At 46.2% G+C, this 957541-nt stretch overlaps 2 protein-coding genes across 4 annotated transcripts in view; both read left to right on the forward strand.

Moving 5' to 3' along the window:
• TMTC1 (transmembrane O-mannosyltransferase targeting cadherins 1) overlaps positions 1-217161 on the forward strand; it is a 1359696-nt gene extending 1142535 nt beyond the window's left edge. The window contains 6 exon segments of the mRNA XM_030213674.1: positions 33319-33454; positions 50669-50813; positions 78720-78857; positions 168293-168415; positions 174530-174607; positions 217006-217161. Of these exon segments, the coding sequence (XP_030069534.1) occupies positions 33319-33454; positions 50669-50813; positions 78720-78857; positions 168293-168415; positions 174530-174607; positions 217006-217161 (776 nt within the window).
• Positions 217162-346943: 129782 nt separating this feature from the next.
• TTC38 (tetratricopeptide repeat domain 38) lies at positions 346944-907956 on the forward strand. 3 transcript variants are annotated; one of them, XM_030214669.1, is made up of 14 exons: positions 346944-347103; positions 421265-421342; positions 421922-422003; positions 504520-504691; positions 521090-521263; positions 531941-532016; positions 598551-598670; positions 651322-651381; positions 739090-739128; positions 806280-806361; positions 843922-844087; positions 846730-846889; positions 899481-899554; positions 907748-907956. In XM_030214669.1, the coding sequence occupies exons 1-14, from the start codon at positions 347044-347046 to the stop codon at positions 907839-907841; spliced, it is 1437 nt and encodes a 478-aa protein (XP_030070529.1). In that variant the 5' UTR covers positions 346944-347043; the 3' UTR covers positions 907842-907956. The 3 variants fall into 3 exon arrangements, with proteins under 3 accessions (XP_030070529.1, XP_030070530.1, XP_030070531.1); XM_030214670.1 differs by lacking the exon at positions 651322-651381; XM_030214671.1 differs by lacking the exon at positions 598551-598670.
• Positions 907957-957541: the final 49585 nt, after the last annotated feature.

The raw sequence follows: 957541 nt of genomic DNA on the forward strand, positions 1-957541 counted from the left end.
TGAAAGATGGCCAGGTGCAGGTGAAGCCTAGCTCTTTATCAGACTTCTGCCTTGCCTCTGGGGTGGGGTGGTTTTGCCTGCCGCTGCCGAGGAGCGTCCAAGGGCTCACAACCTAGTTTCCAGCTTTGAAAACGTGACATATTCCCAGGGCCTCTTTCCCACCCCCCCTTTTTTGCAGGCAGCCACAACTGAGTGTGCCCTACAGAGAAGAACACATTTATACATATGGCAGAAACACCAGTTATTAGTATCATAGTCCACTGTATCAGAGTCCACTACTGTCCCTTGTGTTCCTGTTGACAAGTGCCACTTTTTTAAAACCCCGCTAAGCTAACTGCCTTTACCACATTCTCTGGCAACGAATTCCAGAGTTTAATTACACGTTGAGTGAAGAAATATTTTCTCTGGTTTGTTTTAAATTTACTACTTTGTAGCTTCATCGCATGCCCCCTAGTCCTAGTATTTCCACTCCACTCATTATTTTATAGATCTCTATCATATCTCCCCTCAACCGTCTTTTCTCCAAGCTGAAGAGCCCTATCCACTTCATCCTTTCCTCATAGGGAAGTCATCCTATCCCCTTTATCATTTTCGTCACCCTTTTCTGTACCTTTTCTACTTCCACTATATCTTTTTTTGAGATGTGGTGACCAGAATTGAACACAATATTCGAGGTGTGGTTGAAGCATGGACTGATACAAAAGCTGAAGCGGCTAGGGCTTTTCAGCTTGGAGAAAAGACGTCTGAGGGGAGATATGATAGAGGTCTATAAAATAATGAGTGGAGAGGAACAGGTAGACGTGAATTGTTTGTTTACTCTTTCCAAAAATACAAGAACTAGGGGGTATGTGATGAAGCTACAAAGTAGTAAATTTAAAACGAATCGGAAAAAAATTTTCTGCACTCAACGTGTAATTAAACTCTAGAATTCTTTGCCAGAGAATGTGGTAAACGCAGTTAGCTTAGCGGGGTTTTAAAAAGATAAAGGAAAAGTCCATAGACCATTATTAAAATTACTTTGGGAAAATTGACTGCTTATTTCTGGGATAAGCAGCATAACATGTATTGAACTTTTTTGGGATCTTGCCAGGTATTTGTGACCTGGATTGGTCACTGTTGGAAACAGGATGCTGGGCTTGATGGACCTTTGGTCTGTCCCAGTGTGGCAATACTTATGTACTTATTATAACATCCTCATTTTTGTTTCCATTCCTTTCCTAATAATACCTAACATTCTATTTGCTTTCTTAGCCACCGCAGCACACTGAGCAGAGGGTTTCAATGTATCATCAACGAAGATGCCTAGATCTCTTTCTTGGTCGGTGACTCCTAACGTGGAACCTTACATTATGTAACTATAATTCGGTTTCCTCTTTCCCTCATGCATCACTTTGCACTTGCTCACATTAAAAGTCATTTGCCATTTAGAGGCCCAGTCTTGTAAAGTCCTCTTGTAATTTTTCACAATCCTCTTGCGATTTAACAACTTTGAATAACTTTGTGTCATCAGCAAATTTAATTACCTCACTTGTTACTCCCATCTCTAGATCATTTATAAATATGTTAAAAAGCAGCAATCCCAGCACATACCCCCGGGGAACCCCACTATCTACCCTTCTCCATTGAGAATACTGACCATTTAACCCTACTCTTTGTTTTCTATCTTTTAACCTGTTTTTAAGCCACAACAGGACACTACCTCCTATCTCATGACTTTCCAGTTTCCTCTGGAGTTTTCATGAGGAACTTTGGCCTTTTGAAAATCCAGATACACAATATCGACCGGCTCACCTTTATCCACACGTTTGTTCACCCCTTCAAAGAAATGTAATAGATTGGTGAGGCAAGATTTCCCTTCGCTAAATCCATGTTGGCTTTGTCTCATTAATCAATGCTTTTAAATATGCTCTGTAATTTTGCTCTTTATAATAGTCTCTACCATTTTGCCTGGCACCAACGTGAAGCTCACCGGTCTACAATTTCCCGGATCTCATCTGGAACCTTTTTAAAAATCGGCGTTACATTGGTCACCCTCCAATCTTCTGATACCATTCCCAGTTTTAAAGTTAAATTGCATATTACTAACAATAGTTCCGCAAGTTCATTTTTCAATTCTAACAGTACTCTGGGATGAATACCATCCGGTCCAGGAGATTTGCTACTCTTCAGTTTGTCAAATTGCCCCATTACATCCTCCAGGTTTATAGAAATTACATTCAGTTTCTCGGATATAATTTGTACCCCAGTATGACAGTGTCCCACTGGTTATCCTCCTTCCACCAGGTCTCAGAGATTCCTGTTATATCTCCCATCTTATTTTTTTAAGCTTCTGGCATTTGCATATAGACCTTTCAAACTGTTTGCTGTTCCTATTTATATCATTCTCGGTACTTGACTGTGTTAAATTGCAATCTTTTGTCTGATTTTTATTTAAGGACACCTGATCTACTATGGTCTCTTTTGCAGCTTCACTATCGGGATACCCTATCTTCCCTGTTTTGGTGATACCTTTAAAAGGTACCTTATTCCTAACCATGCACTTTTGAGCGACTGTCGGCCTTCCTCCAGTCTCTAGTTTAAAAGCTGCTCTATCTCCTTTTTAAACACCAGTGCCAGCAGCCTGGTCCCACCCTGGTTAAGGTGGAGCCCATCCTTTCGGAATAGGCTCCCCCTTCCACAGAATGTTGCCTAGTTCCTAACAATTAGAAAACCTTTCTCCCTGCACCATTGTCTGATCCACACATTGAGACTCTTGAGCTTTGCCTGTCGCTTGGGCCCTGCGCGTGGAACGGGTAGCATTTCAGAAAATTATACCCTAGAGGTTCTGGATTTCAGCTTTCTACCTAAGAGCCTACATTTGGCTTCCAGAACCTCTCTCCCACATTTTCCTATGTCATTGGTACCCACATGTACCAAGACAGCCGGCTCCTCCCCAACACTATCTAAAATCCTATCTAGGTGACGTGTGAGGTCTGCCACCTTCGCACCAGGCAGGCAAGTCACCAGGCGATCCACATGTCCACCAGCCACCCAGCTATCTACATGCCTAATAATCGAATCACCCACTACAACAGCTGTCCTAACCCTTCCCACCTGGGTTGTAGCTCCTGGAGACACATCCTCCATGCGAGAGGATATTGCATTTCCTGGTGTGCTGGTCCTGTCTACAGGATTACTTCCAGCCTCACCAGGGTGATGCTGTCCTTTTAGGAGGTCTCCCTCTTCCAAGGCAGCACAGGGGCTTCCAGATTGGAGGTGGGACTTCTCTACAACGTCCCTGTAAGCCTCCTCTATGTACCTCTCTATCTCCCTCAGCTCCTCCAAGTGTGCTACTCTAGTCTCAAGAGAACGGACTCATTCTCTGAGAGCTAGGAGTTCTTTGCATCAAGCAGACACATATGACATCTCACCAAATGGGAGATAATCATTCATGTGACACTCAATTCAAAAGACTGGATAGCACCCTTCTCACTGCTGGAGTACTGTCTGCATCTTAATATTATAGAGTTGTTTAATTAAATCTTCTTAAGGTACTAAGGTTTGCTTATGGGCAGACTGGATGGACCGTGCAGGTCTTTTTCTGCCATCATCTACTATGTTACTATGTTACTATGTTATTAGAAACTAATTAAATGTAATTAAAACTCTAATGAAAATGGAAAATTCCTCTCGTCTTAATTAGAACAATTGACTATAAATGAAGAGTTGAGCATGTGTGGGAGTTGGGGCAGGTGAGTGGGAATGAGGACTGAACTGGGCGCTTCTATGCCTTCAAGAGATTATCAATGCTGTGGTAGAAACTTCAAGTTTTAAAACTATGGGGAAAAGGGTACGGAGATTAGCTAATAAAGTTTGCTTGCTTTTTTTTATTTTAAAATTCTATGTTTATCAATATCCTACAATTCCTCTTTTGAACCCTAATCTTGAAGTTACCAAGCTCAGGATAAAATAATGTAACTTACCCACAGAGATGTCCTCTTCTCTCAGAACTTCTCAGAAAAAAAGTTAAGTGGGACCTTTCTCTATATATAGTTTAGATTCTAAGGAGACTATGAGGCATATTTTCAAAGCACTTTGGGAGGCTAAGTTCCATAGGTTTCTATGGAACTTTGGGAGGCTAAGTGCTTTGAAAATGAGCCTCTATTTCAAACAAACTGTTTGAAACTAGCCCAGTAATCAAATTGCCCTTAGTAACCTTAGCAACTATTCTACTTCCTCACACCTTAATTAACATCTAATTCAGGTCAACTGCAGTGCTACCTGTCCAGCAGGCAAGAGCACAAAATAATTTTCTTTTAGGACAGTTCATGCCTTGCTACTATCCTTTTTATACTCTTGGATGTTAAGCTTCTACCTCTAGAGAAAGTTTCAGTTTAAAACTATAAGGAAAAGGGATTGTACACTATGAAAACTAGTTAATAAAACTTGCTTCTTTCTCTTACATTATTTTTTTATTAATTATTTTTATTAAAGTTTTAAATTCACATAACCATCACACATCAAGCATTTATGACAATAACTGAATATTAACAAATGCCTTTCAATTGAGGAGGTGAAAAAATTGCTTACGCAGTGGCAACAGAAGTGCCAGAAACAAGTATAATATCTTTGGCAAAGTCATCATTTTTATGGCAGACACTCTTCTCAGCCATTAAAGTTCTAATCCTTCCCACCGTTCTAACTCAAGGAATAACTTCCGGATTTTGGGGGGAAAATTAGCCCTGTATAGATCTGATAACTTAGGTGTAAGATTGATGCCCATTCCATCAAAAGGGATATTGCTGATCCAAGATGGCGACTGTGTGACTTAGCGCTATCAGACGCATTCTAGGTTGTCTGAGCAGAGCAGGAGAGAGATACGTTAGCCGTTGGTGAGATGGGTAAACGACGTGGGAAAGTTAGAGTTCTTCCCTCGGGCTCTGGCGGTGTGCCCCCGCTCTCCCAGCCGATGCTTGAGCACTTTGGGATAGCGTCTGGGGCTCTGATGACTTCCACTCCTGCAGCTGGTGTCAGCGTTTCGGCGCTGACCGACAGTGGCGATGGGGCTTCCCTAAGCCCTGTCTTTCATGCAGCGCCCCCTCAACCAGGAAGAGCAAGCTTCCAGACGAGTCCTGCAGCGTCCACCCAAAGAGGAGAAGGAGGCGAGCAGGGAGGGAACCTGTCGGTTGCAGAACGATCATCTCTTGAACAATTGAATATTCCAGAGAAGAAAGCTGCTCCTGTTGTGGACTCTATGATAGTGAGTATCCTGGAACAAGCTGTTCAAGCGTCTCCTCTGGTATTCAATGTAGGGAAATTTGAAAAACCTGCTGTAGTGACTTTAGAGTCACTTTGGGATCTGAATTCCACAACTCTTCTATCTTTGCAGTCTGCTATTTCAAAGAACTCTGAACTCATTAATGTTTTGGCAGAGTCTGCTCTTAAACAAATACAAATTAATGAGATTCATGCGACTGAAGTAAAAGACCTCTCTCAAAAAATGGAAAAAATGGAACTTATAGATCAAGCATTAATTAAGGAAAGGAACTTTGCTTCTAGACGCATGGAATACCTGGAAAATCAATCCAAGAGACTTAACCTGCGAATGATAAATTTTCCAAAGTCACCTATTTTATCTCCAATACAGATGGTTAAGAAATATCTTGTTGATATTCTGGGAATGCCTGAAAATTCATTGCCACCAATTACAAGGGCTTATTATATTCAAACTACTGGGCAAGTCCCAGAAAATTTAAACCCTCAGAATGCAATGAACCTAACGGCGTTTCTGGAATCTTCTCTGGAGGTGGTCACACAAAGGAGTACTTTGTTAGTGACCTTTGCGTTAGAGCTTGATAGAGAAGCAGTACTCAAGCTTTCCCTAAGACATTTAAATTCTTTATTTTTGGGTTCAAAAGTAAGGGTTTTCCCAGATTTATCTAGGGAAACCCAAAAACGACGTAAATTATTTCTAGCTCTCCGCCCAAGGGTTATTGCCCTAGGTGCAAATTTTCTTTTGAAGTTTCCTTGTGTTTGTAGGATTCTACTCCACACAAAACATTATCAATTTTTTGAACCCAATCAGTTGGATGTTTTTCTAAAAAGTAAGGAGAGTATTATTGTGAAAATTTAGAACCGAATGTAACACTGTATAGCATTTTGGAGTGAGTCTACAGGGTATAACGCAGTCTTTGATTTAATAGATATTTAAGAGCTTGATTATAGCTTGATATTTGTATTTCTTGATTCTTGGATCATTTCCCATTTAATTGTGGACGATGGAAGTGTATAGTTTTTCCTTTTATTTAATCCTATTGTGATTATTTTCTATATTTCTTGTTATTATTCTTTATTGAATATTATGTATCTTAAAATGCAAAATTAAAATAAAAAAAGGGATATTGCTGTCGAAGGGAGGCCACAACCCCACTTGATAACCCAAGACCCATAATCTCTGACTTATCCATGTTCACCCGAAAACTGGAAATCTGACCATATTGGTGTAGGCCCTGTATCACCAGTGGCAGAGAGTCCTGGGGATCTGTCATTGTAAGGAGAATATCATCTGCAAATAACATTATCTTATGGACATCCATCCCCAAGGAAAGTCCATGTATATTTGGATGGATCCGTATAGTCTGAGTGAGCCAGCAGTTCAATGGGCAACGCAAACAGCAGTGAGGATAAAGCACAACCCTGCCGGGTCCCTTTCCCCAGTGGAAACGAATCCGAACTCGTACCGTTGATCTGCAAAGAGGCTAGCGGGAATGCATAGAGAAGTTTGAGCCATGCCACAAAGCATCCCGAAAAGCCCATCTGATCTAAAACCGAGAACATAAAGGGCCAATCAACCTGATCAAATGCCTTCTCTACAACAAGAGAAATCAATAACGTAGGTTGTCGTGTGGTCACTGCCTCATGGATCAAATGAAGCGCTGTAAGTATATTATTAAATGTTTGTCTCCCCACTGGGGACACTGTCATACCGGGGTACAAATTATATCATAGTGATAGGGTAGATCGAATTGGTGGAGGGGTAGCATTGTATATTAACGAGAGCCTTGAATCAAATAGATTGAAAATTCTGCAGGAAACAAAACACGTCTTGGAATCACTGTGGATTGAAATTCCATGTGTAAAGGGGAAAAGGATAGTGATAGGAGTGTACTACCGTCTGCCTGGCCAGGATGAACAGACGGATGCAGAAATGCTAAAGGAAATTAGGGACGCAAACAAACTGGGCAACACAATAATAATGGGTAATTTCAATTACCCCGATATTGACTGGGTAAATGTAACATCGAGACACGCTAGGGAGGTAAAATTCCTTGATGAAATCAAGGACAGCTTTATGGAGCAGCTGGTACAGGAGCCGATGAGAGAAGAAAAAATTCTAGACCTAGTCCTTAGTGGAGCGCATGATCTGGTGCGGGAGGTAATGGTGCTGGGGCCGCTTGATAACAGTGATCATAATATGATCAGATTTGATAGTAGGTTTGAAGTAAGTATACATAGGAAATCAAATACGTTAGCATTTAACTTTAAAAAAGGAGACTACGATAAAATGAGAAGAACAGTGACAAGAAAACTTAGAGGAGCGACTGCGAGTGTCAAAAATTTACATCAGGCGTGGATGCTGTTCAAAAACACCATCCTGGAAGCCCAGGCCAAATATATTCTACGTATTAAAAAAGGAGGACGGAAGACTAAACGACAGCCAGTGTGGATAAAAAGTGAGGTGAAGGAAGCTATTAGAGCTAAAAGAAATCCTTCAGAAAATGGAAGAAGGAACCGACTGAAAATAATAAGAAACGGCATAAGGAATGTCAAGTCAAATGCAAAGCACTGATAAGGAAGGCTAAGAGGGACTTCAAAAAAAAGATTGCGTTGGAGGCAAAAATACATAATAAAAAATGTTTTAGGTATATTAAAAGCAGGAAGCCGGCAAAAGAATCAGTTGGACCGCTAGATGACCGAGGAGTAAAAGGGGCAGTCAGGGAAGACAAAGCCATAGCGGCGAGATTAAATGAATTCTTTGCTTCAGTCTTCACCGAGGAAGATTTGGAAGTGATACCGGTGCCGGAAATGGTATTCGAAGCTGACGAGCCGGAGAAACTTAATGAATTCTCTGTAAACCTGGAGGATGTAATGGAGCACTTCTACAAACTGAAGAGTAGCAAATCTCCTGGACTGGATGGTATTCATCCCAGAGTACTGATAGAACTGAAAAATGAGCTTGCGGAGCTATTGTTAGAAATATGTAATTTATCCTTAAAATCGAGTGTGGTACCGGAAGACTGGAGGGTGGCCAATGTAACGTCGATTTTTAAAAAAGGTTCCAGAGGAGATCTGGGAAATTATAGACCAGTGAGTCTGACGTTGGTGCCAGGCAAAATGGTAGAGACTATTATTAAGAACAAAATTACAGAGCATATTCAAAAGCATGGATTAATGAGACAAAGTCAACATGGATTTAGTGAAGGGAAATCTTGCTTCACCAATCTACTACATTTCTTTGAAGGGGTGAACAAACATGTGGATAAAGGTGAGCCAGTTGATATTGTGTATCTGGATTTTCAGAAGGCGTTTGACAAAGTACCTCATGAAAGACTCCAGAGGAAATTGGAGAGTCATGGTATAGGAGGTAGTGTTCTATTGTGGATTAAAAACAGGTTAAAAGATAGAAAACAGAGAGTAGGGTTAAATGGTCATTATTCCATTATTCTCACTGGAGAAGGGTAGTTAGTGGGGTTCCCCAGGGGTCTGTGCTGGGACCACTGCTTTTTAACATATTTATAAATGACCTAGAGATGGGAGTAACTAGTGAGGTAATTAAATTTGCTGATGACACAAAGTTATTCAAAGTCGTTAAATCGCAGGAGGATTGTGAAAAATTACAAGAGCTTACGAGACTGGGAGACTGGGCATCTAAATGGCAGATGACGTTTAATGTGAGCAAGTGCAAAGGTGCAAAGTGATGCATGTGGGAAAGAGGAACCTGAATTATAGCTACGTCATGCAAGGTTCCACGTTAGGAGTCACAGACCAAGAAAGGGATCTAGGTGTCGTCGTTGATGATACATTGAAACCTTCTGCTCAGTGTGCTGCTGCGGCTAAGAAAGCAAATAGAATGTTAGGTATTATTAGGAAAGGAATGGAAAACAAAAAATGAGGATGTTATAATGCCTTTGTATCGCTCCATGGTACGACCGCACCTCGAATATTGTGTTCAATTTTGGTCGCCGTATCTCAAAAAAGATATAGTGGAATTAGAAAAGGTGCAGAGAAGGGCGACAAAAATGATAAAGGGGATGGGACGACTTCCCTATGAGGAAAGGCTAAAGCGGCTAGGGGTCTTCAGCTTGGAGACACTCATTATTTTATATACCTCTATCATATCACCCCTCAACCGCCTTTTCTCCAAGCTGAAGAGCCCCAGCCGCTTTAGCCTTTCCTCATAGGAAAGTCGTCCCATTCCCTTAATCATCTTTGTCGACCTTCTCTGCACCTTTTCCAATTCCACTATATCTTTTTTGATGTGCGGCGACCAGAATTGAACACAATACTCTAGGTGCGGTTGCACCATGGACCGATACAGTGGCATTATAATATCCTCATTTTTGTTTTCCATCCCTTTCCTAATAATACCTAACATTCTATTTGCTTTCTTAACCACAGCAGCACACTGAGCAGAAGATTTCAACGTATCATCAATGATGACTCCCAGGTTCCTTTCTCATTCCATGACTCCTAACGCTGAACCTTGCATAACGTAGCTATAGTTCGGGTTCCTCTTTCCCACATGCATCACTTTGCACTTGCTCACATTGAACGTCATCTGCCATTTAGATGCCTAGTCTCCCAGTCTCGTAAGGTCCTCTTATAATTTTTCACAATCCTCCCGCGATTTAACGACTTTGAATAACTTTGTGTCATCAGCAAATTTAATTACCTCACTAGTTACTCCCATCTCTAGATGTCATTTATAAATATGTTAAAAAGCAGCGGTCCCAGCACAGATTCCTGACAGACCCCACTAACTACCCTTCTCCATTGCAAATAATGACCATTTAACCCTACTCTCTGATTCCTAACTTTCAACCAGTTTTTAATCCAGAACAATACACTACCTCCGATCCCATGACTCTCTAACTTCCTCTGGAGCCTTTCATGAGGGACTTTGTCAAACGCTTTCTGAAAATCCAGATACACAATATCCACCAGCTCACCTTTGTCAACATGTTTGTTTACCCCTTCAACGAAATGCAGTAGATTGGTGAGGCAAGACTTCCCTTCACTAAATCCATGCTGACTTTGTCTCATCAGTCCATACTTTAGAATGTGCTCTGTTATTTTGTTCTTAATAATAGTCTCTACCATTTTGCCCTGCATCGACGTCAGACTCACCGGTCTATAATTCCCTGGATCTCCCCTGGAACCTTTCTTAAAAATCAGCGTTACATTAGCGACCCTCCAATCTTCCGTTACCACGCTCGATTTTAAGGATAAATTACATATCAACAACAGTAGCTCCGCAAGCTCATTTTTAGTTCCATCAGTACCCTGGGATGAATGCCATCCGGCCCAGATTTGCTACTCTTTAGTTTGCAGAACCTGCCCCATTACATCCTCCAGGTTTACAGAGATTTCATTAAGTTTCTCTGACTCATCAGCCTCGAATACCCTGTCCGGCACCGGTATCCCAACCAAATCTTCCTCGGTGAAGACCGAGGCAAAGAACTCATTTAATCTTTCCGCTATTTCTTTATCTTCCCTGAGTGCCCCTTTTACTCCCCGGTCATCCAGTGGCCTAACTGATTCTTTTGCCGGTTTCCTGCTTTTTATATACCTGAAAAAGTTTTTACTATATGTGTTTTTGCCTCTACTGCTGTCTTCCTTTCAAAGTCCTTCTTAGCCTTTCTTATCAGCGCTTTGCATCTGATTTGACATTCCTTATGCCACTTTTTTTTATCTTCAGTCGGTTCTTTCTTCCATTTTCTGAAGGATTCTCTTTTTGTTCCAATAGCCTCCTTCACCTCTCTTTTTAACCACGCCGGTTGTCGTTTGGTCTTCTGCTCTCCTTTACTGATACATGGAATGTATTTGGCCTGGGCCTCCAGTGTTTTTGAACAGCATCCACACCTGTTGTAGGTTTTTTACCCTATCCTTCGCTCCTCTAAGTTCTTTTTTTTACCATTCTCCTCATTTTATCATCGCTCCCTTTTTTGAAGTTAAACACCAACATATTTGACTTCCGTTGTCTACTTTTTTGAAAGCAGATTTCAAAGCTGATCATATTATGATCACTGTTATCAAGCGGCCCCCCTCACTGTTACCTCCCGTACCAGATCATGTGCTCCACAAATGACTAGATCTAGAATTTTTCCTTCTCTCGTCGGCTCCTGTACCAGCTGCTCCATGAAGCAGTCCTTGATTTCATCAAGGAATTTTACCTCCTTGGCGTGCCCAGATGCTACATTAACCCAGTCTATATTGGGGTAATTGAAATCGCCCGTTATTATCGTGTTGCCAATTTTATTAGCGTCCCTAATTTCCTTTAACATGACTGCGTCCGTCTGCTCATCCTGATCGGGCGGACGGTAATACACTCCTACTACCGTCCTTTTCCCCTTGACACATGAAATTTTGATCCATAATGATTCCAAAAGGTCGTTTGTTTCCTGTAAAATTTTCAGTCTATTTGATTCAATGCCCTCGTTAATATACAATGCTACTCCTCCCCCAATCCGGTCCACTCTATCACTGCGATACAATTTGTATCCCGGTATGACAGTGTCCTACTGGTTATCCTCTTTCCACCAGGTCTCGGAGATGCCTATTATATCTATTTTTTTCATTTAGCGCAATATATTCCAATTTTCCCATCTTATGTCTTAGGCTTCTAGCATTTGCATAAAGACACTTCAAGTTATTCCTAGTCACATTATGTTGATTACTTGTCAGTATTAATTTACTATCTTCTGCCTGATTTTTATTATTTCTCTTTACAGACGAATCTATTACGGTTGCCTTTGCAACCTCACCATCAGGGACCCCCATCCTCCCTGTTTGGGCAGTATCTTTACAAGATACCTCATTCTGAACCATATGTTGTTGTGCGACTGTCGACCTTCCCCTCGTTTCTAGTTTAAAAGCTGCTCAGTTTCTTTTTTTTAATTCCTACTTTCTTACCTATCTATATTACATCTTTGCTTTACCCAGTGGCGTTCCTAGGGGGGCTGACACCTGGGGCAGATCGCCGATGCGCCCCGCCCCCCGGGTGCAGCGCCCCCACAGAACAGCGTGATGCCCCCCCCTGGCGAAAGAACCCCCCCCTGGTGCACGCCGCTGGGGGGGGGGTGCCACGTGCCTGCCGGCGCGCGGCATCCCCCCCCCCAGCGGCGTGCACCCGGGGTGGACCGCCCCCCCCCCCTTGGTACGCCACTGGCTTTACCCTTCGCTATCAATTATAATGTTCTATTATGTATTGTGTTGACATTGTAAATAGTATACCATGCCATGCTTTGTATTGTTTTTGAATATTTTTACTGCTATAATTGTCTATTGCTCATGTTTGATCTATTCTTACTGTACACTGCCTTGAGTGAATTCCTTCAAAAAGGTGGTAAATAAATCCTAATAAATAACGAGCCTTGTATGTATTACTCTGGTTTGTACTTATGGAAATCACAGTATTGTAACACTAAGAAATGACACAAAGCTTGTAGATCAGACAGAGAATCTGACTGCTGAATCCTAATCTCTCAGTGCTGATACGATAAACACTTTTTTATAATGCTACGAAAACTGGCCAATTAATTCTGAAGACTTTTAATTGGACTGTTTTGAGTTGTCCGAAGATACCAGTTATCACTTGGTGCCAGGTAAGACTTTTGTTCTTACTGTATGCGGTGCTGTGTGTGGCTGGGTTTTCTCTCTGGTCCCTTCAATTCCTCTTGATATCTCACTTTTCTTTCCTCTTGCTAGTTCAAAGCCAATATAACATTATAGAAACTTTGAAGGTGGTGTACTTAACTGAATAACCTGACCAAATACTTCTGCTTACAGTTTTGTTACTTCCACCTCATAGCTGGGAATTGTTCTGGTCAAATCTCAGGGTTCCACCCTCAGGGTTGGTTTCAGGGTTACCCTTCTTTCCAGTTTAAAGGATCCTTGAGTAACACCCCTCTTTCCTGGTGGAGGGGCTCCTGGGTCTGTCCCATCAATAGGTAATACATTTCTAAAATTGCCATTTACACATGTAGCCAGTGTATACGTGTACATGCTGCTATTTCCATATATAGATGCTTCTAAAATGACCACCTCGGTCTTAGATTAGACATCTAGTGCTCTTTCTCCCTCCAAGAACTTAGTTTAAGCCAAGAAATAAATGCCTTTTTTGGAACATTTTTTATCTTGTTTATATGTTTGCTGAATATTAGAAATCTGATTTATTTTTGCATGTAACATCTTAGCAACAGGTGTTTAAAAAATAATTTATTTTTATTTGTTACATTTGTATCCCACATTTTCCCACCTATTTGCAGGCTCAATGTGGCTTACATAGTGCCGTATCGGCGTGCGCCAATTCCGGTATGAACAAATACAAGGTGGTGATGTGGTAGAATAAGGTTCATGTGTGACAGATACATTAGGGGATCTTAGAGAGGAAGAGTTATGTCCATTACAAGCTTTGGTTTTGTTGTGTTGCAGATATTCAGGCTTTTATGTTGGGTCGGTGGGGTATGCCTTTTTGAACAGGTTTGTTTTGGGGTTTTTTTTTACATTTGTACCCCGCGCTTTTCCACTCATAGCAGGTTCAATGCGGCTTACATATTATATACAGATACTTATTTGTACCTGGGGCAATGGAGGGTTAAGTGACTTGCCCAGAGTCACAAGGAGCTGCCTGTGCCTGCAATGGGAATCGAACCCAGTTCCCCAGGACCAAAGTCCACCACACTAACCACTAGGCCACTCCTCCACTTTTTAGTGATTTCCGGAAATTTAGGTGGTCATACATTGTTTTTACGACTTTTGGCAGTGCGTTCCATAGTTGTTTGCTTAAATAGGAAAAGCTGGATTCATAGGTTGATTTGTATTTGATTCCTTTGCAGCTTGGGTAGTGGAGATTTAGGTAAGTTCGAGCTGATCCTATTGTGTTTCTGGTTGGCAGGTTTATAAGGTCTGTCATGTATCCCGGGGCTTCGCCGTAAATAATTTTATGAACCAGGGTGCAGATTTTGAAAGTAATACGTTCTTTGATTGGGAGCCAGTGCAGTTTTTCTCGGAGGGGTTTGGCGCTTTCAAACCGCGTTTTTCCAAATATAAGCCTGGCTGCTGTGTTTTGAGTGGTCTGAAGTTTCTTTATGATTTGTTTTTTGCATCCTGCATAAATTCCATTGCAGTAGTCTGCGTGGCTTAGTACCATTGATTGTATCATGTTGCGGAATATTTCCTTTGGGAAGAATGGTTTCATGCGTTTGAGTTTCCACATTACGGAAACATTTTCTTTATTGTGGATTTCGCTTGGTTCCCTAGTGAGAGGTTCCGGTTGATTGTAACGCCGAGAATTTTCAGGCTGTCTGAGATAGGAAGGGTGTATCCTGGGGTGTTTATGTTTGTGGGTTTATATGTGTTGTATTGGGATGAGATGGTGAGACAGTGTGTTTTTTCTGTGTTGAGTTTTAGTTGGAATGCATTTGTCCATGAGTCCATGATGTTCAAGCTGAGCTTGATTTCGTTGGTGATTTCTGCCAGATCGTGTTTGTAAGGGATGTATATTGTGACGTCTTCCGCATAGATAAATGGGTTAAGGCCTTGGTTGGATAAGGACTTGGCTATTGGGTCATCAAAAGGTTGAAAAGGATTGGTCATAATGGTGATCATTTTGGTACTCCGCAGTCTGAAATCCTGATTGTGATTCATGTAGTATTATGAATTTGTTTATGTAATCATTAAGTTGTTTGGTTACTATGCGTTCCATTAATTTGACTACCAGTGGGATAGATGCTACTGGGCGGTAGTTGGTGATGTCATTCGTTTTTTTTCTTGGTGTCTTTTGGGATAGGGGTGAGTAGGATGTTGCCTTTTTCCTTAGGGAAGAGACCTTGTTGAAGCATGTAGTTTAAATGGGATATGAGGTCTGCTATGAAGCAGTGGGGGGTGGATTTTATTAGGTAACTGGGGCAGGTATCCAATTGACAGTGAGTGTTGGAGAACCTGTTAATCGCCTGGGTTACTGTATTGGTGGTGAGGAGAGCGAAGTTTGACCAGGTTCGGTCCGCTGGGTATTCACCAGGGGTTGGGTCCAAACCATCGATGAAGTTTTCGGTATCCGTGTTGTCCTGAGGTAGAGTTATGCGTAGGTATGCAATTTTTTTGTTGAAGTATTTAGCAAGATTGTCTGCAGATGGGATGTCAATATTGGTTTTGGTGGCCAAAGTTATGTCTAGTAGTTTGTTCACAAGTTGGTATAGTTTCTTCATGTCTTTGTAGTCCGGCCCTATTTTTGTTTTATAGTATGACCTTTTGGTCTGTCTTATTGCATATTTGTATTTTCTTTGTATTTGTTTCCATGCGCTGTGTGTGTGTTCATCTTTTATTTTTTCCCATGCGCGTTCAAGTTTCCTGGACTGTGTTTTTAATTTTTTTCAGTTCTTCGTTGAACCATGGTATCGAGTTATGTCTGCATGAGATTCTTGTTCGTAAGGGTGCTATTTCGTCTAATATGCTTCTACATCTTTTATCCCATTCTGAGAGGTAGTATATAGAGTCTGTTTGAGTTGTCCAGTCATTATTGTATATCTGTTGCCAGAATGTTTCCGAGTCTATTAGGCCTCTTGTGCTGTGGGTTATGTGTTCTCGTATGCAAAGAGAACCCCTTTTCCGCCATTTTAGGGATAGGTTTAGTTTGTAATGGTCGATCCATGGTATTTCTGTCCATTTAGTTTCTGTTATTATTAGGTTCTGGTCTGTGGACAGTTTGTGTGAGATGAAGTCAAGTGTGTGTCCTTTCACATGGGTTGTTTGCATGTGTGGTCATTTAAGATCCCATAAGTGAAGGAAGTCCTTGCATTCTCGTGCGTTGGTAGAGTTTGGGTCTTCTAGGTGTAGGTTAATGTCTCCTAATACTAGTATATTGGTGTTGGATACTCAAGTATTTGAAATGAAGTCTATGAAGATTGACTGGCTTTCGTTCCAATTGCATGGTGATCTGTAAAACAGTATGCAAATTTAGGTGGTCGAGCAGGGTTTTGTGGTGGATTTTGATTGAGGCTATTTCGAGTTGGGTTGTTATGGACTCGGCAGTGGTTTCGATGGTAAAATGGGATTGATATATTAGTGCTACGCCTCCGCCTCTCTTTTCCTTTTTGGTCCAGTGAGTGATTTTGTAACCTTGTGGGCATAGGTTTAGGATTATAGGGTCCTCTTGATCATGGATCCAGGTTTCAGTGATGAAGAGTAGATCAAGTTTTTCTGACGTGATCCAGTCAGTTACTATTGTTGTTTTGTTTACCACGGATCTGGCATTAACGTAACCTACTTGAATTTTTTGGTAAGGGTCTTTTGTGTTCGGTGTTATGTGGACTTTTGTCAGTTGTCGTTTCTTAGTTTGTGTGGATTTTTTAATAATCTTTCTTTCCCTTCTGCTGAGGTTGTCTGTTTGTTTGTGTTCTTCCATCGTTTTGGTTGTTGTCAGTGTGGTGAGGTGTGGTGTATCTGTTCAGTCTATGATAGTTATGTAGTAATGGTATGTTACTTTCTGTAGTATGTAGTTACTTTCTGCGAGTGGGGTGGTTAGTGTTAGGTGGATCAGCGATAAGGAGTAGATTGCTAGGAGTAGTTTGATGGTATTCATTATGGTTTCAATTCACTTTGGGCTGCAAGTAGGCCGTGTTTGATAGGGTGCCTGGGAGGACTTTGTTCTTTGTGATGGAAGCTTGTGTTCTGGTCTTGTGTGGTTTATGTATTTTCGGCTTGCCTTGAGCTATTGAGATCAGTAGTTGCTCCGGTCCTGTATGATATTGGTGAGCGGAGGAGGGGGGGAATAGTTCTTTGTCTCCTGTTAGCTAATTACTTCCACTGTGAAGTTTCAGTGTCTTGAGGGTGTCCTTAGCATAACAGAATACAACTGAAGTCTCTTTCTTTCTAAGGTTTCAATTATTGAATAAATATAGATGATTTACTCACAGTTAGATGTTTTGAAGTGTTGCCACAGGGCACAGAGACTCCGTATTCTGTGAGCTGTAATGGTGGTTGGAGGTAGGAATCAGAGGAGGGTAAGTTATATTGTAGTGGTGAGTAGATAGTTGAACAGGTGGGAGTCGCATGGGCTAGGTGGTTGGAGAGTGGAACAACTTAGTGGGAGGATATAGGGCACAGGGATTCCATAGTCACGAGTGCCACATCGGTGGCTGGAGATAGAAATCGAGGGGCAGTTGGCAGTCCCGGTCACTACTGCTTCTGTACTCTGGGTCCCTTGGAGTTCGTCTCTGTGATGCCACCATCGCGTTGCTCTACTTCGCATCGCTCCCATCCTTGTCGTCGTCGTCACCGCCGTCCCAGGTGCCTTCTCAGGCACGCCCGTCCTGCTGAAGGTGTCTTCAGTTCACTAGCAATTATTCAGTTTTTACTTTGGTTTTTACTGTCAGGCCTTTCAAGCCTTGTCAGTTGTAAAGTCTCAATATTTTGAAATATAATATGCACTTTACTCACAGTCTGGTGATCAGACGCGCAGGCCCGTGCCAAGGGTCTGTGCCGCCCCCCCCCCCCCCCCCCGCAAACGAACAGTTGGCGCGCGCGCGCCCCCCCCCCCCCCCCCCCCGTGAAGATGATCGCGGCGCGCCCTGGGGGCCTTTAAATCTTTTACTTGCAGTCGCAGCAGCGTCTGTGAAAGCGGAGCGCTGCCGACGTCTCCCTTCCCTTCGCGCTGTTGGTTCCCTCAGTGTCCCGCCTTCTTCTGACGTCAGAAGAAGGCGGGACACTGAGGGAACCAACAGCGCAAAGGGAAGGGAGACGTCGGCAGCGCTCCGCTTTCACAGACGCTGCTGCGACTGCAAGTAAAAGATTTAAAGGCCTCGGCGGCGCGGGGCGAGGGTAAGCACCGCGGCGGCGCCCTCCAGAGGTGGGCGCCCTCCTGCGGTGCTTACCCCGCTTACCGCATCGGCACGGCCCTGCGGACGCGTTGCCCAGGTGTCACGTATACACAGCAGGAACCTGGGTTTGTGAACCCTTGGGCCACTGCCGAGGAGCAGCAGCGGCAGGAGAATCACCCCAACACCAGATAAGGCAGACCGGAACTGGAACACGGTGGACTGGAGTAAGGCTTCACCTACACTTGGCCACCTTTCACCAAGAGTTGAGCTCTGGGCTTCAGGCAGCTGGTAGGACTGGCAGGACTAGGCAGGACACAGCAGCAGGCTGACAATAACAGGAACACAAGAAACACGCTGGGTTCCAGGAAAAACCGTAGCCAAACAAACAATCCAGAAACAAGCCGGGTCAGGGCAGGATGTAGACAGAAGAATAGTCCAATAAACAATCTGGGTCTGGGCAGGCGGCAGGCACAAGAATAGTCCAATAAACAATCTGGGTCTGGGCAGGCGGCAGGCAGAAGAATAGTCCAAAAAACAAGCAGAGTAAAAGTCACCAACACGAACAGCACAAAGGCACTGCAACACTTCACACCAAAGGAACGCCTCTGAAGAACACTGTTGCAAGGCAACTAAGAACCTTACCAGGTGGTTAATAAAGGCAGGTCACAAGGGAGTTCACCAGGTATGGGTGCTGCTTGGTTCCAAAAAACTCCCAAAACAATCTGGAGAGCTGGAAGATCCGGACCGGACCGGACCAGCATATCTTCTGGAACACGGGAAACAGTAAACCATCACCTCGCAGCATTCCCCAGGTCTAAACCCCGGGGACTGAGGTGACTGCGAGCCCGGGACCTGGGCACAACCGTGACACCAGGGCACAGAGACCCTGCAACCCTGGGAGCTGTGTCTTTGTTGGAGGTAGACACCAGAGGGGGGGCAGCAGCCTCAGGCTGCTGCTACTGCTTTGCTCTGAGCCCCTCGGGGCCTCCGCCGTGTTGCCCCTTCTCAGCTTGTGGCTGCTGTCGACTGAGCCCTCGGCAGCCTCGGCGGTTCCCTCCAAGAGCGTCCTCACGCCTCCATAACTCCCATGCTCCTGGGGCAGCTCCACCGGACAGTGTATTGTAATGCACAATGTATTAAACAGTACTATGTATTATATAACAGTTTCTTACCTAGGGCATAATAATGAGATGCAAAGTACCTCTTTATTATACAAATTGAATAATGCAGCTTGCAAGTTAGTGACTTCCCCCTTGCTGTCCATCACTGTTCCCTCTAAGTCAGCAGTTCTCAAACTGTGTGCCGCGGCACCCTGGTGCGCCGCAGTGAACTCTCAGGGGTGCCACAGCAAATTCTGACCTCCCTCCCACTGCCCACAATCCGGCATTGCTCCCTATGCTCCCCTCCCAGAGGTCCGGAACCTGATGCTTCCTCCTCCTTCCCCTGCCGCCACTACAGCGCTTGCAGCTTACATTTTCGGGCCATCCGCAATTCACACAGACACTGCAGGGACTTCCCTCTGCCGTATCTGGCCCTCGCAACAGGAAGTTGCATCAGAGAGGGCTGGATGCGGAAGAGGGAAGACCCCGCAGTGCCTTTATGAATCATGGACAACCCAAAAATTTAAGTTGCAAGCACTGCAGAGGGGGAAGGAGAAGGAAGTGACAGCGCACACATGTGAAGAGTGTAAGGGTGGTGGAGTAGCGTGTATAGCACAAGACAGGGGCGTTTCCCCGGGATGATAAGAGCTGTTGGGGGGGCAGGGGGTACATGTAATTGATCTCTTGTATTCCTTATCCGTCATAATGTTGGGAAGGAATGGAATGGGGTTAGGGATAGGGGTTTGGGAAGGGATAGGGCAGGGATGGGGGTGAGGGTGAGGGGAGGGATGGGAAGTTTTGGAAGCAGAGAGAAGGGGGAGATAGGCAGGAGTGGGATCTGATATCTAGGAACATAACTCGACAGTTAATACGGAGTGTGCATTCTGTGAAGCTAGTGAGTACAGCAGGAACCATAACATCAAGTACCAAGGGTGAGGCTGGGCACCCGAGGTATCGGAAACCTGTAGTAACGCACAGATCAACAAGTATGGAAAAAAGTGACCACTAAGACTATACGTTTTGCCACTTGGAATGTGGGAGGGATTGCAACCCCCATAAAAAGAGCGAAAATATTATCAGCCCTCCAGAGACACAAAGTAGATATTGGGTGTCTCCAGGAGACAAAATTAACAATGTCGGAGCACATGAAATTAAAACGCCAATGGGTGGGAGAAGTACATGCGGGCATCCTCCTGGGACCGAAAATGTGGGGTGGCTGTGATAATTAGGAAGGGACTGGCCGCTAAGTCAGAGTTAATAGAGGCTGACAAGCAGGGCCGGTACGTGTTGGTGCGTTTGTGGCTACAGCAGAGGGAATTTTTGATTCTAGGTCAAACTACAGCGATGAAACTACAGTGTAGTAAATTTAAAACAAATCGGAGAAAATGTTTCTTCACCCAACGTGTAATTAAACTCTGGAATTCGTTGCCGGAGAAAGTGGTGAAGGCGGTTAGCTTAGCAGAGTTTAAAAAGGGGTTGGACGGTTTCCTAAAGGACAAGTCCATAAACCACTACTAAATGGACTTGGAAAAATCCACAATTCCAGGAATAACATGTATAGAATGTTTGTACGTTTGGGAAGCTTGCCAGGTGCCCTTGGCCTGGATTGGCCGCTGTCATGGACAGGATGCTGGGCTCGATGGACCCTTGGTCTTTTCCCAGCATGGCATTACTTATGTACTTATGTATGTCTCTATGGACCAAATGTATACGATTCAAAGTTTTACCCGAAATTAATACAGCTATGCCTCCCATATGCATCCTCGCAGCTTTTAGTGCTAGGCAATTTTAATCTAGTGGCAGACCCAGTTAGGGATTGCACCAACCCTAGAGTAGCGCATAGAGGAGGTCCGCGAGCACATGTTTTTTCAGCTTTCCAGCATTCCCTCTGCTTGGTGGACACGTGGCGTAGCCTCCACCCGGAAGAGCGTGATTTCACACACCTCTCTAGAGCTCACGGGACGTTTTCAAGAATAGATTACGTTCTAGTAGCCCAATCAGCATTGCCTTGGGTAGCGAAAGCAGAAATAGGACCGGAGGAGATATCGGACCACGCAATAGTGTGGATGGATATAGAGGCCCCAAGGCGCAGAACTTATTCCTCCAATTAATCGAATTTACTATATTCCACAAAAGAAGAAAAGTGAACCAAGAATGGATACAGAGTCACAAAGGAAAAAAAATGGACAAAATTTAAACTTAACGGAATTAAATGAGGATTCTGAAAGAAACACTTTAATAGTGTCCTTTATATTTGAGCAAGATTTAAAAGCAGTCAAACGATTATTCTTTAGACATACACAGTCCCTTTTTTGTGGGGCGAAAATACGGATGTACTCCGATGTTGCTAAACAAACACAGGAAAGAAGAAGGGCATTTTTAGCTATTAGAAAGGAGGCCCTAGAAATAGGAGCCTCCTTTTATTTGAATTATCCTTGTAAATGTGTGATAAAATATTTAGGGCTTAAATACATCTTCTTCAATCCTGAATATTTGAAAGCATTTATAGATTTAAAAAACTGTCAGTAACTTAGTATCTGATATTGGGCTGATTTAAGTTGATCTCTGGATAGGTGTGTTAAGCTATATACATGTTTAAATTGTCTTATGTGGTTTTCTTTTTCCCGGAATATTGTTTAAACTGCCCCCCTTCTTTATTGAGGTCTAAAGAAGATTATATACAAAAAAGTTTTGGTAGTATTTATCCGCAATACTTATGCCTATCTGTATTTCTTTACAAGTGTTATCACTTGAGATGTAAGTTTTAAAAAGTAAATAAAATTAAAAAAAACAAAGGGGTTGGCGATTCCCAGTGTATCTTTACCGAGACAGAGAATTTCAGAGCTTTATACAACAAAAATGGGAGGATTATGCCCTTTATAACAGCGAGCATAAGGATCAGCCCGGGGTCTTCTGGGAGGCCGCTAAAGCGGTCTTGCGGGGCGAGATTATTGCCTTTACCCATGCGAAAAGGAAGAAACAATCCATAGCGATATTGCGGCTGGAGCAGAGTTTAAAGAAAGCTAAATCTCAGCTCATTAAATACCCGTCCCCTGAAGCAAAAGAACAAGTAAAAGCCATACAGGTAACTCTAAATGCCTTGCTTCATGAGCGAAGTAGTAGAACATTAGCATGGCAAAAATACAAATTACATAGGTATGGAAATAGACCGGGGGCAATGCTGGCGAGGTTAGTGGCAGCCTGGGGACTCCACAGACCCATAATCACGTTAAAGGATGAAAATGGGACCGTACATAACAAAAGCGAGAAGATAGCGGAAATACTGACTAGCTTCTCCTCCTCCCTCTATGGATCCTCATAGGTCCCGGAGGATGAGGCCGTTCGGGATTTTCTGGACAAGGCTGACCTGCCAAAATTAACAGAGTAAGAGGTAGAGGCTTTAACAGCGCCCTTAGATATAAAAGAGATCCAGACAGTAATCAAATCCCTACTGTCGGGGTCCGCTCCGGGACCCGACGGATACTCAGGGGAATTTTATAAGATGCTACCCAGTTCCTTCTACCCTTCTCTATGTGATTATTTAGACCAGGCTGTTGGGGGGGGGGGGGGGGCGGTTCCCATTACATTCAAAATCAGCCCTGATTACCCTGATTCTGAAGCCAGGACGTCCAGAGAATCAAGCAGGTTCCTGCAGACCCATATCCCTTTTAAACGTAGATCAAAAGATATTAGCAAAGGTGCTAGCCAATCGGCTGGCGGAGATTTTGCCGAGACTGGTGGGTGAGGAACAAGTAGGATTTATCAGGTCAAGGCAAGCAGCAAAAAATGTGCGTCGGCTCTTGCTAGCTATGGCTACAGGGCAGCTGACAGAGACCCCAACTAACCTTTACTCACTCGGTGCTGAAAAAGCGTTCGACCAGGTGGGGTGGAAATACCTATTTGCAGTTTTGAGTCATATGGGGTTCAGTGGCTGGTTTTATAGAGCAGTACAGACCCTTTATACAGAACCTATGGTTACCATACTGGTGAACTGGGTAAGAGCTGACCCTTTCAAGATTCTAAGGGGTACCAGACTGGGCTGTCCGCTCTCCCCAGCACTTTTCATACTATCGCTGGAGCCCCTGTTGCAAGTTTTAAAGAGCACGGGAGGAATTCCAGGGGTACAGGTAGGGGGGAAGGTAGTTAAATCACTAGTCTTTGCGGACGACTTAATGGTAGTCACAACGCATCCAAACAGCTCCTTGACCCGGGTGCTGGAGGTGACACAGGAGTTTGGGCGCCTCTCGGGGTTTACATTAAACGTCCGGAAGTCCCTGGCTATGGAAATACACCTGGATAAAAATAAACCAGACAGCACTGGCTTTCCACTCACCTGGGCGGGAGATAAGCTTAAATATTTAGGAACATACATAACTCAAGACATGTCTAGGCTATACAAAGAGAATATTGATCCCACTGATGGCCGCAACAAGTTCAAAGCTGAGAATGTGGGAAAACCTCCCTCTGTCACTTATGGGTCGCATTGCAATATATAACATGATGATAGTGCCGAAGTGGCTGTACATCTTTCAGACTTTGCCACTCTATCTTAGCCGGGAAGACGAACAATTATTGAACAAGCAGGTCCAACGATTCCTCTGGAGAGGACGGAAGCCACGTATAACAATTTCAACTTTACAGATACCTCATGAATATGGAGGGATGGGCTTTCTAAGTATTCTTCACCTCACAGTGGCTAGTGGAGTGCGACATATCTCAGACTGGTATAGGTCAACTTCGGAATTCACGGACACGGAGCTGGAAACCTTCTTACTGCAGGGAATTCATTTTAGCAGCCTACTGCATGGTGGAGGTGGGCAAATTCCAGAAGTATTAAAACGCTCATGCATCTTCCCTACAGCTAAAGCGGTATGGCAGTGGATTTGCAGGTATCATCACTTTTCTAGCAAAGTCACACCCTTCGTGGCTATTTGCGGTAACCCCCAATTCCCACCTGGTCGACTTCATTATGCTTTCTGGCGATGGCAACAAAATGGCCTGGTGTACATTTTACAGGTTTTGACCGAGGAAGGACGGATCAAACCTTTCAAAGAACTTCAAAGCAGGTTTTTCCTGCAAGCCGGAGACTATTTTCATTATGTGCAGCTTCATTACTATATAGCCAGCTTACCTTGGGAATGCCTCACGGAGGATGTACAAGAGAAGCTTTCACGGAATTCAAACATGCGTGGGATAAGCATAAAGGAATCCTGTTCAGTAGGAATGGATCCCCAGGAGCTAAGCCGAGATTGGGTGGCAGAGCCGGTGGGGGGATGCGGGGCTGGTGGTTGGGAGGCGGGGATAGTGTTGGGCAGACTTATACGGTCTGTGCCAGAGCCGGTGGTGGGAGGCGGGGCTGGTGGTTGGGAGACGGGGATAGTGCTGGGCAGATTTATACGGTCTGTGCCCTGAAGAGGACAGGTACAAATCAAGGTAGGGTATACACAAAAAGTAGCACATATGAGTTTATCTTGTTGGGCAGACTGGATGGACCATGCAGGTCTTTTTCTGCCGTCATCTACTATGTTACTATGATCCTGAACCTGCAGGAAGGAAGGTAGCGAGCGATGCTGGATTTGGGGAAGGCAGAGGTGTGCCCTATGGGAGGAGGGGGGACTGCAGGGAAGGGAGAGATGTGCTGGACTATCTGGGAGGAGAGGGGCTGCAGGGAATGGAGAGGTGTGCTGGACTTATGGGAGGAGAGGAGCTGCAGAGAAGGGAAAGATGTGTTGGACTATCTGGGAGGAGGGGGGCTGCAGAGAATGATGTGCTGGACATTCTGGGAGGAGAGGGTCTGCAGGGAATAGAGAAGTGTGCTGGACATGGGAGGAGAGGGGCTGCAGGGAATGACATGCTGGACTTTTTGGAAGGGTGGGTTCTGCAGGGAATGGAGATATGTGCTGGATTTTATGGGAGGAGGGGGTCTGCAGGGAATGGAGATGTGTGCTGGACTTTCTGGGAGGAGGGGGCTGCAGGAAATGAAGAGATGTGCTGGAGTGAAAGGAGGGGCTACAGGGAAAGGGAGACCTATGTGGTGGTGGAGGGGGGGTGTGGAGATCTATGTGAGCGGGTTGGGGGGGCAGATATTTAAATATTTAAGCTTATCTCCTGCCCAGGTGAGTGGAAAGCCAGTACTGTCTGGTGGCTGGGGTGGGGGGGAGGTGCTGCAAAAAATTGCTCGGACACTAAGGGTGCCGTTGTAATGCTATGGATTTACAGCCTGTCTCACTAACATAGACTGCTCAATGACTACTGTGGATTCTTTTGGATTTGTAACAAGTAAATGAAACCTTTATTAGAGGAGCTAAATTCTACAGTGATTAAGGTATATACAATGATTAGCTATATACGCACAATAATGAGAAACAATCATAAACAATCATTACATTACTGGTCTCTACATCTAAGCAATGCAAAGAGTTCTTGGACTAGGAAAGAAACAATACATACACTATACATACAACATCACTGGTCTCCGTCATTCAGGCTCTTATCATCAGCTGGGGGGGCCTGGTTCGCAGCGAGAGCTAGGAGCTTCAGACCAGGAACAGACCCTCTGCACAACACGTCTGCCCACAGATGAACCACATTCTGCTGTGACAATCCCTCCCTTTTTATTAGGCTCTGAGCGCATATTCAGAGCTATGGAAAGTTACAGAATGCTTCTTTATTTAGGACTGGGGGAACGTGGTCACATGCTTTCCAAAGTCCAGGTGGCCAAGCTGGGCCCGGAAAAACAAGTGCCATCCTCCCTTTCACGTACCAAATTATTTTCACACAATCAAAGTTAAACAACCATTTTTAAACAGAATTACTTCTAATCAACAATACAGGCCCCGAGTGCACTGGTCGGTCCAGACTGGGTTGAAAAACAATCTTTAAAATTCACTTCCATTACAGCCGTGAACCAAAAAAATTTAGGAACCACTACTCAAAGCTGAGCAGAAGTCCTCCACCTAAAGTCCCGCCAGTGGGCGGTGCTATTTCAATATCATATTTTCTTTTTCTTTTTTTTTTTAATTTTATTAGGCATAATAAATGTTTATTCAAATTGTCAAAGAAGCCAATCAGTAATTATTGAAATAGTAACAAATAAACTCCCAATACAGTATAATATGTAGCAAATAAAAACAAGAGTTTTCTCTGAGAGCTGTCAATATGTCCACTTGCTAGTGTAGGCACATTGAGGCTCACCATCCTCAGTTCCGTTTCCTGTTAAATAGTTTTTTCTTCCTTTCTTATCTTAATTATAATTACCCTTCCTACCTAATGAATATGCATCTTTCCAAAATATTCTGTTTCCTGTTGTGACGTATCATGTTCCAACATGTATAAAATGCTATCATTTATTCCCTTATTATATTGGCAGTTAGGGCCTGTCATGCATATAAGCATAAGTTTTCATTTAATATGAGGTGACCTTTGTCCCTGGCATGTACAGTCATCATTCTAGCCCCCTCCACCCTTACAGTTTTACCCACACCCACTCACTTCTCCTTCTGATTGTTTATCTGGATACAGCAGGTGTCCTTAGGCATAGGAGTCTCTGGCTTAGTTGCTGACCATCAACTTATTACAAGTTAGCACAGGCCAAAATGTCAAACCACAAATTTCTAGTCTTAGAAAGGTATTTACCAGAAAAATGCTGTCTTGCAATTCTAGATCTGCTCTAGCTTATAATAAAAACTAGAAATATGTATGGTTTGCACCTTTTCATGGCCTTTATGATATACACTTCCCTCTTGTGGAGCCTCAAACTAAGCGAGAGGGCCCACACTATGACTCGGTTCTTCGGGCTTTAGAGGCCTCATTAGACAGAGAAGTAAGTGATGGACCCCAAAGCAAATTATAGTCTGTATCTACCCCTGAAAGGGAACATGAGAGTAGGGAAGATGGGCTGGAGTATGGACTACCTTTGTAACTGCAGTAGCCATAATTTGGCAGCATGCAGTCATGGCACAGGAAACAGAATACAGAACGTAAGACCTGCTATAATCAATATTACACAAGAAAATAAGCAAGGGGTATAACCAGGAGGCTAATCAATGGTATGTTCTTCAGCAAGAAAGTGTGGGAGAGAGTGATAGTGTTGGCTAAGAATGAAAACCTCTGCTAAGCATGAACATGCAGTTTGGCAAGATTATGAATGTTGTCCATTACAATATGTGTACAAATAACAATACGAGTGCAACAGTTAGGACTATTTAAAACATTACAAAGTCCACATTGGGATGCAAGAAGATAATCAAGTGCCATATAATTATAGGAGGTAATTAACATATTAACAAATCTGATCACAGGATACAAAATAAGGAAATACAAAACAGCAAACTAGTATCATGGAATCTTATGGGAAATAACAGAACAAGGGACTAGGAGAAAGATAATACAAAAAATAGAAAACTAGGAAAAAGTCCATAAGGTATTGTAAATATAGACAGCAAGAAAGCTGGCAAGTCTGTGTCATTTTAAAAACTTTGCTTCTGATGGGCTGACAATTCAGGAGACAGATGCATCATCAGAGATCAGCGTTGGTTCTGGTATTGCAGATCAGCAGGCTGTACACAGTTGCAAGAGAGACCTGCGCCTTCATGATATACACAGGAGGGAGTTCCCATGGGATGTATCTTGGTGTTTCAGAAAAGCTTCAACTCGTATCGAGCTGCTTTAAGTGGTTTGCCAATTGATTAATTTCTCCTTGGCTAATATGCAGGAATATGGCTGAAGGTGAAGACAGCTGTTTGGACTCAGGGAGAACGTCGTTGGCTTTATCTGTTCCTTGGAGCAAGAGTGTACATCGAGATGAGAACAATGGCTTCGGCTCTTCTCTTAGGCTTGCGATTTTCAATGAAAGCTCTATAGGACTTCAGGGAACCTGTCCCTAGCAATGGAAAATATCACCCTCCACTGGCAGCAAATAAGTTGAAGGACTCCTGCTCAGCTTAGAGGAAACAGTGCTTCCATCCATTTAGAGAGTAATTTTATAAAGGAATTTTCACATCTAAAGACTTTTTATAAAATTATCCCAAGGCTTATGTGTGTAAAAGTGCACAGGGTGGCAAGACAGAGCAATACTTTTTCACAACCTACATGTAAGCATGGTCAGAGGTAGATACTGGGTAGAGCACAAGCAGAATTATGGTTTACTCATAGAAAGAGAGAAAAATGTAGGCAGATAAAGACAATATGACCTATCCAGTCTGCCATCTACTGCCCCTTAGAGATCCTTTGTACTTGTCCCAAGCTCTCTTGAATTCAGATACTGTTTTGCTCTCCACCACTTACACTGGGGGGCCATTGAACATTATTACATTTTTTTTTTTTTTTTTGGGGGGGGGGGGTTGCCGGGTTCTTGGGGCCTGGATTGGCCGCTGTCAGGGACGGTGTGCTGGGCTTGGTGGACCCTTGATCCTTTCCTAGTGTGGCGGTGCTTAAGTACTTATGCCATTCCACGAATTCACCACCCTTTCTGTGAAGAAATATTTCCTCAGGATACTTCCGAGTCTATCTCCTTTCACCTTCATTCTATGCCCCCTCATTCCAGAGCTTCCTTTTAAGTGACTCGCCTCTTGTGCATTTATGCTGCATAGGTATTTAGTTAAATCTTTTTTTATTAAAGAATTCATTATTCAAGTAAACAATATAGAGGGGCATAATCGAATGGCGCCGGCCAAATAGATGGCCGGCCATCTATTTGGCCGGCGCTGTAACGTATTATCAAAAAAAGATAGCCGGCTATCTTTCGTTTCGATAATATGGTTGGAGCCGGCCAAACCTCAGCATATGGGCTGGCTTTAGAGATGGCCGGCATTGGTTTCCGGCGATAATGGAAACTAATGCCGGCCATCTCAAAGCCGGCCAAATGCAAGGTATTTGGTCATGGGAGGAGCCAGCACGTAGTGCACTGGTCCCCCTTTCATGCCAGGACACCAACTGGGCACCCTAGGGGGCACTGCAGTGGACTTCAAAAATAGCTCCCAGGTGCATAGCTCCCAGGTGCTGAGCCCCCCAAATCCCCCCAAAACCCCTTCTCCACAACTCTACACCACTACCATAGCCCTAAGGGGTGAAGGGGGCACCTACATGTGGGTACAGTGGGGTTTGGTGGGCTCCCATTCAGGTCCGGCCCTAGGGTTTCTAGCGCCCTCCTGCAGTCTATTAGTCGGCGCCCCTACCCATCCAGAGGCGGGATCACTATGGCTCCACCCCCACAGTAGACACACCCCTTTTACCAGCCATGGCATCATTGAAAACATTACACAGTATAGAAGAAAAATAACTTAGCACACAGACCAGGAATTAGGAGAACAGACAGTCTTGCCAACTCTGAAAAACAATGTGTTATCAAAATTTCAGAATCTAACAAACAGATCCCTATTCAGACACTTGGCCTTGCAGTCACACATGTAGAATAGAGATAGCCCCTCTTCAAATTCTTCAAAAATTAACCTGAAATCCTAAGAAGTTAGACTCTGCATGCAGCACAATAGCCTTCCCATCGAGCACAGCTTAGGATCTAGCTAGGACAGATTTAATCAGCATAAACTAACATATTCTACAATCTGAGTTGGACAGACTAACAGGAGTTACTGATGTGGGAATGAGAGATAGGTGATGGTTAGGAATTGAAAGCAGGCATCTATCCCTCCTGTCCTGTGAGTTGCTGTGTTGGGGGTGGGGGTGGAAAAGTGTGGGTCAGGTGCAGCACTAAACAGCAGTCTCTGACAAAACAAGGGTCCAGGCTCTGCTGTGCTGTCTCTGACTGAGCCCTCTCTGGGCAGAGGACAGAGGTTAGCTTAGCTCCCACAAGTTATTTCAGAGTCAGATTCAGTTGGAGCAGTGACGTCCTCTGACAAACACAAAGAGGATATTTCTCTGCTTGGGAGGGGGGAGGGGACGGGACAGAGAGCTGACAGCTTTGGAGCCAGACTGAGATGAGCAGCAGAGATTAGATACTCAGAAGAGCTTGATTGCTTGCAAAGTGACGCCCTTGAAGGCAGACACCCTCCTGCAGTGCTTACCCTGCTTACCGGGTTTGACCGGCCCTGCTCCCATTTACCATCACGTGTAACAGGTGGGGGGGGGGGGGAATGGGCCTGGGTCCACCTGCCTGAAGTGCACTGCACCCACAAAAAACTGCTCCAGGGATCTGCATACTGCTGTCATGGAGCTGGGTATGACATTTGAGGCTGGCATAGAGGCTGGCAAAAAAATGTTTTGTTTTGTTTTGTTGGGTGGGAGGGGGTTGGTGACCACTGGGGGAGTAAGGGGAGGTGATCCCTGATTCCCTCCGGTGGTCATCTGGTCAATTGGGGCACTTTTTGGAGGCTTGGTCCTAAAAATAAATGGACCAAGTGAAGCCGGCCAAATGCTCGTCAGACCCGGCTATCTTTGTTCCATTATCGGCCGAAGCCGGCCATCTCATAACCACACCCCCATCCCGCCTTCCATACCCTTCCGAAATGCCCCCTTTAACTTTGGCCGGCTCTGCGACGGAAAGCAGTTGGAGCCGGCCAAAATTGACTTTCCATTATACCGATTTGGCCGGGTTCGGGAGATGGGATTTGTGTCGGAAGATGGCCGGCGATCTTGTTCTAAAATAATCAGGATAGTGCCTCATGTCTTAATTTTTTAAACAATTCCAACTCCCAGCCTGTTCCTTAACCAGTCTCTTAACCCTCCCCAACAGTGTACTGTATATCAGTTGTCATGGATGACTAAACTGAGAAAATCACAACCAACACAAAGATTGCACTAAGTATAAAGGATACAAATTGACATGATAAAATAAAATTTTGCCTTCATCCTTCATATTCATAGCCCCCCCCCCCCTTTACCCATCCTCCTTCCCCCCACCCACCACAAAGGTCTATGTAATAACCTTCTGAAGTAAATGCAATACAATACAGTTTGAAAGAGAAAAGGGGAAAAGGCTAAAAGATGAACACCTACGGCCCCGCCACCGCTACCGAGTCTCCCTCAAACAAGTCAGTGGAGCTACCATGTCAGTCATCTGGGACTCCACTAAAATTCTCTGGTTCCTTCACACCACATATGTTACTCGATTTGGCGCGGTCCATAGCTGGAAAATAGGTTTTAATTTCACCTACTTTGCACCTTGACATTTTAGCTGATGAGTAAGATGATTGTAAGAAGATCCCAAGAGTTTTCTTGTAAATTTGTGAGAGTTAATGCTTGTTTAATAGCTAATATTTCAGGGCTTGCATGGAGCTCCCGGTTACCCTGCCATCTCGCTGATGTAACCCATAAACATGTTTTTAATCTGAAAGCATTTTGTGAAATAGAAAAGTTTTAACTAATGTTTGGAAAATTAGATAATCCAAAGCAAGTTGTAGTTAGATATTCCAAAGTAAATTGTATATCTCTTTCTGTTAGGAGTTGGAAAAGCAAAAATTCTAGTTCTGCATTTCCTTATCAAATGGAATTCCTAAAATGGTAGTATATATTATTCACTCTAATCATATTGGAACTCAAATGAGCAGATTGTTCATTTACTAACAGAAATTTTGTTTTTATACTTGTTGAGTTTCAACAAATGTCTAGACATCCAGGATTCAATAAGTGAACTCGAGAAATAGATTCCACCAAAGACTCTTTTATAGGACGAACTGTTATGTCATCGGCATATATATAAGAACAAAATCTCTCACTTTCCAATTCATAGCCCAAGATTGTAACCAAATCATGAGTGCTGTTTTAAAACTCATAAGGGCTACTTTCATAATGGAAAATAGACAAGGATCACTAGCACAGTAAGAGGTAGAGTTTTTTATACAGAATATATACATCTTTCCATACTATGGGAGCAAATTCTGTCCAAACCCTATTCACTGAAGTTGATCCTGTTGTATTTTTAACCGCATCAGACATAGAAATACTCTGTAGGGGAAAAAGTGCCATAATAGACTCTATTTTATTTTGAAAATGATTAGCTAACCGGAAGGCATCTGGTGTATTTTCAAAAGAAGATGATATATGGACCTTGACATTAGTTAGGGACCTAACTATCCTAAATAAATGTTTGGTTTTGGTCACATCCATTCCTATATGACTTGAATAAAATTCCTTTCTATGCTCCTGCAAACAAAACATCCAGGTTTACGAAAGGTGCTCTGATTGAACAGCTGTGCAGTGGAGGAATTAAGGCATGATACCTCCTTAATCCCTCAGTAGCTGCTGTGCCTTTCCCTCTTCCCGAAAGTGAAATCGGAAGGGGATACCAGGCTGTATGACAGCTTCAGATATTATGGACATTCTTAACAGAGTAGATAACATGTATGAGAAGTAGTCTAATTGTTAGTGCAGTGGACTGTAAATCAAGGGACACAGGATCAAATCCCACTTCAACTTTTTTTTTTTCAATTGAGAGCCCTCCAGAAACTGAAAAATACCTGCTGTACCTAAATATATGACACCTGCAAGCCTGAAGGCTATTGAAGTGGTATACATTTAGGTACAATGGGCATAGGAGCCAACTTTTCAGAATTATTAGGGGTGCTTAACCCAATGGAAATTACCTCTCCCTGGACACAGTCAGTGGACCTTGCTCAACACTGGGGGTGCCCAAGCACCCACAGAGCTGGCTCCTATGACAATGGGTATTTTTCTGTTCCTGGCAGGCTCACAATGACAAAAACAGTTAAAGTGGGATTTGAACCTGGGTCCATTGGTTTACAATCTACTGCACTATCCACTAGGCTGACCCTCTGCTATGCATGAACATCTGTGTGGCCATTTTCTAAGAATGTCCCTTGTTTTCCTCATGTCAAAATGTGAGCATTTCAGTTTGTAAAATGGATGTTCATGCTGGACATTTCTAGTGCATGGATGTCCATCTTTCATATTTTTGAACAGGCAGATCCTGTTCAAAAATACATGTGAGATGGATGTCTGTTTGGGATGTTCTGACTTGGATGGCCTTTTGAAAATGCCCCTCCATGTGTCTTTATAAAAGAGACTGGAATTAGGCACTTATTTGGCCTTCATACATACCTGCTATCAAATTACCATCCACGAGCTTGAGAATAAGATTTCTAAACAAAGAGAAAAAAAGATTTAATTCTGTGTGGAAGATGGTGTTAAATTTGTGATCTCTAAGTATCTGTTTTTCCATGATGCAGGAGTTCCTGAGAAAGCCACAGCCCATTACCTAAAAGCCATTAATCTCCATCCAAATCATGATGTGGCCATGGTTAATCTTGGGAGATTGTATCGCTCTTTGGGTCAGAACAAAGAGGCTGAGACTTGGTTTAAAAGGTAAGTGCTAAAGCTGTAAGTTCTTGCTCCCAGCAGCACACCTGTCTCTACTAAGAAACCTTCTAAGGCACATACTAGAAAGTTTTCATAAAAAAGGCTATTTCTTTCCTTTAATACCTCAGTTTTTAGAGTTTTGGGGTTTTGTTTTTTCACTTTTTGATCATTCGAGGGAATAGAGTACTTTGGAGTTCTTTGTGGTTGGTTGGTTGGTTGGTTTGTTTCCCCCCCCCCCCCCCCCCTCTGAATAATGACCATAAGCTTATTTTAACAGTTGACACAGGAAAATTAAGATATGTTTTGTTGCATGCGTCCCTACAGACCTGAGCAACTAGTATAGAATCACCTGCAGTGCCTCCCCACTCTCCCATGATGACCAGATGTACTTTTACATAGAAGACCAACAATCAGCCTTGTACTGAGTAGTGGAGATATCACAAAGTTGAGATTAGCCAGGAGTGTTAGAGGGTAATTTTATAACAAAGCACCTGATTTAAGAGAGCAAGTAGTTGCCCATTTAGACACTATTTAGACAGAGAGGGGCATTTTTGATATGATGTCTAAATCCGATTTTGGACATTTTGCAAAAAAAACATCCGAAAATCCAGTAGCAGAAAAACATCCACCTTTTTGTTTTGAAAATGGGCATTTGCTCAGTGCGTCTATCTTTTAGGACCATTTTCGGGGGGGGGGAACATCCAAGGGGAAAAAGTGCAAAAACAAACCATTGGGATGTATGGAGGGGGGGGGGGGGGGCAGCATTCTAGACTGGCCATACAGACATCCCAGCAGAGGACACTGCAGTGGATTTCACATAAAAGATTCCAGGTACACATCTCATGATTACCTCCTTATATTGTATGGTGAGCCCTCCAAAACCCACCAAAAACATACTGTACACAGTAGCCTTAATGCCTGCAGGTAGGTACAGAAGGATTATAGTGGGTTTCGGAGGGCTCCCATTTTCCACCACACCAGTTAGAGTCTCGACGCTGAGCTTCAGGCGAAGGCCAAGAAGCATGGTGCTGGGCATTCTGGGGCGTCGAGGGATTCGGCACCCGAGAAGTGTTGGTGCTGGGAGGATTGTTCCCCCTCTATCCAGCAGGTTCCAATGCAGCTGTCTTCAGGCAGCCAAGACCCATCTCGGCCTCATCAGTTCTGCCAGCCTTTCCCGGAGTCAGCCCATATCCTGGCCTGAGCTTCTGGATGGCATTCTGGGTTTTGGGGCTGCTTGCCTCCACCATACAGCCCATTGCAGCCCCACTTGGCTCTGCCTGTGATGCGTCCTTTGACATTGGTGCTGCGTACGGCCCTGGTGTTGACTGCCACCCAAGTTAACGTCGGTGGAGGAAGCTTTGCCGGAGTCAAGACAGGAGCTGACTCCTCAGTGCCGAGGCACGTTTGGTCTCAGCCCTCCCATGAGGAGTTTCTGATTGATACCGATGAGGAACGTTCATGAGAGTCAGAGGAGGATCCAAGGTACTTTTCCTCAGATGAGTCCTATGGTATCGTCTTTGAACCCTCCCCTCTCCTTGAAAGGAGAAGTCTCAGTTATTCCCTCTTTTGTGAAGAAAATGGCTGATGATCTTCCATTTCGTTTGGAAGTGGAAGATAAACCCAAGGCTAAGAGGCTTGAGGACTACACATCTCTTCCTAGGGAGGCTGTGACTGTCACTCTCCATGAGGTACTCAAGGAAGTCCTCGATAGGAACTGGGAGCCCCCTCTGTCAGAAGACAGACACCCAGTATCAGATCCACAGCACACCTGGGCTTGATAGACCTCAGTTGCCTCAGAATTCCATGGTTGTGGAATCCGCTCTCAAGATAGCCAGGAGTTCTAGAGATTAAGCCTTGGCACCCCTAGGCAGAGAAGCTAGGATCTTGGACTCTTTTGTGAGGAAGATGTTCCAGGCCTCAATGCTCGTATCCTGTATACAGTCTTACCAGCGTTTTAAGAGCATATACTTGCGGGACTCTGTGCACAAGCTGATGGACTTGGCGGACTCTCTCCCAAGGGAGCAGAAGGCGTGTTGAACGTTCTTGGCCAGGGGCACCTTTGACGTGGTTTCCAGGATCTCTGCTCAAAGTATAGCAATGTGCAGACTCTTATGTCTGCATGTTTCTGACTTGGAACAATCGGTTCAGCAGAGGTTGGCAGATGCCTCATGCCAGGGGATACCTTTTTGGAGAGAAGGTTGAGGAAGTCGCTGACTAAATCAAAAAGCACACATACCATATGTTCTCTCTCCCACTTCATCAGCCTCCTCAGCTAGGAGGTCTTTTGGCAAGTTGAAGGATAGTGCCTACTACTCACAGAGATCTACGTAGGTATTCTACTTCTTCTTGCCAGCCTGCCCAGGATGAACCCCAGCGCATTAGTTCTCATCAGTAGCATGCGCCTAAGGCCCCTTCTGCTCCCCAGTCTAAGCTTTTGACTGGCTCCAGCATAACGTAGTTGCTGTCCCAGTGTCCATGCCAGATGATTTGCCAGTCGAGGGGAGGCTGAAGTTTTTCCACAAAAGGTGGGCCCTTATTATCTCCATCTGGTGGGTTCTCAAATAGTCTGTCTCGGCTATATGCCAGAGCCGGTGGTGGGAGGCAGGGATAGTGCTGGGCATACGGTCTGTGCCAGAGCCGGTGGTGGGAGGCGGGCATAGGCACCCAGTATAAGAGGCTTGGGGAGGCTAAGCCTCCCCAGCCAGAAGTGCAGCAGGGGCGGGGCGGACTGGACCGCCCTGGGTGCAGCTCCCGCTGCCTTGAACATCTCCCTCCCTCCCGTGGACCGTGCGATCATTACCGCCACCCCCCCCCCCCCCCCCCCCGACTACTGCAGTATCGCTCTCCCCCTCCGCTCCTGTCCTGTCACGTTGTCTTTGAACGTCGAGGATTCCTTCCGGTAGCAGCAGAATCAGCAATGATGTAAGCGCTGCTTTCAGCCTGCCCCGGAAGCACTCTCTGTACAGTTTCCCGTGAAGGAGGGACGCTGTCCAGAGAAGGCTTCTGGGACAGGCTGAAAGCAGCGCTTACATCATTGCCGATTCTGCTGCTACCGGAAGGAATCCTCGATGTTCAAAGCAGGGGCATATCTGCGTGGGGCCACAGGGGCCTGGGCCCCGCAGATTTCGCCCTGGCCCCCCTCCCCGCCGTCAACCCTCCCCCGCAGCACGTCAGACGCCGAACTGGATTCAACGAATCAGCACTGCAGCGTTACTTCCTTGAAGCACATGGCCACGGAGGAAGACGAAATATGGAGATTGCGGGTCGGACCTCGGCTGGCGGGGGTTGGGGCCCCCCGCCAGCAAAAGTAAGCAGCGGGGGAGGGTTGACGGCGGGGAGGGGGTGGAGAGAGGCGGCGGCGGCGGTGGGGGGGGAGGCAAAAATGTGCCCCCCCCCTCTCTGGCTCTGGCCCCCCCTACCGCCGGATTCCAGATACGCCCCTGGTTCAAAGACATGACAGGAGCAGAGGGGGAGAGCGATACCGAACTAGTCCGGGGGGGGGGGGGGGAGCGATGCATCATGCCAGCCAGCTGCCAGACCAAAGGGAAAGGGGGTGGAGAGAGGAGGATGTGAGGTGCCACATCTAAGAGGAAGAGGGAGGAAGGAAAGCAATGGCAGGGAATAGGAAAAGGGGGGTGGAGAAAGGAGTGAGAGTGATGGGAGCAAGAAGGGGAGGGAAGAGAAAGGTGGGATGCATGAGGACGCTGGAGGAGAGAGAGAGAAAGTGGAAAAGTGCAGGGGAGAGCCAGGGACATGCAAAAGGGCAGGAGAGAGTCAGAGAGAGATGGGGAGAGAAAGAGGGGACATGGACGAGAGCATGGGAGAGCCAGAGAGAGATGGGGAGCGAAAGAGGGGACATGGAAGAGAGCAGGGGAGAGCCAGAGAGAGATGGGGAGAGAAAAGGGGACATGGAAGAGAGCATGGGAGAGCCAGAGAGAGATGGGGAGCGAAAGAGGGGACATGGAAGAGAGCAGGGGACAGCCAGAAAGAGATGGGGAGCGAAAGAGGGGACATGGAAGAGAGCAGGGGAGAGCCAGAGAGAGATGGGGAGTGAAAGAGGGGACATGGAAGAGAGCAGGGGAGAGCCAGAGAGAGATGGGGAGAGAAAGAGGGGACATGGAAGAGAGCATGGGAGAGCCAGAGAGAAGCTGCTGGATGGAAGAGGAGAGAGAGAGAGAGATTAGTGGAAAGATGGGGAGAGAGAGAAGCTGCTGGGGAGAAACTGGGGGAGACCCTAGCTGTCAGACGGAGAAATGCTGAATGAAAGGAGGGAGAAAGAGGGAAAATGCTGGAAGGAGGGGGCAGAAAGAGGGAAGACACTGGACGTAAGGGTAGGGAGGGAAAGAGGAAAGACACTGGAAGGGTGGGGATAGAGAGGACATGCTGAATGGAAAAGGGTCGAGAGAGAGAACTGTTTAGAAGGAAGGGGAGATAGAGGGAGACAGTGGATGGAAGGAGAGGGAGACAATAGACGGAAGGATTGGGAGAGGGTAATGGGTAGAAGGATGGAGAGAGAAAGAGGGATGACACTGGATGGAAGGGTAGAAGAGAGACATGGATGGATGGAGGGGAGGGAAGAGAGGAGAAATGCTGGACAAGGATGGAGGGAAGGAAAGACAAAGGAAGGAGATGCACACGGATGGAGTGGAAGGGAGAGAGGAGAAATGCTGGACATGGATGGAGGGGAGGAAAGACAGAGGAAGTTCATGCACATGGATGGAGGGGAGACAAGACAGAGGAAGTTCATGCACATGGATGGAGGGGAGACATGCTGGATTTGGATGGAGGGGAAATTGCTGAATTTAAGGGCTGGATTGGAACACTTTGAGGGCAGATGCTGAAACTGGAGAAAGGATAGGGACAGGGCTACAGATGGTAGACAGGAGGATGGTGAACATGTTGAGAGAAAAAATATCAAATGGAAAGAAGACACTGGGACCAAAGAATAGAAAAACTAAATGATCAGACAACAAAGGTAGAAAAAAGTATTTTATTCAGAATTTATTAACTGGAATATGTCAGCTTTTGGAAATGTGCATCTGTGATATTTTGCATGTAAGTTTCAATTTTTCTAGTATTGCTGCATGCTGAGTCTGACTTCTTGAGGTAACTTTCCAGTTTTGCCTTCATATCTGTTGTGTCATGTGTTTTTCATGTGTAATCAAGGTGCAGTATTCTACTAGTGTGTAGTATTTACAGCCCTTTTTTTTGTGTACTGGTGTTTTAGAGCCCGGTTTAATTACAGTGCTGCTTTTCCACGCATAAGGTTGTAGCTCATCCTGTCCTTGGAATTAGTGCTGTTATGGTTTGCTAAGGTTATGAGTGTGTTTTTGCACAAGTTTGTGTATAGTGTTTTGCAGTGGAGAGATTGTGTATTGGCATTACTGAGGTGGCTCCAAAACATCGGAAAGGGTTTTAGAGCCTAAATCATGACACACTACCTCTTGAAGGATCTACACATAGTTGTTAATAAAAGGAGCTCATTGTGAACACTATCCACCCTAAAAGGGTGTTTTGTGGCTCTACATGAGAATTGTGATATTATGATCCCTTGTTTCATATTGTTGACGGTCTGCATTTTCTATATGGGTGGTATATTGGTGTATTAGGGTCTGCCTAGTGTTATGGTACAGTAAGGTTCTGAGTGTGTTTTTGCACAAATTTGTGCATAGTGTTTTGCAGTTGAGCGATTGTGGTTAGTATATGCTTTGAGCAACCACTTTATTCTTTGACATATGATACATATCTAATATCTAAATTTAATAAAAGTTATTGTGACTATTTTATTTTTACTTATTTTTTTTCTGTGTTAATTGTGGCTATAAGCTCTGCCCCTGGCTCCACCCCTAACCCCGCCCCCTTTAGCCTCCCCAAACAGTTGGGTCACCGACCGCCTATGGAGGCGGGGCTGGTGGTTGGGAGGCGGGGATAGTGCTGGGCAGACGTATATGGTCTGTGCCAGAGCCGGTGGTTGGGAAGCGGGGCTGGTGTTTGGGAGGCAGGGATAGTGCTGGGCAGACGTATACGGTCTGTGCCCTGAAAAGCACAGGTACAAATCAAAGTAAGGTATACAAAAAAATTAGCACATATGAGTTGTCTTGTTGGGCAGACTGGATGGACCGTACAGGTCTTTTTCTGCCGTCATCTACTATGTTACTATATACTAAATTGAAAACCTCCAAATTGCCCACCAAAAGCTCATTACTTCAGCTCTCAGCACAAGCAGGTAGTTGCAGCTCAACTCTCTGCCTTTCTACAGGCCCATGCGTTTGAACCTGTTCCACCCTCCCCAACACCCGCCTCAACACTCTTCATTTATAGTCAGTTATTGTAATTAGGGTAACAAGCAAGGAGTGCTCTTACAGAGTTTTAAATACATTTCATTACCATCTAAGAAAGAAACACTAAATAAATCATACAATATACTATATAAACCTTAACCACGGTGGGAACAGGCTGCTGGCATCGGCATTTAAAAAGGAGATAAGAGGAAAACACAGGGAGAGAATCCAAGATGGCTGCATGCACCTAGGAGTGCTGCGGATCCTTGTTACCTTTTGAGCAAAATGCCAAAAAGAAGAGGCAAGGCAGCGGTTCGGGCTTTTCCAACACCTGCCTCCTTACCTATAGGCCTTATGGACCGATTACGAGGACCCCAGAGCAGGGTAGAGTGGTCGGGAGCGGATCCTTAGGAGACGCTGGTACAATGGAAGACTTCTCGGCATCTCCAGCACTGGATACAACGTTGAGCCCGACATAAGAATTCCTCCCCCACAGCCCATGCGGGTGAGCTCTCCCACTGAGGGAGCGAGTGCTCAGGCGCCGGGAGGTGTATCTGGAGTGATCTCGAGAGAAGCCCAGGGAGAACAGTTTTTTATCCCCAGAAGAAAGCAGCCCGTTGATAGAAGGCGTGGGTCAAGAAACCACAGGTAAAGAAATGAAAACAGAACACTTGAATATTTCCTTGATATTGCAGAAACCACCAGAGGTAACTCAGGATTCTTTGTGGGACCTGGTAGCTCAAATGGTTCAATATCAAATACAGCAAACTAATTTATTATCTCAAAAAGTTAGTAAGATTGAAAAAACTCTTGATAAAAATGAAACTGAAATAAAACTTTGTTCTGAAAAGATTGATACGATAAAAGAAAATTTTTGAATATGGGAAATGTTCGAACAGTTATGATGAAGGATATCTCTAACTTGAGAAATAAAATGGAAATCTATGACAATTACATGAGAAGATATAGCTTGAGATTTATAAACTTTCCTAGAGTTAAAGTGATAAGTCCATTGAAGATGCTGAAAAGATATTTCAAAGAACTTTTGGAGATCCCTGAAGAAAATTTACCACCGTCATCTCAGGTTTATTATGTACCCCAAAAAGCACAAGAATCAGTATTGCAACATCAAACATCTTTGGACATTACAAATCTCTTGGAGACATCAGATACTGAACAAGCCACTGCCGCAACATTAGTAGCCACGGTGGCTTTATTGCCAGACAAGCAATGGTTGTTCAAAATGTTTCTTAACCATAAGGAAAACCATTTCTGGATCTAAAGATACTTTTGTTCCCAGATGCAGGGCCGGTCTTAAGGCGAGGCGGCCGCATAGGGCCCCGCGCTCAGGGGGGCCCCGCACGGCGCGCCTAAGGTCGGACCGCCCGAGTTCCAGTCCTCCCTCCCTCCCTCCCTCGGATGGCGCGCGACGGCGGAGTGGTGGGGGCGGTCCGCCCCGGCTGTCAGCGGGTGGGTGGTGCCCTGCACCCGCTGCTCCCACCCTGTCCTACCTTTAAAAAAAGACTGTGGAAGCGCCAGAGGGACAGACAGCGCCTCGTGTCTGCCCTCCCTGCTACTAAAAATGTCTTCGACATCGTCATTGGGCCTTCTCACATTGAGTCCCGCCCTTCTCTGAGGTAACTTCCAATTACCGCGAGGGTGGGCGGGACTCAATGTGAGAAGGCCCAATGACGACGTCGAAGACATTTTTAGTAGCAGGGAGGGCAGACACGAGGAGCTGCCTGTCCCTCTGGCGCTTCCAAATTCTTTTTTTAAAGCCAGTGAGGGTGGTGGGGACCGGAGAACAAAGCTAGTAGGTAGGTTGGGGGGGGGGACTCAGATGGGAGAAGGGTGTGTGGGGTGGGGGTTCTCAAATGGGAAGGAGACTACTACTTAACATTTCTAAAGCTGAGGTGGGGAGGGGGTTCACGGATGGGAGAAGGGGGTGGGGAGGGGATTCTTGGATGGTTAAAGGGGACGGGTGGGGAGGGGACTGGGGTTCTTGGATGGGAGAAGGGGACCGAGGTGGGGAGGGGGTTCACGGATGGGAGAAGGGGGTGGGGAGGGGGTTCTTGGATGGTTAAAGGGGACGGGTGAGGAGGGGACTGGGGTTCTTGGATGGGAGAAGGGGACTAAGGAGGGAGTTCTCGGATGTGAGAAGAGGACGGGTGGGGAGGGGACTGGGGTTCACGGATGGGAGAAGGGTGTGGGGAGGGGGTTCTTGGATGGTTAAAGGGGACGGGTGGGGAGGGGACTGGGGTTCTTGGATGGGAGAAGGGGACTGGGGAGGGGCTTCTCGGATGGAAGAAGGGGGCAGGCACTGGGGTCTGAGAAGTGGTCATATGGGAAAATGGGGGCCATGCCTGGGGCTGGTGGGAAAATGGGCCATGCGTGGGTCAGGTGGGAGAATGGTTCTGAAAAGGGGGCCCTAATACAAGGCATGTGGATGAAGGGGGCTGGAACTGGGGGCTGAAAAGGAGGGTAGGTGGGATAAGGGAGCTAGTACTGGGACTGGAGGCTGAAAACGGGATAGGGAGAAGTGGCTGGGGGGCTGAAGCTCGGGACTGGTGGGAGAAAAGGGCTGGGGCTGAAATGGGGGACTGGTGGGATAGTGGGGCTGGAACTGGGGACTGAAAAAGGGGCGGAGAGAGGGGCAGATCCTGGATGGGGTAGCGAGAGGGAGGGCAAACCCCGGATGGATGGGAGAGGGAGGTCAAATTGTGGATTGAAGGGGCAGAGAGAAAGGGCAGACAGTGAATGGATGGGGGAGAGACAGAGGGCAGACAGGGGCAGATGGTGGATGGATCATGGAAGGGGCAGAGATAGAGGGCAGATGTGGATGGAAGGAGCAGGGAGAAAGGGCAGACATTGGATGGAGGGGACAGCAGAGAGGGCAGACACTGGATGACAGAGGCTGGATGGAAGGAAGACAGTGAAAAGAAGATGAGGAAAGCAGAAACCAGAGACAACAAACTGTAAATAAAATATATATTTTTATTTTTTTGCTTTAGGATATAGTATTGTAGCTGTGTTAATAAATGTTTATAAATAGAACATGTAAATAAGGTAATCTTTTTATTGGACTAATTTTAATACATTTCAACTTAACTTTCAGAGAAGAAAACCCCCTTCCTCAGGTCAGGATAGGATACTGTAACAGTACTATACTGTATTGACCTGAGGAAGGAGATTTTGGCCTCTGGAAGCCAAATGTATTAGTCCAATAAAATGGGATTATTTTATTTTCTGTATTTGTTTTATTTCTATTTGTTAATTTGTAAAGTGGTGATTGGTATTTGTTAGTTTTTTCAAATTTACATCTGCTGTCTTTATATTTTGCACAGTACTAGGGGTCATTTTCTGTTTCTGTGGTGTTGAATTGTATGCAGATTCTGGCATCTTGGGGGTTCAGTTTAATTTTTGTCTAAATAGAAAGTTTAAATATTACTACTTATTCTATAGTGGATTAGGGTGTATCTGTGTTTGTGAAAAAGACATGGCTTTCAGTTGGCACTGACTGTGCAGGATCGACGATCTGTACTATTCTGTCAGGTTTCATTTTACAATAGGTAAATTGATGTTCTAGTGCTCACTGTAGTGTTTTAAGATGTTTTCCTTTTCTTTGTGTGATTCGTAGAAATGACTGCTTATGGTATGGTAGAATTGCTCAATAGGTCTTAGAGTGTTTTGTATTCTCGGCATACCTAGTACTGGATTTTGGAGGGGGTGTTAAAAAATGACCGGGAGGGAGTGGGGCCTTGGAGCTGGGAGCCCTAGGGGGGGGGAAGCCCTGGAGCTGGGGGCCTTGGAGCTCAGAGGGAGCAGCCCGGGAACTCAGAGGGAGGGGTAGCCGGCCCTGGAGCTAGGGTGGGGACGGAGTTAGGTGGGGGCAGGGCTAGGGTGGGGCCCCATCAAATTGGTCTGCATTGGGCCCCGCACTTGCTAAGACCGGCCCTGCCCAGATGTCTCGAAAGAAACACAAAAGAGTCGCAAACCATTTTTGATATTGAAACCTGAAGTATTGCATTGCCCCATCCCCTGTATCATCTTTGTTGCCCCTCTCTGCACCTTTTCTAATTCCACTATATCTTTTTTGAGGTGCGGCGACCAGAATTGAACACAATACTCGAGGTGCGGTCGCACCATGGAGCAATACAATGGCAGAATAATATCCTCATTTTTGTTTTCCATCCCTTTCCTAATAATACCCAACAATCTATTTGCTTTCCTAGCCACAGCAGCACATTAAGCAGAAGGTTTCAACGTATCATCAACAATGACACCTAGATCCCTTTCTTGGTCCGTGACGCCTAACGCTGAACCCTGCATGACGTAGTTATAGTTTGGGTTCCTCTTTCCCACATGCATCACTTTGCACTTGTTCACATTAAATGTCATCTGCCATTTAGACGCCCAGTCTCCCAGTCTTCTAAGGTCCTCTTGTACTTTTTCACAATCTTCCCGCAATTTGACGACTTTGAATAACTTTGTGTCATCAGCAAATTTGATTACCTCACTAGTTACCCCCATCTCTATGTCATTTATGAATATGTTAAAAAGCAGAGGTCCCAGCACAGATCCCTGAGGGACCCCACTAACTACCCTTCTCCATTGCGAATATTGACCTTTTAGTCCTACTCTCTGTTTCCTATCTTTCAACCAGTTTTTAATCCACAGTAAGACACTACCTCCGATCCCATGTCCCTTTAATTTCCTCTGTAGTCTTTCATGAGTGACTTTATCAAACGCCTTCTGAAAATCTAGATACACAATATCAACAAGCTCACCTTTGTCCACATGTTTGTTTACCCCTTCAAAGAAATTTAGCAGATTGGTGAGGCAAGACTTCCCTTCACTAAATCCATGTTGACTTTGTCCCATTAGTCCATGCTTTTGAATGTGCTCTGTAATTTTGTTCTTGATAATAGTCTGTACCATTTTGCCCGGCACTGACGTCAGACTCACCGGTCTATAATTTCCTGGATCTCCTGTGGAACCTTTTTTAAATATCGGCGTTACATTGGCCACCCTCCAATCTTCCGGTACCATGCTCGATCTTAAGGATAAATTACAAATCACTAACAGTTGCTCTGCCAGCTCATATTTTAGTTCTATCAGTACCCTGGGATGAATACCATCCGGTCCAGGAGATTTGCTACTCTTCAGTTTGCAGAACTGCTCCATTACGTCTTCCAGGTTTACAGATATTTCATTATGTTTTTCCAACTTGTCAACCTTGAATACCCTGTCCGGCACCGGTATCCCTCCCAAATCTTCCTCGGTGAAGACCGAGGCAAAGGACTCATTTAGTTTTTGTGCTATTTCTTTGTCTTCCTTGATCGTCCCTTTTACACCCTGGTCATCCAGCGGGCCAACCGATTCTTTTTATGAGACTGGGAGACTGGGCGTCCAAATAGCAGATGACGTTTAATGTGAGCAACTGCAAAGTGATTCATGTGGGAAAGAGGAATCTGAATTATAGCTACGTCATGCAAGGTTCCACATTAGGAGTCACCGACCAAGAAAGGGATCTAGGTGTCATTGTTGATGATACGTTGAAACCTTCTGCTCAGTATGCTGCTGCGGCTAAGAAAGCAAATAGAATGATAGGTATTATTAGGGAAAGAATGGAAAACAAAAATGAGGATATTATAATGTCTTTGTATCACTCCATGGTGCGACCGCACCTCGAATATTGTGTTCAATTCTGGTCGCCACATCTCAAAAAAGATATAGTGGAATTAGAAAAGGTACAGAGAAGGGTGACGAAAATGATAAAGGGGATGGGACGACTTCCCTATGAGGAAAGGCTAAAGCGGCTAGGACTCTGCAGCTTGGAGAAAAGGCGGCTGAGGGGAGATATGATAGAGGTCTATAAAATAATGAGTGGAGTTGAACGGGTAGATGTGAAGCGTCTGTTTACTCTTTCCAAAAATATTAGGACTAGGGGGCATGCAATGAAGCTGCAATGTAGTAAATTTAAAACGAATCAGAGAAAATGTTTCTTCACTCAACGTGTAATTAAACTCTGGAATTCGTTGCCAGAGAATGTGGTAAATGCAGTTAGCTTAGCAGAGTTTAAAAAAGGTTTGGATGGCTTCCTAAAGGAAAAGTTCATAGACCATTATTAAATGGACTTGGGGAAAATCCACTATTTGTACTTTTTTTGAGATCTTGCCAAGTATTTGTGACCTGGATTGGCCACTGTTGGAAACAGGATGCTGGGCTTTTTGGACCTTTGGTCTTTCCCAGTATGGCAATACTTATGTACTTATGTACCAGGGGAAGAAGGGCAGGGATTCTATTCCAGGTATTTCCTTGTGCAAAAGAAGATGGGGGGATGCGTCCCATCCTGGACCTAAGAGCCCTAAACAAATTTCTGGTCGAAGAAAAGTTCAGGATGGTTTATGATTGGCTATGTTCTCTGGATTTGAAGGATGCATATACTCACATACTGATATTCCAGCCCATTGAAAGTATCTTCAATTTCGGCTGGGAACAATCACTACCAGTATCATGTGTTGCCTTTTGGCCTCGTGTCAGCTCCCAGAGTATTTACCAAATGTCTAGCGGTAGTCGCAGTGTCATTACACAGACTGTGAGTCCTTGTGTTCCCTTACCTTGATGATTGGCTGGTGAAGACCGCATCTGAGGACAGTGCTCGAGATTCCATGTGGAGGACTATTCAGGTGCTGCAGCTCCTATAGTTTGTTATAGACTACCCCAAGTCCCATCTTTACCGTGCACAATTGGAATACATTGGAGCCCTGCTCAATATGCAGAAGGTTTGAGCTTTCCTCCCAGGACTGAGGGCGGACACTCTGGTCACCCTGGCCTCTCAGGTTCAAACCTCTCAGCAGTTCACAGCTTGACAGATGTTGAGGTTGTTAGGCCACATGGCCTTCACATTTTATGCGACACCCATGACACGCTTTCACATGAGATCAGCCCAATGGACCGTAGCCACCCAGTGGTACCAGGCTATGGAAGAGCTGGAAGATGTCATTCAAGGGTCTCCAGACCTTGTTCATTCTCTGCTCTTGTGTACTGTTTGATCAAATTTGACCCTCGGTCTTCCATTCCAAATTCCTCAGCCTCAAAAAGTGCTGATGATGGATGCATTGCTCCTGGGTTGGAGAGCTCATGTAGATGGAGTGCACACTCAGGAAGCATGGTCCCTCCAGGAAAGGGGTCTTCAGATCAACCTTTTGGAGCTACGGGCTTTCAGAGATCATCTGTTCAACCAAATTGTGCTCATTCAAACAGACAACCAGGTTGCAATGTATTACACCAGTAAGCAGGGGGGCACTGGATCACACCCTCCGTATCAGGAGGCTGTCCAGATGTGGCGCTGGGCTTATCTGGTGGGCAAAAACAACATTCTGGCCAATAGACTGAGCCGGGTCATGCAACCACATGAATAGTCTCTCAATATGGGCATTGCTCACAAGATCTTCCAAGCGTGGGGCACCCCCTCATTGGATCTCTTTGCCACTCAACTGAACCACAAAGTCCTTCAGTACTGTTCCAGACTTCAGGCCCACGACAGACTAGCGTTGGATGCTGTCTTCCTGCACTGGGAAACGGGTCTGCTGTACGCGTATCCTCCTATTCCTCTTGTGGGGAAGGCTTTGCTGAAACTCAAGCAAGACCATGGGACCATGATCTTAATCGCGCCTTCCTGGCCTCAGCACATATGATTTCTTCTTCTTCTGGAGTTATTCTCCGAAGATCCATGGAAATTGGAGTATTTTCTGACCCTCATCACACAGAACGAGGGACCTCTTCTACATCCCAATCTTCAGTCTCTGGCCCTCACGGACTGGATGTTGAGAGCCTAGAATATGCTTCTCTCAGTCTGTCAGAGGGTGTCTCCTAGGTCTTGCTGGCTTCCAAGAAAGATTTCACTAAGAAATGTTATTCTTTCAAATGGAAAATGTTTGCCTCAATGCAATCTAGGCCTTGCCCAGGATCCTGTTTACTGTCCTACACAATCCCTTCTTGAATACTTTCTGCACTTTTCACAGTCTGGTCTTAAGATCAACTCCATAAGGGTTCACCTCAGTGCAATTAGTGCTTATCATCAACGTGTAGAGGGTAAGCCCATCTCTGAACAGCCTCTAGTTTGCTTCATGAGAGGTTTGAAGGTTTGCTTTTCAAACCTCTGCCTGTGCCATGGGACCTCAATGTCGTTCTCACCCAGCTGATGAGAGCTTTTTCGAGTCACTGAATTCCTGCCATCTGAAGTACTTGACCTGGAAGATCATTTTCTTGGTGGCTGTTACTTCAGCTTGTAGGGTGAACTTCAAGCTCTAGTAGTGGATGCACCGTACACTACGTTTCATCACAGAGTAGTCCTCCACACACACCCTAAGTTCCTACCAAAGGTTGTGTCGGAGTTCCGTCTGAATCAGTTGATTGTCCTATACACCTTGGACTGCAAGCGAGTATTGACCTACTACATGGAGTGGACAAGGCCCCACAGTCCGCCCAACTTTTTGTTTCTTTTGGCCATAGCTGCATCTGTAGCCTACTTGCAGTCAGCCTCCATTGAAGAAATTTGCAAGGCTGTGAAATGGCCTTCAGTCCACACATTTACATCTCATTACTGCCTTGAGCAGGATATCCGACGTGATAGTCAGTTTGTGTAGTGTTGCAGATTCTGTTTGGGGTCTAGAATCCAACTCCACCCCCCCAGGCCTATTTTATTCTGTTCCAGGCTGCACTGTTTCAGGTTAATCTGAGTTATGACCTCGCCGTTGCAAGGCCCAATTGACCATAGTTTGTTGTTTTCGGTGAGCCTGAATAGGGATACCCCACTTGTGAGAATTAATGGCCTGCTTGTCCATGGAGAAAGCAAAGATATGTACTGTAGCAGGTATTCTCCAAGGACAGCAGGCCTTATATTCTCACAAACCCTCCCACCTCCTCTAGAAGTTATCTCCTATTTTTATTGCTGTAGTATTTAAGAGCGGTAACCGCGTCCTCGCAGTGGGTGGGAAGGCACCTGCGCATGCATGGTGAAGCATGTCTCTACTTCTACTACTACCACTACTAATTAGCATTTCTATAGCGCTACAAGGCGTACGCAGCGCTGCACATAGAAGAAAGACAGTCCCTGCTCAAAGAGCTTACAATCTAATAGACAAAAAATAAATAAAGTAAGCAAATCAAATCAATTAATGTGAACGGGAAGGAAGAGAGGAGGGTAGGTGGAGGCGAGTGGTTACAAGTGGTTACGAGTCAAAAGCAATGTTAAAGAGGTGGGCTTTCAGTCTAGATTTAAAGGTGGCCAAGGATGGGGCAAGACGTAGGGGCTCAGGAAGTTTATTCCAGGCGTAGGGTGCAGCGAGACAGAAGGCGCGAAGTCTGGAGTTGGCAGTAGTGGAGAAGGGAACAGATAAGAAGGATTTATCCATGGAGCGGAGTGCACGGGAAGGGGTGTAGGGAAGGACAAGTGTGGAGAGATACTGGGGATCAGCAGAGTGAGTACATTTATAGGTTAGTAGAAGAAGTTTGAACAGGATGCGAAAACGGATAGGGAGCCAGTGAAGCGACTTGAGGAGAGGGGTAGTATGAGTAAAGCGACCCTGGCAGAAGACGAGACGGGCAGCAGAGTTTTGAACCGATTGGAGAGGGGAGAAGTGACTAAGTGGGAGTCCAGCAAGAAGCAGATTGCAGTAGTGTAAACGAGAGGTGACAAGGGTGTGGATGAGGGTTTCGGTAGAATGCTCGGAAAGAAAGGGGCGGATTTTACGGATGTTGTAAAGAAAGAAACGACAGGTCTTGGCAATCTGCTGGATATGAGCAGAGAAGGAGAGAGAAGAGTCAAAGATGACCCCAAGGTTTCGAGCTGAGGAGACAGGGAGAATGAGAGAGCCATCAACAAAAATAGAAAATGGGGGGGAGCGGGGAGGTGGGTTTGGGGGAGAAAATGAGAAGCTCGGTTTTGGTCATATTTAATTTCAGGTGGCGTTGAGACATCCAGACAGCAATGTCAGACAAGCACGCTGAAACTTTGGTTTGGATGCAAGGTGAGATATCAGGGGTAGAAAGGTAGATTGTAAGCTCTTTGAGCAGGGACTGTCTTTCTTCTATGTTTGTGCAGCGCTGCGTATGCCTTGTAGCGCTATAGAAATGCTAAATAGTAGTAGTAGTAGTAGATTTGGGAGTCATCAGCATAGAGATGGTAGGAAAAGCCATGGGATGAGATTAATGAACCAAGGGAAGAAGTGTAGATAGAAAAGAGGAGGGGACCAAGAACAGAACCCTGAGGTACGCCGACAGGCAGAGGGATAGAAGTAGAAGAGGATCCACCAGAGTGAACACTAAAGGTGCTCTCAAAGTTTGTTATAAAGCCCGGACAGGGCAACATGGTGCCGCGTTACCCACTTGTGAGAATACAACGCCTGCTGTCCTTGGAGAATACCTGCTACAGGTAAGTATCTTCGCTGCATTGATATTTATACTTGCTGGAATACAGGTATAAATGTTTTCTCATAAAATTCATAAATATACATATAAATTAGCCTATTTTATAATCTTTGTGCATATTGCTAACTCCCCCAGTAGATGTCTACCAGTCAGAATTTGAGAGGCCATTTCCACATATGCATGAAACTGAGCTTGCAAAATTACATCTCTTGTTTCAGAATGTATGGCATTGTGAGTAGAAATACACAATTGAGCTGGAATACCTGTGAGCTACAATCATTGTGTACCCAACTAACAGAATTTAATTAATAGAACTAATACTATGATATTATGTCAGGTCATCCTCAATATGGGAATCTGTATTCTGATTAAAACATATTTGTAGAGATAGGTGTTGAAGTGTATGCTCCATCTGTCAATGTTTAAGGATGTGAAGTTTATTCATCTCTGCAAAACAAGCAATTAAACATCTCTTTCATAGTATTTGTCCATTCTTTGATTTTAGAGCATTGAAAGTCACAAGGAACTCAGAGATTCTGTCACGACTTGGAGCTCTTTACTACAATACAGGGAAATATGAAGAAGCTTTACAGGTTTATAGAGAATCTGTCACACTACAGCCATCAAACAAGGAGATTCTTCTAGCACTGGTGAGTCAGTGTGCCATGTGGAAATCATGATCAGTAACATAAGGAGTCACTTTTCAAAGACTTAGTAGGGAACTATGTAGCCAAAATAGGAAGAGTACCTATGCAGAATAGATTAATCCAGCTAAAAAGAGTATCAACTAGCTAATGGTATACTCAGTAGATAATTTTATAACTGCATGTTGTAAGAATTCTCAGTACTCATAGAGTCACATTCTCTGTCAGTGATATACAAAAAATGGGACGAAGAGAAAAATATCAGTCCTTGGATATCAATCCTTTTTCATTGAGCAGCTTCCTCATGAGTCAGAAAAAACTCCCAGCTAATATTTATTATTTTATCAACCAATTTTCCCCATTTTTTTCAAATGTTTAAATAAATACTTAACTTTTTTAAGAGCAAACATAATGTAGTTTATCTATAACTTTTATATAGCTGGAAAATGGCAACTTAGCTTTAGATTGGTTACATTTCACTACTGCTTCATCAGGAGCTTCATCAACCATTGCCCCACAATCTGCCCTTTAAATGAAAGTCATCAGACTCATTAGAATATTATTACTTGGTTCCATTTAAGAAGTCAAACCTAGGATTTAAATCAAAGTAAAAACCTATCTCACGTCTCGACTACTGTAATTCAATTCTCTGCAGAATTTCATCCTTCATAGATTACAAATATTGCATAACTGCAGCACGTGAAAGACATGAAAATACGATCATGTTACTCACCCCCCTCTTTCTTCAGTTACATTGGCTCCCAGTACAATGTAAACGTCTGTTCAATGTTTTATGTTTAACTCATAAAGTCTTACATCTTGGTACCCTGGCTTATCTCGCTTCTGTGGTAATACTCCCTCTCGTGCTCTTCGTTCATTGAATTCTCACCGGGTGGTTCTTCCTTCTCCCAGAGTTGCACACTATGAATCTACCCGTTCCTCTACTTTTTATTTCCTAGCTCCCTATCTTTGGAATTCCCTCCCTCCCTATATTCAACCCGAATTATCATTTCATAAGTTTAAAGTTTTGCTAAAAACTCATCTGTTTGAAATAGCTTTTAAATCTCCACCATGATTTTTGGGCTTCAGGGTTGGGTCTGACTATCCCAAGGGCCTAGTGTATGTTTCCAGATCTCTCACGAATGTGTATGTATGATTCTGGTTAACTGGTCTTTCCTTTCCTGTCTTATGGTGTTCTTTTCTATTTTAATAATTAATTGAGTTTTTAAACTGTGGCTTACAGTTTATCAAGCGGGATATCAAGCTTTTTAATAAACACAAACATAAACCTTACGGTTACAAAAGTGCTTTTGTCTTCCAGCGATTAACTCTAGAATTCAACTTGGCGCTCTCTGTTTATAAAAGACACCATGAATCTACAGCCAATCAATTCACTGATGTGATGCTAGTCTAATCCATATAAAACTATCCTCAAGAAAGTCTATTACTAAAGAAATGCCCATACTACATAGACATATAAACCTTTAGGGGCTAAAGTCTGCAACCTATAAATCCACCTTTGTTCAGTTTGTATTAACTTCCTTCCCCTGTCTCCTCCCCTTATATTGTCCTTAACATAATCTATGGCTAAACAATGACACAATCTCAGTTGGGTCATTATTAAATGTGGTAGTTGTAAGACCTGTTTGATCACATTACAAATGAATGAATTTCAAAATCCCATTGACCAAAAAATATATAAGCTTAGACATAAAATGGATTCTAACAGCAAGTTTGTGGATTATATACTTATTTATCCATGTTTGAGTAAAGTGATGTGATAGCCGTGTTAGTCCACTTTTAAAGGTAATAAATAGAAATAAAACAAAAACAGAGAAAAGAAAATAAGATGATACCTTTTTTATTGGACTAAATACATGTTCTGATTAGCTTTCGAAGGTAACCCTTCTTCTTCAGATCTGAAAATGTTTGAAACTCTACGTTGGTAAAATCCATGTTTGAAACTCTATGCGGTTAAAACCATAAGACAGTTGAAAAGAAGAATGAACAAGCATAGATTTTGTCTATTACATCAAAAGAGAGAAGCACCTATAGTAGCTCGTTGTATGGAATTTTCCCATAAGTTTGAGATTTAAAATGTTCAGCCATAGATTATGTTAAGGACAATATTAGGGGAGGTTTTTCTAACTGATCAGGAAGCTGCTCAGTGAAAGGATTGATATCCAAGGACTGATATTATCTGACTGAGCTTCTGAAGTCTTTTCCTTCCATTTTTTGTATATCATTGAAAAGAATGTGACTCTTTGAGTACTGAGAATTCATATAACTTGCTATTTTAAGGGTTGTGATTGCATCAACAGCAAGTGTTAAACCAGTTTGAATTTTGTAATTTTATAACTGGCCACCTGGATTGAAAGAGCCAAAAGGTTTGCAGTCTATTTTATAAATACTAGCAAAAACTCTTGCATAAATGGTTCCTAGATTGAAAGTGTGAACTTTATGCCTGCTTGAATGTGGGTATAAATGTGTACACACATACAATATGCGTGATCTTGTGTAAATCATATTCCATCCATTCTGTTTCCAAATTCCACCCCAGAACACTCTTACACAGAGTGCACATACATGTTTGTGTGATGTTGCCATCATATATACTTTTACACATGTGCATATTTATTTATTTATTGCATTTGTATCCCACATTTTCCCATAAATTGGTAGGTTCAATGTGGCTTACATATTACAAGAGAGACAGTTACAGAATTTCAGTTAATTGATGTGTATTCCTTAATACAAATGGTCAGTAATAGCAAAGACTGCATTTACAGCTCATATAGGGGAAATAGGTAGTATTTGCGAGAGTGAAGTATGCATCGTTGTTTTCCATTTCTGATGTTATTTTGGATGTTTCAGTGGTTATCAGATTATGCAGACACAGAGGGGAGGAATTTCCTGAAAAGGTGTGTGTTTAGTTTTTTTCAGAGGTTTAGGATGTTTACAAGGTTGTTCATGAGTTTCAGGTCTTTTGGCAGTGAGTTCCAGAGTTGGGTTCCTATAAAGGAAAAGCTGGAGGCTTATGATGATTTGTATTTCAGGCCTTTCCATCTGGAGTAGTGTAGGGTTAGGGATGATCTTGCTGTTTCCATCAAGTTTCTTATTGGTAGATCAATTAGTTCGGTCGTGTAGTCCAGTGCAAGGCCATAGATAATTCTGTGTACGATTGAGCATATCTTGAAGGTTATGCATGCATTAATTGGTCGCCAGTGTAGACTTTGTGGGAGGGGTTTCGCAATTTTGAAGCGTCAATTTCCATATGTGCAATAATGGCCTTATAAGTTACCTCAGTGCAATTTTCATAACTGGTATACTTTCGGCTGCAGAGGCATAAATTGGCTAAGGGAGATAAACGGATCAATATTCAAGTCTGCAGATTGTGATGTCTGTATTGGTTGTGGGGACCAGAGTGGTGTCTTTTAGTTTGTTCACGAGTTGGTAAAGTTTTTTCGTGTCTTTGAAAAATGGATAAGACAATGGCTTTACCTATGAATGAGACTTTGCGTCAGATTTGGATGGGAACTTTTCCCTTACAATGGGCCCATAGGTAGTTTTAAATACTTGGAGGTCTAACTGCCCTTAAACCCCAGAGATTTATACTGCTGTCATAGGCGCCCGGTATAAGAGGCTTGGAGATGCTAAGCCTCCCCTGCTGCAGCAGGATGGATCAGCTGTGGAGTCCCGCTGCTCTGAGGGGTTTAAATTGTTGATTTACCTCCATCCTCACAGCAGGAGTTGCAGTGAAAGCCCTCTAGCCTTGTGTAACCGGTTGTAGAAATTGGTTTATGGTTTAATTTGTTTACTTTACTGCTGGGAGAGCAGTGGGGTTGGCTGGAGGTGTCCTGGGTTGCACTGAGGACAGATAGCAGCAGAATCGGATACTGGGCCAGCATGATCAGAAAAAGTCACCAGACAACAAAGGTAGAAAAGATCATTTTATTTTCATTATAGTGTTTGGAATATGTCCACTTTGAGAATCAGGTGCTCAACATTAAATGTTTATATTTATTTATTTATGGCATTTTATCCCACATTAAACATGAATTAGGGTGTTTTGTGGCTCTACATGAGAATTGTGATGATATGATCCCTTGTTTCATATTGTTGACGGTCTGCATTTTCCGTATGGGTGGTATATTGGTGTATTATGTTCTGCCCAGTGTAATATTTATGGTACAGTAAGGTTCTGAGTGTGTTTTTGCACAAAGTTGTGCATAGTCCTCTTAAAGATTTGTTTAATATATCCTTGCAGACGGGAGAGGTTCTGAGGGATTGGAGAACGGCGGATGTGGTCCCTCTTCACAAAAGTGGTGATAGGGAAGAAGCTGGAAACTACAGGCCGGTAAGCCTCACTTCGGTTATTGGAAAAGTAATGGAAGCGATGCTGAAGGAAAGGATAGTGAATTTCCTGGAAGCCAATAAGTTGCAAGATCCGAGACAACATGGTTTTAACAAAGGGAAATCGTGCCAAACGAATCTCATTGAATTCTTCGATTGGGTGACAGGAGAATTGAATCAGGGACGAGCTATGGATGTAATCTACTTAGATTTCAGCAAAGCTTTTGACACTGTTCCCCACAGGAGGCTCTTAAATAAACTGGATGGGCTGAAAATAGGACCCGAAGTGGTGAACTGGATTAGGAACTGGTTGACGGACAGACGCCAGAGTGTGGTGGTGAATGGAATTCGCTCGGAGGAGGGAAAGGTGAGTAGTGGAGTGCCTCAAGGATCGGTGCTGGGGCAGATTCTGTTCAATATATTTGTGAGTGACATTGCCGAAGGGTTAGAAGGTAAAGTTTGCCTATTTGCGGATGATACTAAGATCTGTAACAGAGTGGACACCCCGGAGGGAGTGGAAAACATGAAAAAGGACCTACGGAAGCTAGAAGAATGGTCTAAGGTTTGGCAATTAAAATTCAATGCAAAGTGATGCACTTAGGGAGTAGAAATCCACGGGAGATGTATGTGTTAGGCGGGGAGAGTCTGATAGGTACGTATGGGGAGAGGGATCTTGGGGTGATAGTATCTGAGGATTTGAAGGCGACGAAACAGTGTGACAAGGCGGTGGCCGTAGCTAGAAGGTTGTTAGGCTGTATAGAGAGAGGTGTGACCAGCAGAAGAAAGGGGGTGTTGATGCCCCTGTATAAGTTGTTGGTGAGGACCCACCTGGAGTATTGTGTTCAGTTTTGGAGGCCGTATCTTGTTAAGGATGTAAAAAGAATTGAAGCGGTGCAAAGAAAAGCTACGAGAATGGTATGGGATTTGCGTTACAAGACATATGAGGAGAGACTTGCGGACCTGAATATGTATACTCTGGAGGAAAGGAGAAACAGGGGCGATATGATACAGACGTTCAAATATTTGAAAGGTATTAATCTGCAAACGAATCTTTTCCGGAGATGCAAAGGCAGTAGAACGAGAGGACATTAAATGAGATTGAAGGGGGGCAGACTCAAGAAAAATGTCAGGAAGTATTTTTTCACGGAGAGAGTAGTGGATGCTTGGAATGCCCTCCCGCGGGAGGTGGTGGAAACGAAAACGGTAACGGAATTCAAACATGCGTGGGATAAACATAAAGGAATCCTGTTCAGAAGGAATGGATCCTAAGGAGCTTAGCCGATTGGATGGCAGAGCCGGTGGCGGGAGGCGGAGATGGTGCTGGGCAGACATACGGTCTGTGCCAGAGCCGGTGGTGGGAGGCGGGACTGGTGGTTGGGAGGCGGGGATAGTGCTGGGCAGACTTATACAGTCTGTGCCAGAACCAGTGGTGGGAGGCGGGGCTGGTGGTTGGGAGACGGGGATAGTGCTGGGCAGACTTATACGGTATGTGCCCGGAAAAGGACAGGTACAAATCAAGGTAATGTATACACAAAAAGTAGCACATGTGAGTTTATCTTGTTGGGCAGACTGGATGGACCGTGCAGGTCTTTTTCTGCCGTCATCTACTATGCTACTATGTTACTATATTAAACATGAATTAGGGTGTTTTGTGGCTCTACATGAGAATTGTGATGATATGATCCCTTGTTTCATATTGTTGACGGTCTGCATTTTCCCTATGGGTGGTATATTGGTGTATTATGTTCTGCCCAGTGTAATATTTATGGTACAGTAAGGTTCTGAGTGTGTTTTTGCACAAAATTGTGCATAGTGTTTTGCAGTTGAGCGATTGTGGTTAGAATATGCTTTGAGCAACCACTTTATTCTTTGACATATGATACATATCTAATATCTAAATTTAATAAAAGGTATTAATTGTGACTTTTATTTTTATTTATTTATTTTTTCTGTGTGTTATCAGACAATTATGGATTTAAGCTCCACCCCTGGCCCCACCCCTAAGCCCGCCCCCTTTGGCCTCCCCAAACAATTGGGCCACCGACTGCCTATGACTGCTGTAATATGAGATCACGTGATGCAGTGAGAGGACTAAGATGTGTTCTTTTCCTCTCTGGGGACCCCGCACACCTTTTGAATTATTATCACTAATTTACCTCAGGTTTTGGAACAAAACGCAGATTAACTGTAGAGTTACATAAGTATTGCCATACTGGGACACACCAAAGGTCCATCAAGCCCAGCATCCTGTTTCCAATAGTGGCCAATCCAGGTCACAAATACCTGGCAAGATCCCAAAAAAGTACAAAACATTTTATGATGCTTATCCCAGAAATAAGCAGTGGATTTTCCCCAAGTCATTTTAATAATGGTCTATGGATTTTTCCTTTAGGAAGCTGTCCAAACCTTTTTTAAACCCTGCTAAGCTAACTGCCTTTACCGCATTCTCTGGCAACGAATTCCAGAGTTTAATTACACATTGAGTGAAGAAAAAGTATCTTCGATTCATTTTAAATTTACTACTTTGTAGCTTCATTGAATGCCCCCAAGTCCTAGTATTTTTGGGAAGAGTAAACAGACGCTTCATGTCTACCCTTTCCATTCCACTCATTATTTTATAGACCTCTATCATATCTCCCCTCAGCCATCTTTTCTCCAAGCTGAAGAGCCCTAGCCGCTTTAGCCTTTCCTCATAGGGAAGTCGTCCTATCCCCTTTATCATTTTTGTCGCACTTCTCTGCACCTTTTCTAATTCCACTATATCTTTTTTGAGATGCACTGACCAGAATCGAACACAATTTTCGAGGTGTGGTCGCACCATGGAGCAATACAAAGGCATTATAACATCCTCATATTTGTTTTCCATTCCTTCCCTAATAATACCTAACATTCTATTTGATTTCTTAGCTGCCGCAGCATACTGAGCAGAAGGTTTCTACGTATCATCAACGACAACACCTAGATCCCTTTCTTGGTCAGTGACTCCTAACGTGGAACCTTGCATGACGTAGCTATAATTCAGATTCCTCTTTCCCACATGCATCACTTTGCACTTGCTCACATTAAATGTCATCTGCCATTTAGACGCCCAGTCTCCCAGTCTAGTAAGATCCTCTTGTAATTTTCACAATCCTCTCGTGATCTAACAACTTTGAATAACTTTGTGTCATCAGCAAATTTAATTACCTCAATAGTTATTCCTATCTCTAGGTCATTTGCAAATAAGCAGCAGTCCCAGCACAGACCCCTGGGGAACCCCACTAACTACCTTTCTCCATTGACAATACTGACCATTTAACCCTACTCTCTGTTTTCTATCTTTTAACCAGTTTTTAATCCACAATAGGACACTACCTCCTATCCCATGACTCTCCAATTTCCTCTGGAGTCTTTCATGAGGTACTTTGTCAAACGCCTTTTGAAAATCCAGATACACAATATCAACCGGCTCACCTTTATCCATGTGTTTGTTCATCCCTTCAAAGAAATGTAATAGATTGGTGAAGCACAATTTCCTTTCACTAAATCCATGTTGGCTTTCAGGCTTATTTTCGAAAGAGAAGGACACCCATCTTTCAACATGGAGATGGGCGTCCTTCTCCTAGAGTCGCCCAAATCGGCATTAAGGAAAGCCAATTTTGGGCGTCCCCAACTGCTTTCTGTCGCGGGGACGACCAAAGTTCCCAGGGGCATGTCGGAAGTGTAGCGAAGGCGGGTCTTGGGCATGCCTAACAAATGGGCATCCTTGACGCATAATCGAAAAAAAAGGTCGTCCTTCACGAGCACTTGGACAACTTTACTTGGTTCTTTTTTTTACGACCAAGCCACAAAAAGGTGCCCGAACTGACCAGATCACCACTGGAGGGAATCGGGGATGACCTCCCCTTACTCCCCCAGTGGTCACTAACCCCCTCCCACCCTCAAAAAAATTGTTTTTAATATTTTTTTGCCAGCCTCTATGCCAGCCTCAGATATCATGCCCAGCTCCATGACAGCAGTATGCAGGTCCCTGGAGCAGTTTTAGTGGGTGCACTGCACTTCAAGCAGGCGGACCCAGGCCCATCCCCCCTACCTGTTACACTTGTGCTGGTAAATGTGAGCCCTTTAAAACCCACCACAAACCTACTGTACCCACATCTAGGTGTCCCCTTCACCTGTAAGGGCTATGGTAGTGGTGTACAGTGGTGGGTAGTGGGTGTTGGGGGGCTCAGCACACAAGGTAAGGGAGCTATGTACCTGGGAGCAATTTATGAAGTCCACTGCAGTGCCCCCTAGGGTGCCCGGTTGGTTTCCTGGCATGTGAGGGGGACCAGTGCTCTATGAATGATGGCTCTTCCCACGACCAAAGGGCTTGGATTTGGTTGTTTCTGAGATGGGCGTACTTAGTTTCCATTATCGCCGAAAATCAGAAACGACCAAGTCTAAGGACGACCATCTCTAGGGACGACCTACATTTCAAGATTTGAACATCCGTGACCATATTATCAAAACGAAAGATGGATGCCCATCTTGTTTCAATAATACGGGTTTCCCCGCCCCTTCACCAGGAACTCCTGCGAGGACATCCTCAGGAAAACTTGGGCACCCCTTTTGATTATGCCCCTCCAAGTCTCATCCATGCTCTTGAATATGCTCTGTAATTTTGTTCTTTATAATAGTCTCTACCATTTTGCCCGGTTCCAGCGTCAGGCTCTCCGGTCTATAATTTCCCGGATCTCCTCTAGAACCTTTTTAAAAATCGGCGTTACATTGGCCACCCTCCAATCTTCCAGTACCACATTCAATTTTAAAGATAAATTACATAACAATAGTTCCGAAAGTTCAATTTTATCAGTACTCTGGGAGGGATACCATCTGGTCCAGGAGATTTGCTACTCTTCAATTTGTCAAATTGCCCCATTACATCCTCCAGGTTTATAGTGATTTCATTCACTTTCTCCAACTCGTCAGCTTTGAATACCATTTCTGGCACCGGTATCTCTCCCAAATCTTCCTCGGTGAAGACCGAAGCAAACAATTCATTTTTTTTTTAATTTATTTTCAAATTTTAATAATTACAATATTCAATAAATCTTGAATAAAATACACGAAATATGCAACATCATCATAGGAAAACAATAATGCAAAGAGAAATAGAAAAAAAAACTCTTATCGACCACAATTTAGGAATTGATCCAAGAAAAAGAAATTAAATTATAAGCTAATATAACAAAGCCTATTCTCTAATTGTTAAACCAAAGACTGCACCATGCTCTGTTGACTTAATCCAAGCTACTATACAGTGTTACATTCAGGATTAAATTTTCACAATTACACTCTCTTTGCTTAATAAAAAATCCTCTAACTGCTTAGGTTCAAAAAATTGGTATTGCTTTGTTTGATACAGTATCCTACAAACACAAGGAAATTTCAATTGAAAATTTGCTCCTAAAGCTACTACCCTAGGACGCTGTAAAAGAAATGTTTCTTCTCTTTTGGGTTTCCCTGGATAAATCCGGGAAAAAACCTTACTTTTGAACCTAAAAATAAAGAATTCAAATGTCTCAAGGACAGTCTGAGTGCAGCATCTCTATCTAATTCTAATGCAAATGTCACTAACAAAGTAGTTCTTTGCGTGACAACCTCCAGAGATGATTCCAGGAACTCAGTCAAGTTCATTACATCTTGAGGGTTTAAATTATCTGGGTTTTTCCCAGTAATTAGCAAATAGTATGCCCTTGTAATAGGTGGTAAAGAATTTTCAGGTAGTCCCAGGATTTCTACTAAATATTTCTTAACCATTTGTACTGGTGACACAAGTGGAGATTTAGGAAAGTTAATAATTCTTAGGTTAAGTCTCTTTGATTTTAAAGTCCAAACTTCTCAACTTTCAGGCTAGAGGTGAGATACCTGATTTCTTCTCTTAAATGTAATGCTTATTGCTTAATTAATTAATTAATTAGCCCTGTGAAACCTTTTCTTTCTTTCTATCTTGTCCTGCCAAGCTCTGATTGATAGGAAGAGAGAGGAGAGGCTGTTAAAACAGCATTGAATTCACTTGAGACTCAAAAGTAACATTTTAACACAGCTGTAATTATTGGGAATATTTAGATTAAAAAGTTATATTCTTAGACAATTTTAAAGGTTAATTCAATTGGAAATTCTTTGGTCCTGGTCCCACCCAGCTAGAAAATTCCCTTGATAAAACAGCAGTTAGCTGACACTTGGGGACTTATAATCCCACCCCAGGGTTTGCCACTCATTTATAGACAAACCAGTCCTCATTAACTTTACCCAATCATACACAGGCAGTCTTGCAGGCTATTACTCCAACATAGTACACCTATTCATACCCATTTCAACCAATCAGGATGACTTTTATTCTCTGCAATAATTGTGATGCTTTAGTTTCAAGGCCAATCATCTGGAGACTTAAAGCTTGTCCTATCTGTCTTCAGCTATCTACTTTAAAACAAGAGCTCTGTAAAGTAATGCAAGAATTAGAAGCAATTAAAGCAACTTATAGGACTGTGCAGAATCATAACTTCTCACCACTGCCTCAAAGAATAAAACCACATAAGAACAGATGGTTCACAGTAGGCTCGGGCAGACTTCATCATCTGACACAGAAGCATCCGCCCGCACAAGTGTTGCCACTACAAAATTCTTTTGCTCCACTACAGCACTCTGATATTCCTGAAAATAAAACTGAAGCAGAAAAAGAAGAAAAAGCAAGGAAGGGGGAACAAAAATATGAGAAGGTACCCAAAGAAAAAACACCCTCACAAATCACTAAAACCAAAACACATACTAGGAAATGTACATGGAAAGCGATGACCACAAATGCTCGCAGTCTAAGCAATAAAATTCCTGACCTTCAAGCCCTGATTTTGGAGTCTGACTTGGACATAGTTGCAGTCACAGAGACATGGCTCAATGGATCCCATGAATGGGATGTAAACATACCAGGCTATAATCTTTTTAGGAAGGATAGAGAGGGACGTACAGGTGGAGGAGTAGCTCTGTATGTGAGAAATGATATCCCAGCGACTGAAATGACAGGGAACTGGGGAAAGGAAGAAGCGATATGGATCACCTTAAAAAGAGAGGATAGAACCTTGGTCCACGTGGGTGTTGTCTATAGACCCCCGACACAATTGGAAGAACTAGATAAGATCTGATCGCTGATATTCAAAAGTTGGGGAAGAAAAGAGAGGTGCTGTTGTTGGGAGATTTTAATCTGCCGGATGTAGATTGGAAGGTTCCGTCTGCAAGATCGGAAAGAAGTAGAGAGATTGTGGATGCTTTCCAAAGTGCTCTGCTCAGACAAATGGTGAACGAACCCACGAGGGAGGCAGCCACGTTGGATCTGGTGCTCACGAATGGGGATAGTGTGTCAAATGTCCGAGTAGCTGCGCACCTTGGAAACAGTGACCATCAAACGGTTTGTTTTGATGTAACGGCTCATGTGGATGGCGGCCACTCTAAACTCAAAGGCCTCGATTTCAAGCGAGCTGACTTTAACAAAATGGGAGAATACCTGAGGAAAGAGCTGATGGGCTGGGAGGACATACGGGAAGTGGAAGGACAGTGGTCCAGGCTAAAAGAAGTAATAAACAGGGCCACAGACCTTTCTGTAAGGAGAGTAAATAAAAGCAGAAGAAAAAGGAAACCGATATGGTTCTCAAAGCAAGTGGCTGAGAAAATAAAGATTAAAGAGTTAGCGTTCCAGAAATATAGAAAATCTCAAGAGGAGGAACACGGGGAGGAATACCGGATGAAACTGAAAGAAGCCAAGAGAGAGGTACGTCTGGCGAAGGCGCAAGCGGAAGAACAAATGGCTCGAAATGTAAGGAGGAGAGACAAAAACTTCTTCAGGTATATTAGTGAAAGCAGAAAGACTATAAAGGGAATTGTGAGACTAAAAGATACAACAAAACGCTATGTAGAAAATGTTGAAGAAAAAGCCAATTTGCTAAATAGATACTTTTGTTCTATTTTCACTGAAGAAAACCCTGGGGAAGGACCGAGAGAGACTGGCAAAAGTACACCTGAAAATGAGGTGGATAGAGCGCCGTTCACGGAAGAGAGTGTGTATCAACAACTTGGAAAGCTAAAGGTGGACAAAGCCATGGGGCCGGACGGGATCCACCCCAGAATACTGAGGGAGCTCAGAGAGGTTCTGGTGGGTCCTCTTAAAGACTTGTTTAATAGATCCTTGGAGACGGGAGAGGTTCCGAGGGATTGGAGAACGGCGGAGGTGGTCCCTCTTCACAAAAGTGGGGATAGGGAAGAAGCTGGAAACTACAGGCCGGTAAGCCTCACTTCGGTTATTGGAAAAGTAATGGAAGCCATGCTGAAGGAAAGGATAGTGAATTTCCTGGAAGCCAATAAGTTGCAAGATCCGAGACAACATGGTTTCACCAAAGGGAAATCGTGCCAAACGAATCTCATTGAATTCTTTGACTGGGTGACCGGAGAATTAAATCAAGGACGTGCTATGGACGTCATCTACTTAGATTTCAGCAAGGCTTTCGACACGGTTCCCCACAGGAGGCTCTTAAATAAACTAGACGGCCTGAAGATAGGACCCGAAGTGGTGAACTGGATTAGGAACTGGTTGACGGACAGACGCCAGAGGGTGGTGGTGAATGGAGTTCGCTCGGAAGGAAAGGTGAGTAGTGGAGTGCCTCAGGGATCGGTGCTGGGGCCGATTCTGTTCAATATATTTGTGAGTGACATTGCCGAAGGGTTACAAGGTAAAGTTTGCCTTTTTGCAGATGACACCAAGATTTCCAACAGAGTGGACACCCCGGAGGGTGTGGAAAACATGAAAAAAGATCTGAAGAAGCTAGAAGAATGGTCTAACGTTTAGCAATTAAAATTCAATGCAAAGAAATGCAAAGTGATGCACTTGGGGAGTAGAAATCCAAGGGAGATGTATGTGTTAGGCGGGGAGAGTCTGATAGGCACGGACGGGGAGAGGGATCTTGGGGTGATAGTATCTGAAGACCTGAAGGCGATGAAACAGTGCGACAAGGCGGTGGCAGTAGCTAGAAGATTGCTAGGCTGTATAGAGAGAGGAGTGACCAGCAGAAGAAAGGAGGTTTTAATACCCCTGTATAAGACGTTGGTGAGGCCCCACCTAGAGTATTGTGTTCAGTTTTGGAGGCCGTATCTTGCGAAGGATGTTAAAAAAATGGAAGCGGTGCAAAGAAAAGCTACGAGGATGGTATGGGATTTACGTTCCAAGACGTATGAAGAGAGGCTTGCTGACCTGAACATGTACACCCTGGAGGAAAGGAGGAACAGGGGTGATATGATACAGACGTTCAAATATTTGAAAGGTATTAATCCGCAAACGAATCTTTTCCGGAGATGGGAAGGCGGTAGAACGAGAGAACATGAAATGAGATTGAAGGGGGGCAGACTCAGGAAGATGTCAGGAAGTATTTCTTTAAGGAGAGGGTGGTGGACGCTTGGAATGCCCTCCCGCGGGAGGTGGTGGAGATGAAAACGGTAACGGAGTTCAAACATGCGTGGGATATGCATAGAGGAATCCCGTGCAGAAGGAATGGATCCTCAGAAGCTTAGCTGAAATTGGGTGGCGGAGCAGTTGGGGGGAAGAGGGGGTGGTGGTTGGGAGGCGAGGATAGGGGAGGGCAGACTTATACGGTCTGTAACAGAGCCGGTGATGGGAGGCGGGACTGGTGGTTGGGAGGCGGGAAATACTGCTGGGCAGACTTATATGGTCTGTGCCCTGAAAAGGATAGGTACAAATTCAAGGTAAGGTATACACATATGAGTTTGTCATGGGCAGACTGGATGGACCATGCAGGTCTTTTTCTGCCGTTATCTACTATGTTACTATGTTACTATGTTGATTGATTCTCCAAATATTTCAAGCGCTTAGAAGCAAAATTCCTTTCTTTAATCAAAGACTGCTCCACGATTTCCATTTTTTCAAGTTTGCCAGAGAGGGTTTTTACCTCTGCTGCTTGGAGATCATTAATTGTCGCGCCCCTTACCTGCACCGCCATGCCCGCTGGGATACCTCGCTCCGCGAGCAGGGGAGAGCGGGGTATCGCTGGCTGTGGGCGGGGAGTTGTGCCTGCCTCCTGGGCTATGCCGGTTCGCCGCTTCAGCGCTATAGCGGCCGGCGATCGGCGCCGCTGCCAAAATGGCCGGCGCTCTCTAACTAGAGAGTCTCTTCCGGGTGCGGGACCTGGGAGCAGAGGGAACGCCCCTTCGGGGCCCGGATTGGCTGGTCGCGGCTGGACTCCGCCTTCTCCCTAGGATCAGCCTATCCAGAGCCCCAGGGCTGGGTGTGGGCTCCTCCTTTCGAACAGCTGATGAGGGTTCTCCAGATGGAGGGGGTTATTTAAGGGCAGACGCTGGCAGAGTTCTTTGCTTCGGCTTCTGCTTGCGGATCCCTGAGTTCTGTGTTTTGGATTGCCTTCCGTTTGCCTTTGAACTACTCTTTGAACCTGGACTCTGCTTTTGCCTGCCGCCTGCCTTTGAACCTCTGATTGAACCTGGGCTTTGCTTTTGCCTGCCGCCTGCCCTTGAACCTCTGATTGAACCTGGACTCTGCTTTTGCCTGCCGCCTGCCTTTGAACCTCTGATTGAACCTGGACTCTGCTTTTGCCTGCCGCCTGCCTTTGAACCTCTGATTGAACCTGGACTCTGCTTTTGCCTGCCGCCTGCCTTTGAACCTCTGATTGAACCTGGACTCTGCTTTTGCCTGCCGCCTGCCTTTGAACCTCTGATTGAACCTGGACTTTGCTTTTGCCTGCCGCCTGCCTTTGAACCTCTGATTGAACCTGGACTTTGCTTTTGCCTGCCGCCTGCCTTTGAACCTCTGATTGAACCTGGGCTTTGCTTTTTGCCTGCCGCCTGCCCTTGAACCTCTGATTGAACCTGGACTCTGCTTTTGCCTGCCGCCTGCCTTTGAACCTCTGATTGAACCTGGACTTTGCTATTGCCTGCCGCCTGCCTTTGAACCTCTGATTGAACCTGGACTTTGCTTTTGCCTGCCGCCTGCCTTTGAACCTCTGATTGAACCTGGGCTTTGCTTTTGCCTGCCGCCTGCCCTTGAACCTCTGATTGAACCTGGACTCTGCTTTTGCCTGCCGCCTGCCTTTGAACCTCTGATTGAACCTGGACTTTGCTATTGCCTGCCGCCTGCCTTTGAACCTCTGTTTGAACCTGGACTTTGCTATTGCCTGCCGCCTGCCTTTGAACCTCTGTTTGAACCTGAACTTTGCTATTGCCTGCCGCCTGCCTTTGAACCACTGATTGAACCTGGACCTTGCTGTTACCTGCCACCTGTCTTGAACCACTGTCCGGGTCTGGACCTTGTCTTTGGTCCTCTGTCCGCCCTAGCCTGTCCTTCTTTGGAGACCTCTGTCCTGACTCTCCAGGTAAGATCAGAACTGTCTGGCTGCCAGACGTTATTTGGCCCAAGGGCTCACTTTTCGTGACAGAGGCCTGACATTAATTTGTAATTGTTTCAATGTAGACCCAGCCAAAACCTTGATAGTTTCAGAATTCTTTACTATCATAGTTTGTAAAGCAGAGAGAGTTGTGGAATTTAAATCCCAAAGTGACTCTAATGTCACTACAGCAGGTCTTTCCAACTTCCCCTCAAAAACCAGTGGAGGTGCTTTAGCAACTTGTTCCAGGATACTCACAGTCACAGCAGGAGTAGAGCTTTCCTCTGGAATATTCAAGCTTACAGCGTTTGTTCCAGCTTCGAGCAAGTTCCCTCCCTGAATGCTCCTTTCACCTGACAGGATTGAAGCAACAGGACTCGCCACAAAGCTCTCTCTTCCTGGTTGGGGTGGTGCTCTACGTGGGACAGGGCTCAAAGAAGCCCCGTCGACACTGGTGGTGGGCTCCAAGGGGCGGACTCCAGCAGCAGTAGTAGAGGTCATACCTGAGCCAGACGCAATTCCAAAGTGTTCGAGCGTCGGCTGTTGGAGCAGGGGTTTATCGCCTGGGGCAGAGGGAATCTCCCTGACTTTCCCTCGTCTCTTACCCATCTGAAACAGCAGGTAAGAGGCTCTTTCCAGAGTCAGCTTGAGCACTATTCAGAACGCGTCTGTCGGTGCAAGTCACACCGTCGCCATCTTGGATCTGCAAAGAATTCATTTAATCTCTCCGCTATGGTTTTGTCTTCCCTGATCGCCCCTTTTACCCCTCGGTCATCTAGTGGTCCAATCGATTCTTTCGCCGGCTTCCTGCTTTTAATATACCTAAAAAAATGTTTACTATCCAGCTTATAATCGAAAGACAAAAACGCCTATATTACGACCTAAATCGGGAGATAGACGTTTATCTCACAAAAACGAGTAAATCAATATAATGGAAACGAATGTTTCAGTGCGTCCATGTCGCTCGTACGTTCACGTAAAAACGTCCAAATAAGAGGCGTGTCGGGGGCGTGTTAGGGGCGGTGATACAACGTGGACGTGTACAACGTATAACGAATAGCGAAATGGCTCTGGTTGAGCGGGAAGATGGGCGTAATATGATGGACCCGAAATAAAAGCGACCAGAGCAAGGGGGAAATCGTCTTTAGACCCATTAGCGATTGTGCGTAGTTGGAGAGTGGCGACATTGTTGGTGGAAGAGCTGAAGTGGTGGTTGCAGAGAGAAAGCCGAGCGTGTTGAGTACCTGTGACGTTCGTCTGTGTGCCCTGCCTCTTTTTGTGTCTTACCCTTTGACCGTTCCTTACTCCTACTCCTTTGCTCCATCGCCCCCTTCCCCTCCCCCTATCCCTCCCTATTCACTCTTCCCACGTGTATACTCTATTCCCTGACCTCCGTTTGTCTGTGTTCCTGTACTGTTTGGTGAGTGAGTGGCCAGAGGGCATGGTGGCTGGAAGTGACAGATCTGTGTGTGTTGGTGTTTGACTACTAGTCCTAATACTTGCACTGGTGGTGGGGATATGGATGCACTTAATGCACTTGTGGCATGCATGCTACACGAAGAGGCCACCCACCATAGGAGGTATTCACGGCCACTGATCAGCAGTGTCTAACAAGGTTCAGGTTTGATAGGGCCACCATTCGTCAGCTGTGTGAGCAGCTGAAACCCCTCCTTCAGCCCCAGACATGTAGGAATAACCCCATCCCTGCCCACCTCAAAATCACTTCCTCTCTCTCTGTCCTGGCCACTGGCAGTTTTCAATCCGTATTAGCTGCTAACACAGGCCTCACCCAGGCTTCTATTTCACACTGTCTCACCCAGTTCCTGGATGCCTTTCTAACTCACACCTCACACTACATCACTTTCCCCACCAACCCCCAGGCCCTGCACCAAACAACATGGCCGCCTTCTATGCTCTTGCTAGATTCCCCTCGGTCATCGGTGTGATAGACTGCACACACGTAGCCCTCAGACCCTCCCGGGCACACGAAGCCACCTACAGAAATAGGAAGGCATTTCATTCTATGAACATGCAAGTTGTATGTGATGCCCAGGGGGAGATATTAGACGTGTGTGCCAGGTACCCCGGCTCCACCCACGATGCCTACATCCTACAGCACTCGGGCATCTTCCGCAGGTTCGAGCGAGGGGAGTTCATTGGTGGATGGCTACTAGGTAAGTGCAACATGCATGTACCACCCATACTATACCTCCTCCACTGGGCAACCCTCCGCCCTAGCTTCCTCCACCTCACTCCACAACCCACTATCCAAATCCCCCCGCCCCCCCTGTACCTGCTCCAAGCAATACACACTCATCTATCTCATTCTGCTTTTCTCCAAAGGTGACCGAGGCTACCCGCAGAGGACATGGCTCATGACCTCCCTGATCCACCCACAACCAGGGGCAGAAGAAACCTACAACAGGAGACATCGCAGCACCCGGGGGATCATTGAGCGGACCTTTGGTTTCTTGAAAAACCGGTTCTGCTGTCTGGACCGGTCTGGAGGAGAGCTGCTCTACAGTCCAGAAAAGGTGGCCAAGATCTTTGTGGCGTGCTGCATGTTACACAATTTGGCCCAGCGCAGAGGACAGCCTCTCCCAGAGGAGCCACAGCCACCACCAGAAGAGGCCCCAGATGAGCTGGAAGAGGAGCCCCCTCCACCCCAGCCCACAGAGCAGAGCTCAATGCCTACCAGCTTGGCGTAAGAGCAAGACAAAGACTCATTGAAACAAGTTTTAGGTGAAAGTAAGTGAACATTTATTTATTTACATTAAGTGCATGTGTTACTGTGTCAACCCCACCACACCCCCCACCCCCTCCCACCAATCCTCACCCTACAGCATGTCCCATCACTTTCCCCTTCCCTTCCCCCGTCCCCTCCTACCCCTCCCATGCCTTCCTTTGCAGCTGGTGCTGCACGGAAGTCTGTTCACCCTCTTCTGAGCTGCTGCTCCCAGTGTCCTCCTCCCTATCCCCATGGCAGCCTGCGGCTTCGGCTGCACTGTGGAAATCGGGCCACCTTGTTGGTTCTAGTCTGGCCACAGGACCCAGAATGGGAGCAGATTTGGTGGGTGGTGCAGGAGTGGGTGCGGAGGCCGATGATCGCAACGCCCACCTCTTAGCTGGTGGTTGGTGGTCAGTGGAGGAGGAAGTTGATGGCAGGGGCTGCTCCAGCAGCACTGGGGCTGGAGTAGGTGCTGTGCCCTGAGGGCGCAGGTGTTGGATGCTCTGCTCCAGCCGTTTCAGTTGCTGGAGCACCTCCTGGTGGCCTTCACGTTGCGCCTGGAGGAGTTCCTGGTGGGCTCGCTGCTATGCCTCCAGTGCTTGGCGCTATAGCTCGAGTTTCTGCTGCTGGTACTCCTCCAAGCGCACGTTGTGGCGTAGTAATTCCGTGGCCAGCCGCAGGAGTTGCCTCCTTTGGCCGGATGGCCTCTGGCGAGGAGCTGGCCCCTCCTCCTCCTCCTCCTCACCAAAGTCCTCCGGTGCTGGAGGTGCGGCCTCTGCTGGTGGTGCTGGTGGAGGATGTGCCTGTGCTGCAGGTGGTGGAGGCAGAGGCTGGACTGGTGCAGGTGGTGGTGGTGGCAGAGGCTGGACTGGTGCAGGTGGTGGTGGACGCAGAGGCTGGACTGGTGCAGGTGGTAGTGGAGGCAGAGGCTGGACAGCTGGTGCAGGTGGTGGAGGCTGGACTGCTGGTGCTGCAGGGGGTGGAGGCAGAGGCTGGACTGCTGGTGCAGGTGGTGGAGGCTGGACTGCTGGTGCTGCAGGGGGTGGAGGCAGAGGCTGGACTGCTGGTGCTGCAGGGGGTGGAGGCAGAGGCTGGACTGCTGGTGCTGCAGGCTGTGGAGGTTGAGGCTGGACTGCTGCTGTAGGGCGTTGGCCTTGCAGGCCACTAGGGCCAGCCTCCTCTGAGTCATCACCTGTAGAGCACAAGAGTGAGGAATAGTGTTGGTGCAAATAACCCACTTTTGTCTTTCAGCATTCATATACATTGGCATGTCCCCCAACCTGATGACCCAGCAAAGAGATGGTGAGGAGGAATGGAATTGACACGGGTGTGAAAGAGAGAGCCCCACAGGCAGCTGGGTAGAGGTGGTGGATGATCAGCCAAGAGAAGGACACCACTCACAACGTTGTGGACAAGCTGTTTGTTATATAATTGTTAAATTGAACAACATTGCAGCATGTGTTGTGTTACTACTGACTTGCTAGACTGCATAGAACTGCTTTATGACCCCCATTACAGGCTCCTTCAGTTGAATGCATGTGGCCCACACTCAGTAGAGCACAGAGGTCACAGAAGGAACTAGGCACAGTTTGTTAATGGGAAAATAGGAGGGAATAGTAGGGAAGGAAGGCCCCCAAAGTTCTGCCACAGTAGTAACCTACACACACCCATAGGAGCCAACTGGAAAGTATTATTGGGGGTGCTAAGCCCAGTGCACAAAACTCCTCCCTGCACAGCTACATGATCTTTCCTCAATATTGGGGGTGCTCACACACCCACAGCACCCACCCAGTCTGCTCCTATAACACACATGAACACTACCACTACTCAAATAGAGCTTACAATTCAATTAAGATGCGCACACAGGACAAGTAAGAGGAAACCCAATGACAACGGTAGGGATAGGGAGTAAGGGTACAGAGCTAGTGAGTAGGGGTTATCAGGTCACAACAGCATCATAAAGGTGGCCTGTTAATGTACATAAAGACAGCCAGAGACACTCCCCCCCACCTCCCTCCTCCTGCCCCCCACTCCTCACCTCCCTCCCCCTGGCCCCAACTTCTATAACACAAGTGTACTGCAGCACAACAGATACCCCAACTGCATAATGAAACACCTACCTGAGTCCTCAGCCTGGCCCGAGGTGTCCAGGGAGCCAATCCCATGGATGCCCTCCTGGGGTAGGAGGGAGTGCACCATCAGCTCCATGGGGGTGAGGTTGGCTGTGTCATGGCCTGGGGGATTGGCCCCCGCCTTCCTCCTAACATCCCTCCTCAGCTTCCGCCACTTCCTCTTGCAATCCTCCACGTCTCTCCCAGCATGGAACACAGCATTAAGGCTGTCCCGTACTGCCTCCCATTCGCGCTGCTTTGTGGTTGCAGCCAGCCTCTGCCCTGTGGGAGCAAACAGACTCCGGTGCCGCTGTTGTATTTCCTGCACCAGGAGCTCCACCTCACCTTCTGAAAAATTACCCTTCCGGGTCGGGGGCATACGCGGTGGCATTGTACCAATGGGGTTATCGAAAATACGGAGTGGGCGTTTATATAGTCGCCAAGAACGCCCATTGAGACGGGGGAATAGGCGTTTCTGATATGGGCGTTTGTTTTTCAATTATACACATAATTCCTAAGCGTGCCCAGCTGAGATAGCGATTAGGAGCACATGATTTCGATTATGAGTAGATAAGTATGGGCGTCTCCACCTGCCTTCCCTGTCTTCATTGCCATTTAACCTGCCATTTCCTGCACTGAGACCTTGCCGGTTGTTCGTAATAATCATTTACAGGGTTCTACCCTCACTTATATTAAGGTTTGTGTTTAGCAATGTATGCTTGGGTACACCTGTGTATTTAGGGGGGGGGGGATTATTGTTGGCCCTCAGCCACCACGCCTTCCGTTTCCTCTCTTCCACATCCCCTGATGCTCCCTTCTTTTCTCCCATTCTCTCTGCCTGGTTGTAGCAGGCAGTGTGTGGGGGCCATGAATTTGCTACACTCGCCCCAAATCAAGCACCCCTCGGTAAGGGTCATTTCAATTAGGGAGATGTGCAGCTAATGTTCCAGAAGATAAAAGGCACACTACACAGTCTTGAAACAGACGTTCATGGTAAGCTCTCATTTGTCTGCCACCTCTTCTCTTTGTGCTCATAGTCAAGGAGTGTGCATTCACTGTATGTATGTAGTCTGGAGTCAGATCTTAGGTAGCTCTCTTTTCACCAGGTTCCTGTGCACTGTACTGTGGGGTTGGCAGGTCCTCAGTGGTGTGGGCCAGCTGTTGGAACTGCTGTATTGGTTCCCGGTAGGTTCCATCTTCCTTGTTTATGTGGTGTACCCCAGTCCCCATTTATGAAGTGGCCACCCATTCTCAAGGTCCATAGGCGGGGGAGGGGAGAATGATTTATGCAATGGATGTGTTTAGGACATTATGGAACACCTTCCTAAATTCCTCCATAGGTAGTAGGGAACATGAACATTGTTTTTTAATCGGTAGCCTGGACAAAATGCTCAAGGTGGCTACAGGTACTGCCACTGAGGCCTAAGACGTGGTGGTGAGGGAGAGGGGTGTGTGTACAAGTCCCAACCCAAAGTACCTGCAGGTGGCTAAAGCCTGGTGTCTGCTGTGGCCTAGTGGTTAGAGCACCAGCCTTATAATCATAAGGTTGCTGGTTCAAATCCCACCTAAGGCAAGTCACTTCAGGGACAAACTTTGACACAAACCCAGAATACCTGAATGTAACACACCTTGATCTACTACTGGAGAAAGTGTGATCACAGCTGCAAATAATGAGCACCATCTTTATTTGTGCCCTTCTCTAACACAAGTATTACATTGCAACTGTGATGAAGTAACCATCCGTCTATTGGGTTTCCCATTGTTTCCCCTTTTCTCCTCAGCATTATATACCATAGCTGATGTATTGAATGTGAAAATATGAGCCAGCTGTTTGTAGGTCCTTCTTGGGCCCCCCCCCCCCCCCCACCAATGTGGCTTGTGGGTAAGGATATGTGACCATCACACAGCAAACACTGTGTATGTGCTACCTGGGGTTATGTGGAAATGTCTACTTGGCAGATCACACGTGGTACACTATTAATCTCTTATTGATGGCACTCTGTGTTGTGGGTCAGTATGGTGGAAGGGAGGGAGGGAGAGATGCTGGCTGGCCATTTGTATTCATGAACACAAATATCCATCCAGGCTCCCCGGCCCAACCCCCCTGCACATATGGCCATGCAGGTTGGAATGAACAGGTGGCCTTCTGTATGGCCAACATTCTCAGACATACATCACCTTCTCATTCACACAGCACATTTAATGCTATGCATATTGCTGCCTCCTTCCTCTCAACTCAACAGCACTATTTGCTGATATGTAATGCACAAGGGAGACAAACACACACACACACCCTGATAGTTATAGTGTAAGAAAAACATTTATTTCCCCCCACCCCTACAAAATAACCCCCAACAATGCCCTCCTCCCCCCCCACAACTCCCCACAACCCCACCAATTACCTCCCCCCCCCCCACAGAACCCCAACCATTCCCTCCCCCCCACACAGAACCCCAACATTTCCCTCCCCCACCCACTCCCCACACCCCCAACAGGCCCCCCCCCCCAATTTAAATTAAGGGCGGGCACGCCCTCTGACTAAGGCCCTCTGTAGCAGGGCAATGAGCAGGCCCAGCAGTACCCTTAGTGGGCCCTGGAGCTGCTCATTGCCCTGCCGTAGGGCTCTCACCTCCTGCAGCAGCTGGTGCTGGCCAACTACAAGCTGCTGCTGGCCATCTACCAGCTGCTGCAGGAGGCGCATCATGGCCCCTGCGCCTAGGGCTGCTGGAGGTGGGCCACGGGCTGGAGCAGGCCCAGGGCTTGGAGCAGGCCCAGGGGACAGAGCAGACCCAGGGGACGGAGCAGACCCAGGGGAAGGCGGTGGGGCAGGTGATGGTGCTGCTGCTGCCGCATGGGATGTGGATGGCTGAGGGGAGGGAGAGAGCTCTGCTGCTGGTACAGGTGGGGAGGGGGCCTCCATATAGTCCTCATCTATGATGAGGACCCCCTCCTCCGAGCCCAATGACTCCTCCTCCTGCGCCTCCTGTGCAGGCGTCGGCGCCTCCTCATCCTCCTCCTCCTCTTGGCTTTCCTGCTCCTCCTCCTCCTGCTCCTCCTCCTCCTCCGCCTCGTGCCCTTCCTGCTCCTCCTGCTCCTGCTCCTCCTCCTCCTCCTGGAGGTGGTGGCCCTCCTCATCTGCCCGCTCGGCTTGCTGCTGGTGGAGCCCTGTGTATGTAAAAGGAGTGTGATTGAGATCAGCGCATACAACATGGCTTGCATAGTGCAGTAGCTGGGTGGCGTGGGGCAGGGTGTGGTAAGGCGTAGCCTATGCCCATGGGGAATGAGCTGCATCAGATGACATGACAAAGAACCCTGGAACCTCCTCTGACACACACCACACAGGACATATTGCCATACCAAATTCATTGCTGACCAGCATGTTTGCATTGTGAGATGCAATGAGGGGTTGATGGGCAGTTGTTGTAGGATTTATTGGGGGGGGGGCAGTGGGAAGGGTGTTGAGCACAAAACTTTTATGTGAGTTAGGCCATGACATGCAGTAAAAGTAGGGCCTCAGGCAGGTCTACCAGGACACACTAATCAGCTACCACAGAAAGGGGAATAGTAAAGTGAGGCATATCATCTCATTCATCTCGGGGGGATGGTCGGAAGTTGCAGCCACACTCATGGGAGAACCCCTGCAACCTGCATCCTTGATCTGGGACAGATATGTTATTATTTACTAGTTGGCTATTAGGCACATGGGAATTGATATTGTACAACACATTCGCATTATTCAAGAAATGTATTTACTAATCTGTACAGGTGTCCTGTTTTTGAATACTTACGGCGAGCCCTGAGGTGCCTTCGCACCGCCCGGATGAGGTCGGGCCTCTCCCGCCTCACACGGCGGAACCGCCTCCTGAGGGACTCCAGGTCCCGGTGTGTGGACTCCAAACCGTCTGTAAGATATAAGTTTGTAGAGCAGGGGTCAGGGGGGGATGGTCCTTTTTGTCCTCTGCACACATTCATTTGCTATTCAAATACCAGAGAGAGAGGGTCAACGGTGTTGGGGGGGGGGGACCACCTCCATTGGTACTGAATCATAGGAGCCACCTTTTTACCATTTTGGGGGGTGGAACCCCCAGTGGAGATTACCCCTCCCTCCATACATACAAGGCATTTATTTTATATTGGGGTGGTCAAGCACCCACAGCAGCCACCGAGTTGGTTCCTATGCAGATGATGCCAGAGAGGTGGGCATGAGGCCAGACAGTACCGTTTGTATACATTATAATGTATGCTTGTTAAACTATTTTATATGTGTTATCATGACCATGTTATAAAGTATGGTATACGTTTCATTGGTCTCATGTTTCCACTATTCGGATGCGTTGTAAGCCACATAGAGGCTGCAAAGAGGAGTTGGAAAATGTGGCCTTCACATAACTAACGAAATTGTCACATAACACTAATATAATTGTCACATAACTAACGAAATACATTCTTGTAGGGATGTGGGAATGGTCGTCCTTTCAATAACATACATTTTATTAGTGATTGTGCATGTTCCTATATTACTCATGATCCTTGCATGGACACTCCAGTTACTGGTGGTAACATTGATGACAGAGCTGTTATATGTGTAGGTACAGGAGGGGAGGGGGGTTGGCCCATAACCTTACCTTTCCAGCCTGTCCCTGATGCGGGACCAGGCTCGCATGGCCTGGAGCCTGGGGGGCAGGTGGTGGTGCTGCACAAAGAGCCTGTGCCGGTGCCTTAGGCACAGGCGCACCAGCAACTTTCCTCCTGCCCGAAGTTCGGCTTCCGTCGCTGCGCCATTTTTCCACGTGTTGGAAAAGAAGTGCCTTATATAGACGACTTTGCGTGAGGGACGTCGTTTCATGCACAGCTCCATATATGGATGACCATTCCATATATGGCCCCTATCAGCAAGTGGACGCCCTCGTAAGCATAGACGTCTTTGACATGCACATGCCTGCACGTGTGTGGAACATGCCTTATATAGATGAGTATGACGCACCCCACCCGACCCTTTTCACATATAGACAATATGCATATAGCTGCATGTTCAGTAGGTGTACAGTGCATGCAGATCCGGACATGCAGATGGGCACATATGATGAAAGTATGGGTGGAGCAGCATGATATGTCTGTAGTTGACACATATACGCGTTCCTCATATTTTCCCGTACCTGGATGGCCTGAACAACATGTACTGTACTTGCGATACACCTATGTACATTATTTGACACACTTTGTGATTTGGTCGTTTGCACCTGCAATAATCGACCGTGTTAGGGCGCCCAATTTAGTCACGCTTATGCGCTCGTCATTTGATTGTTTTCTTACAGGGATAATCGATTATCGAAAAACGCCCACACTATTTTCCGATTATACATGTCTATTTTTGGACGTTTTCGTAAGAACGTCCTAATTCGTACTTGGACGATCTTTCAATTATGCCCCTCCACGTGTTTTTGCCTCCATTGCATTCTTTTTTTCAAAGTCCCTCTTTGCCTTCCTTATCAGTGCTTTGCATTTGACTTGACATTGCTTATGCTATTACTTATTTTTTTAAATATTTTTATTATATTGAATAAACACCTCAAACAGAGTACAAAAGTTTAAAGAGTCAGAAAGTCAACAATGCTGTACATCACCAATACAGTACATAATGTCAGGACACTCCACTCCACAATATTCTTTTACCAATACCTCAACTCTTTTGCTACATTGGAATGCCCAACGGCCAGGTCTATACCATACCACAGCCCCAAACCTGCCTCAAGCTAAAGGAGGCATAAGCTGAAGGCCAGCTTTTGGGTCCCCTCCCCGGTTTCTGCCCTGGGCCACTGAATGTCTAACACCAGCCTTCCTATAGCATAATAATTTGAAAGTACATGCATTGTTTTACACAAGGGTATTTTTATAAATAGTATTGGCATACATATACATGCAAAAAAGCCTTGATAAAGTTACCCACATAGAGTGCACATATACATTTACACCTTCACAGTAGGTATAAATTTCTGTGTGAGAATTTGTATGCTACAGAGGATAAATCTGGGAGCACATAGGTTTCAGTGTTGCCTACATAACAAATGCATACAGTACGTGCCTTTTTTGGAACTTTCCCATGGAGGAGCATAATTGAACGGGGCGCCCAAGTTTTCATGAGGGTGTCCTCGCAGGACGTCCCGGCAAAGGAGTGGGGAAACTCGTATTATCGGATGATCAACCTAAATGTTGAGACCTTAGAGATGGTCGTCCCCAGTTTTCGGCCATAATGGAAACAGAGGACGCCCATCTAAAAAACGACCAAATCCAAGCCCTATGGTCGTGGGAGGAGCCAGAATTCATAGTGCACTGGTCCCCCTCACATGCCAGGACACCAACCAGGCACCCTAGGGGGCACTGCAGTGGACTTCACAAATTGCTCCCAGGTGCATAGCTCCCTTACCTGAGCCCCCCAAAACCCACTCCCACAACTGTACACCACTACCATAGCCATAAGGGGTGAAGGGGGGCACATACATATGGGTACAGTGGGTTTTGGGTGGGTTTTGGAGGGCTCACATTTACCACCACAAGGGTAGCAGGTAGGGGTGGGCCTGGGTCCGCCTGGCTGAAGTGCACTGCACCCACTAAAATTGCTCCAGGGACCTGCATACTGCTCTCATGGACATTTGAGGCTGGCAAAAAATATTTTTAAAATTTTTTTTTTTGGTGGGAGGGGGTTGGTGACCACTGGGGGAGTAAGGGGAGGTCATCCCCGATTCCCTCTGGTGGTCATCTGGTCAGGTCGAGCACCTTTTCATGGCTTGGTCGCAAGAAAAAATGGGCCAAGTAAAGTCAACAAAGTGCTCGTCAGGGACGCCCTTCTTTTTTCCATTATAGGCTGAGGACGCCCATCTCTTAATCACGCCCCAGTCCCGCCTTCGCTACGGTGCCGACATACCCCCATGAACTTTGGTCGTCCCTGCGACGGAAAGCAGTTGAGGACGCCCAAAATCGGCTTTCGATTATGCTGATTTGAGCGACCCTGAGAGAAGGGCGCCCATCTCCCAATTTGTGTTGGAAGATGGGTGCCCTTCTCTTTCGAAATTAAGCCTGATAGGCACCCTGATATAAAATTAGCCCCTGAATATGTAAAATTGAGTTCATTTTTTTTATTATAGAGAAGAAAAGAAACCCAATAAATAATGTTTAATAGCAGTAACATTTTACTGTACAATATATTAGGCATTAAAAGAGCACCCTTAAGATCTTTGATATTAAAAATGAATTGTGTGTGTGTATCTATGTGTAAGACAGCAATTGCTTAATCTAATGTGTTTTGTAGTCCCAGGTTTTAGCTATAATGGGTGAAACAAATGAAGCTGAAAAAATGGCCAATCAGATTACAGCAGAGGAGAAGGGATGTCTTGAATGTTATCGACTTTTGTCAGCAATCTACAGCAAGCAGGAAAATTATAATAAGGTACTGAATATACTGTGCTTAATACTGTCTTTTATATCAAAATTACTATTTACTTACTCTATTTCCTGATGCCTCTAAATTCCTAATAATTTCTAGAATTAGAAAACATGGCACCCAACATGAGTCTTTACAACCTAAAGCATGGTAGCACAAGGTTTTGCATCATCAGAAAAACTAAAATAACACTAGCATCATTCCACAAACATTGTCACAGAGATGCACATCCACATGTCCACTCACCAAGGAATGAAGATATGTCCTGCATGCAATTAGGCCTGGAAAAGCTGAGTAAAATGCCATGAGATGATGGATATCTGAATAATACAGAAGAATCATTCCTTTGGGAAGTTAAGAGTACTAGAATCAGGGATATTGGCACCATAAATTAAAAACACAACTCCTACAAATACAGTAAAGTCTCAATTATCGGACCTATACGAGACTGACCAATTGTTGGATAAATGAAAAGTCAAATAATACAGAAAATAATGGTAACCCCTCAAACAATGCAGAAACAAAGGTCCCGGCTGACAACGTTGGTAAAAGTAGGGTTCCAGTTTTGGAAAACGGAAAGAGAAGTCAAACAATGTAGAAAAAAGGCAGTAAAAGCAGGGTCAAAGTTCACAACGGTAGTGAAAGTAGGGTCCTGGGTTCGGAAAACAGAAAGAGAAGTCAAACAGTACAGAAAAAAAGGCAGTAAAAGCAGGGTCCAAGTTCACAACAGTGGTAAAAGTAGGGTCCCGGGTTCGGAACATGGAAAGATAAGCCGCGTGATTTCACTGGGGATCTGTTGGATATGCTGGATGGTTGGATTGTTGAAGGTTGGATAATCGAGACTGTACTGTAGAACAGGGGCGTAGCTACGGGTGGGCCTGGGTGGGCCCAGGCCCACCCAATCATGGCTCAGGCCCACCCAGTTTTGCCTGATCCTCCAATCGATTCCGTCTTAGGCTGCAGTGGGAGCAGTGCACAGCCGTTAAGGAAATTGCCAGGGCTCCAGCCTCATTGACTCTGCTCATAGCCACACATGCTGTCAACACGCAGCATGAAAAAACAGGAGCTCTCATCTCCATTTATTTTCAACTACCTGCGAGGCTGCGACCGATTACCAGCCAGATTTGCAGGTCAGGAAGTCAGCCCCTCTAGCGCCGCACCACCACTGCTACAACTGCCGCTGAAGCTGTTGAGTGCTCTGCTTCTCTCTCGCCCCAACACCGATCGTCAGTCAGGATGCCTGCCTTGCCTTACCCCCGTTCCCCGCGGCATTTAGACCAGTGCCACAAGGAAATTTCTGCCGCCAGTGTTGCAGCACTGGCAGCAGAAATTTCTTGTGGTGCCGGCCTTTGGAGGGGTAAGGCAATGCCCCCCGTGGTCCAGTCTCTCATTCCTCTTTCCTGCGTACTCCTTGGTTCACCACCAGTCCCCACCTCCTCCGACTTCACATTCAGCGTGCTAAATTCTTCTGGCGTAAATACCCCACCCCTGCTTCTAGCAACCACTTTCACTTACTACGCTGCTTGTTCTATTCAGAACTTTTCAAGTCTAAACATCAGTATTTGAATCGCTGCATTTCTGCCTCTGCAAACTACACACAGGCTGACTTTTGTATCCTGCACCAGTTCTCCCCTGCTTTTGCAGCTCCCCGTCCTATGATCCCTCTATTCTTCCACATTCCACCCTGGCAGATTCCTGGATGAGTAAAATGTCCTCCATCAGTCTCTCCCCCCACCTTTATAGATACCTCCATGTCCAGCTTCTGTTTCTTCCTCCACTTCTACAACTGTTCCATCTCCCCCTTCTCCTGCCCTCTGTGGCTCCTGGCACTTTCAAACTTCCATCACTAGCCTCACTATCTTGTTCTGTGCATTCTCTTAATCTCGCTTCTTAACCGGCTGGACCCCTGGCCCACCCATTCAGTTAGTCAATTCCTTCCATTACTTACTCCACATCTCATTCCCATTCTCTGTGCTAGCCTCTCCCTTGGCGCAGTTCTTTCATCCTGGAAACATGCCTTAGTGCATCCCATGCTCAAGAAACCCAGTCTCCACCCTGCCATTGCCTCTTACTGCCTCATTTGTAATCTCCCTTTCTTTTCTAAAATTCTTGAGAAGCTTGTTCTCTCCTAATTTGACTGTCTTCTAGAACAAACGCCCTTCAGCCATATCAGTCCAACCTTCGTCACTCACATAGCACTGAGACGACTCTTGTAGCCCTCAATGACTCTATACGTACCTCTCTTGATTGTTTTCCTTGACCTTTCTTCTGTATTTTATATCATTGATCACTCCCTCTTCCTTACTCTGGGCAAGTCACTTAACCCTCCATTGCCCCAGGTACAAATAAGTACCTGAATATAATATGTAAGCCGCATTGAGCCTGCTATGAGTGGGAAAGTGCGGGGTACAAATGTAACAACAAAAAAAAAGACATGCATCCTTACTGACCGTCAGCAGAGCGCTCAACAGCTTCAGTGGCAACAGTGGTGGTGTGGCGCTAGAGGGGCTGGAGAAGATGTTATTGGGCCTTTGCTGAGCTCACTCAGCCTTTAGTTGAGCCCTCAAGGCCTCAGAACTCCTCTGTGGCCCCAAACAGGAACAGGACCCAGCCAGTACACAGAGCACAGCACAGTCTGCTGTCTGAGATACTTGCCACCACGTGTACCCAACTTTTGAAAACTCAGGCCCAGCTGCCCAGGTAAAATATATATTTTTAAATGTACAGTGTAATGCTGGTGGTGGGCATCTTGGCGGGTGTGGGTTATTCACTGCCTAGAGGAAAAAACTTTTTAAATCATTAAATATACCATTTTCCCCCCTAGACAGTGACGAGCCCACCCAGAAACCCACCAACAAATTTAAATGTGTTTTTGGGTGGGGTTGGGCTCAATGCCCAAGTTTTTAAAAAGAAGTTGTATTTTTTATGTTGGTGGGTTTTTGGGTGGGGAAAGTCACTGCAGTGCCCAGGTAATAATAATAATAATAATATTATTATTATTATTATTTAAAAGCTTTATATTTAATGTGGGCAGGTTTCTGGGTGAGGGGATGCCATACTAGGGAGTTATGGGTAAGGGGGTAGGACAGGGCTAATGCTAGGCTGCGTGCAGGGAGGGGTGGGGTAGATACCTAGTTATCAGATGAATGGTGGGGAAGGGAAGGACTGATGCTGGGCTATGGGAATGGATAGTGGGGGGTAGAGTAGAAGGGCTGGATGGTGGGATATGAAAAGGAAAGGCCGATGCCAGGCTACAAGGATGGATAGGGGGGTAAGGAAGGGAAGGACTGATGCCAGGCTACAAGACAATTTCTGATTTTTGGTCCTTAATTCTATAATTGATGAGGGTTGGTCTGTGTTCTGCATGTGAACCAGCAGGTGAGAGATTTTGCTGGCATGTAGTTTGTGTGGGGGATCTAGGAGTCTGACTTGTCTGGCCTTTCCAATGAGATGCCTATTGCTGTTGTGTGTATTCACTGCTGCCTTTTTAAAGGTATTGTTATTGGCATTTGTATTCAGAATTGGTTAAGGTTTGTAACAGACTCAAGAAGCTTCTTTGCAGGATTTTCTGTAACTTCACAAAGTACCTGGAGGTGAAGGGATTTTGTGCTGCTATTATTGAGGTGCTACCTGAATTTAAATACATTTTTCCTATGGAAAGCTATAAGAGGAAACATTCTAGCTATGTTCTCTATATGCGACAAATTCCATAGTAGGTAGAAAAGGAAGAAGTCTTCAACGGTATATTTACCACATTTTAAATCTTTGATTAATACAGCTTAATAAGGCATATATATTTATTATAATGTAAAGTTGAAGGATATGTACCAAACCGTGGTCATTTTATTTTGTCAGCATCAGAAGGGAGATAGAATAGAGCTAGAGGAAGTGAAAAAGACTTCAACGTTTACTTAATCAGACATTTGTTATAAAGCAAAGTTTGAAGCATATATGCTATTGGTGTAATTATATTGCAGGATCCTGTCATGTGTATTGAGATGTTTGCCATTATTGCAGACTTATGTCTGGTCAAGTTTAAGATATGGGATAATGTAACTGTATTACCAATATCTGTTTTTCTATTAAGTATATATGTGGTTTATATTGATGCAGGGCAGCTGTTGGGCAGACTACTTAGAGATCCATCATTAAGTGCTACTCATACCTATATACATAGTGCCCACCCATATTAGCTCCAGGCCCACCCAAAATGTCAGGTCTGGCTACGCCACTGCTGTAGAAGAAGAAACAGGAAAATGATCAGCACTTCTTCATACACATTGACAAAATTAAAGTGGTCAGTTTTCAAAACTGTGCAACAGATAAGTACTTGAGTTCTTTCCCTCCTTTGCACAACCTCACCAGCATCCTCCTCACCACCTAGCAACATTCTCTGGTGTTAAATACATCCAGTATAGCACTGTATCAGAGTTTTCCTGCAGTTGTGCTGAGAGTCATCCTGCCCACATCCTGAAAGGTGTCTCTTGTTGCTCTATTTCCCAACCCATGTCTCCAACACTTTCATAAACCAAGCTGTGTTTTAATCTTCTGAGGCCAGTAAGTGATATAAGCTAAACAGTCCCATCCCCCTTTATTTAAAAAAAATTACACAAATACCCATTCCCCATCTAGCTCGTGTAATGGCTTATCTGCCAGGGATTGATTTTTACCTACTGAAATAACCTTCTGAAATAACCTAACAGCTCTCCCCCTCCCCGCTTCATAAACTGTCTAGTTCTGCCTGCCTCAAATTCTACATTATTCTTCAGGAGTAATTTGTTTATCTATTTAGAAATGTTTATACCATATAATCCAGAAAGTTCTCAGTGGTTGACAGAATATATATACATAGAATATAATAGATATATATACTGTCAAATACAAAACTATACAAATGTAACAAATAAATAATAAATAAATAAGATTGTTATCAGACCCAGAACTTCAATCTAATTGCTTCAGTCAAATTACTTATTTATTAAATCCACATACTGTTGTTACCTTTTCTCACAGCTTGGTATATTGGTTTTCCATTCCTACAAGTTCATGGGCGTAGTTTGGTCATTTCATTTGGGGAACCAAAGGGTGTGGCTGGGCTTATTAACATATTTATTTATTTATTATCTCATTTGTACCCCACAGTTTCCCAACAATGTCAGGCCCTGGAGGAGGGAGGTCTCCTAGAAGGAGAGCATCACCCTGGTGAAGTAGGAAGTACTCCTGTAGCCAGGACCTGCCCACCAGGGGATGTACTATCCTCTCGCACCGAGGATATGTCTCCAAGTGCTGCCCGGGAGGCAAGGTTAGGACAGCTGTTGTAGTTGGTGATTCGATCATTAGGCATATAGATAGCTGGGTGGCTGGTGGACGTGAGGATCGCCTGGTGACTTGCCTGCCTGGTGCGAAGGTGGCGGATCTCACGCATCACCTAGACAGGATTCTAGATAGTGCTGGGGAGGAGTCCGCTGTCTTGGTACATGTGGGTACCAATGACGTAGGAAAATGTGGGAGAGAGGTTCTGGAAGCCAAATTTAGGCTCTTAGGTAGAAAGCTCAAATCCAGATCCTCTAGGGTAGCATTTTCTGAAATGCTACCTGTTCCACGCCCTGGGCCCAAGAGACAGGCAGAGCTCCGGAGTCTCAATGCATGGATGAGACGATGGTGCAGGGAGGAGGGTTTTAGATTTGTTAGGAACTGGGGAAGGAGGAGCCTATTCCGAAAGGATGGGCTCCACCTTAACCAGGGTGGGACCAGGCTGTTGGCGTCAGCATTTAAAAAGGAGATAGAGCAGCTTTTAAACTAGAAATGGGGGGAAGGCTGACAGTCGCTCAAAAGCGCATGGTTCAGGATAAGGTATCTTGCAAAGATACCTCACAAACAGGGAAGATAGGGTTTCTGGATAGTGAGGTTGCACAACAGACCGTGGTAGGCCAGGTGCCCTTAAATACAACTAAAGATCAGACAAAAGATGGCAAATCAGTAGTGTCCAGTACTAAGCATCATGCAAATAGGAACAACAAACATACTTTGAAATGTCTATATGTAAATGCTAGGAGTCAAAGAAATAAGATAGGAGAGTTGGAATATATTGCAGTTAATGAAAAATTGGATATAATAGGCATTACTGAGACCTGGTGGAAGGAGGATAACCAGTGGGACACTGTCATATTGGGATACAAAGTATATCGTGGACCAGACTGGTGGAGGGGTAGCATTGTATATTAACGAGAGCCTTGACTCAGATAGATTACAAATTCAGCAGGACACAAATCACACCCTTGAATCACTGTGGGTTGAAATTCCATGTATAAAAGGGAAAAAGACGGTGATAGGAGTGTACTACCGTCCACCTCGCCAGGATGAGCAGGTAGACGCAGAAATGATAAAAGAAATCAGAGATGCAAACAAAATGGGCAATGTGATAATAATGGGTGACTTCAATTATCCAAATATAGATTGGGTAAATGTAACATCGGGACACGCTAGAGAGGCACAATTCCTTGATGAAATCAAGGACAGCTTTATGGAGCAGCTGGTGCAGGAGCCGACAAGAGAAGGAAAAATTCTAGACTTGGTCCTTAGTGGAGCGCATGATCTGGTGAGGGACGTTATGGTACTGGGGCCACTTGATAACAGTGATCATAATATGATCAGTTTTGATATCAACCTTGAAGTAACTATACACAGGAAGTCAAATACGTTAGCGTTTAACTTTAAAAAAGGAGACTGATAAAATGAGAAGAATGGTGGGAAAAAAAAACTTAGGGGGACAACTGAGAGGGTAAAAACTGTACAACAGGCATGGATGCTGTTCAAAAATACCATCCTGGAGGCCCAGGCCAAACATATTCCACAAATTAGAAAAGAAAGACGGAACTCCAAAAGACAGCCGGCCTGGTTGAAAAGTGAGGTGAAGGAAGCTATTAGGGCTAAAAGAAATGCCTTCAGAAAATGGAAGAAGGAACTGTCTGAAAATAACAAGAAGCAGCACAAGGAGTGTCAAAGCAAATGCAAGGCGCAGATAAAGAAGGCCAAGAGGGATTACGAAAAAAAAAGATAGCATTAGAGGCAAAAAAGCTTAGTAAAAAAATTTTTCGGTATATTAAAAGCAGGAAGCCGGCAAAAGAATCAGTTGGATCGCTGGATGACCGAGGGGTAAAAGGGGCGATCAAGGAAGACAAAGACGTAGTGGAGAGATTGAATTAATTCTTTGCTTCGGTCTTCACCGAGAAAGATTTGGGTGGGATACCGGTGTCGGAAATGATATTTCAAGCGGACGAGTCAGAGAAACTTACTGATTTCACGATAAACCTGGAGGACGTAATGGGGCAGTTCAGCAAACTGAAGAGTAGCAAATCTCCTGGACCAGATGGTATTCATCCTAGAGTACTGATAGAACTGAAAAATGAGCTTGTGGAGCTACTGCTAGTGATATGCAATTTATCCTTAAAATCGAGCGTGGTACCGGAAGATTGGAGGGTGGCCAATGTAATGCCCATTTTTAAAAAAGGTTCCAGGGGAAATCCGGGAAATTATAGACCGGTGAGTCTGACGTTGGTGCCGGGGAAAATGTAGAGGCTATTATTAAAAACAAAATTAAAGAGCACATCTGAGGACATGGATTACTGAGACCGAGTCAGCACGGCTTTTGTGTGAGGAAATCTTGCCTGACGAATTTACTTCAATTCTTTGAAGGAGTAAACAAACATGTGGACAAAGGGGAGCTGGTTGATATTGTATATCTGGATTTTCAAAAGGCGTTTGACAAGGTACCTCATGAAAGGCTACAGAGGAAATTGGAGGGTCATGGGATAGGAGGAAAAGTCCTATTGTGGATTAAAAACTGGTTGAAGGATAGGAAACAGAGAGTGGGGTTAAATGGGCAGTATTCACAATGGAGAAGGGTAGTTAGTGGGGTTCCTCAGGGGTCTGTGCTAGGACCGCTGCTTTTTAATATATTTATAAATGATTTAGAGATGGGAGTAACTAGCGAGGTAATTAAATTTGCTGATGACACAAAGTTATTCAAAGTCGTTAACTCGCGACAGGATTGTGAAAAATTACAGAAGGACCTTTCGAGACTGGGAGACTGGGCGGCTAAATGGCAGATGACGTTTAATGTGAGCACATGCAAGGTGATGTATGTGGGAAAAAAGAACCCGAATTATAGCTACGTCATGCAAGGTTCCACGTTAGGAGTTATGGACCAAGAAAGGGATCTGGGTGTCGTCGTCGATAATACGCTGAAACCTTCTGCTCAGTGTGCTGCTGCAGCTCGGAAAGCGCATAGAATGTTGGGTATTATTAGGAAAGGTATGGAAAACAGGTGTGAGGATGTTATAATGCCGTTATATCGCTCCTTGGTGCAACCACACCTTGAGTATTGTGTTCAATTCTGGTCGCCGCATCTCAAGAAAGATATAGTGAAATGGAAAAGGTGCAGCGAAGGGCGACTAAAATGATAGCGGGGATGGGACGATTTCCCTATGAAGAAAGACTAAGGAGGCTAGGGCTTTTCAGCTTGGAGAAGAGAAGGCTGAGGGGAGACATGATAGAGGTATATAAAATAATGAGTGGAGTGGAACAGGTGGATGTGAAACGTCTGTTCACGCTTTCCAAAAATACTAGGACTAGGGGGCATGCGATGAAACTACAGTGTAGTAAATTTAAAACAAATCGGAGAAAATGTTTCTTCACCCAAAGCGTAATTAAACTCTGGAATTTGTTGCCGGAGAATGTGTTGAAGGCGGTTAGCTTGGTAGAGATTAAAAAAGGGTTAGACGGTTTCCTAAAGGACAAGTCCATAAACCGCTACTAAATGGACTTGGGAAAAATCCACAATTCCAGGAATAACATGTATAGAATGTTTGTACGTTTGGGAAGCTTGCCAGGTGCCCTTGGCCTGGATTGGCTGCTGTCGTGGACAGGATGCTGGGCTCGATGGACCCTTGGTCTTTTTCCAGTGTGGCATTACTTATGTACTCAATGTGGCTTACAGTGCACCACAGAGGCAGGCGCCAATATAGTAAAATGAAACTAATACAGCAAACCTAAAAGAGATAATGGGGAAGAATAGGAATGGATGGAGATAGAGGGCAAACTGTGAGGGAAGAGGGAAGGGGGAGATGTCCAAATGTCCTTAGGTCGGTGTGTTTCCAGCAGTGGAGTCACTGCGAGAGCCTGCAGAGAAGGCTTTACTGAATAACATGGTCTTCAGTGATTTTCGGAAAGTTAGATGATCTGTTGTGGTTTTGATGGACCTCGGCAAAGAGTTCCAAAACTGAGTCCCAATGAAAGAGAAGGAGGTAGCGTACGCAGTCTTGTACTTGACTCCATTGCAGTTCGGATAGTGAAGGGTAAGATACTAACGGGAGAGCCGGGACGCATTCCGGAGCGGTAGGGAGATGAGATCTATCATATAGCCAGGTATATCACCGTAAAGGATTTGGTGGACTAGAGAGCAAAGTTTAAAGGTGATGCGTTCTGTGACAGGGAGCCAATGTAACTTCTTTCGAAGGGGCATGGCAGACTCCAACTTGGACTTATCACAAACCAATCTTGCCGCTGTGTTTTGGGCAGTCTGCAGCTTCTTAAGCAGTTGCCGTTTACATCCAGCATACACCCCGTTACAGTAATCCAGGTGGCATAGTATGATGGATTGTACGAGGCTCCGGAAGACTTCTCGAGGGAAGAACGGTTTTATTCTTTTTTATTCATTTGCATACATACATATTCATTATGGTTCTTCAAAAAACACACACACACCCTAGACTAAAACAGAGAATATGAAGCCAGTATATCAAAGCAATGAACTTTTCAGTTCAGGTATTCTCCGAGGACAGAAGGCTGATCATTCTCACAAGTGGGTTGATGCGGAGTGCCTTCCTGCGCAACCGCACTCCTCAGTTAATTCCAAAAGCATAAATGAAAGAAAAGAAACAACTTCAAGGGGAGGTGAGCAGGATAAGGCCTGAAGCTCACTGACCCTACGAGCTGAAGTAACAGCCACCAAGAAAATGACCGTCCAGGTCAAGTACATCAGATGGCAGGAGTTCAGTGGCTCAAAAGGAGCTTTCATTAGCTGGGTGAGAAAGACGTTGAGATCCCATTACACTGGCGGAGGTCTGACAAAAGCAGACCTCTCATGAAACGAGCAACCAAAGACTGTCCAGAGACAGGCTTACCTTCTACACGCTGATAAGCACTAATTGCACTAAGGTGAACCCTTACGGAGTTGGTCTTGAGACCAGACTCTAAGTGTAGAAGGTATTCAATCAGGGTCTGTGTAGGACAAGAAAGGAGATCTACGGCCTTGCTGTCACACCAGATGGCAAACCTCCTCCATTTAAGAGTAGCACCTCTTAGTGAAATCTTGGAAGCCAGCAAGACCCAGGAGACACCCAAGGTCGTGAGAGCCAGAGACTGGAGGTTGGGATGTAGAAGTGACCCCTCATTCTAAGTGATGAGGGTTGGAAAACATTCCAATCTCCACGGTTCTTTGGAGGATAATTCCAGAAGAAGAGGGAACCAAATCTGAGTAAGGTGCGATCAGAATCATGGTTCTGCAGTCTTGCTTGAGTTTCAACAAAGTCTTTCCCATCAGGGGTATCGGAGGATACGCGTACAGAAGGCCTGTTCCCCAATGAAGGAGAAAGGCATCTGATGCTAGTCTGTCATGGGCCTGAAGCCTGGAACAGAACTCTGAGGGACCTTGTGATTGAGTGGAATGGCAAAAAGACCCACCAAGGGGGTGCCCTACGCTCGGAAGATCTTGCGGGCTAAGATCTTACAACCTCAGAGACCACTCATGAGGTTGCATTATCCTTCTCAGTCTGTCAGCCAGGCTGTTGTTTATGCCTGCCAGATAAGTGGCTTGTAGAAACATGCCCTGACGGTGTGTCCAGAGCCACATCTGGATGGCTTCCTGACACAAGGGGCAAGAACTGGTGCCCCCCTGCTTGTTGGTGTAATACATCGCAATCTGGTTGTCTGTTTCAATTAGGATAATTTGGTCGGACAGCCGATCTCTAAAAGCTTTTAGAGCGTTCCAGATCACTTGGAGCTCCAGAAGGTTGATCTGAAGACCTGTTTCCTGGAGGGACCAGGCTCCTTGATTGTGAAGTCCAGCTACATGGGCTCCCACCCCAAGAGTGATGCATCCATCATCAGCATTTTTATGGCTGAGGAATTTGAAATAGAAGTCGCAAGGTCAGATGGACCGAATTGTCCACCACTGAAGAGAGCGTACAGGGACGCTCAGATGACATCTTCTAGGCTCATACAAAAGTTGCAGGCTCTAGCTTCATTCATTCACAGTAGCTCTCGTACTACCTGAAGATTCATTGATAAGGAGAAAAAGCCCTCAGAAACCTTAGACCACTAGTCTAAAGTTTGAACACTGCTACTGAATTTGTCACAATCATAGGCGGTTGGTGGCCGAACTGTTTGGGGAGGCTAAAGGGGGTGGGGTTAGGGGTGTGGTCAGGGGCGGAGCTTATATCCATAATTGTCTGACAACACACAGAAAAAAATAAGCAAAATAAAATAGTCACAATTAATACCTTTTATAAATTTAGATATTATATATGTCTCATATGTCAAAGAATAAAGTGGGTTGCTCAAAGCATATACTAACCACAATCACTCAACTGCAAAACACTATACACAACTTGTGCAACAACACAATCAGAACCTTACTGAACCATAAATATTACACTGAACAGACCTTAATACACCAATATACCACCCATACGGAAAATGCAGACCGTCAACAATATGAAACAAGGGATCATAATATCATGTAGAGCCACAAAACACCCTTTTAGGGTGAATAGTGTTCACAATGAGCTCCTTTTATAATGACCAGATAGAGATAAGAGTTTTCAAATTTAAATTTTGGCACAGTATAAGTCATCACAAACAAAATATAGGAAAACCAAAAGCATAGGGGCTTATAGCCCATTTAGTTATGTTTAAACAAAAGAGATCTGCATGAAACAAAATATTATTTTTTTATTTTGACTTCAACCCTTCAGAGTCAGCACCTACCTCTCCTGAAATCCAACTGTCGCTGCGTGCCACAATTTCCTCGAATATTATGGTCTGGGAAAGAAGTGGGAACACCTCAGACAGCCACTCTTAACCAGCCTTGAGCCTTCCCTACTCAGTGACGGCCCCTCCCGCGCATTCCCGCCTATGCGGAACAGGAAGTTGCATCATGACGAGATGGGAGCTCTCGTAGGGAAGGCTGACTGACTGGCTGAGCCTGAGGCAAAGAAGAACATCATGATGACGATCGGTGACGTTGGGTAGCCCAAAGCCGGTTTAAGGTGGATCGGCGGTGTGGAGGCAAAAAGAGGAGGAGGAGGAGGGACGCAGCGCGCCGCTGAGAGACCGATTTGCCCCGGGTGGGCGGAACTGGGCATGGGCATGGCGCTCAGGTGATGGTGAGCCGGCAGCACTGCAAAGAAGAGAGAGGACTGGAGTCAGTTGACTGGTCAACTCTCAGACAGTGGCATAGCCAGACCTGACATTTTGAGTGGGCCTAGAGCTAATATGGGTGGGCACTATGTATATAGGTATGTGTAGCACTTAATGATGGATTTCTAAGTAGTCTGCCCAACAGCTGCCCTACATCAATATAAACCACATATATACTTAATAGAAAAACAGATATTTGTAATACAGTTACATTATCCCATATCTTAAACTTGACCAGACATAAGTCTGCAAGTCTTAGCCTTGAATGGGTGGCAGAGACGGTTGGGAGGCGGGGCTAGTGCTGGGCAGACTTATACGGGCTGTGCCAGGGCTGGTGGTTGGGAGGCGGGGATAGTGCTGGGTAGACTTATACGGTCTGTGCCAGAGCCGGTGGTGGGAGGCGGGGCTGGTGGTTGGGAGGCGGGGATAGTACTGGGCGGACTTATACGGTCTGTGCCCTGAAAAAGACAGGTACAAATTAAGGTAAGATATACACAAAAAACTAGCACATATGAGTTTATCTTGTTGGGCAGACTGGATGGACCGTGCAGGTCTTTTTCTGCCGTCATCTACTATGTTACTATGTTACTATATCTCAATACATATGACAGGATCCTGCAATATAATTACAGCAATAGCATAGATCCTTCAAACTTTGCTTTATAACAAATGCCTGATTAAGTAAACTTTGAAGTCTTTTTCACTTCCTCTAGCTCTACTCTATCTCTCTTCTGATGCTGACAAAATAAAATGACCACGGTTTGGTACATATCCTTCAACTTTACATTATAATAAATATATATGCCTTATTAAGCTGTATTAATCAAACATTTAAAATTTGGTAAATATACCTTTGAAGTCTTCTTCCTTACATTTAAAATTTGGTAAATATACCTTTGAAGTCTTCATCCTTTTCTACCTACTATGGAATTTGTCGCATATAGAGGACATAGCTAGAATGTTTCCTCTTATAGCTTTCCATAGGAAAAATGTATTTAAATTCGGGTAGCACCTCAATAATAACAACACAAAATCCCTTCACCTCCAGGTACTTTGTGAAGTAACAGAAAATCCTGCAAAGAAGCTTCTTGAGTCTATATTGCAAACCTTAACCAATTCTGAATACAAATGCCAATAACAGTACCTTTAAAAAGGCAGCAGTGAATACACACAACAGCAATAGGCATCTCATTGGAAAGGCCAGACAAGTCAGACTCCTAGATCCCCCACACAAACTACATGCCGGCAAAATCTCTCACCTGCTGGTTCACATGCAAAATACAGACCAACCCTCATCAATTATAGAATTAAGGACCAAAAATCAGAAATTGTCTTGTAGCCTGGCATCAGTCCTTCCCTTCCTTATTCCTCTTTGAACCTACTGTTGGAACCATCAGCCAATGAAATGGCATTTAGCTGTTGCTATCCCAGGTTACCTGATAATTATGCACACATCATTGCAGTCATGCCCTCCTCTTGGTGTACATGCTCAGAAAAAAAACAAAAACTTTGAACCATTTAAAGATGTTAACAATTACACTATTTATTTTTTATTTCTCCCCAGTCTCACTTGCATACCTCCCTCCAAACCTGTTCTCTTTCATTTAAATGTTGTTCACTTCAAGCTCACCCCGAATGCGAAGTTCTTCCCACACCAAAGACATATATAGCACTGGTTGTATTCTTTTAAGCAACTTCAGCAGAGCATGCCTGCCTCAGTGAGCATTGCTGCCGTGCCTTCACTTCCAGTTCACCAGGACGACTTGGGCAGGGGAGAGAGGAACATCACAACTTCAGGTAAAAGATTTTGCAAGTGAGCGGACCTCATCTGGGGAGGCTTAGCCTCCCTAAGCCTCCTATACTGGGCGCCTATGGTCACAATGTATCCAGTGCTCAGATTCTATCATAGGGCAAGTAGAGGAGTGTGGTAGCCGTGTTAGTCCACTCTTAAGGTTATCAATAGAAATCAAACAAAATAAAACATGGAAAAGAAAATAAGATGATACCTTTTTTATTGGACATAACTTAATACATTTCTTGATTAGCTTTCGAAGGTTGCCCTTCTTCCTCAGATCGGAAATAAGCAAATGTGCTAGCTGACAGTGTATATAAGTGAAAACATTCAAGCATTACTATGACAGTCTGACAGGGTGGGAGGAGGGGGGTGGGTAGGAAGTATGCATGGAGACATCAAAGCATATCATTGATATTCTAACAGGATGGGTGTGGATAGGTGAGGGGAGGGTGATCAACAGAGACATACAGCTTTATGGTTTATAATGGGCTAGGAACCCCAGATCCTTGTTAAGTCCTTTCTGTTGGGTGTTAAAATATTCAATCATTCTGACTTCAAAGGTCTTACGTTCTTGTATGGTTTTAAAGTTACCTTTCAGGATTCTCACTGTGAAGTCACTGGTACAGTGTCCTGGTCCTGTAAAATGTTGACCAACAGGCGTGGGAACCCTGCTGGCACCAGTATTGTTCATGTGATGTCTATGTAAATTGAATCTTGTCTTAAGCATCTGGCCTGTTTCTCCAATATAGCATCCTTCGTTACATTTTTTACACTGAATGATATATACCACATTGGAAGATGAGCAAGTGAAAGATCCCTTTATGTTGAATATCTTTCCTTTGTGGATGACTTTGGGGTCCTGTGAAATATTTTGGCATAGTTTGCAACTGGATAAATTACAGGGAAGTGTGCCCGTCTGTTCCTTTTCAGTCTGTGATGGAAGTTTACTTCTGATTAGCTTGTGTTTTAAATTGGGTGGCTGTCGGAAGGCCAGTACTGGTGGGGATGGGAATATCTCTTTCAGTAATTCATCCTCCTGGAGTATAGGTTGTAGATCTCTTATGATTTTCCTCAGTTTTTCCAGCTCTGGATTGTATGTCACTACAAGCGGGATTCTGTCTGTGGATTTTTTCTTCTTGTACTGTAGCAGATTCTCCCTGGGTGTTTTGAGGGAGGAGGCAATATTCTTGGAGATTATTTTGGGATTGTAGCCTTTCTGTTTGAAGGATGCAGTCAGGCTTTTAAGGTGTCTGTCACTGTCCCTGGGTCAGAGCAGATACGGTGGTATCTTGTGGCTTGGCTGTAAATGATGGATCTTTTTGTATGTGAAGGATGGAAGCTGGAGTTGTGGAGGTAGCTGCATCTGTCTGTGGGTTTCTTGTATATAGATGTTGTATACAGCCATCACTGATTGAGACCGTGGTGTCCAAAAAATTGACTTTTTCTGGGGAGTAGTCAATTTTGAATCTGATTGTAGGATGGTATGTATTGAAGGCAGAATAAAATTGTTTTCAGAGTTTCTTCACCCTCCGTCCAAATCATAAAAATGTCATCGATGTACCGGTAGTATTTTAGAGGTTTGGTCTGGTGTGTATTCAGAAATGTCTCTTCCAGCTCAGCCATAAAAAGGTTGGCATATTGGGTGCTGTCCTGGTGCCCATCGCAGTGCCCATTATTTGCAGATAGATATCATTGTTAAAGTGGAAGTAGTTGTGAGTTAAAATGAATTTGATTAATTTTGTAATAGTTTCTGGTGAGTATTGATGGTCCAGTGTGGATTTTTTTAGGAGTCTTCCACATGCAGCTATGCCATCCGCATGTGGAATGTTGCTGTATAGTGATTCTACATCCATCGTGACCAGAAGGGTGTTAGGTGGTAGTTGCTTGATATTTTTCAATTTATTCAGAAAGTCTGTGGTGTCTTGTATGAAGCTGTTAGTTTTGTGTACGAGAGGTTTCAGAATTCCCTCTATGAATCCAGATATTTCTTCCGTGAGTGTGCCAATACCTGATATGATTGGTCTGCCAGGGTTTCCCGGTTTGTGGATCTTGGGTAGCATGTAGAATGTGCCCACAGAAGGTTGGTTTGGTATGAGTTTCTTCAGGTGAGGTTGCGCTTGTGTAGGAAATGTTTTGATAAGGTCTTTCAGCTGTTTTGTGTAATCCTGTATGGGGTCCTCAGTTAGTTTCCTGTAGTATTTATTGTCTGAGAGCTGTCTGTGCCCCTCTTCAATGTATTTTTGTGTGTCCATAATTACCACTGCGCCTCCTTTGTCTGCAGGTTTGATGATAATGCGTTCGTTAGTTTGTAGGGTTCTTATGGCCGCTCTTTCTGGTGGGGTAAGATTGTACAGGATTCTCTTTTGTTTGTTGGAAAGTTGGGATTTCACCCTATGTCTGAAACTTTCTATGTAATTATCCAGCTTGTAGTTTTGTCCCTCCTGTGGGGTGAAATAAGTGTTCTTTTGTTTAAGACTGTATTCCGGTCTGTTTGGTGTCCCTTTATTATAGAAATGTGTTTTAAGGCGCATTTTTCTAAAGAATTCCTCTAGGTCTGAGTATAGTTGGATTACATCTAGTTCCCTGGACGGGCAGAATGAGAGCCCTTTGGATAGCACCGAGACCTCATGCTGTGATAATTGATGGTTCGAGAGGTTTATTATCCACAGACAGAATCCCGCTTGTAGTGACATACAATCCAGAGCTGGAAAAACTGAGGAAAATCATAAGAGATCTACAACCTATACTCCAGGAGGATAAATTACTGAAAGAGATATTCCCATCCCCACCAGTACTGGCCTTCCGACAGCCACCCAATTTAAAACACAAGCTAATCAGAAGTAAACTTCCATCACAGACTGAAAAGGAACAGAAGGGCACACTTCCCTGTAATTTATCCAGTTGCAAACTATGCCAAAATATTTCACAGGACCCCAAAGTCATCCACAAAGGAAAGATATTCAACATAAAGGGATCTTTCACTTGCTCATCTTCCAATGTGGTATATATCATTCAGTGTAAAAAATGTAACGAAGGATGCTATATTGGAGAAACAGGCCAGATGCTTAAGACAAGATTCAATTTACATAGACATCACATGAACAATACTGGTGCCAGCAGGGTTCCCAAGCCTGTTGGTCAACATTTTACAGGACCAGGACACTGTACCAGTGACTTCACAGTGAGAATCCTGAAAGGTAACTTTAAAACCATACAAGAACGTAAGACCTTTGAAGTCAGAATGATTGAATATTTTAACACCCAACAGAAAGGACTTAACAAGGATCTGGGGTTCCTAGCCCATTATAAACCATAAAGCTGTATGTCTCTGTTGATCACCCTCCCCTCACCTATCCACACCCATCCTGTTAGAATATCAATGATATGCTTTGATGTCCCCATGCATACTTCCTACCCACCCCCCTCCTCCCACCCTGTCAGACTGTCATAGTAATGCTTGAATGTTTTCACTTATATACACTGTCAGCTAGCACATTTGCTTATTTCCGATCTGAGGAAGAAGGGCAACCTTCGAAAGCTAATCAAGAAATGTATTAAGTTATGTCCAATAAAAAAGGTATCATCTTATTTTCTTTTCCATGTTTTATTTTGTTTGATTTCTATTGATATCATAGGGCAAAAAACTCCTAATCATTTACTCATTGAAAATCTCCTAAACAATTTACTAAAATTTCATCAATGTCCCAAAAAAACACTTAGCTTGGGAATTCCAGGATCGCGGATCCAGCATGTAATATAAAGTTCGACGGGGCCACCGTTTCACTCAATCACGGCTTCGTCAGGAACTCGCTGTCGCTGGTAAATATCCGATATCTGGAAGACAACATAACGATGAAACTTGCAAGAAAAATTATATATAAAGCTGTACTAGCTAAAGCATCAACCCCTTGTTACACTTGCTTTTAGTCACAGGAATCTGTTCAAAATGGCGTTCGTGACGTCACACGCCAGCAGTCCTCTCTGTATATATACCCCTCCTTCTGTAATCTCTTGAAAGTAAACTGAGACATGGATGGACATTTCAATAAAAGGCATGCCAGTCAATCGAGCTATTGAGGCCCGATGGTTCTACTGATTTTAACTCAAAAATCCATTGTACTTCCTTTCTATGTAACAACAGCTTTCTGTATAATTTTTTATACAGCTTTATATATAATTTTTCTTGCAAGTTTCATCGTTATGTTGTCTTCCAGATACCGGATATTTACCAGCGAGTTCCTGACGAAGCAGTGATTGAGTGAAACGGAGGCCCCGTCGAACTTTATATTACATGCTGGATCCGCAGTCCTGGAATTCCCAAGCTGTTTTTTTTGGGACATTGATGAAATTCTAGGAAATTGTTTAGGAGATTTTCAATGAGTAAATGATTTGGAGTTTTTTGCCCTATGATAGAATCTGAGCACTGGATACATTGTGACAAATTCAGTAGCAGTGTTTAGAACTTTAGACTAAGTGTCTAAGGTTTCTGAGGGCTTTTTCTCCTTTATCAATGAATCTTCAGGTAGTACGAGAGCTACTGTGAATGAATGAAGCTAGAACCTGCAGCTTTTGTATTAGGTTACCAATTTCTTTAGCTGCTGCCGAATTTGAATACTAATTGCAAACTACATCTTCTAGGCTCCCCATAGCTTGATACCACTGAGAAGCCAGGGTCCAATGAATAGATTTCATGTGAATATGAGCCATGATGTAACATACTGTGGAAGCCATGTGGCCCAACAATCTCAACATCTGCCGAGCTGTGACCTGTGCGAGGTCCGAACCTTGGACACGAGGGATAGAAGATAGGCTCGAACTGTCTGTGTGTCAAGCAGGGCTCCTATGAATTCCAATTGTTGGACGGGAAGGAGATGGGACGGAGTAGTTTATCACGAACCCTAGTAGCTTGAGCACCTTCCTCCAAGGTGCTCTTCACCAGCCAATCATTGAGATGAGGGAACACATGCACTCCCACTCTGCGTAGCGACGCTCAGTGGCGTAGCAAGGGGGGGTGGGAGGGGCGGTCCGCCCCGGGTGTCAGCTCGGGGGGGGGGGGGTGCTCCCTGCCAGCTCCCCCCCCAGGTACAGCACAATGACACCCCCCCTCGGCGCATCAACACCCCCCCCCGACCAGTGCCTACCCTCCTCAGCTCCCTCCAACCAGCTCCCGCACCCTACCTTTAAAGAAATTTCGGAAGCCGTGGAGAGGCGAGGCACCTGCATGTAAAAGAAGCGTGGATCCTCATCGGGCCTTCCCTCACGCTGTCTGTCCCGCCCTCCGCTGACACAACTTCCTATTTCCGCAAGGGCGGGACAGACAGCGTGAGGGAAGGCCCGATGAGGATCCACGCTTCTTTTACATGCAGGCGCCTCGCCTCTCCACGGCTTCCGAAATTTCTTTAAAGGTAGGGTGTGGGAGCTGGTTGGAGGGAGCTGAGGAGGGTAGGCACTGGGTCGGGTGGGTATTGATGCGCTGAGGGGGGGGGGGTGTCATCGTGCGGCACCCGGGGGGGGGGTGCAACGGTGAACCGCCCCGGGTGGCAGCCCTCCTTGCTACACCACTGGCGACGCTGCAACTACCACTAGACGTTTGGTAAAAACCCTGGGAGCTGACGCGAGGCCAAAAGAAAGTACGTGGTACTGAAAATGATGTGTTCCCAGCCGAAATCGAAGATACTTCCTGTGAGTTGGAAGTATCAGAATGTGGGTGTATGCATCCTTCAAGTCCAGAGAGCATAGTCATCGTTTTTCTGAATCATGGGAAGAAGGGTGCCCAGGGAAACCATCCTGAACTTTTCTCGGACTAGAAATTTGTTCAGGGCCCTTGGGTGTAGGATGGGATGCATCCCCCCTGTCTTTTTCTGCACAAGGAGGTACCTGCAATTGAATCCCTGCCCTTCTTCCCCTGGTCGAACGGGTTCGACAGCATGGGCTTTTAGAACTACTACTACTACTTAACATTTCTAGAGCGCTACTAGGGTTACGCAGTGCTGTACAGTTTAACAATGAAGGACAGTCCCTGCTCAAAGGAGCTTACAATCTAAAGGACGAAATTTCAAGTTAGGGCAGTCTATTTTTCCTGAATAGAGGTATGTGCTGAATGTGACATTGAAGAGATGGGCTTTGAGTAAGGATTTGAAGATGGGCAGGGAGGGGCCCTGGCGAATGGTCTCAGGGAGTTTATTCCAAGCATGGCATGAGGTGAGGCAGAAAGGGCGGAGCCTGGAGTTGGCGGTGGTGGAGAAGGGTACTGAAAGGAGGGATTTGTCTTGAGAGTGGAGGTTACGGGTAGGAACGTAGGGGGAGATGAGGGTAGGGAGGGGCTGCAGATCGAGTGCATTTGTAGGTTAGTAGGAGAAGCTTGAACTGTATAAGGTACCTAATCGGAAGCCAGTGAAGAGACTTGAGGAGAGGGGTGATATGAGTATATCGGTCCAGGCGGAAGATAAGACGTGAGGCAGAGTTCTGAATGGACTGAAGGGGGGATAGATGGCTAAGTGGGAGGCCAGTGAGGAGTAGGTTGCAGTAGTCAAGGCGAGAGGTAATGAGAGAGTGGATGAGAGTACGAGTGGTGTGCTCAGAGAGGAAAGGGCGAATTTTGCTAATGTTATAGAGGAAGAAGCGACAGGTCTTGGCTATCTGCTGGATATGCGCAGAGAAGGAGAGGGAGGAGTCAAAGATGACTCCGAGGTTGCGGGCTGATGAGACGGGGAGGATTAGGGTGTTATCAACTGAGAGTGGAGGGAGAGGAGAAGTGGGTTTGGGTGGGAAGACAATAAGCTCGGTCTTGGCCGTGTTCAGTTTCAGGTGGCGGTTGGACATCTAGGCAGCAATGTCGGATAAGCAGGCCGATAACTTGGCCTGGGTTTCCGCATTGATGTCTGGTGTGGAGAGATAAAGCTGGGTGTCGTCGGCATAAAGATGATATTGGAAACCGTGAGATGAGATCAGGGAGCCCAGGGAAGAGGTGTAGATTGAAAAAAGAAGGGGTCCAAGGACAGATCCCTGAGGAACTCCAACAGAGAGCGGGATGGGGGTGGACGAAGAACCATGAGAACGTACTCGGAAGATACGGTGGGAGAGATAAGAGGAGAATCAGGAGAGGACAGAGCCCTGGAACCCAAATGAGGACAGTGTGGCAAGAAGTAAGTTGTGATTGACAGTGTCAAAGGCGGCGGATAGGTCGAGGAGGATGAGGATGGAGTAGTGGCCTTTGGATTTGGCAAGGAACAAGTCATTGCAGACTTTAGATAGTGCCGTTTCTGTCGAGTGTAGGGGGCGAAAGCCGGATTGAAGCGGATCGAGGATGGCATGAGAGGAGAGAAAATCAAGGCAACGGCTATCTTAGAGAGGAAGGGTAGGAGGGAAATTGGGCAGTAGTTGGAGGGACAGGTAGGGTCAAGTGATGGTTTTTTGAGGAGTGGTGTGACTACAGCATGCTTGAAGGTGTCAGGGACAGTTGCAGTGGAGAGAGAGAGGTTGACAATATGTATAGCCCTTATGCTACCTTGGAGGAGGGAGGAGAATATAGTAGCCCTTGTGCTACCTTGGAGGAGGGAGGTCTTCTAGAAGGAGAGTATCACCCTGGTGAAGTAGGAAGTACTCCTGTAGCCAGGACCTGCCCACCAGGGGATGTACTATCCTCTCGCACCGAGGATATGTCTCCAAGTGCTGCCCGGGAGGGAAAGGTTAGGACAGCTGTTGTAGTTGGTGATTCAGTCATTAGGCATATAGATAGCTGGGTGGCTGGTGGACGTGAGGATCGCCTGGTGACTTGCCTGCCTGGTGCGAAGGTGGCGGACCTCACGCGTCACCTAGATAGGATTTTAGATAGTGCTGGGGAGGAGTCCGCTGTCTTGGTACATGTGGGTACCAATGACATAGGAAAATGTGGGAGAGAGGTTCTGGAAGCCAAATTTAGGCTCTTAGGTAGAAAGCTCAAATCCAGATCCTCTAGGGTAGCATTTTCTGAAATGCTACCTGTTCCACGTGCAGGGCCCAAGAGACAGGCAGAGCTCCAGAGTCTCAATGCGTGGATGAGACGATGGTGCAGGGAGGAGGGTTTTAGATTTGTTAGGAACTGGGCAACATTCTGGGGAAGGGGGAGCCTATTCCGAAAGGATGGGCTCCACCTTAACCAGGGTGGGACCAGGCTACTGGCGTCGGCATTTAAAAAGGAGATAGAGCAGCTTTTAAACTAGAAATGGGGGGAAGGCCGACAGTCGCTCAAAAGCGCATGGTTCGGGAAAAGGTATCTTGCAAAGATACCTCACAAACAGGGAAGATAGGGTTTCTGGATATTGAGGTTGCACAACAGACCGTGGTAGACCAGGTGCCCTTAAATACAACTAAAGATCAGACAAAAGATGTCAAATCAATAGTGTCAGGTACTAAGCATCATGCAAATAAGAACAACAAACATACTCTGAAATGTCTATATGCAAATGCTAGGAGTCTAAGAAATAAGATGGGAGAGTTGGAATATATTGCACTAAACGAAAAATTGGATATAATAGGCATTACTGAGACCTGGTGGAAGGAGGATAACTAGTGGGACACTGTCATACCGGGGTACAAAGTATATCGTAGTGATAGGGTGGACCGGACTGGTGGAGGGGTAGCATTGTATATTAACGAGAGCCTTGACTCAGATAGATTACAAATTCAGCAGGACACAAATCACACCTTTGAATCATTGTGGGTTGAAATTCCATGTATAAAAGGGGAAAAAACGGTGATAGGAGTGTACTACCGTCCGCCTCTCCAGGATGAGCAGGAAGACAGAAATGATAAAAGAAATCCGAGACGCGAACAAAATAGGCAATGTGATAATAATGGGTGACTTCAATTATCCAAATATAGACTGGGTAAATGTAACATCGGGACACGCTACAGAGATACAATTCCTTGATGAAATCAAGGACAGCTTTATGGAGCAACTGGTGCAGGAGCCGACGAGAGAAGGAAAAATTCTAGACTTGGTCCTTAGTGGAGCGCATGATCTGGTGAGGGACGTTATGGTACTGGGGCCGCTTGATAACAGTGACCATAATATGATCAGTTTAGATATCGACCTTGAAGTAACTGTACACAGAAAGTCAAATACGTTAGCGTTTAACTTTAAAAAAGGAGACTATGATAAAATGAGAAGAACGGTAAAAAAAAAACTTAGGGGGGCAACTGAGAGAGTAAAAACTGTACAACAGGCGTGGACGCTGTTCAAAAATACCATCCTGGAGGCCCAGGCCATACATATTCCGCGAATTAGAAAAGAAAGACGGAACTCCAAAAGACAGCCGGCCTGGTTGAAAAGTGAGGTGAAGGAAGCTATTAGGGCTAAAAGAAACGCCTTCAGAAAATGGAAGAAGGAACCGTCTGAAAATAACAAGAAGCAGCATAAGGAGTGTCAAAGCAAATGCAAGGCGCAGATAAAGAAGGCCAGGAGGGATTACGAAAAAAAGATAGCATTAGAGGCAAAAAAACATAGTAAAAAAATTTTTCGGTATATTAAAAGCAGGAAGCCGGCAAAAGAATTGGTTGGGCCGCTGGATGACCGAGGGGTAAAAGGGGCGATCAAGGAAGACAAAGACGTAGGGGAGAGACTGAATGAATTCTTTGCTTCGGTCTTCACCGAGGAAGATTTGGGTGGGATACCGGTGTCGGAAATGGTATTTCAAGCGGACGAGTCGGAGAAACTTACTGACTTCACGGTAAACCTGGAGGACGTAATGGGGCAGTTCAGCAAACTGAAGAGTAGCAAATCTCCTGGACTGGATGGTATTCATCCTAGAGTACTGGTAGAACTGAAAAATGAGCTTGCGGAGCTACTGCTAGTGATATGCAACTTATCCTTAAAATCGAGCGTGGTACTGGAAGATTAGAGGGTGGCCAATGTAACGCCCATTTTTAAAAAAGGCTCCAGGGGAGATCCGGGAAATTATAGACCGGTGAGTCTGACATCGGTGCCGGGGAAAATGGTAGAGGCTATTATTAAAAACAAAATTACAGAGCACATCCGAGGACATGGATTACTGAGACCGAGTCAGCACGGCTTTTGTGTGGAGAAATCTTGCCTGACCAGTTGATATTGTGTATCTGGATTTTCAAAAGGCGTTTGACAAGGTACCTCATGAAAGGCTACAGAGGAAATTGGAGGGTCATGGGATAGGAGGAAATGTCCTATTGTGGATTAAAAACTGGTTGAAGGATAGGAAACAGAGAGTGGGGTTAAATGGGCAGTATTCACAATGGAGAAGGGTAGTTAGTGGGGTTCCTCAGGGGTCTGTGCTAGGACCGCTGCTTTTTAATATATTTATAAATGATTTAGAGATGGGAGTAACTAGCGAGGTAATTAAATTTGCTGATGACACAAAGTTATTCAAAGTCGTTAACTCGCGACAGGATTGTGAAAAATTACAAGAGGACCTTACGAGACTGGGAGACTGGGCGGCTAAATGGCAGATGATGTTTAATGTGAGCAAGTGCAAGGTGATGCATGTGGGAAAAAAGAACCCGAATTATAGCTACGTCATGCAAGGTTCCACGTTAGGAGTTATGGACCAAGAAAGGGATCTGGGTGTCGTCGTCGATAACACGCTGAAACCTTCTGCTCAGTGTGCTGCTTCGGCTAGGAAAGCGAATAGAATGTTGGGTATTATTAGGAAAGGTATGGAAAACAGGTGTGAGGATGTTATAATGCCGTTGTATCGCTCCATGGTGCGACCGCACCTTGAGTATTGTGTTCAATTCTGGTCGCCGCATCTCAAGAAAGATATAGTAGAATTGGAAAAGGTGCAGCGAAGGGCGACTAAAATAATAGCGGGGATGGGACGACTTCCCTATGAAGAAAGACTAAGGAGGCTAGGGCTATTCAGCTTGGAGAAGAGACAGCTGAGGGGAGACATGATAGAGGTATATAAAATAATGAGTGGAGTGGAACAGGTGGATGTGAAGCATCTGTTCACGCTTTCCAAAAATACTAGGACTAGGGGGCATGCAATTAAACTACAGTGTAGTAAATTTAAAACAAATCGGAGAACGTTTTTCTTCACCCAACGTGTAATTAAACTCTGGAATTCATTGCTGGAAAATGTGGTGAAGGCGGTTAGCTTAGCAGAGTTTAAAAAGGGGTTGGACGGTTTCCTAAAGGACAAGTCCATAAACCGCTACTAAACGGACTTGGAAAAATCCAAAATCCCAGGAATAACATGTATAGAATGTTTGTACGTTTCGGAAGCTTGCCAGGTGCCCTTGGCCTGGATTGGCCGCTGTTGTGCACAAGATGCTGGGCTCGATGGACCCTTGGTCTTTTCCCAGTATGGCATTACTTATGTACTTATGACAGATGGGGAGGGGGTTACAGTAGGGGAGATGGTGTTGAGTAGGTTGGTGGGGATGGGGTTGGAGGAACAGGTGGTGCATTTTGAGGAGGAGAGAAGATGGGCGGTTTCCTCTTCGGTGATATCAGGAAAAGAGGAGAAGGAGCCCTGGATTGGGTGGTTGAGGGAGTGGGTTAAAGGGTGAAGAGGAGAAGATGGTTTGGAGGTGAATTCGAGGTTGATCTTCTGCACCTTGTCGCAGAAGTAATCAGCCAATGATTGAGGAGAGAGTGAGGGGGAGGTGGGAGCGGAGGGCACTTTGAGGAGTGAGTTAAGGGTGGCGAAGAGACGACGAGGGTTAGAGCTGAGGGAATTAGTCAAATGGGTATAATAGTCCTGTTTGGCGAGGAATAGGGAGGACTGGAAGGAGGATAGCATGAATTTGTAATGAATGAAGTCAGTGTGGGTGTGAGATTTCCTCCAGAGGCGTTCAGCCGATCAGGCACAGGAGGGCGGAGAGTTCCTCTGCAAGTACTTGCTTGTGTCGAAAGCTGAATGAATGAGCTCTCGGTGGGCAATTTGGAGGTGTGGATTCCAGATTGAGGGTGTATCCTAACCGGACTATTTGAAGAACCCACCGGTCAGAGGTTATGAGAGGCCACCTTTGGTGAAAAAACTTTAACCTCTCCCCCAACCGGTAAGTCATCCAGCACGGACACTTTTATGGTGGCTATGCTCTGCTGGAGCTAGTCAAAAGCCCGTCCCTTGCTTTTGCTGGGGAGCAGCAGGAGCCTTAGGCGCACGCTGTTGACGACAATCATCCCATTGGGGAGTAGCCTGAGCAGGCTGGTGAGCCGCCAGAGCGTACATATGCCTAGTATAAGCAAAGAAGCACTCTGTGCTCCATCAAAATACCTCCTGGATGAGGAGGTGGTCGCAGAAGGCGCCCGGCGGGAGAGAGAAGACACAGCATCAGTTGTTATTCTTGATCTTGTCAACCAGTTCTTCTATCTTCTCTCCAAAAATATTATCCCCCCAAGCAAGGGGCATCTGCTATTCTCTGCTGGACTGAATGGTCCAGGTCAGAGACAGGCAGCCATGAGAGTTTGGGCATTGCTATACCCTGGGCAGAGATCCTGGATGCCATGTCAAAAGTGTCATAAGTACCCCTGGCCAAGAACTTACAACACGCCTTCTGCTGCTTTACCAGCTAGTGAAAAAAATCAGCCTGCTCTGGAGGGAGTTCATCGACCAAATCAGACAGCTGCCTCACTGAGTTCCAAAAGTAGACGCTTGTGAAGAGCTGGTACGATTGAATATGGGCAATGAGCATAGTGGCCTGATACATCCTTCTCACAAAAGAGTCCAAGGTTCTAGCTTCTCTGCCTGTGGCAGCCGAGGCATAGTCCCTAGTACTCTTGGTTCTCTTGAGAGCGGCATCCACCACCATGGAATTGTGGGGTAACTGAGACCTCATCAATCCAGGTTCCCCGTGGATCCGATACTGGGTGTCTATCTTTTTTGGGGCCACAGGGACAGACAGAGGGGACGCCCAGTTCCACAAGAGGACTGCCTTGAGTACGTTGTGCAGGCAGGTCGTCACTGCCTGCCTCAGGTGGAGAGGTGAAGTCCAGGACCTCGAGCATCTTAGCCCTGGGCTCATCCTCCCACTAGGAAGGGTATGGCCTCAGCCATTTCCCTCTCAAATGAGGTGAAAGAGAGGCTCTCAGGTGGTGATAGCCTTCTCTCAGATGGAGGGGAAAGTTCTAAAGGAATCCCAAAGGACTCATCGGAGGAAAAATACCTGGGATCCTCTTCAGACTCCCATGAGCACTCTTCTTCGGTGTCGGATAGTACTTCCCTAAGGGATGTCTGAGACTGTGTCCGCCTCAACTTCGAGGACCCATGACCTCGAACGGTGTCGAGGAGTCGGTTCTTGCCTCGACTCCGGCAAAGCTCCCTCCACCGAAGTCAAAGGAGAACTGACCTGGGTGGCAGTCGACACTGGGACCACAAGCAGCGCCGGTGTCAGAGACCGCACCGCAGCTGGGGGCCAGGCGGGGCCGTAGCGGAAGGCAAGGTAGGTGCAGGCACATGCTGATGCACTTTGCTGCATAAAGGCCTCAAAGCTCTGGGAGCAAGGCCTGGAGTCGCTCGTCGAGAGCAGTCATTGGTAAAGGCTGCGGGGCTGGTACGGGCTCAGGTTGCCTAACTGCCTGGGGTGAAGGAGCAGGATCTCGGCTGCTGGGAGGTGCATGTACTGCTATGGATTTACAGCCTGTCTCACTGACACAGACTACTTAATAATTACTGTGGATTCTTTTGGATTCGTATTAGGTAAATGAGACCTTTATTAGAGGTGCTAAAATCTACAATGATTAAGATATATATATTTATTACATTTGTATATACAATGATTAAATTATCTAACTAAAAGAAAGATATAAGACAGATATATACATACACAACCACAAAATGGCTGCTACCAAAGGGGTCACAGGGTAGTTAGCTCCAACGACCCTTAACTAGAGAGTCGGCCGAAAAAGGGCCGAGCGACCCTCAACCCGACCATCAAATCGACCTGAGGTCAGTACAACAAAAACGGATACTATCTGGCCCGATCCATGGTCTCCAGGAGGGTCGAGCAACCTCGTGTCTCCACTTGTCGGGTCACGGAGTGCAGGGCCGTGCCTAGGGTCTCTGGCGCCCCCCCTGCAGACTTATCAGTTGGCGGCGGCGGCGGCGGCGGCCCCCCCCCCCCCCCCCCGTGAAAATGATCGCTCACCACTTGCCACACTGACAGGAATTGTCAGAAATATTCTTAGAAACAAATTGCTATACATTGCAAAATAAGATAGCAGATGTAAATTCTCAAAGTGGACATATTCCAAACACTAAAATGAAAATAAAATGATTTTTTTCTACCTTTGTTGTCTGGTGACTTTCTTTTTCTGATCATGCTGGCCCAGTATCTGATTCTGCTGCTATCTGTCCTCTTAACTCCGTTTCCAGGGCTTCCTTTCCATTTATTTCTTTCCTTTCCTCCTTTCTTCTTCATTTCTGGTCCTCAGCTTCTGCCTATTTTCTTCATCCATGTGCAGTTTTCTTCCTCGCTTCCTTTTCCCGCATTTCATCTCCTTCATCTCTCTTCCTTCCTCTCTATGTACAGCAATTTCTCCTGTCTCCCTGAGCCCTGCCCTCCCATCCATGCTCCTCTGTCCCCTGCCCCCTCCATTCATCCCTATCCAGCAATTCCCCTCTCTCCCTGAGCCCTGCCCTGCAATCCATATCCATCCATGCCCATCTGTCCCCTGCCCCCTCCATTCATCCCTATCCAGCAATTCCCTTCTCTCCTTGAGCCCTGCCCTGCAATCCATATCCATCCATGCCCATCTGTCCCCTCCATTCATCCCTATCCAGCAATTCCCCTCTCTCCCTGAGCCCTGCCCTCCCATTCCATGGCCATCCATGCTCCTCTGTCCCCTGCCCCCTCCATTCATCCCTTTCCAGCAATTCCCCTCTCTCCCTGAGCCCTGCCCTCCCAATCCATGCCCATCCATGCTCCTCTGTCCCCTGCCCCCTCCATTCATCCTTTTCCAGCAATTCCCCTCGCTCCCTGAGCCTTGCCCCTCCCATCCATGCTCCTCTGTCACCCTCCATTAATCCCTATCCAGCAATTCCCCTCTCTCCCTTCCATGACCCCCCCCTCACATCCATGCTCCTCTCTCTCCTCTCGCTCCCATGTCCCAGTTGGCCTGGCCTGGCCCACCCTGTTCTCCCCTCCCCCTTCACATCCATGCTCTCATCTCTCCCCTGCCCTCCCACTCCCATTGTTCAACTGCCCGCCCTCTTCTCTCCCCACCCCCAACATCCCTTTTCTTTTTTTTCTTTTTAAATTTACCTCCGTGGCGGTCCAGCAGCGCAGCGTCAGTGAAGGAGGCGGCGCTCCCGATGTCTCTAGCCTTCCCTTCGCTGTGTTCCGCCTTCTTCTGACGTCAAGGAAATGACGTCAGAAGAAGGCGGAACACAGCGAAGGGAAGGCTAGAGACGTCGGGAGCGCCGCCTCCTTCACTGACGCTGCGCTGCTGGACCGCCACAGAGGTAAATTTAAAAAGAAAAAAAAAAGAAAAGGGATGTTGGGGGGGGGGGGTGGGAGAAGAGGGTGGGAAGTTGAACAATGGGAGCGGGAGGGCGAGCGAGGTGAGCATGGTGCGGCGGCACCCCCAGAGGGAAGCGCCCCCCTGCCATGCTTACCTCGCTTACCGTGTTGGCACGGCCCTGACGGAGTGCCACCGAAGGCCGGTTACGGCCATCTCGTACAACCCTCAAACAAACCGAGGATATAGACCGACAGCGACTGCTGCTGGCTCGACCAACGGTCTTACTGGAGAGTACAGCGACCGTAGTTGTTCAACCAATTGGACCGCTGAGAGCCGCCGAGGGTCAGCCATGACCTCCTCCTACTTGGAGCGCACCACCACCTTGCTGGGCCTCGGCTCCCACAAACGCCAACACCGCCGAGATAAACGCAGGCTCACCTGAAAGGAGAGTCTGGAGTTGGGTGAAGACTCCAACGAGCAGACCCATCCAGCCACTATCCTCCTCGATGGACCGCCGGGTGCTGCCACATACCGCTGCAGCTCCCCTGCCTTAGGAATCGGCATCACCTGCCGAAGCTTGGCGCCCACACCCACCTCAAAGCGGTGACTGACTGGATGCCCATTCAAGGAGGAAAGGGGAGAAAAAGTAGGGAACCGCCACACATGCAGGTGAGGGAGAACAGGCAAGTGGAGCAACATGCAGGACCGAGAAACTTGCGATTATCCCACATCACCCACATCGCATGCATCAGCAGAAAGGAGGACTTCGGGTGCCACCAATATTACAAGCCAAGACGAAACCAGCACTTCCTACCACCAACCACCAACACGTAGTGGATTGTTAGCTTCAGAATACTCGGACTTTGCTAACCTGCCAACTCTGCTGAGGTAGAGTGCCATGTGCACCGATCTCAGGTCCCGATATTCATCACTCTGCAAAACTAGCAGCCTATTCTAGATTCTACCCAATCATGGAGTTTCTACATCCTGGAGCAGCACATTTGAATCTCAATGGCCTCTCCCCAGACTCCCACCTCCAACCAATCAACACAACTATAACCACCACAGAGTCTATGCACCCATGGGGCAGCACATCTGAATATCCAACCATGAGTAAATTATCTACACATAATCTATAAATAAACATCAGAGCCACCATAGATAACAACAACTCAAAGACAAACCGAAAACACATAAAACACACAAGACCAGAACACAAGACTCCATTCCACAGAAAAATATCCTCTACGCACCCTAGCAAACATGGCCTACTAGCTGACCAATTGAACAGATACAATAATGAACACCATTAAACTACTCCTAGGATCTACACCTTATCCCTGATCCACCCAACACTAACCGCCCCACTCGCAGAAATCAATATCATGCCCATACTACACAATAGCCAAAGACTGACCAGATACACCACACCTCATCAAACCGCTAACAACCAAAACAAAGGAAGAACAGCAACAGGTATACAATCTCAACAACGAGGAAAAGAAGGTCAGAAAAAGCTCACACAAACTGAGAAACGACAACTGACAAAAGTCCACATAACACCGAACATTGAAGTCCCATACCAAAAACTTCAAGTAGGCTACGTTAATGCCAGATCTGTAGTAAACAAAACGACAATAGTAACAGACTGGATTACATCATCAAAACTTGATCTACTCTTCATCACTGAAACCTGGATTCATAATCAAGAGGACCCAATCATCCTAAACCTATGCCCTCCAGGATATAAAATCACTCACTGGACCAGAAAGGGAAAGAGAGGAGGAGGCATAGCGCTTATATACGGATCTCATTTCACCATCAAAACCACTGCCGAATTAATAACAACCCATCTAGAAATAGCTTCAATCAGAATCCATCATAAAACCCTACTAGACCACCTAAATTGCATCCTGTTTTATAGACCACCATGCAACTGGAATGAAAGCTAGTCAGACTTCATGGACTTCATATCGAACACTTGTATATCCAACTCCAATATACTAGTATTAGGAGACATTAACCTGCATCTAAAAGACCCAAACTCTACCAACACACGAGAATGCAAGGACTTCCTTCATTTATGTGACCTCACATGGCCACACATACAAACAACCCACGTGACCTCTTTTCATACAAACTGTCCTATGACCAGAACCTAATAATAACAGAAACTAAATGGTCAGAAATGCCTTAGACCGATCATTACAAACTAAACCTATCCCTAAAATGGCAGAAAAGGGGTCCTCTCCATATACAAGAACATACAACCTACACCACGCGAGGCCAGATAGACTCGAATACATTTTGGCAACAGATATATAATAATGATTGGACAGCACAAATGGACTCCACATACTACCTCTCAGAATGGGACAAAAGATGCAGAAACATACTAGACGAAATAGCACCCTTACAAACAAGAACCTCACACAGACACAAATCGATACCATGGTTCAATGAAGAACTGAAAAAGCTAAAAACACAAACCAGGAAACTGGAACGCGTATGGAAAAAAAACAAAAGATGAACACACACTCAACACATGGAAACAAATACAAATACGCAACAAGCCAGACCAAAAGAACATCTCTGTCGGAGATCGCGATCTGAGCGGCCCTGTTGCATTCGAGGAGGTGGAATATCTCCACTCGACGGATTGCATTCCCTGGGAGCGACGAACGAGGATCGCCGGGGGAGAAGGCCGAGAGCCGAAACCGTGACTCGCTGGGAGATCGCGATCTGAGCGGCCTCGTTGCATACGAGGAGGTGGAATATCTCCTCTCGAAGGGATTGCATTCCCGGGGAGCGATGAACGAGGATCGCCGGGGGAGGAGGCCAAGAGCTGATACCGAGACTGTGACTCGCTGGGATCTACGATCTGAGACCGTGAACAAAGCCTCTCCCACGAGGTTACCATTCGGCCATCTGACCATCTGGCCGAGCTCGGGTGAATGATCTCACCCATGCTGACCCGGCGCCTATCCCATCCCGCCCCATTCCAACCAGTGCGCGCTGCAGTGGAAACAAGCGGCGAGCTGAGAGACAGCCGAGGCTGGATTGGCACCCCAGCCGATCATCCAATTGAAGACGCGGACTCAAGTTACGACGGCCGATCGAGACACGGCCCTGAACCAACACCCAGGCTCCATCCTGTCACTCGACCACCGAAAGGAGGGGAGCAGAGAGCGACCATGGGTCGACGAGCGGAGCGAAGCCGAGACGAGACACAGCACTCCACCCGACCAAACCTGATCACCCTGCAGCATCGTCCAGGAGGAGAAACAGTCTAGAAGGAGAGGTAGACTTTAGCTTTCCCTATACGAGACAGCCCTTGAGACACACCAAAAACGCTGCCGCCACAAACACACCATGCTGCTGAACCATACCAAGAACACAGGCCGAGGTTACTCCAGCTAAGTTGAACCAACCAAACCTCCAAAGCAGCCCACATCTGACAACTTGGATTATGGCTCTTAGATGGAAGCTTCTTTGCAGCCCGTTCAACGCTTATGCAAACCAACCACACTGCATATAGAACTTTAACCTAAACGCCTCTTAACTGCCTACATTACAACTCATAGCCTCGAAGCAAGATCTATAAGGTTTACAATTATTATTATAAATCTGTAATTTAAATGCCTTTTAAATGTTTGCTAGGGTTTTTTTTTCACAGCATTATACTGAAGCAAGACTTGTAATGCTTTTTAACTGCTGTCTAGACGTCTCACATAATATTGCATCTAAAACTGTAATTTAAATGCCTCTTAAATGTTTGCTAGGTTTTCCATAGCATTTTACTGAAGCTTCTCTGCAGCCTGTTTAAAGCCTTCTAACTGCTTATTAGGCATTTCATAACATAATATTACATCTAAAACTGTAATTTAAATGTTGGCTAAATCTTTGCTACACCTCTCATAGAATTAGACTGAAGCATGATCTATAACCTGCCAAATACCTTCTAAATGCTTAGTAGCCATCTCATAGTTTCATACTACATCTTGAACTGTAAATTGCTAACGCTCCCTAAATAACTAACACTGATATGATAACCAGCAAATTACTATTCCTAATTACCCATTGTCTCTCCCTAACCCACCACGAACCCATAACCCCTAACATAGACAACAACACTCTCACAAACCACTCACACAATCCATACACAACATGTCTACCCAAAAAATTAAACAATGGCACGAAAAACCTACTAACCATAGTCACCATCAACAGAAAGGAATGAAAGAACTTAACAAACATACACATCAAGAAGACAGACAACTGAACACCACCAACAAATACAAATAGGATACATCAATGCCAGTCAATAAAACCACGATACTAACCGACTGGATTACACCTGACCATCTCGACTTCCTACTTATCAGCGAAACTTGGATCCATGACCCCAAAGATCCAATAATCCTAGAGCTCTGTCCTCCAGGATACAAAATCACCCACTGGACAAGAGAAGGAAAAAGAGGAGGAGGCATAGCAATAATTTATAAATCTCAATTCACAGTCACAACAACAGCAGAATCTATTCTTCCCCAACTCGAAATAGCCTCAGTCAGAATCAACCACTCCAACTTACGTCATCACCTAAATCTAATCTTATTTTATAGACCCCCGGGCAATTGGCAAGACTCACAAATGCACCTTCTGGACTTCATATCAAATACTTGTGTTTCCACCCAGAACCTTCTCATAGCAGGAGACATCAACCTTCACCTTGAAGATACTAACTCAAACAATGTAAGCGAATGCAGAGACTTCCTCCAACTATGGGAGCTCCACTGGCCAAATACACAACCCACCCATAACAAAGGACACACACTAGACATCATCACCCACAAATTCTCATCAGAACCAAATTTCACACTAATAGACACAAAATGGACAGCCAGGCCATGGTCCGATCACTATAGTGCAAACCTTTCCCTCAAAGACACAACAAAAACAAAATCAACAAACCTATAATATGAGAGGCAAAATAGACCCACTAATATTCTGGCAACAATTCTACACTGACGAATGGACAACACCTACAAACTCACCCCAATTTCTTCAAGAATGGGATAACAGATGCAGAACAATACTAGACAAAATAGCGCCACTTCAAACCAGAACCTCACATAGACAAAACTCAATACCATGGTTTAACGAAGAACTGAAAGAACTAAAAACACAAGTCAGAAGACGAGAAAGAGCATGGAGCAAGAAAAAAGACGAAGACACACTCAAAGACTGGAAACAACTACAAAGAAAATGCAAATACACCATCAGACAAACCAAAAGGACTTATTACAAAACCAAAATAGGACCAAACTACAAGGATACACAAACTCTTCTCACTCGTAAACAATCTCCTAAATACCACTACGATCACCTCCAACAACACACATACCCCATCACCAACCAATCTTGCAAATTACTTCAAGGAAAAAATCATAAAGCTCCGACACATGATACCTACCAATATAACAGACTAGACAAACATCCTTGAATGTCTAGACCCAAAACCCGTGGAATACCCAGCAGATCAATCATGGACCAACTTTGACTCGCTCTCACCAAATGAAATTTCACACTGGCTCGGAAAATACGCCAAATCGCAATGCAAATTAGACATTTGCCCTAATAGTCTAATAAGATCCGCACCCAAACAATTCAAAACAGACCTCATGAACCACTTAAATCACAGGCTTCAAAATGGGCTCTTTCCCATGGATAAAGGAAACATCCTACTTACTCTGCTACCGAAAGATGCTAAGAAAAGCACCATGGACTTAACCAACTATCGCCCAGTAGCGTCCATTCCACTTATAACCAAACTTATGGAAGGCATAGTGACGAAACAACTTACTGAACACCTAAATAAACACTCAATTCTGCACGAAGCTCAATCAGGATTTCGATTGAATCACAGTACCGAAACTGTCCTAGTGTCAGCAATGAACTCATTCAAACAAGCAATTGCAACTGGTAACAACATACTCCTCTTACAATTCGACATGTCCAGTGCCTTCGACATGGTTAATCATGACATACTACTACATATTTTAGAATACGTCGGAGTAGGAGGCACAGTTCTCAAATGGTTCACAGGATTCCTGACTACAAGATCATACCAAGTAACAATAAACGTGGACAGATCACCCCCATGGACACTTGAAAGTGGAGTCCCCCAAGGATCCCCCCTCTCACTAACCTTATTCAACCTAATGATGATACCTTTAGCCAAACTTCTAGCCAATCAAAACCTCAACCCCTACATATATGAAGACGACGTCACAATCTACATCCCGTTCAAACATGATCTACTATAGAGGAAACTACACTTCTCCTTTCTTCCTCAAAATGTACCACCTGTTCCTCTAATCCCATTCCCACCCACCTTCTTAATGCCATCTCACCTGCTCTTATTCCTTTTATCTGTCACATTCTCAACCTCTCACTTTCCACTGCAACTGTCCCTACTGCCTTTAAACATGCTGTGGTCACACCTCTCCTTAAGAAGCCTTCACTCGACCCTACTTGTCCCTCTAATTACCGACCCATCTCCCTCCTCCCTTTTCTCTCCAAATTACTTGCGCGTGCTGTTCACCACCGCTGCCTTGATTTTCTCTCCTCACATGCTATTCTTGACCCATTACAATCTGGTTTTCGCCCTCTCCACTCAACCGAAACTGCGCTTACTAAAGTCTCCAATGACCTATTACTGGCTAAATCCAGAGGTCAATATTCCATCCTCATTCTTCTTGATCTTTCCGCTGCTTTTGACACCGTCGATCACAGCATACTTCTCGATACCCTGTCCTCACTTGGATTCCAGGGCTCTGTCCTTTCCTGGTTCTCTTCCTACCTCTCCCTCCGCACCTTTAGTGTTCACTCTGGTGGATCCTCTTCTACTTCTATCCCTCTGCTTGTCGGCGTACCTCAGGGTTCTGTTCTTGGTCCCCTCCTCTTTTCTATCTACACTTCTTCCCTTGGTTCATTAATCTCATCCCAAGGCTTTTCCTACCATCTCTATGCTGATGACTCCCAAATCTAGCTTTCTACCCCTGATATCTCACCTTGCATCCAAACCAAAGTTTCAGCGTGCATGTCTGACATTGCTGTCTGGATGTCTCAACGCCACCTGAAATTAAACATGACCAAAACCAAGCTTCTCATTTTTCCCCCCAAACCCACCTCCCCATTCCCCCCGTTTTCTATTTCTGTTGATGGCTCTCTCATTCTCCCTGTCTCCTCAGCTCGAAACCTTGGGGTCATCTTTGACTCTTCTGTCTCCTTCTCTGCTCATATCCAGCAGATCGCCAAGACCTGTCGTTTCTTTCTTTACAACATCCGTAAAATCCGCCCCTTTCTTTCCGAGCACTCTACCAAAACCCTCATCCACACCCTTGTCACCTCTCGTTTACACTACTGCAATCTGCTTCTTGCTGGCCTCCCACTTAGTCACCTCTCCCCTCTCCAATCGGTTCAAAACTCTGCTGCCCGTCTCGTCTTCCGCCAGGGTCGCTTTACTCATACTACCCCTCTCCTCAAGTCGCTTCACTGGCTCCCTATCCGTTTTCGCATCCTGTTCAAACTTCTTCTACTAACCTATAAATGTACTCACTCTGCTGCTCCCCAGTATCTCTCCACACTCGTCCTTCCCTACACCCCTTCCCGTGCACTCCGCTCCATGGATAAATCCTTCTTATCTGTTCCCTTCTCCACTACTGCCAACTCCAGACTTCGCACCTTCTATCTCGCTGCACCCTACGCCTGGAATAAACTTCCTGAGCCCCTACGTCTTGCCCCATCCTTGGCCACCTTTAAATCTAGACTGAAAGCCCACCTCTTTAACATTGCTTTTGACTCGTAACCACTTGTAACCACTCGCCTCCACCTACCCTCCTCTCCTCCTTCTTGTACACATTAATTGATTTGATTTGCTTACTTTATTTTTTGTCTATTAGATTGTAAGCTCTTTGAGCAGGGACTGTCTTTCTTCTATGTTTGTGCAGCGCTGCATACGCCTTGTAGCGCTATAGAAATGCTAAATAGTAGTAGTAGTAGTAGTAAATCACCAACGAGATCAACCAAAGCCTACAAACAATGCACACATGGGCAGATGCATTCCAACTAAAACTGAACTCAGAAAAAACACGTCTTGTACTCACCTCACAACATAACACAAAAACTTTCTCCACCATAACCACACCATACTGTTCTCTTCCTGTCTCACAAAACTTGAAAATTCTTGGAGTCACCATTGATCGAAACCTCACTCTTGATGACCACGTAAAAAACACAACAAAAAAGATGTTCTACTCCATGTGGAAACTCAAAAGAGTGAAACCGTTCTTCCCGCGATACATCTTCCGCACCCTGGTATAGTCAATGGTAATAAGTCATCTGGACTACTGCAACGCACTGTACGCTGGCTGCAAAGAACAGACTATCAAAAAACTCCAAACTGCCCAAAACACTGCCACCAGACTCATATTTGGAAAAACCAAATATGAAAATGCAAAACACTTAAGAGAGAAACTTCACTGGCTCCCCATTTAAGGAATGCATTGCGTTCAAGGTCTGCACAATTGTACACAAAATCATTCACGCAGACGCCCCAATCAACATGCTAAACCTTGTGGACCTACCTCCCAGAAACGCCACAACATCATCCCGCAAGTTTCTCAACCTGCACTTCCCCAGCTGTAAAGGTCTAAAATACAAGCTGATGCATGCTACTACTGTCTCTTACATGAGCACACAGTTATGGAATGCACTACCTACAGACTTGAAAACAATCGATGAAATAACTATCTTTTGCAAATCTCTAAAAACATATTTCTTTAACAAAGCCTACAATGAGAACCGATAACCTCACTAACCCACCTCAGCAATCCACTCAGTTATGAAAGCCCACCTTACACATCTATCCTAATCACTCCCTTCCTCTTCCCTCACTTAATCTCTGCACAACATCAACTGTATCTAATATCCTGTAATGACATTGTTAACAAAACTATGTAAGCCACATTGAGCCTGCAAATAGGTGGGATAATGTGGGATAAAAGTGCAATAAATAAATAAATAAAATAAAAATAGTACAAAACTAAAATTGGACCGGATTACAAAAACACAAAGAAAATATTCCATCTCATGGACAAGCTATTGGACACAACGCCGGTCACCACAACCAACAATGATATTCCATCTGCAAACAACCTTGCTAAATACTTCAACGAAAAAATTGTAAACCTACGCAAAACTCTACCTCAAGACAACACAGACATTGAGTATTTCATCATTGGTCTAGACCCAACCCCTGGAGAATACCCAGCAGAACGAATTTGGACAAATTTCGCCCTCCTCACCACCGATACAATCACCCAGGCGATAAACAAATCCTCCAGTAGCAGCTGTCAATTGGATACCTGCCCCAGCTACCTAATAAAATCCGCCCCCCACCGCTTCATAAAAGATCTCACATCCCACCTAAACTTTATGCTGCAACAAGGTATCTTTGCTAAAGAAAAAGGCAACATCATACTTACCCTAATACCTAAAGATACCAAGAAAAAAACAAATGACATCATCAATTACCACCCAGTAGCATCTATCCCATTGATAGTCAAACTAATGGAAGGCTTGGTTACCAAACAACTTAATGACTACTGTAAGCCTGCAGGGGTGCTCTCAGGTGTGCAGAGGCCCTCTAGTGGTGCCTGCCCAGCCTCACCAGCCCTTTGCTTCAGGGAACCACCTTGAAACCAGACTTCTCTGTGACTCCGGTGACTCTGGCCTCTATGTTTGGGCCTCCTCTTTCCCTCAGGGTGACCTGTTCATTAACCTCCGGTCCTGGACCTGCCTCCCCGCTGTATCTCCTGATAACCGACCCCCTTACCAGTGCCGTCTGGTGGGGCCCCCTGGTCACCCTTCTCTGGAAGATAGCACGGATTCCTCTGCTTTCAGAAATATGCAAATTAGCTGAGTAGATGCAAATTCAATTTATTAGAACTAGGCTTCAGTCTTGTGGGAACCTTTCTTTCCAACTATTATTCGTTTACTACAAATTCACTCCCTGAGCCCATTTACTGTGGGACACCTGGGTCTCAGAGTATAACAGCCACCACCCCTGGATAGGACTTTCTTCAGTCACATTGACCTTACAGTCCTATCCTCCACCCCACGGCTGTTTGTTCATTTTAAACAATTTACAGTTCCAACATCAATACTTTGGGGTCTTCCCTTACCCCAGAACTTCCAGCCTGCCTCAGCTTCTCACACACAGTTCCAACATCAGTACTTTGGGGACTTCTTCCCTTACCCCAGGATTTTCAGCCTGCCTCAGCTTCTCACACACACAGTTCCAACATCAGTACTTTGGGGACTTCTTACCCCAGGATTTTCAGCCTGCTTCTCTCCCTCTAGGACCCCCTCAGGCTTCCGGGCGTTGCGGGTCCCCCTATCTTCTCCTTCAGGCAAAACTCCCTCCTCTACCGAGAGGAAGCTATTTATGAGGTGTCCAATACCTCCCCACCTCTTGAGACCTCGCCCCTCTGGTTCCAGAAAGATCTGGGTCTAGCAGTCTCTTCTCACTCCTCCAGCTATCTCCCTGGAGCTCCCTCTACTGGCCCATGCAAGTCAATACTCATCTAGATCCCTGGAGCTCCCTCTAGTGACCCAAATGGGCATTTTCCCGGTTTTCAGTGGGAGAGCGCCCTCTGGCGGCCTCCTCAAGTAAGGGCAGACACTGTGTTTATCACACTACATAAACAAATTCACAATACAACACGACTCACAATCAGGATTTCACCCTCTACATAGCACCGAAACAGTACTAATCACCCTCCTAACCAAATTCAAGCAAGAAATAGCAATAGGCAAAAGCATCATCCTCCTCCAATTTGACATGTCCAGTGCGTCCGATATGGTCAACCATAACATACTACTGGAATAATTCGGAATCGGCGGAAACACTCTAAAATTGATCAAAGATTTCCTTACCACCAGAAAATATCAAGTGAAATTAAGCACAAACATATCACCTTGGAAACCAGACTGTGGAGTACCGCAAGGATCACCATTATCACCGATCCTTTTCAACCTCATGATGACCCCACTAGCCAAGGCCTTATCCAACCAAGGCCTTAACCCATTCATTTACGCTGATGACGTTACAATATACATCCCCTACAAACACGATCTAGCAGAAATCATCAACGAAATCAAACTCAGCCTAAGCATCATGGACTCATGGGCAAATGCATTCCAACTAAAACTTAATACAGAAAAAACACATTGTCTCGTTACCTCATCCCAACACAATACATACAAACCCGCAAGTATCAACGTCCCAGGTCACACCCTCCCTCCCTATCTCAGACAGTCTGTAAATCCTCGAAGTAACAATTGACCGGAACCTCTCATTAGAGAACCAAGCGAAATCCACCATAAAGAAAATGTTTCACTCCATGTGGAAACTCAAACGAGTGAAACCACTCTTCCCGAGAGAAATATATCACAACCTGATACAATCAATGGTACTAAGCCACACGCCTATTGCAATGGAATTTATGCGGGATGCAAAGAACAAATCATAAGGAAACTTCAGACCGCCCAAAACAAAGCAGCCAGGAGTAGCCTAGTGGTTAGTGCAGTGGACTTTGATCCTGGGGAACTGAGTTCAATTCCCACTGCAGCTCCTTGTGACTCTGGGCAAGTCACTTAACTCTCCATTGCCCCTGGTACAAAATAAGTACCGGAATATATGTAAACCGTTTTGAATGTAGTTGCAAAAACCTCAGAAAGGTGGTATATCAAGTCCCATTTCCCTTTCCCTATATATGGGAAAACAGGTTTTGAAAGCACCAAACCCCTCTGAGAAAAACTGCACTGGCTCCCAATCAAAGAATGTATCGTTTTCAAAATCTGCACAATGGTCCATAAAATTATCTACGGTGAAGCCCCAGCATACATGACAGACCTCATAGATCTACCAACCAGAAACACAACAAAATCAGCACGATCATACCTAAACCTCCACTACCCAAGCAGCAAAGGACTCAAATACAAAACAACTTATGCATCCAGCTTTTCCTACCTAAGTGCACAACTATGGAACGCATTGCCAAAAGTAGTAAAAACCACGCTCGACCACCTAAATTTCAGGAAAGCACTAAAAACAAACCTGTTCAGTAAGGCTTACTCCACCGACCCAACATAAAAACTTGGCTACCTGCGACATAAGGAAACCAAAATGAGTAGTGGACATATCCTAGCTTTTCCACTTCCTCTCTAATTTCCCCCATGCATTTACCAGACTTGAACCTTATTCTACCACAATACCACTTTGTATTTGTTCATACCGCAACTGGCAAACGCCGTTACGGTACTATGTAAGCCACATTTAGCCTGCAAATAGGTGGGAAAATGTGGGATACAAATGTAACAAATAAATAAATAAAATTATACATACAACATCACTGGTCAGGAATTTCAGGCTGTTATCTCATCAGCCGGGAGGCCCATTGCAGCGAAATCCCGAAGTCTCCTTATGACCAGGAACAAGTGTTTTCTGCACGATGCGTCCACCCACAGATGAGCCTCAAAACTCTGCTGCAACAAACCCCCCTTTTTATTAAGCTAAAGCTTATTTTCAGAGCCAAGGAAAATTACAGAATGCTTGAGAATAGGTAAACAAGCCATACTGTGGGAATGTGGTCAAATGTTTCCAAATCCATGTGGCCAGTCTGAACTTCGAAAACAAGCACCATCCTCCTCTTCACATACCAAATTAATTAGAGCTTTGTCTTATAACATAGTAACATAGTAGATGACGGCAGAAAAAGACCTGCACGGTCCATCCAGCCTGCCCAACAAGATAACTCATATTTGCTGCTTTTTGTGTATACCCTACTTTGATTTGTACCTGTGCTCTTCAGGGCACAGACCGTATAAGTCTGCCCAGCACTATCCTCACCTCCCAACCACCAGCCCTGCCTCCCAACCACCGGCTCTGGCACAGACCATACAAGTCTGTCCAGCACTATCCCTGCCTCCCAACCACCAGCTGTGTCTTATCTTCTGCATTCCAACTTATTTTCACACAATCAAAGTTAAACAATCATTTTTAAACAGAATTACTTCTAATCAATAATACAGACCCCAAGGCAGATAGAGAGTTGAAAAGCAATCTCTAAAATCCTTTTTATTACAGCGCACTGGCACCTCTTGAATGGAGGGGGAGCACTCCTCCTGGCGCCGACGCTTCTCAGGAGCCTGATCCCTTGATGTCCCAGAGCTTCCGGCACTGTGCGTTGAAGGAGATCGGTGTTCGTTGCTTCTTGGCCTTCGCCCGATGCACCTCACCGAGACTCCACAGTGCCAACAAGGACGACATGGAATCCTCACAATACCTCGGAGTCAGGTCTGATGACAGTGCGCACCAGAAGTCTCTAGCAAAGCTTTTTTTTCTTTGCTATGCATAATGCCGGTTCCCGGGCCGACGCGGATCACCGACCCACTTGTGAGAATAACTCAGCCTGCTTGTCCTCGGAGAAAAAAAATGAACCAGCACCAAAGGAAATTTCTCTCATTATGCTCTTCAAATTCACACAAATTAGCAAGGGGAGAGTATACTTTCCCTAGGCCTGACACAGCATCATCTCTATTCGCTTTCTGCAAATCCCAGCTCTTTCTCCTTCTTTATCAGGAACTCTCCATACCAAGCCACATAGAAAAAATATCCCCCCCCCCCCCCCCCCAACACCAATACACCTGCTTCTGGGAAACTGGAACAATCTGGACTGTTACACATTCCTATACAAACACTACATGCTAGCTAAGTTGCACTTGCAGAACATGGACAGACCCCTCACATGATACAAAATAGGAAAAGAGGGAGAGTAGTGGAAGGATCTTCCAACATATGACATTATCAGGCAGGTAATTGCCAATAAAGCCTCTGTGTGTGTTAGAGTCCTATGTTGGAAGACCCTTCCACTACTCTCCCTCTTTTCCCTTCTAGTCTATTCATAGTGGTCATCTGTTCCCCCACCTCAGAAGGTTTTTATCACTATACAAAACAGAGAACCACAGAAAAACTGAAATAGAGATCTCCTTCAAGAAAGCCAGATTCTGTAAGCAGTGTAAACACTGGAAAAAGAGAAACAGAAATGTATTTTCTCCTGCACTCTGCAAAATACAAAAATAGAAAAGATGTACATTTCACAAAGTAGGCACATCTAAGTCCTTAAAAAGTATTAAATAAAAATATTTCTTTTCTACCTTTGTTGTCTGAGCACTTTATTTTTCTAATTGTGCTGGCCCCAGTCTCTTTTCCACTTTCCATGTGTCAGTCTTCTCTAAATTCTTTTCCACATTGGCGTTTCCATTTCTTCTCTCTCCTCTTGGCTTCTTCCTTTCCTTCTCTACATCTGTCTGGTAGTGACCTTTCATTTCATATCCCCCCTCCCCATTTCTCTCACCTTAGTCTCTATTTCACTTCTCGTCTACCATTGCTCCCTCTATCTCTCACTAGTCTCCTAAACCCCTATCTTTCTCCATCTTTCACCCACTTCCTTAGCCCCCATTCCCATTCTCTTAGCCCTCATCTACCCTCCACTGGATCTCATCACCCTATCAGTCCCCAGCTCCATCCCTGTCTCTCTTTTATTCCCTTGCTTCCAAGGCCATTCATATATCAATTACCCTATACCCTTCCTTCCTCTTCCTCCCACACTCCAAGGTATGGCCCCCTCCCTCCCTTCAAGGTATGGCCTCCCCCTCCCTCCCCCCTCCTCACAAGGTCCTGTGTCGCTTTCCCTCCCTGCCCCTCACATGTTCGGTGTCGCTGTCCCAATCTTCCTCCCTCCCCCCCACCCACAGGGTCGGTGTCACTCTCCCTCCCGCTCCCCCTCCTTTCCCTACAAGTCCGGTGTCACTCGTGTATTACTTCCTCCTGTTTCTTAGCCTTCACAGGAAGGGGGGAAGCATAGGAAAATAATAATAAGAAAGAGAACTTAGACTCCATTAGGCGCAGCCAATAATTACCTTTATTAGCATCTCACAGAGCCAAAACTACAAAATAGTTCTCTCCCTGGAGCAGGTTGCCAATCAGCAGTGCACATACTACTACTACTACTGCTTAGCATTTCTATAGCGCTGCCAGGGTTACGCAGCGCTGTACAAGTTTAAAATGGGAAAGGATAGTCCCTGCTCAAGAGAGCTTACAATCCAAAGGTTACAAACTATGTAGTCAGTGTAGGTAACTTACAACTTATGTAGTCAGTGGAGGTAGCTTACAATCTAGAGGTTACAAACTCTGTAGTCAGTGTAGGTAACATGAATGGGGAAGGTGGTTAGGCGCCAAAAGCAAGGGAGAAGAGATGGGCTTTGAGTAAGGACTTGAAGATAGGCAGGGAGGGCGCATGGCGTATGGGCTCGGGAAGTCTGTTCCAGGCTTAAGGTGATGCGAGGCAGAAGGGGCGGAGTCTGGAGTTAGCGGTGGTAAAGAAGGGTACAGATAGTAGTGATTTGTCCTGAGAGCGGAGGTTACGGGTGGGAACATATGGGGAGAGGAGGGTAGAGAGGTAATGGGGGGCTGCAGATTGAGTGCACTTGAAGGTCAATAGGAGAAGCTTGAACTGTATACGGTAGCGGATCGGGAGCCAGTGAAACGACTTGAGGAGAGGGGTGATATGAGAGTGACTTGCCTGCCTGGTGCGAAGGTGGCGGACCTCACGCGTCACCTAGATAGGATTTTAGATAGTGCTGGGGAGGAGTCCGCTGTCTTGGTACATGTGGGTACCAATGACATAGGAAAATGTGGGAGAGAGGTTCTGGAAGCCAAATTTAGGCTCTTAGGTAGAAAGCTCAAATCCAGATCCTCTAGGGTAGCATTTTCTGAAATGCTACCTGTTCCACGTGCAGGGCCCAAGAGACAGGCAGAGCTCCAGAGTCTCAATGCGTGGATGAGACGATGGTGCAGGGAGGAGGGTTTTAGATTTGTTAGGAACTGGGCAACATTCTGGGGAAGGGGGAGCCTATTCCGAAAGGATGGGCTCCACCTTAACCAGGGTGGGACCAGGCTGCTGGCGTCGGCATTTAAAAAGGAGATAGAGCAGCTTTTAAACTAGAAATGGGGGGAAGGCCGACAGTCGCTCAAAAGCGCATGGTTCGGGAAAAGGTATCTTGCAAAGATACCTCACAAACAGGGAAGATAGGGTTTCTGGATAGTGAGGTTGCACAACAGACCGTGGTAGGCCAGGTGCCCTTAAATACAACTAAAGATCAGACAAAAGATGTCAAATCAATAGTGTCAGGTACTAAGCATCATGCAAATAAGAACAACAAACATACTCTGAAATGTCTATATGCAAATGCTAGGAGTCTAAGAAATAAGATGGGAGAGTTGGAATATATTGCACTAAATGAAAAATTGGATATAATAGACATTACTGAGACCTGGTGGAAGGAGGATAACCAGTGGGACACTGTCATACCGGGGTACAAAGTATATCGTAATGATAGGGTAGACCAGACTGGTGGAGGGGTAGCATTGTATATTAAACAGAGCCTTGACTCAGATAGATTACAAATTCAGCAGGACACAAATCACACCTTTGAATCACTGTGGGTTGAAATTCCATGTATAAAAGGGGAAAAAATGGTGATAGGAGTGTACTACCATCCACCTCGCCAGGATGAGCAGGTAGGCACAGAAATGATAAAAGAAATCAGAGACGCGAACAAAATGGGCAATGTGATAATAATGGGTGACTTCAATTATCCAAATATAGACTGGGTAAATGTAACATCGGGACACGCTACAGAGATACAATTCCTTGATGAAATCAAGGACAGCTTTATGGAGCAACTGGTGCAGGAGCCGACGAGAGACTTAGTGGGGCAACTGAGAGAGTAAAAACTGTACAACAGGCGTGGATGCTGTTCAAAAATACCATCCTGGAGGCCCAGGCCATACATATTCCGCGAATTAGAAAAGAAAGACGGAACTCCAAAAGACAGCCGGCCTGGTTGAAAAGTGAGGTGAAGGAAGCTATTAGGGCTAAAAGAAACGCCTTCAGAAAATGGAAGAAGGAACCGTCTGAAAATAACAAGAAACAGCATAAGGAGTGTCAAAGCAAATGCAAGGCGCAGATTAAGAAGGCCAAGAGGGAGTATGAAAAAAAGATAGCATTAGAGGCAAAAAAACATAGTAAAAAATTTTTTCGGTATATTAAAAGCAGGAAGCCAGCAAAAGAATCGGTTGGGCCGCTGGATGATTGAGGGGTAAAAGGGGCGATCAAGGAAGACAAAGACGTAGCAGAGAGACTGAATGACTTCTTTGCTTCGGTCTTCACCGAGGAAGATTTGGGTGGGATACCGGTGTCGGAAATGGTATTTCAAGTGGACGAGTCGGAGAAACTTACTGACTTCACGGTAAACCTGGAGGACGTAATGGGGCAGTTCGGCAAACTGAAGAGTAGCAAATCTCCTGGACCGGATGGTATTCATCCTAGAGTACTGATAGAACTGAAAAACGAGCTTGCGGAGCTACTGCTAGTGATATGCAACTTATCCTTAAAATCGAGCGTGGTACCGGAAGATTGGAGGGTGGCCAATGTAACGCCCATTTTTAAAAAAGGCTCCAGGGGAGATCCGGGAAATTATAGACCGGTGAGTCTGACGTCGGTGCCGGGGAAAATGGTAGAGGCTATTATCAAAAACAAAATTACAGAGCACATCCGAGGACATGGATTACTGAGACCAAGTCAGCATGGCTTTTGTGTGGGGAAATCTTGCCTGACCAATTTACTTCAATTCTTTGAAGGAGTGAACAAACATGTGGACAAAGGGGAGTCGGTTGATATTGTGTATCTGGATTTTCAAAAGGCGTTTGACAAGGTACCTCATGAAAGGCTACAGAGGAAATTGGAGGGTCATGGGATAGGAGGAAATGTCCTATTGTGGATCAAAAACTGGTTGAAGGATAGGAAACAGAGAGTGGGGTTAAATGGGCAGTATTCACAATGGAGAAGGGTAGTTAGTGGGGTTCCTCAGGGGTCCGTGCTAGGACCGCTGCTTTTTAATATAATTATAAATGATTTAGAGATGGGAGTAACTAGCGAGGTAATTAAATTTGCTGATGACACAAAGTTATTCAAAGTCGTTAAATCGCGACAGGATTGTGAAAAATTACAAGAGGACCTTACGAGACTGGGAGACTGGGCGGCTAAATGGCAGATGATGTTTAATGTGAGCAAGTGCAAGGTGATGCTTGTGGGAAAAAAGAACCCGAATTATAGCTACGTCATGCAAGGTTCCACGTTAGGAGTTACAGACCAAGAAAGGGATCTGGGTGTCGTCGTCGATAACACACTGAAACCTTCTGCTCAGTGTGCTGCTGCGGCTAAGAAAGCGAATAGAATGTTGGGTATTATCAGGAAAGGTATGGAAAACAGGTGTGAGGATGTTATAATGCCGTTGTATCGCTCCATGGTGCGACCGCACCTTGAGTATTGTGTTCAATTCTGGTCGCCGCATCTCAAGAAAGATATAGTAGAATTGGAAAAGGTGCAGCGAAGGGCGACTAAAATGATAGCAGGGATGGGACGACTTCCCTATGAAGAAAGACTAAGGAGGCTAGGGCTATACAGCTTGGAGAAGAGACGGCTGAGGGGAGACATGATAGAGGTATATAAAATAATGAGTGGAGTGGAACAGGTGGATGTGAAGCGTCTGTTCACGCTTTCCAAAAATACTAGGACTAGGGGGCATGCGATGAAACTACAGTGTAGTAAATTTAAAACAAATCGGAGAAAATTTTTCTTCACCCAACGTGTAATTAAACTCTGGAATTCGTTGCCGGAGAAAGTGGTGAAGGCGGTTAGCTTAGCAGAGTTTAAAAGGGGGTTGGACGGTTTCCTAAAGGACAAGTCCATAAACCGCTACTAAACGGACTTGGAAAACTCCAAAATTGCAGGAATAACATGTATAGAATGTTTGTACGTTTGGGAAGCTTGCCAGGTGCCCTTGGCCTGGATTGGCCGCTGTCGTGGACAGGATGCTGGGCTCGATGGACCCTTGGTCTTTTCCCAGTATGGCATTACTTATGTACTTATGTATCGGTTCACACGGTAGATAAGACGTGCGGCGGAATTTTGGACAGATTGAAGGGGGGATAGATGGCTAAGCGGGAGGCCAGCGAGAAGAAGGTTGCAATAGTCAAGACGAGAGGTAACGAGCGAGTGGACGAGGGTTCGGGTGGTCTGTTCAGAGAGGAATGGGCGAATTTTGCTAATATTATAGAGGAAGAAGCGACAGGTCTTAGCTGTCTGCTGGATATGGGCAGAGAAGGAGAGGGAGGAGTCGAAGATGACTCCGAGATTGTGGGCTGAAGAGACGGGGAGGATGAGGGCATTGTCAACAGAGACGGAAAGTGGGGGAAGAGGAGAAGAGGGTTTGGGTGGATAGACAAGGAGCTCAGTCTTTGCCATGTTCAGTTTCAGATGCCGGTTGGACATCCAGACAGTGATGTCTGAGAGGCAGGCCGAAACTTTGGCCTGGGTTTCGACTGTGATGTCGGGAGTGGAGAGATAAAGCTGGGTGTCATCAGCATAGAGATAGTACTGGAAACCATGTGATGAGATCAGCGAGCCCAGGGAAGAGGTGTAGATCGAGAAAAGAAGCGGTCCAAGGACATATCCTTGAGGAACCCCAACAGAGAGCAGGATGGGGGTGGAAGAAGAGCCATTAGAAAATACTCTGAAGGTGCGTTGGGAAAGGTACAAAGAGAACCAGGAGAGGACGGAGCCCTGGAACCCGAATGAGGACAGTGTGTCAAGAAGTAAATTATGGTTGACGGTGTCAAAGGCGGCCGATAGGTCGAGGAGGATGAGGATGGAATAGTGACCTTTGGATTTGGCAAGGAACAGGTCATTGCAGACTTTAGAGAGTGCTGTTTCTGTCGAGTGTAGTGGGCGAAAGCCGGATTGAAGCAGATCGAGGACGGCCTGAGAGGAGAGGAAATCAAGGCAGCGGCTGTGGACAGCGCGTTCAAGTAATTTGGAGAGGAAGGGTAGAAGAGAGATGGGGCGGTAGTTGGAGGGACAGGTGGGGTCAAGTGAAGGTTTTTTGAGAAGTGGTGTGACTACAGCGTGCTTGAAGGTGTCAGGGACAGTAGCGGTGGAGAGAGAGAGGTTGAGGATGTGACAGATTGAGGGGTTGACTGTAGGAGAGATGTTGTTAAGCAGATTGGTGGGAATGGGATCAGAGGAACAGGTGGTGCACTTAGAGGAAGAAAGAAGGCGAGCAGTGTCCTCTTCGGTGATCTCAGGGAAGGAGGAGAAGGAGGCCAGGTTAGGTTGGTTGAGGGAGTGGGTTAAGAAGTCACAGGGAGGAGAAGGCTTGGAAGTGAATTCAAGGTTTATCTTCTGCACTTTATCGCGGAAGTAATCAGCTAGTAATCATCCTGAAAGACAAGGTCTGCTCAGCTAATACTGCCCTGGACATTACATATATACTGTTACAAGTTACATTTTCCCAGAAATCATGTGATTTCCCATAAACCAGAACCATTAGGTAGCCTTATACCATATATGGATTGGTCATGTATTCTATCAGTCTCTCCTAATGTGTTTGCACGTGAACAGTCGGTGGCCATTGGTTAATTACTTATGAGTTCTGTGTCAGTTCTGCGTGCACAGCCAGAACAATACCCTTGTGTCCTCTGTCTGTCTATCTCCCTTAGCCCTCACACTGTGTCCTCAGCCTGTCAGCAACTGCCAAGGTTACATCCACCTTATATGAAAAACATACTCAGCTGCAAATTAAATGTTATGACGTGTCAGTTCTCAGCTCCTGAGAAAGCAATGATTGTTACACAAGATGCTGAGTTAGTAGGCTAACATGTGAGAACCAAACTGAGCAAAGTACAGGAGGCCTAGCCCTTAGGAACAGTTCAAGCACAGAAAGGCATATACACTCGCTCTCCCTTCCCCCCTCACCCCCACCGCCACCGGCGCCGGGTCCTGTGTCACGCACTCTTCCTCCCCCTTGCAACTCTGGGGTCACTGCACCTCTCCGCTCTGCTCCCGTTGCAGGCTTTCCATCTTCCGGGCTGCCAGCAGCGTTAGCAATGTAAGCATGCTGCCTTTGCGCGGCCCGTAAGCCTTCTCTCTATTGTGATGTGCCACTCTATATTACTGCTCAATATCTAGAACACCAGGTCCCCTTAGTTCTTTCCATTTAGCTTCATTGCATGCCCCCTAGTCCTAGTATTTTTGGAAAGAGTAAACAAGTGATTCACGTCTACCTGTTCCACTCCACTCAGTATTTTATAGCTCTATCATACCTCCCCTCAGCCGTCTTTTCTCCAAGCTGAACAGCCCTAGCCATTTCAGCCTTTCCTCATAGGGAAATCTTCCCATCCCCTTTATCATTTTCAACACCCTTTTCTGTACCTTTTCTAATTCCACTATATCTTTTTTGAGATGCAGCGACCAGAATTGAAAACAATATTTGAAGTGCGGTCGCACCATGGAGCGATACAAGGGTATTATAACGTCCTCATATTTGTTTTCCATTCCCTTTCTAATAATAACTAACATTCTATTTGCTTTCTTAGTTTCCGCCGCACACTGAGCAGAGGGTTTCAGTGTATCACCAGCGATGATGCCTAGATCCCTTTCCTGGTCAGTGACACCTAACATGGAACCTTGCATTACGTAGCTATAATTCGGATTCCTCTTTCCCACATGCATCACTTTGCAGTTGCTTACATTAAACGTCATCTGCCATTTAGACGCCCAGTCTCCCAGTCTCATAAGGTCCATTTGTAATTTTTCCCAATCCTCTAGCGATTTAACTACTTTGAATAACTTTGTGTCATCAGCAAATGTAATTACCTCACTAGTTACTCCCATCTCTAGATAATTTATAAATACATGAAAAAGCAGCAGTCCCAGCACATACCCTGGGGAACCCCACTATCCAGTGGCATAGCCACAGGTGGGCCTGGGTGGGCCAGGGCCCACCCTATTAGGGCTCAGGCCCACCCAACAGTAGCACATGTTTAGCAGTAGCTGGTGGGGATCCCAAGCTCCACCAGCTGAAGAGTTTCCCCTGATGTTAACGAAAATGCTACTCTCCATGAAACTAGCACATGCACATGCTCAGTTTTCAGAGCATGCCTGCTGTAGACTGCTAAGGTGGAAAGAAGCGTTTTCCCACTAGCTGAGATATTTTTTTGGTGGTGGTGGGGGGAGTGGGGGAGAACACTTGGTGCCCACCCACTTCTTGACTAGGCCCACCCAAAATCTGTTGTCTGGCTACGCCCCTGCCACTATCTACCCTTCTCCATTGAGAATACTTACCATTTAACCCTACTCTCCGTTTTCTATCTTTTAACCAGTTTTTAATCCACAGTAGGACACTACCTCCTATCCCATGACTTTCCAATTTCCTCTGAAGTCTTTCATGAGGTACTTTGTCAAATGCCTTTTAAAAATCTAGATACACAATATTGACTGGCTCACCTTTATCTACATGTTTGTTCACCCCTTCAAAGAAATTTAATGTATTGGTGAGGCAAGATTTCCCTTCACTAAATCCATGTTGGCTTTGTCTCATTAATACATGCTTTTGAATATGCGCTGTAATTTTGTTCTTTATAATAGTCTCTACCATTTTGCCTGGCACCAATGTCAGGCTCACCAGTTTATAATTTCCCGGATCTCCTCTGGAACCTTTTTAAAAAATTGGTGTTACATTGGCCACCCTCCATTGGCCATGCTCGATTTTAAAGATAAATTATATATTACTATCAATAGCTCCACAAATTCATTTTTCAATTCTGTCAGTACTCTGGGATGAATACCTTCCGGTCCAGGAGATTTGCTACTCTTCAATTTGTTAGATTGCCCCATTACATCCTCCAGGTTTATAGAGATTTCATTCAGTTTCTTCGACTCATCAGCTTTGAATACAATTTCTGGCACTGCTGTCTCTCCCAAATCTTCCTTGGTGAAGACTGAAATAAAGAATTCATTTAATCTCTCTGCTATGGTTTTGTCTTCCCTGATTGCCCCTTTTACCCCTTGGTCATCTAGCGGTCCAACCGATTCTTTTGCCAGCTTCTTGCTTTTAATGTACCTAAAATAATGTTTACTATGTGTTTTCGCCTCCAACGCAATCTTTTTTTCAAAGTCCCTCTTTGCCTTCCTTATCAGTGCTTTACATTTGACTTGACATTCCTTATGCTGTTTCTTATTATTTTCAGTCGGTTCCTTCTTCCATTTTCTGAAGGATTTTCTTTTAGCTCTAATAGCTTCCTTCACCTCACTTTTTAACCATGTCGGCTGTTGTTTGGTCTTCTTTCCTCCTTTTTAAATACACAGAATATATTGGGCTTCCAGGATGGTATTTTTGAACAGCATCCACGCCTGATGTAAACTTTTGACCTTCGCAGCCACTCCTCTTTTTTTTCACCATTCTTCTCATTTTATCATAGTCTCCTTTCTAAAAAGTTAAATTCTAACGTATTAGATTTCCTATTTATATTTACTCATAAGTACATAAGTATTGCCATACTGGGAAAGACCAAAGGTTCATCAAACCCAGCATCCTGTTTCCAACAGTGGCCAATCCAGGTCACAAATACCTGGCAAGATCCCAAAAAAGTCCCAAAAATTTATACTACTTACACCAGAAATAGTGGATTTTCCCCAAGTCCATTTAATAACGGTCTATGGACTTTTCCTTTAGGAAGCCGTCCAAGCCTTTTTTAACTCCGCTAAGCTAACCGCCTTTACCACATTCTCTGGCAACGAATTCCAGAGTTTAATTACATGTTGAGTGAAGAAACATTTTCTCTGATTCGTTTTAAATTTACTACATTGTAGCTTCATCGCATGCCCCCGAGTCCTAGTATTTTTGGAAAGCGTAAACAGACGCTTCACATCTACCCGTTTAAAGCCAATATCAAATTTGATCATATTATGATCACTGTTATCAAGCAGCCTCAGCACCATTACCTCCCGCACCAGATCATGCACTCCACTAAGGACTATGTCTAGAATCTTTCCTTCTCTTGTTGGCTCCTGTACCAGCTGTTCCATAAAGCAGTCATTGATTTCATCAATGAATTTTACCTCCTTAGCATGCCCTGTTGTTCTATTTACCCAGTCAATATCGGGGTAATTGAAATCACCCATTATTATTGTGTTGCCCAGTTTGTTAGCCTCCCTAATTTCCAATAACATTTCTACATCTCTCTGTTCATCCTGGCCAGGTGGACGGTAGTACACTCCTATTACTATCCTTTTCCCCTTAACACATGGAATTTCAATCCGATAGGGATTCCAAGATTTGTTTTGTTTCCTGCAGAATTTTCAATCTATTTGATTCAAGGCCAGACTTTTCTCCACAGTTCAGCTAGCCAGGCTTTTAAACACAGTTCAGCTAGCTAGGCTTTTTAACACAGTTCAGCTAGCCAGTCTTTTATATTCAGTTCAGCCTGCCAGGCTTTTATACTCAGTTTAACCAGCCAGGCTTTTATCCACAGTTCAGCCAGCCAGGCTTTTCTACACAGTTCAGTTAGTAAGGCCTCAGAAATCAGCAAGGCCTCCAAAACAAGCCAGGCTAAAAATGATCCACCACCCACAACTGTCAACAACTTATCTCTTGACATCCACCCACCGGATCTCTCCTATTATGCTTTCCTTGTTACTTTGGGCTCCTTCAGAAGTCACTCTTCTTCTCCAGTCAATTCCTCCCCTACCTCCATCTCTTCTTCCACCCCTTCTCCTTCTATGTGCTCCAACTCCTCCCATTCCATCCTCTCATTCTCCACCCGCTCACTCAGGTGTTCCACCCTCTCCTCAGCTGATTCCATTTCCCAATCTGCCTCCTCTCTTTCCTTCTCCTGCAACTCAGGTTCTCATTTGTCATGAGCTCCTTATTCTTCCAGGCAGTCTGAAATCTGTGTTCTCTATGCTCCTGCCTCCGCCCCTCCCGCAGTGCATTCTAGGTTCTGTAGTTGTTCTGGTTGTGTCTTTCCCTCCCCCGCAATGCATTCTGGGATTTGTAGTTGTGGTCTTGTATTTCCCTCCCCCGCAATGCATTCTGGGATCTGTGGTTTCTCTGATTCTCACACTATTATAGCTAATTTTTCATTTAGTGCAATATATTCTAACTCTCCCATCTTATTTCTTATGCTTCTGGCATTCGCATATAGACATTTCAAACTATGTTTGTTGCTCCTATTTACATTTTGTTCAGTAGTTGACAGTGGAAATTTGCAATCTTTTTGTCTGATTTTTATTTAAGGACACCTGATCTACTATGGTCTCTTTTGCAACCTCTCTATTGAGATACCCTATCTTCCCTGTTTTGGTGATATCTTTGAAAGATACCTTGTTCTGAACCATGCATTTTTGAAAGACTGTCGGCCTTCCCCCAGATTCTAGTTTAAAAGCTGCTCTATCTCCTTTTTAAATGCCAGTGCCAGCAGCCTGGTTCCACCCTGGTTAAGGTGGAGCCCATCCTTCCAGAACAGGCTCTCCCTTCCCCAGAATGTTTGCCCAGTTCCTTACAAATCTAAAAATCCCCTCCCTGCACCATCGCTTCATCCATGCATTGAGACTCTTGAGCTCTGCCTGTCTCTAGGGCCCTGCGCATGGTACAGGTAGCACTTCGGAAAATGCTATCCTAGAGGTCCTGGATTTGAGCTTTCTACCTAAGAGCCTAAATTTGGCTTCCAGAACCTCTCTCCTACATTTTCCTATGTCATTGGTACCCACATGTACCAAGACAGCCTGGTCCTCCCCAGCACTATCTAAAATCCTATTTAGGTGACGCGTGAGGTCCGTTTCCTATCACTTCAGGGAGCCCTCCCAGACCTTTCATTGGGAAGCAGCAAAACAAAACAAAACCATTTCAACAAGTGCTTCCTTCAACACAAAACATAATGTCCCAAATCTAAACCATGGGTTGGACACTTTTCATCAACTTTCCTTCTCATTCAGTTAATGTCCAAAAACTCATTTCCAACAGTACCTTGGAGCAACAGCAAACAGACTCCTTGGGTCCAGTTTAGCTTCTGGCCGGTGCCAACAAACTGTGGCATTCTTCTGTCTCTTTGATTTGTTTCACCTAGGGTTTTTCTCTGCTGTGGCTGCTCAAGTAGGCTACATCCCTCCCCCTCCCAGCTGACTCCAGTACTAGGTCAGAGGGCTTCTCTCTGATTAGAGCTGCTGGCAACTACATATCCCAGGGGACCTAACAACTCCTCCCCAGGACTTCAGTTTAGTATAGAGTTTGGCAGCTTATTCACTCTTCCCCCAGTTGTCAAAAATAGACCTTTCCTGTTCTCCATGTGCAATTCCCATGCAGCTTTACTAGGTGAGGAATTTTATACTTAACCTTTGGGATTTCTCTCCCAGGATGGGAAGGCATTCAGATAGGAAGATTTCCTTCCTCCATCTTAGCCTGCATACGGACCTAGTCTGTTCCCATGCACCAGTAAAGTTTTTTTTGCTTTATCAGCAATCTTACCAAAAGTCATATCAAATATACAGGTATGTCTGGGGTCAGTGGCAGCACTGATGATAACCCAAAGGTGTCACAGCCTGCTTATAAAAAGTTAGGTTCTTCTTCCACCTTTCACCCCTTATATCACGTTGCTGTCTTATATGTTCTGCCAATGTTTAAGGAAAGAGTAAAGGTGACAACGGGCAGCCCTATCTGCCCTCCCCCAAAAAAACCTCTTAACGGATGCTTGCGTAGTTATACGTTTCCTTAATCCAGCCCATGAAATGAATGCCAAAACCCATTTTTCCCATCATTTGAAACATAAACTTCCAATTCACTTTATCAAACGTCTTCTCGGCATCACTCACTAGCGGCAAAGATAGGATTGCATCACTTTTTGCCTTCCATATTACATTTAGATGTTATCACCTGCATAGTGGCCAGACATGAAGCCTGTCTGGATTTGTGCATTAATTTTGTGATGTGTGTATGTAACTAGTCACTAAAATGTTTGCCAGAATCTTCGTAACTAGGTTAAGCAGTGAAACTGGGCAATAAGCACTACAACCTAAAGCATGGTAGCACTGTCGATGCCCTTCAAGGTTGGGTCCTTCCCTGGTTTGGACAGCATTGTGATCTCTGTTGTTTTCATACTGGTCCTCAGATTGCCCCCCCTCCACATCTGAATATCGTTAAACAGTGCCATTAGACGTGGTACTATCTTGTCCCTCAATTTTGTAAATAAAAGCTTGTGGTCAGCCATCCAGCCTTTTCTCTCCTTCTTGCTGGATTTTTTCTTTTGTTGTTTCTCTGTCTAACCAGATTCTTTGCTGTTCTTCCAGCCTAGGGAGCTGAATACTCTGAAGGTAGTCTTGTACTTCTCCTCCCTCACGTTCCCCCTCCTTATACAAATCCCTAAATCCCCTCTTAATATCCTCATCCTTCTGGCACATATTACCCTTCTTATCTCTTAACCTAAGAGATAAGGATTCAATTTTCTTCAATTTAAGTTTGTTTCCCAACAAAAAATCTCTGATTAGTAAATTTTAACTGATGCCCAATTTGTACTGCTCCCATTATTTGAAATGCCTTCCTTTCTTTCTGGAGTTCCTGTCTCACTCTTTGACCCTCTTTCTTATTTCCTTCTCCTTTCGTGTTCTTTCTTTCTTGATATAAATAGCTTCTGATAACAAGGTACCCCCTAATATATAAGCCTTTATCCCTTTCTACACTCTCTCCATCTGTACATCTCTTCTGCTATATAGCCAAAAATATTCCTCGGCATCCTGTTTGACCTTTCTTACTGTGAGACAGCTCCCTGGTATTTTTCACAGATTTTGAAGGTATACCAACCTGTATGTACTTTGTGTTCAGTTGACTCTGGAAACTGTAAATCTGAGGAAGGTGCATTATTGTTGACACAAGGACCATGTTTGTGGATCAATTTACCTGGATATCCATGTCTTGTTAGCAATGTAGGTCAGTTTAAGAGATTGCTGAAGACATATTTGGGGGGGGGGGGGAGGGGGCATATCTGCAGGTGTAAGGCCTATTGTATGTACAGTGCAGACAGACTTTGCAGCTTGTTTTATTTTTATGTTTATTGTTGTAATTGATATTTGTAAATGTTATGGATGTTTTTATTGTGATCTGCCTAGTGTTTAGACAGAATATAAATTCATAAAACAACATAAATAGCCCTTCATCTAGCCTCCAAAAATGTGTTGATCTATCACCTTGTCAAAGTTTGTAGAGAGGAATGCATGTCAAATGCAAGGTCCCATAGTGACTCCAATGTCACGACAACTGCCTGGTTTAACAAAAACCCACAAAGTTAAAGCAGGTGTAGGCAAATTGGAAACTTGGGAAAGAGTATTCACAGTATGCTGAGGCAAAATTGAGGCAGCGTTTTGTAGCAAATCCTGTGAAAAATGCAAGCTTCCAAACACTGTGGATATGTGCCCTCCCTGAGTTCCCAGGTCGTTGCTCACAGCAGAACAGGGGTCAGGACAATCCAAAGGCGCACTACTTCCTGGCTGCGGGGGAGCTGCTTGCTCCACAGGGCTCAGAGAAGCCCTGTCTATGCTACTCACCGATGATACCACACCGGCACCGGCAGAAGGGGAGCAAGACTGCATGGGTCCTGCCAGAACTCTGAAGTGGTCGAGAGTCTTCTGTTTCAGGAGCGGAACCACAGCGGGAGTCGAGGGAATCTCCCACACCTTTCCTCTTCTCTTTCCCATGCGCAGTTAGGGAAGAGCCATCCAAAAAACGCCCGAGTCAAGACACACTCTCAGAGAGCTGCGGGCATGGTAAATCTTCATGACGCCATCTTGGATCAAAATTTAAAAAGAGCAGCTATATTTCCTGAACTCCCCAGATACTACTCAGGTAGTAAACAAATGTTTAGTTTTGTAATTGATCTATATTCAGTTACCTGTTATTGCTTGCTGATTTTATCTTTTTCTTTTCACTGTTCAAGTTCTATGACAGCAAACCTTTTTTAGTTTATTGACTCTGCTGTCCTAGACTGACTAAGAATCCTGGTTTTGTGCTTTTGGGTCTGGGTTTTTTCTGGGAGCTGTGTGACCCCTGGAGTGTGGTCCCAGTGTCCTAGAAATCACCAGAGTATAACCTTAGAGTGGGAGACTAGCCAAGAGGCAAACGGGACTCAGTCGGTGGGAGGAGGGTGCTAGTATAGAGCATGTGCCCTGGTGCAGGCGGGCCTGAGCAGTGCTGGGGACAGACCCTCCAGGTGGCCACAGGGTTAACCCCAGTCAGGTGCTAGGTGTTTCGTGACAGATAGACTTTCATTCCTGAGACAACAAGCCCCAGTTGACTGATCTGCAATATGTGACCCACCATGTATGCAGGCAACTTGACAAATTATGTGTACTGGAATTGTGTGCCAAGCTGGAAGCCCTAGGTTTATCATGGGCTTATACATACCTCATGTGAGTAGACACAGTATGAGCTGCCAAACAATCCTGCAAATTTAACTTCTGTCAGAGAGCCAGACAACATGATTTTTACCATCATCCTATGCAGACTTAACTATAACCCCAAACATAGACCATGTAGCTTTGCAGGTGATAGTTCTCCACAGAGCATTTAAGAGAAATACACCTAAGGTCAATTGACTGTCACATAATAGTAATGAGAGGTACTATAGACTGATCTCTTTGGCATGTAGAGGTTATAATACACATCCCACTTATCCCATTTATGAGACAATCAGACACTCAACAGTTGACTGTCAGGCTCATTTTTGAAAGAGATGGACATCCAAAAAGTGGCATAAATCGGCACTTGGACGTCCATCTCACAGACGTCCAAATCGGCATAATCGAAACCTGATTTTGGACATCTTTCTCGGAAGTCCATCGCAAGGATGTCCAAATCTCAAGGGGGCGTATCGGAGGCGTGTTCGAGGTGGGACTTGGGTGTTCCTAAGACTTGGACGTCTTTGAGCCATAATGGAACAAAGCAAAGACGTCCAACACTAAAACTTGAATGTTTTCACCCAGACCTGTTTTTATTACGAATAAGGCACTAAAAGGTGCCTGAAATGACCAGATAACCACTAGAGGGAATTTAGGATGATCTCCTGTTACCCCCCCAGTGGTCAATAACCCCCTCTCACCCTCAAAAAACATGATTAAAAATATTACTTGCAGGCCTCAGATTTCATACTCAGGTCCCTGGAGTAGTTTAGTAGTAGGTGCAGTACACTTCAGACAAGTGGACCCAGGCCCATATCCCCCTACCTGTTAAATTTGTGGAGGAAACAGCGAGCCTTCCAAAACTCACCAGAAACCCTCTGTACCCACATATTTGTGCCCCCTTCACCTGTAAGGGCTATGGTAGTGGTGTTCAGTTGGGGGTAGTGGGTTTTGGGAGGGATCAACACACAAGGTGTTTTTATGGTTCTTTTTACTCCCTCCCAAACCACAATTTGGAGGGACAAAAGACACCAAGGCTGCGTCTTGTGAAAGCAATCAGTAACTTTATTTTCCCTACTGGCCCTTTTGTCATCTACAACTCCCTTCCCATCTAGATAGTCCTGGAGGAAGATAATAATGGCAGAAAACCTAAGAGAACAAAAACATATAAGAGGGTTATAAGTAAACATATTTCACATAAATGGGTTACAGGTAATCTAAACATTAGTTTCAACATTTTCATTTTCTGTAGCAACTAGCATGGTTGCATAAGTAGTACCTTCAGCATTTTCGGCTTCTGAAGCAATACACAATCTTTCATACAGGACATAAACCTACTCCTTTTGCATCACTTTCCTCAGCAGCTGAGTCAATCTGTAATTGCCCATACTGGGTTTCTGCATCATTATTGTTGGCATTAGCTAGTAATTCTTCATACAGAGCGTAAGCCTGTTCTGTAGGTTCTCTCTTGCTCAAAGCATTTTCAATTAATCGTTATACTAAACTTCTAATACAGGGTATCACACAACAGCCAAGAAGTACAAATACAGCAATGACAATTATGAATGTGGTTAAACCAGAAAGTATGAAAGTCTTCCATTTCCCAAAGACATTGTCCATCCACCCAGTCCAGGTGGTATCAACATCTGAATTTCTGACTGTTCAGCTAGGGTAATAAGTCCTTCTAAGGCTTTGGTTATAATATAATTAATTCAATCATCATTCTTATTACTACTAGACCACCAAAACCGTGAGGATTCAAAACCTGCAGCAATCTGATTACGGGCTTTGAATTCATCTGGCACCCCCTCCCCCCTTGGTACACCTATAGAGTATAAATTCTATCATTAAATGAACCGGGGACTTCCCGTGTACCTCTAGAGGGAACTAGTTTATTGTGACTCTGGGCAAGTCACTTAACCCTCCATTGCCCCATTTGAGCCTGCTATGAGTGGGAAAGCGCGGGGTACAAATGTAACAAAAACTATAGTGATTGGAACTACTAACTGAACCAGAGCACATTGTCTCTGCCAGTGAAAGGGTTAGGTCGGTTATAGAGTTCTAGTCCCACAGTACCTGCTCGCGGATGAGAAAAGTCTGAAAAGGTGAATTACATTGGGACAAGTTCCCTACAAAATAGGGATTTTAACTCTTTTTCTCAAACATGTCTCAAATACAGAGTATGTGTCCTAAATACTGGAGGTACCGTTGCACCTTTAGGTAAATCGGGGAATAGTAAGCTAAGGGATTGGCAACTTTTATCAGTATTCTTTTTGGTATCTTGAAGCATTTTTAGCATACACATAATTTCATTGTAGTTTACAAAATCCAAAAGAAAGGGATTACCTTAGGGTTCTGGACAGGAGAAGGAACAAGCATAACAATCAGTTACATTCAAAATCATCAGATACATTCAAAATCAGATACGTTTTAACTTTAAGTGGCAAACTGTATCCAATCCATGTAACATCAATATACTATGCAACAGTTTGTCACAGATAGCAGTCTGAGACAGGATAAACACAACAAAAGTCCAACAGTAGGTTTCAGTAAAGGAATAAGCCTGGGCTGTAGGGAAGAAGAGACTAGTCCAAATCTGGAGCCTCATCTTTAACGAGAAGTTTTATCCCTTTCTTGGAAGCAAACATGTCCCGCTCTTTATGGCTCTTCAACTGTTCATGCTGCTTGATTCTCTCCATCTGTTGCTGGGGAATGTAATCCTGTAGTAGTAGTAGTAGTAGTAGTAGTAGTAGTAGTAGTAGTAGTAGCTCTAAGGCATCGTGGATTATCTTAATTAACTCATATCATTGTCGGCCACGCACCTGCAGTGTGAAAATCTCTCCATCAGAGGAGTTGACCCTCTTCTTGTGATTCTCAGGGGCCGCCGCAGCTTGGGACACATCTAGAATCACCCTCTTGCTAGGTTTCAAATTGTTCGCTTTTCCTTGCATTGTTGTGTCAGAGATGTGTCCTTATTTTGAGGCAGGTACTTTGCTGAGGAAAGCAGGAAGTCAGGAAGTGGGAGCTTGTAGCTTGACTGCAATTATGGGTGTAGTATTATCTCCTATTTTCAATGCTTTAGGGTTTTCTGAATCAATTTTCTGAATATTTTCTGAATCGCTGTCCCCCCTTCTGGCTTGCAAATTCTGAGAGAAGCAAGACAGAAATGTTATTTCAGATTGTAATTTGTCCCAGTACAATTGGATGGGAGACCACAGGATAACATTAGGAAACCTAGTAGAAAGATAAGGAAGGCATAAGTAAAAGTAGAAAACTAAAGTCCATGTAACAGATGAATTAACAGCGGTCAGCGTTTGTTTCTCAGCATCTTCTCTTTTCTGGTAAGATGCAGGTGGCACAAAGTTGCATTTGAGTATCCACAGTCAGGGTTTCACATATGAAATGGCATGCAGTTTCTGGAAAGCGTCAATGTGGAGTAGATAAGAATAGGCTGAATCTGTAACATGACTCGAATAAAATAAGTAAATAGAGCAGGGCCTCAGTTTAGGCCTCAGGTCATACAAAATGTATGCCCAATGTTCTCAGATTTTGTCTTATACAATTCTCAGTATTGTTAATTCAGAATAAAATCAATTGCTATTCTAGCCTATAGCCAAATAGTATATAGTAAGTCACATGCATATCCCAGTTCCAACACTTCCACATATATTCACTTACACAAATCTTTCAACCAACTTACAGTGTACTGTCTAGACATGCTGCGTATTCTAGCATGTATTCCTGCCATGTGACTATTCTCAATAGGTTCTGTTAAACAGTGCGCATGGGCAGATAATGACTTTACAAATCATCTATTTGATCTCTGTAACCTTTCACATACAATTTCTCCCTGGTAATTCAAAACATAAATTTAAAATCTTTATCATGGTAGTTTTCTCTTCTTTGGGTAACTAGAGGTAAGCCTTTGCTTAAAATCATCAGATAGGCACATTACAATTATGGAAAAGCAAAGTAGAAAAATAAATTTACATCAGTATCCAATTGCTAACTGTAGAAATTAAGGAAAATAAAGTTATAAACTTGTCCTAAGAAAATTAATAGCTTGCATAATAGATAAAAATAGTGCACCAAGTAATCAGGGAGGTGCACCGTTTCCCCATTTATACAAAACAAGGCTGAGAAAAGAACACGGAAAGTAAGAGAAAAGTGTAACATTCTGTTTACAATGAGTATCTAAATTGTAGATATGTGATTTAGAAGCATCCCTCTTGTGGCTGAAAGAAGGAGGAAAACAATAGCTATTTGTAAGGTAGGGGGAAAAGTGTTCAAATTCAGGTAATATCAAACATATAAACGGCAAGTGACCGACTTACCTGCAAATGCGCAGTAGAGTCGGAACGCTGAGAGTGTAGAAGTCCAAGCCCCGCCTCCACCAGCAGTACAGCCCAATAGGGAGGAGGGCTTGGACATGGGCGTGGAAATCGGAGGAGGAGGGAGCAGGGAGGGAAGGAGGGGGCGGAACTGAGGGTAGCAGACGCAGCGATGGAGAACTGACGACACGACGACGGCGGAAAGAAGGGGGGCAACACCGGGGGGATGGCGAAATGGCGGCGGCAGGCAGGGCAGGGCACATGAGGTCACAATTGCGGTGGATGGGAGCCCGAGGATGGAGGGTAGGGGAGAGAACAGTTGATGGACACGGGTGAATGGAGTGGATGGGAGGGGGGAGAGGAGGGTTGCTGGACATGGGGGGAGGGCAGGGGAGACAGCAGGGTTGCTGGACGGGGGGAGGCAATAGGAAAACAAAAAACTAGCCCGTTGTTATGGGCTTAACGGCTAGTAAAACAATGAATTGTGAAAGTTTGCACTCAGATAATGGTCCCAAATAAGAAAGCTACCAATGTATCTCTTATGTGGTGGAAGAGAAAGCATTTTAAACAACTTAGGGCAAACTAGGCAATTGCCTAAAAAGGTTCTGGATCAGCACAAAACATTTTCATTCTAGGGGTATAAAAAAACTTAACTTCCTAAATCTGAACATAGATCTAGATTCACTTTTTCTAGGGGACAATTTCTGTAGAATCTCCGTTACATGGGGTACAATAATACAAATATTAGCAAAACTCACACAGATCAGGCAAGAAATACAGTAACATATATAGTCCTCTGCAATTTTTCTGAGCAAATTTGTAAATTGGAGATTATATTAACTATAAATCACATCCTTCTTCTGCTATCATGAATCGGGCCCTGAAACATGAAAGCAGCATGCAGGAGTGAGATGGAAAGCAAAAAGCAGCTAATGTATCTCCAAAAATCAAGTTCCAATTTTGATACCTCCATTTGGGCTTAAATAACAATTGATAAAAGAGGTAAGGAGACAACATTATTAAGTATAGGGAAGACAGAGGATGTTCCTAAGGCAGCCGCCCTAAGCGAAAGAATTTACCTAGAATACTACACTAAAACCCAAGGATATAAGCACAAATCTTATTAGCATAAGTACATGACAATATATAAGACAACTAAAGTGCCACTTCAGTCCTATAACTCGGTTATTCACAAAATGCAGACGATTTGCATAGGGGAAAACACTTTAAAGATAGCCGTAATTCTTACAAAAATTATCTCCTTCCCTGCATAAATTAAACACATTTCAAAAAATATCATTCACATTAGTATTTCTGGATAATTAACCTTAACACCTGAATGATGTAAATATAGCAACAATTCTGTTCATAGCAGCGATAATTCCACTTTTTATATTCGTCCCATACCATATCTTATCTCAGCATCTAAAATAGAATAGAGTAAAATATAAATCACAATATAACTTAAAATCTTTTATGCTTTCCTCATTACATCTGTTTTCAGTCACTAAAGAAACAGGAAGTGAACAGTAAACCACACAGAAGCAAGCAAACTTAATTTACAAGATCTTTTCATTGCAGCAATACTCAGGAACCTTCACTTATTATCAAAGGTAAGTTGAAGACTGACATTTACTATAGCATATTTCAAACAATAGACATTAACTCTATAATTCTATAACTTTCAAACTGGGCCAAACAAATTGACTCTCCCCTCTTTCTCAAGACCTGAGACGACAAATGCACGGACAGTGGTGTGCTGGTAAATTTTTAACAACAGGCTCTCTCCCCAGTCCACCTCGGCGTCCCCCCGTCCACCTCTGCGCCCGCCCACCTCTGCACCCCCCCATCCACCTCTGCGCCCCCCCAAAATTGCAGAGCTGGCTATAGCCAGTGGGGGGGGGGGGGGGGGGGGGCAATGCATTACTCTCTCCAGGAAAAAAAAAAATTAAATGATCCCAGGTTCCAATCTAATTCATGTTTAATGTGGGATAAAATGCCATAAATAAGTAAATAAATATAAACTTTTAATGTTGAGCACCTGATTCTCAAAGGGAACATATTCCAAACACTATAATGAAAATAAAATGATTTTTTTCTACCTTTGTTGTCTGGTGACTGTTTTTCTGATCATGCTGGCCCAGTATCCGATTCTGCTGCTATCTGTCCTCTTAACTCCGTTTCCAGGGCTTCCTTTCCATTTATTTCTTTCCTTTCTTCTTCATTTCTGGTTTTCAGCTTCTGCCTATTTTCTTCATCCATGTCCAGTTTTTCTCCTCTCGTCCTTTTCCCTTATCTTATCTCCTTCCTCACTCTTCCCTCCCCTCCATCCAAGTCCAGCATTTATTCTCTCTCCCCTCCTCTCCCCCTGCCCTCCATCCACCCATGGCCAGCAGTGACCCTCCTCTCCCCTGCCCAGCATGCACCCATGGCCAGCAGCGACCCTTCTCTCCCCTGCCCTCCATCCACCCATGTCCAGCAGTGACCCTCCTCTTCCCTGCCCTCCATCCACACATGCCCAGCAGTGACCCTCCTTTCCCCTGTCCTCCATCCACCCATGCCCAGCAGTGACCCTCCTCTCCCCTGTCCTCCATCCACCCATGCCCAGCAGTGACCCTCCTCTCCCCTGTCCTCCATCCACCCATGCCCAGCAGTAACCCTCCTCTCCCCTGCCCTCCATCCACTCATGCCCAGCAGTGACCCTCCTTTCCCCTGTCCTCCATCCACCCATGCCCAGCAGTGACCCTTCTCTCCCATGCCCAGCAGTGACCCTCCTCTCCCCTGCCCGCCATCCACCCATGCCCAGCAGTGACCCTCCTTTCCCCTGTCCTCCATCCACCCATGCCCAGCAGTGACCCTTCTCTCCCCTGCCCTCCATCCACCCATGTCCAGCAGCTCCCTTCTCTCCCCTGCCACCCCCTCCCGACTTGTTTCACAAATTCTCCTGCTTCCTCCCTCCCTCCCGATCCAGTCCCTCACCTACCCTACCTTGGCCATCAAATTCTTCGGGGCAGGCGGTGCCTGCCCGTTGCCATCGCTGACTTTCCTCCACCGCCCGATTGCGCTTCAAAATGGCCGCCGAGACTTACAGAAGTCTCGCGAGGCCGCCTCTGGAAGTCTCGGCGGCCATTTTTAAAGCACAAACAGGCGGCGGAGGAAAGTCAGTGATAGCAGCGGGCAGGCAACACTGCCTGCCCCGAAGAATTCGATAGTCAAGGTAGGATCTGTGAGGGACCGGATCCGGAGGGCGGAGGGAGGGAGAGCCGGCTCGCCTTTTCCAACAACCGGCTCGCAAGTCCGGCCAAAATTTAACAACCGGATCTTGCGAGCCGGCTCCAGCACACCACTGTGCACAGAGGTACTTGACCACATTGCGCCCATGCAGCTCAAAGCCTCTTACAATCGTAGTTCTACTCCCTGGTTCTCTCCTGATCTTAAAACCTTAAAAACTAAGATAAGGAGGCTAGAGAGAATGTGGCATAAACGGAAAACTGTTGCGGCACACGATGCCTGTAAAAACAGTCACCGAACGTACAAGTATGCGATCAAGCAAGCTAAACATACATACTTCTCTAAGAAATTGGAGTCTTTGGGAAAAGACCCCAGAAAATTGAACCAACTCCTTGCATCCTTCCTAGACACTAGCAAGCAGGAGTCTTCCAGTGGAGACCAACCTCAAGCAGACCAGTTAGCAACTTATTTTAATGACAAAATTTTAACTCTACGTTCTACTTCAGCAAGTTGTTTATCTGCTGTGGACGACTTCCTCAGCTCATTAGTTCCATCTGCTGACCATTGCCCGGTTGACCGCATTTGATGCATCTTTATTGGTGTCCCGGCTGATACGGTGTCCAAAGCTCTACATAAGTTCTCTAGCAAACACTGTGGTTTGGATGCTTGTCCCAATCACTTGTTGAAAAGTGCTCCCCGCTGCTTTGTAGTTGACTTGGCGACCCACCTCAACAACCTACTATCAAAGGGCCTGTTCCCATCGTACCATGGACTCATTCTTCTCACGCCCCTACGCAAAAACACCAAGGTGACACATGATGTAATCTCTAATTACCGCCCTGTAGCTTCAATACCTCTGTTGGTCAAGGTCATGGAGAGTACAGTCAACACTCAACTAAATGAATATCTGACGAAGTTTAACATCCTTCACCATTCGCAGTCTGGATTCCGCGCCCAATACAGTTCTGAAACAGTACTGGTTACTCTCCTATCCGCCTTTAAACGTGAGATGTCAGTTGGGAATAAAATTCTTTTACTGAAGTTTGACCTGTCCAGTGCCTTTGATATGGTGGATCACGAACTCCTTTTACACCTCCTTGACACTTATGGTGTGAGCGGCTTTATTTTGCACTGGATCAAGGGCTTCCTGTCGTCCAGATCCTACCAGGTTAAAGTGAAATCTACCATCTCTGCTCCCTGGAGAGCCTCCTGCAGGGTGCCTCAGGGCTCCCCACTATCTCCTACACTGTTCAACATCATGCTGATCCCACTTGCCCTCAGCAAGTACATTTATGCTGATGATGTCACCATCTCCATCCCTTTCAGTGACACAGTAGCGGAAATCTCCGACCTGATTGCTGCTAGCTTATCTACAATGGAACATTGGGCGAGGGTGTTCCGATTCAAATTAAATAAGGATAAAACTCAGTGCCTTATTCTCCACTCCCCTTACCACTCAGTCCCTACCACTACCCTCACTATAAATGACCATGTTCTACCTCTATCTTCTAGTCTAAAGCTCCTTGGGGTGACCTTGGATAAGCATCCGCTTCTGGAAGATCAGGTACGAGCTGTAACTAAGAGAATGTTCCATGCAATGTGGAGGCTTTGGCAGGTCGGATATTGCCTCACTAGAGACCTGTTTTGCACGCTTGTTCATTGGTTGGTGCTATCTCACTTGGATTACTGCAGCGGGATTTACGCAGGTTGCCTTGGTTATCTATTGAAAAAACTCCAGACTGCACAAAACACTGCGGCGAGACTGATCCTGGGAAAATCACGTTTTGAGTATGCTCAACCTCTGCGTTTCCTTCTCCACTGGTTGCCCGTGAGGGAACGTATCTCTTTCAAAATCTGCTCCCTGACTCATAAAATCATATACGGGCTGGGGAGGAAGTGACGTCACGCTCTGCAATGGAGGTCTAGAAGCGGAGCTCCCGAACTACAGCCGGAAAAAATGAAGCATACAGTTATAAGCTGAACCCTTGAGCAATCCGAAGCAGCACATTAGAAAGGCGACAAACCAGTGATAACGGGGATGTCGAGCGCTAAAGCGAAAATGCCAGATTTAAACACCTTTGCCTACCGTCAGTGAGATTCGGCGCCCACAATGCAGGCCGCAGATCCAGGCGCGAGTGAGAACGCCACGCAATCGCAGTCACCGCCGCCTCAGAAAGAGCGAGGAGAAGAAGGAGATAGCGAGATTCCAACAACTCAAATCCTGGTTCCAAGATATTAAATCAGAAATGAAAGAGATGCGCAAGGAAGTTGTGCAACTCGGCGCGGAACTTTGAGGAGAAATTGCTGAGCTAGGAAATAGAGTCACCAAGGCTGAAGCAGGGCTAGAAGAACATGCAGACTCCCTAAATGGCATTGAAAACCGTATGCTGGAACAGCAATCGGATCTACGTTTTCTCACCGATAAAGTAGAAGATTTGGAGAACAGGAGTCGGAGATCTAATATCAGATTACAACCACGCCGGAACAAACAGTTTCTCTTGATGATATACGAATAGAATGCGCTCACCGGGCGTTGGGCCCATGCCAGACCAATGTGCCCAAAGACATCATGGCATGTTTCTCTGACTTTAAAATCAAGGAAGACCTCATGCATAAAGCAAGGATGAATGGCCCAATCGTATGGAACCCCTACCCGCTAGAACTGTTCCAGGACATATCAGCTACTACCCTTAAACGCAGAAGAGCGCTAAGACCGCTTACTGAACACCTATGAGCGGAGGGAATCAAGTATAAATGGCAGCACCCCTTTGCCCTGGTATTCTATAAAGCAGGCAAACAATGCAGAATGACTTCACTGGAAGAGGCCCGAGAACATATGGAACAGGGAACATCGGCAGAATCAGCACACCCAAACAACTCAACAAACGCCCCAAAGGCCAATAAAGCGAAATGGCAACGGGTCTCGCAGGGGCGAGGGTGTCTAAGAAGGCAACAATCAGGACACACAGGGGTTAATCCCCACTGATGGATTATAAAAGATGGGGCTTGTACATCGCTGTGAACGACAACATTTGGAAAGGCTGCCATACTATATAACTGAGGGACAGACGAAAGCAACTGGCTGGTAATGTTCATGGGTTATAAATCACTATCCTACCAGACTGTCAGGTTTTCAGGTTCAGAGCCCACGGGGCCGGGCTCAGGAGCAAACGTGAGCCCTTGGGCTGCTGACGAGGAGCGACAGCAGCAGGCAAAACCCACCAACCAACGCTGTGCAAGCACACCGGCACTGGCAGGGACTGCAGGCACCGCCCAGCGAGCCAGAACACACGGACTGGAATCCCCCAGACTGGAGGACACAGGACTGGAACACTGGACTGGAATCCCATGGACTGAAGGACACAGGACTGGAACACTGGACTGGAATCCCCCAGACTGGAGGACACAGGACTGGAACACACCGGACCGGAACACACTGGACTGGAGCACACTGGACTGGTCTGTACAGCTTCACCTGCACTTAGCCACTGCCCCCAAGGGTTGAGCCCCTGGGTTCGAGTGGCCGGCAGGATACTGGATGACACAGGGACCAGGACTAGAACAAGCTGGAAACAGCAGTACTCCTAGATCCTAAACTGACATAAGTGCTCCCAAGCCCTAACCAACAGAAGAACTCCAAACAGAAACCAACAAAAGTGTTCCTAACAATAAACCAACAAAAGGACTTCCTAAGCCCTATACTAACAGAAGTGCTACCAATAGCACCACTAGGAAAAGCAGGGGAGCCACAGGGAAAGAGCAGGGAACCTAAACACATAAACTTGCACAGGTGCTCCTAAGCACCAAGCACAACAGCTCTACAACCCTAAACTAACTACGGTGCTCCTAAGCACCAAACTACCAGCAGAGCTCCTAGCACTAAAAGGGAAGACAGGGGAGCCACAAGGGAAAAAACAGGGAAGCTAAACACAGAAGTCAGAAGTGCTTCTAAAGCACCAAAACACAGAAGTGCTTCCAAAGCACCAAAAGGGAAAGCAGGGGAGCCAACACAGATCAAAAGTGCACACTGCACTACCACTAACCTGAACCTAAAGCAAACGACTAAGCAACCGTTGCAAAGGCCCTGAAGGGAAGAACACCACTTCCTTATCAAGGCCCTGCCTAATGATGTCACCACTACCAGACACAGGCAGGCAGTATACTGAAACAGAGCTAGAGCTAACTCAGGCTTAACCCCCAAAGCTGCAGTATAGCAGAGCAATTAGAGCCATGCTGGAAGCAACCAGCACACAGAGGCAGCTAGCTCAGGTAACACACACAGCTGCAGTATAGTAAAGCAATTAGACTCATGCTGGGAGCAGCCAGCCCACAGACACAGAGCCAGCTCTAGCAACACAGAAAGAAGAAACAGAAGCCAGCACAGAAGCTGACCACCAGAATAAGGTAAGTCTGGGAGAGGTCACGGCCACAATCGTAACACAGACATGTCTCATCTGGTGAGAAGGGCATGTTATACATGGTTATTGGGGAAGAGGGGAGGGGGGTGGGTAGTAGGGGAATGGGAGGGGAGTACCAGTGGTGATAATGCATGTATAGACGCAATTGATCATGGCCGATAAAGAATTGAAATGTGTTACACTGAACGTGAGAGGGCTTAATTCACCCATAAAGCGAAAGCTAATGTTTAAAGATATGCTGCGCTTAAATGCTGATGTGGTTTGAATACAAGAAACCCATTTGAAAAAATGTCACGAGAAGCTAGTTTGCCATGGATGATACCCCATTATTAAATTTTCATCTTGCATAGACACACTTAAAAAAAGAGGGGTGCTGATCGCGTTTTCGGCATCTCGTCCATGGCAAATCCTAAAAACCATAAGTGATAAAGAAGGTAGATTTTTGATGATGGTGGTTTCTCTCTGCAACAGTCAGTACACCATTCTAAATGTATATGCTCCCAATCAGGGCCAGGGGCCATTCTGGGAAAAGATAGAACAACTATTGCAGCAGCATCAACAGGGCCACCTACTCATGGGGGGAGACCTTAATGTCACTATACATCCTCCCACAGACAATTCGACAGGCTCAGCAACATACGCAAAAACAGATAGGAAGCTGCTGAAAATGCTAATGGCCCAATGAGGATTGATAGATATTTGGCGGGAGAAACATGGAACTGAGAAAGACTACACATATTATTCCTCTAAGTATAAGTCATATTGCAGAATAGATGGATGGTTGGGAGATATCAATATAGTGAATAAGACACAGGAAGTATATATAGAGCCACGCACATGGTCCAACCATTCCCCAGTAGTGTTGGTAATTAAAGTGGGGCCCATATTTGTAGGCCCGAGATATTGGCGCCTGGATGAAGCCCTATTACATGATGAGAAAAATATCCTGGAGGTGGAAAAGTATATTATTGAATATCTTAAATTCAACGATGTAAGCGAGATCCGGGCAGCAAGTCTATGGGAAGGTCTCAAAGTAGTGATCAGAGGACAACTAATAGCGCTAAGCACCCACATACAAAAAACTTGCACAGAACGGGAAAGTAATATCAGGAACTTAGAAGGCTAGAACAGAGTCACAAAGAATGCCCAACAGACATTAAGGGGGCAGAGAAACTGCACCAATTGAGATTAAAACTTAACGAACTTCAATTGGAAAGTCTAGCCGCACAATTACAACATGCCCAACAAGAACATTTTGAATTTGGGGATAAGGCAGGTAGACTACTGGCCAATAAACTTAAAAAACAAGCTCTGCGAAACCATGTAGGGGGGATACAGAATACAGCTGGGGAATATGTCATGCAGATAGAACAAGTACGGAAAGCCTTCCTAGACAATGGCATACCAAGGGGGGGGCGGTGGGGGCGGTCCGCCCCGGGTGCACGCCGCTGGGGGGGTGCCGCGCGCCTGTTGGCTCTTCGTTGTCATGCTCCCTTTGCCCCGGAACAGGTTACTTCCTGTTCCAGGGCAGAGGGAGCATGAAAACGAAGAACCCCCCCCCCCCCCAGCAGCGTGCACCCGGGGGGGGGGGTACTTTCGCTGGGGGATCGGGGGGGTTCGCTGGTGGGGGGGCGTCGCGCTGTTCCGAGGGGGCGCTGCACCCGGGGGGCGCATCAGCGATCCGCCTCGGGTGTCAGCCCCCCTAGGAACACCACTGTTCCTAGTCTATTATACGTCACTATATGAGAAAGAACCAACACTAGGGCCAGTAAGAATGGAACAATACCTACAGGATAGCGGCATCCCACAATTGAGAGAGGGAGGGAGTGATTCCCTGTCAACCCCCATAACGCTTGAAGAGCTCAATTGGGCAATAGCGGATAGTGCACATGGTAAAGCCCCGGGACCTGATGGGTACCCTATCAGAGTCTATAAACTATTTGCTAAACACCTAGCACCAGTCCTACTGAGACTATTTAATGAACTAGGAGAGGCCCAAGAGCTCCCACAGTCGTGGAGACTAGCAGCAGTCACTTTACTTTTAAAACCAGGAAAAGACCCCAAACAATGCAGCTCCTATCGCCCGATATCCCTACTCAATGTAGACTATAAACTCTTTACAAAAATACTGGCTCATAGACTACAAAAGCAGATACCCTATTTGGTACACGAAGACCAAGCGGGTTTCATAACAGGGCGACAAACGTTTGACAACATTCGAAGTCTTATCCATGCTATTCAATACGCGCAAGATGACCAAATACCGGCACTGCTGCTTTCCATTGATGCAGAAAAAGCGTTTGACTGAGTTGACTGGTCATTTTTGTTTGCAGTATTGCGGCAGGTGGGGATTACGGGACGATATATGCTATGGCTGCAGCTAATATACAAAAGCCCGATAGCAACGTTAAAAATTAATGGGTCATACACAGACACATTCCCACTAGGATGGGGAACTCGGCAGGGGTGCGCCCTCTCCCCACTTCTCTTTGCCCTATCTCTTGAACCATTAGCATGTATACTGAGGAGTGATGGGGAAGTACGGGGAATAGTGAGAGGACAGAAAGAGAAAAAAACTTATGCTATTCGCAGATGATATACTGCTGACCCTCACGCAGCCCGCTATGTCAGTACAAAAGGTAATAGACTATATGACATATTATGGGGCGATGTCAGGATTTAAGCCCAACCTAACCAAATCCGTCTTGTTAAATATCACAGTACCGGACGCAGAGCTCCCGAGCCTGCGGGCAGCATTCCCCTTTATCTGGGCACAAAAATCCATTAAATACTTGGGAATACAGATAACTCCCGAAATAGAAGGGCTCTTTCAGGCTAACTTTCCCCAAAAGATAGGTGAACTCTTTCAAGATCTAGATAGGTGGGAAGGTCTCAACATGTCATGGAAAGGCCGCATCCACGCCATTAAGATGATGCTGCTCCCCAAGCTATTATACCTGTTTCTAGCTTTACCTATCCCAATCCCTATGTCTTTCTTTGCACTAATACATAAGAAGATGTTTCGATACATATGGAGGAGACGCCCACCGCGAGTGCGAAGAGCCATGATGTACCAGACAACTGAGCGGGGAGCTATGGGAGTACCCAACTTTTACCTATATTATCAAGCAGCGCAATTAAGAACCTTGGCAGAGTGGGCCCCCGGGGCAGTAAAGAAATGGATACATTGGGAGAGAGCATGGATAGGCAGATATGCACTAGAAGATATTTTATGGATACCAGGAGGAGAGCTAGCACACATAATACAGAGACTACCTCTAGGTCTAAAACACCCACTCCAGACATGGCTTCAAATTAGAAGATGCATGTTTCCAGAAAGGACACACTACCGACAAACAGCAATAAGATGGGCGGAGGGCTTCCCGTTAGGGAGATCAGAAAAGGTATTCGACCACTGGGCTAAAGCAGGCCTACACACGCTAGGCCAAGTCTGGGCAGAGGGGAACGTGATCAGCTTCTCTGACCTCCAGGAAAAGTATGGCCTGACAGAGAGAGACCTTGTCTGCGTAACTTCATTAGAAGGCGTGCACAAGATGAACTAGAATTAGAAGAAACAGCCTTAGAATTAGTGATGCGTAAGGGAGGGGGCAGAGGTAGCATATCCCGGATATATCTTGCATTGTTGGGAAGGACTGATCCACAGGTGACCTGTCATATGAAATGGGAGAAGGTGGTACAAACTACATATCCCAGGACAACATGGATGGGTAATTACAAATATGTGCTTAAGGCGTCCCCAGCACAATCTATAAACGAAAATGGGTTCAAAATACTATACTGGTGGTATTATACCCCAGATAGGCTGCAAAAGATATATCCGGGGTCCTCGGGACAATGCTGGCAAGAGCGTGGCCATAGGAGCACATTCTACCATATATGGTGGGAGAGTGAGAAAGTGAAAGTGTTCTGGGATAGGGTGGTGGAGCTGGTAAATACTGTGCTGCAACAACCATACCCAAAAGGAGCAGAACACTGTCTACTTCACTTCAGACCTTGAACTACCTAGTGAACAACACAGATTGGCTACCAATACTTTGCAGCGGCCAAGTTAGCGTTGGCACGAGCCTGGAAACAAGTAGAAGCACCAGCACTACACACAGTGACTCAAAAAGTAGACTTTCTATACCAGATGTCGAAACTGACGGCCAAGCGGAAAGGCTCCTTAATGACCTTCACAAAAATATGGTCGTTGTACGAACAATTTCAAGAACAGGAGCCGACACCACTGGACTGAGGTGGGGAGGGAGGGAGGGCGGGTCAAGGGACCAAGGGGAAGAAACTATTAGCAGATATATGTAACTGGCTTGATAAGTATGTACAATGTCGTATTATCAATAAAATAATTTTGGATAAAATAAAATAAAATCACATGGCCTCTGGCCTCATGAGTTCAATTGTTTGGATGGGGCTGTTCTTTATGCGTTGGGGGGGGGGAACTTGATGTTCGGCACCTAATTAAAAAAGGGGGAGGGAGGGGAGGGATGGGAAGGAGGGGGAAAGGGGGGTGCATCAAAAATGGCGGGGTAAAACTGGATGGCAGGAATGATAGCGAACTCAGTGAATGTTGTATTGGGTATTTTGCCTTATTGTTTGTACAGGTGAAGAAAGAGAGATATGTATTAGATCTGTCACCAATAAATATATTGAAACATAAAAATCATATATGGGCTGGCTCCGGATTATATGCTTCGCCTTATCGACCTACCGCCCAGAAACGCAGTTGCCACCTCGAGGTCGTATCTCAACCTGCACTTCCCAAATTACAGAGGTGTCAAATACAAGAAGATCTTCACTTCATCCTTCCAATACTCCAGTGCCAAGAATTGGAATGCTCTGCCGAAACACTTGAAAATGCAAAACGATCATCAATTGTTCAAGAGGCTGCTGAAAACCCAACTATTTGGACTGGTCTACTCCCCCCACACCCTTACCGATCAATAGTCCCACTTACCTACCCCTGCACCTGTTATGCCCCCTTCCCCTTCCTTGCCTACTCCTTTCTCCTACCATTTCCTCTTATTTCCTCTTATTGTCATGTCATTTTTGCTTATCCTATGTTGGCCACATTGTGCCTGCGTGTGTGGGAAAATGTGGGGTAGAAATGTACTATAAATAAATAAATTAATAATAATAATAATTGACCGAAACTCAAAAGTGTCTATTTTATGCTGCGACAGAGATCAGATATTTCCTCATTTCTAATGTAAGCAGAATGACAACGCAATACTCCATTCATACATAACAGATAAACACTTTAGTTATTGAGAGACCTTTTTTTTCATGTCTTTCCTAGTACCTAAATAATTTCCCCGTAATGTAGTCTACATCTGTAGCACCATATTTTTACTCATATACATCAAATACACAAAGCAAGCCGCAGTAAAAACAGTGACAGCGTTAGACAAGAGCCTGCCAGCACAGCACTTAAATCAGCTGACAAATCTTCCCTAATCTGGCCATACGACATTTAACAGCTAACAGAAGGTATACATATATATATATTTCCTCTAGCAACCCTCCTGTGCCCCTTTTGTTTTCTTTCTTATAAACCACTGTATTCAAGTTATATAAAAATATATTTCCCTAATCTGTATAGTTAATTTGTCAACGGCAGTATCAGATGATTTCAGTTCTGATTTGAGATTAATTAGGTCAGGATATAATTTTTAGTATCCTACAGCAGTGTCGCAGGAAAGTGATATTCAGGGTAATGGTTTAATATAAACTGAAGGTAGAGGATTTGTTCAAGTGGGGCTGTGACTATAAGTGGAGGAGAGGAGTATTTATTTAAGTCGGGCAAGAACTTGGATTCTGTCTCTCTATCTCCTACCAGAATCCATTTATTAATTGCCTGTATGTATCGCTATATAATAGTAAAATAAAGTACTATTACTTACTCAAAGTAACAAAAATGTTTGAGTGGTCTCTGAGAACCGACCCATCTTTAAGTATCAAGGTTTTATTGAGATACTGCCATACATCAAATATCTGAATAACAGCATGATAATTAAAAACATTTAAAAGCAGTTCTATCAAGGTACAAATTATTTTATTTATTTTTAATGTAATTAAGTCTACTTTTAAATAAGTTCAAAGCAAGTTACAATAATAAAACAATATTACAGTACCAATACCGTTGAGATATCAAATCCATTTCTCTAAGTTGAGCATTTGCACAATAGTCTTTGAGGAGTCTCAAAGCAAGGAAGCACTAATATAACTAAGGCCATCTCAGTGTTGAGCATTTTAAAGGATTTAAGGTGTTCTACATATGTTTATGTGTGTTTTTGGATATCCTATATAATAAAACGCACCTCCAACATTCTGAAGCTGACTGCATGGCTGAGGCATTCCTGCTCTCTGTATCCATCTCCTGAATTGACATCACGTACTTCCAGGTTTGTCACAAGCAGAAGTGACCAACCACATGAGGTTTCTCGGCTTCAGAATGTTGGAGGTGCATTCTATTAAATAGGATTGGTCAGTTCCTTGAAGCACAGCCAGAGCTCAGCGTCCTGCACAGTAACACTCAGACACCAGAGAGAGAGGGGGGGCTGACACCAGAGAGAGAGAGGGAGGGGGGGGCTGACACCAGAGAGGGGGGGAGGTATCTCTGTCACACACACACTGTCTCTCTCACACACTCTCTCTCACAGTCAATGTCTTTCTCACTCTCACACACTGTCTCTCACACACTCTATGTCTCACACTGTATCACATTCACTCTGTGTGTGTCACATAGTCACTCACACACTCTCTTGGTCTCATACACTCAGTCTCACAGAGAGTCTGTGTCTCACACACACACTCTCTCTCGCACACACTGTATCTGTGTGAAACACACTCTCTCTCACTGTGTCTCACATACACACTTGCACACATTCTCATTCTCACACACACATTGTCTCATAGACACACTCGCACCCAGACTCACTCTCTCTCTCACACACACACACTCGCACATTCACTCTCTCTCACACACAGTCACTCTCACATACACTTTCTCAAACATACACACTCTGAGGAAAATCTTGCTAGCGCCTGTTTCATTTGTGTCAGAAACGGGCCTTTTTTACTAGTTGTATATAATACCTAACATTTTTCAATGTAATGAAGGTCTGCAAATAATGGTGATAGTTGTATATTTATTTTATACAGGGTGAGGTTTGCTTTAACATGTTTCTTTTCCAACCCACTCAGCTGGACATACTCTTGATTTGGTTATCACACCTCAACACTCTTCAATTAGTCTTTTTTCACTTTATTCTACACCAGTATCTTGGTCTGATCACTTTTTTTTATCTTTTCTACTTTGTCTGCATCCTCTGGGTCAAAGGGTTACTGGTCAAGGTAGCTTAATCGTGTGGACTCTCTCTCTCTCTCCCAGCATTATGGTACTCCCTTTCTTCGGATTTTTAAGATCTAGGGTTAGAAGAACAGGTAACTACTTGGAATGCAACTTTACAAGGGCCACTTGATCGTATTGCTCACCGTACCCATATTCAACAACAGGTTTGAGCATATCAGCCATAGTTTCACACTAGCTTAAAGCTTGTCAGCATCAGGCCAGAAAGACCGAGTGCTTATGGTGCAAGCATAGGACAGCTGATCTTTTGAGAAACATCAGACTTACTCAGCAATATTATGTGTCTCAGCAATGTGCGGCAAAACAGTCATATTTCTCAATTCAAATTCAGCAAACTGCTATAGACAGGGGTTTTTTTTCCTTACACAGATTGCAGCCAAGTTGTAGTATGCTTTACTTCCAATCCATTTGTTCTTTGTTTTATGCCTTCATTCACTTGAGGTATGATTATTGTAACATCATATATGCAGGCATAACAAAATACAATCTTAGCATCTCCAAACTTTACAATACACTGCACCACGTATCATTTGTCAGGCATGGCATTCCAATCACGTAATGCCACTTCTCAGGTGCCTTCACTGGCTCCCAATAGACTCAAATTTAAAGTCCTTACCCTGACCCATAAGGTCTTTCATACCAGTACACCTGCTTATTTGGCATCCCTTATAATTCTATATGTCCCCCATTGTGTGCTCTGCTCACTGAATGACTACAAGGGCCAGTGCTTTCTTTTTTCTTGCTTCTACACTTGGAACTCTTTGCCACAACATCTCCATCTCAAATCATAAGCATTTAGCATTCCATGCTTCTTTGAAAACATAGTCAGCATTTGAGACTTGAAGGAGGGTCATCATGCAGCGAAGGAGTTGTCCTAACTGGTTGAGTGTTGTACTAAACTGCTGCATGTTGTCTGGTGTGCAGTGATTGTATGTTGTGTACTTTTATGTTTGCCTATCAATAGAAATCAAACAAAATAAAACATGGAAAAGAAAATAAGATGATACCTTTTTTATTGGACATAACTTAATACATTTCTTGATTAGCTTTCGAAGGTTGCCCTTCTTCCTCAGATCGGAAATAAGCAAATGAGGTAGCAGATAGTATATATGAGAGAAACATCAAAGCATTACTTTGACTGTCTGACAGAGTGGGAGGGTGGGGATATGCATGGGGGCATCTATGCATTTTATTGATATTCTAACAGAATGAGTGTTGGTAGGTGAGAGGAGGGTAATAAACAGAGAAATACAGCTTTATGTTTTATAATGAGTTAGAAAAACCAGATCCTTATTAAGTCCTGTTTGTTGGGTGTCAAAATATTCAATCATTCTTATTTCAAAGGTCTTACGTTCCTGTAACACAGCCAGCTGCAAACTATGCCAAAACATTTCACAAGACCTCACAGTCATTCACAAAGGAAAAATATTCAACATAAAGGACTATTTTACATGCTCATCTTCCAATGTGGTATATATCATTCAGTGTAAGAAATGTAACGAAGGATGCTATATTGGAGAAACAGGCCAGATGGTTAAGACAAGATTCAATCTACAAAGACATCATATGAAAATAGTCGGTGCCAGTCAGGCCCCCACCCCTGTGGGCCAACACTTCACAAGACCAGAACACTGCACCAGTGATTTCACAGTAAGAATACTGAAAGGTAATTTTAAAACAATACAGGAACATAAGACCTTTGAAATAAGAATGATTGAATATTTTGACACCTAACAAACAGGACTTAATAAGGATCTGGGTTTTCTAACTCATTATAAAACATAAAGCTGTATTTCTCTGTTTATTACCCTCCTCTCACCTACCAACACCCATTCTGTTAGAATATCAATGAAATGCTTTGATGTCCCCATGCATAGCCCCACCCTCCCACTCTGTCAGACAGTCAAAGTAATGCTTTGATGTTTCTCTCATATATACTATCTGCTACCTCACTTGCTTATTTCCGATCTGAGAAAGAAGGGCAACCTTCGAAAGCTAATCAAGAAATGTATTAAGTTATGTCCAATAAAAAAGGTATCATCTTATTTTCTTTTCCATGTTTTATTTTGTTTGATTTCTATTGATAACCTTTAAGAGTGGACTAACAAGGCTACCACACCTCTCTACTTATGTTTGCCTATGAATGAGATTTAGATGTGTGTTCCTTCCTATCTACAATTTGAATTATTTTCCTGTTTCTAATTCTGTTATTGTTTTATTGTAAACTGCTTTGGTTTGTCCTCAAAGTAAGCAGTAAGTAGATTTTTGCTGTTTCTGAGCAACCACTTGGATTTCAACGTGACATTTTACAGCTTTATTTGTTGCTAATATCTACATTTATGTGCCAAGTGGAATTAGATTAAACATGGCGAAGTTACAGACTTTTTAGCATGACCACCGAGCAATTTTCATGCGTTCAAAAATGTTTGCACTGTAAAATTACTATTCTTTGAAAAAATAAAATGAGGTACCAGCTTACTGCTAATGACATCTCACAGTGACATAGACTTTTGTCTGGGGAGCAATGTTGGAGGCCTATCACAAGCTCCACCCAAAGCTGCAAACAATTGCCAAACTTAAGGAAGTGCTGCAGATGCTATAAGGACCAATTTACAAGGTTATTTAAGAACTTCCCAAAGCATAAAAAAAGCCTGTGTTAAAGCTGGGTGTGGACACTTTGAGCATTCACAGTGACTGTGAGATTCTGACAAGGGGGGAGGAGGTTGGAGGCAGGATTTGGGTGTTCCCAAAACTTGGACTTTTTCTGCCATAATGGAACACAGCAAAAATGTCCAGGCTAAAAGTTAGATGTTTTGATTTAGACTTGTTTCAATTACGACTAAGTCACAAAAAGGTGCCCTTACTGCCCTAAATGACCAGATGACCAATGGAAGGATTAAGGCATGACCCTCCTTACTCCTCAGTGGTCATTGACTCCCTCCCACCCCCCCCAAAGATGTGAAAGAAACAGTACATACTGGCCTATTAGAGCAGCAAGCAGGTCCCTGGAGTAGCCTAGTGGTCGGTGCAGTGCACTGTAGAGAAGCAAACCCAGGCCCATACCCCACTTTAACTGTTACACTTGTGGTGAAAAGTATGAGCCCTCCAATACAGTACCATAGCGAGGGCGGCTGACACCCGGGGCGGTTCGCCGCTGCACATCCCCCCGGGTGCAGCACGGCGCACCCCCCCCCCCCCCTTGGCGCACGCACGCACCCCCCCGAGCGCATTCTTACCAAAGGGGACGGGCGGGAGGGCCGCTCCACCCTGAGTGCACGTCGCTGGGAGCTGCATCGGCTCCGCTGGTTCCCTGCTCTCTCTGCCCCAGAACAGGAAGTAACCTGTTCCAGAGCAGAAAGAGCAGTGAACCAGCGGAGCTGACAACCCCCCCAGTGGCGTGCACCCGGGGCATACCGCCCCCCCTTCCTACGCCACTGCTCCAATAACCTACTATACTCATGTATAGGCGACACCTGCAGGCATAAGGACTATTGTAGTGGTGTATAGTTGGGTACAGTTTTCAGCAAAATGTCCAAAGTTGGATTTAGACATCATATTGAAAATTGTTTATCTTTTATTATTTTTACTATACGGTAACTTATTGCAAAGCAAATCAGAACACATAATATTGCTGAGTAAGTCTGACATTTCTTAAAAGATCAGCTGTCCTATGCTTGTGCCATAAACACTCCGTCTTGGGGGGGGGGGGGGGATCACGTGATGCGTTTGAGCTAGAAGGCAGCAATTTCTTCTGACTCCTCAGCCCTCTCCGTTGTCAAGAAGCACTGAGCTAAGTTTGCCTCCCGTTTCCTGCTATATTTGGGTACCGATGGAGAGCCCCTAAGCTTATGGACAGATTTGTTTTGAAAACGGGGGTAGATATGGCTGCAAAAAATTGCCAAAAAAAAGATAACTCTAAGACGCGTGTGGAAGCAGCGCCAGACAACAAGATGGCGGAAGATATGGGGGAGGCTCCGACGCTTTCAGATGAGCTGGCGGAGAAGCTCACTAAAGCAGTGAGTTCCGCATTGGGCACCTCGACGGAATCCAGGCTGGAGTGCAGGAGCTAACCCAGGCTGTGACAGATTTTAATCTCTGAGTGTCGGAACTCGAAACGAGAGTCAGCGCCGCAGAGGATGGGCTGCAAGGAGTGTTAGATGAGCTGGAGACTCTCAAGAAGGAACTTGCAGGCTGTAACGTTAAACTGGATGATCTGGAGAATCGTTCCAGAAGGAACAATTTAAGAATAGTGGGTATGCCGGAATCGCCACAAGATCGAGATTTGAGGCAGGTCCTGGAAAAATGGTTCATGGAACTATTAGAATCTGAGCCGAAAATGGGAGCTGTGCGGACTGAGCGGGCTCACCGTGTGGGGCGTCGGATGGAGGGAGCGACCAGGCCGTGAGTGGTGGTGACGAAATTTCTGAACTTCACACAGAAGGAAACTATTCTACGGAAATATATGTCTATGCAAACCCTGCAGTTCCAGAACTCTAAAATCATGATGTTCCAGGATTATTCCATGGCGGTAGCACAATTGCGGAGAGGCTACTCAAAAGTCTGCAAAAAACTGGCTGAGAAGCAAATTCGCTTCACTTTGCAGTTCCCGGCGAGGCTCAGAGTGGTTAAAGAAGGCCAAGCTCACATCTTTTAGAGCAGTGAAGCAGCAAAAAAGCAGCTGCAGCAGTGGTTCCCGAATTGACAGCTTGCACAAGTGTTATGAAGCTGGTTATTACGCTGCTGCCTGAAAGCGGTGGAAATTGTTGAAATGCATTTGAGTTGGACTTCTGGTGCTGATAGCATGTTATCTGTTTCTGTTGAGGGAGTAGTGTTGGGGGAGTGAAGATGTGTGTGGGTATGATGTGATGGGGCAGAACTGAATGGGGTGACTGAGAGTAGAGCATATGGGGCCTGTAGTGGGGGTATGGTTCTGGCAACAGGGGTGTAGAGTGGGGGGGAGGGCTGGGATGTATCACGGGAATGGCCTTTGAGTACCATAGAGGGGACACTGGGGGTAGGGGAGGGGGAGGGGGGGGACCTGCAATGGTTGGAACAATTATGGGGGTGTTTCGAAGATGGTTGGAGTATTTGGATGTGGTGGTGTGGCTGAATTGGGTGGTTCATCATGGGGAGGCTGGGACCCATGGTGGACAAATCAAGTACACTTGATGGAGAATGTTTGTTTAGAACCTTATACTGCATATGGGAATGTCTAAGGGTATAACGTGTATATCTTGGAATGTGTCTGGGGTGAATTCACCGATTAAAAGAGCTAAGATTCTGCAGTACTTGGGTGCACACAAGGCTGATATTGTTGGGATACAGGAAACTAAGCTAAATGACACAGAGCATCAGAAACTGAAGCGTTTATGGGTGGCTCAGTGTTATTATGCATCTGCGCTGAAAAATAAGGCTGGGGTAGCCCTCTTAATTCGGACGTCAGTTCCCTTTGTACATCAGAAGGTCACCGCAGATACAGAGGGGAGGTATGTGATTGTGGAGGGGAAATTACATCAGTCCCCTCTTACATTGGTTTCTGTTTATGCGCCCAATGCTTCACAAAGGTCCTTTTTTAGAACATTAGTTGCCAAATTGTGTGGAATTACTGGACCAAAGATAATTTTGGGGGACTTTAATGCAATCCTTGATCAAAGCATGGATACCACGGCTGGCCAACAGAGATCTTGGCCTAGCACAGAGGGGTTAGGGGTCTTGCTTAGAAGCTTAGATCTGGTGGATGCGTTGAGAGTGCTTCACCCTCGAGAGAGGGACTTTACACGTCTCAAAGGCGCACTCAACAAAATCCAGAATAGACTACATATTTATATCAAGGCATATATTCCATCAGATACTGAAGCCCGATATTGGGCCTCTAGTGATTTCTGATCACACTCCTATAAATATTACTGTAGATCTGGGAGGTGGGGGAGTAGGAGCATGGGGGAGGTGGAAGTTTCCAGCACATTTATACTCAGATCAGGCCTTTAGGAAATATCTCAGTCAAAAATGGGAAGAATATTTGTATAACAATAAAGAGCATAGAATACATCCAATTTTGCTTTGGGAAGCAGGGAAGGCAGTCATCAGGGGGGATATTATTGAGTTTGTGGCCAAAAGGAAGAGGCAGCAGGCTAGTAGGATGATTGAGTTGGAAAGAAGGGTTAGGATGCTGAAGAGGCAGATGAGCATACGACCTACAGAGGTGGGTAAATCTGCCCTAGAGAGGACCCAGGGAGCACTTGATAGTTTATTTCAAGAGAAAGGGCAGAAAATGTTTTCTGTCATCGGTTCAGACTCTTTAAATTTGGGAATAAACCAGGCAAACTACTGACAAATCTCACTAAGAGGTGGTCTGGTATGTCTGTAATCTCAGTGCTCTATGACTCTGGAGGGCGGGTAGTGACTGACCAGAAGTAGTTGGAACAGATTTTTGCCCAATTTTATAGATCACTATACACGGCAGAGGGAGGTGGACAGAAGGATACCATGGAGGCCTTTCTCCACACGTGTCAGTTGCCAAAATTGTCAGAAGATGAGCAACTTAAGTTGAATTAGCCTATATCAGAGTCTGAACTGCAGCGTGCTATTAAGAACCTTAAACTCCACAAGTCCCCGGGGCCCGATGGGTTCAGTGGGGTGTTCTACAAAATTTTGAATGCGCAGATATTGGGCCCTATGTAGGAATTCTTTGAGGCGGCGCTCCAGGGGGGGTCTTTTCCTGAGGGGTCAAATCGAGCACTGATCACAGTTCTCCACAAACCAGGGAAGGATCCACTGCAGCCGGGGTCCTATAGGCCTATCTCTCTCATAAATGTTGATTTGAAACTGCTGGCGAGGGTACTGGCAGAGAGGTTGGCGCAGGTGATACCCCGATTGGTGGGTGAAGATCAAGTGGATTTCGTGCAAAGCAGGCATGCGGGAGTAAATGTTAGGAAGCTCTTGCTGGGTCTGGAGCAGTGTGCGCAACTGAACACCCCCGCCTTGGCTATAAGCTTTGACTCGGAAAAAGCTTTTGATCGAGTGGAGTGGTCCTTCCTGTTTACTCGTCTGGGTTTTTATGGAATTGAGGGGTTCTTTTTGCGGGCTATACGTACCTTGTATGCTAATCCATCAGCCGCTGTCTTGGTAAATGGCATTCAGTCTGAGTACTTCCCGTTGGGGAGAGGCATGCGACAGGGGTGCCCTTTATCGCCGTTGTTGTGCATCCTTTTTTGGGAACCACTGTTGGAACAACTGAGAAGGGCTGAAAATATACCAGGGATAGTGGTTCCGCAGAGGCACACCCCATTAAAGTGTATGGCCTTTGCTGATGATATTATGTTGGTGGTGACAGACCCAAGTAGGACATGGCAGAGGGTATTACGGCTGTTTGCTGAGTTTGGGCAGTTATCTGGGCTCAAGCTTAATGTATCTAAGTCCGAAGCGTTACCAATGAATGTGAGGATTGAAGATTTGGGGAGTGAGTTCCCACTCAAAGGGGCAGAGGGCTCCCTTAAGTATTTAGGTGCGCATATTCCCGCAGTTACCAGTAAGTTATATGAGTTAAATGTGATCCCGCTTTTAAAGAAATCTGAGGAGTGCCTTCGCATGTGGATGGGGTTACCCTTGGCTCTGTCTGGTAGAATCTTCCTGTACAGTATGATCATAGTGCCTAGGTGGCTATATTTACTGCAGATTCTACCTATATGGCTAAGGGAGGAGGAATTGAGAAAGCTTTATAAAGCGCTGAGCTCCTTTTTATGGCGGGGAAGGAGAGCCAGGGTTTCTCTAATTACTCTCATGGTGCCCAGGACTAGGGGAGGGATGGGACTCTTGGACCTAAGGCAATATAACCTAAGCTGTGGTATGCGGCATGTCAGAGATTGGCTTCTCGGGACCTCGGGGTATACGCCATTTGAGGTAGAAGCTGGTTGTATGTATCCTCTGTCTGCTCCTTACTTGTTGCATGCAGGCACAGCGCAGCTAGCGGAAGGGGTCAAGAAACATGTGATATGGAGATATATGCTGTCTGGCATGCTCTCTGTAAAGATTTTCAAGGCACGAGCGGGGTCTCCCCTTTTTTGCCATTGGTGGGGAATTTAGATTTTATGCCAGGAATGGGGGGGTGGTGGGTTTCTTGGGAGAGGAAGGGAGGTGGAGATAAGGAGAGTAGGGGATATACTGGACGCGGATGGGGAAATACTCTCTTTTTCAACTTTGTGTGAGAGATATGGTCTCAGGAAATTTGATCTGTTTTTATTTTTACAGGTGAGACATTATGTCGCTTCCTTGCCAAAGGCCCAACTTAGAGCAGATTTTGCTCAGCAGGTAATGGAGGGATTGAAGTTGGAGGATGGAGCACACCCCCAACTATCTAGTTATGTTAGAGTGCTCCATGAACTTAAGCCAGTGATCTCGCTTCTCAGAGTGGCGGAGGCTTGGACGGAGGAGCTACAGAGCAGTGTAGATGCAGGGGCGCTGCAAATGTTTTTGGACAATATAAGGAAAACATCTCTCAATGAGCTGCATAAGGAGCAGGAGTATAAATTTCTTCTAAGAATGCATATTGCTCCATGGAGGGCCTTTCGAGCTGGTTTTGCAGACTCTGGTAGATGCCCTAAGTGTGATCTAGACAAAGCTACATTGGGGCATATGATTTGGACTTGTGGTAAGACACAGGCTTTTGGGGAGGGAGTTGGTGGGTTCCTATCTGAGTGCTTGGGGAGGTGGGTGCCCAGGCATCCGGTGGGCTTCTTGTTTTATGGGGGGACATTGTTACAGGTAGAACATGGGGCACATTACTTGTTTGTAACAAAAGCTTTGCTGTTAGTGAAAAGGGTAATATTGGTTCATTGGAGAATGCGGAAAACTCCTCAAATAAATATGTGGAAAAGATTCCTGTTTGAGCTAGCGCTCTTTGAGCGCCACATTGTGTCTAATGGAGATGAAACACAGTGGAAATCTTTTCAGCAAATTTGGGAACCATACTGGTCCCGGCTTACGCATGGAGAGCGCAGCTTGCTACTTAATGCCTGAGGAGACCATATGGGACTTCCTTTCTAGTGAGTGCTGCGCCTCTAGTGCTGGTGTTGGGTCAAGGGGCTTGGAGCGGTTGTATTATTACTATACTATTGTGTTTCCTCATAATGCCACACTGCCATAGTCTGCAGATTTAGGTAATTGGTGGATGGAGAGATATGGGTTGTTCCACCTAAGGGATTCCATGGGGGGGGGGGGGGTGGGAGGGTGGGAGGTTGGGAGGGGGATTAAAACATAGAAAAATGTGGTTGGGGGTCTCAAGTATGCAGACAAATTATGTATCTATATTGGAATGCATTATGGTATGTTCTTGCCTGTTATTTATTGACTGCTTCCACTACCGGTGGAGTGCAGTTGCAGTCTGTTCTTACTCTCTATTTGTATTGATGAGAACCTCAATAAAGATGATTAAAAAAACACTCAGTCTTTCTGGCTTGACGCTGACAAGCTTTAAGCTACTATGAAACTATGGTTGATATGCTCAAACCTGTTGTTGAATATGGGTACGGTGAGCAATACGATCAAGTACCCCTTGTAAAGTTGCATTCAAAGTGGTTACCTGTTCTTCCAAACCTAGATCTTGGAAATCCGAAGTGAGTCCCATAATGCTGGAAAAGAGAGAGAGAGAGTCCACACGATAAAGCTGCCTTGACCAGTATAATTATACAATAAAACAATTAAGAACTCCAAATTAAAATAGGAAAGGAGACTGACATACCTTTTATACAAGAAAAACAAAATAAAAACATCCAAACAATCATGTTTACCACTCATACCAAACCAAACAAATATTGCAGTTTCAAATCTAATTGCAGTGGTTCTAAGCAATAACATTTGAAAGGAGACTAAATCGTCAGCAAAGATCAAATGCTAATTTAAAATAATATGTCTTTAAGGCACCATGAAAAAGGAGATAAGATTTTTCCAATCAGTGAATTCCATAGTGCTGGTGAAAGGAAGTAAAAAACCAATGTGCAAGTAGATTCCCATTTCACATTGGAGGGTGATGGTAGGACCAATCTATTATCAACAAGTGATCGCAGAGTGCGGGCTGGTGTATAAGGAATAGTCAGAGCAGCCAGACAGGATGGAGTTGGAGTATGGAATGCCTTATGTGTCAGGGTTAGAATCTTAAACAATCCTGAATTCGATGGGAATCCATTGTAAGCTTTGAAGAAGAGAAGTAGCCCTGTCATATTTAGAAGCACGACAGACAGTACGAACTTCGGTGTTCTGAATTATTTGCAGACGTTTTAAGTTGGCTTTTGTGATACCTGCATAAATAATATTACAATAATCATATCATGTGGCAATATATGCAAAAGAGCGAGTACACAGTGAATCTAAGTCAAGCATATTTCTGACTGATCGCAGTTGTCAAAGAAAAAAGAAAGATTTCTTCACAACATCTGAAATCTGAAAACTAAAAGAGAGGGCAGAATCAATGATAATACCAGGATATCTATATGAGGATACAGGAGTAATCTGTCTATCAAATAATGTAGGAACGAGGGATGGCATTGGGTGAGAACCTGTAATCCAGGAGGCTATTTTATCTGGATTTAAGACTAGACGATGTGCCTTAAGCCATCCAGCCACCTCCAAATGACTGAATAAGCAGCACTAGGAGACTTACATACAGATTGTTGTTAATAGTAATACGTAAGTATGATGACTAAATAAGTACAATACATTTCTCGTTGCTGACAAAATATCAAAAAACTCTAGGGGGTTACTTTCTTTTGCCTCACCCTCTATATGTGTGAATCAGAAACTGCTGTGACCTGTTGTTTTGGAAATGGCAGTATATCAAGTATAAGGAATTAGTGTGGCATTTCTGCGTACATATGCTTAGACAAGTAAAGCCTATCTTTTTGTTTTTATTTCTCCAGGCACTGGAAGCTATAGATAACGCTCTTCAACTAAAACCAAAGGATCCAAAAGTAATTTCAGAACTTTATTTTAGTAAAGGTAATCAGCTAAGGGAACAGAACCATCTTGATCAGGCTTTTGAGGTACGATCATTTAATATTTATAAAAATAATTTTCATTTCTGTTCCAGGAACAGAGTTTTACCATTTGCTGTAATAAAATATGCTAGAACTTGTAGGGCAAATTTATAATAAAAGTAGTTCTTGCATGAATGACAAATAAGTAGGTGGGGGACAATAATGTGAGCAAGTGCAAAGTGATGCATGTGGGAAAGAGGAACCCGAATTATAGCAATGTAATTCAAGGTTCCACGTTAGGAATCGCCCACCAAGAAAGGGATCTAGGTGTTGTTGTTGTTGATACATTGAAACCTTCTGCTCAGTGTGCTGTGGCGGCTAAGAAAGCAAATAGAATGTTAGGTATTATTAGGAAAGGAGTGGAAAACAAAAATGAGGATGTTTTAATGCCTTTGTATTGCTCCATGGTGTGACCATACCTCGAATATTGTGTTCAATCTGGTTGCCGCATCTCAAAAAAGATATAGTGGAATTAGAAAAGGTACAGAGAAGGGCAACAACAATGATAAAGGGGATGGGACGACTTCCCTATGAGGAAAGGCTAAAGCGGCTAGCGCTCTTCAGCTTGGAGAAATGATGGCTGAGGGGAGATATGATAGAGGTCTATAAAATAATGAGTGGAGTGGAAAGGGTAGACGTGAAGCGTCTGTTTACTCTTTCCAAAAATACTAGGACTAGGGGGCATTCAATAAAGCTACAAAGTAGTAAATTTAAAACGAATTGGAAAAAATTTTTCTTCACTGAATGTGTAATTAAACTCTGGAATTCGTTGCCAGAGAATGTGGTAAAGGCAGTTAGTTTAGCGGGGTTTAAAAAAGGTTTGGACGGCTTCCTAAAGGAAAAGTCCGTAGACCATTATTAAAATGAACTTGGGGAAAATCTGCTGCTTATTTCTGGGATAAGCAGCATAAACTGTTTGTACTTTTTTGGGATCTTGCCAGGTATTTGTGACCTGGATTGGCCACTGTTGGAAACAGGATTCTGGGCTTGATGGATCTTTGGTCTGTCCCAGTATGGCAATACTTATGTAATGAAAAATTATATCTTACCTGCTAATTTTCTTTTTAGTCCTACTAGACCAGTCTAGAATGATTGGGTGTTGTGTTTACCAACCAGTGGATTGAGACAGAAAAATAAAATAGTTCCTGTGATTCATCTCTTAAGGGCACCATGCAGACACAGATACTCAGAATTTTGACTGACATCACATCTGGAGGAATTATCAAAAATAATGTAGTAAAAATAGCTATTACAGCTAAATATAAGTAGAAAGCCAGATTATTAGCTGAAAGCAAACCAATAAAGGTAGCTCAAGACAGATAAACCCTAGTTTAACTAATTTAATTAATCACTTAAGAAAATAAACCTGTTGGATGACTACAAATAAATCATTGTATAAAAACAAACCAAAGATAACCCTTAAGAAAAGAATGGAGTAGTTGACAGACCAAATATATGTTAGGTAGGCTTCTGGACTGGTCTGATGGACTAAAGGAAAGAAAATTAGCAGGCAAGATGTAATTTTTCCTTTCTTAGCATCCAACCAGGAAGATTGGAGAGGCATTAAAAAAGAATGGGGGATGCTGTGGAGAAGTATAAGAGAGGAAGGAGATGGGTCCCTGAACGTGCCAAGTGAAAGTAGAAATGGGGTTTAAAAGGGAGACAACAAAATATGTGATAGAGAGTAAGAGACAAGGTGAATGTTGTAAGTTCAACAGAAATGTGATATGATAGGTGGTTGTAAATTATTATTATTATTAGCATTTGTATAGCGCTACCAGACACAGGCAGTGCTGAACACCTGACACAGAGAGACAGTCCCTGCTCAATAGAGCTTACAATCTAAAGTAATACAGACAAGACAATAAGGGCAAGTACTGGGTGAGAAGGAACAAGGGGAGGCAAATGAGTAGTAAATCTAATAAATGAAATGAAATGCTAATCCCATTCCTGTTCTAGGAACATTACATGTGGCAGATATTTAAACAAGGCATACAACTTGTTTTAAATAGAACATAGAAAACAAAATCCAGGTCAGGATGTGTACAGTCCTGATAGCATTTTAGAAATGGATCTGCAAATGTAGAGCCTTTTCTAAAATACATGTAAAAGTGCACATATATTTGCCTGTATGTGCAGCAGGAGCAGCCATATTACACAGGTATGCATTGAAAAAAATTTAATGGAGAAGCTTGGCAACTTACACATGTAAGTTACACATCAGCTACATCCCTTAATCCATCCTGTAAATTAGCATTTTTTACAAATCTACATGTGCAAGGGAGCAGCTGTAAACCCCAACTGATATATTGGGTGTGTATCTCTACATTACCTTTCTAAGAGGAGAAATACACTGGTTCTGCCTAAGCCCTACCTAAACTAAAGTTCAACTAAAGTTCAGTTATACATGGCTTTCTTAGATCTTTCTTATCACAGCGTGGGTTTTGTGTTTAGCAATCTATTTGGAAGCCTGCCTGTGCTGGTGTTCCACAGGGTTCTGTCCTATCTGCATTTTTATTACATAGATATATGATTTCTTTATGCCGTGTTTTAACATGCCTAGATTTGCAATTTAGATTATATGCTGATGATACACAATTTTTTTTCCCTGTGACATTGCATTGCATTACCTTTTTGAGAACTTGGATGAGTGCAAATAGATTTAAAATGAATATTGCCAAACACACAGATTTTATTTTTATCTATGTGGACGATATTGAGATTGCAATTGTTTCAGAACTTAATAACTTGCAGGCTTATTTTCGAAAGAGAAGGGCGCCCATCTTTAGACACAAATCGGGAGATGGGTGTCCTTCTCCCAGGGTCGCCCAAATCGGCATAATCGAAAGCTGATTTTGGGCGTCCTCAACTGCTTTCCGTCGTGGGGACGACCAAAGTTCACAGGGGCGTGTCGGAAGCATAGTGAAGGCAGGACTGGGGCATGCCTAACACATGGGCATCCTCGACCGATAATGGAAAAAAGAAGGGCATCCCTGACGAGCATTTGGGCGACTTTACTTGGTCCATTTTTTCTTATGACCAAGCCATGAAAAGGTGCCCGAACTGACCAGATGACCACCGGAGGGAATCGGGGATGACCTCCCCTTACTCCCCCAGTGGTCACCAACCCCCTCCCACCCTAAAAAAAAAACTTTTTAAATATTTTTTGTCAGCCTCTATGCCAGCCTCAAATGTCATACCCAGCTCCATGACAGCAGTATGCAGGTCCCTGGAGCAGTTTTAGTGGGTGCAGTGCACATCAGGCAGGCGGACCCAGGCCCATTCCCCCCCCCCCCCCACCTGTTACACTTGTGGTGGTAAATGTGAGCTTAGCACACAAGGTATGCACCTGGGAGCAATTTCTGAAGTCCACTGCAGTGCCCCCTAGGGTGCCCGGTTGGTGTCCTGGCATGTGAGGGGGACCAGTGCACTACGAATGCTGGCACCTCCCATGACCAAATGACTTGGATTTGGTCATTTCTGAGATGGGCGTCCTCAGTTTCCATTATCGCTGAAAATCGGGGACGACCATCTCTAAGAAAGACCATCTCTAAGGTCGACCTACATTTTGTGATTAGGGCGTCCCTGACCGTATTATCGAAATGAAAGATGGACGCCCATCTTGTTTTGATAATACGGGTTTCCCCATCTTCGCCAGGACGTCCTCAGGAAAACTTGGGCGCCTCTTTCGATTATGCTCCTCTTGGTGTCATAGTTGATTCCTCTTTGTGGCTGAGATCTCAAATTTGGAACACAATACAGAAGACCTTCAAATTGGTTAGAAAGCTTAAAGGTCCTCTGTCAGTTGAAATTTTTGAACTATGTTACAGACATTAGTCTCATCGTTATTAGATTATTGCAGTTCCCTATATTTAGGTCTTCCTAACTATGGGTCTCTTTTATCAAACCGTGTTAGTGGTTCCCGCATGACAGTGATTACGAAGCCCATTCAAAGTGAATGGACTTTGTCAGCATCGACGCACCGTGGGGACTGCTAGTGTGGTTTGATAAAAGAGGCCCTATATGCGTCATATTCAGCAGGTTGAACAGAACGTTGACGCCCATTTAATTGCTGGTGGTCATATTACCCCAGTGATTAAAGAACTACATTAGTTGCCAGTGCAGTTGGCATGTTAAATTTAAATTCTTGAATTTGATACCACAAAGCTTTGAACAACGAGGATATTACTACCTCACTAGCTCCTCTGTTTACAAAGCTGCACAGCTTTGTAATATAGTAACATAGTAAATGACAGCAGATAAAGACCTGTATGGTCCATCCAGTCTGCCCAACAAGATAAACTCATTCACATGGTATGTGATACTTTATATGTATACCCGAGTTTGATTTGTCCTTACCTTTCTCAGGGCACAGACCGTAGAAGTCTGTCCACTGTTCTTGTACTAAGTTCTGAAGCTAATGTCGAAGCCCCTTAAAATTTACACTGTAGCCCATCCCTATCCAGTCACGATCAGGGCTTAGACCATAGAAGTCTGGCCAGCTCCCGTTTTGTTTCCCAATTTCCGGCGTCGCCACCCAATCTCTGCTAAGATTCCGCGGAACCATTCCTTCTAAACAGGATTCCTTTGTGTTTGTCCCACGCATGTTTGAATTCCATTGCCGTTTTCATCACCACCTCCTGTGGGAGGGCATTCCACATATCCACCACCCTCTCCATGAAAAAATACTTCCTGACATTAGTCCTGAGTCTGCTCCTCTTCAACCTCAATTCATGTCCTGTAGTTCTACCGCCTTCCTGTCTCCGAAAAAGGTTCATTTTGCGAATTAATACCTTTCAAATATTTAAACGTCTGTATCATGTCACCCCTGTTTCTCCTTTCCTCCAAGGTATACTTCAGTGACTTGTAAACAGGGGGCTAAGAATTTATGATCACTCTCCTGATAATTTGCTGATTGATGTACCATCCAGGGGTATAGCCAGCCCTCCAATTTTGAGGGCACCAAGGAGTGGACTGGGAGGGGAAACACATTTCTCTCTTTTCCTCTCCCCCTCCCCCTTTACCTGCTAAACATACCTTTGCTGGTGGGGATGGCTCCCCCCCTCCTCGTGATGCTTCCTTAATGCAGAAGCTGTCAGCGTGACTTCAGTTGCCAATGTCAGTACTTCTAATGCATGTTCATCCCAGTGTCGGCGACTGAAGTTACACCACCGACTTCTCGAGGAGGAGGGGAGTGGTGGCACTGTATTTATTTGGCTAGTGGGGCTTTGGCATCCCGCCAGCAAAGAAAAAGGGGTGCTGCATTTCTGGAGGGGGCCCTAGGCCCAAGGTTGGGGGCCCCAGACCCCCCCCCCCCTGTGGCTAAACAACTGGTACCATCATTTTGGTACATTAGATTGGATGTATATCGCTCTTCATTTTTTTTTTTATCTTGAAGGCACTACTAACCTGTAGAATGCATTACCTTTTGAAATATGGGAATATCAGCTTTGTGACTCAATTTAGATTTAAAAAAAATTAACGCCTATTTGTTGTCTACCAAGAATGAAAATCCTTGTATAGTTATCAAACTGAAAATCTGTCTCAGCAGTAGCAATATTCACTCAGGGGGTCTTTTACAAAGTGGCAGTAAGCCCAACGGGAGCTTACCACATGCTGAAACAGAACTACCGCTGGCCCAATGTGGCTGCCAGCGGTAGTTCGGCTGGAGCTTGCGCCATTTCCAGCACTCTAGGAATTTTTTCCCTTAGCGTGGCACTAACCTGGCAGTAATCGGGCTAGTTAGCACCAAGTTACCACGGGAGCCCTTACCACCACCTCAATGGGTGGTGGTAAGTGCTCTCTGCCATTTGGCCACGCGATAAGAGTTATCTTACTATGTGGTCATTTTTTTGGGGAGGGGGCATTTTACAGGCTGCAGTAAAAGGGGCCTTTGTGCAGGGGAAAAATGGCTCTCGCCACTACTGCGGAGCCCTATTCCCGCAGCTTAGTAAAAGGACACCCCAGTATATTAAATATGAGGGAAATAGGAAACTAAGGGCCCCTTTTACTAAACCACTCTAGTGATTCCCATGCGGCAAATGTGACAAAGCCCATTTTTATTTTTATTGTTGCTGTTCATTTTGTTTTCTGATATGAAGTTTATATTTCTTCATTTAGAGCTATAAATTGGCTGTGGATCTGAACCCTGATCAAGCCCAGGCCTGGATGAATATGGGTGGAATTGAGCACATGAAGGTAGGTAGCAGACTCTCCTGAATGTTTTCCATGGTCTGAACATAGAGATAGGCAAAAAGGGTAAAAGACTGTTGAAAACTGATGAGCAACACGGAAAGATAGACCTGGTAAGGCATAGTCAAGAAAGAAAACAAATGGAGAAAGTAGAAGGAGCCATGGACTTTGGAGGGAAAGGTGTTACTGAGGGCAAGACAGATTTGGATTCACTTCAAATTGTGGAGAGACGTACAGGAGAGGCAGGAGGAGATGGAAACAGGCAGTGTCTGTAAAAGTTTAATTGAAACTTTGACTGAAGTTTTATGTCCTCATCTGTAGGCCAGGCCATGCCTCCAAAAGAATGTAGTAGGCAAGTCTAGAGAAGGGCTACCAAATGATGCAATTTGCACAATGAATATGATGAAATAAGCCTTTAAAAAACCTTGATGAGTGTGATTTTGAAACGGGCAACTATTTTATAAAGGCAACATAGGCTTTCATGTGTCTTTTATGAACCAGACCCCATCCCCACCCCCAATAGCAGGTGCATAGACTTCTAACGTCTCTATTTATTAGTGTCTAACAGTGTGAGTCCAGATAATAAATCACAGTGGAGGAAGTGACGTCAGCACTTTGAGATGGCTGCTTGAGAGCAGAGATCTGATAGTGCTGGAGCTAAAAGCAAGCTTACCTCCTGGATAGGAAGTGTTTCTACTCCAAATACTGTTCTGAGGCTGCCTGACAGTATGGCAGCGCAAAAGAGACTGGCAAAATTCAAGTATACTTCGGAGAAGCCAGGAACGGGGAAGAGCACCGGGCTGAGAGCGGCGGCACGAGGAGACTCTGAGTCTGACCCAGACCCCGAGGAGCCTTTAGTGAGCGATTCTGAGCTTATTACTACTACTACTATTAAACATTTCTATAGCGCTACTAGACTTACGCAGTGCTGTACAAATTAACATGAAAAGACAGTCCCTGCTCAACAGAGCTTACAATCTAAATTGGACAGACGAACAGACAGCTAGGGGTGGGGAAATTGCAGTGGTAGGGGTGATAAGTGAGGGTGTTGAGTAAGAGAGTCATGGTTAGGAGTCGAAAGCAGTAGCAAAGAGGTGGGCTTTAAGCCTAGACTTGAAGACAGCCAGAGACTGAGCCTGATGTACTGGCTTAATAAGCTTAATAAGACAGATGTTGCTAGATGGTTTAAAGAATTAAAGGCAGAGATGATTGCTACTAGACGCAGCATACAAACGGCGGTTGCAGAGCTGCATGAAGAAATGAAAGAGATCGGAAACCGAGTAGCTGAGACTGAAGAGAGGGTTGATACCATGACGGAGGAGGTACAGGGTCTTCAGGAGGCACTCAAGAAAGAGCACCAATTGAGAATGGAAATGGAATACACGGTGGAAGATTTGGAAAATCGATCCCGTCGGTGTAACTTGCGATTTAAAGGAATACCTGAAGAGGATCAATTTAAAGATTCTATAAAAGTGGTGCAGGAATTGTGTGACTTAATTCTCAAGGAAGGAGCTACTGGGGGAGAGTTGCAAGGTCTGGATCGCTTCATTATAGACAGGGCTCACAGGAGCTTGGGCCCTCAGAGAGGAGGACAGCCCCGAGACATTGTGGCATGTTTTCATGAGTTTGGAGTGAAAGAAGCAGTATGGAAAAAAGCCCGGGCTCAGGGCGAGAATACCTGGAAAAACTGTAAGTTGAAAGTGAAAAGCTACGAAGTAAGTGAACTCAGGAAATCAAATACACTAGCGTTTAACTTTAGAAAAGGAGACTACGATAAAATGAGGCGAACGGTGAAAAAAAGACTGAGGGGAGCGGCTGAAAGGGTGAAAAACTTGAATCAGGCGTGGATGCTGTTCAAAAACACCATCCTAGAAGTACAGGACAAATATATTCCGCATATTAGAAAAAGAGGAAAAAAGACCAAACGTCAGCCGGCGTGGCTAAACGGTAAGGTAAAGGAAGCTATTAGAGCCAAAAAACAATCCTTCAGAAAATGGAGAAGGGAACCGACAGAAGACAATAAGATAAAGCATAAGGAATGTCAAGCCAAATGCAAAAAGGAGATAAGGAGGGCTAAGGAGGACTTTGAAAAAAAGTTAGCGATGAAAGCGAAAACACATAGCAAAAATTTTTTTAGGTATATTAAAAGCAGAAAGCCGGCTAAAGAATCGGTAGGGCCACTGGACGACGGGGTGTTAAAGAGGCGATCAGGGAAGACAAAGCTGTAGCGGAGAAATTAAATGAATTCTTTGCTTCGGTCTTCACCGAGGAGGATTTGGGAGGGATACCGGTGCCGGAAAAGGTATTTGAAGCGGACGAGTCGGAAAGACTAAATGATTTCTCTGTAAACTTGGAGGATGTAATGGGGCAGTTCTGCAAACTAAAAAGTAGTAAATTGCCGGGTCCGGATGGTATTCATCCCAGAGTATTAATAGAGCTGAAAAATGAACTTGTGGAGCTGCTGTTAGTAATATGCAATTTATCCCTAAAATCAGGTGTGGTACCGGAAGATTGGAGGGTGGCCAATGTAACGCCGATTTTTAAAAAGGGTTCCAGAGGAGATCCGGGAAATTATAGACCAGTGAGTCTGACGTCGGTGCCAGGAAAAATGGTGGAGGCTATTATTAAGAATAAAATTACGGAGCACATACAAAAGCATGGGCTGCTGAGACAAAGTCAGCACGGATTTAGTGAAGGGAAGTCTTGCCTCACAAATCTACTGCATTTTTTTCAAGGGGGTGAACAAGCATGTGGACAAAGGGGAGCCGGTGGATACTGTATATCTAGATTTTCAGAAGGCGTTTGACAAAGTGCCTCATGAAAGACTCCAAAGGAAACTGGAGAGTCATGGGATCAGAGGCAGTGTATTATTATGGATTAAGAGCTGGTTAAAAGACAGAAAGCAGAGAGTAGGGTTGAATGGTCAGTATTCTCGATGGAGAGGGGTAGTTAGTGGGGTCCCTCAGGGGTCTGTGCTGGGACCGCTGCTTTTTAACATATTTATAAATGACATTGAGATGGGAGTAACTAGTGAGGTAATTAAATTTGAAGATGACACAAAGTTATCCAGGGTCGTCTCGTCGCGGGAGGAGTGTGAAAGATTACAAGAGGACCTCGTGAGACTGGGGGATTGGGCGTCCAAATGGCAGATGAAGTTCAACGTTGACAAGTGCAAAGTGATGCACGTGGGAAGGAGGAACCCGAATTATGGCTATGTCATGCAAGGTTCCGCTTTAGGAGTTACGGACCGAGAAAGGGATCTGGGAGTCATCGTGGATAGAACGTTGAAATCTTCCGCTCAATGTGCTGCGGCGGCTAAGAAGGCGAACAGAATGTTGAGTATTATTAGAAAAGGGATGGAAAACAAGCATGAGGATGTTATAATGCCGTTATATCGCTCCATGGTGCGACCGCACCTGGAGTATTGTGTTCAGTTCTGGTCGCCTCATCTCAAAAAAGATATAAAGGAATTGGAGAAGGTGCAGAGAAGGGTGACGAAAATGATAAAAGGGATGGGATGACTACCTTATGAGGAGAGGTTAAGACGGCTAGGACTCTTTAGCCTGAAGAAAAGGCGGCTGAGGGGTGATATGATAGAGGTCTACAAAATAATGAGTGGGGTAGAGCGGACAGATGTGAAGCATTTGTTTACACTTTCTAACAATAATAGAACTAGGGGACACAAGATGAAATTAGAATGTGGTAGGTTTAAAACAAATTGGAGAAAGTTTTTCTTTACTCAGCGTGTGGTTAGACTCTGGAACTCATTGCCGGAGAAGGTAGTGACGACAGCTGGCCTTGCTGAGTTTAAAGGGGGTCTGGACAGATTCCTGAAGGAAAAGTCCATTGATCGTTATTAAATTCTGGGTTTTTGCCAGGTTCTTGGGGCCTGGATTGGCCGCTGTCGGAGACAGAGTGCTAGGCTTGATGGACCTTTGGTCTTTTCCCAGCGTGGCAGTGCTTATGTACTTATGTACTTATATGTTCCAAGACTTGGCCAGATTGACTCTTCAGAGACGGAGGGATTTTAAGGAGATGACAATGTACCTACAAAAGGCAGGATTGAGATACCGCTGGTTATACCCATTTGGATTACAACTTACGATGGGGGATAAAACTCGAAGACTTCAATCACCTAAGGGGGCGTGGAAGGTACTGTTGGACATGGGATGCACGGATGTAACATAACATAGTAGATGACGGCAGAAAAAGACCTGCACGGTCCATCCAGTCTGCCCAACAAGATAACTCATATGTGCTACTTTTTGTGTATACCCTACTTTGATTTGTACCTGTGCTCTTCAGGGCACAGACCGTATAAGTCTTCCCAGCACTATTCCCGCCTCCCAACCACCGGCTCTGGCACAGACCGTATAAGTCTGCCCAGCACTATCCCTGCCTCCCACCACCAGCTCTGTAAGGCTGCAACTGATAATATACACCTGTTTTAGCTGAATTACATTGGTACCAGGGGGGGGCGGTGGGGGCGGTCCGCCCCGGGTGCCAGTGGGTGGGGGGTGCTCCGCTCCCGCCGCCTCCCGTGGCCGTTCCCGCGGCGCCGCACATTAAAAAAAACCAGCGAAGCAGCATCGCAGGCAGCGCCTCGTGCCCTGCTTGTAAAAAAAAAAAAAAATCAAATCTCCTTCCTTCTCCTCCTCGTCTTGACGTCGACTCGAGCCTTCCAATCAATTTGATTGGAAGGCCCGAGTCGACGTCAAGACGAGGAGAAGGAAGGAGATTTGATTTTTTTTTTTACAAGCAGGGCACGAGGCGCTGCCTGCGACGCTGCTTCGCCGGTGGGGAAGGACAGGGGCGAAAGGGACTCGGGTGGGGGTGTTCAGAGGGGAGAAGGGGACTGGGGTGGGGGTCTCAGTCAGGGGAGGGGAGAAGGGGACTGGGGTGGGGATCTCAGAGGGGAGAAGGGAAGGGGAGGGGAGAAGGGGACTGGGGTGGGGGTGTTCAGAGGGGAAAAAGGGGAGGGGAGAAGGGGACTGGGGTGGGGGTCTCAGACAGGGGAGGGGAGAAGGGGACTGGGGTGGGGATCTCAGAAGGGAGAAGGGGACTGGGGTGGGGGTGTTCAGAGGGGAAAAGGGGAGGGGAGAAGGGGACTGGGGTGGGGGTCTCAGACAGGGGAGGGGAGAAGGGGACTGGGGTGGGGATCTCAGAGGGGAGAAGGGGACTGTGGTGGGGGTCTCAGACAGGAGACGGGGAGGGTAGAAGGGGACTGGGGTGGGGGTGTTCAGAGGGGAGAAGGGGAGGGGAGAAGGGGACTGGGGTGGGGGTGTTCAGAGGGGAGAAGGGGGCTGGAACTGGGGGCTGAAAAAAGGGGCAGAGAGAGAGAGGGGACAGATCCTAGATGGAAGGGGGAGCGAGAGGGAGGGCAGACCCTGGATGGATGGGAGAGGGAGGGCAAATGGTGGATTGAAGGGGCAGAGAGAAAGGGCAGGCAGTGGATGGAGGGGACGGCAGAGAGGGCTGACACTGAATGGCAGAGAGAGAGAGAGAGTGAAGACAGATGCTGGATGGAAGGAAGACGGTGAAAAGAAGATGAGGAAAGCAGAAACCAGAGACAACAAACTGTAAATAAAATATATTTTTTTATTTTTTTTGCTTTAGGATAAAGTATTGTAGATATGTTAAATGTTTATAATAGAACATGTAAATAAGATAATCTTTTTATTGGACTAATTTTAATACATTTTGACTAACTTTCGGAGAACAAAACCCCCTTCCTCAGGTCAGGATAGGATACTGTAACAGCACTATACTGTACTGACCCGAGGACGGAGGTTTTGGCCTCTGAAAGCTAAATGTATTAGTCCAATAAAATGGTATTATTTTACTTTCTATATTTGTTTTATTTCTATTTGTTAATTTGTAAAGTGGTGATTGGTACTTGTTAGTTTTTTTCAAATTTACATCTGCTGTCTTTATATTTTGCACAGTACTAGGGGACAGTTTCTGTTTCTGTAGTGTTGCATTGTATGCAGAGTCTGGCATTGGGGGTTCAGTTTAATTTTTGTCTAAATAGAAAGTTTATGATTACTTATTCTATAGTGGATTAGGGTGTATCTGTGTTTGTGAAAAAGACATGGCTTTCAGTTGGCATTGACTGTGCAGGATCTACGATCTGTACTATTCTGTCTGGTTTCATTTTACAATAGGTGAATTGATGTTCTAGTGCTCACTGTAGTGTTTAAGATGCTTTCCTTTTCCTTGTGTGACTCGTAGAAATGACTGCTTATGGTATGGTAGAATTGCTCTATAGGTCCTGAGTGTTTTGTATTCTCGGCATGCCTAGTACTGGATTTGGGGGGGGGGGGGGTGTTAAAAAATGACCGGCCCCGGGTGTCAACTACCCTAGGTACGCCACTGATTGGTACACAGAGAAGAGGGAGCAGCCCAACTTCAGAAGCAAGGAGTTTCCCTTGATGCCCAGAATGGTTGGAAAAGAGGGGGGGGGGGGGGGGGGGGGGGGGAACAATAGACGTCTCCCACAGAAGGCAGCGAGATCGGATTCTGAAATGGAGGGAGAAGTCTGAATCATGAAGGATGAAGGACATCAGTGGAATTTTGACTGCTCCTTTAGTAAGGACATACTGTTATAAAACGGGAGGAAGTGTGATTGGTTTGGGGGGAGAATGAATGAGTGTAGAATGAGAAGAGGGGGAAAGCTAATGTGAGTTTGGGAATAGAGTGGGAGTTTCTGGTGGGGGCTCACTTCCTTTGGGGTAGAACTGGCTGGTGGGGAAGAAGGCCAGTTGCAGGGGTCCTCAAGGGGGAGGGGAAAAGAGGGGGAGGGAGGGAGTTTGGTGGGTTGAGGATAGGGTCCTAGAATGTGAATGGTCTCAATAACCCAGGGAAGAGAAGTATTATTTTTAGAGAGCTGCGTAGAATGAAATGGGATGTGGTCATGTTACAAGAGACTCATATTCGGAAACAGGATGTATCTCTGATTCTACATAAGGGATTAGGTGAAGGTTTTCCACTTGCAGACCCCAAGGGGGGCAAAACAGGGGTTTGATTATTTATGTTAAAGAGGGTTTGCAGTTTGTTAAAGAACAAGTATATATGCGGGGGGGGGGGGGGGGGGGGAGGAAGATGTCTAGCAATTAAAGGGACAATACACAACCAGCCCATTACATTTATCAGTGTATATAGGCCCCAAATGAAGGGCAGGGAGTTTTTTTTTCAAACTATTCGATCAGAGTTGGTGACATTTGTGAAGGGTCGAGTGCTAATGGGGGGGGGATTTCAATTTTTCAGTTGAAGGGCTAGACCACTCAAAGGGGAAAAATGGGGGAGTTATGCATACAAGGGGAAAGTTTCTCAGATTGATGAGGGAATTGGATTTGTTAGATATCTGGAGATTGCAGCATCCGGGGCAAAAGACCTTTTCCTTTTATTCGCATGCACAACAGATATATACTAGAATAGATGCGGTCTGGTGCAGTCGTTCCTTGTGGGGGGGATGTGAGGGAATCTGAAATTGAAAGTATACACGCGTCAAACCATGCACCAGTATGGGTCTCCCTTGGGGGGTTGGGCAGGGGCGGTAGTGGGAAAGTATGGCGGCTTAATGAATCATTGATAGAGGGCGAGAAAGACTTTCAAGAAGTGCGTAATCTAATAAAAGAATATGTGGATTTTAATGATAATGGGGATGTCACTGAGGGGATCCTGTGGGATGCTCTCAAAACGGTAGTCAGGAGTCTTCTTATTCAAAAGGGGGCTCAACGAAAGAGAGAGAGGGGTGCCCATGAATTGAGAGTACGTCACAAGCTGGCGAGATGTGAGGCACAACATCAAGAGGTAGGGAATCCTCATATTATGGCAGTGTTACTCAAATGTAGATCAGAACTACAAAAAATACAGATGGGAAAAATGGAATAGCAAAGGAGTTTGATGCAGGAAAAATTTTTGAATTTAGCAATAAAGCAGGGAATATGTTGGCTAGGGGACTGTGCCAAAGGAGGATAAACAGTACGATTACAAAAATTAAGGGAGCGGGGGATGCTGTGGTGCATCAAGATGGAGAAATCCGAGCGCAATTTGTCAAATACTATACAAAGTTATATTATAAAGATGCTGGGGCTCCTAATGAAGAGGTATAGAAATATCTACAGGACTTGGAATTAAGTAGGATCACAGCTACCCAAAGAGCAGAATTGGATGCTCCGATAATGTTACACGAGGTTCTTGGAGTTATTAAAGGATTAAAGGGATGGAAATCTCCAGGATTAGATGGGTATACGGGGAAGTATTACAAAATTTTTGGTTAGGAGCTGGCCCCTTTGTTGGTAAGGGTGGGTAATGCCTGTTTTGGGGGGAATGGCCTGCCTCCAAGTATGCATTCAGCAGGGATATCGATTCTTCTCAAACCAGGAAAGGATCCAACCATTTGTGGATCATATAGACCGATATCCCTGTTGAATGTAGATGTTAAAATCCTGGCGAAGGTTATGGCAGATCGGTTGAGCAGGGTGTTGCCCCATCTTATTCATGAAGATCAATCCGGCTTTGTGGCACACAGGCAAGTAGCAGACAATATTCTGCGAACTTTGAATATCACGTGGGAGGCTCAGAGGCGGAGAGATTCTTTAACGCTTCTCACAATCGATGTGGAGAAAGCATTCGATAGGGTGGAATGGGATTATCTGTGGGAAGTTTTGAAGGGGATGAGTTTTGTGAAATGGGTGAAGGGGTTATACGCGTCCCCGGTGGCTCGCATTAAGGTTAATGGGGGATACTCGGATCAATTTGGTATTCAGTGGGGAACAAAACAGGGGTGTCCACTTTCCCCTTTATTATTTGCATTATCTATAGAACCATTCGCCCAGAGGGTACGGTCAGTAAGAGATATTAGAGGGGTCAGGTTGGGAGGTAGGGAACATAAGATCGAACTGTTTGCAGATGATATCTTATTTTATGTCTCCGTCCCTTTACTGACATTGCCCATCATTATTAGGGAACTTAATTCATTTGGGCGTTTATCAGGCTTTAAAGTGAATTATGACAAGTCTGAGATAATGGGAGTCCCAACACCTGTCCCAGAGAGTGAGCAATTGAGGCGAGCCTAAGCATTTAAAATGGCAGCTAGTTGTTTTCATTATTTGGGGATAGTGATTCCTCAGGATTTAAATAATTTGTATCTATTGAATTATGTTCCATTTCTAAGAACAATTAGAAGAGATTTAAATAGATGAAAGAATGGGTGGCTATCGTGGTGGGGATGTATAGCTGCTGTTAAAATTAATATTTTGCCCAGGTTGCTGTTCTTGTTTCAGACGCTACCAATCCAGGTCCCTAAGGGGGAACTTCTAAGGTTACAATCGGAATTAGGGTGGTTTGTTTGGGGGGGGGGGGGATGTCCTGCTACATTGTCACGGAAGATATTGTGGGGGGCAGTTGAGAGGGGGGCAAGGGTATGCCAAACGTGCTCTGTTATTACTGGGCAGCCCAATTAAAACAGATTACTGAGTGGAGTAAGGTAGACCTGTCCCCAGTGACGAGGCTGGAGCAGATTTTTGTCAGTGAGGGCAAGTTGGATGGATTGCTTTGGACCTCAGTCCCGGAACAAACTTATAAGAGGCTAACATTAAACCCTTTCATTTAACATCTATTGACATTATGGGGTGCTTTAAAATACAAATTGAGAGGCACATGGAATAGGTCTACATATGCTTGGCTCCTTCAGGAGCCTGGGTCTCCAGTAGGAGGGCAGAGTGGGGTTTTCTAAGCCTGGTTCCACAAGGGGTTAATTCGCTTACGAGAATTCTTGGACGACAGAGGCATTAGGGCTTTTGTGGAACTTCAAGAAGCCTATGAGTTACCAGCATCGGACCGTTTTGCCTACTTACAGGTTAAACACTATATTATAAAGGAGAAGTGGTTGAGGGAAACTCCAGTAGAGAAGAAGGTGTTTGAGGATTTATGGGGGGTTATAGATCACCCCACTTCTCACCTATCCACATCCATCCTGTTAGAATATCAATGATATGCTTTGATGTCCCCATGCATACCTCCTACCCACCCCCATCCTCCCACCCTGTCAGACTGTCATAGTAATGCTTGAATGTTTTCACTTGTATACACTGTCAGCTAGCACATTTGCTTATTTCCGATCTGACGAAGAAGGGCAACCTTCGAAAGCTAATCAAGAAATGTATTATGTCCAATAAAAAAGGTATCATATTTTCTTTTCCATGTTTTATTTTGTTTGATTTCTATTGATAACCTTAAGAGTGGACTAACACGGCTACCACACTCCTCTACTTAAGATCAAAGGGGGAAAGGGGTTTCTAGGTTATATGATCATTTAAGAGAGCAGGGATTTGTTAAATTTCCATAAATGCAGGCTTGGGAAAGGGATTTGAACAGTGGCGCACCAAGTGAGGGGCGGTGGGGGCGGGCTGCCCCGGGTGCATGCCGCTGGGGGGGTGCCGCGCGCCTATCGGCTCTTCGTTTTCATGCTCCCTTTGCCCCGGAACAGGAAGTAACCTGTTCCGGGGCAGAGGGAGCATGAAAACGAAGAGCCGGCAGGCACGTGGCACCCCCTCCCCCCCAGCGGCGTGCACCCGGGGGGGGAGTGTTCTTTCGCCGGGGATCGCACTGCACCCGGGGGGGGTCTTTCGCCGGGGGAGGCATCGCGCTGTTCCGGGGGGTGTGCTGCACCAGGGGGGGCGGGGCGGATCGTGTCAGCCCCCCCAGGAACGCCACTAGATTTGAATTGTGAGTTTACAGATTCAGAATGGAGACGTGTATGCTTCGAGGTTAACAAAGCCTCAGTGTTAATTAAAGAAAATGCTTATAAGATATTAAGTAGATGGTACTATAGGCCTGAAAGAGTGAAAGCAATGTATCCAGGAGCTTCAGATTTATGTTGCAGGTGCGGGACAGATAAAGGTACCTTTTATCATGGATGGTGGGAATGTTCCTGGTTGCAAGTGTACTGGATGGAAGTCACTAGGCTACTGACTAAAGCTTTGGAATTACTGTTTCCATGTGTTCCTAAGTGGTGCTTATTAGGTTGGGGAAATCAGAGAAGGTTGAAGTGGCAGCGAAGACTCAAAAGAGTGGGGCTGGCTGCGGCGAAAACCACTATTGCTTCATATTGCAAACAGGCTGCAGGTCCAACCATCCATAATTGGATAGCGAAAGTTAGAGTGGTCTTAGCATTAGAAAAGCTGACAGACCGACGTAGGGGGATAGATAACCCCAAAGCGGTGGAATGTGTTCATTTGGACTGTATTCTAAATAATGATTTAAATTGGTCTTTGAGGGGGAGATCACGTGGTGCAATGAGCTGAGCAGACGTGTTTTGCTGCAGCTCGAGGGCCCTCACCCCGAAATTACAATTACATCGCTTCATTAGCGCCTATAAATCAACAGCTGGCCACAGCGAGACTATATGGACAAATATATAAATAAAACCCCAGTCGGAATGGCGCTACGCACCGGGAAAAAGGAGAAAGAAAAGAACAAAGTGCCTACCCCGGAGTTCAAAATGGCGGGCGAACCGCTGCAGACTGACCGGGTTTTCTCAGCATCGCAACTCGAACAACTGACAACTGCGGTAGCGAAGGCCTGGCAGCCTAAGTGGGATGCTCTAGAGAATAAGATAGACGCCTACCACACCAAACTGGAAGGATTGGAGACTCACATGGAGGATCTTGCAACAAGGGTCTCGGCCCTAGAAGATGATTCACAGGGTTACAGCGCAGATATTCATGAAATAAAGCAACAACTCCGGGAACACACAGATAAATTAGAAGACCTGGAAAATTGTTCCCGGAGAAACAACATACGAATTGTGGGTATCTCGGAGAATATTCCAGACAGAAAGGAACTGGCACTGCCAGACTCTCTTGGGCCTTTGGTACTTGAGCGCGCACCGCGTGGGACGTAAAAATGATACCCAGATGAGGCCACGAGTGATAATGGCACGGATACTTAATTATCGCCACAAATTGGAAGTTTTGAACGGATTTAAGATCCGCGGAGGGGATCTAAAACACGAGGGGCGACCAGTCCTCATGTTTCAGGATTACTCCGCCGGGGTCCAGGAGCAACGGAAAAAATTTCACCAACTATGCGCAGCATTAGCGCAGAAGCAAACTCGCTTCATACTCCAATACCCAGCATTGTTGAAAGTCTCACTGCAAGGACAATGGCGCATGTTTAAAACTCCGGAGGAGGCTAAAGTCGGATTGCGGGAACATGGCATCTCTGAGGAGGACTGAGGGCACGTTTAGCACTTGCTGTGAGACAGCGTATTAATATAATATAATTACAGTAAGTAAGGAATTACATGTTAAATGGGGGGGAGGGCTCCCTGCTAATCAGGTGATCTCCAGCCGAAACCAGGCTTTGGCCCAGCAGATGGCTAAGGGTTGGATAGAGAGGGGGGAGATTAGGGGGGGGGGGGGGAAAGACTAGAGAACGGGTTAAATAAGGAAGTCATAGGTACCAAAAGTTTGGGCAGGAGGCAAGTCGGGGTCACAAGGGTTTACAACGGGGCCAATATTAAAGGGGACAGATGGAGTGAGCGAACCTGGAGCTTGGGGGACCATGAAAAACTTTGGAGACGGAGTAGAACCATAAAAATGAGGGGCAAAATTGATGAGGATAACGAAATTGGACAAATTGACCACTAGAATAATATCCTGGAATGTTGGTGGTATAAGCTCCCCGATTAAAAGATCTAAGATCCTAACCACGCTAAAAAGATATAAAGCTGACATAGCGTGCTTACAAGAAACACGCCTGACAGACAAAGAACACCTTAAATTACAAAAATTATGGGTTATTGAAGTGTTTGCGGCCCCTCCTCAGGGTAGGAAAGGGGGAGTCGCTGTATTATTTCGAAAAGGACTGCCGTATAAAGTTACAGTACTAGATAAAGGAGTCAAAGGAGATTTCATTCTATTAAGAGTATGGTTGTCAGGGAGGGATTTGTTGTTGTTGGTCCTTTATGGGCCTAATAACTTTGATGCCGCGTTCTTCAAAGCTTTAACTGGGAAATGGTTGCAGATGGGGGAGGAGATCTGATAGTAGCGGGAGACTTTAATGCAGTAATAGACCCTCATCAGGACTGTTCCAACACTATAGCTTCTCAGTACCGAGGGACGCGAGCTCGAGAATTCCAAACTTTTAACAGAACCCTTGATCTGGTAGATCCGTGGAGGATATTACACCCCGGAGAGAGCGATTATACGCACAGATCAAGGGCTCACGGCACGTTTGCCAGGATTGATTATATCATGTTAGCCCGCTCTCTTTTTCATCTAGTCGACACAGCAGTCATTGGCCCAGAAGTAATATCCGACCATGCTATAGTGTGGGTAGACCTCATACTCACGCCAGACCCAGGAGGGGGGATAGGGTGGAGATACCCAGCTCATTTACACTTTGACCCCCATTTGCAGGAGCATATACAGAAAAGCTGGGGACAGTATATAGAGCATAATAAAATCCATGCAGATACCCAACCTGAATTGTTTTGGTCAGCTTCCAAGGCTGTTTTACGAGGTGCTATAATAGCCTACTGTAGTGTCAAAAATAAAAGGAAAGCAGCCAGCATCCTGCTACTGGAGAGGCAGTTGTAAAGGGCCAAAAGAGGACATTTGCGACACCCCACGCCTGCCACCCTAGAAAAATTGAAAGCTACCCAGATAGCATTAAATAGCTTGCTGCACGAGAGGGAAATGAAATCAGCTTTGTTTTATAAGTATAAGCTGCAGAGGTTTGGAAACCGGGCAGGTAGAATGCTGGGCCGTTTAATAAAAAATGCAGGTGCACCAAGGGCGGTGACCTCACTTAAAGATCCCAAGGGTAACCTCATCACAGACAGCAAAAAGATAGGGCAAGCATTTACAGAGTACTTTACAGACCTTTATCAGGCAAATTCGCCCCCCAATGAACAAAAAATACGAGAATATTTACAGCAGATAGGCCTTCCCAAGCTGACGGAGGAACAATTAGAGATCTTAAACAAACCCCTAGCAATGTCTGAGCTACAACAAGGGATTAAAACTCTAAAATTGTGGTCAGCGCCAGGCCTGGATGGGCTATCCGGGGAATACTATAAAATCTTACCAGGGGAAGCACTGGCGGCACTCCTAGAGTACTATCAGGAGGTCATTGAGGAGGGAAGTTTCCCGAGATACGCTAACACAGTGCTGATAACATTAATCCCCAAGCCAGGGAAGCCCCTTGACAAAGTAGAATCTTATAGACCAATATCCCTGTTAAACGTTGATATAAAGATACTGGCAAAAATGATGGCAGAGCGTCTGGCGCAATGCTTGCCATCGTTGATAGGCCCAGAGCAGGTGGGGTTTGTGAGAGGCCGCCAGTCAGCTCACAATGTCAGGAAAACCTTGCTGGCTATAGCGTCTAGCCAGCAAGCTGAGGTGCCCACCTTGATCCTGAGCCTAGATGCTGAAAAGGCCTTTGATCGGGTCGGGTGGGACTTCATGTTTCAAACATTAACAGTAATGGGCCTGGAGGGATGGTTTATGCAAGCTGTAAGAACACTTTATGATCAACCCCGAGCGGGAGTGCTAATGAATGGTATTAGAGAATCAGAGTACCAGATAGGTCGGGGTACAAGGCAGGGCTGTCCCCTGTCCCCATTGCTGTTCCTCCTGTCCCTAGAACCCCTGATACGGACGGTCCTCGTAGCTCCAGATCTTCAGGGGGTTACTTTGGCGGGTCATACCATAAAGATTTTAGCTTATGCAGATGACCTGTTGGTGGTAGTGAGGGAGCCCTCCAGAACTTTGGGGAAATTGTTAGAGATCATTGAGCACTATGGGGGATATTCAGGCTTTCGACTAAACCTGCACAAGTCTACAGCCCTCCCAGTGTTCCCGGAGGTGCGCACAACATGGCCTGGGACCTTCCCTCTGCAGTGGGCACAGACCTCTCTGAAATACCTGGGAGTGTTTATCCCCATGGACCTGTCCAAGCTCTACGAACAGAATGTGTTGCAGTTATTAAGGGACACCAGCAAGCAGTTGCTAGCTTGGGGACCACTACCGCTTTCCTTGATGGGACGAATTGCTCTGGTCAACATGGTCATAGTCCCCAGGTGGCTATACACATTTCAAACTCTCCCGCTATACCTAAAGAGGACAGACGAGCGGAAGCTTATAAAAATAATGCAGACTTTTATATGGAAAAAGAAAAAGCCTCGCCTCCCTTACTCCACGCTGTGTATACCGAAAGAATATGGCGGTCCGGGACTTCTGAACATTAAGCACATGACTGTGGCCAGTGGTATGCGCCACATAAATGATTGGTTTAGAGGCACCCGACTACACGAACACGTCCATGGAGCTGCAGATATATCCTGAAATTCATTTCAGCAGTTACCTGCACACAAAGGGTCCCCCGATACCTTACATATTGAGAAGAACCGGAATAATGGGATCAGCAAAAACCGTATGGAAATGGATTTGCAAGCTTCATAATTTCTCGGCAAAAACCACTCCGTACCTATCAATATGTGGAAACCCAGATTTCAAGCCTGGCCTGCTTTACCCAGCGTTTCAGAGATGGAGGCGGAAAAGGATGGTGTATTTATCACATGTCATCACCCCTGAGGGAAGGCTCAGGTCATTTCAAGATCTACAGAAGGAATTTGCATTACTTCCTACAGATAAATTCCACTACCTCCAGCTGAGACACTATCCAGCTTATAATCGAACGAGAAAAACGCCCAAGTTCCGACCTAAATCGGGAGATGGGCGTTTATCTCACAAAAACGAATAACGCGGTATAATCAAAAGCCGAATTTGGGTCGCTTTCAACTGCACTCCGTCGCGGATGCGGACAAAGTGGACGGGGGCGTGTCGAAGGCGTGTCGAAGGCGGAACTGGGGCGTGGTTATCACCCGAACAGAGATGGGCGCCCTTCGCCGATAATGGATGCGTTTGTAGCTAGAATTTAGGGCACTTTTCCTGGACCCTGTTTTTTCACGAATAAGGCCCCAAAAAGTGCCCTAAATGACCAGATGACCACTGGAGGGAATCGGGGATGACCTCCCCTGACTCCCCCAGTGGTCACTAACCCCCTCCCACCACAAAAAAATGATGTTTCACAACTTTTTATTTTCACCCTCAAATGTCATACCCTCCTCCCAGGCAGCAGTATGCAGGTCCCTGGAGCAGTTGTTAGGGGGTGCAGTCGACGTCAGGCAGGTGGACCCAGGCCCATCCCCCCTACCTGTTACAATTGTGCTGCTTAATGCTTATTAGTCGTCCAACCCCCCCAAACCCACTGTACCCACATGTAGGTGCCCCCCTTCACCCCTTAGGGCTATAGTAATGGTGTAGACTTGTGGGCAGTGGGTTTTGAGGGGGATTTGGGGGGGCTCAACACACAATGGAAGGGTGCTATGCACCTGGGAGCTCTTTTACCTGTTTTTTTGTTTTTGTAAAAGTGCCCCCTAGGGTGCCCGGTTGGTGTCCTGGCATGTGAGGGGGACCAGTGCACTACGAATCCTGGCCCCTCCCACGAACAAATGCCTTGGAGTTATTCGTTTTTGAGCTGGGCGCTTTCATTCTCCGTTATCGCTGAAAAGCAAAAACGCCCAGCTCACACATTGGCGAATAAAACATGGGCGTCTATTTTTTTCGTAAATACAGTTTGGTCCGCCCCTTCACGGACCCGTTCTCGGAGATTAACGCCCATGGAGATAGGCGTTTCTGTTCCATTATGCCCCTCTATGTACAGTCCCTGCCGTGGGAGGACCTGGCAGAGGATGTTCAGGAGGAGCTGGCTTCGGCCTTCTCTCTGGCGGCACAACAAAGGGTCCCACTTAAATTTCACCACAGACATATCAGAGACACTGCTGAAGAACTAGATTATGCTAAACTGTTGGGCATGTGGCAGCAGGACATTCCAATAGATCTGACGGTCTCTCAGTTTAAAACACACATCCTAACGATATGCAAACAGTCTACTTTAACCTCGCATTGGGAAACACAATATAAAGTGGCGCTCCGTTTATACATTTCCCCGAGAAGGGCCTTCCACATGGGACTCTCCTCCTGGGGGGAGTGCCCTAAGTGTGGAGGAGCTGGAGCCACACTGGGACATATGCTCTGGACTTGTGGGGGCTTAGTTCGTTTTTGGACAAACTTGATTCATTGCATTTCAAAAACCTGGAAGGCAGAGTGGAAATATGATTCTGCACTACTACTGGGGCGGCCGAAACTTATACATCCAGTCCCGGCGGGTTTTACGGCCTTTGTCCATAAGTCTATCATAGTTGCTAAACAAGTGATATTAGCAGAATGGGTGTCCCGACAAGATCCCACTTACTCCCAGTGGCGAACACATATGATAACACTGTTGCGGTTTGAAAGATTGGGAATAGCAGACTTCAAATCCAAGGCTGGACTACAATTCCAAAACATCTGGAGCCCGTTCCTTAATACAATGTCCCCGACTGCCAGGAGTAGACTTGTAAATTATTAATGGTACCCTTGCGGTTGAGCAAGTAGAGTGGGAGGGATATGGGGGGGGAGGGGGGTATAGAGATAAGATGGAGGGATAGGGAGGGAAGGGAAAGGGGAGGGCGTTGGTTGGGGGGGATGTTGATAAAATCAAGCTTGTGATAATTGCGTTATTGTAATGTCATATTTCTTTATGCAATAAAAATGATTAAACATAAATTGGTCTTTGAGACTAAGGAGGAAGGGGGAGGGGAATAAAGGGAGGGGAATAAAGGGAGGGGTTGGAGGTGGGGTGGGTTACAGTGAGGGAAAGTTGGGGACGGGGAGGGGGAATTTAGGGGAGATAATGAAAAAAATGATTGTTGGATAATTTCTGATCTTTTTGTACATTTTGAGATGGAAAAGTTTATGGAGACTTGTGCTCCTTAGTGTTGTTAACAGACTTTTTCAATAAAATTTATAAATTAAAAAAAAAAATCAATACAGTGAAATCCAGAGGGGGGAGTCACGTGATGCGCTGAGAGAGTGAGACGTGCGTCTCTGATCTCCGAGGCCCCACCGCCTGTTTTTTGCAGAAAAACCTTGTCTAAGAATTCTGCAGCCAGATCAGTGATCGGACACCAAAAGCTAAAACCCACATGGATAAGTTTATCGAAACGTTGGCCAAAACGATGCCCCCAAGAGGGGTGAAAAAAGAGAAAGAAAAGACGCGAGTGGCGGGCAGCAGTGCGGACCAGGCCCTGACGAATGGTGGCTCGGTTTTTACTACGGAACAACTCTCACAACTAACGGTGGCAGTAGCGCAAGCGCTGGAGCCACAGTTGGAGAAGATACCAGAGCAGATCGCGAACTTCGAAACTGTGCTGACAGAAACCACGCAGCGGACAGAGCGCAGAGTGTCCGAGCTAGAAGACGCGAGCACCCCAGCCTAGCAAACCTTGAAACAACTGACGTCCACAGTTGATGCTCTAAACCAAAAACTAGATGACCTGGAGAACCGCTCTAGGCGCAGCAACCTGCGCATAGTCGGGTTTCTGGAATCGGTGAGTAACTCGGTGTTGGCGACAGTGGTGGAAACGTGGCTGGTAAAAGAATTTGCGCTGTCCGATCATGCAGGGGTGCTATGTCTGGAGCGGGTACACCGTGTGGGCCACGTTCAGGATGGCCACCAGGCCCCGCGTGCGGTGATCCTGAAGGTGCACAACTACCTGCATAAATTGGAAATCTTACGGGGATACCGCTTGAAACGTGAGGAAACCAAATATGATGGACAGCTTATTAGAATTTTCCAGGACTATTCTGCCTCCCTGCAAGAATGGAGGAAGAAATTTACACCGCTATGTCGCCGGCTGCACGACCTTCGGGTCAAATTTATGCTTATCTACCCAGCGGTCCTAAAATTCCAGAATGAAGGGAGGTGGAGATCATTTGATTCCAAGGGCTCGGCAACAGAGTACATAAATGACCTGGAGAATCAGTTGAAGGAGCAGAGAGACAGCATGACAGGAGACTGACCAGAACCTGGTTGCTCAGAGGAAGACATAGAAAATGTTGGCTGGAAGTGGTATTGCTGCTGCAATTCTTAATTGCGGACTGTGGTGAGGTTATTATTGCATCGCAGATTAGGGGCTCTTCACATCACACAAGGGAAGGATGTTTAGGATAGGGGGTTCAAGAACACGGGTTATGGGAGGTTTGGGGGGATGGGAGGGGTGGAGAGGAGGGGGGAGGGGAGGGGGAGAAAGGGGGAGCACTAGGCGATCTAAAAACACAGATTTACCACACGGTGATAGGTACAGAGATAAGGCAAGAACATGAGAAGGCCCAGAGGGTTGCATTTACACTGGGGCTTTTCTGGGGCGAGGCTGGGAGCCCCGGGGAAGATTTTATACAGTATACCTCAAAGGAACATATAGAACAAGGATCAGCTCACAAATAGGCACGATGCGCCTGGTCTCCTGGAACGTGTGTGGCATCACTTCCCCAATTAAAAGAACGAAAGTTCTGTCGGCCCTAAAACACCATGGGACCAGTATAGCCTGTCTGCAAGAGACAAGACTTTCCCAGGAAGAACATGAGAAATTAAAGCGTCACTGGGTGGGAGAGGTGTTCTGCTTACCGGCCACAGGTAGACGAGGTGGGGTGGCGATTTTGATCCACAAAACATTATTGTGTAAAGTGAAGATGGTGTTTAAAGATGGAGAAGGGAGATACATAGGGGTGGAGTTAAACCTCCAGGGGTTGTATCAGCTTGTATCTGTTTACGCCCCTAACACACCAGACAGACAATTTTACGCTCGGCTGCTGGCTCACTGTCAGAAATTCCCGGCTCTCCCTGTAGTACTGGCAGGGGACATGAACCAAGTGATAGATCCTGAACTTGATAGGTCTAGGCAACCCGGTAAGACCTTTGAACTAGGGGTGACACATCTGGAGTCCTTCTGCCGAGGGGTGGGATTACTAGACCCTTGGCGAATATTGCATGGGGAGGAACGGGACTATACTCATACCTCTAGGGCCCACCACACCCAATCACGGTTAGACTAAGTGCAGGTCTTTTTCTGCCGTCATCTACTATGTTACTATGACTACATATTCATGACCCACGATCTGTTTCAGTTGGTGACAGACGCTACAATCGGCCCAGAGGAAATCTCAGATCATTCCCTCATCTGGGTAGATATTGAAGTACCCACATACTCCCAACAAACTTCGGGGTGGAGGTTCCCATCATACCTGTTTGCCTCCCCTTACAGAAGAAATGGGAATAGTTTTTAGATTTTAACCAAGAGCACATAGAAGATCCGGTACTATTCTGGTCAACAGCTGAAGCGGTGTTCAGGAGGGACCTCATAGCTTATACATGCAATTGAAATTGGCGATTGGTGCAAGGAATAGTAGAATTAGAGTGGAAGCTTAAAGCAGCCAAGAGGGCATATGTTCGATCTCCTACACAGACAAAATACGATCTCCTCACATCAACGAGAGTGGCGTCAAACACCCTACTACACGAGCGAACAACCAGATCCCTATTATATAGGAAGTATAAATTAAATAAGTATGGAGACAAAGCAGGAGGGATGCTAGCAAGATTAGTGAAAGGCACTCGGAGAACGCACTTTATTGCAGCCATTCACAAGAAATCAGGGGTGACCACAAACAGATTAGAGGAGATTGCAGAAACTTTTCAGCAGCATTTTACAAACCTATACAAAGGGGGAACAGGAGGCAGAAGGGGTGCAGAACTCAATTAAGCAATATTTGCAGAAGGCAGGATTAAATAAAATTCCCACAGAGAAACTAGTGGCGCTAGGGAGACCGGTAGAGGGTCAAGAAATGCAAAAAGCCATTAGTGCGCTGAAACTGTACTCAGCGCCGGGACCGGACGGATATTCCGGGGAATTTTATAAGATGCTGAAGCTACAAATACTCGGGCCGCTTACAGAATACCTTAACGTAGTGATAGAGCGGGGATACTTTCCCCCACATGCTAACACGGCATTAATTAGATTAATACCCAAAAAAGGGAGAGAGACCCACTACAACCTAGTGCTTACAGACCAATTTCGTTGATAAACGTGGAGGTCAAACTTCTGTCCAGGATTTTAGCTGACAGACTGGCTCCCCTGTTGCCACATCTGGTAAAGGAGGAACAAGCAGGTTTTGTCCGGGGACGCCAATCAGTACTTAATGTCCGCAAACTAATCTTAACAATGATGGGGGAGCCGGGTGCAGAGCCACAGGGCCTGATAGTGAGCCTAGACGCAGAGCGGGTGTTTGATCGGGTGTTATGGCCCTTTCTGTTTGAAACATTGCGCTGGATTGGACTAAATGGATGGTATTTACAAGCAGTAGAGGCATTATACTTTGAGCCACGGGCCATGGTTCTGGTCAGTGGGGTCAGAACAGAGGAGTTTGCTATCCAGAGGGGCACACGCCAGGGGTGCCCACTATCCCGCTGTTGTTTCTGTTGACTTTGGAACCATTGTTGGAGGTGATCAGAACCCAAGAGAACATTCAAGGAATATGGGTGCAAGGGGAAGAAATCAAGGTGTTGGCATATGCCGATGACCTGTTAATGCTATTGAGGGAACCCCAGGCGTCTCTCGAGAATCTCCTCCAGGTGATACTGAAACAGGCTCGGAAATCAGGAGACGAAAGGCAAATTGGTTCCAAAGCAATGCAGCTTTTATTGCTAGCAATGAACAACACTGAGTTCTCTCTCAGGATACTGTGTGTCAGAAATCATCCGACACTTACATTTATACTTCCCTGCTGGGCCTGCGCATTAGGCCCCTTATACATCACATTTGACATGCGCAGTAAACATTTGTAGTTCTCACATTACACATTTGTAGTTCACAGTACATACACACGTCATAATACTGAAATGATACTGGCTAGGGAAACGAAACTTAGCATCCTGCTCTACACACACACATAATACAATGCTCCTTTCTGGCTGAGGAGATAAGGTTCGCTAGGCTCAGAGATGCAGGGAAGGGGGGTTGGCAACACCCTCCAAGGCCATCTAGTCATGTGGCATCTGCATGCAGGCTGGTTTCTTTGTGCAAGCCTTGCTGTTACAAGCTGTTTATCTAAGGCCCCTGCATCCTGTGTCACACAGATAAGCATCAAAGCAGCAGGAGCTGACAAGTTGTGGTTAAGGCACAGTGCAAGAGAACTTAAATGTCCAATACATTCAAGTATGGAGTATGCCATAAAAAGGCAGAAGCAGAGGTAGTATGCACAAGGTAAAAGTCCATCAGTAGTATGCACAGAGCTTGAGGTTGTCTTGTTGGTCTAGTAGTATCCAGTGTTCAGTGTTCCACTCCTACAATTCCCCCCTTTTGATACTTGAACATCCATTCTGGTGGAGAGTATCATCTCCATAAGCCCTGGAAAGGAAGAGAGAGAGACAAGAACAGTTAGCAGGGAGAGGCAATAAGAGAGCCCTAGGCCCTTGCACAGCCGCTGGTTACTTCACCGGGGTTGAGACGGAGGGTCCCTAGTGGAGTCCCCCCCCCCTTTGTAGCCGGACTTGTGCTGTCACAAAGGCGTCGGCCCATTGATTGCCTCGGGAGAACAGAGTTCTGCTTCATCCACATCGGATTGCGGTATGGGGGAATACATCTGGAGGGCCATAAGTTGGGCGGCTGCCCGGCGGTCGGCGATGCTTTCCATGGTGGAGCGGAGACACCTGAAGACAAGGGGGAAAGACAAGGGTATTAGTAAGCAGGACAACAAGAACAGGCCACCCATGACAAGGATACTCTTGAGGCTCCCAGAGGTCGGTAGCCAGTCGGTTAAAGAGGATGTCCAATCCCAGGCGCTGTTCCAGGTTTGGACAGGGACGTGAGCCAACTTTACCATCCGGTCAGTGATCTCCCTGATCACGTGACTCTGGTCATCAATCTGCAGGCAGCAGTTGCTGAGATTAAATTTGCCGCACACCCCGCCCTCCTGGGCTAAGAGGTAGTCAAGAGCCAGGCAGTTCTGGTATACTGCGGTAATCAATTTGGTGTTTTGTCGCGCCAGGACGTTAAGTGCAAGGGCTGAGTCGTTAGTGAGTATTTCGAGCACCGCCTGCAAACGGATAATGCGATTCAGCATATAGATAGAGGTACGGTACCCATACGTGCCATCTTCAGCCCACGTGGCCGGCCCATAGTAATGAATGATACGTTCTGGTGGCCACTCGTTGTCCTTCCAGTCTCCTATCTGGACTTTGGGCTTGGTGTCTCGAGGGGACCGTTTACGTCTGCCCATGTTTCCAGGCCCCTGCTCCATATAGAGAGGTATACCTAACGTCTCGCCTACGCGCAGGGGCAGGAGGAAGAAACTAGGACGGACGGTGCCCAAGAGACAGGTACCGTACCAGTGGGCTGGGAGCTGCTCATAGGCCCTGCGACCGCAAATGTAGTAGTAGCCCTCCGGGGCTATCCATTTAAGGGAGGCGTTTCCCCCGTATGTCCAGGTTGTATTCAGTGTGGGTTCGGTCCAAATGGGCACCGGGGCGGGCAGGTTGTCCGTTTGCCACCAAGTGGTTCGGCTTCCATTAAACTGGAGGACCCCCGTGCAAGCGGAATCTCCCACTGGGACGGAATAGCGCTTCGAGGGAGCCCGGCTAGCGCAGAGGGTACCTATGATGTTGGTCCTCAGGGCCCATTCATAAGGCCTCGGACGCCGGGGAAAGGTAATGTTGGTGGCGTTGAGGGCGTCCCACATGTGCTGGTGAATCTCCTTCGCCTCCCAGGGCCATTGCTCACCCATATCGGTGCCTCCGCAGGCGAAACAATTGGCAATTCCTAGGGAGAGGGCAATGTTTTCGGCCAGGTTGAGGAACATGTTCCGAGCTTCGGGAGAAATGGGGAACTTAGTCGCTGCCTCCTCAGCGCGAGCAATTTCGTTGAATACATCCTGGTACCCGACAACCGTGGTCTGATAGTGTGTGGGTGCCTTTTCCTCAAGGCTCTGGCTGATGGTGATGAAGGTTATAGGGTCCGTTCCGGCCCCGTCGATGCCAAAACCCCAAGTTTGTCTCCAGGGGGTCCCAGGTCCCCTCAGCGGCCATTCAAGGAGCACGGTGTTGTCGGAGCCCCTGCGAATTTCACCTAGACCGGGACATCCGGGGTATCCGCCTCCTGTGTAGGCACACACTCGTTCCCATCCCGAGGTCCGGGTGTCTGCTGCACAAGGTAGCCAAGACCAAGGGGATCCATATCTTCCGTCTAAGGTAAGGGGGCAAACATACTTGTGATCATTCGCATAGGCCTTGCGCCAAGCTAGACTTCCGCACTTGTGGGACCAGGGGTGTCTGTCTATAGCAACACAAACGTCAAAGGTAAGGGTAGCCACAGTTTGAGTACCACCTGCAATAATGCGGGTGGAATTTACGTAATACAGGACGCCATCTCCCTGGACTCCCATAGATCCGACATACTGAGGGAGCCCCACACTGAGGGTGACATTGTAATATCTTGGCTTGACTGGGCTGTGGCAGATAGTGAGGTTGCTCCGGAGGCACCTGTGAAACTGTTGGAGTCCAGTCGGGGTCGTAATGGCACAAACTGGAAGGGGCCGGCAATCGCCTTCCGGAGGCTGTGACTGATGGATGAGGGTGGTGACCAGGTGATATCCCCCCTCTATGCGATGACGTACTGAGCGCACACACTCAGTACAGTTCTGGCTCAGGGTGGTAGGATGGCTCGGGGCTGGGCAAAGGAGGAGGAGGAGTAGGTTCAGCATCATATGTACGGTGGGAGGTATCCGAGCCTTTGCAGCAAGAAGATAATGAGGCTCAGGATGAAGGCTGCAATAAACACAGAGCCAAAGACGCAGTGGGTCCAAAAGCTGAGCTCCTGTTGCTGGGCAGGCATGGACCCGGTTCACTTCCTCGTCAGGGTCAGCCGTAGTGGAGCGTCAGGGTGTTGACGGGCAGTCCAAACTTTAGGTGTGCTGCCGGTAGGCGCAGCGGGTTTCAGCCTGGTCCAATGTATCCACACGGGACTTCCTGCAATTTTAACAGCGGTTGGGGTAGTTAGGAGAACAAGGGAGGGCCCTTTCCACTTGGGCTTTAGACAGTCAGATTCATCCCACTCCTTTACCCAGACTTCATCCCCCACCCTAAACTGGTGTGTAGGACTAGTAAGGACTAGGGGACCTACACTCTCAGTGTACTGTTGGATGTCCTGCACTACCTCGCGTAGGGCCTTCATCTGTTTTACTAGGGAGCTCTCGCCCTGTATCTGTAAGGAGTCGGGAAAGGAGGGTAGTGGTGGTGGCCTGGCGTACATCATCTCGTAAGGAGTAAGGCCTGTAGCCTTGGGGGTGCACCTAAGATGCAGCAAGGCCAGTGGGAGCAGGTCGGGCCATTTGGCTTTGGCTTCTTGGCATAGCTTGGCTAGCTGGTTCTTCAGGGATCGGTTAGCTCTCTCCACTATTCCACTGCTCTGGGGTCTCCAAGCACAATGCAACTTCCAATCGAGGCCCAGTCTTGTACTGAGCTGTTGTGTAACTTTGCTGGCAAATGCAGGGCCGTTGTCGGAGTTTATCTGCTTGGGGAGGCCGTATCTCGGCAGGATGTGATGGATCAATAAGGAGGTGACTTCTTTAGCCATTTCCATTCTGGTGGGCTGGGCTTCAATCCATCCGGTGTAGGTGCACACGGCGACAAGGATGGCTTTGTAGCCCCGGGCTGGGGGCATATGCGTGAAGTCAATCTGGCAGACATGAAAGGGGCTGGTGCCCCGGAGGACATGTCCTGGCGTAGGACCGGGTCCCGTCCTTGGGTTGTTACGAGCACAAGTCGCGCATTGGCTGGAAGCGTTTTTGGTCCATAGGGACAGCTTGTTGATGTAGTAGGTCTTCTCGAGCAGGCGCCCCAGGGCGTCCCTGCCCAGGTGGGTGCGGTTGTGGGCCTCTTTGGCCACCGTCCAGGCCAAGGCTTCGGGTATCCATATCCGACCATCCTGTAGTACCCACCAGCCATTTCGCGACTCCAGGCCCTCTTGCCGGGCCCACTCAATTTCTTGTGGGGCATAGATGGGGGTCTCTGTGGGGAGGTGAAGGACGAGTACAGGGTCAGAGGAATGAGAGAGGTAAGGGAGTTGACTTGCCCTTTTTGCGGCATCATCCGCCCGTTGGTTTCCCCGGGCGATAGGGTCCGTCCGGCCGGTGTGGGCCCTGCAATGCATCACAGCTACTTTCTTTGGCTTCCACACTGACTCGAGTAGTTGACAGATCTCAGTGGCGTTTGCGAGTCCCTTCCCTTCAGCGGTTAGATATCCTCTCTCTTTGTACAAGGCCCCGTGCACCTGGAGGGTGAGGAAGGCGTATTTGGAATCGGTGTAGATGTTAACAACCTTTCCTTCAGCCCACAGGAGGGCTCTAGTGAGGGCGATCAGTTCCGCCTTCTGGGCTGACGTTCCGGGCGGCAGAGCCATAGCCTCGATCACATGGTCCTCAGACACAACAGCATAGCCAGCTCTTCGAATTCCCTCTATTACTTGGCTGCTTCCATCGGTGAACAGGGTGATGCCCCCTTGCCAGGGTTGGTCCTTGAGGTCAGGTCTGCTAGAATGCACAGTGGCCATTACCTCTTCACAGTCGTGGAGTGGTGGTTCAGGGGCCGGAAGGAGAGTAGCGGGATTAAGGTTAGTTGTGTCCAGGATCCGTACCTCCGGGTTTTCGCACAGGAGGGCCTGGTATTTGACCAGTCGGGAGTTGGTCATCCATCTGGGTCCGTGGCTCTCGAGTAGGCCGCGGATGGTGTGGGGTGTAGTCACAAAGAGGGTTTGGCCAAACGTGAGTTTATTGGCCTCGTGTATCAGCAGACAAGCCGCCGCAATGCTTCGGAGACACCCCGGCCATCCTCGTGCCACGTTGTCCATGCCCTTGGAGAGATATGCTACAGGGCGTTGCCAGGTGCCGACCAGTTGGGTAAGGACTCCAAGTGCCAATCCCTTCTTTTCATCGATGAACAAGTGGAACGGCTTGGTCACATCTGGCAATCCGAGCGCTGGTGGGGCCACAAGGGCCTCCTTGAGGTCCTGAAGGGCCTTCAGTTCGTGTTTCTCCCACTGGAGGTTTTGGCCCTCGAGTTCAGGTCCTTTCAGTTTGGCGTACAAGTCTTGGGTCAAAACAGCGAAGTTAATGATCCAGATCCGGCAGTACCCAGCGGCTCCTAGTAATGCCCGCAATTCCTTCTTATTTGCAGGGGTGGGTTGGTTGCGGATGGCTTGGGTTCGGGGGATACCGAGCCTTCGGGTCCCTTCTCGGAGGCGGAAACCCAGGTACTCGACTTCGATCTCACATATCTGGGCCTTTTTCCGGCTGGCTCGGTACCCCTGGGCTTCCAGGGTTTTCAAGAGGTAAAGGGTAGCTTCTGCACAGTCCGTGTACGTTTCACGGGCCACCAACAGGTCATCCACGTATTGGACGATCGGCCCGTACTCGTCCTGATACGTTTTCAGGTCCTGGGCAAGTTGGTCACCAAAGAGGGTAGGCGAGTTCTTGAATCCCTGGGGAAGCCGGGTCCATGTAAATTGCTGCTTATTCCCAGTCTGTAAGTCTTCCCACGTGAAGGCAAACAACTTCTGGCTGCCGGCAGCAAGAGGGATGGAGAAGAAGGCGTCCTTCAGATCAATGACACTATACCACTTGGTCTGGGCTGGCACTTGGGCTAGGATTGAGTAGGGGTTTGGTACGAGGGCGACTATGTCGGCTACCTGGTTGTTGACTTTCCTCAGGTCCTGGACGGGTCTGTACTCTGATGTTCCTGGCTTCTTAACGGGCAGCAGTGGGGTGTTCCACGCGGATCTGATCGGTTTAAGGACCCCTTGTTGAAGGAGTTTCTGTAGATGAGTTTGCATACTATGCCGGGCTGCATAAGGGATGTGGTATTGTCCTTGGTTGACGACTTGAGCATTTGGTTTAAGTTCAATCCAGATGGGGATGGCGTTAACGGCCAGTCCACCGGGGTTCACTTCTGCCCATACGTCGGGCACCCCAGCCATTAAGGCCTTCCTCTGCCGTGCGAAAGGGGTGTCCTGGTAGTAACGGCAGTCGTCAGGGCCTGCAATTAGGGGGGCGTGTAGTCTCCATTCTTCCCGCACAGGGCAGATAAGCGTCACCGGTCGGTCTTCAAAGTGAGCTTCTACTTCACCCGTAGTCTTGAACTTCAAGGTGGCTTGGAGCTTGCACAGTAGGTCTCGGCCAATCAGGGGGACTGGACAGTCGGGGATATGTATGAACTGATGAGACACCATCGTCCCTCCGATCTGGACTTGGCGTTCCTTGAGGAGGGGAGCAGTGAGTGACTTCCCAGAGGCACCCACAATCGGTATGGTTTCTTTCGTGGCCGGGGCTATGGCAGTGGTGATAACAGATCGTTGGGCCCCAGTGTCTAGTAGGGCCTTCATCAACTGCGTCCCCACCCGGATCTCCACCAGAGGGTCAGTGTGGACTCTGCCCTCCTGGTCCCTTCATGCAGTATGGTCCCGGGTGGCGTCAAGGGCCATCTGCCATTCCTGTTGTTCGACTCGTCCCCGGCCGCGGCCCCGTCCTCGTTGTCCTTGTCTGGGGCCTCTTGGGCGGTCGTCGTCCTCCTCCTCTCTCTTCTGGTCTCGTGGCTTCTCCGGGCAGTCCGCCCACCAGTGCCCTTCTTCCCGGCAATTAGCGCACTGGTTGCGTCCTATGGGGGACCGTGTTCCTCTCCCCCTTCGGCCCCTGCCTCTGCCACGCGGTCTGGACCCCAGGCGTTCTTCCAGCACCGTGGCCAGCACATCCGCATTCTCGCGCATCCGTCTGGTCAACTCCTTCCGGGCTTCGGTCTTCTCTTCTTGGTTGCGGTATCCGAATACGCGATCAGCTATGGCTTTCAGTTGGCTGATACTCATCCCTTCAAATCCTTCAGTTCTCTGGAGTTTTCTTCTTATGTCTGGTGCTGACTGACTAACAAAACTCATGACCACTGTAGGGACGTTTTTGGGATCTTCGGAATTTATCGGGCTATGTCTCCTAAATGCGTCCATAAGGCGTTCAAGGAAATCCCCTGGGCTTTCGTTCTTCTGCTGGACTACATTGTGGATTTTGCCCATATTGGTAATCTTCTGTTTCCCCTTCCGTAGGGCCGCCAGGTATGCCTGCTGATACCAGCGGATGACGGTTTGGCCCTCATCGGTTCGGTAGTCCCACGCAGGGACCGCGGTAGGCACTTCCATGTCTAAGAGGTTCTGCAAGTTGCCATGGCCCGGGTTGGCGTCCCGAATGGCTTGTTCCATATTCTGTTGTAGGAGACGGCGTTCTTCAGTGGTTAGAATGTGGGCGCTCAATTGCCTGAGGTCACCCCATGTGGGATTATAACTGTATATGATGCCTTCCACCAGCTCTATCAGCTGTTCGGGTTTCTGGTCATACGAAGGCCCATGCAGTTTCCAGTTATACAGGTCGGCACTGGAGAAGGGAATGTGGCTGTAGACGGTCGACTGGATGGGCTGGGCTCCTGCCGCCGGGTTAGGGGTATAGGTCGTAGACTGCCGGACCGGATATAGGTCGGTCACTTCCGCTCTCCGGTTGGAAGGGAGGGTGCTTATCGGACTCAATTGGGGGAATCGAGTAATTTTCTTTACTACCCTTTGGCTCTTCCTGGAGGTTGCAGGACCTGCACCTGTTGTCTCGGGTGTGTTTGGCCGAGAAGTGTCTTCAGCGTCCGACTCGGACTCGGAGGCCTCGGCGTTATCCTGGCCCTCTGCCAAGTCCGCGAGGTCGGGATATATGGGGGCGTAGGGAGGGGGCACAGCATCATCTTCGTAGGCCTCCGTCGTAGCAAGTATTGGGGCCCTCGGAGGTATCTTTTCGGGCGAGCCCTGAACTTTCCCTCGGGTTCCCTTCAGGGGTTTCGTTCTGGGAAGTGTACTGGTGGTACGGGGCGTGGCCTTGGTCTTAGTGATGGTAATGCGGGGCGTGGCCTCTGGGGCTTCAAAACTGGGAGCGGTCGGCCTTATGGGGGCGGTCCCTGCGGCCTTCGGGACGGCAACGGTTGCCGGGGTTTGGAGAGCGAAGGCAGGGGTCTGCAGGGCCTTGAATTTAGTTTTGCGCCCCTTTCTTTGGTTTACCACCATGAGGGCGGCCTTTTCTACCTTGCGTTGGGCCCAATCCGGCGGATCCCGGACTACATCCAACCACGCTTCTATATATGGAATGTCCTCGGGACAGCCTGGGTTCCCCTCAACTATAACAATATTCATGACCGCCGCCACCTTTTCATACTCAAATGACCCTTCCGGGGGCCATTCAGCAATCCCTAGCCCGGGCCACATAAATTGACATCGCTGTATCATCCCGGCCCTACTGCATTTATCTTGGTCGAACACTTCGCTAAAGTGTTCCGTCATTAAGTCTAAAGGTGTGGATCCACCCCCGCCCATCCTAACCTGAGTGCCAAAGGATAGGAGACAGACAAAGGGGGAAAAGGATGGTGGAGGAGTAAGGGGTCTCGTTCCACCGGACACAAAAGGGTCAACACTCGGCCTGACCGGAACGCGGTCTCCCGGCCCGGAAATGCAAGCCCACTCACACAACTTTCATACGCCACAAGAAACCCTCCCGTTCGGTTTCTTCGCCCAAAAGCCTAGTGAGGTTTCGGGACCTAGTCCGTATTAGTCACTGGCTAAGAGGGTGATCAAGCCTCTTCTTCGGTCCTTTACTGGGCCGGTCACTACATTGAGTATACTCGCCTGTCCGTCGTCGTTGCAGGCCGCGCCATCGGTGCGCTTCTCTCCGGAGTCGGAAAAGGTGCCTTGCCGGAACCACACAGCCCCACTTTCAGTCGGCCGGAATCGATCGGCTCTCCGCCGGGAGATGGACGCTGAAATCAGCGGTGGCCACTCACCACCTTCTCGGGAGGGGGGTCGGGGACCCAATCCGGCTGCAGTGGGGAGGGGAAAGAATATAATCCGATTTCCCTTTTGTACTCCTGGCTGGCTCGCCACTGAAACAGGCTCGGAAATCAGGAGACGAAAGGCAAATTGGTTCCAAAGCAATGTAGCTTTTATTGCTAGCAATGAACAACACTGAGTTCTCTCTCAGGATACTGTGTGTCAGAAATCATCCGACACTTACATTTATACTTCCCTGCTGGGCCTGCGCATTAGGCCCCTTATACATCACATTTGACATGCACAGTAAACATTTGTAGTTCTCACATTACACATTTGTAGTTCACAGTACATACACACGTCATAATACTGAAATGATACTGGCTAGGGAAACGAAACTTAGCATCCTGCTCTACACACACACATAATACAATGCTCCTTTCTGGCTGAGGAGATAAGGTTCGCTAGGCTCAGAGATGCAGGGAAGGAGGGTTGGCAACACCCTCCAAGGCCATCTAGTCATGTGGCATCTGCATGCAGGCTGGTTTCTTTGTGCAAGCCTTGCTGTTACAAGCTGTTTATCTAAGGCCCCTGCATCCTGTGTCACACAGATAAGCATCAAAGCAGCAGGAGCTGACAAGTTGTGGTTAAGGCACAGTGCAAGAGAACTTAAATGTCCAATACATTCAAGTATGGAGTATGCCATAAAAAGGCAGAAGCAGAGGTAGTATGCACAAGGTAAAAGTCCATCAGTAGTATGCACAGAGCTTGAGGTTGTCTTGTTGGTCTAGTAGTATCCAGTGTTCAGTGTTCCACTCCTACAATACGAGACTACGGCAGACTTGCTGGTTTTAGGCTGAATCTGTCTAAGTCGGTAGCACTGCCGTTGGGAGATGGGGTGCGACGGAACTGGAAAGGGCAGTTTCCCTTACAGTGGGCAGAGGAACAGATTAAATATCTGGGGGTAAATGTCCTACATGACGTGGAGAGGCTGTACGAGAAGAACTTGATCCCACTGTTGGCAGAGACCAGGCGCACTTTCCAGATTTGGGATGCCTATCCCCTCTCTCTGTCAGGCCGTATTGGCCTGGTTAATATGATGATAGTTCCCAGGTGGTGTTACCAGTTCCAGATGCTGCCGTTATATTTACGACAGAGAGAGGAAAAGATCTTAGCTAGGCTAACTCAGAGGTTTCTCTGGAGGGGGAAGAGGCCAAGACTTCCATTAGACATAATACAGAAGCCAAAGGCGCATGGAGGGATGGGATTGCTAAATATTTGCTATTTAACGGTGGCGTGCTCAATGCAACACATAAGAGACTGGCTAACGGGGCAACAGTGCTTTTCAGCGACCCAGCTGGAGGCAGGACTTTCCCCGAGGGTCCATTTGGGTTGGAGGTTACATGCACCTGGCAGCCACAAATAAAGAAGAACCCGCTAATAACATCGGCGAGAGCGGCTTAGAGATGGCTATGTAAAAGACATCATTTTGAGTGGTCATCTACACCCTTTTTGCCAGTGTATAACAATCCAGATTTTACAGCAGGCTCGTCATCTGCAGCATTTGCTTGTTGGCAGAGGTTGGGGATTTACTATCTGTATCAAGAATTCTCTGAAGACAAGCAGGCTGATTGTTCTCACTGATGGGTGACGTCCGACGGCAGCCCCAGGATCAGAAGATCTTCCTAGCAACAAATTTTGCTAGGCCTCGCGTGCGACCGTCTTCCCACCCATAGCATGAGCGTGTCCCTCAGTCTTTTTCTTTCCGTGGCTCAGGACGGCTGTTTTCAGGTGTTCTGCACCCCAGAAGAGACCCTCGCAGCGTTTCGCCGCATTTTTTCGCCGATTTTTGGCGTGTGTGTTACGACTTTCATTTGTTTCCATCTTCTCTCAAAAAAAAAAAGTTCCCTTATTTTCTTTACTTTTTTCCTGTAAGTTTTCTTTTTCTTGTCATGTGCGGCCTATTTTGGCCGCCCGTTTGGGTTTTTCCCTTTTTTGGTGTCTTCTTTGCCACCATTGTGAACTTAGACCTCGCCGGCGCGATTTTTCCGCCCATGTCCTCGAAGCCTGCCAGCAGCTTTAAGAAGTGCACGCGGTACAACCGGACTATCTCGTTGACTGATAGACACCTGGCAAGCTTCCCAAACGTACAAACATTCTATACATGTTATTCCTGGAATTGTGGATTTTTCCCAAGTCCATTTAGTAGCGGTTTATGGACATGTCCTTTAGGAAACCGTCTTCCCCTTTTTAAACTCTGCCAAGCTAACCACCTACACCACGTTCTCCGGCAACGAATTCCAGAGTTTAATTACGCGTTGGGTGAAGAAAAATTTTCTCCAATTTGTTTTAAATTTACTACACTGTAGTTTCATCGCATGCCCCCTAGTCCTAGTATTTTTGGAAAGCGTGAACAGACGCTTCACATCCACCTGTTCCACTCCACTCATTATTTTATATACCTCTATCATGTCTCCTCTCAGCCGTCTCTTCTCCAAGCTGAAAAGCCCTAGCCTCCTTAGTCTTTCTTCATAGGGAAGTCGTCCCATCCCTGCTATCATTTTAGTCGCCCTTCGCTGCACCTTTTCCAATTCCACTATATCTTTCTTGAGGTGCGGCGACCAGAATTGAACACAATACTCAAGGTGCGGTCGCACCATGGAGCGATATAACGACATTATAACATCCTCACACCTGTTTTCCATACCTTTCCTGATAATACCCAACATTCTATTCGCTTTCCGAGCCGCAGCAGCACACTGAGCAGAAGGTTTCAGTGTATTATCAACGACGACACCCAGATCCCTTTCCTGGTCCGTAACTCCTAACGTGGAACCTTGCATGACGTAGCTATAATTCGGGTTCTTTTTTCCCACATGCATCACCTTGCACCTGCTCACATTAAACGTCATCTGCCATTTAGCCGCCCAGTCTCCCAGTCTCGTAAGGTCCTTCTGTAATTTTTCACAATCCTGTCGCGAGTTAACAACTTTGAATAACTTTGTGTCATCAGCAAATTTAATTACCTCGCTAGTTACTCCCATCTCTAAATCATTTATAAATATATTAAAAAGCAGCGGTCCTAGCACAGACCCCTGAGGAACCCCACTAACTACCCTTCTCCATTGTGAATACTGCCCATTTAACCCCACTCTGTTTCCTATCCTTCAACCAGTTTTTAATCCACAATAGGATTTTTCCTCCTATCCCATGACCCTCCAATTTCCTCTGTAGCCTTTCATGAGGTACCTTGTCAAACACCTTTTGAAAATCCAGATACACAATATCAACCGGCTCCCCTTTGTCCACATGTTTGTTTACTCCTTCAAAGAATTGAAGTAAATTGGTCAGGCAAGATTTCCCCACACAAAAGCCGTGCTGACTCGCTCTCAGTAATCCATGTCCTTGGATGTGCTCTGTAATTTTGTTTTTAATAATAGCCTCTACCATTTTCCCCGGCACCGACGTCAGACTCACCGGTCTATAATTTCCCGATCTCCCCTGGAACCTTTTTTAAAAATGGGCGTTACATTGGCCACCCTCCAATCATCCGGTACCATGCTCGATTTTAAGGATAAATTGCATATCACTAGCAGTAGCTCCGCAAGCTCATTTTTCAGTTCTATCAGTACTCTAGGATAAATACCATCCAGTCCAGGAGATTTGCTACTCTTCAGTTTGCTGAACTGCCCCATTACATCCTCCAGGTTTGCCGTGAAGTCAGTAAGTTTCTCCGACTCGTCTGCTTGAAATATAATTTCTGATACCGGTATCCCACCCAAGTCTTCCTTGGTGAAGACCGAAGCAAAGAATTCATTCAATCTCTCCTCTACGTCTTTGTCTTCCTTGATCGCCCCTTTTACCCCTCGGTCATCCAGCGGCCCAACTGATTCTTTTGCCGGCTTCCTGCTTTTAATATACCGAAAAAATGTTTACTATGTTTTTTTGCCTCTAATGCTATCTTTTTTTCGTAATCCCTCTTGGCCTTCTTTATCTGCGCCTTGCATTTGCTTTGACACTCCTTATGCTGCTTCTTGTTATTTTCAGACAGTTCCTTCTTCCATTTTCTGAAGGCATTTCTTTTAGCCCTAATAGCTTCCTTCACCTCACTTTTCAACCAGGCCGGCTGTCTTTTGGAGTTCTGTCTTTCTTTTCTAATTAGTGGAATATGTTTGGCCTTGGCCTCCAGGATGGTATTTTTGAACAGCATCCATGCCTGTTGTACAGTTTTTACCCTCTCAGTTGTCCCCCTAAGTAGTTTTCCACCGTTCTTCTCATTTTATCATAGTCTCCTTTTTTAAAGTTCAACGCTAACGTATTTGACTTCCTGTGTATAGTTACTTCAAGGTTGACATGAAAACTGATCATATTATGATCACTGTTATCAAGCGGCCCCAGTACCATAACGTCCCTCACCAGATCATGCGCTCCACTAAGGACCAAGTCTAGAATTTTTCCTTTTCTCGTCGGCTCCTGCACCAGCTGCTCCATAAAGCTGTCCTTGATTTCATCAAGGAATTGTACCTCTCTAGTGTGTCCTGATGTTACATTTACCCAGTCTATATTTGGATAATTGAAGTCACCCTTTATTATCACATTGCCCATTTTGTTTGCGTCTCTGATTTCTTTTATCATTTCTGCGTCTACCTGCTCATCCTGGCAAGGCGGACGGTAGTACACTCCTATCACCGTCCTTTTCCCTTTTATACATGGAATTTCAACCCACAATGATTCAAAGGTGTGATCTGTGTCCTGCTGAATTTGTAATCTATCTGAGTCAAGGCTCTTGTTAATATACAATGCTACCCCTCCACCAATCCGGTCCACCCTATCACTTTGTACCCCGGTATGACAGTGTCCCATTGGTTATCCTCCTTCCACCAGGTCTCAGTAATGCCTTTTATATCCAATTTTTCATTTAGTGCAATATATTCCATCTTATTTCTTAGACTCCTAGCATTTACATATAGACATTTCAGAGTATGTTTGTTGTTCCTATTTGCATGATGCTTAGTACTGGACACTACTGATTTGCCATCTTTTGTCTGATCTTTAGTTGTATTTAAGGGCACCTGGCCTACCACGGTCTGTTGTGCAACCTCACTATCCAGAAACCCTGTCTTCCCTGTTTGTGAGGTATCTTTGCAAGATACCTTATCCCGAACCATGCGCTTTTGAGCGACTGTCAGCCTTCCCCCCATTTCTAGTTTAAAAGCTGCTCTATCTCCTTTTTAAATGCCGACGCCAGCAGCCTGGTCCCACTCTGGTTAAGGTGGAGCCCATCCTTTCGGAATAGGCACCCCCTTCCCCAGAATGTTGCCCAGTTCCTAACAAATCTAAAACCCTCCTCCCTGCACCATCATCTCATCCACGCATTGAGACTCCGGAGCTCTGCCTGTCTCTTGGGCCCAGGGCGTGGAACAGGTAGCATTTCAGAAAATGCTACCCTAGAGGATCTGGATTTGAGCTTTCTACCTCAGAGCCTAAATTTGGCTTCCAGAACCTCTCTCCCACATTTCCCTATGTCATGTACCAAGACAGCAGACTCCTCTCCAGCACTATCTAGAATCCTATCTAGGTGACGCATGAGGTCCGCCACCTTCGCACCAGGCAGGCAAGTCACCAGGCGATCCTCACGTCCACCAGCCACCCAGCTATCTATATGCCTAATGATCGAATCACCAACTACAACAGCTGTCCTAACCTTTCCCTCCCGGGCAGCACTTGGAGACATATCCTCGGTGCGAGAGAATAGTACATCCCCTGGTGAGCAGGTCCTGGCTACAGGAGTACTTCCTACTTCACCAGGGTGATGCTGTCCTTCTAGGAGACCTCCCTCCTCCAGGGTAGCACAAGGGCTACCAGACTGGAGGTGGGACTTCTCTACAACATCCCTGTAGGTCTCCTCTATGTACTGCTCTGTCTCCCTCAGCTCTACCAAGTCTGCTACTCTAGCCTCAAGAGAATCGACACGTTCTCTAAGAGCTAGGAGCTCTTTGCATCGGGCACACACATATGACATCTCACCAACTGGGAGATAATCATACTTGTGACACTCAATGCAAAAGACTGGATAGCACCCCTCTCGCTGCTGGACTGCTGACTCAATCTTAGTGTTTTTGAGTTTTTCAATAATTTAAAACTTGCTACAGTATTAAGGATATTAGCCTAATATAAAAGTGTCATTTAGTTTATATAATATATTAGATCCTGCAGTGACTGTTAGATTCTATCTGTTAATGCTGTGGTACAAAGCTTTTAAAACTAAGTTGAAAAGACTATGGAGATTAGTTGTTAAAATTTGCTTTTTATATTTTTATTTTTGCCTTACACTAACCTACAATTCCTCCTTTAAACCACAATCTTTAAGTTCCCAAAGCACAAAGCAAAGTAGCATTCACTTACCAGAGAAATGTCCTCTTCTCTCAGAACTTCTCAGAAAGAAAGTTCAGTGGGACCTTTCCTCTTTATATAGTTTTGAATCTAAGGGGCCTCTTTTAAACAGGCTCTTTGAAGCTGATTCAGCAACCTATGCAAATATTCTACTTCCCCACACCTTAATTATCAGTTAATTGAGGTCGCTGGAGGAGCTAACTCTCCAGCAGCCAAGGAACAGAAAATAACTGCCAGAGAAATGTCCTCTTCTCTCAGAACTTCTCAGAAGTTTTTATGCGGGCAGGAGGACTGCTCCCTATGCTTATAATAAACGCAGGTACAATCCATCTGCCCGCCAGCCTGTTCAGGCTAAGCCCCAGCGCTTGTTCTCGTCAACAGCGTGTGCCTCCACAGGCCCCTGCAGCTCCCCAGCAAAAGCAAGGGACGGGCTTTTGACTGGCTCCAGGTGAGCATAGCCGAGATAAAAGTGTCCATGCCGGATGACCTGCCAGTGGGAGGGAGGTTACAATTTTTTCACCAAAGGTGGCCTCTTGTAACCTCCGACCGGTGGGTTCTTCAAATAGTCTGGCTAGGACACTCTCTCAATTTGATCTCAAAACCTCCAAATTGTCCTCCGGGAGCTCAGTCCTTCAGCTTCCAGCACAAGCAGGTACTTGCAGAGGAACTCTCCGCCCTTCTCAGCACCAATGCGGTCGAGCCCGTGCCACCGGGGCAGGAAGGCGAGGTACTTCCTTGTGGAAAAGAAAACAGGGGGGATGTGTCCCATCCTAGACCTAAGGGCCCTGAACAAATATGTGGTCCGAGAAAAGTTCAGGATGTTTTCCCTGGGCTCCCTTCTTCCCATGATTCAGAAAAACGATTGGCTATGCTCTCTGGACTTGAAGGATGCTTACACTCACATTCTGATACTGCCAGCTCACAGGCAGTATCTTCGATTCCGTCTGGGAACACAGCACTTTCAGTACTGTGTGCTGCCCTTTGGTCTCGCCTCTGCGCCCAGAGTGTTCACAAAATGCCTGGCGGTTGTGGCGGCGTCTCTGCGCAGACTGGGAGTTCATGTGTTCCCTTATCTCAACGATTAGCTGGTGAAGAACACCTCGGAGGCAGGAGCTCTACAATCTATGCAGATGACTATTCAACTCCTGGAGCTACTAGGGTTTGTGATAAATTATTCAAAGTCCCACCTTCTTCCAGTTCAAAGACTCGAATTCATAGGGGCTCTGCTAGACTCCCAGAAGGCTCATGCCTACCTTCCCAAGGCGAGGACAGACAATCTCCTGTCCCTTGTTTCCTGGGTACGAGCATCTCAGCAGATCACAGCTCGGCAGATGTTGAGATTGCTCGGCCACATGGCCTCCACAGTTCATGTGACTCCCATGGCCCGTCTTCACATGAGATCAGCTCAATGGACCCTAGCTTCCCAGTGCTATCAAACTGCGGGGAATCTAGAGGACGTGATCCAACTGTCCACAGTTTTTCTCACATCCCTACATTGGTGGACAATTCGCTCCAATTTGACCTTGGGACGTCCCTTTCAAATTCCTCAGCTGCAAAAAGTGCTGACAACGGATGCGTCTCTCCTGGGGTGGGGAGCTCATGTCGATGGCCTCCACACCCAAGGCTGTTGGTCCCTCCAGGAAATAGGTTTTCAGATCAACCTCCTGGAGTTGCGAGCGGTCTGGAACGCACTAAAAGCCTTCCAGAGATCGGCTGTCTCATCAAATTATTCAAATTCAGACAATAAGGTTGCCATGTATTACATCAACAAGCAGGGGGGCACCGGATCTTGCCCTCTGTGTCAGGAAACCGTCAGGTTGTGGTTTTGGGCTCGCCAACATGGCATGTTTCTCCAAGCTACATATCTGGCAGGCGTAAACAACAGTCTGGCCAACAGGTTGAGTAGGATAATGCAACCTCACGAGTGGTCTCTCAACTCAAGAGTAGTTCGCAAGATCTTTCAAGCGTGGGGCACCCCCTTGGTAGATCTTTTTGCCACTCAGGTCAACTACAAGGTCCCTCAGTTCTGTTCCAGACTTCAGGCCCACGGCAGACTAGCGTCGGATGCCTTTCTCCTTCATTGGGGGAAGAGCCTCCTGTATGCGTATCCTCCCATTCCCTTGGTAGGGAAGACTTTGCTGAAACTCAAGCAGGACCGTGGAACCATGATTCTGATCGCGCCCTTCTGGCCGCGTCAGATCTGGTTCCCTCTTCTTCTGGAGTTGTCCTCCGAAGAACCGTGGAGATTGGAGTGTTTTCCAACCCTCATCACACAGAACGAAGGGGCGCTTCTGCACCCCAACCTCCAGTCCCTGGCTCTCACGGCCTGGATGTTGAGAGCGTAGACTTTGCCTCTTTGGGTCTTTTTGAGGGTGTCTCCCGAGCCTTGCTTGCTTCCAGGAAAGATTCCACGAAAAGGTGTTATTCTTTCAAGTGGAAGAGGTTTGCCGTCTGGTGTGACAGCAAGGCCCTAGATCCTCGTTCTTGTCCTACACAGACCCTGCTTGAATACGTTCTGCACTTGTCCGAGTCTGGTCTCAAGACCAACTCTGTAAGGGTTCACCTTAGCGCAATTAGTGCTTTTCATGATCATGTAGAGGGTAAGCCGATCTCGGGACAGCCTTTAGTTGTTCGCTTCATGAGAGGTTTGCTTTTGTCAAAGCCCCCTGTCAAGCCTCCACAGTGTCATGGGATCTCAACGTCGTTCTCATCCAACTGATAAAACCTCCTTTTGAGCCACTGAACTCCTGCCATCTGAAGTACTTGACCTGGAAGGTCCTTTTCTTGGTGGCAGTCACTTCAGCTCGCAGAGTCAGTGAGCTTCAAGCCCTGGTAGCTCTTGCTCCTTATACCAAATTTCATCATAACAGAGTAGTCCTCCGCACTCACCCTAAGTTCTTGCCGAAGGTGGTGTCAGAGTTCCATCTGAACCAGTCAATTGTCTTGCCAACATTTTTTCCTGAACTTCATACCCGCCCTGCTGAACGTCAGTTATTGGACTGCAAGCGAGCATTGGCCTTCTACCTGGAGCGGACAAGCCCCTTCAGACAGTCCGCCCAAATATTTGTTTCTTTTGATCCCAACAGAAGGGGAGTGGCTGTCGGGAAACACACCATCTCGAATTGGCTAGCAGATTGCATTTTCTTCACTTACGCCCAAGCTGGGCTGACTCTTGAGGGTCATGTCATGGCTCATAGTTTTAGAGCCATGGCAGCGTCAGTGGCCCACTTGAAGTCAGCCACTATTGAAGAGATTTGCAAGGCTGCAACATGGTCTTCTGTCCACACATTCACGTCTCATTACTGCCTACAGCAGGATACCCGACGCGACAGTCGGTTCGGGCAGTCGGTGCTGCAGAATCTGTTTGGGGTTTAGAATCCAACTCCACCCCCCTAGGCCCATTTTTCTTCTGTTCCAGGCTGCACTCTCAGTTAGTTGTTACTGTTAGGTCAATCTCAGTTATGTCCTCGCCGTTGCAAGGCCCAATTGACCAATGTTTGTTGTTTTGAGTGAGCCTGGGGGCTAGGGATACCCCATCAGTGAGAACATGCAGCCTGCTTGTCCTCGGAGAATGCGAGGTTACTTACCTGTAGCAGGTATTCTCCGAGGACAGCAGGCTGATTGTTCTCACATACCCACCCACCTCCCCTTTGGAGTTGTGTCTTCCCTTGACTTTTGCTTTCTATTTGACTGAGGGACACGCTCGCGCTAAGGGCGGGAAGATGGTCGCGCATGCGCGGTGCGCATGTGCACGCGAGGGCTAGCAAAACTTGTTGCTAGGAAGATCTTCCGATCCTGGGGCTGCCGTCGGATGTCACCCATCAGTGAGAACAATCAGCCTGCTGTCCTCGGAGAAAACCTGCTACAGGTAAGTAACCTCGCTATATCTGAGGAAGGGAAAATTCGTCCCTTTTTGGAACTGCAACAAGAATTTCATATCCCACCCTCAGACCACTACGCATATCTACAATTACAACATTATGTATCAGCCTTGGGCTGGACCAATCTCAGCGAAAACGTGCAAGATACCCTAAATACTGCAATGACATTGGGATCACAGAATATGGTGCCTCTAAGATTTCACCACCGGTTTTTACAGGACTCTACAGAGGACATAGACTTTAGGGGAAGAGCGCAGACTTGGTCTAAGGATTTGGAGGCGGAGGTGACAGAGGAGGTATTGCGAAGCTTTTTGATCTCTGCTCAGCGCACCTCCACTTTCACTCAGAACTGAGAACTACAATATAAATTCGCATTACATCTCCCCAATGAGGGCATGCAAAGCAGGGTTTGGCAGCTCAGGTGCATGCCCCAGATGCAAGAAGCCCACTGCTACCCACGGACACATGTTCTGGCTATGTCCAAGAATCTTGCACTTTTGGGCCCAAGTGATAGCAGAAATACAAAGATACTGGGGCTGCACTATACAGAAACAGCCACTGATTCTCTTTGATATATACAAACACACAAAACCTACACTTTCTGGATTTAAACCTTTTCTGCAAAAGGCGATATTAGTGGGGAAAAAGGTCACCCTACTTAACTGGAGAGAACAGAGGCCACCCTCCATTGGAATATGGCGGATGCACATGATTGAATTGCTAAAATTGGAGAGATGTGAGATTAAAGACCTATCATCTAGCAAGGGCCAACGCTTGCAACAGATCTGGGCACGATTTTGGGACACTCTGCAACCTGCAGCTCGAAGCAGAATCTTAAACTAGACTGTACACTTTACATATGTGATCCGGACGCCGGTGCTGATGGGGAGGGAGAGGGTTATGGGAAGGGATTGGGGGGGAGTTATAGAGGGTGGGGCGGAGGGGGGAAGAGTAGCTTGGAGTTTGCATTGCAATTTGACTGTTCAGGATGGTACCTTGTTGTTATAATAATAAAGATGATTTAAACATAAATCAATACAGTACCTTTGAAAACAGTTCATCTTAGATGACACAAAAGGATAGGTGTAAAGAAGGAAAAAACAGCTTTATGAAAGCATATAAAGACCACATACACACACAAATAGTATCTGCTTGGAAAGACGGCATCTCAAAAAATACCTTGAGTTACAGATAGAAAAACTAATCCTTTTTCATGTTTTTCAATTTTCAGATCTTCACCCAATTCTATACTGCATTGTATTTTTTGTGTCTTTTTGTCTTAATAGGGAAATTATATATTTGCACGTGGCTATTATGAGAAAGCATTATTGCTGGTCCCGAACAATAAGTTACTAAAAGAGAATCTCGCCAAGCTGGACCGTTTAGAACAACGGCTGCAAGAAGTTCAAGAGATCAGTGAGATATAGAGCCCCTCACACTGACCGATGGCAAAAGAATGCCTGCATGCCACAAGAGGCCATGGTTTCACAGCAGCAGAAGCAAGACCGAGGGATCTAGAGTCTGTTTTCTGAAGTCAGTGAGCTTACAGTTCATGAGAGATGTTAAACCACCAAAACTGTGCTTAGGGCTCAGAATTCACACTCTCTAGCAACTGGCAGGGCCGCCGAGAGGGGGGGACAGGGGGGACAAATATCCCCGGGCCCGGGCCTCCAGGGGGGGGCCCGACGACGCCGCTGCAGTGTGGCCCGCCCACCTTGCTCCGGAACTAACCTTAAGCCTCCTTCTTTCACTTCGCGCAAGCAGCAGCAGGGCAGGCCACTCCTTCCTTCCGTGTCCCGCCCTCGCCTGACGTAACGTCCGCGAGGGCGGGGCACAGAAGGAAGGAGGAGAGGTCTGCCCTGCTGCTGCTTGCACGAAGTGAAAGAAGGAGGCTTAAGGTTAGTTCCGGGCCTGGTAGCGGGTGGAGGGGGGGCCCGGCGACTTCAGGTGGGCGGCGACCTCGGGTGGTGGGGGGGCCCGGGGGTTGTCTTGTCCCGGGCCCGGCTCTCGGCGGCCCTGGCAACTGGCGTCTTCTGTTTGCAACTCATAAAACATAAAGGAGTGGTGATGAAGAAAGATTCCTACAGAAACATCTTTCTTTGTCACAGGATTGGAGATATCACATTAATGAGCATCTTCCCAATTTGTTGTGCTTTCCCATTGTTACAGAATATCAAAAGAAGGTACAAAATCCATTTTTAATCAAAAATTATCCTTTTGATGTATTTTGCACTGTTCATCATATTTGGAAAAATGTTGCTTCTAGATGTATTTTATATAAAACCATCACTACTACCCATACTCAAATTTAAAAATCATTATAAAAGTCCAGAATATTAAATGAGGGAAACAGCAAACTAAAGGCTCCTTTTACAAAGCAGTGTGAAGAAGCCCATGGGAATTGAGTGGTCTTCTTCGCATTGAGGGGCCCTTTTACAAAGGCACATAAGGGCCTTCGTGTGTCCAGCGCACGCCAAATCAGCATTACGACCCAGCTACCATGTTCCCTGGGCAGTAATTTTGAATTTGGCACATGCCGAAAACACGTGGTAGAAAATATTACCCAGCGGTAAATGGTAGTGGACGCATGCTGCAATGCCTACTGCCTAATTTGTTTATTTTATTTACATCCTCATTACTGAATATTATATCTTGTCCGTTATCATTATATTATGTTTTATCTATTTATCCACTTCCAATCCTACATGATATACTTATACACCTTTATTTGCAACAATTCTGAAATTATTATTCTGCTAATATAATTGCCATGATATTCTTATGCACCTTATCTGTATCTATATTCTGAAATTCTTATCCTATTAATGTGAATGTCGTTGTAACATTTTGTAAGCCACATTGAGCCTGCAAATAGGTGGGAAAATGTGGGATACAAGTGCAACAAATAAATAAACATACAGTACAGAAGATGATTTCTGAGTATGTTCAAAACTTGTTTTTCTTTCCAAGTAGTTTAAGAATTAGCACTTACCAGAAGCTAATGCAGACTGTATTCTGCTGGAGAAGTTAGCCCTAAATTTATGGCTTTTGTCTTTAGCAGTTTAGCACTTCCCTGCTAATCTGCAGCATCTTAAGTTGCCTGCTGCAAGGATAAGATATGAGTTATCCCAAAAATGGGTCTAATTCTGTGCTTACAGGAAATAAAATAGTGAATTAAAATGATGAATGAGTTGATGGCTTTTCTTAATAGTGTATTGTGCTTCTAGGATTATCCTGAATAATGCAGTCCTTCAAACTAATCCAGTCCTAATTTTACCCCTCTGAATCCTGGGAATCCTGGACTGCATTTACAGTACTTGCATGCATAACTGGATCAGGTCATGCTGCTTATGGCCCTTTGTGTTCATGCTTTTTGTTTTTTTTATTACTGTGAAAAAAATAAAACATCTTTTGACATCAGTATATCAGTGTCTATTTCTGTATACGTCTGGAGTCATCTCTATCTAGAAGTATAAGAAATTTTGATGCTGTTTGGTAAAAAGATGCCCCTGAGTCTCAGAAAGGGCATCCTGATCTTGGGTAACTTACTTAACTACAAACACATTGCCTTAAGTACTTTTTTTGGATCTTGCCAGGTATTTGTGACCTCGATTGGCCACTGTTGGAAACAGGATGCTGGGCTTGATGGATCTTTAGTCTGTCCCAGTATGGCAATACTTATGTACTTATAAGTACAAAAATATATGATGCAAGTCTTCTGTGGAAAGGAAAATACCTACTGTACCTGAATGTAACTCGCCTCAGTTTGAAAAGTCAACATCTAAAAAACCGCCTCCAGTTGAGCTGTAAATGTATATGGCTACATAAGACTCCAGAACATATGAAAAACCTTTTTTTTATTGACAATAAATGTCAATCAACCATACATAACAACATAAAATACACTCTTACCTCACTCAAACATTTGCATGCTCCAGCCATCCATCAATATTCATAATAATAGTGCACCACGCTATACATATCTCACAAGATGTTACAACTTATTATCAATAAATACATTGTAAACATAGCAATTAGGACTTGTCGACTTAATCAAAGAGTTCACCATTAACGCTGGTTCTATAAATTGGAACCTGCGTATGTTCTGTATCAGTTGTCCTGTATGTGACTAAAGCGAGCTTAATACAATGTTGCACCATATACATATACTATAAGAATATTCTTCAGGCTATAATAGTCTCGACAAGAGACTCGTTATTAGAACCCATATCTAAATATATTGACAGGTTACTTAATCCTTTAGTTAAAAGAGCTAAATCTTACGTTCAAGACTCCATGCATTTTATCCAAATATTAGAACAATTGGAACCTTGTTGTGGTGATGATTTCTATATGGTGGGGCTGGATGTTGTTGCCTTATATACCAACATCCCGCAGGCACAGGCCATAAAGTTAGCATGTGATCATTTGATTGATCTACAAATGCCTCTGCCTAAAATCGAAGTGTTGAAAACATTACTAACCTTGGTGATTGGTCATAATTATTTTCAATTTTGTGATCAGTTTTATGTACAGACCCGGGGAGTTGCGATGGGTGCTACTGTCGCACCTTCCTTGACTTGTCTGTACATGACCCAATATGAGAAAATTCATGTATATACTTCGAGCTGGTACCGCTATGTTGTCATGTGGAAAAGGTACATTGACGACGTTATTTTGTTTTGGCGAGGCCCTCTTAGTGCTCTTAATGCCTTTATTGAATCCCTCAATGATGTTGATGTTAATATTAAATTCACTTCTAGAGTGGATACTCATGAGCTTGATTTCTTGGACATTAAGATTATTAGAACACCGGACAGCGGGTTTGACACTACCATTTATCGCAAGTCGACTGACAGGAACACCCTTCTCCATTACCAGAGCTTTCATCATAAGGCTCTGAAGAGAGGTGTTCCTGTTGGTCAATTTTTAAGGTTACGTCGCTTATGTTCTTCTGTTATTGAGTTCAAGACTCAGGCTCGCGATATGATGGATAGATTTGTAGAGCGTGGATATCCGAAGCAGGTCATACGGAGCGCATATAAGAGGGCGTTATATGCCTATCGTCCTTGGTTGTTCCATTCAGGCCAGGTCTCCTCTAGCAACACAGTGGCATGTGTCATTCCTTTCTCATACAGAGCAGTGGGCATCTCTTCAATCATCCACAGGTACTGGCACGTTCTGTCTGTTCATTCAGAGTTCAGGGAACGACCGAAGGTGGCGTACGCTCGGCAGGCCAACATAGGGGAGCTGCTCAAACTTCCTAAACAGCATAGTAACACGGGTAGACATTCCCCGTGTGGTAAATGTGTGTATTGCTGCCATTCTGTGGACACCAGTGTGATTGACATCCCACATAGTGATAGACAATTCTTTTTAAGACATAACACTACATGCATTAGTGAGTGTGTTGTTTATTGTATTTGGTGCCCATGTGCACTATATTACATAGGCCACACAAAGAGACAGCTAAAGAATCGGTTGGCAGAGCATGTTAGCAATTTACGATAAGGTAAAAGGGAGAACCCGCTGGTGTCCCATTGGCAGCGATACAACCATACCATTGACCAGCTTCAATGTGTTGTATTGTCCCAGATTTTACCCACCAACAGAAGCGGGGACATTAGTGCTCGTTTACTTTTACTTGAGCAGCGATATATTTATACATGGGGCACGGTAACACCGCACGGCCTCAATTTGGAGGTTGAGTGGGTGTGACGTATTTGTGATTGCGTGCTTTCACGCAAGGGTCCCTTAGTATTTAACTCATGAGATCATGGGGCCGGCGTGCAACAGTTTCCGGTGGTGCGATTCTTGGGCGGAAGCCCGGCCGATTACCACGTAGGCGTGCAGCCTGATATAGGATTATTTGTAAGTACACTTTAAAATGCTGATTTACAATATTTGTTTAAATTTAAGATGAATATGTAGTGGTTGATGTGCAATAATATTGTTACAGCTTTGGTTCCTCCTGAGGAAGGAGACGAAATGCCGATCAGCATCGGGGAACCGGCAGTTTGATGTTTACAAGCACGGATGCATGTCCCCAGCCAACCCAATTTTGGGGTTTGGATATTCTCAGTGATACTTTTCATCAATTGGGAACATTATTATAGCCTGAAGAATATTCTTATAGTATATGTTGTCAGCTAGCACCTCTCCGTGCTGTCCGCTCTCCCTTAGACACCCCTCTGTGCTGTCCTTCTTCGCCCGCCCAATTGGGGCTAATCCTCCTACTTCTATTATTGCTGCAAGCTCCTTCTTGTCAGTACTCCACCACAACTCCTGCTTCCTCGACTAAGTTCACTCTAGTCGACAGTTAGCCAATTAGTTCCAGGCCCACCGGCCTACCAAACAGGATATTTCTCTTTGTGCAGCCCAGAGAACTCCCTTCTGTCCCCGGGGCTTTCCCTTAGGGGTAGTCCTGCATCTACTTAGAGCAGACCCCGTACCCAGCCCAGGTGAGGAGGCCAAATGCTTCTCTACTCGTACTGTCCTGAGCCCAGGCCCCTTCAGTCTCTTTCCCTCCCCCCCTTCTGTAGAATTCTAATACAAAGTTCCACCTGCCAGTTCAAATGTTCTTCAGATCAAAGCTTTTTCTCTACTATATGAATCCACTCCTTGGGCTAGCAATTCCTACTTGCTACCCTAGGGACCCACCTCCCTCATTTGTCAGCACTGCTTCCTGACAACCACCCACTAGGTCTGGAATTCATACAGTTTTCCCCAGGACTTACTTTTCCTTAGCCCCTTTCCTCTTACGAGCAAAAGCTGTCAAGTCCATCTCCTCTGTTTCCTCCTCCCCTCCTGCTGCTTGCCAGTCCATATGCTCGTTCACTCCCTCCCCCGGCAGGTGTGCCTCATTCCCCTCATCAGACTTCATTTCCCAATCAGCCTCCTCCTCCCCCTTTCTCTGGGAAGGAAAGTCCTCCCCCTCCTGCTTCCTACTCAACTCAGGCTTCTGGGATTTGTAGTCTCTGTAGTCCCCCTCGCTCCTCTTGAGCTTCCTATATGGAAGAAGGGCCCCCCTTCTCCCTTTCCCCTTCTGTTTATCTACCCATTCCTCACATACCCCCCCCTTTAAGTGATTGCTAGCCCGCTGCCTCCTCCTACTTTCTCCGTCAGGGCTAGCAATCCTACTCAGAACATCTACATGGGGCAGCAACTTCCCTGCCCTGTGCTCAATGCGATACTGAAAGGGCTGTAATGCTAGATACCACCTCGTCAGTCTCGCATTGCTATCCTTCATTTGTGCTAACCACTTTAAAGGAGCATGGTCAGTAAACAATTTGAATGGCCTCCCATCCAGGTAGAATTGACATTTCTGTATGGCCCATTTTACTGCCAGACATTCCCTCTCAATGGTTGCATACTTTGTTTCATGGGGGAGCAATTTCCTGCTTAAATATAACACCGGGTGTTCCTCCTCCCCATAAGCTTGCGAGAGCACCGCCCCCAACCCGGTACCCGAAGCATCAGTGTGCAGGATAAATTCCCTATCGAAATCTACTGCCCTAAGCACTGGTTCCTCACATAGCGCTTGCCGAAGGGCCACAAATGCTCCTTGCTCTGCTTCTCCCCACCTTAACCGATGGGGCCTGTCTTTTTTTAACATTTCCGTCAAGGGAGCGGCCAAGGAAGCGAAGTGAGGAATGAATCTTCGATAATACCCCACTAGCCCCAAAAATCCCCTCAACAATTTCTTGGACTCGGGTCGCGGAAACAGTTGAATACTTTCCACTTTCCCCTGTAACGGCCTTATCTGTCCGTTCCCTACTTTATAGCCCAAATACTTCACCTCCCTCTGAGCAAAATGACATTTCTGGGGATTAAGAGTAAGCCCGGCTTCCCTGAAAGCCTTCAATACCTCCCCCACCTGAAACAGATGCGACTCCCAGTCCTGACTATGAATGATGACATCATCTAGATAGGCTGCTGCACAAGCTTGGTGCGGTCTCAACACCTGATCTAACAGGCGTTGGCAGGACGCTGCAGCCGAATTCAAACCAAATGGCATCCGTTTGAACTGAAACAGGCCGAGAGGAGTACAAAATGCTGTTTTCGGCCTGGCTTCAGCAGAGAGCGGAATTTGCCAATAGCCTTTTGTCATGTCAAGTGTTGACAAATACTGGGCTGACCCTAGTCTATCCAGCAATTCCTCTATTCTCGGCATCGGATACGCATCTGGCGCCGAGAGGGCATTAATTTGCCGGAAATCCATACAAAGGCGCCATGTTCCGTCAGTTTTGGGCACGAGCACGACCGGGCTTGCCCAGGGGCTATGTGACTCCTCAATCACTCCCAACTTCAACATCTCTCTGACTTGCCTATTCACCTCCTGCTGCTTTCTGGGAGACAACCTATGTGGCCTCTGCCTTATCACCTTCCCTTCCCCGGTAATGATATCATGTACAATCAAATGCGTTTCCCCTGGGCAAGGAGTCAGCACATCTGTAAATTCCCCCAAAAGAGCCTTTATTTGCTCCTTTTGGTGTCTGTCTAACTCCTCTCCTACTCGCACCTCCCCCTTGAAATTCATCTCAGATATCTGGGGACCTAGATCCTCCTCCACTAAGTCCTCTGCAGAGGCCCAACATACTTCTCTGGCATGCCAGGGTTTGATTAAATTGACATGATAAGTCTGTTTCCTACCCTGCTCATTCCTCACCTCATAAGTAACCGGCCCCAATCGTCTGATTACCGTCATCGGTCCTCTCCAGTTACCACTAAATTTGTGAGGATTATCCGAGACCATAATCAGCACTTTATCCCCTATTCCAACCTCCCTTTCTTGAGTTTTTTTGTCATATGAAGCTTTCTGATATTGCTGGGCCTCCTGCAATTTCTCTCTAGAGTAGGCCCACAACCGCCTCAGGCGCTCCTTTAGATCGTGTAGGTAAGCTACCACGGTGCTATCTTCTAGCTCCGGGGGTACCCACCTCTCCTTCACTATGTCTAAGACTCCCCGGGGAGCTCGCCCAAAGAACAACTCGAATGGGGACACCCCTAGAGAGGCCTGGACACACTCCCTCGTTACATAAAGGACAAACGGTAGTAACTGATCCCATTTCTCTAAGCTAGGGCCCAATCCCTTCCTAAGCAATGTCTTCAAGGTCTTATTAAATCTTTCTACCAGTCCATTTGTTTGAGGGTGATATGCAGAAGTGCAAATGTGGACAATGCCGAAGGCCTCCCATACCTGGGCGAGTGCCCGTGATCTAAAATTGGACCCCCTATCAGTAAGCACCTCCCGAGGAAACCCCACTTCACAAAAAATGTGAATCAGTTCTGCAGCAATAACTTTGGCTGATATGCTGCGTAAAGGAACCGCCCACGGGAATCGCGTAGCCATATCCATAATCACTAAAATGTAAGCAAAACCCCGGGTAGATTTTTGAATAGGTCCAATTATATCCATTGCAATCCGCCCCAGCGGAGTCCCTATCCGGGGCAATGGATGTAAAGGGACCCTCCCCGGCCCCTGTTCGGATACCTTCTGGCATAAAGGACATGACTCACAATAATTTCCCACTTCTTTATATATACCGGGCCAATAAAAGCGTCTTAACAACTGGGAGACAGTATTCTGGGCTCCTTTATGTCCCCCCAAAGGGTGATCATGAGCCAGCCGTAACAGTAGATCCCGAAACCCCCGGGGCACCACTAACTGTCTCCTTCCGTCCTCCCTTCCCTGCCCCGCATTTTCCCGGAAAAGAAGTCCCTTATCAATCACAAAACCCGGGCCCTGAGCTCCTCTGGCCCCCTCCCTTGCTCGCTCCCAGGCATACTGCAGAGTGGGGTCTGCCTGCTGCTCCCTCTCAAAAGAAGGGAATTGTTCCTTTAACTCCCCCGCCTCATCTGGGAAGTTAGTCTCCTGCTCCAGCTCCTTCATAGCCAGAGCTCTCTGCCGCTGAACTGCCTTCTTATGCCCCCCGGTATCTCTGGTTTTCCCTGGGTCCCCCAATACCTCCATCTGGAAAGGGAATATACCCGATAAAGTCTGCTCCTGCCCCTCCTCCCCCTTCTGCTGCGACCGAGTAACTACTAAACCTTCTCTCTCCCTTAAATATTGGGAGAATGGGGGCCAGTCCCTGCCCAAGATAAGGGTTTGAGGCAGCCTGGGCAGCACCGCCACCCAGACCCAATGAGCTCCCAACGGTCCTACTATCCTCACCTGCCGCAGCGGGTATCTACTAGAAGCCCCATGTACACACTGTATAGTGACCTCCTGTTGCCTCCTCCCCACCCTTCCAGCTCCTTTCACCCTGATCTGTTCCCACAAGGACTGGGCCATCATGGTTTGATCCGCGCCGGAGTCCAACAGGCCTACCACCTCCACCCCCATCACCTCCACTTGTTGGCAGAACTCCTGCCTGACCCCCCTCCTCCCTCCGGCCACCAATTGCAATTTAACCACACAGTCCCTCCGCACATGGCCCTTCCTCCCACACCGATAACACATTCTCTCATCCCCCTTACCCCCCTCCCAACTCCTCATAGCCTTTCCTTCCGGAGCCTTGCTCCCCTTAGGACTACCCAGACCACCCACCGGCTGGGTCCCTTTGCGAGCACAATGCTGCGATTCTAGGAAGCACTCCATGCTCTGAATTGCTTCCTCCAGGGTTCCGCAGCCCCGTTTAATCAAATCTACTTGCAGCCCCCTTGGCAAGGACTCCAAGAACTGCTCCAGAACTAGATCTTCCATTATTTGTTGTATTGCCCTTCGTTCTGGCTCTAGCCATTTCCCAGCCAAATCACTTAATTTCTGAGCCAGCACCCTAGGCGTTTCCCCTTCTACCCACTTGAACTCCCGAAACCTCCTCCTGTATGCATGTTTACTTAGTCCAAACCTGTCCAAAATAGCTGCTTTCAGCCTGGTATAGTCTGTTATGTGTCCTGTAGGTAGGGCCCGAAAGGCCGCTAACGCCTCCCCAGACAGAGCAGGAGCTAGTCTTATCGTCCATTGCTCCTGCGGCCACCCCGCTGCTACCGCCACCCTCTCAAAGGCTCCCAGATAATCTTCAATGTTATCTGCTTCAGTCAACTTTCCCCACGGAAGCCAGTTCACCCCCACATGCCCTACCAGTCCAGGAGGTCCCTCGACCCGTCCAGTAGCACCGTTCTCGCCCGGCACCTGCCCTCTGCCGCCGCCTCGTAGGAGTTCCTGAAATAGGTCCAACAGGGGTTGTTGCTGAGCTCTGGAAGCCGCCAACGACTCCTCCATAAGCTTATGTGCCATTTCTTGCTGCTTTTGGAATTGATGTGTCATAAAGGCGAACATCTCCTTCGGATCCATCCCGACTACCTGGACCATCCACCTACAAGAAAAAAGGAGAGAAAAACACCAAGTGTGGCCTTTTCACAACACTCTTACTTCTCCCTCCAACCCCTCCCAGCTCCCGATATGCTCACCAGAAGCTGGAGGGTTTTCCGCCTGCGGGTTTCAGCTCCCCAGCTTTCCGGCTTGGATCTCTCCTCCACGTCCGCCTTCGGCTCACTGGAACATGGGGCTCGATTCAAAATCCCACCACTGCCACCATTTGTCAGCTAGCACCTCTCCGTGCTGTCCGCTCTCCCTTAGACACCCCTCTGTGCTGTCCTTCTTCGCCCGCCCAATTGGGGCTAATCCTCCTACTTCTATTATTGCTGCAAGCTCCTTCTTGTCAGTACTCCACCACAACTCCTGCTTCCTCGACTAAGTTCACTCTAGTCGACAGTTAGCCAATTAGTTCCAGGCCCACCGGCCTACCAAACAGGATATTTCTCTTTGTGCAGCCCAGAGAACTCCCTTCTGTCCCCGGGGCTTTCCCTTAGGGGTAGTCCTGCATCTACTTAGAGCAGACCCCGTACCCAGCCCAGGTGAGGAGGCCAAATGCTTCTCTACTCGTACTGTCCTGAGCCCAGGCCCCTTCAGTCTCTTTCCCTCCCCCCCTTCTGTAGAATTCTAATACAAAGTTCCACCTGCCAGTTCAAATGTTCTTCAGATCAAAGCTTTTTCTCTACTATATGAATCCACTCCTTGGGCTAGCAATTCCTACTTGCTACCCTAGGGACCCACCTCCCTCATTTGTCAGCACTGCTTCCTGACAACCACCCACTAGGTCTGGAATTCATACAGTTTTCCCCAGGACTTACTTTTCCTTAGCCCCTTTCCTCTTACGAGCAAAAGCTGTCAAGTCCATCTCCTCTGTTTCCTCCTCCCCTCCTGCTGCTTGCCAGTCCATATGCTCGTTCACTCCCTCCCCCCGGCAGGTGTGCCTCATTCCCCTCATCAGACTTCATTTCCCAATCAGCCTCCTCCTCCCCCTTTCTCTGGGAAGGAAAGTCTTCCCCCTCCTGCTTCCTTCTCAACTCAGGCTTCTGGGATTTGTAGTCTCTGTAGTCCCCCTCGCTCCTCTTGAGCTTCCTATATGGAAGAAGGGCCCCCCTTCTCCCTTTCCCCTTCTGTTTATCTACCCATTCCTCACAATGTATATGGTGCAACATTGTATTAAGCTCGCTTTAGTCAAATACAGGACAACTGATACAGAACATACGCAGGTTCCAATTTATAGAACCAGCCGTTAATGGTGAACTCTTTGATTAAGTCGACAAGTCCTAATTGCTATGTTTACAATGTATTTATTGATAATAAGTTGTAACATCTTGTGAGATATGTATAGCGTGGTGCACTATTATTATGAATATTGATGGATGGCTGGAGCATGCAAATGTTTGCGTGAGGTAAGAGTGTATTTTATGTTGTTATGTATGGTTGATTGACATTTATTGTCAATAAAAAAAAGGTTTTTCATATGTTCTGGAGTCTTATGTAGCCATGTGTTAAAACTGACTCTGGTTTTGAATAAATTCCCTATAGTTGAATAGTTGGTTACTGTAAATGTATATACCATCTAAACAAGTAAAGAACAACACAAGGACAGCATTCATAAGTTAAAAAAGACAAAGTCCAAATTTCAACTCATTGTGTAGGAGTGGACAAGTGAACACTGGAAACGGCCTGCAGCAATCACTGGACTGGCAGGACGACCTCAAGCTCTGTGCATACTACTTATGGACTTTGCCTTCTTTGTGGCCTACTCTATACTTGACATTTACATCTTCTTGTATTGTGCCTTAACCACAATCTGTCAGCTTCCGCTTGCTAGATAAATAACTGTTGAGACAGGATGCAGGTACATTAGAGAACAGCTTGTAACATTTAGTTGCCAAGGCTTGTACACAGAATTCTGCCTGCACGTAGACGCCACATGAATAGATAGCCTGGGAGTGTGTTGCCACCCCCACCCTGCGTCTCTGAGCCTAACGAGCCTTATCTCCTCTGTGAAAGAGGCATTGTATGATTATGTGTGTGTGTGCAGAACAGGATGATAAGTTTCGTTTTCTTTGCCAGTATCATTTCAGTATTATGACGTGTGTATGTACTGTAAGAACTACAAGAACTACAAATGTTTACTGCGCATGTCAAACTGTGACGTATAAGGAGCCTAATGCGCAGGCCCAAAAGGGAGGTATAAATGTGAGTGTCAGGTGATTTCTGACACACAGTATCCTGAGACTGAACTCAGTACTGTACATTGCTAGCAATAAAGCTGCCTTGTTTTCGGAACCATTTGCCTCTTGTCTCCTGATTTACTTAGCCGAGGATTCTGTTACATTTTCTGGCGAGCCAGCCAGGAGTACATAGAGGGAAACGGATTATATTCTTTCCCCTCCCCCGCCACAGTCGGGTCGGGTGATCTGCCCCCCCCCCCCCCCCCCCCCCGAGTAGGTGGTGAGTGGCCACCACTGATTTCAGCGTCCACCTCCCGAAGGAGGGCTGATAGACGCCGGCTGACTGGCGGTGGGGCTGTGTGGTTCCGGCAAGACACCTTTTTATTTTTTTTTTTCTCGAACTCCGGAGAGAAGCGCGCCGGCAGGCCACGTCCGAGGACGACGGACAGGCGAGTATACTCTGGGTAGTGACCGACCCGGTAAAGGGTCGAAGAAGAGGCTTGATCTCCCTCTTGGCCAGTGGCTAATACGGACTAGGTCCCGAAACCCACTAGGCTCTGCGAAGGAACCGAACGGGAGGGTTTCTTGTGGCATATGAAAGTTGAGTGACTGGGCCTGCAGTTTCGGATCGGGCAACCGCATTCCGGTCAGGCCGGCTGTTGACCCTTTTGTGTCCGGTGGAACGAGACCCCTTACTCCTCCACCATCCTTTTCCCCCTCTGTCTGTCTGCTATCCTTTGGCACTCAGGTTAGGATGGGCGGGGGTGGGTCTACTCCATTAGACTTAATGACGGAACACTTTAGCGAAGTGTTCGACCAGGAACAATGCAGTAGAGCTGGGATGATACAGCGATGTCAATTTATGTGGCCCGGATTAGGGAGATTTGTCGATTGGCCACCGGAAGGGTCATTCGAATATGAGAAAGTGGCTGCAGTCATGAATGTGGTTATAGTTGAGGGAAACCCAGGCTGTCCCGAGGATATCCCATATGTGGAAGGGTGGCTTAACGTAGTCCGGAACCCGCCGGCCTGGGCCCAGCATAAAGTGGAAAAAGCCGCCCTCATGGTGATAAGTCAAAAGAAGGGTCGCAAGACCAAGTTGAAAGCCCATACCACGCCCAATACTTTCAAATCCCCGGCAATGATTGCCGTCGCGAGGACCGTAGGGAACACTCCCATCACAGAGGCCACGCCCCGTGCTACTAACACTGAGGCCATGCCCCATACTACCACCCTCCCAAGGCCTCAGAAAGAAATCCGAGGGAAAGTTCAGGGCTCCCAAAATTCCGAAAAGGTTCCGAAGGCCCCTATACTCAATACGGTGGAGGCCTACGAGGAGGAGCCAGCGCCCCCCCCCCCCCTTACAGTCCCATATATCCTAACCTCGCAAACTTGACAGAAGACCAGAGTAACGCCGAGGCCTCTGCCCCAGAGTCGGACGCTGAAGACACTGAATCAGCAGCGCCCGGAACGTCCAGGAAGAGCCAGAGAGTTACTAAACCGATAACCCGCTTTCCCCAGTCAAGCCCGAGAAGCACCCTCCCTCCAAACCAGTCCACGTCCCTCCCTCCAAGCCAGCGAGCGGACGTCGCCGATCTGTTTCCGATTCGACAATCAACCACGTATACTCCGACCCCGGAAGGCCAGCCCATCGAGTCCACGGTCTACACCCACGTCCCATTCTCTAGTGCTGACCTGTATAACTGGAAGGTGCATGGACCTTCTTATGAACAGAAACCTGAACAGCTTGTAGAATTGGTGGAGGGCATAATATACAGTTACAACCCAACCTGGGGTAATCTCAGGCAGTTGAGTGCCCACATCCTGACCACTGAAGAACGCCGCCTGTTACAACAGAATATGGAGGAAGCAGTCCGGAGAGCCCACCCGGACGAAGCGCAGATAGAAGACCGCTTAAGAAGGGAGGTGCCCACCGCACGTCCTGATTGGGACTACCGGACTGAGGATGGTCAGAACCGCACCCGTCAGTACCAGCAGGCCTATCTGGCGGCCTTGAAAAAAGGAAAACAGAAAATTACTAATATGGGAAAAATCCACAACGTTGTTCAACAAAAGCATGAGAGTCCAGGGGATTTCCTAGAATGCCTGATGGAGGCGTATAGGCGGCCCAGCCCAATAAATCCCGAAGATCCTAAAAATGTCCCCACAGTGGTCATGAGCTTTGTTAGCCAGTCGGCGCCGGATATTAGAAAGAAACTCCAGAAGACTGAAGGATTTGAGGGGATGAGTATCAGTCAACTGAAAGCTATAGCCGATCGCGTGTTCGGATACCACGATCAGGAAGAAAAATCCGAGGCCCGAAAAGAGGCAAGTAGACGGATGTGCGAAAATGTGGATGTACTGGCTGCTGTGCTGGAAGAGCGCCTGGGATCAAGACCACGCGGCAGGGGAAGGGGCCGAAGGGGTAGAGGGACGAGGTCCCCTATAGGACGGAACCAGTGCGCCAACTGCCGACAGGAAGGACACTGGTGGGCGGACTGCCCGGTGAAGCCACGAGATCAGAATCGAGAGGGGGTGGACGACGACCGCCCAAGAGGCCCCAGGCAAGGGCAGCGAGGCCGAGGCCGGGGACACATTGAACAACAGGAATGGCAAATGGCCCTTGATGCGGCCCAGGGCTATTCCGCATGAAGTGACCGGGAGGGCAGAGTCCCCACTGACCCTCTGGTGGAAATCTGAGTGGGGACACAACTAATGAGGGCACTATTAGACACAGGGGCCCAACGATCTGTCATCACCACTGCCATAGCCCCTCCCACGAAAGAAACCATACTGATTGTGGGAGCCTCAGGAAAGTCCCTCACGGCCCCGCTCCTCAAGGAACACCATGTCCAAATCAGAGGAACGATGGTGTCTCATCAGTTCATACATATCCCCGAGTGTCCAGTCCCCCTGATTGGCCGGGACCTACTGTGCAAGCTCCAAGCCACCTTAAGATTCAAGGCTACGGGAGAAGTAGAAGCCCAGTTCGAAGGCCGGCCAGTAACACTTATCTGCCCTGTCCGAGAAGAATGGAGACTACACGCCCCCCTGCTCGCAGGCCCCGACAACTGCCGGTATTCCCAGGATACCCCTTTCGCACGGCAGAGGAGAACCCTCATGGCCGGGGTGCCCAGCGTGTGGGCAGAAGTGAACCCCGGAGGACTTGCAGTCAACGCCATCCCCGTCTGGGTCGAACTCAAGCCCCACGCCCAGATCGTCAATCAGGGGCAGTACCACATTCCCTATGCGGCCCGACACAGTATGCAGACGCACCTGCAAAAACTTCTTGAACAAGGGGTCCTCAGACCAGCCAGATCAGCCTGGAACACCCCATTATTGCCCGTCAAGAAGCCAGGGACGTCTGAGTACAGACCTGTCCAGGACCTGAGGAAGGTCAACAACCAGGTGGCCGACATAGTTGCCCTTGTACCCAACCCGTACTCCATTCTAGCCCAAGTGCCAGCCCAAACCAAGTGGTACAGTGTCATTGATCTAAAGGACGCTTTCTTCTCCATCCCTCTTGCTGCCGATAGCCAGCAGTTGTTTGCCTTCACGTGGGAAGACTTACAAACTGGGAGTAAGCAGCAATTCACATGGACCCGGCTCCCCCAGGGATTCAAGAACTCACCTACTCTCTTCGGTGACCAACTTGCCCAAGACTTGAAGATCTACCAGGACGAGTATGGGCCTGTCGTCCAGTATGTAAACGACCTGTTGGTAGCCCGGGAAACGTTCATGGATTGTGCAGAAGCTACCCTTTACCTCTTGAAAACCTTGGAAGTTCAAGGGTACCGCGCCAGCCGAAAGAAAGCCCAGATATGTGAGATCGAAGTCGAGTATCTGGGGTTTCGCCTCCGAGAAGGAACCCGAAGGCTCGGTACACCCCGTACCCAAGCTATCCACAACCAACCCATTCCTGCAAATAAAAAAGAACTGTGCGCGCTACTAGGAGCAGCTGGATACTGCCGGATCTGGATCATTAACTTCGCTGTTCTGACCCAGGACTTGTACACCAAGCTGAAGGGACCTGAACTCGAGGGCCAAACCCTCCAGTGGGAGAAACACAAACTGAAGGCTCTCGAGGACCTCAGAGGCCCTCGTGGCCCCGCCAGCGCTCGGATTGCCAGATGTGACTAAACCGTTCCACTTGTTTGTCGATGAGAAGAAGGGGTTGGCACTTGGGGTCCTCACCCAATTGGTTGGCACCTGGCAACGACCTGTAACATACCTTTCCAAGGGCATGGACAACGTGGCAAGAGGTTGGCCGGGATGTCTTCGAAGCATTGCGGCTGCATGTCTGTTGATACACGAGGCCAACAAACTCACCTTTGGCCAGACGCTCCTTGTGACTACGCCCCATACCATCCGTGGCCTGCTCGAGAGCCATGGGCCCCGATGGATGACTAACTCCCGACTAGTCAAGTACCAAGCCCTCCTATGCGAAAATCCGGAGGTGCAAATCCAGGACACCACCAACCTAAACCCTGCTACCCTTCTCCTGGCTCCGGAACCACCACTTCATGACTGTGAAGAGGTAATGGCCACTGTACATTCTAGCAGACCCGACCTTAAAGATCAGCCCTGGCAGGGGGGAATCACTTTGTTCACGGACGGAAGTAGCCAAGTGATCGAAGGAACCCGGAGAGCTGGCTATGCCGTCGTATCTGAGGATCATGTGATGGAGGCAATGGCCCTGCCACCCGGAACATCAGCCCAGAAAGCTGAATTGATCGCCCTCACTAAGTCCCTCCTCTGGGCAGAAGGAAAAATTGTGAACATTTACACTGATTCCAAATATGCCTTCCTCACCCTCCAGGTACACGGGGCCTTGTACAAAGAAAGAGGCTTCTTAACAGCTGAGGGAAAAGGGCTCGCAAATGCCACTGAGATCTGCCAACTACTCGAGGCTGTATGGAAACCAAAGAAGGTAGCTGTGATACACTGCAGGGTTCACACAGGTCGGACGGACCCTATTGCCCGGGGAAATCAGCGGGCGGATGATGCCGCCAAAAGGGCGAGTCAGCTCCCTCATTCCTCTGACCCCGTGCTTTTCGTCCATCTCCCCACAGAGGCCCCCATCTATGCCCCACAAGAGAGTTCCCTAGTAAAACAGCTGAAGGCCTTACGCGAGGTAGTGCAGGACATCCAACAGTGTAGGTCCCTTAGTCCTTACCAGCCCTACACACCAGTTTCGGGTGGGAGATGAAGTGTGGGTGAAAGAATGGGACAAATCTGACTGCTTGAAGCCCAAATGGAAGGGGCCCTCCCTTGTTCTCCTAACCACCCCAACCGCTGTTAAAATTGCAGGAAGCCCCGTGTGGATACATTGGACCAGGCTGAAGCCAGCTGCGCCTACCGACGGCTCACCCAGAGTTTGGACAGCTCACAGCCACCCCGACGCTCCACTGCGACTAACCCTGAAGAGGAAGTGAACCAGGTCCATGCCTAGTCAGAAGCTTAGCCCTTGGACATTCTGCGCCTTTGTTTCACTGTTTATTGGAGCTGTCATCCTGAGCTTCGTCCTCTTCCTGCTGCAACAGCTCGGATACCTCTTCCCCCAATCATGATGTTCAAGCTGCTCTTCATCCTCCACCTCTGCCCAGTCCCGGTGGAGCCGGCTGCCCTTAGTTTGAACTGTACCGAGTGCTTGCGCCTGGTGCGTCACCGAACGGCTGAAGGGTATAACCTAGTCACCACCCTCATTCACCAGTCTCAGCCCCCGGAGAAGGACTGTCATCCCCTTTCTCCATGTGTCATTACTACACCGGATGGCCCCCACCAGTTCCACAGATGCCTTGAGAACAAGAATCGCACTGTCTGCCATTCTCCCTCGGCCCCCAGATATTACAATGTCACCCTGAGTGTTGGTCTTCCTCAGTACCAAGTCCCAGCGCATCGAAGGCGCATCATCACATCATCTACTGGGATTGAGGGAGATGGCATCCTATATTATGTTAACTCTACCCGTGTCCTTGTTGCCGGTATACAGACTGTGGCCACCCTCACCTTTGACGTTTGTGCTGCTATGGACAAGCATCCGTGGTCTCGTAAGTGTGGAAGCCAAAGTTGGCGGAAGACCTATGCAGACAACCACAAATATGTTTGTCCCCTAACCTTAGATTGGAGATATGGTTCCCCTTGGACTTGGCTCCCATGTGCGGCAGACACTCGGGCCTCGGGATGGAAGCGAGTATGCGCCTACACGGGGGGAGGATATCCCGGATGTACCGGCCTGGGCGAATTCCGTCGGGGTCCCGGCCACACTGTACTCCTGGATTGGCCTCTCAGAGGACACGGAACCCCCTGGAAAGAAACCTGGGGCCTCGGCATTGACGGCACCGGGACGGACCCGCTTACCTATATCACCATATGCCAGAGCCTCGAAGCAAAGCCTCCCATGCACTATCAGACCACTGTCGTTGGATACCAGGAGGTATTCGATGAAATTGCCCGCGCAGAGGAGGTAGCAACTAAGTTTCCCATTTCCCCTGAAGCCCGGAACATGTTCCTCAATCTGGCTGAGAACATTGCCCTCTCCCTCGGAGTTACTAACTTTTTTGTCTGTGGTGGTACCGACATGGGTGAACAATGGCCCTGGGAAGCGAAGGAAGTCCACCAGCACATGTGGGATGCCCTGAACACCACTAACATCACCTTTCCACAACGACCGCGTCCTTATGAGTGGGCATTGAGAACGAACATTATAGGCACTCTGTGTGCCAGCCGGGCCCCCTTGAAACGGTACTCTGTCCCTGTTGGGGACTCGGCCTGCACGGGAGTTATCCAGTACAATGGCAGCCAGACCACCTGGTGGCAAACCGACGACCTGCCCATACCAATGCCCATGTGGACTGAACCCACCCTGAACGTGACGTGGACACACGGGGGTAACGCCTCCCGTAAATGGATAGCTCCGGAGGGCTACTATTATATATGCGGCCGCAGGGCCTACGAACAGCTCCCGGCCCACTGGTTTGGTACCTGCCTCCTGGGCACAGTCCGACCCAGCTTCTTCCTCTTACCCCTCCGGGTGGGTGAGACACTTGGCATTCCCCTCTATATGGAGCAGGGGCCCGGAAACAGACGGAGACGGTCCACCCGCGACACCAAAGTCCGGATAGGAGATTGGAAGGACAACGAGTGGCCGCCGGAACGCATAATTCATTATTATGGTCCGGCCACCTGGGCTGAGGATGGCACGTATGGATACCGTACTCCTGTCTATATGCTGAATCACATCATCCGTCTGCAGGCAGTGCTTGAAATACTCACGAACGAGTCAGCTTTTGCGCTCAACGTCTTGGCACGGCAGAGCACCAAGCTGATCACCGCGGTTTACCAAAACCGCCTTGCCCTTGATTACCTGTTGGCCCAGGAGGGGGGGGGGGGGTGTGGAAAATTCAATCTCAGCAACTGCTGCCTGCAGATCGATGACCAGAGTCACGTCATCAAGGATATCACCGACCGGATGGTGAAGTTGGCCCACGTCCCTGTTCAAACCTGGAACAGTGCCTGGGATTGGACTTCTTCCCTAACCGACTGGCTGCCTACCTCTGGGAGCCTCAAGAGCATCCTTGTCATGGGGGGCCTGTTCTTGTTGTCCTGTTTATTAATACCCTTGTGTCTTCCCTTTGTTTTCAGATGTCTCCGTTCCACCATGGAAACCATAGCCGATCGGCGTGCAGCTGCCCAGATTATGGCCCTACAGATGTATTCCCCCATACCGCAATCCGAGGCTGATGAAGCTAAAGTCTCTTCTTCCGAGGCGATCAATGGGCCGACACCCTTGTGACAGCAAAAGTCCGGCTACAAAGGGGGGGGGGGGATCCACTAGGGACCCTCCGTCTCGACCCCGGCGAAGTAACCAACGGCTGCGCAAGGGCCTAGGGCCCTCTTACTGCCTCCTCTTGCTAACTGTCCCTGTCTCTCTCTTCCCTTTTAGGGCTCTTGAAGATGATACTCTCCACCGGAACGGATGTTCAAGTATCAAAAGGGGGGAATTGTAGGAGTGGACGAGTGAACACTGGAAACGTCCTGCAGCAATCACTGGACTGGCAGGACGACCTCAAGCTCTGTGCATACTACTTATGGACTTTGCCTTCTTTGTGGCCTACTCTATACTTGACATTTACATCTTCTTGTATTGTGCCTTAACCACAATCTGTCAGCTTCCGCTTGCTAGATAAATAACTGTTGAGACAGGATGCAGGTGCATTAGAGAACAGCTTGTAACATTTAGTTGCCAAGGCTTGTACACAGAATTCTGCCTGCACGTAGACACCACATGAATAGATAGCCTGGGAGTGTGTTGCCACCCCCACCCTGCGTCTCTGAGCCTAACGAGCCTTATCTCCTCTGTGAAAGAGGCATTGTATGATTATGTGTGTGTGTGCAGAACAGGATGATAAGTTTCGTTTTCTTTGCCAGTATCATTTCAGTATTATGACGTGTGTATGTACTGTAAGAACTACAAGAACTACAAATGTTTACTGCGCATGTCAAACTGTGACGTATAAGGGGCCTAATGCGCAGGCCCAACAGGGAGGTATAAATGTGAGTGTCAGATGATTTCTGACACACAGTATCCTGAGACTGAACTCAGTACTGTACATTGCTAGCAATAAAGCTGCCTTGTTTTCGGAACCATTTGCCTCTTGTCTCCTGATTTACTTAGCCGAGGATTCTGTTACAATTGGAATAGGCTGAGATTGCATGCATTACTCCATGTGACAATAATGATGTACGCACCTACATTTCAAAAGTTCAACATCTACAAAAAAAACCCTCCTCTGATTGAACTGAAAACATGTGAACAATCTAAACATGTAAAGAGCTGCACAAGGACAGAATTCATAGCTTCAAAGCACAAAGTCCAACTTTATTGTTACGCCTTGTTGAAGTACATTAAGTTGTGTTATGCTATTAACTAGAAAATTACAGAAAAATAAAATAAAAAAAAGACAAAGTCCAAAATTCACTTGTTGCACCTTATGCACTACTCGATGTTCACCTAAAAATGACGATAGAAGCACTCATAGGTCAAAATAAATAACAATAAATTTTTTAATCTCCATATAGACGTATAAAGAGTTACACAGGTGTAACCTTTGGAAGTGTAAAAGACAAAGCACATAATTTATCTCTTATGAATAAGCTGGCACTATTTCCACTACTCTGCGATCAGCTGAAAAAGCTAATGGAAAAAATAACTTCAATACACACTGCACAGACTGAGCTGACAAGCTATACAGGGATTCCACAGTTCCCAGAAAGCACCCACAGACCAAAAACACAAACCACCAGGATTCTTAGTCAGTCCAGGACAGCAGAGTCAATAAACTAATAAGGTTTACTGTCAGGAAATTGAACAATGAGCGGTAAGAAGAAAAAATGGTGAAAATATAACAACAATATCAGGTAAATCAAACAGGTATCAATATTGGAGGAGTGGCCTAGTGGTTAGGGTGGTGGACTCTGGTCCTGGTGAACTGAGGAACTGAGTTCAATTCCCACTTCAGGCACAAGCAGCTCCTTGTGACTCTGGGCAAGTCACTTAACCCTCCATTGCCCCAGGTACAAATAAGTACCTGTATATAATATGTAAGCTGCATTGAGCCTGCCATGAGTGGGAAAGCGCAGGGTACAAATAAAAAAACCCCCACATTTGTTTACTACCTGAGTAGTACCTGGGAAATTCAGGAAATATAGCTGCTTACAGGTTATGAAATATAACTGCTCACAGGGCCTCTGAAGAGATCTTTCCTTATCTGAGACTAAATATTACCTCACAGGTTAGGCAGGAAAAAAACTGTCACTTCTGTAACAGCTTTACAAAAAAAAGTCACCATCTGCTGGCCAAACAAGGGAAATGTACTAGGGAACAAATATGTCATTTTTTTTCACATAAGAAGTTACAGACATAAATCCCCTATTTTATCACAGGGAAGAACTGTGGAAAAAATTCTATCTTAGAAATATATTTTAATAGTAGGTTAGAATTTAGTAAGTATGACCATTTTGAATGTATGAATGTGTATTACTTCACTGTTTAACTATGAAGAATAGAGTATGCTGTTAAGTGAACCAGGGACCTTTAGGAAAGGAAAAACATTGTAAGTCGTTTGTATCTTTACTTAGGGCCCCTTTTACTAAGATGCGGTAAGGGTTTACCGTGTGGTTTGGTTCACGTACACAGTCACCGCAGGTGTGCGATAGTTCCAGACATAGTAAAAAGAGGATCAGCGTGTGCCAATGCCGATGGTACTAGATACCACATGAATGGGCAGAGATGGGAGGAGAAGTTGGCGGAAGGTAAGCATGAGTGACAGAATGCAGCGCTAATGGCTTGCTTTACAGGTGTTGTTGCAGGTGTCAGTAACGCTAGGGTCAAGGCTGACATTAACTGATTCCAAGGGCATGTGAATGCATCTGAGAAGTAGCGCACAGCTGCATGCACATGCGTCCATGTGTACCATCTCTAGTCCCACCTACAAACATCTGTCACCCAATAAAATGTGAGCATTATCCTAGCATGTTCATATGCACAAAATGGCCTCTATGCCCCAGTGTGGGCAGCTATTGGGGAGGAAGGCCAGTGTGACACTCAGCCTAAGCCTCAACTGTAGCTACTGTCACAGCCAGAGGGACAGCATAAAGCACAAGCTCAGGTGGTGCAGGTTGTTCCAGCACAGCATGAACCTGAGCAGCAGCCAGGCCAGAGGCACCGATGTCCTCGGAGACCGGAGATACGGTGACGGTGCCCATGCAACCCAAGGACCAGGTGGTGTACCGGCTGAGCTCAGCAGCCATTATGGGGCTCTAAGAAAATCTCAGGATCAATGTTTGACACCCTCATGCTATACCTGGCCTCATGAAACTGTTGAGCGCATTACGCTTTTTCACTTCTGGCTCATTCCAACCATCTATTCTAGATGGCCGCTACCTGTTAGGTCACGGAGCAGTTGGCTCCGAAGACCCTGACGGCCAAACAGCCAAAAAATCGCTGTTCTAGGATCGCGAGAAACCAATCGAACCGAGCCGTTAGCCGCAAAGATCAAGAGATCAGCGTTCGTACAGAACGGAGCCTAACAGACGCTCGGTGGACAAATTAACTGCCTCGTGGCACGACCACAAGCTGAGTGACCGATCTCAGGTCAGCGACCACAGGCTGGGTGACCGATCTCAGGTTAGAGACTAACTGAACCACGGAGGAAACCCAATACTCCTGGAAATACGGGGCTAACCCGCCGCATAAGAAAGCCGAACAGCGTGAGGCAGCCGAAACCGAGCGGAACACTCGGCGCTTACCCACACTGTACCAGCCCACCACCCCATCCTGAAGCTACTCACCTGAGGGCCGGAAGGGACTGGAGGACGGCGTGAGGCCCACCACCCAATACTCCTGGAAGCACAAGATAACTCGCCTGAGCCAAGCGGAACATTCGGCGCTTCCCTCACTGATCCAGACCACCACCTCATCCCGGTGCTGCTCATCTGAGTGCCAGGAGTGATCAGACAACGTGAGGAAGTCGGAACTGAGCAGGTGACCACCACCGAAGGCCGACCGAGGCCCCTACCCCGCCAACGCAGGGAGAGAGGTGAGGAACACCGACCAGGAGCTAGAGAGGAAGTCCGTGGACCCAAAGACGATGAGCAAAGGAAGAACAAATATTCACAGTAAGCGGGGAGCTTCTGACTGCCCACAACCCAGCCAGCCAACAAAGAGTCAGACTCGACAGATCATCCAACCGGAGATCAACAGATCCGGCCAGCTATATACTAACTCGAACCTGAACGCCGTCGAAATGCTCCACAGCTCAGACGCCAACGGACCGAGCAGAGACCCGGCAGAAAGCAGGGACAGAGACGCGGATGACCAACCGGAGCTGAGCCTGCCGAAAAGCAAGGCACACATCTAGGCCAGGTGTCCTGACCCAACGGAGCAACAGAAACTGATCGTGAGCAACAAATAATCTGAATGCAATATACCGAACTTCCGAGTTGTAGCACGTGGAAAGACTTCCTGGAATGTTTTTAAGACCGAGAGGACCCGAATCGCCGAACGAGACCAGCGACCAAGCCACAGAGAAGGACCCCAGCGACCAAGCCACGGAGAAGGACCCCAGCACCGACCAAAGCAACGTTAGGATCGCCCAACTGGTGAAATTGTGAGAAGATCAGCTCACCTCAATCGCCCCTCTGCACTGTCCTTGGAAGAGGAGACGGTGGACGAACACCAACCACAGAGAGAACCGGAACGGAAGGAAATCCCGACTTGGGGAAGGACACACGTGGAAGCTCACGATCAACAAGGCGCATTACTCCTCACAGAAGAACGGATACAAGGGAGTTATGCAAGCCTGAGTAAGCTTCACCGCCCTTAGAACTGGACATAATTGCATGGCCTTGTTTTAATTGCATGCTCCGTTCACAGCAATAATTTAACGTACACCTGGCTTTGCTTTGCTTTAAACATAAGGTAATTGAGCTGCTCTTTTCTAATTGTAAAGCAAAAAAAAAAAAAAAAAGCTGCATGCACTGCTTACAGCAATGATTTACATGTAGTTGCTATGCTCTGCCGCTCACAGCAATGATTTAAATGTAAATGCTAGCTTTGCTTTGCTCTGTTTTAATCTAAGGCAAATGAACTACCCCATCCCAACTATAAGGTATTGGGAAATAACTGATTACAACAACGTTCACAGCAATGATTTATATGTAATTGCTTTCCTTTGTCGCTCATAGCAATGATTTAAATGTAAATGCTGGCTTTGCTTTGCTTTAATTTAAGACAAACGAGCTACTCCATCCTAGTCATAAGGTAAAGGAAAATAACTGCATGCATAGCTCACAGTAATGATTCATTTGTGATTGCTCGGTCCTGCTTCCTTGAACTTCCTCAAACTTAAAGCAATTGAGCGATCACTTCAACTGATTTAGTGTAGATGCTTCGCTTGTTCTGCACTGCATATTCTTTACACTCCTGTTTTAGAAATCGCTGCAGTGCCTTAAATGCGGATATGGACCCCAGCAAAATACTCTTGATCATCTACTGTCTCACCCTAACCTTACACATATATACAACCTTTGATACAGAACAACAACCACACAACTCACAAATCATACATCACTCACATATGCAGAATGCCCGCCCAAATAAGCAACAAAGACCACGATAAGCTTAAAGCCCATGGACACCAACAAAGAATATCAAAAGAAGACCCCAAACCAGCAAACCAAGACAACAGACAATTGATAAAAATCACCACAAACCCGAACCCAAGAAAGAAACACCAATTAATACAAATAGGATACACTAACGCCAGATCTATAATCGGAAAAACCACATCGATAACCGACTGGATAACAGCAGATCACCTTGACCTCCTTCTCATCAATGAAACTTGGATACATGACTCTAAAGACCCAATAATCCTAGAGCTTTGTCCACCAGGAAACAAAATCACTCATTGGACAAGAGAAGAAAAAAGAGGCGGAGGGATAGCTATAATCTATAAATCCCAATTTACAATTACAACTACAGCTGAATCGATCCTCCCTCAACTCGAAATAGCCTCAGTCAGAGTTACACACCCGAACTTGCATGATCAATTAAATATAATCCTATTTTACAGACCCCCGGCTAAGTGGCAAGAAGCACAGATACACTTCACGGACTTCATATCAAATACTTGTCTATCATCCCAGAATATCATCATAGCAGGAGACATTAACCTCCATCTTGAAGACACCAACTCAAACAACGTACACGAATGCAAGGAATTTCTCCAACTTTGGGAGTTCCACTGGCCTAACATGCAGCCCACCCACAAACATGGACACACACTGGACATCATAACTCACAAATTTTCATCAGACGCAAACCTCACAATCAAGGACACGAAATGGACAATCACACCATGGTCAGATCACTACAAAGCAAATACTTCCCTCCTCTGGAAAACAAAAGAGAAACAACAAAAACAGGAAAAAAGAACATAGTAACATAGTAGATGACGGCAGAAAAAGACCTGCACGGTCCATCCAGTCTGCCCAAGAAGATAAATTCATATGTGCTACTTTTTTATTTGTACTGTCCTCTTCAGTGCACAGACCGTATAAGTCTGGCCAGCCCTATCCCCGCCTCCCAACCACCAACCCCGCCTCCCAACCACCAGCTCTGGCACAGACCCTATAAGTCTGCCCAGCACTATCCCTGCCTCCCACCATCAGCTCTGGCACAGACCCTATAAGTCTGCCCAGCACTAGTCCCACCTCCCAACCACCAGCCCCAGCACAGACCGTATAAGTCTGCCCAGCACTAGTCCCGCCTCCCAACCACCAGCCCCAGCACAGACCATATATGTCTGCCCAGCACTAGCCCCGCCTCCCAACCACCAGCTCTGCCACCCATTCTAGGCTAAGCTCCTGAGGATCCCTTCCTTCTGCACAGGATTCCTACACAACGAGAGGCAAACTAGACCCTTTAACATTTTGGCAACAAATATATACCGCTGAATGGACAACAACCAGAGAATCACCCCAATTCTTACAAGAATGGGATAACAGATGCAGAACAGTCCTAGACAATATAGCCCCACTCCAAACCAGAACCTCGCATAGAATTAGCTCAATCCCATGGTTCAACGAAGAACTGAAAGAACTAAAAACACAGGTCAGAAGACTAGAAAGAGCATGGAGCAAAAATAAAGATGAACACACACTTAAAGAATGGAAACAGTTACAAAGAAAATACAAATACAGCATCAGACATACCAAAAGAACGTATTACAAAACCATAATAGGACCAGATTACAAGGACACACACAAACTCTTTTCACTCGTAAACAATCTCCTAAACACCACACGGGTCACCTCGAACAACAAAGACACCCCATCGGCAGCCAACCTTGCGAAGTATTTCAGTGAAAAAATCACAAAGCTCCGATGCATGATACCAAGTAACACCATTGAATATTCAAGCATCCTTGAATGCTTAGACCCAATACCCGGGGAATACCCAGCTGATCGATCATGGACCAACTTTGACTTAATTTCAGTAGATGAACTCACACACTGGCTCAATAAATATGCCAAATCTCAGTGCAAACTCGACATTTGCCCTACCAGCCTAATAAGAGCTGCACCTAAACAATTTAAAAAAGACGTCACGAACCAAATAAACTATAGACTCCTACATGGTCTCTTCCCCATGGAAAATGGAAACATACTACTCACTCCATTGCCAAAAGATTCCAAGAAAAGCACAATGGACTTAACCAACTACCGACCAGTTGCCTCTATCCCACTCACTACAAAGTTGATGGAAGGCATAGTGACGAAGCAGCTCACGGATTATCTGACCAAACACTCAATTCTAAACGAGTCACAGTCAGGATTCCGATCAAATCATAGCACCGAAACCGTACTAGTATCTGCAATGAACTCCTTCAAAAACACAATTGCAACCGGCAAGAACATACTCATATTTGTAAGGAGTATGGTAAGGAGTCTGGAGAAAGAAAGGGGGGGGGGAGGAACCCCAGCTACCAAAAAGGGAAAGATGACACGGTGGGGGTTCCGATCCTGCAAAAAAGGGACATAAGAGTAGAACACTACAAGTCCCAGAAAGCCCCAGGAGAGCACCTGGTAAGCGGGAGAAATAGGGTGCACCTCCCAGAGGCTCCAAAAGGGGGCCAACCAAAAAGGGAGAAAGCTGAAGCTCTACCCTGGTGGAAAAGGTGGTGGTGGAAAAAAGGGGCGGAGAAAGAACAACCCCAGAACCCGGTTAATGAGGGAAAAGGGAATCAGCTGGAGGGGGGGAGGGAAGAGGAGAAAATGGACTGGGCTCCAGAGGAGAGGGAAGGAGAGGAGCCAGAGGCAATGGAACAAGGAGAGCCAGAGGAGGTCCCAGAGGAACCGATGGAGCTGTTGGCTCTGACTCAGTCAGAGCAGGAGGTATAGGGGGCTGTCCGGGTCAAGCGGGAGGAGGTCAGGAGAAAAGGCTGACCAAGAGGGTGGGACCCGGAGGCTTTGAGCCCGCGCAAAGCCTTGCTACTTAGGGATACTGTGTTTGAAAAGCCAGGCTACATTTAGGGCTGTGTTTGGAAAAGCCCTGCTGCAAGTGGAACTGTGTTTAAAGACCTTGCTACTTTTTGAGACTGTGTTTGAAAAGCCAGGCTACATTTAGGGCTGTGTTTGGAAAGGCCCTGCTGCAAGCGGAACTGTGTTTAAAAAACCTTGCTACTTTCTGATACTGTGTTTGAAAAGCCTGGCTACATTTAGGGCTGGGTTTGGAAAAGCCCTGCTGCAAGTGGAACTGTGTTTAAAGGCCTTGCTACTTTTTGAGACTGTGTTTGAAAAGCCAGGCTACATTTAGGGCTGGGTTTGGAAAAGCCCTGCTGCAAGTGGAACTGTGTTTAAAAGCCTTGCTACTTTGTGATACTGTATTTGAAAAGCCTGGCTACCTTTAGGGCTGTGTTTGGAAAAGCCCTGCTGCAAGGGGAACTGTGTTTAAAAGCCTTGCTACTTTTTGAGACTGTGTTTGGAAGGCCTGGCTACCTTTAGGGCTGTGTTTGGAAAAGCCCTGCTGCAAGTGGAACTGTGTTTAAAAGCCTTGCTACTTTTTGAGACTGTGTTTGGAAGGCCAGGCTACATTTAGGGCTGTGTTTGGAAAGGCCCTGCTGCAAGTGGAACTGTGTTTAAAAGCCTTGCTGTAAATTGAAAGGTGCTGGAAACAGCCTGTCTCCCCAGGGAGCCGGGTTTTGAGTGGAAAGATCCCTAAGGAAGTGGGACAACAGAGGAAAAGGGCTCTGAGCTGAGGACCAGCAGGTTCTTTTCTACATATTACAATTCGACATGTCTAGTGCCTTCGACATGGTGGATCATGGAATACTATTACACATACTAGAATACTTCGGAATTGGAGGCCCAGTTCTCAAATGGTTCAAAGGATTCCTCACCACTAGATCCTACCAAGTTATAACGAATACTGCCAGATCACCGCCTTGGACACCGGAATGTGGAGTCCCTCAAGGATCCCCCCTTTCACCTACAATCTTTAACTTAATGATGATACCACTAGCCAAACTCTTGGCCAATCAAAACCTTAACCCCTACATATATGCCGATGACGTCACAATCTACATCCCGTTTAAGAGTGACTTAAACGAAATAACCAACGAGATCAATCAGAGCTTCCAGATCATGCACTCATGGGCGGACTCATTCCGGTTAAAGCTCAACGCAGAAAAAACCCAATGCCTAGTTCTCACCTCCCAATACAACACAAACAACTACTCCACTATGACCACACCTTACTGCACACTTCCTATCTCAGAAAACCTGAAAATTCTTGGAGTCACCATTGATCGAAACCTCACACTCGATACCCACGTGAAGAACACAACAAAAAAAATGTTCCAATCGATGTGGAAACTCAAAAGAATTAAACCTTTATTCCCAAGAAATGTCTTTCGCACCCTGGTACAGTCACTAGTAATATGCCACTTGGACTACTGCAACGCTCTGTACGAAGGCTGTAAAGAACAGACCATTAAAAAACTCCAAACAACCCAAAACACGGCCGCCAGACTTATCTTTGGAAAACCTAAATATGAAAGTACGAAGCCCCTAAGAGAAAAACTACATTGGCTTCCGCTCAAGGAACGTATTGAGTTCAAGATCTGCACAACCGTGCACAAGATCATTCACGCAGACGCCCCACTCTATATGCTAAACCTAGTGGACCTACCGCCCAGAAACGTGAAAAGATCGGCCCGCAAATTCCTCAATCTGAATTTCCCCAGCTGCAAAGGAGTGAAATACAAACAGGCTTATGCTACGACCTTTGCATACAAAAGCACACAGTTTTGGAATGCGTTACCCAAGGCCCTGAAAACCATGAACAATCTAACCAGCTTCCGCAAAGCTCTGAAAACACACATCTTTAACAAAGCTTACAAAAGTTACCCTCAATGACACAAATCATCCCCCAAACCACCCAAGCACACCTAAAACACTTCTCACACAACCTATCCAACATCCGCCCATCTAAATCCTCTTTTACCTCAGCTTATGATCAACTGTATTTAAATCATGTACTGACTTTATCATAACCTTACTCTGTAAGCCACATTGAGCCTGCAAAAAGGTGGGATAATGTGGGGTACAAATGCAATAAATAAATAAATCTATGGCCACAATCGGTGGGACAGGGTTGTCTTCCGCGTTCAGGTGCCTCTACCAGGTACTGCGTGCCATGATGAACCAAGTTAGGAATTACATCGCCTTCCCTAATGACAGGCAATAGTGGGCAGTTGTGAAGGAACACTTCTATAACTTTCCTAGGCTACCGCAAGTAATGGGTGCAATCAATTGCACAGTAAAGCGGAGAACTCAAACACCCCACAGGAGAACACAGGTATAGAAGAAAGTGGGATGTTTGACCATGGCAATACAAGACCTGGAGAGATGGATCTTAAAAATACTTGTTTATTGATGAAGAAAAGATTCGACACAACCATTGTGTTTCGGCCATTAGGCCTGCATCAGGAGTCTACAAAACACATATATATACAAATAAACATTGAATAAAAGCAAACCATATGTAATCAAAAAAACTCAAATACCAAAGTACTGAAAACAATTGGTAATGGAAAATATTACAAGATAAAAACTAATAAGATATTGCGATAATCAAAAACGTGTATAAATAAACAGTTAAAACACAAAAAAACATGTATATACATCAGTTGCCAAATGCGAGCCATACAGGCAAGGATATGTGTATTCACATATAAAGTGCTCTTGTGTCAAAACGTAAAATAGTAATATTGCATAGAAAATTACAGATAAATTAATAAGTAAAATGTAAAAAATAAAAATTAAACATACAGAGCATATAAATAAAATGTATAATGTATAAAATATATTGTATATCTGCCCGATGTATTAAAAAATTATTTAATAATTATATGTATTTTGTATTTAGTACACAGACAGTAATCTTTTATATGAAAATCTATGTGCTTAAATATACTTGTATATATTTCCGTACACATAATTATTTCTGAACCTATGCATATCATATATCTGTTTATCTTCTCTGAGGGATATGTCTTTTGTCTGATCATGTGAAGTGGAATGAATTATTGAAAATATGGGTAAAAACGTAAAATGGATATGGAACAAGTGGTGGTAAAAATTGAAAACGTGAAAAAAGAAATAAAAAAGAGTTATCAATGCAAGTTCATAGGTGAGAATTTTGGATCTCTTAGTGGAAATAATGGTAAAAAAAAGGGGGGACTGCCAATCAAAAAATATATAAAACAATAAAAAAGATAGGTTCCGAGGGATTGGAGAACGGCAGAGGTAGTCCCTCTTCACAAAAGTGGTGATAGGGAAGAAGCTGGAAACTACAGGCCGGTAAGCCTCACTTCGATTATTGGAAAAGTAATGGAAGCGATGCTGAAGGAAAGGATAGTGAATTTCATGGAAGAAAATGAGTTGCAAGATCCGAGACAACATGGTTTTACCAGAGGGAAATCGTGCCAAATGAATCTCATTGAATTCTTTGATTGGGTGACCGGAGAATTGAACCGTGGACGTGCTATAGACGTAATCTACTTAGATTTCAGCAAGGCTTTTGACACGGTTCCCCACAGGAGGCTCTTAAATAAACTGGATGGGCTGAAGATAGGACCCAAAGTGGTGAACTGGTGGAACTGGTTGACGGACAGGTGCCAGAGGGTGGTGGTGAATGGAGTTCGCTCGGAGGAGGGAAAGGTGAGTAGTGGAGTGCCTCAGGGATCAGTGCTGGGGCCGATTCTGTTCAATATATTTGTGAGTGACATTGCCGAAGTGTTAGAAGGTAAAGTTTGTCTATTTGCAGATGATACTAAGATTTGTAACACAGTGGACACCCCGGAGGGAGTGGAAAACATGAAAAAGGATCTGAAAAAGCTAGAAGAATGGTCTAAGGTTTGGCAATTAAAATTCAATGCGAAGAAATGCAAAGTGATGCACTTAGGGAGTAGAAATCCAAGAGAGGCGTATGTGTTAGGCGGTGAGAGTCTGCTAGGTACGGATGGGGAAAGGGATCTTGGGGTGATAGTATCTGAGGATCTGAAGGCGATGAAACAGTGTGACAAGGCGGTGGCCGTAGCTAGAAGGTTACTAGGCTGTATAGAGAGAGGTGTGACCAGCAGAAGAAAAGAGGTGTTGATGCCCCTGTACAAGTCGTTGGTGAGACCCCACCTGGAGTATTGTGTTCAGTTTAGGAGGCCGTATCTTGCTAACGATGTAAAAAGAATTGAAGCGGTGCAAAGAAAAGCTACGAGGATGGTATGGGATTTGCATTACAAGACATATGAGGAGAGACTTGCGTACCTGAACATGGATACCCTGGAGGAAAGGAGGAACAGGGGTGATATGATACAGACGTTCAAATATTTGAAAGGTATTAATCCGCAAACAAACCTTTTCCGGAGATGGGAAGGTGGTAGAACGAGAGGGCATGAAATGAGATTGAAGGGGGGCAGACTCAAGAAGAATGTCAGGAAGTATTTTTTCACGGAGAGGGTGGTGGATGCTTGGAATGCCCTCCCGCGGGAGGTGGTGGAGATGAAAACGGTAATGGAATTCAAACATGCGTGGGATAAACATAAAGGAATCCTGTGCAGAAGGAAGGGATCCTCAGGAGCTTAGCCTAGAATGGGTGGCAGAGCTGGTGGTTGGGAGGCGGGGCTAGTGCTGGCAAACTTATACGGTCTGTGCTGGCGCTGGTGGGTGGGAGGCGGGACTAGTGCTGGGCAGACTTATACGGTCTGTGCCGGGGCTGGTGGTTGGGCGGCGGGGATAGTGCTGGGCAGACTTATACAGTCTGTGCCAGAGCCGGTGGTGGGAGGCAGGGATAGTGCTGGGCAGACTTATATGGTCTGTGCCAGAGCTGGTGGTGGGAGGCGGGACTGGTAGTTGGAAGGCGAGGATAGTGCTGGGCAGACTTATACAGTCTGTGCCAGAGCTGGTGGTGGGAGGCGGAGTTGGTGGTTGGGCGGTGGGGATAGGGCTGGCCAGACTTATACGGTCTGTGCCTTGAAGAGGACAGTACAAATAAAAAAGTAGCACAGATGAATTTATCTTCTTGGGCAGACTGGATGGACCGTGCAGGTCTTTTTCTGCCGTCATCTACTATGTTACTATGTAATAAAAAAGATTTAAAAAATAGATTAAAAAATGATGATAATAATAAACAAAGGGGTGAAAATAGGGTGTGGAGAAAATATGTCAAAAGAACCGTAATGAATGTAAAATAAAAAATGAAAATGAAAACCAAAAAGGATAATAAAATAAAAAATGGAAAAAATTAATCAATTAGAAAAAAAGGGGAAAAAAGGAGGAGACAAAAAGGGGGGAAAAGGGGTGTGAAAGAAAGAAAAAGGAGAAAAGAGGCGGAGAAAAAAGGGGAAGAAGAGGGGGAAAGGGGGATGAGGGGGAAAGGGGGACAACGAGGGGAAAGGGGGGAAAGGGGGGAAGGGAAGGGGAGAGGTACGGAAAGGGGGGAGGAAGAGGGGGCAATGGAAGGGGAAAGGGGACAGCAAGGGTGGGGTGGGGGAAAGCAAGGGGGGAAGGGAGAAAGAAGGGAAGAGGAAAAAGAGAGGGGGAAGGAAGAGGGAAAAAAGAAGAAAAAAGAAAGTAAAGAGAGAAAGGAAAAACAGAAAGAAATAGTGATGAAGAAAAAAGGAAAAAGAAAAAAAATGAAAATAAGGGGGGGAGGGGGAGGGGAAAGGGAGAAAAGGTGGTAAAAAGGGCCTGGAAAAAACGAGTGAAAAGCCTAGTGGAAAATTAGCATGTGGAAAATAATATAATGCGAAAAACCATGAAATGAATTTGGTAAAAAGGTATGTATATATGAGATGTCTAGAAACTAGAACGAGGCAGGATGTTTACTTATGGTATGAATAAAGACATGAGAATGTGTATGCAACGAACTGGCACTTCCTTTTTGGCTAAATAGCGTAATTAACGCATGTTGACAGAGTATATGGGTAATTGTGAACATAGGGATGCCTTGACAGGTTACGTTAGTACTGACCTTACTCGACGGTGTTCCGTAGGGTGGGTCTGTGGCAGCGGAAGTGATTAGGCAATGGGTATGAAGATACATCGCAAAAGGGAAATACAAAAAATGAAAAGAAAGTCAGAATCAGGGAACGGGCCAGAAAAAGAAAACACATTATTACCGAAGGTGAGCATTGGACTAGGAGATGTGCATAGACCTATTAGGGGAGAACTAACCTCAAACACCGGAGAACAGCTGATGCGTGCGTTAGTAGGCACGTAATGTATTGATCTATGAAGTGAGTCTGTTGCAAAACAAAGAAACCAATGAGCAGAATGGAAATGAGGGAAAAAACGAAAAGGGGAAACAAAATAAAATATGTGATATAAAGAAGCACCAGCGTAACATCAGAGTATGACTCTTGCTAAGAGCATAATGAAAAAGAAGTGAAATAAAAGAATAATTTACCTTTAAAAAGACCTTTTACGGAGGAACTTGCTCGTAGACAAATGGATTGTCCACGTGAAGCATAAAAAGATATGTGTTGTCTGAATGAGCAATTAAAAAGCTAGAATGACGCCAAAAAACAGCGGAAATGACGTCAATAACGATGAAAAATAAAAATAGAAATGTAACATGAACAGAAATAATTGGAAAGAAGAAAAAAAAAAGAAAGAAAAAAAACTACTAGGAAACGAACTGCTGTGCTAAAATATTAGCCAGCAGAACAAAGAAGAAATTGTGAAATACTTCCTGGCTTATCAGCTGATTGAATGACGTGGTAAATGGAAGAAATGACAGTACTGGAAAAGAGAGACTATATAGAGATGACGGTGCTGGGACATGAGGTGTGTGTAGATACATAATGGTAGGGTTACCATATTTGCCCTAAGAAAAAAGAGGACACATACCCCGCCCCCTGGCATACCTCTTCCCCGCCCCGCCCCGCCCACACCCCGCCCCCTATGCAAGACTTCAATGGAAGTCTCACGAAGCTGCCGCTTGAACTGTTAGCAGCAATTTTGAAGTGGCACAGGGAGCAAGACAGTCATTTCTGCCCTGAAGAGGTCGCTAGACCACCAGGGCACCACAGTAAGGTAAAGGAGAGGAGGGTGGATAGGACACCCTGAGGACTGCCCAACCCACCCGGATGCCTGGCCGTGTTCTCAACAAGAGGACATGTCCAGGTAAAACTGGACATATGGGTTCTCATTGTCAAAGCACATAGACTTATAAAGTTCCATAGTAACATACATAACTTTGTAAGTCTATGTGCTTTGAAAATGAGCCTCATGGTAACCCTACCAGGGAGAGCCACGATTTTATGTCAGATTTCAAGTTTTTGAACAACTGTTTGCCCCCATTTGCATGGACAAATAAAACCCACAAGAAAATGGAGGTAGACCAATAACGTTGAAACACAAGGGTTCGACTTTAATTGACATCTAAAAGCACAACAAACAGTAATGTTTAACGCAGGATTCAATTAGTCCAAACAGAAATAACAATTGTGGCACCATTTAACCAACCATGGAATACTGACTTCAAAAGAGTGCAGCAGTATATCAATTGCACAGGAACACATGAAGTGTAAAACAGAGACCTGCACGGGAAAGGGACAAATAAAACCCACAATAAAATGGAGGTAGACCAACTATCTAGTGTAAAACCTCTTACAACTATAAAAGCAGCAAAACTGCAAAACATTGACAAGCAGCTGTATTGAGTGTACTGTACAACAGAGAATTGCAATGGTTCCCAAACCTGGTCCATACTCCTGGAGGCACCCGCATTCCAGCCAGTCAGGTTTTCAGGATACCCACAATATATATTCATGAAAGAGATTTGCAAAGTTTGCATTCAGTGGTCCTGGAGGCTCCCCAGCCAGATTTCCAGGATACCCACCTGCAGTGCAAACCTCTCTCATGACACTGCAGCAGCAGTAGACAATCTATGTTTCAAAGGTTTCTGAATCTGAATTTGATTGAGTCTGAGCTCTAGAATACTTATCAGAAGAGCGGATATTCCGCAACAACTTTGGTTGGCACTTGATATACATATGAAAGTCTTTGCATGTCATATGCTTAAAGTTGTGGTGCACAAGGAGAATTCCCTTTACAGACTCAACCAGAAGTTTGTTTCTCTCCTTTGTCCATTGACTCTGCATTAAGGAAAAAACTCGTTCAGTGTTAGCATTATGTGATGGAATCGCAAAGAAAAACTCTGCAATGACAAGAAGTTCTGAGAAACATTCCTCAGTCTTGCATCTGTTGAAGTACTTCACCCATTTCTCATGTGACAATAACTTTTCAAAATCTTCATTTTGGTTTGACTCAACAAATCTCTTCAAGTTGCAGAACTGATCAAAACATTTGCTATCGTCAATGTCTATTCCCTTTTCTTTGAGATATGCCACAGTTGCAAGAACTTCACCCCAACTTGGAATTGTAGTGAAAGCCATCCATGAAAATACAGTGAACTCCTCCAGTGGCATGGTCCACATTTCCAAATATTCCAAACATGTGGTGTACAGCGAGGCTACTTGTGAACAAAATGCATCACAGTGGTCATTCAGTCCATCTTGACGCAACTTATTTAACATCTCCTTCACCTTTAGTGACATGAAACTCTGTTGTGCTCGACATGTGAGAACAGACTGGACAGATTTAAGGCAGTTCATAACCTCCAGTAGTGAGTTATTTTCACGTTCAATTTTTTCAATGTGTGAATGGAACACATTCATCAGTGAATGCATATGCCAAAGGTAAATCTCACTGAGATTATTTTCAAAGAAATTTCGGATCACAGCAGGTGGCTTTTCTTGAGACAAAAAGAAAGACTTCAAGGCTGGAAACATCTGCAACATGCGATGGATGCTAGGAAACAAAGACAACCATCGAGTCTTGCAGTGATAAAGTAGCTGGCGATATTCCACTTCAACAAATTCACAGTACTCTTTTAAATGTTCAGTTCGAACAGTGTAGATTGAGAAATAGTTGTAAATTTTTAAAACTATTGACTCAATATCAACATCAAGTGTATCAGCGCCATGCTGAATGCAGTTATTCAAAACATGTGCTGGACAACCAATTCCAACTAATGTACCATTGCCACTGCTTTCTCCTTTCATCTTCTTTAAATTTGCAAACACATTCTTGCCAGTAGCTCTACGCTGGACACCTCCAAAATTAGTATTACAATTATCTCCTGCAAAGGCTATACACTTCTGAAATAAGCTATGTCTGTCCAAGGTGTTCTTAATGCACGTTGAAATTCTTTCTGCAGTTTCATCTGGAGTGCTATGCACATCAATAAGTTTCGACTGTAAACCACCATTTTTCCAATCGAAGTAGTAAATAAGAATTGGAAACAACTTCTGAGATCCATGATTACTACCATCTGTCGCGACCCCACAAAAGCGTACACAGCTTAGTGCTTTTACAACCACATCAACGGAATGCGGAGCCAGCACACTATTAACAATTGCTTCGGTTTTTGTTCGTGCACATGATATTTTTCGTGCAATACTGGAGTCAGGCAATATTGTTTTTACTAACCTGCAACTGCAGTCCATTGATTTATAGCTATGATGATGTTTAACTGCATGAAACGCCAATGTTCCTTCAACAGCTGAAACAGAATCATCAATTTTGGAACACGGTGCTATGAAAAAATCTGTAAGTTTCATAGATGAGCTTTCTCCACGAACATTCTTAACATGTTTTGATGTTCTAATATGTGCCTCTAAATCAAGTGCACCTTTATGCGCAACAGAAATATAAGTCCCAACGCCACATGTTATGCATTCCGCTTCCTTGTCATGTCGACCTGCATGGAAACATGGGTATTTCGCTTTCATTGTATCAGTAAATGAACAGTTTCGTTTCGGCATTTCAAGTTCGTAGCTCACGTCAGATGACTGTGCTCACTATGTCAGTGCAGTGAAAACTCTGTAAACACAAACCAAGAAAACCGTCATATATATTCCTTGTATGACCTGGATTCCCACTGTCTCCCTGTTCACTTCTTCCACTTTCATCCTGTCTTCTTATCCGGCATATCTCCCCCATGCCATGCTCAACCTCATTCCCAGTTCCAAAACGTCTCCTAGTTTATCCACTCCCCCCCCCCCCCCCCCCCATTGTCTGCTAAGCTATTAGGAATGAAAAACAAAAATGAGACTATTATGATGCCTTTGTATCACTCCATGGTGCGACTGCACCTTGAATACTGAGTGCAATTCTGGTCACCATACCTCAAAAAATATATATAACGGAAGTAGAAAAGGTATAGAGAAGAGTGACAAAAATGGCAAACAGGATGACAGACTTCCCTATGAAGAAAGGATAAAGAGGCTAGGGCTCGTCACCTTGGAAAAGAGACAGCTGAGGGGAGGTATGATAGAGGTCTATGAAATAATGAGTGGAGTGGAATGAGTAGACATGAATTGCTTGTTTACTATTTTCCAAAATACAAGGCCTAGGGGATCATATGCAACGAAACTACTGAGTAGTAAATTTAAAACAAACTGTAGAAAATATTTCCTCACTCAACGTTTAATTAAATTCTGGAATTTGTTGTTCCCGGGAAATCTGCTCTGTGTACAGCTGATAATATTGCTGCGACTCTTTACTGCATCGCAAACTGGCTAACATTAAAAAAAAGTGGCTGTACACCCCCCACTCCCTTTTACCTTAACATTCTAGTTTGAGTTTTCTGAAAATAGTTGTCTGCTGCCCTCAAATCCTCAAAAAAAAAAAGATTTTGAAACCCTAAAGTTATAAGATTATAATCCTGAGTGAACCGTTTAAAATTGTGGTGAATAATGATATGCATACTGATGCTGAAGTATCACATTCGAGTCTATGGAAATGCTCCATCTTGCAAGAAGGTCTGTATCATGGGTTGATACAACTATGAATAGTAACAGAAATTATGCAGCGTGTGTGTATATATACATACACACACACACACCATCCCTTCAGCCTTCCTCCTCACCCCCTAAAAATTATATATTTTTTAAATTTAAAGACCTATTAATTTTTTTTAAGCATGCAGGCATTTGATTATCATTTGCTCTGCGATTTCTGCTGAGACAGGATTTCCTTTATTTAATGGCTGGAATCATGGTAGCAGCACCAAGACACATATAGAGAGGATCTGTGTTCCTGATAATGATAAGGGAGCAAACCATTGCAGTAAAAGCAGATTAACCAGCTGGCATCAGTGATGTGGAAATCGTTGGGCACTGAGATAGAAACAATCACCAGTTTGGCCACAACCACAGTTCTATGTCCTTCCAACACATTTTAGATGCGCTCAGTGGCTGCTGGCATACACACAGGAGAACAGTTTAATCCTTAGTTAAGGATCAATTCAAATCAAACCTGGTGCTGCTAGTTAGATCTTTATACTGATACTTCCAATTATCCAGCATATAATCAATTCATTCACAATACATTTTTTTAAATTGCAGTGCTCTCAGTAGTGCTGTGTAGTGCCTTTTAAACCATAAATATGGGGACATCAGCTGCCAAACATCACAGCACTTATCCTTCCTGAATCCTTTCTATCCTTAATAATCAATTCAAATAAATCTTGTGTGCTGACCCGGTCCAAGAACAATATCATGGTTTAACAGTTCAAGAAAATGTCTTTAAAACATCTACACTTATCTTTTACTGGGTAGATGACGACTGGGCTGAGTTTTTTACACCATATTTCCTCTGTTTTGTGTTTTAAAATCCTCTTCTCTCTATTCCCGAACACACGAACAGGAGAGCCATGTGTTTTCAGTTCCTCCCCTCCCCCACCAACAAGAATACCCTCCCTTTGACCCCTTCCTTAATCTTTCCCCTTCAAATTCAAGCAGAAGTAGCCTTTTATCTTAGGCTCCCCGGAGGCACGCTTATTTAATCTTAAATCTTGATTCTCTTACCTCGTGGTCCTTCTTCTCAGAATCTCAGGTTATGGCGCCGGCCGGCAGGCTAAGCAGCAGGGCAGCAAGGAGAGCACAAGACAGACCCCAGACGCTGCACGCTGCTGCTTCAGTCATCGTCGATTCGGATTTTATATAGGGCAAAAAAGGCGCCAGGCAGGCGGCTGCAGTAGCTGTAAACTGGGCCTGCGTGCTGCGTGCAGGATCGACGAAATCACATCAGCTGATGCAGGCAGGCGACGCACAAGCACGTATGCTGCCTGTAGCCTGCCTGCGTCGGCCCACGCCGCTGCGCTTGCATCAGAGGAGTCAGCTGACAGGTCAGACATTGGACTCGGAGCGGTCATGTGACGCGATGACCCGAAAAACCCGGACAAACGATCGGAAAGGTGAAATCCGCCTGGACTCCCGACAGCGCCTCAAAAAGAGGACATGTCCGGGGAAATCCGGACGGATGGTAACCCTATTCTGAGATGGGCGTTTTTTGTTTTTTTTTGCAATAATGGAAATTAAAAACGCCCAGCTCAGAAACGTCCCAATCCAAGCCATTTGGTCGTGGGAGGGACAAATGTGCATCACTACCATAGCTCTTAGGGGTGAAGGGGGCAACTACATGTGGGTACAGTGGGTTTTAGAGGCCTCCCATTTACCACCACAAGTGTTACGGGTGGGGGGGGGGCCTGGGTCTGCCTGCCTGAATTGCACTGCAGTACCCACTAAAAGTGCTCCAGGGACAGGACTTGTTGCTGGTGTATAACAGCAGTTCACACCTGAAGACTAATCTCGCTGAAAACGTCCTTTATTTGAATAAGCACGTTTACTCACAGTTAACTGCAGATCAGAGGTTGTGCCCCACTGGCAAAGAGTCTCCCTGGTACTGAGATTAGCAGTAGGTCCGAGCTGGCAGAATGGTGTACAATACCCTCTTTCAGCAACATTCAAGGTAAGAACTAAGGGCTAGATGCACTAAACCTTAACGACCCTCTAACAACCCTTTAAGGAAGGAAATTCCTAACCCTTGCATGCATTAAAGGCCTTTTTCCTACGAAGCAAGCAGCTAACGAAAACGGAATGCAAAGGAGAAACTACCATTGAAATGTGGACAATTCGGAATGCACTAACCATACCAATGATTGCAACGAATCATTTACCGTCAGAAATTTTACGTGTGCTCAGACCTGTCGTTAAGGCCCCCTGCACCAAAAAAATCCAAGCCAGCATGTTTAAAAAGAAAAGTGAGATACAACCACAAACACGTGGCTCTCCGCTTTCCCCTGCATCATTATAAAACAAAACATACTGGTCTCCCTGCAGCTTAAAAATCCTGTCTCTCCCCTTCTACTACTACTACTACTTCTACTTAGCATTTCTATAGCTCCAACAGCTTTGAAAATTAACACCCTAAAGCCAATTTTCCCAGTACTGTAAACAAACTGCAAAGAGGTATTTTGTTTCAAAAGGGGATTTACGAGGGTCGGTTGTTCTTTTTAGAGTTATCTTCAACTGCACTCCTGCTAGATCAGACAGCTAAAAGGTTTGCAGGTCGGGATCCCCCCCTCGCACGCCCCAGTCTGACATAAGCAACCTACGTAGGTTTAATACGTTTGTGGCTGCTCTGCGCATGCTTAAGGAGCAAATTAAGGACGGGGATAACGTACGCTTAATACATTGTACTTTTCAATACCGCACCGAACATTTCTGAGCTGTTTTTTTTTGTGCATTCTTCGTTGTTTCAAATTCGTTAAGCACTTTTACGATTTAGGTTTTTTAACGTTTGGTTGATGCATCTAGCCCTAAGTGCTGTAACGTGGCTAACACATGAAAGGGATCTAAAAGTGTCTTACACAAATGGCCACTACCTCATGGACTACCGGAAACAAAACAGGGCACACTCTGACCCAGTAAGCAGAGGGAAAAGCACCATGGGAGTAGAGCCTACCAACTACCAACATCATGAGCATTTAACACAAGCTAGTGGAATCACGGATCTCAATACCCTACACCCACCACAATGCATTGCTGATGTGACTCTGCAGTGCCCTTAACAGAAAAGGTGTCACACTCACCCGAGACCCACATCAGAACCAGTGAAAGGCTGTCAGAGGATAGAACACATTCTGCTGTCATGGAGGTGGGTACAGCATTTGAGGCTGGCATACAGGCTGGGAAAAAGTGTTTAAAGTGGGGGGGGTTTTGTGGGAGGGGGTTAGTGACCACTGGGGGAGTCAGGGGAGGTCATCCCCGATTCCCTCCAGTAGTCATCGGGTCAGTTGGGGCACTTTTTTAGGACTTGGACCTGAAAAAAAAGGGTCCAAATAAAGCAGACCAAATTCTTGTCAAAAACGCCCTTATCAGCTAAAGACACCCATCTCTCCTCGGCCGATAACCACGCCCCAGTCCCGCCTTCGCCACGCCTCCCACACGCCCCCGTGATCTTTGTTTGTCTCCGTGATGGACTGCAGTTGAGGACACCAAAAATCGGGTTTCGATTATACCGATTTGGTTGTTCACGGGAAACGGACGCCCATGTCCCGATTTGTGTCGAAATATGGGCGTCTTTCTCTTTTGAAAATAAGCTGGATAATGTCGTAATTGTAAGTAAGTGAACTGATGAGCCAAGTCCATCCCCAATTTCTCAGGTAGTTCAGAGAGGGGTTTTAACTGTCTTTTCATTTATCACCTGAGCTAAGTAGATTACCCCCTTGCTAGCCCACCAATTGAAAATTCCTCCTCCCTGCCCTGGGGGAAATGCTGGATTATTACATATGGGCAACAAGGGAGTTGTCTTAATTTTAAACGTTTTTATTGATGACTAAAACATAACAACAGTGTCACCATTACAAAAAATAAAAAATGTACAAGTAATCAAATATTATACAATACCTTACACATTGTCACCAAATTTCTCGAAATAAATCCCTCATCCCCCTCCCTCTCCCCCCCCCCCCCCAGCAACATAATATATTTCAACATTTAGTTGTTTAGGTGATGATATTAACAACCGAAATTTTAATTGTATCAATACACTCCGTACTTCAGCTATCAAAATCAGCATTAAATGCAAGTTTGCTAAACCATCACAGAGCCAAATGTCATTTTATTCCTTAATATATGTGCAAACCCCCCCCTCACTTTCCCCTTACCCTCCTCTTCTCTCCCTCCTAAACCTAACTTAATCTACCCCTCCTAACCCCTCCCACCCTCCTCTATCCCCTACCCACCCATCCTCCCCACTCCCGTTTACACTGAGTAGATATCTTCCTCCTAATAGGTATTGCAACACATTTAGCACCAAACTCCTCCCTCCAGGGGACAGGGAATCTATATATGCCAGGGGCATAGCCAGACACCCAATTTTGGGTGGGCCTGGGCCCAAGATGGGTGGGCAGAACCTTGCCCTGTCCCACAGGTGATTTGGTCTCTCCTTCTCTTGCCTGCATGCCATATGGTCTCTCAAACATCCCCCCTCTCCCGTATACCTTTTAAATAGTAGATTTTCACCAGCAGCGAGCAGCAACTAATACACACTGCCCATGTTGGCCCCACACCCTTCCCTCTGATGCAACTTCCTGTTTCCGCCTAGGCAGAAATACAGCAGAGGGAAGGCTGTGGGGCCGGTGTGAGCAGTATGTATGTCACTGCTCACTGCAGGCGAAGATCTGCTACTTACAAGGTATGCAGGAGGGACACTTGTTGGGAGTTGTCAGCTGGTGGGGCTTGGGGATCCCTGCCAGCCACATCATAGGTATGCTGCTACTGGGTGGGCCTAAACCCAAAGTGGGTGGGCCTGGGCCCACCCAAGCCCACCCTTGGCTACGCCACTGATATATGCACCCCAGATTTTAAAAAAAGTGTTTTTGCGCCGTGCTGATCTTTTAGCTTCCCTCGCCTCCCACATCATCAATTGGTGTACAAGATTTCGCCAGTGCCAATATTCCGGGGCCATCTCAACTGTCCAGTACTGTAAGATACACTTTCTGGCCAGTAATCCAAATTTACGAAACAGCAAGGTTTCCTCCGCCGTCGCCCCTCTAAATGAACCCGGGATACCTAACAACATTTGTTTTGGTGTTCCTGTTATTGTGCGACCCAGGATCTTCGATGAGTAGTTAATTACATAAGTAATGCCACACTGGGAAAAGACCTAAGGTCCATCGAGCCCAGCATCCTATCCATGACAGCGGCCAATCCAGGCCAAGGGCACCTGGCAAACTTCCCAAACGTACAAACATTATAGATATGTTATTCCTGGAATTGTGGATTTTTCCCATTTAGTAGAGGTTTATGGACTTGTCCTTTAGGAAACCGTCTAACCCCTTTTTAAACTCTGCCAAGCTAACCGCCTTCACCACGTTCTCCGGCAACGAATTCCAGAGTTTAATTATGCGTTGGGTGAAGAAACATTTTCTCCGATTTGTTTTAAATTTACTACACTGTAGTTTCATCGCATGCTCCCTAGTCCTAGTATTTTTGGAAAGCGTGAACAGACGCTTCACATCCACCTGTTCCACTCCACTCATTATTTTATATACCTCTATCATGTCTCCCCTCAGCCGTCTCTTCTCCAAGCTGAAAAGCCCTAGCCTCCTTAGTCTTTCTTCATAGGGAAGTTGTCCCATCTCCGCTATCATTTTAGTCGCCCTTCGCTGCACATTTTCCAGTTCCACTATATCTTTCTTGAGATGCGGCGACCAGAATTGAACACAATACTCAAGGTGCAGTCGCACCATGGAGCGATATAACGGCATTATAACATACACCTATTTTCCATACCTTTCCTAATAATACCCAACATTCTAGTCGCTTTCCGAGCCGCAGCAGCACACTGAGCAGAAGGTTTCAGTGTATTATCGACGACGACACCCAGATCCCTTTCTTGGTCCGTAACTCCTAACGTGGAACTTTGCATGACGTAGCTATAATTCGGGTTCTTTTTTCCCACATGCATTACCTTGCACTTGCTCACATTAAACATCATCTGCCATCTAGCCGCCCACTCTCCCAGTCTCATAAGGTCCTTCTGTAATTTTTCAAAATCCTGTTGCGAGTTAACGACTTTGAATAACTTTATGTCATCAGCAAATTTAATTACTTCACTAGTTACTCCCATCTCTAAATCATTTATAAATATATTAAAAAGCAGCGGTCGTAGCACAGACCCCTGAGGAGCCCCACTAACTACCCTTCTCCATTGTGAATACTGCCCATTTAACCCCACTCTCTGTTTCCTATCCTTCAACCAGTTTTGAATCCACAATAGGACTTTTCCTCCTATCCCATGACCCTCCAATTTCCTCTGTAGCCTTTCATGAGGTACCTTGTCAAACGCCTTTTGAAAATCCAGATACACAATATCAACTGGCTCCCCTTTGTCCACATGTTTGTTTACTCCTTCAAAGAATTGAAGTAAATTGGTCAGGCAAGATTTCCCCACACAAAAGCCGTGCTGACTTGGTCTCAGTAATCCATGTCCTTGGATGTGCTCTGTAATTTTGTTTTTAATAATAGCCTCTACCATTTTCCCCGGCACCGACGTCAGCCTCACCAGTCTATAATTTCCCAGATCTCCCTTGGAACCTTTTTAAAAAATGGGCGTTACATTGGCCACCCTCCAATCTTCCAGTACCACGCTCGATTTTAAGGATAAATTGCATATCACTAGCAGTAGCTCCGCAAGCTCATTTTTCAGTTCTATCAGTACTCTAGGATGAATACCATCTGGTCCAGAAGATTTGCTACTCTTCAGTTTGCTGAACTGCCCCATTACGTCCTCCAGGTTTACCGTGAAGTCAGTAAGTTTCTTCGACTCGTCCGCTTGAAATATCATTTCCGACACCGGTATCCCACCCAAATCTTCCTCGGTGAAGACCGAAGCAAAGAATTCATTCAATCTCTCCGCTACGGCTTTGTCTTCCTTGCTCACCCCTTTTACCCCTCGGTCATCCAGCGGCCCAACCGATTCTTTTGCTGGCTTCCTGCTTTTAATATACCAAAAAAAAATTTTACTATGTTTTTTTGCCTCTAATGCTATCTTTTTTTCATACTCCCTCTTGGCCTTCTTTATCTGCCCCTTACATTTGCTTTGACACTCCTTATGCTGCTTCTTGTTATTTTCAGACAGTTCCTTCTTCCATTTTCTGAAGGCATTTCTTTTAGCCCTAATAGCTTCCTTCACCTCACTTTTCAACCAGGCCGGCTGTCTTTTGGAGTTCTGTCTTTCTTTTCTAATTAGTGGAATATGTTTGGCCTTGGCCTCCAGGATGGTATTTTTGAACAGCATCCATGCCTGTTGTACAGTTTTTACCCTCTCAGTTGTCCCCCTAAGTAGTTTTCCACCGTTCTTCTCATTTTATCATAGTCTCCTTTTTTAAAGTTCAACGCTAACGTATTTGACTTCCTGTGTATAGTTACTTCAAGGTTACATAGAGGGGCATAATGGAACAGAAACGCCTATCTCCATGGGCGTTTATCTCCGAGAACGGGTCCGTGAAGGGGCGGACCCAAGCGTATTTTTGAAAAAATTAGACGTCCATGTTTTATTCGCCAAGTTATGAGCTGGGCGTTTTTGCTTTTCAGCGATAATGGACAATGAAATCGCCCAGCTCAAAAAACGAATAAATCCAAGGCATTTGTTCGTGGGAGGGGCCAGGAGTCGTAGTGCACTGGTCCCCCTAACATGCCAGGACACCAACCAGGCACCCTAGGGGGCACTTTTACAAAAACAGAACAAAAGGTAAAAGAGCTCCCAGGTGCATAGCACCCTTCCCTTGTGTGTAGAGCCCCCCAAATCCCCCTCAAAACCCACTGCCCACAAGTCTACACCATTACTATAGCCCTAAGGAGTGAAGGGGGGCACCTACATGTGGGTACAGTGGGTTCGGGGGGGGGTTGGACGACTAAGCATTAAGCAGCACAATTGTAACAGGTAGGGGGGGGATGGGCCTGGGTCCACCTGCCTGAAGTCCACTGCACCCCCTAACAACTGCTCCAGGGACCTGCATACTGCTGCCAGGGAGGTGGGTATGACATTTGAGGGTCAACATAAAAAGTTGTGAAACATCATTTTTTGAGGTGGGAGGGGGTTTATGACCACTGGGGGAGTCAGGGGAGGTCATCCCCGATTCCCTCCAGTGGTCATCTGGTCATTTAGGGCACTTTTGGGGCCTTATTCGTGAAAAAAACAGGGTCCAGGAAAAGTGCCCTAAATTCTAGCTAAAAACGCATACTTTTGTCCCATTATCTGTGAAATGCGCCCATCTCTGTTCGGCAGATAGCCACGCCCCAGTTCCGCCTTCACCACACCTCTGACACGCCCCCATCAACTTTGTCCGCATCCGCGACGGAGTGCAGTTGAAAACATCCAAAAATCGGCTTTCGATTATACCGCTTTATTCGTTTTTGTGAGATAAACGCCCATCTCCCGATTTAGGTCGGAACTTGGGCGTTTTTCTCGTTCGATTATAAGCTGGATAGTAACATAGTAGATGACGGCAGAAAAAGACCTGCACGGTCCATCCAGTCTGCCCAACAAGATGAACTCATGTGTATACCTTACCTTGATTTGTACCTGTCTTTTTCAGGGCACAGACCATATAAGTCCGCCCAGCACTATCCCCTCCTCCCAACCACCAGCCCCACCTCCCACCACCGGCTCTGGCACAGACCGTATTAGTCTGCCCAGCACTATTCCCCGCCTCCCAACCACCAGTCCTGCGTCCCACCACCAGATCTGGCACAAACCATATAAGTCTATCTTCGCCTCCCAACCACCAACCCCTCTTCCCCCCACCGGCTCGGCCACCCAATTTCGGCTAAGCTTCTGAGGATCCATTCCTTCTGCACAGGATTCCTTTATGTATATCCCACGCATGTTTGAATTCTGTTACCGTTTTCATCTCCACCACCTCCCGCGGGAGGGCATTCCAAGCATCCACCACTCTCTCTGTGAAAAAATATTTCCGGACATCTTTTTTGAGTCTGCCCCCCTTCAATCTCATTTCATGTCCTCTCGTTCTACCGCCTTCCCATCTCTGGAAAAGATTTGTTTGCAGATTAATACCTTTCAAATATTTGAACGTCTGTATCATATCACCCCTGTTCCTCCTTTCCTCCAGGGTATACATGTTCAGGTCAGCAAGTCTCTCCTCATACGTCTTGGAACGCAAATCCCATACCATTCTCGTAGCTTTTCTTTGCACCGCTTCAATTTTTTTTTACATCCTTAGCAAGGTACGGCCTCCAAAACTGAACACAATACTCCAGGTGGGGCCTCACCAATGACTTGTACAGGGGCATCAACCTTTCTTCTGCTGGTCACACCTCTCTGTATACAGCCTAGCAACCTTCTCGCTACGGCCACCGCCTTGTCACACTGTTTCGTCACCTTCAGATCCTCGGATACTATCACCCCCTCTCCCCCTCAGTACATATCAGACTCTCACCACCTAACACATAAGTCTCTCGTGGGTTTCTACTCCCTAAGTGCATCACTTTGCATTTCTTCGCATTGAATTTTAATTGCCAAACCTTAGACCTTTCTTCTAGCTTCTGCAGATCTTTTTTCATGTTTTCCACTCCCTCCTGGGTGTCCACTCTGTTACAAATCTTAGTATCATCCGCAAATAGGCAAACTTTACCTTCTAACCCTTCGGCAATGTCACTCACAAATATATTGAACAGAATCGGCCCCAGCACTGATCCCTGAGGCACTCTACTACTCACCTGAAAACTGATCATGTTATGATCACTGTTATCAAGCGGCCCCAGTACCATAACGTCCCTCACCAGATCATGCGCTCCACTAAGGACCAAGTCTAGAATTTTTCCTTCTCTCGTCGGCTCCTGCACCAGCTGCTCCATAAAGCTGTCCTTGATTTCATCAAGGAATTGTACCTCTCTACTTTCCACCAAAACCCTCTAATTTTCCCACAACTCCAGAAGGCATGGTAAAATGTATTATCTGTTCTCCTACATTTCTGACACAGTGGCATATGCTGTCCTCCAAGTTTCGCTAATTGCGCTTGAGCCATATAAGCTTTATGGAGTACACGGAAGGCACACTCCCTGTAATGAGCACCACTGATCAACCTCGGAATCCCCTTCAGGTGGCGATGTATATCCCAGGATGCCAAATTCACACCCAGATCCCTTTCCCACCGATTTTTCAGGTGAGTCAAGTCCCCCCCGTTCCGACATTGCCACAGTGCCATATGTAGGCCAGAGCTAGATAGTATATCCTCTGAGACTTCATTAAAGAAATTCTCTATCTTCTCTCCCGGTCTATGAAGAAGCCGTCCTTCTAAAGACAGGATAAAATGTTTTAGTTGGCAATGGGCGAACGTATCTCCCCAACAAATATTATCACCTAGCATTTGCACCAGGGATTTAATCTTCCCGTCTTCTCCCGTCACATCTCCCAAACAACTCAACCCAAGTTCCTCCCACCTTTGAAAAGCTGAATTTTCTATGCCAGGCACAAACATAGGGTTCCCCCTTATAGTCATAAGTTCTGTTATTCCAGAACCCACTTGTAAACTGGTCGCCAAAAACTGCCATGCTTCTCTCAGTGGGTATAACAGTATGCTATCCCTATATATTCCCAGCACTTGAATTTTATCAACCTGCAACAAAGATGGGAGTCGGAAGGGGGCAAAGAATGCTTCTTCAAAATCTACGGGTGTATAATGATTTGAGGCAAAAAGCCAATCGCCCACATGTCGTAACAAGCAGGCCACATTGTATAACTTCAGGTTAGGTAGGCCCAGGCCTCCCTGTTGGCACCCACCCATCATCAATTGGTATTTCAGCTTGGCTTTTTTATTCGCCCAACAAAATTTCACCACCATCTTATAAAATGCTTTAAGATCTTTGTTTCGTAAATATATGGGAATGGTTTGCATGACATACAACCAGCGGGGAAGTATCACCATACGGATAATACCTAGTCCTATTAATGGCAATTGCAGCATATTCCAACCCTCTAGTTGTAGTTTAGTTTGAGATAGCAAGCGCCCAATATTAGTTGATGGAAGCTCAGTCACCGACGATGTCAGCATTATACCTAAGTAACAGAATGAGCCTCTCGCCCTTTTCAGCGGAAGAGGCCCAGGCCAAGTCTCATCAATATTAATATTAATGGCTAACGCCTCAGACTTCTCCAAATTTAGTTTAAAGCCAGAATAATCGCCAAATTCGTGAAACACCTCCAGCAAAACATGCAGTGAGTTCACTAGGTTCGTTAGCACAACCAAGATATCATCCGCGAAGGCTGCCAATTTAAATGTTTTATCTTATCTTTACTCCTTGTATATCAGGTGTAGAATAAACGTCTCTAATCAACAGATCTAGGTATAATGCAAATAATAATGGCGACAACAGACAACCCTGTCTGGTGCCACATTCTATAACAAAATCCTCTGAGCAACTACCGTTTACCATAATTCTTGCATTCGGTGAGGTGTACAATGTCCTGATTGCCCTGAAAAACCAGCCCTCAAAACCATAGCTTGCTAGAGTCAAGAATAGGTACCCCCAATCAACTCTATCAAACGCTTTTTCTACATCAAAACTGATCATCAACGTGGGCGTTGCTTCCATTCCTATCTTTTCTAATGAAGTCAAAATTCTTCTTAGATTCTTTGAAATAGTTCTTCCCTTGACAAAACCTACTTGCCTATCCTGTACTAGTTTTGGCATAACACCACTCATTCGCTTCGCTAGTATCTTAGCGAAGAGTTTTACCTTGCAATTTATCAATGAAATTGGACGGTATGACTCCGGCAGAGTAGGGTCTCTATTGGGCTTAGGGATCAAAATAATCTGAGCCATATTTAGCTGTTAGGGAAGTAGTCCCGCGTCCACCCAACCATTAAAGACTTCAACCAGTGGTGGTATTATGGCATCACCTAAAATCTTATAAAATTCCGCTCTTAGACCATTGGGGCCTAGTGCCTTCCCCAATTGACTATTACTTATTGCCCAGTGAACTTCATCCGCAGTAATGGGAGTATTTAATCACCCCTGCTACGATTCAAGCAGCACTGGATGTGTCACTCCATCTAAATAAAGATCACCTGGCAATCCAGCCTCCCTCTCCTCTGCATACAGCTTCTGATAAAATTGTTGGAAAACGGCCCTAATTTCAGAATCAGTGTGGCATGATTTGCCAGTTTGATCTTTGATCGCTATCACAAGGCCTGCTTGCGAGCAATCAACCGAGCCAGCATTTTCCCACCCTTATTTCCATATTTATATAATTGAAATTTAAAGTAGTCCTGAGACTTCCTTTCCCTCTCATGAATAAGGGAGTTTAGCGCCACCTGTGCTGCCATTAGATCCGATCTCAGTTGCTCACCTGGCCTTTCTTCATATTTCTTACGCAATGTTTTTATTTTTTTCTCTAATCTTAGGATTTCATTATCTCTCGCTTTTTTAAATTGGCTAACATAGCTGATAATTTCTCCCCGTAATACAGCCTTGGCCACTTCCCAGAACATTATGTGATTAGATGCAGTATGTTCATTAAATCGTTTGTATTCAGCCCAGCTTTTGTGCAACTGTTCCCGAAAACCTACATGATTAGCCAGATAGCTAGGGAAAGTCCACTGCCTATTGTTATCTCCCCCACCTCCCGGGTGCCACATAGCCCAAACCTCAGCGTGGTCAGATATTGCATATGGGCCTATTTGCACCTCTTGTATCTCTCCTATGAGGGATCGTGTTATTAACAGATAATCTATACGGGATTGTGTGTTATGAGCCCTCGATAAGTGCGTGTAATCTCTGTCCTGGGGATGCAATACCCTCCAGATATCTAAGAGGTCCAACAATGAGCACATATTCGGGAGTCCTCTTGTCACCCAGTGAGCTGATATGGGAGTGGCTCGTGTTCTATCCAATTGCGGGTCCCACACCATATTAAAATCTCCTCCTAAAATCAGAGGAGTTGAGTCGTCTTTTGTCAGATGTCCTAGCAACGTCTTATAGAAGCCAGCGTCAAACTGATTAGGTGCATAGATACTTCCCAGCGTTAAAGGGCATCTGGTCAATACTGTTTTGCAAAAAATATATCTTCCCTCAATATCTTTAAGAATATTAGTAATGTTCCCTACTAACCCCTTCCTAATCAAAATGGCCACCCCTCCTTTCTTCCCCTTTGCTGGAGAATCCACACACTCCCCCACCCACTACTTTTTGAGTTTGGCATGTTCCGACCCTGACAGATGTGTCTCCTGCAGGAAGGCGTCATCTGCCCGGATCCTCTACAAGTATTTCAAAATCTTGGAGCGTTTCATCAGGGAGTTTATGCCATTCACATTCCACGTAACTATTTTGATCATCTCAAGGCGTGTGTTGGCTTCCAATCCACCACAAAAACTCTCTATCCAATAGGGGGAGCCACCCCAGCCCATGGCCTCCCCTTGTCATCTTATCATACCAAATTACTACCAGTCCATCAGTGTAAACATATGTTCCTCCCCACTCCCCACCCCTACCTTTCTTCACATTTCCAACAATCCCTCCCTCCTACTTCTGACCTGTCATTCTCCTTAACCCCTCCCATCCCTGATACCCTCTCCCTCCCACCCACCCCTTGCCCCTCCCCCACATGTTTCTGGTCCCTATGGACTAGTCACGTATGACCCCCCCCCCCTTCTAGCTTCCCCAATAAGTAATACCTTCCTTCCCAGAATCTACGACCCCTCACAATATCCCTAATACTCTGCTATCGCTACCCCATTAACGGGCCAAGGTCCCTTTGAGGTGTCTTCCCCTTTGAGCTTTCACCCATAACAAACATATCCAAACATATAACATCTCATACAACTATACTATCTATAGAAAGCTACAATCTTTCCCAGAGGCTTCACATGGCTTATTAACCTAACAAATCTTTTAGAACTAGATCCTCTTATTAACATATCAGCTGAGTCCTGTAACAAACAGATCAGTAATACTTAGAACATTGTGTACCCGACCCAGAGTGATATACCTCATTCCACCTTGCTCTCATCCTCGTCAAGGTCAGCAAACTTAGTTGTATGAAAAGTTCACTGTTAGTTTGCAGTCTTATCTTCGCCGTTGTCTCTCAGCAGAGATTACAGAGTTTTCTGTGTGTCCTCTCCCTGATCAGTGATACCCAGCAATCAAACAACCAATCAAAACCATCAGGGAAATGAAAAGAAAAAAGAGAGAGAGATGAAAAAATAAATAAAAAGGATAACTCCACACAATTAACTGCTCAATCTCTACTTCTCATATCAACCAGAGGGACTTCACCAAAGGCCAGGCAAAGTTTGCTGATTAAACTGAAATCGGTATGCACCCCGCCAGACAGAAACTTCTGCCCAGCAGGATGAACGCTCCTCAGTGCAGGGCTCCTCAAGCCTAATAAGTTCTTGTTGGTTACCAGTCCCCCAGTCGCATTACCCCTCTCTTGCGGGGATTAACATCCAGGTGGAGCAATTTGTGTTGGTCAGCCTTTATGTTCCCAAATAAACTCAAACATGTTCGCCAGAACTGGCTCCTCAGAAATCAAGGAACTATTCCAAGTCATTTTCTCCGTTATTTCTTCTACTGCTACTATGAGCACCTCCTCAGTGCCTCAATCTCCTCAGTTGCAAAATATATTCCCAGGTTAGTAGGTATCATTGTAATCCAGGTATAACAACTGTTAAAACTGCATTCTTAACTCCAATATCGCAGTAGTGCAGGTGTCCAAGCCTCTTAGCCGCTGGTGCCAACTACCGCCACCACTCAGCACCACTCAGTAAAACGCTGTAAGAATGCGTTTTACATACTCCTGGGCCTCTGGGACTGAAGTGCAGATTTGCGTATTAGATTGGTGGAATATCTTCAGCTTAGCTGGATATAACAGGGCGAATTTGATTTTATGCTGCACCAGCTGGGAGCAAATTGGAGAGAAGTTCTTTCTCTGAGCAGCCACTGCCACAGAGTAGTCCTGGAAGCAAAGGACTTTGTGGCTGTTGTAGTTTAATCCGGCTCCAGCTCGTATTTTTTGCATGATGACAGTTTTATGGTGGAAATTTAGTAGTTTACAAATCACAACTCTGGGTCTATTGGTATTTTGCCCCACCGGGCCAATCCAATGCGCCCGTTCAATAACCAGTGGGCCCAGATCTGCAGCTAGATTAAGTTCTTTTGTGAGCCATGTTTCTAGAAAGCCTCGCAATTCCTTGTCCCCGAGTTCCTCGGGTAGACCCACAAAACGCAAATTGTTTTGCCTTGAGTGGTTCTCAAGGTCTTCGATTTTTTCCGCTTGAGTTTCCACCATTTTGAGCAACTTAGAGTTCTGTTGTTCCACCGCAGTGACCTGATCTTTGAGGGCCCCAGTCCGCTGTTGAAAATTTACCACATCTTGGCTTAGTTGAGTCATATGTGATTGGAGCCCTCCAGCTTCGCTTCCAGCCCTTGTAATTTCTTGTCTAGAATGACTTCTAGGGCGTTTGTAACTTCCCCCACGATTTCAGCTGTCCATGCTGAACTAACCGAAACGCTCGATGGGCTGGCAGGGGCCGCCATATTGTCCTCTCCAGGTTTACTTTTTTCTTTATCCCGTCGCTGCGCTTTGGCTGCCATCACCGTTTTCACCACCATCCACAGCTGCTGCACTTCTAGGATGCTATCACTGACCCTCCCGTTCAATTTTGCTTAAATTCGCAGGGTCCCGAAATGGGAAAGCTAGAAGGAGCACGGAGCAGAGCTTTCAGCAACCGCTCTCGTGCATAGCGTCACGTGACCTTGGGAGTTGTCTTAGCAGTAAAATAATGCCTTCTACATATCCATCTCCAAGTGGCTCTAAGCGCATACAATTGTTATGATTAGGGTCAGAACCCCTCTCAAACTTACCTCTTTCCTGGGGGTCAGCTTCTTAGCTGGCTTCTGTTTCTTTTGTCTGTCCTTTCTGAGCTGGCTCTGTCTCTCTGTGCTGGCAGCTTCCAGCAGCATGGGGTTAATTGTTTCACTTTACTACAGTTGTGTGGGTGGACTGAGTTAGCTCTACCTCTCTTTGTGGCTAGGGAGTGTGACATCATCAGGGAGGGCCTTCATAAGGAAGTGGTGTTGTTTCCTTCAGAGCCTTTGCAACGGTGGTGTTTGCTTTAGGTAGGGTGGTGCAGTGTGCACTTCTGACTTTGTGTCTAGTTTCCCTGCTTGCTTTTGCTAAGGGCCAGGTTAGTGTTAGTGCAGGTGGCCATGGTGAACTGTGTGTTTAGCTTTCCTGCTTTTCCCTTATGGTTCCCCTGCTTTTCCCTCTTGGGTTTGGAAGCATTGCTGTGTGTAGAGCTTTGGAAGCTCTGTTGCTGATAGAAGTACTTCAGGGTTTGGTGTTGTTAGGAACACTGCAGAGTTTGCTGTTAGAAGTACTTCTGGTGTTTGTGCTATTGGGAGCATTGCAGTCTTTGCTGTTTGTGTTTGGTGCTTTAGCAGCACAATTGGGTCTGGTGCTTTGGAAGCACTTTTGGCTTATGTGTTAGCTTCCCTGCTTTTTCCTTGTGGCTCCCCTGTCTTCCCTTTTAGTGCTAGGAGCTCTTCTGGTTGCTTGCCAGAGTAGTGCTTAGGAAGCACCTTGTTAGTTTTGTATCTAGCTTGCTAGAGCAGTGCTTAGGTAGCTTGTTAGTTTTGTATTTAGCTTGTTAGTGTAGAGCTCTGCTTGTAGCTTGGTGCTTAGTAGCACCTGTGTTAGCTTTGTGTTTAGTTCCCTGCTCTGTTAAGTTTAGGGCTTAGGAAGTCCCTTTCTTGAGCAGGGCTTAGGAGCTCCTGTTTAGTATAGGGCTTAGGAAGTCCTTTTGTCAGTTTACTGTTAGGAACACTCCTGCTGGTTTAGGGCTTGGGAGCACGTAGATCAGTTTAGGTTTAGGAGTACTTCTGTTTCCAGTCCTGGTCCCTGTGTCATCCGGTATCCAGTAAGTCCTGCCGGCTACTCGAACCCAGGAGCTCAACTCCTGGGGGGCTTAGTAGCTAAGTGCAGGTGAAGCTGTTTGGACCAGTCCAGTGTGCTCCAGTCCAGTGTGCTCCAGTCCAGTGTGCTCCAGTCTGGGGAATTCCAGTCCAGTGTTCCAGTCCTGTGTCCTCCAGTCCGGGGGATTCCAGTCCAATGTTCTAGTCCGGTGTCCTCCAGTCCGGGGGATTCCAGTCCGTGTGTTCCGGTTGCTGGGCGGTGCCTGCAGTCCCTGCCGGTGTCAGTGTGCTTGCCCAGCGTTGGTTGGTGGGTTTTGCCTGCTGCTGTCACTGCTCGTCAGCAGCCCAAGGGCTAACGTTTGCTCCAGAGCCCGGCTCCGCGGGCTCTGAACCTGAGAACCTGACAACAATAAGGGGTGCTTCCTAAAAACCTGAGATGGCAGTCCTCGTCCCCCATGTAGTAAGCAACTAAAATGTATCCCCGGGAACCAAGACATCTCTGCAGGGGTTATAGAAAATTCTGAAGTGCCCCGAAACCAATCATTAATGTGTCTCATTGCGCAAGCAATGGAAAGGAATCTTATGCTTGCCAGCTCCATCCCCCCGTATTCTTTGGGGTGGCAATCATGTTCAACAGAAGTCTGGGTCTTCTACCCTGCCAGATATATTTTTGGATAGATCTATTTAAGATCTTCTCTTCTCTACCCTTCAAAAACAAGGGCAATTGTTGGAATAAGTATAGCCACTTATGAGCTATCAACATATTAAACAAAGCTATCCGCCCCCATAGTGTAATTGGTAATGCTTGCCATAAAGTCATTTTACTTCTTGTCAGCTCCAGCAAAGGGCGAACATTTATTGTGTATAGTGAAAGCAAATCTCTGGGAATGAGAATACCTAAATATTTCAACTCCTTGTCTGCCCATCATAATGGGAACACTCCTCTCCACAAGCGTTGTATCGACTCATCAACTGCCAGAGCGCATGATTTTTGTAAATTTAATGAGAACCCTGATAATGCTCCATATTGCTCCATCACTACTAATGCCTGCTGCAGCGAGACCTGTGGATCTGATAAAACCATGAAGATGTCATCTGCATAAGCTAATGTTTTCACTACCTCAGTTCCTATGTTCACCCCTTTAATACCCTCCGAACCATTCAAAACTCTTATCAGGGGCTCTAGTGAAAGATCAAACAGTAAGGGGGACAAAGGACATCCCTGTCTCATTCCTCTCTGTATTGGGAACCATTCTGATCTCCCCCCCGCTTGCAATAATCCTTGCCCCCAAGCCTGTGTATAATACTTGAATAAACGGTCTAAACCCTCTTGGTATTTCTAGCCACTCTAGTACCTGGAATAGATATTTCCAATTTACATGATCAAAAGCCTTGGCAGCATCAAGGCTAACCAGCATAATAGGGTCATCTCTATTTATACTCTTAGCCATAGCTAAAAGAATTCGGCACACATGTAGCACCGAGTGTCTCTTTGGGATAAACCCTACCTGTGCTGTACCTACTACATCAGTGAGATGCCCAATCAATCTATTTGCCATCATCTTAGCCAGCAGCTTAACATCTACATTTATTAAGGATATAGGCCAATATGATTCTGGGTCTTCTGGTTGTTTTCCCGGTTTGAGAAGCAAAGCAATCAGCGCCGTATTTTCGTGTCGTGGAAACTCCCCCAATTCTACAACTGCGGTATAATAATCAAGTAATGGCCTCAGCAGAGGTAACTGCATAATTTTGTAAAATTCCCCCGAAAACCCATCCATCCCAGGTGCCGAATTTGATTTCAACCCTTTTATTGCTGTCTGCAGTTCTTTGGGTTGCAGAGGCATCTCCAATAAATCCTGCACTTTTGTAGTGAATTTTGGCTTCCCGGCCTTGCCTAGGAAGTTAGCTACCTCTTCTTTCTTAGGGGGACCACTACCAGTGTATGGTTTTTGAAAGTGCTCCTGAAGGACCTGCAACATCTCATCCGTTTGATTTATCATCTGCCCCCTTGCATTTTTCAGGGCCACTATGGTTCTATTCCCCCCCCCCCCCCCCCCCCCCCCCCCCCCATGACTTAACTATCTTAGCCAAGAGACCTCCTTGGCGATCTCCATATCTCTGTAATCTGTACCGTTCTTTACTATTTGGCACCCTACTGGGGCTTCAAGAATTATCCAGACTGGAGCATAATCCGAGATCACCTCTTGCTCCATCTGCGCTTCTGTAACCTCGGGGGAAAAGACAGTCTGATAAAAAAATATGATCCAGTCTTGCCCAAGATCCATGTGCCCGGGATCTATGAGAATAATCCCTTTCATCTGGGTGTAACGACTTTCATGCATCAATTAACCCCAGTGAGGTCACAAACGAAGATAAGAAAAAATCCAGGGGCATGTGGGGTGGGGGCATATACAGATAGTAAGTAGACCTCCCTTCCCTGCAAACACAGCTTAATCAGCAAAAACCGCCCATTCTCATCTTGTAAAATCTTTTCTGTAGAATGGACCAGAGACTTCCGAAAAAGGATCGCTACCCCCCCTCTTCTCGCTCCCAAGGATACCCATTCAACCCGTCCCACCCACATCCTCTGCAGCTTCTTATGTTCCTCGTCTGTCAATCAAGTCTCCTGGAGACAGGCTATGTTGGCCTTAAGCCTGTTCAGATGTGTCAATATTTTTTTGCGTTTTATCGGGGAGGAGATACCTCCCACGTTCCATGTTACAATTTTACATTGAGATGTCTCCTTATTTGAAGACAAACACAGGCTATTATTAATGAACCAAGTCTGGGGGCCTAGCCCTCCCCCCAGACTCCCGTCTCCTTGTTGCGTGAGAGCTGCGAGCACACAACCTAGAAAATAAGGAACTAGGGAGTTGTTCTAGTCTAAATTCACAGGACCACAGCTTGCCAACCCTCTCCCCAAATCCCCCTCCCCAACTACCCTTCCCGGAACCCCCCTCCCCACAAACCCTTGCCCAAAAAAACTTGTGTCTCCAACTCCTCCCCCCCTGACCCTCCCCTTCCACTTCATGCCCGCTACCCCCCTAGCCTTGCTGCCCCCCCTCCTCCTGACCCATTAACGTTACATTAATCACACGACGAGCCTAGCTTATCTTGGAGAGTCACATGCATGCTAGAGCCACCCGCTCCCCCCTAGAAAGTCCACAGTACAATGCAAGCCATCTCACTTTGCTATCTGCCAGTAGCGGTTCTTTAATCCATCTTCCTCAACGTTTAGTTCATCCCATCAGAGATCCAGGCAAGCAAAACTTATCGGGGGGATTCTAGTTGCCCTCCCATCTCTTAGTTGACAAAATCCATGGCCAGATTAACTGAATCAAAAGCATTCCATTTTCCATCCTTCTGAATCTTTAATACCGCTGGATAAGTTAATATAAAGTGGATCTTCTCAGTCAGCGTGATGCACAGCGGGTGGAAGCGCTTTCTTCTCTCCTGCACTCTTGCTGAATAGTCCGGAAAAATCAATATTTTATTGCCTTCATATGTTAGGGAATCTCGCTTTGCCTTGTAACCATGCATTATTTCTTCTTAATTAATATAATTATGAATTTTTATTATTACCACTCTCGGCTTAGTCTTCTCAGCTTGTGGTCTCCCGATCCTGTGTGCTCGTTCTATGCATAGCGCGCCATTGCTGTCTGACAAGGCAAATTCTTTTTGCAGCCATTTTTCCAGCAGTGGCCCTAAACTTCTCTCTGCAACAGATTCCGGAAAGCCCACAATTCTTACATTTGAGCGCTGTGCTCTATTTTTCAAATCTTCTATTTTTTTCACTTTGGAATTTGAGTTTTCTCACCACTTCCTTAAGTGTGGGTTCGTTATGATTCCACGTGTCCTCTATATCAGACACTCGTTTCTCCAATTCATGTATGTGTTTTGAGAGCTCTGTTATCACCGAGTCCATTTTTCCCAGTTGGCCTGCCAGTGCCTCAAATCTCAGCTCTAGTGCAGAGCCTACCGCCGCTGAGATCTGCGCCAGCTGTTTTTCAGAGAACTCAGATTGAGGCCCCGGCACAGCGTCTGCCATCTTTGCTTCCGCGCCCTATCGGCGAGGTTTTCCCTTTTTCCACTTTGACACTTTTCTTGAGCTCCTGTCGGCATTGAGACCAATATTGTTCCATGCACTTTCCCGTGCCTCTATGCGTTCCGCAACCATTTTTCAGAAGGGGATTCTTGCCGTAATTATGAAAGGGAGGAGCGGGGGTCCCGGAGCACAACTACGATGCAGCCGTTGCTCTCAGCGCATCACGTGATCTCTCTCTAGGTCATTTATAAATATGTTAAAAAGCAGCGGTCCAGCCAAGATCCCTGGGGGAACCCCACTAACTACCCTTCTCTATTGACAATACCGACCATTAACCCTACTCTCGTTTTCTATCTTTTAACCAGTTTTTAATCCACAATAGAAACTGTCAGGTTCTCAGGTTCAGAGCCCGCGGGGCTGGGCTCTGGAGCAAACGTGAGCCCTTGGGCTGCTGACGAGGAGCGACAGCAGCAGGCAAAACCCACCAACCAATGCTGGGCAAGCACACCGACACCGGCAGGGACTGCAGGCACCGCCCAGCGAGCCGGAACACATGGACTGGAACACTGGACTGGAATTCCCCGGACTGGAGGACACAGGACTGGAACCCCCCCCGGACTGGAACACTGGGCTGGAATCCCCCGGACTGGAGGACACAGGACTGGAACACCGGACTGGAGCACACCGGACTGGTCCACACAGCTTCACCTGCACTTAGCTACTAAGCCCCCCAGGAGTTGAGCTCCTGGGTTCGAGTAGCCGGCAGGACTTACTGGATACCGGATGACACAGGGACCAGGACTGGAAACAGAAGTACTCCTAAACCTAAACTGATCTACGTGCTCCCAAGCCCTAAACCAGCAGGAATGTTCCTAACAGAAACTGACAAAGGACTTCCTAAGCCTAGGGTTACCATATGGCTCCAGAAAAAGGAAGACGGATTGAGCCAGCCGGGTTTTACTTCCATTGCTTTCCATTGAAAGCAATGGAAGTAAAACCCGGCTGGCTCAATTACTTCCATTGAAAGCAATTGCTTTCCATTGAAAGCAATGGAAGTAAAACCCGGCTGGCTCAATCCGTCCTACTTTTTCTGGAGCCATATGGTAACCCTACCTAAGCCCTATACTAAACAGGAGCTCCTAAGCCCTGCTCAAGAAAGGGACTTCCTAAGCCCTAAACTAACAGAGCAGGGGAACTAAAACACAAAGCTACACAGGTGCTACTAAGCACCAAGCTACAAGCAGAGCTCTACACTAACAAGCTAAATACTAAAACTAACAAGGATCTTCCTAAGCACTACTCTGGCAAGCAACCAGAAGAGCTCCTAGCACTAAAAGGGAAGACAGGGGAGCCACAAGGAAAAAGCAGGGAAGCTAACACATAAGCCAAAAGTGCTTCCAAAGCACCAGACCCAACCGTGCTGCTAAAGCACCAAACACAAACAGCAAAGACTACAATGCTCCCAATAGCACAAACACCAGAAGTACTTCTAATAGCAAACTCTGCAGTGTTCCTAACAACACCAAACCCAGGAGTATTTCTAACAGCAACAGAGCTTCCAAAGCCCTACACACAGCAATGCTTCCAAAACCAAGAAGGAAAAGCAGGGGAACCATAAGGGAAAAGCAGGAAAGCTAAACACACAGTCACCAGTTGCACACTGCCACTAACACTAACCTGGCCCTTAGCAAAAGCAAGCAGGGAAACTAGACACAAAGTCAGAAGTGCACACTGCACCACCCTACCTAAAGCAAACACCACAGTTGCAAAGGCTCTGAAGGAAACAACACCACTTCCTTATGAAGGCCCTCCCTGATGATGTCACACTCCCTAGACCCAGGCAACAGCACACTGGCCAGAGAGCACACTGAAACCCAGAGAGGCCCAACCCACACCAATGCAGCACCGTGAAACACTTGAACCCTTACACCCAAAGAGGATAGAGCAACTCAGGCAACACACACAGGTGCAGTATAGTGAAACAATTAGAGCCATGCTGCTGGAAGCTGCCAGCACAGAGAGACAGAGCCAGCTCAGACAGGACAGACAAAAGAAACGGAAGCCAGCTAAGAAGCTGACCCCCAGGAAAGAGGTAAGTTTGAGAGGGGTTCTGACCCCAATCATAACAAGAACACTACCTCCTATCCAATGACTCTCCAATTTCCTCTGGAGTCTTTCATGAGGTACTTTGTCAAATACCTTCTGAAAATCCAGATACACAATATCAACCGGCTCACCTTTATCCACATGTTTGTTCACCCCTTCAAAGAAATGTAGTAGATTGGTGAGGCAAGATTTCCCTTCACTAAATCCATGTTGACTTTGAGGGGCATAATCGAACGCGAACGCCCATCTCCATGGGCGTCTATCTCTGAGAACGGGTACATGAAGGGGCGGGGCAAACCGTATTTTGGAAAAAAATGGGCGTCCATCTTTTTTCCAATAATACGGTTTGTGGCAGCCAAATGCATCGGATTTGTGCGGATTTGAGCTGGGCAGTATCGTTTTTCAGCGATAATGGAAACCGAAGGCGCCCAGCTCAAAAACGAACAAATCCAAGGCATTGGGTCGTGGGAGGGGCCAGGATTCGTAGTGCACTAGTCCCCCTCACATGCCAGGACACCAACCGGGCACCCTAGGGGGCACTTGTAACAATTAAAAAAAAAACAGTTAACTACCTCTGAAGTCCATAGCTCCCGTCCCTTGGGTGCTAAGCCCACCAAATCCCCCCCCCAAAACCCACTCCCCACAACTCTACACCATTACAATAGCACTTATGGCTGAAGGGGGGCACCTAGATGTGGGTACAGTGGGTTTTGGGGGCGGTTTGGAGGGCACCCATTTACCACCACAAGTGTAAACACATAGGGGGAGGATGGGCCCACTAACAAATGCTCCAGGGACTGCATACTGCTGTGATGGAGCTGGGTATGACATTGAGGCTGGCATACAGGCTGGGAAAAAAGTTTTAAAGTTGTTTTTTTTGGGGTGGGAGGGTGTTAGTGAGCACTGGGGGATCAGGGGTGGTCATCCCCGATTCCCTTCGGTGGTCATCTGGTCATTTAGGGCACTTTTTTGGGACTTGTTCGTGAAAAAAAAGGGTCCAAAAAGAGTGACCCAAATTCGCGCTAAAAACGCCTTTCTTTTTTCGATTATCGGCCGAGGACTACCATCTCTCCTCGGCCGATAAATACGCCCCAGTCCCGCCTTCACCACACCTCCGACATGCCCCCATCAATTTTGCCCGTTTACGCGACAGATTGCAGTTGAAGACGCCCAAAATCGGCTTTTGATTATACCAATTTGGGTGCCCACGGGAGAAAGACGCCCATCTCCCGATTTGGGTCGAAATATGGGCGTCTTTCTCTTTCGAAAATAAGGCGGTTTGTCTCATTAATCCATGCTTTTGAATATGCTCTGTAATTTTGTTCTTAATAATACTCTCTACCATTTTGCCCGGCACCGACGTCAGACTCACCGGTCTATAATTTCCCGGATCTCCTCTGTAACCTTTTTTAAAAATCGGCGTTACATTGGCCACTCTCCAATCTTCCGGTACCACGCTCGATTTTAAGGAGAAATTACATATGACTAACAATAGCTCCGCAAGTTCATTTTCAGTTCTATCAGTACTCTGGATGAATACCTCCAGTCCAGGAGATTTGCTACTCTTCAGTTTGTAGAACTGCCCCCATTACATCCTCCAGGGTTTACAGAGAATTCATTAAGTTTCTTCTCCGACTCGTCAGCTTTGAATACCATTTCTGGCACTGGTAATCACTCCCAAATCTTCCTCGGTGAAGACCGAAGCAAAGAATTAATTAATCTCTCCGCTATGGCTTTGTCTTCCCTGATCGCTCCTTTTACTCCTCGGTCATCTAGCGGTCCAACCAATTCTTTTGCCGGCTTCCTGCTTTTAATATACCTAAAAAATTTTTACTATGTGTTTTTGTCTCCAATGCAATTTTTTTTTTCAAAGTCCCTCTTTGCCTTCCTTATCAGGCGCTTTGCATTTGACTGACATTCCTATGCTGTTTCTTATTATTTTCAGTAGGCTCCTTCTTCCATTTTCTGAAGGATTGCTTTTATCTCTAATAGCTTCCTTCACCTCACGTTTTAACCACGCCGGCTGTCGTTTGGTCTTCCGTCCTCCTTTTTTAATACGCAGAATATATTTGGCCTGGGCTTCCAGGATGGGTGTTTTTGAACAGCCTCCACACCTGATGCAAATTTTTGACCCCTCTCAGTCGCATCCTTTTTTTTTCACCGTTCTTCTCATTTTATCATAATTCCTTTTTTAAATTTAAACACTAACGCATTTGATTTCCTATGTATACTTACTTCAAAGCTAATATCAAATCCGATCATATTATGATCACTGTTATCAAGCGGCCCCCAGCACCATTACCTCCCGCCACCAGATCATGTGCTCCATTAAGGACTAGGTCTAGAATATTTCCTTCTCTCGTCGGTTCCTGTACCAGCTGCTCCATAAAGCTGTCCTTGATTTCATCAAGGAATTTTACCTCCCTAGTGTGCCCCGATGTTACATTTACCCAGTCAATATCGGGGTAATTGAAATCACCCATTATTATCATGTTGCCCAGTTTGTTCGTGTCCCTAATTTCCTTTAACATTTCTGCATCCGTCTGTTCATCCTGGCCAGGTGGACAGTAGTACACTCCTATCACTATCCTTTTCCCCTTTACACATGGAATTTCAATCCACAGTGATTCCAAGAAGTGTTTTGTTTCCTGCAGAATTTTCAATCTATTTGATTCAAGGCTCTTGTTAATATACAATGCTACCCCTCCACCAATTCGATCCACCCTGTCACTACGATATAATTTGTACCCAGGTATGACAGTGTCCCACTGGTTATCCTCTTTTCACCAGGTCTTACAGATGCCTATTATATCTAATTTTTCATTTAGTGCAATATATTCTAACTCTCCCATCTTATTTCTTAGACTCCTGGCATTCGCATATAGACATTTCAAAGTATGTTTGTTGTTCCTATTTACATGATGCTTAGTACTTGACAGTATTAATTTGCAATCTTTTGTCTGATTTTTATTTTTATTTAAGGACATCTGATCTACTACGGTCTCTTTTGCAACCTCACTATCAGGATATCCTATCTTCCCTGTTTTGGTGATATCTTTGAAAGATACCTTATCCCGAACCATGCACTTTTGAGCAACTGTCGGCCTTCCCCCCGTTTCTAGTTTAAAAGCTGCTCTATCTCCTTTTTAAATGCCAATGCCAGCAGCCTGGACCCACTCTGGTTAAGGTGGAGCCCATCCTTTCGGAATAGGCACCCCCTTCCCCAGAATCTTGCCCAGTTCCTAACAAATCTAGAACCCTCCTCCCTGCACCATCGTCTCCATCGTCTCATCCACGCATTGAGACTCCGGAGCATTTCAGAAAGTGCTTCCCTAGAGGATCTGGATTTGAGCTTTCTACCTAAGAGCCCAAATTTGGCTTCCAGAACCTCTCTCCCACATTTTCCTATGTCATTGGTACCCACATGTACCAAGATAGCCGGCTCCTCCCCAGCACTATCTAAAATCTTATCTATGTGACGCGTGAGGTCCCCCATCTTCGCACCAGGCAGGCAAGTCATCAGGCGATCCTCACATCCACTAGCCACCCAGCTATCTATATGCCTAATGATCGAATCACCAACTACAACAGTTGTCCTAACCTTTCCCTCCCGGTCAGCACTTGGAGACATATCCTCGGTGCGAGAAAATAGTACATCCCCTGGGGGACAGGTCCTGGCTACAGGATTACTTCCTACTTCACCAGGTAGTGCTGGATGCAAAGGATATAACAAGAGATAAAACTGGAAAAACCTGTTCAAATAGTGCTCTCAAACAGAAGTACAGTTTCTAGCATTGAACTGAAGACAAAGGAATGTTGCTAAGTAAACATGACAAACAGAGACACCTATAATTTATTTAGATCAAGCCATTCAGTCCATAACAAATTAAACAATTTCCATGTTTACAAGCTTCCTTTGTGTGTCTGGTAAGGTAACAGCTGGTGTAATCTGCTGCCAGTATTACATAGTAACATAGTAACATAGTAGATGACGGCAGAAAAAGACCTGCACGGTCCATCCAGTCTGCCCAACAAGATAAACTCATATGTGCTACGTTTTGTGTATACCCTACCTTGATTTCTATCTGCCATTGTCAAAGAACTTGAGAAGGAAAGCATCTAGGTTTGAAGAAAGTGCAATCATTCAACAACATTGTTGAGAAAAAAAGATCAGCAAAGAATATTCTGGCCAATATTCAGCTGGTGTCAGTCAACATTTAACATTGCCTGCCACAGGCAGAATTCAGCCCCAATATTCCATGCCAGGCCATGCCCATTCACTGGCATTGAATATTCAAGATCATATCTCTCACAGATGGCAAATAGTAATTAATTTTATTATGTGGGGAGACTGCAATAGTCTGATCTCTTTCTTCCCACTACAACAATGATAAACCTATAATCACCCCGACACTGATGTGCCAACTAATCTTCCAACAATATATTTTCAAAATTCTTGGTGACCTCAGCGGTGCCATTTGCTCTGTGTCTTCACACTTTTGCAAGATAAAGAGCACCCACCTCGTCATTGGTTCACCCGATTAAACAAGCTTAAATTAAATTTATATATAATTTTAACGTGATTAAACCATTTTAACATGATTAAACTCATCTTAGCTCTCAGATGGGGGATGTAGCGTCCAGCTATTTAAGATAAGTACCAAAACATTAAAGATTAGTTGACACATCAGTGCTGGACATGGGTGTCTAGAGGGGGGCAGGGGAGAGAGGAGGTTCGCTGGACATGGATGGCTGCAGTGGGCGCAGGGGGAGAGGAGGGTCGCTGCAGGGGAGCCGAGGAAAACCTTGCTAGTGCCCATTTCATTTGTGTCAGAAACGGGCCTTTTTTACTAGTAAGAACATAAGAGCAGCCATACTGGGTCAGACCAATGGTCCCATCTGTTTTCCAAACAGTGGCTAAGCCACTAATTATTCATTGCAATAGGACATCTCAGGTTTTTATTTCAGCCCAATAATTTGGGCAGACAAGGAAACTACACAGCTTAGTAAAAACGGCCCCCTATGTAACTTGCTCAAGGTTACAAGGAGCACTTGCATTGTACACTTGTCCCGTGACAGTGCTCTTGCAGGTTTGGATACACCTCTCAGGAAAGGTGCCATGCATAGCATCTGGAGCTGCATTGGCCCACATAGCAATCTATGCATTTGCAGCCAGGAGATCTGCTCAACACATACTTTTTTTAATGTACAATCCAAACCTGTTTCTGTTTACGAGTTTGATCTCAATCATTGCATTCAGTGCTGACTGTCCCATTGTCCCAGAATGTCTCCCACCTCCAGCTGAGAAATGGATATGTCAAGTCTCTGTATACCACCAGACATACACTCTTGGAAATGGTTTTTGCTCTGCTATCTGTACAGATGCACACATAGAGATAGTGTCATAGGAACGTTTGCAAGGATGTTACAACATGTGGAGGTTTGGAATAGCAGCTTGTGATGTTTGGACTGTTTGATGCTGTGGGGACAGTTCATCTGGTGAGCAAACATATGTCTTTGTGGCCTTCCCTATCAGCCTACAGGAATATGTTGGCCATACAGGAGGGCACCCTCCCCTCCCCACCCCACCAGCACCACCACAATGCCACTACAAACATGTGCCTCACAGCACACTTTTTTCATGTCAATTTATCTACCTCTTCCCCTCGCATGTCCCTTCTTCCCTTCACAAGTGCATTTTTCCCTCCCCTCCCTTTGGCCCAGTAGATGGCCCACACCTTTCAGGATGCGATAGATTGTCCTTACTCTCACTGTGGAGCTCTCACTCTCATGTGACTCCTCCAGGCACTTAGCTGCCTGTGTAGTTGCTGCAATGTTGAGAAAGTTCATAGGAGCTGGGGATCCTCAGTAGCTGCTCACACAACCCAGCATAGTAGTCTGTTTTGGCCCTGGTGCCCATGGGAGAGGAGAGTCAAAGGGAAGAAGAGGAACTGCATCTGGAGGACCAGCTGCATCACCGGGCCCACCAGAGAGGGCAACAAGTAAGAGAGAACCTTATTCAGACATTAGAGGCATAAACCTCATAATCTCCATACCCCTTGACCCCACAGGTCCCAGCCAGAAGAGGGATCGTAACCTCTAGTTAGCTTGAAAAAAACACTCAACATCCCTCTGTCCCTGGTATACCACAATCCTTTCTGGCAAGCATTCAAGCTGTACAGGGTTCAGTGGGTGGGTGAGCAGTGGAAATGGTGGGGAATTAAACCATACCCCTGCCTCACAGGCCATTTCATAACGCCCATAATCATCTCACATTTGTAAGTATATATTCCCACCACCAAACTTTTCAAGGTACGCACACCAGCCCATTGTCACGCTTCAATCAAACTTCTAGGTAAGTGAGCCCTTGGGCCACTGTCAAGAGCGGCAGCGGCAGGAGGAATCACCCAAACACAGGCAAGGCAAACGGAACTGGAATATAGTGGACTGGAGCAAGGCTTCACCTGCACTTAGCCGCCCTTCACCAAGAGTTAATCTCCAGACTGCAAGCGGCTGGCAGGACTTACCGGACAGGGCAAAAAGGAGGAACTGCAGGACACAGCCGCCGGCTGACAAACAGCAGGTCACACTAGAAACACGTTGGGGTCCCAAGCAGGCAGACGAATAGTCCAAAAACAAGCCGGGTCTGGGCAGGCAGCAGGCAGAAGAAATAATCCAAAAACAATCTGGGTCTGGGCAGGCAGCAGGCAGAAGAATAGTCCAATCAAGCCAGGTCTGGGCAGGCAGCAGGCAGGAGAATGTCCAAACACAAGCCGGGTCTGGGCAGGCAAGCAGGCAGGAGAATAGTCCAAGAGACAAGCAGGGTCAAAAGCACAAAAAGGGAAAAAACAGCACAGACACACGGCAACAACTCTCACCAAAGGAAACACCTCTGAGGACCTCTGTTGCAAGGCAAACTAGAGACCTACCCAGGTGGTTAATAAAGGCAACCTACAAGGGAGGTTACTAAGTACGGGTACTGCTTGGTTCCAAAAAACTCCCAAAACACTCTGGAAAGCTGGAAGATCCGGACCGGACCGGACCGGACCAGCATATCTTCTGGCACATGGGAACCGGTAAGCCATCAGTTCCCAGCACCCGCCAGGTTTAACCACCGGGGGTCGAGGTGTCTGTAAGCAAGGAACCTGGGCACAACCGTGACACCATTGTCCATTGAAGCAGCAGCAGAATATGTTTTCTGCTGCCAGAGGCAGGTGATGACAGTACAGGAGACACAGGCAATGGGAACAGGAGCCATCACCAGAAGAGAAGAACAGAATGAAGATAATGCCGCCAAAAGTCCATGCTGAAGTTATGGCTCACCCTGAGCAGGAACAAAGAGAAGAGGGAGAGAATTTTAGAGGATTGGGAAGACAGATCATTGTATACCATTGGAGAGGAGAGAGGTCGGGAATGGTAATAAAGGGTCCTAACTCAGCTTCCCAGTGCACTGTGAAGAGTGGGATGAGGAATTTGTATTCCCCAAACCTCATCTTCTCACTGTATGCATGGTCCATGGTCCATTGCAGCTTACCAGAGGATGCATACATTCTGCTGCTGGTGGCAGATGAGGATGATAATGGAGGCACTGGCATGGAGGCATAAGGGCAGGTGGATAATCTGGAACTCGAGCCATGGCCAGGGGAGGAGGAACTGCTTGAAGATAATGAAGTTCTTGGCCATCCTGAGAAGCAACTAGAAGAAGAAGGAGGCAATGTTAGAGGGTTGTGTAGCAGCTGTTGCACAGGGAAAAGGCAGGAGCTGCTTGAAGATAATGCAATGTCCAGATGAAGGTCTTGGCCATCCTGAGAAGCAAATAGAAGAGGGAGGCAATGTTAGAGGGTTATGGAGCAGCTGTTGCACAGGGAAGAGACTACTGGCATGTGGGAGGAGAGCTTGGGCGTATGCATCATGGGCGTAGTTTGACTGTTTCATTTGGGGGGGGGGCAAAGGATGGGGCGGGGCACATTAGCATAGATATAGATATATATGCAAATTAATATCTACTACATATTCATTCTGGTTTACTTCCCACAAAGCCAGCTCTTTCTCCCTTCAATCCTTCTTTCCTCCTTACCCAGCACTCCCTCTTCCTCTCCAGTAGTATTTCCCCACCCCCTTTCCCATACCATGCCAGTGTTGACCTTAGAAATGCATAGGCTCAATATGTAGATCCTTCAAGAGGTACTGTGTCATGAGTTAGGCTCTAAAACCCTTTCTGATGTTTTGGTGCTACCTCAATAAGGCCAACACACAATCTTTCCACTGCAAAACACTTTACACAAACTTGTGCAAAAACACACTCAGAACCTTACAAATCATAACAGCACTAATTCCAAGGATAGGACAAGCTACAACCTTATGCGTGGAAAGACAGCACTGTAATTACACCGGGCTCTAAAACACCAATACACTACCTAGTGAACTAAACAAAACAAAAAGGGCTGCAAATACTACATGCTAGCAGAATACTGCACCTTGATCACACATTTATTTATTTTTATTTATTGCATTTGTATCCCACATTATCCCACCTCTTTGCAGGCTCAATGTGGCTTACAATACATCATGGATAGTGGAAATGAGAAGAGAGTAGACATTTGGTGTTACAGAGGATTTGGGTTGCATGATATTAGAATATATAATAGTGAAAACATGACTCAACAGACATGACACAAGGAATTAGAAATCAAAAGATATGAAGGCAAAATACTGAACTGGAAAGTTACCTCAAGAAGTCAGACTCGGCATGCAGCAATACTAGAGAAATTGAAACTTAAATGCAAAATATCAAAGAGGCACATTTCCAACAGCTGACATATTCCAATTAATAAATTCTGAATAACAATTTTTTTTTCTACCATTGTTTTCTGAGCATTTAGTTTTTCTATTCACTTTGATCCCAGTGTCTTCTATTATATGCAGTGTCTTCTTCCATTGATATTTGTCTCTCATCATTGTCCACCATCCTCCTGTGTCCTTATGCGTCCTGTCTACCATCTATAGCCCTGTCCCTATCCTTCCTTCAGGTTAAGCATCTGCCCTCAAAGTGTCCCAATCCAGCCCTTAAATTCTTCAGAGTCCCCTCCATCCATATCCAACATTTCTCCTCACTCCCCTCCCCTCCATCCATCCAGGTGCATCTACTTCCTCTGTCTTCCCTCCCCTCCATCCATGTCCAGCATTTCTCCTCTCTTCCTTCCCTTCCATCCATGTGCATCTCCTTCCCTCCATCCCTGTCCAACATTTCTCCTTTCTTCCCTGCCCTCCACTCCATCCATGCCAGCATTTCTTCTCTCTTCCTCCCCTCCATCCATGTGCATCTCCTTCTTGTCTTCCCTCCCCTCCATCCATGTCCAACATTTCTGCTGCCCTCCCCTCCATCCATCCATGCCCAGCAACTTTCCTCTCTCTCCTGCCCTCTGCTCCATCCATCCATATCCAGCAAATCTCCCCTGCCCCCCCTCCATTCATCCATGTCCAGCAATTCTCCTCTCTCCCCTGCCCTGCCCTCCCCTCCCATCCATGTCCAGCAATTCTCCTCTGCCCCTGCTCTCCCCCATCCATGTTCAGCAATTCTCCTCTGCCCTCCCCTCCCCTCCATATCCAACGATTCTCCTTTGCCCCCTAACCTCCCCTCCCCTCCCATCCATGTCCAGTGACTTGGCCCAGCTTCCACATGCCCACCCCTTTTCAGCCCCCGAGTTCCAGCCCAGCCACACCTGCCCGCCCTCAGCTCCCCGATAGCCTTCCTTTCTGTTCCTGCTGCTCTGCCTTTAAATCTTTTATTTTACCTCAAGTCACAGCCGCAGTGGCAGCAGTGAAGGCAGCAGGCTCACCTCCAGCCTTGAGCCTTCCCTTCCCTCTCAGTGTCCTGCCCTCGTGGAAACAGGAAATTACATCAGATGAAGGTGGGACACTGAGAGGGAAGGGAAGCCTCAAGGCTGGAGGCGAGCCTGCTGCCTTCACTGCTGCTACTGCGGCTGTGACTTGAGGTAAAATAAAAGATTTAAAGGCAGGGTGGCAGGAACGGAAAGGAGGGCTGTCAGGAAGCTGAGGGCGGGCAGGTGGGGACCAAGAGCTGCCTGGAGCTGGGGCTAGAACTATGAGCTGCCCGGCGGCGGTACAAGTTTACTGTGTTGTGCCGGCCCTGCGTTTGGGGGTCAGTCCCCCAAACTACGCCCATGGTATGCATCAAGAGCCACTGCAGATAGCAACAATAAGGAAGAACATGAGTGGGAAGGGGACAGGGGAAACATGCCATCATCACATCAATTTGTATCCCTTATTTGACTGTACTGCCCTGACATGGCCGCCCTATCTGATATCAGGCTTCTGAGCCTAACACACAGATGTCCTAGCCACTGGTAAGTGTATGGCCTCACACCCTCTTAAAGCATAGTATCACAGAATGATAGAATGAGGAACATGTGATGAGGCCTTCCACAATCACATTAAACAGAGCATACACTGATACATGACAGCCAATGCAGCTCAGCTAATGGTATGAGGCAATTTACAATAGGAGCTAACTGACCTGTGCACTCACCTGGAACTTTAACAGGTTGCAGTCACAAACCTACACACCCTCTCCCCCCCCCCCCCCCAAACTAGCAACTTCCGCACACCAACATCTGAGGACATGTGGTACAGACAGCTACAGCCAGTATACACCCCCTGCTGCTATTGATACACAGCAGAAAGCCACTGAAACGAGACAGCAGTGGGAAGGGGGGGGGGGGGGGGGGTTGGGTCCTCTAGGAACTTCCACCTGCAATTAATATTCCCCCAGACAATTGTGTGCTCTTACAAGACATAGCTTTCCAATGCTGAGAGCTTACCACAGTGTTGAAGGATGAGAAGGTGGTGGAAGGTGAGCTTGAATATGAGGCACAATGATGCTGGTGCACATCAGCCAGAAGCTCCAGGACACCCTGAGCATGAGGAAACACAAGAAGATCCAGGCTGGGGTCACACGGGCTATTCAACCATGTACAGCATTGCAGGGGGGGGGAGGGAAATGGAAAGCTAGGATCACACAAGGTATCTGACACCATGAACACCACGAGGGGAGGGGGGAGGAAAGCTGGGTGTCACATTTCCTCACCATTTGTCACCTGCATATCCCCAATACACCCACCTTTTTCACAACACATGTGTCTGCAGGAGGCCCTCTAACTTGGTGGCCTCTCTGGCAGACCCAGGGAAATTGCAGATCCCCCAGGTTCTGTTCCTCATGCTGCTCACCCTGACCAGGAAGACACAAGACCAAGATTCAGGCTTGCGTCACATCCCAAACTGATATACACGATGTCCCTTTTCAAGAAAGCCTTGGATCACATTCCAATTTTCAACCATGTAAAGCACTGGAGGAGGGAGGGTGGGAGGCAAGGAAGACTGGGGTCATACAAAGTATTTGACAATATAGACAACATGGAGGGGAAAGGCTGGGGTCCCATCTCATCACCATTTGTCACCTATATGTCCTATATATTTCACAGGAAATATGTCTGCGGGAGATTCATACTTGCTGAGCTCTCTGGCGTGCCCAGTGAGACAGTAGATCCCCTTGGTACATAGGAGCCGACTCTGTGGGTGCTGTGGGTGCTTGAGCACCCCCAGTATTGATAAAATTCCTTGTATGTGTCCAGGGAGGGGTTATTTCCACTGGGGTTAGCACCCCCAATAATGTAAAAATGGTGGCTCCTATGCCTGGGTAGGGTTACTCCTCTTCACTGTCATTCTCCTCCTCCCTGGCCTGTTACCCAGGTTGTGGCTGTGGCTGTGGCTGTGGCTCTGGCATCCATCTTCTAATTGCCAGATTATGAAGCATGCAGCAGGCTGTGACAATGCCACATACCTTGGTGATACTGTATAAGAGTTTGCTGCCAGAGCAGTCGAGACAGCAGAATCTGTTCTTCAGCAAGCCAAATGTACTGCCCTGATAGCACTTTGGGCCCTATTATAGCGAACCTCCTCTGACCTCTGGGGGTTGACAATCAAGGTCATGAGCCATGTCTTTAGGGGATAGCCATGTTCACCTGTTTTGAGGAGAAAGGAGATGAGGTTAGCTACAGTACACACACCTTTGGTTGTAGGGTGGCAGGCCCCACCGGAGCCATCCTCCAGACCACTGGCCCCATATTGACCACACACCTGTGGAACAAATAGAGAGATGTAATCAATATTAGAAGTGTGTAGGGGTGTTAGGATGCTCCTCACCTACTAGCCATCTGCCTCTGATTTCCCCACTCTGTAAGGCCTCATGGATGCCCGAGCGTGCCAGCACCTAAGAATTGTGGCAGCACCCAGCATAGTTTGCAGTTGCACAGACATCAGTAATCTCTAATGTTGCATTGCAGATAACCTGCACATTGATGGAATGGTATGTCTTTCTATTGTGATATTCAGCCTCACTATGAGCAGGAGGCGCCAAGCACAGAGAGGAAATTGCAAGGTCATAAAAGCTGCCATTGTTTCCTGCTGTTCAGCTTCACGCATGGGGAAACTGATATACACGGTGTCCCTTTTCAAGAAAGCCTTCAGAAATTGGCTAATGACATGGGTGGCAGCTGCCTGGCTGTCCAAAAATATTAGGACTAGGGGGCATGCGATGAAGCTACAATGTAGTAAATTTAAAACAAATCGGAGAAAATGTTTCTTCACTCAACATGTAATTAATCTGGAATTTGTTGCCAGAGAATGTGGTAAAGGCGGTTAGCTTAGCGGAGTTTTAAAAAGGTTTGGCTGGCTTCCTAAAGGAAAAGTCCCTAGACCGTTATTAAATGGACTTGGGGAAAATCCACTATTTCTGGGATAAGCAGTATAAAATGTTTTGTACTTTTTTGGGATCTTGCTAGGTATTTGTGATCTGGATTGGCCACTGTTGGAGACAGGATGCTGGAATTGATGGACCTTTGGTCTTTCCCAGTATGGCAATACTTATGTACTTATGTACTTAACTGTACGATGATCTCATTAGATCTCAACTGAGCCATGCACTTCTCATCTGTTAAGTCCAGAAGCCTGGTCTTGGGCCTGTATACCCGCTGCACCTGCCCTCGCCCTCTCCCTCTCCCCTCCCCTGTTGAGCCTCTCCCTCCTGTACCATCATCAACCCCAAGAATGCCTCTGCCATCACTGTGTGCAGCAGTCACAAACACACTAATAAACACTCACTCACACTAACACATGCAAATACACAAACAGTGGGACAGGAACACAACTACAACAAGGGCTGCAGCACACCACACACACTACAGAGACACACACATTAAATTGCAAATGGGGCGAGCAAGTAGTAGGAAGGGAGGATAGGACAGAAGTGGAGTAGGTATAGATGAAGAGAGAGGTGAGATGGATATAAAGTTGGCTCACAGCACACAGCAAAATCACCAAATATCATTAAGTAACCACCAAATCATAGAAGAGCACACAATCATGCTCTCTGGAGTCATAAAGACAAAATGGTGTCCACCTCAGCAGTAATTATAGCAGCTGCAGAGACTGGCACAATAATAACGTGGATCCCATGAACGCGGTAATTAAATATCACCACGTCCACATAGATCCTGTGATCGGAGTTGAAAATCTGCGTTGAGTATTTTTTTTTTTTTTTTAGTTCCAATATTTTTATTGTGTTTTATAAATGATAACAAATGGCTAAAATAAAGCAATTAGTCAGCTTTACAAGTTAACAGTAACAAGCATCAGCATACATGTTCAAGTTAGGGCAAGTCCGGGATTATTTCGATAACAGATCATAATCATAAGTCACAAGAGTAATACATAATTTCAATTCTGACAATGGTTATTACGTAGTGGGTTTAGTAAAGGAGACCATATTTTGTTGTACTTAACAAGTGAGTTATGTTTTTCAGCCGCAGCATATTCATATTTAGCTAAAATACACACAGAATTCCACCATGATAAATAAGTTACTTTGTCAAGATCTTTCCAACAAAAGAAAAGTGTTCTAAGGGCTTGATGTAACATTAAATCCAGTAATTGTGCTTGATATTTGTCTATTGATGATTGTAACATTAGTGATCCACATATAACTGTATTATATGATAAAACATCTTGAATATTCAAGGTGGAAGATATTGTGTCCCATACAGAATTCCAATATTCTTGAATATATGGGCAAGAATAGATGATATGTTTAAGATTTCCAACATCTTTTTCACAGGTCCAGCATTTATTCGCACTGTTTTTTGGTTTTATTGTGTTCAATTTGGCAAGTTTAGCAGGAGTCCATAGGGCTCTGTGTGCTAAGTAGAACATAGATTGTGAAATGGAGACTGATTTGGTGGTATGAGTAATTTTAAACCAAAAGTTTTCTCTTTTCATCTAGTTGGGCATTTAGATCGCATTCCCATGATTGCATGGTATTAGTAGGTTCTTTGAATTTAGCTAACTGTAGTATTTTGTACCATTTAGATGCGACTTTTTTGGAAGTCATATCAGTAGTTAATTTTTTTATACCTACGGAGTTAGTTACACAGTGTTTGAGTTGAACCCATTTATAGTATTGAGAACTTTTAAGACCAAATTTTATACTTATTTGGGCAAAAGGTAGCCAAGAATTATCTTTTATAACATCGAGAGTCCATATACCAGCTTTTTTCCAAGTATTCCAATTTATGCAACAATTGTTAATTTTGAATTTTGGATTGTTCCAAATTGGGATGTACATAGTATGTGTTATGGGATGTGTGACAACTGAATCAAGTTCATTAAAAACAGTTCTAAGAGTTTTAAACAAAACATTAGAAGAAACATTAGTCTTTTGAGACCAAGGGAAGAAATGTGTGGGTGTGTCTGGTTGCTTTAGCATTTCAATCTGGAACCATGATGAGGTGTTGAGTTGTTCTTTATCATACATAAATGCTGAGTTTTGCTTTAGGAGAAAAGATATGTGATAATCATAGAAACTAGGAAAATTGACACCACCTTTTAGTGGACAGGCCTTCAATTTTTTAACTGAAATTCTAGGTGTTTTATTATTCCAAAAAATTGTACTAATTTAGCTTCAACCTTCTTATATGTTGTTGGATTTAGTAACATAGGTAGCATGCTAAGAATGTAGTTAATTTTTGGCACTATCATCATTTTTATGGTTTCTAGTCTACCCCACCAATTAAGCCTTCATGGTGACCATTTTTGAGTTAGTAATTCAGTAATTGTAATTATATTTTCAGAGTTATATTTAATAGTGTCCTCAATAGTGGGGCCAAATAAAACTCCCAAATACTTAATTTGATTATCATTCCATTGAAAATTATATTGTTGAATAATATGTTTCAGATGAACACAATTTATGGGCAAAAGTTCCGTTTTTGTGGTATTTAATTTATAACTGGATATTTTGGCATATTTAGATATTAAACACAGTATGTGAGGGATTGATGTAGGAGAGGTGAATAGTAGGACATCATCTGCATACGCAGCTAATTTAATGTTTTGTTGACCGATTTTAACGCCACTGATAAGGGGGTGTTGACGAATCGCTGTTAATAATGGTTCAAGGGCTAGATTAAATAATAATGGAGATAAGGGATAACCCTGTCTAGTGCCCCTTGTTGGTGTAAAAGGCTTAGAAATTACATCATTAATTTGAATAAATGTAGTTGGGGAGGTATACAGGGCTTTAATTATATTGATTGATTGTGCAGATAAACCATACCATTGTAGTACTTTGAACAAATATGGCCATTCTACACGATCAAATGCTTTTTCAGCATCTAATCCTATTGCAACCAAAGGATCTGATGTTTCTTTTTTTTTTTTTTTTTATTTATAAGATTTTCACAAATTACATTTATGCAATAAACATAAATTTTAGAATATTAGAACAATGCAAGAAGAGATATATACTGGTAACAACTCAAAAAAATTTTAGTCCACAATAATTGATCCAAGATCTAGGAAAAATGAACATCAAGTAAACTAACTAAGATATTTATAATCTATAGAGCAGAAGGAACTTAAGTGTACGCAGCCGAGGTCAAGCGCTAGTGATTACAGACTACTACAACATCATTCTTTAGAGGTAATAAATTCTGATAATTTCCCTGGGTCAAAAAATATATAATTAATAGAATTCAAAGAAACATTACATTTACATGGAAATTTGAGAAGAAAAGTCCCCCCTAATTGGAGGACTCTTGCTTTCAACAGCAAAAATTCTTTCCTTCTTTTTTGAGTATCTCGTGAGAGATCTGGAAAAATCTGGACTTTTGATCCCAGGAAAAGAGAGTTCATGTGGCGAAAATAAAGTCTGAATATATTATTACGGTCTGGTTCCAAAGCAAACGTAAATAGTAATGTTGTTCGTTCAGTTACGACTTCTATGGAGTTTTCAAGGAACTCTGTTAAATTTAAATCAGGTTGAGGAGAAACAGGCAATTGTTTCATCCGTACCCCAGCAATATATTGAGTTCTAGTAATTGGGGGCAAGCCTTCAACAGGTAAACCCAAAATCTCCACTATATATTTTTTTAACATCTGTAATGCTGGGACAAGAGGAGACTTAGGGAAGTTCAAGAAACGTAAATTGTTCCTCCTTATCTGATTTTCTAAATATTCAGTCTTATGTTTTTGAAATTTGCTATCTTTTATTAACATTCCTATTGAAGATTTCGTTGATTTAAAGTCATTATCCAAAGTTTCCAATTTGTTACGTGCTTCTCCACCTTATCGGATAATTGAGTTTGAACCTGTTTTATTACCGCCACCTCCCCCCGCAAAGTACCTGATAGTTGTTGCAGGCTCGTATTCAGTCCTTGAATCGCTATCCATAATGTATCCATTGTTACAACTGCAGGTTTTTTCCAAACTTCCAGCCCCCACGGAAGGTCCGCCAAAATTTTCCTTCAGGCCAAAAAACTCTGTCTGAAGAGCTGTTCCCTTTGGCGACGATGTAGCAACGGGGTCTCCACTAACAGTAGCCAGGGTTCCACAGTCCGGTTCCAGCTTGCTATTGCCTCGCTGTGCTCGTATCCCTTCAGGTCTGGGAGGTTGCAGTTGTCGGGGGAGGACTCAACGACACTCCCTCTGCGCTGTGGTCACAAGATCTCCCAGACCCCTCGAAGCGTCCACCTGGGTTCCCGGCGCCAGCATGCCCGTTTCCTCGAGGTCAACTGTCGGGTGAGAGGAGGATTTGCCCTGCCGTGGAGGTAGTACATCGGGTTTACCTTTTCTCTTCCCCATTATGGGTCCGATTACTCGCACTCGAAAGAGTCCTTTTAGGAATCAGGAACTGTTTAGCGCACGTCCACTCAGGACGCCATCTTGGATCCACATTCTGATCTGATGTTTCTTGTCCATGCCTTAGTATGTTAGAGAAGGTTCTTGTGTTATCTGAGGAGGATCTCCCATTCATAAAACCCGTTTGATCCGGATGTATGATTTTAGGTAGGAAAAGTTGTAATCTCTCGGCAACAATTTTGGCAAATTCTTGGCATCCAAGTTATAAAGATAATGGTCTATAGTTTTTGCACAGAACTGGGATCTTTATTAGGTTTCAATAGCACAATAATATTGGCTTCAGTAAAAGTGCCTTTTATATTATCGGTTTCTATCATGTAATTGTAATAATCACATAAAATTGGGGATAATATAGACTTAAAGGCTGAATAGAATTCAATTGGTAAACCATCCGGTCCGGGAGCCTTTTTTGTCGCCATGTTTAGGATAGCTATATTAATCTCATCTATTGTGATTTTTTTTAGAAAACATCTTATTGTCTTCTTCTGTGATAGTTTGATGTTCTAGTTTTCCCAAAAAATCATAGTTTAATGACTCAGTTTCAATGTCTGAAGTATATAAGTCTTTATAAAAAGATTGGAATCTATTTGCTATGTTTATGTTATTTGTTAGAAGAACATTATTCTCATCTTTGATTGAAGAGATGTAATTTTTTTCTTTGCGGGCTTTCAGATAATTAGCTAGGAGGTGTCCTGCTTTATTACCTTCATAGTAGTATGATGCATTGTTATTAAAAATATCTTTGCTAGCTTTAGTACCTAATATTGTATTATATTTGAGTTTGGATGCCTTAAACTCTTCTAATATGGGTATATTGTTAGTATCACTTATATGTATTAGTTCTAAAGATTTTATTTTATTTTCTAATTCCAATATTTCATTATTTAATTCTTTATTTCTAGAGGCTGTAAATGTTATTATTTCCCCTCTTATAAACGCCTTAAAAGCATCCCAAAAATTATTCCAAGCAGTGTGATTTGGCGAGTTGAAGTGAAAATATTCTTGCATTGCTTTTGATATATATTCTATGAAATTAGGATTAGTTAGGAGTGTGGAATTAAATCTCCAACGATGTCTATTTATTTGTGTTTGGTTGATGCTGAGCTGCAGCGTAATGTGTGCGTGATCTGATAATAAAATATTGCCAATGTCCGTGTTAAGTACGTCAGATATCAAAGATGACGATATTAAAAAATAATCAATCCTGGAGTATGAGTTATGGGGATTTGAATAAAAGGTATAATCATGTTCTGTCGTATGTGTAATTTTCCATATATCACAAAGTTTAAATTGAGATATTAGGTCGAGAAGATTTTGTGTTGCTTTAGGAGGTTTATAGGCATATTTAGATTTCCTATCAATTATGGGGTTTAATATAAGGTTAAAATCACCACCTATAATGCAGGGCGTGTCGCCTTCAGCTGCTAACATATCTGCCAGTGATAGAAAAAATTCAGGTGAGTCTGAATTAGGTGCATAAATGTTATAACGATATTGTTTTGTTACATATTTTTATGTTAATATTAACCCATCTGCCCGAGTTATCATTTTTATGAGATAGTATGTCTAAATCCGTATTTTTTTTTTATAAGAGTCATGACTCCGTTCTTATTCCCTATAGCAGATGAGAAGATAGGGGGGAGAAAATTTTTTATGGAATCTTATTAGCTACAGCAACTGATAGGTGGGTTTTCTTGTAGCATAATTATATCAGGATTTAACTTTGTGATATAATTCAAGATTTTCTTTTCTTAATAGGATTTTTCAGGCCCTTTACATTAAAAGAAATTATTTTAATAACCATAAAGAATGTTTATAAAAATTCTCAAAGAACCTAGCCTGATGTATATTCCGTGACTTATGGATATGAAAACATGCATATGTTTAATAATATGTGAGAAAACGACTTAACATGTAATGATGCTCACCTTGTGCTTAGAAGAAAAAAAAACATCAGCACAAGGTGTAATGGCATAGGATTGTAAAGCACATAATAAAGTGAGGGAGAGAGTGTATACCTAAGAGAATCCCACCACTTATGAAAAATTGTATTGGTGGCATTTTCCTATAGGTATATATTGTCTTTTTTTTTTTTTTATTTAAATTTCCCTATAATCAGTTCATATTTAGATAGGAAATAAACACTTTAACATTGTAAGAATAGTACAACCACGTGTTGCAGACAGATAACATTATGTGCACAATAGACAAATAATATTATAAGTACAATTAGTAGACTGCATTAGCAATAGCATATCGTGTTAGAGTAGTAATGTAGATAGCTCACGTATTACAACCTTCTAACGTGATCCCAGTGTGGACAATTTAGAATCAATAGAGATTGATATCGACATGATCACTACACTGAATCACAAAAGGAGTTTCATGTAGAGAAAAGTGGTAAACTGTTCATTAAGATACTGGAATTATGAATACTTCTTCAATGCAACCAATAGCACTAACACTTATATCTCCATCACACTCATTGACAAGTATGCGAAAGATAGTTGCAGCGTCATTTAATCAGCACGGAGAAATAATGTACTCCTAGTGTCATGCTGATAAATACGTTTAGTACAGTAAACATATCGATAACAATATAGTTTTCATAACACAAATAGTGATGCGATTAGGGTGAAATGTCAGGCTGCAAACTGAAAGCTTGTGTGTTTGCTGTTAACGAATCATAAATGAATAATAGTTAATCACAACCGAAATACCTTTTACTTTTGATTCATATATCGGCCATATTAATAGGGTTAATGTTTGTATTGCCAAATTACTATACCAAACAAGATACAGTTTCATTGGACTAATTAACATCCTGTTAACTATGACATCACTGTGCTGTGAGACAAAAGCACGGGTAAAAGGAATCCTCCAATTTGCTGATGTTATAATAACTATAGCACTGTGATTAAAAATAAATAAACAGTGACATACATCTTTATAGTTATGAAATTAATCACTGGATTAATTCTTAAGACTCCATGCAATTCAAATATTGGTGAGCACTGTTGATATAGATGACAATAGAATAACTTCAAATTCCTGATTGTCAGCACAGTTAAAGATAGAAAGAAGCTAGCAGATCCATCATATTGTGGAGTGTGTAGTTTTGTTATCTCTGCCAATAGGGGCAATTAAGCAGCGAGTCATCCTCCAGTTGTTGTTTTTTTTGTTACATTTGTACCCCGCGCTTTCCCACTCATGGCAGGCTCAATGCGGCTTACATGGGGCAATGGAGGGTTAAGTGACTTGCCCAGATTCACAAGGCGCTGCCTGTGCCTGCAGTGGGAATTGAACCCAGTTCCCCAGGACCAAAGTCCACCACCTTAATCACTAGGCCACTCCTCCATTGTCACTGTTGATGAGTGTCAGCTTGCTGAGGAAAGCCATAAGATTAGCATTTAACAAGGACTCTGAACAGTCTATTGTTCAGCTAATTACAAGACAGCCTGAATGGATGAATGAGACGCTGTCCCACAAACCTATACTCACACTATTATTGTGATCTATTAAATTGATAACAGTATAGTTTAGTTACTGACACGATGAAAGAAATGCATAGAAAATAGTAGCTAAACAATAAAACATTATAGCGCGGGAAAAATAACTGCCAATCAGCTGATTCATATGCACAGCACTGTTATAGGAATACAAAAACAGCAAAGTAATATATTATAGTAAATGCTCCTTAGCACAGATTAATAGCCTAATCGGTAATCGCCACGTTGCAGGGACTGGCAGCCATCATCGTGGGAATGCATCTTTAATCGCACTGATCCTTTCATAAATTCAAAGTAAGCTATGCTGTTATGTTTACAAATCATCATGTTATTTTAATCTTGTGAGCATAGCTAGTATAATGGTGTTTAAATGGCTTCCCTTTCCCAAGCACAGGGCGGGAGAATTAGATAGAAACTAGTAGATCTGCCATATTGTAAAGTGTATAGTTTTGTTATCACTGCTAACAGAGACAATTAAGCAGCAAGTCATCTCTGTTGCTTAGGAAATGTTAAATAGTGGTAGTAGCAGTAGTTAAGTGTCAGCTTGCTAACAAAAGCTATGAGATTAGCATTAACAAGGACTCTAAACAGCCTACTGTTCAATTAATTACAAGACAACTTCAGTCGGGACCCATTTAGCATGCAGTTGCAGTTCTATTTCCTTACACAATTGAACAAAGCTGAGAGTGAAATGCTGTCCCATAAGCCTGTACTCACACTATTATTGTGCTCTATTAAATTAGTCACAGTATAGATCAGTTACTAACACAATAAGTGTAATGCATTAGAGAAAATGGTAGCTAAACAATAATACACAGACAGTATTATAGCGCGGGAAAAATAACTGCCAATCAGCTAATTAATATGCACAGCGCTGTTGTAGGAAAACAAAACAGCAAAGCAATATATTATAGTATTGCATTAATTCGATTTTACCAAAACAGAGATTAATAAAAGAAAAGAATTGTGTATTCATTATAATCAACTAAATGATCCTTAGCACAGATTGATAGCTTAATCGCCACGTTGAAGGATCTGGCAGCCATCATCAGGGCCGGTCTTAGCAAGTGCGGGGCCCTATGCAGACCAATTTGATGGGGCCCTACCCTAGCCCCGCCCCCACCCTAGCTCCAGGGCCGGCCACCCCTCCCTCCGAGCTCCAAGGCCCCCAGCTCTAGGGCTTGTCAATCCTGCACAGTCAATGCCAACTGAAAACCATGTCTTTTTCACAAACACAGATACACCCTAATCCACTATAGAATAAGTGGTAATATTTAAACTTTCTATTTAGACAAAAATTAAATTGAACCCCCAAGATGCCAGACTCTGCATACAATTCAACACCACAGAAACAGAAAATGTCCCCTAGTACTGTGCAAAATATAAAGACAACAGATGTAAATTTGAAAAAAAAACTAACAAATACCAATCACCACTTTACAAATTAACAAATAGAAATAAAACAAATATAGAAAATAAAATAATACCATTTTATTGGACTAATACATTTAGCTTTCAGAGGCCAAAACCTCCATCCTCAGGTCAATTCAGTATAGAGCTGTTACAGTATCCTATCCTGACCTGAGGAAGGGGGCTTTGTTCTCCGAAAGTTAGTCAAAATGTATTAAAATTAGTCCAATAAAAAGATTACCTTATTTACATGTTCTATTATAAACATTTATTAACACAGCTACAATACTATTTTATCCTAAAGCAAAAAAATAAAAATATATATTTTATTTACAGTTTGTCGTCTCTGGTTTCTGCTTTCCTCATCTTCTTTTCACTGTCTTCCTTCCATCCAGCATCTGTCTTCATTCTTTTTCTGCCATCCAGTGTCTGCCCTCTCTGCTGTCCCCTCCATCCAATGTCTGCCCTCTCTCCCTGCCCCTTCCGTGCACATCTGCCCTCTATCTCTGCCCCTTCCATCCACCATCTGCCCGTCTGTCCTCTCCCCCTTCCATTCACTGTCTGCCCTTTCTATCCCTTCCATCCACTGTCTGTCCTTTCTCTCTGCCCCTTCAATCCACCATTTGCCATCCCTCTCCCATCCAACCAGGTCTGCCCTCCCTCTCGCTCCCCCTTCCATCCAGGATCTGCCCCTCTCTCTGCCCCCTTTTTTCAGCCCCCAGTTCCAAGCCCCACATCCCACCAGTCCCCCGTTTCAACCCCAGCCCTTTTCTCCCACCAGTCCCGAGCTTCAGCCCCCAGCCCCTCCTCCCTGTCCCCTTTTCAGCCCCCAGTTTCAACCCCAGTCCCAAGCCCTTTTCTCTCACCAGTCCCAAGCTTCAGCCCCAGCCACTTCTCCCTATCTCCTTTTCAGCCCCAGTACCCACAGTTTCAGCCCCTGCCCCTTTTCAGCCTCCAGTCCCAGTACTAGCCCCCTTATCCCACCCTACCCTCCTTTTCAGCCCCCAGTTCCAGCCCCCTTCATCCACATGCCTTGTATTAGAGCCCCCCCTTTTCAGCCCCAGAAACCATTTTCCCACCTGACCCATGCATGCCCCATTTTCCCACCAAGCCCCGTGCATGGCCCCCATTTCCCATATGGCCCCTTCTCAAACCCCAGTTCAAGCCCCCTTCTCCCATCTGAGAACCCCCATCCCACACCCTTCTCCCACCTGAGTCCCCCTTACCCCCTCCCCCATCTGAGAACCCCCTCCCACACCCTTCTCCCATCTGAGTTCCCCTTACCCCCTCCCCCATCTGAGAACCCCCACCCCTCAATCTTCTCCCATCTGAGTCCCCCTTACCCCTCCCCATCTGAGACCCCCTCCCACACCCTTCGTCCCATCTGAGTTCCCCTTACCCCCTCCCCCCATCTGAGAACCCCCACCCCGCACCCCTTCTCCCATCTGAGTCCCCCTTACCCCCTCCCCCATCTGAGAACCCCCACCCCGCACCCTTCTCCCATTTGAGTCCCCCTTACCCCCTCCCCCCATCCGTGCACATCTGCCCTCTATCTCTGCCCCTTCCATCCACCATCTGCCCGTCTGTCCTCTCCCCCTTCCATTCACTGTCTGCCCTTTCTATCCCTTCCATCCACTGTCTGTCCTTTCTCTCTGCCCCTTCAATCCACCATTTGCCATCCCTCTCCCATCCAACCAGGTCTGCCCTCCCTCTCGCTCCCCCTTCCATCCAGGATCTGCCCCTCTCTCTGCCCCTTTTTTTCAGCCCCCAGTTCCAGCCCCACTATCCCACCAGTCCCCCGTTTCAACCCCAGCCCTTTTCTCCCACCAGTCCCGAGCTTCAGCCCCCAGCCACTCCTCCCTGTCCCCTTTTTCAGCCCCCAGTTTCAACCCCAGTCCCAAGCCCTTTTCTCTCACCAGTCCCAAGCTTCAGCCCCAGCCACTTCTCTCTATCTCCTTTTCAGCCCCCAGTACCCACAGTTTCAGCCCCTGCCCCTTTTCAGCCTCCAGTCCCAGTACTAGCCCCCTTATCCCACCTACCCTCCTTTTCAGCCCCCAGTTCCAGCCCCCTTCATCCACATGCCTTGTATTAGAGCCCCCCCTTTTCAGCCCCAGAACCATTTTCCCACCTGACCCATGCATGCCCCATTTTCCCACCAGCCCCGTGCATGGCCCCCATTTCCCATATGGCCCCTTCTCAAACCCCAGTTCAAGCCCCCTTCTCCCATCTGAGAACCCCCATCCCACACCCTTCTCCCACCTGAGTCCCCCTTACCCCCTCCCCCATCTGAGAACCCCCTCCCACACCCTTCTCCCATCTGAGTTCCCCTTACCCCCCTCCCCCATCTGAGAACCCCACCCCTCAATCTTCTCCCATCTGAGTCCCCCTTACCCCTCCCCCCCATCTGCGACCCCCCTCCCACACCCTTCTCCCATCTGAGTTCCCCTTACCCCCTCCCCCCATCTGAGAACCCCCACCCCGCACCCTTCTCCCATCTGAGTCCCCCTTACCCCCTCCCCCATCTGAGAACCCCCACCCCGCACCCTTCTCCCATCTGAGCCCCCCTTACCCCCTCCCCCCATCTGAGAACCCCCACCCCGCACCCTTCTCCCATCTGAGTCCCCCTTACCCCTCCCCCATCTGAGAACCCCCACCTCACACCCTTCCCCCATCTGAGTCCCCCTTACCCCTCCCCCCAACTGAGAACCCCCATCCCACACCCTTCTCCCATCTGAGTACCCCCCACCCGACCCGACCCACCTACCAACTCTGTCCTCCTGCTGCCACCCACTAACTTTAAAAAAAATTGAGAAGCGCCGAGTAGCAGGCAGCGCCTCGCGTCTGCTCTGCTAGTAAAAATCTCCTGCACGTCGTCGGGCCTTCCCGCTGCCGCATTGAGTCCCGCCCTCCTCTGAGGTAATTACCTCAGAGGAGGGCGGGACTCAATGCGGCAGCGGGAAGGCCCGACGACGTGCAGGAGATTTTTACTAGCAGAGCAGACGCGAGGCGCTGCCTGCTACTCGGCGCTTCTCAATTTTTTATAAAGGTAACAGCGATCGATCATCGGGGGAGTGGGAGCGGCGGGCAGGGCGACCCCAGGTGCGCCGCGCAGGGCCCCCTTGAGCGCAGGGCCCTATGCGGCCGCCTCGGTCGCCTCGCCCTAAAACCGGCCCTGGCCATCACTGTTTTAAAGCATCAGCTCCAGAGGATAGCAAACTACTTTTGGCTGACTAATTAATATTAAGATCACTGCAATCAAAATAAATAACAAAGAGTAGGAAGGCATCTTTAACCGTGTAGATCCTGTCATAAATTCAAAGTAAGCTATGCTGCCATGTTTACAAATTATCATGTTATTTTAATCTTGCGAGTGTAGCCAGTATAATGGTGTTTAAGTGGCTTCACCCTCTCAAGCAACAGGGCGGGAAAATTAGAGAGAAAACTAGTAGATCCTCCATATTGTAAAGTGTGTATTTTTGTTATCACTGCCAATAGGACAATTAAGCAGCGAGTCATGTTTGTTGTTACCTGTCAGCTTGCTAACAAAAGCCATGAAATTAGCATTAACAAGGACTCTAAACAGCCTACTGTTCAATTAGTTACAAGACAACCTCAGTCTGGACCCATTTAGCATGCAGTTGCAGTTCTATTTCCTTACACAATTAAACAAAGCGGAGAGTGAAACGTTGTCCCACAAGCCTGTACCCATACCGTACCCATACTATTATTGTGATCTATTAAATTAGTCACAGTATAGATCAATTACTGCCACAATAATTGTAATGCATCAGAAAAGTGGTAGCTAAACAGTAAAATGCTGACAGCATTATAGCGCGGGAAAAAATAACTGCCAATCAGCTGATTCATATGCACAGCGCTGTTGTAGGAAAACAATACAGCAAAGCAATATATTATAGTACTGCATTATTTCGATTTTACCAAAACAGAGATTAATAAAAGAAAACAAATTGTGTATTCATTATGATCAACTAAATAATCCTTAGCACATATTAATAGCCGAATCGCCACGATGCAGGATCTGGCAGCCATCATTGTTTTAAAGCAACAGCTCGAGAGGATAGTAAGCTACCCTTTGGCTGACTGTTAGAGAAATTTATATTACCATCAGAAAGAGAGAGTATGTAAACTTGACTCTAAATTTAGGGAAACCATGTGAACACATTAACAAGAACTCAGTTTATCAGCACAGTTTAGTTAAGTAAAAAAGGAGAAAATAACTCCATTCAAGTGAAGGCTGAAACAATCGACAGTTTTAATTTACAACTTGTCAGGATGCATCTATTTTGCTTGGAGATATTTCTTCCAGGAAATTAGCTAGATCTTCAACCTCTGTAAAGTCCTTAGTTTTATTATTTATCGTAACTCTTAGTCGTGCCGGGTAGAAGATTCCAAATCTGGCATTCAGCTCCTTAAGCTTAGGTCGGAAAGCCAGCAGAGATTTCCTTTTTTTGATGGTGTTTTTGCTGAGATCCGGTAAGAAAAGTATAGTCGATCCTTCATATTTAATTGGAGCTTTAATTTTTGCTTGTTGCATTATTTCAAATACTTGATTATATCTGAGGACTTTGAGCACAATTTGCCTCGGATATCTGTCATTTGAACTCCGGTAGGTAGGCACTCTGTGTGCTCTTTCAATTTCAAAGTCTTTATTGAATTTTAGATTTACTATTTCAGGAATGAATTTTTCCAGAAAAGAAATCATATTAGCTCCTTCAATTGTTTCAGGCAGTCCAAGTATGCGTATATTGTTGCGTCTCGCTTGGTTATTACCATCTTTCAGCTCTCTCTCCAGTACAGTGATTTTCTTGCATTGACGCTGAAGCAACTTGATATTCTCTTCAGAAGCCTTAGCTTTATTTTCAAGTATTTCTACTCTGTTGTTAAATCTTAATAAATCCAATTTAATGGATGAAACATCTTCTTTGATTTCTGTGATATCTCCTTTAGTTTCACACATGAGTTCTTTGAGACATCTGATTTCGTCTAGTATGGCTGCTGCATTTTCATCAGCATCAATAGAAGAGTTCTTTTATGGAGATGCAGGTTCAGTTCTATTCCGTTTACCTGCTTTATTTGAAGCCATCTTAATAATCTCACCTTCAGTGATGATTTTTATTAAACAGAAAAGTTCTCCTTCCTTTATTTTCAATGTATTTTCTTAAGTTATCTTGACTTAGGTGGGAGCTCAGCTAACACACGTCCTGCTCAAATGGTGCTCAACAGCGCCCCCCCCCCCCCCCCCGAAAATCTGCGTTGAGTATTAAAAAAATAAAATAAATAAAATAACCCTTGTGTGTGTGTGTGTGTGTGTGTGTGTGTGTGTGTGTGTGTGTGTGTGTGTGTGTGTGGCAAATCAGGAGAGGATATCCTTTATGGGAATTGAACTTGCAATTGTTTAATCATGAGTCCAGTGCTCTACCATCTACACTACCTTATCTACTAAGCTGGGGCATGTGTCACTTGGTTTGTTCTGCAGTGAAGCAGAATTTTGGCAGCAAAGTACTGATCTTTGCTATTTTCTCTTGCCCTCTGTTCCTGTTGTATAGGACACCTATGCTATAAGCCTGTTCTACATTGTGAAGCATTATCTTCTCAGATCAGCAGGTGGAAGTTTCTAGAATTGGGGGAGCTCATACACTTATATGAGAGGCCCTCAACAGAGTCTGACCCCTTTCCTATTGCTGTCTCCTTTCAGTGACTTACTGCTGACTCGGTCTCACCTGCAGCAAGAGGGTGAGTACTGGACTTTGCTCTCTCCACCACATGTCTTCATCTTCTGGGTCACAGAGATTCCTAGTTTAGGAACAGGCTTATAATTGTGAGGGAGAGAGAGCTGCCAAGTTACCCATTCCAGGCAGTGTTCAACCCACATCCCAAAGCAGTGTAGTATTTTTGTAGTCCATGATTCTATCCATTGCAATCAGTGCTGCAGGTCAAGAGGTCTCCCTCCAGGAATAGGTAACTCTGCTGATCTGGGGAGAGGCTGTGTGGCAATGGGCCCAAAGCCTCCCAGGAATACCATTACAGTAACCAAGTGACACATGGTACACAGGGCAACAGACTGGGTGCATCACTGTTCTTGGGTTAAACGCCCAACGCTACTGTTCAAAGGTGAACAAAGTCCCTGAAGAAAATAGTGAAACCCGCGGCGTCGGGCATTATTAGGGGAAGCCTCGCGGATTACACCTTTTGAAGTATTGACTGTTATGGACTGAGAGTGGCGAGGGCCTTAGCATCGATAGAAAGATACGGAAGAATTTTAAAAAAAACGATCACGGGAACAAACAACGATTAAAGATAAGTTCTCATTTCAGTATTTTAGAACTGTGAGTTATGTTATGTTTTGGAGCACATTGCACTTTAGAGCACTGTTGCGTTGATGCAATAGCACATATGTTTGTTTAGAAAAGATTGCCCGATGAAAGAGGTGCTATTCCACCGGGCAGAAAGAAATGAGTTTGCCTTAAAAGTGGTAGTTGGTCTGAGGGCTCTCTTCAAAATTTAAAGTTAAATACACACATATATATATATATATATATAAACACATAAATAAAATTATAAAAAATTCTTGTATGTTGTATTCTGGTTAAACTTTCCATGTAAATGCATGATAAAAGTTAGCTCAGTTAAATATATTTTCTATGATGCTATTCAATTGAGCAATTTTCTTGATTCTAAGTTTGCAGCTAATCCTAGTCAGCAATTGCAGGCTCTGTCTACATCTACTCCGTAAATAGGATAGTAACAGGCATATTATGTTCTCTTCTTTTTTTCTATCTTATGTATTAATGAGAATAAGCTTTCCTGGAATTTTACCTTGTTTCTCCTCTCACATGGTGGACTTGAAATGGATGAGATAAAGTAATCTCTTTAGACTTTGAATTTCCTATGAAAATGATGTATAATTTCCTCCATTTTTTCATTACAAGTGTTCTTGTAATAATTTGTTAAAACTTATAAATAAAACAATTAAAAAAAATTCTTGTATGTTTGAGTAAGGTGCTATTGGTCCTATCAGTGGTATCTTATCTTTGGCTTAGTAGTTGGGCTTTGTTCAAGTATGACATGCCATCTGTTCTAACCTGTACACTCCTTCATCTACTATATCTCTGTCATCTGAAGATGTTTTGGGGAGGTCAGTATGTTCACTCGGAGGGTTATATTGGCAGTATCTAATGACCTGGCAAAACAATAGTGCGAGACATCTATCACATGCCAACAACAGCAACTGCCTCTCCCATTCACCCTTACAGACAAACACAAGATTTGAGTATGGCACACCTGACTACAGACAGCTCTCTTGGTGATCTCTCACAGGACCACTCCCACATCTGGGACACGTGGAGGGGCATAATCGAACGCGAACGCCTATCTCCATGGGCGTCTATGTCCGAAAACGGGTACGTGAAGAGGCGGGACAGCCCGTATTTTCGAAAAAAAATGGACGTCCATCTTTTTTTCCGATAATACGGTTTGTACGGACCAAATGCAATGGATTTGTTTGTTTCTGAGCTGGGCGTTTGTTTTTTTTAGCGATAATGGAAACTAAAAACGCCCAGCTCAAAAACGTCCTAATCCGAGCCATTTGGTCATGGGAGGGGTGAGGATTTGTATGCCAGGACACCAACTGGGTACCCTAGAGGTCAGTGCGGTGGACTTCAGAAAAAGCTCCCACATGCATAGCTCCCTTACCACGGGTGCTGAGCAGCCAACCCCCTCCCCCAAAACCCACTACCCACAAATGCACAACACTACCATAGCTCTTAGGGGTGAAGGGGGCACCTACATGTGGGTACAGTGACATAGTAACATAGTAGATGACGGCAGAAAAAGACCTGCATGGTCCATCCAGTCTGCCCAAGATAAACTTATGTGTATACCTTACCTTGATTTGTACCTGTCTTTCTTAGGGCACAGACTGTATAAGTCTGCCCAGCAGTTTTTCCCGCCTCCCAACCACCTGTCCCGCCTCCCATCACCGGCTCTGGCACAGACCATATAAGTCTGCCCTCTCCTATTCTTGCCTCCGAACCACCAACCCCTCTTCCCCCCACCTGCTCCGCCACCCAATTTTAGCTAAGCTTCTGAGGATCCATTCCTTCTGCACAGGATTCCTTTATGCATATCCCACGCATGTTTGAATTCCGTTACCGTTTTCATCTCCACCACCTCCCGCGGGAAGGCATTCCAAGCATCCACCACCCTCTCCGTGAAAAAATACTTCCTGACATCTTTCCTGAGTCTGCCCCCCTTCAATCTCATTTCATGTCCTCTCGTTCTACCACCTTCCCATCTCCGGAAAAGATTCGTTTGCGGATTAATACCTTTCAAATATTTAAACGTCTGTATCATATCACCCCTGTTCCTCCTTTCCTCCAGGGTATACGTGTTCAGGTCAGCAAGTCTCTCTTCATACGTCTTGGAACGCAAATCCCATACCATTCTCGTAGCTTTTCTTTGCACCGCTTCCATTTTTTTTACATCCTTCGCAAGGTACGGCCTCCAAAACTGAACACAATACTCCAGGTGGGGCCTCACCAACGTCTTATACAGGGGCATTAAAACCTCCTTTCTTCTGCTGGTCACACCTCTCCCTATACAGCCTAGCAATCTTCTCGCTACAGCCACCGCCTTGTCGCACTGTTTCGTCACCTTCAGGTCCTCAGATACTATCACCCCAAGATCCCTCTCCCCGTCCGTGCCAATCAGACTCTCCCCGCCTAACACATATGTCTTCCTTGGATTTCTACTCCCTAAGTGCATCATTTTGCATTTCTTCGCATTGAATTTTAATTGCCAAATGTTAGACCATTCTTCTAGCTTCTTCAGATCTTTTTTCATGTTTTCCACTCCCTCCGGGGTGTCCACTCTGTTGCAAATCTTGGTGTCATCCGCAAAAAGGCAAACTTTACCTTGTAACCCTTCGGCAATGTCACTCACAAATATATTGAACAGAATCGGCCCCAGCACCGATCCCTGAGGCACTCCACTACTCACCTTTCCCTCCTCCGAGCGAACTCCATTCCCCACCACCCTCTGGCGTCTGCCCATCAACCAGTTCCTAATCCAGTTCACCACTTCGGGTCCTATCTTCAGCCCATCCAGTTTATTCAAGAGCCTCCTGTGGGGAACCGTGTCAAAAGCTTTGCTGAAATCTAAATAGATTACGTCCATAGCACGTCCTTGATTCAATTCTCCTGTCACCCAGTCAAAGAATTCAATGAGATTCGTTTGGCACAATTTCCCTTTGGTGAAACCATGTTGTCTCGGGTTTTGGAGGGCTCCCATTTACCAGCACAAGTGTTACAGGTGGGGGGGGGGGGGATGGGCTTGGGTCCACATGCCTGAAGTGCACTGCGGTACCCACTAAAAGTGCTCCAGGGACCTGCATACACGCAGGCCTCTAGGACTTGTTGCTGCTGTATAACTTTGGCACACCAGTTGACACTTGAAGACTAATCTCTCCAAAAACGTCCTTTATTGGAATAAGCACATTTACTCACAGTTAACTGCAGATCAGAGGTTGTGCCCCACTGGCATCGAGTCTCCCTGGTGCTCAGATTAGCAGTAGGTCCGAGCTGGCAGAATGCTGTACAATGCCCTCTTTCAGCAACATTCAAGGTAAGAACTAGGTTCTGTAACGTGGCTAACACATGAAAGGGATCTAAAACTGGCTTACAAAAATGGCCACTACCTCATGGACTATCGGAAAGAAAACAGGGCACACTCTGACCCCAGTAAGCAGGGGGAAAAGCACCATGAGAGTACAGCCTACCAACTACCAACATCGTGAGCATTTAACACAAGCTAATGGAATCACGGAGCCCAATACCCTACACCCACCACAATGCATTGCTGATGTGACTCTGCAGTGCGCATAACAGAAAAGGTGTCACACTCACCCGAGAGCCACATCAGAACCAGGGAAAGGCTGTTAGAGGATAGAACACATAAGGCTGTTAGAGGATAGAACACATTCTGCTGTCATGGAGGTGGGTACAGCATTTGAGGCTGGCATAGAGGCTGGAAAACAAAGTTTATAAAGTGGGGGTTTTTTGGTGGGAGGGGGTTAGTGGCCACTGGGGGAGTCTGGGGAGGTCATCCCCGATTCCCTCCAGTGGTCATCTGGGCAGTTGGGCCACTTTTTTGGGACTTGTTCGTGAAAAAAAGGGTCCAACAAAAGTGACCCAAAATCGCGCTAAAAACGCCTTTTTTTTTATTATGAGCTAAAGACGCCCATCTCTCCTCGGCCGATAACCACGCCCCAGTCCCGCCTTCACCATGCCTCCAACACGCCCCTGCCAACTTTACCCGTTTCCGCGACGGATTGCAGTTGGAAACGCCCAAAATTGGCTTTCGATTACACCAATTTGGGCGCCCATGGGAGAAAGACGCCCATCTCCTGATTTGGGTCGAAATATAGGCGTCTTTCACTTTCGATTATGAGCTGGACAGTAAACAGTTGGGGATTTCCCAAACACACATTACTTCATGGGAAGACTTACCACTGAGCCAATAGGGCAGTGACCAAGGAGCCACTGCACTAGGGGGACCCACTTTCCCCTACTTTCCATCGAATTTCTTCCCTTTTTGGGTAGGTGGAGAGGGGTCCAGCTCAGTGTCAGTCCACCCCTGCCTGGGTCTGTTTTCTCAAGCAAAATTTCTCGCTCCATGACTCATGGCAGCTGACTTGGATAATGTGTGCTGTCTAGCAGCTACAGTGGGACTTGAATCCTACTCAGCAGCATCAGAGGGCAGTGTGCCAGACATTATACTATACTGCAGAGATAGCTCTCATTAGGGTAGGAATTGTGTGGCCAGCTGTGATGTGCCCCCTCCCCCAAATTGAGTACCACACACAGCTCTTCTCATCAAGTGAGACCAATGAGTATGTGGGATAGTTCTGAGGCACTGAAAGCAGGTTTGCCCAAGAGGATAGTATTGTGGAAGTGCAAGATATTGAAATAGATAGGTCAATTGAAAAAAAAAAGATCTAAGTCCACAGCGTTATAACTAGAATATGCTTAAATGCTGGATGGATGCCTTAATGGAAGGCGCGGTCATTAATGTGAAGGAAATCCCTGTGTCCAGATTTCAACATAGAGAAGCAAATTCTATTACCATGCACATAGATTTTGGGAATGCCTATATCACGCCTATTGTTTGAAATGCCTCTTTTCAGTTGTGCTCACTCCGAATCAGGTGTATTCTGTAATGTAGTGTGCGTAGATAGTTTTGTGCATTGATTCCAATTACTTCCAATTAGTGCTAATAATTACCTCTTAATTGTCTCTTAACCAATTAAATTATGTGCATTGTTCTAGAATATGCTTTGAATTCCGTGCAGGAATTAAGGCGCACTAAATGGAATTTGGAGGTGTATGCCTTTATTTTTGCTTATGATGATAATAAAGATATTTCTACATAAAAACAATAGCAAACGCTTATGACTGCCTATCCCCCCTGTTTGCAACACAGGCTGCTGGTGCACTAATGCCGACACAGCCTATTCACTTTGAATGGGCTGCGTTGGCATTGCAAAGTGGCTTTGTAAACAGAGGGGTATGTGTGGTGCATCTGTAAAAAGTCTAAAGCTGTTTGTTGGATAGGCAGTGCCTTAAACTGTGGAGGATTAAGGATTTTTTTGTTTATTTTACAGCGTTTTTATTTATTTGAAAGCTTCCCATATGTAAATAGATATCATGAAATAAAATGATCGAGGGTTAAAAGGGGCAATCAAGGAAGACAAAGACGTAGTGGAGAGATTGAATGAATTCTTTGCTTCGGTCTTCACCGAGGAAAATTTGGGTGGGATACCGGTGTCGGAAATGGTATTTCAAATGGACAAGTCGGAGAAACTTACTGACTTCACGGTAAACCTGGAGGACGTAATGGGGCAGTTCAGCAAACTGAAGAATAGCAAATGTCCTGGACCGGATGACATTCATCCTAGAGTACTGATAGAATTGAAAAATGAGCTTGCGGAGCTACTGTTAGTGATATGCAATTTATCCTTAAAATCGAGCCAATGTAACGCCAATTTTCAAAAAAGGTTCCAGGGGAGATCCGGGAAATTATAGACCGGTGAATCTGACATCGGTGCCGGGGAAAATGGTAGAGGCTATTATTAAAAACAAAATTACAGAGCACATCCAAGGACATGGATTACTGAGACCAAGTCAGCACGGCTTTTGTGTGGGGAAATCTTGCCTGACCAATTTACTTCAATTCTTTGAAGGAGTAAACAAACATGTGGACAAAGGGGAGCCGGTTGATATTGTGTATCTGGATTTTCAAAAGGCGTTTGACAAGGTACCTCATGAAAGGCTACAGAGGAAATTGGAGGGTCATGGGATAGGAGGAAATGTCCTATTGTGGATTAAAAACTGGTTGAAGAATAGGAAACAGAGAGTGGGGTTAAATGGGCAGTATTCACAATGGAGAAGGGTAGTTAGTGGGGTTCCTCAGGGGTCTGTGCTAGGACCGCTGCTTTTTAATATATTTATAAATGATTTAGAGATGGGAGTAATTAGCGAGGTAATTAAATTTGCTGATGACACAAAGTTATTCAAAGTCGTTAACTCGCAACAGGATTGTGAAAAATTACAAGAGGACCTTACGAGACTGGGAGACTGGGCGGCTAAATGGCAGATGACGTTTAATGTGAGCAAGTGCAAGGTGATGCATGTGGGAAAAAAGAACCCAAATTATAGCTACATCATGCAAGGTTCCACATTAGGAGTTACGGACCAAGAAAGGGATCTGGGTGTCGTCGTCGTCGATAATACACTGAAACCTTCTGCTCAGTGTGCTGCTGCGGCTAGGAAAGCGAATAGAATGTTGGGTATTATTAGGAAAGGTATGGAAAACAGGTGTGAGGATGTTATAATGCCGTTGTATCACTCCATGGTGCGACTGCACCTTGAGTATTGTATTCAATTCTGGTCGCCGCATCTCAAGAAAAATACAGTAGAATTGGAAAAGGTGCAGCGAAGGGCGACTAAAATGATAGCGGGCATAGGCGGTCGGTGGCCCAACTGTTTGGGGAGGCTAAAGGGGGTGGGGTTAGGGGTGGGGCCAGAGGTGGAGCTTAAATCCATAATTGTCTGATAACACACAGAAAAAATAAATAAAAATAAAAGTCACAATTAATACCTTTCATTAAATTTAGATATTAGATATGTATCATATGCCAAAGAATAAAGTGGTTGCTCAAAGCATATGCTAACCACAATCGCTCAACTGCAAAACACTATGCACAACTTTGTGCAAAAACACACTCAGAACCTTACTGTACCATAAATATTACACTGGGCAGAACCTAATACACCAATATACCACCCATATGGAAAATGCAGACCATCAACAATATGAAACAAGGGATCATATCATCACAATTCTCATGTAGAGCCACAAAACACCCTAATTCATGTTTAATGTGGGATAAAATGCCATAAATAAGTACATAAATATAAACTTTTAATGTTGAGCACCTGACTCTCAAACTGGACATATTCCAAACACTATAATGAAAATAAAATTATTTTTTTCTACCTTTGTTGTCTGGTGACTTTGTTTTTCTGATCATGCTGGCCCAGTATCCGATTCTGCTGCTATTTGTCCTCTTAACTCCATTTCCAGGGCTTCCTTTCCATTTATTTCTTTCCTTTCCTCCTTTCTTCTTCATTTCTGATCCTCAGCTTCTGCCTATTTTCTTCATCCATGTGCTGTTTTTCTCCTCTCTTCCTTTCCCCTCATCTCATCTCCTTCCTCACTCTTCCCTCCCCACCATCCATGTCCAGCATTTCTTCTTTCTTCCCTCCTCTCCCCTGCCCTCCATCCACCCATGTCCAGCAGTGACCCTCCTCTCCCCTGCCCTCCATCCACCCACCCATACCCAGCGACCCTTCTCTCCCCCTCCATTCACAAATGCCCAGCGACTCCCTTCTCTCTCCTGCCAACCCCTCCCGAGTTGTTCACGAATTCTCCCTCCCCCCCTTCCCTCCGGATCCGGTCCCTCACATCAACCTGAGTCTTCGAATTCTTCGGGGCCCGCTGCCAGGCTGACTCTCCTCCGCTGGCGCTGCTGGTTCACGCTTCAAAATGGCCGCCGAAGTCTCGTGAGGCCACCTCTGTAAGTCTCGGCGGCCATTTTTAAAGTGCGAATCGGCAGCGCCAGCGGAGGAGAGTCAGCCTGGCAGCGGGCCCTGAAGAATTCGTAGAGTCAGGTTGATGTGAGGGACCAGATCCGGAGTGAAAGGGGGAGGGAGGAGAGCCGGCTCCCAGCACACACTGCGGCAGCGGCGTTAAAAACAGGTTAAGACGCGCCGGAAGCTGAGGGCGGAAAGGATTACAGCTGCTTGACTGCAGCAGTGCCAGGCAGCCCTGTCGTGTTTGAGAGACAGGGGGGGTTGCAGCAAGGGGAGGAAGGTTACGGTTGGGCTGCCTCTTATACTGGGCGCCTATGATAGCGGGGATGGGACGACTTCCCTATGAAGAAAGACTAAGGAGGCTAGGGCTTTTCAGCTTGGAGAAGAGACGGCTGAGGGGAGACATGATAGAGGTATATAAAATAATGAGTGGAGTGGAACAGGTGGATGTGAAGCGTCTGTTCACGCTTTCCAAAAATACTAGGACTAGGGAGCATGCAATGAAACTACAGTGTAGTAAATTTAAAACAAATCAGAGAAAATATTTCTTCACTCAACGCATAATTAAACTCTGGAATTCGTTGCCGGAGAACGTGGTGAAGACGGTTAGCTTAGCAGAGTTTAAAACAGGGTTAGACGGTTTCCTAAAGGACAAGTCCATAAACCACTACTAAATGGACTTGGGAAAAATTCACAATTCCAGGAATAACATGTATAGAATGTTTGTACGTTTGGGAAGCTTGCCAGGTGCCCTTGGCCTGGATTGGCCACTGTCATGGACAGGATGCTAGGCTCGATGGACCCTTGGTCTTTCCCAGTGTGGCATTACTTATGTACTTATAAAATTGAAAATCAAAACATCATACAAAATTATTGTAGCTGGTAGAAACAGCAGTAATAAACTGTTTTTTTTTCCAATTTATTCTTTTATTGTATATAACAGATATACAACAAAGTACAAGAATGGTATATCACAAACAAGATCAACCAAGAAACAAATCTAAACAAAATCCATCTAGCTCACATCTAGAGAAGAAACAACTACAAAAGGAAAGGCAATAACAAAGAAATTAACTGGGTCCTAGACCTCAATTACTAAATGGTACCACTATATAGCAAGGACCCCCCCCCCCCCCCCCCAAAAAAAAAAAAAATACTAAGACATCATTTCTCATGCCCAACAAGAAAGTGCTCTAATTGTAACAAATCCCCAAAAATAAATTAGTTGTTGTGGTAAGTACTCAAACACTTATAAGGTTACTTAAAAAAAAATCAACAAAGAAGCTCCCAGGGTAACTACCCTAGACTTAAAAGCCAAAAAAGCTTTACGCCTAAGCTGTGCTGCCCTAGCTATATCAGGAAAGAAATATATAGCTTATTGGCACAAAAAGTTTGATGCTTCTTCTGAAAATAATGCTTCATAATTAAAGATTTATCTGTCACGGTTGTGGCCATGCCCTTATGTCCAGATCTACTGTTTCTCTGTATCTAGCTCTGTGACCTCTCCAGTCTGCCTTTTTTCCTGTTTTTGTTCTTCCTGTTAGCCAATCCTCGCTTTGATCTCCCTGCTTCTGCTTCATTTCCTACTTGTGACATCATCAGCCAGTAGCTGATAAGGACCCAGGGAGCTTTCCTGCTTTTCCTTTGCAACAGGTCTATTTTTCCCTTTTCTTGTTTGATTCTGAGGGAACTGGTCTTCTTGTTAAGCTGTGCCTCTGGGCACAGCCCTGAGCCTCGTGTGTGTGGTTTTGGTTTGAATCTGTTTGGATTACTTTCCTGTTAGGTTTGCTCTCAAACAAGGCCCTCTTCTGTTTCCCTGTGTGTGTGTGGTTCTGGTTTAAATCTGTATGGATTACTTGCCAGTTAACGTTGCTCCCAAGCAAAGCCCTGTTCTGTTTTTCTGTGTGTATGGTTCTGGTTTGAGCCTGAATGGATTACTTCCTTGTTATCTAGGCTCTCCAGCATAAGCCTGTTCTGTGTCACGTTTGTGACTGTTTCCTTGTCTGTGCTCACCTCACCCTCTGGTGGCCAAACCTGGTGGCTGCAATGGACTGTCTGTTTAATGTCACCCATTCCAGACTTCAGCCCAGTTCAGTCCAGATCTTCCGGGTTGCCAGAATTGCTTTCCTTGTTTGTACCTGAACAGCACCCGTAGTTGCCTTGTGATTGCTGTAGCTGAGCTTTAGCAGCTGATGGGCTTTATTAATCACCTAGAAACTTCTGTGTTTGCCTTTGCATCGTCTAAGGTCCCTGGTATGTGGGTGTGCTCTGTGCACTTCTGCCTAGTCCAGTTTTATTCTGAGTTCTTGCCTGGTTCTTGTTTGTTTGTGTGTAGTTAGCTTTGGTTTTATTGTTTAGTTCCTAGTCTTGTTTCTGGTCTGCATTTCCTTGTCTTGTGTCTGTGTTCTTTATTAGTGGCTGCTTGGCAGCTTTTAGTCCTGACTCCCTCCTGTCTGTGTTTCTGTCTTAGTGGGTGCCTGGCAGCTTGTAGTCTTGACTCTGTTGTGTGTTTCCTGCTGGTATCCAGTTCCTGCCCAGTCCGGTAAGTCCTGTCGGCCGCCTGCACCCAGGGGCTCAACTCCTGGGGAAGGGTGGTCAAGTGCAGGTGAAGCCTTGCTCTAGTCCTGTGTTCCAGTCCAAGTGTTCTTGTCCAGTGTGTTCCTGCTTTTCTTATCCCTGTCTGCAGTCCCTGCTTTGTGTGTATGTTAGCCCAGTGCTGGTTGGGGTGGTTTTGCCTGCCACTGCCGCTCCTTGGCAGCGGCCCGAGGGCTCACAAACCTAGTTGCTGCTTTGAGACCTGACATTCTGTTTCCTTGTGTGGTTTCCCTTGTTACCTTTCTCTGTTCAGAGAGCCAGTTGTTGCCAGCCCAGCTGCTTTCCTTGATTACTTTGCTTCCCCAGCCTAGCTGCTTTCCTTGATTAACTTGTTTCCGTACAGGTGTGTGTGCTGTATCTACCCTGTCTCTGCCTGCCTTCCTTTTCCCTACCTGGCTGTGGGTGCTGGCTGAGTTCTGGTAAGAACATTGTTTGTTTTTCCGTTTGTTTGCTTTAAACCTTTGACTGCAGTGTAAGCCCTGCTTCTTTCTGACTTGTTTATTAGAGGCAGCCCTTCCCTTGAGCCTGCTTTAACTCTTTGTCTGCTGTGTTTGTCTCCTGATTCTTGTGAGCATTACTCCTTATCTGATTTGTGTATGTAAAAGTAGCTTTCCCTGATTGCTTGCTTTTCCCTTTGTCTCTAGTGTCTGTTATTTGACTCTGTGGTACAGTCTTGTGTATTCCCTCAAGTGGCTTCCCTTTATCCTTGAGGGCTGTGTGGCACAGCCTTGTGTATTCTTATGAGTGGCTTCCCTTTACCCTTGAATGCTGTGTGGCACAGCCTTGTGTATTTTTATGAGTGGCTTCCCTTTATCCCTGAGTGCCATGTGGCACAGCCTTGTGTATTCCTACGAGTGGCTTCCCTTTATCCTTGAGTATTCTGTAGGTAAACACAAATAATAATTATAGGAAAACACCTCCCACCAGTCTCATTTGTGCCCAGGTCCCAATTACAGAATTATTTGCAAGCAAAATACTCTGATCTCTGTCTAGGGATGAATAGAACCTGGATTGGCACCAAGCCAATGCTTCCGAAAGAGAGAAACAAACTAAAACCAGCTGATATATATTAGAATTTATTATAGATATAAAAGATATACAAAATAGAAAACTCTGTAGCAAAGCTTAGCTAAATACAAAAATAGCTTGCTGATGAACTACAAAATATATTGTCACTAACTATACACTCTGATTCTTACTGGTTACTAGGTAAATTACACAACCTGATTTGTAATGAAACTATGTTCTGAGGTAAATACGGTTATTAGCAGCAATCCTTCGACCATGAGTCACGAGGTAACCTATCTTGGCTAAGACAACCACCAAACACTAATCCCAGACTAATAGGAAATAAATCTCTGTGCCTCACCACGCTGTCTCTCCAGCAGTCAGGATGAGATGAGCTGATTCCTTCTCAGACTCTAGCTGTCCCTCCCAGCGAGTCTTAGTCTCAGAAATAGGACAGGGTCTCTGCAGCAAGCAGGGTCACAGTCACTCCATGCGGGTACAGCTGAACCAACCGGTACTTTCTCTAGATAGGCAGTTCACCAGGTTGTGGACCACATCAGGTCTCACTCGTCCTCTTGCCAGCTCCACCTTCTTCCATGGATTCCGACCAACTAACTTCTTCTCTGTTCCCGCTTTCTTAATCCCTTTATCTCCCAGGTGACCAGAGGGGACCAATCCTGATCCTGTCCAGCTCATTCCATGAGCAAGAAACGGCCGTTGTTCATGACCTTGAAACTGTTACTTTTTGGTATGCATTTCAGTCTCAGAACAGGCTTTTTGGAGCCATGTCTCACTCCCTTTTCAGCTTCTCAGGGAGATGGGGGGGGGGGGTGTTGGTTGCCCACAGCATGTCCTTGGATGTTACATGACTGCCAGTGATTTTCCACAAGTAGAAAGCTGAATTTGCTGTCTCACTGATGTGCAGGTCATAGGTTGCAGACTCCATCTTGATGTATTAGGATTATACAGGCTAAGACCAGCAAGGTGAGATACACAGGGAAATATCCCTACAATTCCTTTGAGTGGCTTCCTTTTTCCCTGAGTGCTGTATGATACAGCTTAGAGCAGTGATGGCGAACCTATGACACGCGTGCCACAGAGGGCATGCGCGCTGTCACCAGGGCCACTGAGAGGGGGGTGCAGGGGGGACAAAATTCCCCAGACCTGGGCCTCCAAGGGGGGCCTGGCATCGCAGTCCCCTCCACCCAGTGGTGTGCTGGAGCTGGCTCGATCCAGCTCGCAAGAACCAGTTGTTCTTGAGGGCGAGCCGGCTCTCCTCCTTCCCTCCCCCGAGCTATAGGGTCCCTCCGAGTACCTGAAGAAGGCATTCGGGGCAGGTCGGAAAGATCCCCAGTCTTGCCTGCCTGCCTGCTGCTGGCGCTGACCCTCCCCCGCTGCCGGATCGCTCTTTAAAAATGGCTGCTGAGACTTCTGCTGAAGTCTTAGAGGCCGCCCTTGTAAGTCTCAGCAGCCATTTAGAAAAGCGATGCAGTAGTGCCGCGGGAGAGTCAGCACCGGCAGTGGCCAGGTAAGACTGGGGATCTTTCCTGCCTGCCCTGAAGAATCCACTGGACAACCTGGGTGGCTGGAGGGGGGGCAGGAGAGCAAGGAGAATCGCTGGGTATGGATGGCTGGAGGGGGGGCAGGGGAGAGAGGAGAATCGCTGGGCATGGGTGGCTGGAGGGGGGGCAGGGGAGAGAGGAGAATCGCTGGGCATGGATGGCTGGAGGGGGGCAGGGGAGAGAGGAGAATCGCTGGGTATGGGTGGCTGGAGGGGAGGCAGGGAAGCGAGGAGAATCGCTGGGCATAGTTGGCTGGAGGGGGCAGGGGAGAGGAGAATTGCTGGGCATGGGTGGCTGGAGCTGGGCAGGAGGAGAGAAGAGAATCACTAGGTATGGGTGGCTAGAGGGGAGGCAGGGGGAGAGAAGAGAATCGCTGGACATGGGTGGATGGAGGGGAGGGCAGGGGGAGAGGAGGGTTGCTGAACATGGATGGGTGGATGGAAGGGAGGGCAGGGGGGAGAGGAGGGTTGCTGAACATGGGTGGATGGAGGGGAGGGAAGGGAGAGAGAAGAAATGCTGGACATGGATGGAGGGGAGGGAAGATTGAGGAAGGAGATGAGATGAGGAAAAAGGAAGAGAGGAGAAAAACTGCACATGGATGAAGAAAATAGGCAGAAGCTGGATCCACTGGAGGACCCTGCTTTTACTTAAGGATGTAGGGCAAGAAATGAAGAAGAAAGGTGGAAAGTAACATATGTAAGGGGTATGGTAAGGAGTCTGGAGAAAGAAAGGGGGTGGGGAGGAACCCCAGCTACCAAAAAGGGAAAGATGACACGGTGGGGGTTCCGATCCTGCCAAAAAGGGACATAAGAGTAGAACACTACAAGTCCCAGAAAGCCCCAGGAGAGCACCTGGTAAGGGGGAGAAATAGGGTGCACCTCCCCGAGGCTCCAAAAGGGGGCCAACCAAAAAGGGAGAAAGAGGAAGCTCTACCCTGGTGGAAAAGGTGGTGGTGGAAAAAAGGGGCGGAGAAAGAACAACCCCAGAACCCGGTTAATGAGGGAAAAGGGAATCAGCTGGAGGGGGGGAGGGAAGAGGAGAAAATGGACTGGGCTCCAGAGGAGAGGGGAGGAGAGGAGCCAGAGGCAATGGAACAAGGAGAGCCAGAGGAGGTCCCTGAGGAACCGATGGAGCTGTTGGCTCTGACTCAGTCAGAGCAGGAGGTATAGGGGGCTGTCCGGGTCATGCGGGAGGAGGTCAGGAGAAAAGGCTGACCAAGAGGGTGGGACCCGGAGGCTTTGAGCCCGCGCAAAGCCTTGCTACTTAGTGATACTGTGTTTGAAAAGCCAGGCTACATTTAGGGCTGTGTTTGGAAAAGCCCTGCTGCAAGTGGAACTGTGTTTACAGGCCTTGCTACTTTTTGAGACTGTGTTTGAAAAGCCAGGCTACATTTAGGGCTGTGTTTGGAAAGTCCCTGCTGCAAGTGGAACTGTATTTAAAAACCTGGCTACTTTTTGAGACTGTGTTTGAAAAGCCAGGCTACATTTAGGGCTGTGTTGGGAAAGGCCCTGCTGCAAGTGGAACTGTGTTTAAAAACCTTGCTACTTTGTGATACTGTGTTTGAAAAGCCTGGCTACATTTAGGGCTGGGTTTGGAAAAGCCATGCTGCAAGTGGAACTGTGTTTAAAGGCCTTGCTACTTTTTGAGACTGTGTTTGAAAAGCCAGGCTACATTTAGGGCTGTGTTTGGAAAGGCCCTGCTGCAAGTGGAACTGTGTTTAAAAGCCTTGCTACTTTGTGATACTGTATTTGAAAAGCCTGGCTACCTTTAGGGCTGTGTTTGGAAAAGCCCTGCTGCAAGTGGAACTGTGTTTAAAAGCCTTGCTACTTTTTGAGACTGTGTTTGGAAGGCCAGGCTACATTTAGGGCTGTGTTTGGAAAGGCCCTGCTGCAAGTGGAACTGTGTTTAAAAGCCTTGCTACTTTGTGATACTGTATTTGAGAAGCCTGGCTACCTTTAGGGCTGTGTTTGGAAAAGCCCTGCTGCAAGTGGAACTGTGTTTAAAAGCCTTGCTACTTTTTGAGACTGGGTTTGGAAGGCCAGGCTACATTTAGGGCGGTGTTTGGAAAGGCCCTGCTGCAAGTGGAACTGTGGTTAAAAGCCTTGCTGTAAATTGAAAGGTGCTGGAAACAGCCTGTCTCCCCAGGGAGCCGGGTTTTGAGTGGAAAGATCCCCAAGGAAGTGGGACAACAGAAGAAAAGGGCTCTGAGCTGAGGACCAGCAGATTCTTTTCTACACATAGTAACATAGTAGATGACGGCAGAAAAAGACCTGCATGGTCCATCCAGTCTGCCCAACAAGATAAACTCATATGTGCTACTTTTTGTATATACCGTACCTTGATTTGTACCTGTGTTCTTCAGGGCACAGACTGTATGTCTGCCCAGCACTATCCCAACCACCAGCCCCGCCTCCCACCACCGGCTCTGGCACAGACCGTATAAGTCTGCCCAGCACTATCCCTGCCTCCCAACCACCAGCCCCGCCTCCCCCCACCGGCTCTGCCACCCAATCTCGGCTAAGCTCCTGGGGATCCATTCCTTCTGAACAGGATTCCTTTATGTTTATCCCACGCATGTTTGAATTCCGTTACTGTTTTCTTTTCCACCACCTACCGCGGGAGGGCATTCCAAACATCCACTACTCTCTCCGTGAAAAAATACTTCCTGACATTTTTCTTGAGTCTGCCCCCCTTCAATCTCATTTCATGTCCTCTCGTTCTACCGCTTTCACATCTCCGGAAAAGGTTCGTTTGCGGATTAATACCTTTCAAATATTTGAACGTCTGTATCATATCACCCCTGTTTCTCCTTTCCTATTTTTCTCCTTTCCTCAAGGAGGTGGAATACCTTTTTCGGATGAGACCATAACCCTCGTGCAACCCCCCGAGAACGGCGATCGAGGTTTAAGGACGGAGATAAATGGAAAGGAAGCCCTGGAAGCAGAGTTAAGAGGACAGATAACAGCAGAATCAGATAATGGGCCAGCATGATCAGAAAAACAAAGTCACCAGACAACAAAGGTAGAAAAAAATCATTTTATTTTCATTATAGTGTTTGGAATATGTCCACTTTGAGTAGGGTTACCATATTTGCCCTAAGAAAAAAAGAGGACACATGCCCCGCCCCTTGACACACCTCTTCCCCGCCCCCATCCCGCCCATGCCCCACCCCCTTGCCCCGCCCCCTATTCAAGACTTCAATGGAAGTCTCATGAAGCTGCCGCTTGAACTGTTAGCAGCAATTTTGAACACAAGGGTTCAGCTTTAATTGGCATCTAAAATCACACCAAACACTACTGGATGTAATAAAACTGGGGTTTTCTTTTATTACCTCAGCATTGCAGTGTTAACACGCTTGTCTTTTAAGGAAAGAAAGAGAGAAGTTAGAACAAACCTTTGTAGCCTTTCTATTCTTTTTTTCTGTATATTCCGCTCCCGTTGCAGGCAGGCAAGTTAGACAGCACTTAAAAGCTGGAGACACAGAATAACAAGTCACCCTGCAACCCACAACAAGATGATTAGTTCCGCATGGCCAGGGGGCGGGGCACTTTTAAGAGAAACAACATTGGGCAATAAAACGTTTAACAGAAAAAGAAAAAAAACCCAGCCAGCGTGATAGGGACAGAGGATACCACTTGTACAGATAGATGAGGAGAGGAACAGTAAGGAAGCCCTGGAGAGTTGAAAAAGATAGCACAGAGAAGCTGCCCGACATTTGTGCACCTTTGTTCTAATCCAAATGAAATCGAGAACAGGAGGATTTATTTTAACCAACGGGGAGAGAGAAACCAATTGAATTACCCAGTCAGTTCCATTCTGGTCTCCCCCCCCCCCCCCCCAGGCGGGCCCCCGTTTTCTTCTACTTGAACAACTACTTGTTTTATTACTCCGGTTTTATTACTTCCCCCCCCCCCCCCCCCCCCGAATCCCCACACTACCGCGACTGCCTGCCAACTAAGTGAAGTAGCAGCTACATCAAGAAAGTGGCTCAGTCCATCCGACCCTCACCCAGACCCACACAACTCGGATAAAAAACAAATTTACCTCGTCGCTGCAGCAGGCACTACTAGTTGACTCGTGCGTGCAGGAGGACTGAGGACGGAGGGAGGGCGGATCGATCAACTAATCAGCTGACTGGGGCGTGTACGTCATCACGCACGGACGCTGCACGTCGGACGAGGGGAGGAGACTGAAAGTCAGGAGGAGGAGCGGAGGACTCGGAGAAAACCCGGACAAAGCCAGCAAACAAAGAAATCCGCCCGGACTCCCGACAGCGCCCTCAAAAAGAGGACATGTCCGGGGAAATCCGGACAAATGGTAACCCTAACTTTGAGAATCAGGTGCTCAACATTAAAAGTTTATATTTATTTACTTATTTATGGCATTTTATCCCACATTAAACATGAATTAGATTGGAACCTGGGATCATTTAACTTGCAACAGCAAAAATCACATTAATTATTCAAAAGCATGCCAAATGCTTTTAAAGTTCTGTTATTCAGGTTAAATTGCCCTGTTGGCACTTTGTGATAAATAATTAGATTTTGGGTTGCTGTTTGGCCAGTCGGTCTCTGAAAGGTTCGCCATCACTGGCTTAGAGTGTCCCATCAATGGCTTCCCTTTTCCCTTGAGTGCTGTGTGGCACAGCCACGAGTGTTTCTTTACTATGACCATGTGGCCTTGTCTTGAGTTTTCCCTGTGTGATTTCTGTTGAGTACTCTCTGTGAGGTTTCTGTTTTGAGTGGGTTGCTCTTCCTGTTAGCTGTGACTACTAGCTCAGCCTTGAGCGGTCTCTCTGTGTGGTACAAGTGGGCTGTTCTTCCTTTTAGCTGTGTCTACTAGCACAGCCATAAGCATCCTCTCTGTTTGGTTCTGTTTGAGTGGGTGGTCCTTCTGTTAGCTGTGACTACTAGCTCAGCCTTGAGCTGCCTCTCTGTGTGGCACGAGTGGTCAGCTCTTTCGTTTAGCTGGGGACTACTAGCTCAGCCCTGAGCTACCTCTCTGTGTGATGTCTGTTTGACTTGGTTAGGACTATTCATTTACAGCTGTGGTTCTAAGCCCAGCTCTGTGCTGCCTCCCTGTGTGGTTTTCTTAACTTTTACTTGTGGTTTCTACCATGTGAACTAAGTGGGGTTGTCCTGTCCCCTTCAGTTTGTTTGTGCCTGTGTGTAGGGTCTTTTGACCCCTTGTTTGTGGCTCTGTTTAGTGCAGTGTGTGTGCACTGCTTGAGTGGTATTTGCTCAAGAGATTCCATTCTGTTTCTTTTCCCTTCCCTCTGGTATGTGTCAGGCTTGCCCAGTGGAGGAGCTCTTGTGCCCGATGGAGGAAGATTCCTCACCGAGCTGTCGGCCAACCCCGAGTTCCCCGTGTCCCCCTCCGTTCCCCAGGGGTTGAGCTCCCAGGTGTGGGAAGCAAACAGCAGAGAGAACTGAGTCCAGAACAAAGTCCACGGGGCACAGCCAAGCAACGGCAGAAGCAGAACCAGGAGCAAACAGAGGTCAGTACCGGGCAGCAAGCAGTAGCAGATCCAGGAACAGGCAAAGGTCAGTACCGGGCAGCAAGCAGTAGCAGATCCAGGAACAGGCAAAGGTCAGTACCGGGCAGCAAACAATAGCAGATCCAGGAACAGGCAAAGGTCAATACCAGGCAGCAAATAGTAGCAGATCCAGGAACAGGCAAAGGTCAATACCAGGCAGCAAACACTACTACTACTACTACTACTACTACTTATCATTTCTATAGCGCTACTAGATGTACGCAGCGCTGTACACTTGAACATGAAGAGACAGTCCCTGCTCGACAGAGCTTACAATCTAATTAGGACAGACAAACAGGACAAACAGTAGCAGATCCAAGAACAGGCAAAGGTCAATACCAGGCAGCAAACAGAAGTAGATCCAGAAACACTGCAACTACCCAGGAAACAGAGTAGAAGCCGAAGCATGGGAGGACTGGAGGCAGGGCTTTAAATAGGACAGAAATTAGGCCCAAACATGCACAGCTGTCTTCAAGATGGCTGCCCCCACCAGATACGTCTTCAAGCCCAAATATGGACTTCCTTCCTGCGGCTGCCCAGCTCCAAGATGTCCGCCCCAACCTAAGACACCCACCTCTAAGATGGCCGCCTCCTGGAGATGCCCACATCCAAGATGGCCGCCATCTCCTCAGATGCCCATACCTTGCGCAAGCAGGGAACATGAAAGTATCCTCCCCTAATGCCTCCCCCTTCCACCCTGGGCCTGGTTTAGAGGGGTATTGATCATGAAAGTCCCGTAGCAAGCTGGGGGCATGAAGCTGATTCGCTGGTTCCCATGAGTTATCCTCAGGCGGCCTGTAGTGTTTCCATGCCAATAGATAGTACAGTTGTCCCCGTTTAAACTTTGAATCCAGTATCTCTTGTACTTCATACTCAGGTTCTGAGGAGACCTCCAGGATTGGCCCCACCTTGGGTTTGGGGTGCCACTTGGAGGATACCAATGGCTTGAGTAAAGATACATGAAACGCATTATGTATCTTGAAGTGTGGAGGCAATCATAGTCTGTAAGTAACGGCCCCTATCCGCTCAGTAATGGCAAACGGTCCAATGAATCTGGGAGTGAATTTAAAAGAAGGCAGTCTGAGTTTGAGATATTTGGTATTGAGCCATACCCGTTGTCCTGACCGGAGTAGTGGTGCAGAGCGCCTCTTCTGATCTGCAAATCGTCGATATGTCTCCGTGGCTTGTTGGAGGTGTGACTGTATTTCATCCCAAACTTTCCGGAGGTCAGTTAAGGTCCTTTGCAGTTGAGGTGGAGCAGTGGTTGAAACATCTCCAGCCACCTGTGGCATGGGGAGAGGCAATCGTGGGTGCCATCCATAGGCCGTGAAGAACAGAGAGGTGTAAGAGGCCGAGTGAAGGCTATTATTATAAGCGAATTCTGCCCATGGTAACAACAAGGCCCAGTCATCCTGCCGAATATTTACATGCATCCGCAGGAACAGTTTCAGCATCTGATTAACCCACTCCACCATACCAGTGGTTGCGGGATGGTATGCTGATGAGAAGTGGTTTGTGATTCCAAAGCTTGTATATAAGGCCCTCCAGAATCTGGAAGTAAACTTGGGCCCTCGGTCACTGATGATACGTATTGGTAACCCGTGGAGGCGGAAAATATGGAGGATAAACTGCTGGGCTAGAGCTGCCGCTGATGGAAGCCCCTTTAGGGGAACAAAGTGTGCCATATGTGAGAATTGGTCAATCACCACCCAAATGACTGTACAACCCTGAGAGGAGGGCTGCTCCGTTATGAAGTCCATGGACACCTCCTGCCATGGCGCTTGTGGAACTTGTATTGGTTGGAGCAACCCCCACGGCTTTCTGGGAGCGTTCTTGTGTTGAGCACACGTAGGGCAAGTGGTGACATCTTGGGCCATATGAGACCATTGGTAAAACCTGGAAATAAGGTGTAATGTCTTATGGTAGCCTATCAAGCTCATTTTCAAAGCACTTAGCCTCCCAAAGTTCCATAGAAACCTATGGAACTTAGCCTCCCAAAGTGCTTTGAAAATATGCCTCTTGGTGTCCCACAATCCTGGAAGCATGTCCCCATCTAAGTATTTTCCTCCTGAACCGAGGGGGACATGTCTTGGAAGGGCTCTGGGTAGGTAGCGCGGAAACAGCGATGCATGCCAGATCCAACATAGGACTCCACTCCTCAATCTCCTCCAGCGGGTCAAAGGCTCTGGATAGGGCATCAGCCTGTACATTTTTTACTGCAGGGTGAAAACTGAGACGAAAATTGAAGCGGGTGAAAAACAAGGACCACCTGGCCTGTTGAGGATTAAGTCTCTTTGCCTTCTGCAGATACAATAGGTTCTTGTGGTCAGTGATAACAGAAATCGGATGTACTGCCCCCTCCAAGAGATATCGCCATTCCTCAAAGGCCAGTTTAAGGGCCAGTAGCTCTCGATTTCCGACCATATAGTTCTGTTCCGCTGCAGTAAATTTTTTAGAAAAAAAGAAACAAGGGTGCCTCTTCCCTGCATCTGAGGTCTGTGATAGGATAGCCCCAGCTCCTAAGGCCGAAGCATCCACCTCCAGAATGAATGGCCACTGGGTATCCAGACTGTGAAGAACCGGGGCAGATAAGAAAGCCTTAAACTTTCAAAGGCTTCAATAGCTTGTGGGGTCCAATCCCTCATAGTGGCTCCCTTCTTCGTCAAGGCCGTAAGAGGAGCTGCCACTACTGAATATTGATGGATAAATTGTCTATAGTAGTTGGCGAAGCCCAAGAACCTTTGTATCGACCGTAAGCCCTGCAGGCGTGGCCAATCTTGAATAGCCCGGACTTTCCCGGGGTCCATCCACAACCCAGTAGCTGAGATAATGTATCCCAAAAAAGGAATACTTTGTTGATGGAATTCACACTTCTCAAGTTTGGCGAATAGGCGATTCTCTCGTAGCCTTTGAAGTACCACCCGCACATGCTTTATGTGTTCTTGGGGTGATTTAGAAAAAAACAGGATATCGTCCAGATAGACAATTATTGAGGAGTATAACAAATCTTGAAAGATGGAGTTGACGAAGCTGGGGCATTACACAGGCCAAAAGGCATGACTAAATATTCAAAGTGTCCCTCATGAGTGTTAAATGCCGTCTTCAATTCATCCCCTGGCTGGATACGCACTAAGTTATAAGCACCTCTCAGGTCCAACTTGGAGAAAATGGTGGCCCCTTGGAGATGATCAAAGAGCTCCGGAATGAGGGGTAAGGGATACCTGTTTTTAATCGTGATGGCATTTAACCCTCGATAATCAATACATGGACGTAAAGAGCCGTTCTTCTTGGACACACAAAAAAAAATCCCGCCCTAACGGGCGAGGAGGAAGGCCGGATGAATCCTTTTTTCAAATTCTCCTGGACGTACTGGCGCATAGCATCAGACTCCCCATGGGACAGAGTATACAATTGCCCCAAGGGGGCATCTGTCCACGCACAAGATCAATCGCACTATCAAAAGGACGATGAGGAGGAAGAACATCCACTTCCCGGGCATCAAACACATCCCGGTATGTCTGATACTCCGTGGGAAGTTGGGGACTGCAAGTTTTCATACCTCCTGTTGCCACCCTCATGTTACCAGCAGATGAGACCCGGAGTTTAAGGCAGGTCTCCTGACACCAAGGGCTCCAACTAGCCACATAGCCAGTCCTCCAGTTAATCTGAGGCATGTGCTGGCGCAGCCAGGGCATGCCCAGGATTACCGAGTGGATAGCCTGAGGAACCACGTACAATTGGATCGTCTCTTCATGACTTACCCCAACCTTAATTTGTAAAGGTTTGGTGATCTGCGTGATAGTGTGAGGCAAGGCCATCCCCTGCACAGAGGTTATCTGCAGTGGCGATCCACAGCACACACAAGGATTACCTAACTCCGTCAGGAGTCCAGTGGCGATGAAATTACCTCCGGCTCCAGAATCTATTAGAGCCGAGGTGGATAATGTGAAATCCTGATATTGCAAGGTCAATGGAACAATAACCAATTTTTCATGTACTGGGGATACTTGTTCAGGCTTAGCGAATACATGACCCAGGGCCACCTACCTCAGTGGTCCTGGGTCTGGTCGTTTCCCAACTTGCAAGGACAATAAGCCACCATGTGGTCATTCTCTCCGCAGTAGAAGCAGAGTCGATTCCTTCAGCGAAAAACTCGCTCCTTCTCGGAGAGGTGTGATCGGCCCATTACCATTACTTCTTCGGAACTCTCCACCGCAGGCCCGAGTGCCCTCTGGGGCGAATGCCGGGACTGTGACCCCGAGGTGGAACATGGTCCTGGATGCTGATTAGCCTGTTTCCGGGCTCTCTCCTGAAACCGGACATCCACTCGAGTACATAGGGAGATCACGGCATCCAATGATGCCGGTACCTCTCGTCCGGCTAACTCGTCTTTAATGTGGCTGTTTAGCCCCTGCCAGAATATGGCAGTCAAGGACTCTTGGTTCCAGCCAAGTTCCGCAGCTAGAATCCGGAAGCGAATAGCGTATACCCCCACTGTCTGTACCCTGCTGCACTCGTAACAGCTCCCCAGCGGTGGAGGACGGTCTTCCGGGAATGTCGAACACCATCCGGAACTGGCGTATGAGCTCGTTGAAATTAGTTAACAAAGGATCTCTCTGTTCCCAAAGAGGGGTGGCCCACGCCAGGGCTGATCCAGACAAGAGAGTCATCATATATGTGATTTTGACTTGGTCAGATGGAAAGGCCCGGGGCTGCATTTTAAATTGCATGCTACATTGGTTGATAAATCCATGGCAGGCAGAAGGTGTGCCATCAAAGCGTGGTAGGTCCGGCAGCCGGAGTCCTAAGGGAGATCCCACCGGTTCTGAGGGGCTAGGAGCAACCTGGCGGGCCGCCTGCATCGTCCGCATCTGGGAGCAGACATTCTGCAGTGCTGTGGATAGTTGGTTCAGCTGACCTTGCTGCTGTTGTACTATTCGGGTCAATTCGGCAATCTCGAACGAGCTCATGGCTTCAGCTTTCTGTCAGGCTCGCCCAGTGGAGGCGTGAGCTCTTGTGCCCGATGGAGGAGGATTCCTCACCGAGCTGTCGGCCAACCCCGAGTTCCCCCTGTGTCCCCCTCCATTCCCCAGGGGTTGAGCCCCCAGGTGCGGGAAGCAAACAGCAGAGAGAACTGAGTCCAGAACAAAGTCCACGGGGCACAGCCAAGCAACGGCAGAAGCAGGACCAGGAGCCAACAGAGGTCAGTACCGGGCAGCAAGCAGTAGCAGATCCAGGAACAGGCAAAGGTCAATACCAGGCAGCAAACAGAAGTAGATCCAGAAGCACTGCAACTAACCAGGAAACAGAGTAGAAACCGAAGCATGGGAGGACTGGAGGCAGGGCTTTAAATAGGACAGGAATTAGGCCCAAACATGCACAGCTGTCTTCAAGATGGCTGCCCCCACCAGAGACGTCTTCAAGCCCAAATATGGACTTCCTTCCTGCGGCTGCCCAGCTCCAAGATGGCCGCCCCAACCTAAGACGCCCACATCCAAGATGGCTGCCATCTCCTCAGATGCCCATACCTTGCGCAAGCAGGGAACATGACAGTGTGAGTGGGATCCAGTTTGGCCTTGTGGCCCGTATTCTTGGAATCTGTTACAGGTGGGTTCCAGTTCGGCCTTGCGGCCCATATGAGTGTCCTTCCTTTGTTCCTGTTTCCTGCTTTTGTTCTGTTCCTGGTTTTCGCTTTAGCCAGGCTCTGGTTTCACCTTGTCTTGAGTATGCTCTGTCTATTTGCCATGTCTGGTATCTCATTTGTATTCAGTGCCTGGCTCGCCTCTGCTCTGCGCCTCCCCAAAGGACTTGTCTGCTGTAGCCTGGCTGCAGCACAAGGGCTCACCTTCCTGGGTTCCATTACATTATCTTTTTCATTGCTAAGAGTCACTAACAGAGTAGATTTTGAGGAAATTATATCCTGAGAACCCTCAAGAAAATGAGTTAAGTCTATTTCAGAAAAAGCTTATTGATCAACTCCAGTGTTATCTTACTTTTACCAGGCAGATAATGACAATTTGTGAAGAGGACATGGAGGGGGTAATTGCTAGGGAAAGAGAGAGAAAGGCTCCTTTGGGGTGGCTGGAGTCCTCCCACAGGGGTGGGCGCCGTAGATTCCGGTTCCCAAGGATCCAGCATGCTAGGGAAAGCAGCTGGTCACCTTACCCAGATGCAATAGAGAAAGCCAAAACTACAATTCCCAGCAGCCCCTGGGGGAGACACAGGGTAGAGCAGGTAAGAGTGGTTCACACCACCAGTCCCAGAAGACTAAGGGGAAGGAGGAGGCTCTGAGCAAGTTCAATCAGGGAAATGAAGAAGAGCTGGGAGGGAGGAGTGTAGAAGAACCCATGGATTGATAATCAGGGTGTGGTAGAGAGAGAGAGGAGAGCCTGGATGAGGAGCCCATGGATATCTCTGCTCTTGCTAAAGCTAAAGGTAGAGAATTAAGAGGGCAGATGGCAGCCTGGTTCTCAGGCTTAATGCAGGGAGGGAAAAGGTGGCTGCATCAGAGGAGGGATTAGGGGATGAATGTTTCAACCTGGGCCATGTGGGTGGTTGTCAAGAGTTGGTGCTGACAGTGAAAGGGTGGGACCCTTACATTCCCCTAGCCTGGTAGTAGGTGGGTAGGGGAAGGGAAAGTTGAAGCAGAAGAGAGAATCTTAGGGTTTGTGCTGTGATGAAAGTGAACTGTTTGAATTGGGGGGTTTGCAACAAGACTTTCTCCCTCATCAGGAAAACTGAAGAAACCAGAGAGAAGGGGGAGACAGGGAAGCCCCACTACTTTCATCCCCTTTTGAGGGGGAAGGAGAAGGGGAGGGAGGGATTGTTTCAGAGGGAGGCTGAGGGGTGGTGGAATCTGATAAACACTGAGGGACCACACTCGCCTAGGAGCTGTAGTCCCAAGTCCTGGGACAGCTAAGAGGGATAACCCTCCAGACTGTAAATGCTAAGAGGCTGAGCGAGATTACCCTGGCTGTGGATTACAATATAGCTCGTCCCGTGGGCTGGTAGATTACAAAGGACCTTGTTAAATTCCAAGCCACAGAACTCTGAGGGTAAAAGAAAAACTTCCAGACTATGAAAGAGCAGAGATTGAGCAGGGAGGGGCACAGGCTGTGTTGACCATATCACGCTGCCCCGTGGCTGTGAGCATTACAAATTACAAACAATTATAGTATCAGCTATGGTTAACCCTAATATCTCCTTGAAATACTTCCTAAATAAATTTTCAGCAGATAACAAATAAATACATGGAAAATTCAATAAAACAGATTTTTCATTGTACTGGCATTTTCTGTCATTTCCAATTTCCAATTAATATTTATATGAGATATAGAAGTAGCCTGTAAAGATTTAGCCTACATCTCCACAAATGATAAATGCTTATCTAAAAGAGTATTAGAGCCCACATTGATAAACTTCTCAACCACTTCCTTAGAAAGGTACCTCAGCCTATAGTTGACCACCTTGCTCTAAGGAAACAACAACTCCTACAGAGTATAGTGCAATCCACTTAAGTGCAAGGGTCTGGGACCAAAGAAATGCATGCAGTTAACCGTTGTGACCCAAAGAAGCTTGACATCTGATAAACATGTGTACAGTACTGTTTATTATTATACGTACAGTATACAGTCTCCGTTAACTGATATTAGGCTTACTTGAAGTAATCAGTTATACTCCTCTGTACACTAATGGGTCTGTGAGTTCCATAGACTCCTGGCGAAAGGCCACCTCCCCCCCGGCGAAAGGACACCCCCCCCGGGTGCATTTTTACCTGCTGGGGGGGGGGGGGGTGCCGCGCGCCTGTCTGCTTCGCTCGTTCCATGTTCCCTCTGTCCTGGAACAGGAAATAACCTGTTCCAGGGCAGAGGGAGCACGGAACGAGCGGAGCAGACAGGCGCGCGACACCCCCCCAGCGGCGTGCACCCGGGGTGAACCGTCCCCCCCCCCCTTGGTACGCCACTGTCTGTTTCTTTTTTTTTTTTTTTATATTCTTTATTTATAATTTTCTAATTTTACAATCACATAACATGACTGCAAAAGCAGTAACTGAATTTTACAAAAACTGAAAAAGGGATATAAATCTAGGAGGTATAACCTCCTCTAGGTAAATACTTTCATTTATTTAGTCCACTATTTAAGTGAGGCAAAACACAAAGCAAAAATTCAAAATAAGAAATACTATAAACATAAGAGCAGGGGAACTACTAAGCCCACAATTGAATTTAACAGCATTTGCCTACAGGATTGTTCTGATTAGAACGATTCTCTTCCTCTTTAAAGGCAATAAAACTTTGCATTTTCTTTGGATCGGTAAACATATAGTTAACAGAGTTAAAAGAAAGAAAGCATCTGCAGGGAAATTTCAATAGGAATGTTCCTTTCAAAGTAAGAGTCCTCTGCTTTAAACCCAAAAACTCACGCCTTCGCTTCAAAGTCTCTCTGTTTAAGTCTGGAAACATTTGTATTCTAGAACCAAGGAATAATGCCTTCATATGTTTGAAGTATAAACGGAAGATGTTATATCTATCAGATTCGAACACAAATGAAACCAAAAGAGTGGTGCGCTCAGTAATTACTTCAAGGGAACTTTCAAGAAATTCAGTTAGATTCAATCCCTGTTGCTGTTGTGTTGAAGTTCCTTTTCCTGTAATATATTGAGCCGGGGTAATTGGAGGATATGCTTCTTTTGGAATAGCCAGAATTTCATTAAAGTATTTCTTTAACATATCAAAAGCTGATATAATCGGAGATTTCGGGAAATTAAGCAGTCTTAGGTTTAATTTTCTGGCATTGTTATCCAGGTACTCTAATTTCCTATTAACAATCTCCCTTTCTTTCGTGGCTGCCCCAGCAAAAGTTTGTAAGGATTTTATTTCGCCTTCTAGCTTTAGAATTTTTTCCTCCTGTTTTTGAGCAGTCTCAGACAGAGATATATAGGTCTTTTTCAAACCACTCATTTCTTCTGTAAAGGTTTGAGTTACCTGGAGGAGAGAGCCGGTCAGTTCTTGAATCACATCCCATAGGGTGTCCAATGTCACCACGCTCGGTTTTTCTCTTCTCTTCCAGATCACGGTAGCAAGCCCCAGGGAAGGAGACGGTATCTCCCGTCCTTCACAGGATAGTAGCTCTGGGGTAGAAGTAGCAGGGGGGCCTCCTCCAGACAAAGAAGCAATCACCACTCCGGGTTGTTCTTTGATCTGCTCCTCTGCTCGTAAAAAGCTGCTACCCGGTCTGGGAGGTGTCGTGCTCGAGGGAGAGCTCAAAGAGATCTCCTCTATGCTGCGGGCTTCCCTCTCTGAAAGAGAGAGGGAATGTCCGTTCACAGTGGGGGTTGGAGTTCCCAGTGCCTGAGTAGCAAACATCGTCAGTGTAGTCTGGCGAAGTACGGGGTTCCCTCCAGGGGTTAAGGAGGCCTGCCCCCTGGATTTCCCTTTTCTTTTCCCCATGTAAACGGGGAAGAAAAGACCGCTTCCGCCGACTAACCACGACAGTTCAGGAGCTCAGGTACTTGCTTCTGCTCAAGACGCCATCTTGCCTCGCCACTGTCTGTTTCGTCCTTCCCCACATCCTTAACAAAGCTTGCCCGCTTGTAGCAGCTCACAATGGTTGCCTGTGTAAACATGATTCCAGGCTTCTTTTTGCATATGTGGGGAATCCAACAGTGATAGATTACGCGCCAGTTCAACAGCACATGTAACCTTGCCAGTCTGGTCATCCATAACGCTCATCAGACGACGTAGCACAAGAGCCCGATAATGTTGTTTGAAATTGACTATTATGCCCTGATCCAGAGGTTGGATCAGAGAGGTAGTGTTTGGTAGCAGGAAGACCACCTTGACGTTAGACAGCCTGACATCATCCCTGTGTGCAGCACAATTATCACAAAGCAACAAGATCTGACGCCTTTGTGCCCGCATTCTAGTGTCTAACTTCTTTAGCCACTGCTTCCAAATTTCCCCAGTCATTCATGAATGTGCGTTAGCATGGTATTACACAGGAAGTCGCTTAACTTTCTTGAAGCAACGGGGCTGTTTGCTCTTTCCAATGACGAGGGGTTCCAACTTCTCACTCCCATCCATATTGCAGCAAAGGAGGAACGTCAGTTGGTCCTTTGATGTTTTACCTCCAGTAGTTTTGGCATGTTTGAATGCAAGCGTTCCATCAGGAATCACTCGCCAGTAGAGACCGTTTTCATCAGCATTGAAAATGTCACGAGGTGCAAACTCGTTCAAGATGGTAGGAAGAACTGAAACAACCCAATTTTCAGCACTAAAGTCATCAGCGTTGTCACAATTGTGGTCGTGACCCCTCTCAGACTCACCTTATTTCCGGCGGTCAGCTTCTGAGCTGGCTGCTGTCTGTTCTTCCTGAGTTAGCTCTGCTTCTGTCTCTGTGTGCTGGCTGCTTCCAGCATGGCTCTAATTACTTCATTATACTGCACCTGTGTGTGTTAAGCCTCTCTGTGCTTCAGTATGCTTTCTGCCTGTGTCCTGTAGTGGTGACATAATCAGTCAGGGCCTTGATAAGGAAGTGGTGTTATTCCATTCAGGGCCTTTGCAAATGCCAAAGGTCCAGGTTAGTGTTTGGTGCTGATAGGAGCCCTTCTGTATTGCTGTGCCGTTTAAAGCACTTCTGCCTTGCTTAAGCTTTCCTGCTTTCAGGGCCGTGCCAACACGGTAAGCGGGGTAAGCACCGCAGGGGGGCGCCTGCCTTCAAGGGTGCCGTCGAGTTGTATAAAAAAAAAACCTTACCATGTTGGCGAATTGGCGGGCGGGGCGCCAGTAGTAAAAGCAACAAGCAGGCACGCTCGTCTCCGTCTGCTTCCCTGCCCTCTCAGCGTCCCGCCCGCCTGAAAGGAAATTACATCAAAGGAAGGCGGGACACAGAGAGTTAGTGATTCTTGGCATTTGTTAGCATACTTTAGTAAAAGAGGCCTAAATGTACTATAAGCCCCTAATGCAGTTCAATGGTTTTCTTTTTTTTTGTTGTGCTGACTTATACCATGCCAAAACTGAAAACTCTTTTATTTCTTCTATCTGGTCGATAATAACATGAGCTTATTGTGAACACTTGTTTTGTGACAGGGTCGCTGAGACTGAGCCAGGCCCCCCCAGGATCGTCGCCACTGCAGTCCTCCCCCCCCCCCAGGATCGCCACTGCTGCCACTACCCCGGATCGCCTTCTGCCGCAATTTAAATTCTAATACCTTGGCTCAGCTGGCGGGGATGCCAAGCACTGCTTTTCACTCTGCCCATTGCCTGCCCCTGCGGCTGCTTTTTCTCTCAGCGCTTACCCAGTGGGAAATGGCAGTGGATGTGCGCTGCATGCCTACCGCCTGGGTAGTGCGTGAGATCTTACTGCTACTAGACTGGACGTGCTTAGGCCCTTATCTGCCTTTGTAAAAGGGCACCTTAATTAGGGTGAAACCTGGGAGCATTTAAATATCTTTTTTTCCTGTGCTTAGATCAAAAGAGAAAGATGGTATGTGGGAACTTGCTCCTTTTGTGGTATATTATAAAAATGCACTTGATTTATTATTATTATTATTATTATTATTATTATTATTATTATTATTATTATTATTATTATTATATAATGAGGGAATACCTACCTAGGAGTGGAGGAGTAGCCTAGTGGTTAGTGCAGCAGACTTTGATTCTGGGGAACTGGGTTTGATTCCCAGTGCAGCTCCTTGTGACTGTGGGCAAGTCACTTAACTCTCCATTGCCCCAGGTACAAAGTAAGTACCTGTATATATGTAAACCACTTTGAATGTAGTTGCAAAATACCAAAGAAAGGCGGTATATCAAGAGCCATTTCCATTTCCCCTTCATGCAGAAGTTCTGTTTGGACATTTTTTTTTGTTTGTTTTGTTTTTATCTTTGGCTTTGTGTTAGTATATAGATGAGTCCTGGGAATAATGAAGGCTAAGGGAAAGCAGCAGTAAAAGAGGCTAAGTCAATGGATGGTGGTAAAGCCTCAGGCCGAAAATGGACATGTGCTGGTTTTTATTTTGCTGCACGCCCATTTTCCGGCCCCTTAAAAAAGGCCCTTTTTTTGCTCCAATGCGCACCCAAAAGACGTGTTTGCACTGCCGCAGGCCATTTTTTGCCACGGCTTAGTAAAGGGGTCCCTATGGTTTTTAAAAAACCTTTGTACTTAAAAATAAAACCTCTGAATGGTGGGCACCTTTACTAAGTGAAAAACTCTCAGCACCAATACAGCGCCTGCTAGGGTGGCCCTTTAATCAGCCCCTCCAAATGACACAATGATTACGATTTAGGACAAATTACTACTCTTATTGATCAACGGTTATTCTGCTGTGATAGTTCCTCTGTGTACATCCGTATGCTGCATGTTTCTAAATATAACAGATAAAATAACAACAAACAAGGACAAGGTGGATACAGCAGCAAATGCAAATGCCAAAGGTCCAGGTTAGTGTTTGGTGCTGATAGGAGCCCTTCTGTATTGCTGTGCCGTTTAAAGCACTTCTGCCTTGCTTAAGCTTTCCTGCTTTCAGGGCCGTGCCAACACGGTAAGCGGGGTAAGCACCGCAGGGGGGCGCCTGCCTTCAAGGGTGCCGTCGAGTTGTATAAAAAAAAAACCTTACCATGTTGGCGAATTGGCGGGCGGGGCGCCAGTAGTAAAAGCAACAAGCAGGCACGCTCGTCTCCGTCTGCTTCCCTGCCCTCTCAGCGTCCCGCCCGCCTGAAAGGAAATTACATCAAAGGAAGGCGGGACACAGAGAGTTAGTGATTCTTGGCATTTGTTAGCATACTTTAGTAAAAGAGGCCTAAATGTACTATAAGCCCCTAATGCAGTTCAATGGTTTTCTTTTTTTTTGTTGTGCTGACTTATACCATGCCAAAACTGAAAACTCTTTTATTTCTTCTATCTGGTCGATAATAACATGAGCTTATTGTGAACACTTGTTTTGTGACAGGGTCGCTGAGACTGAGCCAGGCCCCCCCAGGATCGTCGCCACTGCAGTCCTCCCCCCCCCCCAGGATCGCCACTGCTGCCACTACCCCGGATCGCCTTCTGCCGCAATTTAAATTCTAATACCTTGGCTCAGCTGGCGGGGATGCCAAGCACTGCTTTTCACTCTGCCCATTGCCTGCCCCTGCGGCTGCTTTTTCTCTCAGCGCTTACCCAGTGGGAAATGGCAGTGGATGTGCGCTGCATGCCTACCGCCTGGGTAGTGCGTGAGATCTTACTGCTACTAGACTGGACGTGCTTAGGCCCTTATCTGCCTTTGTAAAAGGGCACCTTAATTAGGGTGAAACCTGGGAGCATTTAAATATCTTTTTTTCCTGTGCTTAGATCAAAAGAGAAAGATGGTATGTGGGAACTTGCTCCTTTTGTGGTATATTATAAAAATGCACTTGATTTATTATTATTATTATTATTATTATTATTATTATTATTATTATTATTATTATATAATGAGGGAATACCTACCTAGGAGTGGAGGAGTAGCCTAGTGGTTAGTGCAGCAGACTTTGATTCTGGGGAACTGGGTTTGATTCCCAGTGCAGCTCCTTGTGACTGTGGGCAAGTCACTTAACTCTCCATTGCCCCAGGTACAAAGTAAGTACCTGTATATATGTAAACCACTTTGAATGTAGTTGCAAAATACCAAAGAAAGGCGGTATATCAAGAGCCATTTCCATTTCCCCTTCATGCAGAAGTTCTGTTTGGACATTTTTTTTTGTTTGTTTTGTTTTTATCTTTGGCTTTGTGTTAGTATATAGATGAGTCCTGGGAATAATGAAGGCTAAGGGAAAGCAGCAGTAAAAGAGGCTAAGTCAATGGATGGTGGTAAAGCCTCAGGCCGAAAATGGACATGTGCTGGTTTTTATTTTGCTGCACGCCCATTTTCCGGCCCCTTAAAAAAGGCCCTTTTTTGCTCCAATGCGCACCCAAAAGACGTGTTTGCACTGCCGCAGGCCATTTTTTGCCACGGCTTAGTAAAGGGGTCCCTATGGTTTTTAAAAAACCTTTGTACTTAAAAATAAAACCTCTGAATGGTGGGCACCTTTACTAAGTGAAAAACTCTCAGCACCAATACAGCGCCTGCTAGGGTGGCCCTTTAATCAGCCCCTCCAAATGACACAATGATTACGATTTAGGACAAATTACTACTCTTATTGATCAACGGTTATTCTGCTGTGATAGTTCCTCTGTGTACATCCGTATGCTGCATGTTTCTAAATATAACAGATAAAATAACAACAAACAAGGACAAGGTGGATACAGCAGCTGATAGCTTTGTTTTGAGTGTACCAGTATGATGGCTGCTGGGGAAAACCAGCTTCAGCTTTGTTACGTCATGCCGTTTCCTGTTCTTTCTCCAACATCCTTGTTGCAAGGTGACGGCAAGGAAGTTGAAGAAAAAACAGGAGCTGGGGTGATCCTATCTACTCTATTATATGAGCTGAAGCCAGTAGGTGGAGCTTGCTGCTGTATACCCAAAACAATAGATCAGCAGGACCCAAAGCAGTCTTGAAAAAGTACAGTCATAAACAACACAGTTTATACCTAACTGTTCAGCTACCCTTAGGATTCATCTTGGGTTTAAAAAGCAAAACTATGTGCATGTAAGGCCTGGATAAACAAATTAAAACAAAGTTTAAAGCAAATGCCCTTAATATGTAATACTTGGTAGCAATAATGAAACAGTGATGGAATATTCACATAGCAAGCAGCCTGAGATAACAGATGTATTTTCCATTGGACATAATTAATGACCCTGTGCTAGCATTTGGTAAACATTAGCTAATAGTGTGCTGAACTGGACAGTGTTGGCACATTTAGACTGACTCTGGACTCCTGCATGAAGGTAGCTCTGCCCTCATTATTCAATATCTGTCTTTTAAATAGTAGTAATAAAAAATATCAAGTGCATTTTTATACCACTGCAATCCACAAAACAAAAGGAGCAAGTTCCCACGTGCCATCTTTTTCTTTTGATCTAGGCACAAGCAAAAAGAAAAAAGATTTTAAATGCTCCCTGGTTTCAACCTAATTCATGTTTGATGTGGGATATAAATGCCATAAATAAATAAATAAATAAATAACAACTTTGAATGTTGAGCACCTGATTCTCATAACATGATGTCTGTTTTAGTGGCCTTTTACCAGGAGAAAAAAATATCTGTACAAATAATAACACATGCTAGGGTGTCCCTAAAACCAGCTCCTCCAAATGATTATGATTTATAACAAATTACTACTCTACCTATGAAATATTATTCCGTTATTATACTTCCTCTGTGTACATCTGTATGCTGCACAAACCATCATGTTTGAAAATATAAGTGGGATCAAATAAAATGCTACCATCAATAAAGAACAACATGGATGCAGCAGCTCATACGTTTGTTATGTTTGAGTGTACCTGAATGACAGCTGCATGAGGAAGGGGAAAGAGAGCAATCCTAAGTGGCTTCAACTTTATGATGTCATCCTGGCTCCTGTTTTTTTTCTTCAACTTCCTTGGGTGAGGGCAAGGAGGTTAGATTGAGAACAGGAGATGTTATGAGGCTATCTAGTCCATTATATGGGTTGAAGCCAGTGGGTATAGCTTGCTGGCAGTAGGTGGAGTCACAAATATACCAAAAACAATAGCAAACGCTATTGAAAGCAATAGTAAAAGATTAATAGAAAGAATGGATTGCCTATGTGTGGTCCATCTGTAAAAAGTCTAAAGCTGTTCCAGTTGGATAGGCAGTGCCTTCAAGATTTTTCATTTTAGTTATTTGACAGCTTTTTAAAATTTATTTTAAAGGTTTCGATATCATGAAATAAAAACTGAATATCATATCACTAAAGCAGGTTCAAAAATTATTGTAGCTGTTCTATAAAATACAGTAATTAATACATGGCCAAATTTCAGAGAGCATATCCCGTTTACTGATGGGTTCATCGTTGTTGTTGTAATCTGCCTTGGGAAGCCTGGTGTTATAAAGATTGGAAGTAAAATTAAACTCCTTTCATTGGGGCACATAGAATCACATTTTCACCTAATCTCTTTTGTACAAATGGGTCATTCTGTTTTGAGCATGTTTCAGGGACAAGTGGTTTTTATAAGTCAGAATAATAAAAATAAATATTTTTTTTTCATGCAGATCTCTCATTTGTTTAAACATAACTACATGGGCTGGAAGCCCCTAATGCAGTCCTTTGGTTTTCTTATATTTTGTCCTTGTGATGACTTATACTGTGCCAAAACTTATTTTTTTATGTTTTAAAGTGGATGAGTGGCCTAGTGGTTAGTGCAGTGGACTTTGATCCTGGGGAACTGAGTTCAGTTCCCACTGCAGCTCCTTGTGACTCTGGGCAAGTCACTTAACTCTACATTGCCCCTGGTACAAAATAAGTAACTGAATATATGTAAACCACTTTGAATGTAGTTGCAAAAACCTCAGAAAGGCGGTATATCAAGTCCCATTTCCCTTTCCCCTTAATATTCAAAGCACAACATGTTGGTTGATAAGCTTCATAACAGAACAAGAAAAAAAACTGTGAACTGTCCAACATGGCACAATAAAAGCTTTTACAGAGCACATACCCCGCCCCACCTGACTGTTTCCACTTACCAAAATAATACAACAGATGTACAGATCAGTAGGACCCAAGTATTTCAAAACAAGAAAAGTCATAAACAACATAGTTTATACCAAATGGTTTAACCACCCTTAGGTTTTGCCTTTGGGTTTAACAATGCATGTAAGGTCTAGATGAATTAATTTAAACAATCTATGTTTAAGGCATATGCTGTACATATGTAATACTTAGTAGTAATAATGAAAGATTGATGGAATATTTACATAGCAGGCAGCCAACAGATGGTTTAACCACCCTTAGGTTTTGCCTTTGGGTTTAACAATGCATGTAAGGTCTAGGTGAATTAATTTAAACAATGTTTAAGGCATGTGCCGTACATATTTATTTATTTGTTGCATTTGTATCCCACATTTTCCCACCTATTTACAGGCTCAATGTGGCTTACATTGTTCCGTCATGACGATCGCCATTTCCATTACTTAGTACCAATAATGAAAGATTGATGGCATATTTACATAGCAGGCAGCCAACAGATTTAATTTCCACTGAAAATAATTAACTTATGAACTTGGCGGCTAATACTGTACTGCTTGCTATTTTGTATTTTGGCAGTGTATTGTTTGCCTGCACTGAAATTAGCTACTTTCTTCTGTAATTGATGTTTGACCTGTAGCAATAATTTAATTTTCTTTGTGCCGAAGAAAGTTCTGTTTCTGCATGTTCAAGTTTCCATTTTAGAGCTTGCATTTGTGGTATATCTGGATTATTTAACAGAACTGTCTCTGTAGTGGCAGGTTAAGGAAGTGGCAAGTGTATTTCTTTATCAGGATTTGGTTTGGGCGGTGTATTAAATGAGCATGACTTTGGAGGTTTTCGGGTCTTTTTGACTGCTTGAAAAGATGGAAAAGCATCATATATGCTTGGCACAGCACCTTTACGCAAACGAACAACTACCAAGCTGCTTTTATCAAAGTCCTCTTCCCTGAAATGCTTTGAGCACAAAACTGCACTTCATGAAGGGACAAAATCTTTACACCGAATAGCAGAAATCCAACCCTGTTGAAAAAAGGGCTCTGATGAAACACCTAAGCAAAGTTGCAAGATCCGAGACAACATGGTTTTACGAAAGGGAAATCGTGCCAAACGAATCTCATTGAGTTCTTTGATTGGGTGACAGGAGAATTGAATCAGGGACGAGCTATGGACGTAATCTACTTAGATTTCAGCAATTAGGAACTGGTTGACGGACAGACGCCAGAGGGTGGTGGTGAACGGAATTCGCTCGACGGAGGGAAAGGTGAGTAGTGGAGTGCCTCAGGGATCGGTGCTGGGGCCGATTCTGTTCAACATATTTGTGAGTGACATTGCGAAGGGTTAGAAGGTAAAGTTTGCCTATTTGCGGATGATACTAAGATCTGTAACAGAGTGGACACCCGGGAGGGAGTGGAAAACATGAAAAAGGATCTGAGGAAGCTAGAAGAATGGTCTAAGGTTTGGCAATTAAAATTCAATGCGAAGAAATGCAAAGTGATGCACTTAGGGAACAGAAATCCACGGGAGACGTATGTGTTAGGCGGGGAGAGTCTGATAGGTACGGGCAGAGAGAGGGATCTTGGGGTGATAGTATCTGAGGATTTGAAGGCAACGAAACAGTGTGACAAGGCGGTGGCCGTAGCGAGAAGGTTGTTAAGCTGTATAGAGAGAGGTGTGACCAGCAGAAGAAAGGGGGTGTTGATGCCCCTGTATAAGTCGTTGGTGAGGCCCCACCTGGAGTATTGTGTTCAGTTTTGGAGGCCGTATCTTGTTAAGGATGTAAAAAGAATTGAAGCGGTGCAAAGAAAAGCTACGAGAATGGTATGGGATTTGCGTTACAAGACGTATGAGGAGAGACTTGCTGAACTAAACATGTATACTCTGGAGGAAAGGAGAAACAGGGGTGATATGATACAGACGTTCAAATATTTGAAAGGTATTAATCCGCAAACGAACCTTTTCCGAGATGGGAAGGTGGTAGAATGAGAGGACATGAAATGAGATTGAAGGGGGGCAGACTCAAGAAAAATGTCAGGAAGTATTTTTTCACGGAGAGAGTAGTGGATGCTTGGAATGCCCTCCCGCGGGAGGTGGTGGAAATTAAAACAGTAACGGTATTCAAACATGCGTGGGATAAGTATAAAGGAATCCTGTGCCGAAGGAATGGATCCTCAGGAGCTTAGTCAAGATCGGGAGGCGGGGCTGGTGGTTGGGAGGTGGGGATAGTGCTGGGCAGACTTATACGGTCTGTGCCAGAGCCGGTGGTGGGAAGCGGGACTGGTGGTTCGGAGGCAGGGATAGTGCTGGATAGACTTGTACGGTCTGTGCCAGAGCCGGTGGTTGGGAGGCAGGGCTGGTGGTTGGGAGGTGAGGATAGTGCTGGGCAGACTTATATGGTCTGTGCCAGAGCTGGTGGTTGGGAAGCGGGGCTGGTGTTTGGGAGGCGGGGATAGTGCTGGGCAGACTTATACGGTCTGTGCCCTGAAGAGCACAGGTACAAATCAAAGTAGGGTATACACAAAAAGCAGCAAAATATGAGTTATCTTGTTGGGCAGACTGGATGGACCGTGCAGGTCTTTTTCTGCCGTCATCTAATATGTAACTATGTAAAAACATGTAACAATTACCAAAATGTGAGCTGTGGCTGTTATTGTATGGGTTACCCTAACTACCATCAGAGGCAGACATGGTTGTATAATTAACATTATAATTGTGTTCGCATTTGGGTAATAACTGAATATCAACCAGCTAATAGTTTTAAGCCTAGATTTTGTTTGCTGAATTCGTGCTGACTCATTTCCACTCCATCAGATTTGTTTCTGTCATTCAACTCCAACTCTTTTACTCATGCTTTCCCTTAGCCTTCTATATACATTATTTACTATCTCTCTTATAAACAGTAGTAATAAACAATATTAAGTGCATTTTTATAATATACCACTGCATTCCGCAAAACAAAAGGCGCAAGTTCCCACAAACCAGCTTTCTCTTTTGATATAGGCACTGAAAAAAAAAATAAATGCTCCCAGGTTTCAACCTTATTAATGTTTGATGCAGGGCCGCTGAGAGCCTAGGCTGGGCCCGGGGCAAGGCTGCCCCACCTCTGCCCCACCTGCCACTGCCGTCGCTCCCCCCGCCGCTGCAGTCCACGGTCTCACCTGCCTGCCTCCATGGCTCAAGGCCCCCTTCATTCAAAGCGGCAGTCGCAGATCGCATCTCTTCTGGCCTTCCCTCCCTGTGTCCCGCCCTTGTCTGATGTAACTTCCGGTTTCCGTGAGAGCGGGACACAGGGAGGAGGGAAGGCCAGAAGAGACGCGATCTGCGACTGCTGCTTTGAATGAAGGGGGCCCAGAGCCATGGAGGCAGGCAGGTGAGACTGGGGACTGCAGCGCCAGCAGCCTGACCCTGGCGCCGGGCCCTGGGAACTTTGACCCCCCTCTCGGCGGCCCTGGTTAAATGTCATAAGTAAAGAAATACATAGATAGAAACTCTAAATGTTTAGCACCTGAGTTTCATAGCATGATGTAATGTGGCATGCTTTACCAGGAGAAAAAATGTCTTCATGAATACAACACGTGCTAGGGAGTCTCTATAACCAGCCCCTCCAAATGACACACTGATTAAGATTTATAACAAATTACTGCGCTACCTATGAAAGGTTATTCCATTATCATACTTCCTTTGAGTGCATCCGTACGCTGCACAAGCTGGCATGTTTGAAAATATAAATGAAATTAAATAAAAATGCTACCAACAATAAAAAACTGCAACGTGCACGCAGCAGCTCATAGGTTTGTTTGCTTAGTTTTGAGTGGACGCATAATGGGCAAAGAAGGGGAAACAGAGACTAACCTAAGTGGCTTAAAGTTTATGACGTCATGCCGTCCCTGCTCTCAATCAAACCCCCTTGGGTAAGCGTGTCCTTTGTGTAAAAGGCAGAGCGTGGGCTTGCTTGGCCAATCAAACACCTGCATTTCTTAACCAACCAGGAGTTTTTGTGTCGTGAGTCGTACTTGTCGTTGTCTCGTTGACCAAAGTTGGGAAGGGAATAAATGTTAGTAGGCGGGCGATGATTTGAGAGAGTTGTATGGTTTTTATTCGCGTGATAAACATGGCTGAAGGTTCTTGGTGTCTGCGGGATTGCAAGGTAAGGGCAAAGAGCCGAGTCCTTGTAGCGAGTAGGCGCGCAAGTACCTCATAGTCACACTGCTTGAGCGAAATAGAAATTTCGTGATGGTTTGTTAATGCCTTCCGGGTTAATTTTCCAGGTGTCCTTTTATGGTTGTTGTCAATCTCTGCGTCCAGACGAGCAGGCTGAGCTATTGTTGTAACTATTGTCTTGTAGTTCTGCCTAGTTTAGTTAAATTGGATCTACAAGGTTCGTAGATCAGGGTACAGCCACTACTGGCTCACATTTGTGATATGGAGTTTCTTGGTATATAAGATTCGCTACTGCGATCGTTGTAAAACGAATTTAGTGTTCCTAACGATTTTATAATTATTAGAGAAAAACACGATAACACCTTTCGAAATCAAACAATGTTTTATTTATTTATTTATTGCATTTGTATCCCACATTTTCCCACCGATTTGCAGGCTCAATGTGGATGGTTATATAACATTGTCATTCTAGGATCTTAGATACAGTAGTATTGTGCATAGTTTAGGTAGGGGAAGAAAGGAGATGGAAGGAGAGATTAGGGTAGTTATAGAGGGTGGGTTTTGGGTTGGTGAGGGATATTGGTGAGGTTATCTGTTATCGGTGCTCATTGTAGGCTTTCTTAAAGAAGTGTGTCTTCAGAGATTTGCAGAAGATAGTTATTTTGTTGATTGACTTCAGGTCTGTAGGTAGTGCATTCCATAACTGCGTGCTCATGTAGGAGAAGGCAGCAGCATGCATCAGTTTGTATTTTAGTCCTTTACAGCTGGGGAAGTGCAGGTTGAGGAAGTTGCGGGATGACCTTGTAGCGTTTCTGGGAGGTAGGTCTACGAGATCTAGCATGTAGATTGGAGCGTCTGCGTGGATGATTTTGTGTACAATTGTGCAGATCTTGAACGCAATTTGTTCCTTAATTGGAAGCCAGTGAAGTTTCTCTCTTAAGGGTTTTGCGTTTTCGTATTTAGTTTTTCCAAATATGAGTCTGGCGGCAGTATTCTGAGCCGTTTGGAGTTTTTTGATATTCTGTTCTTTACAGCCAGTGTATAGTGCATTGCAGTAGACCAGATGACTTATTACCATTGATTGTACCAGGGTGCGGAAGATGTATCTCGTGAAGAATGGTTTTAGTTTTTTGAGTTTCCACATGGAGTACTAACAAGGCTACCACACTCCTCTACTTCACATGGAGTAGAACATCTTTTTCGTTGTGTTTTTCACATGGGTATCGAGAGTGAGGTTTCGATCAATGGTGACTCCAAGAATTTTCAAGTTTTGTGAGACAGGGAGAGAACAAGTATGGTGTGATAATGGTGAAGAAATTTTTTGTGTTGTGTTGTGAGGTGAGTACGAGGCATTGTGTTTTTTCTGCGTTGAGTTTTAGTTGGAATGCGTCTGCCCATGTGTGCATTGTTTGGAGGCTTTGGTTGATTTCTTTGGTGATTTCATTTAGATCATGTTTGAATGGAATGTAGATTGTGACGTCATCTGCATATATGTAACGGTTGAGGTTTTGGTTGGCTAGAAGTTTGGCTAGAGGTGTCATCATTAGGTTGAATAAGGTTGGTGAGAGGGGGGATCCTTGGGGAACTCCACAATCAGGTGTCCATGGGGGTGATCTGTCCACGTTCGTTATTACTTGGTATGATCTTGTGGTTAGGAATCCTTTAAACCATTTGACTACTGTGCCTCCTACTCCAAAGTATTCCACCCTGGCTAACCTTTTCTTTCTTTTTTTAAATTCTTGTTATTAAGCTCATGCTGAGCTGGTATATGCGTATTTATGTTTCTCCGAGGACAAGCAGGCTGCTTGTTCTCACATGTGGTCGTCATCGTCCACGGCGGCCCGAGGACGGAGATTTTCTAGTAAAATGTAAAAGAGCTTTGCAACAGCCAGCAAAGCACAGGATGGACGCACTGCACATGCGCGGCCATCTTCCCGCCCGTGCGCGTCTGTTCCCGCCTCAGTTTTTTTATTTTCCATGATGGGGGGTGGCTGCTTGCGGTCTCTCTCTCCCTTAGGTCCCAGGAAAGACTTGGGCGCTTTTTTATTGTTTTTTTATTTTCTAGTAAAAAAATCATTTTTTTCCTTAGTTTTGCCCTTTATAAGTTTCCTTTCGGTTCTGTTGTGGCCTTTTGGGCCGCCCGGCTGCGGTTTTTCCTTTTTTTTTGTGCCCTAATTTGCCACCGCGATTTTTCCGCTGATGTCATCGAAGCCTTCCAGCGGCTTGAAGAAGTGTGCTCGGTGCCAGCGGTCGATCTCGGGCACTGACCCGCACTCCTGGTGCATTCAGTGCCTTGGGCCCGACCATCGCCCAGACGCTTGCAAGTTGTGTCTTAGCTTGAAAAAATGGACACAGGCGTCGAGAAGAGCTCTTCGGGACCGCCTTTTCGGAGCTCTGACTGATTCCTCGGCGTCGACATCGGCACCGGGGATGGCATCGACATCGGGAGCGCAGGTAATGGCTGTCCGAACTTCCCCTGTAGCTGGAAGTAGTGAGCCGTCGAGTGGGTCTCCACCTGTCTCTAAGGCTCCTGCTGGGCAGGCCCACCGGACCCGACCCCAAGGAGGCGTGTGGATTCCACGTCCTCCTCGTCGGTACCGAGGAATATTGGTGACGTGCTTCGAGCGAAGGCTAAGAAGCATCGGCACCGGTCTCTTTTGAGACACGGTACTGGGAGCTCTGGGACGTTGAAGGATTCGGCACCTGGAAAGCGTCGACGCCAGGAGGAGCGCTCCCCCTCCATACAAGAGGTGTCGCTGCGTCGATCTCCGGACAGCCCGGTACCGCCTCCCAGGCCTTCGCAGATTCTGACTTCGACTCCTGCACCGGCCTCCCAGCCTTCCTCGACAGCGACTTTGGAGGAGAGCATCCGAGCCATTCTTCCAGGACTTCTGGACAGCCTCCCGACGCAGCAGCTGGCCTTACGGAATTTAAAGGGGGTTTGGACAGATTCCTGAGGGAAAAGTCCATTGAACATTATTAATTTTTTTTTTTTTTGAGGGGGGGGGGTTGCCGGGTTTTTGAAGTCCGGATTGGCCGCAGTCGGAGACAGGATGCTGAACTTGATGGACCCTTGGACTTTCCCAGTATGACGGTGCTTATGTACTTATGCTGCTGCAGTGCTGTGTTCTAGTACCGGGGGTGCTTGCGCCTCCGGTACCGACGATGGAAGTGGTGGCTGGCTTAGGGCCTGTGGTGAGGTCTCCGATGCCGGTAGCGCTTGCGGCATCGGCTGCCACCCAGGTCGACTCCCCGTCGGTGTCGATGGAGGGAGCTTTGTTGCCACCGGCATGGGAGTCGACCTCTTGGACATCGCTCCTCGGCGTCGAGATGGGCCCGGTTCCGGACTGTAGTTCATGAACTCTTGTCTGATACCGAGGAGGATGCCTCCTGGGATGAAGGGGAAGACCCCAGATATTTCTCTTCCGAGGAGTCTTGTGGTCTTCCTTCTGATCCCATTCCTTCACCTGAGAGAAAGCTTTCTCCGCCGGAGAGTCTGTCCTTCTCCTCCTTTGTCCGGGAAATGTCTGTGGGCATTCCCTTCCCTATGGTAACTGAGGATGAGCCCAGGACTGAGATGCTTGAGGTCCTGGACTATCCTTCGCCACCTAAAGAGTCATCCAATGCCCCTCTGCATAATGTCCTCAAGGAGACATTGCTGAGGAACTGGATGAAACCTTTATCTAATCCCACCATCCCCAAGAAAGCAGAGTCCCAATATCGGATCCATGGGGAACCTGAGTTGATGAGGTCACAGTTACCTGACGACTCTGCGGTTGTGGATTCCGCTCTCAAGAGAGCCAGAAGTACTAGAGATTTCGCCTCGGCGCCCTCGGAGCGAGAAGCTAGGACTTTAGACTCTTTTGGGAAGAAGGCCTACCAGTCCTCTATGCTCGTGTCCAAAATTCAGTCCTACCAACTCAACACGAGCATCCACATGCGGAATAATTTAAGCAACTGGCAGACTTGGTAGGTAAGTTCCCTTCAGAGCACGCCAGGCCTTTTCAGGAGGTGGTCAGGCAGCTGAAGGCGTGTCGTAAATTCCTGTCCAGTGGTGCTTATGACTCTTTTGATGTTGCATCCAGATCAGCTGCTCAAGGTATAGTGATGCGCAGACTCTCATGGCTGCGTGCCTCTGACCTGGGCAATTGGACCCAGCAGCAGGTTGCGGATGTTCCTTGCAGGGGGGATAATATTTTTGGTGAGAAGGTCAAGCAGGTGGTAGAGCAGCTCCACCAGTGGGAAACCGCCCTCGACAAACTCTCCCACCGGGTGCCTTCAGCAACTACCTCAACAGGTAGACAGTTTTTCAGGGGAAGGAGGAATGCTCCCTATGCTTACAATAAGCGTAGTAGGTACAATCCACCTTCCCGACAGTCTTCTCAGGCTGAGCCCCAGTGTGCGCTCGTTCACGTCAACAGAGTGCGCCCAGGCAGGCCCCTGCAGCTTCTCAGCAAAAGCAAGGGATGGGCTTTTGACTGGCTCCAGCTGAGCATAGCCGCCATAAACGTACCTGTGCTGGACGATCTACTGGTTGGAGGGAGGTAAAAAAATTTTCACCAAAGGTGGCCTCTCATAACCTCCGACCGGTGGGTTCTTCAAATAGTCTGGTTGGGGTACTCCCTCAATTTTATTGCCAGACCTCCAAATTGTTCACCGGGAGCTCAGTCTTTCAGCTTCCAGCACAGGCAGGTACTTGCAGAGGAACTCTCCGCCCTTCTCAGCGCCAATGCGGTCGAGCCCGTTACACCAGGGCAAGAAGTGCTGGGATTCTATTCCAGGTACTTGTGCAAAAGAAAACAGGGGGGATGCGTCCCATCCTAGACCTAGAGTTCATCTTAGTTCAATTTATGCTTTCCATTATCGTGTAGAGGGTAAACCTATCTCTGGACAGCCTTTAGTTGTTCGCTTCATGAGAGGTTTGCTTTTGTCAAAGCCCCCAGTCAAACCTCCACCAGTGTCATGGGATCTCAACGTCGTCCTCACCCAGCTGATGAAACCTCCTTTTGAGCCACTGGATTCCTGCCATCTGAAGTACTTGACCTGGAAGGTCATTTCCTTGGTGGTGGTTACTTCAGCTCGTAGAGTCAGTGAGCTCCAAGCCTTGGTAGCCCATGCTCCTTGTACTAAATTTCATCATAACAGAGTAGTCCTCCGCACTCACCCTAAGTTCTTGCCGAAGGTGGTGTCGGAGTTCCATCTGAACCAGTCAATTGTCTTGCCAACATTTTTTCCCCGTCCTCATACCCGCCCTGCTGAACGTCAGTTGCATACATTGGACTGCAAGAGAGCATTGGCCTTCTATGTGGAGCGGACAAGCCCCTTCAGACAGTCCGCCCAAATGTTTGTTTCTTTTGATCCCACAGGAAGGGAGTTGCTGTCGGGAAAAACACCATTTCAAATTGGCTAGCAGATTGCATATCTTTCACTTATGCCCAAGCTGGGCTGACTCTTGAGGGTCATGTCACGGCTCATAGTGTTAGAGCCATGGCAGCGCCAGTGGCTCACTTGAAGTCTACCACTATCGAAGAGATGTGCAAGGCTGCGACGTGGTCATCAGTCCACACATTCACATCTCATTACTGCCTTCAGCAGGATACCCAACATGACAGTCGGTTTGGGCAGTCGGTGCTGCAGAATCTGTGTGGGTCTAGAATCCAACTCCACCCCCCTAGGCCCATTTTTGTTCTGTTCCAGGCTGCACTCTCAGCTGTTTCTTCGTAGGTCAATCTCAGTTATGTCCTCGCCGTTGCGAGGCCCAATTGACCTTTCTTTGTTGTTTTGAGTGAGCCTGGGGCTAGGGATACCCCACATGTGAGAACAAGCAGCCTGCTTGTCCTCGGAGTAAGCAAAGATACTTACCTGTAGCAGGTATTCTCTGAGGACAGCAGGCTGATTGTTCTCAGCAACCCGCCCACCTCCCCTTTGGAGTTGCTTTTATTCTTTGCTTTTGATATAACTGAGGGGGGAACGGACGCGCGCGAGTGGGAAGATGGATGTTCATGCGCAGTGCGTCCGTCCCGTGCTTTGCTGGCTGGCTGCAGAGCTCTTAGATTTTACTAGAAAATCTCCGTCCTGGGGCCTCCGTGGACGACGACGACCACATGTGAGAACAATCAGCCTGCTGTTCTCGGAGAGTACCTGGAGAATACCTGCTACAGGTAAGTATCTTCGCTATATTTTTATGGTGGTGCAAGGATTCAGGATTTCTGATGAACAAAGGGTAAAAGGTAAAAGACGGATATAGCGGGATCCTCCCGGATTCAATTAAAAACACCTTTAAAAGTTAATTGTTTCTTTGCCCAGTGGTTTAGATAGGGACGTTTTACATATGTCCACCAAAAAAAAATTGTTTTTAAAAGAAGACTGTTGATCTAGTCAACACTGAAGATTATTCTCCTGAACACTCGTATTTGCATAGCAATCTTGTCCTCCTCAAAAGTTGCGAGGCCCCGTCGTGCAACATAGTAACATAGTAGATGACGGCAGAAAAAGACCTGCACGGTCCATCCAGTCTGCTCAACAGATAAACTCATATGTGCTACTTTTTGTGTATACCTTACCTTGATTTGTATCTGCCATTTTCAGGGCACAGACCGTAGAAGTCTTGCCCTGCACTAGCCCCGCCTCCCAATCTCAGAAGCTTCTGAGGATCCATTCCTTCTGAACAGGATAACTTTATGTTTATCCCATGCATGTTTGAATTCCGTTACCGTTTTCATCTCCACCACCTCCCGCGGGAGGGCATTCCAAATATCTACCACTTTCTCTGTGAAAAAATACTTCCTGACATTTTTCTTTAGTCTGCCCCCCTTCAATCTCATTTCATGTCCTACCGCCTTGGCATCTCCGGAAAAGGTTCGTTTGCGGATTGATACCTTTCAAATATTTGAACATCTGTGTCATATCACTCCTGTTTCTCCTTTCCTCCAGGGTATACATGTTCAGGTCAGCAAGTCTCTCCTCATAAGTCTTGTAATGCAAATCCCATACCATTCTCGTAGCTTTTCTTTGCACCGCTTCAATTCTTTTTACATCCTTAGCAAGGTACGGCCTCCAAAACTGAACACAATACTCCAGGTGGGGCCTCACCAGCGACTTATATAGGGGCATTAAAACCTCTTTTCTTCTGCTGGTCACACCTCTCTATACAGCCTAGCAATCTTCTAGCTACGGCCACCGCCTTGTCACACTGTTTCGTCGCCTTCAGGTCCTCAGATACTATCACCCCAAGATCCCTCTCCCCGTCCGTACCTATCAGACTCTCCCCGCCTAACACATACGTCTCCCGTGGATTTCTACTCCCTAAGTGCATCACTTTGCATTTCTTCGCATTGAATTTTAATTGCCAAACCTTAGACCATTCTTCTAGCTTCCTCAGATCCTTTTTCATGTTTTCCACTCCCTCCCGGGTGTCCACTCTGTTACAAATTTTAGTATCGTCCGCAAAAAGGCAAACTTTACCTTGTAACCCTTCGGCAATGTCACTCACAAATATATTGAACAGAATCGGCCCCAGCACCGATCCCTGAGGCACTCCACTACTCAGCTTTCCCTCCGTCGAGCGAATTCCATTAACCACCACCCTCTGGCTTCTGTCCGTCAACCAGTTCCTAATCCAGTTAACCACTTCAGGTCCTATCTTCAGCCTGTCCAGTTTATTCAAGAGCCTCCTGTGGGGAACCATGTCAGAAGCTTTGCTGAAATCAATATATATAAAAGACGAGTGTTGTGCTCACTCGCAAATGCGCAATAGAGACATCTGCCCCGCCCCCGCGTCAATACGTGATGACGGGGGCGGAACAGAGAGGGTCTGTACTGCGCATTTGCGAGGGAGGGACACCGCCGTCGTTAACGCTCCCCCCACCCGGAGTCACTGCCGCCACCCACCCTCCACCCGGTCGGGCCCTCGCTCCGCTACTGAAACAGCGAGGGTCCGGGAACGCAGCACTGAGCTCTGCTGAGCTGCCGTCGGCCTTCCTTCTTCTCTGCCTGTGTCCCGCCCTCGACGACGTTACGTCACACGATGGCGGGACAGGCAGAGAAGAAGAAGGAAGGCCGCCGTCAGAGGGGGAGGGGCAGCGGTGAACTCGGGGGTGCGGGGGGGGGCCTTTCAACCCCCCCTTCCTATAATAGCCTGTTTTTACGGGCTCAAAGGCTAGTCTAAGTAGATTACGTCTATAGCACGTCCTTGATTCAGTTCTCCAGTCAAAGAATTCAATGAGATTTGTTTGACACGATTTCCCTTTGGTAAAACCATGTTGTTTCGGATCTTGCAACTTATTGGCTTCCAGGAAATTCACTATCCTTTCCTTCAGCATTGCTTCCATTACTTTTCCAATAACTGAAGTGAGGCTTACTGGCCTGTAGTTTCCAGCTTCTTCCCTATGACCACTTTTGTGAAGAGGGACCACCTCCGCCGTTCTCCAATCCCACGGAACCTCTCCCGTCTCCAAGGATTTATTAAACAAATCTTTAAGAGGACCCGCCGGAACCTCTCTGAGCTCCCTCAATATTCTGGGGTGGAACCCGTCCGGTCCCATGGCTTTGTCCACCTTTAGGTTTCCTAGTTGTTCATACACACTCTCTTCCGTGAACGGTGCTATATCCACTCCACTCTCATATGTACTTTTGCCAGTCAATCGCGGTCCTTCTCCAGGAGTTTCTTCTGTGAAAACAGAACTAAAGTATCAATTTAGCAAATTTGCCTTTTCTTCATCATTATCTACATAGCGGTTCGCAGCATCTTTCAGTTTCACAATTCCCTTTTTAGTCATTTTCCTTTCACTAATATACCTGAAGAAATTTTTGTCATCCCTTCTTACCTTTTTAGCCATTTGTTCTTCTGCTTGTGCTTTTGCCAGACGTATCTCTCTCTTGGCTTCCTTCAGTTTCATCCAGTATTCCTCTCCGTGTTCCTCTTCTTGAGTTTTCCTGTATTTCTGGAACATCAACTCTTTAGCCTTTATTTTCTCAGCCACTTGTTTGGAGAACCATATCGGTTTCCTTTTTCTCTTGCTTTTATTTACTCTCCTTATATAAAGGTTTGTGGCCCTATTCATAGTTTCTTTCAGCCTGGACCACTGCCCTTCCACTTCTCATATTTCCTGCCAGCCCATCAGCTCCTTCCTCAGGTATTCCCCCATTTTACTAAAGTCAGCATGTTTGAAATCCAGGACTTTGAGTTTTGAGTGGCCGCCCTCCACTTCAGCCATCATTTCAAACCAAACTGTTTGATGGTCACTGCTGCCCAGGTGGGCACCCACTCGGACACTTGACACACTATCCCCATTTGTGAGCACCAGATCCAGCGTCGCTCCCTCCCTTGTGGGTTCCGTCACCATTTTTCTGAGCAGAGTACTTTGAAAAGCATCCACGATCTCTCTACTTCTTTCCGATTCCGCAGATGGAACCTTCTAATCTACATCCGGCAGATTGAAATCTCCCAGCAACAGCACCTCTCTTCTTCCCCAGCTTTTGAATATCTGTGATCAGATCTTTATCTAGTTCCTCCAATTGGGGGTCTGTAGACAACACCCAGGTGGACAGAGATTCTATCCTCTCTTTTTAAGGTGATGCATATCGCGTCTTCCTTTCCCCAGTTCCCTGTCATTTCAGGTGCTGTGATATCATTTCTCACATACAGAGCTGCTACTCCACCTTTACGAACATCTCTATCCTTCCTAAAAAGATTATAGCCTGGTATGTTTGCATCCCATTCATGGGAACCATTGAGCCATGTCTCCGTGACTGCAACTATGTCTAAGCCTGCCTCTAACATCAGGGCTTGAAGGTCATGAACTTTATTGCTTAGACTGCGAGCATTTGTGGTCATTGCTTTCCATCTACATTTCCTAGTATGTGTTTCAACTTTAGTGATTTGGGGGTGTCTTTTCTCTTTGGGTACCTTCATATCTTTTTGTTCCACCTTCATTGCTTTTTCTTTTTCTTCCGCCTCAGTTCTGTTTTCAGGAACATCACAGTGCTGTAATGGAGCAAAAGAATTCTGTAGGGGCAACACTTGTGAGGGTGGATGCTTCTGTGTCACATAATGAAGCCTGCCTGAGCCTACTGTGAGGCAATGGTAGCGTTACGTAACAGGGGCGTGACTTAGCGGGATATAGCGTTCTCGAGGTAGTAAAAGTTTAGTGACAAGGAGCACTTCTTTGTTTTGATGGCCTCCACTGCTTACAGTATGCAGCGAACACTAGCCATAACCCAGCGCTGCGGTTCTCTATTCTCCTCTTTCCTGGCAAATCTTGAAGGAGGTTTAATAGATTGGAGTGGAAGTGATCCTATCTAGTCCACTGTAAGCAAGGAAGCCATTTGGTTAATCTCTGTTTCGACTTCCCCACACAGCTGTCATTGGCGTTCACTCAAAATACTGCAAGCAAACCTATGAGCTGCTGCATCCACGTTGTCGTTCTTTATCGTTGGTCCATCTGAAACAAGTCTAACACTGTTTTTGTTGGATAGGCAGTCCTTGCAAGGTGGAGGAGAAAAGGCATATTTGAGTATCATTAAAACAACGTAAAAAATTATTGTAGCTAGTAGAAACAGCAATTATAAATTCTGTAGTTTGTGCTAATTTTTCTTCACTGTTATTCTATACAATTCAGATGGCCAGATTTCAATGAGAATATCCTGTTTCCTGATAGGTAGTAATCTGCTTTGGGAAGCCTGGTGTTTATAAAGACGATGGAATATATTGATTTTAAATGGAAGTAGAATTAAACTCTCCTTTCATTGGGGCACATTATAATCACATATTCATCTGTTTTGTAGAAGTTTACATTTTAGATATACAAATGGATTACTCTGTTTGAACATGTTTCAGGGGCAAGTGGTTTTATAAGTCCAAATAAAAATAAATATTTTGTTTCATGCAGATCTCTTTTGTTTATTTGTTGCATTTGTATCCCACATTTTCCCACCTATTTGCAGGCTCAATGTGGCTTACATTGTTCCGTCATGGCAATCGCCATTTCCGGAGTGAGAGATACAAGTGGTATTACATTAGAGATCATGATTGGCATAGTAGATTAAACATTCAAGTATAAAGAGTTCATATTCAGATTTAGAGATATAGTGGTGTTGTGTTAAAGTTCATTCGTGGTAGAGTAGACTTTGGTAGTCAAGTATAGAGAGTTGGGTTTTATCTAGTTCAGGCTTGAGGTTCGTTATCTAGTAGTTAGGCTATATCGTTGTGGTGTGCCTTTTTGAACAGGTTGGTCTTCAGTGATCTCCAAAAGTTAGTTAGGTCGCTGATTTTTCTCACGGCAAGTGGTAGTGCATTCCATAGCTGCGTGCTAATGTAGGGGAAGCTGGATGCATATGTTAATTTATATTTTAGCCTTTTGCAGCTAGGATAGTGGGGATTCAGGAATGTGCGTGCTGATCTTTTAGTGTTCCTGGGTGGTAAGTCTGTGAGGTCTGACGTGTAGCTTGGGGCCTCTCCATAAATGATTTATGGACCAGAGTGCATATCTTGAACGTAATACGCTCTTTTAGTGGAAGCCAGTGTAAACATAACTACATGGGATAGAAGCCCCTAATGCAGTCCATTGGTTTTCTTATATTTTGTTCTTGTGTATCCTGGTGTATTCATCCCTTCTGATTGAAAATAGACCAGGATCCTGGTGTATTAGGCCCTTCTGATTCCAAGTACACCAGGATCCCTGGTGTATGCGGCCCTTCTGATCCCAAATACACCAGGATCCTGGTGTATGCGGCCCTTCTGATAAGAAACAGAGCTGAATCTAGATGTATGCTGCCCCTCAGACAATGAATACAGCTGGATTTAGGTGTGAGCAGACCTTCCAGAAAGTTTTGGACATATGCAAAGAGAGTTTCTGCTGTGTCTAGCAGGTACAATAATTTTTAATGCTGTTTTGCTGATTTGAAATTTTATGTTATATGTTCATAGGGGAAGCTTTAAAATGATATTTTTGTCAAATTAAAAAAAATGACACAAACAGGCATTAAAACTTTTGCAAGTATTTTTATAGAGGACTATCTTTATTGTCATCAGGAAGAAAAAAAGCAGGCATTTAGCGCTCCATTGAAAACCATAATACAGTACTGGAAATAACAAAGCAGCTTCTGCAGTACTGACAAATATATTTTGAAAATAACCCTCCCCCCCCCTCCTTCACAGACCCTTGAAAATTCCACCATCTTCCCACAACTCCTCTTAGATCTCCCCCCACCCACCCCCCCAATCCCCTTATAAGAGAGAATGCAAATCTACTTTGCTATTGTTTTTGACAAATGGAGATAGCTGCTGTAGGGGGACCGGTTTCAACTTTATAGTCCTACTGTCTCCTGTGGACCAGATAAGCTTATCCCATGTCCCCTCATTTATCCTCAAGGAGATACGAGTTTTCAGTTTTGGTACAGTATAAGACATCTATTCAAAACTCAAACCACAGCTTCACACCCGCTGTGCAAAAATATGGATACAGAAAACAGCTATCACCCTACTTATCAAACGGCACTGTTCACCGAAGTGGAAAAAAAAGCGCTTCAGTGACGCCACCCAGCCAGCCCGAGAATATCAGTCTATAAGGTATGGGCCCGGCGCAACATCATATAGCCCAAAACAACTCCACAGTAGCTTAGTGTCATAGGGTTCAAATGATAGGTTCATATATCCGTAGATCACAGGATATCTATGGATTCAATTCTTTACAATCTTATCTTCTTATATAATAATACGATGAACCTGGCTGCCTGTGTCCGTAACTTTGGGCTCCGAAGCCCCAGCTGACATCACTGGACGTGATCAAGTTGGAATCTGTTTGTGTGCGTGCGTCAAACGTCAGACGCACGAACACAAACTAATTCCAACTTGATCATGACTCCACGCTGTGCGGCGGCGAACAGGGCTTCGGCTGGTGGGGATTGGGGTCCCCCGCAAGCACAGGTACGCGACGGCGGTGGGGGAGGTTTGGCGGCGGGAAGGGGGGCTCGAGAGGGTCGCGACAGAGGGGTCCAGGAGTCAGGAACTCCGAGGGGGGGGGTCTGGAAATCGGAGGGAGGGGGGTCTGCTAATCGGAGGGAGGAAGGCAGGGAGGTGGGATCTGCAAATCGGAGGGACGGAGGCGGGGTCTGGAACTCGGACAGTGGGAGGGAGGGGTCTGGAACTCGGAGGGGGGTCTGGAATTCGGAGGGAAGGGTCTGGAGCGGGGGAGGGATGGGGGTCTGGACTTCGGAGGAGGGGATGAGAGGGGAGGGGGGGAATGCACCACCTGTACAAAAACTAAAAAAAAGAAGAGGGGAATACCCTGGAACTTAGAGGGGGGGGGGGGAGATGGACGATGACGACCCTGGAACACGGAGGAAGGGAGGGACGACCCTGGAACATGGAGGAAGGGGGGGACACTGGAACTGGGTGGGAGGGAGGGACCCCAGGCATACACACTCTCACAGACACACACTCACACACAGTCTCACTCTGTCACACACACACACACACACGCGCGCTCGCAAATTCACTCTCTCTCACACAGTCACTTTCCTTGTCATCAAGCAGATGAAGCCATTACGTATGGGTTGTGTCCATCAACCAGCAGGAAGAGATAGAGAGCACTCAATTTTTCACAGTGCCTCATGGCCAGCTAGCTCCACTGCCTCTTCAGTATTCTCTATCTCCCCAAGCAGGGTGGCTGCAGCTTCTTCGAGCGCCATCAAAAATCTGCCTGGGGGTGGCTCCTGGCTTGCCAGTTGTTAGCCGGGGTGTTAGAGGCTATAGCTGCTTCACTTTGAAGGCACATAGGTCAGCCCTTTCCCTGCTTTACCCATGCCCCCGTGGATGTGGACATATTAGCTTGCTTTTCCCTGTCCTTTCCCACTCAGTGGATGCAGGCACATTGGTTCGCCTTTCCCTGCCTTTCCCACTTATCTGAGCCTCCGGAGTGTTTTTATTTACCTCTTTTGCCTCTGCTTTCCTCACAGCGTAAAAAAAAAAAAAAAAAAATTAAAGTCGAGTCGCGCTTTAGCGCAGCGATCTTGGAAAAGAGGTTTTTTTCTTGAGATACTTCTGCAGGACCGGAGCTGTGATACTCGGTCTAGTGAGGTAAGAGTGTTTTCTGACTCCTCCGGGGTGGGCCCGCGATCGGGACGTTTTTGGCGCGAACCGCCATTTTTGAATTTTACCGCCGTTTTCGGCGATGGCTGCGGAGACTGTAAAGCGTTGTTCTAAATGTGGCAAGCGCAAATCAGCAGCGGGGCTCTGTAATTCGTGCTGTACAGACAGTAGAGCCGGCCCGAGCATGGCGAGCGGCGATCTTTTGCGCTCTGAGTTGGATTTTCCACATGGCGCGGCCTCCGTTGCGACGGAGAGCCCTGAATCCGGGGGGGGGGGGGGGGGGGGGGTCCTCTGAGTGAGGCTAATAATAGAGCTGATAGCCCTGGGCAGGATCCAGGCGGTCAGGGAGCGGTTTTCTCCCCTAATTTTGTTTTAATGCTGCATAGGGCGTACATGCTTAAAAGAGCTCTTCCACAGGGTTCTTCGGACCCTCTGCCTGCCCCCCCCCCCCCCCCCCCCCCCCGGTGGATCATGGCCTTTTGGAGTTGGCTTTGCCTGTTTTTTATCCTCCTGATAAACGCAGAAGGGCTAATTCCCCTTCTGAGTGTGGCGCACCCCCCTTTTCACCTCCGTGGTCGGGTTATGAGGATTCTGAGGGGTCTGGCAGAACTTCTTGGGCTGAGGAGCCAGAGTCGGGTGCAGAATTGCCACAGGAGCTTGATGATCCGTCTGCGGTGAGGATTTTCCAACGCGAGGAGCTGCCAGCGCTTATTTCAGATGCCTTACAAGCCCTCTCGATTGAAGATCCTGGGAGTGGCACAGCCTCCTCTGTTAATCCAAGGATGGCTAGTACCAGAAAGCCTGCTCGAGCCTTTCCTTTGCATGACTCCATCCAAGAGCTTATTTCGGCTAATAATAGAGCTGATAGCCCTGGGCAGGATCCAGGCGGTCAGGGAGCGGTTTTCTCCCCTAATTTTGTTTTAATGCTGCATAGGGCGTACATGCTTAAAAGAGCTCTTCCACAGGGTTCTTCGGACCCTCTGCCTGCCCCCCCCCCCCCCCCCCCCCCGGTGGATCATGGCCTTTTGGAGTTGGCTTTGCCTGTTTTTTATCCTCCTGATAAACGCAGAAGGGCTAATTCCCCTTCTGAGTGTGGCGCACCCCCCTTTTCACCTCCGTGGTCGGGTTATGAGGATTCTGAGGGGTCTGGCAGAACTTCTTGGGCTGAGGAGCCAGAGTCGGGTGCAGAATTGCCACAGGAGCTTGATGATCCGTCTGCGGTGAGGATTTTCCAACGCGAGGAGCTGCCAGCGCTTATTTCAGATGCCTTACAAGCCCTCTCGATTGAAGATCCTGGGAGTGGCACAGCCTCCTCTGTTAATCCAAGGATGGCTAGTACCAGAAAGCCTGCTCGAGCCTTTCCTTTGCATGACTCCATCCAAGAGCTTATTTCGGCTAATAATAGAGCTGATAGCCCTGGGCAGGATCCAGGCGGTCAGGGAGCGGTTTTCTCCCCTAATTTTGTTTTAATGCTGCATAGGGCGTACATGCTTAAAAGAGCTCTTCCACAGGGTTCTTCGGACCCTCTGCCTGCCCCCCCCCCCCCCCCCCGGTGGATCATGGCCTTTTGGAGTTGGCTTTGCCTGTTTTTTATCCTCCTGATAAACGCAGAAGGGCTAATTCCCCTTCTGAGTGTGGCGCACCCCCCTTTTCACCTCCGTGGTCGGGTTATGAGGATTCTGAGGGGTCTGGCAGAACTTCTTGGGCTGAGGAGCCAGAGTCGGGTGCAGAATTGCCACAGGAGCTTGATGATCCGTCTGCGGTGAGGATTTTCCAACGCGAGGAGCTGCCAGCGCTTATTTCAGATGCCTTACAAGCCCTCTCGATTGAAGATCCTGGGAGTGGCACAGCCTCCTCTGTTAATCCAAGGATGGCTAGTACCAGAAAGCCTGCTCGAGCCTTTCCTTTGCATGACTCCATCCAAGAGCTTATTTCGGCTCAATGGGCTGACCCCGATGGACCTTTGAAAGTTGCCAGGGCTATGGGGCAATTATACCCTCTGAGTGAGGAACATTTGGCTCACTTTGCAATGCCTAAAGTGGATGCCCTGGTCACGGCTGTGACAAACCCTCCCTGTTGAAGGAGGTGTTGCCCTGAAGGATATTCAAGACCGCAGGCTTGATTCAGCACTGAAACTGTCCTTTGATTTGGCAGGTCTCACTGTTCGGGCGTCTGCATGCAGTTGTTATGCTGCTAGAGCCTGCCTGGCTTGGTTACAGCAGGCAGTGGAACAGCCCGGTGATGGAGCGGAAACCTTATCTGAAGTGGCTCCGCGGATGGAGTCGGCCTTGTCCTTTTTGGCTGACGCCCTTTATGATATGGGCAGAGCTTCGGCTAAACAAATGGCTGTAGCAGTGGCGGCTCGCCGCACTCTTTGGCTACGACATTGGGCGGCGGACATGGCCTCTAAGCAAAGGTTGGTGAAGTTGCCCTTTCAAGGCCTTCTCCTGTTTGATGAGGAGCTGGAAAATATTGTTAAAGGCCTGGGGGATTCCAAACCTCAGCGCTTGCCCGAAGATAGGCCGAAGCCTTCCTCTAAGGGTCAGGCGGTCCGCTCCTCTTACAGACCTCGCTTCCGTGAAGCTAGAAGGTACCGCCCGGGGCGTGCTGCTGGGTTCACTTCTCGTGTCCGCTTTCAGCAGAGAAACTCCTTTTGCTCGGACAAACGTTCAGCAGCTTGGTTTTCCTGGAGTTCAAGGCCTGGAGTTCAGGGGCGACCCTCTCAATGATGGTGCGCCGGTCCCCTCCTCGTTTCCTGTCATCGGAGGAAGATTTTCCCTCTCTTTTTCGAGGAGTGGGCCAAAATCTCCGCAGATCAGTGGGTCTTGGACCTGATCAGAGACGGATACCGAATAGAATTCGATGTCCTGGTGAGAGACGTGTTTGTGGAGTCCCGATGCGGTTCTGCCGCCAAACGGGCGGCAGTAGAGGAGACTTTGCCCAGTCTGTGCCGGATAGGGGCTGTGACCCCGGTGCCTCCCGCCGAACAAAGTCCAGGCCGCTACTCCATTTACTTTGTGGTGCCACGAAAAGGCGGGTCTTTTCGCCCGATCCTGGACTTAAAAGAGCTAAACAAGTCCTTAAGAATGAGGCATTTTCACATGGAAACCCTGCGCTCCGTCATTGCGGCGGTACAGCCAGGAGAGTTTCTCACGTCTCTGGACATGAAAGAGGCTTACTTGCACATACCAATTTGGCCCCCGCACCAGAAGTTCCTGCGGTTTGCGGTGTTGGGAAAACATTTCCAGTTTCGGGCCTTGCCTTTTGGCCTCGCCACAGCTCCCAAAACCTTCTCCAAGGTAAATGTGGTAGTAGCTGCCTTTCTCAGGCGAGAGGGTATCCGGGTTCACCCGTACCTAGACGACTGGCTCATCAGAGCAGACTCAGAAAAAGAGAGTCATCTAGCTACAGCCAGAGTGGTTTCAGTCCTTCAATCTCTGGGCTGGGTCGTCAATATGGCCAAAAGTTACCTGACCCCCTCGCAATCTCTAGAATATTTGGGGGCCAGGTTCGACACAGCCTCGGGCTATGTGTTTCTTCCCGAGCAAAGGCGGTGCAAGCTTCAGAATCAGGTCCGTCTGCTCCTGAGGATGCCCCGCCTGCGAGCTTGGGACATTGTCCAGCTGTTGGGATTGATGACGGCCACCTTGGAAGTGGTGCCATGGAGAGGAAGTGACGTCACCACCCGAGATGGCTGCCTGAGCCACGAGCTCCGACAAGCCCTTAACAAACAAGCAACTCCCCACGCACAAATAACAGCAGCGTGATCTCAAAACGGCTGGAAATAACGCCAGAAACTTACGGTGGCAGATCTATGAAGAGTTCACGGGCTTCGACACCCAATTTACAGGCCTTCGCATATCGGGGCCCAGCTGTGACCATGAGCGCGATAGACCCCGAACACCGCCCATCAGATTTCCCAACAGGGAGCCCAGCGCAGCTTTCCCCACCATTATTTGTGACAGGTGAGGGACAATTGCAAGAAGAGGCCCGCATGCAAGAACTTCGCGGATGGCTCCAAGAAATAAAAACAGAAATAATCACGGCGGTGCGAGCAGACCTTACAGCACTAGGGGCGGAGCTGCGGGGAGAAATTGGCGCGCTGGGGATCCGAGTAGCAGAAATGGAAGATCGCCTAGACGAACAAGCGGAATCGCTTCAAAATATGGATGCACAGTTTCGGGAGGCTAAACGAGAAACCCAACAGGTATGGGATAAAATCGAAGATCTTGAAAATCGGAGCCGCCGTTGTAATGTGCGGTTCTGCGGCCTCCCGGACACACCACATTACACAGACTGTGAGACAACCGTTCAAAAAATTGCTAGCGCTCTGCTTCAGGAGCTACATATCACTAAAGAACCCGCAGAAATACAACTGGTACGAGCGCATAGGGCCCTGGGCAGTGCTCAATCAAACCACCCTAAAGATATTATTGCTTGTTTTAGTGACTTTAAGCTTAAAGAACAAATCATGCAAGCCTCGCGAACCACCCCAGGATTTCAGTGGGATTCATACCACATTGAATGCTATCAAGATCTAGCTGCAGGCACATTGAAAAGACGAGCAGAGCTGAGACCTTTTACGAGATTCTTGTCTGATAAAGGCATTAAATACAGATGGGGTCATCCATTTATGCTGCGATTTTATAAAGATGGGAAACAACACAGATACGAGATATCGCAGAAGTAGCAGAGATTTTTCCAGATGAACGACCAAATGAAGATATTGTCCCGTCTGTGGCCGTGACAACCCTCAGACTTACCCTGTTTCTGGGAGTCAGTGGCTGTGCTGGCTTCTGTTTGTCTCTGTGTCTGTCTCTGTCTTAGTTTCTCTCTGGCTCTGTGTGCTGATTGCCCTACTGAACCTCACCTGTGTGGGCTTTGCCTCTTCCAAGATGGCTGCCGCCTCCTCCTCTTTGCCAGTATCTAAGATGGCTCCCGCTGTTCCTTCCTATGGGCTGACTTCTCTGTGTGTCAAGCCTCTGTTTGGATGCAAGGTGATTGCTGCAGCTGTGCCTCTGGTGTTGAAGGGCTTTATTAATCACTTAGAGACTACAGCCCTTGCCTTTGCATCTCATCTAAGGGCCCTGGTGTATAGAGTGCTCTGTACACTGTTTCAGTGTTTGCTCTGTGTGAGTTTCTATGTCTGACTAGCTAGCTTAGGCACCGTGTGGCTTGTTAGCCTGTGTATAGCTTTGCTAGTTCTCTGTGTTTGTTCCTAGTGTTAGACTAGCCAGCTTTTGCACCGTGTGGCTTGTTAGCCTGTGTATAGCTCTGCTAGTTCTCTGTGTTTGTTCCTAGTGTTAGACTAGCCAGCTTAGGCACCATGTGGCTTGTTAGCCTGTGTATAGCTCTGCTAGTTCTCTGTGTTTGGTCCTAGTGTTGACTAGCCCGCTTAGGCACCGCTTGGCTTGTTAGCCTGTGTATAGCTTTGCTAGTGCTCTGTGTTTGTTTCCAGTGTATGTTTCTTGTGTATGACTGGTTTGCCTGGGCATAGCTTTCCTATTAGCTTGGGTACAGTTTACTAGTCATTATGTTTAAACCTGCCTTCTGCCAGAACCCGGACATTCCCTGCCTGTCTGCCTTGCCTTCGCCGAGGTGCCAGGGGGCACTCCTGGATCCTCATTCCTGCTGTTCCTGCTTGCAAGTTCCAGTTCCGGTTTTTCCTGTAAGCCCTGCCGGCCGCCCGAACCTGAGGGCTCAACCCTCGGGGAAAAGTGGTCAAGCGTAGGTGAAGCCTAGGTCCAGTGTGTTCCAGTCCAGCGGGTTCCGGCCCCGTGGGTTCCGCTCCAGTGTGTTCCAGTCCAGCGGGTTTCACTCCTGTATGTTCCAGTCCAGTGGGGCCCTCCAGTGTGTTCCAGTCCAGCGGGTTCCACTCCAGTGCGCACCCGTCCGGTGCGTTCCAGTTCCGTGTATTCCTGTGTGGAACTCCAGTCCGGGGTTCCGGTCCAGTTTTGTCTCATCTCTACCTTGGAGGTGATCTTGCCTGCCACTGCCGCTCCACGGTAGTGGCCTACGGACTCACAAACCCAGTGCTCCCGGGGAAGAAGCCTGACAGTATGCCAAGGTCCTTGAGCACGCGACAGATATCAACACAACGCAGAAATGTATTTCAACATCAGGAGACAAACCTCGCTGGCAAAGAGTCACTACAGGGAAGGGCCGACTCCAACGACAACGCTCGGAAACACAGCTGAAGAGAACGGAGGACAGAGCCAAGAAATAAATAACAATGGACCATATAAGACTCAAATGTGAACATCAAGTGGATATCTGGTACACGAACTGATATACTTTCTATAATAGTTAGCATTTTAATACATATATATGTTGTGGATAAACCCTATGTGATAATATTATCATTCGGTCACTAAGCTGTGTGGGGACCAAGATATTAAGTAATAATATGCGAGGGTGGGGGTCACCTTACTCCTGGACAACCCATGACTTTGTTACTGGGGTGTCTTATGAAGGGTAGGGAGGGCAGGGGAGTTACTAGTTGGGGACAAACAGTTCAAAATATGCAACACCTGAGGGTCGGGGGGAGGCAACTACTCATAGATAATAAACCTAGCTATGGACACAATGATGAGTGGAGGGGGGCAGTAACACACAGAGATGATAAGTAATATAAAATGCATGACCCTTAATGTAAAGGGGCTTAACTCTCCGGGAAAGCGACAACTTATGTTTAGGGAGATTCAGCGCTTAAAGGCGGATATAGCCTTTATTCAAGAGACACACTTAACCCCTGCAACAGAAAGATTGTGTCGCACTAAAAAAGTTCAACAGATTTTCTTTGCATCCACTTCCTTAGAAAAAAAAAAGAAGAACGGAGTGCTGATAGTGATGTCACCACACTATCCCTGGCAGGTGAGGCAAATAGTGAGAGACAAAGGGGGTCGATATCTGCTGCTAGTGGTGGCAGTGGAGGGGGAAATCCTGTCGCTTTTAAACATTTATGCTCTTTTTTTTTTTTTTTTTTTTTTTTTTTTTATATTTGTTTATTGGTTTTCCAAAAATAAACAACCTCTACTGATACAAGCTTCTGGTGAAATTATTACATCAACTACATACAAACAATGAAGATCATACAGCTCAGATGCTCATTTCTTTTCCACTTCAATTCTTCCCCCCTCCCTCCCCTCCCCCCCCCCCTCGAGTGTACATCATCCTGCCTCATCCCACTCCTTTCCATTGTTCATACGCATCCCATATTTTTTGAAACTTTTGAAGCTGACCTTTTCGCAATGCCGTCAATTTTGACATTTGATACAGGTGATGTAGCCTGCCCATCACCACCTGCATGGCTGGGTTCTCCTGCTGCTTCCAAGCCCGAGCGAGCGCCAATTTCGCTGCTCCTAAGACATGGATGACCAGCTTATGACTATGTATGGGGCTCTTTCTAGGTCTTACATGCAGAAGACAATTCTCTGCCGTTTTCGGATAGCTAATCTCAGTCATTTCCTTCACCCTGTCCATGATCTCAGTCCAGTACTTTTGAACCTTTGGGCATTCCCACCATATATGCCAAAATGTGCCTTTCCCTCCACAGTTCCTCCAGCAATTTGTCGACATTTGTGGGCAGAACTTCTGTAGTCTAACTGGGGTATAATACCACCAGTATAAGATCTTATACCCATTCTCTGCCAGAGGCTGGGCAATGGAGGGCTTCAATAGGTGTCTATAGCTATGTGTCCACCACTCTTCCGTATAGTTACCCTGGAGTTCCTCCTCCCATTTTCTAGTATAAAAACCCAGTGGGGACGAGAGCAGAAGCAGAGCTCTATATATCCTTGTTATACCACCCCTACCCCCTCCTTGTCTCATTGCCTTTTCTACCTCCGTCTCTGCCAACTCCAATTCATCCCTAGCTCTTTTGAGTATATAATTTCTGAGGCAATTATAATAAACTAAGTCCCTCTCCTCCAATCCATACTCATCTTGCAACTCCTCAAATGACCGCATTTCCCCGTTGACCCAAATTTGCCCCAGTTGATAAAGACCCCTCTTAGCCCAGATCTGAAATATCTTCTCCTCCCTCCCCAAGGGGAACCCTGGTGCATCTTGTATTGCCATCTGTTGGAAATATTTTCTTTCTGGGAAAGCCCGCTTTCTTAATTGAAGCCAGGTATGTAAGATGTGGCTCAAGCCCAACGGGACCCTCTCAATTATCGTTAAGAGTTCCTTTCTCGGTTTCCAGAGTGCGTCCCCTGTGTATCTAGTTCCCATCCATGCTCGCTCCCAGTGAAGCCACTTTTTAGTATTGGTCGGGTACCATTCAGCGCACACCCGCAGTTGCGCTGCCTGGTAGTAGAGAGAGAAATTTGGGACCCCCATGCCGCCTTTGTTCGGCCTTTGGTACATTACACTTCTACGCACCCTGGGTGGCTGCTTCCTCCAAATATATGCAAAAACCTTTTTAGTCAACTGTTGGAAAAAGGAACGCGGGATGGGAATTGGAAGCGCCATAAATAGATAAAGCAGCTTCGGCAGGAGCATCATTTTTACCGCATGTATTCTGCCCAACCACGAAATCGTAAGGCCCTCCCACCTATCCAGTTCTCCAAAAAGCTCCCTGACCTTCTTAGGGAAGTTTTCCTGATATAAAAGCTCTATTCTTGGGGTAATCATAGCCCCAAGATACCTTATTGCCCGCGCTGCCCATTTGAATGGGTATAACTTCTGCAATTCCTGGGCCTCCCTCTGCGGTACCGTAAGGTTAAGTATTTCGGATTTAGTGGTATTAATTTTAAAGCCCGAGAGCTCCCCATACTGCAAGATCACTTCTGTAACCTGCTGTAGCGATTGTTTAGGCTGTGCCAAGGTCAGCAGTACATCATCCGCAAACAGCATAATCTTGTGCTCCCTCTTACCTCTAACCACACCCCGTATACTCTTGTGTTCTCTAATCCTCTGTGCTAATGGTTCAATGGATATTGCAAACAGGGGCGATACCGCACACCCCTGCCTCGTCCCCCTACCCAGCCCTATCGGCTCCGAATAAACCCCATTTATCTTTATGATTGCCAGGGGATTAGTATAGAGCAAGCTGAACCATTTTAAGATTCTTCCCTCCAGTCCCATCTGCTTTAGGACCCCAAAAAGAAAAGGCCACTCCACCCGGTCGAACGCTTTTTCAGCATCCACCGAGAGGAGTAGAACCGATTCTGGTTCTTCATTAGCTTGCTGAATCACATGAAGCAGGCACCTAATATTATCGAACGTCTGCCGGCCCTCTATGAAGCCCGCCTGATCCTCATGAACCACTCTCGGGAGTACCCTTTGCAGCCTCGCCGCCAGAATTTTAGTGAAAATTTTATAGTCCACATTTAATAGGGAAATGGGTCTATATGATCCACAACATAGGGGATCCTTGTCCGGCTTCTGTATCAAGACTACCTCTGCCACCCTCCACGAGTAAGGCATTTCCCCCATGTTGTCAAATGCTGTGATTGCTTTTAACAGCAATGGTGCTATCCACTTGGAAAACTGCTTATAGAAGCTCGCTGGGAACCCGTCAGGCCCAGGCGCCTTATTGTTAGGCAAACTCGCGATTGCCCTTTCTATCTCCTCAAGTGTTATGGGGGAGGACAACTCCTCCACCTCCTTCTCCGAAAGGCCTGGCATTTGTATCCCCTGTAGATATTGTGCGATCTCTTCCCTCGTGCCCCTCAGGTCCGACTTATAAAGTTGGCCATAATAATCCCGAAACACTTCCTGTATCTCTTCTGTGCGGTTTACTAACTGTCCTGATGCATTATATACCCCTGCAATATAATTTCTTTGGGCTTGCTTTTTCAATTTATTTGCTAATAGCCGGCCTGCCCTATTTCCAAATTCAAAATGCTCCTGCCGAACCCGCTGAAGCTGCCCTGCTATCTCTGTCATCTGGAGATCATTAAGCTGTGCTCGGAGTTGCTGCACCTGCAATTTTTGCGTGTCGGACGGATCCTCTTTATGCTTTCTTTCACTGGCCTCCATGTTATTACTAACTGTGTCCTCCTTCCCCCTATGATCCCTAACGATGTGTGCCTGCCATGCTATAATCTGACCCCTTAATACCGCTTTCATTCCCTCCCAAATACTGGTCGGATATGCTTCTTCATTATCATTAAGCTCTATATATTCCTTTATGTACTTTTCCAATTCAGCTATATTCTGTGGCTCTAGGAGTAAGGCTTCATTTAGCCTCCAATGGGGACGGCCTATAGGCCTTCTTCCCATCCTCAGCGTTAGCACCACCAGAGAGTGATCCGACCAACTACAGGGCTCGATAGTCACCCTTTCAACCTGCCTCCTCACCATCGCATCGCCCAGCCAATAGTCAATTCTCGAGTAGGTTTTGTGGAGGGGGGCATAATGGGTAAAATCTTTTTCAGTCCCATGCGTGTCTCTCCATAAGTCAGTCAGCCCCCACCTTGCCAGCCAGGACTGGAAGGCTACTCTATCTCCCTGTGCGTATTTTGCCACCCCCCCTGAGTTATCTAGCTTCGGGTCCAGTGTCAAGTTCATGTCGCCCCCTATCACCAAATGACCTTTAGCATGCTTTTGTAAAATCCTCTCCAGTTCCTGCATAAATATCCTCTGGTTGTCATTGGGTGCATATGCACATACCAGTGTGTAATATTCCTTATCAAGGGAGACCACCAGCAATATATATCTGCCCGCTTTATCCCTGACCGTTGTGTGCACCTGCCAGGGTAGGGCCCGGGATAGAGCTATCAAAACTCCCCTCTTTTTCTGAACCTCTGTGGCTGATGCACATCTTATATATGGGTACTGCTTATTATTCATTAAGTATTCATGGACTTTTCTAAGGTGGGTCTCCTGGAGAAACATTACATCGGCTTGCTGGCGTTGCATTTCCCTAAATACCTGCTTCCGTTTTTGCGGAGTATTCAAGCCCCGCACATTTATAGTCACACATTTAAGCATTGTATAGGCAGACAACTTCTCCAGTTATAAGCATCATTATAGCATATCTCAATATTAGCCACCCATCCCTCCCAACCTTCTTCCCTCCCCCACCCCTTCCCTCCTCCACTCCTTTCCTCCCCTTCCTCAAAACCTTAGCACCTTTACCATATTCTGGATGGTGCAACACGGAGGTGTTGTAACTCACTAGTACCCCTTCACATTTTTAGCTATTAATATCTTTAACTTAACTCTTATCCTACTCCCTGTTTAAACCAAAGTTCTATATTACCCTACTGCACCTTATAACCAACAATAACTTTCGACCAGGCCAGCTTGCTGCTTTCCAAGTCCATGGCACCTGGTATACTCGCCGCAAGGGCGCATCCTGTTAAACAAGTGGGATCTTATCTCCCATTGTTGCCATGCAAAGTCAAGTGAGGCGTCCCACTGACTTCTGGCACTGAAGGCGACTCTGACCCACTCTTTGCCATCTGGGGTGGGTCCTGGGATCCGCTGCCATCGATGGGCGCTCCGCTGCAGAGGGTATATCCATCTGGTAGTCTCCCTGCAGTATTCTCTGCGCCTCCGCCAGGGTTTTGACCATGTGCTGTTTCCCATCCTTGTAGAATGCTAGCCCAAACGGATATCTCCAGCGATAGCGAATATCCAGTTCTCGCAACTTTGCCGTTACCGGCTTCAAATCAGCCCGTCTCTTCAGGGTGGCAGCCGCCAAGTCCTGGTATATTTCCACCCTATTGGTGTCCCATTTATAATCCTTTATTTGTCTTGCCGCTGCCATGACACGCTCTTTCACTTTGAAGTCCTGGAAGCATGCTATAATATCCTTTGGTAAGTTCTTTCTATTAGCCCCCAGAGCCCTATGTGCTCTGTCCAAGTTTATTTTTTCTGGAGGAATCGGATCCTCCGTGCTCGCTAAAATATCGCTGGCGATTTGCTGGACCACTTGCTCGCTATTTTGGTACTTTGAAATCTCCGGCAAGCCCCGAATGCGAATGTTATGACGCCTGCTCCTATTTTCCAGGTCCTCCAGTTTTTCAGAAAGAAGCTGCTGACCTATTCGCTCATCCGCGATCTGCCGCTCAAGGGAGCCCAGGGACTCCGAGTGGTCATCTATTCGGCCTTCCGCCTCTTCCACCCGGTGTCCGAGCTCAGCTATCTCCCCTCTCAAGTCAGCCCCCAGCGTCGCCAGCTCTGACCTCATGGCCTTTAGATCCGATCGGATTTCCTGGATCCAAGTGCATAGCTCCGGCAGTCCGGCCCCCTCAGGCTCTCCCTGGGTCTGCGATGTGAACATGTCTCCCGATGGTTGCAATTCCGCATCTGTTCGCTCCGCCATTTCTTCGTTCGCTCGGGCCGCCATGTTGGATTTCGTCGCGCCTTTCTTATACACGAATTTAGACAAGTTTAGCGGCATTGATCGCCTTTGCATGGACGTCTCTGGCCTCCTCCGCTCTTCGTTCTTAAGTGGCGTCGTTTTCTTTGCCCTCCTTGTTTATTTTAAGTGCCGGGTAACGCTATTTTCACCTCAGGTACTCGGGAGCACAGAAGTTAGGCAGCCATGCTCTCCGATGACGTCAAACATTTATGCTCTTAATGATCAACAGGGTGCTTTCTATTTGGCACTGTCGGCGCTCCTATCTAAATATATTGAGGGCACATTATTACTTGGCGGAGACTTTAACTTGACCCTACAGCCAACACTAGACAATACCACACAAGGGATCCACTATTCACAGGCTGATCGGACCCAACTCTACACATTCATGCGCCAGTGGCAATTAATAGATATATGGAGGCATAAACACCCACAGGCCAGAGAATACACATTTCACTCTGCGATCCATAACTCTCAGTCCCGTATAGACCTCTGGATGGGACCATTGGTTGTAATAGATAGCATAAGGCAAATTCGAATTCACCCGAGGACATGGTCAGACCATGCTCCAGTGATGTTGGAACTAACATTAAAAATAAGGCGTACAGAACAGCCGCAATGGCGATTTAATGATAAACTATTAGCTGATCCACTGATAGTCGCCAGTCTGGAGAAAGACATTAAAGAATATATTGACATTAATGACAATGGAGAAGTGTCATCGGGAACACTGTGGGAAGGGTGTAAGGCAGTGATTAGGGGTAAAGTCATAGCCCTGCAGGTACATCTTGAGAAACAGACTAGAGCACGAACCCAACAAATACATACAGAACTGGCAACACTCACTGAACGCACCACTCAACAGAGGGATACTACAGATACCCAACACCGCATGCACGCCCTCCAGATGGAGCTTCGGGAACTCCAAATGGCTGAAATAGCAGAACATCTACAACGGGTGAGGCAGGCTCACTTTGAGTTTGGGAACCGCACCTCTAGGCTGTTAGCACACAAATTGAAAAAATGGTCCAACGGTGCCCACATTGTGACTGTTCGAGATACTGAGGGGAATTTATGCAATACCAGTGAGAACATTAAGACGGTCTTTACTAACTTTTATAAAAAGCTATATCAATCCGAGGAGGTCGCTGACTCTCAGGAGTCCCGGGAATATCTTAGACAGGTAGCACTTCCCACAATATTGCAAGCTGATAGGGAGATGGTATCAGCGCCCATTACGGCGGAAGAGGTACTGTGGGCTATCAGAGACCTGCCAAACGGGAAAGCACCGGGCCCCGATGGGTATACGAATAAATTTTATAAATGTTATAGTAAACTTAATTCCGCTACTAGTTCGGGCCTTTAGTGAGTTAGAGCTACAAGCTGAATTAGCATATACTTGGAGGGTAGCTAATGTGGTAGTCTTACCAAAACCAGGGAAAGACCCGCAATACTGTAGCTCCTACCGTCCAATATCGCTCCTGGGTTCCGATTATAAGATTTTTACCAAAATACTTGCCCAAAAACTGCAAAAACTCATGCCGAGATTAGTACAGGTGGACCAAGCGGGCTTCATTACAGGGCGGCAAGCCGTTGATAATGTTAGAAGAGCAATCCACTTGATCCAAGAGGCACTCAATACCCGACAACCTACGCTGCCCTTATCCTTAGATGCTGAAAAGGCGTTTGATCGGGTCAATTGGGATTTCATGTTTGAGGTGTTAGATCATATGGGATTCACGGGCCGATTTATTACATGGCTACGCTTATATGCTAACCGCTAGCTGTCTTGAACATCAATGGGATTAGATCAGACCCATTAGCACTGGAACGGGGGACTCGTCAGGGATGTGCGCTATCACCTCTATTGTTCGCTTTGACAATAGAACCACTGGCCCAATACTTACGTCAACATCCACATATACATGGCTTAACAGTGGGACAAACGGCGCACAAAGTTATGCTGTTTGCGGATGATATTCTCTTAACATTGACTAATCCGAGTGAATCCCTACCCCAGGTGATGAGTGGCTTGAGCCAATATGGCAGGATATCTGGGTTCAAGGTAAATATAGGTAAATCAGAGGCATTAGGGCTAGGGATACAACCAACGGAAAAGACTTGCCTCCAAAGCCAGGTCCCGGTGAAGTGGGTTACCAAGTCCCTCAGATACCTAGGTATCCAATTAACACCTACCTTGGAGGGTATTCACCAAGCTAATTTTCCCCCGAAATTGAAGGAGCTTTTTCAAGAATTGGATAGGTGGGAGGGGCTGGAGCTGTCCTGGATGGGCTGGGTGGCAGCCATCAAAATGATGATTTTGCCTAAGCTTCTATATCTATTCCTGGCTTTGCCACTGCCGGTACCTACTGGGTTTTTTCGCCATCTTAATCGAAAAGTATTCGCCTATATATGGCAACACAAGCCGCCGCGAGTGCGGGCAGCTATTTTGTATCAATCAAAACAACGGGGGGGGGGGGGGGTATGGGAGTTCCAAATTTTCACCTGTACCACCAAGCGGTGCAGTTGCGCGTACTGGCGGAGTGGGGCGCTGGTAGTGCCAAACCTTGGCTCCAGATAGAGCAACACTGGCTGGGTCAGCAGGACCTACGCTCTATATTATGGATGCCTAGAGGCCAAGTCCAGGCCTATATTAAGAAGGCCCCAATAGCAGTGCAATACCCCCTTCAGACGTGGTTGACTATACGGAAGAGTCGTTTCCCCAAGAGAACATATTTCCAACAGATGGCAGTAAAAACGGCCCCCGGTTGTCCATTGGGGATAGATAACCCATTATACAGTCATTGGGAGAAGAAAGGGTTAGGCACCTTGGGCCAATTATGGGAAGAGGGCCAAATGATATCCTTTACAGAGCTGCAGGATGACTATGATCTACCCTCACACCACCTGTTCCATTATAATCGCATTAGAGATTATGTTAGCAGGAGAGCTAAAACAGAGTTATCCTTGGAGGAGACAGATATAGAAAAAGCAAAAGATATCTTCAGCGCTGGGAGAGAGTATACACAATGGGAAAAAGCATTAGAACACATGTTACGGGTCTCTATCTCTAGTTCTATGATTGAGAATGGTTATAAAGTATTATATCAATGGTACTATACACCCAAGAGACTGGTAAAATGTATGGGCAGGGATCAGATCGATGTTGGAGGGGATGCACAGAGGTGGGAGATATGCTCCATATATGGTGGTCCTGTCCGAAGATTCAGACCTATTGGTCGGACTTGCTAGATCAATTTGCACAAGTGACTGGGGTACGTTATCCCACTAAACCAGAGGTTTGTTTGCTGCACCTTCGCCCACCGAAAATTCGAGTGTCAGATCACAAGCTAACATCAACATGGCTGGTAGCGGGAAAAATCGCATTGGCGGCCGCTTGGAAGAGCCTATAGGCGCCACCAATAATAAAGGTGATACACAAGATGGATTATCTCTATCAGATGTCTAAAATGACAGCCATGCGCTCAGGAGAGATAACAAAGTTCAACCACCATTGGGAGCGCTATAGACTATGGAGACACCAGGGAGGGATAGACCTGGATGCACCTAAACTGATTGTTCCGATTCTATGAGTGGGTTGCTCAGGTATTTGAACTCACCGACCCTTTGTGGGACTTGAGGATTTGATCTTTAACGGGGGAAGGGGAGGAGGGAGGGAGGGAAATTTTTGTTAATTGCTACGCAATCATTGCATAGAGGTTATTAAGATGTTACAAATAATATGTATGAGTTTATATGTTAAAAACTTTAATAAAAAGATTACAAAAAAAAAGGAAGTGGTGCCATGGGCGAGAGCGCACCTTAGACCTCTACAGTATTCTCTACTTCAACGATGGTCTCCAGTATCTCAGGATTATCAGTGCAGACTTTCTTGGCTCCCTGCGGCCCGCCTCAATATGGAGTGGTGGGTCTCGGACAGCATGTTGCGGTGGGGAATGCTGCTGGCGCTCCCCGATTGGTGCCTAGTGGTGACAGATGTCAGCCTGAAGGGCTGGGGCGCACATTGCCAGGGGAAGCATGCCCAGGGTCTGTGGACACCCGACGAGTCGGAGTGGTCTATCAACCGCCTGGAGTGGAAAGTGGTGTTTCTGGCTCTTCTGGCCTTTCAAGTGACCCTGGAAGGATTGGCTGTCCGAGTGATGTCGGACAACACGACAGCAGTGGCCTACATAAATCGACAAGGCGGCACTCAGTGCAGAGCTCTAGCTGCGCAGGCCGAACAAATTTGCCGCTGGGCCGAGCTGCATCTACAGTCCTGTCAGCAGCTCACATTGCAGGTCAGAGCAACGTGCAAGCCGACTATCTAAGCAGACATCAGATCGATCCAGCGGAGTGGGAACTAGCAGATGATGTATTCCTGCAGATATGTGCCAAATGGGGCAAGCCAGTGATGGATCTTATGGCGACCAGTTCCAATGCCAAAGTCCCGTGCTTCTTCAGCAGACGGAGAGATCCTCGCTCTGCTGGGTTGGATGCCTTGGGTCAACCCTGGCCCCTGGGCTTGCTGGATGTCTTCCCTCCGTGGCCCTTGATAGGGCGAGTGCTCCTGCGGATTGGGCTGCATCCAGGGGAAGTGGTGCTCATCGCCCCGGATTGGCCCAGGAGGCCTTGGTATGCGGACATCCGACAGATGCTGTTGGAGGCTCCTTTTCCATTACCTCTGGTTCCGCACTTGTTGTCACAGGGTCCGGTAGCCATGGAGGACACCTGCTGGTTTGGTCTTATGGCATGGTGATTGAGAGGGCGCAATTGAGAGATAAAGGCTACTCAAATAAGGTAATTTCCACTCTCCTGCAGGCCCGTAAGCACTCCACTTCCGTGGCTTATGCCAGGATTTGGCGCCAGTTTGAAGTCTGGTGTGTTTCAAGAGCGCTTTCTCCGTTGTGGGCTCCTGTCTCGCTGATTCTGGACTTTTTGTAGGATGGTGTACATACACAAAGGCTTGGCCTATAATTCCCTGCGGGTGCAAGTGGCAGCATTGGCCTCCCTGCGTGGCAAGGTTGAAGGCGTGTCCTTAGCTGCTCATCCAGATGTGGCACGGTTTCTTAGAGGGGTGCTTCTGCTCTGTCCTCCCGTGCGGGCACCTTGTCCAGCTTGGAACCTGGGGTTAGTATCGAAGGCCCTTCAGGGGGATCCCTTTGAACCGCTTCGGTGTGCTTCAGAGAAAGATTTGACACTGAAGGCCTTCTTTTTAGTGGCCATTACCTCGGCGAGATGGGTGTCAGAGCTCCAGGCGCTGACCTGTAGAGACCCTTTTCTGCAGTTCTCAGAGTCCGGGGTCACGGTTCGGACTGTGCCTTCCTTCATGCCTAAGGTGGTTTCAGCGTTTCACCTAAACCAGCCTGTTTTTCTTCCCTCCTTTGTTGAGGAGGAGTTTCCAGATTCATTTGGGCAGTTGCACCTTTTGGACGTGCGCAGGACTCTGTTGCAGTATCTGCGAATTACAAATTCTTTCATGACCTCTGATCATCTTTTTGTGCCGTTTGCAGGTCCTTGCAGAGGGTCTTCAGCGTCTAAAGCCACTATTGCCCGTTGGCTCAAAGAAGCTATCTTTTCAGCATATCTGCTGTCTGGCCGGGCTCCTCCTGAAGCCTTTAAGGCACATTCCGCAAGAGCGATTTCCTCTTCCTGGGCGGAAACTGGAGCACTATCTCTTCATGAGATTTGCAGTGCTGCAACATGGGCTTCTAAGCTCTCTTTCGCCCGACATTACAGGCTGGATGTGGCTGCCAGGAGGGATGCGCGTTTTGGAGCACAGGTGCTAGCATGTGGTGTGGCTTGTTCCCACCCTATTTATGGATTGCTTTGTTACATCCCATACGTAATGGCTTCATCTGCTTGATGACAAGGAAGGGAAAATTAGGTTCTTACCATGATAATTTTCTTTCCTTTAGTCATAGCAAATGAAGCCATGAGCCCTCCCTGTATGATTGTCTGTATTGCAGTGATTCTGATTTTAGGTGCTGTTCTTGTTTCCTGAAGTTATATTCCTTCCTTGGGGAGTCGGAAAACAGTCTTCAGGATTCTTGTTACAGTTATAGGAGGATGAGTTCATTCCCTCCAGTTCATGTTTTGGGGAGGATGAGTTTATTCCCTCCAGGAGGATGCAAGTATTCCCTCCGTTTATACAAAGTGGAGGACGAGTTTATTCCCTCCAGGAGGATGAGTTCATTCCCTCCTTTTTTGTAGTTTATGCCCTGGTTAAGGGGCCATCGTTCGCTGTGAGGAAAGTTCATGTTATTCCCATTGCGGTTTGCCATACTGCTTTGGAAGCTTCAAATACTGAAGAGGCAGTGGAGCTAGCTGGCCATGAGGCACTGTGAAAAATTGAGTGCTCTCTATCTCCCCCTGCTCGTTGATGGACACAACCCATACGTAATGGCTTCATCTGCTATGACTAAAGGAAAGAAAATTATCATGGTAAGAACCTAATTTTCCCCTCACGCACACTCTCTCAAACATACTCCGAGGAAAACCTTGCTAGCACCCGTTTCATTTGTGCTTGAAACGGGCCTTTTCTACTAGTACTGCAGTATAACTGCCAGTCACTTAACTCCAATCAAAGTAGTGTCGCGCTGTCAATCAGTAGCGCCTCTCATGACCAAACAGGGAGTCCCCATTTCGCTATTGCTGCTTCAGGGGTTAGTCACGCTCATCAAGTTTTTAATCCATTTTCTCATCTGCTGCCGTTCTTAGACACTCACAATCCTGTGCCTCATTTGCTGCACTCCAAAGACAAGCTTGTAACTGACTTCGAGTGCGGCAAATGAGACACAGGATTGTGAGTGTCTAAGAACGGCATCAGAGGAGAAAATGGATTAAAAACTTGATGAGCGTGACTAACCCCTGAAGCAGCGATAGCGAAACGGGGACTCCCTGTTGGGTCACGATAGGCGCTTCTGATTGACAGCGCAACACTACTTTGATTGGAGTTAAGTTGTGACTGGCGGTTATATTGCAGTATAAGATTGTAAAGTATTGAATGCATAGATATCCTGTGATCTACAGATATATGAACCTGTCTATCATTTGAACCCTATGACACTAAGCTACTGTGGAGTTTTTTTGGGCTATATGATGTTGCGCTGGGCCCACACCTTATAGTCTGATATTCTCGGGCTGGCTGGGTGGCATCACTGAAGCTTTTTTTCTCCACTACGGTGAACAGTGCCGTTTGATAAGTAGGGTGATAGCTGTTTCCTGTATTGTGAAGCTGTGGTTTGAGTTTCGAATAAACGTTTTGAGCTTGAGTGAACCAGTAGTGGAGGAGTGGCCTAGTGGTTAGGGTGGTGGACTTTGGTCCTGGGGAACTGAGGAACTGAGTTCGATTCCCACTTCAGGCACAGGCAGCTCCTTGTGACTCTGGGCAAGTCACTTAACCCTCCATTGCCCCATGTAAGCCGCATTGAACCTGCCATGAGTGGGAAAGCGCGGGGTACAAATGTAACAAAAAAAAAAAAAAGACAGTATAAGACATCACAAAAACAAAATATAAGAAAACCACTGGACTGCATTAGGGGCTTACAGCCCATTTAGTTATGTTTAAACAAAATTAAACAAAAGAGTTCAGCATGAAACAAAATATTTAGTTTTATTTGGAGTTATAAAACCACTTGCCCCTGAAACATGTTGCAAAACAGAATAATCCATTGGTGTATCTAAAAGGCAAACTTCTACAAAACAGATGAAAATGTGATTTCATGTGCCTCAATGAAAGGAGAGTTTAATTCTACTTCCATTTAACTTCAATATATTTCATCGTCTTTATAAACACCAGGCTTCCTAAAGCAGATTACAACCACTTAAGATGAACCCATTAGGAAACAGAATATTCTCACAGAAATCTGGACATCTGAATTGTATAGAAGCACAGTGAAGAAAAATGAGCACAAACTACAGAATTTATAATTGCAGTTTCTACTAGCTACAATCATTTTGAAGTTGTTTTAGTGATATTCAATTATGTCTTTCTCCAGCACCTTGTAAGGCACCGCCTATCCAACAAAACAGTGTTAGACATGTTTACAGATGGACAAACAATAAAGAACGACAACGTGGATGCAGCAGCTCACAGGTTGCTTGCTGTGTTTTGAGTGAACGGCAATGACGGCTGCGCGGGGGAGTGAAAACAGAGATTAATCAAATGTCTTCCTTACTTACAGTGGACTAGAGTAACTCACTTCCACTCCTGTCTACTACAGCTCCTTGGTTTAACCTCCTTGAAGATTCCCATGGAATGAGGGGAATAGAGAATCGCAGTGCTGGGTTATGGCTGGTGATCGCTGCATACTGTAAGCAGCAGCGGCCGTCAAAACAAAGACGCGCTCCAGTCTTAAGGTCATACTTAGATCCGGAAAGATCCCAGGGATCCACAGATTCTGGCTTGTTACACCGCCCCTGAACAAAGTGAATTTTCATCATTCATACTGGCATGCTTGGTGATTGTGCGAGCCAGGATAATTTGTATAGCTTAATTGAGGTAAAAGACAAATACAGCGGGATCCTCCCGTATCTTCATAGAAAATGTAAAAAGTTCACCTTTTTCTTGTACAGTCGTGGAGATAGATACTGACATTTTACATATACTCTCCTTAAAATAAAATAATAAAAAAAAGAAACATGTTGATGTTTTTTAATGCTGTGGATTGTTCTCCTGGATTCTTTCTTTATCACGAAGCATTCTTGTCCTCCTTAAAATTTGAGTCCTGAGTTGTCGTAAATTTTGTCTGGTTCCTCCCCCACAGGAAGGTAACGTTCCATCATGGAGGGCTTTCTCTATCGGGGGTCTAACCCAATTTATTTGATTGAGAGAACAGGAGATGGCTTGACGTCCAAAACTTGAAGCCACTTAAGTTTCTCTGTTTCCCCTTCCATGCGCTGCTGTCGTTTTGCGAACACTAAAAACAAAGCAAGAAACTTGTGAGCTGCGTACACGTTGTATTTTATTATTGGTAGCATTTTTCTTTAATCTCACCTATATTTTCAAACATGCCAGCTTGTGCAGTATACGGATGTACACAGAGAAGTATAATAACTTTTCATAGGTAGAGTAGTAATTTATTGTACATCGTAATCTGTGTGTCATTTGGAGAGTGTGGTTATAGGGACACCCTAGCATGTGTTATATTCATGTAGAGATTTTTTTTCCCTGTTCAAGGGCCACTAAAACAGACATCATATTAAATGAGAATCAGGTACTCAGCATTCAGAGTTTCTATCTATTTATTTATTTACTTATTTGTGGCAGTTATATCCCACATTAAACATGAATTTGGTTGAAACATGAGAGCATTTAAAATCTTTTAATTTTTTTGTGCCTAGATCAAAAGAGAAATATTATTTGTGGGAACTTGCGCCTTTTTTGTTTTGTGGAATGCAGTGGTATATTTTAGAAATGCACTTTTGTTTATTACTACTATTTAAAAGAAAGATATTAAATATGCCAACATTTTCCAGTTCTGTGATATATATTTATTTCTTCTTCAAGTCAGTTTTCAACAGCATTTTCTCAGTTATTATCCAAATGTGAACACAATTATCTATATAAATAAGTCTCACCTCAAACATTCTGAAGCTCTGAAGCTCACTCTGTGGCAGGGAAACACTGGGCTGTCAGCAACACTCGCACCACTCACTCTCACACCACTCACTCTCACTCATAGACCCGCCCTCAGCCACACCCCTTCCGCACATAATTCGCAACCCCAACGTTCTAAAGGAAGCTGCCACTTCCGTTTTTGAAGTGCCAGAGATCGGAATTTTTCCCCATGAGTGTCTGTCTGCCCCGCCCTCGCGTCACAATGTGATGACGTCGAGGGCGGGGCTATGACACTCAGCGAATCGCCAGTTCCACCCCCCCGACACTCCACCCCCCCAGACCGCACCTAAACCCCCACATCCCCCAATGCAAATGTCACCGTCCCGCCTCCCGCATCCTCCTGGTCGCTGCCCAGTGTCCGTCAAGGGCCAGGCTCCCTACATGGAAAGCACAGCGCCTGTCACCTGTATCAAAGTGCTTCAGAAACATGATCACTTCCCTTCCGATCGCCTTCCCTCCCTATCTCCCGCCGTCGCTGACGTCACGTTACGTGACGTCAGATGACGGCGGGACAAAGGGAGGGAAGGAGATCCAAGGCAAGCATTCTGCCTGCACCGCTTTCACACAGGTGACAGGCGCTCTGCTTTCCATGTAGGGAGCCTGGCCCTTGACGGACACTGGGAGGGAAGCACATCCAACGGAACTCGATGGGGGAAGGAGGGGGCGTGCAACTCGAAGGGGGAGGCACGGAGGGACAGACGGGGTGTGCACATCGACGGGGGGAAGGGGGTGTGGGACGTGGAGAGGGCACGCAATACGACACTTGTTGCACAGGCACGGAGGGACAGACGGCGTGTGCACATCGACGGGGGAAGGGGGCGTGGAACTGGAGGGGAGGGCAACGGAGAGGACACTTGCTGCACAGGCCTGGATGCAGGGGAAGCCAGGGGACAGCACAGTTGCTAGATATTGGTGCATGCAGGGCACAGGAGGGTTGCTGGACATGGGTGGATGGAGGGGACAGGAGGGTTGCTGGACATGGGTGGATGGAGGGGACAGGAGGGTTGCTCCGCCCGGGTGAATGGAGGGGAATAGCCTTGCTAGCGCCCGTTTCATTTGTTTCAGAAATGGGCCTTTTTTACTAGCAATGTTAATAATTTTTGTATGTACTGAATTCTATTATTTTGTCTCGCTGTATTTCCAGTTTTGGCACAGTATAAGTTATCACAGGGACAGAATATAAGAAATCCTCATGTGCAATTTTATTTAAATTAGTCATCTTAGTTTCTAACTCATTTTACTCTCTTACCTATCTATATGTTCCATCTTTGCTTTACCCTTCACTATCAATTAAAATGTTCTATTACGTATTGTGTTGACATTGTAAGTTGTGTACTATGCCATACTTTGTATTGTTATTTGAAATTTTTACTTCTGTAACTTATTGCTCATGTTTGATCTATTCTTACTGTATACCACCTTGAGTGAATTCCTTCAAAAAAGGCGGTTAATAAATCCTAATAAATAAATAAATTAACCAAAGAGGTTGAAGAAAACAAGAGATGGGATGACATAAAAAATTGAAGCCAATTAGATTAAACCCTGTTCCTTGTCATCAAGCAGATTCAGCCATTACAGATGGTTGTGTCCATCAACCAGCAGAGGGAGATAGAGAGGCACACTTTTTTCAGTGCCTCATACCAGCTTGCTCCACTGCCTCTCTTCAGTATTCTCTATCACCCCTAGCAGAGTGGCTGCAGCGTCTTCGAGCTTCCATCTAAAATCTGCCTGGAGGGTTGCGCCTGTGCTTTTGCCAGTTGTTAGCAGGGGTGTTGGAGGCTATAGCAGCTTCACTTTAAAGGCACATAGGTTCGGCCCTTTCCCTGCCTTACCCATACCTCCGTGGATATGGGCACATTGCTTAGCTTTCCCTGTCCTTCCCCACCAACAGTGGATGCAGGCACATAGGTTCGCCCTTTCCCTGCCTTTCCCACTCACTGAGCCCCGGAGTTCTATTTACCTCTGCTTTCCTCACAGCGTTAAAAAAAAAAAAAAAAAAAAAAGAACCAGAGGTTTTCCTTGCCTTTTTCTGTGGGACTGGAGCTGTGATACTCGGTCCAGTGAGGTAAGAGTGTTTTCTGACTCCTCCGGGGTGGGCCCGCAATCATTTTGAATTTTAACACAGCCGTTTTCGGCGATGGCTGCGGAGACAGTAAGCGCTGTTACCAAGTGGGCAAGCGCAGATCAGTAACGGGGCTCTGTAAATCGTGCTGTACAGACGTTGAGCCGGCCTGAGCATGGCGAGTGACGATTCTTTGTGCTCTGAGCTGGTAGCGGGCGCCATTTTGATTTACCACATGGCGCGACCCTCCGCTGAGACGGAGAGTCCGAGCCTGGGGGGAGGCCTCGGGTGAGGCTGATATGGGAGCTACTAGCCCCAGGCAGAGATCCGGGTGCCCAGGGTGAGTTTTTCTCTCCTGATTTTGTCTTATTAATGCATAAAGCAGACATGCTTAAAAGAGCTCTCCCACAAAGCCCGGCACAGGCCTCTTCTAATGCCCCCCCCCCCCCCCCGGTGGATTCTAGCCTGGTTATGCCCTCTGAGGCGTTATTTCCTGATAATTGGCAGAATATGAAGCGCAGAAGGGCTCATTCCCTTCAGAGAGTGCTGCACCTCCTTCCCCCCCCCCCCCCCCCCCCCCCCGTGGTCGGGCTGCGAGGTGTTTTTATTACCTCTTCTTATAGACCTCTTTCTGACTCCGTCATACGGGGACTAAAGGTACTTATTTCATATAACAGATTCTGTATAGTTTCTCTGACCTCCATTGTCACCCAATCACAAGGTCTATTCTGGGGTGGCATTAGGAGCTGTAATTGAAAACTAATTCCCATAATTACTGCTTTCTGTTTTTTTTTCTCTGGATCTAGATATACTCTGGGCCATTTATGTTCCCACATAATCTTATTAAACATCTGTCTAAGTTTCTGCAAAGACTGAGTATCACTTGTATATGATCTACCTTGTAGGCTAAATGTAAGGTAAAGAGAAGATAGAATCAATAAAAATAAGACAGAGATAGGTTTAGATAGATAGATACATTTATTTCTTACCCAAACACAGGTCTTCAAGTTGATACAAATACAGAATCAGATTCTGGTTTCAGCCGCACAGGGCTTCGCCGTCTGACAGAAGCTTCGGAGAAGACTCTCAAACTGAGCCAAATCTCCCCTCTTTTATACTCTATCTTCTCCATAGAAGTGAATGGTGAGATACCTAGCTCCTAATATTCGCAATTTCTGAGATCATACTTTCCCATGCGATCTGCTATCTGATGTACCCACCTCCTTCCGTCTCAGCTACTGCTAATTATCAACATGTTTTGGGAAGCGTTGAGATAACAGTTTCACATCTTCCGGCTGCAATACTTTTCATACCTTTCTCATGAACTCTGTATTACCTCTGTATCATTGTATACCAAAACTAATAAGCTCCATTTTAATTCATCTGATCTTTCATTACAGATGCTATATTTGATTTAAAATTGTACCAATTTGTGTCAGAAGTCATTATCAGACCTGCTCTTAGCAGATTCTCAAATATTAATTCACTTGCTTGTTCTTTGGCCTAGTCAGTATTTTTCCCAGTTGTTCTTGGCTGCATAGCTTTGGCCATCACTATTCCAGTGGTAGCCTTAAAGCTAGGCCATATATTAACAGAGGATTTGGAGGACTCTGGCAGGCCTTCATGGTCTGAGGAGCCAGAGTCTGGTGCAGAAGTGACTCAGGATCTGGACGATCCCTCCGCGGTGAGGATTTTCCACCGTGATGAGCTGCCAGCGCTTATTTCTGATGCCCTGCAGGCTCTCTCTATTGAGGACCCTGCCAGTGGCACAGCCTCCTCTGTGAATCCTAGGATGGCTAGTACCAAAAAGCCTGCTCGAGCCTTTCCTTTGCATGACTCCATCCAAGAGCTTATTTCGGCTCAATGGGCTGACCCCGAGGGACCTTTGAAAGTTTCCAGGGCTATGGGGCAATTATACCCTCTGAGTGAGGTAGCATATGGCTCGCTTTGCTATGCCTAAAGTGGATGCCCTAGTCACAGCTGTGACAAAGAGAACTACCCTCCCTGTTGAAGGAGGTGTTGCCCTGAAGGATATTCAAGACCGTAGACTGGAATCAGCACTTAAGCGGTCATTTGAAATTGCAGGTCTCACTATTCGGGCGCTCTGCATGCAGTTATTAGGCTGCTAGAGCCTGCCTGGCTTGGTTGCAACAGGCAGTGGAACAGCCCGGTGATGGAGCGGAGCCCTTTTCAGATGTGGCTCCGCGGATGGAGTCGGCCTTGTACTTTCTGGCTGACGACCTTTATGATATTGTCAGAGCTTCGGCTAAACACATGGCAGTAGCAGTGGCGGCTCGCCGTCTTCTTGGCTACGGCATTGGGCGGTGGGCATGGCCTCTAGCAAAGGTTGGTGAAGTTGCCCTTTCAAGGCCTTCTCCTGTTTTGTGAGGAGTTGGAGAAAATTGTGAAGGGCCTGGGTGAGGCTAAACCCCAGCGCTTGCCCGAAGATAGGCCTCGGCCTTCCTCTAAGGGTGCGGCGGTCCACTCCTCTTACAGACCTCGCTTCTGTGAAGCTCGAAGGTACCGGCCCGGGGGCGTTCTGCTGGGTTCACTTCTCGTGCCCGTTTTCAGCAGAGGAACTCCTTTCGCTCGGACAAACGTTCCACAGCACTGGCTCAAGGCCTGGAGTTCAGGGCGACCCTCTCAATGATAGTGCGCCGGCCCTCTCCTCGAGTCCTGTCATCGGAGACGTCTTTCCCTCTTTGCCGAGGAGTGGGCCAACATTTCCTCAGATCAGTGGGTCTTGGACCTGATCAGAGACGTTACAGAATAGAATTCGACGCCCCTGTAAGAGACGGTTTTGTGGAGTCCCAATGCAGTTCTGCCGCCAAACGGGCGGCGGTAGAGGAGACTTTACAAGGTCTGATTCAGTAAGGGCCGTGTCCCCGGTACCCTCCCGCCGAACACGGCTGCGGCCGCTACTCCATCTACTTTGTGGTGCCGCAAAAAGGAGGGTCTTTTCTCGCCCTATTCTGGACTTAAAAGAATTAAACAAGTCCCTGAGAGTGCGGCATTTTCACATGGAAACGCTGCGCTCCGTCATTGCGGCGGTACAGCCAGGAGAGTTTCTCACGTCTCTGGACCTGAAAGAAGCTTACTTGCACATTCCAATTTGGCCCCCGCAACAGAAGTTCTGAGATTTGCGGTGATGGGAAAGCATTTCCAGTTCCGGGCCTTGCCTTTTGGCCTCGCCACAGCTCCCCGCACCTTTTCGAAGGTTATGGTGGTAGTAGCTGCCTTTCTAAGGCGAGAGGGTATTCGGGTTCACCCATACCTGGACGCTGGCTCATTCGAGCAAAACTCTGCTGCAGAGAGTCAGCATGTAACAGCCAGAGTGGTCTCAGTACTTCAATCTCTGGGCTGGGTCGTCAATATGGCCAAAAGTCACCTGACCCCCTCGCAGTCTCTAGAATATTTGGGGGCCAGGTTCGACACAGCCTCGGGGTATGTGTACCTACCCGAGCAAAGGCGGTGCAAGCTTCAGAATCAGGTCCGTCTGCTCCTGAGGATGCCCCGCCCGCGAGCTTGGGACATTGTCCAGCTGCTTGGATTGATGAGGGCCACCATGGAACTGATGCCCTGGGCGAGAGCGCACCTGAGACCTCTACAGTATGCTGTACTCCAAAGATGGTCTCCAGTATCTCAGGATTACCAATGCAGACTCTCTTGGCTCCCTGCAGCCCGACTCAGCATGGAGTGGTGGCTCTCAGACAGCATGCTGCGGTGAGGAATGCCGCTGGCGCTCCCCGATTGGTGCCTAGTGGTGACAGATGCCAGTCTGAAAGGCTGGGGTGCACATTGCAAGGGGTGAAGAATGCCCAGGGTCTATGGACACCCGAGGAGTCGGAGTGGTCCATCAACTGCCTAGAGTTGATAGCGGTGTTTCAGGCGCTTCTGGCCTTTCAAGTGACCCTGGAAGGATTGGCTGTCCGAGTGATGTCGGACAACACGACAGCAGTGGCCTACATAAATCGACAAGGCGGCACTCCGTGCAGAGCTCTAGCCGCGCAGGCCGAACAAATTTGCCACTGGGCCGAGCTGCATCTACAGTTTCTGTCAGCAGCTCACATTGCAGGTCAGAGCAACGTGCAAGCCGATTATCTAAACAGGCATCAGATCGATCCAGCGGAGTGGGAACTTGCAGACGAAGTGTTCCTGCAGATATTTGCCAAGTGGGGCAAGCCCGTGATGGATCTAATGGTGACAAGCTCCAATGCCAAAGTCCCGTGCTTCTTTAGCAGACGGAGAGATCCTCGCGCGGTGTGTTTGGATGCCTTGGCTCAACCCTGGCCTCCGGGCCTACTGTATGTGTTCCCTCCGTGGCCCTTGTTAGGGCGAGTGCTCCTGCGGATTCGGCTGCATCCAGGAGAAGTGGTTCTCGTCGCCCCGGATTGGCCCAGGAGGCCTTGGTATGCGGACCTCCGACAGATGCTCGTAGAGGATCCCCTTCAGTTACCTCTGGTTCCCAACCTGTTGTCACAGGGTCCGGTGACCATGGAGGACGCCGGCCGATTTGGTCTTATGGCCTGGCGATTGAGAGGGCGCAATTGAGAGGCAGAGGCTATTCAAATAAAGTAATTACCACTCTCCTGCAAGCCCGCAAGCGTTCCACTTCCGTGGCTTATGCTTCCAGAGAGATCACACCCCTGTGGGCTCCTGTCTCGCCGATTCTGGACTTTTTGCAGGATGGTGTACAGAAAGGCTTGGCCTATAATTCCCTGCGGGTGCAAGTGGCAGCATTGGCCTCCCTGCATGGCAAGATTGAAGGCGTGTCTTTAGCTGCTCATCCGGATGTGGCACGGTTTCTTAGAGGGGTGCTTCGGCTCCGTCCTCCCGTGCGTGCACCTTGTCCAGCTTGGAACCTGGGGCTAGTGCTGAAGGCCCTTCAGGATGCTCCCTTTGAACCGCTTCAGCGTGCTTCAGAGAAAAATTTGACACCGAAGGCCGTCTTGTTAGTGGCCATTACTTCGGCGAGACGGTGTCAGAGCTCCAGGCGCTGTCCCTGTAGAGAGCCTTTCTGCAGTTTCAGAGTCCGGGGTCACGGTTCGGACCGTGCCTTCCTTCTTGCCTAAGGTGTTTCAGCGTTCACCTAAACCAACCTATTTTCTTGCCCTCCTTTGTCGAGGAGGAGTTTCCAGAATCTTTTGGGCAATTGCACCTGTTGGACGTGCGCAGGACTCTGCTGCCGTATCTGCGAGTTACTAACTCTTTCAGGACCTCTGATCATCTGTTTGTTTTGCTATCAGGTCCTCGCAGAGGGTCTCCAGCGTCTAAAGCCACTATTGCCCGCTGGCTTAAAGAATCTATCTTTTCAGCTTCTTTGCTTGCCGGCCGGCCTCTGCCTGATGCCTTTAATTTAATTTTTAATTTAATATTTTATTTATTTTTTGAAAATTTACAAGATCTCACTTATAAATGGTAATACAGCCATACATTTACAAACTACATTGTTTATCAGTAAAATAACAATTATATGGACTCAAAGGCAAATTAAACAAACATAATAATGGACAATTGCTTCCTTAGACCACCATTCTTAGTGGGGGAGGGGAAAGAAAAAGAGGAGATTAATTGATAGAATCAAATAAAAAGAAAATGGCCTGGCTCTATGCCCCCAAGTATCAATTCTTACACTTAGTAACTCAACACATCCTACCTGGACAACTTTTTATTTTCAATAAACAATTTAAGCTGGTCTGATTCAAAAGACATATTTGTTACCCAAGTATTTTATACAACATTTGCATGGGTAGCTAACAAAAATGTAGCCCCCATTGTTTTAACTTCTTCTCTGTAGGCTAGAAAAGCTTTCCTACGTTCCTGTGTTAATCTAGTCACATCCTGGAAGATCCAAATTTTTTGACCACAAAATAATTTATGTGAGTTCTTAAAGAACAATCTTAATAAGGCATTTGAGTCTTGTTCGAATACAAAAGTTACTAGGAGCGTCCTACGAGTGGACACCTCTGTCATAGAATCTTCCAGGAAAGCTGATATGTCTTGAAGGTTCGAAACCTGGTTATTATCTGTTGGAGGCACTTTAGTTTGTTTAGATTCAGGTAGATAGTAAATTTTATTAATCGGTGGAACCGCAGTTTGAGGATAAGCCAAAACTTCAATTAGGTATTTTTTCCAAAGATCCATCGGTGAAATTCCATATACAATAGGAAAATTTATAAACCGCAAGTTCAACCGTCTGTTATAATTTTCTATCTGTTCCAGCTTTAAAGAAATCCAGGTTTTATCCTTTATCAACGTTTCCGTTACAGATTTCAAAGTTAAGATCTCAGATTTTTGGGCTAACGATTCAGTTTTAACATTCTCAAGTGCAGATGTTAGAGTCAAATTTACTAACCATTAGAGATGTTTCTTGAGATGTTTTTGTTACTGCTGCCGTTAACTGTTGTAAAGCAGTCCAGATAGTTTGTAGAGTCACCGCTTGGGGAGCAGAAGAAAGCTCCATGTTCGTAATCTCTGCTTCCTGGGGTTGTGTACCACTCTCTGAGGCCCTCTGGTCGCTGACTTTCGGCTCCATTGAGACCTCCACACGTTCCCGAAGAATAGCAGGACAAAGCGGTGGGGTAAGCACCGGTGGGGATAAAGATGTCTCAATCCCTAATGGGGATGTCGCTCCTCGACAGCTCCATAAGCGGGATCCCTTTCATCGGTTACCGCTGGGGTACTCGTGATGAACCGCTGGAGTGTTTGCTGACCAGGGGTAAGTGTTCGGGCCGATAGCGGTGGACCCTTTACTACCCCTTTCTTTTTGTGTGAGGCATCTGAAAAGGAATATAGCAAAGAGATTTCAGCTCAAACTGCAGCAGAGCCTCGAGCCAGAGTCGTCATCTTTGACCCGCCTGATGCCTTTAAGGCGCATTCCACTAGAGGAATTTCCTCTTCTTGGGCTGAAACTGGAGCACTCTCTCTTCAAGAGATTTGTACTTGCAGCAACATGGGCTTCTAAGCTCTCTTTTGCCCCGACATTACAGGCTGGATGTGGCTGCCAGGAGGGACGCACATTTTGGAGCGCAAGTGCTGGCGCGTGGTGTGGCTTGTTCCCACCCTATCTAGGGATTGCTTTGATACATCCCATCTGTAATGGCTGCATCTGCTTGATGACAAGGAAGGGAAAATTAGGTTCTTACCGTGATAATTTTCTTTCCTGCAGATGTAGCCATGATCCCTCCCTGTCTGATGCTATCTGCTGTAAATCTATTTCAGGTTCTGTTCGTGTTTCCTGGAGATTCCGTCCTTGGGAGAAAGTCGGAAAACAGTCTTCCACGATTCTTGTTCAATTAAAGGAGGATGACTTAATTCCCTCCAGTTTCATGTTTTGGAGGATGAGTTTATTCCTCCAGTTATGTCTCAGTGGAGGATGAGTTTATGCACTCCGGGAGGATGTTTCATTCCCTCCATTCTGAGTTAATGCCCTTTGTTGTAGGGCCATCGTTCGCTGTGAGGAAAGCTTATGTTATTCCCATTGCGGTTTGCCATACTGCTTTGGAAGCTTCAGATACTGAGAGAGGCAGTGGAGCAAGCTGGTATGAGGCACTGAAAAAGTGTGCTCTCTATCTCCCTCTGCTGGTTGATGGACACAACCCATCTGTAATGGCTGCATCTGCTATGACTAAAGGAAAGAAAATTATCACGGTAAGAACCTAATTTTCCCTTTTCCATCCCCTCAAAGCCGTCATCTAGTGCACTGAAAACAAAGCAAGCAAACCTATGAGTTGCTTCATCCCTCTGTGTCATTCTTTATTGTTGGTAACATTTTTATTTAATCTCGCTTATATTTTCATACATGCTGGCTTGTGGAGCATACAGATGTACATAGAGGAAGTATTGGTTTAATCGTTAGAGGTACTAATTTGTTCTACATTTTAAATAATTGTGTCATTTGGAGGGGTTGGCTATAGGGACTCCCTGTATTGGAGGGGTTGGCTATAGGGACTCCCTGTATTAATGCAGAGATGTTTTCACCTAGTAAAGGGCCACCAAAACAGACATTATGTTGTGAGAATCAGGTAACAATCAGACTTACTATTTATAAGTACAATTTAAACCCCCCCCCCCCCCAAAACATTTATGTTGAAACTAGGATCATTTAACATCTTTTTTCCTGAGCCAGGATCAAAAGAAAAGATACCATGTGGGAACTTGCTCCTTTTTTTTTTGTGGAATGTAGTGGTATATTATAAAAATGCAGTTGCTTTTTTTTTTTTTTTGATTACTACTATTTCACAGATATGTATTGAATAATGAGGTAGGGGCTTCCTTCATGCAGATGTTCTGCCCAGAGGCAGTCTAAATGTGTCCAGTTCAGCCCACTATTAGCTGTCAAGGTCGTACAAAGTTAATTATGTTAAATGGAAAATAAATCAGTTGGCTCAGGCTGCTTTCTATGTGAATATTCCATCACTGTTTCATTGTTTGTTATCAAGAATTCTCCGAGGACAAGCAGGCTGCTTATTCTCACATGTGGGTCGACGTCATTTTGCCATAGCAAAGACAAAACACTTTGCTAGAGTCTTCTGGCGCGCGCGTGTACCTCAGTTTTCTTTTTTCCACAACGAGGTGCGGCAGGTTTCTCCTGTGCTCCTTGTTTGGCCGGGCAAAAGATTCTTGCGTTTTTTGACGTATTTTTTGTGAGTTTTCGCGTTGGTTTTTCTAGTTTGTTAAAAAAAAAGAAAAAGTAATAGGATTCCCCTTTTAGAAAATCCTGTTTTTTTTCCCCCAAGTTTAAGTTTCTTTCTTTTTCGATGCGGCCGGGTTTCTCCTTTTTGTGCCCCTTTTTTTCTTGGTACAATTGAATCCTTTGATTTTGCCAGAGCTGTTTTTCCTTCCATGTTATCGAGGACACCCAGCAGCTTCAAACATTGTACTCGGTGCAACTGGACCATCTCAGGTACCGATACCCATTCCTGGTGTATCTAGTGCCTTGGGCCCGACCACAGCCAGCTGCTTGTAATCTGTGTCCTTGTATGAAGAACAAACCCAGTAGCTCGAGAAGCCCAACGATAGAACTTTTTGGGGCTCGGTCCGGTTCCTTCGATGTCGGCATCAACATCGGTACTGAGGTCGGCATCGTCGACATTGAAGGATGCATTGACGTCAGGAGCAGAGGTAATGGCTGCTGAGAGACCAAGTCGTGCTGGGAGCAATGAGGTGTCAGTGGGTCTCCACCTGTCTCGAGGCCTCCTGCTATGCAGGCCCCCAGGATCAGCCATTGACGGACCCGACTCCGGGGAGACGTGAGGATTCCACATCATCCTCGGCACCGAGGAGCTTGGTGACGGGCATCAAGCAAAGGTGAAGAAGTACCGTCACCAATCTTCTTCAACACACGGTGCCTGAAGCTCCAGGGCGTTGAAGGATTTGGCACCCGAGAAGCATCGGCGCAGAGAGGATTGCTCCCCCTCCATTCAGGAGGTGCCGATGCGCCGGCGTCTTAGCAGCCTGGTACCTGCACCCTAGCCTCAGCAGATTCTGCTACTGGCTGATCCACCGACCCTGCAGCCTTCTGCGATAGTGGCTCTCGACGAGCACATCCGGGCCCTGCTTCCAGAGCTTCTGGAAGGACTGCTGCGTCAGTCTGCTTCGGTGTTGGGGGTGCTTGCGCCTTCTGTGCCGTCTGCTGCAGCGGCGTCTGGCCCTTCACTGTCTCTGTCCTCGGTACAGCTTGCGGCACCGGTGTCTGCTTCCACCCAGGTCAACTCCCCTTCGATGTCGGTGGAGGAAGCTTCACCACGGTCCATGTGGGCATCGGCCTCTTGACATCGCCATCGAGACCGTCAATCCTTGGCGTCGAGGCAGGCTCAGTCTCAGAGTTCCCTTAGGGAGGTACTATCCGATACTGAAGAGGAGCGTTCGTGGGAGTCAGAAGGAGATCCCAGATACTTTTCTTCCGATAAGTCGTATGGGATTCCCTCTGAACCTTCCCCTCCACCTGAAAGGAGACTGTCTCCTCCTGAGAGTCTTTTTGTCCAGGAAATGGCTACGTCTATTCCTTTCCCTATGGAGGTGGAGGATGAGCCCAGGGCTGAGATGCTCGAGGTCCTGGACTATTCCTCTCCACCTAAGGAGGCTGTGACGGCTCCTCTGCATAAGGTACTGGTCGTTCCCTCTGTCTAGTCCCATGATCTGAAAAAAAGCTGATTCCCAGTATGAGATCCATGGTGAACCTTGATTCATGAGGTCTCAGTTACCCCACAATTCCATGGTGGTCGACTCCACCCTCAAGAGAGCCAAGACTACTAGGGACTATGCCTCGGCTCCCCCAGGCAGAGAAGCTAGAACCTTTGGGAGGAAGACGTATCAGGCTGCTATGCTCGCCGCCCGAACCCAGTCCTACCAGTTCTTCACAAGCGTACACTTGCGGAACTCAGTGAGGCAGCTGTCTGTCCTCCCTCTGGAGCAGGCCGAGCCTTTTTGCCAGGTGGTCAGGCAGAAGAAGGCGTGTCATAAATTCCTGGCCAAATATTAACAAATAACATCCCAATATGACTCTTCTGATGTGGCATCCAGAATCGCTGCTCAGGTATGGTGATGCGCAGACTGTCATGGCTGCATGTCTCTGGACCTGGGGGATAATCTTTTTGGAGAAAAAGTAGAGGATCTTGTTGACCAGATCAAGAAGCACAATGATGCTATCGATTCTCTCTCTCGCCGGGCGCCTTCTGCTACAACCTCAGGTAGGAGGTATTTTGGTGTGAAGTGGGGTGCTCCCTATTCCTATGCTAGGCGTAGGTACACTTCGGCTTCTCAACAGCCTACCCAGGCTCAGTCCCAGCACGCTCGTTCTCGTCAACAGTGTGCGCCTAAGGCCCCTGCTGCTCCCCAGCAAAATCAAGGGACGGGCTTTTGACTGGCTCCAGTTAAGCATAACCTCAGTAAAAGTTTCTGTGCTGGATGACTTGCCGGTTGGAGGGAGTTAATGTTTTTTCACCAAAGGTGGCCTCTCGTAACCTCCGACAGTTCTTCAAATAGTCTGGTTAGGGTACACCCTCAATCTGTAATCCAAACCTCCAAATGGCCCACCGGGAGCTCCCAGGACAGGCAGGTACTTGAAAGGAAATCTCCGCCCTTCTTTTTTTTTTTCCATTGTTTATTTATATTTACAGAGTATAAACATAACATACAAAGATGATTGTAAACATACTGTATCACTACTTCCATCTGCAATATCAACACTTTTTTATTACTCTTTAACTCCCTTACATCCCCCCCTCCTCTCTCCCTCCCCCCTAATTAATTGGCAAGGCAGGGTCGGGCGGCGCTGACCACTCGATATATGGATCCCAAACTTGATGATACATTATCAGACGACCTTGTCGCATCGCAGTTAGCTTAGACATCAGCTGAATGTAGTCCAGTTTCCTTAGAATAGTCCCGGCAAAGTTAACTCTCCGCCCTTCTAAAGACCCATGCGGTCGAACCCGTTCCACCAGGAGAAGAAGGGCTGGGATTCTATTCTAGGTACTTCTTTGTGCAAAAGAAAACAGGGGGAATGCGTCCCATCCTAGACCTAAGGGCCCTGAACAAGTTCCTAGTACGGGAAAAGTTCAGGATGGGCACCCATGATTCAAGAAAACGATTGGCTATGCTCTGTGGACTTAAAGGATGCTTACACTCACATCCCGATTGTCTACTTGCTGTCTTGCCTTTGGGACAGAAGTAACCTTCTGGAGATCTACTGAGGTGGGTTGGACCCTCGAGTAAATATTTTCTCCCCCAAGCAGAACTCTAGGCAAGAAAAACTGTGTCTACTAAATAAGTATTATTCAAATTGTCAAAGAAGCCAATCAGTAATTATTGAAATAGTAACAAATAAACTCCCAATACAGTATAATATGTAGCAAATAAAAACAGAGTTTTCCCTTGGAGATGTCAATATGTCCACCTGCAAGTGTAGGCACATTGAGACTCGCCATCCTCAGTTCTGTTTCCTCTTAAATAATTTTTCTTCCTTTCTTCATTATCTTAATTATAATTACCCTTCCTACCTAATGAATATGCATCTTTCCAGAATATTCTGTTTCCTGTTATGAATCATGTTCCAACATGTTCCATCAATTCTATCATTTATTCCCTTATTATATTGACAGTTAGAGCCTGTCATGTAAGATTTCATTAGATAATGGGCAAAATTACCCTGTTACGGCCCCCACCCTTTTGCTAAGGCTATAGTTTTACCCACACCCACTTCTCCTTTTGATTGTTTATCTGGATACTGTACATGTCCTTAGACATAGGAGTCTCTGGCTCTTAGTTGCTGACCAGCAACTTATCACAAGTTAGCATAGGCCAAATGTCAAACCACAAATTTCTACAGCCTTAGAAAGGTAGTTATCAGAAAAAATGCTGTCTTGCAATTCCAGATCTGCTCCTAGCTCAAGAAAAGCAAAATAGCTATATTAAAATAAAAACTAGAAATATGTATGGTTTGCATCTTTTCATGGCCTATTCATGATTCTTCCAGTGAAGGCAGTATCTTTGGTTACGCTTGGGAACACAGCACTTTCAGTACCGTGTACTGCCCTTTGGCCTGGTGTCTGTGCCCAGAGTATTTACAAAGTGTCTAGTGGTAGTCGCAGCATCGCTACGCAGACTGGGAGCGCATATGTTTCCTTATCGCGATGATTCATCCCACACAGAGAGCCTATCCAGCTTATTTTCGAAAGAGATCGCCGGCCATCTTCCGACAGAAATCGGGAGATGGCTGGCCATCTCCTGAAGCCGGCCAAATCGGTATAATGGAAAGCCGATTTTGGCTGGCTCCAACTGCTTTCCGTCATGGAGCCGGCCAAACTTCAAGGGGGCGTTTCGGTAAGGTAGCGAAGGCGGGACGGGGGCGTGCTTTGAGATGGCCGGCTTTTCCCGATAATGGAAAAAAGAAGGGCGTCTCTGGCGAGAATTTGGTCCACTTTATTTGGTCCCTTTTTTTTCAGGTCCAAGTCCCAAAAAAGTGCTCGAACTGACCAGATGACCACTGGAGGGAATCGGGGATCACCTCCCCTGACTCCCCCAGTGGTCACTAACCCCCACCCTCAAAAAAACAACTTTAAAAACTTTTGTTGCCAGCCTCAAATGTCATACTTAGGTCCATCGCAGCAGTATACAGGTCCCTGGAGCAGTTTTAGTGGGTGCAGTGGACTTAGGCAGGCGTACCCAGGCCCATCCCCCCCACCTGTTACACTTGTGGTGGAAAATGGGAGCCCCTCAAAACCCACCCGAAACCCACTGTACCCACATGTAGGTGCCCCCTTTCATCCATAAGGGCTATGGTAATGGTGTAGAGTTGTGGGGAGTGGGTTTTGGGGGGCTCAGCACCCAAGGTAAGGGAGCTATGCTCCTGGGAGCTATTTTTATTTTTTTAATTTTTAGAAGTGCCCTCTAGGGTGCCTGGTTGGTGTCCTGTCACATCAGGGGGAACCAGTGCACTACAAATGCTAGCCCCTCCCACGACCAAATGCCTTGGATTTGGCCGGGTTGAGATAGCCGGCCTCGGTTTCCATTATTGGCGAAAACCGATGCCGGCCATCTCAAACCCGGCCATCTCTGACATTTGGCTGGCCCCAACCGTATTATCGAAACTAAAGATGGATGCCCATCTCGTTCGAAAATACAGTCGGCCCCGCCCCTTTGCGGTGCCATCCTCGGAGATGGCTGCCCTTAGAGATGGGCGTCCCCAGTCGAAAATGCTCCTCCATACCTCCCTGTGTACATTATGCTCACATTGGCCAACATGAGTTTGAGCCTAAACTATTTGCCCGTTCTTAATTCCTGCTTATGTGCAGAGGTCACTTTGTGGGCCTTAGGGTCATGAGAACCCTTTCGACAAAAAAAAAAAAAAAAAAAAGGATACAACAGGACACTTGTGGAGAACAAAGTGAGGAACAGGGGAAGTGATGGGTGGCATTGACCTTTACAACACCTTACTACCGAGGTACCCATACAAACATGAGATTACAGGGAAGATCCAGAAAGACATGTAGACTGAACGACCACTGTACACATTATCCACAAATGGACATGCATGCTTTGACAATCTTGACAGGCCCTTATATGGTCAGGGCTTGCATAGCTGTCCAGACACACACTGGATGGGGAACTGCCAAGGTCCGCTTTTCAGGTAGGTGAGCATGAAGCTGTTCCTGCTTTTGCCATTACATACTAATACTATGTGGCATTGGAATTCCCTGATTTAATCTATGGAAATCAGTCCTGAAGGTGGATGAGATATGGAAATGTTCATGTCCTGGCAATCGGCATACCTCCTATAAGAGGTGGCTGGGTGGCTCTGCTTTGCATGTATGTGTAAGTAAATAGACAAAAGTGAAGATTGACCTCATCACACTGTCCTAACACATTCTACAGCAGTGAGGTCTGCAATGAGGCAAGAACCTATAGCCAAAACTGTATGCTGAGAACAGATGCAGTGAATGGTATCATACACTGCTTTCCCACACCGCCACCCAAATCACACATCGCCGTTAATGTCCTATGGAGGACTTGAGGGTGTTCCACACCCCTGACTGATATATGCTGCGACAATAGCTGCACAATAGCTTTGGATGAGAGGATATGAAGCACCGAGCTGCCATCTCCTCCGCCGTTATCATGTCCACAATGAGGGCCAGATGGCCATTAGGGTATAGTCCAAAGGTAGGAGACTTTGGGTAGAACATGTGATAGTGATTGACATCCAATGCTATTGTCCCACCATACTGAAGAGGGCCATGGGCATATATCAATCATAGTTGCTAGAATCTCCCCATTAAAATCAATGGAGATATCCTGACACAGCTAAGGAGCTAATTGTGGCACCATATACTGGGTTCACAGTGTCTGATCTATATCATGCACTATCGCTGATGCTGTAAACAGCAATTGTGTGTGCTGGATGATGATGATAACTACCAGCAAATGTGCAAAAACCTGGATCCGTTGCAAACTAGGCTAAGTTGAAGACATGTACCAAGATTAGGCTTGGCAAGTGGCATCAAGACACACACAAATAGAGCAAAGAGGAGGAAAAGTCCCTCATGCAAACGTGACCAACGAACAACAAAGTGAGGAGGACTCAATGAGGATGTCAAAAAGTCTTTAATTCTAACAAGCATAAAAAACGACCCGACACTGGCCATGATTCAGCATCAAAGGCCTGCCTCGGGGGTCAAATGGATCTATATAAAAGTAAAAAATAAAATACAAACGTGAATAAATACGTTGTTCAATACAAATTCCTTGTCATCAAGCAGATGAATCCATTACGAGTGGATTGTGTCCATCAACCAGCAGGGGGGAGATAGAGAGCACTGAAAAACCATAGTGCCTCATGGCCATCTAGCTCCATCTGCCTCTTCAGTATTTGAAGCTTCCAAAGCAGTGTTACACCGCAAAGCATAATAACATGAACTTTCCTTACAGCGGATGAACGCCCCAAAACTGGAGCTATAATTCAAAGGAGGGAATGAACTCATCCTCCTGGAGGGAATGAACTCATCCTCCTGTAACTGAACAGAAATCCTGAAGACTGCTTTCCAACTTCTCCCAATGAGGGAACATATCTACAGGAAAAACTGAACATAAAAGTAACATAAATCACATAATGAACCACTGAGGGAGGGCTCATGGGTTCATCTGCTATGACTAAAGGAAAGAAAATTACCAAGGTAAGAACCTAATTTTCCCTTCCTTGTCATCAAGCAGATGAATCCATTACGAGTGGGATGTATCAAAGCAATCCCTAGATAGGGTGGGAACAAGCCACACCACGCGCCAGCACCTGTGCTCCAAAATGCGCATCTCTCCTGGTAGCCACATCTAGCCTGTAATGTCGGGCAAATGAGAGCTTAGAAGCCCAAGTAGCTGCACTACATATCTCTTGAAGAGAGAGTGCTCCAGTTTCAGCCCAAGAAGAGGAAATCGCTCTTGTGGAATGTGCCTTAAAGGCTTCAGGTGGAAGCCGGCCAGATAGCAGATATGCTGAAAAGATAGCTTCTTTGAGCCAACGAGCAATAGTGGCCTTAGACGCTGGTTGATGGACACAACCCACTCGTAATGGATTCATCTGCTGTGACTAAAGGAAAGAAAATTACCAAGGTAAGAAACTAATTTTCCCTTAAAAGTTATGGTAAAAACTTAAACGTATATAAAATATATAGATTAAGTGACAAATAAATGATGATCTATGATTAAACATCATAAAGTGATACAAAAAGAATTGTGGAACAAACAAAATTGTGCATTGTGGAAGTAAGCTAATTAAATATGCAAATGTTTCTAAACATAGGGTAAAATTACATAAGTAACAAATAAATGCAAACATATGAAGATATGCTCATTCAGTTTCAATGAAATGTACCTTTTATATTCTTGACAACAAAACCGTATAAGAGGAGATCAAGATCCTGACTGTTGAACCGCTGTGTTATCTAAGTAAAAAATCAGATGGCAACTAAAAATACTGCTGCAATGTGTTAACAAAAATAAAATACAACATATAATGAAAATGAAATTATGAAGGTGCACATAGTGAGTGATGGTAAAGGATTTTTGTGTGGAAATTTGACCTCATGAGTGAAAGAAACAACGGTGGTTCAGATGGCGATTGCCTATTGAATGCCATGGAACTGTAACCCAGTTAAGTGCTGTAGTCTTTATATAAAGCCTACTGGGAAGAAGTGAAACATCATATAAAACACTAAAAAATGAGAAAGAATTACTGATTACCACTAGTGTATAAATAGTGGAACTGCCAAAGAATGAAAGAGTTAACTCTTTTGGATGAAGCGCTGGAATATTAATCAGATAGGTGTTCTGTGCAGAAAGAGCATCGGTGGTGAATAAAACTAAATGTGAATATAACTGACTTCATGAAAACAGTGTTGAATCATTGAAGGTGTCAATATTGACATCAATACTGTGACGGTGGATTCTATCAAGTTAATAATGAGAGAAGCATAGAGTAAAATTACCATAAGGGATGTGTACAGGGGCATCAACACCTCTTTTCTTCTGCTGATCACACCTCTCTCTATACAGCCTAGTAACCTTCTAGCTACGGCCACCGCCTTGTCACACTGTTTCATCGCCTTCAGATCCTCAGATACTATCACCCCAAGATCCCTCTCCCCATCCGTACCTAGCAGACTCTCACCGCCTAACACATATGCCTCTCTTGGATTTCTGCTCCCTAAGTGCATCACTTTGCATTTCTTCGCATTGAATTTTAGTTGCCAAACCTTAGACCATTCTTCTAGCTTTTTCAGATCCTTTTTCATGTTTTCCACTCCCTCTGGGGTGTCCACTGTGTTACAAATCTTAGTATCATCCGCAAATAGGCAAACTTTACCTTCTAACCCTTTGGCAATATCACTCACAAATATATTGAACAAAATCGGCCCCAGCACCGATCCCTGAGGCACTCCACTACTCACCTTTCCCTCCGAGCGAACTCCATTCACTACCACCCTCTGGCGCCTGTCCGTCAACCAGTTCCTAATCCAGTTCACCACTTTGGGCCCTATCTTCAGCCCATCTAGTTTATTTAAGAGCCTCATGTGGGGAACCGTGTCAAAAGCCTTGCTGAAATCTAAGTAGATTACGTCCATAGCACGTCCACGGTTCAATTCTCCGGTCACCCAATCAAAGAATTCAATGAGATTCGTTTGGCACAATTTCCCTTTGGTAAAACCATGTTGTCTTGGATCTTGCAACTCATTTTCTTCCATGAAATTCACTATCCTTTCCTTCAGCATCGCTTCCATTACTTTTCCAATGATCGAAGCGAGGCTTACCGGCCTGTAGTTTCCAGCTTCTTCCCTATCACCACTTTTGTGAAGAGGGACCGACCACCTCCGTCGTTCTCCAATCCCTCGGAACATCTCCCATTTCTAAGGATTTATTAAACAAATATTTAAGAGGACCCGCCAGAACCTCTCTGAGCTCCCTCAATATCCTGGGGTGGATCCCATCCGGTCACATGGCTTTGTCCTGTAGGATAAATCACAGATAAATTACCTGTGTCCAGGTTCCCCTAAGCAGAACTATCTGCAAGCAAATAATCCTGAATTAGGTCTAGGGGTGGGAACCTTGGAACCTAGCCAAATACTTCCATTAGAAAGAACTGTAGCTGAGACTGTAGGCTGAGATATATATATTAGATTTATTATGGTATCAGGTAAGAAAATATCGCTAAGGTATACAAAATAGAACTCTGCAAAGCTTTGGCTGAATACAAAATTACTGGCTGATAAAAATTACACTCATACGTCACACTACTAAACACTAATTCTTATTGGTTACCAGATAAAATTACACCACTGATAAGTCACACTATGTTACGAGGTAGTACAGTTATTAGCAGCTTCTCCTGATCACAAGTATGACGGCACCAGCCTTCTGCTCAGGTAAATACCACTAACTAGCCCCCGACTAGTAGGAAATGAATCACCGTGTTTCTCACCAGGCTGAGACCTCAGGGTCGTCTCTCTCGGGAGCTGGCACGGGACACCTCACAGACTCAAACTGATATAGCAGTGAGTCTTAGTCAAAGCTGGAAGGGAACTCTGCAGCAGATAAGGAGGTCACAGGTCACGCAGGGCAGGTACAGCTGAACCACGATACTTTCCTCCAGATACACAGTTCATCAGTTGGTGGACCTTATTAGGTCTCACTGGTCTTATTTTCACCTCCACCTTCTTCCAAGGCTTCTTACTAACTCCCTTCTTTGTTCCCGCTCTCCCCGTACCTCTTGGTCCGGTGGCTGCAGGAACCAAACTGGATCTTCCTCGGTTCACTGCGTGGCAAGAACAGTTCGTTGTTCTTGACCTTCAAGTTGTTACATTTTGGTATGCCTTTTCTGTTTCTCACCGGCCTTGCTGGAGCCAGCCTCTCAGGGAGATAAGGGGGGCCTGGTTTGCCCACAGCATGTCCTTGGTGTTGAGCTTCTGCTGTAATTTTCCACAAGCTGCAAAGCTGTTTCTTGCTGACACAGAGATGTGCGGGTCAGAGTTTACAGCCTCCATTTTGCTGTCGTAGGATTATACAGGCCAAGGCCCGCAAGGTGAGACACACAGGGACATACTCCTACAGTCCACCTTTAGTTTTTCTAGTTGTTGATACACACTCTCTTCCGTTAACGGTGCTATATATACTCCATTCTCAAATGAACTTTTGCCAGTCCATCAAGGTCCTTCTCCCGAATTTTCTTCAGTAAAAACAGAACAAAAGTATCTATTTAGCAAATTTGCCTTTTCTTCATCATTATCTACATAGCGGTTTGCAGTATCTTTTAGTCTCACAATTCCCTTTTTAGTCATTCTCCTTTCACTAATATACCTGAAGAAATTTTTGTCACTCCTCCTTACCTTTCTAGCCATTTGTTCTTCCGCTTGCGCTTTTGCCAGACGTACCTCTCTCTTGGCTTCTTTCCGTTTCCTCCGGTATTCCTCCCCGTGTTCCTCATCTTGAGTTTTTCTGTATTTCTGGAACGTCAACTCTTTAGCCTTTATTTTCTCAGCCACTTGCTTGGAGAACCATAGCGGTTTCCTTTTTCTCTTGCTTTTATTTACTTTCCTTAGGTTTGTGGCCCTATTTATGAGGAGAGACTTGCGGACCTGAACATGTATACCCTGGAGGAAAGGAGGAATAGGGGTTATATGATACAGACGTTCAAATATTTGAAAGGTATTAATCCGCAAACAAACCTTTTCCGGAGATGGGAAGGCGGTAGAACGAGAGGGCATGAAATGAGATTGAAGGGGGGCAGACTCAAGAAGAATGTCAGGAAGTATTTTTTCACAGAGAGGGTGGTGGATGCTTGGAATGCCCTCCCGCGGGAGGTGGTGGAGATGAAAACGGTAATGGAATTCAAACATGCTTGGGATAAACAGGAAGGGATCCTCAGGAGGTTAGCCTAGAATGGGTGGCAGAGCTGGTGGTTGGGAGGCAGGGCTAGTGCTGGGCAGACTTATACGGTCTGTGCCGGGGCTGGTGGTTGGGAGACGGGGATAGTGCTGGGCAGACTTATATGGTCTGTGCCAGAGCCGGTGGTGGGGGGCAGGGATAGTGCTGGGCAGACTTATATGGTCTGTGCCAGTGCTGGTGGTGGGAGGTGGGACTGGTAGTTGGGAGGCGAGGATAGTGCTGGGCAGACTTATACAGTCTGTACCAGAGCTGGGAGGTGGGGTTGGTGGTTGGGAGGCAGGGATAGGGCTGGCCAGACTTATACGGTCTGTGCCCTGAAGAGGACAGTACAAATAAAAAAAAGTAGCACATATGAATTTATCTTCTTGGGCAGACTGGATGGACCGTGCAGGTCTTTTTCTGCCATCATCTACTATGTTACTATGTTACCATAAGGGATGTGAAAAGACAGACTGTAGCACCAGCGTGAAGTGATGGGAAAATGGCTCAAAACTAGAATAATAGTGAAACGTGTGGACCAATATGGTCCATATGAAAAACACTGCCCAGCTGAAAAATAAAATGACAAATTAAGTGACTAACAACTATTGTGAGTGAAAAATGGCGCCAAGCGAGAAGAGTAGTTACAGGGGAGGCAATATAATCTGGAAAAAAAATGCCTAAAGGAAAAGCAGTATTGAGGGCTAACCTACAATATGAGGAAAACAAATAGGAAGGATGCAGTCCTGGATCTCACAGCTTGCGTGCGAGGACTTAGAGCAGTGCTTCCCAAACTCGGTCCTTGAGGCTCCCTGGCTGGTCAGGTTTTCAGGATATACACAGTTAAAATTCTTGAGAAAGATTTGCATGGAATGGATGCAGTGGCTGCAATTCTCTCACATTTATTGCACACTAGTAAAAAAGGCCTGTTTCTGACACAAATGAAACGGGCGCTAGCAAGGTTTTTCTCGGAGTGTGTGTGTGAGAGTGACTGTATGAGAGAGAGAGAGAGTGAATGTGCAAGTGTGTGTGTGTGACAGAGAGAGAGTGAGTCTGGGTGCCAATGTGTGTGTGAGAATGAGAGTGTGTGTGTTTGAATGAGAGTGTGTGCGAGTGCGTATGTGAGACACAGTGTGAGAGAGAGAGTGTGTTTCACAGATACACTGTGAGAGAGTGTGTGTGAGAGAGAGTGTGTGCGATACACAGACTCTATGAGACCGAGTGTGTGAGAGTGACTGTGTGACACATAGAGAGTGAATGTGATATAGTGTGAGAGACTGTGTGAGAGAGAGAGAGAGACACTGACTGTGAGAGTGTGTGTGTGAGAGAGAGAGTGCGTGTGTGACAGATACCTCCCCCCTCCCCCTCTGGTATGAGGACCCCCTCCCCCCCCCCCTCTGGTCTCAGGATCCCCTCCCCTGTGGTCTCAGGACCCCCTGCCTCTCCCCCCCTCTGCGTGTTTGGCAGCACCGTGCGTGTGTGTGTGTGACAGAGAGAGAGTGAGACTGGGTGCGAGTGTGTCTGTGAGAGAGAGTGTGTGTGATTGTCCTCTGTCCCCTGCCCCCCCCCTCGAGCCATCCAGCGATTCTCCTCTCTCCCCTGGCCGCCCCTCCAGCCACCCAGCGATTATCCTCTCTCCCCTGCCCCCCCTTCAGCCACTCAGCGATTCTGCTCTCTCCCTTACCCCCCCCCCCCAGCCACCCTGCGATTCTCCTCTGTCCCCTGATTAGCTCCGTCGAATCGGCGGCATTATTGAAAGCCCTGGCCGTCTGTAGCCTGCTTGTCTCCAGCCTTCGAGTTCGTTCCCTCAGTCCTGCCTTCTTGATTACCCGCCCTCGACGTCATCACGTTTTGACGCGAGGGCGGGCCAGAGAGAGATATGACAGACTTACGAATGTTACGAACCCTTCACTGAAGCCACGGAGTCAGCTTCAGAACGTTGGAAGTGAGGTCATTCCCTCAGTCCTGCCTTCTGATTACCTGCCCTCGACGTCGTCATGTTTTGACGCGAGGGCGGGGCAGAGAGAGATGTGACAACCTTATGAACCCGTCACTGAAGCCACGGAGTCAACTTCAGAACGTTGGAGGGTGCTTTTTATTATAGTAGATATCCTGAACTCATGAGTGGCTGTAGAGGCTCCAGGACCGGGTTTGGGACACAATAAATGAGAGTTCACATTTCTACATTGCATCCTGAAGCAAATGGTAGACTACAGGTCCCAGCATGCAGTGTGATCCTCCCGGGAGGGGATCACCAGTGTGATCTGCGCCTGGATCAGCTGGCAATCCTGAATTCTACCAAGAACTGGCCACTCCCAGAGAGTTTGTGGAATTATGGCACCCTGGCCGCTATTCCTACCCCAAACGACAGCTGTTATCAGCAGCTCTGAGGAAACGTGAAGTAACGACACCGGGAGAGGAGCAGGAGTCACATATAAGCCGCACGGTGGTACGAGGCATATGACAGACAATTACACCAGTGGTTGGCGACCTAGTTCTGGATGCCCCGGCCAGTCGAGTTTTCAGGATATACATGGTGAAAATTCATGAGAGAGATTTGCATGGAGTAGCTTGAAATCTCTCACATGAATATTCATTGTGCATAATCTGTAAAACCTGACCTGGGGTAGCTTGTTTGTGAAACACAGCACCAGTCTGTGATATGATCTCACCATTCTGAGAGGTGCCAAGTTACCCGTTCCAGGAGGGAGAAATTTTGGCCCAACTTGGATTTCTGCCAACCTCATCGTGGTGCATTATGGGACCTGCATGCTGATTTCATTGACTAGAATCATGGATCACAAATACCATAGTGCTTTGAAATGTAAGTGTAAAATTAGGACTGGCCAGTAAGCCTCCCTCTTGGAATGGGCAACTTGTCAGCTCAGCATTCCAATCGTTGACATAGACCGAGGAGAGTTCCCCCCACTTTCACTAACAATGTAATGTTGCAGAATAAATGACAGGCATGACAAATCATAACAGGACTAGTTTGAAAAACAGCATTGTTCCACTTACCTATTAGCCAACTGTGGCCATACCTGGCCTGCTCAAACTGCTGGAACAGGGCCGAGTGATGCAGGATATAGGAATCGTGGGTGGACCCTGGGAACCTGGCTACCATATTCAGGATCAGCATATTAGCATCACATACCACCTGCACATTTAGGAAATGCGCTTACGGTTTCTATAAATCGCTTCCCTTTTATTGGGTGGAATGAGAGTTTCATGTGTGCAATCTATTGCTCCCATCACGTGTGGAAACCCTGCAATGTTCAGAAACTGGTCACCCAGGGCCTCCCACTGTTGCCTAGTATCAGGGAACTGAACGTAGTCCCTAAGCCAGTGCATCATGGCACGCAGTACCTGGTGAATACAATGAGAGACGGAGGGGCGGCCCATGCTACCGACTGCCGGAGGCCACGCAATGTAGGAAGCTCAACATCTTAGACCAGGTATCAGGTGGGACCTGTCTATAATGGGATCAAGGTTGGCCCTTTGGTGTTCATATAACTCCATTATAGCTGCTGAGCTCAACCGGTACAGAGCGACCACACGGTCCTCACGCATCCCTCGCAGCAATGTTTGGATGGGGAAAATGCATGGGCGCTGGGGGTGTTGTTCCCGCCTATGGCGCTGCTGCTGTCCCTGTTGCGCTGGAATCCCCTGTGCCTGTGCTGGAATGGGTGGTGGAATCTGTGCTGGGGCCTAAGCCTCCAACACCCCACCAAATGCTGCTGCTGACACTTCAGCTACATAAAGTGCCATCGTGAATGACATGATTGATGGATAGATGTTAATGTGTCTTTATAGGCTGATGGAGTATGTAGGTGGAGCCATATTGAGTCGAGATGCTATTTCCGTTTTGGATGTACCTTAATAAATCTGATGTGTCTGCGATAACACCCTCTCATAGACACGCCTACAAAACGCCCCTTTCTCTGCCGCTGGCATTAATGCATGATTCAACAAGGGTAGATGCTGGCTTTAACGCATCGGCAACTAACATGTCCATACGCTCGTTCGGCCACGCGTTAAGGCACTAACGCAGCTTAGTAAACATGCCCCTATGTCTGTTCTTCAAGGCCCTTAAAGGAAATGGCCCCAAGTACTTGAACAGGATGACCCTCTACACACCTACAAGAGGTATCCCTAACCACACTCCTCTCTAAAAGACAATGCACAATGTGATACCCACAAAGGAGCCTTCTCCGGAGTAGCCCCCACACGCTTGAATGCACTCCATGAAAGACTCCGCTTAACACAAAGCTATCTGTACTTTCAACCAGGCTGCTAATGTAAGAAGTAACTAACTTCTTAGACAGACACACACACACTAAGATAACTGGTGCTACACAATAGACCCTACATTATATTGCCTCAAAAGACAATTTCAATCCTTCTTATTTTGTTCCTTATTTTACACATGTACCACTTCCTTACCTGACCCTAGTTCTTATTGTCTTGTAAGCCACATTGAGCCTGCTTGTGTGTGGGAAAATGTGGGATACAAATGCTGCAAATAAATAAATAAATAACATTTAATCATCTCTGACCTCATGTGCGTCTTTAAATTAGTCACCTTATTTTCTAACTTCTCTTACCTATCTATATGTTCCATCTTTGCTTATACCCTGTACTGTCTATTAAAATGTTCTATTACGTATTGTGTTGACATTGTAAGTAGTATACTATTACATACTTTGTATTGTTATTTGAATATTTTTACTGCTGTAATTGTCTATTGCTTGTTTGATTTATTCTTACCATACACTGCCTTGAGTGAATTCTTTCAAAAGGCAGTAAAATAAGTAAATAAGAAGATGTAACAGACTGGGAGACTGGGCATCCAAATTGCAGGTAACATTTTAATGTGAGCAAATTCAAAGTGATGCATGTAGGAAAGAAGACTCCAAACAATAGCTACATGATGCAAGGTTCCACATTAGGAGTCACTGCCCAGGAAAAGAATCTAGTGTCATTGTTGATACATTGAAACCCTCTGCTCAGTGTGCAGCATAAGAAAGCAAATAAAATATTAAGAATTATTAGGAAAGTAATGAAGAACAAAACTGAAAATGTTATGTCTTTGTATCGTTCCACGGCGTGACCACACCTTGAATATTTTGTGCAATTCTGGTTACTGCATCTCAAAATATAGTAGAATTGGTCAAGGTACAGAGAAGGGTGACAAAAATGATAAAGGGGATGGGACAACATGCCTAGGAGGAAAGGCTAAAGAGGCTAGGGCTCTTCAACTTGAAGAAGAGATGGATAACGGGAGATATGTAAAATACTGAGTAGAGTAGAACGGGTAGACGTGAGTCACTTGTTTACTGCATAAGTTGAGAGCAGTATGAGCCCTGTTCTATGAAAAAGTGTTGCTAGGTTAACACAGCAATTAATCTTATCCCAGCTAGACTATTTCAGTGCTATTTACACTAGTTTAACGAGCAAAAATTACAAAAGGCTGCTACTATTACAAATTATCTGAGCTAGAAAAATCTTAAACAATTTCGGATTATGCATGTGACTTCTTTATTGACAGCTCTTCACTGGTTACTGCTGTGTGCACGAATAGAATTCAAATTAGCTTGTCATATATTTAAAATTCTTACGGCTTGGGATCAGTTTACTTAAATGATCTAATCTCTATAAAAAAAATAGAGGTTCATTAAATAGATCTATATATATTGTTTTACCCTTAATTTTCCATCGTTTAAAAATGCCATCTAAGAGGGCCCTTGAATCATTTTTCCTTCTAGCAGGCAGTGTTATCTTGGAATGCTTTGCCAAGTCAGATAAGGTTTGAATCTTATAGTTTATTTCAGTGTTATTTGAAGACTTATAAAATATCTGATGGCATAGCTGTATAACTTTTTCCCTGTTTGTGATGTAATTTTTTTTATTTGGATGAATTTAGTACTAGGGGGCACACAATGAAGCTGCTAAGCAGTAAATTTAAAACAAAACAGAGAAAATATTTCTGCACTCAATATGTAATTAAGCTTTAGAATTTGTTGCCAGAGAATGTGGTAACATGGAGGGGCATAATTGAACGTCGCCAGCCAAATAGGTCACCAGCGATCTATTTTGGCGGTGGTGCAACAGCTGGCCGGAACCGTATTATCAAAAAGATGGCCGGCCATCTTTTTTTTTTCGATGATACGGTTTAGACCGGCCAAATGCCTTGGATGTCGCTGGGTTTGAGATGGCCGGTTTTGTTTTTCAGCGATAATGGAAAAAAATGTCTGCCATCTCCAACCCGGCGACATCCAAGGCATTTGGTCGTGGGAGGAGCCAACATTTGTAGTGCACTTACATGCCAGGACACCAACTGGGCACCCTAGGGGTCAGTGTGGTGGACTTCAGAAACAGCTCCCACATGCATAGCTCCCTTACTGTGGGTGCTGAGCCCCCCCCCCCAACCCCCTACCCACAAATGTGCACCCACTAAAAGTGCTCCAGGGACCTGCACACACTCAGGCCTCTAGGACTTGTTGCTGCTGTATAACCTTGGCACAGCAGTTGACACCTGAAGACTAATGTCTTTGAAAAAGTGCTTTATTTGAATAAGCACCTTTACTCACAGTTAACTGCAGATCAGAGGTTGTGCCCCACTGGCAAAGAGTCTCCCTGATAATGAGATTAGCAGTAGGTCCGAGCTGGCAGAATGCCCCGTCGTGCAACATAGTAACATAGTAGATGACGGCAGAAAAAGACCTGCACAGTCCATCCAGTCTGCCCAACAAGATAAACTCATATGTGCTACTTTTTGTGTATACCTTACCTTTCTGTCATTTTCAGGGCACAGACCGTATAAGTCTGCCCAGCACTATCCCTGCCTCCCAACCACCGGCTCTGGCACAGACCGTATAAATCTGCCCAGCACTATCCCCGCCTCCCAACCACCAGCCCTGCCTCCCACCACCAGCTCTGCCACCCAATCTCAGCTAAGCTTCTGAGGATCCATTCCCTCGGAACAGGATTCCTTTATGTTTATCCCATGCATGTTTGAATTCCGTTACACAGGAGGGAATGGGGGACCATACAGAAAATAATTTGGATTTTAAATCTCCAGGTTCACATTCTTCTTCTAAATGATAACAGCAAGGAATTGTCTATCCTTTCATGGAAGAATAAGAATCTATTCCTTCAATTATGTATGACACACTGTAAAAAGTCTTGCTAATACTTCAGCATTCTCAAGTTGTCCCTTTCAGTCAGTGACTGAGGAAGGGCTAGACTTAAAGCAAAGGGAAAAGAGACAATGCATCTAATCAGACGAGAATAGGAGTTGTTAGCTTAGCAGAGTTTGAATAATTTCATTAGCAGTGTCTATAAACCATATTAAGATAGACTTGGGAAAATGCACTTCTTATTTCTAGGATAAACAGCATAAAATCGGTTTTACTATTTTGGGATCTTGCCAGGTACTTGACCTGGATTGGCCACTATTGGAAATACGATATTGGCTTGATGGACCTTTAGTCTGTTCCAGTATCTTCATTGCATGCTCCCTGGATCTTGTACTTTTGGAAAGAGAAAATGAGTGATTCACGTCTATCCATTCCACTCCACTCATAATTTTATAGACCTCTATCATATCTTCCCTCAGCTATCTTTTCTCCAAATTGAAGAACCCTTGCAGCTTTTATTCTCCGAGGACAAGCAGGCTGCTTGTTCTCACGACTGGGTAACGTCCGCGGCAGCCCCCACCAACCGGAAAAAAGCTTCGCGGGACGGTCGGCACGCAGGGCACGCCCACCGCGCATGCGCGGCCGTCTTCCCGCCCGTGCGCGACCGCTCCCGCCAGTTCCTTTTTTTCCGCGTCTGGAGAGAGTCGTGCCTCGCCGCTCTCTCTGATTCAGCCGCCGGATTTTCGATCGCGTTTACGCGGATCGTGCTTTTTCTTTGTTTAACTTCGTTTAGTTACCGTCCGGTTTCTTTAAAAAAAAGAAAAAAGAAACCCTGCGCGTGTGGAGCACGCGCTCCCTTTTTCCCTCGCTTCCAGCGGGGACGCCGCATTGCGGCCTACTGGCCGCACGGTCGTTTTCCTTTTCGTGGTGTGATTTCAGCCACCATTGACGACTTTGACTTCGCCGACGCGATTTTTCCGTCGATGTCCTCAAGGGTCCCGAGTGGATTTAAAAAGTGTGGTCGCTGCGGCCGGCCGATCTCGCAGACCGACACCCACGCTTGGTGCCTCCAGTGCCTCGGGCCGGAGCACAATATCAAGTCGTGTTCCCTGTGTCTCGGTCTCCGGAAACGGACTCAGGTTGCAAGGCAAGTTCTGCGGGACCGTCTTTTTGGAACTTGCGCCGGCCCCTCGACGTCGACCTCGACGGCATCGGTATCGACGCCCGGTCCTTCGGTACCGGTATCGATGCCCGAGACATCGGCACCGATGGCATCGACCCCAGGAGAACAGGTCCCGTCGGCCCGCCGGTCCGCTGGCGAGGGTAGAGGTGAGCGGCCGCGTGGGCAGTCGGCCCCGGTCACTCCCTCAGCCCGTGGCCCTCGGGACCGAACCCTGTCTGACCCGGCTCCTCGGGACCGAGGGGGATCGTCCTCCTCCTCCTCCATACCTCCCGGCACCGGTGACGCGCATCGGAAGAAAGACAAGAAGCGTTGTCACAGGTCGCCCTCGGTGCATCCGGACATCGGAGAGGAGGCGGCGCCGAAGCGTCATCGTCGAGAGGAGAGGTCCCCGTCGGTCGTGGAGGTACCGTCGCGTCAGGGTTCCGGCACCTCGGTGCCGTCTCCTGGCCCCCATCAGCTTCTGGCACCGACACCCCTACCGGCCTCACCGCCTTTCCCGGCAGCGGGCCTGGACGAGTGCCTCAGAGCCATCCTTCCGGGGATCCTGGAAGGGCTGATGCGCCAGGCTGTGCCGGCGCCGGGGGTGCTTGCGCCCTCGGCGCCGATGTCTGTGGCGCCGGTGAGCTCTAGCCCGGCGCCGGGGCCGTCGACACCGCCGCCGCTTGCGGCGCCGGTCTCGACCGCCACGCAGGTGGAGTCCCCGTCGACGTCGATGGAGGGAGCTCCGTCCCCGCCGGCGCGGGAGTCCACCGCTCGACGACACCGAGACCTCGGTACCTCGACGTCGAGCCGGGCCCGGTTTAGGACTCAGCTACATGAGCTTATGTCCGATACCGAGGATGAGGACTCGTGGGGGGAAGAGGAGGACCCTAGATATTTCTCCTCAGAGGAGTCTACGGGCCTTCCCTCGGACCCCACGCCTTCACCGGAGAGGAAGCTCTCACCCCCCGAGAGCCTCTCCTTTGCCTCCTTTGTGCGGGATATGTCTATCAGCATTCCCTTCCCCGTGGTCTCTGTGGAAGAGCCGAGGGCCGAGATGCTCGAGGTCCTCGACTATCCATCGCCACCTAGAGAGTCCTCCACGGTGCCGCTGCACAATGTCCTCAAGGAGACACTGCTTCGGAACTGGGTGCGACCGTTAACTAACCCCACCATTCCCAAGAAAGCAGAGTCCCAATACAGGATCCACTCCGACCCAGAGTTAATGCGGCCCCAATTGCCCCATGACTCGGCGGTCGTGGATTCTGCTCTCAAGAGGGCACGGAGTTCGAGGGATACCGCCTCGGCGCCCCCGGGGCGGGAGTCTCGCACTCTGGACTCGTTTGGGAGGAAGGCCTACCAATCCTCCATGCTCGTGACCCGCATCCAGTCATACCTGCTCTATATGAGCATTCACATGCGGACCTATGTGCAACAACTGGCGGACCTGGTCGAGAAGCTCCCGCCGGAGCAGTCCAGGCCTTATCAGGAGGTGGTCAGGCAGCTGAAGGCGTGCAGAAAGTTCCTGTCCAGGGGTATCTATGACACCTGTGACGTGGCATCTCGTGCTGCGGCCCAAGGTATAGTGATGCGCAGGCTCTCATGGCTGCGTGCCTCTGACCTGGACAACCGCACCCAGCAGAGACTGGCCGACGTCCCTTGCCGGGGGGATAACATTTTCGGTGAGAAGGTCGAGCAGATGGTGGACCAACTGCATCAGCGGGAAACCGCCCTCGACAAGCTCTCCCACCGGGCGCCTTCAGCATCCACCTCCACAGGTGGACGTTTTTCCCGGGCCCGGCAGGCTGCACCCTATTCTTTTGCAAAGCGTAGGTACAACCAGCCGGCCCGAAGGCCTCGTCAGGCACAGGGACAGCCCCAGCGCGCTCGTTCTCGTCAACAGCGTGCGCCTAAGCAGCCCCCTGCGCCTCCACAGCAAAAGCCGGGGACGGGCTTTTGACTGGATCCACGGGAACATAGCCGCCCTACAAGTGTCCGTACCGGACGATCTGCCGGTCGGAGGGAGGTTAAAATTTTTTCACCAAAGGTGGCCTCTCATAACCTCCGACCAGTGGGTTCTCCAAATAGTGCGGTGCGGATACGCCCTGAATTTGGCCTCCCTGCCACCAAATTGTCCTCCGGGAGCTCAGTCTTTCAGCTCCCATCACAAGCAGGTACTTGCAGAGGAACTCTCCGCCCTTCTCAGCGCCAATGCGGTCGAGCCCGTACCACCCGGGCAGGAAGGGCTGGGATTCTATTCCAGGTACTTCCTTGTGGAAAAGAAAACAGGGGAGATGCGTCCCATCCTAGACCTGAGAGGCCTGAACAAATTCCTGGTCAAAGAAAAGTTCAGGATGCTTTCCTTGGGCACCCTTCTGCCAATGATTCAGAAAAACGATTGGCTATGTTCCCTGGATTTAAAGGACGCATACACTCACATCCCGATACTGCCAGCTCACAGACAGTATCTCAGATTCCGCCTGGGCACACGGCACTTTCAGTATTGTGTGCTGCCCTTTGGGCTCGCCTCTGCCCCACGAGTGTTTACAAAGTGCCTCGTGGTGGTAGCGGCCTACCTACGCAAGCTGGGAGTGCACGTGTTCCCATATCTCGACGATTGGCTGGTCAAGAACACCTCGGAGGCGGGAGCCCTCCGGTCTATGCAGTGCACTACTCGACTTCTGGAGCTGCTGGGGTTTGTGATAAATTACCCAAAGTCCCATCTCCAGCCAACGCAGTCTCTGGAATTCATAGGAGCTCTGCTGAATACCCAGACGGCTCAGGCCTACCTTCCCGAAGCGAGGGCCACCAATCTCCTGGCCCTGGCTTCGCAGACCAGAGCATCTCAGCAGGTCGCAGCTCGGCAGATGTTGAGACTTCTGGGTCATATGGCCTCCACAGTCCATGTGACTCCCATGGCTCGTCTTCACATGAGATCTGCTCAATGGACCCTAGCTTCTCAGTGGTTTCAGGCCACCGGGAATCTAGAAGATGTCATCTGCCTCTCCACCAGTTGCCGCACTTCACTGCTCTGGTGGACCATCCGGACCAATTTGACCCTGGGACGTCCATTCCAAATTCCGCAGCCCACGAAAGTGCTGACGACGGATGCATCTCGCCTGGGGTGGGGAGCTCATGTCGATGGGCTTCACACCCAGGGTCTGTGGTCCCTCCAGGAAAAGGATCTGCAGATCAACCTCCTGGAGCTCCGAGCGATCTGGAACGCACTGAAGGCTTTCAGAGATCGGCTGTCCTGCCAAATTATCCAAATTCGGACAGACAATCAGGTTGCAATGTATTACGTCAACAAGCAGGGGGGCACCGGATCTCGCCCCCTGTGTCAGGAAGCCATCGGGATGTGGCGTTGGGCGTGCCGGTTCGGCATGCTCCTCCAAGCCACGTACCTGGCAGGCGTAAACAACAGTCTGGCCGACAGACTGAGCAGAGTCATGCAACCGCACGAGTGGTCGCTCCATGCCAGAGTGGTACGCAAGATCTTCCGAGAGTGGGGCACCCCCTCGGTGGACCTTTTCGCCTCTCAGACCAACCACAAGCTGCCTCTGTTCTGTTCCAGACTTCAGGCACACGGCAGGCTAGCGTCGGATGCCTTTCTCCTCCATTGGGGGACCGGCCTCCTGTATGCTTATCCTCCCATACCTTTGGTGGGGAAGACCTTACTGAAGCTCAAGCAAGACCGCGGCACCATGATTCTGATAGCGCCCTTTTGGCCCCGTCAGATCTGGTTCCCTCTTCTTCTGGAGTTGTCCTCCGAGGAACCGTGGAGATTGGAGTGTTTTCCGACCCTCATCTCGCAGAACGACGGAGCGTTGCTGCACCCCAACCTTCAGTCCCTGGCTCTCACGGCCTGGATGTTGAGGGAGTAGACTTCACTGCGTTGGGTCTGTCTGAGGGTGTCTCCCATGTCTTGCTTGCCTCTAGGAAGGATTCCACTAAAAAGAGTTACTTTTTCAAGTGGAGGAGGTTTGTCGTTTGGTGTGAGAGCAAGGCCCTAGAACCTCGTTCTTGCCCTGCACAGAACCTGCTTGAGTACCTTCTGCACTTATCAGAGTCTGGCCTCAAGACCAACTCAGTAAGGAATCACCTTAGTGCGATTAGTGCTTACCATTATCGTGTGGAAGGTAAAGCCATCTCTGGAGAGCCTTTAGTCGTTCGATTCATGAGAGGCTTGCTTTTGTCAAAGCCCCCTATCAAGCCTCCTACAGTGTCATGGGATCTCAACGTCGTCCTCACCCAGCTGATGAAACCTCCTTTTGAGCCACTGAATACCTGTCATCTGAAGTACTTGACCTGGAAGGTCATTTTCTTGGTGGCAGTTACTTCAGCTCGTAGGGTCAGTGAGCTTCAAGCCCTAGTAGCTCATGCTCCATATACCAAATTTCATCACAACAGAGTAGTGCTCCGCACCCACCCAAAGTTCCTGCCGAAGGTGGTGTCGGAGTTCCATCTTAACTAGTCAATTGTCTTGCCAACATTCTTCCCCAGGCCGCATACCCGCCCTGCTGAACGTCAGTTGCACACATTGGACTGCAAGAGAGCATTGGCCTTCTACTTGGAGCGGACACAGCCCCACAGACAGTCCGCCCAATTGTTTATTTCTTTCGACCCTAACAGGCTAGGGGTCGCTGTCGGGAAACGCACCATCTCCAATTGGTTAGCAGATTGCATTTCCTTCACTTATGCCCAGGCTGGGCTGGCTCTTGAGGGTCATGTCACGGCTCATAGTGTTAGAGCCATGGCAGCGTCAGTGGCCCACTTGAAGTCAGCCACTATTGAAGAGATCTGCAAGGCTGCGACGTGGTCATCTGTCCACACATTCACATCTCATTACTGCCTCCAGCAGGATACCCGACGCGACAGTCGGTTCGGGCAGTCGGTGCTGCAGAATCTGTTTGGGGTGTAAATCCAACTCCACCCTCCAGGACCCGAATTTATTCTGGTCAGGCTGCACTCTCAGTTAGTTGTTCTTCGTAGGTCAATTTCTGTTGTACCCTCGCCGTTGCGAGGTTCAATTGACCTGGGTTCTTGTTTTGAGTGAGCCTGAGAGCTAGGGATACCCCAGTCGTGAGAACAAGCAGCCTGCTTGTCCTCGGAGAAAGTGAATGATACATACCTGTAGCAGGTGTTCTCCGAGGACAGCAGGCTGATTGTTCTCACCTACCCTCCCTCCTCCCCTTTGGAGTTGTGTGTTTCATCTTTTGCTAGTCATTCAACTGGCGGGAGCGGTCGCGCACGGGCGGTGGGCGTGCCCTGCGTGCCGACCGTCCCGCGAAGCTTTTTTCCGGTTGGTGGGGGCTGCCGCGGACGTCACCCAGTCGTGAGAACAATCAGCCTGCTGTCCTCGGAGAACACCTGCTACAGGTATGTATCATTCACTATCTTCCCTCATAAGAGGGGAGTCCTATCCACTTAATCATTTTGGTCGTCCTTCTGGGCATCTTTTCTATTTCCTCTCAAAATCTCTATGTGGTGTGGATCTTCATATGTAACATAGCTTTTCTAAAATTGTTATTTGCACATATAAGTGAGATACATGTACATTACATAAGTAATGCCACACTGGGAAAAGACCAAGGGTCCATTGAGCCCAGCATCCTGTCCACAACAGCAGCCAATCCAGGCCAAGGGCACCTGGCAAGCTTCCCAAACATACAAACATTCTATACATGTTATTCCTGGAATTGTGGATTTTTCCCAAGTCCATTTAGTAGCGGTTTATGGACTTGTCCTTTAGGAAACTGTCTAACCCCTTTTTAAACACTGCCAAGCTAACCGCCTTCACCACGTTCTCCGGCAACGAATTCCAGAGTTTAATTACGCATTGGATGAAGAAAAATTTTCTCCGATTTGTTTTAAATTTACTACACTGTAGTTTCATCGCATGCCCCCTAGTCCTAGTATTTTTGGAAAGCGTGAACAGACGCTTCACATCCACCTGTTTCACTCCACTCATTATTTTATATACCTCTATCATGTCTCCCCTCAGCCGTCTCTTCTCCAAGCTGAAAAGCCCTAGCCTCCTTAGTCTTTCTTCATAGGGAAGTCGTCCCATCCCCGCTATTATTTTAGTTGCCCTTCGCTGCACCTTTTCTAATTCCACTATATCTTTCTTGAGATGCAGCGACCAGAATTGAACACAATACTCAAGGTGCAGTCGCACCATGGAGCGATACAACGGCATTATAACATCCTCACACCTGTTTTCCATACCTTTCCTAATAATACCCAACATTCTATTTGCTTTCTGAGCTGCAGCAGCACACTGAGCAGAAGGTTTCAGTGTATTATCGACGACGACGACACCCAGATCCCTTTCTTGGTCCTTAACTCCTAATGTGGAACCTTGCATGACGTAGCTATAATTCGGGTTCTTTTTTCCCCACATGCATCACCTTGCACTTGCTCACATTAAACGTCATCTGCCATCTAGTCTCCCAGTCTCATAAGGTCCTTCTGTAATTTTTCACAATCCTGTCACGAGTTAACGACTTTGAATAACTTTGTGTCATCAGCAAATGTAATTACCTCGCTAGTTACTCCCATCTCTAAATAATTTATAAATATATTAAAAAGCAGCGGTCGTAGCACAGACCCCTGAGGAACCCCACTAACTACCCTTCTCCATTGTGTGAATACTGCCCATTTAACCCCACTCTCTGTTTCCTATCCTTCAACCAGTTTTTAATCCACAATAGGACTTTTCCTCCTATCCCATGACCCTCCAATTTCCTCTGTAGCCTTTCATGAGGTACCTTGTCAAACGCCTTTTGAAAATCCAGATACACAATATCAACCGGCTCCCCTTTGTCCACATGTTTGTTTACTCCTTCAAACAATTGAAGTAAATTGGTCAGGCAAGATTTCCCCACACAAAAGCCGTGCTGACTCGGTCTCAGTAATCCATGTCCTCGATGTGCTCTGTAATTTTGTTTTTAATAATAGCATGTACCATTTTCCCCGGAACCGACGTCAGACTCACCGGTCTATAATTTCCCGGATCTCCCCTGGAACCTTTTTTAAAAATGGGCGTTACATTGGCCACCCTCCAATCTTCCGGTACCACGCTCGATTTTAAGGATAAATTGCATATCACTAGCAGTAGCTCCGCAAGCTCATTTTTCAGTTCTACCAGTACTCTAGGATGAATACCATCCGGTCCAGGAGATTTGCTACTCTTCAGTTAGCTGAACTGCCCCATTACGTCCTCCAGGTTTACCGTGAAGTCAGTAAGTTTCTCCGACTCGTCCGCTTGAAATATTTCCGACACCGGTATCCCACCCAAATCTTCCTCGGTGAAGACCCGAAGCAAAGAATTCATTCAATCTCTCAGCTACGTCTTTGTCTTCCTTGATTGCCCCTTTTACCCCTCGGTCATCCAGCGGCCCAACCGATTCTTTTGCCGGCTTCCTGCTTTTAATATACCGAAAACATTTTTACTATGTGTTTTTTGTCTCTAATGCTATCTTTTTTTCGTAATCTCTCTTGGCCTTCTTTATCTGCGCCTTGCATTTGCTTTGACACTCCTTATGCTGCTTCTTGTTATTTTCAGTGTAAATGCCCCAGGTCACACATGGATATGTTTCTAAAAATAATGGTCCTTTTCTCTGTTGTATTTGTTATAGACGTTCAGAAATTCTATGCTTTTTCTTCTAGCTCAAATTTTTATTGTAATAATATATGTTTTCATAAGAACTTGTACAGATTAAACTAATCTTTTCTAGGGCCTGATCCTAACATTGGGTTCTTCCATTCCATTTCTATTAGGAAAAGCCTATAATATAACCAGGCTTTTGTTCTGTAAGCCATATTTATAATGCATTGTTTGTTACAGGCCTGGGAAGATGCTGGACTGTCTCTCTCCACTAGTAGCAATGAAGCCTGCAAACTGTTTGATGCTACATTGAGTCAGGTATATTATATGATACATTGTTTTACTTGATAATTACAGTATGGTTGTTTTGGTTCTGGTGTGGTCACATTAGATATGTATCCCAGCTACCCTTGTGACTCTTGACTAGTTAGGAATGCTGCAGAGGTAGTGTTCCCAGCCATTGCTCAGTGGCAGTTCCTAGTGGCCAGACTTAACCAGGCCCAGGCAGGAACCACTGTTTGTGGTCCTTGGGTGAAGACTGTTGCTGTGATGACTGGATTAAGTTGAGAAGAGGATATAAAAATATGCCTGGTAGTTGCAAATGAAAGCTCGTGGCACCATAGCCCAGTTTTTTTGAGCTGGAAGCCCAATGGAGTTAGAAAAGAAATTGCTGGGCTAAATAAAATAAAAAAAAGAAAAAAAAAATAGAAAATTAGAGGATCAATACAGGATTGTGGCAGTCTAAATTCCAGAACACACATTTTTGTATCTAATCCTTACAGAACCATCATATTATGCAGGTTATAGAGACTTGTATTTTAGGTCTTAGTACAATTAAAGCTACTGTGTCAATGCTAGTTATGTTTTTCTGATGGTGTTTTCTCTTGTGTTTTATAGTATGTGACATGGACAAATGACAAAACTCTGGGAGGCATAGAGGGATGCTTGGCAAGGCTGCATGAAGCAGATCCAACTTTCGGTGAGTCTGAGCCTTTGTGTTTAAATATTTAAGTATATTTATTTGATATAGCCCGTCTTTAGAGTAAATTGGATTACATAATAATGTAAAAGATACAAATAATAGAAATTAAAATACATAAATAAAGCAAGTTTCCTTGTCATCAAGCAGATGCAGCCATTACAGATGGGTTGTGTCCATCAACCAGCAGAGGGAGATAGAGAGCACACTTTTTTCAGTGCCTCTTACCAGCTTGCTCCACTGCCTCTCTTCAGTATTCTCTATCTCCCCTAGCAGAGTGGCTGCAGCTTCTTCGAGCTCCATCTAAAATCTGCCTGGAGGTTGCTCCTGTGCTTTTGCCAGTTGTTAGCAGGGGTGTTGGAGGCTATAGCAGCTTCACTTTTAAAGGCACATAGGTTCGCCCTTTCCCTGCCTTACCCATACCTCCGTGGATGTGGACACATTGCTTAGCTTTCCCTGTCCTTCCTCACCAACAGTGGATGCAGGCACATAGGTTCGCCCTTTCCCTGCCTTTCCCACTCACCTGAGCCCCCGGAGTTCTATTTACCTCTGCTTTCCTCACAGCGTAAAAAAAAAAAAAAAAAAAAGGAACAGAGGTTTTTCCTTTCCTTTTTCTGTGGGACCGGAGCTGTGATACTCGGTCCAGTGAGGTAAGAATGTTTTCTGACTCCTCCGGGGTGGGCCCGCGATCGGGGTGATTTTGGCACGAACCGCCATTTTGAATTTTACCGCCGTTTTCGGCGATGGCTGTGGAGACAGTAACGCGCTGTTCCATGTGTGGCAAGCGCAGATCAGCAGCGGGGCTCTGTAAATCGTGCTGACAGACGTTAGAGCCGGCCCGAGCATGGCGAGCAACGATTCTTCGCTCTCTGAGCTGGCAGCGGGCGCCATTTTGAATTTACCACATGGCGCGACCTCCGCTGAGACGGAGAGTCCTGAGCCTGGGGGGAGGCCTCGGAGTGAGGCTGATATGGGAGCTACTAGCCCCGGCAGAGATCCGGGTGCCCAGGGTGAGTTTTTCTCCCCTGATTTTGTCTTATTAATGCATAAAGCATACATGCTTAAAAGAGCTCTCCCACAAAGCCCGGCACGGGCCTCTTCTAATGCCCCCCCCGGTGGATTCTAGCCTGGGTATGCCCTCTGAGGCGTTATTTCCTGATAATTGGCAGAATATGAAGCGCAGAAGGGCTCACTCCCCTTCAGAGAGTGCTGCACCTCCTTCCCCCCCCCCCCCCCCCCCTCCCCGTGGTCGGGCTGCGAGGATTTGGAGGACTCTGGCAGGCCTTCATGGTCTGAGGAGCCAGAGTCTGGTGCAGAAGTGACTCAGGATCTGGACGATCCCTCCGCGGTGAGGATTTTCCACCGTGATGAGCTGCCAGCGCTTATTTCTGATGCCCTGCAGGCTCTCTCTATTGAGGACCCTGCCAGTGGCACAGCCTCCTCTGTGAATCCTAGGATGGCTAGTACCAAAAAGCCTGCTCGAGCCTTTCCTTTGCATGACTCCATCCAAGAGCTTATTTCGGCTCAATGGGCTGACCCCGAGGGACCTTTGAAAGTTTCCAGGGCTATGGGGCAATTATACCCTCTGAGTGAGTAGCATATGGCTCGCTTTGCTATGCCTAAAGTGGATGCCCTAGTCACAGCTGTGACAAAGAGAACTACCCTCCCTGTTGAAGGAGGTGTTGCCCTGAAGGATATTCAAGACCGTAGACTGGAATCAGCACGTAAACGGTCATTTGAAATTGCAGGTCTCACTATTAGGGCGTCTGCATGCAGTTGTTATGCTGCTAGAGCCTGCCTGGCTTGGTTGCAACAGGCAGTGGAACAGCCCGGTGATGGAGCGGAGCCCTTTTCAGATGTGGCTCCGCGGATGGAGTTGGCCTTGTCCTTTCTTGCTGACGCCCTTTATGATATTGTCAGAGCTTCGGCTAAACACATGGCAGTAGAAGTGGCGGCTCGCCGTCTTCTTTGGCTACGGCATTGGGCGGCGGACATGGCCTCTAAACAAAGGTTGGTGAAGTTGCCCTTTCAAGGCCTTCTCCTGTTTGGTGAGGAGTTGGAGAAAATTGTGAAGGGCCTGGGTGAGGCTAAACCCCAGCGCTTGCCCAAAGATAGGCCTCGGCCTTCCTCTAAGGGTGCGGCGGTCCACTCCTCTTACCTACCTCGCTTCCGTGAAGCTCGAAGGTACCGCCTGGGGCGTTCTGCTGGGTTCACTTCTCGTGTCCGTTTTCAGCAGAGGAACTCCTTTCGCTCGGACAAACGTTCCACAGCCACTGGCTCAAGGCCTGGAGTTCAGGGGTGACCCTCTCAATGATGGTGCGCCGGCCCTCTCCTCGAGTCCTGTCATCGGAGGACGTCTTTCCCTCTTTGCCGAGGAGTGGGCCAACATTTCCTCAGATCAGTGGGTCTTGGACCTGATCAGAGACGGTTACAGAATAGAATTCGACGCCCCTGTAAGAGACGTGTTTGTGGAGTCCCGATGCGGTTCTGCCGCCAAACGGGCGGCGGTAGAGGAGACTTTACAAGGTCTGATTCAGATAGGGGCCGTGTCCCCGATACCTCCCGCCGAACACGGCTGCTGCCGCTACTCCATCTACTTTGTGGTGCCGCGAAAAGGAGGGTCTTTTCGCCCTATTCTGGACTTAAAAGAATTAAACAAGTCCCTGAGAGTGTGGCATTTTCACATGGAAACCCTGCGCTCCGTCATTTGCGGCGGTACAGCCAAGAGAGTTTCTCACGTCTCTGGACCTGAAAGAAGCTTACTTGCACATTCCAATTTGGCCCCCGCACCAGAGGTTTCTGAGGTTTGCGGTAATGGGAAAGCATTTCCAGTTCTGGGCCTTGCCTTTTGGCCTCGCCACAGCTCCCCACACCTTTTCGAAGGTTATGGTGGTAGTAGCTGCCTTTCTAAGGCGAGAGGGTATTCGGGTTCACCCGTACCTGGACGACTGGCTCATTCGAGCAAACTCTGCTGCAGAGAGTCAGCATGTAACAGCCAGAGTGGTCTCAGTACTTCAATCTCTGGGCTGGGTCGTCAATTTGGCCAAAAGTCACCTGACCCCCTCGCAGTCTCTAGAATATTTGGGGGCCAGGTTCGACACAGCCTCGGGGTATGTGTACCTACCCGAGCAAAGGCGGTGCAGGCTTCAGAATCAGGTCCGTCTGCTCCTGAGGATGCCCTGCCCGCGAGCTTGGGACTTTGTCCAGCTGCTTGGATCGATGACTGCCACCATGGAACTGGTGCCCTGGGCGAGAGCGCACCTGAGACCTCTACAGTATGCTGTACTCCAAAGATGGTCTCCAGTATCTCAGGATTACCAATGCAGACTCTCTTGGCTCCCTGCAGCCCGACTCAGCATGGAGTGGTGGCTCTCAGACAGCATGCTGCGGTGAGGAATGCCGCTGGCGCTCCCCGATTGGTGCCTAGTGGTGACAGATGGCAGTCTGAAAGGCTGGGGCGCACATTGCAAGGAGAAGCATGCCCAGGGTCTATGGACACCCGAGGAGTCGGAGTGATCCATCAACCGCCTAGAGTTGAAAGCGGTGTTTCTGGCCTTTCAAGTGACCCTGGAAGGATTGGCTGTCCGAGTGATGTCGGACAACACGACAGCAGTGGCCTACATAAATCGACAAGGTGGCACTCAGTGCAGAGCTCTAGCCGCGCAGGCTGAACAAATTTGCCACTGGGCCGAGCTGCATCTACAGTTTCTGTCGGCAGCTCACATTGCAGGTCAGAGCAACGTGCAAGCCGATTATCTAAGCAGGCATCAGATCGATCCAGCGGAGTGGGAACTTGCAGACAAAGTGTTCCTGCAGATATGTGCCAAGTGGGGCAAGCCCGTGATGGATCTAATGGCGACAAGCACCAATGCCAAAGTCCCGTGCTTCTTCAGCAGACGGAGAGATCCTCGCGCGGCGGGGATGGATGCCTTGGCTCAACCCTGGCCTCCTGGCCTACTGTATGTGTTCCCTCCGTGGCCCTTGATAGGGCGAGTGCTCCTGCGGTTTCGGCTGCATCCAGGGGAAGTGGTTCTCGTTGCCCTGGATTGGCCCAGGAGGCCTTGGTATGCGGACCTCCGACAGATGCTTGTAGAGGATCCCCTTTAGTTACCTCTGGTTCCCAACCTGTTGTCACAGGGTCTGGTGACCATGGAGGACGCCGGCCGATTTGGTCTTATGGCCTGGCGATTGAGAGGGCGCAATTGAGAGGCAGAGGCTATTCCAATAAAGTAATTACCACTCTCCTGCAAGCCCGCAAGCGTACCACTTCCGTGGCTTATGCCAGGATTTGGTGTGCTTCCAGAGAGATCACACCCCTGCGGGCTCCTGTCTCGCCGATTCTGGACTTTTTGCAGGATGGTGTACAGAAAGGCTTGGCCTATAATTCCCTGCGGGTGCAAGTGGCAGCGTTGGCCTCCCTGCATGGCAAGGTTGAAGGCGTGTCTTTAGCTGCTCCTCCGGATGTGGCACGGTTTCTTAGAGGGGTGCTTCGGCTCCGTCCTCCCGTGCGTGCACCTTGTCCAGCTTGGAACCTGGGGCTAGTGCTGAAGGCCCTTCAGGGTGCTCCCTTTGAACTGCTTCGGCGTGCTTCAGAGAAAGATTTGACACCGAAGGCCGTCTTGTTAGTGGCCATTACTTCGGCGACACTGGTGTCAGAGCTCCAGGCGCTGTCCTGTAGAGAGTCTTTTCTGCAGTTTTCAGAGTCCGGGGTCACGGTTCGGACCGTGCCTTCCTTCTAGCCTAAGGTGGTTTCAGCGTTTCACCTAACCCAACCTATTTTCTTGCCCTCCTTTGTCGAGGAGGAGTTTCCAGAATCTTTTGGGCAATTGCACCTGTTGGACGTGCGCAGGACTCTGCTGCAGTATCTGCGAGTTACTAATTCTTTCAGGACCTCTGATCATCTGTTTGTTTTGCTATCAGGTCCTCGCAGAGGGTCTCCAGCGTCTAAAGCCACTACTGCCCGCTGGCTTAAAGAATCTATCTTTTCAGCTTCTTTGCTTGCCGGCCGGCCTCCGCCTGATGCTTTTAAGGTGCATTCCACTAGAGGAATTTCCATTTCTTGGGCTGAAACTGGAACACTCTCTCTTCAAGAGATTTGTAGTGCAGCAACATGGGCTTCTAAGCTCTCTTTTGCCCGACATTACAGGCTGGATGTGGCTGCCAGGAGGGACGCACATTTTGGAGCGCAAGTGCTGGCGCGTGGTGTGGCTTGTTCCCACCCTATCTAGGGATTGCTTTGATACATCCCATCTGTAATGGCTGCATCTGCTTGATGACAAGGAAGGGAAAATTAGGTTCTTACTGTGATAATTTTCTTTCCTTTAGTCATAGCAGATGCAGCCATGATCCCTCCCTGTCTGATGCTATCTGCTGTAAATCTATTTCAGGTTCTGTTCGTGTTTCCTGGAGATTCCGTCCTTGGGAGAAAGTCGGAAAACAGTCTTCACGATTCTTGTTCAATTAAAGGAGGATGACTTAATTCCCTCCAGTTTCATGTTTTGGAGGATGAGTTTATTCCCTCCAGTTATGTCTCAGTGGAGGATGAGTTTATGCCCTCCGGGAGGATGTTTCATTCCCTCCATTCTGAGTTAATGCCCTTTGTTGTAGGGCCATCGTTCGCTGTGAGGAAAGCTCATGTTATTCCCATTGCGGTTTGCCATACTGCTTTGGAAGCTTCAAATACTGAAGAGAGGCAGTGGAGCAAGCTGGTATGAGGCACTGAAAAAAGTGTGCTCTCTATCTCCCTCTGCTGGTTGATGGACACAACCCATCTGTAATGGCTGCATCTGCTATGACTAAAGGAAAGAAAATTATCACGGTAAGAACCTAATTTTCCCATATCAAAAGTGAGAAAAAAATAGATTAGCAGTACAAGGTCCAGAAAAACGAAAGAGAAAACAAAATCTGAGTCTACTTAAGGAGACCTAGCCATCGAGATTCAGATTAGCCCAGCAGCTTTCACTTTCCTTCTAAATAAGGAATAAGGAATATTTATTTATTTATTTGTAACATTTGTATCCCACATTTTCCCACCCACTAGCTGAAAAGGCGATCGCCAAGTCCGGTGGGGGTAGACAAATACGATTTGAAGTAAGGGTCAGGTAGGGGGAGGGTATTCAAGTACAATAAGGGTCAAAGATAGTAAGGAACATATAATGTCCAATACAATCTAAGGTTTTGTTGTGTTGCAGAGTTGAGGCATTTAAGTTGGGTCGGTTGGGTAGGCCTTGCAGAGCAGGTAGTCTTTAATTATCTCCTGAAGTTTAGATGGTCATAGATCTCATCTAAGTTAAAAGGAATAGACTTTCAAAGGAACAGTGTTAGATAGCTAAAGCTAATTTATACATAAACACCTTCTAGATTTTAACTGGAGAAGGAATGGTTAACAGGTTTAAATCTGCAGATCTCAAGGAATGTGTTGAAGCATAGGTAATGAAATGATTAGCCAAATAAACAGGGTGGTTAGCCTTACCTACCAAAGTAAGGATCTCAAACTAGATCCTGTACCTAATAAGCAATCTAAATGAGTTATTTACAAATGCTGGTTTAGCTGACCTAGGGGACTGCCAAGGAGTATAAATAAAGATGTTCACTACAGACCTCTTTTCTGTATTGACAAAGAAAGGCCTTCAGATCAGAGAGGTTGAAAGAAGGTTTGAACTGACCAGTATTTGTGATAGATGTCTTTTGGAAAAGTAAAGTATATTTTGTGTTTAACTAAAGAAAAACAGGTCATAAATTAAAAGTAGTTGAAAAATACTATGTAATAGCTATAGCATTCTGAATGTCTATTGAGCTATGCTCTTATACTTTAGACTTGTAGCATGTTTGCTTATGCTTCATAAAATTCACCTATTCTCGGACTTTGCTAAATAATTCAAACTTGCAGGGTACAATTGACAGCAAGATAAAAGCAGAAAAACTTGACTTATTTGATTCCTAATATCAAAGTCTATCAACAAGTTGTCTCTGTGCTTTTCCAGTGATACAATAAAACCAAGAAGTCCACAAACAGTAATTACATTTACAGACCTGAATCATCAAACATATGTGAATTCAGTCCTCTGTCACTGAAAACTAGATATCAAAACCCACAATCTACAAAAACACAGTGCAAGAGATCTGATGGACTTAACTGCATCATCATTATATAACATAACCCAAATGTACCACTAGTACTCCCCCTCTGGTGGAGTTAAAAAGCCATTTTTAAGAAAAGTTATACACTTAACCGCACCCCCCCCCCCCTAAAAAAAAGGCATGTTGTAGAAACAATTGCAGCTTCCTACCCCCTTTCAGCATTAGCTTCAACAAGCAGCAGGCTCCAAAACATTCTAACTATTGTATTCTTAGTAAAAGGACAGAGGTAAAATAAACTGGCAGTTGACTGCCATACTGGGAAAGACCAAAGGTCCCTCAAACCCAGCATCCTGTTTCTAACAGTGGGCAATCCAGGTCATAAATATACCTGGCAAGATCCCAAAAAAGTACAAAACATTTTATACTGCTTATCCCAGAAATAGTGGATTTTCTCTAAGTCCATTCAATAACGGTCTATGGACTTTCCCTTTAGAAAGCCGTCCAAACCTATTTTAAACTCCGCTAAGCTAACCGCTTTTACCACATTCTCTGGCAACGAATTCCAGAGTTTAATTACACATTGAGTGAAGAAAAATTTTCTCCGATTTGTTTTAAATTTACTGCATTGTAGCTTCATCGCATGCCCGCTAGTCCTAGTATTTTTGGAAAGCGTGAACAGACGCTTCACATCTACCCGTTCAACTCCACTCATTTTATAGACCTCTATCATATCTTCCCTCAGCCGACTTTTCTCCAAGCTGAAGAGCCCTAGCCGCTTTAGCCTTTCCTCATAGGGAAGTCGTCCCATCCCCTTTATCATTTTTGTCGCCCTTCTCTGCACCTTATCTAATTCCACTATATTTATTTTTTTTGAGATACGGCGACCAGAATTGAGCACAATATTCGAGGTGCGGTCGCACCATGGAGCGATACAAAGGCATTATAACATCCTCACTTTTGTTTTCCATTCCTTTCGTAATAATACCTAACATTCTATTTGCTTTCTCAGCCTCAGCAGCACACTGAGCAGAAGGTTTTAACGTATCATCAATGACGACACCTAGATCCCTTTCTTGGTCCGTGACTCCTAACGTGGGACCTTGCATGACATAGCTATAATTCAGGTTCCACTTTCCCACATGCATCGCTTTGCACTTGACCATTTAACCCTACTCTCTGTTTTCTATCTTTTAACCAGTTTTTAATCCACAATAGAACACTACCTCCTATCCCATGACTCTCCAATTTCCTCTGGAGTCTTTCATGAGGTACTTTGTCAAATGCCTTCTGAAAATCCAGATACACAATACCAACAGGCTCACCTCTATCCACATGTTTGTTCACCCCTTCAAAGAAATGCAGTAGATTGGTGAGGCAAGATTTTCCTTCACTAAATCCATGTTGACTTTGTCTCATTAATCCATGCTTTTGAATATGCTCTGTAATTTTGTTCTTACTAATAGTCTACCATTTTGCCCGGCACCGAAGTCAGACTCACGGTCTATAATTTCCCGTTTCTCCTCTGGAACCTTTTTTAAAAATTGGCATTACATTGGCCACCTCCAATCTTCCGGTACCATGCTCGATTTTAAGGATAAATTACATATTTCTAACAATAGCTCTGCCAGCTCATATTTCAGTTCTATCAGTACTCTAAGCTGAGATCTCTATTAACTCAGTCTTATGACCTTAATGATTTATCTTTTGTGTTCTTACAAGCTAAAGCTCGGTTGAAAAAGAAAAGAACAAGCTCAGGTGGGGCATTCTACTCATTGTCCTCTTTTCCGTTCACAATGTGAATTTCAAGGGAAAAATAGTTTTACTCACAATCATCCTCCCCCCACCCTTGGTTTTGCCTAAGTAGGTACAAGATCTCCATCGTGTCTCTGGGCTTCCTTAAAAATCTCATAAGCAGGTTTTAAAATCTGTTACACATTCAGGTTGTCATTCTTTTAACAAGTGCCAAAGGTCAGCTGACAGTTCCATCAACAAATAATGTCACAGTTCAAGTCCTCTAGAAATGGTTGCTTAGAAATAAATCTATGCTCCAGTTCTCTGTTTACAAACAGTTCATGCTGTGGAGGTACTTAAAAGCTGCTACAAGAGATTTTCAGAAACTCAGCCTGTTCCTGCTATAGAATTTAGGAAAATTGCTGGGTCTCAAACACAAAGTCTTGTATACCATTCAATTAATATAAGTTCATTCTTCTATTATTAGCTATTTGGAGAAGTCTTTTACAATGATCCTAGTTATCAATTTCAGTATTGAGCACATGTACCTTAATTTTCCAAACCTGGAACACAAACATAAAGAGCTTCCTGTATATAGCCACTGATATAGATTTGTCCCTTCAGTGTATTATGAGATCAGATTCTGGGGTAACATATTAGGGAAAAGAAATACCATAGTGTCAAATTTTCTGATTTCCATTATTCTGTGTACTGAAATGCACTAATACCTAAAAGAATCCTTGTAGGGAAACACAAAATGGGAAATAATTCCACTAGTCCAACTACTACTACTACTACTACTACTTAGCATTTCTATAGCGCTATGTATATAATGCAGCATTACAATTAATGCTCATGTAAACTATGGGCCCTAAAAAGTGGGATCCCATAATTGCTTTTCTAAGATCTCATAATTAATCTGCTGAGTGGAGCTTCAAGAATCCTGGGCAAAAGTTTCCCCCTTTTCTGGGAACCTATTCCTGACCCCCAAATCTGAGGGTGCAGTCCTGATTCTCTTTTTCCACTTTGAGAAACAGTCAAAATGAGCCTCCTTTTGCCCATCCTGTTTCACATTCGGTGAGCCCTTGTGTTGATCTAGAAGACCTGTGGTGGCCACCGTTCCCTAGCAGTTAAGCCCCTGGGTTTAGGCAGCCAGCAGGACTTCCTAGAAGGGTCTTGGAGGGGCTACTGAAGACAGCAAATGGGAGGCAATGTTGGGACCCAGCAGTGATCGGAGGCAGGCAGCAGACAAGAGGCAGCTTCAGTGTCCAAAAGTGGTCAGGGGCAGGCAGGAGGCAAGAGGCAGCATCAGTATCCAGCAGTGGTCAGGGGCAGGCAAGAGGCAGCGTCAGTATCCAGCAGTGGTCAGAGGCTGGCGGCAGGCAAGAGGCAGCGTCAGTATCCAGCAGTGGTCAGAGGCAGGTGGCAGTGTCAGATCTGGCAGTGGTCAAAGACAGAAAGCGGGACGAAACAGCAGACAACCAAAGCTCTCCAGGAAGGTAGTAGCTGAGGTGCTAAACCACGGAGGAATCTCCCACTAAAAGGAGGTCACTGCTGACGTCACCAGTAGGTCAAGATCGGGAGGCGGGGCTGGTGGTTGGGAGGCGGGGATAGGGCTGGGCAGACTTATACGGTCTGTGCCAGAGCCGGTGGTGGGAAGCGGGACTGGTGGTTGGGAGGCGGGGATAGTGCTGGACAGACTTGTACGGTCTGTGCCAGAGCCAGGGTTGGGAGGCAGGGCTGGGGAGGTGAGGATAGTGATGGGCAGACTTATACGGTCTGTGCCTGTGCCAGAGCCGGTGGTTGGAAGGTGGGGCTGGTGGTAGGGAGGCGGGGATAGTGCAGGGCAGACTTATAAGGTCTGTGCCCTGAAGAGCACAGGTACAAATCAAAGTAGGGTATACACAAAAAGCAGCAAATATGAGTTATCTTGTTGGGCAGACTGGATGGACCGTGCAGGTCTTTTTCTGCCATCATCTACTATGTTACTATGTTACTATGTAGGTGGGGAACCCTGGAAGGGCAGTGCTGCACAAGAGGAGGAGTGGCCTAGTGGTAGGGTGGTGGACTTTGGTCCTGGGGAACTGAGGAACTGAGTTCGATTCCCAGCACAGGCAGCTACTTGTGACTCTGGGCAAGTCACTTAACCCTCCACTGCCCGCCGCATTGAGCCTGCCATGAGTGGGAAAGTGCGGGGTACAAATGTAACAAAAAAAAAAGAAGGAAGGAACAACCATGAGCTGCAGAGCACCAGGAACCCTGGAAGCAGAGCACCAGCGATCGGGATCCCCTGGAGGCAGGGAAGAGTGCTGAGAACCCAACCCAGGTACCGCATCGCTAGTGCCTCCTCCGTCGAGACACCTTGCCAGATTTTTTTTTTTTTAATTTGTATGAAGTCTTTATTAACCAAAAAGACAGTGCAATAACTCATCGAGCAACAATAACAGAACACTGTTACATATTTTATACAGGCATTCTAGGTCATCTAATGCTCCCTCTTCCAACAGTATCAACTAGAAATATTAACCGTAGTAAACTTCAAACTTTTTGAGTTTTTTCAGATACATCTATCTCCCTCCCCTTACCCCCCCTCCCCCCCCCAACCCCTTGGAACACCGCTTGCCACTGCCAGCCATACCATATTCTCACCACTCAAATTAAACCCTTTGATTACCCTGAGTAAAAAAATTTCCATACCGCATGCCATTTACTCTGCTGTTTCTTTCGCTCTGCTGTGAGCTTCTCCATATCACACACGTAGCTCAACTTATTAAGCCATCTCTTAACCGGAGGGATCCCCCCCCCCCCCCCCCCCCCCGCTTCCAGTATAATGCAATAACCACTCATGCTGTATCAACTGCATGCCTCACCAGTGCCTGTTGACTCGAGGTGAGGCCTGCCACCCTGGCAGAGAAAAGGAAGACCTCTGGCTCCCAAGAGACGGGGCGCCCCACCCAGGTTTGCAACCTACTATGGACCGCTTTCCAGAACGCTCTAACTTTTACACAGCTCCACCCCACAAGCCCCATTGTTCCCCTTTGACCACACTTCCTCCAGCACAGACCGGACGAGTCCGGATATATTCTCCGAAATCGATCCGGGGTGAGGTACCATCGAAACAGCACTTTCACTGCATTCTCCTTCAGTGGTACATGGGTTGATACCCCGATCACAGCTATTTCCATTCTCTCCCATCCCGACTCCCCGAGCGCCACACCCAGTTCCCTCTCCCAGCCTCTTCTATGTGTGATGTAACGTGGGGCTTGTGCACTAACACATCTGTATAACTTATTTTTTTGTTACATTTGTACCCCGCACTTTCCCACTCATGGCAGGCTCAATGCGGCTTACATATACAGGTACTTATTTATACCTGGGGCAATGGAGGGTTAAGGAGCTGCCTAATCAACCCACAAGAGGAGTGTGATTTTTCACAGATCTCCTCCAAATCTTACCTTTCCCCGGCTCATTACCAATCTGACTGCTTCAGTCCTGAGGAAGTGAGACACTTGGCGATATGCAAATTCATCCCCCCTCCCCACTGGATATCTAGTTTTCACGTCATTAAAGGACAGCAAGGAGTTTGCTTCAAACATTTGGCCCCAGGTTCTCACTCCCTCCCCATACCATCTTGTGAATAGCCCCTTCATGTTTCCTGGCAGAAATAGGGGATTAAATGCTATTGGCGAGAGGTGGGACAGAACACACTGCTTTTTGGTGAAAAGGCTGTCCCAGTAATAGAGTGTAATATGTACAGATGGGCATACTCCCTCTCCCATTACTCTGAATGTCCTCGGAAGCCACACAAGTGTGCCTAATGGCCTCACACCCATAGAATACTGTTCCAAATGTACCCATTGTTGATCCGGATAATCCTGATACCATTCAATAGCTGCCTTCCCTTGTGCCGCTCTATAGTACCATATGAGGTTAGGCATACCCAGCCCTCCCCCTCTCTTGATAAAGAAGAGTTCACGATCGCCGTGGACGTTTACCTGCCCAGACGAAACGCACTATACTGTCTTGTAATGCTGCTATGAATCGCCTGGACATCATCACAGGCAGCACCTGGAATAAATACAGCAAACGTGGCAAGACATTCATTTTAACAATAGCTATTCTACCAAACCATGACACCGACAGATCCCACCACCTTTCCAGATCCGCCGCAATGTTTCTGGCCATGCCCTTGTAGTTTGCCGAAAAAAGCTCAGATATATCAGCAGTCAGGTTTACCCCCAGGTATCTAATTTGTTTTTTTGGCCCAACGAAAAGAGAAAGATGTCCTCAGTGACCCAACTACTTCCGCCGGAAGCATTACATTCAAAGCCTCTGATTTTGCCATATTTACCTTAAACCTGGATACTACCGAATATTCGTCTGTAACCCGTTTGAGACTCGGGAACGTTGACAAAGGGTTAGTCACAAACACCAAAACATCATCGGCGAATAGGGCCATCTTATGTGTCGTTCCCACAATTCTAATTCCCAAAATGGCCGAATCCATTCGCACCCTAGACGCAAAAGGCTCCATAACCATTGCAGATAGTAAGGGTGACAAGGGACATCCCTGATGAGTTCCTCTATATAATGTGAACAGCTCTGAGTTACTCCCATTAACCCTCATACATGCCCTGGGGAGTCATAAAATGCCTGTATCCACCTCCTGAATTGCACCCCAAAACCCATAACCTCCAGAACCTTATACATGAAGGGCCAATGGACCCTATCAAAGGCTTTTTCCGCGTCCAGACTAAGAAGGCACAGCGGTCTCCGGTGTCTCTTAGCCAAGTATATAAGATCTATTCTCCGAGGACAAGCAGGCTGCTTGTTCTCACTGATGGGTGACGTCCACGGCAGCCCCTCCAATCGGAATCTTCACTAGCAAAAGCCTTTGCTAGCCCTCGCGCGCCGATGTGCACCGCGCATGCGCGGGCTGTCTTCCCGCCCGAAACCGGCTCGTGCCGGCCAGTCTTCTTTTGTCCGCGCTCGGTACGGTCGTGTTATCGCCGTTCGCGCCCCAAAGGTTGACCTCGCGCGGCATTTATCGACTGTGTCATAAAAAAAAAAAAAAAGCTGTTGGAAGGAGACCTTCATGGTCTTTTCCCTTCCCATACGTCCAGTTGTTTTGCCCCGGTAAGTTTTCTTTCGTTCTCGGGGTAGGCCCTATTTAGGCCTCGGTCGAAGTTTTCTTCCCCTATTTTTTGCGGTGCCATTTTCGCCATTTCGAGTTTTGATCTCGCCGGCGCGATTTTTCCGCCCATGACATCGAAGTCTTCCAGCGGCTTCAAGAAGTGCACCCAGTGCGCCCGGGTAATCTCGCTCACTGACAGGCACGCGTCGTGTCTTAAGTGTCTGGGGGCTGGGCACCGCCCTCAGGCCTGTAGTCTGTGTTCCCTTTTACAGAAGCGGACTCAGGTAGCGAGATTAGCTCAGTGAAACGTTTTGTTCTCGGGCTCTTCGTCGGCATCGGCACCGGGAGTATCGACTGCATCGACGTCGTCGGTGCCTGGACCTTCATCTTCGTCCCCGAGTGCATCGAGGCATCGGCCCTCTGCATCGGGGTGTCATCGGAAGGCTGCGTCGGCGTCGGTGGTATCGAGACCTCCTCGTCTGCTGATGTCGTCGGACGGTGGTGCTTCGTCTGGAGTGCAGGTGAGGGCTGTCCATTCCCCTGCTGGTGGCGGTGAGCCTTCGGGTGGGTCTCCCCCCACCCTGAGGGCTCCTGCGGTACAGCCCCCCCGAGACCGACCTCCTTCGGCCTCGGCCCCGAGGAAGAGACGGCTGGATTCTACGTCCTCCTCGTCGGTGCCGGGAAGCTCCGGTGACGTGCTTCGTTCCAAGAAGTCGAAGAAGCATCGTCACCGGTCTCCTTCCCGTGTCGGCACCGAGAGCTCTGGGTCGCCGAGGGAGTCGGCACCCAGTAGGCATCGGCACCGAGAGGACCGCTCGCCCTCTGTTCAAGAGGTGTCGATGCGCTCCCCTTTGGACAGCCCGGAACAGCCTCCACGCCCGGAACAGACTCTGACATCGACGCCTGCATCGACTTCCATGCCTTTTTCTGCAGCCGCTCTGAACGAGAGCCTCCGGGCCGTTCTCCCAGAGATCCTGGGAGAGCTGTTGCGCCCTACCCCTCCGGTACCGGGGGTGCTTGCGCCTCCGGTACTGTTGAGTGAGGAGTCGGCTGGCCCATTGCCCGGGGTGAGGTCTCCGGCACGCGGTACCGACTGCGGTCGCCTCCCAGGAAGGCTCCCCAACCATGTCGGCGGAGGGAGCTTCGCCGGTGCGGGCAAGGGAGTCTACCTCTCGATGCCCACACCGTGGCCGTGGTTCCACGGAGTCGAGCCGGGCATGGTTGCAGACACAGGTCCGTGAACTTGTGTCTGACACCGAGGGTGAGGCCTCGTGGGAAGAAGAGGAAGACATCAGATATTTCTCTGACGAGGAGTCTGAGGGTCTTCCTTCTGATCCCACTCCCTCTCCTGAAAGGCAGCTTTCTCCTCCCGAGAGTCTGTCTTTCGCTTCCTTTGTCCGGGAGATGTCTACGGCCATCCCCTTCCCGGTGGTTGTGGAGGACGAGCCCAGGGCTGAAATGTTTGAGCTCCTGGACTATCCTTCTCCACCTAAGGAAGCGTCCACAGTACCCATGCATCATGTCCTCAAAAAGACATTGCTGGCGAACTGGACCAAGCCCCTAACTAATCCCCACATTCCCAAGAAGATCGAGTCCCAGTACCGGATCCATGGGGACCCAGAGCTGATGCGCACTCAGTTGCCTCACGACTCTGGAGTTGTGGATTTGGCCCTAAAGAAGGCCAAGAGTTCTAGGGAGCATGCTTTGGCGCCCCCGGGCAAAGACTCTAGAACCTTAGACTCCTTTGGGAGGAAGGCCTACCATTCCTCTATGCTCGTGGCCAAAATTCAGTCGTACCAGCTCTACACGAGCATCCACATGCGGAACAATGTGCGGCAGTTGGCGGGCTTGGTGGACAAGCTCCCCCCTGAGCAAGCCAAGCCTTTTCAGGAGGTGGTCAGGCAGCTGAAGGCGTGCAGAAAATTCCTGGCCAGAGGGGTGTATGACACCTTTGATGTTGCGTCCAGTGCCGCTGCTCAAGGTGTGGTGATGCGCAGACTCTCATGGCTGCGTGCCTCCGACCTGGAGAATAGAATCCAGCAGCGGATTGCGGACTCGCCTTGCCGTGCGGACAATATTTTTGGAGAAAAAGTCGAACAGGTGGTAGAGCAACTCCACCAGCGGGACACCGCATTCGACAAGTTCTCCCGCCGGCAACCTTCAGCCTCTACATCTACAGGTAGAAGATTTTTTTGGGGAAGGAAGACTGTTCCCTACTCTTCTGGTAAGCGTAGGTACAATCCTCCTTCTCGACAGCCTGCGGCCCAGGCTAAGCCCCAGCGCGCTCGCTCTCGTCAGCAGCGTGCGCCTCAGCAAGGCCCCTCGGCTCCCCAGCAAAAGCAAGGGACGAGCTTTTGACTGGCTCCAGCAGAGCATAGCCGACATCAATGTGTCAGTGCCGGGCGACCTGCCAGTCGGAGGGAGGTTGAAAGCTTTTCACCAAAGGTGGCCTCTCATAACCTCCGATCAGTGGGTTCTTCAAATAGTCCGGCAAGGATACACCCTCAATTTGGCCTCAAAACCTCCAAATTGTCCACCGGGAGCTCAGTCTTACAGCTTCCAGCACAAGCAGGTACTTGCAGAGGAACTCTCCGCCCTTCTCAGCGCCAATGCGGTCGAACCCGTGCCATCCGGGCAGGAAGGGCTGGGATTCTATTCCAGGTACTTCCTTGTGGAAAAGAAAACAGGGGGGATGCGTCCCATCCTAGACCTAAGGGCCCTGAACAAATATCTGGTCAAAGAAAAGTTCAGGATGCTTTCCCTGGGCACCCTTCTCCCCATGATTCAGGAAAACGATTGGCTATGCTCTCTGGACTTGAAGGATGCCTACACACACATCCCGATACTGTCAGCTCACAGGCAGTATCTGCGTTTTCAGCTGGGCACACGTCACTTCCAGTACTGTGTGCTACCCTTTGGGCTCGCCTCTGCGCCCAGGGTGTTCACAAAGTGCTTGGCTGTAGTAGCAGCGGCACTTCGCAGGCTGGGGGTGCACGTGTTCCCATATCTCGACGATTGGCTGGTGAAGAACACATCCGAGGCAGGAGCCCTGCAGTCCATGCAGATGACTATTCGCCTCCTGGAGCTACTGGGGTTTGTGATAAATTATCCAAAGGCCCATCTTCTCCCAGTGCAGAAACTCGAATTCATAGGAGCTCTGCTGGATTCTCGGACGGCTCGCGCCTATCTCCCAGAGGCGAGAGCCAACAACTTGTTGTCCCTCGTCTCGCGGGTGCGAGCGTCACAGCAGATCACAGCTCGGCAGATGTTGAGATTGCTGGGCCACATGGCCTCCACAGTTCATGTGACTCCCATGGCCCGCCTTCACATGAGATCTGCCCAATGGACCCTAGCTTCCCAGTGGTTTCAGGCTGCTGGGGATCTAGAAGACGTGATCCACCTGTCCACGAGTTTTCTCAAATCCCTGTATTGGTGGATGATTTGGTCCAATTTGACTCTGGGACGTCCTTTCCAAATTCCTCAGCCACAAAAAGTGCTGACCACGGATGCGTCTCTCCTGGGGTGGGGAGCTCATGTCGATGGGCTTCACACCCAAGGAAGCTGGTCCCTCCAGGAACGCGATCTACAGATCAATCTTCTGGAGTTGCGGGCGATCTGGAACGCTCTGAAGGCTTTCAGAGATCGGCTGTCCCACCAAATTATCCAAATTCAGACAGACAACCAGGTTGCCATGTACTACGTCAACAAGCAGGGGGGCACCGGATCTCGCCCCCTGTGTCAGGAAGCCGTCAGCATGTGGCTCTGGGCTCGCCGTCACGGCATGGTGCTCCAAGCCACATATCTGGCAGGCGTAAACAACAGTCTGGCCGACAGGTTGAGCAGGATTATGCTACCTCACGAGTGGTCGCTCAATTCCCGTGTAGTGCGACAGATCTTCCAGGTGTGGGGCACCCCCTTGGTAGACCTCTTCGCATCTCGAGCCAACCACAAAGTCCCTCAGTTCTGTTCCAGGCTTCAGGCCCACGGCAGACTGGCATCGGATGCCTTCCTCCTGAATTGGGGGGAGGGTCTGCTGTATGCTTATCCTCCCATACCTCTGGTGGGGAAGACTTTGTTGAAACTCAAGCAAGGCCGAGGCACCATGATTCTGATTGCTCCTTTTTGGCCGCGTCAGATCTGGTTCCCTCTTCTTCTGGAGTTGTCCTCCGAAGAACCGTGGAGATTGGAGTGTTTTCCGACCCTCATCGCACAGGACGAAGGGGCGTTTCTGCATCCCAGCCTCCGGTCCCTGGCTCTCACGGCCTGGATGTTGAGAGCGTAGACTTTGCCTCTTTGGGTCTGTCAGAGGGTGTCTCCCGCATCTTGCTTGCTTCCAGGAAAGATTCCACTAAGAGGAGTTACTTCTTTCTGTGGAGGAGGTTTGCCGTCTGGTGTGACAGCAAGGCCCTAGATCCTCGCTCTTGTCCTACACAGACCCTGCTTGAATATCTTCTGCACTTGTCTGAGTCTGGTCTCAAGACCAACTCTGTAAGGGTTCACCTTAGCGCAATCAGTGCATACCATTACCGTGTGGAAGGTAAGCCGATCTCAGGACAGCCTTTAGTTGTTCGCTTCATGAGAGGTTTGCTTTTGTCAAAGCCCCCTGTCAAGCCTCCTACAGTGTCATGGGATCTCAATGTCGTTCTCACCCAGCTGATGAAACCTCCTTTTGAGCCACTGAACTCCTGCCATCTGAAGTACTTGACCTGGAAGGTCATTTTCTTGGTGGCAGTTACTTCAGCTCGTAGAGTCAGTGAGCTTCAGGCCCTGGTAGCCCAGGCCCCTTACACCAAATTTCATCATAACAGAGTAGTCCTCCGCACTCACCCTAAGTTCTTGCCAAAGGTTGTGTCGGAGTTCCATCTGAACCAGTCAATTGTCTTGCCAACATTCTTTCCCCGTCCTCATTCCTGCCCTGCTGAACGTCAGCTGCACACATTGGACTGCAAGAGAGCATTGGCCTTCTATCTGGAGCGGACACAGCCCAACAGACAGTCCGCCCAATTGTTTGTTTCTTTTGATCCCAACAGGAGGGGAGTGGCTGTAGGAAAACGCACCATATCCAATTGGCTAGCAGATTGCATTTCCTTCACTTATGCCCAGGCTGGGCTGGCTCTTGAAGGTCATGTCACGGCTCATAATGTTAGAGCCATGGCAGCGTCGGTAGCCCACTTGAAGTCAGCCACTATTGAAGAGATTTGCAAAGCTGCGACGTGGTCATCTGTCCACACATTCACATCTCATTACTGCCTGCAGCAGGATACCCGACGCGACAGTCGGTTCGCGACAGTCGGTTCGGGCAGTCAGTGCTTCAGAATCTGTTCGGGGTTTAGAATCCAACTCCACCCCCCTAGGCCCGTGTTTGTTCTGTTCCAGGCTCTCAGTTAGTTGGTAAATTTTTTAGGTCAATCTCAGTTATGTCCTCGCCGTTGCGAGGCCCAATTGACCATAGTTGTTGTTTTGAGTGAGCCTGGGGGCTAGGGATACGCCATCAGTGAGAACAAGCAGCCTGCTTGTCCTCGGAGAAAGCGAATGCTACATACCTGTAGAAGGTATTCTCCGAGGACAGCAGGCTGATTGTTCTCACAAACCCGCCCGCCTCCCCTTTGGAGTTGTGTCTTCCCTTCTCTTTGTCTTGCTACATATGAGACTGGCCGGTTTCGGGCGGGACGACGGCCGCGCATCGGCGCGCAAGGGCTAGCAAAGGCTTTTGCTAGTGAAGATTCCGATTGGAGGGGCTGCCGTGGACGTCACCCATCAGTGAGAACAATCAGCCTGCTGTCCTCGGGGAATACCTTCTACAGGTATGTAGCATTCGCTTTACACGCCGTATGTTGTCCATTGCCTTACGATAGGACACAAAGCCCACTTGATCTGGATGTATAAGAACGGTAGCACCGGCGCCAACCGACTGGCCAGCATCTAAGCCAATATTTTGACATCAGCATTTAAAATTGAAATCGGCCTATAAGACCCACATTCAATATGATCTTTATCTGGCTTGGGCAGTATCGCAATCCAGGCCTCCTTCATGGAGAGAGACAAAGTGCCCCCCCTCCCCACCTGGTTAAACAAATCCGCCAAAAGCGGCGCCAACTCCGGTGCGAACTTCTTATAAAACTCGTTAGGAAATCCATCCAGCCCAGGAGACTTACAAGAAGGCAGACTTCCAATGGCCTCCTGTATTTCCACCGGAGTAACCGGCTTATCCAGCATTCCCTGCTGTTGGTGGGTCAAGGAGGAAAGGTCACTGTCTATCAGGTATTGTTCTACAGAGTCCAATAGAGGGCTAATCTCCTGTGTATATAATGCTTGATAAAATTCCCCAAATCGTTTGCGTATTTGCTCTGAATTGCGTAATTCCCCACCCTGTGCATCACACACCTTCAGGATCGTGCGGTCGACTTTTTGCCTACGCAGCCGTAATGCCAGGAGACACCCTGCCTTACTAGCATACTCATAAGAGCCCATCCTATGTTTCACCTGCAACAAACTAAGTTGTCCTGAGTTGCCCCCTCAGCTCTTGCAAGGCCTGAGCCGAACCACTAGCTTTTTGTTGGGCCTCCAACAACCGAATCCTCTCCATACAGCTCGCTATCTGTGCTTTTCGGGCCTTAGAACGTTTGCTCGCTATTTGCAAGAAATAGCCCCTAGATACCGCCTTCAAGGCATCCCACACTATGCTGACTGAGGGTCCCAAGTCAAGATTAAAGTCCAGATATTCTTTTAACATTTTTCTATAGCCCTCTAGTATTTCCCCCTCTTGCAATACACTGGCATTAAGCGTCCATGTCCTGTCCTTTGTTTCCGCCCTTACGCTCGGCAGAGTGGTCCAAACAGGAGCATGATCCGATAGTGTCATACTGCCTATCCCCGCCTCTGGTCCCCTCTCCACCAGTGCAGTATCCAGGAATATGTAATCAATACGTGAGTATGAGTGATGTACTGGTGAATAAAATGTGTAGTCTCTGTCTTTCCCATGGGTCAATCTCCACAAATCTACTGTGCCCAGAGAGTAAGCTAATAATTCCAATGCTAGTGCCTCTTTTTCCCCCTCAGTTCTAGTAGCCCCTGATCTGTCCAAACCAGGATTCATCACAGCATTGAAATTGCCCCCCACTATTAGAGAACCCAGGACAAATGCTGTCAACAAATGTTTGACCTTCGTGAAAAACTCCTCTTGCCCACTGTTAGGCGCATACACAGATGCGACCGTTAAGTCTACTTGGTCTATTTTAATGTGTAAAAATATAAAACGCCTCCCCGGGTCTCTCTTGACATTCATTACCTGTTCCCCCACCTTTTTTTGAACCCTCAGCGGAAGCAAAGTATGTCGCCGGGTAATCAGAGTAAGAGAGAAGTCTTTCATATCTGCGCCCCAAGTGTGTTTCCTGCATGAGAACCAAGTGTGGTCTGAGCTGCTTAAGTTCCTTATAGAGCTTCTGTCTCTTCTGAGGCATATTCAGGCCCCTAACATTGTAAGATATTATCTTTAAGTCTGTACTCATCTCATGATATGTAGGTAACTCGTGTCATTTTTACACAGCATAAACCTTACATCTCTATTGCGAGAGTCCCCAACCCTTTGTTCCAAACTATGTCCCTTGTCCTCCCCCCATACACCTCCCCCCTTGCCCTACCCCTCCCCTCTAGCCCCTTCTTACCCCCACCACTAACACTATGTTGAGGTCCCATGCCCCCAAGTGGAATTCAAGGAAGTTACCCACCACACTCTTCCCCCCCCCCACCCCTTATGGTCTCTGCATGTCATCCCTACCTCCCCCACCCCTACTTCCATTTACTAACCCACCCACTTAAACCAATTCCCCTGCTACCCTGTGCTCTTATATCTTGCACACCATGCCCCCATATCTCTCCCCCCATTCACTGCTCACTTCCAGCCAACATACAGCACTTCATACTCTTTCTCCAACAGGATAAGTGAATTCTGAACAGCTTAGCTCACTTGCCAGCCCCCATCAAATTTAGTCCATACATCCCCAGTCCATCATTCTCAAGCCATCTTATTGCTTCTATGTAGCACGCTTATAGGACTCTGGAACTCGCTGCCATCGTTGAAGCTTAGCTTGTGTTGTAGAAGCCACGGCCCCAGGAGGAGCATTGGAAGTCACCAATCCCGCTGTATGTAACGCCTCCCAAGCCTCTTCAAGCGACTGGACTCTGTATTTAATGCCCTTCAAAGCAAAGTTCAGGGAGAAGGGAAAGCCCCATCTATATTGTACTTGATTCTTAGTCAGTATATCAAGGGCTGGTTTCAGCAGGCGCCTCTGCTGCAGAGTATATTGTGATAGGTCCTGATATTACAACACCTGGGCCCCACTGTAGTCCATGCTCTGTGCCTTCCGAGCACGCGCCAGTATTCTTTCTTTTTCCTCCTACTTATGGAAGTGCACTATTATATCCCTCGTCTGCTGCTCCTTCCGGGCGCCCATTGCTCTATGCGCTCTATCCAATTCACATGGTGTCTCTCCCGCCTCAGAGCCCAATAGTGTAGCACACAGCGAGTGCTGTCCACAGCCGCTGCCTTGATTTCCTCTCCTCTGAGGCCGTTCTCGATCCGCTACAATCCGGCTTTCGCCCACTACACTCGACAGAAACAGCATTCTCTAAAGTCTGCAATGACCTGTTCCTTGCCAAATCCAAAGGTCACTATTCCATCCTCATCCTCCTCGACCTATCTGCCGCCTTTGACACCGTCAATCATAATTTACTTCTTGACATACTGTCCTCATTCGGGTTCCAGGGCTCCGTCCTCTCCTGGTTCTCCTTGTATCTTTCCCAACGCACCTTCAGAGTATTTTCTAATGGCTCTTCTTCCACCCCCGTCCCGCTCTTTGTTGGGGTTCCTCAAGGATCTCATCACATGGTTTCCAGTACCATCTCTATGCCGATGACACCCAGCTTTATCTCTCCATTCCCGACATCACAGTCGAAACCCAGGCCAAAGTTTCGGCCTGCCTTTCAGACATCGCTGCCTGGATGTCCAACCGGCATCTGAAACTGAACATGGCAAAGACTGAGCTCCTTGTCTTTCCACCCAAACCCTCCTCTCCTCTTCCCCCACTTTCCGTCTCTGTTGACAACGCCCTCATCCTCCCCGTCTCTTCAGCCCGCAATCTCGGAGTAATTTTCGACTCCTCCCTCTCCTTCTCTGCCCATATCCAGCAGACAGCTAAGACCTGTCGCTTCTTCCTCTATAATATTAGCAAAATTCGCCCATTCCTCTCTGAACAGACCACCCAAACCCTCGTCCACTCGCTCGTTACCTCTCGTCTTGACTATTGCAACCTTCTCCTCGCTGGTCTCCCGCTTAGCCACCTATCCCCCCTCCAGTCTGTCCAAAATTCCGCCGCAAGTCTTATCTACCGCGTGAACCGATACTCTCATATCACCCCTCTCCTCAAGTCGCTTCACTGGCTCCCGATCCGCTACCGTATACAGTTCAAGCTTCTCCTACTGACCTTCAAGTGCACTCAATCTGCAGCCCCCCATTACCTCTCTACCCTCCTCTCCCCATATGTTCCCACCCGTAACCTCCGCTCTCAGGACAAATCACTCCTATCTGTACCCTTCTCCACCACCGCTAACTCCAGACTCCGCCCCTTCTGCCTCGCATCACCTTATGCCTGGAACAGACTTCCCGAGCCCATACGCCATGCGCCCTCCCTGCCCATTTTCAAGTCCTTACTCAAAGCCCATCTCTTCTCCCTTGCTTTTGGCGCCTAACCACCTTCCCCACTCATGATACTACACTCACTACATAGTTTGTTACCTTTAGATTGTAAGCTCTCTTGAGCAGGGACTGTCCTTCCTCATGTTTAAACTTGTACAGCGCTGCGTAACCCTAGCAGCGCTATAGAAATGCGAAGTAGTAGTAGTAGCACTATCGCTGACACATCCTCAGTCTCTCCTCCGGGGACCCCCTGGAACTGAAGATTGTTCCGCTGACCTCTATTTTTGAGATTGTCCAGCTTGTACTCTAATTGCACATTCTTTTTCTCCTTGAGTCGATGTAGTGTGCTTATTCAGGGTTTCCCCGTGCTCATCGAGTTTCATCTCTGCCTCCTCCACCCTGCCCCCAAGCTCTCTGAGTTCCGAACTCAACGTGTCCATTCGTTCCAATATCTCATCCTTGGATTGTTTAATCTTGTCCTGAATGTTTGACAAAAACTTGCGGAGTTCGCTGGAAATGCCCTTTTTTGCTGGAGGCACTCGCATCTCTGTGAGAGACAGGGCAGAATCCGAGTCTGACTGAGAGTCCCGCTCTGGAGATTCATGGCGCTTGGTGGCCCTACCCGCCATGCTTCTCTCCTGCCTCTCCGTTTCTTTCTTTCGAGCCGATGCAGTTTTGCTCATGACTGCAGTCGTTGAAGGTAATACTCAGATCGCTTTTGCCACCTTTTCCCCCCCTTTAGCAAACGCTGATTAGCACTTTAATTGGGTGTTGGGTGAGGAGCTATGAAGCTAGGCAGCCATATCGTCCAGTGACGTCACTTCCTCCCCACCTTGCCAGATTTTGACCTATAAAATCTGTCTTCTGGCTCCTAGCCAGATGAGCCTAGCTCACTAGGCTACTCAGGTGCCCCTACTGGACAACCTGTGCTCTAAACAACCTTGATTAGCCACTTTGCAAAGATAAATACATATAGTTAATTAACAAGAAACATTTTGTTCCCTCACATAATTTGTGTCCCTCAAATGTCCTTTATGTCATAAAGTAGTCCTATATATGATATATAGATTCTCTCATGTAGTATTCATGTTGTCCACAAGAAAGCAATGCCAACCAATACAAAGAGTTCACAGACCTGTGCTAGGGGAAAACAAAGAACTATGTTAATATCTGCAATTCACTGTTAGAGACACTTTGATTCCAGGGACATGTAGCTGAATGCATGATTCCAGGGTCATGCAACTGAATGCAGTGTACACACACACACACACACAATTTGGAATTCTGTATATTATGCAACTCTAGAAAACAAATTAACTGACCATTTCCTGTGGTAATTAATTTTTGTTCTTTAAAACATATGTACAAGCCAAAAAGGCAGTAAAGATAGTTTCCTTGTCATCAACAGTAGATGAATCCATTAACTGATGGGTTGTATCTGCCTACCAGCAGGTGGAGATAGAGAACACTGAAAGCACATGGTGTTCCTGGACGCCCAGCCCCCTTCTACCTTCAGTATATCTCTATCTCCCAGCAGGTGTGGACGTCGCTTTCTAAGCTCCTGGTATTCTACATGGGGTGGCTCCTGTGCTTTGCCAGTCGAGTGGGGGTGTAGGGCTGGTGGTGCCCACTTTAAAGGCATACTTGGTTTTCCCTGTCCCTGCCTTACCCCATTCTCCCTCCTCCCGTATTTCCTCTGGCTGCCTGCCTCAACTTTCCTCACAGTATAAAAAAAAAAAAAAGAGGTTTGCTTTTAACAGTGCAGCAACTTCTGAGGTTTTTTCCAGTGCTCTTGGAACTTCGCAGCCTAACCGGAGCTCGTTTGACTCGGTCTCCAGAGGTGTGGAGAGTGGTGCCCAGCTCCCCTGGGGAGGTTCCCGCTGACAGTGTTCCTGTGCGGGGTACGTTTTGGTGCACCGCCGGCGCCATTTTGTTTCTATTTTCCGCTGAAGAAGGGCGATGGCTGGAAAACGTAGGACAGCAGTGGGGCTTTGCAGCACGTGCTGCTTAGATACTAATGCTGACACGAGCATGGCTGGCGGTGATTCTTCCCGACCGATGGAGTTTGCAGCGGGCGCCATTTTGGCTGCGCCGCGTGACTCGACCCTCGCTGTGGCTGAGGAGTCTGAGTGCAGAGGGACGCCTCTCCTCAAGGTTTCTAGAGAGGCTCATGCCTCAGCTTCCTCTAATATAGGAGTGGATGGTCAGGGTTTCGTTGTTTTTGCCCCAGAATTTGTGCTGCTGATACATAGGGCCTTTATGTTAAAAAAAAAAAAAAAACCCTGCCTGAGCCTTCTGAAAATTTTCTGCGGACAGGATTGCCTCCAGGTTTTGAAAACCCAGCGTCTGCTGGAGACTTTGTCTCTTCCCCCGAGCTCTTGGCTGAGGCTAAACGCAGACAAGTGACCACACCGTCTGAGGGTGCTTCTCTGTCACCCCTTTCTCCCCCGTTGTCTGGTTTCGGGGATTATGATGGGTCTGGCAGGCCCTCACGGACTGATGATCCAGAGGAGGGTAGCTGCTTGCCATAGGGGTTGGATAACCCTAAAGCGGTACGGATTTTCCTCCGCGACAAGCTACCAGCTCTCATTTCTGATGCTTTTCAGGCCCTCAGTATTGAATCCTGACGTGGCCACAACCTCTTCTATTAACTCTAAGTTGGCCAGTACGGTCTGTAGAGGCACACGGCAGGGGTGCCCTTTATCCCCCCTTATTATTCGCTTTGATGTTAGATCAGTTAATTCGGATGATACTGGAAGATCCAGAGATCATGGGGGTTCGCATGGGGAACCATGAGTTCAAAATTTAGGCCTTTGCTGATGGTCTCTTAGTCCACTTAACTAAACCAAATCTTGCGCTACCGGTGCTGCTGGAGAGATTTAAGGAATATGGCTCCTTTTCAAGGTTCAAACTAAACATGCAAAGGTCAGAAAGTATGCCTACTCATGACTTGATCCCTGGACGTTGGGAGAGGGAGTTTCCATTACGCTGGACAGTAGGAGAATTTAAATATTTAGGAATAATATTAACAGCGGACCCACAAAATCTTTATAGGAAGAATATAGATAATCTTCTGAGGCATTCGAGACAGACACTGACCCAGTGGCATAATTTACTGTTGACATTAAGTGGGAGAATTAGTATGTATAGTATGGTAGTCTTCCCCAGATGGCTTTATGTGCTTAGACAATTGCCACTATATATACAAAACAATGACTTAAGCCAGTTGAGAAGAATATCATCTCACTTTTGCTGGGGGGGGGGGGGGGGGGGGAACAAAAATTAAACTAGAGAAATTGTTTGGAGGGTTAAGGATGGGAGGGCTAGGGATGCCTAATTTAAGAGGATACAATTGGGCATGTTTGATGAGACACATGGCAGATTGGGTTTTAGGAACTGAAGACTTTACACCATGGGAGTTGGAAAGAACCTTGTTTAGGCCATACCACCCTTACTATTTCCTACATGCATCTATTAAATGGATTCCCCCCGGTGTCACGTGACATCATGAGCTGAGCTAGCAGCGTGGTGCTTCAGCTCTGGGACCCTCATCCCTTAAAAAACCTATTTTACCTGTCGGAAGACCTCTAAATACCGCGATCCTAGTCGGTAACGGCGCATGGACAAATATCTTACAAGATCACCAGTGGTTATGTCCCAGCGAGTAGCCAATAAAGGGAAAAACAAGGTGAGCAGTGTGGAAGGTAAAATGGCGGATGCCGGCCCAGACATTGCGGCGCCGTGTTTCACTGAGCAGCAGCTGTCTCAACTGACGACCGCGATTGCGAGTGCCTGGGCTCCGAAATGGTCAGCGCTCCATGATAAATTGGACAATATCCAGATGGGACTGGACGGCCTGGGAACCCGTACAAGCAATTTAGAAACGCGGGTTTCCGCGTTGGAGGACGACACACGAGGCTATGGCCCTGATCTGCGTAGCATGCAACAACAGCTAAGAGAGCAAGAATTAAAGCTCGAGGACCTGGAAAGCCATTCACGTAGAAATAATGTGCGGATCGTAGGGCTTCCAGAGCAACTTCCGGAGCGCAGTTTGGAGTCGTGGTTGGAGGCCTGGTTGGCAAAGAATTGGCCCTCACGGATTCATTGGGCCAGCTGGTAATTGAAAGAGCGCACTGCGTGGGATGGAAACTGGAGACAAATACTAGGCCAAGAGTAGTGGTGGCCAAGATCTTAAATTATAAACACAAACTTGAGATCCTCCAGGGATTTAAACTTCGGAGAGATTCGCTGAAATATGGAGGTCAGAATATTTTGATTTTTCAGGATTACACACAGGCTGTCCAAGAACAGCGAAGAAAGTTTCATCCAATCTGTTCCAAGCTGGTGGCAAAAAAGATCAAATTCGCACTACAGTATCCTGCGAAATTGCGGGTACAAGTGCAGGACCGCTGGCAGTTTTTTCAAACGGTAACAGAAGCAGAGAAGGTGCTTAATGCGAACCACATGCTGGCAGATAACTGAATCCATTATCCCTCTGGAGAGGCAGAACAGACATTAGTTTGAAGGCGCTACTGAGGAAAGTATAATTGGGAAACCCACAGACAAGAATGTTGGAGACGCCTGGACCTGTATGGGTGCACCTGCACTAATGGGGATTACAAGTAAATGGGCAGCAGGCTAGTGTGGTGAGCCGCTGAACTTGGCATGCTGGCATCTGGTTTAATGGGATCTACAAGCAAGTGCATGGCAGGCAAGAGTGCTAGAGGTGTTTAGAACTGCATGTTTGCATTTGAACTGTCAGGTTAATGTATGCAAGAGTCAAGCCGATGAAAGCAACGGAGACACTCAGAGCCGCAAGCCTGAAATTGAACACTTGGATTTTCCAAGCACATAAAACTAGTTAAGTTCTTGATGTTGGGTATTTTGACAAGATTATAATGTTATAGAATTGTGGGTAAGAAGAAACATGGTTATTTTGGCAGTGGGCTTCATAATTCCTGGAGCCTCATGGGACAGGGTTAGGATGAATATGTCTGTGTACTTTGGGGCATTTGAGTTCTCTGCTTGCCAGCGGATTTCCTCTCCCATGTGTGCTTGGAGGTACATGGGGTAGTGTAGAGCATGATAAGGTGGGGAGGAGAGTGAGGGAGTAATGAATGGTAAGATAAACGAATGTGGGAAGCAAGAGGTATTCATAAAACTTCAGGGTTGAATCTGCTAGGTTTGGTTTGGGATGGGGGGGGGCGTTAAAGTGACTTGATCTCGCGGGAGAGATCGTCGGGGAACGAAGGAGGGTTTGGTAAGATGGGGGAGGGAGGGAGAGGGGGGAATGGACAGGGGAAGGGAGGGCTGGCGGGGGAGAATTATGGTTGGAGGATACCAAGTATGAGGCTCGGGGCTCAGCTATATGCGATACCTAACCAAAATGCTGTGTGTGCATGGGAATGCAATGCTGGATTGTATAGAGGGGGGTCAGAGGCTGGGCTGGCTCCTCCTAGACTAAACATTGATCAATTAATGGGAAAACACATATGTCATAGGAGATATGACTAAGATAGTCACATGGAATGTGGGGGGTATTCATTCCCCCATAAAGAGATCTAAAATACTGCAATATTTACAGCGTATCAAAGCTGACATAGTATTATTGCAAGAAACACACTTGACAGAGAGTGAACATGCTAAATTAGCAAGATGGTGGGTGGGGGAGTGTGTGTCTTCGGTGGCTGTGGGTCGCAAAGGGGGTGTGGCCATCCTAATTCGTAAAGGGGTGGCAGTACAACTCACTGATATTATGAAAGACCCTGACGGACGCTTTATCTTCTGTAGGGCGATGGTAGCTAGACAACAGGTTCTCCTAGGGAGTGTATGTGGCCCTAATCAACTCGACTTAAAATTTTACAAGAAATTGGTGACAATTTTAACCAAATTAGAATCTATTCCAATGGTGCTTGGCGGAGATTTTAACATGGCTTGGGACCCTCAGCTAGATAGATCCAATCCTCCGCGGGAGCAGGGACCAAAGATGGGGAAGGGCCTGCCAGACTTTTGTTCAGTACTCGATCTGGTAGACGTCTGGCGAGTTTTACATCTTTTAGACAGGGAATACACACATCAGTCAAGACTGCACGGTACCCATTCTAGGATTGACTATTTGTTGATCTCACGAGAGGGCTTCTCGGATGTCGGAGATGCAGAAATTGGACCTTGCATAATTTCAGATCACGCGGCGGTATGGTTGAATTGGCAGCCGGCGAACCAGGAGAGGGTAAAGAGGAGCTGGTCTTTCCCTGGTTATCTGTATAAGGATGGGAAATTTAGAGAGTTTCTTGTAAATAAATGGGGGGAATACTCATCTTACAACATGGGGATGAAAGATAACCCCACGTTATTTTGGGAAGCTGCAAAGGCGGTTCTGAGGGGGGATATCATAAGCTATGTGAGTCATTATAAGAAAGATAGGGATAGGGAACTTCTGCGATTGGAGAAACAACTGTCGAGCTTAAGAAAGCAATTTGGGTATAAGGCTACCCCTCAGGTTCGGCAAAGCATAATAGCTGTTCAGACATCCTTGAATACCTTATTACAGGAAAGAGCAGTAAAATGCCAAGCGTATTATAAATTTCACCTTTATAAGCACGGGAATAAAGGAGGTAGAATGTTGGCGAGGTTAATAGCATCCAAGAACAAGCCTAGACATATTTTAACTATTCGTGGAGAAGGGGGGAATTTACTTCACACAGATAAAGAGATTAGAGAGGTATTCCAAAAATTTTTCCAACATCTGTATAGTTCGGAAGAGGAGAGTGGCTTTAGCAGAAAGCTTTATTTGGAGAATGTCCTCCTTCCTAATATTAAACAGAAAGACCGTAAATTCTTGAACGCTCCTATAAGTGAAGATGAGGTGAGCTGGGCAATTAGTAGTAGTAAGCTGGGAAGGGCTTAAAGCAGAATTTTACAAGATGTTGGAGGACTCAATAGTACCGTCTGTAACTAAAGCATTTAACGCCTGGGTGGAACTCGGGCGTTTGCCAGAACATCTTAACCTGGCCCAGATAATTGTATTGCCTAAACCAAAAAGAGACCAAACTTTAGTTACTTCATGTAGGCCCATCTCGCTTCTTAATCAAGAAGTTGTTTGCAAAAATACTTGTGAATCGCTTGAGACGTGTGCTCCCAGGAATCATTCATGAAGCGCAAGTGGGGTTCGTTCAAGGGAGGTCGGTCGCGTGAAATCTTAGATGCATCCTAGCATCCCTCGAGCGCCTAGAAGATAAAGGTGACCCGTCAATTCTGATTAGTTTTGACGCTGAAAAGGCGTTCGACCGGGTGGAGTGGTCCTTTTTATTTTCTACTCTAGAGAAATATGGGTTCGAGGGATGGTTTGTGAGGGCAATTGCTGCCCTGTACGTGTCCCCCCGAGCTAGGCTGTGGATAAATGATAGATACGCTGAGATATTAGATATTCGACGGGGGACTTGGCAGGGCTGCCCGCTTTCACCCCTACTCTTTATTATATGTGGACCCTCTGATCCGAAATATCAATTCCTGCAAGTCCATTAGGGGGGTGAGGTTTGGACACCGAATTCAAAGTGGCGGCTTTTGCCGACGACCTGCTGGTTGTGCTTACAAATCCCTGGGAGTCCTTAAGTGATCTTCTGGAAGTATTTTCGGAATTTGGAGCATTCTCGGGGTTTAGACTGAATTACGACAAGTCGGAAGCTCTGGCTGTCACGGTGGAAACCCGGAGAATGTGGCCGGGTCAGTTCCCGCTAAGATGAGTGGAGGAGTCATTCCGCTATTTAGGTATTATTTTAATTCCCCGGACAGAAGAGTTATATCGAACAAATGTGCAATGGTTGTTAGGAAAAACGAAACAGCAGTTGGAGGCCTGGAGAGCTTTAACGTTGCCATTGTCGGGCCGACTGTGTTTGATACGCATGGTAGTGCTTCCCAGATGGCTTTATGTCATGCAAACTTTGCCCTTAAGATTATTGCAGAAAGATATACGAATGTTTTATCGTTTAGTGATAAAATTTTGTTGGGCATATAAGAAGGCAAAAATAAATATGCCTTTATTGTTGGGAGGGTGGAAGCAGGGGGGAATGGGTTTGGCCAATATTAAGTACTATAATATAGCATGCAATTTGAGACAGGTAAGGGATTGGATCTGTTCTTCTGATTACCATACTCCGTTGGAAATAGAAAAAGAGTTATTTCGACCGTATCAGTTGGTTTCACTACTGCATGGAGATAGAGCGTCTTTGTCACAAATAGGGGGTAAATCTGTTATGTTAGGCCCCGTACGAGAAGCGTGGAGATTTTTGGGGAAACAATTGGGAGGTGACCCACAGGTATCAGAACTCTTAACGATTGGGGGGAACCCCATGTTTGGACCGGGGCAGGAGAACTCAGTGTTTGTAAGATGGGGCGGTTCAAGGCCTTAGTAACTTGGGGGCAGTGGTAGACCAGACAGGTGGGCCTAGACCTTTAGATCGCTTGATTCCTCATGAATCCATTGGCTGGGGAGACATTTTTGCATATTGTCAGCTGAAACATTATGTACACTCTCTGGACAAAACAGCACTCCAATTTCGATTGGGTGAGAGGGTTCAGACCTTGTTTGCAGAGATCTCAGTAGAGGCCCATTTCATTTCCAACTTACAGAAGAAAATATGGGATTTGGCACCCGGGAAGGAGCTGGCCCAGCTCAAGAGAAGATGGGAGTTAGATGTGGGAAGGGATCTTGCTTCTTGGGATGTTATAGCTCATCTTAAGAACATTCCCCATTTAATTAGTGGGGCAGGGTATAGAGAATGTGTGTATAGAGTTGTTCATAGAGCATACTTCTCACAAGTTCAGCTATTCCGAGCAGGGGGTATTGGAACACCCCTTTGTCAGAAATGTAATATGGTTGATAATTCTCTATATCATGGTTTCTGGGGATGTTCCGTTATACGATGTTTCTGGAGGCGAGTTGTGGCATTTCTCACCCTTATGATGCCGAATCGTATACAAGGCACTCCTATCCAGGTGGTGCTTGACTGTCCTGGATCCTTTAAAGGGCTTAATGCGGGAGAAGTGTTTGTTGTGCCGCAAGCGCTGCTTGATAGCTAGGAAATGTATATTGCAAAAGTGGACATCACAGGATAAACCTGAGTTCTGGCATTGGAGAACTCAAATACATCAAATAATAACATGGGAAGCGCAAGAAGCCAGAGGTTCTTATAAACGTAAGATCCGATTTCTTAAGATCTGGAATCCCTATTTGGCCATGCTAACGCAGCAAGGTAGAAGTTTAATCCTTAACACATTATGAAGGGTGCTTGAGCTTCGTTTTGGTATGTTCATGTTCAAGTTAAAATAAAAAGGGGTACGGGTGGGAGGGTTAGGGAGAGGATGGGGAGACCAAAGGGTTCAACTATTGTTTTTTTTTTTAATTTGTAAAAGTTTTTATTAACATATCAGAATAACAACATCTGGAGACAAATACTCCTTGAAAATTTCAAAAACAGCAACATTCAAGCAATATCACATTCAAATTCCCCCCCCCCCCCACCCTCCCTGGGCTCTCAATCCCCCTCCCTCCATCTTCCCTTCTCCCCCTCCCCCCCACCCTTCCTCATCCGCATCTTATACCTCAGGTTTATTGCTCCCTTAATCATCTTTCCAAATCTCTGCTAAGTGTAGCCACTCTTCCGCTTTCGGATTATAGTGACCCCTACGTCTATCCGTCAATTTTTCCAGCCCCATCATTAGCTGAAGTTTACCCTTCCAATCTTGCCCTGTTGGGCCCAGCTTCTGCTTCCATTTCAATGCTATGGTTGTTTTTGCTGCCGCCAGGCCCATTCGTGTAATTCTATTTTGCCATTTCTTCCCACCCTTTTTTCCCAAACCTAATAAACACCATTTGGGTTCACAAGAAAATTGAATTCCTACCGCTAGTGATATGTAGCCGGTAACTAACTCCAGGTATGTCTGTATCTTCGGGCATTCCCACCAGATATGAAAATATGTTCCTTTCCCCTCCTCACACCTCCAACAGGTGTCCGAGGAATTAGGATACATAGCCTTTATTCGGTCTGGAGTATAGTACCAACGACTCAGGACATTATAGGCATTTTCTTTAATTAGGACACACACTGATGCCTTTTTCACCTCTTTGCAAATATTCCTCCATTGCCCCTCATTAAATTCCATTTTAAGATCTTGCTCCCAAGCCCTCATATAGGAAAGCTTTACCATCCCAGAGCCCCTTATATGCTCATATAGCTTTGAGATTCCTTTCCCACCCTCTCCTATTCCTCCCCATAAATGTTCGAACTTCTCACCCTCCAACCCTTTATCTTTAAACCACTTTTCTTTGCTCATATAATTCTTTACTTGTAGGTATGCATATAGGTCAGTCTGTGGAAGATTGTATTCTTGTTGTAACTTTTCAAAGCTCTTAAGATTCCCCTCTATTGAGTTCTCGAAATCTTATCAGCCCTTTATCAAACCATAATGCAAATGTGTTATTCTCCCGCCCGCCAGGGAATCCTGGTTCTTGAGTTATCCAGGCATAAGTGGAATGGGTCTGTGTACCCCTCAAGTTCTTCTTAAGTTTCCCCCATATTGTAAGTAAGTGGGAAATAAAGGGATTTAGGGTCAGGGATCTATACGTGTTATCTGGGGCCGAACCCCACAACAAAGCATCTAGATTACCCTCCTGGACAAAGATCTGTTCAAATCTCGTTACGGGAGATAGGTCCACACTACTCCAAGCCCCAATTTGCCTGAGTTGCGCCGCCCAATAATACCAGGTAATATTTGGCATGCCTCTTCCTCCCTGTTCTATCGTCTTCCACATTATTTTCTTTGATAGTCGAGCAGGGTGTCCTCCCCATACAAATTCCCCCAGCTCTGTTTCTATTTTCTGTAACTCCCTCTTAGGGACAGCAATTGGGAGAGTCTGAAAGAGGAAGAGTAACCTTGGTAGTATATTCATTTTTACCGCCGCTATGCGGCCCCACCACGATAACCATCCTTTCTTCCAATGGATTAGATCTCTCCTGATTGCCGCTATAAGTGGTACACAATTTAACTGGTATAGTGTATTAAGATCGCTTGGGATATGTATACCTAGGTAACGAAAACTTCTGTCGGTCCAACGAAACCCGGATCTCTTCATTTGTTCCACCTCCTGCTCTGTTGCTATTATCCCCATAAGTTCTGATTTATCAAAATTTACTTTAAACCCGGACATACTTCCAAACATGTTTAACTCTCTAATAAGCACTGGCAGGGTATTCCCTGGGGAACCTATATAAAATAATAGATCATCTGCAAATAAGGCTAATTTGTGTTCTTGTCCTCCCATCCGAACTCCTTTCACGTCTTTAAGCCCCCGGATTTGTTGAGCTAAAGGCTCAATAGAAATAGCAAACAATAACGGGGATAGGGGGCACCCCTGTCTAGTTCCTCTTTGTATATTAAATATGCCTGACCATCCCCCGTTTACCTTAATTCTTGCTACTGGATGTTCATATAGCCCTTTCACCCATCCCACAAAAGGTCTTCCCAGCCCCATTTCTAACATTACTTCCCATAGGTAATCCCATTCCACTCTATCGAATGCCTTTTCTGTGTCTATTGTGAGAAGTGTCATGGAGTCCCCTCTTCTCTGCGCTCTCCAGATCAGGTTAAGAGTTCGTCTAATGTTATTCGCCACTTGTCTTTGACGTATAAAGCCAGATTGATCTTCATGAATAAGAGAAGGCAATATCTCACTCAATCTATCTGCCATAAGCTTAGCCAGAATTTTTACGTCTACATTCAGCAAGGATATTGGGCGGTAAGAGCCGCATAATGTTGGATCTCTCCCAGGTTTTAGGAGTACCGATATCCCAGCTTCATGCATGCTTGGCGGTATGCCCTTTTTTACAAAACAAGCATTGCCCAATCTTACCAGCAGTGGCCCTAGCTCTTGATGAAAGAGCTTATAATATTTGGCCGTGAACCCATCCGTCCCAGGGGATTTCCCCCCTTTCAGCCCTTTGATAACTTTTACTACCTTCCTTTAAGGTCACAGTGGCTTCAATTTTCTCCCTCTGTTGGGCCGTTACCCTCCGCAGTCCCAGGCTCTGTAGGAATTCTCTGATTTCCCCTTTGGAGGCTGTGGATTCCTTGCTATATAATGTCTTATAGAACTTTACAAATTGCTCTCTAATTTCCCCATCTTGGTGAAGCATCGAGTCCTTTGACCCTTTTATTTTAGTAATCGTGTTTCGAACCCTTCTATCCCTTAGCCCTCTGGCTAGCATTGCACTCGCTTTATTGCTGAATTCAAAGAATCTCTGTTGTAGTAACTGCCTATGGAATTCCATTGCTCTCAGCTGAATTTTTTGCAGCTCTCCCCTCCACTTTTTAAGCTCCAGTAGCTGCTTGGGTTTACCCTCCCTCTGATGTAGTGCTTCTAGTCTCGCCAAGTTATGCCGCACTTCCATCTCATGGGCCGCCCTCTTCTTTTTCAGATATGCTCCTTTACGTATGAGCACCCCCCTCACCACCGCTTTAAGTGCGTCCCAGAGGATCCCCTCTGACACTTCCCCTGTATCATTTATTTCTAAATACTCTTTAATGGTGGATTGTATTTCTTGGCAGTCTTCGACCTTGTCCAAGAGGGATTCATTTAATCTCCAAATTTGACTTCCCCCCTGTTCCCCTAACCCATCTAGCTTCACCCATACCGGTGCATGATCAGAGGCATGAATGTTTTCAGTTTCTGCTTCTCGCACTTCCCCCCACTCATTCCTGCTTCCCCAAATGGCATCTATTCTTGCATATGTCCCCTGTACGTGTGCATAGTGTGTGAATTGTCGTCGGCCCGGATGTTTCAGACGCCATATATCAATCAAATCTAGTTCTCTCATCAATCTGTGGAATTGTCGCCCGTTATAACCACCCCCTCCCCTCTGCCTAATGGAGTGGTCCAGTGATCCCATTGAATGATTAAAGTCCCCCCCCATCAACACCCCCCCCCCCCACAAAAGGGAGCAATTCTTCCCGAAGCGAATCAAAGTATTTTCCCTGCCCCACATTAGGAGCATATACATTGATAAGTGTAACACTTCGACCATTCAATTGCCCTTTAATTGCTAGACATCTCCCCTCTCTGTCCTTGTAAACTGCTTCTTTATTAAACTTCAAATGGTCCTTCACATAAATCACCAGCCCTCCCGTCTTATTTCCCCTGGAGTCTGCTAGGGCGTATCCCATACCCAGACCTTTATTCATGATTAGAGATTCATCACATTGTTTAATGTGCGTCTCTTGCAACATTACTATATCCCAATTCAGTTTACGCAGTTCCCTGAATATAATGCTCCTCTTACCCGGGTTATTTAATCCATTAACATTCCCCCTCCCCCCCCTTGTACCCCCTTGTAACTGGCAAACTATATCTCGTGCCAGTCTTACCCTTTAGGAAGCTAGCCTTCCCCAGAGCCTAACCGTTCCAATATTTATCCATAGAATCTTAACCCCCTGCGTTTCCAACTTAATCATTAACATTTGCTCTCTTCCATTTTAACATCTGCACATAACATTCCCACCCCCAAGTCTCCCACCAACTTCAATCAAAAAGATAGCTTAAGTCCAGAAGCTGTATAGTTCTCATTCAGGTAACTGCTACTGACTGTTCTTCCGCTCTGTCCTCCCTTGGGGGTAAGTGATTTTTCTTTCCCCCAACCTTCTGCCAACTATTCTGCTCCATCCTCCTCGCGTTGTTAGTAGGATGCCTTTTCGCCTCTTCATCTCTGGGAACATCTGTGCATCCCATCTCTCTCAGTAATTTCCACGCTCCTTGATGTGTGTGTAGACGCTTGGTATTATTTCCCACTGTGATCTGTAATCCAAATGGGAATAGCCAACGGTACCGCAATCCTGCCTTTTGCAGATATGCTGTAATTTCTTTAAAGTCTCTTTTCTGCAATGTTTTCCTTGCTAGATCTTGGAAGATTTTAACTTTAACCGACCGCCAGTTTACTTCCCCCATTTCTCTTGCTCGCCTCCATACTCTCTCTTTAACAGTATATTTGTGGAAGCATGCCACTATGTCTCTGGGCAAACCCCCTCTTGGTGGCCCTAAGCTTCTGTGGGCTCTCTCCAGTTCTATGGGCTCTTGTTCTTGCTGCCCTTCCCCGTTAGAGTCTTGCTGAAGTAAAAAGGTGCAAATTTCTTTTACTACCTTTTCTGGATCTTTATACTGATCTTCTTCTGGAATGCCCCTAAATCGCAAATTGCACCGTCTTGTGCGATTTTCCAGGTCTTCCAGCGCTATTTCCAAGTCTGCTCTTACTTGTTGTTCAGCTTTAAGAGCTCCCTGGAGTTCTTTCACTTCCGCCACTGCTGCCTCCGTTTTTTCTTCATTCTCCGCCATTCGATTTCCAATTTCTTTTATTTCTTCGTGCAACTCCGTTACCGCAGTTTGAATACTTCGCCGAGTTGCCACCAATTCAGTTTTAAGGTCTTTGAACCAACGCACAAAGTCCCGTTTGCTCAGCTCCGTTTCACTCTCCATTTGTTCTTCGGGATCTGGGTCGGATTCACTCTCTTCGGCGGCCATCTTTGCACCGCGTGTCCGGAGGCTCGATCCCTTACTCGCACTGGGCGTATCAGCCCTGAATTTAAACTTCGCCAACTTTTTCTTCGCTGCCATCGTTCCGATGGTCTCTCCTTCGTTTTGGTGAGTAAACTCCTTAATTTAGCGCAGGGGAAGCTTCTATTCTACTCCGAAGACAGCAGAGCTCTCAAATCAAGCTGCCATCTCTAGGGCTGACGTCACTTCCTCCAGGGTTCAACTATTATAATGTTTCTGGTCACTAATGTGCTATACTTGTTTGATACACAATCAGTATGTTCTGTGGAGATCTGTAAGTTTACAAGTGTAATTTCCCTAACAAACTGTTGATTATACATTAAAATAACATACGGTTGGGGGGGGGGGGAACTATAAAAAGATTGATGGCTGTAAGACATGTTGTATTTCTGCGCAGTTCCTCACCTGTGAACTGTAGGATCGCATTGAACTTGCTGTGTTAAGGTGGATACGTGCTTAAGATGTGTCATCAATAAAAACCGTTGAAATATAAATGGATTCCCCCAAAGTGGAGGAAACATATTTTATTAGCGCCAATGAGACGCAATGGCAATATGTGCTGCAGTTCCCGGGGAAAAACCCAAGATGTACTGATATGATCCCACTGATAGGAAATGCCGAATTTGAGCCAGGACTTATGTCAGACAGATACAACAAATGGGCTAAGGGAAGGGGTGGTGGTAGTGGCGGATTTATTGCACAACACAGGAAGGATTAGAACTAAATAGGAAATAGGACAAATAGTGGGGGATAGTAATGTTGATTGGTATTCGTACTTACAGGTGAGGGTTTATATCTCTAGACTGATCAGGAATGGCTGCTCTAGAGAGATGTTTCCATTATTAGAAACCTTTTTTCTACCCCCGAGGAGTCAGCGGATAACGGTCTTGGGGCTACATGGAGCAATAACAAAGACAATGCCACCTAAAAAATATGATGGGGTAGCGCAGAGATGGACGAGCGAAATGGGAACGGCAATCAGAGGAGATATCTTATAGAATATATAAAAGAGATTAAGGATAACATCTATAGTGCAAGACATAGAGAGACCCAATATAGAATAATTATGAGGGCATATTTCACACCCAAACAGGCATTTTATGCGGGACAAATACCAGTGAGCAAGTGCCCTAAATGTGAACATACAGAGCCGTCGCTAATACATATTCTATGGGAATGTGTGTATGTGAGGCGGCTCTGGAATAGTATCCAGCGATATTGTGAACATATACTGAACAAACAAGTCAACATGACATCTCAGGCATGTTTATTAGGATATAGAGGGAATAGGAATATGTTGCGACGTTCAGAATGCCAGTTTATGTATAAAGCCTGTATAATTGGGAAACAGTGCATAATTCAATACTGGATACAGGCTGACGCGTCATCATTCTGGCATTGGCGAAATAGTCTACACATATTAGTAACGTGGGAGGCCAAAGATGCTAGAGGAACTTCAAAGCGGAAAAAGGAGTTTTGGGCAGTCTTGGGAGCCTTATGTTCAATCGCTTAGTAGTAGAACCCGTAGTTTAGTACTGAACACCATACAAATGTAAAATCAACAATATAATAGTAGAGGAATGTGCATTTAGGAGGGAGAGAGGGATATGTTACCGGGGGGGGGGGGGGGGGGGGGGGGGGGGGGGCTTATTAGGATAGGGGAGAGAGGGATCTAGGAATGTTTGAGAACTGTCCTAGATCAAGCGTATGATTTAGGTAAAGAAGATGATATTTGAGATAAATGTGGAAGCACACTCAAAGAAGGAAGAGATTCTAAGGAAAAGGGAGGGGAAGGGAATTGGGGGGGGGGGGGAGAGAAGAGAATTGGGGGAGAGGGAGAAAAATGTTAAAAGTTTGATGATGACGTTATAGTTGAAAACTGTTAGTAAGGAAGTCATATCAGCAAGAATTATCTGTAACGTGAAAATGCTGTCTTGATATGAAGTATCATCAATAAAAATTATTAAACATAAGATGGCCAGTACTAGAAAGCCTTCTCGGGCTTTTCCGGTGCATGACTCCATCCAAGAGCTTATTTCAGCTCAATGGTCTGAACCTGATGGCCCCTTGAAAGTGCTTAGAGTTATGTGTCACCTTTACCCTGTGGGTGAATCCCACTTGTCTCTCTTTGGGATGCCTAAGGTGGATGCGTTGGTCACTGCGGTGACTAAGAAAACTACTCTCCCTGTGGAGGGAGGAGTCGCATTGAAGGATATGCAGGACCGGTGGCTGGAATCCGCCTTGAAGCGGTCCTTTGAAATCTCGGCCATCTCCTTTAGGGCAGTTATTTAGCAGTTCCTATGCAGCACGGGCTTACCTTTCCTGGCTACAGCAGGTGGTCGAACAGCCCGCGGATGGAGCAGGTTCCCTCTCTGAGGTCGTCCCGCGTTTGGAGTCTGCCCTGGCCTTTTTGGCTAATGCCCTTTATGATCTGGTCAGAGCATCTGCTAAACAGATGTCTTTAGCTGTTTCTGCTCGCCGCCTTCTTTGGCTTTTTCATTGGGCGGCTGATATGGCCTCTAAACAAAGGCTGATGAGGTTACCCTCTCGGGGCCTCCTTTTATTTATGTTTTTTTTTTAGTGTGCAAGTATATTAAAAGGTTCTTTATTTCATTTTTTTATTTTAATATTTTGTTTATTAGGCAAGTGAACATTCAAACAGAGGAAGGCATCAGTTTACAAATTGTGATTTGATGACTCTATCATGTCTCAGAGCTCTCTCTACTCAACTAATTAACTACTTCAGACTATGTGGTCTAATGTAAAGTAACAAAGCTTAGACCTAGTTAAACATTCTGAGTCTATCATTTAAACCTTTCCTACAACTTCAAACTCCCTTATTCCTCCTTCCCTTGCCTACATCTATATTTCCTTTTTATCTATTCCTTCCCCCCTTTTAGCCCCTCCCCCCTTCCCCCCCTCTCTTCTCGGTATCTGTCGGTGGATGGTCTGGTTGTGGAAATCAGTTACATGTTAAGAATACGGTCTCTACCTCCAGGAGGTATAGACTGCCAAAACGGGGTCCATATGCGATAGAATTCCTTTTCCTTAAATCTCGAGTCTTGCTGGTTAACCGCCACTCTGTACTCGAATCTCATATACTCCATTATACAACTACGCCACTGCTGGACTAAGGGTGGCTTATTTGTAATCCATTCCAGGAGGATCAGTTTTTTAGTTATCATCACTGCTCTGCATATAAATCCCCTGAATCCAGTTGGGATAGGTCTTAACAAAGTGAAATGTCCAAACAGCATTAGTGGATCCCTCTTCCAGGTCGCGCCCCACAGCTGTGAAGTGACTTGAGTTACCATCTTCCAAAATTTCTGGGTAGCAGGGCATCCCCAGAACATGTGTCCCAGTCGCGCTCCTTCCGTATGGCATTTGGGGCAAGCGCCATCAGGTGAGATCCCCATATGAAATGCTCTGCGGGGTGGAATGTGGGATCTCATGGCAAATTTGTATTCCATTTCAGTATAAGAGGTCATCTTGGACAGTTTGTGTATTGACACAATGTACTCTCGAAATAGTTGGGGGGTCACTGATCTTTCCAATTCAGTACTCCAAGCGTGCGCCAAACCCCAAAAATCTGGTTCTTCAGTTGTGTCTCGTAAATGTCTATGATGTATGGATAGTGAGACTTTAGTTTGTGATTGAAGGGAGTATGCCGAGGATAATTCCTCCTGTATGTCTTCTGTTAAGCATTCCCAAGGCAGGCTTTGTATATAATGTCTTAATTGCAGGTAGTGCATGTAATCCGTCTGTTTTAGAGAGAATTGTTTTTGTAGCTCTGAAAAGGTCTTTACTTGTCCCTCTTCTGTCACTGCTTGAAGGATGTAGATAAGTCTCCCCTCCGCCACCGGCGGAAGGTTGGATAAAGCATGCCCGGTGGGAATCTAGGGTTATCACAAATCGATATGAATGGGGTATCCGTCCCGGAGAAGTGGTGATGTTGGCATATCCACTGCCACACCGCTTTTGCCGTCGGGAGTATATGCGTTCTCTGCAACTCCTTAGGCATTATGCCTCCTCCGACATGCAGGAGGCAACTGAAGTGCATTTCTCCCATCAGTTCCATCTCCATTTTTGTTGCTGTAAAGTCCTCGGTGGATCTATACCAGTCCGCAATATGTCTCATTCCACTTGCTACTGTGAGAAGTCTAAAGGGGCCTCCTTTTATTTGGGGAGGAATTGGAGAAGATCGTCAATGACCTATGGGACTCTTAAGTCCCAACAGCTGCCTGAGGATAGGCCGAGGCCTTCTTCCAAGAGCCCTTCCTTTTCCCCCTCTTCCAGACCATGTTTTCGAGAGGCTCTAAGATACCGCTCTGGGTTTTCGGCGGGGTTTTCAACGTTCCCACTTTCAGCAGAGGAACTCCTTTTGAGGGGCGTCCTCCACAATGATGGGACGCTGGTCCACTCTTCGGTTCCCGCAGTATGGGGTCGCCTTTCCCTCTTTCTCGAGGAGTGGACCAAGATTACTTATGATCAATGGGTCCTGGACCTGATCAGAGAAGATTACAGGTTGGAATTTGCTTCTCCGGTTGGAGACGCCTTTTTTCGAATCGCGTTTGGCACTGCCGTCAAACGGGCAGTGGTCAAGGAGACCTTGCAGTCACTACTGAAGCTTGGAGCGGTGGTTCCGGTTCCTCCCGCCGAACGCGGCTGCAGCCGCTACTTCATTTATTTTGTGGTGCCTCGAAAAGGTGGGTCTTTCAGACCAATCCTCGACTTACGCAGAGTCAACGAGGCCTTAAGAGTGCGACTCTTCTGCATGGAAACCCTGCGCTCCGTCATTCCGGCGGTTCAGCCAGGGGAGTTTCTCACGTCTCTGGACCTCAAGGAAGCGTATTTGCATATTCCTATCTGGCTCCTGCATCGGCAGTTCCTGCGGTTTTCGGTGTTGAGCAGACATTTCCAGTTTTGCACCTTGCCTTTTGGCCTGGCAACAGCACCTTGCACTTTTTCCAAGGTGATGGTAGTGGTGGCCACCTTTCTCAGGCGAGAGGGTATCAAAGTACATGACTGGCTCATCGGGGAGGATTCGGCGAACGAAAGCCGACTTGCCACAACCAGAGTTTTAACATTTCTTCAGACTCTGGGCTGGGTGGTCAATATGCCTAAAAGTCACCTGAAACCCCCCCCTCTCAGCCTCTCGAGTATTTGGGGGTCCGGTTCGACACAGCCTCGGCGTTCGTCTTTCTCCCCGACAGCAGGCGACTTAAGCTTCAGAATCAGGCCTGACTGCTCCTGCGGATGCCCCGCCGTCTTGCTTCGGACCTTGTCCAGTTCCTGGGATCGATGACGGCCACCATAGTAGTGGTTCCTTGGGCGAGAGCACACATGAGACCCCTGCAACTTTCCTTGCTGAAGCAATGGTCTCCAATTTCCCAGAAATACCAACGCAGGCTTCCGTGGTTCCCTGCGGCCCAGCGCAGTATGAATTGGTGGCTCTCCGACATCATGCTACGATGAGGGATACTGCTGGCTCTCCCCTCTTGGCGCCTGGTGATAACGGATGCCAGCCTATTAGGCTGGGGAGCACATTGCCTGGGACACTATGCTCAGGGTCAGTGGACAACCGTGGAAGCGGGGTGGTCCATCAATCGCTTGGAGCTGAAAGTGATATTCCAAGCTCTTCTGGTCTTCCACAGGACTCTGGAGGGTCTCCCAGTCCGAGTTCTTTCAGACAACACGACAGCGGTGGCCTACATTAATCGTCAGGGCGGCACTCTGTGTAGAGCCCTAGCCACGGAGGCGTCTGAGATTTTCGATTGGGCCGAGCGCCACCTGGAGCTGCTGTCCGTGGCTTACATTGCCGGTCAAAGCAACGTGCAAGCCGATTTCCTCAGCAGGCATCAACTCGACCTGGCGGAATGGGAACTTGCTGAGGAATTTTTTTCTTCAGTTTTGTGCCAAATGGGAGATTCCAGGATTGGATATCATGGCATCAAGTGCAAATGCCAAAGCCCCTCGTTTCTTCAGCAGAAGAGGAGACCCTTGTGCTGCAGGGTTGGATGCACTGGCTCAACCTTGGTCTTCGGGCCTCCTGTAGGTGTTCCCTCCGTGGCCCTTGATAGGGCGGGTTCTGCTTCGGATTCGCCTGCACCAAGGATTGGTGATTCTCATCGCCCCAGATTGGCCGAGGCGTCCGTGGTACACGGACCTCAGGTGAATGCTGGTGGAGGCTCCGTTTCCTCTGCCTCTAGTCCCGAACTTGTTTCATCAAGGTCCGGTGGCTATGGAAGATCTCTGCTGCTTTGGTCTTACTGCCTAGCTCTTGAAAGGCTCTTGAGAGACAAGGGCTATTCTAACTTGGTCATTGTGGCTGTGTCCGGCAGAGCTGCGGCTGACCGTCCCTCTCCGTCTCTCCTGGGCCAGTAAGCAATGTCTTCCACTCCCATCCGCTCGCCCACCTTGCAGTCACACAGGATGAAAAAGGAGGAATCCTTCCTAGGCAAGCTGGGCGGCACCCTGGCGAGAAAGAAGAAAGCACGAGAGGGTGAGTCTGACTCCCAACAATGAAATAAAGAGGTTGGACAAGGGTACGAAGTAATTCAGGAGCCGATTCACCTTAAACAGACACAAGAATGCATAATCCAGATAGCATAAGCACACACACACTACTAGTTTTTATGCCAGTTGAAATCCACAACAATGGCAAACTTTTAAATGTAAAAGCAGGCTGGAAGAATTCATGGTTCATTCACTTTACACTGTGCTGTTAAGGTTATGAAGCAGAGGATCTGTCCCTAAGCGTACTTAGTTTGGACTATACGTTCTGCTTTTAACAATTCCCTTTTAGCCTTTTTTTTCCTATTAATCATGCATCAAGATGTTAATGGCGCAAAAATTCCATTGATGTCAAGCAGCAAATTAAAACCAACAATTTCAATTATCAGTCAGGCACGCCCCAGCATCAATCAGATTTTATTACTGCTTTGTAAGTAAGAGTTGAAACAGCTGCATTCCAGTTCTTCCCCGCCAGTCAGTTAGTGTACACTCAGGAATGGTTTTTAAACTCAAAATGTGACCTGCCTTTAACTTTCCTCTTCAGATCGACAGAAATACAGTCTTAAAACAGAAGATAACAGTATAAAAAAAAAATCAACAATACTACCCAGGTGGATCAAGCATTAGTGAGACATAATTTTCTCCCACCTCAGCCTGCAAATTCAGATTCAGAAAGATTTAAAAAGACAATTAAGGACAGGGACAATAAAGTATGTTACATATTCCTCTTTTTTCTCTTACAACTTTGTCTTTTGTTTTTCTTAGACACACTAACTTACAGAGACAGATACAGAGTCTGACAAAAGACTTTACAAACCCAGCTTAACAGAAGACAAATAACAAATTACATGTAACATATAAGAGAAACTCAGAGACGGCACAAATGTCTGTAGACTGCTTTGAGCATACCCATATATAATTATATTTACATTAAAGGAGTTTGTCTCTGGAATAGTAATGCCATCTGTCTAAAACTTGTTGATGGTTTCCCAGCAGCGATCCAGCATAAAATTGGTAGGTTCTGCCACCCCCTGGAAGATTCCTTTTCTGAGGGTTTAATACAACCTTTAGAAACCTCGGGATCCCATTGTACCTTATTTCTTTTATTCCAGAGGACCAGTCTCCTGCCTAGGCAATTCATTCCTCAACCAGCCCCTGTTGCTGATTGCCTTGAGGTTAATAATCCTTATTCACTTCCTGAGGCCCAAACCTCCAAATTCTATATATCGTGCCTTGATTTCCACATGGAAATCGAAGCGTATTTTATAACAATGTGCATAACTTCATTGGTTAACTAGCTAATCAGTGCTGTTAATTGGATGTTAACAAGCAATTAGCAATAACTGGCATTAACTGAGATTTACGCACACAACTCGCTAAGTGTATTCTATAACGTGGTGCTTGTAAATTCTAAGTCGCCTAGTTGAAAACTGGGCATGGCCATGAGCGGGGCATGGTCATTTCTACAGTCTATGCGTTTTATTATAAAATACACCCACTCTGTGCCTAATTTAGGCGTCAGGATTTACACCAAGTAAAACATGGCCTATATGGACACAACCAAATTTGGTCTCATGGAGAGGTGCTCGGCGTATTCTATATACTGTGTGGAAATTTAAGCCGATTCTATAAAATGTAGGCATAATTTAGAGGATACACCTAAGTGTATTTTTTTCTACATGGAGTTTTCAGGGGTCATACAGAATCTACCCCAAACTGCCTCTTACCTATTGTTGGTATTCTATACCAGCTTCCTGAGGCAAGTACACCTCTCACCCATCCCCCTGCACAGATCATAAGTACATAAGTACATAAGTAGTGCCATACTGGGAAAGACCAAAGGTCCATCTAGCCCAGCATCCTGTCACCGACAGTGGCCAATCCAGGTCAAGGGCACCTGGCACGCTCCCCAAACGTAAAAAACATTCCAGACAAGTTATACCTAAAAATGCGGAATTTTTCCAAGTCCATTTAATAGCGGTCTATGGACTTGTCCTTTAGGAATCTATCTAACCCCTTTTTAAACTCCGTCAAGCTAACCGCCCGTACCACGTTCTCCGGCAACGAATTCCAGAGTCTAATTACACGTTGGGTGAAGAAAAATTTTCTCCGATTCGTTTTAAATTTACCACACTGTAGCTTCAACTCATGCCCTCTAGTCCTAGTATTTTTGGATAGCGTGAACAGTCGCTTCACATCCACCCGATCCATTCCACTCATTATTTTATACACTTCTATCATATCTCCCCTCAGCCGTCTCTTCTCCAAGCTGAAAAGCCCTAGCCTTCTCAGCCTCTCTTCGTAGGAAAGTCGTCCCATCCCCACTATCATTTTCGTCGCCCTTCGCTGTACCTTTTCCAATTCTACTATATCTTTTTTGAGATACGGAGACCAGTACTGAACACAATACTCCAGGTGCGGTCGCACCATGGAGCGATACAACGGCATTATAACATCCGCACACCTGGACTCCATACCCTTCCTAATACACCTAACATTCTATTCGCTTTCCTAGCCGCAGCAGCACACTGAGCAGAAGGTTTCAGCGTATCATCGACGACGACACCCAGATCCCTTTCTTGATCCGTAACTCCTAACGCGGAACCTTGCAAGACGTAGCTATAATTCGGGTTCCTCTTACCCACATGCATCACTTTGCACTTGTCAACATTGAACTTCATCTGCCACTTGCACGCCCATTCTCCCAGTCTCGCAAGGTCCTCCTGTAATCGTTCACATTCCTCCTGCGACTTGACGACCCTGAATAATTTTGTGTCATCGGGCGAATTTAATTACCTCACTAGTTATTCCCATCTCTAGGTCATTTATAAATACATTAAAAAGCAACGGACCCAGCACAACAGGTGAAATAACAAACAAGGATACAAAATTAATATTTGGTACTCACAGATGATGCCAACGGGGTACCAGCTGAAGAAACACAGGTTCAAATCACAGTTCTTAACAAAGTGAGGGGCCAATTCTCAAAACTGTGGTGGTAAAGCGATCTGTGCACAACCTGTACCACAGGAACAGTGCAGAAACATAGCTCTCCAATGCTCAAAACTAGTGGAATTCAAATTATATGCGTTCTGTGAGACTGAAAGGAAGGGGGAGGAACGTGCCTGGTGCATGAACACAGGAGTGTTACGGTAAGTGTAGCTCTTGTGCGCATGCCCAGGCAAACCCTGAAGTGAAGCACACATCGGCACCATTCTTTTGCCCCTTTAAATATAAGCTTTTCAAAAACTTTTTCACTTGAAAGACTTAAAAGTGCAGAAAACGGGCACCAATGTGTGCATTCATTTTCAGGTTTGCCCAGACTTGCACACATTTGTTTCTCAGTACCGGTGCTTAGAGGCTTGCATGGGCTTCCTTTCAAAAGAAATCAAAACCGGCAGATTTTAAGAAATCCTCTCTTCAAACCCCCCAGTGCCAGCTAGTTGTAGGTTTCCAGCGGTAAGAGCAGGGTTGGTTTGTGCGCTGTTCTCAGAACATTGGGAGGGCATAGCAAATGACCTCATTAACATCCGTTTGACTACATTTAAATGCAGTTTACTGCCATCTTTGGTGTGCATGTTTCCTGTGCTAAAACCCCCTGAGCATTCTGCGCAGATTAACATCAGCACTAATCAGCTCTAATGCCAGCTATAGGTTCTGAGCATTTGCCTCAGGTGCAAGAGGCCATTAGCGCTAGACTAGCACCTGCACTTGCTAGCGCAGAGCAGAATGCTCGGAGGGCTGTAATGCGGGGAACAATGAACTCGCCAAAGGATAGTGCAAATAACATGCTAATCTAGTCAAATGAGGCAATTTTCTATTCCCTCCCAATGCTTGGAAGAAAAGTACACAAAACCAAGCTGCCTTACCACTGCAGAAATAACACCAGCTTGGGTTAGGGTGGCTGGGCATTAGGGCCAAGATGAAAAAGTGACTTCTCTCCACCACTACCACTACCACATGCATATCCTGCTGGCGCTATACAGTGGGTCTGGGCTTGGTGTGCAGGGAGTACCGGGGCGGGCGGTGAGGGTTCATGCTGTACATCCCCAGCCTCAGGGCAGGGAGGCCAGAAATCCAGTGATGAGGAAACCTGATGTTTCCCTGAAATACAAGGAAGAGGAAAGGAGGGAGGGAGCAAATGGGGCTGGTCTTGTCCTGTTCGGGATCACTTTGTGCTCCTGGTTTTCTTCACTGCTTTCTTATCTGGTGCTGGCTGGGTTAAGTGGGTCAGCACTGATAAGGCTGTTTACCTGCACAGCCTGCAGGCCTCACTCCTCGGTGTAGGCCCCAGGTTCACTGGGCATGTGCTCAAGAACTGTGCTTGACGCATAACACGTGAGTGCATGCACCAAGCACAGTCCTCCCACCGAACTCTCTAATGCTCAACGCTATGAACATACCTGTATTTGCATCTCATTAGAGCTGAGCATGAGGAAGTTGGGCAGACTGGATGGACCGTGCAGGTCTTTTTCTGCCGTCATCTACTATGTTACTATGTTACTATCAAGGTCCAGTGGCTATGGAAGATCTCTGCTGCTTTGGTCTTACGGCCTAGCTCTTGAAAGGCTCTTGAGAGACAAGGGCTATTCTAACTTGGTCATTACCACTCTTTCAGGCTCGCATGCGGTCCTCCCCTGCGGCCTATGCATGGATTTAGCGCAGCTTTGAGGCGTGGTGTGCTAAGAAGTCTATTTCTCTAGCTTCTGCCTCACAATTGTTGGACTTTTTACAGGACGGCTTACAGGAGGGCCTGGCTTACAATTCCCTTCGAGTTCAAGTAACGGCGTTGGATTGTTTCCGGGGGAAATTCTCCGGCTTGTCCCTAGCTGCTCATCTGGATGTTGCCCGATTTCTCAGAGGGTAGCTACATCTCCGTCCTCCCTTACAGTCGCCTTGTCCGTCTTGGAAACTGGGGCTCGTATTGAAAGTGCTCCGGCGATCTCCTTTTGAGCCACTGCACCATGCTTCTGAGGAGGATGCGACTCTCAAGATAGTCTTTTTAGTGGCAATGATGTTGGCACAAAGAGTGTCTGAACTGCAGGCTCTTTCCTGCCGGGATCCTTTTCTACGGTTCTAGGAGTCTGGTGTAACCGTCCGAACAGTGCCTTCCTTCCTGCCTAAGGTGGTTTCGTTTTTTCACCTTAACCAGCCCATTTTTCTGCTTTCCCTTCGTATGGAGGACTTTCCGGAAAACTTTGGGCAGTGGCGCCTTTTGAATGTCCGCAGAGCTCTTTTGCTGTATCTACAGATGTCAAATGGGTTCAGGAATTCTGACCATCTATTTGTTCTGTTGGCAGGTTCACGACGCGGGTTTCCGGCGTCTAAAGCCTTTATGGCCCGTTAGCTTAAGGAAGTCATTTTTTCTGCTTTTCTGCTTTCAGGTCGGTCTCCGCCTGAAGCGTTTAGAGCGCATTCCACGAGGGTGATGTCCTGTTCTTGGGCTGAAACGGGTGTCCTTTTTCTACAAGAGATCTGTCGTGCGGCTACCTGGGCTTCTCAGCTCTCCTTTGTGCGACATTACAGGCTGGATGTTGCAGTGCGACAGGACACAAAGTTTGGGGCGCAAGTTCTTGCTCGTGGGGGTCGCATGTTCTCACCCTATTTAGGGAGCGCAACAAGGAACGGAAAATTAGGTCCTTACCTGATAATTTTCTTTTCTTTAGCCACAGCATGTTAAAGGAAATTAGGGACACAAACAAACTGGGCAGCACAATAATAATGGATGATTTCAATTACCCCGATATTGACTGGGTAAATGTAACATCGGGACACGCTAGGGAGGTAAAATTCCTTGATGAAATCAAGGACAGCTTTATGGAGCAGCTGGTACAGGAGCCAACGAGAGAAGGAAAAATTCTAGACCTAGTCCTTAGTGGAGCGCATGATCTGGTGCAGGAGGTAATGATGCTGGGGCTGCTTGATAACAGTGATCATAATATGTTTGGATTTGATATTAGCTTTGAAGTAAGTATACATAGGAAATCAAATACGTTAGCGTTTAACTTTAAAAAAGGAGACTATGATAAAATGAGAAGAACGGCATGGATGCTGTTCAAAAACACCATCCTGGAAGCCCAGACCAAATATATTCCACGTATTAAAAAAGGAGGATGGAAGACCAAACGACAGCCGGCGTGGTTAAAAAGTGAGGTGAAGGAAGCTATTAGAGCTAAAAGAAAATCCTTCAGAAAATGGAAGAAGGAATCGACTGAAAATAGTAAGAAACGGCATAAGGAATGTCAAGTCAAATGCAAAGCGCTGATAAGGAGGGACTTCGAAAAAAAGATTGCGTTGGAGGCAAAAACACATAGTAAAATTTTTTTTAGGTATATTAAAAGCAGGAAGCTGGCAAAAGTATCGGTTGGACCGCTAGATGACCGAGGAGTAAAAGGAGCGATCAGGGAAGACAAAGCCGTAGCGGAGAAATTAAATTAATTTTTTGCTTCGGTCTTCCCCGAGGAAGATTTGAGAGTGATACCAGTGCCGGAAATGGTATTCAAAGCTGACGATTCGGAGAAACTTAATGAATTTTCTGTAAACCTGGAGGATGTAATGGGGCAGTTCTACAAACTGAAGAGTAGCAAATCTCCTGGACCGGATGGTGTTCATCCCAGAGTACTGATAGAACTGAAAAATGAACTTGCGGATTATTGTTAGAAATATGTAATTTATCCTTAAAATTGAGTGTGGTACCGGAAGACTGGAGGGTGGCCAATGTAACGCCGATTTTTTTAAAAAAGGTTCCAGAGGAAATCCGGGAAATTATAGACCAGTGAGTCTGACGTTGGTGCCGGGCAAAATGGTAGAGACTATTATTAAGAATAAAATTACAGAGCATATTCAAAAGCATGGATTAATGAGACAAAGTCAACATGGATTTAGTGAAGGGAAATCTACTACATTTCTTTGAAGGGGCGAACAAACACGCGGATAAAGGTGAGCCGGTTGATATTGTGTATCTGGATTTTCAGAAGGCATTTGACAAAGTACCTCATGAAAGACTCCAGAGGAAATTGGAAAGTCATGGGATAGGAGGTAGTGTTCTATTGTGGATTAAAAACTTGGTTAAAAGATAGAAAACAGAGAGTAGGGTTAAATGGTCAGTATTCTCAATGGAGAAGGGTAGTTAGTGGGGTTCCCCAGAGGTCTGTGCTGGGACCACTGCTTTTTAACATATTTATAAATGACCTAGAGATGGGAGTAACTAGTGAGGTAATTAAATTTGCTGAAGACAGAAAGTTATTCAAAGTCGTTAAATCGCGGGAGGATTGTGAAAAATTACAAGAGGACCTTACGAGACTGGGAGACTGGGCGTCTAAATGGCAGATGACATTTAATGTGAGCAAGTGCAAAGTGATGCATGTGGGAAAGAGGAACCCGAATTATAGCTAAGTCATTCAAGGTTCCACGTTAGGAGTCACGGACCAAGAAAGGGATCTAGGTGTTGTCATTGATGATACGTTGAAACCTTCTGCTCAGTGTGCTGCTGCGGCTAAGAAAGCAAATAGAATGTTATGTATTATTAGGAAAGGAATGGAAAACAAAAATGAGGATGTTATAATGCCTTTGTATCTCTCCATGGTGCGACCGCACCTCGAATATTGTGCTCAATTCTGGTCGCCTTATCTCAAAAAAGATATAGTGGAATTAGAAAAAGTGCAGAGAAGGGCGACGAAAATGATAAAGGGGATGGGACGACTTCCCTATGAGGAAAGGCTAAAGCGGCTAGGGCTCTTCAGCTTGGACAAAAGGTGGCTGAGGGGGAGATATGTTAGAGGTCTATAAAATGAGTGGAGTTGAACGGGTAGATGCGAAGCGTCTGTTCACGCTTTCCAAAAATACTAGGACTAGGGGGCATGCAATGAAGCTACAATGTAGTAAATTTAAAACGAATCGGAGAAAATGTTTCTTCACTCAACGTGTAATTAAACTCTGGAATTCGTTGCCAGAGAATGTGGTAAAGGCGGTTAGCTTAGCGGAGTTTAAAAAAGGTTTGGACGGTTTCCTAAAGGAAAAGTCCATTGACCGTTATTAAATGGACTTGGGGAAAATCCACAATTTCTGGGATAAGCAGTACAAAATGTTTTGTACTTTTTTGGGATATTGCCTGGTATTTGTGATCTGGATTGGCCACTGTTGGAAACAGGATGCTGGGCTTGATGGACCTTTGGTCTTTCCCAGTATGGCAATACTTATGTACAGCAGATGAATCCATGATCCCTCCCTGTCTGACTTTGTTTTTGTATAGATATTTCATACAGATGTTTTGTCTCATCAGGAGTATGTGAAGCCAAGCTGTCAGAGATGCTACATGCTGTTATATAGCAGGAGGTTGAGAAAGTCCCTCCTTTGCTTTGTTCTTTCTCCGGTTCATGGAGCGTTTGTTCACTGTGAGGAAAGTTCATGTTATTTTGCCTTTCTTCTTCACTCTGCTTTGGAAATTTCATATACTGAAGGGGCTGGACGTCCAGGATCACTGTGTACTTTCAGTGTTCTCTGTCTCCATCTGCTGGTAGGCAGACACAACCCATCAGTTAATGGATTCATCTACTGTGACTAAAGGAAAGAAAATTATCAGGTAAGGACCTAATTTTCCCTTTCCTCACATGGGGCACAAATTTGTTGAAAGTACATAAATTTCTAGAAATAAAATACATTGTCTGTCATGATTGTGCCCGTGTTTCATGCTCTCATTTATTTTGCCACCTGGTGGTCAGACCTGGTGGCTGTAATGGACTGTCTGCTTGCTGTTTCCCATGTTTCAGAAATCATTCTGGTCCGGTCTGAATCTTCCTGCCATTCAGACTGTCTTGGGATTTTTGGAATTAAGCAGCACCCTTACCTGGTGACCTCCCTGGTATTTTACCTTTATTAGCCACCTGGAAACTTTCTAGTTTGCCTTTGCAACAGAGGTCCTCAGAAGAGTTTTCATCTGTGAGAGTTTGTTGCAGTGCTAACCTTGCTACTTTCAGTTTCAGCTAGACCCTGCTAGTTTCCTGGTGTATTCTACTGTTTGCTGCCTGCCCAAAACCTTGCTTGTTTCCTGGTTTATTCTACTGTTTGCTGCCTGCCCAGGACCCTGCTTGTTTCCTGGTTTATTCTACTGTTTGCTGCCTATCCAAGACTCTGCTTGTTTCCTGGTTTACTACTGTTTGCTGCCTGCCCAAGTCCCTGCGTGATTCCTGGTTTAGTACTGATCGCCGCCACCCTATAGACACTGTTTGGTTCCTGGTTTCCCTTCTGCTTTGCTGCCTGCCAGTAAGACTCTGCTTGATTCGTGGACTATTCTCCTGCTTACTGCTTATTGCTTCTGTTCCAGTCCAGCTGCTCCAGCCCAGCCTGTGCCAGTCTGTCTGGGGTTCAGCTTGCTGCCTGTTTGGGTGGTTCTCCTGCCGCTGCCGGTTATCGGTAGTGGCCCAAGGGCTCACTTTTCCTGACCAGTGTGACAGATTGTGACATTGTCCCACACAGGATCAGTAAAATTGGTTTGTATATTATATTATATATTGGTTCTCCTCCTACCTCTCGCTTTGCACCTTTGGTGTACACTCTGGTGGATCCTCTTCCACTTCTATCCCTCTACCAATCGGTGTACCTCAGGGCTCTGTTCTCGGTCCTCTTCTGTTCTCCATCTACACTTCTTCCCTTGGCTCTCTGATATCATCCCATAGCTTTCAATACCATCTCTATGCTGATGACTCCCAAATCTACCTCTCCACCCCCCGAAATCTCAACCAGCATCCAGACCAAAGTTTCAGTCTGCCTATCTGATATCGCTTCCTGGATGTCTCAACGTCATCTGAAACTTAACATGGCCAAAACCGAGCTTCTCATCTTTCCCCCTAAACCTACCTCTCCTCTCCCCCTTTCTTTATTTCTGTGGATGGCACTCTCATTCTCCCTGTCTCATCTGCTCGTAACCTTGGGGTCATCTTTGACTCCTCTCTCTCCTTCTTTGCTCACATTCAGCAGATTGCCAAAACCTGTCGTTTCTTTCTCTATAACATCAGCAAAATCCGTCCCTTCATCTCTGAGCACTATACCAGAACCCTTATTCCCACTCTTATCACCTCTCGTCTTGATTATTGCAACCTGCTTCTCACCGGCCTCCCTCTTAGCCATCTCTCTCCTCTTCAATCAGTCCAAAACTCTGCTGCGCGACTCATTTTCCGCAAAAATCGCTATGCCCACATTAGCCCTCTCCTTAAGTCACTTCACTGGCTCCCTGTCCGTTTCCGCATTCAATTCAAACTTCTCTTATTGACCTATAAGTGCATTCACTCTGCCCCACTCCCCAGTACCTCTCCACTCTTGTCTCTCCTTACGCCCCCCCCTCGGGTACTCCTTTCTGTTGATAAATCTCTCTTATCTGTCCCCTTCTCCTCTATTGCTAATTCCAGACTCCATTCCTTTTATCTTGCTGCACCTCACGCCTGGAATAAACTTCCCGAGCCTGTATGTCTAGCCCCCTCTTTGGCTGTTTTCAAGTCCAAACTTAAAGCCCACCTCTTTACCACTGCTTTTGACTCCTAACCACTGCTCACTTGCCCTGTCCTTTTTATCCTCATCTCTTTATTCCCTTACCCTTAATTGTTCTGTCTGTCTGCCTGTCTTATCTAGATTGTAAGCTCTTTGAGCAGGGACTGTCTTTTTGTGTATGGTGTACAGCGCTGCGTATGCCTTGTAGCGCTATAGAAATGATAAGTAATAGTAGTATATTAGAGCTGCATAATATCATTGTAATAAGAAGAGAGGACTTGAAAGGAGAAAGAAATCTCTCCCAGTCATCCCTCCTTATTGCAACAGTACTTTGAATGGCCTGAAGATTCACCAGTTGTCTAGTTTGTTAAGGCTTTCTTGATTTCCAGGCAGAAGGCATTTATGTTATAACAATTTTTATTGATGACAAGCCAAATCATATACAACCAAAATTGCAGTGATACATTGTTCAGATATGAGATTGCATATAATACAATCAATAATGCCTTCTGTCATCAGCCTTTTTTTTATCTCCCCCCCCCCCCCACCCCTGTATTGTAATATTCAACCATTTTTATTGCTGTCACATTCAATACAAACCATACGGTAAATAGCATAACAGCTGCTTACCTACAATCAATTTGAAAAATTTCAACAATTATTACCAACTTAGACCGTCATCAAATGTTAACTTTTCAACACTTTTTGTTGATGACCCGTCCAACCATACAGGTAACTGAGAGGCATATTTTCAAAGCACTTAGCCTTCCAAAGTTCCATAGGTTTCTATGGAACTTTGGAAGGCTAAGTGCTTTGAAAATATGCCTCTCATAGTCAATCAACGCCAAGTTGTGATCCAGTCCCCAAATTATAATGCCAAAAGTCCATGGATCATCAAAAAAAAAAGGGGAAAGGTTAGGATTCAATCATTTAGACACATAGATAGCTGGGTGTCTGGTGGATGTGAGGATTGCCTGGTCACTTGCCTGCCTGTTTCGAAGGTGGCGGACCTTACTTGTCACCTAGATAGGATTTTAAATAGTTCTGGAGAGAAGCCAGCTGTCTTCGTACATGTAGGTACCAATGACAAAAGGAAAATGTGGGAGGAGGTTCTGGAAGGCAAATTTAGGCTCTTAAGAAGAAAGATGAAATCCAGATCCCCCAGGACCCAAGAGGCAGGCAGAGTTCCGTAATCTCAATCTGTGTTTGAGACAATGGTGCAGAGATGAGGGATTTAGATTAGTTAAGAACTAGGCAACATTCTGGGAAAGATGGAGCCTGTTCTGAAAGGATGGACTCCACCTTAACCAGGATGGAACCAGGCTGCTGGCTCTAACATTTAAAAAAGAGATAAGAGCAGCTTTTAAGGTAAAATAGGGGCAAAAGCTGACAGTTGCCCAGGAGCACATGGTTTGGTGTGGAGTATACTTGAAGGATATTATTGAAACAGGATCTTTAAGGAATCCCAGTAGAGAGGTTTCAATAAGAAAGAAAGCCAGAAATGTTTAATGGGAGAACAGAGTAAAGGATGCAAATTATCCTCATCAACTTCAAAACAGCTTGTAGATGCAAGGAAAATACACAATTTAAAGTGTCTATATACAAATGTGGCCTAGTGGTTAGGGTGGTGGACTTTGGTCCTGGGAAACTGAGGAACTGAGTTCGATTCCCACTTCAGGCACAGGCAGCTCCTTGTGACTCTGGGTAAATCACTTAACCCTCCATTGCCCCATGTAAGCCACATTGAGCCTGCCATGAGTGGGAAAGCGCGGGGTACAAATGTAACAAAAAAATAACAAAAAAAATTTAAAAAAAAGCCTAAAAAATAAGACGGGAGAGTTGGAGTATATAGCACTAAATGAAGAGGTTGATATAATAGACATCTCAGAGACTTGGTGGAAGCGAATTCATGGGACACTATCGGAGTACAAATTATAGCACAATGATAGTGTATCAGACTGGAGGAGGGGTTTTGCTATATGTTAGAGGGTATTGAGTCAAACAAAATAAACATTCTACATGAAACAGATAACATTATGGAATCCATGTGTGAAGGGAAGGAGTATACTGGTAGGGCTGTACTACTGTCCAGGACAGAATGAATAGACAGATGAAGAAATGTTTATAGAAATTACAAAAGCTGGCAAATTGGGCAACATTATAATAATGGGTGATTTCAATTACCCCATTATTGACTGGATAAATTTTACATTAGGGAGGTAAAATTTCTAGATGTAATAAGTGACTCTTGGAGGAACTGGTCTAAGAACCAACAAGAGGGGGCGCTATTTTAGATCTAATCCTTAGTACAATGCAGGGCATGGTACAAGAGGTAATGGTGTTAGATCCACAGGGAAACAGGGATCATAACATGATCAAATTTGAACCGATATCTGGTGTGAAGTCACTTAGGAAATCTACTGTAGCAGCATTTAATTTTTGAAAGGGCAACTATGACCAAGTAAGGAAAATGGTTAGAGTTGGCCGCAAAGGTTAGGACTTTAAATCAGGCATGGACATTGTTTTAAAAATACCATCATGGAAGCCTAGACCTGATGTTAAAAGGTGGAAAGAAGGAGATCATGTGATGTGCTGAGGAGGGCAGAAGCGGGAAGCTCTCCTCTTAGGCCCCGGTCTCCCCTTTCCGCCGCTAACTATGGACACCCTGACCAGCACTTGACAAAAACTGAAACGGGAGTCCAGCTCGAGTGTATGGACAACTTTGTCAGTCGCGGGGAGCCAATCATGCCGGCGAAAACAGCGAAAAAAGAAGCAGATAGGTCCCGCGTGACGGACACAAAGATGGCCACCAGCCCCGCTCCAGAGGCGCCTGGAACGAGATTCACGGCGCAGCAACTACAACAATTAACCGAGGCAGTAAAATTTGCGTTAGACCCACAACTTCAGCAACTATCCAACCAGCTGACCGCAGTAGAAACACTGCTAGAGGACACTACTCGGCGCACCGGAGAACTGGAGCAGCATGTGTCTGCAGTGGAGGACGAAGGGGCCGGAACAGCTGCACAAATGAAAGAACTACATGCCTTGATCCAAAAACAGGTACTACAGATCGATGACCTGGAAAACAAGTCGCGTAGAGACAATTTGCGGATCATTGGTATTCTGGAATCTATCTCGGAGCACCTACTGCCCAGCATCTTAGAGCAATGGCTGCAGAAGGAGTTTGCCCTATCAGATGGAGTGGGGCCCCTGTGCTTAGAGCGGGCACATCGCGTGGGCAGAAAGCCAGACAGCACCCAGAGGCCCAGAGTGGTCATGCTTAAGGTACACAATCTCATATATAAAGTAGAAATTCTCAGAAGGGTAAGGCTGAAGAGGGACACATTGTCATTTGAAATCTCCCCTGTAAAAATCTTCCAAGATTTCTCTGTCGCCCTACAAGAGCAGAGGAGAACATACAGCCCAATCTGCAAAGCGCTGGCAGATGCAAACAAGAGGTTCATGCTGAGTTATCCAGCCACACTGAGAGTCCAGCATCAGGACAAGTGGTACACCTTTAAAAACTCGAAGGAGGCGCAACACTGGGTGACAGAGACACTAGACTTAAAACCCTGATCCATCAGCCAGATTAAATATAGGCAAATATAGAAGGGTTTGCACACATGTGAAGAGTGTAAGGGTGGTGGAGTAGCGTGTATGGCACAAGACAGGGGCGTTTCCCCGGGATGATGAGAGCAGCTGGGGGGGTAGGGGGGTACATGTAATTGATCTCTTGTATTCCTTATCCGGCATAATGTTGGGAAGGAATGGAATGGGGTTAGGGATAGGGGTTTGGGAAGGGATAGGGCAGGGATGGGGGGTGAGGGGGAGGGATGGGAAGTTTTGGAAGCAGAGAGAAGGGGGAGATAGGCAGGAGTGGGATCTGATATCTAGGAACATAACCCGACAGTTAATAAGGAGTGTGCATTCTATGAAGCTAGTGAGTACAGCAGGAACCATAACATCAAGTACCAAGTGTGAGGCTGGGCACCCGAGGTATCGGAAACCTGTAGTAACGCATAGATCAACAAGTATGGAAAAAAGTGACCACGAAGACTATATGTTTTGCCACTTGGAATGTGGGAGGGATTGCAACCCCTGTAAAAAGAACGAAAATATTATCAGCCCTCCAGAGACACAAAGTAGATATTGGGTGTCTCCAGGAGACAAAATTAACAATGTCAGAGCACATGAAATTAAAACGCCAATGGGTGGGAGAAGTACATGCGGGCATCCTCCTGGGACCGAAAATGTAGGGTGGCTGTGATAATTAGGAAGGGACTGGCCGCTAAGTCAGAGTTAATAGAGGCTGACAAGCAGGGCCGGTACGTGTTGGTGCGTTTGTGTCTACAGCAGAGAGAATTTTTGCTTCTAGGTCTCTATGGACCAAATGTATACGATTCAAAGTTTTACCCAAAATTAATACAGCTATGCCTCCCATATGCATCCTCGCAGCTTTTAGTGCTAGGCTATTTTAATCTAGTGGCAGACCCAGTTAGGGATTGCACCAATCCTAGAGTAGCGCATAGAGGAGGTCCGAGAGCACATGTTTTGTCAGTTTTCCAGCGTTCTCTCTGCTTGGTGGACACGTGGCGTAGCCTCCACCCGGAAGAGCGTGATTTCACACACCTCTCTAGAGCTCAAGGGACGTTTTCAAGAATAGATTACATTCTAGTAGCCCAATCAGCATTGCCTTGGGTAGCGAAAGCAGAGATAGAACCGGAGGAGATATCGGAGCACGCAATAGTGTGGATGGATATAGAGGCCCCAAGTTTTTATCAACAACAAAGGGGTTGGCGATTCCCATTGTATCTTTACCGAGACAGAGAATTTCAGAGCTTTATATAACAAAAATGGGAGGATTATGCCCTTTATAACAGCGAGCATAAGGATCAGCCCGGGGTCTTCTGGGAGGCCGCTAAAGTGGTTTTGTGGGGCGAGATTATTGCCTTTACCCATGCGAAAAGGAAGAAACAATCCATAGCGATATTGCGACTGGAGCAGAGTTTAAAGAAAGCTAAATCTCAGCTCATTAAATACCCGTCCCCTGAAGCAAAAGAACAAATAAAAGCCATACAGGTAACTCTAAATGCCTTGTTTCATGAGCGAAGTAGTAGAACATTAGCATGGCAAAAATACAAATTACATAGGTATGAAAACATACCAATGAAAATGGGACCTTACATAACAAAAGCGAGAAGATAGCGGAAATACTGACTAGCTTCTTCTCCTCCCTCTATGGATCCTCACAGGTCCCGGAGGATGAGGCCGTTCGGGATTTTCTGAACAAGGCTGACCTGCCAAAATTAACAGAGGAAGAGGTAGAAGCTTTAACAGCGCCCTTAGATATAAAAGAGATCAAGGCAGTAATCAAATCCGTACCGTCGGGGTCCGCTCCGGGACCCGACGGATACTCAGGGGAATTTTATAAGATGCTACCCATTTCCTTCTACCCTTCTCTATGTGATTATTTAGGCCAGGCTGTTGGGGGGGGGGGGGGACGGTTCCCATTACATTCAAAATCAGCCCTGATTACCCTGATTCTGAAGCCAGGACGTCCAGAGAATCAAGCAGGTTCCTGCAGACCCATATCCCTTTTAAACGTAGATCAAAAGATATTAGCAAAGGTGCTAGCCAATCGGCTGGCGGAGATTTTGCCGAGACTGGTGGGTGAGGAACAAGTAGGATTTATCAGGTCAAGGCAAGCAGCAAAAAATGTGCGTCGGCTCTTGCTAGCTATGGCTACAGGGCAGCTGACAGAGACCCCAACTAACCTTTACTCACTCGATGCTGAAAAAGCGTTCGACCAGGTGGGGTGGAAATACCTATTTGCAGTTTTGAGTCATATGGGGTTCAGTGACTGGTTTTATAGAGCAGTACAGACCCTTTTTTACAGAACCTATGGTTACCATACTGGTGAACGGGGTAAGAGCTGACCCTTTCAAGATAAGGGGTACCAGACAGGGCAGTCCGCTCTCCCCAGCACTTTTCATACTATCGCTGGAGCCCCTGTTGCAAGTTTTAAAGAGCACGGGAGGAATTCCAGGGGTACAGGTAGGGGGGAAGGTAGTTAAATCACTAGTCTTTGCGGACGACTTAATGGTAGTCACAACGCATCCATACAGCTCCTTGACCCGGGTGCTGGAGGTGACGCAGGAGTTTGGGCGCCTCTCGGGGTTTACATTAAACGCCCGGAAGTCCCTGGCTATGGAAATACACCCAGATAAAAATAAACCAGACAGTACTGGCTTTCCACTCACCTGGGCGGGAGATAAGCTTAAATATTTAGGTACATACATAACTCAAGACATGTCTAGGCTATACAAAAAGAATATTGATCCCACTGATGGCCGCAACAAGTTCAAAGCTGAGAATGTGGGAAAACCTCCCTCTCACTTATGGGTCGCATTGCAATATATAACATGATGATAGTGCCGAAGTGGCTGTACATCTTTCAGACTTTGCCACTCTATCTTAGCCGGGAAGACGAACAATTATTGAACAAGCAGGTCCAACGATTCCTCTGGAGAGGACGGAAGCCACGTATAACAATTTCAACTTTACAGATACCTCGTGAATATGGAGGGATGGGCCTTCTAAGTATTCGTCACCTCACGGTGGCTAGTGGAGTGCGACATATCTCAGCCTGGTATAGGTCAACTTCGGAATTCTCGGACACGGAGCTGGAAACCTCCTTACTGCAGGGAATTCATTTTAGCAGTCTACTGCATGGTGGAGGCGGGCAAATTCCAGAAGTATTAAAACGCTCATGCATTTTCCCTACAGCTAAAGCGGTATGGCAGTGGATTTGCAAGTATCATCACTTTTCTGGCAAAGTCACACCCTTCTTGGCTATTTGCGGTAACCCCCAATTCCCACCTGGTCGACTTCATTATGCTTTCTGGCGATGGCAACAAAATGGCCTGGTGTACATTTTACAGATTTTGACCAAGGAAGGACGGATCAAACCTTTCAAAGAACTTCAAAGCAGGTTTTTCCTGCAAGCCGGAGACTATTTTCATTATGTTCAGCTTCGTCACTATATAGCCAGCTTGCCTTGGGAATGCCTCACGGAGGATGTACAAGAGGAGCTTTCATGGAATTCAAACATGCGTGGGATAAACATAAAGGAATCCTGTTCAGAAGGAATGGATCCCCAGGAGCTTAGCCGAGATTGGGTGACAGAGCTGGTGGGGGGAGGCGGGGCTGGTGGTTGGGAGGCGGGGATAGTGCTGGGCAGACTTATATGGTCTGTGCCAGAGCCGGTGGTGGGAGGTGGGGCTGGTGGTTGGGAGACGGGGATAGTGCTGGGCAGACTTATATGGTCTGTGCCCTGAAGAGGACACGTACAAATCAAGGTAGGGTATACACAAAAAGTAGCACATATGAGTTTATCTTGTTGGGCAGACTGGATGGACCATGCAGGTCTTTTTCTGCCGTCATCTACTATGTTACTATGTTACTTCAGCTTTCTCATTGCAGTCACAGAACAAAGTGTCGTTAAAAATGCACCACAGACACATAAGAGATATGATCACAGAGATAGACTATACGTCTTTAGCCCAAATATGGAGCACAGACTTGGCAGTCCAGATTTCACCGCAGCTCCTCAAAGATTATGTCTTCTCGATCCAGAGATCTTTGAAGATGGTATCTTATTGCGAAATGGAATACAAATTTGCATTACGGACTCACATTCCACCGAGGAGAGCGTTTCATATGGGGGTGTCCCCAGATGGAGCATGCCCCAAATGTGCAGATCCTGGAGCGCTCTTGGGCCATATGTTCTGGGCCTGCCCAGCGATACAACGCTTCTGGAAGACCCTTTTACAATCCATAACAGCAATGTGGGCTGCGACATGGCGGAGAGATGCTTGACTATTGTTTGGTCAAGTCACAGTGGTTCGACCCTTTCCGGCAGGTTTCAAGGGTTTTACTTGCAGAGCCACAATAGTGGCAAAAAAGCTAATCCTCAGAGAGTGGATTACAAATAAAGCGCATATGCTACAGCAATGGCGCGGTAGCATGATGGACGTTATGAAATTCGAGTGGCGAATGGCAGAACTCAAGCACAGACTCCCTTTTGGCAGTCAATACCCAAGGGGGGTAGGGACCGAATCTTGAATCTGTAATAATGTCACTTTAAGAGGCACCCAACAGGGTTAACTATGGAACAATCTCCTGGATAGAAGGAACAAGAGGGGGGAGGGGGGTTAAGGGGCTTTTGGGGAGGGAGGGGGGGATAAGGGTGAGGGATCGGTTATGATACCTAGATGGACTCATGTTAGTTAAGCGAGGCCTTATGTTTTGTTAGTTAAATTAGTACTGTAAGAAAATCACCTCGGTTGTATACAGAAACAAGCAGACAAATTGATGTTCAGAATCTATGACTATAAGCATGAATTGTTAGAATGAGTTATGATGTGGGGAAATACATGTGAATGTTATGTTATACCACATTGTTAACTGTGAGATTCCAACCAATAAACAAAGTTGAAAATAAAAGGTGGAAAGAAGAGCAAATGACAGCCAGCATGGTTAAAAGATGAAATGACAGAGGCTATTAGAGCTAAAACCATGGAAAAAGGATCCGAATGAAGAAAATAAGAAGCAACATAAGCACTGTCAAGCTAGATGCAAAACATTCATAAAGAAAACTAAAAGAGAATATGAAGAAAAGCTTGCCACAGAGACAAAAACTCAGACACTTTTTTCAGGTACAACAGAAGCAGAAAGATCATGAAAAGGGGCACTCAGGGAGGACAAGGCCATAGTGGAAGCATTTAATGAATTCTTTGCTTCAGTCTTTACGGAAGAAGATGTAAGAGATCTACCAGTACCAGAAATGGTTTTCATGGGTGATGATGGTAGAGGAATTGAAAGAAAGCTTGGTGAACCTGGAAGACTTACTGAGCCAAGTTGACAAGTTAGAGTGATAAATCACCTGGACCAGATGGTATACACCCCAGGGTACTGAAGGAACTCAAACGTGAAATTGCTGATCTGCTGTTAGTGATCTGTAAAATCACCCGTAGTACCTGAAGGTTGGGTGGTGTCCGTTGTAATTCTGATTTTTAAAAAGGGGTTCCAAGAAAGATAGGGAAATTACAAACCAGTAGTCCTGATTTCAGTGCTGAGCAAAACAGTGAAAACTATTTTTAAGAATAAAATTACAAAACACGTAGACAATTTGCTTAATTTTTTTGAAAGTGTGAATAAAGATAGAGGTGAGCCAGTTGATGTAGTGTATCTAGATTTTCAGAAAGCTTTTGACAAAGTTTCTCATAAGGGACTCCTGAGAAAATTAAAAAGTCATGACAGGAGGCAGTGTCATTCTGTGGATTAGAAATTGGTTATCGGACAGAAAAGAAGGTATGGTTAAATGGCCATTTTTCTCAATAGAGGAGTGCCACAGAGATCTTTACTGGGAATGGTGCTATTTAACATTTATAAATGATCTGTAGAAATCAAACAACCTTTAAGAGTGGACTAACATGGCTACCACACCTCTCTACTTAAGATAAATGATCTGAAAATCAGAACGACAAGTGAGGTGATTAAATTCAATGTTGTCAAAACACATGCGGATTGTGAAAAATTGCAGGAAGGCCTTAGGAAAAAGGAAGACTGGGCATCCAAATGGCAGATGAAATTTAATGTGGACAAGTGCAAAGTGATGTACATTGGGAAGAAAAATCCAAATCATAGTTACCTGATGCTAGGGTCCACCTTAGGAGTCAGCACTCAAGAAAAAGATCTAGGTGACACTGAAATCTTCTGCCCAGTGTGTGGCGGTAGCCAAAAAAAGCAAACAGGATGCTAGGAATTATTAGGAAAGGGATGCAAAATAAGACCAAGAATTTTATAATGTCTCTGTATTACTTCATGGTGTGACCTCACCTTGAGTATTGTGTTCAATTCTGGTCGCTATATCTCAAAATAGATATTGTGTTCAGTTTTGGAGGCTGTATCTTGCTAAGGATGTAAAAAGAATTGAAGCAGTGCAAAGAAAAGCTACGAGAATGGTATGGGATTTGCGTTACAAGACATATGAGGAGAGACTTGCTGACCTGAACATGTATATTTATTTATTTTATTTATTTATTGCATTTGTATCCCACATTTTCCCACCTATTTGCAGGCTCAGTGTGGCTTACAATACATTGTGAATGATGGAAATACAATTTGTTACAGTACGATTATGGGTTACATTGTGAAGAGTTATGGGAAGACAAAGTCAAGTCAAAACATCATTAGGGGCATAGAAACTATGGAATGTAACAATGGGGAAATGATAGGGCGATCGAACAATAGCAAGAGATCGTTAGGGTATAACAATTTTATCTGTGGGTAGATTTTTAAGTGTGGAGAAAATATGGGGGAAGAGAATTCAGAAGAGAGTGTATTGGTGCATTTCTATTAGTGTGCATGGAGTTCATGTGTTTTGATCCTTGCAGTAAATTTTCTCAAAGAGATGAGTCTTCAATCGTTTGCGGAAGTCGGTTAATTTGTAGATCGTTTTCAGGTTGCGTGGTAGTGTATTCCAGAATTGCGTGCTCATATAGGAGAAGGTTGATGCATGCAGTACTTTGTATTTTATGCCTTTGCACTTAGGGAAGTGGAGATTGAGGAAAGTTTGGGATGATCTTTTGGCGTTTCTGGGTGGCAGGTCTATTAAATCAAACATGTATGCAGGGGCTTCACCGTGAATGATTTTGTGAACTAAGGTGCATACTTTAAAGGTGATACGTTCCTTGAGTGGGAGCCAGTGTAGTTTCTCACGTAAGGGTTTTGCACTTTTGTATTTTGGTTTTCCGAAGATGAGTCTGGCTGCTGTATTCTGGGCTGTTTGAAGTTTTCTCAATATTTGTTCTTTGCAGCCTGCGTATAGTGAGTTGCAGTAGTCCAGGTGACTGAGTACGAGTGCTTGTACTAGGTTGCGGAAGACAGATCTTGGAAAGATTGGTTTTATTCTTTTCAGTTTCCACATGGAGTAGAACATCTTTTTTGTTGTGCTGTTCGTGTGAGTCTCAAGTGTTAGGTGGCGGTCAATGATGACTCCAAGGATTTTTAAATTTTCTGAGATTGGCAGATTTAGTTTAGGTGTGTTAATAGCGGTAAATTTATTTGTGTTGTATTGGGAGGTAAGTATGAGGCATTAAATTTTCCGCGTTCAGTTTCAGTCGGAATGCATCTGCCCAGGTGTTCATGATGTGTAGACTTTGGTTGATTTAGTTGGAGATTTCATTAATGTCTTGTTTGAAAGGAATATATATCGTTACATCATCGGCATATATGTAAGGGTTAAGGTTATGATTTGATAGAAGTTTTGCCAAGGGAATCATCAGTAGGTTGAAAATTGTTGGCGAGAGGGGGGATCCCTGTGATACTCCACACTCAGGTGTCCATGCGGCAGACGTAGTTGAATTTGATGTGACTTGATATGAGCGTAAGGTTAAGAACCCCTTGAACCAGTTTAGGACATTGCCTCCGATGCCAAAATATTCAAGTATGTGTAATAGGATTCTGTGGTCAACCATATCAAAGGCACTTGACATGTCAAATAGTAAGAGGAGTATATTGGTGCTGGTTGCAATCATTTGCTTAAATTTGGTCATTAGGGTAATTAATACTGTTTCTGTGCTGTGATTAGACCAGAATCCTGATTGGGCGTCATGCAGTATTGAGAACTTGTCGAGATAGTTTGTGAGTTGTTTGGTTATCATCCCTTCTGTTATTTTGGTTATTGTAATCCGTTGGGTTGGTCGTGAGCCCTTGGGCCCTGGCCGAGGCCAGCAGGGCGTCGACCCAGGCCAAGGGGAGACCGACCCACCACCGCACACCCCAGCTACACAATACCCCCTAAGCTACCCCTCCCCACAGTCCCTCAGGAAGAAGGGAAATAGGCATACAGGCGGGCCTTGCAGCCGAACCGGAACCCACACACAGAGCCACTCGTGCGAGCCTCACGGCTGAACTGGAACCCAATCACACACAGGGAGGGGTGAAAGAACCCAGAGGGCCCCAAGATGCCAGACACGCGCTGAACACCAGCAATAGGGCAGAGGGGGAAACAAAGGACCAGAGCGGGCCACGCCCACGCAGGGGACTAGCGCAGGACAGGGGAACTAACACAGCAACCCCCCCCCCCCCCCACCAGGGTAGGAGCCCCAGGCAGAAGCCAGAGGAACCAAACACAAAAGGAAGGCAGAAAGCCTTTGCCTCAAACCCACTGTAGACAGAGGCACACAGAACACAAAGGGTTAAGCTTGTAGAGCCAGCAGAGAGAGAGTGCCATAAATCAACAAACAATCAGAGAGAACGCTTCCCCTCCCGAGAGGGAGTGGGGCCCATCCAACAAACACACTGGCAGAGGCAGGAATACAATACACACAGTACACAAAGGGTTAAACTCACTGAGCCAGCAGGCCGGGACACTGGGAAGAGAAATCCTTAAAACAAACAAACAAAGGAGAAGCTCTCACTCAGCCCAGAGCCCCGGAGGCTGAGCAATGCCCAGCCCCCACTAAACAAACGAGCAGCTGACCCTGATTACAGAGCTACGCACACACACACACACACAGCAGCAGCTAACCCAGAGGGAAGGAAAAGAATACTCTAAATCAACACAGATCCCTGTCAGAACCTAGAGCACGTTCTGAGAGAAATCAGGCTTTCCTGTTACCACCAAGTAAGTAACGCAAAAGCAGAGAAACTCTTCAGCTGCAGGCTAAAGTACTATCCCCTGACGTCAGCACAACCCCTGGCAGCCAATCAGAAGAGACGTCCCCCCTCCTCCTCAGCCAAACCGGCAGAATCATAACAGTTATTAGTGGTATAGATGCAACTGGTCTGTAGTTAGTTATTTCGCTTGCGTTTTTCTTTGTGTCTTTGGGTATTGGGGTGAGTAAAATTTTTCCTTTTTCCTTTGGGAAAAGTCCGTTTTGTAGCATGAAATTCACGTGGTTCGTTAGGTCTACTATGAATTGTTGAGGAGCTGATTTCATGAGGTTGTTTGGGCAGATGTCTAGTTTGCATTGGGATTCGGCGAATCTTTTGAGCGTTTTAGAGATGAGGTCTTCTGACAGTAATTCGAATTCGGTCCAGATCCTGTCTGCTGGGTATATTCCGTCTTCTGGGTCTAGACAGTTTAGGAGTGTGGCGTATTCAATAGGGCTGGTGGGTATTTTAAATCGTAATTGTATAATTTTCTCCTTGAAGTATTTCGCGAGCTCGTCGACCCCTGGTGTATCTTTACTGTTGTTTGTAACTGGTGTGGTGTCTAGTAATTTATTTACAAGGTAGAAGAGTTTGTGTGTGTCTTTGTAGTTTGGTCCAATCATTGTTTTGTAGTGTAGTCTTTTAGTCTGTTTTATGGTGTATTTGTATTTCCTCCGAAGTGATTTCCAGGCATTCAGTGTGTGTTCATCTTTCTTTTTGTTCCATGCGCGTTCTAGCTTTCTGACTTGTGTTTTGAGTTCTTTCAGCTCTTCGGTGAACCATGTGTGATGTTCTGGTTTGGATTGGGGCAATTGTGTCTAATGTTGTCTTACATATGTCATCCCATTCTTGGAGGAATTGTATGGTGTCTGTATTTGTTGGCCATTCATTTTGGTAGACCTGTTGCCAGAATGTTGTGGGGTCTATGTTTCCTCTCGTGGTGTATGTTGTTTGTTCATGTTTGTTGACTGTGTTTCTGTGTATTTTTCGCCAGTGGAGGGAGGCATATGCTTTATGGTGGTCTGTCCATGGTGTGGGTGTCCATCTTGTGTCTGTAAGTAGGAGAGTTGAGTCTGAGTCGAATTTGTGTGTAATGATGTCTAGTGTGTGTCCCTTTACGTGTGTTGGTTATTAGGTGCGTGTAAATCCCAGAGTTTTAAGAATTCTTTGCATTCTTGTGTGCCTGTTGAGGTGTCGTCTTCGAGGTGTAGGTTGATATCTCCCATTATGAGGATGTTTGAGGCAGAGACACATGTGTTCGAGATGAAGTCCATGAGTTGCGTTTGGGAGTCTTTCCATTTTCCTGGTGGTCTGTAGAATAGGATTGTGCTGAGGTGTCCTTGTAGGTTTGGATGAGTGATTCTTGTCGAGGCGATTTCGAGTTGTGGTGAGGTGGATTCGCCAGTGGTTGTGATGGTGAACTCATATTTGTAAATTATGGCTATTCCGCCGCCTCTTTTTCCATTTCTTGTCCAGTGGGAGATTTTGTATTCTGGTGGGCATGTCTCTATGATGGCGGGGTCTGTAGAGCCGTGGAACCATGTTTCCGTGATGAATAGAAGGTCTAGTTTCTCTATGGTGATCCAGTCTAGTATGTCTACTGAGTTGCTTACTGCTGATCTTGCGTTGATGTATCCTATTCGGATTGAGCGGTATGGTTCTGTTAGGAGGTTAGATGTTTATTTTTATTAGTTGTCTATTTCCTCGGCGGTTGAGTTTGTCGTTGTTGTTTTTTTTTCCTCTTTCTGTTGGTGGTGTTCGTATGTGGGGATTTTTCCTTTTAGTTGGTTATTGTATTTTTGGTCTGGTGAGTTGTTAATAGGTTGTTCATAGAGCTGGTGGATTGTGGTTGGGTTGCTGTTGATGTTGGGGGTGGTCCATGCGTGGTAGATTATGGGAATGAGGTAGATTATTATCAGTAGCTTGTTAGTGTTCATGTTTATAATGTAATTCACTTAGAAACAGTTATAATCAGGCACTAAAAGCAGTACATTTAGAAACAATTATAAGCAGGTGTTAAATGCAATGCAGTTGAGACATATAGGTTGTTCAGATTCTAGGGTTACTTACTACAGTGAGTGTAGCAAACATAGTAGTCATACAGTCAGAGTGTAACAATCATTTCTAAGGCATAGCGTTCAGAAGCAATTAAAAGCAGAGTATCTAGAAGGTTGTTAGAATGCATTTGGGACCTCTATGTTTAGGAAATCATTTAAAGGCAGGCAATAGAGAGCATTAAGAAGCAAAACATCTGCAAGGTTTTTAAACTGTGTTTAGGATTAGCAGATGTGTGCCGTTGTATAAAGAGAGCAATTCAAACGGACGCAGGTAGCATATTGTCCTATTAAGTATGAGCATAGCAAATAGTTTGCTATTAAAGATATGCATGAGTATAAGCATTTACATTGTTGTGTTTCGAAGCATAACAGAAGGAAGTAAACGGCTTACAGCATGATCATATCAGGATTAGGTAATAACTTAATGTTGTAATTAAGTATGAGCATAGCCTAGATAGGCAGATAGCTTACTGTTACAGAGAAGCACGAGTGGTGCAGAGTTTTTAATTCCGGTCGCGGCAGTCTTTCAAGCGAGTTCCCGCTCTGTAGCTCTTTGTCTTCCCTCCGCGATTTTTCAGCCACTTGCTTTGGCCTGGTCGCGAACTCTTGACTCCGCCATGTGGGTATGTCTCGTCCGCATGGTCGGGTTGGTGGTTTGGGCATTATGCAAAGGTGAACCCTGCGGGCCGTCTGCAAGCAAGCTCTTTAGTATTGCGGTCTCCTGCTCCGTCTTCTGTCCGGTTGGACCGGGTGGAGGAAATTGTGATTCGGAGGTTCGTGTTGAGTCCCGGAGTACCTCGGAGGACCCAATCTTAGTAGACACCACTTGGTCTCCAGCGAGTGGATGGCGTGCTCCCGGCGTTTCAGCCTCCGGTATGGATAGAGTCTGTTCGCGGTTGCAGCGCGTGGTTTTGGGTGGATCGCGCTGTGGTTCTCCGACTTTGTTGTGTTGGGTCGGGGGGTGTCAAGGAGGCAGGGTTAATGAGGCACGCGGCTGCTGTAGGGTTCTTAGGGGGAGAATTCTCTTCTCACCACCGCTAGTCCAGGTGGCTGAGCAGCGAGGTGGGGGTGAGGCGGGAGGGGGGGCCGTTCGAGATGTATCTTGTCGTGTGGTGCTGTTCGATTCTATGGGTCCGGGTGTTCTCCTCCGTCTGCGTTCCGACTCGTCTCTCCTCGTTGGTCGGCACTGGATGGATTCAGAGGAGGTGGTGTGGATGTTGGTCAGGTCTGAGTGGGATCGATCTTGTCTTGGCTCCGGCGCTTGCCTCTGTGGGGAGTTCGCCTGCCTTTCCCTTCTAGGGCGACAGTGGGGTGATATCAGCTCGGTCTGTCAGCTGGGTTACGGCTGTTTCAGGCCTCTCCTACTTTGCCCGCTAACCAGTATGCCTCTCAGTGCGCCTGCAGTAGTCGCTACCTCGGATAGCGAGGGGATTGGCTGTCCTTTGCCTCCGTTCCTCCAGTAGCAGTTGGATAGCGGGGGAAGGTCGGTCTGTGGTTCTTGGCGGGTTGGGGGCCCGGGGCCCGTCTTCCACGTGGTTCCCGGATCTCCGTCCTTAAACCTCGATTGCCGTTCTCGGGGGGTTGCGCGGGGGTTACGGTCTCATCCGAAGAAGGTATTCCACCTCCTTGAGGAAAGGAGGAAAGAAGAAACAGGGGTGATATGATACAGACGTTCATATATTTGAAAGGTATTAATCCGCAAACGAACCTTTTCCGGAGATGTGAAGGCGGTAGAACGAGAGGACATGAAATGAGATTGAAGGGGGGCAGACTCAAGAAAAATGTCAGGAAGTATTTTTTCACGGAGAGAGTAGTGGATGCTTGGCATGCCCTCCCGCGGGAGGTAGTGGAAAAGAAAACAGTAACGGAATTCAAACATGCGTGGGATAAACATAAAGGAATCCTGTTCAGAAGGAATGGATCCCCAGGAGCTTAGCCGAGATTGGGTGACAGAGCCGGTGGGGGGAGGCGGGGCTGGTGGTTGGGAGGCGGGGATAGTGCTGGGCAGACTTATACGGTCTGTGCCAGAGCTGGTGGTGGGAGGCGGGGCTGGTGGTTGGGAGACGGGGATAGTGCTGGGCAGACTTATACGGTCTGTGCCCTGAAGAGGACACGTACAAATCAAGGTAGGGTATACACAAAAAGTAGCACATATGAGTTTATCTTGTTGGGCAGACTGGATGGACCATGCAGGTCTTTTTCTGCCGTCATCTACCATGTTACTATGTTAGATATAGTGGAATTAGAAAAAGTTCAAAGAAGAGCAACCAAAATGATAAAGGGGATGGAACTTCTCCCATAAGAAGTTAGGGCTCTTCAGCTTTGAAAAGAGGCTGCTGATTGAGGTCCACAGCATCTTGAGTGGTATAGAGATGTTTTACTCTTTCAAAAAGTACAAAGACCAAAGGACACTTGATGAAACTATATGGAAATACTTAAAAGAAGAGAAAATATTGGAGGAGGATGTGATAACAGAGGTTAGCATATCTGGGTTTAAAAAAGGTTTGGACAAGTTCTTGGAGGAAAATTCCATAGTTTGTTATTGAGGTGGACATGGGGGAAAGCCACTGCTTGTCCTGGGATTGGTAGCATGGAATGCTGCTACTAATTGGGCTTCTGGCAGGTACTTGTAACGAGGATTGGCCACTGTTGGAAGCAGGATACTGGGCTAGAGTATTGATCTAACCCGCTATGGATATTCTTATGTTCTTATGTCAGAGGTCATAATGTCGGAGCCATGGCTATTTGAGGTCAACCTCCCCTGAGGAGATTTGCTGAGATGCAACATGATCTTCTGTCTATACATTCACATCTCACTACTGCTATACATTCACATCTCACTACTGCCTTGAGCAGCATACCCGATGTGACAGCTAGTTTGGTCAGACAGCAGAATTTGTTTGGAGTCTAGAATCCAACTCCACCCTCCTAGGCCCATTTCTTGCTGTTCCAGGCTGCACCTTCACAACAGGCCTGTTTCTTTTGTGGTATTATTGGTTCTGGTTGGCCCTGCCATTGCAAGTCCTTATTGTCCGTGTTTGTTTTTGGTGAGCCTGATAGCTGGGAATTCCCACCTGTGAGTGTTCCTTTTACCCTATCTAATGTAATTGTAATTGATTCCTGTACATTGTAAGCCACTATGAGTCTGCTTAATGTGGAAAAAAGTGGGGTATAAATGTTCATACATAAATAAATTTTGTCCTTGGAGAAAGTGAAGTTACTCACCTGTAGCAGATATTCTCCGAGGACAAGCAGGCTGCTTGTTCTCACATGTGGGTCGGCGTCCATGGCGGCCCAGGAATGGAGGTTTTTCCAGTAAAAATCCACAAAGCTTTGCGACAGCTACCAGAGCGCGGGACGGACGCACTGCACATGCGTGTCCATCTTCCCACCCGCGCGTGTCCGTTCCCGCTCAGATTTTCTGCGGTGGAGAGTGGCTGCGTGTCAGTCTCTCTCCCTCAGGCCCAAGGAAAGACTTAGGTTTTACGTTGCCTTTTTTGTCTTTTTCTTTTTTCCAGTTAAAAAACCAAACAAACCTTTTTTATCTTGGTTTTTCTCCCTGTTAAGTTTCCTTTTGCTTCCATTGTGGCCTTCTTGGGCCGCACGTACGCGGTACTCGTTTTTGTTCTCTCGGTCAGCACAGTCGAGCCTTTTGATTTCGCTGCCGTGATTTTTCCGCTGATGTCATCGAAGCCTCCCAGCGGCTTCAAGAAGTGTGCTCGGTGCCAGCGGTCGATCTCGAGCACTGACCCGCACTCCTGGTGCATCCAGTGCCTTGGGCCCAACCATCGCCCATGTCACATCTGTGGTCGTGACCACCCTCAGACTTATTTCGGGGGGTCAGCATCTATGCTGGCTTCTGTCTGTTTCTGTGTTAGTCTTGTCTCTGTCTCTGTGTGCTGATTGCTTCACTAGACCTCACCTGTGTGGGCTATGCCTCTCTGAGGAGCCAGCATCTAAGATGGCTCCCGCTTGTTTTGTGTCAACTTCCAAGATGGCTCCTGCCTGTTCTTCCTATGTGTTCCAAGCCTCTCCTTGGTGTGAGTGTGTTCCCTGCTCCTGTCCTGCAGTAGGTGACATCATCAGTGAGAGCCTTCATAAGGAAGTGCTGTTCTTGCATTCAGGGCTTTTTGCATAGTAAGTAAGTGTGTTATGCCAAAAGACCGTGAGGTTAGTGAGAGCACTGTTGAGCTGCTTCTTAGCCTTTCTCTGGGGCTCTTGCCCATCTGCTATTTGTGCCTGTGGACTGCCAGTCCTTCTGTGTGGGCGCTGCCTTTCTGTTTTGTGTCTGTGGACTGCTAGTCCATCCTTTGCCTTGCTCTGCATTTGGAGTCTGAAGCTTCAGCCATTTTCTCTCTGTCTGTGTTTGGAGCTGCTGAAGCTTCAACCCTGACTCTGTTATCCCTGGTTTATTCCTCTGCCTGCTGCCTGCCCAAAGACTCTGTTTGCTCCTGTTTTATTCTATTGTCCGCTGCCTGCCCAAAGACTCTGCTAGTTCCTGGTTCTTCTTCTGTCTGCTCTGCCTAGCTTGCTTGGATATCCCGAGTCCTGTTTCTGCCAAGCTTGCTTGTATACCCTGACTAGAGAGCTGCACGGGAACGGGGTTTGCGGGAATCCCACGGAACCGCGGGATTCCCGCAGGGACGGAAGCAATTCTGCAGGGTACCCTCGGGGACGGAAGCAGTCCTGCGGGGTTCCCTCGGGGACGGAAGCAGTTCTGCGGGGTTCCCGCAGGGACGGAAGCAGTTCCTGTGGGGTTCCCGCGGGGATGGAAGCAGTTCTGCGGGGTTCTCGTGGAAGTGTAAGCTACACATGCACCAGCCTCTCATCTACCGAGTACCAAGTTCTTTGAGTGCTGTCTCCTCCTCTTCTTCCTTGCTTTAACAGCACAAATGTGGAAAGCCTTCTATTAAGGAGATGGTAGAGACACAAATGATGATGGAATTCAAAAAGGCATGGGATGAACACAGAGGATCTCTAATTGGAAAATGGAAGTTATAAAAAACCTAACCTTAAATGGCTGCATGTGTGTGTGGATGTGTGAAGTAATGCTTAGATGGTGACTGGCTGTGAATAACTAGGGCCGATACGGGGCAGACTTGTATGGTCTGTGTCTAATATATGGAAGTCTGGTTTAGGATGGGCTGGAAAGAGCTTAGACAGCAACTTCAGTGGCTGGAACATAAGGACAGTTCTGGACAGATTTTTACAATCTGTGTCCCACAAATGAGAAGATGCATAGACTGGAGTGGGCTTCAATGACAACTCCAGCAGTTAGAACATAAGGATAGGGCCAGATAGACTTCTATGGTTTGTGTTCCAGAAATACAAAAGAAAGGTCATACTCAAGTATATAATATTACACTGGTTGATTTAATCATGAATTGATAATGAGTGTGACTACTGGGCAGACCGGATGGGACCATTCAGGTCTTTATTTGCTGTCACTTACTATGTTACAATTAATCCTCTTTGCTCCTGGGCTGATGAGCAGACCTCAGCTCTGACACAGGCATGAGCATCAGATGTCACCTGACCTACTGGCGCGTGCATGTGGTGACCTCTCAGCACACAGTGCCAGTAAATCAGAGACAAATCTTACATGTGCACACCAGAGTGTTCTAAGTTTCAGCTTCCATTCCTTCCTTGCCTACAGTGCTGTGGCTCAAATCCAGAGAGAGACTGAGGAGATTGGAATTTTCTTTTATGTATCATTAAATTCTTACAGTAATGGGTGGGGATGGGTTAAATTCTTGCGGGGACAGGTGGTGATGGGTTAAATTCTTGCGGGGATGGGTGGGGACGGGTTGGAATGGGTTACATTTTTGCGGGGATGGGTGGGGATGGGTTAAATTCTTGCGAGGACGGGTGGGGACGGGTAAGATTCCAGCAGGGACGGGCAGGGATGGGTAAGATTTCTGTCCCCGTGCAACTCTCTAACCCTGACTCCTGTTTCTGCCAAGCTTGCTTGTGTATCCTGAGTTCTGCTTCTGCCTAGCTAGTGTGTATATCCTGAGTGTATATCCTGAATCCTGTCTCTGTCTAGCTAGTGTGTATATCCTGAGTGTATATCCTGAATCCTGTCTCTGTCTAGCTAGTGTGTATATCCTGAGTGTATATCCTGAATCCTGTCTCTGCCTAGCCTTTGTGTACGTCTTGTCCCCTTGGTCTGTCTTGTGTTTCTGGTTTAGTGGCTGCATGCAGCTTTCAGTCCAAGTCTAGTATTTAGCCTAGTCTCCCTCATGTATCCCGGACCCAGGGTGGGTCCTCTGGATCTTCAGTTCCTGCCTTATCCTGCAAGTCCTGCTGGCCACCCGCACTCCGGAGCTCAACTCCGGAGGAACGGTGCTCAAGCGCAGGTGAAGTTGTTCCTGTTCTGCCTGTTCTAGTTGCATGTCTCAGTGCTACTCCAGTCCAGAGTTCCAGTCCTGCTCTTCTGTGTATCCAGTTCCAAGGTGGTCTTGCCTGCCTCTGCCGCTCCTCGGCAGTGGCCCAAGGGCTCACGTATTCCGGTTCTGCCTTGAGAACCCGACAGCCCAGATGCTTGCAAGTTGTGTCTGAGTTTGAAAAAACGGACACAGGCGTCGAGAAGAGCTCTTCGGCACCGTCTTTTCGGAGCGCCGACTGATTCCTCGGTGTCGACATCGGTACCGAGTTCAGCGGCGTCAATATCGACACCGGGAATGGCATCGACATCAGGAGCGCAGGTAATGGCTGTTCGGACATCACCACTAGCTGGGAGTAGCGAGCCGTTGAGTGGGTCTCCACCTGTCTCGAAGGCTCCTGCTGGGCAGGCCCACCGGGACCGACCACTGTTGGACCCGACCCTGAGGAGGCGTGTGGATTCCACGTCCTCCTCGTCGGTACTGAGGAGTACCAGTGACGTGCTTTGAGCAAAGACGAAGAAGCGTCGGCACCGGTCTCCTTCGAGACACGGTACCGGGAGCTCTGGGGCGTCGAAGGATTCGGCATCCGGAAAGTGTCGACGCCGGGAGGAGCGCTCCCCCTCCATACAAGAGGTGTCGGTGCGTCGATCTTCGGACAGCCTGGTACTGCCTCCCAGGCCTCCACAGATTCTGACATTGACTTCTGTACCGGCCCCACAGCCTTCCTCGACAGCTACTCTGGAGGAGAGCATCTGAGCCATTCTTATAGGCCTTCTGGAAGGGATGCTGCGTCAGCCTGCCTCAGTACCGGGGGTGCTTTCACCCTCGGTACAGTCGATGGAAGCGGCAGCTGGCTCCGTGCCTGTGGTGAGGTCCCTGACGCCGGTACCGCTTGCGGCATCGGCTGCCACCCAGGTTGACTCCCCGTCGACATTGTTGGAGGGAGCTTCATTGCTGCCGGCATGTGAGTTGACTTCTCGGCATCGCCATCGGGGACATGGTTCCTTGGCGTCGAGATGGGTCCAGTTTCGGACTGCAGTTTGAGAACTCTTGGCCGATACCGAGGAGGATGCCTCCTGGGATGAAGGGAAAGATCCCAGATATTTCTCTTCTGAGGATTCTTGTGGTCTTCCTTCTGATCCCACTCCTTCACCTGAGAGGAAGCTTTCTCCACCGGAGAGTCTCTCCTTCTTGTCATTTGTCTGGGAAATGTCTGTGGGCATTTCCTTCCCTGTGGTAACTGAGGATGAGCCCAGGACTGAGATGCTCGAGGTCCTTGACTATCCTTCACCACCTAAGGAGTCATCCACTGTCCCTCTGCATAATGTCCTTAATCAGACATTGCTGAGGAACTGGATGAAACCGTTAACTAATCCCACCATTCCCAAGAAAGCGGAGTCCCAGAATCGAATCCATGGAGAACCTGAGTTGATGAAGTCGCAGTTACCTCACGACTCTATGGTTGTGGATTCCGCTCTCAAGAGAGCCAGGAGTACTAGGGATTTTGCCTTGTCACCCCCGGGGCGAGAAGCTAGGACTCTGGACTCTTTTGGGAGGAAGGCCTATCAGTCCTCTATGCTCGTGTCCAATATTCAGTCTTACCAGCTCTACATGAGTATCCACATGCGGAACAATGTAAAGCAACTGGCGGACTTAGTGGACAAGCTCCCTCCGGAGCACGCCAGGCCTTTTCAGGAGGTGGTCAGGCAGCTGAAGGCTTGTCGTAAATTCCTGTCCAGGGGTGCTTATGACACTTTTGATGTTGCATCCAGATCCGCTGCTCAAGGTATAGTGATGTTCAGACTCTAATGGCTGCATGCCTCTGACCTGAACAATCGGACCCAGCAGCGGCTTGCGGATGTCCCTTGCCGGGGAGATAATATTTTCGGCGAGAAGGTCGAGTAGGTGGTAGAGCAGCTCCACCAGTGAGAAACCGTCCTCGACAAACTCTCCCATTGGGCACCTTCAGCAACTACCTCAGCAGGTAGACGTTTTTTTTAACTAACTACAACACAGCACCACTCCTTCTTTATTATGTCTGTCTTCGTTCTATAATTGCTGATTGGATCGTCTTGTTAGCCTTGTTATTCTTGATATCTTTGTAACATCAATTGTATCTCTGTACCCTGAAATGGTGATGCCATTACAGGTCTTTGTAAGCCACATTGAGCCTGCAAACAGGTGGGAAAATGTGGGATACAAGTGCAATGAAATGAAATAAATAAATTCTCTCTATGCTTACAATAAGCGTAGGTACAATCCACCTTCCTGACAGCCTTACCAGGCTCAGCCCCAGCGCGCTCATTCGCGTCAACAGCGTGTGCCCAGGCAGGCCCCTACAGCTCCCCAGCAAAAACGAGGGACGGATTTTTGACTGGCTCCAGCTGAGCATAGCAGCTATAAAAGTACCTGTGTTGGACGATCTACCGGTTGAGGGGAGGTTAACATTTTTTCACCAAAGGTGGCCTCTCATAACCTCCGATCGGTGGGTTCTTCAAATAGTCTGGTTAGGGTACTCCCTCAATTTGATCTCCAGACCTCCAAATTGCCCTCCGGGAGCTCAGTCCTTCAGCTTCCAGCACAGGCAGGTACTTGCAGAGGAACTCTCCGCCCTTCTCAGCTCTAATGCGGTCGAGCCCGTTCCACCAGGGCAAGAAGGGCTGGGAATTCTATTCCAGGTACTTCCTTGTGCAAAAGAAAACAGGGGGGATGCGTCCCATCCTAGACCTAAGGGCCCTGAACAAATGTCTGGTCCGCGAAAAGTTCAGGATGGTTTTTTGGGCACCCTTCTTCCCATGATTCAGAAAAACGATTGGCTTTGCTGTCTGGACTTAAAGGATGCTTATACTCACATCCTGATACTTCCAGCTCACAGGAAGTATTTTCGATACCGTCTGAGAACACAGCACTTCCAGTATTGTGTGCTACCCTTTGGTCTGGCATCTGTGCCCAGGGTTTTTACAAAATGCCTGGCATTGGTTGCAGCGTCGCTACGCAGACTGGGAGTACATGTGTTCCCTGATCTTGATGATTGGCTGGTGAAGAACACCTCAGAGGCAGGAGCTCTACAGTCCATTCAGATGACTATTCGACTCTTGGAGCTTGGGTTTGTCATCAATTACCCAAAGTCTCACCTTCTTCCAGTTCAACAACTAGAATTCATAGGAGCTCTGCTGAACCCTCAGACAGCTCGGGCCTATCTTCCCGAGACGAGGGCAGACAACCTTCTGACTCTCGTTTCCATGGCCAGATCGTCTCAACAGATCACAACTCGGCAGATGTTGAGACTGCTAGGCCACATGGCCTCCACAGTTCATGTGACGCCCATGGCACGCTTTCACATGAGATCTGCTCAGTGGACCTTAGCTTCCCAGTGGTATCAAGCTGCGGAGAATCTAGAGGACAGTTCGATCCAATTTGACCTTAGGACGTCCCTTCCAAATTCCTCAGCCTCAAAAAGTGCTGACCACGGATGCATCTCTCCTGGCGTGGGGAGCGCATGTAGATGGGCTCCACACTCAAGGAGCTTGGTCCCTTCAGGAATCAGGTCTTCAGATCAATCTCCTGGAGTTGTGAGCGATCTGGAACGCTCTAAAAGCTTTCAGAGATCGGCTGTCAAATCAAATTATTCAAATTCAGACAGACAACCAGGTTGCATCAACAAGCAGGGAGGCACTGGATCTCGCCCCCCTGTGTCGGGAAGCTGTCCAGATATGGCTTTGGGCGCGCTGTTTCTCCAAGCCACGTATCTGGCAGGCGTAAACAACAGTCTGGCCGATAGGTTGAGCAGGATTATGCAACCTCACGAGTGGCCGCTCAACTCGGGCGTGGTGAGGCATCTCCTCGGTGGATCTTTTTGCCACTCAGATCAATCACAAGGTCCCTCAGTTCTGTTCCAGACTTCAGGCCCACGACAGACTAGCGTCAGATGCCTTTCTCCTTCATTGGGGGATGGGCCTTCTGTATGCATATCCTCCCATACCTCTGGTGGGGAAGACTTTGCTGAAACTCCAGCAAGACCGCGGAACCATGATTCTGATTTCGCCCTTTTGGCCGCGCCAGATTTGGTTCCTTCTTCTTCTGGAGTTGTCCTCTGAAGAACCGTGGAGATTGGAGTGTTTTCCAACCCTCATCACTCAGAACGAGGGGGCGCTTCTACATCCCAACCTCCAGTCTCTGGCTCTCACAGCCTGGATGTTGAGAGCGTACACTTCGCCTCCTTAGGTCTTTCTGAGTGTGTCTCCCGAGTCTTGCTTGCTTCCAGGAAAGATTCCACAAAGAGGTGTTGCTCTTTTAAATGGAGGAGGTTTGCTGTCTGGTGTGAGAGCAAGGCCCTAGATCCTCGCTCTTGTCCTACACAGACCTTGCTTGAATACCTTCTACACTTGTCAGAGTCTGGTCTCAAGACCAACTCCCTAAGAGTTCACCTTAGTGCGATTAGTGGTTATCGACGTGTAGAGGGTAGGCCTATTTCTGGACAGCCTTTAGTTGTTAGTTGTTGGTTTCATGAGAGGTTTGCTTTTGTCAAAGCCCCCTGTCAAACCTCCACCATTGTCATGGGATCTCAACGTAGTTCTCACCCAGCTGATGAAACCTCCTTTTGAGCCACTGGATTCCTGCCATCTGAAGTATTTGACCTGGAAGGTCATTTTCTTGGTGGCTGTTATTTTAGCTTGTAGAGTCAGTGAGCTTCAAGCCTTGGTGTAGCCCATGCTCCCTATACTAAATTTCATCATAACAGAGTAGTCCACCGTACGCACCCTAAGTTCTTGCCGAAGGTGGTGTCGGAGTTCCATCTGAACCAGTCAATTGTCTTGCCAAAATTCTTTCCCCGTCCTCATACCCGCCCTGCTGAACGTCAGTTGCATACATTGGACTGCAAGAGAACATTGGCCTTCTATGTGGAGCGGACAAGCCCCTTCAGACAGTCCGTTCAAATGTTTGTTTCTTTTGATCCCAACAGAAGGGGAGTTGCTGTTGGGAAACACACCATTTCCAATTGGCTAGCAGATTGCATTTCCTTCACTTACGCCCAAGCTGGGTTAACTCTTGAGGGTCATGTCACGGCTCATAGTGTTGGAGCCATGGCAGGTCAGTGGCCCACTTGAAGTCAGCCACTATAGAAGAGATTTGCAAGGCTGCGACGTGGTCATCAGTCCACACATTCACATCTCATTACTGCCTTCAGCAGGATACCAGATGCGACAGTCGGTTTGGGCAGTTGGTGCTGCAGAATCTGTTCGGGGTCTAGAATCCAACTCCACCCCCCTAGGCCCATTTTTGTTGTGTTCCAGGCTTCACTCTCAGATGTTTCTTCATAGGTCAATCTTTGTTATGTCCTCGCCGTTGCGAGGCCCGATTGACCAGTGTTCATTGTTTTGAGTGAGCCTGGGGGCTAGGGATAAACCCACATGTGAGAACAAGCAGTCTGCTTGTCCTCAGAAAAAGCGAAGATACTTACCTGTAGCAGGTATTCTCTGAGCACAGCAGGCTGATTGTTCTCACCAACCTGCCCACCTCCCCTTGGAGTTGTTGTTTTTTTCTTTATTTGCTTTGGTATAACTGAGGCGGGAACGGATGCGCGCGGGCAGGAAGATGGTCGCGCATGTGCAGTGTGTCTGTCCTGTGCTCTGGTAGCTGTCGCAAAGCTTTGTGGATTTTTACTGGAAAAATCTCCGTTCCTGGGCCGCCGTGGACGCCAACCCACATGTGAGAACAATCAGCCTGCTGTCCTCGGAGAATACCTGCTACAGGTAAGTATCTTTGCTTTCTCCGAGGACACCAGGACTAGTATTCTCACACACCCTCCCACCATCCCTAGGAATTGTATTCTTTATGGTTTTTGATTGAACTGAGGATACCGAGCGACACGGGCTGGCGGGAAAGCATTTGTGCATATGTGGTGAAAGCCTACCAAAGACTTCTTAAAGGTCTGGGTAGTGTCTGCACTGGGCTCCATTAGGAGACTTTACTCACATGTGAGAATACTAGTCCTGTTGTCCTCGGAGAACACCTGCTATAGGTGAGTAATTTCATTTTCCAAATTGTCTTCCCCATGAACTGAACTGATGTTCTTGCTTCCTTATCATCATGAATATTTTTGCTTGCTGTCCCTGCTAGTGATGGGGCACGTCATGGCTAATGGTTTGGAGTTAATTGGCACTGGGCGTTCCATACTTTCGGACCAAGAGCTGGACAGGACAGTGAAGAAAATGGTCGAGCTTTCCAAAACACACCCATTGACAGAGAGAGAACAACTGCATGTGTCTGCAGTGCACATGTTTGCTAAAGGGTAATACTTTATTCATATAAGATTATTTTATGGTTTGCTCTAATTTAGAGTAATTAGGATATTACATGAACAGTAATATTGCCAACATATGACATATTTTTTTTAAATTTGTAAAGGTCTTTATTAAACATTGAAAAGGCAATACAACAGCCTATAACGCACAAGTAGTAGTGCAAAATACAAAACAATGTATACATATACATAAGGCGTAGTATAACAACTCCCACATGAGACAAACAGAAGAAGCAGTTTCAATGCAGCCTTGATTAGCATCCAAACCTCAAAATTTTTGAAAGTGTTTTCAAACCCCCCCCCCAAAGCCTCCCACCCACCCACCCACCGTAACCCCTATTAAAAAAAAAAAAAAAACCAACCCTCCCAACCGTTCATCAATCCTGATCCAATTAATAAAACTCAAAAACATTTACCGATTATGGTGTACAAGCTGACACGAAAGGATCCCACACCATCTTCCATTTAGACAATGTTTTCTTTTTTACCGCTGTCAGGTGTTCCATCTCACATATATACCACACCTTAGACATCCACCCCACTATCAAAGGGACCTGAGGAGACTTCCAGCACTTCGCCAAGTTGATGCGAGCAGCATGCAAGACACCCTTTACCAACGAAAATTGATTATCAGTAAGTCCCTCTGGTTTCTGACCAAGTAAAAAGACCGCGGGATGCCACTGCACAGATCCACCCACCCAAGCTTGAAGACGAGACTGCACTGCCCTCCAATAAGCCTGCGCCTTAGGGCATGACCACCAAATATGTCCCATGGTCCCCAGCTCCCCACATCCCCTCCAACACAGAGCCGACTCCGTACCGAACATGTGCTGTAATCTCACCGGAGTAAGGTACCACCTATAAAATACCTTGATAGCACTTTCCATCAAAGCAACAGATAAAGAGGACTTCATAAGTCCCTTTTCTAGATGCAACCAGGAAGCCTCCGACAAAGTGAAGTCCAGCTCCTTTTCCCAATTCCTTCTATGCAAGATAAAAGGTTGAAGACATAATGCCAAGTGCCCGTACAATGAAGTTATCATCCACCTAGTACTCCTAGTGTCTACACACATCTCCTCCAACAAATGAACCTCTCGAGTCAAACAGGCCTTATAAACAGGGCGGCGCAAAAAATGCTTCAATTGCAAGTAAGCATAACGGTCAGTAGGCCGAAGCCTATAGTCCTCCACTAATGTGTCAAAAGAAACAAACTCTTCCCCCTCAAAAAGTTGCCTCCACAGGTCCAAGCCCAGTGTCGCCCAATGCTGAAAAGGTGTAAGTCCCATCCCCGGCTCAAATAAGGGATTATCACCAATAGGCGCAAGCCGAGACAAAAAAGGCTGCCTAGCTGGAGACAGAAGATCCCAGTAGTAAAATGTTACCTGTACAGTAGGCGGAAACCGCTCAACCCAACCCCTATACTTATCAGGTAGCCACATTAAATGCCCCAGCCGACGAGTACCTATCAAAGCTTGTTCAATATATACCCGCAACTTATGGTCCTCCCGCTTAAACCATTCTATAGCCGATCTAGACTGCGCCGCACAGTAATACCAAAAAAGATTAGGCACTCCCAACCCGCCCTCCCGTTTACACTTATATAGAAAAGCTCGTGGCAAACGAGGACGCTTCTGGTTCCAAATAAAGCGGATCAAGCTATCTTGCAGGCGAGATAAAAACGACCTTGACAGCCGTAGGGGTAGCACTTGGAACAAATACAATAAGCGGGGAAGAACGTTCATTTTAAGCGCAGCAATCCGCCCAAACCAAGAAAGACCCACCGAATGCCATCGGTCCAAATCCCGCTGGATATCCTTCTGAAGGGCTGGGTAATTAGCGACAAATAACTCAGACACGTTCCAAGGGATCTGAACTCCTAGATAGCGAATATCCTTGATAGACCACTTAAATGCAAAGGAGGTCTGCAACGTCTCCCTCAACCCCTGTGGCACCCGAACTGCCATCCCTATGGACTTACTCTCATTCACTTTGTAACCAGACACTGCCGAATAAGCCGCAATCTCTTTCATTAAGTTAGGAAGAGACACCAGGGGCCTAGTCAAAGACAGGAGGACATCGTCCGCAAAAAGTGCTATCTTAAATTCCTTACCGCCCACCAACACACCCGAGATATCAACATTAGTTCGAATGGCTGCAGCCAAAAGTTCCATTATCAACGCGAAAAGGAGGGGTGACAGTGGACATCCCTGTCTCGTACCACGTTCCAACTTAAAAGCCCTCGAGTGACCACCATTAACTCGCACCCTAGCCGTAGGAGAAGCATAAAACGCCTGGATCCAAGACCTGAAAAATGGGCCCACACCAAATTTATTCAGGACCCTATCAAGGTACCCCCAATGAACCCTGTCGAAGGCTTTTTCCGCGTCTAGACCCAGGAAAACCATCGGCACATTCTTCGCTTGAGAGACATGAAGTAAATCCAAGGTTCTTCTAATGTTATCCATGGCCTGCCGCCCAGCCACAAAACCAGCTTGGTCCGGGTGAATCAAACTTGGGAGCACAATAGCCAGACGATTAGCTAGCACCTTCGCCAAGATTTTAACGTCCGTATTCAAAATAGAAATGGGCCGATAGGACGTACATTCAGTCTTGTCTTTTCCCGGTTTTGGTATAATAGCCAACCACGCCTCACTCATAGACGGAGGCAAAGGTGCCCCATCCCGCACTGAGTTAATTACCAACACCAAGTATGGTGCCAACTCCCTCGCAAAAGTCTTAAAAATTTAATTTGTGAATACATCCAAACCTGGTACCTTACTCATCGGCAACTCCTTGATAACCCGCAACACTTCCCCCACTGTTACCGACGCCTCCAACTCCTCTCTCTGGGGATCGGAAAGCATCGGCAAACCACAAGCAGCCAAGTAAGAATCAATGTCCCGATCTCGTACAGTGGCATCCCCTTTATACAAGTTTGTATAAAACTGGGCAAAACACTCCCGAATTTGAGTAGAATTCTGTAACTGAGCACCCCTAACATCTCGCACTCGCAGAATCTGCCTATCAGCTCTCAATTGTCTCAACTTGGTGGCCAGTAAACGACCAGGCTTGTTAGTACACTCATAATGAACTTGCTTCAAGCGTGCATGCACAAACTTCAGACTCTCATCATGTAGCGCAGCCATCTCCAGTCTCACAGCCTGAAGCTTTCGAAAGTCAGACACCGAGCCAAAAGCCCTGTATCTGTCCTCCAGAACGCCCAACCTCTCCATACAATTGGCCAATCGCCCCTTTTGTATCCGAGAGCGCTGACTCGCACACTTAATAAAATACCCTCTAGAAACTGCCTTGAAAGCATCCCAGACTATACCCAAAGGGGGGCCCGACTCCAGATTGAAATCAAAGTACTCTTTTAAAAAAGGAACAAAATTTTTTACAATATCTGAATCTTGTAACATACAATTATTAAATGTCCATCTCCGATCTTTAATGTCCTCCCTTAGAGATGGAATGATCACCCAAACCGGAGCATGGTCAGAAAAAGTAATATGCCCTAAAAATGCATCACATCCCCCATCTGACTGAGTTTTATCTACAAAAATATAATCCAGTCTTGAATGAGAGAGGTGGACATGAGAGTAAAAGGTATAATCTTTAACCCTTGGATGCCCAGTTCTCCACACATCATAGAGACCCATGGACTCCACAAAGCTCCCCAAAGCTTTAGAAATTCTATAATCAATTGAAGTAGAAGGAGCAGAACGATCTAACCGAGGCTGCATAGTAGCATTAAAATCTGCTGCCACCAACAACTTACTCCGGGCAAAACCCTGTAGCGCCCTTTGAAGTTTTACAAAAAATTGTTCTTGACGCTCATTCGGGGTGTAAACGCAAGCCAAAGTATACTCCTCCTGCTCCAGCCGCACATGCAAGAAGATGTATCTTCCCTCGGGATCCCTCTTTAAATGTAAAAGCTGCACCTTAACATCCTTATGAAACATAATAGCCATCCCCCTCTTCTTGGCTCCCTGTACATCAGAAGCAAAATATACACACGGGTATTGTGAAGAGTTTAATAAACCCTCATGTTTTTTTAAAAAATGAGTTTCCTGCAAGAAAACCACATGAGGGTGTACCAAACGCAGCTCAGCAAACAAATAATGCCTTCTATAGGGAGTGTTCACACCTTTAACATTGTAAGTTAGGATCCTAAGATCACCCATTTGATGTTTTCCATCTATGATTGACAAACGGTGGAATAGATCCACCCCCCACCCCCACCCCTTTACCCCAAACTCCCAAGAACCCCCCCCAACCCCAAACGCCCCAACCAGCCCTGCACTTATCCACTACACACCCCCAGACAAGCTGTTCCCACCTCCCCAAGCCCCTCACACTAAGCATCCTCAAACCACCCTCCCGCCATTCCCCCCACCTAACCCTCACACATCAAACTGTACCCGCAAAAGAGATCAGAATGGGAATAAACAATAGAGAAAGAGACCTTACCATACCTACCCCCTGTAGCCCTCACCTACCCCCAGCACCCCACTAAGCCCCTAAATAAGCATCCTGCCCTCCCTAGCCCATAGACTTCCCAATCCTTATCCCAGCTACCAATGAGCCTATCAAATTGTGGAAACCACAAACATATAGCAATGTAAACATTCTAACTTAGAATGTGAGTTCAAGAGAAACTAAGCAAAAATAAGGTTACTGGTCCATACAATAGTCAGACTGGTTGCAAGGAGATCCTCGCTTTAGGAGCAACTCGTTTCCATTTCTGCAAACGCTCCTTCGCCGATACTGCAACCTCCTGCGGCAGCACAGAAGATGGTATCAGACCTGCCTCGTGCAGAATTCGCCAAGCCTCTCCAAGATGGCGAATCTGATGTGCTTTGCCCCCTAAAGTAAAGAGCAGGGCAAACGGAAATGCCCACTTGTAAGGGATCTTCCCCTTAATCAGAACATCTAGCACTGGTCGTAAAAGCCTCTGCTGAGCCAATGTAAATGCCGAGAGATCTTGAAAAATTTGTACCTTGGCATCGTTGTATTCCACATAAGGCATCTCCCTTGACTTTAGCAACAAGCGATCACGCACTGCAGAAGAGACAAATTTTGCTATAATGTCTCGTGGTCTATTCTCCTGTGTCTTTCCAAGAGCCCGATGCGCTCTTTCTATTTCAATTGTAGCCCCCGACGGGTCAGAATCCAGCACCTTACCACAAAGGACCCGAACAACAGTCGGGACATCCTCTGCATCAGAACACTCCGGTACCCCACGAAAACGGAGATTGGAGCGCCTAGCTCTGTTCTCCAAGTCGTCCACTTTAAATTGGAGCTCTGAATAACGCTCAGAGATCTGATCCACCTTCCCCGTCAGATCAGTAACCTGCACAGCCTGCTCTTCTGCACGACCGTCCAAATCCTCGACTCGGCCACCCAGTTCCTTTAAATCGGAGCTCAGTAAGTCCATCCGTTCAATGATTTCAGTTTTAGAGATTTTTATCTCGGATCGTATTGCTTGCAGTGCTTTAACTAAGCCCTTAGGCAACCCGCTAACCTCCGATGTCGAGCACTCCTCCGCCTGCGATTCCTCGGATTCAGGCCCAGATGCACTAAACGTTTTTCATCGTTAAATGAGCCCTTAAGGAAGAATTTCCTATCCTTTCCATGCACTAAAGCCTATTTTTCGACGGCAGTAGCAGCTAACGAAACTGGAATGCAAATGAGAAACTACCATTGAAATGTAGACAATTTGGAATGCACTAACCATACCGACGATAGCAACGATTCACTTACCGCCAGAAATTTAACGTCAGCTCAGACCTGTCGTTAAAGCCTGAGCTGTCATCTCCCCACTGCCCCCTGCATGATGAAAAACCAAATTGCTGGCATGTTTTAAAAGAAAAGTGGCTCCCTGCTTCCCTGTGCCTAAAATAAAAAAGGAAACTAAATTAAAAAAGGATCGGGAGGGGGCAAAGGCGCTCATCAGCAGCGTCCTGTATGGATGGCCTTGCCTTGCCTTGCCCCCCCCCCCCCCCCCCCGAAGTCCCCGCTGCTCCCCGCTGCTCCGTTTGTGAAATAAAAGCTTTTAAAAATGAAACCTTTGCAGTTGCTGGGCTCCCCCTCCCTTCCTGTCTCTCTCTTCTTCAGTCGGCAATGCTCTGCCTCCTGCCCTCCTCCACCTCCGTGAAGGAGACATCGGAGGAGACAGAAGAGCTCAAGAACAGCTGATCCATCCTGTGCAGCGCCTTCAAACATAGGTGAGAGGCGCTGCACCGGCCATTATGGTGGAGGGGGGGTCCGGTGGTGGGGGGGAGCGGCGGGGACGAAATCGGGGGGGGGGGGGCACGGAGGTGGAGGAGGGCAGGAGGCGGAGCATTGTCGACTGAAGAAGAGAGAGGAAGGGAGGGGGAGCCCAGCAACTGCAAAGGTTTCATTTTTAAAAGCTTTTATTTCACAAACGGAGCAGCGGGGACTTCGGGGGGGGGGGGGGGGGGCAAGGCAAGGCAAGGCCATCCATACAGGACGCTGCTGATGAGCGCCTTTGCCCCCTCCCGATCCTTTAATGTTTGTGGAGACATGCAGGGGAAAGTGGGGAGCCAAGTGTTTGTGTTTTCTTTTTTTTCTTACGTTTCTGGCATGCGCAGAGCAGCCAGCAAAACGCTTGGCTGCTTTGCGCATGCTTTACGAGCCGATTACCGACGGGGATTAGTGCATCGTTCTTTACAATACCGCACCGAACTTGTGCGACTTGTTTTTTTGGAGCATTGGTCGTTTTTTAAAAATTCGGTAATGGCTTTAACGATTTTGCTTTTTTTACGTTTGGTTGATGCATCTGGGCCTCAGATCCCAATTGTAGGAGCGGGGACACGTGGCGCCTCAGGCCTTTGCTACCCGACTTCATTGCTGTATGCTCCGGGTCCCGATGGGACTGCGACGCGGTTTTACTCATTCCGCCTAAAACAATGTTCCTCTCAGTCCGCCTCGAGATAACAACAAAAAAAAAAATTCAAATTTATAAGACAGGATACCTGCTTTTGATCGCTAAATTAAACGGAGGGAGCGGGCTGCGGGAGCTCTCAGATCAGGCTACCATTCAGTACTGTGACGTCACTTCCTCTCCAACATACGACATATTTTACTGATTGTATGCTGGAGTTTTCTGCCATGTTGTACATAACTGTACTTAATGAAAGGCAGTTTTCAAACATTTCCCTTCCCCATGCAGGGAAAATGGCAATACTAGGAGGAGACTGGGTGGGCCAACAAAATAATGTGGGATAAGAGTTCCCCACAGGATGTGCTCATTTTTAAAGTTTCAGGTATAAGCACTACCATAGACTGAAAATTATCCTAAGTAAGCTGAAAATCACCTTTAATCATCAGTGTTTCTCAAGCCATCCTTGGGAGTACCTCGTGGCTGGTCTGGTTTTCAGAATATCTGTAAAGAATATGTATGGGATTGCATACAGTGAGCTATCTCATGCATATTCACAGTGGATATCCAGAAAACCAGACTGGCCATCTCCAGGAATAGCTTGAGGGAAAACTGCACTGTTGGGTTCCTCTCCAATGGGCAGATAATCGAAAGCCCTGCGCTGTTCTAAACAGCTCTCTAAAAATAATGCTGGAACAGCCTGTGGTTTTACCGCCCCTATAATCAGAGATAATAGCATGCAAATTTATGCACACTATTATCTCTGATCATAGGGTAAAGTTCGTGAGGATTGTGCCTGACCATGCGCTCAGGCACAATCCTCCCGCACTTGTTTGACAGGTCTGGGGTTCCTGCTCCTCCGGGGGGGGGGGGGGGGGGGGGGGGGAGGGGGAAGACTGCTGCATTGGGGGAAATGAGGGGCCTGCTAACATGCAAATGCATGCTGGACAGGGCTCACCATTTCTCCTCAGTAGTCTGCAAACCCATAGGGTTTGCTGTGGACCGCATGCCAATGTTTGTCTTTCTGATCTTTGGAAAAGAATGCATTTAGCGTACATCTGCATGCTACTTGTGCTAAGAGCCCTCTTTTGTATGCATTTGAGTTCTAGTTGCATTCAGAGCCCGCAAGTGCGTTGTTTCACACGCTCGGGGGCTCTGATCATGGAGCGGTACCAAACATAGGCGCTAACATCCTCTAGTGCTGCTTCTGGTCATCGGCCCATAAGAGTCTTTGGGAATATATGTCACTCAGATAACTGCTGCATTTTCTTTCTCTAGCTGTGCATGAGTTCTTATCACGATTAGGTAGGCCTGCTCCTCCCCGCTACTGAGCAGCAATTGAGAACTCTTCCATGGAGGTACTGGTGTTTTTTGAGCTTCAAGACTTAGTATATTTTAGCCACTGAGTATTTCTGCAGGAACGTCCTGCAGCAGTCAGAGAGAGTCTCTGCAGAAAACTTGAAAGTTGCAGATAGGTGAATGGAGAGCACTAGAATCATGCACACAGCAGCCAGAAGAGTTTAAGAACTATAGTTCCTTGCCATCAACAGCAGATGAATCCTAGACGCCCAGCCCCCCTCTGCCTTCAGTATATCTCTATCTCCCAGCAGATGTGGACCTTGCTTTCTCAGCTCCTGGAATTCTGCCTGGGGTGGCTTCTGTGCTTTGCCAGTAGAGCGGGGGGTGTTGTGTCTGGTGGTGCCCACTTTAAAGGCATACTTGATTTTCCCTGTCCCTGTTTTACCCCATTCCCCCTCCTCCTGGAGTTCCTCTGTGGCTGCCTGCCTCTAACTTTCCTCACAGTAAAAAAAAAAAAAAAGAGAGAGAGAGAGGCTTTCTCCTGAGCTCCTGGTTCAGTGCAGCTTGACCGCAGCTCGTTTGACTCGGTCTTCTGAGGTGAGAGTGGTGCCCAGCTCCTCCGGGGAGGTTCCCGCTGACAGAGCTCTGTGCGGGGTAAGTTTTGGCGTGAAGGCACCATTTTGTTTTCTGTATCTGATGGCTGCTGAAGGGGTTAAGCGCTGCTCCCACTGTAAGAAACGGAGATCAGCAGCGGGGCTTTGCAGCACATGCTGCCTAGATGCTAATGCTGGCACGAGCATGGCAGGTGGTGTTTCTTCCCGCCCGATGGAGGTGGCAGCGGCCTCCATCATGGAGGCGCCGCGTGACTCGACCCTCTCAGTTGCGGATGGGGATGCCTCGTTTCGAGGTTTCTAGAGGAGCTATTGCTTCCGCTTCCCCCAATGTGGGGGCAGATGTACAGGGTGAGTTTTTCTCCCCTGAATTTGTGCTGCTGATGCATAAGGCTTTTATGTTAAAAAGAGCACTGCCTGAGGCTCCTGACAATTCCTTTCGGACTAGGTTGCCTCCAGTTCTTGATAGCCCAGCATCTGCTGGAGACTTTATTTCTTCCCCCGAGCTTAAATCTACTCCCTCCCAGTCCCGTCTTATCTTATCTAATTTATCTAGGAATCTTCATGGTATTGACCCTTCATCTCTATCCTCCCATGTTTCAAACCTCCTCTCGACTGTGGCATCATCCACGTCTGTCAACGAGGCTGTTTCTTCTTACAACAATATTCTATCATCTGCCTTAGACACTCTTGCACCTTTGATGACCCGCCCTATAAGGCGTACAAAACCCCAACCTTGGCTGACTTCTAATATCCGCTACCTACGTTCCTGTACCCACTCCGCCGAACACCTCTGGCAGAAATCTCGAGCCCTTTCTGATTCCTTACACTTTAAGTTCATGCTGACCTCCTTCCAATCTGCTCTTTTACGCGCCAAACAGGATTATTATACCCAACTGACTAACTCTCTTGGCTCTAACCCTTGACTTCTCTTCACCACATTGAACTCTCTCCTCAAGGTGCCCCCTCCCCCAACTCCCCCTTCATTATCTCCTCAGATCCTTGCTGAATTCTTTCACGACAAGGTTCAAAAGATAAACCTTGCATTCTCTACCTCGCCACCTCTTCCTCCACTAGTCCGTTCCCCTCTCTCTCCTTCCCCTCATTCCCTTTCCTCCTTTCCTGAAGTTACTATTGAGGAAACTACACTTCTTCTTTCTTCCTCAAAATGTACCACCTGTTCCTCTGATCCCATTCCCACCCACCTTCTTAATGCCATCTCCTGCTCTTATTCCTTTTGTCTGTCACATTCTCAACCTCTCACTTTCCACTGCGACTGTCCCTTCTGCCTTCAAACATGCTGTGGTCACACCTCTCCTTAAGAAGCCTTCACCCGACCCTACTTGTCCGTCTAATTACCGACCCATCTCCCTCCTTCCCTTTCTCTCCAAATTACTTGAGCGTGCTGTTCACCGCCGCTGCCTTGATTTTCTCTCGTCACATGCTATTCTTGACCCACTACAATCTGGTTTTCGCCCTCTCCACTCAACCGAAACTGCACTTACTAAAGTCTCCAATGACCTATTACTGGCGAAATCCAGAGGTCAATATTCCATCCTCATTCTTCTTGATCTTTCCGCTGCTTTTGACACTGTCGATCACAGCATAATTCTCGATACCCTGTCCTCACTTGGATTCCAGGGCTCTGTCCTTTCCTGGTTCTCTTCCTACCTCTCCCTCCGCACCTTTAGTGTTCACTCTGGTGGATCCTCTTCTACTTCAATCCCTCTGCCTGTCGGCATACCTCAGGGTTCTGTTCTTGGTCCCCTGCTCTTTTCTATCTACACTTCTTCCCTTGGTTCATTAATCTCATCCCATGGCTTTTCCTACCATCTCTATGCTGATGACTCCCAAATCTACCTTTCTACCCCTGATATCTCACCTTGCATCCAAACCAAAGTTTCAGCGTGCTTGTCTGACATTGCTGTCTGGATGTCTCAACGCCACCTGAAATTAAATATGACCAAAACCAAGCTTCTCATTTTCCTCCCTAAACCCACCTCCCCGCTCCCCCCGTTTTCTATTTCTGTTGATGGCACTCTCATTCTCCCTGTCTCCTCAGCTTGAAACCTTCGGGTTATCTTTGACTCTTCTCTCTCCTTCTCTGCTCATATCCAGCAGACCACCAAGACCTGTCGTTTCTTTCTTTACAACATCCGTAAAATCCGCCCCTTTCTTTCTGAGCACTCTACCAAAACCCTCATCCACACCCTTGTCACCTGTCGTTTGGACTACTGCAATCTGCTTCTTGTTGGCCTCCCACTTAGTCACCTCTCCCCTCTCCAATCGGTTCAAAACTCTGCTGCCCGTCTCATCTTCCGCCAGGGTCGCTTTACTCATAGTACCCCTCTCCTCAAGTCGCTTCACTGGCTCCCTATCCGTTTTCGCATCCTGTTCAAACTTCTTCTACTAACCTATAAATGTACTCACTCTGCTGCTCCCCAGCATCTCTCCACACTCGTCCTTCCCTAAACCTCTTCCTGTGCACTCCGTTCCCTGGATAAATCCTTCTTATTTGTTCCCTTCTCCACTACTGCCAACTCCAGACTTCGCTCCTTCTGTCTTGCTGCGCCCTATGCCTGAAATAGACTTCCTGAGCCCCTACGTCTTGCCCCATCCTTGACCATCTTTAAATCTAGATTGAAAGTCCACCTCTTTAACGTTGCTTTTGACTCGTAACCACTTGTATCCACTCGCCTCCACCTACCCTCCTCTCCTCTTTCCTCTACACATTAATTGATTTGTTTGCTTTATTTTTTTGTCTACTAGATTGTAAGCTCTTTGAGCAGGGACTGTCTTTCTTCTATGTTTGTGCAGCGCTGCTACGCTTTGTAGCGCTATAGAAATGCTAAATAGTAGTAGTAGTAGCTTTTGGCTGACGTTAAGTGTAGACGAGTGAATACCCCGTCTGAAGGGGACTCTTCACTCTGTTCTCCCCCGTGGTCTAGTTTCGGGGAGTCTGAGGGGTCTGGCAGGCCCTCACGGACTGATGATCCAGAAGAGGGTGGCTGCTTGCCACAGGAGTTGGATGACCCTAAAGCGGTTCGGATTTTCCACTGCAACGAGCTGCCAGCTCTCATTTCTGATGCCTTACAGACCCTTTGTATTGAAGAGCCTGACGAGGGCGCTTCCGCTTCTATTAATCCTAGGATGGCTAGTACTAAGAAGCCTTCTCGGGCTTTTCCTGTGCATGCTTCCATCCAAGAGCTTATTTCAGCTCAATGGTCTGACCCTAATGGTCCCTTGAAGGTGGCCAGGGCTATGTGTCACCTTTACCCTTTGAGTGAAAGTCAGTTGGCCCTCTTTGGGATGCCTAAAGTGGATGTGTTTGTCATGGCTGTGACTAAAAAGACTACTCTCCCGGTGGAGGGAGGGGTTGCTTTGAAACATATATAGGACCGGCGGCTGGAATCCGCACTGAAGCGGTTCTTTGAAATCTCGGGCCTTTCCTTATGGGCGGCTATTTGCAGTTCCTATGTAGCCCGGGCCTGCCTTTCCTGGTTGCAGCAGGTGGTTGAGCAGCCCGCCGATGGAGCGGGTTCCCTTGCTGAGGTCGGCCCGCGTATGGAGTCTGCCCTGTCTTTTTTGGCTGATGCCCTTTATGATCTGGCCAGAGCTTCGGCTAAGCAGATGTCGGTGGCGGTTGCTGCCCGCCGCCTTCTTTGGCTCCGGCATTGGGCGGCTGACATGACCTCTAAACAAAGGCTGGTGAGGTTACCCTTTCGGGGCCTTCTTTTATTTGGGGAGGATTTGGAGAAGATTGTTAAGGACCTAGGGGACTCTTGTCCCAACGGTTGCCTGAGGATAGGCCGAGGCCTTCTTCCAAAAGTCCTCCTTTTGCCTCCTCTCCCAGGCCACGTTTTCGGGAAGCTCGCAGGTATCGCCCGGGGTGCTCTGCAGGGTTTGGTCAACGTACCCGTTTCTAGCAGAAGAACTCCTTTCGTTCGGACAAACACGCGGCAGCATCCGGGCAACGTCCAGGAGTTCAGGGGCGTCCTCCACAATGATGGGGCGCCGGTCCATTCGTCGGTTCCCACAGTAGGGAGTGGTCTCTCCCTCTTTCTCAAGGAGTGGACCAACATTACTTCGGATCAGTGGGTCCTGGACCTGATCAGAGAAGGTTACCGACTAGAATTTGCTGCCCCAGTGGGAGACACATTTTTGGAGTCCCGATGCGGCACTGCTGTCAAGCGGGCGGCGGTAAACGAGATCTTGCAGGTGTTGCTGAAGCTCGGAGCGGTGGTTCCGGTTCCTCCCGCTGAACGTGGCTGCAGTCGCTACTCCATCTATTTTGTGGTTCCTCGAAAAGGCGGGTCGTTCAGACCTATCCTCGACTTACGCAGAGTCAACGAGGCCTTAGGAGTGCGACACTTCCGCATGGAAACCCTGCGCTCCGTCATTGTGGCGGTACAGCCAGGAGAGTTTCTCAGGTCTCTGGACCTCAAGGAAGCGTACGTGCATATCCCCATCTGGCTGCCACATCAGCGATTTCTCCGGTTTGTGGTATTGAACCAACATTTCCAGTTTCGCGCCTTGCCTTTCGGCCTGGCTACTGCCCCTCAGACTTTTTCCAAGGTGATGGTAGTGGTGGCTGCCTTTCTTAGGCGAGAGGGTATCAGAGTTCACCCTTAGCTCGACGACTGGCTCATCAGAGCGGATTTGGCAGACGAAAGTCGACTTGCCACTGCCAGAGTTGTTACAGTTCTTCAGACTCTGGGCTGGGTAGTCAATGTGCCCAAATGTCACCTGACCCCCTCTCAGTCTGTCGAGTATTTGAGGGTCCGGTTCGACACGGCTTTGGGGTTCTTTTTTCTTCCCGACAGCAGGCGGCTCAAGCTTCAGAATCAGGTCCGCCTGCTCCTGCGGATGCCTTGCCCTCGAGCTTGGGCCTTTGTTCAGTTCCTGGGATCAATGATGGCCACCATAGAGGTGGTTCCCTGGGCGAGAGCTCACATGAGGCCGCTGCAGCTTGCTCTGCTTCAGCAATGGCCTCCGATTTCCCAGGAATACCAACGCAGACTAAGGTGGCTTCCTGCGGCCCAGCAGTATGGATTGGTAGCTTTCCGACAGCATGCTGCAGCAGGGGATGCCACTGGCTCTTTCTTTTTGGTGTCTGGTGATAACGGATGCCGTGTCGGGCTGGGGAGCTCATTGCAATGGACGCTATGCTCGGGGTCTGAGGTCCACCGCGGAAGCGGGGTGGTCCATCAATTGCTTGAAACTGAGAGCGATATTCCAGGCTCTTCTGGCCTTCCACAAGACGCTGAAGGGTCTTCCTGTCCGAGTTCTGTCGGACAACACGACAGCAGTGGCCTACATCAATCATCAGGGCGGCACTCGGTGCAGGGCCCTGGCTACGGAGGCGTCTCAGATCTGCGACTGGGCCGAGTGCCACCTAGAGCTGCTGTCCGCGGTTCACATAGCAGGTCAGAGCAACGTACAAGCCGATTTCCTCAGCAGACATCAAATCGACCCGGCGGAATGGGAACTGGCAGAAGTTTTTCTTCAGATTTGTGCCAAATGGGGGACTCCAGGCTTGAACCTCATGATGTCAAGCGTAAACGCCAAAGTCCCTCGCTTTTTCAGCAAAAGGAGAGATCCTCGCTCGGCGGGGTTGGATGCTGTGGCTCAACCTTGGCTCTCGGGCCTCCTGTTTGTGTTTCCTCCTTGGCCCTTGATAGGGCGAGTACTACTTCCGATTCGCCTGCACCGAGGATTGGTGATTCTCTTCACCCCGGATTGGCCAAGGCGTCCGTGGTATGCGGATCTCCGGCGGATGCTGGTGGACGCGCCTCTTCCTTTGCCTCTGGTTCCGAACTTGTTAGTTCAGGGTCCGGTGACTATGGAAGATCCTTGCCATTTTGGTCTTGCGGCCTGGCTCTTGAGAGAACGCAATTGAGGGACAAGGGCTATTCTAATAAGGTTATTGCCACGCTCTTGCGGGCTCGCCCGCGGTCTACCTCTGCGACTTATGCTCGGATCTGGCGCACTTTTGAGGCATGGTGTACTCCAAAGTCTATCTCGCCGACTCTGGCGACAGTCTCGCTTTTGCTGGACTTTTTGCAGGACGGGCTACAAAAGGGCCTGGCCTACAATTCTCTTTGAGTTCAAGTGGCAGCGTTGGCCTGTTTCCGGGGGAAAGTCTCCGGCTTGTCCCTTGCTACACATCCGGATATTGTCCGATTTGCGGTCGCCCTTTCCGGCTTGGAACCTGGGGCTCGTGTTGAAGGCGCTCTAGCGATCTCCGTTTGAGCCTCTTAAATGGGCTTCTGAGAAGGATGTGACTCTCAAGACAGTTTTTTTTAGTGGCAATGACGTCAGCAAGAAGAGTGTCTGAGCTTCAGACTCTTTCCTGTCGGGATCCTTTTCTACAGTTCTCGGAATCTGGGGTAACTGTTCATACGGTGCCTTCCCTTCTGCCTAAGGTGGTTTCAGCTTTTCACCTGAACCAGCCCATTTTTCTTCCTTCCTTTTGTAAGGAGGAGTTTCCGGACTCCTTTGGGCAATCGCGCCTTTTGGATGTCCGCAGGGCTCTGTGGCAGTATCTGCAAATGTCAAATGAGTTTAGGAATTCTGGTCATTTATTTGGCAGGTCCCCGACGGGGGCTTCCGGCGTCGAAGGCCACTATAGCCCGCTGGCTTAAGGAACTCATTTTTTCTGCTTATCTGCTTTCAGGGCGGTCGCCGCCTGAAGCGTTTAAAGCACACTCTACGAGGGCAATGTCCTCTTTGTGGGCTGAAACGGGTGTCTTTTCTCTTCAAGAGATCTGTCGTGCGGCTACCTGGGCTTCTCGGCTCTTGTTTGTGCGGCATTACAGGCTGAATGTGGCAGTGCGGCAGGATGTGCATTTTGGAGCGCAAGTGCTTGCTCGCGGAGTTGCCTTTTCCCACCCTACTTAGGGAGTGCTTTGGTACATCCCATCAGTTAATGGATTCATCTGCTGTTGATGACAAGGAAGGGAATTAGATTCTTACCTTGATAATTTTCTTTCCTTTAGTCAGAGCAGATGAATCCATGATCCCTCCCTGTCTGACTTTAGTTTTTGTACAGATGTTGCATACAGACATTGTGCCTCATTAGGAGTACTTGAAGACAAGCTATCAGAGTTACTACATGCTGTTTTTATTGCAGGAGGTTGATAAGGTCCCTCCTTTGTTTGGTTATTGCTCCGGTTCAGGGGCGTTTGTTCTCTGTGAGGAAAGTTTGTTATTTTGCCTTTCTTAATCACTCTGCTTTGGAAATTTCATATACTGAAGGCAGAGGGGGCTGGGCATCCAGGAACACCATGTGCTTTCAGTGTTCTCTATCTCTACCTGCTGGTAGGCGGATACAACCCATCAGTTAATGGATTCATCTGCTGTGACTAAAGGAAAGAAAATTATCAAGGTAAGAACCTAATTTTCCTATACTCAGTATTACCCAAATTCTATAAATGGGTTATCAAAAGACTGTTGGGCTCTAACAGACCTTTAGAAATAAGAACATAGAAGGACCATGGTTGGACTAAAAATTCTTCATACAGAGTATCAGTATCCATAATTGGCTATATTTTTTTCTTTTTGTTTTACTAGTTGTCTTCCAAAAGCCACTGAACAATGGGAACAGATTTTACAAGACCATCCATTGGATCTGTTGGCTTTGAAGTTTGTCCATGACACATACTTTTACCTGGGCTTTAGTGCACAGATGAGAGACTCTGTGGCTCGAGTTCTTCCCTATTGGAAACCATCTGTTCCTTTCAGCAAGTATGTGCAAGTCCAGTTTAACTTTTTCCTCTTCTCTGGAGTTCTTTTAGTCATAATTCAGCTAGACATGAAAGTGAATTGTACTTTGTTTTCTGTATAAAATCATTTGATTCTCAGATGACAAGCAGAACATTGTTTCTCACATATGGGTGACGTCATCTATGGAGCCCCGATGCGGATGCTACCCAGTGTTCTATAGCTTTTAAGAACTCTTCTATAACATCGCCCATATGTGAGAATACGTATCGTCCTGGCCTCAGAGAACATTTGTTACAGGTGAGTAACTTTGTTTTTCCCTCTAATCACAAAATGACATTTTAATTGTTGTCATGGGGGCGACATCTCTGGTGTAGTTTAGCCACTTCCTAGTAAAGACCATTCTGAAGCGCAAGCCCCTTTGCCAGCAACACAGTTCTTTTTATTTTGAGTTCCACAAAGCAAAATACAGCTTTAGCTTAGGCGTCCTGATTAACTCTGCAGTACTCCTGTGTCTTCCATACTCTACCACATACTGGAACTTTTCTGTGACTGTCAACATACTGCAGCCATTTAAGCATTTGGGGAAACAGAGAGGAACGCCTTCTTCATCCCCTTCTGGACAACTGGATCATTCTCTCCTCTTCTTAGTTCCATTAAGCAGTTTTTTTTTTCACCTTTGCTATGGGCAAAACTTTCTTTCCAAGCAGGCCTATAGTCAAACTCACAAGAAAACTGCAGACTTGGCTTTTCTTACCCTTTTACCACAGGGCTGAGCTGCCTAAATAAACCACATAAACCTCTGCTTTGGTGCAAAAAGATCCTACTATATAAATAAAGAGTGACAGACATGCCGCACATGTGCAGAACAGCGCAGCAGTTCTGCGCATGTGCGGCACGTCACCTCCTACGCCTGCCCTCAAAAGCTGGAGTTAGTCACAGCACGTCAACTCCTACGCCCGCCCTCAAAAGCTGGAGTTTAGTCACACTAGGGCAGCCCATGCCAGCGCTCCTGACCGGCTGCTACTGCTGTGGACGATCATTGCCGGCGGGGACAGAGAGCTGCGGGTGACCGGCAAGCACCGGGCGGGGATCGTCTGACAACGGCTCCATGGCCGCCGCCGGCCCCCCTCCACCCGGGCCCTCTCCGTTGAACTTACAGCGCTTCACCTCCGAAAGCGCAGCAGACAGCGGCAGATCGCCTGCCTTCCTTCCCTCCCTGTGTCCCGCCCTCGCCAAGTTACGTCACACGAGGGCGGCACACACAGGGAGGGAAGGAAGTCTGAAGGGAGGTGATCTGCCGCTGTCTGCTGCGCTTTTGGAGGTGAGGCGCTGTGAGTTCAATGGAGAGGGCCGCCGGGTGACATTGCCGAAGGGTTAGAAGGTAAAGTTTGCCTATTTGCGGATGATACTAAGATCTGCAACAGAGTGGACACCCGGGAGGGAGTGGAAAACATGAAAAAGGATCTGAGGAAGCTAGAAGAATGGTCTAAGGTTTGGCAATTAAAATTCAATGCGAAGAAATGCAAAGTGATGCACTTAGGGAATAGAAACCCTCAGGAGATGTATGTGTTAGGCGGGGAGAATCTGATAGGTACGGACGGGGAAAGGGATCTTGGGGTGATAGTATCTGAGGATCTGAAGGCGACGAAACAGTGTGACAAGGCGGTGGCCGTAGCTAGAAGGTTGTTAGGCTGTATAGAGAGAGGTGTGACCAGCAGAAGAAAGGAGGTGTTGATGCCCCTGTATAAGTCGTTGGTGAGGCCCCACCTAGAGTATTGTGTTCAGTTTTGGAGGCCGTACCTTGCGAAGGATGTAAAAAGAATTGAAGCGGTGCAAAGAAAAGCTACGAGAATGGTAAGGGATTTGCGTTACAAGACGTATGAGGAGAGACTTGATGACCTGAACATGTACACTCTGGAAGAAAGGAGAAACGGGTGATATGATACAGACGTTCAAATATTTGAAAAGTATTAATCTGCAAACAAACCTTTTCCGGAGATGCCAATGGCGGTAGAACGAGAGGACATGAAATGAGATTGAAGGGGGGCAGATTCAAGAAAAATGTCAGGAAGTATTTTTTCACGGAGAGAGTAGTGGATGCTTGGAATGCCCTCCCGCGGGAGGTGGTGGAAATGAAAATGGTAACGAAATTCAAACACGCGTGGGATAAACATAAAGGAATCCTGTTCAGAAGGAATGGATCCTAAGGAGCTTAGCCGAGATTGGGTGGCAGAGCCAGCCGGTGGTTGGGAGGCGGGGATAGTGCTGGGCAGACTTATACGGTCTGTGCCCTGAAGAGGACAGGTACAAATCAAAGTAGGGTATACACAAAAAGTAGCACATATGAGATTGTCTTGTTGGGCAGACTGGATGGACCATGCAGGTCTTTTTCTGCCGTCATTTACTATGTTACTGGGTTACTATGAGAGGGCCGCCGGCGACCTCGGCGGTGGCAACGACCTCGGGGGAGGGAGACGCTCTGGAACTGGGAGGGAGGGAGGGAAGGGGCCTGAAACTGGGTGAGTGGGAGGGAGGTGCCTGGAACTCGGAGGGAAGGAGGGTGGGGCCTGGAACTGGGATGGAGGGGCCTGGAACCCGGAGGGAGGGAGGGGGAGCCTGGAACTCGGAGTCTCTCTCTCTCTCTCTCTCTCTCTCTCTCTCTCTCACACACACACACACTCCCAGGCACGTCGCTCACACATACTGTGAACTCATTGAAGTCCAACAATAACGCACCATACCCCATATATGTTACAGGAAGATATATGGGGGAGGGGGGCAGCCGACTCAAAAACTAGCCCTGCTTTGCTGCCTCAAACAACTCTCTCTCTCTCTCTCTCTCTCTCTCTCTCTCTCTCTCAACTCACTCTCACCCACTCTCTTCTCTCTCTTTCACACACACACACACACACACACACACACACTTTGTCTCTATCTCTCTCTGAACTCACTTTCACACTCTCTCTCTTTCACATAGACACACACACACACTCTCTCTCTCTGTCACACACACATACAGAGCGGGACAGCGACGCTGGGAATGGATCCCAGGCACGTCGCTCACACACGCCACACGTACTGTGAACTCATTGAAGTCCAACAATAACGCACCATACCCCATATAGGTTACAGGAAGATGTTTGGGGGAGGGGGGCAGGCGACTCAAAAACGAGCCCTGCTTTGCTGCCTCAAACAACAATGTCTCTCTCTCTTCTCTCTCTTTCACACAGACACACACACACTTTGTCTGTCTCTCTCTCACACACACACAGCGGGACAGCGACGCCGGGAATGTATCCCAGGCATGTCGCTCACACACACCACACATACCCCATATAGCCTACAGGAAGATGTATGGGGGAGGGGGGGCAGGCTACTCAAAAACGAGCCCTGCCTTGCTGCCTCAAACAACTGGCTAAGGTGCAAATGACCCTCTACTGTCACAGGGACTCCTAGAATCAAACTCTCTCTCTCTCACACACACACTGTCACTCTCTCTGTACCCCCAACATTTCCCCGCACCCTTTCAAGCACTACACATTACGTTCATCAAATTTAACATTATATGTCAAATAAAAAATATTGCCCGTTTTAATGGGCTTAACGGCTTGTTACAAAATAAAACATGTAAAACTTAGCTTCATTCCTGGTTCTCTTCTGTAGTATTAGGGCTGCACCTTTCAAACCCCTGCTCCCAGGCCTCGCCTACCTGCGGGACCTTAGGCCTCTCCACAGCTTCCTGTGGTAGCCTGTTTACTTCTGTTTAGCCATCTGTCAGGGAAGTCCTTCTCTCCTCCCCTCTCTCTCCCTCTATTGCCCAGACTTTTCTTATACTGAAGAGGAAGTTTCCAGAGAGGGGTCTGGGTAGCCATGCCCCTCTTGAGCCATACCTATTCCTCCTAGGCCTGTCCTTCTCTCAGCATTAAGGCCAGTGGGGATTTCCTAATCCCTTCCCACTTTAAGGCTCTCAGTCCAAGTTTTCTACCTCTCTCTCAAAGCTTTCCTACACCCTTGTGCAAGAGCACTGGGGGATGTTGCAGACCCCTTACTCTTAAGGTCGCTTTTACCAATGGGCAAAGCGGGCAGCTGCCCCAGGTCCCCTGCATATAGGTAAATTTGTCCTTGAGTCCGAGCATGTCTCTCTCCCTTCTCTGCCCTGTCCAAGTCCTGCATCTCTCTCTTCCTTCCACTGGCGATTAAGAAAGTCAATCTTCTATCCGTGTTGGGGACTCTTCTCAGACACATCCTGCCTACTCTGCTGCAACTTTCTGTTTTCCTACGTAGGCAGAACGTGTCTGAGAAGAGGCCCCGGCACTGGTAGAAGATTGACTTTCTTAATCGCCGGTGCTGGAGAAGTGTTGTATGGATTTTTGTTTACTGTCAATTGTGGCATTTAGGAAACAGTACTTGAAACTGATGTTCAAGACTGTGTATCTGAAGAAAATTGTTGTTCTCCGAGGACAAGCAGGCTGCTTGTTCTCACGACTGGGTGACGTCCGCGGCAGCCCCCACCAACCGGAAAAAAGCTTCGCGGGACGGTCGGCACGCAGGGCACGCCCACCGCGCATGCGCGGCCGTCTTCCCGCCCGTGCGCGACCGCTCCCGCCAGTTCCTTTTTTTCCGCGTCTGGAGAGAGTCGTGCCTCGCCGCTCTCTCTGATTCAGCCGCCGGATTTTCGATCGCGTTTACGCCGATCGTGCTTTTTCTTTGTTTAACTTCGTTTAGTTACCGTCCGGTTTCTTTTTGAAAAAAAAAAAAAAAAAAAGAAACCCTGCGCGTGTGGAGCACGCGCTCCCTTTTTCCCTCACTTCCAGCGGGGACGCTGCATTGCGGCCTAGTGGCCGCACGGTCGTTTTCCTTTTCGTGGTGTGATTTCAGCCACCATTGACGACTTTGACTTCGCCGACGCGATTTTTCCGTCGATGTCCTCGAAGGTCCCGAGTGGTTTTAAAAAGTGTGGTCGCTGCGGCCGGCCGATCTCGCAGACCGACACCCACGCTTGGTGCCTCCAGTGCCTCGGGCCGGAGCACAATATCAAGTCGTGTTCTCTGTGTCTCGGTCTCCGGAAACGGACTCAGGTTGCGAGGCAAGTTCTGCGGGACCGTCTTTTTGGAACTTGCGCCGGCCCCTCGACGTCGACCTCGAAGGCATCGGTATCGACGCCCGGCCCTTCGGTACCGGTATCGATGCCCGAGACATCGGCACCGATGGCAGCGACCCCAGGAGAACAGGTCCCGTCGGCCCGCCGGTCCTCCGGTGAGAGTGGGGGTGAGAGGCCGCGTGGGCAGTCGGCCCCGGTCACTCCCTCAGCTCGTGGGCCACGGGACCGAACCCTGTCTGACCCGGTACCTCGAGACCGAGGGGGATCGACCTCCTCCTCCTCCATGCCTTCCGGCGCCGGTGACGGGCATCGTAAGAAAGATAAGAAGCGTCGTCACCGGTCGCCCTCGGTGCATCCGGATATCGGAGAGGAGGCGACGCCGAAGCGTCATCGTCGAGAGGAGAGGTCTCCGTCGGTTGTGGAGGTACCGACGCGTCGGGGTTCCGGCACCTCGGTGCCGTCTCCTGGCCCCCAGCAGCGTCTGGCGCCGACACCCCTACCGACCCCACCGCCTTTCCCGGCAGCGGGCCTGGACGAGTGCCTCAGAGCCATCCTTCCGGGGATCCTGGAAGGGCTGATGCGCCAGGCTGTGCCGGCGCCGGGGGTGCTTGCGCCCTCGGCGCCGATGACTGTGGCGTCGGCGAGCTCTAGCCCGGCGCCGGGGCTGTCGACACCGCCGCCGCTTGCGGTGCCGGTCTCGACCGCCACGCAGGTGGAGTCCCCGTCGACGTCGATGGAGGGAGCTCCGTCCCCGCCGGCGCGGGAGTCCACCGCTCGACGACACCGAGACCTTGGTGCCTCGACGTCGAGCCGGGCCCGGTTCAGGACTCAGCTACATGAGCTTATGTCCGACACCGAGGATGAGGACTCGTGGGGGGAAGAGGAGGACCCTAGATATTTCTCCTCAGAGGAGTCTACGGGCCTTCCCTCGGACCCCACGCCTTCACCGGAGAGGAAACTCTCACCTCCCGAGAGTCTCTCCTTTGCCTCCTTTGTGCGGGATATGTCTATTAGCATTCCCTTCCCCGTGGTCTCTGTGGAAGAGCCGAGGGCCGAGATGCTCGAGGTCCTCGACTATCCATCACCACCTAGAGAGTCCTCCACGGTGCCGCTGCACAATGTCCTTAAGGAGACGCTGCTTCGGAACTGGGTGCGACCATTAACTAACCCCACCATTCCCAAGAAAGCAGAGTCCCAGTACAGGATCCACTCCGACCCAGAGCTAATGCGGCCACAATTGCCCCATGACTCAGCGGTCGTGGATTCTGCTCTCAAGAGGGCACGGAGTTCGAGGGATACCGCCTCGGCGCCCCCGGGGCGGGAGTCTCGCACTCTGGACTCGTTTGGGAGGAAGGCCTACCAATCCTCCATGCTCGTGACCCGCATCCAATCATACCTGCTCTATATGAGCATTCACATGCGGACCTATGTGCAACAACTGGCGGACCTGGTCGAGAAGCTCCCGCCGGAGCAGTCCAGGCCTTATCAGGAGGTGGTCAGGCAGCTGAAGGCGTGCAGAAAGTTCCTGTCCAGGGGTATCTATGACACCTGTGACGTGGCATCTCGTGCTGCGGCCCAAGGTATAGTGATGCGCAGGCTCTCATGGCTGCGTGCCTCTGACCTGGACAACCGCACCCAGCAGAGACTGGCCGACGTCCCTTGCCGGGGGGATAACATTTTTGGTGAGAAGGTCGAGCAGATGGTGGACCAACTGCATCAGCGGGAAACCGCTCTCGACAAGCTCTCCCACCGGGCGCCTTCAGCATCCACCTCCACAGGTGGACGTTTTTCCCGGGCCCGGCAGGCTGCACCCTATTCTTTTGCGAAGCGTAGGTACAACCAGCCGGCCCGAAGGCCTCGTCAGGCACAGGGACAGCCCCAGCGCGCTCGTTCTCGTCAACAGCGTGCGCCTAAGCAGCCCCCTGCGCCTCCACAGCAAAAGCCGGGGACGGGCTTTTGACTGGATCCACGGGAACATAGCCGCCCTACAAGTGTCCGTACCGGACGATCTGCCGGTCGGAGGGAGGTTAAAATTTTTTCACCAAAGGTGGCCTCTCATAACCTCCGACCAGTGGGTTCTCCAAATAGTGCGGTGCGGATACGCCCTGAATTTGGCCTCCCTGCCTCCAAATTGTCCTCCGGGAGCTCAGTCTTTCAGCTCCCATCACAAGCAGGTACTTGCAGAGGAACTCTCCGCCCTTCTCAGCGCCAATGCGGTCGAGCCCGTACCACCCGGGCAGGAAGGGCAGGGATTCTATTCCAGGTACTTCCTTGTGGAAAAGAAAACAGGGGGGATGCGTCCCATCCTAGACCTGAGAGGCCTGAACAAATTCCTGGTCAAAGAAAAGTTCAGGATGCTTTCCTTGGGCACCCTTCTGCCAATGATTCAGAAAAACGATTGGCTATGTTCCCTGGATTTAAAGGACGCATATACTCACATACCGATACTGCCAGCTCACAGACAGTATCTCAGATTCCGCCTGGGTGCACAGCACTTTCAGTATTGTGTGCTGCCCTTTGGGCTCGCCTCTGCCCCACGAGTGTTTACCAAGTGCCTCGTGGTGGTAGCGGCCTACCTACGCAAGCTGGGAGTGCACGTGTTCCCATATCTCGACGATTGGCTGGTCAAGAACACCTCGGAGGCAGGAGCCCTCCGGTCCATGCAGTGCACTATTCAGCTTCTGGAGCTGCTGGGGTTTGTGATAAATTACCCAAAGTCCCATCTCCAGCCAACCCAGTCTCTGGAATTCATAGGAGCTCTGCTGAATACCCAGACGGCTCAGGCCTACCTTCCCGAAGCGAGGGCCACCAATCTCCTGGCCCTGGTTTCGCAGACCAGAGCGTCTCAGCAGATCACAGCTCGGCAGATGTTGAGACTTCTGGGTCATATGGCCTCCACAGTTCATGTGACTCCCATGGCTCGTCTTCACATGAGATCTGCTCAATGGACCCTAGCTTCCCAGTGGTTCCAAGCCACCGGGAATCTAGAAGATGTCATCCGCCTCTCCACCAGTTGCCGCACTTCACTGCTCTGGTGGACCATCCGGACCAATTTGACACTGGGACGTCCATTTCAAATTCCACAGCCCACGAAAGTGTTGACGACGGATGCATCTCGCCTGGGGTGGGGAGCTCATGTCGATGGGCTTCACACCCAGGGTCTGTGGTCCCTCCAGGTAAAGGATCTGCAGATCAACCTCCTGGAGCTCCGAGCGATCTGGAACGCACTGAAGGCTTTCAGAGATCGGCTGTCCTGCCAAATTATCCAAATTCGGACAGACAATCAGGTTGCAATGTATTACGTCAACAAGCAGGGGGGCACCGGATCTCGCCCCCTGTGTCAGGAGGCCGTCGGGATGTGGCGTTGGGCGTGCCGGTTCGGCATGCTCCTCCAAGCCACGTACCTGGCAGGCGTAAACAACAGTCTGGCCGACAGACTGAGCAGAGTCATGCAACCGCACGAGTGGTCGCTCCACGCCAGAGTGGTACGCAAGATCTTCCGAGAGTGGGGCACCCCCTCGGTGGACCTTTTCGCCTCTCAGACCAACCACAAGCTGCCTCTGTTCTGTTCCAGACTTCAGGCACACGGCAGGCTAGCGTCGGACGCTTTTCTCCTCCATTGGGGGACCGGCCTCCTGTATGCTTATCCTCCCATACCTTTGGTGGGGAAGACCTTACTGAAGCTCAAGCAAGACCGCGGCACCATGATTCTGATAGCGCCCTTTTGGCCCCGTCAGATCTGGTTCCCTCTTCTTCTGGAGTTGTCCTCCGGGGAACCGTGGAGATTGGAGTGTTTTCCGACTCTCATCTCGCAGAACGACGGAGCGTTGCTGCACCCCAACCTTCAGTCCCTGGCTCTCACGGCCTGGATGTTGAGGGCGTAGTCTTCACTGCGTTGGGTCTGTCTGAGGGTGTCTCCCGGGTCTTGCTTGCCTCTAGGAAGGATTCCACTAAAAAGAGTTACTTTTTCAAGTGGAGGAGGTTTGTCGTGTGGTGTGAGAGCAAGGCCCTAGAACCTCGTTCTTGCCCTGCACAGAACCTGCTTGAATACCTTCTGCACTTATCAGAGTCTGGCCTCAAGACCAACTCAGTAAGGAATCACCTTAGTGCGATTAGTGCTTACCATTATCGTGTGGAAGGTAAAACCATCTCTGGAGAGCCTTTAGTCGTTCGATTCATGAGAGGCTTGCTTTTGTCAAAGCCCCCTATCAAGCCTCCTACTGTGTCATGGGATCTCAACGTCGTCCTCACCCAGCTGATGAAACCTCCTTTTGAGCCACTGAATACCTGCCATCTGAAGTACTTGACCTGGAAGGTCATTTTCTTGGTGGCAGTTACTTCCGCTCGTAGGGTCAGTGAGCTTCAAGCCCTAGTAGCTCATGCTCCATATACCAAATTTCATCACAACAGAGTAGTGCTCCGTACCCACCCAAAGTTCCTGCCGAAGGTGGTGTCGGAGTTCCATCTTAACCAGTCAATTGTCTTGCCAACATTCTTTCCCAGGCCGCATACCCGCCCTGCTGAACGTCAGTTGCACACATTGGACTGCAAGAGAGCATTGGCCTTCTACTTGGAGCGGACACAGCCCAACAGACAGTCCGCCCAATTGTTTATTTCTTTCGACCCTAACAGGCTAGGGGTCGCTGTCGGGAAACGCACCATCTCCAATTGGCTAGCAGATTGCATTTCCTTCACTTACGCCCAGGCTGGGCTGACTCTTGAGGGTCATGTCACGGCTCATAGTGTCAGAGCCATGGCAGCGTCGGTGGCCCACTTGAAGTCAGCCACTATTGAAGAGATCTGCAAGGCTGCAACGTGGTCATCTGTCCACACATTCACATCTCATTACTGCCTCCAGCAGGATACCCGACGCGACAGTCGGTTCGGGCAGTCGGTGCTGCAGAATCTGTTTGGTGTGTAAATCCAACTCCACCCTCCAGGACCCGAATTTATTCTGGTCAGGCTGCATTCTCAGTTAGTTGTTCTTCGTAGGTCAATTTCTGTTGTACCCTCGCCGTTGCGAGGTTCAATTGACCTGGGTTCTTGTTTTGAGTGAGCCTGAGAGCTAGGGATACCCCAGTCGTGAGAACAAGCAGCCTGCTTGTCCTCGGAGAAAGTGAATGATACATACCTGTAGCAGGTGTTCTCCGAGGACAGCAGGCTGATTGTTCTCACCTACCCTCCCTCCTCCCCTTTGGAGTTGTGTGTTTCATCTTTTGCTAGTCATTCAACTGGCGGGAGCGGTCGCGCACGGGCGGGAAGACGGCCGCGCATGTGCGGTGGGCGTGCCCTGCGTGCCGACCGTCCCGCGAAGCTTTTTTCCGGTTGGTGGGGGCTGCCGCGGACGTCACCCAGTCGTGAGAACAATCAGCCTGCTGTCCTCGGAGAACACCTGCTACAGGTATGTATCATTCACTTTATAGTTCCATCTAAAACTTAAGTCTTGCTATGTATTCCTTTTTAAGTTCTGTCTTATTGTTTCCATAGTTTCTAAACAAAATAATCTAAAGTGCACTGTTTCTTAATTGAAAACTCCATATGTGCTTTTTGAATATTAATTCTGTCTACTAATGTTATTCTTTCTTTCCCATGTTCAGCTATGTGAAAGGCATGTACTCTTTTGGACTGATAGAAACTAACTTTTATGACCAAGCTGAGAAGGTTGCTAATGAGGTAAATAATTTCTGTCTTTTTATAATGCAGGTCTTGACAAATTTTTTTGTTTTTCAGCCACACACCATTCAATACCAGAACAGCTATTCCATTCCAGTCTGGCATTCTGTAGCCAGGCCACCGAGAGGGGGATGCAGGGGGGGGCAAAATTCCCTGGGCCTAATTTCCAAGGTGTGTGGGGGGGTCTGGCCCGGCCGCGGCACTGGCAAGCTTCCTGCCTGCTTCCGGATCTGTCCTCTCCTGCTCCTGTGTGCCGCCCAGGACCCGGATGATTGCATGCGGTATTGCATTAATGCAATCATCTGGGTCCTGGCATGGACAGGAGCAGCGCAGGAGAGGTCAGAGCGAGGGGAGCAGACAGAAAGGTGCGAGGGCGATGGCACAAGTGTGGGGGCGCAGGGGCTTGGCGGCGGTCAAGTCCTGCCCCAGGCCTGGCTGTGTCGGTGGCCCTGGCAATAGCTTTCAGTATGAGCACTGCAGTACCCATACTCCCATTTTGGTCTTGTGCATTTCATAGCTCATTGACACCTGCATGGTGCTAGGAATAGCTGTTTTGCTAGGAAGTAGAAAGGACATTTGGTGAAATTTCTACATTCCATGGTGACCTGTCACTTAAGATTTGTAAGCCCTGTGTTTTATTTTATATATGTAGATGAGATGTATGGGCTTAATCATCATTATAATAAAACCCCTCATTTGAGCAATGAGCTTGTGACGTTGGAAATCGCAGGGTAGCCTTTTGGGAGCAAACAGAGTACAACACCTCAGAAACCAACTGGGCCATTGGCAGCAAGCTGATGGAACCCAGTAGCCATCAGATATGGCCACAGGTACATAAGCAGCCAGATGTTAGGGTACTGATTTAAATTATTACAGAGCTACACCTCCATTCCTTTTTTTTTTTTTAAGTTTTTTATTGAAAATTCTGTAGTTCCATACATAATACTGTTGTTGCATACAAAACCTAATACACTTGGTTAACTAATTCCCCCTCACCCACGGCATCATGGTGGCGCTGATAACTGTGCTTTTGACTGTTCATAGGGTTGCCAGAGTTTTTTATGTTTCAACATTTTTATTGATGACAAACAAAATGAATTACCTCCAGTCTCTGGCATAAACCAAGTTGCCAACATCCAAACATTCAAAATCCAAATCAAATGATAAAGTCCGTCATCAACCTTTTTAACAATTTCCTCCTTTTGCCAGAGTTTTTTAAACAACATCAGGCGGGGGGTTAATACTGATATGAAAGTCTAGAAGGGTCAATGGGGAGTACGGAGTTAAGGGGAACTTGGCTAAGAGGAGTGGTTGGGTAAGCGTTAAAACGTGACGGCTTTCATTATGGAAGCATTAGTGGGAGGGGAGAGGGATGGGGAGGAGTGGGGGGGGGGGTTGAGAGGGCAGGCTAAGATGAGGGTGGGACAGAGGGGAGGGGGGATTGTCTTCGGGGGAGGTGTGTGTGTGTGGTTGGAGTAGTTAAATATGAATGGTGTACTACTTTGCTTTTTGTATCTGGCTGGATGTAGAGAATGAGGAATAGGGAAAGGAGGGGTCAGAGGCTGGGATGGCTCCTCTTGTCACCTGGAATGTGGGCGACATCCACTCACCCATTAAAATATCAAAAATCTTGCACTATCTTCAGAGAATAAGGGCAGATGTAGTTCTTTTACAAGAGACACATCTTTCTGATCTGGAACAATCAAAGTTGGTAAGATGGTGGGTAGGAGATTGTATAGCTTCCCCAGCAGTGGGTCGTAAATGAGGGGGGGTTGCTATCCTTTTTAGGAAAGGAGTGGCATCACAGATTCATAAGTTGAACAAAGACCCGGGAGGTCGGTTTATTTTTTGTAATGTCACGATTGCCAGGCACCAGATAGTGTTGGGAAGCATCTGTGCCCCGAACACGTTAGACCTTAAATTTTACAAACGATTAGTCATGATCCTCAGTAAAATAGAATTACTTTCTGTGATGCTTGGAGTAGACTTCAATATGGCATGGGACCCGCAGATAGACAGATCACATCCTTCCCCTGATGTAGGGAATAGGAGATCAAGGGGTTTGCCAGATATGTGTTCTACCCTAGATCTTATAGATGTTTGGCGCATACTACATCCAGGGGACAGGGAATACATACATCAATCAAGAGCCCATAACACTCATTCAAGGATTGACTATCTATTAATATCGCGTACGGCTCTTACAAACATCAGTGAAGCCGTAATTGGCCCCTGTATAATTTCAGACCATGCAGCAGTATGGATGAATTGGCAAATAGGAGACACTGAACAGGACGCCCAGGGATGGTCATTTCCCAGCTATCTTTACAAAAATGAAAAAGTTCGTGAATTCCTATTAGAAAAATGGGAGGAATATAGGCATTTTAATGAAGGGACAGTAAAGGATGCCTCAATATATTGGGAAGCAGCAAAAGCTGTGATAAGGGGGGAGATTATCAGCTATGCTAGCCATTATAAAAAGGCCCGAGATCGGGAGATCATAAGACTGGAGAAGCAATTAGCAGGATTGTGGAGACAATATGGTATGGCTCTAAATGCTAGAGTGAGACAGGATTTGACCTTGGTTCAAACAGTGCTGAACGCCCTATTACATGAGAGAGCGGTAAAATCTCAGGCATACGTCCGATACCAATTATATAAGCACGGGAATAAGGGGGGCAAGTTTCCGGCTAAACTAATAGCCCCACAATATGTATCAAAACATAGCCATTAAGTGTAGGGAAGGGAGGATATTTCGCATGGATAAAAAGATACGGGAAGCTTTTCATCTCTATTTCCAGAATCTATATGGGGCAGGGTGAATCACAAGACCTGCAGGGTGAGCAATATCTGCAAAGTATAATGACCCCTTTATTGACACAAAAAGTGCAAAAAATTTAATGCCCTTATCAGCAGTGATGAAGTTACTTGGGCTATTGGTCAAAGTCAGTTGGGGAAAGTGCCTGGACCTGATGGATTTAATGTGAGTTTTATAAGCTGATGGGTGAATCTATAGTCCCCTCACTAACCAGGGCCTTTAATGAATGGGTGGAAGGGGGTAGATTGCCTGATTGACTTAATTTAGCTCAAATTATAGTACTGCCAAAACCCAAACGGGATGGAATGTTGTTATCCTCATATCGTCCCATATCCTATTAAACCATGAAGTGAAACTGTTCGCAAAGATACTGGCTAACAGATTATGGTGGGTATTGCCACAACTAGTTCATGAAGTGCAAGTGGGTTTTGTTCAAGGCCGATCTGTAACTAAGAATCTAAGGAGTATTTTGACTTTATTGGAGAAGTTAAAGAGATATCTGGAACAGGCAATTTTGATCAGTTTTGACGCCGAAAAGGCGTTTGATCGCGTTGAGTGGCCCTTCTTGTTCACCATTTTGGGCACCTGTGGATTTAAGGGCTGGTTTGTGCAAATGATTCAGGCCCTATATTCCTCACCCCGTGCTAGGGTAATGATAAATGGGAGGAGCTCTGAGGATTTTGAGATCAGTAGGGGGACCAGGCAAGGATGTCCGCTGTCACCGTTGTTCTTTGCACTTTACTTAGATCCCATGATTCGAGACATCAGTTCATGTCGGGCTATTAGTGGAGTGTCGATCGGGAAGATGAGTTTAAAATCACGTTGTTTGCCGATGATTTATTAGTAGTCGTTACAAAACCTCGGGCGTCACTGGAGGCCCTTTTAGAACTTTTCAGAGAATTTGGAGATTATTCGATTATTGGATAAATCAGAAGCAATGGCAGTGATGCCGAACACTTGACAAAAAAAACAACCCTATTTTAACTGCTTAGTGGCTATTTCTAATTTCTAATTGATATCTGTATTCTATGTAACAGATTTTAAAACTGCTTATTGGCTATTTGTATTTGATAGTTGATAATCTGAGAACTGGATTTAACAAGTGCTTTAAAATCAGTAGTAGTTTCTTTTTTTTAATGTTTTTCTTCTGCTTCCATAGTGTGTGGAGCCCCTCCCCTCCCCCATCTGCTTTTGTTGTAAGGCATTTGCATAGCACAGGTGGAGCTTCTCTCCACGTGGTTTTTGTCTCTGCACAGAAGCTGGATGGATTTGGGAGCTCTCAGATAAGACTATTTTCTGATTACCCCTACCTTACAGTTGTGGCTCTGGGCATTTCAATGCTGTGCTAGAGATAGGTTACAGCAAACACATTCCATAGGTCTTAAGCTTAAGCCCATCCATCCCAAGACTGACACTTCCTATATAGCTTTCCCAAATATACTACATATCATAAATTAACCCTACCCTAATTACAACCCCATCATAGTACTCCTGTTCATACCCATTTCAACAAATCAGGATGACTTTTATTCTCTGTAATAATTGTGGTGCTTTAGTTTCAAGCCATCCATCCCAAGACTGACACTTCCTATATAGCTTTCCCAAATATACTACATATCATAAATTAACCCCACCCTAATTACAACCCCATCATAGTACACCTGTTCATACCCATTTCAACAAATCAGGATGACTTTTATTCTCTGTAATAATTGTGGTGCTTTAGTTTCAAGACCAAGCATCTGGAGACTTAAAGCTTGTCCTATCTGTCTTCAGCTCGCTAGTTTAAAACAGGAGCTCAGCAAAGTAAAGCAGGAATTGAATGCTCTTAAAGCAACTTCTAGGACTGCACAAAATCATACTGCACAGAATCATACCAAATTCTCACCACTGCCTCAAAGGATAATACCACCTAAGAATAGATGGTTCACAGTAGGCTCAGGCAGGCTTCGTTATGTGACACAGAAGCATCCGCCCTCACAAGTTTTGCCCCTACAGAATTCTTTTGCTCAACTACAGCACTGTGATGTTCCTGAAAATAAAACTGAGGCGGAAGAAAAAGAAAAAGCAAGGAAGGTGGAACAAAAAGATATGAAGGTACCCAAAGAGAAAAGATACCCCCAAATCACTAAAACTGAAACACATACTAGGAAATGTAGATGGAAAGTGATGACCACAAATGCTCGCAGTCTAAGCAATAAAGTTCATGATCTTCAAGCCCTGATGTTGGAGGCAGACTTGGACATAGTTGCAGTCACAGAGACATGGCTCAATTGTTCCCATGAATGGGATGCAAACATACCAGGCTATAATCTTTTTAGGAAGGATAGAGAGAGGCGTAAATGTGGAGGAGTAGCTTTGTATGTGAGAAATGATATCACAGCAACTGAAATGACTGGGAACTGGGGAAAGGAAGAAGCGATATGGATCACCTTAAAAAGAGAGGATAGAACCTCTGTCCATGTGGGTGTTGTCTACAGACCCCCGACACAATTGGAGGAACTAGATAAAGATCTGATCGCTGATATTCTAAAGTTGGGGAAGAAAAGAGAGGTGCTGTTGTTGGGAGATTTCAATCTGCCGGATGTAGATTGGAAGGTTCCGTCTGTGGAATCGGAAAGAAGTAGAGAGATCGTGGATGCTTTTCAAAGTGCTTTGCTCAGACAAATGGTGACGGAACCCACGAGGGAGGGAGCGACGCTAGATCTGGTACTCACAAATGGGGATAGTGTGTCAAATGTCCGAGTGGGTGCCCACCTGGGCAGCAGTGACCATCAAACGGTTTGGTTTGATATAATAGCTAAAGTGGAGAGCGGCCACTCAAAACTCAAAGTCCTGGACTTCAAGCTTGCTGACTTTAGTAAAATGGGGGAATACCTGAGGAAGGAGATGATGGGCTGGGAGGAAGAATGAGAAGTGGAAGGACAGTGGTCCAGGCTGAAAGAAGCTATAAATAGGGCCACGAACCTTTATGTAAGGAAAGTAAATAAAAGCAAGAGAAAAAGGAAACCGATATGGTTCTCCAAGCAAGTGGCTGAGAAAATAAAGGCTAAAGAGTTGGCGTTCCAGAAAAACAAAAAAACTCAAGAAAAGGAACACGAGGAGGAATACCGGAGGAAACTGAAAGAAGCCAAGAGAGAGATACGTCTGGCGAAAGCGCAAACGGAAGAACAAATGGCTAGAAATGTAAGAAGGGGTGGCAAAATTTTCTTCAGGTATATTAGTGAAAGGAAAATGACTAAAAAGGGAATTGTGAGACTAAAAGATACTCGAACCGCTATGTGGATAATGATGAAGAAAAAGCAAATTTGCTAAATAGATATTTCTGTTCTGTTTTCACAGAAGAAAATCCTGGAGAAGGACCGTGATGGACTGGAAAAAGTACAAATGAGATTGAAGTGGATATAGCACCGTTCACGGAAGAGAGTGTGTATGACAAAGCCATGGGACCGGATGGGATCCACCCTAGGATATTGAGGGAGCTCAGAGAGGTTCTGGCGGGTCCTCTTAAAGATTTGTTTAACATATCCTTGCAGACAGCAGAGGTTCCGAGGGATTGAAGAATGGCGGAGGTGGTCCCTCTTCACAAAAGTGGTGATAGGGAAGAAGCTGGAAACTACAGGCCGGTAAGCCTCACTTCAGTTATTGGAAAAGTAATGGAAGCGATGCTGAAGGAAAGGATAGTAAATTTCCTGGAAGCCAATAAGTTGCAAAATCCGAAGACAACATGGTTTTACCAAAGGGAAATCGTGCCAAACGAATCTCATTGAATTCTTTGATTGGGTGACAGGAGAATTGAATCAGGGACGAGCTATGGACGTAATCTACTTAGATTTCAGCAAAGCTTTTGACACGGTTCCCCACAGGAGGCTCTTAAATAAACTGGATGGGCTGAAGATAGGACCCGAAGTGGTGAACTGGATTAGGAACTGGTTGACGGACAGATGCCAGAGGGTGGTGGTGAATGGAATTCGTTCGGAGGAGGGAAAGGTGAGTAGTGGAGTGCCTCAAGGATCGGTCCTGGGGCCGATTCTGTTCAGTATATTTGTGAGTGACATTGCCGAAGGGTTAGAAGGTAAAGTTTGCCTATTTGTGGACGATACTAAGATCTGTAACAGAGTGGACACCCCGGAGGGAGTGGAAAACATGAAAAAGGACCTACGGAAGCTAGAAGAATGGTCTAAGGTTTGGCAATTAAAATTCAATGCGAAGAAATGCAAAGTGATGCACTTAGGGAATAGAAATCCACGGGAGATGTATGTGTTAGGCGGGGAGAGTCTGATAAGTACGGATGGGGAGAGAGGGATCTTGGGGTGATAGTATCTGAGGATTTGAAGGCGATGAAACAGTGTGACAAGGCGGTGGCCGTAGCTAGAAGGTTGTTAGGCTGTATAGATAGAGGTGTGACCAGCAGAAGAAAGGGGGTGTTGATGCCCCTCTATAAGTCGTTGGTGAGGTCCCACCTGGAGTATTGTGTTCCGTTTTGGAGGCCGTATCTTGTTAAGGATGTAAAAAGAATTGAAGCGGTGCAAAGAAAAGCTACGAGAATGGTATGGGATTTGCGTTACAAGACGTATGAGGAGAGACTTGCTGACCTGAACATGTATACTCTGGAGGAAAGGAGAAACAGGGGTGATATGATACGTACGTTCAAATATTTGAAAGGTATTAATCTGCAAACGAACCTTTTCCGGAGATGCCAAGGCGGTAGAACGAGAGGACATGAAATGAGATTGAAGGGGGGCAGACTCAAGAAAAATGTCAGGAAGTATTTTTTCACGGAGAGAGTAGTGGATGCTTGGAATGCCCTCCCGCGGGAGGTGGTGGAAACGAAAACAGTAATGGAATTCAAACATGCGTGGGATAAACATAAAGGAATCCTGTTCAGAAGGAATGGATCCTAAGGAGCTTAGCCGAGATTGGGTGGCAGAGCCGGCGGCGGGAGGCGGGGATGGTGCTGGGCAGACTTATACGGTATACTACTACTACTGTTTAGCATTTCTATAGCGCTACAAGGCGTACGCAGCGCTGCACAAACATAGAAGAAAGACAGTCCCTGCTCAAAGAGCTTACAATCTAATAGACAAAAAATAAAGTAAGCAAATGAAATCAATTAAATGTGTACAGGAAGGAGGAGAGGAGGGTAGGTGGAGGCGAGTGGTTACGAGTCAAAAGCAATGTTAAAGAGGTGGGCTTTCAGTCTAGATTTAAAGGTGGCCAAGGATGGGGCAAGACGTAGGGGCTCAGGAAGTTTATTCCAGGCTTAGGGTGCAGCGAGACAGAAGGCGCGAAGTCTGGAGTTGGCAGTAGTGGAGAAGGGAACAGATAAGAAGGATTTATCCATGGAGCGGAGTGCACGGGAAGGGGTGTAGGGAAGGACGAGTGTGGAGAGATACTGGGGAGCAGCAGAGTGAGTACATTTATAGGTTAGTAGAAGAAGTTTGAACAGGATACGAAAACGGATAGGGAGCCAGTGAAGCGACTTGAGGAGAGGGGTAGTATGAGTAAAGCGACCCTGGTGGAAGACGAGACGGGCAGCAGAGTTTTGAACCGATTGGAGAGGGGAGAGGTGACTAAGTGGGAGGCCAGCAAGAAGCAGATTGCAGTAGTCTAAACGACAGGTGACAAGGGTGTGGATGAGGGTTTTGGTAGAGTGCTCAGAAAGAAAGGGGCGGATTTTACGGATGTTGTAAAGAAAGAAACGACAGGTCTTGGCGGTCTGCTGGATATGAGCAGAGAAGGAGAGAGAAGAGTCAAAGATGACCCCAAGGTTTCGAGCTGAGGAGACAGGGAGAATGAGAGAGCCATCAACAGAAATAGAAAACGGGGGGAGCGGGGAGGTGGGTTTGGGGGGGGAAAATGAGAAGCTCGGTTTTGGTCATGTTTAATTTCAGGTGGCGTTGAGACATCCAGACAGCAATGTCAGACAAGCACGCTGAAACTTTGGTTTGGATGCAAGGTGAGATATCAGGGGTCGAAAGGTAGATTTGGGAGTCATCAGCATAGAGATGGTAGGAAAAGCCATGGGATTAGATTAATGAACCAAGGGAAGAAGTGTAGATAGAAAAGAGGAGGGGACCAAGAACAGAACCCTGAGGTACACCGACAGGCAGAGGGATAGAAGTAGAAGAGGATCCACCAGAGTGAACACTGAAGGTGCGGAGAGAGAGGTAGGAAGAGAACCAGGAAAGGACAGAGCCCTGGAATCCAAGTGAGGACAGGGTATCGAGGAGTATGATGTGATCGACAGTGTCAGTGCCAGAGCCGGTGGTGGGAGGCGGGACTGGTGGTTGGGAGGCGGGGATAGTGCTGGGCAGACTTATACAGTCTGTGCCCTGAAAAGGACAGGTACAAATCAAGGTAAGGTATACACAAAAGTAGCACATATGAGTTTATCTTGTTGGGCAGACTGGATGGACCTTGCAGGTCTTTTTCTGCTGTCATCTACTATGTTACTATGACTTCTTTGGGCAGGGGATTTCCCATTGAAATGGGCGGATAATTCTTTTCGATATCTAGGGGTCCTGTTGACAACCCAAACGGAAGATATATATAAAGTAAATATTAACAGGTTGTTGGACCAGACGGAAAGGCAATTGGAAACCTGGAAGGTGTTGACCGTGCCTTTGGTGGGCTGTATTTGCCTTATCCGAATGGTGATTCTGCCCAGATGGTTATATGTATTGCAGACTTTACCGATACGGCTACTTAAAAAAGAAATTGGACAATTTTACAAGCTTGTTGGGCGAAGAAGAAGGCGAAGCTTAAACTACAGCTTTTGTTGGGGAGCTGGAAACAAGGGGGATTGGGCCTTTCTAATTTAAAGCATTATAACCTTGCGTGCCTCTTGAGATCAGTGAGAGATTGGGTTTTCTCGTCCAGTGTTCACACCCCATTAGAGATTGAAGAGGCCTACTTTAATCCCTATAATTTAATTACTCTGCTGCTTGTAGATAGAATCTCGCTGCCAAAGGCTTTTAGAACTTGTATACTCTTGTTGTCTTTAAGGGAAACATGGAGAGTTTTGGGGAAAAATTTGGGGGGCGACCCGAGCACGTCAGAATTGATGACAATAAGAGGGAACCCGGCGTTCTTACCGGGGCTGGAAAATCCAGTGTTCAAACAGTGGGAGAGAAGGCGTTTAACTAGTTTAAGAACATTAGATACAGAAGGAAAACTTAAATCATTAAACCAATTAATACCGTCCAACACTAGGAATTGGTTGGATGCCTATGCTTACCATCAGATCCAGCATTATATTCAGTCCTTGGATGAGGGAGCACTTAAATTTCAGTTAGGGGAAAAAGTAAAGGCTTTTTTGATGAGATCTCAATGGACGCGCCCCGTCTATCTCCTGCATTCAGAAGAAATTATAGGTCATGATGCCGAGGGTGGGGTTGTTTCAGCTCCGTCAGAGGTGGGAAGTAGAAATGGGAATGGATTTATCAAGTTGGGACATTGAAACTCATCTTAGGGGGATACCTAAACTATTTACTGGAGTAAGGTATAGGGAATGTGCATTTAGGACAATACATAGAGCATATTTCACATAAGCTCAACTGTTTAGAGCAGGAGGGATTAATACGCTAATATGCTTGAAATGTCACCTACTGGAAAACACTTTTTATCATGCACTTTGGGAATGCATAAAGGTGCAGAGATACTGGAGGAGAGTAGTGACTTTTATGTCTTCTGTACTGTCAAGGCAGATAACGGGTACCCCACTCCAGTTAGTACTGGACTGCCCGGGTGCATTTAGAGGCATGTCAGCGAAGGAACATTATTGTGCAGTAAATTAAGTCTGGTAGCGAGGAAATGCATATTGCAAGCATGGATTTCGGAAAGCCCACCAGAATATTGGTACTGGCGCAATCAGGTGCACCAACTAATGGCATGGGAGGCAAGAGAGGCAAAAGGCTCATGCCGACGTAAAAAGCGTTTTCTAAAAATCTGGGGAAGTTTGCTGGGAACATTAACTCAGAGAGGAAAAAGCCTTATCCTCAATACGCTATGATAGGGTTATTTGATGGAGATAAACACATGGAGGAATACATATATGTACACACACATACACACATATTGTCTGGATGGTGGAGGGGAGGAGAAAAATTAAAAGTTTGACAACAGATGACGCCACTGGGAATTTTGTATTATGAATTGTATTATGAATTTTGTATTATGATGTTTCACATTCTGTATGGCTTGACAATTGATGGACAAACATTGTTGTGTTTTCTCGTCAATAAAAAACATGAAAAAAAAAAGAACAACATCAGGCGGCCTCTTCTCATTACAGCAAGTTTTGACATTTGATAGATAAAGTCTGTTGTTTCCAAGCCCATGCCAAAGACAACTTCGCAGCAAGAAAAAACTGAATTGCGAACTTATGTTGGGAGATCTCTGGAGGTTTAAAATGTAGCAGACAATAATCCACTTTGCAAGGATAATGTTGTTGCAATAATTGATGGACCATCCGGATCACTTGTTTCCAGTAGGCCTGGGCCATCGGGCACCACCACCATATATGCAAGAATGAGCCCCGAACACCACAATTACACCAGCAAACCACAGATACTTTGGGATACATTTGCTGTAACCGATCGGGTATAATACCACCAGTTCAACATATTGGAGTGGAGGAGTGGCCTAGTGGCTAGAGCCACCGGTCTTGCAATCCAGAGGTGGCTGGTTCAAATCCCATTGCTGCTCCTTGTGATCTTGGGCAAGTCACTTAACCCTCAATTGCCTCAGGTACAAACTTAGATTGTGAGCCCTCCTGGGACAGAGAAATATCCAGTGTACTTGAATGTAATTCACCTTGTGCTACTACTGAAAGGTGTGAGCAAAATGAAATAAAAACATTTTTTTAAAACATTTTCTACCAAAGGTAATGATGGTTTGAGCAAAAATCTGTACCTCCTCAACCAATTTTCCCACGGGTTGGTGCTCTTTAATGCTGACTCCCATCTTTCGGTGTAATATAATTGGGGATTAGTATAAAACAATAGAGCTAAATATATACAATTTATTTATTTATTTGTAGCATTTATACCCCACTCTTTCCCGCTCAATAGCAGGTTCAGTGCGGCTTACAAAGTATGGTACAATGTATCACAAAGATAATACAAAGTAAGGTACATGTATCACAGAGATAGCAGGTTCAGTGCGGCTTACAAAGTATGGTACAAGATACACTTCTTCTACCACCCTCCCCCCCCCCCCAACTCCTCAGGGCCTGCTCTAATGCTGTTTCAGTTAGGCCAAGTTCCTCCCTTGCCCGTCTATGGATAAAGTCTCGCAGACAGCTATAATAAAAGAGGTCACTCTCAACCAGCACATATTCCTCTTGGAGCTCCTCAAAATTAAGTATCCTCCCATTAGCCCAAACCTGTCCCAGAATATATAAACCAGCTAGAGCCCACCGTCTATATACCAGTTCTGAGGAACCTGAGGGAAAACCCGGAGCCCAGCGGATAGCTGTCTGCAAATAATATTTCCGATCCAGGAAGAATTGTTTCCGTATATAGTACCAAGTAGAGAGCAAGTGGCCCATCCCAATCAGGACTCTCCGAATTATAGCCAATAGATCACTCCCCGGTAGCCATAGGACATCTCCCAAGGAACGGGTCCCCAACCATGCTCGCTCCCAGTGGAGACATTTCTTGGTGCTGGCGGCCAGGGTCCAGTCTGCTAATATTTTCAGCTGAGCCTCTTGATAATACAGATAAAAATTAGGGACTCCCATACCCCCTCTAGCAGATGTCTGATACATCATGGCATGGCGCACTCGGGGTGGACGCTTCTGCCAGATGTAAGCAAACATTTTTCGATTGAGTTGTCCAAAAAAACTGCGAGGTATTGGGATCGGGAGAGCTAGGAATAAATATAGTAATTTAGGAAGCAACATCATTTTTTCCATAATTTTAAACTGAAACCTTTTCTAGAGGTAGAAACTAAACAGCCAAAAACTCTTGTTCTAAAAGGCAGTTATTTTCTGTTCCTTAGCTGCTGGAGAGGTAGCTCATCCAGACGATCCAGTGACCTCAATTAAGTGTTAATTAAGGTGTGGGGAAGTAGAATACTTGCATAGGTTGCTGAGTCAGCTTCAAAGAGCCTGTTTGAAAAGGCCCCTTAGATTAAAAACTATATAAAGAGGAAAGGTCCCACTGAACTTTCTTTCTGAGAAGTTCTGAGAGAAGAGGACATTTCTCTGGTAAGTGAACGCTTATTTTGCTTTGTGCTTTGGGAACGTAAAGATTGGGCTTTAAAGGAGGAATTATAGGTTAGTGTTAGGCAAAATAAAAATATAAAAAGCAAATTTTATCAACTAATCTCCATAGTCTTTTCCACTTAGGTTTAAAAACTTTGTACCAGGAGGTCACGTGATGCTAGGCTGAGGGGAGGACGCCGCACGATAGAGCTCCGCGGATCCTCACTAACATCTGCCCTTGGCGACATCAAAATCGAGAACACAGCTTCCAACAAAGTGCAGTGAGAGCAACGTGAACCTCCCTGGAATAAAATTCAGCAGCGATCGCCGTTCCGCCAGGCCGGCATGACTACAAAACTGAGTTGGAAAGATGGGACGAGGAGCCGCGTGGGAGACGGTAAAATGGCGGACGCTGGCTTCTCGGGTGAAACGGTTAGTTCGGCCTGGGTGGCGGAGATTGCGGCGGAAATCTCGAGCCACCTGGAGACGTCGGTGGATAGAAAACTACAGCATATCTCCGACCAAATAGAAAAGATGGACGGCAAATTGGAAGGTCTAAAAACAGACATGGCCGGCTTCCAACAGCGCTTGTCAGACATCGAAGGTCAAAGCACGCAGCAGGTGGCAGCGCAGAACGAGATGCAGAGAAGACTGGAAAATCTTGAAGCTAAAATCGAAGACCTAGAGAATAGGTCCCGACGAAATAATCTAAGGCTGGTGGGGCTCCCAGAGACCATGCGAGAGGTGGATCTCAGACAATTTTTGGAGAAATGGCTGCCCCAAGTGCTAGCACTGAAACAGCTGGAGAACTGCTTAAAGATTGAACGAGCGCACCGCATAGGGCAAAGCAGGCAAGGGGAAGTGAGACCCAGAGACGTGATTTGTAAAGTGTTGAACTATAATCATAAGCAGGAGAGCCTGCGTGCATGGCGACAGCGGGGAAAGATCCAGTGTGAAGAGTCCATGGTGTTATGTTTTCAGGACTTTTCGGCAGCGCTGGCTACCCAACGTAGACGGTTCTTGGAAGTCTGCAAGCAGCTACATGAGAAAAGAGCACGTTTTGCTCTCCTGTTTCCCGCCAAGCTGCGAGTCCAGAATGAGGGAAAATTACATTTCTTTACTTCCCCAGAAGAGGCAAAGGAATACGTGAAGCGACTGCCGGTTCACCTGGAGGAGAACAGATGTGACCCTGGGAGCAGGCCAGAGCAGTGAGCAGGGGTGAGCCGTGCAGAAGGGAAAGATCGCCAGAGCGTGGGGGAAGACAGCTGTGACATGAACTTGTCAACCATACCGGACATTATACCTTTCAGGTGAAGTGAATGATACAGTAAGGGGGGGGGGGGGGGGAGTGTCCAGTAGTTTTTTTCCTTTTTTTTGGAGGGAGGGTACTGGGCACTGAACAGTGGTTAAGCATAATGAGTAATGTACTAGAAGTCGCGGGGTGAGGGGAGGGGCGGGGACGTGACCGGTTCTCAGATGAGAACCCAATTTAAGGTTCTGATTCATGGAAGGGGGGGGATGGAGCGGGGGGGGGGCAGGGAGGGAGAGGAGGGATGGGGTAACTGAAGGGAGTAGGGGAGGGGAGGTTGGGAGGGGTTCTGTTTTTTTTGTTTTTCTTTTGTTTTGTTTTTTCTTTACTTCTCTCTCTTTTTTTTCCTTGTTGCTGTATTGTACAGATTGGATGTATTCTTTATCAAAGCAGAACTGGGTGGGCAGCGCTGTGAGAGTCTACCTAACTGTTGTAAAATGGGGTGGGGGGGGGGCTCGCACAGAAGGTATTAATAACTATGCTTACTCAGGAAACCTGAAGTTAAAGGGGAATGGTTAAAGTAATATCGTGGAATGTGGGGGGGGGGGGGGGGGGGGGGGATTTCATCGCCCATTAAGCACACCAAAGTCCTCCAAGCCATGAATCACCATAAAGCCGATGTAGTATTCCTTCAAGAGACCTATCTTACGACATTGGAACACAGTAAATTTCAGAAAGGTTGATGGGTGCCCCGGCAGAAGGTAAGAAAGGGGGAGTACTCATCATGTTCCGTAAGGGCCTACAATGCCAGATTAAACGGGTTAAGCGGAGCCCAGTAGGCAGATATGTACTGGCAGAAGTGGAGATGGTGAACACAACTTATGTACTCTGTAATGTGTACGCGCCCAACACCTATGACCGTAAATTTTACAGAATGCTGCTGGAGCTGCTGAGCCCCTACCAAGGGAGGAACGTGATATTGGGAGGGGATTTCAATTTAGTATGTGATGCACGGATGGACAAAACGGGTACGCAGGCTGTGACCTTGGGACCTGCGGCCCGATGCCTGCCCTTCCTCTGTCAGACACTAGATTTGATTGATGTGTGGAGAGTGTTGCATCCGACACAGAAGGATTACACACACGTGTCCAGAGCACATCTTACACAATCCCATATCGATTATCTGTTCATCTCCAGTGATCTTTTTTCCAAAGTAGCAGGGGCAGAGATAGGCCCATGCGAAGTATCGGATCATTCGATGATTTGGATACAGATACATGGTATAGGGATGAGAGGGGGCCGGGGAGGTTGGAGATTCCCACTGGAGCTGTTTTGGGACCCCAAATTTAAGGAGTATATAGATGGAAAATGGAGGGAATTTGCAGATCATAATAAAGAGCATCAATCTCAACCGAGTTTATATTGGGAAACATCTAAAGCGGTGATGCGGGGGGAGATTATTGCTTACTGGACTAGGACCAGAAAGATGAGAGATAAGGAGATTCTTAGATTGGAAAAAGAAATTCGTTTGCAGCGGGTTAGTTGCGGGTTACAAATGACGCAGGATAAGAAAGGGACTCTCCTGGCTACTCAGAAGGCATTGAACGAACTACTTCATCAGAGGGCGATGAAGTCACACATGTATTACAAATACCAATATTTTATTCATGGTAATAAAGCAGGTGCATTGCTGGGTAGATTGGTAAGAGGGAAAGGGGGCCATAAGAACATTTTAGGTATACAGGATGAGGGAGGTCGGCTTCTTCGGGAGTCTCAAGACATTACGGAACGTTTTAAAAGATACTACAAGAGCTTATATGGGGAGCCAACAGATATAGTGCCAGACAGTATGCTTTATCTAATTAATCAAACTCTGCCCAGGATATCGGATGCCCAAAAGAAGTATCTCAATGGCCCAGTGACAGAAGGCAAACTGATGTTGGCCCTCCAACAGAGTAAGATACAAAAAGCGCCGGGGCCAGATGGATTTACTATGGCCTACTATAAGCTCGTCCAGGAGCGGGTGACGCCCCCCCCCCCCCCCCGTTAACTCTATATAACATAGTAACATAGTAGATGACGGCAGAAAAAGACCTGCATGGTCCATCCAGTCTGCCCAACAAGATAAACTGATATGTGCTACTTTTTGTGTATACCCTACCTTGATTTGTACCTGTCCTCTTCAGGGCACAGACCGTATAAGTCTGCCCAGCATTATCCCCGTCTCCCAACCACCAGCCCCGCCTCCCACCACCGGCTCTGGCACAGACCATATAAGTCTGCCCAGCCCTATCCCCGCCTCCCAACCACCAGCCCCGCATGATATGGCCACTTCTGGAGAAATGTCGGCCTCAATGAACATAGCGAAAGTCATAGTATTGCTGAAGCCTGGGAAGGATAAGATGGAGGTAGGGGCGTATAGGCCCATATCATTGCTCAATTGCGATGTCAAGCTATATGCCAAGATACTGGCAAATCGACTGTCCAGAGTGATACCAGATTTGATTGCATCCCCGCAAGTTGGTTTCGTGAAGGGTAGGTTGGTGGGGAGAAATGTTAGGGCGCTCCTGGCATCTTTGGAGGTTATGGAAGCGAGGAAAAGGCCTTCTCTGTTGGTCAGTTTTGACGCAGAGAAGGCCTTTGATCGCATAGTTTGGAACTTTATGTTCCAGGTGCTGGAGAGTTGGAGTTGAAGGTAGGTTTCGGGAGGCGGTGGGAGCACTTTATTCGAATCCGCGGGCATACATGTGGGTGAATGGGGAGCAGTCCTCTGTTTTCAAACTGGAGGGCACGTAGCAGGGCTGCCCACTGTCGCCCTTACTATTCGTGCTTGCCTTGGACCCTTTGATAAGGGAAATTGAGGTCCATCCCGAAGTGGAGGGGGTATCCTGAGGAGTCTCCTCGTTCAAGGTCTCTGCCTTCGCAGATGACATACTAGTCCACCTCACGCAACCCGATAAATCTTTGCGAGCCTTACTGGAATTGTTTCAAGAGTATGGTGACTTTGCAGTACTTAAAATCAACTACTCTAAATCACTGGTGCTAACTGCACACGCAAGTGTGAAGAAGGAGTGGGGGACCGGGTTCCCGCTCAAATGGGCCACAGACTTTCTTCCGTATTTGGGCGTCAGGGTTGCCATGAGAACGTCCACTTTGTTGGACAAGATGAAGGGTCGGCTTAGCACGTGGGGGATGTTGCCGCTTACACTACTTGGGCGGATTCATTTGTTTCGAATGGTGGAGTTTCCACGGTGGCTTTACACACTGCAGGTGCTGCCTTTATGAATCAAATAAAAAGATCTAAGTCAGTTGTATCGACATCTACGGAAGTTTGTGTGGAGAGATTCTAAACCAAAACTCCCACTGAAATTTCTTATGGGTCCCTGGAAAGAGGGGGGCATGGGGCTTCCAGATGTGCGCAGATACAATCAAGCTTGTTTGTTACGACATCTAGGGGGTTGGATGTTGGGGAGACAAGATTATACGCCACGTAGTATGGAATATGATTTTTTTAGGCCGCTCCATCCGCATTACCTGTTGCATTGTGCCCGAAAAGACCTACCTGAGCAAGTGCGCAATAGCGTGTTACTGAACCCTTTGAGAGAGGTCTGGAGGGATCTAAGTCGGGGGCCTGGCGGCGGATACTTCAGACTTGATATCATTACAGGGTAACTCACAGTTTACACCAGGTTCTAAGAGCCCAACCTATCGCAGATGGGCAGAGCTGGGGATTACTAGACTTGAATACGTTCTGGATGCCGGGGGACGGATTTTGTCCCTGGGAGCTTTGAGAGTGGGCATTAGCGTATTATCAGCTGGCCCACTATGTATGGTCTTTAGAACCCCATAAGCTGGAGGGTGGTCATGGGCGTAGGCTTTGAGCTTTTTTCGGCGACATCCCCGGGGAAAGACTGTCTGTTTCAGGGTTACAAAAAGCTCTAGGGGAGTTAGAAGGTGGGAAGGACACAGGCCAAGTTTGCCAAAGATGGGTGGTGGATCTGGGGCAGCCTCACCTGCAATTAGACTTGCGGAAACTGATATCTCGTATTCCCCAGATCTCAGTTAATGCAGAATTGCGGGAATGTCAATATAGAATCACTTATAGAGCATATCTGACAAAAACACAAGTATTTAAATTTGGGGGGGTTGGGGACCTGCTCTGTTCGAAGTGTAAACAGGGAGGGGACGCTGTTTCATTCCCTGTGGGAGTGTAGCCTGATTCAGGCTTTTTGGAAACAGATAATTGGATATCTGGAATCCCTGGTGCGGCTCCGGATCCCGTTGTCCCCTCAGGGAATCATATTGGATAAATATGAAGTCTTTCGCCTGTGTGGTAAAGGGGCTCAGCAGCTTATTCGCAAAGCCAGTATAGTGGGGAAAAAACTTACAATGAGCTCATGGAAGAGTGAGGCACCACCAGAGTATTGGCATTGGAGGAATCAGTTTCATGAGCTTTTGGTAATGGAGCGCAGGGGGGTGGGATCCTCCCCCAAGAGGAGGAAGGCATTCCTGGGTATTTGGGAACTCTATATACAGTCGTTGTCACCCAAAGCCCGTAGTCTGATACTGAACAAGCTCTGAACGAAGATTTTTATTTTTATTTTTCTTATTTTTTTCTATCCTTTCTTTTCTTTCAATGGAACATTATGGGATGTAATATACCCGACAGATACAGATGTTGGTTCCTTTTCTTTGGTGACTTTCTAACTACAGTGGACTGGTTTGAGCATTCGAGTGTGTGCTAATGTGGGGACAGAGGGGTAGGGGCACATTGGGACTAGGGGAAGTAGTTTCTTGAGAAGGGACTTGTCCAGTCAGCTGGACGATTTGGCAGACGCTTGCTGGGTTGACTGGGTTTAGCTATATAGTTTAAATTATAGGGGTTAAACGGGGAGGGGGGAGGGAATAGGGAAGATTTTGAAGAGGGCCACCGGGCAGTGGATGCTGCAGAACATAGCAATGTATTCATTAGAAGTTTCTGATTTATATTCCGAATGTAGACAGCTGGCTTCTTGCAACCTATGAGAATTGAAGCCTCTACTGATGGTCCATGTGTAGCAGATGGGGAACATCTGATTGGATTTGTACTTGTCACGTCTGTGGCCGTGACCACCCTCATACTTACCCTGTTTCTGGGAGTCAGTGGCTGTGCTGGCTTCTGCTTGTCTCTGTGTCTGTCTCTGTCTTAGTTTCTCTCTGGCTCTGTGTGCTGATTGCATTACTGGACCTCACCTGTGTGGGCTATGCCTCTTCCAAGATGGCTGACGCCTCCTCTATGCCAGTATCCAAGATGGCTCCTGCTTGTCCTTCCTGTGGCTCACTTCCTCTGTGTGTCAAGCCTCTGTTTGGAGGCAAGGAACTTCCTGCTTTTGTCCTGCTGGTGGTGACTCATCAGTGAGTTCCTTTATAAGGAAGGCCTGTGCTTGCAGTCAGGGCCTTCGCATGGTGTCATTGTCTGGTGTCATGCCCAGAGGCCGACAGGTTAGTTAGTGTGTTGCTGCGCTGCTTCTAAGCCTATCTTCTGTGTGGGCTTCTTGCCCCTCTGTGTGGGCTTGCCCTTCTGTCTAGTACCTGTGGGCTGCTTGCCCTTCTGTGTGGGCTAGTGCCCTTCGGTTCCCAGTACCTGTGGGCTGCTTGCCCTTCTGCGTGGGCTGCTATCCTTCTGCCTTTAGTCTGTGTTTAGAGCCTGCTGTTCAGCCCTGGTTTCCCCTGTCTGTGTTTGCAGCCTGCCCTACTCCCTGCTTGTATATTCTGTGTGCACATCCTGAACCTTGTATATCCTATGTGCACATCCTGGCTGCTATCCTTCTGCCTTTAGTCTGTGTTTAGAGCCTGCTGTTCTGCCCTGGTTTCCCCCGTCTGTGTTTGCAGCCTGCCCTACTCCCTGCTTGTATATTCTGTGTGCATTCCTGAACCTTGTATATCCTGTGTGCACAACCTGGCTGCTAGTCCTTCTGCCTTCGCTGTGGAGGTAGCCTCTGCAGCTCAGTCCGGGTTTCCCCATCTGTGTTTGCAGCCTGCCCTACTCCCTGCTTGTATATTCTGTGTGCACATCCTGAACCTTGTATATCCTGTGTGCACATCCTGGTCCCTGCTTGTTCGTCCTGAGTCCTGGTTTTGGCTAGCTAGTGTTATCCGGTTTTCCGCTCTGCCTAGCTACCTTCTGTCCCGTGTGTCTACCTTGTACCTTGCTTGTATATCCTGTGTGCTTATCCGGATCCCTGCTTATGTATCCCGATTCCTGTATCTGTCTAGCTAGCGTGTATCTTCTGGGGGAGTTATCCTGTTACCTGCCTCGACCTAGCTAGTGGGTTTGCCCTGTGGGTATTCCCTGTCTCCCCTTCTTCCTTCCTTGCATGCGTGTCTGCCCTAGTCCCTGCTCCTGATAAGCTTCTGTCTGTCTAGTCTGTCTGGTGTGCCTGGCTTAGCGGCTGCGTGCAGCACTTAGTGCAGTCTAGTATTGTTCCCCTGTGTTTCCTAGACCCGTGGTGGGTCCTCTGGATCTTCAGTTCCGGCCTTGCCCTACAAGTCCTGTCGGCCGCCCGCACGCTAGAGCTCAACTCTAGCGGAAAGGTGGCTAAGTACAGGTGAAGCGGTTCCTGTTCTGCCGGTTCTGTTGCCTACTTCCAGTCCAGAGTTCCGGTCCGGTCCTTCCGGACGTCCAGTTCCAAGACGGTCTTGCCTGCCTCTGCCACTCCGTGGCAGGGGCCCAAGGGCTCACAATTCCCAGTGCTGCCTTGAGGACCTGACAGTATGCCGAGGCCCTTGAGAACGCGACAGTACTCTGATCATTGTTAAAGCTAAACATCTGTTTGTATTGTGCTTTTTGATATTAAAAAGATTTGAACATAGAGGGCAAGCGTGGAAGGATGCAGCCATTTAGGTTTACTGTTGTTATAAATATCAGATGGGGGAGGGAGGGATTGGGGGGAAGAAGAGATTTGGAAGGGGGGGAATAAGGTGGTAGAACGAGAGGACATGAAATGAGATTGAAGGGGGCAGACTCAAGAAAAATGTCAGGAAGTATTTTTTCATGGAAAGAGTAGTGGATGCTTGGAATGCCCTCCCGCGGGAGGTGGTGGAAATGAAAACGGTAACGGAATTCAAACATGCGTGGGATAAGCATAAAGGAATCCTGTGCCGAAGGAATGGATCCTCAGGAGCTTAGTCAAGATCGGGAGGCGGGGCTGGTGGTTGGGAGGCGGGGATAGGGCTGGGCAGACTTATACGGTCTGTGCCAGAGCCGGTGGTGGGAAGCGGGACTGGTGGTTGGGAGGCGGGGATAGTGCTGGACAGACTTGTACGGTCTGTGCCAGAGCCGGTGGTTGGGAGGCAGGGCTGGTGGTGGGGAGGTGAGGATAGTGCTGGGCAGACTTATACGGTCTGTGCCTGTGCCAGAGCCGGTGGTTGGGAGGTGGGGCTGGTGGTTGGGAGGCGGGGATAGTGCTGGGCAGACTTATACGGTCTGTGCCCTGAAGAGCACAGGTACAAATCAAAGTAGGGTATACACAAAAAGCAGCAAATATGAGTTATCTTGTTGGGCAGACTGGATGGACCGTGCAGGTCTTTTTCTGCCGTCATCTACTATGTTACTATGTTACTAATAGGGAGAGGGAGAAAATGTCAAAAGTTTGATGATGAAGTTATAGTTGAGAATTGTTAGTTTGGAAGTTATCTCAGAAATCAAACAAAATAAAACATGGAAAAGAAAATAAGTTGATACCTTTTTTATTGGACATAACTTAATACATTTCTTGATTAGCTTTCGAAGGTTGCCCTTCTTCGTCAGATCGGAAATAAGCAAATGTGCTAGCTGACAGTGTATATAAGTGAAAACATTCAAGCATTACTATGACAGTCTGACAGGGTGGGAGGATGAGGGTGGGTAGGAGGTATGCATGGGGACATCAAAGCATATCATTGATATTCTAACAGGATGGGTGTGGATAGGTGAGGGGTGGGGTGATCAACAGAGACATACAGTTTTATGGTTTATAATGGGCTAGGAACCCCAGATCCTTGTAAAGTCCTTTCTGTTGGGTGTTAAAATATTCAATCATTCTGACTTCAAAGGTCTTACGTTCTTGTATGGTTTTAAAGTTACCTTTCAGTATTCTCACTGTGAAATCACTGGTACAGTGTCCTGGTTCTGTGAAGTGCTGTCCCACCGGGGTGGGGGCCCTACTGGCTGTATTGTTCATGTGATGTCTATGTAAATTGAATCTTGTCTTAAGCATCTGGCCTGTTTCTCCAATATAGCATCCTTTGTTACATTTTTTACACTGAATGATATATACCATCGAGGAAACTAGATGAAATCCAACTATACTCAGACCTAGAAGAATTCTTTAGAAAAATGCGCCTTAAAACACATTTCTATAATAAAGGGACACCAAACAGACCGGAATACAGTCTTAAACAAAAGAACACTTATTTCACCCCACAGGAGGGATAAAACTACAAGCTGGATAATTACATAGAAAGTTTCAGACATAGGGTGAAATCCCAACTTTCCAACAAACAAAAGAGAATCCTGTACAATCTTACCCCACCAGAAAGAGCGGCCATAAGAACCCTACAAACTAACGAACGCATTATCATCAAACCCGCAGACAAAGGAGGCGCAGTGGTAATTATGGACATACAAAAATACATTGAAGAGGGGCACAGACAGCTCTCAGACAATAAATACTACAGGAAACTAACTGAGGACCCCACACAGGATTACACAAAACAGCTGAAAGACCTTATCAAAACATTTCCTACACAAGCGCAACCTCACCTGAAGAAACTCATACCAAACCAGCCTGCTGTGGGCAAATTCTACATGCTACCCAAGATCCACAAACCGGGAAACCCTGGCATACCAATCATATCAGGTATTGGCACACTCACGGAAGAAATATCTGGATTCATAGAGGGAATTCTGAAACCTCTCGTACACAAAACTAACAGCTTCATAGAAGACACCACAGACTTTCTGAATAAATTGAAAAATATCAAGCAACTACCACCTAACACCCTTCTGGTCACGATGGATGTAGAATCACTATACAGCAACATTCCACATGTGGATGGCATAGCTGCATGTGGAAGACTCCTAAAAAAATCCACACTGGACCATCAATACTCACCAGAAACTATTACAAAATTAATCAAATTCATTTTAACTCACAACTACTTCCGCTTTAACAATGATATCTATCTACAAATAATGGGCACTGCGATGGGCACCAGGACAGCACCCCAATATGCCAACCTTTTTATGGCTGAGCTGGAAGAGACATTTCTGAATACACACCAGACCAAACCTCTAAAATACTACCGGTACATCAATGACATTTTTATGATTTGGACGGAGGGTGAAGAAACTCTGAAACAATTTTATTCTGCCTTCAATACATACCATCCTACAATCAGATTCAAAATTGACTATTCCCCAGAAAAAATCAATTTTTTGGACACCACGGTCTCAATCAGTGATGGCTGTATACAAACATCTATATACAAGAAACCCACAGACAGATGCAGCTACCTCCACAACTCCAGCTTCCATCCTTCACATACAAAAAGATCCATCATTTACAGCCAAGCCACAAGATACCACCGTATCTGCTCTGATCCAGGGTAAAGAGACAGACACCTTAAAAGCATGGCTGCATCCTTCAAACAGAAAGGCTACAACCCCAAAATAATCTCCAAGAATATTGCCTCCTCCCTCAAAACACCCAGGGAGAATCTGCTACAGTACAAGGAGAAAAAAATCCACAGACAGAATCCCCCTTGTAGTGACATACAATCCAGAGCTGGAAAAACTGAGGAAAATCATAAGAGATCTACAACCTATACTCCAGGAGGATGAATTACTGAACGAGATATTCCCATCCCCACCAGTACTGGCCTTCCGACAGCCACTCAACTTAAAACACAAGCTAATCAGAAGTAAACTTCCATCACAGACTGAAAAGGAACAGAAGGGCACACGTCCCTGTAATTTATCCAGTTGCAAAGTATGCCAAAATATTTCACAGGACCCCACAGTTATCCACAAAGGAAAGATATTCAACATAAAGGGATCTTTCACTTGCTCATCTTCCAATGTGGTATATATCATTCAGTGTAAAAAATGTAACGAAGGTTGCTATATTGGAGAAACAGGCCAGATGCTTAAGACAAGATTCAATTTACATAGACATCACATGAACAATACAGCCAGTAGGGCCCCCACCCCGGTGGGACAGCACTTCACAGAACCAGGCCACTGTACCAGTGATTTCACAGTGAGAATACTGAAAGGTAACTTTAAAACCATACAAGAACGTAAGACCTTTGAAGTCAGAGTGATTGAATATTTTAATACCCAACAGAAAGGACTTAACAAGGATCTGGGGTTCCTAGCCCATTATAAACCATAAAGCTGTATGTCTCTGTTGATCACCCCACCCCTCACCTATCCACACCCATCCTGTTAGAATATCAATGATATGCTTTGATGTCCCCATGCATACCTCCTACCCACCCCCATCCTCCCACCCTGTCAGACTGTCATAGTAATGCTTGAATGTTTTCACTTATATACACTGTCAGCTAGCACATTTGCTTATTTCTGATCTGACAAAGAAGGGCAACCTTCGAAAGCTAATCAAGAAATGTATTAAGTTATGTCCAATAAAAAAGGTATCATCTTATTTTCTTTACCATGTTTTATTTTGTTTGATTTCTATTGATAACCTTAAGAGTGGACTAACACGGCTAGCACACTCCTCTACTGAAGTTATCTCAGTAAGAAATATTTGTAATATGACAATGTTGTTTTGATATGCAGCCACATCAATAAAAATTATTAAAACTAAAAACTTTGTACCACAGCATTAACAGATAGAATCTAGCAGGCACTGCAGGATCTAGTTTAGTCTTCCCACCCATCCCCTAGGACAACTCTTCATTTATAGTCAGTTATTGTAGTTAGGGTAACAAGCAAGGAGTGCTCCTACAGAGTTTTAAATACATTTCATTACCATCTAAGAAGGAAACACTAAATAAATCATACAATATAAACTAAAAGACACTTATATATATATATATATAATTTTTTTTCTGTTTTGTTTTTTTTTGTTACATTTGTACCCCCTGCTTTCCCACTCATGGCAGGCTCAATGTGGCTTACATGGGGCAATGGAGGGTTAAGTGACTTGCCCAGAGTCACAAGGAGCTGCCTGTGCCTGAAGTGGGAATCGAACTCAGTTCCCCAGGACCAAAGTCCACCACCCTAACCACTAGGCCACTCCTCCACAATACTGTAGCAAGTTTTAAATTATTGAAAAACTCAAAAACACTAAGATGGAGTCAGCAGTCCAGCAGCGAGAGGGGTGCTATCCAGTCTTTTGCATTGAGTGTCACATGTATGATTATCTCCCAGTTGGTTAGATGTCATATGTGTGTGCCCGATGCAAAGAGCTCCTAGCTCTCAGAGAATGTGTCCGTTCTTTTGAGGCTAGAGTAGAAGACTTGGTGGAGCTGAGGGAGACAGAGAGGTACATAGAGGAGACCTACAGGGATTTTGTAGAGAAGTCCCACCTCCAGTCTGGTAGCCCCCCTGTGCTACCTTAGAGGAGGGAGGTCTCCTAGAAGGAGAGCATCACCCTGGTGAAGTAGGAAGTACTCTTGTACCGAGGACCTGCCCACCGGGGGATGTACTATCCTCTCGCACTGAGGATATGTCTTCAAGTGCTGCCCAGGAGGGAAAGGTTAGGACAGCTGTTGTAGTTGGTGATTCGATCATTAGGCATATAGATAGCTGGGTGGCTGGTGGACATGAGGATCGCTTGGTGACTTGCCTGCCTGGTGCGAAGGTGGCGGACCTTACGCATCACCTAGATAGGATTTTAGATGGTGCTGGAGAGGAGCCGGCTGTCTTGGTACATGTAGGTACCAATGCCATAGGAAAATGTGGGAGAGAGGTTCTGGAAGCCAAATTTAGGCTCTTAGGTAGAAAGCTGAAATCCAGATCCTCTAGGGTAGGATTTTCTGAAATGTTACCCATTCCACGCACAGGGTCCAAGAGACAGAGCTCCGGAGTCTCAGTGCCTGGATGAGATGATGGTGCAGGGAGGAGGGTTTTAGATTTGTTAGGAACTGGGCAACATTCTGGGGAAGGGGGGAGCCTATTCCGAAAGGATGGGCTCCACCTTAACCAGGGTGGGACCAGGCTGCTGGCATTGGCTTTTAAAAAGGAGATAGAGCAGCTTTTAAACTAGAAACGGGGGGAAGGCCGACAGTCGTTCAAAAGCACATGGTTTGGGATAAGGTATCTTTCAAAGATATCACCAAAACAGGGATGCTAGGGTATCCTGATAGTGAGGTTGCAAAAGAGAACGTAGTAGATCAGGAGGGGCATAATTGAACGGAAACGCCTATCTCCATGGGCGTTTATCTCCGAGAACGGGTCCGTGAAGGGGCGGGCCGAACCATATTTTCGAAAAAATGGACGTTTTTTAGCTGGGCGTTTTTTTTTTTTAAGCGATAATGGAAAGTAAAAACGCCCAGCTCAAAAACGTCCTAATCCAAGCCATTTGGTCGTGGGAGGGGCCACAATTTGTAGTACACTCTCCCCCCTGACATGCCAGGACACCAACTGGGCACCCTAGAGGCCAGTGCGGTGGACTTTAGACAACGCTCCCACATGCATAGCTCTTTTACCATGGGTGCTGAGCACCCAACCCCCCTCCCCCAAAACCCACTACCCACAAATGTACAACACTACCATAGCTCTTAGGGGTGAAGGGGGCACCTACATGTGGGTACAGTGGGTACAGCGCGTAACCCTAGTAGCGCTTTAGAAATGTTAAGTAGTAGTAGTAGCAGTTTTGGAGGCCTCCCATTTACCAGCACAAGTGTTACAGGTGGGGGGGGGGGGGATGGGCCTGGGTCCACCTGGCTGAAGTGCACTGCGGTACCCACTAAAAGTGCTCCAGGGATCTGCATACACGCAGGCCTCTAGGACTGGTTGCTGCTATATAACATTGGCACACCAGTTTACACCTGAAGACTAATCTCTCCAAAAACGTCCATTATTGGAATAAGCATGCTTACTCACAGTTAACTGCAGATCAGAGGTTGTGCCCCACTGGCAACGAGTCTCCCTGGTACTGAGATTAGCAGTAGGTCAGAGCTGGCAGAGTGCTGTACAATGCCCTCTTTCAGCCACATTCAAGGTAAGAACTAAGTTCTGTAACGTGGCTAACACAGGAAAGGGAACTAAAACTGGCTTACAAAAATGGCCACTACCGCATGGACTACAACAGGAAACACAACAGGGCACACTCTGACCCAGTAGGCAGGGGGAAAAGCACCATGGGAGAAGAGCCTACCAACTACCAACTTTGTGAGACTGTAACTCAAGCTAATGAAATCACGGAGCCCAATACCCTACACCCACCACAATGCAATGCTGATGTGACCCTGTAGTGCACCCGAGAGCCAGGGAAAGGCTGTGACAGGATCGAACACATTCTGCTGTCATGGAGGTGGGTACGGCATTTGAGGCTGGCATAGAGGCTGGAAAAAGTTTTTAAAGTGGGTTTTTTTGGTGGGAGGGGGTTAGTGACCACTGGGGAGTCCGGGGACGTCATCCCCGATTCCCTCCAGTGGTCATCTGGTCAATTGGGGGCACTTTTTTGGGACCTGTTCGTGAAAAAAAAGGGTCCAAAAAGTGACCCAAAATCGTGGTAAAAACGCCTTTTTTTTCGATTATCAGCTAAAGACGCCCATCTCTCCTCGGCCGATAACGACGCCCCATTTCCGTCTTCACCACGCCTCCGACACCCCCGTCAACTTTACCCGTTTCCGCGACGGATTGCAGTTGGAAACGCCCAAAATCAGCTTTCGATTATACCGATTTGGGCGCCCACGGGAGAAAGACGCCCATCTCCCGATTTGGGTCGCAGTATAGGCATTTTTCTCTGTCGAAAATAAGCTGGCAAGTGTCCTTAAATAAAAATCAGAGAAAAGATCGCAAATTAATACTGTCAAGTACTAAGCATCATGTAAATAGGAACAACAAACATACTTTGAAATGTCTATATGCGAATGCCAGGAGCCTAAGAAATAAGATGGGAGAGTTAGAATATTTATTTATTTATTAGGATTTATTTAACGCCTTTTTGAAGGAATTCACTCAAGGCGGTGTACTGTAAGTATAGATCAAACATGAGCAATTACAGCAGTACAAATATTCAAGTAACAATACAAAGTATAGCATGGTATACTACTTGCAATGACTACACAATACATAATAGAACATTATAATTAGTAATGAAGGGTAAGGCAAAGTTGTAAAACATAGATGAGTAAAAAAGTAGGAAGAATTAGAAAGTAAGGTGACTGATTTGAAGAAAGTTGCACATGAGGTCAGAGAGATGGTTAAATATCTTCTCAGCTAGGGTAGGAGTGGATAGACATGTCCCGCTGCAGTATGTGCAGCCTGAGTCAATCCTTGTGTGTGTGAGTGAGACTAACAAGTTAGTTACTTCTTCCATTAAAGGATTGTTTGAAGAGTCAAGCTTTCACCTGCTTCCTGAAGTACAGATAGTCTTGTGTTATGTATTTATTTATTTATTTTTATTTATTTGTAGCATTTGTATCCCACATTTTCCCACCAATTTGCAGGCTCAATGTGGCTTACATTGTGCCTTAATGGCGATCGCCATTTCCAGGTAGTGAATTACAAATGGTATTGCATTAAGGCGCATGCATGGGAAAGTATAATACAATATGGTATTGCTTAGAGGTTCCTGAGTGATAGAAGACCTTATAACATAAGTTAGATAGTCATCTATAAAAAGTTCAGTTCAGAATTGAGAAATAAAGTGGTAGTGCGTATTGCGTAACTTTCATTAGTAGCAGCAAAGTTGTCAGTCAAGTGTAGGGAATTCAGTTTTGTCTAGTTCATGTAAAGTCATAGTTGTCTAGTATTTGAGATGAATTGTTGTGGTATGCCTTTTTGAACAGGTCAGTTTTCAGTTGTTTTTCAGAAGGTTATTAGGTTGTGCATTGTTTTTATGGCCTTTGGTAGTGCGTTCCATAGTTGCGTGCATATGTAGGAGAAGCTGGATGCGTATGTGGATTTATATTTAAGTCCTTTACAGCTGGGGTAGTGGAGATTCAAGAAAGTGCGTACTGTTCTTTTTGTGTTCCTGGCTGGCAGGTCTATGCGGTCAGACATATAGATCGGGGCTTCCCCATGAACAATTTTGTGCACCAGGGTGCAAACTTTGAAAGTGATTCGTTCTTTTAGCGGGAGCCAATGTAGTTTTTCTCTTAGGGGTTTGGCGCTTTCGTATTTCCTTTTTCCAAATATGAGTCTAGCTGCTGTATTTTGGGCAGTTTCGTAATGATTTGCTCTTTGCATCCGGCATATATGGCGTTGCAGTAATCTAGGTGGCTCAGCACCATTGATTGTACCAGGCTTCTGAATATATCCCTTTGGAAAAAAGGTTTTATTCTTTTGAGTTTCCACATTGAGTGGAACATTTTCTTAACTGTGTTTTTCGCCTGGCTTTCGAGTGTAAGATTTCGATCAATTGTAACTCCAAGAGTTTTCAAACTGTCTGAAATAGGAAGGGTATAGTCTGGGGTGTTTATGGTGGTGGGTTTATTCATGTTGTATTGTGAGGAGAGAATGAGACATTGAGGGGCATAATCGAACAGAAACGCCTATCTCCATGGGCGTTTATCTCCGAGAACGGGTCCGTGAAGGGACGGACCCAAGCGTATTTTCGAAAAAATTAGACGTCCATGTTTTATTCGCCAAGTTGTGAGCTGGGCGTTTTTGCTTTTCAGCGATAATGGACAATGAAATCGCCCAGCTCAAAAACGAATAAATCCAAGCCATTTGTTCGTGGGAGGGGCCAGGAGTCGTAGTGCACTGGTCCCCCTAACATGCCAGGACACCAACCAGGCACCCTAGGGGGCACTTTTACAAAAACAGAACAAAAGGTAAAAGAGCTCCCAGGTGCATAGCACCCTTCCCTTGTGTGTAGAGCCCCCCAAATCCCCCTCAAAACCCACTGCCCACAAGTCTACACCATTACTGTAGCCCTAAGGAGTGAAGGGGGGCACCTACATGTGGGTACAGTGGATTCGGGGGGGGTTGGACGACTAAGCATTAAGCAGCACAATTGTAACAGGTAGGGGGGGGATGGGCCTGGGTCCACCTGCCTGAAGTCCACTGCACCCCCTAACAACTGCTCCAGGGACCTGCATACTGCTGCCAGGGAGGTGGGTATGACATTTGAGGGTCAAAATAAAAAGTTGTGAAACATCATTTTTTGTGGTGGGAGGGGGTTTATGACCACTGGGGGAGTCAGGGGAGGTCATCCCCGATTCCCTCCAGTGGTCATCTGGTCATTTAGGGCACTTTTTGGGGCCTTATTCGTGAAAAAACAGGGTCCAGGAAAAGTGCCCTAAATTCTAGCTAAAAACGCATACTTTTGTCCCATTATCTGTGAAATGCGCCATCTCTGTTCGGCAGATAACCACGCCCCAGTTCCGCCTTCGCCACACCTCTGACACGCCCCCCATCAACTTTGTCCGCATCCGCGACGGAGTGCAGTTGAAAACGTCCAAAATCGGCTTTCGATTATACCGCTTTATTCGTTTTTGTGAGATAAACGCCCATCTCCCGATTTAGGTCGGAACTTGGGCGTTTTTCTCGTTCGATTATAAGCTGGATAGTGTCTTTTCTGCGTTTAACTTTAGTTGGAATGCACTCGCCCATGAATTCATTATTTGTAGGCTTTGTTTGATTTCATTTGTGATTTTAGTTAGATTATGTTTGAACGGGATGTAGATTGTGACATTGTCTGCATAGATGTATGGGTTAAGTCCTTGGTTGGATAGTGATTCAGCTAGTGGTGTCATCATTAAGTTAAAAAGGGTCGGTGAGCGGTGATCCTTGTGGTACTCCGCATTCTGGTTTCCATGGTGATGCCGTTTTTGAATTTGATATCACTTGGTATGTTCTTGTGGTTAGGAAGCCATTAAACCATCTGCGTACGTTTCCTCCTATCCCGAAGTACTCTAGGTTGTTGGATAGTATTTGGTGGCTGACCATGTCAAACACGCTTGACGTGTCAAATTGTAAGAGAAGCACATTATTTCCAGTAGCAATTGTTTGTTTGAATTTGGTTAGGAGAGTGGTCAGCACTGTTTGTGTGCTGTGGTTGGACCAAAATCCTGATTGTGATTCATGTAGTATTGTGAATTTGTTTAAGTAATTGGTAAGTTGTTTGGTTCCATACTTTCCATTAGTTTGACTACCAGAGGGATTGATGCTACTGGGCGGTAGTTGGTTATGCCATTAAATGTTTTCTTTAAATCTTTGGGTATAGGGGTGAGCAGTATATTTCCTTTGTCTTTGGGGAAAAGACCATGTTGTAGCATGTAGTTCAGATGTTACGTGTGGTCTGTTATGAAGCGTTGGGGGCCGAATTTTATTAGGTTGTTGGGACATACAGTGGGGGAAATAAGTATTTGATCCCTTGCTGATTTTGTAAGTTTGCCCACTGACAAAGACATGAGCAGCCCATAATTGAAGGGTAGGTTATTGGTAACAGTGAGAGATAGCACATCACAAATTAAATCCGGAAAATCACATTGTGGAAAGTATATGAATTTATTTGCATTCTGCAGAGGGAAATAAGTATTTAATCCCTCTGGCAAACAAGACCTAATACTTGGTGGCAAAACCCTTGTTGGCAAGCACAGCGGTCAGACGTCTTCTGTAGTTGATGATGAGGTTTGCACACATGTCAGGAGGAATTTTGGTCCACTCCTCTTTGCAGATCATCTCTAAATCATTAAGAGTTCTGGGCTGTCGCTTGGCAACTCGCAGCTTCAGCTCCCTCCATAAGTTTTCAATGGGATTAAGGTCTGGTGACTGGCTAGGCCACTCCATGACCCTAATGTGCTTCTTCCTGAGCCACTCCTTTGTTGCCTTGGCTGTATGTTTTGGGTCATTGTCGTGCTGGAAGACCCAGCCACGACCCATTTTTAAGGCCCTGGCGGAGGGAAGGAGGTTGTCACTCAGAATTGTACGGTACATGGCCCCATCCATTCTCCCATTGATGCGGTGAAGTAGTCCTGTTGTCCTTAGCAGAGAAACACCCCCAAAACATAACATTTCCACCTCCATGCTTGACAGTGGGGACGGTGTTCTTTGGGTCATAGGCAGCATTTCTCTTCCTCCAAACACGGCGAGTTGAGTTCATGCCAAAGAGCTCAATTTTTGTCTCATCTGACCACAGCACCTTCTCCCAATCACTCTCGGCATCATCCAGGTGTTCACTGGCAAACTTCAGACGGGCCGTCACATGTGCCTTCCGGAGCAGGGGGACCTTGCGGGCACTGCAGGATTGCAATCCGTTATGTCGTAATGTGTTACCAATGGTTTTCGTGGTGACAGTGGTCCCAGCTGCCTTGAGATCATTGACAAGTTCCCCCCTTGTAGTTGTAGGCTGATTTCTAACCTTCCTCATGATCAAGGATACCCCACGAGGTGAGATTTTGCGTGGAGCCCCAGATCTTTGTCGATTGACAGTCATTTTGTACTTCTTCCATTTTCTTACTATGGCACCAACAGTTGTCTCCTTCTCGCCCAGCGTCTTACTGATGGTTTTGTAGCCCATTCCAGCCTTGTGCAGGTGTATGATCTTGTCCCTGACATCCTTAGACAGCTCCTTGCTCTTGGCCATTTTGTAGAGGTTAGAGTCTGACTGATTCACTGAGTCTGTGGACAGGTGTCTTTCATACAGGTGACCATTGCCGACAGCTGTCTGTCATGCAGGTAACGAGTTGATTTGGAGCATCTACCTGGTCTGTAGGGGCCAGATCTCTTACTGGTTGGTGGGGGATCAGATACTTATTTCCCTCTGCAGAATGCAAATAAATTCATATACTTTCCACAATGTGATTTTCCGGATTTAATTTGTGATGTGCTATCTCTCACTGTTACCAATAACCTACCCTTCAATTATGGGCTGCTCATGTCTTTGTCAGTGGGCAAACTTACAAAATCAGCAAGGGATCAAATACTTATTTCCCCCACTGTATATCTAGTTTACAGTGGGATTTGGCGAATTTGTTGATTGCATGAGTGATGGTTTCATCAGTTAGAAAATTGAAGTTTGTCCAGGTTTGGTCTGCTGGGTATTCATCGGCAGTTGGGTCTAGGCAGTCCATGAATTTTTTGTGATCAGTGGTATTGAGTGGTAGTGTGGATCGCAGTTTTATAATTTTCTCATTAAAGTATTTGGCAAGGTTGTCTGCTGATGGGGTGTCTGTGTTGGTTGGGGTAACCGGTGTGGTGTCTAGTAATTTATTCACGAGTTGGTAGAGTTTATGTGCGTCTTTGTAGTCTGACCCTATTTTGGTTTTGTAGTATGCTCTTTTGGTTTGTCTTATTGTATATTTGTATTTTCTTTGCATTTGTTTCCATGCGTTCAGTGTGTATTCATCTTTCATTTTTTTCCATGCTCGTTCGAGTCTCCTAACTTGTGTTTTTAGTATTTTCAGTTCTTCGTTGAACCAAGGTATTGAGATTTGTCTTCGTTGGTTCTTGTTTGTATTGGTGCAATTTTGTCTAGTGTGCTCCTGTATCTGTCGTCCCAATTTAGTAGATAATGTATGGAGTGTGTTTGTGCTTTCCATTCATTATTGTAGATCTGTTGCCAGAATGTTACGGGGTCAATTTGGCCTCTCGTAGTGTAGATTGTGCGTTCTTGCTTGAGGTACGTGCCTTTTTTTCGCCACTGTAAGGTTAGGTTTAGTTTGTGATGATCTGACCATGGAATGTCTGTCCATTTTGTATTTGTTAGTATAAGGTTTAGGTCTGGAGATAGTTTGTGTGTGATGAGATCAATTGTGTGTCCTTTGACATGGGTAGCTTGCATATCAGGCCAGCTAAGGTCCCATAGTTGGAGGAAGTCCTTGCATTCACGTGCTTTGGTTGCGTTAGGGTCTTCTAGGTGTATGTTTATGTCCCCAATTATGAGTAGATTGGAATTAGATACACAGGTATTTGATATGAAATCCATGAAGTGTGATTGGCATTCTTGCCAATTACCTGGTGGTCTGTAGAACAAGACAATGTTTAGGTTGTCAAGCAGGGTAGTATGGTTAATTCTAAATGAAGCGATTTCAAGTTTTGGTGTTATAGACTCGGCAGTTGTTGTTACAGTAAAGTGAGATCTATAGATTAGTGCTAAGCCTCCTCCCCTTTTTTCTTTCCTTGTCCAGTGGGTAATTTTGTAGCCTGGGGGGCAAAGTTCCAAGATTATGGGGTCCTTGAGGTCGTGGATCCAGGTTTCGCTGATGATTAGTAGGTCGAGGTTGTCTGCTATGATCCAGTCTGTTATAGTTATTGTTTTGTTGACTACTGATCTGGCATTTATGTATCCCACTTGGATTTTTTGGTAGGGGTCAGTGTTTGATGTTGTGACGATTTTTGTTAGTTGCCATTCCTTTATTTTTGTAGGACCTTTATTTCCCTTCTGTTGTGGTTGTCTACGTGTTGGTGATTTTCCGTTATTTAATTTATTATCAGTTTGGTAAGGTGAATTGTGTCTGATCAATCTTTGGTATGAGTGTAGTATGGGTATAGAGTGCATAGATATGATTTACTCACAGTCGCTGTTGGGCCATGATATTCTAGGGCGCTGAGGTTCTTAGAGCTGTATGAGCTGGCTGTAATGCAGGGTGAGAACAGTCGATGCAGGCAGGTGCGGGGGCCTCAATTTCTCCCGGGGTGAGTGTGGGCCTCCTACTCCGCAGTCGCAGCAATTGACATGAAGACACGTGGTCGGGCCGGCTACAGGAACTCTGTTGGGTCGGCATTTGCGTTGTCCTTCCGACGCACGGTATTTCTCTTCCTCGCTGCTCCACGAGGTCGAGGTGAATGGTTGGTTGCTCAGCGCTTTTCGCCTTCCGACAAGTGGAGGGGCGTCACTTCCAACCTGTGATGTCGGGGTAAAACAGGTCGCCGCTGTCCGAGCCGAACCGCAATCACGGCTAGGGGGAGGTCGTCTCTGGTGTTGATGCGCTTGGGAAGGGCCGATGGAGATGTTTGCGGCTGCTCATCCTGCGGTCTGCAGGTGGGGTCTTCTGTCCGGGGGCGGGTGGGAATCGAGTCCTCCTAGGTCAACGCCTCGTCCCCGAGTCAGGGCTGGAGCTGCGATCGAGCCCTAGTGTCGGACTGCTCGTACTGGTATCCTGTGGTATGCCCTGTATGTGTCCCCCTCTCGGCGGCCCCTGGGCACGAGCTGCCCTCACTGCAGCGGTAGGCACAGGCTCGGGACACTTCCACTCTGGTTGCTCCTGTCACACAATTATCTCTGGATGCACCCCTCATTACCCTCAATGCTTCCTCTCACCTCTACTTTGGCCGGTCAGTGCTTCCAGCAGTGCAGGCGCCGCCGAGGTCTAATAGTCAGTGCTGTGTTTCCTAGCAGTAGGAATTGGGAAGATCTGTGGTTGGCTCCTGAAGGTGCTTGGCGGTCCATCTGTGGAGGCGGTCAGTGGGACGGCTCGCCTACCGCGTCTCCGTCCAGCCCTTCGGCACTCCACCAGAGAGGCTTGTGTTCTCACCGTGATCTTGAGGATGTTGCTGGGCATCGGGCGCGGCAGTGCGTCGTCAGGCCTCCTGGGCAGAGAGGGAGTCACTGTCTGCTCACAGCAACTCTCCACGGCTAGTCCTGTGGTCCGATCTGCGGCTCTGACCTACGACTCGGACGGATGGTCGTGGATCTTCAGGTGAGATCGTCACTTGTCGGTCTGGTCAGGTCCGGGTACTATGGACCGTCGATTCGCTGGTACGTTCGGGGTCCGGGGTTCATGTGGTCCGCTCCCAGCCGATTTATTTGGTCGGGGTCACGGAGCTAGGCTGCACTGTGACCTCTTGGAAGCGGCCATCTTTAATCCTTTGAGGTAATGCATTCCAGAGTGTAGGGGCCATTCCGGAGAAGGCTCGCTTGCGGGTATCACATCGTGTCATGTCTTTTGGAGAGGGTGTGGTTAGTGAAAGTCCTTGGGAGGACCTTAGTGTCCTTGGCGGTGTGTGGAGGATCATCCTATTCTTCAGATACTCAGGGCCATTTCCTTTCAGGGCCTTGAAGATCAGACATAGAGTTTTAAATTTAGCCCTGTATTGTACTGGTAGCCAATGAAGTTTTTGCAAAAATGGTGATGTGGTCATGTCGCTTGCAACCTTCTATGAGTCTTGCTGCTGCATTCTGAATCAATTGGAGCTGGTGCAGGCCCTTTGTAGTCAGACCATTGTATAGTGCATTGCAGTGAGCCAGTCTGGATGTTACCGTGGCATGTACAACTGGGGTAAGATTTACCTTCTCGATGTAAGGAGAGCGGCAGCGTAGCTGTTGCAAATAGTAGAAGCTGCTCTTGAAGGTTGCTTGGATTTGGGGAATCAGAGTAAGTGTTGAATCTAACTGTATTCCAAGGTTCCTGACTTGTGATTTGAGGGGGAGTTCATACTTCCCAGAAGGGATTTTAATGTTAGGTATGTATTCACTTGTGTTAGGGACCCAGAGAAGCTCGGTTTTACTTGGGTTCAGGCAAAGTTTGTTGTGTTTAGCCCATGCTTGAATTGATGTTAGACAGGCAATCAGTTTATTCAAGGCTGTAGGTAAGTCAGGTTCAATGGATATTAGTAGCTGCACATCATCCGCATAGATGTAGAACTGAGTGGCCATTGACCGAATCAGCTCAGCTAGTGGCACTATATTGCACTAAATGAAAAATTAGATATAACAGGCATCTCTGAGACCTGGTGGAAGGAGGATAACCAGTGGGACACTGTCATACCGGGGTACAAATTATATCGTAGTGATAGGGTGGATCGAATTGGTGGAGGGGTAGCATTGTATATTAACGAGAGTCTTGAATAAAATAGATTGAAAATTCTGCAGGAAACAAAACGCTTCTTGGAATCACTGTGGATTGAAATTCCATGTACAAAGGGGAAAAGGATAGTGATAGGAGTGTACTACTGTCCACCTGGCCAGGATGAACAGACGGATGCAGAAATGTTAAAGGAAATTAGGGACGCAAACAAACTGGGCAACACAATAATAATGGGTGATTTCAATTACCCCGATATTGACTGGGTAAATGTAACATTGGGGCACGCTAGGGAGGTAAAATTCCGTGATGAAATTTATGGAGCATCTGGTACAGGAGCCGATGAGGAAGGAAAAATTCTAGACCTAGTCCTTAGTGGAGCGTATGATCTGGTGTGGGAGGTAATGGTGCTGGGGCCGCTTGATAACAGTGATCATAATATGATCGGATTTGATATTAGCTTTGAAGTAAGTATACATAGGAAATCAAATACGTTAGCGTTTAACTTTAAAAAAGGAGACTATTATAAAATGAGAAGAACGGTGAAAAAAAAACCTAGAGGAGCGACTGCAAGGGTCAGAAATTTACATCAGGCGTGGATGCTGTTCAAAAACACCATCCTGGAAGCCCAGGCCAAATAAATTCCGTGTTTTAAAAAAGGAGGACGGAAGACCAAACGACAGATGGCGTGGCTAAAAAGTGAGGTGAAGGAAGAAAATCCTTCAGAAAATGGAAGAAGGAACCGACTGAAAATAATAAGAAACAGCATAACAAATGTCAAGTTAAGTTCAAAGCGCTGATAAGGAAGGCTAAGAGGGACTTCAAAAAAAAGATTGCATTGGAGGCAAAAACACATAGTAAAAATTTTTTTTTAGGTATATTAAAAGCAGGAAGCTAGCAAAAGAATCGGTTGGACCACTAGATGACTAAGGAGTAAAAGGGGCGATCAGGGAAGACAAAGCCGTAGCGGAGAGATTAAATGAATTCTTCGCTTTGGACTTCACCAAGCAAGATTTGGGTGGGATACCAGTGCCGGAAATGGTATTCGAAGCTGACGAGTCGGAGAAACTTAATGAATTCTCTGTAAACCTGGAGGATGTAATGGGGCAGTTCTACAAACTGAAGAGTAGCAAATCTCCTGGACCAGATGGTATTCATCCCAGAGTACTGATAGAACTGAAAAATGAGCTTGTGGAGCTATTGTTAGTAATATGTAATTTATCCTTAAAATCGAGCGTAGTACGGGAAGATTGGAGGGTGGCCAATATCATCTAATGTTTTGGGTGCCGATAGTTGCGCTGTTTCTCCCTGTAACAGCTGTGGAAGACTGACCTCCTGGAGGTAGGCATCAATGGCCAACTGAGGTGGATTTATCTCAGGTTGATAGAGCTCTGTATAATACTCATAGAATGCCTCCTGAAGTTGCTCCGGCAGAGTGCATTGTACTCCCGAGACGTTTTTGATATTAAAGATATGATTACGCTAGGCTCGCTTCTTTAATTTGCAAGCTAAGAACTGACTAGCTTTATCACCAAATTCAAAATGCTCCTGCTGCACCCGCTGCAACTGGGCTGAAAGCTCATCCATTTGAACCTCATTAAGTTGTAACCTAAGCTGATGTAGGACGTCGGCTCTCTTAAAGTCAGAGGGATCTGCCTTGTGCATTTTCTCCAACTGGGTTATTTTCCATCTTAGGGTTTGTTCCTGAGCAGCCCGGGTTTTAGTAAGATGAGCCTGCAGCGCTATGATGTGTCCACGAAGGACTGCTTTTATGCCTTTTCACAAAGTGAGTGGCTGTACATCTCTAAGGTCATTAAATTCTAAATATTCAATAATATATTTCTGTACAGTAGTAATGTTCTGTGGGCCTTGTAATAACGCCTCATTGAGCCTCCAATATCTAGGGCTCTTGGGTATATTTATTGTCCCCAGAATCAAAACCACTGGAGAGTGATCAGACCATGTGCGAGGTTCAGTGGTTACTGCTTGCAGAGTGCTTGCTATAGCTCCGTCCCCCAGCCAAAGGTCAATCCTGGAGAAGGTATTATATTTAGGGGAGAAGTATGTGTAGTCCCTCTTTTGACTGATTCTCACGCCAGAGGTCAGCCAGCCTCCAACGTACCATAAGGCTTTTAAGTATGGTTCTATCTCGCCTGGCATAGTGCACCTGCCCTGTTGAATTATCTAGCGACGGGTCTATTGTAAGATTAAAGTCACCCCATATCACTATCTGCCCTTGAGCATAGCGCTGTAATACCCTCTCCAGATCTGCTAAAAAGGACCCCTGCCCCTCATTAGGTGTATATATCGACAGCATAGTATATTGAGTGTTGTATAGGGATGCTGTAATTAAGAGTTCTCCGAGGACTAGCAGGCTGCTAGTTCTCACATGTGGGTCGGTGTCCATGGCGGCCCAGGAAACGGCAAATTTTTTCAGAGCAAAAATAAAAAACGTTTTGCCAGAGCCTTTTGGTGCGCATGCACGGACGACTTCCCGCCCGTCGCGTGAGCATTCCCGTTCATTTTTTTCTTGTCCGTGGTGAGGTGAAGAGGTTTTTTCCTGTTCGCTTCGCTGGCCCAGGAAAGAGAGTCTTTGGACGATTTCTTTTTATTTTTTCTTCTTTTATCGTTATTTGTTACATAGTAACATACATAGTAACATAGTAGATGACGGCAGAAAAAGACTGCATGGTCCATCCAGTCTGCCCAACAAGATAAACTCATATGTGTATACCTTACCTTGATTTGTACCTGCCTTTTTCAGGGCACAGACCGTACAAGTCTGCCCAGCAGTATTTCCCGCCTCCCAACCACCAGTCCCGCCTCCCATCACCGGCTCTGGCACAGACCGTATAAGTCTGCCCTCCACTATCCTCGCCCCCCAACCACCAACCTCTCTTCCCCCACCTGCTCCGCCACCCAATTTTGGCTAAGCTTCTGAGGATCCATTCCTACTGCACAGGATTCCTTTATGCATATCCCACGCATGTTTGAATTCCGTTACCGTTTTCATCTCCACCACCTCCCGCGGGAGGGCATTCCAAGCATCCACCACCCTCTCCATGAAAAAATACTTCCTGACATCTTTAGTGAGTCTGCCCCCCTTCAATCTCATTTCATGTCCTCTCGTTCTACCGCCTTCCCATCTCTGGAAAAGATTTTTTTGCGGATTAATACCTTTCAAGTATTTGAACGTCTGTATCATATCACCCCTGTTCCTCCTTTCCTCCAGGGTATACATGTTCAGGTCAGCAAGTCTCTGCTCATACGTCTTGGAACGCAAATCCCATACCATTCTCGTAGCTTTTCTTTGCACCGCTTCCATTTTTTTAACATCCTTCGCAAGGTATGGCTTCCAAAACTGAACACAATACTCCAGGTGGGGCCTCACCAACGACTTGTACAGGGGCATCAGCACTTCCTTTCTTCTGCTGATCACACCTCTCTCTATACAGCCTAGCAACCTTCTCGCTACGGCCACCGCCTTGTCACACTGTTTCGTCGCCTTCAGATCCTCGGGTACTATCACCCCAAGATCCCTCTCCCCCTCAGTACCTATCAGACTCTCACCGCCTAACACATAAGTCTCTCGTGGGTTTCTACTCACTAAATGCATCACTTTGCATTTCTTTGCATTGAATTTTAATTGCCAAACCTTAGACCATTCTTCTAGCTTCCTCAGATCCCTTTTCATGCTTTCCACTCCCTCCCGGGTGTCCACTCTGTTGCAAATCTTAGTATCATCCGCAAATAGGCAACTTTACCTTCTAACCCTTCGGCAATGTCACTCACAAATATATTGAACAGAATCGGCCCCAGCACCGATCCCTGAGGCACTCCACTACTCACCTTTCCCTCCTCCGAGCGAACTCAATTTACCACCACCCTCTGTCGTCTGTCCGTCAACCAGTTCCTAATCCAATTCACCACTTCGGGACCTATCTTCAGCCCATCTAGTTTATTTAAGAGCCTCCTGTGGGGAACCGTGTCAAAAGCTGTGCTAAAATCTAAGTAGATTACGTCTATAGCATGTCGATGATTCAATTCTCCAGTTACCCAATCAAAGAATTCAATGAGATTCGTTTGGCACGATTTCCCTCTGGTAAAACCATGTTGTCTCGGACCTTGCAACTTGTTGGCTTCTAGGAAATTCACTATCCTTTTCTTCAGCATGGCTTCCATTACTTTTCCAATAATCTTTAAAAAAAAAAACCCCAAACCCTGTATTTTCATCGTAGTTTTGGCCACTTTCTAAGTTTTCTTTCTTTTCGACGCGGCCGGGTTTTTCTCCTTTTGTACCCTTACTTTTTTGGCACGATCGCGTCTTTTGATTTCGCCAAAGCCGTTTTTTCTTCCATGTCATTGAAGACACCCAGTGGCTTCAAAAGTTGTACTTGGTGCATCCCGATCATCTCGGGTACCGATACCCACGCTTGGTGTATCCAGTGCCTTGGGCCCAACCATAGTCCAGCCGCTTGCAGTCTGTGTCCTCGCATGAAGAAACTGATCCAAGTGTCTCGAGAGGCCCTACGAGAGAAGCTTTTTGGGGCTCAGTCCGGTCCTTTGACATTGGTACTGAGGTTTGCGGCGTCGATATCGAGGGACGTATCGACGTCGGGAGCGAAGGTAATGGCTGTGGAACGACCAACTCGTGCTCAGATCAGTGAAGCACCGAGTGGGTCTCCACCTGTCTCGAGGCCTCCTGTTATGCAGGCCCCCCCGGCCCCGAGGAGACGTGATGATTCCACGTCTTCCTCATCGGTACTGCGGAGTCTCGATGACAGGCGTCAAGCGAAGGAGAAGAAGCAACGTCATCATTCGCCTTCGACATACGGTGCTGGGAGCTCCAGGGCGTCGAGGGATTCGGCACCCGAGAAGCGTCGGCGCCGAGAGGATCGCTCTCTCTCTATTCAGGAGGTGCCGATGCGTTGGTCTAGCAGCCCGGTACCTGCTCCCGAGCTTCAACAGATTCTGCCACCGGCTCCTTTACCGACTCTGCAGCCTTGTCCGACCACGACTCTTGACGAGCGCATCAGGGCCCTGCTTCCAGAGCTTCTGGAAGGGTTGCTGCGCCAGTCTGCTTCAATGTCGGGGTGCTTGTGCCTTCTGTACTGTCTGCTGCAGCGGTATCTGGCCCTTCGCCTGTGGTGAGGCCCCCGACTTCGGTGCCGCCTGCCACCCAGGTCGGCTCCCCTTCGACGCCAGTGGAGGAAGCTTCACTGGAGTCCAGGCGGGCGTTGACTTCTCGGCACCGCAGTTGAGGACGTTGTTCCTCGCCGTCGAGGCAGGCTCAGTTTCGGACTGCTCTGAGGGATGTCTTGTCCGATACTGAAGATGAGTGTTCTTGGGAGGAAGAGGAGGATCCCAGGTACTTTTCTTCTGATGAGTCCTGTGGGATTCCTTCTGAACCTTCCCCTCCACCAGAAAGGAGACTTTCTCCACCAGAGAGTCTATCCTTTACCTCCTTTGTCCGGGAAATGGCTGCGGCTATTCCCTTCCCTATGGAGGTTGAGGATGAGCCCAGGGCTGAGATGTTCGAGGTCCTGGATTATCCTTCTACGCCTAGAGTGGCTGCAACGGCTCCTTTGCATAATATACTGAAGGAAGTCCTTATGCGAAACTGTTCGTTCCGTTTGTCTAATCCCGTGATCCCGAAAAGGACTGAATCCCAATATCGGATCCATGGGGAGCCTGGATTGATGAAGTCTCAGCTACCTCACAATTCCATGGTGGTGGAATCCGCGCTTAAAAGAGCCAAGAGTACTAGGGACTATGCCTCGGTGCCCCGAGGCAGAGAATCTAGAACCTTGGACTCTTTTGGGAGGAAGGCGTATCAGGCCGCTATGCTCGCTGCCAAAATCAAAACATACCAACTCTTCACGAGCATCCACTTGCGGAACTCGGTGAGGCAACTGTCTAGCTTGGTTGATGCACTCCCTCCGGAGCATGCCGAGCCTTTTTGCCAGGTGGTCAGGCAGCAGAAGGCGTGTCGAAAATTCCTGGCCAGGGGTACGTTCAACACTTTTGATGTAGCATTCAGGATCGCTGCCCAAGGTATAGTGATGCATAGACTCTCATGGCTTTGTGTCTCTGACCTGGATCATTCGGTCTAGCAGCGGATGGTGGATGTTCCTTGCTAGGGGATAAACTTTTTGGTGAGAAAGTAGAGGATCTAGTTGAGCAGCTCAAGAAGCGCAATGATGTTATGGATTCTCTCTCCTGCTGGGCGTCTTCTGCTACTACCTCCTCATTTAGGAGGTTTTTTTGGAGGGAAGAGGAGTGCTCCCTATTCCTATGCTAGGCGTAGGTACACTCCTGCTTCTAGGCAGCCTGCCCAGGCTCAGTCCCAGTGCACTCGTTCTCGTCAACAGCATGCGCCTAAGGCCTCTGCGGCTCCTCAGCAAAAGCAGAGGACGGGCTTTTGACTGGCTCCCGTTCAGCATAGCCTCAGTAAATGTGTCCGTACCGGAAGATTTGCCGGTTGGGGGGGGGAGGTTGATGTTTTTTCACCAAAGGTGGCCTCATAACCTCCGTCTGGTGGGTTCTTCAAATTGTCGGGTTAGGATACACCCTCAATCTGGAATCCAAGCCTCCAAATTGCCCACGGGGAGCTCAATCCTACAGCTCCCAGCACAGGCAGGTACTTGCAGAGGAACTCTCCGCCCTTCTACAGGCCCAAGCGGCCGAACTCGTTCCACCAGGGGAAGAAGGGCTGGGATTCTATTCCAGGTACTTCCTGGTGCAAAAGAAAACAGGGGGGATGCGTCCCATCCTAGACCTAAGGGCCCTGAACAAATTTCTAGTCCGAGAAAAGTTTAGGATGGTTTCCCTGGGCACCCTTCTTCCCATGATTCAGGAAAACGATTGGCTATGCTCTCTGGACTTAAAGGATGCTTACACCCACATCTCGATACTTCCAGCTCACAGGAAGTATCTTCGATTTTGGCTAGGAACACAGCACTTTCAGTACCGCGTACTGCCTTTTGGCCTGGGCGTCTGCGCCCCGAGTGCTTACCAAATGCCTAGCTGTAGTCGCAGTGTTGCTACGCAGACTGGGAGTGCACGTGTTTCCTTATCTTGACGATTAGCTGGTGAAGAGCACCTCGAAGGAGGGTGCTCTGGAGTCCATGCGAATGACTATTCGAGTGCTAGAGCTACTGGGGTTCGTCATAAATTATCCCAAGTCCCATCTCACCCCAGTCCAAAAGTTGGAATTCATTGGAGCCCTGTTGAATACTCAGACAGCTCGAGCTTATCTTCCCGAGGCAAGAGCGGACAACCTTCTGTCCCTGGTGTCCATGGTTCGAGCGTCTCAGCAGGTCACGGCTCAGCAGAGGTTGAGACTTCTGGGGCACATGGCCTCCACAGTTCATTTCACGCCCATAGCATGTCTACATATGAGATCAGCTCAATGGACCCTAGCTTCCCAGTGGTTTCAAGCTGGCGGGGATCTAGAGGATGTAATCCAACTGTCTACCAGCTTTCGGAATTATCTTCAGTGGTGGACGATTCGATCCAATTTGACCATGGGATGACCATTCCAAGTTCCTCAGCCACAGAATGTGCTGACGACGGATGCATCTCTCCTGGGGTGGGGAGCTCATGTAGATGGCCTCCACACTCAGGGAGCCTGGTCCTTTCAGGAAAAGGCCTGCAGATCAACCTCCTGGAATTAAGAGTGATCTGGAGTGCTCTAAAGGCTTTCAGAGATCGGCTGTCCAACCAAGAAATCTTAATTCACGCAGACAGGTTTCCATGTACTACACCAACAAGCAGGGGGCACCAGATCTCGCCCTATGTGTCAGGAAGCCGTCCAGATGTGGCTTTGGGCACACCGTCATGGCTTGTTTCTCCAAGCCACTTATCTGGCAGGCGTAAACAATAGTCTGGCCGACAGGCTGAGCAGGATAATGCAACCTCACGAGTGGTCACTGAACATGGGTGTAGTCCGCAAGATCTTCCGAGCTTGGGGCACCCCCTCGGTGGATCTTTTTGCCACTCAGATCAATCACAAGGTCCCTCAGTTCTGTTTGAGGCTTCAGGCCCATGACAGACTAGTGTCAGATGCCTTTCTCCTACATTGGGGGACAGGCCTTCTGTATGTGTATTCTCCCATACCTCTAGTAGGGAAGACTTTGTTGAAATTCAAGCGAGACTGCGGAACCATGATCCTGATTGCAGCCTTCTGGCCACGTCAGATTTGGTTCCCTCTTCTTCTGGAGTTCTCCTCCAAAGAACCGTGGCGATTGGAGTGTTTTCCAACCCTCATCACTCAGAACGAAAGGTCGCTTCTACATCCCAACCTCCAGTCTCTGGCTCTCACGGCCTGGTTGTTGAGAGCTTAGAATTCGCCTCCTTGGGTCTTTCAGAGGGTGTCTCCCAAGTCTTGCTTGCTTCCAGGAAAGATTCCACGAAGAAGTGTTACTTTTTCAAATGGAGGAGGTTTTCCATCTGGTGTGACAGCAAGGCCCTAGATTCTCTTTCTTGTCCTACACAGACCCTGCTTGACTACCTTCTACACTTGTCAGAGTCTGGTCTCAAGACCAACTCCGTAAGAGTTCACCTTAGTGCGATTAGTGGTTATCACCGTGTAGAGGGTAGACCTATTTCTGGACAGCCTTTAGTTGTTGGCTTCATGAGGTTTGCTTTTGTCAAAGCCCCCTGTCAAACCTCCACCATTGTCATGGGATCTCAACGTCGTTCTCACCGAGCTGATGAAAGCTCCTTTTGAGCCACTGAATTCCTGCCATCTGAAGTACTGGACCTGGAAGGTCGTTTTCTTGGTGGCTGTTACTTCAGCTCGTAGGGTCAGTGAGCTTCAGGCCTTGGTAGTGCATGCATCTTATATCAAGTTCCATCACAACAGAGTAGTTCTTCGCACGCACCCTAAGTTCCTGCCAAAGGTGGTGTCGGAGTTCCATCTGAACCAGTCAATTGTCTTGCCAACATTCTTTTCCCGTTCTCATACTCGCCCTGGCGAAAGCAGTTTGCACACCTTGGACTGCAAGAGAGCATTGGCCTTTTACATGGAGCAAACAAAGCCCTTTAGACAGTCCGCCCAGTTGTTTTTTTTTTTTTTTATGCCAACAGGAGGGGAGTCAGCATTGGAAAAACGCACAATCTCCAATTGGCTAGCAGATTGCATATCCTTCACTTACGCCCCAAGCTGGGCTGACTCTGGAGGGTCATGTCACGGTTCATAATGTTAGAGCCATGGCTGCGTCAGTGGCTCACTTAAAGTCAGCCTCCATTGAGGAGATTTGCAAGGCTGCAATGTGGTCATCAGTCCACACATTCACATCTCACTACTGCCTCCAGAGGATACCTGACGTGACAGTCGGTTTGGGCAGTCGGTGCTACAGAATCTGTTTGGGGTTTAGAATCCAACTCCACCCCCCTAGGCTGCACTCTCAGTTAGTTGTTTATGGTTTCAGGTCAGTCTGTTATGTCCCTCGCTGTTGCGAGGCCCAAGTGACCAATGCTCATGATTTTGAGTGAGCCTGGTGCTAGGGATACCCACATGTGAGAACAAGCAGCCTGCTTGTCCTCGGAGAAAGCAAAGATACATACCTGTAGCATGTATTCTCCGAGGACAGCAGGCTGATTGTTCTCACAAACTTGCCGACCTCCCCTTTGGAGTTGTTGTTTGTTTATTTTTTGCTTTTTGAGTAAACTGAGCGGGAACGCTCATGCGACGGCGGGAAGTCGTCTGCACATGCGTGGTTCGTGCGCCAGAAGGCTCGCAAACATGAATTATGCTGCTGTAAAGGCTCCTCTCCAATCTCACCGGACAAAGAGTTATCCGGCGGGAGCTGTTGATTTTCCACTGCTGGGGCGCCATGTTCCTCGGAGTGCGTAGCTGGAGACATCGCCTTCCGTTGAATTCTAAGCTTGTAAATTGAGTGCTTTTGTTCACGAGGCGGTCATAACCCATGCAATACTCCGTGCCTTCCAATCGGGAGTGTACCACACATGGTATAGCATTGAGGAAAGCTGTTAATAAGGCTAATTCTTGGCAGAGGCTGGGAGCTCGTTTTCAAGCATCCATTCGGGTTTATGATGTCACTTCCTCCTTCCGCCTCCATTCCTTGATTGCTTGTAATGAGCCAGCCCCCAAAGTATTTTAAAATGTGGAAGTTCTTAAAATCTAGAAATAATTTTTAATGTAGAATTCATAAAATCAAGTTGTTTTTTTAAAAACTCTATTAGCAATCTCTAGTCCTTATAGTAATACTGTGATCCATTTTGAAGCAGGGGCATAGCCACGGACGGGCCCGGGCCCAGCCACTGTCCCTCCAGCCCGCCCATCCAACATCCTGCTGCTGTCGCTGACTTTTTCTCCCGCGGCTCCGCCGGGTCCAGGAAGCAGCGTCAGCAATGTTGCTTGCCTACCTGCCTTTTAAAATAATTAGTCTCCCCAGGCTCCGCTGCATTTACTTCTTCGCCAGTCGCAAAGCACTGCCGTTCGCACAGGTAGCTCCACTCCCCTTTGCCGCGTCCATCTGGCCCTACGCATCCACTACAGGAGTGGATCAGAGAGGGCCGGATGGACGCGGCAAAGGGGGAGCAGAGCTGCCTGTGCGAATGGCAGTGCTTTGCGACAGGCGAAGAAGTAAATGCAGCGGAGCCTGGGGAGATGAATTATTTTAAAAGGCAGGCAGGCAACGCTGCTTCCCGCCACGCTGATGACTGGCGCAGGGATGAGACTTCGCAAGCCTTGGGGGCCTCCAGAAGATTCTTCAGCTGGCAGGGCCCGGAGATCCCTGCCAGCTCAGGTATTTATCTTTACGGGAGGGGGATGGACAGAGAGGAAATACGTGGGTTATGCCCACCCAGTCAACCCTCAGGCCCACCCAAAAATTGAGGTCTGGCTACGCTTCTGCTTTGAAGTGGCTATTACTGTGAAAGATGGAATATAAACTGTAATAATTCATATTAAATTAAATGATAGAAACGCATTAGGTCACTGCAGGCCTAACCTGATTTCCACTTGATCTTTCTCTATCTCCCTGCCTTATCCCATTACTTTTTCCCATGCATGGTAGGACCTGCAGTAAAGACTCTAGAAATAGGAATAAGTGCAAACAACAAAAAAAATAGCTGTGGCTTTCTTAACGAGAAAAAAAAAAGACCAAATTTGACAAGGTCACATGTTTCTCATCCTAACAGTCCCTTAGGTTCAGCAGAAACGAGGCTAACATAACATGTATGGACTATTTACTTACTGTAAATTTCAAATTTGCAACTTCCTTTAATTTATTTTTTTAATTAAAGGTTTTATTGAAAGTCAACGAATATACAACATAGTAACTCCACATATCAATAATCATCAGTACTAATCCCACCATTCCCTTCCCCCTATAGATTTTCTCCAAAAGGGGGTCTCCCATCTCCTCTCCAATCTACAATATACATAAAAGCCTTAGTCAGTAGCAGAGCCTCTGGCATCTTCCCAAGGAGACAATATTTGATCTCCATGTTCGGTACTTGTCCCCGTATGTTTGAAAGTCACTAGGTGGTTCGTTCTTAACATCGGTCAATTCTGCCATGAGATGAAGGTAATGCAATTTCTTGAGATAGATGAATTTAGCAGGAAGCACTTCGCTCTTCTACGCTATAGCCAATGCCTGGCTGGCTGCCGTGAATAATTGGATAGCCCAACTGTGATGTTCCTTCTTTATACCAACAGGCTTATGGTGCAATAAACAGTGTTCTGCTTTGAGGGGGTATGATCCTCCTAGAACCTTCTTCGCAAGGGAAGGAACTTCCAGTATTGTTGTACAACTGGACATGTCCATACATATGTCCCAGCAACCCACACTTCCTCTAACACAATCCCGTTCCTGTCTGGTAGAAAATGGACATAAAATGCTATATAGGTGGTACTACACACCACAATGACCATTTCATATTAGGTACTGCTAATAGATGGTTTAATCAGAAATTTAAAGCCTATCTCCCATTTCTTCCCCTCCAGCACACTACCCAAATCGTGTTCCCATTGTTGCATATATGGATCTATAGGCGCATAAAACAAAAGTAAAGCCTGATATAATCTTGACATACAGCCCTTGCCTCCACTCCCCCATTGCTTGTTCCAAAAGGGTCTCATTCAAGCTATGTTCCCCACATGCTTTACACAAAATGTAAGCTCTAATTTGTCTATATTGAAAATTATGATAAAGTGGTATACCATATTCCTCCAGCAATTCAGAATATAGATGAAGCTCACCCTCTTCCCAAATTTGCCCTAAGGTGACCAACCCCCTTGCTTCCCACTGTTCATAGATGCTATCCTCTTGCCCCGCCTTAAAACCTGAGCCATAACAAATCATAGTGTGTAAAAATAAATAGGATCTAGTGGGAAATAATTTTTTCTGAACCACATATCAGATGCGGAGCTGTCCCTTCACCCCCCAAAGGTACTCGCCATTGCAGTTCCATCTGCACCTACACTCTCTGAGAGCCAACCATCCATTCCACCAAGATGCAGAACTGTGAAGCTTGGTAATATAGCAAAAAAATCTGGCACCGCCATGCCTCCTAGTTTCCTAGGATGGCATATTGCTCTAGCCTGTACTCTAGGGGGACGTTTATTCCAAATGGAAGACTCTGCTCTTTAGCCTCTTGAAATAAATCTGAGGTATCTGAAGGGGCAAGGCCATAAAAAGGTATAATAATTTGGATAACAGCATCATTTTAACAGCATTGATGCGTCCCAATCAGGAGATGCTAAGACCTTCTCACATATCCAAATCTCAAAACAGCTCTTCCAGTTTTCTTGGGAGATTGGCAGCATATAGATCCCCTACTTTGAGGTCAAATCCACCCCCAAGTATGTAATACTCTGGGAAGTATAAAGCCCCCCTCTTGCCTCTAAGAGGAACTAAACACTTCAGAAGAGACTGAATGCTCTTCTGGCAAAGGAAACACACTCCAGGCTATATTTTTTGCTTTTATAATAATACTAAAATTTATTAGAGTAAATAAATTATTACAATAAAATATCTTTTATCCCAGTGTTACAGAAAATTGAATTCTTATTTATATCAGTCTGAATTTCAGCATAAGCATAGTCTCTGTGTTTCCTTTGGAAGCTATCAGAATCTGACTGGTACAAGATGTGCTTAGAATACTGAAGCTTCCCTGTGTCTAATTTCTTAATGCTTTTTATATTTTTTCTCTTATCTGGTATTCTTCAACCCTGCCCTCTAAGGTTACCTTAACATAACTCTGCTTCTTTGGTATTTTTTCACCATTATTCATCATTTGCCCTTTGTAAACTCAAATGACCCTGAATATTTACCACTCATATTTGTCCTTCACTGAAAGTGCTTCTCTGCATTATGTCCAAAGCCTGTTTAAAAACAAGCACACACATGTTAAAGTTTATGGCTCATTACTTGGGCTAAGCAAGCCTGCCTGTTGTTAACTTGTCCCTGAAAAGGCCAAGAAGACACATGTTAGCTGTAGATCATAGATAAGGGTATAAGTTGCATATACAAAGCTGGCTGATCTGCAAAATCAGACAGCTCTATATTAAACATCTCCCTCTTGTGGGCCCTTGGATCGATAGTGCAGAGGGGCCACACTACAGCGAGGTTCTTCTCGAGTGGCATCTTATTCAGAGTGGGCATGCAAAGCAACAAAGGGTGAAGGTTAATTTTACATCAGAGGTTTAGAAGGTGACATAGAGGGAGTGTGGACCACCATAACTTTACTAACTGATAACATGTTGCACTTAAAAAAGGTAATAATGCAAGAAGCAAAACAACAAAAACACATTGCAATAAAGCAAAAACCCAAATGAGAGAGTAACAATGTTTTAAATCCAGAACTTAGAGAAGCCCACCAAGAGGAAAGCATATTCATAAAATTGGAAACAGCTCTATATTAAACAGAAGGCCACCTATATCGCCTCTTCAGCTGAGAAACTACTGTCCCTGAGAGATTAATATTCGGAATTTCAGATTTCGTCGTGTTGACCTTGAACCCAGAAAGAGCACCATATTGCTGCATCTCCCCCTCTAAATGATGGAGAGATTGTTCTGGATCAGTCAGTGTAAGTAGAATATCATCTGCGACAGAAGTCTTTCACCCACCACTTCTCTATTGTCAAAGGCCTACAGCAGCCCTTATTTCTGGGCTCCGATTGCCTTGTGCGACTGGGAGTTTATGTGGATCTGGTGAACCTTGTCTTGTGGAGTAGACTGGTTGGCAGCCCAGTGGAATCTGAATCTACGCCTGTTAGCCTGAAGTCGGGACAGACCATACCCCAGGTCTGCGAGGTGGTTTGTGCTGAAGATGTGACCATTCCGGGAAGAGTGAAGGATTTTTCCATCCAGCTTCATCTCGCACAGGGACAGCGTCTGTTGGACAAAGTGGTGTTCTTCAACCCGCATTCTCACTTTCGGGACCTAGGGTTGTCTACCGTTGTTTTGCCATGTTTGGAGGTGACTGGTACATCTTTTCACTTGTTGGTCACCAATCCGCAGTCAGATGAAGTAGTTGTGTCTGCAGGAGACCCTTTTGGATTTCTGGTGGGAGAGTCTTTTCCTGATGTCGAGGTAAGGTTGCCTATTATTGTCAGGCTGCCTTCCTCTTGGAACACCTGCCGGGGTGGGGGAGACAACTGAATGTCTGTTTACCTCTCCCAGAGGCCTCATCTCTCTTGAGTTTGTTTGGACTTATGATGCAACGTGTTCACAAGTGCAGTCAGAAGACGACTGTTGATTTTGTCCAGAAGGATGTCTTTACCCCAGAAGTCTAGAGTGGTAAATTCTGTTGAAACTTCATCTCTGCATGAGGAAATTGAAGAGCAAGTGGAAATTCCATCCAACCAGCCTTTCTCAGAGTTTGATGCTATGGTGAAAGATCAAGTGGAACAGGCTGATGTTTGTACTACTGATACAGAGAAGGTGCAGTTGACTGAGTTGCTGTACAAATACAAGGACCTTTTTGCTGTAGACTCGTATGATTGTGGGATCACAGACCTGCATGTCACCAGAGTTCCTACAGAGCCAAATAGCAAGCCTGTCGTTGTGTGCCAGTATAAGATTCCATTGGCTTCCTTTGAATCCGTGCAAGAGATTCTCAATACTTTGGAGGCCTGGAGCATCATTAGGCAATGCAACAGCACATACAACTCCCCTCTTTGGCCCATCTTGAAGAAAAATAACAGCTGGAGAATCGCCCTGGATTACCGTCAGCTGAATAAGCGAGTACCTTTGTCCAGGTGGCCTATGGCTCCTCTGGACCAGAATCTTGCTACAGTCAAAGGGGCTAAGTATTTCACCAGCTTGGATTTGGCATCAGGGTTTTGGACAGTACCTGTCCATCCACATGACCAGCATAAACTGGCTTTCACGTTTGGGAAGAAACAGTATATGTGGAACAGAACTCCCTTTGGTTTTCTCAGTTCCCCTGCTGAATTTAACATCTTCCTACACAAGGCACTTCCAGATGCTGAGGCTTGAGGAACAGTGGTCTATGTGGATGATATTCTGATCAAAAGCCCTACCTTTCAAGAACACTTGTCAGAGATTGAGCATGTTTTCTTACAGTTGATAGATGCTGGAGCTAAACTGTTGCTGCCCAAAGGACAATGGTGCAGGAAATAGCTAAATTGCCTAGGGTATGAAATTTCTGCTGAGGGTCTGCGACCTCAGAAGAAGCGAGTGCAGGCCTTACAACAGCTGAAACAACCCAGCAATCTCACAGAACTTCGTTCCTTTTTAGGAATATGCAATTACTCCTGACAGTTCATAGATGAGTACGCAGAGATTACCAGACCCTTGGTGAAGTTATTAAAGAAAGATACACCCTGGGCTTGGGGTCCAGAGCAGGAATCTGCTATGCAGGAGCTGAAGGATCAGCTTAGCCGCTTTCCCTGCCTCGCGCACCTTGGGGGGGGGGGGGGGTCGTGAGTTCTATGTTGACCTGGGATACTCCAAGCACTCCATGAGCGCTGTCTTATATCAGAAATATGATTCTGATAAGCGGGTCGTGGCCTATGTCAGCTAAGGCCTATCTGATGTGGAAAAGAAGTATTCCGACTGTGAGAAATTGCTTTTGTCCACTGTTTGGGCTCTGCAACATTTCAGGATTTATATTCAAGGCGAGAAGCTAATCGTGGAGACTTGTCACCAACCCATTAGTTTATTGGGTAGCGACCGAATCAAGTCCGGTCGGGTGTCCAACAGCAGGATAGTCTCCTGGACATTGGCTCTTCAAGGATGGCCTTTAGAGGTAAGGTATGCTCAGAAACATCGTAATGTAGTAGCCCAAGGTATGGCTGACCTGCATGACTGTGCAGGACATTATTCCCTTGCAGGTATTCCTGAAACAGAGGTTCCACCACAAGAGAAAGAACCGCATCAACACAATCTGTATGATGAGAAGATCTGTGATACAATGCCTAAAGTCTATGTGGATGGTTGTGCCTTCCGCCGCGACACAGACCATGAGTTGGTTGCAGGTGTGGGAGTGGTATGGATTCCCACCATTCCTGAAGAGACTTTGAAGCACAGCTTGGGTTCACAGACGAACCAGTATGCTGAGATTGTTGCAGCTTTGGTGACGGTACAGTCTGCAGTTCAGAAAGGAATGCGAGAATTAGTCATATGTACAGATTCAGATTATGTGAGACAGAACTTTGTCTCTCATCTACCCAATTGGTAGCATAAACAACATGTTAAACTATAAAGGAAAACCGGTACATCATGAAAATTTGATTCTGACCTTAGATCAACTGGTACGGAACCATGACATGACCCTCTATTGGAAGAAGGTCAAGGGTCATGCAAAAGTTGATAGTCCTGACAAGATAGGGAACGACTTGGCAGATCTACTCACCAAGGAAGGTGCGCTCACAGGAGAATTATGGCAGTTCTCAGAGCCGTTTATGCTGTCACCTGACAACAAACGAAACAGCTTAGTGAGACTACAGTGTTCCAGTGGTGCAGTGACATCCCATCATTTGATCTTGTCACGGCTCAGAAATCAGATCCTGCAGTTGGACGATTTTATGTGTACATCCAGAATCCGCAAGAACATCAGTTGTAAGAAGAGGAGTGTCAAGCTGAAGAACTGAGGATACTCTATACATCCCGAGAGAAGTTCCAGATCCGTCAGGACCTGCTTATTCGGACGAATAAGCATGGCATTGAGCAGTGGGTTGTGCCTCAGGCATATCGTGGCATCATGTTGCAACATGCTTATGATGAACCCTGTGCAGGACATTGAGGTGAAGGTATCACCTATGAGACCTTGAAGCAAGTGGCTTATTGGCCCCACATGCGTCAGGATATGCAGCTGTATACTCAAGGTTGTCTGACCTGTTGTCATTTCCAGCCATCTTCTCCATCCCATCGAGCACCACTCAGGAAGAAGGGTATTGCTATGCCCTGGTCAGATATCCAGATTGATTGGATTGGACCTGTGGTTCGATCCACCCGTGGCAGCAAGTATATACTTCCTGTCACCTGCCTGTTCACCAAGTGGGTGGAGTGCCTACCTGCACTCAATTGCACTGCAGAAAATTACGGCCACCTTACTACTGGATCATGTGTTCAGTTGGTGGGGTTTGCCGATGCGAGTGGATTCAGATCAAGGATCTCAGTTTACTGCAGAAGTAATCCAACATATGTGGAAGATGCTAGGCGTGAAGAGTAAATTGCACATTGCCTACCGACTTCAGTCCTCGGGACAAGTGGAAAGAGTTAATCGCACCATCATCACCATTCTGAAGAAGTATGTGTCATCTTCAGGTAAGGATTGGGACATGAAGTTACCATTGGTCCTTATGGCTATTCATGCCACACCCCATCGTTCTACCGGAGTGTCACCCTTTGAGATGATGACAGGTAGGGAAATGATGTTACCAATTCACTTGCTTTACAGGACTAATGATGTGAACTTGTCCAGTGCTACTTCCTCTCGTGAGTATAGCGCCCATTTGCGTCAACATTTGCAAAGTGCCTTTGCCTAAAAGAACTTGGAAAGTAGTGCTAGAGGTAGGAAGCCTACTATGATCAAGGGACTACCTCCAAAGAATACCAAATTGGCGACAAGGTATTCTATTTCAATTTTGCCAGAAACAAGGTAAAAGAAAAGAAATGTCTGCCCAGTTGGCATGGTGTTTTCCCTATAGTGAAAAAGCTTCACCTGTGGTTTATCAAATTTGCCTCAAGAAAAATTCTCAAGGTGAAGATAACCTTAAATGGGTCCACATCAATCAGTTGAGACAATTATGTCATCCCAGTCATTTGGGTCCAGATACGTGCATTGTTGAAATGACTCAAATTAACCATGAAGTAGAATAGCTTCCTCTTCTTTTGTTTTTCAGCTATAAAAACAATCTTGAAGATTCGATGTTGTTGCCAAGATGATTGATCCTGTTTCCATACCTGATGACGTTCTTCAAGGTGTTCCTGAATCCCTGCTTCCTAATCCATTTGTGTTTTTTTATTTATTTATATGAAGTCTTTATTAAACAGTAATAAAATACAATGGACTCTGAAACCAAGTCAACAATATACAAATACAGAACTTTCAAGTCAAACAGAAGCAAAGTTGTTTCACAGTAAACTTCATGAACTTTTTAAGAATTTATGGTTATTGAATTACCCCACCCCCACCCCTTATCAGTTCCCCCATCTAACCAACCCACAGAGGAGCTCTCAACACCTGCACAAGCACTGTAGCTGCTCCTAACCACTTTTGGCAGTGGCAAGGAAAGAGTTCCAAGTCAGGTACCATTTACTTGTCTGGTGCATTCGCTCCGCTCGGAGTCGTTCCATCTCACACACATGCCGTAGTTTGTTGCACCACCTTGTAACAGAAGGAACCCCCCTCTGTTTCCATTGAGATGCAAGAACCACTCTCACTGCCCCCAACAGCATGGCGCACCAATACTTGCTGATATGAAGTTAGGCCCACCGCCCTTACAGAAAAAAGAAAAATCTCTGGAGCCCACTGAAGTCGGCAACCACTACTACTACTACTACTACTTAACATTTCTAAAGCGCTACTAGGGTTATGCAGCGCTGTACAATTTAACATAAAAGGACAGGCCCTGCTCAAAGAGCTTACAATCTAAAGGCCCAACCAGGTCTGCAATCTACTATGTATCGCTTTCCAGTAGGCTCTAGCTTTAAAGCAACTCCACCACACGTGGCCCATTGTTCCGCTATGACCACATCCCCTCCAACACAGTCCTGAAGAGAACGGATAAATCTTCTGCAATCGGTCCAGGGTGAGGTACCAATGGTACAGGATTTTCACTGCATTCTCCTGCGACAGCACAAGAGTGGACACTTTTGCCACTGCCCGTTCTATTTTCCCCCACGCCGTCTCCCCGAGACTTACACCCAGCTCATCATTCCAACTTTTCCTATGACGGCTGTAACACTGGACCTGGGCACCGACACTTCTATACAGACAGCCAATCAGTCCTCGGAAAGTTTGGTGTTTTTCACAAATATCTTCCAGTGGTAACTTATCCCTTTGCATAACTAGTCTAACTGCCTTTGTTCTAAGGAAGTGAGATAATTGAGTGTACACAAAGTCATCTACCTGCACCCCCGGATACCTTGTCTGTAGCTCCTCAAGTGATATCAGAGAACCCTCTTCAAATAATTGGCCCAGGTTTTGACCCCCTCCCTATACCATCTAGTGAAGACCCCTGTCGCGTTCCCTGGCAGGAAGAGAGGATTGTATGCTATTGGTGATAACCGTGACAGAACGCTTTGATTATTAGGGAACAAGCTATCCCAGTAGTGTAGTGTAACTCCAACCGACGGGCATGACTCCTCCCCCTTTACCCGAAACGACTGCGGAAGCCACATAAGCACTGCTAACGGCACTGAGCCAATAGAGTACTGTTCCAGTTGTACCCACTGCCTATCTGGGTAGTCTTGGAACCATTCAACAGCAGCCTTTCCCTGTGCCGCCCTGTAGTACCAAATGAGATTGGGAACGCCAAGCCCACCCTTCTTCCTAGCCTGGTAAAGAAGCGTACGCGAGAGCCTAGGCCGCTTACCCGCCCAGATGAACCTCACTATACGATCCTGCAAGGAAGCAAGAAATCGCCTGGGCATCATCACAGGCAGCACCTGAAATAAGTATAACAGGCGAGGTAGATTGTTCATCTTAATAACTGCGATTCTGCCGAACCAAGATACCCCTAGTTCCCCCCATCTCTCCAAGTCAACCACAATGTCCCGAGCCAGGTCTTTATAGTTAGCCTGAAACAAGTCCGAGAGATTCGGGGTCATTTCACTCCGAAATAAGTAATATGACAATTAGCCCACTTAAAAGAGTACGACGTTTTCAGAGACACCACCAATTCTTCAAAAGCGTTACATTTAGAGCTTCAGACTTTGCCATATTCACCTTAAATCCCGAAACCTCTGTGTACTTATCTATAATACAATTAAGTCTAGAGAATGTGGTCAGTGGGCGGGTCACATACAACAGGACGTCGTCCGCAAAAAGGGCCATTTTGTGCATTCTACCCTCCACCCAAGCCCCTGACATCTCCGGGTCCAATCTAATCTGAGAGGCGAAAGGCTCCATGACCATAGCGAATAAGAGAGGGGACAAAGGGCAACCCTGTCGGGTGCCTCTGTGGAGCGAAAACAACTCCGAATTACTGTTGTTAACCCTTACACACGCTCGTGGAGAGTTATAAAACGCCTGTATTCAGCTCCTAAAAGTCGTCCCAAATCCCATGACCTCCAGTACCCGATACATGTAGGGCCAATGGACCCTGTCAAAAGCTTTTTCAGTGTCCAAACTGAGCAGACAAAGTGGCTTTTGATTTCTCTTTGCAAGGTACATAAGATAAAGCGTACGCCTAATATTATCCATCGACTTAGATGGGACACAAAGCCCACTTGATCTGGATGTATCAGGACTGGAAGCAAGGGCGCCAGTCGACTTGCCAGCACTTTAGCTAAGATTTTAACATCTGCATTTAAGAACGATATAGGTCTGTAGGAACCACATTCATTAGGATCTTTACCTGGCTTGGGGATGACTGCAATCCAGGCCTCCATCATAGATGGAGGCAGCGTCCCACCAGCTCCCACCTGATTAAACAGGTCCGCAAGCAGTGGCGCCAATTCGGGCGCAAACCGCTTATAGAATTTACTAGGGAGCCCATCTAGTCCGGGGGACTTATAAGAGGGCATGCCACTAATAGCCTTCTGGATTTCCATGGGAGTTACTGGTGCATCCAACAATGCCCTTTGCTGACAGGTTAGGGAGGAAAGGTCACTTCCAGCTAAATATTGTCCAATAGCCTCTGAAGAGGGATTAATCTCCTGTGCATATAAGGTCTGATAGAATTTCCCAAAGCATTCACATATTTGTTAGGATTTTCCTAACAGCTCTCCCGTTCCATTCCGTATCTGCTTAGTCATACGATCAACTTTTTGCCTACGTAACCTAGTAGCAAGGAGACGACCGGCTTTGTTCGCAAACTCGTAAGTTCCCGCCTTATATTTCGCTTGCATCAGACTAAGTTGTTCTGAGTATATAGAATCTAATAGCAGCCTCTCCCTCCTCAGCTCCTGCCAGGTCCGCGGTGACCTATCTTGTGTTGCCCCTCTAACTGATGAATTTTCTCCAGACATGCCACTATCTGCGCCCTACGTGTCTTAGCACGCTTACTAGCTAGTTGTAGAAAGTAGCCTCTAGACACTGCCTTCATAGCATCCCATACTATGGGCATTCCAGGTCCCTTGCCAATGTTAAATTCAAGGTACTCCTTAAGCATTTTCCTGTACCCTTCCACCACCTCCCCTTCTTGTAGTAGACTAGTATTTAACATCTATCTCTTTTCTTTCACTTCCGCCCTGATGGTGGAAAGGAAGACCCATACTGGGGCATGATCTGATAGCGTCACACTTCCAATGCCAGCCTTAGGTCCCCTCTCCACCAAGTTTGTGTCCAGGAAAATGTAATCAATGCGCGAATATGACTTATGAACTGGGGAGTAAAACGTATAGTCCCTGTCTGTCTCGTGTGTCAGTCTCCACAGGTCCAGTGTGCCCAGGGAAGCAGCCAAGGATGCCAACGCCTGTGATTCCTTGTTGCCCTCCGCCCTGGGGACCCCCGTGCAGTCGAGGCAAGTATGCATCACCGCATTAAAGTCCCCTCCCAGTAACAAATGTTGCCAGTGAATTCCGAACCCGTACAAAGAATTCTGCCTGACCACTATTTGGGGCGTAAATCGAGGCTACCGTTAAGGCCACCTGATCCACTATCATGTGCACAAATATGTAACGTCCCCCTAGGTCCCTTTTGACTTGCTAAATCTGCGCTGCCACAGAAGAATGCAGCAATATCGCCACCCCTCGTTTTTTTGAGCCCTCTGCAGATGCAAAATATGCCCCCGTAAAGCCAGGGCAGGAGAGGAGTAGCTCATATTTTCGTCTCAGGTGCGTTTCCTGGAGCAGGACCACGTGTGGTTTGAGCCTCTGCAGTTCTCTATAAAACCTCTGTCTCTTCTGAGGCATGTTTAGTCCCCTCACATTGTATGATAATACTTTCAGGTCAACACTCATCTCTACAAGTAAATATAGCTCCTGCCACCATTACCTTGCTCACAGTGTACTCCCCCGTTTAGAGCCCCCTCAGTTGGTTGCGACAGTGTTGGTCTTCTGAAGGAATCATAGAAAAAACCCCAATTGTTTCCAGAACCCCTCCCTCCCCTACCTCCCCGACCACCCTTCCCTCCCCGAAATCCCCACACACCCTTCACAAACATAACCCCCACCAATCCGGATCCTAGGGTCTGGGCTGGGAATATCCCCCCTGAAGTGCCCTACAGGAGAGCAAACGGTCCCCCCAAACCTTTGTGCACACTCCAGTACCACCCCCTGCTGCTAATACATTCACCCAGTCCCTCCACCCATCCACCTAAACTCAGACCATTCGCAGTTCAACACAACCCCCAGAGATTCCCAATTACAGAGAACAGATAAACACACAGAATCAGAAATGTCACCCCAGTAGTAGACATCAGAAACAAAACGCATATCAAACAAAATCACAGCCAAAGTCACGTCTTGGTGCCTTGCTTTTTAGTTTTCTGGGGACTCTCTTCCACTTCTGCAATTTTTCTCGGGTGGAAGAAGCCAGATCCCCCGCAGGACTCGCCATTGTTGTCAGACCAGCCTCCTGCATAAACCTCCACACCTCCGCAAGCCTGCGGAAGCGAAGTTGCTTACCCTTAAACTCAAAACTCAGTGCAAAAGGGAAAATCCATCTATAGGAGATCTTCTCCTTCCTCAGAATTTCCAGCGCGGGCCTCATCACATGCCTCTGCGCTAATGTAAATAATGATAGATCTTGGTACACGAACACCTGTGCTTCCTTGTATTCCACAGATGGGTTTTGGCGCGCTTTTATCCATACCTTCTCCTTAAGCGCATAGGAAGAAAATTTCACGTCTCTGGGTTTGTTGTCTTTAGGCTGACCAAGTGCCCTGTGAGCCCGATCGAACAAAATACTATCAGACTCCATTGGTTCTCCCATAATTGTCTCTCACAGTGATTTCGCAATTGCAGGCACATCTTCCATGTTTCCGTTTTCAGGAACTCCCCGGAATCTGAGGTTTTGTCGCCGCCTGCGATTTTCCAGATCATCAATTTTGTATTGTAGTTCCTCTGTCTGCTCTTTTAGCTGCACAAAACGGGTCTCTGCTGCCTCCGCTCTCTCGGTGTGTTCGTCCATACGTTCCTCTAGGGTCTCAACTCTACCCCCCAGCTCGCGAAGGTCAAGGCTAATGGCGTCCACGTGCTCAAGTATTTCTTGTTTGGACGCCGTAATCTCTGCCCTGATATCCTTCAAGCATTTAGCCAATTCCTTAGACAGGGCTGCTTTCGGGGAAGCTCTCCGCACTCAATGCAGCTGATTCGGATCCCGATGAGTGATCCGGGGCCGGTGACACGTGTCTCGATTGATTCTTCATCGATTGTCTTGTCGAGCTCCGCTCTCGCGCCTGGGATGCAGATATTTTGCTCATCTTGCTCCCTAGGTCACAGCGAATCTCCAGAAGCCGTTCCAGCACAAGAACAAGGCCGGGTTCCCGCAATTAAAGCAAATTGAAAGCAGGGAAGTGCGGAGCTAAGGATTCAGGCAGCCATTCGTCTCCGTGAAGTCACTTCCTCCCCTCCATTTGTGGTTTTGAACATTCCTTCCCTTCGTTCCTGATTTCCATTGTCTGCTCATGACTGTTGAATTTTCTTTTCCCAAGAATTTTTTTTCTTGCTGGGGGGGAATTTTGTTTTGTTTTATTTTTATGTTGTCAGATCCAGTGTTCCTGTAACTGAAGTTCTGGATGTGTTGTTTGTTTTTGGACATTTAATTGACTTTCTTTTTGAACTGTGTCCAATTCTTATGTTTGAAGACTTTCTTCATCATCACCATTACGTGGACCATTTTGTTCCTGTTTGATGTCTTTTTGATGCGAGAAGTTGTCCATTTACACCTCATTATCATCAAGGTCCATCACCATTGACTTTGTTATATTTGTGGAGGTCAACTATGAGTAATTCTCCACTATTCAACATCTTGTTTCATTTTCATATTATGCACTAATTTAGCTAATGCTTTTGCAATGCATTCTATGTAATGTTGATTACAGTTTCATGTGTTAAGACATAATCACTAACTGTCAGGTGTCTCGGGGAAATGTGAGCCCTTGGGCCGCTGTCATGGAGGTGGCAGCAGCAGGCAAAACCACCCAACAGGAGACAGGCAATCCTAAGACGGGCTGAAGTAGACAGGACTGGAGTGGCTGGGCTGGAGCTGAAGAGGAAAGCAACAAGGAATCCAGGAACAACGTCCTACAGCAGGGTTCAGGCTTGAGAAGCAGGATACAGGATACTCAGTACAGGCTTCTCCCACAGGATTCGGGAAACTGGCACAGCTCGACTGGATCCGGGTTTACCCAAACACTAGGCAGGCAGGGTGTCCATGGAAGCTTAGCTTGCCAGGAAAAGAGGACACAGGAGCTACATACAAGCTAAGCTCAAGGGAATGGGAATGACAGATACGCCTGCCAGAGGAAGGGTTAGACTGGAGCTACAGTAGCTAACAGATAAAAAGGAGAGAAATGGCTGCAGCAACAGTCGCTAACCAACCTCAGACAGGGAGCAGAGCCACTGCACAGGGATACAGAAAGGCTAGAAGCCCACAGAGAATAATATACACAGAAAAGCTGAAAGCCTACAGGTCAGAGAGATACACCCAGAAAGGCTAGAAGCCCACAGAAGGGCTGGAAACCCCCAGGCCGCAGTAATACACCCAGAAGGCCTGGAAGCCCACAGATAAAAGGGATATACACAGATAGACTGGAGGCCCTCAGAGCAATGGGCACAGAAGGGCTGGAAGCCCACAGAACAATAGACACAGAAGGGATGAAAGCCCACAGAGCAATAATACCCTGAGCAGGAAAGCAAGAAGCACACAGGTAAGTAGTAGACTAGGCAGAAAGCCTACGAGCAATAATACCCTGAGCCAGAAGGCAAGGCCCACAGGTGATAGTAACTAGCAAAGCAGAAGGGCTGGAAGCCCACAAGAAAAGACAAGGAAAGCTAACTGTGCAAACAGCACACTAACCTCGGGACCTAAGGCACTGCGGAGGCATTGGCAATGCAAAGGCACTGAAGACTAGAACACCAGTTCCTTAAGAAGGCCCTGACAGATGAGGTCACCCCTTCAGGCCACAGGCATGGCCCAGAGAGACCTAACCCACACAGGTGTAGTCTAGTGAGGTAATTAGTGTCAGGCTGGAAGCAGCCAGCCCACCCAGCCTGAGACAGAGCTACCTCAGGAACAGCCCACTGAAGTACAGAGAGGCCCAATACACACAAGTGTAGAGTAGTGAAGCCATTAGAGCAGCCAGCCCACAGAGATAGAGCTAACTCAGGAACAGTATACTGAAGCACAGAGAGGTTAAACCCACACAGGTGCAGTATACTGAGGCAATCAGCGCCATGCTGGAAGTGGCCAGCACCCAGAGACAGAAACAGAGCCAACTCAGAAGTAGACAGAAACCAGCACAGACACTGATTCCCAGAAATAGGGTAAGTCTGAGGGTGGTCACGACCACAGACGTGACACTAACACCATATTATTGTTCCCGTATTCAGTAATTTGCTGTATTAGCATTTTTGAATTTACGTTTGAACAATGTGCTATGATTTCATGAAGTATTTGTAGTAATTGCTTCTAGTTTTCATTTACAGAGTGTTAGTTTTGAGTTGCTGAAATTTTCCATTTATGCTTCTCATTAGTCTTGACCATGAGTCCTGATTTTAACCTGTCTAGTGTATTGTTAGTTAGGTTGGAGAAGGCCTTTACTCCTTTGTAGTCATTTCCATCTCCAAGGGGGGGAATCTGTAGGGGTATTTACCTGAGATCTCACCTGAGCTGGTCTTGGTTCATACAAGCCTGACATCCTGTTACAACAAGATGGATTCTACAACCTCTGACCTGAGCACATCTGTGTCAGCAAGATCCAGCTTTTCAACTTCTGGAAAATCACTGACCGGCATACCGCATCCAAGGACATTCTGTGTTACAACCACCCTGTTATCACCCTGAGAAGCTGAAAGGGGAGTGAGACCCATGGCTCCAGTAAGCCTGGTTGGAGACAGATATGCAGACCTGAGAGTAACAACTTCAAGGTCACGAACAAAGGACTCTTCAGCTAACTCCATGAGCATGGACAGGATTATGATTGGTCCCGGAGGATCATCTGATGGAGAGGTACTAAGAAAGCGGGAACTAGAGTTGTTCGGAGACCATCAGACAGTTGGGACTGACAAGAAGGACCTAAGAAGACAAGTAAGGTTAGAATGCTCGGAGGGAGCAAGAAACTGTGTTGTTCTAACCTTGTGAACTACATATCTGGTGAAAATACAGATTGGTTCAGCTATATCTGTTCTGAAATGCAACACTGGATGACCGTGGCACCTGCTTTCAGACGATAGACCCTGTTCTGAATCTGAGACTGACTCGCTGTGGATATAGCTGGAGTCTAAGGAGAAATCTGTGCCAACCTCATTGGGAGACTGCCTAACAGACAGCATGGTGAGATAACAGGATTTACTTCTATAGATGTCGGGAATTAGTGATTGGTGTTTATCTGAGATAAGACTGGTTAGGTCATAGCTCGTGGTCAGAGAATAAGCTGCTAACAGTTGTATTTTGCATAAGAGGTGTAGTATAAGTTTTCACGATTACAAAATCAGGTTTGTGTAATCACCTAGCATTCCAGTAAGAATCATTTTGCATAGTCTTTATTTAGTGACAATCTATTTTTTTTTTATTATCAACAAGTTATATATTTGTACTTTGCTAAGCCTTGCTGCAGAGCTATTCTATATTTGTATATTTTCTTTATCTATAAATATAATATATTCCAGCAGGCTTTGGTTGCGTTCTCTCTAACTCAGCTAATTTTGGTTAGGCGCCAAAGTAAGGTCCTGTTTACCCTAGCATGAGTCCAGAATATTTGCTTAGGCAGAGTTCTGTAATCCAGGGCCTTGGCATAAATAATTCTGTTAGGAGTTGTTTCCTATAAGACTTATTTATACTACCTACAGTGACTTGCCCAAGGTCACAAGGAGCTGCCGTGGGAATTGATCTCAGGTCGCCAGGATCAAAGCCCACTGCACTAACCATTAGGCGGCTCCTCCACTCCAGACTATGCTGTCTGTATAAATAAACATAGTAAGGTCCAGCGATTTGAGAGAGTAAGTAGTGGGACAAGAATAATATTTAATAGTATGGGTACGAGAGTCAAGCCCTGAAGGGTGCCTGACTCAAACTTGAATGGGGTGGGGGAAGTATTATCGATTTGGACTGTATAAACACGCTTACGCTTATAGGATATAAACCAGTTGTATGCAGTGGCAACAATAGTGATGTTCTGTAAGTGGTTAAGCAGAATGGAATGATCAGCCAAGTCAAAAGCCACAGTAAGATCCTATGATGGAAGTAAGACAGATTTCAGTTGATCTAGATAGTAACAAATGAAAGTAGTGATACCTAGCAAGGTGGTTTCTGTACTACAATGTTGATAGAAGCTGTTTTGGTTAGAATGAAGCACATATAATGAAGTCTGCTATTTTGGCAACAAAAAGGGAGGTTGGCTGTAGGGCAGTAATTTATATAGTCAATGTCACGAAACGCCTAGCCCCCCCACCTGGTGTTAACCCTGCGGCCACCTAAAGGATCCAACCCAACACTGCTCAGGCCCGCATGCACCTGTGCACCCGCTCCAACACTGGCACCCTCCACCCACTGTTGCCTCTGGGAAAGTCTCCCACCCACAAGTTAATTCCCTGTTGGATTCTAAGGACATGGAGGCCACAATCCCAGGGGTCCCAGAGTTCCTAGAAAACACCCACAGACTAAGAACACAAACTACTAGGATTCCGAGTCAGTCCAGGAAACAGAGCTAATAAACTAATAGGTTTATTAACATTGAAAGGTAAAACAGTGAACAGTGAAAAAGGTGTAAACAGCAAACAATAACAGGTAAAAATAAGAGGAATCAACATTAAAACTAACTAAACACTTTCTTACCACCTAAGTAGTACCTGGAGAGTTCAGGAAAAAATAACTGTTCATAGGATCTGAACAGGGTCTCGGTGCAGAGGTCTCCACTCTCCACATTCCCTCTCTGAGAGTGGGGGATTCCAGCACATTCTGGTTGGATCTTGCACTTGAGGGCCAATCAGGGCCCAGAGCATTAACACTGAGGGTATTTGGCCAATGGTAGTGCAGGTTACTTTCCCTGAGAGGCTTTCCTTTTTTCCTGTGGAAGATAAGCTGAAAGGAAAAAAACAACTGCAGCTTTAAGGCATAGGACAGGCACCACCTGCTGGCCAATTAAGGGAAGTGCACTGAGGGGGGGAATACGTCATACAGCGACATAAGTCACCTGTTTCACCACAGTCGTTGATAGAGAGGGTGACTTCTTTGATGTTAGGATGAATAGTGGCATTTTTCCAGGCCTGTGGAGCATGTTCAGTTAAGAGACTTAAGTTAACCATGGAATTCATTCATTCATTCAAGCAGTTTACAGTTTCATTTTACAGTTACTGGGTCTTAATGATTTTTTGACAATTAAGGAGGGACTAGGATCATGGGGTGCTGTCATGCGGTTGATAGCTTGACGGAGTTCAGGCCTTCTGATCATTTTCCTTACTTCAGAAATGCTCTCATGTTTACATTCTTTGATTACACCATAACATAGATAGAAGTATTTGTTCATCCTCCCTTTCCATCTTGAATTAACCGTTTGCTTTTGTTCTTTCTTAGGCTTTGGCTGTAGACCAGAAAGATGCTTGGTCTATCCATACTATAGCTCATGTGCATGAAATGAAAGCAGAAATAGAAAAAGGTTTGAAGTTTATGCAGAAAACCGAGAACCAGTGGAAGGTACATCTTGCCATGAGCCTACTAGACTAAACTCTGATTTCTCTTCATAGTCCAATGCTTAGGCAAACCCTTTTAAAGTCTGGTTTAAAACACATAATATATAAAATATTAAAGTAAAATAGTCTGCTTTCTAGCTTGTTATATGTTTTCATTAAACGTATTTGTTAGGGCACTAGAATGCAGGTAAAATATTGGGGGTAATATTCAGCCTGTGGTGGTCAGCATTTTATTTTTTAGATGCTGACAGCTGCGGGCAGACTTAGCCCCAGGTATTCAGTGGTGGACCATGTACTGGCACTGAGTATCTAGCGGCAATTTAAGGACAGGCCGCTAGCGCTTATGTGGGTCCCAGCCGATATTCAGCCAGGGCCTGCATAACTAGCCTTCTCCCGGCCCCTGAAAAAGCCTCCTTCTTGCACATTCAGAACCCCCTGCCCCAGGAACATACCCCCAATATCCAAACACTCCCCCCACTGGTCTGGCCAGTGGGCGTGTTGAGGGAGTAGTCTAAGGAGTGGAAGAGTAGACTAATGGTTAGTGCAGCAGCGTGAAAACCAGGGGAACCAGATTCAAGTCCCACTGCAGCTCTTTGTGACTCTGGGTAAGTCACGTAACCCTTCATTGCCCCTTGTACAAAGTAGGTACCTGTGTATAATATGTAAACTGTTTTGATTGTATCCCTTATAGCTGCCTGAAGTGGGCTTTGCTCCTGCCCCCACTGGACCACCAGGGAGCAAAGGGGGAGGGGCGCTGGAGGTCTCGGGAGGGGAGGGGGTTTTGAATGGTGCAGGCTGAGAAGGAGAGAAGTTTTTTGGGAGTCCTGGAGGGTGCTCCCTGGGCTCCATATATCTTTTAAATAATTGAGGATCCTGGCTGTTCAGTGCCATGGCTTACATAGCTGTAGCTAAAATTAGGACAGCTTTTAAGCTATCTTAATTTTGGCAGCTTAGCTATGCGAGTCCTAGCACTGAATATTGTCAGCACCCACATAACTGCTGGCTTCTCCCCAACTCTGTCCCCACCAACCACCCCTGACCTGCCTACATTTTTTGAACCGGTTAGAGCCTAGTTAAGTGCCACTCAGTGGTTGGGTGGCCCCAGGTGATTTAAGCGGGCAGGAGCGTCTCTGCCCCTTATATCGCTTTGAATATCGGCTGGATTGTTTGCAGATATTTCAAAAAATCCTCATTCTCCTTATATCTTCCTAATGAGAGAGAGATTTTAACTAATCAAGAATGTTTCCTATTTAAGCAGCAAAAGTAGTAATGGCACCGTTTGAATGACAATGCTGCTGTGTCTCTAGCCTTGATATGTTTCCAGGTTGTGGTGATGTTAGAAATGATGTTAGAAATGCTTTGGCTGCTAATGTTTCCCATATGTCGCACAGTTCCAGCCTTGAATCTCTGAGGAAAATATAAATTTTGTTCTTTTTATAATAGCTGGCTTCACTCCTCTTCTGGAAGGTCTTCTTTTCTTTTCTTTTTTTTAAATTTTAATGAGGTCTTTATTACAGTGATAAAAGAAAAGATACATACAAGTACATTGTACAATTTGCTCAAGTAGAAACACAACTTGTTCTCAAAGCTAATGAAACCTGACTTCCGGTGACGTCACGAACCGCAATGGCGGTCTGAACGCGCAGCTCCCGAACACCAGCCCAAATACCAGCTAAAAAGAAGAACAATTAAAGCCCGAAACGGAAGGCGTGTAGTAGAGCAAACAGCGGAAGACACGCGCTCCTGAAGATGGCGAACTCGAAACCCAAAACGGCGGATTTAACTGCCTTCGCATATCGGGACCGCGAACACGTGGCGGACAGGCAGGCAGGTGATCAGCCGAGTCAAGTGGCCTCCCTAAGCCAGCGGCCTACAAGCGCTCAGGGCGCACACGAAGAAACACAGGAAAACGAGCTGGCACCAGATAAATGGGAGCAGCTGAGTACATGGCTGTTGGATATTAAAAAGGACATTAAAGAGATGCGGCGTGATTTTGCGCAATTGAGCGCAGACCTAAGAGAGGAGATCAAAGAGCTGGGGAATCGAGTTAGTGAAACTGAAGTGGGCCTTGAGGAACAAGCGGACACGATAACGGGGATAGAGCAGCAAATGGTTGAGCAACAAGCAAACATGAGATTTCTCACGGACAAGGTGGAAGACCTTGAAAATAGAAGCCGGCGAGCTAATATCCGAGTACGGGGCCTACCGGAGCTACCAGAATTTATCAACTGTGAAAAAGCAGTGCAGGATATAGCGGCTCATCTGCTCTCTACCCCGGAGCATATAGTGGCACCCGAAACAATTAAACTAGAGCGTGCACACAGGGCATTGGGTCCGAGAAAGGCTAATGTGCCTAAAGACATTGTGGCTTGTTTCACAGAGTTCAAAATGAAAGAGGATGTCATGCGCCAAGCAAGGGTAGCTAGTCCCATAATATGGGAAACGTATCCCATTGAATTATTTCAAGATCTAGCGGCTACCACATTGAAAAGGAGAGGAGCGCTGCGTCCATTAATGGAAAAGCTCCGAGATGAAGGAATCAAATATAAATGGCAGCATCCTTTTGCCCTAGTGTTTTATAAAGAGGGAAAGCAACGACGAGTGGTCACGCCTGAGGAGGCCCAAGAGTTCTTGGGGCAGAACAAGGAGACAACAGCGATCACAGCACATCAAACTAATGGACCTCCGAAAAAGAGCAAGCAGAGATGGCAGAGAGTCTCACAGGGGCGAGGACGGCTGAGAAGACAAGCATCAGATCAACGGCTGGCGACAGGGAAAGGCACATGACAACACATTGCACATTGGAATTAAATCTCTGCCCAGAGAGACAGGCCAAATTTTGAACCTGAAACAGCGGGAGCGGTGCCTGCAAACTACTAAGGGCCAAAGCGCCTAAATGGGCTGGTGTAGAAGATGAGAACGGAAGTCCACAATTTTTCTTAGCATGCCTTCAAAGAAGAAGGGGGCATGCTATTTCAGGTTATTGGGGACAGAGGGAGGGGGGAGGGGGGATAGGGATAAGGGGAAATGGTGGTGGATATATAATGGTCTGATTGAATGGTATCGGGTGATAAAGTGTTTAAATGTGTAACATTCAATGTGAGGGGCCTTAACTCGCGCCAGCTAGCATTTAAAGAAATGACACGATTGCGAGCAGATATAGTGCTTCTACAGGAGACGCACCTGAAAAAGTGTCACGAGCGGCTGGTGGGTCATAGGCGATACCCTACAATCTTATTTTTATCATGTATAGACAATTCTAAACAGAGAGGGGTATTAATAGCACTGTCGGATTCATTTCCCTGGCAGGTTCAACATACAGTAACTGATAAAGAAGGCAGATTCTTGCTGGTAAAAGTTTCATTATATAATACTCAGTACACCATTGTTAATATATATGCCCCGAATTCCGGGCAGAAACAGTTTATAGAAAAAGTGGAATTACAATTGCAAAAGCACCAACAAGGTCGACTCCTCCTGGGGGGAGACTTTAATGTCACGATTCATCCCCCGTTAGACAACTCTACAGGCCAAGCTGTATATGCTAAAATAGATAGGAAAGGATTGAAGAGTTTCTTGGCCAGATGGGGACTGACAGATTTATGGAGGGCAAAACATGGACAGGAAAGAGACTATACATACTATTCTGCTAAATATAGATCCTATTCTAGAATAGATGGCTGGATGGGAGATGTGGCAGTGGCTAATAATGTAAGTAAGATCAATATAGAGCCACGCACCTGGTCAGACCATACTCCGGTGGTACTAGAATTACATATAGGAATTAGACAGGTGGGCGAGCGATACTGGAGGTTAAATGAGGCAATCCTAATGGATACTAAAAATATCCCAGTGATAGAAAAATATATTGAGGAATATCTCAAATTTAACGATGTGGGGGAGATCCGCTCAGAATATTTATGGGAAGGTCTGAAAGCGGTCCTTAGAGGACAATTAATAGCATTAGGAGCACACATAACCAAAACAAGAATGGAACAAGAAGAGAGTATTAGGACAGAATTAGCAAAGCTAGAACAAGCACACAAAAAGAACCCCACAGACACTAGGGGACAGACAAAATTAAACGAGCTGAGAAATAAACTTCAGGAGTTACAGCTGGCAGAAGTGGCCGCTAAACTACAAAAGACACAACAAGAACACTTTGAGCTTGGGAATAAGGCGGGTAGACTGCTAGCTTGTAAATTGAAAAAGCTAGCACAACGTAATCATATAGGGGGCATACAAACAGCGGATGGGAATTTTGTCACACAGATAGAACAGATCCAAGAGGAGTTTTTGAATTACTATACAAATTTATATGAACCAGAACAAGTCCCAGAGGTAGATGAAATAGAGCAGTATTTACAAGAGGCGGATCTCCCGCGGGTGGAAAGAGGAGGAACCGAGCGGATGTCAGCACCCATCTCACTAGAGGAGATAATGTGGGCAATAACAGATATGGCAAATGGTAAAGCACCGGGGCCAGATGGATTCCCCACTAGGTTCTACAAGGTGTATAGTAAACATCTGGCCCCGGTCCTATTGAAAGTGTTTAATGATTTATCAGAGTCGCAGGAATTACCCTATACATGGAGATTAGCAGCAATAACTTTACTATTGAAGCCGGGGAAAAAACCCCGGCTTTGTAGCTCCTACAGGCCAATCTCGCTTTTGAATGTGGATTACAAGATATTTACAAAGATACTGGCCTGCAGACTACAAAAACAGATTCCAGGTATAGTTCATGAGGATCAGGCGGGATTTATAGCGGGGCGACAGACGTTTGACAATACCAGATGTCTGATGCACATTATCCAGCAGGTGAGAGACGACCAGACCCCAGCAGTACTGCTATCAATCGATGCAGAAAAAGCATTTGATAGAGTGGACTGGTCGTTTCTGTTTCAAGTATTGCAGTGGGTAGGGATAGAGGGGAAGTTTCTGAGCTGGTTACAGTTACTATATCAAGGTCCACTGGCAACTCTAAAAATTAATGGGTCTTATACAAGAACATTTAAGCTACAACGTGGGACCAGACAGGGATGTGCGATATCTCCACTTCTTTTCGCTTTGTCCCTGGAGCCGCTAGCCTGCATGCTTCGGAAGGATGGGGAGGTGAAGGGGGTGGTGAGAGGATGGAGAGAACACAAACTGATGCTGTTTGCCGATGATATATTACTCACAATTGTGAAACCAGAAACTTCTATAAAAAGGGTAATAGAACATCTCACGCACTATGGGAAATTATCAGGGTTTAAGCCGAACTTGGAAAAATCCACCTTTTTGAATCTCACAGTGCCTCCCAAAGAATTAGAGGTTCTTAGGACTGAGTTTCCCTTTGTATGGGCGAAAAAGGCTATTAAATATTTGGGCATACAGATAACCCCACAAATAGAGGGGCTATATGCAGCTAACTTCCCCAAGAAAGCAGAAGAACTTTTTCAGGAGTTAGACAGATGGGAAGGACTTAATATATCTTGGCAGGGGCGCATACATGCTATCAAAATGATGTTACTTCCGAAAATGCTGTACTTATTTATGGCAATTCCGATCCCAATTCCCGTAAGCTTTTTTACAAAGCTAAATCGCAAAATGTTTGCATATATCTGGAGGAAACGCCCACCACGAGTACGGAGATCTATGATGTTTCAAACATGGGAGAGAGGAGGTATGGGAGTCCCTAACTTCTACCTATATTACCAAGCAGCCCAGATTCGGGTCTTGGCAGAGTGGTCGCCGGGGGCATCCAAGAAATGGCTTCATTGGGAAAGAGCATGGTTGGGCAGGCGAGAAATAGAAGATATTTTATGGATACCAAAAGAGGAATTAGTGCCCACAATAAGAGCAATGCCTATGGGATTGAGACATCCTTTATGGACATGGTATCAATTGAGGAGACGTTTATTTCCGGAAAGAGTGTATTATCGGCAAACAGCAATACGTTGGGCAAAAGGGTTTTCATTGGGGAGATCGGAGAAGATTTTTGACAAATGGGCCCAAGCAGGGTTGCGCACACTAGGGCAAACATGGAAAGATGGAGAAATGATTGGTTTTGCAGACCTTCAGGAGGAATATGGTCTGATAGAGAGAGATCTTACCTATTATTGCAATCTGCGTAACTTCCTTAAGAAGAAAGCGCAGGATGAATTAGACCTAGCTGAAACAGATCTAGAACTTGCGATCATTAGAGGAGGAGGCAAAGGAGGGATAACACGTATATACCTGGCTTTGCTGGGACAGACTGATCCTCAGGTACTATATCAGAAGAGATGGGAAGAGATATTACACTCTACCTATTCCACAATGGTTTGGAAAAGTAATTATAAATATTTGCTTAAGTCATCCATAGCACAAACGGTGAATGAAAATGGTTTTAAGATGTTTTATGGGTGGTATTACACACCAGACCGACTACAAAAAATGTTTCCAGAAACATCAGGTCAATGTTGGCGGGAATGTGGCCATAGAGGCACATTCTTTCACATATGGTGGTCTTGTGAGAAAATAAAAGAATACTGGAAAGAGATATTGCAGCTGGTTGATACAGTTATACAAAGGCAATGCCCATGGAGGGCAGAACACTGCCTTCTGCATTTTAAACCAGCTGGGTTATCTGGCTGGCAACACAGACTGGCGACTCAATATTTTGTGGCAGCAAGGCTTGGAATAGCCCGGGCATGGAAGCAACTGCAACCACCAACATTACAAATAGCAACTGGGAGAGTTGAATACTTATACCAAATGTCAAAGCTGACAGCCATACGAAGAGGCTCCATGCGGATTTTCAACAAAATATGGACACTTTATGAACAGTATAAAGAACAATCAAACACACCACTGGGTTAGGGAGGGAGGGGAGGGAAGGTTAAAGTTAGAGTTAAATAAGCTTGATGTAAAAGAAATATGTTGCTGAACAGCCGATTGTTGGCTATTTTGTATTTGAGCAATCTTTAATAAAAAATATATACAAGAAAAAAAAAAGCTAATGAAACCTCTAATATGTATAGTTTTTATTATAAAGCAATGCTAAAGGAAAAAAAATCTGACCAAAGGAGGGAAAGAAGGGAAAAAAGGAGGAAACAAAAAGAAAGAAAACTCTGACCCAGGAGCCCTAAAAAGGTGATCACACAGAAAAGCCAAGCCAAGTCTCACTCGCCCACAGAGCTCAAATCTTTTCCCAAGTCTTGAAAGAATTTCACCTAGTAGCAGTTAGCTTCTCTAGTTTATATACAGTGTAAAGTCGAGATCTCTACTTAGCTAAAGATGGGACTCCTGGTGTCTTCCAAGCAGCCGCTAAGGTGAGCTTAGACACATGTAGCAATTGGCGCACCAACAAAGTCTGATATTTCCAAAGTCCTTGGATCGCTCTATTCAACAGGAAAATCCCAGGGTCCCAGGGAATTCTCAAGCCAGTTATCCACAAAATGTGGAGGCAGATGGATTTCCAAAATGCAGTGGCTTTTGGGCAGGTCCACCAAATTTGACCCATAGTTCCCTAGGCTCCATCATAATGCAGAAGTCTGAGGAAACCAATGATGGAGATGATCTGGGGTAAGGTACCAGCGACAAACAATCTTGACATTTTAAATGCTTACAGGATAATAAATAAGCCAATTGAACATAAGCATAATGGTGAGATTGGGGTAAATCAAAATAATGAGACAGAGTTTGGAAAGAGATCGAGGCATCTTCATCATAGAGTTGACCCCAGTTGTGCCAGTTTCCAGACATCTGTATACCTTGTATTTAAATCTATTTTTATTAAAGAACAATCATATGTTACCTCATATGTACACAATTCTTCCATACACTTGTGAAAATAAAGCTTTAACAAACTGTCTTCATATAATTATACATACAATGTTCTGTATTAATTTTGTTTTCTATTTATCTTTTTGAAAGCTTTTCTCCCTTCTCCCCCCCACCCCCCTTCCCCCCCCTTTCCCTTTCCCTCCCCCCCCCCTGATCTTTATAAGTCATATTGGTTTAGTCAGTAATTCAATATGTGACTACGTGCTGCAGATGTCATTGAGTCCCAAAACGGACTCCAACGTTGCTGGAACTGTTCTCCACTCTTTGACTCCATATCTCTTACAGACATACGTTCCAAACGCAACAGAGATACCATACGAGTGTGCCACTGCTGCCATGTAGGATTTTGAGGGGATAACCACTCTGTAAGAATCGTTTGTTTTCCAACAATTATTGCTCTCTGTACAAAGGCCGTATATCCTTTCTTTTTCGAGGACATCCCCAAATTTGGCTGTCCAAATAGTAACAGTGGTTCATAGTGCCATATCTGTTTCCATATCTTGATGACCCATGCTATAATTTGTTTCCAAAATTGTTGTATACCGACACAAGTCCAGAATAGATGTCCCAGAGTAGCTCCCGGTGCACCACATTTTACACACTCTCCCCAGGGTGATATTCCCATGTAAAATGCTCTTTTTGGTGAGATGTACAGGCGTAAGGCTATTTTATATTGCAATTCCCAGTGGGTCGCAAAATCTGTGATTCGTCTTATCTGTCGGACATGAGACTTTAGCTGTGGTTCCAAAATTGTTATTTGTAAGTCCTCAGTCCACAGATGTGCCAATCTACGGTATTCCAATTCTGGAGCTGTATCCCGTATGTGTCTGTGATGATATGACATCGGTACTCTTTGCTGTGACTCTAGAGTAAAGGCAGAGGATAGCTCTTCCTGGACATCCTCTGTCAACGATGTCCATGGTAGTGTAGATATATAGTGGCTCAATTGTCCGTAGTAAAATTTATCACTGTCCAATAGTGCATACTCATTTTGTAAGTCTAGAAATGTTCGTGCATGACCCTCTTTAGTCACCACCTGCAGCAAATATACCATCCCTTTTTGTTTCCATTTGTGAAAAACAGAATACATTTGACCTGGTACAAAAGCAAAGTTATCACAAATTTGTAAATATGGTGTCACCTTTATGTCAAATTGATGCAACCGGCACACCCATCTCCACACCGCCCTAGCTGTTGGCATAATCCCCGAAGATTTTAGAGTATATGGTATGGGTGCACCTGTTGCATGTAAATAATTGCTAAAATGTAATTTCGGGGTAAGGCTTAGTTCTAAGGTTGTATTTGTATAATCATTGGTATTCCTATACCAGTCGTTTATATGCCTCATTCCACTAGCAACATTAAGATATCGAAGGTTTAAGAGTCCCAACCCCCCATATTCCACTGGTATACTTAAAGAGTTAACAGATAATCGGGCCTTTTTCCCTTTCCAGAGAAATGTCTGCAACTGTTGGTTTAAAATATGTTCATCTTTTCTTTTCAGATACAGTGGTATAGTTTGGAAGCAGTAAATCCATCGGGGTGCTATGATCATATTGAATAATGCTATTCTTCCTAATAGGGATACTGGAAGTGCACTCCATGTTTGTAAGCTTGTTTTCATGTCTGTAAGTAATTTTTGTATGTTCAATTCATATAGCTGTGACAATTGGTTTGGAATACGAATTCCTAAATACTTAATATATCTCTTCTCCCAAATGAGGGGAAATTTATTCTTCCAGTTCTGATTGTCTCCTTGAACTACCTCTAGTGCTGATGATTTGGACATATTTAGTTTGAGGCCTGATATTTGCCCATATCTATTATCTCAGTGAACATAGCTCGCATTGATCTAGGCGGGTCAGTGATAGTCAACAGCAAGTCATCCGCGAAGGCTAATACCTTCACCTGCTGCTCTGCCACAGATATTCCTGTAATGTTTCTCTGTCTCAAAAGTGTACGTATGAGTGGCTCTAATGATATCACAAAGAGGGAAGGTGAAAGAGGGCATCCTTGTCTAGTACCCCTCATAATCTCAAATTCCTTCCCTCTTAATCCATTGACTAATACTTGTGCACTTGGTTTGTGGTAAAGTGCTTGTGTCGCTCTCAAAAACCAGCCTGTGATTCCCATAGTTTTCATGGTATGTATCAAGTATTCCCACCCTACCCTGTCAAATGCTTTATCTGCATCCAAACTCACTATTACTGATGGTATCTCCCCCTCTTGACTGGACGCTATCGCCAATAATAGGCGACGTACATTATGTGTGGCCTGCCTGTTCCTAACAAAGCCCACTTGTTCCATTCCAATTAATTTTGGTAAGTATTTTGCAATTCTTTCCGCCAGTATTCCTGCTAACAATTTTGTGTCTACATTCAATAAGGATATTGGTCGGAAATCTTCTGCTCTATTATGTGGTCTTCCTGGTTTTGGTATTAATGTAATTAAAGCTGAATTAGCATAGCGTGGGAATCCCTTTCTCTCTATTACCTCTTCAAAGTATTCTAGTAACGCCAGTTGCGCCTCTAGGGGCAAACTTTTATAATATTCCCCAGAATATCCATCTGGTCCTGGTGCTTTACGTAATTTAAGTTTTTTAATCGCTTGTTGCAATTCTTCTAAAGTCAGTGGTGCATTTAGCACAGCTGACTCCTCACTCGTCAATTTTGTAAGCCCCGCCTGATCTAAATATTCTTGTATCAAGTTTGATTCCGGTTTAGCATCGGCTGAGTAAAGGGAGGCAAAATGTTTAGTAAAGGCCTGCCCAATTTCATTCTGTGTGACTATAATTTTCCCTGTATTCTCCTTTAACGCAGCCACCACCCGGGGCACACTCCAATTTTTGATAACTCTGGTTAATAACCTTCCTGTTTTGTTGCCAAAACGTTGTAATTTATATTTATAATATATTGAGGACCTGGTCTCATGTTAATGCAGTAGAGTATTCAGAGTTACTTGAATTACTTTCATGTTCTCTAAACTAGCTAATGTATGGTTATGTGCATAAATTCTTTTTGCTTTCGCTAGTTGTTTCTCTAAGCGCAGAATATTTGCCACCCTTCGCTTTCTTTTAATATTACAGTATGCTATGAGATCACCTCTCAAGACTGCCTTTGAGGCAGACCAAAACAATAATGGATCTGTTTGTGCATGCTCCCTATTATTAATGTCATAGTCCTCCCATTTACTTGTCAGATATTTCTGAAACAGTGGGTCTTTATGCAAATATGCTGGGTATCTCCATCCTGCTCCTCCACCATTCCCACCCGTGATCTCAAGATCTAACCACACTGATGCATGGTCTGATATTTCTTCCGGTCCTATATGTGCTGTTTTTACTTGGGAGAACATAGATCTTTCTAAAAATATATAATCTAGTCTCGCTAAAGTACCGTGCGCCCTGGATCTATGTGTGTAATCTTTTTCCCCAGGATGCATCACTCTCCAGGTATCTACTAAATTCAGAGCTTTTGCGAACATTTTCAATCCTTTCGCCCTCTGACCTAAATAGTGTGATGAAGTAGGATTTGAAGTATCTTCTTTTGGGTTTGACACTAAATTAAAATCACCCAGTACTAACAGTTTGTTTGTTTTATGTAGAGTACAGCTATTCTCTAATGATCTGAAAAACCTGGGGTCATATTCATTGGGACCATATACCCCAACTAATAGGAATTCCATGCCCAGCATCCAAACCTTTAAAAGGAGAGTACGCCCGTGTTCCCCTTTCTCCACTACCGTTATTTTACATGCTAATCCTTTTCGGGTTAAAACCACCACTCCTCCTCGACGCCCCTTGGCTGCCACTGCATAGCATTCCCCCACCCATGATCTCTTCAATTTTGCATGTTCTATATCATTGAGCCTCGTTTCTTGGAGGCAAACTATATCAGCCTTATATCTTTTCAAGGCCGTTAAGATTTTATTTCGCTTTATAGGGGAGGTTATACCTCCCACATTCCAAGATATTATTCTAATTGGCATGCCACAGAAATAACGTTGACATTCCCATCATCACCATCATATATGAGTATCCCCTTGTTCATCAAGTATACATTGGAACATATCAAATTTTTCATAATCTGTGCACATAGACATACTATCACTAAACTTCTAAATAAACATTTTCCACTGACCATCTGCCAAAGATTTCCCCTAAATCTATTTTCCCTTCCCCCCTCCCATCTCCTTATCCCATCAACCCCACAGATACCCTTCCTCATCCACCTAAACTAGTCAAGTGTTGAGAGTAGGACCTCGGTGAACAGTAGAGACCCCTAACTCCATTTGTTATTCAAATATGCGTATGTATACCCACTTGTAAAGCTTCAGACCCCGCAACTTCCAAAAATGCGAAACACATTTATGTTCAAACAGCGTCAATAATGTTATTTCCAACTAGATGTTTTTTTGCAGCTGATACTGTGGTAAATATTTCCCACTTGTCCTGGATATGCACTTTTAATTGAGCTGGATACTGCAATATAAAGCGTACTTTCTTAAGTACCAAGCTGAACAGATTGCGTGATATTGCTTCCGTTTCTCTTGAACTAGTGCAGAAAAGTCTTGGAAAATCAGCACATTCTTTTTGTTGTATTTCAGCGTATCTCTCTTATATTTAAACCCCTGCAAGATTTCCAGTTTGTGACGATAATTCAATATTTTCGCGACAACCACACGTGGTCGATTATTATATTGATCCTCTTTTCGACGACCCACACGGTGCGCTCTTTCCACAATAAGTGGTCCCATCGTGTCTGTTATCGCTAATTCTTTTGAAAGCCATGTTTCTAGCCATGTGTCGAGGTTTCTTTCCGGGAGCGTTTCATCTAGTCCCACAATTCGGATATTATTCCGACGTGCTCTATTTTCGAAATCATCTAATAGGTTCCTCTGATCCGCGAGCTGACGTCGCATGGCCACAATGTCCAGGCTAAATCCGCGTGCATCATCCTCAACGGCCGTAACTCTGGCCTCTAAGTCTCCGATCCGGATTCCCATCCCATCCAATGTGGTCTGGTAGGCCTCTATTTTGATATTCATCGCTTCCCATTTCGGCTCCCATGCCTTCGTGATTGCCTGGGTAAGTTGCGTGAGTTGATTTTCAGTGAACATGGGCTCCACAGTCACGGGCTCCTCCGCCATCTTGTTATCTCCTCTACCCGTTTTAAGCTTGTCTTTTTTTGTGGATTTTTGCGCCATGTCTTTCGGGAGCACCTGATAATATTTTTCCATACAGCGAAATCGCTCCGTACGGGTTTTTCTTCAAGATTTAGATTTTAATGGAGCCAGGGGTCTCAGAGCTTCGAGAGCGCGCTGCTCCTCAGCTCATGACGTCACCGGAAGTCCATCTGTATACCTTGAAAAAGAACGTCCTGTGGGATGATGTGCATGGTGGAGCTCCCATGTGGCTATCTAGATCATATCAGCTGAAGACGGGGGGGGGGGGTCTTTCCCCTCCCAGTGTTGTAAGATTGTCTTTCGCGCCAACATCAATGCTACTAGTACAAATCTCTGCTGATGTTCCAGCAGTCCCTGAGCATCCAGTGCCTTGCCTAACCCCAAGAGTAGGGTTGCATATGACCATTCACACTGAGTGCCCACTATCGTTTCAATTACATCCAAAACATCAGCCCAGAAAGATTGCAATTTACTACACTCTTAAGAAGTGATGCACCGTTGTGCCCCTTCCCACCACATATTTATAACATATATCTGTATCCCAAAGTGCCATAGCCTTCCCCCTGCTTTTTCAGATGTAAGTGTAATGCAAGATCCTAAATTGCATCTCCTGCAACCTCGCATTTGGTGTGGCTTGAAAAGCTGAGCTAAAACAAGTTGACAAATCTTTCCCACTCAATGTTTCTCCCAGACTATCACTCCATTTTTTTGCTAATTGCTCATTGGGGCCAGGTCCCCGACATTTCTTCCCCATCCTATACCACACTGAAAGTTTGTTTGCTGTAGTCGGCTTCATAAACATATCATCTAGCTGAATGAAGTTTGGATAACTACCCTTCTGCCTCCCCAAAGATGTTGAGACATAATGTCGAATTTGGAGGTATGAGAAAAGAAAATGGGCCGGCAGCCCCCACGTCTTCTGACAATCCCCAAAGGATGGTAACACCCAATTCCAAAAATTGTCCCACATATCTGCACCCTCCTCAACGCCATAGCTCCCATATACTAAAACCCTGGCCCGCAGGGAAATCGGGATTCTTTACTAGTTCTAAGAAAGGCGAGGCTCCCACAGCACCTCCCTGTTTTGAGCGCCACCAGTCCCACGCGATAGTGGACCCCCCACCCCGGATATGGAGTGCATTGAAGACAGTGTGCGGTGAGGCTTCATGTTCCCAGAGGCCTACTGGAGCATATCTTGGTTCCCCTGTTTGCAATTCATGCAACCAGCGAAGCGCGGCTGCTACATTATATAGTCGCAAATCTGGTCGATTTACTCCTCCCCTCTCTGGGGCTTGTCAGCTTAGAATATCCTATGTGCGCCCTGCGATTGGACCAGATGAAGGAAGTCACTATTCCCCTATACACCGCCTCATCTTTCCCAGTAACCCAAAGGGGCATCATCTGGAGGGAGTAAAGTATTTAGTCAATATTACCATCTTCACTAAAGCAACCCTTCCCAGCAAAGACACAGCTATTACACAGGTATCTAATACTAGTTATCCGATCCCGCACATTCTTTTGATACCTAATCCCAGCATCTAGATGAAGGAACACTCCCAAATATTTCAATAGGCCTTGATTCCATGCGAGGGGGAAATTGGACAAACTTCTGCAGGGACACTTTACAGAAAGCGCCATCGCCTCTAATTTGTCAAAATTAATTTGGAGCCCCGAAAAAGAGCCAAATTCTTGAATAAGCTGCACCAGGGCAACTATGTCTTGGGAAGCGTGTTCTAGGAATATCAGCATATCATCTGCGAACAAATTGATCTTATATTCCTGAGCCCCTATCTTTATACCTCGGAGGGCAGCGCCGAATCTTACATGCCAGGGGCTCAAGAGATAAGACAGACAACATAGGAGACAACAGGCATCCCTGTCTCATCCCACGCTCTAGTGTAAAAGAGGGGGTGAGCTGTCCATTAACCAAGATCTGCGCCGTGGGATTAGAATAAAGCACATGCACTCCCGCTAGGAAGTTCCTCATAATTTCAAACTGAGGTAAAACCCAAAATAAATAATCCCACAGAATTTTATCAAATGCCTTTTTGGCATCTAAGCTGGCAATAACAGCATCTCCTGACCTACCTCCCTTTGCCTGCAGGGCACTTAGCGCTCTCAGTATATTTGTGGATGCTTACCTGCCAGGGACAAACCCGGTTTGGTCTGTATGTACCAGTATAGGCAGAACCTTCCCCAACCTGGCAGCCAGTATACTCGCAAAAAGCTTGAGGTCCTGGTTTAATAGGGAAATAGGTCGATATGATCCCAGCAGCTCTCTATCTCTGCCTGGTTTAGGCAGAACCACAATAGTGGCATGTGCCAGCCTCCCCACGTCCTGCCCTGTCTGAAATAGAGTGTGACATAGTGCCTGGAAAGGGCCCAGAATATGGTGACCCAGTATTTTATAAAGGGGTCCAGCCCATCTGGTCCCAGTGCTTTAGCTAATTTGAGACGTTTCAGCGTGTGCTGCATCTCTGCACTTGATATGGGGCCATTGAGGTTTTCCAACTGGGCCGGGGTCAAAACGGGAAGATTTAGCCCACTAAAAAAACTGTCCTGTTTCCCCCGTATCACTACAACCTTTATCATACAGAGTGGAATAAAATCCAACAAAGGCTTTTTGGATGGCTTCTTCACTACTTGTTAACCTCCTAGAGCTATCTCATATCTTGGTGATTACCTGCTTTGGAGCTCTATTACGAATTAGACTGGCCAAGAGTTTGCCCACCTTATTGCCCCATTTATGGAGCTGATACTTGTACATCTGTATGTCCCGCTTAGCTCTATTAATCAAAGGGTATCAACCCTATGCCTAGTGTCCAAATACTCTTGGCGTGCTTTACCAGACCCTCCTCTTACCAGCTGCACTCTGAGTGATTTTAACCTACGTGCCAAACTAATTAACTCCTGATCCTGCAACTTCTGTGTAAAAGCGCTATACTCCATTATTTTCCCCTGGATGGTGGCTTTCTCCGCTTCCCAGTAAGTGACTGGGTCGACATCTGATGGATCATTGTCCCCCAAGAAATATCCCCACTCCTGTACTAAGAATTGCTTAAACTCCTCATCTAAATACAGAGAGGGGTTCATTCGCCAGCCAGTTCTGCGATCCTGAGAGGAAAAACCCATGTCCACCCATGCTTTGCCATTATCAGATACTACTCCATCTTCTAAAGCAGCCTTCCTAACTATCGAAAATAAAGAAGAGGATAAAAGTATGTAGTCTAGACGGGCATAGACCTTGTGTACCTGGGAGAAAAAAGTGAAGTCACGCTCTTCCGGGTGCAGTACTCTCCAAATGTCCAACAGATTCAACTCTTCTTGGAGGAAATTCACTCCACGGGCTTCATACTGTTTTGGTCTTGGGAGGACTGCAGTCCACCAAGAGGTCTGCTGTTATATTCTTCTCCGTTAATATGATTGCCATAATATTCCTATGCACCTTATCTGTTATATATACTCTGATTCTCTATTCCATCAATGTGATTTTAGTTGTATTATATTGTAAGCCACATTGAGCCTGCAGGTAGGTGGGAAAATGTGGTATTTAAATGCAGCAAAATAAAATAAATAAATATTAAAGTCGCCCCCCCCCAGGACCAGTGCATATTCAGAAAGTGAAGCCAGCATGGCCAGTAGGCTAGAGAAAAATTTGTGAGAGTATACATTTGGGGCGTATATAGAAAAAAGAGCTATTTTCTTTCCTTGTATTACCCCCAACCACACTACAAACCTCCCCTCTGGGTCAGTAATGGTTTTGTGACATAGAGAGTCTAACTGCTTGTTGGTAAGGATCGCCACCCCCCCCCCACCCCGTTACCTACCATTGTAAGACGCATATTCCAGCAGCTCTCCAAACCCAGTCTTTCCTTAATTTCTCATGCTCTGTACTAGTTAAGTGGGTCTCCTGGAGCAGCAATATGTCAACCTTCATGTGTGTGGCATAGTTCAAGATCTTTTTACGTTTTATGGGTGAGTGAACTCCATCTGCTTTCAAAATAGCCACCCGCACATCACCCATCCCACCAGAATACCACAAGGTTAAATCCACCAATAAACTCATAGCTGTGTAGGTCCGAGAACAGGATCCCAGCTGTACCGTTCCAGCCCAGGATCATCATCCATCCCCTCCAGCAGGCCAAACCCTTTGATTGCACAGAAAACTGTTCACCCTCCCCCCAACACATCTGATACCCGAGCTACTCCCCATGCATTCATCTCCCATACACATAACCCAAACATCCATCCCCAAATTACTCCAGTCCATCCAGCCAACACCCACCCCACCCAGCACCAAGCATTCCCTCCCCTCTTAAGCCCTCTATCCCTAACCTGTACCCCACTCCCTTCCATCCAACACATTTTCTAGCTCTCTCCGCTCCCCTCTCCTTCCCATACAAACAAGCAAACACTTGCCCCCCCCCCCCCGGATATCTTTTAGGAGCAGTGCCCCTTAGTATAACCTGTAAAACATCAGCAAATAATGTATGGCTATAACAGGGCATTATTTCAAACAAGAGGACTATTGTGTACCATATGTCTTATGCAAGCATGGCTCCAACACTTTGGTCCATCATATGCGTCCAAACAGTTAAACATGTCTTAGCTTCTTGGCTCCTTCCACTGAGAGCACCAAGAAGCACCACCACCCCACCTTGCTGCGTCTCTGCTGTTGCCTTTGTGACATCAAGAAGGTGGCAGTTGCTCAATGAAGGCACGGAGCTCCCCAGCAGATGTGAGAACCATGGTGCGATTATTGTGGATCAGCCACACCTTAGCTGGATACTGAAATGCAAACTTGATTCCTCTGTTGAAGAATTGTGTGCAAAATGACGCGAGGACTCTGTTGCTCAGAGACCTTAAGGGGGTAATCTTGAAACAGCAGCACCTTGGAACCCTTGTAATCCAGAGAACGCACTTGTTTAAACAGTTCCAAGATCCGAGCTTTTACAGCATAATTCAAATAGCGGGCTATGACAGGTTGTGGCCTGGCACCTTCTTCTCTTCTGCTCCCAATTCGGTGCCCTCTTTCCACATGCACAGGGCCCACGTCCTCAGGCAAGCCAACCACCTCGGGTAACCATCTCTCCGCTATCTCTTTTAAATCCGCCTCTGAGGGATTCTGACAGACCAATGATTCGAATGTTGTTGCACCTCTCTTGATTTTCCTGATCTTCAACTCTCTCCTCTAGTTGTTTCTGCCGCTCCTCCATTGCCCCCACGCGGTCCTCTGTTTGAACTCGGTCCTCTTGGGCAGAGATGCGCTCCTCCGCCTGCTGCATATGAATCCTTCAATTCATCCAGGGCAGCATGGAGCTTAGCCAGCTTCTCATCCAGTAAGCTAGACATATAGTGTCTTCGGGAACATGGGCTGCCGGGGATTCACGCTACTGGGCCACCATCTTGCGCATGCCGCTCACAGCGTGCTCTTTTCCAACCTGTGTCAACCTTGTCAGCATAACAACACTTCCAGCACTTCAGTTTTCCACAGATTGAATCTCCTGCGTTACCGCTGCACTCCCATCAATTTATCCATCGTAAAACTCTCCAGTGATTAGAGGGAGTGGAGCCGAGCTTCCAGCTATCGGCTCACGGCGCTGCCATCACGTGACCCCCAGCACTTCCATCTTAATGGTGGAAATACTATCAAACCAAGGGAAGGTCTGATGTTTCCAATGATCTAAGTCAGCTTTAATGGCCCAAACAACGTTGGATAATTAACAGCATACTGTTATGATTCTGCCGGTCTGGCAGGGGAGGGGTGTGGACTCCATTCCTGATTGGCTGTCAGGGTTTGAGCTGACGTCAGTGGGTAGTACTTAAGCCCACATGCTCTTGCTTTCCCTGCTTTGGCATTACATTTCTTGGCAGCCTAAAGCCTTTACAGTTCTCTGTCAGAAGTTACTCTGGTTGTGTATCTGTGTTCCCTGTTCAGGGATTTCAGTTACTTTCCCTTTGTTTGGGATATCTTGGGGCAGCGTGTGTGTGTCTGTGTGTGTACTCAGCCTGCTGTTTAGTTTGCTTTGTCTGGGCTCGTTTCTGTCAGCGTGCGGGTGTGGGTAATCAGTTCACTTGCCTCCAGCTGGGCTCTCCCCCGCTTCTTGCAGTTCTCTGTGGGAGGCCAGCTGCTTTGTTTGTTCAGTGGGGGCTTTCCTCCCGTTTGGCCGCAGACTTGGTAGGCTGCCGGTCTGCGAGCCTTCCCTCAGGTTGTTTGTTTACTTAGTGTTCTCTCCCCTCCATGCTCCTGCCTCTGACTTCTGGCTCAGTAAGTTTAACCCCTTGTGTACTGTGTCTCTGCCTCTGTCCTCTGTGTAGTTAGACAGGGGATTTTCCTCATCCCTTTTGTGTTTTTCCTCTGGCCTCTGGTTTGAGGGCTAGTCTTCCTTTGTTTCCTGTCCCGGTGTCTGGCTGCTGTGGTTCTATTGTGTTCATTTTCCCTTCTGTCCAGGGGGGGGTTCCTGGCTGCGGTGTTCGTGTGGCAGGGCAGTCTTCTTGTTGTTTTCTCCATATCCTCCTGTGGTTACAGGGTGCTTCCTGGGTTAGTTTGCCCTTCCTGCGCTAGTCCCCTGGGAGGGTGTGGCACCCCGCTCTGGTTCCTTCGGTGTCTCTCCTTGTTAGTCAGGGGAGGAGGTTCTGTCCTGGGACTGTGGAGCCTCTGTACTTGCTTATTCAATATGTGGCTTGCACCTCAGGTCCTGTGGGGACTCCGGTGTTTCTTTCTCCCCTCCCTGTGTGTGTATCGGTTCTGGTTCGGCCGTGAGGCCCGTAAGAGTGGCTCTGAGTATATCGGTTCCGGTTCGGCCATGAGGCCCGCTTGAATGCCTATTTCCCTTTCTTCCTGAGGTGCTGCGTGTGGGTAGGCTAGGGGTGTTGGATAGTTGGGGTGTGTAATGGCGGGTCAGTCTCCCCTAGGCCTTGGTCCCTGCTCTCAGCGGGCCTCGGCCTAGGCTCAAGGGCTCACGACCAACCCAGTAGATTACACATACAATTGAGAATAATCAGATTTCAACCATATACCAAGGTATCATAGCCCCTCCCCAACCCACCGAAATGAAAAAGATTGTTGTATCTGTAATAAAGTGGGACCATCTATAATCAGGTTAAGGGCCTCAGTTTTATTCATGTTCACCTTAAATCCTGAGACCCGGGAGTAGGCCTGCAGGACAGATATCAAGTACTAATGAGGGTTGTTAAAGACAACAAAACATCATCAGCAAACAATCTAATTTTATGTTCAGTGTTACCCACCGAATCCCCCCGAATGTTAGGATTGACTTGTATGACTGATGCAAGTGGTTCCATCACCAGGGCAAAGAGCCCTCTGGTGATGGACCCATCTGGTGAAGGAAGACATAGCCGAGTTACCACCATTGATGGGAACACAAGCAACTCGTTTGGAGTAAAGTTCTAGTATCCAAGTTCTAAACAAAGGACCAGTACCCATGGTTACCAAAATGCGATCCAAAAAACCCCGGTGGACCCTGTCAGAAGCTTTCTCAGCATTTATTCCCAAAAGGAAAGATTGCCAACCAGCCCTTGATGAAATGTAATTTAAGTTAATAATTTTACAAATGTTATCAGCTGATTGGCTCTTAAAGACAAATCCAACCTGATTGGGGTGTATCAAAGTAGGCAGCACAGAGCCCAATCGCACAGCCAAAGCCTTAGCCAAAAACTTGACATCCGCATTTAACACTGAAATAGGATGATATGAGTGACGTTCCATTTTATCTTTCCCTTCTTTTACAAGAACAGAAATCCAAGCCTCCAACATGGAAGAAGGCATCCGAGCCCCATCTCTCACACCATTTATAACTTCTGCTAGCAAAGGGGGAAGCCCAACAGCAAAAGTTTATAGAATTCCAAATAGTATCCATCTAAACCAAGCGACTTCCCCATTGCCATTGATCGTATGGCCTTCAAAACTTCCTCAGGGCAAACTACTGCTTCCAGTTGCTCCCACTGGGACTCCGAAAGGCAAGGCAGAACGGATGAGCCCAAATAAGAATCAGTAGCAGAGGCCTGTATTTTCTTGTCTTGGGCATACAGATCTTCCAAAAATTCACGGAAACAAGCCCTAATGAGGGAAGTTTATACAATAAATTGTCTCTATTATCTTTAATTTTCCCAGACATCCTATCTGCCCGTACCCTCTGGAGCTTAAAAGCCAAAATAGAGCTCGCCTTACCAGAGTATTCATAGTGGCGCTACTTCACCTTGTCCAAGGCTAACTGGACATCCTCCTGATACAAGCTCCCAAGAGAGAAAATATCCGCCAAAAGGTGGAGAACTCTAGACGCCCCACGGACAACAACAAGAAATAAAATAAAAGTGGGAGGACGACCAACGCTCGGTGCCGGGTGGAAGACAAGGGTCGTTTGCTCGTCGATCATGGAGCTGAGATCAGGCATTTAAATTGGATCTGCGGGGTATGCCTTTTTAAACAGCATTCTATACAAGCGTTGTGTCAGAGGAGACAACGAAGCACGCTCACCTTCACAACGGTCTTTCTAAAGACCTCCTTTTGTTGAGGATTTGCCTTCATCAAATAGTTCTCAAAGGTATTTGGCATTAAGACTCCTGATGCAGGCCTAACGGCCGAAACACGACGATGTGTCGAGTCTTTACACCTCAATAAACATCTTTATTTTATATATCCTTTCAGTCTTTGGAATCCTTGGTCGTCTTCCCACTTTTATTTTATTTCTTACAAGCTCTCAAGAGACAGCCAAGCCTCATGAAGTTCCCCCAATACCTTGGGGGAACCATACAACTTACTTTCAGATTCTAGTTGGGCTATACAAGTAAGAAAAAATTCTTTAAGGGAGTTACATTTTCATTTTTTCAAAGCAGCATGTTTCAAAAAGAAACCCCTCGTAACAGCTTTCAAAGCGTCTCACACCATAGAAAGTGAAGCACTTGACTTCAAATTATGTGATAAATATTCCTTCAAAAGCTTTTTATATTCCCATACTACAGATTCGTCTTTAAGGAGGGTAGTATTAAGAGTCCAGAAATGGTCCACACACTCAGTACAGATATCTAATAACTCAACCTGACAAGGGGCGTGATCAAAAAGAGTTAAATTCCCTATGGAAGCAGTCCCTGTTTGGCCCAGAAAGACTACATCAGGCAACACATAATATGGGAATATTGCCCATGGGGGGGAAGAAAAATGGTGTAATCTCTCTGAGTGCCATTGATCTCTCTCCAAGCATCAAATAACCCCATCTCATGCACAAAAAGATTAAAAGCTTTCGTATCAGGTTTATCAGCCACAGAACGAGTACTTGTGGCATCCATGGTGGGGTTCAGGCATGCATTAAAATCCCCAGCACAAACCAAGGGGCCCTGAATAAACCCACCAATTTGAAGTTTAATTTTTGCAAAAAACCTCAATCGGTCCAACATTTGGAGCATAAATATTGGCCAGGATCAAACCCACCTCATCTTTCTGGACCTTGGCCAATAAGTATCGTCCCTGGGGATCTCTTTTTGCCTTCTGGACCTGTATTTTCAAATCTCTATGAAACAAAATAGCCCTCTTCCCCATGCTTTTTAGCATCAGAAGTATCTGATATATATATATATATATATATATATATATATATATATATATATATATATATATATATATATATATATATATAGTATAGGAGTACGATCTGTGGTTTAACAAATATTCATGGGATCTTTTAAGGTGAGTCTCCTGTATAAAGACCACCTGTGCCTTCTGACACAACAAAATAAGTACTGTAATGATTAGATCTGCCTCACCCGTTTGAGCAGCGGAAGCCAGGGGCTTTTTGCTATCCTGGACAGAATTGCAAATCCCCTCTAGATACCTAATCACCCCAATCCTGTATCTGCTCATGACAGTTCTATACCGTTCAAGCAGTGGTAACCTCCCCAATTAGAAAGGAGCCCAGTATGTAGTAGATAAAGAGGCATATTTTCAAAGCACTTTGGGAGGCTAAGTTCCATAGGTTTCTATGGAACTTTGGGAGGCTAAGTGCTTTGAAAATGAGCCTCATAGTAAGATAGTTTATTAGCATTATCATCTTACCCAATGATGGTACAAGCAGTTCAGGCAGTCATATGATAGAGCAGCATCTCACACCAGCCTTCTCTGGTAGCCTTCTCTTGTCTGCTCTAATACACTCCAGACTGGTCCTTATATACCATTTTGGCTTCATTGGTTCCAATAGACCCCAGCTGTCTCAACAGGGTTCTTAGCCCTTATCAGTTTAATTAGAATGACTTCACATGTTCTTAAGCCCTAAGTATAAACAAAATCTCTTGAGAGCCCATCTGTGAGATGATTTCACAGGCCATGTTGCCCTCTTCCGCTCCCCCCCCCCCCTCCTTGGTGTGCTTACCCCCCTTGCATCCGACCTTCTAATGACGTACATTAGCCCTAACAGCTTTGCTCGTAACTTCTCACAGGTGCTAGTCCCAGGAATGTTTCCAAGAGCAAAAAATCACCCTCCCTTGCCAGCTCAGCACTTGCTACAGTGAAATATAATTGTGTCAAAGGTGATCTCTGATTCTTACAAGCCTAGCTCTCTGGGAACTCATTTCAGCTTGAGCTGCAGTGAAATATATTTTGTATCAGAGATTATTTTGATTTTAAGAGGCCTAGCTCTTAGCCGGGGCCATTGGCCTATATTTTACTGTACATAAGTATTGCCATGCTAGGAAAGACCAAAGGTCCATCGAGCCCAGCATCCTGTTTCCAACAGTGGCCAATCCAGGTCACAAATACCCGGCAATATTCCAAAAATGTACAAAACATTTTATACTGCTTATCCCAAAAATAGTGGATGTTCCCCAAGTCCATTTATTATTATTATTATTTATTGCATTTGTACCCCACATTATCCCACCTTTTTGCAGGCTCAATGTGGCTTACAGAGTGTATGAAGAGAGACTTGCTGACCTGAACATGTATACTCTGGAGGAAAGGAGGAACAGGGGTGATATGATACAGACGTTCAAATATTTGAAAGGTATTAATCCGCAAACGAATCTTTTCCGGAGATGGGAAGGCGGTAGAACGAGAGGACATGAAATGAGATTGAAGGGGGGCAGACTCAGGAAAGACGTCAGGAAGTATTTCTTCACGGAGAGGGTGGTGAACGCTTGGAATGCCCTCCCGCAGGAGGTGGTGGAGATGAAAACGATAACGGAATTCAAACATGCGTGGGACAGCCATAAAGGAATCCTGTGCAGAAGGAATGGATCCACAGAAGCTTAGCTGAAATTGGGTGGCGGGGGGAAGAGGGGTTGGTGGTTGAGAAACTAGGATGGGGGAGGGCAGACTTATACGGGGTCTGTGCCGGAGCCGGTGATGGGAGGCGGGACTGGTGGTTGGGAGGCAGGAAATACTGCTGGACAGACTTATACGGTCTGTGCCCTGAAAAAGACAGGTACAAATCAAGGTAAGGTATACACATATCAGTTTATCGTGGGCAGACTAGATGGACCGTGCAGGTCTTTTTCTGCCGTCATCTACTATGTTACTATGTTACTATGTTATGATGCAGTCATTACATTATCTTAAATAAATTCAATAATCGGTTGAAGGTTACAGAGTGTTGTTATGATGCAGTCATTACATTATCTTAAATACATTCAATAATCGGTTGAAGGTATATGGTTTAGATGTAGGTGCTAGGTGAGGTATTGTGAAAGGTGTTTTGATACACCTGAGTAGTTTAAGGAATGGTTTATTAGGATGTATTTAGTAGGCTTTGTTGAAGAGATGTGTCTTCAAAGATTTGCGAAAGCTGGTTAGATTGTCCATAGTTTTCAGGGCCATGGGTAGTGCGTTCCAGATCTGTGTGCTTTTATACGCAAAAGTAGTAGCGTATGGCTGTTTGTATTTAGTTCCTTTGCAGCTGGGGAAGTTCAAATTGAGGAATTTGCGGGCCGATTTTTTGGCGTTTCTAGGCGGTAGGTCCACTAGGTTTAACATATAGAGTGGGGCATCTGCGTGGATGATTTTGTGGACGGTTGTGCAGATCTTGAACTCAATTCGTTCCTTGAGTGGTAGCCAATGTAGTTTCTCTCTTAGAGGTTTCGCCCTTTCGTATTTAGTTTTTCCAAAGATGAGTATAACGGTCTATGGACTTTTCCTTTAGGAAGCCGTCCAAACCTTTTTTAAAATCCGCTAAGCTAACCGCCTTTACCACATTCTCTGGCAACAAATTCCAGAGTTTAATTACACATTGAGTGAAGAAACATGTTCTCCGATTCGTTTTAAATTTACTACATTGTAGCTTCATCGCATGCCCCCTAGTCCTAGTATTTTTGGAAAGTGTGAACAGATGCTTCACATCTACCCGTTCAACTCCACTCATTATTTTATAGACCGCTATCATATCTCCCCTTAGCTGCCTTTTCTCCAAGCTGAAGAGCCCTAGCTGCTTTAGCCTTTCCTCATAGGGAAGTCGTCCCATCCACTTTATCATTTTCGTCACCCTTCTCTGCACCTTTTCTAATTCCACTATATCTTTTTTGAGATACGGTGACCAGAATTGAACACAATATTCGAGGTGCGGTCGCACCATGGAGCGATACAAAGGCATTATAACATCCTCATATTTGTTTTCCATTCCTTTCCTAATAATACCTAACATTCTATTTGCTTTCTTAGCCGCAGCAGCACACTGAGCAGAAGGTTTCAACGTATCATCAATGACGACACCTAGATCCCTTTCTTGGTCCGTGACTCCTAATGTGGAACCTTCAATGACGTAGCTATAATTTGGGTTCTTCTTTCCCACATGCATCACTTTGCACTTGCTCACATTAAACGTCATCTGCCATTTAGACTCCCAGTCTTGTAAGGTCCTCTTGTAATTTTTCACAATCCTCCTGTGATTTAACAACTTTGAATAACTTTGTGTCATCAGCAAATTTAATTACCTCACTAGTTACTTCCATCTCTAGGTCATTTATAAATATGTTAAAATTGAACTATAATGAATGCTTTCTGGGTGAGTTGAGACCAGTCACATTTAAAGTAACTATGTTCACAGCAGGTGGCATAGTAAGTAAATGAAAGACAGCAATAGCATCCCAATCCACCAGAACTCCAAGGTCAAAATCAAAAACCATATCGTTCTCTCACCCCAACCCCCATAATATAGCAGAATGTACAAAAGGGAACTCAAAACAAAAACAACCCAATCCCCCAACCTATACAAACAAGAGAAAGTCAAGCACCCCTTCCCACTACCGTTCCCCCCCCCCCCATAATCTCCTGGTTCCCCCCCCCCCCCACCAAGTTGAAATCAAGAAGGAGAGGGACCAACAAGAAATACCCTAAGGAGAGGAAAGCAGCCCCCATCTTGCATGGAATATCCAAACTCCTCCCCCCGCGCAAAAATAATCCAACACACATCTCATACACCCACATGCTTACAACTTTGCACATCCAATTAACAGCAAAATAATCCTCTTAGCTTAAGTAACAAATTCTCCTAAACAATGTAATCAGCAACTCAACAGTTTTAGTACTCAGCCACTTATTTTTAACCGAAAGAGCAAAAACTGAAGGGCCAGAACTCCCCTCTCCATATACAGAGAACCGAGAAACAAGCCAAAATGATGAGAGAACCAGGTCCTGTGGTAGTCTTGCAGAAACCCCCCCCCCCCCCCCCCAAATCACCAGCCATAGAATCTCAGGACTTGTCTTAGTCCAAATGGCGCTGGAGACTTTTTTTTTTTTTCACTGGGCACCCTAGCCCAGTATTTAGCCTTTGGAGCTGCCACTGAGAAGGCCATTTAGTCCCAGGTGAAGAGGTTTTAGCCAATTCTGCCTCCTGCTGCAACTTCCAAGTTTCATCTGGCCTTTTGACTCTGTGCAAAGCTCCTTGAAGTAGAAAACTGAGAGCTAAGGGGGAAAGCAGCGATATTTAATTTGTTCCTTCTGAAGTACTTCCAAAACAGGATTGAATTTCCGCCTCTTAGCCAAAGTAAAAACTGATAAATCATGATAAACTGCAACAGAGGCAGCTTGAAACTGCAATGAAGGAAGAGCCCGTGCCTTCTGCAAGATTGCCTTTTTATCCACATATCTCGAGAAACACACAATAATGTTGTGGGGCCTGTTATCTGAGGGGAATGCACAACACCACTCCAGTTCAATGGGAGGTGTAGACTCCGGAAGTCCCAATAATGGATGACACATGGCCTGGATCACCTCCAGAACATTTTCCTGGTTATTATTTTCCGGTATTCCTCTAAATCAGGAGTTATTGCGAAGTCCTCTATTCTCAATGTCTTCCAAAACAGGATTGAATTTCCGCCTCTTAGCCAAAGTAAAAGCTGATAAATCATGATAAACTGCAGCAGAGGTAGCTTGAAACTGCAATGAAGGAAGAGCCCATGCCTTCTGCAAGATCACCTTTTTATCCACATATCTCAAGAAACACACAATAATGTTGTGGGGCCTGTTATCTGAGGGGGGCACGCAACACCACTCCAGTTCAATGGGAGGTGTAGACTCTGTAAGTCTCGGTAATGGATGACACATGGCCTGGATCACCTCCAGAACATTTTCCTGGTTATTATTCTCAGGTATTTCTCTAAATCAAGGGTTATTGCGAAGGCCCCTATCTCAATGTCATCCAATTTAAATGGCAAATCTTCAAATTGATACTCTATTTAGTTTGCAAATCAGATACCACTTCTCCCTGTTCTTCAACTTGCACCTCCAGGTCCTCAAAATGAGTGCCCAGTTCTCGCATATCCTTATGTATAGTGTCAATGCGTGACGCAAGTTCCCCATGCATCTCCTTTAGCTCTGCTCGTAGATCTCTGAAATAGTGCTGAACTTCTCAGGTGATACTCAGCAAGTTAGTAGGCTCTGCATCCCCCCCGTCCTCCGAGCCAGTACGAGAAAGACCCAGTTGGGGCTTTTCAGGGAAAGATCCAGTCTGCCGAAATTGACAAAGTCTCTTTAATATCCACAGATTTTGTCTTTTTGGCCATCTTGAATAACCAGCAAGGCAGATCCGTGTAAAATTGTGCTTTAAAACCGCAGATGGTTAGAGGTGTAAGCTTTATTTTGGGAGGAAGAGCTGGATCCCAAAATCAGGCACCCATTCAGGAAGCTGACATCGCTTCCTCTCCCTCTTCTGGAAGATGTTACATTCTTGATGGGGTATGAGAGTATAACTGAAGCACTGAACGGTCTTGCTCAGCTGAAAGTCTTTGAAGTCCTCTTACGCTAGCAGGTTGCTTGTATTCTCACACTGGAATAAACCTTTATCATTATGCATTAAAGGATCAGCTCTCTTCTATCCCCTTAAATTTCGCATATCTGATTGTGCTGCAGTAATCAATTGTTTAGTAATCCTGAGGGAACGTTTCTCTTGCTGCACTAAAGTATTATCCTCCTTGGAAAATCAAAGACATTTTCTGCCTTATTGGTTTATACCAATTGATCGGTTAACAGACCAGTATGCTCAACTATCTCATAGTCTTGTTACACGGAAAAGGCATAACTTTTTTTTTTCTTTTCTTACCATACCAGTCCAGACTAGTGGGTTATGCCCATCAATCAGTGGATGGAGACAGATCCATGTGCAAATGAAGGAGGAGTATTCAATATGGAAAGAGCTTAGTTCAAGGGCTTCACAAGACTCTTCTCTTTCTCCTGTTCTTTTTAATGTATATATGATGCCTATTTGTAAGGTCCTTTCTGACTTAGGAGTACAATATATCCTAATAAATAAAATAAATACATACAGTAAATATAGACTGTTTTCTGATGATATACAATTCTTCTTTCCTTTTAATGGAAGCCCAGGTGGTACTCTGGATGTTTTGCTGGTTTGTTTGCATTCAGTTGAATCTTGGTTGACATCTAAGTTTCCAAGTTTACTCAATTTTTGATGTAACGTCAGTCGATAGATACCATGTTAGCAGTGTACATTATAAAAGTCTAAAAGGAAGGAAACATAATTTAAAACAAAGTTTAAAGCAGAATAATAGACCATCAGTTTACTTTGTCTCAAGAAATCCATCAGCATTCCCTGCTCTAAAATATCCTAAAAGTCAAAATTAACTTTCAATGGTTTTTTTTGCATGTTTTAAATATCTTTGTTATCATTGAATAAAAATGTAACAAACACTTGAATAATCACAAATAACAGCATATGAAGGGCATTATGTATAACCAGCTAAACCAACTGTGACAGGTTATCTTTGAAACTCTTCCCCAATCCCACATTTCCCAAAACCAGCAACCGACATCCCCCTTGCTCCCAAATTCTTTAGTCCATGTAAGTCTGCAGACAAATATCTATCCAGACAGCCTCCTGAAGCCTCCCACAATTCAATTTTTTAGACTGCAGCACTATCACAGTTCTAAAGTATTAAGAACAAATGAGTCCACAACGCCTGCCAAAGAGCTAGGATCCTGGGACATTCCCATATGCAATGTTTATACGTTGCCTGCACCGTGCCACATTTAAGGTATTTCCTTCCCATCTGATGGAAGTCCTATTTTCCTCATTTGTGAAGGATGTATGTACCTCCAACTTCTGTAGCTGTATACTTTCCACCAGGTGTGGGCCATCTCGTGTTTCTACTAGGGCTGCACATTTAAGGCATTAATAAAACGATTTAACATCTCTCTATATAAAAGGCAACCCCAACGTTCTAATGAAGCCTCCACGGAAGTTGAGGCGCCCGAGATATCCGGTGTGCCCCTGAGTGTCTGTACCGCCCTCGCATCAACACGTGATGACGTTGAGGGCGGAGCAATGACACTCGAGGGCTGAAACAGAAACGGCACAGGCACGGAGGCACAGCAAAAAAAAAAAAACCCTCCCCACACAGAGCGAACCATGAACAACGTCCGACGGTCACACGGAGGCAGGCAAGCAGCTCAGAGGGATGGAGGGAGGGGGCCCCTACCATTATAAAACCTTGCTAGCGCCCGTTTCATTGCGCTGAGAAACGGGCCTTTTTTCCTAGTGTTAACATAATTAACAGCGTCACCAACTTTCTCCCACCCGCAGCTTTCCAGCATTGCTCTGTCTCCCCCATCCTCCCCAGTATCCATCTGTCTCCCTGTTTTCTCCCCTTCCTACTTGCTCACTCATTTTATGTGGTCTGAAGCTCCTGCTCTGGTGCGACAGGCAACAGCAAGTAGAAGGCATGTGTGGAGATGTTTCCCTCTGCATGATGCTGCTTGCTCTGCTAGACCCAGAAACAGAAGCTACATCATGGCTTGATGTAACTTCCTGTTTCTGGGTCCAACAGAGCAAGTGGCAGCACGCAGAGGGAAACGTCCCTGCGCCTGCCTTTGCTTGCTCCTGTGGCCATAGCCACAGTGAAGACAGAAGCAGTGGACCAGCACAGGAGCTTGAGACCACATAAAATGAGTGAGCCAGCGGGAGTAGGAGAGGACAGGGAGACAAGATGGGTCAATGTCTTGCTGGTGGCGTTGCAGAAGCAGGGCGAGAGCCCCCTTTTCTGGCACCACTTCTTCATTTGATTTGGCTGCGGAGGTTTTTTCATCCATGTCCACTCAATTTCCAGTGACTTCAAGCAGTGCATTCGGACCTTGGCTGCAGAGGTTTTTTCATTCATGTCCATTCAATTCCCAGTGACTTCAAGCAGTGCATTGGGACCATCTCTGTTAAGGACACCCATTCTTGGTGTCTCCAGTGTTTAGGGCCTGACTGTAGCCCTGCTATGTCCTCATGTCTTCGGATGAAGAAGCGAACCTAGGTTGCCATAGAGGCTCAGTATGAAAGGATTTTTTGAGCCAGGTCTGATTCCTCGACGCTTGCATCGACATCAAGTACTGCACCGGCATCGGGAATGTCGGTTCGCATGGCTTCTGCTAGACCTGTTGACACTGGGAGCAGTAGTGCATCAAGTGGGTATCCACCTGTCTCAGCGTCGACTACTGTGCAGGGCTTCTGGGACCATCCAGAGTCTGACCCGTCCCAAGATGACGTGAGGATTCGACGTTGTCCTCGTTGGCATTGGGGTAATTTATCCTTAAAATTCAGCGTGGTTCCGGAAGATTGGAGGTGGCCAATGTAATGCCGATTTTTAAAAAAAAGGTTCCAGAAGAGATCCGGGAAATTATAGACCGGTGAGTCTGACATCGGTGCCGGGCAAAATGGTAGAGACTATTATAAAGAACAAAATTACAGAGCATATTCAAAAGCATGGATTAATGAGACAAAGCCAACATGGATTTAGTGAAGGAAAATCTTGCCTCACCAATCTATTACATTTCTTTGAAGGGGTGAACAAGCATGTGGATAAAGGTGAGCTGGATGATATTGTGTAGCTGGATTTTCAGAAGGCGTTTGACAAAGTACTTCATGAAAGACTCCAGAGGAAATTGGAGAGTCATGGGATATAGTGTCCTATTGTGGATTAAAAACTGGTTAAAAGATAAAAAACAAAGAGTAGGGTTAAATGGTCACTATTTTCAATGGAGAAGGGTTTGTTCTGGGACCGCTGCTTTTTAACATATTTATAATGACCTAGAGATGGGAGTAACTATTGAGGTAATTAAATTTGCTGACGACACAAAATTATTCAAAGTGGTTAAATCACGGGAGGATTGTGAAAAATTACAAGAGGAGCTTACGAGACTGGGAGTCTAAATGGCAGATGACGTTCAATGTGAGCAAGTGCAAAGTGATGCATGTGGGAAAGAGAAACCCGAATTACAGCTAAGTCATTCAAGGTTCCACGTTAGGAGTCACTGACTAAGAGAGGGATCTAGGTGTCGTTGTTGATGATAAGTTGAAACCTTCTGCTCAGTGTGCTGCTGCGGCTAAGAAAGCAAATAGAATGTTAGGTATTATTAGGAAAGGAATGGAAACAAAAATGAGGACGTTATATTGCCTTTGTATCGCTCCTTGGTGCGACCGCACCTCGAATATTATGTTCAATTCTGGTCGCCGCATCTCAAAAAAGATATAGTGGAATTAGAAAAGGTACAGAGAAGGGCGACGAAAATGATTAAGAGGATGGGACGACTTCCCTATGAGGAAAGGCTAAAGCATCTAGGGCTCTTCAGCTTGGAGAAAAGGTGACCGGGGAGATATGATTGAGGTTTATAAAATGAGTGGAGTGGAACGGGTAGACGTGAAACATCTGTTTACGCCAAAAATACTAGGACTAGGGGGCATGCGATGAAGCTCCAAAGTAGTAAATTTAAAATGAATCGGAGAACATTTTTCTTCACTCAACGTGTAATTAAACTCTGGAATTCATTGCCAGAGAATGTGGTAAAGGCGGTTAGCTTAGCAGAGTTTAAAAAACGTTTGAATGGCTTCCTAAAGGAAAAGTCCATAGACAATTATTAAATTGGACTTGGGGAAAATCCACTATTTCTGGGATAAGCAGTATAAAATGTTTTGCACTTTTTTGGGATCTTGCCAGGTATTTGTGCCCTGGATTGGCCACTGTTGAAAACAGGATGCTGGGCTTGATGGACCATTGATCTGTCCCAATATGGCAATACTTATGTACTTATGAGCTTTGGACGAAAGTCAAGAAGCATTGGCATTCATCGTCTTTGATGCATGGTGCCAGGAGCTCTGGGATGTCGAGGAATTTGGCAACTGAGAAGCGTTGGTGCTGGGAAGACCGCTCCCTCCTCCATTCAAGAGGTGCTGCGCCTGGTGCTGCATCGGTCTCCCAGCAGCCAGGACCCAGCTCATGTTTTGGCCTTGTCAGTTCTGCAGCCTGTGTCTGAGCCAGCATCCCAGCCTTCCCCGGTGTTGGCCCTTGAGCGCATCCGGGCCTTGGCCCCCGAGCTGCTGCCACCCAAGCCGGTACTCCTTTGACTTCGGTGGAGGAAGCTTCGCTGGAGTCAAGGTGGGTGCTGACTCCTCGCTGCCCTTCTCGAGGACATGGTTCCTTCAAGTTGAGGCCGGCTCAGTCTCAGCCCTCCCATGAGGAATTTTTGACTGACACTGATGAGGAGCGCTCATGGGAGTCAGAGGAGGATCCCTGGTACTTTGTAGGATGAGCCCTATGGCATCCCTTCTGAACCCTCCTCTCTACTTAAAATGAGAAAATCTCCAGAGAGCCTTTCTTTTCCCTCTTTTGTGAAGGAAATAGCTGAGGCTTTTCCATTAGACAGAGAGGAAAGTGGGAATGAGAACCAGGATTTCCAAAGACAGGACCACACAAGTAGTGCAGTGAAGCAAGGTTTATTCAAAAACAAAATGACTCGACACAACATTGTGTTTCAGCCGGAAGGCCTGCATCAGGAGTCTGTATGTTTGATTGAAAATGAAAGCTCAAAAATGGAAACGATTGATTGTAATGGTCTTTAAAAAGACCGTTGACGTAAAGTCTGGCTAGATCGCGGGAATAGTGCAAAAAGGTGTTCCGATCCATCGGCTTCTTGTTAATCGTGGTCCTAAAGAAATTCTCATTCTGGTGATTGTTAAATTCAAATAATGAATCTCATTGTTGTCGAACTCCATCTTAAATCTTAGATTTGGGTCTCTTGTATTAAGCCACTGGAAGAAGGAGATCAGAGTTTCTTCAGTCCCTTGCCATAGGATAAAAATATCATATATAACAGCAGTAAATTTTGACATGTTGAATAAAAAGGTGAACTGTAAGGTGTTGGTTCTCAAAGTTACTGACAAATAGGTTGGCCAAATCCGGAGCCATGCTGGAGCCCATAGCCGTCCCCTTGATTTGTTGATATGTTTTATCAAATCCAAAGTAGTTTTTTGTAAGTGCGATAGTGGCACACATCAAAAATAGGTGATTGGGTATCCTTTTATGTGTAGACCTGCCTTGTAGGGTTTTTTTTTCTATATTCTGTATGGCCTCTAATTGTGGAATGTTGGTATATAATGACTCGATGTTCATGGTGACCATAATAGTACCTGATAAAGGTCCATCATTCTCTTTCATAATGTTAATCATGTGTGTGGTGTCTTGTATGTATGAAGGTATTAACGGAACAAATGGTCTCAGGAAGAAATCAGCGAATATGGATAAGGGTTCCAGAACAGAACCATTGCCAGAGACGATTGGTCTGCCTGGTGGATTGATTAATGTCTTGTGTATTTTTGGCAGCATGTAAATGGTCGGAGTAGTCAGATGTGTAACTTGTAGAAAATCGTTTGGAATGGGAGTCCCCGCTGTTGGTCCCTGTCCTGCCCAAGAAGATTGACACTATGTACCGGATCCACAGCACACCTGGATATGATAAGCACCAGTTTCCTCATTATTCTATGGTGGAATCCTCCGTCAAAAGAGCCAGGAGTTCTAAAGACTATGCTTTGGTGCCCCCAGGCAGAGAAGCTAGGACCTTGGACTCTTTTTGGAGGAAGATGTTCCAGGCCTCTACACTCATGTCCTGTATCCAGTCTTACCAGCGTGTACTTGCAGGACTTGGAGCGCAAGTTGCTAGACTTGGCTGACTCTCTCCTACCGGAGCAGGCTGAATCGGTACACCAGTTGGCCAAACAGCAGAATGTGTGTCATCAGTTCTTGGCCAGGGGCACCTATGACACTTTTGACGTGGCATCTAGGATCTCTGCCCAAGTATAGCAATGCACATACTCCCACGTTTCTGACCTGGAACATTCTTTTCAGCAGAGGGTGGATGCCTCTTGCAGGCATGGGGATAACCTTTTTGGAGAGAAGGTTGAGGAGGTTGCTTACCAAATCAAGAAGTATACAGATACCATATCTGCTCTGTCCCCGCCGGTTGTCTTCTGCATCTGCCTCCTCATCCAGGAGGCATAGGTACACTCCTGCGGCTCACCAGCCTGCTCATGCTCAGCCCCAATGTGCTCGTTCTCATCAACATTGTGCACCTAAGGCCCCTGCTGCTCCCCCAGCAAAAGCAAGGGACGAGCTTTTGACTTGCTCCAGCAGAGCACAGCCACTGTCAAAATGTCCGTCCTGGACAACTTGCTGGTCAGGGGGAGACTGAAGTTTTTCCACGAAAGGTGACCCCTTATAACTTCCAAACGGTGGTTTCTCTAAATAGATACACCCTAAATTGGCATCAGAATCCTCCAAATTGTCCACCGAGAGCTCATTACAGCTCTCAGCACGAGCAGGTACTTGCAGAGGGAAATCTCCACTCTTCTAAAGGACCGTGCGGTCGAGCCCATTCCACCAGGGGAAGAAGGGTAGGGACTTCCAGATACTTCTTTGTGCAAAAGAAAACAGGGAGGATTTATCCCATCCTAAACCTAAGGGCCCTGAACAAATTCCTAGTCAGAGAAAAGTTCAGGATGGTTTCCCTGGGCAACCTTCTTCCCATGATTCTGGGAAATGATTGGCTATGCTCTCTGGACTTAAAAGATGTGTATACACACATCCTAATACTTTAGCCCTCCGGACGTATTTACGATTTCAGCTGGGAACGCATCACTTCCAGTACCGCATGTTGCCCTTTGGCCTGGCATCAGCTCTCAGGGTCTTTACCAAATATCTATCAGTAGTCGCAGTGTCGCTATTCAGGCTGGAGGTAACATAGTAGATAATGGCAGATAAAGACCTCTATGGACCATCCAGTCTATGTAGCAAGATAAACTCGTTACACATGGCATGTGATACTTCATATGTATACCTGACCTTGATTTGTCCTTGCCAATTTCAGGGCACAGACCATAGAAGTCTTCCCAGCACTGGCTTTGCTTCCCAATTACCAGTGTTGCCACCCAATCTCCACTAAGCTTCTGTGGATCTATTCCTTCTAAACAGGATTCCTTTGTGTTTATCCCATTCATTTTTGAATTCCATTAGTTTCCAATCACTACCTCCCGCTGGAGGGCATTTCAAGTATCTAGCACTCCGTGAAAAAATACTTCCTGATATTATTCCCGAGTCTGCCCTCTTCAACCTCAATTCATGTCCTCTAGTTCTACCACCTTCCTGTCTCTGGATAAGGTTTTTTTACGAATTAATACCTTTCAAATATTTGAACATCATCACCCCTGTTTCTCCTTTTCTCCAGGGTATGTATGTTCAGGTCAGCAAGTCTGTCCTCATATGTCTTGTAACGCAAATCCCATACCATTTTTGTAGCTTTTCTTTGCACAGCTTCAAGTCTTTTTACATCCTTAGCAAGATACGACCTCCAAAACCGAACACACTTGTAGAGGGGCATCAACAACTCCTTTTGTCTGCTGCTGCTTTCCCTCTCTATTCTACGTAGCATCCTTCTGGCCATGGTCACCGCCTCTTCACATTATTTCTTCATCTTCAGATCCTTGGATACCAACACCCCAAGGTCCCACTCCAGAGTTGAGCTTACCTATCTCTCCCCTCCTATCTGGTATCTCTCTTTTGGGTTTCTGCACTCCAAGTGCATCATGACGACGATTGGCTAGTGAAAAACATGTTGGTGGACGGTTCTTGGGAGTCCATGCAGAGGACATTTCAGGTACTAGAGCTACAAGGGTTCATTTTAAACTACTCAAGTCCCATCTTCACCCTGCCCAGCAGTTGGAATTCATTGGAGCCCTGCTAGAAGAGCAGAAGGTTCATGCTTTTCTCCCAGGGCTGGCTCGGTAGATGTTGAGGTTATTAGGCCACATGGCCTCCACGGTTTATGACACCCATGACATGCCTTCACATGAGATCTGCCCAATGGACCCTTGCCTCTCAGTGGTGCCAAGCCAATGGGAGGTCTGGAAGGTGTCATCTGAGTGTCCCAGAGCTTGTTCGCTCTCAGTTGTGGTGGACCATTCAATCCAATTTGACTGGGACTTCCATTCCAAATTCCTTGGCTTCAGAAAGTGCTGATAATGGATGCATCTCTACTGGGTTGGGGAGGCCATGTAGATGCTTGGTGTTTGGTCCACCAAGGAAATGGATCTCCAGATCAATCTCCTAGAGCTCTGGGTGATCTGGAATGCTCTGAAGGCTTTCAAAGATTGGCTGTCACACCAAATTGTGCTGATTCAAATGGACAATCAGGTTGCCATGCATTACAGCAACCAGCAGGGGGCACCAGATCACGCCCTCTGTGTCAGGAAGCCATCCAGATACGGCATTGGGCTCACCGACATGCCACATCTGGCGGGCAAATCTAACAGCTTGGCCAACAGTCTTGAGTAGGGTTATGCAACCGCATGAGTGGTTTCTCAACATGGGAATTGCCCGTGAGATCTTCTGAGCGTAGGGCACCCCCTAGGTGGATCTCTTTGCCACTCACATCAATCGCAAAGTCCCTCAGTTCTATTCCAGGCGTTGAATGCCTTCCTTCATTGGGGGACAGGTCTTCTATATGAGTATCCTCCCATTTCTCTTGTGGGGAAAATTTTGCTGAAACTCAAGGAAGACCGTGGAACCGTGATTCTAATCATGCCTTACTGGCCTCAACAGATCTGGTTCCCTCTTCTTCTGAAGTTATCCTCTGAAGAACTGTGGTGATTGGAATGTTTTCCTACCCTTATCACGCAGAACAAGGGATCTGTTCTGCATCCCAACCTTCTGTCTCTGGCCCTCACAGCCTGGATGTTGAGAACCTAGAATTTGCTTCCTTATGTCTTTTAGGGGATGTCTCCCGGGTCTTGCTGGCTTCCAGGAAAGATTCTGCTAAGAGGTGTTATTCTTTTAAATGGACGAGGTTTGCCGTCTGGTGTGAGGACAGTTTCCTAGATCCTATTTCCTGCCCTACACAGACCCTGCTTGAATACCTTCTACATCTATCTGATTCATGTCTCAAGACCAATTCTGTAAGGGTTCACCTCAGAGCAATTAGTGGTTATCATCAACGTGTAGAGGGTAAGCCCATCTCTGGACAGTCTTTTGTTGTTCGCTTCATGAGAGGTTTACTTTTGTCAAAGCCTGCTGTCAAACCTCTGTCTGTGTCATGGAACCTCTGGACCAGTCTTTTGTTGTTCGCTTCATGAGAGGTTTACTTTTGTCAAAGCCTGCTGTCAAACCTCTGTGTCATGGAACCTCAACGTCGTTCTCTCCCAGCTGATGAAAGTTCCTTTCGAGCCACTGGATTCCTGTCATCTGAAGTTCTTGACCTGGAAGGCCATTTTCTTGGTGTCTGTTACTTCAATTTGTAGAGTCGGTGAGCTTCAGGCTTTAGTAGTGGATGCACCGTATACTAGGTTTCATCACAACAGAGTAGTCCTCCGCATATACCCTAAGTTCCTTCCAAAGGTTGTGTCAAGAGTTCCATCTAAACCAGTCGATTTGTCTTGGCAACATTCTTTCCCTGACCTCATGCCCATCCTGAGTGGTGTAGAGCAAGTAGAAGTAAATCGATTTTTACTCGTTCCAAAAGTAGAAAGACTAGGGGACACGTGAGGAATTATTTATTTTATTTATTTATTACATTTGTACCCCGCGCTTTCCCGCTCATCGCAGGCTCAATGCAGCTTACATAGTAACAAGAGAATACAATCTGTAGTATCAGAATCAACAAAGGAGGTATGTGATAGGACAAATGAACAAGGAGTAAATGGAATAGAAGAGGTGTGAGAGAAAGGATAGGGATAGGTAAGGAGGTGGAGCGATATAAAGGAGAAGTTGGGAAGATCATGGAGGGTAATAAGGTTGGTAGGAGATATTTTCCGAGTCATTGTTGTTAATGATTAGTTGAACCATTAAATAGATGGGTTGCTTATGGTTGTTTATGGTATGTCAGGTCATTCGGGTAAACCTGTTTGAATAGATGGGTTTTCAATAGTTTCCTAAAGGGAAGATATTCACTAATTGACTGAATGTGTCTGGGTAAAGCATTCCAGAGTTGGGATCCCAGGTAGGGGAAGTTAGATGCATGGTAGGTTTTGTACTTTAGGGGAAGGTGCAGGTTAAGGTGTGATCATGAAGATGTTGACATGTTTCTGGATGGAAGGTTTAATAGATTGACCATGTAACTTGGTGATACTCCATGGATGATCTTGTGGATTAGTGTGATGGCCTTAAAGTTGACTTGTTCTTTAATAGGGAGCCAATGAAGTTTCATACGGAGGGGTGTTGCACTTTCGAATCTAGGCTTCCCATAAATAAGTCTAGCTGGACTGAGATCCAAGATGGCGACTAGGAAGGAAGTATGAACAGCAGCTCCTGACTCTCTAACACCAATTGCGAGTGAGAATTTCCTTTATAGTTATGGGGAAGAGAAAGGGTAAAACCAGCGTACCTGGCTCCACAGGCTTGGTTAAAGCCCTTTCCACCCGACAGTCCGACGCTGGAGGAGTCGGGACTGCTGCTACAGAGAACCCAAATCGGCGCTTCGAGGGGTCCGACGGAGACCTCGGACCTCAGCGTTGAGGGAGTGACTTTTAGTCCCCCTCCAACTGCAACACCCCCGAGACCCGGAGGGGATATGTTAGCTATGGAGAGGCAACCCGCGGGAGCTCCCGGAAGTGTAGCCCCTGCGGTTAGCAGTGGAGACCCCATAGCAACCTCGTCTCCGTTGGAAACATCTTCGCTAACGGGTTTGACGCCGCAAGCCTCACAGCCCGAGCGATATCAGAACGAGCCCTCCGTTTGCATCGGGGAGAATTGTAAGACCAGCGATTGTGACAATGGACTCCATTTGGGAGGCGATTCGGGGCTTGAACAACACGTTACTGCAAGTAGCTGAAAATCTTCGAGGAGATGTGAGGAAACTTTCTCAGGCTCATTCTGAAGTTTTGGGTAAGATTTCTGAACAGACGACTAGGATTGATGTCCTTGAAACCCAGGTAACATCCACTAAAAACTCTATGTTGGCTGTTATAAAGATAATGACATTCAAAGGAAGAAAATTGACTATATAGAGAATCAATTGAGGAGGAATAACCTTCGTTTTTTGAACTTTCCTAAGTCTCCTTTGACTCCAGCTAAAGAAATGTTAAAAAGATATTTTGTTGAAGTTCTGGGGCTTCCCTCAGAAGCTTTTCCCCCCTTGACTAGGGTAATATATATTTCTGGTGCTGGAGCTTCTAATTTACAACCTCCCCAGACTGACCTAAATTTAACACAATTTTTGGAGAATTCTATGGAAGTTATCACGGAAAGGACAACGTTGTTAGTGTCCTTTGCATTAGAATTGGACCGAATAACATATTTAGACTTTTTTTTCGTCATATCTCTACACTTTTTCTTGGCTCAAACTTCAAGTTTTTCCTGATCTCTCTCGAGAGACACAAAAAAGAAGAAAATAATTTTTACTATTGAAAGCAAGGGTCCTCAATTAGGAGGGACCTTTAAACTTAAATTTCCTTGTAAATGTTACGTTTCTTTAGAATCCACAAATTATATTTTTTTTGAACCAGGAAAATAATGGAATTTATTGTTAGTAAAGAGTAATGTGTTGTTAACTTTGAATTGTACGCTTTATCGGCTGCCCCGATTTGGATTCTTGCCCTTCCTCTTGTAAATAGACTGTGATAGCAAACTGTTTCAGCCTTGTTAACTTAAGTACCTAGTTCTTGGATCATTTAATGTGGACTAACATAATTGACATTTTGCCTGATTGTTTATTTCAAATAGAATGTATATTTCTTTAATTCCAATTTATGCTTTTTACATAAATGTAAGGAAAATTCAATAAAAAAAAAAAAAATAAATAAGTCTAGCTGGCCGTGTTCTGGGCAGTCTGAAGTTTTTTTCATAATTTGGGCCTTACATCCACGAAGATACTATTACAGTAATCAGCATGGGTGAGTACCATGGATTGTACCAAGCTCCGAAAGGTATTCAAGGGGAGATAAGGTTTCACACGTTTCAACATCCACATCATGTTGAACATTTTCTTTCGTGATGGATGTTGCGTGGTCTTCAAGTGATAAGTATTTATCCAGTGTAACTCTAAGGACTTTCAGATTGTTGGATATAGGAATTGTGACATCAGGAGTGGTGGGAGTAGTTGGATGGAATGTGGAATAGTGGGAGGAGAGGATTAGGCATTGAGTTTTATATTTGTTCAGTTTCATTTTGAAGGCGTTGGCCCAAGAAGTTAGGATTTCATACCATTGGTTATTTTGTCAGAAATTTCTGCCAGGTTAGATTTGAAGGGAATAAATATAGTAATGTCGTCAGCATAGATAAAAGGATTGAGACCATGTTTGGAAAGGGATTTAGCCAGAGGAATCATCATAAGGTTGAATAGAATTGGGGATAGAGGAGAACCTTGAGGCACACTGCAATCTGATGACCAGGGAGATGATATTGCTGTAGATGACTTGACTCTGTAGGATCTGGAGGTAATAAGCCTTCAATCCATTTTATAACATTGCCACCAATTCCCAACTTATCCAGAAATTACATGAAAATACTTTTAAAACAAATAAGAGGAAATATTTTTTCACTCCACGAATAGTTTAAGCTCTGGCACTCTTTACGGAGGTGGTAACAGGTTAGCGTATCTGGGTTTAAAAAAGGTTCAGACAAATTCCTGGAGGAAAAGTCCATAGTCTGCTATTGAGACAGACATGGGAAGCAACTGCTTGCCCTGGGATTTGTAGTATGGAGTGTTGCCCACGATTTGGGTTTCTGCCAGGTACTTGTGACCTGGCTTAGCCACTGTGTGGAAAACAAGATACTGGGCTAGATAGACCATTGGTCTGACCCAGTATGGCTACTCTTATGTTCTTATGGTGAAGAGCGCCTTTGCACACCTTGGACTGCAAGCGAGCAGCAATGGCCTATACATGGAATGGACTAGGCCCCACAGACAGTCCGCTCAAGTTTTGTTGTTTTTTTTATCCCACATGGAATGGGGGTCACCATTGTAAAATGCACAATCCGTAGATTGCATTTCTTTCACATATGCCCAGGCTGGACTGACCCTGGAGGGTCCTATCAAAGGCTCTCAATGTCAGAGCCATGGCTGTGTTGGTTAGCACACTTGCGGTTAGCCTCCATTGAAGAAATTTGCAAGGTTCAACGTGTTTTTTCAGTCCACACATTTACAATCTCACTACTGCCTTGAGCAGAATACCAGATGCAGCAGTCGGTTTGGGCAGACAGCATTACAGAATCTGTTTGGGGTCTAGAATCCAACTCTACCCTCCTAGGCCTGTTTTATTCTGTTCCAGGCTGCACTCACTCAGTTTGTATATAGTTTCAGGTTTAATCTGAGCTATGCCCTTGCTGTTGCAAGGCCTAATTGGCAATGTTATTGTTTCCAGTGAGCCTGAATGCTAGGGATATCCCAACTTGTGAAAATTATGACCCTGATTGTCCTCGGAGAAAAAGAAGGTACTTACCTATAGCAGGTATTCTCTGAGGACAACAGGCCTTATATTCTCACAACCCCATCGCCTCCTCTTGGAATTTTCTCCTTTCTTTATTTTTATTGCTGCAGTATTTAACTGCAGTAACTGTGCTCTCGTAGCGGGTGGGAAGACACTTGGTGCATGCAACACAAAGGTCTTATAAAGCTTGTCCCAAGCTCTGGACTGGGTGTGAGAATAGAAGGCCTGCTGTCCTTAGAGAATACCTGCTAAAGGTAAGTATCTTTTGCTTTCTGCACACTATGTTGAACAGTTCTTTGAGAGGAAAAGTATGCGAGCAAATGATGTCGTATGGCAGACCCAGAGCCCTATGCACTGTTATGATCTTAGTATCTGTAGCTGAAATGGTACCTGAGGAATCACTTCTCAGTATTTGCTTACAGATATCCTTTACAGTGTGTATGCAGTGTTCGTCCCCATCTTGCTGTGGGATGCCTCGAATGTGGATGTTTCTCCTAGCATGATTCTCTAAATCTTCAACCTTTTCAAACAAAGCCTCAGTTGCTATGTCATTCACATCTAGTCTACACAGTGTCTCCCATATGGTGCCTATCTGTCCACCTCCTCCACTCGATGTCCACTGCACAGGAGTGCAGTCAGTGTTTAAAGCTCCATAGTTCTATCAGCTGCATTGTTTTGCAACGCACATTTTAAATTCCATAACATTGCTTTAAGATCTCCCCTTACTGATCGGGGTATGGTTGTCTATTTAGTCAGGTCCTCCGATTCCAGCTTAAGTAGCGGTGTGCCTTGAACACCCAGCATATCATTCATAGTTGCCGTGCCACATGGCTCTTCTTTCCCTGCTGCCAGAAAAGTAGTGTTTGATCTTGCTGGTGTGCTTCTGTAACATCATGCCTCACTGCTAAGTGTCCAGTTTTCAGATCCAGCTGTACAAGGATCAGCAAAATAGGTGAGAGGAGAAAAGCAATATTTCACCTTATTGCTGAGGAGCCTGTTCAGAGCTTCAGGCTGATCTGTTCATCATACAATGACATCCTCAAATGTTTTTTTAAAGTAATAATGTTTTAATCTTGACTTAAATTTTTGAAAAAATGATTTGTCTTAGGTCACGAGGCAAAGAATTCCAAAGCATAGGTCCTAGTATGCTAAAAATTGCTGTGTGATTAGATTCAAAACAGAGTTGATAATCAGGTACCCGTAATAGTTGACGTTGAGAGGAACTATAGGAATTGAGCGGATAGAACATGTATAGAAATAAGGCAAAACCTAACTCAAATGTATTATAACCTAGACAGTGGTTCCCAAACCTGGTCCTGGAGGCACCCCAGCCAGTCAGGTTTGAAGATAACCGCAATGAATATTCACGAGAGATTTGCATGCAGTGGAGGGCAGTGCATACAAATCTCTCTCATGAATATTCATTGTGGATATCCTGAAAACCTGACTGGCTTGGGTGCCTCCAGGACCAGGTTTGGGAACCACTGACCTAGAATTATAATTTTATAGGTAGCTGAGATTGGCGATCAGTGTTCAGTTTTTGACATCTAACAGACCTTAAACTGGAAAAATCTCAAATGTTTTCATTAGAATGTGCTGGTCCCTCTTTTTCCTCTCAATAATTTTGGACAACTTGGTTTTGCTCATTGTTAAGCAAATAGGATGTCTAGGGATCTTGTGGGATTCTTCACTGTCTTCAATTCATTTACAAAATGTTGTTTGGAAGATTTTCTGTCAATTAAAATAGTGAAGGAGCTTCAGAGTTTTCTGACTTCTGATAATTTTAGAACAATGATTCAGTCACTTAGTATTTTGACTACAGCAGTGCTCAGTATTTAGGTGTCCCTGTTTGTCCACCGACTGCATTACAAATACCTCAGAATGTAGTGATGTGAGTTTTTATCAGTTCTATCACATTCTCTCCAGTTTTCAACAGTTTACACTGGTTGCCTGTTAAATGTAAAATTCAGTTAAGATCTCAACTTTTATTTTCAAAATGTTGCATGATGAGGCTTCCAACATTGTTAGCCTCTTCCCTGCTTGCTTATCGACCTCCATGTGTTTTTGAGGTCCACAGAAAAATTGTTAGCGTAGGCAGAATGATTATAGATCTTCAGTCTTTTCTGTTACCAGTCCTCTTTTGTGGAATACTTTACCACAGGGCTATAAAGTATCACATACCATGAAAATAAGGTTTATCTTGTTGGGCAGACTAGATGGACCTTTAGTTCTTTATCTGCCGTCATTTACTATGTTACTGTGTTATGTAGTATGACTTCTCTTTTGTATTTTCAGAAATGTTTTGAAAGTATATCTATTTAGCCAAGTATTTTAGATATTCTATTAAGTATTTTGAAGTTTATTTTGACTAATTTCTTATGCTCATATTAATATCATTTTATTCTGTTTCCTCCACTGGTTTGTGTATGTGTTTTATACGCCATCCAGAATTGCTTAGGGTAGAGCAGGTTATAAATGTTTAAAATTAAAAAAAAAAATGTAAAAACTAGATGGCCAAGATTAATGACTCTACATATAATTATATATTGGTGACGCTCGGACCGTAATGGTCATTTCCTTGTCACTTGCAGCAGATGCATCCAGGAACTAGTGGGTTAAGTCCGCTACCAGCAGGTGGAGATAGAGATAAACAAACTAAAGGCAGTGAGGCCAGATGGCCAGCTCCTTCCTCAGTTAGTATGTCTGTATCGCAGCAGGTGGTAGATGGCTTTTTCTCCAGCTCCTGGGCCCAAGGCCTCTGAGGGTGCTCCTGGGCCGGTGGCCAATTTGAGCCGGGGGTGGCGGACTGGTGGTGTCCCCTTGGCAGCATACGCAGTTGCTGGGGTCCCTGCTGCACCTCAGATTCTTCTGAACAGGCTTTTGATGTTCCTTTCCTTCCCTGTTTGTTCTTCTGCCTCCTCACTAGAAAAAAAAAGAGAGTTGTCCGGGCGGCTGCTTGGGCATCTCGTCATACTTTGCGAAGCATTACAGGCTAGACGTGTCTGCTCAGGAGGATACGAGTTTTGGGGCGGGAGTGTTGGCACAGGAAGCATCGGCTTCCCACCCTACTTAAGGAATACTTTGGTACATCCCACTAGTTCCTGGATGCATCTGCTGCAAGTGACAAGGATGGAAGGTAAAATTATGTCTTACCTGATAATTTTCTTTCCTTTAACGCAGCAGATGAATCCAGGATCCCTCCTAGTTCAGCCGCGTTTTTTTTTCATTTTCCACGCAGTGTGGCTATTTTTTCCTTCCGGGTTCTCGTTTGCAGAGTTCAGACAGATATGGGAACACGGAAAGTATTCTGATTTCTGGGTCAAGTTACAGTTTATTCGCAGTTCTTATTTGGTTCTCTGTTTTTCATAGTGAGAATGGTTTCTGGTTGTTATTGGTTTCATATTTTTGGCCTTGGCAAATGCTTACGAATGACATACTAACTGAGGAAGGAGCTGGCCGTCTGGCATCACTGCCTTCCTTGTCATCAAGCAGATGAAGCCATTACATATGGGTTATGTCCATCAACCAGCAGGGGAGATGAGAGCACTCAAACTTTCACCAGTGCCCTCTTGGCCAGCTAGCTCCACTGCCTCTCAGTATTCTCTATCTCCCTTAGCAGGGTGGCTGCAGCTTGTTCGAGCTCCAGAAAAATCTGCCGGGAGGTGGTTCCTGGCTTGCCAGTTGCTTAACCGGGGTGTTGGAGGCTATAGCAGCTTCACTTAAAAGGCACATAGGTTAGCCCTTTCCCTGCCTTACCCATACCTCTGTGGATGTGGACATATTGCCTTGCTTTCCCTGTCCTTACCCACCAACAGTGATGCAGGCATATAGGTTCTCCCTTTCCTGCCTTTCCCACTCATCTGAGCCTCCTGGAGTCTTCAATACCTCTGCTTTCCTCACAGCTTTAAAAAAAAAAAAAAAAAAAGTTGCGTCGCGTTTTTAACGCAGAGGACGCTGGAACAGAGGTTTTTGACCTGATTTTCAGCAGGATCGTAGTTGTACACTAGATCCTTTGAGGTAAGAGTGTTTTTCCAACTCCTCCGGGGTGGCCCGCGATCAGGGCGATTTTGGCGCGAAACCGCCATTTGGATTTTACCGCCGTTTTTTCGGCGATGGCCTGCGGACAATGTAAAGCGCTGTTCCACTTGTGGCAAGCGCAAATCAGCAGCAGGGCTCTGTAAATCTGCTGTATTGGGTAGGAAGCCGGCCGAGCATGGCGAGCGATGTTTCTTCCCGCTCTGAGCTGGCAGTGGGCGCCATTTTGCTTACACCGCATGGCGCGGGCCTCCGTGGACACGGAGATGCCTGAGCCGGGTGGGCACTTCGAGATGAGGTTATTCAGGAGTGGCTAGCACGAACCAGGATTTGGGTGCCCAGGGTGAGATTTTGTCCCCGGATTTTGTGCTTTTGCTGCATAAAGCATACATGATGAAAAAGAGCCCTTCCTCAAGGGTCGCCTGAGGCCTCCTCTGATTGCCCCCCCCGATGGATTCTGGCCTGGGACTTGCCCCAGTGAGGCTTTTTTCCCGGATGCTTGGCCTAAAGATAAGCGCAGACAGGGTTAATTCCCCTTCAGATTGTGGTGCACCTTTTTCCCCCCCGTGGTCGGGGTGTGAGGATTCGGAGACTCTGACAGGACGTTCTTGGTCTGAGGAACCAGAGTCAGGTGCGGATTTTACGACAGGATCTGGATGATCCCTCCGCGGTGAGGATTTTCCACCGTGATGAGCTGCCAGCGCTTATTTCAGATACCCTGCAGGCCCTCTCGATTGAAGATCCTGACAGTGGCCTGGCCTCCTCGGGTAATACCCAGGATGGGCTAGTACCAAGAAAGCGCTCGGGCCTTCCTTTGCATGACTCCATCCTAGAGCTTGTTTTGGCTCAGTGGGCTGACCCCGAGGGACCTTTGAGATTTCCAGGGCTATGGGGCAGTTATACCCTCTGCGTGAGGACATATGGCTCGTTTTCAAATGCCTACAGTGGATGCCCTAGTTCACTGCGGTGACAAAGAGAACTACCCTCCCTGTTGAAGGCGGTGTTGCCCTGAAGGATTTTCAAGACCGTAGGCTGGAAACAGCGTTGAAACGGTCCTTTGAAATTGCAGGTCTCACTGTTCGGGCGTCTGCATGCAGCTGTTATGCTGTGAGATCCCGCCTAGCTTGGCTGCAACAGGCAGTGGCTCAGCCCGGAGATGGAGCGGAGCCCTTCTTGGATGTGGCTCCGCGGATGGAGGTGGCCTTGTCCTTTCTGGCTGATGCCCTTTATGACCTTGTCAGAGCTTCGGCTAAACAAATGGCAGTAGCAGTGGCGGCTCGCCGTCGTCTGTGGCTACGACACTGGGCAGCGGACATGGCCTCTAAGCAAGGTTGGTGAAGTTGCCTTTTCAAGGACTTCTCCTATTTGGTGAGGAGTTAGACAAAATTGTGAAAGGCCTGGGTGATCCAAAACCCCAGCGCTTGCCCGAAGATAGGCAGAGGCCTTCCTCTAAGGGCCAGGCGGTCCACTCCTCGTACAGACCTCGCTTCCGTGAAGCTAGAAGGTACCGCCCGGGGCGTTCTGCTGGGTTCACTTCACGTGCCCGTGGTCAGCAGAGGAACTCCTTTCGCTCGGACAAGCGTTCCGCAGCCGGTGGCTCAAGACCAGGAGTTCAGGGGCGACCCTCTCAATGATGGTGCGCCGGCCCTCTCCTCGATGCCTGTCATCGGAGGACGGCTTTCCCTCTTTGTCAAGGAGTGGGCCAAGATTTCCTCAGATCAGTGGGTTCTGGACCTGATCAGAGATGGATACAGAATAGAATTCAACGCCCCAGTAAGAGACGTGTTTGTGGAGTCCCGATGCGGTTCTGCCGTCAAACGGGCGGCGGTGGAGGAGACTTTACAAGGTCTGATTCAGTTAGGGGCAGTGACCCCGGTGCCTCCCGCTGAGCAAGGCTGTGGCCGCTACTCCATCTACTTTGTGGTGCCGCGAAAAGGTGGGTCCTTTCGCCCTATTCTGGACTTAAAAGAAGTGAACAAGTCCCTGAGAGTGCGGCATTTCCACATGGAATCCCTGCGCTCCGTCATTGCGGCGGTTCAGCCAGGAGAGTTTCTCACGTCTCTAGACCTGAAAGAAGCTTACTTGCACATACCGATTTGGCCCCCGCACCAGAAGTTTCTGAGGTTTGCGGTGTTGGGAAAACATTTCCAGTTCAGGGCCTTGCCTTTTGGCCTCGCTACAGCTCCCCGAACCTTTTCGAAGGTAATGGTGGTAGTAGCTGCTTTTCTCAGGCGAGAAGGTATCAGGGTTCACCCGTACCTAGATGACTGGCTCATCAGAGCAGACTCTGCAACAGAGAGCTTACAAGCTACAGCCAGAGTGGTCTCAGTACTGCAATCTCTAGGCTGGGTCGTCAATATGGCCAAAAGTCACCTGTCCCCTTCACAATCTCTAGAGTTTTTGGGGGCCAGGTTCGACACAGTCTCGGGCTATGTGTTCCTACCCGAGCTAAGGCGGTGCAAGCTTCAGAATCAGGTCCGTCTGCTCCTGAGGATGCCCCGCCCGCGAGCTTGGGACATTGTCCAGCTGCTGGGTTCGATGACAGCCACGATGGAAGTGGTACCCTGGGCGAGAGCGCACCTGAGACCTCTACAGTATTCCCTACTCCGGAGGTGGTCTCCTATTTCTCAGGATTACCAATGCAGACTTACTTGGCTCCCTGCGGCCCTTCTCAGCATGGAGTGGTGGCTCTCAGACAGCATGCTGCGGCGAGGAATGCCGCTGACACTCCCCGTTTGGTGCCTAGTGGTAACAGATGCCAGCCTGAAGGGCTGGGGCGCACACTGCAAGGGGAAGCATGGCCAGGGGCTATGGACACCCGAGGAGTCGGAGTGGTCCATCAACCGCCTAGAGTTGAAAGCGGTGTTTCAGGCGCTTCTGGCCTTTCAAGTGACCCTGGAAGGATTGGCTGTCAGAGTGATGTCGGACAACACGACAACGGTGGCCTATATAAATCGACAAGGCGGAACAAGGTGCAGAGCACTAGCCGCGCAGGCCGAACTGATTTGCCACTGGGCCGAGCTGCATCTTCAGTGTCTGTCGGCAGCTCATATTGCAGGTCAGAGCAATGTGCAGGCCGATTATCTGAGCAGGCATCAGATCGATCCAGCAGAATGGAATCTGGCAGCCGAAGTATTCCTGCAGATCTGTGCCAAATGGGGCAAGCCCGTGATGGATCTAATGGCGACAAGTGCCAATACCAAAGTCCCGTGCTTCTTCAGCAGACGGAGAGATCCTCGCTCGGCGGGGTTGGATGCCTTGGCTCAACCCTGGCCTCCGGGTCTACTTTATGTGTTTCCCCCATGGCCCTTGATAGGGCGCCTGCTCTTGCGGATTCGGCTGCACCCAGGAGAAGTGGTCCTCATCGCCCCGGATTGGCCAAGGAGCCCTTGGTATGCAGACCTCCGACAGATGCTCCTGGAGGCTCCTCTGCCGTTACCTCTGGTACCGAACCTGTTGACTCAGGGACCGGTAGCCATGGAGGACGCCGGCCGCTTTGGTCTTACGGCATGGCTATTGAGAGGGCGCAATTGAGGGATAAAGGTTATTCCAATAAAGTTATTTCCACTCTCCTGCAAGCCCACAAGCGGTCCACTTCCGTGGCTTATGCCAGGATTTGGTGCCTGTTTGAGTCTTGGTGTGCTTCCAGAGCCATTGTTCCAATGCGGGCTCCTGTCTCGCTGATTCTGGACTTTTTGCAGGAAGGTGTACAAAAGGCTTGGCCTATAATTCCCTGCGGGTGCAGGTGGCAGCGTTGGCCTCCCTTCGTGGTAAGGTGAAAGGCGTGTCTTTGGCTGCTCACCCAGATGTGGCACGGTTTCTTAGAGGGGTGCTTCGGCTCCGACCTCCAGTGCAAGCACCCTGTCCAGCTTGGAACCTGGGGCTAGTTTTGAAAACCCTGCAGGCATCTCCTTTTGAGCCGCTTCGGCGAGCATCGGAGAAAGACTTGACACTGAAGGCCGTTTTTCTGGTGGCCATTACCTCGGCGAGACGGGTGTCAGAGCTCCAGGCGCTGTCCTGTAGAGACCCATTTCTGCAATTTTCAGAGTCCGGAGTCACGGTTCGGACCGTGCCTTCCTTTATGCCTAAGGTGGTTTCAGCCTTTCACTTAAACCAGCCTATTTTCTTGCCCTCTTTTTCAGAGGAAGAGTTTCCAGAATCTTTTGGGCAGCTGCACCTTTTGCATGTGCGCAGGACTCTGCTGCAGTATCTGCGAGTTACTAACTCTTTCAGGACTTCTGATCATCTGTTTGTTTTGCTATCCGGTTCTCGCAGAGGGTCTCCAGCGTCTAAAGCCACTATTGCCCGCTGGCTCAAAGAAACTATCTTTTCAGCTTATCTGCTGGCCGGCAGGGTTCCACCTGTAGCCTTTAAGGCACATTCTAGAGCGATTTCTTCCTCTTGGGCTGAAACTGGAGCACTCTCTCTTCAAGAGATATGCAGTGCAGCAACATGGGCTTCTAAGCTCACCTTTGCCCGACATTGCAGGAGGGATGCGCGTTTTGGTGCACAAGTGCTAGCGCGTGGTGTGGCTTGTTCCCACCCTATCTAGGGATTGCTTTGTTACATCCCATACGTAATGGCTTCATCTGCTTGATGACAAGGAAGGGAAAATTAGGTTCTTACCTTGGTAATTTTCTTTCCTTTAGTCATAGCAGATGAAGCCATGAGCCCTCCCTGTATGATTGTCTGTATGCTGTGAATCTGTTTTTCAGGTTCTGTTCTAATTTCCTGAAGTTCCTTCCTTGGGAGAAAGTTGGAAAACAATCTTCAGGATTCATGTTCAGTTTAAATTTAGGAGGATGTGTTCATTCCCGCCAGCATGTTTTTTTTGGAGGATGTGTTGATTCTCTCCAGGAGGCGCGTGTGTTCCCCTCCAGTTCTATAAATAGGAGGATGAGTTCATTCCCTCCAGTGTGTTGGGAGGATGTGTGATTCCCTCCAGGAGGATGTGCATTCCCTCCTTTATGAGTTCATGCCCTTGTGATGGGCCATCGTTCGCTGTGAGGAAAGCTCTTGTGATTCCCATTGCGGTTTGCCATACTGCTTTGGAAGCTTCAAATACTGAAGAGGCAGTGGAGCTAGCTGGCCAAGAGGGCACTGTGAAAGTTTGAGTGCTCTCTATCTCCCCTACTGGTTGATGGACATAACCCATACGTAATGGCTTCATCTGCTATGACTAAAGGAAAGAAAATTACCAAGGTAAGAACCTAATTTTCCCTTTAGTTTGTTTATCTCTATCTCCACCTGCTGGTAGGCGGACTTACCCACTAGTTCCTGGATTCATCTGTTATGTTAAAGGAAAGAAAATTATCAGGTAAGTCATAATTTTACCATACAGTCAGGAGGGAAGGTTTGTTTGATCACCATTAGTATAGTACATTACTCTGACTTCTAATAATGACTGTACTAAATTGAGAGATGAAAAATAGAACTAGCTTGCCTGTACCAAGAGTGACCACTGTGACCTTTGATAACGAATGTGGTATTAGTAAATGATGCTATGGTATTCTCAGTACAAAGGGCCTGTATTTTAATTCCAGGCTGTTTCCAGCAACCAGCATTGAATATCTGTGGGGTTTTTCTTTTTTAACACATCTAAAAAGTTAATCGGCTGTGCCGCTATCCAGCGCTAACTGGGTACCTTTTTAGCGGTTAAAGATAGGACAGCTATGCAGTCCTATTTGACTGCTAAACTTATCTGGTTAGGCATCTAACCAGATAAGTTGTGTGATATAGCTGGTTATGTGCTAGGCACTAACTGGCAATATTCAGCAGAGATAACCAGTTATCTCCTGTTAAATATTAGTGGTTAGGTGCCGATATGCTATTTAACCGGTCAGCAGCCATGTCTGGCCAGTTAAATAGCTTTGAATATAGGGGGAAAATGTGTTTATTGCAGAATTTTGATATATTGAGACTTAGAGGATGCAAATCTCACATCACATTAGAGGCTGACTGAAACTGGTGGTTTTGGTTTCGACCGAAACTGAATCTGCAGTCATAATCTGCAGCTTGGTTTCTGCCAGAACCGAAAACATGTTCCCTTCTCTGCCACTTCAAGAACGCCAGCGTCCCCATTCCCCCCCCCCCCCCCCCCAGACCTAAAGACCACCAGGGCTTTTAGAAGGTAGGCCTGGGGAGAGGGAGAATGGATGGAGCTGGTGGACGGGCTGGAGCTACATTTTCATTTCTGATTTTCAGCCGAAGCACAAACCCAAATTTCAGGTCTAGCACTGCAGTAGCTTTGATGTGATCATTTCAAAGAGCCTCATGTTTCATAGCTGCTATGAAGGGAAACATGAGGTTCTTTGATGTTCAAGTTCTGCAGTAAGCACATTCTGTGTGTGACCTTGTCTTCATATCAGGACAAACAGCTGAAGTTCCAGGGTTCCTTTGAGAAGAAAATTCGTCTAATGCTTCTCATTCATTTTTCAGGATTGTGACATGCTTGCTTGCCATATTTTCTGGCACTGGGCTCTCTATTACATTGAGAAGGTACAGTATAAGGGAGCTATGCAGAATGTTGTGATTGTGACTGCTTTGGGTAAGCAAAGAAATTGTAGATACCTTTTTTTTTGGATTAACTTTCTGTAAGCAAATTGAAAAAACAAATACTATTACCTGGTGGCTAATGTAAGGCCTAGTGGGGGAGGTCAGCAGCATCAGTTTGGGAGCCATGGTGGTAGAAGTGTTACTCGATAAGGAGAAAAAGATAGAGGAGGACCAATCTAAAGCCAACACCTGATAAAGAATCAACACCTGGTGAAATGAGGAAATAAAAATCTGCGTTTTGGCACACAAGTGCCTGCCTCAGGACTCAATGATATCTATATGATTGATCTTATGTGGCAAAAATCCTCAATTTCATATATTGAAACAACTAAAACACACTGGGGCTCATTTTCAAAGAACTTAGACTATCTACCCTTCTCCATTGAGAATACTGACCATTTAACCCTGCTCTCTGTTTTCTGTCTTTTAACCAGTTTTTAATTCACAATAGGATACTACCTCCTATCCTCCAATTTCCTCTGGAGTCTTTCATGAGGTACTTTGTCAAACACCTTTTGAAAATCCAGATACACAATATCGACCGGCTCAACTTTATCCACATGTTTGCTCACCCCTTCAAAGATTGTAGTAGATTGGTGAGGCAAGATTTTCCTTCACTAAAATCTATGATTGCTTTGTCTCATTAATCCATGCTTTCGAATATGCTCTGTAACTTTGTTCTTTATAATTGTCTCTACCATTTTGCCCGCACCGATGTTAGGCTCATCGGTCTATAATTTCCTGGATCTCCTCTGGAACCTTTTTTAAGGTTTAACAGTTTTTATTCAGGATCAAAACACCCAACATCTAACAACGAAACAACAATTCTCAGAGGACAGACAGGCTGCTTGTTATCACTGATGGGTCGGTGTCCACGGCGGCCCAGGAACGGCAATTTTCCATAGCAAAATAAAACTTAGCCAGAGCCTTCCAGCTCGCCCATCTTACTGCCCGTTGCGCGAGAGTCCTGCTCAGTTTTTTCTTTTTCCGCGTTGGAGAGTGGCTGCTTCGTCGGTCTCTCTCTTCAGCCCAGAGAAAGAGCCTTTGTTTTTTTACGACTTTTTCGGAGTTTTTTTCTCCCTCTAGTCTTATTTTGTTTCTTTACCCTGTCTATAAAACTTTAAAAAAAAAAAAAAAGGCCTTTATTTCTTTTAACTTTACTTTCATTTTCGTCGCGGCCCTCTCAGGTCGCGTGTATGCGTTTTCTCATTTTTGTGCCCTTTTAATTGACACAATCGAGAATTTTGACTTCACCGCCGCTATTTTTCCGTCATGTCATTGAGGACTCCCAGCGGCTTCAAGAAGTGTACTCGGTGCAAACCGGTTGATCTCTGGTACCGATCCCACACATGTGGTGTCTTCAGTGCCTTGACCGGACCATCGTCCAGATGCATGTAAGTTTTGTCTAGCCCTTAAAAGCAGACACAGGCAGTTGAGAGGAAAGCTCTTCAGGACCTGTCTTTTGGGAGCTTCGACCGGTTCTTCCGGCGTCAACATCGGGTACTGAGGTCGGCATCGACTCGTCAGGAGCGCAGGTAATGGCTGTCCAGAGTACCACCACAAGGTGGGAGCAGTGAAGCCATCGAGTTGGGCTCATTGCCGCCGCTGTCGCGTAAGTCCCTCCTGCTGTGCAGGCCCAACGCGACACGGACCCACGGGTCCTCGGACCCGACCCCGAGGAGGTATGTGGGATTCCTCCCACGTCCTCCTCGTCTAGTACCGAGAGTATCGATGACTGTATCGTGCGAAGGTGAAGGAGCATGTTCATCGGTCTCCTACAAGCACCGGGTACCGCGAGGGAGCTCCGGGGTGTCAAAGGACTCTGCACCCGTGAAACGCCGATGCCAGGAGGACCACTCACCTCCATTCAAAAGGTATCAGTGCGTTGGTCTTCGGGCAGTCCGGTGACCCGGCCTCCTCAACCACCACAGATTCTGACGCCGATTCTTGCACCGACCCCGCAGCCTTACTTGACAGCGACTCTAGACGAGCACATCCGAGCCATTCTTCCAGGTCTCCTGGAGGGGGTTGCTGCGTCAGCCTGCTCCGGTACCGGGAGTGCTTGTGCCCTCCGTACTGTCGATGGAAGCAGCAGCTGGCTCTGTAGCTCTGTGGTGATGTCTCCGAAGCCAGTGCCGCCTGCGGCATTGGCGTCAGCTGCCACCCAGGTCGATTCCCCCGTCGACCTCGATGGAGAGTGGAGCGTCATCCGCCGCCGCATGGGAGTCGACCTCTTGGCATCGAGGATTTGGTTCCTCGGTGTCGAGACAGGCCCGGTTCGGACTGCAGTTAAGGAACTCTTGTCCGATACCGATGAGGATGGCCTCATGGGATGAAGGGGAAGATCCCAGGTATTTCTCTTCTGAGGAGTCTTGCGGTCTTCCTTCTGATCCCACTCCTTCACCTGAGGGAAGCTTTCTCCACCGGAGAGTCTCTCCTTCTCGTCATTTGTCAGGGAAATGTCTGTGGCTATTCCCTTCCCTGTGGTATCTGAGGATGAGCCCAGGACTGAGATGCTCGAGGTCCTTGACTATCCTTCGCCACCTAAGAAGTCATCCACCGTTCCTTTGCATGTGCTCAAGGAGACACGCGGAACTGGATGAAACCACTAAGTAATCCCACCATTCCTAAGAAAGCTGAGTCCCAATATCGGATTCACGGAGAACCTGAGCTGATGAAGTCGCAGTTACCTCACGACTCTATGGTTGTGGATTCTGCTCTCAAGAGAGCCAGGAGTTCTAGAGACTTTGCCTTGGTGCCCCCTGGAAGAGAATCTAGAACCCTGGACTCTTTTGGGAGGAAGGCGTATCAGGCCTCAGTGCTCGCGTCCAAAATTCAATCTTACCAGCTCTACATGAGCATCCACTTGAGGACATGGTGAAGCAACTGGCGGACTTGGTCGATAAGCTCCCCGGAGCAGGCCAGGCCTTTTCAGGAGGGGGTCAGGCAGCAGACAGGCATGTTGTAAATTCCTGTCCAGGGGTGCTTACCGATTCTTTTGATTATTGCATCCAGAATCGCTGCCCAAGGTATAGTGATGCGCAGGACTCTATGGCTGCAATGCCTCTGACCTGGACAATCGAGGTCCAGCAGCAGATTGCGGATGTCCCTTGCCGGGGTTAATATTTTGGTGAGAAAGTCGAGTAAGTGGTTGATCAGATCATGCAGCGGGAAAACTGCTGTGGACAATTTCTCCCGCTGGGCGCCTTCTGCTACTACCCTCATCAGGTAGACAGTTTTTCTGGGGAAGGAAGAATGCTTCCTATGCTTATAACAAGCATAGGTACAATCTCCTTCTCGACAGCCTTCTAGGCTCATCCCCAGTGTGCTCGTTCTCGTCAACAGCGTGCGTGAAGGCAGGCCTCTGTGGCTCCCCAGCAAAAGCAAGGGACCGGCTTTTGACTGGTTCCAGTTGAGCTTAGCCGCTGTAAAAGTGTCCGTGCCGACGACTTACCGGTCGGAGGGAGGTTAAAAACTTTTTCACCAAAGGTGGTTCTTCAAATATTCTGGATAATTGCCTACCGGACCTCAATCCTTCAGCTTCCAGCACAGGCAGGTACTTGCAGAGGAACTCTCCGCCCTTCTCAGCGCCAGTGCGGTCAAGCCCGTTCCACCATGGCAGAAGGGCTGGGATTCTATTCCAGGTACTTCCTTATGCAAAAGAAACAGGGGGGATGCGTCCCATCCTAGACCTAAGGGCCCTGAACAAATTCCTAGTCCCACAAAAGTTCAGGGTGGTTTCCCTGGGCACCCTTCTTCCCATGATTCAGGAAAACGATTAGCTATGCTCTCTGGACTTAAAGGATGCTTATACACACATCCCGATACTTCCAGCTCACAGGAAGTATCTTCAATTCCGTCTGGGAGCACAGCACTTCCAGTATTGGTTTGGTGGCCCTTTGGTCTGGCGTCTGCGCCCAGGGTCTTTACAAAGTGCCTGGCGTAGTTGCAGGCGTCGCTACGCAGACTTGGGAGTGCATTGTGTTCCCTTATCTCGACGATTGGCTGGTGAAGAACACCTCAGAGGCAGGGGCCCTACAGTCCATGCAGATGACTATTTAACTGCTGGAGCTACTCGGGTTTTGTTATAAATTACCCCAGTCCTATCTTTTCCCTGTTCAGAAACTGGAATTTATAGGACCTCTGCTGGACTCTCAGATGGCTCGTGCCTATCTTCCAGAAGCGAGAGCAGACAATTTTCTGTCTCTAGTTACCATGGCCAGGGCGTCTCAGCAGATCACAGCTCGGCAGATGTTGAGACTTCTAGCCATATGGCCTCCAACAATCCATGTGACACCCAGGGCCCATCTTCACATGAGATCAGCTCAATGGACCCTAGCTTCTCAGTGGTATCAAGCTGGCGGGGATCTAGAGGATGCAATCCAGTTGTCCACCAATTTTCACAATTCCCTTCAGTGGTGGTCAGTTTGATCCAATTTGACCTTGGGACGTCCCTTTCAAATTCTTCAGCCACAAAAAGTGTTGACAACGGATGCATCCCTCCTGGGGTGGGGAGCTCATGTCGATGGGCTTCACACTCAAGGAGTTTGGTCCCTCCAGGAAACAGGTCTTCAGATCAATCTCCTGGAGTTGCGAGCGGTCTGGAACGCTGTAAAGGCTTTCAGAGCTCGGCTATCCAATCAAATTATCCAAATTCAGACAGACAATCAGGTTGCCATGCACTGCATCAACAAGCAGGGGGGCACTGGATCTCGCCCCCTGTGTCGGGAAGCCATCCAGATGTGGCTTTGGGCTTGCCGTTACGGCGTGTTTCTCCAAGCCACTTATCTGGCAGGAGTAAACAACAGTCTGGCCGACAGATTGAGCAGGAAAGTGCAACCTCACGAGTGGTTGCTCAATTCGGGCATTGTACGCAAGATCTTCCGAGAGTGGGGCACCCCCTTGGTGGATCTTTTTGCCACTCAGATTTGTTACATTTGTACCCCGCGCTTTCCCACTCATGGCAGGCTCAATACGGCAGGCAATGGAGGGTTAAGTGACTTGCCCAGAGTCACAAGGAGCTGCTTGTGCCGGGAATCGAACTCAGTTCCTCAGTTCCCCAGGACCAAAGTCCACCACCCTAACCACTAGGCCAAGCTTCCTCAGTTCTGTTCCAGACTTCAGGCCCACGACAGACTAGCGTCGGATGCCTTTCTCCTTCATTGGGGGAAGGGCCTTCTGTATGCATATCCTCCCATACCTCTGGTGGGGAAGACTTTGCTGAACTTAAAGAAAGATTGCGGGACCATGATTCTGATTGCTCCTTTCTGGCCGCGTCAGATTTGGTTCCCTCTTCGTCTGGAGTTGTCCTCCAAAAAACCGTGGAGATTGGACTGTTTTCCAACCCTCATAACGAGGGGGTGCTTCTGCATCCCAACCTCCGGTCTCTGGCTCTCATGGCCTGGATGTTGAGAGTGTAGAATTCGCTTCCTTCGGTGTCTCCCGGGTTTTGCTTGCTTCCAGGAAAGATTCCATGAAGAGGTGTTACTTTTTCAAATGGAGGAGGTTTGCCGTCTGGTATGATAGCAAAGCCCTAGATCCTCGCTGTTGTCCTACACAGACCCTGCTTGAATACCTTCTACACTTGTCAGAATCTGGTCTCAAGACCAACTCCGTAAGAGTTCATCTTAGCACAATTAGTGCTTATCATCAACATGTAGAGGGTAAGCCTATCTCTGGACAGCCTTTAGTTGTTCGCTTCATGAGAGGTTTTCTTTTGTCAAAGCCCCCTGTCATGGGATCTCAACGTCGTTCTCACCCAGCTGATGAAACCTCCTTTTGAGCCACTGAATTCCTGCCATCTGAAGTACTTGACCTGGAAGGTCATTTTCTTTGTGGCTGTTACTTCAGCTCGTAGAGTCAGTGAGCTCCATGCCTCGGTAGTGCATGCTCCTTATCTGAGGTTTCATCACAACAGAGTAGTCCTCCGCACATACCCTAAGTTTCTGCTGAAGGTGGTGTCGGAGTTCCATCTGAACCAGGCAATTGTCTTGCCAACATTTTTTCCCCGTCCTCATACCCGCCCTGCTGAATGTCAGTTGCATGCCTTGGACTGCAAGAGAGCATTGGCCTTTTACGTGGAGCAGACAAGCCCCTTCAGACAGTCCGCCCAAATGTTTGTTTCTTTTGATCCCAACAGAAGGGGAGTGGCTGTCGGGAAACACACAATTTCCAATTGGCTAACAGATTGCATTTCCTTCACTTATGCCCAAGCTGGGCAGCGTCGGTGGCCCACTTGAAGTCAGCCACTATAGAAGAGATTTGCAAGGCTGCGACGTGGTCATCAATCCACACATTGACATCTCACTACTGCCTTCAGCAGGATACCCGATGTGACAGTCGGTGCTGCAGAATCTGTTCGGGGTTTAGGATCCAATTCCACCCCCCTAGGCCCATTTTTATTCTGTTCCAGGCTGCACTCTGTTAGATATTTCTGCTTTAGGTCAATCTCAGTTATGTCCTCGCTGTTGCGAGGCCCAATTGACAAATGTTCATTGTTTTGGGTGAGCCTGGGTGCTAGGGATACTCCATCAGTGAAAACAAGCAGCCTGCTTGTCCTTGGAGAAAGCGAAGATACATACCTGTAGCAGGTATTCTCCGAGGACAGCAGGCTGATTGTTCTCACAAACCCGCCCACCTCCCCTTTGGAGTTATTGTCCTTTAATTCTTGCTTTTGGTTATAACTGAGTGGGACTCTTGCGCGACGGGCAAGAAGACATCCGCTCATGCGCGGTGCGTGTGCCCTGTGCGTTGGAAGACTCTGGCAAAGTTTTGTTAATTTTGCTCTGGAAAATTGCCGTTCCTGGGCCGCCTTGGACACCGACCCATCAGTGAGAACAATCAGCCTGCTGTCCTTGGAGAATACCTGCTACAGGTATGTATCTTCGCTATATATTGGGACTTAAATCGAATGAGTACGTTTCATGAATCACAAAATTTCTTATACATTCATAATGGATTTAGACTAAACTCTCATGACTTATGTATGTTATCATGCAAATACGGTATGTGCAGAGGTAAATCTTACAGAAAATTCCATACACCATTATAAAGTAGAGAAAGTAATGTAATTGCTAAAATTGTATGGCAGTATTGTAATATAAAATGACATATATGTATATCGTCAATGCAAAAAATGTAAATCAAAATAAAATGAAAAATGCACAAAATAAAATTTATGAAAAATACTAAAAGTAAGAGATTAAAAAATAATAATAAAAAATATATACAAATAAAAAATATATATAGTTAAAATATAGAAATTTACAACTAACATCATGTGTCTCACAGTATGTGTTGTAATGAGTTAAAGTTAATCAATAAATTGACAAACCTTGAGTGATGTGAAAAAATGTTCCCAGTACAGGTTGGTCTAGGAATGAAAAATGAACAGTATGAATATATAAGAATACTCTGTTTTTTCAGATAATGTACATAAAGAGGAATGATTAGTGGATTCTTCGGGAAGTCTATGGAGTGATCCGAGGTTTGTAAACCTCTCACGGTGTTGAAATCATGCGATTCACTAAGACTATATTAGGACTAGAAAAAGGGGGTATATAAAATGGAGGTCATTCTACTGTGTAAGGGTAATGAACAAACTGTGCTTAAATATATCTAGCTCACTATATAATGTGTACTTGAATAGTCACTGAATTAGAATTATCTGTATATATATACACCATTGCCCATCCCTGGCCTGCCTCAGAAGCCCTGGTAGTCTAGTGGCTTGGATGGGGCAGGAGCAATCTTGGAGGTCCTGGCAGCCATTTTGAGATCAGAGCTAGCCTGGACAGGAGTGACTAGAGATGCTCCTGCCCTGACTAATTATCTACTGGACCACCAGGGCTTCTAAGGTAGACCAGGGGAAGGCAGCGTTTTTAATCTAGTGGGGTGAGGGGGGGAGCGTGTGATACTGGTTTCGGCTGAAGCTGTGCAGCAAATTTCAACCACAGATTTGGTTTCACTTGAAATCAAAAAACCCAGTTTTGGCCGTTCTTTACCATCTTATATGATACAGATGTTCAAATATTTGAAAGGTATTAATCCACAAACGAACCTTTTCCGGAGATGGGAAGGTGGTAGAACTAGAGGACATGAAATGAGATTGAAGGGGGGCAGACTCAAGAAAAATGCAGGAAGTATTTTTTAACGGAGAGAGTGGTGGATACTTGGAATGCCCTCCCGTGGGAGGTGGTGGAGATAAAAATGGTAACAGAATTCAGACATGCGTGGGATAAACATAAAGGAATCCTGTTCAGAAGGAATGGATCCTCAGAAGCTTAGCCAAGATTGGGTGGCAGAGCCGGTGGTGGGAGGCGGGGCTGGTGATTGGGAGGCAGGGCTAGTGCTGGGCAGACTTCTACGGTCTGTGCCCTGAAAATGGCAGATGCAAATCAAGGTCAGGTATATACATAAAGTAGCACATATGAGTTTATCTTGTTGGGCAGACTGGATGGACTGGAATAGACTTCCCGAGCCTGTACGTCTAGCCCCATATCTTTGGCCGTTTTCAAGTCCAAACTCAAAGCCTACCTCTTTACCAATGCTTTTGACTCCTAACTCACTTGCCCTGTCCTTTTATCCTCACCTCTTTATTCCCTTACCCTTAATTGTTCTGTCTGTTTACCTGTCTTATCTAGATTGTAAACTCTTTGAGCAGGGATTGTCTTTTTGTGTATGGTGTACAGCACTGGGTATGCCTTGTAGCGCTATAGAAATGATAAGTAGTAGTAATAGTGCAGGTCTTTTTCTGCTGCCATTTATTATGGTACTATCCTGCTTATTTTCGAAGGAGAAGGCCGGCCATCTTCCCACACAAACCGGGAGATGGCCGGCCTTCTCCTAAACCCAGCCAAATCGGTATAATCGAAAGCTGATTTTGGCAGGCTTCAACTGCTTTCCGTCGCAGGGCCGGCCAAAGTTCAAGGGGGCGTGTCGGCAGGGTACCGAAGGCGGGACAGGGGCGTGGTTAAGAGATGGCCGGTTTTGGCCGATAATGGAAAAAAGAAGGCTGGCTCTGACGAGCACTTGGCCAGCTTTATTTGGTCCATTTATTTTTAGGACCAAGCCTCAAAAAAGTGCCCCAGCTGACGAGATGACCACCGGAGGGAATTGGGGATCACCTCCCCTTACTCCCCCAGTGGTCACCAAGCCCCTCCCACCCCCCCCCAAAAAATATATAAACATTTTTGTGCCAGCCTCTATGCCAGCCTCAAATGTCATACCCAGCTCCATCACAGCACTATGCAGGTCCCTGGAGCAGTTTTTAGTGGGTACTGCAGTGCACTTCAGGTAGGCGGACCCAGGCCTATCCCCCCCTACCTGTTACACTTGTGGTGGTAAATGGAAGCCCTCCAAAACCCACCACAAACCCACTGTACCCACATGTAGGTGCCCCCCATTACCCTTTAAGGGCTATGGTAGTGTTGTACAGTTGTGGGTAGTGGGTTTGGGGTTTTTTGGGGGGCTCGGCACACTGGGAGCAATTTGTGAAGTCCACTGCAGTGCCCCCTAGGGTGCCCGGTAGGTGTTCTGGCATGTGAGGTGGACCAGTGCACTATAAGTGCTGGCTCCTCCCACAACCAAATGGCTTGGATTTGGCTGGGTTTGAGATGGCCGCCATTAGTTTCCATTATCTGCGAAAACCAATGGCGGCCATGTCTAACGCCAGTGATCTCTAAGTGCGGCCCAAATGTTGAGATTTGGCTGCCCCGACCGTATTATCGAAACGAAAGATGGCCGGTCATCTTGTTTCGATAATATGGTCGGGTATGCCGTTTTACGGGGCCGGCTTTACAGATGGCCGCCCTTATAGATGGCCGGCCCCGTTCGATTATGCCCCTCTATGTTACTATATAAACTGAGTGGAGTATCATACTAATAGGCTGCTCATGATTTATGTCTCCACTGCACTCGATAAACATGTGTAACTTAAAAAACAGATGTTTCGAAAGTAATATGTGTCTTGAAAAAAGGAGGATCTATCTGAAAAAATGTAATAAGGAACCTTACCTTGTCAAAGACCTTCGCGATTTAAAAACCGAAGTATAGCAGAGTGTATCTGCTTGTACCTTCAGAACGAAAAACTGTTTATCCGACAGATGGATAGTTAAATACTTTAATTTGGCGCCAAAAAAAACGGAAATGAGATCCAGAAATGTAAATGAAAGTGATGTCTTAGAGTCAAAACGGGATGGACGTCCATCTCATCGAATGAATAGTTGTACTTCTTATTGAATGAGTGGTGTGCACTTATAAAAAATGAGATGTTTGTATCTGCGTAAAATAAATAAAGATGTACACTTAAAATATACAATATAAAATAAATTAATTTCAGTTTCCCTTTAAAAAAGACAGGGTCATTGGATATTGCTGAAAAAAATGTCGGGTCAAAAAACAAGATGGACTTCCATCGTATCCAATGAGTGTGTCTTTATTAGAATGGACGTCTACTTTTTTGGAAACATTTAGATACTCAAACAACTTTCTTTTAACTATTAGTAAATACATCTGTGTAATAATAGGTACACTACCTATCCATTATACCGAAGAGTATGTCAACAGATAGATACATACTACTAGTAAAAAAAGGAACAAGAGCATAATATTGAGGTTCCTCAATAACGATGATAATGATTGCGAATGATCTTTGAAAACTTAGATAGATAAATCTTAAAAAATGAATGTTTAGAAATTAAAACTTAAATAATGAAAGGGAAAGGGAATTGGGACTTGATATACTGCCTTTCTGAGGTGTTTTGCAACTACATTCAAAGTGGTTTACATATATTCAGGTACTTATTTTGTACCAGGGGCAATGGAGGGTTAAGTGACTTGCCCAGAGTCACAATAAGCTGCAGTGGGAATCGAACTCAGTTCCCCAGGATCAAAGTCCACTGCACTAACCACTAGGCTACTCCTCCATTTGGCATCTATGTGACCAAGAATAGTAAAACATGAAAACATGAAAGATAGTTAAATGAGGGAAAAACAAATAAAAACAAATAATATAAAATAAAAATAACATAAGAAAGTAAAATAAAAAAAGTAAAAAATGACAAAATAAAAATTATCGAAAAATATTATTTAAAAAATATGCATGTGTGAATTATCATTTAAATATAGTGTAGCCAATATATAGAAAAAGTAAATAAAAATTAAAAAAAAATTTTTAAAGTAAAAATGGAAAAATAGAAAATGTTATTGTAAAAAAGAGGCTAAATGTAAAAAAAAAAATTTCTAGATATGGCACCTAAAAAACTCCAGTCTCTCAAAAAAAATACTGTAAAATCTGTCATTATTGAGCCCCTTAGGTGCTAAAGTGTCCATTTCAAAAATAAGTCTCTGTTCTTCTCTCAATAACTGGCTGTCTATATTACTTCTTCTTTTGTTATTTCTGAATACCTTGAAAACCAAAATTGTAAGATCTGAAATGCTGTGATTGTTTGACATCCAATGATTGACAAGAGGAGCGCTTTCTATTTTTCTATTAATACAACTTCTGTGTTCTATTACTCTGGTTTTAATTGCTCTTATAGTTTTCCCTATGTACAACTTGCGGCACGGGCACTGAATTTGATAAATCACACAAGAAGTGTTACAGTTAGAGGTGTGGTTCAAAAAGTATTTCTTTGAAGTCATGGGGTGTTCAAAGATAGATGTGTCGATGGAATGACTACAAACACTACACTTTCCACAGTGGTGGTGGCCTTGGTCATTTAGACGTGCTTTTAGTTCTGGTAGTAGAGAGGGTACTAAATGTTCTTTCAGATTCCTATCCCTTGAGTATGCCACTACTAGTTTCTTCTCTTTAAAGCACTCAAGGCCATTCAAGATATGCCAATGGTGTCTGATCGTTTTTTGTATGTCTTTCACAAGATGGGAATACCTGAGGGTGCATACAATATCTAGCATTTCATGGTGGTCTGCAGGTTGTAATAAAGAAGATCTATCTTTTGACAGTGCTTTTTTGTATCCATCTTGAATGCATCTAGTTGGATAACCTCTGTTGAGGAATCTCTTACTTAAAGTCTCTGATTGTACAGTGGTGGAAATAAGTATTTGATCCCTTGCTGATTTTGTAAGTTTGCCCACTGACAAAGACATGAGCAGCCCATAATTGAAGGGTAGGTTATTGGTAACAGTGAGAGATAGCACATCACAAATTAAATCCGGAAAATCACATTGTGGAAAGTATATGAATTTATTTGCATTCTGCAGAGGGAAATAAGTATTTGATCCCCCACCAACCAGTAAGAGATCTGGCCCCTACAGACCAGGTAGATGCTCCAAATCAACTCGTTACCTGCATGACAGACAGCTGTCGGCAATGGTCACCTGTATGAAAGACACCTGTCCACAGACTCAGTGAATCAGTCAGACTCTAACCTCTACAAAATGGCCAAGAGCAAGGAGCTGTCTAAGGATGTCAGGGACAAGATCATACACCTGCACAAGGCTGGAATGGGCTACAAAACCATCAGTAAGACGCTGGGCGAGAAGGAGACAACTGTTGGTGCCATAGTAAGAAAATGGAAGAAGTACAAAATGACTGTCAATCGACAAAGATCTGGGGCTCCACGCAAAATCTCACCTCGTGGGGTATCCTTGATCATGAGGAAGGTTAGAAATCAGCCTACAACTACAAGGGGGGAACTTGTCAATGATCTCAAGGCAGCTGGGACCACTGTCACCACGAAAACCATTGGTAACACATTACGACATAACAGATTGCAATCCTGCAGTGCCCGCAAGGTCCCCCTGCTCCGGAAGGCACATGTGACGGCCCGTCTGAAGTTTGCCAGTGAACACCTGGATGATGCCGAGAGTGATTGGGAGAAGGTGCTGTGGTCAGATGAGACAAAATTGAGCTCTTTGGCATGAACTCAACTCGCCGTGTTTGGAGGAAGAGAAATGCTGCCTATGACCCAAAGAACACCGTCCCCACTGTCAAGCATGGAGGTGGAAATGTTATGTTTTGGGGGTGTTTCTCTGCTAAGGGCACAGGACTACTTCACCGCATCAATGGGAGAATGGATGGGGCCATGTACCGTACAATTCTGAGTGACAACCTCCTTCCTTCCGCCAGGGCCTTAAAAATGGGTCGTGGCTGGGTCTTCCAGCACGACAATGACCCAAAACATACAGCCAAGGCAACAAAGGAGTGGCTCAGGAAGAAGCACATTAGGGTCATGGAGTGGCCTAGCCAGTCACCAGACCTTAATCCCATTGAAAACTTATGGAGGGAGCTGAAGCTGCGAGTTGCCAAGCGACAGCCCAAAACTCTTAATGATTTAGAGATGATCTGCAAAGAGGAGTGGACCAAAATTCCTCCTGACATGTGTGCAAACCTCATCATCAACTACAGAAGACGTCTGACCGCTGTGCTTGCCAACAAGGGTTTTGCCACCAAGTATTAGGTCTTGTTTGCCAGAGGGATTAAATACTTATTTCCCTCTGCAGAATGCAAATAAATTCATATACTTTCCACAATGTGATTTTCCGGATTTAATTTGTGATGTGCTATCTCTCACTGTTACCAATAACCTACCCTTCAATTATGGGCTGCTCATGTCTTTGTCAGTGGGCAAACTTACAAAATCAGCAAGGGATCAAATACTTATTTCCACCACTGTACATTAAAATCTCCAAAATCTGAGCAAATTCTACATAACCAAAGAAACTGGCTTAACAGTAAGTTACTTTTGAGAGATGGATTATGATGACTTGTATAGTGTAAGAAAACATTTCTGTTGGTTGGCTTCTGGTAAACTGTAGTTTTGAAAAAAGTATGGTCCCTTCGAAATATTCAAATCTAAAAAATATACAGAATCTTCACTGAATTCCATCTTGAATTTCAAGTTTGGATCTATGGAATTAAGCCAGGTGTGGAATGAAACTAATGATTCGGTATCACCTTGCCACAGGATAAAGTTGTCATCTATATATTGTCTATAGATCCTGATTTTGTCTGAAAAAATACTAGATTCCAAATGTTGGTGTTCAAAATTGCCTACATATAAATTAGCGACGTCAGGGGCCATTGAAGACCCCATGGCCATGCCTTTGATCTGTTGATAAAAAGTGTCTTGAAACAGAAAATAATTCTTGGTGAGTGCTGCAGGTTAATATGAGGTGGTTGGGAATTCTATGTATAGTCCTTTTCTGAAGTGTGCTTTCTATTTATCCTAAGAGCCTCAAACTGGGGAATATTCGTGTAAAGAGATTCTATATCAAGAGTAACCATTATGGTATCTGTCAGAGGGCCATCATATTCCTGTAGAACATTTATCATATCTGTTGTGTCACGTACATATGAAGGAATCTGTAGAACAAAGGGTCTAAGTAAGAAATCTACAACTGTGGAAACTGGCTCGAGAATGGAGCCATTTCAAGACACTATCAGGGGCATTTTTCAAAGAGAAGGGCGTCCATCTTACGACACATCGGGAGATGAGCGTCCTTCTCTCAGGGTCGCTCAAATCGGCATAATCGAAAGCTGATTTTGGGCGTCCTCAACTGCTTTCCGGGGGCGTGTCGGCAGTGTACCGAAGGCGGGACGGGGGCATGCTTAACAGATGGGCATCTTTGGCTGATAATGGAAAAAAGAAGGGCGTCCCTGACGAGCATTTGGCCGACTTTACTTGGTCCCTTTTTTTTCACGACCAAGTCTCGAAAAGGTGCCCGAACTGACCAGATGACCACCAGAGGGAATCGGGGATGACCTCCCCTTACTCCCCCAGCGGTCACCAAGCCCCTCCCACCCAAAAAAAAAAAAAATTTAAAAACACTTTTTTCCAGCCTCTATGCCAGCCTCAAATGTCATACCCAGCTCCATCACAGCAGTATGCAGGGCCCTGGAGCAGTTTTAGTGGGTACTGCAGTGCACTTCAGGCATGCGGACCCAGGCCTATCCCCCCCCCCACATCTGTTACACTTGTGGTGGTAAATGTGAGCCCTTCAAAACCCACCCGAAACCCACTGTACTCACATGTAGGTGCCCCCCTTCATCCCTAAGGGCTATGGTAGTGGTGTACAGTTGTGGGGAATGGGTTTTGGGGGGGCTCAGCACCCAAGGTAAGGGAGCTATGCAGCTGGGAGCAATTTGTGAAGTCCACTACAGTGCCCCCTAGGGTGCCCTGGCATGTAAGGGGGACCAGTGCACTATGAATGCTGGCTCCTCCCATGACCAAATGCCATCTCTAAGGTCGACCATCTCAAAATTTAGGTCGACCTAAATGTTGAGATTTAGGCATCCCTGACCGTATTATCGAAACAAAATATGGGCGCCCATCTTGTTTCAATAATATGGGATGCTCCACCCCTTCGCGGGAACGTCCTCAGAGATGGGCGCCCTTAGAGATGGTCGCCCCTGTTCGTTTATCCCTTTCCACGGGTCTACCTGGTGGGTTATCTAAGGATTTGTGTATTTTGGGTAGTATGTATATGGTGGGAATGACTGGGTGTTTTACCTGGAGGAAATCTCTCTCCTTTTTTGTCAAAAAACCCATTCTTGAGGAGATGTCAATAAGTTCCGTGATGATATCTTGTAGATCTGGTGTGGGATCTTTATCTAAAGGCACATAAAACTCCAGATCGGTGATTGTCTTTTTACCTCTTTGATGTAATCTTCACGATTCATTACCACGATTCCTCCTCCCTTGTTTGCCGGTTTAATGACTATGTCTCGATTGTGGCTGAGACGTTTGATGGCTTTTTGCTCTATCTTTGTAGTATTATAGTACCATAATCGTTTCTTCTTCTCAAGTTGAAGTACATCTCTCTCTACGCATGGAGAAAACGCTAGAATATGCGGGTTGATGGGGCCAGGAGGAGTCCAAGTCGAGGGTCTGTTGACTGTGGAAATGTCAGTGGATGTGATAGGAGTGTTGGAAAAAGCATGGATAATCTGTAATTTGCGATTGAATTTAAATAAATCAATCCTTGTCTGAAAGGCATTGTATTTGACTGTTGGGAGATCTCAGAAAGGTTAAAAATGGGAAACGTCATCTCTGATGGTTGTAATGGTATGGCCTCTCCTGGTTGTAGTAATGGAACCTCTCTGTATTGTGTGGATAATTCTGTGGTGCTCTGTATATTCCCCTCCCCTGGCCTCTCCCTCTCTTAGGAAATTCTCTGGTCAGATATTCTCTCTCCCTGAGGGGAAGGTAAGTTCCTCTGGAGAAGGAGTGTGTCTGTGGTTTCTTGGTTTCGATGTCTCTTGTCTGTGTAGAGTCTACAATAAAGTTTGCTCCTTTATATACCACCACAGTCTCAGCGTCCTCGAGCTATGGGTCCACTTCACACTGGCTGTTCAGAACAGAGCATTATACTCTGGTCCATATGGAAACTGTATTGTGTCATCCCTTACATCTACATTAGGTTTTGCAGGCTTATTCTCCAATGCTGCCAACTTATCTTCACTCTAGTGTACTAATAAGGCCAATGGTAGCTTTGTGGCGGGACAGGCGAGGCTTTGGTCATTTGATCCATATTGTAGTGGGCTCCTGCCTATTTGGGGGGATTGAAGACTTCCCCCCCGGGTACGGAAACTCTGTGGTTATTGCTTTGAGTAGATAAGGGGCTTACTACTGGTGGGAGGCGGGGCTAGTGGTTGGGAGACGGGGATAGTGCTGGGCAGACTTATATGGTCTGTGCCCTGAAGAGGACAGGTACAAATCAAGGTAGGGTATACACAAAAAGTAGAACATATGAGTTTATCTTGTTGGGCAGACTGGATGGACCATGCAGGTCTTTTTCTGCTGTCATCTACTATGTTGCAACACTTTTTAGATCCTAATGGTGCACTCAAGACTTTAGAGTTATTGCCCTTCGAAACATAGGAATGGGCGGATAGCTTTGCTTATAAACAACTATCTTATTACATAGCTGTGTTACCCCCGTCCTCCCTTAGTGTTGATCTGACCACTAGATTTCAAAAGCTTTTTGAGATGCCGACGGATGACCCTGTATCGATTTCATTGATTCATAAGAGGTTAAAACAGTGTTGACCCCAGAGAGATCTCAGCCTTGTTGCTCATTGTTGGTCAGAAGATGTGCAGACACTGATCACTTCCCGAGACTTGTTGCGCGGTATGGGTAGTGTTCCCAGATGGGTGTGGAGTGCGGAGCTTAGGGAATGTCAGGCAAGAGTGATCTTTAGGGCTTACACCTCACAGTCAAGATTGTACAGGATGGGAAGTGTAGACACACCCCTGTGCAGTAGATGTCACCGATCCCCTAATACCTTTTGCCATGCTATTTGGGATTGTCCAGTGATTAAATCCTTCTGGACATCAGTGATTAGATTTTTGGAAAGAATTTTAAGACAGAAGGTAGTGGTTTCACCAGACAGTCTTATTCTGGGGTGTGTCTCGCCTGTGAGGGTTGGGACTGTCTACCAAAACTCTTTGGTCTATAAAGCATGCTTGGTAGGTAAGAAATGTATTCTCCGAGGACAAGAAGGCTGGACGTCATCACGCATGGGTCGTCGTCCGCGACAGCCCAGGAGACCGGAAGTCAAAACAAAAACTTTCAAATGTTCTAGAAGTGGCGTGGCGCGCACGGGACAACGCACCGCGCATGCGCGAGTGACTTCCCACCCGCGCGCTTCCCTCAGTTTCTTTTTCTCTGCACTGCGAAGGGGTAGTGTTTTTTTTTCTCTGCTCCTCCTCTTTTGCTCAGGAGATCGTGTTTTTTCCGCGTTTATCGTGCCCCTTTTCAAATTATTTTTATTTTAGTTCTTCAAAATTAAAAAAAAAAATTTTTCCTTAATTTTTTAGTTTTCCTCATTTTTTTCAAGTTTCCTTTCTTTTTTGTTGCGGCTGTCCTTAGGCTGCTCGGACGCGTCTTTTTTCCCTTTTTTGTGCTTTTTTATCTGGCACAATCGTTTGATTTCGCGGACGCTATTTTCCTGCCCATGCCATCGAGGACTCCCAGCAGCTTCAAACGCTGTACTCGCTGCAACCATTTCGTGTACCGACCCTCACGCGTGGTGTCTCCAGTGCCTCGGGCCCTATCATCTTCCAGCTGCTTGTAAGCTGTGTAAATTGATGAAGAAAAGGACCCAGATGGCTCGAGAGACTCAGCGTGAGAAGCTTTTTCCAGATCGGTCCGGTCCTTTGACGTCAGCATCAACATCAGTACCGAGGTCGGCGACGTCGAGGGAAGCAGCACCGAAAGTCCAGGTAATGGCTGCCGAGAGACCACTTCGAGCTGGGAGCAGCGAGGCATCGAGCGGGTCTCCACCCGTCTCGAGGCCTACTGCTATGCAGGACCCCCGAGACCGACCTGAGTCGGACCCGACCCCGAGGAAGCGTGAGGATTCCATGTCCTCATTGGTACCAAGGAGTGTCGATGATGGGCATTGGGCAAAGGCTAAGAAGCATCGCCATCGATCTCCTTCCAGACACGGTACCGAGAGCTCCGGGGAGCCGAGGGAGTCGGCACCCGAGAAGCGTCGACACCGAGAGGACCGCTCACCCTCCATTCAGTAGGTGCCGATGTGTCGGTCATCCGGCAGCCTGGTACCGGCTCTCGAGCCCCCTCAGATTCTGGCACCGACTCCTGCACCGGCCCCCCCCCCCCCCCAGCCTTTTTTGATGGCAGGTCTCGATGAGCGTCTCCGTGCCAATCTTTCAGAAATTCTGGAAGGACTGCTCCGTCCATCTGCTTTGGTACTGGAGGTGCTTGCGCCTCCCGTTCCTATTGCTGAGATGGCGTCTGGCCCATCTCCTCTGAGGAGGTCCCCGCCCTTGGTACCGCTTGCGGTACCAGAGCCAGTTGCCACCCGGGTCGACTCTCCCTCGACGTCGGTGGAGGAAGCTTTGCCGCAGTCCAGGCAGGGGTCGACTTCTCGACATCCCCACGAGGACGTCGATCCTCGAAGTCGAGACAGGCTCGGGTTTGGGCTGCTCTTCGAGAGCTTCTGTCCGGTACTGAAGAGGAGCGCGTTCATGGGGAGAGGAGAAAGACCCCAGGTATTTTCGGAGGAAGACTCCTATGAGCTTCCTTCTGATCCTACTCCACCTATTGAAGTCAGACAGTCTCCACCTGAGAGTCTTACTTTTTCTTCTTTTGTGTGGGAATGTTTAAGGACATTCCATTTCCCATGGAGGTTGTGGATGAGCCAGGGCTGAGATGCTCGAGGTCCTGGATTATCCTTCTCCACCTGCAGAGGTTGTAACGGCCCCCCTGCACAATACGCTCAGGGAAGCGATGTTGCGGAATTGGTCTTGCCCTCTCTCTAATTCAGTTGTCAACAAGAAGTCCGAGTCCCAGTACAGAGTCCATGGTGAGCCTGTGATGGTGAAGGCCCAACTTCCTTACGATTCTATGGTGGTGAACTCTGCTCTCAGAAGAGCCAAGAGTACTAGAGACTATGCCTCGGCGCCCCTGGGCAGAGAGTCTAGGACCTTGGATTCTTTTGGGAGGCGTACGTATCAGGCTGGAATGCTCGCCGCCAAGATCCAAACATACCAGCTGTACACGAGCATTCACTTACGGAACTTGGTGAGGCAACTGTCCAGTTTAGTGGAAGCTCTCCCTCCAGAGCTTGCTGAACCTTTTCACCAGATGGTCAGGCAGCAGAAGGCGTGTTGCAAATTCCTGGCCAGGGGAGCTTTATGACACTTTTGATGCCGCATCCCGAGTAGCTGCTCAGGGTATCGTGATGCACAGACTCTCATGGCTGTGTGTCTCGGACCTGGATCAGAAGACCCAGTAGCGAATGGCGGATGTTCCTTGCCGGGGGGTTAATCTTTTGGAGAGAAGGTTGAGGATATGGTCGATACCCTCAAGAAGCATCATGATGCAATGGATTCTCTCTCCCGCCGGACGCCTTCTGCTACTACCTCCTCCACTAGGAGGTTTTTTGGAGGAGAAGGAGTGCTCCCTATTCTTATAACAGGCGTAGGTACACTCCTACCTCTCGACAGCCTGTTCAAGCTCGCTCCCAGCAGGCTCGCTCTCGTCAGTGGCGTGCACCTAAGGCCCCTCTGGCTCCCCAGCAAAAGCAAGGGACGGGCTTTTGACTGGCTCCAGAGCAGCATAGCCGCGGTAAAAGTATCTGTTCCGGATGATCTACCTGTTGGGGGGGGGGGGGTTGATACTTTTTCACCAAAGGTGGCCTCTTACCTCCGACAGGTGGGTTCTTCAAATAGTCTGATTAGGATACGCTCTCACTCTGGTGTCCAAACCTCCAAATTGCCCACCAGGAGCTCAATCCTTCAGCTCCCAGCACAAGCAGGTACTTGCAGAGGAACTCTCCGCCCTTCTAAAGGCCAATGCGGTCGAACCCGTACCACCAGGGGAAGAAGGGCTGGGATTCTATTCCAGGTACTTCCTCGTGCAAAAGAAAACAGGGGAGATGCGTCCCATCCTAGAGATTGAACTGTTTTCTGATCCTCATCACCCAGAACGAGGGGTCGCTTCTACATCCCAACCTCCAGTCTCTGGCTCTCATGGCCTGGATGTTGAGAACCTAGAAGTTGCCTCTTTAGGCCTTTCAAAGGGTGTCTCCCGAGTCTTGCTTCCAGGAAAAATTCTACGAAAAAGAGTTATTCTTTTAAATGGAGGTGGTTTGCCGTCTGGTGTGACAGCAAGGCCCTAGATCCTTTTTCTTGTCCTACATGGACCCTGCTTGAATACCTTCTACACTTATTAGAGTCTGGTCTTAAGACTAACTCAGTAAGAGTTCATCTTAGTGCAATCAGTGCTTATCATCAATGTGTAGAAGGTCAGCCTATCTCTGGACAGCCCTTAGTTGTTCGCTTCATGAGAGGTTTGCTTTTGTCAAAGCCCCCTGTCAAACCTCCACCAGTGTCATGGGTTCTCAATGTCGTTCTCACCCAGCTGATGAAAGCTCCTTTTGAGCCACTGAATTCCTGCCATCTGAAGTACTTGACCTGGAAGGTCATTTTCTTGGTGGCTGTTACTTCAGCTCGTAGAGTCAGTGAGCTCCAAGCCCTGGTAGTTCATGATCCTTATATTAAATTTCATCATAAAAGAGTAGTCCTCCGTTCTCATCCTAAGTTCTTGCCGAAGGTGGTGTCGGAGTTCCATCTGAACCAGTCAATCGCCTTGCCAACAGTTTTTCCCCGTCCACACACCCGCCCTGGTGAGGACAAGTTGCACACCTTGGACTGTAAGAGAGCATTGGCTTTTATGTGGAGCGGACAAAGCCCTATCGACAGTCTGCCCAGCTGTTTCTTTTGATCCCAACAGGATGGGAGTTGCCATCAGAAAACACACAATCTCCAGTTGGCTAGCAGATTGCATTTCCTTCACTTATGCCCAAGCTGGGCTGACTTTGGAGGGCCATGTCACAGCTCACAATGTTAGAGCCATGGCGGCGTCAGTGGCTCATTTAAAGTTAGCCTCCATTGAAGAAATTTGCAAGGCTGCAACTACTGCCTTCAGCAGGATACCCGATGCGACAGTCGGTTTGGGCAATCGGTGCTTCAGAATCTGTTCAGGGTTTAGAATCCAACTCCACCCTCCTAGGCCCTTTTCTGTTCTGTTCCAGGCTGCACTCTCACTTAGTTATGTTTATTTTCAGGTCAATCTCAGTTATGTCCTCGCCGTTGCGAGGTCCAATTGGCCTATGTTCATTGTTTTGAGTGAGCCTGGGTGCTAGGGATACCCCATGCGTGATGATGTCTAGCCTGCTTGTCCTCGGAGAAAATGAAGATATATACCTGTAGCAGGTATTCTCCGAGGACAGCAGGCTGGACATCATCACAACCCACCCTCCTCCCCTCTGGAGTTGTTCTTCTTCTCCTTTGCTTTTCATATAACTGAGGGAAGCGTGCGGGTGTCGCAGGCGGGATGTCACTCGCACATGCGCGGTGCGTTGTCCCCATGCACGCCACGCCGCTTCTAGAAATTTTGAAAGTTTTTGTTTTGACTTCCGGTCTCCTGGACTGTCGCGGACGACGACCTATGCATGATGATGTCCAGCCTGCTGTCCTCGGAGAAGACCTGCTACAGGTATGCATCTTCCTTTTCTTGCACATTGGACCAAACCGGAAGATCCATCCTATTGGTTATGGCGCAATAAGTTTCATACTCTGCTTTTACTGGAGCTTAGGGATTCGCATTTAAACCTAAAATTGCAACGTCACCTTTACTTAACTTGGGGATGATACATACATAGTTTGGCACATCAAGCACATAGTCAAATTCTCAACCAACTTAGTGCTTTCTTAGGATTATGTTAGTGATTGGGTCTTTGCGTGGGGAGAGGACTGAATCTTTCATATTATATACATGGGAAATTTGGGATATCACCATGGAGAGGGGAGTGGGGGATTTGGATAGTAGATAAACAGAGAGGGAGTCACAAGAGCAAGGTCACCTTCTCATATGCGTAGTTGCTTCTTTGAGGGGTTGGGGGAGGGTGGAATACGGGGTTGGGTTTCGGGTAATTTTTGAAAAGACTGAAGCAATATTATGACTATTATCATACACTGTTTTCATGTTTATATTATAGAGTGTGCAAACATCCGGGGGGGGGGGGGGGGGGGGCGAGGTTGAAAGGTTTGGGAACGATGAGGAGAAAAAATTAACTTTTTGATGATGGGGGGAGGGGGTCACGTGATGCCAGCGGGCTGAGAGGATGCTCAAAGCCCAGCTCCGCTCCCGCTGCATTTTCATCGGCGAAATTCTCGACTTTCCCCCCCCCCCCCCCTCAGAAAACGAAAAATACCTGCTTATGAACCACAAGTATCAGGGCACCGGTGGTGGTAATTAGAAGTCTGCTTTACTGGGATTTGCTGGGCATGCCAGCGAAAACTCGCCAAACGCTTCGGGAACACATGCAGGCCGGGAGTCCCAAGATGGTGGCACAACCCGCAGCAAATGCAGTAATAACATTGCAAGAGGAGGCTGTGCTGGAGCTAACTAAACAGCTCAAGGCTGTACTAGATGATCGCATGGCAAAGCTGCAATCATCAGTGGACTCTATAAATGAGAAACTAGAAAGGTAGGCAGCACGTATCCAAGGTGCGGAGGAACACATTAGCCAGCAGGAAGATAAAACCGGAGCCCTGGAGAGTCGGATAGCAACTATGGAAACGCTCACAAAACAAATTGAACAACAAGAATGGGAGCAGGAGAAATAACATTCGAATCATCGGAGTGCCGGAAACAGTACCAGAAAAAGAGCTAAAGGACATTGTAGTCAAATGGATACCAGAACAGCTAAAGGTAGACCAGCTCCAAGGCCGGTTGCGAGTAGAGCGTGTTCACAGAGTGGGAGCGCTTCGAGAAGCAGCCCAGCGTCCCAGGCCTGTAGTGGCTAGAATTCTGGATTACTCACATAAGGAGCAAATAATGCAGGCATATAGACTGAACAGGACCCTGGACTACCATGGATCACAGGTGCTGTTATTTCAAGACTATTTGGCGAGAGTATCCGAAACAGAGGCGCCGCATGAGTCAACTATGTAAAACATTGTATGATAAAGGAGTTCGGTTCGCGATGCTGTACCCGGCGAAGGTATGCGTACTACACGAAAACAAGACTTTATTCTTTACTGACCCACTTTTGTGCATAAAATATAACCACCATAAGGTCAATGAGGGAGTAGCGGAATTGGGCTTAACAACCAAAGGAAATAGTTTGAAGGGGCTCGGGACAGCAAGCTCAGAAGGACTGGATTAAGCTCCTTAGCGGTAACCATAGTGGAGGACGGGACACGGTCTTCAAGAAGGTTATGATTTTTCAGGCCTTGCGAGCCATTAGCGCATAGACTAGGTTATGAGGGGACCGGATGATCTGGAGCGGCTAGAGCGATGAACACCAGCGATTTTTTGTCGATATGTAAGAGAGGCCTTGAGGGAACGCAGGGACTCTACGTGGACTGCTAGCTGCTGACTTTGGAGGACGGTGATGGTGGGACCTAAGGTGTGCGATTCGGGATTGCAACAGCTGGTGATCAAAAGTTACGTGTTAATGTTAGTTATTCTGTTACCTATGTTGGGAGGGCTTTCATCAGAAAGTGTGTATGGGGGAGTGTATGGCTGAATGAGTTGGAGGAAAGGGATGTAGTGAGTGGGGAATTATATTGCGGTATAAATGAGGGTCAGGTGAGAAACTGTTTGAGGAGCAGGGGGAGGAGGAGGAGGAGGGGTGGGAGGTGGGGGGAGCAGGGCTGGCAGAAAGAGAGGGAAGGACGTATGCTGGGTTTGTTGTGGGGGATGGGAGTGTATGGGGGTGTATAGTTTACTAGGAGGGGGGGGAAGGGGAGGAGGGTTGTTATTGGAGTGGATGAGGGAGGGAAGAGGGATTTCCATAGCAGAAAGGACGAAATAAAAGGACAAAGGCCATATAATTATGAGAGGCAGAACACCAAGGGGGTAGGCTTAGCTTTGAAGCCCGCCAACCTTCGAGATATAAATTTTTTTCCCTTTTTTGTAGAACGAGGGCCAGGGATACATGACAGTGGCAAGACTAAAAGTACTCCACTTTAAATGTGGTGGGATTCATTCCCCTGTGAAAAGGACTAGGCTCCTGCCAGGTGTTTGAAAAGAATGCAAGTAGATGTGGCTCTAACTGCAGGAAACACACCTGAAAAGTACAGAACATCTTAAGCTGCGACGAGACGGGGCAGAGAAATTTTTTTTTGCTTCTTTTAGTGACTTGCCAGAGAGGTGTAGCTGTTCTGATTAAAAATCATTAGCTTTCACCTTACACGAAGTTATATCAGACCAGGGGTAGTAGGTTGGCTGATTGTTATGGTATTCTGCAAGGGGTAAAGATAGCTTTCTGTAGTGTGTTATGCACCAAATATTTACTCTCACAAATTTTTCACACAACCAGAGCAAAAGTTGGCAATGTTCGGAGAATATCCTTTAGTGGTAGGAGGTGGACTTTAATATAACAAGTGACCCTTCCATTGATTGTAAACCGCCCAGGCAACCTGTAAGGGACCACATACATAAAGAGGTTAACTATATGATTGAGGAATTGGAATTTGGAGATGTGTGGTGCCTACTGCATGAAGAGGAAAGGGATTTCATGTTTTTTTTCCCATCCCCATCAGGCTCATGCAAGACTTGATTATGTACTACTACTGCCTACGGCATGGCTGAGTAAATACAACAGGCAGAGATAGGAGAGGCGACAGTGTTCAGATCATGCGCCAGCATGGGTTGATATTCAATGGGGCGGGAGGAAAAAGACCGGCTCTTTGGAGGATGAACCCAGCTTTGTGTCAGAGCAGCGAATTTAAGGAGTATCTGCAACAGGCGTGGAAGGATAATGAGGCGGAAGAACAGAGTAGAGGATGTAGGATCGTGTACATATTGGGAAGCAGCCAAGGCAGTACTCCAGGGGAAAATTATAGCATTTACAACCTTGGCACGGAAAAAAGCGGGGATATAGATATAGTTCAATTGGGGAATAGGCTGGGGAGGCCCGGAGAAAATATATGTCCCGGCCGGTTGAAGAGAATAAGTGCCAGTATCTAGAATGTAGGAAAGAGATGCAGAAACTGATAAATGAGCGAGTGTTATACAAACATACGGCTGTATAAGTACAGGCTTCATGGATGGGGTAACAAGGCCGGGAAATTACTGGCGTCATTGGGAAGCCAAGATCTGGCAAAAGTTTTATTGTTATGTAACAAAGAGAGGGAACCAAGTACACAAACGAACAAGCAAAAAAAATAGCACAAAGGGCCTTTAAAAACAAAAGGGACACAGTTTCTTTCATAAAATATCCTTTATAATAGACTTTGATTGAAGAGAGACCCGACACGGGCCGTGTTTCGGTGCTACCCGCACCTGCGTCAGGGGTCTTGGAGATGTAAGAGGCTGACCTATCCTGGGCAGGCCACTAGATAGCGCTGTTCCCCTAAAAACGTCCAGGGAAAATGTCCGGGTGAGCCACTAGAGGGAGCCAGTAGGGGCCGGGATAGGTGGAGGTTGCTAGGACCGTGGAGAGTCCTGGGGGTGGCAACAGGGTGTAGCCGGTTATGGGCTGGGTCCTGTGTAGCTAATTAACCCCTTTATACCCACCTGGGTATTGCAAAGGGTAAAAGGAAGAGAAGTGAGCTGGCGGCAGAGAAGAAGAGAGATCCCCTGGAAGATACCTGGCTAACCTTATGGACTTGTGGTGGATTGGGTGTCTAAAGGAGACAAGCAGGCTGAAAATCCTGGGGTAAGAAGGCCCTAAAGCATTAGTGTTGGACTGTGTGTCCTCAGTACTTTTAGAACTGTGTGTTCAAAGGAGGAAGGACTGTGTGTCCTCAGTAACTTGTAAGAACTGTGTGTTCAAAGGGAGGAATGTGTATCCAAAGTACCAGGAGAAGCAGGCTGCAAAGCCTGGGGTTGGGAGTCCCCAAAGTATTGAAGCTAGTACTGAGCCCATGTATCTGTGTGGGGAGGCTCAGTGTGAAGACCTATGAAAGCATAAAGTATTAAGCTACAAGAAGTGTGCCCAGGGGCTGGAATAAACAGTTGCCTGAGAAATATGCAGTTTGGTGAGACCTGTTTAATTTGCTTAGGGGGAACCAGGTCACCCTGAGCGAGAAGGGGTAGCACACTAATTTTGCATATGTTCTGCATATTGAGAACCAGGTCACCCTGAGTGAAGAGGGTGATATCACAGTCTGCATTAAACAAATTACAAATAACCATAAAACATAAATAAGATATATTTTATATTTTATATTATATATATATATTTTTTAAAAAAATCATAGATATATGTATATTATTGAAAAATCACTTTTGATAGGAACTAAAAAAATATATAAAACAAACTAGATGCATATAAAAATAAAATAACCAACCATTAATAAGAAAAATGATATCATATTAAATTTATAAAAAAAAATTTTGAATCATATATAAAATTGAAAACATTTTTACATATATAAAAAATTTTACACATATAAAAATTTTTGTATAATAGTAAGTGCAAACATGCAATTAAACTAAATCAAATAGTAACTGAAAAGATATATATGTATATAAAAGAACAAATATAACCAAGCAGAAATATTAGTACATACATCATATAAATATGAAAATAACTCACCAAACCAAAGGGAGGGCTTCAACAGACTAATTTCAAAGGCTGATTCTTACCAAAGAATGATGATATATTCCCTTTTTTAAAGAAGTTATATATAGTAACAAAATGGAAAATATATCTATCTATCTATCTATCTATATATATATATATATATATATATATATATATATATATATATATCAAACATATAAATTGCGAGTGACCGTACTCACCGCAAATGCGCAGTAGAGACCAACATTCAAGGAGCAACACTCCAAACCCCGCCTCCACCAGCAGCTCCTGTACCGAACGTAATGCAGCCAATAGGGAGGGAAGGAGGGGGCGTGGAAATTGGAGAGGACATAATGCAGCCAATAGGGAGGGGGAGGGGCGTGGAAAACGGAAGAGGACGTAATGCAGCCAATAGGGAGGGAAGGAGGGGGCGTGGAAATCGGAGGAGGACATAATGCAGCCAATAGGGAGGGGAGGGGGCCGTGGAAAATGAAGGAGGATGTAATGCAGCCAATAGGGAGGGAAGGAGGGGGCGTGGAAATTGGAGGAGGACGTAATGCAGCCAATAGGGAGGGGAGGGAGGGGGCGTGAAATCGGAGGAGGACTAATGCAGCCAATAGGGAGGGGAGGGGGCGCTGGAAAACGAAGGAGGACGTAATGCAGGCCAATAGGGGAGGGGAGGGGGCGTGGAAAACGAAGGAGGACGTATGCAGCCAATAGGGAGGGAAGGAGGGGCGTGAAATTGGAGGAGGGACGTAATGCAGCCAATAGGGAGGGGAGGGGGCGTGGAAATCGAGGAGGACCTAATGCAGCCAATAGGGAGGAAGGAGGGGGCGTGGAAATTGGAGGAGGACGTAATGCAGCCAATAGGGAGGGGAGGGGGGGCGTGGAAAACGGAGGAAGATGTAATGCAGCCAATAGGGAGGGGGCGTGGAAATCGGAGGAGGACGTAATGCAGCCAATAGGGGGGGGGGGGGGGCGTGGAAATCGGAGGCAGGACCTAATGCAGCCAATATGAAGGGGAGGGGGCGTGGAAATTGAAGGAGGACGTAATGCAGCCAATAGGGAGGGAAGGAGGGGGCGTGGACATCAATGGGGGAGGGAGGATGAAGAAGAGAACCACCATGTACAAGGGCACAGCAGGAACGACGAAGTGGCCGAGGCAACTAAAAAAACCCGCAGCAGAAACCAAGCAGGGATCAAAAAACGTTCTGGGGCCAACAGAGAAAGGTAAACAGGTGTATTCACTCACAACACACACACCACACACCACACACTCTAAACACACACAACAGCAGGAGTCAGCAGAAGGGGCGGAACAACAACATGTATGCGGGAAGGGGGGAGGGAGACTGGCACACGACTGAAAATGAGCCTGCGTTTCAAACTGCTCTAACAACTGACCTACAAGGAGACACTGAACCTCCACTGCCACACAGCTCCACAACTGACTACAAGGAGACACTGAACCTCCACCGCCACACAGCTCCAACAACTGACTACAAGGAGACACTGAACCTCCACCGCCACACAGCTCCAACAACTGACTACAAGGAGACACTGAACCTCCACCGCCACACAGCTCCAACAACTGACTACAAGGAGACACTGAACCTCCACTGACACACAGTTCCAACAACGACTACAAGGAGACACTGAACCTCCACCGCCACACAGCTCCAACAACTGACTACAAGGAGACACTGAACCTCCACTGACACACAGTTCCAACAACTGACTACAAGGAGACACTGAACCTCCATTGACACACAGCTCCAACAAACTGACTACAAGGAGACACTGAACCTCCACTGAGACAGGGAGTACTGACAGCTCACAAGCACTCTCTCTCACTCACACACTCTCTCTCATTCACTCACTCACACACACACACAGAGACACCCACGCACACACACACTAGCTGCTCACTCTCACACTCACTGTCTCTTTGGGAGGGCAGGGAACATAGGACTGTGGCTTGACATGGGGTGAGGGAAGAGGACAGAGGAGGGTTTGCTGGACATGGGGGGAGGACAGGGACAGAGCAGACTTGCTACACATGGAGGTGAAATTAAAAAACTCGCCCGTTTTAACGGGCTTAACGGCTAGTATATATATATATGTAGAAAAAACATAAATCTCACATATAAATATCACATTTAAAAACAATTGGTATTAGCACAAAATACATTCCATCATACTCAACATAAATAACATGTAGACCTAATACATTTCAGAGAAATAAAAAATGCATGTAACACTGTGAGTCACATATATAATTTAAATATAAAATATATCTTTGGAAAGACTAATACATTGTATATTACATTGTAAATAAGTCTTACTGCAAACAGAAAATAAGCTTTCAATAATAAAAATTATAAAAAATAATGAGAATAAATGTTAAGAAAAAAACGTTACAATAAACGTTTCAAAAATTGAATTAGAGTATTAAATGCTAATACAATTATCACTAAATTGTTTTTAACCTTAAACATTGTGATAAATAAGATTAACATACAACAAACGCTTTGTCAAAATTCAATGAAAGCATAATGTAAAATGATCAGAACTGCAATTTTATTGCCATCACTACATAGAAAAAGTCAGTTAAATAACATAACCATTACCTTAATGTTTAAAAAGGGCAAATATAAAAAACCGATGCCATGTTTAGAAAAATTAATTGTATATATAAAAAAATAGTCTACCAGAAAAGTACATTTGGTTAAAACATCACCATCAGCGATTAAGACCAGCATCTAAATAATTATTATACAAAAATGATGGTAAAAAAAATGCCGGTAGCTGTCGAGGGTTGAAAATAAAGTACTCTGTGAAGACTAATTAAGAATTGACATAAAACGAACATAGTCTAAAAAATACAAACCACTGTTTAATTGCCATCAATTAAAAGAAAAGCCATTAACCTAGATATAATAGCGTTGGGCATAATATGCGTGACCCGGAGAAATTATGTATAAAAATTTTTAATAAATACTGTAAACTCGATCTTGTGTCCGGTCATGAACAATCCAAAACGCTAACCACTAAATATAAAGCAGTGCTAAGTTAATGCACTAAATAACGTGAATCCCAAATATAGTAAACATAGTAACATAGTAGATGACGGCAGAAAAAGACCTACACGGTCCATCCAGTCTGCCCAAGATAAACTCATATGTGTATACCTTACCTTGATTTGTACCTGTCTTTTTCAGGGCACAGACCGTATAAGTTTGCCCAGCAGTATTCCCCGCCTCCCAACCACCAGTCCCGTCTCCCATCACCGGCTCTTGCACAGACCGTATAAGTCTGCCCTCCACTATCCACACCTCCCAACCACCAACCCCTCTTCCCCCCACCTGCTCTGCCACCCAATTTTAGCTAAGGTTCTGAGGATCCATTCCTTCTGCACAGGATTCCTTTATGCATTTCCAACGCATGTTTGAATTCCGTTACCGTTTTCATCTCCACCACCTCCCGCGTATAACATAAATGGTCATATCACGTAATGAGAAATATTAGGATAACTGATCAATCAACAGTGGTTGTCAAAAATAAAACAATAAGCATTACAATGGATAATTAATTGGTTGACAATTAAGATTTAACGTTATTCAGTACAAACGTAGTGTGGAACATGAAAAATCTACTATTTTAGTTGCCATCGGTTCAAAAAAAAGACTGTAAACCTGGATGCGATAGCGCCTAACCAAATATTAAAAAGATACAATACACAGATGATAAATCATCGTTGATTGTCAAAGTTGAAAAAAAGGTATTACAATAAATAATTAAGATTGACATAAAACGAACCTCAGACATTTGTAGAGCATTTGAAAAACGACTATCGTCCATTTAAAGGGAACTACTGACCGAAATATAATGCTAGACCAAATATTAGAAAACTAGTAAAACATGCCCGTTTCTGGAGTAAATGAAATGGGCGCTAGCAAGGGTTTCCTCCCGAACCCCCCCTCCCTACCCACCCCTTCGGCGTTGTGAAGCCACTGACCGCCATTGCTCCGCACCTCGTCAACGCACGCCACCTTCATCCCTTGAAGTCGTGAAGCCACTGACGCCATTGCTCCGCCCTCGCTCTGTGACGCCATTGCTCCGCCCTCGACGTCATCACGTTTGACGTGAGGGCGGGGCCCAGAGACAGTGATTTCGGTGGCTTCACCACCACGAACCCTTCAAACCCGAAGGAAGCGACACTGACATCAGTGTCCTCAAAAAGTTGAGGGTGAGTTTTATTATATTGGATTGTGAGACAGCGCAATAAAAAATACTAATAGATTAACATAAAACAAAAAATAAAATAATAAATCGCTATAATCTCCATATAGTGTCAAATCGTCAATAAAGAATGCTTACCTGCAAATGGACGCAGTAGAAAGCGCACACACACAAACAGTGTTAATCTCAATAAAATGGAAACAGTGCGAGGACTACGGTTAATGTGAATTACCTGATGATGTCATTGTCACGTAAGACGTTTATTATGCAACGGCGTAAAGTGAGTGAAAAGTTATTGGAGGAGTTAAGCTAGTGCATTGCAAAATAGCGGTGTTGAAAAAATCAATAGTAGCTTTATATTTACAAAATTAGAATTTGGTTATATAGACTAACGATAAAAACATCGTAACTAATGTGAAAAACACTATAACAAATATACAGTCTTTTTGATAAGTTATGCCCTATTACCAAATAAAATCGAAAATTTTAATTTAATGCCAACATTAATCAATAAATAATAGCTTAATAATAAAATAAAAAACAAATATTCGTGATCATTTGTACATGTAAATATACAACTGCGTATGTATAATTGAATACCCTAATGCACAATATTAACCAAAATAAAATAAAATTGTTTAAAAACCAATGTTACAAAAATGTTGTCTAAGATGAGCTTATAAAATAAAAATTATTTTGCCAAAAAAACGGTTTATAATTAAAATTATGTGATTTGGAATATAAATATTATCAATTTTGAATAAGAAATAGTTTGATTAAAAAGTGTTGCCTCTAATAGGTATATGTGTATATTTTTATTTTATTATATTGTTAATAATAAAAATATATAATGTAAATAAAAAATATATATTAATTTGCTGAAAGAAATTTTTTGTACTTCATTCATGTACAATACCAACAATTATGTTTTGTTAAAATCAAAAGAAATAATGCTAAATATATGCATGATAGTATAACGCCAAACTTTAAAAATACCAGCAGTAGCATATTGCTTAAAGCAAATAGAAATATGCAAGTCTAGTAATTCATGAAAAAAATTATATATATATAAAACATAATATACGACTTCCGGTGGAGCCGAGCGGCAAGATGGCCGCGGACTAGAGGAGCTCCGCAGCCCGCTATCGGGCTCTTTGTTCCCCCGCTCTTTGGGCTCTCCAAACAACATCCAGGAGATGTCCAAAACCCCCAGAACCGGAGGGCAGCGCCGAAGATTCTTCCAACACGCTTCATAAAGCGGGGAAAATCGACGATATCAGTGCATGCGGCTCGAACCAAAATGGCGACCAAGGTGCAGAATGAAAGAAAGTACAGAGACAGCAGCGCGGAAGACCGGCGAAACAGTGTAAGAGCGATAAAGCCAGATATCGGGGGAAGCTCGAGGCGCAGCAGCGTAAGGGAGGCGAGAGAAAATTGGCAACGTTTCTGTCTTCCCTTCCCCCACCCCCCCCTGGCGAACAGGCACGGGAGACCTTGCGAGAAACAATATAATACAAAAGGCCAAGAGCGCTAATCCTAACTTTAGAGTGTGGCTGGCGCTGCTTACCAACAGCGCGGACATCCAAACAAAGTTTATTACTGCAACACTCTGGCTGTGAGAGGAGGCGACGTCGGAAGTGGAAGAAATAGCGCGCCAGCATTTAAAGCACAGCAGAGATTTTGGGCAACCAAGCTTAAATCGGACTTTGGCAGCCACCAAAACAGAGTTTACATAACATTATTAGACAATAACACAGAGAGCTGATGGTAAACTAAAGGCTGCGGGCACAACATCGAGCAACTAGTTAAAGGAGAAATTAAGAAGGGGTTGGACCTGCGATCAGGATTAGCGTGGAAGAAAAGACTCTAAAGGACTCTCAAGCATTAAATGACAACTCATATGAGAGTATTAAAGCTTAACCTGTCACGCAATTGCATTACCCCCCGGATAAAAGAGTGAACCACATGAGATCAGACACACAGAGATCATAGAGAGATTGAACATCCTCTATATGGAGCAATTTTTGAAGCCCAAGTCAACAGGAACAACTAGAAGCGGGATTAAATACGACAAGGTTGAAAATTCCCCGTCATCCACTGGGCCAAGATGACTGAAGGAAACTTGAAAAGCTGGGTGATTTCTCTGAAAAGCAACTTGCGCAGATTACCATGGCGGTTAGCGCAGCACTGAATCCAAGGTTTGACTTGCTAGAACGCCAAATGAGCAGCCTAGAAGCTACCATGGCCGACACGGTGAGGAGAGTGAGTGAGTGAAGCGGAAAATAGAATCTCAACGGCTGAAGACATGAGAGTGCCGAATGTTCAAGATTGTCACACGTCTGATGGCGCAACTTAAGGCACAGCAAGACAAGATGAGGACATGGAGAACAGAAGCAAGGAGATGTAATCTGCGAATTGTTGGACTGCCTGAAGCAATCCCCGAGAAATCACTAGGTACTGTGGAAAACTGGCTTAACAAAAGAGCTAGCCCTGTCAGACAGCTATGGAGAACTATTGTATAGAACGGGCCCACAGGCTTGGTCGATGGCAACAAGGGCAACAAAGACCCAGATTGGTGATAATTAAAGTCCACAATTACCTACACAAGGAGGAAATCATGAGGGGCTTTAGACTGAAAAGGGACACTTTGAGATACGATGGCGCTCGATAAAAATTTTTCAGGACTATTCTGCTGGAGTACAAGAACAAAGACGCCGGTTTCACCCTCTCTGCACGTCATTGGTTAGCAAGAAAACACGATTCATGCTGATTTACCCGGCTGTTTTGAAGATCCAGCATGAAAATCGATGGCGTTCATTCCACACTGTCACAGAGGCACAACAGTTTATAGACTCTGAACTATATGCACCAGTCGACGCACCACCATGATCCAATATCCAGAAGAACACAGAATGAGTAAAAGACGTTGCTGTGCTTACAGTTTCCAAACTGTGACGAGGAGACAACCATGCAAGCTAAGTTGTCCTTAACAAAGAAATGTAGAATGAGAGTTGTTATGTTAAAAGTTACAATTGTATTGTTGGCTGTTGGAGGTTTTTCCCGGTGGAGGAACCAGGATAGATACAATTATATCGCCGAGGGGGAGGGGGGGACTCCTTATTAAGACGGGGGGGGGGGGGGGGTAGGGTGGTAAGAGGGGACGAGTCACATAGCGGTTTTACACCATAGGAAGAAGAGGAAATCGAGACAGAGGGAAGGGATCTCAACATGAGAAGGGCAACGGGTGGGGGGAAGTGGGACTTCAATGGGATTCAACATTCAGGGAGGGAGGGTTCTAGGGGTGCAAAAATCAGGACTCGCACTCGGGTCACACAAATGAATGAAGCACGGGTAAGATGTTTAAGTCAGAATAATGGACCAGAAAAGAAGACACAATATTTACAGCTACTGGGCAAGGGCTGGGACCCAGGGGCTGAAATTTTCTGGTATACTATGATGGAGCTCACATGCTCGGGAGGTATCTCATTGTAAATTAGTCACCTGGAATGTAGGGGGCATTTCATCCCCAATTAAAGGAAAAAGATTTTAACACATTTAAAGCGTCTTAAGGCAGATATTGCATGCTTACAGGAGACAAAGTTAACAGCTGCAGAGCACGAAAAAACTCAAACAGGACTGGGTAGGCCAGGTGATCTATGCGTCACCAGATGGGCGGAAGGGAGGGGTGGCAATCTGCATTCACCGACAGCTCGCTTGCACGGTAGAGCCAGTTTTGCAAGATCCCAATGGACGATTTATTTTGGTTAAAATGTGGTTGCAGGGAAGAGAATTATATCTGTTAAACGATATTGCTCCCACTCCTCCCGATAGTTCCTTTTTCCCTGAGCTGTCAAGGCGGGCTGCTTCCCTATGAAAGTAAAACACCTGATAATTACAGGTGATATGAATGTGCTAATGGATCCCACAATTGACCATTTGGGGGAAGAAAACAAGAGAGTAGAGTACAGGAAAGGGACGCGAGTGTTGAAAGAATTCAGTATTCTCTCTCTGTGATAGATGTGTGGCGGAATCTGCACCCTGATTCAAGAGAATATACACATCAGTCCAGAGCACATGGGACTTGGGGCAGATTAGATTATATGTTTATCTCACCAGCTTTATTTCAATGTGTCCGAGATACAAAGATAGAAGAGATATTGATTTCTGACACCAGCCCGGTCTGGTTAGAATTGGATGCACCACACAACTTTCAATTACACAGACAATGGAGATTTCCCAATCACCTAGTAAAAGATAAATCTTTCCAAAAATACTTGGCTAAAAATGGGAAGAAGTATGAATCATTTAACAGAGAACATAAATCTGATCCACAATTGTTTTTGGTGTACTGGTAAGGCGGTACTCCGGGGGGGACCTAATTGCTTATGTAGCGAGTAAACGGAAAAAAGAATGCAGCTAGCCTCTTACACCTGAACAGGCAACTTCAGAAGGCTAGGCGCCGATATACGGAGCGGCAAACCACAGAAAATAGGGAGGCCTATCTGTCTGTTCAGGCAGCTGTGAACTCACTGTTACATGAAAGAGGTGGTAAAAAATAGGACTTTCCTAAAATATAGGTTCCACAGATTTGGAAACAGAGTAGGGAGTATGCTGGCCCCGGGTGGCCCGGAAAAGGGGAGGGGGCAGAACTATATCGGTTTTGAAAGACAAGAAGGGCAGCATTACTAATAGACCGGATAAGATCCTTCAAATACTTCAGGAGCATTTTGCGCAACTATACACCGCTGAAACAGCCAATCAGGAAATCACATATAAACGAATTTCTTAGAAAAGCTCAAATGCCAAAACTTGGAGATTCCGATATCGCTTGCTTAGAGGCCCCCATCCTGCCCAAAGAGTATCTGAAGCTATAAAGGGGTTAAAGTCGTATTCGGCACCAGGGAGGGATGGGTACTCCGGGGAATTTTATAAAATGCTGCAACCCCAATTGATACGGCCACTCTTTGAATATCATCAAGCGGTGGTCCAAGAAGGAAGATTCCCATTACATGAAAACACTGCTTGTATATCATTACTGTTGAAACCAGGGAAGGCTGCAGAGGAGCCAGAGTCTTACAGGCCCATATCATTATTAACGTAGACATTAAGCTTCTGGCGAAGATTTTGGCCGCACGACTCAACAAGTGCATACCCAATGTGATCGAGCCAGCACAGGTGGGATTCCTTCCCAATAGACACTCAGTGTTACATATCCGGGAGTTCTACTCGCAATGGCAAGATGCCGATCCGAGGGGACTCCCGGAATATTGATAAGTCTAGATGCCACTAAGGCTTTGACAGGGTAGGGTGGGATTTTCTATTTCATATATTAGATTGGATTGGGATCCCTATTGGAGTAAAACAGGCAATAGAGGCTTTGTACACTGGTTATGGAAGCACATGTAACAGCAAACGGGGGGCTCTCGTCAAGATTCCAGATAGGTAGGGGAACAAGGCAGGGCTGCCCCTTGTCACCACTCCTGTTCGATCTAGCCCTGGAACCATTGCTACGTCTTTTAAATTATGACCCTAGAATCAGTGGAGTGCAATTGGGAGAACAGGAGGTTCGTGCGCTGGCTTATGCTGACGACGTCCTCCTGGTGCTGACCAATCCACAAGAGTCCTTCCAAGCAGCCCTGACACTGATAGAGGAATATGGGACATTGTCCGGGTTTTAGCCTCAATCTCTCCAAGTCCTGCGCGATGTCTATGGACACTGATACTGATTTACGATGGGAAGGGGAAGCTCCTCTTAGGTGGGAGGCAGCGAAAATGAAGTATTTGAGTGTATACATTACCAGAGCTGGACCTCCATGTATAGGGAGAACATTGCCCCATTGTTGGAGATGACTAAGAGTAAGCTGTTGATGTGGAGGGAGCTACCACTCTCTATTTGGGGTAGAATTGCGTTATTCAACATGGTGGTTGCTCCAGATGCTTTATGTCTTTCAACAACTACCACTCTTTCTGAAAAATAGAGATGATAAGCAGTTGCAACGTTTAATACAAGCATATTTGTGGCAAGGGAGAAACCCAGAATGCCATACAATCAGATAGCGACCCCGAGAGAGGGGGGCAGTATGGGACTTTTAAATATTAAATATTTGGCAATAGCAAGTTCAATGCGGCACATAAATGATTGGTATCGGGGTACATCGGATTTCTCCATTACACCAATGGAGACCTTGATGTTTAAAGGTACTCACTTTAGTCACTTACTCCACTCTGGAGCCCCGTTGCCTAAAGAGGCATTCCAGAGACATCCTTTACTGAAATCTCTTAGGGAAACTTGGAGGTGGGTGTGTAGACGTCACCGTTCTTCTCCCCCCGAGTAACCCCCTGGATGTCAATATGTGATACCCAGCTTTCCCCCCAGGCCAGGGGATCAGTATATTAGCAAATGGGCAAAAAAAGGGATCATATATCTGGCACATATAGTTACAGAGGAGGGGCGCATACACACGTACCGGGAACTCCAATCCCGGTACGGGATTCCTCCGACACAACAATTTGCATATTACCAGTTGCATCATTATGTAGCCTCCCTAGAATGGACAGACCTCACGGAAGACGTGGTGGAAGTTCTCACAGAAGAGTTTACCTTGGGAGCACAGCTTAAGGTACCACTAAAATTCCACCACCAGCAACTCAAAGATACCACAGAAGAGATAGACTTCAGGCGATTAGCGCAAGAGTGGTCAAAGGACTTAGGGTGTACACTCACTGAGGAAGAATACAGATCATATTGAAGTCCATATATAGGCAGCGGCTTTCTATCCCGCAACGGGAGCGGCTATATCGGTGGATGCTTAGAACACATATTTCTCCTCACAGAGCACAAAAAGCGGGGTTTGACACAACAGGGGCATGCCCTAAATGTAATCAGGGTGCGGCCTCTCTTGGTCATATGTTCTGGAGCTGTCCCTATATTGGGCGGTTCTGGAGACAGGTCCTAGAGGGGATGGCACAAATATGGCACTGTACCCTTGTATGGGAGCCTACAATTTTATTTAATATCTTTAGTTATACTGCAGACCCCCCAGAAGGCTTCAGGGCATTTGCAAAGACAGCAATGTATTTTGGGATAACATCCATATTGCAATTTTGGAGAGCGAAAGAGGGGCCCCCCCGCAGATATGGCGCTCACAGTTAGTGAAACAAATGAGAATTGATAGGTGTGGAGTAGCAGATTTGGACAGTGTAGCGGGCCTTAGGTTTAGGGCACAATGGGAGGCACTGTGGGTCACCCTCCCGTCTAGAGCAAGAAGTTTATTGCTAAATTTTTGATTTATACTCGGCTCCACCTCCTATCCTACATTAAACGGGGAACCTGGTGACGTGACTACAAGTTGTGGGGAGCTCCTTGTTAAGAAGACCCCTGGCCCAGATTCTGACACGCAGATAGGCAACTTGTTTAGATAAGATGTCTTGCCCGGCATCACCTCATTTGATATATGCAAGAGACCCAAACATTACTATTGTTGAACCCGAGGGTGTCCAGAAGGGAAGGGTAGAGGGAGGGTTTGGTTAGTCAAGAGAAGAGAAGAAATGCACATTACAGAATGCACGGGCTAAACACTTTGCACATGTTGTTTTGGTATTAAAGAACACAGTGATAAAGCCCAAGCAGAACTAGTAGACAACAGAGGGAGGGAGGGAGGGTGGACGGGAGATTATGGGAGAAAAATAAAAGCAATATTGTATTTATTATGTTGAATGTATGACACTGGACGATATCCATTGTAATGTAATTTTATTGATAAGCATTTGTTAATTGTACATGTCAACCAATAAACAAGATTTAAACATAAAACATAATATACTATTATGCATCTAGAAATTAATAAACAAGATGTCTCATAGTGAATTTAACATTATTAAAAATACGTAAATATACAGAAAAACAGACAGATGATTAAAAATGGGATGAAAAACAGGAATAGAAAGGCAAACGTCTTTGAAAAGGACCTTATTGGAAGACAGACATATCAATCTCTTGGTTAAGTCCAGCAGGAGCGACCGTATTCATTTCAAAGATAGCTCTTTGTTCTCTTTGTAACAGAAGCAGATCAGAATCACCACCACGCCATAGCATCTTGACCACTGGTAGATAAAAAATCTGAGATCAGACGAGGAATGTGAAAAATCCATGAAATGCTGAACGAGTGGGGCATTAAGATTGACCCGATTAATGTTGCTTCTATGTTCAATCATACGGGTCTTAATTTTTCTTTTTGTCTTCCCTACGTACAGCAATGAACACGGGCACATATGTGACTCACAGTGTTACATGCATTTTTTATTTCTCTGAAATGTATTAGGTCTACATGTTATTTATGTTGAGTATGATGGAAATATATTTTGTGCTAATACCAATTGTTTTTAAATGTGATATTTATATGAGAGATTCATGGTTTTTTTTTACATATATATATATATATATATTTTCCATTTTATTATAAACCGTTTTTTTTTGCAGAATAATTTTATTTTATAAGCTCATCTTAGACAACATTTTTGTAACATTGGTTTTTAAACAATTTTATTTTATTTTGGTTAATATTGTGCATTAGGGTATTCAATTATACATATGCAGTTGTATATTTACATGTACAAATGATCACGAATATTTGTTTTTTTATTTTATTATTAAGCTATTATTTATTGATTAATGTTGGCATTAAATTAAAATTTTCGATTTTATTTGGTAATAGGGCATAACTTATGAAAAAGACTGTATATTTGTTAGTGTTTTTCACATTAGTTACGATGTTTTTATCGTTAGTCTATATAACCAAATTCTAATTTTTGTAAATATAAAGCTACTATTGATTTTTCAACACCGCTATTTTGCAGTGCACTAGCTTAACTCCTCCAATAACTTTTCGCTCACTTTACGCCGTTGCATAATAAATGTCTTACGTGACAATGACATCATCAGGTAATTCACATTTAAACCGTAGTCCTCGCACTGTTTCCATTCTATTGAGATTAACACTGTTGTGTTGTGCGCTTTCTACTGCGTTCCATTTGCAGGTAAGCATTCTTTATTGACGATTGGACACTATATGGAGATTATAGCGATTTATTATTTTATTTTTTGTTTTTATGTAATCTATTAGTATTTTTTATTGCGCTGTGTCTCACAATCCTATATAATAAAACTCACCCTCAACTTTTTGAGGACACTGATGTCAGTGTCGCTTCCTTCGGGTTTGAAGGGTTCGTGGTGGTGAAGCCACCGAAATCACTGTCTCTGGGCCCCGCCCTCACGTCAAACGTGATGATGTCGAGGGCGGAGCAATGGCGTCACAGAGCGAGGGCAGAGCAATGGCGTCAGTGGCTTCACGACTTCAAGGGATGAAGGTGGCGTGCGTTGACGAGGTGCGGAGCAATGGCGGTCAGTGGCTTCACAACGCCGAAGGGGTGGGTAGGGAGGGGGGGTTCGGGAGGAAACCCTTGCTAGCGCCCGTTTTATTTGCTCCAGAAACGGGCATGTTTTACTAGTTTTCTAATATTTGGTCTAGCATTATATTTCGGTCAGTAGTTTCCCTTTAAATGGACGATAGTAGTTTTCAAATGCTCTGCAAAATGTCTGAGGTTCGTTTTATGTCAATCTTAATTATTTATTGTAATACCTTTTTTTCAACTTTGACAATCAACGATGATTTATCATCTGTGTATTGTATCTTTTTAATATTTGGTTAGGCGCTAATCGCATCCAGGTTTACAGTCTTTTTTTTGAACCGATGGCAACTAAAATAGTAGATTTTCATGTTCCACACTACGTTTGTACTGAATAACGTTAAATCTTAATTGTCAACCAATTAATTATCCATTGTAATGCTTATTGTTTTATTTTTGACAACCACTGTTGATTGATCAGTTATCCTATAATTTCTCATTACGTGATATGACCATTTATGTTATACGTATATATTTAGTTTCATTTGTGCTTCACATTATTATGTGCATTAACTTAGCACTGCTTTATATTTAGTGGTTAGCATTTTGGATTGTTCATGGACCGGACACAAGATCGAGTTTACAGTATTTATTAAAAACTTTTATACATAATTTCTCTGGGTCCACGCATATTATGCCCAGCGCTATTATATCTAGTTTAATGGCTTTCTTTTAATTGATGGCAATTAAACCGTGGTTTGTATTTTTTAGACTATGTTCGTTTATGTCAATCTTAATTAGTCTTCACAGAGTACTTTATTTTCAACCTCGACAGCTACCGGCATTTTTTTACCATCATTTTTGTATAATAATTATTTAGATGCTGGTCTTAATCGCTGATGGTGATGTTTTAACCAAATGTACTTTTCTGGTAGACTATTTTTTATATATACAATTAATTTTTCTAAACATGGCATCGGTTTTTTATATTTTGCCCTTTTTAAACATTAAGGTAATGGTTATGTTATTTAACTGACTTTTTCTATGTAGTGATGGCAATAAAATTGCAGTTCTGATCATTTTACATTATGCTTTCATTGAATTTTGACAAAGCGTTTGTTGTATGTTAATCTTATTTATCACAATGTTTAAGTTAAAAACAATTTAGTGATAATTGTAATTAGCATTTAATATTCTAATTCAATTTTTGAAACGTTTATTGTAACGTTTTTTTTCTTAATAACATATTTATTCTCATTATTTTTTATAATTTTTATTATTGAAAGCTTGTTTTGTGTTTGCAGTAAGACTTATTTACAATGTAATATACAATGTATTAGTCTTTCCAAAGATATATTTTATATTTAAATTATATATGTGACTCACAGTGTTACATGCATTTTTTATTTCTCTGAAATGTATAAGGTCTACATGTTATTTATGTTGAGTATGATGGAAATGTATTTTGTGCTAATACCAATTGTTTTTAAATGTGATATTTATATGTGAGATTTATGGTTTTTTTACATATATATATATATATATATATATATATATATATATATATATATATATAGATATAGATATATTTTCCATTTTGTTACTATATATAATTTCTTTAAAAAAGGGAATATATCACCATTCTTTGGAAAGAATCAGCCTTTTGAAATTAGTTTGTTGAAGCCTCCCTTTGGTTTGGTGAGTTATTTCATATTTTATATGTGTATGTACTAATATTTCTGCTTGGTTATATTTGTTCTTTTATATACATATATATTCTTTTCATTTACTATTTTGATTTAAGTTTAATTGCATGTTTGCACTTACTATTATACAAAAAAAAATTTTATATGTGTAAAATTTTTTTATATATGTAAAAATGTTTTCAAATTTATATATGATTTAAAAATTGTTTTTATAAATTTATATATGATTCATTTTTCTTATTAATGTGTTAGCATTAGCATAATATTTTACTTTATATGCATCTAGTTTATTTATATATATTTTTTGGTTCCTATCAAAAGTGATTTTTCAATAATATACATATATCTATGATTATATATATATATATATATATATATATATATATATATATTGTAATAACTGTAATCCCGGTAGCAAACCTTCAGGGGGTGGTAGGCTCCCTTCAGCAGTCCACAAACAAAGTCCTTCCAGACAACACAGCTTTTAGTTCCAAACAGTTTATTTCCCCTTCTCCACAAAATCTCAGTTCAAGAGGGTTAAAGTCCCATTCATTTTTCAAAACAAAGCAACAAGAAAAAAAAACATCCCTTTAAATCCAAGTTCTCCCCCCAGTGCAACAGCCTGGGTTTCAGTTTTAAAAGTCTTTCCGCTTGGGTGGTTGCAGAATGGCAGTACACCGCCCACAACACAGCTAATTGACTCCTGTGACCACCCACTGCCTTCAGTCCTTGCAACTCTGCCCCAAAGTACAATTACAGTCCATGTCAACTGGCTCCTGCAAACCTGGTGTGCTGCTTCCTCCAGACTCTCCTTCCTCCAAGCACTCCATTAACTCTGCCTCTCTGCTAGGCTGTTGGTTGGAGACCTCCTCCCCCTCCCAGGTGGAAGGAATCTTGTACTGATTTCTAACCCAAGGGAATTGAACTCTGTCATCCCTGCTCCCCTTCTGGCCCTCGTCTGGAAATGGCAGCTGCTCTTTCCAGTCCTTTTCCCCCTCCCTTCCACGTGGGGGCCATACCGGGTTTTGGGACCTACCCCCCTTATCCCTTCTCTCAGGGCCTTGTGGGGAATGTAGTCTGGCCCCATACCTCCTCCTGACCTGCTTAGACCCTCCAACCTCCTTACACACCCCCCCCCCTCCCCCTTCAAATAACTGTGACTCCCTGCTTCCTCCAGGCTACTTGCTGGGGAGTTCGCAATTCGGGACAGGGCGTCAGCGTTCCCATGAAGCTTCCCCGCCCTATGCTGTATTTCAAAGGAAAAAGCTTGTAACGCTAAATACCAGTGGGTGAGCCTGGCATTCTGCCCCTGCATTTGTTGGAGCCATTTCAGAGGTGCGTGGTCAGTAATCAAAACAAAAGGATTGCCCTGCAGATAGTATTTCAGAGTTTCTATAGCCCACTTTATAGCCAAACACTCCTTCTCTATAATAGCGTAATGCTGCTCTGCCGGGTGCAGTTTCCTACTCAGATAAAGGACAAGGTGCTCCTCCCCTTCAAACTCTTGGGATAACATAGCCCCCAAGCCCGTCTCTGATGCGTCTGTTTGTAACAGGAAGGGCTTCTCAAAATCTATTACTTTTAAGACCGGTTCCTGACACAGGAGGTCTTTCAACATTTGGAACTCCCCCCGACCTGCCTCTGTCCACTTTAGGACATTAGGGCACCTTTTCCTCAGCATGTCAGTAAGGGTGCTTGATCTCTCCGCAAATCTAGGAATGAATCTGCGATAATATCCTATCAGCCCCAAAAACCCCCTCAATTGTTTTTTGGTGTGGGGCAGCAGAAAATCACGCACTCCCTGCACTTTATCCCTTAGGGGTTTGATAACTCCCCCTCCCACAATGTATCCCAAGTATTTTACCTCTTCACTAGCAAACACGCACTTCTTTGGGTTCACTGTTAGTCCCGCCCGCCTGAGGGATTCTAGCACAGCTTTGACTTTGGGCACATGGGACTCCCAATCTAAGCTAAAAATGACAATATCATCCATATACGCGGCTGCGTAGTCCGAATGCCACCTCAGCAACTGATCAGCCAATCGTTGGCAGCATGCCGCCGCCCCATTTAACCCAAATGGCATTTGTCTAAATTGGAATAACCCTATAGGGGTGCCAAAGGCTGTTTTGGGCTTAGCCTCCTCTGTCAGTGGCACTTGCCAATACCCTTTCGTAAGATCTAAGGTAGTTAAATACTGAGCATGCCCCAGTTTGTCCAGTAAGTCATCTATCCGGGGCATGGGATAAGCATCAAACCGGGATATGGCATTCACCCTTCGGAAATCTATACAAAACCTCTGAGACTCATCATTCTTTGGTACCAACACCACTGGACTGGACCAGGGACTAACTGATTCCTCTATGATACCTAAGTCCATCGTTTTCTGTACCTGCCTTATAATTTCCTTCCTCTTAAATTCGGGTGTTCTATGGGGCCTCTGCCTTACAATCCTACCAGGCTCGGTGACGATATCATGGGCCACCAAATGGGTTTCCCCAGGTAGGGGATTGATAACATCCTGAAACTCCTCTATCATTTCCCTTACCCGTTGCCTCTTCCCATGGGATAGAGACTCGCCAATAACAGGGTTCCCTCCCTCCTGTACATCACTTAGTTGAGGACCCAACTCCTCTTCAGGGACCGCCACAAACCCTTCTCTCTCTATCCACGGTTTCAATATATTTACATGGTAGGTCTGAATCCTCCCTTTCGTATGCCTCACCCGATATGTCCATGGGCCTACTCTGGCGGTCACCACGCAGGGTCCCTTCCACTGAGAAGTAAACTTATGGGGGTCTGAGGCCACCATGACGAGCACTTTATCTCCCACTTGAAATTTCCTTACTTTTGTGCCCCTGTCATAATACCCTTTCTGGCTCTCTTGGCTCTGCCCCAGGGTGTCCTGCGCAAACACTGTGACCCTCTGAATCCTTGCTCTTAACTCCCTCAGGTATGTACTAACCTCCCTGGGCTCTTCCTCTCTCTCTACCCATGCTTCCTGAATTATGTCCAGAATGCCCCGCGGCAATCGTCCAAAGACCAATTCAAAGGGGGATACCCCTAGGGATGCTTGGATATTCTCCCTACATGCATATAAAGCATAGGGTAACAACTGGTCCCAATCCTCATATTTCCCCTTCAAACCTTTCCTCAACATCTGCTTAAGGGTTTTATTAAATCGCTCTACCATCCCGTTTGTTTGGGGATGGTAGGCAGCTGTGGTAATATGGCGTATGTTAAAAGCTTCCCACAGTTCTCTTAACTGTCTAGATTTGAAATTGGACCCCTGATCCGTAAGCATTTCTCGTGGGAATCCCACTTCACAGAAAAGCTTGACCAATTCGGTGGCTATACCAGTAGCTCGTATATTTCTCATTGGGAAGGCCCAGGGAAACCTAGTGGCCCTATCCATGACTACTAAAATGTATGCAAAACCCCTAGGTGTTCTGATGAGGGGTCCCACAATGTCCATAGCCATACTTCGCATAGGTTCCCCAATAATAGGCAATGGTACCATAGGTGCCCTGGGAGGGTATCGGTCCACCAACCGCTGACAGGAGGGGCAACTTTGGCAATAATTCTGGACTTCCCTATGTACGCCAGGCCAATAAAAACGCTCCAGCACCTGTTTCAACGTACTCTGGGAGCCCTTATGCCCTGCTAAAGGATGGTCATGGGCCCCTTTTAGAATAAGGCTCCTAAAGACCCTGGGAATTACCAGCTGGCCTCGCATGGGTCCCCCCACCGGATCCTGTACTTCCCGGTACAACAATCCCTCCACCACCGGAAACCGGGGAAACCTGCCGGAAGGCCCCCCTTCCACTTGTTCCCAGGCCCTTTTTAATACTAGGTCATCTCTCTGCTCCTGGCCAAAAGCGGGAAATCTCTCCACCACCTCTTGTGGCCTCCATGGCATAGCCTCTCCTTCCCCCAACCTCCTTAGGGCCCTAGCCTGGCTATGCCTCTCCGCCTGCCGTGTTTCTCTAGCCTTCCTCCCTTTACCCGGTTCTCCCATTATCTCCTCATGGAAAGGGAAGAGCTGACCTACCGAATCCTCCACCCTATCCTGCGACCCACCCCGAGCCTTCTGAGCCCAGGTAGTCACCCACCCTGTGACCCCTTTCAACCCCCGTACAAACAGCTCCCACTCCCTCCCCAAAATGAGATCAAAAGGCAGTTTTGGCAGGATCGCCACATTAAGCCACCCTCTCCCCAGAGGGCTCTATAGTTGGATCCTGAACACAGGGTAGGCGGTTGAAGCCCCATGTATGCACCTAATCCGAATCATTCCTACATACTGTCCGCCCTCTTCCCCCATGGCGGTGCTCTGGATCTTATTCCACAGGGCCAGGGACATCATCGACTGATTGGCCCCCAAGTCTAATAGGGCCTTAACTGTCACCCCTCTCACCTGAACTTCCAGGAAGAAGAAATCCTCGAGGTCTGTTCCCATATGTTCCGCAAACCCTAGTCTTTCCCTACACTCCTTCAGCATGTGGCCGGGCTTCCCACATCTAAAGCACCTTCTTCCCCCTGGACTGGGACCCGGGTCCCTACGACCCTCCTCCCTCTTCCCACCGGTCCCCGTATTGGCATGAGTACTTCCCCCTTGACCCATACCCTCTTTGCTACTAGGGAGAAAGGGGTTAGTAGGATGTCTTTCTGCCTCAAAATACAGTTCAGCTCCCTGAATCACCCCTTCCAATGAGCGCACCCATTACTTAATGAGCCACTCACGCACTGGGGTGGGTAGGGCAAACAAAAACTGTTCCACTATAATCTCCTCCACAACCTGTTCTGCAGTCTTCTGTTGCGGCTCCAGCCATTTATAGGCTAAGTCTTTCAGTCTCTGGGCAAAAGCCCGGGGCCACACTTCCCTCCCCGTAGTAGTCTCCCGAAAAAGTCTCCTATAATGGTCTCTCGTAAGACCTAATCTATTTTTAATGGCCGCCACTACCTGCTTATAATCCATGGAGCTGTCCGCAGGCATGGCCCTGTATGCAGCCAGAGCTTCCCCAGCTACGCTTCTCGCCAGTCGAACAGCCCACCTTTTTTTCTGCCATTGCACTGCCCTTGCAATGCTCTTAAATGTAGCAATAAAGTCATCCACATCATCACCCTCCCCCATTCGTCCCAAAGAAAAGGGTCCAAACGGAGGGGTTCCTACCCCCATGGGTAAACCGGCCACTGTACCCGGGGCTGCAACTTTATCCAACAAGCTCCCTATGGCTTGCATCTGACCTTGCACTGCCTGGAGCAGAGGTACATGCTGTTCCTTGGCGGATTTCACCACTTGCTGCAAGGCCTGTTGAGCCCCCTCCTGCTGCTTCTGAAACTGCGCAGCCATCCAGTGAAGCATTTCTTTCTGCTCCATCCTGTCAGTCTGGAATACCCTGAAAAGAAATCCAAAAACACCAAGTGCGATACCACTTTTTATTTTCACTAATTACTAATTTGTACTGCTCTTCTCCCACCACTCCCCTTTTACATGACCCCGCCCGGGTTCCTTCGCATGACCTGTGTTCCCCCCTTAGCTTCACACTTCAATCCAGCATTGATCCCCCTTCAGGTACCTCTTACCTGGGGTAACCGCTGGTCTTCGCTTTGCTAAGGGTGGCCTTGTCAGCTTCACTCCGGCTGCACTGTGGTAGCTTCAATCGAGTCCCATCTGCGGTGCCACTGTAATAACTGTAATCCCGGTAGCAAACCTTCAGGGGGTGGTAGGCTCCCTTCAGCAGTCCACAAACAAAGTCCTTCCAGACAACACAGCTTTTAGTTCCAAACAGTTTATTTCCCCTCCTCCACAAAATCTCAGTTCAAGAGGGTTAAAGTCCCATTCATTTTTCAAAACAAAGCAACAAGAAAAAAAACGTCCCTTTAAATCCAAGTTGTCCCCCCAGTGCAATAGCCTGGGTTTCAGTTTTAAAAGTCTTTCCGCTTGGGTGGTTGCAGAATGGCAGTACACCGCCCACAGCATAGCTAATTGACTCCTGTGACCACCCACTGCCTTCAGTCCCTGCAACTCTGCCCCAAAGTACAATTACAGTCCATGTCTCCTCCAAACCTGGTGTGCTACTTCCTCCAGACTCTCCTTTCTCCAAGCACTCCATTAACTCTGCCTCTCTGCTAAGCTGTTGGTTGGAGACCTCCTCCCCTTCCCAGGTGGAAGGAATCTTGTACTGATTTCTAACCCAAGGGAATTGAGCTCTGTCATCCCTGCTCCCCCTTCTGGCCCTCGTCTGCCATAGCAGCTGCTCTTTCCAGTCCTTTTCCCCTCCCTTCCACGTGGGGGCCATACCGGGTTTTGGGACCTACCCCCCCTTATCCCTTTTCTCAGGGCCTTGTGGGGAATGTAGTCTGGCCCCATACCTCCTCCTGACCTGCTTAGACCCTCCAACCTCCTTACAATATATAATATAAAATATAAATTATATCTTATTTATTTATGTTTATGGTTTATTTGTATTTTGTTTAATGCAGAACCCTGACGCAGGTGCGGTAGCACCGAAACACGGCCCGTGTCGGGTCTCTCTTCAATCAAAGTCTATTATTAAAGGATGTTTTAATGAAATAACTGTGTTCCCTTTTGTTTTTAAAGGCCCTTTGTGCTATTGTTTTTGCTTAAAAGTTTTCTTGTTAAAATGGAGACTACAGATGGGGGGAAGAGTATCAGGGATGAGCAAGAAATACAAGGAGAGTTTACGCGCTTTTACGAGTCTCTCTATAATAGAGGGGAGTTCTCAACCCCTGCATGCGAAGCATTTACAACTCCCGAGCCTTACTAGGGCGCAAGGAGAAGTGCTCAATGCATCCCTAACAGGCAAAGAGGTGCAAAATGTGATTAAACAATTAAAACCGGCTAAGGCCCCGGGACCAGACGGGTTGGGAACAGAGTTTTATAAAATTCTTCAAGATCTCTGTATTCCAGCATTCGTGGGTATGTGTGAAGATATAAGAGAATCACAGAACATGGGCCCTTCGCTCAATCATGTTTTCATTACAGTGTTGCCAAAGCTGGGGAAGGATCCAGAACTGGTGGGCTCGTACCGACTGATATCTCTTATAAATCAGGATTTGAAAATTCTAGCAAGTGTGCTGGCTAAAAGGTTGGGGGAGTTCCTCCTGATGTTGGTGGGGTTTGTTAAGGGCAGGTTTGCATCGGCTAGCATTTTAAAGATTTGTCGTCTACTATGGGAGGAGAAAAGTAGTAGCGAGTTTGGATGCCGAGAAGGCCTTTGATAAGGTGGTATGGCATTATTTGTTTTGGGTGTTAACGGCACTTTGGAATAACAGGAGCCTTTCTAGATTGAGTGAGGGTGCTGTACAGTAACCCGACGGCTCAGCTCCTTATTAATGACGGCCTAACATCTAGTATAGCTTTGGGGCGGGGCACTAGACAGGGATGCCCCCTCTCCCTTGCTGTTTGTGTTATCATTAGAGCCCTTGGCAGCTAGGATTAGGCAGGAGAAAGGGGTGCAAGGGATAAGAGTAGGAGGACAAGAACTCTGTATCAACTTGTTCGCGGATGATATGTTACTGTTGTTAGATAACGCGATAACGACCTTACCTGTGGTGATGGAAAGGATAAGAGAATTTGGTGAATTTGCAGGGTTGTGTATTAATTTTGGGAAATCTGAAGCATTGCCGGTTACATCTCCCTGTCTCATTACATCCTTAGATGAATTCCCGCTGATATGGGCCCGAAAAGGGATTAAATACTTGGCAGTATATTTATGTTCAGATCATGAATGGATGTATAGGAAAAATGTAATAGAGAAATTAGAGATGGTAAGGCGATTGTCTGCAGTGGAAAGACCTTCCGGTGAATTTCAGAGGCCGTATTGCGTTAGTTAAGATGGTGATCCTTCCCAAGCTATTATATCCATTACAAATGATTCCATTGTGGGTGGAGAAATGGGAAGAGGACGTACAGTGGGGGAAATAAGTATTTGATCCCTTGCTGATTTTGTAAGTTTGCCCACTGACAAAGACATGAGCAGCCCATAATTGAAGGGTAGGTTATTGGTAACAGTGAGAGATAGCACATCACAAATTAAATCCGGAAAATCACATTGTGGAAAGTATATGAATTTATTTGCATTCTGCAGAGGGAAATAAGTATTTAATCCCTCTGGCAAACAAGACCTAATACTTGGTGGCAAAACCCTTGTTGGCAAGCACAGCGGTCAGACGTCTTCTGTAGTTGATGATGAGGTTTGCACACATGTCAGGAGGAATTTTGGTCCACTCCTCTTTGCAGATCATCTCTAAATCATTAAGAGTTCTGGGCTGTCGCTTGGCAACTCGCAGCTTCAGCTCCCTCCATAAGTTTTCAATGGGATTAAGGTCTGGTGACTGGCTAGGCCACTCCATGACCCTAATGTGCTTCTTCCTGAGCCACTCCTTTGTTGCCTTGGCTGTATGTTTTGGGTCATTGTCGTGCTGGAAGACCCAGCCACGACCCATTTTAAGGCCCTGGCGGAGGGAAGGAGGTTGTCACTCAGAATTGTACGGTACATGGCCCCATCCATTCTCCCATTGATGCGGTGAAGTAGTCCTGTGCCCTTAGCAGAGAAACACCCCCAAACATAACATTTCCACCTCCATGCTTGACAGTGGGGACGGTGTTCTTTGGGTCATAGGCAGCATTTCTCTTCCTCCAAACACGGCGAGTTGAGTTCATGCCAAAGAGCTCAATTTTTGTCTCATCTGACCACAGCACCTTCTCCCAATCACTCTCGGCATCATCCAGGTGTTCACTGGCAAACTTCAGACGGGCCGTCACATGTGCCTTCCGGAGCAGGGGGACCTTGCGGGCACTGCAGGATTGCAATCCGTTATGTCGTAATGTGTTACCAATGGTTTTCGTAGTGACAGTGGTCCCAGCTGCCTTGAGATCATTGACAGGTTCCCCCCTTGTAGTTGTAGGCTGATTTCTAACCTTCCTCATGATCAAGGATACCCCACGAGGTGAGATTTTGCGTGGAGCCCCAGATCTTTGTCGATTGACAGTCATTTTGTACTTCTTCCATTTTCTTACTATGGCACCAACAGTTGTCTCCTTCTTGCCCAGCGTCTTACTGATGGTTTTGTAGCCCATTCCAGCCTTGTGCAGGTGTATGATCTTGTCCCTGACATCCTTAGACAGCTCCTTGCTCTTGGCCATTTTGTAGAGGTTAGAGTCTGACTGATTCACTGAGTCTGTGGACAGGTGTCTTTCATACAGGTGACCATTGCCGACAGCTGTCTGTCATGCAGGTAACGAGTTGATTTGGAGCATCTACCTGGTCTGTAGGGGCCAGATCTCTTACTGGTTGGTGGGGGATCAAATACTTATTTCCCTCTGCAGAATGCAAATAAATTCATATACTTTCCACAATGTGATTTTCCGGATTTAATTTGTGATGTGCTATCTCTCACTGTTACCAATAACCTACCCTTCAATTATGGGCTGCTCATGTCTTTGTCAGTGGGCAAACTTACAAAATCAGCAAGGGATCAAATACTTATTTCCCCCACTGTATATCGGTCAATAACTACTTCCTTTATATGGCATGAGAAGAGACCCCGTATTGCTTATGCCAAACTAGTTAGGGCCAGGAGACAGGGAGGCACTCGTTTACCGGATTTTAGGATGTACATTGTAGCAGCTATGATGAGATGGATTCACGAGTGTCACACAGGAGCAATGTGTTTTGCACCTTCTGGCTTTTGGAAAGACTGGTGTGCTCCCTTTGATGTGTTTTCTACTTTTGAGGGTTGGAAGAGTAGTTGGGGAGGGAGGCATATTGGTAGGAATCCATATATAAAAGCGATGGGAAAGCGTGGCAATTGGGGGGGGGGGCGGGGAAAGCATACCTGTTTTTTCCCCTAATTGATAATACAGGGTTTCCAGCAGGAGTAGGACAAAGGAGCCTTTTGCTCATGGGTACAGGGAGGTTGTAAATATATAGGATGCTTATGGGAGATGGGGAATCTGACACTTCTGACATTTGAAACCATCAGAAGAGAATGGAGTCTCTCTCACCAACAATTTTTTCAATATTTGCAGGTGCGAGATTATTGTCAAAAGATGCAATGCAGGAAGGGTTCGCCAGCAAGTTTTACTAAGGCAGATAAAGTTTTTCTAGCCCTTCCTGCATCCACTAATGGACTATCTCAGTGGTACCGAATACTGGTGGAATTAAAAGGGGAGGGGCACTTAGATGGGCTGGCGGAAGGGTGGAGTGTGGTACTGGATGAAACGGTCATGAAGGAAGAATTGGGGGAAGCATTTGAGACTCTATATCAGGTCACACCCAATGTGGCCCTTCAAGACATTCAATATAGAATATTATACAGAGTGCATATAACACATGAAAAAAGATCTGAAGAAGCTGGAAAAATGGTCTAACGTTTGGCAATTAAAATTCAATGCGAAGAAATGCAAAGTGATGCACTTAGGGAGTAGAAATCCAAGGGAGGCGTATGTGTTAGGTGGGGAGAGCCTGATAGACACGGACGGGGAGAGGGATCTTGGGGTGATAGTATCTGAGGACCTGAAGGCGATGAAACAGTGCGACAAGGCGGTGGCCGTAGCGAGAAGGTTGCTAGGCTGTATAGAGAGAGGTGTGACTAGCAGAAAAAAGGAGGTTTTAATGCCCCTGTATAAGACGTTGGTGAGGCCCCACCTGGAGTATTGTGTTCAGTTTTGGAGGCCGTACCTTGCGAAGGATGTTAAAAAAATGGAAGCGGTGCAAAGAAAAGCTACGAGGATGGTATGGGAGTTGCGTTCCAAGACGTATGAAGAGAGACTTGCTGACCTGAACATGTATACTCTGGAGGAAAGGAGGAACAGGGGTGATATGATACAGACGTTCAAATATTTGAAAGGTATTAATCTGCAAACGAATCTTTTCCGGAGATGGGAAGGCGATAGAACGAGAGGACATGAAATGAGATTGAAGGGGGGCAGACTCAGGAAAGATGTCAGGAAGTATTTCTTCACAGAGAGGGTGGTGAACGCTTGGAATGCCCTCCCGCGGGAGGTGGTGGAGATGAAAACGGTAACGGAATTCAAACATGCGTGGGACAGGCATAAAGGAATCCTGTGCAGAAGGAATGGATCCACAGAAGCTTAGCTGAAATTGGGTGGCGGGGGGAAGAGGGGTTGGTGGTGGAGAGGCTAGGATGGGGGAGAGCAGACTTATACGGGGTCTGTGCCGGAGCCGGTGATGGGAGGCGGGACTGGTGGTTGGGAGGCGGGAAATACTGCTGGACAGACTTATACGGTCTGTGCCCTGAAAAAGACAGGTACAAATCAAGGTAAGGTATACACATATGAGTTTATCGTGGGCAGACTAGATGGACCGTGCAGGTCTTTTTCTGCCGTCATCTACTATGTTACTATGTTACTAACACAGAAAAGAGGGAAGGAAATGGGCTTATGGGATGATGATACATGTGTAAAGTGTAAGGTAGCGGTGGGCACGTTCATCCACTCTTTTTTGGAGTGCCCATCTTTGACAAAGCTATGGAAGCACTTTCTGGCGGTCATAGAACAGTCCCTAAGGTGATCCTTTGAATGGTCATATCGAACCCTTATTAATGGGGGGAATGGACCAACTTAAAGAGGAGGGCCTAACTGAGGCTCAGTGTCGTTTTGTATTGTTAACATCATTTTTGGTCAAAAAATGTATATTGAACTCTTGAATAGACACGTCTCAGCCATCGACAGTCCAGTGGGAAAGATTAATGGGGAAAATGGCGGACTGGATAGAACTACAGTACTCACTCAATGCATCTAAGAGGAAGGAAGAGTACAGCGAGCTCTGGAAGACATACTCTTTGTTGGGTTTTGGAGAGCATTAAGTAACACTAAGGCCAGGAGGTAAAGCTGTGGGGGGGGGGGGGGGGGAGGGGGGTTGGGACGGGAGGTAGTTGGAGGGGTGAATATAAAACCAAAAAGTCGAACAGCGGAAGGTTATCCAATTTGTGGTTGGAGGGGAATGGTAATTATAAGTTAATGGTAATTATAAGTTTCTGTTGAACTATTATGGATAGTGGTGTTTATTGCAAAGACGTTATGTAAAAAAACAATGATAACGGATTTACCATGTTTTGTACATTTTAAGTGGAAGTGAGCATACTCTGTGTAAAGATCTTCTGTTCTGACACCAATAAAGATATTAAAAAAAAAAAACCTTGTTGATGAAGGCATTTATTACTTTGTTTTCATTTCAATATTATGTACTACTCGGTTGGTTCTATGTACTATGTTGGTTGATCAGTAAAAATTGTTGAAACATAAAATAGTGATTGTTTGAAGAACCAGCATTTTAATCTGGTTCTTCTCATTTGCCTGTGCTGAGTATTGTCTTTCTAATGGTATGATAACATTGCCTTGGAATCCTCAGTCTTTGGCACTGGCAGCTTAAACTTGCTGAGTGTAGTCTTGACACCACTAGAGACATAATTTCAAATATAACCACAAAGTAAAAAATGTATATGACCACAACACTGCTGCAAGAAGAGCCTTGATATCACATTGCTAGCATTAAATCTTACAAAAGAAAAACAGCATGACATGGCACTTCATTGCAAATGTTAGAGACAAGGAGGGGAGGCGAGAAATGGCAACATTTCCTTTGGAGTCTAACTTATTATTGAGTAAGCTAGATTATTTTTATTTTCAGCATTTGATATACCGCAATTGATCCACGGAGGCGACTATGCGGTTTACAATATAAAAACATTCGGGGTAGAAACAAAGGGGAGGAAAGTCAGACTAGGACAGTGGTTCCCAAAGGCACCCCAGGCAGTCAGGTTTTTAGACTATCCATAAATGAATATTCAAGAGAGAGATTGGCTGGGGTGCCTCCAGGACCAGATTTGGGAAACACTGGATTAGGATGATGAGCCAAAAGGCTCAACAGATGGGTCTTGAGCAGTGCTTTAACCTTGGGATAAGAAGCTTCTAACTTCTAAACAGATGTGGAGTGGCAAAGAATTCCAAAGAGATGGACCCAGAAAGTTGAAGCTGGTTTCTTGGGAAATAGACGGAATGAGGGAAGGGAAAGAATGGTGAGAAGGTTACCAAGACCGTATTTGATTGGTCATCTTGGGCAAGTCCTGGCATTTTAGAGAGGAACTTCTTTGGAGCTTTATTCTTTCTTTTCTTTTCTTTGGATTTTTGCTCTGATATTCTGAAAGTTGCAACTGATAAATTGCATAACTTGAAATGTATGTTGAAACCTGCTTGTTTTGATTTATATTTCAAATTAGTGGATTTTTTTTCTTTTGCTATGCTGCTGAGAATATTTGATTCATAGGATCTAGAAAGATGGAGGCTGATAGGAGATGGCAGGGGCATGCTTGGTGCATTTTCTTGGTTTGAGTGTACCAAGATGGTGGCAGCTGCACAAGGGAGAATGAAAACATCCTTGGGTAGACTGGATTCAGCTTTGTGACATCACGCCGTCTCCTGTTCTCAAACCTCCATTCAGAGAGAACTGGAGTTAACTTTTTGGCAAGGTTTTTTTCTTATCGGGTCAACTGAGGACAGAGGTGTTTGTTTATAGTGGAGTCTGTTCTTTCATGGCCCCCTCTGACAACCTGGTATCAGTGAGGGCTGTAATTATGTGGGAATTATTTCTCTGATATATCTACTTACCATAAGAAATATACAATTTGGAAATGTGGGGCAAATAGGGTTTCTACCTCCTTACATCCACCCCAAGATACCGTGATAGAAAAGACAGAAAGAACAGAAGCTATGTTCCTTCCAAAGGGATAGTCTTTATTCCAATATAGATAATAACAAAGCAATAAGGCAATTAGGTAGAGTAATCAGACAAAGTAATTAGGTACAGTAATCAAAGTAATTAAGTCATAACAAATGGCAGCATTTGTTACGAGAGGGAGAGAGAGAGATACCACTGTGATAAAGGGTCACTCAGTTGATCATCTCACCCCTCTGACTAGATACAACACAACAGTGCCTTATATGCAGTGGATTGGGCATCAATCCCCTCCCAACTTGCAATTTGAGCTGATTTCTGCCTTACTTTGTTCTGTCAGGGAGAGGGGAAGAGTGCTCTTCCGTACAGATAATTCCGCAGGGTGCCCATTCGATGTACATCGATGCAGGTTACAACAGTTTGAAAAGAAAGGAACCCAAACTAACCCTATCTATGCCTGGGGAGCTGAAATTAGCTCTAACAGGAGAAACCCGTGTAACAAATAAACGTCTAAATCAGGAAAAATACTGAAGATAAATTTAAACATTACATTCAATTTCATAAAGACAAGATTCAAAATTGGTGAAATTTATACAAACAATCATGAAAATATGCAGAAAATATTTAAAAAAGCAAAAAAATATATATTTATATATAATATTTCAACTAAAGCAGTATGAGCATAATAAATGTCTTCCTTAAGGGAGAGGGAGTCCCAGTCATTGCACAACAGCAATACCTAGTGGCAAGATACAGGGTCCAAGATACAGAGTTGCACGGCGATAGAAATCTAACTTGTCCCTGCTGGACTCTTAACTTGTCCCCACAATTATCCTCACCCGTACCCATAATCTTCAGCAGTATTTTTTGTTTTTGAGTGTTAATGAAAATACGAGCACAGAATCACAAACATGTACTAGAACAAACATAACAACAATACTCCCCCTTCAATTCCCCAACCTCAAACCAAGAGGCTGGTGTGACAACCATAGAAGAGGTCAATAACCAGTCAGCTCAAATGCAGGGAATCCCACTAACAAGACTCCTAAAATTAGCTATATAGCATTGCCTAATGCTCCTGCCTCTCAAAGTCCTTATAGTAGTGCAAGTTGGAAGCACAAAAGAAATGGTGACCAGATCTTCTTTGCCTGGTGGTGAATCATTCTAGAATTCTCCATAATGCATTTCTCAAGATTGACTACATTTACAGCAGTGGGGGGAGGGGAAAGTGAGAAGAAACTTTACCTTGGATTTTTATTTATGAAGTAAACATTTTAATGATCAAAGAATCTTTTGCTGGTGACACTTTCCTTTAGTAAGTGACTACCAATTGGAGTGGGACTCTAAGCTGTGATAATTGATTTTGCTTTGCTTATTAAATTAGGGTGACTGTAAAACCATATTTTTTTAAGTTGGTATGGCTAGCAGTAGCAGTTATCAAATGGCATTTGCTATGAGTGGATTCTTGAGGACAGTTTGCTTCTTACTTTAGGGAATCCCTGTACTAATAAACTGTCCTCAAGTAATCCACTATTTGTTGATTTCTAGTCATGCCAACTTAATAAATATAGTTTTCCAGTCACCCTAATTTAATAAGCAAAGTAAAATCAATTATCACAGCCTCACAGGCTTATTTTCGAAAGAGAAGGACGCCCATCTTTCGACACAAATCGGGAGATGGGCGTCCTTCTCCCAGGGTCACCCAAATCTGCATAATTGAAAGCTGATTTTGGGTGGATCTTGGGCATGCCTAACACATGGTTGTCCTCGACCCATAATGGAAAAAAAAGGGCGTCCCTGGCGAGCACTTGGACGACTTGGTCCTTTTTTTCTTACGCCCATGCCATGAAAAGGTGCCCGAACTGACCAGATGACCACTGGAGGGAATTGGGGATGACCTCCCTTTACTCTGCCAGTGGTCACTAACCCCCTCCCACCCTAAAAAAAATTTTTTTTAATATTTTTTGCCAGTCTCTATGCCATCCTCAAATATCATACCCAGCTCCATGACAGCAGTATGCAGGTCCCTGGAGCAGTTCTAGTGGGTGCAGTGCACTTCAGGCAGGCAGACCCAGGCCAATTCCCCCCCCCCCCCCCCTACATGTTACACTTGTGGTGGTAAATGTGAGCCCTCCAAAACCCACCACAAACCCACTGTACCCACATCTAGGTGTCTCCCTTCACCTGTAAGGGCTATGGTAGGGGTGTAGAGTAGTGGGTTTTGGGGGGGCTCAGCATACAAGGTATGTACCTGGGAGAAATTTATGAAGTCCACTGCAGTGCCCCCTAGGGTGCCCGGTTGGTGTCCTGGCATGTCAGGGGGACCAGTGCACTACGAATGCTGGCTCCTCCCATGACCAAAGGGCTTGCATTTGGTCATTTCTGAGATGGGCGTCCTTAGTTTCCATTATCGCCGAAAATCAGAAATGACCAAGTCTAAGGACGACCATCTCTAGGGATGACCTAAATGTCAAGATTTGGGCATCCCCAACCGTATTATCGAAACGAAAGATGGATGGCCATCTTGTTTCGATAATATGGGTTTCCCCGCCCCTTCGCTTAGGGGTCCAAACCCCCCCCCCCCCCCCCCCCCATTCCAGTCTCAGGCTCCCCAACCCTGATGGCACTACTGGCTACCCTTCCGCTCCCTATACTGCTGCACTTCAATTTTCCGGGCCACTGGCAGTGTCAGTGAGGTAAACAAACTGCCTTCGGCAGCCCAGCAGCTTTCCCTCTACTACAATTTCCTGTCCCGCCTGGGAGGGACGCTGCAACAGAGGGAGAGCTTCTGGGACATAGTGTGTGCCTATTTCTGCATATGGCTGTGATTCCTGAACATGCAGCATCATTAAAGGACAGACTTTTAAATGCCCAGTTGGGTTCATATGCTGATCTCAACTTTTAAAATGTTTCAGACAAATTCATCAATTTGCTCCCATGATATAACTGAATTCTATTATTCTGTCTCACTGTATTTTCAAATGTAAGCCACATTGCACCCAAATCCTTTATCCTCCACCTTTTAAGACATGGCTGGATGGTGATGGCACAGGGAAAGCAAGCTTGGTCCAGTAAAGACTAATTCAAAATAACCTGTTCCTTAACTGGGCTCTAGTATTACCATATTGAAATACATACCGTGCCTCTGTGGTTACGTTGCACTAATAAGTTGGCTGGAGTCGCTGGGGCTTATTTTCAAAGCACTTAGTTCCATAGGTTACTATGGGACTCATTTTCAAAGCACTTAGACTTACAAAGTTCCAAAGGTTGCTATATACATAGTAACATAGTAAATGACAGCAGAAAAAGGCCTGCATGGTCCATCCAGTCTGCCCAACAAGATAAACTCATATGTGCTACTTTTTGTGTATACCTTACCTTGATTTGTACCTGTCCTTTTCAGGGCGCAGACTGTGTAAGTCTGCCCAGCACTATCCCCGCCTCCCAACCACCAGCCCCACCTCCCACCACCAGGTCTGGCACAGACCATATAAGTCTGCCCAGCACTATCCCCGCCTCCTGCCACCGGCTCTGCCACCCAATCTCGGCTAAGCTCCTTAGGATCCATTCTTTCTGAACAGGATTCCTTTATGTTTATCCCACGCGTGTTTGAATTCTGTTACCGTTTTCATTTCCACCACCTCCCGCGGGAGGGCATTCCAAGCATCCACTACTCTCTTTGTGAAAAAATGCTTCCTGACATTTTTCTTGAGTCTGCCCCCCTTCAATCTCATTTCATGTCTTCTCGTTCTACTGCCCGCACCTCCGGAAAAGGTTTGTTTGCGGATTAATACTTTTCAAATATTTGAACGTCTGTTTCATATCACCCCTGTTTCTCCTTTCTTCCAGAGTATACATGTTCAGGTCATCAAGTCTCTCCTCATACGTCTTGTAATGCAAATCCCTTACCATTCTCGTAGCTTTTCTTTGCACCGCTTCAGTTCTTTTTACATCCTTTGCAAGGTACGGCCTCCAAAACTGAACACAATACTCTAGGTGGGGCCTCACCAACGACTTATACAGGGGCATCAACACCTCCTTTCTTCTGCTGGTCACACCTCTCTCTATACAGCCTAACAACATTCTAGCTACGGCCACCACCTTGTCACACTGTTTCGTCGCCTTCAGATCCTCAGATACTATAACCCCAAGATCCCTCTCCCCGTCCGTACCTATCAGATTCTCCCCGCCTAGCACATACGTCTCCCGAGGATTTCTATTCCCTAAGTGCATCACTTTGCATTTCTTCGCATTGAATTTTAATTGCCAAACCTTAGACCATTCTTCTAGCTTCCTCAGATCCTTTTTCATGTTTTCCACTCCCTCCCGGGTGTCCACTCTGTTACAAATCTTAGTATCATCCGCAAATAGGCAAACTTTACCTTCTAACCCTTCAGCAATGTCACTCACAAATATATTGAACAGAATCGGCACAGCACGGCACAGCACTACTCACCTTTCCCTCCTCCGAGCGAATTCCATTCACCACCACCCTCTGGCTTCTGTCCGTCAACCAGTTCCTAATCCAGTTCACCACTTCGGGTCCTATCTTCAGCCCATCCAGTTTATTTAAGAGCCTCCTGTGGGGAACCGTGTCAAAACCTTTGCTGAAATCTAAGTAGATTATGTCCATAGCTCGTCCCTGATTCAATTCTCCTGTCTCCCAATCAAAGAATTCAATGAGATTCGTTTGGCACGATTTCCCCTTAGTAAAACCATGTTGTCTCGGATCTTGCAACTTATTGGCTTCCAGGAAATTCACTATCCTTTCCTTCAGCATCGCTTCCATTACTTTTCCAATAATCGAAGTGAGGCTTACCGGCCTGTAGTTTCCAGCTTCTTTCCTATCACCACTCTTGTGAAGAGGGACCACCTCCGCCGTTCTCCAATCCCTCGGAACCTCTCCCGTCTGCAAGGATATATTAAACAAATCTTTAAGAGGCCCCACCAGAACCTCTCTGAGCTCCCTCAATATCCTGGGGTGGATCCCATCCGGTCCCATGGCTTTGTCCACCTTTAGCTTTTCAAGCTGTTCATACACACTCTCTTCCGTGAACAGTGCTCTATCCACTTCAATCTCATTTGTACTTTTTGCAGTCCATCGCGGTCCTTCTCCAGGATTTTCTTCTGTGAAAACAGAACAAAAGTATCTATTTAGCAAATTTGCTTTTTCTTCATCATTATCCACATAGCGGTTCGCAGTATCTTTTAGTCTCACAATTCCCTTTTTAGTCATTCTCTTTTCACTTATATACCTGAAGAAATTTTTGTCACCCCTCCTTACATTTCTAGCCATTTGTTCTTCCGTTTGCGCTTTCGCCAGATGTATCTCTCTCTTGGCTTCTTTCAGTTTCATCCGGTATTCCTCCTTGTGTTCCTTTTCTTGAGTTTTTGTGTATTTCTGGAACGCCAACTCTTTAGCCTTTATTTTCTCAGCCACTTGCTTGGAGAACCATATCGGTTTCCTTTTTCTCTTGCTTTTATTTACTTTCCTTATATAAGTCTAAGTGTTTTGAAAATACAGTTCACTTTTGACCCACAGGTTTTTAACTTTTCTTGGGTATCCAGATAATTTATTTGTGGTTTTATTTTGGGGTAGAAAGTGATCTTGTATTTTGCTCCCCACAGTACATAATCCCTTTTTATTCTTATTTCTCCTGTGCTGTACTGCATACAAGGAATGTGATTGCTTAGTGTTTCCTTTTCTAATTTTGGTCCTTTATTCTGTTTGTGAGGATTGGTCTGTGTTCTGTGAGTGACCAAAGTGTGAGATTCTGCTTGCATTTAATTTGTGCATGGATCCATAGGAGTCTGACTTGTCTAGCTTTTCCAATAGGTAGCATCTTGTGGTTATGTATATATTAAATATTTGTGTGTTCAGAATTGGTGCTGTTAAGCTTGCTACGTAGACTCTGAGATGCTTCTTTTCAGGATTTAGTCTTACTTCACAAAGTAATAAGGAAGACAGTCCTTTATTTGTCTGCTCCTTTGTAAGGTGGAAGAAACACTGTCAGGAACTCCAGGGACTTGAGTTCCCTGGTTCGTGTCAGCTTAAGAAAGGAGAGAAAGCAGTAGAACCAGAGGAAGGGACAAGAAGACTTATTTTATTAATACATCTTAATAAGGTATTTTCTTATAAAGTAAAGTTGAGGGATCTGTGCTACTGCAGTAATTATATTTGAGGATACTATGATGTGTGTTGAGAGGTTGACCACACTTAAGTCAACTATAATGGTAAAGTTATGAGATAATGCAGCTTCATTTTTTTTTATTACATTTGTACCCCGCGCTTTCCCACTCATGGCAGGCTCAATGCGGCTTAAAAATGTCAGTGCTTCCAAGGTTTCCATAAGCATGTACTGGTCAGTCTGACGTCTGTGCCGGGCAGAATGGTAGAGACTATTATAAAGAACAAAATTACAGAGCATTTTCAAAAGCATGGATTAATGAGACAAAGCCAACTTGGATTTAGTGAAGGGAAATCTTGCCTGACCAATTCAATTCTTTGAAGGAGTAAACAAACATGTGGACAAAGGGGAGCCGGTTGATATTGTGTATCTGGATTTTCAGAAGGCGTTAGACAAAGTACCTCATGAAAGACTCCAGAGGAAATTGGAGAATCATGGGATAGGAGGTAGTGTCCTATTGTGGATTAAAAACTGGTTAAAAGATAGAAAACAGAGAGTAGGGTTAAATGGTCAGTATTCTCAATGGGGAAGGGTAGTTAGTGGGGTTACTCAGGGGTCTGTTCTGGGACCGCTGCTTTTTAACATATTTATAAATGACCTAGAGATGGGAGTAACTATTGAGGTAATTAAATTTGCTGATGACACAAAGTTATTCAAAGTAGATAAATCGCAGGAAGATTACAAGAGGACCTTACGAGACTGGGAGACTGGGCATCTAAATGGCAGATGACTTTTAAATGTGAGCAAGTGCAAAGTGATGCATGTGGGAAAGAGGAACCCGAATTATAGCTTTGTCATGCAAGGTTCAACATTAGGAGTCACAGACCAAGAAAGGGATCTAGGTGTCGTTGTTGATGATACGTTGAAACCTTCTGCTCAGTGTGCTGCTGCGGGTAAGAAAACAAGTAGAATGTTAGGTATTATTAGGAAAGGAATGGAAAACAAAAATGAGGACGTTATAATGCCTTTGTATCGCTCCTTGGTGCAACCACACCTCGAATATTGTGTTCAATTCTGGTCGCCGCATCTCAAAAAAGATATAGTGGAATTAGGAAAGGTGCAGAGAAGGGCGACAAAAATGATTAAGAGGATGGGACGACTTTCCTATGAGGAAAGGCTAAAGCGTCTAGGGCTCTTCAGTTTGGAGAAAAGGCTTATAAAATAATGAGTGGAGTGGAGTGGAACGGGTAGACGTGAAACGTCTGTTTATACTTTCTAAAAATACGAGGACTAGGGGGCATACGATGAAGTTACAAAGTAGTAAATTTAAAACGAATCAGAGAGCATTTTTCTTCACTCAACGTGTAATTAAACTCTGGAATTCGTTACCAGAGAATGTGGTAACGGCGGTTAGCTTAGCAGAGTTTTAAAAAGGTTTGGATGGCTTCCTAAAGGAAAAGTCCATAGACCATTGTTAAATTGGACTTGGGCAAAATCCACTATTTCTGGGATAAGCAGTATAAAATGTTTTGTACGTTTTTGGGATCTTGCCAGGTATTTGGGCCCTGGATTGGCCACTGTTGGAAACAGGATGCTGGGCTTGATGGACCTTTGGTCTGTCCCAGTATGACAATGTTGTACTTATGTTGATGCAGGACAGACTTTTTACTTAGAAATCCGTTATCAAGTGCACTCTAAGGCATTATTTAGGATTATACAAAGCACTACTCATGCCTATATGCCAAATCCCCCCCCCCCCCCCCAAAAAAAAAAAAAATGTCAGGTCTAGCTACACCCCCCGAGTCTAATAATTCTCAGTTTTCATCTTCATCCCTAGTTAAAGATTTATCTAATTTAAGGCTGAAAGATGAAAATTTTGAGAATTATTACACTAGAATTTGTTTTGCTCAAATTTTCCTTTCCACACAATCTTCTAATCTAAGCTTGATTCCAGTTTTTTCTCTACTACAGTACTGGGAGAATTATCTCACCCACACCATGTTGAGTAGTTTCTCTATAGTAATCAACATTATTAATCCCCAATCTCCTCAAAAGACAGAGACTGAGACAATTTAACTAAGCCAGAATGGTACCTATTAAATTTCAGTACTGTTGTAAACAGCCCCCAGATAACCTGAGAACTTATACAAAAATAAAAAAAAGAACTTATAAAACCAGATTTGGTGGAACAGAGCTTAATTAATTTATTATTTCAAAATACACCTTTACAAAGATGGTTGTCTCTAGAAGCAAGAGGCACACCCCTTTTTAATGTTTACAGGTTTTATACCCTTTCTTTTTAGTTACATTAAGTATCTTCCCCTAAGTTTTTCATTGGATATTGATCACATTTACCAACCCCTAATACATCATTGTTAATTATCATATGACAGTCCTCTAAAAACTTTCCATCACCCTAGCAGCTGAGCCCCTATCCATTGTTAGTTCTGCTTGGTCTGCATTTTTGTATCTTTAAACCTTTATGTGAGAGCTTTGCATAGTTCAGCACATGGCATATTCCACCTTCCCCTTTGTCCATAGTCTTATAGCTTCATGGTCTCATGCTTAGATACATTGTTGTTTCAGCTCTTTGGGCTTCTTACTCCTCCTTTCTCCTTTCTTCTCTGTCTCGCTCTGTCTCAGCACTTTTATCACTTTGCACACATTACTTTAACAGAGTTTCTTTTGTTAATGATTTAAAAAAGCTATAATATGCTGGCTTCTGTTAGGAAGGGCCTACAGAAGTATAGTCCATCCCTAAAGAGTTCCTTTCTACCAGGGCATAAGTTATTTTTCCAATTATGTTAAATGAAAAAGCAATATATTTACATATTTCTCACAACTCCCTACTCTTTTGCTTTGATCCTTTTATTGCCTTTTTCATCTACAGTTTCTCACAACACTCTTCCAATCTTTCTTTTTAACATAATTTTACACTCTTCATCATTTTCATTGACCCTCTGTTCTCCTAAGAGCTGTCACGTATGTGAATGTTTCCTTGTCTGTGCTCACCTCGCCTTCTGGTGGCCAGAACAGGTGGCTGCTATGGACTGTCACCCGTTCCAGACTTCAGTCCGGTCCGGATCTTCCGGGCTGCCAGACTTGCTTCTCTTGTTTGTGCCTGAACAGCACCCATAGCTGCCTTGTGATTCCTGCAGCTGAGCTTCAGCAGCTGATGGGCTTTATTAATCACCTGGAAACTTCTGTTTTGGCCTGTGCATCGTCTAAGGTCCCTGGTTTGTTGGTGCTTTGTTGCACTTCTGCCTAGTCTGGTTTCTTGTTTGAGTTTCTTGTCTGGGTCTAGTTAGTCTGTGTGTAGTTTAGCTTAGGTTTATTGCTTATTTCCTAGTCTTGTTTCTGGTCTGTATCCCTGGTCTAGTTTCTGTTTGTCTGTGTCTCTTTCTTAGTGGCTGCGTGGCAGCTTTCAGTCCTGACTCTTTTTTTGTCTGTGTTCTGGCTTAGTGGCTGCTCTGCAGCTTTCAGTCCTGTCTCTTGTCTGTCAGTATTTGTTTCAGTGGCTGCTTGGCAGCTTTCAGTTCTTGTCCTTTAGCTTGTCCATTTCCTGCTTTGTGTAGTATTGTCTGTCTGTGAGTCCTTGCCCTGTTTCCTGCCTTGCTGCCTATGTATATTCCTTTCCCCTCTGACCCTTAGTCCCCGTTCAGCCTAGTTGGTATCCAGTTCCTGCCCTGTCCGGTAAGTCCTGCCGGCTGCCTGCACCTAGGGGCAGGTGAAGTCTAGCTGTTCCTGTCAGAGTTCTGCCTTGTCTCTGGTGTGGGGTGGTTTTGCCTGTCATTGCTGTTCCACGGTAGTGGCCCAAGGGCTCATGAACCTAGTTTCTGCCTTGAAAACCTGACAAGAGCATTACATTCTTTGAATAGGGTGGTGGGCCTAAAGGCATTTTCTTTGAGATTGCTGTTTCACTCAATCTCTATGTTAACCCTCTGACACATGGGATTACACAACATTCTAATCCCACTAGGACCCCTGCCACCACTATCAGAGATGTAATCAGAGATATTGCAGTGTTCTTCCATTTTCCAAACCGTGTATCTAACCATCCTGTTAAAGAATTGTCTATACCTGAGTTTTCTGCCAATTCATCTGCTAGGGTTGTAAGTCCTAGGAGGGCTTTAGTGATTGTCCCATCAGGAGCTGTGTTATTGGGTATGAAAGTACAGCCTTGCCTCTCTAGTACCATTCTATTCTCCCATGCCATTCTATTGGTTGTGTCTAACTGTTCGGCTATGCCCTTTACTGCATTTCAGGTGTAGTTTATGAATCTTTGCTGGTTGTAATATATATAGTTTATCCAATCTACATTCTTGTTGATGGTTGACCACCAAAAGAGGGCAGATTCAAATCCTGCAGCTATCTGATTCCTAGCCTTGAACTCATCTGGTACACCCCTAGGAACCCCTATACTGTCTATATAAATTGTATCATCAAAAGAGATACTAATGGTACCTCTCTTTTGTCTATTATGTAACTTAGGCCCTTTTTCAAATGCCAAGGTGAATGGTATAGCCAGTTGTACTAATGCACATGTGCCTGTCTAGTCTGCAGGCAGGGTTGGCCTGAGAATTCTTCCCCCGCAATACCACCACACATCTGCTCTGGCTATTTTCAGGTTTGAATAGTTTCCACTAGCATGCTTCCCAGTCACATTCATCATGTATGTGCATGTGCGTAAAACTCCTACCTGCCTGGTTGCCCCTTCCCCCATCTTGAGAGACAGGATGAATGGTTCCCATGGCCTGGTGAGAAGACTGGTGGAATTAGCACATCTTTAAGGCTTAGTGCAGGGAACAGCACTGCTAATGATTTACAGGAGTCATTTCCCCATGCTCCTTCTTCCTGAAACAGAGCCAGCATATATCTCATTGCATTGGGATCTGAATTCCACCCCAAAGGAAAAGGAATAACGTGAGCCACCGACCTGCCTGAGGCACATGCATAGCAATCACTTTTGTTCAGACTTGCCACTGTAAATTTGACCCATTCAACACAGGCATTTATTTCCCCATATCCTGTTTCTATCTCTACTACTACTACTATTTAGCATTTCTATAGCGCTACAAGGCGTACGCAGCGCTGCACAAACATAGAAGAAAGACAGTCCCTGCTCAAAGAGCTTACAATCTAATAGACAAAAAAATAAAGTAATCAAATCAATTAATATGTACAGGAAGGAGGAGAGGAGGGTAGGTGGAGGCAAGTGGTTACGAGTCAAAAGCAATGTTAAAGAGGTGGGCTTTCAGTCTAGATTTAAAGGTGGCCAAGGATGGGGCAAGACGTAGGAGCTCAGGAAGTTTATTCCAGGCATAGGGTGCAGCGAGACAGAAGGCGCGAAGTCTGGAGTTGGCAGTAGTGGAGAAGGGAACAGATAAGAAGGATTTATCCATGGAGCGGAGTGCACGGGAAGGGGTGTAGGGAAAGACGAGTGTGGAGAGATACTGGGGAGCAGCAGAGTGAGTACATTTATAGGTTAGTAGAAGAAGTTTGAACAGGATGCGAAAACGGATAGGGAGCCAGTGAAGGGTCTTGAGGAGAGGGGTAGTATGAGTAAAGCAACCCTGGCGGAAGATGAGACGGGCAGCAGAGTTTTGAACCGACTGGAGAGGGGAGAGGTGACTAAGTGGGAGGCCAGCAAGAAGCAGATTGCAGTAGTCTAAACAAGAGGTGACAAGGGTGTGGATGAGGGTTTTGGTAGAGTGCTCGGAAAGAAAGGGGCGGATTTTACGGATGTTGTAAAGAAAGAAACGACAGGTCTTGGCGATCTGCTGGATATGAGCAGAGATGGAGAGAGAAGAGTCAAAGATGACCCCAAGGTTTCGAGCTGAGGAGACAGGGAGAATGAGAGAGCCATCAACAGAAATAGAAAACGGGGGGAGTGGGGAGGTGGGTTTGGGGGGGAAAATGAAAAGCTCTGTTTTGGTCATGTTTAATTTCAGGTGGTGTTGGAGACATCCAGACAGCAATGTCAGACAAGCACGCTGAAACTTTGGTTTGGATGCAAGGTGAGATATCAGGGGTAGAAAGGTAGATTTGGGAGTCATCAGCATAGAGATGGTAGGAAAAGCCATGGGATGAGATTAATGAACCAAGGGAAGAAGTGTAGATAGAAAAGAGGAGGGGAACAAGAACAGAACCCTGAGGTACGCCGACAGGCAGAAGGATAGAAGTAGAAGAGGATCCACCAGAGTGAACACTAAAGGTGCGGAGGGAGAGGTAGGAAGAGAACCAGGAAAGGACAGAGCCCTGGAATCCAAGTGAGGACAGGGTATCGAGAAGTATGCTGTGATCGACGGTGTCAAAAGCAGCGGAAAGATCAAGAAGAATGAGGATGGAATATTGACCTCTGGATTTAGCCAGTAATAGGTCATTGGAGACTTTAGTAAGCGCAGTTTGGGTTGAGTGGAGAGGGCGAAAACCAGATTGTAGTGGGTCAAGAATAGCATGTGAGGAGAGAAAATCAAGGCAGCGGTGGTGAACAGCACACTCAAGTAATTTGGAGAGAAAAGGGAGGAGGGAGATGGGTCGGTAATTAGAGGGACAAGTAGGGTCGAGTGAAGGCTTCTTAAGGAGAGGTGTGACCACAGCATATTTAAAGGCAGTAGGGACAGTTGCAGTGGAAAGTGAGAGGTTTGTTTCAAATCCTTCACCTCTATTACTTGCACTACCTTAGGATCATTTAGAGGTGGTTGAAATGGCTTTATTATAGGCATGTTTGTTGCATTTGGAATATTCTGAACCTTTTTGTCACATTTGTGACCATTTCCTTGTCTGTGCTCACCTTGCCCTCTGGTGGCTGCAATGGACTGTCTGTTTACTGTCACCTGTTCCAGACTTCAGCCCAGTTCAGTCCAGATCTTCTGGGCTGCCAGAATTGCTTTCCCTGTTTGTACCTGAACAGCACCCGTAGTTGCCTTGTGACTACTGCAGCTGAGCTTTAGCGGCTGATGGGCTTTATTAATCACCTAGAAACTTCTGTTTGCGCCTTTGCATCGTCTAAGGTCCCTGGTATGTGGGTGTGCTCTGTGCACTTCTGCCTAGTCCAGTTTTATTCTGAGTTCTTGCCTGGTTCTTGTTTGTTTGTTTGTGTGTAGTTAGCTTTGGTTTTATTGTTTAGTTCCTAGTCTTGTTTCTGGTCTGCATTTCCTTGTCTTGTGTCTGTGTTCTTTATTAGTGGCTGCTTGGCAGCTTTTAGTCCTGACTCCCTCCTGTCTGTGTTTCTGTCTTAGTGGTGCCTGGCAGCTTGTAGTCTTGACTCTGTTGTGTGTTTCCTGCTGGTATCCAGTTCCTGCCCAGTCCAGTAAGCCCTGCCAGCCACCTGCACCCAGGGGCTCAACTCCTGGGGAAGGGTGGTCAAGTGTAGGTGAAGCCTTGCTCCAGTCCTGTGTTCCAGTCCAAGTGTTCTTGTCCAGTGTGTTCCTGCTTTTCTTATCCCTGTCTGCAGTCCCTGCTTTGTGTGTGTGTTAGCCCAGTGCTGGTTGGGGTGGTTTTGCCTGCCACTGCCGCTCCTTGGCAGCGGCCCAAGGGCTCACAAACCTAGTTGCTGCTGTGAGACCTGACACTTTTCCACAATAATCTTTAAACAGCATGCTAAGGGGTCTCTTCCTGATACATCTATTCCCATCTCAAACAGAGTATTATGTATGTCCTAGGTATAGGTCTTACCATTAACCTCTTCTGTCCACTTTGTACCAATGATTGTCATGAAAACAGCATTACACTCCTTATCCTTACAGTCAGACTGAGGTGGTCCCTTAAGGATAGAGATCCGGGGCTTAATTATTTTTGCATCTTCCCCACTAGGTGTAGCAGTCCATCCCTGTGCCTGTGTAGTCCACAATACATAATACCAAGTCTTACAGGGTGCATCTAGACACACATACTTACTTGTCTTCCCTGCTATATTTTCTTTGTGCTTTTAAATCTCCACAGTCAATTAGGTTGCACACGTCAAACCTAATTACCTGGGGTTTAGTGGTTTCATTTATAGCTTCACAGGCTTATTCTGAATAGGATGAACTGACTTAGGAAAAGTGGTGTATGCGACCATGAAAGCATTAACATGACTCATTAACATCAGTATTATGATTACCAATAAGGAAAGGCTGAGACCACTCATATTAGACAAATTAGACCTTGGACTGGTTAAAGGTAACCCAAATCATCTCCTTTGTCCCCCCTTAGGTCTCCCCCAAAGCCTTTCCTTATTTAAGCAGCGGAACAAAACATGGTTGCCAACCCCCTCCCAGTATTTCATGTGTAATGAACCAAAATGTTACCAGTTTCCCCTTGTTAGGTGTTATGTTTTCCTGTTCAACCCTTATCTTAGCATACCCATATAATATGTCCCCTTCCCTTATAAAAAATGTCCCTGGCCCAACAGTCCAAGTGTCTATTAGTGGTTCACACAGTCTACAAAACCTGGTCACAGGATTCCAGGCAGGATTATCATCAGGGCCTGGATCCCAGCTCAAAACATGTTTCTCATAGGAATTGCTCATTCAGCGTTTTCAGTCTTTCTTTTTAATCTTTATCTTGAAAGGATCCTCTGTATTTTTTTTTTTTTACTGGAACAATTTTATCCGGTTGTATTATGTAATTTTCTAGTAACTTTGTTAGCCACATTGAGCCCACATAAGCTGGGAAAATGTGGGATACAAGTGAACCAAATAAATAAATAAATCACTGTCCACCCAGAGGAATTTGCAGGTGCCTTCACTGGTCCCTTGATCCTGGTGTAGTGTGTCTAACCCTTCTCTATGATCATGACCAGTTTCAGTGGTCAACAAGGCTTGAGAAAGACCTTCCCAGGAGGGCTGTAGCTTGGGCTCTTTCCAGGACTTGACCAGGACCCACCCACTCTCCCAGCTGGATCTTATGGACAGCAAACTCAAGTGGTAGAGTCTGGACTAGTAACTCTTTTTCCTTAAATTAGATTAAGAAGAAGACTGTGCTAGTATATAATTCTTTAAATACATATCTTTGGTTTCAAATGTGGGTAACCCCACTTTTCCTCCCATATAAGGTAACCCAACAACATTTCATGGGGGGAAATTCCCAAGTCCCTTCGGGGTGCAGTCCTAACTCTTAGTAGTGCAATTGATAAGCACTTTGTCCAGGGTAATTTGGTTTCTAGCATTATTTTGGAAATCTGCTTTTTAAATGTTTGATTCATTCTTTCCATCTTCCCAGTAGAGGGTTGATGCTACTGGGTGTGGAAGTGCCAGGTAATTCCCAGACCCTCCATCACTCCCTGCAGGACTTTGAGGTAAAATGGCTCCCTTGGTCTGAATCTATATTTTCCACTAACCCATATCTGGGAATTATTTGTTCCAAGATTATCTTTGACACCCCTTGTTCTGTGGCTGAGGCCATTGAAATTGCTTCCACCCAGCTGGTCAGATGATCCACAATTACCAGTAAATATTTTAATCTCTGCACCGGGGGTAGTTCTGTAAAATCCACTTGTATACTTTGAAAAGGTCTAAGTACCTTTTTATTTATTTTCTGACGTATCACACATCTTTCACAAATTTGTTTAGCCACAGTATACATTCCCAAGCCTCCATATCTTCTTAGTACTGCATCACACAGAGCCTGAGTCCCCCAATGACTCCCCTGATGCCATCACCTCTCTCAGTACAGCTTTGTTTAACATTTGCCTGCCATCAGGCAAAAACCACTTTCCCTCTTCTGTCTGTACAGCCCCTAGCGGGATAAGCTTATCTTTCTCTTCTGTAGTGAAACAGGGTAACTGTTCTGCTTCTGGGATCGTAGAGATTAGGACATATATTTTTGTTGGCTGTTTCTGGAGATCAGCCTCCTTAGCCGCTTCATCGGCTAACCTGTTTCCCCTAGCTTCTAGGGTAAATAATTTCTGATGCCCCGGGACATGCACCACTGCAATCTCCCTTGGCAGCAACAGATTCTTGAGCACCTGTGTCACTAATTTCTCATGTCCCAATTCTTTTCCTCTACTTGTGATTAATCCCCTTTCTTTCCATATTTTCCCAAAAGTATGTATTCTTTATTTTTATTTGTTACATTTATATCCCACATTTCCCACCTATTTGTAGGTTCAGTGTGACTTACATAGTACCAGAGAGGCGTTTGCAGACTCTGGTGAGAACAAATACAAAGTGATGTTATGGTAAGATAAAGTTCATGTGGCATGGCAACATTGGGGAAATGTACATCGGAAGAGTTGAGTATTGTCCGTTACGTACTTTAATTTTGTGTTGCAGGGATCAGACATTTACATTGGATTGGTGGGGTGTGCCTTTTTGAACAGGTTAGTTTTTAGTGATTTCTGGAAGTTTAGGTGGTCGTACGTCGTTTTCAAGGCTTTTGGTAGTGCGTTCCATAATTGTGTGCTTATGTAGGAAAAGCTGGATGCATAAGTTGATTTGTATTTAAGTCCTTTGCAGCTTGGGTAGTGCAGATTTAGATATGATCATGTTGATTCTGATGCGTTTCTAGTAGATAATTTTGGGGACCAGGGTACAGATTTTGAAGGCAATGCGTTCTTTGATTGGGAGCCAGTGTAGTTTTTCACGGAGGGGTTTTGCATTTTTCCGAATATAAGCCTAGCTGCCGTGTTTTCAGCGGTCTGGAATTTCTTTAACGTTTGTTCTTTGTATCCTGCATAAATTCCATTGCCGTATTCTACGTGGCTTAGCACCATTGATTGTATCAGGTTGCGGAATGTATCCCTCGGGAAGAATTGTTTCAGGCGTTTGAGTTTCCACATTGAGTGGAACATTTTCTTTGTTGTGGATGCCGCTTGTCTCTCTAGTGTTAAGTTGCGGTCTATTGTAACTCCGAGGATTTTCAGGCTGTCTGATATAGGAAGGGTGTAGTCTGGGGTGTTGATGTTTGTGGGGTTGTCCGCGCTTGTGTTGGGATGAGAGGATGAGACAGTGAGTTTTTTCTTTGTTGAGTTTTAGTTGAAATGCATTTGCCCATGAGTCCATGATGTTCAGACTGAGCTTGATTTTGTTGGTGATTTCTGTCAGATTGGTATTGTACGGAATGTGTATTATGACATCATCTGCATATATGGAAAGGATAAGGACTTGGCTAGTGGGGTCATCATTAGGTTGAACAGTATCAGTGATAGCGGTGATCCTTGCGGTACTCCACAGTCTGCTTTCCACAGTGGTGATATGCTTGAGTTTGATTTTACATGGTATGTTCTTGTGGTTAGGAAGCCCTTAATCCACCTGAGTATGTTTCCACCAATCCCGAATTTATCCAGTAATCTTACTAATATGTTGTAGTTTACCATGTTGAATGCACTGGACATATCGAATTGGAGGAGAAGGATGTTTTTGCCTGTTGCTATTTCCTGTTTGAATTTGGCTAGGAGAGTGATTAGTACTGTGTACCACCCCAAAGGCATATTGTGAATCAGTATAGATGGTTCCATCCTGTTCCTTTAGGATTAATAATGCCTGACTCAAGGCATACAGCTCACAGATCTGAGCTAAACATGTATTGGGCAGTCTTTCTGCTTCCAATACTTTCTGAGTATTTCCATCTATTACTGCATACCCACTATTTCTTTTTCCCTCCAAGACCCAGGAAGATCTATCCACAAATAATTGTCTCCCTGTGTGCAAAGGCTTGTCCCTTAAATCTGGCCTGATTTTTGTCTGATATTCAATGATTTCCAAACAGTCATGTGATATGTCTTGATCCCAACTCTACCCTTTTGATAGGAAGGAAGCCGGATTAACACAATTCTCTGTAGTCAGGACTAAATCATTAATATGACTTCATACTTTAACAACCTAGAATCAGTTAGCCACCTGTGGGCTCTCTCAGCAAGTATGGTTCTGTGTTTCTTCCCTCCCCATCTTAATCTTGTTTCTACAATTCCTTGTATTGTTTTCTGGATTTATTCGCCTCTGTCCTTCACTGATTAAATGTTCCAGATATTTCACCTCTTTTTCCACATACTGTAATTTTGTTTTGGTCACTCGCAGACCCTGCTCTCCCAGAAAATTAAATTATCAGTGACTTCTTTCACTCTATTTTTCTTTCTCCCCCGTAATCCAATAAGTCATCTACATACTGGAGAAGGGCGGATTCAGGTTGCAACTGGAACCTTTCCAGAACCTGCTCTAAAACCTGCCCTAACCTGTATATTCATCCAGTTTAAGAACCAGGAGAACTGGAGTGTTAAAGGGGGGGCATGCATAGCTTAATTAACTTATCTTTTATTAATTGTTCTATCACTGTTTGCAGACCCTTTCTTCCTTCAGAGGAAATAAGGTATTGCTTTTTTTTCCCCCAAGAAGTATAGAGTGATGCACTTGGTGTGCGGAAACCCAAAATAAAGATACCAGATAGGAGGGGAGAGATTAGTAAGCTCAGGAGACAGACTTTGGGGTGTTGGGCGGAGGATCTGAAGGTGAAGAAACAATGCGACAAGGCGACGGCCATGGCCAGAAGGATGCTAGGCTGCGTAGAGAGGAGCATAACCAGCAGAAGAAAGGAGGTGTTGATGCCCCTCTACAAGTCGTTGATGAGGCCCTACTTGGAGTATTGTGTTCAGTTTTGGAGGACATATTTTGCTAAAGATGTAAAAAGACTGGAAGCAGTGCAAAGAAAAGCTACAAAATGGTATGGGATTTGCGTTGCAAACCATACGAGGAGAGACTTGCTGATCTGAACATGTATACCTTGGAGGAAAGGAGAAACAGAGGTGATATGATACAGACGTTCAAATATTTGAAAGGTATTAATCCGCAAACGAACCTTTTCCGGAGATGAGAAGGCGGTAGAACTAGAGGACTTGAAATAAGGTTGAAGGGGAGCAGACTCAAGAAAAATGTCAGGAAGTATTTTTTTCATAGAGAGAGTGATGGATACTTGGAATGCCCTCCCGCGGGAGGTGGTGGAGATGAAAATGGTAACGGAATTCAAAAAAGACCTTATAAAACCAGTTTTGGTGAAACAGATCTTAATTAATTTATTATTTCAAAATACACCTTTGCAAAGATGGTTGTCTCTAGAAGCTAGATGCACACCCCTTCTTAATATTTACAGGTTTTATACCCTTTCTTTTTAGTTACATTAAGTATCTGCCCCTAAGTTTTTCATTGGATATTGATCACATTTACAAACCCCTAATACATCATTGTTAGTTATCATATGACAGTCCTCTAAAAACTTTCCATCACCCTAGCAGCTGAGCCCCTCCCCCATTGTTAGTTCTGCTTGGTCTGCATTTTTGTATCTTTAACCCTTTATGTGAGAGCTTTGCATAGTTCAGCACATGGCATATTCTACCTTCCCCTTTGTCCAGTCTTATACCTTCATGGTCTCATGCTTAGATACATTGTTGTTTCAGCTCTTTGGGCTTCTTTTTTCCCCACTTTAAATTTTTATTAGGATAACTACAGTCAGTTTCTCAAAGAGCACATCCTGCTCACATTCGCCCACGCAGGGGCTCATAAACACTGAACTACTACATCTGAAACTAACTTATCCACTATGTCTACTGCTACAAAACTCATGATATCAAAATTGTCCCATTAACAGTATCTACTGCCCAACTAAACCGTGTACCCCTAATATACAACATCCCCTTCCCCATCCCTCTAACCATCTCCAACCCCAACTCAATTTGAGAACACCCCCTGGTTCTTTGGGGCACTCTCACTCCCCTTCCCCCCTCCCATCCCCCCTAACCCACCCCCTCCTATAATATTCCACACACCTATTACACGATACTGGGATTGTATGGGCCAAATACATATGACCCAAAATTTTACCAGAAGATAATTAACCTCTGTTCGGCGGTGCCCAACAAAAACCTTATACTACTAGGAGATTTCAATTTAGTAGCAGAGCCAGAGCGAGATTGTACTCACCCAAAGGAAGCAAAGCAAGGGGGGCCACGGGCAAGGGCGCTAAGTACATTCATGCGGACCCTGGGAGTAGTGGACGTTTGGCGAGCAATGCACCCAAATGAGAAAGATTTTACACATCAGTCTAGAGCCCATGGCATGCATTCGAGAATTGATTATATATTAATGGCGGTAAACCTATTCCCAGGGGTCATACAATCCGAGATTGGTCCTGAAGAGGTATCGGACCATTCAATGGTCTGGGTAGAAGTAGAGGCGCCATTGCATTTTCAAAAAGGAACAGGATGGCGTTTCCCGGGGTACATGTTTACAAACAGGGAGTTCAGGGAACACCTAATTCATAAATGGGAAGAATATGCCAACTTTAATGTGGAACATAAAGAGAACCCAAAGTTGTTCTGGATGGCTGCCAAGACAGTGATGAGGGGTGAAGTCATAGCTTTTGTTCAGAAACAGCATAAGAAGAATGCTCTTAAATTTAGAATCACAACTTGCAAAGGCTAAAAGAGCTCATATCCGCCTGCAAACGGCAGCCACCAGAGAGCACATGAGGGCCATTCAGATAGCAGTAAATTCCCATATACATGAAAAAACAACTAGGTCTAGATTATACCAGAAGTATAAACTGCAAAAGTATGGGAATAGAACAGGCCCCATGTTAGGCAGGCTAATGCGCACATGGGAATCTAACCGAGTCATAACAACTATGCAGGGAGTTCAAGGGAAGATAGAAACTAGTTGTGAGGGAATTGAAAAAAATCATAGTACAACACTTCTCCACCCTAAATAGAAAACACCCAACACCAACCACCAAAGAGCTTAAGGAATACTTGAACGCCCTGCAGTTACCTAAATTGCTTCCTGATGAGCTAGAATTATGAAATAGACCTATCCAAGGGAGAGAAATCCAAGAGGTAATTAGAGGTCTTCCGCTGCACTCGGCCCCGGGACCGGATGGATTTTCTGGGGAGTTTTATAGGCTCCTCCCGGAACCGGTGGTTGGGGCACTGCAGGACTACTATAATCAGACTGTCAGCCAGGGTGAATTGCCACAGGGAGAAAACTTGGCTTTGATATCCTTGATCCAAAAGCTCGGGAAGCCGGGTGACCGTGCAGACTCTTATAGGCCCATCTCCCTAATAAATGTGGACCAAAAAATCTTCGCCAAAGTACTGGCGAATCGGTTGGCCCCAGTATTGCCTAGAATAATAGGTGAGGAGCAGGTAGGCTTTGTCCGCCAAAGGCAAGCGGGGGTAAACACTAGGAGGCTATTACTGGCAATGGCGCAATGCAACATGGCCAACACTCCAGCACTGATTCTAAGTCTTGATGCCGAAAAGGCTTTTGATAAAGTTGACTGGGACTTCATGTTTGGGGTGTTGGATCATATGGGAATGTGTGGTTGGTTTCAGGAAGCCATCAGGGCTTTGTACAAAGGGGTGAGGGCATCGGTGATAGTTAATGGGACCCGCAGCACAGAATTCAGAATCCACAGAGGTACGCGGCAGGGCTGCCCTCTTTCACCCTTATTGTTCATTCTGTCCCTGGAGCCCCTACTGAGGGGGGTCACAGTGTGAAGATCAGATAAAGGGAGTGATTATGGGAGATCATATAGTAAAAACACTGGCTTTTGCCGATGACCTCCTGGTGATACTTCAGGACCCGGATTAATCAGTACCAGTGCTGTTGAGAACTATTACAAGATATGGGGACCACTCGGGATTCACTCTAAACCTCCATAAATCCACAGGATTGTCAGTATTACAGGAAGATAAGGGAAGGTGGAAAGGTAGCTTAAACATAAGTTGGGAAAAGGAGGAATTTAAATATCTGGGAGTAATGATTACAAATGATCTTACAAAAATATACACGAGGAATGTGGCCACCTTACTGGGGATAACACAGGCAAAGCTGCAGATGTGGCAAGGGTACCCGCTCTCACTCCTAGGTAGAATCGCTGTGATTAACATGATGATTGTGCCAAAATGGGTATATTTATTTCAGGTGCTGCCACTGTATCTGACTCGTAAGGATGAAAAAAAGATAAATAAAGCTCTACAAAGATTTCTGTGGAATGGAAAACGGGCCAGGATACCGCTGGCAGTACTACAGACACCGAAAGAGTACGGAGGCATGGGCCTCCTTAACATTCGACATATAACAGTGGCTAGTGGCATGCGCCACATTAACGATTGGTATAGAGGGACATCAGACTTTTCAGCCACAGCAATGGAGAGCCATATGGCGTAGGGTTTACATCTTGGATATGTGTTGCAAACACCGAGGGCTGAAATCGCACAGGAACTGAAAGACACTGGAATTTATAGTTCAGCCCAAGCGGTATGGAAATGGATTTGTCGTATTTATCATTTCAAGCCTACAGTAACACCATACTTACCAATACAGGGTAACCCGGAGTTTGCTCCTGGAATGTTACACAAGGCTTTCCAAGACTGGAAGACACAAGGTATTACATATTTACTACATGTGATCACGGAGGAAGGCCACATAAAAACATTCAAGGAGCTGAGGCGCGAATATAATTTGAAATCAGTGGACCAGTTCCACTACGCCCAATTACAACATTATGTTAAAAGCCTGCCGTAGGAGTCCCTGGCAGAGGACGTATAGGAAGAACTAGCAGAGGCTTACTCTTTCCGGGCACAACAGAAAGTCCCGCTAGCATACCATCATCGATATATTAAGGACAATTTTTCAGAACTGGATTATGTACAACTGGCAATAGCTTGGAGTGAGGACTTGGGAATTATAATAAAGCAGGAAACGATCAAGGAACATGTTCTGGGGATGAGACAATATACGGCAATTGTGGGACATTGGGAACTGCAGTACAAAGTAGTGCTGGGAGCACATGTATCACCACGGTGTGCTTTTCACATGGGTCTCTCCCCAGATGGTGCCTGCCCCAAGTGTGGGTTGGAGGGAGCAGAGCTGGGGCACATGTTTTGGACATGCCCCCACATCCGGAACTTTTGGAGACTATTATTGCAGGACATTTCTAAAATCTGGAAAGTGACGTGGCGACCACAACCTGGAATACTGTTTGGCAATCTGAAGCTACCACGGCCTACCCCAAAAGGAATGCAGCAATTTGCTTTGCGAGCCACAATTTTTGGGAAAAAAGCTATTCTACAGAATTGGTTAGCTCCGAAGAGACCCTCAGTACAGCACTGGCGGGGAGGTATGATAGAGCTCATGCGGTTTGAAAGATTGGAAATGAACAGACAAACGCAAGGGTACAAAAAAGCATTTACGCAGCACTGGAGCCCACTGTGGAACACATTAACGCCAGCAGCGAGGAGTTATCTGTTAAACATATGAACATAGGAACTAGGAAGTAAAGTTTGGAGCGAGAGCGACCCTGGGAGGGATGGGGAGGGAGGAAAGGGGGGGGGGGGGAATGGGAAGATAGAGCAGGATGTTTCATAATCAAAAGGTTTGTACCTATGATACTATATTTGATGTACATGTAATTGACAGAGGTAAAAGATGACTTGAGTTAAGAAACTGGAACATGTACAATGTTTACTGTATTTGATGAATAAAAAACGAATTGAAAGATATTCCACACACTTAAATACTTGTCAGTCACTGTTGTAATCGAGCCCATCCACCCTTATGTCGCAATGCCCCCTCCTTGCGGTAAGCCTTTAGTCGCTCCATTTGTATTAACTGACCCAATTTACATTTCCAGTCACCCAGTGTCGGGGGTGGGGGGGGGGAGTCTGCCCTCTTCCAATACTGTGCTATGAGGCACTTGGCTGCTGCCAACCCCCAGCGCAACCATTTCCGCTGTTCCCAAGAGTCCCTCTCATTATATAAGCCCAAGAGACACACCAAAGGGCTGCACACCAAAGATGATCCAATCAACTTTACTAATGCTTTCATAACCGCTTGCCAAAAGGGCACCACCCTAGAACATGTCCACCATATGTGTATAAAGGAACCCCTTTGTGACTTACACTTCCAACATAGGTCTGATGTACTAGGGTACATCCGCTTCAATCTCTCAGGTGTGTAATACCATCTGGATAAGACTTTATATGCATTTTTCTGCACCAAAACACATACCGAGGTTTTCTGCACCTTCCCACAAATAACTTCCCACTCCTGATCAGAAAATCGGCAATTTAAATCTTCCTCCCAAGCCCCCTGAAAACCAAATGGTCTGGGATCATATCCCCTCAAAAATTTATATATCACTGACGTTGATCTGGAAACCTTCCGCAACAAAAGCCACAGATTTTCCAAATTTTCCCTCTCCTGAGGATTCCCTCCCTCCAACCCAATGTCCTCACAAAATGTTGAATCTATATATAGGGAAAATTGTCTCCCCCTGTATCCGAACTCTTCACCCCCCCCCCCCCCCCCGCAGCACAGCCCAGAAATTCACAATGCCCACTTGCTCCCACTGCGCAAAACTAGCATTTTCTCTCCCCGCCCCAAATTTTGGCTCCCATCTCAAAGGCGCCAGTGTTGACACCCCATCAGACTGTCCCCATTTCCTCGTCACTCCTCCCCACAATTCTACCAAATGCCTCACATATGGATTCTGTATCCCTGCCAAGATCACTCCCACTCCTTCAGTAGTTCATAAATAAGAACTCATCGGCCTGTGCGGGCTATATGATTGTTTCAACTGGCTAACAGTCTTAGTTATCCCCCTCTCCCAGTCCATAACCATCCTCAGTTGGGCAGCAACATTCAATATTAGGCACTGCTCTACTCCCCCTCTCAGGGGTAACCCGTAGCACACTTCCAGCTAAACGGGGATGCCTACCCCCCTCCCCCCCCCCCCCCCATATAAATTGTGCCACCAAACCCTTCAGTTGTTTAAATGTCTGTTTCGGAACTGCCACTGGTAGCACCTGAAACAAAAATAACAATCTAGGCAGCATGTTCATTTTCACTAGTGCCATACGCCCCCACCACGATAGCCACAATGATTGCTTCAACTGGCTAACAGGCTTAGTTATCCCCCTCTCCCAGTCCATAACCATCCTCAGTTGGGCAGCAACATTCAATATTAGGCACTGCTCTACTCCCCCTCTCAGGGGTAACCCGTAGCACACTTCCAGCTAAATGGGGATGCCTACCCCCCCCCCCCCCCCCCCATAGGAATTGTGCCACCAAACCCTTCAGTTGTTTAAATGTCTGTTTCGGAACCGCCACTGGTAGCACCTGAAACAAAAATAACAATCTAGGCAGCATGTTCATTTTCACCAGTGCCATACGCCCCCACCACGATAGCCACAATCCCTTCCACCGGGACACCTCCCCCCAAATTTGGTCTATTATCTTCCCATAATTGAGACTATACACCCTACCCAAGTCCCTAGGAATCCCCAGATACCGAATGCGGTGCTTGGCCCACTTAAACACAAACAGTGCTCTCAATCTACTTTTTCCCCCCTGTTTCAAAGAATCCCCAATAGCTCACTCTTATCCATGTTAACCCTTAGGCCAGCATATCTTTCAAATTCCTTAAAAATCTCAAACACCACAGGTATTGTCCGCTCAGGGTCCACCACATAAAGTAGCACATCATCCGCAAACAACGCAATTCGATGTTCCAGCCCCCCAACCCTAATACCCTGAAAATCTGGATGCTGCCGTATCAGTACCACCAACGGCTCTAAGTACAGGGCAAAGAGGAGGGGCGACAAGGGACATCCCTGTCTAGTCCCTCTGCCTATTGTGAAAAAGGAAGTATATCCACCATTAATATTAAGACGCGCCTTCGGTGCTGTGTATGAAGCTGCCAGCCAAACCCCAAAATTGTCGCCCAAACCCATGCGACTCATCACTGCACACAAAACCCCCAGCTTACCCGGTCAAAAGCCTTCTCTGTGTCTATAGCCAACAAAGCTGTGCTAGCCCTGGATCTTTGTGCCTCCCATATCAAATGCAGAGTACACCTAATGTTACCCCCTACCTGTCTCTTAGGGATAAATCCAGATTGGTCGATATGGACCAATTTCGGCAGCACCTGAGCCAACCTGTTAGCCAGGACCTTAGCCACTATTTTTGCATCCACATTCAGAAGTGAAATAGGCCTATAGGCACCACGGGATGTTTCCCAGGCTTAGGCAGAACCGTTATCCCAGCCTCAGACATAGATACGGTGGCCCAGTACCCTCCAAAGCTCCATTTCCCACCCGCACCAAGAGGTCTTCCAAATCCTCTACAAAGCATTTATAAAATCTCACCGAGTAGCCATCTAAGCCCGGTGCTTTACCATTAGGGAGCCGTTTTATCACACCCTGTACCTCCCTTAATCTAATGGGTTCCCCAAGCTGGGCTCTTTCAGATTCATCCAAGCATGCTAAAGGAATCTGATCCAAAAACCGAGCCATATCTACCATCTGTGGTTCCCCAGAAGCACTATAAAGTTCTTGATATTTCACAAAACAATTTCCAATGTCTGAGTCAGCATAGTGCCAACCTCCCCTCTCATCCTTCAACTTCTGAATAAGGGAACGCCCTCTCCGCGCCCGCAAATAACGGGCCAACATTGCACTTTATTTGTTGGCAAACTCAAAATATTGTTGCTTGAGCTTAGTTCTCATAAAATCCACCTCTGCCATCTGCAATTGTGCTATATCCCCTCTCACTTGCTTAAGGTCTGCCCATACCTGCGGTGTAGGATTTCTTTTGTGCATCTGTTCTAAATGCAATAACCTCTTCTGTAAAATCAACGAGCACTGCCCTTTTTCCCTTTTCTTACGCACCCCCCGCTTATTCAAAGCACCCCTCACCACTACCTTCAGCGCATCCCAAAACACCCCATCTGTTACTTCCCCATTATCATTAAAGCGTCGGAATTCTTGAATAATAAGCTGAGTATCTTCCCGCACTTTCTCATCCAGTGATTCATTCAGTCTCCAGACTCCTTGTCTCCTGCATTGGCCCAACCCAATTAATTTAATCCACATTGTGTGTGATCAGAAACACAAATGGTCTCTATCTCCGCAGCCCCCACCATATGCCATCCATTGTGATGTACCCGCAGCCCATCTATCTGGGAAATACGTCTGTGCTGCATGCGAGTAAAAGGTGTAATCCCGCTGTACCCCATGTAACAACCTCCAACAATCCACCACCTCCAACCCCTTCAAAAATTGTAGCAGTGCCTTCCTCCCAGGACCACTCTGCTGTCCTCCTCTTGTCAAATGATCTAGCCTTGCATCCGGGGCAATATTAAAATCCCCTCCTACCACAATTTGCCCTCTCACAAATCCCAAGATTTCTTCTTTTAATGTTTGAAAAAAATTCCCTCTGTTGCACATTCGGAGCATAAATGTTAATCATTGTCAGCTCATTCCCCTGCAATCACCCTCTGAGGCCCACACAGCGCCCGCTAGTGTCTCGAAACACCTCTTTAATCACAAGTCCACAAGTTTGTCTGATCAAAATAGCCACTGCCCCCATCTTTTTTGGCCCTATTCCCTGATGTACCACCACTTCCCGAAAAGGCCTACGACACAGCGAGTGTCCCTTGGCCTTAAGTGTGTTTCTTGCAAAAACGTTACATCCCACTTCAGCCTGCCCAACTCTTTGAATATACTCTACTGCGTTTCCCCTGATTATTTAGCCCGTTTACATTCCATGTGCCCACCAACAAAGTCTCTCCCCTCCCCCACTCCTCCCTCTCCCCTCCCCTTGTCCCCTCTCTTCCCCCACAAGCGTTCTCTGTCCTCCCCTTCCCCAAACATACACTCCTCCGCTCCCACTTATCCCCAACCCCTCCCCCACCCTCCCCTTCCTTGTAGCTGATCTTTGTCAGTATACAGACATCCCAAGAGGAATCAACGTACTTTCCCGGGACTTTAACCTCTTGAAAGTTAATCTCTGTCCCTCCCATCACCCTACTTACACCCACTTTCATTACATTCAAGCATCCCACACTCCGCCCCCATCCTCCCCACTGATTCAAGCAATTCACCACAAGTCCACACAAATCTTTGCTCCGTCAGGAAATTTGCTTGTTGGAAGTCTTCCCCCGATCCACCACCTCTCCCATGCCAAATCCGCTCTGGGCTCCCTGGCGGCCTCCCGTACCTCCTTCTGAACTGGAACATCTCTGCACCCCAAAGAGCGCAGTGCTGACCATGCCTCATCCGGGGTCTTGACTTTATGCGATTTAGCGTCCACTGTTAGCCACATCCCAAACGGAAGAGCCACTTATACCGGATCCCCTTTGTCCTCATAAATATTGTGGCTTCTCAGAAGGATAGACACTTTTTCAGTGTAGTCCAGGCCAGATCTCAAAACACTCCAATCTTACAGTTTTTCCAAATGATTTCTTTTTGCTGCCTTGCTTTGGTCATTATCTTCTCCTTCATGGGGAAATCAGCAAAACACACTACAATGTCCTCTGTCAAGTTTCCAGCTGCGGGCCAACCTCTCTGTGTGCTCTCTGAACGCGGAGGTCTGGCAATTGTCCTCCGCCCTCAGCATTCAAAATGAACCCACACAATTCTCGAATCACTGCTTCGCAATTACTAAAAATGTCCAATTCAGGGATTCCCTTAAATCGCAGGTTATTGCGTCGCAACCTATTCTCCAGGTCCTCCACCAGCTCCCTGAGTTGTTGTAGTTCCCGCGTGTCCGCATTCACCACTTCATGCAATTTCCCCATGTCCTGCTTGAAAGTCTCCATCCCCTCCTCCATCTCCCCGACACGTGTTCCCAAATCGCGATTTTCAGCCCTAATTTCTCTCAGGGCCGTTTGTATATCCTTTCGGACTCCTGCCAGATTAGTCTTCAGATCTTGAAATCAAGCTACCACTTCCGTTTTTGCAATGTCACTAGTTTCAAGGCCCTCCTCAGTGTGCTCCTCCCCTGTTGAAAAACGGAATCGCTGCAGTCCTTTCTTCGGTGGCATTCCTCAGGGACCCTTCCCCTTCAATGCATATTTCAGGATGCCGCTTAATTCTATGGGATTCTTTCACTCTAAACCATGCTCCGACAGAGCTCCGCACTCAAGCTGCCATCTCAATCCGTGACTTCATTTCCTTCATATTTTGTTAAATTCTTATCAGTCAAATGAAATCTGGTCCGAACACACTGCCCAAGCCTGGGTCACTGCTAGCCACCGCCATGGGCTCCTCCCTGAAGATCCGCAACGATTGATGCTGATGGGAGCGCAAGCAGCGTATCCCTGGTCTTACGCGGGGAACCCGCTCAGCCTCTCCCCAGCCCAGGCCTCGCCCTCTTCCACGCGTTATCTCTCCTTCACCTTACACTCCGTTACCGATCTCAAAAATCAAAAGGCGACCACAGCTATCTTGTCCAGCAAGGCTGGGGGAATCCCTAGAGCCACCTCTCAGCAACCCACAGCAGCAGCCGAAGCATTAATATGCCACCACCTCTGGAAGTAGGCCCGGAAGCGAAGGCCGCAGTGCCGTTGCCGCTGCTCCTGACTGCACGTGGGCTGAGGCTCACTCTGTTACGCCCCGAGCTCTCCTCCGTTCGGGCCTTGTACCCGAAGTCCAGGCGTGTCTAGTAGGTGCGACAGTCCCCGCGTTCCAGGGACATCCGCCGAGGCGTAAGGCACGGTTCCTTCCCCATCACCTGCTACCGCCGCCCCGAGCTTCCACTGTGATCCTCCGGAAAGCTGCGTGTTCTCCCTGAGCAGCCTGCAGCCCCACCGTCCGGTCCACACCTTCGCGATTCGCTGTGCCCCGGCCAACCGGCTCTGATTCATACAGGAGTGCGATCCGGACCCTTCAAAGCTCCCGGTTGTGCCCAGGATGAATAATTTTTTAAGTTTTAACTGCCGCTTGTCCGGAGCTTCAGCCCCAAGCTGCCATTCCTGGTGCTGACGTCACTTCAGCTCTTTGGGCTTCTTACCCCTCCTTTCTTCTGTCTCTCGCTCTCTCTCTGTCTCAGCACTTTTATCGCTTTGCACACATTACTTTAAACTAACAGAGTTTCTTTTGTTAATGATGTTAAAAAGCTATAATATGGTGGTTTATGTTAGGAAGGGCCTACAGAAGTATAGTCCATCCCTAAAGAGTTCCTTTCTACTAGGGCATAAGTTATTTTTGCAATTATGTTAAATGTAAAAGCAATATATTTACATATTTCTCACAAGTACCCAATGGTCAGCTGTGGGTCTCTGGGGAGACTGAGAGACAGACTACCAGGCAAGGGTCACTTGTCCCTTTGGACATAACTTTTTTTTATATTTTTTTATAAAGCAACTGAAGACAAATGCAAGACTGTCTTTTGTAATGCTTAGCAATTTACTTTATGATCTTCAAAATCATCCCAAGGACCACAGGATTGGATGACTGGTTTAAAAAGTGATCTTTAATAGCAAGTTCTATCAGTCATTCACTGAAAAATATTGACTTCACAATCCCAAAGTAACAAAAAAGTGCAAGCATACATTTCTGTATAGTCCTTCATGCAGTATAGATTTAGTACATGCAAAAACCAGGGTAAACAGCATATTCTCATGTATAAATGTGCTTATAAAAGCTAGCCTGTATAGAGAATAAACCCCCAGAGATGACATATGATTGATATTGAACAATGTCTAAATAAAAACTTGGCTTACTGCTGAGGCTGCCACTTCCCTGATGCATACGCCACACAGTGCTACTGCAGCTACTGCACATGGGGGAATATGACTGGTTTAGAAGATTCCCTCGCTCGCTGGTGCTCACAGTCACACACATGTCATGAAAACAATCTCTAGATTCTGGAAGATTTGATGAAGACCTGCTGGTGTGTGCATGTGGTGCCGACTGTTAGCAACAGTGCCAGCGAATCGGAGATGGACTGTGATTCGCTGGCACTGTTGCTAACGTGCCAGTAGGTCTGATGCTGGCTCCTGCATGCCATGGATTATGCTCTGTGTCAGCCCAGGCCAGGATCAGAGTAGGTTATGGGAGAGTTCTGACTGTATCTGTCATCAAGCAAAGAGGAGGTGGCATTAGTCTGAAGGTGAGAGTGAGGCTGGCTACCCACAGGAACTGCTTCCGGCCCCATGGGAGTCTATTTTTATTTTATTTCATTTCATTTGTACCCCGCGCTTTCCCACTCATGGCAGGCTCAATGCGGCAGGCAATGGAGGGTTAAGTGACTTGCCCAGAGTCACAAAGAGCTGCTTGTGCCGGGAATCGAACTCAGTTCCTCAGTTCCCCAGGACCAAAGTCCACCACCCTAACCACTAGGCCACTCCTCTCACCTCTAAGTCATTTGGAAGGGTTAATAACTTTCAAATAGATTGTTCAGACTCCTTAGGCAGCTTGTCCCAGTGTTTAGCTTTCCTTATTGTTTAAATACTTCATAGTGTCTAATCTAAATCTCCCTTCCTGCTTTTTAAGCACAGCTTAACGCTGATCATATTGGAAATTGCCACCATTCTTTTTAGTAATTTGGAGTTCCAGGCCAAGTAAGTCCCCTTTATGATAAGGAGAGTAGGGGGCAGGTCAGTTACTGTATTTAAAATAAAGTGTTGCATTTATTGTAAAGGTAATTCTTTGTATCTTTCAGGGTGAATATGAAGCTGCTTTGAATCTGTATGATGATTATGTAAGTACACCCAGTTGTATCTATAGATTAATTCACTGTAAAACTATGCAGAAAGCACTCTAAAAGCTCCACTGTGTCAGGCATTTACCTGCAGTGCTGTGTAAGCTCAATCTTTCTTTCTAGGCTGGATAAAATAAATTTCATTTTTAACTGGGTAATAATCACTGCCCCTAGTTTCCTGTGGTAACTGCAGACTAGCTTCTGTAGCAAAGTTCCTGAAAATTTGCAGTAATGCATATGCATAAATTTGAATAATTTAGCATATTAGATAATGCAAATTACTGTGTCTAATAAAACTTAGTGTCCCAGCCTTGCTTTATGTTGGTATAATTTTGTGTGAATGTCTTTACTGATTTCAAATAATCAGGTGTGATCCAAGGCAATCTGCAGCCTGAGGCGAAGGATGAGATGGCATGCCCCCTCCCACCTCCAGATCCTCCTCAAAACTACAGTCAGAGTCATCTGTTTATATATTATATGCACATAAAGCCAAAGCCAAACAGCTGATGCATCAAACCACATACAAAAGAAAAACGTCCGGTCCATTCTACCAGGGTTGAGCCCTCTGGTGTGTGTGTGTGTGGGGGGGGGTGTCTTCTATTAAGGAGAGGAGGTTCAGGGGCTCTTTTCCAGCTGGAAAAGATAGACTGCTTCAGATTTCTATAGAATCCCTCAGCTCTTTTATACAAGAAAAATAAAGTCATCACTTAGTAAAAATTAATAATGGCCAGAATGCAGTTCTGGTCACCGCATCTCAAAAAATATATAATGGAATTAGAAAAGGTACAGAGAAGGACGACGAAAATGATAAAGGGGATAGGATGAATTCACTATGAGGAAAGGCTAAAGCAGCTATGGCTCTTCAGCTTGGAGAATAGATGGCTGAGGGGAGATATGATAGAGGTCTATAAAATAATGAGTGGAATGGAACAGTTAGATGTGAATTGATTGTTTACGCTTTCCAAAAATATTAGGACGAAGTAGTACATTTTAATGAATCTGAGAACATATTTCTTCTTTCAACGTGTAATTTGTTGCCAGAGAATGTAGTTAAAGCAGTTAGCTTAGAGGGGTTTAAAAAAGGTTTGGATAGCTTCATAAAAGAAAAGTCCGTCAGCCATTAATAAAATGGACTTGGAGAAAATCCACTGTATTGTACTGTTTTGGGATCTTGCTAGTCTGTGTCTTTTTGGGGACGTATATATTACGTTTTAATTGGGTCTTGCCTCTTTTTTTCGGCAATACTATGATGCTTGGGTGCACGAATGTCATTAGATGTAAGCATTGTTTGGCTTCCCTTCTCTAGTTTTGCTATCTTCTAGCAATCTGATGCTACCACGCTCTACTGGATTAGTTACACAATTCATTTTCCAGCTGTCCATGGGGTGTCGCCTTGTTTTAACCATGTTTTTCTTTGTGACGGAGCATGTTTATGTTCTCCAGGATTTATTCAATTCACCGCAGGTTTATTTATGTTATTTATATTCTTTGCAGTAACCATTTAGCGGCTTTTTTTAAATATACTGATTCAGTTCACTTTCGGTACATACATACGCTCTGTGTCAGTTTTATAGCTGCTCTTCTGTTGACAAGGATTCATAGTCCACCTCAATCCTGGCAGATTGTGCACTCACATCTTTTCTATATTAAGAGCTTTTTCTTTTTGCTTAATGATATTAGTGATTATTTAATATTTCCACGGGGTGCCACCTTGTTTTACCCATATCTTTCTCTGTGATGGAGCATATTTATGTCCTCCAGGATTTATTCAATTCATTGCCAGCTTATTTATATTCTTTGCAGTGGCCATTCAGCGGCTTTTGTTTTACATACTGATTCAGTTCACTTTCGGTACATATGTACACTCTCAGTTTTATAGCTGCTCTTCTGTGAGACACCGATGTGTATTCCATCTCAATTCTGGCAGATTGTGCACTTCAAGCAAAATATTTTTTATACATCAAGGTTTTTTTGTTTTGTTTTTTTTGCCCTGACCTCGGTACAGTTGAGTTTCGAGTGAGTTGCCTTTTCTAGTCATTTTTCATATATGTCCTTGTCATTTTTATTTTTTATGAATTATGTTTTATTTACTTTTTACATATTCATACTTCTAATTCACCCTTGTTTGAGGATTTTACCTTTTTTTTTAATAATTCTTTTACCGTAGATGTCTTTTACTATGGATTATATTGTATTTGTTTATCTATTTTGCATGTTTTTATTGTGAATATATGATTTATTTATTTATACTGGAAATACAAGATTTATTTATTTGTTTATGCATTGTTATTCAGTTTCATTTTATAAATATACATGTATATGTATATTTTTATATAGTCCACAGGGTATTTTTTTTGCTTTTTATGTTTTCTGTCATGATATTAATGTATTCTCAGCTGATACAATTTTACTGTTTTTAATATAAATTTTTTATATTGTTATTTTGTTTTCTATTTTTGTAGCCCCTGACGCAGCCCTGCTGGCGAAACATGGCCTGTGTTGGGCAATATATTTTATATGCAACTCTATCAATAAAGCTTATGTACATCAACCACTGATCTGCCTTGTTGTCTTCCACTATAAATATTACATCCCACGCATGTTTGAATTCCGTTACCGAGATGAAAACGGTAACGGAATTCAAACATGGGTGGGATATGCATAAAGGAATCCTGTGCAGAAGGAATGGATCCTCAGAACCTTAGCTAAAATTGGGTGGCAGAGCAGGTGGGGGGAAGAGGGGTTGGTGGTTGGGAGGTGTGGATAGTGGAGGGCAGACTTATACGGTCTGTGCAAGAGCCGGTGATGGGAGACGGGACTGGTGGTTGGGAGGCGGGGAATACTGCTGGGCAGACTTATACGGTCTGTGCCCTGAAAAAGACAGGTACAAATCAAGGTAAGGTATACACATATGAGTTTATCTTGGGCAGACTGGATGGACCGTGTAGGTCTTTTCTGCCGTCATCTACTATGTTACTATGTAACCACTGATCTGCCTTGTTGTCTTCCACTATAATTATTACACTGGACCCTAAAACACCAAAACATCTGTTCAAGTAAAACAGAACAACACTGAAGAAACAAATACATTTCCTTTTGTACTGAAACACAATACATAAACATCTGAGATGCACATTTCCCAAAGCTAACATATTCCAGTTAATAAATTCAAAATGGATTTTTGTACCTGTGTGTGTCTGGGCCTTATTTTTCCATCATATTGATTCCAGTTTCTTTTTTCTGTTTTCCTGTCTTCTACCAAATCTGTTTCCAGTGGCTGCTGTCCATTTTTTATTTCCTCCTCTCTCCTCCTTCCCGCACTACACCTGTCTTTGACACATCAATCTTCGTCTTCAAGCTCTCTCCTCTGTTTTTTTTTATTCTACATAAGTAATGCCATACTGAGAAAAGACCAAAGGTCCATCGAGCCCAGCATCCTGTCCCTGACAGTGTCCAATCCAGGTCAAGGGCACCTGGCAAGCTACCCAAACGTGCAAACATTTTATACAAGTTATTCCCGAAATTGTGGATTTATCCCAAGTCCATTTAGTAGCGGTCTATGGATTTGTCCTTTAGGAAACTGTCCAACCCCTTTTTAAACTCTGCCAAGCTAACCGCCTTCACTACGTTCTCCGGCAACAAATTCCAGAGTTTAATTACGCGTTGGGTGAAGAAACATTTTCTCCGATTTGTTTTAAATTTACTACACTGTAGTTTCATCACATGCCCCCTAGTCCTAGTATTTTTGGAAAGTGTGAACAGACGCTTCACATCCACCTGTTCCACTCCACTCATTATTTTATATACCTCTATCGTCTCCCCTCAGCCGTCTCTCCTCCAAACTGAAAAGCCTTAGCCTCCTTAGTCTTTCTTCATAGGGAAGTCGTCCCATCCCCGCTATCATTTTTGTCGCCCTTCGCTGCACCTTTTGCAGTTCTACTATATTTTTCTTGAGATGCGGCGACCAGAATTGAACACAATACTCAAGGGTGCGGTCAAGGGTGCAGTGCCACCAGTGCTCACCTCTCCCTACCAACTTGGTGAAACACAGCAGCAACAAACAGAAGCTGCCACTAACTCTCCCACCACCGACAAACATCCACTACAAACTCCCCTGCCACACCCTCTAGCCACTCACTCTCCAAGCAGCAAACGACAGTCTTCACAAACACGCTGCAGCAGTACACAGGACAAAGAGACAGAGACTACAAACAGGTAAGGGAATGAAATATGAACTTGGGGAGAGTAAATGGAGAGGGATAAGGAGAGGGGATGGGGAGATAGATGAAGGAGTAGTGGTGTCAGGGTTTGGGGGCTAGAAGGGGCAGGGAAAGCTGAAAAGGTAAAACACAAATGAGGCAGGTGAGGGTGAAAACGTTCCAACGACGGCACACAGACAAAGGTAACAGGTACTCAACAAGCTCTCAGCTTTCTCTCCCAACAACGCTCTCGCCACTCTCCAACTGCACAAAATTGCTAATTGGTGTAAAGACGACTTTCCCTTATTCTGGTCGCTTTTATTTCAGGTCTAACTAAGAATGCCCATGTTCCGACCCATGCGAAACCATTTTGCAAGCCGTTATAAGCTGGGGGCGCCCGTCTCGTAACGCCGTCCATAACACGCCCCCTGTGGGGACAACCATAGATGGGCGTCGTCACGCTGAGGACACCCTTACGGCTTGGTTTTGATTATTGGATTTGGGCGACCTTCTTTCACGGGGACGCCCATGTACCTTTTGTGTCGCTTTTTGGACGCCCTTTTCTTTTGAAAATGCCCCTGATAGTGTATCTGGATTTCCAGAAGGCGTTTGACAAAGTACCTCATGAAAGACTCCAGAGGAAATTGGAGAGTCATGGGATAGGAGGTAGTGTTCTATTGTGGATTAAAAACTGGTTAAAAGATAGAAAACAGAGAGTAGGGTTAAATGGTCAGTATTCTCAATGGAGAAGGGTAGATAGTGGGGTTCCCCAGGGGTCTGTGCTGGGACCACTGCTTTTTAACATATTTATAAATGACCTAGAGTTGGGAGTAACTAGTGAGGTAATTAAATTTGCTGATGGCACAAAGTTAATCAAAGTCATTAAAACGCGGGAGGATTGTGAAAAATTATAAGAGGACCATACGAGACTGGGACACTAGGTGTCTAAATGGCAGATGATGTTTAATGTGAGCCTTTGTATTGCTCCATGGTGCGACCGCACCTCGAATATTGTGTTCAATTCTGGTCGCTGCATCTCAAAAAAGATATTGTGGAATTAGAAAAGGTGCAGAGAAGGGCGACGAAAATGACAAAGGGGATTGGACGACTTCCCTATGAGGAAAGGCTAAAGCGGCTAGGGCACTTCAGCTTGGAGAAAAGGCGGCTGAGGGGAGATATGATAGAGGTCTATAAAATAATGAGTGGAGTTGAACTGGTAGATGTGAAGCATCTATGCTTTCCAAAAATACTAGGACTAGGGGGCATGCAATGAAGCTACAATGTAGTAAATTTAAAACGAATCAGAGAAAATGTTTCTTCACTCAACGTGTAATTAAACTCTGGAATTCGTTGCCAGAGAATGTGGTAAAGGCGGTTAACTTAGCGGAGTTTAAAAAAGGTTTGGACGGCTTCCTAAAGGAAAAGTCCATAGACCATTATTAAATGGGGAAAATCCACTATTTCTGGGATGAGCAGTATAAAATGTTTTGTACTTTTTTGGGATCTTGCTAGGTATTTGTGACCTGGATTGACCACTGTTGGAAACAGGATGCAGGGCTTGATGGACATTTGGTCTTTCCCAATATGGCAATACTTAAGTATGTACTTATATATGTACCCTTCCTCCTGGAGTATTCCAAGTAATCTGTGCTCCCTGAAGTAAACCTCTCATCATTAACTTTCTTATCATACATTCATCTTCAGAACTATGATTCATCCTCATCACTATCCCCATAATAATCAGAGGAATTCTCCCCTTTCTCTGGCCTCACCTTATCCCTACTTTTTCCCTTTTCTGACTGCACCTTTTTTACTAGGCTTTTCCTCATCAACTGTCCCTTTTCCCTTATGTACATCCTGTTTCAATCCCTCTTGTAACTGTATTTGTATTTTGTTGCATTTGTATCCCACATTTTCCCACCTATTTGCAGGCTCAATGTGGCTTACATGATACCATAGAAGCGTTCGCCAACTACTACTACTATTTAGCATTTCTATAGCGCTACAAGGCATACGCAGCGCTGCACAAACATAGAAGAAAGACAGTCCCTGCTCAAAGAGCTTACAATCTAATAGACAAAAAATAAATAAAGTAAGCAAATCAAATCAATTAATGTGGACGGGAAGGAAGAGAGGAGGGTAGGTGGAGGCGAGTGGTTACGAGTCAAAAGCAATGTTAAAGAGGTGGGCTTTCAGTCTAGATTTAAAGGTGGCCAAGGATGGGGCAAGACGTAGGGGCTCAGGAAGTTTATTCCAGGCGTAGGGTGCAGCGAGACAGAAGGCGCGAAGTCTGGAGTTGGCAGTAGTGGAGAAGGGAACAGATAAGAAGGATTTATCCATGGAGCGGAGTGCACGGGAAGGGGTGTAGGCCTGGAACAGAACAAAAAAAAAGTGTCTAGGGGGCTGCAGTTGGATTCTAAACCCTGAACAGATTCTGCAGCACCGACTGCCCAAACTGACTGTCGCGCCGGGTGTCCTGCTCAAGGCAGTAGTGTGACGTGAATGTGTGGACTGAAGACCACATTGCAGCCTTGCAAATCTCTTCTATGGAGGCTGACTTTAAGTGAGCCACCGACGCAGCCATGGCTCTGACATTATGAGATATGACATGGCCCTCCAGAGTCAGTTCAGCTTGGGTATAAGCAAAGGAAATGTAATCTGCTAGCCAACTGGAGACTGTGTGTTTTCCGATGGAGACTTCCCTCCTGTTGGGAACAAAAGAAACAAACAACTGGGCGGTCTGAAGGGCTTTGTCCGCTACATGTAAAAGGCGAACGCTCTCTTACAGTCCAAGGTGTGCAAGCTGCTTTCAGCAGGACGGGCATGAGAACGGGGAAAAATGTTGGAAAGACAATTGACTGGTTTAGATGGAACTCAGACACCACCTTCAGCAGGAACTTAGGGTGCGTGCGGAGGACTACTCTGTTGAAGTGAAACTTAGTATAAAGTGCATCCACAACTAGGGCCTGAACCTCACTGACCCTACGAGCTGGTGGAGAGACAAATACAAAGTGATGATATGGTCGAATAAGGTTTATGTGTTACAGACACATTGGGAATCATAGAGAAGAACAGTTATGTAAAGTTCAGGTACGGGCTATAGTTTCATTGTGTTGCAGGGTTCAAGCACTTAAGTGGGTCAGTAGGGTATGCCTTTTCAAACAGGTAGGTCTTTAGTGATTTCCGGAAGTTGAGGTGGTCTTACGTTGTTTTCACGGCTTTTGGTAGTGCATTCCACAGTTGTGTGCTTGTGTAGGAGAAGCTGGATGCGTAAATTAATTTGTATTTAAGTCTTTTGCAGCTTGGGTAGTGAAGGTTTAAGCATGTTCGTGTTGATCTGATTGTATTGCTGGATGGCAGGTCTATGAGGTCTGACATGTATCCCGGGGCTTCGCCGTAGATAATTTTATGAACCACGGTGCAGATTTTGAAAGCAATACGTTCTTTGATTGGGAGCCAGTGCAGTTTTTCACGGAGGGGTTTGGCGCTTTTGAATTGCGTTTTTCGAAAGATGAGTCTGGCTACTGTGTTCTGAGCGGTCTGAAGTTTCTTTATGAATTGTTCTTCGCATCCCGCATATATTCCACTGCATTAGTCTGTATGGCTTAGTGCCATTGATTGTATCAGGTTTCAAAATGTTTCTCTCGGGAAGAAAGGTTTGACGCTTTTGAGTTTCCACATTGAGTAGAACATTTTCTTGGTTGTAGAGTTCAGTTGACTCTCAAATGTGAGGTTGTGGTCGACTGTAACATCGAGGATTTTCAGGTTATCTGAAATAGGGAGGGTATAATCTGGGGTGTTTAAATTTGTGGGTTTGTACGTATTGTGTTGGGATGAGAGGATGAGACAGTGTGTTTTTTCTGTGTTGAGTTTTAATTGGAATGCATTTGCCCATGAGTTCATGGTGTTGAAGCTGAGCTTGATTTAGTTGGTAATTTCTGTCAGATCATGTTTGTAAGGGATGTATATTGTGACGTCGTCAGCATAGATGAATGGGTTGAGGCCTTGGGTGGATAAAGTCTTGGCTAGTGGGGTCATTATTATTTTGAAAAGGATTGGTGATAGTGGTGATCCTTGAGGTACTCCACAGTCTGCATTCCACGGTGATGATACGTTTGAATTTGATTTCACTTGGTATGTTCTGGTAGTCAGAAAACTCTTGATCCATTTGAGTACATTTCCACCAATCCCGAAGTAGTCTAGGAGTCTTAGTAGAATATTATGGTTTACCATGTCAAATGCGCTAGACTTGTCGAATTGGAGGAGAAGTATGCTTTTGCCTATTGCTATTTCTTGCTTGACTTTGGCCAGGAGAGTGGTTAGAACTGTTTCGGTACTGTGGCGGGGGCAAAATCCTGATTGTGATTCGTGTAATGTTGAGAATTTGTTAATGTAGTCAGTAAGTTGTTTGGTTACCATACTTTCCATCAGTTTGACTACTAGTGGGATTATTGCTACTTGGAGGTAATTGGTAAGTTAATTTGTTTACACTGTACTCTATAAATTCATTAAATCCTTCTGTGGTTTATCTAGTTCCTGTTTATATTGCTGGCAAAAGTGTATTAAAGAAGCATAAATTTCTGTCCAAGTTTTACTCTCCAACCCCACTATGGGGCTCATTTTCAAAGCACTTAGACTTACAAAGTTCCATAGGTTAAAATGTAACTTTGTAAGTCTAAGTGCTTTGAAAATATACCTCTATGTTTTCTAATTTATTCCTCACTGGCAAAGGCATAGCATTGCGGAGGGACTGTATGAAAAGAGACAGCATGCCAGAGGCATCAAAACTCTGTTTAGTTTGTCGCCTCCATTCTTCCTGAAATTCATGTAAAAAAGTATGAATAGATTCTGTTTGTGGGTTCCATACTCTGTTCATCAATTTAGTAAAATTCCTAACCGTAGGGAAAAATTCTCTTAATGCAGTCCCTACTCTCTATCAGTATGGATTAAAAGTAGTACCATCATAGGCAGTGCTGTTCATAGTGAAAGCAGTCATCTGTGCTCGCTTAAACACTGGATCTGGGTCAATACCTGAAAGCTTAGCCAGTAAAGCCTTAATATCTCCTAAACACAAACAAGTCACTGCAGTAGTTCTCTCAAATGCTGCTATCCAGGCATTAGCGCCCCGCTCTAGGGGTGGTAAAGATACAATTAAAGTATTTAAATCTGTAAAAGTCCAGGGAACATATTTTTTAGGCACAGGTTGGTTCCCAGTCCTTTTTCTATATAGCATAGGGTACTGACCCTGTTTTATTTTATCCTGAACTTCGTACTTTTCCCATACCTGTAATCCAGCCTGCATGTATTTATAATCCCATGAAGGATCTCCTAATGCTCCCCTAATGCATAACCAGGCAGTATTCATATGTGTAGGGCTAAAGGAGCCCTCCCTGGGATTTGAGAGCTTAAATTTTCCGTCCATCCCGCTAAGTTAGCAACCCAGAGATCCACAAAATAGTCAGATTTTTCAGCACGAGCTACTATTTCCTTAGGGGTTTTAGTCTGGACAGAGAAATTAGTGACGGTGTTTCCTCTTCCAAACGCCTAATTCATTCATCTACCTGCTCTATTTCCTCCTGCTCACCCGTTCCAGCTAAAGTTTCCACTAACCCTACAGGATCCATTAAAGGAGCTACTAGAGGTACGCAGCGCTTTCCACCAAGACTAGCCATTCCTAACAAAAAAAACATATAATTTCCTCCAGCTGTACGGATTGTGCATATGGGAATTATCGCTGCTTGGTGAATTCCCCCTTTATGCATTTCCTGTAATGATGGATCTTCAATGCAGTTGAAGTTTGGTATGTAGTAATCAAATGCTTACTGGAGAACCAAAACCACTCACATGCACAGATTATGCTATAGACAGGGCCACCTTGGCATTAGGAGGTAAATATCTCAAGACCCCTTCTTCCATATTCTAGTATAACTCTGAATCTGTTTCTTCTTTCTGAGCACTGGCATACCAGAAATCATGGCATAGATTTTTCAACCGGCTATGTGAAAAATATAGATTTTAACATGTGAAGTTTTCCGGCTGCATTTCAATCTCAGTAGGAAGCAGGCTGCAATTTGGTGCAATGCGCCTCAAGTCACAGGATTTTATATTCTCTCAGCATTCACTACTCCTGTCATTGAAGTAGTGAATGTTGTCTGCCAAGGATCATAAACCAGGGCTAGTTCCAGAATCTAGCAGTCATGGGTCCCAAATCCAGCCGCTAGGTTCAACTGTTACTATAACCATGATGCAGGTAATGAAGGCAGAGTAGTATGTCATAGTTTATTAGAATACACACAATCTCCCCAACCTTCAACACTGCCCCCCCCCCCCCCCCCCGATGACCAGCACTTGTGTCCTCCACCTCTCCCCAAATAGCATTGCTTTTATTGTTCTGTTGCTAGCTGAAGTTGATGCACTTATGCTTAAGGCACCGCAATGGCCCAGTGATGGGGGGAGGCAAGGACAATCTAGAGACTCGAATATAAAATCAGAGATCCCCATTTTTGGGCCCCAAAATCTTGGTTTATATTCGAGTATATACAGTGTATATTGGAATTTGGATCAGAAAACGGGCAGTAGAGATAGAAATAGGAAGAGAGAGAGGGGGACTGGGGGTGTGAAAAAAAGAAAAGAGGACTGAGGGTGGGAAGGACAAGAAGGATTGGGGAGGGACACCTCCCCAAGATCCCAGAATCTCTTAATCATCTCTCCTCTTCTTCTTTTACCCATCCCTGAAATCCTTCTCTTCCTCTCTTCTACATAGATACTCAATCTCCCATCCATAAACTCCCCAAAAGAACAAATAAAATTATATCGACATTGGTGAGCTAATATTAATAGGAGTATGAAATGCCAGATCGTAGATTGGTGGGCCCATGATTTTGGCCCTTATATACTAAACTCTTGCCTTCAAAGCTTAACTGATGGCTCTAGTTTGGTGGACTGTGTTCAGTTACATGAAGTTCACAATACATTTCTTATGATAATGTATATACACCCTTCTAGAGCTAAACAAATGGGTCTTCCCTCTGATAGAACTTGTCCTAAATGTCATGCAGCTAATGCTTCCTATTGACACTGTATTTGGGACTGCCTGGGAATTCATCTGTTTTGATTTGTCAGCAGTGGTAGAGGTTTCTGCACTGTTTCTCCACAAGGAAACTCTAGTAGCGAAGAGAGATATTTTGTTGCAGTGGATTCAGTTAGAACCACCCACTTTGATGTTATAGTGGAATCAGATGTACAAATTACTTAACATGGAACGTTTATCTGTGCACAACAGAGAGGGCTGGGTGTGTAGGAAATTCTTGTGCACCTGGTCTACTTATTTGAATACCCTATCCTCATGGGTGCACTCTGCCCTACTCGATTCATTAGAGGTTTAGTTGTGATTGCTCATTGTATTTGGATGTAAGCAATTTTGGAATATGATGGGGGATGGTTCTGGGGTGGGACATGGGATAACAGTTTGGATGGGTCTATTGGTGTTTGTTGCGCCTTCTGTCTTTGTATTTCTTATTTGCAGGGGTGGCCCTACAATGAGGCCAAGTGAGGCGGCTGCCTCAGGCAGCACTACAAGAGAGTGGCATCTTGCCGCCAGCCAGCACTCTGCCGCACTCCTCCGGCGTCTTTCCTTCTATTCGCTACCGCCCGGGCTGGCATCTTGTCGCGTTCTCGAGGGCCTTTGCATTCTGTCAGGTCCTTGAGGCAGAACTGGGAATCGTGAGCCCTTGGACTCCTGCCGAGGAGCGGCAGAGGCAGGCAAGACCACCCTGGAACTGGACATATGGAAGGACAGGACTGGAACTCTGGATTGGAAGTAGGCAACTGGAACTGGCAGAACAGGAACCGCTTCACCTGCACTTAGCCACCGTTCCGCTGGAGTTGAGCTCCAGCGTGCGGGTGGCCGGCAGGGTTTGCAGGACAAGGCCGGAACTGGAGATCCAGAGGACCCACCCTGGGTCTAGGAAACACGAGGAGGCAATACTAAATACTAGACTGCACTGAGCGCTGCTTGCAGAAACATAAGACAGACTATGAAGACAAGACATACAAGAGCTTAGCAGGAGCAAGGACTAGGGCATACATGCAAGCTAGGCAGAACGGGGATCCGGGAATACCCACAGGGTAAACCCACTAGCTAGGTAGAGGCAGGATACAGGATAACCTCCCAGGAAATACACACTAGCTAGACAGAGACAGGATTCAGGATATACACTCAGGATATACAAGCAGGGTTCAGGATATACACTCAGGATACATGTTAGCTAGGCAGAGCGGGAAACCAGATAACACTAGCTAGGCAGAAACAGGATTCAGGATGTACACTCAGGATATACAAGCAGGGTTCAGGATATACACTCAGGATATACAAGCAGGGTTCAGGATATACACTCAGGATACACATTAGCTAGGCAGAGCGGGAAACCGGATAACACTAGCTAGGCAGAAACAGGCTTCAGAATAGACACTTAGGATATATGCTAGCTAGGCAGAAAGGGAAATCGGATAACACTAGCTAAGCAGAAACAGGCTTAAGGGTTGACACACAAGCTGGGCAAAGCAGGGCTCAGGGTAAACATAGAAGCTGGGCAAAGCAGGGCTCAGGGTTAACATAAAAGCTGGGCAAAGCAGGGCTCAGGGTAAAGAGAGCAAACCAGGAATAACAGGCCAAGGTTCTTGGGCTGAAGCTACAGCAGCTCCACACACAGCCAGAGAAATAACCCCAGGCTGTAGCTAAGTATCTCCAAACCCAGGCTAAGAACAAACAAAGACGGAGGCTACAAACACTGAGGAAAGCACTAGAAAGACTAGCAGTCCCCAGACACTCAAACAGAGAGGCAGAGCCCACCCGGAAGGATTAGCAGTCCACAGGTACAGAAAGCAGATGGGTAGGAACCCAGAGACAGGCTTAGTAGCAGCGCAACAGAACTCTCACTAACCTGCTGACCTTTAAGCATGACACCATGCAAAGGCCCTCACTGCAAGCACAGCACTTCCTTATGAAGGCTCTCACTGATGAGTCACCAGCAGCAGGACAGAAGCAGGAAGTACACTGACCCCAAAGAGAGGCTTGACACATATAGAAAGTGAGCCCACAGGAAAGACAAGCAGGAGCCATCTTGGAAGCTGGCATAGAGCCGGTGGCAGCCATCTTAGATGCTGGCTCCCTAGAGAGGCAGAGCCCACACAGGTGAGATCTAGTGGAGTAATCAGCACACAAAGCCAGAGCCAAAACTAACACAAAGACAGACAGAAGCCAGCAGAGCTGCTGACCCCCAGAAAAGAAGGTAAGGCTGAGGGTGGTCACGGCCACAGACGTGACACATCTCCTCTTTTCCTTCCTCCCTCCCTCAACACTCTTCCCCCGAGTCTACCTTTAATTTGTTTCAAAACTTGCCGGGTGATGGCAGCAATTCACAGGTGCTGCTCCTGCCACTGGTCTGACATTCTCTCTCTACTGAGGAGCTTCCTGTTTCCGCTGGGGCGGGCTGCACAGTAGAGAGAGATGATGCCAGGGCAGGGCAGTGCCTGTGAGGCAAGTTTTGAGGTAAGAGGGTTCATGGAAGAAGAGGCCTGCTGGCTGGGAGAGTGTGTGTGAGAGACGTTGGGCTTGGGGAAAGGAGGTTAGATAAAACAGGAGACGGGGTGAGACTATCTAGCCCACTATACGGGCTGAAGCCAGTATGCAGAGCTGCCACCACACTGGTTCACTCAAAACAATAGCAAATGCTATTGAAAACAATAGTAAAAAAAAGATTATTAGAAAAATAAGGAACTGCCTATGCATGGTCCACCTGTAAAAAGTATAATCCTGTTCCAGTTGGATAGGCAGTGCCTTAAAAGGTGGAGGACTATATATAACATAGTGACATAGTAGATGACGACAGATAAAGACCTATATGGTCCATCCAGTCTGCCCAACCAGATATACATATAAAGTAGCACATATGCGTTTACCTGGCCTTGATTTATCCTTGCCATTTTCGGGGTATAGACTGTAGAATTCTTCCTAGTACTTGCCCGGCCTCCCAACCACCGTTGCTGCCACCCAATCTCCGCTAAGCTTCTGAGGATCCATTCCTTCTGAACAAGATTCCTTTATGTTTATCTCGCGCATTTTTGAATTCCGTTACCGTTTTCATCTCCACCACCTCCCGCGGGAGAGCATTCCAAGTATCCACCACTCTCTCTGTGAAAAAAATACTTCCTGACATTTTTCTTGACTCTGCTCCCCTTCAACCTCATTTCATGTCCTCTAGTTCTACCGCCTTCCCATCTCCGGAAAAGGTTCATTTGCGGATTAATACCTTTCAAATATTTGAACATCTGTATCATATCACCCCAGTTTCTCCTTTCCTCCAAGGTATACATGTTCAGATCAGCAAGGCTCCTCGTACAGTTTGCAACGCAAATCCCATACCATTTTGTAGCTTTTCTTTGCACCGCTTCCAGTCTTTTTACATCTTTAGCAAGATACGTCCTCCAAAACTGAACACAGTTAAAGTGCAGAAGATAAACCTTGAATTCACCTCCAAGCCTTCTCCTCCCTGTGACTTCTTAATCCACTCCCTCAACCAACCTAACCTGTCCTCCTTCTCCTCCTTCCCTGAGATCACCGAAGAGGAAACTGCTCGCCTTCTTTCTTCCTCTAAGTGCACCACCTGTTCCTCTGACCCCATTCCCACCAACCTGCTTACCAACATCTCTCCTACAGTTAACCCCTCAATCTGTCACATCCTCAACCTCTCTCTCTCCACTGCTACTGTCCCTGACACCTTCAAGCACGCTGTAGTCACTCCACTTCTTAAAAAACCATCACTTGACCCCCACCTGTCCCTCCAATTACCGCCCCATCTCCCTTCTACCCTTCCTCTCCAAATTACTTGAACGCACTGTCCACAGCCGCTGCCTTGATTTCCTCTCCTCTCAGGCCATCCTTGATCCGCTTCAATCCGGCTTTCGCCCACTACACTCAACAGAAACAGCTCTCTCCAAAGTCTGCAATGACCTGTTCCTTGCCAAATCCAAAGGTCACTACTCCATCCTTATCCTCCTCGACTTATCTGCCGCCTTCGACACCGTCAATCGTAATTTACTTCTTGACACACTGTCCTCATTTGGATTCCAGGGCCCCGTCCTCTCCTGGTTCTCCTCGTATCTTTCCCAACGCACCTTCAGAGTATTTTCTAATGGCTCTTCTTCCACCCCCGTCCCGCTCTCTGTTGGGGTTCCCCAAGGATCTGTCCTTGGACCGCTTCTTTTCTCAATATACACCTCTTCCCTGGGCTCACTGATCTCATCACATGGTTTCCAGTACCATCTCTATGCCGATGACACCCAGCTCTACCTCTCCATTCCCGACATCACAGTCGAAACCCAGGCCAAAGTCTCGGCCTGCCTCTCAGATATCGCCGCCTGGATGTCCAACCGTCACCTGAAACTGAACATGGCAAAGACTGAGCTCCTTGTCTTCCCGCCCAAACCCTCCTCTCCTCTTCCCCCACTCTCTGTCTCTGTTGACAACGCCCTCATCCTCCCCGTCTCGTCAGCCTGCAATCTCGGAGTCATTTTCGACTCCTCCCTCTCCTCCTCTGCCCATATCCAGCAGACAGCTAAGACCTGTCGCTTCTTCCTGTATAATATTAGCAAAATCCGCCCATTCCTCTCTGAACAGACCACCCGAACCCTCGTCCACTCACTCGTTACCTCTCGTCTTGACTATTGCAACCTTCTCCTTGCTGGTCTCCCGCTTAGCCACCTATCCCCCCTTCAATCTGTCCAAAATTCCGCTGCACGTCTTATCTACCGCGTGAACCGATACTCTCATATCACCCCTCTCCTCAAGTCGCTTCACTGGCTCCCGATTCACTACCGTATTCAGTTCAAGCTTCTCCTAATGACCTTCAAATGCACTCAATCTGCAGCCCCCCATTACCTCTCTACCCTCCTCTCCCCCTATGTCCCCACCCGTAACCTCCGCTCTCAGGACAAATCACTCCTATCTGTACCCTTCTCCACCACCGCTAACTCCAGACTCCGTCCCTTCTGCCTCGCATCACCTTATGCCTGGAACAGACTCCCCGAGCCCATACGCCATGCGCCCTCCCTGCCCATCTTTAAGTCCTTACTCAAAACCCATCTCTTCTCCCTTGCTTTTGGCGCCTAACCACCTTCCCCATTCATGATACACTGACTACATAGTTTGCTACCTCTCTTGAGCAGGGACTGTCCTTCCCCATGTTTTAACTTGTACAGCGCTGCGTAACCCTAGTAGCGCTATAGAAATGCTAAGTAGTAGTAACACAATACTCCAAGTGGGGCGTCACCAACGACATGTAGAGGGGCGTCAACACCGCCTTTCTTCTGCTGGTTATGCTCCTCTCTACACAGCCTAGCATCCTTCTGGCCCTGGACGTCACTTTGTCGCATTGTTTCTTCACCTTCAGATCCTCCGCCCAACACCCCAAGGTCTCTCTCCTGAGCTTACTAATCTCTCCCCTCCTATCCGGTATCTCTATTTTGGGTTTCTGCACACCAAGTGCATCAATCTACACTTCTTGGCATTAAATTTTAACTCAGTATGTGTGGCTGTGCCTTATACCATTGGTCACGGTAACTGCTGACAGCGCACCAACTTCAAACATCACCGCACTGGGCCTGCCTATCCTCTTTAGTTCATAGTCAAATCACTTCAGTTCTTAATGTAATGATACAATGATACAAACATTAAGGAAATAATTCGTGTCTGTCCACTTATCTGAATTGATGTTTGTTCAAGGCAAGTCCCTAGTGGTGCTATGTTGTCTGCAGCCGTGACTCTCTTCCACCAGTGTAAGTGCTCATGTGTTATAAAAAACAATTCTGAAGGTAAGATGTCTTTCCCAACGTGAGCCCACGTTTCACCATTACGGCGTCTTCAGTGGATTTGTATATTCCAGACTCTAAATTCAAAAGACCAACATATTGTTCAAACACGTATAAATGACTATTGTTAAAAGCTATTATTTATTCGTTACCTTTTTACTGTTCTCTCTAGATTCAGTTGTTGGCTCGGTAGGAGGTTGAATCACTGCCAGTCCCTCCCTGTAATCAGAGCAGAGGCGCATGCTGTCTGAACGTCAGCCTTTATACTGATCCACCAGCTGTGTGAATTAGGGCTACTCCCTTATCTTAAAGCAACCACTCTATTTCTTTGTTAAGACCTTGGGGCTGACCTGTGCCCCATTGAAAAATGAATCTCTGCTCGATGTGTGCTAAAGCAGTTGATATGTCACCCCCCCCAGCGCAAGTTCACCCGGGTCAAAACCACATATTTTAAGTCTGCTATTGAATGCTGTTGTTGTCCCCAGTGTAATACCAGCGGAGCTTCTCTCTTGTTGACCCGTAGATTACTAATATGTTCCCCTATGCGCTGCTTAACTTTGCGCTTGGTTTGGCCAATATACCATTTAGAGCAGGGGCATTGTATCCCGTATATAACTTGGGCCGAATTACAGTCTGTGTGGCCCCATAGGTGATATCGCTTACCAGATTTAGGATTGATTACATTATTTGTCTCCATAGTAAGGGCAATAGATGCAATTCATACACCGTTTATGCCCTTCATCATTAGCTGCATCTGGAGACCCTGTAACTCGGAAAACAGATAGCAGCTCACCCATATTTTTGGCTCTTTTGAATGATATCTGTGGTTTATTCATAAGTTGAGGATGTAAACGCAAATAGGCCAATGTTTGTAGATGATCTTTGTTACTTCTTGTCCATAATTGGAATAAGGCAGAACACATGGAATAATATTTTTGGGATGTTTGTCTTTTAATCGAGGAGCTAGCAGCCACTGTCTATGCGCGTTCTGCACTCTTGTGTGCTTTTCTTATAACCTTGGAGGGGTATCCACGTCATTTAAATTTGTTTATCATTTGATGTGCTTGTTGTTTAAAGGTGTTTTGATCACTGAAACTGCGATTATTCTTTGATGACACGCAGATTAACCAAATAAATCAGGAAATTTCAGTGCATTGGAGATACCTCATTCATGAGTAAACATCGCCTACCTTCAGTATGGATTCCTCCGGGCCCTCCGGACCCAATTATTGAAACTTTTTCTCAGTTAGTTCTTCAAGATGTGCACAATTTGGAGCAAAATATGCATACACCAATGGATAATCTTACCAAACCCCCAAAGCCTTATCAGATTTACGTCAAGACACTTCCATTATAGTATTGAGAGCAGATAAGGGCGGAGCGATTGTAGTGCAGGACAGGGACAAATATACACTTGAGGCCCAACGTCAATTATCTGATACCCAATATTATAGGTTACTTATTAAAGATCCCACACCAGAGTTCCAGCGGGAAATTCGAGAGATACTAATAACAGCAAATCAGAAAGGAGTAATAATGTTGAGGGAATTTAAGTACCTATATAAGTCGTTTTGATCGCTGCATAAACACTTGACTCGCAGGAATTGTCCAACAGGTATCCCATTTTTCAAGGCCATAGGATGACAGCTGGTGTAATGCAGTAATGTATTCCGATCAGTAGGTTTTTTTAAATAATGAAGTAGTGAACTGTCCTTGCTGCATACTAATATGTACATCCAGAAAATTGACGCTTCGATCCCCAACATTAAATGCAAACTGGATATTGGAATCACAACTATTCAAATAGGTTAAAAATTCATAAAGTGCTGCCCTGCTTCCAATCCATATTAGGAGCACATCGTCAATATAACGTCGCCAAACTTTTATATGGTGTTTGTATAAGGAGGAGTCCACATATTTGTTTTCATATTCTGCCATATACAAACATGCAATGGTCGGAGCTACTGTCGCTCCCATTGCAACCCCTTTTGTTTGCAAAAAGTAAGACTCTTCAAAACAAAAATAATTCCTGCTCAACACCAATTGTCCTATACGTATCAATAACTGCTTCTTGTCTACCGAGATATCCAATTTATGTACATAAGTTTCAATGACATCCATGGCCCCCGATTGGGGTATGTAGGTATACAAAGCTTGAATATCCAAAGTGACCATGATGCAATCATCATTATTTTGTAGCTGACTTGTCTCCAATATTTGTAATAAATGCATGGAATCCTTCAAATATGAGGGAATGTTACTTAAACATTGTTGTAAAAATATGATCCAAATATTGGGATAGTGGCTCTTATAGGGAGTTCTTACCAGACACTATTGGTTTGCCTGGTGGGTCCCTAAGTGATTTGTGAATTTTCGGGATGAAGTATATCCGCGGGACCTCATCTAGGAGGTATTTTGGTTGGTCCCAGAGTATTTCTTATGCCTTTTCTAGGTGTAGGTATGATCTGGGGGCTTGCCAACCAGATCATGCTACACCTCAGTGTGCTTGTTCTTGTCAACAGCTTACTCCTAAGGCCCCTGTTGCTCCCCAGCAAAAGCAAGGGATGGGCTTTTGACTGGCTCCAGCAGACCATAGCCACCATACAAGTGTCTGTGCTGGTCGTCTTACCGGTTGGGGGGGAGGTTAAAATTTTTTCACCAAAGGTGGTATCTTATAGCCTCCGACTGGTGGGTTCTTCAAATAGTTCGGTTAGGATACACCCTCAATTTGAAATCCAAACCTCCAAATTGTCCACCGAGAGCTCATTCGTTCAGCTAACAACAGAAGCAGATACTTGCAGAGGAACTCTCCACCCTTCTAAAGGCCCATGTGGTCAAACCTGTTCCACCAGGGGAAGAAGGGCAGGGATTCTATTCCAGGTACTTCCTTGTGCAGGAAAAGACAGGAGGGATGTGTCCCATCCTAGACCTGAGGGCCCTGAACAAATTCCTAGTCCGAGAAAAGTTCATGATGGTTTCCCTGGGCATCTTTCTTCCCATGATTCAGAAAAACGATTGGCTATGCTCTCTGGACTTGAAGGATGCATATTGTTTATTTATTAGGTCTGCCATCTCCATTTGGGCAGCGGAGCCATGGCCCTTTTACTACCCTGGACAGAATTGCCTATCCCCTCTAGATACTTAATTACCCCAACCTTATATCTGCTCATGACAATTTTACACAGAGCAGCAGCAGGCTCCCCAATTAGAGAGAAACCCAGTAGTCAGTAGATTTAGTCATATAGTTTATTAGCATCAGTATCTTACCCAAAGATAGTACAGGCAAATCAGGCATTTACATGATGGAACAGCACTTCTGGAGTCCTCTGAAGCCTTCTTTTTTCTCTAATACTCCTCAGACTGCTCCTTTTATACTATTTTGGCCCTATTGATTCCAGTGGCCCCTAGCTTTGTCACCAGGGCTCTTGGCCCTTATCAGTTGATCAAAATGACTTCATCATATTCTCAAGCCCTAAGTATAAACAAGATAAGTTCAGAGCGCATCTGTGAGATAACTTCACAGGTCATTTTGCTCTCTTCAGCTCCCCCCTCCCTTTGGGTATTCTCATCCTACGTACATCTAACCCTCTATCAACTTATATTAGCCAGAACAATTTGCTCATGACTTTTCACAGGTGCCAGTCCCAAAGCAAATGCCCCCCTTCCTTGCCAGCTCTCTGGGAACTCACTTCAGCATGAGCTGCAGTGAAATGTATTTTGTATCAGAGATGATTTTGATTTAGCCTGAGCCATTGGCCTGTATTTTACTGAGAGCAAGGGCTAGCATATTTCTACATTCCCCTCTTGCTGGACCTCCAAAGGGCCAGCACACATGAGTACTAGTGGGTGTGGCCGTCCTTTCCAGAGGGCTCTTAGAGTCCTGGGTGGGGGGGGGATGTATAGAGTTGAGGTGACAGGGGTGCTCTGGCACAATAAGGGATGAGGCCATAGCAAGAGTCAGCATGTGGATACATAATTATATGCTGGATGAAATGCAGCATTGGGTTTCCCCTTTTATCATAACCAACCCTATCTATCCTACACCTACCCCTCTAGGGCGGAGCGAGACTTGGAAACATGTGAAGTCAATTAAGTCTAGGTACCATACAATGGAATCAATAAATTTGAGTGCAAACGATTGCAATTAACTAATATATCATTATTACAAAGCCACTCATTAATCAAATTTTAATTGTATGTATATGGCTAAAACTGGTGTTAATAGGGAACAAATATTTCATTTTAGCATTTAAAAAGGATTAATATTGGCCAAATAATGAATAACTACTGCAAACTCAAGAGCATTATAATTACTACTACTACTATTTAGCATTTCTATAGCGCTACAAGGCGTACGCAGCGCTGCACAAACATAGAAGAAAGACAGTCCCTGCTAAAAGAGCTTACAATCTAATAGACAAAAAATAAATAAAGTAAGCAAATCAAATCAATTAATGTGAACGGGAAGGAAGAGAGGAGGGTAGGTGGAGGCGAGTTGTTACAAGTGGTTACGAGTCAAAAGCAGTGTTAAAGAGATGGGCTTTCAGTCTAGATTTAAAGGTGGCCAAGGATGGGGCAAGACGTAGGGGCTCAAGAAGTTTATTCCAGGCGTAGGGTGCAGCGAGACAGAAGGTGCGAAGTCTGGAGTTGGCAGTAGTGGAGAAGGGAACAGATAAGAAGGATTTATCCATGGAGCGGAGTGCACGGGAAGGGGTGTAGGGAAGGACGAGTGTGGAGAGATACTGGGGAGCAGCAGAGTGAGTACATTTATAGGTTAGTAGAAGAAGTTTGAACAGGATGCGAAAACGGATAGGGAGCCAGTGAAGGGTCTTGAGGAGAGGGGTAGTATGAGTAAAGCAACCCTGGCGGAAGATGAGACGGGCAGCAGAGTTTTGAACCGACTGGAGAGGGGAGAGGTGACTAAGTGGGAGGCCAGCAAGAAGCAGATTGCAGTAGTCTAAACGAGAGGTGACAAGGGTGTGGATGAGGGTTTTGGTAGAGTGCTCGGAAAGAAAGGGGCAGATTTTACGGATGTTGTAAAGAAAGAAACGACAGGTCTTGGCAATCTGCTGGATATGAGCAGAGAAGGAGAGAGAAGAGTCAAAGATGACCCCAAGGTTTTGAGCTGAGGAGACAGGGAGAATGAGAGAGCCATCAACAGAAATAGAAAACGGGGGGAGTGGGGAGGTGGGTTTGGGGGGGGGGGGGGGGGAATGAGAAGCTCGGTTTTGGTCATATTTAATTTCAGGTGGCGTTGAGACATCCAGACAGCAATGTCAGACAAGCACGCTGAAACTTTGGTTTGGATGCAAGGTGAGATATCAGGAGTAGAAAGGTAGATTTGGGAGTCATCAGCATAGAGATGGTAGGAAAAGCCATGGGATGAGATTAATGAACCAAGGGAAGAAGTGTAGATAGAAAAGAGGAGGGGACCAAGAACAGAACCCTGAGGTACGCCGACAGGCAGAGGGATAGAAGTAGAAGAGGATCCACCAGAGTGAACACTAAAGGTGCGGAGGGAGAGGTAGGAAGAGAACCAGGAAAGGACAGAGCCCTGGAATCCAAGTGAGGACAGGGTATCGAGAAGTATGCTGTGATCGACAGTGTCAAAAGCAGCGGAAAGATCAAGAAGAATGAGGATGGAATATTGACCTCTGGATTTAGCCAGTAATAGGTCATTGGAGACTTTAGTAAGCGCAGTTTTGGTTGAGTGGAGAGGGCGAAAACCAGATTGTAGTGAGGAGAGAAAATCAAGGCAGCAGCGGTGAACAAGCACGCTCAAGTAATTTGGAGAGAAAAGGAAGGAGGGAGATGGGTCGGTAATTAGAGGGACAAGTAGGGTCGAGTGAAGGCTTCTTAAGGAGAGGTGTGACCACAGCATGTTTAAAGGCAGCAGGGACAGTCGCAGTGGAAAGTGAGAGGTTGAGAATGTGACAGATAAAAGGAATAAGAGCAGGAGAGATGGCATTAAGAAGGTGGGTGGGAATGGGATCAGAGGAACAGGTGGTACATTTTGAGGAAGAAAGGAGAAGTGTAGTTTCCTCAATAGTAACTTGAGGAAAGGAGGAAAGGGAATGAGGGAAAGGAGGAAAGGGAATGAGGGGAAGGAGAGAGAGGGGAACGGACTAGTGGAGGGAGAGGTGATGAGGTAGAGAAAGCAAGGTTTATCTTTTGAACCTTGTTGTGAAAGAATTCAGCAAGGGTCTGAGGAGATAATGAAGGGGGAGTTGGGGGAGGGGGCACCTTGAGGAGAGAGTTCAATGTGGTGAAGAGAAGTCGAGGATTAGAGCCAAGAGAGTTGGTCAGTTGGATATAATAATCCTGTTTGGCACGTAAAAGAGCAGATTGGAAGGAGGTCAGCATGAACTTAAAGTGTAAGAAATCAGCAAGGGCCTGAGATTTCCGCCAGAGGCGTTCGGCAGAGCGGGTGTTGCATTGTTTAACCTGCAAAACTCTGAGTGTAATAGATCTAGATCGTATATGAAGGTTCTGTTGAGTTATGGTGTTTTTGGAAAATACATAGGAACATAATCATCTTCTTCCTTTGTACAGAAAATGAAGCAAATCAATTAATTTCTCTCTTGATGACTAAGAAATCATCAACAGTAGAAAACAGTCTGCTTAGTTACTATTTGAGGTCCAGTGATGAAAGGTATAACAGTTTAAAAATGGAAAGAAAACAATCTAAACCTGTCTATGCAAAGTGGCAGAATATAGCAAACTAAAACGAAACGTGTGATAGTTCAATTAAACAGCATAAGCAGAATAAATATCTTCCTTAATAAAAGAGGTGTACTTGCGTTACAGGCATTAAAAGTAAAATAGGTAAAATAAATAGCAGTAGTCCTACACAAAATTTATGGTGGAAATGTAGTTTGTCTTGTACTGAGAGTAGTAACAAGGAGGCTTAAGACAAACCTCTGCACATAGGGAATAAAGCACCAGACAACAGTATCAACACCTGATTTAGTAGCTAATTTTGTTGGCTTAAGGCAAAAAGGTCTTGTAATGTCTTTATAACAGAATCATCAGTGTCAGTATTATTGGGAATGTAAGTGCAAAAATGATTTCTGGCTTTAAATTGATCAAGTACCCCTCTTGATACTCCTATAGCATTTATAGTGACAATAGCGTTACAGGACCTGTTAATCCATATGCGGAGTAAAGTTTATAAATTTCAACATATCTGTTTCCAATTTTCTGGATGAAAAACCAAGGATGCCACCCGCTTTGAACAATGTTATAAGTGGCATACCAAAAATATACAGGTTCTCCTGTAGAGAGTCTGATTATTGGATGTGTACTCTGTTCAATTTTAATTTGTCCACATCCATGGAAAATTCCAATTAGGTACAGTAGTCCATGTATCAAATAAAGCGTAACACAAGATATCAAATCTAGTTAAAGGGTCCCAGTTAGGATCATCATCCATTCCAGGATCCCATTTTAGGGGGTGAGTGGGACAGGCACCGTTCAGGGGCTCATTAGAGTGAGTACCAGCCATTTAATAGCCAGGCAGGTGTAATGCAAGAAGTATGAAATGTCAAGTCAAAAGAGAAAACAAAACAAATGATGATTCGTATTGTCAGGAATAATAGAATTAAATAGAATTAAAAGGGCAAGTAATGATTAGATACAGGGTTTCAATTAAAACAGAGTAAGTCTACTGTTGGGATACCTAGGGTGGATTCTTGTGATTATTACTATGTAACATTAATGAGTATACTAAAGAAACCTGTGAAACTTTTCAAATGTATAATAGATTAGTCCCAAAACCAAAATTAGGAGTGATATAAGCACAAGTCCCAACACAGTCTTTGATGTACAGAGTACAGTGTCCTCTTGTGGGTTCCTCTGAGTTTCAGAGCAAAAAGTTGGACTTGCATCAAATGGTTCCACTGGAAAGATGGCAAGTGCAGCGGTGGGCTCGCTTTGATGGGCAATGTTTCGTTCAGGTAAGGTGATTTATTCCTATAAGGTAATGTCTGTAGTTGTCAGATGCTCGGTCGTGGGAGTGAGAAATTTTGGATAATGTTCCTTTAGTCCATCAACTTGAAGTGGTGGCACAGGCTGCAGAACCAGTGGTAACTACTGAGCTGGTGGGGGTGGCTGATTTATTTGTGGTGACGGATCTGGAAGCATCAGTGGATTTGAAAAGGTCAGGATCAGGAGGTTTATAGCTGTGGATATCTTTCAGGTAGACCCAGGATGTGTGGTCCTACGTAAATAGGGGTGTAGTACTTCCAGTAAACCAAATCTCCAACTTTGAGAGCTTTTGGATGACCGGTGACAGGGGCAGGGCTATCATTACCCTCCCCTCTTCTGACTGAGATTGTCTGTGAAATCGAAGACAGAAAAGTAATGATATTTGGTAATACATCCTACTATACAGAATATAGGTCAGGCAAGTGGTTATCAGGATGGGCTGTAAGAAAGCGCATATTAAGGCCTGTACAGATCTAAAAAGGAGATAGCTTTAAAAAAAAGAGGCAGATGGGGTGGCTTAAAGAGCTAATAAGGCAAGTGGCAGAGCAGTGAGCCAATTTTTAATTCAATTTACCATAAGTTGTATTAATTTAGGTTTTCTTTAAAGTCCATTGTAGTGCTCAACCAGGCCATTGCTAGTAGGTGGTGTGAAATACTCAGTGCAGGAATAAAAGAATTGAGGAACCCATTAAAAATACCAAATATGGGAATAATCTCTTTGATGCAAGGATAAGCTTCTATTCATTTTTTGTTTTAAATTTGATTAGAAAGCATCCACACAGACAAGCAGGTACCTTTTAACCTTTGACAAGTATCTGCATATCTGTAAAATCAGTATAGGCCTGGCCCTCGCACAATGGGCAAGTGATCAGTAGGTATGCAGCAGATGATATACTGATCTGGAAAGACATCAGACAGAGAAGCTTTCCTTTGCTTTATTCAAATATGTTGTTAGTAATGCTTATATACTGCCTAATAAAACAGAAAAGCAAAAGAAGTCAATCCTGGTCTCCCTACATCATGAACAGAAAAATTTATAGAATTAGGGAAATACAGTATTGGGTAAATTGTAAGGGATACCCCATCTTGTGAAGTACCTAATCTAGGAAGGGTATTGATTTTATAGTGAAAAGACTAATAGGTAAATAAGCAGTTTGTGTAGAGACTCCAACTATTGTGTGTTCAAAGAAATGTGATCTGTTTGAGAGCATATACAGAGAAATAGAAATACAAAAAAGAAGATATAGGTATGAAAGAACAAAACAGTACTTATAAACAGACAGAAAGCATTGTAATTCAAAAAGAATGTAGGTGGCACATTATAGAATAGAAGGCCTCACATGCTTCAAAAGGAGGCAAACCTCAGAATAAATAGAGCACAGAGGATACCAGATACATTACCCCATTCAAACTTTTACAACAAACCTCTTCACCGTCTACGACTTTCTCTTCACCATCGCGACTTGCAGTATTCTTTCTTAAGTTTCTGTTATGTGGCTTTCTAACAATATGCACTTATACATCCAAATGGCACATAAACAGCTAAACCATTTTGCTATGCAGACATCTCTGAAACCTTCATAGGAAAATACCATCTCCTTAAAACCTTTCATAATTACCCCAAAATGAATGGGATTCTCATATACATTAGCCTTCCTCCGCAACTTAAACAAAACTGTACTGGATATCTGTATCATGGTAGCCCCCTCTAGTGGCTAAAAAGAAGGAGAAAGACAGTTTACAAAGTCAGAAAAAATAAAAAAAAATAAAGTTGAATGACAAGCTTTGAATCCAGCAACTTAGTATAATGATGCTGCATTCAGGTGAAGTGGGTAGTGGAGCGAGTGTAGTAGTAGTAAAGAGAGTATGTACTGAGTAACTGACCATGAGGGTGTGTCCAAACACCATCAGGATCGAGAAAGCAGCCTGCAAGTTTCCATTGCTTAAGTGGTTACTGAAGACTGTAAAGTAGAAGCAAAATCTTGTGAAGGAGGGGTAAGGTGGGATGGGTCAGCAGGGGGAGAGGTTGTGGGAAGGGGGGAGGGAGGAGGAGGGGTTGAAGGGGGAGCGGTAGGGGGAGTGTAAGGGGAGGGGGGTACAAGAGGGAGAGGAAGGGGGGTGGAAGGGGGGGAGAGAAAGGAGGGGTAGGGGGGGTGGATGGAAAAGTCAGCTGTAAGAAAAAAGTTGAAATCATAATAGAATACTGCATTTTAAACTTTCCTGTGAATCAGCAGCTGTGAAACAGAAAACAGGTAATTTATGGGCAGATGAATCTGCGCTTGCTAACAGAAAGACAGGTCATAAATCTCTACACACACAGTGACGTCGGAGAGCAAATGGAAGGGAAAGAGATTTGGACAGAAAGCAGTGAACGGTGAGCATTTTTCAAAGTAAATAATTTAATGTGATGAGATGTTAAACTGCTCACAGATATGTTTTAAGTAAAAAGTAGGAAAGATATGTAGAAGGGGAAAAAAAACAGAGGCAGGTTTATATCGAGCTGCAGTAGAAAGCAAATCCATAGATTTTTCCTAGTAGCTCAGCTAAATCATTACTGTGCCTTCTTAACAGAGTTTGCTTATTTTTAAAGGGTTAAAGGAACCAGTACTGTGCTACAGAGAATAATGTTAAACAAGACAGAAAGTGAGAGATAAGGAGTCTTCTGAAAATCCGTTAGAGACGGGATGAAAAGCATAAATCATTTCGAAAGCAAACATAGTGTTATAGACAAGTAAAATAATGACATCACAGTTTAATTAAAAGTTGTATTTCAAAACACACAGTAATAAATGTGACAACGAATAGAAAGTTATAAGTTATAGCATGCTATCAGAATTAAACATGAGAAAAAAGAAAACAGAGACGTAGCTACTTGAATTCTAGGCAACCAGCCAGGTCTGTAGAAAAAGAGATATAGCTCGCTGTTATGATAAATCAGAGCAAGGACACAAGACCAATCCTGTTCATTTTAAAAAGAATAACTTGCACAATTTAATTGCAAATTTAGCTAAAAACAAATCTATTACAGAGGATTCAGGAGCTGAAGAGCCTGATGAACTGGGACCATTTTATTCCTACGTCATGAGACCAGGGCATGTTAGTATAAGATGTTTTAAAAAAACATACATGGTTAAGACAATAATACAAGACAGTTTAGGACGTAACCACTATTTAGAATTAAGTCAGAAGAGTCTACTAAAAGTAAAATAGCACAAGAAGTAAGAATTAACTAAACATACTCAGGATAACTTCTAATATTTAATCCAATAGCTTAAGCATTATTCCTCACAATAGTACAGAAAATACCCAAACCATTAGAGCAAAGTGATTACAGGGTCCAAATAATCTGCTTAGGTATGGGCCACGCCTAATTACAGAGAACGGCGTGGGTCAGTGAACGATTGCTGGACAGGGATTATTACGCAGTGCATGCTTATGAAAGCACTGCGAGTTTTTGCGGCATGTGACGGCCAAATGACCTAGGCGATGACAACGCCAGCACTCAATATGCGCGTGGTGATCTGGGCTAGCAACTTCTGGTTGCTGCAAGACATTGGGAGCCTGGTTTATTTTGTCAAGGGTAGTCATAGTGTCAATTTGTGACTGACCTAGATAAGCATTGCCCGAAGGGATAGGGAGTGACAGGGGGTTCACTGATTTGGAGGGCTGATTAAGGGTTATAGACTTCTGAAGATCTGTCAAGAGTGACGGGATGTGAAGAAGAAGTAGTGGGGAGTGGATTTGTGAGTTTCAGGAGATGCGGTGGCAAAGATGTATAAACCTACGGCACCGCCACAGGTTAAAAGTCCATTGGAGAATCCCGATTTATAAGGAGGCGGAGCTGTAGGTGCGGCTGCATCCACAGAAGGATGTGCCGGGTTTTGGGAAGTGTGCAGAGATATGGAATTACCTTCCTGTGCCCCAATAAGGATAAATTTATCTAGCGCATTAAGGTGTTTATCAAAAGGGAAGAACTTTAGAACAGTCTCTAGGGGCGTGGCCATGGTCAGAAAAGTAGATGACACAAAGGATGGTACAAATGGTGTGGTGGAATTATGTGCTTAACTTTTATTGCAGTGTGAAAGGGATTTAATACACTAACTGTCACTAAAGGAAAATTCAACAAGGCTGGCACTATGGCTAAATCTGCATGAAAAATTAATCCAAATAATTAGAGTGAATTATATACTTACCTGTCTTCAAAACTCCACTCTTCAGGGATACTCCTCCAAGGCTTGCGTCACACAAAGTGATCGCGGGAGGGCTTACAAAGGAAGGTAATTAGATAACCCATGTTTACCCAGACAACCCGTGAATGCATCTGAGTAAGAAGAGTGGTTTGCCCACGGTAATTCACAGAGCCAATATAACTTCAACTTCATACAACTTTGGCTTACCTGGACAAATCACAATAATATCACAATATCTATACTTAGTTAAGGGACTGAGCAAACCCCGCGGTCTAAATTTGAGTTATTAATTAATACGTCCATTAATTATAACCTCTCGCAGCAGGATCCATCACAAGACACAAGACAGGGCCGCCCAATAGCGACCTTACTACACACAGGTGGGTCAACCTTTAGACCACCTAAAAACTCAATTTGATAACTCAATTGGATCAACTAGATCCTAAAAACTCAATTGGATCAACCTCTGGATCCTAAAATCTCAGAACTCAGGACAGGTAACAGTAAAAAAATTAGGGGTAATTTAAGTCAAAATTTGGAAATAAAAATTAATGTGGGGGACAATTTGGAGAGTACTCCGTATAGAGGCACCTAGGCAATCAATTCTATATGTTCACAAAGGGCTGGGACAGTAGGTTCTCAGACTCGTTACAAAGGGAAGGGACAGTATCCACTGATGGGACACTGTCTAATAAAAATACAAATTTTTAATGCAGAAAAAGGTAGTGCTTGTAATCAAAAAGTGAATGCTAGGCTGAAGTTGAAACAAATATGGGTGTTCCCCAATGTTTTCATAAGTGTGCAGGGGCAACTCGTGTATGGCAGAGCAGAAAACTCAGCAAAAATTACTTTTAAAATCAGCGTGTCTATTCTGCTTCAGCAAGTGTCCTGGTACAGAACAAGCACGGCTGAATCGGTAAACAATGTAAGGTTGGCACAGAAACAAGAAACCTGGAATACAAAGTAAATGTGCCGTTCAGTGCCCAGTTTTAAAGATGCCCAGGTTTAAAGGTGGCAGATTCAAAGGAGGCAGACCCATAAATTTAGTGGACCCCAGAGGAGGTGTGTGCATCCCTCTGCTGAAAAAGTTAGAGAAAGCTACTGATTAGCAGAGTATAAGAGTCAAACTGTAAGGCTTGGAGGACGGAAGATACCTAGCTCACATTACAGAGCAGGTGTATGTAAAAGATGTTCTGCTATCTGGAGAGAGCAGGAAAAGTAACAGGAAAGTAAGCCGAAAGCACAAAAAAATGACTTTTAAACTCAATGTGGCAATTCTGCTTCTGTCATGGCATGTAATCTCCATTTACGGAACATGCAGGGAAATTGTATAAACAATCTTACTCTGGCAATTTTCGCAGAAGAAGAAACCTTGAGTTAAATTAGGAGAGCAAAGAAAAGAGATATACTGCAGTGCCAGGAACTGAAAAAAAGTGAAAAAACTACTATGGAGCAAAGGTTTAAAACAAGAGACGTAAATTATTGGAGGTGGGAAGCAGTCTCAAAACATCTTCCTGTACAATGCCTAGAACACTAAAAATTACCTTGGTAGAGGTTAGAAAGGCGCTTCATACTCCCTTTATTATTGTAGGGATAAGAGCAGCAGCCAACACAGACTGTAGCTAATCCGGAACCTCCGCAAAGGGTGGGGTCAGTCTCCAGTAATTGGAAACTGGCTAAAAGTAATGCATGACCCAGCTGAAGGTGGTAATTCGGGGAAGCAGCCAGGGGAAGACTGCTTGTGTCAGAAATGCTGCCTAAGGAGGCAGACTGAAAATCTAGAGACAGAGAAACATAAATCTCATCGGTGTTAAGTAACACATTACTCGCATTAGTCTGCATGTTGAGAATATGCTGATAAGACAGTTGTACCAGCCCCCAGAGAGGAGACTGGATTTTAAAGGTGTGAAAATATAAGATACTGAGTTAGTTAGGCAGATTTATGAGCAATAAAGTTGACAGAGGACAGGCAGTAAGAGGTTAAAAGAATACATTTGTAATGACTGTTTGACTAATATCACCTCAGCATGGGACATGAAAAAAAAAAAACGAAAGAAAATTTACTTTTAAAATTCAGTATGTCAATTGAACTGCAGCCGTGCTCTGTGCAGGGCTGAATTGATAAGCCAGCTAAGCTTGGCACGGCTCCCAGAAGCATAACCTTGAGACACTGTGGTACACTGTGCTCGTTAGGGAGAACTTTAAAAGTGAAAGAAAAAAATGCTTGAAATGAAAGTACAGTTTTGTGGCCAAGGTTAATCAAATTGAAAGACTAAGAGAAATGTTTTAAAGTAATCTGTGCCCAATGTTAGTTAAATTTAGAGAGGCAGATCCTAATCCCAGAGGGAGATATCCGCATCCGTCTGCTACCAAAAATGTTTATTTATTAGGTCTGCCATCTCCATTTGGGCAGCGGAGCCATGGCCCTTTTACTACCCTGGACAGAATTGCCTATCCCCTCTAGATACTTAATTACCCCAACCTTATATCTGCTCATGACAGTTTTACACAGAGCAGCAGCAGGCTCCCCAATTAGAGAGAAACCCAGTAGTCAGTAGATATAGTAATATAGTTTATTAGCATCAGTATCTTACCCAAACATAGTACAGGCAGATCAGGCATTTACATGATGGAACAGCACTTCACGACACAACTACAGCCTTCTGGAGTCCTCTGAAGCCTTCTTTTTTCTCTAATACTCCTCAGACTGCTCCTTTTATACTATTTTGGCCCTATTGATTCCAATGGCCCCTAGCTTTGTCACCAGGGCTCTTGGCCCTTATCAATTGATCAAAATGACTTCATCATATTCTCAAGCCCTAAGTATAAACAAGATAAGTTCAGAGCGCATCTGTGATATGACTTCACAGGTCATTTTGCTCTCTTCAGCTCCCCCCTCCATTTGGGTATTCTCATCCTACGTACATCTAACCCTTTATCAACTTACATTAGCCAAAACAATTTGCTCATGATTTTTCACAGGTGCCAGTCCCAAAGCAAATGCCCCCCTTCCTTGCCAGCTCTCTGGGAACTCACTTCAGCATGAGCTGCAGTGAAATGTATTTTGTATCAGAGATGATTTTGATTTAGCCTGAGCCATTGGCCTGTATTTTACTGAGAGCAAGGGCTAGCATATTTCTACATTATACACACATCCTGATACTTCCAGCTCACAGGAAGTATCTTCTTTTTTTTTTTTTTTTTTAATTTATGCATTTACAATTTTATTTTACAAGCCATATACAAACTTGAACAGGCAATGCTGATCTTTACATTAAAGTTTTAACTTATTCTATTAATAAAGAAAAATTTTCCCTATCCTCTTTAGACCACAAGAAATTGGGGGGTCACGTGAAGGAAACATAACAGGAGAAGTCTTAAAGCAAAACTGTAATAGCATTACATAGCTTAACACTCACCTAACCAATCACGTATTCTCTCGACTTTGGTTCTTACCAGCAGACAATTTCTTAATTTTTATAAATTCGCTAAGATGTTCAGGATGAAAAAACACATGCTTTATCCCTAGGAACTTAATCACACATTTACAGGGTAATTAAGATAGAATAATGATCCCAGTGCTAAAGTTTCAGCTCTAAGAGATAGAAAAGCTTTCCTTCTCTCTTGAGTAGATGTAGTTACATCTGGGAACATCCATACCTTTTTACCTAGGAAAAGTGTTTTTGCATTTCTAAAATACAGTCGTTTAATCGATTCTAAATCCTGCTCAAATACAAAAGTCACTAATAGAGTGAGTCTTTCAGAGTCTTCAGTCATAGAAGTTGCGAGGAAATAAGACAAATTCATTATAGCCTTATTCTGTTCAGAAACCTCTGAACCTGGTTGTAAATCAGTTACTTTTTTTTGGTTGTATATAATAAATTTTACTTATAGGTGGAAACATTTCAGGGGAATAGTGTAAAATTTCTTGCAAGTATTTCTTGAATGCATCCAATGGACCGACCCCCAAAGACTTTGGAAAATTCAGAAAACGCAATGTTAATCTGCGATGGAAATTTTCAATCTGTTCTATTTTCCGGTGAATAAAGGTCCTATTTTAACTGTTGTTAAATTAAACTCCTGTATAGTCTTGACTTCTTGTTTCAAATCAGTCAACTGCGAAAAAAATTCTTGTTTTGTATTCTCCATAGTATTAGAAAGTAAATCCACTTTACTCACAAGAGACGAAATTTCCTTTGTTGAATTAGCCACTGATATATCCAAACGCTGGAGAGCAACCCAAATACTCTCCAGTGTCACCGTCGCCGAACTGGTAACTAGAGCTCTAGGCTCAGGAAGGGGGAATTCCCCTTTCTTCACTCCGTCGGGTTTCGCCATCTCCACACCTCGATTCAGGGGCTCTTGTGTAACTTCATCCGGTCCCAAGGACCCCCGTTGAAGGTGTAGCGCCCTTCGGGTTGGGGCGGCAGTTCGAGTTCCGGGGGGCGGGGGGGATAGAGTAACATCAAGTCCCAGGCCCCCACGGTCTGCTTCCGAAGAGGCTGCAGGACTGCCCCCGGAAACCAGGGTAACATAGTAACATAGTAGATGACGTCAGAAAAAGACCTGCATGGTCCATCCAGTCTGCCCAACAAGATAAACTCATATGTGCTACTTTTTGTGTATACCATACCTTGATTTGTACCTGTCCTCTAAAGGGCACAGACCGTATAAGTCTGCCCAGCACTCTCCCCGCCTCCCAACCACCAGCCCCACCTCCCACCACCGGCTCTGGCACAGACTGTATATGTCTGCCCAGCACTATCCCCGCCTCCCAACCACCAGCCCCGCCTCCCACCACCGGCTCTGCCACCCAATCTCGGTTAAGCTCCTGAGGATCCATTCCTTCTGAACAGGATTCCTTTATGTTTATCCCACGCATGTTTGAATTCCGTTACCGTTTTCATTTCCACCACCTCCTGTGGGAGGGCATTCCAAGCATCCACTACTCTTTCCATGAAGAAGTAATTCCTGACATTTTTCTTGAGTCTGCCCCCCTTCAATCTCATTTCATGTCCTCTCGTTCTACCGCCTTCCCCTCTCCGGAAAAGGTTCGTTTGCGGATTAATACCTTTCAAATATTTGAACGTCTGTATCATATCACCCCTGTTTCTCCTTTCCTCCAGGGTATACATGTTCAGGTCAACAAGTCTCTCATACGTCTTGTAACGCAAATCCCATACCATTCTTGTAGCTTTTCTTTGCACCACTTCCATTTTTTTAACATCCTTCGCAAGATACGGCCTCCAAAACTGAACACAGTACTCCAGGTGGGGCCTCACCAATGTCTTATACAGGGGTATTAAAACCTCTTTTCTTCTGCTGGTCACACCTCTCTCTATACAGCCTAGCAATCTTCTAGCTATGGCCACCGCTTTGTCACACTGTTTCGTCACCTTCAGGTCCTCAGGTACTTATCACCCCAAGGTCCCTCTCCCCGTCCGTACCTATCAGATTCTCCCCGCCTAACACATACGTCTCCCTTGGATTTCTACTCCCTAAATGCATCACTTTGCATTTCTTTGCATTGAATTTTAATTGCCAAACGTTAGACCATTCTTCTAGCTTCCGCAGATCTTTTTTCATGTTTTTCACTCCCTCCGGGGTGTCCACTCTGTTGCAAATCTTGGTGTCATCTGCAAAAAGGCAAACTTTACCTTGTAACCCTTCGGCAATGTCACTCACAAATATATTGAATAGAATCGGCCCCTGCACCGATCCCTGAGGCACTCCACTACTCACCTTTCCCTCCTCTGAGCGAACTCCATTTACCACCACCCTCTGGCGTCTGCCCGTTAACTAGTTCCTAATCCAGTTCACCACTTCGGGTCCTATCTTTAGCCTGTCTAGTTTATTTAAGAGCCTCCTGTGGGGAACCGTGTCAAAAGCTTTGCTAAAATCTAAGTAGATTACGTCCATAGCACGTCCTTGATTTAATTCTCCGGTCACCCAGTCAAAGAATTCAATGAGATTCGTTTGGCACAATTTCCTTTGGTGAAACCATGTTGTCTCGGATCTTGCAACTTATTTGCTTCTAGGAAATTCACTATCCTTTCCTTCAGCATCGCTTCCATTACTTTTCCAATAATCAAAGTGAGGCTTACCGGCCTGTAGTTTCTGGCTTCTTCCCTATCACCACTTTTGTGAAGAGGGACCACCTCCGCTGGTCTCCAATCTCACGGAACCTGTGCCGTCTCCAAGGATTTATTAAATCTTTAAGAGGACCCGCCAGAACCTCTCTGAGCTCCCTCAATATCCTGGGATGGATCCCGTCCGGTCCCACTGCTTTGTCCACCTTTAGATTTTTAAGTTGTTAATACACACTCTCTTCCGTGAACGGTGCTGTATCCACTCCATTCTCACATGCACTTTTGCCAGTCCATCGCGGTCCTGCTCCAGGATTTTCTTCTGTGAAAACAGAACAAAAGTATCTATTTAGCAAATTTGCTTTTTCTTCATCATTATCTACATAGCAGTTCACAGCATCTTTCAGTCTCACAATTCCCTTTTTAGTCTTCCTCCTTTCACTAATATACCTGAAGAAATTTTTGTCACCCCTCCTTACCTTTCTAGCCATTTGTTCTTCCGCATGCGCTTTCGCCCGATGTATCTCTCTCTTGGCTTTTCAGTTTCATACGGTATTCCTCCCCGTGTTTCTCTTCTTGAATGTTTCTGTATTTCAGGAACGCCAACTCTTTAGCCTTTATTTTCCCAGCCACTTGTTTGGAGAACCATATCAGTTTCCTTTTTCTCTTGCTTTTATTTACTCTCCTTACATAAAGGTTTGTGGCCCTATTTATAGCTTCTTTCAGCTTGGACCACTGTCCTTCCACTTCTCGTTCATCCTCCCATCCCATCAGCTCCTTCCTCAGGTATTCCCCCATTTTACTAAAGTCAGCTTGCTTGAAATCCAGGACTTTGATTTTTGAGTGGCTGCCCTCCACTTTAGCTGTCATATCAAACTGTTTGATGGTCACTGCTGCCCAGGTGGGCACCCACTCGGACATTTGACATACTATCCCCATTTGTGAGCACCAGATTCAGCGTCGCTCCCTCCCTCGTGGGTTCCGTCACCATTTGTCTGAGCAGAGCACTTTGAAAAGCATCCACGATCTCTCTACTTTTTTCCGATTCTGCAGACGGAACTTTCCAATCTACATCCAGCAGATTGAAATCTCCCAGCAACAGCACCTCTCTCTTCTTTCCCATCTTATGGATATCTGTGACCAGATCTTTATCTAGATCATCCAATTGTGTCGGAGGTCTGTAGACAACACCCACGTGTACAGAGGTTTTATCATCTCTTTTTAAGGTGATCTATATCACTTCTTCCTTTCCCCAGGTCCCTGTCATTTCAGTTGCCTCAATGTCATTTCTCACATACAGAGCTACTCCTCCACCTTTTCGACCCTCTCTGTCCTTCCTAAATAGATTATAGCATCATTTAGCCACGTCTCCGTGATTGCAACAATGTCTAAGGCTGCCTCCAACATCAGGGCTTGAAGGTCATGAACTTTATTGCTTAGACTGCGAGCATTTGTGGTCATCGCTTTCCATCTACATTTTCTGGTATGTGTTTCAACATTTGTGATTTGGGGGTGTTTTTTTGTCTTTGGGTACCTTCATATCTTTTTGTTCCACCTCCATTGCTTTTTCTTCCGCCTCAGTTCTATTTTGAGGAACATCACAGTGCTGTAATGGAGCAAAAGAATTCTGTAGGGGCAACGCTTGTGAGGGTGGATGCCTCTGTATCACATAACGAAGTCTGCCTGAGCCTACGATGAACCATCTATTCTTAGGTGGTTTTATCCTTTGAGGCAGTGGTGTGAATTTGGCTTGATTCTGTGCATTATGATGTTGTGCAGTCTTAGAAGTTGCTTTTAGTGCATCTAATTCCTGCTTTACTTTACTGAGCTCTTGTTTTAAACTAGTGAGCTGATGACAGGACAAGCCTTAAGGCTCCAGATGATTGGCCTTGAAACTAAAGCACCACAATTATTACAGAGAATAAAAGTCATCCTGATTTGTTGGAATGGGTATGAACAGGTATGCTATGATGGGGTTTAACAGTGTGCAAGATTAATTTTACTCCTCAGCAAACTGAGACAGTTGTAATTAGGGTGGAGTTAATTTGTGATAAGTAGTGTATTTAGAAAAGCCGGGTAGGTGCCGTTGTGGTGTATCTCTCCATTGTTTGTTGCCCAGCGGTAGGTCTGGGCATCGAGGTATCACCCCTGACCGACCCTTTTCGCTTTGTATGAGGCATTCTTTGTAAAAGGTAAAAGTTTTAGGGATACAAAGTTCAGGAGCTCACAAGCCACAAACTAACGTGCCGCCATCTTGTCACGTGACCCGCCCACAGGAAGTATCTTCGATTTCAGCTAGGAATACATCATTTCCAGTACTGTATGTTGCCTTTTGGCCTTGCGTCAGCTCCCAGGGTGTTTACCAAATGTCTAGCGGTAGTTGCAACATTGCTACACAGACTGGGAGTGCATGTGTTCCCTTATCTCGACAATTGGCTGGGAAAGAGCACCTCGGAGGACGGTGCTCGGGAGTCCATGCGGAAGACTATTCAGTTGCTCAAGCTAAACTACCCCAAGTCCCATCTCTGTCCTAACAATTGGAATTCATAGGAGCCCTGCTCGATACGCGGACTGTTCGAGCCTATCTCCTGTAGTCGCTTGTGGACAACCTTCCATTTCAAATTCCTCAGCCACAAAAAGGGCTGACGACGGGTGTATCACTCTTGGGGTGGGGTGAGGGGCCTCATGTAGATGGGCTTCACACTCGGTGAGCTTGGTCCTTCCAGGAGACAGGTCTTCAGATCAACCTTCTGGAGCCTCGAGTGATCTGGAACGCTCTAAAGGCTTTCAGAGATTGGCTGTCCAACCAAGTTATCCTAATTCAAACAGACAATCAAGTTGTGATGTATTACACCAATAAGCAGGGGGGCACCGGATTTCGCCCTCTGTGTCAGGAAGCCATCCAGATGTGGCTCTGGGTCCGCCATTACGGCATGTTTCTCCAGGCCACATATCTGGCCGGTGTAAACAAGAGCCTGGCCAACAGGCTGAACAGGGTAATGCAGCCTCACGAGTGGTTTCTGAATATGGGCGTAGCCCACAAGATCTTCCGAGCGTGGGGCACTCTCTCGGTGGATCTTTTTGCCACTCAACTCAATCACAAGGTCCCTCAGTTCTGTTCCAGTCTTCGGGCCCATGACAGGCTAGCGTCAGATGGCTTTCTCCTTCATTGGTAAACAGGCCTTCTGTACGCGTATCCTTTGATACCTTTAGTGGGAAAAACTTTGTTGGAACTCATGGCCTTGACCGTTTCCTCTTGACGTCTTCTGTGGCTCCGTCATTGGGCCACAGATATGACCTCTAAGCAACGGCTCATTAAATTGCCTTTCCGAGGGAAATTGCTTTTGGGGGAAGACTAGAAAAGATTATTAAAGATTTGGGGGATTCCAAATCTCAGCGTCTTCCGGAGGATAGACCCAAGTCTAAGTCCAGGCAGGGAGCCTCGAGGTCACCTTTCAGAGAGACACGACGGTATCGCCCGGGGCAGTCCAACACAGCCTTTCAGCGTCCTCATTTTGCGCAGCGTTCTTCCTTCCGCAACGAGAAGCATCCGGCTGGACCCCCCCTCTCATCAGAGGGCTCGTTCTCAGGACTCCCAATGATGGGGCGCAGGTCCACTCGGGAGGAGAGCAGATCGGTGGACGGCTTTCTCTGTTTCTTCCAGAGTGGGCCAGAATTACTTCGGACCAGTGGGTCTTCGATGTGGTGTGAGAAGGTTACAAGCTAGAATTATTTTTTTCTGCAGTCCCGCTGTTTATCGCGGGCCAAGAGGACAGCGGTTCTGCAGTGTTTGTGAGACCTGCTAAGGATAAGGGCTATCGTGCCTGTTCCTCCTCTCGAAAGGTGCACAGGTCGGTACGCCATCTTCTTTGTGGTTCCAAAGAAGGGAGGGGCTTTTCGGCCTATTCTCGATCTCAGAAAAGTAAACCAGTTTTTGCGGGTTCGTCACTTCCGCATGGAGACATTAAGGGCAGTTATTGCTGCTGTTCAACCAGGCGAGTTTTTGACGGCTCTCGATTTGAGAGAAGCTTACCTGCACATTCCCATTTTGCAGCCCCATCAGAGATTTCTCAGATTTGCGGTGCTGGGTCAGCACTTCCAGTTTTGGGCCCTTCCTTTCAGAAAGGCCACTGCCCCACGCACTTTTTCCAAGGTCATGGTGGTGGTGGCAGCGTTCCTGCGGAAGGAGGGGATTCGAGTGCATCTGTGGAGGAGTGGCCTAGTGGTTAGGGTGGTGGACTCTGGTCCTGGGGAACTGAGGAACTGAGTTCGATTCCCACTTCAGGCACAGACAGCTCCTTGTGACTCTGGGCAAGTCACTTAACCCTCCATTGCCCCAGGTATAAATAAGTACCTGTATATAATATGCAGTGCATGTTTTGTAGAAAAAAAGGTGCCGGTACTCATTATAGGCGGGGTCACCACATGGCTCCACCCCTATGATAGCCACACCCACATTAGCCACATCCCTTATATCAGCCATGGCGCATATAAACAGACATCATTAAAAATATACTAGTATAGGAGAAAAACAATAACTTGTGATTTTTTTTTCATTATAAATCATTTCTGTAAAATGTTACAGCTTCAGTATACCCAGTGCAAAATAAGACAACAGATGTAAATTCTCAAATTGGACAAATTCCAAACACTAAAATGAAAATAAAATAATTTTTTTCTACCTTTGTTGTCTGGTGACTGTTTTCTATCCATACTGGTCCAAGTGTCTGATTGTGCTGCTCTCTATCTGTTCTCTTAACTCAGTTTCTAGGGCTTCCTTTCCATTTATTTCTTTACTTTCCTCCTTTCTTCTTCCATGTCCAGCATTTCTCCTCTCTCCCCGCCAACCCCTCCGTCCATCCATGTCCAGCAATTCTCCTCTATCTCCTGCTCTGCTCTCCATCCATTTCCAGCATTTCTCCTTCCTCTCCTGCCATCCCATCCATGTGCATCTCCTTCCTATCTTCCCTCCCCTCCATCCATGTCCATCATGTCTCCTCTCCCCTCCCCTCCCATGTCCAGTGATTCTCCTCTCTCCCCTGCCCTCATCTCCTATCCAAGTCCAGCAATTTTCTCTTTCCTGCCTTCCCCTTCCATCCATGTCCAGCAATTCTCCATTCTCCTCTCTCCCCTGCCCTACTATCCCATCCCCTCCATGTCGAGCGATTCTCCTTTGCCCCCTATCCTCCCCCTCCCTTCAATGTCCAGTGACTCGCCCCAGCCTCCACCTGCCCCCGAGATCATTCAAACCCCCAGACCCACTTGCCCATACACACGTACCCCCAGCCCCACTTGCCCACACACACACACCCCCAGCCCTACTTGCCCACACACACCCCCAGCCCCAATTGGCCACAACCCCCCAGCCCCATTTTCCCACACACACACACCCCCAGCCCTACTTGCCCACACACACCCCCAGCCCCAGTTGGCCACAACCCCCCCAGCCCCACTTGCCCACACACACACCCCCAGCCCTACTTGCCCACACACACCCCCAGCCCCAATTGGCCACACAACCCCCCTCAGCTCCAATTGGCCACACAACCCCCCCCAGCCCCACTTGCCCACAACCCCCCCAGCCCCACTTGCTCACCCTCCCCTGCTCGCTCCCTGCTGTTTACACCGATCCCTGCCTCATAAAACTTATTTTTTCGCGAACCGGCAGACTGAAGAAATAAAACAAACAGCTGACAGGCTTGCCTCCTTCGATCGCGTCGGCCGCTTCCTTTCCCTGCATTCTCAGCGCATCCCGCCCTCGAGGAAAGGAAATGACAACAGAGGAGGGCGGGACGCGCTCAGAATGCAGGGAAAGGAAGCGGCCGACGCAATCGAAGGAGGCAAGCCTGTCAGCTGTTTGTTTTATTTCTTCAGTCTGCCGGCTCGCGAAAAAATAAGTTTTACGAGGCAGGGATCGGTGCAAACAGCAGGGAGCGAGCAGGGAAGCCCCAGAAAAAAGGTGCCGCTACGCCGTACCGTCGCGTACCAGCACAAAAAAAGCACTGATAATATGTAAGCCGCATTGAGCCTGCCATGAGTGGGAAAGCGCGGGGTACAAATGTAACAAAAAAATATATCTCTATGACTGGCTGATTTGGGCGATGACAGCAGAAGAGAGACCGAGTGATTGCGATGTTGCAATCCTTAGGTTGGGTGGTCAATATGGACAGGAGTCATCTGGTTCCTACTCAGGAGTCTGGAGTATCTTGGACTGCAATTCGATACGAAGCAGGGGAAGGTGTTTCTTCCCGAGGGGCAAAGGATCAAATTGCTTTCTCAGGTACGGACCTTATTGAGTCGTTGCGCTCCCCGAGTGTGGGACTATGTTCAGCTCCTCGGTTCCATGACGGCAACCTTGGAGGTCATTCCATGGGCAAGGGCTCACATGCAGCCTCTTCAGAATTTCCTTTTGAGCAGATGGTCGCCGACGTCGCTTGATTATCAACGACGCCTTCCTTGGTCGAGCCGGGCCAGGGACAGTCTCGCGTGGTGGCTCCAGTCAGCCAATTTACAGAAGGGTGTTTGTCTGGCATCTCCCAATTGGGTGGTAGTCGTGACGGATGCCAGCCTTACGGGCTGAGGAGCCTATTGTCTTCATCGAGTAACCCAGGGATCGTGGACCCCTCTTGAAGCGACTTGGCCGATAAATCATCTGGAGTTGCGAGCAGTCGTGAATGCGCTGCAGAGTTTTCAGGGGCAGGCGGTTCGTGTATTCTCGGACAACACCACGACGGTGGCCTACATCAATCAGCAGGGGGGCACTCGCAGTCTTCCCTTGGCAGTGGAAGCGTCTCGTCTTCTAGTATGGGCGGAAGTGCATGTTCAGAGTCTGTTGGCAGTGCACTTTGCAGGTCAAGACAATGTTAAAGCGGATTTTCTCAGCCGGACTCTTTTGGATGCAGCGGAATGGACGCTGTCGGGCTCGGCTTTTTGGCTGATCTGTCAACGTTGAGGAAGACCAGTAATGGATCTCGTGGCCATGGCTTGCAATGCCAAAGTTCCCCAGTTCTTCAGATCCAAAGGTCTCTATTCTATACTCATCCTTCTCGATCTATCTGCTGCTTTTGACACTGTTGATCACAGCCTACTCCTTGATACGCTGTTCTCACTTGGATTTCAGGGCTCTGTTCTTTCCTGGTTTTCTTCTTATATCTCCCAGTGTACCTTTAGCGTATACTCTAGTGGATCCTCCTCTACTTCTATCCCACTGTCAGTTGGTGTACCTCAGGGATCTGTCCTGGGACCTCTTCTTTTCTCCATCTATACTTCTTCCCATGGTACTCTGATCTCATCCCATGGTATTCAGTATCATCTTTACGCTGATGACTCCCAGATCTACCTCTCCACACCAGAAATCTCAGCAGGAATCCAGGCCAAAGTATCAGCCTGCCTGTCTTACATTGCTGCCTGGATGTCTCAGTGCCAGCTGAAACTAAACATGACCAAGACTGAGCTTCTTATCTTTCCCCCTAAACCAACCTCTCCTCCTCCCCCATTCTCTATTTCTGTGGATAACACTCTCATCCTTCCTGTCTCATCAGCTCGTAACCTTGGGGTCATCTTCAACTCCTCCCTCTCCTTCTCTGCACATATTTAGCAGACTGCTAAAACCTGCCGTTTCTTTCTGTATAATATCAGCAAAATTCGCCCTTTCCTTTCTGAGCACAGTACCAGAACCCTTATCCACACTCTTATCACCTCTCGCTTAGACTATTGCAACTTGCTTCTTACAGGTCTCCCACTTAGCCATCTCTCTCCTCTTCAATTTGTTCAAAATTCTGCTGCACGACTAATATTCCGCCAGTGTTGTTATGCTCATATAAGCCCTCTCCTCAAGTCACTTCACTTGCTTCCTATCTGTTTCTGCATACAGTTCAAACTCCTCTTATTGACCTATAAGTGCATTCACTCTGCAGCTCCTCAGTACCTCTCCACTCTCATCTCTCCCTACATTCCTCCCCTGGAACTCCATTCACTGGGTAAATCTCTCTTATCAGCACCCTTCTCCTCCACTGCTAACTCCAGACTCCGTTCCTTTTATCTTGCTGCACCATATGCCTGGAATAGACTTCCTGAGCCGGTATGTCAAGCTCCATCTGTGGCCATCTTCAAATCTAAGCTAAAAGCCTACCTTTTTGATGCTGCTTTTAACTCCTAACCCTTATTCACTTTGTTCAGAACCCTTATTTTATCATCCTCACTTTACTATTCCCTTACCTCTTGTTTGTTCTGTCTGTCTGTTGAGCAGGGACTGTCTCTTCATGTTCAAGTGTACAGCGCTGCGTACGTCTAGTAGCGCTTTAGAAATGATAAGTAGTAGTAGTTCTTCAGCCGCAAACGGCAGCCAGGATCCGCAGGATTGGACGCTCTTCTCCAGCCATGGCCAGAACAACAGCTACTGTATGTGTTTCCTCCGTGGCCTCTGATAGGGAGAGTTCTTTGCCGCATAGGGCGGCATCGTGGACAGGTCGTTCTAGTGGCCCCAGACTGGCCCCGACGGCCGTGGTATGCGGATCTTGTTCGAGCACTCTCAGAGCCACCATTGCGACTTCCGGTGACTCCCGATCTGCTGCATCAAGGGCCAGTTCAGATGGAAAATCCCTCCCGTTTTGGTCTTACTATTGAGAAGCGGTAGCTGAGGAAGAAGGGATTTTCAGGACCAGTCATTGCCACTCTTTTGGGGGCAAGGAAGCAGTCTACTTCAGCAGCGTACGCACGAGTGTGGAAAGCTTTCTCGGCGTGGTGTGCTTTACGTGCTGAATCGCCTTTTTGGGCGGACATTCCGGTTATTCTGGAGTTCCTTCAGGATGGTCTTAAAAAGGGATTGGCATATAATTCCCTTTGAGTGCAGGTGGCTGCACTAGCTTGTTTTAGGGGCAAACTGGACGGTTCCTCTTTAGCAGCTCACTGTGATGTGGTCCGTTTCCTACGCGGGGCTTTTCGGCTTCAGCCTCCTCTGCGACAGCTGTGCCCGGCATGGCATTTGAATGTGGTACTGCGAGCCCTCCAGGCCCCACCGTTTGAGCCATTGAATAAGGTTTCTGAGAAGGATCTAACAAGACAGTGTTTTTGGTGGCCATTGCTTCGGCTAGGAGGATTTCTGAAATTCAGGCTTGGTCTTCCAGAGATCCTTTTTTGCAGTTTTCTGAAGCAGGGGTGTCGATCCGGACGGTGCCGTCGTTTCTACCTAAAGTGGTTTCGGCTTTCCATGTCATTCAGGCGGTTTATCTTCGGTCTTTTCGAAGAGAGGATTATCCGGGGGAGCTTGCCTCGCTATGTTTCCTAGACGTGCAGAGAGCCTTGTTTTAGTACTTGCAGATATCTAGCGAATTTCGACGCTCACATCAACTCTTTGTGCTTTTGTCAGGATCTAAAAGAGGTGAGGCGGCTTCTAAGGCTTCCATTGCTCGCTTGATTAGGGAAGCCATTGGAGCGGCATATCTGCTATAAGGGCGGGCGTCTCCAGTGGCCCTGAAGGCGCATTCTACTCGGGCACAGGCGGCTTCTTGGGCGGAGGCGTCGGTCTTATCTCTGGAAGAGATTTGTCGGGCAGCTACTTGGGCGTCCCGTCATATTTTCACGAAGCATTACATGCTAGACGTGTCTGCTCGGGAGGATGCGAGTTTTGGGGCGGGAGTGTTGGCGCAGGGAGCGTCGGCTTCCCACCCTACTTAAGGAATGCTTTGGTACATCCCACTAGTTCCTGGATTCATCTGCTGCAAGGGACAAGGAAGGTAAAATTATATACCTGATAATTTTCTTTCCTTTAACGCAGCAGATGAATCCAGGATCCCTGCCTAGTTCAGCTGATGTTTTTTTCATTTTCCTCGCAGTGTGGCTATTTTTTCTTTCCGGGTTCTCTTTTGCAGAGTTCAGACAGATATGGGAACACGGAAAGGATTCCGATTTCTGGATCAAATTGCAGTTATTTCGAAGTTCTTATTTGGTTCTCTGTTTTTCATAGTGAGGATGGTTTCTGGTTGTTATTGGTTTCATATTTTTGGCCTTGGCAAATGCTTACGAATGATATACTAACTGAGGAAGGAGCTGGCTGTCTGGCATCACTGCCTTTAGTTTGTTTATCTCTATCTCCACCTGCTGGTAGGTGGACTTAACCCACCCACTAGTTCCTGAATTCATCTGCTGCATTAAAGGAAAGAAAATTCTCCGAGGGCAAGCAGGCTGCTTGTTCTCACTGATGGGGCGACGTCCACGGCAGCCCCTCCAATCGGAAACTTTACTAGCAAAGGCCTTTGCTAGTCCTCGTGCACCGATGCGCACCGCGCATGCGCGGCCGTCTTCCCGCCCGAACCGGCTCGTGTTCGTCAGTCTTCTTTTGTCTGCGCTCGGGATGGTCGTGTTTTGCGCCGTTTCGCGCCCCTCAAAGTGACCCTCGCGCGTCTTCGCGTTTTTCGCTGAAAAAAAAAAAATAATAATAGAAAAAGACATTTGTGGTCTTTAACCCTTTCCTGTGTTTCCAGCTTTTGCCCCGCGTAAGTTTCCTTTCGCATTCGGGGTAGGCCCTTTTGAGGCCTCGGTTCGGGTTTTTTCTCTCCCTAGTTTTGGTGCCTATTTTGCCATTACGAGTTTTGATTTCGCCGGCGTGATTTTTCCGCCCATGTCATCGAAGTCTCCCAGCGGCTTCAAGAAGTGCACCCAGTGCGCCCGGGTAATCTCGTTCACTGATAGGCACGCGTCGTGTCTTCAGTGTCTGGGGGCTGGGCACCGCCCGCAGACCTGTAGTCTTTGCGCCCTTTTACAGAAAAGGACTCAGGTAGCGAGATTGGCCCAGTGGAATGTGTTGTTCTCGGGCTCTTCGTCGGCAACAGCACCGGGGGCATCGAGTGCATCGACGTCGACAGCTTGAAGACCTTCGACCTCGGCATCGACTGCATCGAGGCATCGACCCTCTGCATCATCGGTACCGAGACATCGAAAGGCTGCGTCGGCGTCGGTGGTACCGGGACCTCCACTAGTGCTGATGTCGTCGGACGGTGGTGCTTCGACTGGAGTGCAGGTGAGGGCTGTCCATTCCCCTGCTGGTGGCGGTGAGCCTTCTGGTGGGTCTCCCCCTACCCTGAGGGCTCCTGCGGTACAGCCCCCCCGAGACCGACCTTCGGCCTCGGCCCCGAGGAAGCGACGGCTGGATTCTACTGTACGTCCTCCTCGTCGGTACCGGGAAGCTCCGGTGACATGCTTCGTTTGAAAAAATCAAAGAAGCATCGACACCGGTCTCCTTCCCGCATCGGTACCGAGAGCTCTGGGTCGCCGAGGGAGTCGGCACCCAGTAGGCATCGGCACTGGGAGGACCGCTCACCCTCTGTTCAGGAGGTGTCGATGCGCTCCACCTTGGACAGCCCGGAACAGCCTCCACGCCCGGAACAGACTGTGACCTTGACGCCTGCATCTGCTTCCATGTCTTTCTCCACAGCCGCTCTGCACAAGAGTCTCCGGGCCGTTCTCCCAGAGATCCTGGGAGAGCTGTTGCGCCCTTCCCCTCTGGTACCGGGGGTGCTTGCGCCACCGGTACCGTCGAATGAGGCGCTGGATGGCCCCTTGCCCGGGGTGAGGTCTCCGACATCGGTGCCGCTTGCGGTACCGACTGCGGTTGCCTCCCAGGAAGGCTCCCCGACAACGTCGGCGGAGGGAGCTTCGCCGGTGCTGGCGAGGGAGACTACCTCTCGACGCTCCCACCGTGGCCGGGTTTCCACGGAGTCGAGCCGGGCACGGCTTCAGACACAGGTTCATGAACTTGTGTCTGATACCGATGGTGAGGCCTCGTGGGAGGAGGAGGAGGACATCAGATATTTTTCTGACGAGGAGTCTGATGGCCTTCCTTCTGATCCCACTCCCTCCCCTGAAAGGCAGCTTTCTCCTTCCGAGAGTCTGTCTTTTGCGGCCTTTGTCTGGGAGATGTCTACGGCCATCCCCTTCCCGGTGGTTGTGGAGGACGAGCCCAGGGCTGAAATGTTTGAGCTCCTGGACTATCCTTCTCCACCTAAGGAAGCGTCCACAGTACCCATGCATCATGTCCTAAAAAAGACATTGCTGGCGAACTGGACCAAGCCTCTAAGTAATCCCCACATTCCCAAGAAGATCGAGTCCCAGTACCGGATCCATGGGGACCCAGAGCTGATGTGCACTCAGTTGCCTCACGACTCTGGTGTTGTGGATAGGGCCCTAAAGAAGGCTAAGAGTTCTAGGGAGCATGCTTCGGCGCCCCCGGGCAAGGACTCTAGAACCTTAGACTCCTTTGGGAGGAAGGCCTACCATTCTTCTATGCTCGTGGCCAAAATCCAGTCTTACCAGCTCTACACGAGCATACATATGCGGAATAATGTGCGGCAGTTGGCGGGCTTGGTGGACAAGCTCCCTCCTGAGCAAGCCAAGCCATTTCAGGAGGTGGTCAGGCAAGCTGAAGGCGTGCAGAAAATTCCTGGCCAGAGGGGTATATGATACCTTTGATGTTGCATCCAGGGCCGCTGCTCAAGGTGTGGTGATGCGCAGACTCTCATGGCTGCGTGCCTCCGACCTGGAGAATAGGATCCAGCAGCGGATTGCGGACTCCCCTTGCCGAGCGGACAATATTTTTGGAGAGAAAGTCGAACAGGTGGTAGAGCAGCTCCACCAGCGGGATACCGCTTTCGACAAGTTCTCCCGCCGGCAGCCTTCAGCATCTACCTCTACAGGTAGACGTTTTTATGGGGGAAGGAAGACTGTTCCCTACTCTTCTGGTAAGCTTAGGTACAATCCTCCTTCTCGACAGCCTGCGGCCTAGGCTAAGCCCCAGCGCGCGCGCTCTCGTCAGCAGCATGCGCCTCAGCAAGGCCCCACGGCTCCCCAGCAAAAGCAAGGGGCGAGCTTTTGACTGGCTCCAGCAGAGCATAGCTGACATCAAAGTGTCAGTGCCGGGGGATCTGCTGGTCGGGGGGAGGTTGAAAGTTTTTCACCAAAGGTGGCCTCTTATAACCTCCGACCGTTGGGTTCTTCAAATAGTCCGGCAAGGATACACCCTCAATTTGGCCTCCAAACCTCCAAATTGCCCACCGGGAGCTCAGTCTTACAGCTTCCAGCACAAGCAGGTACTTGCAGAGGAACTCTCCGCCCTTCTCAGCGCCATTGCGGTCGAGCCCATGCCATCAGGGCAAGAAGGGCTGGGATTCTATTCCAGGTACTTCCTTGTGGAAAAGAAAACAGGGGGGATGCGTCCCATCCTAGACCTAAGGGCCCTGAACAAATATCTGGTCAAGGAAAAGTTCAGGATGCTTTCCCTGGGCACCCTTCTCCCCATGATTAAGGAAAACGATTGGCTATGCTCTCTGGACTTGAAGGATGCCTACACGCACATCCCGATACTGCCAGCTCACAGACAGTATCTGCGATTTCAGCTGGGCACACGTCACTTCCAGTACTGTGTGCTACCCTTTGGGCTCGCCTCTGCGCCCAGAGTGTTCACGAAGTGCTTGGCTGTAGTAGCAGCGGCGCTTCGCAGGCTGGGGGGGTACACGCGTTCCCCTATCTCGACGATTGGCTGGTGAAGAACACATCCAAGGCAGGAGCTCTACAGTCCATGCAGATGACTATTCGCCTCCTGGAGCTACTGGGGTTTGTGATAAATTATCCAAAGTCCCATCTTCTCCCAGTACAGAGACTCGAATTCATAGGAGCTCTGCTGGATTCTCAGACGGCTCGTGCCTATCTCCCAGAGATGAGAGCCAACAACTTGTTGTCCCTCGTCTCGCGGGTGCGAGCGTCCCAGCAGATCACAGCTCGGCAGATGTTGAGATTGTTGGGCCACATGGCCTCCACAGTTCATGTGACTCCCCTGGCCCGCCTTCACATGCGATCTGCTCAATGGATCCTAGCTTCCCAGTGGTTTCAGGCTGCTGGGGATCTAGAAGACGTGATCCACCTGTCCACGAGTTTTCTCAAATCCCTGTATTGGTGGACGATTTGGTCCAATTTGACTCTGGGACGTCCTTTCCAAATTCCTCAGCCACAAAAAGTGCTGACTACGGATGCGTCTCTCCTGGGGTGGGGAGCTCATGTCGATGGGCTTCACACCCAGGGAAGCTGGTCCCTCCAGGAACGCGGTCTGCAGATCAATCTTCTGGAGTTACGAGCGGTCTGGAACGCTCTGAAGGCTTTCAGAGATCGGCTGTCCCACCAAATTGTCCAAATTCAGACAGACAACCAGGTTACCATGTATTACATCAACGAGCAGGGGGGCACCGGATCTCGCCCCCTGTGTCAGGAAGCCGTCAGCATGTGGCTCTAGGCTCGCCGTCACGGCATGTTGCTCCAAGCCACATATCTAGCAGGCGTAAACAACAGTCCGACAGAATGAGCAGGATTATGCAACCTCACGAGTGGTCGCTCAACTCCCGAGTGGTGCGCCAGATCTTCCAGGTGTGGGGCACCCCCTTGGTAGATCTCTTTGCATCTCGAGCCAACCACAAAGTCCCTCAGTTCTGTTCCAGACTTCAGGCCCCCGGCAGACTGGCGTCGGATGCCTTCCTCCTGGACTGGGGGGAAGGTCTGCTGTATGCTTATCCTCCCATACCTCTGGTGGGGAAGACTTTGTTGAAACTCAAGGAAGACCGAGACACCATGATTCTGATTGCTCCGTTTTGGCCGCGTCAGATCTGGTTCCCTCTTCTTCTGGAGTTGTCCTCCGAAGAACCGTGGAGATTGGAGTGTTTTCCGACCCTCATCACACAGGATGAAGGGGCGCTTCTGCATCCCAACCTCCAGTCTCTGGCTCTCACGGCCTGGATGTTGAGAGCGTAGACTTTGCCTCTTTGGGTCTGTCAGAGGGTGTCTCCCGCATCTTGCTTGCTTCCAGGAAAGATTCCACTAAGAGGAGTTACTTCTTTCTATGGAGGAGGTTTGCCATCTGGTGTGACAGCAAGGCCCTAGATCCTCGCTCTTGTCCTACACAGACCCTGCTTGAATACCTTCTGCACTTGTCTGAGTCTGGTCTCAAGACCAACTCTGTAAGGGTTCACCTTAGCGCAATTAGTGCTTACCATTACCGTGTGGAAGGTAAGCCGATCTCAGGAGAGCCTTTAGTTCGCTTTATGAGAGGTTTTCTTTTGTCAAAGCCCCCCGTCAAACCTCCTACAGTGTCATGGGATCTCAATGTCGTTCTCACCCAGCTGATGAAACCTCCTTTTGAGCCACTGAACTCCTGCCATCTGAAGTACTTGACCTGGAAGGTCATTTTCTTGGTGGCAGTTACTTCAGCTCGAAGAGTCAGTGAGCTTCAGGCCCTGGTAGCCCAGGCCCCTTACACCAAATTTCATCATAACAGAGTAGTCCTCCGCACTCACCCTAAGTTCTTGCCAAAGGTTGTGTCAGAGTTCCATCTGAACCAGTCAATTGTCTTGCCAACATTCTTTCCCCGTCCTCATTCCTGCCCTGCTGAACGTCAGCTGCACACATTGGACTGCAAAAGAGCATTGGCCTTCTATCTGGAGCGGACACAGCCCAACAGACAGTCCGCCCAAATGTTTGTTTCTTTTGATCCCAACAGGAGGGGAGTGGCTGTGGGGAAACGCACCATCTCCAATTGGCTAGCAGATTGCATTTCCTTCACTTACGCCCAGGCTGGGCTGGCTCTTGAGGGTCATGTCACGGCTCATAATGTTAGAGCCATGGCAGCGTCAGTGGCCCACTTGAAGTCAGCCACTATTGAAGAGATCTGCAAAGCTGTGACATGGTCAACTGTCCACACATTCACATCTCATTACTGCCTGCAGCAGGATACCCGACGCGACAGTCGGTTCGGGCAGTCAGTGCTTCAGAATCTGTTCGGGGTTTAGAATCCAACTCCACCCCCCTAGGCCCATTTTTATTCTGTTCCAGACTACACTCTCAGTTAGTTGGATAAGTTGTTAGGTCAATCTCAGTTATGTCCTCGCCGTTGCGAGGCCCAATTGACCATGTTTGTTGTTTTGAGTGAGCCTGGGGGCTAGGGATACCCCATCAGTGAGAACAAGCAGCCTGCTTGTCCTCGGAGAAAGCGAATGCTACATACCTGTAGAAGGTATTCTCCGAGGACAGCAGGCTGATTGTTCTCACAAACCCGCCCGCCTCCCCTTTGGAGTTGTGTCTTCCCTTGTTTTGTCTTGCTACATATGGGACTGACGAACACGAGCCGGTTCGGGCGGGAAGACGGCCACGCTTGCGCGGTGCGCATCGGCGCGCGAGGACTAGCAAAGGCCTTTGCTAGTAAAGTTTCCGATTGGAGGGGCTGCTGTGGACGTCACCCATCAGTGAGAACAATCAGCCTGCTGTCCTTGGAGAATACCTTCTACAGGTATGTAGCATTCGCTTTATCAGGTAAGACATAATTTTACCGTAGATCCCTGAAGCGCTGTCTCACTCTTCTGGTTATGGCAGGGCTCTCCCGCTTTATCCTGCAGAATCTGTGCCTCAGGGACTCGAAGTGTCTCCGAATGCCAAAACTTCTGCATACACCAGGAGTCAGGGGATGGCCCTTCTTGCCTTCAGCACACAAATTCATTTGGAAGCAAAATTGGAGAGACACACAACACTTTTTTTTTTTGGGGGGGGGGGGGGTGATGATGACATTACATTGGTACAGGTGATGTCATAGAGGTGGACATGAGGACAGAGAGTACCGTTTCTGTGCAGTATTGGAGGGATGTGGGAATGGTTTCCCTTTCTAGTACGTGGATTCTATTAATGAATGTGCATGTGCACATATGACTGATATATCAAAATCTACACTTTCCTTGCATTAGAATGATACAAAAAATCAGTGTATTGTGCTGGATTTCTAATAAGGAGGAAAAAGAGCCTCACAGAGCTCCTAGACAATATGTCTGTCTACTGGAGCTAAAACGGATCTTAAATTGATCCTCTGTTCATCATTGGCTCTGAAAAAACCCCCAAAAAATAGTTTTCTAATGTTTCAATCAACAGTGACAAAAATAATAGTTCCTTTCAATTGTTGCTTCACAAAATATTAGGACTAATTAATTGTTGCTTCACAGAATATTAGAACACAGTGTAAAATAAACACTTATCTATAGCGTGAGAAGACTTCAATCTTTCTTCCTATGGCGCTCCAAGCCAACGTGGCCAGCGTTTCGTAAAAAACTGCTTCAGGGCTTAGATAGCGCTCGTCTTCTAAAAAAGAAAAAAACGAAAAAAACATTCTCATGATTCATCACTGTGGTAGCAAAACAATATCCAACTGATTTAATCAAACTTGCCCACTCACATGAAAGCCGCTGTAGCGGTAGTCTCCTGCATTCAGCATTGCGATTGCTTCAAAATGGCTCTGATCTATATTTAGTGACGTCAGACGCTATGCCATGAAGCAACCTATCACTAGATAGCAGTACTAAAAGATATTTAAAGGTGTACTGCCATTTATAACAGTTTTAAAAGAAATGGCACCATTCAACTTTTGAGTTGAGCCCTACAGGTTCTAAAGATTGCAGACGATAAATCCACCTTTGCTCAAATTGCAGCAACAGGCGGCGGATATCTCCTCCTCTCGGAGATCTATGGATACATTGCAAAATAACACATTTAAAATCTTTAAATTCATGCGCTTTTTGTTTACAGTGTGTAACCAATGGTGAACCAATTTTTTCAATATGTATTGCACTTCTATGTTCAATTAATCGTGTAATTAGCCTCCGGGATGTCTGTCCTACGTAGATTTTATTACAGGGACATTTTAAGGTATATATTACATTCTCGGATGTGCACGTTGACAATGATGTAAATTTATATGTCTTGTGGTCAACTGGATTAACAAAAATAGTGGTTTCATCCATAATATCACAGAAACTACAGTTCCCACATTTGAAATGCCCATGGGCGTTAGATGTCTGAAAAACATCTTCGGTAGAGAGCACTGCAGGGCATAAAGATTCTTTCAAATTTCTGCCTCTGTTGTATGCAATTCGTACTCGAGACTTGCTGAAGATAGAATATGATTGCATCAAGGGCCAATGTCTCTTAATACTTTTGACTACTTGAGGTGTGCTTGCAGTATATTGTGTCACAAAAGTAAAAACATCGTCTTCTTGATCCTTTGGAGTGACTCTAGGGATTAGAAGTGATTCTCTGTGATTATATTTCGCTCTTCTGTATGCTGTATGTACAACCTGTTTGGGGTATCCATGTCGTAGTAATCTAGTCGACAAGTCCTTTGATTGTTGCCGAAATTCATAATCATCTGAACAGACCCTCCGATACCTTAAAAACTGTGAGAAGGGTAAACTGTTCTTGAGTGTATTCGGATGACAACTGCCATAAGCAAGAAAAGTGTTTCTATCTGTTGTCTTGTGAAAAACTGTAGTCTTAAAGTTTTTCCCTGTGTAACAATTAATTAGTCCTAATATTTTGTGAAGCAACAATTGAAAGGAACTATTATTTTTGTCACTGTTGATTGAAACATTAGAAAACTATTTTTTGGGGGTTTTTTCAGAGCCAATGATGAACAGAGGATCAATTTAAGATCCGTTTTAGCTCCAGTAGACAGACATATTGTCTAGGAGCTCTGTGAGGCTCTTTTTCCTCCTTATTAGAAATCCAGCACAATACACTGATTTTTTGTATCATTCTAATGCAAGGAAAGTGTAGATTTTGATATATTTTTTGTGATAAACTTTCCCTACCTTGTATACGTTGTTTAGCACATATGACTGATTACACTTGAATGCAGACTACAGTTAGTGCTACAGGAGGGGGACCTGATAGCCCATGCTGGGGAGAGAGGCATTCCCAAACAGTTACGTTACCAGGGTATTCCTAATTAGAGTCCATGCTCTAATTGATATGGTCCTCGGGGGCAGGTGGTGGTGATGCATAAACAGGCACCTTCTGTGCGTGAGGCATAGGTGCACTGGGCACATGGTTTCCTTCTTGCTGAAATTTGGCTCTCGTCAGAGCGCCATGTTTCTCAGTGAATAACTGTTGGAAAACGTGCATCGCTTTATATGGACGCCAATGCGTGATGAACGTCTTTACATGCACAGTTCCATATATGGACGACAATCCCATGTATGGAAAGGTGAGCACGTGGACGTCCATCACGCATGGACGTCCATGACGTACATGGACTGTCGTCATGCGTGTGGGGCCTTATATGGATGAGTACGTGTTCATATCTGCGGAGCCTTCCTTATATGAATCATTATCAAGTGTGCGAACCTCTTCATATATACGTAATAAAATATGTATGTTCCTTACATTTCCCATAGCTACATGTTCCGCAAGTACAGTGGATGTAGTTGTGGACTTCCAGGTACGGGAAATATATAGAAAAATTCAAACTCCAAAGTATAGTAACAAGGACGTGTTTCTCACAGAACTGCCGAAGGACGTCCGTCTTACAGGCCCCCACCGTCCTTCGGCAGTTCTGCGAGAAACACGTTCTTATTACTGTACTGTACAGTTATGAATGTCTCTTTATATTTCCCATATTACTAACATTTGTCTTGGGGATGTCCTTTGGCGGTTCTGGAAGATGGGCATCCTTTTTCACTATACTTTGGGCGTCCCTGATTTGGATGTTTCGCACTGCGATAATGAAATGTGTAATGATGTCCATACTATTTTTTCGATTATACCTACCTGATTTTGGACGACTTTGTGAGGACATCCTAATTCAGACTTGGACGACCTTTCGAAAATTCCCCTCAAAGTCTGCTTTAATTGCTTTAGGGCCTCTTCTTGTCCTTCCTTCTAGGGTAGGGTCTCTGGGATTGTTTCCAAGAGTAGATCTTGAAGCGACTTGGTAATAGTACAGTCCATAATCCATTGGCTACTCAAAGCTTTTTCAATCATTTCTTAGTTGTGGGCTGTGGTAGGACTCGTATGGTAGCATTTCGCTTAGGCAACTACTCCCTGCTATCACATTCAAACAAGAACCCCAAACAAGCGATTTTAGGCTGACAGAATTGCAGTTTTTCTGTTAGCTTTGAGGCCTATGGAATGAAAGTGGATAAGAAGAGAGATTTAGTCTTGGATAAAGTGTGAGGGATAGGACTGCCAGACAGCCCTTTAGCATGGACATTTTCTCCTGATAGAGAAGCAGTAGGAAACTTATCAGAGTGAGAGGCTCCAGTATTAACCAAGAGTTGAGTTGGTTGTCCATTCACTGTAGTATTGAAGGAGCAATCTGCGGCAACATGGTTGAGGGAGTAGTGTGTTAACTTGAGTTTTGGTCAGCAATTTCAGTATCATCATGTAGCTACAGAGACTGTCCTTTCCCTATTCCACTTTCCTTATCCCCTCACTGGTTCAAATTCTGGAGGAATCTCAGCTGCAGGTTTAACAGTTGCTCCCATTTCTTGGCTAGTTTGGATTCTTTCTCCGCTTCTTGATTCAGTATCTTATGATAGCAATGGTTGGCTACTTTAACACGTTTTTCAGGAGCTTCAGTGCCAACAAGAATGATTTTCAATAGTAACTGAATCTGAGGTAAGAGTCGGTTAACACAAGCAGCACTGACTTCAGGTGCAGCATTTTCCAAATTCTAGAGTATTTCTTGAATTCAACAGCAGGGCAGTTTCAATATTTGGAGGGATCTTCTCCTTTGCTTCTGCTTACAGGTATTTATCTTGCTCCAGTCAGTGGGTTTTAAAACTGTGTGTTACTTCACAAGTTTAGCTTGCTCTTTTCTGAAATCATTTACCTCTTAAGTCAGCAATGTAAGATCAGGGTTTTCTTTGTATCACTTGGCTTCTTCCAGGAGCTTTGTTTCATTTCAGGAAGCAGGGCCCGTATGAGGCTATCAACATCAAAGTAGGTAGAATCATAGGAATCAAAGATACCGTGCAATTATTTCTTATTTCTACCATTTCACAAGATCTTTTTCAGTATCAGGAAATTCTTTGATGATGGCTCTTAAGTTCAGAGACTCTCCAGAGCTCTGGGGACTCTGGATAACATATATTCTCCGAGGACAAGAAGGCTGCTTGTTCTCACGACTGGGTTGACGTCCACGGCAGCCCCCTCCGACTGGGAAAAAACTTCACGGGAGGTCCCGCACGCAGGGCATGCCCACCGCGCATGTGCGGCCGTCTTCCCGCCTGTGCGCAACCGTTCCCGCTCAGTTTTTTCCTTTCCGCGCTGGAGAGAGACGTGTTTTCGTCCCTCTTCTAGTCAGCCCCGGAACCCGGATTGCGGCCTAGCCCTCGTTTTTTTCTTTATTGTTGTTACACGTTCGCGTTCTTTTTTTTTTCTTCGTTTAAAAAAAAAAAAAGGAAAAGAAGTTTTCCCTCGTCGTTCTTAGCTGCGAGGGCGAGTCGTCGTGCGGTCGGTTCTTTCTTTTTGGGGTGTGCTTTTCACCGCCACCATCGACGATTTTGACTTCGCCGACGCGATTTTTCTGTCGATGTCCTCAAAGGTCCCGAGTGGATTCAAGAAGTGTGGTCGGTGCGGCCGGCAGATCTCGTAGACCGATACGCTTGGTGTCTCCAGTGCCTCGTCCCGGAGCATAATTCCAAGACGTGCACCTTGTGTTTCGGCTTACAGAAGCGGACGCAGGTGGCGAGGCAAGTTCTTCGGGACCGTCTTTTTGGAACTTGCGCCAGCCCTTCGACGTCAACCTCGACGGCATCGGTGTCGACGGCCAGGTCTCCGGTGCCGGTGTCGACACCGACTATGGCATCGACCCCAGGAGCACAGGTACCTTTGGCCCGGCGACCTGCCAGCGACGGCGGTGGTGAGCGGCCGCGCAGGCAGTCTGCCCCGGCCACTCCCGCTGCTCAGGGCCATCGGGACCGAACCCTGTCGGATCCAATACCTCGAGGCCGTGGGGGCTCCATCTCCTCCTCGTCCCTTGATGGACATCGAAAGAAGGCTAAAAAGCACCGTCATTGGTCGCCCACAACGCACGGGACTGGCAGCTCCGGGACATCGAGGGACGACTCGACGCCCAGGAAGCGGCAGTGCCGGGAGGAGTGTTCCCCCTCGGTCGAAGAGGTGTTGCTGCGCTGGTCGTCGGGTATCTCGGTAACGTCTCCTGGACCCGAGCAGCTTCCAGTACTGGCGCCCACACCGGCCCCCCTGCCTTTCCCGACAGCGGGCTTACACGAGTGCCTCCGAGCCATCCTTCCGGGGATCCTGGAAGGGCTGATGAGCCAGGCCCTGCCCTGCTTGCACCCTCAGCGCTGTTGATGGAGGCGCCGGTGGGCTCTGTCCCGGTGATGAGGCCTCCGACGCCGCTTGCGGCACCGGTATCGACCACCACTCAGGTGGAGTCCCCATCTACGTCGATGGAGGGAGCTTCGTCCCCGCCGGCGCGGGAGTCCACCACTCGACGCCATCATCGAGGACGTGGTTCCTTGCAGTCGAGACAGGCCCAGTTGCGGTCTGAGCTGAGGGAGCTCATGTCCGACACCGAGGAGGAGGCCTCGTGGGGGGAGGAGGAGGACCCCAGATATTTCTCCTCGGAGGAGTCTGTGGGCCTTCCCTCCGACCCCACTCCTTCACCGGAGAGGACGCTCTCGCCTCCTGAGAGCCTCTCCTTTGCTTCTTTTGTCAGGGATATGTCTATCAGCATTCCCTTCCCAGTGGTTACTGTGGATGAGCCGAGGGCGGAGGTGCTCGAAGTCCTCGACTATCCATCACCACCTAGAGAGTCTTCCACGGTGCCGTTGCACAATGTCCTTAAGGAGACACTGCTTCGGAACTGGTTGAAGCCACTATCTAATCCCACCATTCCCAAGAAAGCGGAGTCCCAATGCAGAATCCACTCAGACCCAGAGTTGATGCAGCCTCAATTGCCTCATGACTCGGCGGTCGTGGACTCTGCTCTCAAGAGAGCACGGAGTTCGAAGATACCAGGGATACTCCCTGGGCGAGAGTCTCGCACTCTGGACTCGTTTGGGAAGAAGGTCTACCAATCTTCCATGCTCGTGACCAGAATCCAATCATACCATCTCTACACGAGCATCCACATGCAGAACAATGTGCGGCAACTGGCGGACCTGGTTGACAAACTCCCTCCGGAGCAGTCCAGGCCATTTCAGGAGGTGGTCAAGCAGCTGAAGGCGTGCAGAAAGTTCCTGTCCAGGGGTATCTATGACACCTATGATGTGGCATCTCGAGCTGCAGCCCAAGGTATAGTGATGCGCAGACTCTCCTGGCTGCGTGCCTCTGACCTGGACAACCGTACCCAGAAGTGGCTGGCGGATGTCCCTTGCCGGGGGGATAACATCTTTGATGAGAACGTCGAGCAGTTGGTGGGCCAACTACACCAGCGGGAAACCGCTCTCGACAAGCTCTCCCACCGGGCGCCTTCAGCATCAACCTCTGCAGACGTTTTTCCCGGGCCCGGCAGGCTGCACCCTACGCCTACAGTAAGCATAGGTACACCCAGCTGGCCCGAAGGCCTCCTCAGGCACAGGGACAGTCCCAGCGCGCTCGTTCCCGTCAACAGCGTGCGCCTAAGCAGCCCCCTGCGCCTCCACAGCAAAAGCAGGGGACGAGCTTTTGACTGGATCCATGGGAACATAGCCGCCATCAAAGTAGCTGTGCCAGACGGCCTACCGGACGGGGGAAGGTTGAAAGTTTTTCACCAAAGGTGGCCTCTTATAACCTCCGACCAGTGGGTTCTCCAAATAGTGCGGTGCGGATACACCCTGAATTTGGTCTCCACCCCACCAAATTGTCCACCAGGAGCTCAATCCTTCAGCTCCCATCACAGGCAGGTACTTGCAGAGGAACTCTCTGCCCTTCTCAGCGCCAATGCGGTTGAGCCCGTGCCACCCGGGCAGGAGGGGCAGGGATTCTATTCTAGGTACTTCCTTGTGGAGAAGAAAACAGGGGGGATGCACCCCATCCTAGACCTGAGAGGCCTGAACAAGTATCTGGTCCGAGAAAAGTTCAGGATGCTTTCCTTGGGCACCCTTCTACCCATGATTCAGAAAGACGATTGACTATGTTCCCTGGATTTAAAGGATGCTTATACTCACATCCCGATACTGCCAGCTCACAGACAGTATCTCCGATTCCGTCTGGGGACACGTCACTTTCAGTATTGTGTGCTGCCCTTTGGGCTCGCCTCTGCACCACGGGTGTTCACGAAGTGTCTCGTGGTGGTTGCGGCGTACCTACGCAAGCTGGGGGTGCACGTGTTCCCATATCTCGACGATTGGCTGGTGAAGAGCACCTCCGAGGCAGGAGCTCTTCGGTCCATGCAGTGCACTATTCAACTTCTGGAGCTGCTGGGGTTTGTGATAAATTACCCAAAGTCCCATCTCCAACCAGTCCAATCTCTGGAATTCATAGGAGCGCTGCTGAATTCACAGACGGCTCAGGCCTACCTTCCCGAAGCAAGAGCTCAGAATCTCCTGTCCTTCGCTTCCCAGACCAGAGCGTCTCAGCAGATCACAGCTCGGCAGATGTTGAGACTCCTGGGCCATATGGCCTCTACAGTCCATGTGACTCCCATGGCTCATCTTCACATGAGATCTGCTCAATGGACCCTAGCTTCCCAGTGGTGCCAAGCCACCGGGAATCTAGAAGATGTCATCCGCCTGTCCATCAGTTGCCGCAATTCGCTGCGCTGGTGGACAATTCAGACCAATTTGACCGGGGGATGCCCATTCCAAATTCCCCAGCCCACAAAAGTGCTCACAACGGATGCATCTCGCCTGGGGTGGGGAGCTCATGTCGATGGGCTCCCCCCAGGGACAAGATCTTCAGATCAACCTCCTGGAGCTCCGAGCAGTCTGGAACGCACTGAAGGCCTTCAGGGATCGGCTGTCCTACCAAATTATCCAAATTCGGACAGACAATCAGGTTGCAATGTATTACATCAACAAGCAGGGGGGCACCGGATCTCGCCCTCTGTGTCAGGAAGCCATCAGGATGTGGCGTTGGGCACGCCAGTTTGGCATGCTTCTCCAAGCCACATACCTGGCAGGCGTAAACAACAGTCTAGCCGACAGGCTGAGCAAAGTCATGCAATCGCACGAGTAGTCGCTCCATTCCAGAGTGGTACGCGAGATCTTCCGAGAGTGGGGCACCCCCTTGGTGGACCTTTTCGCCTCCCAGACCAATCACAAGCTGCCTCAGTTCTGTTCCAGACTTCAGGCACACGGCAGACTGGCGTCGGATGCCTTTCTTCTCCATTGGGGGAACGGCCTCCTGTATGCATATCCTCCCATACCTTTGGAGGGGAAGACCTTACTGAAGCTCAAGCAAGACCGCGACACCATGATTCTGATCGCGCCTTTTTGGCCCCGTCAGATCTGGTTCCCTCTTCTTCTGGAGTTGTCCTCCGAAGAGCCGTGAAGATTGGAGTGTTTTCCAATCTCATTTCGCAGAACGACGGAGCGCTTCTGCACCCCAACCTTCAGTCTCTGGCTCTCACGGCCTGGATGTTGAGGGCGTAGATTTTGCTTCGTTGGGTCTGTCTGAGGGAGTCTCCCGTGTCTTTCTTGCCTCTAGAAAGGATTCCACTAAAAAGAGTTACTTTTTCAAGTGGAGGAGGTTTGCTGTTTGGTGTGAGAGCAAGGCCCTAGAACCTCGTTCTTGTCCTGCACAGAACCTGCTTGAATACCTTCTGCACTTATCAGAGTCTGGTCTCAAGACCAACTCAGTAAGGAATCACCTTAGTGCAATTACTGCTTACCATTATCATGTAGAAGGTAAAGCCATCTCAGGAGAGCCTTTAGTCGTTCGGTTCATGAGAGGTTTGCTTTTGTCAAAGCCCCCTGTCAAGCCTCCTGCAGTGTCATGGGATCTCAACGTCGTCCTCATCCAGCTGATGAAACCTCCTTTTGAGCCATTGAATTCATGCCATCTGAAGTACTTGACCTGGAAGGTCATTTTCTTGGTGGCAGTTACTTCAGCTCGTAGAGTCAGTGAGCTTCAAGCCCTAGTAGCTCATGCTCCGTATACTAAATTTCATCATAACAGAGTAGTCCTCCGCCCTGACCCTAAGTTCCTGCCAAAGGTGGTGTCGGAGTTCCATCTTAACCAGTCAATCGTCTTGCCAACATTCTTTCCCAGACCGCATATCCGCCCTGCTGAACGTCAGTTGCACACATTGGACTGCAAGCGAGCGTTGGCCTTCTATCTGGAGCGGACACAGCCCCACAGACAAGTCCACCCAATTGTTTATTTCTTTCGACCCCAATAGGAAGTGGGTCACTGTCGGGAAACGCACCATCTCCAATTGGCTAGCAGATTGCATTTCCTTCACTTACGCCCAGGCTGGGCTGGCTCTTGAGGGTCATGTCACGGCTCATAGTGTTAGAGCCATGGCAGCGTCAGTGGCTCACTTGAAGTCAGCCACTATTGAAGAGATTTGCAAGGCTGCAATGTGGTCATCTGTCCACACATTCACATCGCATTACTGCCTCCAGCAGGATACCCAACGCGACAGTCGGTTCGGGCAGTCGGTGCTGCAGAATCTGTTTGGGGTTTGAATCCAACTCCACCCTCCAGGACCCGATTTTATTCTGTTCAGGCTGCACTCTCAGTTAGTTGTTCTTTGTAGGTCAATTTCTGTTATGCCCTCGCCGTTGCGAGGTTCAATTGACCTGGGTTCTTGTTTTGAGTAAGCCTGTGAGCTAGGGATACCCCAGTCGTGAGAACAAGCAGCCTGCTTGTCCTCGGAGAAAGCGAATGATACATACCTGTAGCAGGTGTTCTCCGAGGACAGCAGGCTGATTGTTCTCACCTACCCTCCCTCCTCCCCTTTGGAGTTGCGTTTTTTCCTCATTCCTTGGCTTGTCATTCAACTGAGTGGGAACGGTCACGTACAGGCAGGAAGATGGCCGCGCATGCGCGATGGGTGTGACCTGCGTGCAGGACCTCCCGCAAAGTTTTTTCCCGGTCGGAGGGGGCTGCCGTGGACGTCAACCCAGTCATGAGAACAATCAGCCTGCTGTCCTCGGAGAACACCGGCTACAGGTATGTATCATTCGCTATATCCTTTATACGTCTTTCGCAGCCTAGTGCAATCCCTCGTACTCAGCCATCTGGATTACTGCAACTCACTATACGCAGGCTGCAAAGAGCAAACACTGAGGAAACTTCAAACAGCTCAGAATACGGCAGCCAGACTCATCTTTGGAAAGCCAAAATATGAAAGTGCAAAACCATTACGAGAGAAACTGCACTGGCTTCCACTCAAGGAACGCGTCACTTTTAAAGTATGCACATTAGTCCACAAAATCATCCATGGCGAAGCCCCAGCCTACATGTCTGAGTTAATAGACTTACCACCCAGAAACGCCAAAAGATCATCCCGAACTTTCCTCAACCTCCACTTCCCCAACTGCAAGGGCTTGAAATACAAGACGCTACACGCATCAACCTTTTCTCACATGAGCACGCAGTTTTGGAATACACTGCCGCGCAACTTAAGAACGATCCACGAGCAAGCTTCCTTCCGCAGATCATTGAAGACCCATCTTTTTGAAAAAACTTATGGAAAGAGCCAAAACACATAAAGTCCACACTTACTGTTCATTAATGCACCATACATCCACTTCTGAACTCTCATCCCCCGTAATCTCACACTCATACCTTTACTCACAGAAATATGTATACCGTATGTCTTTATGCCTTAGTATTGCCCTTTAAGCTCCCATTGTCTCCTTCCAATGTTCAATGTTTGTGTTCCATTGTTGCACTCCTTAACGACACTTCAATTGTCTCGCGTAATTCTGTACAATGTAATCCATAACCAAATTGTAACAAATTGTACTTCCATCATTCATTTCTTATTGTAAGCCACACTGAACCCGCAAAAAGGTGGGAAAATGTGGGATACAAATGCAATAAATAAATAAAATATACCCGATAACAAATTCAGTGGATATACACTTTCAGAGTTCTTTAACACCCTTTGCTTTTTTTTTGTTAAATCATAAATCTGTTTCAACTGTTCGAAAGACATAGTATTGTACTTTTCTAGCTGTATAGTGCAGGTAGTAGCATCCTTAAGCCCAGACAATTCTAGAAAATCTCTCATCATGTTTACCCTTTATTGTTTCCCGGACCTTCCTCTTCATCAAAAGAAATTAGCCACTGTGGTTGCCCTTCCTCTGAAGGGATTCTTTTTCCATCTAATGTATTAGTACATTTTCTGTCCTCATATCCATTGTTTCATCTTCAGCATCCCTCTCTTCTGTTGCTCAGGAGGGGGTGAGGAAGGAGAGAGTGCTGAATACAGAGATGCGGTATTACTCCTTCAGAATAATCTGCTTTACTTTTAATTTCAGTAATATATTTTGTTCTTTTTTCATTTTTCCTTAACTGTGGCCACCTTTTTATGCATTGTATCCTTTAACCCAGACAGCGCATGAACCTTGTCCCTTTTAGAACCCCCCCCCCCCTCATATTATCTGAAATACTTTATCCATTGATCCTGTGCCACTTTTCTATCCTCCAAATTTTCTCTTAAATGTATAAGTGCATCAAGTTTAAATGTACCATCCATTGGAAAACATAAAGGTAGATTATCCTCGGTGAAAAAGTGCAATTTTGTGAAATATTTACAGGTTTCTGGGCCCTGAAAGTGGGGTTTCAGATTTACTTTTAATATTAACCATAATGAATCTAGTGAGTGGAAGGTTAGACAGCTTGTGCCTTGATGTTCCCAACCTAGAAGGCCTTCCTGATTCCACAGTGTATGGAATCTACTCCTGGCAAGCTCCAAATGCTCACTCCTGTCAGATCCTGTCTCTTTCTTGATCTCCCAGCATAGCAGATCAGAATCAGCAGCTTGGAATTTTTTTTCCCCCAAGTGACCCCAGCCTAGAGCCCCTATGGCAAGTAATCAGAGCCTTCACACAACTAGGTTAAGCTTATAAAACACCAGTAATGGTTCAGATATGCACAATGCAAAAGCAATAGTGCTAAACAATAGATTTTAGTTTCAATGCCAATCAAATTTGGTTTAAAATGTCTTTGTTATTCTGCATAAAAAGAATAAAATGAATTCATCTGTCAAAAAAATCCCTTAGATTACATTGAACAGACCATCTTTGCCTTACTCATCAAAATCACTCTCACAATCATCAATAATAATACTAACAGAACAAAGTCCACATGATTTCACTGAGTGGACACAATGGGGCTCATTTTCAAACCACTAAGACTTATAGGTGCTTTGAAAATACACCTCATAGTGACAAGTACATCAGGCATTTTTCAGTTTTCAAAACACGAACAATATTACAAGGTCATATTATATAGTTCAGATTAATAGCCAAATAAACCTTAGATGGCAATGTTCAGTTTTGTCACAAGATGGTAGTGTCAAGCAAGTAATCCAACAGGCTAAGAGCAATAATCCCCCTTTCAAGAACAATTGCTTGGATATAACAGAGTGGGAAAGAATTTAAATAAACTTTTATTCAGACAAGGAAAGAAAACGGGGTACTGCAAGTAGATAGCAAAGCAAACAAAGATAACGGTAAACTTTGAAACAAACAATAAGAATGACTAGCAGACAAATGCAGCTGGAACATACAGACATGTCAAACAAATTAGGAATTATACACAATGGTGAATATTCACAATACAGAGCTGGCACATTAAAGTTAGAAAAACATTTATTTTATTTCAAACATGTACCACAAGCTGCAGGTTTAGTTCTACCAGAATGGGAGTATTATTTTTACCTTGCTCTCATCTTCTGGAATCTTCTCCCAAGCTACATCTGTCTTGAGAAAAATTTTAAGAAATTTAAGGTTCTGTTGAAGACATTTTTATTTAAGGAAGCGTTTAATTTGGAAACTTGCTTTGATTTGGTACACTGAACCCGCAAAAAGGTGAGAAAATGTGGGATACAAATGCAATAAATAAATAAATAAATACATTAGGGTCTCTGAAGATGGTAATTTCCTGCTAGGAGAAAGATGTGTATGTTTGGGTAGGTCTGTCCTATTAATATTATGGAGTTCTCTTAGTTTTTATACTGTTAATTTTATTGTATTGTAAACTGTTTTGGACTATTGAATTAAGAGGTATATTAAGTTTTTAATGAGCATAAACATTAGCAAAATTTCATTTTTCACTGAACTATATTATGATTAGACTTGCAGCTAGAAAGGCACTAGTTCTACTTAAAAGCCAATCTCTTTAAGATATATTATCTTAACCAGGGGTAGACTGACCATTTGGACAATAGGGTAGTGCCTGAGGGCCCACAGCAGTAGGGGCCCCACTCTCCCCTATTTCCCATCTAGTTTAATCACTTTTTATAGGGGTCATCACAGTCAGTCCCCCCCCCCCCTTGTCTTTAACCACAAATATTTACCACTTTTCTTCCATTTTCACACTTATTTCCCTTCCTGTCATCCCTCCACCATCTCTTTTACCCAGTTGCCCCTCTTTTGTCTACCAGTTCCATCCCCCATCCAACTTTGATTTGACCTTCTGTAGGAGGAGGTGAGTGGTCATATCATTCTTCTCTGCTGCTCAGGTTCTGAATACCACTTTGTAAACTGTACATGATACTGCTGCTTCTTTCCCTAATGTTACAAGAAGAGTAATTGGCCAGGGGAGGGGGAAGATGTGAGGAAGTCATAAATACACTGCCAGCCAAGTGCCACCTTCTTCCCTTCCCCAATCCAGCCCTGCTGCAATTCTGTGGAAAGTGGCCAATTTCATGGTAAGGGATGGATTGTGTGGTCCTCATCATGGCATTACAAGAGATCAGAGACCCAACTGTTCAGTATGTCCATTATTTAAGAAACATGTCTGCATGTAAATAGCAGTATTTACATGTGTATATCACATACTTGTATAAATATCGATTTTCAGACCGCCACAATTTACATGTGGAAATCCACACCATGCAGAGATTTCAAGGGGGCATTGTTTGAGCATAGCTTGAGCGGATCTAAGATCTACTACTACTACTACTTAACATTTCTAGAGCGCTACTAGGGTTACGCAGTGCTGTACAGTTTAACAAATGAGGACAGTCCCTGCTCGAAGGAGCTTACAATCTAAAGGACGAAATGTCAAGTTGGGGCAGTCAAGATTTCCTGAATAGAGGTGTAGTGGTTAGGTGCCGAAGGCGACATTGAAGAGGTAGGCTTTGAGCAAGGATTTGAAGATGGGCAGGGAGGGGGCCTGGCGTTTGGGCTCAGGGAGTTTATTCCAAGCATGGGGTGAGGCGAGGCAGAAAGGGCGGAGCCTGGAGTTGGCGGTGGTGGAGAAGGGTACTGAGAGGAGGGATTTGTCTTGAGAGCGGAGGTTACGGGTAGGAACGTAAGGGGAGATGAGGGTAGAGAAATAAGGAGGGACTGCAGATCGAGTGCATTTGTAGGTTAGTAGGAGAATACACGTGTATTCCCTATTTTTACAAAAGGACTACACGTGTACGGGAAATACTTTGATGTTTGATGCTCAAAGGCATTCATAAGTTTTTAAATAATGGTTTCAACCAGGACTTTGTGCAAGGGATTAAGAGAGTCATTTTCCTTAATCTCACATCGTTTTTGTACCTCAAAAATTGCAGCCTCACTTTGGTAACTTGCACATGTCGGTTTGTAAAATGGGATGGCTAAATGTGAAAGTAGAGTCATTTGCATATGGAACATGTGAAATCACCATGTCATAGTTGCCAGTTTCATGCCATTCATTTTTTCAATGTGTTTATTTGTAAAATGACCACTTCTGCATGTGCCAGCAAATAATAATAATAATAATACACATGGATTCCTGCAGGTATTTTAGAAAAGGCTATGTATCTTAAGAGGACAGACTTCCCCATAAAGGAACTTGCTATGCTTTTCAGTACATTTTTTATATTTCAGCACAAACGTGATTGACAGGTTTTTGTTTTGTTTTTCCAGATTGCAAAATATGCTTTATCAAGTGGAACCATGCTAGATATTGTAGATAACAGCTCGGTACTCTACCGGATTCAAATGGAAGGTGAAGAACTATATTTCGGTTTGAATTGGGGTTTTTTTGTTTGTTTTTTTCCCCCAAAAGAAGAGAATAGTGTTACAAGTAAAAGCATTAGGAACCTCAGACTTGTATCCTTTAAGACTTTGATGTAATACTGAATTAGATGACTCCAAAGAAGTAACTTTGCTTCTGGTTTCAGGAGGCTTCATCCTACATAAAATAAATCCAAAACTATGGGTATAGTCTTCTACCCCATGACGGGTATTTCCATTACGTCACCTAAGGATCAGTCCAGACTAATGGGTTGTGTTCATCCACCAGAAGGTGGATATAGAAAATTTAATGAGATGTGCCATACAAGCACCTGTGCATTAGAACTCAGCCAGTATTCTCTATCTCCAGCAGATGGAGAGACATCGCCTGTGCAGCTCTGTGACTCTGTGTTCTCCTGCCCTGTTATCAGTTTCAGTTGAGTGCCTCAAATGTAAGCCTAGTGATGCAAGGTCCCTCCCTGCTCCCCCATTACAACTTCATTGCCTCTGTTCTCACTAGCTAATTTTCTCCTGCTTCTTAAAACAAACAAATGTTTTACCTCTTGAGACTTAGCTTTGCTGTGGGAAGTTATAGGTCTGTACGTTGCCTTAGTCTCTGCCAGCCCATTGGCTTCAATGTACAAACTGAGTACTAGAGCACGGCTGGACTTCTTAAAATCTGGCCCGCCTTCCTCTGATGTAATTTCCTGTTTCCGCGAGGGTGGGACATTGAGAGGGAAGGAAGGGAAGGATCAAGGTGAGCCTGCTTCTTTCACTGCTGCTGCTTTGACTTTGAGATAAAATAAAATATTTAAATGCAGGACAACAGGAATAAAAAGGGGGATGTTGCGGGAGAAAAGGGTGGGGGGCTGGAACTGGAACTCGGGGGCTGAAAAGGGGGGCTGGGATGAATCACTGGACATGGATGGGAGGGGAGGATAGTGGGCAAAAGAGAATCGCTGGACATGGAGGGGAGGGCAGGGGCGAGAGGAGAAATTGTTGGACATGGAGGGGCGGGCAGGGGAGAGGAGAATCACTGGACATGGGTGGGAGGGGAGGGCAGGGGGGAGAGAAGAATCGCTTGAAATGGATGGGAGGGCAGGGGAGTGGAGAATCGATGGACATGGCTAGGAGGGGAGGGCAGGGGAGAGAGGAGAACTCGCTGGGCACGAAGGGGAGGGCAGGGGAGGAAGGAGAATTGCTGGACATGGACAGATGGAGGGGGGCAGGGGAGAGGAGAATTGCTGGATATGGATGGGGAGAGGAAAATTGCTGTATATGGGATGGAGGGGAGGGCAGGGGAGAGAGGAGAATCACTGGAAGGAGGGGAGGGCAGGGAAGAGAGGAGAATCGCTGGGCATGGCTGGGAGGGGAGGGAGGAGAATTGCTGGACATGGATAAATGGAGGGGCAGAGGAGAGGAGAATTGCTGGATATGGATGGATGGGAGGGGAGGGCAGGGGAGAGGAGAGTTGCTGAACATGGATGGATGGAGGGGAGGGCAGGGGAGAGAGGAGAGTTGCTGGATATGGATGGATGTAGGGTCTGAGAGCAGGGGAGAGAGGAGAATTGCTGCACATGGAGGGGAGGGCAGGAGAAATGCTGCACATGGATGGAGGGGAGGTAAAGAGGAAGTAGATGCACATGGATGGAGGGGAGAGAGGAGAAATGATGGACATGGATAGGAGAGGCAGGAAGACAGAGGAGGAGATGCACATGGATGGAGGGGATAAAGGAGAAATTCTGGACATGGATGGAGGGGAGGGAAGACAGAGGAAGGAGATGCACATGGATGGATGGAGGGGAGGGGAAAGAGGAGAATGCTGGACATGGCGGAGAAGGAAGACAGAGGAAGGAGATGCACATAGATGGAGGGGAGGGGGAGAGAGGAGAAATGCTGGACATGTATGGAGGGGGAGGGAAGAGAGAGGAAGTGAGATGAACATGAATGGAGGGGAGGAGAAGAGAGAGAGGAGAAATGCTGGATATGGATGGAAGGAGGAGAGGAAAAATGCTGGACATGGATGGAGAAGAGGGAAGAGAGAGGGAGGAGATGCATATGGATGGAGGGGAGGGAAGTGAGAAAGGAGATGCATACTGACGGAGATGAGAGAAAGGGAAGAGAGGAGAAAAACTGCACATGGATGGAGAAAATAGGCAAAAGCTGGATCCTCGTGGAAACCTCCTCCAGTCAAGTCCGCAGAGGACTGTTTATAGTCGGAGTCTGTTCTTACATGGCCCCCTCTGACAACCTAGTATCAGTGAGGGCTGTAATTATGTGGGAATTATTTCTCTGATATATTTCTACTTACCATAGGAAATATACCATTTGGAAATATGGGGCAAATAGGGTTTCTACCTCCTTACACCCACCCAAGATACAATGAACCAGCCACCTCCGAGATATGGGGTGACAGCAAAGACAGAGGCTATTTTCATTCCAAAGGGATAGTCTTTATTCCAACATAGATGATAACAAAGCAATTAGACGATAAGGCAATTAGACAATAAACTAATTAGGCAATAAAACAATTAGAGTAATTGGACAGAGTAATTAGGTAGAGTAATTAGACAGAGTAATTAGGTAGTTAGATAAGGAATTAGGTAAAGTAATTTGGGAATTAGGGAACTAGGTAAAGTAATTAGAGAATTAGGTAGGGAATTAGGTAAAATAATTAGGTAAGTGCAAATCAATTCAGGACGCAGCTTTTACTTATGGATGTAGGCCAAGAAATAAAGAAGAAAGGAGGAAAGTAAAGAAATAAATGGAAAGGAAGCCCAAGAAACTGAGTTAAGAGATAGAGAGCAGCAGAATCAGAGACTGACCAACATGATCAGAAAAACAAAGTCACCAGACAACAAAGTTGGAAAAAAAAAATCATTTTATTTTCATTTTAGTGTTTGGAATATGTCAGTGGTGTAGCTAGGGGGGGCGCAGGGAGCTGGCTTCCCATCGCAGTGGGAATTCACCCCTCCAATCTCGCCACACTAACTCAAAAGTTGGGATGGCCAAAGACTTGTCTAGATTGAGCCTAAAACCAGAAAATTCCCCATGTTCCTGAAAGCTATCCATCAGCGCTGCTAAAGATTCCTGGGGTTCTATAATGTGAATTAATAAATCGTCCGCGAAGGCAGAAATTTTGAATTCTTTCGCCCCCACCTGAACCCCTTTTATCTCCGGATTGCTCACAACTTCCCTAATCAAGGGGTCTAAGGAGAGTACAAAAAGTAAGGGAGATAAGGGACATCCCTGCCTTGTTCCCCTACCAATCTGAAAGGTCGTTGAAAAAAACCCATTCAAGCCAATCACTGCCTGAAGTGAATTATACAATGCCTGAACTGCTTTCATGAAGAACTCCCCCACTCCATAATGCGCAACGTTTCAAATAAAAACTGCTAATCTACGTGGTCAAACGCCTTTTCCGCGTCGAAGCTAACTAATAACGATGGTACCTTTAACTGCTCAACCTGTTCCAAAGAGATAGAATTTTCCTAACATTTTTTGTAATTGTGCGTCCCCGTACAAACCCTGCTTGTGGTTCGGCTATCACCGAGGGCAACACCCGGGCCAACCTGTTTGCCAGAACCTTAGCAAACAACTTAGCTTCTACGTTTAGTAACGAGATGGGTCTATAGGATGACGGTTGCGAAGGGTCTCTCCATGTTTTTAACAATAGAATGATTTGAGCTAGTTGAAGGGAACTAGGCAGAGTCCCATCCCTAACAAACTGCATAAGGTAAAATTATGTATCATACCTGATAATTTTCTTTCCATTAATCATAGCTGATCAATCCATAGACTGGTGGGTTGTGTCCATCTACCAGCAGGTGGAGATAGAGAGCAAACTTTTGCCTCCCTATATGTGGTCATGTGCTGCCGGAAACTCCTCAGTATGTCGATATCAAAGCTCCATCCGCAGGACTCAGCACTTAGAGAATTACACCCACAAAGGGACACTCTGCCCAGCTCACCACCGCCGAAACGGGGGAGGGGAATTAACCCAGCTCATCCCCACACAAGTGGGGGAGGGGAATCCGTCCAGCTCATCCCCGCGGAGCGGGAGAGGGACACCACACCCGCCGATGCGGGGGGATCTGGCTTATCCTGCAACCGCAACCGCGGGAGGAGCTGACTGACCCTAACACCGCCGAAGCGGGAGGGGTACAAAGCTGCCCTACAACCGTACGAAGCGGGAGGGAGTGCCGGCAGAATTTTAAGTCTCAATCCAGCCCCGTAAAACGGAGGGGAGAGGAATGCAGCAGCTCACTGTAACACAAACTCGTCTCAACTCTTGAAGAATCCAAGTGAAAAAACTTGAACACGAAGTCTTACTGAAGTAACTGAAGACTAAACTTGAACCTGAAATGCAACCAGAATAAAAACAGTACAGATATCTGGGAGGGGCTATGGATTGATCAGCTATGATTAATGGAAAGAAAATTATCAGGTATGATACATAATTTTACCTTCCATATCATCAAGCTGATCAATCCATAGACTGGTGGGATGTACCGAAGCAGTACTCACCCAGGGCGGGACACTGAAATCCCTGACCTCAACACTGAAGCTCCAAACCGGGCCTCCGCCCGTGCAGCCACAGTCAAACGGTAATGCTTGGAGAATGTATGAGCCGAAGCCCAAGTTGCCGCCTTGCATATCTCTTCCAAGGAGACGGATCCGGCCTCTGCCATCGAGGCCGCCTGAGCTCTCGTGGAGTGAGCCTTCAGCTGGATAGGTGGCACCTTCCCCGCGGCCACATAAGCCGCTGCAATGGCTTCCTTGACCCATCTTGCCACTGTAGGCTTAGCAGCCTGCAGACCCTTACGAGGACCTGCAAACAGGACAAACAGATGATCCGATTTCCGGAAATCATTGGTCACTTCCAAGTATCTGATGATGACTCGTCTCACATCCAGATATTTAAGAGCAGAGTACTCCTCTGGGTAGTCCTCCCTACGAAAGGAAGGGAGACAGAGCTGCTGATTCACATGGAAGCGAGAAACAATCTTGGGCAGGAAGGAAGGCACTGTGCGAATAGTCACTCCTGCCTCAGTGAACTGCAGAAAAGGCTCTCGACATGAGAGCGCCTGGAGCTCGGAAACTCTTCTGGCTGAAGTGATAGCCACCAAAAAGACTGCTTTCAACGTCAGGTCTTTCAGAGATGCCCTCGACAAGGGTTCAAAAGGCGGCTTCTGCAATGCTCTTAGTACCAGGTTGAGATTCCACGCAGGCACCACTGAGTGCAGAGGAGGGCGCAGGTGATTAACTCCCTTGAGAAAAGCGCACCACATCTGGCTGCGAAGCCAGGGAAGCACCCTTCAGGCGGCCCCTGAAGCAAGCCAGAGCCGCTACCTGGACTTTAAGGGAACTGAGCGACAGGCCTTTCTCCAGACCTTCTTGCAGGAACGCCAACACTGAAGAAATTGGAGCAGTGAAGGGAGAAAGTGAGCCTGCTTCACACCACGCTGCAAAGATACGCCAAACCCTGGCGTAAGCAGTAGAAGTAGAGCGCTTCCTCGCTCTCAGCATAGTGGCGATGACCTTGTCTGAGAAGCCCTTCTTCCTCAGACGCTGCCGCTCAATAGCCAGGCCGTAAGACCAAAGGGGGAGGGATCCTCCATCACCACGGGACCCTGATGTAACAGGCCCTGCTCCACTGGCAGCCGCAGAGGATCGTCGACTGAGAGCCTGATCAAGTCCGCATACCAGGGACGTCTGGGCCAATCCGGACCCACCAGGATTACCCTGCCGGGATGCTTTGCCACCCGGTCTAGCACCCTGCCCAACATGGGCCAGGGCGGGAACACATAGAGAAGCTCTTGTGTCGGCCACTGTTGGAGAAGAGCATCTACTCCCAGGGATCGAGGGTCCCGTCCTCTGCTGAAAAAGCGCGGCACTTGGCAATTGGCCGATGACGCCATCAGATCTAGGCTCGGCTGGCCCCAGCGCTTCGTGATGTCCAAGAACGCCTGAGCAGATAGCTGCCACTCTCCGGGCTCCAAGGTATGGTGACTGAGAAAGTCCGCCTTGACATTCATGACTCCGGCATTGTGGGCCGCTGAAAGCTGCTCCAGGTTCGCTTCCGCCCACTGGCAAAGATTCATAGCCTCCTTGGCTAGAGGGGCGCTCTTGGTACCTCCCTGGCGGTTGACATAGGCCACAGCCGTGGCATTGTCCGACAGGACCCGTACAGGCTTCAACACCAGTACCGGGATGAACTCCAAAATCGCCAACCGAATGGCTCTGAGTTCCAGAAGGTTGATAGACCACTTTGCCTCTGCAGGAGACCAGAGCCCCTGCGCTGTCCTTCCCAAGCAGTGGGCTCCCCAGCCCGACAAAGAGGCGTCCGTCATGACGACAATCCACTCTGGGGTCACCAGAGGCATTCCCGCAGACAACTTGTCTGTCTGCATACACCAGCTCAGCGCCTTGCGCACTGCTGGGTCCAAGGGAAGGCGCACAGCATAATCCTCCGACATCAGAGTCCAGCGCTGCAGCAAAGAGTGTTGAAGTGGTCTCATATGAGCCCTGGCCCAGGGCACTACTTCCATCGTGGCCGTCATAGAGCCCAACAGCTGCACATAGTCCCAAGCCCGAAGAGGAGAGGCTACTAGGAACTGGTCCACCTGAGCCTGAAGTTTGACAATCCGATTGTCTGGCAGGAACACTCTGCCCACTTGGGTGTCGAATCGAACGCCCAGGTACTCCAGGGACTGAGTCGGGCGCAGCTGGCTCTTCTCCCAGTTGATGATCCATCCCAGGGAGCTCAAAAGAGCAACTACCCGGTCCACAGCTTTGCCGCACTCTGCATAAGAGGGGGCTCGGATCAACCAGTCGTCAAGATAAGGATGGACTTGTACCCCTTCCTTTCGTAGGAAGGCCGCGATGACCACCATTACTTTGGAAAAGGTCCGCGGAGCAGTAGCCAACCCGAATGGGAGGGCTCTGAACTGGAAGTGTCGTCCCAGGACTGCAAAACGCAGAAAGCGTTGATGAGGAGGCCAGATGGGAATATGCAGGTACGCTTCCTTGATGTCCAAGGAAGCCAAGAACTCTCCTGCCTTCACTGCCGCTATAACAGAGCGGAGAGTCTCCATGCGAAAGTGCCGCACTTTCGAGGCCCGATTGACCCCTTTGAGGTCGAGGTTAGGCCGGACAGAACCTCCTTTCTTTGGTACCACAAAGTAAATGGAGTAACGTCCCTTGCCAAGCTGACTTTCTGGCACCGGAACGACCGCGCCCAGGCGGATCAGATTGTCCAAGGTCTGCTGCACTGCCACAGCTTTGACCGGAGACTTGCAGGGAGAGAGTACAAACCCGTCTTTTAAGGGTCGGCAGAACTCTAGCTTGTAGCCGTCTCTGATGACTTCCAGCACCCACGCGTCTGAAGTTATTGTGGTCCACTCGCCCAGAAACGAGGACAGCCGTCCTCCAATCTGCACTGGGGCGTGGACCAAGGCCCCGTCATTGGGTACGAGACCCTGGGGGAGGACCGGAGGAAGCACCTCCGGGACGGCGGTCTCTGCGAAAGGAATGCTGCTTGGGGGAGAAATTCCTCTTGAAGGAAGAGGGGGCAGAGGAACCCGACTTGCCCGGGCGGTACCGACGGGCTTCCTGCAACCGTCCTCTGGAGGTACCGGGACGAGTACTAGCCCGAGCCCTGACCTCTGGTAATTTCTTGCCCTTAGACGTGCCGAGATCGGTCACGATTTTGTCCAGCTCGACCCCAAAGAGCAGCTTGCCTTTAAAAGGCAATCTAGCCAGGCGGGATTTAGAGGCGTGGTCAGCAGACCAATGTTTCAGCCAAAGCCACCGCCGCGCAGAGATTGTCTGAGCCATGCCTTTCGCTGAGGCCCTCAAGACATCATACAGCAAGTCTGCCAAATAGGCTAAGCCCGATTCCAGGGCCGGCCAATCAGCCCTCAAGGAATGATCCGAGGGGGAAGCCCGCTGCACCATAGTCAGGCACGCCCTGGCCACATAGGAGCCGCAAACTGAGGCCTGCAAACTTAAAGCAGCCGCCTCAAAGGACGACCTTAAGGCCGCCTCCAATCTTCTGTCTTGGGCGTCCTTTAGGGCCGTGCCACCTTCCACCGGCAACGCCGTTTTCTTAGTCACCGCAGTGATTAAAGAATCCACGGTAGGCCACAGATAGGCCTCACGTTCACTCACAGCCAAAGGATAGAGGCGGGACATAGCCCTAGCCACTTTAAGGCTCGCTTCCGGGGCATCCCATTGAGCCGAAATTAAGGTGTGCATGGCATCATGCACGTGGAAGGTTCTAGGCGGGCGCTTCGTCCCCAGCATAATGGCAGAGCCAACAGGGGCTGAGGGAGAGACGTCCTCCGGAGAGGAAATCTTCAAAGTGTCCATGGCCTGTAACAACAGGTTGGGCAAATCCTCTGGGCTAAAAAGCCGCGCTGCAGAGGGGTCATCCGCTCCATCCGAGCGGGGATCCGTCTCCTCCAAGGAATCCGCAAAGGACCGTTGGGAGACCTCAGACACGCTGCCCTCATCTACATCGGAGGAGACAAAGTCCTCCAAGGCCTGGGAATCAACCCGAGGGCGTTTACCTCTGGGAACCTCAACCTCTTTACCAGACGAGGGAGCAGGGGCAGCGTTTTGCATGAGGAAGGCCTGATGCAGCAGCAAAACAAACTCGGGGGAGAAACCCCCCAGACTGTGCACTTCCGCAGCCTGGGCAACAGCCCTAGACGCACCCTCAACCGACGCTCGCAAGAGCGGGGGAGAGACATGCTGCGCATCCAAAATGGCGTCCGGCGCGACACTCCGCGAAGGAGCCGCGCGGGAAGAACGGCGCTTAACTTTAGCCGCTTTTGTGCCGTCGCCCAAATTAAGGGCGTTCATGGCATTAATGTCTCCAACCTCAAGGGCGGCCCACGAAGAAGCCGTCCGAGCCGCGTGGCCGGCCAAGATGGCGGAGGCGAGGAGCGGGGGATGGGCGTTTATGGCGGGAAAAACCGCCACGCCAGAGGAAGGACCGGGACATTCATCGGTCACGAAACTGTCACCCAACAAGGGCGAATCAGGCTTTAAGACCCCCGCATCCCCTCTAGAAGCGGTCAAGCGATCCGGGGAGCGACCCTTTGCGCCCTCGCCCTCCGACGCCATATGCCACGAGGAGAAGAATCGGGGAACCCCCTGCCCGCTATAAAAAGGTAAAAATTACCTGCTTGCCGCCCCGAGCTGTAACGACCTGGTGTCCCAGTGAGTAGCTGCAATAAACGTTTAAATAAACGTCGAAATAAACGCCTTTAAAGACGTTCAAAATTTTTTTTTTTTTTTTTTTTTTTAACGGAGCCAGCGGGAGGGGGGGAGAAAAGGAGGGACCTGGCACCACCAGGTTTGCACTTGCTCAAAAGAGCCCTCAACCCCAGGCACTCAACAAAACCTAAAAATTAGGCTTGGAGGCCTAGCCAGAGCTGCTGCTGTGTGTGACCACCACCTGCTGAGATAGAGAACATACTGAGGAGTTTCCGGCAGCACATGACCACATATAGGGAGGCAAAAGTTTGCTCTCTATCTCCACCTGCTGGTAGATGGACACAACCCACCAGTCTATGGATTGATCAGCTTGATGATATGGAAACAGCGATTGTAGCAGTGGAGACAACAACTTATAGAATTCAGCTCGAAGTCCATCCGGACCTAGTGACTTGCATAAGGGGCTTTGTTGACTGGCCAATGCCACCTCCTCCTCCGTGATGGGCTCCCCCAACTTATTCTGGTCCTTCTCCAAGATTCGCGGAAGATCTATACTATTTAAAAATATATCGCCCTCCATAGTCTCCTCCACTGGACGGGCATATAACATTTTATAATATTGCAGAAACACCTCTGCCATTTCTGAGTCTTCAATCACCAACATCCCATCTCCTCGATCTATTTGAGTTATTCTAGTGGCCCCTCTCATTCCTTTAACAAATTTTGCCAATATTGCTCCCGATTTATTGCCATGGCGATATAATTGAAATTTATAATACTGTATGGACTTAACCGCTCGAGCATGAAGCAATTCCCCCAACTCGGTCTGCAAAGCCATCAGTGAAATATGTCTTCCCATATTGAATCCGCTCCTTAATGAGCCTCCTTTCTAATCTTAAAATTTCCCTCTCTCTCGCCTTCCTCTTGAACGCAGTATAAGCTATAATGTCTCCCCTTAAAACCACTTTAGCCGCTTCCCAGAAAAGTATAGGAGTATGTGCATGCTCAGCATTATTGGTCTGATACTCATTCCATTTATTTAATAAACTAATATAAAAGGCCCGTTTCGGTAGGCAATGAAACAGGCACTAGCAAGGTAATTCCCCCCCCCCCCTGCAGCGTCCTTCCTGTCTCCCCTGCCCCCCCTGCAGCCACCCATCTGGTCTCAGCACCCCCTCCCCACCAACCCTCCTCTGCCCCTGCAGCCACGCATGTGCAGTGGCCCTCCTCTCTCCCCTGCAGCCACCCATGTCCAACAACCCTCCTCTCCCCTGCCCCCCTCCAGCCACCCATGTCCAACGATCCTCCTCTCCTTTCCCCTTGCCCCCCCCTGTAGCCACCCATGTCCAGCGACCTACCTCTCTCCCCTGCCCCCCCTGCAGCCACCCATGTCCAGTGACCCTCCTCTCCCCCTGCCCCCCTGCAGCGTCCCTTCTGTCTCCCCTGCCCTCACCTGCAGCTATCCATCTGGTCTCAGGACCCCTCCCCCCCTCCCTCTTCCCTGCCCCCCCCCCCCCGCAGCCATCCATGTCCAGCGACCTTCCTCTCCCCCTGCAGCCACCCATGTCCAGCGACCCTCCCCTCCCCTCTTGGCACAACACCCAAACCCCTACCCACCCCCCCAGTGCATCACCCAAGCCCCTACCCTCCCCCGGGCACATCAACCCCCTCGCCACCCGCAGCCGCCAATACTAACGCTGTCCGGCCGCTGCTGCGTCTCCTGTTGAGCAGCAGCGGCCGGTACAAAAAGAAAAAAGCCAAAAAAAAGATTTTAAACCTGAAACAGGGCTCCGTAGACAGCCATCTGGCATTGGCTGTCATCTCTGCAGCCACTCCTCCTCTCCCCTCTGACGTCGCTGCGCTCCTCCAGGGTCTTCCTGCAGGGGCAGTGACGTGGAGGGGAGAGGAGGAGTGGCTGCAGTGACGACAGCCAATGCCAGATGGCTGTCTACGGAGCCGCGTTTCAGGTTAAAAATCTTTTTTTGGCTTTTTTCTTTTTGTACTGGCCGCTGCTGCTCCACAGGAGAAGCAGCAGCGGCCGGACAGCATTAGTATTGGCGGCTGCGGGTGGCGAGGGAGTTGATGTGCCGAGAGGGGGGGGTAGGGGCTTTGGTGATGCACCGGGGGAGGGGCTTGGGTGATGCGTCGAGGGGGGTAGGGGCTTGGCTGCTGCGCCGGGGCGGAGGGGCTTGGGTGTTGTGCCGAGGGGGGGGCACTGAGAGCTGATTGGTAGGCAGGGGGAGGAGTAGGGAAACACGCTCATGTTTCCCTACTCCTCCCCCTGCCTGGCTCACGGTTTTGCAGGGCAGGGGCTTGGGTGTTGCGCTGAGGGGGGGCACTGACAGCTGTTTCCCAGGCAGGGGGAGCGTGTTTCCCTACTCCTCCCCTTGCCTTGGAATCAGCTGTCAGTGACATCACTGACGTCAGTGCATTCTAAACTGCCTAGCAGACCACCTCCGAGGGAGCCACGGTACCAGGCATATTAGAACGTTGGAGGTGAGAATTATTATATAGGATAGTCCCAGAATTCTGCATCCCAATATAAATGTATCTGAAAACGCCACCTATATGACCCTGCACCAGCTGGCCCTAAAGTAAGCGAGCACCACACCAAAGCATGGTCCGACACGCTATAGGGACCAATTCCAGCCGCCAAAACTGAGGAGAATATCGAGGACACCAACCAGTAGTCAATACGAGATTGCGTCCCATGAGCCCGCGACATATGGGTATAATCCCTATCTGTGGGGTGTAAGGCGCGCCAAATATCCAGAAGACGCAAAGTAGAACATAGCAGCTGAATACCTCTATCGGAGTTCCCCACCTCCCGTGCAGAACCCAGTGATTTATCCAAACTTGGTTCGTGTACTAAATTAAAATCTCCTCCCATTAAAATTGGGATATCTGGCATCTCCAATAGTCTATGTGTGAGCGTTTGTATAAATTTGCGGTCATACACATTAGGGCCATAGACATTACACAGGAGCACTTCCTTTTTACAAATAGCAGTTTTTACTATGAGACATCTGCCCTTAGGGTCCCTCCAAGTTTGTAGAGTTTGAACGTCCAATCCCTTCCTAAACAAGATTTACAACCCTGCTTTGCGATTAATTGCTGGCGCCTCTACCAAATCTCCCACCCACCACTTTTTAAATTTCAAGTGCTCTAGAGTTGTCAAATGGGTTTCTTGTAACAATACCAAATCTTCCCTCTGCCGATTCAATGCCTGCATGATTTTTTTGTCTCTTAATGGGGGATGTTACTCCATTAACATTCCATGAAACTAATTTGATTGGAGTCATGGTGGATAAAGGTGGTTATATATCCAAATATCCAATCTCTTTAACTGGGTTTCATGGCCACCCCAGCCTATAGCCCCTTGACCCAATCTCGCGGATGTCACTGGCTCAATCTCAGGTTCCCCCCCCCCCCCCCCCCACTGCACACGCCATTTCCCCCATCACTATCGTCCCCACCCTAAAAAAACACCAAATAATAATAATTTTTAAAAAGGAGAAAAAGAATACCCCTCCCATTTCCTGCTTGAAGTCCTATTTCCAATCTTCCCTCCCCCCAGAATATTGGTAAAATTAACTCCTTATCCCCCTCCCTTCCATCATTCTGCTCCCGTATCATAAACTACCCAATTCGGGTCGAGGCCCATGTGGAGATCACGTCCAGAGCACCCTCCTTCATGTTCATTAGGCTCCTATTAACTTATTAAGAACACCCCTTAAACAACATATATCAATAATTCAGAACAAAGAATTCTTTCACATGTTCCTCTTATCGAAATATTATAACCCCAATTATAAAATCTTATTCATTCACCTTATCATTTTTCCTGCATAGACATATTGTGATTAATACATATAGCTAACGACTACCTGCTTCACCCACTCAAAATTAACTCCAATAGTCGCATAACACCCCCTTATCCCCCCTCCTCCTCCCCTCACTCATCCACTCTCCCACATTCTCACCCCCTAGCCATTCACCCTATTATATCTCCATCAAACAAAGTTTCATGGTTCAGTATTCAAAATCACATTTATACCCCCAACATCCACCCCAATACAATCTTGTCTACCCCCCCCCCCCCCCCACCCGTTCTTCCACTCCTCATCCAAAATTTTTTAAACTCACAATTATAATACATCACAAGTAACGTATGAGGGCCCGGTGGTTCGCCAAAGCCAGTTACGGGCTGCCCGCCCCCCCCCTCCCCCACCAACCACTAACCTCTTCATATCTGGCTGACATTAAAGAAATTAACTTATGGTAATCTGTCCGATAGCCATCCAGGGGTCAGGTTTTCTGTCTCGATCTGCTGCTTAAGATAATATGTCTCTCCCGTCTCCTCCATTGCAAACCATACATCTCTGTCCATGACTCCTCCGTATTCCAGTGTCCAACTCAGTCCTCATTGCACTCATGGTTGGCTACACGAAGGCAGGGACAGCATAAGTACATAAGTAGTGCCATACTGGGAAAGACCAAAGGTCCATCTAGCCCAGCATCCTGTCACCGACAGTGGCCAATCCAGGTCAAGGGCACCTGGCACGCTCCCCAAACGTAAAAACATTCCAGACAAGTTATACCTAAAAATGCGGAATTTTTCCAAGTTCATTTAATAGCGGTCTATGGACTTGTCCTTTAGGAATCTATCTAACCCCTTTTTAAACTCCGTCAAGCTAACCGCCCGTACCACGTTCTCCGGCAACGAATTCCAGAGTCTAATTACACGTTGGGTGAAGAAAAATTTTCTCCGATTCGTTTTAAATTTACCACACTGTAGCTTCAACTCATGCCCTCTAGTCCTAGTATTTTTGGATAGCGTGAACAGTCGCTTCACATCCACCCGATCCATTCCACTCATTATTTTATACACTTCTATCATATCTCCCCTCAGCCGTCTCTTCTCCAAGCTGAAAAGCCCTAGCCTTCTCAGCCTCTCTTCATAGGAAAGTCGTCCCATCCCCACTATCATTTTCGTCGCCCTTCGCTGTACCTTTTCCAATTCTACTATATCTTTTTTGAGATACGGAGACCAGTACTGAACACAATACTCCAGGTGCGGTCGCACCATGGAGCGATACAACGGCATTATAACATCCGCACACCTGGACTCCATACCCTTCCTAATAACACCCAACATTCTATTCGCTTTCCTAGCCGCAGCAGCACACTGAGCAGAAGGTTTCAGCGTATCATCGACGACGACACCCAGATCCCTTTCTTGATCCGTAACTCCTAACGCGGAACCTTGCAAGACGTAGCTATAATTCGGGTTCCTCTTACCCACATGCATCACTTTGCACTTGTCAACATTGAACTTCATCTGCCACTTGCACGCCCATTCTCCCAGTCTCGCAAGGTCCTCCTGTAATCGTTCACATTCCTCCTGCGACTTGACGACCCTGAATAATTTTGTGTCATCGGCGAATTTAATTACCTCACTAGTTATTCCCATCTCTAGGTCATTTATAAATACATTAAAAAGCAACGGACCCAGCACAGACCCCTGCGGGACCCCACTAACTACCCTCCTCCACTGAGAATACTGGCCACGCAATCCTACTCTCTGCTTCCTATCTTTCAACCAGTTCTTAATCCATAATAATACCCTACCTCCGATTCCATGACTCTGCAATTTCTTCAGGAGTCTTTCGTGCGGCACTTTGTCAAACGCCTTCTGAAAATCCAGATATACAATATCAACTGGCTCCCCATTGTCCACATGTTTGCTTACCCCCTCAAAAAAATGCATTAGATTGGTGAGGCAAGACTTCCCTTCACTAAATCCGTGCTGACTTTGTCTCATCAGTCCATGTTTTTGTATATGCTCTGCAATTTTATTCTTAATAATAGCCTCCACCATCTTGCCCGGCACCGACGTCAGACTCACCGGTCTATAATTTCCCGGATCTCCTCTGGAACCCTTCTTAAAAATCGGAGTAACATTGGCTACCCTCCAGTCTTCCGGTACTACACTCGATTTTAGGGACAGATTGCATATTTCTAACAGTAGCTCCGCAAGTTCATTTTTTAGTTCTATTAATACTCTGGGATGAATACCATCAGGTCCCGGTGATTTACTACTCTTCAGCTTGCTGAACTGACCCATTACATCCTCCAAGGTTACAGAGAATTTGTTTAGTTTCTCCGACTCCCCCGCTTCAAATATTCTTTCCAGCACCGGTGTCCCCCCCAAATCCTCCTCGGTGAAGACCGAAGCAAAGAATTCATTTAATTTCTCCGCTACGGCTTTGTCCTCCTTGATCGCCCCTTTAACACCATTTTCGTCCAGCGGCCCAACCGACTCTTTGGCCGGTTTCCTGCTTTTAATGTATCTAAAAAAATTTTTACTATGTATTTTTGCTTCCAACGCTAATTTCTTCTCAAAGTCCTTTTTTGCCCTCCTTATCTCCGCTTTGCATTTGGCTTGGCATTCCTTATGATCTATCCTGTTACTTTCAGTTGGTTCTCTTTTCCACTTTCTGAAGGATTGTTTTTTGGCTCTAATGATTTCCTTTATCTTACTGTTTAGCCACGCCGGCTGACGTTTAGTCTTTTTTCCCTTTTTTCTAATACGTGGAATATATTTGTCCTGAACCTCCAGGATGGTGTTTTTAAACAGCATCCACGCCTGATGCAAGTTTTTACTCTGCGAGCTGCTCCTTTCAGTCTTTTTTTCACCATTTTTCTCATTTTGTCGTAATCACCTTTTCTATAGTTAAACGCTAGCGTACTTGATTTCCTAGTTTCACTTCCTTCAATGCCAATATCAAAACCGATCATATTATGATCACTGTTATCAAGCGGCCCTCCTATCGTTACCCCCTGCACTAGATCATGAGCACCACTAAGGACTAAGTCTAGTATTTTTCCTTCTCTTGTCGGCTCCTGAACTAGCTGTTCCATGAAGCTGTCCTTGATTTCATCAAGAAATCTTATGTCCCTTGCGTGTACAGATGTTACATTAACCCAGTCTATATGCAGGTAATTGAAATCCCCCATTATTATTGTGTTGCCCAGTTTGTTTGCGTCCCTGATTTCCTTTAACATTTCCGCATCCGTCTGTTCGTCCTGGCCAGGCGGACGGTAGTACACTCCTATCACTATCCTTTTCCCCTTTGCACATGGAATTTCAATCCACAGTGATTCCAAGGAGTGTTTTGTTTCCTGCAGAATTTTCAATCTATTTGATTCAAGGCTCTCGTTAATATACAATGCTACCCCTCCACCAATCCGATTCACCCTATCACTACGATATAATTTGTACCCCGGTATGACAGTGTCCCACTGGTTATCCTCCTTCCACCAGGTCTCAGAGATGCCTATTATATCTAATTTTTCATTTAGTGCAATATATTCCAACTCCCCCATCTTATTTCTTAGGCTCCTGGCATTCGCATATAGACATTTCAAACTATGTTTGTTGTTCCTAAGTACATCATGCTTAGTACTTGACAGTATTAATTGGCAATCTTTTGTCTGATTTTTATTGTTATTTAAAGATACCCGATCTACTACAATCTCTTTTGCAACCTCACTATCAGGATACTCTATCTTCCCTGTTATGGTGGTATCTTTGAAAGATACCTTATCCCGAACCATGCTCTTTTGAGCGACTGTCGGCCTTCCCCCCATTTCTAGTTTAAAAGCTGCTCTATCTCCTTCTTAAACGCCGATGCCAGCAGCCTGGTCCCACTCTGGTTAAGATGGAGCCCATCCTTTCGGAATAGGCTCCCCCTTCCCCAGAATGTTGCCCAGTTCCTAACAAATCTAAAGCCCTCCTCCCTGCACCATCGTCTCATCCACGCATTGAGACTCTGGAGCTCTGCCTGTCTCTTGGGCCCTGCGCGTGGCACAGGTAGCATTTCAGAAAATGCTACCCTGGAGGATCTGGATTTCAGCTTTCTACCTAAGAGCCTAAATTTTGCTTCCAGAACCTCTCTCCCACATTTTCCTATGTCATTAGTACCCACATGTACCAAGACAGCCGTCTCCTCCCCAGCACTATATAAAATCCTATCTAGGTGACGCCTGAAGAAAGGCCCTCGCCCCCTCCGCAGTCTCAAACATTTGTGGCTTGCCTTCCATGAATACTTTAAGATGTGCCTGATACAATAATGCAAATTGATTGTGCCTCTGGTGCAATTCCGCGCATATCGGGGCATACGCCTTATGCAGCAAAGATACTCTGGATGAAAAATCCTGGAAGCAAAGTATTGGTTTATTCTCGAATGTGAGTGTTCCCTTGCTCCTGATAGCACGTAGAATTTCGGTTTTATGTACAAAGTTTAGCAATTTGAAAATAACCACTCGCGGTCGTGCCTCTGCAGGCCTCCGCGGGCCTAGTCGATGTGCTCTTTCAATGCGCAGTGTTCCCGCCTCCAATTGTAGTTGAAGACTCTTACTTTTAGCCAGGATTTCAGAAAATTCTGAAGTTCTGATTTAGCGATCTTTTCAGGTAGGCCCACTAAGCGTAGGTTAACCCTTCGCGTTCTATTCTCAAAGTCATCTAGTTTGTCTTCTAAGGTTCGCACCTTTTTATGAAGCTCTTCATTGCCAGTAGTAAGTTGCTGAACCTTGTCTTCGAGGTCTGAGACTCGCTGACAATATGCAGTGAATTCTCCTTTTAATTCCTCCAGCCTCCCATCTAAGATATCGAGTTTGTCAGTGACCCCTTGCAGTCGTTTATTCAGCGATGCATCAATTGCCATTTTTACTTCAGAGACAATCTCCGCAACCCTTGCGGAACTGACCATACCGTGCCCAGAGTCTCCATCATCCGCCATCTTGCTCTCTCGCTCTGGCGTGGTTTCTCTTTCTCTCGACGTGGCGCTCGCAATGCCATTGCCTCCAAATACTGCAAATCTGCTGCCTGGTCACTTCACAGGTTATGATCTTTTGCCTGCTAATATTTGTCACCGACAAACTCTCTTTAATGGTCTTCTTGAGGGTATGGGCCCAGGAGCACGCTCCACCAACACCCGCTCGCTAGCACGTTATCACGTGACCCCTGGTCACATTTTTAATATGGTAATACTAGGACCCAGCTAAGGAACAGGTTATTTTGTTAATATTCACTGGACCAAACTTGCTTTCCTTGCACTGTTTATAGAGTCTGGCTTCCTTGGGCAGAGAGAGAGGGGGGGGGGTCTCTTTCAATTTTTGGTGGTGTTGGTGGTGCTTTCTTTTTTTCTTTTTTTTTTTTTTTTGTGGCTCCCTATTCTGTATTAGATTGGTAGCATGGAATATTGTCACAATTTGGGTTTCTGCCAGGTGCTTGTGACCTGGGTTGGCCACTGTTGGAAACAGGATACTGGGCTAGATGGACCACTGGTTTATATTATATAGATGAGGGTCTGTCCATGTTCTGCATGTGTGACTGAGGTGAAGGATTCTACTAGCATGTAGCATCTGTGTAGGAATGTGTAACAGTGCAGTTTGTTCCAGTTACCCAATAATAGGTTAATTGATGCTCCAGAGCCCAGTGTAATATATTTAACACTGTCTTTTCATAGGTGGGTTAGGGCTGTTAAGGTGTGGTAAGTTTTGTGTTCTAGGGCAGTGTTTCCTAAGTTGGTCCTGGAGTACCCCCTTCCAGTCAGTTTTTCAGGATATCCACAATAGATACGCATGACATTGATTTGTATATACTGCCTCCATTACATGCAAATCTTTTTCATGCAGATTCATTGTGGATAGTCTGAAAACCTGAATGGCAAGGGGTTACTCCAGGACCACCTAGGGAAACACTTCTCTAGGTCCCACTGAAATATTTATAGCACCGTCTTTTCATAGGTGGGTTAGGGCTGATATGGTGTGGTAAGTTTTCAGTATCTTTTTGCAGGGGTTTGTGTCTATCCCTATTTGAAAGTAGGCTGTAGGGCAAGGGCCACCTTTGGTGGCCCTTGTCATTCAAAATAAAAATGCTCCAGACTAGTGTTCTTCACATCCTGTAGAGTCACCACACAAACAAAAGCCCATCTGATTTAAACAAGGTGTCTGCAGTGGAAGGAATGTGTGTGCTATTCCTGAGGTGATGGTCATGATTTGAATATTTTTACTTTGTAGTTAAGAAGACAGGTTGCCTTCTCTGACCAGTCCAGGGATCTCTTCTGTGTCCTGCCTCCTGATGAAACTTACTGTTTCCTTGTAGGCAGGACACAACAGAGACAGCCTGTATTAATCAGTGCCTGCTACAGCCCCTGAGCAACAACACAGACACTGCTGTGTAGCTGAAACCAGCTGGTGCCTATTTTATAAAAGTCTGCTCCCCCTGAGATCAAAACCTGGCTACGCCGCTGGAATATTTCCCATTTGAGAATTTACATCTGCTGTCTTATTTTGCACTGTTTTAAGAGGAAACATGTTTCTGTTTTTCTGGTATGCAGCAGAGTCTAGCTTCTTAGGATTTCAGGTTAAATTTTGAAGAATTTGAAGAGGGGCTGATTCTGTTCTGCATGTTTGACTGCAAGGCCAAGTGTCTGAATAGGGATCTGTTTGTTAGGTTTTGAGATTTTGATAACATATTGTGTTTCAAATTTGGCAAGACTGTTCTCCTAATTCCTGGTCTGTGTGCTAAATTGGTTTGTGTCATTTTGGGTATACTGGAGCTGTAACATCTCACAGGAATTATTTATAATGAAAAAAAACTGCAAGTTATTTTTCTTCTATCTGGTGTAATATTTTCAATGATGCCTGTTTATTTGCGCCATGGCTGGTAAGAGGGGTGTGGCTACTGTAGGGGTGGAGCCACAGTGATTCCACCCCCTAAGGTTACCCATAATGAGTACCAGTACCTTTTTTCCTACAAAAAAAGCACTGGGGGTAGGTGTACGATAGTGGAGGAGTTTGTGTTGCTCTCACTGAGGGGAGGGGAGAGAGGAGATGCTGGATAGGTAGGGAGCGCCAACTAATAGGCTTGAGGGGGGCACCAGAAACCCTAGCACTGGCCCTGTTTGGGTCTTCCGTTAAGAATAATTTTTTTTCTGTCTTTCCCATTTGGGTAATGTCACTTAACATACGTTCATTGCGTTCAAAGAGTTCCCTTTTCAACCATTATCCTACAACTGTTTTGGATATTTCAGAAACTTGTTTAAGGGAATGTGAATATGCCTACTTTGACCAATCCTGCCCCTCCTCTTACTCGTTCTTTCCTGTTCATGTTCAGGGAAATGGGGAGGTGAGGTACCACTTAACCTCTGTAAAACATAAACTGGTTAGTTCTCAATGTTTCCATGCTGTAGACTCTTTAACAATACTTTTGTTTAAACCATTTGCGATAACTTTTTTCTTGGTTTACTATGCTCCCCCTCTGACCACTGTTTCATTGAGTTATTTAAATGCATTGCTAACTGATTTTGCTTTAAGACAAGACCCGCTGATGATGATTGGTGATTTTAATATCCATGCCGTTTGTCCCTCCTCACGGTTGGAGTTAGATTTTTTTGTGTTTACTTCTAGGTTTCGAATTATTATCTACAAAACCCACTCATTTAGCAGGTCATTGCCTGACTTTAATAGCTGTATGTGATTTTCCTCTCATTGGTAGTCAAGTATCAACCTTACAACTTCCCTGTCTGATCGCTTTCTGCTGAATTTTGAAACTTTGCTGTGTATTCCTGTGTTTTCAACAGTGGCCTCTGCAAAATTTGGCAGTTATTTTGGTAATTTTAATAATAGGAGTTTTGCATTAGTTTGTCTTTTAATTTACAATGACTTTCAGTCCATGACACTTGATGAAAAGATTTTGATACAGTAGACAACCTTGCCCCTCTCATCTGTACTGATTTCATCTGGTAGAATCAGGTTCCCTTTTTATTCTGAGCAGCTTTTGGGTAAAAAGTAAGATGGGCGGAGAGGTGCTGGTGGAAGAACAAAACAATCCTTAATCACGACCATTGTAATAGAAAAAACCCCAAAAAACCCTTCAGCATGATTTTAAACAAGAAAAACACTCATATTAGTAAACAGGTTAATAGGTCATCAAATTACCCTCGAAAGCTGTTTGTGGCCTTTCTTCTCCTCTGTGTGCAGCAGTTTATCCAACTACAGTTTCCCCAACAGAATATGTTTGTTTTTTTTACTTTTAAACTGAACATTCCAAAAACTATGCTGCTATCTTGGCCTCACAGTTTTCTTCCTTATCCTCTGGACTCCTCACTGATTACTGTGGTCCCAGTAAGTACGCTTTATACTTTTACTTCTTTATCTGCTAATGGCCATTGAAAATTGATTTGTTCTATGCGTGCTTCAGGATCATTGGAAGATGGAGCTCCAGCTTGATTAGTGCCAACGCGAGCGCTTTGGATTCCTAGACCATGGGCAGTGATGGTGTCCATTTTTCAAGGAAGTGATGTAGTGTCTTCAGTGACAGACTGGCTATAGCACTAAAGAGGGCTTTCAACTAAATTTGCTGGGGATGGGAGAGAAAAGCCCCAAAGTCATTAATAACCCTCAGGAAGGTAAGACATGAAATACCCTTATAGAAAGTGGAAAAAAGAGTAACATCTGCAGAGCCCACCAATGCCCTTAGTATGGGAAATAAATTTCTAGAACTAGAATCTGCAATGATAGAAGGCGACTTGGATTTAGTGTCGGTCACAGAGACATTGTTCACTGAGAACCATGATTGGGATATAGTTATACCTGGCTATAATCTATTCAGGAAGGACAGGGTAGGAAAAAAGGGTGGAGGTGTGGCATTATATGTAAAGAATAATATTAAAGTGACAGAACTGCAGGACATATGGGGTAAGAAAGAAGTGATGTAGGCAGTGGTGTGCTGGAGCCGGCTCGCAAGAGCCTGTTGTTAAACTTTGCTCGGCTTTTGCGAGTCGGTTGTTGAAACGCGCGAGACGGCTCTACTCCCTCCCTCCGAATCCGGTCCCTCACATCACCGACCTGACTCTTCGAATTCTTCGGGGCAGGCAGTCTTGCCTGCTCACTGCCAGCGCTGACTCTCCCCTGCTGGCGCTGCTGGTTTGCGCTTTAAAAATGGCGGCCGAGACTTCCAGAGGTGGCCTTGCGAGTCTCGGTGGCCATTTTGAAGCGCGAACTGGCAGCGCCAGCGGGGAGAGTCAGCACTGGCAGCGGGCAGGCAAGACTGGCAGCGGGCAGGCAAGACTGCCTGCCCCGAAGAATTCGAAGAGTCAGGTCGGGTCGGTGACGTGAGGGACCGGATCCAGAGGGAGGAGAATTCACCGAACAACTCGGGAGGGGGTGGCAGGGAAGAGAAGGGAGTCGCTGGGCATTTGTGGATGGAGGGGAGAGAAAGGTCGCTGGGTATGGGTGGATGGAGGGCAGGGGAGAGGAGGGTCACTGCTGGACATGGGTGGATGGAGGGCAGGGGAAAGGAGGGTCAATGGGTATGGGTGCATGCAGGGCAGGGGAGAGAAGGGTTGCTGGGTATGGGTGCATGCAGGGCAGGGGAGAGGAGGGTCACTGCTGGACATGGGTGGATGGAGGGCAGGGGAAAGGAGGGTCACTGGGTATGGGTGCATGCAGGGCAGGGGAGAGGAGGGTCGCTGGGCATGGGTGCATGCATGGCAGGGAGAGGAGGGTCGCTGAGTGCATGCAGGGCAGGGGGAGAGATGGGTCACTGGACATGGGTGGATGGAGGGAAGGGGGAGAGAAGGGTCGCTGGACATGGGTGGATCGGAGGGCAGGGGAGAGGATGGGAGAGAGAAGAAATGCTGGACATGGATGGAGGGGAGGGAAGAGTGAGGAAGGAGATGAGATGAGGGAAAAGGAAGAGAAAAGCTGCACATGGATGAAGAAAATAGGCAGAAGCTGAGGACCAGAAATGAAGAAGAAAGGAGGAAAGGAAAGAAATAAATGGAAAGGAAGCCCTGGAAATGTATTAAGTTATGTCCAATAAAAAAGGTATCATCTTATTTTCTTTTCAAGATGACTCAGCAAGAGGGAGACAGGCAAAAATACCTGAAACGTTAATGGAAGCTGGAAAAGTTATTAGGAAAGCGAAGAGGCATATTGAAGAAAAGATAGTCAATATGGTATGTAAGTGACAGGAAGAAGTGCCATAATAGCATTGTGAGGCTCAAAGCTGAGGGGGAGGAATATGTAGAAGCTGATAAGGATAAAGCTGAACTGCTTAACAATTATTTCTGTTCTGTGTTCACGGATGAAAAGCCAGGGGAAGGACCGCAGAAAACAAATAGGGATGGATGTATGGTAGACCAGGACCAATTCACAGAAGACTGTTTGTGAGGAGTTAGCTAAACTAAAAGTAGACATAGCGATGAGGCCTGATGGGTTACATGCAAGGGTACTGAAGGAACTCTGAGAAGTCCTGGCGGCTCCAATGTCTGACCTCTTCACTGCTTCCTTAGAAACTGGAGTGGTCCCAGAGGACTGGAGAAAGGCACAAGAGGTTGGAAATTACAGACCTGTCAGTCTGACCTCGGTGGTGAGTAAACTAATGGAAACACTTCTAAAGCGGATGATTGTGAGGTTTCTTGAATCAAATTGGACTGCGGGACCTGAGGCAGGTCGTGTTAGACAAATTTGGTTGATTTCTTTGACTGGGTGACCAAACAGTTGGACATCAGAGAGGCGCTAGCAAAGGTTTTTAGCAAAGCCTTTGACATGGTTCCGCACAAGCGACTGATAAATAAATTGAGTGCCCTCTGTATGGGACCTAGATAGGGGTATTTTCAAAAGGGACGTCCATGTTTTGATTTGGACGTCCTCACAAAACGTCCCGATCTGGAGATGGGGAAACCCATATTTTCGAAACAAGATGGACGTCCATCTTTCGTTTCGAAAATACCGTCAGGGACGTCCAAATCCTTAAATTTGGTTGTCCCTAGATTTGGTCGTCCCTAGACGGTCGTTTCTGATTTTCGAAACCAAGGACGTCCATCTCAGAAATGACCAAATGCAAGCCATTTGGTCGTGGGAGGAGCCAGCATTTGTAGTGCACTGGTCCCCCTGACATGCCAGGACACAAACCGGGCACCCTAGGGGGCACTGCAGTGGACTTCATAAAATGCTCCCAGGAACATAGCTCCCTCACCTTGTGTGCTGAGCCCCCAAAACCCACTACCCCCAACTGTACACTACCATAGCTCTTACGGGTGAAGGGGGGCACCTAGATGTAGGTACAGTGGGTTTGTGGTGGGTTTTGGAGGGCTCGCTGTTTCCTCCACAAACGTAACAGGTAGTGGGGGGTATGAGCCTGGGTCCACCTGCTTGAAGTGCACTGCACCCACTAAAACTGCTCCAGGGACCTAAATACTGCTGTGAAGGACCTGAGTATGACATCTGAGGCTGGCAATCAGTATTTTGAAAGATAATTTTGAGGGTGGGAGGGGGTTAGTGACCACTGGGGCAGTAAGGGGAGGCCATCCCCGATTCTCTCCGGTGGTCATCTGGTCATTTCGGGCACCTTGGTTGTAAGAAAAACATGACCAGGTAAAGTCGTCCAAGTGTTCGTCAGGGACGTCCTTGTTTCTTTTGATTATGGGTTGAGGACGTTCAAGTGTTAGGCATGCCCAAGTCCCGCCTTCACTACGCCTCCGATACGCCCCCTTGAACTTTGGCCGTCCCTGCGACAGAAAGCAGTTGGGGACGTCCAAAATCGGCTTTCGATTATACCGATTTGGACAACCCTGTGAGGACGCCCCTTCCGATTTATTTCGAAAGATGGGTGTCCTCTTTTGAAAATGAGCCCTAAAGTGACTGAGTGGGTCAAAAAATGGTTAAATGGAGGAGACAGAGGGTAGTGGTAAATGGAGCTTGCTCTGAGCAAAGGGATGTTATCAGTGGTATGTCGCAGGGATCAGTCCTCTGGCCATCTCTTTAACATCCTTGTGAGCGATATTGCGGAAGGACTGTCTGATAAGGTCTGTCTCTTTGCAGATGATACCAAACTCTATAATAGGGTGGACACCCTGAAGGGGTGAGGAAGGATCTGGCAAAGCTTGAAGAATGGTCCAAAAATTGACAACTAAGATTTAATGCTAAGAAATGCAGGGTCATGCACGAGTTACAAGAATCCAAGGGAATGGTACAATATAGGGGATGACATGCTTCTGTGTACGGAAGAAGAATGAGACTTGGGGGGTGATTGTGACTGACGACCTTAAAGTGGCCAAACAGATAGAAATGTCGACGATCAAAGCCAGAAGGATACTTGGGTGCATAAGGAGAGGGGTGACCAGTGTCAGTTATGGTCTATGGTCCCCAGAAGTCAGATGTCAGCTTTGGCTCTCTTGTGGGTCTGGTCCTGGTTCACTTCTCAGGGGCAGTGGGTCTTGCTTCAGTGTGTCTCTCTGATTTTGTGTGTGTCTATCAATCTCGAATAAGCCTTCTCCTCCTTTGTCTTAATATTGAACCATATCATTTGGTGATCACTGGATGCCAAATGAATGTCTTTCAGTCGGAGTTCAGAAGGGGATGCATGTGAAATAGCTCTCCTAGAAAGACGTCTGCAGGAATGATGGGGTGTGGGTCTGAATGTGTGCTTTTATATCCCTGAGCTCCCTTTTTCCAGTATATTCTTGGGTAATAATTTAGTTTGTTTGAGCTTATGTCTCTTGATTTCCCAAGAGGTATGGATTCCGTTGACAGTCCACTAGTTGGAGTCAGTTTGTCTGGCCTCCTTTGTTGTGCTGAGCATCTTTTGTTGTTCTAAAGCACAGGTGATAAGACTTGTAAACTACAGCCAAAGGGGCATTCACATCACCAGAGATCAGACTAGTGGGGGGGAAGGAGGTTAGGACTGCTTGCAAATCTCTCGGATGCCTTTAGCTGACATTCTGAGTAGGCTAACTGATGCTGACAACCAGCAGGAAAAAAGAGGTGATAGTGCCCTTTTATATGTCTCTGGTGAGGCGTACAATTCTGGAGACCGCACCTATGGAAAGATATAAACAGGATAGAGTCAGTCCAGAGGGTGGCTACTAAATTGGTAAGCGGTCTTCATCATAAAACATATAAGGACAGACTTATGAACCTCAACAAGTATACCCTGGAAGAGAGGTGGGAGAGGGGATATAATAGAGATGCTTAAATACCTCAGTGGTATTTAATGTACAGGAGGAGCGCCTTTTTCAAATGAAGGAAAACTCTGAAATGAGAGGGCATAGGATGAAGTTAAGAGGAAATAGGCTTCGGAGGAATCTAAAAAAATACTCTTTCACATAAAGGGTGGTAGATACGTGGAATGGCCTCCTGGTGGAGGTTGTGGAGACAGACTATCACAGAATTTTTAAAGTGTGGGACAGGCACATAGGATCCCTTAGGAAAAGGAGGCATTAGTGGTTACTGAAGAGGGGCAGACTGGATGGGCCATTTGGCCCTTATCTGTCATCATGTTTCTATGAAGGAATGTTCTAGAAACATAGAAACACTATGTTGGAGAACTAGAGCGGTCTTCTTTTCCTCTTAGTTTTATTTTTTTTTATTTGTTAAACTTTTTATTAATATTCCAACAAAGTATTACACTCTTAAACAATATTCCTATACATAGCTCATCTGCAACATTCAAGCTTTGTTAACATTCTTTTATTTTTCCCCCTTCCCCATTATTCCCCGACCCCCCTCCCCCCTTTCCCCCCTCCCCTCCCCCCATTAGTTCACCTAATCGTAACCATTCTTCCGCATTGGGTTTATATTTTCCCTTTCGCCTATCGGTCATTTTTTCCATTCCCATCAAGAAGTACAATTTATTTTCCCAATCCTGTCTCGTGGGGCCTGTTCTTTGTTTCCATTTCAGTGCTATTGTTGTTTTGGCTGCTGCTAGGCACATACGCTTTATTCGAGTTTGCCATGCCTTCCCTCCCTTATTCCCGTAGCCCAACAAACACCATTTGGGATCACAAGTGAACTGAACCCCTATTGCTTGGGCAATTAATCCTGTAACCATTTCCCCAAACTCTTGTATAATGGAGCATGTCCACCAAATGTGATAGTATGTTCCTTTCCCTTCTTCACAGCGCCAGCATTTATCTGATGCATTAGGGAACATTGCTTTTAATCTGTCAGGTGTATAATACCAGCGACTCATAACTTTATAAGCGTTTTCCTTCACCAGTACACAGATAGATGCTTTTTTTAACCTCTATACACATTTTCTTCCATTCTCCCCCATTGAATTCTTGTTCAAGATCCTGCTCCCAAGCTTTCATATAGGGTAATTTTTCAAAGGTAGTGCCCCTAATATGTTCGAATAATTTAGAGATCCCTTTTCCTCCCCCATATAGGGACCCCCATAGGTTTTCAAACTTTTCATTATCTATCCAGTTGCCCTTATTCCATTTTGCTGTCACCATATAATTTCTAACTTGAAGATATGCATAGACTTCTGTCTCAGGAAGACCATATTCCTTACTAATCTCTTCAAAGTTTTTAAGTTTGCCCTCTCTTGTAAACTCACGAAACCTAATCAAACCTTTATCATACCATGAGGCAATTATCTTGTTTTCCTGCCCCCCAGGGAACCCCGGTTCTTGTGTGAGCCAAGCGTATGTGGATCTATTATGTGGTCCCCTGAGTTTCTTTTTGAGCTTACCCCATATTAACAAATGTGAAACGAAGGGATTCAATGTTAGTGTTTTATACGTATGTTCAGGGATAGACCCCCAGAGTAGTGCATCTAGCCTTCCTTCCTGTACAAATATCTGTTCTAACTGGGTAACCGGAGAAAGGTCAACTCTGCTCCAGACCTCAATTTGCCGCAGTTGGGCTGCCCAGTAATACCAAGTAATATTAGGGATTCCTCTGCCCCCTAGTTCTACTGCTCTCCACATTATTTTCCGTGATAATCTGGCTGGATGTCCTGCCCAAATGAACTCCCCTATTTCCGTCTGTAGTTTCTGTAATTCCCCTTTAGGGACAGCTATTGGCAGTGTTTGAAATAGGAACAACAGTCGAGGAAGAATATTCATCTTGACCACCGCTATACGACCCCACCATGACAACAATCCTCCCTTCCACTTTTGCAAGTCCCTTCTAATAGCTGCTATAAGCGGTGTGTAATTCAATAGGTATAATGTGTTTAGATCCCGGGGTACACTTATGCCCAAATAGCGAAAATTTCTGCCTGTCCAGCGAAAACCATATCTCTTCCCTAGTTGTTCTATTTCCTGATCAGTGGCAGTTATTCCCATAAGTTCAGATTTATCAAAGTTTACACGAAAACCTGACAATGACCCAAAAAGATTTAATTCCTTTATTAGCACCGGCAGTGTCGCAAGTGGTTTTCCAATGTAAAACAGCAGATCATCCGCAAATAAAGCTATTTTATGCTCTTTTCCTCCCATTTGGACCCCCTGCGCTTCCTTCAATGCTCTTATTCGTTGGGCCAATGGTTCAATAGATATTGCAAATAACAGCGGGGATAGGGGGCATCCCTGTCTGGTCCCCCTCTGTATGTTCACTGGATCAGACCACCCCCCATTCACTTTAATCCTTGCCCTTGGTTGGTCATATAGCTTTTTCACCCAGCCTACAAAAGTGTTGCCAAATCCCATTCCTAACATTACCTCCCATATGTAATTCCATTCGACCCTATCGAACGCCTTTTCGGCGTCTATTGTTAATAAAGTCATAGAGTCCCCCCTCTTTTGTGCCCCCCAAATTAAGTTAAGGGTCCTTCTAATGTTGTCTGCCACTTGTCTATGTTTAATGAAGCCAGATTGGTCCTCGTGTATGAGAGATGGTAATATCCCACTCAGCCGATCTGCCATTATTTTGGCAAGGATTTTAACATCTACATTCAGCAGGGATATCGGTCTAAACGACCCACATAAAGTTGGATCTCTCCCAGGTTTCAACAAAACCGATATCCCTGCCTCCTGCATGCTGGTCGGGAATCCTTTCCCCTCAAAGCTAGCATTACCCAACCTCACCAAGAGGGGTCCCAGTTCCTGTTGGAAGATTTTATAATATTTAGCCGTATATCCATCTAGCCCTGGTGATTTCCCACCCTTTAGGCCTCTGATAACTCCCAACATTTCCTCTAATGTTATTGCTGCTTCCATCTCATCTCTCTGTTGTACCGACACCTTTTGCAATCCAAGTCCCTGTATATAATCCCTGATGCTTTCTACAGATTCTGTTGATTCCCTTTTATATAGCTTTTTATAAAAATCCATAAATTGTGTCCTGATTTCCTCATCTTGATGGTAAATCACATCTTTTGGGCCCTTAATTTTAGTGATCGTGTTCTTAACTCTTCTATCATGCAAACCCCTAGCTAAGATTTTCCCAGCTTTATTGCTGAACTCGAAAAATTTCTGCTGCATTAATTGTCTATGGAATTCCATGGTTTTCATCTGAATCATATGCAGTTCCGCTCTCCATTTTTTAAGTTCTACTAATTGTTGGGGTCTCCCCTCTCTTTGATGTATAGCTTCCGTTCTCGCTAGTTGTCTCCGAACTTCTACCTCCCTCTCTGCCCTCTGTTTCTTCTTGTGAGCCCCCTTTTTAATTAAGACGCCCCTCACTACTGCTTTTAAAGCATCCCACAGTGTCCCATCCGTTACCTCCCCCGTATCATTTAGTTCCAGGTATTCTTTAATAGTGTTCCTAATTTCTTGGCAATCAGATTCTCCATCTAATAAAGTTTCATTGAGTCTCCAGATTTGTCCTGCTCTTTGCTTACCCAACCCATCTAATGTGACCCAAACCGCTGCATGATCAGAGGCATGTATACTCTCGATCTCTGCCTCCTTTATATCTCCCCATATGTTCCGGCTACCCCAAATTGCATCTATTCTGGCGTATGTTCCCTGTACATGGGCATAGTGTATGTACTGGCGCTGTCCTGGGTGCTGTAAACGCCATATGTCTATTACGTCTAATTCGCGCATCAGTCTAAGAAATTGGCGCCCATTATACCCCTCTCCCCCATCCGTCCTGTCAGAGTGGTCCATGGTCCCCGCCGCATGGTTGAAGTCTCCCCCCAGCATTACCACTCCTTCTACAAAGGGAATCAGTTCCTCCCGAGTGGTATCAAAGTATCTCCCTTGTCCCTTGTTTGGTGCATACATGTTTATTAATGTGATATTGCGATTGTTGACCTTCCCCCTAACTGCAAGACAGCGACCTTCTCTGTCTTTATACACAGCCTCTTTAACAAACTGCAAATGTTCTTTCACATAAATTACTAAACCTCCCGTCTTATTTCCCCTAGTATCAGCCAATGTATACCCCTCCCCCAGCCCTTTGTTCATAATAAGTGCTTCATCCTTCTTCCTAATGTGGGTTTCCTGCAACATTATTATATCACAGTTCAATCTGCGCAGTTCTCTGAAAATTATACTTCTCTTACCCAGATTGTTTAACCCATTTACATTCTATGACCCAATACGTAGTCCTCTATCGCTCAGCCCTCCCCTGTACCCCCCATTCTCCCCATCAACTGGCACCCGCTCTTTCGTGCCAGTATTTCCCTTAAGGAAGCACGTCATCCTCTGAGCTTGACTGCCCGGTCTCTTAATCAATTATGCATTCCCTCCCTTATTTATTTTGTTTTCCCTCTTCCCTTCTATTAAAACTCATATATGCATTTACCCCAACATCACATATATAACCTTTCAACTTGTTTCGTCTTACTACAGTGGAGACTCGTTCAAAGTCCCTGTTCAGTCCTTATCAGCTTCAGGTGGCATCATCTTTCTCCACTGTATCTCTTGCATTTCGGGCTAGGAGGCGGCTCCTCCTCCCTACAGCCATCTGCCAACCCGTCCGATCTTTTCTCCCTGTGTTGCCTTGGGATTGCTGCATGTTTTCTTCCTCTCTGGGGACATCTGTACATCCCATCTCCTTTAAGACTTTCCACGCTCCTTGCGGTGATTGAAGACGGCGGGTGGTACTCCCCACCGTTACTTGCAGCCCAAAAGGAAACAACCAGCGGTAGCGTAATCCAGATTTTTGTAAGTAGCTCGTGATGTCCTTAAAGTTTCTTCTGCGCTGTAGTGTTTGCCTAGCCAGATCCTGATAAATCCGGATCTTAGCCGTGTTCCAAGTTATCTCCCCCAGTTCTCTCGCTTTTCTCCAAATTTTCTCTTTAACTGGAAACCTGAGAAAACAGACTACTATATCTCTTGGCAATCCTTTCCTTGGTGCACCTAGGCTTCTGTGCGCCCTTTCCAGTTCCACAGGTGCATTCTCTCGGCCCTCTCCTGCATTGGAGTCCTGATTAAGTAGAGAAGCACAGATTTCTTGAACCACTTTCTCAGCATCTTTATACTGGTCCTCCTCTGGAATGCCTCTGAATCTCAAGTTGCACCTTCTAGTGCGATTTTCAAGGTCTTCCAGCCTGTCTTCCATATCCACTCTTGTTTGCTGTTCATTTTTTATGGAGCCCTGGAGGTCCCGCACTTCCTGCGATACGGCCTCCGTTTTTTCCTCCGTTTCTGCCAGCCTATTTCCGATTTCTTTGATTTCTTCGCGTAATTCCGCTACCGCCATTTGAATGCTACGTCTTGTTGTCACCATTTCAGTTTTTAATTCTGTAAACCATCTGGCGAAATCGTTCTTACTAATTTCTGCCTCGCTCTCAAACTGCTCTTCAAGGTCCTGGTCCAATTCGCTTTCCGCGTTTGCCATCTTGGCCCCTCGAGAACGAAGTCCAGTTCCTTTTGTAGCGCTCGATGACTCGGACGTAAACTTGAATTTTGCCAGCTTTTTCTTTGCTGCCATGAGTTTAGCGTTAGTTCTTTTATATTAGGAGTGATTTTTTCGCTTTTTTGCACGAGGAATGCTTCGATTTTGCTCTAGAGACGACGGAGCTTACTGATCAAGCAGCCATCTCTTCCGATGACGTCACTTCCTCCCTCCTCTTAGTTTTATGTAGTTTACTAACATTAAGGTTTGTCGCCTTTACAATGGTTCCTTTTGTTTCGCCCACTACTGTTCTACTCCCGTCAGCTGTTCCCATCCAACTAACTCTTCCCTGAGAAATTCCCCCTTCTCAGCAAAGTTAGTTCTTTTTGAAATCTAGGACCTCTCACCATAAGATCAGAAACATTGTCCCCATTTGTAAGCACTAGGTCTAGAATAGCTCCATCCCGTGTTGGTTCTGTCACCCACTGCTGAAACAATCCTGTAGAGCAGAGGTTTTCAACCCAGTCCTTGGGGCACACTTAGCCAGTCGGTGTTTTCAGGATCTCCCCATTTAATTCAATGGGGATATCCTGGAAACCCCGACTGGCTGGGTGTGCTCCAAGGACTGGGTTGAAAACCAATGCTGTAGAGAATCCAAGATCCCTCTGCTTCTAGACAATCCCGCAGCAGGGGCAATAGATGTCCGGCATATTAAAATCACCTATCAGTAGTATTTCCTCTTTCCTAGCTATCTTGTGGATGTCTTCAATTAAGTCGCTGTCCAATTCTTCTGACTGTGAAGGTGACCTGTATATTATACCAATGTAAATATAGTTTCCTTTTCATCTTTCCAGTTTAACCCACAGCGCTTCTTCCTTACCCCATACGTCCTGCAGTTCTGTCTCATTAATATTCTTCTTAACATATAATGCCACTCCTGGTTCAGGAGCACAGGAAGATTTGCTTGGAGAACGAGAGAGAGAGAGAATGAGGACCGTAGGGAGGGGGGAGGGTTCAGCGGCAGAGGAAGATTTGCTTTGAGAAAGAGGGCAGAGAGAGAGAAAGATGTATTTGAGAGGGACAGATACAGGAAAAAAACAAGGAAGATGATGATCATGGAGTGTAGGGGAGGGAAGAGATGGTGTCCGTGGAGGGGAAGGGAAGGGGAGAGAAGGGACGCCCATGGAGGGGGAGGGGAGAGAGAGACACGGTGCCCAAGGAGAGGAAGGGGAGAGAGAAGAGACATGGTGCCCGTGGAGGGGAAGGGAAGGGGGGAGAGAAGAGATGCTGTCCGTGGAGGGGAAGGGGAGAAAGAAGAGACAGTGCCTGTGGAGAAGAAGGGAAGGGGAGACGGTGCCCATGGAGAGGAAGGGAAGGGGAGATAGAAGAGACAGTGCCCGTGAAGAGGAAGGGAAGGGGAGAGAGAAGAGATGGTGCCCTTGGAGGGGATATCTATATATTGCACTGTATGTACAGGAGGAAAAGTGAAGGGGATGCTTTATGTGATTAAAATATTTAATCAACCTGATGTACAGCCCTAAAAAAAATACACACAACAAAAACAACATACATCAAAATAAATTAAGGAGTGTGTTCTTCTCCCCCTCCCCCAATGGCAAACAAGTGATGTTATGAGGAGATACCATAGCGGTGGGGGGGGGGGGGGGGGGAGGGGAAAGCAGGAGAGTACTGCCATAAAAAGAATCAACAGGCCACAGGTAATTGTCATGTAGGACAAAGCAGAGCAAAGGTTGATTACTACTGTCTGCAGGTACAGCTGCACGCCTAGCGATTAAGCCAGCCAAGGAGCAGTTAGATCTTACCTGCTAATTGGTTTTCCTTTACTCCCTTTAGACCGGCACAGATGGTTATGCACTTCTCCCAGGAGATGGAGACTGAGAACAAACTGAGCTTCAAGTCCCCTGAAAGCCAGTCTACACCTAGCAAAGCAGATGAATCCTAAGCTAAAACACCAGAAAAAAAGGAGGAAACACTCTCTCCAATGATGAAAGCACTCTGTATGTGCCTCTGCCACCATGATCCCTTGACCAGGGTTGTCTGAACTGCTGCTGTCCGTGCACGGAAACTGGCTATATCAAACCCGATCACTTTCGAAAACAGGAGGGTATGGGACGTAAGCACACCAGTCCCTTGTGGCGCCTAGTGTAATACTGTGCTCTGTTCTTTTATTTTATTTATTTATTTTTTTAAGTAGGGAACTGTAAGAATGCGTCAGAGAACCTCCCGAAAAACAAAGGTCATTTGTCAGACAGACCGACAGACCAACTATCAAACCACAGCAACCACTTGGGAGGGACCTGTGCCAGTCTAGAGGGACTAAAAGAAAGCTAATTAGCAGGTAAGATATAATTGCTCCTTCCATAGGGTCCCTCTATACCGGCACAGATGGGAAGTACCAAAGCAGTGACCATCATGGGTGGGACCCCTGGAGCACACTGGCTCTAAACTGCACATCCGGAAGAGCATACACATCCAACCGATAATGACACATAAAAGAATGAAGAGAAGAGCCAAGTTACTGCTCTACAAATTTCCAATGGAGAGACCAAAGAATGCTCCTCCCACGAAGATGTTACAGCCTTCAAGAAAGAGGGAATAGTTGCTTCCGAAGCAAATAGGCCAAAGCCACCGCTTCCTTCACCCACCGGTCAATAGTCACTTTGTATACAGCCTGTCCTTTCTATGACCACCCCTAACAGCACAAAGAGCCAATCAGAGCAGCGAAATTCCCGAGACACTCGCAAATAGTGATGGCGAACCCTGTGAACATCTAACAGGTGTAACTGCTGCTGCTCTTACGAACCTTTCCTGTTACCCAAAACGGGTAAGGAGACCTCCTGATTCAGATGAAACAGAGAGACCACTTTAGGAAGGAAGGAAGGAAGGAACCATCCGGAGGAAGAAAGGATCTATGCAGGACAGAGCCGGCGACCAGACAACAGGGCCATTAGGAACACCTTCAGAGTACAACCTGACAAGGGCTCAAAAGGCACCAACACCAATACAGACAATACACGGTTCATATCCCATGGAGGCCTAAGAAGGCGCACTCATCTAAAGAAACGAACCACATCTGGAAGCGAGTGGAGGAGTGGCCTAGTGGTTAGAGTGGTGGACTTTGGTCCTGGGGAACTGGGTTCGATTCCCACTGCAGGCATAGGCAGCTCCTTGTGACTCTGGGCAAGTCACTTAACCCTCCATCGCCCCAGGTACAAATAAGTACCTAAGCCGCATTGAGCCTGCCATGAGTGGGAAAGCGCGGGGTACAAATAAAAAATAAAAAAAACTCAAAAGATGACCCTGAATGAAACCCTGAAAACATTCCACAACTGCCAACTGTACTTTTAGTGAGGACAAAAGGAGACCCTTATCCAATCCAGCCTGCAAAAAAATCCAGCACCTAAGGCACCAATGCCCAAAGTGACATAATAGAACTATCTGCACACCAGTCCTCAAAAATTCGCCAGACTTGAACATACGCAAGAGAAGTAGATCTTTTCTTAGAGCGCAGCATAGTGGCAATGACAGATCCCAAAAAACCTTTCTTCAGCAAACGTGCCCTCTGAAGGGCCATGCCGTGAGAATCGAGCCGGATCGGACATGAACACTGGCCCCTGCAACAGAGGGTCCGCTGTTGGTGAGAATGGAAGTGGCTTGTCCACTAGGAGACTAATGAGATCCCCATACCAAGGTCTGCGAGGCCAGTCCAGAGCCACCAAGACCACCAGACTGGTGTGCCTCTGAACCTGTTGAAGAACTTGACAGATCAGGGGCCTCGGGGGAAAAACATAAAGAAGCCCATCTGCAGGCCAAGGCTGCACCAGCGCATCGAGACCCTCTGCTCAACTGTCCTTCCTGCGCCTGAAGTAACAAGGCACCTGAGCATTGACCCCAGTCGCCATCGTCCAAGAGCGGAAGACCCCAGCGACTGACTACCTGAGAGAAAGCCGCTGGACTCAGTTTCCATTCTTTGGGGTCCAGGTGATGCCTGCTGAGAAAATCTACCTGAACATTGTCCACTCCTGCTACGTGCACAGCAGAAAGACCTGCCAGATGGACCTCTGTCCAAGCGAGAAGAAGAGAAGCTTCTTCTGCCACATACCTGCTCTTTGTGTCGACTTGACGATTGATGTAGGCTACTGCCTTGAAGAAGGGGCTGAAACGCAAGAATTACCAACCTGATCGCTCTCAGTTTCAACACATTTATCGACCACACACCTTGAGCTACCTGACCCAAACAGTGGGCTCCCCAGCTTGCCAGACTGGCATCCGTCGTTACCACTATCCACCGTGAAGAATCCAGACTTGTGACTCCCTTGGCGAGCTGTTCGTGCTTTCCAAGGCTCATGGCAAGGAGACAACACGAAAGCATCTGTCAAGGGACGGGCAAACTCCAGTGCATAGCCGTCTCGAACAATCTCGAGCATCTGGGGTCCACTCCTCGTAAACGTCCCACAGCCTCGTCCCTATGGGAACCAAGAACTGGACCCCGACACCTTCATTGGGCAGACCTTCCGGAGGCGGCCGCCGAGGGACCAGAGTCCCAACTGCCCTGGCGACCCTCCCGAAAGGACTGCACCCTCTGAAAGAAACGACTGCGCTGAGCCCCACTTCCTCTACCAGGAAGGTAGTGACACACTTCCCAAAATCGAGACTTCCCAGGCACAACTCTGCCACCTGCTTGAGGCCTATCCTTAGTCTCACGCAAGCACTTCACCAACTTATCCAGATCTTGCCCAAACAACAAGGAGCCATGGAATGGGAATTTGCTGAACTTAGACTTAGACTGAAGTTACACTGCCCAGTTGCATCAACTCCCCAATGCTGACACATCAGGCAGCGCTTCAGATGCTGTGACATGGCTGGCAAGAAAAAATACTGCGAGAACACCACGGCCCCCCTCCCCCCCACGAGCAACACACCGACCCAGCGGAAAGGCAAAACCGGCTACTGAGCAGCCAAACAATGAAACACCGCTGCATTGATTTTTTTTTAATTTTGTTTTGGCACGTCTCTCTCTCCTCAACTCCCACTCTTTAAGCTCAGAGAGACAGAACACAGGCCGACCCCACAGCATTCAAGACTGCTGGTCTGCCAGAGGACAGAGTCAGACAGCTGCGGCACAGCAAAGAAATACCCCCACAGAAGGGAGTCAGTTGTTAAATCGCGAGAGGATTGTGAAAAATTACAAGAGGACCTTACGAGACCCCCGTGGGCTTCAGCCCCTATCCAGCAGTCAGAGAGGTGGGAAGAAGCAGCAAAGAGCCTTGGTACAACTAACGAGTAACCAAACCCCAGGACCCTCAACTAACCAGACTGCACAGGCTTACCACTGCTACCATCTGCTGAGACTGAGAACAGACTGGCTTTCAGGGGACTGCACAGCCCACTTATAGGTTTACTTACTTGAAGCATAACCATCTGTGCTGGTCTCGAGGGACGCAATGGAAACACTGTATCTGCAGCCATTTATATGTGTATATACAGCACTATTCACAAGTTGTGTTTTCATGTGATATAGATTGTTGGTTTTCTAGACCTCTTGTCTAGCTGTTTGTTCTTTGCTTGTTTGTTGGTTTTCTAGACCTCTTGTCTAGCTGTTTGTTCTTTGCTCGTTTGTTCATGCGGAGCATGGATTCTTGTTTGTGTTTTCTCAGCTGTTTAGGGGAACATCTCCTATCTGTTGATGCCAAGTAATCTTAGATTTTTCTTCTAGGTGTGAACATAGGAGAAAGGTGGAAGAAGCTTCTACAAGTTACAAAGTCGCATGCCAAGGATCATGTTCTAATTTTTAATGATCTTCACATTTTGATGTCATCACTGGGGGCCAGTGACCAAGAGACAACCCATAAGCTTCTTACAACTTTGCAAGAAGTTTCTAAGTAAGCCATATTTTCATGAAAAAATAATTTTTGCCCCACACATGTTTTTTTGATTTCCTTTTGGCATTCTGGCTCAATGAAAATTGGCCTTTGTTGGTTTTCATCAACTTACCCAAGGGGTTGCCTTATTTTTTTATCCTCTTCCCAATTCAGCCCAACCACCATGGTGACAGTTCTCAGCCAGGAGAGACAAACAGTGGTTCTTAGGGAAAGGAGATGGGATTTGATATACTGCATTTCTGTGGTTACAAAGTGATTTATATATTATATAAAGGTACTTATTTTGTATCGGGCAGTGGAGGATTAAGTTTCTTCCCCAGAGTCACAAGGAGCTGTAGTGGGAATTAATGCTACTACTACTACTTATCGTTTCTATAGCGCTACTAGATGTACGCAGCGCTGATTGAACTCGGTTCCCCTGGTTCTCAGACCACTGCATTAACTATTAGTCTACTCCTCCACTCTAACAGCACCTGGTTAACATAGACCCAAGAATACGAGAAAAGCCATTCTGAGTCAAATTGAGTTCCATTTAGCCCAGTATCCTGTTTCTGACAGTGACCAACCTGGGTATCAGGTCACGAATAGTAGATCTATTTCTCATGGCTCTCTCAATGTCTAGTCATATTTTATGGACTTCTCCTCCAGAAACTTATCCAAACCTTTTTTGAATCCTTTGTTAGTCCCCAAGTCCGCTTTCAAAGAGCTGCTGAGCAGTGAAAATAAACAGCTAATTTTAGTCAGACTTGGCTGAAAAGTCAGCTAAAAATAATTGTCTAAATGTTTGACTGTGAATTGAGATGGGTAAACATTTTGAAATGCAGAGGTTTAATTGCTAACTCCTGAAGTTAGCTAGTTATTCCTTTTCAAATTTTACCCTGAGGTGGTGGTGTTAAGTAACGGCTGACACGTCCCCAGAGGCTGTGAACATAGCATTCCTAGCCAGCCTAGTTCTCCTGTGTAGTAGTATGCAGCACTGGGCTTGCTGTCTATATTCTTTTTATTTTTTCAACTCAGTAGAAGTTGGAAAGAATTATACAAAATGAATCAGTTAGAGAACAAGACAAGGCAGTTAAAAAGGTGGAATTCCCTACTCATCCAAATCCTCAAACTGTCCTACAGCCCAATCTGCCACACCTCCCCACAAACTATCCCATCTCTTCACATAGGGGGTCCTTTTACTAAGGTGTACTAACAGATTTAGCATATGATAAAGATTAGCGCATGCAAAATGCCATGCAGCCCATTCGTTCCAACAGCTGCCTCCTACTCTCATCACGTCTCCTGGTCAGACACACAGGAGGCGCACACACATTAATCCATACACTTGGATTCTGGAGTTACTTTCTGTACATTTGCAACAGTCATATGATTCATTATTTACAGGGTGAAGACAAACTTCGCGTGTATGTGGCCCCTGGAACAATATACTGGAGTATCTTATGATGCTCCAGTATATTGCGGTTTTGAAAACAATGCTAATTAGATTAGCACCATATTTTCTTTGGCTAAAATTGTTAATTGCTCAGGGATTGCTTTACATTAAAAACCAGGCTCCACTCTGCTCAGCTTCGGAGATATCAAGAAATGAGCCACTGTATGAAGGGCACCTGTTGGAATAGACTTAGATATATTTACTTGCCGTGTAAATAAGGCAGCTACAGTTACAATATGCAACTATGAGCCTAAGTAAATTAATCTAAAGAACATAATACAATCCAAATTATATGACATACTCATCAAACATAATAAAATATAGCATAGTCAGAGTGCATAGAATGCTTATTTAACTAATACAATACAATTTAATAAAATAACAGCTTCTTATAGACCAAAGATTTGCATAAACAACAAAGATTTATCTTAGGCTCAGAATGTGGACTACTTTACATTAGTTCTTAAATCACTGATAGCTAAAGGCGGTTTTATATGTAGCCTTATGAAGTGGGCACTGACAAGAGGTTTAAGTCAAGAGATCTCAAAGCATGAAGAGGTAAATAGGGAATAAGGTAACTAATTTATGCAGGTTGGCTGGCCAATGTGGCTTTAAAGCGGATAGTTAACTTGAAATGAATTCTATATTTGATTGAAAGCCAGTGATGTTTTCTCCATAGGGCAGTAAAATGATCAGATTGCTTAGTATAACAAATCATCCTAATAGCAGTGGTTTAGGCAGATGTTTAAGAGAATAAGCAGTGACATATGTCAGCAAGGAATTGCCATCATCCAAATGTATGATAGTCATACCATAGACTAGAGACAGAGATTCCTTCTTTTTTAAAAAATAAAGAACAGAGAAATCAAATCATGTGTAGATAGGAAAAAATAGGATTTGTATAACCACAGAAATATGAGACTGAAATAAGGGGTCAATGTAACACCCAAAATCAGGATTGTATTTTTTCCAAATGACTAGGAAAACATGGATCTGAAGATCTCTGCATTGTTTCAGTTTAATTTCAGTTTGCAATATCATCTAGGCAAGTATTCAATTTTGGTGAATCATATGAGAAATGATTCATGTAATACATCTTTTGAGCATCACCAGCATACTAAGTGCTGATTCCGTGACTCTGAACCAGTGTAACCAGTGATGCCAAGAAAATATTTTAAGTAAGCTTTTTACTTTTTCTCTTTTAAAGAACACCTGGTTCCAATCACCAGCATAGCCTGGGTCAGGCTTTGGGCCTACATCTTTGTCAGGCCCTGGTTGAAATTGAGGATGAAAATTATTGCAAGGCAGTAGAATTACTCTATCCAGTCCGCTACAAAATCCCTTCGATAGGGGGCAGCAATGCTCAGGTAAGTGGGCCTAAGTTGGATAGGAAGCAGATTTTATATTCTTGCTGTTCTTGTTTTTTTACTATTTTGTTTGATTTACAGCCTTACCAGAAAATCCCATCTACTCGGGACTTTCACAATCTCTTCTCCACCATCTCCAATCTATCCAAAATACTACCATCCTTGTACTTGCTCGAGCAAAATGGTTCAGTCATGTCATTGGCTACTGATCAGATTCAAAACTTGACTAGGGCTGCATGTTAATTGCGTTTAATGCTGTGATTTAAAAATGTAAAAATCACATGGTTGGTCTGGCATCTCTCTCTCCCCTCCCAGACTGCCAGCGGCTCTTTCCCCTCCTCTTCCCTTCTCTCCCTACCCGGTTTACTTGTTCAGATGTATTGAAAGGCTGCCTGTGGCCTGCACCCGGGCCTTTCCCTCTCCCCTTCTGAAAACAGGAAGTTGCGTCAGAAGGGAGTGGGACATGTCAGAGGGAAAGGTCCAGTTCAGGCCGAAGGTAGCCTATCAGTACGGCTGTCGCTGGCACTGCAGGGCCGGACTTACTAAAAAGGTAAACTGGGTTAGGAGGGAAGGGGAGGGAGAGATGCCAGACCAATCGAACATGCATATGGGATGGGGAGAGAACCTTGGGGGGGGGGGGGGAGGAATTGAGAGAGAACCTCTGGCGGTGGAGGGGAGGGGGGAATTGAGAGAGAATTGCAGGCGGGGGTGAGGGAGAGAGAACCTCAGGCAGGGCCAAAGGGGGAGTGAGAGATGCTGGACTGTGCATGGGGAGGGGGAGGGGGAAATAGGGAGATATGCCAGTTGAGGGAGAGAAGGTTGGACGGAGGGAAGAGAAGGTTGGAGGGAGGGAAGTGGAGGGATAAGAGAGGGAGATATGTTGGGCTAAGAGGGAGGGAGGGAAGGAGAAAGAGAAAATGGACCTGGGGTGGAGGGAAGGAAGAAATAGAGAAGGGGTTGGACATGGTGGGGGGAGGGGGGGTTGGGAGAGAAGAGAGAGAGATAATGGACCTGGGAGTAGAGGGGAGGCAGGAGAAAGGAAGATATTAGGGCTTTAATCAGTGGCATAGCCACAGGAGAGAGGTGTGGGGCATTGGAGACCTGGGCCCCCCACTTTGGGCTCAGGCCTCCTCCAAAGGTGCAGTACCTGTTCAATGGCTGGTGGGGTAGCTGAAGCCCCACCAGCCGAAGAAATCCACTACCTGAGTCACACTTCCTCCTCATACTGCCTCAGAAGCAAGGAAGTCGGCGGGGTGCCTCCATCCACCAATGCATGCAGGTAATAGAGGGGACTAGGAAAAGTGAAGGAAACTGAAAGGGGTTACTGGCAGTGGGAGAGAATTCTGCTGTGAAGGGCTAGAAGCAACAGAAATGGAAGAGAGGCTGAGTAATGGGGACAGAAGCTGGGAGAGAGGAATAGAGGGGCTAGGAATGGGTGAAGGGGATTGGAAGGGGTTACTGGTTGGGAAAGACAATGCTGTTGAAAGGATTGGAAGAGGCAGAAAGCAGGTGTAAAAAAATCGGGGAATAGTTTGGGGCAGGCTGGGCACCCAATATTCACCCGGGGCCTGCATAAGAGTTATGTAGCGCCCCAGCTGAATATCAGGCCGGAGCCCGCATAAGAGTTATGCAATCCCAGCTGAATATCAGGCCAGGGGCCGCATATCTAAAAAAAAAAAAAAAAAAAAAATCTCTCACTCCCCCCTAAACAATAACCCCTCTTTCTCTCCCCCTCCCCCAAGCTCATGGCAAGAACACCCCTGCCCCCCCCCCCCCCCCACCATCCAGGTAAGCCCTCTCCTAAGGCCTACTTGTATCCCTCATGGTTCAGAGAGGACATTGGGGGCAGGACTGCAGCCCCCTTGCTCCTGGCCCTTGTGGCACCTCTCCAAAATGGCTGCCATGAGAGGTCATGCCTCAGAGCCATGCCTAGGGTCTCTGGCGCCCCCCTGCAGACTATCAGTTGGGCCCCACCCCCCCCGGTGTGGCACAAGATGCAAAGGAAATAGGAGCTGAAAGATGGAGTGCATCTTTGTGGGATTGCTCAACAAATAGATCACAAATAATTTTTTATGATTTTTAACTGTGAAAATTATTGTTCACCACTTGCCACACTGACAGGAATTGTCAGCAATAGTCTTAGAAACAAATTGCTATACATTACAAAATAAGATAGCAGATGTAAATTCTCAAAGTGGACATATTCCAAACGCTAAAATGAAAATAAAATGATTTTTTTCTACCTTTGTTGTCTGGTGACTTTTCTTTTTCTGATCATGCTGGCCCAGTGTCTGATTCTGCTGCTATCTGTCCTCTTAACTCCGTTTCCAGGGCTTCCTTTCCATTTATTTCTTTACTTTCCTCCTTCTTCATTTCTTGCTCTATATCTATTTCCAGCAATTTCTCCTCTCTCCCTGGGTCCTGCCCTCCCATCCATGTCCCTCTCTGCCCTTCCCTCCTCCATCCATAGCCAGCAATTCTCCTCTCTCCCCTCCCCTCCATTCCCAGCAATTTCTCCTCTCCCTGGGCCCTGCCCTCCCATCCATGTCCCTCTCTGCCCTTCCCTCCTCCATCCATAGCCAGCAATTCTCTCTCCCCTCCCCTCTATTTCCAGCAATTTCTCCTCTCTCTGGGCCCTGCCCTCCCATCCATGCCTCTCTGCCCTTCCCTTACCCCTCAGCTCCACGCCCTGGGGCCTTTAAATCCTTTCCTCTGTCTTAGAGATCCTATGTGCAAGAGTCCACCAGTGTGAGGGGAAGATGCCATGAAATCTAGAGCTAGTGATGCCACTACACAGAAAGCAAAGAAGACACTGGAAGAAAAACAAGACAGCAGGAAGCACATTAACTAATGAAAAGCCTTCTCCAATGCTGGTCCTGATCTATGAGTTCTACCACTGTAGGAGCAGCTCTGTTCTGCAGAAAACATTGTAACTGAGCCAGATCATAAAAAAATAAATGAATTACATTGTTTCACATAAAGTGAAAAGTGGCACCCAAGGCAACCATTTCCTGCCTTGGGTGCCACAAACACTGAGAGACTTTAGAAATATCAGGGAACAATAGAAACTTTCGAACCTAGATGTATCACTACATTTAGAAAACAGTTTCAAGGTCCAATTTTTGTCTGGCTCAAGAGCATAAGTAACCCTCAAAGTCTCCCTTCTGGAGATATCTTCAGTCAACGGCTCCAACAGAGCAATTTCCCTCCACCTGCACCCTCACGCTCGTTGGTTCCCTCAGTGTCCCACCTTCTTCTGACGTCAGAAGAAGGCGGGACACTGAGGGAACCAACGAGCGCGAAGGGAAGGGAGACATCGGCAGCGCTTTCACTGACGCTGCTGCGACAGTCGGAGCCTTGGAGGTAAAAGATTTAAAGGCCCCGGCGGGGCGAGGATAAGCACCGCGGTGGAGCCCTCCAGAGGTTGGTGCCCCCTGTGGTGCTTACCCCGCTTACCGTGTTGGCACGGCCCTGCCCCTGTCCCCAATGACCTTTCTGGACTACCAGGGGTACAGGTAGGCTCAGAGACCTGCCTGGTTGGCTGAGAATGGAGGGGGGGGGGGGTCTTCTGAATGGGGGTTCTTTCTGCAGTCTGGAGGAGGACAGGAGGGGACTCAGGTTCTCTTTTTTTGCTGCTGTTGTTTTTAAACTAAAACAAAGTTATGGGGGTGTCAGCCCGATATTCAGTGCCAGCACCTGCATAGGTAAGTGTTCTTATTTAGGACAGCTTTTGAGCTGTCCTAAATTAAGCTGCTTAGCTCTGCGGGTGCCAGAACTGAATATTGCCATCACCTTCATAACCTTGGGCTCCTCTCCAGTGCCACCCCCAGCGCTGCCCCTGACATGCCCACTTTTTGTTTGGGCGTCTGTGGGGATATTCTGTGGTACTCTCAGGTTATGTGCCGCTGAATATCCCCACTGAAGCGTTGAGAAGTGATTTAAGCAGGCAGGAGAGGCTCCTACCCGCCTAAATTGCTTTGAATATCGACCCTTAAGACCCTTCTCAACTTCAGGAAAGGAGAAAATCTCCCCCAGAGGACTTCTCCGTTGTCTGGATGAGGACAAGCACAGGGCCAAGATGTTGGGTGTCCTTGACTGACTCTCCACCCATGGAAGCTGTGAACATGCTTGTGCACAGCATCCTTAAGGCAGCACAGATGAGGAATTGGGAGACCCTTCTCTCTGTGCAGCCCATTTCTCAAAAGACCACCCAAAATCCCATCTCCTTCCAGCTCAACAATTGGCGTTCATTGAAGCCCTGCTAGATACGGTTTCAGGCTCGGCTCCAACTTCCAGCTCCTAGTGCAGATCTCATGATCAACATTGCTCACAAGGGTCAACAAAGCCAACAGGTCACAGAGTCCAAAAGGCTTCCATATTAAGTACATAAGTAATGCCATACTGGGAAAAGACCAAGGGTCCATCGAGCCCAGCATCCTGTCCACGACAGCGGCCAATCCAGGCCAAGGGCACCTAGCAAGCTTCCCAAATGTACAAACATTCTATACATGTTATTCCTGGAATTGTGGATTTTTCCCAAGTCCATTTAGTAGCGGTTTATGGACTTGTCCTTTAGGAAACCGTCCAACCCCTTTTTAAACTCTGCTAAGCTAACCGCCTTCACCACTTTCTCCGGCAACGAATTCCAGAGTATTTTGGAAAGCGTGAACAGACGCTTCACATCCACCTGTTCCACTCCACTCATTATTTTATATACCTCTATCATGTCTCCTCTCAGCCGTCTCTTCTCCAAGCTGATTAGCCCTAGCCTCCTTAATCTTTCTTCATAGGGAAGTCGTCCCATCCCCGCTATCATTTTAGTCACCCTTCTCTGCACCTTTTCCAATTCTACTATATCTTTCTTGAGATGCGGTGACCAGAATTGAACACAATACTCAAGGTGCGGTCGCACCATGGAGCGATACAACGGCATTATAACATCCTCACACCTGTTTTCCATACCTTTCCTAATAATACCCAACATTCTTTTCGCTTTCCTAGCCGCAGCAGCACACTGAGCAGAAGGTTTCAGCGTATTATCGACAACGACACCCAGATCCCTTTCTTGGTCCGTAACTCCTAACGTGGAACCTTGCATGACGTAGCTATAATTCGGGTTCTTTTTTCCCCACATGCATCACCTTGCACTTGCTCACATTAAACGTCATCTGCCATTTAGCCGCCCAGTCTCCCAGTCTCGTAAGGTCCTCTTGTAATTTTTCACAATCCTGTCAAGATTTAACAACTTTTTTAATAACTTTGTGTCATCAGCAAATTTAATTACCTCGCTAGTTACTCCCATCTCTAAATCATTTTTAAATATATTAAAAAGCAGCAGTCCTAGCACAGACCCCTGAGGAACCCCACTAACTACCCTTCTCCATTGTGAATACTGCCCATTTAACCCCACTCTCTGTTTCCTATCCTTCAACCAGTTTTTAATCCACATTTCCTCCTATCCCATGACCCTCCAATTTCCTCTGTAGCCTTTCATGAGGTACCTTGTCAAACGCCTTTTGGAAATGCAGATACACAATATCAACCGGTTCCCCTTTGTCCACATGTTTGTTTACTCCTTCAAAGAATTGAAGTAAATTGGTCAGGCAAGATTTCCCCACACAAAAGCCGTGCTGACTCGGTCTCAGTAATCCATGTCCTCGGATGTGCTCTGTAATTTTGTTTTTAATAATAGCCTCTACCATTTTCCCTGGCACTGACGTCAGACTCACCGGTCTATAATTTCCCGGATCTCCCCTGGAGCCTTTTTAAAAAATCGGTGTTACATTGGCCACCCTCCAATCTTCCGGTACCACGCTCGATTTTAAGGATAAGTTGCATATCACTAGCAGTAGCTCCGCAAGCTCATTTTTCAGTTTTATCAGTACTCTAGGATGAATACCATCTGGTCCAGGAGATTTGCTACTCTTCAGTTTGCTGAACTGCCCCATTACGTCCTCCAGGTTTACCATGAAGTCAGTAAGTTTCTCCGACTCGTCCGCTTGAAATACCATTTCCGACACCGGTATCCCACCCAAATCTTCCTCGGTGAAGACCGAAGCAAAGAATTCATTCAGTCTCTCTGCTACATCTTTGTCTTCCTTGATCGCCCCTTTTACCCCTCGGTCATCCAGCGGCCCAACCGATTGTTTTGCCGGCTTCCTGCTTTTAATTTACCGAAAAAAATTTTTACTATGTTTTTTTGCCTCTAATGCTATCTTTTTTTCGTAATCCCTCTTGGCCTTCTTTATCTGCGCCTTGCATTTGCATTGACACTCCTTATGCTGCTTCTTGTTATTTTCCGACGGTTCCTTCTTCCATTTTTGAGAAGGAACAGCTTCCTCGCCATTCCATAGTGGTCAAATCTGCCCTCAAAAGGGCCATGATTACCAGAAACAATGCCTTGGTGCCCTCTGGGTGGGATGCTAAGACTCTGGAATCTTTTAGGAGAAATGTTTTCAGGATTCTGTGCTTATATTCTGCATACAGTCCTACCAGCTCTTACATGCACAGCTACTTGCGGAACTTGTAGAGGCGTTTGTGGACATTTAGTCGCACAACTCTGTGAGTTAGTAGCCAAGCAAAAGGAGTGTCAAAAGGACTGAGCTTGGGCAGCCTATGATGCTTTTGATGTGGCATTAGGTATTGTCATGCACAGAATCACCTGGCTGTTTGTTTCAGACCTCGAATAGTGGTTCCTGCGAAGCTGGCGGACATCCTTTGCTGAAGTGATAATCTTTTGGGGGGACGAGGTGGAGGAGGTCCCCGCCACAGCTCACTCCCTCTGCAGCATCCAATTCTTGAAGGTTTTCGGGCACTAGTATATTCCTCCTGCCCACCCTTCCCTGCAATCCTAGGGCCCCCACTCCTGCCCTCAGGAGCAGTGGACCCAAAAGCTCCAGCCAGATCCCTAGTCAAAGCAAGGGGCGAGCTTTTGTTTGACTGTCCTGGATGACTGGTAAGAGGGATGCTGAATTTTTCTCAAGCAAAATGGCTCCTTGTTACCTTGGGTGTTACACTCTTCATTGGCAAGAGCTCCATCCAAATTGTCCACCATGAGCGACAAAGTTCAGCCCTCAGTACCAGGACGTGTAGAGGAACTCGCTTCCCTTCTACAGGCCTCCGGGAGAAGCAGAGATGGGATTCTATTCCAAGTACTTACTTGTGCCTAAACAAATGGGGGGATTTCATCCCATGATAGTCTTAAAGGCCCTGAACAAATACATGGTCAAAGAAAAGATCAGGATGGTTTTTCCTCCAATCTTTAAGGATCTCTTTGCCACTCATCTTAACACAAAGTCCCTTAGTTCGGTTCCAGGCTGAGATCACACAACAGGCTAGCATTAGGCATCTTGGGGGGGGGGAGGGGGGAAGGTCTTCTGTACATATATGCTCCAATACCTGTCGTGGGGAAGACTTTGCTGAAACTCAGATAGGACTGAGGAACCATGATTCTTATTGCACCCTACTGGCCACGACAAATATGGTTCCCTCGACTACTGGAGTTATCCTCCAAAGACCCTCATTACTCAGACTGAAGTCTTTTCTGCATCTCAGTTTCCAGTCCTTAGCTTTCAGAGCTTCGATGTTGAGAGTGTAGAAATTGCATTCCTTCAATTGCATGAGGTTGTCTCCCAGGTCCTACTTGCTTCCAGGAAAGATTCCACTAAGTAGTCATATAATTTCAAGTGGAAGAGGTTTGCCATCTAGCTTAGATCCCTTTTCCTGCCCTACAAAAAAACTGCTTGAATAGCTTCTACACCTTTCTGAGTCTGGTCTCAAAACCAATTCTGTAAGAGTTCAACTTAGTGCAATTGGCACTTACCATACTGTGTAGAACAGTGGTCTCCAACCTTTTTCATGTAAAGGCCGCAAAGTGGACACAAGAAAACTCTGGGGGGTGGGGGGGGGGGGGCAAAAGATTTTAGGCTTATATATGTAATTTTTAAATACTAATTTTGATTCTAAAAGGACTTTTATGTTGCTCAAATCTTATTATACCAATAGAAAATAGAAAATATTCTTATTTATGATCCTCTGGATCTTTTCAAGTGGAATTCACTGGATCCAACTTTTACCTGTTTCCCAAGCATCTCCACCCTCTCATTTCTTCATGTTTTCCTGAACACATTCTCCAAACCACATACCTCAGCTACATGTCCTTACAAAGGGTGCGGCCCCAAAAGCTAAATGCAGCAACTCCAACAAGCACAATATTGACTCCTTTTTGCTGCTAGTGGTTAATTATTATCTATGGCAGAGAAATTGAATTGGTTCAACTGAAGGATGTGGCATCATCAGGAGGCGAGTGGAGAAAAGGCCTCATTGACACGCACGCGTGCACTCGTACACATGTCAGGCACATGCAGCCCAGTTGAGCTTCACGGGTGTTTCGTGTTTTGCTCAGAGAACATCTGCTACAGGTGAGTACCTTTGCTATCTATCTGAAAAAAGGTGGCATCAAAGACATTTCCCAGTTGTGATTTCACTGTAGGCATCAGCGCTGGCAGCCAAAGGACACAGCATGTTTAAGGGTAATTCTATAACAGGGGCCTAGTAAAGACACTGGTTATGGTGCCTATTTCAAGCCTATTCTAGATTTTGAGCCCATTAGGGGTAAAACTACTTAGGTCTAGGCAGTAAGTAGAGAGAGAAAGCACCGTGACTCACAGCTAGCAGCAATATTCTCACTAGCAGCACCAAACAGAATCAACTGAACTGACAATCTGTTTTAAACTTCCTGTCTGAGGTCAGAGTTTACTCACATCAAAAATAGCTTTTAAAAGGGGCATAAAAGAGCTAAAAGACAAAACAAAGCACTAGCGATTTTAGTGCATGCTAATGCTAGAGACACCCATATATTCCTACGCCATTAAAAAATGCTCAAAATCACTTTAAAAATTATTCATTCCGGGCAGCCATTTTGTATGTGTTCCAGTGACGTTATTGGAACAGAAAAGGACTATAAAATAAATATTACAAGTGTCATAACTCATAAAAACCAATGTGAAGGGGCAATAAACTTAAAAAAAACAAAATAGATCTTAAATCAGGAAATAAGCATAAAGATGGGCATGCACTAACAATTAACACACATAATAATTCAAGAATCAAACACAAATGTTAATTACTATAACAAACTTTTCAATTTAAAATCATAAATAAAGAATTAAAAAAAAAAAAAATTACTATAACAAACAAATAATCCTAAAAAACGTATAAATGAAAACAATTAGCATATCAAACAAGCTAAAAATTAAATCAATATAATAAAATAATACTGTCACATCCGTCGTTCCCTCCGGCTGCTCCTCCGCGTGAAGCAGGAGCCGGCGTCCACCACGACGAAGGCCGGCTTTCTTGAGGCCACGGAGGGGAGCCGGGGCTCGCCATGGTGATGGCCGCCCGGGCCGGAGGCCGCCGATCGCGGCTGTGGGACTCTCGATCGCCGGCTACGGGGGCTGTGTTTGCGCCAGTAATGGAAATGGCGCCGAGGCGCGATGGCCGGCGTCTTCTTCATTCTCGGGCGCGGGAACCCAAAGCTCCGCCTCAGAGGAGTTAGACTGGAAGACCAGCACGATAGATCCGCCTGGGAGATCGGTCAGAGCCAATCAGAAGGGTTCTGTCGATAACTAAGTCCTGATTGGCCGGCTATGTCTACGGGGGCTGGGCGGCTGATTGCCGAACAGTATTTAAGGAATGAGCCTGAGATAGGATATTGCTTCAGGTTCTGTTACCCGAGGCCAGTCTCCGTGGTTCCTGTGTTCAGTTGGTTTCCTGGTGTTGCTGATTTTGGACTTTTGGACTGTTTCCTGGTTTTCTCTGCTAGCTGCTGCCTGCCTTGACCTCTTGCCTGACTCTAACTACGCTGTTAGCTGCCTGCCCTGATCTGTTGCCTGGTTGTGGACGTCTCTATTCCACCTGCCCGCTTCTCTCCTGGTTCCAGTCCAGGTCAGTCCGTCAACCCCGCGGTTCCTGAAGTCCCGTTGACCGCCTGCAGCTGGGGGCTCAACCCTTGGTGAACGGCGGTCGCCGCAGGTGAAGACTTGGGGTTGCACGGCTGTCCTTTGAGGTCCTTCGGGGCCTTATGGGACCTAAGGGCTCACCTTCCTTGTGGACAAGGCAGGAACCTGAAGCCATGAGCTCGCCTACGCAACCCGACCTACGGGACCTGGCTAAAATTCTCCAGCAGCAGCAGGAGCAGTTGAACGCCCTGTCGGGGGCCCTGCAGAATGTCTGCTCTCAGCTAACCACGGTCCAGGTGCAGAACCAGGCCGCTGCGGCACACCAGGTCGCCGCAGCGGCTCCCCGTCCGGGAGGGTCCTTCCCGGGACCTCGGTTCCCTGAGCCTACTCGGTTTGATGGTGTTCCCGGAAGCTGCCGGGGGTTCCTCAACCAGTGCAACTTATACTTCAAGATGCAACCAGAAGCTTTTGCCTCACACCAGATAAGAGTGGCCTATGTTATTTCCTTGCTCACGGGACGGGCCCTAGCCTGGGTGTCCCCGCTATGTGAACAACAAGATCCGCTTTTGGACAACTACGCGGAGTTCCAATGCCGATTTCGCATGTTGTTTGATCTTCCAGGAAGGCCGTCTTCCGCCGCTTCCGAGCTGCTGTGGATCCAACAGGGCGAAGGGACCGTGGCAGACTATGCTATCCGGTTCCAGACTCTGGCGACTGAATTGCGCTGGAATCAGGAGTCCCTATCCACGATCTTCCTGGAGGGGCTTCAGGATCGAATCAAGGATGAGCTGGCTGGCCGGGAGGTTCCAGGGCAGTTGGACGCATTGATCTCGCTCTGTGTCCAGGTGGATACCCGTTTCCAGGAAAGGGCCAGAGCCCATGCGGACCGGCGGAGGGGGTCTGGAGGCGGGCCCCGGTCTAGTCGGGTACCTTCCCCCCGACGGGGCTCCAACGAATCCAGGGCGACCTCTGAGGAACCTATGGTCATCGGCCGTCAACGGTTAACCCCGTCGAAAAGGACTCAACGCCTTCCGGGCGGCCTGTGCCTGTATTGCGGCGAGGCCGGTCATTTCATCCGCACTTGCCCCGCACGGCCGGGAAACGCCGCTCCCAAGGCGCCCTGAGGGGAGGAGTCTTGGGGCACTCGAATCCCCTACCAGACCATCTGATAACTCTCCCGGTGACCCTGCGGTGGCAGGAGACGATGGTTCACACCCGAGCTCTTTTGGACTCCGGGGCCGGGGGAAATTTCATTTGTCAGGAACTCTTGCGGCAAATGGGATGGCCTACACTGCCCTATCGACCCACTTTGCAAGTGACATCCATCCAGGGAACAGCGTTACCCCAGCCTATCACAGAGGTGACTCCATTTTGGGGGCTCCAGGTGGGGGAAGACCACCGGGAGGACGCTCAATTTCTGATTTTACCCCGCACCATTCATCCTGTGGTACTGGGCCTGCCCTGGTTACGGCGTCATACTCCTGTTATAGATTGGACTTTAGGGAGGATTCAAGCCTGGGGTGGCGCCTGTACTGAGACCTGTTTGAAGGACTGGGAATCCAGCTGTCCCGCGGTAGTAGCCACTGTGTCAGTCTGTCAAGCTGCTCTACCAGAGGAGTACCGGGAGTTCGCTGATGTGTTTAGTCCCGTGGAAGCGGATGTGCTACCCCCTCATCGGTCCTTTGATTGCGCTATTAATCTGATGGCTGACAAAATGCCGCCGCGGGGCCGACTCTATACCCTGTCCCGAGAGGAAACGAAGGTCATGCAAGCCTACATCTGGGAGAATCTCCAGAAAGGGTTCATTCGTCCCTCCACGTCCCCTGCCGGGGCAGGATTCTTCTTCGTGACCAAGAAAGATGGCTCCTTGAGGCCCTGCATTGACTACTGGGGCCTAAATGCCATCACCGTTAAGGACCGATACCCCCTGCCCCTTATCCCGGAGCTGTTTGATCGGCTACAGGGGGCCCAGATCTTCACTAAATTGGACCTCCGTGGAGTATACAACTTGGTCCAGATCCGGCAGGGGGACGAATGGAAAACTGCATTTAATACACATGAGGGGCACTTCGAATACCGGGTGATGCCTTTCGGCCTGTGCAACACCCCAGCAGTGTTCCAGAGATTCATAAACTTCGCTCTTGAAGACCTGCTTTACGCAACGGTAATTGTATACCTAGATGACATCCTGATCTTTTCCAAGGATCCCCAGGAGCATGTGGCCCACGTTCGGACTGTTCTTCAGCGCCTACGGCAATATCGCCTGTTTGCCAAACTCAGCAAATGCTCATTCCATCAGCAGACTCTGCCATTTCTGGGACATATTCTTTTACTTGGGGGTCTGCGAATGGATCCAGACAAACTTCGCGCTATCCAGGAGTGGCCTCAACCCCAAGGCCTGAAGGCGCTGCAGCGGTTCTTGGGGTTCGCGAATTACTATCGTCAATTTATTCCTCACTATTCGCAATTGACAGCTCCGCTGACAGTGCTCACTAAGAAGCATGCGGATGTTCGGAACTGGCCAGCCAAGGCGCAAGCAGCATTTAGTCACTTGAAGAAAGCCTTCAAATCCGCTCCCATCCTTCAGGCCCCAGATCCTAACAAGCCTTTTGTGGTAGAGGTGGACGCCTCAGCTTTGGGCGCCGGGGCAGTCCTCTCTCAAGTTAACACCAAGGGCCGCGTCAACCTTGCTTCTTTTTCTCCTGGAAGTTCTCCCCTGCGGAACGCAATTATACTGTGGGAGGCAGAGAATTGCTAGCATTAAAGTTAGCTCTGCAAGAATGGAGACATCTGCTGGAGGGGCCAGAGCACTGATTTACAGTGATTACGGACCACAAAAATCTTTTGTATCTGCAGGAGGCCCAAAGGCTGAATCCGCGGCAAGCACGCTGGTCGCTGTTTTTCGCCAGGTTCCGGTTTCAACTTGTGTTCCGGTCAGCTGCACAGAATACCCCTGCGGACTCTCTCTCCCGAGCCTTCGAAGCTCCAGAGGACATTGAAGAGCCTCATCCTATGTTAGATCCAGCCTGCCTCTGTGCGGCCCCGGGAGGGGTCACCCCGATGCGGGAACTGGTGCATCCTCAGGACCGGGAAAAAGTAATGCGTTGGGGACTTTCGTCTGTATGGGCTGGACACTTTGGGTTCCAAAAAACCCTCCGTCTGATTTCTCCACAGTACCAATGGCCTCGTATGAAGCAAGATATCCTTCAGTTTGTCACGACCTGCCCAACCTGTGCCCGGACCAAGTCAGTGGTGGGGCGCCCCTGGGGAGATTTGCAGCCCTTGCCCGTTCCTGCAGCACCCTGGGAGGAATTGTCTATGGATTTCATCACGGATCTTCCCCGCTCCCAGGGGCACACAGTAATTTGGGTGGTGGTAGACCAGTTCTCCCGTATGGCACACTTTGTTCCCCTGCCAGGTCTTCCGTCGGCAGCACTGTTAGCCCAACAGTTTATCCAACATATCTTCCGGCTCCATGGGTTACCAGTTAGGATCATCAGTGACCGCGGAGCCCAGTTCACTTCACGATTCTGGAGAGCCTTGTGTTCTGCTCTGGGGGTTGCTACCCATTTCTCCTCTGCCTACCATCCGCAGACCAACGGGATGGTTGAAAGGATTAACCAAACATTGAAGGGGTTCTTGCGGGCTTTTGTCAATAAGCGGCAAGACAACTGGGCATCCCTTCTTCCGTGGGCCGAGTTCGCCTATAACCACAGCGAACACTCTGCCTCTGGGCAATCTCCATTTTTCATGGTGTATGGACAACATCCGTGGCTTCCTTCACCCATCCCCTCTGACTCATCTACGCCTATGGTTACTCAAACCCTGGCTGACCTGCGGGAGGTCTGGAATATGGCCCGAGAGCAGTTACAGAAAGCAGCCGCCAGGTATAAATCGTTTACTGACCGACACCGGCGCCCCGCCCCGGTTTTGCAGCCAGGGCAAAAGGTATGGCTGAGCACCAAATACCTGAGGCTCCGGGTACCCTCTCGGAGGCTGGGGCCACGATACATCGGGCCGTTTGTGATCCTGTCTCGGATCGGAGCAGTGACATACCGCCTGCGGCTACCCAGTACTTTGCGGATCCATAATGCCTTCCATGTTTCTCTACTGAAGATCTTTCGGGGGTCTAAATGGCATCCACAGAATAAGGAGTCAATTGTTCCAGAGGCTGACCCCGATCCAGAGTATGAGGTGGAAGAAATCATAGACTCCAAGAGGCGCCGGGGAAAGCTGCTCTACCTGTTATCATGGAAGCATTTCGGTCCCGAAGATAATTCCTGGGAGCCAGCTACCAATGTACATGCCCCGGAGTTGGTACGAGCCTTTCATGATCGGTATCCTCAAAAACCTGGACCCAGGAGGAGGGGGGCAACCGGGGGGGATACTGTCACATCCGTCGCTCCCTCCGGCTGCTCCTCCGCGGGAAGCAGGAGCCGGCGTCCACCACAACGAAGGCCGGCTTTCTTCAGGCCACGGAGGGGAGCCAGGGCTCGCCGTGGTGATGGCCGCCCAGTCCGGGGCCGGAGGCCGGCGATCGCGGCTGCCGGACTCTCGATCGCCGGCTACGGGGGCTGTGTTTGCGCCAGTAAGGGAAATGGTGCCGAGGCGCGATGGCCGGCGTCTTCTTCATTCTCGGGCGCGGGAACCCAAAGCTCCGCCTCAGAGGAGTTAGACTGGAAGACCAGCACGATAGATCTGCCTGGGAGATCGGTCAGAGCCAATCAGAAGGGTTCTGTCGATAACCAAGTCCTGATTGGCCGGCTATGTCTACGGGGGCTGGGCGGCTGATTGCCGAACAGTATTTAAGGAATGAGCCTGAGATAGGATATTGCTTCAGGTTCTGTTACCCGAGGCCAGTCTCCGTGGTTCCTGTGTTCAGTTGGTTTCCTGGTGTTGCTGATTTTGGACTTTTGGACTGTTTCCTGGTTTTCTCTGCTAGCTGCCGCCTGCCTTGACCTCTTGCCTGACTCTGACTACGCTGTTAGCTGCCTGCCCTGATCTGTTGCCTGGTTGTGGACGTCTCTATTCCACCTGCCCGCTTCTCTCCTGGTTCCAGTCCAGGTCAGTCCGTCAACCCCGCGGTTCCTGAAGTCCCGTTGACCGCCTGCAGCTGGGGGCTCAACCCTTGGTGAACGGCGGTCGCCGCGGGTGAAGACTTGGGGTTGCACGGCTGTCCTTTGAGGTCCTTCGGGGCCTTACGGGACCTAAGGGCTCACCTTCCTTGCGGACAAGACAAATACATCCAATACATAAATTTATAATAGCATATCTCTTGCAATAAAACTAATAGGAAATGTTTTATTGTACTATGAATTCCTCTACAAAATTCATTTGCAGCACTAGTATATTATGATATTTGAGAAATCAGAACTGAAGTGAATCCAGAGTCCAAGACAGTAATTCAAAGGAAATTGCATTCCCAATACACAGACAAAACATCTCAACATCTTGCTGCAAAGGGACTCCATTATCTGAGGCATTAAATTGGAAGCAGACTCCATGGGCCCCAACAAAGTGCTATGCCATCCAGGCTCCTCAGCTAGAAGAAATACAAACCAAATACTGAGTGCAATTAGAGAACATACATACATAGTAGTGACGGCAGAAAAAGACCTGCACGGTCCATCCAGTCTGCCCAACAAGATGAACTCATGTGTATACCTTACCTTGATTTGTACCTGTCTTTTTCAGGGCACAGACTGTATAAGTCTGCCCAGCACCAGCCCCGCCTCCCACCACAGAGAGTAAAAATTCTAAGGTTGATATTGTAATACACATGAGAACAAATGGCCTAGCCAGGAATAGCATGCCTGTAGTATAGAGACCTTTCCAGAAGTTGGGGGAAGGGTTGAGGTAAGGACTGCGGCTTTTCTGAAATACCGTTTGCCTATGGCATGAGGAAAGACTACGAAATACAGAGAACTTCAATAGGTGGCTTAAAACTAGGTGCCAAAAAGGTTTTAAAAACATAAGTGTGATGGAGCAATGTATTTTGTAATGAAGGGCTATATCTTTCTGACACAGGAAAAGGATCCTTGGTCAGAAATACAGGCAAAATATTTCTAAGTATTGAAACTAGAAGGTGAAGGTGCAGATAAACTCCAGAAGTCACGCCCACCAAAACCAACAGCAAGAAAGTGACAGCAGTGGGGAAAGAATTAAACCAGCTTAACTTAGATGGGGAGATTAGGCAGAAGGATAGGTAGAGGGTGAGAGAGACAATATATAACAGGAAAGCTATGTACACAAATGTTCACAGTCTATGCAACAGAGTTCATGATTTGCAGGCCCTGATGTTACAGGCAAACTTGGATATTATCTCTGTCACAGAGACCTGGTTCAATGACTCCCATAAATGTGATGCAAACATACCAGGCTATACCCTATGGAAAGCTAGAGATGGTTGGAAAGGTAGAGGGATAGCTTTATACGTGACAACAGTATTAAAGCGGCTGAAATGCAGGGGACTTGGAGAGAGGAAAAAGCAATATGGATTCTCTTAGAAAGAGAAGATGAAACCTCCATCCACACAAACGTCCAACACAAACAGAGAAGTTGGACAAAGATTTGGTCATAAAAATGGAAATGAAGGAGAAGGTACTGTTGCTGGGAGATTTCAACCTGCTGGATGTGGATTGGAATGTCCCATCTGTGGAATCGGAAAGAGGTAGAGACATTGTGGATGCTTTTCAAAGTGCACTGCTGAGACAAATGGTAATGAAACCCATGAGGGGAGGGGGTAATACTAGATCTTGTGCTCACAAGATAGTGTCCAACATCCAAGTAGGTGCCCACCTGTCCAATAGTGTTCATCACAAAGGCAAAGAGGTGGCGTCGCTGACAAAATAAAGGCAAAAGAGATTGAAATACAAAAGAACGCAAGAAGAGGAACATAGAGATTACCAGATAAAATTGAAAGAACTAAAGAGGTTCTGATGAAGGAACAGATGTATAAAAACATAAAGAAGGATGACGACTTTCTCAGGTATATTAATGAATGGAAGAATGCTATAAATGGAATTGTAAGGCTGAAAGATGCTATAAACCGCTATGTGGAAAGTGATAAGCAAAAAGCAGATATGCTTAACAAATTCTTTTGTTCTGTCTTCACTGAACAAAATCCTGGAGGAGGACCTCAATCGGATGATAAGGGTACATATGAAAATTAAGTTGATATTGCACTGTTTACAGAAGAAAGTGTTTATGAACAACTTGAAAAACTGAAAGTGGACAAAGCCGTGGGGCTGTTTAGGATCCATCCCAGAATCTTGAGGGAGCTCAGAAAAGATCCGGCGGGTCCTTTTAAAGAATTGTATGATAAATCCTTGGATATGGGAGAGGTTCTGCTGTTTTTTTATTTATTTTAGATTTTGTACACACCTTTTTCAGTAGTAGCTCAAGGTGGGGGGAAGAGGGGTTGGTGGTTGGGAGGCTAGGATAGGGGAGGGCAGACTTATACGGTCTGTACCAGAGCCGGTGATGAGAGACAGGACTGGTGGTTGGGAGGCGGGAAATACTGCTGGGCAGACTTATACGGTCTGTGCCCTGAAAAAGACAGGTACAAATTCAAGATATGAGTTTATCTTGGGCAGACTAGATGGACCATGCAGGTCTTTTTCTGCCGTCATCTACTATGTAAGGTGAGTTACATTCAGGTACACTGGATATTTCTCTGTCCCAGGAGGGCTCACAATCTAATTTTGTACCTGAGGCAATGGAGGGTTAAGTGACTTGCCCAAGATCACAAGGAGCAGCAGTGGGATTTGAACTGGCCACCTCTGGAGTTCAAGACCGGTGCTCTAACCACTAGGCCACTCCTCCACACTTAAAGAAGAGCAGATGTGGTCCCTCTTTACAAAAGCAGAGAAAGAGAAGAAGGGTAAACAATAGACCGGTGGGCCTTATTTCAGTGGTTACAACAGGTTATAAGATCCGAGGCATCATAGTTTCACCAAAGGAAAATCATTTCAAATGAATCTGATCAATTTCTTTAACTTGGTTGACCAGAGAATTGGATAGTGGGCATGCGCTAGATGTAGTCTACTTGGATTTCAGTAAAGCTTTTGACAGTCCCTCACAGGAGGCTCATAAATAAACTGTGCAGGCTAAAATTAGGACATAAAATGGTGAACTAGATTGGGAACTGGTTGCCTGACAGACAACAGGGGGGTAAATGGAGTTTACTCAGAAGATAGAAAGGTAAGTAGTAGAGTGCCTCATGGGCCAATTTTATTCAACATATGTGTGACTGACATTGCTGAAGGGTTAGAAGGAAAAGTTTGCCTTTTTGCAGATGACACCAAGATTTGCAACAGAGTGGACTCACCAGAGGACATGGACAACACGAGAAGAGATCTACTAAAATTAGAAGCATTTTTGGCAGTTATAATTTAATGCAGAGAAGTGCAAAGTGATGCACTTGGGGTATAAAGATCTAAAAGGTCAGTATGCTCTAGGGGGTGAGAGACTGACACACACAGATCAGGAGAAAGACCTTGGGGCAAAACAATATGGTAAAGCAGTGGCAGTTGCTTGAAAAATGCTAGTCTGCACAGAGAGAAGCATAACCAGCAGAAGAAGGGCAGTGTTGATGCCTCTGTATAAGTCTTTGGTGAAACCCCACTTATTGTATCCAGTTTTAAAGGCTGTATCCAGTGGTGTGCTGGAGCTGGCTTGCAAGAGCCAGTTGTTAAATTTTTTAAGATTTTGCAAGCCGGTTGGTCTGCATGGCGAGCCGGCTCCGGTAAACGAGGTAAGCATGGCAGGAGGGTGCCACAAGCCATGCTTACCCTGCATACTTCACCTCCCACAGCCCTCGTTTGCCTGCGCCTGCCCCGCGCTACCCTGGGAGGTTTAAATCTTTTTTTATTACCTCTGTCGTTCCCTCAGAGTCCCGCCCTGCTGACGTCATTTCCTCTTTCCGCGAGGGCGGGACTCTGAGGGAATGAACTCACGAAGGGAAGGGCTTTCAATGACGCGGCAGCTTTGACGGAGGTAATAAAAAAGATTTAAACCACGCAGGGTGGCACTTTGGCAGGAAGAAAAAGGGGAATGTTGGGGGGAGAAGAGGGTGGGCAGGTGGAGGGGAGGATGAGGGTGGAGAATTGCTGGACATGGAGGGGAGGGCAGGGGAGAGAGGAGAATCGCTGGGGATGGATGGAGGGGGCAGGAGAGAGAAGAGAATTGCTGGGTATGGGTGGATGGAGGGGGCAGGGGAGAGAAGAGAATTGCTGGGTATGGATGGATAGAGGGGGCAGGGAAGAGAAGAGAATTGCTGGGGATGGATGGAGGGAGGCAGGGGAGAGAAGAGAATTGCTGGGGATGGATGGAGGGGGCAGGGGAGAGAAGAGAATTGCTGGGTATGGATGGATGGAGGGGGGGCAGGGGAGAGGAGAGTTGCTGGACATGGGTGGATGGAGGGGGAGCAGGGAGAGGAGAATTGTTGGACATGGATGGAGGGAAGGGAAGACAGGAAGGAGATGCACATGGATGGAGGGGAAGGGAGAGAGAAGAAATGCTGGACAAGGATGGAGGGGAGGGAAGAGAGAGAAGGTGAGATGAACATGAATGGAGGGGAGAGAGGAGAAATGCTGGATATGGATGGAGGGAGGAGAGAAAAAATGCTGGACATGGATGGAGGGAAGGGAAGAGAGGAAGGAGATGAGATGAGAGAAAAGGAAGAGAGGAGAAAAACTGCACATGGATGGAGAAAATAGGCAGAAGCTGGATCCACTGGACAGTCAAGTCTGCGGAGGACCGAGCTTTTACTTACGGATGTAGGGGAAGAAATGAAGAAGAAAGAAGGAAAGTAAAGAAATAAATAGAAAGAAAGCCCTGGAAATGGAGTTAAGAGGACAGATAGCAACAGAATCAGATACTGGGCCAGCATGATCAGAAAAACAAAGTCACCAGACAACAAAGGTAGAAAAAATAATTTTATTTTCATTATAGTGTTTGCAATATGTCCACTTTGAGAATCAGGTGCTCAACGTTAAAAGTTTTTATTTATTTACTTATTTATGGCATTTTATCCCACATTAAACATGAATTAGATTGGAACCTGGGATCATTAAAAAAATGTTTCCTTGAGAGAGTAATGCATTGCCCCCCCCCCCCCCAGGCTCTCTCCCCGGCTATAGCCAGCTCTGCAATTTTAGGGGGGGCACAGAGGTGGACGGGGGGCACAGAGGTTGACCGGGGAGAGAGCCTGTTGTTAAACCTTTACCAGCACACCACTGGCTGTATCTCTTCAAGGATATAAAAAGACTTGAGGCGGTTCAGGGGAAGATGATAAAAAGTGATACAGGGTTTGTGCCATAAGATATATTGAGAAGAGACTGGAGAACTTGAATATGCTAGAGAAAAGGAGAGAGAGGATGTGATAGACATTTAAGTACTTGAAAGGTATACAAAACAAACCTCTTTGCTTCGGTCTTCACCGAGGAAGATTTGAGAGAGTTACCGGTGCCAGAAATGGTATTCAAAGCTGACAAGTCAGAAAAACTGAATGAAATCTCTATAAACCTGGAGGATGTGATGGCACAAATTTGACAAACTGAAGAGTAGAAAATCTCCTGGACTGAATGGTATTCATCCCGAGTACTGATAGAATTTAAAAATGAACTTGCAGAACTATTGTTAGTAATATGTAATTTATCTTTAAAATCAAGCATGGTTCTGAAAAATTGGAAGGTGACCAATGTAACGCTGATTTTTTAAAAAGGTTCCAAAGGAGATCCTGGAAATTATAGACCGGTGAGCTTGACGTTGGTGCCGGGTAAAATGGTGGAGACTATTCTAAAGAACAAAATTACAGAACATTTTATTTATTTATTTATTTATTACATTTGTACCCCGCTCTTTCCCACATACAGCAGGTCCAGTGCGTCTTACATAGTAAAAGAAAGCATCTTACATGGTAGAGAATACAGTAAAACAAGGAAATGTAGGAAGAGTATTATAAATTGTGATGATCAATTACTTACATTATGAAAAGCATTACAAAGGACATGTGAAAAGAATATAATGAACTGAGAAAAAAAACACAGTTGCAACAGTGTCTCGGAATATATTAGTTAGAATAGGGAAGATAGACAAAGATAGGTGAAAGGGAAGGAGAATGGGAGGGAAATGGTAAAGGATGGAGGGAAGAAGTTGAGGGATTGAGTAGAAGGGATTAGTGAAAAAGGTCAAATGTAACATTGGGGTTAAAGTAAGCATCGACATCTTAGCAGGAGTATCATAGGTGATTTGGTGGAATTAAGCTGGTCCATTAGGGTAAACTTGCTTGCAAAAATGGGACTTTAGCATTTTCCTGAAAGGTAAATAGTTATTAATAGCTCGGATGTGTCTTGGGAGAGCATTCCAAAGTTGACTACCCAGGAAGGAGAAACTGGATGCATAGTATGTTTTGTACTTGACACCTTTGCAGTTTGGGAGGTGTAGATTGAGGTATGTTCGCAATGACATTGTTCTATTTCTAATTGGGAGGTCAATCAAGTTGTTCATATAGCTGGGGGATTCTCCTGATATGATCTTATGGATTATTGTATGGACTTTGAAGTTTATTCTCTCTTTGATGGAGAGCCAGTGAAACCTTTCTCGAAGGAGTGAGGCGCTTTCAAATTTTGACTTGCCAAATATAAGTCTGGCTGCTGTGTTCTGGGCAGTCTGTAGACTTTTCAGGACTTGGGATTTACATCCAAGGAAAACACTGTTGCAATAATCAACTTGAGTGATGACTGTGGATTGAACCAGGTTCCGGAAAGTGTTCAATGGAAGATAGGATTTCACTCGCTTCAGGATCCACATCATATTAAACATTTTCTTCGTGACCAGCTTAGCGTGGTTATCGAAGGATAGATGGCTATCTATTGTAACTCCAAGGATCTTTAAACTACTGGAGATGGGAATAATTACATCTGGGGTATTGAGGTGAGAGGTGGGGAGTATTGAGACGAAAGGACTAGGCATTGAGTTTTTTCTTTATTTAATTTCATCTTAAAGGCATTGGCCCATGAGATCAAGGTGGACATGCCAGTAGTGATTTTATCGGAGATTTCGGATAAATTTGATTTAAAGGGAATAAAAATGGTGACGTCATCAGCGTATATAAAGGGATTAAGGCCATGTTTGGCTAATAACCTGGCCAAGGGGATCATCATGAGGTTGAAGAGTATTTGGGAGAGAGGAGATCCCTGTGGTACCCCGCATTCAAACAACCATGTGGATGATATATTTGTGGTTCCTTTAACTGATAAGACCTGGTTGTGATGAAGTCTTTTAACCAATTGGTAATATTACCTCCAATTCCAAGTTTGTCCAAATGTTTAGCAAGAATGTTTTGATCTACCATGTCAAAAGCGCTTGACAAATCAAATTGCAAAAGGAGGATATTGTTTCCAGTTGCGATTTCCTGTTTGAATTTAGTTATTAGAGTAAGGCAGACTGTTTCTGTGCTGTGGGCAGATCGGGAGCCTGATTGTGACTCATGAAGGATAGAAAATTTCCGAATATATTCATTTAGTTGTGAGGTCACTCTATTCTCCATTAGTTTAGTGATTAGAGAAATGGAGGCAATTGGACGGTAGTTGGTAACGTCGTTTGTTGATTTCTTTGGATTTTTTGGTATAGGTGTTAATAAAATATTACCATGATTGGTAGGAAAGGAACCTCGTTGAAGCAGGAAGTTTATGTGAGTGGTGAGATCCAAGATGAAGTATGTTGGGGCCTCTCTTAAAAGGTAATTTGGACATGGGTCGAGATGGCATTGTGACTTGGAGAGTATGGAGATGGTTTTGGTGACTTCCTCGGTGGTCAGGGTGGTGAAGTTAGACCAAAATCGGTCAGCTGGTATTTCATCTATACTGGGATCAAGTTCATCAAGAAATGAGTCTGCAGTGATGTTGCCTTGAGAAATTGATTTGCGAAGATTAGTGATTTTGTCACTAAAGTATTTGGCTAACTGGTCCGCTGAAGGACGGTTTGATGGTGAGGTTGTCACTGGATCTATGTTTAAAAGATTTTTTATAAGTTGGAATTGTTTTTTAATATCAGTGCCAAATGTAGTAATTTTTTGTGTGTAATAGTCTTTTTTGGCATGTTTAATGGCATATTTATAGGTTCTTTGAGATTGCTTCCAGGAGTTAAAGGTAAGGCTATTTTTAGTCTTTCTCCAAGCTTTTTCGAGTTTCCTGGTTAGAGATTTTAGGTCTTTCAGACAATCTTTGAACCATGGTGATGATTGGTGTTTGCGCGGAGTCTTGGAGCATAGTGGTACTATTTCATCAAGAACCATCTTGCATCTGTTATCCCATAAAGTGAGGAAGAGATCAGAATTTGGTTGAGTAGACCAGTTGTTTGCATAGATGCATTTCCAGAATCTTTCTCTATCAATTTGACCTCTGGTGGGGAATGTTTTAGGGTCATGAGGTTTAGATTGACCTTTTTGGCGCCATTGTATGGTGAGGGATGCTTTGTAGTGATCGGACCAAGGAGTAGGAGACTAATCAATATCAGATATAATGAAATTATGGTCAGCGGGAAATTTATAAGAGATAATATCAAGTGAGTGACCCTTGATATGAGTGGGTAGAGGTGGAGGGAGGATGAGGTCACATAGATGGAGAAGATCCATGCATTCGCGGGTGTGGACAGATTTGGAGTCCTCTAGATGTAAGTTTAGATCTCCTAAAATTATTACATTGGGGTCATTAATGCATGTGTTAGTAATTAAGTCAGTAAAGGTAGTATGGTTGTGATTCCAATTGCATGGGGGGTCTATAAAATAGAATACAAGTTAAGTGATTACATAGCGAAGGGCTGTGTAATTTGATTGAAGCAATTTCCAACTGCGGGGTAATGCTTTCTGATATGGTTTCAGCGAAGAAGTTCGATCTGAAGATTAAGGCGATTTCTCCTCCCACTTTCTCTTTCCTAGGCCAGTGTAAGATTTTATAGCCAGGAGGGCAAAGATCCAGTATGATAGGGTCTTTCAAGTCTCGGATCCAGGTTTCTGTTATGAAAAGCAAGTCAAGGTTGTCCGATTCAATCCAATCTGTGATGATTTCAGTTTTGTTGACAATGGACCTGGCATTAATGTAGCCCAGACATAGAGTTAGATGAGATTTAGTGTTGTGAGATGATAAGGGAATATTTATAATTTGTCTTGTATGTGCTTTGTTGTTAATTGCTTTAGACATTTTTAGTGATGTGGGCTTAGTTAGATTATCTTCTACCAATGATAGTTGGTGAGGTTGAAATGGGTTTCTGTGGTTGTGAATAATACTTGAGGATGTAATTTGTTTAATTGGTCTTTGTGGTGGTGGAGAATTGGTATGAAACTAAGATCAGGTGGGAGGGCTTTGGAGGTTGCAAGGATAAGAACAAGTGAGAGAATGGTGAGAAGAAAGTTTAGGAGATTCATTTTGATGAAGAGAGGATTCAGCAGTGTTAGGGAATGAGGATGATAATTAGCAAGACTGTCTATTGATAGAATCAGCTAGATTAGCAGATTCGCAACAGTAAAGGATTACGGTGAATAATTATCATTTACAGCATATTCAAAAGCATGGATTAATGAGAAAAAGCCAACATAGGTTTAGTGAAGGGAAATCTTGCCTCACCAATCTATTACATTTCTTTGAAGGGATGAACAAACATGTGGATAAAGGTGAGCCAATTGATATTGTGTATCTGGAGTTTCAAAAGGCATTTGACAAAGTACCTCCTGAAAAACTCCAGAGGAAACTGGAGAGTCATGGGAAAGGAGGTAGTGCCCTATTGTGGATTAAAAACTGGTTAAAAGATAGAAAACGGAGAGTAGGGTTAAACTGTCAGTATTCTCAATGGAGAAGGGTAGATAGTGGGGTTCCACAGGGATCTGTGCTGGGACCGCTGCTTTTTAACATATTTATAAATGATCTAGAGATGGGAGTAACTAGTGATGTAATTAAATTTGCTGACAACACAAAGTTATTCAAAGTTGATCGCAAGAGGATTGTGAAAAATCACAAGAGGACTGGGAGACTGGGCCTCTAAATGGCAGATGGCGTTTAATATGAGCAAGTGCAAAGTGATGCATGTGGGAAAGAGGAACCCGAATTATAGTTACGTAATGCAAGGGTCCACATTAGGAGTCAACGACCAGGAAAGGGATCCAGGCGTCACTGTTGATGATATGCTGAAACCCTCTGCTCAGTGTGCTAAGAATGCTTATAGAATGTTAGGTATTATTAGGAAAGGAATGGAAAACAAACATGAGGATATTATAATGCCTTTGTATTGCTCCATGGTGTGACTGCACCTCGAATATTGTGTGCAGTTCTGGTCACTGCATCTCAAAAAAAGATATAGTGGAATTAGAAAAGGTACAGAGAAGGGTGACAAAAATGATAAATGGGATGAGATGACTTCCCTATGAGGAAAGGCTAAAGCAGCTAAGGGCTCTTCAGCTTGGAGAAAAAATGGCTGAAGGAAGATATGATAGAGGTCTATAAAGTAATGAGTGGAGTAGAACAGGTAGACGTGAAGCGTCTGTTTACTCTTTTCAAAAATACTAGGACTAGGGGGCACGCAATGAAGCTACAAAGTAGTAAATTTAAAATGAATCAGAGCAAATGTTTCTTCACTCAACGTGTAATTAAACTCTGGAATTTGTTGCCAGAGAATGTAGTAAAAGCGGTTAGCTTAGCGGGGTTTAAAAAGGTTTGGATGGCTTCCTAAAGGAAAAGTCCATAGACCATTATTAAAATGGACTTGGGTAAAATCCACTGGGTTAAGTAGCATAAAAATGTATTGTACTGTTTTGGGATCTTGCCGGGTACTTGTGACCTGGATTGGCCACTGTTGGAAACAGGGTGCTGGGCTTGATGGACCTTCAGTCTGTCCCAGTATGGCAATACTTATGCACTCTTCCAGAGATGTATGGGCAGTAGAACTAGAGGACATGAATTGAGGTTGTAGGGAGGTAGACTTAGGAGTAACATCAAAAATACGTTTTCACAGAGAGGGTAGTGGACACCTGGAATGCCCTTCCAGGAGAGGTGGTAGAGTAAAAAATGGTGAACAAATTCAAAAAAGCATGGGATGCCTACATAGAAAGAGGATGGTAATACAACATGAGGTGCTATGTTGGGCAAGAGTGGTGGGAGCCAAGGCCAAAACCAGACAGATTTCTACAGTTTGTGTCCCACAGATGGCAAAAGACAGGTGAAGCTTTGGCAACTCCAGTGCTGTAGATCACTTTATTGTCACGTGCTGTGAGGGTCCTGTGCAGCTGAGGGGGTCTTGATTATAACCATATATCGTCCCCATCATATTTGGCTGTCTATATGTGGTTGGCATGGTGGAGACTTGACAACAACAAGTTTTTAAGCATGAGTGACTGGGGCCCGCATGGAGTGGTAGGTGCAGGGGCGTAGCCACGGGAGGGCCTGGGCCCACCCAATTTGGGGTCAGGCCCGCCCACCAGCAGTGTTCCTGACAGCGATTCCAGTTGCAGGCTCCGCTCGCAGTCACAGCGATTCCCACACGTTGCCTGCCGGCTGCCACTCAACAATCTCCTTGTAGCTACTAAAGCGCTAACCCGGAAGCCTCTCCTCTGCAGAGGAGAGACTTCCGGGATAGCGCTTTAGTAGCGCAAGGAGATTGTTGAGCGGCAGCCGGCAGGCAGCGTGTGGGAATCGCTGCGACTGCAAGCGGAGCCTGCAACTGGAATCGCTGTCAGGAACACTGCTGCTGGGTGGGCCTGCAAGGAGAGTGAGGGAAGATGAGGTGAAAGTTGCTGCAGCTGCACGAGGGGAGGGATGATGGGGAAGAGATGTCGCATGGGGGAGGGAAGACGGGGGACAGCAGCTGCACAGGGGGAACGGAAGATGGAAAGAAAGATGCACAGGGCAGAGGGAAGATGGAAAGATGAGGCATGGTTTGTTGGGTGGGTGGGAGGGAGGGAGAGATGCACGGGGAAGAAGGGAGAGATACAGCAAAGGGGTGGAGGGGTGAGGAAGGGAGACGTTTTGGCTGTGTATGAGGTGGAAGGGAGGGAGACATGCTTCATAGAGAGGGGATGTGGTGAGGGGGAGGAGTGGGCAATAGGGGTGGAGAGGAGGGAGAAATGGTGGGCATAGGGGTGGAGGGAAGGGAGAAATGTTAGACATGATGGTAGAGGAGAGGAAGGGAGAGATGCATTGGAAGGGGAGAGAGATGTTGGATCAGAACACAAGGGAGAGGAATGTTGGACATGATGATAGAGGGGAGGAAGGTAGAGAAGCTGTATGGGAAGGGGAGAGAGATGTTGGACCCAGAACACAAAGGAGAGGGAGAGAGATGGTGGACAGTGGGAATGAGAGGGGGAGGGAGAGGTACACCGTAGGTGGTGAGGGGGGATAATGGGCCATGGGGGAGAGGACAGGAATGAAGAGAGAAGGGGCAGGAAAATATAAGGCTACCAGGGTGGGGTGGGGAGGCGATCAGATGCTGGTTAGAAGGGTGGAGGGAGGAAGACGATGGGAATGGTGGAACCCTGTGGGAGAGGCAAAGAGGGGGTGGCAGGGAAATGAATGAGAGAGTGATTACAGAGGGTAGCAATATGGTAATGGGGAGTAGATTAAAGAGAAAGTAGGGATGGAGAGGAGTAAGATGGGGAATGGGAGAGCTAGTGGGTGAAAGAAGAAGATGGAAATTTGAAGGTAGTTGAAAAGTAAAAAGGAGACAAAGAAGGGTGAGAGAGAGGCAGAAAAGAGCTAAAAAGGAATGATCAATATGTCAGAGGCAGGAATAATGAGGGAACAGATAGGAGAGAGGAGAAAAGACAAATGGACTGCAGCCGCTTGAAGAAGAATTAGCAGACGACAGAGAGGAAAGCAGAAAAGAGAAATTGGAACCAGCAAGATGGAAAAATAAAATATCCAGACAAGAAAGGTAGAAACAAGGTATTTTATTTTGAATGTTTTAAATGAATATGTTAGCTTTTGGAAATGTGCATAGCAAATGTGTTTCTATTGTGTTCTGTAGAAAAGGAAATGCATCTCTGTTTTATGTCTCCAGTGTTGCAGTAATGCTATGTTTAACTTCTTAGGGTTCCCTTTCAATTTTTGTCTAAATATTTTTATTTCTAATTTGTGATCCCTTGTTCTGTATTTGGTGAGGGTCTGTTGGTGTGATAGTAATAGCAGGTGGGAGATCGGAGGGGAGGCAAAGAGGAGAGAGAATCAGGGAGGGGAGCCCTCCTTTATTTTCTGACTTGGGCCAAGTAGGTCTAACACCAGTCCTAACCCTTGCTGTATAGCTGGTGAGGATTCCCAGGCATCCCCAGCTAAGGACCTCCTCCAAAGGCGGCCAGAACTCCCTTCTACCAAGCTCTGGCAACAGCATCCTTGAGCCATTGACAGCTAAGCACATGTGGGGTGCTGGCATCAGTGGCTTAGGGTCATTGCTGCTGCCTGCCAAGCTTGGTAAAAGAGAGTTCTGGCCACCTTCAGAGAAAGTCTTCAGCTGACTGAGCTTGAGGATCCTCATTAGCTAAAGTATTTATATTTTGAGGTGGAGGTAGGGCGGAGCAGAGAAAATTTTGTGCCCACCCACTTTGGGCTCAGGCCCACCCAAAACTGGCTGTCTGGCTATGCCACTGGGTAGGTGTGGCTCTGGCCACTTGTTAGGCAGACTATCTGCCATTATTTACTGTGTATGTGCAAGGATACAAAAGAATTCTGACAGGAATATTTCTTTTTGTAATATTTGTACCCCACGCTTTCCCAGGCTCAATGCGGCTTACATGGAGCAATGGAGGATTAAGTGACTTGCCCAGAGTCACAAGGAGCTGCCTGTGTCTGAAGTGGGAATTGAACTCAGTTCTAAGTCCACCACTCTAACCACTAGGCCATTTAGGAATGACCCTAAACTTTTTTTTATTTTAATGTGGCCTTGCTTTCTGCTCTGCTTTTTAGACCCTGCTGGCTTAAGCAAATGAGGCCGTACAGTTTGAGTCTCTGTACATGGCCCCACACCCTTTCACATGGGCCACTCCTGTGCACGTCTTCAAAAGTAGGCTCTCCTAGTTCTGAGTCAGACTTCTTGTTACATGGTTTGCTGTGTACCTAGAATTTTGTAAGACTTGTATTTTTCTTTAATTGTGTAAAAAAAGGTTGTTGAATTTCCGTTAGCTCAGCTTGTATGCCTACCCCCCTACCCCCCAAATTAAAGTGTATGGATTGGAAATGCTGGAGAGTATTGGCTGTAGAGGCATGGATGGCCATGGCTCATCCCACCCTCCCCACTGAAATTGCTTCAGGATAGATGAGGAGCAGTGCCATCACAGATATTTGCTGCCCAGTCCCCTGCCTTTTAGGTTCTCTCTCTCTGGTGTGCAGCATGAGACAGATAAAGCCTCCATCATAATTGCACTCACAATAGCAGAACACACCAAAAGCAGTTTATTTCAGAAATATTGATGTTCAACATTCTGATTAAAAGGAGACTATCAAGAGTTAAGCTTTAAAGTGTGAAAATCAAGATAATTTGAAGACAGAGTAGGACAGATACATTTAACCAAGTTACAGTTTGCTGACACTTGCTGAATTAACAGTTTAAGCTTACTTAAGTAATGAATGTCCTGTTCAGATACTGGGAAGTGTTACTAAGAACACCCTTTTTTTTAAAGCAAGAATAGGGGAAGCAAAAATAATGTACCCTTGTAGCTTGTGAAAATAATGTACCCTTACAGTGTGCATAATCTGAGAAATCAGATGAAGGCTGAATACGATGCAAACCAACAAAAAAAGAAAATTTGGCACTCCAGTCCTCCTTATCAGGAAATTTCTACTCACAAGAAAAAAAAAAAGAAAAGTCACAAGAATGTTCAAACCCAGCCAGTGGTAATCTCTGTTCTGTTTACCTAGCTGTACTGTCCTGGGAGCAGACAACTCTCTCTCCTTAATGACATCTTTAGCTGAAAAAGTATTTCTGTAATTCACAGTGCTTGCCATTAGCAGTGTTCACAAGACACCAAAAAGAAACAGGGAGGAGTGCTCTTTACATCTCCCGCTATCCAATGAAGTCCTTTTAACAATCAGTTTCCTTAGCGCAGGCAGCAGATGAATCCATCAGCTGGTGGGTTGTATCGATCTACAAGCAGGTGGAGATAGAGATCACTGACTTAAGTGAGTGGTATTGGATGACCAGCCCCTTAAGCTAGTATATCTCTATCTCCAGCAGGTGGTGGATGTCTCCTTGCCAGCTCCTGGATTCTTCTGCTTGGGACTCCTCCTGGGCTGGTTTTGGCTAGCCAGTTGAGTGTAGGGGCGATTGGCTCTGGTGCCATTCTTGGGGGCATACTTCTTTGGGGGTCCCTGCCTCACCCTGTGTCCCCTTGTAATTCCCTGTCTGCCTGATTGCTGTTTCCTTCCTCACCATTAAAAAAAAAAGACAGAGAAGCAGCTTTAGTACTTGTGCTACAGCCTTTACTGTTTAAAAAAAAAGACCTAAGGGAAGACGAATTTGGTTTTGGCTGAAGGGAGCAGGAATACAGACGCTGTGTTTTGATCAGCTGTTCTCTCTCTATTTCGGCAGATGCTGGGTGAGTGCCTTTAAATTTCTTTTTTGTAGAGAGTGCATTGGGATGGCAGCTGAAGCAGCTAAGCACTGCTCCCAATGCGGGAAAAAGAGATCCGCATCAGGTCTGTGTGTAGCAGGCTGCTCTAAGTTGGGGCCGGCCAGGATTGCCAGGTGGAAATTTTTTTTCCCACCCAAACGAGCCCAAATCCAGCCCAAAACCCGCCCAAAGTCAAACCCCGCCCCTGGCACCCCCACCCCCGCGTCATCAACCCCGCCCCGCCCAAAACGTCATTAACCCCGCCCCCCGCGGCCGAAAAAAACGCTTAAAAAACCGCCCAAAAGACCCAAAACAAGCCCAAAAAAACGCAACCAGCCGGGGGCAAAAATTTCCTGCGGCGGGTCGCGGAAAACCGCCCACCTGGCAACACTGGGGCCGGCTGAGGCGGCTCCCGTCGCGGAGCCTTCGGTTTCCCGCGCTGCTTTGCGCGCCATTTTGTCTTCATCCGACGTGGCTCCCGCCAGTCAGCTGATGGTGGTTCCGGAGCCTTTGTCGGCGGCGGATTCAGAGCATTTTTCTCCCGCGTTGATGCGTCTGTCTGGAGAAACTCGGTGCCTGGGGGATCAGGGGATATGTTCTCCCCAGAATTTGTGCTTTTATTACATCAGGCAAATCTGTTAAAGAAGTCTCCCTCTCTGCCTTCTTCCCAGGGGCCTGTGCTAACGTTAAATCCTTCAGGAGCAGGGTTTGAGCACATCCTCTCCGCGGCTCCTGATTCTCTCCCTCCTAAGAGAAGAACGGCCTCTATGTCTGAGGGGGCATCTGTGGGCCCCGGTTCCCTGTTACCTTCGCTTTGTCATGGGACTCTCTCCGCCCTTCTAGGGCAAATGATTTTGAGGAGGGCGATTTGAAGCAGGATGAGCCTGATGACCCTACTGCTGTCCGGACAGGTTTTCCATAAGGATGAGCTCTCCTCTCTGATTGCTAATGCGTAGGCAGCTTTAGATATTACGGATCCGGAACATCAGGCTCCCTCGGTCAATCTTAAGATGACCAGTACATGGAAGCCTTCTAAGGCATTTCCAGTTCATGAGGCTATTCAAGAGCTGATCTCAGCTCAGTGGTCCGATCTTGAAGGGACTTTTAAAGTGGCCAAGGCAATATCTCGCCTTTATCCGGTGGTTTCGGAGCAGGCGGAAAAGTATGTTCTCCCTACTATAGATGCTTTGGTAACTGCAAAAAGACGACCCTTCTGGTAGGGGGGAGGGGGTAGCGCTCAGGGATATGCAGGACCGTCGCCTGGAGGCCTCTTTGAAACGTTACTTTGAAGTGTCAGCTTTGGCTCTTCAGGCGTCAATTTGTAGCTCGTATTCAGCCAGGGCATGTCTTAGTTGGCTTCATCAGGCACAGCAGCATGACCTGGATGAGGGTCCGAGTTTGCAGTCTGTTTCTGCTCTTTTGGAATCAGGATTAGCTTATTTAGCTGATTCTCTTTATGACCTAGTTTGCTCGTCAGCTAAGGTTATGGCTCTTTCAGTTTCTTCCCGCCGTTTGTTGTGGTTATGCCATTGGGCAGCGGATTCGGCTCTAAGCAAAGACTCACTCGGCTTCCTTTCTGAGGCAAGCTTCTCTTTGGGGAAGATTTGAAAAAGATTGTTAAGGACTTAGGTGACTCTAAGGATCAACGCTTGCCAGAGAACAGGGCTCAGTCGACTCCGAGGTCTTCTGCCTCTTCTGCTTCTCGGCATTGTTTTAGGTTCGGCGTTATCGGCCAGGTCGGCCTTCTGCTAATTTCCAGCGAAACCACTTCCAACAGCGTTCTTCCTTTCAGAATGATAAATATTCTACACACACAGGTGTTTCAGGGCGTCCTTCGCAATGATGGGGCGAAGGTCCACTCTTCAGTTCCAGAGATTGGTGATCGGCTGACCCTTTTTTACGAAGAGTGGGCCAAAAGTACTTCAGACCAATGGGTCTTGGATATTATCGGAGAAGGTTACAAGCTAGTTTTCTTCTCCTGTTGGAGACGCTTTTGTGGAATCCCGTTGTGCCTCCATGTCCAAACGGGTAGCAGTCGAAGCCACTATCCATTCTCTCCTGGAGCTCGGGGCAGTGGTTCCTATTCCACTTTCTGAAATTCGGACAGGTTGTTATTCCATTTATTTCATGGTTCTGCAAAAAGGAGGTTCTTTTCGGCCCATTCTCGATCTCCGCAGGATAAATCAGTTCTTGAGAGTTAGACATTTTCGCATGGAAACTTTATGGTCAGTGATAGCTGCGGTTCAGCCAGGAGAGTTCCTCATGGCTCTGGATCTCAAGGAGGCATATCTTCATATTTGCATTTGGCAGCAACATGAGCGTTTTCTCCATTTTGCCATTTTAGGACGTCATTTCCAATTCCAAGCACTTCCCATTGGTCTGGCCACTGCCGCTCGGACGTTCTCCAAAGTCATGGTGGTGGTAGCTGCGTTCCTGAGAAAAGAAGGGATGAGGGTTCATCCCTACCTCGACGACTGGTTGATTTAAGCAGATTCGGCTCTAGAGAGCCGCAAGGCGACCGACTGAGTCATTTGTCTGTTGCAGTTGTTGGTCTGGGTCTTCAATTTTCCCAAGAGTCATCTGATTCCGTCTCAACAGTTAGATTACTTGGGTAGTGCTGGGTCATGTCTTCCTCCCGGATGAGTGGGTGCTCAAGCTTCGTTCTCAGATTGCCAGCATCCTCCAGTTGACCTGTCCCCCGGGCTTGGGATTACGTTCCTTGGGCCAGAGCTCACATGAGACCGCTTTAGTCATCACTTCTGTGCAGGTGGTCTCCGGTCTCTTAGGATTATCAGTGCTGTCTCCCTTGGCTCTCCAGGGCTCGATGCAGTTTGACATGGCTGCTTCACAGTCTCCACTTGCGAAAGGGAATTTCTCTGGCAGTTCCACAGTGGATTATAGTAGTCTCAGATGCCAGCCTCTCGGGTTGGGGGGCTGTTTGTCTACAACGTTATGCCCAGGGGACTTGGTCAGTGACCGAGGCCAGTTGGCCAATCAATCGCCTGGAACTCAGAGCAGTGTTCTATGCCCTCCTGCGGTTTCAGACCTTGTTGGAGGGGAAGGAGGTTTGGTATTTTCGGACAACATGGCAGCGGTGGCTTATATCAATCGCCAGGGAGGCACTCGGAGTTCAGCTTTGGCGACAGAGGCGGATCGACTCCGGTGGGCGGAGGCTCATCTGGAGTGTCTGTCGCCGGCTCACATTGCAGGTATCAGCAATGTACAAGCGGATTTCCTCAGTCGACACACCCTAGATCCAGCGGAGTGGGAGTTATTATTATTGCATTTGTACCCCACATTATCCCACCTTTTTGCAGGCTCCATGTGGCTTACAGAGTGTTGTTATGATGCAGTCATTACATTTTCTTAAATACATTCAATAATCGGTTGAAGGTAAATGGTCTAGGTGTAAGGTGCTAAGTAAGGTATTGTGAAAGGTGTTTTGATGCACCTGAGTAATTTGAGAATGGTTTATTAGGATGTATTTAGTAGGCTTTGTTGAAGAGATGTGTCTTCAAAGCTTTGCGAAAGCTGGTTAGATTGTCCATAGTTTTCAGGGCCATGGGTAGTGTGTTCCAGATCTGTGTGCTTTTATACGCAAAAGTAGTAGCGTATGCCTGTTTGTATTTCATTCCTTTTGTTGTCGGAGGTGTTTCAATTGATCTGTCGGAAGTGAGGAACTCCGACCATGGACACACAGAAAAACTCCAAGGTACCCCTTTTCTTCAGCAGAAGGAAGAAACCCAAGTCTGCAGGCCTCGACGCTCTTCTTCAACCTTGGCCGGAGAATGCGCTTCTTTACGTGTTTCCTCCTTGTCCCTTGATCTGAAGAGTTCTTCTCAGGATTGCTCGACATCCCGGCCGGGTCATTCTGGTGGCTACAGATTGGCCTCGGCGTCCCTAGTATGCAGATCCGGTGCAGCTCCTAGTGGAGTCACCTTTCAGACTGCCAGATCTTCTTCATCAGGGTCCGGTAAACATGGAGGATCCTTACCACTTTGGTCTTACAGCCTGGTTATTGAACGGTCTCGGTTGAGAAAAAAGGGCTATTCTGATGTTGTCATAGCTACTCTTTTGCCGGCTCATAAGCGGTCCACTTCTACAGCGTATGCTTGTGTTTGGCACACTTTCGTGGCATGGTGTGAGGCCCGCGCATGGTCTCCCTTTCAAGCGTCTGTGGCTCAGCTCGTTGCATTTTTGCAAGATGGTCTACAGAAAGGTTTGGCCTATGGCTCGCTTCAGGTTCAGGTGGCAGCCCTAGCGTGTTTTCGGGGGAGGGTGTCAGGTTCCTCCTGCGCAGCGCTTCCAGATGTGGTACGTTTTTTGCGTGGGGCTCTTCATCTCCATCCCCCTTTGCAGCAACCTTGTCTGTCTGGGAACCTTAATTTGGTTCTTAGGGCGTTGCAAGGCTCTCCTTTTGAGCCGTTACTTAGGGCTTCTGATAAAGATCTTACTCTGAAAGCTGTGTTTTTGGTGGCTATTGCTTCAGCGCGTAGAATATCCAAGGTTCAAGCCCTTTCCATGTCGGGGTCCTTTTTTTGCAGTTTTCAGAGGCAGGAGTAACGTTGCGAACTGTGCCTTCCTTTTTGCCGAAGATTGTTTTGGCTTTTCTTCTGAATCAGCCTCTTTTTCTCCCTTCTTTTAGGGTGTGGAGGGTGTGTGTATTGCAAGTATGCTATGCAGGTTACACAAGTGATAATTCCACACACACAGGGACGTGTTTTTAAGTTGCAAACACATACAGATTGTAATACCAAACAGTGTGTATATGGAATTTGCTGCCCATGTGGACTATGGTATGTGGGGCACACAGTTAGGAAAATTAAGAACAGGATGGCTCAGCACCTTAGCAACATTAGGTTAGCCAAGCAGGATACACCATTAGTTGCCCATTGGGGGAGGGCTGGCCACACTGTGGAGGATCTTCAGTTTGTGGTATTGTTTAAAGTACAAGGAAACTGCAGAGGAGGCAACATTACACAGCAGTTGTTACGATGTGAGCAAAGAACCATTTTTAGGTGGAATACGGTAGAGCCAGGGGGTTTGAATAAGGAAGTTGAGTGGCTACAGGTTTGAGTAGGTGGGGCTGGATGGTATGGTGTTTGATTAGGTTTTAAGCCAGCTTTCACAGCGCATGGGCCAGCGTTTGGTAGGCAGATGTGAGGTGGAAGTAGAATCCCCACAGTCTTGCAGCCATAAGGGATTTACAAGTTTACACAGTGAGTAAAATGTTAAAGTATTAGTATAAGTTATTGAGAGGGGTTTAGGATAGATTTGTGAGCACTTTTGCATATGTTTGTTTGTGTAGGACCCGACTCCTGATGACGCGGATGTAGCGAAACACAGGCTGTGTAGAGTCTGGGGTATATCGGATCACTGTAAGAGTTTCAAGCACATTGCATGAGTGGAAGTGGATTGACCACAGGAGTGGAGAACTCTAAGCAAATGTTTGCATTTTCGTTTGGAATTCCTGGGACCCAGCACATATGAAAAGGATTGGATTTTGTGTAGTGCTGTGGCTATGATGGGAGATTAAAGCAACAAGCACACCCTAGGGGGTAGTGCTGCACTAAAATTAGATGAACTTTTTGAACTTGCAGTGCTGTGACCAGTATGGAAGATTAAAGCAACAGGCACACCCCGTGGGGGTAGTGCAGCACTAGCATCAGAGGAACTTTTTGAACAAATATCCTGCTGAGGTTACTGGGCATTTTGAACAGTTAGGATATAACATGTATTAGTGGGTTTGCTCCATTAAGGTTTTATTGTGAAATGTGTATGAGAGTACATTTGTAAGTGAGTGTGCATGAGTGTGTATGAAGGAATGATATGTTAAGGTATTAGGTTTTGTAAGCAAATAAATAATAAAGGTATTTTCTAAAAATGAATTAACTGGCAGAGAGATTTATTCTTTTAGGGTAGAGGATTTTCCTGTGGCTTTTCGGAGTCTTCATCTTTTGGATGTGTGTTGCATTCTTATTCGCTATTTGGCGATGTCCAATGACTTCCGGAAGACAGATCATTTGTTTGTGCTTCTTCAAGGTTCTCGTTGTGGCCAGGTGGCGTCAAAACCGACTATTGCGAGATAAGCCATCTTCCTTAAGCCTTTTCTTCAGCGTACTTGTTGGCTGGTCGCAGCTTGCTGGAACCCTTACATGCTCATTCTACTAGAGTGCAGGCGACTTCGTGGGCGGAGTCTTCGGTCTTGTCCTTACAAGAAATTTGTTGGGGGGCTGCTTGGGCCTCTGTTCATTCCTTTACCAAGCATTATAGAGTGGACATAGCTGCCAGATCTGATGCTTCTTTTGGTATGGCGGTTTTGTCAAGGGGGGGGGGGGGGCGACGGTGTCCCGCCCTATCTAGAGACTGCTTTGGTACATCTCACCAGTTGATGGATTCATCTGCTGCCTGTGCTAAGGAAGGTAAAATTATGTTCTTACCTGATAATTTTCTTTCCTTTAGCTGCCCAGCATCCCTCCCTAGCTTACTGTCGCTTTGTTTCTCTCTTCACTTTGTGTGTTTGTTTGTTGTGCCTGTTTGTTCCAGTTCTTTGTATTTTGCAGTTTCAAACACAAGTTTCAAAACTTAGAAAGAGTTTCATTTTTACTCAGATATAGTCTGGTTCTGTTGTTGTTTCTCTTCATATGGTGAGGAAGGTTTTCTACTTTATGGGCCTACCTTTGCTTTGTGATGAGCCATATACTAGCTTACAGAGGGACTGGTTGTCCAATACCACTCACTTAAGTCAGTGATCTCTATCTCCACCTGCTGGTAGATGGGTACAACCCACCAGTTGATGGATTAATCTGCTGCAGCTAAAGGAAAGAAAATTATCAGGTAAGAACATAATTTTACCTTCTCTTAATCTTTCTGCTTAGCCTTAGCTGCTCAGGCATCCCAGGGGAAGTTTAAACCATCTCCCTCCTGAGTACAGTTCTGTCCAGCACAAGAGATAAACAAAAGCAGAAAAACACAGATGAAAACTGCCTGTTAAAGTTCACTGGTAATTCTCAGGTAGATCAGTTTTTCACACACTCTCTGACCAACTGGGTCTGTCCCTCCACCCTTATACCGGCAGTTACAAACACCTAATACCACTCACTGGAACACTGTGAAAAAAGAAATCCTTCAGGCAGTTTCAAGCACTGACCTGCTGGCACAACTTATTCTGTGGCAATCTGCATTGCTTCTTCTTTAGGAATAGGCAGCTCTGAGACAGTTTGAAACTCTGCTTGATCTGCCCATTCCATCTCCTCCCCCTCGGCATTCTGATTAGCCCATACTGGCCCCTCACCCCTCTGCATTCTTTTTAGCCCATTCTGGCCCCTCCCTCTCCCAACCTTGAAGTAAATCTCTGTTGTATTGTTTAGTGAGCAACTAAACTGGGCTAACTCTTCATTCTGGCCCGCTCCCATGGACTGGGGCTTCCTGGGAGTGACTTAGAGGGCTGGGTTCCCATCTTTTTCAGGGCCCTTCCAAGTTTTCTAACCTATTTAGGGCTCTGCTCCTGGGCTGCTGAGAAAAAGATTCAGATTTACTATCAAACTGCTTAGCCTGCCCGAGTGTAGCCTCTGGATTATCCTTAATCTCTCCCAAAGGCCTTTGTATTGGTGGTGGGAGTGTGGATTTCTTTCCTTTGGCCTTCTAGAGAACGTGACAGAGCCGGGGTGGGGTCTTAGGCAATCAGTTTTGGTGCCACCTCTAATAGTTGTCAATGGACATACACATTTACTCAGGTAGGAACATGGGTTGGTTTTGGTTGTTTGAAGGGAAACTGCTGCAGGAAATATATTAAGATTTTAAGAGAAGCCACAGGGTAGGCGTGGCTGGGACCGATTGGAGTAGATTTGAGGAAGTACTTTGATCTCTGTCATGGCATATAATAAATAGAATATTTTGGGTTTAAGTAATTGTAACTGTGTTTGAAATATGCTAGATTGGATGTAAATCTTAACTTACTTTGATAATAAGTGAAGTTTTCCAATGCTACTGTATTAGACGTGAATTGGTATCTTAGTCTGTTTGCTTGTTTCTGTGAGGTTAGTGCCCATATCCTGTTTCCTTAGTAACAGGAAATGATAACAGAATTAAACACTACAAGATGTGGTGGGATCAGCATGAATGTTAGATTTTAAGTTATATGTGATTTTATTTTGCTTTATGTGCTGAGATAAAGTATGGGACCTCATTACATAGGTATGATATGCCCTAACATTGTACATAATTGGAAATGTTGAGAAACAACAAAAATCTCTACAGACCCTGTCCAAATAAAAAAGAATATATGATATATATCACCACCAACAGTGGATATAGTGAAAAATGAAGATGTACAAATCCGCTGCTGTTCAAACCAGGACATAAAAATGTTAGCAATAGAAGGGGCAAAAGAAGAACCCGTCACTACTCCCTTCTTTTGCATATACAAAAGTCCATCAAACAAAAAATAATTGTGAGACCTAGCTATAACTTCACTAGTGCAAAAAGAAATCATGTGCATAGCAAATGCGGCCGAGGAGTAGCTGACAGGACCTCTTTTATAGCCTGCAAAGCTTCCCCCCTGCGGATTGTTGGTATATAAAAAAGTAACATCCAAAGTTGCCAAAATAGGAGAATCCATACCTTCAATGGACATGGCATCCAACAAATGCAAAAAATGAGTTAATCTTAAATATATGTGGTTGTAAAAACTGATCCACATACTTGCACACCCATTCCACTAGAGAGCCCATGCAGAGACAATTGGGTGGCCTAGAGGGCAAGTCAAATTCTTATGAATCTTGGACAAGGTGTATAGAACCAGAATTTTAAACTGCATATAGTTTTAATAATATTCAGCTAGGGTCAAAAATTCCTGAGCTTTATCCAAAGATGTAATTTCCACCACTTTTTTCAAAATCATTTCAGAAGAACCCATCTCCAAAAGACAGTATACTATAGTAACAACAGGTGATAAATTTCAGATTTATAATCAGAAAGATTCTGGAGTACTACTGCTCTCCCTTTGTCCACTCATCAGATAACAATCGATGCAATATCTTGAAGATGTTGGAGAACTAATTTCTCTTCTTTAGACAAATTAAACGATCTCCAGGGTAACTCTGACTGAGAGCGCTCTACATCCTTCAAAATCATCATTTTCAAAGTCATTAGAATCAGATCAAGGACACCCGGAGGTGTCTAAGAGGTTCTTTAACTACAGAGCGATCAATCCTGTCCGAAGGCTCTGTATTAAAGTATAGTGATTTATGTATGAACTTTTCAAGTTCCACTCAAAATGGAAATGGATTCTGAAGGCAAGATGGGTGGGACAAAGGAGAGACCTTTAGATAATAGTTGAGCTCAATGTTAGTCAACACTTGAGAAGACAAATTCATCACTGTTGATTGCAGGTCTGTTTCAGGCATGTGTTTAGTTTCTGAGTGGATTCTTTGCTGCATGATCGCCATCCTCCCTTCCGTCTGAAATTTCACATTTTTTTAAATTTTATGACTTTCTGAATCTTTCTTCATCTATAGATGGATAAACGTACCCTTCCTTACAATCACGTTCATCTCGGTGAAATTTCTTTCTTTTTTTTTGCAACTTCAATTCCTTCCTAAACTTCGCAATCTTATCCTTCATCTCCTGAAACAACCTCAAAATCTTCTTCAGTTTTACAAGCTGTTAGTAACTAAACACAATGCTTTTTCTCTTCTTCAATTTTCACTTGTAGCTGCCTAATCAACAGCAGCATCAAATCCAAGGAATAGCAATTTAAAATCAAATTCCATTGCTGAACAAACTCTGCATCATCCAAAAACATAGCTGGAATCGGTCTAGTTATCAACTTTTGTGCCTATCTCATGGGTAATTGAAATCACCCATTATTATACTGTTGCTCAGTTTGCCAAATTTCCTAATTTCTGTAAACATTTCTTCATCTGTCTGTTGTCTTGTCCTTCCCTTCACATACTGGTGCCTGTTTCATGTAGAATGTTTATTTTGTTTGACTCAATTCCCTCTTTAACATGTAGCACAGTCCCCCCTCAAATTAGATCTGCTGTATCATTGTGATATAATTTGTACCCTGATAACAGTGTCCTATTGTCCTCCTTCCACCAGGTCTCTGAGATGCCTATATATATATATATATATATACTATATAATAATTCTCACCTCCAACGTTCTATTCGTCTTGCTGACTGAGACCGTGGCTCCTTGGTCTGCTAGGCTCCGTAGATCAGGCTGACGTCAGAGCCGGAGGAGGAGGGGCGAAAGGGGCAGGGCACGGGGCGGAGCTTCAACGACAAACAGAACCGTTGAGGGGCCTGGAACCTCGGACGGAAGGAGAGGTAGGGAAGGAACGGGTCATGACACTTCCTCTATCACACACAGAAACACTCTCTCACATACACACAGTGTCTCAAACGTACACAATCCAAGGCAGGCTGCAATCAGCAGGCAAGGGAGATACAGATTGGCCAGCCAGCCGGAGGAGGTGGAACCAGGACGCAAGTGGCCAATCCGGGGCATCGGAGGCGTGGCAACAGTTCCCGGGCTCCGTGCCTGGAAGAGAAGCGCTATCCTTGGAGAGGCAGATCTTATTCAGGGGGCGAGATTACAAGCGCTAGGGCTGCCAGGCTTGAGTGATAAGCCAAGTGCCTTCAGGCTGGAGGCTGCAAGAGCTACTGTAAGTTCCCTTCAACTATCACCCTCAGAGTCATTCAACTGCAGCTTCCCCGCACCATCAGGTGAGGTTCATATTTCTAAAGTTATCAACTCTTCCTGATGCTGGAAACCGAAGCTGGGAAAGAATTTACAAGACACATAGTGCTAAATGAAGAATGCTAAATCAATAAAAAAAATAATTAAAAAAAGGAAATCAAACGCTATGAACTTCTGAGAGAACTTTCTGTGGCTGGCATTTCTCGCGTACAGCATTTCAACTTTCAGCAGCTTTCACTTTTTTCCGGTGCCCTAGCGCACCTATGCACTTGGCTTGCTCTTATATCTTAACCTGGGGCGGGGGGGGCTAAACTCCCCCCCCCCATCACCTCTGAATCTCTAGACCATTTCATCAAACAAGCGAGGGAGGCAAGGTGCTTTTGAATGGGGTTAAGGTAGTGACCCATCAAGAGCATAGTGGACCTCCCCCGCCCCAGAACATCAGTAAAAGTAATGAACATGAAAAGGCCGGCGGTGAAGGCGACTCAGGAGGAAGGGCTGGGGTGCAAAGGGGTCTCTGGCCGGCCGATCGGTCACTCATCATACTCTACCTTCAGCGCAGCCGCCGGCGCCTGACTCACTGGCACGCAACTTCCACGCGGTTCTCGTCTCTCATCAGACGTGCGGGCTCCAAAAAGAAGGAAACAAGCAAAAAAAAAAGGAAGAAGAGGAAGGCAAGAGACGAGAGACCCTCGATTATGTGTGTGTGTGTGTGTGTGTGTGTGTGTGAGAGAGTGTGTGTGGGCAGAGAGACAGACTGTGTGTGAGAGAGTGTGTGTGACAGTGAGAGACAGAGTGAAAGACTGTGTGTTTGTATGTGTGAGAGAGAGTGTGTGTGACACAGAGATAGAGTGTGTGTGTGGGGGGGGGTCCACATTCCATGACCTCCTCCTTCCCTCCCTCTGCTTCCGTCTGAGGTGCAGGGCACCCCCCCTTCCATCCGAAGTGCACTGCCCCGCCCCTTCCGTCCAAGGTGCAGATCCCCCCCCCTTCCATCCGTCGCATTTAACCTAGCGAGCGCCCCCTCAAGAGATAAGAGCCAGCAGAAAACTTACCCAGAAGAGTTAGACCCTTCGGAGTAGGATTCAAAAGCTCTTCCTTTTTAGTGCGGAGCACTAGCGTACTGTCACAGTGCAATCCGCTTAAGTGCAAGGGTCTGGGACCAAAGAAATGCATGCTGTTAACCAGAGCATGCACTTAACCGTTGTGACCCAAAGAAGCTTGACATCTGATAAACATATGTACAGTACTGTTTATTATTATATGTACAGTATACAGTCTCAGTTAACTGACAGGCTGACTTGAAGTAATCAGTTATAGTCCTCTGTACACTCTTGGGTCTGTGAGTTCCATAGACTACGTCTGCCAGATGGTAAAAACTGTCATAGCACTGACATCCATTGGCCTCCAGATAGGCCCGCACGGTATTGACACTTTCCAGCGCTCTTGCAAAAGTGACAGAAGGAGGTTGTTGAATTTCATCAGCATGTGCCTCGCTTCTCATTTCTTCATCTGTTCCATCATCAGCCGTTATTGCCTGCATGTAGGAGCATATCTCAACATCAGTGCTGTCTTCAGCTATTTGTAGGTCGTAATCAACAGCTACGTAGCGATGGAACACTTCTTCAGTAAAACCGACTGGGATGTCAATAACATCTTCATCTGACGCGTTTGCAACAGCTGCACCTGTTTCATCCCTCTCCACATCCTTAACAAAGCTTGCCTGCTTGTAGCAGTTCACAATGGTTGCCTGTGTAACATGATTCCAGGCTTCTTTCTGCATATGTAGGGAATCCAACAGTGATAGATTACGAGCCAGTTCAACAGCACGTTTATCCTTCCCAGTCTGGTCATCCATAATGCTCATCAGATGACGTAGCACAAGACCCCGATAATGTTGTTTGAAATTGGCTATTATGCCCTGATCCAGAGGTTGGATCAGAGAGGTAGTGTTTGGTGGTAGGAAGACCACCTTGACATTAGACAGTCTGACATCATCCCTGTGTGCAGCACAGTTATCACAAAGCAGCAAAATCTGACGCTTTTGTGCCCGCATTCTAGTGTCTAACTTCTTTAGCCACTGCTTCCAAATTTCCCCAGTCATCCACGAATTTGCGTTAGCCTCGTATGACACAGGAAGTCACTTAACTTTCTTGAAGCAACGGGGCTGTTTGCTCTTTCCAATGACGAGGGGTTCCAACTTCTCACTCCCATCCATATTGCAGCAAAGGAGGATTGTCAGTCGGTCCTTCGATGTTTTACCTCCAGTAGTTTCGGCATGTTTGAATGCAAGTGTTCCATCAGGAATCGCTCGCCAGTAGAGACCATTTTCGTCAGCATTGAAAATGTCACATGTTGGAGGAGGAAGTGACGTCAGTGGACAAAATGGCTGCTTGAAAGAGAAGCTCCTGATAACCCGCGGAGTAAACCAGCTACGTACCCGATTTCAGCGAGCCTAACCTGCCGAACAAACGGTTAGCGGATAGTGTAAGCGTGGAGGAGCATTATCGCCCGATGACGGCAAGGCAAGGGGCAAGATCTTGCTCGTTTCGCCTTCCCGGGCGGGAACACTCCGCGAGGGAAAAACAAAATGGAGGCAGATATGCAGCGGCAACAGGGGTGAGGGGAGCAACAGACAGCCGCAGATCCCCAGCCCCCATTAACAGACTCAGGAGACAGCGTAGTGGAAGGATCCGCGGATTGGAGAGAGTGGCTCCAGGAAATAAGGGCTGGTTTAAAAGCATTAAGAGGAGACCTAGCAGCCCTCGGAGTGGACCTGAGGGGTGAGCTGCGAGAGATGGGGTCCCACCTGGAAAAGACGGCGACGCGACTGGACACTCACTCTGAAGCGCTGGATACCATAGACCACCAAATAGGGGAGCTCCAGGCTAATCAGCAACAGGTCCTTCGAAAAATTGGAGGACCTGGAAAACAGGAGTCGCCGGCGCAATCTGCACTTTAGAGGCCTCTCCGATACCCCAGCTTACCAAAACAGTGAAGAGACGGTCCAAAAGATTGTGAGTGACCTACTGGCCGCTCACGGAACGGTGGTGGAACCGCGCAAGATCCACCTGGAGAGAGCTCAGAGCTATGGGCTCACCACGTCCTAACTTGCCTGAGGACATAGTGGCATGTTTCCAGGATTACAAGCTGAAAGAACAAGTAATGAAAGCAGCTCACCAGAGCAGTAAATTTCAATGGGATTCTTATGGAGTGGAGATATATCAGGATTTAGCAATGGCTATGCTGAAGCAGCGAGCAGAATTGAAGCCAGTTACCAGGCGTTTACAAGAGATGGGCATTCGCTATAGGTGGCGCCACCCTTTTGCCCTTGCCTTTTATAAGGATGGAAAATTGCACCTGGTCAAATCCATAGCAGAGGCAAGAGTGGCACTTCCAGAGGAGGGAACATTAGCAACACCAGGCCCTTCAAAAACTGAACTGCGAGGCCCAGCTCGAGTGGACCCGCCAAAATGGCAGCGAGTGGGTAAGGGGCCTAAGAGGCTGCAATGGCAACAATCAGGAGTGCGAATCGCCTAAGCGTAAAGAGGCAAGAAATGAGACTGACGCCGAGACCCCAAAAGATTGCCGAGTGGTCATAGTACAAACTGAGAACACACCTGGGGATTTTGGGTCCCTTAAAGAAGGAACTATCGGAGTGAAAATGCAGACTGCAGCACATTGGCAAGATGGTTGGCAAGTTAAGTTTGAAATAGTTTAGGCACTGTTAGTTAATTCAATGTGAATGTTGGGAGGGTGATACCGGGCATGAAATGACTGTTTATCAAGCCCTGCGGGTTGCCATCGGGGCGGCTATGTGGCCGACACTTCCTCTACAGGCTAACCACGGTAAAAGAAGTGGGGAGTCTAAAGAACTTGGGCGGGACAAGAGAGGGGGTGGAGTATATGAGGGATGGGAGAGGGACAGAATAAAAAATGCCCTGGGAACCAAGGGCAGGGGTTCTGGGAGGAAAGCAGGAGGCTGAGAGGTGTTTTAATTAATCTCAGAGGTATAGAGAAAGGGAATGGTAGGGCCAGGCAATGGGGACAAAAGCTGAAAGGGATCTGAATAATACATTGTCTGATATTACATTATTGCTTTTAAATGTCAGGGGGTTGAATATTCCCAGGAAGAGGCAGCTCCTGTACCGTGAGCTACTCTGCCTTAGGGTGGATGTGGCCTTGATACAGGAGACCCACTTTAAACCCAAACATGAGTATTTATGTCATCATAGTGGAGGAGTGGCCTAGTGGTTAGACTGGTGGACTTTGGTCCTGGGGAACTGGGTTCGATTCCCACTACAGGCACAGGCAGCTCCTTGTGACTCTGGGCAAGTCACTTAACCCTCCATTGCCCCAGGTACAAATAAGTACCTGTATATAATATGTAAGCCACATTGAACCTGCTATGAGTGGGAAAGCGCGGGGTACAAATGTAAGAAAAAAAAAAGCTTCCCCACTATATATTTTGCCTCTAATACAGACGACACTAAAAGTAGGGGAGTAATGATGATGTTTAATGGGTCGAAGCCCTGGAATATTTTAAAAGTGGTACGAGATAAGGGGGGAGATATATATTAGTGGCTTTTTCATTAGTGGAGCAGATTTATACTGTGACAAATGTGTATGGGCCAAATGTAAATCAAGGAGAATTCATAGAGGATCTAGACTGTCTTCTCTCACAGAATGTTGAAGGTTCATTGCTATTGGGTGGGGGGGGGGGGGGGAGGATTTCAACCTCACATTGCAACCATGCCTAGATAATTCTTCACACACCATATGCTATGCCAGGGGAGACAGACGCAAATTGCAAGAGTTTGTGGCACAGTGGCACTTAATAGATATGTGAAGGCAGAGAAACCCCCTTACACGAAGCTACACTCATTCTTCTAGTCATAACTCATTTTCTAGGATCGACATCTGGTTGGGGGATTGGTCTGTCAATAAGAAGGTGGGAACTACTCAGATAATGCCGTGCACATGGTTGGACCATTCTTTGGTTCTTTTTCAATTGGTCCTCCTGGGGCCGCAGAAAGAGACGCTTAGATGATGTACTCTTACAAGATCCGGCTAATATAGCAGTTTTAGAACTGCATCTCAAAGAGTATATCCAATTTAACAATAATGGGGAGGTGACACCAACTGTGCTGTGGGAGGGGCTTAAGGCGGTCATGCGAGGCCACTTAATTGCTTTAAAGGCGCATAATAAGAAAATGCAATCGGCGACTGAAGCCCAATTGAGGATGGAGCTCGAACGGGTAGAGGCTCAGCTACATAGTGAGGGAACTAGGCCTTCTGCATCCGCACAAGCAGGGCCGTGCCTAGGGTCTCTGGTGCCCCCCTGCAGACTATCAGTTGGCGCCCCCCCCCCCCTCCGTCTAGCAGAGCAGGAACAGAAGGAAGCAGGCAAGTAAGCTGGACCTCAGGAAAAAATAGCACTGTATGTATCCCTCATTGATAAGTATCTGACTCTAAAGTTTAGCAATTTCATTAAAGCAAAATGTATTTTCATAACACTTCAAAGATTTCCAACTCAAAATAGGAATGCTAATTCAAAATGTGAGCAAAGTCCTCTTAGTTTCCAAAGATTCTTTTTCTAATCTCCTTTGCACCAAAGGATATAATTCAGATCAAACATGTATCTCTGATCAACTATCTCAGATCAAATATTAAGGTTTCCTTGCTTACAGTCACTTAAATCTACCTAGCCTTTATATAGCTTATAGGATTTAAACACTCTTAAACTGAAATTCACCCTTTTCTATTCTTCATAAACTTCAAGTAATCCTGAAATATTCAGATCCTTTTCTCACTAGAGAAACCTCAAACTTCAATCTCCACCAACCTCTTTTCATTCATATTTTCTCATTTACCACATAATCAGGCACTCTTTTATAATTTCAGTCAACACACACAGGAACTCACAGCTGCATGTCTCTCTTGGCCAAACCGACGGTCAGTTGCTGTCTTACTCTGTTCCCTTCCCGGCAGATTTCTAACAGAAGCTGATCATCCAATCAGAGAGCTCTTTTAGAATGCAGATTAACAGACAGACACTGTAATGGGAATTTTTAGTCAAAAACACTAGATAAACCCTTCGATTTTGGATCAAACTTCACACTTTTGATCAGAGCCATGACCTAACATTAAGGCTGTAAACATTTCCATCATTTTTATCCATAAATATGCAAATGAGAACCTCTCAAAAAGGGACTAATTTGCATATGATTTAAACAAATCTGAGCATATGACAACCAAGTACAGACTCCCAGCACCTGAATTCTGCAATTAGATTTAATGCAAATACTTTTAAAACTTATTTTTAGCACTTTTAAAATTTCAGGTTCTCTTTAATTTGAATGCTGTTCAAGCTCTGAAGCTCACCCTGAGTGAGGAGTTATCCCCAAACCAAAGCATATATAGCAATCTGGTTGCAATCTCTCAAATAACTTGAAGAGCCTGCCTGCCTCAGTGAATACTGCTGCGTTGCTTTCACTTCCGGTTTGCCATGAAAAGGAGGGGAGATAGGAGAATCGCAACTTCAGGTAAAAGATTTTGCAAGTGAGCGGAAGGCAGGGCAGCGGCGCCCTTCGAAGGCAGGTACCCCCCTGCCTTGCTTACCCCGCTTACTGCATTGTCACGGCCCTGCACACAAGACCAGGCCCACAAGATCCGCAACCGGCTGTGCGATCTCGAACTGGCAGATCTGGCTGAACAGCTACAGCAGGTACACCAGTCTCATTTTGAATTTGGAAATAAAGCCAGCAGACTGTTAGCTTATAAGTTGAAGCAAAAAAGTAGTCGAAATATGATAGTGAGTATTCGAGATAGGGGAGGGCGAATTCACTCGGACTCAGAAAGCATAAAGTCAGCATTTAAAGAATTTTACGAGACATTGTATACCCCGGAATCTGAGCCCTCGGTGGAGGCATTGGAGAACTACTTGGAGGGTTTAGACCTACCTTGTCTGCCTGGGAGTGTGAACCAATATCTCTCAAGCCCATTCGAACTGGAAGAGATAACTCAAGTGATTAAGGAGCTGCCAATGGGTAAAGCTCCAGGGGCAGACGGTTTTTCTAATAGGTTATATAAAGTCTTTAGTAAATACTTGGCCCCACTGTTACTGCGGGTCTTTAACTCCCTAGGAGCGAGCTTGGAGCTTCCCCCTACTTGGAACTTGGCTACTATTATGGTCATCCACAAGCAGGGCAAAGATCCTCAATAGTGCGGTTCTTATCAGCCCATCTGTCTCTTAGGAGTAGATTACAAAAATCTTGGCTGGCCGGCTGCAGAGATATCTCTTGTCCCTGGTGCATGAGGACCAGGCGGGTTTTGTCCAGGGGCGACAGACCTTTGATAATATACGCCGAGCTCTCCATATGGTATACCATGCACAGGAGACCAAAATTCCATTGTGTAATCTCTCCTTAGACGCGGAAAAGGCCTTCGATCGCGTTAGTTCCTTTTCGCAGTACTGAAGAAGATGGACATCTCGGGCCAATTTGTACTTTGGCTCCGCTTGATCTATAAGAGACCATCGGCTGCGGTGCGGGTAAATGGCATCATGTCCCAGCCGTTTCAATTATATAGAGGGACGAGGCAGGGCTGTGCATTATCCCCTTTGCTATTTGCAATAATAATGGAACCCCTGGCAGAGAAAATTCGGCAACATCCAGAGATTCGTGGGCCGAGATTAGGAGAGCAGGAGACTCGGGTCCTTCTCTTTGCAGATGATAATTCTGCTCATGTTAAAGGAACCGCTGGTCTCGTTCCCGAGGGAAGAGCTGCGAGCGTATGGGGCGGTGTCGGGCTTTAAGATCAACTTTGATAAGTCGGAGGTCCTAGATATAAATATCCCCGATCAGCAAAAGACACTTCTTCAGACCTCCTATCCCTTTCGGTGGGCTACCCGATATGTTAGATACTTGGGGGTCAACGTCCCTCGACAAATGGAAGAGCTGTTTCAGATAAATTTCCCTGAAATTACACAGAAGCTATTTAAAGATCTCAGTAGGTGGGAGGGTCTGACCCTGTCCTGGATGGGAAGGATCAATGCGGTAAAAATGGTTCTCCTTCCAAAAATACTATACTTGTTTATGGCTTTACCAATAGCTTTACTGAATAAATTCTTATGGGGCCTACAAAGTAAGATCTTTTCCTTTATCTGGAAAAAGAGGCCCCCACGAGTACGTAGAGAGGTGATGTATCAGGCTGGGGAACGTGGAGGCATGGGAGTTCTCTCCTTTCAGTCATTCTACCACGCAGCACACCTCAGAATCATAGCAATCTGGCTGCAGGGAGGGGGGAAATTGTGAACAAAACTGAAATAGGGGTGGATGGGGCCTTTTCCACTACAGGCAATACCCTGGTTACCCAAGCTGATGTTGGGAGAGATTATACGGAGAAGCCCCCTCCCCCTGATTCAGGGACCTTTAGGAATCTGGAATAAAGTAAGAGAACACTTTTTTCCAGGGCAGAGATATTTTAAGCATATGTATCTTTGCTTTGCCCCTGAGTTTGGACCAGGACTCCAAGATGCGGCATACCGAGCTTGGGAGGAAATGGGAATGTGTACACTGGGACAGATGTGGGAAGAAAATACAGCAGTAAAATTTGAGGAACTCTGTCAGGAACATGGGCTTATCCCCCTTGCAGGCCTTTCAGTATTTTCAAGTTAAAGACTTCATTACACGCAGGGCACAGGGAGACCTCCGACTACCAGAGACAGAGATAGATAAGAGTATGATGAGAGGGGGAGGTCGGGGAGGCATAGATAAGAGTATGATGAGAGGGGGAGGTCGGGGAGGCATATTGAGGATATATAAAGCATTACTACAACACGGAAATCCAGTTGAATATTATCTATATAAGTGGGAGAGGGTTATAGGGACAACATACACTCTTTCTCAGTGGAAATCAATATTCAGATCCCTTCTTCAGGTATCAGTCTCTATTGCATTGGTAGAGAATGGACATAAAATGTTGTACAGTTGGTACTATACGCCACAGCGCCTAGTTAAAATATTTCATAAAGGCTCTGACTTATGCTGGCGCCAATGTGGACAAGTGGGAGATATGATTCATATATGGTGGGATTGTGGGCAGGCACAGCATTACTGGGCAGATGTGTTGAGTCTTCTGTGGGAGGTCACAGGGACACATCCGATGAAGCTGGAATATTGCCTACTGCAAGCTAGACCCCCCAGGAGTTCAGACGATTACACATCGCTTTGCTGCGCAGTTGTTTGTAGCAAGCAAATTGGTCCTAGCAGCAAAATGGAAACAACCTTCTCTCCCGGACCGGCGAGCTATCTTAAGCAAATTGGGTAATATTGGTTTGTTATCAAAACTCACCGCTCTACGCATGGGACATTTGAGAATCCACTATAAAACATGGGAACAGTATGAACAATGAGCATCCTCCTGTAATACCTCAGACACTCCACATGAATGAACCAAAGGGGAAGGGGAGACGAGTGGGTAGGGAAAGGTATATGGGGAGAGGGGGGACCGGGAGGGAGGGAGAGAGAAGAGGGGTGGAGGGGGAGGGGGTGGTGAGTTGATGCAGGAATGAAGATTCTAGTGGATACAATGATTCTTTACTAGTTAAATGTTTATTTCAATGCCTTATGTAAGAATTGCTTGTTGTAAAGCTGTTTATTGAACTTAATAAAAAAAGAAAATGTCACGAGGTGCAAACTTGTTCAAGATGTTAGGAAGAACTGAAACAACCCAATTTTCAGCACCAAAGTCATCAGCGTCTTGTTTCTCACCATGCTGTTTCTTGAATTTTATGCTGTTCCTTTCCTTCCATCTTTCCAACCATCCAACAGTGGCTTTGAATTCAGTCAGTCCAAGATTTTCTGCTACCTGGCTAGCTTTCTCCATAAGCAGTGGACCACTGACAGGAAACTGCTCCTGACTCGAGAAAACCACCAAAGAAGAGCATATTCTACCTCCTCAGCTTTTCCCGCACATTTTCGTTTCCGTTGTGGATTTGTATTGTTTTACCAGTCTTCCAGAAGCTGGTCTTTCTGCTTCAAGACTCGTGAAATTTGACTGGGATTGACACCATATTCTTTAGCAATAGATGCTTGACTTTCTTTGTTTTCTAATATTTTAAGAACTTCTATTCATTCAGCCAGTGTTAAAGTCTTACAGTTCCGCCGCCACAACGACGACGACAACCCCGGTGCATGCTCCAACAACATTCTTTCCCCTAATCTGCCTGGGACAGTTAAAGAGGCAGTAAATTTGAAATTTCGGTTGTCACGCGCTAATCGGCTTCCATATTCCATGCAAGCACTTATGCGGAGTCTTTCCTGCAGAGGAGTGGTCTTGAACCATGCATATAAGCGAATCTTGCACTTATCAGTGGTGCGCTAAAATGAAGTTTGTCCCCATAGAAATTGATGGTGCCAAAAACGGGACCGAAGTACGGCATGCAGTTAAACAAGAGCATGCTCCTATCCGACGTGCACTTAAATGGAGTGCACTGTATGTATATATATATATATATATATATATATATATATATATATATATATATATATATATATATATAATACACACACACACACACACACACACACACACACACACTCTACCATATTATTTTTAGGCTTCTAGCATTTCTATATAGACACTTCAAATTGTGTGTGTGTGGGGGGGGGGGGGGGGGGTTCTACATTTTTAGAAGTTTATGGGAATAATTTGTATCCTTTACTCGATTCGCCCCTTAAACACTGCTGGCTGTCTTTCACCATTATTGAAACCTCCCTTTTGGGATTCCCTAAAGATCCTGTTTCAATAGTATCCTTCAAGGATACTCCACACTGAACCATGTTTAAAAGCTGCTGTCTCCTTTTTAAAATTTAGTGCCAGCAGCCGGATGGCTAAGGTAGAGTCCATCCTTTCGGAATAGACTCCACCTTTTCCAGAATGTTGCCCAGTTCCTATATTTATCTTGATTGTGTAATTGTGGGATCTTACTCTTTCTTATTTTATTGTAGCTCTTTGTTTTATATATTATTTTGTTTTTGTAAACTGCTGTGACCTGAAAAGCCTGGTGGTATAGTAAAATCTCTAATGAACATAATTCATATATGCGTACTTCTTGCATCCATATTCAGTCACACAAGTTTATAAAAGACCTTTTTACCTTATAAAACAGGCTTTACATGCAGAAAAAAACTTTATAAAATTATTCCCAGTTGTTCGTAATGCTATATATTACAGATCAGTTGCTTTCCTGGAAATGGTTTGTCAACCTGTTAATTTAGGTAACTGCATTTTGCTATTTGTTGTTAATTTCTGAAATTGTGCTTTTCAGAGAGACATCTTCAATCAAATGTTAATTCATGCTTCTTTAAATAGTAAATCAGTACAACATCAGAAACTAGCCAGGTAAATAAAGCATTGGACTTCATTGTCCCTCAGAACTATGAAATTGCTGATAATCTGAAACAATTTATTAATAATCTACTCCACCCCTGCCCTGATATTCAACCCACAATGGTCATGATTTTTTAAAGGTACCGATGGTCCCAGGCTGAATTAGACCTGGATATTCTACGACATATCTAATCCAGGTACCTGCATTGAATATCTGGATCATTTATGGCTGCCACCAGTTATCCAATTCAGACTGGTGCCTAGATCAGTGTCTCTCAGACCTGTTCTCAGGGGACACCCAGCCAGCTGAGTTTTCAGGATATCCAAAATGAATATGCAGGAAATAGATTTGCATGTCCTGCCTCCTTGGTAAGTAAATCTATCTCATGCATATTCATTGCAGATATCCTGAAAACCTGAATGGATGGGTGTGCCCTGATGACTGGCTTGAAAACCATTGGCCTAGATAACTAAGGGGCCCATTTACAAAAGAGTGTAGGTGCCTATGAGCATCCAGCGTGCATCAGATTGGCACTAACACATGCCCTGAGTGTTAATCCGGTTTTTTTGTGCGCGACCAAAACATTCAGTAGAAAATATTTTCTACCGCAGGGACCTTACCTGGTGGTAATCGGCAGTTGGTGCACGCGTACTGCCCGGTTAGCACGCAAGTCCTTACCGCTAAGTCAATGGGTGGTGTTAAGGTCTGAGGCCAAAAATAGACGCGCACTGGTTTTAATTTTGCTGGACATCCATTTTCTGGCACATTAAAAAAATCCCCTTTTTTCCAGGTGTGCTCAGGAGATGGACCAGCGCATGTCCAAAACACAGGCCACTTTTGGCCGTGCGTTAGTTAAAAGAACCCCTAAGTGAATAAAGTTAGGACAGTCTTTTTGCACTTACCTAGTTTGCAAACTGAAATTACTGCTAAGCAGTGCTACGCCCAGACTCCACTCCTGGACCTGCTCTGGATAATGCTACAGTGGCTACAGCTGATGTTCAGCAGCACTGTCCACTGGGGTACATGGGTATTAAACATGTGATTGAGGGCTGTAATTCAACTATGAATACTGTCAAACTACTGCTAGCAATCTACTCCTTATCACTGATCCACCTAACCACCCCACTTGCAGAAAGTAACATCATACCCATACTACACAATCACCAAAGACTGATCAGACACACCACACCTCATCAAACTGACAACAACATAAACAAAGGAAGAACACCAACATGTGGACAACCAAAACGGAAGGGAAAGAAGGGTCCTAACAAACCCACACCAACAAAGAAACGACAACTAACAAAAATCCACACAACACCAAACATAGAAGACCCATACCAAAAAATTCAAGTGGGTTATATCAACGCCAGATCAGCTGTAAACAAAACAACAATATTAACAGACTGGATCATGTCAGAAAACCTTGATCTACTTTTCATCAATGAAACCTGGATCCATGATAAAAGGACCCTATAATCCTAGACCTATGCCCTCCAGGATACAAAATCATACACTGGACCAGAAAGGAAAAGAGAGGCGGAGGCATAGCACTAATATATCGATCCCACTTTACCACTGCCGAGTCCATAACACCTCAACTTGAAATTGCCTCAATCAGAATCCACAACAATAATATATTACTAAGACTACTAGATTACTTCGGGATTGGTGGAAACATACTTAGCTGGATCAAGGGTTTCCTAACCACTAGAACATATCAAGTGAAATCAAACCCAAACATATCATCACCGTGGAAAGCAGATTGTAGAGTGCCTCAAGGATCACCATTATCACCAATCCTCTTCAACCTAATGATGACCCCACTAGCCAAGTCCTTATCCAACCAAGGCCTTAACCCTTTCATCTATGCCTACGATGTCACTATATACATTCCTTATAAACATGAACTGACAGAAATCACCAACGAAATCAAACAGCTTGAACATCATGGACTCATGGGCAAATGCATTTCAACTAAAACTCAATAAAGAAAAAACACAGTCTCATCCTCACATCTCAATACAGCGTGGATAACCCCACAAGTATAAACACCCCAGATTACACCCTCCCTATCTCAGACAGCCTGAAAATTCTCGGCGTTACAATAGACCGTAACCTTACACTAGAGTGCCAAGTGAAATCCACAACAAAGAAAATGTTCCACTCAATGTGGAAACTCAAACGCGTGAAACCATTCTTCCCGAGGAAAACATTTCACAATTTGATAGAATCGTATGGTACTAAGCCACGTAGACTACTGCAATGGAATTTATGCAGGATGCAAAGAACAAACCTTAAAGAAACTTCAGACCGCTCAAAACACGGCAGCCAGGCTTATATTTGGAAAAACGCGATTTGAAAGCGCAAAATCCCTCCACGAAAAACTGCACTGGCTCCCAATCATACAACTTATTGCTTTCAAAATCTGCACCCTGGTTCATAAAATCATCTTTGGTGAAGCCCCGGGATACATGACAGATCTCATAGACCTACCAACCAGAAACACATCCAAATCAACACGATCCTATCTAAATCTTCACTACCCAAGCTGCAAAGGGCTTAAATGCAAATCAACTTACGCATCCAGTTTTTCCTACATAAGTACACAACTGTGGAACGTATTACCAAAAACCTTGAAAACAACGTATGACCACCTAAGCTTCCAGAAATCACTAAAAACCAACCTGTTTAAAAAGGCAAACCCTACCGATCCAACTTAAATGCCTGAACTGTGCAACACAACAAAACCAAAGTACGTAATGGACATAACACAACTCTTCCGCTCTACGATTCCCTAATGTCTGTTCCACATGAACCGTATCTTAGATCTTTCTGGGCACACCATGAATTCCTTGCTTATAAAAGAAATGGTAAAATTGAAGTCCAAATACAACAAGTCTAGTTTTACAGTAGTTACTTATATTTTTAGCTTTCAACAGTTTTTTTTATTGATGACAAAACAAAGGTAACATATCAGACAATAAAATATACACAGTGTCCAATGTCATGACATACAGAGTAATAACATAATACTATCTGTCATCAATCTTTTCCCAAAACTAACCCCTCAACCCCTTCCCCTCCTATACCCTTCCTTTTCTTCATTATGATTGCCAACATATTTCAAGGAGGATACAGCAATGAACTATATCTTTTGAGTATTGTATTCAACGAACTAGGTGGCAGAAAATGTTGTCCAGGGAGTCCTGGAGCAATGATTTTACAGTTTTCCTTTTTTCCCCTACCCAGGTCTTCCATACCTCCCTTCCCTCCCCTTCAGTTAAAAAAGAACAAACAAAAAAACCCATCTGTTGAATAAACTGAATAGTCTGAACGAGCTGTACCTCTGCAAGCTTCACCCCCCTCCCAAAATCAACCATATCAGACCCATGAGAAAGAAACTAATGCAGTGTAAACCTATGTTGCAGGTAGGACCACTCTCCTTTGGCCCCCCTACCTACCCAATGCTGAATACATGTCCCTGTCCCCAACTGTCCCTTCCCCCCTTTCCTTGTGTGCTATGTCTGACTCCCATCCCTCTGAGGCCATCTTTAGTGCCCCAGTGAAAAGTTTTTCCAAATCTGGCTATGAGCCAATGGTGAAATCTTGTTTAAGTAGGCCTCCCATATTGCAAGAAATCTCTTCTGCCTCTTTGGAGATAAGTACGCTCCCTGTGATTCCCAAATCATAAATTTGTGAAGTTTGTTCCTCCAGTACCAGTGGTTGAGAATGCATTTCTTTCCGAGGATACTTGACTTTCCCAAAAACAGTTTTTCTCCCATGGTGCCAGTTCCCCACAAGCTTTGGGCACTAAAGATTGATCTTTCAAATGTAAGGACCACTCGGTGTCCTAATACTGATTGGAGAAACTGAGAAATAGCTTCCCAAAATGATTTGATTTACCTACATTACCACATCCCATGGGAAAAAGAGGCATCTGTCATTGCATGTTTCCTACAGTTGGCTGTGTCTACTGCTGCTGCATGACATGCCTATCGTTGAGAGAAATAAGCTCTATGCACCATCCATAAATGGCACTCCTTCAGCTCTGCACTGTGCGCTACATGAGAGCTGCTCTTGAGAGTTGTCAATAAGAGCTGTCCAGAAACCGGCCGGCCCATTTCCTGTCTCCAGCGATCTGCTACTCCTTGTAAACTCCTAGCAGGTGATCGACTTCTGAGTTCTTTATGAAACCACAAAACTGAGATTTGGCCTAGGGCATCCCCTTCCAAAAATTCCCGCAACTGCCATCCAAAGGCCAAAGGTAAGCTGCCTTCCAGAAGGGTGCTCAAGTAGTGAGATAACTAGTTATAGGCACATTGACTTAGGAACTCCTGAGATGACAAGACTGATCCATCAACCTTTACCAAATTTTCCAGCAAAGACACCCCTTGTCTCCTGTCGGAAAATCCAATTCTCACTACCTGGCACAAAGTCCGTATTTCCACTCAGCGGCAGCAAAACACTACTAGAAGGGTCCTGTTGCCAAAATGGTAGCAAATCTCTCCAGAGAGACCAAAGGGGTCAGAGCAAGACGCTGTTGCGGGTCCTCTCAGGCAAACATTTTAAGGGAGCGTGGAGTGGTAGTTCAGATGCCAGGGGTGAAAATAGGCCCGTTCTAAGACTAAGTCCGTATAGGTAGTAGTTCCCAGGAGCCAATCCCGCAGATTTCAAAGCAGGCAGACTTGGTTCTATCGTTGCATATCTGGGAGCCCCAAATCCCGCTGGGTCTGGGCACCTACCAGGAACTGCCATTGCACTTTGGGGTTTTTGCCACCCCAATACTTATCTCCATAATGACACTAAGTCCCGGCACAATAAACAAATGGGTTGTGACTGCAAAATATAAAACCACCGAGGGAAAAGCACCATGCGGTAAAGCTGTATCCCCATAAGAGATAAGGTGAGAGCATTCCAAAGTGCCAGCTGCTCCTTAGTGTCTCTGAGCAACTTGGAGATGTTAATGTCTTGCAAGAGTTCTGGGTTCATTGGCAATTGTATGCCCAAATAACAAAATGAGCCTTGGGTCCACCACAGTGGAAAGGTGTTGCCCCATGACTGACGCAACCTATCCGAGCTTGCCAGCACCTCCAACTTTGCCAGGTTAAGAATGGAAACCAGAAAAATCTCAATATTCAGTAAGGCTTGCCATGAGGTTTGGCAAAGAAAGATGTTGCTCTGTGATAAGCAGCAATAAGTCATCCGCAAACACCGCTGACTTAAAAATTGTTTCCCCTATCCGTACTCCACAAATCTCCTGGTTACACTACGAAAAGGAGTGGCGATAGGGGGCAACCCTGCCAAGTTCCTCGTCTAATAGGGAACCAGTCCAAGAGGACCCCCATTAGTGAACACCTGTGCCCTCGGATCGGTATATAGTGTGTGTATCGACTGTGCAAATAAGCGAGCACCTTAAAGAGAAACCCCCACTACACCCAATCAAAGGCTTTTTTAGGCATCAAAACTGATCAGGACAGCAGGGGCACTCTCCAAATGCGCAATCGCTCTCCCGCATGTAAAACCCACCTGAGGCTCTGCCACTAATGATGGAAGAACCCTCACCAGTCAGCCAAAATTTTGGCCTCCCCATTTAGCAGAGAGATAGGGTGATAGGAATACGGGCGGTCAGGGGGCTTAGGAGGACAATGATCTGGGCCGTATTAAGGTGGTGTGGCAGCTGACCCTGGTGGATTGACTCATTAAACACTTACACCAAGACTGGTCCAATCTCTGCCTGCAGAAGCTTATAAAACTCATTTCGTAGTCCATCTGGGCCTAGAGCCTTGCTTAGAGGGCTGTGCCTGATCACCCACAACACTTCTTCTACAGCAATGGGCGCATTGAACTACACCAAATTCTTGTAAGTCTATACTCGAGAGATATACCTCACTAGCCAAAAATAATGGGGGCTGCGGTTCATAGAGCCAAGCGAAAAATTCCTTCAACTGCGTTAATGGCATCGTCACTGTGCACCAGGCTTCCCCTAGAATCTAACAGTGGCAATTTTGCTAGGCCCTATACTCCTGTGGACCATTCTAACAGCCTATCACTCTTACTCGCAATTCTATATAGCTTATACTTGTAATGCGCTAGGGACCTCTTAGCTCGCCTATGCAATAGTTCATTCAGAGCCTGTTGAGTTTCTAGTAACTGCGCTTTAATCCTGTGTCTGCAAAGAGATGCTACCCGCCTCTCCAGATGCAACACCTCCCAATGCCAGGCCTTCCGCTGAAAAATAATATAGGAAATGACCTCTTCCCTGAGGACTGCCTTTACGGTCTCCCAAAATAGGACTGGGTCATCTCTATGTGCTTCGTTGTTGTCCCTATAATCTTGCCATTTTGAAATCAAGAATGGCAAGAAATGGCTGTCCTTGTAAAGAAAGGGAGAAAATCTCCATGAACCGCCAAGAGGAGGAGTATTTGCATCAGTCATCCAGAGATACTTGTATAATTTATAGTTTTCTGTTAAGTTATGCATGTAACTCTGTGCCTGTGCCATGTCTATGCCCACCTGCAAACTGTACATTATCAGATACATGCACATAGCTACAGACTAGTGCTTAGGTGCTTATAAGTACATTTAATGCATGCATTTTATGAAATACACTAGCCGTTAAGCCCATTAAAACGGGCGAGATTTATGTTTTGCAAAATGTAATAATTCTCACCTCCGTCCATCCATGTCCAACAAACCTCCTCTCTCCCCTGCCCTCCCCTCCCATGTCCAGCAACCCTGCTGTCTCCTCTGCCCCCCCCCCATGTCCAGCAGCCCTCCTGTCTCCCCTGGCCTCACCCCGTCCACCGACCCTCCTCTCTCCCCTGCCCTCCCCCCATATCCAGCAACCCTCCTCTTTCCCTTGGCCTGCCCCCCCCCCCGTCCACCAACCCTGCTCTCTCCCCTGCCCTCCCCCCATATCCAGCAACCCTCCTCTTTCCCTTGGCCTCCCCTCCCACCCTGCTCTCTCCCCTGCCCTCCCCCTATGTCCAGCAACCCTCCTCTCTGCCCTGCTCTCTCCCCATGTCCAGCAACCCTCCTCTCTCCCCCCTGCCCTCCCCCCATGTCTGCTATTCAGCAGCAGCAGCAGCCCATACATAAAGAAAACCAAAAAAATAAAAATCCTCCTAAAACGCACCTCCGTTGAGAAGCATCTCACATTGGCTGAAGTCTCAGCATGCACTCCTCCTCTCCCCTCTGACGTCTCGGCGTTTCTCTGGGGTCTTCCGGCAGGGGCAATGACGTTGAGGGGAGAGGAGGAGCGGCTGCAGAGACGTCAGCCAATGTGAGATGGTTCTCCACGGAGGTGTGTTTTAGGAGGTTGTTTTTTTGTTTTGTTTTCTTTATGTACGGGCTGCTGCTGCTGAATAGAAGCAGCAGCAGCCGCCGGACAGAGTTTGTATTAGCGGTCACGGGTGGCGAGGCGGTCGATGTGGGGGGGAGGGGCTTGGTGAAGCGGCGGGGGAGGGGTTGGGTGATGCGGCGAGGAGGGAAGGGGTAGGGGCTTTCTGATGCCCCACTGCACGGGTTGTTGTGGCGATGCGGCGGGGGGGCACTTAGAGGTGCACCGTCGAGGCTGTTTGTGTGTGTGTGTTTGTGTTTTTGTATGTGTTTGTGTTTGTATGTATGTGTGTTTGTATGTGTTTGTGTGTGTATGTGTTTGTGTGTGTTTGTGTGTGTTTGTTTGTGTGTTTGTGTTTGCATGTTTGTGTGTGTGTTTGCGTGTTTGTGTTTGTTTGTGTGTGGGGGGGGGGGTTGCGGGTGGTCGTGTGGTTGGGGAGTTTGCCAGCAGTCTGTAGCGATTCCTAGGCAGGGGGAGGAGTACGGAAACACTCCCCCTGCCTGGGTCGTTGTTTGTTGGAGGGGGTGCCTTTATGGATCCCTTTACTCTCTGTGTTCCGCCCTTGAGGGCGGGGCAGAGAGACATGGTGAGTTGGATGGCTTCACCACCATGAACTTACGAACTGTTTAGGGATTTTGCAGATGGCTTCAGCAGTTTGTCTTCAGAATGTTGAGGTAGCGTTTTATGTACAGATGGGGCGTGGCTGAGGGTGGGTCTATGAGTGAGGGTGACTGGTCCTAGCCTATGAAGACTACAGGATTTTTGTGCTTCTCTGCCTTGGAGTGAGCTTCAGAATGTTCAAGGTGGGATTTATTAATATAGATGTGTTTGACAAAAAATCCTTTTCTGTTTTCTCTTTCAGGTGCTTGCTAATTGAGCGGGATGCTTTCAAACCAAATTCTCCATTGACACAAAGACTCATGCAAAAGGCCTCAGCTGTTCACTGCCTGGGATGAATGGGCACTCATATTGTAATTACAGTCTCAGCATCTGTGATCAACAACATTTAAGAGAAATCACATTTCAATAGTGGTGGCAAAAAAGCTCATTGGACCAGTCTGATGAAAAGATTTGTTGTTTTTGGTGCTAATAGAGAAAAAAGGCTTTCATAAATTAGAGTACTGAGTGGCATTAGATGATTGTACTATTCTGGGAAAAAATGGTCTACTCTTCAATCTGTAGCAAAATATAAAAGGCTAAACTGTTTTGAAGACACAATACTGTGTGGAAATCTGTATAGAAAAATTACCTTTGAAAGAAGTCTACTTGTATTTTCTTGCTATGAGATTTTTGCATGGGTACAAAAAGAAAACCACCTAGTGGCATGCTTATATTGTGATTGGTGGTATGTCAAATAAAATCACTATCTTAATAAAATCTAAAGCTAATGTGCTTAATTCCTTTTCAAAAACACAAGAAGTGTCATACTGGGTCAGGCCAGTAGTCCAATGAACCCACCATCCTTTTCCTAGCAGTTGCCATTCTGATCACCTGGATGTGTTGATGGATAACTTCCTCCCTTAGATGGATAGCTGTAATAACATGAGCTAACATTAAGACGTGCTATTTTACCACTTACTTGTTGAGAATTGTTATCACTAATTCTTGCTGTTTTAGCACAGGTCCCATTTTATGCACCAAGACTTAGTTACTAATAATTGGGGCCAGGGGCGTAGCCACGGGTGGGCCCGGGCCCACCCACTTTGGGCTCGGGCCCACCCAGCAACGGTGCAGAGAGAGACGCCGTGGCCAAAAGAATTCATCTGCTGCCGGCACCCTGCAGGCCTTCTTTCCTCCACCTCCCTCCCCCCCCCCTCGGGCAGCGCAGTGTCTAACACTACAACAAAGCTGCACCGGGTCCGTCCTCCCTCCCGCTACGCTGCTGCCCTCCGGTTCCATCTTTGTTCTTCTGCTGCTTATCTGCAGTGAGCGGATCCGCGCGTTACCAGGCTGTCTGTGTGCTGCCTGCGACTGCTTCCTCTGCGCTGGCCCCGCCTAAGGGGGCGGGGCCAGCGTAGAGGAAGCAGTCGCAGGCAGCATACAAACAGCCTGGTAGCGCGCGGATCCGCTGCAGATAAGCAGCAGAAGAACAAAGATGGAACCGGAGGGCAGCAGCGTAGCGGGAGGGAGGACGGACCCGGTGCAGCTTTGTTGTAGTGTTAGACTGCGCTGTCCGAAGGGGGGGGGGAGGGAGGTGGAGGAAAGAAGGCCTGTAGCCAGCGTGCCAGTGGTGGCTGGGGAAAGGGAGGGAAAAAACGTGCAGCACATGCTGGAGGGTGGTTGGTTTGTTTGTTTGTTTGTGTGTGGGTGGGGGGTGGAGACAGGAGCACTGTTGGGATGAGGGAGTGAGACAGGGTAGAGCTAGGTGGGGGGAGGGCCGGAGAGATGCTGCAAGGGGAAAGAGAGGGAGAATTGTTGGATATGGGTGGGATGGGGAGAGGGAGGGAAAGGGCATGAGAGAAAAAAACGTGTTGCACATGGAAGTGGAAGGGAGAGATGAGAGGGGAAATGTTGAACATGGCATTGAGGCGAGGGAAAGGAAGGATGGAGAGATGGTGGTAGGTGGGGGGGAAGGGGGTAGAGAGAGATGTCAAACCAGGGGCTCAAGGCAGGGAGAGGGAGAAAGGTTGGACATGAAGGTGGAGAAGAGGAGAGGAAAGGAGATATGCACAAGTGGGGGAGGGGAGAAAGAGGGAAGATGGATCCAGGGAGGGGAGAAAGAGGGAAGATGGATCCAGGGAGAGAAGACAGACAGTGGATGGTAGGGAAGAGAAAGGGAAAATGCTGGATAATGGGGGAGGGGAGAGAGATGGGACAGGAAGATGCTGGTGATGGGAGGTAGAAGGGATAGGGAAATATCAGGCTACAAGGTAGAAAGAGGGAACAGATGCTGGGCTGGAAGGGTGGAGGGAGGGTGACACTGGGAATGGGGGAAGCATGGGGGAAAGGCCCAGGGAGTGGAGATGCCAAGGAAAAAATGAGAGAATAGTGATCACAGGGGGTAGAAATATGGCAATGGCATGTAGATTGAAAATGGAAGGGAATGGAAGGCTGAGAAGGAGAGAGATGCGGAATGGGAGAGCTAGTGGGTGAAAGGAGATGGAAATGTGATAGATATCTGAAAAGTAAAAAGAAGGAAAAGATTTAGAAAGAGGATGAAATTTGAGTGTACAGAGGCAGAAAAGAAAAAAAAAAAAAGAAAGGAAAGAGCTAAAATGGAAAGATCAATATTTCAGAGGTAGGTGTAGTGAGGAAATGAAACAACAGGAGAAAAAAGACAAATGGACAACCGCTTGAAGAATTAGCAGAAGACAGACAGGAAAGTGGGAAAGAGAAATTGGAACCAACATGATGGAAAAATAAAATGTCTAGACAATAAAGGTAGGAAAATCATTTTACTTTGAATATTTTAAATGGAATATGTTAACTTTGGGAAATGTGCATAGCGGATATCTTTTTATTGTGTTACGTAGAAAAGGAAATGCGCTTTTGTTTTGGGGGGTTTTTTTCTCCAGTGTTGCAGTACATGCTGAGGTTCCCAGTTCAATTTTGTCTATATATTTTTATTTCTAATTTGTGATCCCTTGTTCTGTAATTTGTGACGGTCTGTCAGTGTGACTTTAAGGGCAGATGAGGAGAGGGAATTGGGGAAGGGGCTTTATTTTCTGCCCTGGTCACCAGCATGGCTAACGGCAGCCCTGACCCTTGTTGTAGCTAGTGGGGGTTCCCAAGCCCTACTAGCTGGGGTCTCTTCTGAAGCTGGCCAGAGATGCTTTCTACTGAGCTTGGCAGATGGGGGCAGCATCCTGGAACTACTGACAACTAAGAATGTTTGGGGGTGCTGGCATCAGTGGCTCGAGGAGTTGCTGCTGCCTACTGGGCTTGGTGGGGAGGAGTTCTGGCCATCTTTACTGGAGGCCTTCAGCTGACAGAGATTGGGGATCCTCATCTGCTAAAGTATATTTTGAATTGGGAAGTGCTGGGGGGGGGGGGAGAGAAAATTTTGTGCCCACCCACTTTGTGCTCAGGCCCACCCAAAATTGGCTGTCTGGCTACGTCACTGATTGGGGCTAGCAATAAAATAACCAGTCTTTGGTAGCCCACATTGATGACTTCACTTCTAAATAATAGTTAATGGACCTGTCCTCTAGAAACGTATCCAAATGTTTTTCAAACTCATCTAGTTTAGTAGTCTTGACCACAGTTTCTGGCAGCAAATTCCATAGGTTAATTATGCCTTGACTTTTTTTAAAATTTGCTACTAGATAAGAAATAGTTATTAGCTTGTTCCACACCATGCACAGTTTTATAAACCTCTATTATGTCTCCTCACTCTTTTGTTCTCTGAGCTAAATATCTGTCAAGATGTTCCTCATAAGAGAGCTGCTCCATTCTTTTCTAGTCTTACTATATCTGTTGTGGGATGTGGTGACCAGAACAGTAGACAATACTCGGTATAAAAATTACTGTTTACATTGGAATTTAGCAGTGGTTCTCAACTGGTGTGAGGTGCAGGGGCAGGCAACCTTGATCCTTGAAAGCCACAACCCAGTCAAGTTTTCAGGGTTTCCCCAATGGCAATTTGCATGCATTGCCTTCATTATGTGCAAGTAGATCTCATGCATATTTATTTGGGAAATCCTTGAGCACCCGGCAAATAGAGTAGGTTTCTCCCTTCTTTCCTTTTCCCTCCCACAGTGGATCCAGCACCTGTTCCTCCCGCATCCTCCCTTAGCACCCCCAGTCCAGCAAATCTGTGCTGATGGGGAGGGGGGGAGGAAAAGACAGAGCTACTGGGTCATAAGGGGGGAAGGGGAGCATGAATCTACACTATAGGAATGAAGGGAGAGGGGACAGAGAATTGCTGGATGTTAAGGGGGAGAGAGGAGACCAGCCATGAGACCAGGAATACTGGACCATAGGGGTGGAGGGGAATAGAGAGGGGACAAGGAAATGCTGGACCCATAGGGTAGAGGATTGAGAGGGATGGAAAGCAAGGTTGTGGAGACAGCAAAAGAGAGGGTCCGAAGTACACAAACCAAAGCAGCACAAAAGGGCCTCCAGAACTGGAACGATGGTACAATCTGTAATGAAATGGACCCGATATGGGCCATGTTTTGGCACAGAAAAGTGCCACCTCAGGGGTCAATTTAGTATTCCTTTAAGTTAGAAATAACCCAAATTGTCCTTTTTTTTTTTTTTTTTTTAATTTTGATCTCCAGCAGATTGTACCAGATGCTCCCGAATGCAGTAGTGAATATCAAAGAACATTTGTTAAAATAGAATTAGGTCTGGAGGGGAAGTGACATCACAAACACTGATGGCTGCCTGAAACCAGAGCTCCGTGGCATCCCCGCTATTATTTAGCTATATCAGCTTCCATCTGCCTTGAGTTTGGGCTTTAAAACCTGTTCGATTTGTATTTAACACTTCCTGAGTGGATCCGGCTGATTACACTGCTGATATGTCGGTGGTACGAAAAGAGAGCTCGCGGCAGCCTGGTAGGTTGGCAGGTAAGGCTTTGAGACGCCATGTTTCTTCCAAGTGTGTTTCGCACTCTGACTCGGCACTGTTTACAACCGAGGCATGTTCTGCAATTGCCTCTCGGGGGATGCCTAAAGATTTAACTGACTGCCTTACCGAGAAGACACGAGATCAAGGCGTCCAAAGAAGAGATATTGGAACATATGGACACTCTCTGTGTTGATTTGCGGGAACTCGGTGGCCGCATGGAGGAACTGGAGACATGTGTTGAGACCCAGGATGAACTTCTAAACGCGACAGAGGCTCGTTTTACAAATTTAACTGCCTTATATGAGGAAATGCAACACAAACTGGATGATTTGGAGAATCGTGGACGACGCAACAATCTTCGCTTGCGTGGGGTCCCTGAATCGAGTGATAAAGAAGATGTGCCTGTTATTGCCCGTTTGATCTGTGGGAAGTTGCTGGGATCAGAGGATTTTGTGACAGAGAGAGCTCACAGGGCGCTAGGTAAACCAGCTAATAATCAACCCCGGGACATTATAATCTGCTTTGGCTCTTAAGCTGTGAAGGATCAGGTGTTACAGCAGGCATGCCAGCTGACCAGTGTGGAATATAACGAGGCAAGAGTCACAGTGTTCCAGGACCTATCTCAATTTACTTTGAATCAAAGGCGTGCTATGAAGCCGGCTTTGGATGTACTGGTCAAGCACAGGATTCCATTCCGGTGGGCTTTCCCCTTTGCACTTTGTTTTACAGCTGGAGGGAAGATGCACCGGCTGCGTTTGCTATCTGAAGTTTGGAAGATCTTAAAAGAGATGGGTCTGACGAGTTCTACTGCGAGAGCTAAACTCCAACAATGGAAGCATGTTGTCAGCAAGTCTAATAACACTTAAGTAGCTATTTGCTCTATATGCCTAGTTCAGTCGTCTGTTTTTGTTTTGTTTTTTTTGTATAGGGGCTAAGTGAATTACTATGTTATATGATTATTGTTTGGTTTGGTTTTTTTTGCTTTAGGAATGTAGCAGGTGTATGTAAAGGGGGTGAGGCTGGTGTGACCGTGTGTGAATGAGGGAGTGAGGGTTAGGGTGGCTTTGGGAACGGTGAGAATGAATGTGCATAGGTGGGGGTGGCTGGGGTGGGGGGGGGGGGGTGGTTTGGGTGGTGCTGTGTTTGTGGTAGGCTCTTCCTTTGGTTTTCCCAGACAGAGGTGTTGGGGTTTCTGTCTGGTGGTTATTTGGTTGGAGGGGGGATGGAGATAGGGGGTGGGGGGTTCTTTTCTTTATCTCTTTTCTCCCACTCTTCCGCCTTCTTTCTTGCTTTGGTTTTTGTTTGTTATCTTAGCGTTTGCTAAATGGCTCATATATTGTTGAATAAATGAGTATGGACTTAAAGTTTTTGACATATAATGTCAAGGGTCTGAATTCTCCACAAAAGCGTCAGAAATTATTTAAGGAACTAGAGTGCATAAAAGTGCATGTTATATTTCTCCAGGAGACTCATTTAAAGCGGGAACATGAAAAGTTTTTAGCCCATCATCATTACCCACATGTCTTTTGTGCTTCTGCTGCTGATGCATCGTGGAAGCGGGGGGTTGCTATCCTACTGCATTCATCTCTGCAGGTTCAATTGGTGAAGGTTAGGCGGGATCCTGTGGGTAGATTTCTAAGTCTACGGGTTCTATTGAATAACTTTGCTTTCTCTTGGTTGCTGATAATGCGCCCAACGAATCTCAGGGGGAATTTTTCACAAAGCTTGGTAAAGCTGTTTAATCTGTTTCCTATGGTAAATTGGTCTTGGGGGGTGATTTTAATGCATCTTTTGACCCGACCTTGGATAAGTCAGGAGAGGTGTTGAAGCTTGATGTTATAAATTTGAAGGCCCTGGGAGACTTGGCTAGGACGTTAGCAGTGTGTGATGTGTGGAGATTACACTATCCGAGGGTTCGGGACTATTCCTTTTACTCACATTCGCATGATTCCTATTCTCGCATTGATTATGTGTTAATGGATGTGTCTCTGGCTCAGGGTAGTTGTCTCTCTGGAATTAACCCCATTACTATATCAGACCATTCCCTGGTTTGAGTTCAGTTGTTGTCCTTTTGTGAGGAAGACCGAGACAGCAGGTGGACTTTGAATGTTTCCTTGTTGAGGGAAGATAGTATTGTAGCTAACTATCGTACACTCCTGAAGGAGTATTTAGATATAAACTTGGCTTCGGGACCGTCTCTGGGGATTGTTTGGGATGCATTGAAGGCAGTCTCTTGGGGGTATTTCTTACAACAGACTAGTGGTCGGTTTCAGGCCCGGCGAAAGAAGATAGATGACTGAATTTTTCAGTTGTCTCATTTGGAGAATATTCATAATTCCTCACCTTCGATTGCTATCGTGAGGCGGATTCAGGCTGTTCGGCTGAGATTAGATAATATTTATACAGATCAATTGCAATTTATTCGGGGTCAGCAACAGCTCACTCAGTACTTTAATCATAACAAACCGGGTCGTTCATTGGTCCTTAAGTTGAGGCAGCATAGATTTGATCGTACAATTCTTCGTATTGGGGATGGCAAGAATACATTGTTGTATAAATCTTCTTTGATTCGGCAGAGGTTTCAGTCCTTCTATCAATTTTATACTCGGTTGATTCTACAATTCGCCAAGATTCTATTGGGGTCTTCTTATCCTCTCAGAACTTACCTTCCTTGACAGAGGAGCAGCGCTGTATGCTGGATGGTGCTATTCAGGTAGATGAAGTTGTTAAAGTTATCAAGGACTTGCCCATTGGGAAAGCCCCAGGCTTGGATGGCCTACCGAATGAGTTTTATAGGATGTTTAGGGAAGAGTTAGCTCCTCTCTTGGTGGAGATTCTTAATGGTATTCAAGAGGGGAAGGCTCTCCCGCTGTCTATGTTGGAAGCTTGGATAGTTGTGATTCTGAAACCTGGCAAAGATAAGACGGATTGTGCTTCATATCGACCCATTTCCATTCTCAATTTGGATGTAAAGATTATAGCAAAGGTTCTGGCAAATCGATTAGCTAAAGTCCTTCCTGAGTTAATACATCCAGGAGCGTGCGTGTGAATTAATGGTGGGAATTCTTCGATGTTCTCCTTGTTTAGGGGGACGAGGCAGGGTTGCCCTCTTTCGCCAATGCTATTCGCTTTAGTTATGGAACCTCTCGCTATTTCAATTAGGTCTATTATTGATATATCGGGCATTGTAGTTGGTGATCAGGAGTATAAACTTGCAATGTTCGCTGACGACATCTTACTTTCCTTATCCAAACCGTTAATTTCTATGCCTAATTTGCTTAAGCTCCTGGCGGAATATTCTGCAGTGTCAGGATTTAAGCTTAATATGGCAAAGTCAGAAGCTATGGCCATTGGTATCCCCAGTCCAAATCTACAAGTCTTACAGCAAACGTTTTCTTTCAGGTGGGTAACTCGAGGTATTAAATATTTGGGGATTCTCCTTACTCAGAATTTTTCGGATTTATCCTCGACTAATTATCCCTCTCTTTTGCGGGAAATATATAAGGACTTGGAGGCGTGGAGTTCTATTGATCTGTCCTGGTTTGGTCGGATTGCTTCGTTGAAAATGAATGTGTTGCCTCGTTTGCTGTATCTTTTTCAGGTCTTCCCTCTTCGTTTGTCGCATAACCTTTTGTAGGGTATTCAAGATCGCTTTTTCCATTTCATTTGGGTGAATAAAAAGCCATGTCTCTTGATAAATTTGTTATATAGGGATCAGAAAAAGGGTGATTTGGGTGTTCCGAATGTGTATTGGTATTATAAGGCGGCTCAGGCTCGGGCTGCAATAGAATGGTTCCACACTAGTTCCCAAAAACGATGGATCTTTTTGGAACAGAATTCGGTAGGCTCGTGCCCTCTGCATTCCTTAATGTGGCTTCCTTGGAGAAACCGTTCTTTCGGTCGGGCCATGTGACCTTCTATACCGTCCACTTTTCATTATTGGGATGGTCTATTTGGTAAGCCTGATCAGGTCTTTCCTAAGCTTAGTCCAATAACTAATAACCCCCTTTTTCCACCTGGTCTTGAGCCTGGGCCATTTATGAATTGGTTCTCGGCTGGTCTGAAGACCTGGGATCAATTTTTTGATGAAGATGTGATTATTCCCTTTAATGTATTGGCTGAAACATACATGATCTCACCTGCGGATACTTTTGCATACATACAAGCGAAGCATTTTCTCTCTACGGCAGATATTAAGGCCAAGATTCTTCGAGAAGATTCCTTTTTGGAAGATTTATGTGAGGACTCTAAGGGAAACAGGACTCTTATTACTTGTTTGTATTCTTACCAGCGTAGGAAGGTGCAGCACCTGGTGGATCATCGCTTGCGTTGGCATCAGGAGCTGGATTTGACATTGGGTGATGATGATTGGAATTTCATGGAACTCGCTTTATCGAAGATTACCATTTCTATCCCTTTTAAAGAGAATGCTGTTAAAGTTTTATATAGGTGGTATCTGACCCCTGCTCACCTTCATCACATGTTCCCAAAGGCATCACCGCTATGCTGGAGGGAGTGTGGACAGAGGGGGGACTATGGGCCATCTCTGGTGGTTATGTATTAAGGCTCAGGCTTTCTGGAAAGCTGTTCAGCATAGGCTCCAGTGTTGGATATCTAGGCCTATTCAGTGGTCACCTGAATTTTTTCTTTTACCTAAAAAGCCTCCTGGTCTTACTACATCACAATCTTTATTGGTTCGTCATGCTATGTCAGCTGCTAGGGTCACTTTAACAGCTCATTGGAAGTCTCCTAGGTTCCTTCTGTGGTACAATGGTTAAATAAGCTGTGGTACATTTGCAAGATGGAGAGGCTTTGTGCCATACGCCATAAAACTTTGTCCAAGTGGGAAGCTATTTGGGATACTTTTGTGTCACATTGTTCATGTTGAGTCATTGGCTGGAGGTGGGGGAGGTGGGTGGGGGTGGGGGGGTTAAATATTAGAAGTGAGTCACGTGATGCCATAGAGAGAGAGAGAGAGACGTGTTCTCCTGCTCTCTGGGGCCCAGACACCCATTTTTTGCAAAAAAAAACAAACAAAAACAAAATAAGTGGCAGAAGCAAGCTAAACTTTACCTCACGGGCTTCGGTGAATGGAAAAGTTCTTAGAACCACCGGCGAAGATAATGGCCAGCCGCACCTCAAAGAAAGACAAAGACAAACCGCGAGCGGGTGAGGGGAGCATGGACACGAAACAGACGCCGGAGGGAGCAGCCTTCTCGTCAGATCAACTCACCCAGCTGACAACGGCGGTGGAAAAAGCGCTGGAGGTGAAGTGGGACTGGCTTATCACTCGAATTTCTAGCATTGAAACGTTGCTGGGCGAGACCACACAGTGGGACGAACGACCTGGAGCGGAGGGTCCAGGCGGTGGAAGAGGAAATCAGCCCGGTGGCGCAAAAGCTGCAGTGTATGGCCTCCACGATCTCCACTTTAACAGAAAGATCGATGACCTGGAAATAGGTCACGGAGAGCCAATTTATGTATCGTAGGCATCCCGGAGTTGGTGGGAGACAGTGTGCTGGGCTCTGTCTTGGAGAAGTGGCTGAAAACTGAATTTGCTTTGTCAGACCATGCGGGGCCTCTGTGCTTGGAGCGGGTGCACCGCGTGGGAAGGAGACAAGATGGCCGACCAGCGCCCAGAACGGTAATTCTGAAAGTCCACAATTATATACACAAGATGGAGATTTTAAGGGGCTACAGAACCAAGAGAGAGACTATTAAATTTGATGGGCAGTCAGTTCGCATTTACCAAGATTATTCTGCACAGCTGCAAGATAAAAGAAAGCAATTCACACCTGCCTGCAGGCGTTTACACGAGCTGGGGACTCGATTCATGCTTGTGTATCCTGCAGTGCTCAAGATTAAGCACAAAGGCAGCTGGAAAGCGTATGACAAATTGGAAGAGGTTTCATCTTTCCTGCAGGAATTGGATAGAACGAGTGAGGCCAACAAACCAGAAAGCCCTGGCAGATGAAGTCCGACCCTGAGAGGGGAAAAGCTGCATTAATCAAATAGGGGTATAGTACTGTTTTACATGTATGTTTAAGGGGTAAATTTTGATGTTTATTGTGATGGGAACCATAAGGGAGGTGGATGGGCCCTGGGCAAGGGGGTGACTCTACCATCCAGTTGCGTGGTTTGGAAGATCAGAATGGGGAGGGGAAGGGATGAGCAGGGAGGGAGGGGTAGAGTAGAAGGGTCAAGGGGGAAGTTAGTGGGAATGGGGGAGGGGACGGGTCATGGAGAGTACGTCAACGAACAGAGAATAGAGGCATGGAAAGGGGCAGGGATGAGGAACGCAAACGGCTGTGGTGGGAACTATTATGCCCTGGGGGGAGGCTGGGTGCCCCAGGGGATCCTATACAGAGTATTGTTGGGGGGAACTCCCTTTAATGGATTCTGGCTAGGTTAGGGAGAAAGGGAGTGCGCCTGGTCTCTTGGAATGTCTGTGGCATCATGTCCCCCGTCAAACGTACTAAAATCCTAGCGGCTTTGAAACACCATGGGGCACAGATAGCTTGCATACAAGAGACAAGATTATCCCTGGAGGAACATGACAAGCTGAAACGGCATTGGGTGGGCGAGCTGTTTTGCTCTCCAGCAGCAGGCAGAAAGGGAGGTGTGGCAATATTGATAAGCAAGGCCCTGGCGTGCACTGCCCAATTAAGGTTCAAAGATGGTAAAGGAAAATACCTTGGTATTCAAATTAACCTGCAAGGGAAGGAAATGTTATTGGTGGCAGTTTATGCCCCCCTGACGAAATGTAAGCACTTTTATGCAGACTTAATACGTAGATGCCAGCGCTATTCACATCTCCCACTGATAATAGCGGGCGACATGAATCAGGTATATGATGTGAGTATAGACAGGTCAGGCACACACAGGGGCGGGGGGGGACCACTGGAGAATCCGTGCTAGAGTCATTCTGTGGGTCAACAGGGTTAGTGGATTCGTGGCGCATTCTACATCAGACGGAAAGAGATATGCATACGTCTCGGGTGCACCGCACTTAATCCAGACTGGATTATATCTTTGTGTCATGGTCTCTGTTTTTCCAGTTGCTCGATGCGGTCATCGGCCCTGAGGAGATCTCCGACCACGCGCTCGTATGGGTCGATCTGGAAGCGCAGCCCTTTTTTCAGCATTCTGCGGGATGGCGGTTTCCCGCTTACCTTTTCTCTTCCGTGGACTTTAACAAGTATCTCCACGAGAAGTGGGATGAATACTTAGTGAATAACGAACAACACCTGGCCGACCCCGGCCTTTTCTGGTCTATAGCAAAGGCAGTGTTAAGGGGGATACAATTGCATATGTAAGCCAGCGTAATTGTAATATTGACCAAAAAAGTTTTGCTTTAGAACGTCAACTTAGGGAGGCGCGGCGAGCATATACTAAATCTCCCACACCAGCCAGATATGACTCATTCATGGCAGCGAGATCAGCACTAAATAGCCTCCTCCATGAAAGAATCATGCGTACTCTTATTTATAGGAAGTATAAATTTCAAAGATTCGGGGATAAGCCTGGGGGTTACTTGGCTCAGATAGTAAAAAAAAACGCGTGGAAACAGCATTTTATCCCAGTGCTGTGTACACCAGAGGGAGTGCTCACCACAAAAATAGATGAAGTGGCTGCGGTGGTTAGAGATCACTTTGCCACAAAGCTGCCCTACAGCCGCATGAAGCGGGAGGGAGCGCCGGCAGAATTTAAGTCTCAATCCAGCCCCGTAAAACGGAGGGGAGAGGAATGCAGCAGCTCACTGTAACACAAACTCGTCTCAACTCTCGAAGAATCCAATTGAAAAAACTTGAACACGAAGTCCTCCTGAACAGGAACAGAAGACTAAACTTGAACCTGAAATACAACCAGAATATAAACAGTACAGATATCTGGGAGGGGCTATGGATTGATCAGCTATGATTAATGGAAAGAAAATTATCAGGTATGATACATAATTTTACCTTCCATATCATCATGCTGATCAATCCATAGACTGGTGGGATGTACCGAAGCAGTACTCACCCAGGGCGGGACATAGAAATCCCTGACCGCAACACTGAAGCTCCAAACTGGGCCTCCGCCCGAGCAGCCACAGTCAAGCGGTAATGCCTGGAGAAGGTATGGGCCGATGCCCAAGTTGCCGCCTTGCAAATCTCTTCCAAGGAGACGGACCCGGCCTCTGCAATCGAGGCCGCCTGAGCTCTAGTGGAGTGAGCCTTCAGCTGGATAGGCGGCACCTTCCCCGCGGCCACATAAGCCGCTGCAATGGCTTCCTTGACCCATCTTGCCACTGTAGGCTTAGCAGCCTGCAGACCCTTACGAGGACCTGCAAACAGGACAAACAGATGATCCAACTTCCAGAAATCATTGGTCACTTCCAAGTATCTGATGATGACTCGTCTCACATCTAGATATTTGAGAGCAGAGTATTCCTCTGGGTAGTCCTCCCTACGAAAGGATGGGAGACAGAGCTGCTGATTCACATGGAAGCGAGAAACAATCTTGGGCAGGAAGGAAGGCACTGTGCGAATAGACACTCCTGCCTCAGTGAACTGCAGAAAAGGCTCTCGACATGAGAGCGCCTGGAGCTCGGAAACTCTTTTGGCTGAAGTGATAGCCACCAAAAAGACTGCTTTCAACGTCAGGTCTTTCAGAGATGCCCTCGACAAGGGTTCAAAAGGCGGCTTCTGCAAGGCTCTTAGCACCAGGTTGAGATTCCACGCAGGCACCACTGAGTGCAGAGGAGGGCGCAGGTGATTAACTCCCTTGAGAAAACGCACCACATCTGGCTGCGAAGCCAGGGAAGCACCCTTCAGGTGGCCCCTGAAGCAAGCCAGAGCCGCTACCTGGACTTTAAGGGAACTGAGCGACAGGTCTTTGTCCAGACCTTCTTGCAGGAACGCCAACACTGAAGAAATTGGAGCAGTGAAGGGAGAAAGTGAGCCTGCTTCACACCACGCTGCAAAGGTACGCCAAACCCTGACGTAAGCAGTAGAAGTAGAGCGCTTCCTCGCTCTCAGCATAGTGGCGATGACCTTGTCTGAGAAGCCCTTCTTCCTCAGACGCTGCCGCTCAATAGCCAGGCCGTAAGACCAAAGGGGGAGGGATCCTCCATCACCACGGGACCCTGATGCAACAGGCCCTGCTCCGCTGGCAGCCACAGAGGACCGTCCACTGAGAGCCTGATCAAGTCCGCATACCAGGGACGTCTGGGCCAGTCCGGACCCACCAGGATTACCCGGCTCGGATGCTTTGCCACCCGGTCTATCACCCTGCCCAACATGGGCCAGGACGGGAACACATAGAGAAGCTCCTGTGTCGGCCACTGTTGGAGAAGAGCATCTACTCCCAGAGATCGAGGGTCCCGTCCTCTGCTGAAAAAGCGCGGCACTTGGCAATTGGCCGATGACGCCATCAGATCTAGGCTCGGCTGGCCCCAGCGCTTCGTGATTTCCAAGAACGCCTGAGCCGATAACTGCCACTCTCCGGGATCCAAGGTATGGCGACTGAGAAAGTCCGCCTTGACATTCATGACTCCGGCAATGTGGCCCGCCGACAGCTGTTCCAGGTTCGCTTCCGCCCACTGGCATAGATCCATGGCCTCCTTGGCTAGAGGGGCGCTCTTGGTACTTCCCTGGCGGTTGACATAGGCCACAGCCGTGGCATTGTCCGACAGGACCCATACTGGCTTCAACGCCAGTACTGGGAGGAACTCCAAAAGCGCCAAGCGAATGGCTCTGAGTTCCAGGAGGTTGATAGACCACTTTGCCTCTGCAGGAGACCAGAGCCCCTGCGCTGTCCTTCCCAAGCAGTGGGCTCCCCAGCCCGTCAAAGAGGCGTCCGTCGTGACGACAATCCACTCCGGGGTCACAAGTGGCATTCCTGCAGACAACTTGTCTGTCTTCAGCCACCAGCTCAGCGCCTTGCGCACTGCTGGGTCCAAGGGAAGGCGCACAGCATAATCCTCTGGAGTCCAGCGCTGCAGCAGAGAGTGTTGAAGTGGTCTCATATGAGCCCTGGCCCAGGGCACTACTTCCATCGTGGCCGTCATAGAGCCCAACAGCTGCACATAGTCCCAAGCCCGAAGAGGAGAGGCTACTAGGAACTGGTCCACCTGAGCCTGAAGTTTGACAATCCGATTGTCCGGCAGGAACACTCTGCCCACTTGGGTGTCGAAGCGAACTCCCAGATACTCCAGGGACTGAGTCAGGCGCAGCTGGCTTTTCTCCCAGTTGATGATCCACCCCAGGGAGCTCAAAAGAGCAATCACCGGTCCACAGCTTTGCCGCACTCTGCATAAGAGGGGGCTCGGATCAACCAGTCGTCCAGATAAGGATGGACTTGTACTCCTTCCTTTCGCAGGAAGGCCGCGATGACCACCATTACTTTGGAGAAGGTCCGCGGAGCAGTAGCCAACCCGAACGGGAGGGCTCTGCACTGGAAGTGTCGGCCCAGGACTGCAAAACGCAGAAAGCGTTGATGAGGAGGCCAGATGAGAATATGCAAGTACGCTTCCTTGATGTCCAAGGATGCCAGGAACTCCCCTGCCTTCACTGCCGCTATAACAGAGCGGAGAGTCTCCATGCGAAAGTGCCGAACTTTCAAGGCCCGACTGACCCCTTTGAGGTCGAGGATAGGCCGTACAGAACCTCCTTTCTTTGGTACCACAAAGTAAATGGAGTAACGTCCCTTGCCAAGCTGATTTTCTGGCACCGGAACGACCGCACCCAGGCGGATCAGATTGTGCAAAGTCTGCTGCACTGCCACAGCTTTGACCGGAGACTTGCAGGGAGAGAGTACAAACCCGTCTCTTAAGGGTCGGCAGAACTCTAGCTTGTAGCCGTCTCTGATGACTTCCAGCACCCAAGCGTCTGAAGTTACCCTGGTCCACTCGCCCAGAAACAAGGACAGGCATCCTCCAATCTGCACTGGGCCATGGACCAGGGCCCCGTCATTGGGTACGAGACCCTGGGGGAGGACTGGAGGGCGCACCTCCGGGACGGCGGTCTCTGCGAAAGGAATGCTGCTTGGGGGAGAAGTTCCTCTTGAAGGAAGAGGGGGCAGAGGAGCCCGACTTGCCCGGGCGGTACCAACGGGCTTCCTGAAACCGTCCTCTGGAGTTACCGGGACGAGCACTGGCCCGAGCCCTGACCTCTGGTAACCTCTTGCCCTTAGACGTGCCTAAATCGGTCACAATTTTGTCCAGCTCGACCCCAAAGAGCAGCTTGCCTTTAAAAGGCAACTTAGCCAGGCGGGACTTAGAGGCGTGGTCAGCAGACCAATGCTTCAGCCAAGGCCACCGCCGCGCAGAGACTGTCTGAGCCATACCTTTAGCCGAGGCTCTCAACACATCATACAGCAAGTCTGCCAAATAGGCCAAGCCCGATTCCAGGGCCGGCCAATCAGCCCTCAAGGAAGGATCCGAGGGGGAAGCCCGCTGCACAATCGTCAGGCACGCCCTGGCCACATAGGAGCCACAAACTGAGGCCTGCAAACTTAAAGCAGCCTCCTCGAAGGACGACCTTAAGGCCGCCTCCAATCTTCTGTCTTGGGCGTCCTTTAGGGCAGTGCCACCTTCCACCTGCTACGCCGTTTTCTTACTCACCGCAGTGATTAAAGAATCCACGGTAGGCCAAAGAAAGGCCTCCCGTTCACTTTCAGGCAGAGGATAGAGGCGGAACATAGCCCTAGCCACTTTGAGGCTCGCTTCCGGGACATCCCATTGAGCCGAAATCAAGGTGTGCATGGCATCATGCACGTGGAAGGTTCTAGGCGGGCGCTTCGTCCCCAGCATAATGGCGGAGCCAACAGGGGCTGAGGGAGAGACGTCCTCCGGAGAGGAAATCTTCAAAATGCTCATGGCCTGCACTAACAGGTTGGGCAAGTCCTCTGAGCGAAAGATCCGCGCTGCAGAGGGGTCATCCACTCCATCCAAGCGGGAATCAGTCTCCTCCAAGGAATCCCCAAAGGACCGTTGGGAGAACCCAGATACGCTGCCCTCATCTACATCAGAGGAGACAGAGTCCTCTAAGGCCTGGAAATCCACCCAAGGGCGTTTACTTCCGGGGGCCTCAACCCCTTTATCGGACAAGGAGCAGGGGCAGCGTTTTGCATAAGAAAGGCCGTGATACAGCAGCAAAATGAACCTCGGGGGGAGGAAACCCCCCAGACTGTGCACTTCAGCAGGCCTGGGCAACAGCCCTAGACGCACCCTCAACCGGCGCTCGCAAAATCGGGGAGAAACATGCTGCGCATCCAAAATGGCGTCCGGCGCGACACTCCGCGAAGGAGCCGCGCGGGAAGAATGGCGCTTAACTTTGGCCGCTTTTTTGCCGTCGCCCAAATCAAGGGCGGCCCAAGAAGAAGCCGTCCGAGCAGAGTGGCCGGCCAAGATGGCGGAGGCGAGCAGCGGGGGATGGGCGTTTATGGCGGGAAAAACCGCCGCACCAGAGGAAGAACCGGGACACTGACCGGCCTCCAAACTGACACCCAACAAGGGCGAATCGGACTTTAAGACCCCCGCATCCCTGCTAGAAGCGCACACGCGGTCCGGGGAGCGATTCTTTGCGCCTTCGCCCTCCGACGCCATAGGCCACGTGGAGACCGATCGGGGAACCCCCTGCCTGCTACAAAAAAGGTAAAAATTACCTGCTTCTCACTCCGAGCTGTAACGAACTGGTGTCCCAGTGAGTAGCTGCAATAAACGTTGAAATAAACGCCCTTAAGGACGTCAAAAATTTTTTTTTTTTTTTAACGTAGCCAGCGGGAGGGGGGAGAAAAGGAGGGACCTGGCACCACCAGGTTTGCACTTGCTCAAGAAGAGCCCTCAACCCCAGGTACTCAACAAAACCTAAAAATTAGGCTTGGAGACCTAGCCAGAGCTGCTGCTGTGTGTGACCACCACCTTGAGATAGAGAACATACTGGGGAGTTTCCGGCAGCACATGATCACATATAGGGAGGCAAAAGGATTGCTCTCTATCTCCACCTGCTGGTAGATGGACACAACCCACCAGTCTATGGATTGATCAGCATGATGATATGGAATCTTATGTTTCACCACCTTTTCCAAGTATTGAGCTATTTGCCTCCAAAAAGCTTTTATCTTGTAACAGTCCCAAAGATAATGAAACAACGTGCCCTCCCCCTGCTGACACTTAGAACACAACGGGTCCTGTACCCCTCCCATGCGGAACACCTGAGATTTGGCCATGTATGACCTATGTAAAATTCTATACTGACATTCTCTCAAACTAGCATTCCCTGACAAGGAGGGTATTTGCGACACCTGCCTTCGGAAGTTAATTTGCAAGTTAGGCTGCTTCAAATCTTGAGCCCACCTCAGCTGAATATTCCCCACCTCCTTCCCTTTCCCTAGCTCCCACAAGGCTTTCTGTAGCCGGAGACTGATAGCTTCTCCCCCGGCACGGAACCATAAAATTCTCTAATTCTACGCCCGTGCCTACCTCCCAACCTCTCTGGATCCAGGGAGCGAACATAGTGAGCTAGCTTCCCATATGCAAATGAATGGCTATAATCTATACCCACTCCCAAAGTGCCCAAGCCTAATAACTGCCCCCGGGAGTCAAGAACATGCTCTAACCTCGTGATACCTAGCTCTGCCTATCTAAGAAACACTTTATTCTCTGACCCTGGTTTAAATTGAGGATTACCCTGTAACGGTAAAAGATCTGATGTCTCCACCGCCAGCCCCCAACTCTTATTTAAATCCTTCCAAATCTCTCTAATGGGCCTTAGCAACACACTACTGCCCACAAGACCAGCAGTCCCTGGGCATTACAGCAGGTAATATAGATGATAGGGCTTAAAGCAGAGACTTTAAACGATAATGGACCCAATTTACACCTGTCACTTCAGGATGGGCACTAATCTCTCTAATCAGGGGATCCAGGACCAGAACAAAGAGCAGAGGGGACAGAGGACATCCCTGTCTTGTACCTCTCCGGATGGGAATAAGTCTGATTGCTCCCCATTTATCCACATATATGCCTGTGGATTAGAGTACAGTGCTCCCACCCCATCTCTAAAGCCCCCTCTATCCCCACCTTCTTCAATACCTCAAACATAAAGTTCCAAACTACTCTATCAAAGGCCTTCTCTGCGTCAAAACTGACTAGCACAGAAGGCCTTTTCTGTGCCTCCACTGTCTCCAGGGAAGCTAGCAGAGCTCTTATGTTACTTACCACTGACCTGCCTCTTACAAATCCTACCTGAGGGGGGCTACTAAATCTGGAGCACCCTAGCTAACCTATTTCCCAATATCCTCGCATAAAGTTTTATATCACAATTCAACAGAGATATTGGCCTGTAGGACCCCACCTCCCTCTCATCCCTACCGGGTTTTAATAATACTATCACTTTAGCCTCATTTAGCCGATCTGACATGGTTCCTGATGTTATCATATCATTGAAGAGGTTAATCAAAGGACTTGTCACTTGCCCCTGCAGCAGCTTGTGAAATGCCATGCTAAACCCATCTGGTCCCGGCGCTTTATGAATTTTACTTTGCTGTAATCCCAGCATTAACTCCTCTTCCACTATAGGGCTATTTAGTATTGCCAATTGCTTCTCTGAAATCTTAGGTATCTTTTGGTTGGTCAAGTATACCTCGCTATCCGGAATTATATCTGACGGCTCTTTGTATAATGCCTTATAATATTCCTGAAATCTTTCTATGATCCCTCCCCCATCTTTGACTTGCAGGATCCTAGAAGGCCCCCTCTGCCCCTTCACTTGCCTACTCATCAAAGTTCCCGCCTTATTCCCATACTGAAAGAGTTGATGTTGGTAATATATTTGTGACTTCCTTGCCCTCTGGTGTAATAATTCATTCAACTCCCTTTGAGATGCCAAGAGTGCTCTTTTCTTTTCTTCCGTTATGATCTCTCCAATCTCATTCTCCTTGCTCTAATTTCTTTTTCCAAACGCTCTATAGGCAATATCTCCCCCCGCATTACCATCTTTGCTGTTTCCCAGTATAAACTTGTTTGCTGTTGATGACCCCTATTATGCTCCTCAAATTCCTTCCATTTATCCCCTACATATACCTTGAAACTGCGGATCCCGTATAATTCAAAAGGAAATCTCCAACTACCCCTCCCACCCCCATGCCTAGACAACTGCAGCTGTATCCATATAATCGTATGGTCTAATATTTCACATGGACCTATTCCGCTGCTGGTATGTTCGCAAACAGACCACCAGAGACCAGGAAGTAATCAATACGGGATTGTGTCAAATGTGCCCTAGATACATGCGTGTAATCTCTGTGTGTCGGGTGGAGCACTCTCCATATATCAATTAAAGTCCAGTGTCAAGCAGAGAAAGGGCAGGCCTCTTTGGCAGTGTTCAATGGAGCGACTGGGAGCTACATTTATCCATCTGGGGGCTATATACCAAGTTAAAATCTCCCCCAAGTATAATATTGCCCTCCTGGTAGGGGCTCAGCAGGTTCTATTAAAGTTTGTAAAATTTATAATCAAAGACATTAGGTGCGTACACCCCTCCCTCAAATACTCTTCTATCTTTCTGCCTTCTTCCTCTGTTCCCTGCACGCCTATTCTCCTGCACTGGACTGGCACATTGTTTCTTGTTTCTGTCCTTTGTGATTCTGTCCATCTGATAACTGTCCTTATATCTTTTCTTTTATTCATCACCTATACACTGTCCCTTTTGAGTGTTAGCTGTGTGTAAGGGTATGAGTGGCATCTAGTTTCTAGGCTGGGAGACCACGCCTAGCAGATGCTGGCTGTTTTTTTCTTATTTCACCACGATTGTCATTAGCGGTCTTATGCTGGCTATTCTTAGCCTAACGCCTTGACATTTCGTGTCTTAAGTCTCAGTTCTCCCTTGAGCGAAGCTTCTTCTCTCTGTCTTTTTAGGCTATTCAGTGTATGTTGAAGTTAATCCCCGTTATGTTTACTTCCATCCCTATCTGTACATTTTGTGTTCCTACTTTTGTCTGGCCTCTTATTCACTGCTGTTGATACCACAGAACCCCCACCTCCTTTCCTGCCTATACACACTCCTGCTTCTAGATCTCGTACGGAGGGAGTGTCCCATCCCTGCCCTCCAAGAGATCTGTGCTATTTCCTCTGTGCGGTACTTAAACCTCCGAGAGGTACTTAACCTCTACCTTGCATGTCTCTCTGATTCTGTTTCCTGGGCCACTGTTGATTTCTCCCCATCCTTGTTAGAAACTTCCTGATGTGTCTTTGTGAAGGTTTATAGTTTAAACTAACAATTCTTTGTCAGCTTCTTAGCTGCAATCACCATTTTCTGCTTCCTTATTTTGCTGTTATTGTCAAGCTCTATGGGCAGCATTAGAACTAGGCTTTAACACGGACCTCCCTTTGTCTTTCTAGACTATGTTCCTTAAATTCGTTGTCATCCCTCTCTGTTGCTCATGTGCTCATGTGTCCCTAAAATCCTATATCTCTCCTTACAATGCATTCTAGTTTGTATGCTTTCTGAACTATGCTTTCATTTCAAACTTGCAGCCCCCCCTTCTTCCTGCTCACATACTTCAGTTTTTCTATCTTTCTCTGGCCCAACATGCCCTCTAAAAATACTTCGGTTCATTTCCTTTGCGCTGCACTGAAACCTCCGTTTTGGTTTTTGGCCAATATAGATTTCTCCTCATCTCCGTTAGGAACTGTATTGCTGTGCTTCTGTGAAAGATTTATAGTTTCAATCTTATGATTCTTTGTAATCTTTTCAACTGTTATGCACATTTCCTGGTCTTTAATAAAAAAAAACAAAAAAAAAACTGCGTAGTTACTCCTATTTCCCCTTTTAGATTCTGTTACTGTATGTGGCCGCTTTGTTGTCCGTGGGCGTGTCCGCTCCCCCTTGCATCTCCCCATATGTCTTATTTTTCATCTCAGTATGCACCTGTTTCCTCTCAATGGCCCTACTCTCATGTTAGCAAAGTTATATTCTTGTCTCTGTCACTGATTCTTCTGCCCTATCATCTTCTTTGATACCCTGTGCCAGGTCTGTAACTAGTTCGAAGTATTGTCAGCCCGTTTCTCTACTTTGCAAGTACTTCTCATGTTTTCAGAGCTTGCGGTCCCCATATTTCTGCATCCCTACATTTTGAAACACCCCCCCTGCCCTCATCTCTGATGCTCTCCTCTTACATATTTTATTTATTCCCCCTCCTCCCTAAACAATAGACCGTCTGATACTTTAATGCTTTCTCACTCTGTTTCTGAGGCAAGATTTAAACCCCGACACAGGTTTTTCTTTCTTTTTACGCTGCAAGTGACAGCTTGATTGTATTCCCCAACGTGCTTACAAAGTTTTAAAAGTGTATTTTCCCTTTAAACAGAACTTAGCGTACTTCCCTTCAAACCGGCTTTCTCCTTCTTTCCTCTGTCTTGGTTTCTAGCAATCACATCTGTATCTCCCTCTCACATGCCCGATGATACTCTTTAATTTATTTTTAGTATAATGGGTAATTGATGGCACATGTACTTTATTATGTGTATTTGCATAGCCCCCCCATTTCTCATCATTTTAATATTTTGATTTAATACTTCGTGATTTCAGTTTTGAACTGTAATGGTGTGAGTTACTTTTTGGATTTGTTACATTTCTTTTGCTCTGTAGAGATACATGTCTTACTAATCCGCAGTATGATTGATACCCATTTTATTTCCGGTTGAACGATTTAACCGATAGCATTTCAGGATGCCCGCTGCATATGTTACCACATGTTTTGTTATTGTTTCCAAGCCATGCATTCAACCTAGTTTCCTGCTATATTTCTCTATATGCATTATGTTCTTTAGTTTTAATAGACACAAGCTCTTTCTTGCAAAAACATTTGTGCCCGAATACTCTTACGTTTCACTTTCATGATGGCAGCGCTGGTTCGCTGCACACCTATAATCTTTATATTTTCATAGCACTCATCTACAACTCGTTTTACTTTAATAAAATCAGTTTATATATTTATCTTTAATTTTTTTCCCGATATAAAGCATGTGAGCCATACAAGAAAATATTATACTGTTCACTTAATGATCTACCATGCCTGTCCATCAATCTCTAAGCCCCGCTTCAGTGAATGTCACGTATCTCTCAGACTTTTTCTGCTTTGCTCGTTTTGCATGATTGATTTCGTACTGCTTGCCCAAGCTCCCTTACTGTCAGCTGTTACGCTCTATTGCTTACATCTTCCTTTCATTGTCTGATGTGTGGCAAGTGTATTATCTAGTGTATAGTGAATGTACCTTACCCGAAGAGCGTACATGTGTTTTTTTTCTTTTCTTCCTTTTTTCTTTTTCTTTCTTTTCCCTTTTACTTGCTACCTCTGGAATAGGTTTCAGGGATTCTTTCTAGGAACATGTCATATATATATTTTTATTTATTTATTTTATTTCTCTCTTTTTCCTTTTCTTTTTTTATTATTATTATTTCTTTTACCAGTGTCACGCTATAACCATTGGCTTTGATATCGATGCCTGGGGCTTACACCCATTGGAGGGGACCCTTCAATGGATGACGGTATCTCAATTATTAGATTTAAAGCAGAATTCCATTCCATTTTCGGAGTGGCCTGCGGATTCGGCATTATTGCCCACATTGGGGTTACTTGTATACATGATCGCCGTGACAATAAAGGGACGCCTAAGACATTGGTTGAGATTGCATACAAGGTGACTCGGGCGATTCTAAATTCTTAAGTGTATTTTGGTTTGTTGAATTGAGTAGAATCTTCAGTTGAATTGAGCAGAATCTTCATTCTAATTTTTAGCTGTATATTAAAATATCCTCTGGAGGTTAGTTGAATTGAGTAGAATCTTCATTTGAATAGAGCAGAATCTTCCTAACCAGCAAAAAACCATAGGATATCTGTTCTCCGAGTTCAGGGAACTAGTTTCGCAGCTTCCTGGACCCTTTCAGGGGTAGTAGCCTCCCCTCTTTTGAGGTTCTACCATTGGAGTGAATCATGGCCAATGGAGCTGAATCTTGGCGACTAGTAGAGCAGAATCCTAGTTGTAGAAGCCTACCCTGGGGAAACAGTTTTTATTTTATTAGAGTAGGATATATATATATTATAGCTGACACCACTCACTCTTGTACAAGTTTCTTTAACTCTCCTTTCACCTCTGGGACTTTCATTGTCTGTTCATATAACCTGCGGCAAAAGCATTGAGCTTTCCGCCAATTAGTAATCTCTGTTTTAGGTTCCGTCACCGGGACGCTCTTGAAGACGCGTGAGTATAAAAGTGTTTTGTATGCGCATGATGCATGTTTTTTTGTTTAGATAATTTTTCCTTGCACGTTATTGTTTGTATACTTTAGTTGCCCCTATTATATATCTCAGAAATTTGACTTGAACCATCTCACTTATAGATATTGCATTATATTGAATACACTCTTCTATGAGTTCCTATGTGGATTGTCTTCCCCCTATTTCAGATCCCACTATGTCCCCCTCCTCATCCCCTAGTCCCCTGGAAAGAGTCCTTAATTTCTTTCCCGCTGATAGAAAGAACTTACCCGTTTATGTCAACCTGGGCATACCGCTTGGTCGCTAAGGATCAAGGACTGGAATGGCCATCAAAGGGCTCATTTGATCAGGGCAAACTCCAAGCCTTGGTCTGCTACAATGAGTCCAACAAAACAGGAAAATCTAGGGATAAACATTTAGCTGCTATTAATAAGTTCATACTTATTGCACGAAACCAGAACGATAGGAGTTTAGGTAAGTCCGATACCGATCAAGCCCCTTACCAAGATCCTGTGACACCTACTGCCCCACCACCTTATGACGCAGCTGCTGCCGCTAGCACCACTAAGCTGCTACCATGTGCAGTGGGATATACCCCAATACCCCCAGGATATTGTGATAAACCTATCACCGATCCTCTGCTACAGAATTCCCAGGGATCTCAGACGGGGACCTCCTCATCCCTGGCCTCTCAAACAGTGACACCTTCGCTGACTGCGGGATCTCTAGCTCCTGCGATTTTCGACCCACCTACCACTGTGCATATTGCTGGTGTTGTCGATATATCTCCTCTTTCATCTCAAAAGAACCCTATCCCTATGTCCCAGGGGCCGGCACCAACTCAGCCGCCCGTAACCCCTGCAACAATACCAGTGGCTCAGACTATCACTCAGTCACCCACTGTCACAACTGCTCCAACGATGCAAGCAACTACCCAGACCCAGACGCTTACTCCACAACCTCATGTCTATCGTACTATATATGGCCAAAAGATTGAGATACCCCCTCCCATTATTGAACAATATCCTTGTGTCCAGAACCCACCGGTTCCGGTCAACGTCCAACGCCCAGCTACCAGTCAAACTGACGCGGCTGCCCAGACTTCCCTCTGTCCAGCACTTGGATCAGGATTGACCTCACACATGACAACCAAAACGACTACCTACCCACATATGGGACATACAACTCAGACTTCACCTTTGCCACCATGTTGGGACTCCGCCACCCAAACTGGTCCCCTGCCCCCGCCATCATTACCATGCCCTACTCTGTCTCAGTTACGACAGATGGGTTTTGTTCCATGCAGCCCTGCCACACAGGCACGCGCAATTTGTCAGGAATTATACGATCAGGGTTATGTAAAATTACCCCCTGACTCGGATAATCCATCCATGCCCATTCTTGCACCTGAATGTTCTACTCCCCCTAGATGGGACACGTTAGGTGCACGGCCAAAGGTTCAGATACCGGCTAAAGAGGGGCAACCAAAGGTAAGACCCTCCCCATTAGAAGAAGCATGGGAAGTTTTAAAACAACAACTCCCAACAAAATCTGACATGGAGGATATTCGAAACGAGCCTCCTCCGATGCTCGATTTTTCCTCTCTTCAAGATAGTGAAGCGATCCCTTCATTTGCAGACGATTCACCTCGTCTCACCTTACCTAAGGCTCTTCCCCTTACTACCCCAGTCCCTTCGGGAGAACAACCTATGCAATATGGTCATGCATTGGCCAGTATGGGAGATGGCCTCGCGTTTGTTTCAGAGGGACTTCGTTCCTTACGCAAGTCCCTGTCAACACACCCGCGCCCTGATATCCCGGACACTGTTGCATCTGTTGCACCAAAATCCGAATTACCCCAACAACATGATGTTATTTCTCATCATACCAGACAGCGCCACCCTCGAAGTTATCTTACTAATGAGGGATCCAGGCCGCTGCTTTGCAGTCATTGCAGTCCCCGTCACCCTACAGGTCTGAATATTAGTGCAGAACCTATCCTTATCTAGTCCGCCTAGCACACCTGCCCAATATGTGGCATTACATGAGAACTCATGGCATTATGTTCAGCCATGGATTGATAATCTTGCAGGATGGTCTGAGGCGCTCCAGCCCCAGTCTGCCCTCTTCCCACGTGAAGGATCCTTGCGGTCTGACAAGCTCTCGCTGGTGCGAGATCTTATTTATGACCACCCTGACCCCCATGGGATCAGCAAACAACCCTTTATCTAATCCAGGGTCTTCAGGTTTGGAAAAAGTATGAGAATCAATTTCCCCCAAATGCCACAGCAGGGCCCCTTCCATCTTCAAATGCTAAACTTTTTTCCCTTGTTAAATAAAATGTCAGGTGGTGTCCCTCATACGGAGTACACCCCACTTTCGGCTGTTGAACTAAATAGCCTTATACTACAACTCCAGATATTGCAATGGGAGGCAACCGATGGTTAAAGAAATTGCAGGACATTACACTAGGCTCCACCTTGTCAGTCGGTGATATGAAAGCGCTTTTGGGCAGAACCCCACACGCCAGTGTCCTGACATATTCACTCAATCTGGCTATGCCAAATTTGTAACCGATACCCAGTATGATGGCAACCCTTTAACAGAGATTCAGACCAAAGTATTTCAGGAAATCCGGACCATGTATCCGGCTCTTAAAGATTTTTCAGTTATCACTTCCCAAAGATGGGAAATGGATTCAGAGCCTATTGAGGCTTACTTGCTCAGACTCCAAGATCTCTTTAAAGAAGAGACGGAGGAAAAATTTGACTCCGATAATGCCATTCCAGTATTCTACCATTTACTTAAGGGAACTTTACCTTCAGAGATTAAAAATAAACTGGAGAACACAGTTGGTCTCCAACTAGAAAAATGGCCAAAGATTCGTGAACACATCCTTCATCATTGCAGACGGCTTATTAAAAGCAAGCAAGATGACGCTCAACATCGTAAGACAGTACGCACTAACTTAGAAGTGCTACAAACTGAAGATCTCAAAGAAAAGAGAGCCTCTAAGAGCTCTGACACAGACCCCAATACCCCCGAGACTTCCCCCCCTGTTATTGTTATGTAGCTGACCAACGCTATGACAATGACACCCGAAATCGGGGCCCACGGCCCTACCGTCCAGACCGTAGAACTGATTACCCTGAAGAACGTGGTCGCCGCTTTCAACCTCAAAGAGGCCCCCCAAGGGGTCCGCCTGATTCCAATAGACGACCCAGAAGACTACCGTTCCCAGCCTAGCCCTGATCGCTATGCTAATATTCAGTGTTACCGCTGTCAACAATTTGGCCATTATGCGGCGGAGTGTCCTCAGCCACCGCCCCATAGAGTTATGAGACAGCTCCGCCAAAATCCTCCAGAACGGCAGTCTTCCCTTTGTGGAACCCAGATCAACGCCGTCCACAGTGACTAGGCGTAGTCCATACTACAGCAGGATTGGATGAGCCTATGATCACCTTGCTAATCTGTGATGTTCCCGTCCCCTTTTAATTGACACAGGCGCTTCTCGCTCTGTGGCTTGCCCATGTTCCGCACAAACTGCAGAAGTTTCTCAAAGTTTCTTCAGACAACATTACCACCACTGGATTTGATGGTTATCCCAACGGGACACACCACTGCTTGAACCCCTGCCCACTAAATATGCCGATCTACAACTTTCGGCTCCTTTTTTGTATGCTCCACTATGTCCTGTCAATTTACTCGGAAAGAGATCTGTTGACATTGTTCATTTTGAAATTCATTTTGATCCTTCCCCTAATGACAGCACTTCAATCATGATGGCTGTCACCTCTATGGTTGAGAACAAATAGAGATTGCACTGAATGACCTACCAGGTTTCCTTTGGGCCACACCTGAGAACCTATGGTGAAGTAACAGGCCCTCCCCATCGTATCCAGCTTTTACCCGGCTGTAAAGGACCCAAAATCGCCCAGTATCCGCTAAAACTGAAGTTATTGCTGGAGCTCAGGAACAAATTGATTCCTGTTACAACAGGGTATTATTGAAAAATGTAATTCACCATACAACACTCCATTGTTCCCGGTCCCAAAGAAGGATCCTGGAACCTTCCGTATAGTGCAGGACTTACGAGCGCTAAATGACCTCACTTACGCTACATTCCCAAATGTGGAAAACCCGACTACACTCCTCAATAGCATCTCCTTGCAGACATACCATTCTACTATTGATTTATCCAACGCCTTCTTTTCCATCACTCTCGACCCTGTAAGCCGTCCGCTAACGGCCTTCCAATTCAATAACACAACATATCAGTGGACTCGCCTTCCCCAGGGATTCACTGACAGTCCTACCATCTTTTCCCAAACTCTAGCAGAACACATACATGAATTTAAACGTGACAGGTATGTTCTCCCACCACATACTTCTATTGTTCAGTATGTGGATGACATGCTTATCACATGCCCTGACTTTGACACTTGTGTTCAAGTCACCTGTGACTTTCTAGGCTTTCTTGCTACGAAAGGCTACAAAGTTAACAGAAAGAAATTAAAAGTTGCTCAGACACATGTTACCTTCCTTGGCCATCACATTGGCCCCCGTCAGAAGGGCCTAGGTCCCGATACCCTACAACACGTTTCTTCTTTGCGTATGCCCACAACAGTTTCTGATCTCAGAGGTGTCCTTGGCATGTTAAACTTCTGTCGCCTTTGGATACCCAATTATTCCGCCCGGACTCAGCCATTTTACATGAAACTACAAGGTAAACAGAAAGTAAAACATGAACCCTTACACTTTACAGCTCAGGAAACAGCTGATCTTATGGCCCTTGTAAAGGATGTTATGCTTTCCTCACCATTGGCAACCATTGATGTTTCTCAAGATGTGCACCTTTGGGTTGTGCATACTGAGGATACTTGGTCTTGCCTAATCACACAAGAACATGATGATCTTGCATGTGGTTACCTTTCAGGAACTTTTTCACCCGTTGAAAGAGCTTTTGCGACTTGTGAGAAAGGTCTTGTTGCCGCCAGTACTGCTGTTACCAAACTATACAGCTACATTCCTCACCTTCCGGTGATTCTCCACACGTCCCATGATGTTAAATATCTATTGGACAAACAGATCAGTCACATGACTGTCTGCCGTTTGCAAAAGTATCAAGTACTTTTGTTTAGTGTAGTGCACTCCATTCACCCATTAACTTTAACTGACCTTCAACGTTTGGATCCATTGCTCACCGTAACAGAGACAGCACAGAATGATATCTTTCCCCATGAGTGCACTACCCAATTATCTGTACCCGAATCTCTCCATGTACATTCTGAAATCTTGCAGAGTGGCGAGGTTTGGTTTACAGATGGTTCTCACCAAAACGGGGTAGCTGGTTTTGCCGCCCTACGCTACACACCCGAAGAACATATACTCGACCCTGTACAATTTAGACTGCCAGAAGCATTCACAGCCCAAACTGCAGAACTTGCTGCTGTTTTGTACGTTCTGCTATTCAAAGCACTACACTCAGATCTGAGCATTGTCACCGACTCAGACTATATTTTTGCTTCCTTGCACTCCCATGTTCGCAAATGGAACCAGAGGGGTATGATTTCCTCAACTGGACAACCCCTAAGTCACTTACCGTTATGGACTGCTCTTTTTGACGCGCTGGAGCAGCGTCATCAAAAAGGCCTCCGCACCAGTATCTCCTGGATAAAGGCTCATCAGGAGACAGTCTTTTCTTTCACCATCAACGGCAACCATGCTGCTGATGAACTAGCCCGTGAGGTCACTTCCCTTTCCAGTCTTCCTTCCGGCACCGCTGCCGATGCGGCACTTCCGGTCATTGTGTCCGAAGCTCCACTTCTTGACACGCCTCCTTCAACTCCTTCCGATTCCACACAATCTGATTCCTCCTCTCCAAGTACCCCTCCCCTTTTTCATGCTCCCCCCATCATTACCCCTCCCTTATCTCCAGCACCACAGTTTCCTCAGAACGAGCCTACTCCTCCTGTCATCTCTGAATCCCTAACTTCCGACTTCTCTTCTACCCTCACGTCCTCACTTACACAAGCAGAAATCACCTTGTGGAAGCAAGCAGGCTGTTTTCTTAATCCTAATGGTATTTGGACCCATCCCAACGGTCAATTATGTGTTTCACAGCATGTTTTCTCTCTCCTCCTGCATGCCCTCCATTACCCTTTGCATTTGAATGCTAATACATTGTATGATCAACTGTCTTCAAAATTATGGGCTCCCCAAATGATGCCCATGTGTCACACTGTGGTTCATAATTGTTACAAATGTTTTCTGTATACACCTAAACGAGGACCTGTCATTCCTTCAGGTCATTTACCTGTTGTCCAGGGACCTGGCCAACATTGGTATATTGATTTCACAGATATGCTGACACCTGTTCGTGGTAAACGGTATCTGCTTGTCTGCGTGGACGCTTTCTCTAGGTGGGTGGAAGCTTTCCCTTGCTCTAGAGAAACCGCACAAACTATGGCACAATCACTGTGCAATGAAATTATTCCTCGATTTGGTATTCCTGGCAAAATAACCACAGATAATGGTACACACTTTGTAAATGAACTGCTGCAGAATCTCCTCCCAGCACTTGGCATTACTCACAGAACTGTCTGTGTCTACAAACCCACCAGTAATGGTTTGGTAGAAAGATACAATGGATTGCTCAAAACCAAAATGCGTCAGCTTATGGCAAATGGGATAAAGAATTGGCTTGATGCCCTCCCACTGGCACTCTTATCACTTCGTGCCACTCCATCCTCTTCCCTTAAACTGACGCCTTTCCAATTATGTACAGGTCGTCCAATGCGACTTCTACCTGGCAATCCAGACACTCAAGTGCCCGATCAATACTCAGTATATTGGGATATCTTGCAGACTATTGTAAGTTCTCTGTCCTCAATTCCACAGGCCATTTCGGACAGAAGAGGGGATTGTGATGCCAATAGATCCCCCCCTTACAAAGTGGGCGATCTAGTGCATCGGCGTTATTACACGCACAAAACCTGGCGAGATCCCATCTACGTTGGCCCCTTCAAGATAGAAGCTCTGTCAGCTACAGCTGCTAAGCTTGAGGACCACACATCCTGGGTCCATCTGAAAGATATACGAGTGTACCCGAATACCGATTCAGGCCTCCTGGATGTTTCCATTGATGTTTCCAGTACAGCAGCCACTGGAGAGACCTGTCCCACCACGGACCCCATCTCCACCGCCACTGAGCCCAAGACCACCGACCCCACATCCAACACTCTTAAACCATCTTGATCAACTCGACCAACGACTTAGCCACTTAATCAACTTAGACCATCCATCTCCTGAATCGCACCTTCTTGATCTGGCTGACATCGTCATCCAAACCATCGCAGAATCTCCAGAGTCACCATCTGAACAACCACCTGTATTTGAACCAGCTTTTGAGTTTGCCATCCTCACCTCCACCTCCCACTGTTCCAGCCTTCCCACTTCCCTACGTTGATCTTCACATCCGTCTCATCCGAATCCGTAACCTTGCAGAAGATCTCACCCAAGTCCGCAACTTAGCAGGACAGTTGAATCTGGAAGAACAAGAGTCTGTTGCGTTTTCAACAGTACAGAATTTGCACAGCAACATCTGTGAGCTGCTCGACATTCTACATTTGTACTTCCCGAATCAAGCCAGATAAATGCCACAGCAAGTTCCGCCGCTGTTCACTCCAGAAGAACTCATTCCCTTACAGACTATTTCTCTACATAAAGTTCCTATTCCAATACCACCTTTCCCAACCACTCCTGTGAAAGTTTTAATACCACCATCCTCCCCCGCTGGCAAAGTTCTCCGCAGGGAACCAACTGCTGAGAACCTTGCTGCCCTTGACGATATCAAGGAACCAGACCCACAGAACACTGGACTTTACCCTGTTGATAAGTGTGACTCAGAGCAGTTATCTGAAACCAATACCCATTGGTCCAACGACTTTGACGAACCTTATCTGGAAGACGACATCATTCCTGACGACACGGACGGAACCAGCACCCGCCCAAGTGTTGTCTCAGCAGCAGTAACGGTGTTACATCAGTACACCCTCTTCTTCTGCTTCCCATCTGCTCGATTGTTGCTGTTGGACTTGTGTGCATGATCCTACTTTGTATAGGTTTGGTTTTGTTTTCACTACCCTGTTTACCTATACTGCTGACAGTAACCTCTTAGATCTTTGGATCTCACTCACTCGCCTTTCCCACTGGCAACGTTACTTTGCCCGTTGGAAACGCCACGGTACTTGCAACTACTTCGGTACTTGCAACTACCCCAGCGGTACTTGCAACTACTTCGGTACTTGCAACTACCCCAGCAGTACTTGCAACTACTTCTGTACTTGCAACTGCTCCTGCTCCTCCACCCACTACAGCAGCCTACACAGAGCCCCAACAGTACACCACATTCAATGCCTGTTGGACACAGATCCCTCCAAACGATCAAAAAGATCAGTCCCCTTGCCACCAGTAATCCCACCTCTTGGTCAGACACATCTGCCACAACAGACTTTTCAACTGGCAATCCTACAGTGCCTATTGAAAACTCTGCGACTACTCCTGTCCTCACTAATTCTCCTGTTTTGCATTCTACAAGTGTTCCCAATAATATCAGTAGCTCGGTCCATATTGTCCCCAATCTTACAACTGCTGTTGGGGATAATATTACCTTGCTTGGATTACGACCCACCCCTCCTCCTTATCCTCTGGTTCCTACTAGTAACGTTCCTCCTCCCACGAATACTACCTTAGCCACTCCAAATATCACCGTCCCAGCTACTCGTCCTCCCAGATAGCTCAACATCCCAAAGGAGCTATCAATATATGTCCCACAACAGACCAGATAACCAGCCTTCTCCACCTGATTCTCCCCCACCGTCGCCTCTAAATTTAAGCGAACAGTTAATCCCCGAACCCCCAGAGTACCTTTTTGATCCAAGAGAATTGATACATCCTCATTGGGACCCAGCTCCAGAAGACGATCCCAATTGGGACCCCTTCACACGATTTCAAACATTGTGTGAACCCTATTTGAGAGTTGGACACTAGGTCCTAGTCGAACGGTCACACACACTCTGGTACTGTTTGGAGGAACCTTAGGTTTACAAGTTGAACAAACCGACGACCTCCTAATAAGACCAGAAACTGGTGACGTTGTAGATTTTTGGTTAATCACATACGCTGTACTGGGCACTGACTGGATACCCTTCCTGTTCATTAGAGAGGTTGGATTGAGACCTTTGGAAGTATATAGCCTTTTCGAAATCCCCGACCCTACTGAAAGAGGAGCTATTAGAATTTACCCACCCTACCCAAATTCTTCCTAATGATATATCATGCATTGGTATACGTAGGAATATTAATTATAGCAATTGCAGTTCTGGTTAAGACCCTAGCATTAATTTTGTTACTCATTTTCATTAACCGCCAATTGCCTTTGGTATAGTCCAGATCTTACATTTAACCATGAAAACTACCAACATGAAGTGCCTAGCCCTTCTGTTGTGTGTGCTCACCATGCCTATGGTACAAGGAACAAAGCATCTAGAAAGTTTTCTGCAACAGTTATTACCACCCCTGAAATAACATTACCACAACTGAGGACACGACCACAATCACCCTTGATGTGTGTGCTTACACAATGTGTGGGGAACATCCTGTACAGCAATATTTGTCAGCTTTTGAGGTATACCTGTGTCCCTTCTCCAATTGTGGAAGTTGGGCACAAGTATGGTGGTACACAGGTTCATGGATTCCCTACTCAGGTAGTGAGATTCCAGATCTCAAAAAGAGCATTTCTATCATGAAATTGCGAGTGAATGGCCTCTGTTCAATGACCAAATGTAATCAAGTGGCTATCACTTTCAGAGGAGTAACGGCTGTTACATACAGAACTTATTCCTTAGGAATTGATGCCTCAGGTAGAGACCCCGTTGGAAAATTTAAGATTGTTCCACCCCCAGCCCAACCAGAAAAGAATCCTTTGATGCCAACAAAGATCCCAGAAGTAAAGATTCCTTACCAGATTGTGCCGATTAATAATTCTAAAGATTTAATAGCATTAGAAACAGGATTTGGAGAAACAAACCTGTGGCTTGAATGGGCGCATTATACTACAAAGAGTTTGAATGTCTCTAATTGTTATTTTTGTTCCCATGCAAGAGCAGAACCAACTGTAGTTCCCTTTCCTTTAGATCTGAACAATGATCCAGATGGGTTTTGGTGTATGCTAGAGTTACTTCAGGTAACAACTAAAGTGAATCAGTCTTGTCAACATCTTGATGAGCACCACCCCTACTTACCCCCTCGGCTGAGGGTTCCACCCGCATTCAGGATTCCAGATCCTGCTACCAGATATCGTACATGTCTGGAACGATATGGGGTGAAGAATACACGGTTTCTAGGAAATTTGACCAATTGTAACACAACCCTAGAAAAAGGGACTCTACGAAATCTAAATCTCACAGACTTTTCACAAGCTAGAGCAGACATATGGTGGTATTGTGGAACCCGTACTATCCACCATACACTTCACAGAAGTTGGACAGGCAGATGTGCCTTAGTCAAATTGGTAATTCCAATTATAATAGCATCTTTGCTCCCTCCTCATAGCAGCTCTTCCTCACGAGTGAAGAGAAATGCAATGCCTGGATCTTTTGATGATCGGGTCTATATAGATGCAATTGGAGTTCCAAGAGGGGTTCCTGATGAGTTCAAAGCCAGAAACCAAATAGCTGCAGGATTCGAATCAGCTTTCTTTGGTGGGCTACTATAATAAAAATTTAGACTGGATCAACTATATATATTATAACCAACAGAGATTTGTGAACTACACTAGAGATGCAGTTCAAGGAATTGCAACACAATTAGACGCCACCAGCAGGATGACGTTGGAAAATAGATTAGTTCTTGACCAGATTTTGGCATCAGAGGGCGGAGTGTGCCGGAAAATAGGTACACAGTGTTGCACCTTTATCCCCAACAACACTGCTCCAGATGGATCGATCACCAGAGCTTTGGAAGGCTTAACCTCACTGTCACAAGAATTGGCAGAGAACTCTGGTGTTGACACATCCTGGACTGGTTGGATGGATAGAGCTTTTGGTAAATGGAAGACATTTATCATTTCAGCAGCCACTACTATAATTATAGTGGTAGCAATTTTTGTATTAGTAGGATGTTGCATAATCCCTTGTGCTAGAGGCTTAGTAGAACGCTTAATTGAAACTGCAATAATGAAAAAGACAACAGCAGGACAATATGTCCTGTACGAAAATCTCCTTCCCAACACCACTGGAGATAACACATTGGACTATCTCCCTCTGAGAAGGACCAATCGCTATGCAAATGCTAGAGACACTAGAGAGATGTCTGCAACTGTATAATCAGGTAATAGCACACAGGGATACAATATAACCATATAAAGCTTTATAAGATGAAGTGATACCTGAGCAAAATGTTTACATAACCTATGCAAATCTATGCAAATGTATACTCAAGATATAATCAGTATATAACCAAAGAATTTATGATTGATAACAATATATATACTCACATAGGTAAGAATAAGTTAGAACCTGCATATTAAAGGGTAGAATCAAAAATATTATTATAGTAATTATAAGTTTTTGTATAACCATAGATATAAATAAGAAGTATTGAAATAATTGAAGTGGTGCCAAGATGGTAATTTCAAACCAAAAACAAATTAGACTGTACCAGTTAATCGTAAGACTCAGAAAATTTGATGGCCTGATAGGATACCTTCTGGAATGGATGGTACCATGGTGTATTAACCCTGGTGTCACCCTATGGGATAGGGTGAAGAGGGGAATGTTAATATGTGGCCTAGCTTCAGACCTACCACTGGAATAGTGGTGGGCTAAGCTACACAGCCTAAAGCAACTTAAAAAGTATTGACTAGGCCAAATAACAAGCTAATGATTTCTTATATGAGAATCTGCAAAAGGCAGGTCTGAACAATGAGTCTTAACACAACCAGGTACAACTTTCTAATGGAATATAGCACCTATAATGAAAGAATAATGAGTAAAAGGAATAAAATGAGGTTCATAAAATGGGACTTATTTTCCATAAGATGGCACACAGATCATGAGATGTTATGAAAGGTATTACAAAAGGAAGATGTGAAACTGATAAAGATATTTTGGTAAATGAGAAAAACAAAATGTTCCAAAAACATGTTGACTTTAACGGATATGGGGCAATCTCTTGAAATAGCTAGAACGGAAAGACAGATGGTACAGATGCGCATGTGGCCGGATACGAAAGTATGATCTCAGAAATTGAGAAATATTAGAAAAAAAGGTACCTCACAATTGACTTGAATTGGGACCAGGGGCTATAAAAGAGATAAGATTTTGAGAGAGAATTGGAGTCATCCCCAACACTTCTCAGACAGCAGCGCTCTGTGCCATTGAATCCAGAATCTGTTTGATGTCTGTACTTGATTGGAAAATTTGGTAAGAATAAAGTCTTCTTTCTGAAATCTATCTCTGTCTTTATTTCCAATAATTCTTTACCTGTCATTCTAACTAAAAACTAAGCCACATACGATTAACACACACTTTTTACACTAAGTTTTATAGATTTCTAATACTATATATATGGGAACTTAGATGGGCAAAGATCTACTTAGATCCTGACAGACAGAAGATTATGGTCATGGACATAATCCTAGACTTACGCCTCGTGGTATCTACACAACAAAGATATCACTGGGATGGAATATCAAAAGGATTTAGGCAGGCGGGCCAACACATACTGGAAGCACAGACCCTTTGTCCCTGGAGAAGGGTATTCCTAGGGCGCTAAGAGGGCCTTTAAAATTTACAGTTCCTGATGTTATCATATCATTGAAGAGGTTAATCAAAGGACTTGTCACTTGCCCCTGCAGCAGCTTGTGAAATGCCATGCTAAACCCATCTGGTCCCGGCGCTTTATGAATTTTACTTTGCTGTAATCCCAGCATTAACTCCTCTTCCACTATAGGGCTATTTAGTATTGCCAATTGCTTCTCTGAAATCTTAGGTATCTTTTGGTTGGTCAAGTATACCTCGCTATCCGGAATTATATCTGACGGCTCTTTGTATAATGCCTTATAATATTCCTGAAATCTTTCTATGATCCCTCCCCCATCTTTGACTTGCAGGATCCTAGAAGGCCCCCTCTGCCCCTTCACTTGCCTACTCATCAAAGTTCCCGCCTTATTCCCATACTGAAAGAGTTGATGTTGGTAATATATTTGTGACTTCCTTGCCCTCTGGTGTAATAATTCATTCAACTCCCTTTGAGATGCCAAGAGTGCTCTTTTCTTTTCTTCCGTTATGATCTCTCCAAATCTCATTCTCCTTGCTCTAATTTCTTTTTCCAAACGCTCTATAGGCAATTATCTCCCCCCACATTACCATCTTTGCTGTTTCCCAGTATAAACTTGTTTGCTGTTGATGACCCCTATTATGCTCCTCAAATTCCTTCCATTTATCCCCTACATATACCTTGAACTGCGGATCCCGGTATAATTCAAAAGGAAATCTCCAACTACCCCTCCCACCCCCATGCCTAGACAACTGCAGCTGTATCCATATAATCGCATGGTCTAATATTTCACATGGACCTATTTCCGCTGCTGGTATGTTCGCAAACAGACCACCAGAGACCAGGAAGTAATCAATACGGGATTGTGTCAAATGTGCCCTAGATACATGCGTGTAATCTCTGTGTGTCGGGTGGAGCACTCTCCATATATCAATTAAGTCCAGTGTCAAGCAGAGAAAGGGCAGGCCTCTTTGGCAGTTGTTCAATGGAGCGACTGGGGAGCTACATTTATCCATCTGGGGGCTATATACCAAGTTAAAATCTCCCCCAAGTATAATATTGCCCTCCTGGTAGGGGCTCAGCAGTTCTATTAAAGTTTTGTAAAATTTATAATCAAAGACATTAGGTGCGTACACATTGCAAAAGATGCACTTAATACTTCCACTTTCCACCTCCGCCAGCACATACCTGCCCTCCTTACTTCTTTTAACCGACTTTATTTGTAACTGCAAGCCTTTTCTAAACAACATTAACACACCCCCTTTTTTCCCCCAACACCGGGGACCCCACCGCCTCCCCCACCCAACCTTTCTGGAATTTACTATGCTCCTCCGCTTTTAAGTGCATCTCTTGGAGAAAGACCACATCTGCTTTATGCCGCTGCATGGCCTGCAAGAATTTGGTGCGTTTAATGGGTGATGAAATCCCCCCCCCCCCCCCACATTCCAAGAAATTAACTTAATCGTTCCCAGTCCACACTCTTATCCGAGTATATCTCACTTCCACATATCTTATAAGTGAGGACACACACCCCAGCCCCTGGGTGCCTCCCCCTACACCACATCCACCTGCTTCCTGTGGCCACTTTCTCAGAACTGCAAGAAAAGAGAAAAAAGGTAATAAAAAACACAACAAACAACAAAAAAAACCTACTTTCCCCCTCCCCTCTTCCCTGCTCCCCTTCCTTCATGCTGCTCCCGAAGGACCAGACTGCCATTCTCGTGAGAGAACAGGTCACGTCCCCGCCCCCCCTTGACCCCCAAGCACCTTCCAGGTTATACTTCTATTCCCCGCCAAAGATTTTTTAATCTCATCTGCTTGTTACCTTGTATTAACCAACATAATAAACAAATTCAAATTTCAACTCTTCTTTGTACTTTACCCAGCTTGGAACCCTAGGTTTCTCAGCATATACTTCCCAAATATCCCTGTATGTCTCAGAGTTTTTGAGCAACTGATGTCTGATTTTTGTCCAGTTTCACTTTGACTCTGAGTGTTCCATTTTATCGTCAGCCTCTGCCCTCTTCTGTTATTTCATCCTTGCTTGGCAAACTGCTCTTCTCACGGGCTCCGCTGACCCCTTGATTCTGCTTGCTCGCTCTCCTCTCCCCCGCGTTCCAGCATTTGATTAACAAACTTTAAAGCTTCCACATGCGAGCTGAAGAAGTGCGATTTGCCCTCATGCTGTATTCTTAGTTTTGCTGGGAACATCAAAGCAAAGCGAGCTTCTTTTCAAATAGGTGCTTGCATACTTCAGTAAATTGTCGGCGCTGGGCTGCCACTGCAGCCGAAAAATCCTGAAAACAAAGTACACTTCGGGCTTCATATAATACCTTGCCTTTTAATCTCCATTCTCTCAAAATTTCTTGCATATGTGCATAATTGAGTACTTTACAAATTACCACTCTTGGTCTCTCCGTGTTCTGTCCTGCTCTCCCCAGCCTGTGTGCCCGCTCTATCTTCAGCGCTTTCTCTAGCCTCGGTATATTCAACACTTTGGGCAGCCATGATTCTAGGAACCCCGCCAGCTCCACTTCTTGTATTGACTCTGGCAGTCCGATCAGCCTGAGATTGTTCCGTCACGATCTGTTTTCCAGATCTTCAACTTTTACTTCCAGTTTTCAGCCTTTCTTTCAGATCTTTTTGCTGGGTTTCGTATTGCTGACATTGATCCTCTACATCTGACATCCTCTGCTGAAATCCCGTCAAATCTGTGTGTAGACTTTCCAGCTTTCCAGCCATCTGCCCAATCTAATCAGAAATTTTCTGAAGCTTTTTATCTACAGATGCTTCTAGCAGGGCTGAGACCTCCACTGCTATCTCTACCGCCCAGGCGGAGCTCACCAACTCGCCCGCCACGCCAACCTCTGCCATCTTGCCCTCACCCATGCGGCTCCGGGCTCCCTCTTTCCGAGTTGTTTTTGCAGCCAATCCAACTGTATTACAGATTGGCGTTTCAGCTTTCCACTGCGAGGGTATTCCAGTCTCTTCCCGTACTTTTTGTGGGGTATTCAGTGGTTTTAGACGGTGCTAGGGGAAGTTGTTATCCGAGGGGCCTCAGAGCTCTAACGCGCGGTTTCCTCCCCGTCGCCTAGCATCACGTGACCTCATGAGAGCAATTTTTAAACTCAGCAAATACAGTAGTGTTTCCGAATTTAGTCGTAAACTGCACTGTCTTCCCATCAATGAACAAATTTAATGGCTAATGCCATATTTTTAGGTAAGGGGCTATCATTATGGAATTTTTTCCATCTTTTATTAAAATAGAAGGAAATTATCTTATGTTTAGAAAGCTGTTAAAGACCTATTTCCTGAGGATTTGACAGTTTGATTTTAATATATAATGATGATTTTTGTTTCTAATGTTTTATGGTGATGTATTGTTATCCTATGTATTTTAATTGTCATTGTAAGCTTCTGGTTTGTACTGAACCCTGAAAAAGGGGAGTTTATCAGTAAACAAGAATAAATTTGATACTGATCTATTGTAATGTAACTTTTATTTAGGAGCTGAAGTTAGAGTTTGTACATTTTTATTGACTGCAATTACGACCACTTAAAATTGCTTCCAACTCTGACCCCATGACTAACTCCAACTCCACAGCCTTGTTGGGCAGGACAGGGAGTTGCTGGGCTACAATTGTGAATGGAGAAAGAGAAATTGATGGGCATGCTTGGCATGGTGGAACCATGTGGGAAAGATCATGGGGGTTCTCAGGAAGATGAGTAAGAGCAGGATGATGAGTACAGAGGGTAGAACTGTTGTAATAGGAATTGAGTGAAAGAGGCCAGGGAAGGAATGAGACTGGAGAGCTAGAGGGTGAGAGGAGGAGATGGAAAGTTGATAAGTGACTGAAAAGTGAGGGGGTGAAATTTGAGTGAGCAGACAGAAAGAGATGGAGGAATTCTCTGAGGACAAGCAGGCCATTGTAGCGTCACATGTGGGTGATGTAATCTTACAGAGCCTGGTGCGGTGGCTGACTAGTGAGTTGTAGAAATTTCTAGCAGTGTCCCATTGTGCATGCACTAGTGCCTTCCTGCCCGACACACAAGCTCAGATCCCTGAGTCTTCATATTTCTGAGGAGCTGGGAGGATGTGTCTCCATGTTCTCCTCAGTGCGTATCTTTTTGTAAATTTGCAGTGCTTCCCTTGCAATTCTTTTGCTTTCTGTTTCTTCATTTTAAGTATTTTGTTGTTTTTTCTTTCAAATTCCTTTTATATTTCATAGTTTTTTCAGCCCTTCAAATGTCCTTTCATTTCGCATTTGCTAGGCCTGTTTTAGGCTGGAGCACCAACCTCAGTTTGGCCTCTGCCCCTTTTTTTGCTCAAACTTGAGGAGTTTAATTTGGCTGTGATTCTTTTGACGATGTCTGAGGAGACCCCCAGTTGCTTTAAGAGGTGTGCCCAATGTAATCAAGTGATTTCAGTAATGGACCTACACTCTTGGTGCATCAAGTGCCATGGGCCTAACCATGAGCCTAACTCTTGTTCTTTCTGTTTAAAAATGTGGTTGAGGACACAGAGTTCACACAGGTCCAAAAGGAAAAACTTTTTGGCTCCTCGAAGACTGGTGCATCAACCTCAATAACTGTAAAGGCTTCTACATTCACTAGGAGTGCACCGGCAATGAGAAGGTCTCCACCTGTCTTGACAACAGGTGCTGAGGGTTGGCTCTGGGGCCAGTCAGCATCACACTGAGGACACGTATGGATTTGGTGCCGTTGACGACAACGTTGAAGGACTGCGATGCTGAGCCCAAGAAGCATAAGCATCGGTCCTCTTCGATGCACAGTGTAAAGGGGTCCGCTTCCTCCACTCTGGGTTGGGTCCGGCAGCCCTGTTAGGTTCACAGGTTTCCAGCAAAGAGCCAGACTGCCATACGGACTTAAGACCAAAGTGCTTTATTCTCAATTCAGTTCCACTCTCAAAATTGAAATGCAGTTCACAAACAGGGTTCAGGCCGGGTTCCAAATTCTAGCCAACACTCAGTTCCTTAACAGTTCAGGCCCACTTGCTTTACACTACCTTCCCCTCTCCCTCAGAAGGGCTCAGTCAAAGTTCAGCCTGCTGTTCTATACATCCCAATAATTCAACCCTTTCACAAACAGTCTCTTCAAAGGAAACCACTACTTAATGCCCCTGCCCTCTTCACAGCACCCAAGAGGACCCTGTACCAAACAGGGCTGACAGCTTTCCTCCTACCTCACAGCACCACACCCCTGTGGCCTCTCACACTGCCTTCATGTGCTGGACAGGGCTATATTTACATTCTCACACTCCATGGCAGCTTACTCTTCTCCCCCAGGGAAGCTCCAGTGGCAGGCCCTTTCCGTCCTCCATCTATTCCATGGCAGCTTCTCAATCAGTTTCCTCTCCCTCCTGGTGGCTGGGAGCCACCCGGCAATCTCTCTCTCCTCTCACAGCTGGAGGGAATTATATACTGGCGATGCAGCTAAGGGACTGAGCTTCACCTCCCCTCCCTCTAGTGGGGAAGGGAGTAACTGGCTCCCCTGGCACTGAGCCACTTCTCCCCCTGTTGGGGTTGGAAATCCGTTCCACCCTTTTGGGGCTACCCTCCTCTCTCCTGCTTGCAAGGGCTTCTGGGAACCGTAGTTTGGGGATTAGCTGCTTCTCTATGGGGCCCCGAGTGCTAGCTTTGTCACAACAGTGCCAGGGGCATCAGCATCCCCGATACCCGAGAAGTGCCATACTGAGAAGATCACTTCCCCTCTTTGGAAGAGGTGCTGGTGCGTGAGCCTTATAGCAGCTGGGTTCCTGCTTCCGGTTTGTTGTAACCTTACCAGCTTCCCTGCCTTTGCCAATGCCTTCCTTTGATGAACAGTTCCAAGCCATGCTCAGGGAGGAGCTGGTGCAGATGCTGCAACAGGCCACTCAGGCATTGAGGGTGCTTGGACCAGCAACAGATCAGCGCCAACTTCACCCTGAGGCCTATCTCCGACATCACCACCTTGAAGGGCATCATGTAATGAATTGTGGTAGGCTTTGCTTTCTGTACAGCTGATAATAACTGCAGCAAACAGAATCCCCCAGATTCTATATAGCGCAACATAACATTGAGTGCGCAAATCCATGCATATTCTGGATTTGATGTGCAAATTAATCAGTTAACAAGCCAGTCAGTGCTGATAATTGCCACTTAACAAGCAATTATGGATACTAATTGGCATTAGAATTTATGTGCACAACTGTCTGAGGGCTCCTTTTATTAAGTGGCAGTAAGCCCAAAGCAGGCTTACTGCTCGCTATAATGGAACTACTTCCAGGCTACCGAAGCAGCCCAGTGGACTGTACCCGGTGTTAATCGGCAGTGCCGCACGCTGCTCGGTTACGACGAGGTTAATGTAGGAGCCCTTAGCACCAACTCAGTGGGTGGAAGAAAGGACTCCCCCCCTGAAATGACCACACAGCAAGTGCATTACTTGCCGCCCAGCCATTTCCTGCAGGAAAGTGAGACCTTCCCTTTTACCAGCTGCAGTAAAAGGGGGCCTCAGCGCGCATGTAAAACACGTGCCGATACCAGCACTGGCCCCTTTTTGCTGCAGCTTGGTAAAGGGGCCCTAAGTGTATTCTTTAACATGCTGCGAGTAAATTCTAAGTCACATGGGTGAAAAGGGGACATGGACATGGAACAGGCATTTGTGGGTATTTCTAAAAATCTATGTGCTTTGTTTATTGAATACACCCGATCCGCACAGACATCAGCATTTACACCAAGTTTACATGGTGGAACTGGCCATGACTAAATTCAGTCGCATGGATGGGTGCTCGGTGTATTCTATAAACCACATGGAAATTTAGGCATACTTTATAGAACACACCTAGGTGTATTTCATTTTGGCGTCAATTTTTTTTTAGGCGCCATATATAGAATCTAGTCCAATATATGGAACTTAGGCAATCGCCTCAGCAGTAACAAGTTACCTTTTTGGTGTGTGTGTGTATATATATATATAGAGAGAGAGAGAGAGTAGTTACTTACCTGTAACAGGTGTTCTCCGAAGACAGCAGGCTGCATATTCTCACAAGTGGGTGACGTCACGTCGGCCCCGGAGGATTTTAAAGCAAAATGTAAAAATCTCTTTAACGGCGTTCCGTCGCGCGAGCGATCGCACTGCGCATGTGCGCACACATCTTCCCGCTCGCCATGCGGACACGCCCCTCAGTTAAATCCAAAAGATGAAGGAGACAACTCCAAAAGGGGAGGTGGGAGGGTTTGTGAGAATATGCAGCCTGCTGTCTTCGGAGAACACCTGTTACAGGTAAGTAACTACTCTTTCTCCGAAGACAAGCAGGCTGATATTCTCACAAGTGGGGTATCCCTAGCTTCCAGGCTTACACAACACAACAAACAGTGGTCAATTGAGTCTCGCAACGGCGAGGCCAGAATAAAATTGACCTGAAAAGAAGAAACATCTAAATGAGTGTAGCCTGGAACAGAACAAAAATGGGCCTAGGAGGGTTGGAGTTGGATTCTAAACCCCAAATAAGTTCTGCAGCCCCGACTGCCCAAACCGACTCTCGTGTCGGCTATTCTGCTGAAGGCAGTAGTGAGATGTGAACGTGTGGACTGATGACCACGCCGCAGCTTTGCAGATCTCTTCAATAGTGACTGATCTTAGATGAGCCACCGACTCAGCCATGGCTCTAATTTTGTGAGCCGTGACATGGCCCTCTAGAGGCAGTCCAGCTTGGATAAAAACGAAGGAAATGCAATCTGCTAGCCAAGAAGAAATGGTGCGGTTTCCGACAGCAACTCCTCTCTATTGGCATTAAAAGAAATAAACAACTGGGCGGACTGTCTGAGGGGGCTCGTCCGTTCCACGTAAAAAGTGCGCAGCTTGCTTTTGCCAGGGCTTGTAAGATGAGGGAGAAAGAATGTTGGCAAGACAATTGACTGGATCAGATGGTACTCCGATACCACCGCCAGTAAGAACTTTGGCTGCATGCAGAGAACTAATCTGTTAAGATGAAAAGTAAGGTAAGGCGCTTGAGCTACTAGAGTCTGAAGCTCACCGACCTTACGAGTTGAAGGAACAGCTATCAAGGAAAATGACCTTCCAGGTCCAATACTTCAGATGGCAGGAATCCAGTGGCCCGAATTGAGCTTTCAGCAGCTGGATGAAAACAACATTGAGACCCCAAGATATTGGAGAAGGATTGATAAGGGCTTTGACCGAAGCATAAGAGCCAATTTTCAAAATTATTGGGGGTGCTAAGCCCAACAGAAATAATCCCCCTAGACACATACAAGGAATTCTCTCAATATTGGGGGAGAAGTAAACCTCTCATGAAGTGGACAGCTAAAGGCTGACCTTTTACACGTTGATGATAAGCACTTATTGCACAAAGATGAACACTGACAGAGTTGGTCTTGAGACCAGACTCAGACAGGTGTAGAAAGAACTCAAGCAAGGTCTGTATAAGACAAGAGGCAGGATCTAGGGCCTTGCTGTCACACCAGACTGCAACCCTCTTCCATGAAAAAGAATAACACCTCTTCGTGGAATCTTTTCTGGAAGCAAGCAAGACTCGGGAGACACTCTCTGGAAGACTCAACGAAATCCATACTCTCAACATCCAGACCGTGTGAGCCAGAGATTGGAGGATGGGATGTAGAAGTGCCCCCTCATTCTGCGTAATGAGAGCTGGAAAACATTCCAACTCCAGAAGAGGGAACCATATCTGACGCGGCTAGAAGGGACCGAACAGAATCATGGCTCCACAATCTTTCTTGAGAATCAGCAAAGTCTTTTCCACCAGAGGTATGGGAGGATACGCATACAGAAAGCCTGTCCCCCAATGACGGAGAAAGGCATCCGATGCTAGCCTACCGTGAACCTGCAGCCTGGAACAGAACTGAGGGACTTTGTGATTGGACTAAGTGGCAAAAAAAAATCCACTGAGGGGGTGTCTCACTCCCGGAAGATATTTCGAGCTACAGTCACGCTCAACAACCATGACTGTAGCATTATCCTGCTCAGCCTGTCGGCCAGACTGCTGTTTACGCCAACTAGATAAGTGGCTTGGAGAAAACATGCCGCGTTGGCGGGCCCACCGCTACATCTGCATGGCATCCTGACTCAGAGGGCAAGATCCAGTACCCCTTTGTTATCGAGTACATCGCAACCCGATTGTTTGGTTGAATTAGAATAATTTGGTTGGATAGCCGACCCCAGGAGGGATGCAACCTTCGTCAGCAGCTTTTGTGGCTGAGGAAGTTGGAAGGGACGCCCCAGAATCAAATTGGAGAGAATTGACCACCTCTGAAGGGAATTCCGAAAACTGGTGAACAGTTGGGTCACATCCTCCAGATACCCTGAACTTGATACCACTGGGAAGCTAGGATGCACTGAGCGGATGTCATGTGTAAATGTACCATGGGAGTTACGTGAACTGTGGAAGCCATGTGCCTAGAAGTCTCAATATTTATTGTGCTGTAATCTGTTGAGACGGGCAATCATCGTATTAAGGGAACACATGCACTCCCAGTCTATGAAGAGACGCTGCAACAACAGCCAGGCACTAGGAAAACATTCTCTGGACGCAAACTGGGTATAAGTATTCTTTAAGTCCAGAGAGCATAGCCAATCGTTTTCCTGAAGTATGGGAAGAAGGATGCCCAGGGAAAGCATCCTGAACCAAATATCTGTGTAGGCCCCTTATGTCTATGATGGGACGCAACCCACAAGGAAGCACCTGGAATAGAATCTCAACCCTTCTTGCCCTGGTGGAACGGGCTCGACTGCATTGGCGCTGAGAAAGGTGGACAGTTCCTCTGCAAGTACCCACTTGTGATGGAAGCTAAAGGATTAAGCTCCCATTGAGCAATGTGGAGGGTTTGATTCCAGATTGAAAAAGTATCCTAACTGGACTATTTGAAGAACCCACCGGTTGGAGGTTACAAGAAGCCACCTTTGGTGGAGAAAAGTTAGACCTCCCCCCGACAGGCAGATTAGCCGGTACGAACATTTTTTTTTTTTATGGTGGCTATGCTGAATTGGAGCCAGTCAAAAACCCGTCCCTGGTTTTTGCGGAGTAGCTGCAGGGGCCTGATTAGGTGTACGCCGTTGACTAGAACGAGCGTGCTGTGGCATTGCCTGAACCGGCTGTCGAGAAGCAGGAGTATACTTATGATCCCTTAAGGCACAAGGAAAACTTCTCTTCCCTTTAAAGAACTTCCGAGATGAGGAAGTGTATGCACAGAATATCTACAATTTTCTGTTGAGTCCCCTCCTCCAGGTGAGAGGCATGCAGTCATGAGAGTCTGCGCATCACTATACCCAGGGCAGAAATCTAGATGTTACATTACAAGTGTCGAAAATGCCCCTGGACAGGAACCTGCGACACACCGTTGAAAAGGTTTAGCCTGCTCTGGTGGGAATGCTCGTAAAGATCTGGCAGGACTCGATTTTGGACGCGATCATGCCAGCCTGGTAAGCCTTTCTCCCAAAAGAGGCTAAGGAAGTATGCTCTGGCCCTGGGGGCGCCGAAGCAAGTTTTTAGAACTCCTATCTGTTCTGAGAGCAGAATCCACCACCGCAGAATCATGAGGTAACTGAGGCCTAATGAAACTGGGTTCCCCGTGGATCCGATACTGGGATTCAGTCTTCTTATATCATGTGGTAGAAGACTTAGGTGAAGATGGATAGTCCAGGACCTTGAGCATCTGGGGCCTTGGGCTGATTCACAATCTCCACTGTAATGTGTCGAGACAGATAGAAGATCTAGAGAATTCTCAGCAGAGAAAACCCCATGACCTTCATGTTCATCAGATGAGCCATCATTGAATTGAGCTAACAACTCAGACAGAGCAGCTCAGATCCAAAACCGTCCGACATGGAGGCCCGGTAACCTCTACGACGGGGTCGAGAAGTTGACTCTCCAGACGACTCCAGTGAAGGAGAATCGACCCAGTAGGCTGCGAACACCAATACCGGAGGCAGCATCGGTGAAGGAGATCTAATCCCAGGTGAAAAGCTAGATGCCGCAGGAGGCGCTAGCACCAATGGCACTCGATGGTACCGTGTCCATAACAGAGATGGGACCGATGGGACCGATAGTACCCATGGCACCGACGGTACACATGGTACCGATGGTACCTGGTACTGATGGTACCTGGTACCGATGATAGTCATGATATCTGGTATCGATGGTACCCATGGTACCGATGATACCCATGATACCTAGTACCGATGGTACTCATGATACCTGGTACCGATGGTACCCATGACATCTGGTACCGATGGTACCCATGATACCTGGTACCGATGGTACCCATGATACCTGGTACCGATGGTACTGACGTCCGATGCCAGGATACCTCCATAACAGAGGGAGCAACGCTCTCGGCACCGACCGACGTCTGATGCCAGGATATCTCCATAACAGAGGGAGCAAAGCTCTGGGCACCGATGGTACCGACGTCCGCCGATGCACCCGAATGACCTGCAAAGCAGGAGGCGCCGAGGCAGGTGGAGACCCACTCGATGCATCACTGTACCCAGCGTGCATCGGTCTCTATTGGACTCAAAAATTGATCTCCTTTGGGCATCCCTGGCAAGTAGCATACGTCTCGTCATTTTGAGACACTACTTGCACTTCTCAGGGAGATGATCCGGCCCAAGACACGTCCGCCGATGCGCCCGAATGACCTGCAAAGCAGGAGGCGCCGAGGCGGGTGGAGACTCACTCGATGCATCCGGTTGCAGCGGGTACAAGGCTTAAAGTCAGTGGTGTGCTGGAGCAGGCTCTCACAGCTCTCGAGAGCCATTTGTTAAGTTTTAAATAATTTGGGGACTTTAACTAATGGATTCTTTTACTTTGCTGGCGAGAGAGAGCCCACAGATAACAATTTACCAGCACACTCTTTTTTAATAAGAAAAAAGAAGAAAGAAACTTATAAAGAAATACCTATAAGTTTTGATTCTCATTTCAGGCACAGCCCCTTGTGACTCTGGCAATTACTTAAACTTTCCTTGCCCCAGGTACAAAAAGTACCTGTAAATGTAAGCCACAATGAGCCTGCCATGAGTAAAGTACAAATGAAAAAATAAAGAACACCCAAAAGGGTCAAATAAAAAAGAGATTTAACTCCGAGGACCTGAAGAAAACACGAAGCACTAACGAACTCCGTGTCTCCTCAGATGCGGAAAAAGAAGAACTGAGGGGCGTGTCCGCACGGCGAGCGGGAAGATGTGTGCGCACATGCGCAGTGCGATCGCTCGCGCGACGGAACGCCATTAAAGAGATTTTTACATTTTGCTTTAAAATCCTCCGGGGCCGACGTGACGTCACCTGCTTGTCTTCGGAGAAATATATATATATACTAGTAAAAAAGGCCCGTTTCTGACACAAATGAAACGGGCGCTAGCAAGGTTTTCCTCGGAGTGTGTATGTTTGGGAGAGTGTATGTGAGAGTGACTGTGTCAGGTTCTCAGGTTCAGAGCCCGCGGGATTGGGCTCTGGAGCAAACATGAGCCCTTGGGCTGCTGACGAGGAGCGACAGCAGCAGGCAAAACCCACCAACCAACACTGGGTAAGCACACCGGCAGGGACTGCAGGCACTGCCCAGCAAACCGGAACACATGGATTGGAATCCCCCAGACTGGAGGACACAGGACTGGAACACTGGACTGCAATCCCCCAGACTGGAACACACACCGGACCGGAACACACTGGACTGGTCCCCCGGACTGGAGGACACAGGACTGGAACACGGGACTGGAGCACACTGGACTGGTCCACACAGCTTCACCTGCACTTAGCTACTAAGCCCCCCAGAAGTTGAGCTCCTGGGTTCGAGTAGCCGACAGGACTTACTGGATACCGGATGACATAGGGACCAGGACTGGAAACAGAAGTGCTCCTAAACCTAAACTGATCTACGTGCTCCCAAGCCCTAAACCAGCAGGAGTGTTCCTAACAGTAAACTGACAAAGGACTTCCTAAGCCCTATACTAAACAGGAGCTCCTAATCCCTGCTCAAGAAAGGGACTTCCTAAGCCCTAAACTAACAGA

Source organism: Microcaecilia unicolor, chromosome 9 (assembly GCF_901765095.1).
Source record: "Microcaecilia unicolor chromosome 9, aMicUni1.1, whole genome shotgun sequence".
Taxonomy (NCBI): domain Eukaryota; kingdom Metazoa; phylum Chordata; class Amphibia; order Gymnophiona; family Siphonopidae; genus Microcaecilia; species Microcaecilia unicolor.

Bases quoted from the DNA above. Each gene is read 5' to 3' on its own strand.
- TTC38 (XM_030214669.1), top strand. From the start codon at position 347,044: ATGGTTTTTATTCGCGTGATAAACATGGCTGAAGGTTCTTGGTGTCTG. The intron at 844,088-846,729 runs GTAAGCCATATT...TCTCTTTTAAAG, and splicing joins ACTTTGCAAGAAGTTTCTAA to AACACCTGGTTCCAATCACC. The intron at 899,555-907,747 runs GTAAATAAAGCA...TTTCTCTTTCAG, and splicing joins CAACATCAGAAACTAGCCAG to GTGCTTGCTAATTGAGCGGG.